Genomic DNA, 1,153,433 nt, shown 5'->3' with positions numbered 1-1,153,433 from the left:
AATTCGCACTTTCCATCTTTTTTTTTTTTAATAAATTTTTTTATTAAATTTTCACATTTTTATCAAGACAAACATACACACACATAAACAAAGACAACACGTATGAAGTTTCATAACCTTACTTTCCTAACCCCAGTTCCTGACCTCCCCCCACCCCCCCTTCATACATCCTAGTTCAATTAAATTAACTCAGCAAATTCATATCTCTCATCCTTTACATATTATTATTGTATATATATATTTTTAAAAAACCTTTTACTTAGCCAGATTTTACTTATCCAATTTTCTTATAAATATTAAAACCTTTTCTAAGGTCGACTCAAGTTCCTTCCACGAATTTCCCTTTTATCTTAAAAATAAATCATAATAATCAAACACAAAAGTCATAAAGATTTTTTTTAAAAAAAAAAATTCTCCTTCCCCCCCCCCAGCCCGGTTTCTGTCCCTTCCAAATGTCCCCACGTCCACAAAAACAGTTTTTAGCCTGGATTCCTCACATCTGAGGCCTTTAAGTCCCTGTCAGTCTCTCTTTGCCGATCTTGTTGGTAGCCCTCCTCATTCGCACTTTCCAGAAGAGTATGACAACCAAAACACAGCCACCCTTCAAAATTCACACTTGACTGGATTTTGTACTGCAGTTTTCCAGCAAAATAATGTATACCAAAATGTGTATAGTAGGGTAAAGTGAGTATACAAATTCAGATATTAGTGAAAATTGTGTTATATAAGGGGTATACATTAGACATAATGTCACACAAAGATGTGCTTATCAGGAAAAAAATCATACTAAAATGTTTCTGGATTTCCATGCAGACTTTTTTACTTAAAAAAATCACAAACTGGTGTGGAAATGTAGAGAACTGAATTTAATCATGGAAAACAGAGAAACTGAAATGGACAGATTCATGGGAGAATTCTCTGACATCCCTTGCAGAGATTTATAGTAAAAGAGGTTGAATGGAAGCAAGCAGGCACTTTCATATTCATGCTTTGGGTTTTTTTCAGTTGGGGTTGTAGACGAAAGGCTTCGTGGACAAAATGAGCTAGGTGTCCCTGGTTTGCTGGCATATCCCCTTTATTTCTTTATTTTGAAGTTTCGAACCTTCTCTTTCAACTGACTGATTCTCAGGGCTGCTTAAAATAGGCTGTAATAACACCAAAATACCTCTTAAAGCAGGTGATAAGTCAGTCCTCTGCCTGAAACTCTGGAGAGCTGCTGACTGTCAGAGAATTCTCAGCAAGATGGTGGCAAATAGATGAAGCCCATATGAGGCAACTTCCTATCTCCTTAAATTTCCTTTGTGGAGAGAGAAAGGTGCACTGCTTAGCTCCAGGGATAGGAGAGGCTGGGTGAGCAGGAAACCTTTGCTAGCTGATGAAATAGTATTGTAGTATCAAATGAAATGGCACCTTATATACATTTTTTAAAAAAATAAATTAAAAAATAAATTTTATTGTTGGTCTTAAACCACATCTAAAATTGATTTGAATCAAATTTTTATTATTATGACCAATGGCTGGCATTAAGAAACCAAGAGAAGAAGCACATAGAATCCATTATCTAGATGTGTCTAATCCAGTGAAAAAGAATAAAATAAAGTAAATAAAAGTAGCACAGAGTGAAATAAAATGGACATGGTAGTATATTGTCAGTGGCAGTCCTCTTACTCCGTATCACCTGAATTTGTCGATCCTCTTGATTTATTTCTTTGGTGTATATTTTCAGTCAACAAAGAAGGAGGAGAGGCCTCTTTGCTATTTCTCTATTCATTGAAATGAATAGACATGGCTAACTTAGGTCCATTAATTTAAGTAGGTCTCCTCTGAGTATAACTTAGGGCTTATCCACACCTCAGTTTCCCCCACCACTTTCCCCTTGGGAAGTGCTGGATTTATAAGTAGGCTGAAGCCTAGGGCCTCTAAATATAGGGGGCCTCATCAGCCTGCCATCTCCCCAGTGCAGCTGTCTCCCCTCTCCCAAAATTCATACAAGGGCAAGGCATCTCAGGCCCAGCAACTATGAAATGGGCCCCAACTTTAGTTTCTTTTTGTATGGCCCCAGTTCACAGCCAAAGTCTGCAAAATCTTATAGATATAAATAAAATCCATCTAGATTGCGCTGGTGTGGGGGGGCCCTTAGGAGCAGCCCGCGGGGCCCAATTTGGCCCAATTGCCTCAAGGTCAGCCCTGATGAGACTGTGCAGGGGTTGGACTGACAAGCCCTGCACCTTCTAGGTCCCTGGTGTCACTATTCAGAGTACAGATTCAAGGACTTGTTATGGAAATAAAGGGGGGGGCAGTTATTGGAAATCAGTTTTGTTACCTCCCCTCCCAATTCCTGGGATGATGAGCCCAACCACCTTTTATTCACAGTTGCATAAGCACTACACTACAGCATGGCCATAAACCTGTACGTTCAACCACTGAAATACACACCCAATATGTAGCAATGGAGATTTACCGTATTTTTTGCCCTATAGGACACACTTTTCCCGCTCCAAAAATGAAGGGGAAATCTGGGTGCGTCCTATGGGGCGAATGCAGGCTTTCGCTGAAGCTTGGAGAGTGAGAGGGGTTGGTGCACGCCGACCCCTCTCACTCTCCAGGCTTCAGGAAGCTATCAGCAATCCTGGGGAGCCCTGTAGGAGTTCCCGCAGGGCTCCCTAGGCTGCGGATAGCAGCCTGCTTCCCGGAGCGCGGGGCGCGCTGAAAGCAGAGTGCCCAGAGCTTCGGGAAGACATCCACAGCCTAGGCAGCCCTGCGTGAGTTCCCACAGGGCTCCCTAGGCTGCGGATAGCAGCCTGCTTCACGGAGCGTGGGGCGCGCTGAAGCAGAACGCCCCGCGCTTCGGGCAGACATTGGGCAGCCCCACAAGCTCCTGGTTTGGAGGCTGGCGCTGGGGAGAAGCTTCTCCCCAGCACCAGCACCACAAGCTCGGGGGACAGCGGGGAGGCGCAGCGCCGCCATCCCGCTGCTCCCCGACCTGGTTTGGATTCCCCGACCTGGTTTTGAGGGGAAAATAAAGGGAAACATTTTCCCCTTTATTTCCCCCCCCCCAAAAAAAAAAAACTAGGTGCGTCCTATGGGCTGGTGCGTCCTATGGGACGAAAAATACGGTATGTTACTGCTTTATGAATGAACACTGTGTTTTATTAATGGATTCTGTATTTTGTGAATTACCTAAGAGCCACCAATTGGGAGCTCTAGAATCTGACAGCTAACTAATTGGGTACTACCAAACAGCGACCCCTATTGCTGAAATCAGGTAACCAGCAGGGAACACTTCAGCTCAGCCTTTGCACTGTTGACTGATCACCCCCTGCTGTGCAGATAATGGCGAAAGCTCGTAAATTGTATCCCTTCTGGTGTCCTGGTCATTATGCTGGTGTAAACTCTGGTGCACCAGGAGCCCAGAATAGCAGCAAATAAAATCCGCTTATATGTCAGATAAGACTTGTCAACCAGTTCTTCCAAAGTCTTCCTAAATTATAAGGCTCTAAAATACAGGCCAAAAGAGAACAGGTCTGGGAAGAGTGAGCCATACAATGGGCACCACCAGTGAAATGGCAGCTTCTGCCCTGTCACTTGCCCTCCTTCTTGACATGGAATGCTCTCTATTGGAGTCTCCAAGTCCAGTACAAAGGCCATAAGAAGGGAGAGCAGGGACCTTGAAGTTCCCAACAGCTGTTAAGCAAGCAAGCAAACACACAGGTCACCTTTGCCACAGGACGCCTATGTCCTGGCCAGGCCTGCACCCAATCTTGTTTTTGTACAATCTTGTTTGTTCTCAGTAACCAAAATTATATTATCAACATATACAAGCAGAAAAGTTGTTTTCCTTCATTTGCAAGGAATGGTATAAAACAAAGTGGCACTAATAAAGAAAAGTTCCAGGGTGGCAACAGAAAGCAAACTAAAAATGCTTTTGCAGTTCATCAAAACTATCCAGCAATATCAAGTTATAGGAAAACTGGTGCTATTAACAGTAACCCTTCTAGTTGGTTAATTGATTTGGCAACTTCCATGCACATGACATCTGATGCTAATTTCCCACCAAAGAGTTAAATGATAACTCATCAGAGGCAGCTACAGTTGCAAATGGAAACAAAATATCTGTGAAAGGAAGAGGAGTTGTGTTGCAGGTAGTGTTGCACGTAGAAATACTATTTGTAATGAAGTGAGAGCAGTAGTTGCTCGAATTAACAAATAAGAAAGTTTTGAGAATTTACATGCTAGATTAAAATTGATTAATTCATTGAGAAGGGGATTGTAAGAAAAACACTGCAGCCTAATTTGAATAATAGAGTGCCTGGTATCTGGAGGGCAATCTCCTCCTTTATTTCCACTCTGTGGCTGCAGACCAAATCACCTGTCAGGAGAGCTATGAGATTCAGGTGAGGGTCATATGCCTTGTCAATCCCAGCAGGTATATAACAGACCTCCAGCCTGCCCAGGCCTCCGGCTGCCTGCCCAGTATTACTGTATTTGATGGCTGTAGTTTACTTCTTAATATGTATTTTAAAACTGACTTTTTAATGACAACATAAAGTGGATTCTGGGACGCAGGTGGCGCTGTGGGTTAAAGCCTCAGCGCCTAGGGCTTGCCGATCGAAAGGTCGGCGGTTCGAATCCCTGCGGCGGGGTGCGCTCCCGCTGCTCGGTCCCAGCGCCTGCCAACCTAGCAGTTCGAAAGCACCTCCGGGTGCAAGTAGATAAATAGGGACCGCTTACCAGCGGGAAGGTAAACGGCGTTTCCGTGTGCGGCTCTGGCTCGCCAGAGCAGCGATGTCACGCTGGCCACGTGACCCAGAAGTGTCTCCGGACAGCGCTGGCCCCTGGCCTCTTAAGTGAGATGGGCGCACAACCCCAGAGTCTGTCAAGACTGGCCCGTACGGGCAGGGGTACCTTTACCTTTACCTTTTAAAGTGGATTCTAAAAGTGCCACACTGTTAGGTAATCATGATCATGTTATTTACATTTCCCAGGCAATATAATTTGTAAACTCAATGTGTTTTTTTAAAGAATAATACTACAACTTCATTTCCCTAGGAAATAATGCTTATTCCACAAAATGTTTACGAAGTTCAGCTATTGCAAAAGTTTTTCAGTGTTAATTTTATGTATTTTTAGAAATCACCATGGTATTTAACAATAACATCTTAGGTTCTTTAGTGGAGAAATTGTGAATTGCAGAATTTTAAATACCCGTCATCATCCTTGGCTTCACTCAATTTTGTTTATAACACTCATCCATTTTCTTCTAGTCGTGAGGGTGGGGGGTGGGGGCCTCACAAGTGGAGTAGCCTAGGGCCTCTCTTCATCTAAATCCGGAGCCCTGCCCTTGGGAAACCAGATATTTAGCATGGAACAAAAAGCAATCAGGTTTTCTGTGGATTGCCATTTCTTCTTATTTATCACTAAAGAGTGGGTTTTCCAGAGGAAAGTGATGAGGCAAAGGCATAACTACTCGGATCCATGTCTAGAAATTGTAAGTCAAGCGAAAAACCATTCAGACCCATGCTTTTCAGAATGGGTCCTTAATTGCATACAACACATCCTATTTGTTTTCTATCTGAATGCACAGAAGCATAAAAAAATAGATTAGCATTATTGCTCAAGTACAACACTGGAAACTTCCAAAATTTATGAGATCTATGCATATCAAGGGGATGAGGAACTGGGAATACACTTTTTGTTTTTAGAACTTGCATTTTTTTGTATATTTTTATGGTGTAGTAACACCCCTTCAGTGGCTTCAGACTGTGAAGTTTATAAATTTGTAAAATAAACACACTCTTTAATGCTGAAAAATGAAGTGCTATTTTATTATTTTGCTTTCTGGTTTTCTTTGGAAGTTGTTTTGGAGATAGAACTGGACAAATTCATGGACAATGGGCACCATGGTGTATTGATGAAGGTGTCCCTATGCTTTAAGTGGCTGGATACAACAAACGTCATGGAAAGAAGTGCTCCGTTGGACATCTGTGCTGTTGTGTGCTTTCTCATGCATCCATACTGGACCACCATAAAACAACAACAACAGAAGTCATCGTATTTGATGGACCATTGGTCTGAGGAGGAACTGGCACCAATGTATCTTCTGACATGGAAGTGTGATTCCCTGGATTAAGATGTACTGATGGTGCAGTAGGTCGTTATGTCATGCCTTGTCCTATGATTGTTTGCTGATGATGGAGTTAGACAATAAAAAAACCCCAAAGATGGCAGTGGGGAAGCATGTGGAAAGGTTCCAATGGCCAGTCTGTTATTTATTTTTAATTCTCCACAGGGTGTGTGTGCGTGTAGTGTTCTCCCCCCCCCCATAAAGATTTCATATCTGGTGCAATTAATTTAATTTGCAAGGAAGTTACTAATTTCACTGAAAAGTGTAGCGATTCTCCAGATGCAGGATTCATTGTTAATTCCTGCTCAGCCTTAGCCTGCAGCAATTGCTAACTCCTTTGGTGAGAAGATAATTTTATTTTAATTCTCATGCAATCACTGAACAACTTTAAGACAGGTGCCAGCTATCATTTTTTCTGAGTGAATTATGACCCTTACTGTTAGGGTGTGGTGGAGTAAAAGGATGTCATATTTCAGGAACTATAAAGATTCTTGAATATAATTTTCTGTCTAATATACATTCAGAAAGCAGAGTTTTCTACCTGCATGAACAATATATTTAAGGTAGATGGAATTAAAGACTCTGGGGGGAAAAGAAATTATTTCCTTTTCCTTCGAAGAAATATACAAAATTTCTTTCTCTTTCTGCCATTTTCTGTTGCAATTAATAACAGTTTCTCATTTCTTGTGCTTTCAGCCCACCATTGCAGGAAACTATTTCTGTTTGATCCTTCCAATTTCACCTGCCCAGAAGCAATTACATAGCAGAAAGGGTGGGGGTGGGAATCAAATCCCACTATTTGCATTTCGGACCCACTAAAACAGAATGAAATGAAGTATGCAATCTTCTGAAGCTTCCAAAATCCAAATACCTGGGTGGAAAGGGAATGTGGGCTACATAAGGAAAACAAGAGGAAGAGCCGGAAATTATATGTGCCTATCACTAGTGTCAGGAATGATGAAGAGCAGATGCCCTTTTGTCGCTAAGGGTGTGATCTATGGCTTAGGACAACCTTACCCAAACTGTGGCCCTCCAGATGTTGTTGGACTCCAGCTTGCATCATCTATGGCCATTGGCCATGCTGGCTGAAGCCCATGGGATTTGTAGTTCAAAACATCTAGAGGGTGCTACATTTGGAATCGCTAGTGCTTATTCAAAGGGTTTGATTTTAGCCAGCCTGGTGTGTGATGGCTATTCTACTTGTGCAGTTATCACAATGGCAATAAAGATCTGGCTCTAGAGGACAGCAGTGCTGGCATTACATGCCAAGTGAGGTGCTGGTAAGGTGAACACGGCTGCACACAAATATATTCCAAGTTATTCCATTTCAGTTCACCTCTTTAAAATCAATTAAACAAACTATGGAATCAAAATGAGAAAGCAAGGCAAGAGCAACTGCTTCTGAGGAGCTGCAAGATCAGTAAAGTGTGCAGCAAAACAGTCCTTCTGTTTCACCAAAGCATTCTGCAGGGGTTTGGAGGGGGGGTTTAAAGCAGAAAAAGTAATAACATCACCACACATACTAAGCATAATGCTTAACCACAGGTTCTGTGAGGGGGGGAAACCAAACTGCATAACTTAGCAACCGAATGCGTCATCAGCACCTTAGGCTAGGAAAAAGATTCAGATCCTTATATGCCCCAAAGAAGCACTGTTCATCAGTCTCCGTGAGGCAATTTTATAAGATGAATGTCTGGGCCGTTTTATATGATGAAACTACAGCAGATTTCTTATTCTTTTTTTACCAGTGATTTAATAATGGCTGGCTTGGTATAAATATTGAAAAGACTGCTCATATTGGAAGGTGGGGGATTGTTCCCAGAAGCTGAAATATGGGATGCCTTCTTCTTTTTGTATTGATTGTGCAGGAAAAGTTAAGATTTGTCTACACAAGGTGAGGAAAGATTTAGAAAATAGTGAACTCTAAAACATTTCATATACAACTTATTACGCTTTATTCCCAGAAGCAAGTTTTGTTGAAGCTCCTTGCATCTTACTCCTGCCTATTTTACAGACCCTGAACCTGAGATAGGGGCCACTTGAAGGTTGGAATATTAAAAGAAACAGGGTATGATGTGCTGTGAAACTTTTCCAGAAATAGAAATGTCATGATTCTCATATATAATGCCTTCACTTAATTACAGCTCATAGAATATGTGAATTAAGAGCCAGTGTGGTATAGTGGTTAAGAGCGGTAGACTCATAATCTGGTGAACCGGGTTCGATTCTCTGCTCCTCCACATGCAGCTGCTGGGTGACCTTGGGCCAGTCACACTTCTTTGAAGTCTTTCAGCCCCACTCACCTCACAGAGTGTTTGTTGTGGGGGAGGAAGGGAAAGGAGAATGTTAGCTGCTTTGAGACTCCTTAGGGTAGTGATAAAGCGGGATATCAAATCCAAACTCTTCTTCTTCTTCTTCCACAGATAGTGCCAGGACAGATTGGGGAGGGGGGGAGCATGGGGACAGGTATCTCTAACTCCCTCCTCCCAATTGCTCAGTTCCTGTAGCTACTTGAACAAAAAACACTTTTCAACCATGTATAAATCACAACTTGCACCATACACTGGAAATTAAAATACGGCTCCAGTTCTAATTATGATCAAGGTCAGTAGGGCTTCATTCAAAAAAAAAAAAAATAATGACTGTGATGGAAGCTTGGATGTGAACTTGATCAAATGATCTGACCAACTCTGCCCTTGGTCTCACAAATAGACACAGGAGAGAAGGGGGAAAGGAACAGGGAAGGGAGATGGATGCAGATGAATTCAGGAACAAATTATTGAAGTTACTTAATCTGCGCACTCTCATGTGTTGTAAGGGGGGGGGGTGAACCTCCCAGCCTTCAAATACATCTGAATACATATCTCCAAAGTCCTTATATTCTGCAGATCGATGGCACCCAAGAAACTGGCTGATGGAGCTGAGTGTTCCTTCTGGAGTGGGGAATGAGGGAGCAATCTTCCTGCAGCTGCAAATGCACTGCACCCTTCCCAATATGTGGTGCTGCCACTCTGAGATTCATGGAGCTGTTGGAATGCCTGCTAGTGTTCTTTCCATCTACTATAAGGTGTCAATGCCTACCACGTGATCATGATCTATTTATGAAAGCAGTTCTCCTCGTTGTCCATAGCACCCTTATGAGTTGGCTCACTGGGCTGCTGTCCTGTCAATGATGTTGGGAGCCAGATGAGATTCTGCTTCTGGGTCAATAGGAAAGATCCACCACTGGGATCCAAGTGAATCCAGTTATCCATTGGCATTAACACCCCCGGCCTGGTTAGGCTTTCCTTAGGACTTGTTTCCCATAAATGCTTCCCTGTGGGGAAAACTAGATAGGAACATCACTGACTTGAGAACACTTCTGCCACAAGAATAAATATGTGCATTGACCTCTAGCCTGGACGCATGACAGGACTTTAGTTTATTGAATGAAAGAAGAGTGAAAATATTTCATTTTATATTCATTGAGGCTAGCTTTAAGTCACTCTCTTAAAACCTCTCCTACCACCCCCACCCCCAGTATTTCAGGGAGAGAATAAACCTTCTTTAATTACTTCCCATTCATTCTCCATGCGTTTCCTTAGTTTTGGCAGCCCGTTTGCCCAGCTCAAAAACAGTGCCGCTCATTTCCTCAGTGGATTAGTCAGGCAATGATGAAACAGAAGCTTCAGTCTGCTTCATTCTTTACCCGATGTGGTGTTAAGAGTGACCTTTCACCCTCAGAGATTTTTAAGGATTAAGGCTGCTTTTAAGTCTCGGTCTGGTTACTAATCCACCACTTTCACTCCAACGTTAAATAAGCACTTCCTGATTTACCCTTTAAATCCTGTAAACATAATAAAACAGAGTTTAACCTTTACCTTAGGAATTTACCACTATCTTATGCTCTGTCAAACAAACCTTTATAAGAGACATGGAAGCTAATAAGCAATGTCCTTTTTTAAAAAAAAATCTTCGGGTATGTAACAAAACATTACAATATTTTAATATATTCAGGTCAAACAGCCAGACCCCTCGTGTTGGGCAAATAATGTGATTTTCTTTTTAAAAACAAGTCATTGATAAGCTGTAATGAAATAGATATTTCCTCTGCACTGGGGCTTTGGTGAGAAAATGATTGTGGAAAGAGTCAGAATGGAAATATATTGAGACAGATCTCATAAGCCAAAGCTTCATAATTTCCAGGGCTCTTGCTTGCCCTCCTCCAGCACTGATTTCTTCATAGGGGTAGACCTTATCTTAATGTAATTGACGCTGAAGCAGTTAGATTACATAGAACTACACAAGTTAATTTATTATTATTTATAGCCTAACCTATCAGATAGCAATGGGAAACTATCAATATGACCTTCTCTTTCTCATCAGTTAATTCAATTTTATACATGAGAAATGGAGACACTGATTTATCAGCTGTCACGTGGACTTGCAACTTGTATAGTCAAGTCTGATTTTCTCAACTTCCTAGCCAACTTGCCTGTAAGCTGATTTGGTCATTGGTTTTGGAAGGGTGGGCCTGATGCTCTTGTAGATGCTGGAGGGTCCATCTCCATGGATCTGTGCCTATGCATATTCTTGCTCGTGTTTTGAGAAGCTTTAAGGCCTGCATTTTGTATGTGTGTGCGGTGGGGAAGTGGAAAAGTTATGGATCTTTTGGATCAATGTCTTCTCCAAGGCTGCCCACAGCATGCCTCCTTTTCAGCCCTGCTGATGTTAGAGCTCTAGTATTGGCAAGGTAAGGGCTTCTTCTGCCTTGGTTCATTTCCTTCATTTCAGCAGCCTAATTTAGATAGAAAAAGTCATTTTGTTGTGGCTCTTGTTGAACGACAGAGTGCCAGAAACCATTGCCGATTTGAGAAAGGTAGCCAGTGCCACTGTGACTTCCATATATCTGGGAACTGCCCTGAGACCTGTAGGTATGGGGCAGTATACACATTTAAATAATAATAATAATAATAATAATAATAATAATAATAATATAATTGCATGTTGTGTGCAGAAGTAGTTGCCTTTGTCTGGCCTGCCTGATATATATTGAATCAAGACTTACTAAACTTTTGGAGTTATTCTTCTCCCCCTCAACTCATATATCTTTTATTCAGTTTTGTCTATACTAGACATTTAAAGGGATTAAGAATGAAAGAGAGCCCTATTGCATCAGGCCAAAGGTCCATCTTCTCCAGCATCTGCAGCTCACAATGGCCAACCAGTTGCCTTTGGGAAACCTGTAAGCAGAGCCCAAGTTCAACAACAGCTAGTATTCAGAGGTTACTGCCACCAACAATGGAGGTAGAACATAACTATCATGGCCAGTAACCACTGATGGCCTTATTGTCAAATCCTCTTTTGAAATTTCTTGCCCGTCACTACATCTTGGGGTAGCAATTCCATAGTTTAACTATGTGTTGTGTGAGCCAATTCCATGGTTTAGCAACGTGTTGAGATATGTAACTTGCAGGTGCCCTGCCCCACAACAGCTGCATAGGGACCATGGTGCAGCCCATAATCTATCCTCACAAATGTTTAGGGTTGCTATTTTACCCAGCCTACCTAGTTGAAAACTCAGCCTTTCTCAACCAAGCGTCAAGATCATTCCCAAACATACATGAGAGACATCAATCTCAAACAGATGGGGAAGCAAAACAATAGGATTAAATGAGACACAGCGAGTACATTTTTAATTTAACAACATCCTTAGCCAGCAGAACTCTTATTATCCAGCATTAATTAGCATCTATTTTTTAGAAGACAGAACAAACTTTTATTGAGCGGTTAGCATTCAGACAGGTTATGACATTTGTAGAGCAATTACATTTTTTTAAAACTAAAAAGGCGCCTGCATTCTTATGTATAAAACGTTTTTTATAAGCTGTACACCACCAAGGAATTTTTTATGATACTGCTTAAAGAGACTGAAAACACTAATTAAGATTTAAAATAACTATGGTTCTAGACTTGTAAATATCCTGCGTAGCATTTGGGAAAATGAGCACTGTTCCTTACCATCAGACCAGTGATGCAACTCCTGTAGGGTGGGCCAAGTGAGGATTTGCCTAAGCAGGTAAGGCAAAGGCAAAGGCAGTTCAACTATCTAGTCCAACCCCTTGTTGAACGCAGGGAATCAAGAGATAAAGCATCCCAATGGATGGAAGATCTGGGACAGATAAAAGAAAGTACCACTTCACACAGTGCATATTTAAGCTATGGACCTCATTTCCACAGGAGGCAGTAATGGCCACCAACTTGGATGGCTTTAAAGAGGATTGGACAAACTCATGGAGGAGAGGGCTATAGGTGGCTCCTGGCATTGGTGGCTATGCTTTGCTTCTGTAGGTGGAGGCAGTGATGCTTCTGAATACCAGTTGCTGGAAGCCGCAGGAGAGGAGAGGGCTCTTGTGCTTGGGTCCTGCTTGCCAGCTTCCCACAGGAATCTGGTTGGCCACTATGGGAGCAGGATGCCGAACGAGATGGGCCATTGACATGACTCAACAGGCTCTTCTTATGTTACCTAGCCACCGCCTGAAGGCTTCTAGTGGGGCAAAACACATCCAGTACCCTGCCCTGGGTAGAAGACATGGTTGCTTCCTGGAGGATATCAGGCTTTACTGTGTTTTGCATTCAGTGCAATTTTATGTTTACTATTATTTGGGGGAGGTATTGCAAGCCATGGTAGTGGTCTTGGTGGAATATAATCTTATAAATACACACACACACACACACCATTGATGACAGCTGTAGCTCCTCTGAATCCACTGTCCACACATTTCCTCTCCCATCAGGAGCGTAATCCTTGGGTATTTCAAGCTATGAACAGCTTACAGCTGGTGTTGCAAGAAAGAAGGCAGAACCGCACATACAAGACCTTCCATCTTGGTTAGTATTAGCTGGCAAGGCTTGAGATGTAGCTGCAGGCCCAATACTGTCCTCAAGTTAGGATCGCTCTGCCTGTTTCCTAACAGTGAGAGCAATTAGGAATAAATCTGCCTGGCTTCTGGACCTAAGGCTACAATCCCATGCAAATGTCTTTGAATTTAAGTGTGAATTGAACTCTGTGGGAATTATTTACAGATAACCAAGTACTGGTTCAGTCTGCACTTCTTACACTTAAGACTCTCTGCCACTCTGTCCCCTTCTGTCACATTTTAATACTGCTGTTTAGTAATTTCCCAGGAGAAGAATTCAGGCTGACATTCCTGTGTTCCAAATCCTCTTTTTTGTAAGAAGTGTTACACTAGTTGCCTCTTTATTTATAGCAAGGGGGCTTATTTTATGTTGCTGCATAATTTAGTTAAAAGATCAATGATTTTAGATTTGAGCTTCAAACTCTACAGTGCATGCCATCTGCACCCACTGATTTCTTCCCTTGGAATTTGTCAAATGTCCTCTGAAATAAAAGATCAGCTAAGCTTTTTTTAATGAAATGATCATGAAATGTTGCAACAATTTTTCCCCAAAGAATTTGAACTAGGTAGCTAAGGTAAATAATATGCCTACCCCAGCTTCCATGCTCTCCTGTCTGGTTATTCAAACCATAGTTGTGATGTTATTATGCTTTGTCACTCAGACATGTGCAGTACAATCCTATGCAACTTAACTTGGAAGTAAGTTATTTATTGCCTAAATAAATAAGATGAGGATTGGAGCCCGAGATTGATGGTTTTAAGCATGTTGGAGTTCTCAGGCTGCAATCAGAGCTTATATCAGCAATATTTTTCCTGTACAAAAACAGTGAGTTCAGTCCTTCGAGTGCCAGTACAAAATGGCACCATACACAAGAGAGGTACGCCGAGGAAAACCTCAAGGGAAAACATCTGTTTGCAGAAGTAGTAACTAACAGTGGGCAGAGGGAATGAAAAAAGAAGAAAAACAACCCACTGGTGACTGAGTGCACTCCGTGGGTGCAGAATACTGCTGGTTTATTGAGAAAGGAAGACAGTGACTGGTGGAAACCATAGCTGTCAACTATGGAGGAATCCTATTCGGAATAAGGGAATTTCCCTTAAAAAAAGGGAAAAGTTGACAGCTATGGTTGAAATCTTAAATGGGAGAAGTCCATCTTTTGCTGTAGACTCTACTTCTACAAGAGCTTTATTACCATTGGTTGGTTGTACATTATTTGCTTTTCAGCAGCACCCACTGAACCAAGCACATGGGGCCAAAACAGACATGACAACAACCATGGGTAACATGCTGATCCTTCTAAGCATCCCACAAGTCTCTAATGAAAGCAGGAGGAGAGGAATGTTTATTGTGTGCCCTGACTTTTCACAGGTAGCATTAGCAGTATAGGCTGAAAATGACGAAAACGGTCCTCTTCAAGCAGGCATTGGGCTGACTAACATCCTATATCCTTTTTTAAAAAAATTGTGGGGTGGAGTGAGGGAAAGGGATACTATTTGTTTGTTTTGTTCTTGTTTTTATTTTCAACCCTTTGGTAACATTCACATCCAGTATCAGTTGCCTGAAGAAGCCCCCTCGTTTTACCTAATAATAGGGCCGGCTTGGGCATTATATTTGGAGACTGAAAGGTGTTGCACTCATCAGTACTCTTTTTCCAAATGGCCTAGTAGAGGTTTGTTCTTGACAGAAAAGCTCATTTCAGTAGTGTCATTTTTCTCACCATCTAGATTACTGCCTCAGTATTCCTTTGGATTGCAACCCAGATGTTGATTCAGCCTAATCACATTTAACTTACAAAATGTTGCCAAGAACACAGCTTGGGGCGGGGATATAGCTGCAGGCAAAGCTCTAAAACTGTAATGTTCCACCCTCACACGCACCAGCATTTGGAGACCTATCCTGCAAATGAGCCTATTTAAATATAGGGCAGCAACTGTGAACATAAATGACTTGGGGATAAAACAGGGTAGCAAAGTGAGTAACAAAAGTGTCTTTCCCCCAAATGCATTCTGTGAAGCGACTCTGGGTAAGCCTGGTGATCAAGTATTTTAGAAAGACTTCCTGCACAGCTCATGAAGCGTGGATTCAGATGACCTGTTAACCTGTTAGTGTGTGTGTCAATAGTCACATTGGGAACACCCTCACTCTTCAAAGCTGAATTTAAAAGCTCCCACTGTTCAACATTCATAAGGTAGGGCTTTTCCAAAGTGATAGTTCCTTACCTTTCAACAAAATCCCACATTCAGATGTAACACTACAGACTGTTTTGATGTTGTTGTTTTTTTGTGTGTGTGTGTGTGTGTGTGTGTTTTAGGAATGAAAAGGAGGCTGAAGCCCTGTGAACATTTCAGGGAGTGTGTTTATATGTGGGAGGAATTGGGGTAACAAGGAATGGAGACAAATTTGTTTCAGTTTGCTTTGGAAGGCGAGCCTAAAACTAATTCACACTTTCCAAAATAAAAACCTGAAACAAAACACAGCCCCCCTTCAAAATATGCAAACAAAACACAGCAACCCCTCTGAATTTTGCAAAGCAGTACTCCAGCCAAGTAATATGTACAGAAATGCACATAGCACCATATGTAATTAAAAGAATGTACAGAAATGCATTATATTAAGGGGAATAGCTTGGGGGGGATGCAAGTTAGGTGAAATTGCATACAAAAATGGCTACATTAGGTGACATTCTCACTAAAATGCAGATGAAGTTTGATGAGAATTTTTTGACAAAAATTGCAAACGAATGTGGAGAACATGGAAAAATGAAAAAGTGAGGGGAATCAAAACTGGCAGGTTGTCCCATCCCTATATGTAACTCATTGTCCATACCCAGTGCTTCTGCTAGGGGCAAAGGACAGCTATTCCCCGCCTCCCCAAGAAGCCACCGGCACAGCAATGCTACCAAACCACATAGCACCTGATGAGGTAACACCTGAGGTACCAGCACTGAGTTAGAAAGAAAATGGCCTCCTTTCTTTGCTGTGACCCTTTGTTTCTGGGTGGACAGATTCAGGGACGGCCCTCCTATTAGCTAGAGTCAGCCCTTTTCCCCTCGATTTAAAGAGTAGTAGCTCTGCACCTCCTAGCCTGTCCACTAAAGCAGTTCTAATGCTATGCATGTTGCAACATTGCCAGAGCACTTGCTGCTGCTGCTATATGCACAGCTGCCCACCTGCCAGCCACTCTCACCCCAATCTATTTGCATTTTCAGTTGATTATTTATTAAATTTATATACCACCCTTCATCCAAAGATCTCAGGGCAGTTCACAAGACAACAACACAGGATAGAACAGGGGTCACCAACCTAAGGCCCATGGGCCGGAAGCAGCCCACGGAGGTGGTTTGACCGGCCCAAAAACCACCCCTAAACTGAGTTGCCCACTCACTTCCAAGGCACCGAAAATCATGTCTGCGCACGTGCATATGCCGAAAATCGCATTTGTGCATGTGCAGATGCCGAAAATTGTGGGCGCACGTGTGACCTGGCCCACGGAGGGATCTCTGCGGGACTGATCCGGCCCAGGCAAGATAAACCTTGCTGACCCCTGGGACAGAAGCACAAAATAAGTCATTCAAGTGAAAACAAAACAATTGCCACCGCCACCCTCCCTACAAGTACGTTTAAAAGGCCATAGAATTTTAATCAGCCAAAGGCCAAGTTGATGAGGAAGGTTTTCACTTGGCACATAAAGATGTATAATGAAGGTGCCCAATGAAATTCCTTGGGGAGAGCATTCCACAAATGGGGAGCTGCTGCAGGACCTAATCCCCCCTCCCTCTCCTGTGGGCCAGCTGACAGCCACACCCTACTATCCTGTAGCTCTGCCAGTGCAGCAAGGTGGTAGGTGGCACAGGAGTGGGGGGCAGCAGTGTCATGGTGCCATTTACCATGGCAGTGGGGGAGGGAGAGAGATTTGCTGTAAGGTTGGGGCTGTGCAGGTGCAATGGTGCAACATGTACTCCTCCCTGATCAAAACTACATTTCACCAATAAAAATATTATTATTTTTAAAGGGTAATGCTCCATTATGGAATCCCATTCATGTGGTTTTCTGTCAGGGACATACTGAAACTACAATGATTTTTAGAGCCCAAGTGATATATTCCATAGGCTTTGGCAATGAAAGAAGACAGACTTTGCAATTTAAATCTCATGTAACTTTGACTTCCTCCTAAAGTATTAATGAAACATTAGCTTAGCTTCCTCAAACAAGATAGTCTCTAAAATATTAAACTTCATTTAATTAAACACTGTTGTCACAAGAGTTAGCAGTCCAAATGTTTCTTTTTTTTTGATCAAATAGTAATTTCATTTGCACTCACAAGTTACACTTTATCCAAAGGTCTCTGGCACAGAAATTTACATTTCCTCCAAAAAAACAAAACTGAGGGAGAGCAGTATGAAAGCATTTTGGCAGATATTTGCAAATTAAAGATTTTTTTTTATTAAAATTTTTATTACATTTTCAGTTTACAGAAAAGAAAAAGAAGGACAAACCAGAAAAAAAGAAAGAAAGAAAAACAATCCAACTTTCAAAATACATTTCCAAGTTACTAACTGGACTTCCCCACATCTCCCTCACCCTGCGTTCTTTACAATAAACATATCAGCAAATTATTACCTTGTTTCGTATCTTATTTATATCTTTCAGAGTGTTTTACTTCTAAATTTAAAGTACCTTTTGTCAAATATTTATACCTTAAGATAATACATAAAATAACTTTAAATTTCAACTTTTTCTTACTTATAACTTAACTTTCTATTTTCCTAATCTAATTGCAGGAGCTAAAATTTCCGAGTCATGCAGATTCTTAACATTCATACAACTTATAATGTTTTTGTAAATAGTCCTTAAATTTCTTCCAGTCCTCTTCCATTGTCTCTTCTCCCAGATCTCGGATTCTGCCAGTCATTTCAGCCAGTTCCATATAGTCCACCAACTGCGTCTGCCACTCTTCCAGCGTGGGAAGGTCTTGTATCTTCCAAGCAAATTAAAGATTTAAATTATCCAGTGGCTATGCTTTAATTCCAAGAAATGTGCACATGCACACATGAACAGACACTCTTTCCATGACAGACTGGAGTGAAAAAGAGATTCTCCATCTGTGAGTAACAAATTCTGGCTTTATAAAAATAGGTTTGGACATGTAGCTTTTGGTCAGGTACGTACAGGTTGAGAACACTGTGTTTCACAAGAGTGCTACCAACACCCAAGTCAATTATTGGTTTTAAACTGTGCTGCACAGCCTTGGTAATACATAGATAATGGTTCCAATCCAGCTAACATGGGCCTGGAGTTAACCCCACTGCAAACTTTGGGGTTGATGTGGTGGGGCAGCCATGAATGTCTCTTTCCTGTTCATATATGGAGACAGAGATGGAGGTCTACCTTTTACACAGAAAGGAGCAAGCAGAGAAATGAAGCAAAGCTCCCTTCCCTTCCCCATTCTCTGGTACACAGCTTTAAACAGTTTCCTGCAATCTCTATATGTGAATGGGGCAGATATGTGCATAAAATACACCTGGCTTCCTCACCATGTTTCATTTAGTTCCAGGTTTGTTTTGTTTATACCTGGGTAGTCAACATGATGCCCTCCAGATGTTGTGGACTACAATTCCCATCATCCCTGAAGGTTAGCCATGGTGGCCAGGGCTGATGGGAATTGCAGTCCAAAATATCTGGAGAACACCAAATTGGTCAACCACGGTTTACACTAGTGTAGCAGTTCCGCCTTGTTGGGAGAGGGAGTGTGACCAGTGAACTGCCAAATCCAAGCCCTACTGGACTCACACCAGCGAGGTGGAATGCAGACAGGAGAATTTAACCTTCAACCAGCCCTTCCATCAGTGGTTGTATTTTTCCAAAGGTTTTCCTTCTCATTGTGGTTGGGGCTGATGTTCCCCTTGTGGGGGTTTTCATATGCACCTGGTTGGCCACAATGCATTTAGAACCAAAGGCTGGACTAAATATGCCTTTGGTCTGACACAAGACAGCTGCTCTTATGACCTCATTTCCCCCCATTCCCGGGGCAAGTCATTCCTGATTGAGAACAACAGGTGGCAGAGTGGCAAGGCTGGAAAAGACTTCAATGCCTGCAATAGGGAGATTTCTGAAGGCAGTCATAACTCTCTGACACTTACCCTGAAAACAAACAAGGTTATTTATTCCCAGTTTTATTTATTCCCAGTTTTACTACAAATGAGCAAAATGAGTCTGACAAGCTACCAGAGGGAACCAATTCTATAGAGTGGGGGCCACAACTGAAAAGGCCCTGACCCTCAGACTTGCCCATGTTACCTCCAAAGGCTGGAAAACTCAGCACAGAGTTTCCTTTCATTCAACCCTATGCTCCAGCAGGAAGGTAAACAGCGTTTCCATGCACTGCACTGGTTTGCCAGAAGCGGCTTAGTCATGCTGGCCACATGACCTGGAAGCTGTATGCCGGCTCCCTCAGCCACTAAAGCAAGATGAGCGCCGCAAACCCAGAGTCGTCCGCGACTGGACCTAACAGTCAGGAGTCCCTTTACCTTTTTAAGTGCATATAGAATTGCAGCCTGAATATTGAAACCAAAGTCTGAGGGTGTAAAAGGACTTCTACTGTTTTGAAAGTATTATTGTGGTTTTGAAAAGAACTGGTGCTCATTCTTTGTGCTTCATAAACATAAAAAAGCTTTAGATTGCTCACATGTCTCATCTTGGTACAAATCAGATACCGTAATTCACATGTGCCTGAGTATATATGAGGGAGGATGGAGTCTGCACTACATTGCTTTAAATGGTAGAACATAGGAGTGAGGGTGGATTCTGTCTGCCCTGTGTTGTGCTTCAGTCCAACATTCTTTCAACTTTGCATTCCCGTCCATCTATCGGCATGATTGGCCACACATTTAACACCAAGTTTGTGTGTGACTAAAGTGGGATTGGGGCCATGGACCTCTGTTTGCTGTTCCATGAATGAACAGGGCACAAATATTTTTATGCCTGCATTTATACTTCACAACAATATGAATGAGCCACTGAATAACAGCCGAGTCCCCAGTGAGCACTGAGGAAGGGTGATTAAATTATAATCACATTGGATTAATTAATCTATAATATTTGCTCTTTATATGAAGGAGGGGGAAAAATCTGCCTTCAACATAAAGGTTATGTACTCTTGAGGTCTGTGTCTTAATAAAGAAAAGACTTTGGGGAAAAAGCTTGACAAGCCCCCCAGATATGATATGTCGTAAATGTAGACAGAAGGTTATTACTGATATAAAATACATTCAATGTAATTATCAGCGGCAACAAATAATCACAGGGATGATAATGAATAATTAACATTTTTATATTTCTGTAGTAATGTGTCTAATAGATAAGTGCACAACATTGAATTAATTTATTATCCTATAGCATTTTTTAGTAATGAAAACTGTATCATCAAAATATCTCCTCTATGCTGGTGCAAGATATTGGGCTCCAAGTCCCGATAAGGCTTATTTCTTTGTTTTCAGCAGTAATTGTAGGGGGGTGCCCCAAATAGACATAAGGAGCAAATAAAGAAGAAGAAAAAGGCTTGAGCAGTATTCTAAATAAACCAATTCTGGATGTTAACATGGCTTTCATTGAGCAGAACAGCTATTAATATTCAGCCCTACCATCCTAGTTCTTGCAAAATTCACAACAAAGCCAGCAGGAGTTTTGTTTTAATAATGATCTAGGTCCTGTATAAATAGACTATTTTGTGCTCTGCTTCAGCCAGACGCGTGCCCTCGTGTTCTTTGTGTTCCTTAGGTACAAAATAAACATACCAACCCCATGATCCAAAGTGCAGCAGGAATCCAGCAACCACACAGAGCTTGAGGCCCCATCTGCACTATATCTGCATTTACAGCAGCATCATATGGCTTAAAACAGCTGTGGCAGTTTGTTAAGGGTGCCGAGATTTGTTCGTTGAAATTGGTGCTTCAAAATGGATAACTCTTCAGTGCTAAGAGGCTGTTGACTGGGGTCATCAACATTAAGGAGGGAAGATAGGGAGCCAAATCTATATCTTACCTCACATAATCAGCTAAAGCAAGGATAGGAAACCCATAGCCCTACAATATTGTTGGACTGCATCTCCCACCATTGCCCAGTCTACGTTGGCTAGGGCTGAAGGGAGTTGGAGTTCAACAACATGGAGTGGGGAGGGCACAGCTTTCACACCACTGTGCTAAGCGGGAATCTCTCCCTCCCATTCATACAATGCTTGGTTTCTAATTAATGTGTTTTGCTTTGTTTTACAACAGAAAGTGAAAGCTATAGACACCATCCAGTAAATATTTTAGGAGAAATGCCCAGCCTCCGCAAAATGTGGGATCTGATTCCACAGCCTAGTATCTACAGCATAGCCTCGGGTCAACCTCTTGTTGTATGGCTTCCTGTTGCTTTCTCCCAACCCACAGCTGCTACATAGCAGGTGCAAGAGGAGATCTGCCCTCTGTGGTTGCTGTCAAATTACAGCTATCCGAAATCTAATCCAACAGCCAAAGCACCATCTTGAGCTTCTCCACACCCTAAGGCAACCTGCCGGCTGGGTCAGAAGAGTGAGCTATTTCTCCAGTGTGGCCAGGCTCTCTGAATAATAGTTGAAAGTTACGGCTCTCCGAGAGTTTGAGCTATCTGAGTTGGGAATGTTTCTAGCTTTTATAGAATGCCAAGGAGGGGGAAATGATTGTCTCGGATTCTTCCTTGTGCTTCATCCTTTCATTTTCCTTCACCAATTTTTCATGAGCAGCCCCATCAATTTCCTTGGCAAAGCAGTATTTTAGCATTTCTGCCCCTACATCTATTCTCGCTCTCCGAGGTCCACTTGTTAAATTATTATGCAAGTGTGATACTAAATCTTACCATTTCATTCAAAGGCTTGTGTTTGATGGGGAGTGTGAGAACATGACAAAGAGGTAGGGAAAGATTTTCTGTTTCTTACTGGACTCTGAGAAACAGAGTGAAGCTGCTGTTGTCTGACTCTTCGTAGGAAACAACCGGGCTGCAATGAATGGTGTCCCTTGCTTTTTCAAAATTGCACAGGGACATGTTTGCATATTTGACAGACAGCAGATTTTCAGCACTTCCTACCAGAGCTGTTCTCTGCTCCTCTTTTAATCTTCGTGGGTCTTCCTTACTTAGTAAGGGTTAGCCTTCAAGTCTGCTTATGAAGTCACATAATCAATTGCCTGAGGTCATTTCGAAAAATCAAATTGACACCTTTCTTCCTCCCTGTTCCAGTGCACATATCTCTTGGAGATGGTGTTATGAAGCCATATGCATGAAGCTCGCAAAAACTAGATGTGAGGCATTTCATTAAAATCCCATTTCAAATCTGAAGTTTCTTCAAAGGGAGATCAGGGGATGAGATTTAGAAATGGCATAGTATTTTTTCTATGTAGTTTGGGTTTTGTTGCATGGACATTGCTCTGTGGAAATGCTTATTCATTTCTCTCTCCAAGGAAAGGTTAAAACATAATAGCATCAAAAAATCTGATAAATGCAGGATCCTTTGGGATGGTGATATTGATGCTCGACTGTCATTCATCTGACTGGCAATAGAGACATTAGCTCTATCCAGTTGTTCTCTCCATCCACCCACCTATCCACACACTCATATTAAATTACCATCAGGCAAGAAGGAGAGAAGAATTGAGTCCATTGACTCTGCCTTCTTCACACACATCCCCATCCCTGCAGCCCACCCACCCCAATGTTGGGGGCTGAACATCTCCAGCAGCGAGCCTTTTGAACTTGAAGATAAGGGTTCTTGGTTGTTCAGGGAGCCTCCTAGAGTAAAACAGCTCCCCGATGCAGGTTTACAGGCCCCAAATGTGTAGAGGTGCTACGGGAACTGTGACGGGGATGTGTAGGGAAGGTTAGGGCAAACAGGATTGCCACCTCTTGAACTATGGTAATTGCACAGGGCAGTGAATGGCTGAATGGTGCTATTGCCTGCTTACATCTTAAGGAGGTGATTACTGGGAGACACAACCCAGCCAGGGCATTTTGCTGCCTGAGGTAGAGCAGCAGATGGTACCTAAGGCTGGTCAAGTTATTTTGCCCTTTGAGGCAGAAAACACCAGAAGTACCTCTGTCCCTCTCTGGCAGTATAAATTTGGTGCAAATAAACTGAACAACTAACATGTCACTGCTTTTTCATGATACCCCAAAGCAGCTGCCTCACTCTGTCTAATGGTAGGGCCAGCTCCACACAATGAATGCACTGAAACACTGTATAGTTTGCTGTGTCAATAGGATGCATTCTTGTACTCAGTGTTTTCATACAGACAGAACTGCAATAGTATAAAGTGGGTCCAAAACATATCACAGAGATAGATGTAGATCTATTTTAAAGCAAAGTTTGCTTCTAGTGTTTTGTGACTTCATTTTGTGGAAAAGAACTTTCCCCACGTAGGAAGGAACCATGTGCTTTAATTATGTGGGGAACATTGCACTACTGGACTCCCCCTAAATGGTAGTTAAGAGGGAGCACAAACAGAGAGGAAATGCAAGCACTTAAACCAGCCTTGACTAGAGCTGCGCCCAAAAATTCTCCTGCATTTTTTAACCATTCTCAATGAATTAATAAGAAAAGAAATTGCATTTTAAGATGATCCATGTGAAAGAAATTTTCCATGAAGTTCAGTTTCTTAGAATGTACACTTTAGGCATATTTACTCAGAAGTAAGTCCCACTGGGTCCATTGAGGCTTATTCCAGGACAACAGCACTTAAGACTTCAGCCACAGAGCTAATTATCATAATCCTTGAACATGCAACAGGCTTACTTACTATTTAATAATGGGGGGAAAACACCCATCCACATTCTGCTATGCACACCAGTTCAAGGATTCCTTAAATGAATTCAGCAAGGGAGAACACGGAATGCAGACTTGCACATGTGGCAGAGTCAACTGACAACACTCTGCCACAAACATATTCTTCCTGCCATCCAGAAAATGAGCACTCGGCCCCAGGTTCAAGAATCACATGAATCCATCTTTAGCCGTCTCTAAAATGGCTGCACTATCAAAGTTACTAAAAAAGTAATATTCACAGAGCAACGCAGGATTTCTTTAGATAGAAGACTTTCTAGATTGCCAATAATAATAATATAGTATTGATCATTCTCCTGTATCAGATAAGGATGATAAACATTATGGCGATAGATATCCAATATCAGCCAATGGAAGAATTTTCATAACATCCATGTATTGAGATTCTAATCTCTTATTCCTTCCATAATGTCAGAGATTATAGGTTTTCAATTATTATTGAGTTCTCTGCCATATCAGAAAGTAGCAGTCACTTGGGTTTTCTAGTTTGGTGCTGTTCATCACTATAATATAGATTAAAAAGCATATGAGAGGAAGGGAGGGAGGGAGGGAGGGAGGGAGGGAAGAAGAAGAAGAAGAAGAAGAAGAAGAAGAAGAAGAAGAAGAAGAAATTTGGTAAAGATTCTGAAAGTGTAACACTCATTTTGGTGGCACAAGCGAAGTTAATTCAATAAGCATCAGGTTAAATACCCTGCATTGAATACAAAATAGTGGTATTTGTGACATTTCTTTTATTAGTAAAAAAAAGAAAGAAAGATGCTATTGTATGCTAAGAACAGCCATTTCATTTTAGGCTACAGAAGGATGCCCCATTTTGTTTGTTTGTGTAAACATTTATATAACACCCTTCCTTGAGAAACTTCCTGAGTAGCTTTTAACAGTTTCCATAAAAACAATACAATAAAACCTGAAGGATACAACATCCTCCATTGGGGGACGGGATGGACTGAAATAGGCAATCACAGGAGCAAATGCTTAGTTATTCAGCAATCACAAGTTTCTAGAGAATGGTTCAACTTCCTTCCTGTTGCGGTGCCTTCCATTTGTTCCACATTCTTCTCAAGGAGACTTGATCCTTGCAACCATTTTGCATGATGAAACCAGCCATTGTCGAAAGAATGCCTGTTCTGCACAAAACCAGTTAGTTTGAAAAGTGACCTATCACACTGATCTTCAACTGGTGGATCAGTACTCACTACTGGATCACAGCCTGACCTAAGGTGGGACACAACAGCAGCTCCTACCACCATACAAAATATATAGGTTCCAAAATGCCTCCTTGGGCTAAAGGTGGGCCACATGTCTGAAAATGCTGGAGACTTCTGCCCTATAGCACTTCCTATTTCAGCCGGCGAGTATGGCTCCCTTTTGGAACTGGAGACTGTGTTTTCCTGGTGTGTATGCAATTTCACTGCAGCCTTTATGTTACTCTTAGAATTTAGTTATCACTGAGAGGAGAATCTTCCCATTCACTCTCTATCACCTGCAAAGAGTAGATTAAGGGAGAAGGGTTTTGATAGGTTTTTTTTTAATGCTCAGTCATCTCAGATTGACAGCATGCGACTCTAAATCAAGGATTTCAGAAATCTACTAGATGGAGTTAAAATTCAATCCCCTCCCCTCTTCTTAAATCCTTTCATTTTTCTATCTGTTCTTTCAGAATTGCTGTGTAGGTCCACAATCTCTGCTCTGTGGTTCTTGTAACAAGTAGGATTGGGGCTACTGAATGAAAAGGCATCTGACAAGACGAAGAAATAATGAAACCCCCAGCCCTTCTCCTTAGTAATGTGCCTTCCTCCTAGGCTACACCAGCTGTTTAAACCTTTCCCAAACACCTTTTCCCTCAATCAACTGTTTTGTTCATGCACGCGTGTGTGTTTTCTTTTGGGGATTAGCGGATTTGCTTGCAACCTGCTCTCTTGGATGAAAGGACAGACTTTGGAGTACAAATGCTGTGTCTAGTTATCTTCCTATCCTGGCCGGTCCTTATCGTGTGCTGTACATTTAATAAAAGGGATGGGGCAGAGAGGGCAAGTGGTAAAATGCATTAGCTTTTCATGGCAGGAAACCTGGATCAGAAAGCAGTGTTGGGTCACAGATGCAATGGCTTATGGATGATGCTGCAGCTTCAAGTTAAGCGTTCGTCCCTATCATCATATTTTTTTTAAGCCCACATTTCAGATATTTCTGGCACTTCTGGTAATGCGCCCCCTGGGGAGGGCTGCGACTGGAACAGGACAGCCACAGCAAGACAGCCGTGGGTTGTATTGTGAAGGATGGGCAACCGCACCTGCTCCTATTATGCCTGGCATTCACTGGTGCCATTTTATCTTTCCCAGCACCCAAGATATCTCCCCATTCAACTCCCCTTCCTCTTTATTTTCTGCTTTTATGACACTGAACATTTACATTTTCCATTCTCTCCCAGTCACCCTCTTTACAGCACACCCGGAACAAAGCTATTTTGAGTTGACTTATTTATCATGACGATACAGGCTGAGTTACACCAGACGGCTTTTTGTATGGCATTGCGCTGCACTGCGGGTTGGTTTTCACCACACGGCGTACACATCACTTGGCAAGCCTCGTGGGCAAGAGCTGCTGTGACTCCTGAAAGGCACTCCAAAAAACTTAGCCTGCATAGTAAGCCAGCTTCTACCATCTACTTCAGCATTGTATGGTCCAGAGGTACCCAGTGTGTTGATGTACTTCCAGATGTTGTTGGACTCCTGCACAGATAGCATGACCACTGGTTAGGGATGATGTGAGTTGTAATCCTGGAGGCCACCATGTTGGCTGCTCCTGGCATAGATTACACTCCATATTTAATTGGTATGGATCTGGAATATCTCAAGAAGTGCTTGGTCCTGTGTAAACCCCCTTTGCCCCAAACCCATCAATGAAGTCTTTCTCCAAGTCCCATTACTTTTTGAAGTCAGATATCTCATTGCTGGTGTCCTTAAAATGTGAATTTACCCCTAGGGGTGTCTGTCTATTCCTTACTTTAGGATTAAACGAAGAACTGCATTGACCATTCACCACCAGAAGGGAAAATTCCCCCAAATCTGGCCAAGACACATTGCAAGAGCAACATGACACTGCAGCCCCCTCCGCTGCATCCCAGGGCTTTTTGAGGGTCCTCCAACTTTCAGGGAGGATGGAGAAGAGGAGGTGTGAAGGTGTCATTGTGTGAGCTGCCCTGCACTCACATCACATTGGATAAAAGCAACCCAATTCTATATATGTTCCATTTTAGAAATTTTTATTTTATTTATTTCAGAATGTATAAACTGCTCTCCATTCAGAGAATGTAGACGTGTACAGGTGTACAGAAACAGAGTGTAGAATGCAATGCAATGCATTACATGCAATTCTGAGGTCCATGAGCAGTGGTCCATGAGCAGCACAAAACAGCTGTCTAGAAAGAGGGGCAAACAAAAGGACATCTGGGTACATCTCATCCCAAGAATTTATTTTCAAGGACCAGAACTGAGCCCAGTGTTCTTTCGTACTGAATCCATTCCTAGTTTCCCCCCAAAGTCCATCAGGCTAATTTAGGAAGGGATTCCCCTGTATTGTTGTTATAGTTAAGCAACTACGACTTAAGATATCCTTGGTGAAGTACTGCAAATCACTCAGAAATCTACCAGTAAATCTTAATCTCCCTACTGCCCACTCCTATATGTCTTTAGTTGGCCAGAGAAATTCACAAGGAAGGCATATCTTTTGATTAGTCATTTTTTCATTTTTATTAATCAGGGATATATATTATCAGAATATTGAGACAGTCTCAGGCTATCATAACTACTAACCACGTGATATGACCGCCTTGCTAAAGCTAAGCAGGCCTGATTGGTATCTGGATGACAGATTGCCTGGAAACTCCTGTTTAAGTTTCCTTGGGTTCCATGATGAAAGAAAAGAAGGAGATAGATATACTAAACAAACAAAGATAACATGAACTTATGAAATCTGTTTTAAAAGTATGAAGCTGGCCATATGGTGTCATGGGTGTTAAATGTTCTGGAGTAGGTTGGATGGACTCAGTGTGTAGGCAAAGGCAGCTCAAAACAGTTATTTCCATTGTTCTAAATGGATGAATAGATTGATACTTCATCATATAGATAGAGGATCAGGCATTTCCCCCCTCAAAGTCAAGCACCTTATCACTACACTAAATGCTAATACATCCTGGCCTTTATCTCCTGGCCTTAAGTAGAGCCTTATTAAACTATATGTATAATGCTCACTCTATTAAATGTCAACATATGCTGAATATCTCCTCATATAAGCACAGTAATTTTGTTTAAAAGCTTGGTTGGTTATTGGAGAATTCTACTGCTAATTTCCCAAGGGAACGTTGATTTTCTGAGAAGATAATTCTGAAATCACCCAATTTTAAAAAAATTAAGGGAGTGTTTTTTCAGATCTTAGAAACAAGGCTCATGAATGCATTATTTTGCTGCAAATATGTGGTTTTGAAATAATGAAACAATGTATAGCATTTAAACTCGTTTTCTGAACCTCTCACATGTCATTCTAGTTTTTTAAAAAATAAATAAAAGCCATTGCTCTAGATCCAGCTAAAATCAGTCTTGACTAAGCCCCATCGGAACAACTTGTTGTTGTTGTTGTTTAGTCGTTTAGTCGTGTCCGACTCTTCGTGACCCCATGGACCAGAGCACGCCAGGCACTCCTGTCTTCCACTGCCTCCTGCAGTTTGGTCAGACTCATGTTTGTAGCTTCGAGAACACTGTCCAACCATCTCATCCTCTGTCGTCCCCTTCTTCTTGTGCCCTCCATCTTTCCCAACATCAGGGTCTTTTCCAGGGAGTCTTCTCTTCTCATGAGGTGGCCAAAGTATTGGAGCCTCAGCTTCACGATCTGTCCTTCCAGTGAGCACTCAGGGCTGATTTCCTTCAGAATGGAGAGGTTTGATCTTCTTGCAGTCCATGGGACTCTCAAGAGTCTCCTCCAGCACCATAATTCAAAAGCATCATTTCTTCGGCAATCAGCCTTCTTTATGGTCCAGCTCTCACTTCCATACATCACTACTGGGAAAACCATGGCCTTTACTATACGGACCTTTGTTGGCAAGGTGATGTCTCTACTTTTTAAGATGTTGTCTAGGTTTGCCATCGCCTTTCTCCCAAGGAGCAGGCGTCTTTTAGTTTCATGACTGCTGTCACCATCTGCAGTGATCATGGAGCCCAAGAAAGTAAAATCTCTCACTGCCTCCATTTCTTCCCTTCTATTTGCCAGGAGGTGATGGGACCAGTGGCCATGTTCTTTGTTTTTTTGATGTTGAGCTTCAGACCATATTTTGTGCTCTTTGGAACAACTTAGTCATGACTAACTAAATACATTAATGGAACTTAGCCAAGACTATTTTTTGCTGCTTAATACTTCTTAAATTAAAGGAGGGGGGAAATGATAGAATATATCGCTGCTGAAAAGATCAGCAAGAAAAAGTGATATTCATATCTTAAGGTCAGAATTCCATGTAAAGATCATTTGTGGGAAGAGTAAACAAATGGATAAAACTCCTAAAAAGGCATTTTCTTAGCTGAGGTAAACCAAGGAAACGACATTGGCAGATGGCAAGAACCACTAAAACCAATAAAGCTAGAGTGGTTTATACAGGTGATAGATCTCTTCTTTCTTCCTTAGCAAGCATTTTTTTTCTTCTCTGTTTTTTACATCTTCCTAAGTGTATTAGCTTTAATTGCTTCCTCTAGCACCTCCCCACCCCACCCCAATTTCTCTCACATGCTTACACTTCATTTGCGAGAAACCTCTGTCCAGCTTATTTACATGTGAACAACGTGGAGCATCATGTGGTGAGTTTCCAAGGCAGACACGAAATCCCATTCAGTTCTCATTTCCTCTCTGACAGCCACCATTGAATCAATCATGTTTGCCATGCCCCCTTCATGACCACCTATGAGATCCCAAATCACTTTTCATCTAGGGTGTCAATCACACTCAGACCATGTCCACTTTTCATTACAAATGCCCTGTCACGTGACTGGCTAATCTGTCACCCTCTGACAGCGGTTAGTGTGCCAATTGATTTAATTAGCAATCAATTAGCTTGTTACTATTTGGAAGTAATTACCTTTTATAGAGCAAAGAGTGCAGCTGGCCACAGCACTAAAACCCGACTAATAAAACTGCTTTTAACACCCTTCTCTACATGCAAAATCACTAGCTCACAAAGACTAGGAGAATTATTGGTGACATCCACATGACTTGCAGCTCCCAAGGGGATTCCTTCCATTTCTTATTATGCTGGCAGACTTTTCCATTAATGGCCCACAGTATTTATACTTAAGGAGTGGATCTCATTAGAGATGTTGTTAATGTATAAATTATTTAGTTTGAGTGGCTAATATCTGTTGATGACTTTGGGTGCTGTCTATTGGAAGTTCTCCCATGCAACGCCAATGGAAATCAATGGGAGCTGCACAAGGGTGCAGCCGAGATCCTGTTCAGCTTCCACTCATTCAAAGTGAATGGACAGGAAAAATCTTCCAGGACATCATGTCCTATGTCTTTTTAAAAGTATGCATTTATATATACATACAGAACATGGGGATACTTTTGTTCTGCTTATCCAACCCTTTTGGAGTGGGTTTTGTTCATGATGCATGAGGATGGTGAAAGGATTGGGGTCAGTGTGCAGGGACCAGAAGAGTGGGACCCTTCATCAGAGCCAGAGAGGCTGCCGTCTCTATGAACAAGGCGGGCTCTGGAGCAGTGAGAGGTTCACTCTAGGCAGCTGAGGCAGGCCAGGACACATAGCCCAACTCACTAGCTGGCCAGGTGAGGTTCATTATTTCTGGAGGAGGGGTGTGATTCCTCAGCTGGATTAGGCTCAGAACAGGTGAGGGTCACATGCCTCATTGAGCCTAGATGCTGCCTGGTATAAAAGGGCAGCAGAGCTGAGGTATTGTTTCTGCTCAACTGCCCAATGTTGATGGACCTTGGCTTGGATGTGCCTAGATCTCTATGGAGCTTTGCTTTGGGTTTGACTCTAGACTGTGTTTGTTGGCTGCTGGACTTCAGACTTAGCTTATTTGGACTGCCCCTGGACTGTGTTTTCTGACTGTTGGATTTTGGACTTGACATACTGTATACACCTGTGGGACTTGCTGCCAGGTAGGCCGGGGGTTCAGGACAACCAGAAGCTCCAGTTAAAAGAGGGATGCAGAACCTGTGGTTTACCAGATGTTGATGGTTGGCTATGCTGCCTGAAGTTAAAGGGAGTTGGAGTCCAACAACATCTGGAGGGCCATAGGTTTCCCATACCTCAGTTAAAAGCTTCTCATCTAGGAGGACTGGGGGAAAACCTTATTGTCTCAGATCTTGCGTAATCACTGCCCATCAGAGTAGACATTTCCCAGCTATACTCATATTGAAATGTGTTTTATATATCTTAAAAATAATAAGTGGTTCAGTTCAAGTCTGTTTATGTTGGCCTCCCATGTTTAACATTGCGGTGCATGAACTCAACTGAGATTAAGGTAAAGGGACCCCTGACCATTAGGTCCAGTCGTGGCCGACTCTGGGGTTGCAGCGCTCATCTCGCTTTATTGGCCAAGGGAGTCGGCGTACAGCTTCCGGGTCATGTGGCCAGTATGACTAAGCCGCTTCTGGTGAACCAGAGCAGCGCACGGAAACGCCATTTACCTTCCCATGGGATCGGTACCTATTTACTTGCACTTTGATGTGCTTTCGAACTGCTAGGTTGGCAGGAGCAGGGACCGAGCAACGGGAGCTCACCCTGTTGTGGGGATTCGAACAGCTGACCTTCTGATCAGCAAGCCCTAGGCTCTGTGGTTTAACCCACAGCGCCACCCGCGTCCCCCTCAACTGAGATGAAAACACAGCAGTTAAGTAATATAATTGTCATAGAAACTGACCGACTATTGTAGGTAGATACAGAACAGCAAGGCACACAATGCATGTTCAGAACACAAAGCAACACATCTGAAACATTGGTATAAATGATTTTTATTAAGTAACAGACCCTTCACAGAAATAAACATGTAAAACAGAGAGGTACAAATCATCACTTAGAGCAATGGTATTTGTTACAATGAGCCCAACAATACATAAGGTTGTGCATTTTCCTGAACTTTGTTAATTCAGTGCAGAACAAACTCCATGTCTCCATTTTTGATGTTTCTATACTGTGTCTGTTACTTAATAATGAAAACTATTTTAAAATAAATGAAAGGAACATATGTATAAATGGTACAGCTAACTATATAAGTTGTTACTTGAATGCACACTCACTCAAATTTAAAATATTTGACACCAGCCTTCCCCAACTTGGTGCCTTTCAGATGTCTTGGACACCATGGTCTAGAGTTGATGGGCATTGGACACTAGATTAGCAAAAGCCTTTTCATTTAAATTGTGGAAAGTCTAAAGGAAACAGGGGCATATTTCCCCCCCTTTTTCTTCTGAGTTTGCAACCTCACTTGAAGAAGTTAGTTCTTATTTGTCACTTCCCCAACATGCATGTTCATTTTTTATATATAACACCCCCCCCCCCGCTATCTTGCCATTTCAAATGCTAGTGCAATTGTATATATCCTGCCTGTCTGCCATTAAATTCAATCTGCAAAATACTCCCAAGGCACACAATGACTCGCTACATTAGTTCGGTGGTGAACAGAAGAGTCAGTAATGAGATGAGTAAGTAGACTTGTACTCCATTCATCATCCTGTTTGCTTCAATATAAGTGTTCTTTTATCAGCAGTATTGGTACTGATGTCATCACACAAGGCATAAATCACAGCAAATGTGACAATGTCCTATTAAGGGTCATGGTCTAAAATCATTATTGACAAATTAAAGACCACAGTTAGCCATTTCCCCTCTGGTGTATTCTCATTTTGAGAAGTGGCTAGCACTTCATTGAAGAAATGCAGATTGAATGGTCATTTATAGCCAGGAGTGGCTGCGTGCATTAACATACCAGCCCTCTTACTCTTTATTCCATTAAGAACATGGTAGCACTCAGAAAATACACAGGATCAAGTGGACAGAATCTGATTGTAGGACCCAAGGAATATTGTTGGGCCAGACACTTTCTAGAGACTTGCTTTGGCTAAGGCAGCAACCCTTTGTGTGCTGATCTGGGGGCAAGACCAACTTAATGCAGTGGGACTGATGTGATTCTGAACAATTTTGGTTGGGATTGGGGCTGCATCCCAACACATCATGGAGAGTACCACACAACCAAAAATAATGACCTAGTCTTCTCTCAAACATCAAGACCTATCAATGAGCAAAACCTCCATGAGCAGAAACAGTACATCCATGAATTTAGGATGCTGGAGACAAACAGGGAAGGACCATCACCGCCATGTAATTCTTGAGTGCCCAGTGGCACCTGCCTGGCTGCTGCTGGAAGCAATATGCTAGACCCAAAGGTCCTTGGATTGATTCAGCGAGGCAGTTATCATGTCCCTATGTGTAGCATATTTTACACTCAGGGTGGGGAAATCTCCAGCCAACATGGTGAAAGTTTAGGGATTATGAAAGTTCAACAGTGTCTGGAGAATCAGAGTTCCCATCCCTGTTTCAGCTGATTATGTGATCCAGTATCAGGAATAGGAAGGAGATTTGCCACCCGTCTGCTTACTGCTGATGATCCCAATATACTTTCTCAGATTTCCACTGAAGAGTTGTCCATTTTGAAGTACAGCCTAAGACCTGCCTTACAGTTCTGGGATGCACATAGAGATCATATATGCACACAAAGTTCCATACAAACAGGCTCCTCCAGTGTTGTTCCCTCCCTATGCTTGACACCCAGAGTATGGTTTCCATATGTATAGTTCTTTTTTAAAAAGTGATTTTCCAGCCTGCTTAGAAACTGAGGGGCTACAGTACACACACAAGGACTGTACTACCATAAAACACACACATTTGTACCTGCCTGCTGTTCAGCACAAGGAAGGAAATTGTGCCTTACACAACTGCGGAAGCCACACACTTTGCAGCTCACTATCCAGCCTCTGATCCGTTGCTAGCTAACCTCACAAGCAGTGATACACTCTTTCACTTTAGGATATGGCACTGTGAATTTCCGTCTTGCTCTTTTCCCTTGGAAGAAAGTATCTACTGCGCAGTTATATAAGTTTTAGGTTGAGACACATTTAAGCAAGTACAGCCATGCAGAATTTGTCTGTCTCTTGCCAGGGCCATGCCATTGAAAGGGTGAAAATTGAGATGTAAAACACACCTCTGTGGCCTTTCACTTGTCCAACACTGATGTAATGACTGTCTTGTTCAGGTGTGGCAGGAAAAGGGTGGTGATGGTTAATCATAGGCTCTTTCTCTGTTAGGCCATTCTTGGCTTTCAGACTTAATTCAGCTCTGTAATTCCACATATTAGGCAATGCAATCCTTTATAATCCTTACGCTTCACAAACCAAATTAGACATTGTTGTAACAAATAGAGACAATACTACCAGCATGAAGTTATCCAAAGTTTATTACTGGTTGTGTGGGCTTTGCGTTGAGAGATTCTGAGCAAGTGGAATTTAATTGTGTATTACTTAACCTTCCGTTGGTGGGAAGGACTGAAGAGCTTTGTGATGTTATGCAAGGTCATCATCCTGATCAAGTCATTTATAACCCTTTGCAGTCTTTGTCTGAGAGACTGGGCTCCTCCTCTGCCACAGACATGTTGTAATAGAGTAATTATTGCTCTGTTTCCCATCTATAAAATGGGAATGGTTGCAACCTAGTTTACAGGGCTGACATCAAGCTGGAACACACACCCAATCATAAAGGACTTCGTTGGAATTGGAAATGCTGTAACAAAACCCAAAAAGGAATAGAGATGGAGAAATTTAGACTATAGGTTAGGTGAGAGAAAGAAATAGTAGATGTGGGATATAAATGCAACAAATGAATAATATATATATATATATAACCCCATGCCTCTTTTTTCAGATGTTAAATCCCACTGTTCTCAATGGGGCTGACTCTCAAATAAGCCTGCATAGAGCTACAGCCTCAGTGTTGTGATTTGTTTTGTTTTTATGATATAATGGGCTGGTCCGTGCCAAGACAGACAATATCTGTACTAGCTTTGTCAGTTTGACAGACAACCTGTTATTTTCAATCTTGACTCCACTCAGCAGTTTCCATGCAATGGCCTGCTTTGTTGACATCTTGACTGCATCGCTTATATTTAAGAGAAGGACTGAGTAAAGACTGTATTACTCCTGGCAGGAAAGACATTTACAATGCAATCCTATATCTATTGACTTAGAAGTGAGCCCCACTGAGTTCAATGGGACAATGCTGGCTAAGTGTGCACTGTCCAAGTAAGCTGCAGTGATGCCAGTGTTGGGAGGGTGTATCTGTGGCATTGCCTCATCACTTTGACTCCTACTGCTTGCATCCTTGAGGTGCCACTGGAGCTGCAGCAACCTGGAGAGCCTGGGCCAACTCCAGCTCCACATTCAGCCTTGCCTACCACCACCATCACTAATGGCTACTTGACATTTCTAATGCCCTGCAATGTCCCTGAGAGATACGAGACCAGGGCATTGTGAATAATTAAATTGAACTGTGGAGTATAGCTCCCTGTTGCAGATAATGGCATTGTTCCCGCTGCCTACTACTACCTATAAGCTTACCAGGGGATCCTTCTGCTATCGAAGAATGGCTACCAGGGGACACTTTGCCACCTCCAGCTCATATCTGAAGTGGCCTTCTAAGAGAGGCAGAGGAATGCACATGGCAGCTTCCAAGAACTTCGACCCACTGCTGCCATCTGTTTGCACACACAACCACACCCGGACTGCATGAACAGTTGCCATTCACCATGCATATCTGTAGCATTCATGTCCTTTCTGATGTGACCAATCAGGAAAGGGAAAGATGGTAAATGGATTCTAGACTTAGCTTAGCTGTTGGCTCCCTTATGGCTCACAGCACGAGATGATTTGGTGCTGCCAAAGATGTTAGGTGGGAGAATAGGGGAGCCATTCTTTCAAGGGCTATCAGAGGGCAGCCCTCTAGTTGCAGAGTTGCCCAATACTAGTTTAAAGATAAAGAACCAAAAGAAGGTATAGCAGGTGGGTCTTGAAGGTGCCCATTAACTGTGAGCAGCACCTTGGACAGCAGCCACACAGGTCACCTGGTCACATCCTATGGTGACAGATTGTATATGCTTAAGTCAGTTTCTGCATTCACATCAATGCATTTAAACCAGCATAGGTGATTTTAAAGCAGATTTGGAACCTCTTTCAACCCCTTTCTTGGTGGTGTGTACATGGGGGACAGAGTGAGCTCAGCAAGCAGTGTGGTGGGTCCACATCTCTCTGTTCCTCTCCTTTGTCCCTGGCAAAGTTCACTGCTGTCAGCCTCTTTATTTCAAAGAGGAGTCATGGTTAGACATTTTTCATCAGCTGATCCATTTTGCCTAGACTGAACAATGGCTCTAGTTCTGTGGCTTCATCATACCATGCTTCAAATCGAACATCCTCTTGGTAGATGTGCATTTAGGCTCACTTATCCTATTCTCCTATACTCAATTACCTGGGAGTAAGCCATATTTGAACCCATGGGACTTACTTTAGCATAGAAATTCACTATTAAGCTGCTTTTATAAGTAATGATTCACAGTGCATCCTATACAAGTCTACTCAGAAGCATATATCACTTGTTTCAGTAGAGTGCATTCCCTGGTAAATAGACATAGGATTGCATCCCAAATCCTGTATCTGAAAAATGCATGTAAAACCTTTATTTGCTACAATGTACACCCAGCTTGAAATGAGCTCTTCTATTAATAGCAGCCACACCTGATACGTTCCAAGCTAAAAACAGTTCTTTAGCAGCACTTTAAAAAATGTCTCAAGTTAAGATAAGAACCCCAATGGAACCTTAAAGGATGAATAACTAGCTCTGTGACTGTATTATTTAAAAACTGTTAGTCTTATATAAATGTATCATATTTGAAATTGGGAGCAATTTAGAAATCCATATGACTTTTGAAATTATGGTGATAATTTGCTCATATTGAAGATGCTTTTAAAAAGAAGCCTATTGTTTGTTTAATAATTTCCATAGATCATTTTTAAACATTTCTTAAGTCTGCATATTAGCAGTAATCAAGAATTCGACATTTAAAATAATTGGTTGAGAACAGTGGCAAAAGAAGTATACAGGGTTACTAATATACACCAGGGTTTAAGCTGACATGAATTTTTATCTTAATTATCAGACAAATTTGTACTCCCACTATTTAATTCAATTTGCATGCATCGGTAGACACTTATTAAAGGTAATATTACATCTGTCATTTTAAGACTGGTGAGAATTTTATCATATGAGCTGCATGAAACAGCCACTCTATTATGTAATGAACTCCTTTGTAAAGCTTAAAATAATCAGTATTTGCATCCTAATTAACTATTTGGAGGAGGAGAGATGAAATGTTTTTGTAGCACAGCTACAAAGCTTATATGCATTTCTATGCAAATGCTTGTCTATTGTAACCTCGTTCAGTGTTGCACTTTTATGTAAACATATACCCCTTTATGTTAGTATCTCATACTAAAACAAAATAAATCACCAATGTGATATAATATCGAAGCAACTTCTTTCTGCTAAAGGAATATAACACAAAATTTTCATCTGAGCTGTACCATGAATTGAAATGGCAAGAGAGCAACTGATTAAAATCAACATTTTGGGGGATCTCTGCCTCTCCCTTGCATCTTTTAAAATTATCACTATTCTACACAAAAGCAATAAAATAGCATTCCTTTTAGATTAGCAGCAGATCTGTTAAACTAAATATTGTTTTAATTCATCCACTGATTTAATCATTCATGCATTTATGGAGCTCAAGATGGTGGGCAAGGTTCTCATCCTCCCTGTTTTATTCTCACAACAATCCTATGAGGTTGGTTACGATGGGAGACAGTGACTGTCCTAAGGTCACCCAGTGAGCCCAGGTCTCCCAAGGTCCTAATCCTATTCCAGTTTTCAAAGCACTGCACAAAACTTGCATCCAATGTGAGTGCTGCTGCTTTGGGCTGATGGGAATTGTAGTCTAAAACATCTGGAGAGCGTTGGGTTAGGGAAAGGTGATGGAATAGCACAATGATACACAGAAGTGAGAAGCCAATTATATTTTCAGAGAAGCACCTTACAGTCATTTTGCTGAGAGAACAGCAGCTGCGTGAATTGCCTAGGGAACCTTCCTTTTAAAATACAGATATATTTATTGAGATGATAGGAAAGAGGTGGGGAACTAAAGGGAGATGTGCTTGTGTGCAAGATAGGGGTGACTGTGGCAATTTCCTTTTATGACCCATCTCCCCTCCTGCCTCCATTGATCACTGATGTCATTGATGAGATTTCAAGCAGATAACTTCCCAATGTAGATCATCTGGGTGATTAATTCAGTCCAGGTTTCAGCAGTGCTTCATTCCATGCTCTACAGTGCTCAAACAATGGTGGTGATACAGGAGTGGTTCCAAAAGCTACATGCTTCAGTTTTAGCCAAACCATGCTCTCCTCTTTGTACCTGTCTAAAAACTTTAGCCATGGAGTCTGTTGCAAAAGGTAAGGAGACTTAAGGCTCCCCACATGATCAGAGCAACAACAACAACAACAACAAATTTATTACTTATACCCTGCTCATCCAGCCAACTGCTAAACAAAGCATCCATCACCCAGGCTCTGCTAGGACTTTCCTATTCAATAGGAAGCACTCTAGCAAAAACATCATTCAGGAGCTGTGCTGGATTAAACCTATGGTCCAGCTCATCCAACATTGTTTACCACAGTGGCCAACCATATGCCTCTGGGAAGTATGAACGCAACAGCCTTCTTTGGTTGCTGCTCTCTAGCAACTGATGTTCAGTAGGCATACTGCTGAGGTTCCGCAGAGCCATCATGACTAGTAACCACTGATAAATTTATCCCCCATGAGACTTGTGCACCAAAGAATGGGAAATGCTGCTTCAGGTTGCAGGGTGGAGAAAATGCAGCAGTCAGGCAGCCTGAAGGGTATTCCTTTAAAACAACTCATTGTAACCCCTGTATTCTCTTGAATAATAAAGGCACTAATAAAAGCACATGAATTGTGGCATAATCCCTTGTATGCCAGGGCCTTGTCAGTTGCTTGTAAAAATGGGGTAGGAGCAAGGTCAGCACTATCATTAGGCAGATTGAGGCAGCAGACTCAGGTAGTAGATGATGGGAAGCAGGAAGTGGCTGAGGGTTGTTGAAGGATAGGATTGTGAGTGCCACTCAGGCTGCCCTGTGTGCCCACATAAGCTAGACTGTTGCCCTCAGACACAGTGGAAGAAGCTGTTCTATCAACAGTGCTGAAGTAAGACTCAACTGGCAGTTAGGTTATCTTGCAATGTGGTGGTGCTATATGTCTTGGACAAGAGCCCTGGTGCAGCTATTTATTGACTTTGCCCTGTGTACCTTGATCACTCAAAAAGGACATTGGGAGTGATGAATGAGCCAGAACATATCAGGTATTTTATGGCATTTAATGTTACAAGCTGTACTTATAGGTTGTTGAGTTAGCTGGCTTTAAAAGAGGGACTCGAGAAGCCTTCCCCAACCTGATGCCCTCCAAGCATTGTTGGAATTGCAGCTTGCATCATCCCTTCCCATTGGGTGGGGTTGCTGGAAGCTGAAGTCCAACATCATTTAGATTGGGGAAAGCTGGACCAGAAAAATCAATGGATGAGAAGAATATTAACAATTATTAACAATGGGAGCTAAAATGCATGTTCAGAAGCAGTGTGTCTCTGAATACCAACTGCTAAAGACAAACAACTGGGATTGCTTTCATATCTTATTTGTGTACTCCCTAGACACTAGGGAGGCTGGTCACTACTGGAAGAAACAGGATGGTGGACTTAGACGGCTTTTTGCTCTGGACTAGCAGGGCCCTATTACCTCACCCAACCTCAGTGGCATTTTATTTTGAAATATAGGTAAAAATACAGGCAATGAAAAAGAGCATATATAACAATGCAACAAGAGCATGAAAGAAACTCCTTGATTGCAATCCTTAGTATATTGTGGATATGCTTGTGAGACAAGAGAATAAAACAGCCTTGGTAGAAGCTCACTAATGATTGAAATATTGGATGCATAAATAATATAACACACACAAGTTTATATAGGCATGTGGATATATGATGTGTATACCATAGTCTGAAAAAAGATAGCCATCTGTGCTTGACTAGACTTTGATCAGAACGTTGAAGGGCTTCCCCAAAGGAAATACTTGGAGCCATTGGTGCCATAATACAGTCTTTAAAATTGCTTGCTGCACTTGCTGAATAGGTTTGTACATAATCATAACATGCACTCCCATGTTACTTGTGCGAAGGGTAATGCTATGTTTAACTGGGAGTGGGACCCCGTAGCATTTCCTTCCTTCAGCACCTATGTGCAGTACATGATTCTCTACAAAGACACCAACCTGTGAGAGTATGCTGCTTTGTAGGGACTCCATGAAGTCAGAACACCTGTGTGACAGAGTGCCAGATCCTGCAGAAACTTCCCACGTGTGTGACTACTTATGCATTGAGGCTCCTTTCCAAACAATTTTATGCAACATGCAGTTCTTGGGAGAAGAGGACAGAGCAGCAGGTTGGGCCAAATACAGCATTGTGAATAACACAAGAGAGGGTGTTGGCACTTTATTTAATGATTGTGCAGAAAAGACTTAACAACCTTCTGCACAATCAGTTCCCTACATAATACAGATGGGAATTTCCCTTCCTCTCCTCCATCAGTCTAGGATCTTGATAGTACACTGACAGTAGGCATGTTCACATGTGACATTGAACAGAGGTGCAAGCTGCCTCTCTATGTGTACTCTATTTGTACAAAAGAGTTTGCACTTATTGATGTGTACACAGATTGTTATACTTGTTGAGTGTAATGCGTGAGCATCTCACATGAATCATAGGCACATCTACTCTGAAGTACATCCTACTTTGTTCAATGGGACTTACTCCCAGATAAGCATGTATAGGATTGCAGCTTAACTCCCTAATCCTCCTGGAGAATTTATTATATCATTAAAACACAACAACCATCTCTCTCTCTCTCTCTCTCTCTCTCTCTCTCTCTCTCTCTTCTCTCTCTCTCAACATGCTGATTTTCTGCAGAAGTTGGAAAATGATCCCAGTGCCATGCTTTTGTGATTCATGTTTACCCTTTGAAGCAAAACATTCCTCTGAGTTTCTTTAGCATGCAGTACAGGCTGGCTTCTGAGGAATCAATGCAGCCCTTCCAACACTGGATTGTGAAGCAGCAGCTTTAATGCAGTTACTGCCAAAGGTTTAATCTGATCAAGAACATGGACAAAGGAATGAATTTGCCTGGCGCACAGGAAGCCCCGGTGAAAAATCCTAAACAATGTGACAAAGGAAAGGGGACTGAACAGTCACTTGACGTTTTGTCAAAGAAAAGTCCATCAATCTCATCTCCCCCCCCCAAAAAAAAAAAAAAAATTGTGAAGAGAACAGGTTTTTCATGCCTGTGCGTTGGGGGAGTGCCAAATCTGTGTTGCCATTTGATGGTAAGAATCAGTGTACACCTGTTCCTACCAGCTGGCAACATAACCTGTGTCAGAAGGATATGTCATAGCCGCGCTAATTCTAAAGTGCTCTCTGCTTCTCTGTGACAGACAGCAAAGAGAGAAAGGGAAACTTGGGGACTGAAAGAGGAGGAGTTTGCGCTGCCATTTTAGGGACACAGATGTGCGAGGAGTGTGATAAAAAGGAGGAAACATCTGAGGGAATATGCTCAAACAAAAAAAGCAAATGTCATTTGCATTATGTAATTACGGACAACCATTGAGCGCATTGTAATAACACTCAGTAGGGCAATGTTAAACCTACTGCGAGTGCTAAAAGGGCTTCAGCTTGGAAAAAGGTCAGTGTGAATTAGTATATATTTGCAGATTAATTCTCGGTGTTCCTTCATAAATTTTGTAGGTTAATGGGAGTGGAGTGTAGGAGGGCTGACACTAATTCAATTCAAATAGCACCGATTCAGAGAGGACTGTCTTCTAATTTGTTGCAATAATTTGTGGCTCAGAACATTGAGATAGATGTGGAAATATATACATGTGTGTGCATGTTTAGATGTGGTTACTGTGCCGGACATCACTTTCTCTCCTTGGACCCTATTGTCTGAAACAGCATCCTCTAGGACACAAAGCCCTTAAAACTGGAATTAAAAAATGGAACGCATTCCAGGAATCTGCAGCAGAGTGATGCACTATTGTTTATTTATACACATTTATGCGTTCTCAGATATTTGGCTCACACATGTGTATGTGCGTGGCTATGTTCTTACATGCCCAGCTAGCCACTGATCTCCTTGGGCAAAGAATTTAATTGCTCCATGAAAGAAACACTGGCATGCATGCATGCAAGAAAACTACAAAGATTTCTTATCTAAGGGGCTTCTCTACAGCTCTTTTGCCATTTCAGCATGGTAGGAAAGAGAAATGCCTTAGAAGCAATTTTTTATCCCATGGAAAGTATTGGTGCCATGAAGAAAACAGAGTGGCTCCAGTTATTTTCTCCTACTTTGGGGGAAAGAGGTGATGTCTAAGCACCCACCCACCTCTTGCAAAATTATTCTGTTCAGGGGGGGGGGGAACCTGCTGTACATGCAGCAGCAAATGCATCAACCTCTAACAACTGAAAAGTAGACTGTTTGATGAAGTAGGAGCACACAAGCATTCCTTCTGACTGTCTTTCTCTGTCTCTAGAAGCACTGTTTTGTTTTGTTTCCTATCAAAAGGACACATGGACCATAAGGAATGGACAGGGATCAGACACTCAAAACTTTGTTGTGCTATAGAAACGCTTTTGACTCTCTGCCTTCAAGATTCCAGTTTTCTCTGAGGCTGCTCCAGTGTTACATTATGGGCTTGTTGGTTTGTTTTTAAAAACAAGATGACAGAACAATTGCAGTTACCATTCCCAGACCATGAAGACTTCATGACTTCACAATAAAGTGAGGGCTTTGATTGACTGGACAGCACAGTTAGCTCAGCCAATCAAAGCACATAGTGCATTGTGATGCCATGAAATCAGAGCATCCTAACCCAATACATGCAGCAATGTGTGGGGACTTTGTAATATCTGTGGCAAAGGGGAAGAGGGAAGGAGGTGGCTCCCATTCCACCACTTGGTCCTTCCTTTTCCACAGGGGTCTGGAGATCCCTCAGCAAGCCACACTCAAAGAGGCAACTCACACATCTGCTCCTGGTCAGCTGAGGCACATACACTTCATCTCACATGAACCAGGAACTTTCCTGTGCAGAATAAGCAGACAGGTAGTAGTGTCTGCCTATGAATCAATCAAGGATTACCTTGCCAGTGGTAGTGGCAGTGGTGATAGGAATTGGCAGCTGGCTTCTCATTTACCCCATCAACAACCCCCATCACCTTGGGGGGGGGGGCAAAGACCCCTCAGCCCCTAAGAGTTGGCTCCTATAGCTGGAGATCCTAATTTGGGAAACCCTGATTTGGGGCCCAAAAGCAGTGTGTGCTTTTGTTGTGAACAAGAGATCTGTTTCCATCCTCCTGATTCCAATGACATTGATTCTGCTACACAGCAACATCCTGTGCAAGATTGATGGCAGAAATTCACCATTCGCCATGCCTTATGAGAAATGGTTGAGGGAGTTGGGTATGTTTACCCTAGAAAAGAGAACGAGAGGCAATATCATCACCATCTTCAAATATATGAAGGGCTGTCATGTGGAAGATGGAGTAAGCTTGTTTTCTCGTGCTCCAGGGCGTAGGACTTGATCCAATGGATTCAAGTTACTTGCAACCAAACGTCAAGAAGAACTTTCTGACAGGAAGAGGTGTTTGACAGTGGAATGGGCTCCCTCAGGAGATTGTGAACTCTCCTTCATTGGAGGTTTTTAAGCAGACATTTGATGACTATCTGCCATGGATGCTTTAGTGAAGATTCCTGCATTGCAGGGATTGAACTAGATGAGTCTTTGGACCCCTTCCAGATCTACATTCCTATGTTTCGTTGATCAGTTCAAATGTTATTCCTTGGTACTATCCTATACCAGGAAGGAGGTTTGTGCTGACATAAATGGCTGCAGAGATCTGTTTAAAACAAAAAGAAGTCTGTGCCAGGGGAGCCAAAGAAGTGTCTTCAGAGATCCTAAGAGAAACAAGTAAAACAAACCAGCAAAATATAGAATTCCCCCCCAAAAGTAGAAATACACACTTTTCAACTAGAAATGCATTGATTAGAAAACATGATACCAAATTACAAAAATGCACACTAACAGCCAGTGTGGTGGGGCAATGCTACCCTCCTGACATCAGCAGCTTACCTGAACATGATTGGTGGCAAGGTTTGGGGTGCACAAATATATTGGTAAAGCCATTCTAGCACTCCTGCTGGCATGTCCACATGCACACCAACACACACACACCCCAACTCTGCCCTGCCTCAGCCCTGTTCAAGTAGGCTGTAGTGATTCTGATGTCAGGAGGCATACTGAAAATACACTGAACATATTATCATCAGAAAAGTGCTGCATTAGGTCTATCTGTTACCTAAATCCAATTCACAGGCTAAGAATAAATCAGAAGCCTGCTCAACTCGCCTGCTTCATATATCTACAGGTTAATAGGCATACATCTTTACTTTTAAAAAACCCAACAGTTTCCATAGTCAGTGCATAAGCTGTGCAATCCTATGAGAGTTAACTCAGAAGTAAGAAGTAAGAGTGTTCAATGGGGATTCCTTTCTAGTAAGTGCAGCTTACTAGACATTGGGACTCCGCCAAAGAGTGTTGACTTCCTAATGATCTGCTAATAGCTATGTCTTGTACTCTTGAGGCACTGAAATAAATTAGAATCCCATTACAAGGAAAACACAGGAAGCCCTAGAGCAGAGGTTGGAGAACCTGTGGCCCTCATCCCTGACCATTGGCCATGTTGGTTGGAACTGGCAGGAACTGGAACTCATCCACATCTGGAGGACTATAGGTGGTTCTCAGTTCTTTTGCAACCAATTGAATTTTAAAATTTGGCTTTGTAAACAAGAATAGAGTCAGGGTAGAGTTGTGAAGAAGACCTATTACTCTATAGGTCTCACTAAACAATTTCTTACCATAATAGTAGGTAGTAAAGTAGTTTTAATATGGTGTTATGCAACAGTATTGGGTGGTCTTTCCCTTCCCACTCTCCTAAGGGTGACTTAGGCCTATGAATATCTTTTGATTTCTGGGTTCAGTAGAAGTGACAGAAGCCAGCTCTTTCAAATGTTGAAACTGAAAGCCTGCTGTCTTCCACTAGTTATGATAAGCTAACTCCATGGGAAATGGTAGGGTCCCTTAACATCCTAGGGTCAATTGACAAAGGAGGTGTGTGTATAGCTTGACAATGCATTTAACAAAAAGGATTAATATATCAGATAAGTGGAGACACATGTGACAAAACCAGAAGTGTGTGCAAGGTGCTGGTTAGGGAAATGGCTGTTAAAATACATTTCCTCTTGTGAATAAAGTCATTTGGGTTGCCTTGGGCAAGATAAAGTTGCTAACCAATTTAATTAATAATAATAATAAATTCAAAATATCAAGAAGGCTGTGCTAACAAAACATGGTAGGTTCACACGCCCTTGTAGAACTAGATGCAATGAATAAAGCAGTGATCTAGCAGCACAAGCCAGTCAGCAAAATACAAATATATTAATTAGCCCCTTCTAAGCCACAACTAATTCTGTTCTCTCTCTCTCTCTTTAACATCCTGAATTTCAGCCTAGATGAGGTTTTTAATATTTCACAACTGGCCAAGATTCATTTACACATTGGCTGGTAATTTTCTCTTCTATGACTTGAAATTGCACTCTAGATAATTTTGCATAGTAGTATATCTGCATGTCAGGATCACTGGCTTGCTATGTTGAATGGCTCTTCAGAGCTGACAAGTGGATAATAGCTTTACTTTCAGCCAGCAGAGGAACTCAAGAGCAAGAATGTAGAGATAATGTGAATATAATTCATTATTCAAATATGCAAGTGATGAACTGAAAACAAAGAGGGAAGAGTAATAATGGTGTCATTATTTTTATTACTCTTGTTTTGCAAACGTAGCGTGAAACATTAAAGTAGATCTGGGAGAGATTTTCAGCTCTACAGTGACAAATTTACTTTCTTGGCAATATTGATAAAAGGAAAAGTAGAGCAGACAGCCTTCTGTAGCAGGTATGCTGTCCTGGGGGATGTACTGTTAAATATATATTTTTGCTTGTTGGTCTTTTTTGCTCTTTAAAATCCACAGTGTTATTTACCCCCTTTTAAGGCCTGATCAGTGACTAGATGAGGTGTAGTGTTGTTCTTTTGGTTCATTGTTCTTTTGGTTCACTTGAGACAGTCTTCAAAGCTTTTGACTCTCTGTAGCACAACTAAAATAGGCCGAAGAAAGCTTTCAGAGAAAGATTTTGTGGTGCAATAAAAATTTACACGTGGGAACAAAATAATGCACTAATGTGATTTGAAAATCCAGAAGACGCTGTTGTAACTCAGGCCTACACAACTAATGAGCCTCTAGGCTAGATGGAACCCACTAGTTGAGCCTGCCATGTGTAGAGCAGTTAGGGGGGAGGGGGGGAATTGATGCAGTTTGTATTTGAAGGCAAATCTACCAAGTCTACACTTTCCAAAACAATATGCCAACCGAAACACATCTAGCCTCCAGTATTTGACCAAATTCTGCAGTGCAGTTTTCCAACTTAACCATGTTTCCAAATATGCATGTTGCAGGAAATTGTGCATCAAAATGAATATATTTGTGAAAACAACCTACTAAAATGCATTATATTGGGGAATGTTGCTTGCATAAATGTTCTCATTAGGATAAATTCCTACTAAAGTCCTGATGAACTTTCATGAGGATTAAATAAAAATAAAAATTGCAAATTGCTGCAGAAATGTAGAGAACCAAGTTTAAGATTAGAGAAATGGGAAACTGTGAAAACTGAAATTGATAGATTTTTCCATCCCTTCCTTTTTTTCTTTGTGGTAGACACAGAGAATCAGCAAAACCAGGTGTTCCAACACAGCTATAGTACAGACAGCTAAACACGTGTATCAGTTATTGGTCCCAGGAAGGAATGGAACTACTCCACCATTTTGTTTTCTATTTGGTTGTTTTAAATTGGTTGGTTTCACTGGGAGGTTAAAAGCACAAGTGGGTACATTTCAGACAAGAGGGATGTTTTACACAGGAGGTTCAAAGGTTCGTCCCAGAAACCTGACAATTAACCAGGAGTCTACTCTCATTTTGATTGGCTAAAAGGCTTAGATGGGGAAAGAAAATATTGCACTTAAGTCAACAGTGTGTATATATATATATATATATATATATATATATATATATATATATATAATATGTCTGTGTAAGCTTGCATGTTGCATGTACAAAATAATTTTTTGGCAGACATTAAGAACAGTACAGCAAATGTTAAAAGGTGGTGAGTCCCAGAGAGCAATTTGCATGGAATGTTACTAATTTGTAGCAGGTCAGTTCATGCAAGTTTATTTTAATTTCCTGTTAAATTACTAGAGATGTAAACTTTCAGAAATTGTGAAGCCATTAAGTACATGGGAGGGGGCTGCAATTATGCAATGCTTGTTTCCATGGCAAAATTATTTGACTGCTTTGGCAGCCTGCTCTTTGGCTGACCTGATGTGGTCTTTTAAGCAAGGCTCCTGTGTAACAATGTGGTGTTAGTTGTACAGAATGTTTATAAGCTGCTACTGTTACATGTCAGGTTTGTAGGAACCCCCCCCCCCCCACACACACCTCTTTTGTGTGCTGCTTGTTTTAACATGGGGTTACTGTGTATTTCTCTTCCAGCGGCTTGACTGAGGTGGGAGAGAGAAGTGGTTTCTGCCCCAGGGTGAGTGCCTTTTAGTGGAACCCGTCACCCCAGGTGAGCCAGGGAGAGTTTGTGAACACCCTAAGAGAGAGTAGGGTGGCTTGATTGATGCTCTGTTTTCTGCCACAGGGCTAAGTGGTTTTCCTAACATATATCTAGCGTGATTGATTGTTATTTTGTGCTTTTGCCATTTTGTATTGCTTTGACACATTTCTTGCATCTCTTGCACTTTTTTCTTGTATATTTATTTTCTCTTAAGAAATGCTGTTTTTATTTACTAATGCTTGCTGGTGGTTGGGAGGCGCTGCGAGTTGAGTTGTGGGGAAGTAGCATAGGTTGCCACGGTGCAAATGCACTAGTAGGGCCAACCTGGTGGGAACACTGGTGTGTTTGCACAGCACCAATCTCACCACCACCTCAACCCTCACCCTCTTCCTCCTGGTAAGAAGCAGCAACGGAACACACCAGGTGAGCACCACCACCCGCCATGCCTTCTGCTACTGGCAGGGTGTCTATATCACAGTCATTTGAGGGGAATGGTGAAAGGAGAGAGTACAAGGGAGGAGGCAGGTCAAAAGGACAGCAGGTGCAGGATGCTCACTTCAGACATGATCCCACAATCAGAGGAAATAAAAATTGGCCTCTTGTGGCATTTGAACTAGGGAAGGGACTTAAAAACCTGGGCTTGGGTTCAACTAACCTTGCATGCCCGCTCAAGGGCTCCTGCTAGCACAATGGGGCTTTCCCCCATCTCCTTTCCCTGTGAACCCCCAGAACAGAACATGGCGGAAGGGTTGGTTATTCCATTTGGCAAGCTTATGTGTTTGCTCTGATGGAATAACCACAGGAGCATGATGTTGAATTCAATATATATATAACATATTAATTGGAAAATTTACAGGCACATTAATGGGGCTTAAGCCAACATAAGAATATCAATATCCCAGAAGAAAATGACTTGCAGTGATGGAATGTTATATGGCAGTTTCTGTGCAGACATAAGAGAATATTCTCTTAGTGCATAGATGGTAAGGTAAAGGTAAAGGGACCCCTGATAATTAGGTCCAGTCGTGGCCGACTCTGGGGTTGTGGCGCTCATCTCACTTTATTGGCCGAGGGAGCTGGCGTACAGCTTCCGGGTTGTGTGTCCAGCATGACTAAGTCACTTCTGGCGAATCAGAGCAGCACACAGAAATGCCGCTTATCTTCCCGCCGGAGCGGTACCTAATTATCTACTTGCACTTTGACGTGCTTTCGAACTGCTAGGTTGGCAGGAGCTGGGACCGAGCAACAGGAGCTCACCCAGTCACGGGGATTCGAACCGCTGACCTTCTGATCAGCAAGCCCTAGGCTCTGTGGTTTAACCCACAGCGCCACCTGCATCCCATGCATAGATGGTACAACACACCAATTAAACTTACACATATAGCAAGTAGGCAGTTAAAGGAATCTATAGGGGTCATAAACAAAAAAAATCTCACTTTTGGTGGGAAAGTCCAGTGATTTTGGGGATGCTGCATTAGCAGAAATGATTAACAGTATAGGGCAGAAAAACACTTGTGTCTGAACTGCTGCTGCTGCTCTCCTTGTTTTTGGGAGAGAATGCTGCTATTCATTGCTCTAGCAGTGTGTCTAGTTAGTGCACAAAACTGACAACCTTGTTGCATATATCCCCACCCAATCACCAAGGTCTTGGGGGGCGGTCGCAGTTAGTTAGCCTGCAGGCCCTGGAGAGTAAATGCCACCACTGCTGTTCAACATTCAGCAGGAAGCACCCCAAGACTCCAAGAGCATCAGGTCACCCAAGGAGTCAGCCATAGAAGGTAGATGGAGAAGTGCCCTCCACCCAAGTGTCCCTCGGGGTTCTTACCAGTAATCCACAGCTACTCACCTTCCCACACTCAACACTAAATTCAGGTAACAACAGTGCAGCACATCCCCTAAAGGGCCCAATCCTAGAGTTGCCATGGCAAAAAGATAAAAATGGAGGGAAGCACATCTCCACATACAGAGAGCGCACTTTCTGCCCTGGCCTCTGTGAGATTGCAGGGTTTGGAATGCTGCTGTGGAACCACAGTTCTACTCCTCCTCAATCGTGCTTTGGATCACTTTGCCCTCTTACTGCATGCCACCTAGTTGTCATAACTGCCCGTCTGGTTAGCTATGCTGCCTGGATTGCTGCAATTTCACTTATTTGTTGGATTGTGTTTGATTTTAGTTAATTTTTAATGGGTAGTATTTTTTCAGAAATACCTTGAGTAGGTGATTTATCTCTAAGATGGGAAGATACAATAAAATGAAGATGAAGGGGACGGGACTGAAAAATGGTTGAAAAACCCAGGGAAAGATTTAGACTCTCCATTTGTTTTAATGTTGCAATATTGTTGCCTTCTTATTTTCAAACTAGATGCTTTCCTAACTAATTATTTATCTGGAGTTCAATACATATACTAGTAGCAAGCACACACACACACACACACACACACAGAGAGAGAGAGAGAGAGAGAGAGAGAGAGAGAGAAGGTTACATGATATGTGACATATTTTCACAAGTAAGAGATGTCCCTATAACTCAGAAAGGTATATAATAGAGCCTACGGGTTGTGTTTTCCATTAGCTACCTGGCTGCTATAATTGAATTTATGACTTGGCATGTAACTTCTCCATAGCAATAAACTGAAAACTTTTTTTTTGTACAAAGCCAAAAAAGAAAGAAAGAAAGAAAAATTATAAGAATTGTCATGCTTGAGCAGACAAAAAAAAAGAAAGTCCAGATATCTTTCTTCAAGTCTGTCTAGCCAGATGCCACCGGGAAATACACAACCATAGTGGTGGCATCACCTGCTACTGATTGCCTAAATTACCCAGCCATCAGAAGGGACACCACTTCTGAATATGGATGGTCCCGTTTTAGCTATCATGGCTATTAGTGGATGATAGTGACTTACCTGTTACTCTGACAAGTGGTCTTCTAAAGCCATCCAAACTTGTGGACATCTCAACTTCTACCAATTTCATTTGCTGATCATAGAACTGTAGAGTTGGGACCAGAAGGGTCATCTAGTTCAGCCCCCTGCCATGCAGGAATCTTCTGCCCAACCTGGGGATTGAACTCACAACCCTATGGTTAAGAATCTCATGCTATACCAACTGAGCGGAAAAGTAAGAATATTCTCTGTTTTCACTCTTCTTTCCCATCCGGCTCTTATTTTGGCAGGGGGTGGGGGAGAAATCAGTTGGATAAAGAAGAACAGTTAATCAATACAATGTTTAATTGATTGAAAACCCTACTAGTATTTTGCAAAAAGTTGGATAACTAGATACCAAGCTCACTGCTGTAGACTACTTAATGACCTATGCATACGTATTTATTTATAATGTGGGAGCATGATTGCAAGGTATCAGGACAAATCTTCTATAATGAATAGGTTGCTTTTCTTTCTTTCTTTCTTTTAAAGTGGCAATTCATTTTCATCAGGAGAAAACAATCATATACCTCAAATACATTTTTTGCTATTAATACTTATTCTGCGGTGCATAAACAATCCTATTTGAAATTCTAGCTGGTTTTCTAGCTAATCTTCCAGTGGAAAGAAACTGATCTGCGGATGAATGAAAGGTGGGTAAGTGGAATGCATTTCATCTGTTTGAAATAACTGCAAAACTCAGGGCATTAAGAGTATAAAAAAGAAAAGAAAACCTTAATGAGTATCGCACTAGTCAGCACCAAACATAGTGCAATACAGAATTGCATTTGCTCTGTCACAGGGATGACTGACATTTAATTATTGTCTATTTTTTGTGCTGATAATTTCATCCTTATCGTTCATTGTTACATCCTTTGCGAAACCCCAAGAAAAATGAGATCAAGTGACAAAAATGAGATAATGAGATCATGTGAAATAGAATAAAATTATATCTCGTAAGTAAGAGGCAATTCAGGAAAGCAGGTTATTTTATGGGGCTGTATAAGCTTTGTAAGGGAATGTGAATTAAATATGGTGAGCTCACAGAAAATCTCTGGAAAAGGTTTGGCAGCAGTCGTAAGCCCAGATGACTCCTTGGTTACAGTTACTCAGTATGAGATAATATAAATTCACGTGATAATACAAAGACGCCATGAATTTAAGTCTTATTAACACACACACACACACACACACACACACACACACACACCACTGTCAAGCTCACTGTCCCTTTCAACTCCAAATTCCTTTTATACTTCCATGATTTTATTTCAAAGCCAGGTGGCCATAGTGGCTGTAAATCCAGAACCTATTTTTATGGTTTGTAAATTTCACCAAGCATAATAATAATAATAATAATAATAATACTCCGTCCATCTAGCTGGGTTTCCCCAGCCATTCTGGGCGGCTTCCAACAGGAGATTAAAAATACATTAAAACACCAGTCATTAACAACTTCCATAAACAGAGCTGCCTGCAGATGTCTTCTAAACGTCAGATAATTGTTTATTCCTTTGACATCTGAAGGGAGGGCATTCCACAGGGCGGGAGCCACTACCAAGAAGGCCCTCTGCCTGGTTCCTTGTAACTTTGCTTCTTGCAGTGAGGGAGCCGCCAGAAGGCCCTTGGCACTGGACCTCATGAGATTGCTATTACACTTATGCCCTGCTTGTGGACTTCCCATAGTCATCTGGTTGGCCACTGCAACGTAAGTAACATAAGCAGTTTATTCAGTGGATTTTGGGGTGCAACTGAAGGTGGTAGATGTATGTATGGTTTGGGTGGGGGGAGCTCAAATTTCTTATAGTGTTTCTCTCAGGGCAATGGCAGTGGCCAGAGGTGGATAAAGGAAGACTGCATTGTGTTCCAGTTATCTTTTTCTCCCCTGCTTCACTTTACATTGCCTTGAATTAACCCACTCCTGGAAAGAATGCCCATTCTTCAGAGGTATTAACATAAGAGCATCAGAAGAACGCTGCTGGACCAGGCCAAAGGCTCATTTGTCCAGCATCCTGTTCTCACAGTGGCCAACCAGGTGCCAATGGGAATGTTACTTCTATGCTCATTTCCACACACACACACTACTTCCATCTTTTTCCCAGTGACGTTCCTAACTACTTCAAGCATTATTGATTGACTGTATTTCTCCAAGGAGCTCAAGGTGGCGCACATGGTTCTTCCCTTCCTCATATAATCCCCACAACAACCCTGTGAGGTATGCCAACAGTGTCCTTCAGCTCTCTATATTGGACAAACAGGCCAGACCTTACGCCAAAGAATAAACGGACATAAATCAGACATCAGGAATCACAAGACAGAGAAACCAGTAGGAGAACACTTCAATCTCCCAGGACATTCTATACAAGATCTCAAAGTAGCTGTTTTACTACAAAGGAATTTCAGAAATAGACTGGAAAGAGAAGCTGCTGAATTGCAACTTATCACCAAACTTAAAACCATGGAGAGTCCTGGTCTGAACAAAGACCTTGGATTCTTATCTCATTATACATGACAAAGCCATTTTTCACCTTCTCACCCCTTGCTTTTTCCTGTAAGACCTATTGCAGTCGTTAAGAGTCATCAACAGGCTCATCACAGCTATCTGCCAATCACCCATTCCCACCACCCTTCTGAGTAATACCCCTCCCCACCTTCTCACTATATAGAAGGGTCTGGAAACTTCTGTTTCAGTGTATCTGAAGAAGTGTGCATGCACACGAAAGCTCATACCAAGAACTAACTTAGTTGGTCTTTAAGGTGCTACTGGAAGGAATTTTTTTTGTTTTGACTATGGCAGACCAACACGGCTACCTATCTGTACCTGTGAGGTAGGTTAGTCTGAGTGGCAGTGACTGGCCCCAGGTCACCCGGTGAGCTTCATGGCCAAGTGAGGATTTGAATCCTGGTCTTCTGGGTCCTAGTCCAACATGCTAACCACTACACCACACTGACTCCAGTTGTGCTGTTAGGCTATGATGCCATTTTATTAGGCTTACACTGACTAAGGAACTACACAAGTACAATCACTGCTGCAGCATAAACTAGGAATGCAACAAACTGGGAATTGACCAGTATAGAAGTGATATCTGCCAACTAGGGACTCATACTGGTTTTTTTCCATACACTCTAATTTATCACTGACTGGCATGGCGGTGTGGACTTTCACACTAATGCATATCAGTGTATGGAAGAACAAAGTGGTATATGTATGGATTAGCAAGCTAATATTGCTAATAAAATTTTGTGTACCCCCAGCACTGCCTAACTCTGCTCTGGAGATTTGGGAGACCCCCAGAGCAGATTTGGGGGCATGTAGCAGGAGGATAGGAAGCTCAAGGAAGTCACGGGATTTGACTCATTATCTTTATCTTTCAATCAGACCCCATGTCAGCCAACACCTTCACTGTGTTGTGAGAAGCCATTTTCCATTAAATTGCTAAAGTCTACTTCGCAAAGTCTCTTTTTCGTATGCAAAGGATGAATAGTAAGCTGCTCAACAGGGTCTGAAATATATGAGGCATTTGTGACCCTGCTGCTTATAAAAATACAAAAAGTATTGTTTACCTCTATATTAGTTGCAGACCTATTGTTAATTCCGTGATAAAGTATTAACCGGAATATAATTCCAGCTGAAGTCGTGCAAATGCTTCTAGGTCATTTATTTGTCAAGCAGAAATAGTTCTTTGTGTTTACTTAAAATTATACCAAATGAATGACTTCTTCCTCCAAAACTGAAGGCAGAAAAACACAGTCATGTGCCTTTATGTTGTCAAAATACATGTGGCTTTAAATGGGGCTTTTTAGTAACTCACTGTAGGTCCACAGGCCTAACATGCCACCCTCAGGCAGAGTTGAGACATATGACTTGCTAACCTATTGACATCTACAAGCCTGTCAGTGTTAATATGACCATATCAGATAGTGTTTCTGACAGAGACCTCCCCACACGCACAGACACACCAGGACTGAAATCCATTTATCTACAGACATACATTCCTTAAAGCTCTCTTAAAATAATGCTCCCCCCCCCCCCCGCAAATGAAAGTTATGGAATTAAAACAAATTTAAAACTCAAAACACATGCAATGCTACAATATAAACACACACATTCACTCTATTATTGGGATGGGAGGAAATTCCAGAACTTTCTCTAGAGCTGGTTATATATGGGGAGGAATAAAGAAGAGGAAGCACCAAAATGTCAGAATGTCCCTCACCCATAAAAAGAAGTCAAAGCCTCAAACTGGTGTTCAAAAGTGGAATTTGTGTCCAGTGAATTCCAACACACAATATTTGCCAGGAACACAATTTAACAAATATAATAAAAGCCACTGCAGATGCTGAAAAGCTAAACAATAACTATAAATCTTGCAATAAAAATTATGCACAATTAAATATTGTATAAACAATTCGTCTCTCTCTCTGTGTGTGTGTGTGTGTGTGTGTGTGTGTGTGTGTACAAGCTGTTTGGGGTTTAGTTTTTTGTATCCACAGTTTTCAATAATTTAAAATAAGTTTTAAAAAAATAAAATAAACTTTACTTATTTAAGTGCCACATATGACTCTCTTTGCCTCTCTGTGTCTCTCTCTTTTAAAGGTGGGGATAATATTTCAAGAACCAAACTGGAAGAGAGGAGCAAAACACAGAGATAATTTTTTTGAAATACACACAGCTACAGGTCATGGATTATATATGACACAGTTCCAGCAATGCACAGGAAAATGTATATACAAATGTGTGTGCGCACACACACACACACACACACACACACCCCTGGTATAACCACAAAATGAAATGTGAATAAACTATGCTAAGCCAATCGCATTTCACACTTCATGGTTTCTTCCCCTGTAGAAATTGCTAAGTTTCCCATGTGTCCTGTTTTACAGAGGACTGTCCTCTACTTGAACAGCTGTCAGAAGACGGCCTTTTCTTTGAAGTAGTCTTCTATATGAAGGGCTATCTAGAACTATAAGAAGGGAGCACAGGGGCACTGAAAATGCCCATCAAAACTGTCTACGTCACCTCACATGTCTTTCCCCATGGGTAGGCAAACTAAGGCCCGGGGGCCGGATCAGGCCCAATCGCCTTCTAAATCTGGCCCGTGGACGGTCTGGAAATCAGCGTGTTTTTACATGAGTAGAATGTGTCCTTTTGTTTAAAATGCATCTCTGGGTTATTTGTGGGGCCTGCCTGGTGTTTTTACATGAGTAGAATGTATGCTTTTATTTAAAATGCATCTCTGGGTTATTTGTGGGGCATAGGAATTTTTTCATTTTTTTTTTCAAAATCTAGTCCAGCCCCCCACAAGGTCTGAGGGACAGTGGTCTGGCTCCCTGCTGAAAAATTTTGCTGACCCCTGTCTTTCCCACTAAGGTGAGAAATATTGTATTTCCATTTACCCCCAATAGCCCCTTGGTGTCACAGAATCATGTTGCTAATTCATTGCATGCCCCCCACCCATAATTCCTAAATATTAATCTGAAATGCTGCTGCCTAGCCCATTGCATCCATTTTTTTTAAAAAAAAAAAACCTATAACCTACATCAGGGATGATCAACTGCTGCCCCATGGTAGCAATTTGTCTGGCCTCTGACAGATTTCAATTAAGTTTTGCTTTTTAAAAAATGCCCAAAGTTTTTCTATGAAGGAAAATAACATTGTTTTCAAAATGTTTAAATGACAGATAGATTCTACAATTTAATGTTACATATTTCTTTGGGTTTTGCATCTAATATCCTAGCTACTCACAACTGTGTGGGTACACCGAGATGGCAAAACGTGATAGAATTTGACTTCCTGAGAGTAGAGCCACAGCCACATTCACACCATACATTTAAAGCATTATGATTCTTTAAACAGTCATGGTTTCCCCCAAACCTTGCTTAAAAAAACCATGCTTAAAATGTATGGTGTGTACAGTATTTGGTAATGTAAAGGCAAGGCCAGTTTGTATACATTTCTTATACTTGGACCACAGTCTAAAAAATAGGAAATGACCTCTTCCGTTGATGTGTGTGTGTGTGTGTGTGTGTGTGAGAGAGAGAGAGAGAGAGAGAGAGAGAGAGAGAGAGAAAGCCATATAAATCCAGTTTCAGTCTTTGTAGCTTCATCCAGACAAGTGATCTACATCTGCCTGTATATATTTTTTCCTTCCTTCTCCCTCACATAAATTGTACCCCAATTCCTCATAGAAAAGAAAAGACAGAGGTTCAAAAGCTATAATATATGTTGGACACATTTTTAGATAGGGTGCAGGAGAATGAGAAGATCATCCATACCAGAAGTGACAGGTATTTAATTTTATAGTCAGAGACTATTGTTGCCAATTCCAATGAATATAGAAAATGAAAAACAGGTGGATTGTACGGTGTATGTATTCCTCCCCCGTCTGTATGTACACACCAACCAACACACACACTTTATCTTTTCTTTTGGGGACAGAGTAGAGAAAGAGAAACTTTTGATCTGCAGCCTGCACAGAAGCAACTCAAGTTAAAAGAGCAGTGTCAGATTTATTATAGCACTGAAAAGCACTGATATTATGTCTGCCATTACTCAGTGACCTCCTTAGATTTTTGCCATTTTGGTGTGAGATTTATTGTCTCTAGTATTTTAAATGCAAAAGGATATGTCCTGTTAATATTCCTGTTCTCCTCGGGAGCGATGACTTCCTGTTTTGCCAAGCCTATGGGTAAAGAAGACACAAACCACAAGTGCCAACACTATGTAATTTTTTGGGGGTCCTGAGCTGCTAATTTCTCAGCCTTCCTATGTGTTCTGTCAAGATGCAGCCTCAAAGTCTAGACCAAGAGATATCTATGAGAGAAAATGCACATCAGTATTTCAAGCCCTTGAAATTTATTCTTGCCATCTGACAGTTGCTTGGAGATACAATCTCAATTTTTTGCAGTAGGCCCTTCAAGGGAATATTTATGGCAGATACAACTGTAATTATTTACCTGTAACGAAGTCCAGGTCTGCCTGCTCCAGGTGATTCAGACAACAGAAGGACATGGAGCAAATATTAATCTTTTTCTTGTCCAGTTTTTGACCTTTTGTGCCCTGTCTTGTCCATGCTTTTCATGGGCTTGCTGCTATGTTCATTGTTCTGTTTATGTATTTCCTTTTCTCCTTTTGTATGTCTTTTCTTGAAACATTCACATATTAATCACAAGGAAGAGCCGGAATATTTAGACTACCCTACTTAGTGTTTCTCATCAGCTGAGGATAGCACTCAAAACAGTTTCTAACTATGCACACCTGCACCTGTAAGCATTTTCTGGGATCAATCATTTTGCTTGCAATAGTTCTCCCCAATATTTGCAAAGGTTTACATATACCAGGTAATGGTGAATATTCAATGACCACTTCAAAATTTATTCAAGTATGGAAGGTGTTGGATATCATTCCACGTAAAAGCAAATTACAAGCAAAGAAATTGAATGCAATCAATTTTAACAATAATCGTAAGTCATAATTAAAATGTACCATTTAAACAATTAAATACGATTCAACAGCCGTATTCATCACAACTATATTTTGTTTAACACAGCTAGCATTCTCCCTCTTTTCCCCTAATATACACAGCATTAGGTTGCGTAGACACCATGGGTGGTATTTAGCTATGTTTTACTCAGAGAAGGCCCATTAAAATTAATGAACATGACTGAGGTCCATTAATTTCAATAAGTGTACTCATTGAGAAAAACTTAGCTGCATGACAGCCTACACATTTTAAGCATCACCACAAGAATTATAGGAAATGTAGTTAAGTTAAGGGTGCTGTAGCTTTGTGTGGGTAAACTTCAGTACCCAGGATTCCGGTGTGTGGGTGTGTGGGTGTGTGGGTGTGTGGATGTGGGTGTGTAAATGTATGGCTTTTATGCAGCCACACACTAGATAGATGATAGATAGATAGATGATAGATAGATAATCTATCTATCTATCTGAGTGATGGAAGGGGTGCTTGAGAGAGAGAATAAATTTACTAGGGGCTGGGGAGATAAAGTTGAAGAAAGACATGCATTTATAGTAAAAAATAAAGAAGGAAACTCCATGTAAGAAGGTGAAAGACTGAAGACTTGTGTACTAAATAAGATGAGCTTTAGCAGTGGGGGATGGAAGATGCTAAAAAAAAGACCTGGGATTACTTTCTTAAACAATCACTGGAGGGGAAGTGTGATTTTCCACAGACTGCATGGAAGCCAAGTCATGATGTTATTTGCTCCAATTGTACCAACAGAAAGCTATTTAAATTATGTTAACAAGTTAACCAAACCGCTCTAAGTGATCTCAAGAACATGCCTTCAGCTGCTGAATGGTGTATCTAATCCATGTTACTGAGCTAAGAAATAGGATTCAAAAAGGGTGATCTCTTCACTGATAGAGAAAAGCTGTTTAGCCCTAATCAGCTGTTCAGACCTGTGAACATTCGTGAAGTGTCTAAAGCTAAGCAGGCAATTCATCCTGAAAGCTTTAAATTAGCACTAAGTAGCTACTGGTGATAATGAGTTGTTAATTTGTAACTGGCCAGCCCCTTGTCAACTCCAAAGTAATCTAGGGCATTCATAGTTGCTGAAGTCACAACATCTGTAACACAGCTGGGTTAGACTTTGGCCATAATTCAACACAAAGTTAGGGATGCTTATTTCATTGATATCATTTAGGAATTAGCACAGTGATTTATGGAGATGGTTGTCAACTTAGGGAAAAGGTGGGTGGGAAGTGCAGCCTAAAAGTGTGAGACTCTGGTCAGACTACTGCAATGCATTCTATGCAAGACTGCTTCTGAAGACCATTTTGAAACTGGAGCTAATAAATAGGAAGCTGCCTTATATTGAGCCAGACCACTAGCCAGTGGCGTAGCGTGGGGGGTGCAGGGGGGCCCGGCTGCACCGGGTGCAACATCTGGGGGTTAGGGTTAGGGGGCGCAAATCCACGGGTTAGGGGACGCAAATTACTTGCCTTGCCCCGGGTGCTGACAACCCACGCTACACCACTGCCACTGGCTCATTCAGCTCAGTTTCAACTACACAATTTGACAGCAGTTCTCCAAGTTTTCAACCAGAACTGCAGTTGCTGGAGGGTTGAACCTGAGAGCCTCGGCATGCAAAACAGATGCACTACCACTGAGCTATGGCACTTCTCCATACTGATGCTAGATTGCTAATTGAAACCGAGTGCTATAAGAGTGCTAAAAGAGTATAAGAGTATTACACTGCTGCAGGGTTGGGGACCCTTTGGCTCTCTAGATGCTGTTGGATCATAAGTCTGGTCAGCCTTGACCATTGGCCCATGTTGACTGCAGTTGATGGGTATTGTAGCTTACCAACCTCCTCTGCTGAACTAATGCTTTGCCAACCCCACAGGCTCCTGTTCCATTGCTAGACCCAACTTCAAGGTCAAGTTTACAATATTCACACCCAGCCCTCTTCTCAGATAAGGAAAAGCAGGAATCTCTCCCACTGTCTTTGTGCTCTCTGTTTTCCCTGGTTGACTTATTTCTGTCCTTTTAAAAATGTATTTTGCCTCAAATCCACAACAGCTGACTGGAGAGCAACTTCTGTTCAAAGGCAGCATTGTATCACACACTTCCTCCCATCCTAGTGCTGGCCACATACCATCCCAGCCTTTGCTTGATCCACAAAATTGTGTGCTAGAAATACAGTTGTCCAAATGGCTGTGAGAAGAGGGATGGGATCAGTGTATTGGATGGTGATATCACAAAGACATTGAAGGCTGCCTTGAAATAGCATCCCCTTACAAAGTTCATAGAGAGAGGAGGGCATTGATGGGTTTCCAGGGGGAAGTAGCAGGTTTCCTCAAGCACAGCTTATTTTCTAGTGGCTCTTCTTCCTCCCATGCCAGCAAAGCAGTTTAGGAAGAGAAGGTGAAACTGAACACTCCTTGGCATCACACCACCATGGGAACTTTTGATAAAGGGTGGTATATAAATCAAATCAATAGATAGATGATAGATAGATAGATAGATAGATAGATAGATAGATAGATAGATACGAGTTCTGAGCTCACAAGTTGTTGAGACAAGGCTGCAATCTCTGCTGGATATTTTTTAAAAAATGTGAAGGGTTTTTGTGTTGTTAATAGCAAGAAGACCTTGATTCAATGTTCCAATTTTTAAAAAACAACAGCAACAACAACCATACTGTTTATTTTGCAGCCCTGCAAAATCACTCTCTTTCTTTCTTCACAGTGTGTCAATAGCCATGATTTACAGCTCAATTTCCTTGGCTGGTTTGGGCTGGAGCACATTAAGTAGCAGTGAAATATTATTTAAATCTGGAAACCCAGCAGAATCACTATAGAGCAGACCATACATATGGTGAGCAGATCCATAGGACAAGGAGGTGTACTTTTGCTATCTGTAATCATACTTCAACATGAAAAGAGCAAGTAACAATATGATTATTATGGGAGAAGCCACAAACTCACAGGAGTTTGCCGCCTGTTCAACTATGTTAGTGTGATCCTACCTTTGTTGTTAAGCAGGCAACTCATACCCTCTGACTGTCATGGTTCAGCCAGAGTAGCCCATTTTTTGGCTCCTTTCCTGTGTGAATCTCTGCCTTGAGAAACTCACATTTCCACCACTCCTTGCTTTTGTTGTGTGTTTCAAACCTGCTGAGCTGCAGGCTTCTATGGGACACATAGCTCTTCCTCAGAGAGTTGTCTTACGCAGTCTTGCTGTTTTACTATTTCCTTTATCCCAGTCCAATGTGTGATTGATTTATCTCCTTATTCCAATCCCTAAACTGGCTAGAAATGAAACTACAGACACACACCAGGCCTTCTAGTGGTTGTTGGACCCCAGCTCCAATCAGCCAATAGTCAGAGATGATGGGAATTGAAGTTCCCACCCCTGCGGTGGGTTTTGTGCAAAGCCTTGAAAACAGGACATGTGCTTTGTTTGGCAGCAGCTACAGAATGCAAAAACTGGATTTTGCAGACTGGGCCGAGCCTGAAGAGTTGTGCCAAATTGTTCATTCTCAAACCGAAAATCTTCCCAAGAATTTTCAACTAGAAACTCAACAGCAAAGAGTACCAAAGGAGGGGGGGAAGCACCCCAAACCATCTACACACTGTGCACCTCCCCAAACAAAATCCATTGTAAAGAGATGATGAGATGTGGAGAACCAGAAAAAAGAGTGAGATAGCCATTTACTCAGACATCACCCAGCCTCAAAAGGGCAAAGACCAGGACTCCAAGACACTCTACGAGACAGTGAATAACCCCATATTGAGTCTCTCTGCACTCTGCTTACTTTTACTTGTTATTTAGGTTCTAAACAGCTCCATTGAAAATGAAGGCCTGTGTTCCTCATTGACACTTATGAGGAATCTAAATATGACTACAACCTTTTGGCAGAATCAGCTAAATTTGCAGGCAAATGGTCATCCTACTTTCAATCCATTCACAAGGGTGGATGTGCTTACTTGATGCAAATGTATAAAAATCCTCCCCTGGATTAGGTTTTCCTTCCCTTTCCTTCCTGCCCCTGCTCCAGGTGAACAAACAAGGAAGTGGTGGTTGTGATTTTGGTGCATGCCCATCCATAATGTCATTGGGCAGGTGTGGATACATCCAGTGGCGTAGCATGGGGGGTGCAGGGGGGCCGGCCACACAGGGCACAACATCTGGGGTTAGGGGGCACAAATCCATGGGTTAGGGGGCGCAAATCCACGGGTTAGGGGGTGCAAATTACTTGCCTTGCCCTGGGTGCTGACAACCCACGCTACGCCACTGGATACATCCCCCAGTTACCGGGACTGTCGATGCCTGTTTTCAAATAGGAGTACTGCAGAATGATGTAGAATCAGCCTGCAACAAGATTTTTATTTTTGGAATGAAACCAGTTTCTCAGGGGCAAAAAAACCCCCAGAAACTGCAATAGATCTAGATTGCATGTGGACCGCATTGGAGGTGGGGAGGAAACCCCAAGTCTCCACGGATGCTAGAATAAAATGTGTGTTCACAGCCAATTTTTATTCAGAGTAAGCCACTGAAACCAATGAACATGCCTAAATTAGGTCCTTCAGTTTCAGTGTGGGGAAACTGAACTCTGAGAAAAACTTAGTTGCATAGCACCCAGGCTCTTTTTCTCTTATTCACACACCTCTGCCTTCAGGGAAGGGAAAGAAAGATCGGAAGAAGGAAAATCACTTCTTGCTTCCTTTCCCATCTTTCACCCCGTTGCATCTCCCTGATGCTGCATTTGCGACGGATTAGTTAAGCATGTGGATATCCAGTGAAATTCTTGGTGGAAGTAGATCTCCTTCTTCTTCTTTTTGTGTGCTCCGATTAAGGAATTCTGCCCGCACCCCTGCACACCATAGACTTATCGCACCCTTTCTCTAGCAGGTCAATCAAGCCCCAGTTGGGGAACCTCTGACCTAATGTATCATTACTCATGTGCACATCTATAATTTCAATCTTGGCAGAGTCCCTTTTAATCAAAGCTGCTGATTAGAGACTTTTCTCATGAAAGACGAGCTGCTGCTGCATTTAAACATACGGTGCCTGGCTTGTTCATCTGTGGATTTGGGTGGGTGTTTTTCTCTGCCACACTTATCTGATTCTAACTCTGAAGGGCAGCGCTTGTCCCCCAATCCCCTTTCACTTTGACCACAAAGAAACTTTTAAAGCACTCACTTGTCCCACTATATGTTCGCTGGAGTAGCTTTGGTAATAATTTATCCCAAACAGTAGCCAGATATTTGAAAGGAGGCCAACAACGTGTTAGCTCTTGTTTTGATAATCAACAGCAGAGTAAGATAAGAAAAGAAAATGTTAAGAAAGTAGTTGTTTGGTTTGGCTTGTTCGCAGATAATCACTGGTCTATCATTTACTTTTTAGAACTATGGTTGATGGGTAGCTCTTTTCCTCTCACACACCAATCTGATTAGAAAAATGTTTTTTTATATATACATACATACATACATACATACATACATACATACACTGGTTTAGAGGTTTAGATTAGTTGGTACTGGTTTAGATCAGAGTTTTCCAAACTTGGATCTCCAGCTAGTTTTGGACTACAATTCCCATCACCCCTGACCACTGGTCCTGCTAGCTCAGGATGATGGAAGTTGTAATCCAAAAACAACTGGGGACCCAAGTTTGGGAAGCCCTGGTTTAGATCAACAGATTGTGACACTAGATCTCTGTTAGAGGCATTTCCTCTTTCACAGCGGGAAGGAAGAACCCTCATACATTTGGAAGATGTGTTCTACCACTAAACCACGAACCCCTCCTTTTATGCAGCTCACAGTACTGGGTTCAGAACTTCAGTGCTACAGCTCCATAGATCCTCCTTGAGTTCTATTTAATGTAGCATGAAGGAGAATGTTCTGTCAGGGCAATGATTTCTTCTTGTGCCTCTCTCCCTTGCTTCCCCCGGCACACACCCTAAATCTGTTCTGTGGGTTTCCCCAACTCTCCATAGTAGATCTGGGGAGGGTGTGGGGCATGTGCAGGGGGGAGGGAGAAGTCTAGTTGTGCTGGTGCTAATCATTGCATTAATGCAAATATTTAGGTGAATACCACCCTATGTTGCCAGAATACAAATATAATAAACTCTCAGAGCTGTGATCTCAATAAACACTAATGTTGCACTTGAGTGTTCATTTAAGTCTGTGTGGGTAATCAAGTGCATTGATTTATCCAAGCCCCATCCTAAACTTTACAGATACTCCTAGGGGATGTATTGTGTAATGGTTCGCTGGGCACTGTTCATGCAGCCACCATATCTCCACTTAACATATCCCAGGACTAATGCAAGGCTGAAATGAGATGACCAGCATGCATATCACCCTGAGTTTCTTGCAGGGAAGGGGGGGGGAGAGTCAATGTTAGAAATCGTAATACTCCTCTCCTGTCAAATTCTGCCCCCATCAGAGGCTGTTGAAGCTACTTTATCACGACAGTATGCAGTGAAGAGACTATAATATTTATATTTGTCTTACCTTGGAAGCTAGTTCAGAAAAGCATCAGAAGCATATGTGGAAAACGTGATAGAGGAAGCTGAGGTGTTAATGTGATGTTGTATGTTGGGTCCTGCCCATAGTTTTAATTTGTTTTTGTTTTCTTATTCATGTATTTTCTTGCTGCCACTAGATTTTCTTCTGTTCCCGATCCAGAAAGTAGGGGGTGAGAAGCACATTGGTGACTTCTGTGGCAGCATTCTTGCTTAATCAATATTTAGAGTGACAATTGCTAAAGAAGGCAAAGGAGTTAGAACCTGCCAGATCACTCCCTTCACTGTTGCCACAACCCAGCCACTGTGCACGCTGAAGAGAATAGCAATTGACAAAAAGCTTGCTGATTTTTGCGGAGCTGGATTACAACAAGCCATGCAAAGAGGGTGGATATATATATATATATATATATATATATATATATATATATATATATATATGCACCATTAAAAATTCAGGCTGAAATGCCTTCTTAATCTCTGTACTTTTCTAATTCCCCAGTTATGTCTCATATCAGTTTACTCTGAGCATTTACTTCACTTCATTACTCCCTAGCCAAAATATCTTCTGAAGGCCGTCATGACAGATTTATATTCTGAGCATCAGACAGGAATGAAGTTCTCTGCTTTTCCTTAACCTATACTACATAAACATGTCCACTGTAGCATGCAGAGGGCTTTCCCAACCCAGCTAGCGTACAATATTCCTTGTCTGAGGACTAAGGCTATGTCGTCAGATACCCCCAGAGAGAGAGAAAGAGAGAAACTATGTGTGAATGGGGAAAACAGCTCCCTTTCCTTCCAAGAGAAGTCAGGCCTGATGTATAGAATGGTTTACTGGCTGCAACTGTGACAGGCAACAGCATTATATATAGAAAACAACAACCAGATAGATATCACAGGAACAGAATGGTCCAAATATTTCTATCAGGGTGTCCTGCTCTCCAGACTTAACAACAGAGTTTGCTTTGTATATATTATTTCTGTGTTGCAGAGGAGAATGCACTGGATGAGACCTTTAATGTTCAAAGGAATTTCAAGGAGCTGGTATCCTATTTTATGGTGCATTGATGATATGTGCTCATGATGCTATCAGGGCGGTCTTACACAATCCGAGGTAAATGGCATTTCCATGCACTCTGGCTTCTGTCCTGGTGTCCTGTTGCACCAGAAGCAGTTAGTCATGCTGGCCACATGACCCGGAAAACTGTCTGTGGACAAACGCTGGCTCCCTCTGCCTGAAAGCGAGATGAGCGCCGCTACCCCATAGTCGCCTTTGACTGGATCCTTTACCTTTACCTATTTCTTTACCTTTACCTATTTCACCCACTTTCTTTTTGTTAAATTTGTGAATAATATTATTATTTTTGGTTGAAAAGAAAAGAGAAAGAGAAAAAGCTTCACTATGATCAAAGGAAGCGACTCCCAGCTATGTGTGCAGAGAAATGTATCCATAGAGAATGGAGCTAGCTTTCACTCTAGATTCAGAGGAGATCTATTGAATATAACCTTCCATGTGCTTATTTAGTTCAGCTTTTCAGTTTCAAGTTGTTTCTTTCTTCATAAACAGATCTAATGGAGAAGAAGGATAATGTAGTATGTAATGGTTCAGGTTTGCTTCCACTTGACCCCCACTTGACATCCTCTTCAGTGTGTATGGCATAAACTGATATCTCATCCATACATACAATCGATCTTCTTTCCTCCTCCTGCTTCTGTTCCCCCATCTCTTTCTTTCTTTCCATTTGCTTAGCTATATACTCCAATTATAGGGACGCAGGTGGCGCTGTGGGTTAAACCAAAGAGCCTAGGATTTGCCAATCAGAAGATTGGTGGTTTGAATCCCTGTGACGGGGTGAGTTCCCGTTGCTCGGTCCCTACGCCTGCCAACCTAGCAGTTCGAAAGCTCATCAAAGTGCAAGAAGATAAATAGGTACCACTCCGTCGGGAAGGTAAATGGTGTTTCCGTGCGCTGCTCTGGTTCGCCAGAAGCGGCTTAGTCATGCTGGCCACATGACCTGGAAGCTGTACGCCAGCTCCCTCAGCCAATAAAGCGAGATGAGCGCCGCAACCCCAGAGTCGTCTGCAACTGGACCTAATGAATCATAGAATCATAGAACTGTAGAGTTGGAAGGGACCCTGAGGAGCATCTAGTCCAACCCCCTGCAATGCAGGAATATGCAGATGGTCCATACAGGGATCGAACCTGCAACCTTGGTGTTATCAGCACCATGGTCTAACCAACTGAGCTATCCAGGCTCATCAGGGGTCCCTTTACCTTTACCTATACTCCAGTTAAAATGGCAGGACCTTGCTGAGTAAAGGTTTGATACAATTGTCTACTGATTTACTTATTAATTTTTATATGAGTTAACTATTTCCTCCTTGCAGGAGTTGTGCTGCATTCAATTACCCTCAAATATATTTTCTTTTCTTTTTAAGGTTCACAAAATTATTCAGGCAGGTATCACTTGCCACTGTTCATATCACAGACAAATCCCAATAAGTGCCCTGACATTTGAGCAACTGATTCTACAAAAAAAAAAAATCACAATAGCGATGAATGCTATCTGAGACAAGGTAGCACTGAGTAACCTTTCCTGTCCATGCAAATATTTCTGCTTCCACAACAGGACTCCCCCACCCACCCACCCACACACCTGCTCCTGCCCCCCAATCCACCCTCTGGAGAAGATCTGTGCAAGTGCTGTTGCATAAGCAGAAATCCTTGCACTGACAGGACACATTAGTTGGATATCACCCAATATGTCCATGAACCCATTCTCCAAGATACAAATTGTTGCATTCTGGATACTGTACTTGCAAATTGTGTCAGCACTGAAACAAAAGTGAAGACTTCTGAGAAACAAATGCCTTCCAAAGGGGAAGGACTCTTAGGAGCTTGCTGTTACTATGTGTATGGAAAGTGGCAATGGTATTTGGAAGTGACTGACATACAAAAGGTTTTGTCCACACTCTGTTTACAAAGAGTCCAATTCCCTGCTATTCATATTCAAAGCAGGGCCATCACAACCCACCAGTTTGTAGCTTACTTGATGAGTGCATTCATAAAAAGCTTCTCCTAAAAAAATGCAGTGTCATTAACAATTATATATATATATATATATATATATATATATATATATATACACAATTCCAGCTACCCTGAAGACTGTAATCACAGAAGATACATTAGGTTTTTATTAGAAGTTCAGTACAGCTAAATATCAGTCTTGTGCAAAACTTCTGTATTTTTTTTTATATATATGTAAAAAAAAAAAACAACCACCAAATGGAAATGGATGCTGCCCACCTTTCAAAAAGAAAGAAAGAAAAGGACACACCTCCAATGTGTCCATTGTAAGATATGATAATTTGGGGCTGGTCATGTTTGCTCTTCTGCATTTCCTGTAGGGAGAGAATTACTAAAGGGGCATGTGTGCACAGGTACAGGAATATCTGTGCACTTGCCCAGAATGGGAAAAGGTAATGGAGGGTAGAATGATGAACACACAGCATGAAATAATTCCATCAAGGGATGCCCACTGGGGTGGATAGGAAACAGCGCTATAACTATAAAAAGCATAATATGTATACTTATGAATGTCCTGACCCTTGTGTGCCAATCACACACAGAGAAAATACAGGCTTGAACAACTCATTTACGAGGGATTGCCCCATCTCAAGGTGCCTAAATGCCCCAAATAGTAAGGGGACAGGAATGCTTCATCTCAGCACATAGAGCACAATTGCTGCAATTGCTGAAATATATATTTCAGAGGCACAACTCATAAGCACCAAGGATTAAGTGGTTGAAGGGTTCTACGGGAAAATGGTAGAATGGAAGGTGAGAGGGCTTTCTCTTATTAAGTATTACAGCTTGGCTTGTCAGTTTGGTATTTGAAAGGAGTGGGGTCAGGTGAGTGGTGCTGGATAAATCACAGCAATTTGAGATATCACTTTGCTCTCCAATGGCATTTGAATTTCTTCCACATTATAACAGCTCCTCTCTTCTCACTCTGAGTGAAATCCTTCACTCCGGATTATTCTTGGAGGGCTTTGTGCAGCTCGTGTTGGATGTTTCCCAGGTCTACGTTCCCCAAATATTGCTACAATAGTATGGGTGTGGGAATTCCGATTCCCTCCCCACCTTCTAAAAAAGGACATCTGCTTTTACTATTTGGCCTAGTGTGGGGTTGAGGTTAGAAGAGGAAGGAGCTAGCCGATTGGTCCCAGAGGATTGATTACACTTGATACATTGGATGTCTGGTTTTGATGTCCCTTGTTCTTATTTGTCCACAGCCAGTATGTCAAGATGCACTGCAGCTGTGTGTGTGTGTTTTGCATGTTATTTAAAATCCATCTAGAAATAAGGTTAATCTTGGTAGAAAGGGGAGGGGGTTGTTAATGCAGAAGTAGTTTGTAGACTAGGTTCAGATTTGGGTCTTAACAATGGAAAATCTTGGGATCTGGGATTTTGACTTACAACAGCTTACTTATGTAACATGAACAAAAACATCTAAAACATTCAGGAGAGCTGGCCACAATCTCTTCCTTTCCCAGCTGGATAGATCAGATTCATCTGAAGAATATCCAAAGATTCAGAAATCAGAAGCATACTATGCTTTCAAAGTTTCAGAAATCAGAAACATACCATGCTTTTGAATTAAAGTGCTCTCCAAGTTTTTTTTATGTATATATTTTCTCTCGTTTGTGTGTGTATTCTATGCAAAACAAGAGACACTTCCCCCCCCCCCCATTTGGTTCTTTTTATTTTAGAGAAGATATGAGCAGGAGGTGTCATGATAGAAGGTCACCAAAATGCATGACATATAGAAAGTGAATAGAGAAAAGGTTTTATCCCTCTCTCATAACCCCAAAGTATGAAGCTGAATGTTGGATGGATTCAGGATAGGTAAAAGAAAGTATTTCTTCACACAGTGCATAGTTAAACTATGGAACTCACTCCTAGAGGAGGCAGTGATGGATGGTAAGGATATTGGTGGCTACCAGTCATGATGGCTTGCGCTTTTTCCATGGCCAGAGGTCGTAATGGTTCTGAATACCAGTTGCTGAAAATTACAGGAGGGGAGAGTCAGGTCAGGCTTGTGCTTTTTCCACAAGCATTTGGTTGGCCTCTGTGCAAAGCAGATTGGCCTCATCTGGCAGGTTCTTCTTATGTGACTAAGTCACTTGTGCCCACCCGCCATGTTCTTCAAAAAGCACCATTAAATTATGCCACTGCAAACTTCTGCTGTGTGAATACCATTTGACACAAAAATCTCTGCAAACTCGCAAAACAATAATGATGCTAGGTAGCATCCTGCCTTTTTGCGAACTGGATATTAAAGCTGAAATCTCACACCCATTTTACTGAGGAGGGAGCTCTGTTGAATTCCATGAGACTTATGCACAAGTAGACATGTTTGGAACTGCACTCTTATAATAGCCCTCTTTGTGCATTACTCATATGTAGAAGGCAAGCTTCTCAAAAGAGGGCTCTAGATGGTACATTCAGCCCCACCTCCCAAGTCATGTTGCTCCCCCCCCCCCAATGTCTTCATCATGTCCAGCACAATTTATGCAGTGGGAAGCTTTTCTGTTTAAGTGGAGGCTCCCTGTGTGATTGAACCTTTTGCCTAAAGGGGGTTCTGTGATGTATATATTAGGCCAAACACAATGATTGTAATGGTGGTGAAAGGAGCAACAGCAGCAGGGCTTTGGGGGATGGGGCTAAATGCATGATCCAGAACCCCCTTTCAACACTCACCCCTCTGCACATGAGTAACACATTAAGAAGGCTATTATTAGATTTCAAAGAAACAAGACAGACAAGTGTGACTTCACTATCTTACACTACGTAAAGGTAAAAGGACCCCTGACCATTAGGTCCAGTCGTGGCTGATTCTGGGGTTGCGGCACTCATCTCACTTTATTGGCTGAGGGAGCCGGTGTACAGCTTCCGGGTCATGTGGCCAGCATGACTAAGTCACTTCTGGTGAATCAGAGCAGCGCACAGAAACACCATTTACCTTCCTGCTGGAGTGGTACCTATTTATCTACTTGCACTTTGACATGCTTTCGAACTGCTAGGTTGGCAGGAGCAGGGACCGAGCAACAGGAGCTCACCCCGTCACGGGGATTCAAACCGCCGACCTTCTGATTGGCAAGTCCTAGGCACTGTGGTTTAACCCACAGCGCCACCCGCGTCCCTCTTACACTAGAGTGTGGAAAAAGACCAAAAAAAGCTTCTCTTTTACTCAGTTGTTGTGCAATTATTGCAAAAGTCAGTTGAGTCAGGTTAATTTTTTTACTGTAGTCAACAGGGCTAAAATCAGTGTAGCTCTACTGCCTCCAAATGAATTATGCCAGCTTCCCCCCACTCTGAATCAATATTGACATCTGCTTAAAGCCATAATCTCATCTATCTTTCTTATGGCAACATTTTTACATCTTTTCTTTCCAATCCACCCTCCCTTACCACTTTCTTTTCAACTCATGGAAGGAAAATATGCTGGTGCACAAGCTGCTCTTGCAAAAGATGGTGTGGCAAGTTTCATGCAACAGTAGATCTTTGTCCCTACAATGCAGGAGGGTGGGATGGGGGGGAATAATTATGAAGACAGAAGCCAGCCCTTGGAAGGCAGGAAGGCTCTTTCACGACACTTACAGACAAACATGACAAACATCATCAGGTTCAATGACATCTAAAATGGAGAGCAGAGAGGCAAGATGAAGACATCTACATAGCAAAAGGAATACAGTGCGGTAGGAAACAAAAAATGTAGGGCGACTTGGGAAAGAGCTCAGAAACAGCTGAGCTTGCACATCATTTGGGCAACCAGCGGCAGACCAAAAGAAAGAGATGTAAAATATTTCCCCAATTTTATTTTATCTGGGGTTTTTTAAAGATTGCCCTGAATTGGGAACTAGAAAGCTGTCTTATAACAAGGTCTATATTCTACCCTGGCATTCACAGGTCTTGAGCACAAAGATTTTCCCATCATGTTCTAACTGGATATGACAGGGATTTGAACCCGGGACCTTCTGCATTCAGAACATCTGCTTTACTCCTGAACTTTAGAGCCTCTTTCCGTTACTCAAATTCTCAAGAGCTGTATTCACAGCCTTTCCTCATCCTTTCTACACATCCTTTTACCAGCATATCTCTTCTAGTAACTGGTTCAGCATGCACACTCAGTGAGTTCAGAGTGGCAAATATGGCTCTCCTCCCCATTTTATCCTCACAACAATCCTGTGAGGTAGGCTGGGCTGAGAGGCAGTGACTGGCCCAAGTTCATCCCGTGATGAGCAGGGATTTGGTCCCAGGTCTCCCGGGTCCTGCTCCAACATTCTAACCAATAACTGGCTATAGTACATTAAAGTCAGAAAGGAAATACTTTCACTGGTTTTCCAGAACAATTGTTCCATTTAAAAAAAAAAATCATTTGCATACTTTTGAAAGTAACCCCATTAAACTCAGTGCAAATTAATTCTGAGCTGACCTTCATAGGACGGAGAATTCAGTATGGTGTAGAGGTTAGAGTGCTGGTCCTAGACAGAGAAAAGCAGGGTTCAAATCCCATGAAGCTCACTGGGTGACCTTAGACTGGGGGTGGGGGTGGGGAGGTTGTTCACCTTGTCATATACTAACTCTAGAGTTTCCCGCATAAACCTACAACAGGAATGTTGTGACTGCCTATATACATCTATAGTGCATCCAGGCCTATAGAAATGAATCTAAAGCTACGTTAGCATATGTTGTGAACCTTCAATATGGATTTAAGCACTGTGAGTACTTTGTACTGCAGTCCCATAAATCTTAACTCCACAACATTTATGAAGGCTTAAGTGGTTTTCACCCAAAGATGAAGACATTCAAGCCCATCCTTGCTGGATTTTCTGTTAGTTTCCTGGCACAACACACTGCCATTTCTACTGTTCATGTTTTCCTTGATTGGTTCAGGATGTCACAGAATTTCCCTAGGAAAAAGTTGCTGGCCATCACTCTCTCCCTCTTTCTCTCTTTAATCTGGGCAAAGCACTTTGCGCTGTTCTCTTAAAGGTATTTTCTCTTTCTCTTTCCTAACCACATTCATGCAACAGACATGCCTTTCCAGCCTCTTCCATTGAAGAGCTCTGTGCTGTCAGCTGGGTGCAAAGACTGGTGCTTGTTTTGAATACAGCCCCCCCTCCCATGTTTCTTATTTCAATAATTAAGCACAGTCAGGGAAAACATTTTGCTGTTGCACAATAGAATGCTCTTCCACACATTGCTGACACTTAAAAAAACAACAACCAGATAGTGCACTCTCATCTTGACGAAATTAACAGGAAAGAAATATGAAGTTTCCACCTTTGACTACATACTTCCTTGGTATTCTGGAACTAGATCTGAGTGCCGCCCCAAATATTTTCCTCTCTCATCCCCCAGTCTCTGACATGCATTATACAAGGCACTGCAGTGACTGAAGACAAAACAAATTCTGTATAAGGAAATGAAGACTGCAATAAACATTCTCTCTTCTATTCCAATAACTAACAATAGGGAGAAAAAGGCAAACAACAACAACTTGGTGAAGTGTCCCCTGGTCTTTTTTAATGTCAGAAGGGCACACAAAAACTAGTTTCAGTTGTGTATGGGTGTGTGTGTTTTTAAAAAACTCTAAGGTTTACAACTTTAACCAAGGTTGATGGCAAAATGCCTAGAGAATATTGCTAGCAGCCTGTTCTTCTATGACACCCACTCTTCATCTGGATGTAATATCTCAATATTGCTGCAGAAGATTGAATTTTATTTAGGCTTTAAGCATGATAATAAAAAAGCAAACCAAATACTTTGATGGCAGGGGCTTTGTCAATTAAAGGAGTCGGGTTTATAGACAGACAGCTGAATGGTTGACTTTATCGCGTGCAGCAGATTAATGAAGGCTACCGCTTGTCAACTAAAAGGAGAGGTCATCAGGAGAATATTTCATTGGCTTTTTTATTTTTATTTTTTAAAAATGGAAAGAACAAGATATGCTCGCTTAGTGCTAGAAACAATGATCCACTCACCAAAGAATCAATGCTATACATCACCGACAAGTACCGGCGACTCCTTTCTCAAATTTGAGCATGAATCATGAGGAACATTTGCTGCATCTTAACTCAAAACATGATGAAAATAAAGCTATTAAATGTGATTTCCTCGGTTAATAAATATACAAACCAAGCTTTCATCCCAACAGAGGAAAGGCAAACCAAAGAGTGCCCCAGATATTTTGGACTGCAACCTCCCACCCCTTTAATGCTACTCTATAAAGCTATGATTACACAACAGAAGCAAGAATTTTAGACTTCCATTAGTCAATCCAGTGATGGCTCTCCATGGAAGTACTTCAACAAAAGCAAGCATTGGGTTTTTTCTGCTTGGTCCCATCCCATTCCTGCTTCTCCTCTCCCACTTGCTCCTACTTCATTAGGATGGAGCTGATGGAGGAGGGATTTCTTCTTCTTCCAGGAGATTTCTAACAGGACACAGTCCACTCCCCTTGTTTATGCCTGTGATGAACACAGCTGTGAAAGCCTTTCATCCTCCTGGCTTTCTGTTTTTTGCTCAGGCTACACATTAGCAGATATCAGTGGAAATGTCTTCATCATGAAGTCACAATGAGTTTAACTTACTATTTTATTATCATATCATGGTCTGTTTGTTTATATGGGGTTGCAATCAGCTGATGTTCCACTAGTGGAAGCCAACCTGAGGATTCCTGCTATCACAGTGGGACTTTCCCCCTGCATGCCCCCCCCACCCTTCCCAAATCTGCTGCAGAGGATCAGGAAAACCCCCAGAACAGGGCACAGGAAGGGAGGTAATAGAGGAGAGATTGTTCTGTCAGGCAAGCAGAAATGACTTAACGGACAGAACATTCTCCTTAGCGATACATGGAATACAACCCACTCTGCTTAGTGCCAAAACAGGTTAGTGCCAACCTGAGGATTCCTTAGTGCCAACCTGAGGATTCCTGCTATCACAGTGGGACTTTCCCCCTGCATGCCCCCCCCCACCCTTCCCAAATCTGCTGCAGAGGATCAGGAAAACCCCCAGAACAGGGCACAGGAAGGGAGGTAATAGAGGAGAGATTGTTCTGTCAGGCAAGCAGAAATGACTTAACGGACAGAACATTCTCCTTAGCGATACATGGAATACAACCCACTCTGCTTAGTGCCAAAACAGGTTTCTAAGCAGTTTACAAGTATATTAAGAAAAGATGACACCAACATTAAATATCAGCATTCGCAATTAAAACACACAGCAAAACAACTCCATTCAAACATTAAAATATAAGCATCATATTGTAATGTTCATTTTCATAAACAATGAGTGCAAATCATCGTCATCTCTATTGAGAAAAAGGTGGGACAGAAATCCAAGGAACAAAAAAGCATCCAGTGCAGAAGGGAGAGGTGGAAGGTGGTGGAGGCTGGAGTCAGCTCAGTTGTATGGTGCTGATAACACCAAGGGTGTGGATTCAATCCTCGTTTGGGCCACCTGCACATTCCTGCGTTGCAGGGTTTGGACTAGATGAGCCTCATGGTCTCTTCAAACTCTACAAATCTATGGTGCTATGCTGCACGGGAAAACTTGGTTGAATACAACCCTCTGTCTTATTGAAAGCCAAACTTTTGAAGGAAACATCAAGTCCCTTGAAAATCCAGCTCTCCCCTAGACCACATATGGGTTTGTATTGGGTTGAGGTGTGGCAGGGAAGTCTGCTTCTTTTCACCTTGATGCATGGAAACCAAGCCCTGATTCCTGCCATTCTTTCCCCAGCTTCCTGGTGTTTTAATTGAAGATGCTGTAGGTCAGCCATGCACAAAATCTTCCCCTTGCCACCTAAAAGCAAGCTAGTGTTGTAAATGAACCCAGATACAGGCATTGAAGTCCCTGAGGGACTAAGGAAGAAGACAGACTCAGCTATAGCTGTATCCTCCCCTTATACCCCATGAACAAAAAAATCTCAATTGCTGTCACTCAGAGAAGAGGACCCATGAAAGTGTAATGTTGGGAATCCAGTGGCAGCATGGTCCCATAGCTGTAGAGTTGCATCTATCAATGTGAAGGACTGTATCTTTTTGTGGGTCATTTTTTAATTTTATTTTTTATTCATTTGGATGCAGGAAAAAGAAAACACATCATTCTTTTAAGCATTCAAAATGTAAAAAATAAAATAATGCTGAGCAACAGCTTAGGAAAATGACTCATAAAAGAGGAGAGAAGACAAGGTCTTCCAATCTGATATTGGATATTACTTAAGGGATATTTTGGGGGAAATCCATATTTTATAAGCATTTCTACCTCCCATTGTACTTTACTAAAAGGATTTATATGCAATCCTCTTAATTGGTGCGGACCCTGCTGGGAAGAGAAATGTGCCAACACATTCTTCATTCTGATTAGGCTCCAAGGAATATATTGTGTTGCGAGACAATTACTTTTATTTCCTGAATTGCTTGAACAATGAACAATGTGCTGTGTGGTTTTTTCTGTTGTTTTTTTTAATCCAGAGCTGCATTGAAGTGGGGAAAGAAAGAAAGAAAGAAAGAAAGAAAGAAAGAGAGAGAGAGAGAAGTGGGGGCGTACAAAAAGACAAGCAGCAAGAAATATATGCAAATAAATACTGAATCACACCTGTAAGCTATTGTGAATATAAACCCACAGCCATCAGACTTGCCAGCCAAACACATATTTCACAATTAAGTGAGCAATTACCCATTCTTTCTCCATTGAAATAGGATGCACTAAATCTATTCCCTGGCTATCAGCCCATTTAAAGAGCAGGCCATCCATCTGGGTCCTGATTAAGTGGATTGTGTTATAGTTGGTGGGTGGAGTGGAGTACTTTGTATATCTCCTCGGAGGTGCTGAGTGTCCTTATCTCTGTGCGTCATTGATGGGAGATAGAGGCTCTCAACACCTTGAGAGAGCTTTTGGACTCTTCCCAGAGGCCCTTTTCCAGTTGCATCTCCAGTTGCTTAGTCAAAGACAACATTCTACAACCTGAAATGCATCTCTCTAAAGTTCTACATTGGGCCTCTAATGCTATAGAGATGTGTATGTCAAAAATGCAGTGCTTGACTTTGTAGCAAATTGTGATCGTTGTGAGCTGGGGATGCTTCAGTCCTCATTTCTCATTTTGTTCTTCTGACTTGTGTCCTAGACTTAACAAAGAAGGCAGGCCCTCGTATGCCATTAGCAGCCGTAACAAGCCAAGAGATCACTACTGATGACCAACATCAGTTATCTTTTAGTCTTGGAAGTGTGCCTTCAAGGTAGGGATGGGGTCTGAATTCGATTCAGCTCACTTTAGGCATTCTGCCTAATTCAGGCTGTCCTAAACGAGCCTGACAACCAGCCACACTTTGAAATTCACACTTCTCTGAATTTTGCAATGAAGTTATCCAGCCACGTATTGTGTATAAAAAAAAATGCATATAATTGGGTAAATTGTGCATTTATTAGTGAAAATAACACACACACACAAATGCATTATATTAGGGAAACAGTTTTGCAAAATGTGTATATAGGACAAATCCTCATAGGACGTGTATCTTAGAAGAAATTTGCGTGAAAATGCTGGTGAAATTTCATGAGGACCTCTTTTTTTAAAAAAAATCACAAACTGATGTGGAAATGTGGAGAACTAAACCTAAGACTCAAAACATAAGAAGCTGAGAGACACAGAAATTGACAGTATTCTCCCATCCCTGCTTCCAGGGTCAAACTACATGATCAGCAGAATCATGCAGTACTGCCCACCTGGGACTCCCCTGCTTCAGAATGCAATGGCAGGTTGAGTCACACGTGTAAATTAGAGTGCTCCTGGGTCCAACTTTACAGAGGACCATTTTCTATTTGAAAGGCTGCCAGAGGACAGGTCTCCATTTCAAGGAGTTCTCTGTTGGAGGAGCTGCCTGGTCCAAAGTTCAGTTAAAAGATGGAGAACCATAAGAAGGGCAGACAGGAACTTTGAAATTGCCAATCTATAACAAACGGATAGCAAGCAACATTGGTCATTTGTTCCCACTGTGAGGTATATTTCTGCTTAAATTACAGCAATTCTGGGTTGCATCTTAGGCTGTCTGTGCATGAGTGGAATAGACTTCCCCTTGGGCAACAGGGCCTCATGTTTCTCTCCTCCCCTGTGAAGTCCTCCATTCACCATCATAATCTAGATGTCGGAGGGCACATGAGGGCTGCAGGCAGGAGAAGAAGGTGGGATCCCATTATGCAAGCATATGTCTGCCCCCACAAAGTTGCATTCTGCCCACTGTGTCTAAATTGTCTTAACATATAAATTAGCACCTGCAAATTTTATGCATATCCGTGTTCTCACTTGTCCTCTTTTTTGGTGATCCTCCTTTGCTGCGTATGTGATGTCATGGACTGGTTGGACACAGAGGAACCAGCTAGGGAACCACCAAGGAAAGAAGGCTCAGAGCCTGGGGAGTGGTAGTGGGACAATGACGAGTGGTCACAAGGAGAAGAGGGAGGAGAAGACTGGGAAGAGGAGGTGTCAGAAGCTGAAGAGATAACAGGGCTTAGTCAGCTGGCAGAGACTGTGGCAGAGAGGAGTCCAGAATCAGGAGCAGAACTTGACAAGCAAAGTACAATTTCTGATGGAGTGAGCTCACCCGTTCTTAGTTAGGACTGCAGAGAACCCAGTGCCTGAAGTTTTAGGGTAGCGTGATTGGTGTGGTAGAATGGACCACAAGAGGTAGGGGCACCAAATTTTAGCATTGCACAGCACTGAAATTTGAGACCTCAAAGTCCGTTACTATTCTAGGCAGTAGTGCATCCAGTAGTATTGTCCCAGTACTTAAGGAGCCTGCTTGACACTTGAAGTGATTGCATTATAAACAGAGGTGCACGGTGTGTGTGTGAGAGAGAGAGGGGGGGGGAGGGAGGGAGGGAGGGAGGGAGAGAGAGGGGGGGGGACTTGTGCACCGTGGAGCAGAATGGAGGTGGGAGGCCCGCCATAGTTATGCAGAGGAGTCATCTGAGCCTAAGGAGGGGAGAGATGTTTCCAGCAGCCCACTTCCACAGCCCCTCCAGATCTCCTTTTTATTGAGTATGTGTGATGATTTGTGTTCATGATGATATGAGGGCACTTAGACTTTCCATACTGTTCACACTTGCAAAAGCTTTAGGGTGGGCATGTGCTTCCAATCATATTGCATTTCTTTGACAATGGAGGTTACCATAGTGGTCAAGCTTTTTTTTTTTTTTTTTACTTTAAAGGGGCGATGCCAAAAGGAAGGAGAGGCATGGTTTGAAGAGGAAAGCAAGGGGGCAAGGGGAGCACTGGTATCCTGTGTCCCCACTCCTCAGGGCCGGCTACCAGAAAATCAATCTGAGCAACTAGCAGGTGGCTGTGATAATGTGAACGGGGATATCCTATAATTCATTAGATGGGGTTGCATCAGGCAGATAGCAATGCTATGTGGTGCTCTCCCCCGATGCTGGCTGGGGCTCATAAAAGCTCTAATCCAAAACATCTGGAGGGCACCATGTTGGCCACCGCTGGATGGGGGAGAAAATGAATTTGAGCAACAAATGGACATGGGTATTGTCCTTTAGAGTGCATTAGAATGGCTTGCACATCTTCAGAGTCAAAAATGTAGAAAAGTATAGATGGAAGATAATTGAAATTATGCTGAGAGCCTATGCATGTTTATATATAGATGGTTGTTCCAAGAACTTTCCATTTTTATCAGCAGGAAGCTAGTTGGCTAATCCATATCGGGTGCCATTTTATGATGGATTGCATGCAGGACCAATTGAAACCCAGCTCGCTTTAAAATTGATAGCACATAGACCAACAGTGGTGGTGCAGTTTTTCATTAAATGAAATGGAAAAGTGATTTCATAATTCTTTCTGTCTTAGGTTGCTTTAAAAGAATTTTAGACAGTTAAAAATTGCATGGATTTTAAACCATATGTGTGAGAGTGGAAAAAAATAAAGGTTTGTGTTTTTCCTATTTTTAATATGAGCCAGATGAAACAAAAAGATTGTTTCCTTCCAAACTATGGGTCAAGTACCTCTATAGGCTTTAAGATGACTCTGTAAGCTACCATGTTATCTTTCTTTCTTGACAGTGTACCATTATGTGGTGTATCATTTCAGCATTTACTATCTTTCATGTCCTTTTATCTTCATGCTAGGATTTCTTTTAAAATTCCAGTCTATACATTTGGTTTCATTACATAAGTCTGGCTTTTACAAAACAGATTTTTTTATATATATAAAAAATGTTCCTCATTTTCTTCAGTTTCATATTTGCCAGAACTGACCTGAAACAGTATATTCGCTTTGTTGCTTTTATCATGGGAGATTAAGAAAAACAGTGCAGCAAATGAAGAAGAAGAAGAAAAGACTTCAGGTTGAAAGTCTGGGAAAACAGACTAGCAACACTGAATTTCACTAGGTTGTATGGAATGGGGACTGAGGCACTGGCATAGACCTAAAGCTTATAAACAGTAGTCAGATTGACAGACTAGCATGAAATGTGCTGGGTGACCTTGGGCCAGTCGCTTTCTTTCAACCTAACCTACCTCACAGGCTTGTTATGAGTGTAAAATGGAAGGGGATCCAGGTAGACGACCCTGGAATCTTTGAAGGAAATGTAGCACAAAAAATGTCACAATAACAATAAACAAATAATAGGTCAGATCCAGAGTTGCATGAAATGAAGGTCGCTTGTGCAGCTGAATTCTCCCTCCCCACCGCAGTTCCCTCCAGATCTGAAAATCCTCTCCAGAATGTTGAGGATCCTCCTGAAGAGGTGGAATGGCATTGGGCGAGGGTTGTTCTTCAATAGGAGATGGAATGACCTCTCACCAGTGGCCTCCACCTGTTTTTTTCTGATTTCCACCTCCAGGCTGCATGGCACTCCATTCAGGAGTTTCCAAACCCATCAAAGAGCTTTCAACAGATGCAATGGGGGCAGAGAAAAGAGGCAGGAAAGTGGTATGTCATGGAGACAATTCCTAGCACTCTTAACAAACTACAGTTCCCAGCATTCCCCATGACTGTTAAAGTGGTATAATAGGGCTTTAAACATATGATGGATCCAACCCAATATCTTAGTCATGAAATCATCCCCAAGGATACCATTCACATGTTATTTACTCTGTCCTATATCCTATAACCTTTTTTAAAAGAAGCATGTGAGGACTCCCCCCCCCCCAAAAAAAAAATTAAAATGCTACCAGTTTTAGTACTGCAAGTTTGGGGCTAAATTATTGTTTGTTTGGGGTTTTTTTTTACAAAAAGCATCTGGCAAATATTAGTCAAGCTTTAGCACAGATAAATTGAATCAAAGAATGCTAACGCCATGAGAAGGGGAGAGAGAGAGAAAAGGAGAAGAGATTTGCTCAATGCTGTAAGTGTATCAAAATGTTTTGCTCAAACTTTCATTTTCTTCCTGCAAGGGTAAATGTCTAGAACTGTTTCTTGTGGGCAGAATGCATCTGCTTCCCCTCAGCCTAAGTATGAAGCTATCAAAGCCGTTTTAAGGATTTCTTTTAATCTCGTACACAAATTCTAGGGGAGGGGAGAAAAGCCTGACAGCAACGTGAGATCTTACATAAATTCTTATTCCCAAACCCCACCCCTGCACTTTCAAATGCATCTTTCCAAACAATTCATTTTATTTTCTCCCATGTATCAAAGATCATATTGGATTTTCTTTTGAGAAACGAAAATAATTAAGCCATCCATAAAAGATTTGGCTGGTTAGGAACGTAGCACCAGATAGAGTTACCTCAGGAGTTGAGGGGGCAGGAGACCAGGGAGAGGCATTAAAGGAAAATGAAGCACTAAGTTCAGCAATCTGGGGAATTAAATAAAAGGGGATGTTGTTTGGCTGGAGTCAAGGGGCATAGATCCCCTGTCAGTTGGGAGGTTACAAATAGAACTGCAGGCTTACCTTAAATAAATGCAGATTCTGTGGATTTTCTTGAAACAATTGAAGGCTAATTAAATTAGAATGGAGCAAGGAGTATTTATAAGGTATTCCTCTGCTTATTTTCTGCTAAGTTCTTGGATTACCTGTGATTCCTTGGGAACATGAGGAAGATTGATCTCTGCATATGGCACCAGCAGAAATAGTTTATGTTGTAGCTCTCCATTCAGATGCACAGAGTGGGTTGAGAGGTAGCACTCCCAAAAGGCAACTACTGGGCTGTGAGGGAGGGGGAGAAACAGACGTCATTGCATGCCTGTACTTTTCAATACATATTGCTTGTTGAGTCCCCTTTGTTTACATGGCCAACTGCTCTATATTATTTGCCTCTTTCAAATGCATGTTTGCACTTGCAGCCAAATAGTTTGAAAAAACTGAACACCCTGAGAAGGGGTGCAGTTTTGGGTGTAAGAGTGAGCGAGCGAGCGAGCAAGCAAGCTATAGTTTATTTCCTCGTGTGCCCAGCAGGGCCAAAGACGAGTCACAGCTGCAGAGAAAGGGACTTCTGGAGGCTTCTCAGGTCCTGAAAGCAGGAACTGCCTGCCACTGGTTGCCCCTGTTGAAGATTCCAACTGGTGTAACCTTCAGTCCACTTGACTCCAGAGCTGACTGGCTGCTGTGTTGAGAATGGCAGCACTTCCTTTTCTGTGTAGCACAGGAACAGCTATTTGCAGGCGGCGGCGGCTGCTGCTGCTTGGGCTACAGGGGAAATCACCCACCACCCTTACTGAGGGTGGTGGTGGCTGCAATTATCAGTGCCTAAACCCCCCACCACGGGGCCTCACTATACAAAGAGGGAGAGTTGTTTGGAGAGCCCTGCCCCCCTCATTGACTATCATACTCTGAGTGGTTTAACAATCTATCTCTCTTCCCAGGGAATTCTGGGAATTTTGTGAGGGGAATAGGGGTTCCTAACCACGCTCAGTACCCTTAATAAACTGTTATACTTTGGGAGAAGTCGTGACTGCTTAAAGTCGTCCAGCACTACTTTAAATGTATGGCGCAGATCAGCTTTAAACTCTCTGCCACAGTCTTGAATAGAAGAGGGGGGAATTATAAAAGGCAAGGATTATAGGGAACAGGATAAGGTGGTCCAGAAAGTACCTGCTTCTGCTAGTGTCTAACACTCTATTATAAAACGCCAACAGAATTAGAACCAAAATGGGAGGCCACTGAGAAACAAGGGGATTTCAGCATGCTTGGGAGAACCCCAAGTTTTGCACAAGTACAATAAAGATTTATAAACAAATAGCACACACCCCAAAGCAGCTTAATCAGAACTGAGCATGCTCAGTAAGCAGGGAATGTTGAGTGGCAGTTGAAAAAGAAAAACACAAAAGAGGGAGTGGAATGCCCTACTTGAGCTCCTTACTGCTTGTAGTATCCCAAAGAAAGGCATAGCTGGAAGGTAAGTGGAATCACAAACAGGATCACTCCCAATAAAGGACAAGGATACAAAAATACAGTGAATGAGAAAGGGTGTTGTATGCGTTACAATTTTTTTTTAAAGATGGTAATTTCTCGTTGTGCATACATTCTGATTTTCAAGTATCAATGCTTTACACATATAGGCAAAATAGCATCATCCACATACCTGAGGGAAGTGTAAGAATAGGCTCGAGAAAATGGCAAGGTTCGCAGAAGTACAAAATATCTTTATAAAAAAGAACCCTAAAGGGGGAAGGGAATCTCCCAATAAAGCCCAATGAGGACATTCTTTTGTTGTTGTTCTTGTTGTTTAGTCGTTTAGTCGTGTCCGACTCTTTGTGACCCCATGGACCAGAGCACGCCAGGCACTTCTGTCTTCCACTGCCTCCCGCAGTTTGGTCAAACTCATGCTGGTAGCTTTGAGAACACTATCCAACCATCTCATCCTCTGTCGTCCCCTTCTCCTTGTGCCCCCCATCTTTCCCAACATCAGGGTCTTTTCCAGGGAGTCTTCTCTTCTCATGAGGTGGCCAAAGTATTGGAGCCTCAGCTTCACGATCTGTCCTTCCAGTGAGCACTCAGGGCTGATTTCCTTCAGAATGGAGAGGTTTGATCTTCTTGCAGTCCATGGGACTCTCAAGAGTCTCCTCCAGCACCATAATTCAAAAGCATCAATTCTTTGGCGATCAGCCTTCTTTATGGTCCAGCTCTCACTTCCATACATCACTACTGGGAAAACCATAGCTTTAACTATACAGACCTTAAAGCATTCAGTGACCATCAAATGCTGACTGACCATGGCAAGGGAACAAGGGGCTGGTGAGGATGTAAAAGCAGGTGAAAATTGAATGGCATGCAATATGGTTTTATGGGGAGTGAATGAGTAGAAATCAAAATATATATTCAAATTCCCATGGTCAGTTTGGAGACTGTTTGATTTATACTGTGGCAATCATAGTTCAAGTTGATTTTACATAAACTGAATAGAGAGTTTGGAAGTAAAACACTTCGGGACTAGCGGGGAAAATGGATCATGTCCAAAGGTGTCAAGACTAAATTGCAATGGTGCTAGTACTGTACCACCTTAGGGGATTTGCATGCCATATGATTCAAGTTCAGTTAAAGCACTAGGAAAGTCAATTTTTAATTTTGCTGACAAGTGTGATTTTCAGTGGTACCTTGGGTTACAGACGCTTCAGGTTACAGACGCTTCAGGTTACAGACTCTGCTAACCCAGAAATATTACCTCAGGTTAAGAACTTTGCTTCAGGATGAGAGCAGAAATCTCACAATGGCAGCGCGGCGGCAGCAGGAGGCCCCATTAGCTAAAGTGGTACCTCAGGTTAAGAACAGTTTCAGGTTAAGAACGGACCTCCAGAACGAATTAAGTTCTTAATCCGAGGTACCACTGTAGTATATTGGACAAGACATAGTACTGCTTGGAGTAACGACCCACTGAAATCAATGGGACTACTTTAAGTCTGGATCTAAGCCTGTATCAGCTGCATGATAATAATCACAGTTTCTCTTACCTCTTCAGGAAAAGGAAGCATCAGTATAGGCAATAAAGAAATATATTTTGTTTAAAAAGTCAAGCAGAATAAAAATCCCATTTGCCTTCAGAACATCTCTCAAGAATTCAATGCTGTAATGAACTAATTTTCTAGCAATGTTTGCTACTGTTACAATTAAGTGATCAGCAAGCAATCCTAAACTTGCAATTTGTCTGCTACTTTCCTCCCAAGTCTATTTTAAACCTCTTTGGAGCATTTCATACCATTTATACAAACCATATGCAAAGCACATGTGTTCCATCTTAAGGCTATGGGAGCAACATAAATTTCATGTGCAAAATATGTCAGACACATGTGCACACGTCCCCTAGCCACATGTATTTTGGGTCAGGAATAAATCCAGCAGTGTTTTAATATGTGCATTTATTTGAGAGATGGCATTGAAAATCAGTCTTGTGCAATTTGACTTGAGGGTTGGAGGGTTGGTCACTGTGTTGTCCAAGTTGCACACCAACCAATAATTTGTTATTCTTCTATGGATGGTACTTATGCACATATATTGAGATTCTGCATTGGACAGTGTCATGGAACAGGGCTTATTCTGAACAACCCTATATCTAGCACTCCCAGAACTGCTCCAAGATGAGCCTAAGCCAACTAGGTTTCAGTCTGCGGTCTGTAGAAGAAGAAGAACAGTTTGGATTTGATATCCCACTTTATCACTACCTGAAGGAGTCTCAAAGCGGCTAACATTCTCCTTTCCCTTCCTCCCCCACAACAAACACTCTGTGAGGTGAGTGGGGCTGAGAGACTTCAGAGAAGTGTGACTGGCCCAAGGTCACCCAGTAGCTGCATGCGGTGGAGCGGAGACGTGAACCCAGTTCACCAGATTACAAGACTACCGCTCTTAACCACTACACCACACTGGCTCTGACTGCCATTGTACTCAATGGCAGCCACCAAATCACCTCCTTCACTAAACTTAGGGTCCACAAACATCTGGAAGCTTTCCAGCTTGTCTTTCTCTGTGGAACTATAAAGTGTAGCAGGCCTGTCCCTAGGCAGGGTTCCACAAACTGTTAGTTTAAAGAATTTTATTGCAAACCAGGAACTGCAAAACTACCATGACAAAAAGATTTATTCAGAAAAAAACAAACATAATTTCATTATTTCATATGCAGAAGCAAACTTGATAACTAATACTCTGAGTTTAGTCTATACATTAAATAAATAATTCAGACTTGCAGAGACTCCAAAATATGGATCATCTGAAAGCATTTTCTGTTCTCTTCCGCTTCACAGAGACTATCACTAACAGTCTCTAATGAAGAACTATAGAACCAGATTCAGAAAGGGGTCCTTCCTTATCAAAAGAAGAATCTGCTTGAAAGAAGAGTGGTGGAAACCCGTAGTTCCATAGAGTGGAAATGGTAGATTTTGAGGTCTCCCACTAAACAGGTTCACATACACAAGGCTTAAAATTAGACATCACTTACAGAATATGGTACTAATATAATGCAAATAGCATCCTTTGAGGATAGGGAGAAGTTGGTGCTGCTCTGAGTCCCATCAGGATCTTACCTTTATTGACTTGCATTCTGGATCACCACTGGTCCACCTGGACCATCATTAATAGTATAGGAGACTGGGGGCATTTCCACACTTACCATTTATAGCAGCATATTGACTGGGGGGTTTTCAGCTTTTTCTGGCCTGCTGCCACATGATATCCTCATTATTCAGCTAGTATTCTGGTATAACATGCTTTTTTCTTAAGATGCCTTCTCTTCTACTGCAATCTTTTTGGGTGAAAGATATGGAATAGATCCTCCACATTTTTGTTTGTGTGGCATGTGTACAGGAATCCTCACTTTTCCCTGTGGATAAGGTGTGAGGTTGGCAGCTGTGGTTTAGGAGATGTCTGTTTTTTTGCCACTTCCCTCTGACCAGTGTGAGCCACAAGTTTGCAATTTCAGTTTGGCGGAGATATATGACAGATAGAGACAATGGTACTGAGTCAGAGGAATGCTCATGACACTAATCTTTAGCTGCAGTTAAAATTTCATCACAATACAGTGGTGCCCCGCAAGACGAACGCCTCGCAAGACAGAAAACCCGCTAGACGAAAGGGTTTTCCGTTTTGGAGGCGCTTCGCAAAACGAATTTCCCTATGGGCTTGCTTCGCAAGACGAAAATGTCTTGCGAGTTCCTGCGGGGGTTTTTCCCTCCCCCCCCTTTTCCTAAGCCCTAAGCCGCTTATCAGCTGATCCGCTAAAAGCCGCTAAACCGCTAATAGCGCTAATCCGCTAAGCTGTCAATGGGCTTGCTTCGCAAGACGAAAAAACCGCCAGACGAAGAGACTCGTGGAACGGATTAATTTCGTCTTTCGAGGCACCACTGTAACCAAATTCTCCATAGTTTAGGTAGACATGCGCTTACTCTTCTAATCTCCTATACTTCCACAAGATTAGAATTCTGGAGTACTAGGCATATATATATATATATATATATATATATATATGCGCCACAAAGGGGCTACCCCACATGTATGCTCGTAACTCTGACATTTACTGGCTGGAGGAAAATGAGGGTATGAAAGCAATTGATTAAAAAAAAAAATTCAGGCACAACCTGCCAATAATGTGGAAAGGAAAAGCCCACATTCACCCTCTAATAATAGCAGCATGTGACCCAAGGTGCAGACAATGAGCTACAATTTTTTTCTTTAAAACTTCTTTTCTTTAAAATCAAACAGCAATTATACCACCATAAATGGAAAGTGTGAAAAGGCCCTTAGTCTGATCAGCCTGCAGTTCTGCTTATGGGAGACTGAATGTGTCCCATTTAAGCTTACGCTGGATCTATTAAAACTGAAAGGGTGTGCCTGTATTTCCATGCACTGAACGCAAAAAGGACAAACACAGAAAGGATTGTAATTTTAATTGTATGCCTGAAAGACACCTGTAGAAAGGAATAGTATTGGCCACCTATGACAGCCGGTATGGAGTGAATTTTGCCAGCTTGCACTGTTGTTTTTCAGGGGAAGAATAATAATAATAATAATAATAATAATAATAATAATAATAATAATACTCTGGGCAGCTTCCAACACATATTATATACCGTATGTGTCTCCTTAGTTGGATTATTTAAGATGACAAAAAATAACACCCTGATCCTGCTATTGCTTTTATAAATCACTTGAAAAGGGGGTGATCAAACCAAAGCTAAGCACTTTCTCATCCTGTTGATTTCAGTAAGATTAAAAGTAAGCATATGACTAACTCATATATGCCCAAGTTGTTTACTGAGTGCAGCTTAATGTCATATCCAATAGGAGATACAAATCTAGCACTACTCAAATGTTAAAAATGTGTTCATCATTTTAAGTGCTAAATATCTGGCCTACAGTGCTAAAAATGGAAGATTCAACCTTATAACATGGGAAAGGGGGGAAGAAGTTATATATACAAGTGAGGAAAATTGATATCACTTTATCATATGCTTCAGAATTTTAGTAGTTTCTTAACACTTCACTTTTTCAATTTTGCATTTAGATCATAATAATCTCAAAAACTAAATATTCCTAGCTGATATGTTTGGAAAAATAGATGTATTTCTCTGGCCTGAACTCAGAACCCAAAAGGCAAAATAAAATAAAATTTCTAAGCATGACTTGGGACATGATTTAATCAAAGTTATGCATTTGTAAGTTCCATCCATTGATTTCAAGAAAAGACAGCACTTAAAAGTGTTCCCTTTACAGTGAAATAATTATAAATTATGTAACATACATAACTTAACAGGCAGTGAGACAAATAATGCAATATTTAGCAGAAATTGACCTGCAGCAGAATGCAGGCAGTGCTGAATCAGTGTTGTTGTTTTTTCTGGGGGGACGCAGGGGTACACATACCACTAAACATTTTGTGAATCTAAGTTTGGCCTCATTGAGGGACAGTAGAAAAATGAGAGTACCCCTAAACATTTTTTTTAAGGGGGGGAAATACCTCTGGTGCTGATAGTGATGAACACAGCCTGGAACTGAAATTGCTGCCTTCTTAGCTCCCACCTCTCATCCAATAGTATTTCTCTCCTACCTTTCCCAATCTTTCTACTTGTCTGTATTCAGCACCTGAAGGTTACAAATAGATATACAGAATATTTGATAATTTGGAAGGCAGCAACCTTGTATGCAACCCTCATCTATCCTATGGAGGTGGGATGGTCATCTGTCATGTATGATCAAGTTGAGATTCCTGCATTGCAGTGAGTTGAACTAGACCAGGGGTCAGCAAACTTTTTCAGCAGGGGGCCGATTCCACTGTCCCTCAGACCTTGTGGGGGGGGCAGACTATATATATATTTTTTGGGGGGATGAACAAATTCCTATGCCCCATAAATAAAACCAGAGATGCATTTTAAATAAAAGCACACATTCTACTCATGTAAAAACACACTGATTCCCAGACTGTCCGCAGGCTGGATTTAGAAGGCGATTGCGCCAGATCTGGCCCCCAGGCCTTAGTTTGCCTTAGTTTGTGTGTGAGAGTGTGTGTGTGTGTGTTAGACGCTGCCCAGCTGAGTTCTGTGCTGATCTCTGTACCTGTGCCCCTGTGGGGACCAATTCTTCCAACCTTTCTGAACTAATTTACTGTCGCTGTTATTAAAGCATTTGTAAGTTAACTTCCTGATGTGTAGTCTGAAGGAAGCCTGTGATTAAAATGCAGTGAATACTATTTTGAAATAAGTAAGCAAGTTTAAAAGACAGGCAAATTAATTGATAAAATTTTCTCAATAAAATAAAAAATAATTATGTTTGTTGATTGCTAAAGAACCATAAAGAGAAGCCTCCCTATTAAAAACCACACCTATCTGAAAGATAACAATAAACAGATAACAAACAAATATTTAAAATAAAAAATAAAAATTGTCCAGTAGCACCGTAGAGACCAACTAAGTTTGTTTTGGGTATAAGCTTTCATGTGCATGCACACTTCTTCAGAAAAAAATATTTAAACATCATATGTCGTGATAATGGGGATGCGGGTGGCGCTGTGGTGTAAACCACTGAGCCTTGGGCTTGCCAATCAGAAGGTTGGCAGTTCGAATCCCTGCGATGGGGTAAGCTCCTGTTGTTCAGTCCCAGCTCCTGCCAACCTAGCAGTTTGAAAGCATGTCAAAGTGCAAGTAGATAAATAGGTACTGCTCCGGCGGGAAGGTAAATGGCGTTTCCATGCACTGCTTTGGTTTTGGTGTTCCGTTGCACCAGAAGCGGCTTAGTCATGCTGGCCACATGACCCGGAAAAACTGTCTGCAGACAAACACTGGCTCCCTCAGCCTGTAAAGCTTGATGAGTGCCACAACCCCAGAGTCATTTGCGATTGGACTTAAAGGTAAAGGGTCCCTTTACCTTTACGTTGTGATAAGCTTCCTTAAGGGACGCGGGTGGCGCTGTGGGTAAAAGCCTCAGCACCTAGGGCTTGCCGATCAGAAGGTCGGCGGTTCGAATCCCCGCGGCGGGGTGCGCTCCCGCTGCTCGGTCCCAGCGCCTGCCAACCTAGCAGTTTGAAAGCACCTCCGGGTGCAAGTAGATAAATAGGGACCGCTTACTGGCGGGAAGGTAAACGGCGTTTCCGTGTGCTGCGCTGGCTCGCCAGATGCAGCTTTGTCACGCTGGCCACGTGACCCGGAAGTGTCTCCGGACAGCGCTGGCCCCCGGCCTCTTGAGTGAGATGGGCGCACCAACCCCAGAGTCTGTCAAGACTGGCCCGTACGGGCAGGGGTACCTTTACCTTTACCTTTACCTTTAAGCTTCCTTAAGTAGGATGCTTCTCCTCCTCCTCAATGCCAGCAGTGAAATAGGCTCTCAGAGTAGGTGCCACAATGTAAACAACAAAAACCTTTCCTAGCAGATAGTGCATTTCATACCTTCGACCTCATGTAAATCAGATGCATGGAGGCAGAAGGTTGATTGCCCAATGGTCCACATGGCCTCTGCATTTTCAGCCAAAGGTCTTAAAAGAAGCTTCCATCTGTGTGCTGCTGTACTTTGGCCCTGGCTAGTTAACTAAAGATGGGTATGAAAATGCACTTTTAGTATGTGTGCCTCTCTCCTCACCCTGCTTTCTTTTCAGGGTGAAGTAATTTCATCTCTGATTCATGCACTTAAAGGTTTTCATTTTAAATCCAAAACTGTTTTGAAAGATATCTTGCTTTAATAAACCTTATGTTCTTCCCAGCTGAGAGCTTGAAGTGGTTCTCGTGTTATATAAGGCTGGTTGAAGATAAATTTTTATAAACTGCTTTACTGAAATCTGGATGTTCTAAATCTTTTTCCATGCTGGCTAGTGGGAGAGATCTCTCTATATTAATTTGGACTTCATAGCTGTCACATGATACTGATACATTCCAAAAGCTAAGATACAAGATTACTCCTTAACCATAGAACAAACCAGCAGGAATTTTAATCAAGACAATATCCAATAATGAATAAAGACTGAATGTGTTTGGAAGTCATCCAGAATACACATTTGGGAATTTTAATCTTGATCGCCTTTGAGTTTTTCAAAAAAGAAAAAAAAATCAGCCTTTTCAGATCATGCCATTCTGTCTGCCAGCAAGAAAGAGCCATCTAAGGTATTAAAGTGTTTCATCTGTACAGACACTGAATATTGCAAATCTGTCTTAGTAATTGATACCAGATAAGTTAAAAATGAATCAGAGCAAAAAGAACTGAGGTGGGGGAACTGGTTTGAGTAAATCTATATATGTGACAATCTTGAAACAGTTTTATATATTAATTTATAAGATTTCTCTCCCGCTCTTCAATATAACGTTCTGGGGTGAGTTACAACAATATAGTCATACCAATGCAAGTGTAATTGTTTATAAGATTATATATATATATATATATAACCAGCAAAACATTTCTAAACAAAAGCACTGTACATTACACAAAAGAAACAAATCCAATAAAAATGTTTTAATTGTCGAAGTCCAGAGAAAACAGGTGTGACTTCAGCATACAGTATATGCTGACCAGGAATAGTACAAGATGCACATCTCAGACCCTTCAAGTGTCCCTATTTTCCAGGGACAGTCCTGGATTCACAGAAGCCATCCCGTTTCTGCTTTGATCCTGGAATATTCCACTTTTCCTTAGGACGTCCCTATTTTCATTGGAGAAATATTGGAGGGTATGCAATAGAAGGTCCCTAATTTCACTAGAGAAATGTTGGAGGGTATGACATATGTGGGGAAGGAGTTCCGTCATTCCAGGGCCTGCCACACAGAAAGCCCTCTTCCAGGCTGCCATTCCCCACAATACTAGGGATGGCAGAACAACAACCCATAGAGTCTCATTTGCTGAGCTTAACACCCAAGATGGCCTGTACGGACTGGGATAGGCTTTGGGGTAGTTGGGGCCTAGGTCATTTCAATACTGATAATTTGCATTCCAAATAACTTGTGCTCTGGTATGATAACAATAAAGGAATTTTTCTTGATAACTTATCATCAATAAACTTTTTGGTGATAGACACTATGAAGGAGTAGCACCAGTTCATCAGAAACAAATCCTTTGAGGTGAAATCTTGAGTCTGTTGAAATCCATATCCCTGTTTGATCATTGAGATCACCCAGGGAAGCCCTGTTAGTTGTCCTCCATGTTGCAGAGGCCCAACTAACTTCAACTAGAAGTTGGGCATTTAGTGTCACCAGTCCTGTGCTCCTTCATCCAGCACTTTCCAAACACAGTGTGATGGCATCAGGACATATAATCAGGTTTCTTATACATTAACGAGGGGAAGAAATCAAGACCAGGCTGCAGACCTCTTTCCCCTGCTCCTGGTAGCATGAGGTTAGACAATACATCTAAGCATTTTGGATTGGAGATGGGCTGAAAGTCTCCATAACTCCTCTTAAGTAGAATGCCCGTTTAGTCAGACCTCAGATTTTCTGGATATTTTAGAATTTGCTTTGGTTACTTTCAGTACAGAGAAGATGTTGCGCTGGATATGCCAGAAAGAAGAAGAAAGTGCTTCCTGTCCCATTTCTGGCACAGCAAGCAATTCAATATGATGGCAGTTAAACCCCATCAAGAAAATGGAAGAACTGAAAGCACTCACAGCCTGAGCGAGCAAATCCACGTCAGTGAGTTGCCTCCAAGGGAGATCAACATTTTCACTCAACAATATTGGAGTTTTAAGTTCTTTGAGTTTGAAGGGGACTGAAACATTCCAGGGGAGCATTTACCAGACTCCAAGTGTATGACTAGCCAACATCTGTTTAATAGTTTCATTACTCCCTCTAAAACTGTCAGTGGAAAGATAGTAACCGTTTGAGAGGAGACTTTATTTCCTCATAAGGAAATCATAATGATTATGACGACCCTGGAGTATTGTTTGTTTGTGTTATTTCATTTTTTAAATCCCCCCCCCATTTTTAAAAAGAAACATACATGTTTTCTGCTTTCTGAAGAAAGAAGCGATTTCAGATGTTTTTACCCTTTCTTTGAACATTCCTTCCAAACAAGATATAACTGTTCAAAGAGATTAATGTGCAGGAGTGAGGCTCCTTTGTTGATCTGTATGAAAATTAAAGATGGACACATCTGCTTATTTCTAGTCCATGCTAGTTTTGCATACACTTAATCATAGGTCCATTCCATCCTGTTTGTTGACAATTTGAAAAAAAATGCATGAAAAAATAGATTTTAAATATATGCATTTTATACACATTCTTGCAATAAATTGCATTCACCCCTAAAATGCACATTTTTATATACTTTTTTCATAAAATATGCATTATGGGCACATTATTTGATCCAAAACTGTATTGCAAAATTCTGAGAAGCATGTAATCCAACTGAATGTTGTGTTCCAGTTCAAGCAAATTTCTACTGTGTCCCTAAGCAAATGCAAAAAGGATTATTGGTTGCTTCTTGAAATATGCATGCAGTCAGGAAGACCTGCCTACAGTTGCATACTGCCCAACATCATATGCCTAACAGTGAATACAGGTGCATAGGAAGCTATCATATCAAATCAGACCATTGGCCCATCTGGTTCAATATTACCTGCAGAAGGTTTGGGGAAGCTTTGGCCCTCCAGATGTTACAGAACCATAACTCCCATCAGCCCCAGCAAGCAGGGCCAATGACCAGGGATGATGGGAGCTGTAGTTCAGCAACACAGGTTCCCCATACCTGGTCTACTCTGGCTGGCAGCAGGGGTCTCAAACATGGGTCTCACCCAGTCCTACCTGGAGATGCCGGGGTTTGAAACTGGGACCTTCTGCATGAAAAGTAGATGTTCTGCCCCTGAGCTATGGCCCTACAGAAGCGATGGATAGGCATGGCATGGACCTACACTGTATGCATTCAGCCTGCCTCCTCAGCCAGGAAATAAGAGGGATAGAAACGGAAGCTGAAGAGATATGCAACATATAATATATTTGAGGAAAATAGTAAATGAGATGCTGGTACACTAGAATACATTTGATGTTTTGACATGCATTCTGATTCCGTGGTGCTCATTCAAGTGCCCAAGACAGGTTCAAGAGGACTCTGTCCCCACTTTCCTCACACCTCTCTGAGCAGATGCAACTATCCATGGGGCCCAATGCTCGTTGTATGCAACAGTTTAAAAGCCTTATGCAGGAAGCTATAAAACAACTTAAGCCCAGGAAGGAATGCACTGCGCATTAAGAAGAATAGGAGAAGAGGCTAATAGAGTTATATAAGTTTCAAGGATAGATATAATCAAGTGCGTACAATATAAAGCAGAAGGTTCATAATGATGAGGCAGGGGCTGGTGGAAGGGGAGAAGCTATTCTGAAGTAGCTGCCTGAACTTTGGCTGAACCTGGCTGTTTGGCAGCCTTCAGTAAGGACAGCCTAAGATGAGGCATTAGGGTTTGAATCGGAGAAGCTGACATCAAGCAGACAGCAAGACATGATATCTTATTTTCCTGAGCTGTGCTGACACAAATTGAACTCCACTTATTATTTTCTTATGCCAGTAAAAGCTGCACTTGGAATTTAAGCATTTTGCTTGCAGATGTTGGGAAGAGGGCTGCTTTATCTTCATTTAAATAATTTGCAGATTGGTTGGACGCATTCGGAGATAAAGACTCATTTTTCATTTGAAATCCAGTCCCATGAAGAGGGTGGCGGTGCTGTCCTCTCCCCCGCCCTACCTTTTTCAATTTTAAAGAGCCAGAATTCTGTTGCAAAGGCAGAAAGTTTGACTGTAAGGATCATTTGCCTGTAAGATAATCACATTACATGCCAATAATTTGAAGACTTTTCAGCAGCAAGGGGTTTGTTTGTTCATTTCTTGTTGTTTAGCTTCCAACTCTCTGAGAACATTTGGAGCAGGCCTGAGGAACCTCCCACCCAGGGATTCGCTGCAGCCCTTGAGTCCTCTCTGACCGGTTTTCAATACTTCGAAAGACTTGGATCTTTCAGATTTCAGTGGTGCAAAGCCAAAATTCAGCACGCACACAAACGGCCTCTCAGCCTCCATTCTGTTCAATTCACTATGTCAGTGGTTCCCAATTAGCGAAGTACTGCAGACGCCCTGTTTTTCAAAAGCCAAGCTATGGACCCCCTGCTCTTGAAGATGTTGATATTCTATGATACCTTTTGTTATGTGAATGGTGCCACTGCCACAGACCCCCTGGGTGGGTTACACAGACTCCCTGGGCTCCAATTGGGAACACCCCCCCCCCAATGTCATAGTTGTGACACCCTGCAGCTCCCCCTAGACTTGACATTAGTTTTGTGGGACTGGTCGCACTGTGCTAAATCTGCCTCTGCTCAAGACTCTCCTCAGACAAGGCCTGATTCTGCAGGCCACACCTCTTTCTCTCCCAGGCCATCCCCATCTCTTATCAGCCTTGCTCTGCATCCTCCTTGAATGCTTTTGCCCAGGTGTAATGTGTCATTGAATGGTGATCGTTCTTCCTTCTTTCCTGGGTGGGACATGTGTACAGTATGTGTGTGCAGGTAGGGGTTCTTTGGCAATCAAATGGGTATATAAATTTTGTGACATAAAATGGAAATGTTCAGGTACCCACTTGATATTGCAGGCACTGAGTGATATCCATGGATGTATGGAAACCCTTGGAGTCACTTGCTTTTTCGAAGGAGGAATATATGCACACTTTCATAATTTGCAAAGGAAAACGGCAGCATAATGCACTCTTGTCATTCTTCATGTGTGCAATATACAACTATGGAACACGTTCTCCCGATACAAAATATAAACAAAAAATATTTTTGCTCAAGATCCTTTTTAACTGGGGAGCAGACCTGATAGGCAGTATGACTGGCTGTGATTTATTGTTTTGAAATGTTCTTATTGCTGTTATGATGACTGTGAGTATGTCACTTACATTTCTAGTTTATATTTTTATATTTTTTATGATAAATGTAAAAATAGCGTTGCATGCCTCTGTGGCAAAGTATTGCATTTTGAATGGGAACTAAGACCATTATGATGATGAACATCATCATCATCATCATCAACGTTACTGTTATTCAAAAATAAATACATATTGTCTATTATTGTTTCTGTTTTCAGTGTGAAAAATGTTGCCCAATCCTTCCTTATTGCTTTCACCCTGACAACAACCCTGTGGGGCTGGCTATATTGAAGGACTGATGTGGTCAAGGCCTTCCAGAGAGATTCATGGCTTCACGGGGACCTGAAGACAATTCTTTGTCTATCATAGCGTATACAGCAGGAGAGCTAAAATAATTTTTGTGGTAGTGTGCGCACCTGGCAATTGTACTCAAGGAATACGCTGAACATGCAAGCTATTAATGTAAAGTGATTCTCTCAAATTGCCGTTAACTATTCATGGAAAACCTGACAATATGTCTCAAATAATAACCTGAATTTTGCCAACACCAATATACTAAGCATGATTTTGACAGATTGTGTAGGAAAGTTGGGAGAAAATTGGTGCATCTGCTTCTGCTGCTAGGGATTAATGGGAACAATTAAGAAGGATAAAGACATTGCAAAGGGAGTTAAATGACTTATTTGCATCACTCTTCACTGCATGCCAGGGAGACAATTACTCTTATCTGGTAATAAAGATGACAGTGCTGTCAGACACTCAGGTGTCAAAAGGGTTTCTCTTTAATGAATGCAGGAGGTAAAGAGCAACAAGTTACCAAAACTGCAGACTGTGTGGAAAGAAAGAAAGAAAGAAAGAAAGAAAGAAAGAAAGTTAGTTTAAATAAGGCAGAAGTTTTCGAATTGTGATCTGTATGGGCCATTGGTAGTCTGCAAGCTTCATTCAGGCTGTATAATATCAAGAATATATGCACTTGCTTTGCATCTGAAACTTTTCCTAGACAGGCTATCTAAGCCCTGTTTTGGGGACCTTGGTTCTTATAACAAAGCAGTCACACAGTTTACTAATTTTCTCCTAAAAATGTACCTGTTTAAAATGCCTTTCTCAGGAGCCTGATCTATGGCTCATGATTTTTATTCATTGGGGGGGGGGGTTTCCTCCTCTCAAAAAAGGGTCACATGTTGCCAGCAGGCCTGTGTGGATGGCCCACCAAGATGGCCAGAAATTTTCAAGGGGTTTGTGGAAGAAGTATGAGAACTGTTGCCAAGAGCTTTTGAAAGGCAAAATCTTCAAAATGGAAGCTTTCCTTTCCATTCAATTTTAACTTTGTCAGCTGTCAATTTTTACTCACTGCCAAGTAATTAGACTCAGTATTTTAACTCAATTGAAACATGAGGTGCATGACGGATATGGGGGAACCAGCACAGCTTCAGGAACACATGATCTTTGGGTTAGTTAAGTTGCACAACATCTCCTTCATAAAGATATATTAAAGAAATGAATAATTTGCCGTATTTCTTTATATTTATTTATATTATTGTCATCATCTGGTCCTTAAAGTGACTTATAAAATAAAAAATATACAAGAAGAGAAATTTAAAGCATAAATTAAACATTAGAGGATTAAAGCATCACAGCTGCATTTATGGTGACTAACCCCTAGGTTGCAGAGTAGGTTTTTTGGCTGCGGGGGCATTTGAGCCCAGGCCTTCACAGTCTATTTCTAACATCTAGACCTGACACCATGCTGCCTATTCTGTCTCTCACCACTGCAGATGAGAATTCAGAGTTGTTTATATTATAATAATGCAATAAAGAATTGTAAGATTCTACAAAAATTCATTTACAACTCCTCTTCCTTTTGTAAAAGGGGTGAAATTGGAGGGAAAGGAAATAATACACTTAGGAGAACCAACTGTGGTCAGAGCTGGCAAATATGCCATTTTGGTTCCTCTCAGTTCTGGATTTTTCCAGTCTTAAGATTTCAGTTTCAATTTCTTAAAAAGTCTTTACGTACATTTCTCAGCATTTTAATGCAGACTTTGCCTAATATTCACATTTTTACAAAGCAATTTTGCCTAATCATAATGCATTTTTGTATGTTATTCTCAATAATATATGCATTTATATGCACACTTTAGTAGATGCATTTGTATACAAATTATATAGCTGGAAAACTGCATTGCAAAGGCTGGACAAGTACAAAGTTTGACCAAATGGTTGTGGTTTGGTTCACATCTTGTTTCAGAAACCGTAAAATAGAGAGGTTCACCTTTAAATGCAAATAGAATCAAATTTCTCTGTGAAAGTGTGCGTAAAACAAAGCAATCCACAATGAAATAAGAAATGGACATCTCGCAAAAGCAACTTCTACACCAAAAAGTCGTGATCACAAATCAACATAAAGGCCCAGTTCTTTTTCTCTTCCATAGTCTCCAGAGACAGACAGATGCCAACCTCAATACCACCCACCCTGCCGTCTAATCGAGAGACAAACTTAGCATCTCTGCCACATTCTGAAGAAGCCTGTCTATAGTGTACAGAAGTGATCACAAGGTCAAGAACAGAGAACAAAAGCATCACTTATACGCGGAGCCTCGGAATATGGTCTTCGGTCTTTATCTGCTTATTTGTGAGATACAACAGAACAAAGTTTGGGCAGTCAGGGACAGATGATAAAAATGATCAGAGATATACGAGGGAAGATGAGAAAGGCTAGGTCTGTTTTGAGTACAGAGGTGTTGCATACTAGAGAACATGATGAAGGTCTCTGGAATAATTAATGGGGATTTTAAAAGGTAAATCATGTGCTTCAGATTAGCCTAGTGATGAGACTGAAGTTCAATGTTTTCATCAGTGACTAAAAAGAAATAATTGGTGGGGCGGGGAATGGTGTTCAATTTGGGAAATGGTTGAGCATTGTAGACATACACAGGAATTGGTCACATTGCCACTCCTAAAGGGGTAAGTGTAACTTTCAAATGGTAGAGTCAAACTATAATATGCTGCCATTTGTAACAGATTCTTTGTCTCTCTCATTGGCTGTGAGCCTATCACTACTGGACAGTTGGAAGGTCTTTGGCAAATATCCGTATTTTACAAAAGTAAGGCATTTTCATATCAAACATTTGATTGAATAAAGTCAAAACTTAGTTGGAGTAAAAATAATAATGGAATTTTAGAAGTGCTTTGTAAGGAAATAATAACAGAAAAAGTAGGACTGGATTCAGGACTGAAGTACAAATGCTATAAGGAAATAAATGTCATCAGTAGTAAATTGCATACTGAAACAGAGATGTTCACAACTAAGGTGACAAATATATGTCTAGTGGGATACACTAAACCTCAGAGGTATTTTTCCCAGGATAAATTTGGCTGAAAAGAATTTAGAAAGCATGAGCTATGATGCGGCTGCATAGTAGGAGTGTGGGAGAAGGTTTCTATTTTGAGAAGTATTTAGAAGGCTGTCTCAACGGATCCATGGAGGTCGCAATACATCTTTATTCAGCTCCCATAAGGTCAGAGCTTGAATGACATACTCCATTTTGGTCACAACAGCCCAGGCTAAATCTTTAGTAAAGCTGGGAGATTCTAAAGCAAAGACATGAAATGTTGGTTCAAGACTTGGAGGAAATTCCCTGTAAGAAGAAACACAAAGAACTTACGGAACTGAATAGCTATCACTTACACAAGAGTTAAGGACGACAGTTCTTGACTACAGCCTATAAATCTCAGTGTAATAACAATAAAATTGGAGAATTGTTTAGAGGGGTTGAAAAGGTCACAACAAGGTACTAGCTATGGTTCTTTCTGCTCAGATTGTCCTGAAACCTAAAAATATTTTTATGCATAAGGTTTAAACTGCTTTGCATTGGTCTGACCACACATATAGGGCGGTGGTCAATGAAACTTTACTCAGAGTAAACCCATTGAAATGAATTGACCTTCATTTTGCTTATTGATTTCAATGAGTCTACTCTGAGTAAAACTTAGTTGCATACAACCCATACATCTGACTTACCTTCTCTGTTTCTACCTACTTTTTTAAAAAATGTCTATATATCTTTTCATTTACAGAAAGAAATATCCAAACAGCTCACACAAAAGTATCACAAATCCAATAAAAATAATCATCACCAATACAATCAGTAAACTCAGTACAGTGACCAGTATGAATGGTCTTAAAGATCAGAGAAAGACACAGTGAATGGGTATGTCTTAGGCCATGGGTAGGCAAACTAAGACCTGGGGACCGGATCTGGTCCAGTCGCCTTCTCAGTCTGGCCCACGGACAGTCAGCATGTTTTTACATGAGTAGAATGTGTCCTTTTATTTAAAGTGCATCTCTTGGTTATTTGTGGGGCATAGGAATTCGTTCATTATTTTTTTTCAAAATATAGTCCAGCCCCCCACAAGGTCTGAGGGATGGTGGACCAGCCCCCTGCTGAAAAAGTTTGCTGACCCCTGTCTTAGGCTCATGGTGAAAACACCACACAGTCAGTGCCCTCCTGATCTCAGTGGGGAGAGCATTCCACATAGTAGGTGTCATGCCTTCTTCACCTGTAGAGCAAGCAGTGTGAGAGAGGCTCAGGTGTTGCTTTTCTTTTATTTGTGCAAAAATGTTCCTTAATCTATTAGTTTTCGTATATGCAGTGAGAAGTGTAAAAGCACTGGACCAGAAGAAACAGGATGATCAGTTAGATCAGGCATGTCCAACCAGTCAATGGCAATCTACTGGTTGATTGCAGGGTCTCAACAACTTTGGCTCCCCCAAAAAAGCTCAACAACTTCAGTCACTGCCAGGTTTTTTTTATAGTGGGAGTAGATCGCAGTCTGTTGGGAGTTGGGCATGCCTGAGTTAGGCTATCCCGCTGGCATAAACTAGGACCTTCCGTACAGTCAGTCACATTGCACCTACAGCATGTATCATTTGCCTTGTAGATTAGTTCATTTCTGCTTGGTAAAGGAGTGCTGTCAGGTGTAATGTGGAGCAAACCCATCAGGGCTGCAGACAGAAGAAGCTATGTATCCAGTTCCAATGTAGCTCCGCCCACCCTGGGCACTTCCCAAGCATCTGTGCTTCCTGATTTTCTGCCTGCTTCCTGGTATGCTTGCCTTCCTAGTTCTGTCTGACCAGCAGCATTGTCCACAATACACCAGTCTTACTCAGCTAGGGTCCTACACATCCAACAAAATCCAGAATCACTAGCCAAACATGCCTCAGAGCCTGCTCCAGATATGCAATCAGTTAAATACTGAACTTGAACACAATGTGTTATTTATTTATTATATTTGTCAAGTGCTTTTCACACAGAGTGACCCAAGGTGACTTACGTTAAAACCAATTAAGACCATCCGATAAAAATGCATGATTTTGTGCCATAAGTCGGCTGTATTTTGCACTTTTTGTTTTAAGCACCTTAATGTGCACTTGCACCTTAAAAGAAGAGTGACTTACAGTTATAGTTTTATAATGGCTTTAAGGCTGAAAGATACTGTTCTTAAAGTGATTTTATTGAAGGCATATTAAGAGAGAAACATCAGCTACAGTGGAGAATATACAACCAGCTTTTTAGGTGGGTTAAAAGATGCAATACTGAGTGGATTTAAAAGATTGGAAGGGAATTTTAAGATAGATCAGGTTAAGGAATTGATAAAAAAAGAAGACTCGAGTTAAAAGTTACAGCACTGAGTGAGTTTAAAAGATTTGAAGAGAATAAGTCATTTGAAATCGAGATTAAATGAAAAGATAGGTAATGTTGAGAATAAAATAGAGTGAAGATTTATTAATTTTGGGAAAGATCTGAGACACTTGAAAATGTTAAGGGGTATTTAATGGATGGGATACAAACTTTACAATATGCTAGTGAAGAACAGAAGAAAAGAAAAGAAAAGAAAAGAAAAGAAAAGAAAAGAAAAGAAAAGAAAAGAAAAGAAGTCTGAAAGTCTGAAATCCAAAGAGTTTGCAGCTCCCAGTATCATTCCCCAAGGAGTAGAACTCCCTTGGCAAGTGCAGTCTACATCCGTCTCATAGAATCTTAGAATTGGAAGTGACCTAAGGGTCATCTAGTCCAAGCCCCGGCAATGCAGGAATCTCAGCTCAAGCATCCATGGCAGAAGGCCACTCAACTTCTGTTAAAAAACCTCCAAGGAAGGAGAGTCTACCACCTCTCTCAGGAATCTTTTCCACAGTTATTCTTCAAAAATAAATACACAAATCAGACTTTTGGGATTTAAATTGTGCTCCCGCTCTTTTTGGTTAAGTTAATATAATAAGTTTCACTTTTAAAAATAAAAGTGGTTTAAAAGGAAATCTGAATTTGTTTTAAACATGTTAAAAGTTCACTGTGCTTTCTTACCTGGAAGTAAGCTCCATTCAAATACACAGGGCTTACTTCTGAGTAGACCCACACAGCATTGCAGGTAAAATACTACTTGCTTTTATCAAGCTGTGACGTCAGAGAGAAGTTACTCTAAACCTTTTGTTTTTTGTTTGCTAGTTTTCTTCATGCATGGAGCTATGAATCAAGCAATCAAAGAGGCTGAGCTTTTCCTACACCTGAAATCGGAAGTGGTGCAGTCAAATGCTAGCACCCTGTTCTTTCTGAGCAATGTCTGGATCAGTTCACAGCTTCAGCGAAGTGACATATAGGTTCAGCACGTATGCCTTTTTGTGATCCATGCCTAATGTGAATCCTAATCTCTTCCTTCTGAAGCCCATAGCTAAAGATCTTCTCTGGAAGGCATTGCTGAAATTATGCTTAGAAGTGATATTCCCTTCCTACCCCTTGGTCCGGAATTCTGTTTACCATTACACATTCCAGTTGCCCTTGTGCAATCCAAAGAACTAGGTAGGAGAAAACATCAACCCACTGCTGTTACATATGTTTCCAGATACATAACAGTATCAAGAATTAGGGGATTTGTGGTTGTAATATCATCTGACTTCTGTAACCAAAACTTTAAAAGCAAAGGGCAAAATTTACCTTCTTTGCTGGGGGAAAAAGAAATTACCTCCTTGGCGTCTAAGTTAGGAATAATGGCATTGATAAAATTGTATCTGTTATCTTTAAAATTGCTTTAAGCCAGAAGCTTTCATATTAGCATATATGTCATGTTTAATCAATCAAAAGAGAGCTGTAATTACTTTACTTTTGCCTTAGCAAACTTTAAAGAAAGGAAGCCATGAACCTATAAAAGTAAGTGTCATCCTGTTTGGATAGTTAGAGTTTTACAGGTAATTTGTTGCAGATTTTATGCAGATAGCTGATAATTATTTCCTTTCATGCTCATCTGCCATTCTGCCATCCACTTTTAACACAGACATAAGGCTTGCAGATGCATAGGCCAGAGCTGTGTGGCAGCATTACTAGTATTATTAAAATTACTTAAAGCTGATGTGTGCATTACAAAGTTGTTTATGAGCCATTGAACAATTCCTGATTTGGCAAGAAGGCAGAGAGTCAACATGCATGGTTGTCAACTTATCTGCGACCTTTGACCCTACATACATAAGGGCTTAAACATTTGTTGGATTTAAAAAGAGGGCCAGCAGTTTGCAACCCGTGCCATACAGAAGCATAGGTTGGAGCTAGGCTTCTGTTTGGTATGTACTGAAGAGATAGTTGTCAAAACTGAAAGGTCTGACGTGATTGGGGGGTGAAGAAACCCTCCAACATCCCCTCTTTCTCTTCAATTGCCATCAAATTGAAAGCTCGGGCCCTACCACTCTGCTGTCAGAAAGGTTCATTCACTTCAAAGAGACTTGCGCTGGCAAAGCACTTTACAGATCAGGCTGCTAGTGACTATTTTTCTCTGCAGTGAACCCTTGATTAGCTGCACCCCAAATGACCCAGAAAAAGGAATGCATAGTTGCACTGAAAATGACTTAAATTGTCAAAGAACATTGAATTGCCTATACCGCAACCAGATGAATATGTTTCGGAATATGCTAAAACTGCTACAGCTGTTTGACTTTAGAGTTCAGTTCCCTCGCCCTAAGATGGTCTGTATTTTTCTGCTTCATGGATTAAACCTCTACGGTGAGAAATTTCTGAAAGGGAGATCTAGAAAGCAAAACAGAGGAGCATTTTAATAAAGCAGAACTTGATACAATAGTGTGGCAGCATAAAATGCAGCCATTTCCTTCCGGCTCTTCACTTTCTCTTTAGAAACTAAGCAGAGAACTGTTGATAGATAAAACAAAAAAAATTCCTTCCAGTAGCACCTTAAAGACCAACTAAGTCAGTTCTTGGTATGAGCTTTCGTGTGCATGCACACGAAAGCTCATACCAAGAACTGACTTAGTTGGTCTTTAAGGTGCTACTGGAAGGAATTTTTTTTGTTTTGACTATGGCAGACCAACACGGCTACCTATCTGTAACTGTTGATAGATACTAAAACTGGATGTATGTTTTTGAAACAGAAGCCAGTTTCTGGATTAGTTTTGTGCCAGTGTCGGCAGCCAAAGTGTACAGCATCTCTTGTTTATTTCTGTACCCGATTAATTCACTTAAATAGTAAGTAATGTCTTAAATTCACTTAAATAGTAAGTAATATGCTGCTAGCTGTATATTTCCCATACATTACGCCATGGTGAAAATGTTTGTGTTTATTTAAAAATGCACAGCTCACTTTTCTTTATAAAATAAATTCAAAGCAGCTTGCAAAAAAACCCATAACATACATAAAACAGAATAAACACAGTTCACGTTACAATAAGAATAATTACTAGAAGCTGCTCCATTTGGGCAAATGGGGTAATGTCCCACCAAGCTCAGTTTGCCCTTAACCAGGGCACACCTGCTTCCTTATACCTGCTTCCAGGCCAGGGAGTGGCTCTGGCTGTCAGCTTCCTACTCCTTAGCCTCAGGGTTGCCTTTGGAGAACCTGGCAGAGATTAGAATGGGGACAAAATTAGAATGAACTGGCTCCACTATTACTGCTTCTGGCTCCACCTGCTGTTCACCTCCCTGATTCTGCTCTATCCGTCCCAATGCGCACCAGCCTCCACCAAAAGCAGTTCAGATAAAAACTGTTCAAACGGCTCAAATCATCTCCATACATTAAAAGCAAGAGAGAGATAAAATAATTCATCCTAAGTCCAAGGAGACCGAGCTCTAACCAATGCTAAAATAAACACAGAAATTCACAACATAATTGACTGCACTGGCTGTCAATTCGTTTCTGGGCCCAATTCTTGTTTTGACCTTGAATGGCTCAGGACCGCAATATTTCAAGGACCGCATTGTGGGACACCCTCCGTGCCCCAGCAAGGCCCATGGCACGGATGCCTGCTTGCCCTTGCTGCAGTTTAAGCCTCCTGGTTCTGCACTGGTAGCTGCATCTCTGCCTGCTCTACTACTTCGTCTATGATGTCGGGGGTGGGGCCAGTGGGCAGGGTTTGAGGTAAATGATCTTTGGGGCTAAGTGTGAACCCCACCCCAATTTAAAGGGAATGGAGCGGTAAGTCATTTACCTTCAGATTCTAAAATTACCTAACTGCACCACGGCAGACATCTTGACCAATCAGTAAAATTAGGGAGCATTTGATAGATGAGTGATTTGTGGGGAAGGGTACAGTGCTCAACCATTTTCAAGTGATGTTTTTCCACAAGTCCGCTCTAGCAGCAGGAATCCCTCTACTTTATGGTTAAGTCTCCTGGCCAAAGCACCATGCCAGCACTCTGTTGGCTACACCAATATTCCCCTATCAAAGTTGGTGTCATTGCAACAGACGAACCACACCAGCTGGCAAAAAGAGGGCAAAGGGAAGATCACAAAGTCACACGCAGCAACTGGCTTTATAGAACTGCTGCAATGTCAACACAAGCTAGTCATAGAAATATTCCTCTTGTGTGATGGCATCGTCCAAGCACACTCCCACTCATGACTGACATGCTGACCTCGACAGTGATTTACATAAACATCTCTATAACGTGATACCGGGTATGCGGTGATCCTTTGATTCAGAACTGGTAAGCAGTTAATAAGCTAATTCTGTATTGTGGGGAGGGGGGGGCAAGTGTAGCTGGAGAATTTAAGGGCAAGATTGTTCTTTGAAGTCACTTGAAAAGGCTATCTACATTCTACCGCATAGAACAGCCCTGTTGGATTCAAAGTGAATGACTCCAACCTGCACTCCAGTTTATTTAAAAACATTAATCAGAAACAAAACCCCATTCATTGGGAGTGGGGGTGGGGTGGGGTGGGGTGGGGAAGACATCCCAGGGAAGACATCCAGTTTTTGCACCGATGTGGGTGCAGCTAAATTGCTGCAGAAGAGCAGACAGCTCCACATGCTTGTTAGGGAGCCCCCCCCCCCATTTCTCCCTTAAGAAAGGGGGAAGGAGTGTATGAATGTTGCCAGCAAGCCATTTGAGACCCTTCTTAAATCTATTTTCACTGGATATACTGAGACTAACCTGCAGTAATACAGATTGTAATCCAGGCAAACTCAGCTGTTTTGGGACTACAACTCCCATCATCCCTGACCACTGGTCCTGTTAGCTAGGGATGATGGGAGTTGTAGTCCCCAAACATCTGGAGGGCTGAGTTTGCCTCTGCCTGGTGTAATCAGTCACCTAGCTCAGTCAGTAGGGCATGAGATTCTTAATCTCAGGGTTATGGGTTCAAGCCCCACATTGGGCAAAAGATTCGTTCACTGCATGGGTTTGGACTAGACCAGTGGGTGAAGCTGTCCCCTAGGGGGTGCTGGAGCAATCTAGGGGAACGGTAGTAACATTGGGTGCAGTTGGGAGATAAAAATAAGGGGGAGATGGAAAAAGAAAAGAAAAGAAAAGAGAAAAATTTGAAAACCCATTTATATGTTTCATCTGTTGTGTAATGAAGCTTACCGGCAGGTCAGGCGCTGTTGCAGGATGGCAACAACACCTCAGCTGGATCTGGTGATCATGTTGCAGGGCATTCTGACTGCACCCTGACCCAGGAAGTGGATCGCAGCTTGCCTGCCTATTTGGCCAATGGCAGGCAGACTGTAGCACCAGCCCAACCCCTTTGCTTAAAGTAGGTAGATTTCCAGGAGGGCACAAAGTATTATTTTTTTCTGAAAAAGAGGTGGTGGGCCAATAAGTTTGGGGACCTCTAGACTAGACCCTCACGGTCCCTTCCAACTCTATGATTCCAAGAAGCTCAGCTGTTAGAAGCCCAGAACAAGGAAATATATGCTTTTCATGTTGCTCTTGCATAAAGATCACATTACTTTATCTCTTGTTCTCTTTCTCCCTCTCCCTCTCTTTCTCTCCCAAATGCCACTGATTGTGAAAGAAAGTTCCCTGAGGTTCTGTAATAATTTAAACCATAAATTCATTTGTCATAAACTTATGTAGTACAAGGTTTCCTAGGAACAATATTAAATTGTGATTCATTGTTTTGAAACATAAGCAAATATATGTATAACTACATGAAACGAAGCAGTTATGGCAAATTAGGGACAAATGTTACATGTCTTTACAGTGGTTAAATAATCAATCTTGGTGGAATTTACCACAATACAAGAACTGCAACACTGTAAGCCAGAATTTTCCCCCTTTGCCTTTCAGTGTTTTGACAACCGAGCAGATATAGCTTACTAGTGGCCTCATACTAGAAAAGGTCCTGTCTAGTGACATTTAACCTTTAACCTTTCAAGTGGAGGGACATGGAATAGAACTTCACCAGATGACCAGGGTGAGCAAGGAACCTATACGGGGTGGGGGAGAGGAAACCCACTGGCTCAGATTCTTTAAGGGGGCTTTAGGTGATCAGCATCACTTTGAACGAGACCTTGAGGCACAGTTGAACCAAGAACTAATATATCTGTTGCCTCTGTCAGAAGCAGTGCCACAACATTCAACCCTTGCTAAATATTATTTATCCGCTTCTTTATGAAATTGCTTTTTTATGTGGTGAGTGAGTGAGTGAGTGAGTGTTGGTCAGTCTTAGCAAAAAATATTCTGTAATTCATATTGCAGATCCATGCACAATTACATGGTGGCAAGTCCCACTGATTTAAATGGAGGTTACTTCCAAGGAAATCTGCAGAGGACTGCATCCCTGATGACCTTTTCTTTTATTATGTATGAAAGTTGAAAGAGTTTCTGGCTGAGGCTGTATTTTAGCCAAGGGGTATTTTTTTGTAGTTAAAGGGAAGCCCAGCCACTTAATGTGTTGTTCCCTCTTGTAGTCTTCCTCTGCCATGCCACTGCCCTAGCTCCTGACCTGCACATAGAACTAAGGTGGTTAGAGTGTTGGGTTATGATGCAGGAGACCAGATTTTGAATCCCAGTTTGCCATGAAGTTTACTGGGTGACCTCAGATCTCTCTCTCTCTTACCTCACGGGGTTATTGTGGGATAAGAATGGGAGAGGAGTATCATGTTTCCTACCAGGGGTGCCAACTTGAATAAAATATGGGGGAGCAGGTAAGCCCCACCCCACAAAATCAGTTAAAAGACATGGCACACACAAACACCATTTGAATGGCACTGACCATCAACTTGGGGGGGGGCAGCCCCCTCAAATATTTTATTGGGAGGACTGAAGGGATCTCAGCCCCTAGGAGTTGGTTCCTATGTTTCTCACCTTGAGCTCCTTAGAGGGAAGGTTGGCTATGAATATAATAACCACCACATACATAGTGCCTGCTGAAAAAGAGTTCATCCTGAACATGTAGAGTGATCAAATGTGTTCATAGTAAGGGCTCCTGTATTTAGCTTGACTGATGAAGCTTTCACTAATTGATCGTGCATTTAGCATTTTTAAAGACAGAAGTTATTTGTCTTAACTAGGCTTGTTAGCACATCTTACAGACTGGGAGACATTAGCAGAACACATTGCGGTATGGAATGGCCATATTATCATTTTGATTTAAAAGCTGTCTGCAGTAATGAGCTCAATATAACCTTTTGCCCCACAGGTTTTCTACAAAGGAATCTATCTGGCCAAGGGTTTAATGCAGATCACACTGCCGCACAATAGAGTCTGACTCAATACGCTTTCCCTTCAAACTGTCGGGGTGGGGGAAAACAAAAGACTTGCTAAATCACACCTCACTTATTTTTTAAGTGGTACATGTGGTTTAACTTTGCACCCACTTTTCCACTGGAAGATCTAATGTTGGCACCCAGAGACACCTGTATTATATTAGCAAAACAATTTGGACACCCGAATGATGGAAAGAAAGAGGTGGATTATGGGTTAGATTACAGATTACTAACAGAATGCTTTGGCGTGTGTGTGTGTGTGTGCTTCGTAAAAACAAAACAAGAAGCCAAATATGCAAACCTGGCAAAACTCAGTCTTTTTCATTTGCTTTCCCATGCCGCAAAGCATTTGATGAAATGAAAAATCTGAAAAAGAAAAGACTTCGCAAGGCAGTCAAAAGTGCAAGCCAACTTGCCTTGCTTTTATGTGTTCAGCAGCACCTGAAAACCTCATGTCCACCCATCTGACAAGGGCATTTTTGTCATTCCACAGTAGCAAAACAAGTGCAGGATTTGACGTGGTCTGCACATATGGCCTGAAAGGGCACCAAGGTTTGCCGGAGGGTCACCCTCTTTGGGCTCTGGATCAATTTCATGGTCTCAGCTGTCCAGATGATTTGCAGAGAACACCAGCAGAGTATCGCAACCTGCTGGGAATCATCATTGAAATAGGTTTTTAAAAACAGAAACCAAACAAAAAAATCACCACCCTGGCAGTTTCCCTCCATGTCTCACTGTGTTTGAAACTTTGTCTCAACGGCACCAGGTACTTTTGTGCTCTACTTTGTTTCATTTACTTCTTCAGCTGTCCATGAATTACTCTGGTGCTCTCTTATCTCTGTTTTCCAATATATGCTTAATAGCCCTGTGCAATATTAAGAAAACAGAGCGAAAGAGAATTGGATTTTTGAAATAGCTGTTTTCAGTTTGATCCGAGCATGGATATATGGCTGTATTAGCCTGAATCTATACTCAGGGTACGTGGACTCATTTTGTTCTGCATCCTATGGTTCAATTGAGAGCCAGTGTGGTGTAGTGGTTAAGAGCAATAGACTTGTAATCTGGGGAACCGGGTTCGCGTCTCCGCTCCTCCACATGCAGCTGCTGGGTGACCTTGGGCTAGTCACACTTCTCTGAAGTCTCTCAGCCCCACTCACCTCACAGAGTGTTTGTTGTGGGGGAGGAAGGGAAAGGAGAATGTTAGCCGCTTTGAGACTCCTTCGGGTAGTGATAAAGCAGGATATCAAATCCAAACTCTTAGCATTGCCATTCATGAAACATTCTTACCTGATTTTATCCTATGTGAACTGCGTTGTAAGTGGGCAGGTGTATTCTAAGTGATGTGCACCATTGTGTTTGGACTGAACGCAACTGACACACTTACTGCACATGGAACTATTTAGATAAAGGCCATGCTGCTTTATATTACAGTGGTGAGCCACTCCAAGCGAAAGAGAGGCTGGATAGAAATATGATAAATACATAAAAAATATTCTATGTTGCCGGTAGTATAGGATGGCGTTTTGTGAGAAAGAGGAGGCATTCTGAGTGTGTTACCTCCTCTGCTGATGAATAAAGGCTATGATCCATAAGCTAAAACCAGGTTAAAACACCTGATAGCTTCACTGTGTCTGGGTAGGCTTGGCTGAACAAAAGTGTTTTTAGCAAGCACCAAAAAAAAAAGTACAGCAATTGTGGTTTTCTTGCCTGTTGTCAATAGCCAGGGAGTTCCAAAGTGCACTAAAAGATTGATTTCTTAATGAGTGCAGAATGAGTACTATGTGGTACATGTAACAGTGCCAGTTTAGTAGAGTGAAGCGGTTGAGTGGTGATTTCGCAAGAATGCTGGTCCAAAGCTGTGAAGGGCTTTATACAGTATGCTAATAGTAACACCTTGTACTTGGCCAAGTAGCAGATTGGCAACCAATGCAGTTCTCTGGGCAGAGGGTTTAGATGCTGAGAGGGTCTTGTGTCAGCCAGCAATCATGCTGCAGCATTATGCACTAACTGCAGTTTCCAGATCAAGCAGAAGAGAAGTCCACTGCAGTAAGCCAACCTTGAAATAATCAGTGCATGGGCTACCGTGGGCAAGTTCTCCCAGTGTAGGAACGGTCATACTAGTCACAAGTGGTAAAAGGTATTTCTAGTAACTGATGCTATCCAGACCTCCAGGGGAAAAGCTGGATACAGAAGCACCTGCAGGAAGGATTAGAACAATGACAATACAGTACCCACAATTCTCTGGAAGCAGTCCAGGAGGAGACCAAAGTCAATGGTATCAAAAGTCAAGGAGAAATCCAAAAGAAAGAACAAGATGATACTCCCCCCTGTCCTGCTCTCTCCAAAGGTTATCCATCAGAGTGACCAAGATCAACTCAGTCCCATGGCTAGGCTTGAACCCAGATTGGATTGGTTCTAAATAATCCCACAAGGGCTACACATTCAATGCATAAGAACACAAGAAGAGCCCAGCTGGTTCATCCCAAAGACCTATCCAGTTCAGCAGCCTGTTCTCACAGTGGACCACCAGATGCTTATGGGAAGCCCACATGTGGGACAAGAGCACAACAACACTCCCCACATGTGCTCTCGAGCAACTGGTATTTAGAGGCAAGCAGCCTCTGAGGTGGAGGTAGCTCAAACTCAGGACAAAAGGGAGAAATGTGCTAAGAAGAAAGCACGCTTGGCAAACCCTCACTGTGATCAACTCCTGCCAGGAAACCAATGTCCCCACTGTGGAAGGACCTGTGGATCCAGAATTGGCCTCCGCAGTCAGTTATGGACACATTGTTAAAACCGTGTTTATGGAAGACAATCTTACTCGGCTACAAGCGATTGCCAAAGAAGTGCACAGCCATCATGGCTAGTCACCAACAGCCTTATGTTGCATGGATTTGTCTAATCCCCTTTTAAAGCCATCCAGGTTAGTAGCCATTTGCAGAATAATATTAATAATAAATCATAGGATCACAGCTAACTTTGTTCTCTATTATCTGCCCACCTATGGATTGGAAACTGTTGCACCATCTTCTTAATTTGGTTCACAGATATTCCTGATGCTGTTCCCATCTGCATCCATTCATCTGTGTGGACCTCATGTTAGGAAAGAAGTCCCCTTTTATGTTGATATGCTCCTGCTATAAGCATGTTGTGCTGCGCATGCCATGCCAGTGTGTTTGAGCTCTCCCTGTGTTTCACTCAAGGATTAGTTAGCCAGAAGTCCATTCCTGTGTCTTCTCCACTTTCCCCTGCATTTGTGTCTACCACATTAAGCTGCTTAGACAACATGTCTGTTAATGGTCATGTTTTTGGCCTTCAGACATGACTGTTCTGACAGGCAGGCAACTCAAATAGCATTCATTGATTGTGGCCCTTTGATCTGGGGCTAGGGGGGAATCACAAATAGATTGTGAGTGCTGGTGAATATAGTATGAAAGTTGTGAATTATGAGTGACACCAGGTTTCCAACAGATGTTTCTGCCCTGTAATAGAAGCTGATTTAACAAGTCTGCTTACAGCTGGTTTGGGATATTTGGGGCCTCGTGGAATACAGTTACCTAGAAGAGTTGTTTTCATATATATATGTATTTTATTTCACCCTGATCTACTTTTTCTTTTAATGTTTACTTCTGGTGACATGAGGGTATTTTCACCCACACCCCTGAACAAAGAGGCAAACAACTTGTCATCGAGTTAACCAGGGCCACAACTTCATTAACGTTCAACATAACAGAGATCTGTAACTTCTGGCACTGTAGCAACAGGGCAGGTCCTGTTTATGCATCTGCCCCCTGATGAACTTTGGGGTCAGCCTGATCCAGAGCCAGCCCAGACACTAATCAAAGTGAGGCCACTGCTTCAAGCAACAGAGGGCCCCCTAAGCAGCACTCCTGCGGGCCCACCTCCCTTGCCATCTCCACCAGTGCCAGAGAACCAGCACTGCCATCAGCGCCAATTTCGGACAAGATCGTATCTATTTTGGGGTGAGAGCTCACACAAAATTGGCACAATCTTGCCTAGAATCATCACCACCCAGCAGCAGCAGAACAGGCAGGAGATCTTCCTGAGTCACTACGCCTCCCACACCCCACAGCCCTAGGTGTGCCTGTCCTATTAGCTCATGGGCCCCACAGCCATCTTGGCAAATCTTCACTTCTCACCTACATTCCTCCTTATAGCTGTTATTTTCCTGCACAGCTCGGCTGCCGTGACTAAACTAACCTACTAGCTTATTAAACACTCACTGGCAATCAGTGCTATCTGTGGCCAAAGTAAACTGTGTAGTGTAGGCAAAAAAACCCAACCCCAAACCCTCATTTCCAGCATTAATATGTTTTATCGGGGCGGGGAAAATCTTGCATTACATCTTTCCTATCTGTTCCTACACCTTGACACAATGTGTGGGTGCAAAGCCTGCTGGCAAAGAGGCTCTGGCCAGGGTGGAGCAGGCTTCTATAGGCCTTGCTAACTCTGTTCGGTGTGATAAGATGCTACTGGCACTAGGAGATGCTACATGTGATGCTTACATGCCCCCAGGGATGCTGGAGGAATTTAACCTTCATGAATTCCAGTGTGAACTGATCTGATTCTCACCTCCTGGACTAATGAGTGGATCAGCATGCAGCTCTCTGAATGTCAGCACTGCAGTTCTGGGCTCCAAAGATGTACCAAAATGCATAGGGAAATTTGCATACTGGGATAAATGCATTTAGCAACACACACTCTAATAGAAAATGCATTTGAGAATGCCTGCTTTGAAGGAAAATGTGCTGAAGTAATGAGAAAATTGGTAGATTTGTGTGCACTAAAAAAAACCCCACACAAATAAATGTGGAAATTGGGTTGAAGGGACTTATGAATGAACACATACAAAACTGATATGAACCAGAAACAGACTGATCCCGCTGGCATACATGTCACACCCCTGATGTATTGTAAGCCACCAGAAACAGATTTACTGCCTATAGGCAATTGCAGGGTATATAGGTGTAGGTGTGAGTGAGTAAGAGATAAGAGAACTCTTGGGCTACCCAGACAACAAGACAGCCCACCTGACCTCCCTGATGTGGTCCAAAGGAAAGCAGAGCAATACGTTTGTCACCACCTTGGCTGCAGGACTTGCCAGAAGGAGGCGTGTAAAGCATCTTAGGGCCTCCACTCCAGATTTGTGTAGAGTTTACCCCTGAGCCTTTTCTTCTCCCAAATATTTCCTACAAATGCACACTATTTCTCCACCACTTTCCTAACTGCAAAATGATAAGGGGGAGGGAGGGTTAAGTGGATTTCTTGTACCAGGGCGCTTTAATCCTCTCTATAACTGTGCAAACCTAAATCTCTGGCAAATATATACTGACAGTCTGGAGGAGGCTTATGTGATAAGCATCAGGCTTTTGAATTCATGGCAGGAACTATTGGAGTGGATTTGTAAGTGATCAGTTTTAGCTGTAGGTTGTATTACTCTACCTCACTGTTGCTTGTGAAACTTAATGGGGCATAAATCTAGAGCTTTTGACTTCCTCTCCCTTTCTTTATCCCTACGACAAAGCCTTTCTCAAGCTGATTCTCTTAGTATAATATGGGTACCAGGTGCGAGAGGGAAAAGGCTTGAAGAAAGGCCACACTTGACCTATTGAAAATGCTTTCCAGAGTGTGTGCCTCCAGTGAAATTTACAACAGTTTTGCCTTGCACTCGAGGCTGAAGAGGCCCTGTAGCAGGTGAGCAGATGGCTTGTGCAAAACGATTGCTCAATGATACATCACTATTGTTAAAATAACAGAGACTTGGGGAACCTTAAAGACTAATAAATGTGTTATTATGGCACTCCATCAACTACTTGAAATAATTTGCATACACAGAGAGAGGGTGTGGAGAAAAGGAAAATATAAAAGAATTTTGCTTTTGTGGTTTTGCAGGGGTTGAGATTTTAGTGAGGACTATATAAGGCCTTGCTGCCCTGGATCCTTTGAGAGGAAGGGTGAGATATAAGTTTAATAGACAGATGGAGAGAGAGAGATGATATAGATAAGCTTTGCCTCAGTCAACCTGGTTATACAGAAAAAAATCCAGCTCAAGTTAATTTGTCTCATGTCATAGCCAGCATCCTGTAACATTTTGAATGACTTAAAATTGCAGGAAGCCTAGGAGCACTTGGGACCAATGCAATGTTCTTGTTGAAGTTTAAAGGGCCCTTTTAAAAAGTCTAGAAAGACTTACTTTTAACTTTTTTTAAAATAATCAACCAGGTGCTCCATAGGTGTTTGGTTTCAGTGAAGGCTTGGAGCAATCCAGGGTTGTCAGGGGCATTTGGCAGGAAAGCGGCTGGGGTCTGCTTCAGCAGTGTGTTCCTCAGAGTGAATGTGCTAAGGAAGAAGAACCCAGCAGAATTGAATTCTTTGCTCTACAGCTGTTGAGCAGTGGTTCCAATCCTATGAGTTGCCAGGAGGGTGTTTTTCAAGAGCTTTCCCCACAAGGAAGTCTTTTGTGAAGCAGCACCCCACACCCTCGGGGTGAACTTAAATCTTGTTCCTAACAATGGTCTCTTGATATTGTGGTCTTCAAATATTAGCTGATTAGATATCTAATAATCATGCTATCCAGTAGTCAAAATACATTGGCTTCTCTCAGAGACAAGTCCTAAAAAAACAAAAAAAACAAAAAACCTTTGTTTTATAAGGTAAAGATAGACTGACTCTTAATGTCCAAGGTTTTAGGTACAGTAAATTCTTTATCCATTTCTGAAGTGGCAGTCTGAAATCACCAATGAACCAGGAGTCAGTAGTGGCGTTTTCCTTTCTGTGTGGCTCCAAGATTGTTGCTGCTCAGCGATCCTCAAACCACTTAAACTGTATGAACTATGGCTCCTACTTCATTCAACCATCTCTACAAAAAGTATTTGATTTTTATTTTTAAGGCCTAACTTGCTGAGAAGCTTTTCACACTTGGTGGGCAAGACTAGACATTAAGTTAAATCACAGAATTGGAAGGTACCACCAGTGGCGTAGTGTGGGTTGTCAGCACCCGGGGCAAGGCAAGTAATTTGCACCCCCTAACCCGTGGATTTGCGCCCCCTAACCCTAACCCCCAGATGTTGCGCCCGGTGTGGCCGGCCCCCCCTGCACCCCCATGCTACACCACTGGGTACCCCGAGGGTCATCTAGTCCAACCTCCTGCAATGCGGGAATCTTTTGCCCAATGTGGGGCATCATTTTGCATTTTAAAAACCTGCACATAAGGTGCAAAGTTGCATTTGACATAAGCTGCAGTTTGGCCCTCAGACAGACGATATAAAACTTGCACATTTTAAAGTAGATAAAGTGTGGCATAGCAATGCAATATCAAATTCATTAAACTTAATGCCCTGAGATTAAGCCATGTTTAGTTGTTCTAAACATTTCCTTCTTGCTGCAACAGTTTTGGTTGATCTTTCGAATGCACCCAAAAGTCTAATCTTGCTCCACACAAATACTTGGCTCGCCACACCTTGTATCCCAGACTTCAGAGCAAAACCACTCCAGTGGTTCATGGCAAAAGAATATTTCATAGAAAAAAGGAACAGAAGTAGTTAAAGGAAGCTAGATTAGACTTTGGCCTGTACAAACTTTCTTTTTCAAAAATAAGAACTTCGGAAAGAAGGGTTTGTAAATGTGGAAGTAAAAAGAAGGTTATATAAAGATGGGGGAACTCTGGCAGAACAAAGAGGGCCTGGCATTTGAGTACTAAGCAGGGACCTGCCAGTTGACTGTGTGTGCCTTTGGCAAATGATCTGAAAATATTGAGCAAGAGAGGGTTTCCAGTTAAATCTAATGCTAGATTATCCCCCCTCCCCCTGCATGTAAGTGTGTGTAAAAGAGACAGACAGACAGTAGCAGGCAGCCTGTCTCTCAGCACATTATATCAATCAAAACAGAAATTATACTTCTTTGTGCTTTTTTATTGGAAAGAGACAGTAGATATTTGCTTTGAACTTCCTGCCAACATTCAGAAAAACTGGAGTTTGGGTCAAATGTTGCAGTTCTGGAAATTTCAAACCCTGCTTTAAAGATTCTGACAGTGCTGAAAAGTAAGTTGTGGTCTAGAGCTCTGGGGACAAGGGGAACTACTCTGAGGGTATGTGGAAAGCACACGCAGGTGCCCTCTGTTATAAGGAGAGTTGAGTGCAAATTTGGAAGTTGTATTTTTCAATCCTTCATTGAAGTAAGGATCACAACCACGACCATCACCACACTCTGCTGAGAGAGGACAAGCCTCCGCCCCCTCCAGTTTGGGGGGTGGAAGTTGCTGCTTACCTCAACTGATCTTGTAGAGTGGCTGGACATTTTTCTATCCCCTCCCCCTCATTTTTTAACTTTTAAAAAAGCCCAGTGCCACTTACAGTGGCATGTGATTCTTCCCATAGCAAGGGGGAAATGGAAACCCCACAGCCACCTTAGAGCTCCATTCCTCATTACTACCTCAGTAAGGTAAGCAATAACCCACACCCCTTGAATGTTTCAGACATGTTTCTCCCCATTCCACAAAAAGCAACAGAAAATTCGCCCTATTTTCATGTGGCTGCGAGAGAGGTTATTTTCAGGAAAATAAAGGTCAGGTTTTAGTCCAGCCGCCATGAGAAGTGATGGCCAGTACACAGTGGTGTATATTTGGTCATGTGAGGATGGGATGGGAGAGAGAAAAAGTTACAATTTGTTCCTTTTCCATTTTCAGTTGTTGTGTCCAAAGATGGCTGCATTGCGTCCATGATTGCTTTCTATACAGAATACCATTTCCATTTTCTTTTCACTCCCATGAATGAAAGTGCTGTGTGACAGATACCCTGGCTGCTTGCCTGCATTCAGCAGTCGGGAAGATGCACATACACTTCCTGACACTTGGATCTGGAACTGCTCACAAAGCACCCAACAAACGGTCAGAGCTGATGGGATACAGGTGAGCATCCAAGCCAGACTATTCAATTCACCACTTTGAACTGTGTCATTTGGGATCCTCCTTACTCCTCTGCTCTCTCAGGCTAAGGTGGACAGTTAATATCACTCATGTATAACTGTGTATTGTCACCTATGAACATCCTTGCATTGTGGCCTTATTTTAACCATCGCTACATGAAATAGCTCCCAAGTATTTTTCTATGTCTTCTGGGAAACTGAGGCTTACTGAGGCCAGCTACGCAGAAACTGGGATTTGAACAGAGGTCTGCCACCTCTGTCATAAATCCAGCTTAACTGTCCACAGAACCAAGCTTCTTTTATATGGTGGTATCTCCAGCAACAATAGCATCAGTACAAGCAACTGTTTCTGTGAATAGAGAATAAATTAGTGGAATTCAGTGACTAACACAGAGATATTAGATGGTTTGCCTGGACCCAGAGACCTGCAAGCGTCCTGATGTGCACACCGAGATCGCATGTGAATAAGTGGCCATATGTAGGGAACAGTTACTCCAATAAAGGCAATGGATAAGTTTCTGTGTACACAGGAGCTCCATGTGTGGTCACATTAAGCTGAAATGTGGGAGTGCACGTTGTGAAAAGTTTTGCCTCACAAAGAAACATCGCCTCATGTAGCTGATTTTTCAGGTGAGGTAAAAGTAGGGTTGCCATATTTCAAAAAGTAAAAACCAGGACACCTCAAAAGTTACTGAGCTTTTTTTAGGAAGACCCCAACATTTTAAAGGAAAAACAGAGAGCGATTGACTTGCCTAAAATCCAGGACAAAGTGCCGCCTTTTGGAAATTCCCCTCAGACGTCAATTCCGCCTTAGACATCCTGGCAGCCCTAGACAGGAGTGACCATGCTCCTCTCACCCCTGCCCAGCCAATCAGATCTGTCTCAGTAAAAAGACGAAAGATTTATACGATCTGAAGAGAAACCAGAAACCTACTCTCAGCAGCCAGAAGCATCATAGCCAGCCACTGGAGAGACTTGTCAGGAGTAAGCATGGACCAATGGTACCAAATAGTATGGGAAACAGCCTTACTAGAAAAATTAACCAATAAACTTAAACTGATACAGGGACAAATAGAAGAAGACGCCTTCACCCCGGTATGGCTCCCCTTCATCACATACACAGCCCAACAAGACAACGACAAAAATTCGCCAACAGCATACAAATCAATATGGCTAACCTGACCCAAAACACCCACCCACCCCACTCACACATGAAAACAAAGATCACCACAGCCAATCACAAACAAACAACCACAGCCTAGGCCAACCCCAACCTCTCTCACCACCAAAGGAACACAAGTGAATAGCAACGAACCTATACAAGCGACGTTGACACAAAACCCCACATATATTAAGTAAAATGGAAACATTGCCACCTGATGCCACCCCCACTCACCTCTCCCCCCTCCACCTCTCCCCCCCTTTTCTTCCAAATGTCTCAACAAACAAAATTGATCTGTAAAAAAATGTTACATGCAAAAAAGAGAGACATTGCACATACTTTTATAGACCAAGAAAATCTTTAATAAAAATACATTTTTTTAAAAAAAGATCTGTCTCAGTAAATGAGGTTAGTGCTTAAGCAATATCCTAACTCTAGACACTTTACAGTGGTACCTCAGTTTAAGAACAGTCCGGTTTAAGAATGATTCAGTTTACAAATTCTGCAGAACCGGAAATAGTGTCCCAGTTTGAGAACTTTACCTTGGTCTAAGAACAGAATCCGAACGGCGGAAGGGCACCGGCAGCAGGAGGCCTCATTAGGGAAAGCGTGCCTCAGTTTAAGAATGGATTCAGTTTAAGAGCTGACTTCCAGAATGGATTAAGTTCGTAATCCGAGGTACCACTGTATTTTATGTTATCACCTTCCTAAAATTTGCTGGTTATGTGGCCACTTCTCTGTTTCTAAGAGCAGGAATCGTGTTGTTGTTTTAAACGACAAAGAAGCAGCATCCGATAAGAGCACTGATCTGTGAAGACCAGTGAGGAAGCGCATCCCTGCTCACAATTGCATCAGAGATGGTGTGTCTCATGAGTAGAATTGCTGGGGATGTGAAGCAGGAGAGGGCTATGGCACTCCTGTTCTGTATGATGCATTGGATTGGCCACAATGTGTAAATGCACCTGTGACCCAATCCATCAGGTTCCTTGTTATGTTCCTAAAGATTAGAGGACTTTTTGGAAAACTTAGCTTTCTCGCATTTTTGTGCCAAAGTACCCATTGTATCTTCTGCCAGGGCAAACTGCTGCTGGGTTTAAGGGTATTAAGTAGAAATAGCTTCTAACGCTTTCAGTGGAATTAAGATCATAAAAAGATCTCTACTGGGCCAAACCAATCTAGTCCAGGCCAACTAGATGCATACAGAAATACCACACTCAGGACCTGAGCACAATAGCCCTCTCCCGCTGTTTTTCCCTGGCAAGCACCATTCAGGGGCTTTTATGTCTATGATCCGGGAAGTAGACTATAGCCATCATGGTGACTAATTGTCATTGACAGCTTTATCTTCCATGAATTTATGGTGGCTCACCGATACATGAAGAGATTCATCTGTTGTACATGTTCAATAAGGTGAGTGTTGCTTTGCTTTGGCAATTTGGCTCTGCTGGGCGAAGTAATTACAAAGCAAATATTGAAGAAGGAATATTTGTTCTGCCAAGTCAGATCATCGATCCTTCTAGCTCAGCATTGACCACAATGATGAGCAGTGGGTCTCCACAGGCTTCAAGGCAAGTGCCTTCCCCAGCCCTACCGGGCTAAATCTGAGACCCTTTGCATGCAGAACATGGGCTCTCTGCCACTGAGCTATGGCCATTTCAGCATTCATCACAGCCCTGTGGAGGAGCAATTTTTAAACCCTTCCATGCAGATCATTTTCAAACACACCACAGTTTTTTGTTTTGTTTTTACAGCACCTTAAAAGTGCTCTGCAAGCTGTTTCTACCCACCTCCCCTCTCTAGCCCAAGCAAACAGGTTGTTAGAATATAAAACCAGCGTCCCAGCGGGGGAGAGATTTGAAGTGGCAAATGTGCCTGAGAGGGATAAGTGAGATCCTTGGAGGAGGAACTGCAGCAACAAAGAATGGCAAATGTGCTTCTTTCAGATAGAGGCAGGCTGCAGGGGATTCCCTGCATACGGAGTGCCAAGGCTGTTCAGAACACCAGTGATGTGGACAAAAGAGCCAGGATAATATCAGGCAGCTATCAGTGACAATGGAAAGGCCATCCTATGTGTTCTCAGTGCAGTGGGGGTGGGGGTGGGGGTGCAGTGTAAGGCCATGGCTCAGGGATTATAGAGCGTTGCTTTGAGTAAAGGCCACTTCAGAGGCTCTAGGATGAAGGCAACATATTTCTGATAAGGAGATAAAGGCAGTTGATTAAATGTTGGAATTAATTATTTTAAAAATATGTATCCAGTTCTCATTTCATAACTATATTTACAGGGATACTGTTATAGTATAACAGCTCAATCAGGCAGCCAGAGTGGTGTGTGTGTGTCCGTATGTATGTATGTATACACACACACTTAATTTTCATATCATAAGTATATGTACAGGGTTACAGTTATAACATAACAGCTCTGTCAGACAACCGTAGGGTTGGTGGTGATCAGCACATTCAGCTCTTCTGAAAGCTGTCACTCCTCCCCTCTTTGATGCCCACCATCAAAATAACATATTAAATGGCCAAGGGTTGTCAATGGTACCATTTTCTCATTTGTTGCTTCTAAATATTTATACATACATACATACATACATACATACCCCACCCATCTGACTGGGTTCCCCAGCCACTCTGGGCGGCTCCCAACAGAATATTAAAAACACGATAAAACATCAAACATTAAAAACTTCCCTAAACAGGGCTGTCTTCTGTCTTCTAAAAGTCAGATAGTTGTTTATTTCCTTGACATCTGATGGGAGGGCATTCCACAGGATGGGTGCCACAACCAAGAAGGCCCTCTGCCTGATTCCCTGTAGTTTCCCTTTTCACAGTGAGGGAACCGCCAGAAGGCCCTCGGCACTGGATCTCAGTGTCAGGGTTGAACGATGGGGGTAGAGACACTCCTTCAGGTATATGAGGCGGTTTAGGGCTTTAAAGGTCAGCACCAACACTTTGAATTGTGCTCAGAAACGTACTGGGAGCCAATGTAGGTCTTTCAGGACTGGTGTGATGCGGTCTTGGTGGCCACTCTCAATCACCAGTCTAGCTGCCACATTCTGGATTAATAGTAGTTTCCGGGTCACCTTCAAAGGTAGCCCCACATAGATCACACTGCAGTTACTTCGTTCTCTTTTAAAACTCTGCTTGTGTCTGGCCAACCAGCAGAGCTCTTGATAACCTGACTGAGAAGTTGTTAAGCTGTCTCTGTGCTGCACATCATCTCCCAAACTGTGGGTTGTAGGTTTTGCTCCAAGATGTTTACATTACTGAGAAGGCTACTCCTGGAATTTCAGCATCCTGAGAGACTGTTCAAGTTCTCTCTCTTATGCTGTTTTTATTTGGCATGGATTTATTGAACTTGTTGTTGTTGTTGTTGTTGTTGTTTGGGCTCGGTTTAATTACCCAATGCAAAAAGTCCTGAAAAGGTTAATATTATCAGAAAGAAAACAGCATGGCTACTGTGCAAGGGGTATTCCCCCCCCCCTTGTGGGTTGCTGAGAGCTGGTGAATATAATTTATTTAGACTCCCCTAAGGCTTGATAATATTGCACAAAAATATCTATTAAAGAAAATTGTTAAATGGTTAATTAAGAGCTAAAAGTTCTGTCATGGATTAAAATGAAGAGATAAGGACAAATAAAAAAAAGAGCGAGAAAAGAACAAATGACCACTTTGCTGTATGAAACAGCAATATAATGGAGTACCCAATGGGACAAACGTTATAGCTGGTGTTATTAATCAATTTGTAGAGCATAAAAATTAGTGAAAAGCAGCTGCAGCCTTATGAAATACATAGCAAAACTAGAACACCACCAGAATATTGGCAGATGGAGTTCTCTGTCCTGTGATGTAATTTGCTTGGGAATGTGCACATTAAACTGTTCTTGCACTCTGATGAGATGTGAATTAGTTGTAAACTTCTCTGATCTTAGTGTCATTGTGGATGGGCAGTTCAATGAAGACATCTCTTCAAATTCAATAGAGAAAGGCAGTCAAGAGTCTAAATTAGATGTTAGGCTACATGAAGAGGGGAATGGATATAGTGCAATAAATATGATTCTATTATACAAATCAATGGGGCAAACTCCTTTTTTGAAAGCAGCATTTAATTTGTTCACCTAATCTAAAAGGGAAAAGGTCGCTGCAGAAATGCCAAAAATATGTGTGGTCTTTAGAAGCAGGAGAGACCTGTATCTATGCAACAGAAACTTTGTCTTTTAAAAAATGGAGCAGTATGTTAGTATTGTATCATTGTGACTAGAAATGAAGGGCTTACAGTATTTTTGTTATTGTCATGATGTGTAAAGTAAACACTGCCTGTTTTAATTTGGCTGTTTGTACTTGGTTGGATTCTTCATCACAATAACTGTAAACAATGCTATTTTTCTAGAAAAAATACAGTGTTATTTTTCTAGAAAAATAGGTTCCTGAACTCACTATGAATACCTCCCTTGTTCTCTTATAATGGCGATGGAGCCTATCTGAGAGGTGCCAGTGAGTTCCGGCTGGAAAAAAAGCCCTGACTGTATGCCCATTTTACAGATGGGGAGATGATGAGAAAGACATTCAAGGGCACCTTGGGAGAGGAGGGGTTTACATTCAGGTTTCTGGACTCAATGTATGCTGAACTTGGGGTGGGTAATTAGGCACTGGCAAAGAAATAGGATATCTCACTTTTTTAAGGAACACAGGGTGGAATTCCAACCAGTAGAAGCACTGTACAAAGATTTCTGCTTGCAAAACAGGGCTTCCATCCCTCCGCTGCTGCCATGTGCACCCTACACCTCCCCCAATGGCTCTTGAGGGACCAAGAAAAACCCCAGAACAGCACATGGGAGAAGCAGAGGGGCGATCTGTCCATCTAGAAAGCTCAAATGCTTGCACAGGCAGAACAACTAGAAGAGTACTGAATTTCCCATCCCCTTTATCTTCTCCAGCTCTGGTGCATACAACTTCCTTCCTCCCTTTCCTCTTCCTGCTCCTCCTTTTTCTTCTATTATTGATCACCCAGTGCCAGTACAATGGACTTTTCTTCCTCAAATTGAGCCCAGATGGCACATTGCCCTGCTATGCCGAACAAAGTATTGGGCTTACAGAGTGGGAGATATGTATAGGATTGCCCTGCACCTAACCATACCTAAACATGAGCTATACATATAGTAACAGAAAGTATTAGTGTGCATATATGATTGCCACAGTTCTATTTCCTTTTTTAAAAAACCCATCAAAGTAAATTCAAATTTAGACATACATAAACAACCTTCTCATTGAATGTCCTTCTGGACTTCAAGGTCCCACCTGCGTCTGATATTCTCCCTTCAGCAACTGATGCTTTCCTAGAAGAAACTGGGAGGGAAATTAGAAGATTAATAGACATCATCCTCATCAAATCATTTAATATATGTACACCATTTTGAAAATTAGGTCATGGGAGGGTGGGAAAATAGTGATTCATTAAAAGGCTGAGATGCAGAATTGCCTCATCATAAATTCCAAGTCATCTGTTTTTCTCTATTTTCATGGCAATGAATCACCATCACTAATAAATTGGGTAGTCAAATAACATCTTATACTATCTGGATAAACTGGTTGCCACCTGACATCTGTCTTCATTAGCAGGGTAGTAATAAAATTAATGAAAAACACTTAGCACGCAATAGTCAAGCTAAACCAAGTTGCCTTTAAAAGCTCTGCGGGAGATTCTGTGATGAAGAATCTTCTTCTCAAGATGCTGCATCGTTGTACAAAACTGCGCAGTTAAGTAGAAGGTTGATGGCTGTATGTGCGGTTCCAAAGTGGATCAAGATTCCTGCAATGCCACAAAGGAATAGGGTAACATATTAGAACAGGCTTGTATTTATTAGCAGGCAGGCAGTTGCCAGAGACTATGATCTTTTGCTTTTGATAAAAAGGTATAAATCTCCCAAACAAAGTCATTGTGGAAGTCTTAAAACAGAACTTTGATCATTAATTGCATTAATGTGGGCTCATCTCTTCTTAAAACTGTCAGTTCAATTCTAACCAAGATCAGAAAATTTATTTATTTATTTGACATACTTTTGTGCTGACTTTCAGGGCTAAGCTCTCCCAAGTGGCTTATAAAAGACAATTAGCTGCATATACAGAAGAAACACACAAACATTTTCCAGGAACACTGTGCTTTCAAATGATTTCCAGTTCTTGCAGTGTTTCCAGATCCACAGTGATCGTCATGTTTACCCATCCACCTGCGATCCATTCTTTGCCTATCCACCAAAATTATCCTTGGGCCTTATGCCTTCCTCCATGCCACCTCAAATCCAACTCCTGCCTTTGATGGTCTAAGCCCTCAGTCCATGGAAATGTTTTTTCTGCTGGTGGGAAAGATTTTGAAAATTGGACCCTTTTAGCTGTGATTAAACTACCTTGACTTCCTGTTGTCCAAAGCCCTTCATATCTGCATGACAGGCAGTGAATTCAGCAAGACATGGATTGAGTGAGCACAAGGGAGGAGTCACTTCTTCTCCCTCTGTCAGCCTCAGCAATGGCAGCTGGTATGTAGGCACGACAGAGGGGAACTTCAGTGCTGCCTCCTATCCCTTTGATGAACTCTGCAGTGGCAGCAGGTAAATGTTAGTGTATGGGCTCTGGCTACTGCAGGAGATTATATCCCTGACTGGTGATTGATCGTTGACTAAAGCTGATGGGAAACCACTTTCACAAATCCATTATAACGAAGTCGTTTAGTTTCATCGTTGTGAAATTTATAAAATATTAGTAGAAATGGAGGATCAAGAAGATCAATTAAAAGTGGTGTGGGGAAAGGAGGCAAAAGGGCAGATAGATAGTCAAAGCTGGAGGAAAATATGGGAGAATCGTATGTTGAAAATGTTGTCTATAATAAAAGAAAATTATTATAAATTAGTTTAGAGATGGCATTTAACACCAGTCAGATTAAATCTAATAAACAAGGAATATTCAGCGTTATGTTGAAGGGGATGCCAGGGAATTATGTTCACATGTGGTGGGGGTTTAAAGATGTACATTTGTTTGTTTATTTATTTATTGGCAAAGTGTGTTCAAGAAGATAACAGAAATCACTGTGTTAAAGCTGACCAAAAGTCCAGAGGTACCATTATTATAAATATACGATGGGGTGGAAGTTTCACAAGCTATGAAGGACTTGCTCACAAAATTATTGACAGCTGCACAAATCATTATAGCTAGAAAGTGGAAGGGGCAAGCAGAATATAAAATGGAAGAATGGTATAAAGAGGTGTGGGCTATAGCTACTAATGATAAATTAACATGTGCCATTAAGGGACGCGGGTGGCGATGTGGGTAAAACCTCAGTGCCTAGGACTTGCCGATAGTATGGTCGGCAGTTCGAATCCCCACGGCGGGTTGAGCTCCTGTCGTTCGGTCCCAGCTCCTGCCCACCTAGCAGTTCGAAAGCACTCTTAAGTGCAAGTAGATAAATAGGGACCACTTTATAGCGGGAAGGTAAACGGTGTTTCCATGTGCTGCGCTGGTGCTGGCTCGCCAGCTGCAGCTTCGTCACGCTGGCCATGTGACCCGGAAGTGTCTTCGGACAGCGCCGGCTCACGGCCTCTAGAGCGAGATGAGCACGCAACCCTAGAGTCAGACACGACTGGCCTGTACAGGCAGGGGTACCTTTACCTTTACCTTTTATTAAGGTAAGACGGAGAATATGCAGGAGAAATGATTTTGAGGAGATATGCAGGGCGTTGGTAGAATTTTGTACTGTTAAAACAGAAAGGGGTCAAACCATTGCAAGAGGTGTCGAAATTTTGGGAGGTTGTATGTGGCACTGTGGGTTAAACCACAGAGCCTAGGACTTGCCAATCAGAAGGTCGGCGGTTTGAATCCCTGCGACAGGGTAAGCTCCCGTTGCTCTGTCCCTGCTCCTGCCAACCTAGCAGTTCGAAAGCACGTCAAAGTGCAAGTAGATAAATAGGTACTGCTCTGGCGGGAAGGTAAACGGCATTTCCACGCGCTGCTCTTGTTCGCCAGAAGTGGCTTAGTCATGCTGGCCACATGACCCAGAAGCTGTACGCCGGCTCCCTCGGCCAATAACGCAAGATGAGCGCCGCAACCCCAGAGTCAGTCATGACTGGACCTAATGGTCAGGGGTCCTGTTACCTTTACCTTAATAGTTACAATGGAATGGTCTCAGTGGTGGGGTGCAGATTTTTGTTCTTTTTTATGATTATTACATTGTCAAAATAAAATTTAAAATAATTTTGAAAAAGAAAAGAAAACTGTGATCCAACAGCAGACTGGACTTTGGGGCTGATCTACCAAGAAACAAGGGGCAAGGTGGAGGAAAGGGGAGCACAGTACAGTTGCACCAGCAGGCGTTCTGGATTGGTTCAACTAATGCTGTCCTTGCTGCCACATCACACCATCCTCTCTCTCCATGCCAGTATGCAGCAGAAACCCAGCCAGAGGAAGGCCACCATGCTATCTGCACAGAGCCACCATGCTATCTGCTACTGCTGTGAGCAACTCATTTAGCCAGTGCTTTGAGGCACCTCCAAACATTTTAAAATAGCTTAGACAAGAACAATGCTTAGTGTGTTGTGCACAGTATTGTTTTTAGCATCAAAGCAGATGTTAGCGATATCTGCATATAATTTGTTTTTGGGCTCCAGGCAGGCTACACCAGTTTTAACTATGATAGCTGTCATCACACCATAAGGTGTTCCCTGCTTTAATTAGTGTTTGCAAACTATTTTAAGTTTTCAAATGAAGTGCCTCTTAAATTGGGGACGGGGGAGGATTCAATTCAGTCCTCATTTAAAGGTGAATTCATCTAATTTGTGCTTCCCAAAACAAGATGCCAACCGAAACACAACCATTGTTCCACATTTGCACATCTCTAAATTTTGCAGTGCAGTTCAATGAGTATAATATGTAGGAAAACGCATATGCTAGTGTAAAGTATGACTATGTTTGCATATAGAAAAAATAAGAAATACAATCTTTTAGGGGAAATCGTTTTGCAAAAATGTGTATAGTAAGTGAACTTGTATACAAAATGTCTGAAAAAATTGCACTAAAATGGTTGTAAACTTTCAAGAAGGTTTTTTTTAAATAAAAAACACCAGCCACCACCACCAAACTGATATGGAAATATGGAGAACTGAACTTAAAAATGGAAAAACAGAAAATGCAAAGGAACCATTATTGGCAGATTCACTCATCTGTATTCTTGAAGCCAGATAAATGTCTCTTGCATGGGTAATTTAGACTGTAGCCAGTTCTCTAAGGAAAGACACTTATAATCAACTAATATAATAAAAATGGATGAATATGCATATTATGATGTACAATTTTAGTGTCTAAATAGGATCCAAATATTTTCCATAGCTGGTCTTAGAAAATTGTTTTCATTTGAGTATGCAATATTTGTGGCTGGTGTTCAGAAGTCATTGAGGAATTTCATTTCCTTTAGTTCCTTTAAATGTCCCAAATACTGTGTCATGCTATTTGGTCTTGTTGGTGAGAAGGAGGACTTCACACTTTTTCAACACTAATTCATTATGATATTTCATTTCTGGCAAAACAATCTATCAAGAACAAGGACTACAGCCAATGGGCTACAAGATGAATATTAAATCTGGTAGCGTTGAGTGTCTCATTTCCCCACATTGAAGCAAAGCTGTTTCTGATATTTAATAGGAAAAAACAAACCTTCAAAAACCTGTAATGAGTGCCATGTATGAATAGAATCAGTTGAAGAGGGCATCTGTGAATTTTGCACACTGAATGCTGTTTTGTTTTTTTTAATACAGAAAGGTTGAGCACATAGCTGTTGACTGAAAAATAACAGAATGTTATCTTTGGGAAGGTCTTGTTTTGAGAATAATAAAATGACTAAATAAAATGGACAACTGTTGGCTGTGTGATCCAGCCCCATAGCTACCTGCAAGGCTCTAAAATGCATAACTTTTATATTGGATTACACCTAGCAGTCACATTCTAGAGGAGCCAGGCAAATCAGATAGGGTGTGCACACTTTGGCTTTTTTAATATCTGTTTTTGCTGCAGCAGCTCCCAAAGCCAAACCACAAGCCAATTTTCAAACTCCCTCCAGTGCCAAAAAGTGGTCTGGCAATAAGGAACCGGCACAAAATTGCTATACAACTCCAATGAAAAGATTGGGGGGAAAGTGCATGGCATGTGCAAACATTCTTATGCATCCCAGTCATTACCTTGGAAATGCATTTGAACATGTGATGGGCTACATCCCTTCTCCTTTTTTTATTTTAAGAGATCTATCTGCCACTTCAAAATGTGATATGTGTTTTGGAGACTTGTCTGCAAAATCAGATTCAAATTTTCGCTTGGACATCTGTTGATTTGGAACCCAGCGTGATTTCCTCATGAAAGGTACAGAAGCCAAGGGCAGGGCAGATCTGAATGCTGGGGCTATTGTGAGGAATGAGGTCCAAAGGCTTCAGAAGCACAGAGGACTGCACTGGGTTGCATGGAGCTAGTCATGGCAACTGTATTTATAATTGTATGGCCTCTGTTTTAAAATTAACCACCTTACACATTGACTTTTACAAGGGTGTCTTTGCCTTCTCTAACTTTTAAATGGGCTTTTAAGAAAATATCATCATCAGTCCTAACTTACTTATATTTATGTCAGTACTTTTCTTCAACTGGTCTTTCAATGTGCTATTTCTGTTGTTTGCTTTCACACTTGTGTTATTTTAGACCCTCCTGATAATTGGTGGTATTTGTTACTGTAATGATTTCTAGAAGTGTTGTGTTTTAGATGGGCTACATCTCATGTTAGTCATACTCAGAGCAGATCCACCGAATTTAATGCAGCCCATTGATTTCTACTCTGAATAGGAAAGGTGGTTGGCTATCACCCAATGTTTCCATTATTTTATGGTTTACAGTATAATAGCTTGTTTTTAACACCTTAGGAACTACCTTGAGACAAATACAGAAAACAAATAAGCAAAACTAACCAGAGGAACCGTGTGTACTTTCTAATTCCCAGTTGCTCCCATTCAGAGATTGACATATACTCAGATATTCATTATTTATTTATTTATTATTATTTATTATTATTATTATTATTATTATTATTATTTATTATTATTATTATTATTATTATTATCAATTTATTTATTTATTTCATAACATTTAAATACTACTTGATAGTAATAAATAAAAGCCTCATATGCCTATAGAGCTCTTGCACTCACAACCTTCCCCATTCATTTCAATGGCAGAAGCTAGTCTGAATGAAAGTTAGTTGAATGCAACCCAATTTCACTACAGGGAATGCATGGGAACCAAAAGACCTGCCCTTTTTGCTCTGCTTATATTGTTGGCTGAAGAAGATTAGTTCAAGATAGCAACTGCATCCAAGCCACTGAAGTTTCAAAATATGTTTTAAGGGTAATGCTAGTGGTTGTAATTTGAAGGGGATCTAGGTCAGCTACAGAGCTTGCCTGCAGTGTGTTGGTTGTTAGGCAGTTTAATACTATCCAAGGAATTTGATCCAAGAGACCACATAAAATAATGTGCTGTGATAATTCAATCTAGATGTCTCCAAAGATACAAACCACTTCATCAGCCTCAGATTGAGTCAGTATGAACTGCTGCCTTTGAGTACCTTTAACCTAAGAAAAATAATATTTCACCATCTGGTTATAATCATATAGGCAGGGGGAATGAACAACAGAAATCACCCCAAGGTATTTCACATGAAGACCAAAAGAACTGGCATATACGGAGCGCCAACTGAACGTGAAGAATAGATAGACAAATATCAGTGTGTTTTCAAGGGCTATAAATCAGGCCTAAATTCCATCCTGAAGTTTATGATCACCAACTGTAAGCCTGTTGATACACTGGTATTTCCCATACTGTGTCACTGTCTGTTCTGCTCCACAGCTAAGGTATCCACACACAAATTTAGAACAGAATACCTCAAGATGCTTTCTAATTAAACATGGATTTTTTATTTTGATTAGTGTCACACCTTCTTATAACAACTTCTGTTCTTGCAAAGGGTCCAAACTTTGGAGCAATGTGGATATTTTATCCTGTGACCATAAGACAAGATGATACATTTCCATATTTCATTGAGCAGATGGCTTGTTCTAATCTACCCAATTCCATCAGGATGAGGTCAGCCATATATTTCTTTAACCAGTATCACCTTAGCCCATCACACTGTGTAACAGCTTGATATTTCCCACTGCCATTACTTGCATGTCTACATTTCTCTGCTGTGCCCATGGAATAAAAACCCCATTGATAATACCAACACACAGTTATTATTGTGGCTTGGACACTGCTGTATTAAAAGTGTGGAAGAACAAAATTCAATCAGCTTTACAAAGGTTAGTATATCTATACAGGTAAAGCACATACCAGAGCGGGGAACCTTTTTACCAAAGGAAATTGAGGAACAGGAGTCATGAGGGGCATTTTCTGGGGAGAAGAGTGTGGCTGGGGGGGGGGCAGGTGTAGCTTGAGGAATGTTCCAAGGGCCAGGCAGAGAGACTTCCAGGGCATATTTGGCCAGGCTTGAGGTTCTCACCAGCAACATACAAGTTTAAACAGGTATCTTGCTTAATAATGGATTGGCAGATTACCATTTGTGAGCTAATAGCAACTTCAAAGCATGCATGATGTGATTCTCCGGTGTTTCCTTCTGATGCTAACTAGTTAAGTTCTGATTTGGTGGGACATTGGTAGGGTAAGGCTTTCTTTCTTGGACCAGATCTTCAAACCCACCTATGGAAACTGTGCAGATCTGTAGCACCCTTAAAAAAAAATCCAAAATTTTCCAAATTTTGAAATTTACAGTCGTCAAACAACAAAAACAAAAAGAGAATTCCATAAATTCCCATAGACTTCCTTCCTCCCCTTTGTGGGTCCTTATGTTAACTTTTTTCCTCCTGCATCTTCTCTGCTAATCCAATTGTATTAAATCTCCATTACAACCATAGTCCAACGTTCACTACACCATTTGTTGTCCATTTTCCATGCCGACATTCCTGTTTTCTCCAAACTAAGTATATATGCTTTTTGAGATGACTTGGTCCAGCTGGTGAAAGGCAATCTTCCAAAAGAGAGTCTTCCAGACCCATTAGGTTTTCTACTCAATAAATGTACAGCTATGGTGCTTGTCTTCAAGGAAGTGCTCCTGTTGCCAGGAAATCACACTTTCCTAGTTGCTCTTCAGAACATAATATTTTATCATCAGGAAAATATAATTTTCCTCAAACAAAATCACTTATTGAAGACTGTTTGGGCTACGCTTTATGTTGGTGTCATGAGCAGCTAATGATAGTGCTATGATATCATCAACAGCAATGTGAATTCCCTCCAATTCTCATGAGGTGAAAAATGTATTTAAAAGCTTTTTACTCTCATAACATACTATGGAAATCCAAGAGCATTGTAAAAACAAAATGGCAAGGGACAAACATTTTTTACCACAGAAACTCATATTCCTTTTTATTTATTTTTATTTTATTTTTATACCGTTCCTGGAGGTACTGCAATACCTGGTCGATGCATGGAGTGGATGGAGCAAGCCCCTATTCCATCTCCCAGCTCTAAAAATCCACTTAATATATAGTCCCCAAATAGAGGACATATCAGATATTAAACTGATAAGAACAGATACTACACTTGATCTTAGCCAAAAGGCCGAGAAGCGATCTCATATTCCTTTTTAAACCTCCCCATTATCTTTGTTTGTTTGCTGAAAAAAAATATTTGGAGGCCGTGCAGTCTTCCTTTCAATATATTTTGTAGAAATATTGCCTTCCTGGAACTGTTGGGGTAGCAAATAACCTTTTTAAATGTATACAAATATAAAAAGGTGTATCCTCTTCAAAGAGTGATAGAACTATTTTCCTCTCTTCCACAAGAAGGCTACAGGAGTAGAAATGGGGTAGAAATGGGGGGGGGGCTACAGGGGTAGAAATCCATCTAGAAATGCATTTGTGGTAGTAGAGAAGCAAGAATACCATGTCATCTGACAAAAATGTTTGCCTAGTGAGAGCAGAAAGTATTGCCTCACTCCAACTTGACTTCATGTCCTTTTCTGTTTGGCATTATCAAGAAGCCAATTCAGAGTGTGGGATGTACCTAATTTCAGTTTTTGACATCATCACATAGCCAAATGTTTCTTCTTTTCATGTATCAGAATTATGCAGTGGCTGCAGATTGCAAGGAAGAAGCTGGTGTGAATAGGCACAATCAGAAAGCCAAAAAGATAAGCCATGCAGCTTGTAGAAAATTCACTCCTTCTCCCTTAAAACACTCTTTTTATCATCTTAAATTTTCAGGAGTGAAAACTCAGCACATCCCTTAAAACAACTTGAGTTGATGTATTGGTTTTATCAGTGCTCTAATACATTAAGATCAAGGATCACCAGAATGTTGAGAGACCATCAGAATTTTGAAAGGTTTGTTGAATATGCACAAATCTGTTATGTTTTTAAATTCAATGCATGTTAACTAAAAATATTAGTTTTTTCCACACACAAAACTTGCATGAATAAGCCCATATCCCAGTGGCAAACCAGTTCCAACTGCACAAATGACATCCTGCTAAAAAGAATCCATTGTTTTCTTTATAGAGGGCTAATGTACAGGTGCATACTGCAGGCTGATCTAACAAACTTTGTTCATGCCAATCAAGCGACTCCTCAAGTATGTCAGAACTGAAGCATCAAGCTCTTAATGCCTTAATTTAAGAGTGGAGTGCCCCGATGCTGTCTTTCCTATCTAGGGAAATTCAGGGTATGTGCAGGTGTGCTGTTCGAGGAAGAAGAAGCAGTAAATAACTTGTGACAAGATAAAGCCAGAGATAAAATTATGAGTTTCTGTTCTGATTTGTGCAGACATTAGATATCTTAATTTTATCATAGAAAGAGATGATTATAAATATATATGCTGCTTTTAATTACAGGTTAACCAACTTGGCTGTCTTTGCCTTTGACATTTGGAGAAAGACAGAAAGATGGATGCATGCAATGATTTTTTTTTACCCAGCACTTAGAGTACGGGAATTTTTGGAGGGCTTTCCTCCCTCCCCTTTCTTTTCTGACAGCCATGAGCTATTTTTATTTTATGAGATACTCTTATCATTTGTCCATGGATAACAATCTCTGCAGATTAAATCAGCAAGGCTGGAGTAAAATGTCATCAGATTCTGCTTTCAACATACCATATTCATCTGTCTGAAAACTATGTGCAAGCATTTGCAGCTAACAGGGGGAAGGGGGCTTGTTTGTGCCTTCCCAGTATTGATGTGGGAGCCACTGCATTGTGGCTACTGACAACCATGTTTCCAATAAGAGTTGTCAATTATGGTGAGGCCATTGACATGGCTATGTTTATCTGTTTAATTTATTTCATTTTTATTACATTTGTATCCCACCTTTTCTCCAAGAAGCGCAATGTGGCACACACACTGCTCCCCCTCTCTATTTTACCCCAGAACAACCCTGTGAGCAGTACCGGATTTATGTATAGGCTAAGTAGGCTGAAGCCTAGGGCCTCTAAATCAAGGGGGCCTCACCAGCCTGCCCGCTTCCCAGCGGGCAGTCTCCCCTCACCCAAAATTGCAAACCCAAGACTTCATGCATGGGCAGGACAACTTGGGCCTCTAAATCTAGGGGGCCTCGCCAGCCTGCCCGCTCCCCAGTGCCACAGGGCAGAGCAACTCAGGCCCAGAAACTATGAGACTCAGGGCTAGCCAGTAGGACCCAATTTGAAGCAGTGGGATGCAACTTGATGTGGGGGGGTAGGGCCCCAGTTCACAGCCAAAGTTTGCAAAATCTTATAGATATAAATAAAATCTATCTAGATTGTCCTGGTGCCGGAGGGCCCAATTTGGCCCAACTGCTCCAATTGCCTAAAGGTCAGCCCTGATGAGACTGTGCAGGGGTTGGACTGACAAGCCCTGCACCTTCTAGGTCCCTGGTGTCACTATTCAGACTCAAGGACTTGTTATGGAAATAAAGGGGGCACTTATTGGGAATCAGTTTTGTCACCTCTCCCCCCCAAACCCTGAGACAATGAGCCGAGCCACCTTTTATTCACAGTCACATAAGCACTACACTACAGCATGGCCATAAACCTGTATGTTCAACGGCTGAAATATACACCCAATATTTAGCAATAAAGATTTATTTTACTGCTTTATGAATGAACACTGTGTTTTACGAATGGACTCTGTATTTTGTGAATTACCTAAGAGCCAACAATAGGGAGCTCTAGAATCTGACAGCTAACCAACTGGGTACTACCAAACAGCGATCCCTATTGCTGAAAGCAAGTAACCAGCAGGGAATGCTTCAGCTCAGCCTTTGCACTGTTGACTGAACACCCCCAGCTGTGCAGATAATGGAGAAAGCTCGTAAATTGTATCCCTTCTGGCAGTTTGCAGTTTCTCAAAATTATCCAGCAATATCAAGTTGTAGGAAAACTGGTGTTATTAACAGTAATCCTTCTAGTTGGTTAATTGGTTCGGCAACTTCCATGCACATGACGTGTGATGCTAATTATTTCCCTAAAGAGTTAAACGATAACTAATCAGAGGCAGCTACAGTTGCAAATGGCAACAAAATATCTGTCAAAGGAAGAGGAGAAGGTTTGCTCAAGTGTGTTGCAGGTAGAAATACTGTTTGTAATGAAGCGAGAGCAGTAGTTTACTTGCTCAAATTAACAAATAAGAAAGTTTTGAGAATTTAAATTATAGATTAAAATTGATTAATTCATTGAGAAGGGGATTGTAACAAAAACACTGGGGCCTAATTTGAATAGTAGAGTGCCTGGTATCTGGTGGGCAATCTCATCCTTTATTTCCACACTGTTTCTGCAAACCAAATTACCTGTCAGGAGAGTTATTAGATTCAGGTGAGGGTCAGATGCCTTGTCAATCCCAGCAGGTATATAAGAGGACGACCGTCCTGGCCAGGCCTTTGCCCGCGGTTTTTTTTCAGTGTTAATTTTATGCATTTTAAAAAATCATCATGATATTTAACAATAATATCTTATGTCTTTAGAGGAGAAATTGTGAATTGCAGAATTTTAAATACAGTGATACCTTGGGTTACAGACACTTCAGGTTACAGACTTCGCTAACCTCAAAATAGTACCTTGGTTTAAGAACTTTGCCCCAGGATAAGAACAGAAATTGGGCAGTGGCAGCACGGTGGTGGCAGCTAAAGTGGTACCTCAGGTTAAGAATTGGTAAAGAACAGACCTCCGGAACAAATTAAGTTCATAACCAGAGGTAACACTGTACCGTCATCATCCTTGGCTTCACTTAATTTTGTTTATAACAGTCTTCCATTTTCTTCTAGTTGTGAGGGTGGGGGTGGGGAGAGGCCTCACAAGTGGAGTAGCCTAGGGCCTTTCTTCATCTAAATCGGCCCTGCCTGTGAGGTAAATTAGGCTGAGAGATGGTGGTTGAGGGGGGCCCAAGGACACCCAGGTGGCCTTCATGACTCAGTGGGGATTTGAACCCTGGTATCCTACATCTTAGACCAAGCCTCTAGCCACTACACCACAGTGGGTTACTTCCCACACCAGGCAGAACTAGCATGGGAAGTATCAATGTTTCTGGTTTATGAGCCATCCATTGTTACCAGAAGCGGTGTGAGAATAGCATCACCACAGCAGCTACCAGATCTCTGCTAGTTTTTGTGGTTTTTGTTTTCTTCCTCTTTTTTCAGCATTGGATGAGGTTTTTGGTGGTGTTGGAGAAAAATGAGTATGGATATATAAGTATAAATGAAATATGTGATAGCTGGTTGTTTATTGTGGATGATTGATGTCTTATAATTCTACCATTTTATTACTGTAATTCTAAGTGTTCAATAAATTTTCCACACACACACACACACACACACACACACAAAGGACGACCATAGCCCTATGTTACACTGGTAACTGAGAGCTGGGCTTTGGTGGGCACAAACAAATGCCCTTTGGGAGCCATAATTGTTTCTCAGCTCTGAGAAATATGCCATTCATTCATGACTCCCTTAAATGTGGAAAAAAAACCCTGTAGAAGCCACACTAAATACAAAGGCATGTATTGCCTTTCTGGAAATTTCTTCTGGAGTACTGAAATAAAGTTAGCACTCATTCTATCCTTGGCATTTTTTATTTTCAAAAAATCTGGCAGGGGAGAGCTATTTCATAGACTTCTAGAATAATATAGGCAGATTTCATTTACATTTTAGTTGCTTGTATTCATTTTGTGTCCTGAGGTCATCCATAATTACCACATGATTGAAGCCTACCCTGGCTACTGTCCTAGGAATACTTATTTGGGAGTAAGTATCACTGAATTCAGTGGAATGTACTGAGTAAACAAGATCAGACTGTTTGATCCATTTCTCACAGTGGTTATGCTGCCTGCTTTTAAAAATAAAATATGCCTTTCAAATTAGTAGGTACTAAAGACTGTGGAAAAGCCACTAACCAAGCTTGCAACGCAAACTGTAATTATTTTCTTTCTTATTCCCCTACTATAATATCTTTCAGAGTCTAGTGTGAGTTTTCCATAGGTGTAAGAAAGTTAGTAAACCCCCAAATTATATTTATTTCATTTTTGAAATTCATTGTAAGTATACCGTTACATTCTGAACTTCATGATGGAGATATACTAAAACAAGACAGCCATTTTTCAAGGAGGTATGAAACATTGGGTATACCCCAATATTTAGCATTTTCTTAAAAAGTCATACATAGAAACTGGGTGACATCTAGCCAGGTCACGATTACTTAGATTTCTTACTGATTACTTACTGATTTCAGAGGGTCTACTCTGGGAATAACAAACATTGAATGTCACCCATTACATTGAGTAATGTGTGGCTATTCTGCTAGTTCTATCCCTATGCAAGTCAGGGGGGAGAAATCTAAAGAAATAAATTAATAGGTTGCTTTTCTGAGTGATATAGATATCCAGGTTGTCTGCTGATATGGAGATGGTGGTATTTGTCAGCAACTTTTCTGTAATGTTGGAAGTGAGGTGTCAGGGGGAGGGCGATTTGCAAGTATTAAAAGGGGTCATTCATGTAAGCCTCTCCCACAACAATAGCAGAGATTAAACCCCTTCACACTGACTTGCAAGACCTATGAACTCTAGGGTTAAGTGGGATATATAACAAACTATCTGACAGCCACATCAACAGAGGCCTTATCCTTGAACTTATCTTATCTTGACAAAAAAAATTCCTTCCAGTAGCACCTTAAAGACCAACTAAGTTAGTTCTTGGTATGAGCTTTCGTGTGCATGCACACTTCTTCAGATACGAAAGCTCATACGAAATGCACACGAAAGCTCATACCAAGAACTAACTTAGTTGGTCTTTAAGGTGCTACTGGAAGGAATTTTTTTTGTTTTGACTATGGCAGACCAACACGGCTACCTATCTGTAACTTATCTTATCTTGGGCAGCCTGATCCATAAGCCTGTTTTAAAGTGAAGAGTACTTCGATTTAATCTCATTTAAGTGTCATTAACTACAGTAGCTTAAATCCTAACGGTATAGCCTAAATAGTTGGTGAACTGTGTTGTGAAACACTCCATGCATTCCCATAAAATTCTTCCATAAAATCTGAAGATGGGAAGACAGAATCCACAAAAAGAAGCTCTATCAGTTCTCTCTGCAGTTCATGAGTTGCAGACCCAGATCCCAACTCTTACTCCAACATTAACTGTGTGATTTATGTTTATTTACTTTTGCTACATATGCCAGTCTTTATTTGGCTTGTGTTTATACTTTTGTTCCTTTGTCATCACCTCTTTTCTCCTGTGTTTCTACTTCTCTTGCCTCTCTTAAAAAGAAAGAAAATGATACCAATGCCCTTAAGTTCATGATCCACTAGTCAAAGATCAATGGGTTACTTTAGATCAGTAACATTCTCAGTAATTTGCATAGTGGTTTGTTACTTCTTTCGCAAGACTATATCACAGATTTTTTTACAAGGGTTTACATAGATGATAGATAGATAGATTAGATAGATAGATAGATAGATAGATAGATAGATGATAGATAGATAGATAGATAGATGATAGATAGATAGATGATAGATGATAGATGATAGATGATAGATGATAGATGATAGATGATAGATAGATATAGATAGATAGATGATAGATAGATAGATAGACAGATAGATAGAGAGATAGATAGATGATAGATAGATGATAGATAGATGATAGATAGATAGATAGATGATAGATAGATAGATAGATAGATAGATAGATAGATAATATCTATATCTATAGCATATATAGCTACATGGGTAAAGGTGAAGGGACCCCTGACCATTAGGTCCAGTTGTGGCCAACTCTGGGTTTGCGGTGCTCATCTCGCTTTACTGGCCGAGGGAGCCGGTGTACAGCTTCCGGGTCATGTGGCCAGCATGACTAAGCCACTTCTGGTGAACCAGAGCAGCACACAGAAACACCATTTACCTTCCCGCCGTAGTGGTACCTATTTATCTACTTGCACTTTGATGTGCTTTCGAACTGCTAGGTTGGCAGGAGCTGGGACCGAGCAACGGGAGCTCACCTCGTCGCAGGGATTCGAACCGCCAACCTTCTGATCGGCAAGTCCTAGGCTCTGTGATTTAACCCACAGCGCCACTCGTGTCCCTATATAGCTACATACATGCACACAAAGATGGAAAGACTGCATCCTTTTTCATTGCCCCTGGATTCCTCATAGGCCTGATAACCTATGATATCCTTAACGTGGGGATACATATACCTAATTCCCCACTGCTGCTACTATCACATGTCATCCCTCTGTCTTTTTGTGACCAAGAATTGTGTTAGTGGTTGACTGTCAGCTGATTTTCAATGGCTGCCACTTCTCCCTGAGGTTAGGTGGTCACTTAAAAAGGTAAAGGTAAAGGTACCCCTGCCCATACGGGCCAGTCTTGACAGACTCTGGGGTTGTGCGCCCATCTCACTTAAGAGGCCAGGGGCCAGCGCTGTCCGGAGACACTTCCGGGTCACGTGGCCAGCGTGACATCGCTGCTCTGGCGAGCCAGAGCCGCACACGGAAACGCCGTTTACCTTCCCGCTGGTAAGCGGTCCCTATTTATCTACTTGCACCCGGAGGTGCTTTCGAACTGCTAGGTTGGCAGGCGCTGGGACCAAGCAGCGGGAGCGCACCCTGCTGCAGGGATTCGAACCGCCGACCATTCGATCGGCAAGTCCTAGGCGCTGAGGCTTTAACCCACAGCCACCTGCGTCCCACGAGACTTATGAATCACCAAACATGAGGACAAAAGGGGGTAGAGGTCTGCATAATATTTAAGCCTGCTAATTTATGAGTGTAGATGTAAATTTAGGAGAAGGGACTACTGTCATTTCAATAGCAGTGCAATACATCACAACATAGTGTGGAAGACTGAGCAGGTTTCCTGTGTGGATGCAGTTCAGTCTGCTGCCCAGGGGCTATTAACAGGCAACTTTGGATTCTTTGCATTTGTTCTCATTTTATTATGTATTTTGTCCATTGTATTTTTATGTCGTTAACTGCCCTGTGATCTTCAGATGAAGGGTGATATACAAATGTAAGAAAAAAATAAAAAATAAATAAACTTAGATTCCCTACTCTCCTTTGGAATGGTTGGTTGTGTTTAGGCTTGACTTCTGGGGAGCTCATCATACAAATGACTCTCCCCTTTGCAAAATGGGACACATGGCCACCCTACTAGAAGTGTCAACTACTCTAAGATGAATACTGGCCATTCTGATCTTCTCACACCTGTAGGACAATCACTTTTAAAAATATTTTTTCATAAGATTGCCTTGTGGGTAGTTAAGGGAATAGCACAGATTATCATTCTACCGAACAGCTATTTTCATGGTAGCATTGATTTGAATTATGGTTGTTGTTGTTGTTGTTGTTGTTGTTGTGTGTGTTTAAAGGTGACAAAGCTACTGTGCCTGTTCTGATAAAATCATCATTAAAATACCTTTGGGTTGTATAGAATGGAGTTCATTCTTTTATCTTTGTTTGGAAATGTTTGGAGCGGTAAGAGCGTGCATGTGTCCTTTTGTTTAGTCTTTGCAGTGGCGTATTCCACCCCACCCCCATGGGTGCATTTCCTTCCACAAGTGGAGGTGTTCCATATAAATGGTTGGCAGTCCTCTCTCCTTTCAAGCCCTGGTGTGTGTGTGTGTGTGTGTGTGTGTGTGTGCTTGGGCACAATTGGACTTTACTGTATGCCCTTTGTATCCCAGTTAAAAATCTGTGGACTGTGATTAACATAGCCCTCCCCCTTCTTTAAAAGTCAATGTTGTCAACCTCAACCCAAACACTTTTGTTTCATGTTAAGTTAAATGCGGCATTAATTAAAAGATCATAATCATTAAGATGGCTTTCCCTCCGGGTGAAATTCTAAGACCAGAGGAGTCAATCTGTGCCTGGCTTTTGTACTGGTTTTGAGCAGGGAATATGTGGCATATGTCTCTTTCATGTAAATTGCAGGGGCTGTGATTCATTGGCTTGGATTACCAGCTCTGCAAAGAGACCCTTGTCTGCTGGGTGGATATGCTGTAAGACAATAGGGAGAATCTGTGTGTGTGTGCGCGCACACACACACACACACACACAAAAGAGGAGGAGGAAACAGAAGAGAGTAAGAGTAACCAGGACAAACCAATAAACACTGAGGTCTTATGACTGCACATCTTTCATGGCACTTTGGAAAAGAAATGAGTTCATCTCTCCCTATCTGCTTGCAGCCATGCAATCGCTGAAAAAGAAGCCTATTTTTGTTTTAGATTTTTGCTTTTGGTGGCAGGGAGGTGGGACTTTGACTGCTCTCATCAGGGTCTCCCAAGGGACACTCTTGAAAGTGTGGTGTAACATCTCAAGTGTTCCCCCAAACCTTCACATTGAAATGAAATGTACAGATAAATGACTGGAAGAGCAGGGTAATGAATGAAGAAGAAACAGAAATGATCCGTGAGGAACTTTATTGCTGGTGAAGAAAGGGGGGTTAATTTTTCATTTTTTAAAAAATTGCATTCATTTAATCATTTATTCTGCAGCATCATGTCAATTTAAAGTATTATTAGGGGTAATTATTACAGGATTTTGAATCAACAAAGTTCTATAGAATGCTTACCTGATTGATGCTTAGAACCCTGCAAATGTTGGTTGCTTTTACTTCCCTTATGGTGCATCTTGCAGCTAGAGAGTAGGATTTTCATCTAGAAGTGCTTGTTCTAGCCTCTCACACGATTTTATTATCCTATGCATAAATCTCAATACTAGGTCTCTTAGCTGTAATATAGTTAGCTGTGTACCTGGTTAAGTAGCAACCTGCAACTTCACTTATTGCAACATGCAGATAAAATCACTTGTTCTAAATCATTTTTACCTCTTTTTCAGTGAACAAATTGCTTAACGATCTCTATCTCATTTGTGCACAGAACAACCTTGTGAAGCAGTTCCTACTTTATGGAAGAAAAACTGAGACAGAGAGCTACTTGACCACTGAAGTACTGTAAATGCTTCTTTTGTAATTAAGTACTCCTAGCCAAGCCTAGGACTTGCCGATCAGAAGGTTGGCGGTTCGAATCCCCACGACGGGGTGAGCTCCCGTTGCTCAGTCCCAGCTCCTGCCAACCTAGCAGTTCGAAAGCACGTCAAAGTGCAAGTAGATATATAGGTACCGCTCCAGCGGGGAGGTAAACGGTGTTTCCGTGCGCTGCTCTGGTTCGCCAGAGGCGGCTTAGTCATGCTGGTCACATGACCTGGAAGCTGTACGCCGGCTCCCTCGGCCAATAAAGTGAGATGAGTGCTGCAACCCCAGAGCCGGCCATGACTGGACCTAATGGTCAGGGGTTCCATTTAACTTTACCTTACTCCTAGCCAAGTAGAAAATCAGAATGTTTCCTGTCATTGAGGAATGATGCCTGTATAGTTTCAGTCCTATCCCAGTTACCTGAGAGTGAACCCCATTCAACTCATGGGTTAAATTAGGATAGAAATTGTGCTGGTCTTTCCTCTGCAAAATGCACAACAGTGATCAAGAAAAATTTGGGCCTCTGCTTCTATATATTTTGCAAAGAAAAGTTACAATATATATGTGCATGTAGAATTGGTGACTGATCTAGAGCAGTGCACCAGCTTCAGACAAATCCTGGATAATGGACTGAATTTAGTTGATTTGGGACTGTTGAGCTTCTTTCCTGATGGTGTACACCATTGTAGCTTCAGGCTGCTCAAGAGCAAACCGAGTTTTGCTCCATATGGAGTGTTGATACACACAAGAGGTGCTTCTCCTCTCCTTAACAGTAAATTATTGCTAAGGCATTGGAAACTGTGACATAAAATAACCACTTTGGGCAGGACCCTAATTGTTCACGTTTATTCAACTTATATTTATTGTTTTTGTGTTTTTTAATAAGTTTGATTGCAGCAAGAGTTGGCAAAATACAGAATTGTCAGGGAGTTTTTTCCTTGCCAATTGAGGAAGCATTTTAAAGGCTAAAATCCCATATTTTATTTTATTTTCCCATATTTTAGGGAAATGACATATGCCAGCCCTACACACACACACACACACACACACACACACACTAGTTCCCAATAAAAGTAATATATTTCTCACACCTATACACCTTTAACAATATGAACTTCTTTGGAAAATTTCAAGCAAAGATGGAGGGGTTTTTTTGGGGGGCACCTTTTAAACCCATTTAGAAGGTGGGACGAACAGCTACTGTAGTTGGTTTTTAGCAGAGTTTGTTTTTTTGATGAGTTTACATTGATTAGAATCTGCTGCATTCTATAACTCGACAGCATATTATAGTACAAGATGTATTAGAGATATAATCTGCTCTATGTATACAAATACACCAGCGCATCGACTTATACAATAACACAACTTCTTACTGTCAGTGAAAAGCCCTGCCAGAAACAAGTCAGTTCAGGCAAAAATACATGTGCATACTTTGCCTAAGAGAAATATTCTTGTCACATAAAAATCCCACTATTAATCAAAAATCATATTACAGCTTCTGGAATGAAGTTTCCTTTACTACTCTTTAATAATAAGTCCAAGATAAGATAAAAATTGGTAATTGTACTTTCTCTTCTGATGGGAGATAATAGCAAAGTGGTATAGAAATTTGAGTTACAAGAATATATTCACCCTTCTAATAGGCTTTCATTATGTGGTCTTTACTGATTTATTCATTACACATTTTCCACGCATATAGAAAACTTTAATTGAAAGTAACTTAATACATTGTTGCAAAATGTTAACTAGGAAGTTCTCTTTCATTCAACAATCATTTGCAGTAGGCAAACTAGCTGGGCTCAATGGCCACGCTCTTCAACAAGATGCAGAAAGCAAGAAAGAATCACCAGCAACATTGTTGGAACAATGTTTATTAATGACAGCATTACCCGAGATGATATCAAAGGCAGGGAAATTACTTATTTGTATTTGTGGCTCTTCTGTGGAAAATGTTCATTTTCAAAACCAACCATGACTGCAGAGTCCTGGAAAGGTAGCTTGTGAAAGTTAGAACTCTTAGACTGCAAGCCTAAACTGGCCTATTACAGTTCAAAGCCATGGTGGAATCACAATGTTCAGGCACAGATTTCCTATATTATTGTGTGTAACACTTGCCTTAAACCGATCATATGCCATTGATTTCAATAGGAGGAAGAAGGAGGAGGAGGAGGAGGAGGAGGAGGAGGGACATTTCCTTGGTCACAAAGATTGCTCTTCCAAGGTAGCTACATAACCATAGCATGCAATCCTTTGAAGGGTCTGTTGATAGCCATGTAATATCCAGAACCTTTGGACAGGACAAAATGTGAAGTCACAGAGAGAATTGTCACATCCATGTCAAACTTATTTAAAAATAATAATTTCCTGTCTCAGATAAAATGTTGCCAATAATCGACCAAGAATCAGAGAACGTTTGAGTCAGCAAATAAGATAGGAAAATACCTGGCGTGGCAAATAAGAGAAAGAAGAAAACAAAATACGATTAGTAGGATAAGGGAAGGAGAAAGGATTGTGGAAGAGCCAAAAGAGATAAGAAAGATATTCCAAAAATATTACAAGGATTTATATAAAAGAGGAAAGGAAACAAAGCAAGAAATAGACCACTTTTTACAAGTGCATCACCTAAAACGAATTTCAAAAGAAGAAAATGAGATGTTAGACCAGACAATTACTCAAGAAGAGATAAAAAAGGCTATTAAAAGGATGAAAAGTGGGAAAGTCCCAGGGCCAGATGGCCTTTCGGCCAAATATTATAAAACACTAAGTAACCAAATATCCCCAGTGCTAGGAGAAGTGATGAATAATATATTAAAGGAAGGAAGGATCCCGAACACCTGGAAGGAAGCATATATTACTTTGATTCCTAAAAAAGATGCAGATACTCTGGAAGTAAAAAACTATAGGCCAATTTCATTATTAAATAATGATTATAAACTATTCACAGATATAATGGCAGAAAGACTAAAAAAGGTTTTGAACAACAAAATACATAAAGATCAAACGGGTTTCCTTCCAGGGAGGCAATTAAGGGAAAATGTAAGGAATCTGATAGATATTATTGAATATTTGGATATGAGTATAGACAGACAAGCGGCCTTGGTATATATAGACGCTGAAAAGGCGTTTGATAACATCTCATGGGAGTTCTTGAAGAAAAGTCTGGAAACGATGGGAATGGGAGAGAAATTTAGAAGAGGGATAGAAGCAATATATAAGGAACAGAAGGCAAAATTGGTAATAAACAACACCACAACAGAATATTTTGGTATATATAAAGGAACTAGACAGGGTTGCCCCCTGTCCCCTTTACTGTTTATAACCTTACTAGAAATACTGAATGAGAGACTGAGGGGGGCAACAGAAATAAAAGGAGTGCAGGTAGGAAAGAGGGAATATAAAATCAAGGCCTTTGCAGATGACATCGTACTAACTTTAGAAGACCCAAAAAAGAGTGTAAAAGAAGCTTTACTAAAGATTGATGAATTTGGAGCCGTGGCAGGACTTAAGATAAATAAAAATAAAACCAAAATGTTGGTTAAAAATTTAACAAAGGAAGAAATAATAGATTTAGAGAGAAGGACGGAAATTGCAGTAGTTAAGAAAGTGAAGTATCTTGGGATATGGGTCACAGCTAAGAACATAAATTTATATAAGGATAACTATGATGTCACCTGGAGGAGTATAAAGAAAGACATGGAATTTTGGGGGAGGATGAAACTCTCCTTTTTGGAGAGGATAGCTGTTGTCAAAATGAATATTCTGCCTAGAATGCTATTTCTATTCCAGACCATCCCCATACTTAAAGACCTAAAACAATGCAAAGAGTGGCAGAGAGTCTTGGCAAAGTATATCTGGCAGGGGAAAAGGCCACGGATAAAAATGAAAATTTTGATAGATAAAAAAGAAAGAGGGGGCTTTTCTCTCCCGGATCTAAGTCTATACTACGAAGCGGCCTGCATACTTTGGTTAAAAGATTGGATAAAACTGGAGAATAGAGATCTACTGGATTTAGAAGGCTTTAATAATTGGTACGGATGGCATTCGTACCTTTGGTCCACAAGAGCTTTCTAAATCATATTTTTAGAGGACCTTTATACCAATCATGGGAAAGGAATAAAAATCTCCTTGAAAGAAAGACCCCATGGTGGATCTCACCAATTGAGGCTTTAACGGTGAAGAAAACAAACATGGAGGGGAAAAACGCCACCTATGAGGAAATGTTAAGAAAAACAGACCAAGGGCCAAGACTTAGACCTTATGAAGAGATAAAAAATCTATTCACTGGGTGGTTGCAATACCACCAGGTGAATGATTTGCTAAAAGAGGACAAGAAGTTGGGTTTTGATGACAAAAAATCAAAATTCAATGTAGAAGTAATAGAAGGTAAAAACAAAACCCTGTCTAGAATCTATGACATACTTTTAGAGTGGTATACAAAGGACGAGGAGGTGAAGGAGGCAATGATTAAATGGGCAATTGACTTTGGTTATAATATCGATTTTGAAAGGTGGCTGGAAGTGTGGAATTGTAATATAAAGTTTACAGCATGCATGTCTCTGAGAGAAAATGTTTGGAAGATGCTATATAGGTGGTACCACACCCCTGTGAAGTTGGCCAAAATGTATAGACTAAAAGATAAGAAATGCTGGAAATGTGGGGAGGTGGAGGGTGACCTATATCATCTATGGCGGACATGCAAAAAGGTGAAAGGCTTTTGGGAATCGGTTTACAATGAGCTTAAAAGAATATTTAAATACACTTTTCCCAAAAGACCCGAAGCCTTTTTGCTGGGAATGACGGGTAAAGATATTAAGAAAGAAGATAGAACGATATTGCTCTATGCCACCACAGCAGCGAGAATTTTATTGGCACAATATTGGAAAGTGGAAACTATCCCCAATATAAATGATTGGCAAATTAAAATGATAAATTATGCTGAGCTTGATAAATTAACAGGTAAATTAAGAGACCACGATGAACAGAAATCTCTGAAAAATTGGAGTAAATACTGGAACTATATTGGAATAAATGCTTAATGTGATTGGCGGGGTCAGAACAATACTACCAGCGTGTGAATTTAGGCCTATAGATTAAAAATCAAATACGTAATGGAAGCAGATATTCGATACTTACCAAAAGGATGGAAGGAAGTCCAGGAGGTGGTTTTTGCGTGTGTGTGGGTTTTTTTTTTAAAAAAAAAATTGTTTACTGTTTTGTGAAACAGCCAGATTAATCTATCTTTGTATAGTTAGAGAGAGGAAAAAGTTGGCTTGTATACCTTGACGCTTTTTTTTTTTTTTTGTTATAATTTTTTTCTTTTGTATTTGTTTGTATGTTTGTTATGTGCATAACCTCAATAAAAATGTATTTGGAAAAAAATAAATAAAAATGTTGCCAATCTTTGCAGGAGCTACAAATGAGGATCATATATAGCCAAAGGTCACAAAAACCATCTGCTGGTCTGGGATTCACATAGCCAGCCCTAATAGCCAAGAAGAAGAAGAATTATCTGTACTATATGGCACTTGTTGAAAGGCACAGGGTTGGTTGTGCCCAAAGCATTACTGAAAAGACTGATACAAATATGCATGAAGGGCTTGAAGATACAGGCCTTGTGAAAGAACAGGATGTATTATATTGGCCTGTGTGAAAGCTGACATAGAATAAGCTCTGATTCCATCCAATGTTTGTCATAGTCAGAGTAGACCAATTACAATTAATGGGCATGGCTAACTTAAGTCACAATGTCCTCTTTGAAAACACTGTATGCTGTTATGCGAACTCTTGCATAACATCAACATGCCATAGGAATCTTGAAACAGAGAGGGCCAATAGCATGATTTTCAGCATTTTGCTGACAAAAATAAACTTGGTCACAAAAATTCTACTTCAAGGTACCCACAACCTAATGGGCTTCAAATAATGAAGAGGTTATAAAAGAAAGCATTGGAGTTTGGTGGTGATCATTGTTTTGCACCATGAAATTAGTAGCTACTTGGCTCCTATGAAACAAGGACTGTCCCCTGCAAAACTACAATTTAATAAAAAGATTAAAACAAGGATACCTATTTCTCCTGAACAGTGTTGTTTCAGAAAAGCATGCCTTACCTTCCTGAAAAAATAGACGAAAAAAGAAAGTAAAAGTTTTACCACTACAGGTTTAAAAAGTTGTCACTACTCCAGAACTATTTCATGATATTGATACCAGATGGCACAGAATGGTGCAAGATTTACACAACACAAGATTTACAACAACACAAAATGGTAAGAGCAACTTTACTGAAACCAATGGACAACAAAGGGAGTGAGCTGGATGAGATACAGGTGAAAGGGAAGTGGTACTATGGAGATTATGCAAGGTTAAAACAATGACATACACACCTGCTATGTTCTGCTCTATTGGGCTACAGCTGTAAAGGAAGAATATGTGCTAGAGATTTAGTTTTAAGAGAGTTTAAGTGTTAACCTCTCAATTGGTACAGTTGCCAAGGATCTTAGAGGGAACTGAGTGTGTGTCAAAGAAGTTGGTCTGTTAGGGGAATAGCTGTATATTTAGAACAGTCAGACATTAGGAATAGACTAGAATATAGGGAAAACATAATATAGAATAGAATAGTTGGACATTTGGAATAGAATTCGTATAACCAGACACTCGGGAACAGAATCATGGAAGGGACCCCAAGGGTCAGTCTGATAACTATTAATGAATAGTTGGATATTAGAGAAAATCAAATTTTGTTTTAGAATATATTGAGAGGACTACCGTGGGAATCAGGATGCTAGTTAGTGATTGCATGATGTCTCTTCTTATATTAAGTAAGCCTTCCGTTTCTCAGAATTACTTATGACTAAACCACACACCCTTTCAATATTTCCTTGACCCAAGATCAAAACATGCTGAGACATCAGTGACTACAACTGATGTCCAGTCCAATCAACCACCCAGCGCTCAGATTTTGCAACCAACCTCCCTGGGTGGCTGTGAGTGCAAACAGTCCTTAGTTTATCTACTCAGTGGCAAAACTCCCATGGATTATTATGTCTGAATAATTGCAATTAATTATAAGGTAGGGGTTGTAAAAGTCAGAATTTGGCAGATGTTTGCATATATCAGATCCATATAAAATGTGCAGCTCTTACATTGGATGATATGAACTAAGAAAGGGCGTACTCAATCATTTACGTTTGATCTATTGTAATGTCTTTTTTCCCAGTTAAAAGTGAGATCCACATAGAATCATATCATGGGCAAGAGTCAGCATGAATTCATAATGTATAGAGTCAGCGCCATGTAGTTATATTTTCAAACAGCAGACATTCAGTCCCATATTAAAACAGTAAAACCGTGACTGTCCCATATTAACTTTTTCAAAGAAATGAAATCAGGAGGAAGCTGCCTGTTTAAAGGACACTTTACCCAATACTTTTCTTTCTTGGAAGGCAAAGAAGAAGTTACATTGTTTTCCTAACCTTTCCACATTATCACTTTCAAACATCTCTTGAGCAAAGAGCAGTGAACTATTGTAGGATCTCCTGAAATAGCCTAGCATCAATCCTATTCTCCTTGTGCATGAATCTTACAGCAATAGGGGCATATCCACGGGCAGAGCCAATCACGTGTTGCCATGTTGGCTTGGGACAAGGATCTTTGAATACATTTGACACTTACTTGCCCATGTTCAGCCAGTAAGCCTTTCTCGACAAGTATCTCTAAACATACCTGACAGTTATTTGCCATGTTCACTGTATAAGCCCTTCTGAATAATGCTGGAATTAAGCTCTGGCGCTGGGAAGACCTCTCCTCTCTGCAGGAATTGCTTTATTCTGTTGAAGGGCAGGCTATGGTCAGTCTGGAGCTGGTAGCTCCAAACCTAGCATGTTTACCAATATACTGTAGATGCTTTAGGTAGTGGAGTGCTGGCAAGAGAGAAGGGGGGAATAAGTCATAGTTTTCATTCCTTATGAGCTGTCAGAAAAGACACCCAAGAAGCAGGGAGCAAGCACCCTTAGCATTACAGTGAATCCCAAAAGAGAACAAGAAGAGCAAATTATTCATAGCCACGGAACACCTTTGCCAGGCAGGCATCACTAGATGGCTGGAGATTTTAATTTGCTGCTCACTTTGGAGCAAACCTATCTGATTCACATCTCTACCTCAAAGTGTAGATTAGGAAATTAAGTTCTACAAATTTTCTGTTGCATGCTTCAGCTACTTACAGTAGGGGTGGCCCTACTGTGACCCTCTAGATGTTGCTGAACTGCAATTCCCATCATCCCTGACGGTTGTCCTTGCTAGATGGGGTTGATGAGAGTTGCATTTCAGCAAAAATTGGAGGGCCATCACTGAATAAACATTTACAAGGTGGTGTGGGGGCATATGTATAGCAACTCGGAGCAGTCACAAAGCACGACACCTCTCGTGAGTGTACAAAATACATCTGAAAATGATCCTAGAAGCATCAGTATATTTGTGACAATGTGTCCTTTCCTGGGTAATAGTATTTAGAAAAGGATGGTAGACCTCATCCAGACAAATACTTGACAATGGGACAGAACAGACTTGCCTCTCAGTCATGTACAATAGGAAAACAGACCAAATTAAGAGCAATCTAGCCAATCCTAGTGAGGAGATGAACACAAAGGACTCATATGGATCAGTCAAGCTCAGTTTATCCAAGACCTTTTCCCAGAAATCTTGAGTAGGTTCAGGGATCTAAAACCAATTCTAGTCTTCAATGACATGCTAAACATTGGAATCAATTAGTATAACAGTCTTTGGGATCTGACAGTTCTGGACAAGGTCAAGGAATGGCAGCCTTTTGGAGGCTATAGGAATGGGAGCAGAAATATGAACTGTGGAAATGTTTTTCCATTACTTTAAACTACCTGGCCAGCTTTAATTGTTTTACATTTCACATTATAGAGGTACCTTGGGTTACAGACGCTTCAGGTTACAGACGCTTCAGGTTACAGTCTCCGCTAACCCAGAAATAGTACCTCAGGTTAAGAACTTTGCTTCAGATGAGAACAGAAATCGTGCGGCAGCGGTGGGAGGCCACATTAACTAAAGTGGTACCTTAGGTTAAGAACAGACCTTCAGAACGAATTAAGTTCTTAAGACAAGGTACCACTGTATTTATCATATACTGTAATACTACTGAAAGGTACTGGAAATAGGAATGAGAGTTTATTGGATTATCTTCAATGTATAGTAGATTATACTTATTGTGTGTTTATATAATTAATAGATGAACTGTTGATTGACTGGTGGGTTTAGCTTAAGTTTTTTTATCAGAAGCACTTTTGATTGATATAAGGTGATATGTATTTGTATTCATTTGGTGAATTTATATAAAGTATGTATACTTAAAAAATGAAAGTGGCTCTAGGTATGCGTGCTTTGGTAATAACTGGAAAACAACACAAAAACTCAGGGCTCTCAACTGACCAGTGACACAGTATTGTCTTGATAGGAAGCAAAGGGAATTAGGCTTTAGCGAGTCCCAGGCCAGCTAAGGCATGCTCTTTTGCATTCCATTAGCATAGAAAGGACCTGCAAATGAACTCTGTCCTAACTTATTAGTCCTGGCAGGCTAATATATTCAGGCAAAATTGAAACTTCAGAGCCAAGCTGATAGTGTGGGAACCCAAAAGCTGGCGCTCTCTGGCACAACAGTAAAGTTACAGAGTGAATACACCCTCAACTTTCCCCATTTTGCTGGAATGGTCCTGGAATTGGTAAATCCATCACAGCTTCTGACTTGAAATCGTGATGTCCCAGTTTCAATGTTGGTTCTTCCCTCACAGCACTGCCCCAGCAGTAAGTGAGAGAGACAACGGACTGGACTGTCCAAAGTAGGTGCTTCAGTTCTGATCCACACAGATCCTACCCCTTTGCCCCTCTCAACATGGCTTGCTCTGAGCTTCAGGGCGCTGCCTGATGATTTCATTCACAAGGGCACTGCTGAGAGCCGGAAGCAAAGAGACAGACAGAGAGAGAGGCATGGCCACAGTGCAGATTGGAGGGAGCAGTGGCAGTGGGTGAGTCTTGAACAGCTAGCAGGATGAAGGAGACGGTGGACAGAAAGGGAAGGTGGGATGGTGCCCAGTGCTAGGGTCCCACCTGGTAACGTGTGTGGTAATGAAGAGGTTGCAGTAGCACTTCTGAGCATGTACAGAGTATGCACTGCACAAATTCCCACTCCCTACTTTTTTCCCGTTCACCAGCACCTTGCATTCCTCAGATGAAAATGTTCCGATTTTCATCTGAGGAATGTTGGAGGGTATGTACACTCACAGTTGCATATGGAATTCACCAGAGGGGCACTGGGTAAAATCACTAAATGATAATGATAATGATAATGCCAGGCTCAGAGGAGTTTTTTAACAAGCAAACATTCAAACAGAGCCTGAAAGTAGACTGCAAGAGTTCATGTCAGAAACATGTTTGTATCAGCTGCTGCAAAAAAAAAATATGCCTGAAAATATATCAAATGGTTGCAATCTCTGGCTTAAAAATCTGCCTAATAGCATGATAAAGGTTGGCTGACAACTAGGCCATATTGCCCTATGCACTACTTTGTGTTGCAAATGCAGAAGAATTCTTCCGTCAGTGATTTGTCCCTAATAATTCAGTCTTAAAAAGAAGACTGCTGTGGATCAAAATGAAGTTTGCAGATCAACATTGCCATCCACAGTTAAGGCTAAGTTCAGAGCACAAAGACCTGCCACTTCACACTTTAGTATGCTCTCAACACTCCAGCAAGACATGTTTCATGGTAAGGGGTCACTATGCACATGTCCCAAATCTCTTATTACAGCTCACAACATGTCGGAAAACAACAACAACAAACCAGTATCCATTTTTGTCATTAAAATACTTGGCAGACAAATTCAACACACCATGTCACTTGGGTGGTTGTTGTGCTATGTTCACCCACACCCTTATTATGGTGGCAAAGCTGTACCACAGCAAGAACAAGAGAGGGCACCAGCACAAAAATGTTTCTGTGACAGTGGGGAGGGCAGGGAATGGTACTCAGGTTATGCATGGACTCCACCTTTAGAGCTTATGAACCTCAGGATAGTTCCATATAAAACTGAACCATTTGACCCTTTGGATGCTGAAGGAGTGCAGTTCCCATCATTTGTGACCATTGGCCATACTGGGCAGGGCTGGTGGAAGCTGGAATCCAACAAGCCAAGGACTGCCGGTTAGTCACCCCTGCATTAGACTGTGACCTCTGCAGGACAAGGATCTGTGCTTGCTTTCTTATTTTGCTACAGTGGGGGTGTCATCCAGGGGTGATAGGAAGGCATTCACACACACACACACACATACACACACAGAGAGAGAGGGGGGGATTCATACAATATATAGTTATTTCTCAGGATTACCTGTACATCAGGTTGTGAAGTGCTTACATATGTATAAAAAAGCAATCCCAACAAATTATCTTAAAATGCACTGCATCTGCATATTAAAATATTAATCACATCATTAAATTACATGGGGCTGCCACTAGTTCTCTCTCTAGAGATTTGATGTAGCACAGCGGCATTGAGTGTTTAATATATACATATTTAGATGATGATAGATAGATATAGATAGATAGATAGAGACAGACAGATAGATGATATAGATAGATAGATTAGATAGATAGATAGATAGATAGATAGATAGATAGATAGATGATAGATAGATAGATGATAGATAGATAGATAGATAGATAGATAGATAGATAGATGATAGATAGATAGATAGATAGATAGATAGATAGATGATAGATATTTGGTCTGTGCATCAGATTCACCCAAAGACAAGAAGGAGAGGTGAGTGGCAGACAAAAAATGGCAGAGACCTACCTGAACACTGTTGAGGGGAGGCATCAATCTTGTGGGGTGTAGCTGCTGCCTTGAAAGTGAGTGCCCGACAGGCAAGAGAAGCTGCAGCAGCCATCAACATGCAGGATCAGAGCTACCTGTTTGTTAAGCTTCCAATCCTGCATGGTGTCACGTACCCTCAACCTTTTGTAAAACAACAACAACTTTTAAAGCTACTTTTAGCTCTTCCTCCCAAATTTGGGGATTTGGGGTAGAGTGGGTAGCTCCCAAGGTGGCACAGAGGGAGTCAGCCTGTTCTGGGGGCCACTAATTAGGGCCACAGGGCAGATTGAGGGGGAGTCCTATATATACAGAGAGACAGAGAGAGAAAACTCAAATATTCCTAAACACCAGATAAACATCTAGTGACCACCTTCCAAAGGAAACATTTCTCACAGCTTGGAGATGTGGGAAGATTGTAACAATAGCAACCTAATTATTTTTAAAATAGTCATTTATCTGTTTGGATGCTGTTCTATTGGCAACCTGACACTTTAATATGAGGAGTAGGAGTAACACTAATATGCATGGTTGCAACACCGCAAGTAGCAGTAGGTATGAGAAAATGTAATGGTAATAATTACATTGTTGTCTCTTTTAAACATAGCTTCAACTGTTCCTCTTAGATATCGTTCACCTGGGCACGTGGCCCAGCACCAGCATCACTGAGAATCACATCCTACAACTGGGGCAAGTGATGTTTCCACTAATCCTCAATTAATTGCTAGCTCAGTGCATCCTTTGATGGAGCTTGTTATTCTCTAAGCTCTTCCATTTTCGATGCTATCCATGTTTATAGATAAGATCAGCTGTTGTGAGGGGAGGAGTCAGGCTGTCTGAATAAGTTACTAATGGGAAAGTCCATATACCTGAAAGAAATATTCGCTTCCAGGCTGTAACCTTGTATACTAAGCGTCAGTGCAGAGTAAATATTTACAGCCAAGTTACAACCTGTCCTAAAAATCTGCTTCTTGGTTGGTTGTGGGGTGGTTAAAAAAAACTCAGCAGAATACTTGACACATCAGGGTGCAACTTTCTCCAAATAAACCATACTAATTATAGGTTATCAAGTATATTCTTGAATTTCATTTTTAAATGCACCGTAATGATTTTTTGTTGTTGTTGTTGCTTAGCACTTATCAGCCCAGCTGCTTTGTCTGTGACTTGAAGCTTTTCAGCAGAGAACTGTAGATTGTTTTCTTTTTCTTTTAGTGACATCGTCAAGCTTAACTTGGGATTAATTTGACTGCAGGTGTCAGATAAAACAGTGCTCTTAACCAGCACTGCTAAGAGCCATGTGGGTCAAATGAGAAAGCATGACAGCACATTGGTCTCGACTCTGAAAGATTGATGCCGCCCCAAAATATCTCTGTTCCTGCTGGAAAAGTTTAACGTGCAAGATGGACAACAGATAGGTGGCAGGCTTTAGTGAGCACTTTCAATAATTCCCAATTAGTGCAAGCAAGTGATTGGAGTTTGCTTGGCTTTAGTTGCAGTTACCCTGGTATCATAACATATTGAAAATAACCTTCATCCATCATGTAGCGACAGGCAGCTACTGGAGTTGTCCAATCTTGAAAACAAGTGGACACTTCTTTAAGCTGTGGCTTCTTATATCGCATGCTTCTTTGCTGCGCTTCACCATCTGCAGTTCATCTTATCATCTGAAGAAATATATGAGTTTCTTTGCTGGTTTCACCCCCCACCCTCACTTCTTCTTGATTTGTTTGAACACCATCTGCTACATATAACAAGTGGAGTAGTTGTAAAATGTGCTCGCAGTGAGAAAATGTCAATAATTTTATGCTTGGCTTTGGGGGGCTCAAAACAAGTTGGGGGGTTGATTTTCTCCCTCCTCGCTTTTCATAGTACCACTCAAATGGCATACGGTGTAAAATAAATCCATCTCGCATTTCTAGGGTTGTTTTCAAAGAAGTCACCCTTCGGAGCAACTTAATTGAGCTCAACATCTGGTTTATCTGGAGTGTTTTAAAAGAAATTGTATATACCCACACAAAAGCAACTCTCAGATGTATTTAATGCGTCCAAGCTATTCAAAATATTTGAAAGGATTCCCTCCACCCTGCCCTGTCCAGTGTCAGATTTGCCTGTATTCATTCACTTTGTGTCTGCATGTTACCTGCAAGGAATGGATGAGAATTTATGTTGTCTTGTCTTGGAAGTCACTACAAAGCACTTGTAAAAAAAAAAAAGGCTGAGTCTTTCAAGGTGTAGGCCATGTAAAATGGAACGTATGTCATGGCATAGAATTACCACAGGGTGGTGGAAGCAGTGCAGTTCCTCGTGTATACTAGGGCAAACTTGAAAAGGAGAAGGGGGAAAAAAAGACAAACCTCCTGGAAGAATAATTTGTGCATCACTATGCCTCTGGTTTGGTCTAGAGAGAGGTGTCAAAAATTCAGTTTGGCTCATGGAAAATCCAGATGGTGAGATGCTTGACCCATAGCTAATCCCTCTGCCAGCCATACAGCAAGCACCATCTTCCTGGTCATCATAGAATGGCAGACACCCTCACAGTTGCTTAAGTGCCATGGAGTGGCACATAGTTTATAAGAAATTAATTTTAAGTCAGGTTTAAGGAAAGAGAGTGGGGTTGTCTGGAGTGGGGTGGGGTGAGGCTGTGTGCGCTGAACTGCAAAACTACTTGTTGGCAGATGAGTGTTTGAGGTGAATACTCACAAAAGCTGCCTCACGGTTCTCCTTTGTCTGGGATCTTGCTAACAGGATCTTTGCAAGAATCAAGCAACTGTTTCACATGTAAACGTGCTGCAGGAAATGTGTCCCTGCATGCAGGAAAACTTGACGGGCATTGTTTCAGTCTTTCAGGTGTACCGGCCAAAAGTTCTGGATGGTGTCTCTTTAGGAATAATTTCTTTTCAGTCTTCTTTATCAGGAAAATAGTGCTTTGCTCTCCAGTATGAGTTTGGGAAAATACCCTGGTGAATATGGGGCAAGAGGTGATCATCAATGTCAATCCATATCAAAATTGCACCTCTATGAATATATCTTGCACTTATTTGGAGTCAGGAAAAAGGAGCTGAAAAAATGAAATAATAACAGGTATTAATGAGTTGGATGATATTAGTAGCTGTCCGTTCATATACACTTCTAAACACTGGCGCTGATGAACTATTCATAGTTTATTCAACTGACAAAGAAAGCAAAATTGTGCCTTATATGTTCTCAATCTGTTAACTGCCCAAAGCTCAAATTCAGCAGTGCAATACATATTATAATGTTTAAAAGTCCCGATAGATGAGGCTAAACAGCTGAATGTCTGAAAATAATGTGAAATGTCTATCAAATAGTTGTAATTATTTCTCTGTTTCCACTTCCATCTCTGAAGTGTAAGATGGATGAACCTCTCAATTTCAGTTTCTCTCAGTTTCTCATTTCCCCAGTCTTAAATTCAGTATTCCTCATTTTCGTATTAGTTTGGATTGAAATGTCTCCATGAAAATTAATATACACATTTGTGTGCACTTCACCTAATATATGCATCTGGGTACACAATTTCCCCCTAATAGAATGCATTTTTTGCAGTTCATTTTCACTAATATTAGCATTTAGGGGCACTTTTCCCTAATTCTCACTGTGTGTGTGTTTGTGTGCATGCATTTTCTTTGGTTGGAGAATTGCATCAACAATTGAAAGAAGTGTGCATTTTGAAGGATGGCCGTGTTTGGCTTTGCCTATTGGTTTGGAAAGTATGAATTAGGTAGGTTTGCATTAAACGAATTGAATGAATTGAATGAATTTATTCCCACTCCTTTCCCTAGCCCCATACTGAAGAAATAGCAAAGCACACCAAACAAGCCATAGAGAATAAAATCATTGAGCCTTTTGAGGGAGTATACAAATTTATCCTGATATGTCAACCATGTGTATTTTGGACATTTCAAAAAATAAGGCTGCCCATTTCAAAAAATAAGCATCAACTATGGAAAAATCTGGAAAACAGGGTGGTGAAAAAACTTATTGAAGATCTCAGAGATTTAAAATAAAAAATGCCCAGAAATTTCTTGTGCGATTCTTTTCCCAGTACCACACACACACACACTTCTTAGTGCTAGAGTATTTTTCTTCATAGACATATAACATTTATGTTGTTCTGCTTTTCCTTTATGGTATGATTTGTTAGCGAGAGGTTTTTTAATGTATGGGGTGTCTGCATCTGGTAAGGTCTACAACTGCACCTCTTTGACAGGTCCAGATGTTGCGAAGATAAAATGCCTCCTGTGTGAGGAACTGCCTGGAATTGGGATATGTGATGGGTGTTCTTAATACAGTTTAAAAAGGCATCTGTCTTAAAATAATCCCAACATCTTACTTCTGTGTTTACTGTTCTGCCAGATCTTTTGGTTGATATTTTAGAGCCGCTGTTAAGGTAATTTGCAACCACAGCTTACTGCTTCCTATTATTAATTTAGCCACCTTAATGAAAGAAAATCAGAAACAGCATGCTATACTTCTACCTTGTTTATCAAAATGATGCCACCAGGAGAAGATGTGTGTTCCAACAAAATATGTGAGTGCAAGCTGGCAATAAAACAGAATGGATGGATCTGAAAATGAACAACAGGGTCACCAAAAAGGATCACTCCTTTGGCTGTCATAGCTCATAACTCACTGCGCACCAAGCCTCTTAAATATACACAGTTAACCTCTTAAATATACTAATGATAGTAGACCCTTATTAGTATTTTTGGTCAATACAGGAGCCTGAGTTTCCTTGGGTGAATGCAAATGCCCTTCATTTAGACCACCATTCTAAAGCCATAGATATAGATGATGATAGATAGATAGATAGATGATAGATATAGATGATAGATAGATAGATAGATGATAGATAGTAGGATAGTAGGTAAGTAGATAGATAGATAGATAGATAGATAGATAGATGATAGATAGATAGATAGATAGATAGATAGATAGATAGATAGATAGATAGATATAGATAGATAGATAGATATAGATAGATGATAGATAGATGATAGGTATTTACTTTACCCACAGTGAAGAGTATAGTGCTAAAGCTATAAATCAACCATGCTCTGGAATGGATTTACACCATAACTGATCATCTTGAGAATTCCAGTCTCATTTGGAACTGTAGTAAAATGTTGGTGGGATGTAGAGTCCTAAACATAGCTTGTTTAATTTTTATACCATTCTGCTTGTCTGTTTTGCTAGAGAAGTCATTATCTTATTGTGGTGGACAATGCACTAGCGACAGAGTATTGCTTTAATTATTATTATTATTTTTAAAAAACAAGCCCTTATAGGCCTCCAGTACACCATTAAGCCCCATGATTCTTCTAAATCCTAACTATAAAGATGAGAGGGGTAGATAAGGAAGAGTCGTTTAAAAGAACATGCATCATTTTTAATGGATGTAACTACTGTAAAATAGTCAAGTAGCATTGCATATGCTAGCCTCGACACCATTTTGTTTGCAAAGCTTGTATCATCAGAGTGATGCCTCAAAAACCTGGTGATCAATTTTCTATGATTCCAGATATCAGCTTATGCAAGGTAAATGGGGAAAAGTAAATACTATTAGATCTACGATACGTAAATAAACATAGCATGTCTGTAAAATCCATTGCCATACCTTTTTTTTCAAAAAAAAAGCCTGCTGATACATTTTCGCACGTTATTTCGGGCAAATGAAAACCGTTTACCTTTCGCTTGCAAGAGAAGATTTACAGATATGTCTCTCGTCTGTTCTGCAGATGTGCCTTAGTGCACTTAACAGTAATACAGACTGTCATCAAGGTTGTCTTCAGATCTTTGAAATCATTTTTGCATTGCAGAGTACATATTTTATGGGATGTTTGCTTGATCTGAATATATATCTGGCATTTGTGTGTGGGCGCGTATACACCTCCTATTTATGGGGGAAACTCCAGAAATGCCAAGGTAAATATATTGGCACCCACTAAGATATTTCCTCAATAATTAGAGAAAAGGAAAGCGAGAAATGTGCAGGTTAACAATTCTCTTGCCCTTTGAGGTCACTCCTGTATTTATTATTCAGAATAAAGTAGGCAAGAGTGCCATTTTGAGTTGAATTCACTCCAACAATTATGGAACAGTGTTTTAGCCAACTACTTCCTCATTTGCCTACACTTTTGGAGTTCCTGTGACAAACTGGTGCAAATGTTTTCTCTTTTGGTTTTTTTCTGTGACAAGATCTGAACAGCTTGTTTTTTTAGAAGAGAGGAGGATTTTTTCCCCATAAATGTTTGGGGAGGCGGAGAACCATTTTCATTTTTTTTCTCTGCTTGCCAAAGACAGGCAATGGAAGCAATCTATCTGTTGTTTCATATTCCAAATATATTTTTAAATTATTTAATTAGACTTGCTGGCTTAAATATTATTGACATTTATTTTGAATTGTCTTTTGGGTTTAGTTTTCACTAAAGGCAGCTTCCGATCTCCAGATGTGCTAAGGAAAGTTTCATTTACACTAAAATCCTAAATACATAGCTTGGCAATATAGGGTTCCACTCACCACTGCTACTGCCAAGGGTAAATGCATTAGGGTGTTATTTTTTAGTTTTTTAGTTTTTAAAGAATAGCACCCTGATATATGCATGTAATATTCACTATCAGAAAGTGCGTCATTTTTTGAATAGGAGTCTTTATTTACTATTCTAAATCAGCCCTCAACATGGTGTCTCAAGATTATGTATACAGTTGTGCTTTATTACGTACATGTAATCATAATATCTTCTTGCCTCCAAACAAGGCACTCCAAACCAGTGAGAACTTTAATGAATATATAAATGTGGAGATTTCTAAAAATATGAAGTCCAGAATTCTTTTTCTTTCAAATGGCATTTTAAAATCAGAGAAAAATTATATAAAATATATTTTAGCTTTTTAAGCAAAACTGCTTTTCTGATATGTTTAAACAAATGCCAATTTTAAGTCCGTAATGGTGTGTGTGCGCGTGCGTGCACACACACAATTTCTCTAAGCAAATGTCAAATAATATGTGCCGACGCTTTGGGTTGTTTCATTTCTAATTAGTTGTTTCACTACTGCATTTAGACCAGTAATCAAAAACAGAGATTGTACAAAACATAATTTTTCTGGCCCATAAAGTTCTCTTTAGATTCATATTATGTTTAAAGCTACTGGCAATAATAACATGTTTACAAGCTAACCTAAACCTTTCATTTGAAATTAAGCAGGTTAATTTGAAATTAGTCAGGTTAATTATAGAGCACTTAACCTTCGTCTCCAAATATACTACCAGTGCATGCTGATTTATGTACATTTTACTAGTTCAAAAAAGGCTGACCAAGGACATTATACTCTATCCACTAATCATTATATGAAATTAATTCATTAGTTTTCCCAGTAAGTGTATGCTAGAAATTATTTCTGTGACATTCTAGTTAATGCAAAGTGGCTAACATCCCGATCCAAGACCCTTTAAGTGAAAGCAAATCCTAACAATTTAGAACTGGAGTGTTGAAAAAATAATATGGGTGCTGACCAGAGAGTCAAACAATACCACAGTTCTGTGAATGAGTCCTAAATGATGGACTGCAAAGGGAGTTAGCAAATTCAGCTGCACAATTTTAGCCGATGCTTTAAGCTCAGCTTCCTATGGGAGTTGATTGCACAAGTCTTACAAGACGCATTCTCCCTCAATAGTTTGTTGATTAGAGAATTGTCAAGTTCAAAGAATGCCACCAGCAAAGATATGCAAATGTTTCGCTAGCTGACCATTAGAGTTATGAATTCAGTGCCCACTTTTGACAAAAGTCTTGTTTCCATCATCCACTGTAAGCTTGGATTTTCAAATAGTCCTACAGACTGTAAGAGGGTTTAAATTGGGGGTGGGGGGGTGGAATGAATGTATACTGTCTCTGCATCCAGTAAAGACTATCTCTACCATAAATGGAATAAATGAACGTGAGTTAAACTAGGCGACTAGATGGGAGACTGAACAAAAACCAGGTGAAGAAGTACAATTAGGTACAACCTCAAATGTATGTTTCAAGCACATGCATCATATACACAAACTGCTGTTTGCCATGGAAAACACATATAAACTGTGAAGGAGATGTGCTTGCTTATAAAAATGTAAGACATGCTATGGCCATTTACTGCCATTCCACAATTGATTGGGCCTTGGATAGTGATGATGATGATTTTTATTATAAGCTCTCACTTCACCACAAGGTCCATGGTAGTTTACAGCAGGCATATAGGCAAACTCCGCCCTCCGGATGTTTGGGACTACAGTTCCCATCATCCCTGACCACTGGTCCTGTTAGCTAGGGATGATGGGAATTGTAGTCCCAAACATCTGGAGGGCCAGAGCTTGCCTATGCCTGGTTTACAGCAACTTTAAATACAGTGTTAAAAACAGTTTAAAACAACTTAAAATCATGAGTGGGTCCTAAAATATATATCTCAAGTGTCAACAGCCAGGGTAAAGAGATGTGTCTTCAGCATACAACAAAAGGTGTACAATGAAGGCACCAGGGGCACCTCTGTGAGCAGGAAGGTCCACAACTTGGGGTCTGCCACAGAAAAAGTCCTCTCCGTTGTCACCTGACCGTGGAACAACCAAGACAACACTATACCAAGACAACTCTTTTCCACTTTGTTGTGTTCACTGTTGTAGATCCCAGTGAACTCCCTGCAAACACTTTGCCAGGTGAATCATTTCTGGAACTTATGGTCTCTCAGATCTTTAACTGCCAAAACTCCTTTCACATTAACTTTGACAAAGACCCAGAGGGCCACCTGGGACAGCCTTCCTCCATGAACTCAAGTCATTCCACATCATACATTTAGAGCACATGGCTTCCACCAAAGAATCCTGGGAGTTGTTGTTTGTTAAGGATCCTGGATGTGACCTTAGAGTTCTCTGTCTGGAAGCTCACACAACCACCAAAGAGTTCTTCTGAGTCCTCCAAGGCTGTGATATGTATAAGCATTTTTAATACAACCCACTGCACAGAGACTATTCCTCCACCCAATTCTCCCAAGGTTTTCCTTGGAAAGCTGCTGAGCAGAAGTCTCTTGTGAGATGTTGGCTGTGCACTCAGCTGCTACATGTGTTCCCATTTGGATCCTAGCCTTAAGTCTAGGGATGGAGGGAAATTCAATTCCTTTTGTATTTAAATATGAACTTACTTAATTTGCACTTTCTAATGCAGTGTGTGAACCAAAATGCAGCCATCCTTCAAAATTCGCACTTCTCCAAATGTTGCAATTCTCCTCTCCAGCCAACGAATGTGTACAAAAATGTATGTACTGGGGTATCAAATGTTCATTTGAGAGCCAGTGTGGTGTAGTGGTTAAGAGCGGTAGTCTTGTAATCTGGGGAACCGGGTTCGAGTCTCCGCTCCTCCACATGCAGCTGTTGGGCGACCTTGGGCCAGTCACACTTCTTTGAAGTCTCTCAGCCCCACTCACCTCACAGAGTGTTTGTTGTGGGGGAGGAAGGGAAAGGAGAATGTTAGCCGCTTTGAGACTCCTGAAGGGGAGTGAAAGGCGGGATATCAAATCCAAACTCTTCTTCTTCTTCTTCATAGAAATGTACGCCTCTGTGGAAATGACCTATCAAAGGTCATTAGGGGGAATTGCTTTGCAAAGCATGTATACTGGGCAAAATTGCACACAAATATTGGCAGGCAGAAATTCGCATGAAAAAGCTGGTGAATTTTCATGAGGGCATTTTCCCCAAAACGAAAAATTGCAGACTGATGTGGAGATGTGGAAAATTGAACTTGAAACTGACTGAGGTAGGGTAAGAAAAACTGAAATTGACCCATCCCTATTTAAGCCTGAGTTGAAACATTAATTAACCATTGGAGGGGGGCAATGAAACCCTTTTGAAAATACTATACAGTCGTACCTCTGGATGCGAACAGGATCCGTTCCAGAGCCCCCTTCACATCCTGAAGTGAACGTAACCCGCATCTGCGCATGCACGGGTCACGATTTGCCGCGTCCGCGCATGTGCGTGATGTAATTTTGAGCGTCTGAGCATGCGCGACCTGCGAAACCCGGAAGTAATGCGCTCCATTACTTCCAGGTCGCCGCAGAGCACAACCTGAAAATGCTCAACCTGAAGCAACTTCAACCCAAGGTACATTCAAGGGATGGGACAGCATAACTTTGCTATCTGTATCATCCATCTATCTATCATCTATCTATCTATTACATCTATATCCCACCTTTCCTCCAACAGCTCTACTTGGCGTACATTGTTCTCCACTCTCTTCATTTAATCTCACAGCAACCCTGTGACGTACGTTAGGCTGAGAGTGAGTGACTGGCCCAAAGTCACCCAGTGAGTTTCATGACCCAAGTGAGGATTTGAACCCTGATCACCCAGGTGCTAGTCCAACACTCTAACCACTACACCACACACTGTCTTTATGTTCTTATGTCTCTCTCACAATGTTCAGCCCACACAGAGGCTCCCGAATCAGCTTCGTAGACTTTCAAGAGTCCAGCCAGGGAAGGGCTCTCCATCTCTGTCTTCCCAGGCCGTTTGGACTGCAAAATAGCATTAGGTATGGTGCTCATTGGTTGGCTATATAAAATAGATTGATATTAATCCTTCAGTCTGGAAGAAGAGCAAGGAGGGAAATCGCCTTTTTCTATTTCCTTGTATCCAAACTTTCCTGGCCAGGGCTCAGTTTCACATGCAGCTGAATTCTCCTGGGGGACAAATGCACAATTGCTTTCAGCACAGCATGTCCAATACACCCTTTTAGTCTCAGATTAGTGAATTAAAGCAATGAAAATGAATTTCACATCCCAAATCTCCAAAATCCTGAAGACATGCCACACTGTGGGATCACGCTAAGTATGGCAAGAGCAACTTGCCAACCCCATTACAATGTGAAGGCTTTGGCAGCTCCTAGGTATTCACATTCACTTTGGGGTGGCAGTGGTGGGGGGGGGGGGAGGGGGAGAGAAGGGGCTGAAGGAGCAGAACCTGAACAGAACAGGCATTCAGGTTTCCTCAAGTACAGGAATGCAGTTGCCATCAGTAGCATTTGCCGCAGTCCACCTGCATGCAAAAGGGGATTTCTGTGCTTGGAAGCTGGAGTCTACTCATAATTTATAAACAGATAACAACGAGAGAAGGGGCTTTTTACATCCCCTGGGAGTTGTTCACTCTTGTCCAAACACACTCTCTGTAAAGACCTGTTCCTTAGGCTTAGACTTGCCCAAATGCTCATATACTGGTCATATTCAATTATCTTTAAAATCATCTGAAGAAAGGAAACTATACATTATGACATGGGACTTTTTCTTTCTTTCTTTCTTTCCTTTTGGTAGAAGCCGCTGTCTATTTTAGGTTATTGGTTTCCACACTGATGGGATGCTCACTTGGTTGTATATTTGGGAAAGTTTCAGAGGAAGCTGCCTTATACCAAGTTGGACCATTGGGCCAATGAGCTCAGTATTGTCTACACTGATTGGTAGCAGCTCTCTGGGGTCTCCAGAAGAAGCCTTCCCAGCTCTGCCTGGAAATGTCAGGGACTGAAGTTGGGGCTGTCCTGCACACAAGGCAGGTGCCCTACCAAACGCCTTCCTCCTTCTTTTTGACTTGATTAGGACAGAGCCCAACTCTGGGTTGGTAGCCATCTCTCTGGAGGGCAAGAGAGAACACCTCCTTTGCTTACAACCCTAAGATGAAAATAAGTCTGCAGAGCTTGGCAAGAGTGAACTTGGGGTACTACGTGCCGCTTCCCTAACTCAGGATGAGTTAGACATGGTACTTGACACAGGTGAGCTGGAGGAACATCACTTAAACCCCTTCCCCACTTTTAGACACCAAGGAATGTGAGGGACACAACTGGCAATGGTTGGGAAAGGCTATAGATCAATGGAAGAGAATATGCTTCGTCTGCAGAGATCCCATTTCTGATCTCTAGCAGGTTCAGGTAAGGCTGGGGAAACCCTACCTCCATGGAAGACAATACTGAGCTTGATGGACCTGGTGTAAGGCAACTTTGTATATTCTTATGAACTGTGCATTAATTCCTTAGAGCAGTACTGAGACAACCTTGGGTTTACAAAGTCTAAGCTTCTTCTCTAAAGCCTTTGGAATTCAGGGGGTCTGTCAAGCTCTGCAAGGCTGTCTCAATCCTGCTATCAGAACCATGATGCATAAGGCATTGAAGAGCAGTGCAGGCATTCAGGCAATGGGAAGCAAAGGGGCAAGGGCCAATATTAAGGCTGGCATGCTGTGGGTTTCAAACACGGGGAGCCTAATCCAAAATGCAGAGTCTGCTCGCTCATAGGGCAAAGTACAGTGGTACCTCGGGTTACATACGCTTCAGGTTACGGACTCCGCTAACCCATAAATCGTACCTCGGGTTAAGAACTTTGCTTCAGGGTGAGAACAGAAATCATGCTCCGCCGGCGTGACAGCAGCAGGAGGCTCCATTAGCTGAAGTGGTGCTTCAGGTTAAGAACAGTTTCAGGTTAAGTACGGACCTCCGGAACGAATTAAGTACTTAACCGGAGGTACCACTGTATTTTACGCAGGCTCTGGTTCTACAGGGTAAACATTTCGCTGTGTCTTTCAGTAGCTACCTGTGTGGTGGGATGGGTGGAGTCGGTCTTCCAACACTGGCACCTAGATAGGGATGTGGCATTGTACAGCAGCAAAGATCAGGCCTGCATGGGCACAGCAGCAGGAGCACCAGATTGGCTCTGCCAGTGCATCCCGACCTCACCATACATTTCCCCACCATCATCCAGGTAAGCTTTAGCGACACCTGTTGTGAGGGTTGCTCTGCCCCATAGCAGCAGCTGCCCTTGGGGTCTTTGCAGTGTCATGGGCAGCAAGCGAGATCAGAAGATCCCAGAAATTCTAGAGGGCAATGGAAAATGTGGGCCCTCCAACTGAGAAGAAAGCAGAGTCTTAATGGAATAGACCTAGGCATTTTTCTAGTCTATGAATAAGAAAAGACTTCACTCTCTCAGTACCAAAGGCTAGACCCAGTGCAGACCTATCTTTTTATTTTCTAGATTTCCTACATTTCACACCCCACCCACAAGCATGACTTTATTTCATAAAGTAGAATGCTGATGCTTTGAGGATTATGTGTATGCCAATAAAATGATCGAGATCAAATCATGCACAAAATTATACAGTTGCGTCTGTGGAACAAATTTCCAGCCTAGATCCAGTTTACCATTGGATCCATGTAAAGCCATCCACCATCATGAAGTACATTTATGGACTCTGGTGTGTATGTGTATATATACATATACTATCTGTCTGTCTGTCTATCTATCTATAATATCTCAGTGGAATCATGTGCCTAAACAAGAATGTGTCCATTATATATTTTTTCTATTAAAATTGCTGATGCTTGAATATTTGATGCATATCTGTCAGACCTAGACACCTTCATTATTCAAAACTTGAACCAAAATGTATATCTCATTTTGAGACCACCCCTATTGATCTGAGAGATGATAGCAAACGTGAGCTTTCTGCAGAACTAAAGAAGCTGGGAGAGCAGGGAGGAATACATGTTAGGATCTCATAATCTGGAAGAAGAAAAATTGTTGAAATGTGTAAGTATAAAGAGATGCAACTAAGAGAAGTATGACATCATTCATATAGCATGTTAATTTATCAGCTTCTGTGACCCTTGGAGCTGATCTGAATATATTTCAGTATACAGATCTTTATATCATTTCCAAACAAGCTACATCTTGCACAATGAGCTAGCTCATTTAAACATGTTTAGAAAGCATTAGCTAAACAGTTGAAAGCTATTCCGAATTTGATTCTTTCCAATATTCTTTTTTTCACTTTTGTTTAAAATATTACTTATTATGTCACTGCACCAAATTAGCACCAAATTAGACATGACATTAACTTTCTGATGTGCACGTTTTAGAAATGTAAGTAGCAGCCGGGGGGGGGGGGAGGGAGCAGCATTCAGACCATGAGGGTGAGAGGGGATTGTTTAACCCTTCCACCCCCACCCCTATGGCTGGGTTAATGTTGGCAGCTTTCAGCCATGGGTGGTGGGAACTGAAAAGAGAGGAAGGGACACACAAATGGGGGTCATGGGGGCAGCATGGCATGACTTCTGTGATTCCTGGATTGCAGAAGGTTGGACTAATGGCCCTTGGAGTACTATACTGGAGCACCAATAAGGGGATCCTGTTCAATGCAAATAGCAGCTTTGGGGAGGGGGGGTCACCAGGACTGCAGTGAAGAGAGCAAAATGATTAACCCTCTCCCCACCTCCTATAATTCATATGTTACTCCTCCTACGGTGGTTGCTATTTACATTTTATTATTATTATTTAGCAAATTTGTTACAGTGAGTCAGCTGATAGCCCACTTGGCCCTTAGGCATTAAGGTGCTGAGAAACAAAGACAAGAAAACAGGTATAATTTCAGCAAGTGACGCTTTTTCTCACTCCTACATAACAGCCTGCACCGGATGAAATTCTGTCTTCTGAACAAGGAATGCTTTTTCAGGTTTTTATAAAATAATTTGTTTATTAAGGTGTTTTCTATAAGAAAGGGCAGAATATAAAGGTTTTAAATAAATATATTCTGTAAAAGTATAAGAGCTCAGCTGCTCAACCCACTAGAAACTGAAGCACCACCCCCATGCATACTCATGTGGAAATAAGTCCAAATTAGTAGGACTCACTAGTGATTCATATGCTATCAGCAGAGAAAGGGGAGCTGCCTTCCTGGGTCTTCTCTGCTGGAGAAGGGCATTAGCTCAGTAGTAGTGCTTCTGCCTTCCATGCATAAGGTCCCTGGTTCAATCCCTGTCATCTGTAAATAGGGCTGAAATGCTGCAGAGCCACTACTAGTCAGCATTGACAAAACTGTATTGGGTGGACCAATGGTCTGGCTCAGTATAAGCCTAAGGCAGCTCCCTATGTTCCACTTAATATCCACTTGTAGCCAGGAAATCATGTGAGTGGTGGCAGTTTTATAATTCCTTTCCATCATCACCCAACCAGGAAGGATGAGAACCGAGGGGAAATGAGCTCTTTCCTTGAACCCATCCACTTGGTTCCTGGATACAAATGGTACCAATGGACAGGAAGCCATAGGAAAGTGGCCCCCATAATACTGCTGGTAGGAGTTACCCTATCACCCAAAGAAAATGGCTTATGGTGGCAGCATAGAGCAATAATGTAGAGAAACTTTTTTGTGATACTAAACAAGGAATAACCTATTTAGGCTTAGCTTTGGCAAGACGCCAGCCCATAGAGCCCAGAGAGACACTAAACATCACCTCCTTAACTCAGTTTTGTTTCTGTCACATACTTTGCTGCGCCTTCAGAATGTCATTGCCGCAAAGCAAACCAGCTCTGTTCCAGGTAACTTCAAAATTTAAGAAATGATTTGAGAGTGACTAGTGGCTGGAATGTGAAGACTGTTCCTTTGGCAGTCCCCAAAAACACCAATTAAACCAGGAAGCTCAACCTCAGTTTCATATTGTTTTCTGTATCACTCAATATCCAGTTAATCAAACAGTGGTTCCTTCGTGCATTGGATGTTTTCCACATAGCTGCATTATCCATCTGATTTCTCACTCGAAAGCTGGGCTTCTCCCAGTGGAATAAAATGAATATATGTGGTGCTACAATGATTGACACAGTCAGGAATTTTGCTGCTTTGTCATGTATTATGATTGTACACTTAATGCTGTGCATGCAACTTATTCTAGCATTAGGTTCTTTCTAAAAAGGAAGAAAGACAAGGGGAATGGGAGAAGAAGCAGCCATCTATTTCAATTATATAGTCAGTTAATTCCCCCCACCCTTCCTGTTCTGTGGTGTTCAAAAGTCCCGGTAATGAGAAAGAAACTGCAATGCTAAGCACAGTTATTTAGAAGTAGACCCCACTACAATCAATGAAACTGACTTCCGAGGAAACAGGGTTCAGATTGGGCTGTAAGTTCCACTTCAAGTTCAAAGCAAAGTGCACTTAGAAGTACTAATGGTATCCCTAATATATGTATACAATAAATGTATATGTATACATACCAAACGGTTGGAATAGTCCCACCTATCTCCATGCTCCCAGAGAGAATTCCCATGCAAGATTCCATCCACTTGGCTTTGCAAAGGGACAGCAAAAAAGACCCTCTGCATCAGCCTAGGTCTGATTTATACATTCAGCCAGATCAAAGAGCAGTAGTTTTCCTATACTGTATATTTCTTTTTGACATATTTTTATTCATTTTCTATAACCAAATCACAAAAAAAGAAAAACAAAAATAAACAACACACACCAAAGAAAAAAGAAAACATCAACCAATACAAAACACATGAACAAACCAGAAGACAAACATTAATTAACAACAAATAACGGTTGACTTCCCTCCATCTTGGTTTTGGGTTATGTAAATATTAAATCCATTCTGCAGTTTTTCATTTTATATCGTCTACACATCGCAAGGGTCATATTAAACCTACTGTGATTTTTACATCTCTAGAATTTGTTTCCATATATGTTATGAATTTGGTCCAATCATCAATAAGCTTTGTACCTTTTTGCTGCTGTCTGATGTTCTGCGTCATTTTTGCCAAATCCATATATTCAAATTTGGGGTTTTCCAATTTTGTGCTAACAGAATCCTGGCAGCTACAGTTGCATATTGAAACATATACTGTATATTTCAGGTTGCTGGTAAAGCAGACCATTGAACACTCCTTCTTAAAAAGAAATTTAAAAAACGGAAAGAGAAAAGGACCTGAATATCAGTATCCAGCATGTCAGGGGAAAGAGTTCCTTTTGTCCCACAGTTCACAATAACTCCCCCAAATCCGTATATCTTCAAATGTCAGGTTGCACTTGGCTCTACTCCTCACATCAACTTTAATAAGCAACTGCCCTATCCCACTGGATTAATTCTTATGGGGAAACCATAAGTGGCAATTGTATGCAGCTCTACTAGAAGTCAAGGTAGAACACAGGACGCTTCCTTATGCCCTGTCTGACCACTGGTCCATCTGGCTCAGTGTTGCCTGCACCAGAATTGTCTAGCCAGCATGGTGCCCCCCTAGATATTGCAAATCATTGCTTTCATTGGCCCCAGCAAGTGTGGCCCAATGACCAGCGATGTTGGAAACTGTAGCCCACAATATCTGGATAGTGCCATTTTGGTTGCCTGTGGTCATCACTGACCCACAGCTCTCCTGATCACAGATAGGTCATTTTCCCAGTCCTCTTTTTTTGAAAGATCAGTGATTGAAACCTGAGACCACCTATACACAAAATGTGTGCTCTCCCAACTGAGCGGGAAGCAACCCTGATGTTTGGGAGCAATGAGTGAAAGTGGAACAGGCATATTTCATCAATTTTCACTTGCTGGGACCTCAGGTTAAGCCAGAATAAAAGATTAACCATCTCATGTTTTCATGCACACTGAGCAACAACAATGACTGTCAAGAGGTGTTGTAGCTCCATACTGGATCTGTCATTTAAAGCTCAGTCCACATAGGTCCATCCTATGTCCAAAGAGGTCCATCCCATGTGATGTATCTAAGGAAGGGTGAGTGTGACCATAGAGATAATAGGGTTGAACTGGTAATCACAAGTGAAATAGCCTGCTTTTTTGAGAACTGTATGTACATGTTCTCAAAGTAAGAAGAGGCAGATCAAAAGGGAAGACAGCACTTTCATAAAAGGAAGCAGTAATTCTGGCTTGTGATGATGAGTTTTCTTGATTCTCTTGCTAGAATTCATATGTTTTCAGCTCTATACTACTAAGGAAAAAAGCATGGTGCTTTGCTTGTTAGTACTCATGACAGTTGCCAGGCTCGTGACTCAGAAGGAAAAGCAATTTTCTTACTCACAAGGCAGGCAACCACTCTAGGGATGCTTTTGAAAGTACACCTCTGGTGCATAAATGTGGACTCGCCCTTTGGGTGGAGAAAGCCATTAAAGTCATAGGTGCAACTCCCTGGCTTTGCTGATTAGTCTTTTGGCACCTAACTGAGTGCAAGTTCTGCAAAGTAGAAGCCTATCAGATATGTTGCTAATTTTCTTAAAGGCCACAGAGTAGTCATTAAGCAGCAGCAACGTGCATGACCTGGAGTAGTTTCCAGTTAGTAGAGCAGAAACAAAATGCTCCCTTATCTGATTGCATCAGTCACCCCATGTGTCAGGTAGATATCTTCGGGTAGTCCTCAAGTTAAGAGATGGGAGTCAGCTACTCCCAGAAAACCATAAATCCCTATACTTTTGAGCTTTCGTTACTAGCTGTTGAGGTGGGTGGTACATCAGTGTTACGATCTGGATCCTAATTTTGCAACACTTTCTGCCATCTCTTTGACAATAGGCAACAAAAAGCCAAATTAAGATAATTGTTTTGAGGTACTTAGCTCTAGAATGAGTCAACTGAGACCTAGATTATTAAATGTAGTGTTCAGCATAATATTCACAGTAAGCAGAAGTAATGCTTACAAGGGTGAGTTGAGCTGCAGTTGAGCTAAGAAACAGAATAATAGTTCTAATTTAAAACTGCATGTTCATCAAGACTGGATTCAGAGAATATGCTGCCCATTAGCAGAATCTCTTAAGAGATTAAGTCTGTCTTGAGGTCATTTGCTATCTAATGAAAGCTTCGAAAGTTCTGACTGTGTGGCAATTGCAATAGTCACTTGATTTTTTAAAAAACAACGAATACAAAAATTGTTTGAATCCCCCCTAATACATAGATGTCCATTGCTCTTTCACAAAGTTGTTAGCATCATCAATCCGGTAACCATTCTAAAATAAAATAAAATAAAATATTCTTAGCATTCTGATGGTGTAGCAAGGACGTGTGTACATCTGAAAGAATACTGTTTCACAGTAAGATAAAGGTGGAAAAATTTCTGTCAGCCAGCCAGCTGCATAGGGAAGCAGCACATTTTGGCTGTAAATAGAGTGATTAAATAAAGAAAAATTTATTAAAGGCATGTTTTGTGGTAGGTCCTTTAGGGATCTTGAGCCCACAATGTGGGGGCCCAGAGCCACAGTGACTCAGAAGGAGAAAATCAGGTAATGGTGTTTTATAGAGCAATTTGGTGTCAACAGTTGCCTCCTGGTGTGGGCTGGGTTGATTCACTTGGCAAAGACATCAAGAACTCAGCAGTGGAACGGCAGACAAGAGTCCATCCTGGAGGGCTGGAAAGAAGCTTACCTATGGGGTTGAGCAATTGAATTGGCCTGGGAAGGATGAACAGAAGAGTCTGTTTTAGGGAGGGACTCTCTGGGGAAAGCAGTTTCATAGGAAAGGACAACGTTAATAGTGTAGGACTTCAATAGCTCCAAGCATGCCCCATGATTTACTGACAGATTTATATCAATTTTGCTTTATGGATTCTAAATCATTGGCTGTATTGGGAGGAGGGAAACATGTGAAGTAGATATGAGTCACAGGGAAACACAATGTACAAAAAAATAAAATAACCAAAACCTTTTTTTAAAAAAAACAAAGTAGAGCTTTCCTAAAGTAACTGTTGAAGTGTACCATATCAGCAACGTACAACTAATCTTTGAAGAATGACCTTCAAAACTCCACATTTTAAGTCCAAAATATATGGAGACCAACTATATGTATATCTTTTGGTGTGAAGCCATATAGCTAAGTGGATAATCATTTGAAATTCCTCTATGCAAACATCCCTATCCAGGTGCACTGATGCAGTGATGGGTTCCAGATCAAGAGCTCATAGACTTCCCCCATTTCCAATTTCCATAGTAGAGACTGAGCCAAACTACACACAGGTTCCTTTGCATGTGTGTATCAACGTCCCCCATTTAAATGAGTGAGGACTCAGAACATGCACAAAAAGGTCTATCATCTGAATGCACATGGTACAGTGGTACCTCGGGTTAAGTACTTAATTCGTTCCGGAGGCCCGTACTTAACCTGAAACTGTTCTTCAGGATGAGACCAGAAATTGTGCTCTGGCAGCGCAGCGGCAGCAGGAGGCCCCATTAGCTAAAGTGGTGCTTCAGGTTAAGAACAGTTTCAGGTTAAGTACGGACCTCTGGAACGAATTAAGTACTTAACCTGAGGTACCACTGTACTGATTTCTAAGGTCTATCTTGCAACATGCTGCAACGACAAAAGCCCCCCTGTGCTAAACAGCTATCCTTGGTACTCTTCATCAGAAAAAATGGATGACTTCCAAATCCAATCTCCTCTTTTCCAGTGCTCTAATAAGGCAATGCATTTAGATTTATTCATAATCTTGTCGTAGAATCAAATTCTAAGAGGGCTATATAAACACATGGGATGAGCAGTTGAGTTGGAAGGGTCCTCCCTGACTTATGCACTTTGTGTAATGTGTGTGTGAGGGAGAAAGAGAAACATGCCTACAGCGATATGGGACCTAACTATCTACATATGTTTGAATGAATGTGTGTTGGATGGGAGACGACATTGTCACCATGATGCTGCTCTTCCCCAACCCCTCCAAATGAGTTTATTTATGCCACATAGATAAATTGTGCAATACGAATGTGTCAAAGCTGACAGCTAGCACCTCTTCTGCCAAGATTCAACCACAAAGATGCATAACTCCAGAAAGTTAGGCTTGACAGGGAAATATAAAGGGATGCAAGAACACATTGGGAAACATTTTTGAGGAGCTGGAAACTAAGACTAAGTTAACCTCTTAATTAACCTTTGAACCTGCAGCTGATGTCACATGGATTTGGACATCCATGGGCGTGGATTACAAGATCACATCCTTGTTGCCAGGCAAGTTTCAACTCAGAGCAGCGGTAGCTCGACAGATTCTAACAGCGCAATTTGAACAAAAGGCCAGGGAAGTGCAAAGCAGAGGATTCAAAGCTGCACCCAAAGCTCTTCCAGCTTGTGCCAACCAGGGAAGAAGAGAGAATGATTTCCCCCGCGTTTTCCAGCTCCAGGCTGGTGTAGCTGAGGGAGTTGGACCCATGGGACTTTGGATCCAAAGTTGCTGGTGTTGCAACTATGAAATGCTCCATTTCAGCACTTTTCACACCCTGCCATTGATGGGGTAACCTCTGGCCGAGAGGAATCTCTAAGCACCATCTTATGGCCACCAGCGATTGACATGGGTGGGTGGGTCTTAGTGCATTTAAAGTGCGTTCAAAATCAAATAAAAATTCAGTAATCTGGAAAGCCAAGGTTCAGGAACAGAAGGAGTAGTGTAAATCCTGAAAAAGTTATTTGATAAAATTTTAGCTAGGTAAATAAAACTCAATTCATTTAGGCTTAAATGACAGCTTGTGGAGGACTTGTGGGCTAGTAGCATAGATTTGTCTTAATAACCTGCATTTTGAAGTTCTATAAGCCAGTTTTAAGCAGTCTGACACTGTATATTTTAGTCCCAGTCCTCTGGATGCATGAATCTGGTGTATTTTGTTTCACATATTTGGTCTTGTTTAACAAAATATATGGTGAATTACAGCCCACCTGCACCAGATCCTTAAATTGCCATTACTTCTTCAAACTGCAAAAGACCGAAATCAACAGTAGGCTAAATTAAGGAATTGGGTGGATATATTTTAGATGACTCCCAAATAAATGTGCAACAGATTACCTCCCTACTCTCAAAACACAGGGTCTCTTCCCCTCTTAAACATACATAAATATGTAAATCAATAATACTTCTGAAATGTATTTTTTTTAAAAACACCAGAATTTGTAGGACTCAGCGAATGTACTGAGTTTTGCTCTAAAAGGTTGCAAGGGGCTGAGTTTTGCATCAAGGAGTGTAACACAAAGATCGTCCAGTTCAAAGGTTGGCCCTTGATTGTCAAGTCCCATGGTGCCTCCAGACCTGGAAGAAGGCTTTTTCCAAAGGGATCTAAAATGGGGTGGATTTTCCTATTTACCTATTCTGTGTGAAGGGTTTGTGTTGCACATGTTTGAAGGAATTGCTCCAGATCTGCATCAGTCTTTGGTTCACCAACAGGCCAAAAAGGGATTTTTGCTATGACTACTTGGTTGGGTTCAGTCCTGTTTTGTTTTTCCTTCCTCATAGGGTTTCCCTGTCACTTTGGGGAGCAGCACATACATGGTATAACATGCTGAGGCCACCCACAACACATGGAACATTATGTAGGGATCTCCAGGTGTAAATTCTACACCATACTTATTTTCTTATGAACCTATAGCTAAGTTACTTACATCATAATTGACACTTTATTTTTATTCTTCTACATGACCACTAGATGGGACCAATGAAAGATGCAGTTGATAATGATATGAATTGTATGGCTGCTCTGTATTGTATTGTTATTTAGTGTTGTTACAAGCAATGAAATAAAAACATTTAATTTAAACGGGGGAAATGTTTTATTTGGTTCTTCCCATTATATAATGCACAATAATCATGTATAGATCCATTTAATTATATTAGCACATCCACAATCACTGCCTCATCTGTTTTATATTGATACTAGCCTAATAAAAATGGTAACCATTTTTTTCTGAAGGTGTCAATTGAATAGATCCTTCCAACCTATAAATGCTTATACCTTGTTACTTTATTTATCATTATGTCCCAGATTTCCCATTTTCAGAGGTCCTTTGATAGTATATCTGTTTTCCTCCTCCCCCTACCCACATTATCAACATACAAGAGATCAAAACAAAAGAAGTTTGAGGAACCTAGTATCCTGCATTACTTAATTGCATTGTTAAGGTGTCTAGATGTAAATTTGTTATTTCTGTTCCTTGATTTTGTTCAAAAAAAATCTTTAATCATGTCATGCTACCTGCATTCATATGCAAAAGTATTTCTAGCAGACCTGCAGCTTCAACAATAATCAGAGATGGTTGGAAACATTTAACAGGGGTGTGATACCACCAATGTATAAGGTTGAGTCCAAAGTAATATAACATGAATGTTCCATCAGTGCAAGGATTTCTGCTTGTGCAATTGAATGTTCTTCCTTTTCCCAGAGGTGTAGGAAGGTCAGGTGGTACCTGGTGCTGAAAATTTCTTGTCAACCCCCTCCCACATTGATTTTTAATTTTGTTTTTTGTTTTTTTGCCTGCAAAAATGGTTTTACGTTATTTCATATTTTCTTACAAAGGAATGTGGATTCTGGGCCTCTGATAACAAGTACAGTAGGCGACTATGAAAAGGTACCGCTACTTAAATCTACAGGATGGATTGTGTTTTGACTTGCATTATTTTATTTATATTTATTGTTTATTTATTTAATAAAATTTATTTTTAAAAACCTGCAAAGTGGTTTACCAAAACAAAAAACAAAAAACACCACAGCAGTAATATCAAGAAAAATTAACAATCCTACCTTAAAACATACAAAAGCTAAAATATTAAAATTTAAATTACTTCAACTTCCTAAGCATCTAGGTATGCTTGCCTAAAGAAGAATGCTTTCAGCAGGTGCCCAGAAAGAGTCTAGCAAAGGCACATTCTTTGTTGCAATAGGCGGGGAGTTCCAAAGTGCAGGTGCTGTCACAGTAAACAATGCAGTACAGATATTATGTGGAACCTGTAGTAGTGCTTGAAACTACTGAAGGGGAGGTTTTATATATTGTGATTTCACCATGCTCTGTATTATCTGAAAAGGAAAACATTTATTTAAAAAACAGGACTGCACAGCAGCAATCTAGTCTCATCATGACCAGTGGGACTTATTCCTGAGCCGACGGTGCATAAGATGGGCTGCAATCCTATGCACCCCTTGCATCCAACTTGTACCTAAAACTCTGCACAAGCCTGCACCAGAGAATTGTAGAGTTGGGAGGGACCCCTGAGGGTCATCTAGCCAAACCCCTGAGGCAATGCAGGAATCTCAACTAGACCATCCTTGACCGATGGCCATCCATCTTCTGTTTTTCCCCTCAGCCAGGACACAGATAAAGACACAACAACGGAGACAAAGTGGAGGCGGGAAGCCCAGCGGAGGGCAGGGCAGTAGGGTGGTTCATAAAAAACTTTTTTTAAAAAAAAATGCTTTCTCCAAAGGTCTTATCTTACTAAACTAGGGACTATATAACTATATCTGAGATTTCATGCATATCAGTTAATATCTTGACCCTGCTCCACTGAATTGAAATTTCAGCCTTCACGACATAGGAAAACGGCCGAGTAAACAGCTATTTTGGTGGAGGAGGGTCAAGATATTAACTGATATCTATGAACTATATAATCCCTAGTGTAGAAAGATAAGACCTTTGGAGCAGACATTTTTTTTAAAAAAAAATGTTTTTTATGAATTGCCCTAAGGTAAAGGTAAAGGGACCCCTGACCATTAGGTCCAGTCGTGGCCGACTCTGGGGTTGCATCGCTCATCTCATTTTATTGGCTGAGGGAACCGGCGCACAGCTTCCGGGTCATGTGGCCAGCATGACTAAGCCGCTTCTGGCAAACCAGAGCAGCGCTTGGAAATGCTGTTTACCTTCCCGCCGGAGTGGCACCTATTTATCTACTTGCACTTTGACATGCTTCCGAACTGCTAGGTTGGCAGGAGCAGGGACCGAGCAACGGGAGCTCACCCCGTCGCGGGGATGCGAACCGCCGACCTGATCAGCAAGTCCTAGGCTCTGTGGTTTAGACCACAGCACCACCTGCATCCCTGTAGGGCAGTAATTGTTCCTTGATAATTTGTCACTCCCCTCCATGATGGCAACAGGGGTGGCCCGCCCGCCCCCCTTCCTTCACCCCTGCCTTTCCCTTCCCTCCATGTACCCTAAATCTGTTCTAGGCATTTCCCATCCCTCCAGAGCAGATTTGGGGAGGGTGCACACAGGGAGAGGACATTAGAAGTTTCATTTGTACAAGCATAAATCCTTCCACTAACGGAACAATTGAATTGGATACTGTCGGTAATTTTGACCAAGGTTTCTTTTTCAGTTCATACTAATTACATTTTACATAATCTGGTCACAAACAAATCATCATTTCACATGTTTCTTGTGACACTAAGGGTCTGGTACACTAAACAGAGATTCCAGCTTGGTAAGGAAAAACAGGAAGGGGTGACTATGAGTCTCAGGAGATAGAATCATAGAATTGTAGTCTTGGAAGGGACCCCGCGTATCATCAAGTCCAACTCCTTGCAATGCTGGAATCTCAACTAGATCATACATGACAGAAGGATTCCTTATAAATAAAAATAAACAAATCTGACTGTTTCAAATCAAAGTCATTTTCTCATGTTTTTAACTGTAAGTCCATCCCATTCTATTTCCACATTACTTATTTTATGAGGGGGTGGTGTGGAATCAGAGTATCCATTAACTAAATGTCTGTTTTTCCTTGGAATATGTATTTAAATGCTTATTTTCTCTCAAAATACATATTTCAATCTGTATTTTGATGCAATGAAACTGCCAATAAGAGTCATAGTATTTGAAGAGGTGCATAAATTCTAGGTTCCAATTCACACATTAATCTAAGAGGTGATGATCATTTCATTCTTGCATAGGGATTGGCAAAGATCAAATTCCTCAAGCATACCTAATTCCTTAAGACACCTCTGGGGTCAAAAGCACCCAAACTGGGCCAGTGATTAGGGACAAAATAGGATCTATCTGAACAGATAATCCACATTCTCAGCCCTCTGCCGATGTTTGGTTCCAGAGTTGGTATTGTGTTGATTTGTCCCCCAAATGCAACTGCATTTTTTTTTTATTTTTTAAAAAGATTCTAATATTCTTTCAAGTGGAGGCTGTCAACCTTTTTTGGCCCAAGTGCCAACCCCATGCCAAACCCCTCTTGATCACTTCTCTCCTCCTTCCCACCTCCACCAAGAGACAGAAAGTGTACACACACACACACACACACACAGCTCATCCACATTTCACTATTCCTGCACCCGAAAAGCACACATTCAAGAGGTTTTCCATCTTCATCATCATCATCATTTTATTTGTATGCTGCCTTTCCATAGTTAAAACAATGCTCAAGGCGGCTTACAACGTGACAAGATTTACATAATTAGCAACATAACAAAAGTCATAAGCAGAAGAAGAAGAAGAAGTGTTTGGATTTGATATCCCGCCTTTCATTCCCTTTAAGGAGTCTCAAAGCGGCTAACATTCTCCTTTCCCTTCCTCCCCCACAACAAACACTCTGTGAGGTGAGTGGGGCTGAGAGACTTCAAAGAAGTGCGACTGGCCCAAGGTCACCCAGCAGCTGCATGTGGAGGAGCGGAGACGTGAACCCGGTTCCCCAGATTACGAGACTACAGCTCTTAACCACTACACCACACTGGCTCTAAATAAATAAAACACATCAAAAAGTACACAACCAAATGGAAAACAATTTCCGAATAAATCATAAAATCTAAAATCTAAAACTAAGAATACAGCATTAATATCAAACACAATTTAAAATGACATAGATAAAAAACAAAAGCAATTTTAAAAACAAAAACGGAGCCCTCTCTGCCCAGTAGCAGCAGCAGCAGCAGTCCTTTTTGCAGCCTGTCAGGCCCCGCCCCAAGCCAGGTAGAGAGAAGCAGGGCAGGCCCTTCAGGCTCCCAGCAGGTCAGCCTACTTGTCCCATGCTTTCTAGGCATGGGTCCAACCCGTTTTCCATTTGCCCCACGAGTTTCCATGGGAAAGGGCGCTCTTTACCACTGAATCGGAGCAAACATCAATCCGCAGAAAACCTGACTGATGTTTTCTCTGACTCACTGGTAAAGAGCGGGTTTTCCCAGGGGAAAACGGCGGGCCAAGCAGAACTATGGAAGAGCCCTTGCATACGTTGCTTTTCCGAGGGATCTAGGTGAAAGTTGGCTCCAGGAGAATTAATCAGACCCTTCAAAAGGACATGGAGCGGAAAGAGGAAGTGGGAGAGAGCGCCACTCTATCAACCTTCTCCTTCAACTCTATGTACCTTTCAGGCGAAAGGGGGAAAACCACTCACAGCAACTCATGACTGAGGGGGCAGTGAGTCGGGACTCAGAAGTTTTGAGGGCGCCAGAAAAAGATCTCTTGTGACCATGGGTGGCATGTTGCATACCCTCCAACATTTCTCCAATGAAAATAGAGACATCCTGTTCAATAATAATAATAATTTTATTATTTGTACACCACCATCTGACTGGGCTGCTCCAGACAACCTGGGCAGCTTCCAACATACATTATATAATGAAACATTAAACATTAAAAACTTCCCTATACAGGGCTGCCCTCAGATGTCTTCTAAAGGTTGTATAGCTGCTTATCTCTTTGGTTCAGAGCTTGCATAACTCCATACCCTCCAACATTTCTCTGATGAAAATAGGGATGTTCTAAGGAAAAGTGGGACATTCTGGGATCAAATCAGAAACCGAGTCAGCTTCTGTAAATCCAGGACTGTCCCTGGAAAATAGGGACACTTGGAGGGCCTGGTGTTGACGGATTATATTTTCCTTGTTGTGTATCACCATGGGGTGCTATATCAAAAACAAATGCCTAAATAAAGAAATCTATATTCCTGGGGCCATAGAGGAGTTTCTGGTTGATACCAGACTTTTCCTATTAATATCTCTCTCCTGTGTTTGCTCCTCAATACTTGGGCTGGATTCAGCCTCCTTAGATTGTTAGCCATTGTTCTTCTTCTGTTGCCTCCAGACTTTGTGGTGCCCAGTTCTATATTAATAAGAGTTTCACTTCAGATTCCCCCTCCCCTCAGTTGTCTTTGTTTTCCCTTATTCATCTTCCGTATGCAACAACATTTTGTGACATGTGGCACAGGGCTGACGCTGTTGTTCTGGACTAACAGTCATGATCCTGCGTCTAATTTTTTTTATAAAAAAAGAATTTAAGGGTAAAATGGGCAGAATGAGTCACAGAAATACCATTATGGTTTGGAAAGTTCAACTTGTTTTCTCTCCTTGCCTGATTTAAATATTAGCTTTATATAACTAGCTGCTGCTGCTACTTTCTGCAATTCGCCCAGCCCCTAAGTGTACACTGTGTGGTGCCTCTAAGGAGGCTCATTGGAATTCTGAATTTAAAAAATATATTATGAAAGTTTCCATACAAACCATTTTCGTTTTGGAATGTTAAGATGGGGGTGGGGGGTGAAAGAGCAGCTGAAGGCTGCAATGAAACTATTTAGCCATATCTAATTCGGCAGTGTATTAGAAAGACTTTCAGCCTAATACACTTGAGTCTATTGTATGTACTCAAACATTCCAGTCAACCAGACTGATAAAACCAATTTAACGGGTCTATTGGCAAGAGTGATCTCAGATTTTCTCAAAGTCATATCTATGTCTGTGCATGCAAAGCAGCACATTTTCACTTGCAAGTTTGATTGATTGGGTGTTTTTTTAAAAAAAAATGTCCTAATGAAAAACAAAGCAACTGACATGCACTCCATGTTTTAGATTATTCCTTGATTATTTCTGCATTCAACACAAGACAGTTTAAAATTCTTTAGCTATTTTAAAGGATCCATAAATGCTGCTCAAATGCAAAGAATTGTCAGCTGGGGCTACAAAAATCAAACAGAATCAGTAACTAACTTTGAAATGAAAAAGGTTTATTTAAAGTTTTAGTGTGCATGGTTAAAAATAAAGTCTTGTGAACAGTTTGCTATTTTCCCTTCTTGAGTGTGGCCATAAAAGTTTGGAACAGTGACCAGTGAAGGGAAGAAATGTTATACGTCAGCAAAATTCCTGACATGTCCTGTAAAAATGGCAGCATTTTGCTCAAAAGGTTTCCCCAAACTGGATTTGTTCCCCAAAAAAGCTTGACAATTTTGTTGGGTTTCTTAAAGAAAGCTCAGCAATTTTGGAATAGTTTGGAATTTTCAGTCATGTATCTGCTACAGGGTCTGTACTTGTCGCCATCTATCAGCCCAATCCTATGCGTGTGTACTTAGATACAAGGCCTACTAAATTCAGTGATGTTTCCTCAAAATAAAATGTGCATAGAATTACAACAATCCTAAACTTACTGACTAGAAGGTAAGGCCCATTGAACTTCATAACCATAGGCTTGCCTTGTTAATGGTATATGCATTAACCATGTAACTGTCTTAATACTTCTAACAAATATTAATCAGTTGGGCCACCTGGGTTAGCAGGTGTTATTTGCATTAAAACTTGAACGAATCTGACTAATGATAATACATTCAGAGTCCATTTAAAGCCTAGACATGCTTCAAGGACACCTGCATGCTAACAATGCACTACTGTCATCTTCTCGGTACTATACTACTAACATCCAGAAGTGTTGCCCAGCTGCAGCAAAAATAATAACCTAAAAACAATAACAATAGCCCTAAAGGCTAACACAGTCGCTCTAGACTCTGAGGCTTTGTTTTTTGTTTTTTTTTTATAATAATTTTTATTCTTTTTTCAAACAGATAACAAAAGCAACACAAATCAACACAATTTCCAACTGATCATTTCATACCCTTCTTTCTTTTGACTTCCCCATACCTCCCCATCCCTGCATCCTTGTTTATTGATTCTTTAGCAACCCTTAGGTCCATTATCTTAATTCCCTTTCATAAAAGTTCCTTTAGTTTTTTTTTTTTTGATTACTGCTGCAATTTCTTTACCTCTTACCCCCTGACATCTTAACATTCATCAATTTTACAATTGTTCTTAAGATATATTTTAAATTTCTTCCAGTCCTCTTCCACTGTCTCTTTCCCCTGGTCACGGATTCTGCCCGTCATCTCGGCCAGTCCCATAAAGTCAATCACCTTTGTTTGCCATTCTTCCAGAGTAGGTAGTTCTTGCGTCTTCCAATACTTTGCCAGTAGAATTCTTGCTGCTGTAGTGGCGTACATAAAAAAAATCCTATCCTTCTTTAACACCACTTGGCCAACCATGCCCAAAAGGAAAGCCTCTGGTTTCTTAGGAAAAGTCCACTTAAGGACCTTCTTAATTTCATTATAGATCATTTCCCAGAAAGCTTTAACCCTTGGGCAGGTCCACCAAAGATGGTAGAAGGTGCCTTCAGTCTCATTACATTTCCAACATTTATTATTAGGCAAATGGTAAATTTTTGCAAGCTTGACTGGGGTCATGTACCACCGATAGATCATTTTCATAATATTTTCTTTTAAAGCATTACATGCAGTAAATTTGATACCGGTGGTCCATAACTGTTCCCAGTCAGCAAACATAATATCATGACTGATATCTTGTGCCCATTTAATCATAGCTGATTTCACCATTTCATCCTGTGTATTCCATTTCAACAGCAAGTTATACATTTTTGATAAGTTCTTAGTATTGGGTTCCAACAGTTCTGTTTCTAGTTTTGACTTCTCTTTCTGAAATCCTATTTTTCTGTCCTGTTTAAATGTCTCATTAATCTGATGATAATGCAACCAATCTCGAACCTTAGGCTTTAGTTTCTCATAACTCTGAAGCTTCACCCTTTCACCATCATATTCTAAAATTTCATGATATTTTGGCCATTTAGAGTCCATATTAAGCTTTTTTACTTCCCTAGCTTCCATTGGTGACACCCACCTAGGGGTTTTACTTTCCAGCAGATCTTTATATCTAATCCAAACATTATACAATGCTTTCCTCACAATATGGTTTTTAAAACTTTTGTACACCTTTACCTTGTCATACCATAAATATGCATGCCAACCAAAGCTATTGTCGTACCCTTCCAGGTCCAAAATGTCAGTGTTCTCAAGAAGTAGCCAGTGTTTCAACCAGCAGAAAGCTGCCGATTCATAGTAAAGTCTTAAGTCCGGCAGGGCAAACCCCCCTCTATCCTTTGCATCAGTTAAAATCTTAAATTTAATTCTGGGCTTTTTGCCCTGCCAGACAAATTTTGATATGTCTTTCTGCCACTTCTTGAAACAATCCATCCTGTCCAAAATCTGCAACGTCTGAAATAAAAACAGCATTCTAGGCAATACATTCATCTTAATAGTAGCAATTCGGCCTAACAAGGAAAGTTTCAACCTTGACCATATTTCCAGATCTTTCTTTACCTCTGCCCAAGTTTTTTCATAATTATCCTTAAATAAATTCACATTCTTGGATGTTAAGTTTAACCCCAGGTATTTTACCCTTTTTGTTATTTCCAGGCCTGTTTCATTCTGAAAACTCTCTCTTTCTTCCATTGTTAAGTTTTTTTCCAACACTTTCGTTTTTTGTTTGTTCAATTTAAAACCTGCTACTCGACCAAATATTTCAATTAGTTCTAATACTCTTTTAGTACTAGTGTCTGGCTGTTGCAAAGTCAATACTAGGTCATCTGCAAATGCTCTTAACTTGTAATGTCTAACTCCGACCTGAACTCCTTTAACCAACTGGTCCTTTCTAATCATGTTTAACAAAACCTCCAGGACTGATATAAAAAGCAAAGGGGATATTGGGCATCCCTGCCGTGTACCTTTTTCTATGGGTATTTCTTCTGTAACCACATTGTTTACAATTAGCTTGGCCTTTTGTTGAGAATATATTGCACCTATACCGTTTTCAAAACCTTGGCCTACCCCCATCCCTTGGAGATTTTTTTCCATAAAAGTCCAGCAGATATTGTCAAAGGCTTTCTCCGCGTCCACAAAAATCAGGACTGCTTTCCTGTTAATGTCAACATCTAGCAACTCTAAAATGTCTATAATGTTCCTCACATTGTCTGACATATATCTCCCTGGGAGAAAGCCTGTTTGGTCCTTATGAATCTCCTCTATCAACACTCTTTTCAATCTTTTTGCCAAAATGTCTGCAAAAATTTTGTAATCCACATTAAGCAAAGATATAGGGCGGTAGTTTCTAACCTGGTTCTTCTCAGCTTCTGTCTTCGGTATAAGTGAGATAAAAGCCTCTTTCCACGATTCAGGTGCCTTTTTCCCCTTCAGGATTTCATTGCAAACTTCCTTCAATGGTTGTATTAAGCCTTCTTTCAGCATCTTGTAGTATTTAGCCGTCAGGCCATCTGGTCCTGGTGATTTTCCCAATTTCATATTTTGAATGGCACCCTCTATTTCTTGTTCTGTTATTTCCTCATTTAGAGTCCTTTTACTTTGTTCTGGAATTTTTGGTAGGCCGTATTTTCTGATGAATTCTTCTATTTCTTGTTCATTAATTGGCCCTTGTGCATACAATTTCTTAAAAAAGCTTTGAAAGCAATTGTTTATCTCATTAGGTTTGTGGATAATTTTTCCATCCATTTCTAAACTGGTTACCGTGTTCATTTTCTGCCTTTTCTTCAATTGCCATGACAGAAGTTTCCCACATTTGTCCGCTGATTCGAAGGTTCTTTGTCTCATTTGCTTTATCTTCCATTCTATTTGTTGGTTCATGAGCTCCATGGTTCATGAGCTCAGAATCTCATGAGACTTTGGTTTGGACCTCAATTTCTTCTCTCCTTCTTTTATTTTTTCTAGGATTTTTTCCTTCCTCTCATTTTGTTGCTTCCTCTTTATAGAGTTCTGTTGAATTAGGAAGCCTCGCATCACGGCTTTGCTTGCGTCCCAAATTATTCTTTTCTCCACGTCTGTTTTCCTGTTAATCTCAAAATAATCTTTTAATGTTTTAAAGGCCTTCTCGTGAATCTCTTCATCCTTAAATAGGGTGTCATTCATTCTCCATCTAAAGGATCCAGTTGTTGTTAGTTTCATCTCCATCTTCACCGCATTATGGTCGGAGCAAGTTTTTGGGCATATTTCTACTTTTTTTGTTCTTGACGCCAGACTGCTAGAAATCCAAATTTGGTCTATTCTTGTCCATGTCATTTTTGCCTCGGAGAAGAAAGTTCCCTCTCTCTCTAGAGGATTCCTTGTTCTCCAAATATCAATCAAGTCCATAGTTTCAGTCATTTCAAAAAAGATCTTTGGTAGTCTCCCTTCTTTTGAGATCACTTGTCTCTGTGCCTTATCCATGTTTGTTGAGACAACTCCATTCATATCCCCCATCATTACGATTTTATCAACTAGTGTCTCATGCAACTTCTTAAAGAATTCGGCCTTCCCCTCATTTGGGGCATATACTCCAACAATCAGGATTTTTTCTCCTTGAATTTGTATTTCAATTGCCAGGTATCTTCCTTGTTCATCTTTAAATATCAATTTTGGGGCCAATTTTTCCTTTGCATAGATCACCACACCTCTTTTCTTCACTTTGTCTGATGAAATAAATTCTTGACCAAGTCTCTTGTTTGTCAATAATTTCCTGTGTATCCTGGCAATATGGGTTTCTTGCAAACATATTATATCTAATTGTTCTCTCTTCAAGATGTGAAAAACTTGTCGTCTTTTTCGAGGAAGGTTCAAGCCATTACAGTTCCAACTAAGAAGTTGCAGGGACATTTTGTGTTTAGGTAGCTGTTCCTCCAACTGCTCCAAGCTTCTGTTCTTCCTCCGATGGTGGTGGTAAAAGTCCAAATGATAGATTTGCTATATCAGGTGGTTCTTTCTCCTCTGCAGTTCCTTTCTGCAAATCCTCCAGGTATCTCTCCAGAAATTGTTCTTTGTCCTGAATTGTTTTTATTTTGATCTTTCTTCCTTTAAAGTTAAAGGATAGTCCTTGTGGGAACTCCCATCTGAATGGTATGGTATTTTTCTTCAGCAGGTCTGCTAGGCTCTTATAGTAGGTCCTCACCTCTAAAATATATTTGGGGATGTCCTTAAAAATCTGTATTTGACAGTTTTGGATCACCAGTGCCTTTTGATAATGCAAGTTCAGTATTCTATCTCTTTCTTCTTTTGATCTCAGTGTAATTAGACAATCCCTTGGTTTCTTGTCCTGCCTCCTGCCCAGCCGAAAGGCTGTTGTTATCTCAAATTCTTCATCTTCCGCCCATTCCTCATGCCAAAAGGCTGCAAAATTCTCTGTAAGGAATTCCACAAGATTTTCCCCTTCCCCTTCAGGAACCAATCTAAGTTTTAAATTCTTCTCTTTCCTCTGAAGTTCCAATAAGGAGAGGGCTGCATCATGCTCATTAACTTTCTTAGTAATAGGCCCAAACTTTTCCCTTGTCTCTTCAGCCGTGGTTTTTGCACTTTCTGCAATCTTTCGTGTTTCAGCACTCTCCTGGATTAATCTATTTATAGAATCTGTGTTAGACTTTACACTAGCTGTATTAGCATCTAGTCTTGTTGTCAATTCTGTTAATTTTTTGGAGTTCTCTGTCGATAGCTTTGTCAATGCTTCCAGAGATTGATTTATTTTAAGGAGTGCCTGTGTCATAGGATCCATAGAAGCTGCTGTTTTTTCCTGTGCAGCTGGTACAGTTCCTGATATGGAGCCCCTTTTCTTGTGAGATTGTTTTGCTTTAAGCCTTGTTACTATCTCTTCTGTAGGGCCACTCATATCCTCAAGGTCGTTTTCACAGAGTTAGTTTCCAAGTGGAAAATCCCACTGTTGCTTCTCCTAATGCAACAGTTTCACTTAAGACCCTCTAGAGGGAGCATTCAATTGTATCCAAATGGCAAGGAAAAGAGAAAGAAGCAGGAAAGTATAACAGTAGCCATTAAACTCCAATGTCCAAACCACAAAGTCTCTATCTTCTATGCAGCCAAAATGCAACAGGGTGAAATCTAAGTTCCAGTAACTTTGTTACAAACAAGCCCCCACTTTAAGGAGTTTGACAGTTTGACAGTTCATATCCCGGTGTCTTGTTTGGGCAGCCCGTCCTGGGGGGGGTTTGACAGTGGAGGGTCTTATTTTCCCAGTAATTTTCCAGCAGGTTAAGAATGTCTCAATCCCTTCCCCCCTTCTCCTGCCTGTCGGGGGGGAAATTTAGTCCGATGTCAGTTTGACAGCTTAAAAAAAAAAGGAAAGTTCCCTTCAAATGCAGCTTGATTTTTCGTTGCTTTGTTTCTCCTGCAGCTCCGGGGAGGCAGACTTCCTTAATTTATGCCTTTCCCGTTTTCAGCCAAATTTCTTATTTTAATGTCCCGTCAATTTCCGATCTTACTCACGGGTGTTGTAGTCAATTTCCAGTTACAGGAAGGAATCGGCGCTCTCCGTTAATGGCGACGCGGCTTCACTCCGCTAGCTGGGTGACGACTCTCAGCACCGCGCTTACCCCGATGCCGCTCAGAAGCCTTTAAAAAGGCTCCTTCACAGTGCCGGGGGGCGCAAAAGGTGCCCACCGAATCTCCTTTGTTCACAGGCTCCGCGCCTGTGATTTTAGGGGTCCCCCGCTTGCCGTAGCGGGTAAGACCCGAACTAGCGAAGCAGTCCTGCCTCGGAGCTTGAGGCTCGGACCGCCATTAAGCGCTGGCGCCGACCGGAAGTCTTAGACTCTGAGGCTTTGGGGACTGACTCTTTCCTCTTCTGCCGCACATCCAGGGTCATGCCAGATCCCATCATTTATTTATCTTCCAGTACCTTTAAGTCCCAACCTTTTCCACTCATATCTCTCCTAGGTGATTGTGACTTTATTCCCATTAATTTTTCTCCCCCCTTGTTTCTTCCCCTTTGAGGCAGTTCAGAATGCCTTTGTGATTCAGTTGTATCCCCCCTGCCTTTCCATCCTAGATCTTGAAATGATCTCTTTCAGCTTCTGCCTTCTGGAAGAAGGTACAGGGTTATAAAGACTAGGACTAGTCGTCTGAGAAACAGTTTCTATTCAAATGTGATTTTGGTTTTAAATATAGTGTAAGGTAGTCTCTATGGGAGTATATTGTATTTAATTATGGGGTATCAGAGTTTTTGGGGGGCTAACCAGGCTGGGATAGTTGGGATAGCAGGCTTGTTGGTTTCTGAATGTCTGATGTAGATTTTCAATTTCGTTGTTCTGTATGGGACAATGACAATAAAGATTATTGTATCGTAAAAGTCCACGTAGCCTTCACATTTGAGGATTTTTACCCCTCAACATTGATCAACTCCCACCTTAATAATGTTTGTATCCTTCACCCTTCCAGTGGGATGGCCTTCCCAGGTGATTAAAAAAAGCCTGCTAAAACCTCTTGGGGTGTTTTGGCTATCCCCAGTCTTGCCAGCAGACTGCTCCTTTTTACAAAGGGGGAGGGATGTTATGAGGAAATGAGTGCTTAACCCTTCCCCCATCCCACTGCTTTTCCACTCACAATAACCTAGCCACTGTTCTCCCAGCTGATAGTCGAGAGATATAAATTAGAAAGTAACAATAGCTAATTAATAGAAGGCATTTCTGACAAAAAAGAGTGCAGGCTTGCTTCCTTAAAGCTAACTGGGGCATTCCCAACTGTAGTTCCAGGTCCCTGAAAAAAAAATAGTTGTTTCCATTACTGTTTAAAAGGTGCACAAATCAGTAGCAATTGGGGGGCGGGTTGGAAGAGGGGCCAAATAGCATGGCATAGAGTGAACTTGCCAATAGCTATACTGTGATCTGTAGTTCACATGACACAACTGCCATTTATTTTAGGGTTGCCATATTTGGAAGGGCAAAAAAGAGGATGGACACACACACACACACACACACACACACACACATATATATATGGCTGGCTCATCTGGCGATCAGGAGCTTTCCCGCTCCCCCCCAGCTCAGCTCCGCAAAGGGGCCCTGATGCTCCGGCCTCTCACCTGCTACCAAACAAAAAAACCCGGACATTTTGCCAAGTTGAAAAAAATCCCCCATGACTCAGATTTTACCCCACACACACGCACACAAAAGAGGACATGTCCAGGAAAATCCGGACGTATGGCAAACCTAATTTATTTGCTTGCTTGGGGAGAGTGGCCAAAACCACTTGTTCCCAGAAGCTTGGTGCAGCTGATTGCATGCTGGGAAGCTCCCATCTCTAAATGGATTTGTGCTAAACAGTAAACCTTACTGTTGTGGGCAATGTTATGTTAAGCAGGAAGTAGGTGGCATTCTTTTCAACATGCCGTACCACAGGGATAAGAAGTGTGAGGACCTCCAGATATTGCTAAGCTATAAACTTGTCCACATTTGAACATTACTTAACTGTTACTCCTCTCCCCTCCCCCTTTGCATTAGACCGGAGTAGTCCACACCTGGACGCATTTAAATTTGCATATGAGGAGCAACTTTGGTCTTTTCCATTTATTTCAGTAGACATCCCCTTTTCTGTTTGTCCCTGCCTTCTGATTTCCTGATTCTAGTATGCCAATTAAGTACTTACAGTGCATGTGCCTACATAGCTGTGTGTGCACCTTGATTTTTAAAAAAAAATAAATTAACATCTCCACCCAGCACGCTGTCAGCAATTATAAATTCTCAGCACACCATTTTTAATGTGGCTTGCTTGTCCAGTTTTCTGGTTTTGTGCAAATCTGTGGGATCAAAAGAAAAATATGCATATAAGGCTACGCTCCGTTCAGATGTGTGCTGGGAATAGTTATGAGCACAGGCAGGAAAGAAATGAAAGCATTGCGGAAGTAATGGGCATGGAAAAGGGAGCAGCAGAAAGTGGATGATTGATCCACCCACATCCAAAACACTGAAACAAATAATCTACAGCCGAAAGTGGAGCGGTTTGGAACCCAAATTTACAGGGGGAAGTATCGTGATTGGTGCTGTTTGAGGGTAATGTCCTGCGGACTATGCAAATTAATTGGGAATGCAAACAGCTGTAAACACACAGTAAATGATTGTAAAGGCTACAGCTAATCCTAAATTTAATGAGGATTTTATAGGGGGCAAATGGTGCCTGATTCTAAATGTGATCAACTTGGCTAACTGGAAATACAAAAGATCACTCAGTTATCTTCAATAGTATTTTCCTGATAGTTGCAAGATATCTGTTACTGTAATCTTTTGTACATGTATTCACTTTGTTGTACATTTCACTGATTGTTTCCATTTCTTTACTTGAAGTTTAGTTAATCAATTTCTCTGTTTTTCAGAGCCTCATTCCAAGGTGCATGGGCAACCTTTTCTAGCAATGCATGGTTTCAGAAGACAGTGCAGACACAGAAATGCATCTCCCTGTTGAGCTCCTGCAAGGTCTCACGGGATGGCAATCATCCCATGGGATCTTGCAAGAGGCAAGGAGGGAGGGCAGAGACTTTTAAAAGGCCTTGCTCACAAGAGTTCAGAGCTATTTTGCCCTGCAAGGTTGTTTGTTCTTGTCAAATGAGCTTGGCCAACTCAGGGAACAACCCACAAGGCTTCTGCAGATGATCTCAGTGATTAAGCTGAGATATAAGGGTTTGATGGTCCTTAAATTACCTTGGGCCCAAGTTGTTCAGGGCTTTGTAAATTAATATTAGTTCTCCTTCCCATTCTCCTAATGTTTTCACAAGCTTCACAGTTTTTTGAATTTTAAAAGAAGCCCCAAACAGTTCAGGACCAGGATACTTGAAAAACTTCATACTCTCACATGAGCCTGCCCACCCCACTGCAATGTCGTCACTTGATTGTCACATCCTGTTGCTCCCAGAGCTGCCCCCACCTTAAGGCAGAGCAAGGGGCGGGAAGTGGCCTGAGCTCTGTATGCTGCAAAGCCTCCTTAGACTGATGCCCCAGATTGGTACAGTAGAGGACACTTTCCCATGTTGAAGGAAAACTGGCAGTCTGTTCAGCTACTATTCTTGTGGTTGTTATTTTGTTTATTGACCTGGTTGCTTACTACAAAAGGAAAACTCTAAGCAGTTTACCAAAAGGTTAAAAGCCAGAAAGGCATAACATCATAGCTGTCAACGTTTCCCCTTTTTAAAGGGAAATTCCCTTATTCTGAATAGGATTCCTGGCAAGAAAAGGGAAAAGTTGACAGCTATGCATAACATATGCAACAATATATTTTGATAAAACCACTCGAATGATCCACAAACATTGGCTGAACAGCTATTTGAAAGAGAATGCTAGGGCCAAAGGCCTTTGGTCAGATCTGACAAGAATCTTGACCTGAAAAAGATTTACCATGGCTGGAACTTCAACAAGATCCCAAAGTTTTTGTGAATGGAATAAGAATGGCACCAGGAGTGCCAACTTGGCCCCGTGACCGTGGGTGCCTGGGGCCATGGGTGCCATGCAGCGTGCATGGCCCTGACACCAAAATATGTGGATGCCCCACTACATCATGGGGGATTTTGTGGGTGCTTGGGCACCCAGGGCCCCAGGGAGTTGGTACCTATGCATGCCACCATCTTTACCTTCACCTCAGGCAGCAAAATGGCTTTGGCTAGTCTGAGTGGCTGGGATGTGGGTACAGGGCCTTTTCTGTTGTGATGCCCCGTAGTGGAACTGTGTTTCAAAATCCTCCACTGAACTCTTCTTATTGCTGCTTTATCATAGGCCCCAAATGCACTATGCATTTAGAGAATTATTATACCATTAAACTGCCATGGCTTCACCCATAGAATCCTGGGAATTGTCATTTGTAAAGGGTGCTGAGCAAGGTTTTTGTTTTTTCAGCTGGAACTTGCGGGAACTCAAGTTCTGGCACCTGTCAAGTGGGTGCCATTGCTATTATAAGAGAACTAAAGAGGCATTCAGGGTGAATTCTGCCACCTCTTTTTCTAGAAAAATAGCACTGGTGCTGAGAGTTGTTAAGAGACCCCAATTCATTTAAGAGAGCTACAATTCCCAACATGTTTTAACTATCAATCCTTCTTCCCAGGGAACTCTGGGAACTGTTAAATACTGTGAAATTGTTAGAGCCTTTTAGTTCTGTCATGCTTTTGATTTTGTTTGGGCTTTCTCTCTCTCTCTCTCTCTCTCTCTCTCTCTCACACACACACACACACACACAGATACACAATCATGATTTTAATACCTAGCTGCTGATTTTAATTTGGCTCTTTTAATCAACTGCATATAGTTTGAATCAATATTTTTTAGGGGGGAGGGCTGCCAAAGGGTGGGATATAGACATGTTAATGAACAAGAAAATAAGGAAGAATATTGTGTTGCAGTCCTACACTCTCAAGAGTCAGTTTTTCAAGAAGTGCTTTTTTAGCCACTGTTCATTGTTTCATTTTGAATACATGACAGCAGTGGAACCTGAACGACCCACACTTTGGTGATTATTTTAGATCTTATTAGGCTTAACATCAGTCTTCGTTTTTAAAGTGAGGGAGGGTGGAAGAGGGAGAGTTTGACTTTAAAAACATTTAGAACTGGCAACCCTGCTAGCCACCTGGATGAACCTGAGGTTGGTCTAAAGTCAGCCTTCACACAGTTTCCTATAAATGAACAAAAGATGCCAGATGCTGTTGCTGGGGACTCTTACCTTTCCCAGGTCAGCATCTGGAGTTTACAATTTCTCCCTGAAAAAGAATGCAATTAATAAGCTCCTCTTCTCTCTTGTGTCATATTAAGTGGAAAAAAGTATTGCTAGAGAGGTTTTGTATGTGTGCGTGTGTGTTTAAGAATCCTCCCCTCTCTCTCCACAAAATTTTCAGACAACTTCCCAAACAAGAAAAATCTCCGATGCACCAAAGCAGGCAGCCTATAAACATGTGGTTCTGGAGAAGGTCTGTGGCAAATGGGATTCATATGTTTGCTATTACACTACTGCTTGCAGGTGCAAGGGAGAGAATGGAATTCTCTTGTCATCTATCTTTTAAAGCCCCTTGCACTTTAATGCTCCTGGTGCTTCATTTTCATAGCTCTCAGCAGCAGAAAAGTTATCGGCCTCCTTGTTTTCCCAGAAAGGAGACAGAAGAAAAGAGATGTTAATAGTGGCTTCCCTGAACTTACGCAGCTGGCCCACCTGGGTAGCAAAGACCCCGCATCATAATCCTTTGACCACACAGCTACTAACTAACTAACAGCTGAAATGTTGGGAGCAACATAAAACGTGTTCCATATACGGTGTGTACAACAAATGGTATACAAAGAAGTCATGGGAGCAATTCACAGCAAGTGCAAGCATTCAGAGGAGAATCATTAGGTGGAGATGAGAGATGTAGCCATCAGCCATCTATGATTCTCCGCTGGAAATTCTCCCCCAAGCAGCAGTTAGTGTTCATCAGGGAAATAGACTGGGTACTGACCTTCACTAGTGGTTCAGGTCCTGACTTAAATTCCATGGCACCGCCACTCTTCTCTTAGTGTAGCTGAAAGACGGGCTTAACAACAAAGTTGTGAGAAGGAGGAAGGGGGTAAAAATCACACATCCAAATTAAAGGTGGTTGAAAAGTGTGAAGACTACTGCTCTCTAAAGGTGTGTGAAATACAACTATTTAAGGCTGAAGTTCAGTATATCCACTTAAATGAGAGTAAGCAACACACTGAACAACACACTGATCAGGCATACTTCTGAATAGACATGCACAGAACTGTTAAGTGCAGAAACCCAAAAAAGGTTGGGGAACTAGTGCATTTGCATTGGTTATAATCTGATATGATCTATTCCCAGTGGTCTATGTATGCTAGCAAGTGGACCATAGCGGTCTGAAGCTTCCAGGCAGTCATCAAGGGCAGGCCAACATAGAGCATGTTGCAGTAGTCAAGCACTAAGGTTAGGAAAGTGTGAATGATGGCCACTGAGTTGTGCTTAGTTGTAAGAGGTCTGAGGTCTCCTTACAAAATGGAGCCTCCTGGCCAGTATCTCAACCAGGAATTTCCCAAGGCAGCTGTGGATCTAAGAGCAACTCGTGGCTCTGATCTTTAAAGACCAGGGGATGCTGAATACCATTTGTTAAAATGAGTCTCTATCGTCTATAAGAGGTTAACTGTCTGTATACAATATAGAAGGCCTGAGAGCTGCTTTCTGTGTTTTTCTTCAAAGGTCCCTCTGCAAGTCCAGTGAGTGACATAGGGAATTTTGTACTGACTTTCTTTCCCATCAGCTGCTAATCTCAGAGTGTGAACAACTAATTACTGAGAGAAGGGAGGACGAAAGAAGGGGAATATAACAGAATACACTAGGAAGCAGGTAACACTTTTGAGGGGGAAATGGGCTGCCTTGCCTTCTCACTCTTTAAACTCTGAATATCTCTTGCCAACTTTGCCTTTCCTCCAGCTAACTAAGGATAGAAGCTGTGGAAGGTAACAAATCACACAAGAACCTTGATACCCTTGATTTTAATCTGTGTGTAGCATTTAGGAAACGTTTGGGACCTTGGCTCAAAACCGCAATCCAATCAATGGAAAAGCATCTCATTCTCTAAAGCTATGAGGTCAGTATCTGCACATATCAGGAGAAATACTCTGACATTATAACAATGGCAGCACCGTGAACTGTATGCCGTTGTCATATCTGTGAAGCGAATGTGAGAGTCGGGAGACAAACATACTCCAAAAGTGGGAATGGGAGAAGGTTCAGAATATTGGCAAACATAAGACCTGGAAATGTCCAAAATCACAAATGAGGTTACTATATTGACACCACAATTCATGCTGCTATCTATATTTCAAGACTGTAACCAAGATATTAAACATCAAAAGGACTGTGCTATTTGTATGAATGCTGAGGTCCAGTTAACAATAGTACATTAGTGGAAATCTGCACATGACTTGTTCCTTGACTCTTTGTATAAAACTCTTTGGAACATTAAAAACACTTCCTCACCAAATAAGAATGCCAAGGGGAGACAAGAATAATGCAGACACTTTCTTTGGATAGGTTTGTTGTTTACACAGGTAAAGCAGATTTCCAAGACTTCCTTCGGCCCAGAACGCCCAAATCGGGGGAGGGGGTGGCTATGCAAAAGAGCACCAAGCACTAAATTCTAACAGAATGAGATGTTTCCCCTGTCTTCCTTATCTTGATTTATTTAAGACTCAAGCATATTTGTTGTTGTTTAGTCGTTTAGTCGTGTCCGACTCTTCGTGACCCCATGGACCAGAGAACGCCAGGCACTCCTGTCCTCCACTGCCCCCCGCAGCTTTGTCAGACTCATGCTGGTAACCTCGAAAACACTATCCAACCATCTCGTCCTCTGTCGCCCCCTTCTCCTTGTGCCCTCCATCTTTCCCAACATCAGGGTCTTCTCCAGGGAGTCTTCTCTTCTCATGAGGTGGCCAAAGTACTGGAGCCTCAGCTTCACAATCTGTCCTTCCAGTGAGCACTCCGGGCTGATTTCCTTCAGAATGGAGAGGTTTGATCTTCTTGCAGTCCATGGGACTCTCAAGAGTCTCCTCCAGCACCATAATTCAAAAGCATCAATTCTTCGGCGATCAGCCTTCTTTATGGTCCAGCTCTCACTTCCATACATCACTACTGGGAAAACCATAGCTTTAACTATACGGACCTTTGTTGGCAAGGTGATGTCTCTACTTCTCAAGATGCTGTCTAGGCCTGTCATTGCCCTTCTCCCAAGAAGCAGGCGTCTTTTAATTTCGTACTCAAGCATATACATATGGTAATTACAGAAAATGTTCAAATGTACTGTACCAAAGAGAACTTTTGGGAAACATGGTGCTTTTTTTTCATTGTGTCTAATTAAATGCAAAAATATTTTTTTAAGGAGAGAAATGTATGTGATTGATAATAATCATTCCATTTCTCACCTATGTATGGTCTATACTATAGATTACAGGTGAGAGCTCACATGATTGAATGTTTCTCTGTATACAGTATATGTATTTTAAAAAAAAACAAACACCCTGCATATAGAAGACTAGCATGTCAGGAAAAATAGTGCTAAACTGGTTTTCTGTGTGCAGCTTTTATTTTTTACGGAGGTACATTCAGTCAAGTGATCCTCCACCATTTGTCTGATATTGTATAGCCAGATACAGAACTGCCATCTCTGTAAGAACTAGGGAAGGGTTAGACACTTTTGTAGACATTATAAAGCACACAGTAGGAAGCATTTTGTTTCTCAACTGTTCATGCAGATTTTATGTCCAAAAGTAGATGATGCTGTTCCACCTTATCCCAAGAAGATCATGTTCATTGCAGCCATAGAGGTGGGAGGTGTCCCAGATTTTCCTCCGATATTTCCGACAAGTCGGCATATCCTTCTCTGTAATGGAGAGAGGCACACTGGGAAGAAGTACAGTATCCCTTACTTACAAAATTTTGACATGAAAGAAGGGTGCTCTGTTTTCAAGAGGATGGTATATTCTCCTGTGTTTCCCTAATTTGTTTCCAACATAACTAGACAAGCTGCTGGAACATATTGGATTTAAAATTCAACTTCTTAACCCAAAGTAACTGCAGGATCCAGCAAAGGCCAGTCCAAAATTCACATGCACTCCCAGTTTTCACAGACTGAAACAGAAACTGGTAACATCCGCATTCTCACATCAAGGTTCACTGCTCAAGGACTCGCCCACAACCCACCATCACTTCACTATTAATGAAATGTCTATTCCATCCACTGCATGCTGTATTCTTTTACTCTACAATAGCCTTGCGCTCTACTGATTTGGAAGCCAAGAAGGTGCTCCTTGGGTTAAAGAAATGCTGCAGAGGAAACAGCACAACTGTCTTGCAGAAACGGTTTCCATCTCTGGTATATGGTTACTCTGAAAAGAGGAGGTGTATAGAAGGCTTGCTAAAATCGATCCCAGATAAATAGATTTGAAATATATTATGTGCTATAATTTCAATGAATTTGATCTCTGGTGACTCTGAAAAGAGAATGTAGAAATGAAAATTGTTGGTTTTGTTTTAAATGCTTAATGTCATATTGGGCACAGAAATGTTTGTTAATTTATGGTTCTTTGGTAACAGAGAAATCTCCAAATAAATCTCTCTCTCTTTTTTAATGCTACCTCTGCAGCTTGCGGCGTGAGAAATTGCAGGCTCCACATTGAACATGGCCTTAATGTTCATGCATGCACATCTGAATACATGTGCATTAGAGAAAAGACATGTATGTGAGCCATTTAAATGGGAAAGACCACTTGAAGAGAGCTGAAACTTCCACATATACATGTGGGATATTAAATGGCTGAAGAGGAGAGAACCATCATTAAACATTTAATAAAGCAACATCAAAAGGGGTTGGGGTGGTGGGACAAATACATTAACTGACCAAGAAACAAGGATCAGAAAATGGGACTTTACTGAACCTGGTCAAATAGGGACAATTTGAGCAAATGAGTTCAGCTGGTCAAGTAAATAAAGAAACAGATTGCCAGTCGGTGATGGTTGCCATTGCTTTCTTTCCACATCTGCTACCCCAAAGTCCAGTTGCCTAGTAAAGCAACTTTTTTGAAATTTAGAATTATAGCATTTTGGAGTTTCTCATTTTACAGCTATGGCGTTATCGTAGGTGGTTACATGAGCTGCCTGGTTCATGCCAAACAATGAACCAATTAGCAATTCATGGCAAAAGCAGTCGCAATGAGGCTCATGATGAAGTGCAATCTTCAATGAATGAGACATGGAACTGTCAATAGAGAAGATTCCTGTGCTCAGAGTGCAAAACGGAAAAGAAAATGAGAGAAAGGAATGTGGGGATTTCTTCAAAGCTGGTGGGAGAGCGGAATCCGTTACATCTAATTAGGAGTGAAGAATTGGAAACTGCAGAAATAGAATTTGGACATGCAGACTGCTGGTTGGGCAGGGAAATAAAGGAAATAAAGCCAAGTCCCCCCCCCTCTAACACCACCACTCCCTTCTTTGCTTAACATGAAGAGTTCTGGATAACTCAAAAACTTACTGGTTTGTGACTTCTTTGACAGTCTAATAGAGGTATTGCCTTACTGTGGATTTGGGGATATTTTATATGGGTCAACATGACCACCTTTGCTTTTGCTGATCTCTTAAAAAGGAAGGTATCTTTACATCCAGAGGCTCATTCTATGTTGAGGCATTCAAAGTTCTTGAAATATTCTGTGCATCCCTAGAAAGTGTGTATCTGAAAGTGTATTCGTATAAAGTCCAAACCAAGAATGCACCGTACAAATACACTTGGAACAATGTCTTTTTGGCCAGGGGAGGGGAGGATTCTTCACGCATGAGGCATGGAACTTCAGAAATATGTACACAGTATTCCAGACCAAATTAAAGGAAGGTAAGCATGACTTTTTCAGGGTTTATTATTTTTATTATTCATGTATTTCAACATAATCTGTTTTTATGACCTCCATGCAGAGTTGGCTAGGTGGCACCAATCAAACAGAGTTACACCACGAATGCTCAAAAGTGGAGGTTTGCAGACTGACCCACCTGCTAGGGAGAGTCCTTCCTGGCAACATGCTTGTCTACACAGCCAGATGCCCCAGTGCAAAATCCTGGATCTCCTTTAAATGCTAACACAATTGAACAGTTGTGACATTTCACCAACAAGATGGTTGTGTTATGTTGCAAACGTATTTGGGACATCTCCTAGTGCGAGGGATTTAAACCATGTAACCTTTTAAAAATAAATAAATAAATGCCTTTTCCTATTCATATATCTGAGAACTTTGTTCATTCTGTGTTGAAGGCTTCCGCAGAACTCCAAAATATTAGTAATTTTACATCAGCAGACATCGATCCTATTGAAAGTGTCAACTTAATCATCCAGAAAGCAGGGGGTCTCAGTTTTGCCAAGTCCTGATTTAACTCACTAACTACCAGATTGTCACCAACATGTGGGGGGGGGAATACATTTGCTATTGTATTAAGCAAAATTATTATTGCAAAACCATTCCTTTTTTGAATATTGTTACAACAGAATACATATATCTACAAAAACAGACAAAGCCTGATTGGCCTTCTATTCATCTCCCTATTGATTTCCTCAGGATTAGTAACCTCGATCCCAGGATAATAAAGCATTGTCATCATTCAGAAGAAAATGGACACCGCAGTATAGGAACTGATGCCAGTTAAATCCTAGCTGGTGAGTTGCAATCTGAACACCTGTAGAAATTCTAACGTCGTGAAAATCACTGAGGAGTGACACAGTGTTTCTTTAGATTTGGGGACTATTGTTTTTTCGACAACGTGTCCCCCACCACATTTTATTGTAAGAGATGGAATCCAAAGAATGGCACAACATGACTATGTTGTTTTTTAAACTGCTGTTTTTTAAAAAAACAAAACAAAACAGCTCACCATGTCATGTGTGAAAGCAGTCCAAAAACAGCAAGTTCTTCCAAATAAGCTTGCAATATGGCATGTATTGGGGTACAGCTGCCTTTGCTGTTCAAGGGGGGGCAGAGTTCAAAAAAATTACTGGACACAGTTCAGCCCTAGGACAAACTTAAAGCAGCAACTTGGTCCCTGGCGATTGTATTCACCAATTTTGCAAGCCTTTAGAAAAGCAGTTTACATCTTGCTTTCCTAAACAACTATGTCATTTGATATTTTAAAAATCATTTTGAAGCCGTTCTAATTTTGTTTGGAGTGGCAGTGCAAGGGAAGGGGACCAATCATCTTTTCCTCCTACACTGTTTTCCTCACCTAGGCCACGCCTCCCATGAGCAACGCTTCTATTTTCTCAGTTGGGACAAATAATATAGGTGCCTCCATCATTTGTGCCTACATCCCCTCCTGCATAACAGCGCTTGGATAGGGGATGGGATTTAGACTGGAAAACCGTGGCGTGGGGAGGGCTAAAATCTCCGTCCCCCAGCACCATGGATCCCACCAAAATTAGGACCTCCCACCCTCATGGGTGCTTTAAGGAAAAACCAGTTAGACCCAATCACAGATCTCCAGTGTCACATCTGGTTAAGCTCTGGGTACCTGCCAGTTAAACACGTTCAAAACACATGTAAGAAACCCCTTGCTTATCACAAGAGCTCACCTTGCATTAGTGTGTATATACAGTGTTACAGGGATGCTATCTTAATTAGGAAATGTTGCCTAAATGTTCTCATCCTCAGCAGTTAGTGCTATTTAACTTTCAGCACTGCAATCACAAACACCGCAACGTTGATGTGCCCTGCATTTTTGCCATTGCTGTGGCAGATAATTTTACAAGTGTTGCACGCAACAGCAGATATAAAAGCAGATAACCGACTTAAAAAGTGAAAGCAATATTTCTTAAAATGATAATATGTATTTCATGAAGTTATATCAAAATTAAATGGAAAACATTAATCAAGAATTCTTCTCATAGAGTAGTGTTGCATCGGTTACCCATAACCATTAGGAATCATTTGACAAGTTATGTTTCGTAGATATTTGTGCAACGTTTGCTCACTAGTTCTTTTGTTACTACAAATCTGAAAAAGAGTAAAAGAACAAAGAAAATATGACAGATTAGATTAGATTAGATTGATTTGCCTGAAGTGCTTTATAAATTTATTGTGATAAATCCCTATTGGAAGTGGGGGAAATGATTTCACTCAAATTAGGCTAATAAATATTTCGCTCCTCTTTAACAAACTATTGGATGTATTTGCCAGTGCATGAAAACTCTCTCCTGTAAACTGAAACCATTTCTGAAAGTTGAAAACAAGTCCACTATTGTGTACAGTTTTCATTTATACTGCATGACATTTTTCTAAGCTTGTTAAAGAAAAAAGATAGCCATGACATATTTTTTTTTACAAAGTATACAGCACATACAACAGCATCGACTACTAAAACTGCAAAAAGGAAAATGAAGTCTTAGCACATATTTTGTATACAATGTAAGAGAGAAACCAAAAAGGGCTATTGTGGAGTTGATTTTAATGAGACAGTGAGGGTGAACAAACACCCATATGGAAAGACATACAGCAATGAGCTAGATGGTTTTCCAAAAAGCTTGCAACTCAACATTTCAGCTCAGAATCTCCGCCAACTATAGTGCAGCTGTATTACTTGTGTATCTGTGGGCATCTGTATATACATTAAATCATACATGCATCTGTATATACATTCAAATATAGATAGAAGATAGAAGTGCGGACACATACATACACAAAGACACACATATGATTCTGTTACTGCTACATGCAATGTATTCCATAAATCCCATTTCTGTTGGTTTTCCATTATTCATTTGTTGCCATGAATTTCTTTTGGAAGTCCTTCTCAGCTAAAGATTTCCCCCGAGCAATCCGTCACATATGGCAAGAACAGGGGGGAAAGTTTGAGCTGGCATTGGCAAGCTTCTTTTGTTTTATTTCCCTCGTCTTGTCTGCACAGCGTAGGTTTGGGTTGATGTTGACTCCTGAAGTAGAACTCGCTGAGAAAGCCAGGCAGCTCATGGAATAAACATAGCATTATTATCACCACTTTTGAGAACTCTGTGGCATTGTGATCGCTTTCTCTTCCTCACTCTTTCACAGAGACAATAGAGTAGTTAATCTACATCCTTCAAAGTAAGGCAAGCATAAGCACATTCATGGACTTCCCTGCACTTTCAGTGCTAACTTATTTTATTGATCATTCCAGGGATCAGAAGGAATGCTAATCATTCAGAGTTATGTGACTATTTTTATTACGTATACAGCCTTAAAACCACACAGTGCTCCATTAAGGATCTGCAGCCTGATGTAAACGGGAGATAGTGCTACATTTACAAAGTCCTATTGTGATGCATAATTCCACCCCACCCCCCTATTAATATTTGCAGAAGCCCTAAAAGAAATCCAAAGACTTCTAACAGAGAGAGGTGAGGCTTGGGAACATAAGCTTAATAGTTCACTAGGCTGGGATATGATATCTTTGCCCTACATTTCAGAAGGATCTACTGCATGGAGTATTTATGGCATTTGAGACCTCAAGATTTCCCCAGGGGTAGTTGGGGTGGGGGTGGTAAAAGGCATTTAATATGGAAAAAGAAGCATTTAATATGAACAAAACATAGTTTTGTGAAAGGCCAAATTCCTTCTCTATTTCTCTCTCTGGACAATCTGGGCAATGAGAGATATCTGAGCAATAGAATGCATATATATATATATATATATATATATATATATATATATATAGTCCCTTACATTGGAGTTCTCACACAAGCAGAGCGGCTTTTGGAAATACACCATTACAACTCTATATATCCAGTATGTAATTTGTACTTAAGAGAATGATATTTAGGATCATTTGCTCCAGCCCTAAGATTTTCAGCTGCATGGTGGGAGGTAATGCTTCAATGAAACCTTTGTTTTTTTTTAATCTTCTGATACAGTTGCTGAGGCAGTTGGCTGGCTTGAAAATTACATCAGTCTTTTATTATCTGGGGCTCACATGCAGTATTTGGGGCCACCCCACCAAAACATATCATTTCATAGACAGAACTATAATTAACAATGCAGGGTTTCTACCCCAGCACTTTCTCTCTCTCTCTCTCTCTCTCTCTCTCTCTCTCTCTTGTTAGGGAAGCTTCAGGCAAAAGTTGTAAACCAGAGGACAGAAAGAAAGAAACTGCATTGGGGATGGGGAAAGAAAACCATTTTCTTATCAGGGTACAGCATAGCACAATTACATCCTGCTGACTATGTGCTTCTTCCACCACCCCCCAAAAAAACAACTATCAAGAAAATAGATCCAAGAGTCCACCAAGGGGTATGCAACGATAAATCGAAATTGGACAACTGCATTTTTTTTTAAATTTTAAAAAATGTTGTTGTTGTTAATCCATCACTTCAAAGAGTTGCTCCTGTTTGGCCACGAGGGGAGAGTGGAAAGAGAGCAGGCCCCCGCCGGCCCTCCGTCGTGTAATGCTTAGCCCAGCAAGCTGGGTGGTAATGGGCACATAATATAAAACTGTTGCCTAGTGTTCCACTAAGCTCTGTCCTCCTCTGAAAAAAAAATCCCTCATAATTCAGGCAACAGCTGGAAAGCTTAGCCTAATGGTCTGTGCTTAAATGTGGAAGGTCACAGGGTACTGATCTAAGGAGCTGAGAAGGCTTGCTCACCCGACTGTTGACACTTAGTAAACGGTGAAGGAGGGGCCTATGTGTGCATCTGAGAAAGCCATAGCCCAGCAGCACCAGGGGCAGGAGAAGAAAGAATAGGAAGCAACCTCTATTCACAGCTTGCAGGGGTCCTTGAAGCACTGGGGGTGGGGCGGGGGAGCAGCAAGGCCCTTCGCTGCCTCCGAGTTACCTTGTATTATAACAGGATTAAAGTACATTTAGCTTCTCTATTAGCATACTTTAGCCTCTATTTAGTTCTACTTGATGTTTCCGATGGGCCTTTGATCAGCCTTGCATGGTGCTGGTCAGCTCAGGACACAACAGTCGAGAAGCGACACTGTGAAATTATCCTGATGCTGAATCTCACACGAGATATTCCTTGACTGTTTTCAGTCACTCATCCCCATTTCCTTTTTCTTTTTCCTTCTCCCTCCCCCCCAATTCCTCCCCTTCTTCTGAAGAAAGTAATTTCCACTTTGTTAAAAGAGAGAGTGAGGGAGAGAGAAAAGATTAAACGAAAAAGGTAACACTGTGACCGATAATAATTAGTTCCTACACTGAAATCACAATTCCAGTTTACGTGCCAGTTTAGCAGCAGCTCCTAAAAAATACTATAATTTTGACAGTGCCTGCCTTTTTATTGCTTACATTTGCATATAAATTAAATCCATATTGTAGCTTTAAGGCAAGTTCAGCTTAGAATTCTGGGCAGCTCAGGGATCTATTGTTTTACATTCACTTCCTACATTGTGGATAAATGAAGAAAAAAAATAGGGGAGAAAATAGGAGGAAGTCAGCTTAGTAGTGTTTTTAATTGCTTCTCTGCCAATTATGACCAAATTAATATTTTAGCATTTTTCATCGCTGCGAGAAATTGTTGACAAAATATACTTCCTGGTATACCATGTCTATGAGCCTAGGGCAATAGCAATATTGGAATCTTCGTAGACAGAACTTCAAAAATAATTAAAGAAAATTTGTTTTCTTTTTAATTGTTGCAAACTGCATCTTATTTGTTAAATGCATTTAAAAAAAAAAAAAAAAAGGAGTTGTAATCATTATTCCCACCAACCAGCTGAAGAAGAAAAAAACCTGCACTGGTCCAAGAAATCTCCCCCAAGAAATGGGGGAGGGAGATAAATGGATGTCATTTCTCTCTCTTGATTTCTTGTTTAAGATTTTGTGCTTTTGGCTGTGAGCAAACTACCTTGGCTCTGCATGGATTTTTGTTCCAGCAAGTTTCAGAAATCCACAGGCTGCTAATGCTAACCCATCAGGGCACAGCCTGGGAAGACAAACGATGTTTGCGGAGATGAGTAACGAGAAGCAAATGATGCCTTAAAGTATTTGTTTCAAAAAATATTTTATAAGGCACAGTATGTGGGGCGGGGGTGCTTTCCCCGCTGCCGCCGCCACCCGCCATCGTTATTTTCTTGGGCTGCATTTTAGGAAACAACTAAATCAAAACTGGGGGGGGGGGGGTCAGAGAGATAACAAAATCAAAGGATTAAGGAAGTCCAGAAAATACAGCTGGGCTCGCTCTTTCCTGTGAACTAAGAGTGGCTCTTTATTCATGCGTCTATTTTTACTAAGTATATTCATCCTTACATAATTTCCGCCTCTATAAGTGATGATGGTTATACACATTGCCATTAAGAGTTAGTTACGTCATGCCTTACCTTCTGACTACAAAACAAAACCCAACCCTGCTTCATTTGAACTGCATAATGCTTGGGTTTATCCAAACACAGGTTAAAACTAAGCAAAAAAAAACACAAAAAAACCTCCAGAATAACTCATCCCAGATATTACCCTCAAAGCCCATGTTTCATGGGAATTTGTAGCCTAATGTGTATTCCAGCTGTATCCACTTGCTGATGTCTACTGCATTTTTTCCTTATAAGCAGTTAAATATTTGGAAAGTGAGATGTTTAACACATGCACACATTTATTTACTTTTAAATCTCCTACTTCAATCCTACTGCCCAATGTGCAAAGCAAAATAGCAGAAGGTGACCCGGGGGGCCGTTGTGCTTCTATGATGCACCCTTCTGACCTGTGGTGTTACACGGGGGCAACAAAGCAACCAGGGTGCTGCCTCTCAGGACAGTACAAATTGTGCTAGCACAGCTAGTTCAAAGGTGCTTAGTGTTGATTCCATTTGGGATTTCCTCAGGCTCACTCTGGTTGCAAATACTATCCCTCCTACCCCGTCCCCACTATCCCTTGATACAGCTCGTCTCGTTTCCTGTTCCTTCTCCGAGATCTAGTCTATGAGTACACCTTGGTACACCTTATGAGATTGCTCTGGTCCTGATTTTATATGAAATTGTTTGCTTTTAGCAGAGACATTTCAGACATGTCAGTCTTGGCACTCCAGATAAGACAAATCAGCCAGTCCAGATCATGAGCCAAACTTGTGATTCTCTGAATTGTGAGTACTGTCCAATTTTAAAGGCATTATACATGAGCATGAATAAGTCAAAGCCTCTCCAGACTGCTGGGGGTTTTATGCAGGTGCAGTCTGCAGCATGTCATTGATGCAATAATAATGCATTAGGGTTAAATGTATACCGGACCACCCACAAATCATTCCATTTTATTAGTTGTTCTGCAATGCTTCTCCAGTATTGCCACATGATTGCCCTCTGGAGCAGCACTCTTGCACTGTAGTGTAAAAAAAGCAGGACACACATACACACCCCGAAATGTGTGGCAAAAAAAAGAAGTCACCTGACTTCAGCAAGATATGCATGAATTTGAAACGAAGCAATATGTCCTCCCCAGCACTTTTTCAGGAGCAGACAGTATCGAAAGCAGGGCCGTGCATAATCTTACCAATACCAACATGAACACAAATCATCCTGAATGTGCAGTAAAAAGGATGTCTGAGGGGCCCTCCATTTTGTGGCTCAGTGTTACAACTACTAGTCATTTGTATAGATAACAGCACAATTGTGCAAACTTCCTAGTTCTCCAAAAAGAGTTTGAATTTCCCAAGCTGAAGCTCAGAGCCAGGATCACTGCCTGTCATCCTTGGGCAGCTTCCAGGGTCCCAGTGCCCTGGCAGGGCTGTTGGTGATATCTGCCATAAAAGGTAAAGGTAAAGGGACCCCTGACCATTAGGTCCAGTCGTGACCGACTCTGGGGTTGCGGCGCTCATCTCGCTTTATTGGCCGAGGGAGCCGGCGTACAGCTTCCGGGTCATATGGCCAGCATGACTAAGCCACTTCTGGTGAACCAGAGCAGCGCACGGAAACGCCATTTACCTTCCCGCTGGAGCGGTACCTATTTATCTACTTGCACTTTGACATGCTTTCGAACTGCTAGGTTGGCAGGACCTGGGACCGAACAACGGAAGCTCACCCCGTCGCAGGGATTCGAACTGCCAACCTTCTGATTGGCAAATCCTAGGCTTAACCCACAGCACCACCCGAGTCCCTTGATATCTGCCATAGGTTCCCTTTAATTTCCTTTTTCCTGGGTTGGCATTCGAAACAGCACCAGGCGGACGGGTCAAGCCACCCTTTTAGTGTCACACAATGCCTCCAACTTCATGTCACCTTAAGACACTGTTGCTTGTTGCCCTGTGCTGCTTGGAGCTATGCCATCGCAACTCGGTAAGCCCACCAGGGGCCACTGATAGAAGAAGAGGAGAAGGAAGCCTGAGAGGTCACTTTCCCCAGGATCCCCTCCAATCAGAAGGCAATCCTAGTGAAACTAAAATAAATCAGCTCAGACAATACAGGTCATCTTTGTCAAAGTAGTGAGAAGGAAAGAGGGAACACCATCCATTCTCAGGTAATTGAAGAGGGAAAAGTGGAAACAGCTCATGGAAAACAACTGGGGCAGTCAGAATGGATGTAGGTCAATCATGTTGGTGGTTGAGCACCATAAATCGAGGCATGCATGAAAAGAGGGAAAAGAGGAAGGACCAGTTGCCGAATTTTGTACAAAGTTCTGAGAACTCTTAACAATTAGCTTGGTTAGACTGTGCTCACAGGGTGAACTAAGCAGTAGGGACTGGCCAAATCATCAGGCCTTTGCATTTGTGAACATATACAAGGAGCATCTCTATCACACATTACATTCTTCATCACATCTCTATTAGCCACATACTCCAGATGATCCCCACACACATTTCTTTTGAAGCATTCTCCAATTTTCCTGGATTGCAGCCAGAGAAATATGAGCCAAATATATTTAGCTTCGTGTCCTTCGTGCTGAGGATTTTCATCCGCAAATCATTCTTTAAAAGTAGAAGTTTTAAGTCCCAATTATTTCAGTGGGAGATATTTAAATTTGCACTTAACTCTCCCACTGAGATCAGTGAGACTTAATCAGTCCTTCGCTTCTGGCTGGATTGCACCTAAAATATTTTGCACAAGACTATCGCATCAAGTTTACACAAAGTTGCAAACAGTAATTGGCTTAATTGGTAAATCTATCTGCTGCAGCTTTAGAGCAGGGATGGAAAATTTGTGTGCCTCCCAATATTGTTGGACTGCCAACTCCCATCAGCCCCAGCAAGCATGCCTAATGGTCGGAGATAATGGGAGTTGCAGTTCAACAATATCTGGAGGGCCACAGGTTACCCATCACTGCTTTAGGTGATTAATCAAAGGTAACTGATGAGGGCAAATTTTAAATGGTTCTGTAAGTTAAAGGTATACTTGTCTATTCTTTAGCCTATTTTGGTTTTCATGTGTAATTGTGATAGGGAATTAAAAAGAAAATGAGAACATGTCCTTTCCTTCTAAGAGGTTGTGGAGGCCTTAGATCATTAAATTGTAAATTATATTATGCTTTCTTGACTATCCGAAAAAAGGCTCCATTGCTGAGATTATCATAAGCAAATTTATTTAAATTTAATTGATTAAATCTATCTGTTAATGGACAAATGGAAATCAACTAAAAAATCCACAATTGGTCAACAGTCCTTGTTTCAACCCAAGCTTGGCAAGGAGTATATTTACGCTATTTCCTGTCAGTAAGTTCCATTGAGCTCAATGATACTGACTTCTAAGACATGTATAAGATAACACAATTTCATGGGTACTGTTCGCTTTTTCAGGTCCTTGAATGAATCTTAGAAAACATGTTTGGGTGCAATCGGGCACCTATTATTTTGACTTTTTAATCCTGATTCATCTCCCATTGAGCGATGGTGTGATATTGCATGGCCAATCCAAATTTGTATTTATGTGTGCATTCATTGGCTGGTCATGGCATGCAATGGTACTCTTCAGCCATCTACCCATGGGTTCAATAACATTCGTCATCAAACACACACCAGAACTTTCTGTATGAATGCAGTGTTAATGAGGATTTGCACTTTTAAATAAATCAGCTTAAATTGGAGATGCATTTCATCAACATAACAAATAAATGAGCTTCATTTCTCACCAAGCACTTGCAACAGTGGGGAAATGGAGCGACCCATTCTTTGCAAGATAAAGCATAAATGTAAATTCCACAATAAGAAAAGAAAGAATTATGTGTCATGGAAGAAATTGAAGTATAATGGCTAACAGCGTCTTACCTATTCCACAACACCATCAGTACTTCTAAACACATAAACCTCTGCTGTCATTGCAACTGCTCCTATAGTTACTATATATCTTTGCCATTCTCCATAGCTATAGCGAACTGGCAAGACTTTTGGGGTCCAAGTGTGTTTACCTCTCAGTTAAACTCCTCACAGCTCCCTAAGTTAATATAGTATATTAGCCTCTCCTTGGGATAGTGCTATACCTTAGCATTCACGACAACTTGTCTGTTGTTTTATTTATTTCATTTATTTATCGCTTTCCACAAAATATCCTGAAGCAATTTAACAACAGAAACATTGACAATAAAAAAAGAACCCATGCTTCAGAACCATTGCAAGTCTAATACAGACACAGACTTTCACACAAATCTCCACTTAAAGACTTGTTGTAGAGGAAGGTCATCAATATGTCCTAGAATAGCAATAAAGAGAGCACCTGTCTGATATGTAATGGAAGAGAGTTTCAAAGTGGAAGTGCTAACACAACAAAGGCCCAGTTCTTACATTGTATGAAACAGACCACTTGATAAGATGGTATCTGCAGGAGACCCTCACCTATAAAGCACAATGGTGGCTTGAGGGAATGAGGGGTGAGGGTATCTTTCAGTACCCTGGGCAGAAACTGTTTAGAGCTTCGTACACCTACACCAGCACATTGCATGTAGCCTGCTAGCTGACTGGCAGCTACTGCAATTCTTTCAACAGCAATGTCATGTGCTGGCAATATTCTGCCCAGGAGAGCAGTTGAGCTGCCACAATTTTTCACAATCTGCAGCAGCATCCTTGAAGCCCTGGTTGGACTGGTGTTCTTAGGTGTCCCTGGGCAAGTACATCTGAGGGCCTTACATATCCTGCTCTCCATTTAAGGTGTTCCATATCTCCTTAATCCTGTTAGCAAACAATCTCATTCAAGGGGTTTTCTAGTTTTCAAAATAGGTCGGCGTTACATAGAATGGCTTTATATATATATATATATATATATATATATATATATATATATATAATTTTTATTATGCATTTTATAAATTTCCGTCCAATTATTCATTTAATCCCGCATACAACAAATTATGACTGTTTTTGACTTCCTTCAGCGTCTCTGACAATCATCCATATTTATACCTTTAATACACATTCCCTTCTTTCGTATTGCCATTATTCCTCCTTACTCCCATTGTTTCTAATAAACAATACTTATTTTTATTTACAGTGCCTCTTTAAATTCTAGTTACATAGAATGGCTTTATAGTGTTGAGCTAGGCTTTTGCTTTAATCATAATTTAAAATGGCAGTGCTGAACATCAAAGAAAGATTCTTCAGTATGAACTAATACTGGTCCTGGAAGTATTCTTCAATATTGACCAATTCCACCTGCAGAGGGGGGGCCATAATTTTGGTAGAAGTGCACAGACTTTATAAGCAGCAGGTATTAACTTTAGTTTCTGGTATTACTGGCTGAAAAGATTTGAAAGAGCTGTTTCCAGGGAACCTTCCAGAGGCACAAATGAGTGGAGCAATACATACTAATTTTAGTGTTAAACAGTTGACCTGTTTCTATAGATTCACTCACCCCTCTCAGGCAACCAAAACTATTATTAGAGTTAAATGACATATTCTGGCCAGGCAAAAACACTTTAAGGAGGGTGAGGAAGGAGAGTCTCTGACAGAAGTTTGGAGGCCTTGCCTTGGCGGATGAGCCTAAGCTTTCCCACCACTGAACTAGACCAATCAGAGACTGAATCGGGGTCAAACTATGAACGACACGTAATTTGCAGCATGCAACTATCTCTCTGAATGTTCTTAAATTAATTATAGGCTTGGGGGTACTTTTTATCAGAATTGCAGCATCTGGGGAAGGGAAGTTTATCTCTCACTTTCCCACAAATGACCCCTGAAAACTGGGGGACCCACACAGATATGAGATTTTGAAAAGTGTCTCATTGGAACCCGAATTACTGTGCAGGGAGCAATTTTGGGAGGGATCACAAGAGTAGAGGGAAGAGATCAATGCTGTAGTCGTGGTAACAATTCCCTTACCCCCACCCACCCAATTAATTGGGGGGGTGCAGAGACATCACTGCCCATTATACATTAAGCATAGCATGAAGTTTGGCCTTAGCGCAAGGCACTTCATTATAGATGCTGTAAAATAAACCCGCAGTTTTATGGCATAAACTCTGGGTTGGGACCAACAGTCGGAACACTCTTTGAAATCCAATATAACATTATCTCAAATGCATATAATGCTCTGTGTGCTTCTACAAATAATTACCTTCAAAAAGAAACAAATGAACCTTGTCAAATGAGTTGAACTGATCTGTTTACCTGCAGAAAAACTTCAATAAATCAAAGAGGAATTTGCAGGTTTACGCCAAGGACTGTTTGAAAATATGCTTATAATGATGCAACAATTCAGCTATCTACACGCACCCAACCCCATCGTAATTCCCTAGACACTGAGAAACACCCTTCACTTTTCAAAAATTGTTTTGTATTTGGGTACACATATCCACAAGTGTCACATGAAATATGAACATCCTATGCACGTTATAGGGTGTTTTCAGAGAAAGGATTGGTGACCTGATTAGAGGTATTTGGAAGAGGGAAGCTGGAAATAATAAATGCTCTTCTTATTCATATTTTGTGTGATCTGCATGTATTTTGCATTCAGTTTTGGGCACCCAAGTACAAAAAGTAGCATGAGGAACATCTGTCAATAGTTGCTAGGATTAAATGTGCATGGCTCCAAATTTGTTACAAAATAATTGCTGGAACCAGTGAAAAGGATTTTCCTGGGAAAAACTCCAAGATATACAGGAGGCAAAGGGCATGATCAATCTCTTTAACCAACTCTATAGACTACTTGAAGCTTGTGATCATGGGTGCTGACCTAGGTGAATGCAAGCACAACAGAAGTCCCCATGGCCCTCTGTTGAATTCAAAGATCTCCCTCTCATCCTGTCCTGAGCAGACAGTAGGATCAGAACTGTCATCTCCGATAGCTTATTTTCCCGGATATAAATATTAATCATAAAAGACAGCACATAATTTTAAATGCTTACGGGGGCTCAGTTTTCTCACTCCAAATTTAACCATTGTGAAACTTTACATACATTTTAAAATAAAAAGTGATTACATTGTTATGCAATCCCATGTACTTATCTTAGATGCCCTAAGCTCTGACATCTAATTACATACTTGCTTACATAAATACAAGAATTTTTATTTTCAGATATTGCGCCATTAAAAAAAACACCAAATCTATTTTAAAAATTGTTATGAGTGAAACAGATTGCCTTGGCTATTTTGAAGCCCTTTCTTGAAGAAACTGACCCACTTTGCAGCAAACTTTTGAAATTCATCAGGACAAATAAACACCACAACCACCACCACCCTTGGGCAGGGATGTGATATAACAGTGAAGGCTGGTCCATTGCAGCAGAAGAACACTTCCCCACCAACCTCAGTTTGCTATCAGCTGCCCCTCCTCTTCCCTTGTTAGTTAGAACCTGACCTCCCATCCCCATTGCTGCTGCAGCTTACCAGGGAGGAGAGGGGAAGGGATGAGGTGGTGGCATGGTCAGTGCAGTGCAAACACACTGTCAGATCCAAACCAGGGCATCTGACCACACCAACCTCGCCGCCCGCCACCTCGGCTCTTCCCCCTCTCAGTAAGTCACAGCAATACTGGTGATGGGAGGTCAAATAAGCAGAACTGCTCCCACATCAGCCACTGCTGGATTCCAGTTCCTATCCCCCTCATTGTACAGTGGTACCTCAGGTTACATACGCTTCAGGTTACAGACTCCGCTAACCCAGAAATAGTGCTTCAGGATAAGAACAGAAATCAGGCTCCGGCGGCATGGCAGCAGCAGGAGGCCCCATTAGCTAAAGTGGTGCTTCAGGTTAAGAACAGTTTCAGGTTAAGAACGGACCTCCGGAATGAATTAAGTACTTAATTCGAGTTACCACTGTACTGCCTGAAAATGGTCACTTCCCTTTGCTGTGTGGGCCTTCTGCCTCTGCTTCTTCCTGCATTCCCGGGGGCTTCTGCAATTCTCTCTTCAAATTGCAGCTCCACACGCTGTTTCAGATCAACCACTTTGGGGAGTCCCCTCTTTTCAGGGACACCTGTAAAGCTAAATGGAGAGCTAAGCTGAGGAGGGCAGCCTTAACAGCTCTGGAAAGTAAGCAGGAATTCTCTGCATGCAGCAGCTTGGAGCTCAGCCACATGGATCAGATTGAGCACAAGCTGAGAGAGAATGATACGTGAATTTATTTATGGCAAAGGCTGCACTAAACGCTAACTCAGTCTCTGTTAATTTGCATTGCTGGTGGCTTCTTAGCATCTGGCCACCTGCTCCTTCCAGCACACCTGTGTTAGAAGCGTATCAGGTGTCCATATACATGGGGCTATTCTGGGGTGGCGTTCATAGCATTGCAGGTTTGGTGTCTAGATTCTAGATAGAGAAGGAAATATATATCAATCATGCTTGTATAATTGACATGCATTGCATAATTGTGCGTTTATGGTAGGGGCCACATTGTACTTGTATCTTTCTTTCATGTTTGTTATTTACCAGCTAAGGAGACTACATTGCAACGCAACACAAAATGGGCAAGGGAAGCAACGAGGTCTGTTCAGAAGTGACCCATCTGCAAAGTTTGCTTCTCAGCACTTGATACAAATCTTTACAACTATACACACTTGTCTACAAAAAGTTGATGAGCTCTGTTGACCCTCAAGAATCCAAGAACCCACCAGAACTCAGGAAGACTTTGTTGCTCTAGCTAGAACAGGAAGCCCTTTCCACTCCTTCCTGCCCTGAAGGATCCAGCGTCCAACCTGGTTGGATGGAGTCCATCCAGAAGGGCTGCCAGCTGTAATTCAGTGACACACTGGCCAGAACAGCAGCATGTCAATTCAGGTGTCCCCCACAATGGTGGAAAGGGAAGGACTTATACCACTTCTCCACCATCCTCTTTCAGTGCCATCCCCAGCTAAATGTATGAACCTCATACAGCATGTACAGGCACTAACACACACACACACACGAAGTCTTGCTTCTCTCCCCCAGCACTATTTTGTTAGTGAGCTAACTTTGTAGAGAGGGAGGCCATGTGTCCTCCTTTATCTGAGGGTGGTCCTCTCCAGTGCCGGATTTACTTATAAGCTAAACAAGCTATAGCTTAGGGCTCCACTCTCTTGGGGGCCCCAAAAAAAATTAAAGGGGAAAAAACTGGATGTACATTTCCAAAATATAAGATAAAAAACAAATAAAAGAAAACCTACATCAGCAACAGTGTTTTGTGTTGTGTAGGCTCCTATGATGTAAGTAATGGGCCCCGCCTGCTAGCCTGCTCCCTCAAATATCACTGGTTTGCTCATTTCTATATATAGGGTGCCTACATTCTGCATGTGCAAATGGCTTTAGATACCTATTAGGTCCATAAATTACCATATAGCACATATTCAACACAAAAAACAGCTACAATTGGTTGTTGACAACAGCCAGCTAGACATATAAAGGGCCCATTACCTTCAGTAGCTTAGGGCCTCATCAAACCTAAATCCGGCCCTGATCCTGCCCTCTCTTTTAGCATGATCCTGACTAGTTCATAATGTTAGAACTAAAACACACACGCAAATATGACTGCAGACTGCGAAGGTAAACATTATCTTGAATTAGCACAACTAACACACTCACTTGAGGTCCCTGTAATGTCATCCAACACTTCTGTTCTCAACATATTCCTTGAAGTAGCCAATTGCTTACATGATCAAATCACTAAGAAACCATCAGCGGTATTTGGGTCATCAGGCCTATAAATCCCAAGTGTAAATTTCACAGCCACCTGATGGTGAATGTTTGTTATGTGATCAGTTACACATATACCAATTACAACCTCACCTGGCCTGCTGCCCACTAATATATCAATGGGATTTATTTCACCAGTCTAAATAGCTTCAGTAAATCCACAGTTATCTAATCTAGTCTTTCAGATAAATGTTTTGTTTCTTCTAGATAAGAAATAATGTGCCATGTAATAATAACCCACTCCAGGCTGCCCTCCTCATACCATTTGCTTAGCAGTCATTTTGAAACGCGGGACTCAAGTCACATTCATGGCATACATTTAAAGCGCATGGCTTCCCCAAAAGAATCGTGGAAACTGTAGTTTGCTAAGGCTACTGGGAACTGTAGCTCTGGGAGAGGGTAAACTACAGTTAGCAGGAATTTTTGGAGGAAGGCATGTGGTATAGATGCGACCTCAAGGACTGTAGTCCGACTTATTTTGTCCAGAAATCTAGATTCAGGAAAAGTTTTTCTAACCATTAGGGAAAAAACTACAGGACTAGAAACTGAAGCTTAATGCCCCTATGACCACATGTTACTTGCTTCTCCTACCTGTAATTTCCTTACCTTTTACAACATGAAATTTTAAAGTATGCTTTTAGGTATAGATCAGTTAGATGTCCCTTTGACAGATTTAGGTAGAGTACTTTCTAGAGCAGGAATGGGGAACTTTTCCAGTTTGAGAGCCACATTCCCTCATGGATAACCTACTGAAGGCCGAATGGATATCCTTCTGGGGGATGTGGCCAGATGTGAAAGTGGGCGGAGCAACAGTTATGACTCTTTCCTTTGTACGATAGGCTGCATTCCATGCAAATGCCAAAGGTTTCCGCATGCACACACCTCTGCATCCTCCATCCAGGTGAGCAAAGGTGAGCAAAGCTCAAGGATACACTCCAGCCAGAGAAAAATACTTAAGAAAATACAGAACAGGACCCATTAGGGATGTATCCTAGGGAGTGCTAGATAGAGAGGATTTGAGGAGGGGGGTTGCTGCAAGTCCTTTAAGTTCTCTGCCCCTGGTCTAGAGGATGTGGTGCACAGCCCTCCTCAGTACTCTTACCTGTAAACATCAAATAAATAAAGTGGAACTTATGTCAAAATCAGGACAACAATCCATACTGCTTAAGATCACTGGGGATGCCAGGGTGGTGGCCATCTTTGGCTCCAAACCAAAGTATCCTGTTTACTTCCCAGCACCACACCCAACAAGAGGCCCCTAAATTCTTTGGAAATTTATTTCTAATGCAAACCACAGTTTCTTATACCTCCTTCCAGAATGAGACCACAGCAGAGGGCAAAGAGCTAAAGCTTCCACCAGGGTCCCAGCCTGGACTGGAGACTCTGTGCTAGCAATTTGCAAATAGATTTGGGGAGGGGGGCGGGCTAATGAAGACCGACCCTGTGGGCCAGATGGGAATCCTCTGCAGGCCATATACAGCCTGCTGACGGGCAGCTCTGCACCGTCCCTGCCCCAAATGTAGGGAAAGAGGGGTAGAAGAGAGATAATAACTTTTCTGTTATTTTTGCCTACAGCAAGGCAAGGAAAGCAAACACAGTGTTTTGTTTCTTGTATTGTGTTGTGTTCAATTACATGCAGTACTTTCTTTTCTTAAAAAATGTTTAGGGGTACTCTCATTTTCCTACCCATATTGAAATACTGCCCCTCAATGAGGCCAAGCTTAGATTCACAAAATGTTTAGAGGTATGCATACCCCTGCGTACCCCCAGGAAAAAAAGCACTGGTTACATGAATACTAGATGCTATACAAATATCCCATTTGCTCTTAAGTCCAAAAGGAAACCTAATCCTACTTTAGAAGATCATATTTCTCCCACACCCATATACCTTTGAACATGAATCTGAAACTGGAAAAACAAAATCTACAATATATCTCTAAATGAAGCATGCCTTATACGCTAGATTGGTAAATTTACTCCAACCGGTGGCAAATTTGCATTTACCAATACGTACAGTGTAAATATAGAAAGCAGAAAGGAAATGTTCTCATTACTTTAATCCTTTTCTCCCCTCCCAGTAAGCATTTGCCAGATATTCTATGACAATAAATCTGGCTTGATCCTAAATTGTCCTCACATTAATTTTTTAGAGGGGGGGGAGATCATTCTGACAAGTGCTGCCCATTTAATTCTAATGTTTAGCTACAACGGGTAATTGCATTAGTCTTGAAAAGCATTCTATAAAGTCTACCCCAATCAGATTTTTAATTTAATGCACCATCAGCTGTTTTATGATAATATTTAATCTGCAGAAACAAAACTAGTGCCCTATGACTATCTATAATATTGGGGAGAGAATGGGGTTTAGCCATTCCTTCCTGAGGGATGAGGCACTGCTCATTACAGTATGAATAATATATGTGGAAATATTTATATTTGCCTTACTGTCATGATGCTAAAAATAAGTAATGGGCTGAATATCTCTATCAATTCTTAACAATTACCATAAGTCTGGGAAATGGGCATCGCAAGGAGAGGGAAGCACACACTATTGTTTTGCCACAACAGTAGTAGTAGCAGCAGTTGTTCTGCATTCAGCCATTTTGTTCAGAAAGGAGGACTATATTCATAAAACATGGGCGGCTCGTACTGTAAGCAATCTGCTGCACCAGTGCTGCTGAACAGCCTCTGTCCATTTCAGTAAGGCTACCACAGGGATTTGCATGCAAACCGCTGTCGAAATTGGTCAAAGTTGCTTAGCTAAAAGTGCATTCCTCCTTACAATCTGGGATCAGTACTTATGTACAAGGGCAAATTAGCAGTACTTAGGTCAGCACCAATGGGAGGATGAATAGGAAGCTTGCAGCCCAACCCTCCCTGCCTGTTGACTCAGTAGCAAGTCCCATGGTGTTTAATGAGATTTTGTTCCATGTAAATGTGCACAGGATTGCAGCCTTGATGTTCTGTTAGGAGCCCTCCAGACATCCTTTCTATTATTGGGCATTCAGGATGATTTGTGCCCATGATGGTTGGTGGGTAATAATAACAATAACAATAACAACAATAACAATAACAACAACAATAACAACAACAACAATAACAATAACAACAACAATAATAAATTTATTACTTATACCCCACCCATCTGGCCGGGCCTCCCCAGCCACTCTGGGTGGTCCCAACATAAAACACAATAAAACATCAAACATTAAAAACTTCCCTAAACAGGGCTGCCTTCAGATGTTTTCTAAAAGTCAGGTAGTTGTTTATTTACTTGACATCTGATGGGAGGGCATTCCACAGGCTGGTGCCACTACTGAGAAGGCCCTCTGCCTGGTTCCCTGCAACCACATTTCTCGCAGTGATGGAACCGCCAGAAGGCCCTCAGCCCCATCCTGCTTTAAATATTGCCTGCTAAAGTTTTGGGTGAGCATGTTGCTTCGTGTCCAATCTGAGCATGTCCCATAGCTTCCCGCTGAAATCCTGTAATTTTTTATACCACAAATGTTCATCGCGGGGGTCTCACTTTAGTTGCCCTATAGCACAAGAATGTCCCTTGAGTGGCAATAATGCAGTAACACTGGGGAAGCATTGCAGAACAACTAATCGAGCAGAATGGTGTGTGAACGATCCAATATAAATCAATCACTAATGCCCTATTATTACATCAATGATGTGTTGCAGAATACACCAACAGTCTCTAGGGACCCTGAGCCGCCTATTGGCTGTGGAGATTCCATAATGCAGCACATGAACACCTGTAGGAATGCTGGAATCCAGGGAATCCAGGTGAAGAGTTGGAACAGGTTGGTTGGATAAATATAGGTAGGGAGAGGCGACAAGCAAATTTGGAAATCCCAGCCAACATCTTGCAATGTGGAGGAAGCTTGAAGGAACATAACACTGCAGGTTGCAAGAAAGCGGGAGTAACTGTTCTGCCCTTCTTGGGAAAGATTCCCACTAAATGCCTGCTAAGTGCAGAGAGAGGCATCTCCCTTAGTCCTGCAGAATCAGGCCCTAAGTTTCTGTCATCACAGGAATCTGCTGGTGTGTGTCTCTCTGTGTGAGTATGCATTTGTGTTATCTCCTTATCTTACAACTGAATGTCAACTACCTCCTCCGTCCAAATTATGAAAAATATCACGCAGCACCTTGACATATTTACAGTAAGTTTGAACTGCTTCCTGCAATAACATAGATTAATGCTATATGAAATCCCCTTTCATATAACTACAGATATAGATCCATACATCCCTAGAGATATTGGAGTGAGCAGTAATTTATGTTATGATATGTTACGTTCCTATCATCATACTGTATCGTAGATCATGATCCAGGCACGAAACCAAACTTCAGGAAAATTTATGATGCAATAACTAAAATGAAGGGTGAAAACTTGCTTATTAAAGTGAAATCTCTGCTCACTAAAAATATATATTTCCCTTTCACATGCAATCACAAAAGAGAACTAATCATTTTGACTGGGAGCTATGGATTTTTTGTGTTTATTTTATTCTCTTATTGTTACATTTTAAAAAAATTGGACTCGATAAACGTAATGGTTTTGCATTATGTTCCCAATGTACCTCTAAATGCTCACTTGAGCTCCCTGTTATTAATTTAAGTAGAGACGGAAGAACTGTGGAAATGGAGTGAAAAATAGTAGCAGTTAACTACTAGTAGTTGTAGGCAGCACTGCTAAGCGTGAACCTGCAGGGGTAACCTGTAATGATGATCACCTATTTGTTGTCCTTGGCCCTCTGGAAGGTGGAAATAAAGCTTAAATTGTAGTTTCACTAAATGGTGACCTGATTACCTATTTAATTCAGGAAATGCCATTGTGCTATTGTAACAGCTGCAAGTGAGAGCAGCAAGATAACTCAAGTAAAACAAACCACTCTTGATGCTGTGCACCCGCCTATTTTTATCCAAACAACTTCTGGGTTTTTTGTTTGTTATCTCCTTCTGTTTGGTTGCTGATTCCCTGGAAATGATGCAGAAGGCTCTTTTTGACTGCTGTGATTAGCTTGTTTGAAAGCTTCCTCTCCTTCTCCCCCCCCCCACCACCGTCACCACCCAGCTCTTACCCCTCCTCAAAATTCTCCCTGTCATAAATTTTGCATTACTTGGTGCACACAATAATGCGACATAAAATTAAATAAACAATTTAATTAATTTAATTAAAATTAAATATTAAACATATTGTGTATGAGGATCCCGTGCCTTTGATTTAATTGGGCAGGAGTACCCAAAGCAGTTTGGGTAACAGTGAAGAATAATTAAAAACAACAAGTATGGTTGCCTCTGGGCATGAAGAATAGTCGGGGAGCTTCCTCCTGAGAAAGGTTTACTTAATTAAAACTAAACTAATCTTGCAGAAGAGGAGGGGGGAAACTTGATAAGCATTTCATAATACAAATCATAATCCCCCAAAAGTGAAGTGCATATTCCTTCTACATGGCACATGAAGAGAAACTTAAATCGTTTTTGTTCTGCCACAAGGTACTCTTTGGCCACACATCTGAACACTCAACAGACACACTTAGATCGCCTAAATAAATAAGTTTTTTGTTGTTGTTTTTAAGGCATAAAAGGCCCATCGTCTATGTACCTCAGCTAAAACGCTCTTTATTGCTTCTTACCATTACAAATATATAATAACATGCAGGAAAGCACAGTAATCGTAATCCTTTTCCTTCCTTTAAATCCACAGCTTTTCTGCCAGTTCCAGTCACCTTATTTAAAAACCAAGCCATGACTCATATTGGCAGGTGGGCCTTTTGGTTACGTTTCCATATGCCAAGAAGAAGGGCTGTGCTGAGCTTTCACAGACATCCCTTAAAACACCTTCCATTCATAATACACCATATTCTTTTCCTTCGCAGAAGAATAGGAGCTGATTTACACACGGAATCCTATCAATACATGGTTTTTGCCAAATACTTGCAGTTATACAATCCACAGCGGGGGGGTGTGCGGGGGGGGGGGGAGACGAGGAATCCGAACGCTATGAAGAAGTTGGATAAGTCCCAAGGTAGCACACTGTACGAGCCAGACATCAAATAGACCCGCTTAGAATTGCCACACAAACCACTGTCCTCCAATGGGCTTACAAAAACGTTGACAGGTTTTATAGCCTGGTTCAAAAACAAATGCCTTCTTTTAACACGTTGGCTGTGGCAACGGTCGCAAGAAAATTATCTTAGCAACCTTGTATTAAGTGAATGTATTGAAATACGTCCTAATTAACATTTTAGGTGGATGGTCCCGACATGAGAGAGTCTTTTAAGCTTGTCTTTTACAGTCACTGTTTTGTCTGGAGGGAGCTTTGTGAAATAGGAATATACAAGTGAAGACCTGTGTCAATTTATGAATGTTTTGGATGTATATACATTCTCAGTGTCAGGGGTGGGAAACCTCAGGCCCAAATGCAGTCCTTCAGGCCCTTTTATTTGACCTTCAGCACACTTCCCAAGCCGCGCTTCCTCAGTGGCCCTGCTTTGCCTGCTCCCGCTGTCCAAATGGTTTTATTTACTTGAAATCTGTCCTCGACTTCTGATAATGCCTCTTGCTTAGTTGGACGGAGGACAGTGACGCGTATTTGGGTGTGTGTAGAAAACTGGACTACTGTACAAAAATGAACTTCACCTTAGTTGTTCTGCATCTGACCCACTAGAATGTGGCTCTCAGAAGGGTGCCCAGAAGGGAAGGTGGCCCTCAGATTGAAAAAGGTGCACCACTACTACTCTGTGGCCCCTGTGGCGTAGCGTGGGGGGTGCAGGGGGGTGCAGGGGGGGCCAGGCGCACCAGGCGCAACATCTAGGGGTTAGGGTTAGGGGGCACAAATCAATGGGTTAGGGGGCGCAAATTACTTGCCTTGCCCCGGGTGCTGACAACCCACGCTATGCCACTGTGTGGCCCCATTCATAAAATAAACTGCTCCCACTATTAACCACACCATTAAACCACTAGAATACCACTTTAAACAGCCATAGTTTCCTCCAAAGAATTTTGGAAGTTTCTTAAGGATGCTAAGTGGTGTTAGGAGACCCCCTAGTCCACTCCCAGAGCAATTATTATTATTATTATTATTTTTTTTATTATTATTATTATTATTATTTATACCCCACCCATCTGGCTGGGTTTCCCCAGCCACACTGGGCAGCTCCCAACAGAATTAAAAGCACCATAAACCATCAAACATTAAAAACTTCCCTAAACAAGGCTGCCTTCTAAAAGTCAGATAGTTGTTTATTTCCTTGACATTTGATGGGAGGGCATTTCACAGGGCGGGCACCACTACCGAAAACGCCCTCTGCCTGGTTTTCTGTAACCTCACTTCTCTCAGGGAGGGAACCACCAGAAGGCCCTCGGAGCTAGACCTCAGTGTCCGGGCAGAACGATGGGGGTGGAGATGCACCCTTAAGGTATACTGGGACGAGGCCGTTTAGGGCTTTAAAGGTCAGCACCAACACTTTGAATTGTGCTCAGAAACGTACTGGGAGCCAATGTAGGTCTTTCAGGACCAGTGTTATATGGTCTCGGCGGCCACTCCCAGTCACCAGTCTAGCTGCCGCATTCTGGATTAGTTTCAGTTTCCCGGTCACCTTCAAAGGTAGCCCCACATAGAGTGCACTGCAGTAGTATTCTCAGAATGGCTTAACAATCTTTCAATCTTTCAAAAGGAACTCAGAGAATTCCTCAGAGCTCTTGGGGGGGGAATGGGGGGGAATGGGGTCTCCTAACTGTGGGATAACCAATCTCCTATAACCAACATGCTTCAATCTAATTAATGCACAAAGGGGTTAATACCATAAAGTAAGCTGTCCTGCCAGGCTTAGTGAGGTCACTTCCTGTTACCATGGGAAGAAATAGGTAAGCAAACCTATTGTTAACCTCCCAGTCTACCTGAGAAGTTCAATTAGGGAAGAGGCTTCAGGTTGTTGGTTGCTGGTTGCTCCAGCTCAGACCGCATGGCTCTCATCAGCCACTCTTGAGTTCCTATACCAATTATTTAGGAACTTTCATCATTTTGTAACTAAAACAAGTTTTACTGCCTGTGCAACTTTTTCTGAATGCTATATGGAAAAGCACATGAATCTGACCTTTGGAGAGTTTGTAAGTAAATCGTTTTAAACTTACCTAACATGTTGTCTTTTACTATGCTAGGGGAAGAGGAGAACTTTGGAACTCACTTTAAAGGACAGATTTTAAATATCTAACAGCCTATATTTCCATGCTTTACTTGCTGCATATAATGATATTTTAAATCTCTGCTGGGGTTCACTCCCCAAAGAATACTTTCCTCAAACTAGGATCTTGGTATTCAGCAATTCTCCTGTTACAACTATTTTCCTTTTGCACCAACACCAGCACTCTTAAAAACATCACAGCTCCCAGGATTATTGAGGAGAGGGGAGCCATGACTATTCAAAGGGGTATCTTAGTACTTTAATCATATGATGTGAATGTGGCCTATAGCAATTCTCCCTTTATCTTTCCTTAGAGTCCCGCTACCACATTCACACGTAAACACACTATAGGCACTCACAGTCGAACAGCTGACCTCAACAGGGTGCTCTAGTCTCTTTCCTGCCATGCTCCTTCCCACCAGCAACACAAAGCCTATCCATTCCTGGGACTTGAGCTCTGACATATAATTAGCATTCTATTGCACCTCAGCAGCTGAGCCAATGGACTTATCTTATGAACGGCTGCAGAAGCTCTAACAGCCAATAGTCTTTGAGGTCTGAAGGACTGTTCTGCAAGTTGTTGGGGTGTTTTGTTTTTGTCTTGCTTACTGTTTTCAATTACCGTATTTACTCGAATCCAATGCTCACCCTTTTTGGCCAAATTACGTTGTGAAAATTAAGGTGCACATTGGCACAGTACAATAAAAATAACAAAAATACCTCCTAACCTCAACTCCCTAAGCCATTTCCAGCAACTTTAGGGTTCACAGTGGGGCAAGAACCACTATATATTGGCAGATATGTGCTCTGTGCCCTGCATGTTTACTCAGAACTGTGGTGGACTTTGGGCTTTCAAATTTCAGCGGCACCCTGTGTAACACTGACATTTAGCACCCGCCTCTGCCTCTCACCTTCCATTCTAAGTCATGGTTGCAGTGCCCTCTTGGCTCAGTGCCCAGTGCGGGCAATTCAGTCACACTCCCCCAAATCCAACACTGCTCAGAAGTCCAGCTGAGCTCAGGTAAGTTACTATGTGCACATGAGTCTGCCGTGTTAATTTTATCTCTCGGCGGCCATGATAAGCGCTCTAAATTAACCAATGCTGACTTTGCCTTTCCAGATTGTCAAGCAGGCAATTCTTGTGTCTTATCAAACTATCTCCACGTGTCTCTGTGAACAGCGCCTTTTTGTCCCAGAGTAAAACCAAAACACATGCACGGGGGGGTTCGCTTCCAAAATGAAAGCACTGGAAATAGCAAAGGAAGCAGCATAAAATGCATTGCAGGCCAAGGAAGCATTAAAGAGAAGAGAGGCAACGTGCAGTGCAGACAAGGGTCTGCCACCCTTTGCACTCTTTGCAGCATTAACCCATGTGCATTTTATAGTCATTAGCAACTGTACTAACGAGAAGTTCTGTGAGGGAGGGGTGCTCTTACACTGATGCGCAGGCCTGAAGCTTCTACTTTGGCCATTCTTATGGCTGAAAGGGTGACATTCGCATCTCCTACCTTTAATTCCTTGTGACTTTGAGAGAGCCATACGATTTTAAGCTCCCTAAAGAAACTTTGTTTGACGCCCTCCTCAAATAAGCAAAAAAGGTTCTGACTTAAAAGCTTCTTGGCCTTGACCATATTCCCTGCCAATTAGATCCATGAGTTGTGTCAGGTTTCAGAAATGAAATGTTAATCCAGACAAGGCAGAGGAGCTAAGACCATAGCTCAATGAAAAAGCACATGGATTGCATGCAAAAGGTCCCAGTTTAAACACCGCCCCCTCCGCCTCGCTTCTCCGGGTATGACTAAGAATTGGAAAGAAATCTGCCTGAAACCTTAGAGAGCAACTTCCTGTGTTGAGCTAGATGGGCTTATAGTATCAGGCAGTGGCATGTGGTGAACTTTTTCGTAGGGCAACAGTTAGGGCCAGAGGTGCCAGTTTACAAGAGCAATTGGGGGAGGGGGGCGATGTCATGCGTATGATGTAGTGACATCCCAATGTCACTGAGCTGAAGTTTCCCAGGCTGAAGCTTCCCAGTATCTGACAGGCTACTGGAGCCCTCCAGCCTCCTTCCCCAAGCTGGGCAGGCTTTGGGAAGATGGCAGGAGGGCTCTTGGACCCTGCAGAGCATTGCACCACCTTCTAATTTACAGTTAGGCAACTAGCATAGTTCCCCCCCCCCCCCCCAGCCCACAGACCACACATCTCTGATATCAGGTCCCATCAGCCTATTTTAGATGAGGTTGTGCTCCACATGAAGTAACAGGTTGGCAACTCGGGGGTGCTGGAGATATCAGGCATTAACCGTGCTCATTCCCTAGTCCAGATAGGATTCCTACAACAACACAGAGATGTGCAACTGCTGTTCATACCATCTTTCATGACTTAAAGAATCTCAGTTATTTACAAGAGTCTTCAGATTGCCCAAGGTTTACTAAGGGACTGTGCCTAGTAGCATTCTGTTCCATTATAAAATAATATTATGTCTGGGTAGGCTTCCCTGAATACAAAAGTTCTTAGTAAAAATGTTTCTACACACACGGGGGGGGGGGGATGCATACATACACACACCAGTGGTGAACTATGCCAGGAAGAAGAAAAATGTGATTGTCAGAAAGATTTCCAAAGTACAAAATAGATGTTAAACTCAGCAAGCAGAACAAAACAAAAATACTAGTAATGTTAGTAATGCTACACCCACAAAACATCACAAATCTGTTGCACATGCACAATAAACACAAGAGCATGATTCTGATCCTTTAGAACAGGGGTAAGATATTCTTACATGACAACTTCAATCATCCCTGATGAATGACCCCGCTGGCTGGGACTGATGAGATCTGGATTCCCACAGCATTTGGAGGGCCACAAGTTTTCAGAGTTGGTGGGGGAAATGTCACAGAATTTAGTAAAAACAAGATCAAAAGATGGTTGTTGTTGTTGTTGCTGCTGCTGCTGTTGTTAGCACAACAACTCTTCGGCCAGACCAAAAGCAGTGCAAATGACAAGGTACGTCCAGAAAGGCATGTTTAGAAGTTTGGTTTGTGACACATGGTGAAGAGCTCAAAGCAATTCTTCAATCTAAACACCGTGGGCTGGATCTGATGATCTGTTGCAGCCATATCTTCATAACAGCCAAAAGTGAAGCTAAAATTTGAGTGAGGCGTGCCACCCCCATTTAGTGATTCAACTCATTGATGCTAATAAGATAACTCTCCCGAGTAAGTGATGCCAGGTCTGGACAGGCCCTTTTAGAGTTGTCATTCAAAGATTCTCATGATTGCAGTTGCCTGAGCGTGAAGAACAAAGGTTTCTAGTTACAGAACCAACGCCATATACCCCTTTGATTTTGCAGAAATATTTGCTGCAAACCCAACATTCAAATTCTTCTAGCATGGCCTGGCATCATTCGAAGATGCCTATCGTGTAACAGTAGTAACGTAAAACAAATGTCTAGATATTAGATAGGTCTGTTTGGGATAAGCATTCACTAGGTTTCCAGGTTGCTGGGGGTTTTATAATTACAGTTTATTGCAGGACACCAACACGCAGATAGCAATAAATGTGTTGCCTGAAGATGATGTTCTTTGATACATTGGAGGGTTCATAATCCTTTGTAATATACTCTAGCTTGAATCCTTGCTTTCTGTGTGTAAAATATTTCCAGAAATTTCTGGGTGTGCTCCAGCCGAAGCAAGGCACTTTTGAGTTTCGCTGTTTTGAATGGGAAGGATGTAAACATATGCTCATATTATTTTATTTGTTAAATTTCTATACCACCCTTCATCCGAAGATCACAGTGGAACTTCACAATGGAGCTTAATTATGGCTGCATCATGCCATCCATAAGCTGTAGAAAATGAACTTCCAGCATTACTAATGACCCTGCTTGCTACAGATTTTCTGTGTATCATTCGAGGCAAATCATGGTCCCCCACAAGAGGCTTAGTTGGGGATAGCAATCAGCACTGGGTGGGAGCTGCCATTTTAGTTTCCTACAATCCCCATACATTGCATTGTTCTAGAGCATTGAATGAAATTAAAAGGGTGGCTCCCAGACCCCCAAGGACATTCCCCATGATATCTCCAAGGAACACTGCATTGGGGAACATTGTGGGAAATTAAACAGCAACCTCCCAGGGCAGGATTCAGTGTAGGACACTGTAGCCCTCAAAAGATTATGTGTAAGGACACTGGACCTCTTTGTGATCATGGCTAAACATAAGTGAATTTCAGATATTCAAGACGGCTTTGTATTAGAGCTTGGACCTGTTGCTTCAGTGGTGAAGTAACTCAAGAGTGAGAGTTTATATAGGAGCTGGCCGTTAGGCAGATCCTGATTCTGGCAGGTGCTTGCATGCATTTCCCCTTCCTCCTAAGTAGCCTCATAGGCAGTTAAACAGCCACTTTGCCAGCAACTCTGAGGCTCTTGCATGGCTCATCATCTCTGTTGCTCCTGTGGTCCTGAGAGTTTTGTCCTATTAAGGACTGGTGGCTGTATGCTTCTCTACCTACAAGTTTAAATGTCATGACTTCCTGCAAAGAATCTTATTATTATTTCAGCAAGGGTATTGAGAATTCTTACAGCACAGCATGAACATAATAAAAACTAAACTAAAAACAGTAACTGCAGCAGCCAACACTGCAACAAATAGACTCTCACATCTCTAAATCCTAAAAGTAGCAAGCAAATGGTATAAACAACAAGGCAATATGAAAGCTTGTGCAAATAAGAATATTTTCACTTCATATGTCAAACTTATGACCACAAGGACCAGGCATGCAGATCTGGAGAGGACACACAACAGGTGATGTGCCACCCATAGAAAAAGCCAGTTCTCCAGTCCCCACCAGCCTGACCCAGAGATGGACCTTCCAAGATGACTTCAAAGCATGGGCATCATACAAGAGTAAGTGGTCCTTGATTTCAATCCTGATTTCAAACCATATAAGGCTTATCCACATGTTACACTTAAAACAGGTAGAGGTTGTCTCTACACAAGTACTAGGGTGGAAGGGTTACAGCTTAGTGCTAGAGAATCTGCTTTGCATGGTTCCAGGTTCCAGGTTCAATCCCTGGCATCTCCAGGTAGGGCTTGGAGATAGCCCTGCCTGCAGTCCTGGAGAGCCACTTCCAGTTAGTGTAGACAGTACTGGGCTAGACAAACCAATGGTCTGACTCAGTAGAAGGCAGCTCCTTATGTTCTTAGGTGTTTGTGAGAAACAGCGTATATTTGTTGATATGTGCAGCTCAGTAATTCGTGTGCACAGATACACAGACTGTGAACACCCCTGTAGTAGTGGTGGTGGTGGTGGTGGTGTTGTTGTTGTTTCGGTTAATACCAACATTTTTAATTGTGCCCATAAATACTTGGGAAGCCAGCAAAGCTGTTTCAAAACTAGCAGGATGTGTTCTGCATTTTGAACTAATTGCCAAGAGATCCTCAAATACAGTCCCACTGGCAGCATTCCTAGTGAAGGCTGGGTGTTACTGGAGCATGGATAACCATGACAGCTACCTTCTGTCCAGGTGGGGTTGCTCTTGCCACACCACCTAGGCCGGTGAAAGTGCTTTGTGTCACTAATGCTGTTTGAGCATCCAAAGCACTCCCAGTCTGTCTATCTGATCTTTAAGAGCAATGCTATCCAGAAAATATTGAAAATCCCACATGTAAGGGCATCTTGACGGAAAACCTTTTTTAACGAAGAACCAGCGTGTGTTTGTGTTTTAAAGATGCAGTCTACACTCACCTGCCTACAGACACTACTGCTTTCAAGGAAACATAAGCAGGTCAAACAGACCATCTACTAACAGCAGCCTCATCTTGTCTTGATGTTGAGCCAGCTGTCATCCATATGCTGATGACATTTTACTCCACTCAGAGGGTGGAGTAATGACATTATCTCACTCAAAGGGTTCATGGAGATTGAGGACAGAATGGAGGACAGGACAGATCTCTAGAAAACATCATAGCACAGATTCCATGGTGCAGAGGGTAGAACTAAAAAGACATGGGCATATTCTTATAGGTACACGGCTGCTTGATTGTTTATTCCTATTGCTTAAGAGGAAATCACGAGGGTTCGAGATTATGGGGACATGGAATCTTGAGACTAACAGTAGCTAAAAGCAGATGGGAACTTGCTGCAGAAACAAAGCAAGGCTCATGCTTGGGCAAGAGTTTTAAATAAAGCCTTGATGAACACAAGGATTTGGGTAATGGCAGCATGGCAACTGTCTTGAAGATGAATCTAGGGGTGGGACATGGTGTACTGCATTAGGAGCCTTTTGCTCATGAAGATAGAACAGCAAGACAAGGAACTGGGTTATCACTGAGGAGCAGACAAAGATCTGGGGAGTCAACTAGAAAGGACACCGCAAGTTGGGTAGAGATAAGGAAAGGGGCTAAAAGGCTGTGGTCAGATAGAAATAAGTGGCAGAGATATGGGTACATTCTGGAATGAAGGAACTAAATGAGTAAGTATGAAGCAAAAAGGACCTGGTGTTAGACACGTGAGAACCTATGCATGTGTTGTTCATTTTCTGTTATTTCTTGTTTATTCTTCATTTTGTTATAGTTAAATTATGTTACAATAAATATTTAAGAACATTTGAAATTGTCTGATCTATCACTGTTTGGTTCCAGAGGTGAGAAGACCCCAGTGAATTCCAGGTTTGCATCTTCAAGCAGAGTTATAGGAGCCTTACTGGCAAGTGTTATGTGTCACATCATAAAACTTCTCATAAAATGAAATTCCACAGCAACAGCTTCTGGAACTGCCTGTCAAATAGGAATGGAAACATCTGGGCATGGTACCACTTGTCCCTACCTGACTAACTGATCCAGAAGGATGCTTGATGGTGTCAAGGGCTGCTGAGACGTCTAAAACAATCAGCATGGCCACATTCTGCCCCCACCCCTATCCTTCTTCTAGCATAGGTCAGGATAACCCTGAGGACAACCAAGGCAGTTGTGGTGGCAAGCCTGGATCGAAAGCCACAATGAAAGCGATCAAGGTAACCTGTATTATTTAGGAGTGCCTGGAGATGCAGGACCACCAACCCACTCAAGAGAAAGAGCTATTAGCAACTGGTTGGGTAGCTTATCCTCCACTTCCAGGCTCAGCTTCTTCAGGAGTGGCTTCATGATCACCTCCTACAAGGCAGACAGGCCTTCTCTCTGTCTCTCTCCTAATGAAGCATTTACAGTCTCTTGGAACCAACCAGTCACCACACTCCTATCAGATGTTCTAAGCTGTTGCAGGCAAGGATTGGGTAAAACAGTGCCAAGTCATACTCCTCAGAGCACCTGTCCACATCCTCGGGTCACAATAACTGAAATTCATCCATGAGAAAATGACTAGGTGCCATGATAGATATGAGTGGTTTTGTTCTCAAAGTTATTTATTTATACACCACACACTCCACTAGAAAATTTAACAGGGTGGTATACAGCACAAAAGCACAACATTACCATAACATCAGTATAAAAAATATCAAAAACCTATTTTTAAAAACTGGGATCCTTTTTAAAAATGCAATTTAAAACAACATCTCTTTCTGAATTCCTATTGGCAAGAAGTTCCACAGGGCAGATCCTGATGCACTAAATGCTCAGTCCCTAATAAAGGCTGGCTGTATCTCAGGAGCAAAAATGTCCCATTGGAAGATCTTGGGGATGGAGATGGAGCAAAGGGAATCAGGTAGTTCTTATGATGTTTTGGACTCGGTTTGTTCAGGGCCCTTGTGAATTTATACAGGAACCTTGAATGGGACCCAACAGCAGATTAGCAAAGACATTCCCTAGTTCCCAGGTAGGCAGCATAATTACCCTCAGTTGTTGGACTCACCTCTGACCAGTGGCCATGTTGGCTGGGGCTGGTGGGAATTGTTGTGCAACAATATCTGGAGGGCACAACACTGACTGCTCCTGCCCTGCCCTTTGGTTATAGAGCTATATTACCCAGGGTTCCCTGGTAAGAGAGAATGACTGTTCGACCAACTGGTAGAGTAGGTATGCCCAAGTATCCAGTGATATGCATGATGCTATAAGTCCACAAAAATATGTAGATGTGTTGTTTTTGTGGCAGTGCAAGAGAGTAGCTGTGATTTCAGCTTTGGTGGGAACATGAGTAGAGCAAAGAGGACTAATACCAATGGGACTGTACAAAAGACCAAACTCCATTTGGGAGCTTGTCTTGGATGTCTTTCCTCAGCCAATACTAGTCTTGTTTAGATGCTCGGTTTGGCTTGAACCAGAGTGTCTATAGACCTCTGTCTATTTCCTTTCCCCAGGCCCCCACAATAGTAGCCCCAGGGCAATTTCACATACTAGGTAACTATAAATCTGGAGGTCCACCACATGTCTTCTCATAACAGAACCTTAGTCAATCACAGCTTTTTTAAAAGACTTTGTCACCCTCTCTATCCATGTGTTCAGATGTACACCAAATAAAGTATTTGACTACACCTACCAAAAATGTAATGCATGAATGGCATGTTGGAGATTATGTTGGGCAGGATTTTGGAAATGACTTTGGTCCTCAGCAAGAAGAGGTTGGAGAGGAAGAAGAAGAAAAAGCCCACTTCATTTCCCAGTGTCTGGTTGCACCAAAGCCGCATTATTTGGGAAGTGATAAAAGGGTGAGGAATGGTGGTGTCTTTAAGCAGTTAAACATTGCCAATAAAGATCTTGCAAGCTACACAGTTTATGTTAACATTAATCATGTTTAACAAGGTACTTATCAGAGCCAAGAAAGCATAGAACAAAAATTGTTTCAGGCTTTTCCTTCACCTTATTGTAATGAAGAACTGCCAAATGTTTATGATTGATTTACTGGAGGGGACTTAAAAGATGCCTTGTTCTTTTGAAGAGGTGGCTCTCTCATACTCTTAAGTGACATCCTCCATTCCACCATTTTTCATTACATTTTTTTTAGTCACCACTTCAAAATAATAAGAAAGCACTTGGGACAGGCCTGTTGTTTTTCTTTCCTTCCTTTTTTTTTTAATGAATCACTTAATTTCTTTCCCACACCAAAGTTCCTTCCAGGGCCTGCCTGGGTGGGCCAAAGAAGCATTTAATGATGGAAGCAGTGAAGATAGGGCAACATGGTTGACAAACACATTCTCATTCTGCATCCCAAGGCATCTCCAGAGAAATAGCAGCACCTTAATTGCTTGTGCGCTTACACCCTGGATGATGCTGAAGGAGTCATGGTCCTTCTCTGTTAAATTCTTCCTGCCCAAAATGTTCTATTTAGCTTTGCCTGGTCTGAATCCTCAGCTTCATGTGAAGTTCGTGTTCTTCCTCCCTCTGATGAATGCTAATTACAGGCTTACATTAAAAGTTTAAATTAATGCTAATGACAACCATCTTCTTAATACCTTTTTGAGTGGGTGAAGGGGGACCGAGATGCAAATTGGCAATGGGATTTAAAGGCACTCGGATCTTGAAGACGAGCAAGCAAACCCACTTTGTCAGCTGACTTGAGAATGGAGACCTCCACTGAGGTTAACAGGGGCAAGGAGGAAGAGGACAGCACTTCATAGACTGTATCCATGAGCTTACAGTCCAAAGATACACTCCTATGCACACCTATCTTGCTTCTTAATTGCACTCACTTTGGAATAAATGCATGTAGGCTTGCATTGCAAAGGTATGGATGGTAACTTTTCAACAGTGTCCAATCAAGTCAGTGCCAGCCCTACCATGTGGCAGAGTGAGGCAACCTTATCTCAAGCAGCAAGTGCTCATGGGCTGTTTTTCCTGAGCATCCTGCTCTGTTGTCACACAGCCTGTCCTGGGCTTCCTGTATCTACCTGCTGTTTCAGGTGTGGTTAAGTCTGTTGTCCCAACACTGGTACTGAAGCAAGATGCAGCTGCCAGTCCAGTCAGCTTTTGCACATGGAATGAGAAGGGGATTGCTCTCTGGTCCTTCTCCTCAGTCAACAAAATACATTTGGTTGACCCCACTCAAAGTACATGGAAGTTAGCTCTATCACCTCCTTTGATGGAACTGTATGAATTGAAAATCCATGTGCTTTGGCTTAATTGGACCTTGGATCAGACATCTGTCTGCCAACAGGAGGCTGACATGGTTTCTTAAAAGACAAAAGATTTTGGAGAGGTGTGTCCATCTCCAAAGGTGCATCTGTTCTGGCTGATATTTACTTATGAATACAAAACACTCGGGCCTTTAAAATGTTTATAGCCCCAGAAGGGTTGGGCATTCCCACAACATGTGTAGGTATGTGCCTGTGGGAGTGCAGCCTCTTCAACATTTTGGTGAGGTTCCTGGGTGTATCAGTATCAGTTTCCATGGTGTTAAGTACCACCTGTAGGTGAGTTTCAGGGTGAGTTCTTTTCTTTTAGCTGAGAATGATTTAAAGAGAGGTTTAAACCACATTCTAGTCCATTGGGTGAGGTTAATTTCATAGCCTATGTCATGCTCCCATTGTTTTTTGATTGCATCAAGGGGGTCTGTGGGATTTTTGGAGCAGTATTTTGTATATTGTGGATACCATCCCTTTGTTGTGTTCCCCTGCTGTCAGGAGAAGGTTTTTGAAGGTGGTTGGGGACCTAGAAATATGCAAAATAACTAAACAGGTATTAGAACTCACCCCAGAACCAGCACTACTGAACATCTTCCAAGATCATAATGACCACTCACATTATACAGAGCTTATATCTCTCAACAGCCAGAAGCCTCATAGCCAGACAATGGAGAGACCTGTCAGGGTGAACATGGACCAGTGGTACCAAATCGTTGGGAAACAGCCTTACTAGAAAAGCTAAGCAATAAACTGAAACTGACACTGGGACAAATAGAAGAGGACATCTGCACCCCAGTATGCCTCCCTTTATCATATACACAGCCCAACAAGACCAGAACAAGAACCCGCCAACAGCATACCAATCAATCTGGCTTACTTGACCCAGCAAGCCCTCCCCTCATCCCCACAAAGGCAAACAAGCCCCATTGCAGCCAACCACAGACAAGCAACCATACCCTGGTCCCCCAACCAAGGAAATGTAACAAGTGAATAGAAAAAGAACGTATGTAGTTGATGCTGACACGAAACCCCACGTGTACACTGCAAAAATATAAATTTCACCACCTCCCCCTTCTTCTTCCTGACCTTATACTGTACTCAACACTAATGTCTCATAACAAATATAACTGATCTGTAGAAAAGACTGTGCAACTTGAAAAAAGAGACAAGGCATGTACTTTTGTAAACCAAGAAAATATTTAATAATAATAATAATAATAATAATAATAATAATAATAATAATATGGCCCCCTTTTGTTTTGTTTTTAAATGAGCATCCATTGATGTTTGAATGCCCCTCTGTCACATCTCCAAATGGCACAGCCTTAGCGGGCGATTCCAAACCAGAGAAACACCCACCCACCCCCGGGAAACTTGGGAAGTTTGCCGTCCCGGGGGTGTCACCACTCCGGTGGTGGTATTTGTTGGCTTTGCAGCGCTCCTGGGTTTGAACTTCCAGATCCTTATCTCCTGAAATGGTTTCTGTTAACGTGCTTGCGATTTCACAACCTTGCCCCGTGTCTATACAGCCACTCCACTTCTCCCGATCCAGCTGAGCCTCCCTCCGCCTTCGGGAAGGCGTTCCCCGTAAAAAAAATAAAGCAAAAAAATACCGACAGCTATCAAAACGTTTTAATAGACGATCTGAAGATTTCGAGAATATATCTATCTATCTATCTATCAAAACGTCCAAGAAAATACCGTATGAGATCTGATCTTCCGAAATTTGTGCCTTCAGCTGGTTTTTATTGTCTTGGTTTTGATAATAATAAGAGAACACGCACACCAACATGCACGCACACACAGAGGACGCCTTTAATTTTCCTAAGGCTCGCCTTCTGTTCATTGTGGGAGACAAGTAATCAATGTTTTGTTTAGCAGCATTCAGGGAAAGGGCGCAAATGCGAGTGTCTCGCTTCAAAACGAGGATATTTTCGATCATCTGGAGCTTGAAGCAAACTAGGCCTTGTGACTTTCGGGGATAGTTTCTCTCTTCACTACACACACACAGTGGAGTTTTGTTTTGCTTTTCCTTCCTTTAAACGTCACGAAATAAAAGCACTTGCTCAGTGTGATCTTGTGCGTGTTTACTCAGAAGTAAAGACTGTATACTTCAGCAGAGTTTTCTCTCTAGTTAATAAACGTGGCCTTGTGGGCCTAAATTACCTGCCACACTTTTCGCTCGAAATCATTCTCTATCTAAAAATAAATAAATAAAAAAATCTCTTTCTGTCTATCCCTTCTCGCTTTCCGCATTAAATTATTTGCTCAAATTATCTGAACTTTACACCTTACAGCGCGATTTCCTTCTTCCTAATAAAGTATACTGCAATAGTGCGGTTCTGATATGAGCATCATGCAAATCCATCCCGGAAAAATAAAGGGAGAAGGCAGACGGGCCCAACGCTGCGCAGAGATTTATTGGAGGGGGGGAGGGCCGTTGAACTGAATGGGGGTTACTCTCGCCTCGGATTGCAGCCTTCACACTGCGAAGAGCTGTCGCTTGGACCCGCTCTTTCTAAAATTACACACACAGGCGCGCGCGCGCACCCACCCACCCATAGTTGCAGGAAAGTCAAGCTGGTCGTTAACCTGTGTTCTCGAGACTCAAATCAAGTACTCGATGAACGTCCCCTCCCTGCTCCCCCAAATCGCCAAAACATATTTTAAAGTATTTCAAAGTAGTGCATTGGTACTGGATGGGCCGGATAAAAAGTATAATTCTATTACACACACACACACACACTCACACACTTATATATAATATTTTAAGAAACTGGAGCATTTTTTACTTTTCTGGTAACACCTCAAGCGACATTAAAACAAAAAACAACCATCCTTGCCACTAGCGATCGCCCCATCTTTTAATGCTGAAAGCCACTTTTTCCAAAACGATCCAAGTGGCTCTTTTGTATTCCTGGCCCTGCGTCGCTTCCAGCCATCAAAACTTTCATTATGTAAATAATACACGCTCCTTCGAAGGCAGATGGGGAATCGCGCGCTCCTTTTACATGGAAGGTTTGCTCACCTGGTCATCATCGGATCTCGGAGCAAATGGCATTGAGTTCCAGCAACGTCTGAGTTCCCCGGCTTACTCAACCGGGGAAAGGCTTCATTAGCAAGTTTGCGTTCACTCTTTTGAAGCCATTTGATTTAGGACCCAATGTACTGCTCCCCGCCCCGCTCCTGACAATTCCAAGAATAAGGGAGGGGGGGTTATGTTTAAATGTTTTGCTTTAGTTTAACAATTTAGCACAGAAACTTTAAGCCTTAAGAGTACTAGAGGGGGGGGGCGGAATGCTAAAACGTCCATTCTCTCCTATGTAGCCTTTTCCCGACGTTTTCAGGCTTCAGTTGAAAACTTCTTTTCAAGCTCACGTCCAGTCAAAATCGTGTTTCCTGTTCGGTGGCCGTCGTTGATTGATTCGGTAAAATAACATTTATTTACAAACCAGCAAAAAAATGTTGCCGGTTGGAGAAGACTAATGGGCAAATGACCTGAATATACAAGGCACGCTTGTATATTCTTGTGTTGGTCCACTTCCTGGTGACTTTGCACAAAGTTTGCACAAAGTTGCATTTACACCTCCAAAGTTGCATTTACACCACCCCAATCGCGGCGAATGTTTTTTTAAAAAACTGCGCCAGCACCTAATCACTTCGTGAAATCGCTTAACCCGAGCAAACTTTAAAAAAAAAAAAAAGCGATTCTCCTTATGCACACTCAGACAAATTTAACCTCAGTTTCGGAGACCCAGTGTGAGTGTGTTTTCACCTCTGCCCATCTTCATTACCAGAGGGAAAAAATAATATACAAATAATTCCTTATACAGTGAACAACTTTTTCCATGGCACCGATAGGATAGACAAACAAATAGATGATAGATAGATAGATAGATAGATAGATAGATAGATAGACGATAGATAGATAGATGATAGATAGATAGATAGAAAGACAGACAGATAGATAGATAGATAGATAGATGCTGCATTTTGCAACCTTTTGCAATCAGCTATAGTGCACAAGAAATCAGCAACCATATCATGGTTGTTATATTAAAAAAAAAACTCCAACAGCCACCCTTAAAGTCCAGATCTGTTTCCTTATATGTCTTGTATATAGGAGGATTTTTTAAAATCCTGCATATAACGTATTTACTTCGAGAAAATATATAATCAGGAACGACTTGTTTCTTTGCAAAGAAAGAAAGGTTTATTTTGACATGTCCTCGGGCTCTTAAGGAGCCATCAAGTTTTCAACTTCCTAGGAAATATTTCCTTATCCCTCCCTCTTAAGGAAGCGTATAAATACAGGCTAGAGGTGAAGGTCAACCAGGCAGCTGTTTTCAAAGGCACGGGCAGGGTGGGGCACCTTAAGCAAACAGGGGTGTCATTAGGGATGGTGGCAAAGCGCCGGCCTTCACAACTCGCTCTACCTTCTCGTTTCCTTCCATGTCCTGCTGCAGTAGCCCAAGGGACTCAAACTCCTGCTCCCCAGCTCTCTCACACACGTAAACTTTTATTTCTGTGATTTGGGGGATTAAAAGAAATCCTTCCCTCTTTTTTTTTTTCTTTTTTTTTTTTGCTATCTGTGTTGAGAAACTTTTTTGTAGCTTAAAAACAAGAAACTAAAAAGGAGGGGAAGCTATATTTCAGATTACACACGCACATGCACACACACCTTTCCCTCACATTGTTTGGCCATCAAAACAGCCGCCGCGCTCAAGATAAACATCGTTAGCAAATCATTGTAATTGGGACGGTGAAATCTGACCTTTGACCGGGGAAGACAGAGCTCACAATAGTGTCTGCTTTGATTCCTGGAAGGAGGGACAAAGGAACAAGCTCCTTGACAGAAGTCATCGGTAGAGGCACCTCCAGAGGAAGGGGGCAGCGGGGACAAATGAGCGCGTGGCCTTCCCGGGGAAGACCAAAGGGCCCGGCCGAGGCCAGTGAGTCCCCCATCTGAATATGTAAAATAGCGGCGGGCTGGTCGACCTTTGCCTTGTGCGCTCCGAGCCACGCAGGAACCTCTTACCAAGAAAGGACAGAAAGGCCGGAGAGCTGAGAGGGAGGATGGGGGAGCTTGGAGTGGTGGAGACTTGGGCGAGGTGGATGGAGGAGAGGGAGGGAGGGAGAGACGAGTGATAGGTGTCTTGAAAGATACGTGCAGAGGACCCAGTCTGAAGAGGCTCCTAAGAAATGGCTGGTTCACACGTGTAGGCACAACCCTAAACTTCCATGAATGTTGTAAACAAGCATGGGGGTAGTGCGGGTTTGGCTTCGCCTTCTCCCCGCAGTGCTCTTGCCCTCACGCGGGGAAATATGGAGAAAGATGCTTCTGCAATTGCAATCGGATGCCCACAACCCCACCATATTAATTCGCCACCTTATTTTGCTTAGTGTGCAAAAATAGGTTCTTAATCTATGTTGCTCCCAAAAGCAATCGGACTCATCAAGTTAGATGGCAATGCTATACAGTGGTACCTCGGGTTAAGTACTTAATTCGTTCCGGAGGTCCGTTCTTAACCTGAAACTGTTCTTAACCTGAAGCACAACTTTAGCTAATGGGGCCTCCAGCTGCTGCCGTGCCGCCGGAGCACGATTTATGTTCTCATCCTGAAGCAAAGTTCTTAACCCGAGGTACTATTTCTGGGTGAGCGGAGTCTGTAACCTGAAGCGTATGTAACCCGAGGTACCACTGTACTGTGTACCGTTTTAGCAGGAAGTAGAGCCCATTGAACATGGGGTGCTTCCCCACAGTACAGGGCTGACACGTTTCCCTCTCTCATCTGACGTGAAGCGCAAGGTTGGTGGTTTCAATGTTGTAAACAGACGACCTCCTGATTCTAGCAGCCCTCTTTCGGAGGTGGCTTTCTGGAGAGTGAAAAAAAAATAGTCCTAAATAGTCAACAGCAAGTCACCTCCCTAACTTCATAACTTGCAGGTGTGTAGTCTGGGGGTGGTCATGGAACTAGCTGTGACACAGAGAGCTTAGTTGCCCTCCGTTGCCAGGATTGCCTTTTTCCAGCTTGTAAAGAGAGCTACACTGATTCCTGGACCGGGATGGCTTGGGCACAGTTGCCCAGACTCTGGTGACCTTGGTACGGTTGAATTACTGCAGTGTGAGGAAGGCCCAAAGGCCGCAGCCAATGCAGAAAACTGAGGCTAGGCTGCTTGTGGGAACAGACTACTTGCAGGAGCTGACACCTTCCCTGCAGGGTCTGTACTGGTTCCCAGTCTGCTACTAGGCCAAATTCAACATTCTTTTACTAACGTGCAGCTGGAAGCCAGGTTACCCGAGAGACCCCTATAAACCCAGGGGGTCACTACTTTCACCAGGAGAGCTTCTAAAGTCCCTAAAATATCACAACAGCGGGGTTTTCAGGAAAGCTGTCCCTGTTTGGTGGAAGAGCATCCCTGCTGAGCTGCGACAGACACCCACTATTTGTAATTTGTGGGAACCACCGAAAACATTTCTGTTGCCGCCAGCTTTTCCAGCTGGGAGAGAAAGGTGCTTGCTTTTCGGTCTCTGCCTACGGTGCCCCGTTTTGTTGTCTTCAGACTTAACTGTGGTCGTTTTCTGTAATGTTTTTAAACTTCCTTTTAGTTACTTTTACCTTGTGCTTATAAATCGCCCTGAGACTATTATTATTATTATTATTATTATTATACCACCCAGTTGAATATCCTGAAAACTCACTGTCTTTGTTTTGATTGGTAGATGATGGGACAGTCAGTTAAAATTCCACTAGCCGCATTGAGAAGTGATTCTCCTTCAGGCCTTTTCACTTGAGGAAGAAATAGTGTCAGCTTCCCAGTTCACACACAAACACACAGTGCAAATGGGTAGTAAAGGACGGGATCAGCGCGCATTGGCGGTGTGGTATTTTGGGGTCTCTCACTCTCAGCTTGCAACGTCACACACACACACACCGTTGCTTTTTTGGGGTGAAAGGGGATTAAGATCTCTTGGAAATGATCAGGTATCGGGAGGGGAGGGAGCCCTTCTCCGGAAAGCAAAGACGGGACAAGGCGAGCACAGCGCCGGAGGTGGAAACAGCAGGTGGTTGAAGTTCAGTTGCTTTTACGCAGCTCTTGAGATGCTGCTCGCCTTCCTGTTTGCTTGTTAGAGCTGGCAATTGGAGGAGGGGGGTGCATTATTCAAGGGGAAGCATTCCGAAGGTTCCCAAGAGTGAGCCTGGCTCCCTGTAACCCTGAGGGGAAAAGACTGTGGCAAAGAGGGCAGGTGCCTCTCGCTCCCTCTTCCCACCTGCTTGGCTAATGTTAGCAAACGGGACGCCGCCTTCGGCATCCGCAACTGCTTTGGGTCCGCTGCTAAAGTCGTAGACTTATTCTGCTGTGAGAACTATTTGCTGTGAAACTTGTTAACAACTCTCGGGAATGGATTTCTGCGAGCTACAGGAAACAACCCCACCAGCCTCACACGCAGATGGGTGTGACTGATCGCCCGCGGTTGTGCACGGGAACCGCTGGCGAGGATTCACCGGCGGAGAGCCGTGCCCAGCACACATCCCGGGGCTAATAGGCGAATGCTTCCTCCGTTTTCTCGCCTCGCCTTGCTGGGCGCGCCCTGATCTTTTATTTCAGGCCTCGCCGCTTGAGACAGCATTTGCCTTCTTTCACTAACTTGCCACGCGCAGCGACGGGCCACCTCCGGCCTCCCTTTGCCCTCGAAAGCTAGGGAAACTGCTGCACCCTGTCCGAAGCAAAAGGCCAGCCAGGATCACTTCACATGAGCAACGCTTGGCCTTGCTTCCTACTCCGGTATCTATTGCGTGTCCTATGTTCTGTTGCCCTCTCATGGACGTGAGCTTGACCAAACAAGCACGCGAAGCGCAATCGCCCCTTTCCGAATGGCTCCTTGGATGCGACAGTCCTCTTTACTGGTCGACACGTTCGTGATTTATGTAGTGTGTGTGTTAGCAATGTTTATTGAGGGAGGACAAACACTGGGCTACCCTCCTCTGATTCCGATCACTCACGCACATGTCCTCCATTGAAACCACTGGGATTTTAACATTAAAAATAAATTAGGATGCAGGTTGCACTATTTATTTGTACATAGGTGTGCTCGAACATTCTTTTTAGCATGCCCAAAGACGTGGCATTTCGATTGTCCTGCGGCCACACTCCGCCTCCCTGCAGTTTTGCACAGGCCCGAGTCAAAAATTCCACTGATCGTTTCCGCTTTGCCAACATTCGAGGGTGGAATGTTGGAACTTTACGAACATTCGAACCCGGGGGCGTGTCCCTTTTCAACTGGGCTTTGAAGGTTCCTTCTTTTTCCCCTTCCTCCTCCTCCTCCTCCTCAATGGAAACAAAGCTCTCCCCTTTGGTATTCAGCTTTCTGGCAAATTCAGAGTGGGCACAGAGTCAAACCTTGTCACGGTGTCTTCTCAAAAACCTGGTATTGATCAACATGCCGAGAAACAAATGGACAATAGAAACCTTTGTTTGCATATATGCAGGCCGCTGCAGAAGAAGAGGGAAGCCCTGCGTGATTAGCACGTTTCAACCGTGATTCACAACAAATGAGTCGACGCATTTCTGCTCCTTGGAGGAGATAGGAGGGCGCGTGCATGGGATGGGTTAAAAAAGAAGAAGATACTGTATAAGCATAAACTTTCATATGCTGAGTTTAAATTATAAAGTGGGCATTCGCCTGCATACATTCATGTGCGCATGTGGCACTTTGGAGAGAAAGATCTATGTTTGTGGCTATGAATATATTTGTCCCCAGTGAAGTCAATAGCAAATTTTTCCCTGTTTAGATACATAAGCTTGCTCCATTTGAAATCAACCGGCATTTTGTTATGACGACACCTTACATTTTTATGTATCTGCACGCATTAGGCTTGTGTTGGTAACGGGACCTGGCTTCTGACTAAATAAAAAGAAAGTGCATTATCTCCTTCACAGCTTCAGTAAAAAGGCGTGTCCGTCGACAGGAAGAAACTGAGAGCTGGATTTGTAAGGATTTATATATATCTATATATATATTTTTTAAAAATTAAATAACAAAGTCCCAAATTGGGGAGGGGGTTTTCTCTTCGGCGTTTTAACGACAGCAAGTAGTTATTTTTTTTCCCTTTCTTCCTCCCTGTTCAGCAAATAAAAGAGGAGGTGTGGCAGGTGGGTGGGGCTTACCTTTCTATAAATATCCCTGAGGCTATGAAAGGAGAGAAATAATTAAAGCGCCTGCATATCTCTCCGCGAGCAATAATAGCACCGCCCCACCTCCTATTTGCAAAAGGCCGTCAGTTTTCGTGTGAGCGGGTAGGGCGGCTATTTAAACAGCAAGTAGTGCCAAGCAGCAGCTCCGAGAGAAATTAATATTTGTTACTTAGTTAGTTTGTTTGTTTACCCGCATCATTTGCCTTTAATCGATACTGTTTGAACTCCAGACTCCATTTAACTTTCTCCTTCTGTGCAGCGACTGAGTAGGAACTGATGCTTCAGATTCAATTGTTTTGTTTTAATTTTATTTTTATTTTAAAACCCCTTCATCACAGTTCTAAGGCCATTGCAAGTGTAAAAAAGAAAACTCCATTCTTTGAGATTTCTCCGAAGTATTATGTATTTCAAAATTACCTTCTGGGTGACTTTGCCCAATCTTTCTCTCCACGCAGAAACAGCCTGGAAGCTGGAAGCTAAGAGCAGGGCAGCCTCATCCTAGGAGAGTTTACTGGGAATTTATTTAGTTATGATTTAACAAGATTTATATACAGAGGTGCCAGCTTGAATAAAAGATTGTGGGGGCCTAAGAAAGACCCGTCTCACATAATTGATCACATGACACAGTGCGCACACACTATCTGAATGGGAGTGGCAATCAACTTTTCATGGGCCCAGCCCCCTCAAACAGTGGCGTAGCGTGGGGGGTGCAGGGGGGGCCGGCCGCACCGGGCGCAACATCTGGGGGTTAGGGTTAGGGGGCGCAAATCCACGGGTTAGGGGGCGCAAATTACTTGCCTTGCCCCGGGTGCTGACAACCCACGCTACGCCACTGCCCTCAAATATTTTATTGTGGGTGCCGAAGCCCCCACTGCCCCTAGGAGTTGGCTCCTATGTATACCCCTGAAGCAACCACAACAACGAAGATCTAAACAGTTTACATGAATTTAGTCCCAATTTTGAGGTTTACACCCAAGTAAGTGTGCATAGGATTGCAGTCTATCAGGGCCCAGAAAGAGGAAGCAGGGGCCTAACCGAAAGTGGATGTGTTTAGGACTGCAGCTGTGAGATGCTCCTTAAAAAAAACAAGGCCCAGACCATGATCAGGAAGCTTAGGTGCCAAATCCATAGAGCAGAGTCAGGGGACATGTGACCCTCCCAGATGCTGTTGGGCTCAAGTGCCACCTGCCCCAGCCAGCTTCGCCAGACCTCGGGGATGCTGTATCCTGACCACATCTGGAGGGCGAGGTGTACTCCATCCCTGCCACAGAGAAATGGAATTGGTTCGAAACAAACAAAAGGCAAGAAATTTGAGCTTCGTGTGTGTTTAGGCCAGTGGCTTTTGTGGGTGTTGTTAGGTAGGTTAGTTAGTTAGTTAGTTAGTTAGTTAGTTAGTTAGTTTTTTAAGAGGGGGCTAGAAGATCAAACTTTACAGGCAAAGGAGTGGAGTTTCCTACGGACGAGGAAGCTGGGGAGTCAAATTTTAGTGTAGTATTTTCTATGAAGTACAGCGCTCACTGCCACCCCGACGTCATCTGAGACCAATTCTAGCCTCTTCTAAGGTTAAGCACAAATTAGCTAGATGGTGGCCTCGTGGTCCCCCCGCTGAGCCGTGAAATCCGCTGCCTGAGTTCACCAATGGCCATCTCTCGGCCTGACCTACCTTACGCGGTTGTTGGGAACATGGCAGGGCGCCCATGTACGTGAACTCCGTGGAAGGAAAGGTTGGATAAGCTTTGACCAGAACCTAAATCGCCTCATTTAGATAGGGTTTTTTCTCCCCACGTTTACGGGAAAGGTTAAGTTTGTTATGGAAGACCTCAAAACTCTCATCAGTTTCACGGGCCACGCTGTCCCCAGCCTTCCTGAACCTGTTGCCACCACTACTCTGCTGCTTTGGACTACAATTCCTATCAATCCAGATCAGGAAGCTGACTTGGGGCTGATGGGAGTTGTAGTTCAAAGCAACTGAAGGGAGCTGTGGCACAAGATTGGGGAAGGCCTCTCTGCGTCATTCTCTCAAGGTAGAGGGTGCCCATGTTTGGAGGGAGAGGGGAAGCGCTGCTGCATCCTTTCGCTTTATTTTGAACGATGGCCCTATCCACTCAATTCTCTCCTCTGAATTCAATGGTCCCGCCCGGATCCTATGTGCCCTTAACTTGGGAGAAGGTCTCATTGAGCTCAGTGGTGTCCACTCCTGAATAGACATGCCTAGGATTGCGTTGCAAGTATTGTACCTTACTTGGAAATGGAGCAGAAGGGGGGCTGGAGGATCACACTTCTTTGGGCGGCATGTAAAATTAATGGTGAGCAACAGAGGTGGGGAGTGTCAGTGTGTGTCACGAAATAAAATATTTTTCAGCCACGGCAGACATGCACACGCGCACACACACACGTCTCCAGAATTTCAGTCACTGGACTTTATCAATGCACCCAAGAAACCCCAGTCTGGACGGGTCGTAGCGGAATATTCGTAGGCTGAGCGCACTTGAATTTGGGCTATAAGCCTTAACATGCTTTGTGCAGAGCGAGTTCCATTGTCCGCAGCAAGACGGTGAGTCAACATGCCAACAGTTCCATTAAACCACAGTATTCCCATTAAAGTTGGTTTTTTTCGGGGGGGGGGGTTGATCTTATCTTATCTTAAGGGAATAGATTTCGTTCCAACCCAGGGCCGTGACTTTCCTAGTGTGCCAACTTTCCTAGTTGCCATTCAGCAGCAACAACAAACATTTAAATTTTTATCTTTTCCGTGCGTGGCCCGGGACCAAAAGAGCAGCGCAATCCTCTTTAAGTTCCTCTGAGCTCGATGGGACTTTCTCCGGGATACACGCGTGTAGTAGCACTGCACCTTCAAGCGCCGAGGCCCTTTGATTTCAGGGGGAGAAATTTAAATAGTTACTTCTCTTTCCCACTGGAAGGGCGGGCATTTAAGTGCCTTGGTGGGGAAGTGCATTCCCTTCTTTCGGTTTTCTGCGTTATGTCAGAACTGACTCTATGTTACAAATCCCGGGCATTTCAAGGGGAGAGAAATAGACGCTTGTAAACAAAGGATGGCTTTAATAGCGAAGCATCATGAACTGAATTCCACATTGGTCAGTTTTTAATATATACATGAATAAATGAAGGAGTGGAAGGGAAGCGACATAGGAACATCGGCAGCTGCTGTATACTGACTGAGTCAGACCATTGGGGCACCGAACTTACTGGCTGGCAGCTCTCCCCAAGGGTATCAGATGGGGGCCTTTTCCAGCCCAAACTGGAGATGATGGAGAGTAAACCTGGGACCCTCTGCACCAAAATCAGGTGTTCTACCTTTGAGCCAAGGCCCTTGCCCGAATGCTACGTCCACTATTCCCGCTGTTACCACCACCACTACCATTACGACTAACATAATCATACCCACCCAGCGGAATTCAAGCAGCCGTCCTAGCCATGTTTTACTTGAAAGCAAAGCCCACTGAAATCAGGGGACATCCTTTGGAACAAGGCCGCCCAGACTCTCTGAATTGCGAGTCAGCTGGACTCGCTGGTACCTAGGGATCAGTGGTCCACGTAGCTCAGTAATTGTACGCACTGCCTGAAAATTTACCCTGGAAATGCCAGGGAGGGAACTCGGGACCTTTGAGGGCAAAGCATGAGCTCTGTTCCTGAACGTAGTGGGGGGATGGCTGTGCTTAGGGTGCCCCTTTGCAAACGACTGAGATCCGGGACAAAGAAAGAAAAGAAAGAAAGAAAGAAAGAAAGAGGGCGCCCGGCTTTGAGGTCATGCCCAGATGCCCACAAGGTACTTGACAATTTCATGGAAGAGTCACCAGAACACAAAATTAATACTGAGCTCCTACGACCGCGGTGTCTCCAAGCAAATTAAAAATGGTGTCTGTTCTTAATAATGTTGGCCTGCCAGAGAAGGCGGATTTATCCACCTGCTCCTAACTGTTAGTTCAAGTGGCCGTCCTCATGGGCACGGGGGAACTCTCTTGGAAAGCGAGGCCATTTGCTCCATCTCAGTGTTGGGGGTGGGGGGAAGGAGGAGTAAAAAAAAAAAAAAATCCCTAACATTAAAAGGCCGAATTTACTTAAACATTTTTAAAAGGCAATGGCTGCTCGAAGAAGGCCGCGGAGGGAAAGCCACCCCCCCCGCCCCGCCATTCATTATGCCGCGCTGCTAAGCAACCGTCTGCAAAGTACCGATCATTTCCCCTCCCCTCCTCCCCTCTCCCTCTCCTGCCTCTATTGCTCTTCCTGGCGAAAAAGCGCCTCAGTAGAAATTCAATATGATCTTGGATGCGAGGCAGGGAGCTGTCAGACAAATTTCTCTCCAACCCATCCTGGAACTGGAAGGAGCCAGGAAATTTCATGACATTATTAGCTTTCATTCATTTCATATTCACACACAAACACACAAATATATCATCTCTGGAACCGAAGCACCTATTTCTAGATCTTTGGTGGTGTTCAGTCTTCCTCCACAAATATTATACACTAGCTCAGCCTGAGCATATCCCGTTGAAACAAGTTAGCCCGGAAGATAAAAGTCCCTTCTCTTCCCAAGGGACTTAGGCTGAGATTTTGGGTTGTTGTTGGGTGTGGGGTTTTTTTTGGGGAGGGGGTAGGTCCATTGCACTCAGTAAGACTCATTTCTAAGTAAACATGCTCAGAGTCGGGCAGTTAGTAGGACTACAGTTCATTGGATTGGGGCCCTACTATCCCACCCAGGGATCCAACAGCGAGGGAAGAAGCTGAGAGCAAATGAGCAAGGGAAACAAGACGTTGGTTTAAAAAAAAATTCTCCCCACTTAAAAATAATAATCTGGGAGAGATATATGCCAGATAGTTTTAGAGATAAATGTATATAAAGAATAAGAAGAACAGGGTATTTTAATATATTAATGTATTAAAGGGGGAGTGGGGTTGGAGAACAGAGAATTACAGAATCGGTATATATCCTGAACACAATCTACACTTTATTTCAGACTACAGATTTCTGAACATAAGAAAAAAATCTTTGGCTTGCAGCAAGGGGTTCAGTCTCGCAGTCTGTGGGTCATAGTGTTATTGTTCTTACTCGGTAGGGTGGGGGGGAGAGAAGAAGGAGGAGGAGGAAGAAGAAGAAGAGGAAGAAAAAGAAAAAGAAACACCACACGCACACGCACGAAATGAAAGAGAGGGAGAAAGGCACACACGAAAACGCGACAGGGAAAAGAAGAAAGGGGGAGCAGGGAAGTCGGGAAGAGCCAGACAAATTCTTTAAAATCAGAAGGCTGAAAGGGGGGGGGCTGGAGGAGTTGAGAGCTATAATTAAGAAAAAGAAGACGTGGGGAGGGGGAGACCAAAGTGGAGCTGGTGGGCGGGGAGGGGGAGATCAACGGCTGAGCGAATAGAAAAACGCTACACATCATTATCATCATCATTTCTTACCTGAAATTAAATATATACAAGATCATACGATGTTTGGCTATATAGATAACTTTTTGTTTGTAAGTGTTCGGGGTTTTTGTTTTGTTTTAAATCGGAATCCTTATAACTATGAATAGACAATAAATTTGATTCTTTTCTCTCTCTTAAATAGCACCCTTCCAAGTCCCCCACAACTGTGTGTCACTGCAGGAAAGAAGTCCTTTTGTGTTTGTCGTGTGTTTTGTCTTTTCCCAAATTGTCCTCTCGCGCTCTCTCTCTTTTTAATTGTTCCTCTTTGCTTTTCTTTTGCTTTGTATGGTTATTCTTTGTCTTCCCTGGCGATCAGGTTCATAATAATAATAATAATAATAATAATAATAATATAATTATAATAATAATAATAATAAGCATCAAAAAACGAAAAAACAAAATAAACCCGACAAGGTCTGTGCTCTCTGGGCGCGCTCACTCGCTGTCCTCTTTGTCTTGCACGGTAGTGGTGGAATGATTGTAGAGTCCCTGCGCCATGAGGTGCAGCGCCAGACCGTTCTTGATGCCCGTGGCCTTCTTGATCTTGGCGCGCTTGTTCTGGAACCAGATCTTGATCTGCGACTCGTTGAGGCTGAGCTCCTGCGCCAAAGTCTGCCGCCTCTGCTCGGTGATGTAGCGGTTCGCCTGGAACTCCGCCTTGAGTCTCTGCAGCTGCTCCGCCGTGAAAGCGGTGCGAGGCCGCTTGTCCTCCTTCTCGTTCTTCTTCTTCTTCAGCTTCCTCGTGCGGGGACCTACAAAGGGGGGGGGGGTGCGAGGGGTGGAGGAGGGAGGGAGAGAGAGAGAAACACACACACGCACACAAAGGGGAAGGAGGAGGGGGTGAGGGGCACGAGAGAGAAAAGGGGACAGCAGTTGCCAGGTCAGAAGCATTCCCAAAACACACACACACACATGCAACACACATAAAGGGGAGCCTGCCACATGGGAGCAACGCCGGGCATTCCGGAAATTGGGGAGACTCTGTTTTGAAGAAAGGGGGGCGCCTCCTTTCCCCTTTCCAAAAGGGGCACCCGGCAACCGTGATGGATGGGCAGGGTCAGAACTGATCTGCTAGGATTTCCCCCAACCCACATATATACGTCTTTTCCTCCACTGTTTAAAACGTGGGTGCATTTCTCCCCCACCCCACATCCTTCAGGACGCCTGTTTCCACTACCACCCCCACCCCATCGCTTTTCAAAACAGTCTAGGCCCTTCTTCGTCCCAAGTTCTGTGCGAGTACATTAGAAGAGCAGCATCGCCCACTTTTAGCTGGCGCGAAGGAGAAGACGCCAAGGAAGAAAGGCGAGAGGGGAGAGATGGGAAGCAAAGAAACAAAGGGGAGTGGGGCGGAAAATCCAAAGGGAAACGTTTGTCAGGATAGGTATTGGTCAGGCACGCGGATGCTTCTGCTAACTTTTCCCCGTCCGGGCCCAAGCTCAATTGTTTGATCGCGCCAGATCTAAAGCAGTTTTCTATTGATCACCATCTATCTGTCTATCCATCTATCTATCTATATCTGCGGATAGACAGTTTGAGAAAGAGACTGAGAGGTAGATCAATCAGTTAATTTGGATTTATCAAGTCTGGTGCAGCTGGAATCACGCACACATTTCTAATACACAAAATATACGTATGGGAGAGGCGGTGTTTTGGCCCCCTTCCCCTTAAATGCTCTCATCTCTTAAAGGCAAAGCGTCTTAACTTTACAGCACACACTTGGAAAGTGGGGGAGAAGTCTGACTAATTAGTTATGAGCTTCAGCAAAAAGTATCAGAAAGTTGTTGTTGTTTTTAAAAAAAACCACACACAAATACACACACACACAGCTTCCTCAGCAGATGGCTGCGTTAGGGAAGCGGGCTCCTCACTTATGGGCCTTCGCTGCAGTTTATATTCATTTAGGAAAGCGTGGGGTTCCTGGATTTGTTTTGTTTTTAAAAATCAAACATACAGCATTTCCGGCGCTGCTAGAGTTAAATGGTACGTGTTAGAGGTAACACCCCAGGAAACCTTTCCCAACGTCATTCACATGTTTACTACAAGGACATGTTTGAAATAATGCAACCAGAAAGTTCTCGCTGAATTGTAAGGATAAATAAGCATCGAGGTAAACAGACTTAAAGACTGGACCCCAAACAAACACTGCAAGCTGTTTACAAAGCGGGTTCTGTTGTTGCTTGGGCTGGGCCTAACGGTACCACTAGCAGGCACGAAGAGTAACAGCGTAGGCCTCACCCTGTCTACTCGGGAGCAAGTCATACCGAATTTTATTACGCCGCATTAAATTCGGCAGGATCAGCTTCGGAGTAGAAGCTGCTCAGAAGGCGCTGGAGGTTCTTATGCGCCGGGACAACACCGGATTTTAAATCTGTTTTGATCCGCAGCGGGACCCAGATTTTCCTTCTCCAAATCAAACCAAGGCGTCCCTCGACAAAGCAAGCCTGGGAAGTTGTATATGTGTGTGTTTAATTTATATTTAATATTATAATTTTGAAATTCATTATTTTCTAAAACAAAAAACAAAAAAACATCAGGCAATAGATTTAGGCAAGACTCTCGGATTATAAATACCTATTTCAATGTGTGCTCAGCTGCAGACTCATACCTCTTTCCCCTCACAGACAGAAAATAAATTTCTTATTTTGGGAAACTAAGCAACCCCTATTGCAAGCTGGTCCAAAGGCAGCTACTACTACTACTACTACTGATGATGATAAGGGAAAATAAATTGCGCTGGATGCTCATTTTTTGAAGCCTGCCGCAAAAGTATATTCTGCAAACGCAAATACACAATTCCAGACAAACCCTCATCTCCTACAATGACTGGGGGAACACTTCACTGAAACCGCTGGTCTCCACTCCACCAAAACCCCTCTAGTAAAAGCCGCGGATAAATATATTTTCAAGTGGAGGGCGTTCCTACATTATCTTTCACTGAGAGATCTGGCCCAGCCGGTGCCCTCACGTTCAAAATACACATCTCTTAAAACCAACGAAACGCGCGCAAGGCTGCTTCCTCGAAGTCCGCGCGTTTCTGCTTAGAAGCAGATTCCCAGCAATTTAATATCAACACATCTTGGCCTCGCAGGACTCCAAAACTAGACCCATAGCCTTGGCGGAGCCCTCGGAAATTAAGGCAAATTGTTCTGGATCCCTCTCGTTTCTAAGCGCTCTCTCTCTTTCTTTCTCTGTTAAAGGAAATGGGTGGGAAACTTTTTTAAAAAATTGCAGAAGTGGGGGGTGGGGGGAGAGAGACTGGAGGAAGTAGATCGTCCCCTTAAATAGAGTTCGAGCACTTTAGGCATCAGCCAAGGACTCCGAAACAGTGTGTCCCGAATAAGTACTGGAATAAATCTAGACAGATCCTTGTTTAAGTCGTTGTCGTTCAGACATCGTCTTTCCAAAGCCGCTTTGCTTTTGCTTTGATGGGAAATGTATCAAATACAAATTATTTTAGGGAAGGAATATATTCATACGTGGGTAAGATTCCCCTCTTCAAAGCAGTTTATACCGTGAAGGGGATTCAAAAAGAATACCTTAAAACGCCATTTTTTTAAATTACGCAAACACGAATATATTTTTTTAAAGGGTACAAAATGAAAATGTAGCCTTCCTCCAAAGATCGCCAGCTTTGGGGCCAGTCGCTTGAACGTGAGGAAAAGCTTCTCCGGTCAGCAGGCCGCAAAAGTAGCTCTGAGAAGCCTGGCTGCTTTCAAAACCAGGCTTAAAAATATATAGATGAGAGAAAGAGAGAGAGACGGCTGAATAAACTACAGAAAGGGATTAAACAGAGCCGGCTGAATAAATCTCAAGATATTTCCCCAGTCCCCTCATTTACGGAAAGTAACAACAGCCAAGAGAAATTTCCTAGCGACGAAAAGCTCTTTTGGGGGCTGAGATTTTTGGCCGGGGATAGATGATCGCTGCTCGGATCTCTCTGTTCAGTGGCGAGCAGATTCTAAAGGAGCCGTTCCCAAGAAGCGGGCAGATCTCGGGTGGGGGGCGTGAGAAAGCGAGAGGCGGTGGGGGCAACTGCCAGTCTCAAGAGATCAACACCCCCTATTTCACACCCAGGGAAAGGTGGGCTAAGAGGAGGGCTTGGTGGCCTAGCCGGCTTCGGAGAGGGCCCACCGTCAAGAGCAGCCGCTGCAGCCTCTCTCTAGGAGAGGCCCGTCCTGGCCTCTCCAGGGAGCCGGGGCGCTGCCTTCGCAGGGTGCCGCTGCCGGTGGTGGTGGGCAGCCTTCCTATCAAAACACACTTTGCAAGGCAGCGGCCCTGGGAAAGCAGTAATAAAATCATGGCAGTTGGCCGCCGAAGGTAGAGCTGACAGCTCAATCACTCAATCAATCCGTTTAGTCAATCAAAGTGGCTTTTCTGAGTTCCAAGGAGCGGGGATGTGTCAATAGCGGCGTGATCGAGATGGCTGGCGCTGATAGCGGAGGATTGATCAGTCGCCGGCAGAAAGGAGTTCATAAAGAGCCCCGAGCCGGGGCTGGTGAGGTTGGGGGGCGGCGGGAGAGAGCGATGGACGACGGGGGGAGAAGAAGGCGACCTGGGAGCGCACCCGGCCGGAGCAACTTCGCCACCAGCTTCCCATCGCCCAGCTCCGCAGTCTGCCTTGCTCTCTCGGCCCTGAAAGTTGACAGGAGCGCAAAGGCGAGCGAGCGGTCGCCCTTTTCGGGCGCTTTCGCGGGCGCTGACCCGCAGCGGCTCCCTCGCTCGACTCCTTCGCCCTTACGGGTTGGAGGGGCTGATTCAGAGAGACAGACCCCCCCCTTTCTCTCCCTCTTCTCTCGTCACTCTTCTTCCCACACCTCCTTTCCCGGAAGGATTTAAACCCTCCCCTGGAAACCGAAGATTCCTCAACCTCCGAGCGGGATCGAGGATTCTGGGGGGTTTTTTATATTGGGGTGGGGATGTGGGGGGCTTCTAGGGGGAGGACACCTTTATTCTCACGGCAGTATCTGGGGCGGAAGGGAGAGCCGGCTGCTGGGAAGAGCGAAATGCCGGCCACGGGGTGGGAATTGCTCCCCTCCAGCCGGTCTGGAAGACGGGAATGGAAAAATGAAGGCCTAGGGGCCTAGATTCTTGTGCTCCGCTGCCGGGAGGCCTCCGCGGGTTTCCCAAGAAAGCCCTTTCTTTTTCTGTTCTCTCTCTCTCTTTCTCTGTCTCTCTCACACACTTCCTCTTTCTTTTTCGGCCCCCGCCAGTGCCAGTTCCTTCAAAAACGCATCCTTCACACGGCAACACTTGTCTCCTTCACTCCTCAATTGCTCAGCAGCGAATGTTTCTGAACAACAACAAAAGCACTGATTGTCTGCAGCTACGTCCCACACCGAAATCACTAATTTTCTCCCAGCCATAGATATATCCGAAAAAAAAGTTTTAGAGAGCACCCTATGGTTTCTTCCCCCTTCCTAACTACAGAAAGAGAGAGGCACTCACCCACCCTTCAAGGCCTGAAAAGGGGGGAGGGAGAGAGGAAGACGGCGGCGTGGGCCCTCCAATCTTTCCAGGTTCTGCCTCCACGTGAGACACTTCCACGGACTTCCCAGCCCAGGTTGCGGACATCCCCCGGGGCCATTTCGGTCGCAGCTCCTCCGCAAGCTGCTTCGGGCCGAGGGGGGAATCACCAAGCAGCCTCGGCCCCCCTGTTTTGCAGCCTAAGACTGCAGTCTCCGAAGGGCAAGGCTGGCCGGGGAGGCGCAAAAGACTCTGTTGAACACCAGGAGCCCCGCAAACCTCGGAGTGGGGCACCCTAAGAAAATGCAGGGTTCGGGGTCGGGCGAGAGAGGGGAAACGCCGACTCAGCTCCACAAAACTCCTAAATACTCTCAAGCCGCCACCTCCCATTTGCTTAATCCAGCGCAGTTTGGGATCCCTCGGCGCGCTCTGCGCCTCAAGTCTTAGCGCACCGTCAGGGTGGCCGGTTTAGGGGCTTGGCTTCCTGGGTTCGGTGGGATGGTTAACGCTCCCCGCAGGATTACACTCATATCACAGAGAGATAGATATATATATATATAGAAATGGCAGGTGTATATATAAGACAGGGGGGAAGGGGGCAACGCTGAAGGCACGGAAGAGGATTCTTACCCGAGGATGGTCTGTCTGAATACCTAGTGCAGTAAACCCAGGCAGGCCAAACCAGCGGCTGTTGAGAATCGCTCTTGGCAACAGCTCCTCCATTATTGGAGCCCATGAGCAGGATGGCGGGGTTGGCGTGCTCCCCGTACTTCGCCGGGTTAGTTCCACTCCCTTCCGAGCAGGAGGAGGAGGAGGAAGAGGAAGAGGAGGAGGAGGAGGAGGAGGAGATGGGGGGCTTGGCCGTCCCTAGCGCTGCGGCCGCCGCGGCGGGGCTGGCTTTGGAGGCCGTGGAGGAGCTGTCGGGGCTCCCGTGCGACTCCGCGCTAAGGTTGGGGGGCCTGCCGAGCAGAGGGTTGACATTTTCTCTACCTGAGCTGGCCGCGCGGTCAAGGTCCCTGTCCCGGCCGCCGCCCACGCCGCCGCCGGCGCCACCTCCTCCTCCTCCGGCCGCAGTCCCGGCCAGGAGCAAGAGCTGCTCTTTCTTGCAGCCAAAGTCCGGCCTCAGGATGTTGTCGATGAAAAAGTTGGTGGTGCGGTGCTGTTGCTGCTGCTGCTGCTGCTGCTGCGGAGGCGGCGGCGGCCGCTGCTGCTGCGGAGGCGGAGGCGCCTGATGCTGCTGCTGCTGCTGCTGCGGGAGATGGTGCTGGTGGTGCGGAGGGTGGTGGTGATGGTGCGGGTGGAGAGGCAGGGACACGAGGCACGGCGCGGCCGGGGACAGGGGAGCGTGGCTGCCGGGAGACAGCGGCACGCTCTCGCCATCGCTGCCGCTGGCGCTGGGGCTGCTGCTGCTGGGGCGGCTGCCGGGAGTCGGAGCAGAGTCTCGCAGACTTTTACTGTCCGTCTGCTCTTCCATAGTCAGCTGCCAGCTCCGCAGATGGGCGTCTTGGCTCTTCTTCCACTTCTTCACTCGAGGTCCCCCCCTCCACCTACCACCACCACGCCTCACTTTTCCGGGCGGTGGCAGGGTAGTTGGGTCCTCGCTGCTGCTGCTGCTGCTGTTGTTCTTGGAAAGATGGGGGAAATGCAAAATAAAATCCACTTGTTGGATCGCCGAGGAATCTAGAGAGAGATATCCAAAGGCTCAGACATTTGGAGCGATTCGCGCTTTTGGAGCAGTTGTTTTATATTTCCTCTCTCGCTCTCTCTTTCTCTCTCCCCCTCCCTCTCTCTCTCACCCCTCTTCCGAAAGAGAGAGGGGGGTGAGAGAGAGAGAGAGACCAAAACAAAACCAGCCCCCCCAAAGCCCTCCCCCTCCCCCCAAGTCTTCTCACAATCTACCCATCTTTCTCCGAGCGCCGCAGCTTTGGGGTTTCCCCAAATGTCAGAGTCCGCTTTGCCCACGGATCAGCCTTGGCAGATGCTTTAATCGCCCGCTCGCACGTGCATCTTTTCCTCCCACCTTTCCTTCCCCCACTTCTCCTTTAAAAAAAAAAGGAAAAAAAGAAAGCAAAAATCTCTGACAGCTCCGATCTTGCAACAAACTCTCCTTAAAAAATCTCTCAGCCACACTTTTTTTTCATTCCGACCGGAAGCACGTGAGGATGGCCCGCACGTGGAAAGAGCCAATGAGCAGTCCGGGAATTCTGTGACGCCCCTGACGTCGGCCAATGAGCTGCATTGGAACTTTGCAGTTACATTATCCAAGGGGTTGGCTGATTCAGAGGGAACGAGAGAGAGAGAGAGAGAGAGACCTAGGGAGCTTTGCGCTTTCCATGGCGCATCTTTTCTAGAGTCTGCTTCTCCTTCCCTTTCCCCTCCTGCCCAGGACTTTTCATTTACTTATGCTTCTCAAAAAGCAAATCTCCAAATCAACCCCACAAATGACGTGTTGAAACTCCAAAAGATGATTGTATGTTTATCTTCTGAGATTCGGAAAAGAAATTGGGAATGAAATCTTTCCTGTGTTGTTTATTATTATTATTTCTAAAGAGTAGATGCTAAATTCTTTATAGAATGTTTTTCTAAATTCGAAACAAAACAAAAAACACGTTTATGGGATGGAAGTGTATTCTGAGTATGACTAGTAACCTAACCAATTATGAAATATCTGTTCCAATCCAAACAGATTTATCAGTACTCTGTGTATGTTTGCTGTGGCAGTTATGATTTGTGTCTGCTGTTTTTGTTTTAAAAAAGGACATAGATGAGCTTTGTCAAAAAGACCATGCAGGGAATTTCTAAAAGACTAAAAGGGCTCGACCCAACACTTTCCAGATTCATTGATTTAAAATAGGAAAGTGGCTGAGCAATCCTGAGCACAGGTGGACTCAGGAATAGATCAGTGGAATTTTTTCCTGGTATGTGTGTGCATAGGATTGCAGACTTAAGCACATGCTCCCCTCTCACTCTTTTTAAAACAAACAAACAAACAACACCCAAACCAAACACGACGGTTAAACGCTGACTTTTGCGCAAGCACTCTTTTCAATTCCAGGGAACATTTATCAATATTTCTTTCATGCAGATAATTCTATCAGCGTGCATATGCCCCCATAATGTCCTCACTCATTAACAGGTGGCATTTAAAAGAACAGGAAAATAGTTGGAGAGCTGAGTGTCGGTTTAAAGGATAGTGTATTCAATCTTAGCCTAACCTGCGGTTGAACGTCCAGGTACAAAAGCGGCCAATTTATCAGCTGGTTCGTTTACATGATAGTGACGGGCCAACGTTACACACACACGTGATATGAAAGAACACTGAAAAACAAATCATCCTCATAAAAACTAAAAGCAATAATCCAAACTGGATTCATTTAGTTTATTCGCACACTGAGATTTTTATTTTTTTGCAGACAAAACAGGATTGGTCTGTTGTTGCTTTTCGTTTGCACCACGTTGCCCTCTAATATAATGTTATCCTTGCTTTAATCATTTTTGCATGGATCATTTATTGTCTGCAACGCATTCTTCTCTCTCTCTCTCTCTCACGCACACACACTCGCTTCCCCTTCCTGGTCAAAACATAACACTGTTATGAAATATTAAAACTGCGTTTTTAATGGAGAGGAGCTGAGAAGGATTCGCTGGGTCCCCGTGGTGGCGATTTATGAGGCCAAACGTTTTACCTTTCAGTGACTCCGCGTCAATTCCAGGTGTTCATAAACATTCTGAGGCTGCAGGTGGAAAGGCCTGAAAACCTGTTCACAGAATAGAGAGAAAGAAGATCGGAGTCACGTGACTTGATTGTTATTTTTCTCTCATCCCCCCCCCTTTAATTCTCCCTTTTAATTTTTAAGATTGATTTGCAATGGACGCATCCTATAATTTCAATTCTCTTTCTCTCTGTGTGTGTGCATGTATGTATATGTATACAGGATATGTGTGCATGTAGGTACTTTTATTTTAAGTACGTTTATTTTAAACAAAAATTAAAAACTCCAAAATCACTGAAACGAGGAGATTTCCCCTCCCCGAAGGAACTCCAAGAAAGAGTAACTGTTTCTTAATAATTGGATTAGAGTATTCTACAGCGCAACGACTTTAAATCGCGGTTATTCGAGAAAGACCCACGAGAAGGCCCATTTTCAAAGCAACTTCAAGCATATGTATATGTACGTTCGTATACATATATACGTTACAACCTGGCAGAGGAGACTCGACGCAAGCCCACAAAACCCCCCAACATTAAATTAGCCACATCTCGCTATTCCCAAATCTCCTCGTATTTAGCCAACCCCCTCCCCATTTCCCTAAATTTGGGTTTTATTTATATTTTAGTTCACCAAAGGAGGGGGGAGGACAAAAAATTGAAATCTTTATCCCAAAAGCGAGCGTGGGTACTTAATTAAATTCTAATTAGGACACTATCAATATCCCATTTAGCTGCGTAGCCTTTGTGCGCCTCAGTCCCTTTCAGAGTCGTAAATGGGGGCCCGCCGCCTTATCTCGCCTGCAAAGAGACGCCTTGAGAAGGGCTGCGAAAGATAATTTATAGGTTTTAATTACTCTTCATTCCGCCTGATCAGCTTGGCGTTCATCAGAAGACGGCGAATAAAACCTGGTCAAAAAGCACTGTCACTATTCCCTGGCACGGCGCTTAATCAAAGTAAGCAGGGCCCCTATTACACGCTGCGCGCCTCTCCACGTAATTTCCCAGCTGCTGATAAAGCTGGTTGAATAATGCTGCAGTCCTTCGGAGACACCATTTACAGAAATGACTTTATTGACGGCTTAACGTCGGTAATTCATTTTACCTTTCATGGAGTGGGAGCCCGGATTTGTTACAGTAATGGGATGATAAATGCGCTGGCGGACCCATAGCTTTGATTAGGCACTGGAATACACACGCGCACACGCACACACACGCGCGCGCATTCAAACGCGCGCCATCCCGAAACGGGCCAAAACCGGGCAGCGAGAGAACTTGCCAAACCAGCCCCGACCTGCCACTAGGCTGGCTGGCTGGCTGGCTAGATGGAAGGAAGGAAGGAAGGAAGGAAGGAAGGAAGGAAGGAAGGAAGGAAGGAGCCTCCGCTTACCTGCATAGCTCCAGGGGTTTGCTGCAACTCCTCCGGTCCTTCTTGGAGAGAGGAGGAGGAGGAGGAGGGTCGTTCTGGAGAATTCAGGGGTTCTCCGTCTTGTGCGGGCATCTGCTGGGTTTGGGGTTTGGTGGGTGGCCAAATGAAGGGAGGAGGCGATTCCGAGGAGGGGTGGGGTGCGGGAAACTAACGATTGCAGCTTTTTATGGCTGCTCCTATGACACTCTCGAACACAGAGCTGTTGTGAGTACCACGACCACCACAAAAGCCTGCTCCCCCGCTTTGAATTTTGGATGGCTCCTTATTCGTGGGCCCAGTCTGTACATTTTTTTAAATATAATTGCCAAACACAAGAAAAATTGGAGGTGGTGGTGACTGTTATCCTCCCAGTTCCAGAGGCTTGCATGGTATTTTGATTCTTCCTACATTGATCAGTATTAGAAAAATCAGACTCAAAGAACACTGTTCTTTCGATCTATATCTATCTAGCTATCTATGGTGCATTCATTAAAATAAGAATTTCAGTGGGGTGTTTTCCCCCGCTTTCCCCCTCTGCTTCCTTCTCCCCCTCCATTTTTTTTTTAAATTAACCATGGAAAATAAGTCTGCTGCAACCAAAATAAGCCAAAAATAAAAATTACGAAAACGTGGCACGCTTTGAATTTTTAAGGATTAATAATAATAATAAAAGCAGCAGCAGAGTGTAGATTAAAAAAAACAAAAAACCAGAGAGGGATGGCTAGAGTTTGTTTTTTCGATGTATATTTTATGCGATTCCTTCGGCCTGCACAGGGTTGCATAGATTTCTACGGCAAGACAACGCCAGATTGCCAGATTTTAAAAAGATACCCCTTCTCCCCTGGACACGTGTGTGTACCCTGCGCCTCTCGCCAGGCTGGCCTTCGCCGTTTCCGTTTAGGAAGTATATATCGCCGCCTTTAATATACACGCTGATAATCCTATTTCTAGGGCCAGATCAGATCTCATTGGGGCCTTTGGTGAAGGACATAAATGAGTTGTTGCAATACAATAGATTTCATCCTTCCTACAGGGACTGGCTGACCAGAGGTTTTGTTAAAAGTGAATGCGAATAGATTTCTCCTACAAGTGCGGCATTATTATTATGAGCGGGAAGGTCAGGCTATACATTCCGGGTCCCCAAAGCCTATAGACCCGGAGAAATGCAGGGGGATCCCACGTCATTGTACCTGACAATCTTCTCAATAGGCTAATTCAATTAGCGCTCGGGGGATTCAGTCTTCATTGCAAAGGCAGAAGAAAGAGAGGGCGATGGAGGGAGCGGGGGGCGGGGGGGGGAGGCAGCCGTGGCCAGATCAACTTTTCGGGGGACCAACTGTGGGGGCCATCGCCGGATTAATTGCAAGACTCGGACCCGCGTGGAATTAAGACTGTTGCAATTTGGATTGTAAAATGTCTGGTTCCAAGACAAACATACATGGATTCCTCTCTCTCTCCCGTCCCAGTCCCTAGCCAGTCTTCCTCGGCACCTATTTTGTTATGAGCAGTTAATTCTCCCGCTTCCGAAGTTATATGTGGGAACAGGCAGTATCACCAGGAATAATGATTTGAAACGAACAGTGAATTCGAAACACGTTTTAAGGAGGACTCTCTAAAGAAGGCATCTGTGTGTGTGTGTGCGCGCGCGCGCGCCTCTCTCTCACTCACACACACACACGCACACACACACACACACACACAGCCCTCACCCTCTCACAGGACCGAAGGCGATGAGGGCAAGATTCAGGGAGTGATTACTGATTTTCCGCCCAACAACACAAGGAAGGTGGAGTTTCAATGGGAAGGGAGGCGTGCGTGTATGTGTGCAATTTTTATTTTTTTAATAAACAATAACAACATCTTTCCACCGTCTTTTCCCAGCGAGGTGAATTACAGAGCCCCATTCCGTGTGTGTGTGTGTTAGAAAGAGAGGAGAGAGAGAGAGGGAGAGAGATGCCCCCCTCCCTCCCTTCCTCCCTCCCCCTCCCTTTCTCTCCCTACCTCTGTCCGGAAGCAGGCAGAGCCACCTGAGTGAGCTACCTCACCGCCGGCACAGGAAATGTTTCTTCCTTTCCCAGGTCCCCAGCAGGGAGGGCGTCCGAAGCGGCCACGGCGACATCCTCCTCTCCAGAGCCGAGCCGACCCTCTCTCAGTAGCATTCTGCAGCCCGGCGTCCTTCCCCACCCACCCCGCACCCACCCTGACAATCTGGTTTAAGTTACTGGCGGGAGTGGGGAGGAACGCTGGGATGTCGTGGGGGGGGGGAGCGGCTGAAGAAAGGTTTGCACAGGCAGGTCCCGGAGCTGCTCCGCTCCTAACCGTGGCGGCCAAAGATTTCCTCTCCTCCTCCCTCTCCCCACTCTTCAAACTCACCACCACCCCTGATCACTGGGGAGGAGTGCCCATCCATCCCGGCTAGGCTTAACCCTGGTTGGGTGTGTGTGTGTGTGTGTGTGTGTTTGTAGGAGTTCGCAGATAGAATCCTAACGGTGCCTGAGCATCAGGATAAGTGGGATCCTGGTCCAAAATGGTGATGAGTTGGGGGAGGCCAGTCAGAGCACCCGACAGAATTAGAATCCCCCCACCCCCCCAACCCTACCCTCTTTTTATTTTGCTCACTGGCTTTTGTCTCCGGACTGGAGGGTGTTGATTAGATGTGGAAGCTTTGATCATTGTAGTGCCTTATGGGGGGGGGGGAGAGAAGCTACAGATGAGTGCGCGCTCGCTCTCTCCGAAATGGAAGGGTTGCTAGTGTTTCCCAACCTTGTGCCTCCAGCTGTTTTTGAACTACAACTCCCATCATCCCTGACTAGCAAGACCAGTGGCAAGGGATGATGGGAATTGTAGTCCAAAAACAGCTGGAGGCACAAGGTTGGGAAACACATAATGGGCGAGGATTACCTTTGCAACGACTTGTTTCTATGTGACAGGAGCAGAAGCTGCCCTTCCCTCTTCCTCCTCCTCCCTCCCTTGGAGTCCGGGAATAATAATAATAATAATAATAATAATAATAATAATACTTTTGTAGCTTACAGCTCGGCGTGGGGTTGTTGGCAGTTTCATGCGTTTCCACCATCAGGCATCAGGAATTCAGGGCTTTCACTCACTCACTCACACACACACAAACACACACACCCCGCACTTTTCCTGGTGAGGCCAGCAGGGGAGAGGGGGGAGCCTCCCCGATGCATGTGGGGTGAGGTGGGGTGAGGCAGAGCTGGCATGTGTCAGGTGGGCAGAATTTTGATCGACGGATTGATGGATATATATATACGCATACGCACTTTTATGGCGGCAGATGCGCTGCGTCTATCTCGGCGCACGAAATGAGTCCGTCTCCTTGCGTCTCCCCGTCCACGTCTGCGAGCATCGATACGTATCTCCCGACAGGATAGAGATGCGCTAGGAAACTTCGTCGGCAGCAACAAAAATAAATGCGACAGGGGGAAGGAAACGAAAGCGGCTGGCACGTTATCGGTCCTCAACTTATGATCTGGACAATGGCAGAAAGATAATAAGCAGAAATCACAAGAGCCTAACAAGCAACCTTGCGCCCCCTTACTTACTCGCCGATGCTCTGAAACAATCGGGGGGTGTTGGTACACCTAATTTATTGAGGGGAATCAGTCAATAAATCCTTACAGCTGGATAAAATGGAGACGTCCGTCTAGGGACGCGTTCCCCTAACCCAAACTACAACAACAGCAGCAACAACAACAACAACAGGAGATGTGTCTTGGCTTGTAATTTAAGACCGAATATGAACATGTATATATCCACCAGGCTGTCTGTCTGTCTTGATAAAGAGAGCGGGGAGGCAGAAAGTCATAAAAGTATTATTGCCCACGAATGCAATTGACACATTGATACAGAATAGAAGGGAATCAGCAGTGAATATGAGCGGAAAATATTGCCCACCTTACAGACTGACTGATATGACACCCCCCTCACTGTATAATAAATCTATTTACTAGGTGGAAAACTTCCATACCTTCCCAGATAGATAGATAGATAGATAGATAGAGAGAGAGAGAGAGAGAGAGAGAGAGAGATCTGTCCTATAGGAATATATTTTTGTGTATCTAGTGAGCGATGGAGAGAGATATAATGTGCGCATATTAGAGGGATGTATTGTGAGAGATAAATATATATATATTTGTATGTCTGCCTTTCCTCCCTCCCTCCTTTTTGCAGGTCTCAAGTTCCCAACCCTTACCCACAGCTACAATTTTTCGGGATTTATGTAAGGACCGTGCCACGGATTTGAGCGGGACTGAGGGAGGCTGCGCTTTCTAAACATGCCTGCTGGGAAATAAGTCCCCTTTGAATCCAGCGAGGCGTAGCTCAGGATCGGGTGCGGGCCCACGGCTGCCTCTGGCAAATCTGGACAGCTCTGCTACATTCAGGAGGACGAAGCTCGGGACTTGGAAGGAGAACGAAGAGGAGGGCAGAGAAGCCCCAGACACCAAATCGTATCATTGTATTTCCCCCTTAGTTGAAACGAATTAATTCTTCCCCTTCCTCTTCTGATAGTAGCTTCTCCCCTTCCTCTGCATGGTAGGGGGTGTAGAGGGGCGCTGGTGTTTCACCCATTTATCACCCATCAAGGGGGAGACATCTGGGACGATGACATTCACTTGTGCCCTAAACCTTCAGCCACCGATGGGGATACAAGGAGACAAAACAAACAAACAAACAAACAAACAACCCTTAAAGGCCATTATTATTATTATTATTATTATTATTATTATTATTATTTTATTTTCTTCCAAGTTCCGATTTCTGATCCTAAATCCCTGGGCTTGATTGGAAGTCAGCTCCACTGAAATTTAGAGGATTCAAGCCTACTAAAGAACAAGCGATGGGGTAAGAGGTATCCTGGATTTCAGTCCTTGGTTATGAAACAACTGCTTAAAAAAAACAACCCGGCGCTTTCTAAAAGCACCTAGGACATGGAGAAGGGTAGTCACTGGCCTTCGAGGAAGCCCGAGCCAGGAAGCTAGTGTCATCAACTCCTGAAGTTGGCCTGAGAATATTTGTGCAGCGTTAGGTTTGTTCTAATATTTTACATTGTAAACCGCCTTAGGTGCCTTGGCGGAAAGGCGGTATATAAATGCAACCGGCAAATAATAAATAATGTCCCGAGGGTGTGCTGTAGCAAGATGGCAGAGAAAGGAGCTGCCAGGTCAGGAATTTTTTTTTTTTTTGGGGGGGGGGGGGAAGCAGGTGTCTCCACTCATCAGGATGTACAGAAGAGATGGGGAAACTGCCTTCACGCAAAGTCTGAGCTCTTGGAGTGGTCTCAGGATCGACTAGCAGAGGCTCTCTAGGGCTTCGGACACCAGGATTGAACCCGGAGCCCTTTGTGTGCAACATGTCTGTCGTACTACCGAGCTTTTACCCCTTTAAAACAAGGAGGGGAGGAAAGACGAGCATTCATTCCAGAGCTGTCCTGAGAGGAGCTGATGATGTAACACCACCTTTGCTGGAGCTCAGGAGCTGCGGGTCTTCTTGTCAGTCAGTGCCTGGAGGGGAGACACCACCCGGGAACCCCTCTGGGCATCGCCTCTGGGCATCGCCTCAAGTCTTTCAGGAGAGGAGAAGAGGCTGGGTAGAAATCTGCCAAATAAACAAAACTTCTCCATATTATTTCCCAGAGATAAACGGGTCTCTGCCCTTTCTTCTTGCCCTAATTCAGATCGGGTGGACTGGCAAACATCCAGCGGGGGCATTTGCCCAGCTCGCCACCCCGCCTATGCCGAGGCTGCCCCCCGGTTCCCCAAACACTCGACCCCCCCCCCCCAGTCTTTTCCTAGGCTCCTTCCAATATGATTTTCTCTGTCTGCCTCGCCGCCGCCCTCGATCGCTGTCCCGGTCGGAAGACGCCGCCAGTTGACAACCCAGAGATGTGAGAAATAATGGGTGGCTTACTAATTTCCCTCAAACGAGGGCTGGGACAAGTTTCTACACCACAGCAATAATAAAAAGAGGGTGAAATACAGTCGATTGCCGAGGACTCAGGTGTGAGTCGCCTCTCTCCCTTATTCAGGTTCACGAGATTTGTAATTAATTTGTTGTTGATGAGGTTACGTAAGGAGACATGTTTTGAGCGGGGTGGGGAGCCGGATAAGGCCATTAATGGACAAATTAATTTCTCCTCGGGAAAGCAACGCGCCTCGCTGCCTCTTTACAGAGGAGTGGGCGCCGTGGGACTTACTCCAGAGTAAATCTGTGCAGAGTCGCGACACTCAACCACAATTGCACCAACCCTGTTTCATTTCCGCTAGCTCCTAACGAGACTTGTCAAGGACAATCCGTACGATCCATCCATTCAAATACATACGCGTACTTATTCGCAAGGAAACTCCATTGAACAAGACGGGGCCGGTTCCCGAAGGAAACATTGGGGGGGGGGGGGCTGGGAAGAAGGGTGTCTTAGCATGGGGGGCGGGCGGGCGGGTTCTCCCTGGAGCAGATCCGGCTGGTAGGGGTTGGTTTTGCAACCTGCGTTTAGATGATACATTGATCAACCCCAACTTCCAAGGAATCCGTTTCCGCTACCGCTTCGCCCCAACCCCCAGGGTTGAAAGATCTATGAGGGTCGAGGGAGAGAAGCCCCGAGGCGGTCCCGCGTGTGGAAGCGACCCACCCGACGGCCGCTGTCCTGGGGGACTTTCTCAAAAGTGACCGAGGATAGCAGCCGCTCTCAGTTGGGTCCGTAAACCCGCCAGCCGGGGGAACCTTTAAGTTTTCAAAGGGGCAGCCCTTGCCCCACCGAAGTTGGGGTCTTTCTGTTAAGGGAAAGGTGTGCCTACGAGTGAGATGTGCTTGGGATGGTGGCGTTTCCTCCATTGTTAAACAGTTCTCATCTTCCAGGTGAATTTCCTCCTTCTGAAATGGACCGGTCTTGTATGGGGTCTGGGTGGGGCGGCAGTGCCGTGAAGCGGCAAGGAACACGGATAGTGCCTTGGGTACAAGCAAAGGCAAGTTTCCCTGAACCTAGAAGAGGTCTCCACGGAGCCTCGGTTAAATTACCAGGCGCGGTCAACTTGGTACCTGGGCTTCTTCTCAGGTGCCAGGGAAACCCCTTCTATTTCTCCCTCTCCTCTTCTCAAACCCCACTGATTCCGATCGACTTCCCCAGAGCGCACTTTTTCACGTTTGTGTCCGATAGATCGGAGATCTCTCTATTTCGGCTCGTCTGGAGCCTAGAAACCAACTCGATATAAATACTGGACTCATTACAATGCGAGGGGAGCAAACTCTGTTAACTCCAAAGGGACTTTGTTCCCAGAAACTTTGTAATCTTGGGATCAGGTCCCAATAAACAAACGCGCATACTGTCAGGCAGTTAAATGTGCCTAGGATGGCAAGTTTAATTTTTAACAACCCCCCCCCCCCCTGTTTCTTATGCAAACAACGTTTTGCCTGTCAGTCCCTCCGTTCGAGTTTGGGGTGCGCCTCTGAGTGGGGTCTCTCTGGGACATCGAGGTTTGATCCTGCTTCTCCTGAAACCAACAGGGGTTGGTGCCAAATAGAATAAATGATGATGATGATGATGATGATGATGATGATGAATAGATAGATGATGGATGGATAGATTAGATAGATAGATGATAGATAGATAGATAGATAGATAGATAGATGATAGATAGATAGATAGATAGATGATAGAGATAGATAGATGATAGATAGATTAGATAGATAGATGATAGATAGATAGATGATAGATAGAGATGATAGATAGATAGATAGATAGATAGATGATAGATAGATAGATGATAGATAGATAGATAGATAGATAGATATAGATAAATAGATAGATGGATGATAGATAGATTGTATTCAGTGGGGAAGGGGAATCTCGCTCATTTACTGAATTCAGGTTCCACTGCTTAACATAGTTTAATCTCGCTTCGTCTCTGCGTTGAAAGCGCTGCGATTGCTCTTTTAAATGAAACTCTAACTAGAAGGAATGGGTGTGGGCATTTGGAAATTGCAGCCGTCAGAGGAGCGAAAATAAACCTCGAACTTTCCCGACGGAGCTCTGCTGGGAGAGAGGAGAGCCGAGAGGAGCCGGAGCTGGGACTGCTGCGCAGAGCTGGTCCCTTCCATCCGGCCAAAGAGCGGCCGCATTCGAGTCACGTCCTCCCCTTCGCCTCTTTTCGACGGCGGGGACGGGTCCCTCTTTTTGAGATGGTTATGCAAAAGAGGCCGGGACGTGATCTTGGCGCGATACAAGGGAGACAAGCTAAATATGACCGCCAGAGTCAATAAGGGACGGAGCGATTAAGAAACTCATCTCCCAGGCAATTATTTCAGTAATTGGAAATAGCTTTCTCCCCAAATTTCCCAAAGAAACGAAAAGTAAAGAAAGGCAACACGGAAGAGGGATGTTTAGCTTTTTTTGGGGGGGGGGGGGGAGTTGGACTAGTTTTTTTCCAACACTACACTGAAAGAGAGTGCGCAGTATTTTGCAGACGCAAGCCTCCACTGACGTCACTTTGAAGCATTTCTTGCATTCATTTAAAATCCGACCTGGGTAGCCAACCTAAAAACGGGAAACGAGCGCAGATCCAGAGTCTGTTTAGATTGAAGTATTTAAAGTTAGGCTAACGGACACGCATTGGGTCTTTTCCCATCCTTCCCCGCACCCCACACTTTGACACTTTCCCTGTGTTATCAAATGCTCACTTCCATCCCCGATCCTCAATTTTAAGTTTTATCTCACAAAGGAACATTATCTTTGAGCCCCCAGCGCGCTCTGCTTCCTTTTACAGTACTTAGGAGCTGGTTCGGGCAGACGCCATTTGCAAGGGGAAAGCGCCATCTGCTGGCCGCTCTCGGAAAGACGCGAGGTCTAGTCGTCAGTACTGTACTGAACTCGCGCCGTGCGCCAGCAAGTTTGGAGGGAGAAAGAAGCAGCGCGTTTTCTTTCGGGCGCTTGCGGATGCCCCTCTCTTTAGAGGTTTCCTAGCACTAGTAGGTGTCTCTTGCTGCGACGAATCGCAATAGTGTCCCTACGGCGAAAGTAGCATTTTCTAGGGTATTGGAGCTTTGCAACTGTGTTGCTTGTAGGTTTTATAACATTCTGCGCCCTTTTCGGATGCGGAGTGGGGAGGTGCGTGTAATTTAGGGTTAGAAAGACCTTGCCACTTCTTAGCAAGTGACGGCTACCTTGACCCTCGCTGTGCTGAGCCCATCTGCTGCAAAAGAGGGCTCCCCCCCCAAGTTTACACCGAGGTGAAAAGGCTCTAGCATTAAGGCTGCAACCCTTATACATACTTAACTGGGAGTAGATTAAAAAAGAAAAAGAAAGGTAACTGGACGGTTAAGTCCAGTCAAAGGTGACTATGGGGTTGCGGCGCTGATGTCGTTTCAGGCCGAGGGAGCCGGCATTTGTCCATAGACAGCTTTCCAGGTCATGATGACAGCATGACTAAACCGTTTCTGACGCAATGGAACACCATGAGGAGTGTCAGAGCGCATGGAAACACCATTTACCTTCCTGCAGCAGCAGTACCTATTTATCTACTTGCACTGGTGTGCTTTTGAACTGCTAGGTTGGCAGAAGCTGGGACAGAGCGACGACGGGAGCTCACCCCGTTGCGGGGATTCGAACAGCTGACCTTCTGATCGGCAAGCCCAAGAGGCTCAGTGGTTCAGACCACAGCGGCACCCGGTGCCTTAACTAGGAGTAACAGGCATGGATGATTTACTTCCGTGGGATTGTGCTGTGATTTGGAAGTAAGAAGCTACAGATCCCAGCCTGGATGCGACCAGATCAGCCTCCAGAAGGGTGGGGAGAAAAGAAAATCGTATCTAAGCAATAATCTGGAGTCAATTCGAATTATGGACAGTTGTCACTTGTCAGGAAGGTAGCAAACACCCGAGACAGGGAGATCTCCAACGTGGCATAAAATAAGGAAGGACCTGTAAAAAAGCAAGTCTTCATTGATATTCACATCTGGTGCAATTTTTTTTAATAGAAAATGGTTTTTGTTTCAAAGACTAATCTGCACCTCACCAATTCAATGGCACTGTCCCCTCCCCATTGAGTTCAGTGGTCTGCACTCTTAACACCCCAGTCCACTTCTCAGTGGCTGGACCATTCGGATGTTAACTTGTCGACACAGCACCCTCGTGTGCCACACGCTGCCGGCTTGCTCCCTCTGCCTGCCAATGGGCCAACCTAATCCCAAAGAGGCACAACACAATCCCACGTTCCTCTTCCAGCACTTTCCTAATGTGAGAAATCCCTCCACTGGGACTTTCTGTCTCGTGTGTGTCCTTAGGCTAGCACCCGAGGGTCACACTGGGTTCAGTGGCCTGGACATCCTGAACTCAAGATGCTTAGGATGAGGACCTAGGTAGGATATAGTCCTGCTCTGGAATCTTTAAATAACTTTAAATAATAACTTTTATTTGATTTGACATGAAGGGGTTTTCTAGGTTGCCTGGGAGTAAGGCCCATTGAACTCAACCGGGCTTACTTTTGAGTAGGCAGGCTAGGTTGCGCTGTTAGATGGTATTGATTTCTTCTGCCAATGAATCAAGCACTGAGGTAGGAATGGAGAGCGAAGGCAACCTTCAACCTTGACTTGGGCAGATTGCTCCAGACCAGGCATAGGCAAACTTGGCCCTCTAGATGTTTTGGGACTACAACTCCTATCATCCCTAGCTAACAGGACCAGCGGTCAGGGATGATGGGAGTTGTAGTCCCAAAACATCTGGAGGGCTGAGTTTGTCTATGCCCGCTCCAGATCCTCCCCCTGATGGTGTTAAGGCATTAGCTCACCGCCTAGGTATAATGTACAGTGGTACCTCGGGATGCAAACGGGATCCGTTCTGGAGCCCCGTTCACACCCTGAAGCGAACATAACGCGTGTCTGCGCATCTGGGCGGGCGCAGCTCACATTTCGGCGCATGCACGTGACATCATTTTGACGGTCTGCACATGCGTGCGTCACCACGGAGCGCAACCCGAAAATGCTTAACCCGAAGCATATTCACCCCGAGGTATGACTATACATGCTTAAAACCTAGATACCCTTCACCCAAGGCCTGACTGGGAACCTCGCCTCCCTTAAAAGATCCTTTACCAAGCAGAATAAAAACAGAAACAACCACACCCCTTCCCGCCAGGAATATTAAACCATCCTCATCCCCCCTCCAAAGAAATTCATGGAGGGCAGTTCGACAGTCGTCTGATTCACATTCGCTCACCATGGTACCAAATGTTGCCCATTGGAATTGGAGTGAAAGACTGCATTGATCTTTACACAGGTTTGGTCCCCGTGGAATTTACTTGCAAGCGGAGAGTGGATCTGACTGAGGAAGGAAGGGGCTCCTGATACAGGACCGAGGGCATAGAGAAGGTGACAGGTGCTGTTCACTAGAAAAAAAAGGTTCCTGCGGGTCGGGAGAACCACAGCCCTGATGTGCAGCTGATGGGAAAAGGAGGCAGAGTTCATTAAGGAGGCTGATAAAACAACTGATAGCTAAGCTGGCTGATGGAATTAATGCAGCACACAGATATCTATCACAGGTGTGAAGTATTAGCCAGAGAGACTGACATGTGTGTGTCTGTGCGTGCATGAGTGTGCACCAAGCAGCACAGAAACTCCCCACACTTACTGACTTCTTCTTTATTCCAGCAGGATTTTATATTGAATTCTGATGTTATTATTTAAACTTATTATTGATTTCATTGCACTGAGCCTTCTGTATGCTCCTTAGAAGCAACTGTGATTAAGTGGCATACAAATGGTTGAAATAAATGAATCAATAACTTTTGGGGTGCTTCCAGACAGGTGTGCATTGTGGGATCATTGTGGAACGCGTGTATGTGGGTGTATGAGGACTCATGATGATTCTGAGAGTCTCGGCAGCGTGGACTCGACTGTTTCCCCCAACTAAAAATGTTGATGGGTTCATTACCGTCTCAGCAGCCCACTCTGTGGAACTCCACTCTCTTATGTCAGGCAGCTCTGATATTCATCATGATATATGTCAGCTGTATATCAGCAGACCATTCAACAAGTTTCAGAGAACAAAGCCAGCTCCAAGAATCCCCTGAAGCTGATTTTTTGCTGATCTCATTGCATCAAAGGCCAATTGCGAAGCTGACTCATCCTTATCTGAACATCAAACTTGCTTTCGGTGGTGATGGAAAGACCTGCAAGGGAACAAGGGATTTCCCACAAAGGCTGGAGTGGGTGGGATCGATCAGGTTTGTTTAGCCTGCCTGAGGAAGTCAAGGCTGCACTACCTTGAAGTGTGATCTCTGTTTACGTGTGGTCCCAACTCTGCCCTGCAAACACCAGCTCACCAACCAACGTGAGGAGCTGTGTACGCACCATACCTTCAAAGCACCTTCAAAGCACATTTCCTCCCTCAAAGAATTCTGGGCACTGTAGTTTGTTAACAGGAACTGTAACCCTGTGAGAGGTTAACTACAGTGCCCAGAATTCTTTGAGGAGGTGATGTGCTTTGAAGGTACTTTAAAGCTATAGTGTATACACACAGATGTCTTGCACCACTATCAGGTGGTCTATTTGTTAGCTTTTACCTGAGCGCTGCACATTTTATTTCCCTTTGACCTCTTTGCATCCATCCTCAATGCCCCCCCCCAAACCCCTGTACTTCAGGATAGCACTTCATGCATTTGATGAATGAATTATTATCAGCAAAAGCTAATGCATAATACATTAGTTTGCCTTTAAGATGCGGTAAAACCCTTTGCTGGTTTTGCTGCAACACACTAATAAGGCTACCCCTCTGAAAAGTTCCTCCTGTTATTGTGATGTGACTGTTTAAAGAGATACTTAAATGCTTCCTATGTCCATAGAGAGAAAAGAGGGGATGGGATGGTAAAGTATAGCCAAAGGATGCCCTGCTTCACATATTCACAAGTCTAATTTGCAGAGTAGAGATGTAAAATGCTTGGGGGGGGGGTGGGGCGGGCGGGGTTGCAATTCATAACTGGTTAAACAGTTTGAGTCATTTCTCTTTCCTTTAAGTTATTCATCCGCTATTCAACTGACAGATCCTATACAGAGGGAAGTTTAATAAAGACAACTGCATCCACCTTCCTTCTTCTTCTCTGGCGAACAATCGTAGCCGAGTAAGATTGTCTTCCATAAACACGCTTTTAACAGTGAGTCTGTAAGTGTCTGTGGAGGCCAATTCTGGATCCACATGTCCTTCCACAGTGGGGACTTTGGTTTCCAGGAGGGAGTTGGTAACGGTGTGGATTTGCCAAGCGTGTCTTCCTCTTAGCACGTTTATCCCTTGCATCCTGAGTTTGAGCGTCTTCAAAGCCCACGACACCTTTGGTAAAGGCTGTTCTCCAACTGGAGCGCTTGCAGGCCAGCGTTTCCCCATTGTTGGTGTTTATACTACATTTTTAAAGATTTGCCTTGAGAGAGTCTTTAAACCTCTTTTGTTGACCACCAGCATTATGCTTTCCATTTTTAAGTTCAGAATAGAGGAGCTGCTTTGGAAGATGATCATCAGGCATCCACACAACATGACCAGTTGGACCTTCCAACTTCACCTTCCATGCAGTTCCAGACCTACATTTTGGAGGCTCTGAAGCTCAAACTGTTATGGGGGGCCCTATTAGCAATTAGCTAATTAGCAATGATGGCTGGGTAGCCACTGTTATCTTCTTCAATTGACTTATTCTACAACAGATCACCACACACACAAAATAATTAACTGCTGCATCACAGATTTCGGTTAAAATTGCTGCACTGCGTTATCTTACATGTCAAAGTCACTGGCGTGAATACAAATTTCCTGTGGCTTATAGTTTTCCAGTTCTGTGATTCAAATTGGGTCTACTAGAACCAAAAAATTTAAGCACTGCAGACTTAAGTCACTTCTGGGGCCGTTCTGGGATTAGGGGCTTAAGCTTCATTAGTTTCATAGTAGATCCACTCCTGCTTCCATGGACTGAGCAAGTTGGGTTGTTGGGTTGCTTTGAATGCTGCCAATCTTGGACTCCAGTGTTACTCATCACTCCCATAAAGGCTGGGTTGGGGAATCTGTGGCACTCCACAGCGGACTCCAGCTCCCTTCAGACCCAGTCAGCATCAACAATGGCCAGGCATGATGGGAGTCCAACAGCACCTGAAGGGCCAAAGCTTTCCCACCACTGAATAAAGACACCTTCAATTTGTGTGTGTATTTTTTAAAAAATCTATGCTGTAGACCAAAAAAGAAGAAAAGAAAATGTACTACTTGGTTTGATATGCTACACTTCTGCTTAGCCCTACAGCCATGCTTGAATTCCATCATCAGGCTAAAAACATGACATTCCTAAACTAGGCAAATGATGAAAGCTCCCAGCAACCCTCTCATGAAAATACTCCCTCTCCCCCCCCCCCGCCATGAGCTTTGAGAGGCACATATAATTATCTCTCAACACTTTATGAACACGGGGTTTACTAATTTCTCTTTGATCCAGAGATTTCCCACCCAGAATTTCACGATCATTGTAAATTTGTAGGGAGCCTTGGATAGGGTGATGATGATTTAAGGTTGTCTGATTTTCAGTACTCTTTGAAAGCCCATGCTTCTCGAGTCATCAAAATGTCACTCAGCTCAATTCAGTCTAGTTAAAACTGGAACACTGTACTTGGATAGATTTTGGCTGATCTAGTCCCAGACAGAAAATCCCAAACAGCATAAACTCAAATTATTCTTACCCCAAAGCACTACAGTGTTGTTGTTGTTTAGTCATTTAGTCGTGTCCAACTCTTTGTGACCCTATGGACCAGAGCACACCAGGCACTCCTGTCTTCCACTGCCTCCCGCAGTTTGGCCAAATTCATGTTTGTAGCTTCGAGAACACTGTCCAACCATCTCATCCTCTGTCATTCCCTTCTTCTTGTGCCCTTAATCTTTCCCAACATCAGGGTCTTTTCCAGGGAGTCTTCTCTTCTCATGAGGTGGCCAAAGTACTGGAACCTCAGCTTCAGGATCTGTCCTTCCAGTGAGCACTCAGGGCTGATTTCCTTCAGAATGGAGAGGTTTGATCTTCTTGCAGTCCATGGGACTCTCAAGAGTCTCCTCCAGCACCATAATTCAAAAGCATCAATCCTTCGGCGATCAGCTTTCTTTATGGTCCAGCTCTCACTTCTATACATCACTACTGGGAAAACCATAGCTTTAACTATATGGACCTTTGTTGGCAAGGTGATGTCTTTTTAAGATGCTGTCTAGGTTTGTCATTGCTTTTCTCCCAAGAAGCGGGTGTCTTTCAATTTCGTGGCTGCTGTCACCATCTGCAGTGATCATGGAGCCCAAGAAAGTAAAATCTCTCACTGCCTCCATTTCTTCCCTTCTATTTGCCAGGAGGTGATGGAACCAGTGGCCATGATCTTAGTTTTTTTTATGTTGAGCTTCAGACCATATTTTGCGCTCTCCTCTTTCATCTTCATTAAAAGGTTCTTTAATTCCTCCTCACTTTCTGCCATCAAGGTTGTGACAAACCTGTAGACTTCCAGATGTTGTTGGATTACAACTTCCACAATTGCTGACCACAAACTATGCTGGCTGGAGCTGCTGGGAGTTAGAGTTCAATGGCATTTGCTTCCAGAAAAGCGTGTACGCAATTTCAGGCTAAATATGGACTAAACTTTCACTGAGTTGGTGTTTGTATTTCTTTGAAGCATGTGACTTGACTCGCTTGCTCATGTGGAGCCATTGGCCTGTAGGCCCCTTTCTCCTATGAATCAGCTCCCTATTCTGAGGCAGATTGTGGTCTGTAGGTTAATTGATTGCAAGCAGATGGTCTAAGGAAATAGTTTAGTTGGCACAGAGGTTCTTTCCAGTCATTCTGCTAGCATTATGTTGAGATAAATTAGAATACTGTTATGAGTTTGTGGGTGCCAAGCCCCCCCAAATTCCTGGGTCCAGAAGGTGTTAGAATTTAATCAAGGCTTGGAAACTTAAATTGGATCCCAAGCTCCTAATCCCTGGATCCAGCTTCCCTTGTTGAGGAGATCCTCTGGGAGATGGGCCATTAAGAAAGCAAAGGCTCTGGGCTAGGTGGCAAATGGATGGGTGGGGCCCCTCCCTTAGTTAGAAGTCAAAGGCAGAGTTTAGAGTTACAGATAGGTAGCCGTGTTGGTCTGCCATAGTAAAAAAAAAAAAAAAATTCCTTCCAGTAGCACCTTAAAAACCAACTAAGTTAGTTCTTGGTATGAGCTTTCGTGTGCATACCAAGCTCATACCAAGAACTAACTTAGTTGGTCTTTAAGGTGCTACTGGAAGGAATTTTTTATTTTATTTTGCAGAGTTTAGAGTTGGCTGTGACTTAGAGGAAAAAAGCTTGCAGGCTGGTAAAGACAGCAAACTGGAGAGGTCAGAGCACTGTGGTTGATTTCTGTTTGAGTCCAAGGCTGTGCCTATGGGAGAAGCTAGAAGCTCTTGGGCTGATTATGCTGTGATTTTTGGGGTGGCATGCAAGAATACCATTGACATTGAGATTCATGGCATAGGCATGGAGATGATTCAGTAGCAGGGGGTGGCAGTGTTTATCAGAAGGAGAGAGGGACATGGGCCTCACAGCACGCATAATGCAGTCCAGCACCTGAGCTTCTCAATCAGTCATCAGGAATGACCTCATCACCCGCCCTATATTGGCCCTATGGTGTGTGTTGTCCCTTGTGTCAGAGTCATGGCTGTGCTGTCCACCACTATCATTCCAGCAGGGAATGCAGCCTCTCAGATTATGCCCATGGATAAACTCAGAACACCCTGCAAGTTAAAAAGGACTCTCGTGATGATAATGATGGTGGTGGCAGCAGTGATGATTAATTCCCAGATCTTGTGCATCTTATTCTCAACTGCAGGTTTCAAGAGACATCTTGTGGCTTTCCTTAGGCACTGCACATCCCTAAGTGGTCCCCACCCCCCTTTTTAATGAAAAAGAATGGCTGCAAATTCTACAGCGCTGCAGAACTATTCTGTGTGCCCAGTGGGACTTGCATGTGTTTATCGAATAGCCACTCTTTCCTCTGCCTTAATACTCAGAGGAGTATTAAGACCCTATTGATGCGCAGACAGTTCAGAAGCAATTTGTAATGCTGTAGAAGCAACCAGAGTGTGTCTGAGAATGTGCAGCAAACTCTTGTGTGCATTTAGCACTGTGGAGTGTAGCTATATTACTAGGAAGCCTCATGCAAGAGACGGGACACTGATTTTCTGATTGTTTGTGGGTGATAGCATTTCATAAAATGGATCTGCAGTCCTACTTTTGAGTTGCCTGGAAAACAAGCTGATGCTAACCATTTCACTATCTGGTCCAGTCCACTCACAGCATATTAATGCACACAATTCGAAATTCTTCTTAGGAGTGTCACCACTATCACAGAGAGGACAAAATGGGCATTGTTAATACACACTTCATTCGCCATAGTTGTATGTACATGTAAAACTCATGGACTAGCAGTGGGCCCAAGTTACAGAAATACTTGAAATAACTTGAGCCTTTGTCAGCACCCTGGTAAAAAAATGTCCCAGCTGATTTTAAACTGCCTTGCCCCTGATGCTTCATTTCATTATTGCAGATAAATTCAGCGCATTTCCATGTGGATTGTATTGTCCATGTCATTGTTCCCTAGGTCAAACTACTAGGCAGCTACCTCTACCCCCACTCACTCAGGCACAGGGCAATCCTGTGGTTAAAACAAAGCTGTGAACCAGTAAGTAAGGTAGGGTGAATCTGTCAGTTTGTCTCTGTTTCTCATTTCCCCTCCAGTCTTTAATTCAGTTCACCACATTTTATATTAAAGATTTCTTGGTTTACAAAGTATGTGCTATGTCTCTTTTTTCAAGTTACATTTTCTACAGGTCAGTTTCATTTGTTGAGACATTAGTGTTACATTTCCATCTCTGTTTGCAGATTATTATTATTATTATTATTATTATTTTAAAAGCTCTCATGAATATTCACCAGCAATTTAGTGAGCATTTATTCTGATGTGTACATTTTAAAAATGCAATTCTGCCTTACAGAAGCATTTTTTGCAAGCAACTTCCCCTAATATAATGCACCTTATGTGTTATTTTCACAAAAAGACACATCTGTTGAATACAGAAGAGACCTTTGCTCACACAAGCAAGCAAGTACATCCTGGCAGAAATGGTCTGGTTTCTTTTGAGAGACAATAATAGCTATGTAACATACAAAGTGGTCCTTTATGCACTAGCTACACAAAAAACAAATCAAAACAGGAAAAAATGAGTTAGATGAAGTTGCTATAGATTGTTGTGGTGATTTGGAGATTTAATCTGAAATCAAGCTGGATTTGAGTTTGTTAGTAACTTCTCTCTCTTACATCCTTAATATGAGCCATCACCCATGATATATACCTGAAGGAGCGTCTCCACCCGCATTGTCCAACCCGGACACTGAGGTCTAGCGCCGAGGGCCTTCTGGTGGTTCCCTCACTGCGAGAAGTGAGGTTACAGGCATCCAGGCAGAGGACCTTCTCGGTAGTGGCACCTGCCCTGTGGAACATCATCCCATCAGATGTCAAGGAAACAAACAACTATCCGACTTTTAGAAGACATCAAAGGCAGCCCTGTTTAGGAAAGTTTTTTTTAAATATTCTTTTGGGAGACACCCAGAGTGGCTGGGGAAACCCAGCAGGATGGGCGGGGTATAAATAATAAATTATTATTATTTACTAATATTATTGATACAAGTTTGTCATGGCTAGGATAATAAACTTATTAATGTACACTAAAAAAACCTGAACTTGCAGAAATGTTGCCAGTGACCCATTTCCAGTATCTCAACAACATTAGCAATATTAAGACCCTGCCTGGAAACTCTCTAACCTGAAATAGCCTTCAGTATGCTGCTCTGAGCTTCTTGGAGGAAGGGCAAGATGTGTGTGCTAGATAGATGGTAGGTAGGTAGGTAGGTAGGGCTGTACATAAACTGGAGCATTTCTTTCTTTCTTTACCTGAGAAATAACCATGTTAGTCTCTTGCAGCAGAAACAGCAGACCCTTGTGGCAACTTAAAGACCGAAACATTGCAATCTAAACTTTTGTGGGCTACAGTCTACTGCAACAGATGCATGCAGTGTTATGCTGTTGAAGGTCTCCTTTCTGTGCCCTTGGAGACAAGGGGCAGAGAGGACATGAATACAGTAGGACCGGCAGGCTCCTGTGAATCTGTTACAATCTCAGTCCCCACCTTCTCCTCAGCTGCCTGTCCTGCGTCTGCAAGTGCTTTCTGCCTCCTCTTCTTCCTCCCTCTCACTCAAGCCTGTTGCTTGCTCAGCACCCAACCATTCTGCCCCAGCCTTCATACTCTGATCTGTCTTCAGTGTCCCACCACCACTCCCCTGGCTCTGATCCTTCATCCTCTGAGGCTTCCCTAGGGGTTTCTCCGGCTGGAGCCTCTCATCGCTCCTCGTCATCCAGCCAATCCCCAGCATTCATGCAGATTTCAGTGGAACAGCAAAGGCATAGTTGGCCATGGGACCGTAGCTGCTGGGTGGTGCCATTCTCTGCAAAGGAAACATTGATTCCAACTAAATGATTTGAAGGCAAAAATGGATCTATTTAAAAGTAAAGATGTAAGAAACTGGGGGGGGGGGAGCCCAGTTTGTATTGTGTTATGTATTGATTTTTAAATTTAACAAGTACACATGTGACATTAGAAGGCATCTGATATATGTAAAGAGGACAGAATCCGTCTTCTCCATTGAATCCAAACCAGGGAGATCCTTGAACTCTCTGCTGTCCTCTATGTAGTCCAGTTCCCTGTTGATTTCCATGATGATGATTCTGCTCATTATACCGTGAGGCTACAAATGATGTTGGCTTTGCTTTTTCCTATTTGTACTGGCTGAGATGGCCTCATGGTCTGCCAACAAGAAGCCTTGTGGTGCAAACTTTGGCATCGCTTACTCAAAAGGAAGTCCTTTGGCTTTCAGCAAGACTTGTTCCCAGGAAAGAATGCAATAGGACTGCAACCTTTCCTTTCTCAGATTGGTCCGATTCTGAGCCGGCACTGATTTTTCAACAGGTGGGAGGCAACCTTATGTAAACACATATTGTTTGGGCACTAATAAAAGATTTACTGCAGGAGCCTGGTTACTTACGCTTTTTTCGAGTTCTTATCTAAAGCCATATAATGCCTTCTGGCAAATGTTCCACTTAATGCTTAGAAAAACCTCCTTGCATCCAAGCCATGACTGGCAGCTGTAAGCAGACAGATCGCCTTGTATGGCCAAACAGTCCAGGGATCATGAGAGATGCCTAGGCAAGATCACTGGTAGAGTTGCTGTCAATTCCTTGTCCATATCTGAGGCCCAGAGAATGTCACATCCTTTGCGAGTTTCAAAATGATAAACTATCTTAGTCAAAATCAAAAATAGCTTATGGGTCCAAGATAGACATGTTTATCTTAAACAGCTGCCTTTGAAATAAATTTACCCTTGACAAAGGGCAATGGTTTGAGAATGGAAACACGGCGCAAAAAGCATCTGTTCCTGACTCCAAAACACATATTTCACTGAGATAATTGATCGTTTGCACATGGTTTTTTGTGTGCTGATAGACTCTTTGGATAGCTAAGATGGTGCATCCAAATATTCTTTTGAAACATGGAATAAACTGGAAGTTAGCGTCACAGCCTGGATACCATGATGTGCCTCTTTTGTGACTGGTTACTAGTCAGTCTTGGGTTGTGACTAGAATGTTGGACTAGGACAGGGTTTCCCAAACTTGGGTCTCCAGCTGTTTTTGGACTACAACTCCCATCATCAGGAAGACTGAGCTTCCAATCACCGTTCATCCACAAAGCTGACTGGGTGAGCTTAGGCCAGTCATTGTCTCTCAGACTTGCCTATCCCACACAGTTGCTCTGAGGGTAAAATGAAAATGGGGACCAATCTTGAGCTCCCTGGACAAAAGGTGGGGCATAAGTGTAATGATTAGAATAAGTAAATATGAAACAACAATCCACATGCCACTACTGCTAGAGGTTCGTGTAGATGAGCACATAGTTTCTAAGGACCTGCTTTGTTTTGCCTTTTGAATGAATAGCTTGCCCAGGCTTCACCAGCCAGTACTCTGGCTTCTCGCTGCTGTGAGACTTCTGCTTCATATTAAATAACCAGCAGGTTGAGATTAGATGTGTTTTCACTGGCAGAAATGACCGGCAGAATCCGCGACCAAGAGAAAGAGACTGTGGAAGAAGATTGGAAGAAATTTAAGATGTATCTTAAGAATTATTATAAAACTGAGGAGTGTTAAAATGCTGAGGGAAAAGAAGACGTAGAATTGCAGCGATAATTGGGTTTAAAATTTAGGGTGGAATAGAGAAAGAGGACAAATTTATATTTAATTGGGCAAGATAGGTTGCTGAATAATGGTACTAAACTAAGGATGCAAAAAGGGAAAGGTATGGGGAAGTCCGGGAAAAGAGGGTTATGAAAATAAGGTTATGAAAATATGAGTTTTTTGTTTGTCTGTTTTTTGTTGTTTTTTGTTTCTGTTAAAAAATTGGAAATTAATAAAAATCTTTATAAAAAAAAAAAAGAGATTAGATGTGTTTTCCCAGCCCAGGAGAAGCAATACTTCTGAAGAGCACACCTGCAAGCTGTCCCCTCATTAACACACCTCCCATCTTGACTTTAGAAGAAGAGGGCTCTATGTTCCTCCTCCTCCTTCTCTTGGGCTCCTGATGGAAATGGTTATGGGTTGCTTTCATTGCAGCAACACATTCACAGCTTTTATAGAAGCTTAAAGAACAGAAGGGACACAGCTGTGTAAATCGGGTGCTGTCTAGTTAAAAATCATGGGCAGCTTGTTTCGATATTAACGGTGAATAATTCCTGTTGGTCAGGTGGCAGTGAGCTATGTTATCCAAACAAACAACACTAGGAAGAAGCCAGCTTGATCTTCAGGTGGTGTCCATCAGCTAAGCCTCATAATATAAGTGTTGTTGTGTTGATTTATGTTGACTTGTACCTGTAATAAATCCATTTCCAAAGGTCAACAGTTCTTTATCCATGGCATCTTTTCTGCAGTGGTGCATGAAGCATAGTCAAAATGGATGCAATCTAACTAGTGCACTGTAGGTGGGGCCACCTTTGAAAAACAACCTGCAATCTTCAGCTCATCCAGAACAGTGGTAAAAAACAGTTTACTGGGACTTGATGATTTGATCAAATTGCACCAGTGCTTTGTCTACAATGGCTTCCAGGATGCTCCTGGGCTGAGTTCAAAAGTGCTGATTTTAATCTTATAACATCCCAAACTCAAATATCATATCCTCCCAACTGCTTTAGATTATCTTCTAAGGCACTGCTCTTAGGTGTGCCAAGTGAGGTATAAAGGGCAACTACTGGGACGAGGGCCTTTTTCGTGGTGACACCGCAGTTGTGAAATGTCCACCCCAGAAAGCCTTGCCTATGCTGTGGTATCTTTGGCACAAAGAGAAGAACGTTTAGCTTTTTAAGGCTGGAAACAACCCCATTTAATGTTTTAAGGGCTTGGGTTTTTTTAAAAAATAAAAATTTCTGAATGTTTCTAGATGTTTAGGCTTCTGTTGTGCTGTTGAGAATATTGATTTTAGTCTTTGCTGGGAGATAACAACAACAACAACAACAACAACAACAACAACAACAACAGCCACTACTCTCCATGACATGATGACTGGGGTCTCTTCAGAGAATACTGCCTCTAATGCACTGGAAATTTAGAGTAATCTAATTCATCTGAAAGTCTTTTTGCTAGAGGGAAAAGCTAGATGTAACTTGATTCATGAACTAATTTGAAATTGTGGCAAGGATAGCAAACTGTGAATTCTTTGTATTACTTGAATTGTCCAAACTCAGATGATTAAAATGGTTTGATTTCTTCGAAGTCCATCAAGTGTACAGTCATTCACAGTCCTTCTGACTTCAGCTGAGCTTTTTCACGAGCAACTGGTTGCTCTTTAAATATCAATAACTCATGATCCCTATTATTTTAATTTAGCTCATCAGTACCAAGTATCAACTTCTGCTGTACATTTTCAGATGAGGAATGTGATAGTTTTCAGGTATGTAGAAAGCTCAGTTGTTTCTCTCAGTATTTGACCAACCACACGCTTCAGATATCATGTGGATTACTTGATTCATATAGCAGCAATATATCTTCAAAAGGCTCAACATTTATTTGTCAGCTTTACTGGTTATGAGGTGTTAAGAAAAAGCTTCAGAGATTCTTTTCATTGCTGATTTTGTTTGAGGAACAAGGGAGTCATTATTTGATATGGAACATGTCAATATTAGCTTATCGAAATATAGCGTTGCAGCAGCAGGACCATGTGAATTTGGTAATAATCAACATGATACTCAGAGTGGAGGCTATCAGCATCTGCTAATGCGAATCAGCAAGGGACAAGGCCCCAGTAATTTTCTCATACAGAGCCAATGAAATTAAGCTGCAATCTGAAGAAGGACACTTCCTCTCCTCTCAAGTTTTCAGAAACTGGTTTGATGTGAAATGCAGGGTTTGCAGCTGATAGAAAGCAATCCACAGTTAAACCACAAGATGGAGATAGAAGGCCTTTTGCTAGGCATCCTAGATCTTCTCCATAGTGATGCAGAAAACGACCCAAAGAAGTGAAGGCCAGGGGGTCAATCTGGTTAAAGTCAGTAGTCACTCACAGTGCAATCCTAAGCGTGTTAAGTTCAGTGAGGCTTGCTCCCTAGTAAGGCTATTTAGATTCACTGCCTTAGGCTGAAAATACTGTGCACTTGGTAGGAAGTTCCATTGACCCAGGGGCTGGACTGCCTGTGGCTGTCACATTAATTTCATGCAGACTTTGGTCTAAGTTAATATGGGTGGCAGGAAGAGAGAGGGAGGCTCTGATCACACCCACTTTTGTCTCTGGCCCTGCTTACCCACAGTGTGTGGATCCTGACAGATTACCCCTGTGGGAAATCAGGCTCCAACAGAAGCGGGGGGGGGGGGGAGGTTGCCCACTTCTGCATTGGACTCAGCAGGACTTCTGTCTGGGAAAACATGCATCAAGCTGCTCTGCATGTCCCACTGAACTAATGAGTCGTGGCTATGGATGGAGGAGAAATTTGATTCAGTTCACATTTAAAGGCCAGCTTGGTAAAGTTGCACTTTCCAAAGCAATATGTGAATCAAAAGGCAGCCACCGTTCGAAATTTGTGCCTTTCTGAATTTTGCAGCACAGTTCTCCAGCAGACCATTATACACAAATATGCATATACTGGAGTAACACATGCATATGAATGCATACGTCAGTGAAAACAGCATATATAAATTCATTATATTGGGGAAGATTGCTTTAAAAAAAAAAAAAGTGTATACAAGGAGAAATCCACACTAAAAGGCTGGGGGTTTTTTAAATTAAGAAAAAAATCACAAATTGCTGCAGAAATGTGGAGAGCTGAATTTAAGACAGGTAAAATGAGACACAGAGAGAAGCAATAATTGACAGATTTATCCATCCCAGTTGTGACAAACCTAACTCCTGTGGAGAACCTAATGAGAACTGGCTAGCATCACTTTCTCTCGATCTTCCCCACCCTTCCGCCAATGAATTCAGGGTTATATACACAACCTTGTACTTTATCCCCATACCTAGAGGCAGAGAATCCTTCTCTCCCCTGGTGATCAGGCCAAAATGATAAAAGGTTGGGAGGCAGGCATCTCGTTCTCTAGGACACAGCAGCACGCTGCTGAGCCTTGTTCACTTTGCCTTGGAAGCTGTTTGTTTACTGCAAACAGCACCTTCAGGGACATAAAGCACCCATGGGGGAGGGTTTTTTGGCAGGTAACTGGTGTGGGGCCCTGAGTGGGAGCAGGACCATGTTTTGGATCGGAGACCCATGGCTACTTTTTCTTCAAAATAAAAGTTCCCTGTATGACCACACTTTTGGTTATTATTGAACGTAGTCTGGTATTTTGAGCAAAGCTGAGCGAGAGATATTAGTCTTCTTTCAGGCTCCAGTTACACCCAGCTGAGATTGATAGTGAGTTCTGAAAAGGGAGCTTCAAATTTATTTTACCAATCTATACTACTCATGAACTCACTTCTATCTCTTCAGTACAGTTGGGATCACTCTTGTTTTTGTTTTGTTTTTAAATTAATATTGCCCCAGTTTACAGCTTGCCATCATCTTTTGAAACAGAGCAAACTTATTATCTAACTGCCTGATCCTAAGCGTCTTTATTTAGAAGAAAATTTATTTTAATATTAATGTCTGTGTAATTTATAAAAACAAGCCAATGCTTTGATTCCTTTTAGGTCAATGTAAAGAAAAAAGGGAGGGAGCTTATAATGACCACTCCCCACATTAAATGGGGGGGCGCCCTTTGCGTGGTCACGCTCAGCCCCTGGACCCTATGCAGCAACATTTAGCACAGGCTTGGCTTCGCCTTCCCCCAGGTGGGATACCTGCAGGTCTCTGCCTACCTCAGTCAGTTGCCCAATCCCGCCTGGGGAAGCGTTGCCAAGGTGATCAGGCCAGGTAGGGGTAGGGACCACCTGCCCACACAATAGAGGGAGGAGCTTGCCTGGGAATCTTCAGTTGGCTCCAGAGCTCCATTATTTGCTTATCAAATAAGCAGGTGTGAATATGTTCCTGAAAAGCAGGCAACATTAATCTCCATCTATGACACTAATACACCTCCCCAATCTTTTTTTTTAAATAATATTTTTATTCATTTTCCGCAAAAGAGAAAAAAACAAAAAAACCATTTTTTATACAATCAATTCACATTTTATCACACATTCATCTCTTTTTTTGACTTCCCTCAGCTCCTCTGCCGATCTTTCGTTTGCATCAATATTATTAACGCATTTCTTAACTTAGTATTGCCTTTAGATATATCCTTCCCTCCTCTTATTTTCTTTTTAACAATATTCCTCTCTTTTTCACAAAGTCTCCTGAAAACCAACAAACGTTATCTGTTTATCACATATGCCTTTCAGATAATCTGTAAATCTTCCCCAGTCCTCGATGAACTTTTGGTCTCGTTGATACCGAATCTTCCCTGTTAGTTTGTCCAATTCTGCATAATCAGTCAATTTCAGTCTCCATTCTTCCACCGTCGGTAATTCTTCCTGTTTCCATTTTTGGGCCAGAAGTATTCTCGCTGCTGTAACTGCGTATTGAAAAAGTTTACAATCTTTCTCACTTATCTCATTTCCTACCAATCCCAATAAGAAGGCCTCCGGTTTCTTAATAAACGTATATTTCAACATCTTTTTCAATTCATTATATATCATTTCCCAGAAGCCTCTCACCTTTTTACACTCCCACCACATATGATAGAATGTCCCTTCTTTTTCTTTACATTTCCAACACTTATTACATGTTTTGTACATTTTAGCTAGTTTTACTGGCGTTATATACCATCTATATACCATTTTCATCACATTTTCCTTTAACGCAGTGCATGCCGTAAATTTTAGTCTTTCATTCCATAATTTTGACCATTCATCATATTGTATATTATAACCAAAATCTCTGGCCCAATGTATCATTACCGATTTAACCTCTTCATCTTTTGTATACCACTCCAGCAACATTTTATACATTTTAGACAAATTTTTATACTCATTATTCAATATCTCTAGTTGAAATTTTGATTCTTTTTCTCCATATCCATACATTTTACAGTCTTTTTTAAACATTTCACAGACCTGATAGTAATGCAACCAATCATAGACAAATTCTTTTACTTCTTCATAGGGTTTCATTTTCCATTTCCCCCCTTCTTTAACTGTCAATTCTCCATATGTTATCCACCTCCCCCTCATATTGATCTTTTTTTACACTCATCACTTCTAAGGGTGAAATCCAGTGGGGGAGTTTAAATTCCAACAAATTTTTATACCCGTCCCATACATTTATTAACGACCTTCGGAAGATGTGGTTTTCAAACCCTTTATGAATTTTCTTCTTTTCATACCATATATAGGCGTGCCAACCAAATCTATTATCAAACCCTTCCAGATCCAACAATTCTCCATTTTCTAATTTAATCCACTCTTTTAACCAGCATAAGCAAGATGCTTCATAAGATAGTTTCAAATCCGGCAGGGCGAAGCCACCTCTTTCCTTCGCATCTGTTAGTAACTTAAACTGAATCCTTGGCTTCTTACCCTGCCAGATATACCTTGATATTATCTTTTGCCATTCTTTAAATATTGATGTCCCCTTAATTATCAGGAGTGATTGAAATAAAAATAACATCTTTGGTAGCACGCTCATCTTTATCGTTGATATTCTCCCCCAAAAGGATAACTTCAACCTTCCCCACACCTCCAAATCCCTTTTTATACCATTCCACACAGGTATATAATTATTTTGAAACAAATCTATATTTCTGGGGGTTAACCAAATTCCTAAATATCTGACTTTGTTCACCACCTCTATTCCAGTTTGTTGTTGCATTACCTCTATCGAGTCTTGTTTCATATTTTTCGCAATAATTTTTGTCTTCTTTTTATTTAAATAAAACCCTGCAACTTGACCAAATTGATCTATTTCTTCTAGTACTCTTTCAACACTTCCCAGGGGTTCCTCCACTGTTATTACCAGATCATCTGCGAACGCTTTAACTTTATATTCATTTTTACCCACAGTCACCCCTTTTATTTCTTCATTTTTCCTTATTGACTTTAACAAAACTTCCAGAACCAAGATGAATAATAGTGGCGATAATGGGCATCCCTGTCTTGTACCTTTGTTTATTTTTATATCTTCTGTCGTAATATTGTTTACGATCAACTTTGCTTTCTGCTCTGTATATATTGCTTTTATTCCATTAAAAAATTCCTTACCCACTTCCATATGTTCTAAATTATTTAACATAAAATCCCATGATATATTATCAAAGGCCTTTTCAGCATCCACAAAAATCATCATAGCTTGTTTCTCATTCCTGGCATTCAGATATTCTAAAATATTAATTATATTTCTTATATTATCTTTCATCTGTCTGCCAGGAAGGAAACCTGTCGGATCCTTGTGTATAATTTCTCGTAGAACCTTTTTCATTCTGTTTGCTAAAATACTTGCAAAAATTTTGTAGTCAGTGTTTAACAATGAAATAGGCCTGTAATTTTTAACTTGCATTAAATCTGAGTCTTGTTTTGGAATGAATGTAATATACGCCTCTTTCCATGTTTCTGGGATTTCTCTATTTCTCATAATGTTATTCATGACTTCTTTCATAGGTACAATTAGGATGTCTTTCATTTCTTTATAGTAACTAGCTGTAAATCCATCTGGACCTGGAGCTTTCCCTTTTTTCATCTCTTTTATTCCCTCTTTTATTTCTTCCGTTTCAGTCGAGGCATTCAAATTATCTTTTTTCCCCGTCGGGATCTTCTGCACCTCTTTATCCTTTAAAAATCTTTCTATTTTTCTCATGTTGTTCTTGCCTTTACTTCTATATAGGTGTCTGTAAAAGTCCAGGAATCCTTTTCTAATCTCTTTCGGATTATCTATCTCGGTACCTTCAATGATGATCTTATTCACTGTGTTTTGTTCCTTTCTTTTCTTTATCTGCCATGCCAGCCATTTTCCTGATTTATTCGCGAACTCGAAATTTCTCTGTCTCAACCTTTTTATATTTCCTTCTACTTCTTTGTTTATTATCATTGCAAATTGTGTTTGTAGAGTCTTTATGTTCTGTTTTATCTTCTCATTATTAGGTTTCTTTATCAATTTTTGTTCATTCTCTGTTATTTGTCTCAAAATTTCCTTCTTTACTTTCTCTCTATTTTTGTTTTTCAAGACATTCTGCTGGATAAAGAAACCTCTCATCACGGCCTTGCTGGCATCCCATACCGTGTTCATTTTTGTCTCCTTGTTGCAGTTATTTACAAAATAGTCCATCAAACACCTTTGTGCACTATCCAAAACTTTTTGATCATCTAAAAGGTGGTCATTAATTCTCCATCTAAAGGTTTTTTCTTCATAACCTTTTAATTCAAATTTTATTGCACTATGATCCGAAATCACTCTTGGTTGAATTTCTATGTCTGTGATTCTTGGAGTTAATTCGTTCGAGACCCATACTTGATCTGTTCTCGACATGGATTGATTTGACTCAGAGTAAAATGTAAATTGTTTCTCCAGGGGATGTCTAAGTCTCCAGATGTCAATCAAGTTACAGTTCTTTATCATTGAAAAAAAAAGTCTTAGGTAGTTTTCCATCTTTGCTCATCCCTGTTGTTCTTAATCTATCAATTCCCGTTGACACCACTCCATTTAGGTCTCCCATTATTATGATCTTCTGGTCCATGTATTCGAATAACTTTTCTTCTAGACTTTTATAGAAGTCTGTTTTGTTACCATTAGGTGCGTAGATCCCGATGATTACTAATTTTTCTCCTTGCCATTTGATCTGGACTGCAATAATTCTGCCTTCTTCATCCTTAAAAATTTGCTGAGTTTCAATTTTTTTACTAATATACAATACTACCCCTCTCTTTTTAGTCCTATCCAATGATATAAATTCATTTCCTAGTCTTTTGTTAATCAAAACTTTTTTATGTCTTCTTGCCACATGAGTTTCTTGCAAACAAATAATGTCCAAATTCTTCTTTTTTAAATGTTGTTCAATCTTATTCCGTTTTTTTAAAAAATCATTAATCCCATTAATATTCCATGTCCATAATTTCAACGTCATCTTTGCCATATTGGAAATTTTATTAGAAATTTTATAATCTATCTGCTTCTTCTGCTTCTTCCTCTTCTTCTTCCTCTTCTTCTTCTAACTTTTTCCTTTCTTCTTCTTCTATCTGTTTCAAGTCTACTCCTCCTGCAGCCTCCATTCCTGGTTCTGTACCTCTTGTCTCGTCATCTTCACTTCATAGCTCTTTATATTTTCTCAAAAATTTGCTTATTTCCTCCAGACTTGTAAGTCTGTGTCTTTTGCTTTTGTAGAAGAAAGAAATTCCTTCCGGAAATTCCCATCTGAATTCTATGTTGTTTTCCTTGAGGATTTGCACTGTTGCTTTGTATGGGTCTCTTCGTTTTAACAGCCTAATTGGGATATCTTTAAAAATAATTATGTAATTTCCATCTATGTTCAATCTCTTTTCTCTATTTTTTTGAAGTATCAAGTTTCTCATCTCTTTGTCTTTAAATGTAATCAGACAATCTCCTGGGAACTTCTTTGCCTTCACTGATTTTGTCTTGATTCGAAATGCATTTTGTATTGTCCTTGCAACCTCCTCTATCTGCAGCTCCATCCATTGTGCAATCTCCTTTATTAATTTCTCTTTAATATTCTCTCCTTGTACCTCTGGGACAAGCCTAAATCTCAGATTCACTTCCCACTGTCTCAGTTCATTCATGGCAATCGCGTCCCAGACCTCCTCCTGTGCCTTATTAATTTCCGACATTCCTGTTCTTATCTTCTCCTCTTCTTTTTTCACCTCCCTCATCTCCAGTTTATTCCTTTTCATTCCCTCCTCCAAAGTTTGAGTCCTCCTACTCACGTCCTTTAATTGTCCTTTCAGTTCACTAACTGTTTCATCAATTTTTTTGTCCCTCTGGCCCATTTTTTTATTCATCTGGCCCATTCTTTTGTCCATTTGTTCTAATTTGGATTCTAAATTCTTCTCACTCTGCTTAATATCATTTTTAATTTCTGCAAACATTTTCAAAATTTCTCCTCTGAAGTCTGTTTCCTGTTTAGAACCTCTCCTGTCCGCCAGAGTTCCACTTTTGCTCGCTTTCTTCTCTGTGTGAGACATAGTTTTACCAAATCTCAACTCTTTCCCAGTCAATATATAGTCGTTAACAAATTAATGTAAACACAACCCTTTTTCTGGAGAAACAAAGTTAATATATCCCCACACTTCTCAAAATATTCTTAGGCCCAATAACAAAATATTTGAAAATTATTTTTATATCTCAATTAAATTATGTATTCCAATTATAGTTCAAAAAGTTTCCAGAATAACCCTCCTATTGAATGTTTAAATGTCAAACTTCAATTTCCTTTGATTTTTCCCAAAATTGTTATAGGACCCAAAACCCGATGGGCAGGATGACCAATAAATTTTCTTCCTTTTTCTTGCCACCACTTAGGCTAAATCCACTCCAGACCACGATTAAAGCTCCACAGGCTCCAGGGTTGAATAGTGATAATATCCAAATCAATACATTTCCCTAGCCAGTAGTATTATCTCAGAAGAAGGAAAAACAAAGAAGAAACCAAAAAACAAAATGGCCAGACGTGTCTCAAAAAAGCAAAAGGGAATTAAAAAATAATCCCAAGCTCAATTATATTAAATTGATGAAATTAAGTCCAAATGTTGAATATTTTCCAATTGCCTATATGTCCCAATATACTTGTAAAAATCCACTTAGCAAATCATGCATTTAATTTGTAGAAAAAAGAATTATGATAACAACAACAACAAAATAAAAGTAAAAACAAAAATAAGAGGGGGGAAAATAGAGTAAAAAATAAAAAATAAAAATGAGAACAGGATCCCCCTAAAAACACAAAGAGGGAGCTAAAAATAATCCAAAATTATAAAAGTTTAAATCTCAGTTTAAATCAAATCCGAATAGGCATCTAGTCCCTATATATTTCAAGTGGCTCTGTCAAAACGTAACCAGATAGACCATTCAGAGGAGGGGATTAGCAAAAAACCTTCATGCAGACTCAGCAATCCTTAGAAAGTTGGAAATTAAACTTAGAAGGACTTAAACAAAAGAAAAATAAGAAGGTGCCAAAAGGGAAGTGCTTTGCTCAATGCAATCCAGTCAATCCATCAATCTGTCTTTTTATCTCTTTTCTACTTTCTTCCTTCTGTTGCTAGATCGCGCTAAACTTCAGCAAAATGGAGATACAAAAGCACTATTTTGTAGCGCAGTTCTTTTTAAACCGAAAGTATCGGGAAGCCTCTATAAATTTTTCTTCTGTCAAACCAATCGTTACACAAAGACCCCTCCACAGTCGTACATAAACAAGTTTCTGCTTCCTCTACCCGCTTTTGCAACTATTTGCAACACTGTATATAACTTTTTTACAAACTTTCTCAGAGGAAGAAGTTCAAACCGCTTGCTGTTTCACCAACCTCTCGTTTCCGACTCCGCTTTCAGTAGTGCGTTGCTATTCGATCTCAGATGAAGCTGACCTCCGTTTTCCAATCTTTCTTTTTACTCCGAAACCTTCCTTTTTGTAAAAATCCAATTATAAATCCAAATCGGTTCGAATTTCTTGTTAATTGAGAATCGCCCACTCGCCTTGCAAGCCTGGGGCTGCGCTTTCGGGGGGAAGACAATGGATTTCCGGTGCCTGCTTCTCCGCCTGCCGTTCTCTTCGCTCCTTTTTACTGAGTTACCTGATGGCCGGGCAATCCGCTGTTGGCTCCGCTGGGACCGCTGGGATCTTGACCCTCTGGTCTCCCTCCAGAGGGGTTTGGGGGGGCTACCGCGCCCTGTAGCACCCCCGATTTTCCCCGAAAGCTCTCCGAGAAAATCCCGCTTGCGTCGGGTCCGTGGCTGCGACCAGAAGTCTACACCTCCCTAATCTTAAATGTACTTCAGGGATTTGTGAACTTACAAGAACCCAGTGAGATGGGTTAGGCAGAAAGAGAGAGAAACTGGTTGGCTGCATGTCAACCAGTGAATTTCATGGCTGAGGCAGGATATGAAATGGAACTCCATAAAGGTGGGGTGGCCACGCTTAAACATAGATGATACTAATAGATTTGGGGTAAGCCCAAAGGAGTCTATGAAGAGTTCCAAAAGATTTCTCCAGACTCCAAAACCAATTTTGGGGGGAAATGCGATCCTCCCTCGATAGTGGACACAGTAGCAAAGTAAAGCACATCAGGCCTACTTTCCTAAGTCTGTTCTTCATTTTTGTCAGTTAGGCAAATTATACGTTCTAGGCCACAAATGAATGTAACTTTCCAGATCTTCTTTCCCTTGAGGCTGACTGTGAACACAAATGACCCTTTGATTAGCTGCATAGAGAAATGCTTCGTTTACTTCATTTCCCCCTTACTTAAGAGGAAGGCTCTTGCCAATGCCTTCCTCATAGAGCGGTGGTTCCCAGACTTTCTACCCTGAGGGACCACTTGAGGTAGCTAAAAGTCATTGAAAGAGAATAATAGTCAGGGACAGGAGGACGAGGTACTAACCATATGAAACGGCAATGTGCAAATATTTCCAGAAAGGCCAACCAATTCCCCTGATCCGATCTGTGGCCCGCATTTGTAAATACAGATCAGACCTGATCCGGCCTGGACTGATCCAGACCTCATTTGACCCAACTTTGATCTGAATCCAAATAAGACCGTATTACTTCTGTGTGGCCCCTGGCTTATTTTTGGACCCTATACTTCTGCATAGCCGCTCACAGCATTCTGAATTCAGAATTTATTTTGCCAAGGATAAGCTTTCAGCTTTATATATATATATATATATATTTATTTTATTTTATTTTTGTAAAAGGACACATGTGCACTGGAATCTGTTCCCTTTTGGACAAGACAAAGCTGCACTAGAATTCATTTCGTTTCAATGTGAAATTTCCAAGCATTACTCCATTGTGAGCGCTCTGAAAGTCCTAAATTTCCCAGAATGTCTGTGGCGTAAGTGACTTGAGGACTGTTATTATTGGGAATCTGACAGAAAAGATCATACTGACTTCAAAGACTCTGCATCAAGCCCCAAATTTGTCTCGGAAAGGCAGCATTCCACACGGGAGTGTCTGTGAACATCTGCTAAGCTAATTTAAACAAAGGCATGGCTATAAATCGCCTTCCTTCATGCAAGGCCTGTTCATTCCATTAAGATTATTGCAGTGATTTGCAAATATTAGATGCTGATTAATAAAGGTAAACAATGACAGTCTAGAATAATTGCCTAGAGTTCAAACATTTTACTAATAAGCTGCACATTTGCTTTCCAGAATGTGTTCCCCTTTTCCACTATTTCATTTTCATGCCTTTTAAATCCATTCCTATCAAACTTTATTGGCTGTTTAAAGAAAGAGACCACATTGTCCCTGTCCCCGTCCCCCCATCTCATCCCCATATGTATGCTTTGTTCAACTTTGGTTTTCATTCCAGCAGTAAGACACATACAGGTAGGATATAAAGGCTTCTGAGTATCCCATCATTTGTTCTCATTCATAACAATCAATCTGCATTACCCTTAAGAGGCAATTTATTTGTAAGATTTCTTACCCACTTTTCACCGTAAAATCCCGGGGTGGATTACAACAACAGAATATAGAATTATAAAAACAGATGAAACCGTTATAAAACAAGCAAAGCTATTCCAAATGGAATGGGGGGGGGGTATAAATTATTTTTTAAAAAATGTTTTATTGGTTGAAAACTTTATAACAGAAATATGCAATAGATGTTACAGGCAAAATAGGAAATACAAAATAAACAATTATTCATTCTTTAACTAATACTTGCTTTGTACATCCATTTGTGCTTAGATTTGACAAAACCTCCAAGCTTCCCCTTGCGTTCCTGAAATAAGTTCCTTAAATACACACAAGCTTTACTTTCTCTCTCTCTCTCTCTCTCTCTCTCTCTCTCTCTCTCTCTTACCTCTTGGATATTCAGCAATCTATATATATAATTTTTTATTAGTTTTTTAACATATCATTTTCAACAGTAATTAAACATACTTTTACATCTTATTCAATTTTTTTGACTTCCATCAATCCTGTCTGAAAATTTTCCAATCTAATATCTCAGTATGCATTTCTTATCTTCCCTATTACATTTCAAACTCATAACCAATATCTCTATCTTTTTCTACTTTGTAACACTTCGTATATTTCTCCTTACAAAACTTCTTGTAGTCCTACTAGCGTAATTTGTTGATTACAGTTGCTCTTCAAATAATTCATATACTTCTTCCAATCTTCTGTAAATCTCTGGTCCCGCAGGTTTCGAATCCTTTCTGTCATTTTGTCCAATTCTGCTTTACTTTCTCTATGTTATTTGACTTACTATAAATTTTATTTTATAAAATTATCCTACTTACACACTGAAGCTTAATCAAGACCTTCCAACAGATTGATCTTTTGACAGTGTTCTTTTACATATACTCTGTATATATCCCACTCTCTGATAAATTTTTCATCTGTAAAGTGATTATCTTAACTTTGCAGATAATCTTGCCAGCTCAGTGTACTCTCTTATTTTGCTTCACCATTCTAATTTAGATGGAATATCCTCTCCCTTGCAGCCTTCTGCGATTAGCATTCTGGCAGCAACTGTAACATACATAAAGACTCCCCTGAACTTTTTTGGGATTTCATTACCCACAATTCCTAGCAGGAGGAGGGGAATAAATTCAGCAAAAGAGGTGGGTCGCAGAAAATAAAAAGCTTTAACTTGTAAAAAAAAAGCCATGGTAAAGATGTAGTATCAGTATGATTTTATTTTATTCTTAATCGACGAGCAAAATACATTTGCTAACAAAGCAATGATTGGATAAATGATAAGGATATTGCTGATTCAGTGAGCTGACTAGAAACCTATCTCCATGATCAGTGGAATTATTGTGCACACCTACCATATCAGATGTGTCTTTGAGTCCATATACAAACATATATATATATATATCCACCCCACAGCAGTAATAAAAATCCCTCTCACAAGTGCATCACTTCTTCCACATTAGTGTTATGAGAAGACACAACATGGAGTTGGGAGCGCCATGTTTTTTCTGCACAGAGAGCAGGGAGAAATTTCATTCAACTCACATTCAAAGGCGAACCTCTTTCTAAAACAATATGTGAACCAAATTGTAGCCATCCTTTGAAATCTGTACTTCTCCAATTTTTGCAATGCAGTTCTCCAGTCAAGTAATTTGTACAAAAAATTCACCTGGTAGCCTAAAGTGCCTATGCTAGTGAAAATAACATTCAAAAATGCATTTTATTAGGGGAATTCCTGGATGAAAACCAGCCTTTTACCTGCTGGGCTAGTTTTCTTAATGCCTGTAAAAGTAATAACTCCCCATCCTAAAACTACAGCCTAAAAGTTAACACTCCATTTGTCTACCTCAGAACTTCATTTTCAGCTGATTCAGCTGCATGTGTAGATGGTGCCCACATACAGAAAAGATGAAGTGATTAGAATGTGCATGTGTTTAGAATTATTCTCCGACTTTAGGACATTTGGAGAGGGGTTTATTGTTTTGTTTTGTTTTTGTTCCCACTTTTGCTATATACAGTGGTATACATACGCTTCAGGTTACAGACTCCACTAATGCAGAAATAGTGCTTCAGGTTAAGAACTTTGCTTCAGGATGAGAACAGAAATCGTGCTCCGGTGGTGCGGCGGCAGCGGGAGGCCCCATTAGCTAAAGTGGTGCTTCAGGTTAAGAACAGTTTCAGGTTAAGAACAGACCTCCGGAACGAATTAAGTACTTAACCTGAGGTACCACTGTATTTTGTGTTTTTATTTTGTGAACTGCCCTGAGTTCTTCAGGTGACTCCACAATGTGTGTTAGAAAATCAGCATGAGATTCTTTAACTAGCCAAGCACAGTTATCTAGTATGGATGGATCTATGTTATATTGTGATCACCACCACCACACTCAGCTGAAACACTGGTCCTAACCACAAATAGGATGTGGCAAAGAACTGAGGGACAGAACATAAAAATACCCGGATAATTCTTGTAGTTTCTGCATGCCGGTATAGAGTGTCAACAGAATAAAGCTGCTGAAGGGAAGTATTTCTTGGGGTTGATGCTAGCAAAACCCCACCATCAGATTGGCCATCAGATTGAGCAACAAAGTTTTAAAACTCTCTTCCAGCCTAATAGGAAATGGCCATCAGATTGAGCAACAAAGTTTTAAAACTCTCTTCCAGCCTAATAGGAAATGAGAACATTTTGTGAAATGAAAGTCTAAAATCTGCAATGGAGAATATCCATGCCCTGGAGGTCATCACAATCTCGTGATCCTTGCCTGAATTAGGAGAAAGGAAGGGAGGACAAGGGGCCTAATAAGCAAAAACTGGAAGTCAAGAGGCAGTTGCACCATCATGTACAATTGCTGATAACTTGAAACTGCAAGAGTCATATAAAGGGGTGGTAGGTTTGCAAGGATTTCCCCATTTTCCTCAGTAGCACAACCTCTGAATTGGCAATTCTCGTCAATTCTTGTGTGAGTCTGGAAGAATAGGGGACCCTGCAGATTGGTGGTGGTGGTGTTTGTTGTTGTTGTTGCTGCTGCTGCTATTGTTGTTGTTTTGCTGATGCATTCTGCAACATTTCACTGGTGAATAAATAGTGCATTAATGGTGAATTGATGCTAGACTGCCCACACGTCATTCCACTTTATTCATTCTTCTGCACCCCCAATGTCATCAAGTTATTGCTGTCTTGAGAAACGCTCTTATCTAGTGCAACAAAAGTGTGGGGGGGGGGAAGCATGGGGTCTTAACACCACATTTGAATCCCAGGACTAAAAGCACCTTCTAGTCCTGACAGTCCATCAGAACACAACCTTGATATGAACAGCACCATATCTCTCCTATGTCTTCCTGTAGCATTATTGTGAACAGAGAATGGTGGATTTGGAAGGTGTCTCTCTATACACATCTACTCTCTCTATGCATCATATTCTAGATTGGCTGAGGGAAATAATATTATCTCTCTTAAGCCCATATGATATGGGGAAGATGACTCAGAGAATCATTTCTGTAAGGCGTGCCTGCTTTGATGCAAATAATTTCTTCTCTTCCTCTCCCTTCTTCTTCCTGGTGGGGCCTCTTCCCACCCCACTGATTCTTTTACCAAGCCATCCCAATTTCAGTTCAGTTTCTGGGCTGGAGTCTTCAAAACACTTTCCAGGTGGTTTTTTGTATCGGTAGCACAGCTGGGATTGGGATATAAAGCACCAAAAAGTCCTAATGATACAGAAATGATCATAACTCAGAGCTTGGCTTCATTTTGTGTGATAAAGCCAAGCAACTTGTCAGGACTGGATGGAGATATGTCAACTATTCAGCATCTGTGTTTTTACTGCTTTTCAGCAAGGATGTATTCACCGAGGCCAAGTTAATGTATGTATCTATTTTGCATTGCAGGGAGTTGGACCAGACAACCCTTTGTGTCCCTTCCAGCTCTACAGTTCTATGATTCTATTATGGGGAATCAACTGAGACAGGGATCCTTGTGCCCCAGGCCTGTTCCTGGATTACAAATCATGTCCAGTCCCAGGAGCCTTGGGAATCAAAATACTAAAGATCAGTGAGCTTGAAGAAGTATAGGTACTCAATCAAGAGTGCATTCAAAGGCTCTTGGTTGTTCCTTTGCAACCACGGCTTTATCCGTGGATGTTGCTTGCCCAAAACACCAAAGTGGGAGCCCTGGCAGGCTGAATTAGGCCTCTGACCACCACTGCAACAGAGGAAAACAGAAAGGGTTGCACAGGGAAGAGAGCGCAGTTTCTGATCAAATACTATTATCCTTGTGGCAAGTCCTCCCCCTTTCTTACGACTACCAAACATAGTGTGGCTGTGTGTGCTGCTTTATTGAGAACCGTCACCTGTCTGAAGAAGTACTGCTTTCCCGCCTCATGGCTGCAGCTACATATAATATTAATTCCTTAAAATACAACCATTCTGCCTTCTATAAACCATAATTTGTTCTACCTTCAAATCCAAGTATGACAATATCAAATTCTCTTTCATACAAAAAGTCTATAAGAAATTTCCAATTCTTAACCAATGTCAGTAATGATTTTTTTCTCTAATTAAACATGTTAACTTGGCTATCTCAAGCAGGTCCAATAGTTTTATCAGCCATTTTTCTGTTGTAGATAGGGCTGTGTCTTTCCATCAAGAAGTCCTGCTTTCGAAGGGCAGTCCTATCCAAGTCTGGTATAAACATCAGAAGGAAGCATCTGGACCTGAGCAGGCACACAGGCCAGCTGGTCAATAGATCTGATCATAATGATAGAGTTACAGTAAGCATTTTTGAATTAGCACCTGTGAATATGAATTAGCACATGCAAGCTGGTGTCTTCTTTTTATGGTTATGCATTTCCTCATTAATTGATAATGCCTAAGTGGACACCCTAATCCAGGCATACGCAAACTCCGGCCCTCCAGATGTTTGGGCCTACAATTCCCATCATCCCTGACCACTGGTCCTGTTAGCTAGGGATGATGGGAATTGTAGTCCCAAACATCTGGAGGGGCGGAGTTTGCCTATGCCTGCCCTAATCAATATCCAAAGTCATACTTTTTAACATGAGAATGAAGGGCCCAAAAGGATCTTATACAGTCCCTGGTTTTATCTCTAAAATTCATAACCTTCTGAGCTTGACCACCTGATTCATTGGAAAAGATACTTGCCAAGGCTCCCCACAAATTTAGTTGAGATTTTCCTCCGAAAGGGCATGTTTCAACCCAGTACAAAGTGGGTTATACAATTACTGTACTCAGATCCATCTGCAGGGAATATGGAAAGTGTCTCATAGTGTTCCTCCATCAAAGCATCACGCAGCCCCTCTCTCTAATCTTGGAAATGTCAAGCTGACTATACTGTGTGCACAAATAAACAAGCTAAGGAAATGGGAATGCACACATCTCCCGAAAAATCAATGTGAGCTTCAAAAGCTAGTAAAAACCTAATGACCCTGGTAATTAACATTCTGTAAGAAGGTTGGTGAATTTCTCATACAAGCCTAAACATTGTGTGACCCGCTAAGTCTGGGGTCACCAACTTTTTTAAGGACCATGGCACATTTGGATTTCTTTTCTTTTTTAAAAAAATATATTTTTATTAAATATTCATTAGTTTACAAAAATACGTGCATTGTCTCTTTTTTCAAGTTGTGTTTTCTACAGATGTTACATTTGTTCTGAGACATTAGTGTCACATACAGTGTTAGGTTAGGAAGAAGAGGGGGAGGAGGGAATGGCAAGTGGGGTGAGGTGGCAATGCTTCTATTCTTCTAATTAGTGTATGTGTGGGGTTTTGTGTCAGCGTCACTTGTGTGGGTTTTCTTACTATTCACTTGTATTTCTTTGGTGGTGAGAGAGGTTGGGGTGGCCTAGGGTGTGGTTGGTTGTCTTTGATTGGCTGTAGTGAAATTTGTTTTTGTGTGTGAGTGGGGTGTGTGTGTGTTTTTGGATCAGCTTAGCCAGATTGATTTGTATGTTTTTGGCCATGGGTAGGCAACCTAAAGCCCGGGGGCCGCATCCAGCTCAATCGCCTTTTAAATCCAACCCGCGGATGGTCCGGGAATCAGCATGTTTTTACATGTGTAGAATGTGTCCTTTTATTTAAAATGCATCTCTGGGTTATTTGTGGGGCATTGGAATTCGTTCACCCCCCCCCACAATAAAATCCGGCCCCCTTTAAGGTCTGAGGGACAGTGGACCGGCCCCCTGCTGAAAAAGTTTGCTGACCCCTGTAATGTTGGCAGATTCGCCTTGTTGGGCTGTGTAGCACATTTGGATTTCTGAGTAAGTAACATCGGTGAGAGCACCTTGGTCACTTTCTCCCACTTGGCCAGATCAGCAAACACACACACACCAGAGATGAAAGGAGAGATATTGCCTGCAGAAACATTCACATTTTGCAAGTGTATAATATGTATAATATGTTCATACTGTTTGTATTGTGTGTACGCCATGTTCTTGGTTTACACATTTTTGGATTTCCCATGGACTGCTCCCTACCATGGATACTTCCTCCCAGGGGCTGGTTTTTGGTACTCACAGAACATGCAGGAAGCTACGATGCTATTAATAAGCTTTCTGCTTCCACAAAACCCTACGCCTAAAATCTCAACCTGAGTTAGCACATTTTCTTCCTTTATTTAGCAACCCATTTCACAACAGCAGTCAATGAGTTGCTGCGAATGCTTACGAGAAAACAGATTGTCAAACCGTGCTGCAGAGGAAAGACTCCACATGCAACTTGAATGTGAGATTCCTCTGCTGATCTCTTCCTTCTCTCTCTTAGCTGAGCAAGGTTGTTTCTTTGCTTACATCTTCTTAGTAATTGAACATAAAGGTTGGCGTGTTATTCAAGCAGCTTGCCGTAGTATTACAACTTCAGTATGCATTTCTTAGTTGTCCAAGCACACATAGAGAGAGATTCCTTCAGTTCTGGCAACAGAACTCCATCTGCTTCAAGCCACGCAAAAGCCACATACAAGCCTCATTTTTTCCACTAAACCCCTTTGTCAGATGCAATGTAAACAACAACTGGGTGCTTCCAGATGGTGTTCCTTGTGAGATAAGTGATCCTCATGCATGGTTTTTCTTCTTCTTCTTTTCAGTGCCCACATGACACCATTGGCTGTCAAAATGCCAACCCATATTTTCCCTTATTTAATCGACATTTATCCTTTCAGATAAGGTGGGGATCTGATAAATGAAACCACAACTGTTGCCAATGAACACTGTTTATGCATTAAGCTTTGTGAATGTTATAATAATAATAATAATAATAATAATAATAATAATAATAATAAATTTTATTTATATCCCACCCTCCCCAGCCAAAGTGGGGCTCAGAGCGGCTAACAGCAGCAAAAATAGCACAATTTACATAAAACAACAGTCAATTAATTAAAATACATGTTGCTGCTTTTTTTTTTAATAGAATCCAGAGTCAGCTCCAGTGCCCAGGGTACCAGCTGGGTTTCTGCATTGCTTTCATTGTTTTCTATGGCAGTGAGACCTCCTGTTGTGCTGCTTTTCATTGGGTTTCATTCAAAATCCACTTTGTTAAATTCTGCAAAGCTCGCTTGAAAAATGGGGAAGTGGCAGGAAGGGTTGTGGCGGGGATGAGGAAAGGGGCTTCCACAAATCACTTTCTTATTACATTTCTCCATCACTGTCCACATAACAGCCAGGTTTGATCAGCCTTCTCCTCTGTGGAACTGATTGATTTGGTTTATTCTCCAAAGGCCCTCTTCTAATTGTCATTAGTTAGTTAAGCAATTAATTTAGAGCAGTATTGGTCGAAATGTTCAGAAACTAATCTGTTAGAGCCGCAGAGAGGAAGAGAAATCAGGCAAGGTGGTACTTATTAGGGGAGCAACATCTGTTGCTGCCAGGACACCAAATTACAAAAGGCAACATGGACACAATTACCTGAACTCCATCAGAAATAATAGGCAGAGGTAGCAGACAGCAGAGGTTGAAAGCAATCTGATTTGACTTGGGGAGCCCTGCCAAATGCCCCCATGGAAAAAGAGAAATCAGAGCAGGGAACCTTCTGCCTCGTAGAGCTTTGGCCTTCAGGAAGAGTTGAATGTGGGCTGCATTTAAAAAATAATAATGGAGGAAAAATATAAAAATTCCATAGGAAGCTAGTCCAGTTTCAGTGGCAGGAAAAGTTGGCCCATATGACCTATACAATTTTGGTATGAATTCTTATTTTGAATAACTGGTTCTGCAAATTTTTACTATTTTGCAGAGGTTTAGTTTTCTTGTGCCATTTATTGGATGAGACAAGGAGGCAGAAAGTTTACAGAATCCCCCACAGTCATACAGAAATCCCCCAAAGAATGTCCCTAGCACAAACGGATGATGCTAGCTGGTACCTCTTTCTCCCCTTCTGCTTTAGCACTAAAATGCTAAATCAGCTGTGTAAGCTGTTGTTGGTTCACAGTCTTCCATTAAGTGCTGTGGGGCTAGTTTGGCACACCCTGAAATTTGGAGGTAATGTCACAAATTCAGGAGTAAAGGATACGCTTTCAATTAAGGGACATGTGAGAAGCCCAGTCCCATGAGTCTGTTCTTTCAAATCCTCACCGATTCTATCATCAGCTCAGTCATTTTACAAGAAATGGATCATTGTCTGAGAGTAACCTTTTGCTCTAGCCATTGAATACTAAAATCTTTCACACATTAGTCACATGAATGCGGTTCCAAGTATAGAAAGGGGCAGGCACAGTGCCAGAGTTATGTATAAGCCAAACAAGCTAAGGTATAGGTTAGGGTCCCACTCTCCTGGGGGCCCCCAAAAAATATTAAAGGGGGGGACTGGTTGTACATTTCCAATTGTATTTCAGTTCAACAATTAACTTTGATAAAATACATATTTTGTTATGTGCAAATGGCTTTAGATACCTATTAGGTCCATAAATCATCATATATTCAACACAAAAAACAGTGACAATTTGTTGTTGACAAAGGGCAGCTTTGTGAAGCAGGCACAACAGTGCAGCTCCCCCCTCAGCTCCCTCTTCTACATGTGGAGATCCCTTCACATAAATGGGGAGCCTCAAGTTGGGGGGGAGAGGTATGGCCCAGTTTTGCACCCTAAAAGTTTTTGCCTGCCCCAAACAAAGCCCATTTATTTATTTATTTATTTATTTATTTATTTATTTATTTATTTATTTATGCTAATTTCAACTAATAGTATTTTAATATTAGTTCAAAGGGTAGGTGGGCTGATCCAGAGGGAGCATAAATACCAGCCTGTCTGCAAAGTCTCTGTTATGCCACATTAATTATCTGAAACCTGCAAGTTAGGCCAATCCAACAATAATGCCTTTTGAAATACGGTATATAAAAAAATATATAAATTGTCCAGCAGCACCTTAGAGACCAACTAATTTTGTTCTGGGTATAAGCTTTCATGTGCATGCACACTGTGTATCTGAAGAAGTGTGCATGCACACGAAAGCTTATACCAAGAACTAACTTAGTTGGTTTCTAAAGTGCTACTGGACAATTTTTACATTTGTTTATTATTATATTATATTATATTATATTATATTATATTATATTATATTATATTATATTATATTATATTATATTTTTTGAGGGCATCAGACCAGCGCGGCTACCTACTTGGATCTGGAATAATGCATTTGTTACCTGGAAGTTTTATAAAATGCTATTCACACTGAAAAATCAAATTCACATCATCGTCATTTTTAACGCACATCTTTTTTGCTTTCTGTATTAAGACATGCATTGACCAACCTCCTTAGAAGTTTTGGAGGAAGTGCTGTAGATGCCACAACAGAAAGTTGCTGGGTGTTTTTTTGTTTTGTTTTGTTTTTTTGCAAGTCTAGTACAAAATAACCCAAAGCCAACAGAAAAGGTTTGCTTAATAGCACACATTCCCAGCAGATAAAGCTCAGAAACCTCTCCTTCTTCAGTGCCTAAGGTTATCCTGGCAAGATTGTAGTGTGGCTGTCAAAATTTGATCATGGACAACCTTGCTGGAAGTGACAAAGATACTGGATCCTTTACATTTTCAGACAAGATGAAGTTTTCAGCATCTGGATTTACACCCTTTGAAATAGATGGTAAAGTATTTTCACTGTTTCATAATGATAGAGACTTTTAAAAGCACAATATCTCAAGGCATTTTACTAGTGTTCAAAGGTGCTTTTCTTTTTAAAGGTTTAATTGGGATTCAATTGCATTAAAACCATTGTCTTATTTAAGTTTGTGCCATTGACAAATTTAGCAGAATATGGCACTGAATGGTTTAACAGCACAATCCTAACCTTGTATACTCAATAAGCCCTATTGAATTCAGTAGCCCTTACTTCCAGGTAAGTGAGGTTAGAGGATTCCTAGGGACCACTACTCACTTTATTAATGTCTATGTGCTTCACATTAGTTAAGAATAGCATGCACGTATTTTAATCCGCCCTTCCCCACAGCATAACACACAAAAATCACACTTATGCTATTTCTGAATATTTCACTTAAAAAAGTGTCAAGTTAAATGTGATTACACAGCATGCCAACTGACACAAGCTGTGTATATATTTTATACTGGGGTATGCCTGCCTACAAGCAGATGTTTCACTGTGCTTTAAAGGAAGAATTAATTTGTCTTGCATTTCAGAATATACAATGAAGGCTATATGAAGATGGATGCTTCCATAAAACAAGCTTTTAGTTGCCTTTGTTGTATTTCTGTGACCAGCAAAGGGAAAGAGGCGAAGGACTTGAGTTCACACAATGGTTTTTTTTGTTTGGGTGTAAACATTAGCTAAACATTCAGTGAAACATGCTTTTCACTCTGCACAGCCCTATTTGCCGTTCTGAGAACCCAGCAAATGGAAAGTTTGTCTGGAAATACAACCAAGTTGAACAAAGTTATTAAAAAGTACTATATCACAGCCTGCTTCTGCATGAATTCACTGTCAGCATCAGCCATGCAGCTTGATAGGATCCCTATTTATTCAGAAGCAAGTCATTGATTTTAACTCTCAGTACTTGTGCGTAGGGCGGCAGCCTTAAACAGTAACACAGCACATTGGTCACTCGTTTGCAAGCCAAAAGGATGGAATATCAATTCTTAGTGTGTTCTTTCCTCTCCAAAACTTTAGAACCCAAAGGCCAGAAAAAGACTTGCAAAAGGTACATTTCGGCTCTGGTTACAATATACCTGATTCTGCTCACTGCAGGCTTCGGACTGTTGGCCTATAAAGGTAATTGATTTTAAATGCTATTTCCTGTCCTGAATCTAAAGATAAAAGATTGTGCACTGGTTATATTTTAAATATCCAATAAGTAAATTTGTTTCCAGAAAGGAAACAACCACCAGGACAAGAGGTTAGATGGGGATGAAAGCTGCATCATTTGCTGAAGACCTAAAATGTGTGTTCTCATTTTTAAAAAGAGTTTTAGTCAAACCTTAAAAAACTCAGAAAGAATGGCAGTATAAAACACAAACACACACACACACAAAAGAATTGTTACAAGAGTTGCACGCCACCCCCAATCTCTGCCATGGCAGCAAGATTCCAGGGGGTTCCAGGCACTCACCCAGGGTCATGTTTCCACTGGGAATCAAAACACAGTGGAGACTATCATGTCTTTAAGAGATACGGTTTATTAACACGTATTTACAACCAGGGTACAGGTGGAGGAAGTGCAGAGTTAACAGCATTCACATCCCAAGAAGGGCTTGTCCTTCACAGCAGCTGGGCATTGCATCCAGAGGCTTTCTAAGCACCACCTCTGTGCCTCTGCCCCAGCTTGTCTCCAGCCAGCCCCTATGGCGTCTGCCTTTCAGCTCCCTCCCCAACATAGAGTTGTCCCCACCTCCTGCTTCTCCTTCCCAGAAAACCCCTTGCCAAGCAACTCATTCCCCTTTCCCTGCTGTTCCAAGCCTAGTTTTAAAAGGTGATGATTTCCCTGTATCCTATGTGATCAGTTGGCAAAGACCCATCAACACCTTTTGTCATACTTAATGGCTTCCATCCCAGATGAGGCCCTGGCCTGGAAAGGGAGCTTACCTTGTATTTTTCCACTGGCCTGCATCTTCCCTTCAATACTTCATAAACCAACTAATTCTTACCCCTTAATTAATTTCTAACATTCACTAACTCTAGCAGTTAATTATGGGTTCCCTTCCACCCTCAAACTCTTGTTACCCCGGATCTGTAACAATATATTACAACTCTAAAAGTCCCAAGCATGTAACGTGTTTGTGAAAAACAAACACAAAGGCTGCTCAATTCACAGAGGCCAAATCCCATACATGCGAGTAAATAACCCTCAGACCTTTTGCCTCCCAAGCTATTTCCTCAGATGTTCTCCCATCCAGCCACATGTTAGACAAATTTGTCATCTTAAGAACCCTGGTGACAGCTTGGGTAGAAGTGCTTTCAAGTGCTTCTTATCCTACAGGTTGCTAGTGACTTCTTCATTCTAATGCAGAGCTGTTCAGAATATACTGCTGGGGTAATTAGGAATTACAATATTGTACAAGCCTATTCATCCAAATGGCATTAGGCACTGGTCTTGAACTGGTGGCTTCTGTGACCAGATCCTATATCATAGCTGGATATAAAGTGTGTCATGGTAGTGATATCACCAATTTTTCTTTCTTTTTGGTTGACTTTTTTGAAATAGAAAGAGGGTGAGAGAGAAAAGAACACGGGGAAGAGGGAGAAAGGAGCAAGGAGTAAAAATGATGATGAACAGAACATGCCTGTCTTGCCATATATGGTAAAATAGTCAAAGAGGACCCCATACTGTGGGTTGAGGTTAAAGTTGGGTCACGGGACTCAAAAGGTTGAAGGCTGCTTACCTCAGGGACATTGTAAATGTCCATAAAGCCACACAAACAAGAGCCAGCCCCAGCTGCATGTGCTTCATTTGATTCCTTACCACTTAATGCCTCACGGCTGACGCCTGGAGTATCCGTCGCTTGCAACAGCAATGTGGCTGCTCCAATATTGCTGTGGGTAAATGTGTGGAACCAATCTATCATGTGTGTGATGGGGATGACCATGTGGTTTTCTACCATGCCAGCATCTGGTACTTGAGGGAACTGAAAATGCTGGTGTGTGTGTGAGAGAGAGACAACCAAATTGCCAAATCTGACCGCAAGATTGTTGACCTTCAAATGTTACCTTTGCACTGCAGTGGGCCAGAGTGTGTGAGGTGATTCACGGTCCGAAAGCATTGTGCATGGGGTGCTATGCAAGTTCTGTCCATGGTTCTGGATAGAGCACAGATGGAATCCATCACTGGATGCTCTGTTCCTCAAGGGGTGGGGTGTGCATGTGTTCACTTGGCCCCAGCTGTGGAACAAGTGGCTTTGGGCTGCCACTATCTGGTTATTTTATAGGTCTGAACAATCAGAGAATGCCTGCCCCCAACTACGTTATAGCTTTTGCATGATCGCCCCCTCCTAAGTTAATGAAGTCATAGCCAGTCAATAGCAAATGGATTAAGGAAGGGGAAGTGGCCTTGTTGTGGTGTGCTAGCCCTACTACTTTGTGGACACAAGGAGTGGGGGAGTTGGTGCCGTCCGTCATCATTCACACTATAAGCAATAGGCAAACAGTTGCACAACCATATTTTACATGGCAGTAGTAACAATAATAGATGTGCTGCTGGAGAGTGGGGTGGAACCACATTCTCCCAGGTACAAAACACTATGACACCGAGGCTCACAAAATGTAGTATCTTTGCAATCGCTAGAAAATACATCTAGGCACATAGGAGCCTGACTTATAACGAGTCAGAACATTCTTGCTCAGAATTGTCTACCCTGACGTGCAACTGGTCTCCAGGGTTTAAGACAGGGAACATTCCCAACCCTACCAGGAGATGGAGCCTGGGACATTCTGCATACAGGACAGGGGTTCTGCCTCTGAGTTATGGCCCTTTCCCGTTGCACATTTGCTGCACTGAAACCTGGCTCTTGAGAAGACCTTGTGACTCTTAGATTTGGATAAAGGGGGAAGTTCTTCACTTTAAAATGCAATCCTATACATGTCTGCTTAGCAGTATGTTCCTTGGTGACTGGGTTGCAGTCTTAGTACAGTATTGCATTACCATATAGGGAAAATAACAAAATGAGTGTAGAAGGTTAACATTTGATTGGCAGCTGTTAAGAAAGAGGCGATGCACATGATTCACTTCCTCCTGGAGCCGGATTGGGCGGCTCCTGCAGACTAATCTGGATGCTGCCTTCTAGGATCCTACTTGCCTATTGTTCTAGGATCCAAGCTCAGTACATAACACAAAACATTGTACTTTACCTATGTCATGATTTCTTCTCCTCTTCTTTCAGTCTATGAGATGAACAAAGACTTGGAAAAGAACAAAGTCAACTTACCTTTAGCAGAAAAACTGGCAAGCTATTTTGTCAATGACAGCATGCTTGCCAATGATATTGAGCAAAAGGAGGCAAGCTCACAAAGACAAGGAGACAATTGGATCAGAAATCTAAAGGATGAAATTCACATAATCAAACTGAGCAACCAACATTTACAATGGAGAATGACCAATTTTACAGGTATTTTCTTGCTTCTCCTTGGCTGGACATCATTTTGGGGGGCAGTTAATGTGTGAATAGGCATTTCAGTAACCTTCCCATCCAATCTTACATGTTTCACATGAACTACACAAAAGACAGGGTGTGTGTTTTTTTAACAAAAAAGCAAGGGAAGGGAAAGAGAGGAGGAATCAAGATGTGAGGAAACAGTATATACACACAGAATGGGAAGGTAAAGCCAATAAAAGTAATCACCAGTGGTTATTGAGTCCATTACAGGAGCTACTGCCTTGGCTGGCAATTAGGCCTTCCGTCTTATTGAATAAGTCATTAATGCAATCTATAATCGGTGTTTGAGCCTCTCGGAGAAAGGAGCCAGTCTCTCTAAGACAATTTGTAGTGAAGAGAAATGCATTAACGGCTCATTCAATAAGGCTGAAGCTTTCTCCAAATGGTACCTTTGCACTGCATGGCTCTCTGGCTTCACAGTAAAGGTATGTATGCTGAAACAAAGAAAGAGCAGTGCTCTGATGCAGCCCAGCCCATTGTCAGGAGCCCAGTCCTGTTTCTAAAGCTGAGCTTGTCAATAACAATAGCCTGCTACTGTCCAAGGTATGAACTGCAGCATTAAGCAGTTTCATGAGAAAGTCCAGCTCACTTACTCTAAGCCTGTACAGCATCCTGAGGACAAGCAAGATCAGAGTAAATTTGGGGGAGGGAAAAACATTTTTTGGACTCCCCATTAAAACAATTGTCCTCTTTTGCTACAGTTTTCACTGAAACAAATGAGCTGGTGGAATTCTGCCTAGAGTTTGTTCATTTTGAAGAAAAAGTGGTCATCTTACGAGATTAAAGGTTACATTTTAACTGTAGACTTCTTCCGCCATTGGTAGGAGATTTCTGGTAGCTATCAATATCTGTTTCAGAACAACTGGAAAGCCGTGCACTTCAAGGGCCTCCGGGACCTCCAGGTGGGTGGAAACGCATCATTTTGAATCTCTCCATCTACAGCTCTTGCCCAAGTCCTATGAAGCAGCTGCAGATGACCCAACAGCCCTATTTGATTGCTCTCATTTATTTTATTTTCATATTTTATTATTTACTCTCAGACAAATATATGACAAATAACATAAACAGAATGTACAATTACAATCATAAAATTTACAAACCACAAAAGCAACTGATATGAGAGTAACTAAATTCGGCATTCACCAACACAGAAACAAGTACCCGATAGGATTGCAAATTCATATGCACAACACAGTTTCATGTGACATTCAAACCAGGAAACTGTGGTTTAAGGACAACTTCCAAACCAGATTATGAAATCCAAACCAAGCTAGGAATGAGCACATGGCTCATTTTTTTCTACTGTACAATCTTGTGTTAAGATTGTGGTGCCTGAATGGGATCACCGAAAGATGCAGAAATATATTTGATGTCACATCTTGATGAGTGAAAATTTACATCTTCAATAAAATGAAATAACAGGCAGGCAGGCAAACAGTGTTCAATGTGAACCCCATAAAATTATGTGACTAATATGTGGCTTTGATTAAGTGAGGAAAGGTAGGAGCTTCAGCCATTTGCAATAAGTACATTGTATTCGAGTTGCAACACACACATGTTCTGGACATCTTTCAGGAAGTAAAGGTGAGAAAGGAGGCATCAGCTTAAGAGGAAGCCAAGGAGAGCCAGGACCAAAGGACAAGCAAAAAACATGAAATCTCAAATCTTCAAGGAGTGGAGGGGGATGGGGATAAATATTTAACATTTTTGACATGCTGTTGTTGTTTTCAGGTGCAGGATTGCCTGGACCAAAAGGAGAAATTGGTAATGTTGCTTGCCCAATTCTGGCACTATAATACCTGTAAACATTTGGGCAATTCCCTTGAACCCACAATTGAACGGAAGCACTTCAGATAGTTTTTACACTGGGTCTATGGCAGGAATTGTCGAAAGGGATGATCAGCTCTTCTGTGCCCCTATAATGGTGATGTAGTGCCTTTGCAAGCCTGTAAGGAGAACATACATTTTAAAATCAATCAACCGTACTTCCCAAATGCTCCAGCAGAATCCAATGAGAGTAGAGGGCGCAGTTCCTTTGAGTTTAGGAGGGAAAGCGATGGGAAGTGCATGGCCACACCTCATTCTGGATAGAGATGTTAAACTCAAGATAGGAGCCCTTCTTTTAAAGGGGAGGAGAAAATGGGATTGAATTGGAGAAAAGAGTCAGGGAATATTGATACTTTGCTAACTCCTCCACTGTCCTACTGCAATCCTTGTTTCTCCCATCCATGTTTCTTTCTTCTGAGTTCTAGGTGTGTGTTTATATAGTGACATGCCCTTAGTGATATTTGGAAAGGGTCTTCATATTCCATTTTCTATATAAGTTTTTTGGTAAGTAAATGCTACTGTAGTCAATGGGACTCACTTCGAGGTAGTTGCAAAGAGGACTGCAACCTCAGTGTATTTATATTTTAGGATCTCCAGGAATGAGAGGACCTCCAGGTACCCAGGGAGAGAAGGGCGATACAGGTAATGAAAGAAGAGCTGTAGAAACAAATGTTGAAAAGCAGGGGAAATTCCACCTCATTTGCTTTTCAAGCTTACTATTATTTATAATAATTTTTATTAAGTTTTCAATTTTACATTTCAAAATAAACATTTTACAAACTTTAAAATATCCATTCTTCTTTTTTCATGTTTCATTTTACGTATCATACATTCCTGCTTATTTTACTATAATCATTCAAATCAGTTTTCCACTTTTACATCCCTCAAAAATTAATTACTCTGCTGAATTGATCTTAGTGTTGCCAGCATTTTCAGCTGTATAGTTATTTTCCATATATTCAACTCCTTTTTTTCCCATTTTGTAATACCATATAATTTAACCTCCACCTAAACGAAGAACATTTCTCACCTGTTAATACTGTTATCAAGATGGCATTGTGATCAGATAATGTCTTGGGTTGAATGTCTACCCCTTTTACCATACTTGTTAATTTTTCCAAAGCCAAAAAAAGAATGTACAATTACAATCATAAAATTTAAAAACCACAAAAGCAACTGATATGAGAGTAACTAAATTCGGCATTCAACAACACAGAAACAAGTGCTTGAAGAATTGTTTGCATTTGAAAAAAGTAAATTGGCAATCTAATGGATGCTTAAGTCACCATATGTCAGTTAAGTCAAAACTGGACACCATATCAAAAAAGGCAGTTGATAATTTCCCTTCTTCTCCACTTTATTATTATTTCTCTGTATTTTTATTTCAGGAACCATGGGGCCAAAGGGTTCAAAAGGAGAGCAAGGACTGCAAGGTAAGGCCCCTTCCACTGGCTTGCAATGGATGAAAGCATATTAGATGTAATGTCAGCAGCATTCTGATGCACACTGAGAAATCTTCTTTGCATTACACCACTGGCACTACCAGAGTAACTGAACCAGCATTATGGCAATAATCCAGATCAGGGTAGCCAATGTGGTGCCCTCCAGGTTTTGCCAGACTACAACGTTCATCAGTCCCAGCCACTTTTGCCAATGATCTGGGATGATGGAAGTTGTAGGTCAACAGCATCTATCCCTGATATTGATTTACACCAGCCTTCCCAAACTTGGTGACCTCCAGATGTTTTTCACTATCATTCCCTGCATTCCTGACCATTTGGCTATGCTGACTAGGCTGGCGGGATTTGTAGTCCAAAACATCTGGAGGTCACCAGACTGGGGGGAGGCTGATTTACAGCAATCTACCCAGTTGTAGAATGCAGGGGCGGGAAAGGGGGGCAGTGGGGGCGGGCCACCCTGAATGTCACCCCTGAGGGGGGTGACAAAATGCCAGGCGGCACTCACCACAGGGCCTGCAGTGTGCCTGAGCCATGCGTCTCTCCTGGGAGTGACACAGTGGCTTGTGTGACTGCAAGCTCCCCACAGCCCAAACGGTCCACCTACCACCTTCCCCTCAGCTGTAGGGCGGCTGAGGGGGAGGAGGCAGGCAGATTCCTTAGAGGCCCCATGGAGCATCCTGCCCTGGCTTTCCCCACCCCCATGGACAGTTGGCCCCACCCTGCACACCGCCCCAGGAGCCCGATCAGCTTGCTCCACCGCTGGTAGAATGTGCCATTCTTATTGTTTTTTCTTAAAATAAACCCCTCCCCCCCAGTTTTGTATATGCACATAAGAACTTTGCTGGATCAGCCCAGAGGTCCACCTAGTCCAGCATTCTGTTTTCAGCTGTAACAAGCCATATGTCCCTATGAAATTCACAGATTTGGGATGGAAATGATAGATATCCCCTGTGCTTTGTCCTCACCTTTGGTAATCAGAGGTAGCTGCGATTGTCTCTGAACATATAAGTCCCCTCTGGCTTCCAGAGCTAACAGCCATTCCTAGATCTACCTTCCATGTGCACGTTTATCCAAATGCATGTCAAGTTGAGAGTGTCAGTTTTTCAAGAATTAAGGCCAAGCTAGAAACCAGTGAGGCATATTTACAACCACCCAGCTGGCAGTCCTGCTTTGAGCGAGGATTCAGACAACTCAACCAAGGTGATAGAACAAAACACACAGCTGCTTAAACTAGGAGAAAGCAATGACTGGAAACTAACAGTACAAATTTCAGATGATTTAGAAGACTCAATGGCTGTGTGAGGACCCAATAAAAGGTCTGGCTTCTGACAATCAGTATGTCATAAGATGCCATCACAAGTAAGCCAGTTTCCTCAAATTGCAGCTTTCATGCATCCTGGGAAGAATTAACATGTACATTTCTGATGGCAAGGCATCGTGTGACCATTGTAAACATTCTGCAATATGCACAGACAGAATTGTTTTAAGACCTGAAACCACTTACATCAAATTACAGTGGAACCTTGGTTTTCAAACTTAATTTGTTCCAGGAGTCGGTTCAACTCCCGAAACCATTTGAAAACCAAGGCACAGCTTCTGATTGGCTGCGGGAGCTTCCTGCACTCAAGCGGAAGCCACGTCGGACGTTAGCCTTCCCAAAAAAGTTCGCAAACCGGAACACTTAATGGTTTGCGGTATTGGGGAGCTGATTTGTTCGTCAGCTAAGCCATTCGAGAACCAGGGTACCACCATGCTTCCAAAAGAAGGCAGTGGAATCACTAGTGTAGCAACTGTGTTGCTTTAAAACAAACAAATAAATAAATCACAAATTTTTTCGGGTGTGTTTTTAAAAAATACAGGTTTAAATGGACTTGATGGTGAAAAGGGATCTGAAGGAAATCTTGGGCCAGCTGGTCCAAAAGGTGAACCAGGAACAAAAGGGGAAATAGGAGACAGGGGACCTCAAGGTAAGACTTTGCCAAGAGTGTTAATAATCTTTATGATATTTAATATTTGGAGAAATTTGCACTAAAATGCTGATGATTTTCATGAGGACTTAAAAATAAGAATAATTGCAAACTGATATGGAAATGTGGAGACTTGAACTTCAGACTGGAGAAATGGACAGATTCACCCATTTCTAGATAGGACTGTTCTCCTGCTTGCTTGAGTTGATCCAGCTTGTATCAGTTGGTCACCGCATGCAATGGTGTGGAATAGTATGAAGATTATCACTGTTGCCCATATTATTAATCATTATACTGACTTCCCTAAGATACTGGGAGGCAGGAGCAGAATTGTGTTTTTCTGAACTACTGCCTGTAGACTGTCCTGTATATCTCAGAAACTAAACAGGCGGTGGAGTCACCGTTCCCCCTTTGAAATGATCGCTAGCAATGTGGACCAGCTGCTGACCAGGTAAGTGACTTAGAGGAAGGTCAGCACCCTAATGCATGTTGGGAGCAGGGCACTTCACTAACCTCCTATTGTTGACCAACTTGTGTAGGCTCCTTGGTTTGGTGCTCTTGGGGCCTGGCATGTGATACCTGCTGAACAATGAACAGTAGAGGGTGTTTAGCATGGTAGGTCAGACATACACCCACAGTTTCCCATCATGCCGGTTTGGATGATGGAGTTGATCTGGGGAGGCAACCAGCTAAACTAGCTGTTTTTATAGACATAACGAGGTATTGGGTTGCTTGTGGTAGCCAAGGCTATATACTTCTAGATTCATTTTCCAGAACTGATAATGATGTTCTTGCAAACATCATTAAATTGGCCTCAAACAGCCCCATGCCAACGTGTCAACTCTATGCATGTCTTTGAAGGAGGCCAACAATATGTATAATGTCCTATTTTCTTTATACACTGCGTCACAGAATCAGGCACTGGAAAAGGGAGAGAGCAAATTTAACTCTGTACAGTCTAATATTTCATTTGGGGCATATGTGTATGCAATACAGGCAATGAGTATTTAATTATCTTTCTGTCTCTGATTAATGAAAAGGTGTTTATAGTAGGATTTATCTGGTACAAACTAATACAGTGTAATTTATATGCATAAGCATGTGTGTGTTTGGCTAGTTGGAGATATTGTGAAGTCAATTTCTGAGTTGTTTGTATCATGTATAAGCCAGAGTTTTGTCTTAGTTAAACAGAAGAATTATGCAACGTGTAACTTCCATTAAATTGGCATTTGCAAGCCTTAACAGGGGCATGCATGCTAAAAAGAGAAGGCAAAACCCTCCCCCAAAAAACCAGAGCATCACCAATGCAGAAAAGAGCCAAGATAATGCATAGAAGATTGAGAAATGGATCAAATTTTCAGTATACTTTTCTTGACAGTAAGATTTCTTAAAAGTGCACGCCAGCTAAAAGCTAGGTATGAAACCATTAGCCTCTCTAGTGAATTGGCATTTATTAATTAATGTTTCCATTTTATGTAATGTACTTTACAGGAATACAAAGGAATTTAGTATTATTATTGATTTATTATTCAAGGCCGCCCCCCTCCCTCTGCACCCCTGGCACTAGAAGACCCTCTTTATCTTCAGCAGTTGTGTAGAATGGAAAATCCAGCAGGCATAGCTTTTCTTGTCCTGTTTAAGTTATAGCAGACCAAGTTCCTTCTTCCATTGGAGCCCTGGCTTTCTTGCTTCCTTGCTTCCTGAAACCTAAGAGAGAGAGGAAAGGCAGAGTTCATACCCTCCAACATTTCTCCAATGAAAATAGGGGCATCCCATTCCATAATGATAATTTTACTGTTTATACCCCACTCATTTTATTAGGTTGCCCTGCACTCTGGGCAGCTTCCAACATGTATAAAAACATAACAAAACATTAAACATTGAAAAAAACATTCCCTATAGAGGATTGCTTTCAGACAGCTCAGGAGGTGGATAACTCCATACCCTCTAACATTCCTCCAATGAAAATAGGGACATCCAAAGAAAAAGTGGGACATTCTGGGATCAAATCAGAAACCAGGATGGCTTCTCTAACTCAGGGCCATCACTGGAAAATAGGGACACTTGGAAGGTCTGAGAAATAGCAACACACACACACATAACACACAGTTAAAGGAGGGCTTTATGCTCCATCTTATGAATAAGGGTGAGGAACCTGTCTTAAAAAGTGGAAATTCATTGTTCTGAAAGTGTGTCCGTAAGAGAAGGCAACTATCGTGCACAGAAAATGAGGACTGGAGGAGAGAGGGAGTTGCAAGCCAGGAAAAATGACTGTGCTGTCAGCTTGTTCAGCAACGTTACATGAATGTTTAAAGTAGCTGAAACAGTTAAATAGGGAGCAGCAGTAGAGACAATACTGGCAGGCAGACTCAAGACTCAGCATTGTCTCTCCCAAGCCTAAGCTCAGCCTGAAAACTTTTATCGCCATACTTGTAAAGGGGAAGCCCATGGGTTGTTTGACTGGGACCTGGAAAGGACACTGCCCACCTTGTACTCTCAGGTTGAATATCAGTTAGGTTGGGCAGCCTAGTGCAGTTCTATACAGTTTAGCCCTCAGGGTTTGTGATGGTCACCAAGCAACAAAATATTGACCCCGTCTCTTCCAGGAGCTTTAAAACAAAAGCCGCATAAAATCAACATGCATTGAAAGCTTCTTCAGTGTTTGGAGTGGTTAGGGGAGAGGTTATTAAGAGTTTTATTGTTTCCTTTGGCAACACTTACACATTGTTCTAACTTGGGAGTTTATGGGCAGATAAGGAATCTAATAAATAATATATTGTATGTGCTAACGCCTGAAACAAGCTTGTTCTATAGGTCTTCCAGGACTCCAAGGACCAGCTGGTGCAAAGGGGGATCTGGGCCCAAGAGGACCAGTTGGTCTCACAGGAGAGAAGGGTGTGCAGGGAGAACGAGGCCTGCCAGGTGAGTGGACACAGCAAAGTGCCAAAGCTAAACAACATCTGCCATGTTTTTAGGCTTGAGACTAGCCTTACTGACTTAGCCCAACACTCCCTGAATCTTCATCTTGTCTGTGCTGGTTTCAGAAACCGTAAGGTAAGAATATAACCAGAGAAAACCATGCCTGGATCTTGTCACTCTTAAGGGTAAAGACAGACAGGCATTCTAAGGCCTGGTTTGCACAACAGGGGAAGCTAAACCATGGTTTATCAAGACCACACAAACTGAATAGTTCTTCCTTCTGCGTATTTCTGTTAATCTTCTTGGAACCCAGTGATACTGTTTGCCACAGTTACATGCAGGCATGCACAAATAGCTGCTGCTTTTCTCTTTTCATCTTATATTGAAAGTTCAGATGTCTGATCATCATCATTTTTTGTATGCCGCCTTTCTATAGTTAAAACTATGTTCAAGGAGGCTTACAGCAGGAAAAGATTTACATGATTACAAACATAGCAAAAGAAGTAATAAACAATAAATAAAATGCAATGAAAAGTACACAACCAAATCGAACAATTTCCACATAAATTATAAGATCAAAAATTAATATCAATAGCAGCAACAACAACATTACCCCTGCTAGCAACACCCCCTATGGCCCAGTCCAAGACTCTGTTCCCGTTCCTATTCTCATGCCTCCTTATATTCTGTTAGCCATTTGTAACTTAGCTGCAAAATAAAGATAGAAGCATCCCATATATTAGCAATTTATGTTCTTTTGTGTTCATTTATGTTCTCTTATGTCCATTTATGTTCTATTTCAGGTACACGTGGTCCCCAAGGACCTCCTGGACAACCAGGTATATTGCAATTAACCTCCTGGACATCCAGGTTAAATGCAATTTAACACAAATACTTCCTACCATTTGTGCTTCATTTAAGGTTCTATTTAGACTGCAGTGTTGTACACACTTAAGGTAAAGGTAAAGGTACCCCTGCCCGTACGGGCCAGTCTTGACAGACTCTGGGGTTGTGCGCCCATCTCACTTAAGAGGCCAGGGGCCAGCGCTGTCCGGAGACACTTCCGGGTCACGTGGCCAGCGTGACAAAGCTGCATCTGGCGAGCCAGAGCTGCACACGGAAACGCTGTTTACCTTCCCGCTGGTAAGCGGTCCCTATTTATCTACTTGCACCCGGAGGTGCTTTCGAACTGCTAGGTTGGCAGGCGCTGGGACCGAGCAGCGGGAGCGCACCCCGCCGCAGGGATTCGAACCGCCGACCTTTCAATCGGCAAGTCCTAGGCGCTGAGGCTTTAACCCACAGCGCCACCTGATTTACATGACTGTAAATCAACTGAATCCAGCAGAGCTTATTTCTCAGCAGATATGCCTAGGATTGAACAGTTAATCAACATAAATTTCTCTAACTGTGTAATCCTATACATGTTTAGGGACGCGGGTGGCACTGTGGGTAAAACCCCAGTGCCTAGGACTTGCCGATCGCATGGTCGGCGGTTCGAATCCCCGTGGCAGGGTGCGCTCCCGTAGTTCGGTCGCAGCGCCTGCCAACCTAGCAGTTCGAAAGCACAATTAAGTGCAAGTAGATAAATAGGTACTGCTTTCTAGTGGCAATGTAAACGGCATTCCGTGTGCTGCTCTGGTGCCGGTTCGCTGGAGCAGCTTCGTCACGCTGGCCACGTGACCCAGAAGTGTCTGCGGACAGCGCTGGCTCCCGGCCTCTAGAGTGAGATGAGCGCACAACCCTAGAGTCTGTCAAGACTGGCCCGTACGGGCAGGGGTACCTTTACCTTTACCAGCAGGAAGGTAAACGGCATTTCTGTGTGCTGTGCTGGCTCACCAGATGCAGCTTTGTCACGCTGGCCACGTGACCTGGAAGTGTCTGCGGACAGCGCAGGCTCCCGGCCTATAGAGTGAGATGAGCGCACAACCCTAGAGTCTGGCAAGACTGGCCCGTACGGGCAGGGGTACCTTTACCTTTTATACATGTTTACCCAGAAGTGTAACTCTGTTCAGTGGGGCTTACTCTGAAGTAAATGTGATATGGATTGCACACTAATAATACTTACCCAGTGGTACCTACCTCTGAGTAAACATGCCTAGGATTTTACTAGTAAACTGCTTCTGATTTCACCAACCTGGAACTAACTCCTAAGAATTATTTAAAAAGACAAATATTCATTGAAACAGTTCCATTCTGGGGTCCTAAGGCAAACTACGACTGACCTATCTAGTGAAATACTGCTGGGAAGTTGCTGTTTTGCTTTCTTCAGTGGGTTTGGGGGCAAGAGGTTCAGGATTAACTTGTGCATCACTTGCTACAACAGCAAAAAAGTAAATGCTGATCAGCTGTCATTGGTTGATCAACCGATGCCTCTATGATCATTAAAAGGCTTTTGTTTTCCTCAGGTTTGTCAATAAGTTTGGTGGTGACTTAATAATAGAAATGAATTCTGACTCTCTGGCCTTGTCCATTCTAACTATCATGCTACTCTATAGATTTGCAGCCAAAGTCTGTGGTTATACACACAAACGCAAAATGATAAATCAACAGGAAGCTGGTGTGAAATGACTAAAGAAGACAATTTCCCCTTGTTGGAAGGCAGTATTTAAGAGAGAGGAATCTGTGGAATGCAAGTGCTGTGTTGTTCTGATACGGTGTTGTTGTCAAGGGATGTCTTGTCCTGAGCCTTTGAAAGGATGCGGAACAAAGGAAGCTTCCTGATTCTGAGTCAGACCAATTGGACTATTTAGCTCAGTGTTGTCAACACCGATTGGCAGCAGGTCTCTTGGGTTTCAGGCAAGGGGCAATCCCAGTTGCCAGGGATCGAACCTGGAACTTTATTTCTGCATACAAGGCAGGAGCACTGCCAGCACTAAGCTGCAGTCCTTCTAAACCTTCCCTCGTTCACCAAATATGTGCTTGATTGCTCTCTCAGTGTCATTCTGGCTTTGACCAAGCTTCTTTGGTTCACTTACAAGGTCCTGCAGGCAGGATGGCGCCACCAGGAAGTCCTGGCCCAAAGGGAGCGCAAGGGGAGAAAGGACAGAAAGGAGAAGCAAGCACCGTTCCAGGTATACAAATGGTAATGTTGCTCAATCTCTTGAAATACTGATTCCCAAGAAGTTTCTGACCTGACCGTCCCCTTTATTCTTTCAGGAGTACCAGGAGTGAAAGGCGATCGGGGGGAAAGAGGTTACAAAGGCGATCCAGGTAAAAATATAAATGGAAGTGGAAGAACCCAGTGTGTGAGCCAAACACATCTCATTCAGAGAGATGTGAGATGCCATAAGGCCAGGACAAATCCTTTGCTGTGGTATCTAAGTGTTTTACAGAAATGTATCACCAATGGAAAAGAGTTTTTATTCAAAGTCGGTCTGTTAGTTCTCCAACATTCCCCAGGCTGAATCTAGCTTCAGAGCTATCTGACCTCTGGCAGCCTGGTCAAAAGCTGATCAAGGTATAGTTGGCATTTCCAGTTCCGGAAAAATTACCCAGAGATCTGCTGTAGGTTCTGGTCCACCTTCTCCCCACCCCATTTCTAGCTAATTCAGGATTCTAAGCTGCTTTACAGAAATCAATGGGACATAGTCTCTCCTGTGAAAATTCCCTGAGGAAAATAGCCATGGAGTGGTGCAATACTCATTCCTAGCATGGATCTCCTGTCCTTTTTTTTTGTGTGTGTGTGGAAATAAATCAGACCACTGGTCCATCTAACTCAGTATCCAATGTGGACTACAGCTCCAGTAATCTCTGACCATGATTCACGTTGGCTGGGGCTGTTGTGAGTTTGAATCGAGCAGTGTTTGGAGTGTACCATGTTGGCTACATTGGCCTATGATGACTGGCAGCTGCTCTCTAGATTTAGATGGGATTTCTCCCACTTCTACCTGCAGCAGCAGTGCATGAGGAGGGGCACTCCTCTACGGCCCCAGCACCCTGCTGCCACTCACTGGGACAGGAAGAGGGCGGGGTAAGGCAAGGCAGCAGTGTGATGGGTGGTGTTGGTATGCCACAGGTGTGCACTGCTAACCCAACTTGGCCCTGCGACCGTGGGTGCCTGGGGCTGTGGGTACCATGCAGTGTGCCTGGCCCTGGTACCAAAATTTGTGGGTGCTCAGTCCTTTCAAGGGGAAATTTTGTGGCTGCTCAAGCACCCAGGACCCGAGGGAGTTGGCACCTACGTAACCCAGCGTTCCCCTGACGTCTCTGTTGCCTCTCACCCTGCCCCATTCTGGTTAGCAGCTCCCAATCCACCTCCCCACTCCCCATGCATCACAGCTGTCTAGATGGAGGTGGCAGGGCTCTTTTGCCTCCGCATAGTTAAAACTTTATCTAAATACATACATGTAGTAGAATTTTGAATATTAAGCAAAAGTTTGAAATTCCCATTGTCTTTGGATTTGCCACTTTATATTCTTTCCCCCTCCCTCCGCCCCCATTATTTTAGGCATACCAGGAAGTAAAGGGTCGAAGGGAGATCAGGGAATGACAGGTAAGGCATTTGCTGGAGTTCTTAAATGAAAGTGACGACTCAGTAGAATCAAAGCTGTGTACTCCATACCTTTGGCCCAGTATACTTGAAGGAGCATCTCCACCCCCATTGTTCAGCCCGGACACTGCAGTCCAGCGCTGAGGGCCTTCTGGCGGTTCCCTCACTGCGAGAAGTGAGGTTACAGGGAACCAAGCAGAGGGCCTTCTCGGTGGTGGAGCCCGCCCTGTGGAATGCCCTCCCATCAGATGTCAAGGAAATAAACAACTATCCGACTTTTAGAAGACATCTGAAGGTTGCCCTGTTTAGGGAAGTTTTTAATGTTTGAAGGTTTATTCTGTTTTTAATGTTCTGTTGGAAGCCACCCAGAGTGGCTGGGGAAACCCAGTCAGATGGGCAGGGTAGAAATAATAAATTCTTCTTCTTCTTCTTCTTCTTCTTCTTCTTCTTCTTCTTCTTCTTCTTCTTCTTTTTTATTATTATTATTATTATTATTATTATTATTATTATTATTCTCCCCAGAGTGACTTACAGTTAAAACATAATGCAAAAATACAATGCAATGCAGTATTAAAATGCAGCAAAGCTATAATAGTGACATGGGCATATAAACTCTCAAGAGGACGAAGCAAAAACCAGTACCCCAACTACTTAAAAAGTTGCTTTAAAAGCTTGGGGAAATAAAAATAGCTTGAGCCTCCCTAGAGAGAGCAATCATGAGATCGGGGAAGCACTACTGAAAAGGATCTGTCCCAGTTGCTACCTGGTGAACATCAACTCTGATAATGCCTCTTTTTTGACTGAAGGGAGGATAGAGAGGAATATGTGACTGTGTGCAGAAATTAGCCTACAGTACAAATTCACATTCCTTGCTCCGCTGAGTTTTATCTAAGGGCCACATTCCTTTCCCTGCAACTTTCCAGGGGCTACATGCCAGAAATTTGATGGATTGCTGTGTTACATTCTAAAATTAATTGACGTTTGACTTCTATTGTAATGATGTAGTGATTTGCAATTTTGCTGTTCTGATGTGAGCCACTCTGAGCATGTTTTAATGGGGAAAGTGGCATACAGATTTAAATAATAAATAAATAAAGCCCACTGTGTTCCCCAGGGCTTACTCTGTGTTTAGGACCACAACCCTTAACTTTCATTTCTGTGGAAAAGGCAGAGGAATGGCAGGATCCATTTGGTTATTGCACAATAATGGTTTCATGGCTTCTGCAGGTAATGCCTCTTGTGCCATTTGCTGTTGTCTTGTCCCTGTGAAATTGAGACACCCACCTTTCTTACTTAGGGAGCAAAGGCATGCCTGGTGAAAAAGGAAGTAAAGGAAGTGCTGGATCTAATGGGGTGAAAGGCGAACCAGGAAGAAAAGGAGACAGAGGCATTCAGGGATATACAGGTAAAAGAAAGAAGGCAAGACAGAAAGAGACGACTGATTACTATCTGATGTGCTTTATATTGGCACCAAGTTCATGGCAGAGATTACTTCTGAACTGGGAATTTTCTTATTCATAGTCCAGTTTCTTAGCCACTATATTCCAGCAGTTAGCTCCAAGCCACAGTTTGCAATGATCATTACATTTGGTTTTCAACCTGTGGTTTGACCTAACCATGGTTAGCAATGTTGCACTGTGCTTAGAGTGAAATTGAACATGAGAAGGCAGGAGAAGGAAGAGGAAGAGGGCATGTCTTGGTCGCGGGGGTCGTTCCCCATCTCCTGAATATGATTAGGAAACTTGGCAGCTTTTGCACTAGGCGAAAACCAGAAATACTGATATCTTATGCAGTTAAGGGAAACTCAAAAAAAAATTCATTTGAACCTAATTAATGCAAAAAATCATCTAGATGTGCCATCAATCATTTGTTCCTTTTGTGTTAAATCAGGAGCAACAGGAGCACAAGGGATTAAAGGTGAAAAGGGGGATTCAGGCAAGTATGGTCTTTTTCTCTACAAGTATATAAACTTTACCCAATCCAATGTTCCGTGGAGCTTCATTGTACATATGGAGTACATTAGACATGGGTGGCGCTGTGATCTAAACCACTGAGCTTCTTGGGCTTGCCGATCAGAAGGTCAGGGGTTTGAATTTCCGTGACGGAGTGAGCTCCCATTGCTCTATCCCAGTTTCTGCTAACCTAGCAGTTCAATAGCATACCAGTGCAAGTAGATAAATAGGTACCACTGTGGCGGGAAGGTAAATGGCGTTTCCGAGCGCTCTGGTTTCCATCACAGTGTCTCGTTGCGCCAGAAGCGGTTTAGTCATGCTGGCCACATGACCCGGAAAGCTGTCTGTGGACAAACGCTGGCTCCCTTGGCCTGAAGCAAGATGAGCACCGCACCCCATAGTCGCCTTTGACTGGACTTAATCATCCAGGGGTCCTTTACCTTTTTACCTTTTTATTGTACATATGGAGCCCCACATGAAGTGAGGCTTCTCTGTTTCGTTTGGTGTCTGAGAAGAAGAACACTAGAGGCACAATAACTTGCTTATCAAGCTTTCTCTGTTAGTGAAGCAAATGTGGGACAGCTTCTCCTTGTGTAGGGAGTCCTATTAGGCTTGTAAGAAGGCATCGACTTCTGTTCCAACCCACATTCATTGCTGTTTCTGTCCCACTGCACTTCATATTCTGACAAAAACTACATTACTTATCTCGCTGTCCGCCACGGTGGAATTTTACATTGTTAATTCCGTTATCATTACATTATTCTGCACCATTCATTTCAATGCAAAAGAACACAATGCAAGGTATGGGGGGGGGGAGCCATCAATTACACATTATTTGTGGACTGAAAACAACAGTGAACACCCAACAAATCAACTTTGGCCATTTATGTTTCTGTTTCCATTGGAAGCTTCCACCATCCGTGATTCATTTCCATGCACACCAGTCAGTAGGGTCAAGGAAACAGTACTGTCAGGGAACTGACATCAGAGCGAAAAGCGGAGGCAGGGCTCCAGAGCGATGCCGGAGAGGGAACCAGTCGGGGGGAAGGAATTCAGCGTGACACCAATAGAGAGGAGATGGAGGAATCGGTGTCAGGGCTCCAAGACCCTTCAACCGAAACCAGCAGAGAGAGCGCTGGCACGCCCTTGCCATCCCCTTACTTGCGCAGACGCGTTCCGTGCAGGGAACATAGGCGGAGACTTGGGGTCAAGCAGCTTTTATACTGGAAGAGATTCAAGAAACGCCCACTGGCAGATTCTGCAAGTGACTAACAGGTCACGGAGGGCGAGCTCTAACCCTAAACATGTTTGAACAAACCATCTAATTGAAGTGGAGGCAGTTTACGCACGAGTAACCACACTATACCATTACAAGTACTCTAAAGTGCAGCAATGCTACTAGTAACTACTACTACTGTGCACATTATCATTTTTATATGTTTATCACAGATTAGGCTTCAAGTCCCAAGTGATGTCATGTGTCCTTGTGTTACACTGCGAGTTGGCAGCTACTCAGGAACAGCTTCCCTTCAAACCACCATCAGAGTTGATTTGGAAGCTTACAAAGAAATAGGCTGGGAATGTACAACACATATTTCAGCAACCAAAAAGGAGGGGATGTGTAGAGACCACCTCTCCCATCATTTACTCACACCCTGCCCCAAATCTCAATGTGTTGCCTCTGTCTCCTGATGTGCATAAATGTTGCCTTTCAAAAACATCCAACAGGGAGCAGTTCTGTTGTAAGACTTGTTGGAGGACATCAACGTGGTCGAGTTGAGGTTCTGTATTCAGGAGTATGGGGTACCATATGTGACGACAGCTGGGACACTAATGATGGAGCTGTGATTTGTCGGATGCTGGGATTTAGCCGAGTAGTTGAAACCTTCACTGCAACTGCAGGTAATTTATCAGTTCATTCCCTGGCTGATTTAATCAAGTCGCAAAAGATTCAGTTGTGTGTAATTGTGTTCAAAAATAGCAGGGAACATCCAAAACATGTCACTAGAGTAGAGCTAGGCAAGCAGCCTTATGCTGCTCCCCTCTGAATATTCAGTTTGAATCCTTGAGACCCTTTAAAGGGAGTTTTCAAGTGCTTGAAAGACTCTGCCACTCCAAGAGGGAAAAAAAAGGTTGGCCAATGTGATGGGGTAGAAACTCCCTTGCAGATGGTAAATGCCTGCTGGGACTCTCATCCTTCCCAGATTGTTTGTAAAGAGAAGACTCTGTTGTCAGGATCTTTTATTGCTGGGGGTCATGGGAGTTATAGCTGAAGTACAGTTCCCATGCCCCTGGTTGAAAAAGAGACTGGCAGGATCTTCACTTTCCAAATAGTTGGGGAAATGATGAGAGGCTGAGTAGGGATCCCTTCACTTTGAGGAGCCATCTAGTACCTGGCACCCCATCCCAGACCCACAAATCAAGTTCTTTGCTCCTTGGGAGATGGGGTAGCAAGCAGTGGAGGTGTGATCAGAACCTCAACAGGCGCTGCCTGCTCACAGAAGGCTCTGACAGCCTTGGCTTCTTCTCAGAAGAATGTGGAGTGTTCATAGAGTATTTGCTTCGCATGCCAAAAGTCCCAGGTCCAACCAGGAAGGTGTTTCACCACTGGAGCCCAGTGTCCAAAGTGTATTAAAGTATACTAAAGTCTGCTGGAGGCAGTGGAAGACAGGAGTGCCTGGCATGCTCTGGTCACAAAGAGTCAGACACGACTAAACAACAACGAAGTCTGCATGCTTCCTTTATGGCTAAGGAAGTTGCTTTTGAAGTTGCTGCTGTCTGAAATTGTTTGCTGGACAATAGGATGGTAGAAAAGAAAAGAAGAGTGAGATTCTCTTCCCAAGCAATTTTCATTCTGGAGTAATTATGCAGTTGTTATGCAGCTCCAGAAGCATTTCCTAAAGCAGCCTCCCCACCCCCCACCCCCACTTTCCTGGTACTTAGGCATAATGAGATATTAGCATGTGAATCACACGATGGATTGTTGCTTTGTTATTTTTCACCCTTTTCCTCCCTGTGCTAACTCGTTACATGTCTGCTTGACATCAGGCTCTGGACAAATCTGGTTGGATGACGTGGGATGTACCGGAACAGAATTCTCCATTTATTCATGTAAAAAACGTGACTGGGGTCTAAACAACTGCAGTCATAATGAAGATGCTGGGGTAGAGTGTGCCTAATGGAAAACAGTTCTGCTCCGATGTCTGAGAAACAATACCTTAATACTGATGATTCCACGAAGAAGTTTGCATGGCACTGTCCTTCAGAGTGTATCTCTTGGCTAATTAGAGAATGGATTAATTTTGTTTGACTCCTTTAATTCCACTGTACCAACACATCTCTACATTCTCCTTTCCTGATCAAGGCTATTCTAATTGGGTATGTGAGGAATCAACATCAGTAACTGGGCTCACTTTATTAGAAGACCAGTAACTGAACTATTATTGCAGGGGAAGGGATGTAGCTCAGTGGTAAGAGCATCTGCCTTGCATGAGGAAGGTTCCCGGTTCAATCCCTGGCATCTCCAGGTATGGCTGGGAAATATCCCTGTCTGAAACCCTGGAAAGTCACTGCCAGCCAAGCATGGGCAATGCTGAGCTAGATCGACCTAAAGTTTAACTTAGTATAAGGGCACACTCCCTGTGTTCCTAATCATGACACTGAACATTTAAACAGGAACTACATCCTAATCACATTAACTTGGGAGTAGGGTCTTTAGAAAGGCCTACAATCTTAACTGTTTTCAGTAGCCTTCTATTGTGTAATGATTTATCATGCTCTTTTGCTGTTGATGGTTTTGGCTGTAGTCCCGTTTTATTTGGGCTGGGAGAGCTGGATGTGTTTTTATAACTGATAGGTTTGTTCATGGTTTGCATTGGGGAAGTTTGATGCTTGTATGTTGTTCCGTTTTTGTGGAAGCTGCCTTGAGATAGTTTTTCCTTGTAAAGGGCCCCCATATAAATAAATGAATAAATGAAGGACCCATTGAACTCAGGGATGCTGACTTCTGAGTAAGGATGCAGAGGATCCAAATAGAGGAGGGTGACTTGAAAAATATGTGCAGCTGGCTTTTGTAATTCAAACATGCCAAATCATTTTCCAGGTGTCTTCAGCTGGATATTGTCCATAAACCCATTGAAACGTACATCACAGAAACACTTCCGAAAGCAGATGAGACTTGAGGCAACACTTACAGCCTTTGTCTCCCTGAACCTTATGAAAAATAATGCCCATGTTTATTTAGCCTACCTTTCTGTGCCTTGTTCATAACTTCTTCATTTCACTATTTTCCTCCTAGAGCTCTAGCAGTGTTTGGCTGAAGTCACATGACACTGTCCATGATCCCAAGGAAGGATCTGGGTGTGGAGGAGAGAAATGAAACTGTTTCTATTGCCAAAGAGGCAAGCTTCTCCTTTAGAGAGAAAGAGAGAGAGCAGTGACTTGCTCCTATTGCTGGGGGCTGCTGTAGTGAAAAAGGAAGCAAAGCTCTCCAAATCAATGTGCTGATTTATTTCTCGATGCCGTGATAAATGTTGAAATATCAACGTTCACAATGGCTTGCATAGCCATGATTTCCAAGGGGAGTCCCTAGACTCAACGCAGCCAGCCAGCACGGTGTAGTGGTTAAGAGCGGTGGACTCGTAATCTGGTGAACGGGGTTCGATTCCCCGCTCCTCCCCATGCAGCTCCTGGGTGACCTTGGGCCAGTCACACTTCTCTGAAGTCTCTCAGCCCCACTCACCTCACAGAGTGTTTGTTGTGGGGGAGGAAGGGAAAGGAGAATGTTAGCCGCTTTGAGACTCCTTCGGGTAGTGATAAAGCAGGATATCAAATCCAAACTCTTCGTCTTCTTATAGATACATACCAAAAAGCACATAGCAGATGGTGCCTTCCAAATGTGCTGGACTTCAACTCCCATCACCCCTGACCATTGACCATGCTGGTTGGAGCTAAAAGGAGTTGGTAGTCCAACACTGGTCTCCCCTGCCATACGGCACCAATAGGCATTACCATATTAGGATGAGCTGACAGTCCTGTAATAGTAAGTGCAGTGAGTACCATGTTAAACTTTGACTTGTGAGAACTGGGTTCATATTCCTGATCTGCTATGAACTTCACTGGTTGACCTTGGACCAGTCATTGTCTGAGCCTAGCCTCCATAACAAGGGCATCATGTGCCGGACTAGAACTATCCTCCAAACTCCCAAGCTTGCAACACAGGCAAATAACCAATCCAGCAGTTCACATCATCCCTCCTCCTGTGAGTCAAAACTCTGGTGCTGCACTCCCCTATGTCCCTGCTCCACTGTACCAATGTTTTTATGGTCATGGCATTCCTTTGGACTGTGGGCATTGGTTTTGCTGCCTGATTGGATGGCGGTGATATTGAAAAGATAGCCAATGGAGAGAGGGAGGCGGGGAAAGGGCAAATGAACTGTGGAGTGATTTCTCCAGATTTCCAGTCTGTATAATGAGAACCCTGCTGCATCAGGGTAAAGACCCATCTAGTCCAGCATCCTATTCTCACAGGGGCCAACTAGATGCCTGTGTCAGTCTCCTCACTGGCAATTCCCAGCAGTTGGTATACAGAAGCATATTTGCTTCAGCACTGGAGGTAATACATAACCATCACGGCTAATAGCAATTGATAGCCTTATTCTCCATGAGTTTGTCCGTCTGTATACTGGTGAAAACATTCCTGCAAACAACATAGCCGTGCATTATTTTATTTTATTTTAAGTGCTGAGTACTTGCATTTGGAGCCAACAAGGTTTACATGATTAACTTTCTGCTTGTTTAATAATGATATCATGCAAATTTCAGAATGTGCAGGTTTTAATTAAATACTTAGGCTTGCATTCACTGATGAATAAACCTTACATATACTTTACTAAATAATACCTCTCCTATACCAAATGTCTAAAGGCAAACTCATAGTGCCCAACAGAAAAGGTGGGTGATATAAGCAAAAGCCTATCATAGTCACTTCCTGGGAGAGCCAAAATACATGACTGATCAATTCAGAACTAAGGTCATGTCTGCGCTACACCTTTAAACCCATTTCAAATATTTTAAGCGGTCTTGGGGACTGTAGTTATAAAGGATCTCTGACAAAAACTTCTCAACCATCTCACAAAATTAAAATTCCCAGGATTCTTTGGGGGAAATCATAGCAGTTAACTCAAATGTCATCTAGTTTAAATATATAGTGCAGATGTGCCCTGTTATTCCAGTTAATTGGCGTACATCCATGAATGTGTGACACTAAGGAAAGATTCATACCCTACATTTAAAGCACGATTTCCCCAAAGAATCCTGGGAGATGTAGTTTCTTAAGGATACTGGGAAATGTAGTCCTGTAGTGGGAAAACTACAGTTCCCAGGAATCTTGGGGAAGTCATGTGCTTTAAATGTGGATTGGGTGGCCTTTATTTGTAGGGTATGGATTTGTCCTAAGTTTTAGTGACTGTATAAAGATTCTTGGGTCTCATTCTCATGAGGCACCAAAATTAATAGGGTACCTCTGCAAATGGTAGAAATCTATTCATACGTAAGAAAAGAAAATGAATCCTGGTTATGAGAAATTTCAGTTATCTTTACATTCAATAGTCAAAACGTTGTGCTCACCATCTTCCCCACAGAAATAACTAGCATTGCAACAGTGCACATGCATGTCAGACATGGAAAGGGGCTGGGGAAACCCATTTTACACCCCACAGCTAGCCTTAGGCAAAGGTTGGGGGATTTAAACAGACACCTAGAAAAGTCATGCTGAAAATGGGCCAGGCCACACATGTAGAGGGAAAGAAAGGATTCTGGAAGTTCCTAAATGACTTGATGAATGATGAAAGCTGATTTCTAGCAGCAGGTCGGGACCTAAATCTAGATTACAGTGCAGAATAAAAGAGCAGAATATGAATGCACTGTGCTGCCATTTTTGAGTTTCTCTTAAGGATTGAATGAATGAGGTGTCCCTATCGGGCAGGAGAAAATCATGATGTACCCAGCTGAGCAATTCAGGAATTTCCAAAATCAGCACTGCCAGCTGATGTCTCTCCTATATTTCCCCTACTTATGCCCAGGCATGCCAATATTTGGTATTTGGCCAAACACTCAAGGGGGGGAAAAATCACTGAAATTGCTATTTCAATGTTGAATATAATTGAATGCAAAGTACTATATTTTTAGACCATTGTTTTTATGCAGAATTTATTATTTCTTCTAAAGCGCATGTCATTTTAGTTGAACTGCAAGCCTAGCAAATGCTGACCTGAAGGCATTTCTGTCTGAAGAAATACAGTGGCACAGAGTCTTGTAATACTTTGTCCTTTGCACAAGAAATATAGAAGAGTGGGCTTAAAACACACATGTGCACACCATAATATCAACATGTTTGACATAGTCAGAGAGAGAAAGAGACCAGCTTTAACACAGAGTGCATTGCTCATTCATTTGAAAGCACTGGGCTGCATGAACCAGAGGATTCGTCTTATATACAAGATCTTTTAAATCATGCAATCAGAAAAGCAAACCATGCTGAATAACCTTGCTCACTACTCTAGGGTTGCCATATTTCAAAAAGTAAAAAACAGGAAACCCCAAAGTTGTCGAGCTTGTTTTAAAAAACAACAACACATATTGGTGTTTCGCAACTTTCTGCCTTGTAGCAGGACCTTAGCCAGACCTAGCAGAGTATATGCAGAGTTCATGAAAGCAATTGGCAACTCGGCTGCAGACAGGATGGATGAAGCAGGAACCAGGGACTTGTAGTGTTAGGTTGTGGGTTGACATAGCAGACGACACAGCGATTTCTCCAAGTAGCTCTTTATTTTGTAAGCTGGAATAGAACTGACTGCAAACAGCTCAGCCGGCCTGCTTTTATAGGCAGCCGGCTGTCAACACTGTAGCAACAACAGCTCAGCGTTTCCCGCCTAAAATAACTGACGTGGACCTGAGTGAAAACTATCTACAGACCTGAGTGAAAACTATATACAGTATCCCCCTGCTGGCCCAGGGTGAAACTTCACTACATAACACCCCTCCCCACCGAGATAAGGCGTTAGTTACAATCGTAATGGTTCCCTTATATACAGCACTACGCGTAATGGTTCAATTAGGCACAAAAGCATATCGGTTACATTTCCCATACTTAGACCAACAGTGATACATGTCCAACAACATAGTCCTTTAAATAAGTTGGGCGCTTGGAAACTCTGCCAGACCGCCGGGGACTGTAGCCAAGTCCAGAGGGCCACACAGTTCTTGCTGAGGCTGTGGTGCGACCCTAGGTGGCGTTGGAACCAACTCCCCTGGATCCGCTGCTGTGGGTGGAGCCTCCGCAAGTGGAGTGGTCTGAGTCTGTGGTAAGTCTGGCAGACTCTCTGAAGCGGCTTGGTTCGGCTCCACGCTGGCAGTTTGCGAGGGAGGTGTAGGTGGGGCCTCGCCATCTGTACGTGTCTCTTCTTGAGCCGCAAGCGCAGTTGGGGGCACCATGGTAGTGTCCAAGTCCCCAACCCTGCGCCTAAGCTGGTCTATGTGCCGTCGCCACAAGCATCCGTCTTCGAGTGCCACCTGGTACGAGCGAGGTCCAGTGACTCCCACTACTGTGGCTGGCACCCAAGGGATGTCCCCCACATAGTTCTGGGCAAAGACCTGGTTTCCTGGGACAAATGACCGTGGCGCGTTGGCACAGCCTGGGGGTTCAGCCACGGCAAAGTCCGGGTGTAGCCGGTCGAGCGGTGACCTGAGGCGGCGGCCCATAAGCAGTTCAGCAGGACTCCGCCCTGTGGCCGCATGAGGGGTGATGTGTTGCACGAACAAGTATTCGGCGACCCGCTCATGCCAGTCTCCCCGGTCCAGGCGCGCCAGTGCCTCTTTTGCCGAGCGCACCATTCTTTCCGCTTGCCCGTTGCTGGATGGATGAAAGGGTGCCGTTAGGGCATGGCGGATGCCCAGTCCCAAAAGATACCGCTCAAACGTGCCTGACGTGAACTGCGGTCCGTTGTCAGAGACAAGGACATCAGGACACCCATGCGTTGCAAACAGGCCTCGCAGCACCCGGATGACGGCTTCGGTAGTGGTGGAGGGCATCAGGGCGACCTCCAGCCATTTGGAATAGGCGTTGACCACTACCATAAAGGTCCGGCCGTGAAAGGGGCCAGCCAGATCGATGTGCACCCTCGACCAGGGTGTCTTTGGCGTCTCCCAGGTGTGTCCCTTAGCTGCCGGTGGTGCAGGCCTCGACTCTTGGCACGCTTGACAGGAGGACACCCAGGCAGTGATGGCATCGTCCATATTAGGCCACCAGACGTAACACCGAGCCAACGCCTTCATTTTGACAATTCCCGGGTGGCCAACATGCAGAGCCTCCAGGACGCGCTGACGGAGTCCCTGGGGAATCACGACGCGGTCTCCCCACAGAAGACAGCCACGATGAGCTGAGAATTCATGTTGTCTGGTTGCGAAGGGCTGGAACTCCGATGCAAAAGGCCCTTGTGGCCACCCCCTCCACACCCAGTTGAGCACCCGGCTGATAGTGCGATCCTGGGCAGACGCGGAGGCCACAGTGGCAGCCGATACAGGCGCTGCCGGAAGATCCTCAATCAGAAGGAGCGATGAAGCTGGAGCCGGGTCTTCCACAAATGCTGGAAGAGGGCAACGGCTGAGGGCGTCGGCATGGCCCATCGATTTCCCGGGGCGATGGATGAGCCGGTAGTGGTAGGCAGCCAGGAAAACAGTCCATCGCAGCATGCGTGGCGAGAGGACCGGTGGAGTTGGACGATCACCAGCGAGGAGGCCCAGGAGTGGCTTGTGGTCAGTGATGAGGTCAAAAGTCCTGCCATAGAGGTATTCATGGAACCTCTTCACTCCAGCCACAAGTGCCAGTGCCTCCTTGTCGAGCTGGCTGTAATTCCGTTCCGTCAGAGATAGCGTCCTGGAAAAGTAGGCGAGTGGTGCTTCTCTTCCGTCTGGAAAACGGTGACTAAGGACAGCACCGATGCCAAAAGGTGAGGCGTCGCAGGCACGGACCAGCGGCCTGGATTCACTATACTGTACCAGCACACTGTCTGATGAAAGGAGAGCCTTGACCGCATTGAAGGCCGCCGTCTCCCGATGACCCCAGGTCCAAGGCGTCTTTGTGCTAAGGAGTCGGTGAAGAGGCTCAGCCACTGTGGCTTTGTGGGGCAGGAACATGTTATAAAAGTTCAGCAGCCCCAGGAACGCCTGCAACTCCGTCTTGTTCTTTGGGGTGGGGGCCTGCTGAATAGCGTGGATCTTGGATGTGGTCAGGTGAAGGCCGGAGGCATCGATAAGATAGCCCAGGAACTCTACCTGTGGAACGGCGATCTGGCACTTTTCCCTCTTTACCTTGAGCCCAGCCTCTTGGAACCTGGTCAGCACGGCACGGAGGCGCTCGAACAGCTGCTGGTGTGAGTCTGCAGACACCAAGATGTCATCAAAATATGGTACCACGCCCGGAAGCCCTTGCAGGAGACGCTCCATAAGGCTTTGGAAGATGCCAGGAGCCACACTCACCCCGAACTGCAACCGGCGGCAACGGAATGCCCCCCGGTGGGTGACGATCGTCTGGGCTTCAGCAGTGGCATCATCGACGGGCAGTTGTTGATAGGCTTGGGCAAGGTCCAGCTTAGCGAAGACCTTACCCTCACCCAGGGAATGCAGCAGGTGTTGGACAACAGGAACCGGATAAGCGTGCTGCTGAAGTGCCTTGTTGATCGTGCACTTGTAGTCAGCGCAGATTCTCACTGACCCATCTGGCTTGACAGGCGTGACGATGGGGGTTTCCCACTTGGCGTGGTCAACCGGCTCCAAAACTCCTTGGGCGATCAGTTTGTCCAGTTGTTCGTCCACCTTCGCCTTGAGAGCAAAGGGAACCCGGCGTGGCTTTAGCTTGATGGGGGCGACTTGTGGATCAAGGCTAAAGGAGATGGGCGTACCTGTATATTGCCCCAAGGTGCCGTCGAAAACCTCGGCAAAGTCTTTGACCAGACCCTCAGTCTCTGCGTTAGAGATGCAGTTGATGCCGGTGACTTCCAGGCCGAGGGCATCAAACCAGTCTAGCCCTAAGAGGCTTGGCCGCTGACCTTCGACCACCACCAACCAGAGCAGGCCCGAAAAATCCTTGAAGGCAATCCGGAACCGGCCAACGCCTACCACGGGAATGTCGTTTCCCTGGTAGTCTCTCAGGTGTACGTGGTGAGAGTCGAGTTGCCTTTTGGACACTCTGGGTACCAGTCTTTTGATGGTGCTCCATGACACGATGGACAGGGCAGACCCGGTGTCGATCTCCATGTCACATGGAGCTCCTTCAATGAGCACCGTGACGTTCAGCTTGCGTCGCGTAGGTGAATTGGTTTGGCCAATCGTGGTTCCAGACGAGCAGCGGCAGTTGGTGAGAGCGAAACAACTTTCCTTGGCAGACTGGAGTGAAGACTTGGACTTGCGAGTCGATGAAGGGGGGGTGTCAGACGGAGCCGATCGGCAGACCTTAGCGATGTGGCCCCTTCTGGAACACTTCCTACAGATGGCGTCTCTGAATCAACACTTGGCACAGGAATGGTTGCCTCCGCAGCCGGCACATTCCGGTTGGCCCTTGGACTTCTGCTGGAACTTCCTGCGCTCCCGCTTTGTCTGGTGCACGTCATCGTCTTCACTGGAGGATGCCTCATCACTCCTGGCCTCTTCATGATGCACCGGAACTGGCTCCCTAGCAAGACGCGGGCTGCTGGACTTGCAGATCTCCTGGGCGGAGCGTTCAGCAGCTTCTGAGGCCACAGCCTCCTCAATGGCTTTCTGTAGCGTGAGGTCTGGCTTGGTGAGGAGACGCCGTTGCAGATGGATGTCCCGGACCCCGCAGACGATTTGATCCATCAGGGCATCGTCTAAGTCTCGGAACTCACAGTGCATTGCAGCCTGTCGCAGGGCGGTGGTGTAGTTGTTGATTGACTCCCCCTCTGCCTGGTTCCGGTGGTAGAACGCATGGCGGGCAGCAATCTTGGACGGCTTTGGTGCGTAGTGGTTGCGGAGCTTCTCTTGGATCGTGTCCCATGGTGTTGCCTGGACTGCTTCAGGCGCAACCAATGCTCGGGCCGTCTCAAACACCTCAGGCCCACAGAGGCTGAGGAATAGGCCCCGCTTCCGATCCTTTGATACTGCTGTCAGCTCGTTGGCTTGGAGGTAGCAGTCGAACCGAGCGAGGTAGGAGTCCCATGATTCAGAGGCTGGCGCAAACGGCGGTAGAGGCACAAGTGAAGCCATGATTCCGATGCCGGCGTGAAGGGTGATGGATGGAACACAGTGCTCTTAGCCAGAACAGTCAGCTCTGAATTGGTTCTGTCCAGTGATTTCGCTCAGTGATTTCGCTCTGTGATTCAGCTCAGTGATTCAGCTCAGTTCAGAGGCTGGCCGCATCTGGCTGTGCTCTGATGTCCATCGATCCCATCCTCGTCACCAGTGTTAGGTTGTGGGTTGACATAGCAGACGACACAGCGATTTCTCCAAGTAGCTCTTTATTTTGTAAGCTGGAATAGAACTGACTGCAAACAGCTCAGCCGGCCTGCTTTTATAGGCAGCCGGCTGTCAACATTGTAGCAACAACAGCTCAGCGTTTCCCGCCTAAAATAACTGACGTGGACCTGAGTGAAAACTATCTACAGACCTGAGTGAAAACTATATACAGTATCCCCCTGCTGGCCCAGGGTGAAACTTCACTACATAACATGTAGTTAAGGTGTTTATTATATACAGTGAACTGTTTACAGGAACAGAACAGAACACGGATCTTTGACTAGCTCTCTCTGACATGACTCACAACTCTCAACCTCCAACTCCTACACTCACTGACACTGAACCCATTCCAGTTAGTAGGCTATTAATCATTATTCCTGTGAGAGAGCTTGACCAATCATGGAACTGTCTCCATGCCTCCGTATCACCAGGCAGACTTCACTCCTTTACATTGCCTTGGCTGTCGGCCAAACCCTAATTGACTCTGTGTGAAGCTGCACGTATTCAGATTCCCAACAACACACACCCCAAAACCCCCCACAAATTTTCAATTGACTTGTCTAGGATCCATCACCTTTTGGAAATCCGCCCCCTCCGGATGTCAATTCCCCCACCCCCCGTAATGTATGGCAGCCCTATACTACTCATCCCTCACCACTCTCTGCTTTAAGACACGAGTCTTGGGAATGCCTTCAAGCTTCAACTCAGAATCCTGGAGTCTGTCACTAAGCATCAGATGAAGCTTCCTTTATGGATACAATCAGATCTGGAAGAGAAGATACGGAGGGTCAATTAAAAAATATATTTTCATCTCTCGTGATATGTGCTGCTTTAATGGTTATCTTATGTGTACACTTAAAAAGCAATGTATGACCGTGGTCCCAGGTTTGGAGTGCCAACGCAGCTGAAGTCAGATGAACAAAATTGACTTAAGGCAATAAGTCCATATCTTTTCCAAACTTGTCCCACCTTCTGAGCCACCCGACCTACCAGCAGCCAAGAATCTTCACTGCATCACTGTAGCCTGTTGCTGTGTGCAAAGGGATCCCTGGGAAAGCACTGGCATTCCGGAAGAACTAGAAGAAGGAGTCTCTGGGTCAACAATACATTAGAACAGCTATGGGAAGCTTGTGTGCATGAACCCAGCAGCCTGGCTAGCAGGGCTGGGCCAAGGGGGTTTGCTACTTAAATGCAGAACAGTGAATGGTGTGTCCCCTTCCTCACTCCAGCTCAAGATGCTTACTACCCAGGGCTGGCCAAGTTATCACAGAAGCCTTTTCCTCTGCTCTGGCAGCGGAAATATAATCATAAATAAAGCTGGAAGTCTGAGCACCCTTGCCCTAGAATATAACACTGACATTTCAGAAGAAAGCCCCACATTCACATCATTCAGGCAACATGCTGTGTGGTGCCTTGCTACAGAGAGACATCCACAAACCCCTCATTTGGAGATTTAACATCTAGAACAGGTAGGGAGGACCTTTGAGGTTGTTGGACTTCAGCTGTCATCATCCCTGATCATCGTCCATGCTGACTGGAGATGGTGGGAGAGAGGTCTAGCAATGTCTGGAGAGTCTTGGGTTCCAAATACAGTGGTATCTCGGGTTAAGTACTTAATTCGTTCTGGAGGTCCGTACTTAACCTGAAACTGTTCTTAACCTGAAGCACCACTTTAGCTAATGGGGCCTCCTGCTGCCGCCACGCCGCCGGAGCACAATTTCTGTTCTTATCCTGAAGCAAAGTTCTTAACCTGAAGCACTATTTCTAGGTTATCGGAGTGTGTAACCTGAAGCGTATGTAACCCGAGGTACCACTGTATATCTGTTCTGGCGACCCTGGCAAAGGAACTGATCCCTGCTCTAGCAGCTCACACAAACACAATTTTAACAAGGCATCCCTGGAATGACAAAAAAGATGGAGAAAGGACAGCAACTTACCTAGAGAACAATACTAGAAAACAGGGACTACCCCTTCTAAACATTCTGCAGAACAGCAGAAGGATATGCACCCCTCCACCGTTTGCTGAAAAAAATCACCTTAACATATTTCTTAATGTGGATAAACTTTGTTTGCTGTGTCAGGCATTGGTCCAAAGCCTAGGGCATCAATGTATAGTCCATTCATCAATTAGATTAATTAATTGAGCACAAATCAAACATTTAAAAAATGGCTTTAAAATAGTGCCCTCTCTCTTTTGTGAGCAGCAGTTGCTACTGCTGTTGCTTTTTGATTTTTTTTAAAAAAAGCTTAATTGTTTTTAAAACATGCACTTCCTTAGAAGCACCATTTCTCCTCCTTTGCCACATTGGAGACACATTGGCTGTTGGGACATACACATCATCCAAAAACAAGATAAATGTCCTTTGTTTTTTCCTTCCACAGGTCTGTTTTAGCCACATGCAAATGCATAGAGACTTAAATGATTTATCAGCTGAAACCCTTAGAGTGAATCAACTTTTTTCTTATTGTGTGACGAAAGACAACACAATCCACAATAGAAACAGATAACCTTGTTGCTTCTTCTAGGTGTTTTGTCTCCTTTCGGATCTTTTGACAAATTGCTCCTTCCCAGCGCTAGGTGGAGCTCAAGGTCCTCATCCCCATTTAGAATAAAGATGTAGTCCAGTGTCAGGAGAGAAATATAGCAAGGAGTCACTGACAAAAGTAATCAGTGAGTCTAGGACATTGCGTTGAAATAGAAACCATCTTACTCCAGGTGTGTGCCTAGGCAGATAGGCTACTTGGTAATTTCCAGTCATTTTAGCAATGTTTAGTTTTCATTGCTTCAAATCTTCAAAAAAAAAAAAACCGCTCATTTTTTTTTAAAAAAAAGAGAAAAATCTTGCCTCTTTTCACCTTCAGAATTTGCATGGCTGTGCCTGACAACTATCCATTAGAAGCAAATTGGCTATGCATCTGAGAAGGATCTGATGGCTGCTCCCCCCTCTTTAACTCTCTATCTAGCAATGGGTGAATCCATCAATTCAAATTTCTCCCAGTTTCTCCTTTATCCAGTCATAGATGCTGTTCACCATATTTCCACACCACTTTGCAATTTTGTGCAACTTGTTCTTAATGTGCACATTTTGGTATGCACTTCTGCATATTATGCACATTCTTGCAAAATGATCACCCCGATATAATGTATTTCATATGTTATTTTCACCAGTAAGTGCATTTCTGTGCATACCTTACCCTAGTACGTACATTATAATTTTTTACACATTCCTTGTCTGGAGTACTGCATGGCAGAATTCAGAGAGGTGCAACTTTCAAAGGATGACTGTGTTTTAACTGGCTTTTTATATATTTTATTTATTTATCTATCTATTTATTTATTTATATGTAACCCTAGGCCCGAAGGTCTCAGGGCGGTGCACAGAACAATGACAGAATATAAAACCACAAAATATATAATCAAAATAAAAACAACCCAATAAACAACACCCCCCCCCAAAAAAAAAAAACCCCACACATACCTATTTTTAAAAGGCATAGGATATCAGTCAAAGCAAAGCAACCAAAGGCCTGGTTAAAAAGGAACATAATTTGCCTGAATTTCAGAGGTTCGTCTCTAAATGCAAACTGAATCGAATTTCTCCCCAATTCCTACCTGAATCTGAGAAAAGGGGGAACATAGTAATCCGATTTTTCTAGGTCTGCCAGATTGCAACATGAAATTCCTTCTTTCCACTGCCTATGTGCAAGGCAGCTTACAAGTAACCTAAGGATACACTGACGAAAATAACGATAATAGTAAACTGTAACTATTCACCTGGATCTTCCTCATAGGACAATTGGAGGTAGATGATCCTGAAGGAGGGTAGGGGGCCCTGATGTCTTCTTTGCATGGCCCACTCTCCTGAAAATCCTGACATTCCCATCATCCATTGTGGCACAGAAATATCTGAAGTTGTCCAGGGACTAAGAGAAGACTTTGGCAAAAGCAGGAAACATTGTCCTCTTGTAACCGAAGGCATTTCAAGTTTATTGTACATCTTTGTGACTGATCATCAGGCTTCTCATCTCCGCAATCCAATCAGGGCTTCAAAAAGTTTTTAGGACATTGCTACAAATTGCATGGTAGAGATAGTGGAAAATTTGCGTTCCGTTGCTGTCAGTGTAGAACAGACGTAAGGACCATTTGGCAGTAGGGCATCTGCTTGGCAAAAGGTCCCAGGTCCAATTCCCAGCACTTCCAGGCAGGACTGGGAACCGGGTTGGACCAGGTGTTCACTGCCTGAGGCAAAACAGGTATATCCCTCTTCCCCTGGCCACACCCCCCACAGCCCCACCACCACCTATGTGGCTTACTGGGGTCCTGGCCTCAGTGGCAGCATCAATTTCCAGGAGCCAGACCACCACAGGAAAAATGGTAATAAAATCCAAGTGGAGAGATTGCTGTTGTGCTTAGATTCCATTTGCAGGCTTCTCATTGGGACACCTGGTTGGCCACTGGATGCTGGACTAGATGGGCCTTTGGCCTGATCCAGCAGGATCTTCTTATGTTCTTTCTCATTGGCTATATCAAAGCCTAATCTCTACACTGGGCCCCTGAGCTTTGTGTAAAACCTGGACTGGAACTGCTCCAGACTCTGGTGTACAGGAACACATAAAACATGGACTGGATTCCCTTAAAATCACACCATATTGCTGTGACTGTTACTCTGATGTGCACCATTGTGTCCTCTGAACGATTGTATGTATAAGATAGCTAGTAAAGAATTGTACAGCTATGCTTATCATTACTTCACAGCCCCAATTAAGATTTAGTTAAACAGAATGCAATTACATTGTCATGGATAAAAGGGATGCCAGTAATTAAAAATGAATATTTGCCCTTAGGAATGGTTATTATTTCCAGCTGTTTTCCCTTCTCCATCCTTGATCCTTTTTTTTAATGATGTGAGGCTAAGCTTTTTGAGAACATGGACCGATTGATTACAAAGAAGGACTAAGTTCTTGGCGTTTTAGGGAGAGAAAATGATTTCCCATAATGTCGACTTTGTCCTCTGTCTCTCCCCTCAATATTATATGAGAAAGTGTTGGACAAGCTTCCCTTTATCTCCCAGATGCCTGGCTTTGTAGACCACGAAGTTCAGTAATCTTAGCAATCATCTATAGAAGGCTACAAATAGGAAGTGTTACAGCAGGTGTAGGAAATTTGGGTCCTCCAGATGTTGCTTCACTACAACTCTAATCAGGTCCAGCATGCATGGCCAATGACCAGGAATTACAGACCAAATGTTATTCACATCTGCATTAAGGAAAGGCTGGGCAGGCACCTGTTGGGTTGAAGGCAAAAGGGGGTGGTAGGTGTTTCTGGACAACATAGAGCAGTTGACCTTTTTAAGACTTTCCCATCTTGTTGGGACAGTTCCATTTTGCACTTAGCTAGCTGTCCACTATATTTCCATCAGATGTGAAGGACATAAGTAACTACAATATACAACTTTTAGAAGACATCTGAAGGCAGCGCTGTATAGAAAAGCTTTTGATGTTTAATGTTTTATTCTGCTTTTATATTTGCGGGAAGCCATGCAGAGTGGCTGGGGCAACCCAGTCAGATGGGCAGGGTACAAATAAAATAAAATCATCATCATCATCATCATCTGGTTCAGTGGATTCACAGCTTATTCCTTCCAGTGCAGACTTATTATTAGTTGATGTGTGAGGTGTCTGGTTCAATTAATTCTTTGTAAAAAGCAAAAGGAAAATCATTCATAACTTCACATGGGCCTTTTTATAGTGCATTCACAGCACTGCATTATTCTAGTATGTGGAGGGGATCACTGATAGGATATGTTGAAGGCCAGGGATCTTAGCTCAAAGGCAAAGCACACACTTTGCATGCAAAAAGTCCCAGGTTCACACACACACACACACACACACACCGCCATCTCCAGGCTAGGCTCCTGCCTTAGGATCCTGCACCGGTCACTGCCATTCGTTACTGACAATCTTGAGCTAGGTGGACTGAGGGTATGACTCAGTGCAAAACAGCTTCCCAAGTGAGTAAACAATAGTTTTATGATTGTATCATTGCTGCTGTTAGACTAGAGAAACAAGAGCGTAAGTTTTCTCCCATGTGGAAAATGGTCAAGCTGCATGATCTCTGGTGTTGCATCCAGCTTAAAGGCTGATCATTATAGTATTAAACGTCAAATACCAAGGTCCTACTTTTAAAAAAGTAAATCCATTTCTTCACAGGGTTGGATTTCATGCCAATGCCTGCAACTGCATTTCTGTTTTTGCTTATAAGCAGTCAGTTTAGAAACAAGGGCATCTGTCAGCCCCATGGATAAGTGACTGGTGGTTTTTCAGTGCCACCAAAGGCATTCTGGAAAATGCCCTGGAGATTCAGATTTAGATACACATTATTTAAATGGTGAAGGTACACATCAGGTTGTAGCTGATGTACATAGTGCACTTTTCTGTTGACGCCACTTGTCCTGTTGTTATCTGTCTCCAGGAAAATATTTCAGCTTACTCAAGTGACATGCCATAACATAAATTTTCTCTGTCTTCATTACATTGGATCTGTGTTACTGTTGCTACAATTTCTTCCCCAATCCTGCCCCTACCTACCCGGCCCAGAATCTCTCCATCAAATGAAAGAAACTGGTTAGTTTCATCCCCCATGCTTAGGTTAGTTACCAATGTTGCTGGTAACTCATATTAGAAAAGATAGAAAGCTCAGTCGTTACTCCTTTCAAAAGACTGTCTTATTAATTTATTAAGCTGATGTTCTTCCAAGAACTTATTAGCAAATTAAAGAAGATGAATTTTACATGAAGTAATTCAACCAAGATCACAGCTTAAATATAAGACCTTTTAAAAGAGCACCCATGTAAAAATTGGCAAATAGTGGGAGGTTTTATTAGGATATAATGATAAACTATAGCTTAGCATTACATGAATGAGCCCTGGGTTTGTCAACTGTCTCCTCCCTTCTTCTCAAGTGCAGTCATAAGGATATAACATGCTTTCATTTTTAGCTAACAGCGGTTTGGTGTTATGTCTGAACTTGGACAAACTGTGGTTAGTCTTAACTTAGGTTTACTGAAACGAGACAGCTTCAGACTGTGGTGTATGTAAAATGAGCCTACTGAAAATCAAAAAATGGTATAGGTAACATGATTCTAATATGTGTGTGAGGTGAGGTGAATTAGTATGAAAGATCTGGCTGGTATTGATTTGAAATAGTTCGTTCACATATGCAAACCACCACTGAATGCCACAGTCGTCATGTTGAAATGCATGTGACAAACATACTAGAAGATTTATGTCAATCACTCAAGCAGCTACACATCATATCACACTAGCTCACAACCCAGGGATTTCTATCAACAGTAAGTATAGCACGGAGAGCTAGATAACACAACCATATTACACAATTGGAACTTCCTATAGAACCGGCACACCAGACTTCTCTTAGATAGACTGATGTAAATCATGTGTAATCCTAATAAATTCATTTACTTGGCTATCTACTGAATTCAGAAATGTACCCTGGCCGGTGGGGTGGGGGTGGCTAGCAGAAACTCTAAATGATTGTACCTTTTATTTAAATATTTATCTTGTTCAAATTTGACTTAAAATCTATAAGTAATTAGATATTGTACTAGCTACTTCCCCCCTCCCTTTTTTATCTTTTTGCAAAGTGCTTCCCTTAATTTCTTATTCAGGCTATGAGTTACAACTCTAAAATCATTCTAGTCACACCAGGCATCAAAGGTCTGAATGGGAGGAGGTAGGGGGAGGGAGTTAAATGCCTTAATATCTTTGAGATTTGCAAAGATATTTGAGGATTTGCTAAGGGATTCGGTGTAAGATGAAGAAAGAGTTTTTGTAAGCAACTCGAATAACTTTTGGCTATGGCTCAAAAGGAAATATGCATCCAAGTGCACAGAGATTCTTTAGATCTGAGCCCCCAATAATCATTCTGATTCAATGACTGCCTCTCTCTTTTCTGAGCCTTGGGTTAATGCTAGTTCAGATGAAAAAAAACACAAACAGCTCTCCCTCTCCTTTGTAGCTGGTAAATGAATTTTAGCAGTACATATCCCAACGTAAGAAGAAAATGCTCCCGTTAATTACCAGGCATCAAATGCGATTAACTAAAGGCCAGAACTATAAAGTGTATTTGACTTTTTGAGGTGTTATCACTAGAGAAAGGGAAGGGAGGGGAAAAGCAGGGCAGCGGAACTTTCACGCAAAACTGAGAAAGGACAAGAGTAGCAAAGAGCCTCAACTTTCTGTCCCAGTTTGAAGGACACCGTTTGGGTGCCAGGACCTCGAGGCACAAAAGCTCTGCCCAACACCTGCAAGTCCCATTTACATGGCATTCGTCATCAACCATTTGGTCACATGCAATGCAAAACAAGAAGCGCTGATCAAATGCATAGGGGCAGCAATTGCTCCGACAGTCTTATGATTATTTTTTCGCATGTTAATTTATTTATTTATTTATTTTAAGTCCTTACCTTTAAGTTGTGATCTTACTTGGCTTACTGCTGCCTTCTTGTAAAAAGCTCCTCTTAGTCAATATGCTAATGAGCTGTTGGAAGACGATTAGCATATTTAATTTTTTTATACATATATATACTCCAGCCTTTAAAAAAAACACACACCCTAAATGACAGCTGAATCTTGGAGGGAGGCATGGGTTGGGAAGGGGGGTTGTCCCAGCTACTACAATGGTGTAAACTTGCCCCCCCCCAAAAAAAAATATCTGACCTGCAGACCCCACACAGAATATGGGACACCCAAAAGAACATGGGAAAGAAAAAGTCCCAAAAAATCCCCCTGCTGATTCCTGTGTTTGCTGTGCTTTGTTTGGGCCAATGGAAAGTATTAGGATAAATATGGGAATAGAGTATTCCACATAAAATCTGCTCTGGGGAAGCAGACTTAAGTGCCTTTCCTGACACCAAAACATGCACTACCCTGAGATGCATTAGAATTTAGCTTGGGGTAGGGAATTGTCCCCAGCAACATTTCTGGGAGTATTTTTTAATGCTTATAAGGTTTTTAAACATCCCTATCTCTGTGGTTATGGTCTGAAGCTCAACATGAAAAAAAAACCCTAAGGAATTGATGCTTTTGAATTATGGTGCTGGAGGAGACTCTTGAGAGTCCCATGGACTACAAGAAGATCAAACCAATCCATTCTGAAGGAAATCAGCCCTGAGTGCTCACTGGAAGGACAGATTGTGAAGCTGAGGCTCCAATACTTTGGCCACCTCATGAGAAGAGAAGACTCCCTGGAAAAGACCCTGATGTTGGGAAAGATGGAGGGCACAAGGAGAAGGGGACAGCAGAGGACGAGATGGTTGGACAGTGTTCTCGAAGCTATCAGCATGAGTTTGACCAAACTGCGGGAGGCAGCGGAAGACAGGAGTGCCTGGCGTGCTCTGGTCCATGGGGTCACAAAGAGTCGGACGTGACTAAACGACTAAACAACAACATCTCTGTGGTGGATTGTGGGAAATGTGCAATCTGGATGTGGTACAGTTGCCTTGAGACTGGGGGCACTAAAGTCACATCCACGTTATACATTTAAACTCCTTTTATGGTACCAAGTCAGGGCTTCTCCCTAAGAATCCTGGGAACTGTAGTTTCTTAAGGGTGCTGAGACTTTTTCGGAGATCCCTCAGCTACAATTCATTATCTTGAATGTTTTTTGAAAAAATATATTGCATTTTTAGTTGCATTGTTTTATCACTTTTGTTGTGCTTCCTTCCATGGACTCTTTTGGGAGGAAAGGACAGAGATACCTTAAAAAATAAGTAAATAAAGCAGCTCTCTGTATGAATGCATATCAACATCTACAATGGAATGTTCAAATGGGTCCCAGAGAACTGGCCAGACTAGCCTTTTAATGCAGATAATCATTTCGACCCAGGGCCATTTAGTTGCTGTGCATGACCAGAGATGGAGTTTTGCTATGGATGGATATGTAAAATGGGTAGAGGTGGGGGAGTAATTCAATTCAGTTCACATTTAAAAGCAAATCTATCAAATTTGCACTTTCCAAAACAATATGACAACAGAATCACAGTCATCCTTGAAAATTTGCACTAATTCAAATTTCGCAATGCAATTTTCCAATCAAAGAGTGTTTACAAAAATGTCAATATATGGCAAAATTGTACATAAGCATTATTTATGAAAATGACATATGACCGTTCTTAGCATTAGGGAAAATTGCTTACCAAAAAAAGTATGTTAGTCAGAACTGCACAGAAAAATGTGTTTATTGGCAGAAATTCACACTAAAATGCTAATGAATTTTCACGAGGCTTTTTTTTTTTAATGTAAATCGCTGCAGAAATCTGGAGAACTGAATTTAACTTTCAGTAAATGATAAACAGAGAGAACCAAAAATGACAGATCCTTCTATCCCTAATAATGGGTAAATAAGGCTGTAACTGGGACACGGGTGGTGCTGTGGGTAAAACCGCAGTGCCTAGGACTTGCCGATCGTATGGTTGGCGGTTCGAATCCCCGCAGCAGGGTGAGCTCCCATCGTTCGGTCCCAGCTCCTGCCCACCTAGCAGTTCGAAAGCACCCCTAAGTGCAAGTAGATAAATAGGTACCGCTTTATAGCGGGAAGGTAAACGGCGTTTCCGTGTGCTGCGCTGGTGCTGGCTCGCCAGAGCAGCTTCTTCACGCTGGCCACGTGACCCGGAAGTGTCTCCGGACAGCGCTGGCCCCCGGCCTCTTAAGTGAGATGGGCGCACAACCCTAGAGTCAGACACGACTGGCCCGTACGGTCAGGGGTACCTTTACCTTTACCTTTAAGGCTGTAACTAAAGCAAGTCATAAAATAGCCCTGGACTAGCCTATTCAGAACAAAAAGCAGCATGTTTTGTTTTCTGGGAAGAGCCAAGTTTCTGTGCCCACCCGTTGGGGACCACATTCCAGTTCATCTTACACACATTCTCTCTAAAGACAAGAACCTTCGCTGCTCAGCCCCAGTTATACTATCGTGTGGTAAGGATCAATCATTTATCTCAGTAAGGATCACAGGAACGGCAGGTTTTCCGGGCATAGCTATAAACGGTTCATCTTCCACAAAGTACTCTGAAACTTCCTCTATAATACACAAAGATAGGCTCCTGCAGGGAGGCTAGGGGAGGACCCAGTCAAAGGCTGGAGGATGTTGTTTATTTCAGTGGAACTATAAATATGAAATATCAACTTACATGAGGTCTTGAAGGGAGGGAGGGAGGGAGGGAGGGAGGGAGGGAGGAGGGCAAGAAGGAGATCAGGAGAGAGATGTGGCAGAACAACTCTGCATTTTGTTACATAACAAGGAAAATAAAAATTATTGTTGTCCATTATTTGGGATGCAGCTGAGACGATTTGTACCAATGTATTAGAACTCACTCCCCCCCCCCACTTCCTTTTAGGCTCATGACTATTCTTCTGATGGGCCTGCAAGGCTCAATGACTTTCCACCGTTTGCATTAGAATATGTAAAAATAACACTTCCTACGTTTTCACTAAGTTGCTTCCAGACATTTGGTGCCACATGGCATCACATCCCTGGCTGTCATTGATGGTCTACCATTGTGTGGCACGCATGACCCGACAGAAATAGATACAATGAGCGGAAGACGGAAAAATCAATAAAACTTCATTTTTATTGGGTCAACACACAGAGCTCTGCAAATATCCATATAGGGAAGCCACCAGAAGAATCTCCAAAGTCATGTTTATTTAATGGAAAGAAACTGACTGAGATGTTTAGGACAACCCATCTTCTCAGGGTGGTTTCTGCAGATATATTGCAAGGACAGGAAACAGTGATAGCCTGGAGTGAAATCACTACATGTTAGCCATGTCAGGTTCTCACCTCTAACATCACAATCTTATATGTTTCTCTTCAGAAGTAGATGGGACCTACTCCCAAGAAACTGGATATAAGATTATAGCCTTAGGCTTCAATTCTATACCTAGCGCAACAAGACTTCCCCCCACCCTCCCCCCATAAGCCCTGGGAACACAAACTAACATCAGCTCTGGGGTGGGGGCAGGGGAACCTCCAGAACAGTGTGCAGGTATCATGGAGGAGAGTTTGTGTCGTCTGTCAATCAGAAATGCTTTCAGTGACAGACCCATTTTATTAATGTCACGTTGAATCCCACCCAACGTATTATATATTGAATCACCTTTTACATGTGTGTCAATGGGATTTTCATGCATACCATACAAAACACCTAAAAATAATGTACAAAAAGTAATGGAAGATAGGTTTCTACAGGGCTCTCTCTTTCTTTCAGTTGGAAATCACCTTAAATCAGTTCTGGCACCTATCAGGTGGGCGCCATTGCCATTGTAAGAGAACAAGGGAGGCATTCATGGTGAGTTCCAGCACCTCTTTTTCTATTAATGGCACAGGGTTTAAAAACAATCCAAAATGAACATCTAAGGGAGATAAACCTTTTCATGCAGCTGGAAAAAGCTTTTCAAAATGAAAATGCCTTCAACTGTTTCCGAAAAGTACAGATAGCAAGCACCTGCTGTATCTCCACATGAATGCTGCTCCACGGAACAGGGGCAACCACGTAATGAAAATCTCTCAGCAGTTTACGATAAAAATATACTTCAGTATATATAGGAATGCATTACATGGGAGTCAGATGTGATTGCATTCAAAGGATTCACACTGGAGATCTTCACTACTGCATCTTGCTAATTCACAATGCATAATTTGCACTGGCTAATTGGCAGTTCTTGTCTTCATAATTCATGACTTCACAATTCATAATTCATGACTTCATGAAACCTCAGTGGCACAAGGAGAATATTTACATTTTTTAATAGCTGTTAGATGATTTGTACAGTAGGTTGGCGTCCAGTGGGGTCAAGAAACAGTCTTCCCAATGGCCTCTTGAGTCACAGGAATAAAACTGCAGCCGAGAGTAAGTCCCACGGAAATCAGCAGGTTTCTTACATCCAAGGAGACACGCATAGAATGGGGCTGCACATTTTCATAAAATCTGGTAGTTCTCACAGGTTGCAGGTGAAAAGCTACACAGTTCCTGAATTACAAGTTAATTTATGAGGAAGTTGTCAGTAAATTCTGCCCAAAATGGAATTTGTAATGAAACTGAGAGCTCTATCAAAGCAGAAAAGTGTTCTAAAATGGCAAGCTTGCCTAAATCCACATTGCTTTTGGCACATGTTTCACGTTAATTCTAGATTAATGTGTGCTAAATCTATATACATATCCATGCATGAGAACTCCTTAATGTTTGGAAGTGGGCAACTTGGTGCCCTCCAGATGTTATTGCATCCCATCTGTCACCAGCCATAGCTAGAATGGCCAGTGGTCAGTGACAATGGGAGTTGCAGTTCATCAACATATGGAACGCATCATGCTGCCTACCCCTGATGACCTGAAAACCATTAAAGTGCAGTGTGGTACGTACTCCCAGTTCACAGACTGGGAACGGAGGCAGTAACTTGCCAAAGGCCACTCAGTGCATCCACATTGGATACACATGCACACATGCCTCTAGCCTCTAGGCAGCTGTCCCCAGGTGTAGGCTCTGAGGAGCAGTTGCAGCAACAGGGAGCAACAGGCTTATATACCCTCCCTTGACAGGTTGCGCACCCATCCTGACCTGTCTATCAGCTGACCAGCCTCCTTTTCTACCACACCCGGTGCACCTTTCTTCGTCTCAGACTGCCTTGACTCTCCTTCCTCCCCCTGCCCTGTCTCCTGCCTCGCGGGTGGCATCAAACCCCATAAATTGCTGGTCCCCTCTCCTGGGTCACTCCCCTGGTCCCCTGCCTCTGCCACAGACTATCTGAAGGCCTGCCAGTCCCTGACAAATAATTGAAGTCCATAGGTCTAAATATAGGGTGCAGGGATTGAGGGCTATCAAGAAAAAAAACCTCCTGCAGCCCATTTCAATGCATTTCAGAAGCAACCGTTATGGGGTTCAGTGTGCATTGCTCCCAAGGGAATATGCATAGAACTGCAGTCTTAGAGTGAAATCTACTGTGCATGTCCTCCACTACACACAATGGGTCTACTTTGAATGGAGCACTGGAGCAGATAGACCTCTCCATGAGCCTTCCCTCTACCTATCAAACACCACTTAAAGGACTGCTCCTTTGAGCCTTGATGAGACCAGCTGGGGCTCAACTTGCAAGGGGCTTCCTTTCATGCTCCACCACCCTGTTCTCCCCCCCCCCCCCCCCCGAGTTTCAGCAGCTCAGCAGCATCCCCAAAGTAGAGCAAGCATAGCCTCAGGTTTGGCAAACTGAAGGAAAGAGTCATGAAGGCACGTCACCTCCATTTTTCAGTACTGGGATAAAAGAATGCCTGCAGTTTGTCATTCAAGATGTTTCAAGCCATTGCCTGCAGGAAGGTACTGGAGGGGTAGCAGATCGTACAAAGATTCCTGGAAGGCAAATAGTCATTTGTGGGTGTAGATAGGAAACACGGCTGTTGGTTTGCAGTCATGTCTTCCTGCTTTGAACTGCTATTGCATGACGCAAGCCGAAACCACACAAAATTAGGGGCTCATAGGAAACTTCTCCCCACCCCGTTTGAATGCCGATGCTTTGAAATACATCCACCGATTCCTTCCCTGCCCCTTTTCTGTTTTCAAATGCAAGCCTCAGTGGCCTCCTCCAGATTTATCTTTTGCTTTCAAAGGACGGTGCAAAACTCATCAAGAAGCAAACAAATCAGGCACTTGAATAAGATAAGCAATTTGCCGCTCTGTAAAATGTCAGCACGATTCAATTTGTACCATTTAGGACAACCCAACACTTCTCCCATTTATTGTTTCCCTGCATAACCAGCTGCACCAGAAGGTAATGCACCCCCCCCCCTTTTGCTCTTTTTCAAGGAGGACAGACACGGGCGGCCCATTTAATGTATGACCTTCAGGAGCTTCAGACAACAGTTACAAATGGGAAAAAATGGTTGTGAATAATCCCATTTGTAGTCCATATCATATCATACTGCAGAGGTTTGTTATAAATCTCCCACTCAAATGTAGCAGATGATAAAGCAAACTTCTTTCCGTGAGGTTTTTTTTTTAAAAAAAAAAACAACAACAAACAGGTCATTTGGCATTCCAAAACATTCTCTCTGTTTGCTCAGAAGAGATTGTTAGTTTTCATTTGATTAGATGGTTTCAAAATACCTGTGGCTTGGCACTCAGATCTTGCTTCAATGGTAGCATTATTATCATCCGTATAATATCTGTATCTCACAGGTTTCAGTCCAGAGACCTTTGGAAATCTCAGGATAGGAAATGTATCATTAAACTAGCAGAAATACAAGAATGGCAGAACAGTGCTCAGTGCTGTCTTTCCTATTTGCCATCGACCACCAGGCACTGGAAAACCCAAATGGAGAGGAGCCCAAAGCACCATCCTTGGAAGTGGTGGGACTTACTTCTGAGTAAACATGCTTCCGACTGAGTTGAAAGGCAGACAAGCAGAGTTTAACTTCAGCACTTCTTGCCGTGGACAGCCAAGCACCCACTGGTTCTGAAGGAACTGGTCCATAAGTTGTGGGAGATCTCATTTCTGCAGACTCAGCAGCACTCCTAATGCAGCACAGATTGTGACTGGATGCATTTGCAGCAAGTAATTTTGTTACCATTGTAGAATTCACATTCAATTCACGTTGCATTGCTTAAAAAAAATAAACCAGAGACACTAACAATTCGGATATCAATGTTGGAAAATAACCTTGGTACATGTGGAAGATTTCACAGGAATCATGGGAAAAAAGGCACACGATGCAATCTTAACAACCCGACTCACAAGTAAATGGCACATAAGCCCAGATGCTTGTGCTGTGGCAAAATAAACTAAAACCCTTTAGTATGTGAATCACAAATAAGGCCACCATGGGATGCTATGGGTGGAAGCCAGCACTTTTGAGCAAACTCCAGCCTTTCTCCTTCAGCTAGTGCAAGCAGAATCCTATGTCTTGGTTGGAGAGTTCTTGACTCCTGAAGTATCCATGAACATGTTAGCCCTCTTTTACAGTCTACAGCTGCCTGTTTCAGAATGGCAGAGTACGGCTGTTGCTTTAACCATTCATAAGGGTCAAGGCAGAAGGGTTGCTGCATAGAAACTATGCTGCCCACTGCTGCACAGGAACATAGGAAGCTCCCTTATGCTGAGTAAGGCCACTGGTCTGCTTTGCTTAGTACTGTCAATGGTCTCCAGGGTTTCAAGAAGAGTTCTCTCCCAGCCCTGCCTGGAGTAGCTAGGGATTGAACCTGTGATGTTCTGCATGCAAGGCAGATGCTCTATCACTGAGCTACAGCCCTTTGCAATAATTCATTTTTCTTCATTCTGTATGTGTACCCCCCTACCCCGCCCCATACACACACACTGTGGAATGCAAGGGTTCAGTTCTGCCTCACAAAAGATAAAAGAAGAACAGTGAGGTATGAGGGCCTCTGTTTCTGCTGTCACCGGATAGCTGTTTCCACTTGTCCTAGAAGCCTTCATAAGGAAGCTACCAACGGAAGAATTCAGAGGGGGCTCCCTTGCCTTTTCAGCAGAGGCACAAAAACAGGGGAAGTGCTAAGGACAATACAGTGGTACCTCGGGTTACATACGCTTCAGGTTACAGAGTCCTCTAACCCAGAAATAGTACCTCGGGTTAAGAACTTTGCTTCAGGATGAGAACAGAAATTGCGTGGCAGCGGCGCGGCAGCAGCAGGAGGCCCCCATTAGCTAAAGTGGTGCTTCAGGTTAAGAACAGTTTCAAGTTAAGAACGGACCTCCAACGGACCTCCAGAATGAATTAAGTACTTAACCCGAGGTACCACTGTAGTTTTCAGCTATATTGTGGGCTACATTGTGTTTAAAGTTATTGAATCATTCTACTTGACTTACTGGTGAGCTTTACAATCACTTGAGGAGGAAGGCCAGCCCCCAGTTCTCTATCTCTTCCACAGATCAGAGAAGTCTGCCCGGACGCTGAGGTCCAGCGCCGAGGGCCTTCTGGCGGTTCCCTCATTGCGAGAAGCAAAGCTACAGGGAACCAGGCAGAGGGCCTTCTCGGTAGTGGCGCCTGCCCTGTGGAACGCCCTTCCAGCAGATGTCAAAGCGATAAACAACTACCTGGCATTCAGAAGACATCTTAAAGCAGCCCTGTTCAGGGAAGTTTTTAACATGTGATACTTTACCATATTTTTGGTTTCTATGGAAGCCGCCCAGAGTGGCTGGGGAGGCCCAGCCAGATGGGCGGGGTATAAATAATAAATTATTATTATTATTATTGCTTTAACACCCCACATCTCAGATCCATCAGAATGCACCCACTGGTTAGGCATGAATCCTAAAATTAGGAGTTCTGTGGCTCTGGTTGGACTAGGTGATCCTACCCTACAATTTTATAATTCTATGAATCCCACCCAAAATTAGTGACAGCTTGGAAACACCCAAAGTGTGAGAAGTGTTCACACCAAGGCCGCAACTAAATGTGTCTAACACTTGTCTACTTTGTTTCAGTGGTAGTTTGTACAAAAAGACTCTCTGGCTGATTATCGAAAGCCCCTCTTAGATTGGATGATACAGTGGTGCCTCGCAAGACGAAAAGAATCTGTTCCGTGAGTCTCTTCGTCTAGCGGTTTTTTCGTCTTGTGAAGCAAGCCCATTGACGACTTAGCGGATTAGCGCTATTAGCGGTTTAGCGGCTTTTAGCGGCTTTCAGCGGCTTATCGGCTTATCGGATAAGCGGATAAGCAGCTTAGCGGCTTAGAAAAGGGGGGGGAGGGGAAAAAACCCGCAGGAACTCGCAAGACATTTTCGTCTTGCGAAGCAAGCCCATAGGAAATTCGTTTTGCGAAGCACCTCCAAAACGGAAAACTCTTTCGTCTAGCGAGTTTTCCGTCTTGCGAGGCATTCGTCTTGTGGGGCACCACTGTACTTACATTAGTCATTGTTGAAAGAATGTATTGGCAATTGTTTTCACAAATAGGGTTCCCTTGTGAGATTCAAGCCACTGTCTGCTCCTACTGAAGGCTGATGATGCTGCAAAGTGTGTGATAAGAATTCCCACATGGAGAGGGGAGGAAAATTTATCCAAAGCAGGACCTTTCAGACAACTATGACTGAATTTCAGGGTTTCTTCTCACAGTGACCTTCATGGAAATGGTTGTGTATTCAGAGATGAGCAAAGTCTCTGGCTGCCAATATGTTATGCAGAAGAATGTTGAGAGCCTAGCCTTTCTGGCAATTACAAACCCCTGTCTCATCTGCTGTCTGGAAGGAGGAGGAGAGATGTTGGAGTCTCTGAAGGAGAGGAAGGCTCCTCTGGAAACCAGCTGCATAGGTGATAGGCTGAGGAGAGAAAATGAGAACCCACAGGTGGACTGTCATGAGCAAATGGATCAGAAAACGGTGTGCAAGTTTTCACAGGCTGCGAGTAGAGTTTATTTGTTCTTGCCAGCCTCTTACGCTTTGCTATTTTAATTAGTTATCCCCTCCCCAATTTTATGTTCTGATGTATTTTTTTATATAACTTTTCTGCTGAAGGGTGGCACATAGGCAGTGTCAGATCAGCTTGAATTTGACCTATCTGCAATGCAAATCCAGACATGCCTTATTCAGAAGTAAGTCCCAATGAATTAAATGAGGCTTACTTCCAGAGACTGGGTAGAGGGCTGAAGCATAAAAGACTGCATTGTCCTGTATCTCTCATTGCATTAGAACTGAGAAGGCTTTGTGAAGTTTATCAGCTGCATGCCTTATCAGGACAGTTCAACAGAGCACACTGAGATCCATTTAAATGGCTGCTTTACTAGGGCTGAATCTACACATATATAAAAAACTCTGTGAAAACGCTTTAAATTTTTTAAAAAATATATATGGAATTTGCCATTGGCTCACCATCGCCGTCTAGTGTCACATTTGTACAATGCACTTAAGAGCACTTAAAAATTACATTTGCAGCTGTATAGCTGAGTAGGAAGGAATCTTCCCTGCAGACACACTAAAGTTTGACCCAGCACATATGTTTTGGAAGGTTTTCATGATATCTTTTGGTTTGTTGAATGGACGGGTACGAATTTTAGTGTCTGCTATGTTTTCACTAAAATCCAACTATAAGGCATACTCACCTTTCCAGAGCTACCGAGTTTAATTGGTCTATATTCAGAGGTTCCACTCTTTTCAAGAGGGTTTACTCCCATATATGTAAGCAGACCTGGCTCAACCATAAGGCAAAGTGTAGCAGCTGCCTCAGGGAGCAGATGAGGATGGCCGGGGAATGGTAGTGTAGTGTGGGAGAACAGAGTATGCACCATGTACGCTGGCCTACACTCCTTAAGCTCCTTTGCCACCCTGAGGTGCAGTGGAAAACATTGTACACCCCTCAACCATCCTGGTAAAACTGGGACATCCCTTTTTTGTCTTGCGAGACATAGAGGCCATTTTGGGCACCATGATCTTGCACAATTTTTCAGTCACTTTTTCAGAGTCTTGCCTTTTTGTCACAATGTATTGGAGGGTATGGTATTGTCTTGTTGCCAGTGTTGAAGTAACATCCACTTGCCGGTCTGGTCAGCTTTTATATGTGGACTTCACAGTGGGGAAAGATGCCATCTTGTCCCTCATCTCAGAGATCATAATGTCTGAGGTCAGTCTCAGAACTGCAGTCTCAGTCTCTTAGCCACTTCACTATACCAGCGGTCAGAAAATGGAATGAAGGGCTCTAGCTCAGTGGTGGAATATCTGCTTTCCATGCATAAGGTCTCGGGTTCAATCGCTGGCTATTTCCAGGTCGGTGACAGCAGTCATGAAATTAAAAGACGCCTGCTCCTTGGGAGAAAGGCGATGGCAAACCTAGACAGCATCTTAAAAAGCAGAGATATCACCTTGCCAACAAAGGTCTGTATAGTTAAAGCCATGGTTTTCCCAGTAGTGATGTATGGAAGCGAGAAGAATTGATGCTTTTGAATTATGGAGCTGGAGGAGACTCTTGAGAGTCCCATGGACTGCAAGAAGATCAAACCTATCCATTCTTAAGGAAATCAGCCCTGAGTGCTCACTGGAAGAACAGATCGTGAAGCTGAGGCTCCAATACTTTGGCCACCTCATGAGAAGAGAAGACTCCCTGGAAAAGACCCTGATGTTGGGAAAGACTGAGGGCACAAGAAGAAGGCGTGCTCTGGTCCATGGGGTCACGAAGAGTCGGACACGACTAAATGACTCAACAACAACAACAACAACAACAACAACAAATGCAGGTGTCTTATGATATTTTAAAGTGCTGCTTTGTTTCACTGGTTTTACTGTAAACCACTTTTGAGATTCTGAATGAAAAGTGGCATGGAAATGTTTAAACAAACTTCTGGCAAATGAACCCTTCCTGCCAGGCTCGGACACTCCACATCCAGAAGCAAATTTGATATGCCAATGAGAAACTGGCTGACAAATGTGTGCTTGCTTATTCTTTACTATTATAGCAGCCACAATCCAGATCAGGACTATGCTGTGGGGGAAGAGAGGAGGCAACACTTTGTGTCTGCTGTGATTCAGATCTGGTTTGGCCTCTCCTCAACCAGTTGCTATGTGTTTGCACCGTACATTTAAAGCACCCCCTGCAACCATGGGAATTGTAGCCTACTCCTCACAGCACTACAATTCCCAGCACCCTCAACAAAGTACAGTTTCCAGGATACTTCAGGATGCTTGAAATGTGCTTTAAACAAAACCAAGCCCTCATGAGTCCAAATTTGTGTTTCATTTCCATCCAGGGTGGTCTTTAGCTTCCTGATGTTTCATTATATTCAGTGCTATGGCAGCAGAAAACTGCACAGATATTAAGCGACTGGATCTTTCAACCACTTTCCTGGTTTTTTTTCCTGGAAAACTTTTTTTTTTTTTACTACCCCCAGCTCTCTCTCCCCCCCCCCCCCGTACTTTCTTGTTGAAACAACCACGAAGTCAGTGGCATCAATAATTAAATAACAGCTGAGCATCAGGGGAGGGAAAGTGACAAACCTGACAGACCCGTCACAAGTTATTTTGACAAGTTTGTAGACTGGAAAGATTGCAAATGAGGGGACGAGCCCCCTCATTACACCTCCCACATTTAACATGCTTATCTTTAAACATAACGCAGCGTGGAGATCATCCATTTTCACCCCCACACTTTTGATGCCACAGCAATAGTTCCAGCACCGATACTTAATGGCTGACGTCTTGGCATGGTTGATGAATAACCTTTTTGGCCACTGCAGCATCACATACTCTCATCAAAGTAAAATTTGTCCCTATTAATCAAATATAAGTGCTCTTTGCTGAAATCCTCATTTGTATTGCATAGATTTCCAACATTCATCTCAGATGCTGTGCACAACTGCTAACCTTTCAGGTGAGTCTGCTGGGAGTGCCCTGCTCATTTGTATACTGGGGCTGTCTCGCGAAAGGGCAACCAAACATCATTTACCCAGAGGCGAGCTAAAAGTGGCTTGCTAGCCTGACAGTGTTTAGCTTCAAAAAATGAGACATTAATTAACACTCGTTCATTGATTATTATCGATTAGCTTTTGTTTTTGCTTTTGTTTCTAAAAGTTTGGAGTAGGCATATTCTGTTCGTTGTTATTCTCTCTCTCCTTTCTCTCTCAGGAATGTCTTTATTAATTGGGAAGAAACCTTTGTGACTGCAAATACCTAACTAGATGCCGCATTCAAAATCACAGGATGCAGCCTAGAACAAACATGGTGTACGTCCAGATTTGTAAAATTAGGTAAACAGGAAGCTGCCTTAGACTACGTCAGACTGTTGGTCCACCTGACTCAGTATTCTCTGCACCGACCGGCAGAAGCTCTCTGGGGTTTCAGGCAGCATGACCTGGAAATGTTGTTGTTGTTTAGTCATTTAGTCGTGTCCAACTCTTCGTGACTCAATGGACCAGAGCACACCAGGCACTTCTGTCTTCCACTGCCTCCCGCAGTTTGGTCAAACTCATGCTGGTAGCTTCGAGAACACTATCCAACCATCTCGTCCTCTGTCGTCCCCTTCTCCTTGTGCCCTCCATCTTTCCCAACATCAGGGTCTTTTCCAGGGAGTCTTCTCTTCTCATGAGGTGGCCAAAGTATTGGAGCCTCAGCTTCAGGATCTGTCCTTCCAGTGAGCACTCAGGGCTGATTTCCTTAAGGATGGAGAGGTTTGATCTTCTTGCAGTCCATGGGACTCTCAAGAGTCTCCTTCAGCACCATAATTCAAACATCTACATTACAGCACAGAAATTGGTGACCACCCATGCATAGAAGTTTTGCATGGGAGTTTCTAGACCATTTGCAATAAATATGCACTAGAACAGACTGAGCCCTTAGCCATAGTTATCTATCACACAGAATAGCTATTTTCACCATTTTCACCTCCCCTCTGCATTGCCCTTCCTTCTCTTCCTCCTGGTAGGCAACAGTGACCCATCTGCAGGGAAGGCAGCATAGTGGCTCTGCCTTACCTAAGCATGACATGGTCTGGATTAGGGTAGCCATATGGGTGAAAATTGCTGAAATTTCTGGGAAAATCCGGACATAGGGCAACCCATATTGGACGTAGATTTTGCCTATCCCCCCTTCCCCAAAAGCAAGCTCAACAAAACAATTCTGCCTAAAAAAAGCTCAACAACTTTTGTGCCCGGATTTTCACTTTCTGAAATATGGCACCCCTAGTCTGGATCCAGCCCTTTTGCCAGAGCAATGCAGTTTAACTGTGTTGGAAGTTTGGGGCAGGGGAGAAGGAGACAGACAGACAACAGCAGTTTCTAATCGGCTGGATTGTTTTTTCCCATTATCAAGCAACTGAAAGCAGGTATCAGGTGTGTATATGCATTCCGAAGGCACCGCAAGGCCACTTTGGAAGGCAAACCTCTCTCCATGTTAACAAAGAAAATCAGGATTTGCCTTGGAAAGTGTTTTGCCAGTAAGTGTTAAGTAGCTGACTGATTGCTCTAAGGCAGATAAGAGAGCAGCTGCTGCAAAAGTAAAATAGTTCCATGCAGAGCTTTCCTGTCCTTGTGGGAAATTAGCACCGGATACAAAGAGCATGAACAGAACCTAATCATTCATTCTACTGCCCCCTCCCCGTTCTGCTTCGAGTTTGGAGTTCTTGTCCTTAGCAGAATGAGCATTACCATCGAAAGGGGGGCCATCTATAAAATGTTGCGAAAGAGGACCAGACCCACACATGCATGTTACCAGCTGCGGATGCAATTTAAATCAGACTCTTAGCAGGGAATGAAGGGTTAAGACCTCCCTAACTGGTCTCCATGCTAGGTCCCCATTTCATCCTTTGAAGCCCCAAATGGTCTTGGCCCAGTATAGCCGAAGGAGCATCTCCACTAGGGCTGCCATACGTCCGGAATTTCCTATACATAGCTGGGATTCGTCCGCCAGAAATAGTGTCTGGGTGGATTTTGCACAAATTGGCTGAAATGTCCAGGGGAAACCCAGGCGTATGGCAACCCATGTCAGAAGTGTATGGTTTTGTATCCGGATTTTTACTTTTTGAAATACAGTATGGCAACCCTAGTCTCCACCCCCAGCCCAGCCACTGAGGTCCTCTTCCCAGGGGCCTCTGGCAGTTTCCTCATTGTGAGAAGTGAAGTTACAAGGAACCGGCCAGAGGGCTTTCTCTCTCCCTGTGGAATGCCCTCCCATCAGATGTCAAGGAGATAAAGGACTACACAACTTTTGGAAGACATCTGAAGGCAGCCCTGTATCAGGAAGTTTTTAATGTTTGACGTTTTCCTGTGTTTTTATATGTACTGTAAGCCACCCAAAGTGGCTGAGGAAACCCAGCCAGATGAGCAGGTTATAAATTGTTGTTGTTGTTGTTGTTGTTGTTGTTGTTGTTGTTGTTGTTATCCATCCACCTGGCAATTTGTTGTTGATGATGATGATGGAAAAAAAGACACCTTGCACTTAAAGACACAGATATGGAGCTGATGTAACAGTAGTTTGGTCTGCAGTCTTTAAGATGACACAATACTCATGGCTGTTTTTACTACAACAGGCTTTTATTATCTGTTTACCCCTCTGATGATCTGATCTGCTGTTGCTGTGAAGGTCCCTCTGGCCTTCAGTGGAGGCCATGGCTTAATGAACTGAGAAACAGCTTCTAATTGACAGGAAGTTATGGCATGATCACTTAGATTTACTAAAATTCTTTTCCGTGCTGATATTTTGGAAGACACCCTGCAAACTAACAATGCCCCAAGCTCCTTTATATTTTCTACTTATGTCTCACATGACCTTGGTTATCCTTTTGGGGTTATGTTGGGTATGCAACCGATTTCAGAGCTGCACATCCTTAGGCTGGGCCAAGAGCCCCAAGCTTAATAATAAAACATATGTTGTAGATATTTTTCCACATTTATTATGTTATTTTTGTGATATACAAATGACATGAGAAAACTTGGTATACTTATTTGTATAACATTATTCTTGTTAATAAAACCCAATAAAATAATAAAAGGGAGGGATTAAGAATAAGCAAAAGAATAAGATTTGCTTGACCAAACTGATCTTGAATCTTTTTGCCAAAATTCTGAAAATTGTTCATACTGTTTTAAAATAGATAGGAAGCTTATTTTTTTTTTAAGTTTCCTCTAAAAATAACCAGGGACACAGGTGGCGCTGAGGTCTAAACCACTGAGCTTAGGGCTTGCTGACCGGAAGGCTGGCAGTCCCCGCAATGGGGTGAGCTCCCGTTGCTTGGTCCCAGCTCCTGCCAACCTAGCAGTTTGAAAGTGCGTCAAAGTGCAAGTAGATAAATAGGTACCGCTCCAGCAGGAAGGTAAACAGTGTTTCCATGCGCTGCTCTGGTTTCGGTGTTCCATTGCGCCAGAAGCAGCTTAGTCATGCTGGCCACATGACCCGGAAAAACTGTCTGCAGACAAACGCCGGCTCCCTTGGCCTGCAAAGAGAGATGAGCGTCGCAATCCCAGAGTCGTTTGTGACTGGACTTAACTGACAGGGGTTCTTTACCTTTTAAAAAATAACCAAAATAAGCCCAAAATAGTTGTAGTGCCTTTATTTGTAATGAAACTAACCTTTCCATTCAGCACCTAAGTGCTCAAAAGCATCCATGCTCTAATATAAGTTTGTGCAACAAAGGTATCACGCTGCCCATCATGCTATTAGTATGACACGATGTAGGCTCCCTTGTCAGTTTGTACGATTTGTAGCAATGTGTCCCCAAAAAGCCTAAAAAAAATCAGAAGCCATGTTAATCAAATAGAGCCCAGCTCTACAGGTGGTATTCAACTAAATTTTACTCAGAGTAAATCTGTTGAAATTCATGCATGTAACTTAGTCATATTCATTAGTTTCAGTGGATCTACTCTGACTAAAATTTAGTCAACAACCACCCTATATCTATTGCACTAATCCTGTTCCACATTTAACAGTTAAAATCTCTGGATTTCTGTCAAAGTTGTGAAGCGGCTGTATTCAGTGTATCTCAGATTTCAAATGCAACTCTCCTCTGCAGCCTCTGTGTGTAATGTCTAATATATTATAATAACCATCATTTTCCAGAGGGCGTGGCTGGCTGCCCTGGCACCGCTCAGCAGGAATGTAGCAACTTTCCCTATTTCACAGACAACTGATGGTAAGAGTAATTATATAATTGTTTTAATTACTTTATACTTCAAGCATGCCTTGTCCCAGGCGTTCCGGTAAATATAATTTAAGAACACATATTAAATGGCCAATTAAAAGTAATGAATATTAACTCATACAACTTGACTGATCCTTGGCCTTCGAAAGCTAGGCTAAATAAAGCACTTTTGAAAGGCAAGCATAACACAAGAACACAGGAAGAGCCCTGCTGGATCATCTAATCTAGCACTCTCTGTCAACGTGGTAGCCAACCAGATGCACATGGGAAGCCCACAAATAGGACATGAGGACAGCAGCACTCTCCAGACCGGTGATTCCCAGCAACTGGTTTTCAGAGACATCTTCTTCTTCTTTGGTGATCACTCGTAACCGAGTAAGATTCTCTTCCATAAACACAGTTTTAACAATGAGTCCGTAAGTGACTGTGGAGGCCAATTCTGGATCCACACATCCTTCCACAGTGGGGACATTGGTTCCCGGGCGGGAGTTGATCACGGTGTGGATTTGCCAAGCATGCCTTCCTCTTAGCATGTTTCTCCCTTGCGTCCTGAGTTAGAGTGTCTTCAAAGCCCATGACACCTTTGGTAAAGGCTGTTCTCCAACTGGAGTGCTCGACGGTGTTTCCCAGTTGTCAGTGTTTATACTACTTTTTTTTTAGATTTGCCTTGAGACAGTCTTTAAACCTCTTTTGTTGACCACCAGCATTACGCTTTCCATTTTTAAGTTTAGAATAGAGTAGTTGCTTTGGAAGACGATCATCAGGCATCTGCACAACATAACCAGTCCAACGAAGTTGATGTTGAAGAATCATTGCTTCAACACTGGTGATCTTTGCTTCATCCAGTACACTGATATTAGTTCACCGGCCTTCCCAAGTGATGTGTAAGACGGTGTCAGAGACACCGTCAATGGAATCTTTCAAGCAGTTGGAGATGGCGTTTATAAGTGGTCCATGTTTCACAAGCATATAGTAAGGTTGGTAGTACAATAGCTTTGTAAACAAGCATTTTGGTTTCCCTGCAAATGTCCCAGTCCTCAAACACTCTGCACTTCAATCAGAAGAAAGCCGCACTTGCACAGCTCAAGTGATGCTGGATTTCAGCATCAATGTTGGCCCTTGTGGAAAGATAACTGCCTAGGTAGGAGAAGTGACATTTCCCAACATTACACCATTGAGTTGGATATCACCTCTTACAGTGGTGGTAGAACATAGCAGCCACTGGTAGCATTATCCTCCATGAATGTGTCTAATCCTCTTTTAAAGCCATATAAATTGGTGGCTATCACTCCATGATTTTTTTTTGGGGGGGAGCAAATCCCCCCCCCCATGTTTAACCATGTGTTGTGTGAGGTGTTTCATGTGAGGCAAGTGAGATTCACAAGCTGAGCAGCAGCTACTGAGAAGGACACCCTGTGTTCTCTCCACTGGTGAAGGAGTGAAGCTCAGCCACCCTAATAACCAACTGGACCCTTTGCTCCTCATCATTACAGGTGGCTTAGCTCCTTATATTTACTTCTCCAGGGCTTTATTTTGCTCTGCATGCCCCCAGAAGAATCCATATAACAGCCGAGTGAATGCAAAGTTGCCTCTTCAGACAGCAGCTACAAGGTTCCATGTAACTGTCGGATGAATATCATTTTGTTAGTTGCTTGCACAAGCATTGCAGTTTGCAGAAAGGTGGTGGACCATGTGTTGCTTAAACACCCTTTAGGAGTGGAGAACCACAGGTGGAGAACCCTATCTGGCCCCTCACCATCCCTGCTCTACAACCTCCTCATGTGCTTTTATCTGGCTGGAATGCATCCTTGAACTGTGATATCTCTTGCTTGCCTAGACGTAAGATGGAGAGAGGCGTCTGTATAGTGTATTGAACCCTCTGCCTTTGTGCGGCTGACATGGAGCTTATGGTACAAAGGAAAGAGTCACATCCATTGCTCTGCCCACTTTCCCCTTTTAAGGGTTTAGGGATCGGATCAAAGGTGTTTGTTGATTAAGTACCATCGTGCCAAACAAACTATCATCATTTGATTCTTATTTTTTTGAGGGGGGAGGATTGCTTACACATACTCAAAGGTTATTGTTGTTGTTAATTAAATTAGTTAGTATATGTTGCCCAAGGCAGCCCAAAGCAACTTGCAACCAAGTCCAACCACAGGACTTCTGAGATAGGTGAGACCAGAGGATTCTTCCCATTCCCAAATTTTGCCAGGGCTAAATGTGCAGCTCATGCTTTCTAATACCTCTCCACTCACTCTTCCTGCTTCTTCCACGGTGTCAGGGGGTCATGCTTTCTGCTGTTGATCAGTGTGCTGTCTGCCCATTGACACCCATGGCACTATTGGAGGCCATAGTCTTCCTCTGCAAACAGTGACAGGAGGATTTCCAGAGCACGCTCTGACCTGCTGCACCTTTCTAAAGAAAAGGAAGACCTAAGCAAAATGATAGACACAAAGAGAGAAGATTGGGGAACAGGGCGGAGGAGAAAGTGGAGTCACAACACATACTGAACTTCAAAATTAATGGGCTTGGTCATACGTATGAATAAAAGTTTGGGGCAAGGGAAGGGATAGGTTCTTCTTTTTCCCTCCCTGACCTGGTATACCCTTCATTTGTGAAATACTACTGCCCATTCTTATACTACTGTTTTCGAGGTTACCAGCATGAGTCTGACCAAGCTGCGGGGGGCAGTGGAGGACAGGAGTGCCTGGCGTTCTCTGGTCCATGGGGTCACGAAGAGTCGGACACGACTAAACGACTAAACAACAACAACTGCCCATTCTTAATATACAGGAGAAATAATAATCTGCCAAGTATTTTGGACAGGGTTCCCTGGGTTGGCAACAGAATGAGCAACTCCAGCACGGCTGGCAGAAAGTGAGCCTCATTTGTTTCCCCCCTATTAGGTATTCATGGAATGGGATTACCAACTGGCTAAGCAAAACTTTATAGGCAAGAACCTTCCCCCACCCCCTGCAACAACCAAAAATACTAGGGAGCAAGACACTTAGTAGAATGATGTGCACTCCCACTGCTGCAGTTTGCTTTAGGTCAATATGTTATTTGACTATTTATTATTATTATTATTAATTATATTATTAATTATATACTGCTCAACGCCTGGGTCTCCAGTGACAGAGTTGACTCTATGAGCACTCCTGGACTGCATACCTGTTCCTTCAGGGAGAGTATGACCCCACCCAGAACAACCCATTCCTCAGACCCAGGAGCTACCACTCACAGGTTCTCTATCTTGTCAGGATTCAGTATCAGTTTATTAGCCTTCATCCATCCCATGACTGCATCCAGCCACTGATTTGGGATGTGCATGCCCTCTTCTATTTCAGATAATATAAAGTAGTAGAGCTGGGTGATCCAAATCTCCCCATGAGTATTCCCAATGGCTTCATATTGATGATGAATAGCATTGGAGACAAGAGAATGACTTTGGGCACCTTGCTGTTCAACTGCCAGTGGCCCAACACTATAATCTGGAACAAAACCTGTAGGTATGAATGGAACCACCATCAAAGTGCCATCAATTCATGGAGATGGCATGGAAAATATGATGGTCAATGGTGCCAAAGGCTGCTCTGAGACTGAGAACAAGCCACAGGGTTACAGTCCCCCATCCCTCACCCACAAAAGGTCATCCATCAGGGTAAGTAAGGCTGATCCTGTCCCCTGAACCCAGGTTGAAATAGATCAAAATAATCAGCTTCATCCAAGAGCACTTGCTACTGAACTTCTACTGTTGCTTGAGCACCTTGCCTAAAATGAGGGTATTTGTGACTGGGTGGCAGTTGGCATAAACCTCCAGGTCCAAGAAGGTGGGTTTTTTCCACAAGTGCAGTGAGAAGAATCCCATCATGCAAATATGTGTTCCCCACCCTGGAGGGGTAGACTGTCCAGTATTGACTCTTCTGATATAGGATATAGACCATGGTTAGCTGCTTCCATTCTATGTTGACAATTTGAAGATGGGTGGAGCATTGGTCTGACAGTACAAGGAAGTTTCATAGGTTCCTAATGGGATTACATTGGTCTTCCAACGGTTAGCCATCCAGCCATGCAAACAGACACCTGGGGAATCAATTGGTGTACATGAGTGAACTGACCTGAAGAATTTGCATAACGTGGAAGCTACTAACAGTAACTGATCCCACAAAAGTTACCAGCTTCTCTGTTTTGTATCTTATTTTCTCTAGCATTAACCAACAGCAGTAACCAACAGCTTAGCTTTCTTTCTTTCTTTCTTTTCTTGCCTTTAAATTGTTTTTATTAGCTTTCTCTTTTTTTAAAGAAAAAGAAAAAACAATCCAAGATGACAATAAAAGTATGAGATAAATAGCTTCTGTTTTAGGGGAGAGGGGCTTCATTTGTGTTCTAACAAATCATCATAAAAATAACATCTTATCTTGGGTGAGGGATTTGCTTAACCAATGAATGCAGAAATGCCAACAGGATCACCTCCAGCAACTCTTTCTTGGACTAGAAGAAACAGAATATCTCCAGGAGAAGCACTCAACTCAGATTCCTCATAACCAGACATGACTTTTGCCTTGGAGCCAACACTCAGAAATCTTGCTTCTGTTTTTGGCAGTTGGAAGAGTCTTTCACAAGCTCAAAGGTATGAGCAGTTCTTTGCCATATGTCTGAAAAATCCAATCATTTACGGACTTTTAAAGACACAAGTGGGAGAGTCAAATGCTGCAATAGTCAATAAATGTTGGAACGAATCTACACAGCTTTGAAAATCTCTCCACTACAAGCAGTGGTGACTAGTGCCCAGTGGGACTAATAGAGTGGAAGCCAACAGTAGGGGGAGCCAAAATGAATGATGGGCAAAGCTGTTCCCTGACTGACTGACTGATTGTAACTAAGAAGGTAGGAAGGCACGGGCTCGCTGAGGGTAGACGAAGGTTTGTGGGGCAGTGCTCTAATGAACCACCCTCTGCGGAAACCAGGAAGGACTGAGCCAACAGCAACATCAAATCTGCACTTTCCAGTATGAAAACTGAACATAGCCACCTTTCAAGATTTGCAAGCATCTAGCATTTCTAAAAATAAGCACTATTACAAATCAGCATATACAATGTAATCCAAGTCTGGGTCTACTTACCATATTCAAAGAAGACCATGGGACTCAGCTACATTAGTCAGAAAACAGTGATTTGAACGTGTTATAAACATGCAACACCAGATGGTGCCAGAGAGCACAAAACCTTTCTATAGCGTTTTTACATAGGGTTTTTTCTTCTTCTTTTGTTATAACAATTTGATTTCTGACTTATTTATAGCATCCCACCACCCCCCGTGTGTAGAACCACCCCAGATCAACTTGCAATACAAGGAAATTTTTGCTTTTCATTTGGTGGCACTGTGGTCTAAACCACTGAGCCGAGGGCTTGCCGATCGGAAGGTTGGCAGTTCGAATCCCTGCAATGGGGTGAGTCCCAGCTCCTGCCAACCTAGGAGTTCGAAAGCACGTCAAAGTGCAAGTAGATAAATAGGTACTGCTCCGGCGGGAAGGTAAACAGCGTTTCCATGTGCTGCCCTGGTTTCGCCAGAAGCGGCTTAGTCATGCTGGCCACATGACCCGGAAAACCTGTCTGTGGACAAACATTGACCCCTCGGCCAGTAAAGTGAGATGAGCGCCCCCGCCCCAGAGTTGTTCGCGACTGGACTTAACTGTCAGGGGTCCTTTACCTTTACCTTTGGATTTGGAGTGAAATGCCATCAACAGCACTATCTCTGTGTTCCAACTGAATCAAGAGAGGAGGCTGAGGTGTTGGAAGCAGTAATGTGTTGGATGTGGGTCAATAAACTGAACCTGAACCCTGAAAAGACAGAGATGTTACATGTTGCAAGTTCTCACATCCAGGCAGTGAGGAGACAGACTGCCCTGGGTGGGAAGGCACTTGTCTAGAAGGAGCAGGTAACTTGTTCTGCTCTGACTCAGCAAACATTCAAGTCCTCAAGTAATGTAACCCAGGAAACATGCCCCCCCAAACAGCCTTTTTTAAAGAACACACCACAGGACAACATTCCAAAGAGAGAAGCAACAAGGAGAAAAATAAATAGCCAGAATACTAGCTTTGCATGAAATTGCACTTTGCTGCCACCTGTGCCCCCAATTAATGTTGAATACACACTTTAGGAACATACCACAAATCCCTTTCTTTATAGCCAACACTGTTTGTTTGCCAGTTATTGGATGGAATTTATCTCTGTTCTACACACACACACACACACACACACACAGCCTCTTGGATGTCTTTGTACAAATCTGCAGCAAGCCCTTCTGAGTGAGCCTATTTGGATAGATAGCTTTTAGACTGTTTTTTTGGTATGTTTTTTACCAAAGCCGCCTTCATTTCAATTGCTGGTAACAAAGGCTGACAGTTTGCAAAAGAGACAATCCTGTACCTGCTCATTGGGCAGGGGAACACATGTGCTTGGTGCTGATTTGACAATAAATAGAACAATTCAGCCAAGAGAATGAGAATGACAGCAGCTTAGAAGGTTACTACCTAGTTGCCCAATAAGCATGTATTTACATATTCAAGTATCAACAGTTCTGCATTCCTGATTCTGGATCTTCTGGACACATTGCCCTCTACCTTTTGTGTGCCTCAGGAAGTTCAGGGCCGCTTTACAGAGTTAAGAACATAAGAAAAGCTCTGCTAGATCAGACCGGCGGCCTGTCGATCCCAGCATTCTGTTCCCACAGTGGCAAGCAGAATCAGTAACAACATAGCCCTAATCACCCTGATTCAGATGCAGGAAGCCACACTGAATTCAATTGGTTTTACTCATTAGTGAGTGTGTTTAGCATTGCAGTTCCTTCAGCAATCTTGTCATTTAAACAGTCCTATCAACAGAGATTGGGTTTTACAAAGGAACATACGTAACAAAACTGCCCCAAAGAACTTACTGTCTGAATGCCAACGGCAGGAAGAGAGGACGGGTCCAAATGACAATCATATGGCAAACACTTTAACCTGCACAGAAACTTTTCCATGTTCAGAGCTGCTTAGGTATAGTGGTTCACCAATAAGAACATTCAATCTTATCATGCAGCAAGAAACTGTTCCCCCCAAGTAGGTTTTCCAACAGCATGGGAAGGAAAGTTGAGAGGTTCCAAGTGGCGATCTGCTCCACCCAGTGGAGTAGTCAACTTAATCAGGAATGGGGTACCTGTGGCCCTTCAGGCATGGTTTGACTCCAACTCCCATCAGCCCCAGACAGCACAGCCAATAATCAAGAATGATGGGAGTTGAAACCTAACAACATCTGGAGGATCACAGGATCCCCATCTCCAGTTTTACATGGTCAGGTTTAAAGCATCCAGCATGTCTGGAGAGAGGTTATCTGTTTCAGAGAGCTGATTTTGGCAGGATGGAGCCATCCTGGATCCCGGTGTGCGTATGCACGTATCCCTATGTCAGACTTTGCAGGGCTTTAAAAACCTGAAAAATCTGCTCAACCAGAGAAGGCTGTGGGGCAATAGAAATGCATAAGCACATCACAGGAAGTGATGCATCTGCCATAACACCTTCAGCTCTCTTAAATAACTGTCTGTCTCCAGCCATCTGATTGTTCAAATCCACCATCATTTGGCTGGTGTCTACTGGCTCCAAGACAACTGCAAAAGTAGTCATCACTGGGGAGATAAAAACGAAAGCATTCCCCTCTCTTTATTTGGTGCTTTACACAAGTGTAAAGGTTGACACACACACAGACACAAACTTTGCTTAATGAGCAAGTTTCTTTAAGAATTGCCCTCCATGCAATGCCATTGTTTCTGTTAACCAAGTAGCTGAACTGGGTTTTATCACCTCTTTGGTGCTGTCTGCCTCCAGCGACTGAGATATTTTTGGCCATATGTCTACAGGTCCTGCCAAATGTAAACAAAGGCTAAATGAAATTTATTGTAGCTAACAGAAGGCTGCCTGCCTGGGGTACTGGAGATGCAACTGAAGCTCGGAGCTCAACTTGCCATACTGTTTTCCTACTAAAGCTGTAAAATTGAAGTAATGGGATCTTGATTTTTTTTCCTTCTCCATTTGGTGTCTGAACTCTGCAGAAGCTAACTGAGCACTTAGGTCACTGTCACAAGACAATATGGGGGAGGGAACCTTATGTCACCGTCTCCTGGTCCACATTTGAATATTCAAAGGTGAAAGATGCATGACATAGACCTGATATTGCCTCATTCCCTGTGTCCAGTCGCACTCTATTTTGAGTGTGCTGCCCTTTTGCATTGAAAGTGGCAAGGTGAAAAACATGGGGCAGAGGAGAGAATGTTCAGTTGCATGGAGGAAGTCCTTGCACTGATGGGATAACTCTGTTGGATGCAACCCAAAGTATTTAATAGATCTGAGGCTTGAGTTCCAGCAAGTCAACAAGATGGCCAAAAATTTTACTCTGCCACAATATTCTGTAAATTCTCTGTCCCCTGCAGTGCCTCCTATGGTCAACTAGAGCTTATGGATCTAAGCTGGCATGTAGACATAAGTAAATAGGTTGACTAGGACTATTGTTCATATATATATATAAGTTTTAATCAGATAATCAATGTAGTATTTGTCTAACAGCAAAATGGCCAATTAGCTAATGGGTCCTTTCATCATAATTCTGATTTCTGAATGGCTCTATTTATATCTCTCCCTCGCTGTGTCCTTCAACAGACTGCTAAGAGCCAAGGAACTTGTTAAATCTAGAACAAATTTCTCCATTTTTTGCTTTCATCATAATTAAGACAGGACAGATAATGCAGGAGTTGGGCATAGGGTTTGCTTAGCTGAGGAAGATAGGAAAAAGGCTCAGTGTCAATTTGTCATAAAATGACTTGGAACTGGGGAAGGCACTTTTAGCAACAGAACAACCCCTGCAATATCAACTGTGAGAACAAATTCCAGGAGTTCCGGGTAATTTAAACTAGGAAACAATTTTTATGACAATCATGTAGCTGCATTGTTGTTCATTTTCTCATATATCAATATAAATGTATTTGGAGAGAGAGCCTTTTTTTTAAAAAAAAAAAAGTCCTAATAGTCAATCCTCATCATTAAGCAATGAAAATATATCAAATTAGATTTCTGTTTTGCCATTCCTGCATTAAGGGCAATTTTATGGCAAGAAAACCAAGATAACTCTGCCTCCAGCTACTGAGCACAGCAAGACTTACACTGAATTCGTAAAAGAACAGTAGGAACAATTGGCTTAATTGAGAGAAAGTGAGAGAAAGAGAGAGAAAGAAACAATTGGGTTTTATGTGGAGGCAATGGAAGCAAAGCAGAATGAGATGTTCTAATAGCATCTCATGATTACATGTCAAAAGGCAGTTTAGGATGTCACAGGGCTTTGCTTGTAACTGGAGTGGAAAGTGAAATGACTAAGAGCGCTTTGGACAAAACAGTTATGTGCCCGGTGCTGATTGATATTCCTGAACGGAAAATGTGTGATGGGTTATGATTTTTGGAGAGAATCATTACATGCCAGGTATAAAGTAAGGGAAGTACAGTGTCTTGACATTTCTGAGTACAAAGTTTAAAAAAACAGTCGAGTGACCTTGATTCATTAGATCTCTTTTCAGAATCAATCCACCTGACCTAAATTTTGTATCATTAATCAGATTTCGGTTCCTAGATGAATCCTGTCAACGGCTGTGTGTCCTTGGTTTAGAAATCATTCGGCTCCATCTAGTGCAGGCTCCATCCTTCTAAGCCCACATAATCTCTTCTGAACAATTGTAGAGGAGGAGGAACCTGGTGACAAATTAGAGCCCAGGCTGTATCCATGCACATACCTGCAGGCAGTGCCGACCTACAGAAGGAGATGTTTCTTTTCTATGCTTTAAATCTCCATTATTGTATTATGTCCTCCATGCCAGGCCCATGTTTTAATTTCAAAACCTGAAAGGCACCAAGGCTCAGTTCTGCCTAGAAATGAAATGCACTGTCCACACATTTTAGAATGCTCTTTAATTCTTCCTTTTAAAAGAAGTCATCCTGGAAGCAGAGCAAAGTCCAGTGGTACAGCACATTCCTCACATGTTGAGGACCCCGGATTTAGTCCTTGGCATCTTAAGAGCTGAGAAAGACACCCGGGACAACTGCTGCCAGTCAGTGCAGACCAGCCTTCCCCAACCTGGTGACTTCCAGATGTTGCTAGAATACAGCTCCCAGAATCTTTGACCTCTGCCCATGTTGGCTGTGGCTGATGGGAGTTGTAGACCAACAACCTCTAGCTGGCATGGGGGAGCCTAGTGTAGTCAGTTATGAACTAGATAGGTCAATGTTCTGATCCAGTAAAAGGCAGTTTCCTAGGTACACAGTCTACACTGGTATATATGCAATGTCCACAGAAGAAATTCATGGTTGGGTAATGATAGTTGCGTAGGGAGGCCAACAGTAGGTGGCAGCAGAGTAAATGGCTGGCAGGAAGGTATAAGTTGCTGGCTACTTCTGATTTTCTTCCCATCTTCCTTCCTGTTGAGTTCTACAAAGCCAGCAGGGGTCAGCAAACTTTTTCAGCAGGGGGCCGGTCCACTGTCCCTCAGACCTTGTGGGGGGCCGGACTATTTTTTTTTGGGGGGGGGGACGAATGAATTCCTATGCCCCACAAATAGCCCAGAGATGCATTTTAAATAAAAGGACACATTCTACTCATGTAAGAACACCAGGCAGGCCCCACAAATAACCCAGAGATGCATTTTAAATAAAAGGACACATTCTACTCATGTAAGAACACCAGGCAGGCCCCACAAATAACCCAGAGATGCATTTTAAATAAAAGCACACATTCTACTCATGTAAAAACACCAGGCAGGCCCCACAAATAACCCAGAGATGCATTTTAAATAAAAGGACACATTCTACTCATGTAAAAACATGCTGATTCCTGGACTGCCCACAGGCGATTGGGCCGGATCCAGCCCCTGGGCCTTAGTTTGCCTACCAATGTACAAAGGCAACACTGACAGGAGGAGGAGGCTGACAGCCAGTGCTACCTCCTAGACTGGTACTTAAGTAAGGAGGTAGGCAGGTGGAGGCTGACTGGAGACAGGGGCTGAGCTTGGTAGGGCAGCACCCCACTTGCCTAATGGACCAGCCTCCACAGTCCTCCACAGGGCCTGAACTCTTGCATGTGCAGCTTGATATTAGCACTGTATGTGGCAAGAAGGTTTAACCCCCTTGCCACATCACACCTGGAAGCCTGGAAGTTTGTGGACTTGCTCTTGTCATTCCCTCCCCCCACACACAAATATTTTGAAGCTGTCCCTCTGCAGCATGAAAGCACAATTTGAAATAAGTTGGGGAAAAGGAGATCGCAACATTTGCTGCATAAAATCAGGGAAGTTAATTAACCGGCTGGGTTTTTGTTTAACTTTGAGAAGCTGCGTAACTTCCATCTTCTTTGAGCTTCACAAGGCAAACCCAAGAGTAAAGCACATGCCTTTGACAATGAAACAGCTAAGAGCAAGAACAAAATGGGCTTTTGAAAGCTTCAAGCCCATGACAGCTGCGAGAGGGCAAATAATTCAGAGAGTGTCTTGGGTAAAATCAACTCCAATGACTTGATGCTTTGTTTCATCATTATGAACATAAAGGAGTTTCTTTTCTGTTATCAGCTGCGAGCCCTCGAGGGGATTCGTACAAGATTTGGTAAGAATAACACATTGGATTGAGACGGATGCAAATGACAGCAGCAGCTAACTTGGAACAATAGAAAGGAGAGAGGGAGAAATCCTGCCCTATTTGGGGATAGAAAATACACAGGCAGGTATCAGAGTAGCTCATCGGTGCAACTCTTATATAATCACATGTGTACAAATGACCTGGAGAAAGATAAATCCAATACAGTACATCAAGATAGCCAGATGTTCTGATAAATGGCACCACTGTTAATTTGGGGTTTCTTTGAAATGGAACAACATTGTAAATGTAGTTAGCATCTATTTTATATCTTTGCCACTGCTTTAAGTGGTGTATCATCACTAAAATTGACCCACAAATTGTAGAGATTCCACAGTTTAAGTTAACAAATGATTCAGTATACAGCACAATGTTGGAAGTGCTGGGATGTGACTCACCTTGTACTGTGGGCTGCTGTATCTGCATGAGAAAGGCTAGATAGAGAGGGGAACTTTCAAGCCTCCTAAACTGTCCTTTTTGCTGATCTCTCTTGATCTTCTTTAGGTGTTAAGAGTCCAGGGGTCAGCAACATTTTTCAACCGTGGGCTGGTCCACTGTCCCTCAGACCATGTGGTGGGCCAGACTATATCTTGAGGGGTAGAATGAACGAATTCCTATGCCCCACAAATAACCCAGAGATACATTTTAAATAAAACACACATTCTACTCATGTAAAAACATGCTGATTCCCGGACCGTCCACAGGCCAGATTAAGAAGGTGACTGGGCCACATCCAGCCTCCAAGTCTTAGGTTGCCTACCCCTGTGTTAGACCTATCCTCTCAATGTCAATGACCTCACTTCTACTTCCTTTCCCTTTTTTCTTCCTTCTGCATGCCTTCCTCCTGAGAGCAGGCAAATTTTGGATCTTCAGATGCAAGAGCAAACACCACTCATGGCTGCTTAGTCCTATCATAGATAGAACTAAAGATCCTTCCTATCAACCTGCATTTCCAGTAATAAATATTTGCTTTCTTGTTTTCCCAAACCCAGTCCCAGTGTGACTGTACCTAGGGAAAGTGTGTTCCTCCAACAGGGATTCTGTTTCATTTTAGCTTCTGCCAGCATTCAACTCAAATACTAACACACAAGTTATTCCTGCACTGATATGCAGCATGATCCTAAGGATGTTTACCAAGATGTAAGCTCCATTGATTTCAGTGGGACTTACTCCCCATGTTTGTGCTTAGGACTACCTACAGTCTTATTTTGCACGCAGATGGCATTTGGAAGTGATATGCATATGGCCCTGTGCACATTTATTTCCTAGTTAAGTCTCAAGACTCAGCTATACAGCTGCAAAAAAAGTATTTTAAATGTGTCATAACGTGCAGTATAAAAATGTGACACTAGATGGTGACAGTGAGCTATGGCAAATTCAATATAGTTTTCAAAACATTTTTTAAGAAAGCATTTTCACAGCTTTTTAAATATGTGTGTAGATTCCACCCAAGTCCATTTACTCTCCTTATAAGTGTACTGTTCATTCTCATCAATATCTTTAAATATATGGTGTTTCAGGCCAATGGCACTCAACCCAAAGGTTGCCTTCCCACCCAAAGGGTGAGGGGATTTGTGTAGATCCCATCTGAGGGGCTCCTGACAGTCCTGTCATTCTTGGTTGTGGGTCATGAGAGGGTTAACAGAACCAGCAGAATTTCTGGAGATTGTCTTGATGGCTCTGGCAGAGTGGTCAGCAACCCTGAAAACATGGCCTGTGCTGGAAGTAGAGAGTCATTTGGGAATCAGGACTCGGTTGCCCAGCGGTGGGGAGTGTGGAAGAAGAAGCCTTTTCTTTGGCTGAAGGTGGAAATACACAAAGGCCTGATTTGCTCTCTGCTAGAATCCAAACTAATAGCTTGGGTTAGTTATTGCAAACAGAGGAGCAAGATCTGTTGAAGTGTGAACGCTCAGCCTGTATGGGTGTGTAAATGAAACCATATATCACAAAGACACCACAAGCTCCCACTGACCTTTGTTCTTATCAAAGTGTACCCAAGGCATGCCCTGAGACTCTTGAGATCTCTTACCTCTCCAAGATTGGTATGTGTGTAACAGTGCATGAGACTGTGGCCTGTGCTTTATTTTGAGTGGGGGGGTGAAGCTAAGCTATGGTAACTCTTCCCCTCTAAATCTCTCATCCAAGCAAAGGTCTGTGCAATAGACCATGCTGGTAGCCATTTGCTTTGGTAGCCTGTGATGACTGAGAATCACCTCCAACCAAGCAGGAATGTGCTTTTGCATAGTGGAAGAGTTGACTCAAGAAACTCTACAACTAAAATGAAAAGGAAAACCCTTTCCAGGTTTTTAAAATTCTTCTTTTAACCATTGATGGCAACGCAAGCAATGTTAAAATGTTGTGTATTAGCAGATTTGGTTGGAAGAATAAAACTCTTGTATTAAAGCTAAAATTGTGAAGCAAAATATGCCAGTGGAAGTTCGGCAGTGCCTTACACAATTCCATGGAAACATCAGCTTGGGTGGTGGAACAGCAATCTATCAGGATAGATTTGGTTAAGGAAAGCTAAAGAAAAGGTATCAGGAAACAATCCCACACAGGAAGTAATAACTAACACATGGAAATTGTTTTGGTAGAATTTGGTCCCAGATATATCGCCTTTGGGTTTTTAATTCTGGGATTCAGCAGATGAGAGAATTGGGGAGAGGGGGATTATATATGGTTGAAAATAATATGTCCAAGCTTGTTGACTTTATGAAAGGTGGACACATTTTAAAATATGGTGATGTTAGGCACATGTTTCCAAATGTAGTATTTCCTTGTTTTGAGTAGTTTGTACTGAACTAAATTATAGCCCAAATAGACTCATTAAAATTAATGGACCTAAGTTAGTCATGCCTATTATTTTCAGTGGTTGTACTCTGAGTAGGACTAGCACTGAAGACATTATGTTCAAACATCATACCCCATATGTTCAAATAATGAGATCCTTACAGAATGTACAAAAGAAAGGCAATATCAATGCAAGTCTGATTAAGATTGGCGGAAATCTTAAAACATCCTTTTACAGAAGGGTGATGTCTGAAACTTACAGTATTTTGATGAAAGAAGATCTAACTGAACCCAGCTTTAAATTCAAATGGCAGAGGTACATATATATTTGATAGGTCTGTGTTAAAATTCAGCTCTTTTGGGGAAATGCTGTGACTGTTTCATAGGGTCTTATTAAACCCTATAATTATGCCACTGGGTTATGGGGTGGGTGGGGAATAATCTGATCCCAACACACATTTTATTGGCAAGCTTCTGGAAGCAGAGCAAGGTACAACACAGAAACTTAAGTGGGTTAAGGTATGGAATGTTATGTTAACAAATAAGTTTACATACAGTAAATATCAACAAGAAGGGGGGATCCAGGTGGAATGGGGGGGAACCTGCTGGCAGTAGCCCCACTCCTGAACAGAATTTGGAACAGGGGTAATTTACACTGGTTTAATTTCTCCAGCATCTTATACCTGGATTTGATGGTACAAGGGCGCTGTTATTAATAAAATATCCAACCAAAGACAATTTTTATGTACTTGACTATAGAACGTAAACTTCCTTTCGGTAGGATGCCCTAAGTGCAAGGGTCAACCAGATTCAACTCATGCATGTACTTTTTTAGAGTTTCTCTAACTAATGAATCATTTTTTTCGTGGAGGTGTGTTTCTATCCAGGTTAGGATCAATTATTTCATTGAAATCACCTCCTATTATAAGTTTATCCTATGTACTTTGACTCAGATGACTAAAACATTGAAAAAACGTATTTTTGGGGATCTACATTTGGCCCATATGTATTAATCAACATTATTACCTGTCAGGGAGCCAGAGGGAGAGGGAGGGCTCCAGAGGGATTCCGGAGAGCGTACCGGGAGGGAGAGAAGCAGCCCATCTTCTGGGGAAGGAAATCAGCGTAACACTAGTGGAGAAGGGGGGCAGATGGGGGAATTGGCGAGGTGGCTCCATGACTCCTCGCCGGAGACCAGCGGGGAGAGCACGGGTCCTCCGCTGCCCACACCCTCCCTGCGCAGAAGGCTTCCGCGCAGGGGGAGTAGGCGGAGACTAGGCGTCAAAGAGCTTCTTTGCTGGAAGAAGTTCAAGAAATGCCCACTGACGGATTCTGCCAGTGACTGAGACAGCCACGGATGAGTGGTTGTCCGGACAGAAAGGGTTCACCCAGGTAACTCAGCCAAGCGTGGTGCCGATTTACGCACGAGCAACCCCTAGAACCATTACATTACCATTTCAGCAATTTTCACACACAAAATTAAATAGCGTCCATTTTCAGCACTAATAACTTGTTGCATATCCACCCTCAATCCTTTTCATATCAAGATAGCATAACCTCTAGCACTAGAAGTATAATTTGTAGTATATACCTTTCCCACCCAATCCTTCATTAACACCTTTTTGTCTTGTTCCAACAAATGTGTCTCTTGTAAAAAAGCAATATCAGTATTTAAAGATTTTAAGTATTGCAGAATTACTCAGTGTTTTTTTAGGAATCTCTCAGCCCTTTTACATCTAAACTAACTAACTTCATATTGTATTATTAATTTCCTTTTGGCCTCTCTTATCTTGGTCATAAATCCAACATTCATTGTTACAAGGTTTCTTGTATATGCACCTTAAATACCTTACACTTATCCAGTGCTTTTTCCTGGAGGGACGCTGGGGTACGCATACCCCTAAACATTTTGTGAATCTAAGTTTGGCCTCATTGAGAGGCAGTATTTCAAAATGAGTAGGAAAATGAGAGTATCCCTAAACATTTTTTAAAAAGAAAAAAAAGCACTGCACTTATCTATTTATATAATTTGGCTTTGTATACATAATAATAGTCATAACCAAGCAATTTCATTATTATTATTATTTTTGAAAAGGGGGGGGAGAATAAAGAATAAAAAACTGAAGAAAAAAACAGAACAAAATAAGAAGACAGAGAAAAATCTCCTACCACATAAGTGTTACATAAAGTGTTACATGTTTTCAAAATCCCAGTGAAAACAAAAAACAGATTATTCAACTTAACCAGTTTTTAAAAGAAAAATAAAAACAGAAAAAATAATCCAAATGGAAAAAGTAAAAGAAAAATCATTACTTCCAGGATGAGCTGAGCTCACCATTTCCTCCTCCTTCTTTCCTAAAAGCTTGACTCTGACTTGTTAATATTTTTATTCAAAAAGCAGTGGTGACTTTTGCTGCTTCACTAGTTGATAAACAGGTGATATAAAACGTTCTCTTGTTGTTGTTTTTCACTGCTGACTGCTTACACTCCAATCTATTGGCGGAACACCCAGACTGGCAAAATAATATCTTCAACAGTGTATCCTCTTATTAGTTAGTTAAGGGAGTCATTAAAAGCTTCAGTTCCAGGGTGGGAACCAATTTTAATGAGAAATGCCTCTGCAAAATCTGGCTGGTTGAATTTGTGAGTTTGACCTGAATACTGAATACAAAACTTTCCCGGGAACTGAATGTAGTATTTCACATTCTTTGCCCTAGCAAGGGCTTTTGCTTTAACAAATTTAGAGCGTGCTTGAATCACATCCTTGGAAAAGTCCAGAAGGAGAGAAATATTCTTCTTTTCCCACTTCACCGGGGCTTTCATTGGTTTTTGGCGGAATTTGCATAAGAGTGCATCTTTATCTTGAACACGCACAAACCTGACAATTACTGCATCAGAGGGAGCCCCCGTTCTTCGCCTTTTCACTGGGATTTTGAAAACATGTTCTATGTCAAACTAAGGTTGAGTGGGCAGTTTCAGCTGGTCTTGTATATGGTTTAGGGTTTGACGCTGGGCCATGATATCTTGTAAAACAGCTGTATTTGGGTCTGTCTGTTTATGCTTGGTAGCCTCTGAGTCAGCTTTTTTCGCATCAGCCATGTTTTTTTCAGGGATATGTTCTGTCGCGTTTTTTCTTTCAGCAGCTCACGTGTTGGTAGACATGGTGAATTATCTTAATTATTCTTGTAAAGAGACAGTAGAAAGTTTACTTACCCTTTGATGTTAATCTAGAGCTGCTTTCCAAGTACAATGGTACCTCCGGTTGCGGATGGGATCTGTTCCGAGGTCTGGTCAGATCCCGAGGTTTCCGCAACCTGCGGACCGCTTCTGTGCATGCACGCACGACAAAAGCAGGTAAAATACTTATGGATTTGCCGCTTTCACATCCCGAAGTTTACATAACCAGAGGGTTACGTAACCGGAGGTACTACTGCATTTGAAAGCCTTTTAGTTAGAGAGATCAAAAGGACGTCTCTCAAGGCTCCATTCCTAGACTGGAAGTCAGAGAATTTGGAGTCCTGCCTGAAGAGCCACTGCCAGTCACTGTAGAGATTGCTGAGCTAGGTGGACCAATGGTCTGGCTCAGTATTAGGCATTTTCCTGTGTTCCTATGTTGATCCTGTGCAGACTTAAAGGTAAAGGTACACCTGACCGTTAGGTCCAGTCACGGACGACTCTGGGGTTATGGCGCTCATCTCGCTCTATAGGCCAAGGGAGCCGGCGTTTGTCCGCAGACAGCTTCCGGGTCATGTGGCCAGCATGACTAAGCCACTTCTGGCAAACCAGAGCAGCACACGGAAACGCCGTTTACCTTCCCACCAGAGCGGTACCTATTTATCTACTTGCACTTTGACGTGCTTTAGAACTGCTAGGTTGGCAGGAGCCGGGACCGAACAACGGGAGCTCACCCCGTCACAGGGATTCGAACCGCTGTGAATGGCAAGCCCTAGGCTCTGTGGTTTAGACCACAGCGCCACCCACGTCCCTGCAGCACCTGTGCAGACTTACTTGAGGGTAAGTCCCACTGAACACTGTGGAGCTTGCTGCGGAATAAGCATGCATCGGATCATGTTATAAATAAATGGCATCCTTTGCAAAAACGCACTTTTAAAAAGAAATGGGGTTTTGGCTAGTATTGTGTAGCGAGTTGAGAAATATGGCCTCCAGCACACCGTATATTAACAACCAATCGCAGCTCCAGTGTATTGCGTAAGAACCCATGAACAAAGCCAAGGTTTCACTTTGTGCTGTCTCGTTGTCATGTCTTGATTCATGTTTCGGTTACATTGTCTCAAGCTTATTATGTTTTGATTCATGCCTTCTTAATTATTTTTTTAAAAAAATGTAATTTACTTAAATTGCACAGCATAATTACCAGACTCTTGAAATTTATGGCAAACATCTCATTGTGTCATTTCAAATGGCACTAGCCCAAATACAGACTTGACACACAAACTGACGTGATTCTTGAATGGATGTATAATTTTGCACTCACTGCAAGATCTTGATTTTTTCCCCGGCTGAGGAAGTGTAGCTTTGTTGATAGAACTCACTGAATCATCACCTCCAAAGCAAATGTAATGCAAGTAGGAAATACATAATGATATCTTAAATGCTTTCAATTAATTAATTTGTATTGCATTTGGATCCTGCAGATCAAAGTGGTGTGTGTAGGGCCCTTCTTTTCTCTCTGTTTATCTTCAAAACAACCCTGTCAAGTGATTTAATGCTCTAACCATTATACTACACTATCTCTCGCACCAAAGTCTCCGCTTCTCAGTTTTCACTGAGCTCTGCCCCCAATCTTCTTTTCAATTTATTAGTCACTCACTACATAAAAAGTCCAAGTAACTTACTCAGTTTCAAGAGCATCGGAATTTGGGAAGCCACCTTATAATTAGTCAGACCACTGGTCCATCTAGCTCAGTATTGTCTACACTGATTGGCAGCAGCTCTTGAGGTTTACAGATGTTTACAGATGTGGTGACACTCCCAGACAAATCTGGAGATGCCAAGGATTGAATCTGGTCCTTTGCCATAAAGCATAACATAAAACTGTGGGATAGGGCAGACAGTGCATTGCAGTAAATAGAGTTCATTGACCAGGCCTAATAAAACTGCAGCAAAGACTTTGGAAGCAAAAGCATACCATCAATATAAAAGCCCTACGAGCCATCAAATGCCTGGGAGACGAGACAAATTTTAACGAGCGCCGAAAAAATGTCAAATGATGGCGCCAGGCGGACCTCCCTGGGTTCAAACTAGACATTATCTTAATTGCAGGGTTAGCAACTGCATCAGGAGATTTGTAAAATTTAATTCTAGGTGTAGAGCGGCCCGGTTTTCGTCTGGACTGCAGCACGCAGTGAAGGGAGGTTGAACCCTTCTCTCTCCAGCCTAGCTTCTGACACCCCACAGTGCCTTGGAGGCGAGGGCAGGGGAGCAGCCACATTGGCTACTCTTTAACACAACAGTTGTAGCTAGATGAGTCATTTGGAACAAAACACCTACCATTAAAGAATGGTTATGGGATAGAGCTGTTATGTCAAAACTGGCCTGTTAACGTAAGAGAAAATGAATGAGAACAGAAAATAGATGCCTTAAATAAAACAAATTCTCTTTATAGCCAACAAACTAGCATTTCAACTATTATTATTATTATAATCTATGCAGTATTCAATAGGCAATTTATTGTTAATTATATACATTTTTAAAAAACAAAAAAACCACACCTTCTTGATACACAATTCATTACCACAGTTGCAGGTTTGATCGCCAAAAGGGGCAGCTGCATATTCCTGTATTGCAGGGAGTCAGACTAGATTATCCTCAAGGTCCCATCCAGCTCTACAATTCTTTGATTCTATGATTTCAGCTGGTGAAAAGCACTGCAAAGTAGGGCTGTGAGGAGCTTGGCTGAGAGGAAATGTAGCTGAGGAGGAGGTATAGCCAGGGAAGAGTCTCATGGACCAGATAGAGAGGCCTAGAAAACTGCATTTTTTCATTTTTTTAATTTTTATTATGCATTAAAACTGTAAACCTTGCTTCTCCTGCAGATCTCAGGGTGGTTCACAACATAAAATTACAGTGGTACCTCGGGTTACATACACTTCAGGTTACATATGCTTCAGGTTACAGACTCTGCTAACCCAGAAATATTACCTCAGGTTAAGAACTTTGCTTCAGGATGAGAACAAAAATTGTGCTCCGGCGGCGCAGCAGCAGCGGGAGGCCCCATTAGCTAAAGTGGTGCTTCAGGTTAAGAACAGTTTCAGGTGAAGTACAGAACTCCGGGACGAATTAAGTATTTAACCTGAGGTACCACTGTACAATATAATAACCACAAAATGCATAGTACAGTGGTACCTCGGGTTACATACGCTTCAGGTTACATACGCTTCAGATAACAGACTCCGCTAACCCAGAAATAGTGCTTCAGGTTAAGAACTTTGCTTCAGGATGAGAACAGAAATCATGCTCCAGCAGCGTGGTGGCAGCAGGAAGCCCCATTAGCTAAAGTGGTGCTTCAGGTTAAGAACAGTTTCAGGTTAAGAACGGACCTCCAGAACGAATTAAGTACTTAACCCGAGGTCCCACTGTATTTGGGGCCTCGGGCCTCAGGTTCCCTATCTTTGCTTTCCAAGAACATGTCAAGGTAAGGTGTATAATATAAAACGTTTACCCCTTTTTTTCCTGGGCTCTAAATATAAAGCCCCACACATGGTGCCATGTGCACCCCTGATGAGGACAGGACAGGAGTAACAGCAGCCTTAACAGGGCAGCAGCTTCACAGTCCTATATCCACTCTAGGATGAAAGAGAAGCTGAGGTAACCAAGTTCCTGGATGTTCCCAGAAGCCAGGGCTGGTCCCCGTGAACAGCCAGCTTCCGACAGTTAGCTGTCTCCTGTGGCGCCTTCTTCCTTTCTCCCTGCTTATGATGAATGGGGCTTCTGACAAATCCGCATGAGCAGAACCGGCAATTTTGCAAGCCGCCACAAAATGTTTCAATGTGAGTTGGCAACGGCGGAAGGGATAAGAAAAACAAACTCTGCAGGATCTGCTCATAGCAAGCAATGTCAGATGACACCCGTACAACAAAGCAGGCGACATGGGCATAAGGATGGAAATTTATTTAGCAGGATTTATATACAGCTTAATGAAACATAAAACAAAGCACTCTAAGCATAAAACAACAGAAAACATCCATAAGAAAATGCCTGTAAAATCATCAGGCTTTAAAAAGAAGTGAACTGTCTAGGGGAGAGAATTCCAAATTGCAGCCTAGCCTACCTCACAGGGTTATTGTGATGATAAAATGGTGGGGAAGAGAACCAGATACCTTTCTTGGCATGAATAATAGGACACAAATGGATGGGGTTATCCTACCTCTGAAGAAGCAGGTACATAGCTTGGGCTTACTTCTAGAACACCTTCCATCAGCTTCAGCTGGTGGCCCAGATGCCCTGTCTGGAGCTTCTGTTGTCTATGTTTCTAGGCTAAATTACTGTGTTGTAATTGGGGCAGCCCTTGAAAATGGTTACTACAGCTTCCGCAGAATTCAGCAGCCAGGTTGCTGTCTGGTACAAGACAGCCTAAGCATATAAAACCAATTTTGACACAAATGCAATAATCCAATAACACCACACACCCCAAAAAAGAGCCGCATTTTAAAAGGTATGGGATGTTGATTAGGTCAGCCAAAGGCCTGGTTAAAAAGGAATGTTTTTGCCTGGCGCCTAAAGGTGTATGATGAAGGTGCTAGGCAAACTTTCCTGGGGAGAGTGTTCCACTGCAGAGAATGCCTGTTCTCATGTTGCCACGCTCCGGACCTCTTGAGGAGGAGGCACACGAAGGAGAACCTCAGAAGATGACCTCAGGGTAGGTTCATATGGAAAGAGGTGGTCCTTGAGGTATTGTGGTCCTGAGCTTGCGTCTGCCTACTACCTCTCCCTCAGCTGCCCTACAGCTGAGGGGAAGGCAGCAGAGAGGCTCCATGCACCACAGCCTGGCCAGGACAAAGGCCTCTAATATACCCGCTGGGATTGACAAAGCATCTGACCCTCACCTGAATCTCATAACTCTACTATTCACTCTACTATTCCAATTAGGCCCCCATGTTTTTGTTACAATCCCCTTCTCAATTAAGTAATGACTTTTAATCTAGAATTTAAATTCTCAAAATTTTTCCAGAAGGGTTAATTCAAGCTGCTCTCATTTCATTACAAACAGTATTTCTACCTGCAACACACTTGAGCAAACCTGCTCCTCTTCCTTTCACAGATATTTTGTTGCCATTTGCAACTGTAGCTGCCTCTGATGAGTCATCATTTAACTCTTTGGGGAAATAATTAGCACCACACGCCATGTGCCTGGAAGTTGCCGAACCAATTAACCAACTAGAAGCATTACTGTTAATAGCATCAGTTTTCCTATAACTTGATATTGCTGGATAGTTTTGATTAACTGCAAAAGCATTTTTAGTTTGCTTTCTATTGCCAGCCTGGAACTTTTCTTTATTAGTGCTACTTTGTTTTGTACAATTCATTGCAAATGAAGGAAAACAACTTTTCTGCTTGTATATGTTAATAATATAATTTTGGTTACTGAGAACAAACAAGATTGTACGAAAACAAGATTGGGCGCAGGCCTGGCCAGGACATAGGTGTCCTGACTGTGGCAAAGGTGACCTGTGTGCTTGCTTGCTTGCTTGCTTGTTTGCTTAATTAACAGCTGTTGGGAACTTCAAGGTCCCTGCTCTCCCTTCTTATGGTCTTTTTACTAGACCTGGAGATTCCAATAGAGAGTATTCCATGCCAAGAAGGAGGCAAGTGGGCACTCTATCAAATGACAGGGCAGGAGCTACACGGAGCAGGGCCTTTTCACTGGTGCCCATTATATGCCTCGCTCTTCCCAGACCTGTTCTCTTTTGACCTGTATTTTGGAGATTTATAATTTAGGAAGAGTTTGAAAGAACTGGTTGACAAGTCTTATCAGTCACTGACGTATGAGCGGGTTTTATTTGCTGCGATTCTGGGCTTCTGGTGCACCAGGGTTTACACCAGCATAAGAGAGTTGGCCAGGATTCCAGAAGGGATACAATTTATGAGCTTTCTCCATTATCTGCACAGCAGGGGGTATTCAGTCAACAGTGCAAAGGCAGAGCTGAAGCATTCCCTGCTGGTTACCTGCTTTCAGCAATAGGGGTCACTGTTTGGTAGTACCCAGTTGGTTAGCTGTCAGATTCTAGAGCTCCCTATTGGTGGCTCTTAGGTAATTCACAAAATACATAAAACACAGTGTTCTTTCATAAAGCAGTAACATAAATCTCCATTGCTACATATTGGGTGTATATTTCAGCCATTGAACGTACAGGTTTATGGCCATGCTATAGTGTAGTGCTTATGCGACTGAGAATAAAAAGTGGCTGGACTCATTGTCTCAGGATTGGGGTGGGGGGAGAGGTGACAAAACTGATTTCCAATAAGTGCCCCCTTTTACTTCCATAACAAGTCCTTGAGTCTGTACTCTGAATGGTGACACCAGGGACCTAGAAGGTGCAGGGCTTGTCAGTCCTACCCCTGCACAGTCTCACCAGGGCTGACCTTAAGGCAATTGGAGCAATTTGGCCAAATTGGGCCCTGCAGGCTGCTCCTAAGCCCCCCCCCCCGCACCAGGATTTTATTTATATCTATAAGATTTTGCAGACTTTGGCTATGAACTGGGGGCCTGCAAAAGAAAAATTTATTGCACCCCAGTGATTCAAATTGGGCCCCACTGGCTAGCCCTGAGTCTCAGTTGCTGGGCCTGAGTTGCCCTGCCTTCACATGAAGTCTTGGGTTTGCAATTTTGGGAGAGTGGAGACTGCCTGCCGAGGAGGAGGCGGGCTGGTGAGGCCCTCTTGATTTAGAGGCCCTAGGCTTCAGCCTACTTAGCCTATGCATACATCCGGCACTGGGATACCTCAGACAGTCAGGTCATTCTGGCTCTAGAAAGACATACAAAAGGTTCTGTTCCTGGCATCTCTTTCTAGGACTGGGGAAATCTGCCAGCCTGTGCATACATTACTGAGCTAGATGGACCCTCAGATTTAACTTGGCATAAGGCTGTTTCCCACATTCCTAAAATTCTATTGCCTGACAACCTATCCCAATATTGCACCACCTTCCTTCAAGCTTTATGTGCCTGTAAGTTTTTCCTAAAAGGGTAACTGGCAGTTTTTTTGCGGTGTGTGTGTGTGTGTGTGTGTGAGTGAGAGAGAGAGAGAGAGAGAGAGAGAGAGAGAGAGAGAGAGAATATTTGCAGGGAGGAACTGTTAAGCACACTTTCCCACTCCATGCAGTCCTGATCCAAATCAGGCCCTCACACACCATGTTTTACAACAGAGGAAAGCGACAGGAGACCTGCTCATGCTGATGTGCTTTGGTCTCATCTGGTTTGGCCCTAAGGTGATGAGAGCCTATGGAGGCCAGAGCTCCTTTATCTTTAATGGTTATTTAGAAGAGGAATTTGAAGGAGCCGCAGATGTTTTCCCCTCTGTAGCACTGTGACATGACAAACTTGGCCTGCCGCATCCCCCTTTTCAACGCAGTTATTAAAAAGGTGAGGAAGAAGGCTTGTCTTTGGTTTATTGCCTAGTGGCTAGAGATGACAGTGTCGCTGCGCCCTCCCTCTCTCCCACTACTCCCCTCAAATGCAAACGATGTAAATTAGACACTTGCCTAATATTTATCTTTCAAAACGCAATGTTACTGGAGGAGTCATTTTCTTCATTCTATCTATCAAAATCCCTTGGAAACACTCACGAGGGAGTCTTTGAAGACTCTTCTGTCTTCTGCTAATGTGTTCTGTTTATCTTCAGAACAAGCCACTGAAAGCCTTATGCCTAAACACAGATCTTTGGACAACTTACAGGACTGGAATCTGGACTGCATCTTATTCGCCAAATGAATTTTTATATCCCTTAAGTACATTTCAACTTGCTGTCTGCATAGAAGTTGCTAAAAGCTTTAAAATGCCATTAGCAGCCACAATAATCATTTTTGGAAGGTCAGCTGTTTGCTATGCAGAATAGGGGCTTTAAAAAAAAAAAAATCCCCTGTCGTCCTGTTTTATTCTTTCCTATGACTCCAAATATAAGGAAGTTCCCCTTAAACAAAAAACAAAAACAAGCCAGAGCCCGTACGCTTAATATACTTGCCAGTTAACTTGATCACAAAGGGAATCAAGTGTCTTTGAACCATTGCTAGAGCAATCTGCTTCAAAGGGCCAGTGCAGTGTTGGATAAAAAAGAACAGCTAAAATGTATAAGACGAAAACAAATCTGTGCTGGAGGTGTGGTAAAACAGAGGGGACGCTTATACATGTTTGGTGGACCTGTGAAAAAATCAAAAGCTTCTGGAACATAGTATATGACAAGCTTTAAAAATGTTTAAGTATAACTTTATGAAAAATACAGAAGTTTTTCTACTAGGGATAACGGACACAGGTATAGCAAGAGAATATCAGAAAATATTCCTCTATGCCACAGGAGCGGCAAGGATCCTAATTGCATGCTCAATGTGCTGCCCAGATGCTAGCCAAAAAGGCAAACTAGACTCAAGCTGAAATTTCTCAGAAGATAAGATTCTTGAGAAAAGCTTGCATGCAATTTTGTGACTTTTTGAGAAAAGCTTGCATGCAATTTTGTGACTTTTGATTGGCATAAGTTTTGCCCCCAGTGTGGATTTTGGAAAGATCATGATGTAATCCTCACATGAGAGGCAGCAGAATTCAGCCTTTAAGCCAGGCAGATTCATGATTTCAGATTACAAATGGGCTCTGTTCACCTAGCGTCACCTTCCATCAAAGTTATGTGTTACATTCAACAGAAGTAAAAGTTACCAGGCTTGTTCAAGCTTGAGAGGTTCATGTTGGATTATCCAATCCAAATAATCATCTCTATTGAAATTCCAGCTGTTCTTTTTGCAACCCTATTGCAAAAGAATGTCAAACAATTAAAACCCCAATACTTTGACAACATTAATTCAACATGTGTGGACTCAGTAAACAACCGACAGTATGCCGATAGGAGTAGGCCATCATCAATATCTTTTAAATAAAGGAAAATGACTGTCAGCCATCGGGGCCATGTGATGGAAACAATAAATGAAAGTGAATGTTCATTCAAAGAATGATTTTGTCTTCAGAATATTTCAGTCATGTCAGCTCCTTCTCTATTATCCAGGACAAATTACTTTGACAGCACTATCTAGTCTTGACATCTGAGTTGTCTCTATAGCCTAGTATAGTTTAGAACAGGCATAAAATATTGTTCAGACAGTATGGTTAGTCTAAAAGGGAGAAATTTAACTGCTTTGAAACAGCCTATTAGGAGATGAACTCTCAAGTTTAGCTGCAGGCAGAGAATTAATCCAGTGCTTTTTTTAAAGTTCTTAAACTGCAGCCCTTTTTTTCCCTTTTTCTTTTTTTTCTTTTTTTGTCAACCAAATGCCCTTTTCATTTTGAAGGATGTAAAATCTGAATCATCATTACAAATTTAAATGCGGCAATTGGAGGGGAAAATGCAATTAAGGAATTAGGGCACATTACAGACAGGCTTAACATACCAGGTTCTTCCACAAATATAAATGGTGGGAAGAAGAGACAAAGTTTGCCCCCAAATCCTGCAAACAATTAAGTATCGCATGTGATTTTTATTTCTACTGTATCTGAATGCCCCATGGTTTGCAAAGTCATTCTCTGCCAATTGTTTTAGGCAGGTTTCTGTTGTACCGGGAACTTCCCTGTGGTTTTACTCTTCAGACTGTACCACAAGAACTAATAATAGCATCATGCTTTTACTGACCTCACATCAGTGTCTTTTGAATGATGAGGAAAGGGGACAGGAGTCAGGCCTGGAACATTTTGGCACTAGCGGTGGGAAATCTAAATGGCACCCATCCTCACATGAGCGCACTGCGTCCTGGACAATGCAGACAAACAGCACACAATCTTCACAGGCTGCCTGTTCCGAGGGAAATGAAAGATGAAGGACCACATGAACACAATAAGCATCTGTTTGATTTTATATACTGTATTAAGTAAATTGCAGCCACAAAGAATGAGGGATCCAAACTGGGATCACAACACAGGAGGAGGTTTTTAATTGTCGTTGTCCACCCACCCACCCGTCCTGTCTGCCTTGGTTCAGATCTAATGCCCTATTGGCTGTTAACTGCACCAGGAGGAAAGCTCCTACGGTTTCCCATTGGAAAACCAGAAGCTGCCTTCTACAGAGTGACACCATTGGTCCATATATACCAGTATTGTCTGCATTGACTGGCAGTGGCTTTGCAGAGTTTCTGGCAGGAGTTTTTCCCAGCCCTACCTGAAGATAAGGGCCATGGGTTAAACCACAGAGCCTAGGACTTGCCGATCAGAAGGTCGGCGGTTCGAATTCCCACAACGGGGTGAGCTCCCATTGCTCGGTCCCTGCTCCTGCCAACCTAGCAGTTTGAAAACACGTCAAAGTGCAAGTAGATAAATAGGTACCACTCCAGCGGGAAGGTAAACGGCGTTTCCGTGCGCTGCTCTGGTTCACCTGAAGCGGCTTAGTCATGCTGGCCACATGAGCCGGAAGCTGTACGCCAGCTCCCATGGCCAATAAAGCGAGATGAGTGCCGCAACCCCAGAGTTGGTCAGGGGTCCCTTTACCTTTACCTTTACCTGAAGATGCCAGTGAGTCCCACCTGGGACATTCTGCATGCAGAGAAGATGCTCTATCACGGAGCCATGGCCTGTCCCCAGAGGACTCTACCAAAAGACTGAAGGAGGATCTGCTATGGATTTCACCTCTTCTTCCTCAAACACTTTTAAATGCCCATCTTCTTTTGCATGTCCCAAGGCAGCAGGAAAAGGAGCCAAGATAAATAATATAATGATTATTAACTCGCATATTATCTCCAACTCCCATCAGCTCCAGCCAGTGGTCAAGGATGAAGGGAACTGTAGTCCAAAAGGGCACCAGGTTGAGGAAGGGTGCTAACAGAAATGCTTGTTCTATTAACATTTGGGATCATCCTCCTTGTAATCTCTTTCCCTTGTGTGTAGGATTACTGCATAGTATTACTAGATCTGTTTTGTTCATTAGCTGCAGAACTTATTCCACCTCATGCTTAAAGACAACAACTTATTTTTGTGTGCTGTTGTTTTGTTTGGTTGATAATCAGAAAATCTCCCATTCTGATATACATTTGAATTCTCCCTTTAAACTGCTCATCTCCGTAGCTCTTCAACATTTTTCTTTGGTTTTCGCTTCATCGTTAGATTGTCATTTATCGAGCCAAGCTGGAAGAATTCTTTTAATTATGACACTTTTCATGGATGGGCCTATCGACCCAATTAAGTATCTCTCCTAATTAAAAGGAGAGGCTATTTTTGAAAAATAAAAAGTCTGCTAAATTTAAAATGAAACGCTTGATTCAAAGAAAGTAAGGATAAAAGCTGTGATTATTATGTTTTGGTTAATTTTTCCTCTTTATTTATTTAATCTTAATGCACACATAGTCAAGGACTCATCTGTACTGTACATCTAAAGTGGTATTTTAAAGAATCCTTGGGAACTGTAGTTAGTTAAGAGAACTGAGAGTTGTTTGGAAACCCCCATTCCCCTTACAAAGCTACCATTTCCAGAGTGATTTAACAATCAATCCCTCTTACCAGTTAAATAAAAGTTATGATTTCCAATATGTGGTATGTGTATTTTATGAGTTTGTGAATATTATGATTACCAATAAAAGACAGTCCTGCAAATTACATTCAGTGTTGGTTTGTTTATACAAATAGCAATACTAGGGCAACCCACCAACATACACATTTCACTGGGTGCAGTTATGGTTAGTTACGGCACAAGATAGGAGACTTTTCACTCAATGCATAATTGACTTAGAGAATTCATTGCCACAAGAGGAGATAATGGCCGTGACCTTGGATGGCTTTAAAACACTGGTGTAGGAGAGCAGGGCCAAGTAAGCTTCTGGGGGAGCTATTTGCCAATCCTCTGCATGCATTTCTCAGAAGGGAAACCTGTTAAATAAGCTAAGAAGAGGAAGAGGTAGGTTACAGATGAGCATGCATGGCTAAGGGTTAAAAGGGTTTCATTCTGAAAAATCCCCCAATTTCTTTTTCATGCCCCAAGCAAAAATGTCACAAAATATCAAGCAAGCTTTTTTTTAAAAAAAGTATTAAATTTTTACACCAACTTTTAGCATAATCAAAAATTCAAATCACATTTTACATTAACTCCCCCCCCCCCGACTTCCCTCAACTTCCCTTTCTGGTTTATAGCATATTTATTCCTTCTGCTTATAATTTTATATGCCTTATGTACTAAAATTAAAGTTGTACCTTGTCAGTCTGTTCTTTACATTTTAACCTCATATTTATATTTTCTATTTATGTTTGTCCATTGTAAATGTATTGCTCGAATCCTGCAAGTGAGTTCATTTCAATGCATTGTTTCTGTATATACATCATAAAAGGTTCCCAATCTTTTCTGAAGTCATTGTTGTCCTTATCTTTGAGTCTCTCAGTTTGCTTTGCATTTCAGCATGTTCCATCAACTTTTCTAAAATATCAAGCAAGCTTTTGAGTCAACCAGAAGCCTTCCATGCATCTGAGCTGCATTTGTGACCGGGTGCTTCTTGGCCTGCCAAACAGGCCTATTGTTTTCACCTTGCATTTTCTTTGAAATTTGGAGGTATTCCATACTGTTATACAGAGGCAAACGGTTTGCCCTGTGCATATTTAAGGAGGTGCAGACAATCACGGCTCTCTAACAAGTAGCCCTAAGAGTTAGCTTCTAATAGGTTACAAAGACGCAGGGAAAGAAGAACCATGTGTGTTTGTGCTTACTGTTTGTTTAATCACATTTACCTCACACACACACACCCCAAAGAGCTCAAGGTAGCACACATGGTTCTGCTGCCCTTTCTGCCATATTTTATCCTCACAACAACCCTGTGAGTCAGGTTGGACAGAGAGGATGACTGGCCCAAGGTCACCCAATGAGCTTCATGGCCAAGTGGCAATTCAAACCCTGGTCTCCAGTTCTCTGGTCAGAAGTAACATTCACAGTTATGATCTGTGCTTCCCAAACGACTTCTTCAGAAGTTAGAACACAAGTGTGGGCAGACAAAGTGTCCATCACACTGCTGCTTCTACTGATATTTCTTTGTCAGATTCGACTAGCTCTTGGCATTTCAGTTTACTAGACCACCACACACACAGCCACCCAAACACGTTACATTGTCGGATCAGTTTGGAGAGTAACTTCTTAAATATTGAACTGTTCCCGATCTAGGGTGTCACTTTTCCTTGATTAGTTTAAGGGCTATGCTCAGTTTGTTTAACAACCTTCTTGACACTGAACAAACAACCCAGGAATGGGAGTCATTTGCAAAAGAGAGAGGGGGGAGAAAACAAATACAGGGGCAAGGACAAAACTGTCAGCAAAATAGGAAGAAGGATCCTATTAAAAATGACAAAATAATGCCCCGTTCTTAAAAGGAAGTCTATGGACATTGGCTTATCTGCATTCAAATAAGACTTGAAAGCGGAGGAAAGTTAAAAGTTTTCATTAGCAGTACAGTGATACCTCTTAATTAGAATTCCTGGAGCATATTAAATGGTATTTAGTTTCTACCTCAATGCATCATTTTCTGTTAAATAATTGATCAAAGCACAGAGATTGTGTTTGTGGAATTTAAGAAAGTGATTAGGCCAGAGAACATTTGGGGAAGGCGGGGAGGAGGGGGAATTACATCAATAACATAAGTGTTATGTCAGCATGACTCAGTGAACAGCATTTTCTGCGGGGCCAGAAGGGATTATGGGATTAACCTGATGGGCAAAGTCTCATGAACTCCTGTTCCACACACAAATCCCAAGCATTGCATGGGGGTTGTTAGTCACTACAGTGGTACCTCTGGATGCGAACAGGATCCATTCCGGAGCCCCGTTCACATCCTGCGCCTGCGCGGGTTGCCTTTCGCTGCTTCCACGCTCATTTTGAGCGTCTGCACATGCGCGAGCAGCGAAACCCGGAAGTAACGCACTCCATGGAGCACAACCCAAAAATATTTAAGCTGAAGCACATTCATCCCAATGAATACAGTATGACTGTATCTATGTTTTTCGCGAGAACCACATCTCAAGCCTGAAGCTCCTCGCACACATAGGCTTGCACACCTAGTCTTATGGTCTCCTCACAAGTAACACAGCCAGGCTGACCCACCCACGAGGCAAGGTGAGGAGACTGCCTCAAGCAGCAGGGTCCACAGGGGCAGCAGATCTGGCTTCCAAAGAATGCATCGCCTGCTGTTGCCGCCTTTGCAGCTGTGTTGCATGCCTTGGCGTCAGGCTTTGGGGAATCAGCTTCCACCCCCATGGCCGTAAATGAGCAGATCAAACGAAAGGGAATTCTTACCAGTTACCGTAGTTTCTTTAATAAACACAGTGAAGGACAAAATAAAGCATCTAACCAGAATGGCGGTGCTCCCAATTAAGGTCACTCCCCACTCTACGTCTATTAATCTACGTCACTCCTACGCAGTGCCGGATTTATGTATAAGCTAAACAAGCTATAGCTTAGGGCCCCACTCTCTTGGGGGCCCCCAAAAAATTGAAAGGTAAAAAAACTGGATGTACATTTCCAAAATATAAGATAAAAAACAAATAAAATAAAACCTACATACAGCAACAGTGTTTTGTGTTGTGTGGGCTCCTATGATGTAAGTAATGGGCCCTGCCTCCTTGCCTGCTCCCTAAATTATCACTGGTTTGCTCATTTCTATATCAATTACTTTGATAAAATACATATTTTGTTATGTGCAAATGGCTTTAGATACCAATTAGGTCCATAAATTACCATATAGCATACAGTGGTAGCTCGGGTTAAAAGCTTAATTCATTCTGGAGGTCTGCTCTTAACCTGAAACTGTTCTTAACCTGAAGCACCACTTTAGCTAATGGGGCCTCCCGCCGCTGCTGCGCTGCCGCTATGTGATTTTGTAGCACCCTGCTTGTGGTTAACGCTTAGCTGGAATGAAATATTCAACGCAGCAATAGAGAAATTAAAATAATAATTTATTTGTCAGACAAATAAATATGAGGCACAGTGGTATATGGTTACCAAGCTCTGGCCTGGCCTCCTGCCATTCTGGCCAGCACTTATATTTCCTTAATCCAGCCCCCTTGCTCCTCCTGTGGCTGCCTCTGTCCAATCAGCCTGGTTGAAATTCCTATTGGCTGTTTGCTAGAACCAATCACAAAAGATACACCCATTTCCTCATGCCCTTTTTTGGGAAACAAAAAGCTATATATTCTTCTATCTATAAATGACAAATAAGTAGTAATATATCTTACATGTGTCTCAACAAGGAACCTTAATTACCAGCTCACCTTGCCCTATTGCCCTCCAAAACAGATGGTTTATCTTAAACAGATGTCAAGGATCATCATTGAAAGATCTCCTTCTTTTGGAGGTCTCTAAACAAAAGCTTGACAAATGCTCTAATGATGTTTCCTGCTTGGCAAGGGGGGCTGGTGGCTGATGGCCCCTGTGATCTCTTCCAACTATATGAAATAAGAATCTAGCATAAGGATTTAACATTTCTTAGCTTCTAATTCCTTTGAATAATTACATTTAAGCCAATATATATTTAATACATAACATAGATAACCTTTTAAAAGGAAAAGAAATCTTAAAAGGATCTCAGTTTAAGAAAGAAACAACTTTAGAAAAAGACTTCCCAAAATACTCTCTTCTCCAGCCAAGCCAGTTGCCTTTTTCACTGCTCTTGACCTTTCAACCTTAGGAAAATATGGCTCAAGTTTAATGGGAGGCACATGGTTTTATTTTACTATTTACCCACTCTTAATTATGTTTATCTCTTTTTTTTATCTTCTGTAATATGTAGGGTCAGTGTAACCTTGGCTGTCAGCCTGTAATTCCCTTTTTACGACTTTGAGAATTGTTTTCTGCTATAAATCAGGGGGCCCCCTTGTCTAGGAGTAAAAACATTGCCAAGGTTCTTAGGCAGCTGCTCTTCTGCCTGGCATGAACATTTGAAAATCTTTAAGCTCATTTTAAGATACAGGCCCTGATCAAGCCTTAATAAAAATGCAGGCTTATGATTAGATGCCTCAATTTCTGTTCTCATCCTGAAGCAAAGTTCTTAACCCAAGGTAATATTTCTGGGATAGCAGAGTCTGTAACCTGAAGCGTATGTAACCTGAAGCGCATGTAACCTGAGGTACCACTGTATATTCAAGACAAAAAACAGTGACAATTTGTTGTTGACAAAGGACAGCTGGACATATAAAGGGCCCCATTACCTTCAGTAGCTTCAGTAGCCTCATCAAACCTAAATCTGGCCCTGATCCTACGTCTTGTAATCTGAATTTGTAGGCTCTGTGCTTTCTGTTCTGACACATTCTGAGCTCTTGTGTCTTTGGAGAAGGGGGGTGGATACTATCCGGAGACTATGAATCTATTAACTCTCTCTCTTCTAGTGTTCCTTCTGCTAGCTGTTCCCTATCCCTGATTTCCCAGCTTCTGCCTTCTGAACTACATCCCTCTGCAAACCACTGTTCCAAATCTATACTGTCCTCCTGCCCCTTGGGAGATTCAGGATCAGGATCAGGAGGAGGGGGTGGCTCCCACCATTCTACCTCAGTGCAGCCCTCCTCAGCACGGTCCCTGACACTTGGAGGCCAAATCTGCCACCTCCTCCTTGGCGCCCCTCCCCCAAACGCTGCTTCTTTGTGAATAGGAGATGTTGCTAGTCTTCTCCCACCCTTGATACTACTGTAGATCTTCACTCACCTCTTCTGGGGGTGGGGTAGAGGGGTGCCATTTTGTGGTTCGCCTCAGGAACCAAAATGTCTTGTGCTGGCTGTGAACACAGCATCCAGGATAATCAGATCGAAAAGCATGCACCACCCCCCTCATCCCCACTTCAGCCACATTTGATCCCTGAAAAATCACTCTGGATGATCATGGCTTCCCCTGAGCAATGCAGGATATGGCACAGGGAAAGGAGAGAGGCAGAATAATTTTTTCCCTGAACTTCCTTAACTTTTCTTAGGATTAAAGCCCAAATCTGAGTGATTCCTCCCTCTCTCAGCAGCCATTGGTACCCCATTCCATATTATTTAGGAGAGCCCACAAGCCTTTTCAGGGAGCACAGGGGGCTACTGTGGAAAGGAGAGGATGGGACACTTTCATTTTGTGAACTTCCGTAAAGTTTTGCTTAGTTTGATCAGTGAAGCTATATCTGTTAAGCTTCTTTTCTATAGTTTGGTTAGACACGCACCTCTCAAGTTTCAGTACTAAATATACATTCTCTGAAGGGCAGACTTTCTTTCTGCATTGCTTGTACCATTCAAATAACTTTGCCATTCATCGTGTGTTGCGAAATGAATGTTCCATTTGATTAAAAGGTATGACATCTTCTAAAACATGCAACTATTTAGGCTTTGGGTAAAGATTCCACACCCAAGGTCGATTTGTTTATATCCTGGGGCAATTATATACTGTTACATTGTGAGTAGAAAGCTCTAATGGTTAACCTTCCATCACTTTGCAATAAAGAAATAATTACACTATAATCTATGGACTCCTGTTCTATAAATACTTATTAAAACAGCCATTGGCATATTAATGTCTAACATGTTCCTTCATGATCTGTTATATATTGCAGCTGCCTTGCTTGCTTGCTTTTTTCAACTATCATTATATGTTACGTTATCATATATATTCCATATGTCTAAGACATTCAAGGTGGCCTACATGGTTCCATATCATCAAACTTGTTCAGATCCAAAATTGGGGGCATGCGTCTTTCAGGATGTGCTCTGTGTGAGTCATGTGACCCTCACCTTACTCTCAACCTCCCACCCCCAAAGTCATTTTTTCAGGGTGAGAGTGCAGCATGAGATCCCGGCACCAAAAATGTCTGCCACGATCTCACACAAAGAAACAGGATGTCCTCTTTTTTCTTCCAGGACACTTGGAATACATCTGCTTCCCTATTTTATACTTATAACAACCCTGTGAGGCAGGTTAGGCTGAGAGACAGCAACAGGTCCAAGGTCACCAAGTGAGATTCGTGACAGAGTGAGGGTTTGAACCCCGGTTGAAGTACAACACACTAACTCACAGATCACCAACCCAGGATCTGCTGGTACCCACAAAGGCCCTTCTTGGCACCTCTGGGCAACAGGCTATCATGGGCACTAAGCTGGCAAACCAGAATATATTATTATATTATGGCAAGTAGTTTTCGGAGCTGGAAGGGTCTATCCCTGCACCCTTGCTTTCTTGGTAGTTTTGAAGGATTTTCAGGCCAAGAAGTGACAGGAATCCTTCCTGATTCTTTTTTCTTTCTTTTTTCTAACTTTTTTTTTTTTTTTTGCTTAGTTGTGTGCAGTTAGAGGCTCACACAGAGCCTTAGCTAGGTGATCTTGTGCTCCTGGCAGAACCATCCAGTTCATGCAATAATCAATAACTTTATTTACAGACATATTTATGGACATATTCCTTTTAGCCAATTTTGCGCCCGCCCCCCCGCCCCGCCGTCTGCGCCACTGGTGGAGGCCTTCCTTGCCACCCCCTAGCTACGGCCCTGGGTTCACACTACTTGGGACAGCAACAGACCTGCTTGGTGGTTGTTGTTTTTTTAAACCCCGGTTTCCCTTAGTCACAGATAAAGTAGGGCTCAGAGAGGGACTGGTTTTAATCGCAAAGAGGCAAACAGATAAAGGAGGGTGGTCCCTCCTCCCTCCTGTGAGACTGGTGGCCACATTCAACAGGTGTCATGATCTGACCACCTGTTTTGAATGACATTTGGGAGTGAAAGATGTTACATGGTTAAATTGCAACCAGCCCCAGGACCTCGTGGTGAAGGGCAAACTATAACTACCTACAAATTAAGGAATTTGTATTCATTAAGTTAGTATAAGCCACTTTGTGAAGGCTCAGCTTCAGGGGAGAATCTACCATGATGCTTCAGGCCCCTAACCCTAAAATGTGGGGTGTAGTAGACCCAATTTGAGTCACACAACTCAAAATTATTATTATTATTATTATTATTATTATTATTATTATTCCATTTCAACAATCCCAAAGTTTCAGGGTCACTAGAACAGATGTTGTAAAGGTATGGTGATCTGTTGTGGAACAACCCCACTGAAGAAGATAACAGTGGTTACCTAGACCTAGTTTCTGTCTAGGGGCCCCCATAACAGTTCGAGCTTCAGGGCCCCCAAAATGTGGGTCCACCACTGCCCAGCTTAACTAATTGACTGAGGAAAGTCTACTGATTTGATATTGTTTATTTTCAGACATGCTCAGACCTGCTGAAACAAAGCAAGCCATGTTAGGCACCGGGCAGTTGCTAGTCCACAGAAAATTACACAAAGGAAGCCTAATACTGCTGCACAAAATGAGGACGACGAATAGCAAAACCAGAGCCCCAATTCTGCTCAGAAGTTATTCATATAGGTCAAGGATCTTTGAGGTGGTGGCAGCTGCTTATGGCTGTGTCTTACAGCTTTGGTCTCACACTTCTGGGACAGAATTCGCCGACCAATTCTGTACCTTGCTATTGTGCAAATGTTTTTCTTCTTCTTTTCCCCCAACTTTTGCATTTTTTTACCCATCGGTAGATTTTCAGCACCACCTAGTTGCCAGATGTTATATTTTGCTATTTTTCTGTGACTTTCCCGTATCCCTCTCTCTGGATCTCCACAAGATGGGGAGTGTGTTATGGCAGCTATCATTGCCAGGCAGTTCAGCCATGTGTCAAAAGCTGCTTTTCCCTTTCCCCTGGGCTGGTGGGAAAGACTGAGCCTGGAGGCCATTTCAGACACTGCCTACATGGTGGTTATACCTGAGAAGGGAAAAACAGAAAACACAGATCACCTGGATCGTATCTGGGAAAGAAATTGGGAGCATTGAGTATTCATGGAGAGGCATTTCCCAGCAGCATGGAACTGAGTTGGGCAAAAGACCATTGAGATTTGATCCAGGAAACAGATCCTAGGGCTGGTTTTGGCTACACCTTTGATTATTCTTAAGCAGGTAAAATTCATTAGACAGATATTGATGTTAAAAGATCCCTGCCGAGAGACACTTACAATCTAAATTTTGACAGAGCAGGAAACAAAGGAAGAAAGTGAGGAATGTAAATGACATGTTAGCTACCAAACAATAGGAACAAATGCAAATATCTGCACTTCAGTTTAATAATAATAATAATAATAATAATAATAATAATAATACTATTTGTACCCGGCCTATCTGTCTAGGCTCCCCCAGCCACTGTGGGGGGCTTCCAACAGATAATAAAAATAATAAAACGCCAAACATTAAAAAAACCTTCCCTATACAGGTCTGCCTTCAGTTGTCTTCTAAAAGTTGTAGTTATTTTTCTCCTTCACATGTGATGGGAAAGCGTTCCGCAGAGCAGGTGCCACTACTGAGAAGGCCCTCTTCCTGGTTCCCTGTAACTTCACTTCTCGCAGTGAGGGAACCACCAGAAGGCCCTTGGAGGAGGGCCTCAATGTGTGGGCTGAATGATGGGGGTGGAGACGCTCCTAAGAAGATAAGGCCACTTTACATAACCAAAGAGTCCTGGGAGTACTACTTTAAATGCCTGTCAACACATCTCCCATTTATAACAGTCAGTTGTAAACCAGTTTGTGCTTGGATTGCTCCATCCACTACTGATAAGACCACTTCACTGGACAAAAACTGCTGGCATTAAGTCCTTTTCATAGCTCACTCTTCCCTAATAAGAACTATCTCACTTTGTGGTGTGTAACATATTCAACCCCGTGATCTGAAGGTTCGCACTCTCAATGATGGCTCACAGAAGAGCTGACACATCCAATTAATGTAACGTCCTCTTTGAAGAACCATGTTTTTGGCATGAAAGTTCCTCCAGCCGGACTATTTATACCTTAGAAGGCACACAAGTTGCACAACGTGTCTGTGGTTTCGCTTTATTTATTTATTCCCACCCCCCACCCCCGTGATTCATATTGTCTTTTGTGTGATGGTGCTAATTATTTTGAAAGCATCCCAAGGACTGTCACTCCACTTTTGTTGACAGCGAATGTGGAAAATTAATTTGAACGGAGCAGCCGAAGATAACAACTTCATCTCCAAATTACCGCTGACTGATTCTGTATTGCCAGATCTAGCAAGTTCACTTCCTTGTCATGTCGCTGAAGAACGTAACACTTTATGGTGAGAGTCGGGCGCAAACCTCTTTCTGAGGATCGTTAGTTGAGCATTCTGAACACTCCTCTTGTAAGCCACTCACAGAAGTCCATGTTGGCAATTCCACAGGCAGGAGCGGCCAATGGGGAGGAGCAATGCTGAGCACCTGGCCTCCCGACTCCAGTGCCACTGCAGTTTGGGGGCAAGCAGGAATGGGGGCAAGGCAGCAGGGGGGTAGGCACTGTGCAGATCTCTGGCACAGCAAATCCAGAACTCCTTTCACTCCTTTTGCTTCGTCCATTTTTTTATCAGCAAATTTAACAAAAAGCAAAAGGGGGGGAGGGGAGACAAAATAAAAATCAAAGGAAAAAGAGAGGGTGAGAAGAGCAGGGGAAATGATACATTATATTATTGCTAATAATAATAAACCACAATCAGTTCATATTACACAGTGGCTATCAGTACAAAAATCTCAAATTAAACATCAGTTAAGACCAGCCCTCCGGATATCCAAATAGGTATCTACACTACATTGATGTGTATATGTAATATATTCAAACATCGCTGGACAGACCACTGTGTAACAGACATTGGGTATTTATTCTTCCAGGCTGAAAATATAACTCTTTCAAGCTGCCTGTTCTCCTATGAGTTTTATTGATATCTAACTGCTACCAGAGTATTTATATCAATCACACTAAAGATACAATTTGTGTTCCATTATATTATGAACGGTGCCCATTTTTCTGCCATCAGGGCTGCTGGTGTAAATCTATGCCTGTAATGAATTTTGTTACATTCGGCCACATTCACAACACACATTTAAAGGGCTATGGTACTACTTTAAACAGTCATGGCTCCCCTGAACCATTTTGGGAGTTTTAGTTTCTTAAGGGTGCTGAGAGTCATTAAGAGACCCCTGTTTCCTCTTCCTGGTACTATTTTCCAGCAGGAGAATTTTTTCATTTGGTGTGCTTATTTCCTCCCTTCTTCATTTGTGAAGCTATTCTGAACAAGGTTGTTTTTAATAATAAATGTAATAATAATAATAATAATAATAATAATAATAATAATAATAATATCTGGATCCTTGACATTCACTCCTTCCATCACATCTCTCCACTAGACCCCTCTGCCAGCAGAAATGCTGCTTGATAAAAAAATTACTTCTTAGGCCTCAACAACAGTCAGAACACATTATTGTTCCACGTGAGCCACAGCAGCGACGGCAAAGGCCCGCTTTATTCCCTACAGACTGGCCTGCTCCTGCTGCTGCCATCCGTCGCCATCAAGCCAGCAGTAACTCCAGCCGGCATTTTAAACACTGCCAGCGGGAGCGGATTTGTTCCCTCCGCCTCTTGTCTCCATGGGCAAGGACAACATGCTACCAGTACGGACGCTACTACCGCTGTCAATTCAGTTGATCGGAGTGTCAGACTAAATGCCCGTTTGCCGCCAGAGCTTGCCTGATTATAGAAATAAAGGATGATGCTATATCTCCTTTAAGGGGGAAGGAAAGTACATAGGAAGCTGCCTGAGTCAGACCGTTAGTCCATCAAGCTCTGCATTGTTCGCACTGACTGGCAGTGCTGCTCCCCCAATAACATAAGAAGAGCCCTTTTCATAGTCTCATTGCTGAGCTGCAATAGGCAGAGCTCAGCAGAGTGGGAAGCCAGCCAACCAGAAGAGTCTCTGAGATGTGCTTAAAGGTAAAGGGACCCCTGACCATTAGGTCCAGTCGTGACCAACTCTGGGGTTGCGACGCTCATCTCACTTTATTGGCTGAGGGAGCTGGCATACAGCTTCCGGGTCATGTGGCCAGCATGACCAGAGCAGCGCACGGAAACACCGTTTACCTTCCCGCTGGAGCGGTACCTATTTATCTGCTTGCACTTTGACGTGCTTTCGAACTACTAGGTTGGCAGGAGCAGGGACCGAGCAACGGGAGCTCACCCCGTCACGGGGATTCAAACCGCCGACCTTCTGATCAGCAAGTCCTAGGCTCTGTGGTTTAACTCACAGCGCCACCCGCATCCCTTGAGATGTGCTTGCCTGGGGGCAAAATCAGCATCCAAAGTCAGGTCCAGTCCTAGTGCTGGTTTTGACCTATAAAGCCTCAAATGGCTCAGGACCGCAATACCTCAAGGACCGCCTCTTTCCATATGAACCTACCTGGACCCTGAGGTCATCTTCTGAGGCCCTCCTCCTCCTCGAGAGGTCCGGAGGGTGGCAACACAAGAACAGCCCTTCTCTGCAGTAGAACACTCTCCCCTGGGAAGTTTGCCTGGTGCCTTCATTACACACCTTTAGGCGCCAAGCAAAAACGTTCCTTATTAACCAGGCCTTTGGTTGTTCTGATTGACATCCTATACCCTTTTAAAATGTGACTCTTTTCTGGGGAGTGTTATTGGGTTGTTGTTTTTCTTCTGATTATATATGTTGTGATCTTTTTTGTGAACCGCCCTGAGGCCTTCAGGTATAGGGTGGTATATAAACTCAATCAATCAATCAATAATAATAATAGGGTCAGGCAAACAGCAATCCATGTCGTCAAGCAATCCAGAGGTCAGGGAATCAGCTGATCATGGGGTCAGTGGTCAAGAGAAGTAGGAAGCAGCAAGGTAGGGCCAGGAACTACAAGCGTTTCCCGCATCTGACTGCTGCTGGAAGCTCTGCTTAAGAAGGCTGAAGCCAGCTGGTTCTCATCAGCACCTTCTCCTCTGTGTCCTCAAAGGCTGTTCAGCTACAGCTGGAGTCATTCCACCTTCTCCCCCTTCAGGCTGGTCAGCAGACTCCTGGCCCATGACAGCCCTGCTGGATCAAGCTCCATCTAGCCCTGCATCCTGTTCTCACAGTGGCCAGCCAGATGCGTGTTGGAAACCCAAAAATACTCTCCCCTTCTGTGGTTTCTAGAAACTAGTATTTGCTACCTCCAACTCTGGTTTTCCTCCCTCAGGGTTTTAGGCAGGGACCATCCGCAGTTGTGATGGGATGCTAAGGATTGGACCTAAACCTTCCTGTAGAGCAGATGTTTTACCACTCAGCCACAGCCCTCCCCCAGAAGTACCAGACGGGGCTGACTTAAAACTGTTTATTGGGAGTTCAGTTAAGGGGAGGAGGGTCAGCAATTGAATGATAAGATGTGGGTAGGGGCAGCTGCCCCTCCTCATCTTTTATAGTGACTCTTTTTAAAAGGTTACAGGATGGGAATATAATTTGGCTAAAATTGAGGGGAGTCGGAGTAGAGCTTATGGATTTCATTAATCACACACACCATTTCCCTCACAATTTGAGCACTTGTCACATCCACAGAGCACTGTAATTTGGCAAATATCAAGGTGGAAGCTTCATTCCAGTTAAATATTTTGTATATGGCAGAGCAAAACTTTTCATTCTTCAATCAGATAGGTTGTGAGGCTACACAGGTGGGACATATGTCCTTCATGCTGGCAAAGTAGTGGGCGGGGCTTTTTAGTAAAGAGAACTACTGTCCTTAACAGGGCCGTCTTTAGCAGATGTGGCGCCAGGGTGCAAATATCCGCCCAGCACCCCCAAATTACCACAGATAGTGTTGTGGTGGCCGTAGCTGTGCACTGCCAGCCATCTGGGGCGGGGGGGGGCACAACTCTCCCCCATGCCGCTGCAGGAAAGCTATCCCTGCAGAGGCTTGGGAGGGAAGCTGCATACCTGTGGAGCGCAGCTGGTGGGCATGCAGGGAAGGCGGAGGCCACCAGCAAAGCCGTGCAGCTCCCCTACTTGCTGGAGTGCCCCTGAGAGGCTGCCGCCCTGGTGCGATGCACCACTAAGCTCTATGGGAAAGACGGCTCTAGTCCTTAAGGATGCAGAGCCTTCGAGAAGGAATTGAAAGAAGGCTTTCACAAAAGGGTAGAGAAAGGATGGGTTCGTAGCTCATACTCAGTGAAAACACAGACACTGGTGGCTGTAGCATTTGGTTGAGATAATGAACTGGAAATGACTACCGTCACAATTCATCTTCCAACAGCAATCTATGAAACTTAGAAACAGATTTGTCCCCTTGCTTACAAAAGGGAAGGATTGAAGAATCCTGTTTTCCCAGTGGCACAATATTGAGTTTGATTGCTAAAATGGGGAAAAAAGCATTAACTCCACAACAAAAGTACTTTTTTGAGGGCAGGCATCATATAGGAACATACATAGGAAGCTGCCTTATACTGAGTCAGACTGTTGAGACCAGCAGCAATTTTCTAAGGTTTCAAGTAGGTCATAGAATCATAGAATCATAGAGTTGGAAGAGACCACAAGGGCCATCGAGTCCAACCCCCTGCCAAGCAGGAAACACCATCAGAGCACTCCTGACATATGGTTGTCAAGCCTCTGCTTAAAGACCTCCAAAGAAGGAGACTCCACCACACTCCTTGGCAGCAAATTCCACTGTCGAACAGCTCTTACTGTCAGGAAGTTCTTCCTAATGTTTAGGTGGAATCTTTTTTCTTGTAGTTTGGAACCATTGCTCCGTGTCTGCTTCTCTGGAGCAGCAGAAAACAACCTTTCTCCCTCCTCTATGTGACATCCTTTTATATATTTGAACATGGCTATCATATCACCCCTTAACCTCCTCTTCTCCAGGCTAAATATGCCCAGCTCCCTTAGCCGTTCCTCATAAGGCATCGTTTCCAGGCCTTTCTAAGCTCTTTCCCTGCCCTGCCTGGAGATTGAACCTGCAAGATTCAGTGCAACATATGTACTCTGAGTTATGTCCCTTCACTAGGACAACACTTGCCATTTTTATAGCTCTCTCTTTCTTTCTTTCTTTCTCTCTCTCTCTCTCTCTCTCTCTCTCTCTTTCTAAAACATTCGTATTCATTTTTTTAAACAAACAATACAAGTAAAACCCAGAGGTTGATGTGCACAGCAAACCACAGAGGAGAACAACGTGCAGATGCCACAGAGAAAGATGGCGTCCATCATTATAGTTTAGTTCACATGTAGATAGCCCCTCCCTTCGATAGGTCTCTTTGGAGAGTGGAAAGACCTTTGTATGTATGTTATCTCAGTAATCCTAATAACCACCCTGTAAGGTAGGCCAGTATCATCACAGCTTGTCTAGGGCCACAAGAAGTCCATGGTTAGGGTAAGATTTGAATTTGGGGCCTCACAACTCAAACAGAAATTTATCCCATAAGCAAATTAAACCAACTCTAAACTGAATCCTGGCATTTTGAATCTCGGGCATATATAAAAGAGAGTGGTGCCTGCAACACATTTATTGTGTGAAAGACAGAGAAGGAGGATGTGGAAGCACCCTTGAATTGGTAAAAAAGATGCACCAGTGGTGTGACTAAGGTGTATTCCTATGTTCCTATGTAAGCAAGAGCAAAGAGTTGAAAATGGCTGGTGATAAATGAGAACCTCCTTCTAATCTGAGGAGCTGGTATAGAGAAGAATTTAATGACGTTACAACAACCTTCCTCGTGGGCTCATAAGGTTCCTTCCCTCCAACCCACTCCTTTAAGATCAGAAATGAGAAACGTCTCATCAGAACTTTCTCAAGTTGTTACTTTTCTCATCCCATCCAACGTCAGGCTGTATCACGCCACATCCAAGCATGTCATGTCAGATTTTTAGCAGCTGCAGTATCCTGGATGCTTAGAATGTCAGTAGATGTGGCAGGCATTGTCAAAGAGCCAGCAGAAACAGAAAAACAAAACTCAAGCCCACAAGCAGGTATGAGGCATGTCTGTCCCTTCATCAGAATGCATGAAAGGCACTACAAAACTCTGCCTCAGTGCTGAGCAGACCAGCAGCAGCAGCACAGGAGCAGAAGAGCTCTGATTAATATTTATAGGGAATGCATTCGACATGGATAAAGTGCAAATCAACATGACCCATGGGGAAGATGATTAGAAATAATTATTATGCCCAAGGTGGAGCATCCATTGTCTTGGGAATTCTGCCTCGTCAAAAGCCAAAATCTGCAAAAAGAAAATCCAAATTCTCTGAACAGAACATTTCCCCCCTCAGTGACTCATCCTAGAATGAAATGTGGCACTTCCCTCTGAGAGATCACTGGGATTCCTGTCATTTCCAGTTTTCATATTTAAAATGGTCAGGTTTCTAGACCTCATGGATGCAGAGAAAAATCCACACACACACCCCAACACACCATTTCCCTGCTTTTGCTCCATTTGCTTTACTATGCAACTGGAACAGAATATCTATCACTACAATTCAAAGACTGAAGTTTGAACCTACCATTTATTTTAGCCACCTAATTTGATTTCATAAACTCCAGCTAACTTGTTTAATTTGCATAGGGTAGTTCAGTGGTGGTTAACCTGTGGCCCCACTTCAGACCTTTTTAGACTACAGCTCCCATTATCCCTGACCACTGCTTGTGCTGTTTGGAGTCCAACAATATCTAGAAAGTCACAGATTAGTCACCCCTCGTCTTTCTATTCTGTACAATTGTGTGCAACTCACGTTCACCTGAGGGAATTTTGCTTCCTTTTAGCCATCATCACAAGATTTGGGTGTTGGGTGTCCAATCTGGCATCCCCATCTATGCAGTCAGAGAAATAGCATGTTTATTTCACCCTGACTGTTGTGACATTGACTTTAGAATGGGATTGGAATCTTGTTAGTAAGGACCAATGTTAGTAAGGACCAAGATGCGTGGTGAAATCAGGAATCACAGCTAAAGAATCCCTGGAAGATGACTATCCAACCTCTGTCTAAAAACCTCCAATGAAGGAAAGCCCACAGCCTTCCAAGGGAGTCCATTCCACTGTTGAACAGCTCTTACTGTCAGATAGTCCTTCCTAACGTTTAGTTGGAATCTCCTTCCTTGTAATTTGAATCCAATTTTACTGTGCTAATCCCACCATGTTTGGTATTGTGGCTTCCACCAACAGTTACCCAAGGTTCACAAGAGGCAGAGTGTTTATTTGAGGGACAATGAAAACAAATTCATACAAATCTGAAGTCTGGGATGGATGCAATTAGAGTGAGTAATCTCCTAAACCCATTCCCACCCAGCTAACACTGTCTATCCTCTTCCCTCTCCCTCTCCCAGCCATGAACTGACTAAAATTCCCACCTATCACCCTGATAGTCATTCTGAGCTCTGTTCAACTCACTTCCACACACTTAACATTCCATGCACCAGAGAGCTGCCTCTCCTATCTCATCCTAGTACAAACCCTTCAACGTGGTTTATTCCAGCAGAAAGGATAGATAGGATGGGCCAGTGTTCTTCAGCCTTGGATCCACAGATGTTGCTGGACCACGACCCTCATCATTCCCAGTCACTTTAGCCAATGCCCAGGAATAATGGGAGGTGTAATCTGGCAACATCTGGGTACCCAAGGTTGAGGAACACTGGGACAGAAGGCTCTGCCAGCTCTGTTATTATACCATTGCATGGTTTTGTGATTCAAAAGAGGCTATATCTCCATGGGGCTCTTATCTTCCTTAAACTCATTGTTGGACCACAGCTCCCAGCTTACAGCAACTGAACTCCAGAGCCAATGCTTTACCAATGCTCCCAGAAGCAGCGTCAAGGGCATTTTAGTAATTTAGGAGATGTGACATGCTTTTGGTCTCCTTTGCCCCCCCTTTTAGCTACCAGCGCATATGTTTGTTTGCTCTGCTAGTCAGGTTATCACACATACTATACTGATATATGCATCTCTGAATCAGTTCAAACTTCCTGATAAAATTTAATTGTGGTTCAGTTCCACAGCAGTCTGCCTCTACCACCACAAGGGTTTTTTTAAAAGAAGAAGAAGAAGAAATATCTCAAAATGTTACCACCATTTTACGAACATTTAATGAGATCTCAAAGTTCACTCACTGCCCTGTAGCAGAAAAGACTTAACAGAGCAACTCTCGAATTCTTGTGTCTTCTCCCCCACCCCTGCCTGCTCCTCTGGATCTGATGCTATTCAGTGAAACAAAAGTTGGCTTTATACCCAAGGAATACATAGTGTAAAAGAAAGGTAACTGAATGCATCAGTAAAACTCAGTGGTGGTTGAATGGCATTATTTTGGGTCTTCAATGGCACAAAACCAAAGGTAGCCAATGTATTACAGGTGTTTTTGGATTACAGCTCCTAGCATCTTCTGATCATTGGCTCTGCTGCTGGTGCTGATGGGTTTTGGAGTCCACACCATCTAGAGAGCGCCACTTTGCGTTAAACCAATTAGAAGAGCTAATGTCTTCTGAAATCGTCCAGCATTGCAGGCATATCAAATCTGAAGGATCACACATAGCTAAAAGATTAAAAGATGCTACCGGGTGTTTGCCTTCAATAAACTGCTCAGTATTCTGCTGCATTGCTTAGAAGTCTGGATTTGAATCTGCATACTAGGGACGCGGGTGGTGCTGTGTTCTAAACCACAGAACCTAGGGCTTGCCGATCAGAAGGTCAGCGGTTCAAATCCCCACGACTGGGTGAGCTCCTGTTGCTCAGTCCCAGCTCCTGCCCACCTAGCAGTTTGAAAGCACTTCAAAGTACAAGTAGATAAATAGGTACCGCTCCAGCAGTAAACGGCGTTTCTGTGCACTGCTCTGGTTCGCCAAAAGCTGCTTAGTCATGCCACATGACCCGGAAGCTGTCTGCGGACAAACGCCGGCTCCCTCAGCCTATAGAGCAAGATGAACGTCGCAACTCCAGAGTCGTCCATGACTGGACCTAACGGTCAGGGGTACCTTTACCATTACCTTTACTAGGGTTAAAATCACCAACTTGTTAGTTGCACCCAGGATTAACTTGGCAGGGTATTGGAAGAAAATCATTTCCAGCCACCAGATCGCTAAGCTCCAAAGAGCCAATTCATTCAGCAGGGGACCATATTATACAATCAATATCAAATAGTGGCATTTAAGTTAGAGAATTAATGTTATAATAATGACGTATTGTTTGTTTTAGTCATAAAATGTTATCCTTTTGCAAAAACGACTGTGATAAATTAAACCATGAATTTCTGTACGTGGCAGCAGCATCCAGTGTAACCCAGTTTGGAATTATTTATCTTGTGTCTTCTTGGAGCAATGCATGGACCAGAATAATAATATTCAGGATTAAGGCTTCCTGCCAGAGTTACTTGGGGAATTTGTCCACCACTTTTCTGCACTATTTATCTAATGCTGTCTCTTGCTCACTATAATTCTGCAAGCAATGGATTCACAAATTGAATCAGAGGGAGAGAGACCCAAACATTTCAAAGAAAGGAATCTGACTGGCAACAGGAAGAAAACAATAGCTTCGTATTTAAATTAATGTGGATACACAATGAAGTTGTACAACGTTGCAAAGGAACTGTGGCTATTACTCCTGGAAAAACTTGAAAGGCATAAAAATTGCTAATGCAATTGAGTCTGATTTCACTTCCCAATGATCTCATTTCAGAGTCGTTCGACCCACTGCAGTTCTGCTCTGAAGAATTTCTGGGGAACATCAAGCTTGAGGGAACTAGTAATGGCAAAAGCCCCATTATCACGTGGTGAGATGTCTCTTTTCAATATGGCTCTACCAGGGGCCTCTATTCCTACCTATAAGACACCCACTAATCAAAGAACGGTTTGACTCACTGTTAGATACAACTGGTTCCCCACTTCTGGTCTATGACCTCTCCACCTACCATATTGCTTATTCCTCGTAAGTGGACCAAGGGCAATGCCAGTGTCAGTACTCACCCATTTAGATAAGTCTAGGGACGCAGGTGGCGCTGTGGGTTAAAGCCTCAGCGCCTAGGACTTGCCGATCGAAAGGTCGGCGGTTCGAATCCCTGCGGCGGAGTGCGCTCCCGCTGCTCGGTCCCAGCACCTGCCAACCTAGCAGTTCGAAAGCACCTCCGGGTGCAAGTAGATAAATAGGGACCGCTTACCAGTGGGAAGGTAAACGGCGTTTCCGTGTGCGACTCTGGCTCGCCAGAGCAGCGATGTCACGCTGGCCACGTGACCCGGAAGTGTCTCCGGACAGCGCTGGCCCCTGGCCTCTTAAGTGAGATGGGCGCACAACCCCAGAGTCTGTCAAGACTGGCCCGTATGGGCAGGGGTACCTTTACCTTTACCTTTTTATGCAGTGCACAGTCTCAGCCTTGTCAATCAGACGCCTTTTTAGCTCCAATCTATTTAGCTCCAATCTACACATTAAAATAAAATCAGACAATCAATTCAAATACATCCTAAAATCAGATCAGGATCAGAATAAAATCCAATCAGATGGCAACCCGCAGATTAGGGTTGGGGACCTTAAATGCTCATCTGTTTGTGCTGAACTTATATGGGCCTGTGAGAAATATTGGGAGGCTGCTTTCATGCAAGTTCTTATGAAAGGGGAGGGGGAGTCAGACTGAACCCCGATGTCAGGGAACTGCCATCGGAGAGTCAGGTGGTGGAAGGGCTCCAGGAGGCTAGGAGACCCTCGGATGCTGAGGAAGGAACCAGCAGGGGGAGAGAGAGAGTTCCTGCAGAAACTCAGTCGGAGGGAGGGCTCCAAGATACTTCCAGTGAGAACAGCGGAGAAGTCTCAGGACCTCCGTTGGGGATGCCTACTCCGCGCAGGAAACTGTCACGCAGAGAATCCAGAAGGAGAGTTTCCGTTAAGGAACTCTTATGTTGGCGTAAATTCCGGAAGCGCCCACTGACGGATTCTGCCAGCGATTGAGGTAGCCATGCACCCATGGCTCCGTGGTCTGGGAGAGTTTTAGAAACTGATTGCATGAGTTGAGAACTCAACCATTTACGCACAAGCAGCCCCTTAACCCATAACACCCGACCAAAGGCCTGGCGGAACAGCTCCATCTTGCAGGCCCTGCAGAAACATGTCAAATCCTGCCGGGCCCTGGTCTCTTGTGACAGAGCGTTCCACCAGGCTAGAGCCACGGCTGAAAAGGCCTTGGCCCTGGTTGAGGCCAGTCTAATCTCCTTGAGGCTCGGGACCTCCAAAATGTTATTATTTGCAGACTGTAAGGTCCTCCATGGGGCATACCAAGAGAGGCGGTCCCATAGATACGAGGGTCCTGTTGACTATTGACTTTGCTTCCAAATTACCGTGGGCATTGATGCAAACTCTAATTTGCCGACTGGCTGAGCTCAGCCACCAACCTTACCATATGCTTTCCATGGCTAAGAGATCGCAACGTTGGCTAAAGAAATTACACTGAGTTCCCTCAGTCCTTTTGACATATTCTTGTGATTCCATCTGGCCAAACTTCATTTGCAGAAGACCTGGTCCTAAGACACATTGGCTCCCACAGCTGTCAATGGTTCCCATTAGTCTGTCTACCATCTCAATATCTTTCATGGCGGGGGGAGGGGGGAATGTATCACCTTGATCTTTGTGACAAACGAGTGAAGAAACTGCCAGGTCTCCCATGCTGCGTGAACTAGATCCAACTTTTCACAGGTAAAAACAAAGGCACCCCTGTGTACTGCGGCATTTCTACTCTTATGCCAAGATTCAATGCCTGTCTCTGCTCCCCATCACACAATATGAGATGCTCTTCTCTATCTGCCGCATTCATTTATTTTGCAGTGGCCTGTCTTGCAGTGGCTTTTGAAGCAGGGTGTATTCGGGAGGCAGCTGTCTTATACCAGGTCAGGCTATTTATCTACCTAATTCTAGCCATTTGTTGTGTATTCCGAGGGCAACAGCTCTCTGGTGACTTAGGCAGAGGTCTTGCACATCAGCTGCAGATGCCTAGGATGGAATCAGGGACATTCTGGAAGCAAAATGTCTGCTCTGCCACTGAGCTCTGGTCTCTCTCACACGCTAATAAGTAGCATTTATTATTACAACTACTATTGTTAAAAGCCTGAGAATGCTACACTGTTGAGTGGGTTTGGATACTATTCATAAAGTAGTTGCAAGTCAAACACATTCGACGTCTATTTTATGGATAGTCAGTTCTGTGAGGTATTTTGTGGGTGTTTATGTATAAATTTGCATGCCTACGCAGATGATGCACCCAGCCCAAGATTTTACGTCTAGAGCTCAGCAGAATTGGCTGAAAACCTCATTAGTGTTCTCCATGCGCAAAAATATCAGTTTTAAAAGGCATATTTAAAACTTCTCCACCTAGAAAATGTGGGCAGATACCAAAAACTAGAGACAATCATGGCATATGCAACTAAATGGCAGGTTTCCATACCATTTCAAACAATCCTTTCTACAGCGATGTTGTTGGCCAACACTTTCACATTCCTTTTGCAGTTAAATAGACAGAACAGGGCACATGGCATCTGTTTGCAAAGCTAGAGATAACACAGGGAAAATGGGCCCATTTTTACCTGTAATGCACTGCCATTGTGAAAGACCATCAGGTCAAAATGCAGACAGCACATGTGTATTCGAGTATTTTTCCATAGGTCTTTCTGTGGCTCACAAACTCCATTGTGACCCAGCCAAAGTATTATGCTGGGGATCTCATCTGCATTAAATTGCAAGTGACAAGTGTGCATTTTATTATTCTTTTGCAAGCCCATTTGTGATTTGTAAGTCTAAATACAACCTAGGGGAAGCTACAGGCAATAATTTTGCAACACTGGACCCGTTTGTTTTGTTTTTTTTAATTAATTAAATTTGTATACCGCCCTTCATCTGTGGATCTCAGGGAGGTTCACAACAACATAAAATACAGGATAAAAAACACAAAATACATAATAAAAACAAGAACAACCACAAACCAATAACCCTTGAGGGAGGGGGGAGGCAGGGAGATTTATGGACATTGTCAAGCTAAGCCTTGGTACGCTGACCCTCTTAGAGCAGAACAGTGACTGGCACCCCACGTGGCACATTTTGAACATTTCTAAGTGGCAGCCACACACTTCTCTGTATGCTTAGGGGTAGAGCATCTGATTTCTGCCCCTTTGCTCCCATTTCTTCCCTTCTTCCTCTTCAGGTGGTTGTGCAGCTGAGGGGTCAGCAGGCACAGCATGGCCTCGTAGAAAATCCACACTCTCGACCACCTCAAGTGAGCCAGGCTGTTTTGAAAGGAGTGGGAGAGGACAGTGTCAGGGAATAAAGTGCCTAAGGTGAGCCAGTGTGGTGTAGTGGTTAAGAGCGGTGGACTCATAATCTGGTGAACCGGGTTCGCATCTCCGCTCCACCGCATGCAGCTGCTGGGTGACCTTGGGCCAGTCACACTTCTCTGCAGTCTCTCAGCCCCACTCACCTCACAGAGTGTTTGTTGTGGGGGAGGAAGGGAAAGGAGATTGTTAGCCACTTTGAGACTCCTTAGGGTAGTGATAAAGCAGGATATGAAATCCAAACTCTTCTTTGGAGGCAGGTTGGGCTCAGGTGGGTGCCACCCTTGGGGTTCCTGGTTTATTTGCTCATGCAGGACCTGCTATTCAAATACTCCTTGCGTGAAACCCAAACACGAGGAACTAGTACCCAAACCTCGCTGTGCACATGACGCTGATTCAGATATCAGCCACACCTGTGTGTAGCACCGGAAACAAAGGAGGTTCCTGCAGGGCCCTTCCTGTGATTTACCACTCTGGTTCCACCCTACGTGAGTAGGAAATGAGTGAATATGGTGGAAAGGCATTCTATTATCTGCTTGTATGGTGGATAATACATTTTATACCACTTTTCCACAAAGCTCAAAGCAGTTTACTAACAACAACAACAATAACAACAGCAATAGTTTTAATGGACCCAAAAGTCCCCTTCCACCAGCAGAAGCCTATTATGGCTCTCAGAAGGACTCTTTTGAAGTATGTTGTATGAAAACAGTGTCCCCAAGTCCAGATGTGTTTCTCCATTTATGCAGATGTTCATGTACAGCACATGGCCCTTCAGATGCTGCTGAACTATAACACCTATATAGTGCTTCCCCCAGGGGTACTCAAGGATACGCAGTACCGATACCTCTTTTTGTTGTTGTTAAAAGGTGTGGCGCTTTCTGTAACAACCTCATGGGTCTGATAGCAGTTGGAGTCACAAGTTTCCCATACCTGGTGTGCAGCTTTGCACAAGCTCCTTTACATGACCTTTTGCAGCCCACACTGCAGCTTGGCAGACTGGCCCCTGATGCCCTGTGACACTACACTGACAGGCACCTTCTGCTTGACCCTGATGCAAATGTTCACAGAACAACACTTAATGCATTGATGCCTTCTGCTGGCGGTTGTTTGGATCCAAGTCAGCGTGGTGGATCTCTGGGCCACTTTTCTGCAGCTTTCAGGCAAACCCTCTTGTTGAAGGATGAAATAGTTTGACCATAGTTTTCAGGCGGTTTCAGACTTCTTATCCATGTAATGACTGCATGGAGGACATCATATCTGTCCCGTCACACCCACAATTGCAGGTGCTGCTTCCCAATGTCAAATCCAGGTATATTTTGTTCCTTTGCCACACTTCCAAAAATTGGTAAGAGAGAGCACAGCTGTAATTTGGGTTCAGATGAGCATGTAACCCTCCATGCTGTGGCATCCACAGAGACAGCTGATCTGTTCTGTGCGAGGAGCTTTGAGCCCTCAGTATAAGGGGTGCTCTGGCAAGTGATGTTAAGAAAGCCTTTTATTCTGGAATGCATCCTTAAAAACTGTTAGTACATTCTAGAAAGTACTAGAAATTTCTAGTTCTAGAAAGTACTCGAAACTGCTAGTACGTTCATTTTAAAACTAAATGCACATGAATTGTAGCTTTCTCATTTGATTTACAAGCTTGGAAATGCAAAACGCAAATCAACCCTCCCTTGTGAAATTGGCTTAAGTAGTTCAGGGATTCTTCATTTAAACTTCTAAGTACCTTCATTGCTTTTTCTTTTTCACAGTTGTGCTCTTGAGCTTTACATAATCTCTCTCTCTCTCTCTCTCTCTCTCTCTCTCACTCTCTCTCTCTCTTTCTCTCTCTCTCTCTCTCTCACACACACACACACATATAATCTTTATCTCCTTTTTCTTGCTGCCCAGGAACTCAATCTGAGAAATTAGTTATGAAGAGCAGCAAACTATTTGACTTGAAGGAGTGTGGGGTTTGCTTCTGTGGAAAACAGCTATCAGTGACCCCAAACTTGTTCTTCCTACATTATTGCATCCCTGCACCAATTACTGGCCACTTTATAGCCCATAAAAGAAAGTGAAACTTGCCATTCCCATTAGTCTGGTAATGGAAACAAGACAACTTTTGGTTAGCGGTAGGTGGGGTAGGTAGTGTCCTAACTTTAAAAGTAAATTAGCTTAGACAGGCTATCAAGTTCTCTGCTTCTTCATCAGGAGTGACAAGGAAGGTAACACCTTGTATTTCTGCTGCTTCTTTTTTCCAGCACCGAGCCAAGATGGATCAAATGCTTCAAGGCCACCTGAAAGAGGAGCTATCTAGTCTGCAGCCATGGAAAAAGGAAGTCACTAGCAACTAAAAATGCAATCCTGGTATAATAGTATCCATGACTAATCAGAAGTAAGCCACGCTGAGGGCAAGGAGACTTATTGCCACGTAAGGGTGGGCAGGGTGGCAGCCTAAAAGTATCCGGTTGTTTTCCTGTGCCATTTTGCACAGTGCTTTTCAGTCTCTCCCCACCCGATTTTCAATATTGGCTCAGAGGTTCAGAGATACTAATTTTCCCAGGACTGCACAAAGTGTTAATGTTGTTGTTGTTGTTTAGTCGTTTAGTTGTGTCCGACTCTTTGTGACCCCATGGACCAGAGCACGCCAGGCACTCCTGTCTTCCACTGCCTCCCGCAGTTTGGTCAAACTCATGCTGGTAGCTTCGAGAACACTGCCCAACCATCTCGTCCTCTGCCGTCCCCTTCTCCTTGTGCCCTCCATCTTTCCCAACATCAGGGTCTTTTCCAGGGAGTCTTCTCTTCTCGTGAGGTGGCCAAAGTATTGGAGCCTCAGCTTCAGGATCTGTCCTTCCAGTGAGCACTCAGGGCTAATTTCCTTAAGAATGGATGCGTTTGATCTTCTTGCAGTCCATGGGACTCTCAAGAGTCTCCTCCAGCACCATAATTCAAAAGCATCAATTCTTCAGCGAAAGAGCAGCTTTGAGGGTGATTTCATTTTGGAAAATGGCAGAGGGGATCACTAACCTCCTCCCTCCCCAACACCATTGCCCTGATCCAAATTCACAAACAGAGAGCAAGTTGCTATTGACATTTTAAAAATGCAAAAGATCCTATCAGCACCGGCCCTAATATTAGGCAGAGGGTGGTGGTTGACTCAGGCTGGGGGTTCAGGGACCAGTGGCGAGATTCTGGAGGACAGTGTTGTGTGTGTCACATGGCCTGCCCTGCAGCCCCTAAACTAGCCTGTATGTAAAATGGAGACTGACTTATTGTCCTTTGCCTCCAGTATCTGGTTTAGACCTCTGGTGTTTACTGGAAGTTTCATTGTGCTCTACTTAATATCCCCCCTCTCCTTCTTTCCAAATGACTCATGTATTTTGTTTCAGCACCCCAAGAACAGCCTCCCTTTCCCAGCCTCTGCAAACTATGGCTATAAGAAAGTGTAAGCAATATGCTTCTGCTATTCCCTGCTGATCAGGCACATCACATAAGTTTCCTAGGCCAGCATGACATTCCCAAACATGATCATGATTTTCTTTCACATGCAATTGTGTAAGCCTTTGCTTTGGTCCAGCTTCTCTACATATGTGGTCAATTCTACTCAAGTCTTAATTTAAAGCAATCTGTTGCTCTCGTTGGATAAATGACCCAATCCATTGGTGTGTTCTGGCAGTAGGACTCCTGCTTTCCTCACATGTGAAACAGTCTGCATTTCCATGGAAAGAGTCCATTCCTGTGTGCTTTCATTGACATTAATGGGAACCTCTGAGGAGATTTCACCCCTCCCATATCCAAGAATCTGCTGATGTGCTCTGCTGATTCTCCAGAGAGGAGGGGGCGGTTTCTGCTCTCTACTTATTCCGCTCCAGCCTCACATCAAAGTGTCGGAGAGAGAGACTGAGTGTTAGAGAGAGATCGTGTGTATAGATAAGGTTGCTGCTAAGAGCAGCTGCAGACACTCAGTGCAGTTCAGCTTTTCGTTTAGACCTCATTTAGCTCTGTATATAGTTGTGTATTATAGTTGTAGATAGAATAAAGAAGATATTCTCCAGAGCTGCTCTCTGAGTCGTTTATGCTCTGCTATACTCTGCTATACTCTGCTGTGCGACGACTGTCTTCTTGTTGGAGTGAATCCGGTGCTCACAACTCTAAGCTATGAGTCCACAGAACTTTGACCTGTTCCTGTGCAGAAGGTCTTTGGAAGTGCTACCCAGCTCGCCTAGCCCAGTCGGGGCTGAAGTGGATGAGTCCAGTTGGTGGCACTGGCTCAAGGGCGATGCTGACAACCTCATCATGTTCAAGAGAGCCATGTGCTAACCAGGCCCAATGTGTTTAAGTGCTAGCATACCCTCCAATATTTCTCTGATGAAAATAGGAACATCCCATTCCATAATGATAATTTTACTATTTATATCCCACACATCTTACTGGGTTGCCCCAGCCACTCTGGGCAGCTTCCAACATATATAAAAGATTAAACATTTTTTTAAAAAAAAACTTCCCCATACAGGATTGCCTTTAGACATCTTGGGAGTGGAATAACTCCATACCCTCCAACATTTCTCTAATGAAAATAGGGACATCCTAAGGAAAAGTGGGACATTTCAGGATCAAATCATAAACTGGGGTGACTTCTCTAAATCAGGGCATCCCTAGAAAATAGGGACACTTGGAGGTCTGTGCTAAACATTTGGTGAACAGGCTGCTAGCTAACTAAAGAAAAGTTTACTTCTCTCTTTCCTAACGTTAGAACTCATGGACACTCAATAAAGCCGAAAGTTTGAAAATTCAGGGCAGATAAAAGAAAGTACTTCTTCATCACATAGTTAAACTGTGGAACTCATTCCCACAGGAGGCAGTGATGGCAAGGAACTTGACTTTGAAAGAGGATTAGATAAATTCACAAAGGACAAGGTAATCAAAGGCTATTAGCCATGATGGCTATGCTCCATCTCTGCTGTCAGAAGCATTATGCCTCTGAAGACCAGTTGCTGGGAATCATCAGTGTGCAGAGTGCTCTTGTGCTCATGTCCAGCTTCGCAGGCTTCCTGCAGTCATCTGTTCAGCCATTGTGAGATAAGGATGCTGGACTAGATGAGCCATTGGCCCAATGCAGCATGTTTGTTTTGTGTTCTCGTGTACTTGAAGAGACACGGGAGCTAAGGTAGTATAAAAAGCTGGATATTGGATGTGCAAATTGCTTACAAATATATAGATATAGATACAGGTGTTTGCATGCTTTGGGAAGTTTGCATTTCATTACTTTCAGAAGCAAGCCATTCAGGATCAAAATGCAAATCAATCCATTGCCAGCGCCACCAGGAACATTGTATATAGGTTCTATAGGTACAAGACTCTACTGGTTTGTAGTTGTTGCCTGAGAATGAAGAGTTTTCTCTTACTACTATTATTTGAAAAGTAATGTAGCAATGTGACTCTCTCAACCTCAGAAGGTTTAACTGGGATTAGTGTGGCATTTTTACTATTCACAGCAGCATCTTGGGGGAGACATAACAGTGTATGCTGTCAATATGCAATAAGAATGCTCTGCTTTGTCGGTTACGGTGGCTTTGGAATCAATGGGGTTTTTGCATATTAATTGCACACGAAAAGGGGCACAGCAATCTCTCGACTTGAAAGAGCACTAATGCTCTTCTAATGTTCACACACAAGCCGAGTCGGCCTCACACAGTCTGTCTAATGAGTTGTCTGCTAATCTCCTGTTTGATGCGCACATTTCCAAGAGCTCAGCAGCATCACAGTAGAGTGGACCCCTATGCAGTGGGAGGGGGGACTCTTTGTCCATTGGGGAGCAGCATTCTATAAAGCAGTAATAGCACCCATGGTCAATTGTTGCCAGGCTTTGTCCAGTGTAAGTAACTTTCCACAGTAACATGCATGTACCATACAGTAAAAAGAAGAACTTTTCAACTGGGGCCAGCCGGAGGAATGTCAACAGAGCATAGCGTACCAAAGAAATCACATTGTAGCATCTGGTGACTCACTGAGGGTTCTCTACTGGGAACCTTAGCCATCATGGCTGGTCCAGCCCAATGGAGCTTTGTAGGAGTTATGTATTCAGTGGTCTGTGTTTGCCTGAGCTTGAGTCTGGACTAAGGATTCTGAGCTCCTGTGTTCTGATTCGATACATGATATCCAATCACGGGACATTTCAGGATTTGGGCCTCTGCCATTGGCCCTTGAACTCTGAATCGTGATTCGCAGCTTGGAAGTTTAGACAGCCAATCACGCTGGAAGTGGCAGTGGCCCAGGCTTTCAGGAATGTATATAAGCAGTTGCTTTGCCCCGATTCCCAGTTATGTAGTTCAATAAAGGTTCTTGCTGTAATCACTGTGTCTTGCCTCGTGGGAACCCACCTACACTTCAGTAGGCTTTTGACCAGATTGCCAGTGCCTCCCTGAGAGAGGGTAGACTTCCTTGGGCTATGGAGGTGGTGCTGGTATCTCTTAAACAGTGGTTTCCTACCTTTCCTCCACATGGACCACTTGAAAATCGCTAAAGTGCTTGTCAGAGAACATAATGATTTTTCTGCCTGCTCTGCAGCAATGTAATGTGCTAGATGCTGTATTTTAGCTTTATTTTTTAATGTATTTTTGTTGCTTCTTTTATTACTTATATATTGTGATTTTCGGTACTACAGTCTGAATTCCGTAGAATTCAAGTTGTAACACAACAAAATACAGTATGAGAAATAAAAGAAGCTATTAAAAATCAATATGCATTTTTAATGCGATGGATCTGCCCTCTCCAGGTTTCAACCAGAAATACACAGGCTCACAGGGGACCACCTGGATGTAGCTTATGAACAACAGTTTGGAAACTCCTGATCTAAAGAACCTCCCATAGAGGTTAATTTTCAACCTCCTCCCTTTTCTGAGGGATTGAGCATGTGACATTCCTACAGAATCCCATTTTACAGATATGAAAACAAAGGCTTGTGATTCCAAAGATGCCAGCAAGGCTATTTCCCTCTCCACCCTCCTGCATCCAATTCTTGAACTAAGAAAGCCGCCTCACCTTGACAAATGGCAGGGCCACTAATAGAAGTGCTAACAAGAAGCAATTCTTTTCTGTTGCTACAACAAAAATTGCTAAAACTGGGCTCAGCTAGTGATAAAATACATCTGCACGCTGTTTTCCGTTTGCTCTGAAGACATCAATAGTGGCCAAGAAAGTGTTTTAATCTAAGTATTCTGTGAGGCAAACAGGAGGCAGAGGGAATTCTACAGCAACACCTCGCCGGAAACAAAAATCTTTCAGTTGTTCTTCATTATAGTTCACATCACAGATTAAACCCATCCCAGGAGCCCACCAATGTAAAGGGGAAGGGGGTGGGGAGAGATAAACAGGCACGAAATTGCCAAGAAAAGTGTCCAAAGCAAGATTCAAAAATAACTTCAACATTGGAGCAGAGATTGGATCAATGCACATGTGTAAAACTATTAAGCATAAAGACCACAGTGTGTTTCTCTAGAGGCTAAAAGAGAAAAATAGGACTGTCTCTCTCAGCACACATCTTTTCTCTTTCTCAACAAAGTAGATGTGCCAGATATCTCAAAGGAAGCACATGTGGGATTAGGGCTCAATTAACCAATAAGAGGAAGAAGCTACAGAAAAGAGCCCACACCAGCAGGGAGAAAACCGTTCTGATGCCTAGAATGTGGTGATTAAAATACGGGTACCTTTCACAGTGGGTGGCGCTGTGGTGGCGCTGTGCGTAAAACCTCAGTGCCTAGGGCTTGCCGATCGCATGGTCAGCGGTTTGAATCCCCGCGGCGGGGTGAGCTCCTGTCTTTCGGTCCCAGCTCCTGCCCACCTAGCAGTTCGAAAGCACCCTTAAGTGCAAGTAGATAGGTAATAGGTACTGCTTTACAGCAGGAAGGTAAACAGCGTTTCCGTGTGCTGCACTGGTGCTGGCTCGCCAGAGCAGCTTCATCACGCTGGCCACGTGACCCGGAAGTGTCTCTGGACAGCGCTGGCCCCCGGCCTCTTAAGTGAGATGGGCGCACAACCCTAGAGTCGGACATGACTGGCCCGTACGGGCAGGGGTACCTTTACCTTTACCTTTACCTTTACCTTTACCTTTACCTTTACCTTTACCTTTACCTTTACCTTTACCTTTCACAGCAAGTGAAATGACCAATATTGAGATGGGGGTGAGTGCATGGGAGCAGTGGTTTTACATGGATCATCCCCTCGAGGGTTGTGTCCTGGTCCATTTCATAGTCTCCAATTGTAGCAGTTAAACAGAGACATGTTTTCTCAGTATGTCCCCAACCCTATGCACTGCTTTTTGCGGGGAGGGAACAAGGTGCCAATACTCATATATTGATAAAAGTGTTGTCACAAGATGAACACTCTAAGAACAATTTTGTAAAGTGGGGCTCTCCACTGCTGCAAAAGTTCATGAAAGGTACCCCCATATTGTCAGTGCATATTCTCAGTGCAAATTAGAATGCATATTATATGGACTGTCTGAGACCACACTGTGCATCGTCTTCTGCATTTTATTAGCCGCACATCATAGACCTGCTACACGTGACTGTCTCTGGCCTATGTGCACACTGCCTGGAAGTGTGAATAATTAAGTGGTGTATAAGTGTATTTAATACTTAAGTAAAAGAAAATAGATGCAGGCTTGAGGGAGGCACTCATTCTGAACTCAACACCAGCACTTACATGCAAAGTGTATTTAGACAGCACAATACTGCAGAACAGGATCACACGACGCAAGAATGGTATTTGCCCAAAAATGGAGAGAAAAATAAGTTCCGGCAAGAGAAGAATGGATACAGAAATTAATGGAATATGCAGAAATGGCGAAACTTACCGGAAGACAACAAACTTTTTATTAAGGGATGGAAATTGTTTTTTGAATATTTACAAACAAATCGCAAACAGATTAAGACATTAGCAGGACTGTTGCAAAAACTTGCGGATTCCAAAACATATATAACAACAGAGGAATAAAAGAATAAATTAAGATAAATAGGAACTGCAGGGGGAGATGAAAATAATTTTAAAGAACCGCAGAGAGGGGGGGAGGGAAGTTGAGGTTTTAAAATGTTAGAACTGTTGTTGAATGATTTGTGAAATGTTTTCCTTTTTGTCACACACACACACACACATATATATATGAATATATATATACACACACACACACATACCGGGTCACACAATGTCACAAGCGTGGAAAGAATTTTTCAAGTTCCAAAATGTTACCTCTTTGCAGAGTGAGAAATTTTGTCATGATTTTTTAAAAAAAGCACAAATCTAAGTAATCTAAATGCAAGAATGCACTTCCTGCGCAAAACTTACCTTTTGAAGTTACTATTTCAGAAATTCCTTGGGGCCCATTCCAACAGCACTGTGGAAGTGACTTTGCTTCTTTGCCTTTTTCTTTGCCTTTTTTTTTTTTTTTTTTTTGCTCACATACTGTGAACCCTTTGTTTGCTTAACCTGAAACTAGAAAGCAGATTAAAAAAAAAACTGACTGCCAAATGTTGGAGAATATGCCCTCTGTACCTACATGACCGCAAGAAAGGAAGGAATGTGGCATACTGATCAGAACGAAATGGAACCTGTCCCAGAATGTGGTATGATTACAATATTTCCATGCCCATGAACTCAAAATGTAATCCCACAATTTGGCAATACTTCTCTAGCTGGCAGAAAAACTGGTATCTCATCAGTGAATGGCGTATGGAGGGCAATCATTAGAAGATACCCACATATGAAAGTCTGCAGTCCCTGTATGAATTTGACCCATCCATTTCAATGGGGTTTACGAAGCATGTCCTCCCCTGAGCTGCACTCAAAATAATAAAGAGATCTGTGGCATTTTGAAGACTAACAGCTTTATTGTGACATGAATTTTCATGGACTAGAGTCCACTTCATCAGATGCATGAGTGATGATCTTCTTGCCTCTGATGAAGTGGACTTGAGCTTGTGCCATAATAAAGCCATCAAACGTCAGAGTGCCACCAGATTTTCCATTCTTTTTGCTGCCCAACAGGCTATGGGCCCCTCTGGACTGGGATGTTGTTGTTGTCTTGTGGGTGCCTTCTGCAACATGTCATTCATGCAGTAATAGTGCATTAGTGAGGGATTCATAAAAGACCATCCACAAATCATTTCACATTATTAGATGTTCTGTGGTGCTTCCTCATTGTTCCTGCATTAATGACACCTGGAGGGGTACCCTTGCTCTGTAGCACAACAAAACTGGGACAAACAAACAAAAAAAGCTTGAGCATTTGTGCTAGGCAAAGTTACAGGATTTCAGCAGGAAGTTACAGATTTCAGCAGTATAGGAACCCCCAAAACGTTTGCTGGCACAAAGGGTATTGAAAGCAAGATAACGCAGAACCACATTCATGAGCCCAAATCATCATGAACGAGCAATAAAAATGACATCTGGTGGGGCCCTAACACACTCTGGAAGTTTCACCCCAAACATTGGCCTTTTCATCATTCAGGATTAGATCTCATTGATCTATTTTTCAACACAGAATTGTAAGTAGGAAATATCTGGACTGGGCAATGCTTCCATTTTCAGGCAGAATTCTAATTAGCTGTCTGAGAAATATTGTCTGCAGGGCTTGTGGTTTCTGTTCTCTCCATCCACAAGACGGACCTTTAGCTTTCTATGCAAAGAAGCAAATCCACACCAAGAACACTAGCCACCATTATGACATGTTTCAATATTGTTGAGTAAGTGCCTTTATCCCAAGCAAGTTACGTGGATTGTATGTCGTGTTCTTCACAAGTGAGCAGAATTTTGAGACCTGAGACTCAGCTATCATGTTTTCAATTTGGAAATGAGCAAGCAATATCTTTCAAAGGATCAGAACCCCAAAGCAGGTTTGGGCACTGATTTCTGAATAGACACAGACACGGGAAAGGGGAAATCTTCTGAGTGCTACATAATTCACTCCTCTTGTTCTCCCCCAGTCGTCTCCCAATACCCCAGTTGTCTCCACCATCTGTTTGCACCACCACCTCTAAAGGGAGAGCAAGTACAAAATATAGGTCTTGCTTGCAATTGCCACTTTCGCAGGTGTCGAGAAAGAGCCACCTACCTCCTTGTTCCTGATGAGATTGCAAAGGGCTCCTGCAGAGAAAGGAGGAAAGCAACAAGGAACCAAAGGATTGATTGTGTAAACTGTTGCCGGAGTGGCAATAAGCATTTTTGCTTCTTTCCTGGGGTGTAAGCCAGCCTGATAATTAGTACATGGGCGATAAGCTGAAAATGAGACGTCTGGCGAAGGTGGTTCAAGCTTCCTTCTGACATTGATAATGTGCAGATACATAGATCACTGTCGGGGCAGAGTGCCATCGCAAGCCTGTGTCTTCCCATTGCCTCATCAATCCATCATCTGCTTAACCGCTGACACCTTGGCAGGCACTCACCGCCAGCCATGCATTTGAATTGCAAGGCATAGGCTCCACAGGGGAATACAGATTTGAGAATCTAAGATTCAAATTTGTTTAAGTATTGTGAACAGCAATTCCCTTGCAAGGTATCTTCATTGCCCTTTTGCCAAGGGGGAATGGTTGGGTCTTTTGTTAGAAGTACAAATTGCTCCTTAATGCAAAAGGATAAAGCAACGCGCAAAGCGCCTCCTTAGAATTCCTCCCGGCTCCCCGGTAATGCTGCCGCATGTCAATTTTAATTTTTTGAAATTTAAACTGAGGGCTTTGTGCCTAAGCTCCATCTTGTCACAAGGAGGAGAGGAATAAGTCAGAAAGGATTAGAAACCTGGTGGGGATTGCGCATCCATAGCAATTATGCTTCATTAGGGGTCTCTCAAACCTTGGTTTCCAACCATATTCTGGGGGTACCTGAGATTGCTAAGCGTGTCATCGTCACATCCTGTGGGTGGTCAGGAACATACCCATTTTCCCTTGGAGGAAGAGATCTGTGGAGTGGAGTGCAGTGTGTGTGTGTGTGTGTGTGTGTGTGTGTGTGTGTCAGAGACACACACACATAGAGAGAGAATTCCCCATTTGCATACCAGGTCCATAAGGAAGTCACATCAATTGTGAGGGCCAAAGCCAAGCAATTTAAACAACCCCCAAACTCTCCTAGGAAAAGAAAAATCTATCAACAACACAATTCCATTGGACATAGCAGTCAAGCCCGGTGGGGATCAGAAACCAATTCTTCTCTCACTTAGTAGTGGATTTGATGGTACAATACCCAAGTATTTGGGATTCAAGTGTGCGACTCTTGGAGCAGTAGAAAATCCCCACATGCATAAGGAAATTTGTAAAGTTTGCGAACTTGACCAAGTAAATACCCATGTGCAACTCTCTGGATAGCTGGGGGTAGACTCTGCAAGGAAATATAACTGGTTCCATATACTCTACGTGTTTTTGCCATGTGTGCTTGACCCCAAATGCATTGCAGCCCTCCAAACGGAGTGTTAGGGTTTTTTTTCTACACAGGAGTTCTGAATTCAATTTTCTGCTCAGCAGTGGAAAAACTCACTGAGCATCCTTGAACAAATTGCTCGCAGCATCAGTTTCCCATTTGTGGAAATGGCCAGCCTAGGAAGATTGCTGCGGGGACGAAACAAAAACTTGAATGAACCCGGAAATGTCTTGTGTTGCTGAGCATTTCTCTACACATTCCACTTGAGTGGTAAATCAAAATATATCCTGGTCAGTCTGTTCAAGGTGTTTCCCCATTTTTCACACTTCTAAGAGAGTTGAAGATGGTCTGGGACAGGGTTTTGGGGGGTGTTTTGTTTGTTTGTTTGTTTGTTTGTTTGTTTGTTTGTTTGTGGGGCTTTTTGGCAGGGTGTACAAACATATTTATTTTGTTTCATTGTCTCCTCTCTAACCAAACCGGTCTTGTGGGTTTGGAAACAATACAAAAACCTGTGATACCTGTTTAATAGAGGGGGAAGCATATGTACACTGTACAAGCAGCAATCTGTCCTTTAAACCACCTGCACTTCTCTGCTCTAATAAAGGAATATACACACACGGTGTGGACGTATGCAACCAATGGCAGGAGAATATCTTCCCTCCATCCCTATGGAAGAATCTTGTGTAAGGATCTTTCAAAACCTTATGTGTGTACATACTGACTTGCTCCCTGTTCCACAGTCTGGGTCTCTCTTCCATGTGATCACACTGTTGGGCATCTTTCCCGAGCTACAGCTCTCGAGCCTCTCATTAAAAGCATAGCTTGATTCCTTGCTAGGCACCTTGAGTCCAGGTCTTGATCCGTATTCTGGCAAATAACATGTTTGCCCTTTCAGTCAGCTACAGGCCTGGCACCAGGTATCAGCACCACTGGGCACTTGTTGAGGCTCACACTACAGAAGAGGGCCTACTCACAACTCCAAGAGCCTCCTGGCCCTGTCCTGTGGCTTCTTTCTCTTTCTGTAGCAAGTGACAGGAACAAGCAGAACAGGAGCAAGCAGAGGCAGAAGAAAGAACAGCTGGTAAGGCATGAGGCTTTTAATCTCAGGGTCATGGGTTCAAGCCCTGCTTTAGCCAAAAGACAGGGCATTGGACTTGATGGCTCTCAGATTCCCTTCCAACTCTACAATTCTAGAATTTTGCCTTTGCTCGGGTCTCTCACTCTCCAGGAGCCATACAGTTTGGCCAGGGGGATGCAGCAACAGTGGCAAGAGCAGGAAGGAAGTGGAGGCCCACTGTGGGCATTCTGCTCAACAGCCCCCCACCCAAGAAAAACCTGGAGCCAGCAGTGGCCACCAATGAGTTATGCATTTGCCCTGTCCTAGTCAACTGGCATTGATCATGAGTGGAAGAAGGAAGAAGCCCTGGCAAAATGGGATCAAAGCAAAAAATAAAAAGAAGTTCTTCAGGTGCTGCATAGCTAGTGGGACTCAACAGTGCAAGACTTTTGTGGGGAACCAAGCCCCATAATTTACTCCAATCGCTAAAGTGTGGAAGAGATTCACAACCTGAAGGAGGGAAATGCTGTTAATGGAATGCATCATCCTCACGCAATGATTTATTTATTTTTACTCAGACATATAAGTGATAGCTGGGAATTCAGACTTCTTTCCCATATCAGGATATGTTTGGGTGAAAGAACTCATTGCTGAGTGGCGCTAAGGCTGACATGGATTCAGAATTCCATTCAACAGAATTCAGGCTGGATGGTTTTCACAGCTGTTCGAACTTTGATATGTAGCATCTGCATCTGAAGTTACAAATTGCCAATGTTTATGTGCTTTCCCACATCGGAATCAGGACAAAGGTAACGGTCTCATGCTTCCATTTTTAATGTTCTGGAATGTTGAATTTTAAAGCTTCAGAACAGCAAACAGGAGCTTCAACTGATCTGTCCGATACAATGAAGCTGCTTTAATGGCCACAGTACAAACTGTAGTTTGCGCATAATAACTAGATGTAGCACCCTCACTTAGTGACTCGGAAAAGCTGCCCTGCACTACTTGATTGGCCTTAAATGCCCCATGCAGCAAAATAAAATGGCAAAATGGCTCTGAACTGACTCACATTGCCCTTAGCACAAGGCACTAGAGGGCTTTTGTCAGGGTTAAGCTCCCCTCCCCATTTCTGACTCATCTCCCTCCACTGACATGCTCTGGACAGTATTAATGAACATAGGAGGGAGGGCAGGTAAGCATTTGAACAGCAGTGCTATTAGCTGCAGCAACAGATGTAATAGAGCTCGCACTGGGTACTCATGTGGACCTCCAGCACATGGGCAGAATTAAGCCTACCAGGCCTCCATGTTTGGCCCGTAGTGCCATTTTGGTCTAGTGATGCCCACTTGCCTTGCGTAGTATGGTAAAGTACCGGTTCGGCCAAAAGGGATTTGGAGGCACTGCAAGTGAGCACAGGCCTTTGCAAAACCTAAGCTGACTGTGGAGTGTTGCAACTGTTGGGCTTTGCAGAGTGCTGTGCAAGGGGCTTTTCAAGACTGAACCATCAGCTGATCATCAGTGCGTAGTGGTCTGTGCCTTTGTCCTCGTGGCTTAATTTCAAATCTTGCCAGCAAAAAGGGGGGGGGCCACCTGACATCATTGTGATGTCCCACTCACCTGTCAAACCTGGCCCAGGGGAGGGGGGGAACACACCACTTTTGCACCCTGCTATAGAATAGCGGCACTGGCTGTAATATCTTGGTGGCTGGCTCCTTATGGCAAGGCAATTGACTATTGTTGCGTTATCATTTTCTGCCAGGATGTTACAAAAAAAACCAACCAAAACCCTAGATAATTGCTAGTGACAAAAGCATGCTTTTGAGGCATCCTTTCCATGCATTAAAAGCATTTCTTAGGGCAATATTAATCCAATCCTCGGCTGGGTTCCAGAAGTATGATATTCTGTCCCCGGTTAATAGATATGTGTGGGAATAGCCTCAGTGCAAAGGATTGTGCTGGCTGTTTTCAAACATAAATCCAAATGCACACTCCAGAAATAGTAAAGATTCCACAAGGGGAAAATCCACAAAATGATGGGGCATTGATGCAAGGGAAACAGGGAGCCTATTGCCATTTGACATATTTTTTAAAGGGCTTATCCAAGAGGTCCCAAGCCTGGATAGCAAATCAGGGCAGGCTAAGGCTTTATTCCCACCCCATTCTCTTTTGCAGAAACATATATTAGAACAAAATTCACAAGAAAAGTCATACATTTCTTAGGACCAACTAATGTGCAACTTATGATCTTTCAAATTATATACCTCTTTCTGTGGAAAATAACTTTTTATATGGGAGGAAATGGATGTTTCTGAGTATCATGGCACTAAGCCCTTGTCTCCAGATGATAATGGAGGCCATTCCTGCAGACATCATTAAGCCAAACCTTTTCAGTTTTCACAGGGGCATTATGGGACACAAAAGCAATGGAAGTGCCGTGTTAGCCCCATCTGCAGAATACATTTAAAGCAACACCACACCTCGTTAAACAGTCACAGCTTCCTCCAAAGAATCCTGGGAACTGGAGTTTGTCAAGGATGTTAAGAGATATTAGGAGACCCCAATTCTCATCACAGAGCTACAACTTCCATTGTACTTGAACAATTAACCCTCTTCCCATGGAATTCTGGGAACTGTAGTTCTGTGAAGGGAATAGGGTTCTCCTAAGAACTGTGTTTGGAGGAAGGGAAATTAGAGATACTGATAGATGATAGATGATAGATGATATAGATAGATGATAGATAGATAGATTTCCTAGCACCTGTTTGTGATGAGAGATTCCCCCGCCCCTCTGTTTTTTGGTTCTGGACTCTTTCTTCACACATCCCTCTTTCAATGAAACCTGTCACCCAATGTCAGCTTCTATTTCATTTCTTTTCCCACTTCCTTTGAATGTGTACATGAACAGATGCCTCGGCTCCATTCTCCACACTACCCTGCAAGAACAAAACTGCATGCAAGAGGTTTATACGCCTGACTTTTAAAAAGAAAATAATATGTAATTAAGTAGCAATAAGTTCCACATCAAAACTTATATTTGTTGAATAGGCTAGTTATCACTGCTTCTTTTGGGGCAAAACAACACCAGCTGAAAACTAGAATCCAGTAATAAATGCTGACAGGAGATCATGCTGGAAGATTGTGGCCCTTTGTTTCATTTTTATGCCAATGAATATGCCTCATTTTCCAATGTGTACAGCAACATAACAGATGTTCACAAAGCACAATTGTATATGCATCTACTCAGGAGTATGTGCCATTGACATGAATGAGCATTACTTGCTAGTAGGTCATGAAGAGTTGGACACGACTAAACAACTAAACAACAACAAAGTCTGTGCAGGATTGCAGGCTTAATGTTTGGTTCTCTATCTAAAATGGGGGGAGGACCTTTCCCCTTCCAAATATTATTATTGTGATTGTGTACTCCAGACTAGAAGGATGGACAGAGGGCATCCAGGCCATCATAATCCATATTCCTTAATGTAGGTGTGGGTTCTGTCTAGCTATCAGGACTCTGCCTAGGCCACACTCCACTCCTGGCCACCTGCCCGCTCTGCAAACCATGACCCTTACTGGTCCTACTGCACCTCCAAGTGGTTTTGCCTAAATGGAAGGCGTCTTGACCTCTGACCATATCATATCCCCTTGCTTGCCTGGATGGAGGATAGCCTGGGAGAATGTACAAAGGTAAATTCATATTAGTTGCTTCACCCACTTGGGCCTTGAGCCCTGAACACCACTAGCTACCCAGAATCCGAAAAAGCTTCCCCTGTGCTAATGGGTCCCTCATTTTGCTTTGATTCAAGGAAGCCAGGAAAGCAAACTCCAGGTTTATATTCATGAATTTCATGAGCCTGCTCATTATTATCCAGATTGGGCAGTGCTGCCAACAAAGAGAAAGGGGAGGTTGTCCGCACCAATAGGTCAAGGTATTTCAATGACAAACACACACACCCTAAAGAGTTGTTGTTTTTTTAATTCTCGTTCCCATTCTGCCAGCTGTTCTTCCTTCCCTTAGGCAACATTAGAAGAGAGACACGGTAGAAAACCATTGTCAAAAAAGATAATTTAATGTGTTATTTCTTTTTTTTTCTTTTGCTCATTCATTTGCTTTTAAGACAGGAGATTAAACTTTTCAGTACCATCACCCACACAAGTATTGCATTGCACAAGGGTGGATGAAAGAAATAAAGAAATAAAATATATATTTATAGAGTATAAATCAAAACAGTTATATCTGAATCCCCTACATACAAAGCAGCATAACGAACGGCCAATGCAGTGTCACAATAATTCTGTCCTGTTCTCCAGACGTTTAGTAAAAGCAATGATTGTACATAAAGAGAAATAAAGTGCTAAGGCCCATCCATTCTGCTTTGTGTATAAGTGGTTTCTGCCTTGGGTCCTTCATATACACATAGTGGCCTGGTTGGTTTTATACAGAACACAAATGGCTGCAGTACCCACTGATTAAAGAAGTTTGTTGGGTCAATGGACACCTTGCTTTTAACTGCTTCTGGAATCAACGGAGAGACTCTAACTCAATGGCAAGGCACCCGCTCTGTTCATCAGAAGTTGGAGATTGAGTCCTGACTTATTTTCAGCAATGGAATAGGCTTTCCGACAGCAAGACTGTAAGCCACCTGTAATCATGGCGAGCTGGGCTGGAAATTTATTGATTGTACTGGTGGCTCAACAATACGGGCTTGCATGTGGTGCAATTTTGTTTTATTTCTATGTAACAGATTGGCAAAAAAAAATCAGGTACTGTGCTATCTCAGCACAGATTCTGAGGCAAGGCTGCTTAATGAAGGCTACATAGTCTCATAATTAAACAACAGAGGCAATTCTTAAAATCCTGGGATGTTACGCAGATAACTGCACAACAATGTTTCCATCAGTACTGGAACACCTTTTTCACCAGAGACAGTGAGGATTTAACTCCACATTAGAAGAAAATGTGATAAATGAATGGATTGGTTCATGGTGCTAATTAACCAGTTACTGCTTTCAGCCCTGCTCGTCTCATAGTGTAATCTGAACAACAGGATACACACAAAAAGATAGAACACATCAATGGCTGGAAGGGAAAAGCCGTCTGCTTCCCTTCCACACTTCAATCAATGAAACGTAAGAGTTTGTTTAGAATGAAGCTTAAAGTGACCTGAAGAGTAGACCCCCAGGAAAGGCGTGGCAGGGGAATGAGGCGAAGGACCACGCCTTGGTACACTTGGCTTTGTCAATCGGGGTATAAAAGAAAGCCAGAGAAAGTGCTGTACTTATTGTTGTTGCCTCCGTGGGCTTTGCCTCCATCCAGTTTGACATACACCTCGTCCCCAGAGTCCAGGTGCAGCACCACACTGTTGCTGGCGTAGTCGTAATTCTGGTCTGCATCCTGAGCAATGGCACTCGCCCGCACCTGCAAAGCACATCATGCCAAAAGTGAAGATGGATTCAGCACCTTGCAGCTTCCGTGGTCTGCCCTCAAGCCTTCTCTACTATGCATTTCTCAACCCACCTCCCACCCCTGCCCATGCTCTCCTCACACACTCTCTTCCCCTCTCATGCAAGCATCATTCCCGATGCTCAAGATCAACAGCTGCAATATTTCTATCTGCAAAATGCCTTGTGTATGATTCACTATGGAAAGGTAGGCTCAGATGCCAAAATAAGTTCAAATAATTTTCTCTCCCCTTCATGCCAAATGCACCCCTTCCTGCTATCTTACTACAATTCCAACCATCTTCACCTTCTCTTCAATGTGCCATACAAAAATGACTCCTAAAAGTGGGATTTGAAGCAAATGTGAGCATTCCGTCCTCCATTGGCAAAGCTCCTAGGGGAATGTCAAAGGGGTGCCCATAAGACAGTTTCGATAACACTGAAAGCTGCATACATCCCATCAAAGCAAATTTGGAAATACCTCCTCAGGTAAAACATCAAAGCAGGTTTAAGGAAATTCACAGCAGTGCCCAGGACCAGTGAAATTTCTCAGGGGAGAAGGGCCACACCTACTTATTACCACCCCTTCATATGAACCCTATTCTGACCCTTCCCATTTGCCCTTCACAGTGAAGATATCATCTTTCCTACCCTCTCTTCCCTTATACTGTCTCTTATCTGTATTTTCGAACCGTATCCCTTACTTTTTCCTTTCCCTCCATTGTTGTATACAATGAGAACATTGAATGTGACAGTAAAAGACATATAGTTTAACCTCCTTGACTAGAAATATTCTTTTTGCTCGAATCCACACAAACAGATGCCCATTCAGCCTGTCTCTTAAAACTTCCATTGATGGAGGTTCCTTGGGCACTTTATTCCACTGCCAAACATCTCCATGCTGTGGTCGCCACAGTAGAGCGCTCTCTCTCTCTCTCTCTCTCTCTCTCTCTCTCTCTCTCATCCCATATCCGTAAAGCCTTTCATGGTTTCCTCCTCTTCACCCTCTCCTTTGCCTTCTCTTCTATATACTTTTGCTTTCCTCACTTTCTGTTATTTCAATTTAGGCCCCAACTGCACAATATAGTTTAAACCCAGTCATATCACTTTAAACAGTCATGGCTTTCCATAGTTTGTTAAGGACGTTGAAAGTTGTTAGGAGACCTCTATCCCCCTCACAAAGCCACAATTCCCAGAGTTCCCTGGAAAGAGGGGACAACTCTCAGGACCCTTAACAAATGACAGTGCCTAGGATTCCTCGGGCGCAGCCATTACTACTTAAAGTCGTACAATATTCATTATGTGTTATTTGTTTTGAAGATATATACCCCCACCCTTTTGTAAAATGAGCCTCAAGGGGATGATGATGATGATAATAATAATAATAATAATAATAATAATAATAATAATAATAATAATACCGTGCCCATTCAACTGGGTTGCCCCATCTCAAAATATACATCTCTTCACATTTCTTTACATGTACACACACACACACACACACACACAGAGAGAGAGAGAGAGAGAGAGATGCAATACAATATAATCCTCTGACAGATGAATGGACCAGTGGTGAAGTCCCACGACAGCTCAATGGCATTCTCCTTCCTTGGCCTGAATATTTAAAGTTCTTTTGCAATAACCCATGAAGGTTTCTTTTAATGTAGTGCTGATAAGGTGAAGTCACTGTATTGATCTCTTTTGCCATAGTTATAAACCAGGCTTACAAATGCTCAAACATGTATCAGAGCACATTGATATGTTGCGTTGCCACCGCTATGTGAATTGGTGACCATTTCCCTTTCTTCGTGGCCTCTCCTTTGCGTTCCCCTCCTTTCTTTAAATCCTCACAGGCTCCTCTTCCTCTTGTGTTTCACTTCCACAAGTTTCATCCCTCTCCCCACCTTTTTGCACCTCACACTTGCTCAGGGGTGCAGTCCATTCTGTGGCAACAAAGGAAAACTTTCTTTCCTTGGTGTAATTTATCTCGCTGCCCAAGTGACTACTCAGCAAAGTTTCCACCCTTGAATGCCCATCCTTCTGCGGGCACTAGGCTTCCTCAAATAGCTGCTGCTTTCCAAATGAGATATCATATTTCCTACTAAGAGAAAAGTGTCTAATGTAGAAAGGTTCTATGGTGTGGTCTGGAGGCATAAGAGGCTGGAGCTAACCAGGCCTGAGTCTGGTCAGGGTCTCACCATCTGGAAACTGCTTGTACACTGCTTTGCGTTCCATAACAGGAGACAGATGGGGTATAAATGTAGTAAGAAATCAGCAGGGGATATTATGGGCGTGAGGAATTCCTGGGTAGAAATGTTACACCCATAAGAATGCAGAGGTGGCAATGTTCCCCTAGGCCTGCCTCTCTACAGGAGTTGGTCACATCTATGAAGTCTTCCGATTTCCTTCCTACTAATTCCTATCCATGAGATCGTGGACAGAAGAAACTGCAGTTGGGAGCAAGTGAGAAATGTTAATATTCTGAGAACGGAATCCACATTGGTTTTAGCATGGCCGTGTAGTCGCTCAATGATCCTGAAGGGCTCAAGAGAGCTGTCCATGGTTCTGGAGAAAAGGAGTGTGTAAATCAAAAGTGAGTTGAGGCCAGAGGCTAATGGCCACCACAGAGTTGGGCCATCCTGCAAAACCATTGAGCAGGAAGGAATGTCCACTTCTTTTCTATCCCCACATATAGAAAGGACTTGCAAGTGTAAACAGTGGTGCAGGCAATTTTAGACCCTGCTTTTCATAGTCTCACACCGTCTCTTTAAGACGTCAGGAATAACATGGGGTTTACTTATGTAGCCTTGATAGCAAACACATTTCCTTGGGAATATGCCCAGCTACCCACCCAATGACTACAAAATGCGTTTGAAACTTAAAAGCAAATATAGGTTGCTGTGATGAACAGTGTCTGGTCCAGTGGGTCTCCTGGCATGCCCAAGCCAATGCAAGTCCTGATGCAGAGCATGTTAGACTCTTCATCCATCATCTGCCATTCTGTGGGTGGTCACTAGGAAGTCCCTTGCACTATGGGGTCCTTGGCTTCAACCCCAAGGTCCAACCCTAGCTGCACCCACCAGGTGTAAGTAACAAGTGAGCATTTTTGTGGTAGTTCTTGGATCATGCAAGCACATCCTCCTCTCTTTTGCTCAGTTTTGGCAGATGGGCCAACATTTCCTGTCCACAGAGGAAGAGGAGCCATAGAACTAGGATGCTTCTAGGAATAGAAGCCTCCATAGTATTAAGTGGCAAAGACAGCCAGGAAGCACCAGAGATATCAGAACTTAGGCTCTTCAGGCTGAGCATGGATTGGGAGAAGATGCCAAAGGGGAAAGCATAGAGCACAGAATTCTCCACAGAAATGAGTCACTGGGGAGTCAAGATGCTGACTTTGCCTCCAGGGGGACCCCAGGCTTCTTGCTGAAGATCCTAGGTAATGGGTGTCTGTTTTTATTACAAAAGAAACTGCCTAGTGACACTGGGATTGTCCCCCTTTCAAATTGTGGCAGATCTTGGAGTAAGATTCCTAGTTGAAGGGTTCCCCTCACTTCTAGATGGATAATGCCTCCTCAACTCCATCTCAAAATCTGGGTCCTAGGCCAAGGGATTCAGATTGGAGATCTCAGTGTGTCCAGCGCAAAGCTTTAGCAAGCTTTGATTGACAGGATCTATCAGGCCTCCATTAAAAAATAAATTGGGCCCCTAGACTGAAGGTCCTAGCTTGAGCTCTCATTCCCTGCCCCTCCAACCCTATATATGGGAGGGTCAAATTTACAATCTTAGGATCTCTTTCTGAGTGCAGAGGAGAGGATTTTGAAGCTGAAATTCTCCTTCTAAGCATGCCTCCACTGTCTAACAGTGGGGGGGGGGCAACTGTGGGTGGGAGCCATAGCTCAAGAGCAGAGCATCTGCTTTGCCTGCAGAAGCAGCAGCAGACAGCAAAGTGGGGCAGCAGAGCTCACCTGACTTCCAGTCAGTCACATTGCTGCCACTTACCAGGAATTAGAGGGGAGGGGGAAGTAGGCACAATGCAAACACACCAGCAGAAGTGCCTGGTTAGCTCTCCACCCATCTGCCACCTCTCTCCTCCCTTTCTACCTTCATGTAAGCAGCAGCAACATGATCAACCAGAGGCCAGGTTAATGCCCCGCATGGGGTAGGATTGCAAGTTACACTTTCTACCAACCAGTTAAGAGCCCAGTTTAGAAATCCATGAGCCTCACTAATTCCAACTCTTCCCCATTCTTGCCAAATCATCCCCCATGCTTTTCTGAAAACAGGTAAATGGACCGTGCAATGGGGAAGTGCCCCCTCTGCCTTCATCCCATGTACTTCAAGAACTACCCCCAAATGGAGGTGCTCTCCAAAATTCTGAGTGGTCCTCATCATGGTTGTAATGACTTAGAACTACTTATAAAATGGGTTGCTACCGCCGTGTTGTGAGTCTCCACACCATCACTAGTGGCCAGGAACCAGGAGAAGAGGCATGGAGACTCACAGCATAGAGATGACAACCCACGGAGTAGGTACTTCTAGATCAAGAATGGGAAACCTGTCTCCTTCCAGATCTTGCTGGACTACGACTCTCGGCACCCCGACCATTAACTATGCTGGCTGTGAGTGATGGGTGCGGGAGTTCAAGGGCATCAGGAGGGTCCAGGTTCCCCATCCCTGCTCTAGATGTCACAGCCAGAATGGGGATTACACATCATGCTGGGGGGGGGGGCACTTTCAGCAGCCTCCTCACAGCAAGTGTAACTCGTGCTCCATCCCTTGCTGACTCTGAGCTGAATGTGTGGACTGCTTCCGTGAAAAAGGACTGGGTGATATTCAACTAGGATTAGTGCTACTATAAAACGACCTTCCTCCCTCTCTTCCCCTCACAAGTGCCCTGCCCTGTCCCCAAATCTACTCTCTGCAGGGTTAGGGGGAAGCCCAGAATAGATTTACGGGAGAATAGAGGAGAGAGGAGAAAGTTCCCTCGCAAGCTCTCTTCAGCACTACTTTGAATGCATCCCATTATGTTTGGGGTGACACCAGATGCTTGTTCTTGACCATTTCATACATGCTGAATCAATAAGCATGGATTGGCTCGAAGTCTCTTGGATCTCTGAAACATGGTGAGCATAACTACCACAAGATCCAAAACTGTTTCTCCTTGCTGTGACAAGTCATGCTCCCTTAGCTGTGCAACCTTGATCATGCAACTGGAGGAGAGGACATGCCACAGTTTCCATGATGCAGCAAAGACAACAGCCTGAGAAGCTCCCATATTCATACATACAATCAGGGGGTATGTCTCTACTTCACATGCGGCCATTCAAATCTGTCAGATCTCCACATGTTAGCCTATCTATCTCCTTTTGGGTGGAGGTCCCCAGGCTGTGAGGCCTCTCTTTGAAGTAAGATTTCACAGATGGTGGCCCTGACATGCATGATGCAACACACACACACCCCTCAGATGATTGGAAGTTCAGGATGGTGAGAGTAGAAAGCCTGTATGCCAACCTCCAAGGATGAAATCTTAAGCAGGAGGAAGGGCAAGGAAGGGGATCAAGAGTCTCCATGTGAGTTGAAGTCCTGTACTCAGCTCTCATTTGAACAGATGGTTGTCCATGTCCCCATCACAATGAAGCCTGAGTGCTAAAGATCTCATGCAAACTTTCTCTTAGATGACTCCCTGCAGGTTTAACTGTATTGCATAACAATGCCTGTAACCAAAACCCAACACACATATCTCCTTTTCTCCCCTCAGGAAGACATTGAAGAAGATAATTTGGAGTGAAGATGGTGTGGGAAAGAAGACCCTGAAGTATTCTTCTGCCCTCAACTTGTCTATGCCAAATGCCCTCCCCTTGTGCAAATACCCAAATACATATTTCTGTGCATTAGTGAAGATTTGACAGGAAGTTCTCTTGGGGGGGGAGGTTCCATTTAGAGATGTCTTGAGGTCATTGACACCTACTCAGGTGTCAAAATCTCTTGGTCTCAAGGAGAAAGTTGGTGAATTCTTGGGAATTCTCAGTGCCATCAGGGCAGGACTTTGGGGTAGAGGATCAGGGCTGCTCTCAGCAGGAGTAAGAGCGTCTCCAAAGGCAGCAGGACTAACTTCTTACCACATTTTGAGGTAAGTGAAAACAACACACATTACCATCTAAAAAGACTTCACCCCGTCTTAAATTACTTAGTTGCACCACTGGGGCACTCTGGGTGCGTGCGATAAGATTATTTTATAATTGAAATACCCACCCACCAGAATAGTCCCCTAATCGGCAGTTGACTTCAAGCGGCACAGTCATCGAGATACCTTGATCTTGAACCTCCTTTTGTCAAATCCTTTAATTTAGGAGCCTCGTCGAAGTGAGGTTTTAGGGTGGGGGGGGGGAGTTTCCTTACTAAAACCGGGAGCCCCTTTTCCGGCTGGGATATCTGGAGGGCTTGTTAACACATCGCTTGATCTCGACACTGACTGGACCGCGCGAGAGAGATGTATTTTGAGTTTAGATCGGATCATAGGAAAGTTCTCTCGCTCGCCCCGTCGTTCGATCTGTGAGGCTACAGCCATCAGTCCAAGAGCCAACCGGGCCGTTACACATCTGGACTAGCCCCAAATATCCCCTTGTCCCCAAGTTCAGCGTTCGGTTTAGCTGACACCTCCGGAGAAGCTATCCCCCACCCCACCCATCCATGCCTCCAAGCTAACTAGGTGGCGTCTGAGACTGTCCCCGGAGGAAGGATTCCCATCCCCTCAACACGCACATACAGAGGCGAAGACTGGGTCCCCCGACCCGCTGTTCCCCGCTGGCCCGTGCCCAGCACCCACCTGCCCGTTCTTGCAGAGGTCCGCCCACATGCTGGTGCCGTCGCCTCCGCGCATGAGGATGTGGTAGGTGAAGAAGTAGATACCGCGCACCTGGCAGGTGAACTTGCCCGTGGTGGGATCGTAGTGGTTGCCCAAGTTGGTCACCACGTCGTCGAACTTGAGCACCTCGTAGCCCTCGTGGGGACTCTTCAGGCCCACGTAGAAGGCGATCTTGGGGCCGCTGAAAGCAGCGCTCAGCGCTCCCGTCACCTCGCTTCCGGGCGCCGGGCTGCTGCTACTGCCGCCCATGCCCGAGCCCACACCTCCAGCCGTCGTCGCAGTTCCGGGGGACCCGATGCCGGGCACCGACAGCCCCGGTAGTCCCGGCTTCCCCGAATCGCCCCTCTCGCCTGGGGGTCCTCTAGGGCCCGGGGGACCAGGTTCCCCGGGGGGTCCCCTCGGCCCCGGCTTGCCTGGACGGCCGGGGTCGCCCTTGGGTCCCTGGATGAAGGGCGGCGGTGGCGGCGGCGGGTTGGCACTCAGCTCTTGCATGGCTTCGAGGGCGGCCGTGGTGCCTCCGGGGCGGCTGGACGGTCCGGCGGCAGCGCTACTGGCGCTGTAGGGGTCGCAGATCATGCGGCAGGTGCCCATCATCTCGTAGTGCGCCTGGCCCTTGGACGGCGCCTGCACCAGGATGGGGACGGCGATGAGCAGGATGAGGCCCATGGCCAGGGCGATCCCCACGGCGGCCACCAGCCGCTTCCTCCTCTGCCAGAGCCGGGCAGCGAGCGCCAACAGGTCTTCCTTGCTGGGCGAAGTAATGGTGACTTCTCTCGACGGCGAGCCTGCCTGCCGGGGTGGGGGGAGAGAAGAAGCAGGAGAAAGACGAGTCAGTCGCGGCCAACCAACCCCCAGCCCGGGGCGAGCGAGAGGCCACCTCCTGTCCCGATCAGCCCGTCAGGGTGGCACCCTCCCGGGGGCACCCTCCGCCTCTACCGATGCCCTTCATGGTGGCATCACTGAGATGCGAAGACAGGAGGGAAGCAGGACAAGGAGGAGGAGGAGGAGGAGGAAGAGGAGTAAGAGACGCCGCTTATCCCTCTGGAGGAGGAGGGAGACCCCGGACTAGACTAGACTGACGTAGAGGAGACCTCTTCTTCCCTCCGCCCCCCCCCCATCTACAGCGCCCCTTCCCTTTCCCCTATGATGATCACATCATCGCAATCCAGCCAGCCCCCTCCGCACCCCTCGCCCCTTCCCTCGGGGGCTTACAGACCGTTCGCACAAACACACGCGCGCACTCACTAGCGCGCTCCCTCGAACATCCTCCGCTGCCCTCGAGCAGGCGGGACGCGGGCGCAGCAGCTCTCAGCGGGCGTCGCGCAAACAGGTGGACGAGCGAGCGCCCCCGATGTGTTGAGCCTCCCCCCTCCCCCCCCCCACTTCACCAAGCGTCCAGGACATCGTCCCTCTTCCTCCTTCTCCTCCCTGCTCCCCTCCTGCTTAGCAAAGAGTCAGAGGATTTGGTAGCCCCCCCCCCCGTTTATTTCTACCAAGGAAGTTCCCGTTTTCCAAAACTGCAAATACCGTCAGAGGGGAAATCTCCCTCCAATCCCCCCTGACGGATGAGCAAGCAAGAGACGCGCGGTCTGTCCAGGGAGAGACACTCACCGCCAGAGTCCTCCTTTATCTCGCGCGAACTGTTGGAGAGATGGAGGGAGAGAGAGATCACATCTGGCCAGCTGCGTGGTGGGGGGAGGGGGAGAGAAGGCAAGGTCCTTGCCAAGGGGCCACACCGACCACCACCAGGCGACCAAGTTTTTCGGAGAACAGCCGGGGAAGAGAAAGAAGAAGAAGAAGAAGAAGAAGAAGAAGAAGAAGAAGAAGAAGAAGAAGAGAGCCTGCTGCGACGAAATTGCAAACCTGGCGAATTTCCCCTCCTCCTAGACGTGACCCCTAAGTTGAACAGGAGATATGGGCTGCATGGCTTCTTTTGCTCCCGCGCCCCTTCTTACTGGAGTCAGTTTCAGTACTCGCAGACCTTTTTTAAAAAAAAATCTATTGCCTCTTATTTTCTGCCCTTCTCTCCCCCCCCCCACCAAAAAAAATGGCTATCGCGACTCTGCCTCTTTGCTTTTTTTTCTTCTGCTTTTCTGCGTGCTTTTCTGTGTCCTGCTGCTTATTATGACTTGCTCGCCCGATGACTCCGCGAATGGAACGGATGGAGGAAGGGCGCGACTTGATGCGCGAGGGGACCCTGCCATTGGAGCAGGGCAATGCCGTTATTTGAAGCGACTAAAATGGCAGAAAGCAGTGAGCAAGCTTTTGAGTGCTGCAGAGCTCTTCTTCAAGCTAGAGGGCAGGAGAGAGGAGAGGGGTGGAAAGAGAGCCTGAGCTGCAGTTTGCCAGAGTCTGAGGATGGAGAGCTGTAAGTCTTTACAGAGTATGTCTACGTAGAACGAAATCCAATGGGACTCCTTACAACCCCCTACACACTTACCTCAGGCTACATTCCAATGGATTCCCTTACCTCTGAGCAGACAGGCATTAGGATTGCTCTGCAAAGTAGATCAGTCTCTGCTGGGAGCAAAACTTGCACTGACTTCCAGGTAAACAACCATGAGATCCAGCCACTTGTGCAGTTCCTTGTTAGGCATCTTTCTCCACACTCAGCTTCAACAGCTAACAGCCAGAGCCTATGCATGTTGACGTTCATTCTGTTGCACACTTAATAGGGTAAATTCTCAAGTAAGTGTCCATGGCAGCCCCACAGGTCCCGGGACACCTTGAAGAGGGACCCATTTATTGCAGCATGAGTGTTTCTAACTCAAAGCTGGGATGCACGAGAAGTGTGGGATTCTTTGGGAATTTGGTCTCTGGGTAGCAGGAGAAAAGACATGGCTAGGAATATTTACTTATGAAGGAGCCTGCCTGAGAATGTGGAATTAGCAAGACAATATTCTGTTCCTACTAACTCTATTGGTGTTTTTTGCTGTGACTTCCCCACCACCACCAAATCACACCCCATATGTGATTGAAATATATCCTGTGAACCAGCAGTGTGCAGGTTCATGCTTCAACAACTTTCCACAGCTGCAGCCATTCCAAGAAGAATGTGGGTGCCCTTGCAGAAACTGCTACCAGGTGTGTATCTCACCACAGGGCTGGTTCATCCTTAAATGAGCATCCCTCAGTTTCTCTGGACATGCTCACTTGGTGGCTGGCAAAGTGAAAGAATGATCTGGAGCTAAAGATCTGTGGTGCTTCATTTATATTTGCTAGTCATTCCTGGGTGAAACAGCCCAGTAGTAGCTGGCACAAACGAACACATGTGCACACAGATGACCGTGGAAGCCAAAATGTTTGGCAACAATTACATTCACAACAGTCCTATTTTGAAGGCTCCTCCCTCGTATTTGTCCTTCTGCCTAGACGGACAGTGGTCCTGGGTCTTTCTTACTGCCACAGTTTATGGTCTGCAATGTAATGTGTCCAGAAACTAGCGAATTAAAGTGTTCTGCAGATTTGCATCTCTTCAGGAAGAATTTAACCTTGTTCCCAGCGTCAAAAGCAGCAAGCCATGCTGGCTATATTGTCACTTAACAGAGTGACGAGAAGCAATTTGGTTAGCAAACTCACTTCCGTCATCCCTGCTCATATCAAACATTTGACGGTGTTCAAGTGTTCTTTTCATGAAGTTGCTCACTGTTCAGCCAGGCTGAACGCAAATACTGTATCTGTCAATGCTGCAAATAAGAGAGAGGGAAGAGAACTACAGTCCCGATCATTTCTTCAGCATTTTTTAAATTTGACAAATGCTTTATAACCGTGCCCTCACAGCAACCTTGTGAGGTCATTGCCTGCTCTGGCCGAAAGGAAAAAGACCACAGAAGTCATTAAGCAGCAGTCCTCAGAGCTATGGCGGTGTGAGGGATTTACACCCCACCCAGCTCAGATACACAGCTACAAGCTACTACTCCTATGAGGAAGCACTAAGGCTGCATTCCATCAGGCAATTTCAGGTAACAGTTTTTGTTGGATTTTCTTTCTTTCTTTCTGTCTTTTTCTACTTTTTGTCTTGCTTTGGGTCTTTCCATTGTTAACATTAAGCTTTGTTTCAATAGAATTTTACTGGTTGTCTTCAAATTTGGTTTTCTGCATCCTTAGTAAAGGAAAGCTGTGCAGAAATGCTGGAAACAGGTGAGAGTGCAATGTCATTTCTCTTCTCCAGGATGTTCCAAGAGTGTAAAGGCACCTACCTGGGTTCAACTTTCCTTTGGAAGGAGACCGATGGAGGTTTGTAGGCATTTTGTAGCATTTGCTGGTGCTTTTCAAATATACAGGCTGGACATAGGTGTAGTTTTCACAACCTAAAGCAGGAGTGGCAATTTTATTTTATTTATTTTTTGTATGGGGGGCTTTATTCCCTTGGAACAAACACTTAAACTTCCCCTGTGTACACACTCCTGTTTACTCTGCACCCAATGCGCTCCCACTGCTGGTTTAGGAAACAGTGTACAGTGGTACCTCGGGTTACAGACGCTTCAGGTTACAGACTCCGCTAACCCAGAAATAGTACCTCGGGTTAAGAACTTTGCTTCAGGATGAGAACAGAAATTGTGCGGCAGCGGCGGAAGGCCCCATTAGCTAAAATGGTACCTCAGGTTAAGAACAGTTTCAGGATAAGAATGGACCTCCAGAATGAATGAAGTTCTTAACCCGAGGTACCACTGTACACACATTAGCTAAGGTCCAGATCAATCATCGATCTTGTCATTTCTTAGGAAATAGTGTGTTTGATCCATTGCCCCCCCAACCAGTTTTGAATGGGGGGGGGGACAACCTAGCATTGATTTTAATCCAGTAATGTTTACACACTGTTCCTTTCCAACTTTCTTCCATCATGGATCCCAAGGTAGCATAAACCTGGCTGCCAAGCTTTAGCAACATGGTAGCCACGCATGCCTTCAGACTATACCCTAGGATTTCTAATAAGCATTTGTTGTTTAATAATTATTCCAAGCGTTTTGACTCTTCCGTGTTTCTGTTCTGTATTAAATTCCACCATTTTGAAATGTTCTTTCTATCATTCTGGGTCACAAATAAACAGAAATGGGGGACCACTGACAAACTTTCTAGGCTTCCAATGACCCACCTTTTGGGAATCGCTACAATATATTTGATTGATTGACAATTGATTCACAGGATGCAGTAGCAGTGGGGAAGAGGGTTATTAATTATGATTATCAGGGCACATTTCAGTTTGCCTCCATTTTTGTGCTGAAAAGCAATCAATTCACTAATCGCTTTGATTTCTTTTTCCCAGCACCGCTAAATAAAGGCTGATGCATCATCAACAGAGGAGAGCAAAAGCTTGCAGATCTGGATATGTTTAGGGTTTGATGTAAAGTGCACTAAAATCAATATTTAGTTCAAGAAACACATAAATGTGACAGATGTGCCCTGGAGAATATACATCACCTATGTGGTGTGTTTTTCTACCTGTATCCCCCTCCTCCACTGCCCATACTTCCTACCTCCTTTCTTTATTCTTTGCCTTCAGAACACATTTTGCAAAAAGCAGATTGATCCCAAACTGTGGATCAAAACACACCATAGCTGTCTACTTTTCCCTTTTCTTGCGAGGAATCCTATTCGGAATAAGGGAATTTCCCTTTAAAAAGGGGAAACGTTGACAGCTATGAAACACACTCCCTCCCCCTGCCCTGAGACCTATGGACAAAAACCACACTCTTTTTCTCTAGCAGATCAAATAGGCAGAATATATGAGGGTTATGTAGTGTTCTCATGCCATGCAGTCCTATCCAGGTTAGTTCTGATGTAAGCCCTACTGGGGACTCTTCCCAGGCTAATTTGCATGTTTGAAGCTGGTTCTCCATAAGCCAGCCCAACTCCCTATGCAAAACACAAAACTCACTCTCTTACTCTCACTTTCTTACTTTAGGGTCCATACTATAATAGCTGAAAGGATTCTGAAATTGCTAAGTACAGTGGTACCTCGTGTTACATACCCTTCAGGTTACATACGCTTCAGGTTACAGACTCCGCTAACCCAGAAATATTACCTCAGGTTGAGAATTTTGTTTCAGGATGAGAATAGAAATCACACAGCAGCGGCGCGGCGGCAGCAGGAGGCCCCATTAGCTAAAATGGTGCTTCAGGTTAAGAACAGTTTCAGGTTAAGAACAGACCTCCAGAACGAATTAAGTACTTAACCCAAGGTACCACTATAGTAACAACAACATGCTTATCACCAACACACAGTTTGTCAGTTATATAACTATTAGTATAACTATTTTGCCTTGACATAATTATTGCTGTCTGTTCTTCCTTTCCATCCCCTCTGCCACCATGTCTGTTCTTAAATATGTGTTTGCATACATGCGCATGTGCCAATTTAGGATTGCCTCGGTCCTGTATACCTGAAGGAGCGTCTCCATCCCTATCATTCAGCCTGGACACTGAGGTCCAGTTCCAAGGGCCTTCTGCCGGTTCTCTCACTGTGAGAAGTGAGGTTACAGGCATCCAGGCAGAAGGCCTTCTCAGTACTGGCGCCCGCCCTGTGGAATGCCCTCTAGTCAGATGTCAAGGAAATAAGCAACTATCTGACTTTTAGAAAACATCTGAAGGCAGCCCTGTTTAGGGAAGTTTTTAATGTTTGATGTTTTATCTTGTTTTTAATATCCTATTGGGAGCCACCCAGAATGGCTGGAGAAACCCAGCCAGATGGGTGGGGTATAAATAATAAGTTGTTGTTGTTGTTGTTGTTGTTGTTGTTGTTGTTGTTACACTTCATGCATCTGAAGAAGTGAATTCTGTTCTACCTTAATAAATTTATCAGTCTTTAAGCTGCCACAATGCACTTTGTTGTTATTCCTGCAACAGACTAGCATGCCTATCTGTCTGGATATTGTTAGAAACATGTACAACATGTACATAATATGTGACTCTACAGCTTCCTAAAACATGTGATCGCCACTAAATGGACACACATGTGTCCTCTCTCTGGAGATTACCTCCATGCATCAACCGTGTCCTACTTGAAGTGGTTGTTGTTAGTTAACTCCAGTTGCTATGGAAATTTGGAAAGTTCCTTTTAGAATTAAGTTGCTGAATCAGGATAAAGTGTGCCAATTGCATTCCTGCTAAGTTAATTTCATTTCCTTTGTTAATGTCAGTAGAGCTACCTGTACTCTGGACAACTGGAATGTCTGGCCTCTATTTAGAAGGATCTTCTCAAGCAGAAATGTTTTGAAAATAGTTACTACAGGCCTTTCAATAGAAACATTGTGTTTGTTGGCTAGGGGTACAGTAGGGGCGTTGAGAACACCATCATCAAAAGACTAGCAGAAGACTCATTCCTCTAAATTCATTTCATTTTTAAAATAATTGCTTTTTAAAAATGTAATGTTGAATTGCATCTATCACCATCAGCGACAACCACTTTTACTGTGCAAATAGAAATAAATTTGATTGAGTTCAATGGGACTTACTCTCAGGTAGGTGCATTGAGGATTGGAATTTTAATAACAAATGCATCCATCACTAAGCACCAAACCTGCAAATGGTCAGTTGATGAGACATGCACACGCAATCACACAATATAGCAAGACCCATTTGTTGAGAAAATACTTACTTGGGTGTAAGGCCCACTGAAGTCATGCTTTTAAAATGAGTAAGTAATTTTTTCTCTTCTAGTTGCTCTCAGTCCTGTTCTTGGCAATTTCCCCATATATTATCAACCTTGACTACGAATAGAATTTATTTAAACTGCTTTGGTAATCAGCTCTTCCAAAGATTTAATTAATTTTCTTTTTGTTCTGGCATTTGTTGCGAGCTTGAATACCCTTGTATATTATGAGGCCTCTCTATTCCCTTCAGATTTTCGCCTGCCTCTCTAAGAGGTGCCTTTAATCTCTACTTTCCAAAGGCAGCTGATGCACTGTAGCTTTTTTCCAGCCCTTTTTTGAATAATTAAGGTCTTGTATCATTTAGTTTGCCCTCGCCTGCAACTTCTATATAATTTGCATTGTGTCATTTTTTTAAATAAGATGACCGGATCAGGGAATAATATTCCAGATGTGTTCATACTACTCTCATGCACCACTGGAATGATTTTTAGTGACATGGATCAACAATTTTTATCAGTCACCAAAGGGGTAGGAAGTAACAGACAGGAAATATGGAAACTCTTAGGGAAAACATTGCATTTGGGCACTTTGAGCCAAGACAAGAAGTGTCACGTAGTTAGCTTAGATAATACTTTGCCAATGGGTATTTTGGTATGCAGAGAAATGGTTCTTTTTCCAGGTACATGTTATTGCCATGTTGGAGTTAGAGATAACTGACAGTGAGAAAAAAAGGTGACTCTTCCCTCCCCCACCAGTTACTTCACCCAGCATTTGTTCTGTTCATTCCACTTAATTAAGTCCTAAATTATTGCTCTAAAGTCTTGCCCTGATGGTATCCCTGTCTGTGGCCGCAATAAATTTATAGAGAATTTGTTCTCATTTGTTTGCACAAAGTTTGCAGAGAGGTGATACAATGTCTGTTGCTTGCTGAGCATTCACTCTGATTTGTTTTCGGGGAAGTTAAAAGACATTGTGTCAAGCAACGCTCAAACTCCACTTTCCAGTGCATTTTCACCATCACTTTCCTTATAGCAAAAAGGAATGGAGTTTGGATGGGAGCTGGTTGGCAGCGAGTTTGTTGCACAAGAGCATAAGATCCACTTGTATGCGGTGATTGAATCCCACCCACAAATTATTGACAGTCTAGAAACAGACATGTTCTCATAATTTCTTCCTGCTATACGCCAATCCAAAAACTCCCATCTCTACTGGGGGGGCGGATCTTACTTTAACTGCTAATATTAAGTGTTTGGAATTTCATATTCTCAGGTGCAAGTACAACATGACACCACAAACTCTTCTGCTAATATGCCTGATCTTCTGGTGGAATGCTAATTCTTGCTTGTTCGTGTTTATAGCATATGTAATACTCTTCAGCAAAGAAGTAAAAAGGGGCCCATTTGTTTCCCTCAACAGGCCAAAACTTTTTTTTTCATTTACCAGATGAAGAAGCACTAATAAGTGTTCTTCTCTTAATGTTATGAAAAATGCTCTTTCTTCTAAAAAAAACCCACAAGAACAAGAATCACAGTTGCATGGGCTGTGTACCTGTGTAACTCTTTTGACTTGCATGAGATGACTTCCACTGTGCAAGCTCAGAGGGGGAAAAATCAATATGGTTTCATTACACTGGAAAGGAAAAATAAACATATCTTATGCCTGATTCTAATCTAGGTTTCATCAGCAGAAATCTGAAATATCAACCATAAACTGCACAACATACATGCATGGTCAGAATTCTCACTCATTTGCCCACCCCAACATAATTTACTTTTACATGCATTATTTCAAATTATCCCACCACCACCCATGCATATGAACCTACAAAGTTATCTTATACTAAGTCATGTCACTAGTATTCCTAGCTTAGTACTGTCCACTTGGCCACAGCTCGCCCTGTGAGGTCCTCATCATATTCGCCAATTAACAGAAAGGGCTGAGTCATAGACAGCAGTCTAATGAGAACCAGAAAGGTAGGACAAGGTGGTGATGGCATCTTAGCAGACCCTCCTTCTTGGTGTCTTGAAGTCAGGAGATTACGAAAGCAGAAACAAAACATTAGGCAATGGGGGGGGGGGGAGTTACGTGCATATGCACGTAAAAATGTTCTCATGAGGATGCCTAGTACAGTGCTAAATCACGGTAGAAGGAGTGCTTAGTTGCCCTATATATTGCTTTGGGAAATGTCCTGTTTTCACAATGGATAGGCCAGCCAAGCAGAGCCTATCGAACAGAACAAACACTGTAGCACTTGATGGTCCATGTTGCACTGTTCTGCAATCACAGAAATATTCAGATGAGTTGTTAACAGTCATAGGAAGGTAACACATGAGAGTATATCTGCTGGCAATGAAGTAGGAGCAGGGACATCCTGAATCTACCTAGTTGTAAGGATCCGTTCATCTTGGCATATGAAAGAAATCAGCTGGTGAGATTCCCATTGTTTCATTAGTATATAATGAGCTTGCACACATAGTGATGAGAACTTTAGCTGTGCTGTAGCTGCGCCCTTGCAAGTCTGCCTTCAGCAGGCTGCAGAAAGGACAGTCACGTGTTTAAACAAGACTGCTAAACCTGGCTGCTTTTCTTTTGTAGGATCAGGAGCCTACGGCAGTTTCCCACTGCACATTGTCCCTTGCATGCCAAGGCACCTGAGCCACCAAGTTCCCAGGAGAACAATAAAGCACATGGACACAGAGTATTTTGGTTTATGGGTGCAAAGAGGCCACAACTTTATTGGTTACAGATGTGAGTGGTTTGGCTTAGGCATTGGGAAGAAGCCAGGCTATATCTTGACTCCTGCCCATCTGCAAGGAGTCCACTTAAGCATAAACCACCAATAGGGGGTGCCCTATAACTTACATCAAATAGGGGCACCCCGAGAGGTCTCCGTAGGGGCTGTGATATGGCCCTAGCCCAGGTCCAGGCTTCGGACAGGATTCACACCTTGGGCCCATCTAGCTCAGTATGGTCTACACTGACTGGCAGCATCTCTCCAGGGTTTCATGCAAGATTCCTTCCCATTCCTACCTGGAGGAACCAGGGATTGAATATGGGACTTTCTGCATGCAAAGCAGATGATCTGCCACTGAGCTATGGCCCTTCCCCAAATCCGACTCGGGAGCATGTTGTTCTGCTCTGTGACTTCTGCTGCCCTTTCTCAGCTGCTTCCCCAGTGGACCAAAAGTCTCTCCACTTAGTACCAGTACTTTTAAGTGACTCTGACTTCCTCATTTTACACCGACCCATTTCTCAACCCTATCCAGTGTGGGTGGGTCATCCTGTGTAGTGTGGTGGCAGTCAAAGTGTCATTGATGTCGCTAGGCTCAAACTGCTTTTCTTGGCTAAGGCAGGTCCACTGTGACAAAGTTTGAGGGACAACCGTGGAGTACTTGAGAGACGTAGTGCAAGGATCAATGCTGCACTTGCAGCAAGATGGATGAGGAGACATTTGCGAAACCAAAAAACAACTCAGCTGTGTGGGATGTAATACTAATCCGCACCTGGCTAGATCTGCAGAAGGAATTGACTGCTGCAGAGATGACAGTGGAAACCCCACCTTCAAGATTGCTAGAATTGTAGAGCTGGAAGGGAAGCAAAGGGTCATCCAGTCCAACCCCCTGAATTTATTTATTCATTCATTCGTTCATTCATTCATTCATACCCTGCCCATCTGGCCGGACCTCCCCAGCCCCTCTGGGCGGCTCCCAGCAGAATATTAAAAACATGATCAAACATCAAACATTAAAAACTTCTCTAAACAGGACTGCTTTCAGATGTCTTCTAAAATTCAGATAGTTGTTTATATCCTTGACATCTGATGGTAGGGTGTTCCACAGGGCGGGCTCCACTGCAGAGAAGGCCTTCTGCCTGGCTGGAAAGGTTGGAAAACATATTTATTGCATTTATACACGCCACCCTTCTCAGTAGTGCATTGGCAATATGAACGGGCCTTCTCTTTTCCACCCATTTTATCTTCACAACATCCCCCTGGGGTGGGCTAGGCTGACAATTAACACATATTGTGAGCTTCATAGCAGAGCAGATATTTGAACTCGGATCTCCCCAGCCCATACTCAGCCAGCACTCTAACATCTGTGCCACAAATGCCACCTCTACACACATTGGTGCTCTGGGAAATTTCCCTCTCCTCCCCCATCTTTGTGAAACTCAGTGATAAAGAAGAAAGAAAAAGATTTCAGAGCATCAGCGTGTATATAGGAAGTGCAGTGCTGGATGTGGGCTGGGGAGACCTGTGTTCAAATCTCCACTCAGCCATGGATGTTTTTAATGCGGTAAGGTCATTAAAAAAATTCTGCAGAATTTTGGATATGACAACAGCAAACATTTCAATAGTGCTTTAGGCATTGCTTGAGATCACTCGGATTTACTTCTGAGTAGGCATGCATCAAAGGACTGCAATGCCAGTGTGTAAGGGAATCACATTAACTGTGCAGCCCTCCTATGCTATCCCTGTTGTATCATGGAGAAAGAGGGTTATCATCTCTGCATAAAACATGCATTCAGGTTTCTCACTGTCTTTTCCTCCTACGACGCTAGCCAACAAACTCCTAAAGCCAACTGCTTCCAGTGTGAGTGACACAACTCAGGGTGACATAAACACACTAGAGGGACTTCTGGGAACAGCATCAGTGTTGAGAAAACTGTCTGCAAAGGGCAAAAATATAGTATGCATTTCGGGGTGTGTGGAGTGCATATGAAAGGAGAATGGAATCCAGGGCTGCAAGGCAAAGCCACAGAGAACTTGGAAGGCTGCACTAGCCTTTCCATGCTGGATGAAGGACACAAAGGACTTTCAAGAGGTGTCAAAATAGGACAACAATGCCAATGAGTCATGAAAGCAGGCTGCGTTTTATATCTGATCTTTACCAAGGCAGTCTTTGAGTCCTAAGGCAGGCAGGATCTTACTGTTATCATTATTAATTATTCTTATTACTTGTTTTTAATACTGTACACAAAATAAATCAGGATCATATAGTAGTAGCAGTAGTAGTATTTATTATTAATAATAATTGCTGTTGTTGTTGCTACTTGTTTATCACTTGTTTACCAGGCAACCTACAGTACAGCATAGTGTTACAAAAGCTCGTGCATGGGCATAACCAAGGAGGGCAGGGGGGAAGCTGCCCCCCAGTCAATACAAATCAATACAAATCTGAGGTTCTGGCCTCCCCTAACAAAAGCCTGCCCCCCCCAAAAAAAATCCTGTCTACGCCCATGTTTGGTTGCCACCCCCACTCTCTGCCAAGCAGTAGCAAAATTCCAGGGAGTTCCAGGCACTCACCCATGGTCTGTGTTCCTTGGAGAATTGAGACACGGTGGATAATAATTTTATTATTTTTATTCTGCCCATCTGACTGGGTTGCCCCAGCCACTCTGGTCCAGCTAATAAACTACGATTAAACCAGGCCAAAAGATGATATGAGACTTGCTCAGCTTCAGACACATACAAAATAGGTCTCTGGAAGGCATAAACTCCTAAACTCCATTGGCCAGTTTTCTATACAGAATATGCATGTGTGTGGGTATGTCTTTACTAAGCAATGCACGTGGGCCTATCTATCCCCTCTATATGTCTGAAGGGGTCTAGTGCTGCAAGCCTATACTTACATGGGGTAGACTCTTCAGTAAATCTATAGAAAATTGCTTTGTTAACAGTCACTACATCTACACCCCCACAATACGTCAGGATTGGGGGACCTGCGATCCTTCAGATTTTCATGGACTCCGAGTCCCATCAGCCATAAGAACAAAAGAAGAGCCTGCTGGATCAGACCATCTAGGCCAGCATCTTCTTCTCACAGTGGCCAACCAGATGCATTTGGGAAACCTGCAAGTAGGATTTGAAAACAAGGGCGCTCTCCCCTCCTGTGGCCCCAGCCAGCAAGCCCAGATATCAGGAAAGATGGGAGTTGGAGTCCAACAGCATTTGAAGAGCCACAGATTCTCCAGCCCTGCCCAAATAAATATGTAGCAGCCACTGTTTGCTGGAGCCCACATTTAGGTTTTCCTTAAAGTTTTCTTTTTGATGCGTCAGAGAGACTTTCATTTGTGTCTATGCTGACATTCCAAAATCTGTGTTTTGGAAAAGTCACACTTTTTCCTTTAAAAAATGCACCACTCTTTAGCGCTTTGTTGCATTCCCCCCCCCCCGCCCCCATTCTTGCAACCCCAAATGAAAGGAGGGGTGGGGTGGATTCCCACGGGACAGGGTGCACTGGAGTGCTGATCAATTGCATTTTATTTATTTTTAGCAAGGAATGTTATGTGTGCTTCCGAAACAGCCTTTGATGTGATGCGTATGTATATCTGCCTTTGAAAGTGTCATTTAGTGGGATTTGCCTGGAGGAGCCTGAACCAAACAAGATGCAGATGCTGGAGGCAAGCTCACTCCAAATCCAGTTGGACAGATGCAGAGGGCAAGATGGCTTTTCGAGACTCGCTGGCGCGTGTACGCCACGGATGCACCCAAAGCTTCTGCCAAAACTGTCTTTGCCTTCTTCTGAGACGTCTTCAATGGACAAGGAAGGAAAAGAGGGAGGAAAATTGAAGCATGTCTTAAAAAAACAACCCATAAACATCAGAAGACATAAAGTTTTAACTGGTAGGCTGGAATCCTAACCCCACTTACCTGGGATAAGCCAGTAGGAGTTACTTATGAGTAGACATGGCTAAGATTGCACTGTAGGCCTGAAATCCTATACACATAGCTGGAAATAAGCCCCACTTGCTTCTGAGCAAGCATGCAGTGGAAAAGGGCATGTTCCAGGCACACTTAGACGGCAGCCCTGTACATGTTTACCTGGAAGTAAGAGCTGTTTGACAGTGGAATGGACTCCCTCCAAAGGTGGTGGACTCTCCTTGCTTGCAGGTTTTTGAGCAGAGGTTGGATGGCCATCTGTCATGGATGCTTTAGCTGAGATTTCTGCATTGCAGGGGGTTGGACTAGATGACTCGGGTTCCCTTCCAACTCAACCATCCTATGTGTCACAGTGGCCAAGCCTGCTTTCCCTCTGGCACTTCCACTGCTTCTAGTTGTGCCCTGGGGAGGACAGAAAGCTGTCGTCTGGACAGGTCTCAAGAGCACAAAAAGCCCCTCTGTTCCTTATTTGAGCTGGCCTCTCAGACTGCTCCTGCTGTTTGCTAGGCTGTTTTAATTGTTTGCACTTCACTCCCAGCAAATTTCAAACAATCTCTTACCGCAAAGCCAGGAAACAGCCTCACAAATCTTTTGGCCAAATCCATTTCAAATCCTACCTCCCATTAAAAAGGAAACATGCACATAACGAAACACACGTAAGATATACCCAGCTTTCCTTCTGAAACAATTTGAAGGCTGGCTAGTCACCAGGCAAGCTCAAGGTGCTTTCCCGCCCGCCCGCCCTCCCCTTTTCTCTTTCCCCTCCTCCATCCAATTCCTTTCCATTCAGAGGTTGATCCTGCAGTCCTAACATTGTCAAGTGTGCACCAAACTTTCAAACTGCAGGTCCGACTCCAGAAAGAAATATTGTGTGCTGGTACACTATTACTTATTCATAAAGAGCTCAAAAACTTAAGAGGAGTGCTTTGCAAAGCAAATAAGGCAGCAAGGAGATTGTGGGGTGTGTGTGTGTGTGTGTGTGTCCTTCAAGTGGGTTGCTAGCTGCACAAGACAAGCGATGCTAGGATTAGATTTGGGATACATAGGCTCAGCAATGACTCGCCAACTAAAAGTTAGTATACACAACACATCCTTTCTTTTTTTCTTTGTAGATGAGAGCAATCCCAGCTATATATCTGCTTGCAGAATCATTTGAGTCAGAAAGGGACCTTGAAAGTCATCTAGCCCAACCTCCCTGCTTCATACAGATTGACAATCCAGAATGCAGCATCTCTGACAGATGGCAAACCAGCCTCTGCTTGAACACCTCCAGGGGAGGAGCCCGCCTCCTCCCGAGACAGTCTGTTCTGCTGTCAATCAGCTCTAGACATTAGGAACCTAAGAAAAGCCTGGCTAGATTCCATTGCTTGCTTCTGGCCCTACTAAGCTCTGGCATGTGACCCTCAGAAGGTTGCCCAGAAAGGAATGCAGACTGGAACAGGTTCCCCACCTGCTACAGTACAGGAAATAATATTGCCTATGTCTATGGTTGCTTCCATCACATGTTTAGTTTGTCTGTGTGACTTCATGCCTGAGGATGGGTTTGCCCATGATGCACAGAAAAAGCACAGAAGAGAAACAGCCCCAAGTGGCTCCCTGTGAGAAATTACTCAGTTGACTTCCTGTTTCCTAGAGCAAAATCTTTAGCATCTAAGAGTCAACACGACTTATTGCTTTCACATATTTTCTGCACCTGCCCTCAGTTGCTGCTCTCTACCTTTCTTTGGTGAAAGGGCAAAGGCTGGATCCTGTTCATCAGTAAAACAACTGACTACTCAGCTGTCAGCTCCTCTGAGGGAAACTCATGTCTGCCTCTGATAACAAATTGAATCTATTGATATGGCCGGTTCAGAGTCAGTTCATCATCCATCATATTTCTGTGATGTGCAGCAGTCCAACGTCTGCTAAGAGGTTTATCATGATGTGGAGGCTTAACTCAGAGGCAGCTAATCCTTTTCTGCCTGAAGGCTACACTGAAGTTGACCACCCCCTTGAGAACTGTCTGGCAGAAGTGGGCATGGCCATTGTGCATGGGACGCAAGTGGAAAATGCACCTTCTGTCTCTCAGACAGTAGTAATCGCCTCTGCGCTCTTCTGTCGATCATCAACAGATCAGGAGGAGTTTTTCCTCCCAGTCCAGTGCTGCTATTGAGTGGAAAAGAGCCTTTTCTCCCTATCACACTGCTGGCATAGCCCACCATAGCAAAGGGGAAGAAAGCCCCCCAGAAACGCCTTTTTCCCCCCCCCACCTCTGCAGGAGACCACTCCTTCCTATTTCCTGAGCCTCTGCCACCCCAGGGTGGCAGGAGCAAGCCAGCAATACATCACACAAAGTAAGTGGAGTTAACTCTTTATTAGGAAGAAAAGAATGTGCTGCAAACTATCTTTAGAACACGGCATTGTACAAAAGATTTTAATGAGATAGTCCACAGAGCTGCCTTTTAAAACCCATGAAGCCAAATGTCAAAATTTTCAGACTCGCTTGCCAAGGAATTCTACATGTGTCTGAGCAAAAAGCTTCAAGAGTGGAATCACAACTTGATCACAACAATGCTCACTTGAGTGTATTTCTCAGTGATTGCAACGTGCTTTAGGATTGCTGCTTCACAGCCGGTTCCTATAATCTACAGCAGTGATAAGGAAGCTGTGGTCCTCCAGATATTATTGGATGCCCAACTCCCATTAGCTCAGGCAACATGGCCAATGGTGAAGGATGATGGGAGTTTGACAACATCTGGAGGGCCACAGTTTCTTCATCCCTGCTTCACAGCCAGATCCCATGTTTCCTTGGGAGCGAGTCCCACTGATTAAATGGAGCTTAAAGTGTGCATAAGATTGCAGCCTTATTCATCTCCGATGTGGCGATGCCCTTAGCATTCCAGCACAGCCTATTGGAACAAGTCTCCCTGCATTTTCATCTTTTGCCTGGCACATCTTTGTGAATTGCTAACATGGTGCTGCTTGCCTTCCTCTCTGGCCAAGGTCCCATCTTGCGTATTTTGTTACAGGCGTCCTCTTTGGCTTGCTGTCAAATTCCACTTTGATATTTCTTACGCACCAGCTGATTGCATCCTGCAGGCGCTTGCTGTTTGCCAGTTGTTGCAGGCACACACACACACACACTTGTTTCCAAAATGACAGTGACCTCTTGATTTAGGCTCAAGGGGGTCTTCTTTTTTGTGTGTGTGCAAGAACTCCGTGACACCTTGTGCAAGCAAGCAGAATGGAAGGACATCCATAGAATATCCAGGAAGCCATGGAACTCACAAACACACTCCCATGGAAGACAAGACATAGAGGGATTATGCAGAAGTTGGATGTTATGCTCTGCTGTACATGCCATTTATGGATTTAAAGCTTAAGAGGATTTTTCATCATGGGTTTCACACAAACACACACACACACCCCCATTGTACACAGAAGTGTCTGCACCTTATTTAAACTCTCAGATGTGGCTTAAGAGAGACTTAGGTCATAGAGCAGAAGTGGATTTTTCCCCCTAATAGGGATTAGTGTTGATTTGTGTTAATTAAGTAGGCGAGAGGGGCAGGAGAAAAATAATGCAATCTGGATTCAAATCACTGCTCAGGCCTGTAGACTTCAGCAAGTCACTATCTCCCAGCCTAATTAACCTCAAACAATGGTGACGATGACCACCCCAAGCAGCCCTAGTAATAAATGGGGGATACAACTTAGAAAGAAAAGTAGATAGGTAGACAGATCTATCTCACTTTAGATTCTCACACTATGGCCCTCAATGTTGTAAAATGCAAAGCCCATCTAAAACAACTCATTTGCGCAGGAGGGACTTTGTCTCAGATTTTATCTTGTGAACCCCCCTGAGATCTTTTGATGAACTGCAGTATATTAATATTAACAACAACAACAATCCATGTGAATTTTTCCATAATTCCCCTGAGCCATTTTTATTTGTTTGAATTCCCATTTATACGGTTTTCCACTTTATACTGTTTTCCTGTTGGATTTTTGTTTTATTGATATTGTCCATTGTTTTCCTGTTGTACACGGCTTAGAGATTTAAAGGATATTTAGCAATTTACTAATGCTTTTAAATAAATAATAATAATACAGTATACGAGGACTTGTGCAGTTGTATTTTTGACTGTGTGAAAATGGGAGAGGGAAGAGAGAGGCTTTGAATAACAGGGGCCTATGCTGTCCCAGATGAACACCTGCATGGCCATCAGCAGGCCTAAGAGGAAACGCTTGTCCTCAGGTCCACTCAATGCCTCATGATTTTTGTCTCAGTGAGAACACTCTTGGTGCAAGACCAAGCACAACCCAACACACAAGCATGAGCCAAATTTGTCCTCTCATCCATGGCAAAACTGCTGTAATCTTGTGGAAACCCAAACATTATGAGTGGTGTTCAGCTAAGTTTTACTCTGAGTAGATCCCCTGAAATTAATGAACATGACTAAGTTAGGACTGTTAATTTCAATGGGTCTGCTATGTTTGTGTGAGATTTCTACTGCAAGACCAACAAGTGCACGCCCGTGCAAGGGGTAGGTTTTACATGTGTACTGTTATAGCTAGATTATAGCTACACGGTGCTCACACATTACAGAAGCAGTTCAAAATGCTTTGCTCTTCTAACAGCCTGGTAGGTGGCTCAGTCGGCATGATGCATGCAAGTGAAGAATTCACAACAGCTGGGAATAGATCCCTGTGGTTTTTGCCATGCAATTGTTCTAGTGAATCAGCACCGTCTGGCAAGAACAGAGCCACGGAGCTTGCAAATGAACTGCATCCCAGCTCTCCAGAATAGGAACATTGCAAGAGCCTTCTTGGATCAGTCCAAGGGTCCATCTGGACCAGGATCCCGGTTCCTTTGCAGCCAACCCAATATGTCTCTGGAAAGCCTACACACTTTGCTGATGATACTGGTGTGCCAGACAATGCTAGACTTGGTAGGCCTTTGGTTTGACCCAGCAGGTCTCTTCTGAATGCCTTATGTTCACACGCAGTATTTCCCTACAGGTGCATATTGCAGGGGAAGATGTATAGCAGAAGACACCTTGTATTTCAGGGGAGCTTGTTCATCATTACAGTACTGAGAAAAACCTTGTCAGTTTTCAAGAAACTTCACAGTTCCCCAGAACACTATCTGAAAACCCAGTGCTAATAACCCACTCCAAGCCATTACATTCAACAGACGTTGCAGTGTGTTGCAAGTTCTAGCATTTGCACAGAGTCTCCCACAATGTAAGGCTGATTGACTGTTGATTGCCAAAGGAAATTACTCCCTTGGAAACATGCATTATCCACCTAGAACAGTACATTTCACCGCATCCATGACCCTGACATTCATGATCCCCTCACTGAAACAACAGCTATAAAACTTGATTTCGTAGTGGAGAGAAGGATTTACCAACTCTGTGTATGTCTTGGGAGAGAGAAATCTGCATCACTAGCAACAAATCACCTGTGGTTTTACTGACCAACTGGGAACTGGGAAGATGTTTCACAGCCGTATAACCTCTGAAAGGAAGGGTTTCTACGGAGCGACCTATGGGAAGCACGTGTGTGTGTGTGTGTGTGTGTGTGTGTGTGTGTGTGTGTGTGAAAAATGCATCAAGTCTCTCCAATGCTCAGTGTAATCCTTTTCTGAGTTAATTGGCCAAAGAACATGGTATTACTATGTGCAGCAAGAAGCTGGCTTTGCTCTTGCTCTGATAGTATGTTATTATATCAAATAAAGAGGGTGCCGAGCCACTAGCTTGTTAGGCAGCCGAGCATTTGTGCTTTTTTAAATGAAGCAAAATGCCCTAGGATACGGGGGGGGGTATGCAAGATGAAAAAATGTATTCAAAGGAAATGGGTTGAGTTAGCGCATTCTTCCAAGAGCATCTTTGAAATTACCTATGGTATGCAGTGCAGAGTGGAGGCAAAACAGTGAGAAACCTACTCAGGCTACTAGCATGTTGGAGGCCAGGCTCATTATAAAAAGTCCTCACATTTTCAGAAATACATTCCCCGCAAAAAGTAACCTTGATTTACTTATCCTATGATGCATGCCTTAGAGAATGCCAGAGCGCACCCCTTGTCTTCTGCAATCTCATATTTAAGCTATTGCCTCCTAAAGTCAAAGAGGAGTCCCCCCCCACTTGTTACATATTCATCAAATTTCTTTTTCCAGGGGCTTAATCTGAGCCATGGCTCAAGCAGAGGGCAGCCCCTGCAACTGCTTTCACTGTGAAGCCTTAAGCCTGGAATAGGCTATGGGCGGAATAAGGTTATGAAGGCCTTAGAACATGTGCTGAATCCAAAGCCTTTCCCCTCTCCCCTGTGTCAAGGATCAGGGAATACTATCCCTCCCCTGGTGGCAGAAAAAAAAATCAGATAACACGAAAAGTCCTTACCACATAATTTATTCAGTATTGAAAGAGAGAGGAAGACAAAGGGATGCAGTCTCTATGCAATGATGGCATTGCTCCAAGTAAAGTCCTTCCCCCTTCGTCTCCCCTAATCTATGGTACATCAGTCCTGTGTTGGCTAATCTGAGCCTTCTGCCACTGGGCTCTCTGTTCTACTACTCTCGATGCCCGTCTGGTCCTGGGAGAAAGGGAGTCAGGAATGCTTTCCAAGGACACGGAGTCTGTCAGCTGTCTCTCCCCTGGTGCTGCTGCTTCTTCCTGCTGTTGCTCTTCTAATATTTCCCAGCTTCTGCCCTCTGTAGCCTCTGAACTATGTCCTTCTGCAAACCACTGTTCTAGATCTATACTGCCCTCCTGTTCTCAGGAAGGGTCAGGAGAAGGGGGGCGGTCCCCACCATTCCTCCTCAGTCCAGCCCCTGACAGTTTGTCACTAAGCAGAAGAAACAGGAGATCCAATCCAGGTAGCAAGAAGGGCCTTAAGAGTCTAGAGCTGGCCTTTGTTGCTAGAGGGTAAGGGTTGCATGTGCCTCAAGCGGCAGGTTAGAGAGGTGGCCAAACAACCTCCTATGTGGGAGAGAGAGAAGAGAGCCAAGCAGTGGTTGAACTTGTATGATACACTTGTTTGCAATACTCCTGTATTACATTTTTAGGGGTGTTCAGCCACTGGGTTTGGCCATTCCTTTTCTCACAGCCTAGCCTACCTTGCAAGGTAGCTGTGAGACTTCTTACCAACCATTGCATGCCAGTTTGAACTTAAGTACATATGTGATTAATTAATAAATACAATGGCTAATCAATGCATTGGCTCATTAATCCAGGTCTGTGTTTCAGAAGGGATTCATAAAGTACAACAGGTCAAAGAGACCCAAGGGGAAATGCATGAAAAATAAGTGAGGGTTAACACTCATGCCAGACCTTTCAGCCTTTCCCGCCTCCAAGTCCCTCTTTCTTTGCAACGTTCACTATAAATTATGCTTTTATGGGACAGCCAGTCCCCATGATGTGGAAGCGAGGCTTGATACCTGCGCTTCTGTCTGACATTCTCCCTGCTTGCAAACACAGCGCTGTGATGCTGCCCTCTTCCCTGGGAGTACAGCTTGTGTGGAGCACTGGTGACATGTTGTGGCTAGGCTAGCTAATCGCAGGTACATAAAGGTTTTCCCTTCTACCACCAGCTCTTGATCTGCCCTAAACCTTCCCTGAATTGCAAGCGCCACCCATCTAGTTGTGCCACTCAGGGTGCTCAGTGAATTCAGCAGGGACCTCGAGCCTCCACAGCATGCAGATGGGGCTTTGCCAGTTACTAAAAGGCACATTGCCCAGAAGGTGCCAAATGGCTAGACAAAAAGTCGAGCTGAAACGGGCAGCAGTCAACCACAGAAGTGGTCAGTTTCCCATATTTGGAAGGTGCAAGTCTAAATTCCTGTGATTTCTATGTGAACCTTACTTGGGGGAAAATGCAAAGAATGCATACGTGCTTCATCCAAACCTTAGTTACATAAGAGTCAGATCTGCATTATTTCTTTGCAGTCAGTTCAGCCTGGATAGCTCAGTTGTGCTGATAACGACAAGGTCGCTGGTTTGATCCCCGTATGAGAAAGCTGCATATTCCTGCACTGCAGCAACAGGTTGGACTAAGTGTTCCTCAGGGTCCCTTCCAGCTCTGTGATTCTATGTTTTGTTACCCAAATTGATCTTCATTGAGAGAAGTCCCACATACATCAGCTAAAGGGCAACAACAAATATCAGTTGTACAGCAAACCATTTCAAGCTTCCACAACACACAGAAGTAGGTGGGGTATATGGGACTGGCAGTGCTTTGAAGACACGCCCAAAAAGAGAGTTTTAAAAATGGCAACAAAGTGCAAAATTGTGGGGGTAGTCAGCGTAACAACAGCAGGTTCCCTGCTTTTGCCCTTTCTCCCACACCACATAGAGAGGGGGGCAGAGAAAAGGTTTGACTAGCCTTGGGAACTCTCTACACATTGAGCTGTAGGAGCAGGGGGCGCAATATTTGTTGTTCTGCTTCAGGCAGCAATCTTAGGGCAATCTTAGGGCAATCCCATCCCTTTGCACTATAAAGTTCATGTTGTGAACGGTATGTTAGTAGGCCAACAATTTGTCCTCAGCTGAGCTAAACTGGCCTTTCTGCCCAATTGCATCCATTCCCATGCCCTCTAGTAGTCAGATATAAAAAGATAGAATTGTGAGTCTCTCCCCTCACAGCTCTCCGTGCTCTGCAGATAGGGACTGCTCTCCTCACATACAGGAGAGCTGCCATGAACCAGGCTGAAAGAAGGGCTGACAAGTGGACTTTCTAAGGAAAGTCTCCAAAAGGAATAGTCTTGGGGTGGTGGAGAGACAGGTGAACTAAGGGAGGGCAGATTTAAGACAAAGTCTTGAGTTTGTATCCAAAATGGAGCTCAGCTTCCCATAAGCATGGGTACGGAAGTAAATGTAGCCTAAAAGTTCTTGTTTTATTTTATTCACTGTGAATTTGGCCCATCCCCCTCCTTATTCTCTCTCTTTTTTTGCTTCTCTCATAGCAAAACCTCCTGTGTAGGGAAAACTTGAATGTCACTGAGAAGAGCTGTAGCTGAACCTTCTCCCTGTTATTTTATATGAAAGAAACTTTTTGTTTGTTTTGGCTATGCAAGAGAGCATTCGAATTTGAAACCCGCAACCTGCTATTCCAGAGTGGTACAATTGCTGGAGGGCTGTACTTTGTGGTTTTCTGAACATGTAGAATTGGCTTTTTGATGCCCTGTTCTACATACAAAAGCATGACAAATATTTGGCTCAGATTCCTGAAGTAAGAACCAATGGGAATTTTTCAACCGGGGGTAGCGGGGAGAGAAAGAGAAACTAGATGTCGAATATATACAGCTTCTGTCATTGTTTTGCATGACAACGGAGGGATTTCACAGAAATTAAGTTAGCGCTATCTAATTTGCTAAATATTTTCTATACTTATGCTTTTGGTATAAAGTGTATCTAACCATGTCAAGATTTTCTTCAATAATTCCCCTCGAGGACTGGAGCTTGTTTTTTTGTTTTGAGGTTGGGCTGGAGCTGGGTTTCCCCCCCCCCCCCACTTCATGTAGCTGTGATGGCTCCTCATGGCTTTAAGAGTTAGATTCTCCTGAACACTTAAGGCATGCCTTGAAGGAGTCTGGTGAACTGATTCTGTCAAGAAGGGTTTGTATATTCTTCAGGGCTCGTTAGAGAAAAGGGGGGAAATATAAATTTATTTTGACATTTGTATTCTGAATGCTATCTGTCAAATACACCAAGAATGGGAATCACAAATTTCCTAAGCGCCGCCATGGCTATCTAACATATCAATAGAAATATGTAACTCATACATATGATTTAGGCTGAAAGTCAAATGTATAAAGACACAAGGAGAGCGAGAGCAAACATTTGAGAGTGAGGCTAAACAGAAGTGTTGGAGATAACATTGTTTTAAAAATGGCATTATTATTATTATTATTATTATTATTATTATTATTATGCTTTTCACAAACAGCATTGTCTCAAAGCGACTTACAGCATAAAATACATTACAGCATAAAAATGATCATAGTTCTGCCCTGACAACACTATGGGAGGCAGGGATGCCCCCAGAAGAGGTGCAGAATTGGGGCAATTCTGACTGTGTGCCTTCCTTTGCCTTCCCTGGCACCTCCAGCCCCTCTTCCTCTGCACACCCCTGGCCCATTTCTTGTTGGTTTTGCCCTTTGCCACCACTTTAGCAATGGCAGTCTCTCTTACCTTCCTCTCTCCCTTACATTTAACCCCCCCCCCATTTGCTTGGCATCAACAAGGCCAGATCAGTGAGGTATAGTGAGTATGCAGACCCCAAAAGCTAATCAGTTTGTCCATATAATATGTCACATAGAGATGCAGACAGCAGCACCTAGAAAAACAATTCTCAAATAAGCAGGCCAACATGTGTTACTGGAGCCTTTTACAAGAAAGACTGGACTAAACATAAACACACAGCATGAATGACTATACTAGAGAGCAGCCTTTCTCAGCCTTGAGTCCCCAGATGTTGTTGGACTACAACTCCCATCATCCCTAGTTAACAGGACCAGTCCAATGATGGGAGTTGTAGTCCAGCAATGTCTGGGGACCCATGACTGAGAAAGGCTGCTGGACTACAACTTACATCAGCTCCCGCCAGTATTGTCTATTCCAGCATGGCTGTGCCGACTGGGACTGATGGGAATTGTAGTCCAAAACACCTGGAGGGCACCAGGTTGATGAAAGCTGCTATAGAGTAGCAATGAGTGTAAACCTTGAATATATGAAACATCAGAGTTACACAAATGATCACAGTATACGGTGATCCAAAGGTATGAAGTGAAGATTTGGGGGAGTGAACCTTCTGAATATGTTGTGCACAGGTGCTATCCTGCAGTCCTGCTATTCCCAGGCACACATATCTTTGAATGGGTCCCACTGAACTCAGTGGGGCTCAGTAGACAGAAGTCTACTCACACTGCTAGCAAGCAAATAAGTTAATAAAATTGAAAGCCAAGGGGTGCTTTCCATAAATGGAAACAGCAGAGATGTGCTGTCTTACAGAATAATGCAGCTGTGCTCTTGTTCACCTGCCAGAGGGTGTCCTTAATTCTCTTTCTTCAACCTGGCCCTGGCCGTGTCCCTGGCTGCAAGCAGGACTTCTCATTTGCATTTTGAGTTGTTCCTTTCAATTTCTGCCACTCCACCAGCACTAAATCAGACCCATTTCAAGGTGATCTGACAGATAAGCATACAGACAGCACGATATTTCCTATTCCTAATGCTTCATTTTCATAATATGCAGCAAGCCCTGTATTATTAGATTAAATTAAAATGTATTGCCTTGGATGCATTTTGGAATGTAAATGCGTTTGCATCGCCAAGGCTAAGGCAAGGTCCCACCCAGCCCAGCCAGAAATGTATTAGATTAGCCACATTGATTTGTACACAGAGAATGCACAAACTGATGACACATTATACTACAGTGTTAGAACTAAAATGCCAATAAAATGTAATGTAATGCAGAGAAATACAATTTGTTCTCAGCTGCAATCACAACTGGACTCAGGGGAGCATTGGCTTATCTCATTTACTCATGCATGGGATGCTGATGGGGTTTTGTTCCAGCTGATTTTAACATTTGCATAGGGACTGTTATTAGGGTGGCCAAATCCAAAGGTGGACAGAACTCCTGCACCTTTAATAGTTGTTCCAGCAGCCACTCAACCTCAACCTTAAAAAACCCCAAGGCCAGAGAGTCCACCACAACTCAGAAAGGTCTTCCTGAAGTTTAGTCAGAATCTCCTTTCTTGTAACTTGAAACCATTATTTTGAATCCTAGCCTCTGGAGCAAGAAAAAACAAGCATAGTGCACTCTCCATGTGACAGCCTTGAGATATTTGAATATGGTCATCATATCTCCTCTCAATCTCCTAATTTTCTCCTAAGGCTTGGTTTCCAGGCCCTTGATCATCTTGGTTGCCCTCCTCTGCACATGTTCTAGTCATTAAGGTCAATATCCTTCTTAAATTGTAGTGCCCAGAACTGGGCACATAGAGCAGAACTATGACTTCCCTAGGGACGCGGGTGGCGCTGGGGTTAAACCACAGAGCCTAGGACTTGCTGATCAGAAGGTCGGCGGTTCGAATCCCTGCAACGGGGTGAGCTCCCATTGCCCGGTCCCTGTTCCTGTGTACCTACTGAAATTCATTCTGATAGTTTGGGTCTAGTTCTCCAATCTGTTAAGGTCATCTTGATTCCCAATTCTGTCTTCTGTGGCATTAGCTACCCCTACCAGTTTGGTACCATCTGCAAATTTGACGACTATCCCTCAATACCTTTACCCAAGTCACTTAAAAAGATGGCAGCTTTCTATGTTGCAAGCTGAACTGCACCCCATAATCCAGAGAGTTCTTCTGATATAGTATCAACAGGCAGCTTGGCTGCCTCTCACAGAGCAAACAGGTACGTCCTCTTTGTTGTGCTTTTGAGTTTTGATTAATATATAAAATCGAGCTCCTCTTCAGGAAGTTGCATAAGGCTGAAGAGAGGTAAACTTTAATTAGTTTGCCTGTGCAGCTCCATATGTCAACTGTTAGCTCAATTAGGTTTTGCAAGGAAGCACAAGATACGCTTCCCCACATCTGCCATTTCCTTTCATTTGGGATGCACTGCGGCTAATCAACACCCTAATCAACTCATGCCATTTCCTTCTTAGTATAGCATAGACAACATGCATGCATAATGTGCACACTCAACGCTCCCTTCATATGGTGCAAACAGACCAGTTCAAACTTATTTTTGCCCAGTATAAGGCAAGGTAGGCAAAGTAAGACCCAGGGGCCGGATACGGCCCAATCGCCTGAGGTCTGAGGGACAGTGGCCTGGCCCCCTGCTGAAAAGTTTGCTGACCCCTGGTCAAGGGCATAGGAATAGCACTAGTTAATGTAACTCACAGACAATGGTTTTCTGAACAGGATGAAGATGTAGCTAACAGGACCAGTGGTCAGGAATGATGGGAATTGTAGTCCCAAACATCTGGAGGGCTGGAGTTTGCCCATGCCTGATGTAGCAGATGGATGGATGGAGGCCTGGTTCCACCATTAGGGAGAGTGAGGAAGCTATCTTGGGCAAAACCTCCAGTCATCAAATACCTCCCTTCACTTCCTCCTTGCTCCATTTGTCTTCATCTCATACTATATCGACACCAAGTAAATCTTTGGAGCAAGGCTGCATTGCTGATGTTCAGAGACAGTCCATCTCTAAATCCCAAGTGCTGAAGACAAGCAAGGGAAGGGAGGCCATTTACAAGCTTCTTGGAGACATGTGACTGGCCACTTTTAGAAGCAGATATACTTGGGCCTGATCCAACAAGGGATCTTCATATATTCTGATGAAGAAGGAAACAAATCCATTTTTGTTGAAGTCAGGGTTGTGGATTTGAAGCACATGTTGGGCAAAAGATTCCTCCATTGCAGAACCCTTGCGGTCCCTTCCATCTCCACAGTTCTATAATTCTATGAAGTAAAAAAACAAAAAGACCACTGGTTTTAATGCATTCTGCTCTCCATTCTCCAAGTGCGGGTCAGTGGTACTTGCATTCAGATGTGAAATGCTGTCATAATTTATATATGTATAATTACACACACACACACACACACTGCACAAGTAGTCTAAAAGCCCTATGCAAAATACAGCAATTTTAATCCTGGGCTTCCTTTAGGCAAGCTGTTGTGGATTCTTACCCCCTCCCCTCACCTCAGTTCAAATTTGCTCTTCAGTTTCTGTTCTCATTTTATTTAATCTTCCCCTTTCAATTAAACTGAATTGTCTGTGATCTTCTTAACTTCCTTTGCTTCTCTGAATCGCAAATTCAGAGCAAAGGCTAATTTTGGCTCGACCTTTCATTTTAATATTCTGCTTTGTTTTGCCATCCAAAGGAACTTTCTTTTTACAAATCCGACTTTCAAGCAGATACTTTAGATAAAGATTCTAATCTTATGAGGCCAATGATGATATTTGGTTTGGAAGACTTTCCTGCTCAAGTTCTCATTTGAATTTAATTCCACACACACACCAACACCACCTGTGCCTAATCTCAAGAAACGAAGGTTTTTTGATGTGGAGTGGAAATCCATTCTCTACTTACTGGATAAGTTTAATTAGCACATGGAAGTTGTGCCAGCACATGTGCAGTGAAACATACAAATCCCTTATGTGTGATCACAATATCTGTGAGACCATCATCTGATGATGATGACAATTATGGTGATAATAAAAGATTTGGAAAGAGTCTCAAAATATCCCTCCTCTGTACTTTGGGCACCTTTAGAAGAGGCAGCAAAAACTGGAATGTTTTGCACATCTTTTTCCACCTTGTTTTAATTTAGGTCAGACCACCATCTGCTGGAAGAACTCTCAGGTGGTTTGGGGCCTGGGCAGGCCGGGTTGTCCTCTTATATACTTGCTGGGATTGACAAGGCATCTGACCCTCACCTGAATCTCATAGCTCTCCTGTAACTGCCTGTGATTAGTTATCATTAACTCCTGGGCGGGGGGAAGCATCACACGTCATGTGCATGGAAGTTGCTGAACCAATTAACCAACTAGAATGATTACTGTTAATAACACCAGTTTCCCTATAACTTGATATTGCTGGATAGTTTTGATGAACTGCAAAAACATTTTTAGTTTGCTTTCTGTTTCCACCCTGGAACTTTTCTTTATTAGTGCCACTTTGTTTTGTATGATTTTCTGCTTGTATATGTTGAAAATATATTTTTTTGTGCCCATTGTATGCCTTGCTCTTCCCAGACCTGCTCTCTTTTTGCCTGTATTTTGGAGCTTTATAATTTAGGAAGACTTTGGAAGAACTGGTTGAAAAGTCTTATCAGTCGCTGACATATGAGCAGATTTTATTTGCTGCTATTCTGTTCTTCTGATGCACCAGGGTTTACACCAGCATAATAGAGTTGGCCAGGATGCCAGAAAGGATACAATTTACCAGTTTTCTCCATTATCTGCACAGCAGGGGGTGTTCAGTCAACAGTGCAAAGGCTGAGCTGAAGTATTCCCTGCTGGTTACCTGCTTTCAGCAATAGAAGTCACTGTTTGGTATTGCCCAGAAAGTCAGAAGCCCAAGGCAGTATAAGTTCCTCAACTAAGTTTATTCAACATTTGTCAGTGACAACAGCTCACTCACTCATTCATTGCCATGAATTCCACAACCGCCCTATATCCCACAGTTTGCATCAATCAAAATCATTGCAGAACAGAACTGTGGCATCAGCATCCAGTTACAGGCCAAGCAGCTGCAGCACTGATGACAAAGCCTGGTTTTAATCAAACACCAGTCCTATTTATGTCTTGATGAAGTTGTTAAACCCTACGGCTGCACTTCTGGATTAAGAGCAGATGCAGATAAACAGTGGAATCCTATACATGCTTATTCAGAAGTAAGTTCCCCTGTTTTCAGAGGGGCTTACTTCTTAGCAGCATTTAGGGCTGAACTGTGCTGAAATCCTGACCTACTCACAAAGGAGTATGAACCCACTGAAGGCAGCGAGCTTCATTTCTGACTAAACATGCATAGAAACACACTAATTGTTCATTCACTTAACAGATTTGTGATCTGCTTTTCAAGAGACATTACGCTATTTTTATTTCTGTAACAGATTTATAATCTACAATTCGAGAGGCATTATTTACAAAGCAGCTTACAAAACGTATATCAAAATATAATAACCACTTAGGTTTTTGACCACAAGATAATTTCTACAGTTCGGTTTGCAACTAGCCATCAAAGTCCATGACAAAAAGGTGTTCAGGGTCTGTTTAAAATAACTTGCCTGATTGTACACAGTCTGAAACCTTGCAATGTCTCTTCTATGGCTCATTTCTAACCTGCATATTCTGCTTTCACAGCTTCTGGTAATCAGTGTAAGTTGATTTGCTTGTTTGTTGCTCCAGGGGGCCTCTTGGCACTGCCACCGCTGCTTCCCAGACAACATGCATGTACTGCTTCCCCCCACACACCTCCCTTCATGCATGGACATTATTCTGTCTAGCAGAAATAATGGTTGGGCTATAGGAGGGAAGCTGTGGCAGTAACATCATTTGGAAATGGCATCTGGCTACTGAGGCTGTGTACACACTATACCTTGAGAGCACACCTGAAATAACATTCTTCCCCTCATAGAATTCTGAGCACTACAGTTTGTTAAGGGTTGCTTGTAATTGTGACTCTGAGGGGGGAACTACAGGGCCCAGAATTTTTGTTTTTCGAATCTGCTTTGAAGGTGTAGTGTGTACACAGCCTCTGTGTTCAGGGACAAATGTTTCATTTGCTCAATAAGAAACATACCCTCCAACATTTCTCTGATGAAAATAGGGACGTCCCAGTCCATAATGATAATTTTACTATTTATACCCCACACATCTGACTGGGTTGCCCCAGCCACTCTGGGCAGCTTCCAACGTATATAAAAACATAATGAAACATTTAATATTTTTTAAAACACATCACTATGCAGGATTGCCTTCAGATGGCTCGGGGGGGTCGGATAACTCCATACCCTCCAAAATTTCTCCATTCAAAATAGGGACGTCCTAAGGAAAAGTGGGGGACGCAGGTGGCGCTGTGGGTAAAACCGCAGTGCCTAGGACTTGCTGATCGTATGGTCGGCAGTTCGAATCCCCGCGGTGGGGTGAGCTCCCGTCTTTCGGTCCCAGCTCTTGCCCACCTAGCAGTTCGAAAGCACTCCTAAGTGCAAGTAGATAAATAGGTACCGCTTTATAGCAGGAAGGTAAATGGCGTTTCCGTGTGCTGCGCTGGTGCTGGCTCGCCAGAGCAGCTTCGTCATGCTGGCCACATGACCCAGAAGTGTCTCCGGACAGCGCTGGCCCCCGCCCTCTTAAGTGAGATGGGCGCACAACCCTAGAGTCGGACACGACTGGCCCATACGGGCAGGGGTACCTTTACCTTTTTTAAGGAAAAGCGGGACATTTCGGGATCAATCAAAAACCAGGATGGCTTCTCTAAATCAGGGATGTCCCTGTAAATTGGGGACACTTGGAGGATCAGAAATAAGCTGGTACTCATCATGTTAAACACGGGATCAAATTAAGAAGGACATATTTGTCTCCTCCAATTTACCACTGTGCACAAAAAAACAAAGGAAAGGAAAGGAAACATGTCTTGGGAATTATATATCTCAGATCCTCCAAGTGTCCCTATTTTCTAGGGACACCCTGAATTTACAGAAGCCATCCTAGTTTTTGATTTGATCCCAGATGGTCCCACTTTTCCTTAGGATGTCCCTATTTTCATCAGAGAAAAGTTGGAGGGTATGATATCTTGACTGTATTTTTCAATATTAGTAGCTTAGGGGAGAAGATAGAAACATTTGTATGCATGTGTGTGTGTGTGTGCTGAATGTATGTGGGGGGGTGAGTTCGGTGTCCCCACCCACTTTCAGTTCTGGATGCTTACCCACTTTGATTTTGGCATTGTATGCCATTGCCATGCGGCCCCCAAAACATGGTCCTCAGACTGGGGCATACTCCAGCTAGAGTTAAGGGGCTGAAGTCAGGATCGTCGCCTAGTATAACTTTTCCAGAGGTAAACAAACAATGAGCATATTCCAATATGCGGAATGCTCACATAATCAAATACATATTTTCGATATTAACCACTAGATGGTGCTCAGGGTGGCTGCTCAGGATCTTCAAAAGCAGATTCTGTCTTTACTATTGATTTTCCCTGTCTTGGAAAAAATGCCAGATATGCGTCTGTCATAGAAATTGTTATAATCATAGTGTCAGCTATGGAAAAAAGTCTTCTCTGAGAAAGCTGATTAAGGTGAATTTGAACTGAAACAAGAATTCAGAGCACGATTAATACTCAATCCATTCCGAAAAAAAAATTCAGTCCTAACTCATACTTCTGCTCCACTTCGTGGCTTCTCGGTAGGGTTCATCAAGCGATTGTGAAATGTGTTCAGCGATGACCTTGCCATTGTCTTCCCCCAAAGATAATAGGGATGGGGGGGAATGCCTGGGAGAGCAAGGGTTAAGCACCACCACACACCAACCACAGGCACTGTGCTACAATTCACCCCCTCCTGAAGTGGTGTCGCCTAGGGGTGGCTGCAGGCCGTTATGTTCAGTTACATGCATTTGTGTGTCTTTAACCTCCAGTCTCCGGTATTGTTCAGCAGCTAGTCTCATATCCTGCCTGCTCCTCTTTTTTCATGCTCATATAAACTAACCTAATTCAAATCTCTCAGGGCCAGGGCACATAGGACATTTCAGGCAGGAAGCAGTGTGAACTCCACATGTCACTCATTGTGTTTTGCTAAACATAAGATGCTCTTATTCCATTCACTCGGAAGCTGCTGCTAGTTGTGGCTTCCTCCCATACCTACAGGCAGCTAAATAAGGAAAATCTGCACTTGTCGCTGTTGATGGACTGAATGGAGCTTGTGTGATTTGATGCTCGGAAATGACTTCCTTCGGGGGAACTTGCCTTGTGCAAAGTTTTTACTTTTACTCCCTTATGCTGCAACAGTCAGAAGGACTCCACTCCCCCACCGACCCCATGAAGTTACAGTGGTACCTCGGGTTAAGAACTTAATTCGTTCTGGAGGTCTGGTCTTAACCGAAACTGTTCTTAACCTGAAGCACCACTTTAGCTAATGGGGCCTCCTGCTGCCGCCGCTCCATCGGAGCACAATTTCTGTTCTCATCCTGAAGCAAAGTTCTTAACCTGAGGTATTATTTCTGGGTTAGCGGAGTCTGTAACCTGAAGCATATGTAACCCAAGGTAGCACTGTATCTGGAAATGGACACCATACATTCAGCAAAGGGAATATATATATCCATGTTTAAAAATTGAATTGGGGGTCATCTCTGCTCTTTTCAAACCAATCAGGCAGGATCCAAGTCTCACCTGTTACAAAAGGATCTAGAGGTCAACTGCTCCTTCATCCAAATAAATGAAGATCTGTCAGGACGCGTTGTTAGCCCTCAACAGCTTAACAGTGCCTGAGAAGAATAATCTGAAAGGGGGCAAAAGATCGGCATCCTGCTGAACTAGCATTCAGATTCCCAAAGCACATGCATTCTCCCTTCATAGTCATAGCTAACATGCTTGACCCCTCTAAGCTGCAGAGATCTGACAAGATAATTGCCCCCAGTGGCATGGCTGCAGGCGAATCAGTGGCAGGCAGGGGGGGGGGAGAGGGAGAGGGAGAGGGAGAGAAGTGCTCCATGTTAAGGAGCAGAGTGAAGCAGCTGCTCCTCTGCTCCAGCTCTTATTTGTTCTCCTGATCCTTTTCTTTTCCTGGTGGCACGGATGACATCAAACAAAAGAAAGAAATTAAAAGGGGATGATGTGAGGATGGAGAAGAATGAAGAGAGGGAAATATTCCCTGGGTGGCTGGTAGAAAAAGAAGATTAAACGATCACTCTGCCCAGACCTGACATTGTTATGCTAGCCTGAAGCATCCATTGTCCACGCACTGTCCAGAGGGCACCATGCCACCTTGTGAACTCAACCTGCCAGCCAGGAGGATGCCCTTCTTCCTTGGTCCCCAGCCTGCCTGGCTGAACGCCTGGATTCCTCCCAATATTAGAAAGTTATTCTAGGGTGTTGCCCTGTCAGCGTTTATACGTCTTTTTAATCAGCCCAGAGATCGAGGGAGATTGCCTGGCTGACCAAGGCAAGGCTCAGAGTGCCTTTCCAATAGGACACTTGGACAGACACACACCTATAGCACATTTATCCTAAAACAAATAATACAGCATTTTGTGGAACAAGGATATTGCTAAGTGGCTATAACTCAGCGCTACATTGGATGCAACCCGTTATACCTATAAAGTAAGCCTGCAGCTTACATGGGGGTTACATTCCAGGGAGCCCAGTGAAAGAAATTAGCCAGGGGCCAGGTGCGTTTTGCAACTGGCACAGGTCCAATTGTGACCATCTCTGGATGCCAGGTTAGCAACTGACATCTCCATCAGGCTGGCCCCTCCAGCTCTCTTAAGCAGCTAAGCAAAAGAGCATATTTATTGCAGGTTTCTCCCACCTTTTCCTCCAAGAAGAACATTGTTCACACACACACACACACCGTTCAGATAATCCCTACAATGACCCTGTGATATAGGTTAAGAGGCTGGAGCTGGCTTATGGTTACCCAGAGAGCTTCATGACTGAGTGGGTATTTGAACCCTGATCTCCCAGGTCCTAGTCCGACACTCTAACCACTACACCACCCAGCCTTCCTAGGGTACTTCTGCTATGGAGCAGCTGTATAAACTAAGAAGGTCAATCAATATGGGGAAAGCAAAATGTCACTTAGATAAGGATCTGAAATATTTCCCCTGAAGCTTGAATTTGTTTTATTCTGGATTGTTTCACCTGATGTTTTAATGTGTTGTCAACTGCTTTGAGATTCTTTTTCTTTAAAATATAAAGCGGTATAGAAAGGAAATGAACAACAACAACAACAACAACACATAATCGAGGGTGAGGTGCCTAAATTTACCTTTGCAGTGACTGCAACCTAAATTTAAGGTGCCATTTAGCAATTAGCTTATATATCTGTGTTTCTAACACTGAACGTGCCTAAATCCGAAATCATATATAGCCAAAACACATTGGGTGCAATGGTGGGTGGGATTGCCAAATAATTTTTCCTGCAACCCCACCTCTTTTCTGCCCCCTTTTGAAATTTATTTATTTAGCTAGCTAGCTAGCTAGCCACATGCCTACAACTGAATGCACACAAGTTAAATCTGGATTCTTTAAAATCTCAAGCAGTGGAGTGAGGAAGGAAGCTGCCTGAAGCAGGGAGGGGGGAAACAGAAACCACAGAGGAAGAAAAAGGCTTCTTCTACCTTTTCTATGTAGCTGTATATTTTCATTTAGCAATAGGAAGGAAAGAGTGATGCTGACAAAAGAGATGAGTAACTCAATAAACAATAAAGAAGCACTTGGCCCTCTGTTCTTAATTTCATTAAGGTTTTCATTTTTTACTAAAGTTATATAAGCATGGGTGTAGCCAGGATTTTTGGGGGGTAGGGGCAGCCAAAGTTGTTGAGTTTTTTTAAGGAAATTGAGTTGTCGAGCTTTGTAGAGGAAATATTTCAATACAGTGGTATCTCGGGTTCCATACACTTCAGGTTACATACGCTTCAGGTTTCAGACTCTGCTAACCCAGAAATAATACCTCGGGTTAAGTACTTTGCTTCAGGATGAGAACAGAAATCATGCTCTGGCGGTGTGGCCCATTAGCTAAAGTGGTGCTTCAGGTTAAGAACAGCTTCAGGTTAAGAACGGACCTCCGGAATGAATTAAGTACTTAACTCGAGGTACCACTGTATTTCAAATATTTCAATAATATTTGTGGATCTAGGGGCGCGCAGCTGCCTCCCCTGCCACCCCCCCCCCGATTATACCCATGTATGAAGTATAAGGAATCAAATGACAGTTCCAGACACCTTTATGGTCTTCTGTTGTTGTTCCACACTGTTCCACACTGACTTAATTTGTCCTCCTCCTCCCACCGTGTTCCACATTTTCCACATTCAGGCCAGGGTCAAACTTACAAAGTTATCAAATCATTTAACTACCCCCCTCCCCCCCTTAAACATCTTGCATCATTCCAGTTCCCCAGATGCCTTGGGATCTGTAGCAGCTTCAGCAGGAATGTGTGCTGGGAATCCATCCCAGAATGCCTCAGGAAACTACAGCGGTTACTGCAGCAACAGCCCAAATATGTGTTGCAGCAAACTCAGCTGTCCTCAGCTAGTCAACCCCACCACCACCTATAGCGGCAACTGTTGAGGGCCTCATAACTTGTCTAACACCACCCTTCCTCTGAATCTATTGCCTCAGCCCACATGGGGAGTGTTCCAGGTAGAAGCAGCTGAGCTGCAAAGAAGCTGGAGAGGGAGCCACAGCCGTGGAGATATGTGAACAAAAGAATATGACCATCGCCCTACTTTCTAGTTTTAAATCAGATGCTGCTGACTGTTTGTAATCAGATCCGTTCGTCACTAGCTGCCTGGTGATTTTATTCATAAGATCGTCCTTTATTCACAGTAGGGGTTAAATACAATCTCCTTTCCTGAAGTATAACATTGCCTTCCGCAGGCGCTCCTAGCGTGCGTTTGGAGGCTAATGGAACAGAGCTGCGAGGGGCCAAGTTAGCTGCATTGTTTTCAACACATCAGCTTTTCTCCCTGTCTAGCGAGGGTAAATTCTATTATCTCCTTTACACCCTTTGGCATCTCTGGGCTTGGCTATTGATAGCACGCAGAGAAGTTATAAACAAAAATCCCACACTTTCTCCTAAGGAAAACGAAGAGGCCACATCTTTGCAGCTGTAAAATGTGCTCACTAATAGAAAATTAAGATCTGTGTCGGACTCCTGTCTCGGAGCAGAAACTGGAGCTATCTTGTTCCAGCATGCTGATGGCGCGATAATCCACCTGTCATTATTTCATCTCTGTAGGTTTATTCAAACTGGATTTCACATATAATCAGCTCCCCACTCCTTTGCCTCTAAAATACTTTCAGCTTTGGTTTAAGAAAAGACTGTACCATGTCAGACCACAGATGAAGCAGGAGTAATCACATTTTTTTTAATACTCTTCTATGTAAATATCCCTTGGAAATATATATATATATATATATATATATATATATATATATATATATATATAATTTAAAAGCTAGCACATCAAGGAGAAAGGTTCTCTCTCTGATGTGCTAGCTTTCTTACTTGCAGGGAGATGTCACCAAAATGAATGCATTCACAATTATGATCTCCAGCCTGAAACCTGAAGTGACACCCCCCCCCCTCCAATTCTGTCACCTCATATCTCTGCGACCTCATTCTGCTGCATGTACAGACCAAGCCTTGGAGTGCAAGTGCCTTTGGAGATTTCAATGCATTGCTTGCACACAAGTACAACCAAGTCTTTCACCACTTTGCAGTGTGTGTCCGTAAATGTTTGACAGTGTTTTCTCCTGACTTTGTAGAGAACAGTTCTACATTTTACACAGGAGGTGGTAGAATGCTGGACATATTTTTAAATACTCCACATTTAGGGCAGCCACTTATGCATCACCAGAAAAAGAGGACAAAAGGCTTTGCATAAAATTTGCACTTGCCGAGTCAGATTTGCACATACTAATTGATACATTTAGATCCACATTTAGAAACAATGACTACAATCTAAGTAGAAATAAAATACAGTTCCCCATAGGAAAGAAGACTGTGAAGAAGCGACTTGATTGGTCAGCTGTCCAGCAACTCCACAGATGGAGGCAGCAATACTTCTGAATCCCAGGAGAGGAGAGTGCTCTTGGGCTCGAATGCTGCTTGCTGGCTTTCCCCAGGCAACTGTTCCAGCCACTGTAAGAATAGGATGCTGGGCCAGATGGGCCATTGGCCTGATTCACTAAGCTCTTCTTATGCCCTTAGCTCCTGTTCTTACTTCTTTTGGTTTAGCAGCTTTATCCTGGCTTGGACCAGACAGCCCTACAATAAAGCAAAACACATGGTCTCATATCAATTGTAAAAATACCTGGCGCATGGCCCCTTTAAGAGACCAACTCTTGGACAGCTGAAAAGGTTTGATTGCTGCTCTTTGCAGACTCTCGGGCCTTATGACAAACCAACTTTATTTAGCCGCTAACTCACCTTGTGGTGCTGAGAACAATGCCTCAACATTTTTTGTTTCCAAAGCAAAACTCTCTGCATGTAGTAAACAGGAAAAACAGCTATGCTAAATATATCACCAAATGGTACTGGCATTATTCCTTGATCAAGAAAAACCGCTGCCACTTTGCAGCCAAGCTGGTGCCAAATGTATTGTTTTGCTTTCCTTAGGGTCACATCAGCGAGGCCTCTTGTCATCTGGGCAGCCCAGGACCTACACACACACACACTGCCCAGGCTTGCACTCTGGGGATAGCACTTCAGTGCTACTAACACAGCTGTTGGACTTCACCCCCAGAGGCACACCCTATTGTTGATGCCAACATTGACCAAAACTAAGGCCCTCTTAAAGGTAAAGGTAAAGCACCCCTGGCAGTTAAGTTCAGTCGCATATAGGCAGTTTTTCCGGGTCATGTGGCCAGCATGACTAAGCCGCTTCTGGCACAACGGAACAGCGAAACCAGAGCAACACATGGAAATGCCGTTTCCCTTCCCGCTGGAGCAGTACCTATTTATCTATTCGCACTTTTTGGCATACTTTCGAACTGCTAGGTTGACAGGAGCTGGGACCGAGCAACAGGAGCTCACCCCATCACAGGGATTCAAACCGCTGACCTTCTGATCGGCAAGCCCAAGAGGCTCAGTGGTTTAGACCACAGCGCCAACCGCATCCCTTAAGGCCCTCTTATGTTGTCCCAAACCTAGGAAAGTGGAAGCTAAGGCAAATGCTTCAACAGGAGAGCCACCTGTGGTCCACAAAGATGTTGCGCAATGTCACAACGGTGTGTGCCTCCATGTACCCCCAAATCCACCTGGGGCAGTGCCTGGGACCTGCTGAAGCTACCCCACGTTGCCCTGGTCCTATATGGCTTTAGGAAGCTTTCCTGCTAGAGGACTGCTCCTGCATTGTGGCTTGTTGGCGTTGTGGCTTGTTGCTGCTGTCACCACCGACCAAGCTAGGGCTGCATCTGGGTGGGTGGGTCTGGCACGATATGTCTGCACAGAGAGATGCCCAAAGCCACAACGCGCCACAGCCTGGCCTGGATAAGGAGAGGCGAGGCAGGTCGACTCCTCGCGCGAAGCAAAGGCGGGGAAGGGAGGGAGGCTGGAGGGAAGCGGGCGGGCGGGCAGGCGAGGGAGGGAGGGAGGGAAGAGGCGGAGTCCCGCGCTTACTCCATTACGCTCCGAGCGCCCATAAACCAGCCTGCGTGCTCTTGCTCGCTGCCCGGGGCCCGAGGAGTGGTGAGTAAACAGCCCCAGGTGGCGAGGCGGCTGGGGAGCCGAGCGCGCACCGAGAGCGCAGCGCGACTCCGGCTGAATCCCATTTGCTGCTCGCAGGTGTCAAGGAGGAACTCGGGCGGGGGGGAGAGGACGCGGAACTGGATCGCCGTCCGCAGAGGGGAGCGGGCTTGCGCTCCCGGGACTCGGCAAGGAAGGGCGCGGAGACCCGGGGAGGCTCCGGGCCGCCCCAAAAGGCGTCTGCCTGCGCGCAGAGAGCTCTTTCTGCGCGCCCCCCTCTCTCTGGTAAGAGGCAGGCCTCAAAGTAGGGTCTCTCCTCCTTGGCCTTTCCGAAGCCCACAGGCCAAATACCCAATCCAGGAATCTCTGAAAACACAGCTTGTTTTTAAGGGGGTGGGGTGGAGAAGTGCGCGCGCGAAGGACACGGCCAATTTCCTCTTGACCACCTCGGCTGCATTTGCTCGCCTGTCTCCCTTGCCCCGTTCAGCCCCGCCGCCTCCGAGTTGTGTTTGTTTAGCAGCGCATTGTAGAAATAGGCTCCGAAAGGTGGTGTCCTCGGGGTCAGTAGTTCACGGTTGCCGTCCCTACCCTTCCCTCTGTTACAAAGGCATGGGTACTTTATCGTTTCCCACCCCAGAGGAGCTCCCATAGAAGGGAGGCCCTTTCCCTGACCGCCCCACGCCCCGTGAAGATGTAGTATAGTATGCATAGGAAGGATGTCTTGAAAAGCTGAATGAGAGGGGGGCATCCGGGCTTGCTCCGCTTTCTGGGGTGTGTGTGTGTGTGTATAGATATGATTGCTTTCTGACAGTGTTTTTTTTTCTTTAAAAAAATGTTTAGGGGTACTCTCGTTTTCCTACTTATATTGAAATACTACCCCTCAATGAGGCCAAACTTAGATTCACAAAATGTTTAGGGGTATGTGTCCCCCCAGAAAAAAAAGTACTGCTCTCTGATAATGTTCTGATTAAGACATCCAGGACTGTCTCGTTGAACTCAATGGTACTTGCTTCCGAGTAAATGGGATCATGCTGTTAACATCACATGTGGCCAAGGCTGCATGCACACCCTACATTTAAAGCACACCCACACCCAAGAACTGGGAACTATAGTTTACCCTTCATGTAGCCTAGCACCCTTAAACTACAGTTCCCAGGATCCTTGAGGGGTGTTTTAAATGCATGGTATGTACAGTCTTAGGCACATTTGTTCTGTAGGCCCACTGATAAGCAAGTATTGGGTGGGGTGGGTTGTGTTATCTCTTCAGACCCTTGAATTACAAAAGTTACTAGCCTGCAAAAAAAGAGATATGTTACTAGCCTGTTGGAGCTCTGTTGTCCCTCTTCTCCATTCCCACCCTGGCCCTGGAACTTCTGTTTCTGTTCCAGCCACCTGCATGCATTTCTTGTTTACAGCCAATGGAGACACCTTGCTCTGTTCACACATCTTAAACCCCAGTAATTCAAGTTCAGCAGAAACATCATCTGCAAAGTACTCCTCTTCTGTCTCCTCCATACTACCAAAGCAGTAGGTAGTAAATGCTTTACAGTCATACCTTGGGTTACAGCCGCTTCAGGTTGTGTCTTTTCAGGTTGTGGACCGCCGAAACCCAGAAGTACCAGAATGAGTTACTTCCGGGTTTTGGCGGTCGCGCATGCGCAGAGGCACTAAATTGTGCTTTGTGCGTGCGCAGAAACGCCGAATCGCAACCTGCACATGCACAGATGTGGGTTGCGAACGCTGCTGGTTGCGAACGTGCATCCCGCACAAATCACGTTCGCAACCTGAGCGTCCACTGTACTGTGTAAATTACTGCTGGAGGAAACCACAGCTGATTGAAGGATAAATGTGAATGCATTTTAGTAAGAGTTATCGGGTCATGCATTGGGGTTGGTTCTGATTCACTTTACTGAATCTCATTTGCTCAGAAGTAAGCCCTACTGGATCCAGTGAGACCAACTCCCAACACTTAGGATTGCAACCTGTGGGCATAGAGGTCTTCCATGCTAATTCCAGCTCTGCATTTAAAAAAAAAAAAGCTCTGACCTTGCATATGGTCGCTATTCTCGGTCAGTGTGTTTCTGGTTTCAAATTTCTAGAGAGCCAACTGTGTTAATCTGCTGCAGTAGAAACAACAACAGAATCTTGTAGCACCTTGAAAGACTAAGGCTAAGATCCTAAGATCCTGCTCACACAGAAGCAGTTTTCAGCAACTTGCCCTATAGCTTCCTGTGCTCCCTGGAAATCTGCTCCGGAAACCTGGGGAGGGGACCCTCTGGAACAACATTGAGGTGGGGTAATACAGAGGGGCTGCAAGGTGTCCACAGAGGGCTTATGCCACAATAAATCAGTTTGTCTTTAAGGTGCCATGAGACTATTGGTATCGGTTGATAATTGTGCCATTCTCTATTGCCAATTCTTAATGCCTCTTAATTTTTCTGGAGGTGTTGTGGAAATGCTGTAATGTTATCAGCACTTCTCTCCCATGATCAGAGTTAAGGACACTTCCAGATGACCTGTTTGTCAAGCATTCATCCTGATTTTGCACCACATTTGTGGGAAAGCTAGGTGCCATTGTGCCAAATTTCCAGTGCATTTCCCCATCACTTTTCTTATCACAAAAAGTCCAGCTTGGGGGTGGGAAGTGGATATGTTGTGCACAGCCTCCCAATCAATTATAATTTGTGTGCTGAATTTGCCAGTATGTGAATAAGTCCCACCCCAAAAGTAGCAACTCTCTGGAAAGAGCCTTTAGCTCACATTGTGTGTGTGCATGTGTGGGGGGGGGAGGGGGAGAAGCCAGTGATGTTTCACTTTGCAGATGATGTTTCTGCTGAACTTGAATTACTGGGGTTTAAGATGCTTCCCTTCACCCAGGTAATAATGAAGAATGGGACATTAAGGGTTTGGTGTGGTTTCACATAGCAGAATGCTAAATGAATGTTAAAAATGAAGACGGCGCTTGAGTTTTCATCCCTTTTCTTCCCAGGTTTGCTTTTGCTGCTTTGAAAGTATTAACATAAATAAAGAAGAAGAAACTTGACTAAAGAAAAAGTGGCCACTCTGATGAGGAAGGGCTTCACGCTTTGAGTTTCAGAGCGGAGAAAGGGAGAGAGAAGCCTTTAGGTTTTCTTAGTTGTTAGGGTATATCAGAAGGGTTCTTCTGCATGTACCAATTCAAGGTTTTGGTATTTTATGGAAGTACCTGAACAGTTTTGATACCCCAGCAGTGAGTGAAGCAGCTAGGCCCCAGGATCTTCATTAAACCTAGAGTTATCTAGCATTCGTCCTGATTTGCTTGTACAAAGCTCACACAGAGGTTTGACAGTGTTCACTCTTCGTTGAACATTTGTTCGGATTTGTTAGTGGGGACGTTGTACAAAAGTAGACGTTCGTCCTGATTTGCTTGCATGGAGCATATACATCTTCCTGACAATTGGTCATTCATCCCATGTTGTCTGTGCATTTCCATGGCACCTTCCTAACTGCAAAAGGCCCACTGTGTTTTATTTTAAGTGGATATGTTGTGACAAAGTACTTCACTTTAATTGCTCAGACATAAATTTCCAGTGTGTGACTGAATGAATCCATCTTGCAAAAGTTCTTATAGGCTAAACTAGAGGCAACCTACATCTGATTCCATAGCATCCTCCAAAGTGTTGGTGCTGATCTCAGCCCTGTAGACCCGAAGGAGCATCTCCACCCCCATCATTCAGCCCAGACACTAAGATCTAGTTCTGAGGGCCTTCTGGCAGTTCCCTCACGGCGAGAAGTGAGGTTACAGGGAACCAGGCAGAGGGCTTTTTCGGTAGTGGCACACACCCTCCCATCAGATGTCAAGGAGATACACAACCTTTAGAAGACATCTGAAGGCAACCCTGTACAGGGAACATTTTATGGCTGGGTGTTTTATTATGTTTCTGTATATGCTGGAAGCTGCTCAAAGTGGCTGGGGAAAACCCAGTCAGATGGGTGGGGTACAAATAATAATAATAATAATAATAATAATAATAATAATAATAATCCTGTGGGTAGGGGAGCCTTCAAATTACTTTAGGGCAGCTGAGAAGTTTTCTTGCCCAATTAAAAGAAAACGTGCATCTCTTCACTGGTTGTGGTGGTGTTTGTGCAGGAGAACTTGCCAGTGGACTGTGGACCTAGTGCTTGGCTGTTTGTGGTTGGAGTCAGTCAGGGTCGTAATCTTCCAAAATGTACTGATGTTCCGGAAATTGAGAAAGGGGATTGGAAGCAATATCAAATATTGATTTTGGTGCTTGTGTGAGTATATAAGGTCAGGTAAGATCAAATCCTGAATGCAGCAAGCTGTTAGGTGACAGAAAGTTAATGAATGCATCAAATATGGCATCTGTTTGTACAAGACCCCCCCCCACACACACACACACGCCTTTTGTCCTTGCTGGTGCACACACATTTATTACAGGAATATGAGCCCTTCTCCTAAGAACATTTAAATTGCTTTCAGAATACAATGTATGCATTGAAATATGCCACTTCCTGGCGTGGCCAAACATGCTGGGAAAGGAGGTGTAGCTTATAGTATCAAAATTCCTGCAAAGCTTTTTTTTTTTCCTCCTTCTTTAAAAAAAAAGATTTAAGAATGACACTAAGACTCTTTGTGCTGCTGCTTGTAGCAGATACCAATTTGATGGTGCAGTTTTATATGCCATAATTGCATACAACAAAAACTGAAGGGGAAAAAAATCCCCAAGATTGAGTGAATTATGCAACAACAAAAACGTAGGAAAATATGCATTATAGATGCCAGTTGTTTAGTCTAGCATTCAAGAATGCCTTGACTTTGCCCTTGAACATCTCCAGTAAGAGACTAAATTGAAATAATCTTGATCAAAGGTTCTCAAAGCATGTCGTGCCAGCATCTGCTAAGCATTTTTATATAAAAAAAAATCACATCTCCAAAAATATAATTATAAGGAAATAGAATCCAACAGATGTGCAATGGTCATTATCTTTTCAGGTCTGGCAGTAGGGTAGGCAGATTATGGAAAACAAACAGGAGAATGAACAAAACACACTGTAGCCAGAAATACTATGCAGTATTTAAGGTAAAGGTACCCCTGACCATTAGGTCCAGTTGCAGGTGACTCTGGGGTTGCACGCTCATCTCACTCTATAGGCCGAGGGAGCCAGTGTTTATCCGCAGACAGCTTCCGTGTCATGTGACCAGCATGACTAAGCCATTTCTGGCGAACCAGAGCAGCGCACGGAAATGCCTTTTACCTTCCCGCTGAAGCGGTACCTATTTATCTACTTCCACTTGATGTGCTTTTGAACTGCTAGGTGGGCAGGAGCTGGGACCGAGCAACGGGTGCAGTAAATAAACATGATATATTTCAGCCACATCAAAAATTGCATGCAATAGAATAGTATCAAAACATTATCTGGGAGAAAACTTACAGATAAAAATAAAAGAAGCATTATATTTTAAAAGCCAAAATTTGCAAATATAATAGTTTGAAATTCAGTTAAGTCTATCTAGGCATAAGTCCTATTAAGGCTGCAGTTCCATAGACACTTACCCGGGAGAAAACTGCACTGAGTGCCATGGGCCTTACTCCCTGAGTAAGCATATATAGGATTGCAGAGTCAGTAATCTAATGAAGAAACAATCTTCTGTGATGTTTTTTCCCAGTGGGAGAAGCCTGTTTCAACCTGAATTCTTTCTCATGGAGCTTTTGCTTCATTTCATGTGTGCAAGGCAACATTCAAACATGTGGCCCTTTAAGAGCTGAGGGAAATCTCTTTTGTAAACCTGTAACAACCTTTCTGGCCTCCTTGCTTTGTATCTAAGCAAACAACACAGTGTTGCAGGTGAGTTCTAAACAAGACTGTAGAAAGAAGTTTTTAAAAATAAATAAAAAGAAGGCGGGGGACCATTTCAAAGTATTCATAGTAGTAACTAAGTACCAGACAGGAAAGTTAAAAAGTTGAAAATACGTACCCATTTTCTGGAACTACCAATAAACTCTACTAGAAAATAGAGGCTCCTGATGTTCTCAGAAGTGACTTGTTAATGCCAAAAAGGGGCAGGAAACCCTTGCATGTCACTCAGAGTGCATGTAGGAAAGTTGGTGCAAAAGGAGTCATGAGAGAGTAGTGCTAACCACAACCACCTTTCTAGAAAAGTAGGGCAGCCGATGTGCAGAGAACCAGGGTTGGAGTAATGGTTAGAACATTGGACTAAGATTCAGGAAGACGCGGATTCAAATCCCGCCCACCCCACTGCCATGAAGCTCATTGGGTAACCTTGGACCAGCCCCTATCTCTCAGCCTAGCCTACTTGGCAGGGTTCTTGTGAGGCAAAATGCAGGGCTGTATACACACGTGCCATCCTAAGCTCGTTTGGAGAAGGGTGGGATGTGCATTTAAACAATAATAGTTTAAAATAAAAATACATCCGTTCCAGTATAAACTTGGTGATTTTGTGCAATAATTAATTCGGCCACTTGCCCAGCCAGGTTTCATTTCTATTTATTTAACTTTCAGCATTTTATTAGTGTTGTGGTTTGGTAGTCATTTCATTAAAGAACATTTTCATATACAGCTCTATGCTATATTTGTAATGACACTACGGAACACCGTGACAGAAGCCAGAGAGCACCGAAACGCCATTTACCTTCCCGCTGCAGTGATATCTATTTATCTATTTGCACTGGCATGCTTTCGAACTGCTAGGTAAGCAGGAGCTGGGACAGAGCAACAGAAGCTTCCCCCATCACAGGGATTTGAACCGCTGACCACCTGATCTGGCAAGCCCAAGAGGCTCAGTGGTTTAGACTACAGAGCCACCCACATCCCTTGCTGGCCACATGACCCGGAAAGCTGTCTGTGGACAAATGCCGGCTCCCTCGGCCTGAAAGCAAGATGAGCCCCACAACCTCAGAGTCTCCTTCGACTGCACTTAATCATCCAGGGGTACTTTACCTTATATTTGTAATGAATAATAATAATAAAAACCTTCAGCAACAATGTGACCACTGCAGTCAGCAAACCCGTATAGATCCAAAAACAAAACATCCTGAACATGGCCATCTCAGGAGCACAGCTGAGCCCAACTGGCTGTTGTCAGTGGGAGCTCAGTGCACATGCATTGTTTCTTCCATTGTATCATGACAGCAGCACAAGGAAGTAGGTTTGGTTAAAAGATAGTGACTGGCTCAAAGTCACCCAGTGAGCTTCACATCTGAGTGAAGATTTGAACCCGGCATCCCCAGTTCAAGTCCAATACACTGATTACTACACCACACCTGCTCGATGATGATGATGATGATGATGATAATAATAATAATTTATTTATACTCTGCCTATCTGGGTGGTTTCCCCAGCCACTCTGGGCAGCTCCCAACAGAGTAATAAGAAGAAGAAGAAAAAGAAAGAGAAAGAAAGCAAGCAATAAAACATTAAAAACTTCCCTTACAGCTAGCTCCACAACCCTCTATGCTGTTTCCTGTCCCCATTCTCCACCTAAATTCATCTCACATTCTCTTCTCTAATTCCGTTCACCTCCTTCATGGCCTGCAGCCTTGAGTGTCTTTGGAGAGAGATTCTAAAATTATTGCAAAGTCTTTGTTTCCAAAGTAGACTAAATAAGGCATAGTGAGTGCAAGTGTGCTTAATTATCATAGTGATAATGATAGGCTTGACTTTGGATATTTATCTTTAGCATTGCCTCTTGTGAAACACAGCTTCAGAAAATAATTCGCAATGCAAATTTCTGGAAACAATTAGACTTCCAATCCAGTTTCTGCGAACTTGTGTGTGTGTAAATATATATTCACATGGTGGGGGGGAGGGAAGGAAGTGCTTGACTCCCTTGCCACAAAAACTGTAAATTTGCATTATTTGTTACGCTAAAATTATGGTTGATCATCAAAAGTGCTTAGGGATTGGGTAATGGGACGCAGGTGGCGCTGTGGATTAAAGCCTCAGCGCCTAGGGCTTGCCGATCGAAAGGTCGGCGGTTCGAATCCCTGCGGCGGGGTGCGCTCCCGCTGCTCGGTCCCAGCGCCTGCCAACCTAGCAGTTCGAAAGCACCTCCGGGTGCAAGTAGATAAATAGGGACCGCTTACCAGCGGGAAGGTAAACGGTGTTTCCGTGTGCGGCTCTGGCTCTGGCTCTGGCTCTGGCCAGAGCAGCGATGTCACGCTGGCCACGTGACCCGGAAGTGTCTCTGGACAGCGCTGGCCCCTGGCCTCTTAAGTGAGATGGGCGCACAACCCCAGAGTCTGTCAAGACTGGCCCGTACGGGCAGGGGTACCTTTACCTTTACCTTTTTAATGGTAGCAGAAAGCAACAGGAGAGGTGAGTAGTAAATGTCACCTCTTATTAATGGGAAAGAATTAACTTTGTTTACTGGCAGTTGTTTGGCATAGGCGCTGGGCAAGTTTCCAGAGGCCTGACAGGTAGGATTTAAGGTTAATTAAGCCTTGGTTACCTGATTGCCTATCATGAGTAGGGGCTTCTGGCATGCTAAATTCAATCAACCATCCACTGGTCATGTTATGTCATGCATCTAGAATGGTGAGGTCCATTTCCACAAATCTCTGGCTCTACCTAATAAGTGCTATCTGACCAAAGAGGCTTCTAGCCCCCCCCCCCAAAAAAAACTATTGATTGCTGAGTGGGCCCATATTGATTCATAGCCTGCCTTAGTTACCTTTACAAACAAAGACTCCAAGGGACAGAGTACAATTTCTAGGTATTCTTGATCATCACAACAACCCTGTCAAGTTTCAAATAGGTGAACAATTCAAAAACTTAAAATTGTAGTAATATATATTAGCTGCTTTCTCTTTTAAATCAGTGGAGGTTTTTATTGTAATCTCTTATTCTGCTGCTTTTTATTGATGGCTCTGATTTTTAGGGTTTTTAAAATTTGCTATTAGTTTTATTTATTGTAATGCTTTAAATAAATAAAATTGGCAGTATTAAAAGCAACTGGTCCCAATAAAATCAATATTGTTTTTTAAAAAGAAGGGCAATCAGCAAGCAATTTTTTTTTCAAACAGGTATCTTTTAACTTGCCATTCATCTTTGAAAGGACAACAGAGGAAAGAGGCTGCACACACCTCTTGCAGAGAGATAGGAAGATAAACTAGCCTCAGTGAAGGATATAATTTGTAGCCGGTCCTCATCATTAGTGCATCTCAAATGCTAGGGAGGATCACGTAGATTACATGAGTCTTTGCCAAGCTGGTGCTCTCCAGATGTTTTTGACTATAACTTCCATCAGCCAAAGCCAGCACAGTTATGTCGGCTGTGGTGTTGATGAGAGTTGTGGTCAAAAGCATTTAGAGGTCACCAGCTTGGCAAAAGTCTGGGCTAAAAGGAATGCAGAAACAAAATAAAATCAGAGAGCAGCAGCAACAGCAATGGTTTAAAAGATTAATGGATATATTTCATGGCAGAGTTAATCTCATAATTGGCCCTGATTGCTATGCTAGGTTCTTCTGTGGCAAATCTTTGTGGAATCATAACATTCTTGGCATGATGGCGGAAGCCATTGTGGTGGGTCTGCAAGTCAACAAGAGCCTCTTTTAAGACCTTTCCTGTATGCTCATTGACCACAGTGCCCTGTTGCGCTAGCAGGACTTAGTGTGATGGCTTCTGCTAGCGCAACAACAAAGTTGAATATGGCCCATTGGCAGTGATGGTATCAAATATGAACACCTGTTATGCATAGACAAGCAAACAAATCTCTGGCAATTATTATCAAAACAACCTTTAACATTTTCAGACTTTCCAAAGAAAGAGTTCTTTAAAAAAAAACTATTATCGCCAGGTATTTGAGTAGTTAATGGAATTTGAGAGGTATTTTGCTGGTCAGTAAATGCATATTTACCGTAAATGTACACAAGAAATGCTTATGACCTTTACACAACCATATTCCACAATTAAACTGCAACAGCAATTATTGTGCTGTCTGGGAGAAGCATCACATTTTCTGAACTGGAAAATAAAGTCTTTTGACTGCTTGGAAAAATGAGACTTCCTTGAAGCAGTCTATATGGAAACTGTTTGCTACAAATAAAAGACAAATATGTGGGAAAAAAGGTCTTAAAGAGCCCTTAGATAATCAGCCATTAGCTTTTCATAGTTGTGAGTGAGGAGCCAGGGCTTCCTGCACTGCGGTCAAAAAAGGCTGTTGCTATTTGTGGTGTCTATTGGGATATTGGGAATCTTGCAGATGGCCATGATGTTACTCTGCCTACTTTATAGTGTCTATAGTCTTAATAACCTGATTCAGCTAAGCCCTTGCGATTCAGTCCCAAGGGGATTCAGTTATGCTCTTAGTGTCTTAGTGTTAAATACATGCTTAAGTAGAATGCTGAGTCAAACTCCTTGACTTTTATCTGCTCTACAAAAATAACTATATTTATACACAGTTGGTTATGTAATATGCCTTCTGGGCTGGATGCTGTGCTCCAGCAACAGAACATATGATCTATACTAGGGTTTCAGTATTGGAGCAAAAGGGTTGTTTGTCCTTTTGCTTAGACACCAAGAACTGGTTCTGTCTCCTGCATTAGGTAAAGGTAGGCAAAGGACCCCTGGATGGTTAAATCCAGTCAAAGGCAACTATGGGGTGCAGCACTCATTTCGCTTTCCAGGTCGAGGGAGCCAGCGTTTGTCTAGACAGCTTTCCGGGTCATGTGGCCAGCATGACTAAACCGCTTCTGGTGCAACGGAACACCATGATGGAAGCCAGAGCGCATGGAAAAGCCGTTTACCTTCCCACCGCAGCAGTACCTATTTATCTACTTGCACTGGCTTGCTTTTGAACTGCTAGGTTGGCAGAAGCTGGGACAGAGTAACAGAAGTTCACCCCATCCCACAGATTTGAACTGCTGACCTTCCAATCGGCAAGCCAAGAGGCTCAGTGGTTTATACCACTGCACCACTCGCACCCCTATGGCAATGGTGCCATGGTGGCAGCAATTGACTCTGCTCAGTTAAAGCCCATGTACAGTATTTCCCCATGGATTTGCTCCATGCTGGTTTTATTGGGCAAGAACAGGACACAAAAGCCTCTCCCAGGCTGGAGAGCTGCCCTATAGGATATAACACAATCAACATGGACTTTTAGAAGAGTGGGAAAGCCCTTCACTAAATACAACACAGCTGTACAAGAACGTAGGCTTAAAGTTACACTATCAAATTCTAATGTAATTATATTCTTTATTACGAAATGGATTCATGCAGGTCATTCCATTATTGCACTGGAGGAGTAACTGCATTCAGAAAATCCTGCAAACTGCGTTTTTTATTATAGCAAATAAAGGCATCATATTAACTCACATGCTGGCTTCTTTCAGTTCTCAAGCTTGGCAAACAGAGATGTTTAAGGATACAGGCTCTTCGCAATCATGTATTATTTTTAAATATCTCTCCTGTAGCTATGGGGGCAAGGGAGGTAGCTATGCACAATGTATCATGTGTGGCAATTGCGTTGGACTTCCTTCTAGATGTTGTAGCCTAGCTTTGGAAGCCCCTGATGTCCCAGAAAGAGAAATCGGAACAGCACATTTTCTTGCCCTGAAGCACAAAATACGTATCAGGCAAATCACATTCCCAATTTTTGGCACTTTCAAGACATGTAGGTGGCTGCCTCCCTCCCACTCTCATGCTGCAATCTTATGCAGAGTACACTTACCTGGGAGTACACCCTACTGAGCACAGAGGGACTTACTTCCAAAGATACATGCAAAGGATCATACCGTCAGTTTCCTAACTTTCAAAAGAGGTTGACAGGAGCCTTTGCCTTACTGTTAATTTTGCCTCGCATACTGCTGCTTGTACCTGCCAGTAAAAGGTACCATCTGACACACACTCACCTTCATAAATTTGTCTTGCTAGATATTACTGCTGCTGCTGCTACTGCTATATCGGAGGTGTGCTTAACCTGTCCTGGAAACCGGGCAGTTAGTGTTGCCTCTCCAGCACTCATGAATCCGTTACCAGCTGAAATCAGACAGGCACTGAGTGTGGTGTTGTGTAGACACCTGCTAAAGACATTTCTGTTTGGGAAGGCTTTCCCTGAGGTGCAACTCAGTCGTTTACTGAAGATCAATTTTATAATTGAGGAAATGTTTCATGTTTTTTTAAGCGTTTGCATGGGTGGCTTTATTGGTCTAGAATTCGTAGAATTGATTTTGTTCTTACAAGTTCATGTTCCTGTGTTTTAATTCTGTTTAACAGTGTGCTCCACTTTGATGGGTTTGTGCCATGAAATGGTCTCTACATTTTAATAATAATAAATAATAATAATAATAATAATTAATAATAATATCCCAGCTTTCTTACAAGGAGCTCAGTGTGGCATCCTTGTTTCTCCCCTTCCCTATTTTATGCTCACAGCAATACTGTGAAGTAGCGTAGACTGAGAGATGGTAAGTGGCCCAAGGTCACCCACTGAGGTTCATGGCTGTGTGGGGATTTGAACCCTGGCCTCTCACATCCTAATCCAACGCTCTAAACATGACAACACAGTGGCTCTACTTTTCCTCTACGCTGGTGGTGGTGCTGAGATATATATGATTTCTGCTTAGCATCTTTGCTGCGGTAACTGCAAATTGTACGCAGATGGGTCAGGTTTATTAACTTTCTTTCTGGATGGAGAGGCTCTTGGGATATCTTGTGGAGCTGGAGACAAAAAAAGAGTCTTTGATTAAAAGGTCTCTTTCTTACCAAAATCTGTTCAGTTCACAGCAGGGATGTGGCACCTGCTCAGTTCTTCTGAGAGAAGCCTCTCCAGATCTGAGGAAGGAATTAAATGACTTTGTTTCCCTCATAATGAAGCAGCTGCAGGAAGTTTTTGGGGGCCCACTTTTTTAAAAGAAAAATCGGTTAAAACTGACGTTTATTTCAGGTGCCGATGTTCTCCTTATTTTCCTATCTTCCTTTAATGATGACTAATTGCACAGTCCTGAGACCAAATAAATATGTATAGAACTGAGAAATTAATTTAGTGCCCAAATTTATACCAGATGATGTGTTGAAAAATTAAAATGTAAATTTTAAAATGACATGATTAAATGAGAGCCTATCCACTTATCTGCAGCCTTTTAAAAAGAATAATAAAGCAGTGCACTTTTTATTTCCTTCTGACCAGTGCCCTGACATTAAAGGAACTCTTGGTCAGGAGTAGAATTAAGTAGGGCTGCTTGCAAACTGGTAAATCAATTTCACCACCTCTTTGACTTGAAGAGGAGTAGAAATTGCTGTCCTTGGGATATGGGTTAGGAATTCAGCATACTTTTCAACCAGCAGTACGGCTGCCTCTCAAACTGGCAACACTGGATGAGACCTGTTCCTGGTTGCATTGAGGCTGAAGTTATTTCCACTGCTCTTAAGAATAAGTCCCAATTATGGGAAGGAGAAACAAGAGCAGTGTACGTATGAATGAGCAATCCCAGATAAACATTACATGTGAATCAGCAGAATAAGGTTTTGGACCACCAATGATGCATACTTTAGCTCTTACCAGCCATTCTGCTAGACCACACTGTTTCTTAAACAATCATCTTACAACTTGGCTTAATCGCCTTGAGCTCATGATAGCGCAGTATTTAAAACAAGGGAGTTTGTTTAATCCACCTTTAATTACAGAGGCCATGCCTGTTCATCTCCTTTAAAGCACTTTGGCTTGGCTTACATTTTTCAACCATTGAATTGTCAGTGTTTGCGCAAGCCACATCATCCATCAATTTGCCCTGTGAGAAACAAAACAAAAACCTGCTTCTCTCAAAACTTTGCAAACACATCTTTCTTCCATTTCTGAATGGCACTTAATTACAGAATATAAATGCCAAGCTATGAAAGAGAGCAGAGCAGTTTGCTTCTCCTTAGGGAGAACGTAACTGTGCTTTTGAAGTGCTGTGGGCCCATTGTGAGAGAAGTCGCCAGGAAAAAAAAACTACCTTGACGTGTTGAATATTAATATACCTTTATTTCACTCGCTCAGAAATGCATTTCTCTTTGTTTTGAGACAGGTATGAAGAACTTGTGGGCCCTCCAGATGTTGTAGGACTATGGCTTCTGTCACCATCCCAGACCATTGGCCATACTCGATGGGGTACATCAACAACTGGAGGATCTCAAATTCTTCACCTTTGCTTTAAGACTACTTCTTACTTACAATGCAGCTCAAACGAATAAATAACCCAAGTGACCTTTCATAGCCTGACTCAAGCTTTGTCTACTCCTGTGTTCCTTCAAAGGCAAAAACTTAACATGTGTCTGCAACTGCACTATTCTCACCCGTATGTTGGGCAGAGCAATAGAAAATATGTCAATCAACCCTCTTATGGTAGCTACCTCACTCTTGTGACTGCTACCTCAAGGCTTATTTGCATCAGAGCAGCAAAAGGCACTGGTCCATCTTATCCATATGTTCATGAGTGTGAGAACTTTCCTAAATATTTATTCCAGAGTAAAACACATAGATTAAGGTAGGGCTGAGTGAAGCCTAAAGATGCCAAGAAAACAATGTGTTGGAGGATGGAAGAGATTCTTCCCAAGCCTGAATATGTGAACAAAAAAAAGGTGGTTAAAATTAATTCAGGCTAAGCTAATCTACTTGAAGCAATTATGATAATATGGCATAAGGCTGCAGTTCTAACCCCAGCTGTTTATCTTGAGTCCTGAAATATAGACATACAGTGGTGCCCCGCAAGACGAATGCCTCGCAAGACAGAAAACTCGCTAGACGAAAGAGTTTTCCGTTTTGGAGGTGCTTTGCAAAACGAATTTCCTATGGGCTTGCTTTGCAAGACGAAAATGTCTTATGAGTTCCTGCGGGGTTTTTTCCCTTTTTCCCCCCTTTTTCTAAGCCGCTAAGCCGCTAAAAGCCGCTAAACCGCTAATAGTGCTAATCCGCTAAGCTGTCAATGGGCTTGCTTCGCAAGACGAAAAAAACGCTAGACGAAGAGACTCGCGGAACGGATTCTTTTCGTCTTGCGAGGCACCACTGTACATTCACTTACTAGTTAGGAATAAGAGACCACCCGTTTACAGATTTCCTGTTAAGCTCTAAAATGTTATTTGTTTTGTTTGTTTGCAAAATTATATCCCACCCTTCACTGTCAAACCAAACGGCATGAAACCAATCAATAAACATTGAAACATGCAATTCGCTACATAAATCATTCCATCTGTCAGCATACTACTAGAGAAGCCAGGGCTCCTAAATCAGAAGGTCTGGAGAAAAGGGTGGACTTCCAGCTGGCCCCCAAAGATGGCCAATGGTGGTGCCAGCTAGACTTCAGGGGAAAAAGAGATTCTGCAACTGGTCCCAGAAGAAATTCCACAACTTTCATACAAAGTGGGATGAAAGGAAGGCGCCATTTTCAGCCGGGTATCTGATGCGACTTTGTGTTTTGTTTGCTTTAGCTTATCGTGATGCCGGAGGGTGACATGGCCAAGCCACTTCTCGGCCGACAAAATGTGGAAAGTAATGCAAGCCTCATCGCAGCCACTGGTAACACGACGGTGGGGATCCTGGGCAGTGGTGACTTTGCACGCTCCTTGTCTATGCGCCTGGTGTGCTCAGGTTTCAAAGTGGTGATTGGAAGCCGGAACCCAAAGCGCAATGCCACCCTCTTTCCATCAGCAGCTGAAGTAACTTTCCAGGCAGATGCTATAAAGAAGACAGATATTATCTTTGTGGCGGTTTTCAGAGAACATTACACCACACTCTGCGACCTCAGCGATGAGCTGTCTGGCAAAATCCTGGTGGATGTCAGCAACAACGATGAAATCAACCATCACAAAGAATCAAATGCTGAGTATTTGGCGTCACTTTTCCCATCATGCACTGTTGTCAAAGGATTTAACGTCATCTCAGCGTGGACGTTACAGTCAGGCCCAAGGGATGGGAATAAGCAGGTACTGTTCTGATATATCGGTTGTGTGTATACATCCAGACCTGTCACGCTTGGAGAGAAAGAAATTATGGTGGGAGGGAGGGAGAAAACCTGGCTAAAAATGCAGTTACAATACATTTTTTCTCATACCTGTGATCAGGGCTCTTTGCAGTTTGGAGATATCTTGTACAAACAGCACACAGCCTGCTGCCTTGTATAAACCTCAGCAAAAACGCCAAACTCTCAGCTTCCTTTAAAGTAAAACACTAAATTCTGGGCCTCAGAGTTGCGAGAGCCATGATTTTTATGCAAATGGATTGATTATCTGATTGAGTCAAACAGAATTAATTCAAACAATCAATAAAGCTATCTTTATAATCTAGTGACAGCCCTTGCAAAACAAAAACAAAAAAAAGCCATCCTCTTCTGATGTTCAGGTTCTCTAGGAGTCTAGGTCATAGCCTACAACTTCCCTCAAAATTCAAGAAACTTGGGAAGAGTCAACAGAGACAAAGGTGTACACATGAAATGCTCAGGTGTGTCCGTATTATTGCTTTGTATGGCACTCGCCATGCCATCGCTCGTCGTCCTTCCCTTGAACCCCGTACCTGTGCTCCTGGTCTCTGCTTGCCAGTCGCTGCCATCACATGTCCTCTGTTTCCTGCAGGTCTTCATATGCTCCAACAACCAAAGAAGCCAAGCGGTGCCATTGCCGAAATTGCCCACATGCTGGGTTTCACCCCAGTGGACATGGGCTCCTTGTGCTCAGCTCGTGAGATTGAGAATATTCCGCTGCGGCTTCTCCCTGCCTGGAGGATCCCCGTCTTCTTGGCCCTGGGTCTCTTTCTCTGCTTCTACACATACAACTTCATCCGGCAAGTTTTGCACCCTTACATCCGGGAGCAAAAGAACAAGTTTTACAAGATCCCTGTGGAGGTCGTCAACACCACGTTGCCTTGCGTCGCCTACGTCATGCTATCCCCTCGTCTACCTGCCTGGAGTGCTGGCGGCCATTTTCCAGCTCTACCGCTGCACCAAGTATAGGCGGTTCCCTGACTGGCTTGACCAGTGGCTGCAGCACAGGAAGCAGATAGGGCTGCTAAGCTTTTTCTGTGCAGCCCTACACGCTGTGTACAGCTTGTGCTTACCCATGCGGCGGTCCCATCGTTACTCGTTGCTCAGAGATGCTGTCAGTCAGGTACTGTACTTCTGATTCTTTGGAATGCTGGTACATGGTCTGTTCTGTCTGCAAATGATGTGGGTGTAAAATAAATGCTGGTGTTCTACCAAAAAGTCTGTAGCTCGTCCCTAAGATCAGCCTCCATACCTGAGGACTGGAAAGTGGTCAATTTAGCACCATTTAAATACATAAAAAAAGCAATTTGGGGCAGAGAAGATTTTGGGAAATTACAGGGCAGGTAGCTTAATATCTGAACCAGGAAAAGGGATGGAAAGCATTATTAAAGCTAAATTACCAAGCACATAGTCTTGCATAGTTTCTGCAAAGTTAAGTCTTGTCTCGAGTGTGTCAAATAAGTATATGGATAAGGGTAATCCAACAGACACTGTGTACTTGAACTTTCAAACAGCTTTTCATTCTGCCCCCTCACCAAAGTCACTTTATGGTCCTTTTATGGATCAGTAACTGGCTAAAGAACAGGAAGCAGAGAGTAGGACTAAACTGACAGTTAAGACAGTGGAGGGATTTAAGTAGTCAGTACTGGGACCAGTGCTTTTAACTTGTTCACAAATGATCTAGAGTTGTTGTTGTTGTTTCTACCCCATCCATCTTGCTGGGTTTCCCGGCTTTCAACAGAACATTAAAAACAGAATAAAACATCAAACATTAAAAACTTCCCTAAACAGGACTGCCTTCAGATGTCTTCTAAAAGTCAGATACTTGTTTATTTCCTTGACATCTGATGGGAGGACGTTCCACGGGGTGGGCGCCACTACCGAGAAGACCCTCTGCCTGGTTAGAGGTGATTAGTAAGGTGGCCAAGTTTGCTGATGACACCAAATTGTTTAGGCTGGGTAAGAACAAAACAGGTTTGCAAGGAGCTGCAGAAAGATATTTCCAAACAGGGCAAATGAGCAGTAAAATTGGCAAATGCAATTCAACGTAAACAAGTGTAAAGTGATGCAGGTTGGAAGAGAAAACCATAACTTCACATGTACACTAATGGGGTTCTGAGCTAGATATGCCTATCATGATCTTGGGATCATGATGGATAGCTTGATGAAAATGCCAACCCCACTGTGTGTACTAGCTGTGAAAAAGGCAAATTCCCTCATTAGGAAAATAAGCTGCCATTATCATAGTGTGTTATACAAATCTATGCTGCGGCTGCACTTGTAATACTGTCTATAGTTCTGGTCTCCACACCTCCAAAAGGATACAGTGGTACTTCTGGTTATGTACTTAATTCGTTCCAGAGGTTCTTTCTTAACCTGAAACTGTTCTTAACCTGAAGCAGCACTTTAGCTAATGGGGCCTCCTGCTGCCGCGCAATTTCTGTTCTCATCCTGAAGCAAAGTACTTAACCCGAGGTAATATTTCTGGGTTAGTGGAGTATGTAACCTGAAGCGTATGTAACCTGAGGTACCACTGTATTGTACAGCTGGGGGGTGGGGAAGGTACAGAAAAGGGCAATCAAAATTATCAAGGGCCTGGAGCGACTCTCCTTTGGAGTAAAGGTTGGAATGTTTGCAGCTTTTTCATTTTGGGGGGGGGGGAGGTAAGAAAGGGTGGACGTGGTAGAGGTGTATAAAACCATACCTGATGTGAGGAAAGTGGACACACACACACAAACTATGGAATTCATTATCACAAGGTGTAGAAATGACCACCAATTTAGACGGCTTAAAAAGAGAATTAAGACAGATCGATCAAAGATAAGGCTACCAGTGACAATGAATCATGCTGACTGCATACTACCCCCCCCCCCCCCCCCGTATCAGAGACTGTCTGCCTCTTAAGTAGCAGTTGCTGCAAATTGGAGAGTGCTGTTGTCGCCAATGTCCTGCTTATGGGGCTTCTCATGAGTAGCTGATGGACCACTCCGGAAAACAGGATGCTGGATGAAGCGGGCCTTTTGTCTAATAGCAGAGATCTTCTTACATTCCCCAAAACATTGCATGGGAGTTTCAATGCAGCTAGTGGAAATATATTCCACATTAGCAGTCTTAGACTCACAGCCTAAGAAATACTAATGAATTCAAGATGCCGCAATGAGTTGGCACTTTTCAGGTTTTTTTATTCCTGCTAATATTATCTGAGCCTCCTTCGCGATCACCTTGCTGTATTCGGTGCAAGGGATGCAGTCCCGCAACAGCCTCTTAATTCCAGATGCATTTATTTCTCTTCTGTGATTCTTGTAAATAAATCCCTTGCAAGCCGTTGATGCCCATTTCCCTCTTTTCTTGCGTTGTTTCTTTCTCTCCCCCCCCCCCCCCCCGAGCAACATCCTTGCTTCATGAATCACATTGATTTTAATGGAATAAATGGCTGGGTCTAAGTGTCAGTCTCTGTAATACAGTACAAATCCCATTTCTTTTTTTCCATTAGCCTGAACGCTTCTCCCCTAAATGCACTTAAACCAAATCCCATTAAGCCCTGAGCAGTCAAGTATTCAGAGAGCGACACTTGTGGACTTAGCTCGAAACTGGAGCTGATTTCACATATTAATTGCAGCCTTCAATGGCAAAGCATGGTCTGATCATGGAGGTGCCAAGTTATTGGCAAGCCCTGCAGAGGTCAGTGAGAAATTGTGGCTGATACAACAGAGGTGTTGCGTATTTGACATTCTCTGGTCCAAGAGGTGGGAAGACAGTCTGCTGTGAACAGGGCTGCACTCTTCTGGAAGGAGCAGGTCTATAGCTTCAGTGTACTCCTGGAGTCACTGGAGGACCTCAGTGGCTAGGAATGCCTGTTTCCAGTTACCTGGCTACTGCGTTTTGGACCAGCTGAAGTTTCCTAGTTGACCAGCTACAGCCCTTTGGAACAGAAGCGAAGCCACTGTAACTTCCAGCTTGAATTGTTGCAACATGCTGCAAGTGGGGCTGGCCTTGAAAACAACTAGGAAACTTCAGCTGGTCCAAAACGCAGCAGCCAGGTTACGGGATTGGCTTCCATTTAGAACACACATAAACCCCTATATCCTTTTAAATGTGTTGTGGACGGGGTGGTGGTGTTGTTTTTATTAAGTATTTTGTGTTCTTTTCTTTTGTATTTTAATGTTGTGAACTGTCCTGTGATCTTCGGATGAACTTAATTTAATTGTTTAATAAATAAAATAAATGTCCAGACCCAATTCGGTCCCCAAAATGTCTGAAAGGCTACCTCCTTTCTCAGAGACCCCCTCAAGTGTTAAGATCAGATTACCTTCTTGATAATTCCACCATCCTCGGTAGTGTGGCAGCACAGGAGAGGGTATTCTTTGTGGCAGTTGCAAAATATAACTTGTAAATGATGATGATGGCGATGGATGAAATATAAGGTTGCTGGATGGACAACATTGGTGCAAACTCATTTTGTCCAGGAGTGGAGGCAGGGTGCACCAGCAGCAGATAGAGGCCAATGGCAGAATTAAATGCCTAGACTGGAATGGGAGTCAGCCATGTGCTGGTGCTGAAGAATTTAATCATTGCCACCTTTGACAGAAGGGCCACCAGGCTGCTGCTGTTAAAGAAAAGAAACCCCATGAAAATGCTTCATGGGTACAGAGTGAACTCTGTGTATCTTTTAAACCCTCTTTTGTTGCTCCTACACACCTTTGCTCTTGTTCCTTCAGGTGGAGAAGAAAACAGATCCATGGGTAGAGGAGGAAGTCTGGCGGATGGAGATGTACATCTCTTTTGGCATCATGGCCTTGGGCTTGCTGTCCTTGCTTGCCATAACCTCACTTCCTTCCATCTCCAACTCTCTCAACTGGAGGGAATTCAGTTTCATTCAGGTAAGTGCTGCAATTCAAGGGTTTTTAGAGAGGGAGGGAGGAAGACAGTTCTCAGGGCCAAACCAGACACAACAAGGCTGTTGTTCACATAAAAAGCAAGGGATGTTTTTCTAATCTCATTCCAGTGCAGGGTGGCTGGGAAAAACTTTCCTTTTTTTGTTTTCACCGTAAAACAAGTAAAAGTAATGAAAGTAGTTCAGAAGATTGAAAAGAAGGGTCAAGAGCTGTTTTAGCCATGCCCAACATTAAAGCATTTGAACAGCCCCTTGGTTTCTCAAGCCATTTGCCGCTGCTGTTTGAGAAGTACAAGCCCTAAGTTCCTTTGGAGCACAGGATGAGTGTTGGGGTTCTTTGGACCCCAGACAGTTCTGCAGCATAGATTTGACACTTAAGAACTGATTTGCGGCTGCCACCCCATATTAAATATAGAAAATATCAGCACAAAATACGTTCAATACTAGTTCAAATCCATTTTTTTTTATTTTCCTTTTCATTTCGTCATTTGCTATTTGTTTCTCTACAATTGCATTACCCTAACAGAGGACTTTGTTGTTCCTCTGCCCCCCAGTGGTGAAAGTTTGTGTTTGTGTGTGTAAAAACTAGTTTAGAAGATCTCTACCAGGACATGCATGTTGTAAAACGACATCAATAATTTATTTTCCATGCATGTGTATTAGGATACAGTCCACTGCACACTTGCTTAATAATAAGCCCTACTGAATCCAATGGCCATTTACTTCTGACCAAATATCCATAGGATTGTGCTGCTCTTTCTTTTTTAAGGAAGCCATTGGACTAAGACAATGGTCTGGATACTGAATTGCCCTTCCATAAACAGAAGGGACTCCCAAATCAACAATTCTTCCTGTTAGAAGAAAGAGGTTAGGGGTTGGAGAGAGGGGAGAGGCCATTTACGTACATCAATTCCTCTGGAGTGGATTTGCAGAGGACATACAGTGGGAACCTGCAACAAAATCACCGTCGCCAGCAGCAGGATCTCATGAGCAGAGTTCCACTCTCAGGAACTTAGGATCCATGCCAATGACTCATCAGAAGCAAATCACTGGAAAGTATCCTGCTCCAGTCATTGTATCTATTTTAGGCTGAATTTTAGCTGCCTGAGTTTTGCTCATTTATAAGAAAAGAAAGGCTTGTGTTACAGTTGTTCCATACCTATAGTTAGAGTGGTTTGTGTTAAAACTGCTTCACTATGGTGGTGGTGGTTGCATAAAGGGAGCTGTAAACTTTTACAAATCATTACTTAAAATTGACCTGATTACTTGGCAATGGACCTGATTACTTTGTGCCAGCCTTTGACCAGGAATGTAAATGTGAGGACAGCTCATCTGATCAGGCCAATCCGCTGTGAGAGTCTGGGAATTTGAAAAGAGTAGCTTCATTCTGCCCAAGTAAAATGCCCTAGAACAGGGGTCAGCAAACTTTTTCAGCAGGGGGCCGGTTCACTGTCCCACAGACCTTGTGGAGGGCTGGACTATATTGGGGGGGGGGGGGGTAATGAATGAATTCCTATGCCCCACAAATAACCCAGAGATGCATTTAAAATAAAAAGGCACATTCTACTAATGTAAAAACACGCTGATTCCTGGACCGTCCACAGGCCGGATTTAGAAGGCGATTGGGCCGTATCTGGCCCCTGGGCCTTAGTTTGCCTACCCATGCCCTAGAAGCTCATATATTCCCATCAACAGAATCTGGCCTAATAATAACAACAACAACAAAAATGTCAGCATTACCCATTTTAGCTCCTATCCCACTCAAAGTAGTTATAACTACATCACATTGAAATCAACAGCTTAGCAGTTTGGTTAGGAGGAGGTAAATCAGGGCCATTCGGGTGTGGTGGCTTTGTCCGGTTGGCTGCTCAGGATGCCAGGAGCCCCAGAGAACCCACATGCACCTTGTTGGAGGTCCCAATAGATACGCCTGTTTCAAATACTAGGTCACCCACCCACCCACCCTCTCCATCATGCTATCATTCCTATTCATTTTCTCTTTCCAATCTCTTGTTCTTTTTGGATTTGCCTGCCCCCCTCATTCTCCAAGTCTGTGTCCCTTATTGTGACAAAGCTAAAGTATACCTAATTGACATAAGCACATATTGCCTATATGCCTCCATTTCCCCCTCCATCTGCTTTCCCTTATTTTAGCATTCAGGGACCTGTCATGCTTGCTCTATTGATGCACATTCACATGGCTACTAATAATAATTTTTATTGGTTTCGGACCTAGTTAAAACTTACTTGACCTGGATGGAGGGCCGCCTTTGGGGATAAGGCGCATTTCAAAGCTGCTGCTCAGGTGCATCCCAACCCTGTGCTTACTCAGAAGTAAATCCCACTGAGGAAAATGGGACTTGCAGCCAAGGAATTGTGTACTGTATTGGACTGTAGCATTGGGTAGGATACAGCTACATACAAAGGATAAGCAACGCTTGGGGAAACAAGAGTACCCAACTCCAGCCACGTCACTGAAAACAATGTTGTTGTTCTTCTTCTGCTCCCCTTTTCAGTCCTCCCTTGGCTTTGTCGCTTTGGTGATTAGCACTCTGCACACCCTGACTTACGGCTGGACCAGGGCCTTTGATGAAAGCCAGTACAAGTTCTACCTGCCTCCCACCTTTACTCTCACGCTGCTGGTACCGTGTGCTGTGATCCTGGCCAAACTCTTCTTCCAGCTCCCTTGTATGAACCAAAGACTGCGGCGCATCAGGAACGGGTGGGAGAGGGCCAGGTATGTCAAGTTCACCTTGCCCAGAGCATCGGGGGAATTTTCGAGTGGAGAAACCAGCAGCACTGTGTGATCCAGCATCTCTCTCTCTCTCTCTTCCATCATGACAAGTTTTCAAAGAGCACTATGAAGATTCTGGGGGTTTCTTAATATAGTTTTTGTTTGTTTTTTGAAGCTTGTAAGTTTGGTATTATTGAATGGTGGTGATAATTATCATCTTATTTCAGGCACTTAAGGAAGGAGTGTTACCACTGTTTTAGAATATACTGGTAATTCTGGGGGTGGGGAGAGTGGTTGCCTTAAAACTTAAATCTTTTGGGGGTGTTTGATGCGGCGGGGGAGAGACGTTACCAATGTATCTGGCTTACACCGCAGTATTTGGAATATATTGGTAATTATGTAAGGCAGGGGTGGCCAACATGGTGCCCCTCCCAGAAGTTTTAGACTACAACTTCCATCAGTCCTGACTATTGCCTAGCCTGTCACGGATAGGACTTGCAGTCCACAACACACAGAGGGGCCCATGTTGGCTAACCCTGATGTAGGGGGTGCAGAATGGTTGCCTTAAAACCTCAGTGCACAATTTTAGTTGCACAGTTTAATGATGCATAGGAAAATAGAATCACTCTGATGATGCATTCAACAAAGGGGTGGGACACAGCATTTTCTGTGCACCTGGCAAATGGTTTCTGTCTTCTTTTAAACCAGCATTCCTGCATGATCACACAATCAGTCCACCCGTAAACCAAAGTGGCAACTCTGGAAGGGCCTATTCTCCGATAACAAACGGTGTAAAAAAAAAAAAATACTCTAGGTCAGATTGGAAGCACGTGTTAAGTTTATTACACGGCTGCCATTAAAACAGCAACCACATGTTTATAAATCCCTCCTCCCCTTCTGTATACAAACTACCTGTGCCCCGATGCCACAGCCTGTGCATTTGCCCACCCGACATGATGGTCTGAAGCTGACGGGACAAAACCAAAAAGTGTCATCGGTTGTTGCAGAGGAAGAACTAAGCGTGAAACTGCCACACATTTAAATGCAGCCTCACTTTTCCTTTGCATGGGCCAAATTCACACATTACTACTTATGTATTTATTACATTTATATAACACCTTTCTGCCAAGGAGCCCAAGTCAATTTATGATTTTTTAAATATTGAACAAATAAATGATGCAAAATGTAAAGTTGGCCCTGACTGAGCTGGTGGGGGAGGAGGGAATAGGTCCGACTGGAGCAAACCAAACCATGATGTTGTCTTTGCCTGCTTGCCTCTCTCTTCTCCTTCCCACACAACTGGTGTCCATTGACTGGAGCAGGCCACTATGTCATCCATGCAGCAATTGCTCAAGTCTCTTTGGCAGCTTTGAATAAGTGAAACGGCAGGTGTGCCAGTGATCGTAGCAGGTCAACAAATTAGGTAAAAAGGTAAAGGTAAAGGTACCCCTGCCCGTACGGGCCAGTCTTGACAGACTCTGGGGTTGTGCGCCCATCTCACTTAAGAGGCCAGGGGCCAGCGCTGTCCGGAGACACTTCCGGGTCACGTGGCCAGCGTGACATCGCTGCTCTGGCGAGCCAGAGCCGCACACGGAAACGCCGTTTACCTTCCCGCCGGTAAGCGGTCCCTATTTATCTACTTGCACCCGGAGGTGCTTTCAAACTGCTAGGTTGGCAGGCGCTGGGACCGAGCAGCGGGAGCGCACCCCGCCGCAGGGATTCGAACCGCCGACCTTTCGATCGGCAAGCCCTAGGCGCTGAGGCTTTAACCCACAGCGCCACCTGCGTCCCACAACAAATTAGGTAAAGTGAGCTTAAGAGGAACCAGGCTGCAAACTGAGCACATGCTGGCCCTCAACACGAATTCCCTCAAGATGTCTTGCAAACAAATGGTGCAAAAGTTGAAAAGCAACCTCCATTCCCAAGAGGGAGTAACAAGAAGCTGGTAGCTCTCTAGAAACATGGAACAGTTGATTCTAAGCAGAGCCTGTTGCCCTATGAAACGTCCTCCTGTGTCCTCATCTGCAGCATGTCAGTCTCCCCATCCACCTCGCCCTCCAGCCACTTCAGGTGACACACAGGGAAAGATCTCCTGGAATGGATCACAAAGTTTGTAGTGGCTGGCGAGGAATCTCTTCCTTCAGTATGAGGAAACCTTTGGGGGCTGTGTGCCAGTGGTGGGTCTGGCCAGAGGCAAAAGTGGGCCAAGCAATGGATGCAACTCTTTGTGCCTTGGTATTGTAGACCATGTTCCAGCCAGGCAGAAGCACTTAAGGAGGGCTCTGAGCAGGGCTGGTCAAGGGCTGAACAGGGTGGTCTGAAGGCTGCATTTGGCCCCTGCAGTCGTGGTTCCCCACCCATTTAATATGGAGGAAGGAATACGTACAACAGTTTATAGAAAGAGAAGAAATGAGCCTTCCCACCACCTCATCTAGTGTGCCCCTTTTATATCATAGAATTGCAGAGTTGTTTTAAAACAGCGCAGGGGAAATTGGGGGTGGTGAGGCAAGGAGGGAGAAAAATGAGGGAGCAGCAGTAATTTGGTTGCTGGCCAACCACTTGAGAAAACAATGAAAACTTCCAAACGCAACTATTGACCAGGAGCTTCTACAACCAGCTGACATGGCTGAAGAGCATCCATTTTTATGGCATCTTGTAGGGAAGAAAGAGGCTCATTGGCCCACTTAGAAGTGACCAGAGGGCAAGCATTTAAAACATTTTAAATTCACATCCTTCAAGACTGCCAGTCAAATGCCCCCAAACACCAGGGCACCTCAACTCCCTGCATCTTAAATCTTCATTTAATGAGCTGCTGTATTCCCACCCAACCTTTTTCACAACTTTGATGCCAAAGCATTATCTAATGAAGCAACTTCCACAGTTGATGTACAATGGTAAGGCATTTCTGCACGCCAAATATAAGTCCTGAGGTTCTGGACGGTAAAAACCCATACAAAGTTCTAATGAGGAATGAATTCATCGGCTCAGAACCGCTTGTTCCAGGACCTGGAAAAGCCAATGAAGGAAGCTGGAACACCTGTAATTAAAAAAAGCCATGGGACAACCTTAACAAAAAGAAACAGCTGAGCAGAAAATGGGATGAAGCTGCTTTCAGTATTGTCCGGAGAAACCACGCCTCCTAAGTTAACACTAGTGCAAGTCACTATAAACAAATCAAATAATGACTCAAGACTACTACTGATTCACAGCACGGGCAGCTTATTACTCCATTAAAGCAACAGAAATCTTTGTCTAGAAACGGGCTGCTGCACCCATGCACACCCCACTTGCATTGCAAAGCAACCCCGTTGAACTGACCCGATAGCGGTTTCAATGCCACCAGGGATGCATGTTACCATCAGCTGCTACACATACAGTATGTAGAGTGGGACTCGGGCTGCTAGCTCTGATATGTTGTCTCATATCTTGAGGACAGAAGTTAACTCTGGCCAGATCAGATCCTGACTGCTGAATGGATTAAATGGTGCAAAAATGTTTTGAGACTACAGACGTGCTAGTTGAATCTGAAAATACAGCATGGACATTTAGAAGTATTAGATACGGAACCTGTCTTGATACATACCACAGGACCATTTAAACCACAATCTGCAGCTTCCTTTTGGGCTACTCTGCCTATACAATTTAGAAAGGGCATATCAAGGCAAGTATCAGGCTATGGCCTATAACCAGAAGTAGCATGAGTACATTCTCTACATGTACCGGAAGATGTTCTTAGGGATTGTACTAATAATAATTCCCCCCACCCTTTCATCTTACACTTTGCTTGAGTTCAGAAAGGCAGTTTTGAAAGTTTGGGTAAAAAAAAACAATTTACAGAGAGACCTGGAGAGTAATGACCGTCGTGCACTATTTACAATTTCCCGTAATTTAACTGCTATCATACAAAATCTTGGGAGGAGTTTAAAAAGCAGTTTGGGAGTTCTGCAAGGGCAGTCTTTGAAAAGCTAACTAAAGAACATTCAGGGGCATGCAAAGAGCACTCCTTTCAAAATGCTGCAGAGGGAGGAAGAATCAGGCAGAAGGCAAACAAGGATTCTGTTGAAGGTAACAAACTCAGGCAGCAAAAAAATTTCAGTAATGGGCTGGCCTTAAGCCATTTTTACCATGGAGGATGGAAAGATAGAAATGCACTTGTTCCTTTCAAGAGTTTCACATGGATCTGAGCTGTCTTCATCTGGTACAGAAAAGTGAACACTGGCACCAGATGTAACACAATCGTATAGGACACCCATGTTTCTTTGTTGTAAGCCACTGTGAGCATGGTTTTTTAATGTGTGGAAAAGCAGCATACGAAGAAAACTGAATGAATGAATGAATGGCATTCCAGTCAAGGCACTATGAAAACAAATGTATCCAAATGTCTCTTCCAGAGAGTTGTGCTTGCTTCAGTGGTGGCTGGTCTATGGGGGCAATTGAACATTGGACAATCAAGCTCAGGCTGCCAGCTACCAGCTCTCTGCCTTCTGACTTACATCCAGTCCAGGAAGTGGCCCAGCCTGTCAGCTTCCTCCTCTTCAGTCTCAGAGATCCACTTGCAGAACTCGGCAGTGAGGAGGATGGGGACAAAACTAGAATTAGTCGGCTCACATAGTCATTGCCTCTGGTTCTGCCTTCTCTCCCCCCCCCCCCGAGTCCCAATGGGACACCAGATACCACTGACTCCATTCACACGCTATCCTTTCAAAATCAAGCCTGCAGCTGCAAGATCAAGAAACATCTCTCCTTGAAAAGTAGCCAGCTGACCCTATTTATAAGCAAAAACCCAGTGAGGACAAGAATCGAGAGATCCAATGTGACTGAAGAGCTGAGGCGGAGAGAGAGGTGGAGTATTACTCCTCACAATTTTATGCAGGTCTAGAGAAGAAACTTCCCAGTGATCAGACAGCTAAGCGCTACCTGCTTTCTTTGGCAAGCAACAGGGTAGCTACCACACTATCATGGGAGAAGCAAAAGGACTGGGAGAGAAAAGCACCACCAACCATAGGCAAGTGATCCCTTATGTTCTCTAACATGCCCCTCCCTTGCTAAACTGTGCCAAGGCTGCTACTCGGGAGTAGCAAAGCGTAGCTCCTCTCCAGATATTCAGAAAAATGTCAACGTATTTCCACAGGGTTGCTTTCCACATTTTTGTCTGGTTTCAAGACGCGAGATGCAGCAGGGAGGGCTAAGCTTGTACTGTGCTGCCAGGGGGGCCAAGCAGAAGGAGGGGGTGCAGTTGTTTGGGGACCTGGAAGATAACGACAGTCATGGTGAGAGAACTGTAAGCCTCCGTGACTGTGCCCTTGCAATGGAAATCCTGTGGGGATCCAGCCTCTTTGCTTTTAACAAATACCACCGATATTTTCCGACTTCCCTCCACAACCACAAGATCCAGAAATACACAAGCACACACCCTCCAGCCCCAGACAGATCCTTGTGCAGTGCACACAAGGAAGACCCAGAGCTCTGGCAGCTGTAACTTGACAGGCCACCTGTTCATATTGTAAGATGCCCATATAGTTGTTACATTCTCACTCATCATTTCTTCAAACGAACCCCAGCTGCTTTACATACAAACATGGAGGAGGCCAGGTTTCAGCACCTTCCTTTGTCTACAATGAACAACCCATAAAACATACAAGAACCTACGATAAGTTAAACAGAATAAAGCCTCTTTATAAATAAAAAAAGTTGCAAAACAAAAATCTTTTGTAAATAGTTTCTGCATTTTTAACCCATCAGTACTGGGACAGAAGGGTTACGTGACGCTTGTTTGAAGATACATACCTATGTTATTTTTCTATTTATATTCTGTATGGATATACTGCTGCAAAATGAGAGACATGAAAATGTATACCTGCTTACCATTGATGTTTTCTGCACTGCCCCAATTGTGCCTTGGGAGTTTTAACCAGTTACTATCCTGCCTCATACTGGAACTTTAATGCGTCCTGTTGCTATCTTGTACAAAGTGTAACCAGGATATATATCTATGAAATAGAAGCACTGATACTAGCGAAGCCCTGCTATTTATTTTCTTTCTTATTTGCAGTAAAAAAAAAAGTTCTTTCTAAAGTTCCTTTGCATTTTATCCTAGTTCGGTTGTTTGAGGCACATTTTCTCCCCTTGCGAAACACCAAGTTCCAGGGAGGGAGGGCATCCTAAGGCCAATAGAGATTCCCCTGCACTAATATTTATTGTTTTTATTTAATATTTATTTGATATTATTTTTATTTAATAGGCTAGTCACCTGGCCTCTGAGCTTCTTCTAAGGAAGGGGTGAGCCATTATTTTATTTTATTTTATTTTATTTTATTTTTTGAGACAGTGATGACTTTATTGAGAGGGGAGATGTTACTGAAACAGTCAAGTTTCTTCCAGCCTCTCCACTTCCTCAGAGGCAGATGGAACAAGAGAAGGCCTCCTACTGCAAGATACAGAGCCGAGTTGTAAGAAAATAAGAAATGGAACTCTGCCTTTACTCCTTTGATGCTATGTGAACCAACAAGTCTACCACGAGGTTGCTGTATCCATATTCATTGTCATACCAGGAGACCAGCTTCACAAAGTGATCGTTGAGAGCAATGCCAGCAGCAGCATCAAAGATGGAGGAGTAGGTATCACCACTGAAGTCACAGGAGACAGCCTGGTCCTCGTTGTATCCCAGGATACCCTTCATAGGGCTGTCGGCAGCTGCCTTCACAACCTTCTTAATGTCATCATACTTGGCTGGTTTCTCCAAGTGGCATGTTAAGTCCATGACAGAAACATTGGGAGTTGGGACGCGGAAAGCCATCCCTGTGAGTTTTCAGCTCAGGGATGACCTAGCCAACAGCTGCACCTGTGGATGCTGGGATGATGTTCTGAGCAGCTCCTCTGCCATCTCACCACAGTTTCATTCTTGGCTTAAGATAGGGAGGAAACCTTTACTGATCCATACAATGACCTAGGATATCTCGAGGCAACAAAAGTCACTTCATTCTCTATTTTAAAAAGCTATAGCAGGAAAAAGCGAAGAAGCAAAAGAGGAAAGGCAACGATTGCCTTCCCTCTTCATCACTTTTCTTTTTAGCCACTACCTCAAAAGAATGCAACATGTCGAAGACACCATCTCCTACTTAGGAGATACAGAATTTTGATGAGCTTATTTGGCACATGGCTTCAAGTGAGTTCATTTAAATTCTTGCACTGAAGCTTAACCTCTGCAGGTAAAGCTTTCAAACACTCCCTAGGTATTTGCACTAGATTTTTTTATATTTTTTTCAATTCCACTAGTTTCCATTATGCAAAGCTTTCCCTTTCAAAGTCTTAGGATCTAGCGAGCGCTTAATTTGAAGCAGGATTTATTGGGGGGGGGGGGAATGTTTTATATTCACCCCTAAGATCAACACACCCAACAACTGTAATTTAATACAACGAAATAGACACGAAATACCCCAGCTATATTTGCATCCATTGTAGGCAAGTATTGGTTATGTTTTGTAAATTAATAAATACATGTTACTTAGTGCTATTCTTATGGAAAAAGAGGTGCCGGAATTCACCATGAATGCCTCCCTTGTTCTCTTATAATGGCAATGGCATCCACCTGAGAGGTGCCGGAACTGAGTTCAGGTGAGTTCCAGCGGGGGGGGGGAGCCCTGATGTTAGCACTCAGTACTGACCATATTTATTCCTACAGAAGCCCCATCAGTTTCAGCCACACCTGCTTCTGCATATGTATTCTTAAGGAAGCTGTACAGCCTGATCCTATGCATGCACACTCAGAAGTAACAGTACAATGGCAGTTGCTCCCAAGTAAACATGCAGATGACTTTTTTCTGTGATCAATATCTTTAACGACCGAATTGCAATGAATGCACACAATTTCAGCAAACCAGATCTGTTTTACACAAACAGAACTAAATTAACAGCATGAAGAAGATTCCACATCCATGATCTGCAGGGAATAGATTCAGGTTAGCATATAATAAAGAGGATTAACATACAGGAGAAGCAAGCTAGGAGTTTCCCCTGGCTTTTTGCTTAACATCAGTCCAGCAAATATTTGTCTGCGCAGCCTTTGGCATTTCGTCGGGCATAGAGAACACAGGCCCCTTGGGTTAAACCAGTTCACTAATGGTTATTCATAAAGGCATCGCTATTTTTCCTTGCACCTGCAAAGCAAAAGCACAGGCTGTGCTGACACCTTGTGGCTTTTGCCGCAGACAAATCCGCTTCTCCCTTCTCCCTGCAGAGTAAAATTGCATTGGTCTTTCTTCAAAAGCAACTAGTGTGTCTGTCTGTCACAGTCGTGCTTGCTGAAATTCCAGAAAGGCTGTCGGCAAACCATGTGCTTGTTACTCGGAGATCAGCTGCAAGGTGACACTTACGACACGAGTAAACCAAACTGAATGGGACACTCGCACCAACTCAAGTACAGGACAAGCGTCCTGATGTGCTAGGCGGCTAAATGGGGGGGGGGGGTAAAGAGTCTCTGCCCCTTACCTTTGCAGAAAAATAGCATGCTAGCACAGCTCAGACAACACAAGGAGCTGAAAATCCCTCGCCTAACAAGACTCCCAATGCTCTCTTTGCTCTGTGACCCTGTCACTGGGTGCATATCCATCAGTTCAAAGCAGCTGGTGACAGGGAGATTAAAAACTGCAGGGTTTTGGGTGAGAAGAGGATGTATACAGAAACTTTGTCTCTTGCCTCCTGCACCCCGTAGTTCATCCACAACTCCCCCAACGTGTCTCTTACATTCCTTGGGCACCAAAGAAATCTCTCACTTTGCTTCCCAATCACTGCTTTATCTCTTCTATGTAATAAAAATCAAAACTCTTTCCAAGCCCTTCTGTGTTCTCCTCAAATCCATCATCACAGAAGTGCAAGGCAGTTTCACCCAGGTTCAGAAGGATATACGTTCTTTCTGCATTTGTGACTTTTCGTCCAAAGAGTTTTGGCCCCCCTGTAGGCATGGTTTTCTCACTGGCTACAAATTTTTTATCCTCCTGGCCATTTCTCCTACAGTCAATTCAATTCAGCACTCTAGAAACCATAAATTTGCTTTTTAACCTTGAAGCCAAGAGCAGCTACACATTTGTGTTCTCCCTACAATAAAAGATGTTTCCCTTATGACCATGGCAGTCATCCACTTCTCTATATGGCAGTATATCTAAATGCTTGCAGTGACATGAAAACGGGTTCAATTCACATGTTACTTTGGTAGCAGAGATTATTTTATCTGCAATCGCTTGCACTTCCAAATCACCACCAACACCCCACATTCTTGAAGCATCGTGATTGATCTAACCCTGTAAGGTATCTGCCACAAGCTGAACTGCACAGCACACACAAGGAGATGCATCTGTTTCCATTTCAGGTATTAACTTAATCAAATATTCAGAAGTTAGTTATTCATGCATCTGGAATCCCTCATAAAATCTGAATGAGTTATAAAACACATTTATTTCAATTGGGACTAAATTCTAAGGAAGCCTAGGCATTTTAACACCCACCATTTTGCAGAAAAGAAAATTGGAAGGCACAGTTTATGCATTCCGAAAAGCCAAAAATTACTTGGGGTTTCTGATGTTCCAGCCATCATCTTGTATTGCAGTTCAAAACGTTATATCTCAGAGCTCCACCAGTACTTTTTTTGCTGCCTGCCAACCAAAGCTTATCACTACACAATTTCGAACTATGTATTTCTGACTCCTGTAAGCAGAAATGAGGCACTCAGCTTGTAGAGGAAAGATGATGGGGTAGAAATCTAAAACTAAAATGTTTCAATGTTAGTGTTTCTCCATACCTTGGGGGGGGGGGGAGTCATTTTAAAGAGCTAGTGAAAACACACAATAATCAGTACTTCAGAAAGTCGTAATTCAGAAGCATCATTGCCAGGAATAAAACAGAGACCCTATTGTTAAAGCTCACTCAAACAATGAAGTGCCCCTGCTTTTGCACTGGAGAATTCCTGAAACAGCAGCAGCATTAACTTTTCTCTCAAGAGTTTCTTTATATATTTCCAGATTTCTTACACTGCGCAATACAACTGGACAATGTGGGAACACTAGGCACAGAGTGGAACAACTGTAATAACCTTCAAAAAGAGCCAGTGCACAATGGACAAAGTGCATCAAAAAAGAAAGAAACGCTGCCAGGTTCTGAAAATATCTGAACCACACCTGTACCTCTCTTCTTTAAAGAACACCACAAAACGGAAGCTGCAGACTTTAAATCTGCAAGGCATTTATGTTACTATCCACCTCTTAAATACGCATTCTGGTCTCCAAATGGCTATCCCTTAAGACCAAAGTATATTCTATTATTCTAACAGAGAAAATAATCCCAACATGCCTTGGGATGGCCACTGACCAAATGGCAACAGACCACCTTGTTGGAAGCCCCAGTAACCAGCCAATATGGTGCAAGGAATTTTACTGCATATAAAATTTTTTTACTGAATTTTACCCAATCAGAAAACCAAGGAAGGAGAAGGGGCTGCTAGAAATTATTGACTCTGCAAATTGACTCTATGCCCTCCAGGGTAAATGACTGGCTAGTAGGGGGCAGGTTCAACTACAAGGAAGCTTCTTCTTCTGCCCCAAATCTACTCTAGTGGGTCAGGAGAACCCACAGAACAACATGTGATGGTGGGTGGGGGGAAAGAGGAGCTCGTTCCGTAAGGCAAGCCGAAATACTTATGGTGATGGAACAATCTCCTCAGTGCTACAAGGAATTCCACCCTATTTCCAAAAAGAACAAACAAAATTCTCCATTTGCTGCCCACAAATCCACCAAGCATCACCCCTGTGCTTTACAAGAACGTATTTCACTTAGAACTCTAGCCATCCCTTTAAAAAAAACAACATTTTGTCTGCAAGGCTGAAGAAATGAATTTGAATATGGAACATGAAAGATTTGGCATGAGTTAGTGCTAATGGATCAGTCACACCTGTTCCTTTATTATTTTCCTCACAGAAAAGGATCTTTGAGAGTGAGCTCTGAGGGAGGAACTGGCTATGGTGTGACAAGATTTTGAACAGCAGCCATTCTGACAAAACCCCACAGGATTCCCAGCCCCAGCAGTAATGACTCACTTGTGATAAATAATCCTTTATTTCAAAAGTTTCCAAGTTTGTACACAACACTTCCCACCCTCACCCCCCGCCCCGTGAATTTTTTCAGATTTGTAGCAATAACATATAACCATTCAGCAGCAAGTACCCATTTACATTTTATCCAGAAGACACAGAAAGGATTTTTTTACAAAGGGAAAAGAATGGAAAATTAGCTTACATATAGATTTGGGTTGTGTACAGAAAAAACCCACCTCATAGGCTTGGCTATGGCTTCGTAGCTCAGATTAGCATCATATTTTGCCTCAGATCCAAGGCAGAGGTCATCTCGCCATATTTTCCAAAGTCTGAGATGTCTTCCCCTTGACTAAAATAATTTTTAAAATAGCCCAATATATTTCCTAAATCTTGAAATCAGCTAGCTTCACCTCGGACTCAAGCTGCCTTGGATTCTAAGGAGGTCCAAGTACCTCCAAGGAAGAGATATTTGCCTCTGACTTGCATCTCATCCAAGGCCAAGGCACAGCCCTAATAAAATACTGGTGTTAGTTAATTACATTTTACATCTTGTCCACAGCCAACATTTCACATTTTAAAAATGTATGGTGGATTGGTATGTTTCCACTGTAAAGCACTTCCCATACGATTTGTGAGTAGGGGCTTGTGTTTGAAAAGAACTGAAGATAGCAACTGTATGAAAAGAAGGGTTTGTTGTTCCTGCAAACAAAATTCATAATACTTATAATATACAGCTTTTTAAGGTTTAAGAATTTATAAAGCCTCACAAAACAAGCAGCGGGGGAATCTTCTCCCAAGTTGCAAAGTCTTCACCAGGTAGCGACGGGATTGGCTTTATATTTCCTGTAATCATCCATGCAGAAAAATGCGAGCTCCGTTTCATTTGCTGAAAGGAAAAATATTGAGCGTGTTTGGTGAAAACATTAATTTTCAAGCCACAGAATGTTAGATTAACATTAATTAGAATCACAGATGGTGCTGAATACTCTATGGTTCAAGGCTATTGCTAGTTATTCGCTTGTTTGTTTTTACATCAGATCCAAATAGCAAGAATGCGCTCAGTACACCCAACCCCAACCCCCCAAAGCATACTACAGCCAGGGGCAAGAACAGCACCCTTGTTAAAAGGCACCATTTTAAAACAAGGGCTATGAAACCATTTGCAGAGCATTCCATAAATAAATCCAGTGCTTCTCTTCAGAATACATGGGAAAATAACAAAGTTCCTCATTCTGTTCCGCGGGAGGGGGGACATCCCCCTGAAATTAACCTGTAGCCATAATAATTTAATACTTAGAGGATGAGTAGAATATTTTACAGATCACTTTACATTCTCCCTCATGACCCATAAAAAAAACGTGCATCTGAGGGAGCTAATTTTTTTGCCCTGCCGATGATTAATTCATGAGGCTTCAACAATATGCAAAGTGAAAGACACAAATTGGCTTCTCCAGCAATACCTTCAAATGCCTCTAATTATCCACAGGGGATATGGCAGAGCTGAAGGACCCGCAAAGCTTCAGAGCAGCCACAATTCTTCCCACCAACGGGTCAAGGACTTCCTCTTCTAAAACAGTAAGTCAGCAACATTACTAATTCAGAGCGGGGGATGGAGCTGACGGAAAGCCATCACAATTAAGAGACGTCGGATTCTTTTGAAGTGGGAAGCCACGACTAAGTTCCACCGGTTTTATTTTTTTTAATAAACTAAACCAGAAGTTAATGAAGTCTGCCTGTGTAATGCAAAACAGGAGCGAGGGACGGCAACTCTGAATATTGGCTAGGATGCCTGCGGAAACTGGGGGCAAGGGAAAGCGAGGAAGATACAGCAGCAGTTCCCAAACTTTTTTGCCCTCCCCCCTGGACCTCTTAAAAATGGTTGAGGGTCTTGGTGGGTCACTTAATCATATTTTTTCTTCCTTTTTTCACAACTGTAATGTGCTGTGTTGTAATTCTTAACTGTATTTCTATTGCTTCTTTTATTTCTTATATGGCGTTTTATTGAAGGCCATAAAATTCTACAGCATTCAAATTCTAAATGTTCCTCACAGGCCCTCTGCAAACCATCTGAATGAAGCTTGTGGACCACAGTTTGGGAACCTCTGTCATTCAATATACAGTGATACCTTGGGTTAAGAATTTAATTCGTTCTGGAGGTCCATTCTTAACCTGAAACTGTTCTTAACGTCAAGTACTACTTTAGCTAATGGGGCCTCCCGCTGCCACCGCACGATTTCTGTTCTCATCCTGAAGCAAAGTTCTTAACCCGAGGTACTATTTCTGGGTTAGCGGAGTCTGTAATCTGAAACGTCTGTAACCTGAAGTGTCTGTAACCCGAGGCACCACTGTACTTGCAAAACAAAAGGGAGATGGTGGGATGCTGCCTTAAGTCAAGGCGGACCACTGGTCCATTTAGCTCAGTATTGTCGGCAGCAGCTCTCGCAAGGTTTCTGGCAGAGCTTCTTCACATGCTAGGGATTGAATTTTCTGCAAGCCACCCTGAGACCTCTGGGGATAGGGCAGAATATAAATTCAATAAATAAATAAATCTTCAACCTTCTGCATGCAAAGCAGATGCTCTACCACTGAGTTCCAGCCCTTCCCCATGAGAAAGTTAAGCCTCATTTATCAGACAATTGTTGCCAATTAAAAAAAAGTTAATTCTCCCAAGCACTTCCAGGTATAGGGCCTGTTTCTACAGGGTGAGTCCTTTAAAAGAGGCCCCATGGATACAGAGTACACATGTTCCATGGGGCCTCTTTTAAAAGACTCACCCTGTATATAACATTTCACTCCTGGGTTTATAACCTGGGAGAAATAAGCAGCAAGCTTCAGGTTCACACACTGACCCCCACTGTCTACTCCCTCAAGAACCACATTTCTTTGAATGCAGGATCTTTCTGGTTTAGTTACTAGAGCCTCCTTGTGACAAGGAGACTGTCGTCTTCAAAAGCAACTACTCTACTCTGAACTTTAAAATGGTAAGCGCAATGCCGGTGGTGAACAAAAGAGGTTCAAAGACTCTCTCAAGGCAAATCTTTAAAAATGTAGTATAAACACCAAAAACTGGGAAACACTGGCATGCGAGCGCTCCAGTTGGGGAACAGCCTTTACCAAAGGTGTCATGGGTTTTGAAGATGCTCAAACTCAGAATGAAAGGGAGAAACGTGCTAAGAGGAAGGCACGCTTGGCAAACCCTTACCGTGATCAACTCCCGCCCGGAAATCTATGTCCCTGCTGTGAAAGGACATGTGGATCCAGAACTGGCCTCCACAGTCACTTATGGACTCACTGTTAAAACTGTGTTTATGGAAAACAATCTTACTTGGCTACAAGTGATTGCCAAAGAAGCAGCAGCAGCACAGGTTGAGAAGTGGGTAACTTGTGTCACTCCTGATGCTGCAGCCCTGGTTTCTGGCCAAGCATGTTGGGCTTTTAGGAGTTGGGAGTCCAACAGCAGCTGGAAGGCTGCAAGTTTCTGCACCCCTGCCATAAAGGAAGGATGCATTTCTCAACTTCAGAAAGTAGAGAACGCAAAAGTCCATATCTTCTTGGGCTACATCACTAGCCAAACCAAAATAGTAAAAAGGGGCAGTGATGACAGCCCTCTGTATCTGACTCAATTCAGTCATAGTGTCTTTTTAAAAGTGCCCAAGTCTCTTAGCTTTTCAATTTAATTGTTCAATTTGATTGTTCAATTCAAATTCAATTCATTAAGTGTTTCACCAGCTGAGAACCCCATTCTGGGGGAGGGTTGAACATAATTCTTCCACTTCATGAAGCAAAATTTCTATGGTCCAAATATTCAGGCAAAAGGTATACAGCTTCCTTTAATGCTTATCTCCTACATCTCCACCATGAGAAGACTGGCCTAAGAAAGCCAATCTCACAAGACAGCAAAAAAGCATTTAGGTCAGGCAACCCCCAAACTTGGCCCTCCAGATGTTTGGGGACTACAATTCCCATCATCCCTGACCACTGGTCCTGTTAGCTAGGGATGATGGGAGTTGTAGTCTCAAAACATCTGGAGGGCCAAGTTTGGGCATGTCTGATTTCGGTTCATACAGGACTCATCTGTTCCAGGGCTTTCGTTGAGAATATACCTACATAGCAGCTGCCCATGTTTCTGGTTCAGTGCAGATGATAAGAATTCTGGAGCTTTCCCCCCCGCCCCATGCAAAGTTTTCCATTTCCATAAGTTCATTAGCAACAATTAATGGATGCCAATTGCAAATACGGGAACTGGCAGCTTCAAAGTGGTTGGATTTGCTTACAAAATCCAAGTAGCATCAGCATGCGAAGTCAGGTCACTCTCTAGGGCGCCATAACATTTTCCAATGATAATTACCCTTTACAAATTAGCCGAATATGCAAATTAGCCTAAATGAGCCAATTCAAACATTTCTGGAAAGCCCACATCCCTATTACTCTGTTTATAACCAAAGTCATTCCCTCCATTCCTGATGTTTACACTGTGAGTGCCATTGCTTATGTAGCCAAAATGCTACCGTCAGAGGGCAAGAAGGGGTGGGAGGAGGGGGACTGAAAAGTTTGAAGAGGTGCAAAAAGCTTTAGGAAGGGAGAGAGAAGCCCTAAGGGGGTAAGAGCCCAAAACAATCCAATGAGGGCTGCGTATGCTCAGAGACCATGGAATGCTGACTGTCGGAGAGAGGCAGGAAAAACTGAAGAGATGGGATGGAACAGCCACCTCCATGCTGTACCATTTTGCTGCAGATCCCACCAGTGTTCCACTAAACAGCTACTTTAGAACACTTCCAAGAAGCAAAGGAAGTTTTCCCTTACAGTAGCAAAAGCATATTTCTGCTAGGAGAAAGAGGCCAGCCATGCAGATACAGCGTATCATTGTCTCATAATGAAGCTCCCCTATAGGTGCAGAGCTTTTAACAACACTGCATCAGCTTTCCAGTCAGGTGCCCTCCTCGTGTTTTGCACTAAAACTCCCATGAGCCCCCACCAGCAAGAGGTAAGGATGATGGAGAGTTATAATCCCAAACATCTGGAAATACCAGGTTGGGATCTTATCAACCCCCAAAATTAATTGAATGCAGAAATGCCCTAACACACCTTACTGATTTAATATTTAAAATCTCTTCATCACGTAATACATTTGATTGCTGAATATGTAAGCGAGTGTATAAAGGTATAAAACAAGCACCATTAGCTGTACTGCTGGATAAGTGTTTAATGGTTCTTGTATTTGTACTTGTTTAAAAACCCAATAAAATTTTGTTTTAAAATACATATATTTAAAATCTCAGCAGTTAACTGGGAAGCTTGCTGGTCCAGTAAACAAAAGACCAGAACCTAGCTCTCCTCATGCCATCAGTAAGCCTGAGTAGTTTGACTACCTCACAGGCCAGCCAGATTATCAACCCAAAAGCTTACTTTTCTTTTTCGTATAACGTGAATCGAATGAGATGTGATCGCTACCTGCTCAACGAATGTTTCAGAAGTTCAGCTGGCTTATGTGGAGCAAAAGTTTACACCCACCCAGCGGACACCTGGTTTGCCACACAACACTGTCACCTTGCATTTATCGGTGCATGACATGGCCTATGGCACTTCCCAATCGGGTAGCAAGCAAATGTGTTCCAATATTCCCTTTTTATACTTATATTCCCTCTCAAGTGATCTTGGTGACTCTCCAGAACTGCACATTATTGAACAGGCTCTCCTCATTACTCCTCACTAGTTACACTGCTTAAATTTCCAACCGAAGCATCAGTGTAAACGTCGCTGAAAAGATGAGGCAGGCACGGTACGAATAACCAAGCTGTCAGTCATTTAAAATTACCCTCAACAGAATTCCAAGCATAACCTTTTTATTTCGCGGTGGGGACGGGACGACAGAGGGAATACCCCCATTAGCATTCTGAAGAGAGGTATACGGGGCCCTCGAACCCAATGATTTGAATGTACGTTAAGCACACATACACACTGGTCCTCAATAATAGTCAGGTTGTGTATGGAACATCAGGTTTAACATTTGCTTTTCAGCAGGCTATCCAAACATAATCAGCCAGGATAATGACAAGAACAACGAGCTGAGGCTTCAGTCAATCCCAGCCCACTACCAACCTACGCCAGCGGCTTTCAGGGTGCTGTCCTCTGCCAAAATGAGTTTGTCATCATCTTCTAAACTCACGACGAGTTCATTGGTCTAGAAATGGAGGGGAAGGAGGGGATGAAAATAAATACGGAGTAGTCAAATAACATTATACCCTACTAGAAGGCAGGCACCTTCCAGCATGAACAAATTAAATTTAGAGAGATTTAGGAGGGGAGTGAGCAGTCGTAAGATGTACCTTAGAGCCATGCGCCTGGTGAAGAATCTTCATTGTATCTGAAAGAGATTGCTTGCTTTGAGATAGGTTTTTTTGTTTCTTCTACTGGGCATTTAGCTATAATGCTCCATCTAAGGTCTTGTGCATCACACCATACATTCTTCCCGCACATTTGTTACCTTGCAATATTTTTCTTCTTATTTTGCTTCTCTCAACTAGAATTGGACAGGCACATCATCACAATTCTAGAAAATCCCTCCGAATTCAACAGAGACTTGTTCTTTACAAGCTCAAAAATACTAACGGAATCAGCTGTAGAAGGTTTATATACTTAGAAACATGCAATCTAATCTCACATCCATTAAGCCCTGAACACAAACGCCGAGCAGAATCCTTAAGACTACTCAAAAATACAAATAAATTAAAAACCCAGTTGACAGTATAGGCTGCAGAATTCAAGCCACAAAATGAATCTGAATTTCCAATCACAGTTTTGATTAGTAGTTATATGGTTTAAAAGTAAAAACTCACACACACACAGAAAGCAGGTCCCTTTTTAAACTGTTAATCAGAAGTTGTGTGATACGAGATCATCTTTCTTCCTAATATAATCACAGTTTCCCAATCCGGATTGGAGGCAACCTCAGAATACATCCCTACTTGATAAACCTCTACTTGCAACAAACATGCTGAATTGTGCATGAAATATAAAAGCTGGTGGTGTTTGATAAGGACACTCACTGAGGACCTTTTATACCAAACACAGAGAGGCCACATTACAACTGACTTTTTCTTTATCTTTGCAAAGTAAGTGGTAATCACCTATTTAAAGTAATCTCAGTAAAAATATGAAACAACCACCATGTCTTGCAATTGCTATACTGTTGCTGAACATCCAGCCTACCTATTGGTGTTTTCAGGAAAGTCATACCCTCAAGCTTTGAGCAGCATTTTATTTTAAAGTAGGTGTGCTTCAAATGGCTGCTTTTTTCTGATAATTGCACTCTGGTTTCTTATTATCAATACCTGCTGCTTTTGTAACCATATTATGTTATGCATTAGCAAAGCAAGGCAAAAGGCAAATGTTCACAACCAAAAAACCACCCATCCATTAACTAAACTGCTGTTTTCTTGCCGACAGTTAGTGAAGAACTATAATGGATTGGGTGGGAGCGGGCGAAACCTGTCAGTTTCGGTTCTTAGTTTCTTATTTTTTCAATCTTAAATGCAGTTCTCCAAGATGCTGCAGAACTTCGCAATTTTTTCATAAAAAAAGTGCTATTTTAGTTAAAATTTAGTGGTATTGTTTCATTAAAATTTTAATGCTATTTTCGCCTAATGTACACATTTTGCAAGGATTTTTTTCCTAATATGCTACTGTATGTTTTGCATGCTGTTTTCACTAATCTATTCATTTTTATACACATTTCCCCAGCTATGTGCATGTTTGTAAACACTGGTTAGAGAACTTTGTTTCAGAAAATGCAAATTTGATACATTCAGCATTAAAGGCAAACTGAATTCAGTTTCTTCCTCTATCCCAAGACAGGACTGAACTGCAAAGCACTGGAACTCTACTATGCAACTAGGAACCACTACAAATGTCCCCTATAACTCCTGAGTCAAGCCTAGATCTTCTTGACAACAAGCAGGAGAAACCTGCTGTTTAATTGTTGCTCCCTGAAAGTTGAAAGTTTTCAAAATGTCAGATTCCAAGCTAGATATATTATATATACTATATTGCCAAATCAAATATATTTGATTTTGGAGCCCAAATCCTGTTTGTTTTCAATGATGAATAAAATACTTTGCTTTAATTTTATATCCATTTCACAAATTCATACTTAAGCTCTTTCCTGTTTACCTCCAGCCTCATTCCCACTCTCTTCTTATTTACTATGTAAATGCTTTCCACACGTAAGCCTCTCATTCCATGCTTCTTGCTCCTGCTTGGCTACCCCTTCTGACCTCACAATTAGTTGCTGGATATTGAAATGCAGAAGCACGGAGGAAACTGCAGTTTCAAAGGATTGTGGGTCATGAGCAGCACTTCAACATGTGAGGCGAGTTTAAAAGGCACTTAAGGAAGATGATAAAAAAATTAATACCCAAAAGACAATGCTGCCAATTAACACCAGCATGAATAATCTGCAGGCTAATACTGAAATGAATTCCAAGATGTACAACTGTTTAATTATTCCATGAGGTAAAGCTTAACCTGTCATGGAACCAAAACTCCCAATTATTTTCCAGCCCAACCTCTACATCCAGCTTCCCCTCACAAAAAAACACAATGGGTATCTAATTAGGTCCCCTCCAGATGTTGTTGAACTACATCTTCCATCATCCCTCACCAATGACCAAGCTAGCTGAGGGTCATGGGAGTTGTAGTCCAACAACATCCAGAGGGCATCACAGGCTAACCCCGATGCAGATAAACCAATTTAATGGAAGTGCAAGGAAAGATACATACCGTATTTATATTTTTTAAAAGGAGGTGGAAGTCCTGTCCTTAATACCACATCTGGGGGGGGGGGGGAATGTTGAAAAGGAACATTAACCATTTTCACTTGGATTTAACAAGATACACACAATGGGTAAAATTCAACACTGCACTCTTCCAATTGTTCCATCTGTACAAACATTTCAGCTTTCCAGGTGGAGCAATCCCACCTCCTTCCCCTACACACTCTTTCCAGGGTTCTCCCAAGCCCCCAGAGCCAGTTTGGAGGGGCATGAGGAGAAGATGGGGGAAGTCCCATTTCACAAGCAGAAATTCTTGCCCTGGGCTTCTGCTTTAAGTGAATCCTGCCCACAGTTATTCTCTGTTCTTAGAACCAGTAGCACAATCCTATGCATGTCTACTCAAAAAGATGTTCATCTGAGTTCAATGGAGCTTACTCCCAAGTAAGTGTGCACAGGCCTGCAGTCCAAGTCATACAAATCAATGGAACCCAAGTCCCAAGAAAACATGAAGGCTTATAGTGCTACATTAAGTGTACCAAAGGATGTTTGAAATTACAGGTTAAAATCATGCACAATACATCCCAGTATCTGTGAACAGTCATCATAATCCCATGAATTCCATCCACACTGTTACAGTGGTACCTCGGGTTAAGTACTTAACTCATTCTGGAGGTTCCTTCTTAACCTGAAGCACCACTTTAGCTAATGGGGCCTCCTGCTGCCACCGTGCCATCAGAGCACAATTTCTGTTCTCATCCTGAAGCAAAGTTCTTAACCCAAGGTACTATTTCTGGGTTAGTGGAGTCTGTAACCTGAAGCGTATGTAACTTGAAGCATATGTAACCCGAGGTACCACTGTATATCCATAACTGCAGGAAGCCTTATATGTGACATGTCTCTGAAGCTGAGGGTCCTCTGAAGGATGAGCAATAGAATGGAACCTACGGACGCCTAGAACGTTGTTCATCCAGGCGATGACATAGTAAAAACATAGGAAGTTGCCTTATACCAAATCAGACCATTGGGTCCATCTATCCTAGTATCATGAACACTGATTGGCTACAGCTTTCCAGGGGTTCAGGCAGGAGTTTTTCCCAGCACTACCTAGAGATGCCAGGGATTGAACTTGGTACCTTTTGCATGCAAAGCACCAGGCTACAGCTCTTCCCTGGGGCCTATCAGCATGGGGCAGTCCCCCCCTTTTTTCCACCTGCCACATGTTCCTTGGCACACCAAGAAGCACTAGCCAGCCATAACAGTTTCTTACCATTCTTCACAAATTCAATAAACTCTCCGACAGTCTGATCCAGAGTAACATCATGGTACACCACAGGTTTAAAATTACGGTACTCAAAGGAGCGAACTAGACGAACAGTGACAGTAACGTCTTCTGATGACATGTGAGTTATCCAACAAGTACCTGGAAGGCAAAAATGTAATGCAACATAACGAAGGAGCTTGCTTTTGGAAAAAACAAGAGCATAAGGTCCTAGCATTGGGTACAATCAATGTTTCAGTAGCAAGAAACCTCAAGTTCCTTTGTTTATTTGTTTAAGATATATTCCAGCATTGTACATAAAGGATTGTACCCAAAACCAGAACTTTAAATATATATATACATATATATACACAAAGAGTAGCCCCTAGGGGCTAACAATTGGCAGGATTGTAGTAGACAGCAAAGGGGAATTTAACCCATCCCTGCCCTGTGGAATACTGTATCATTCTTTTGAATCTAGCATTTGCACTGGAAGGATTCCCCTCCGGCACCAATTGAGGATTCTACTCACTTTCAAGTGAACAAAATTTATATACCGCTTGACTGTGTAGCAGGAACCCCCCCACCCCAATCATTCAGTTTGTACAAACTTCACACACACTCACACTCACACACTACATACGCTATGCTTCTGTTATAAATTCATAGAAAATCAACCATACATCGGTTTTGCACTGTTCCACTTTTATTTTACTCCATGAAGGAAGGACTACAAAATGGGGAAGGTTTGATGCAGGGCAGCCATAATCCCTTCACCATCCCAGCACATCCACAGGAGCCCTGCCCAGTTGCCCAGTTGCTGATGGTCCTAGACAGAAGACAATCAAGATCACAAAGATCTTCCATATGGGAGTGGATTCAGCATGGACTGAAACAAAGGACAATGATCAGATCTTCCCTCAGGGGGCAGGAAACTGCAAACTCCCCTTTGTCTCCTGGAAGTGACTCATGGGGAGGGGGAGAGAAGGGAACCAGCCAGGTGACAGGACACTCAGGTTACCACCACAACTCCTCCCTCAACCCCTCCTTTCTGTAATGTATGCATGATGTTTCTGGGGGTGGGCTTGACCTAGAGGAGGGGAATTTCAAAAGTTTTTATAAGGTCTTGCACACCATTTTTCTGTGTCTTTCCTCTCGCCTGCAAGTGAGGGGAGCACCCTGTTGCAACAGTCAATAAAGGCCAAGCCTACAGGCTGCTGATTTGCTCCAATTTACTCTGGTTGGTGTCTTTACTTTTTGTCCAAGGGAGCCCTCGGATTTTTCCGGTAACAACTGCAATAAAACCTCTAAGCAGTTGACAATAAATAACCTATTGAAGCAAATCTAAAATGGTTACTTGCAGGTACTATTGTGTGAATAATAATAATTATTAAATTTCTATACTACCCTCCATGCTCAGATCATAGTGAGGTTTACAATATAAAAACACAAAAATACATAGCATAGTAACAAAAAAAAACCCCTGCTGTTCAAAAGGCTAGATTGTTTAATCAATGATTTAGCAAAGTTTAACAATGTTCAATCTTGTGCCACTTCCAGTTTGTTGTAATACGGTTTGTACTTGTAAACAGATGTCTCGTTTACTTGCTGCACCTTATTTGCTAGAATATACTATTTTGTAGAGACATCACCTTGCCAACAAAGGTTCGTATAGTAAAAGCTATGGTTTTCCCAGTAGTGATGTATGGAAGTGAAAGCTGGACCATAAAGAAGGCTGATCGCCGAAGAATTGATGCTTTTGAATTATGGTGCTGGAGGAGACTCTTGAGAGTCCCATGGACTGCAAGAAGATCAAACCTCTCCATCCTTAAGGAAATCAGGCCTGAGTGCTCACTGGAAGGACAGATCGTGAAGCTGAGGCTCCAATACTTTGGCCACCTGATGAGAAGAGAAGACTCCCTGGAAAAGACCCTGATGTTGGGAAAGATGGAGGGCACAAGGAGAAGGGGACGACAGAGGACGAGATGGTTGGGCAGTGTTCTCGAAGCTACCAGCATGAGTTTGACCAAACTGCGGGAGGCAGTGGAAGACAGAAGTGCCTGGCGTTCTCTGGTCCATGGGGTCACAAAGAGTCGGACGTGACTAAACGACTAAACAACAACAACACTATTTTGTCGTTTTAACCATTTAAGTAAAAGGGTGTTTGTTTAAGAATCACATCGGTTGCCTCACCCACTTTTGGTCTGGCACGTTCAGAGCATCATGCAAGCTACACCAAAACCACATGGTGGCATAAATAATGTTTAGTAAAAGTCAAGCAGCGCTGTGTCTAACTAAGACACCCAGTTCTTAGCACCATGAAGTGCACATTTTTCGCTACACAGTACCAGGGCACTGGGGGCAGAGCTACCCAACCCACATCTCCCTGAGTCTCACTCCAAACTCTATTTTTTATTTTATTTTTTGGTCTCTTGCTCAATAGTGTAGCGGTGCACGGACGAAGCACCACCACATAGCTCACGGCCTGGGGTGGGGAGATCACCTTATGGCGGGCGCCAATATATAAATAATTGCGTCAATCCTCTGCAAAACCACTACTGCGACCAACCAAAGTGTCAAACACAACGTGGAGCAATTCTGCGCTTGACACCATTCTCATGTCAGGCTAGGAAATGTCATTCTTGCTGCTACTGGGAATCCCCTGACCAACTCGCACAACGAATCCCGCTCTCCTCATCCTCCCCGCACTTTGCCTCACCGGCGCTCCAGGCAAACGCCTTCCCTCCAAACACGTGGCCCAATCTCAGGCAGAGGACTTCCACTTCCTGGTACTTAGACGCCGCGTTTCCCCGGCAGCCTCCAGACACAGCCTCGCCTCCTCTGCAAACGCCTTCCACGAACTCGCCAACGATTGGCTGTCGCGAACACATTTCTCCCGCCCTACTGGCGGAGTGGCGTCGCCCACTGGTCCCTTTATCCTTTAGGTACGCCCATCGCTCTATAATTGACGGCAGCTTCGCCCATAGAGAGAGCAAAAGTTTGCGCGCAGCCTGAATTCCCGTTCTAAATTGAAGCACTCATGGCCAGTTAACACTATATGGGAAATATAGAGATATGTACCTGATAGAAAGCTTAACCTGCAATCTTATATACATACACGTTCTTGAAACTCAGACAGGCTTACATACGTGTTTCATGTTCTCTGATTTATTTGGGATTTGCACTTTACAGCGGAATCTGTTGGGTAGAAATTATTATTATTATTATTATTAATTATTATTATTATTATTATTCACGTTTACATTCCCGTTAAAAGTGTAATCAGAATTTTAAAATGTATTAAAATTGCTTTGCCAATCTCCCCTTTGTTGCAGGTTGGGGAGAAGGCTGTGGCCAATAGTGGCTTATGACAACCCTACAGTGTAGCCCACTGTTAATACCGCAAAATGCTCCTTTCGTTGCAGCAAATATTTAATGCACTGAAGTTGCCTTGAGACACCCACTTCCAACCCAAATCAACCGCTCAGTTTCATATTAAAATAGCATGATTTACGGTCTACGGAGACGGGATCAATCTTCTCCTTTGGCGAGGTGGGGTCTAGGTAGGGCTTGAACCTGCGCGTTCGACATTCCCTTTCGACTGCAGGCGCTTCTCTTTCCGGGCGGGCGCGCCCTCGCCTAATTACGCTTATTATCCAGAGGCCGCGGTCATTAACGTTGATATACTTCCGGTTGTCGACTAGTCTGTTCGAATACTCCATGTGCGGGTCAAGAATGGGGGAAGCCGCGCATTGATAGAAATCATGACATTTTCTCAGCATAGTCTGCATCTATCAATTAGGGCAATTTCCATGATTTGAAATTGCTGATCAAGAGTTCTTACCCCAGATAAGAACCGTAGCTATTCTGAGCATGCAGTTTTGCTTAAGAACATAAAAAAAAAAACCCGGCTTGCAAAGTCCACCTATCGTAGCATTACCTCTGCAAACGAAAAAAACAAGCCAGCAGGCGCTGGACGGTCCACTAATAATCGTGGGTGCCTGCTTTTTAAAGTTCGAATTAAGCTCAGGATGCATGCACGCGCACGACTTCCGAAAGTCCTTATGTGCAGCCCGCAGCTTCCTCGATAGACGTCATCGTTGTTGTTGCTTTTCCCCCACCCACCCCAAAATACTTGCTTACTTTAACCTTAATATGAATCCTTATGTATTTTTATCAGCTTTTGTCATGGGCGTAGCCAAAGGAGGGGCAGCTGCCCCCTGCCCAGAGTAAAACAATAGGAATGCCTACTTAATTGGCCAATCACGTCGGTTCTTTCCCCCCTTAACAAAAGTCCTGCCCCTTCCTAACAAAAATACAGTATTGGCTACGCCTATCTATGGGCCTTTGCCTCACTCGCAAAGAGGGTCTTCAAACAACGTAAGGAACCAGGGAGGTAGGCTAGTCTTCCATTTTGGTTATACGTACATCTGTGGCCACCATCGGAGTCAGGCGTTACCTTTCTCCCGTCAGTTCCACCCGCTTGCCGAATCGCGGTGGGAACGAAGACGCGCGAGCGCCCGCCCCCTCTCTTCTGATTGGCCGTGCGAGCTGGGCTGATTCGTGAAATTGAGACTTTGGGGCAAGAAGCTGCAACGGGCACAGTTCAGCCTTTTGTTGCATCGGGAGGAGGTCGCTGCGCGCTTCTGCAACCATGGCACAGGTAAGCCCCCTTCCCTAACGAAAGGGCGCTCTTCCAAGACACCCCCCCCACCTTTGCAGGCGCGGCAAGTCTGCTTCTCTTTCGCTAGGCTTTTCTCAGTGTCGGTTTCGCTTTTCTTCGCAGTAGTCGGCGGAAGGGTGTACGCGCCTCTGTTGAGGTCTTGTTCCTGCTTTCTTTCTAGTTGGGAGTGTGTCTTCCGCACTTCTCCCTCTGGCCGCTGCCTAATAAGTTTCTGTTTTATGTTGCTCCTGCAAGCACCCACACAAACCCCACCCCGCAATATAGGCGGCCCGGAAGGAGGTGGGGGGTGTCTCTTTCTTTCCTCGGGGAGGAGGAGAAATGAAGCGCCCTTGTTCTCCCATTGCAGAGCACGCGCTTGTGCCTTGGTAGGCAGTGCTAAATTCTCCAGAGGCTTATTCCTCTGCAAAGTTGCGGCCAACTATTAAAAGTAGGTCGCTGCTTCTGAAATAATAGCCAGTGATCATTATAAAACCACAAATGTGAAGCGTGTACTAGCCAGGTAAATTCTTCCAAAGCCGTTACTTTGTATCTTCAGTCATGGTGGTTGAAACTTTTCAGAAGCCAGACTTTCAAGATTTTGCACAGTGGGTCTGCAGTCCTTATGCATAATAGCTTGAAGCTGAGTTCTTGTTTAGAATTGCTAATACTGTACAGGCAGCCTTTTCTTCTCTCTCTCTCTCTCTCTCTCCCCCCCCCCCCCAATCTGGAACAGGCACTTTTGCCTAACTGATCTAGTGGTTGAAGGATGGGTGATAAAACCTCAGTTTTTATGGTATGTGAGGCTCTTGTGTGAAAGGATTCCTTAGCATGCTGACTGTGGATGCAACAAGAGAATTTACAAAGTTGGGCCTGGGAAAAAGCATGCAAATGTAGCTGGAGATAATGGCCCCTTGTGGCTTCCGCTGCCAAGTGCATGAGCAGCTTGCTCAAGGTATCCAGCAGCACTTGGTGGCGTGTGCAATGTCTTGGTGAAAGTGGCTTGCAGGAACTTGAACTTGAAAAGAAATTGGGCAACATCGGAGGCAGCCCTCGTAAGTCGTGCTGGAACAGCTTTTCTGCCAAATGTTAGTAAAGCAACTCATTTTGCAATCTTCCACCCTCAGGATAATTATCAAGCTTCAAATCTCCACACTGTTTGCCCGACTAAATTCCCACACCTTGAATCCTATGCATGCTTGTCTGGGAGTAAGTCCAACTAACCTGGTGGGACTTATTTCAAAGTAAACATGTAAAGGACTGTACCACAGTTCATGAAGCTCTAAAACGTTTGGTGCTAAAATTTATTCTGATTTAGATAAATTATGTTTGCCTACATTAAGTGTACTGAACAGCAGTAAATCCCTTAATTTGAATCCTTATTTGAAATAGGCAGAGTTTGAAAAAGCTGCAGAAGAAGTCAAGAAGCTGAAGACCCAACCAACAGATCAAGAAATGCTGGATATCTACAGCCATTACAAGCAGGCCACAGTTGGAGATGTAAATACAGGTATGAGTTAACTTCATACCACATTCAAATCCATGCTTAGGGATTGGTCATTGAGCAATTCTTTTATCCTAATCTATTGAGTTATTTCATTGAGAACTATAAACTACTATATACTGAAAGGTAACGGAACTTACACCAGGTAGGTAAAGATCCTATATGCTGTGTGTCCAAATGAGCACCGTAAGTTAAATGTGGGTATATTAACTGTATGTAACACTTGATAGTAAATGTGCTCCCTCAATACAGAGCTCCTTAAATGCCCGGGGCAGCCTTTCAACGAGATCAACTTGCCTTTCATTTCAGACTTGCTCGTTTGCTTGAAAGCAACTTGCAATAGTAAGCAATTTACTTAGCTGCTTATAACCTCTTTCAAAATCTGCTTCATACCATAAATAGTTAAAAGCATCAGTTGCTACTGCTTGCATACATAGCATGGAGCTACAGCAAGTCCTGCAATGTGCATAGATTTCATACAACAGCATATAAATAAGTGGATTAAAAAGTAACATTGCAGCAATCATAACTATAGTTTCAGGTACATCATTTCACTGGTAACTTCTGATACAGCAGCTCTTTTGAAATATGTAATACCTCGCATACTTCAAGGAGTGTAGCCAGATTTAGCTGGTTATTATGAAAAAGTAGAAACTTCAAGTGGGATGTAACTTGCAGTAGTGCCTGCAGAAATGTTCTACATTTCTAGTCAGGATGAATTGTCCGATCCTTGCAGAGATTCCATGTTCTAAGTGAAGCAATTTACCCAATCCAGTAGTTCAGGGCATTGCTTAACTTATTGGTGTCCTAGTCTAACTGACTCTCAAGAGCTTTGGGCTAGGAGCACTTGCAGCTCTGAAAGATACTTGCGACAAAGCTTGCTCTGATTTGCACACAACTCAAAACAAAATGCCTTTTCTGTGAGGGTCCTTGGCATAGAACTCATGAAACTGCTGTGAGAATGGCAACTATAAACTGTTCCAATGGAACTTGCTATAAGTTTGAGCGACTGCCTTTAGAAGCTAAAACCAGATCCTCTTTACCCCTCTCCACAACCCTTGCTCAGTATTGCAGTACAACAGTTAAGCAGGATATGAATGTGTCTGCTGCTTTGGATGTGTTGTCATGTTGGCACTCCAAGTATCCTATTGGACGAGTGTTCAGAAAGTGAATTCCAAAAGAATAGGTTGGGCCACTTTTAGTTGGCTGGAGCTGAGATAGCAGACTATTGCACAGCTAGACTAAGGGTCGCATAACAGCCTAGTATTACGCTTGGGTTTCATCTTTCAAGAGGAAGGTGAAACTATCAGATTCACTAGTCGAGGACAGAAGCACCCATTTGGTATCTTACAATTAAAAGCACACCTGCAGAGTCTTCATGTTGCACTGGATAGCACTGTTTGGGGCAGGGGGGTTAATATTTAGATATCCTTTGCAGGAGTATCAGTAAGTAGCTGAAGTCAGGTTGGGGTGTCCTACAAGCAACTATTCAGAAGAGCCCTAAAGATGCTTGGGAAGTTAAAGTTAAAGCAAACACAACTTTTGTACTGATCACGAGAATGACTAGTTGCTCTTAGAGGCCATTCATGTTGCCACAGCTGGTACCCTGATCTACAAACCTACTTGGTGGTTCAGCCTACAGTGGTACCTCGGCTTAAGAACTTAATTCATTCTGGAGGTCATCTCTTAACCTGAAACTGTTCTTAACCTGAAGCACCACTTTAGCCGCTGCGTGATTTCTGTTCTCATCCTGAAGCAAAGTTCTTAAACCGAGCTACTATTTCTGGGTTAGCAGAGTCTGTAACCTGAAGTACTACTGTATTGGGTAACTCCGAATGCAGGGAAGTTAGCTGAAAAGGGAGTCCAGTTTCAGTACGTAAAACTGGATGGAAAGTCTAGGCATAATTCTGCTGTTTCTGTAGCTTGTGTGTGTTTTGGAGGATGGGGAGGGGAGAGAGGCTTGGTAGATGAATAAAGGATAGCATACTGGTTCTTGATAATAGGACCAACCAGAAGACTGACATGAGTGCCCTTGTTTTATTTTGCAACAGTGTGATTACTGATGGACATGCTGCAGGAGGGAGATCTGAAACACTTGGCTAATTGCCTCCGCTTCCAGGGCCAGCAGTGCAAGGGTCAGGCAGTAGCTTAGCTTCCCTCTGGGATGACAGTGCCAACTAGAGCTAAAGGTCACCCAGTACCTTGCAAGCAGCTGGTTTTCATGAATAGCCCCATTGCCAATCCTGGAGTAAAAATGATAGGGCTGTGTTTGCATGCAATTCATTCTGAAATGCTAATCATAGAACTTGAGCACAATACATTCGTTTATGTATGCCCCACCCCTCTTCAGCCACTCCTAAAGCACAGGCATGGAAAGTAGGTCAAAAGGCAATATTTGACCATCCTGGGCCTTCAGGCAAGTCCTTCTAAAAGAGCAGTCAAATATGGACAAACCTACTACACCAAATGCTGGTGTTCAGTAGATTGCCAAGGAAACAAAGGCTGCTCTGGTACGGTAGCCACTACACTAGGCCAAGGCACAAATGGTTAACTGTTACAAATGGTTAACTGGAAGCCAGATGAGAAGTTGCTGGCTCAAGAGTTCATTCGATCCGTTGGAGGATGCTGGCTCTTTTTATACAGGGTGGCTGTATAAAGATTACTGGAAATATATGTGAACTTATTCAGATGCTTGAGGTCCACTATATAAATGCAAAATAACATGGTACGATGGAGATTGTGATCGGTTACCAAAAAAACAGAATCGCTTGGAGCCAAAAGGAAGAGGCCGTCTGTTCCAGGTGAACATTTCTGCAATGGAATCTGCCCCTGTATCTCTGTGTACCATAGAGTAGCTAGTTGGGTAGATCAGAGAAGAGAGTGCCAGAATATTGTCTTCCTTGTTGCTGAAAAGGATCCTCCTTGTAGATGGAAGTGGAACAACCAATATGGCAGCAGTGGTCCCAAAGTGAGCACCAAGTAACTACCAGAGCTTGCTCCTGAGATGTTCTGTGCATTTTCTGTCCCAGTGAATGGTTGTCTTAAGTGTCCTTGGATATATATATAGAGAGAGAGAGAGAGAGAAATCTATCTTTTCGGATCTTTTTCATTTCCAAATGGAATATTGCAACACATATGGCATGCAGTTTGCATGAAAATGTAGGGTGTTTCCCTAATGTCTAACCACAGGGCATTGCACCCTGCATGAGATTGAGCAAGTTGTCTACCATTAAAATTAGTTGTGAATTGATGAGTCAGTTTCTGATAGGTCCAGCCAGTACGGGCATATTTATCTTAACATCTAGGCTGCCTAACTTGGCAACACAGGCTTCCTGCCTTATGGAAGAATAAATATGCAGGCACTTCTGTTGATGTGTTAGTGAGTTGAGTTAGATGATCCAAAGGAAACTTGCTCATCTTGGTTCAGGGGGCTCCATTGTAGGCAATACGGTGCTTATTTTGCCATCTCTCCAGCACTTGGTTATCCTGGATCCGAGAATATGGGTTGGCTTTTAGGTTGCACATTAAACCATGTATGCGAAATCATTTTGAACAATGATTAGTAAATACCCTTCATCCAGGAACAAACATGCCATGTTGACTGAATAGTCCTTGGATTAAAGCTGTCCTTCAAAAGTTGAGAGGCGGCAACTTTGCTATCATTAGCAACTCTTCAAGGGAGTACCTCTAGATTGGATATCAACTTTAGAAAAACAGCTAGAATCAGCACACAGCAAAATGTGATCTATCCTAATGGAAACTCAGAGTTAACAAACAACTTACTATACAATGGACAAAAACATGCAGGAAGTAAATATTTGGCAGGCTTAAAGCTTTTTAACAAGCAGGACTAAACTTCTGTTTCTAGGCTGCAAAAAACAAACAAAAATAATAAGTAACAAAGGGATGCCAAAACAAAGGGATACCCAACCATGCTGTTGCCTCTTAAATCTAAATGGGAAGCTTAAGATAAATAAGACACTGACTGGTCAGGATCGTGATCATCTTTATTTTTAAGAAGTTGCACCTGCAAGTTCATGCAGTTTGACTTTGTTTGTATACCCAAAGTGATCTCTTGTACTGTGGGGGGAAAGCAAGGCTGTTTCATTACTATGTTAAAATGTCACTGTTTCAGACCGTCCTGGGATGCTTGATTTCAAAGGGAAGGCCAAGTGGGATGCCTGGAATTCCTTGAAAGGTAAGCCTTAAGTGTAACAGCAAATACAACTCAATTGCTATCAAATCATTGGGATGGCTGACTGAACTTAATCTCACCCATTACTTGCCTTAACTCTAGCAGTTCATTCCTTCAGCTTTATGGCCTTCCTTTAAGCCCTTAGTTTCAGTGTCACAAAAGCTGGCTATACTGCAGCTGTTTCATGTTTCCACATGTGCACAGATGTGCTGGTGTCAATGGATGCAGTGGGGGGAGGGTATCTGTGTTGAAACTCCTCCTAGCAGGCTGTTTCAGCACCTTTAAAATTGCCAAGAGTTGTCTTTTATAGATTCACAGCTCTGTACCTGAGAAGCTAGGAGGTTCCTTCGGCCAAAACACATAACTTGCAGGGTGTACATGGGAGTCAAGGTTGCTTGTTGCTTTCCTTTCCCCCACCTTGTCCATTTTAAGGGATCATGATCTCCACCACTTAATCCAGTTTCAACATACAGCTGGGCCATCTTTTAGACTGAATTGACTATTCGTGTTCACAGGCCGCTGAAGTAAAGGTTAACCTACCGTACAGTTATGTAACAAATGGGCACGGAGGAGTCCTTGCTTAGGTGACTAGGGAGAGGGAGGCAGGCTGATACCATAGATCTAGCATGGGTTGAACACTACTTCATGTTTTATCTCTGCTCACATGCTTAATCCTTTTTCTCTTTCAGGAATGTCCAAAGAAGATGCAATGAAAGCATATATTAAAAAAGTGGAAGAGCTGAAGGAAAAATATGGAATGCAATAAACCCCTTTCCTGCATGCCTTAAAATGGAATCATGCCTTACTCTACTAACTTAAACTGTGTTACACAGTATGGCAGTGCCAAGACTTGATGCCACTTTCTATAATTAATAGCTGTGTAAATTTACTTCTAATGGTTTGTATAATAAACACTATCAAATTCACTTGTTGGTAGTCTCGTGGATCTCGTGTATCAGGAGGAGTCCATTACTGTGCATGGTACCTGCTCAAGTTGCATAGAAGACCACTAGTATAGAGGCTGGCCTCCGTCTGGCTCTCCAGCAAGGATGGCAGGATATGTTGAAATATCTGAAGCCAGCCACAGACTGCTTTTAGCTGGAGTCCCATGGTACTTCCTCTCTTTGTCCCTTGGCCAGTCATTAAGAGCTGCTCAAGTGCTTCCAGTGCTGGGGCAGACATTGCTTCAGAATTCCAAGTCTCTTGCCCATCTCATGCGTGAACAAACAGTGGGACACTCCACTGGTCAGAAAAGTGGCAAGTTCAAACCACAAAGGCTAAGGAGCCTTGTTCTTGATGTAAGATTGGAAGTGCATTGCAAATATTGTTGTCTGTATGCAGCTTATAAAACTTGTAGGTGCCAAGCAGAATGATGCCGCACTTACTGTAGTTGAACAATGCAGCCTGTGTGGGGCACACCTTCAATAAAAAGGTAAAGGACCCCTGACAGTTAAGTCTAGTCGCAGACGACTCTGGGGTTGCAGCTCTCATCTCCCTTTACAGGCTGAGGGAGCTGACGTTTGTCCACACTTCCGTTTTGTGTGTTACACTGAGGTCTTGTCTGTTTTTGCTATTTATTTTGCATTTTTGTGGCTCTTTTTGTTTTGTTTCTGTGACTGTGTGGAACCCAGTTCAGCTACAGTACATTGTTTATTGCTTTCATTTTATGGATCAGTGGTCTCATTAGATAGTAAAATTCATGTTAAATTGCTGTTTTAGGGGTTGTTTTTAAAAGGCTGGAGTGGATTAATCCATTTTGCATTACTATTCATGGGAAAGCGCACCTTGGTTTTGGAATGCTTAGGTTTGGAACGGACTTCCGGAACGGATTCATTTTGAGAACCAAGGTACCACTGTAGAAGCAAATTGGGACATAACTCAAAGATGAGATGTAAAGCCTATCCTGGTCACCAGATGGAGCCAAATACCTCTTAATGTAGGCGATTCAAATGCACTTGCCTACTCTTGGCAACTAAAGTTCTTAACTGCAAATACTGTTTTTTAAAGGTTATTCAAGCAGTATCTGTTACAATATTCACCTGGAAGGATTAAGTAGAATCTTTTCACTCCTAAAGCTAGTGTGTGCTGCTCAAAAACCTTGCTGGTTCAGCTCAGATTTGTTTTATCTGTTTGGAGGTAGCCAAAAGAACCTGAAGCTTAGTGGAATCGAGGAAAGAATTAAGTCTGGCAGGCTTCGTACAGGAGCAGGTAAGAAAGCCTAAGCTGGATCATATCAGAGTAGACTTGAAATTCCATGATGCCTGTTAACACTGAATGCTGACTCTCCTTGAGTAGTTGCTGGGACCAAAAGAAGTTCCCAGGGCCTGAGAGCTCCACAGGTACCATAATTTTTGTTCTATAAGACTCACTTTTTCCCTCCTAAAAAGGGGAAATGTCTGTGCGTCTTATGAAGCGAATGCAGGCTGCGCAGCTATCCCAGAAGCCAGAACAGCAAGAGGGATTGCTGCTTTCACTGCGCAGCGATCCCTCTTGCTGTTCTGGCTTCTGAGATTCAGAATATTTTTTTTCTTGTTTTCGTCCTCCAAAAACTAGGTGCGTCTTGTGGTCTGGTGCGCCTTATAGAGTGAAAAATACGGTAAAATGAGCAGAAGTGTGCCACTTGGACCAAGCCTTTCCAGTTAAAAGATATAAAAAATATATCCTGTGAAAAGGCTAAGCTACATACACAAATGATGTTTGGCTATGTGTTGTTTTCCTCATGGATGTGTGTGTTATGTGCTTCAGAAGACAAGCACAGTCAGTCATACCTTGGTTCTCAAACGGAATGCTTTCAGAAGTCTGTTCGACTTCTGAAAATGTTCGAAAACCAAGGCGCGGCTTCCAATTGGCTGCAGGAGCTTCCTGCACTCAATTGGAAGCCACAGAAGCCGCGTCGGACATTAGACTTCCAAAACAAGTTCACAAAACTTCACTCACTTCTGGGTTTGCGGCGTTCAAGAGCCAAAACATTTGAGTCATGAGGCGTTCAAGAACCAAGGTACGACTGTACAGGGGTTGGGTCTTTTTTTCCTTCCTAAAAAATGCTGTTCTCCATCTCAGGGGTTTAAGATTTCTCCTATGGAAGAAAATATATAGTGCCCATATCTTTTTCCTTTGGGAGATGGGATGGAAAATAGTAGTTGTGGGTAGGTGGGCTTTTTTCAGCAAAATAAGACTGCTAGGAGGAAAGGGGAGAGGATCTTTTCCTTATCACCTACTTTTCTGAGGCTGAGTGTTGCCTTGAGAGGGGAGTCACTAGCTAGATGTGACTCAAGGATTTGTTCCTAAACAGATAAAAACTTATCTCTTGAGTGTGTGTAGGGGTCTATACCATGACACAACAGCAGCCTCTTGCCAGACATTCAAAAACAAACCCTTGCATTATTTAGACCATTGCTAGATATGTTTTGAAAATGGCCTTATTTGCGGATTTGAAGAGCTCCTGCTGCAACTCTTGGAGATTGATTAAGCTGCCACTTTGCCTGCTCAGCCTAGAAGAAAATCTGATAACTGGGCAGACTCTTGTTTTTATGGATGCATTGTAACAAAGGATGCCAATCTGAACTTTTTCTACGGTTTATTTCTGTTGATCATGGTATCACTGCAGTTGGCATAACTTCATACGAAAAGAGGCCCCCATTCTGACCCAGTTACTATTTCTTAACTTAAATGTGACCTAGAAAATGTAAGTAAATATCCTGACCTAATAAAAAGGTAAAGGTACCCCTGCCCGTACGGGCCAGTCTTGACAGACTCTGGGGTTGTGCGCCCATCTCACTTAAGAGGCCAGGGGCCAGCGCTGTCCGGAGACACTTCCGGGTCACGTGGCCAGCGTGACATTGCTGCTCTGGCGAGCCAGAGCCGCACACGGAAACGCCGTTTACCTTCCCGCTGGTAAGCGGTCCCTATTTATCTACTTGCACCCGGAGGTGCTTTCGAACTGCTAGGTTGGCAGGCGCTGGGACCGAGCAGCGGGAGCGCACCCCGCCGCAGGGATTCGAACCGCCGACCTTTCGATCGACCTAATACTTAATGGTAATAGTCAGCACACACAATCCTGTTACCAGAAAACGTTAATTGCCATTTCCTGTAAGAAATAATTGGGTTCAGCATAGGCAATGCCATCTTTCTCCAAAGGTAAAGTAATGATTCAGGAAACATAAAATCAACAGTCATGTCTCACTAGGGTCATGTCCTTCCAACTTCAAACTTGGTAAACAGACAGTAACTTGCAGGAATAAACAATAGTACAGTGAATAAATGAGGTATAACAGAAAGATCCTGCCTCTCTCCAGAGAGTTATGTTGGTCCAAAATTATACTTAAACCCCATATTTAAGTTGGTTGGGATTTTGGGAAGTTTACAACATTAGGGACCTACTTTTCACACCACAATCTCAAGGATAAACTCTGCAGCTTTGTTGGACCACAGATCAAGAAACAGGTGAGAGACACTGTAGCTGTGCTGCTATAGAATATTAACAGAGGGAGCTTAGCACACAAGGCACAGAGCTTTGGTTCTGATTGCTTCAAGACAAATACATGCGTCCCCCCCTTTTTTTCTGGGTGGATACTACAGCAAATCATATCCACTCTAGGCTTTTAGATAGATAAGGATCCTGGGGGATCATTTCACCTTTATGATCAAGGTATGTACTACATGATTTGCTGCCTATTATTATTATTATTATTATTATTATTATTATTATTATTATTAGTGCTTTTTACTGGGGGGATGCAGGGGGACTCATGCCCCTAAACATTTTGTGAATCTAAGTTTGGTCTCACTGAGGGGCAGTATTTCAATATGAGTAGGAAAATGAGAGTACCCCTAAACATTTTTTTAGGAAAAAAGCACTGATTGATTGATTATTTATTTATTTATTTAATTTCTTTATGTAAACAGGCTGCCTTAAGCAGCATCCATATGCTCTCTCCATTTTATTTCATGTAAGAAACCAATCTTTATTCCTCTGTTTTGTGAACTTCATTATTGGGTGTAGGGTTAAAGGCAGAAGCACATACAGTATTCATAAACGGACACATACGAACTCCACCCAAAGGTCCCAAATGTCTTCAAAAGTGCAGAGAGATACGCATGGGTTCACCTGTACACCTTGTATCTGCAAGTGTCTCCACTGTTGGGGAAAAATTGACTGCTGTGCAATGAATGACTTTCAGAGCTGCACATTGCAAGAGTTCTCTATAAGAGTTGAGTGCACACAATTCTAGAGCTCGCTCACAGCTGTACTGATGCCTTTAAAGCAAATTTGCCCTGGAATATAGCTAAAACTGTTAAACACTCTAAATCTCTCTTCTCTTTCTCCTTCAACACCCTGTATCTTTTGAGCTTCAGATTATCATATCGTTTCGCAATACATTGGCTGACTAGCTTTGTTTTGCACAGAACCCCTTCCACTGGACATCCTGTTTTTCATTACAAGCTCTGCATCAAAAAAGGCCAAACTGTCTTGCAGTGTTGAAATGAGTCAACATGATGAGCCCTCCTTTCAGTCCCAGTCCTTGTAGTTGAGCAAGTTTTTCTATCATGCCTCTATTCTACACTGATATACCACTGATATAGCATGAGCCCATAACCTTATATTTATCTCATTTGTGTGTGCTATGAAAGGGCACATTCAAATATTTGTACAGTGGTACCTCAGTTTTCGAACGTCTTGAAATTCAAACATTTTGGTTTTCGAACGCCGAAAACCTGGAAGTAAATGCTTCTATTTTCAAACGCACCTTCGAAGTCGAACGGCTTCCTCTGGGTTTTTTCCCCCCTTTCTTTTCAATTTCCTCTATTGAATTTGCAGGCCGCCCTTTGAGCTTCAGTTTTCGAACGTTTGGGAAGTGAAAGGGTCTTCCGGAATGGATTACGTTTAACAACCGAGGTATCACTGTATTTTCTACAGCATCTGAAGGAAAGGACGGGGAACAATGATTTGGGATTATGGGAGTTGTAGTCCAACATCATCTGGTCCCGTATCTCCCACCTAAAAGACTGCAAATGTCATCTCAGCCCCAAATGTATTTTGGTGGCACTCTTTTCAAGCACCACTTTCTTTTCTCTCTGCCCCAGCATTAAAATAGAACTTTATAATACGGGCCTACCTTACAAGACTGTTGTAAAAATGAATGAGGTGACCATAAATCATGCTGAACACTTTGAATGTGCTAAGGTATGCTTAATCAAGATGAGGCAGCTGTTTTAAAGTGTTGTCTTACATCTCTCATTATGCAGAGTCAGACCACTGGACTATCTAGGCTTGTATTTTCTACTTGGGCGCACAGTGCCTCTCCACAAAGCCTTTCCCAGTACACCTACCTGAGATCCTTTTAACTAGAGATGCCAAAGATTGAAACATGGTCTCACCCTGAACTGTGAGCCTTCCACTTGGTTTGGAGTATTTCCTTGGTGGGGTTGCGAACTGCCCTAATCACACTCTTAAAACGCTAGATTGCTATGTTTTCAAGACAAAGCTTGGACTTTGACAGCAGACTCTGATAAAGTTGGATGTTTTTCCTTGTGATTCACATGGTGCAATCTTTTCAAAGCAGTAACGACTTTATCAAATATAATGAGAGAGTGCAAAAGTTCGCTGTTTTATTATTCTGGCTAGGAGCTTCCTTACTTTTATGTGGAGTAACTATAACACTATCAGATCTCAGGCATGTAAAATTGGAGACCTTTAGCCCATTCCCTGACTTTATACAAGGCTGTATCCCCTAAGGTGTGCTGCTGTATTTCACTCTACTAACTGCTGTTTCAGTTGATCCTGAAAACTAGCTGCTGCTCTCAGAAAAGAGACTTGACTCCTAATTTGTGACATAGTCCAAAGGGAGCATGAAACAAGAAAATAGCTGACCAGCACTACAAGTACATGAAATCCCAATAAAGTAGATTTCTTTCCATTTTGTTTTTTCTTCCACATAACCTGATTTAGTCAATGAAACAGTCACCAAGTACGAAACAATATTGGCCTTTGAATGCAGAAATATGGAATGATCAGGGAAAGCATGTGGATGACAGCTTGCAAGAAATAACATTTCACAGTGCTGGTGCAAATACTGCGTGGGCAATTATCAAACACAAGAAGATAGCTTTTTAAATGTTAAGAGCTATAGATTTCAGAACAAGAAAGAAACTGAGGATATACACTTTACATGGAAATGACAGCACAGACAAATCAATAAGCCCACCACCCTGCTCCAACAATCAATTCACTGCAAGGGTGAGCAGCAAGAGAGTGAGAAGGATCCTCTGTCCACCCTGCCTCCCTTATTTTGCTCAGCAATGCCTTGATAGCTGCAGGCGGTGAACATAAGAAGGACTTGAGGGTACAAATATGTTAGAGCATCAGCCTTCAATCATCCTAGCATGCCAATGCCAGTTTAACTGCAAGCATGTGCAGTCTACCCCAGGCAAGAAGCTGGCATTGGATCCAGTAGTTTTCACAGGCTGCTCAGAGCTGCCCAACTGGCATTTATCTTCTTGTGTTTTTCTTATGTTAAATGTTGTGCAATCATTGCTGGGAGATCCCTACTGTGAGTAAGAACTCCCAGAGAGAGCGAGAGAGCGTGTGTGCTGTGTTCATCTGTTGGGGGGGGGGGAGTGTCTAGTGACACCTCTAAAACAAACAAAATGGAGGCGATATACTTCTCTCAGTGGCAATAACACTTCTGAAAACCAGTTGCTGGAAACCACAGGACAAGGGAATGTTATTGGGCTCATGTCCTACTTGCAGACTTCCCATGGGCATCTGGTTAACCACTGTGAGAACAGGATGCTGGACTAAATGGGCCTCTGGCCTGATCCATCAGGGCTCTTCTTATGTCCTTAGGATTATTTCAGAAGCTTTTTTGTGACACGTTATCCCCAGTTGACTGGTGGACTTTCAAAGGGTGACATTAGATGATAATGACATGCAAAAATGCAACCTGTTGCTGTTGTCGGCCTCTCTCTGTCTCAGGAAACAGTGGAGAAGCACGCCTTTGGGGGTGAAGTCAAACTGTTGCAAGGTTGCAGTGCAGGCTGTAGAGACTAATACTTGTATGGAAGAGACATGTTTTGTTGCAGCTGAGGCAGATGAAGGTGTCTGGTTTTGCTTCTGCAGATGCACCATGGTGCTTCTTTTCTCTGCGCTTCTCCCCATGGTCATTCCTCCTCTGGTCACAACTTGATCACAGTGCCTAGAGGCAGTCCAAGCTATCTGAAAGACCACATTCCCTCATACAAACCTGCTTGGGTTTTGAGACCGTTGGGGGAGGCCCTTCTCCCAATCTCCACCTGAGAGAATGTGGGAAAGGGCCGTCTTGGTGGTAGCAACTCCAGAACTCCCTCCCTGAGGAAGCTAGCCTGCAGCCTCTTTGTTGTCCTTCTATTGGCAGGTGAAGACGTTGTTCCAACAGACTTTTGCCAACTGACTGCTTTTAATGAAAGGGCTGGTGCCCTACTGCTTTTTATCACAATTGTTGGTATTTTTAAAACACATGTTACAAAAACGCTTGGTTTTTCTACGTTTTTAGTGATCCCCCCCCCCTTTTGTAAGCCACCTTGAATCCCGTCAGGGGCAAAGGTGGGGTACAAATAAGTTGTTGTTACTGACAAATTGACAAACTGTATTCCAAGTCTTGTTTTGTTTGCGGTTATTGCCCTGCTGTGAAAAAAACACAATAAAATGCCTATTTCACAAAGAAAGGCAGCACAACTGAAGTCGCCCTGAAAGAGGCGGCTTGGAGCACTCCAGGTCACCTGCGCATGTAAGCGCGCAGAAAACAGCGGATCCCCCCGGAACAGGCGATCCGTGGAGATCTGCGTGGATCCCTGCCACCCCCGGCGACCCAGGAGGGGGCCCTGCACTTCTGCCGCGGCCCAGGCGAGGGCGGCGGTTGTGCCCCCGGCGGCCCTTCCCTGGCGCCGGGCTTGCCCGGTGCGCCCTCCGCCTCTCTCGGCCCTCCTCCCCCTGCTCCTCCTCCAGCCGCTCGCCGGCTCCAGCCGCTTTCGGCGGCCTCCTCCTCCTCCTCCTCCTTCCCTCCTCGGCTCGGCTGCTGACTCAGCCACAGGGAAAACTCAAAGGGCAGTTCGGCTGCTTGCTTGCCTGCCTCCCGCCGCTCTCGGCAGGACGCGCGGGCGAGAGCGGCCTTTGACGCGCCCCACTCCGCCGCCATGGGCCCCTGGCCGGGAGCGGGCGCGTGAAGCGGGCGCCCGGGAGACATTTCTCGCGCTCTCCTCCGCCGCGCAGCCGCCGACCTCAAAGTTGCTCCCCGGACTTCGCCGCCTCGCTCCGCGGGAAGGGGCGCAAGGCAGCATGACAGCCATCGCAGTGCAGGTAAAATCGGGAGCTCAGGAGGAGCCATTCTTCCTCTCTGGCGGGTGGGACAAATATATATATGTATCTTTTTGTTGGCATCGCTGTGTGCCGCCGCCGCCGCCGCCCTTTGTTCTGGCGTTGCAGCGCCTCTGCCCGCGTTTCCCCCTCGCCCTACAGGCAGAGCCGCTCATCGCAGCCCGCGCTTCAAACTAGCCGACTTTCTTTTGCCACCTGTTGCTCGATGCAAATTCCCCGCTTATTATCATCGCTTTGTCTTGAAGCAGGGCGGAAAAAGTTCTTTTATGTGCTATTGTGTCGATCCCCCTTGGCTGTGGCCAACTCTCTGTCTCTCCCTGTCGTTTCCTTTAGGAGAGCTTCCCGGATAGAAGATCTTCTGTCCTCCTGCAATCTCAAAATCTCTCTCTCCATCGTAGGTGTGTGTGTGTGTTTCAGATCCTCCAACATTTCTCCGATGAAAATAGGGACACCCTATTCCATCATAATAATAATTTCACTATTTATACACCGTCCATCTGACTAGTTTGCCCCAGCCACTCTGGGAGATTTCATACATACATACATACATACATACATACATACAACACTAAACTTTTTTAAAAAAACTTCCCTATACAGGGCAGCCTTCAAACATCTAAAAATGGTACCTTATCTCCTTGGCTGGGAAGGGATCACATAACTCCATACCCTCCAACATTTCTCCCATGAGAACATTCCAGGGACATTCCAGGATCAAATCAGAAACCAGGACAGTTTTTGTAAATCTGGGACTGTCTCTGGAAAATAGAGACACTTGGAGGGTCTGGCATTTACATCTGACTTTGAATGTCTGGACTGCTTTTCTAGATTTACATTCACCATCCAATGAGGGAAATCTGATGAGAGACAGTAGTTAGAGCGTGGGGGTTAGGGTTCGAATCCTCCCCGCTCGACATAAAGCTCACTGGGTGTCCTTGGGCCAGTCGCTGCCTCACAGCCAAACCTACCTCACAGGGTTGTTGTCCTGTTGAATATGCAAAGTCTGTGCTTTCTAGCTGCATACTTCAGGGGTGGGGACTTTTTAAAAACTTGTTTGCTTTCTGACATTTCTGCCCTGCCTTTCTTCCGCCATGAAACCCCTTTTAACATCACGTGTACAAAACGATTCTGCTCCAGAGGCAGAGCTATGGTCCACTGGGGTTTCACTGTGTAAACTTTTGTCAACTTAAGGACTCAAATAACATTCTGAACTTGCTCCATTTCCTCCCTTCTCTCCTGGAATGCAATGAGTTGTTTACAAAGATCAGTGGCTCTATTCCTCCCCGGGACATTATTACTGATGTTTCAGCAAAACTGACTCTCGCTCAGTGGATCTTGTGAGGATATTTTGTGCAAGAGCCATATTTTAATATATAGAGATAGATAGATATATAATGAACCACAGGGTCTGCAATTAAGAAAAGAAGAGATAAAGGATGTTACAAGGAAGATATGCTCACAGCGAATGTTTTTAGCTTGTGAACTAAACTCCTGAGAAATGGGAGCAGGATGGCATCATAGAGAGTTGCTTTATACTGAGTCTGACCATTGGTCCTTCTAGCTGAATCCTCTCTGCACTGGCAGCTGCTCTCCAGGATTTCAGACAGAGGTTTCTCCTTGCCCTGGAGATGCTGGGATTAGAACCCATGACCTTCTGTATGGAGAGTGGATGTTCCAACCACTGAGCTACAGCCTTTTCCTCAAATTCCCATTTCAGCAGTTTCCAGCAAAATCATATAAATCTATTCATGTGTACACACACACACACCCTTAAAATTATTAAATAATAAAATCAAGCATTTAAAAACACTTAACCTTTAAGCAACTCCTATCCAGCATTTATTATTCCTCTGCTGGATGTCTCATCATCAACGCAAGCTCTGCTTGACTGAATTTCCCATCTTTCCACCCAAGTTGAAAACATCACCATTCATCGCGCTGATCAGAGAGGAAGTCCTGGTTTTCTCTTTGATACCTCTCTGCCTGGGATAGCTCACTCGGTAGAGTATGAGACCCTAAATCGCAGGGTTGTGGGTTTGAGCACCCACATTAGGCAAAAGATTTCTGCATTGCAGGAGGTTGGACTAGATTACCCTTGAGGTCCCTTCCAGCTGTACAATGCAGTGATATTCCTTTGCTCCTTATGTTGTGCCCATATCCAAAGCAGCCTGGATAGCTCAGTTGGTTAGAGCATGGTGCTGATTATGCCAAGGTTGCAGGTTCAATCTCTGTATGGGACAGCTGTATATTCCTGCATTGCAGGGGGTTGGAATAGATGATCCTCAGGGGCCTTCCAACTCTACAATTCTGTGAAATCAAGTCACAACATTATAAAATGATGGCCCTGGAAAACCCATGAGACAGCTCCTCAGGCAATAAAGGTTATCTTGATGGAGACATCAAAATAGTCAGGGTCCTTTCCTCCAACACACAGGATATCAGAACTCGTGGAGCTGCAATACTCATTACTAGAAAAGTGTGTATAGGGAGAAGTAGAACATTTTAATCTCTCACTTTTAAAACTCTGGAGGCGGCGTCAATGACAGCCAACACTTCTGCACAGAACAAGCCATGGCAAGACAGATCGAAATGTTAAGCTGGGGAAGTTTCAATGCAGCCTTGGGCGGGCCGCCTGGGCAGGCAAGCTTGCAGTGGCAGCGAGGGAGGCAAGTTCGTAAAGTGGGGCAAGCCACATGCGCAATAGACTTGTTCCTACACACACAATTTAAAAAAATGCTCCGATGGTGGGAGGATTTCCTGGTTCAGCCAAGAACAGGTCTGTGCTGCTTTGTTGTTGTTGTGTAGTCGTTTAGTCGTGTCCGACTCTTTGTGACCCCATGGACCAGAGCACGCCAGGCACTCCTGTCTTCCACTGCCTCCCGCAGTTTGGTCAGACTCATGTTTGTAGCTTCAAGAACACTGTCCAACCATCTCGTCCTCTGTCGTCCCCTTCTCCTTGTGCCCTCCATCTTTCCCAACATCAGGGTCTTTTCCAGGGAGTCTTCTCTTCTCATGAGGTGGCCAAAGTACTGGAGCCTCAGCTTCACGATCTGTCCTTCCAGTGAGCACTCAGGGCTAATTTCCTTAAGAATGGATGCGTTTGATCATCTTGCAGTCCATGGGACTCTCAAGAGTCTCCTCCAGCACCATAATTCAAAAGCATCAATTATTCAGCAATCAGCCTTCTTTATGGTCCAGCTAGTGGGAAATAAAAACTCTGTTTGCTAGTATATGGTGCCTTGTTGCTTCTCTGAATAGTAGTCAGCCAGGGCATTGCCTACAAGACCAAAGAAAGATGTGACTAAGTGTAGCCTGCTTCACTTTTTTCTTATGAATGAAATATGGCAGATAATTTACTTTCTTTCCAGACTCTTTTCTTAACAGCATAAATGTAGCATCTCTCTCTCTCTCTCTCTCTCTCTCTCTCTCTCTCTCTCTGTCTCTCTGTCTCTCTCTCACACACACACACACACGATGTTATATTCAAAAGATTGGTTTGGTAAGACTTCCACTGCTTCTGTGGCATTTTAAATGTTTTATCACTGTCTTCCCTTTCTCACAGCACTCTCAAATCATTTGTATATTAAGGCTGTGTACACACCATAGATGTAAGGCACATTGCTTCCCCCAAAGAATCCTGGGAACCCCTCGCAGATCTAAAGTTCCCTGCACCATTAACAAACTACAATTCCCAAGATTCTTTGAGGGTAGCAGTGTGCTTTAAATGTATAGTGTGTACCCAACCAAGCTTGTCTGCCCGGTGTATTTAACTGACTTCAACGACTCTTGCTGTTATTGAGCCTTCTTTCTAACTGGTCACAACATCAATAGCAATATAATTGCTGGCTGCGATTTAGAAGCAATCTGTGTTGCTTTAATAGGAGGGGTATTTAACTTCTTTCTTTCTGGACCTTCTCTTTAAGGCCCAGTGGTTACTCACTCGTAGAAGACGGACAAGATCGTTTTTTGAGATGTTCATCAGGAGCCTGATTATCCTCTGCGTTGCGATAGCCATTGTCCTGTCCTCCATTGCTGTGTGTGATGGGCACTGGCTTTTTGCCAAGGGAAAGCTCTTTGGACTGTGGCACTTCTGCACAGTCGGGAACAATAGTGCCCTGAAATGTGCCACTGATCTCACGTTGGCCAACATTCGAGGGATCAACGCGGGAATGACTTTTGCAAGAAGTCTGGTGTCTTTTGCCGTCGTCGTCGCAATCTTTGGCCTGGAACTTCTCATGGTCTCCCAAGTCTGTGAAGACGTCAACTCCAGGAAGAAGTGGTCGATGGGATCGATCCTCGTTCTTCTCTCGTTCCTGCTCTCATTCACTGGAGTTTTGAGCTTCTTATTCCTTCTGAGGGACCACATCACTCTCACGGGTTTCACACTAACCTATTGGTGTGAATTCATTTCTGCCTTCCTTTTCTTCCTGAATGGAATCAGTGGACTTCATCTTAACAACATCACATTTCCATGGAATAGAATGAGGAAAAATTAAAAGAATGGTGGATATTAGCTTCACCAGATACACAGAAAAGTAAACTGAGGCCTTTCAAAAGGAAACCAAGTTTTCTTAGTTTACATTAAGAGAAGACATATGAAATGGATGTCTCCAAGATCACTTGATAATGGATGCTGGATACTGGAAGTTGGCTATTATGACCTGCTTAGATTTTGAATGATGTAACTCTCCACAGAAATGGAAGTGCAAAAGACTGGTTTCCTTTGTTTAAAGCTCATTCATTTAAAGGTGGCCCAGTAAAAGCAAAACAAACTTGGTTTGCTGGTTTTAATGCTATTTAAGGCGCATCCTTACTGTAATCTATCTGGAGTTCTTAGATTTATTAATCAAAAGCCCCAGTCAGGTCACAGTAAATTGTGACTTAATCTCATTAAAACCAATAGGTCAGATTGTCAGGACTAAGAAATCTCACTGGAGGTCATACTCAGTATCCAAGTGAGAAAAGCTTATAAATGTGCTTTGTCCTTTTCAGAAAACTTCATGGTTTCATTTTTGCACATCAGCTGGGATCAAGATTAGGATCATTTGTACTATGCAAAATGTTGAGAATGCTAACTAGGGTCTCACCTCCAAATTCAAATAATTTGCATATTAGCATAACCTATTCAAAAAACATTATATGGGCTTTGGTCCTTGTTGTTTCTGCCATGAGAGTATATCTGATTTATATACAATGCCAACATTTCAACAAACCAGCCGTGCACTGTGGAGATTATTGCTCTCATCTGAACTGTACCTCCCATGAAGCTTTTTATGGTGACAATTTGGTTTCACGAGATACAGGGCTTGTCTTACATCTCACCACATTCTGGTGTCTCTCTTAACCATTTTCCAAGTGGGAAAGGAAGAGATCTCAGGCCAGAGTGCAAGAGGTGGCTGGGCTGCCCTGGAATGGATTTCAATGGCTTTCCAGATGTGGTTGGACTCCAGTTCCCATCAGCTGCTGCTGCCAGCATGGCCTGTGGTCAGGAATGATGGGAGTTGTAGTCCAACAATACATGGAGGGCCACAGGTTCCAAGCACTGCCCAGCCGCATCTCCTACCTGGAAGCAGGATGGTTTGAAGGGGAACCACAGGAAGGCGCATTGATGGAGACGGACAGAGACAACCAGACTTTGGTCATCATGACAAAGCTGCTTGCCTGATTTGAACCACAACAAGGAGCCTAATGACAGTAGGTATACTCTTAACAACACCGGCCAAATGATAAAATAACACCTGCAGTATTCATTTGGTTCAGTATAAGTGATTTTAAAAGAAACTTCCTTAAGATGTCCACCTTTAATTTTGTAACATTCAGGCACCCCTGTTGCTGGAGAGCAACACAGAGAATCAAAATGCTTAATATATGGGTTGCAGTCATCTCTTACATGGCTGGAATTTATGCTATATAATTTAATATGTCTGATTGTTACTTCTTTCATTCATGAATAGCAAGCATGGACCCCAGTCATTTCTATCTTAGAGTAAGCATCTTTACGAATAAGTATTATTCTCCCTCTCCCTTTTTCTTCACATGATTCCACAATCTCATTATGTGGCCAGATGGGTTAGAATGATTTCAATTATAGAAGATCCACAGCCCTCATTGTGTTGGAGCCGAAGAGGTGAATTGGGCAGCTTAGCAGCAACAAAGGCACTTTGCTGCAGAGAGGCAGAGCTATCTGCCCAATATATTGTTAAAGAGGTCTTTGCTACTCAGAGTTAATGAGGAAAAAACAAGGCAACTCTTCCCTATGGGCTAGAGATGATCTTTCAAAACGCCATCACTCTATGCAGTCCTCAGAGAACAGGATGTAGATCAGGGAATGCTGTGCTAGCATTGCCAATTTCACTTCCCCCTTCTCAAAATCACAGGAAGCAAAGTTCCTGCTCTCTCTTTCTCTGAAGGCAGTCATCCAAGCTGGGAGTGTTGTTCAAATTCTCTTCTTGTTTTTTTAAAAAATTATGCTTTGGTAAAAATGCTTGGAAATTTTTTTGTTTGGGTTTCAGGAGTGATCTAGTGTATATCTGCTGGCAGGATTGTTTTGAAAATACATCCAGGGACACACGTAACTACCTATGTAGTTCTGTATGGATTGACAATTGTTTCTTGGTGAAACAACAGCCGTAATAACCTAAAGAACCACCAGTGCAACCATTTCGTGACTAGTGGAGAGAGAAGTATCCTCTCGATCCACGATGGCTTAAAAGGGGTTGGTCAAGGTGGCTTTTATGTGAAGCTGTTCAACACACCCAACCCCCAAATACAGTGGTGCCCCGCAAGACGAATGCCTCGCAAGACGGAAAACTTGCTAGATGAAAGAGTTTTCCATTTTGGAGGTGCTTCGCAAAACGAATTTCCTATGGGCTTGCTTCGCAAGACGAAAATGTCTTGCGAGTTCCTGCTGGGTTTCCCCCCCCCCCCCTTTTTCTAAGCTGCTAAGCCGCTTATCTGTTAAGCCGCTAAACCGCTAAAAGCCGCTAAACCGCTAATAGCGCTAATCCGCTAAGCCGTCAATGAGCTTGCTTCGCAAGACGAAAAAACCGCTAGACGAAGAGACTCGCGGAACGGATTATTTTCGTCTTGCGAGGCACCACTGTAGTTGTCAAAATGGTGAGCGGTTGGCACACATTTGTTCATGATTATGTTGCAGAAGTGTTGACCAATTGTCCACAAATGGTTCAGGCATTCTAGGTGAGTTGTCAAATGGTAGAAAGGGCTGATGAACGCAAACCCTTATCAGAAACATGAGACAGGCCCTCAGAGAGACTGCTGTTCTCCATTTAAGCACAGTCCTTTTAAAATAATGGACATCTGGCAACTGGAAAGAGGCACTATTGTGCCATGGATTTCATTAAAGGGCAATCCCAAACGTTTGTTTAGAAAACATGCTGTCTTTTTGGAAGAACAGTCTAGTGAATGAAGGAATTGTGGCAAGGCTTTGTTCCCCATGGGCCTCCCCAGATAATCATCTTGCAGCACAACAACTGCGCAATTGTGACTAATCTGCTGTGTAAGAGCCACAGAAGTGATAGCTTCCCTTAAATAAGTACACATGCTTGGGGGACTTTTGCATTCCCTCCCCCTATCACTGGCTGCTTCTTAAGAGTTTCAGCTCCATTTTTTAAAAAAGCTCAACACTCCAACACTCCCTGAAGTACACATCATTCAGACTTTTCTAAAATTGGCACACACTGATAAGGCATCCCACATGCATTAGGCGGGCCTGGGTATCACACCATTTCCACTGAACTGAAGCTTTCAAGACTATCCCATGGAGGTTAAAACGCATTAGAGACCCATTTTGAGCTGACAATCTGAAGGAGCCCTCCGCGCCATTCTATAGCTGGTTCGTCTTATGGGCGTATGATTCCATTCCTATTAAAGGCCATTTTGTCAGTAAAGACTGGAGAGTGTGATAGCAATGGGGTGTGTTTGTATGTGGTCTTTGTCTCAAATAAGTGTCGTCGTTTTTTATTATGAAACCTGCAGCTTTTCTAAACTGTTTTCTTAAAAAAAATGGTAAGGAAGAAATCTCAGATCTGAATGTCAAATGTTCAATAAACTACTTTGTGAATTGCTAGTTCTAGTCCTCTGTCGCAATTTGGGGGCAGGTAGCCATTAAACAAGAGCATGGAAACGGATGCGGAAGAGACATGCTTTGCACACAGACAGACTCGAATTCAACCCCCAGCATCTCCAGGTAGAACTAGCAAAGATCCATCTCTGAGACACTGGAGACGGCTGCCAGTCAGTGTAAATAATACTGAATCGGACTGAGTGTTTCCTAGCTTTCCTCCAAAATCAAAAATGAAAATGGAAGACTATTGGAACACAGACTATGGCACAGTCTCACAGCCACACATTTCTCTAGAGCAGAGTGATACAGTGCATGGAAGGCTTAGCAGAAGAGACCAAATTATATTTGAAAATATTCACTTGAATCAAAGATACACATGCAACTGGTACTGTGCATAGTCACATGGTGGGAAAGGGTGCACATTCACACCCAGGGCTGAATAATAGCAAGGAATTGCTATCTTCATCTTTCTTTGCTTGGGAGCTTCACGAGGGCATCCGGTTGGCCACTGCCACAGACTAGAAAAGTCTGGCACTCCACAGGGAGTTCTTAGGCTCTTAATTAGTACTTTGGCTCAAGGCGGCAGCATCAGTAGCTTGCAACAGTTCAGACTTGGAAGGGCGCTACTGTAAATGGGTCATTGATATGCCACAAACGGGTTGTGGGCAGTACAGGTGGGATGTTTTGTTTTGTTAATTACTGAATTTCCCAGTAAACAGGGATAGCATCCAGCTTACTTGGTTCTTCCCTGAACCCAACGCAGATTGCTTTTCTCTCAGATCCCCAACTCATATGCATGTGTAGTGCGATGCCAAAATTATCTAGGCATGTTGAAAAGAAAAGCAAGTCCCTTTCAGCCTGGCAGAAATGCACACAGGACTTCAACAGCCAATTTCACAAGGTTTATTATGAGTTAGAAAGAAGCTAAGATGACAACCAGAGGAAGCAGAGGAGGGCAATTCAGTTTAAGCCTACCTGCCTATGTATAATGTTGTTTTCACCTAATATTTAGCTTTGGATTTATCACAACTATTTGTTCAATAAGGGATAGTCCAGAATGATCACACCAGACAAACTAGATGGTTCAAACTATCACACAGAGTAGATGTTGTTATTATCTCTTCAGCAGGAATGGGCTACTTGCTCCACACTGCAGCCTTCTAGGAGACCTGTAAGCTATTGGACCACAACTAAGGAGTGCATATTTATGCATCATTAACACAATGCAATGCAAAAATAAAAAAGAGAGCATCGTAGAGGCTTAGTCCCAGCTGACGTATATTATGCTTCAATTTGTTCAAGGTCTCATGTGAGACAAGAAACAGTAGCTCCGAAAAGATGGATGACGACGTTCAGTTAAGAGAAATGCTAATTCAGATTTTTTTGGTAACTTCCCCTGTGGCATTTTACTTTCAGGATTTATTTTAACCCTAGCATGTTGGAAAAGTGTGACAACTCCCCTTATCCTTAGTTTGAGGCTTCTACATACCGGTATATTTCTTATTTGGAGATAATAAGTCATTTGCTTCAATTCTGGATTTTGGTTCAGACAACTGGTCATACAAACTGCCACAGTCAGTACAGAGCCCGCTTTGGCAGATGCATGAAGTGGGCACCGAAAAGTGTGCTTGGATCATACACATGCACCCTGACTGCAAAGAAATAAATGAGGGGAAAGTATTCAATTTTTACAGCAGGAGGTCAAAAGGCCAAACAATACAAGCTGTACTATGCAGGACGTGCATGAATACCGAATCCAATCAAGATCCATTTAGCATGGGTGTGACTGGCAGCTGCTAGTGATATATAGGCATAAGAAAATCAATAATGTGGGGGGCGGGGAATGATTACTTTCTCTAGCGAGCAATGAATACCCAGGATCTGTTGAAACCCAGTTTCACAGTGTCAGTCACATTTGCTAATGAATTTCTTCTACCTGGTAGGTTCATGTTGGAATCTCACATGTTAGCAACACCTGCATGTGGTTCCCATAAGAGGGGAACTCAAATGTGCACATCCTTATTTGCACATGCAAATCAAAAGGCCTCAGATGCATTCTTTCTTTTTTTGCTCGCTCGCTCTACCAGTTTGAAGGCTCTTGCACTTCTGTGGGCAAGGCTGCAACTCCGTGCAATAGAAGAGAAGGCCAGGAATACACAGCCACAGACTATGAGTAAGGAGGAGTGCTGGAATCTTCTTGTTAGCTATTGCCGCCCATGGAGGAAGAATTTGCTGCTTCTCAGTGCGGGGGGGGGGGGAGTCCCTTACACCCATTCCCTCCCCAATCAGGCTAGCTGTGGCTCCTGCAGTTGCATCATGTGACACAGGGGCATGATCCAGATGGTACAAATGAGCAGCAGCACAGATTTCCCCAAGGGAAGGGGAGAGAAAGCATTTTGCAGAGGCAGCCATGAAAGCAAAGCAAATGCAACGACCCATGCACACACCTGACATTTGGAAGTAGTTTTTAATGGTGGGATTGTCTCCACTAGTCAGCCTGGCAGAGTGGCGTTGTTCCACTTGTGCTGGACATGATACAGTTGAGGTTCTGTCGGCTCAAGCTCTACTGGCATGCAGTCAAACTAGATGACCCTTTGAGGTCTCTTCCAACTCTATGACTAAGCCATGTTTATCTACCTATATGTTTATATAAAAAAATACAGACATGCAACCCATTGAAAGTAATAAGGAGGTAAAAAATGCACATTAACCCCACTCATCTGCTCAAGAACAGTCTTGCAAACACATCTAACTTAGCTCTGGCTTTGGCAAGTCTACCTGGAAAGAGTTCAATAGTAATACATCAGCCACCACAAATAACACTCTGCATGTGTTTGATGTCTTTTCTGGTTTGGTACCAATATCATTAGCTGGGCATTCTCAGCTTATTGAAGAGATCATTGTACGATGGGAGGAAAAGGTAGTCTGTAATATATGCAAAACGCAAGATGTTTAGGGCTTTCTAAGCATCTTGGATTAGCCCCAGAAGACAACAGGAAATCAAGGTAGACGATGGAGAATAGATATGGCACCCAGCTTCCTTATTCTTGAAACATTAAGGCAGCCCTTCACAGAATGTGTTACAGCAGTCAAGCCTCAAGATTACAAAAGCATGAACAACAGATACATGGGCTGAGAGAGACATCATCTTCTGAGAAAGTAAAGTAATTTAAAAAATATTCCCACAGCCATCATGGCAGCTGAATGTCCAAGGTCCAAAGCTGCAAACCTGTGAGATCTAGTTTCAATGCTGATCACAATCCATCGTTGAATCCTGCAGCCAGTTAAGGGTGTAATTTTTTGCTCTCTCTCTCTCTCTGTGTGTGTGTGTGTGTGTGTTTTAAAGCTTGTATTCTACAAAGTGTCTCCAGACAACACAATGTTTCCCCAGGGAAATGCAACTCATGAGTCATGTCTTGTCCAAACTATTCAATGCCGCACAATATTCAGCAGTGCAAAACAAATCAGAAAAGCCCTTTAATCTGGCACTCACATCCCACTAGAAAATGGCATCTTAGAACGGTGTAGTCAGAAGGGAATCTTCCACCAGGAAACAAATCTTCATACATCTTCTTTGTAAAAAAAAATAATAAAAAATCCTCCAGGGGATAATAAAGATTCTGGGCACAGACAAAGCCAGACTCGGCGCACAGCTAATTAAGGGGCAAATTTAGCTTTCAGACCCATAATCTCAATTCTTGAGCTTTCCAGTTCCCTCCAAGTGAGCAATTAGTTCTTTCCTGCACAAGAGCCATCACATTTGACTCAGATTTGGGGCAGAAGGTCCCCTTTCCTCCTGGGGGCTGGGCTTCATCAGCTGCAGCACCTGGGTGAATCCACTGACATCATTTGGAAATGTGCAGCTGTGATGCTTCTGTGAATGAATGTGTTTTCTTAAGTGCCACTGCCGCCATTTTCTGTGGATCTCCTGCTGGACCTAAACAAAACATTATGGGGTCAACATGCAAATAAGAAGAACACATATTTTGATTTTTAGTACATTACAATCTATGGGAAACTCACCTCTCCATTAAGAAAACAGTAAAGCACAGCCACAGCAAAGCCCTGAAAACAAAAGAGGCCCGTGTCAGTCATGAGATATACAACTGGACGTGGCAGGTTGGCACTCCAGAATAAATATAGAAGCAAGAAGAAGCTCATGTAGACCTTCCAGGCACGCAGTGTGCTGCCAGATGTGAAGAAAAGACAGAGTGACTTACAGAGCAATCTAAACCAGGGCCAGAGAAGAGTGGTCTGTCTACTACTGCATCCCAAGGTGTGATGGCCTGGAATTCGGATTCAGATGCTGAACCTGAAGAATCCCAGCCTGCACAGAATCCCCCGCCTCCAGAACCAGCTGAGCCAGGGTTGTGGCATGAGCCTGAAGGGTCCTCACCTGTGCCGGATCCTCAGGTGCAGGCACCAGCTGAGTCTGCTCTGGCTCCTGAGGCGATGGAGGACCCATTGCCTGCAGGTGCTCCACTCTCAGCCCTGTCAGAGGAAGCTGGGGTTGCCTCTGGGTCCGGTAACCCTCCAGCCTCTCCTGAGCTGCAGAGGCTCAGGGCAGAGAGGCAGAAGGAACTAAGTTCCCGCAGGAGGAGTGCTCGCCTCCAGGCCAGGAGAGGCAAGTCACCTGAGGATCGGGGCCACCCTATGCCTCGGGGCAGATAAAAGCCAGCCAGCCCCAGTCCCAAGTTGCGGGAGCAATGTTGGTGGTTGTCAGTTCCTGCCTTGAACCCTGCCCTGCACCCAGCTTCGACTTTTAAAATTTCGGGGGCCCATGCTGGTAAACCACCTGTGCGAACGCTGCCATGCATAGCGTCTCAAGTGCTATGCTTTCTGCTACCACAGCAAGTAGCAGCAGAAGTGATGGTCCCTGTCACCTGTGCCATATGTTAAGCCCCTCCAGTGGCAAAGATCCATGGGTTAGGATTGGATTGTTACACTAGGAGAAATGATATACTTTGCTGGACCAACTGGATATTTTAGCAGTTGCAGTGTTTTCAAACTCGTGCAGGTCTTTCTTGCAACAAGGGCATTCTGAGAAGAAAGTGAGGCATGGGGCAAGATGGAACAGGTCCTTGTTACAAAGAGGGTCCTGCAAGGTGCCATGAGAAATACTGGATCTCTGGGGTGTTGGTCTAATCAGAAACCCAATGCAGAGGAGGGCTACATCATGCCCAACCTGAATGTGTATTTCATTCCTTGTGCCATTAAAAAAAAGAGAAAGACTGTTAACTACCTTTGTCCCTGTGGGAGGGCTTTATTCCTAAAGCAGGCATGGCTAAACCCGTTTGGGTTAGGGACTCACCTGCCTTCTCCCAATTTATGAAGTGCCCAAGACCCAACAATTATGTTGGTGAAAGGTGGGGGAGAATCGACAGTACTGGGATGGGCATAGACCAACACCCTGTTAGGGATAAAAAAATGTTCCCTCCCCAGTCATCTAATCAACCACTTGACCAGTGGAAAGAAGGTAATAACCTGTCCTCCTCAGTTGATCTGCCCAGGTCTGGGAGGAGGGGGCTGTGTGCCAATGTCTGTGTCTGCTTGTGTTTGTTTGCGCGCTCTCTGTGTATGTAAAAGTATGCATGAGAGAGAGTGGTGCAACCATATCCACCACTGGCATGCAACCTACAAAAGATTTGCCAAGTGTTAATGTGGCACCTGGGCCAAAAAAAAAAAAAAAAAGCATTAGCCAATAACCACCCCTGTCCTAGTTACCTAAGAATTCCAGTTACCTCTTTGCATCCTGTTTGCTCTAGACACCCGGGGGCCTGGAAAACATTAAGGAGGTTTGCCAACACAGCCTGTTTTGATTGCAAAAGACGGGTGGGGCTTCTTTCATCTGAAGATGATGAAGACCTTCCAAGGAACAGATTACCTGGAAAGATCCGATGGCTTTTTCAAACAGAGCTTGAATCTCCATGGTGCCGTTCGTGGTATCGAAAGGGAAGAAAGCAAATATGATGTAATGGACTCCAAAGAGAGGGATGAGGATGAGTGTGGATTTAGCGAGTCTCCTAGGAGTAAAGACAGAGATAACAGAACAAAACAGAAATGAAGAAACGGCCTAAAGAGGGTGAGCTTCATATTGATCTCAGTTTGCAGGCAGAGCTATCCCCTCCAGTAGCAACAGCAGAAAACGCAAAGGGAAGTTTCAGGGGCAGTGCAGGCCTGCCTTTAAAGATCAGCAATATCACTAGCGCCAGACAACAGGTCACAGGGTCTAGGTCCCAGAAGTCCCTGCAGCTTCTGTTTTTTTACATATTGGCAGCAGGCACCATGGACATCCTCCATGAATCTATCTAAGCCCCCTTTAAAGCCCCCTAAGTTAGTGGCTATCGTCCTCGCATCTTCTTGAAGTGAATTCCATAGTTTAAACTCTGTGCTGTGTGAAGAAGTGCTTCATTTTCTCTCTCCTGAATCGCCTACCTCTTCAGTTTCACGGGATGGCCCTTAACCGAAGTACAGTGGTATCTCAGAAGTCAAACGGAATCTGTTCCAGAAGTCTGTTTGACTTCCAAAACATTCAGAAACCAAGGTGCAGCTTCCGATTGGCTGCAGGAAGATCCTGCAGCCAATCGGAAACAGCAGAAGCCTCATCGGACGTTCAATTTCCAAAGAACGTCCGCAAACTAGAACACTCACTTCTGGGTTTGCGGCATTCGGGAGCCAAAACAGACGAGTACCAAGGCATTCAACAACCAAGGTATGACTGTATTACAAGAGAGGGAATGGGGATTTTCTCCATCAGCTTTCATCACACTACGCTCAGGGCTTTGCATCCAGATTTGTGCTCTGTTGCTGCTACTATAGATGGGGATAAGATCTTTCCAAAAGAAGCACAAGCAGACCTGGAGGCATTTTATTGGGTTGGGTGTCCTTGAGGCAGCTAATCAGACAAGTTTATCTGGGTGATACATATCTTTGCATATATTTGCAGGCAAACAGGTAAAACATCTGTGCACAGGTATCTCTTGCTGTTGTACTTATGTGTGAGGCTGAGGGGGTCTTTTTGTTTGTTTGTTTTTAAGCTCTCTTACTTGTATTGACTGGAATCCTTGTTCCTTCCATCTGGCCATCTAAGTTTGCTCATTAGAATCCTCACAATATTAACAAACAAAACGAAATTGATCTGCAAAGAGAATGAAAAGCTGGCATTGACATTCACATATTTGAAAGACATGCATCAGATTTGCTCTCTTCATTTCGATCTTCATCTCAGAAATCGGCTGTGAAATGGACTTACAGCAATAGCATGAATTTGTTTATTACGGTCACAGACGAATAACATTTGGTACAAAAATAGAAGAGGCATTGTAATTCAGACTTACAACAATAGAAACTACCACAGGGCCTTGAATGAGCCACCGGGCATATGTAAGATGAGTATCCCAGCATCTGTAAGATAGCAAAATTCATTCATTATGCTTTTCAGGTCAACAAATGCCAGCGAGCATCATGTTAGCAATATTTGTCTTCAAAGGAAAAATATCGCAAGGCAACATGCCCAGCAGATAGGAGCTGGCATCCATCCTGGCCTTTCAAATTATACCGGATGGATGAAACTATTAGAATACTCAAGTGTGCAGAAAACAAGCAGGAAAAGCAGAATAATACATTTGCATTTTACTGTGAGTCATGATTCAGAGGAGCTCAACAAATTGGCAATGCCCTAGTCACCATCCTTTTTCAACTTGATGTCCTTCTTCGCCACTCCCATCAGCCCCGTCCAGCCTGGCCAATGGTCACAGCATGATGGGAGTTGTAGTCCAAAGCCCCCCCAGGATCGGGAAGTGTACCCTGGTCTAGGGGTGGGGAGGAGCTGGATCCATCTAGACCTTGATCACCCTCAACCTGGTAAGGGAAGTCCCAATGGTGTCAGATGATCCATTTTTGCCTGTGCATTTTGAAATCAAACTGCGCAGGCAAAGGCACAACACTATGCATGCAAGCCCTGAGGATCAGCTGAATGTCTGGGCTTGCATAGCCCTGTGGTGACTGCAGGCAGCCTTTCTGCCCAGCTGCTCCTTTACCTGCCACACAGCTAACCTCACATAGGACATCAGATGTGCAGCAGGAGGATGCTGCTGGGCCAAAACAGGCTTGTGGTTCTGGAGGGCCCCAGGCTAAGTAAGAAGACCAGGGCTGAGGTGAGGGCTGGCTGAGGACAGACTGAGGTTAATAGAGTCTCATAGAGCAGCCTCTACAGCTTCACCTGGCTCTCACTATAACCAGGACTACTTTTCTTGAAAAAGAGGGGCTGTGATCACCTCCCTTATTCCCTTAGAATGGCAATGGCGCCCGCCTGAGAGGTGCTGGAACTGAGTTCTGGCAAGTTCTGGCTGGGGAAAAAAGCCTTGACTATAACACAGGTATATATGGCTGCTGGCCTGAAATTGTTTTACTTCTGATACCGTATTCCAACCCCAGTCAAACGTCAAAGTCCAGAGGCCTCACAGCAATGCAGCTGAGTCAGCTTCTTATCCTTTGACTTGAGGTTCCGAAAACACTTCCTTGTTTTTCAAGATAATATTGTGTTTTCGTTTAGCGCGGTCTTTGCAACGAGAAAACAACAGCACTTCACAAACAACCCAACTCCCCCTGCTGGATGGGAAATGATCATAATCAAATTAACGCATATGTTTTTTAAAAAATAAGTGTTTAAGGTTCCACAATAATCTGTGTTGTTTTTGATGCAACAGGCGAAGAACAGCTGCCCTTCTGGAATTCATTATCACAATAACTGCAGATACAGCTGCTTCCCTTCTTGCCATTTTAATAGAGAGAGCTCCTGACAATGAGAATCTTTCATAAATGCCCTGCTGCTGCTGCTGCTGCTGCTGCTGCTGTTGTGATGTGATGTTCAGATGAAAACTCTGCCTATTTTCTTTTATTGATAATAATAAAAGTATGAGTTCTAGATGACAAATGAAGGCTACAAGTGGTTCTTGGAACAGAACAAAAGACATAAACATGGTTTGAAACCAGATTAACTGGCCTGACTTCCCCAGCATAGAATGATGGGGATTGCTTGAGACAATATATGTCTGGGCAGTGGGAGATGGCAAAGAGAAAAGAACGGATTCTGTTTTCACAAGGAAGCTGCAGATTTTTTTATACTGGCCAGGCACTTGTATAATGGGATACACACTATTTTTAGGAGTGGTTTGATCAGTATTAATTGCAACTGAACTGCTACTGTTACTCTCTTCTTGTCTCAGTGTTTCAGAATATTGCAAGAAAATAGGATTGCAGCCATTTGAAACCAGCTGTCAAAGGTTCTGTGGGCACACAGCTGAGGCAACGCTAATAAATACAGAGCATGGAAAGATGTAATGGAAACACAACTTACCCAACATTTTCATGTAATAGTCTGGCCGTGACCCATGCAATTGCAAAGAAAGTTGGAGTGCCTGCAGTAAAGAAAAAAAGAGGAACCCCCCCCCCGGTCAACCCTTAAGGCTTTTCCATACTTCCTCTTCTCCCGCTCCTTTTGCCCACAGCAAAAACCGCTCTTTAGTGCTCACTTGGAGCAAATAGCAGTTCAGGTGTTTTGCGGATTGCCCTTTGTTCCAATTTAGAGCTAAAGACTAAGCGGAAGTGTGGGAAAGCCCTTAATCATACAACGCACAGGAAATCATAGCATTGTAGAGTTGGAAGGGACCCTGAGGATTATCTGGCCTGCAAAGCAGGAATATGCAGCTATCCCATCACCAGCTAAATGAATATTTTGACACATAATAGCAAACTCCCGTGGTTCTGTGCCAATCAATTTGAAGCAAAATGGGAACAACCACAAACCAAAGAGAAGTTCCCCTGATACAGTGGTACCTCGAGTTAAGAACTTAATTCGTTCTGGAGGTCTGTTCTTAACCTGAAACTGTTCTTAACCTGAAGCACCACTTTAGCTAATGGGGCCTCCTGCTGCCGCTGCACTGCCACTGCACAGTTTCTGTTCTCATCCTGAAGCAAAGTTCTTAACCCGAGGTAATATTTCTGGGTTAGTGGAGTCTGTAACCTGAAGCGTATGTAACCTGAAGCGTATGTAACCCGAGGTACCACTGTATACCCAGGGAATATGAAGCTATACACAAGCACATCATGTTTCAGTTCAGTTGTCCCCAACTCAAAAGGCAGCAACAACAAAAAAGAGCCTGTGGAAAACTGGCTGCTGAGGACTATGCATGCATATTATTGGCTTCTTTGAAATGTTTTTGTTACCTCAGCTGTGTAAGCAATACATTCTGCCCCTGCAAACCCTGCTCCATCACACACCTCAAAGTTGTGCAAATGATAGTGAGAGACAGAAAGAAAGCGGCGAGTGGGGAGGCAAGAAGAGAAATAGAGGGAGGGGAAACATCAAAAGAAGCAATGTAGCAAAGAGGACGAAAGAAAGAGGAATAAAGCAGGGAGCAAGAGCAGGGAATGAAGAAGAGGAAGCCAGAGGCTGTGTACACACCACACGTTTAAAGGACATGACTTCCCCCAAAGGATTCTGGGAGCAGGAGCTTGTTAAGAGTGCTAGGAATTGTAGCTACAGCTCCCAGGATTCTTTGCAGGAAGCCTTGTGCTTTAAAGTTGTGGTGCCAGAGATGGAGTGAGACAGGAAGTGAGAGACACACGAAATGAGGGTAAGCAAAGAAAAGTGAGGAAGGCAAGGGAAGCAGAGCAAGGACTGAAATGGAGTCACTGGGGGATAATACTGTGCAGCATTCTGTTGCAGCTCCCCCACTGGTGTCAACTGGTACTTACCCCATCCCAGAACCACAAACCACCAGAAGAACTTTCTTTTGGAGAAGAAAGACATCACCAGCAAGGTATGAAGATAAAGCCCTTCCACAAGAAGCCAGCTGTAGTTAGCCATGATACAGAAGTTAATGAAGACCATGATAATCTTACATCGACCCTGAGGAAAGAGGAAGAGAAGCTAAACAGCATGTGCTTTGTCTCCCTTCCCTAGGCATTTCATAGTCCGGCTCCCGAGCTTCACCTTGCTGTGTCATGCTTTATTTATCACCGGTGTAAAAGTCGAGTTGTGGTTGTTACAATTACTACACTCATTTTTGTCGTTCTCACTGTAGATTTTGAGTGATACACAACTAAATCACACACAGAATAGACCTGTGGGAATCAATGGAAGTTGCTTAAATCAATGGGTCTGTTCTGAGTATGATATCATGGGATATAAGTCGCTGTTACCCATGTATTTTATTTATTGGTTTGGATTGTTTTATTTCTACCACTAGCATCCATGTTTAAATGTATGCTGTATTCTTTTTTTTAAAAAAAAATGTTGTAAAAGATTCAAAATGTTATCTTTTAAAATCAACAAGTCTGCAACAAATTATTATTGTTCAAGTCCTGAACAGTTTTGCCATTTTCAAACCTACTGCCAATTACAGAGGTTCACATTCACTCCCTTGTGAAATCTTTATAAGAGCTGATTAATGCACTTCAATTAATTTCCTCGTAAAGTGTCATGATGCCACACGACACGTTATGCAAATTGTGTTTAAACACGTTTTGCTCCTTGGTTTCTTTGGCCTTGTGATTATTTCATTCATTTAGTTTGAACATCCACCCCTTGTGGTTGTGGTATTCATAAAACCAAAGAACAACTAAATATATAAACAATATATTATTTATGTTCAGACCATACATACACAATCAAACAGATGAACAGCACACTCCTTAGCATTTTTTACTCATACGTAAATCCTCAGTTTTCAATGGGTCTGCACCAGGGAAGTTCACATAAGCTTGCACCTCAAGTCTGCCATTTTCCCTGACAAAATGGCTCACAGGGATGGAAAGGGAATTTAATTCTCAGGCACCTTTCTTCAACCTGTGATGAGCTGGATGGTAGGCCATATTTATAGGCTTCTTCCTTACCATGTGTAACTCACAGTAGACTGTATCGTCAGTGTCTTCAGACAGGACAGGATCTCTGATGAAGTTTGCCAAAGCTCGCAAAATGAACGATGCAAAGAGCTGCATGTGGATGCAATTTCTCGTACAGCGAAGCCTTCTGTGGCCCAAAGAGAAAAGCACCAAGAAGGTTTCTAAACAAGGAACTGCTTGGGTTTCTTATCAGACATATGAACAGATCTTACACCATCTAAAGCAGAATCAGAATATTGATCCATCAAACCCATCTGCTCATGGGTGTAGTCAGGATTTGGGAAGGGAGGCAGAACTGACATGATTGGTCAGTTAGTTAAGTATTTCTATGGTTTTACTTGATCTAGAAGGGAGGAGCTACCCCCTTGCGCCCCCTTGGCTATGCCCATGCATCTGCTCTGACAGGAAACTGCTTCTCCAAGATCTCAGTCTTACCACTTGAAGTCACTGAGGATTGAATATAGGGCAAAGTGTGGTACCACTCAGCAATGGTCATTCAAATCAACAGGAACCTCATTAGTACTCTGCAACCATCCAATACCATTGCCTGATCTGATAGCATCGTGAAGCAAAACTGACGTATTGATGGTAAAACTGAGAACTCTTGGACTGAAGATCATCTTTCCCACAACACTAGGCTGAGGAACTAGTGACCCTCTGGATGTTTCCGGACTAGACCTCCCTGACTCTTAGCCATGCTGGCTGGGGCTGATGGGAGCTGGAGTCCATAACATCTTGACAACTGTGGGTTCCACCCCTGCTTTAATAGAAAGACAAAATAACTAATAAAAGGGGGAATGCAGTCACTGCTTCTTTGCCAGGCTTCGTCAGATCCACCTGAAAAACCTATCCAATGAGCAGGATATCCACCTAACATACAGATCATCTTCCCAAATCCACAGCTTAAGTTTTAAAACTTAAGTTTTTTCTTCTACCCACTTGAATATACACTTCTGCCTGTTGACGTTTGAACGGAATGTACACTTCCCCACTGTTACTGTGCAAAACAGGAAGCCCTTTCAGAATGAATATCTGACGAAAGATCAATGGAACGGCTTTTGAAATAACACTTTATTTCACTATTCATTTGGGGGTTGGTTTTTTCCACAGATTAACCAGGAAGTAGAAACAAAGATTTAAAAAGGGAATGAATAATTCTTCTTCACCTGAAAGAACCCAGAATGCCCAAGGCAATTGTCAGCGCCACTAGAGAAGCGCTGGTTCCGATGGTGTACACAATCTCCAACTTCCTCAGGTAAGACACCTGTCAAGAAACATCCAGGTACAGTCAGTCCCGGCAGAGATGTGAATGTGTAGGAAACCCACTTGTCTCAAAAAGAGTGACAACATGTCTTTTTTCAGGACATGCTGTCCCATCATTTGTTCTAAAAGCACTACCATGAACTAATTTGGTTTTGCCTGCAATCAGAGTGACTAGAAAACACTGCCCCAGGTAGAATTAGGCCAGATTTAAAATTTAGAGACACAAAAACCCCACAGAGGGTTGTAAGTGGTTGACAACATATTTAAATTGTTTTACCATTGTCTACAGGTGCAGTATTAGTGTGCCATAAATCAATGGCCTGGCAGTAGGCTTTGCTTCCATGTCAACTGCGCTTGTGTATAACTAGTCCCAACTGAGCTTCAGTCACTTAAAACAGACTGCTGTCCTATAACAAATTTTTGAAGGGAGAAAGGCTCTGTTTGTATTATGACTGAATAATACTATGTTTTGTCACCAGGTGGGGCTATTTGCAACACCTTTTCCTACTCTGCTCTTTAGTGCTGTGTTTCAAACCCGAGTAAGCCACTGGCGGAAGATAAACGCATAGGATGAAGGCAGATATCTAAAAGTGTGGTATAGGTGGCTTGAGCGCACTTTTTCTGCTGCAGAACGAAAACATATGTATTTACGAAATTTCTATATCCCACCTTTCTATGCCAATCTAAAAACAAGTACAATAAAAGTACAGCCTAAAAACAAAACAAACTACGAAGCAAAGTCAACAGCAGCTAAAATCAAACAAGCAGCAGTTTTAAAAGCACAACAGAAGACAGAGCCATGGAACTGGAGTCTCCTCCTCTCCTCTGGCTCCAGTTTTTGACTATCAGCAGGAACCTCATCCAGAGCTATCAGGAAATGATGCAGATCCAAAAGAGTCTGGTAAGAGGATATCCTAATGGGTTTTCCACCTGTGGCTTAGTGGCTCAATCTAAACAAGCAGAAATACCCAGGAATACAGGGAATGTGTGCTCAAACCACTTCCACCCCACTTCTGATGCTTCCCGATGACCTGCCCGTTGAGCATTCATCCTGACTTGTTTGATGACATTGCTTTAGGGCGAGTGTCATCCCACATTGCCCAGTGAATTTCTCCTTCACTTTCCTTATCACAAAAGGTCATGTTTGGGGAAGCAGGTTTATTGTGAAAGACCTTCCAATCAACTATAATTGCCCAACCTGAATTTTCAGTATTGAATTCCACCCAAAAACAGCAACTGTTTGAAAGTGCCCATAGGATACTGTACTGATTATTTGTACTTACCCTACGCTGCCACGCAACTATAGGAGCATTAATCTCTTCCACATTTAAACCACAAGCAATATAGGGTCTTGGATATTTTTCTGACCAGCCATCCTTGGTGCAGTTACGATATATAAACCCTTGGTTTGCAATGACAGAAACAAAATAAGTCATACAGTTAGTAGTTGCAATTAGCACTGGTGAAAGCTACTATTATACAGTAAATACACATTCAAGACCACATGGTGGAGTCTGGAAGCTTTTTGCTTCCTTTTTAGATTACCTGCAGCTTGCTGTGATGTCAGAACCTGGGCAAATTGTGGTTCATCTTAACTATGGTTTGCTGAAACAAGCCAATTTCAAACTGTAGTTTATGAAGCTGGCTTGTTTCAGCAAAGCATTTTCAAGATTAGCCATTAGTGGAGCAGAAAATTGTTTACTGTTCTTAAACCACGGACAAAAATAGCTGTATTCATTATGTTCCAAAGAGATGCATTAATCCTGTTATGTTTAAGAGCAATTAAGTGACTCTGTCTGAACACAGACATTCCTGCTTCTGTCTCTGTTTTACTTTTTTGTTCTACAAGGAACAAAGTTCATTGTTGGCACCATAAAAATAAATGGTTCCCAAGAATGAAAACATCATTTCAGGATTGCAAGTGCGGAGATATATCACACAACTGGTTGCACTTACGCTGTGGCTGTTATGGCATGCTGTGAACCATAAAGCACTAGCATCAGTCACCTATAGTATAGTAAATGGTATGCAGTTAAATCCCAAGTATATTAACTGGAAGTAAGTCTCACTATGTTCAATGAGACTGGCTCCTTTCTAAGTACCGTATACTTAGGCTTCAAGTTGTTTAAAATGTAACTGATTGATCAAGGCCAAGTTGAGTCGATCACCTTGGGCAGCAGGATCCACTGGGGCAGCATATCTGGCCTCCAAGGAACACAACACATATAGATTTTTATTCCTTCCTGGTTCCTGATACACAGCTTCTCATACTCTTCCCGCTTCTTCCCTGACAGATAGGTTGGGGTGTCATTTTGTGGTTCATGTCCGGTACCAAAATGTCTTGTGGCAACGCCGTGATTGATCAATATGTATTTAAAGGTTTTCTTATCACCCTTCATCATTAAAGCAATAAAGCCCAGAGCGAGCATAACAAATCAAAACAGCCAAGAGCTGAGTTGTTTCAATTTTACCAGCTCCCTCTAGCGGCTGAGTTTTCCATCTGCAGGCAGCTGGTGGGAGAGGCTGTCCGTCTTCCCTGACCTGGTCCTTCCAGCTGCTCTGGAACTAACAACTTCCATCCGCCTCAGCCCCAGCCAGCGGAGTTGAGAGAGTTGTAGTCCAAAGCAGCTTTGCAGTGTTCCCAGCGATCAGGCAACAAGCTGCTCGTTGTCCCTTTTCCAGACCCTCTCAAGCAGGCTGTTAAGGTGCTGAATCATAACACCTGAATTGGGAGAGGTTGTGCAGTCCTGAGATGCAGTGGTGAAGTGGACGAGGAAGAACCAGAAGAGCTTGAATCCTGGCAAGACAGGGGTTCTGTGGCTAAGTGATTCCTGTCACCTCTACAGTTCCATGCTCTGGGGAGCAGTTGCAGCAACAGAGGACCACTCCTCCTCTGCCAGTTTATGTAACTTCCTCTGACGGACTGCATACACGCAGCTGGAGACTCTGCTTGCATGGAATCTTCCTCTGCTCATCCCTTTTCAATTCCCTCCTTGTTCTGGGAAGCAGGAGAGGGTGGGGAAGCAGGTGGGCCCTTCCCTTGCCTGACCTGCCTCTTCCTCCTCTTCTTCCAACCCATCTGGTGCTCCACCAGCCTCCACCCGCCTCTGATTATTGCCTCCTGGCTGATACAGGTCCCCACAAACCATTGCCCCCCTCTCCCGAGTCAGACTCCACCCGCCCCCTGCCCAGATACACACTTGCCAGTCCCAGAAAGGGTGCTTCTGGATCCAGCATTGTCGATGGAGGCTCAGGTAACCTTGGTGGCTAGAAGCACCTTTCTGCAGCTGCAACTGGTACAACTGCTACAACTGTTCCTGCACCAGGAAAACGTAGCCACAGTAGTTCGCGCATTGGTTACTTCAAGACTGGGCTACTGCAATGCACTCTATGTGGGGCTTCCCTTGAGCTTGATCCAGAAGCTGCAGTTAATGCAGAATGGTGCAACGTGATGCTGACAGGAGTGAGTCCTTGTCTGCATATAACACCTGTGCTCAGAGATCTGCACTGGTTGCCAATTTGCTGCTGGGTCAAGTTCAAGGTGTTACTATTAGAAAATAAAGCCCTTAAGAGACAGTTTACCTTACCCTATATATGTCCACTCAACTGCTGCAATCTGCAGAACTGGCACTGCAAAGGTGCCACATAACACCCATTTGTAGCAAATCAGTATTTTAGGGTGGCAGCTCCCACTATTTAGAACTCCCCATCCATTAACATCAGGCAGGCACCTTCAATTGACTGTACTCTTTTCGGTGCCTGCTAAAAACATTTTTTTCCTAGAGAAGACTACCCAAATATGCAGGGTTTTAATGTTTTTAGCTTATCACTGATCTTAATCACCATCCGAAGCAACCCTTCACTGTGGCTCCATGAAAACACCACAGAACAAATACATCAGGCAGGAGCCGTCTTTCCTTGTTTATATTATGCTTCATTTTTATTCCCATGGACCAGAAGGGGAAATTACCACTTCTATCTGTGTGTTTATAGATCCATATCTATATCTATATGAACAAGCAGTTTCCTCAGAAGCACTCTGCGGGCAGCCCATTATTTTTCTCATTTTGCAGATAGGAAGCCTAAAAAGTTTCATTGTTGGGATCTGAGCCCTGATCTTGGTCCAAATTCTCTCCATGTGTGGCACAAGAACATGAGAAGATGATTCAGGCTACAGATCCATCTGAATCACCATCCTGCTGCACACAGTGGCTAACCAGGTGCCTCTGGGAACCCTGACAAGCAGGAGATGAAGGCAATAGCCTTCGTTCCCATTCTGGCTCCCCAGCAGCTGGTGTTCAGTGCCATACTGCCTATCAATCCAGAGATAATGTATACAACCACCACAACCAGTTGCCCATGATAGATGGTGGATTCGTCTAGGAATGACATTTCTAAAACCCAAATAGGTTGTGCCACTTGTCAAATTCTGCTTGACGTCACAGAAAGAAAAGGCCAACATAAAGTAACATTTACAGAATTCACACTCTGGTCCGAATGGGATCCCGAGAGGAATTTACTGTTCACCTTCTTGCCTGGGGCGAACAGCAATTGCCCCACAGGGGAATAGGCAAGGAGCAAATGCCGAAACCTGCTATGCCTCCTGATGCCAATCAGCTTATGGGACATCCAGCAACATCAGTTAAGCCGAGCCCCAGAAGGGCTCTTGGTCTGTGACGTTTCTACCTCTTTCTTTTTTTTCCTTTGTGATCCTTGGATGAAGGGTGGTATATAAATTTAATTAATAATAGTAATAATAACTCTGTGCAAGGCTAAGATAGCAGCATCAGACATTTCTGGAAGCAGCTCCTAGATTCTAGGTAAGATTCTACTTTCCCTAGAAAAACAGTACATGACATATTCTAGCCTGTGTTACAGAGGACTCAGCCTTTAATCCTTGACAGGGTACAAGGAAAGCCTGGCATCAGACAGTGCCTATGGAAGTGTTATGTTTTAAGTTTTACCTGTTTTCCCAGTTACCATTTGGAAGGCTTTGGGGCAAGGAACGCTAACTGTTTGCCCAATGGAAGAAGACAGCCAGCAGGTTATATTATCCCACATTCCAAGGCATCTGTCTAGGAGTCAAGAACAACAACAAAAGTTACATACCTCACGCCATCCAGACGAAGAAGAGGAATTACCACATTCTGACCCCCAGGCCTGAGGTTCCTCAACCCTGCTTTAAGTACATTTCTATGCCTCATTTTCCATTTGTTACGCCTATAGTGGAGATGATCAGTATCTTATCTTCTGGGAAAGCTTGTGGCTTCTCTAGGGCTGTCACAAATTGTGATGGAAACTCAAAGTTTAAATCTCCCAGATTTGTGCAGGCATTAGCAATCATTTTTCTCTCTTTCACACACACACACACACACACACACCCCACTTCTGTCCAGAGCAGCTTTTCCTCTATTGAGGTTCCTTGCTTCTGATGGATTAGCTGGAAAATCAGTTTGGCTGATTCTCTGAGCAAACCCCAGAATTTTGGCCATCAGTGCTTGAGATGATGTGGATGGGCTAGATGGCAGCTCTACTCACTGCAAACTAATCTGAGCAGCCCACTTGGCATCATCTAGGCACTGCAGGTGCTACAAGGAAGGGAAAAACTTACCATGTATCACGCAGCAATGCCTGATGTATGGCAACGCTTCGTATCATTCCCTCTGCTGCTGCCACCACCACCACCCAACTCTACAAGTGTTTTCCAGCTGGTGCAAAAATACAAAGGGCTCCTTTTATTTATTCTGCATCTTCACATGCTCATACTTTGTTTTAGACTACTTGGGTCTGCTTCATGTAGAGCCCAGACACCACGGGAATTGGCAGCCTACAGGCATCCATTAACTAAGACAAGTGGGCACTAATCAGGCAGTTCCAGGAGCATTTGAGAAGGAAACTGTGATGAGTGTGCTGGGAAAAGGGAGGAGAAGTGATCTTGTTCAATTGTATATTATTGTACCCCATATACATATCTTCTGAAGTAGGCATTTGTCATTCCTAACAGAGGACCACCGTGATGCCAATGGCATATAGAGATAAAGCGTAGTGGGGGGGGGGCAGATAGATGACAGACAGGGCCATTAATGTCAAAGGTTCCCACAGACCCACTGGATGGCTATCACCAGACTTCACCTCACTGATAAACAGGAAGGGCAAGGACACTGTTGTTTATTTAAGAAATGACTATATTAATAAAACGTCATTAATCAAGACCAGGAGGAAACAGATCAATACTACCTTTCAACCAGCCATTGTTCTGAAATCTCTTTCCCAGAAGTCAACCATTCCCTATCCCACCTGAAACATGCACACCCACATTCACTCACCCAGGTCTCTGTGGACACCACAGTAGGGGGAAATATTTTAGTCTAGCTACTAAATACAATACAGTGGTACCTCAGGTTAAGCACTTAATTCGTTCTGGAGGTCTGTTCTTAACCTGAAACTGTTCTTAACCTGAAGCACCACTTTAGCTAATGGGGCCTCCTGCTGCCGCCGCGCCACCAGAGCACGATTTCTGTTCTCATCCTGAAGCAAAGTTCTTAACCTGAAGCACTATTTCTGGGTTAACAGAGTCTGTAACCTGAAGCGTATGTAACCTGAAGCGTATGTAACCTGAGGTACCACTGTACTCTCTGAGCACACTAGATTTGATTCCATGCAACACTGAAATTTTTGAAACTGGAGCTTCCTTTTTCAAACATTATACAACAAGCACAAAAGCAGGATGTGAGCGAAACGAGGCTGAAATTAGTCTAATTTTCTATCAAAAACGATGACGACAAAAAGAAACAGCTGCTTCTTAATTCCAGAATCCTTGATGCATATCCTGGTATCTCTAATGACTGGGACTTTCCTAGCCTGCAATCTCTGTTTTGGAAATGAGTCCCACAAGTGAACCTATGGCTACAACATCAGCCTAATTTTTACTTACGCGTGCGTGCGCGCACACACACACACACACACACACACACAGAGTTTTACCTGAACTCCGGAGTGATTCATTTCCAGTTGTCGCATTCACTTCTTCCTTAGAGAGAACCAAGCTGCAGAGTTGTTCTTCTGTTGTCATAATTTTCATGATTTCACATGATGAAATAAAGGCTCTGACCTGCTAGTTGAGAAAGCATTTGCTCTTTTATTGGTCAGTAGCCAAACACACACCCTACAAAACATCCACATAAAGGTTTATGGGCAGGTTACAGCTATAGAAATAGATGGATTCCTAAGAGTGCAGCATGTTAAAATCAGAGAATGCCCTTTGGAGTTTTGCCTACCATTCTGAGCTCATTTTGAACTCACTAGAGCAGGAGTGGGGAACCTCGGGTCTGGGGATCAAATGCAGCCCCTCCAGGTCTCTGGCTCTGGTCCTTGGGGCTCTCCCAAGCCACTGATTTCAGTGAAAGCAGCTGAACTACACCAGTTCCATGTTGACAAAAAAAGTCTATGTCATCAGGGTTAGATTGCAAAGGGCTTAAGTCAGCTTCTTTCACTGAAAAGATATGTTCATGAATTAGAGGGAGTTTATACAAAAGCCACCCCAGATTAGCCACCCACGACCTGCAGCAGGTATAGCCGAAAGCACACTGGGGCTTTGTCCTATAACAGCGGGATATCCTTGTTTCCCCTTAGCACATATTTGATTTGCACTGCTTTGAGCAAATTCCATGCTATCTGCACGTTTATCTAATGCTTTTAATCTAATGTACATTGTAAACTTGCATTAACACATCGGGCTACGATACCAAGGTAACCCAGCCAGTTCGGCAGGATTTGTTGGTCTGCTGCTCTTTCGATTGCCTTTCAAAAAAAATAATTAAAAAAAAATTTCAAATGAATGAACCCTTGCCATTTGCCATTCAAAAAATATTAGAACATGCCCAAGAAAGATGTTAGATTGTTTCTGAATGCCACAACTGCTGCTAGAATTTTGTTGGCCAAAAATTGGAAATTACAAGAAGTACCAACAATGGAGGAATGGCAGATGAAGATGATGGAATTTTCGGAGCTAGCCGACCTGACCGGAAGAGTCTGTGACCAGTAGGAGGAGGAGTACCCAAGAGGATTGGAAGAAATTTAAAGACTATTTAGCTAAATATGCTAAGATAGAAATACGTGCAGGTACCAGATTGGCCTAGGATTTAAATAAGTGATGCTATAGAATAATATGTTTAAAGTAAAAATGAAAAGAAAGAAAGATGTTAATTGAGTAAGTAAATTAGATGTGAAAATAGTTTTGTAAAACTGTTACAATGATATACATTGAAAATCAGCCTGGGGGAGTCGAGGAAGTCACCCAACAATGTAAAGAAAAATGGAATTATTATACTTTAGATTTATGTTTGTTTGTTAGTTTATATATATATGGAAAATCAATAAAAAAAATTGGGAGAAAAATATTGGAACAGGATAACTATGCACATAAAAAAGAGAGAGAAGAAGAAGGGAAATCCCTCACAGCTGGCAGCAGAAAAGGCAACCTAGACAGGAACAGCCCTGCTGAAATTCAGGATAACAAATGTGTGGAATTTCCATTCCCCCACCCCACCCCCCGCTCTTTTCTTTTGTTCTTTTCTGCACACAGCAAATCAAAATGGGGAAAGTCCATTTCAGTCTTAACAAAAGCCAGTCCTGCTCAGCTATAGCAACCATTCCAAAACTGGCCAGTGTTAACTGCAGACAGCATACATTTCATCAGTGTTAGAAAGGTCTCCAGTTAGCAGTGACAGACACAGGAAAGCAACAGGTAAACAGATTAAATGCTACAAACCAGGCTACTGCTCTTATTGGGGTTTCATTTGAGCCTTGGCCCATAAAGAAGGGCTGGAAGTTGACTAAATACATTGAAATAGATTATTTGTATGCATTTTGGTCAGCTCATTTCTTAAGTTTGCATAAATCTGCCTATAGGTTGAACATATCACCTCCTGGTTAGGAATATAGCCTAAATTTATTATTTATTAAAAAAAGATTTACAACCTGCCTGACTGTAATCTGTACAGTTTTAAACCATAAGATGTTCAGATGGCCTGGACTGGTCCCTATGGCAAGTGCCAAAGAGGCTGTCGCACTCAGGGGGCAGTTTGAAGGGGTGGGATATATCTGATAGATTACAGAGGACACATAGTCCTCGGGTTTATTTTCTTGCGTTTTTAAGGGCTTTTTTCTTTTCTTTGGCTGGTCATTTGAGCAATGACAGGAGGAGGGGAGATCCTCTCTTACCTGTCAGTCACTCAGCATGGAAATCATAATATTTATCCTAACTTATTTGTGACAGTACTTGACTCAAGGCGAAGATGGAAACACAGGAGGGAAGGTGTCCCTTTGCTTCACATTCCGGAGAAGCCTGACAAAGAGCAGGGGTGTAATCTAAAAACACACAAATTTGCAATTGCCTAAAACTAGGATAGGGAGGGTAGGGTTCAAACTTTGCACAATCACACCTAGAAGGAAGGTGTACTCTTGGGCCCTCACTAGGAAAAGGAAACAAAACGGTGGGGATGGTTGGCCTGCTCATCCACAACCATGGCTCATGACATTGGGCAGGGGTAGGCAAACTAAGGCCTGGGGGCCAGATGCAGCCCAATCGCCTTCTCAATCCGGTCCGCGGACGGTCCGGGAATCAGCATGTTTTTACATCAGTAGAATGTGTCCTTTTAATGCATCTCTGGGTTATATGTGGGGCTTAGGAATTCATTCATTTTTTTCTCCCAAAATATAGTCCGGCCCACCACATGGTCTGAGGGATGGTGGACCGGCCCATGGCTGAAAAAGGTTGCTGACCCCTGACATTGGGCCTTAATTATTTGAACTATTACTCATCGTGAACCATGACACTTGGCTAGGAAAGTTGAACTGACAGCCACATTCTCAACAGTCTTGACAACTAGCCTTGCATTTTAGAAGAGGGAGCTTTCTGGAAGACAGCAAGTACAAAAAAAGGCTTCCTTTCTGTCTGCAGACATAGAATAGAGCTTGGAACCATCTTTGGTGGAAAAATGCCTCAGCAGGGTAGACAGAGCATGTTAATTCCCTCACAGCCACCTGCGTGTCACTAGAAAGCCCCGTTACATGCTTTGAGAACTATGTGTCCAAGCTCTGAAATGGAAAATAAACCAGAATACACACACACACACACACACACACACACACACACACACACCAAGCCATGACTTAAAATAGTCTGATCGCTCTGTTTTGTTTCCAAACCAGATGAGTTCCAATGAGAGAGGGGGATTTTTACCTTGCCTTGTTGGATATAAACATGTCAGAAAATGTAAGCATATGCGTATTTTGGTCAGCTAGGATAGCTCAGTCGGTGGAGCATGAGATTCTTAATCTCAGGATCATGGCTTTGAGCCCCATGTTGGACAAATTATTCCTGCATTGCAGGGGGTTGCACTAGATGACCCTTATGGTTCCTTCCAACTCTACAGTTCTATTATTCCAGCATAATGGGTTCAGCTTGAGTCTGCCATTCTAAATAACAAGGGGGCGCTTTAAAAAGTAGCTCAAGCAACATGACTGAAAAAGGTAAGGGCACAGCTCTCCTGCAGGCAGCCAGGATTCCTTTAAAAAGGGAATAAGCTAAGATAGCTCAGTGTTGGAAATGTGAGAAGGACAATGCTTTCCTGAAACATATGTTTGTACAGTGTTCTATAGTTATTAAGTTTTGGGAGAAGGTGCTGGACTGTGTAGCTATGACTGTACAGAAAAAGTTAAATCTTTCAGTGGCGAATATTCTATTGAACTATGGAAATTAAAAACAGGACAACAAAAATGGATCCTGCACGCCCTAATGGTGGCCAAGAGCTTGATATTGAAGAACTGGAGAAGTAAAGATATGATACCCTTTAATCAATGGGTTGGCGATGTGACATCACTCGCAACCTATGCACGGACTGCTTATAGGCGCAGACTCTGTTTCGATAAATATGATAACATTTGGAATGAGTTTATACAGAATGCAGTAGGCTATTAACATTTACCTAAGTATTAGGATAATAAGACTATAAGGGAGTATCTTCTTTTCCATTTGTGTGTTTGTGTATCACTTTTAGATATATTTTTGTTGTTCTTTTTCTCCCCCTCACTTTTCCTTTTTTCTGTATCACTTTATGTTTTATTGAAGTATTTTCAATTAAAACAAATATTTTTATTTTTTTTTAAAGTTATAGAGAGTAAATGAGGCACAGCTGATGTTCTGTAGTAGATAAGCCTGTAAGACATATGTCAAGAAGTCCTGCTTCAAATCTTGTTTCAGCAATGAATTCCCTCAGGGAAGCCACTGTCTTTTAGGATGCTTTCACATTACCACCCAGCTGTGCATAGCAGCTTGGCTTCAATTGTGTCAGATTCTTTTCTGTCTGTGTACACACCAGGGGGCTTTCTCGTGTCTTTACTCCATGCAAATGTGTTCACAGCTACTTGTGTGATGTGAAACAGCACATCAAAGTTGTGTAACAAAGTACAGCATGGATATGGATTTCGCACAGCATTCTATGAACACAGATTAGAAACCCAACACTGGAAATGCAGCGAGAGCACTGTAAATGGGAGGGTTAAAAAGGTAAAGGTACCCCTGCCCGTACGGGCCAGTCGTGTCCGACTCTAGGGTTGTGCGCCCATCTCACTCTAGAGGCCGGGAGCCAGCACTGTCCGGAGACACTTCCGGATCACGTGGCCAGCGTGACGAAGCTGCTCCGGCGAACCGGCACCAGAGCAGCACACGGAACGCCGTTTACCTTCCCGCTAGAAAGCGGTACCTATTTATCTACTTGCACTTAATTGTACTTTCAAACTGCTAGGTGGGCAGGAGCTGGGACCGAATGACAGGAGCTCACCCTGCCACGGGGATTCGAACCACCGACTATGCAATCGGCAAGTCCTAGGCGCTGAGGTTTTACCCACAGCGCCACCCACGTCCCCTAATGGGAGGGTTAATGTATCCTTAATCTCAGCTCTCCTCCATCTGCAGCAGTAAGAACTGCTGAGGTAATATATGTGAAGCACTTTGAACACTGAATTGTTAGACCTCTAGGGTGTATGTGGCCGTGGTGTGTGCACACCAGAAGAGAGATTTGAGTGGAATCACTCATTCAGTGCACCTATTATCCCAAGCAGCATGGCTAATCCATGCTCAGTCATGTGCCAATTTCTCATAATTCTGCAGATGGGCGGGGGGGGGGGGGGGACATAGGCTCTGCATAGGTTGTTTTTATCTCAGGAAATCGGTGCCAAATAGCTACTTCTTTTTACATCATATTTAAAACAAATGTAAGACGTTATAATCACACAAGTCAAAGGCAACCTGTGGAAGTCATGCCTTCCTATTGTGACAACAGGTCTAGCTATGGTTTTAAGCTAAGCAACTTAATTGGCGGAAATTTGTGTGCAAATATGAAAATCTGGTTATACAGGTCAAATAACACCCTAGTTTCCAAACTAATAGTCTGATACACTGTTGTACTTTGAGCAATAATTTTACACGATCCTTAAATAATATTGGATACCACATTTTTTAAATATTTGAAATGGATTGATTAAAAAAAGTTTAATTACAAACTCTATATATTTTAAATTTTGTTTTTGGGGTTTTTTAAATGTTTTGCTAGTCTCCACATGACATTTATTCCTCTAGCCCCAAATGAACAACATTGCATTATGGAAACAAACAAGCAAGAAATAAAATTTTGAACAGGTGTATGTCAACAAAGCTATTTATTTCTCATATAATTTAGTAAATCAGTTACAATCAATAATGATTATATAAAACATAAGCAAATATGCTTTTAACCAGCAGCTGTCTCAATATGGTTTATGAAGATAAAGAAAGCAGCTGTCATAAAACTTACGTTTATAGACTGAACAAATCGGGAGACTATCCATTCAGCTAATACCCTCTGCATATGCACAGCACTTAAACATTCTAATCCTCATAGCACACAGAAACTATTTGAGGACAAGACTGTGCTACGTGGTCTGAAAAGTTTACTTTTCCACTGAGCACACCTTTAGGGAAAGAAACTTTTCCCAAGGAAAATCTCATGCATTCCTAAATTGAAGCTGCCAGTGTGAATATGCTCCCCTAAAATACCTAAACTCTAATCTCTCTTCTAAACCACACTTTTCCTATCATCTCACTGCTTTGCTGATGCATCAGAATGTTTTGTATGGGACATACAAGTTTTTAGGGAGTTTCATGTCCTCTCCTTGGGGAATGAAGCTCAGAATTTTTCCAGCTTTATCCCACAGTGCTTTGTTTATTCAGTAAGGAAAATGCCTTGGTGTTCAGTAGGGCTTACTCTTGCAGAATCGTATGTATATATATAGGATCATAACCTTAGTGCATCAACCAGGCTCTCACAAATTTCTCCCCCTTTCCCTTTTCAGTGGATGGGCTCTTCTGTGCGTTTGCAGCAAAACAATAATACAAGGCTCTTTGGTTACTTACAGTTAGTGTCGAAGAGGAAAGGATTATTATTACGATGGTCCACATGTTCAGCTGTTGTCTGTCTCTTTCATCTCCCAGGTGCAGGATCAGAAGTCATTTCAATGGGCAATCCTCAGCAGGTTCTCTCAGTCTGTTTCCGCGGGTTCCTGAGCTCGCCTCATCTTTCGCCACTGCTGTTGCTTCTGTTACTGAGTCCCAGGAGGGCTCTTGGTGCTTCTTTGAAGCAGGATGCTTGACACACACCTTGCACTGCAGGCAACTCTGCAGTCCATGTCCCAGATATCTTCGTCACCCGTGCCCCCTTTCATTACTCATTGTTATCGCTGCACTTGAGCAAGGAAAGGTCAATCTTTTACGTTCCCACGGTAAGGGCAGCAAGAAAAGTTCTGGCACAGATGTCACAGGAGCCAAGGTGGGGGGGGGGAGAGAATTTAATATCCTGGAGACTGGAAGGAAGCAGGTGAGCACACAGGAAAAAAAACCTCTAGTGGGATGGGGTGGGGGGAGAGCTTTGCACAATGGGATTCAAGCTGACCAAAACGGCTCTGCTAATGTCTGCCTGGAATGATGACCGGAGAACACAAAGGAAAACTGATGGAGAGAGACTAACTTCAATGGAAATGAAAGCTCCACTCCTGTGGAGCTTTAGTAGGAGCAAGCTTCAGTGGGTGGGTATATGGAATATGATTCATTGTTCACACACACGTGGGTAGGGATGCAAGTACTCCCTGGAAGCTACATATGGTGACAACTATATTGATCTAGTGTAAAAAGTAGGGCAACAGCTGCCACAGGTGCAGCCCATGCCTAATCACATTTATTCAAGACTTACACATCTAAGTAATGGTGCACAAAACTGCATCCTTGTATTATTGACTTTTGGGGGGAGGGCAGAGTTATAACCTGGTAAAAACATTTCAGAGCCCTCAACCAAAATCAAACATATACAGATTATGCATTTCATGCCTCCAACTCTTGAACACACATGCTTATTATCAAGTGTGAAATTTGACTACAGATCTGAGTCCCCGATCTTGCTGGCTTGCACTGATTATATTTGGTACAGTGGTACCTCGGGTTACATACGCTTCAGGTTACATATCCTTCAGGTTACAGACTCCGCTAACACAGAAATAGTAACTCGGGTTAAGAACTTTGCTTCAGGCTGAGAACAGAAATCGTGCTCCAGCGGCACGGCTGCAGCAGGAGGTCCCATTAGCTAAAGTGGTGCTTCAGGTTAAGAACAGTTTCAGGTTAAGAACAGACCTCCGGAACGAATTAAGTACTTAGCCCGAGGTACCACTGTATATGTCATATCCTTTTTGTAATTGCAAGCAGGATTGCTGCCCAAGTAGCCCATTTAAAAAAGGGTAGCTATGTCCAGGAAGGGGATATTGCACTCTAGAATGTTTTACCTGCCTGCATCTCTGATATTTGATCTGCCACAAATGTTAATCACTGTGCAGCAATACAACAAATGCAAAAGAAAAAAAAGGAAAGGCTAATGTAGAATTAAATTAGAAGCATTATTTTTCTTATAATGCTACAAGACCATATTAAATATACTTTGGGCTAATATTATCAACATCTGTAGGTACTGAGATGATTTGCTCACTCAGGTATTCTGAAGAATCCAGAACTACATTAGTAAACTGCAGAACTACTGTGCTCCAGCAATTTCCCTGTCTGGCCAGCCCAAAACATTTTGATGTGTCACGCAAAGGACAAGATGGTGATTTCCATCACCCCGATTCCATATTGAAAAGATAACCAATCTGGCAGTTGGACTAATTTAAACAGGACAGCATTCTTTACTGCACCTCAGGGCAGCAGACTAGCTTAAAAGGCACAGGGCAAGCTGTCTGGCTCACACAACACTCTGTCCACTCTGCATGCCTTAGCAGATGAGGCAGCTGCCCAGCTCTGCCCAATGGAAGAGCTAGCCCTGTAAAATCCCTGTTGTCCCCCTCAACTTTTAAAAGGCCTGGTTTGTGGCAATTCTTCTGCCTTGCACAACACAACTGGTGCATGAAAGTTTCACATACTGTCAGGGGCTCAGGAGCAGAGGCACAGGGAAGAGAGGAGATGGAGAGCGAAGGGGAAGAATCCGAGGGGAGCGTAGGAGAAGAGGACAGTGGACCGAGGGATTCCATGAGCCTCTCCAGCGAATCGGAAGATTCACAGAAGGGGGCGCCAGTGGCCAGGGGTAGGGGGTTCCCAAGGGGAATGCCCCAGGAGCAAGGGGGCAGCAGGGACTCCCAGAGCAGTAGCTGGAAATCAGGACCAGCTTCCCCACCAGAGCAGAGTGGGGGGGAAGAATCCCAAGGATCGGGGCCAGTGCATTCCCCACCAGGGAGAGAAGATAAGGCAGGGCTGACCACGCCTCCATCAGAAAGTCGGACAACGGAGGAGAGGTCAGATCCGGCCAGTGTCCCGGAAGAGGGAAGCAGTGACCGAAGTACTGTAACGGTTAGGAGAAAGGTCACTGGGCTGGCGCGAGAGGCAAGTTCAAATGTACAGGAGCGCGGGACAGCAGAGAATGAGGATTGGGAACCGGGTCCTAAAGCCCGCCGGAGGGAGGGGGAGGAGCTAAGCGACTCAGCATCGGAAGAGTCCAGAAAGGGCAATGCCCCAGCGGGCAGGAGGACCCAGAGGAGGAGAGAGCAGCGTAAAAGGTGGAGCAGGGCTAGGATCTTAAACTGGTGTCATAGGGGAGGAGACTCAGACGGGACTTCGCCGATCTAGGGTTTAAGACGTAGGGCTGCACGCTGTGGCTTTGAAATGGAAACTGAACTTCAATAAAGACTTTTGTACATTACTACAGCCTAGCATTGGTCCTCTGTGAGCTGGGACCTAGAGGCAGCGCTGACACATACGTATTGGCAAAGTACCTTTCTTCCATCTGGTGCAGAGGAATGGTTCATGAGACAGCTAGTGATGTGGTCAATGACTGTAGGAGTTCATCTCCTACATCTGGTGACCCGCTTCACCTTTCTGCAATGTTTGCCCTGCATTTAACAAAAGAATCTAACAAGAGCCCCCTGGACTGGGCCAATGGTCTATCTAGTCCAGCCTCCTCTTCTCACAGTGGCCAACCAGGTGCCTAAATAGGAAGCACACTTAAGCCAGACCTGAATACAAGACCATTCTCTCCTCTTGACCCCAAGCCATGAAGCCCTTTGGAAAATTCCAGAGATCAGGTATTTGAGAGAAGGAACAGGACAACAGATTCCGTCTCCATTGGCAGAATTTTAACCTGCTTTGCCTGCTTGTATCTTCGCCATTACAATGTCCTGCAGCAACACAGTTCCTTTCCTGTTACCTTTCATTGCCCTTTTTCTTAACTTTCTCATTTGTGTTTCATTTTTGAATTAGACAGGTAGTCTACTAACAAAATAATGAGACTTTTGTTTGCTTGAGATTGCTATGGCTGGCTATTAAGCACCAGCCATGTCCCCTTGGCAAAGGCAATGATGCATCATAATAGTCAGAAGTGTTTCTGTTATAAGGTGGCATATGAGGCAGCAGTTCCACCTTCAGGTTGTAAGATCATCGTCAGATACTACAGGGAGCAAGGCGCCTTCCTCTTGCTTGTTTTGAACTTCCAGGTCATGCATATAACACAGGGCCGGATTTAGGTTTGATGAGGCCCTGAGCTACTGAAGGGAATGGAGCCCTTTATATGTCCAGCTGTCCTTTGTCAACAACAAATTGTCAGTTTTTTGTGTTGATTACTTACATCATAGGAGCCTACACCACACAAAACACTGTTGCTGCATGTAGGTTTTATTCTATTTGTTTTTTATCTTAAATTTTGGAAATGTACATCCAGGTTTTTTCCCCCCCCTGCAATTTTTTTTTTGGGGGCCCCCAAGAGAGTGGGGCCCTATGCTATAATTTGTTTACCTTATATGTAAATCCGGCATTGATATAACATGCAGCTAAGAAACTGCTTATTATATCACAGTTACATGTAGAAGCAAGGTGGGGGACGGTTGCACATAACTTTTAAAGGTGCGTGTTTGTTTTCTTCTAGTGCAGTGGTTTTGCAAACCTTATGCCTTCAATGAATGCTTTTTACATCAGTCAGACCCTGAGGGTCTGCTGTGGATCATCTGCATGTTGCAAAGGATTCTGGGCCCAGCTGGGGCCTTCATCAACTGAACAACCTCTTATATATCAGGGAAAGGTTGCAAACGGAAATCGGGATTGATGGGCAAGCTGTATTACATGGAAAAATCCCTACAATTCTTACTGATAATCAGAGAAGCTCTGACAAGCTTCCAGGGTCCCTGGAGCTACAATACTTGCAATAATTAATGCCTAAAATAGGGGTTGGGGGGAATATAATCTGACCAACCCTGGAAACCCCTGTTTTGCCTTCTAATCCTAGGTGTGCAGATGCTGGCAGCTGATATGCCTGGAAGCATCAAAAGCTACCATATGCCAAGTCAGACAATTGATCTATCTAGTTGCATACTGTCCAAGAGTTAGATTCTGGAATTGGTTTTGAATCGCAGAGGCAACCCTGGAATATAAGGAATGAATACTACTATTACACATAACTGCTGCGGCTGAGCATGGACCTGGCCTTTCACCTCTGACGGATGAAGGGCCACAGCTCATTGGGACAGCATCTGCTTTGCACGCAGGAAGACGCAGGTTCAATCCCCAGCACCTCCAGGTCGGATAGGGAAAAGACTTCTGCCCCCAAACCCCAGAGAGCGGCTGCTAGTCAGTTCAAATTAAGCCCGGTAAATAAAGCCACTAACATGCTGGAAGGCAATTTACAGATAAGAATAAGTGTACTGCTAAAAACACACCAAAAAAAAAACATTAAAAGCAATTAGCCATGGAAAGAATTAATCTATTGAAACCATACCAATAATTACAATGAAAACAACGCACGACATTAAAAGCAGCTTCCAAAAGTACAAGCGCCGGAGGAGAAACCCATGTCTTTCCCATCATCCCTTCCAAACTCACTTCACTATCCTGCTCCAACTAATGGTACAGCCTCCTCTGTCTTGAAAACCCTTTCCGAGGTAGCAAGCACGAGGGTTTTTTTGCTTGTAAGGAACTTCAAGCTACAGCTTGAAGCATTAACCCGTGGGGAAGATAGAAAAGCCTTCTGCTGCCTGGCGGGCTTCCCTTCCACGCTTCCCCACTCCCCCCGGCCGAGAATGGCACGGTCCGCCGCGTGCTGTGTGCCTCGGAACGGCGGGTTGGCGACCGGCTTAGCAACGGAGGTGGAGGGACAAGCTCGGTGCGGAGGGGAAGGGCGGGTGCCGCCGCCTTCTTTGCCTTCTTTTTGCTCCCCTCGCCCTCCCCATGCCCCTTCCCCGCGCAGCCCCCCACTGCCCACCCGGCTCCCCCGGCTGGCCCTGGGCTGCGTGGAGTGACCCGCACGCACGGTAGGTCCCTCCTTGAGCCCAGAAGAGCCAGGGAAGGGCTGGTAGGTTTACACTGGGGGCCCAGCAGGTTGCAAGCGAAGCAGGCTGTTGCTTGCCCGGGGATTCATTGTCAGAGCAGAAACTCCCCTGCGTGAGGCAGCGGACGAGGGTGTGGGTTTGTTGTTATTGTTGTTGTTGTTGTTATCATTGCAACTCTTTCCCCATCTGGCCCAGTATTGTCTATTCTAGGGTGCAATGCAATGGTTCCCAAACTTTTTTCAGGCTGCTTCCCACCCCTTTTAGTTCCACAAACTCATTCCTAGTGTCCTCTTAAAAGGCATTATTCAAAATAACGGTTTGCATAAGCCGCATCATAACATTTAGAACAGGAACAATTAATTGCGTGTTTCTTCAGAATCCAATTAAAACTTTTTAGTTTAATTCAACATAACTGAAGGATTTGATCCACCGATGACACCAGTTTCCCACAGCCTGATAGTCATTTATGCCACCCTGACACCCCCTTAGTGCCACCCTTGGTATCCCACTGCCCAGTGCATTATAGACTAAATATTTGGCATGTGTTCCTTTTTAGCTCCTGGAGAATTGGGTTGCTTCTCTATGCAGGCTCAGGCCTCATCGGCCTCCTTAACCACTAACTCGGCTTGTAGTGAGTTTCTACATGAGCAACTGCAGACAACACCCAGGGGTTGCCAACATGGCGCAAATGTTAGTTTGAGGGCCATACATGTCTACTGCTTCAGGCAGCAGATTGTCGAGTACGGGTGACCAGCCTGTGGCATGGGTGCCATAAGGGGCAGGGGTGTTGGTAGTGCACTTCAACAAGGGTGCTTGAGAAAGAGGTCCTGTGGCCTTAGATAATGGCCTGCTATTGTTCCTTTCTCTTCTGTGCTGCCCTGTTACTAGCTAAAGATACACCTGCCTCTGGATACAAGAATTTTATATGCACTGTAGTAGTGTGGATTGGAGTTGTAATACTGCATAGTGTCCTTGCCCAAATGATTGGCTATCACTCTTCGAGAAATACCTGTGGAAGTTTGTCCCATCCTTATATTTTTTTAAGAGTCCATGTTCTCTTGAGATTCTACTATACAAAGGGAGGTTGAGATGAGCTCGAGTGTGTGGCCCAAACTCATCCAGAGACCTTCATGGCTGGTTGGGAATTTGAACCCAGGTCTTCTGAGTCCTAGACACAAGTTCTCATATACTTTATTTTTTAAGGTACATTGTTCTCTATTTATTTCCCACCATAAACAGTATGTTCCAATATGGCACATACAACCTATTTTAGAATAGATAGGTGAGGAAGCTGTGTTGTGCAAGAAGCACATAGCACAGGGTTGGTACCAAAAGCAGCAGTTCATCTCCCCTCTCCCTCAGTTTGGGTAGTATTGCTGGCCTCATTCCCCTTCTGGCTGCAGCCATCATTTATGTAGTTCGGCTCGGGAATGTGTGACAGTACAGTATCACTGTACTGTGGGGCGGGGCGGGCCAATTTGAAAGTGGGATGCTGTTTCAGTGTCCACTTTATGTCAAGTATAACCAGTGCTATTTTTCTAGGAAAAGAGGAGCCAGAACTCACCATGAATGCCTCCCTTGTTCTCTTAGAATGGCAATGGCGCCCACCTGAAAGGTGCCGGAACTGTGTTCTGACAAGTTTCGGCTGGAAAAAAAGTCCTCAGTTTAACATGTAGTTCCACCCAAAAGATTTGCTCCTCTTCTCTCCCTTTCTGTTCCAAGGCTTCACCTGGTTTTGCGATGTCATGAAGGGGTTGGCTGTGACAGATGCCCAGCAGATGTTTTGTGAACCCAACAGACGGTTTATTATTTAATTTTCTGTGGCAAGCCCCAGGCTCTATTTACATTTAGATAACTCTGCTTACTTCAACTGGATCTGCAATTCCTCTTAGCTGCTGCTGCTGCCTTTTGTAATTGTCTTCATTAAGTAAACAACTCATTCTAAAGTTATTTAAAGCAGGGAATTCAAATGCCGTTACTATAACTCCACATATTAATGTCTAACAAATGAAGAGGAAGTTGGAAAAATTAAGATATTTTTAAAAGATTGCCCTAGGAGATTAATTTATCATACTCTAAAAAAATAATCAGATGGACCTTGAGAGCAGCTCATGTTCGTTTCCTGGAACATTCTGAGATGGATGGAAATAAACTTTCTGTACATTACATTTGTTTGGTCAGGACCTGTTTCTTAAGCATAAGAGTATATCTGAATTGTGATCCTTTTATGTGACAGAATTATGGATTGTTGACTTACTCTAAAGCATTTGAGCCATTATGAGGTTCTTAAAGTTAATGAAGTTTGGCAATTATAATTAACATTACTGTCTGGATTTCTGTGATGAAGCCTTAATTTGTGTGTCTGATGTGTCAGATTGTTTGCTGAGAAATGGCAAATACTCATAGATACATCCATTATACATAAATAAAATGAAAAGAAACAGAAAAAAGAATAAAAACAAAAAATAGATAACTAACTTCAAAAAACAAATATTTTCAAATTAACTTCTACATAGGGAGTACAAGCCTTCTTTACACAGCTTTGGCTTGTCTCCTTAATTCGAATCAAGACTTCCCGCTATCCATGAACGTACTTAGTAAATCAATTTTTTTTTTTTTACAGATAACTGTATTTAGATGGTAAGTCTTGGAGAAACATTCTGATTGCCAGTAGGGTTTAGTCTACACTAAACCAAGTGATGCTCTGGAAGCCTTCTTTTTCCATGCAATTTATAAAGACATCCCATTCTCTCCTTAATCTTTCTTTTGAGTGACTTCTTATTAGGTCTGTTAATTTGGTAAACTGCCTTCTCTCTCCCCCCCCCCCCCCGCCCATCCCCTTTCCTGACTTCATGCAAATCCAGGATTGTGGTGAGGTGCTACCAGTACTCCAATGGGAGCTGCACAATGGCAGCTCAACATTTTATGTATTATGTATGTATAGGAAGAAATCAGCAGGTTTTTAAAAAAATATGCATTCTAAAACAAGGGGCTGGATTCAGCTAACAAGTCCTGCTAGCAGAAGCCTGCACACGGACTTGGTTGACTCAGTGGGGCTTTCCTCGCTTTCCTTCCCCTGTGCGCCCCAAGTTGGCTCGGGGGGGGGGGGGTTGGGAGAACCCCAATAACAGCACAGCAGGGAAAGAGAGGACCGTTTGTTCCATCAGTCAAGCAGAAATGCTTGCGTTGACAGCAGTCTGGTTGGTGCTATGTTGAATTCCTCCCAGAATTACATATTTAAATAAACATCAAGTTTACATTTCTGGGTAGTCTTCCCTAAACAGAAATGTATTTAGTAGGAATTAATAACAGCAAAGGTGTCTATTGTCATGTCATATGGCACTTGTAAAAATGCCAGTTCCATAGATTGGAGCAGGCACATACGGGGAGGGGGGCAGCACTGCCAGGGCTTTTTTCCAGCCGAAACTTGCCAGAACTCAGTTCTGGCACTTCTCAGGTGGGTGCCATTGCCATTCTGAGAAAATGTGGGAGGTGTTCATGGTGAGTTCCAGCACCACCACCCCTCTCTCATTTTCGAAAAATAGCACTGGTGAGGCAGTCCTCCAAGTAAACAGGATGCAGGGTGTTAAGGGGTTTTTATACTAATAGCAGCACCTTGAATTTGGCCTGGTAATAAACCAGTAGCCGTTGCAGATCTCTGAGGAGAGATGTAGTAATCTGACAGGGTCTAGATTTCAGCCTCCTATTAAGGTTTAAGCCTCCCCCCGCCCCCCACTAAACTTTGTTCTACAAACCTGTTGCTGAGGGAACTGAGACATATCGTTCAGTGTCTACCCTGTTCCCAGATGAGTGAGTTTGGGGAAGGAAGGATTATAGAACAGATTTGTAAAAAGCCCCCTGCTTGTTGTGTATGCCATGTGAGAATCACCTTCAGGCAACTAAACAAGGAAGTGTCATTAAAAATTGTTGTTGGGTTTTTCTCCTGCCATAAAATAATTACATAGATATACATGGGCAGGTAGGTTTGTATAATTAGTGGAGTTATTTGCATGTTGCTATGGCCATTATGAATGAATCTAATATCCTATTTATAAAGCATTTGTTGGTTTTAAGGGGGGGCGGATTCCTTGGAAATGCTCAGCAAGCTGTGTAACAGTGTCATCCATGGCAGCAGGAATTGAACTTTCAACTAGGAATTTGTGCAACAAGTGTGTTTGTGCATGTAGGATTTTCATATGTACTACTACTATATATTTGCATTTGATTACAGGGAATTATCATTTTGATGCCTGGGAAGTTGTATTAACCACAAGAAGATGGAAGTGGTGAAATCAGCCTGTTCCGAAGACTTCAGCAACACCAAAGAAACCCCTGAGAAACTGCAGTCTCTTCTTTTGGACAGCCTGGTGGATGATACTAAGGAAGCAACTGATGTCCCCAATCGCCTTGTGGAATCCAGTAGGTGATTGTATATTCTTATGCAGGCGGGACTTTTTGATTTATAGGTTTTTGAAGGCCTTTGGGTGCTTCCAAATGTTAACTGTTTTCGGTGGGGTGCAAGGTTCATTACCAAGAAATCCAGGTTGTGCTGTTATAGTTGATTGGGAGGTCTTACACAAAAAAACTACCGTATTTTTCGCACCATAGGACGCACCGGACAATAGGACGCACCTTGTTTTAGAGGGGGGAGAACAAGGGGAAAAAATTCTTCTGCTCTCTGCCCAGCGCCCCTTCAGCGAAGCGGCAGGAAGCGCTGCGCAGAGAGTGGGAGAATTTTCCCCCTTTTCTTTTCCCGCTCTAAAACAAGGTGCCGTTTAAGGTGCGTTCAGGCGGCTACCTTGGAAGCCTGGAGAGCGAGAGGGGTCGGTGCGCACCGACCCCTCTCGCTCTCCAGGCTTCAGGTTCCTTTCGACCTGCTCTTTGGGGCTGGCGGGGGAAGCCCACCACCAGCCCCAAAGAGCAGGTCAGGGAGCAGCGGCCATAGGCGCGCGTCACCTCTCCAGCCGGGAGAGGGTCGCGGGGGGGCTGCTTTAGCCCCGTGCATGCTCTCCCGGCTGGAGAGGTGACGCGCGCCTATGGAGGCTCCTGCCATATGCGCGCGTCACCTCTCCAGCCGGGAGAGCGCACGCGGGGCTAAAGCAGCCCCCCCGCGACCCTCTCCCGGCTGGAGACGCGGGGCTGGGGCGGGGGAAGCCCGAGCTTCCCCCTCCCCCAGAACGGGACCCAGAGCCATGCCGAAGCTGCGCGTAGCTTTGGCATCGCTCTGGGAGTTTGCGGGGCTGGGGGAGGAGGAAGCCCTCCGCCAGCCTCCAAACCATGTTGGGAGACAGCGGGAGGCCGCGCTGCGCCTCTCCCGCTGTCTCCCGAGTTTGCGGGGCTGGCGACGGGGAGGAGCAGGCTTCTCCCCCCCGCCAGCCTTCTAGCCAAGTCGGGGGACAGCAGGAAGGGCGCGCTGCGCCTCTCCTGCTGTCCCCCGAGTTTGCAGGGCTGGCGACAGGGAGGAGCAGGCTTCTCCCCCCGCCAGCCTTCTAACCAAGTCGGGGGACAGCAGGATGGCGGCGTTCTGCCTCCCCGCTGTCCCCCGAGCTTGTGGGGCTGGCGGTGGGGCTCTCCTGAAGCCTGGAGAGCGAGAGGGGTCGGTGCGCACCGACCCCTCTCGCTCTCCAGCTTCAGCGAAAGCCTGCACTCGCACCATAGGACGCACACACATTTCCCCTTCATTTTTGGAGGGGAAAAAGTGCGTCCTATGGTGCGAAAAATATGGTATCTTCTAAAAGTTTAGACTTATTGGAAGAAGCTAAGAAATGGGGCAGTGCATTGGATAGTGGAGGGGGGCGGGGTAATACTTGCTTTGATACAATACCATTTCCTTGCGAACAAATAAGAGGAAACGCTTATTAAATAAACCAAGGTTATCTAATCTCCCTGAATGGTCAACAACCTTCAGTCTTGCTCCTAATGAAGTTGACTGGTTGGCCAAGCAATCCAGAGATACACTGCTGCTATGCAGGCAGAATGGCTGCTAAATCATTTGTCCACTTAGCCCAGGCAGGAAACGAAGAGACTTACAAAAAGACAACATCTGGGTTAGTGTGGTGGGGCTGATAGCAATGGGCAGGTTGAGAGCGGGTCCCTGATAGCTTTTTCGACAAAGAAGGTAGACTGATTAGACTGTGGCACCGATCTACCTAAGCTAATCACAGCTAAGCCTCATTAAAACAAATGGAACGCATTAGTCACCGCTAATTTTAATTGAGCTCTGATCCAGCTGATCTGACTCAGTATACCAATTATAGCTTCTGATTTCTTTCATTCTTTTTTTCTTTTTTCAGAGATATTTAGAAAGCTTCTAAGAAATGATGTCATACAGGCTAAACCTGCCATCATGCACTTTGGAGGGTATATAATGGAACAACATCACCAGCAAGTACTGGTAAGTAATAATGGTGTTGTTAGGTAGCGGGCTGAAATGAAATAATTACACCTGGAATTGCCCACTGGCCACCTATGCTCATCACGCTAAACCATGGTTTAGTCTCAAGATGTGCATGAGCAGGACGGAGCCACAGAGCATCTTGGACTTGGACATTCTTATCCTCCCCCCTCACCCTCCTGTACAGTTGGGAAAAGGACTTTGTTAGCATCTGCTTTTTGTTTCACTGGATCTCGAATTGTCATGCCATCCATAGAAGGGAACATGGTTTAGAGCAAGCCATTGTCAGATTCAAAATCATGGTTTATTAAGCTGGCTTGTTTAAACTAGTTGCAGCTGCCGGTAAACTACAATTCCTTGGGTTAGACAACACAGCTAGGGAAAAATCTCTATGTCAAGCCTATCCACACAGATTTATTTTTTTCTAATTCCTGTCTTGCTCCTTAATTTTGACAGGAAGTGAATTCTCCACCCTGGTTCCTCTGAAGCTTCAAACAATTCTTGCATATTTTATGTAATATAGTGTAAAAGTGGCTGGGACATAAGCCAGCATTTGATGCAAGAGGTGATTCATTAGGAATTGAACTCGATTGGTCAGAACCGTGAAAATCTATGTCTGAATCCATTTAAAAATAGATTTCTCCCCCATCCTTAGACACAAAACAAGATTCAAGGGAAGTGAAAATGCTGCCAGAGCTTCTCCTTGGACCGGGGCAGCAAGTGGTGTGCCAGCTCTAAACTTGCTGTAGCTCCTTCCTGCTCATGAAAGTGTCTCTAAACCGTAGTGTAAGCATAATATAGAAATGCGGCCACTGTCTTTTGATCACTTTCTGAATATCTTTTCTATTTCATTTGCAAACACAAAGGGGGAGAAAACCCATAAGAACAATACTGAAGGAAATGATCGGTCAAGGAACTATTTTCCAAAGCTCACTAGATAGCACTTCGAATTCATTACAGTTAGACTGTCACTTAAGATTTTAAAACATAGATGTTTGTTCTTAAAATGAAAGGCAGAAAAAACCCTGCTTATTTTGTTCTGCAGAAACTTCTGAATATTTCAAGCGAAGTTATAAATTTCCATGTTATTCCACCGGAGACAAAGTACTTTCAGATCAAATACAGCAAAATAGTAAGTGTCAGTAGTAACCTTCTCATCATTTGCATTTAATTCTCCACTTTCCATTTTCACATTGCAATATAAATGGCAGCTGGGCACTTCTTGGGAAATTACCGTTCTCTGTTTTACAGCAACGGCTTGTCCCTGGCTTGTCCTTCACAATTACGGTTGATTTCTGTGCTGATGAATGGCGATACTATTATGACTGCCTTAGAATCCATTCTCAGGTAAGACACCACAAGGGGGGGGGGGGGAATGTATATGTGGCCTCCTCCTCACTTTGTATGAGTGAAATAAATGTTGTTGTACTCCATGATATATAAAAATAATGGATTGATCTTACAGATTAATAATACTCAATTTTATTCACTGTATTGTCAGTCTGTATTATTCATCCCTTTCCTTTGTGTTATTTTGTTCTACCCTCAGTGAAGAGATAACACACTGAATTTGGGGGGAGGGAGGAGCAAACAGAGGTCTAATGTGAACCTAATGAGGAAATACTAGAAGTGTCTGGTTTGGTTTGAAATACAAAATAGAAGTGTTCAGAAGAACAATGGTTTCAGGTTTTTTAAAATCCTCAAAACTGGTCATTTTTTCACTCAAATGCAGCAAATTTTTGTTGGAATGGATTGCAGTCTCCTTATAGGAAGTACACTTGTGAAATTTGCATGGGAAATTCAACTCAGTGCTGCAGAAAAATAAAAATGAAGCTTCTTAGAATGCTGAACATTTTCAGGAAAGCTTCTATGTTTTTCAGTTTTTCCTCATCCCCAAGAGGACTAGAAACATGCCTTTAAAGGCAAAAAAAATGTCATTTATCACCATTGGATGGAGAGATATATCTCTGTATAAGGCAAAAAGGTAAAGGACCCCTGGACGGTTAAGTCCAGTCAAAGGTGACTTTGGGTGGGGCGCTCATCTTGCTTCAGGTCGAGGGAGCAGGTATTTGTCCACAGACAGTTTTCCAGGTCATGTGGCCAGCATGACTAAACTACTGGTGCTTAGAGGACCATGACGAGTGCCAGAACACACGGAAACACCGTTTACCTTCCCGTTGCAGCGGTATCTATTTATCTACTTGTACTGGCATGCTTTCAAACTGCAAGGTTGTTTATAAAAACCACTGGCATGTGTGGCTGGAATGTAGCCCACTGTACAATTTTAAAAGCCACATCCATTTCTCTGGTTTAGACTGCTCTGCCTCCTTTCTTTTAGCAAATGTTTTGTGCCACTGGGGAAGTGGTAATTCTGTATTGATTTGCTTTGGATGTTTGTATGTGATGCCAATAAAAGGTTTGATGATGATGATGATTTCTCTGGTTTGGGGCTAAAAAAAGTTCCCATCCCTGATTTAGGCAGAAAGCACACTGATTTGGCCATATGGCTGTCTAAATCTGTTTCCATGTTCTCATATCTGAGAATGGAATAAGGCCGTAATCCTGCGCACGCGCACACACACACACACACACACACACGCGCGCACACACACACACACACACACACAAAGTGACCCTGTAGTCAGAGACCTCTCTTGTCTGTTGCTGCACAGTGCCTAATATATATTTGGCACTTTTTATAAATAATAAACAATTGTTCTGATAATAAGTAAGTCTTGCATCTTGGTAAACATGTATAAAATCAGACTGAAGATCTTTCCCCTACATTGTGTATGTTCCTATAATGATAGGGGAGGCATCTCCATTATTCTCTATTGAAAGCCAGTCATTTTTCACAAAATTCCTGCAGTCCACGTAACCTTGGTTCTTGTAACTCGGTAGTACAAGAGGAGCCAGTTAGCAACCACCCCAGAGCATGTCAATTAATATTTATCTCTTGTAACAGTCTATGTAATTTCTTCTTGGTTTTCCCTCCAGGGAGATGACACGTTGCTGGTTCCTCTACATGCCTATCCTGTGATGAACACTGTAGAATTTCCATCCTTCATTAATTTATCTGATGTTTCTCTAGGACAATGGTAAGCTGTTATGATTTTTTTAAAATTAAACTGTTTCTCATGTGTTGCTAAAATAATTAGCTTAATGTGACGGGTTGGGGAGAGGGCCAAACGAAACAGAGTACCTTTTCATATGATATTAACTCAATCAGGAAATACAATTGCATCTGGTTTTACCATAGCAGTGTGCTTTCAGTGGGCAGGCATTGTAAAATATATTTGATTATTCTGAAAGATTATCTGCAACTGTAATGCTGTATTTCTCCAAGGCTGATGAGATTTCTGAGAGACAGTGTTTATATTCCAGCAGTATTCGGCCACTACGGTAGCCTTGGTTGTATAAATGCTTTTCATTAGTACTGTGCTCTTACTACAGAGGGACGCAGGTGGCGCTGTGGGTTAAAGCCTCAGCGCCTAGGACTTGCCGATCGAAAGGTCGGCGGTTCGAATCCCTGCGGCGGGGTGCGCTCCCGCTGCTCGGTCCCAGCGCCTGCCAACCTAGCAGTTCGAAAGCACCTCCGGGTGCAAGTAGATAAATAGGGACCGCTTACCAGCGGGAAGGTAAACGGCGTTTCCGTGTGCGGCTCTGGCTCGCCAGAGCAGCGATGTCACGCTGGCCACGTGACCCGGAAGTGTCTCCGGACAGCGCTGGCCCCTGGCCTCTTAAGTGAGATGGGCGCACAACCCCAGAGTCTGTCAAGACTGGCCCGTACGGGCAGGGGTACCTTTACCTTTACCTTACTACAGAGTTATAGTACAGAGATGATGTATTCTAGAAACAAACGAAACTGACTTATAACAAATCAGACCATTGACCCACCTGTTTCAGTATTGTTTACATAAATTAACAGAGACTCTCCAGGGTTCCAGAAGGGAGTCTTTCCCAGTCATACGTGGAGATGCCAGACATTTAACATAGGACCTCCTATATGCAAACAGATGCTCTATATTGACAAGCTGGAACATGTATAGAGAAGGGCGATCAAAATGATCAAGGGTCTGGAAACCAAGTCTTAGGAGGAGCATTTGAGGGAGTTGAGGATGTTTAGCCTGGAAAAGAGGAGACTGAGAGGAGATGAGATAGCCATCTTCAAATATCTCAAGGGCTGTCACATGGAAGGTGGAGCAAGCTTGTTTTCTCCTCCTCCAAAGGGTAGAACTCAAACCAATGGATTCAAGTTACGAGAAAGGAGATACCAACTAAACATCATGAAGAACTTTCTGGCAGTGAAAGCTGTTGGACAGTTGGAACAGTCTCCCTCGGGATTCGGTGGACTCTCCTTCATTGTGGGTTTTAAAGCAGAGGAAAGATGGCCATCAGTCATAGATGTTTTAGTTGAGATTCCTACATTGCTGGGGTTTGGATTAGATCAGGGGTCAGCAAACTTTTTAGCAGGGGGTCGGTCCACTGTCCCTCAGAACTTGTGAGGGGCAAGACTATATTTTGAAGGAAAAAAATGAACAAATTCCTATGCCCCACAAATAACCCAGAGGTGCATTTTAAATAAAAGCACACATTCTGCTCATGTAGAAAAATGCTGATTCCTGGACCGTCCGCGGGCCGGATTTAGAAGGCGATTGGGCCAGATCTTGCCCCCGGGCCTTAGTTTGCCTACCCATGGATTAGATGAACCTTGGGTCATCCAGCTCTGCAATTCTATGATGCTAAACCCTTGAGCTATGACTTCCCGATGCATGAAAGTCCCTGGTTGTGGACCCAGAAACATTCTCCTGAACGCATTCAAGTGAGGGAGAGGAAGCGCTTTGAATGTGCTTTAAAGGTATAATGTGTGTGCAGCATCTACGCACAGGCCTCATTGGAACCATTTTGCTTTTAACTATATATATATATATATATATATATATATATATATATATTCTTACAAATCCTGTTCGTTAAGTGAAAGTAAGAAGTAAGTTTATTCTTAAAAAAATTCTCTCCTGAGTCCCATGATCAATTCCATTTTTTACATACACCCATCTCACCCTGTCCACCCATGCCTTCCTTCTTAGGAAGGCCACAATTGCTACCCAAATTGGAAATGTTAAAAACCTATCAAGCAGGAAATCTCTTCTTCATCCAAACTTAAAAAAAAAGAAAAAGTTTCAAGGCAATACTACATATAAACTACATTCCTTATTAATCAGCTAGACAGGATTTTAGTCAACAGTTTATAGAATGTTGGAGGAGTTTGAGTAAAAAATAATAATAATTTTTTTTTTAACAAAGTGAAGAATATGCTGTGTTTTTCTAAGTCATTTTGTTTTGACTAGTTAAAACCAGACATGCAAAAATCCTTACAGATAGGCTTGGCTTTTGGAAAATGCACAGGGCATCCAGATGTCAGCCAGCTAGGAATCCAAAGCTGCTTTTTAAGCTTAGGATACGCGTCTAATCATTGGCTGAGAAGATGAGTCTAATCCCAATAACCTGTGAATAAGCCTTATTGATATCAATAGATGTAACTAAGCAAGAGCTGGATAACGGTTCCAATAGTTTCATGTTATCCGTCCTGGATGCTACCTCTTATAACCACAGATGGAGAAGTCAAGTTTCTGAAGGCAGCCCTGTTTAGGGAAGTTTTTAATGTTTGAAGTTTTCTTCTGCTTTTAATGTTCTGTTGAAAGCCACCAAGAGTGGCTGGGGAAATCCAGCCAGATGGACCGGGTAGAAATACTATATTATTATTATTATTATTATTATTATTATTATTATTATTATTATTATTGAGTGCTGCTCAGTCTAGATAAAAATGGATGTAGTTTCTCTCTGTTGATCTATTTATACATGCAGTGTGCAAGTGGGGGATCTTTATGGGGTGGAGTAGTCAAAACTGTGACCTACAACCTGAGTGACTGTCAGAGGAGTTTGTTGAAAACTAAATTCTAAAACACCTGATCTATAAGGTCACACAATTTTTAATTCAGGAGGTGCAGTACAATTCTATACACATCTACTCGGAAGTAAGCCCCACTGAGTCCAGTGGGACCCCAGGCTCGCAGGATCTCATTTGTTTTTTTGTTTTTTCTGAGATACACAGAGCAAAACCTGGTGCAAAAGACACATGCTTGGAATTAAAGAATTATCAGTCCAGGAACTCACAGTGTTTCCATGCAGAGCAAAACCTGGTGCAAAAGACACATGCTTGGAATTAAAGAATTATCAGTCCAGGAACTCACAGTGTTTCCATGCAAGGACCCACTGCTGGTTATCTCAAGCTTCTGTCGTTTCAGCAGTAGAATTTGCTGGGCTAGGCAGGTTATCCCATTTCGTCTGTTATTAAACAATTTGGTGTCAGAAATCCTTGTTGATCTAGAGAAAACTACCCAAAGATTTACCTTCTGCCCAAGCCTCATATAAATTAAAAACACTGTAGTGATGACTGCTTTTTACCCATGAAAACATCACAGCTGCCTTTTCTTTCTTATTATTTTCATAAAATAATATAATTTTTCATTCAAGATAATACGGCAATGAAAAAATACAGCATCAGAGCAAATTAAATACATGATTGTTTTGCAGATTATTGTGTTTTTTCTCTTCCAGGAATTGCTAATTTTAATAAAAATACTACTTTATTGTCACCTGTCTCTGGTTCATATATTGCATTAATTTGACAAGGGTTTCATATTCGTGTCTCTTTGTACTTACGTTTCCCACTTTTTTATTATTTCAATATATCAGGAAAGAACAACTTGTGTAACTACACAAAATCAAATCCAGTTATATATAAAGGCCCTACATCATTTAGTGCAGAGTCAGACTAAAAATAATTGCAGAAAGAACAGCAACCAGTTCAGAAAAGATAGGGCATCACAATATAGAACTGTATATGTTTGGGATCCAATCATCAATCCCAAACATTACTGATCCAGGTCTCTTTGGACTTCCATAGAAGCCTATAGAAGACTTCCATTGCTGACCAGTAGCCATCTCAAGCTGCTACTAGCATGAAAAGAGCCAAATTTTTGAGTTTAACAGTTGGATTAAGGTTACTTTCCAAGGCTAAGGAGGGGTTTGTACTTACCTGCTCAGTACATTTCTATCTGTCATGCTGCCCAGGGGTGGGCAGATGTGCTAATGAACATCAATGTAATTTCTGATTCTTTTGTCCTGTATCACCTTTTCCAGTAAAGAATATGTGATTCCCCTGGAGTGCAGCTGTCCCATAGATTTTGAGTTCCACATAGACTATCTTCAGCCTCACAAAGCCTTTACGGTTCATCCAACATCTGGTAAAATCTTGGGAGGGGGAGCATTACTTCATTAATGTGTGAATGCTAGTATCTTAAATAGCGTGTACTGTATATATAAACATATTATAGTGCAATCTGCCACCACCCCTCATGCTGGGCTGGGTAGGTAGATGGGTGGGTGGGTGGAATGAGGAAAAGTGTCCCTTCACCCAGCTAAGACAACTTTCCACCAGCTGCTGAATTTTTAGGTTGGCAGGAGCCAGTGGAAAGCCCCAAAATGTGGGGTTCAGTGGGAAGGGCCGACCCAAGCTGGCCCATAATTCTCTGGATCTCAAGCCAATCTCACTGTCCTGTCCACCCACTCCAGGCTGACATGCGTGGAAGGGCTGTAGATAAAGCCCCATCACTGGTAGGGAGGATGTTAGGATTGCCCCCTACTCCACAAATTAAGAACAGAGATCTTAATTGTTACAACCTCGCCAGTTGAAGAAAAGGAAACCTATGAGCATTGAAATGCTGCTAGACTACAATGCCCATCATCCAGGTAAATTGGGCCATGTTGCCTTGAGCTGATGGCATAGCTTATCTGCACCAAGATGCTTCCAAAAGGTTGAACTTTAGGGGTAGTCATGTTTGTTTGTTTGTTTGTTTGTTTGTTTTTACAAAGAAGTGCCACCAGCTGCTGAACTATACTAGTAATTTGCTTTTCCAATCACCTTGCCAAAATCGCATCACCTTTAAGGCCTCTCAAACTAAGCTTCCAAAAATCCCTGATTGTTCTGTACAATTTCTTTCAGTCATAAAAGTGCTGTGATTTCCAGGTGAATGCTTAACTATTTTTTTGTTTTTGTTTTAATTCGTTCATTCACTACAGGAATAATTCCTGCCAACGGGAAAGCAGAAATTATGGTAACATTTGCACCATTTGAATACGGAACAGCCCAGATGAAAATGGAGTTGTGGATTTCACAATTTAACTCAAAACCTTATGTATGTGCGTTCACAGGAACATCATCGCCACGCCCTACATTAACGTATGTGCGGTCGGTGCTTGCTTTGAACATTTAAAAAAAAAAAAAATCATTGTGTGTTTCACTGAGAAACCTTTATAAAATATTTCCTGGGGAGGGGTGTCCTGTCATAACAACCATACAGTGTGTGTGTGTGTGTTAGAAACAAATGAGCCAAGATGATATAAATACATCAGGCTAAATCCAGAGTAAATGAGTAAGTAAATGTGGTGCTTAGGCGATGTTGAAATCAGAGGAAAAGGTTAGCTACAAAGTCCTGTAGATTTAAGTGGGAGGTAAGTTCCTCTAACTTTGGATCCAGCCCATCATTTTGTTTGGAAAAAGCTGCAGTAAAGATACTTCTTAATAATGCTTTGAAAACAGTAATGTCATTTTTTTTTTTTACACCAGACTGAATTTCAGTATCATATGTTTATAATTAGGGAGGGAAAGAGCTGTCTTAGTTTCCAGTCCATGTCAGTTTCATGTGCTCATTCCTAGTTCCATTCTCTCCCATTTCTGCATTAATGTGTATTTAAATAAAAATCTGGATCAAAATGTATAGTTAAATATGTATTTTTAAGAGTTGGCATTTTTTTTCTCAGGGTATGCATTTCTCAACATATTTTATCCTAAAATAAGCATTTTTGGTAACTTATATGTTGAGAACTGTGTCACAAAATGCACTTCAGAATTTCCTAGCAGAGATGAGTATTTTCTCACTGGAGTCATATAAATGGGGACTTTACATCCTCCAAATATTTTTTTAGAACTTAGGAAAAAATAGAATCTAAAGTGTTTTCACAATAATGTAGGCAGCTTTCATAGTCTCTTGGCTAGGTCTCAAGAGGCTAACTTTATAAATTTGCAAATTCTGATCGGGCTCAGATTATAATCTGAAGCAGAGAACAATTTTTGAGAGCTCCTCAGCCATCACCACCCCAGTTGTGCTCACCCTTTCCTTCTTCTTATCTTGGAACTCACTTGGCAAGCATAACAGCAGAGGCAAGGAAGGAGAAGAGAGGTTGGGTGTTTGCTTGTTCTCCCCCTCTCCATTTTCACATTGTGCACATAAAAGGGTGCCTGGGCTCTGAGCACATGTGGAAGATATAACTGTCTCAAGGGCTTCTGCCATTGCTAAAGCATACACAATGATTCAAGTCTCAAGATATCCAAAGTTTTAGACTCCCACTTAAAAGCCAACATTTTTTGAACCGCATCCTCAGTCCTTTGCAGAACTATAGCTGTACTTCCATATATCACAGTTAAAATTATGTGTCTCTTTTGAAATCTAGGAGAGCAGACTTTGAGAAGCAAGAAGCAGTTTTGGCAAGAATACCAAAGTCTCCACAAAAAGCAGTGGCACGGCTACTGCAGAAGACAGCATTGCCAAAGCAAGAACGGGGCAGTCCCCTACAAAAACCTCAGGTGGGGGATTTAAGGAAAATAACAATGGCAGCAAAAATGGTTAGAATGAAATTGGGCCCATTGTTTGTTTTGATGTGTCACATTTTATTTTGTAGGCCATTGAATATAAAAACTTGAGATTCCCAGCTGATTTGTCAAATCCTTATGCTGTGGCCACTGTTTTGGTTCAGGAACCAGGCAAAATAAAGATTAAATACTTAAAAGAAGGTAATAACTTTGAGTATTATGGGTTTGTGTAATGTGTGGTACTACAGGGCTGGAATTTTTGGGCCTGCCTAGAGTACATGGAAATGGCAGCAAACACACTTGATCTGTTCAAGACTGTGTGTGTAAGTGCAGTGATCACAAACTATTTCGCCTATTTACATTTGCATTCAGTTCCCTCTTCTTCCTCTGTTGTGTCCCTTGTGATGTTTTCTAGATTGTATGCTCTTTGTGATAGGGACCTGTGCTTTCATTTCATCACTTTCCATCTTCTCCCCCAATCCACCTCAGGCAGATTGGATAGTCAGCCCCAGTAAAGTGATTTGAAGTTGGAGGAACTTGTTCCCACCATAAAACACAGCTTAGTTTGACTAAATTTGGCATCTCTGTGCATTTACTAATTTGATTCTGTGACTTACAGGTACTAATAATGTCTCATTGTAGTTCTCACATAATAAGCATAGTATGAATAATTTCATAATTTTATTGTATGATTAGTCTATATGATGTACTGTACATACATAGATAGATGGATGGATACTGCTCTGGTATCTCTATACTGTGGATGGACAGGTGGTTATAAATATTTTTGGACAATAAACAAACAAACAAACAAACTGAACCATTCCATCTGAATCTGAAGGATCTTCCCCCAGTTGAAATACCGGTAAATCCCGTGGGAGTGTTGGACTTCCGGTCGGCGCCAGCGTTTTAATGGCGGTCCGAGCCTCGAGCTCCGAGGCAGGACTGCTTCACTAGTTCGGGTCTTACCCGCTACGGCAAGCGGGGGACCCCTAAAATCACAGGCGCGGAGCCTGTGAACAAAGGAGATTCGGTGGGCACCTTTTGCGCCCCCCGGCACTGTGAAGGAGCCTTTTTAAAGGCTTCTGAGCGGCATCGGGGTAAGCGCGGTGCTGAGAGTCGTTACCCAGCTAGCGGAGTGAAGCCGCGTCGCCATGAACGGAGAGCGCCGATTCCTTCCTGCAATTGGAATTTGACCACAGCACCCGTGAGTAAGACTGAAAAAGTAACGGGACATTAAATAAGAAATTTGGCTGAAAACGGGAAAGGCATAAATTAAGGAAGTCTGCCTTCCCGGAGCTGCATGAGAGACAAAGCAACGAAAACCAAGCTGCATTTGAAGGGAACTTTTCTATTTTTTCTAAGCTGTCAAACTGACATCGGACTTAAACTTCCCCCCCAATAGGCAGGAGAAGGGGGGAAGGGATTGGGACATTGCTAACCTGCTGGAAAATTACTGGAAAATTAAGACCTTCCATTGCCAAACCCCCCCAGGTCGGGCTGCCCAAATAAGACACCGGGATGTGAACTGTCAAACTTTGCAAAGTGGGGGTTTGTTTGTAATAAAGTTACTGGACCTTAGATTTACCCTGTTGCATTTTGGCTACATAGAAGATAGAGACGTTACGGTTTGGATATTGGAAACTACTGGCTACTGTTATACTTCCTTGCTTCTTTGTTTTTCTTTCTCCTTGCCACTTGGATACAATTGAATGCTCCCTCTAGAGGGTTTTAAGTGAAATTGTTGCACTTGGAAAAGTAACAGTGGGATTTTCCACTTGGAAATCAACTCTGTGAAAACGACCTTGAGGATATGAGTGCCCCTACAGAAGAGATAGTAACAAGGCAGAAAGCAAAACAATCCCACAAGAAAAGGGGCTCTATATCAGGAACTGTACCAGCTGCACAGGAAAAAACACCAGCTTCTATGGATCCTATGACTCAGGCACTACTTAAAATAAATCAATCCCTGGAAGCACTGACAAAGCTATCGACAGAGAATTCTAAAAAATTAACAGAGTTGACAACAAGACTGGATGTGAATACAGCTAGTGTAAAATCTAACACAGATTCTATAAATAGATTAATCCAGGAGAATTCAGAAACACGAAAGATTGCAGAAAGTGCAAAAACAATGGCTGAAGAGACAAGGGAAAAGTTTGGGCCTATTATTAAAAAAGTGAATGAGCATGATGCAGCCCTCTCCTTATTGGAACTTCAGCGGAAAGAGAAGAATCTAAAATTTAGATTGGTTCCTGAAGGGGAAGGGGACAACCTTGTGCAATTCCTTACAGAGAACATTGTAGCTTTTTGGCAAGAGGAATGGGATGAAGATGATGAATTTGAGATAACAACAGCCTTTCGACTGGGCAGAAGGCAGGATAAAAAACCAAGGGATTGTCTAATTACATTGAGATCAAAAGAAGAAAGAGATAAAATATTGAACTTGCACTATCAAAAGGCACTGGTGATCCAAAACTGTCAAATACAGATTTTTAAGGACACTCCCAAATATATTTTAGAGGTGAGAACATATTATAAAAGCCTAGCAGATTTGCTGAAGAAAAACACCATACCATTCAGATGGGAGTTCCCACAAGGATTGTCCTTTAACTTCAAAGGAAGAAAGATCAAAATAAAAACAATTCAGGACAAAGAACAATTTCTGGAGAGATACCTGGAGGATTTGCAGAAAGGAACTGTAGAGGAGAAAGAACCACCTGATATAGCAAATCTATCATTTGGACTTTTACCACCACCATCGGAGGAAGAACAGAAGCTTGGAGCAGTTGGAGGAACAGCTACTTAAATACAAAATGTCTCTGCAACTCCTTAGTTGGAATTGTAACGGCTTGAACCTTCCTCGGAAAAGACGACAAGTTTTCCACATTTTGAAGAGAGAACAATTAGATATAATATGTTTGCAAGAAACCCATATTGCCAGGATACATAGGAAATTACTGATAAATAAGAGACTTGGTCAAGAATTTATCTCATCAGACAAAGTAAAGAAAAGAGGTGTGGTGATCTATGCAAAGGAAAAATTGGCTCCAAAATTGATATTTAAAGACGAACAAGGAAGATACCTGGCAATTGAAATACAAATTCAAGGAGAAAAGATTTTGATTGTTGGAGTATATGCCCCAAATGAGGGGAAGGCCGAATTCTTTAGGAAGTTGCATGAGACATTAGTTGACTTTTTAGACTATAAAATCCTAATGATGGGAGATATGAATGGAGTCGTCTCAACAAACATGGATAAAGCACAGAGACAAGTGATTTCAAAAGAAGGGAGACTACCAAAGATCTTTTTCGAAATGACTGAAACAATGGACTTGATTGATATTTGGAGAACAAGGAATCCTCTAGAGAGAGAGGGAACTTTCTTCTCTGAAGCAAAAATGACATGGACAAGAATAGACCAAATTTGGATTTCTAGCAGTCTGGCGTCAAGAACAAAAAAAGTAGAAATATGTCCAAAAACGTGCTCCGACCATAATGCGGTGAAGATGGAGATGAAACTAACAACAACTGGATCCTTTAGATGGAGAATGAATGACACCCTATTTAAGGATGAAGAGATCCACAAGAAGGCCCTTAAAACATTAAAAGATTACTTTGAGATCAACAGGAAAACAGATGTGGAAAAAAGAATAATTTGGGACGCAAGCAAAGCCGTGATGCGAGGTTTCCTAATTCAACAAAATTCTATAAAGAGGAAGCAACAAAATGAGAAGAAGGAAAAAATTTTAGAAAAAATAAAAGAAGGAGAGAAGAAGCTGAGGTCCAAACCAAAGTCCCATGAGATTTTGAGAGAAATAAAGTTTTATCAGATGCAGTACATGGAGCTCATGAACCAACAAATAGAATGGAAGATAAAGCAAATGAGACAAAGAACTTTTGAATCAGCGGATAAATGTGGGAAACTTCTGTCATGGCAACTGAAAAAAAGGCAGAAAATGAACACTGTAACAAGTCTAGAAATGGATGGAAAAATTATCCACAAACCCAATGAGATAAACAATTGTTTTCAAAGTTTTTTTAAGAAATTGTATGCACAAGGGCCAATCAATGAACAAGAAATAGAAGAATTCATCAGAAAATACGGTCTACCAAAAATTCCAGAACAAAGTAAAAGGATCTTAAATGAGGAAATAACAGAACAAGAAATAGAGGGTGCCATCCAAAATATGAAATTGGGAAAATCACCAGGACCAGACGGCCTGACGGCCAAATACTACAAAATGCTGAAAGAATGGCTGATACAACCATTGAAGGAAGTTTGCAATGAAATTTTGAAGGGGAAAAAGGCACCTGAATCGTGGAAAGAGGCTTTCATCTCACTTATACCGAAAACAGAGACTGAGAAGAACCAGGTCAAAAACTACCGCCCTATATCTTTACTCAATGTGGATTACAAAATTTTTGCAGACATTTTGGCAAAAAGATTGAAAAGAGTGTTGATAGAAGAGATTCATAAGGACCAAACAGGCTTTCTCCCAGGTAGACACATGTCAGACAATGTGAGGAACATTATAGACATTTTGGAGTTGCTAGATGTTGACATTAACAGGAAAGCAGTTCTGATTTTTGTGGACGCGGAGAAAGCCTTTGACAATATCTGTTGGACTTTTATGAAAAAGAATCTCCAAGGGATGGGGGTAGGCCAAGGTTTTGAAAACGGTATAGGTGCAATATATTCCCAACAAAAGGCCAAGTTAATTGTAAACAATGTGGTAACAGAAGAAATACCCATAGAAAAAGGTACACGGCAGGGATGCCCAATATCCCCTTTGCTTTTTATATCAGTCCTGGAGGTTTTGTTAAACATGATTAGAAAGGACCAGTTGGTTAAAGGAGTTCAGGTCGGAGTTAGACATTACAAATTAAGAGCATTTGCAGATGACCTAGTATTGACCTTGCAACAGCCAGATACTAGTACTAAAAGAGTATTAGAACTAATTGAAATATTTGGTCGAGTAGCAGGTTTTAAATTGAATAAACAAAAAACGAAAGTGTTGGAAAAAAATTTAACAATGGAAGAAAGAGAGAGTTTTCAGAATGAAACAGGCTTGGAAATAACAAAAAGGGTAAAATACCTGGGGGTAAACTTAACATCCAAGAATGTGAACTTATTTAAGGATAATTATGAAAAATGTTGGTCAGAAGTTAAAAAGGATCTGGAAATATGGTCAAGGTTGAAACTTTCCTTGTTAGGCCGAATTGCTACTATTAAGATGAATGTATTGCCTAGAATGCTGTTTTTATTCCAGACGTTGCAGATTGTGGACAAGATGGACTGTTTCAAGAAGTGGCAGAAAGACATATCAAAATTTGTCTGGCAGGGCAAAAAGCCCAGAATTAAATTTAAGATTTTAACTGATGCAAAGGATAGAGGGGGGTTTGCCCTGCCGGACTTAAGACTTTATTATGAATCAGCAGCTTTCTGCTGGTTGAAACACTGGCTACTTCTTGAGAACGCTGACATTTTGGATCTGGAAGGGTACGACAATAGTTTTGGTTGGCATGCATACTTATGGTACGACAAGGTAAAGGTGTATAAAAGCTTCAAAAACCATATTGTAAGGAAAGCATTGTATAACGTTTGGATTAGATACAAAGATTTGTTGGAAAGTAAAACCCCTAGGTGGGTGTCACCAATGGAAGCCAGGGAAGTAAAAAAGCTTAATATGGATTCTAAATGGCCAAAATATCATGAGATTTTAGAATATGATGGCGAAAGGGTGAAACTTCAGAGTTATGAGAAACTAAAGCCTAAGGTTCGAGATTGGTTGCATTACCATCAGATAAATGAGACGTTTAAACAGGACAGGAAAATAGGATTTCAGAAAGAGAAGTCAAAACTAGAAACAGAATTGTTGGAACCCAATACTAAGAACTTATCAAAAATGTATAACTTGCTGTTAAAATGGAATACACAGGATGAAATGGTGAAATCAGCTATGATTAAATGGGCACAAGATATCGGTCATGATATTATGTTTGCTGACTGGGAACAGTTATGGACCACCGGTATTAAATTTACTGCATGTAATGCCTTAAAAGAAAATATTATGAAAATGATCTACCGGTGGTACATGACCCCAGTCAAGCTTGCAAAAATATATCATTTGCCTAATAATAAGTGTTGGAAATGTAATGAGACTGAAGGCACTTTCTACCACCTTTGGTGGACCTGCCCAAAGGTTAAAGCTTTCTGGGAAATGATCTATAATGAAATTAAGAAGGTCCTTAAGTGGACTTTTCCTAAGAAACCAGAGGCTTTCCTCTTGGGCATGGTGGGCCAAGTGGTGTCAAGGAAGGATAGGATTTTCTTTATGTATGCCACTACAGCAGCAAGAATTCTACTGGCAAAGTATTGGAAGACGCAAGAACTACCTACTCTGGAAGAATGGCAAACAAAGGTGATTGACTTTATGGGACTGGCCGAGATGACGGGCAGAATCCGGGACCAGGGGAAAGAGACAGTGGAAGAGGACTGGGAGAAATTCAAAATATATCTTAAAAATAATTGCAAAATTGAGGAATGTTAAGATGTCAGGGGGTAAGAAGTAAAGAATTGCAGCAGTAAACAAAAAAAACTTAAGAAATTTTTATGAAAGGGAATTAAGACAATGGACCTAAGGGTTGCTAAAGAATTATTAAACAAGGATGCAGGGATGGGGAGGTATGGGGAAGTCAAAGAAAGAAGGGTATGAACTGATGAGTTTGAAGTTATACTGTTCTATACTGTTTTTATTATTTGTGTGGAAAATTAATAAAAATTATTATAAAAAAAAAAAAAGAAATACCGGTAAATCCCTTCCAACTCTTGTGGTCTTGTAATTCTGAGCACTGAAGGTCCCTTCGACACAGTATAACTTTGTGTTTGTGAGGACTACGCTTATTAACCTCCCTGCATGGTTTTGGCCTCAGACCCTCTCTGTACTGATACTGCCGCTGTGCCACCCTGGTCATCATATGATCACTTCTTCACATGTGCACCACTTGATGAAGGTTTGTTGTATATCTTGAATTATGTAAACAAGAAACGTCTCATTTGAAAATATTCATAGAGCCGAGGTCTTATTCCCATAACACCTGAAGCTTCATCATAAACTCAGGACCCTACCTCCTGTAAAACAGATCTTGGTAGCAATATAATCCACACTTTTTCAACATTCTGCAGTCTCTTTAACACCATGCTAAATGGAATAATTCACCATTTGTAACTGCAGCCAGTGGTGGAAGGGCTATTTTACTCTGTCTCCTGAGCATCCTGTTTGTATTTGTGCCCTGCAGTGCTAGGAGGGCAAGGAGATGGAGGAGCTATAACAAGGCAGGTGAAAGAAGCTGTTTTTGAATTGAAAGTCAAGCAGGACATACAAGCAGAGCTAACCAACCAGCTTAAATGGTGAGTGGCGCTCACATATTATGCAAGCAGAAATAAACAAATATAACGGCTCATTGTATTTAGGACTACCTGAATACGCCACTTAGTGTATCTTTTGCAAAAAGTGGATAAGTGATTTTATTCTTTGCTTCCCAGTTTGTAGCTGGTGAAAAATTACATGATTGTGATTTATCTTGGTCAATAACTGAACAAAAAACTTACTGGGACATAACCAGTGATGGTTTTGCACTAGTGGAAAGCAATTCCGCTTTTGCAATGTGCAGTCCCCCTCCCCCCCGATATTGGGAGGCCTTCTGGTACAGTAAGGGTTATGACACAGGGGGCTGCAATAGGTAGAGGAACTGGCAAAAGATAGGCGTTGAGCATAAGCAGAAGCACTTTCTGTGAATCACCTCGTTGTTGAATCTTGGTTTGTAAATCATTCATGTGCCAATACAAATGCAGTCTTTGGGTTGAAACAAAAAAGAAGCACAGGGCTATAACCAGAAGAATACTTGAAAACAGAAGGGAGTGATTCAGCCAAAATTAAGCATTTTGAAATTAGGTGGATTTCAACAGTAGAAATTCCGTTGAAATTATTGGGTCTTAAAAGTGCTTAAGTTTAATTGTGTCTTGCCCATGTCAAGTCAATAGGCAGGCGATCTAAAAAATCTGCACAATGTTTGCATTGGATCGACTTACTCTTTGCAAAAGCCTTGTTAGTGCAGTGGTACCTCGGTTTAAGAACAGCCCTGTTTGCGAACTATTCGGTTTAAGAACTCCGCAAAACCGGAAGTAGTGTCCCGGTTTGGGAACTTTTATCTCAGTCTAAGAATGGAAGCTGAATGATGGAAGGGCACTGGCAGCAGGAGGCCTCATTAGGGAAAGCACACCTTGGTTTAAGAACGGTTTCGGTTTAAGAACGGACTTCCAGAACAGATTAAGTTCGTAAATCAAGGTACCACTGTAAATAGTTGTCTGAGCTGAACTTTAAAGTGAAAACTGTTCTCTCCTCTCTTATTTGAATGCAGGCAGGTTCATTTAGGCAAAGATCCAATTTCTCCAACTCTTCAAAAGCAATTTTCTGAAGACCGACGTAGAGAAGTAGAACTGTACAAGGTAGGGCATATTTTTGTTTTAAAAGAACTGTGGGGGTTTGTACATTGCAGGCGACAGCTGGGATGCTTGTACTCAGGCAGATAGATCCATCTTGTTAGAGTATACAAGATGTGTTCAGGATAGTGGCTTATAGACATATCTTGAGAGGAAGCATGCACCTTGCTGCCATTAATTTTTTTGGATAATATGTGCAGTCCCGTTTCCTGTCTTCAGAGTTCACGTGCAATGTATAGCAGGAAGAAAAAGGAAAGTGGGGGAGAAACAGAAGAGGGGGGGCACCTACTATACAAGCTCTTTGGGGATATCTTCATGTACCCTGTGGGTTGGGCAGTGGTCCTGTGGCATCAATATACCAGTGCTCCTTTTGGAGCATGTTGTAGTCTTACATGCCTATTCAACGTAGGCAAATAGTCATAGGGACACAGGAATCTGCCTTGTACTGAATCAGACCCATTGTCCATCCAGTTCAGTATCGTCTACACTAACTGGAAGCAGCTCTTAAGGGTTTCTGAAGGAGATCTCTGGAGATGCTGGGGACTCGACCTGGGAACTTCTGCGTGCAAGGCAGATGATCTGCCACTGAGCTACAGTCCACTTTATTTGTATACTCCTTTTCTGTATACGTTATTCTCAAAGTGGTTCACAGCAAAGTATGTCAAAGAGCAATGCACCACAGTCCATAATATCCAGAAATATAACACCTTGTCCCTTAGAGTTCCAGACAACTTCTTCTCAGCTGGAGAACGATCTCATCCCACCCCTTCAGTGGCAACCTATGAATCAAACCCAGAACTCGCCTCACTGATGAGTTCTGCTTACATTTTGCAAGTTCCTTGAAAGAGTACAATTTTATTGAGCCCTAAATGCAAGACTTTGCTTAAGGATCCAGCAAAGTACTAATGTGGGTATTTATATATCTTTGTTTATGGTGCTGAGGCAGATTAAGAGCGGAGAGCCTATTCTGGAGAAGGAGTTTCAAAGGAAGAATGTTGAAGTCTCAGTCAAACGTGTCATCCGAGACATTGGCGAGGTAGGTCTTTGTGTCAGAGTCAAATGGGTGGATGGGAATACAGCAGGGAAGCTTGCCTTTGCATTAAGAAATCCTTGTGAATATAACTGGAAAACTTTCCTTTCATTGGTGTCTCTTGCCAATAGGAAATAACAGGGGAAAGAGTCTGGTGAGCACTTGGAGATTTATTAGGGAGAACAGTTGTGTGGGGGTAGCCTAAGATTGCAGCAGTAGTGTGGGGATGTCATAGCCACCTGAAATTTGTTGATTTAAAAAGAAATCCCAGCCAGATGCATCCCAGAGTTGATTGGCATGTTACATTCTGAGGGGTGGCGTGTAAAGCCGGAATCGTGCATAGTTGAATCTTACCTGCCAGGGCTGGCGCAGGATCTTACAGGGCCATCCAAGATCTTGTGAAGGCCTCTGCAGCCTGTGCAAAACCTTCCCAAAGCCTGGTAAGCAAGTCTGAGAGCTTAAAATCTCTTGTTGTGCCTGGAAAACTCAGCCTGGAAAGAAACTTTTAAGCTCTCCGCCTTGCATGTGTTTAATTTGTGCGATCTCCATTGGCCTGCCGTCAAGCACATAAAGCTGTGATTGCACAAGTTAAATGTGCACAAGTTGTGACCCTGTTGTAATGGGAAGGAGTATCACCACTGCACAAGCAAATCAAGATGAATGTTCATAGATGTAGAACTTGCCTGCAAACCTCAGAACAAATGTTCCATAAAGACCGGCCACTATCAAACCTCCATATAAGCAAATTGGGATGAATGCTCAAGAAACAGGCGATCCAAAGGAGCCCTTGGTTCTACAGAAGTCAATGGGTCATACTTCTGTGTAATTGCAGATACTTTCACCAGTATAAATAGGCTGCTGTTAAATAAAGAGCTTGAAAGTGTTTATTCCTAACTGTAACCCTTTAAGACTGAAACTGTTCCCTTTTTGTGTGCCGTGCAGCCCCCGAAATTCTATCCCACATTTGATCTCCTGCTAAACAACCCTTGGTGTCACAGGCACTGGAATCTGCGACGGTTCCAACAAGCTGCTCGAAAGGTACTGAAACAAATTGTCTCAGTTAAATACTGGTGTGCTACCTGCCAGCTGCAGGAATGCTGCTCATTCCTAAATCCTTCCTGAATTTACAAGTGTGTTTTACAACTTCTTTTTTTTTAAGTTACAGTTTTGTTGTGAAACTATGATTGAATCTATGTTGCGGCTATGATCGCTTCACTGCCCAAAGTGTTTGCATTAAAAGGAAACAGTATGATAATCCCACCATTCCATACAGCTGCCAAGCCTAATTCTGCATAGGTAGGAGAAAGTGGAAGTCACAGTAGATGCACTGCAGCAATTATACCAGGCAGTTGGATGCCTCACCTTCCAGCTTCACAAGAACAACAAACATTCCTACACTTTAAGGTTCCATAAGTATGTTGATCGGTGCCTCAGATAGGTAGCTGTATGCAGCTTTAAAGGCTTTATAATTTTTTGTGCCGCCTTTTATGAATTCAAATTCGTTGTTTTTTAAAAAAAATAATATTTATTGAAATTTCCAAAAAAGAGAGAAAAAAGAAAAAAAAGAAATTACATAATCCAAGAAAAAGAAAAAGAATACAAAATACAGGAAAAAAATGAAAAGTAAAAGCAAGTTAAAAACAAATCCCTCTTTCTCTATCTTATAATTCATTTACTTATTTCCGTGACTTCCTCACACCTCCCTCCTTTATATTCCAGTTCAAATAATTAATTCAGCAAATTTTTCCCTCTTTATTTTATCTTAGTTCTTTATCTTAAACATATTATATCATTCTATTTTTCATCTAATTATCAAACCATTTTTTGCATATTCCTTTTTAGCCTTATTGTTAATTACACTGTTTCTGCAAATAGTCCTTAAATTTCTTCCCATAAAGTTTCAAAATTTAAAGCATATTTATACCTAACTTCTTCGTTTTTAAAGGGCCACATGCACTTGTTGTGCATATATTTTCCAAGTTTGTTGCACAACTGTGAGGTCTAGAAAACCCTGGGGCTTAAAAACAAAATAAAACAATTTGGCAGTTTCCAGACTTATGTACACAGAGATTCCAGAAAAGTTTTGGAAGACACATGCCACATAGAAAATGGATTGAACAATATCCTAAATGATTCTCCTAGATCTTGGTTCACGGCCGGCTCAATCGTGTGCTAAGTGTGTGGCGTGGAGTATTTAAAAATATGAAAACCCAAGACTGGGAAGAAGCATTCCCATCAGGTAAGCCCTCCGATTTGGAAACCTGTTTTTTTAATATTTGTTTTCGTGTCACGTTGTGAAAAATGATTAGAAAGGATGCCATGACACACTGCTGTGATGTGCACCCTCGTGTGCTGTAAATGAATGAGTAAAGGAACAGCTAGAAAAATCCTTCCGTACCAAGATGGGTTTTGTAGCACAGCCCTGCAATGCTTCCACTATGCTTTTTCCTCTTGTCCTCTGTGGGTGGGCCACACATCACAAGTACTGTAAAAACAAGAAACAGGAATGTCATACCATTTGCTTTGTGCCATAAATGGCAACGGCTACTGTCAGATTCAGGTGGTGGTTGCTCGTGAGTAACCAGGCAGGACTCCGACCTGTCTTTTACAGGTTTTATTTGGGGCAAACTATTTACAGTGCGGGACGCAGGTGGTGCTGTGGGTTAAAGCCTCAGCGCCTAGGGCTTGCCGATCGAAAGGTCGGCGGTTCGAATCCCTGCGGCAGGGTGCGCTCCCACTGCTCGGTCCCAGCGCCTGCCAACCTAGCAGTTCGAAAGCACCTCCGGGTGCAAGTAGATAAATAGGGACCGCTTACCAGCGGGAAGGTAAACGGCGTTTCCGTGTGCGGCTCTGGCTCGCCAGAGCAGCGATGTCACGCTGGCCACGTGACCCGGAAGTGTCTCCGGAGAGCGCTGGCCCCTGGCCTCTTAAGTGAGATGGGCGCACAACCCCAGAGTCTGTCAAGACTGGCCCGTACGGGCAGGGGTACCTTTACCTTTTACCTTTTATTTACAGTGCAGAACCACAAAGTTCATGTCCGTCTTAGTCACTTGCAGAATCCGGGAGTGGCCCCTTCCGGCTTCTCCCCCAACATAAGAACTTAGACACCCCAAATCTCTGCCCCCCTCCTTGCGTTTCACCCCTCAGCGCAAGCTGGGCGATGGAAACGGCGTGTCTGCCTCCTGGCCAGCCGGGCTACGTGAGGCGCTTGAGCTCTCAGCAGGATCTTCGAGCCCTCTCCTCGCTTGTCTGGCCCCTTCCCTCTCTGCTCCACTGGAGGTGTGGCTTTCCCCACCGCTGGAAGAGGATCTGCTCCTCAGAAGCCTTGGAGGCTCTCTGAATTCCCCTGCCTCCCTCCCCTGTTCTGATGGCAGTCCCGTGACAGCTGCCATTTAGGCAGAACAGCAGAAGAAAGCATGAGGAATACTTTGGGAAGTGGGGACACCTTCTGCCATCCTCTTCCAGGTCCCAGGGGTCAAAATGAGCAACGAAGGGACAAAAGTATCCCACCATTTCTGTTGATCAGAATGCATACCCACTCTTCACTCAATCTTAACATTTGTACATTTCTGTCCTGGTTCAACAGAAAGCAGTTCCGAAACAACCAGCACACTAGCGATAAGTGATGATGGAAGAGTGCCTTGTGTCCTCACGGAAGATCGCCTGCTGCCTTCTGAATTCCCCACTTACAGTTCGTCTCGGGCTGATGAGCTGGTAGGTGCCTCTGTGACGTTAGCAATGGTTGATGGGTTAAAAGAGAGTGTCAAACTCCTTTCATTCGGTTGGACAGCCGCTTCCTGTGGCTACAAAACTGGCGTTCTCAAGCCCATCGATCCCAATTAAAAAGCACCCTGTGGTTACCTGGATGCCAGTTATGATATTTCCTCCTCAGTCCAACCGTTAGAAAAGATTGTTGTTACATAAATTGAAAACTAATAACAATATTTATTTATTTATTTTATAAAAAGAGAAGAAAAGACAAATTTTCCCATTTGAAAGATGGATAGTGGAAGGTACAATTCATTACTTGAGATTACTTTTCACGATAATCTGCCTCAGAAAGTCTGGTGGGACCAGAATTTGGAAATTTCAGTTGAAAAAATCTGGGGGAAGCACTGGTCTAAGGTTCCATTTAAACCTTTGGGGGCTGCATTTGAAGTTGGTCCATGGTTCATATTTAACGCCAAGGCATCTGTCTTGTGTTGCCCCAAGGGATGTGTCTGCTGTTCTTGGAAGGGATGCCAAGTTGTAGGCACCTACTGACCTGTGTAGTAGGACTGCCTGAGGTTTATAATTTCATGTTATGGGACTTTGCCTAAATTGCCTTTACTACTGCTCAGCCAATCCGATTGTTTCCACAGATAGCATTATTAATTTTCTTCTTGGCTGAGGATCACAACAATAAGAATCAAGAACGAGTTGCTCACTTCTTAGTGGTGGCTCAGGCCACATGGTGGAATGCTGGAAGACATTAATTTAAGAACTCTGGGTTTCTAGTATAATTAAAAAATGGCAGATAGCACTATTGGAAATTTGATACCATCTTACATACTGTTTTGATTTTTTCCCCAGGCACCTGAAGCTCTCGGTATAGTTCCTGTCAGGTCTGCATATGTTAAGATTAAACAACTTCACCACTTCTATGAATTAAAGGTTAGATGGCTGCTAAGTCGGGTCCTGTTTTTTACTTTATGCTAGATGTTGGGCGGGACGCGGGTGGCGCTGTGGGTTAAACCACAGAGCCTAGGACTTGCTGATCAGAAGGTCGGCGGTTCGAATCCCCGCAACTGGGTGAGCTCCTGTTGCTTGGTCCCTGCTCCTGCCAACCTAGCAGTTCGAAAGCATGTCAAAGTGCAAGTAGATAAATAGGTACCACTCCAGCGGGAAGGTAAACGGCGTTTCCGTGCACTGCTCTGGTTCGCCAGAAGTGGCTTAGTCATGCTGGCCACATGACCCGGAAGCTGTACGCCGGCTCCCTTGGCCAGTAAAGCGAGATGAGCGCTGCAACCCCAGAGTCGGTTACGACTGGACCTAATGGTCAGGGGTCCCTTTACCTTTACTAGATGTTGGGCAAGGCATGATCAAGAGGGAACAGGGAACAGGTGGCAGATTTCTAAGTTCTCCAATTTTTATTTTTTAAAATTGTAGAACTAGGTCAATAGAGAGGGATGTTGATCCTGAAATGCCTGCCATGTGAAGTGTTTCCTCTACACAGTGTCATGGGAAGGCATGTGAATTACGATGAATATGATATTCCCTTGTTAATTCATTTTAGGTAGTTTTCATTGGTTCATTAGGGTTTTCTACCGTATTTCAATTCCTTTCCCTTTGTCCAAAGGTCCCTCAGCATTTCACCCTCATGGCATATCAGCCATTCTGTGTGCACCATGCGGCAACCAGTTACAAAGTTCCAAAATATTCCCAAATTCTGAGGACCGGTGCAGAGGTAACAAAACTTCTCCAGTATTGCTTCCCCCCCCCCTTTTCTTGTGTTATTCTTAGCATTTGTTGGTTTAATAAATACTTTTTTAAAAACCTAACTAACAGAAAGACACCTTTCCAGAACATTTACTTTCTGCCTTTTTATCAGGAAGAGTTGATCCCAGTAATACCGGCTTCAGAGGAAAAACTCCAGGCACAAGAAGACGAACTGGACACCACCCTGCTAAACCTCGGAGCTCCCGAAGCTTTGCTTCATCCTCCAACCGATCATCCACTTCAAATTTTCGTAAGTGAAAAAGGGCAGGCCTCAGGGCCACATCCTGAATGGCTTGACTACAGTGGTACCTCAGGTTACAGACACTTCAGGTTACAGACGCTTCAGGTTACAGATTCCACTAACCCAGAAATAGTACCTGGGGTTAAGAAATTTGCTTCAGGATGAGAACAGAAATCGTGCTCCGGGGGCAGCAGGAGGCTCCATTAGCTAAAGTGGTACCTCAGGTTAAGAACAGTTTCAGGTTAAGAACGGACCTCCAGAACGAATTACGTTATTAACCCGAGGTACCACTGTATTCATTTTCCTGACTCCTTATTGGTAGGCTGTCTTCAAAAGAAGCAAGAATTGGGGGTGTGGTCTGTGGCTCTTGCTTCAGTGTCACCCTTCGTTTCCTTTTCAGAATCCTAGCCCAGGACTGTATGAGTTCAAGCAGCCATTTCCCTACGCAGAAAGCAGCATTGAATATCATATTTGCCCCATTCCGAAATACGAACTTACCAAGCAGTTCCCAGCAAAATCCTGCATACCATTGACACAGAAGAAGTTCCTTCATCACAGGGTAAGGGCTGTTGAAGTCACTGGGGATTCAAGACATGGGAGCTTGTCTTCTTTTACTGGCTAAGATTGCTAGCAGAATTTTCTGATGTGTGGTCTTTTCAGGAAGTGATTCACGGCCTAACTGGCTGGAGAAAATTCCCATCAGTTATCCATTCAACATTACCTAATGTACCTGCTCTGAACAACATAGCAATGCCATTCTGGTAAGTAAGAACGAGTGCTTTTGTTGAAGCACCTAATTAGGTTAATTGCACCTCAGTTGTGTATACCCGAAACAACCCAGGGAATGTCGCAAGACTGAAAGTGTGGGCTTCCTGACAGGCCACTGATAGGCTAGTTCGTCTACAGTTTACAGTGGTGCCTCAGGTTACAGACGCTTCAGGTTACAGACTCCACTAACCCAGAAATATTACCTCAGGTTAAGAACTTTGCTTCAGGATGAGAACATGCGGCAGCAGCAGGAGGCCCCATTAGCTAAAGTGGTACCTCAGGTTAAGAACAGTTTCAGGTTAAGAACGGACCTCCAGAACGAATTAAGTTCTTAGCCCGAGGTACCACTGTACTATTAACTTATTTCAAAGCATTCGTATCCCATTCTTCAGATGAAAAACGGTGCTAAGAACAACAGCCAGATGGTCCTGGACCATTGCTCTGTACTTTGGTCAGATCAGATGAGCCAACGATGAGTGCTCATCTGGCAGCTAGCCATTTATTTATTTATTTATTTGTCCTAGGCTTATTAATATCAAAGTGAAATACTTGATTTGTGCATACGGCATTGCATGTGGTCAGTAGAGGTCAGGCTAAGCCTAAGTTATGCCTCAGTGAAGAGTTGAGGGAAGGGGAAGTTGGCTGCTAGATTTGTTCAAAGGAAGAACTTAGCTCAGCAGATTGTGTCCACTGTTTTGTCGACTGCTTAGGTGGCCCCAAACCACTTGGGTTTGAAGGAACAAAGGATCTCTTTCTAAGCAACACTCTTGCATTGCAAATGGCTCATTTTGATCTGCTTTTTCTGTCTACGCATCGGGCACATTCCCCACATTTCTGGTTATTTCAGTCATGGATTCCTGCTGTTGCACCACTTTCCACCCACACCATTGGCAGAGTGTTTTTGTCCATCCCCTCAAAGTTTTCTGTGACCCGTAAGGTTAGACCCTGTTTTATGTGTTTAAATGTTGTGATGGAGGTAGGGAGAGTCATAGCATTGTGTTTGCTCTTGTTTCTCTTACAACATTTTCAAGAATAACAATAATTACTAATAAAAACAACTTAAAAGACCCAACAGTGAATGTAGACAACACACACACACACTACATATTCCTTATTTTTTGTTTGAAAGGCATTGATATAGTTATCTATGAAAAGATAACATTATGGAGAGGGTGTAGATTGTGTTTCTCCCATTCTCTCCTACCTGCATCACTGTGGTTCTGTCTTCTGCAGCATTGATCCCTACAATGAAGACATGATTCCAAAAGCTGTACCTCCAATACTGAATGACTTGCCAGAGCACGATAAGGAAAGTGTAATTGATGAGTAAGTTTCCTCTGCGCTGTTCTTTTGAAACAATTTTGTTGTGTTTCAAGCACTGGGACTTGGTCGCAAATGTTTGCGTGTATGATTAAAGGCGTACAAGGTTGCTCTTGTATGTGTGATGCTTGTGTTCCTAAAGGCTGAAAATGACAAGTTAGGCTACAATCCTAAGCCCACTTAAACCTGGGAGCAGCAGGATCGGTGGAGTGGTGATGGCAGGTCAGTGTTGCGCACCTTGCTTCCCAAGGGTGAGCGTCTCTGCCATTTAGAGGGTGCGGATGGCGGCAGAGTCAATCCAATGCTGCTGTGCCCACACACCCCACTCAGCTCCCCAAGCCTCACCGCTCTCCCTCTCGGTAAGCAAAAGCGACATCATTGGGAAGCCAAAGGTTGCAACGCCATCCTGCCTTCATGGCCTCACTGAATTAAATAGAATCTGCTTTTGTGAAGACATGCCCTCAAACAACTTTAACAATAAAATAGCTGTCAACTTCATCTTCAGAGTGGCTGACGTGGAGTCTCCAATAATGCTTATACCAGAGATGGTAAAAGCTGAATTTCCACAGATTGACCTCTCGTCTGATGAGAACAGATCACAAAAGAATGGAAGGTAAGCCTGTTCCCATTAGAGGGGTGGGGAGGGAACCACCTGGCCTAAGATGATATTGGACCATGACTCCCACTATTGCTGACCATGGGTCATACTAGGTGGGGCTGATGGGAACTGGGAGTCCCACACAACCCTACAACAAAATGTCACACAGCAGTTAAGAATGTATGGCAGCCCATGTCGGTAGTGTAGATTTTGGCGAAATTCATCAAAAATAGTTCAAAAAGGCACATTATTCTTTTAGATTTTGCAAAAAAAAAGGTTCAACAACCAGCAGCTTGCCCCCCCCCCTCAATCTGTGTCTGGATTTTTTGAAATATGGCAACCTTGTCTAAGTGAAATTCGGCTATTGTTCCCCCCTATAAGTAGATGAATATCATTGGTGGTCATCTTTAGCCACTCCTGAATTAATAATACAGCACAGTTCCTAATGCACAATTATTTTGATTTGTTTTATGTTTTTGCCATTCCTTGTAAAGAAATAACAGATGAGATCGAAACTGAGATTTAATTGTACTGACAGTTGGCGGGGAAGGCAAGCATTCAGGTTGTGCAGCACTGTTCTGCTTAAAAAATAATCCTTTGTACTTTGGAAGCCTGTTACTGTGCCTGAGTTCGGTTCAAGCTTGCTTGGATTTCTGTAGTGAAGCAATAAACATCATAATATTGACCAAACCTATTTATAGAATGTAGACCCTAATTAAGCTGACATGTTCTTAAGTCCAAGCATATAGAGAAGCAAAGATGATGGTGAGAATGGCCCTTGGACTGTGTATCCATCTAATTAGCTTTATTAATCTGAGTTAGTGTATGAAGATGTAGTCTGCAATCCTATTTAAGGATAAGGGCTAGAGTAGGCATAGGTAAAGGGGACCCCTGACCATTAGGTCCAGTCATGGCCGACTTTGGGGTTGCGGCGCTCATCTCGCTTTACTGGCCGAGGGAGCTGGTGTACAGCTTCCGGGTCATGTGGCCAGCATGACTAAGCCACTTCTGGCAGCGTACGGAAATGCCGTTTACCTTCCCGCTGGAGTGGTGCCTATTTATCTACTTGCACTTTGACGTGTTTTCGAACTGCTAGGTTGGCAGGAGCAGGGACCGAGCAACAGGAGCTCACCCAGTTGCGGGGATTCGAACCGCTGACCTTCTGATCGGCAAGTCCTAGGCTCTGTGGTTTAACCCACAGTACCGCCCGCGTCCCAGAGTAGGCATAAAGTGTGTTAAATGCATGAAAGCATTTAATGTCCTTTTAAAAAAAGAAACCCTGGAAGATCAGCATTGGGACCATACATTTAACTTGTATGTTTAAATAAAACCAGCTGGGGGAGGATCAGAACCATAGCATGAGACAAAAATCACTCCCACCCTATGCTGTCATTTATACTGGAATAAGTTATCATAGCCATCAGTAGCAGTAACACTTTCCCTCCCAGGGAAAATGGCAGCTTAGAAGCAGGAGGATTTTCACTGGGAACACAGGATGGGGGAAGGTTAACCCCTTCCCTGCTTGCATGCCATGGTCCTGACCCTCTGACACACATACACACCCCACTGCTACTAAACGGCGTTTCCATGCGCTCTGGCACTCGTCACAGTGTCCCATTGCACCAGAAGCGGTTTAGTCAGTGCTGGCTACATGTCCCAGAAAGTTGTCTGTGGACAAATGCCGGCTTCCTCGGCCTGAAAAGCAAGTTGAGTGCTGCACCCCATAGTCAAGTTTGACTGGACTTAACCATCCAGGGGTCCTTTACCTTACAACTACTACTAAGAAAAAACAGGCATGCTAAATGCATTCATACATGAAACATACCATTTGCTCTTACTCCTATTGTACGCAACTGAGGTTTCGCTTCTGAAGGCTGTTATGATCCTTGCAGTAGTTAAGAATTACTTTCTCTTCCTAGTGAAATAAATATAGAGCTTAAAGCTGCCTCATGCACATCTGTGAGTACTTCTGCACCTGTATCCAGGTAAGTGAACAATGTGAATTTGAATAGACATTGTATTGCTTTGCTGGTATAGTTAAGTAGAAACTGTAATGATCCCAAGACTACTAAATGGCCATTATTCTGTGGACTCCGTATAGCAGGCATAGGCAAGCTCGGCCCTCCAGACGTTTTGGGACTACAACTTCCATCATCCCTGACCACTTGCCCTGTTAGCTGGGGATGATGGGAGTTGTAGTCCCAAAACATCTGGAGGGCCAGAGTTTGCCTATGCCTGCCGTATAGGAACCAAGCCCCACTGCTGCCTGCTTTAAAGGAGATTAGATTGAAGATTTATGGGCAAGATGGAGCATAGTGGAATTCATATATATGTATGTTTTATTGGGAGAAATAAATTAGGAAAGTATATAACATTACACAGCTCTTCTTGCAGTCTTGGTATGATATAATTTTGTCTACAGTATTTGTTTTATGCAATCTGGCTCTTGTTTTAAGCCACAATATGAAATATTATTATATCATAAGAATAAACAACAGGATTTACAATTTCATGAATTATACGTAAGATTACAGTCAGTATACATGTCCACATGTACTGGATATGTATATATTATCTATAAGAGAAGTTATAAATACAATACATTGTTTCTAACAATATAAGCAAATATATAATGTGTGAACTGCCCTGAGACCTCTGGGTATAGGGCGGTGTATATAAATTCAATAAATGAAAAATGAAGTGGTGTTGGTAGAATATATTCCATCGGTTTCAGTAGCCCTTGGATTTTCTGTATGTATACCAAAATTTGGATATGTTTGGCTTGTGTGATGCACTTTTGGACGCACTCAGAATATGGGCCATTATATATGATAGACTTCTGAGTATGGTAGGCCAAACATTTAACTTCTAAACAGGTTCCTCTCTTCCCAACCGTTTAAATGTGCTCTGCCAAATGTTGGCTACTTCTGGTTTGTGCTAGCTCTGGCTGCTCCAGGAAGTCTAGTTTGCTTTGTTTCTTGTCCTGAACTTTTTCCTGTATCCTTTTTCAGAGATATAAGAGACATTGTGGACTGGTATATTCAAACTCAGAACAACATTTTTGGACAAAGGATAGGTGAATCTATGGAGAAACTGAAAGAAAAGGCCATTCAGAAGCACCTAGTTCTCAACTAAATACTATGCTGAGATAGTTTCATGCATCAGCCAAACTTTCTACATTTTTTATGTAGCATAGCTTCTTGTGAAAATAAAAGCTCTACACACTGTTATATTTTCATGTGAGGACCCTGAACATTGCAAATTATATGCCACGTGAATTGGAAGTATAATATGTTTTATTTCCCCTCCGTACCTATACATCGGTTGCTTCAGAAAATGAGCCGTATTGTGTATTAGTTGGCTTGCAAGAGCAGCTTCACACACTAACAGAGAGAAAGGTTGAGAGGAAAACACCAGGTGAACAGTTAATATCAGTGGTGGGATGCCCTCCCATCTTTATTATTTTATACAAAGCTGTTTCTGAGAAACCCTGTGTCTAGATTCTTTGACAACCATGTTGCTATGTATATATATATTGCCATATACATGTTTGGTCCATAGCTTACCCACCTGTGCATAGACAGAGAGAAAGAGCACAGTGTTGTGTATCTTGTGTGACAGCATTAATTGCTTTTTGATAAAAGGTAGAAAAAAATGATATGCTCTATATTTGAGTTCATTGCCTTCTGTTTAATTGTGGAATTACAACAATTATGAACTGTACCTCAGACTCTAGCCTGGACTCTTTGACTTTCTGGATTCAAAGGGTCACTGTTTCCCCTCAAGATCTTGCAGGCAGGTAGATTAGGCATAATGAGACAGCAAAGTGAAGGGGATTGAAAGTGAATTATCACATCGGCCCTGTCATGGGCCTGTCAAGGAGCCGACTGGTTGCATGCTCAGGAGCTGTCTCAGTGACAGACAGTGTTAAATGTGAAGTTTGATTGGAAACGGGAACTTAGCCTGAGGAAATGTCATGTAAACTAATGTCTGTAAATAAGTTTTCTAGTATTAAATACAACAAAACAAATTTGCTTCATTTCCCCCTAGTTTTTTATTGGATTAATTTGCCAAGCCGTTGTTTTTCTCTGCATTGTTCTCTGGTCCGGTCTGGTTTCACGTAGACGTTTTTATCACCTAGTGTAAAATACATAAAATTCCAAGTCATCCTTTATCACTGACACCCCCAGTTACATAAGAAGTGGTGATTTATGGGCTTTATTAATTGGAAAATTGGAAAAATGCTTAAGATTTTCATAAGCTGATGTCTGTGGGGAAACGCCATGTTCCTTAACATCAGTATCCTTGTTCAGTGCAATATATATTGCCAGCCTCTTAAATTAATTAGGCTTTATGGGATTGTGGGGAGTAACTGACGCGCCTTCTGAAAATAGATCTAAAATCTGAGAGAGAGCAACATTCAACTATAATAACAAAACAAAACAAAAGTTAATATACAGAGTACATCCACTAAAGCTGGAAAATGTTCCTGGTTTAGCCCCAGCAGCTCTTGAGATGATGCCAGGCAGACTAGACAAAGAGTTGCAGAGAATAATTATGGGTGGGCCAGTGGAACTTAAGGAAGCTCTCTAACATCACCAGACTTTGGAGGGCTGTGCTGTTAGTGGGCTTTCCAGACACACCTCCCAACCAGGGTAGAGCCTGGCCTTGCTTCTGAAAAGCATCTTGAGCCCCAGGTGAGTGGCTTTTCCAAGCCCCTGGGGTACTTGGCCAGTGCCCAGCCCTGCCACCCGTTGGTTCCAGACCTGTCGTTTTTTATGAAGTCAAACCATTGGTCCATCTAACTCAGTATTGTTTATACTGACGGGCAATTAGCTCTCCAGGATTTCAAACAGATCTTTCCCAGCCCTACTTGGAAACACAGGATTGAAACTGGGACCTTTTAATGCAAAATTTGTGCTCCACCACCGGACGGATATAGTAAAAGTCACAATCGTCACCCTCAGCCATTGCCAGCACTTTTAAAGCAATAGCTTTTTTCCTTGTTTTTTAAAAAGTCTCAGGCTTTCTTCACTGCTGGGCAATCTTCCCAGTTTACCTGTGTGGATAGAGGATATTTGGTGTCCCCTGCTGCGAAAGTGTTATTGTTTATATAGCGCGATTCATTGTTAAAGTGTGTTTGAAGTTTCTGAAGCCAGCGCTACAAATTCAATCAGGTTTTGCTAGATAACCCACCTAACATAGCTGTACAAATAACAACATTTGCTATTGATTATTGGCCACATGTGCCACTTGATTAAATTTCCCTGTCAGCTGAATGAGAGTGCAAAGGTTTCATTTCCATTATTTCATGCTGGAGTTGCATTTTTAATTTCCTGCACAGTTTTATGCTGTGGGGTGCTGCCTCATTGCAATAGGTGGTCATGACCTCAGTCTTCCACGGAAACAGGGGATACAGATACAGTCACCAGGGTGACCATAAACAGCTGGATATTCAGAGCTGGCGACAATTGGGGGGAACTGCTACATTACACACTAAGAGGTTTCTTTAAAAAAAAATATTAAAAGAAACAAAAAGTACATCAATTTTACAACCATCATTATCATTACATATTTTCAGCTTCACGTGTGTTGGCATCCTTCCTTCTCAAGAGACAATGGAGTGTGCCTCCAGGGGTAAAGTCAAGCCATTGTTTTAGCAGCCCCTGGGGTGCAAGCCTGGGCAGTGTGTATGGAAGTCCTGGGCTGCCCAGCTGGTAAGACCCTTCTCTTGGTCTTGCTGATGTGGCCCAAAGGAAAGCAGAGCAACACGTTTGGCACCAGCTTGGCTGCAGGAGTTTCCAGAACCATCTTAGAGACTCCACTCTAGATTTGTGTAGGGTTTACTCCTTAGCCTTTTCGTCTCCTGAAGATATCCCGCAAGGCAGTGGAGATTTAGGATCAGAGTTTTCCTTCTACATGGCTGCCTAGATTGACAAGCCCCATTTGCCCCCTCACTTCCCTCTACAACATGTGCCTTGATCTTTGGACTCACCATTGGCCTCGTCCGCTCAATCTGCCTGTCTTCACATGCAGAGCCTGTCTTCACATGCAGGAGAAGTCCCTAACTCACTGAGGGTTTGAGATCCATTGGCTACCCTCACCTGGTAAAGCTGGCTAGTCAAAGCCGTTTCCCGGGGTGTGGCCACTGTCGCATGCTGATAACTTCTAGGAGCCACAGGTGAGAGCTGGGTGGGGGACCAAAGGTGGACAAACTACCCCAGAAGGTGCATGACGTGTCCCCCACCTGAGGTGCTACCCCTCCCCTAACACCCCATACACCTGTGTAGACATTTCTTAGCCCCCAAATTATTGACCATTTTCTGTTGAAACATCTAAGTATCAGTCACTCCTAGTCCTGACCTCGTACCAGACACTGAGTCCTCAAATTATGAACCAGGCACCCCAAAGGTTGAGGAGAAGCAGACGAGGGTCCCTGAATTCAGTGCAGTCCCTTGAAGGGACCCCTGCACTGATAGCATATCAGGAACTCCTGGAACAGTCAAGAGCAGAAAGAGGGACTGTTTGCACACCCAGTCTTTGAGACCTATTGAAATTAATGGTCATGGTGACTAACTTGAGACCATTCATTTCAATGGGTCTACTGAGTAAAAGTGTTTTATTATTATTATTAGTTTTTATTAATGATACTCTGAGGAAAAGTTAAAGTCAACCCAGTTTCAAAAGCAAATGTACATAATAAAATCACATATCTAGGTAGGCTTATGTGAGCAAAATGGTTTTTAGCATGCAGAAAAACAATGCAGTGAAAGGCCGAGTTCCAGGAAACAGATGCTGCCACACTAAAGCTTTTTTCAGAAAGCTATGAGGAGGGTCGTGAATGGCTAAAATTGAGGGAGGGGAGTCACGGGTGGGGTGCCAGGTTTGGGGATTTCAGTAAAGTTCCCCCTCCTTTTCTCCTATAATCTAAGCACTGACTTGATTCAGAAAACAGCTACACATTATGAGCTAGAGGATTTCATATGGTCAACCAGAGCAGTAAGTGTTTCAGCATCATTACTATACGCCATCATAAGATCACTGGACCTCTTCTCTCCTTTTCATTCTTGCAAGGAGCTAGAAATAGCACTCCAAGGTAATTGCAAACCACATGTTAGCAACTCCAGCTCAGACAAGTTCTCCTGATGTAAGCCAGTCAAAAGACAAAGGAGGCAAAATTAAAGGACCTTTGGCTGGCATTTAGACTGGGAACATTAGTGAAGAACAGCCACACCTGCTGTAAGTTAACTGCGTACACAGTTTTAATGGACGGTTGCTGTTACAACACCTACAGCGCACTTTTAAAAACTATATAATTATTGTAATGCACTTGAACCCAAATTCCAGAAGGGTAATTAGATTATGTTCACCACCTTGAGAGGACTTTGTCCAGAAAGGCCGCCTGTAAGTCAGGCATGGCTAAACTTGGCCCTCCAGCTGTTTTGGGACTACAACTCCCATCATCCCTAGCTAACAGGACCAGTGGTCAGGGATGATGGGAATTGTAGTCCCAAAACAACTGGAGGGCCAGGTTTGGCCATTCCTGCTGTAAGTATTTAAAGGCTAGCACTCAACTAAAATATTGTGTTAGTGGAACAACTTCTACATATACAAAAAAACCATTCTTCTCCTCCCCCACATGTGTGCTGCCCCCAAACATGGTCCAAAGGTTTGTGTTAACCCCCAGAACAGATTTAGGATGTGTGTAGGGAATGCCCCCCTTGCAGAAGCAGAGGTTGTGGTGCTGGCACACTTACTGCACAATGATTATAGTTGAATCCTGCGCACAAGAAATGACTAGAATGTTGGACTTGATGATGGACCTGTGTGGTCTGATCCAGCAAGGCTCCTCTGAAATAATGACAAATGCTTGTCCAGATTTTGTATGTCTATCTAGGATGGATTTAATCCAATAAAGGGGTTTGCAGATCAAAACGTAAATAATTGAAACTTTTTACCTGCTCCATTAAAAAGTGTGTTCACTGCACACTTGATTGCTGCACAAATGCATCACCCACAATTTCAATCTGTGAACACATTTTAATCATGATTACAAGTTAATCTGCCCCGAGTTGGCTGCATGTAACTACATTCTTATTCTGATTTGGCTCAGAATTTCCTGCTCACCTAGCTTCCCTTGCAACGTTGGATTTATGCACTAGATGGCAGCACAAGTTAATCAAATGCAGTAAAGTAAAGTAAAGTAAAATAGAGGCAGAAGTGGGATTGTGTGAGTTTTTGGCTGATTCTGGGAGCTGATTCTGAGGCTTATCTTGTTCTGCACTGGACCCAGAGCTATGGCTTGTGGGTTTCCCAGGAAATAAAAAGAGGAGGCAAAACGTGCTGGAGTGTTTATGCTGTGAGCCCTGCCATCCTAGGCTATGATTATTTATGTTGTGAGTTTGGAGTGTTTAATCTGTGTGGTGCCTGAGTCACTTCTAATTCCTGGGGCCCTAGATCAAGCAAGGGTTAAGCTCTAATGGAGGATTCCATTGCTGAACTAGCTGGGCAGGTTTCTTTGTGAGAGAATATTATCTATATATCTATCGGCCTATCAACATACTTCATCTGAAGATCACAAGGTAGTTTACAATATAAAAATACAAAAATGCATAGCATAAATAATAACAAACTCAGTTGAATACTACCCCATGTCTGTCAAGTCTCATCCAGCAAACTAGTTGTTGCATTCCCAGCAGGGCAGGAAGCTGGCTACAGTCATTGCAACTCTCATAATCTCTCAGATTGATTGTTGCAATGCACTTTACGTGGGGCTGCCCCTGAAGACAGCATGGAAGCACCAGTTTGTGTGTTGGCATTCCAGAGAAGTTACCCATGCTAGTCTGTAAAAGACATGACCAAGAACCTCCTGGCACTTTGTGACACAGTCTTTCATGCCCTAGACGCCATTTCATAGTTGCTTCAGCTGGTAGCTCCTTACTAATTAATTCGGTAACTGCCTGTGGAATTTAGTAATTGCCAGTAATTGGTCTACCATTCTATAGTGACCTCAACCCTCCAGGGCTGCACCATCCCTCTTTTTCTTTTAAAAGATGGTGTTTCTTATTATTAAAGATACAGTGGTACCTTGGGTTAAGTACTTAATACATTCTAGAGGTCCGTTCTTATCCTGAAACTGTTCTTAACCTGAAGCACCACTTTAGCTAATGGGGCCTCCCGCTGCTGCTGCCACACCGCCGCCACACAATTTCTGTTCTCATCCTGAAGCAAAGTTTTTAACCTGAGGTAATATTTCTGGGTTAGCGGAGTCTGTAACCTGAAGCGTATGTAAGCTGAAGCATATGTAACCCAAGGTACCACTGTAATGAGAAAAGAGAGAAGGCTCAAGATGGGGGTGCGGGGAGGAGAAGGCAAGAGTCGTCGAGAAGGGGAAAGCCTGACGGGTGAAGGGCAAAACAAATTGGGGGGGGGGCACCCAAATGTATCCCATGTTGTAAGATGCTGGCAGGGCTGTGCATTTCATTTTACTAGAATAGGAAAGTGCCTTCTCACTGCCACGCCCCACCGAAACCTCCCTTATAAACCACTTAATAATAGGAATCATGGAATTGTAGAGTTGGAAGAGACCCTGAGAATCAACTAGTCTAACCCCCCGCAATGCAGGAATCCTGTCCACTGCTGTCCCTGGGTGGGTTTGAACCACCAACCTTCTGGTTAACAGACAGGTGCACCGACCCACTGAGCCACCTGAGGGACTTACAATCTCTAAGTAGTTAACATAAAATCTTACAGAGCTCCCTCAATTCCTCCCCCTCTGGATGCTTAAATTAAGCATTTACTTATTATTTTATTATTATTATTAAAGATTTTGTTGATTTACAAAAGTGTGCAGTGTCTCTCTCGTGTTTTTTCCCCATGTAACATTTTTACCAAACATTTTCATTTGTTGAGACATTAGGGGGAAAAGGGGGAAGAAGGGGGAGGGGGAGAGAGAAGGGTGAGAGGGGGGTCGGGTGGCGAAGTTTCTATTTCACTTTAAGCATTTACTTATGAATGATTTGTACCTGAAGCCCACCCTTCACGGAATGGTTCATGCCTTTTTTATATATACATAAAGTACAAATTACTCCACCCCCACCAATGTGTGTGGGGTGTTTTTCTGGTGCATTCATGCTTCTTTGTGCTCTTTTTGGTATTGGTGCAGTTATATGTGATTCTGCTTTCATTAGTGAATACCTGCAGGTGTTCCAGGGTGGACATACAGCTTCATTTCCAGTCAGCACACGCCCCGTACCTTCTTGCTGAACTTCTGTAACTTTCCATACCACAAATAAAGTAGTGGACAGAGGGATGGGGCAGTGGCACTTGGCTCACCTCTCAGCTGTGGAGTCAATGTTGCTTAGCAGCAGGAGATTGGGGGGGGGGCAAGGAGGGACAGGAGAGGTCAGTGCTGTGCAAATGCAGTCGCAGGAGTGCTACGGCGCGTTTGCACAGCGCCAGTCTCCACCCATATTGCCCCTCCTACTCTCCTGCCCCACATGCAGCAACGACTCACCTGCAGAGTCACTGTGCTGTGCACCACTCTGTGTGTGTGTGTGTGTGTGTGTGTGTGTGTCACTTTTGTTAACACTACAGTGCCAGAGTGCCCCTCAGGATGCCAATAATGTACATAATAGTATCACAGAACTAATAAAGGATAGCCGTGTGTCCATCATAAACCCACTATAGTGGTACTTCGGGTTAAGTACTTAATTCGTTATCTGTTCTTAACCTGAAACTGTTCTTAACCTGAAGCACCACTTTAGCTAATGGGGCCTCCTGCTGCTGCCGTGCCGCCGGAGCATGATTTCTGTTCTCATTCTGAAGCAAAGTTCTTAACCCGAGGTAATATTTCTGGGTTAGCAGAGTCTGTAACCTGAAGCGTATGTAACCTGAAGCGTATGTAACCTGAGGTACCACTGTATTAATGCAGTATTATGTCAACTACATGTCACAGAATACCCAGGGCAGGGACACACACCACTAATCTGATCCAGGCTTTATTTTTACAAGTCAAAGCTTAATCCACAACAAAGTTAACTTAGGGAACAGCCTTGGCTCAGTGGCAGAGCACCTGCCTTGCAAGCAGAAGACCCCAGGCTCGATACTCCAGTTGGGTTGAGAGAGACTCCTGGAGAGCTGCTGCCAGTCTGTGTAGACCAGGGGTAGTCAACCTTTTTATACCTACCGCCCACTAATGCATCTTTCTTGATGGCAAAATTTCCTTACCGCCCCACCTGTGCTCTATGGAACGAGGATTCAGCTTGTGCCGTAGAACCCCCTACCGCCCACCTATAACCCTGAAACGCCCACTAGTGGGCGGTAGGGACCAGGTTGACAACCCCTGGTGTAGATGGCCCTTTGCTCGACGGACCAATAGTAGCTTCCTCCGTCGCCATGAAACGAGAGGCACTCTAGAGGGCAGCAGAGAGCAGTGGGTGCCTCTTCCGCTCATGGTCTCTCTCACCCTATCCCCTCCCTGGAGAGAAGCCTAGGGGGCGGGGCCAAGCGCCACAACAACAACACCTGCGTGGCTCGGGCTGTGAGAAGCCTTGGAGCCGCTGAGTGGCGTCCGCGATGGTAGTCGCTTCGGAACTCTCCGCGCGCTAGAGAAGCGGCAGCTCCGTCGAAGCGCCTGGCTGGACGGGCGGGGAAAAGCGACGCCGCCGCCGCCGCCGGTCCTTCGCTTAGGAGCAGCTCCGCTTCTCCTTCTTCTCCTTCTTCTCCTTCCTTGCCATGCCGGCGACGGCTCCGCCGGGCGTTGAGCCGAGCGCCGGAGCGCCGGCGTCGGGGGAGCCGAAGCCTGTGTCGCCCGTCCTCCGGCACCTGGGCTCGTTCGCGGCGCGCGCGCTGCTGTGCCTGGCGCCCGTCTACCTGGCCGGCTACGTGGGGCTCAGCTCGAGCTGGGTGCTCATCGGCTTGCTGCTGTGGATGTGGTGGCGGAGGAACCGGCGCGAGAAGCACTCCCGGCTGCTGGCAGCCTTCGGGCTCGTCGAAGATGAGAAGCAAGCCATCAGCCAGGGCATCGCCTTGCAGCAACTGCCGGCCTGGGTAAGCGCGCGGGCGGGGGAAGGAGCGCCCTGGGGGCGCTGGTGGGGGATCGCTTTGGATCCCCTATGGCAATCTGGAAAAATCGGGCCCGTCTCCTGATTTATCAGCGCTGAGGTTTGTTTGTTTGCGCTGAGGTTTGTCTTTACGCATTTATAGACGGATTCATATTCAGTTTCCAAACCGGTGAGCAGCTTTTCAGAGGGAAACGGAAACAATATTTGAGTCAAAGCAGATTCCCCTTCAGGTTGTGTGTTTTTGAAACGGAGAAGCAGTAATCGCCCTTGTAATTTATCGCTTTTTCTGAATGGTAATTCTCCATTCTGGTGGGGTCATGTTGAAAGATTGGTCTGAAACTTTGGAGGTAAGTGGTAACTAAGCCAAGGGATGCCACCCCAGCTTATTGTCAGTAGGTATACAAATTTTTAAAATCTGTTAATAATTAATGTGACTTTTTAATATCCTTAAGCTACTGTGTTGAAGTGCTGCTCTGGTCCATACTCAGTAGAAATCTAAGATTGGAGTGGGGTGTTCTTGTCACTAGAATCACAACTTTACAGATCCTTTTCCCATGAGGCCTTGAAAGCCAAATGGGTGTCTAGCTTTAAGTATTTGGTTTTGTAATGTATATTTAATTGCTCTTAATAGCCTTTAAATCTTTTTAAATGGTTTTTGATAATCTTTTGTGGTCACACTGCTTGATGTTTAAAAGCATGCTTCTGAAATGTTGTAGGTAACTCATAATGCAATCCTGTAAACTTCTTCTGAGAAGTAAGCCCCACTGAATTCAGTGGGACTTACTTCTGGTTAAGTATTTATAGGATTGCAGCCTCATACACTTCTGTGCCGCCTTTTTCAGGCTCCAGGCAGCTTATGAAACGGTTTAAAACAAAAACTGTTATCAGGAAAGAAAACTTAAAACTCATGGCTGCCACCTGTAGTTGTTTGTGGTTGTTTCCCCTGTGCTTTTTTCTTCTTCTGATTGGCTGTCCTGATAGTAAAAAGGTAATATGTTATTGGTTTCCAGTTTCCAATCTGTTTCAGCCAGCATGACCAATGGTCAGGAATGCATTTGGAAGGTGCAGATTCCCCATCTTCTGATGATTTGTAGAGGTTCTCTAAAGACGTAATTGAGCTTGACAGTGTTAGTTTTATCACAGCAGTGAGAGGGAAAATGTTTATTGACAAGGGGACACACCTGACCTCTGCCTCCCGCCCCCAGCCCCACCCCCTCTTTTATATTAAGGTAAAGGTTTTGTACAGCATCTGAATAGTCCCAGTCCAACAGTTGGATAACAGGCAGTATCTTGAAATGTATGTGCTTGTGAGGCCACTGACACTAATATGCCATTAGATGTAACAGTGATGGCTAAAATAACTGTGGTGGTTCATCTGTTCAGTGAACTTAGATGATGGAGAGTTTGGAGTTCAGATTTATTGTGCTCTCTGGAGCCCTGGGCAAACCACATGTGAGGTTAATGGGTATTTGTGTGATAGCTAAGCTTTACTCAGAGTAAACCCATTGAAACAGATGAACATGATTAAGTTGGGCCTATTAGCTTCAGTGGGCCTATTCTGGTTAAAACTTAGCTGGATGCCATTTTTTGTTTCTGAACCTGCTGCTGTTGTTTTAAATGTAGAGTTGCATCAGCTGGGACTGACAGTGAAGGAAATGAGAGGGGGAACTTAAACCTCTCCTCTCTTGCTGAGGTACTGAGGGAAACCCCCACTCTAAAGCAAGTGTTTGCATTGGGATGAATAGGACTGCACTGTCAAAGTCATATAGTGTTCTCTGCTTGAAATGCAATTGGCTCTACAAGAGCAGTAACATGCAGAGGGAAAAGTTCAATTTGCTACACTTGACCCTGAGGCAATTTGATCATAAGTTTTGATCATCTGTTTGTTTCTGTGCTGCTTCCTCACAAAACTGTGCCTAAAGTCATTCACAGGATGAACAAGAGCAAGTATAACAATTCAAAAAAAAAAAAAAAAAGAGGAGGAGGAGCAACTTGAAATCAAAATGATCTCAGTAAATAAATATTTAAAAACCAGCCCAAAGAGCATTGTATAAAACAGTGTAAATATGCTAACCTAATTAATTCAACAGTTTAAAATTAAGCAAGAGAAAGAATGGCAGCATGCAAAACAGGGGTGGGGGGCTATTTCCAAATACTATTCTACAAAAGCTCAACTTGCATGCATTAAATGTAGCCATACCATTCCCTTGTTGCAGGCTTCTCTTCCAGCTCTCACCCCTGGGCCTTCTCTCAATTTCCCCCCAATCTTTTACCTAGGGAGGTAGATATTGCTACTCCTCCTTCAAGTCCCATCTGCACTCATAGCTTTGATATTGTTCACCTCTCTCCACCAAATATCCCTTTCAATACTGTCTTCAAGGCACTCAGAAACCACCAGAAGCCACATTTGTTTGTTTGTTTTGAGCCACATTCTTGGAGAACCTTGGATCACAAGAAAATCTGTCTTCAGGGCGCCCTTGTGACTCCTAAATATTATATTAGTGTATCCTTCTTTAATCCTTGAGTAGTATTGTAGCACTGGCAGCTTATTTATTTATGCATTGCATCATTTTTGCATCCCGCCCTTCCTCCAAACAGCTTAAGATGTGTTCACATTACCACCTGAGAGAGCAGTGAACTTGTCCCCCTCCCCTGCATTTCACAGCTCCCCCCCAGCTGTTCACATCAGTATGGCTTTGATTAATTTCTGTTTGTGTACACCAGGGGTACACAGCCTGCAGCCCTCCAGATGTTGTTGGACTACGCCTCCCATCATCCCTGATCACTGATGCTGGCTGGGGCTGATGGGAGTTGTAGTCCAGAAACATCTAGATGGCTGCAGGTTGTGCACCTCTGGTGTACACAGATGGCTATTGCTCTGCCTCTTCAGTTGGAGGCAGCAATACTACGGAATACGAGTTGCTGGAATCCACAGGAGGGGAAAGTGCTCAGATCCTGCATATAGTCTTCCCACAGGCACCTGGTTGGCCACTGTGAAAACAGGATGTTGGACTAGAAGAGACATTGCTCTAATCCAGCAGTCTCTTCTTATGTTCTTATACATAGACTGGGGGGCAGCACATTGATGAACAGGGATGCTTTATGCAAAGGTGTTCATATCTTGGCTAGAGATGAATTAGGAATGACTGAAGGACTCTAACCTGTGTAAAACACAGTTTGATTTATCTTATAACAAAGGTTACATATGCATTTTGGAGAGTGAACATGAATGAAAAACCCAGCACTGGTAACTTTGGGATTTCACAGTAAAAGAGAATGTGAACCTGGCCTTCGTCTGTGTTTCAGCCTCTTCCACCCTGGGAATATCACTAATCCTTGACTCCCCCACAAGGATCTACTCCACCTCCCTATTTGCTGCAGCTGTGTCAACGTTGCAGTCAATAACACACACACACACACACACACACTCCGGCAGAAGCAGGCCTTGGTATTGTACTCTGGAATTTCCAATGTATTATCACGATGGATGCCTAAATTATCTGAAATATTTTCCCATCCTTGAATGTTGCTTGTCCAGTTTCTATTGCTTCATAGGTTTCTCTTTTACTTCTGTACAACATAATGTGCAGAAGGTCAAGAGCAGCTTTTCCTCCTTCGCTGGAAAAAAATATTTTACGTAGTACAGTGGTACCTCAGGTTAAGTACTTAATTTGTTCCGGAGGTCTGTACTTAACCTGAAACTGTTCTTAACCTGAAGCACCACTTTAGCTAATGGGGCCTCCTGCTGCTGCTGCCGCGCCGCCGGAACACGATTTCTGTTCTCATCCTGAAGCAAAGTCCTTAACCTGAGGTAATATTTCTGGGTTAGCGGAGTCTGTAACCTGAAGCGTATGTAACCCGAGGTACCACTGTAAAGGTGTTGGCAGTTATAAATAATTGAGAACATTATTAGACTTTCAGAAGGAAATGCTTTAAAGGTAGATGCCTCTGTGTGATCATTTCTGCTTGGAGTGACATAGGATACACTCACCACCACAAGGTCACTGTGATGAAAGTGTTGGTCTGGGTAGCGTAAACAGCAGAAGGTTGCATCAGTCGGGCCTGTTTAGAGCTGGGTTTGCCAATAACAAATGGGCTTTCCCTGTGTGTGAGGTTTTATTATGCATGTTTTTAAGTTTTTACTGCTTTCTTGCAATGGGAGGGGCCCTCATTCTTGACATCAAACTTCAGTCATTGGGATGGAATTCTCAGGAAACTCTTATATTTGATGCTCCCATTACTTTGTATATACAGTAATATACTGTCAAATCCTCAACCTGAATGGAATGCCTATGTGATGCTCTAGCAATTGAGTCAATAGGTGAAACAATCTAGTTCAGAAGTGGACCATCTTCTGCGCCCCACAAGTCAGGGTCAGCCCTGCCACAAGGCAGAGTGAAGCAGATGCTATGGTACAGTGAATGGACAGTTGTTTGTCTGCCATGTTATGTATCCTGCACCAATCAAGCTAGCTTCCTACTCTCGGGTGCAGTGTGGGACATTGTCCCATTGCCAGTGTTAAAGCAGGATTCATCTGCCACTTCTGGTTTGCTTCAGTATATGGATTTGGTGTTGGGGTTTTTTTTATTCTTTCCTATTTTTGACTTGCCCTGCCATGAGCCATGCATTGGGATGACCTGCATATACAAGTGCAAATCAAATATTCAAGTTTTACAAATCCTAACTGCAAACTGGCCTGAATAAAGACCTGGTCAAAGGCATCCAACTAATACAGCAGCTTGGCAGGCTGTAAGCGCTAAGGCTGAGAGTAAAATAATTGGCATTGCATGTGTTTTTTTATTTATTTCTGCCCAATAACTTTCTATTGTTAAATTATTGGGTTTATAATTCCCAGTACTGATTCTACAGGAAGTTTCACCCAGGTCCACCAGTAGATACTGCCTGTGGAGGTATCAACAGCCTACCTAATACAGTAATACAAACTTCTGCATGTTTACTCAGAAGTAGGACCTGCAGTATTCAGGGGTACTTACTCCAAAGTAAGTATTAGACGGCAGCTTAAGTGTCTCACTTTGAGGGGGAAGGGCAACATCTTAGAGGCAGAAATATTATTATTATTATTTTATTAGAGTCATTAGTTGCTTGAAGTTAAAAGGTCTCCAAACAACTTACACTTGGAACACATATACATACACAAATACAACGTACCGGTATACACAATATAAAGCATTAACATTGCATACAACATGCAATACAGATGTTTTCTGTCTCAGACGGTACCATTTGATCTTGCTTCCTGCTATTGTTCCAGCCCAGTTATTTGCATGTTGTGGCATTTGCTCTTGTGTAACAAAGAGGAAGCTGTCAAGGTGAAAAACATTTTGTTTTTACTGGACAGCAATGCTCCACTTTCTATTTACACCTGTAAAACTGAAGGTTGGCTATAACATTCATATCACTGGCAAGGAAGAACTTTAGGTTGTATTCAGTGGTGACTTTGCACAAGGTGTGGTGACTTCATTTTTGCAGATTACTGATTGCCATCCAGGCTCTTCACAAAAGCTGTTTCCAGAGGTTGGAATACTGTACTATTTGCTCTCATAAAACATTTCCACTGACACTGGTATATAGGGCAAACTATTTTATAAGAGTGTTTTTAAACCACCAATTCGTTTTTCAAAAAATAACACCATGGAAGTATACAACCAAATAATTAAAACATCATAAATTTGGATCCACATTCAGAACATTATTCCCTTAGAAAAACTGATATTTTATCACAAATAATCTAGGTAGACATTATTCTCTTGGAACATTGAAGTAAGATGTAGCTCAGTTGTGTATTAAAGCTGTAATAAACTGGTATTTTATAGAGAAGAAGAGCAGTTTTAATTAGTATGAAAACTGCAATTCATAGTGAATCAGAGTGTAATCTCCTACAGAAAGCCTTTACAGTTGAGGTCAATGCCACTTGGTTCCTGTGGTATTGGTCTCCTTTATTACTAAATGCCAGCAGTGTTTGATCTCTAGCACCTGAGAGGCTGCACATTTTATCATATAAGAGTAACACCAATGTGTTAATGCCATTTGCTGTAGAAGATGAGGTGATTTTAAAATTCTGTGTGTGTTGACCTCTAGAAAAAGCATAGTAACTGCTTATGTGTAGAAAAGCATGCTGGAGGGCTTTTATGTTTTAATTTGTAGATGGCAAGAACTAGACTTAGCTTGAAACCTCCACTCTTAAAAGGAAAGATGCAAATTAATTCATAAGAATGAAGCTCCTTTACATCATGTCAGATCTGTCTATCAAGCTCAGGATTGTCTACTCTGAGAGACGGCAGTGTTCCCTAGGCTTAGCTAGAGGTATTGCCCATGACGTGATCATTTCAACTATTCAGCTAAAAAAAATAAAATGCTGGGCTTGAACTTTGGACTTTGGGCATGCAAGGCATGTGCTCTACCTTTCTAATAAAACTGTATTTGAATTAAGGTGAGACTTTTCCCAAGTGCACCTGTGGAAGCAAATTGCTGAGGCTACAATCCGATTTGCTAGGGAAAGGGACGTGAGTGGCACTGTGGATTAAACCACAGAGCCTAGGATTTGCCGATCAGAAGGTTGGCGGTTCGAATCCCCGCAACGGGGTGAGCTCCCGTTGCTCGGTCCCTGTTCCTGCCAACCTAGCAGTTCAGAAGCGCGTCAAAGTGCAAGTATATAAATAGGTACCGCTCCGGCGGGAAGGTAAACAGTGTTTCCATGCGCTGCTCTTGTTCGCCAGAAGCGGCTTAGTCGTTCTGGCCACATGACCTTGAAGCTGTACGCCGGCTCCCTCGGTCAATAAAGCAAGATGGGCGCCGCAACCCCAGAGTCAGCCATGACTGGACCTACTGGTCAGGGGTCCCTTTACCTTTACCTAAGCCCCGTTGACATCAATAGGTCTTACCTCTCAGTAGACAGGGTTAAGTTTTTGCTGTGAATATTTTGGGACAGCAGTAATTGTCTTGGATTCACATCTATATGGGCCATGAACAGTGTGTATCTACCAAATTTTACATGTCACTAATGGCTGGTTCAGGCAGTGCTACAGAAGCAAAGTTTACAGTAGTGGGAGGAACTTGGAGTCAAGAGATTTGGTGTCTGAGACGATCTTCAAATGGAGAATTCGTCATTCTTGGAGCCAGTTCAAATGTTAATAAATAGCAGGCTATAGCATAGTCAGACTGAAGGTTCAGGTACAGTGGTACCTTGGTTCTCAAACATAATCCATTCCGGAAGTCTGTTAAACTTCCGAAACATTCAAAAAAACAAGGCACAACTTCTGATTGGTGCAGGCACCCCGGAAACAATAGCTGACAGCCGCAGTGGACGTTCGGCTTCCAAAAAACGTTCAAAAACGAACACTTATTTCCGGATTTTCGGCATTCGGGAGCCAAAGTGTTTGAGTACCAAGGCATTCGAGAACCAAGGTTCCACTGTATTTGAATGCTCTACCAGCTTAAACAGCAATAATAATGCAAGGATTAAACCCTTCTTGTTCTTAGCATATTAGCCTTCCACAATCAGGGTATCTTTTTACCCTGAGGTGTATTCAAAACAGAATTGTCCCAGCTTGAGTCTGAAGAGGTCCTGTCTATTCCACAGACACAGTGAATGTTTGAGTTGGCTGCGCTCTATGAACTGAATGGTGCAGAAGCAAGTGGAGCCCAGAACAGAACCCCAAGCACCATAGTCAGGAAAGTTATGTAAATTCTACATCGGTTGGAGTTTTTGTGGAACAAATAATCTTGTGAAAACCCCAAAGCTTCTGGTGTATGAGTGGGTCTGCATTTTAAGTGATGCTCTAACTTCCCATAGTTTGTAGGCATTGTAGGTCTTGTTTTGAGCTGCGTCCTCTTACTGCAGCATAGAAAAACTGCCCTGGTCATGATGGAGAATAATTGGCTTGTCAGGCGGCTAAAATAGGCACTTCTTTCATCCCTAAGGGAGCTCAAATTAGTCAAGGCAGAGCATAACTGGATGGGTGTGAGAGAGACAGACATCCATGCTATATAATTAAAGCACATGGCTTCCCCCAAGGAATCATGGGAACTGTAGTTCGTTAAAGGAGCTGGAAATTATAGCTTTTTGAGGAATAGCTTTTTTTTACAGTTTGCAGGAAATTGATGTGCTTTAAATGTATGGCAAGGAAAAAAGCAGCCGTTTAGGATTTGGACTCTGGAGGATTGGCCTCCTGTTACTGAGAATTTGATCCTGCCTGTGTGCTTGTTTCTTTTGACTGTATTGTCAAGAATGCCTTATATGCTGACTGTTCTGTCTTCTGTAGGCCACTGACTCAATGAAATTAAATTTCCCTGTTGGGAAAGGGGAGTCCAAAGCAGTATTCTTGAATGCGTAGCAATAAGATTTGCACAAGCTTCCTTGGAAACCCGTTACTAAATTTGCCAACGCACACACATCAATGGACCCATTGAAAAGAACCTCACAAGTTGTTCTGTATACCATAGTTTCTCATCAATGTCTTTCATAATCCCGTTGTCCTTACTTGCACCCTGTCTAGAATTCTTTTTCGCAAAAAAATGAGCTCACATCTCGCTTTTTTGTTTGTTCTTGCTTGCCAGGTTCACTTCCCTGATGTTGAACGGGTGGAATGGCTGAACAAGGTGAGGCACTGAACCAACATCAAGACAAGTTTGATCTCGACAGACTTTATATACTCTCTTTAAAGCTAGATCTAAAACACAGCACATAAATGTCCAGTGAATAAATATACTTGCTCTAGTGAGTGGGTGGGTTAAATTCTCATGTTGGGCATACCACTTTTCAGGCAGTTTATATAAGGTTTACATAAGAATTATCACTGGCCACTGGGCTATTCTAGTTTTGGACTGCATTTACTTGAGACCCTCTGTCCTTCTCATGTGTTTTCAGTGCAATCCTTGGTGCTGAATGCGTTTCCTGCTTCTGTTCTAGAATCCAGGAACAGTTGGTGGAAAGGGTGGTGGTGGTGATGATGTATTTGCACACCGCCAGCCTCTTCACCACCTCGCCATTCCCTCTCTCCTTCCCAGTAAATGGCAGTGGACTCCACTCCTCACTGAGTGCTCCTGCTGTAATCTGATATTTTATTTTATTTTATTTTATTTTTTAAAAAGGAAACTAGCAAACTCACTCTCTCTGCTTGCTATCTTTAGATACTCAGAACCACAGTACAGACTCCATTGTATGATGCACAGCTTCTATTCTTTTTTTCTGCTTTGTGTGGTATTTAGGTTCTTGAACAGGCCTGGCCATACTTTGGGAGCATCATGGAAAAAACATTTAAGGAAGTCCTTGAACCAAAAATCAGAGCTAAGAACGTGCACTTGAAAACATGTACATTCACTAAAATCCAGTTTGGAGACAAGGTAAGGTGACGGCATTGGCTGTGAAAACCTAAGCTAATTGATTTTGGGATATGTGGCTCGGGCAGGGGGAGGAATAGTGCTTAAAAGCAAAGTAACTTCTATATACCTCTTTGTGAGAGATTTCTTCCTCTCTTCCTGCACCTCCATTTATACTAAGTGTGTGAACTGCTTAGTTTCTGCTCTTTAGCGCTTTAAAAAATATCAAGAAGTGTAAACAGCCAGTCCTTGTTAGGACTGTAACAACTTAGTGTCAGTCTAACCAAAATATTTGGCTCTGCCTTTAATTTTCTTTAGCAGCATTGTTAAATACCAGAATTCCTCTTCTCTGGGAGGGATGTTCAGTTTAGGATGCCTTGTTCCATTCTGATTTAGAAGTTAGCAGGACAGGATTTAGAGGGCAAGTTGTCTGCTATAACCAAGTTCGAAGTTCTGTTTCCTCTGGGATTTAAATGGGTCTAGTCTGATATTTGAACATTCTTGTTTTCGAAAGCAATTGGACCTTTTTTCAGTATGTTGCTCATCACAGTGGCAGATAACACTGTTGTGTGTCTTCTCTGCTTTCAGTGCCCTAAAATCAAAGGAGTAAAGGCCTATACCAAAGAAGTCGATAGAAGACAAGTGATCCTGGACTTGCAAATATGGTAGGACAGTATTGCTCCCCACCCCCGCTGCCGCCACCACCCTATAGCTTGTCACTGAGAATTCTCTGATCTTACAGTGCAGTGGTCAAGGAAAGTCAATGGGCTGATTTGGGCACCTTGATAGAATTGCTTTTCATCAATCAATTATATTTTCTATCCTCCTCCTCCTCCGGGGCCTCGAAGAGAAGGCCATATGTTGCAGCACTGAGAGATGTTTGAAAATAGTTTGGGGAAAATGCTGAGCCCATTAAGGAAAGTACCTTTATTAGTATTTAATGAATGCAGAGCCTGTGCTGTCTGTTGCTATTTCTGCGCTTGCATATAGTCCTGTTCCTACGTTGCTAAAAGAGAAAAAGTGCAATGGGCAGTTACAAGGGTCTCTGCAGCCTGGTTCGCATGTCAGATCATGATAAACCAAGCTATGGCTTCTCAGGAGGACTATGGGAATGTGTGGGCTCCCAGAGAGGAACTTGCAGTTGTTTTCCTCCTCACCAGTCTTTTTACTCCCATACCAAGGCAAGGCAAGGTTTGGCTTAGCCTGTTGTCCAAATCCAGGATTGTGGTTAAGCTCTCTCCTAACTAACCACAAGCTGTAGCCAGTATTTATTCAAGATGCTGCAGGTGACTGTCTCTCTGATGTGGCTGCATTTAGAACATGGCAAATTTTAAAAACAGCAACCTCAAAACTGGTGTGGTTTTGAGAAACGAGAAACACTTGAAGGTATGTGGATGGTGCCTGTGAAAGTTCACCAGCGGAGTGTTACACATATTCTACAAAACTACAGAAAAGCCATGTGATTTTATATTTGTTATGATGCTGAATCCTCCTGCCATCTTGACTTTCTCAAAGTTTCTAGTCTTTATAGCTATGAAAATAGACTTTAAAGAATGTGCTGAAAGGAGTGGCAAAAATACTACTTTGGATGTCCCCTTGCTCTCCAAGGACAAAGTAAAATGATTTATCATGAATTGTAGAATTGGAAGGGACCACAAGTGTCATCTAGTCCAACACCTTGGAATGCAAGAATATTTTGCCCAACATGGGACCTGAACCCACAACCCTGAGATTAAGACTCTCATGCTCTACCAGCTGAGCTACCCCAACCTACAGTAGTCTCCTAAACCCGATAAAACTGCAGATTCCAGAGAAGCTACTTTGGGCAAAGAACTGTGTGGTGCTGGCTTGTTCAAGCCAGTTCTTATAAGACGTGCTGTTGAGTTGCTTTAGTAGGGAATGCATTTGGGTTGTTGTTGTTGTTTTAATGGAACAGTGTCCTGGACACAACTATGTGCCCTCTGGGGTAGGGCATATCATTGTGAAAATGATTTGTGGGTGTCCTCTCAGATAGGGCTTGGACATGCAGGTAGCTTTCCATTACAAATAGGCCAGTCTTGCTTGGCTGGTATCCGCAGTCCTCCTTATGACTCACAGAGGATGCTGTGTTGAGGTCACCTAAGGAAGAGTCCCAGCAGAGGGAGGATCCAAGTGGACAGAAAAACCGGCTCATCCAGTTGGGCACCTTGGAGAATGTTGCCTTGCCTTGTGAACTGGGAGCAGCTGTCAGATCCTTTCTGCGGCTCAAAGAAAAAGTGGGAGCAGCTGGAATTCTCTGTTTACACCTGTAATGTGACAAATGCTCCACAACTTTCAGCGAGTTTAAATGTGACCTGCAATAAAGCTAAGCAGGTTAAACGTGGAGAAGAATTCCTTCCTATCAAAGTGTTGGTGGTTGGGAAGTTCTAGCTCTATGCTGAAGTGTTGCGAGGTTTGCTTTTCAATGTGAAATTGCTGTTTTGGGGGGAAGGAAAATAGTCAAGATTGAGGAGAAATGAGGACCTATCACATTTTGCCATGTTGTTCCCCACAACAGTTCTTTCTGCAACTTGCTGCTTTGGTGCCATTTTTTTTTCTATCTTTGAAAGGCTTCTTCGCTGCCTGATCTCAACCAATTAGGGAGCTCGTGATGAATATGGGAATTACATAGGACTCTGTAATCAGGTGTGGTTATGTGATGACATCACTTAAGGCAAGCAAAGACTCCCATTGCCCTCACTCTGAATGAGGAAGGGATAGAGGAACAGGATCTCTAATTGTCCAGGTCAGCAGGGAAATGCACCATGTCTTCTTGGTATGCTGCAGTCGTGATTCCATTCGCTGCTGTAGGGCAAGACATTTTTCCTCCCTGGCCTAGCTCTTATTTGTGCATAGCTGTACACAACCAGCTGCGGCAGAATGTGAACACGTGCCCTGCCTCAGCTAGTCCATTCTGTGCAGCTGAGTTGGGGAGAGAGCAAGCTTTGGCATGGTGACTTGGGCAATGCACACAACTCTTTCCACCCCCTTGCAAATAGTTTACACCTTTTGCAAAGGGGTTGGGAGATTTTTTTTTAAAAAAAAGAACATATGGGTTTTGCGGGTATGAGACAGCTCACAAAACATTGCTGTTTTGACTTAACCCTATTTCCAGATTTTATATTTTGCTTTTGTTAAACGTTGGTGTGGCGATCACACACAGGGCCCCTGGACGTTTGACGGTCTATTGACCCTGTGCCGCCACTGCAATTGTTTTTTCCGCTGCCACCACCCCATATCTCAGGGGGACACATGGAGTCCACTCAGTTGTTAACATAAACAAATAATCAAGTTTATTTTTAAATGCATGAACAAGCTTATGGTTTCAGTTAATTTTTCTCTTGTCAGTTTCTTATTCTTAGTTCCTAACAACTCCAAACTGATTATTCCAACTATCTATCTGACTCCACCTAACAATTCCTCTCACTCTCTCACAATACAACTCTACCAACCCACACCTAAACCTCCCTCTTCCTTCTTCAATTCCCAAGCCTCAACTCTCAACTCCCAAACCTCAACTGACTTTCAAAACCTCCCACTCTAACTTTTATTTCCCCCTTGCATTCTCACTGGCCAATCACATCACACCTATTTTAACCCTTTCCCTTTTGGCCCATCCTAGGAGGGAAACGCCACAGTTGGCATTACTGCAGTCTTGTCTGTGCAGTTTAGAAATTGTTTAGATTAGCATAGGCAAGTCTGATTGTGTGGAATTGACAGTCATAAGAACATAAGTTCTCTAGCCCTGCTGAATCAGGCCAAAGGCATATCTGATCCAACATTATGTTCTCACGGTGGCCAAGCAGGTGCCCCAAAGAGGTAGTTAAGGCTGACTTGGTTGATGCCCGTGACTGCTTTTTACTTAAGTGCATCATTGCTGCACGTTACCGGTAGAATTCAACATTGATCAAAGCTGAGTAACATAATTGGCAGACCGCATGATGGTGATTATATGATGGCATAATTTATTTCTTGGCTCTTGTCTAGTACTAATGTAATCTGATCATCGTGGCTCAAAGACAACGGAGGAAACTGAAAAGCCAGTAACATGCAAGATATAATTGCCTGATTAGTGCAATCTTCTTTGGAGGATGTGAAACACACAGACTGTGAGCATAAGTGCAGTCTGGGGGGCGGGGGAATAATAGTTGCAGCAATTAACACAAAAGTATATTTCGCACATGCCCCTTTGGCAAAACACGAGCATTTTGTAGGGAGGGTGGGAATAGTATAAGGAAATACTTGCCTTTCAGACTGCTTTGGGCTGGCCACACCCACTTATCTGACCTCTGGCTGATCATGTCACTGCTGCTTCGTGTGTGATAGAGGAGTGAGATGGGGTGGAAGAAGAAGAAGAAGAAGAAGAGTTTGGATTTGATATCCCGCCTTTCACTCCCCTTCAGGAGGTTGCCACAGTGCAAATGGGTTGGCTCCATCTCACTGCCACCTCCAGCCTCCCAGTAAGCAGCAGCAGTGCAACTGACCCAAGGTTAGGCACGGGATGGGTAAAGCCACAGTTGAACAATTGCAAGCATGAGACTGCACTCCTGATTTCTCCCTATTCAGCCTTGGCTTATATCTGACATGCCGTTTGGATTTGGTGCCCTACGGCTTTTGGGCTGGATAGGTGCCACTCGGAAGCTCCTGATCCCTGCCAAAAGCAGCACAACTTACATATGGTGCCAAATTTATATGAACTGTGTGCCTGTTTTGGGCTGGGCAGACTCACCTGTTGCTCACCACCAAGCAGTTGGGACCATACATTTCTGAATGTTCCCTTTGCAGCCATGGTGGCCTTGGGCGCCGTTTACATTTGGCACCCAAGGCAAGCGCTGATGCTTTCGCTGGGATTGGTTCCACTCCATGGAGAAGTGGCTGCTACTTGATCTGGCCTCCTGTTTCTTCTCTTCTCCCCCCGCCCTGCCCACCTAAAGGCTTTGCTGTGCAATCTTCCCCCAAACAGTTAGGCACTAAGGTGCTTGTGAGTGTAGTTCACTTGGGCATCAAAGCAATGTTAAACGGATGAGTCACTTCAGATATGTTAACTGATAGACTACAATGCATGAGCAACCCATTTTGGATTTAATAGCACGTGTCTTGTGCTGTCACATAGGAAGTAGTTTGGAAAACGGGCATCCAATTAAATCTGTGAATCAGCATTGGCTCACTGTCTTACCCCTGTGACAAGCAAGTTGTGCAAGTCTTTTCCTCCTCTGATCCTGCTGCATAGCTCTGTTTGGCCCAGCCTTTGCGGCTGTTGCTGCCTCCACTTAAGGGATCTTCTTAGAACTGTAGAGTTGGAAGGGACCCCGAGGGATCATCTAGTCCAACCCCCTGCAATGCAATGCAGGAATGTACAGCTGTCCCATACGGGAATCGAACCTGCAACCATGGCATTATGAGCACCATGCTCTAACCAACTGAACTATCTGTTGTTCTAATGGAGTTCAAAAGGGCCTGATTTGTGAGGCAGGATGACCCAAAATATAATTGGCTTCCTCGAAAGTTGAACTGGAAATGGCACATCACAGCTTTAACACCAAGCTGTTAGCTGTTTAAAAGGGAATGGAAGTTTCCCTAAAATATCAGGATAGATATGGATTGTGTCTAATCTCATGTAATGGAGCCAGAGTCAATGGTAATGTGTACACAGCCTAAATTTGCCTCTCTGTGGTTTTGGTAATAGAGCTTTGTATATATACATTCCTCCTGAATATATTGTGTATACAGTGTTTTCATTTAAAAGGTCTAACATAAAACATCTCAAAGCACAAGGAAGCTAGTCTTTGGCTGATGGGTGGATTGGCTGTGCAAAGGTTCTCCCGCTGGATTTGTCAAATTGGGCAGGGTGTGTTGAGGGAAATGTAGCTCTTCGCCCTTGTTGGCTGTCGCAGCATCATGCTGCAGGCTTGAGAAGGGCTCCCTATTTGTGGGTGAGAGTTGCAGGAGCTGAATAAGCATGTTATCATCAAAGAACCAGTTTGGTATGGAGCAGGATGTGACATACATGCTGAAATCTTTGGAGAGATGCATAGGGATGCAGCTCACACAGGAATGTGCATGTTTAGATTAACACTCTGGAGATCCTGTGACATGTGAGTTTTGGCTAAACTGAGGTTTGCTTTGGTATGCCTTTCTGGCTGCTATAGGAGTCACTGGGTATTTAATGTGTGCTTTTTAATTCAGAAGGGACACATAAAATTACCTTTAGACCCCAATTGTGGCTGTGGAGCAAAGGCTGAAAATGTAGTAAATGCAGTAGTGTGATTTCAAGGCAAACTGAACATATTTATTGTGTCTTTTGTACTTCTGAGTTTAAACCCAGTTATACAGTCTGCATTCCAAATTGGGGCTTCACACATGACATTTTTTTCCTGCGCATACAAGAAAAAAAGAAACTTGTGTGTGAACACTCTGCAGATTTGTGTTTGTCTTTCATCTGATCTATGGAGGCCACAGCACCCCATGTCATGATACCCCAGTTAGATACTTTGTCTGGCAGCAAGGGACTTAATCACACTTCTCAGTAGGCGCAGAACAGTTTTCTGAAATGGTTTCCTGAAGCTCTTTTAATCATGAGCAGATACGTTAAATGGTATTTTTTAATAAAGATCAAGTATTTTAGCCAGCTGGTAATCATCTTCAAAGCCTCCCAAGGTTTCATGTGCAATGCCCCTACAAAAATTATAGATTTCTTGTGGGGGGGCCACTAGGTGGCGCATCGGAAGATGGCTGACAATAACATCTCTCCGACCCACACGAGGTAATTTGGAGGCTATGATGGGGGTAATTAGCCTCCTTAACCCCCCCAGGATTATGGGGGGGACGGCCCTTGCCTGCTGTGCCCTATACCACCCCCGAATTTGTGGGGGTGGGGGCACTAGGCACAAAGCCCTCCTGTGGGATTTTCGGCACTCCTCGACGCCGTCCCCGATTCGCGCCGCTGGTTGCAATGATCTTTAAAAGAAATAATTTGGACATGATTAATTGCACATACATCAAGGAAAAAGGGGAGTAAATACTGCTGACAGAAGAGATCTCTGATAACAAGATAACAATAAAATACGAGAAGAACGTCAAGATACGGTAATGACTGAGGGGGGAGGGGGGGAAAAACCTGCCTCTACCTTTTTATGTGATTTAACAAGAATCCCCCCTCCCCTAATGAGTCAGAAATTAAGGACTTAAGCTGTGGATTTAAGGCTGTGTGGAGATAAACTTTCGATCCAAAGCAATGTTTCAAGATGAAGCTGGAAAGCTAAGAGTTTTGGAGTGACGCAGTCAGGAAAAAATGCCGTTCGCCATTTTGTGAGGCATTGTGGGAGCTCTTGGGTCTGGGAGGAGAAAGAGAGAAATAGAGTTGTTTACATATCGTGAATCAACTCCTCGGTGGGACTTAAGAGCGACAAATGCCAAAATTTACGATGGATAAAGTGATGTTATCTACGAAGGAGATATATGGAAACCATCTGGACTTAGTGAAGGAACGGGAAATCCACACAGGATTATTACACTTGCTATCGGCTTAAGGAGACTAACAGAAGAGATCGTAAAGGAAAAAGAGAAATTATACGAACAAGATATGATGTGGCAACACCAAGATAAGACTGGATAGAATTATGAACTTTGTTTGGACTGATTGGGACAGATTTGGACATTAACGCAGTAATAAGAAGATGATCTGAATTCCCCTTTGGATCTTGAAGTATGGGTTCCCCCAACAAAATTTAAAAATTTGGCTTTGTAATTCGGAATTTATATGATGTGATTTAATTTGATGTGATTGGCCAGTTAATAAAAATTATTTAAAAAAAAAACAAAACAAAAATTATAGATTTCTTAAAATAGTAGTTTTTTGCGCTCTTGTTTGCAGTAGCCTTCAGCTATGGTTCTCTGGAACCTGTGATTCTCCCAAATGTTGCATCCTCCAGTTCCCATCTTCCCTGACCGTTGGCTATGCAGGCTGGAGCTAACAGAGTCCAAAAACATCTGGAAGGACATGGGTTCCTCATCAGTTTCCTTTCCTAAACAGGTGTTTAATTCTAAACCTCCTTTCAGTGCTGAACATAAAATCCGAACAGTTCTGGTACCTCTCAGTTCTAGACTTGTATAGCTGCAAATAACTGGAAAATGAAAATAATTTTTGCAGCCTGATTATTGTGTGTATGTCTTTGCAGATTCAAATCTCATCAAATTCAATTGGACTGAACTTGAGAGATCCCGAGTGTAGGATAGCTGCGTTTAGTCACTTGCTAACCTTATATGTTTTATACGTACTAACTGTTCATCTGATCTGAAGCTGTGAGACTAGTCTGGTGCAAATATGTGCTTTGGTCAGTCTCTCTCTAAAGATGAGAAAAAGAAGCATGCAACTAGCTTGTTGCCCCTTAACCAGTGGCATAAAGCTAATCTTGAGACCTATGTTTGTTTAGATGTGTTTTGCTTTCTTACAATCCAAAGAAGGGGTGGGGGAAGCTATGGTTTCTAAGAAGCATAGTAAGAAGTAGTAGCAAAGATCTGAGAGATAAATTGACTTTTCTAAGCAGCTGCCAGCTGCCTATGACAAGTGAGCAAACTGTAAAACATATTTGTCCGGAAACCTTATAAAATGTATTTGCCTGGGGCCATGGCTGGCCCAAGACATTTTGGCACTTGAGGTGGACCACAGTATTGTGTGTCCCCAGGCAAGAAGGAATGAGTGACGATCTACATCAGGAACAAGGCAGGGATAAAGATCTACAGTGGGGACAAGGGTGGGAGGAAACCAGCAGCACCTCCTATTTGCCTAGATGCCACTCCAGTGCATGTCACAGGGCAGCAGCAGCGGTAATAATATAATATTTTATTTATTTATTTATTTATACCCCGCCCATCTGGCTGAGCTGCCCCAGCCACTCTGGGTGGCTTCCAACACATATAAAAATAATAATAAAACATTAAACATTAATAGTAGCAGCGGAAGGTGATGCATTCCTTGGAGTTTGGATCTGCTGCCCCTGCTGATCCAGCCGCCCAAAGCAGGTGGGCCAGCCCCGCTTGGAAAATTTGTCCCCTTGTTTACAGGGAGCTTGAAACTGGGTTTCCTTCTTGATTTTGTAATCAGCTGACTTGCAGCTAAGGAAAACCACTTAGGACAATGAGAAGGGCATTTGGTATTCTGTATTTCAAGGGCTTTCTTCCTTGCAGATTAGTGACATGCTAATTTGAACCCTTTCTCAGTTATATAGGTGACTGTGAAATTCACATGGAATTGTCCAAGTTCAAAGCAGGAATGAAAGGAATACAGGTATGTATAGTTGCACTTTACTTGCAGTTTACTAAATGGTGTGAGCGGCTGAATACATTACACTAAATGTGGTTTCCTTGCCTTTTGTAGTTGTATGGGACATTGAGAGTGATACTGGAGCCACTGCTGACAGATCCACCTTTCATTGGTGCTGTAACCTTGTTTTTCATCCAGAAACCTGTAAGTTATGAATTCTAGTCTGGAATTTACTTCTGCTTTTAATTTACATATTGGTCAGCGTGTCACTTAAAGTAGACACAAAGTAAAGGTAATCAGCAGACCTTTTCCAAATGCTTGTGAGCTTTTTGCTGCACTGTGGAAAAGGTGGCAATTAAAACAGAGGTGCAAGATAGGGAGGGGAGGGGAGGGGAGGGCAAAATGTACAACCTTAATCCCATACACATTCCTTAGAGGCAAATGCTACTGTGTTGAAAGGGGCTTGCCCTTAGTACTAAGTGTGAATAGGGTGACAGCCTTTGATCTCCTTCTGCAGGGGTCATTAAATCATTGAGGCTTGTTCTCATTTTGCTTAGTCTCCGAAAGATCATTTCTGGCTCAGTACATTTTGCTGCCTGAAATAAAGTTCAATAGTGCCCCTATCTCCAGAAAGAGGCACTCTCTCAGGGTGGTCACTTCACCCTGCTGCATGCAGTGGCATAGCAGGGGTTGCCAGTACCCGGGGCAAGGAAAGTATTGTGTCCCCTAAGACAAGTATTGCACCCCCTAACCCGCGCCTCCACTCAGTGCTGCTGCTGTCGTGGAGCCCCACAGGACATGCATGCATACCTTCTTGGGCTGGGGTGTGCCTCTAAAAAATTTGCACCCGGGGCAATCGCCCCAGTAGCTTCCCTATTATATACTTATGGCTGCATGGTAGGGCTGCTTCTAGGAAGAAAGCTTAAATTCTTCTCTTAGGGCTGTGGTGTTTTCTGTTAGGTAAGAAAAGCAAAACGCCTTATGGTACCTAGGTTTCGAATGATAATGCCATTTCTAAAAAGTTCTGGAATTTGTTAATTACTTAGACTAGGGATGGAAAGCATCTGGAGGGACCACGTCTGGTGAAAGCACAAATCTGGACTTTTAAGCTCCACGTTGTTACCGGAAATTATGTCTGCGTGCTTTTTAGAGGGGGGTGGGACTGCAGCTTTCCTCAGGAAAGCCCGCTCTTTAACACGGACGCAGAGCTTTAAAGAATGGATCTGTGCCTAGAAATGCGACACAAAAGGAAGTCTAGATGAGCCCTCAGTAATTAACCAGTTCCAGAACTCATATTGCTGGCTTTGGAAACAGCATTGCGATTTATTGTGCTGCAAAAGACCACCCTGACTTAGGCATGCCTAATTGAGTTGAGAAAACAAAATAAAAAAATTCCTTCCAGTAGCACCTTAAAGACCAACTAAGTTAGTACTTGGTATGAGCTTTTGTGTGTATGCACACTTCTTCAGATACACTGAAACAGAAGTCACCAGTGTATCAGTTTCAGTGTATCTGAAGAAGTGTGCATGCACACGAAAGCTCATACCAAGTACTAACTTAGTTGGTCTTTAAGGTGCTACTGGAAGGAATTTTTTTTATTTTGTTTTGACTATGGCAGACCAACACGGCTACCTATCTGTAACTGTGAGTTGAGAAAGTTGACACACACTGAACAAATATATGGGAAGGATCCAGACAGTATGGCAAGCCTCAAGTTCGTCTCCTTCTCAAGCACATTGTTGCCCTGAGGCTTCCACGATGTGTGTGCTAATTCTCTGCTTGTGGAACTCATGGTAGCAGCCACAATTTCTTTATAATAGGCATGAGTTAGGGCTGCATGACTCTCCAAGCCTTCAGTGTTTGTGAGTAATCTGAACTCAGTCGGAATTACCACACGGCGCAGCTCTCATACCAAACTGACATGCCCACACATTAGAGACAAATGGAATTAACTGTTGTTATTGCTATTAATTACCCACCGTTCACAGGCTTATGACGGGCATGTTTATTGGAAGATTTCAAGTGTTTGAGGGATCCATTGGCTTTTGTTGTATTCTGTACTGCTGGATTTTAGTGCACAAAGGTTTCCAAGCAAAAGTTCTAGGCTCAATCCTCAATGTCCCTGGAGAGAAAAGGCCAATCTCTGTAGAACATGGGTGGGGAACTTGTGGTCCTTGAGATGTTGGACTTCAGCTCCCATCAGCCTCAGCCAGCATGGCCAACGGTCAGGGGTGATGGGAACTATAGTGCAACAACATCTTGAGGACCACAAGTGTAGAGAATATTCAGCTAAATAGGCCAAAAAACAGCTTTGCTCCTAATTTGGTCCCTACTGTTTGCCAGTTCTGTATTATACAGATTTGTTTGTTTATAAGTAAATACATACATGTCTGTTCCTGTGGCTAAACACCTGGTTTCTCCCTCTCCCTCCCTCTCTCTTTTAATTCCTAATATAGCATTTGGAAATCAGTTGGGCAGGACTCACGAACCTCTTAGATGCTCCAGGCATTAGGTAAATGTTCACTTGTTTCCATCAACCTAAGGAAAAGGCTTGTATCTGAAGGAAGGTGATGTGCCAGAGATGTCAGAGTTGTGTTGGGACCAATTCACACATTACAGTCTCCAAAATGAAGGCCATTTCTAACACCCCCTTCTGTATGGCAGCTGTTCCATACTAGTGGCTGTAGGTATGCAGAGTGTCTCTCTGCCCATCACATGGAATGCCTCTGTTACTTTTTGACATCCCAGAACTCTTCTCAAACGGTGGAGAAGGATAAGAATATATTTTGCCACAGTTGCGCTTGTGGGATTAATTAGCTTGCTTTGTAACTTTTCTCAGATTTAATATTGTGGGCATTCAGATATTTGGCTTTGTAATGAGATTTTCTTAATGACAGTCCACGGCACTAGGTTGGCAAAGCCTACCCTAGGGTTCCTCAAGCATGAGCCAATATGATTTTCTTTTTTCCTGCTGAAGCCAAAGAAATGCCAAGCATGTCAGATTTAACCAGGACACATACACCCATTCCTCTTCTGCGTTATTTGTGGCAAGACAATCAACTTTGTAGCTGTGGCTTTGAGGCTGATAGGTCTGCCTTAAGCACAGCTGCTGTACAAAGCATTTTTTTAAAAAATAATAACAATAATTAAATGTGTGGTTTTTCCTCTTTCAGTTCATTTTCAGATACCTTGATTCAAGATCTCATTGCTGCCAGGTTGGTGTTGCCAAACAGAATCACCATCCCACTGAAAAAGAACATTGACATTTCTCGCTTGAAGTTCCCTATTCCATACGTGAGTCGTGTCTGAGAATGGCGTTCTTTAAGCCTTGCCTCAGGGAGTAAGAGCACTCTCTAAACAAGCATTATCCTCTAGGTCCTTTGCCCAAGTCACCTTCAGGCAAGGGACAGTTTGTCCTGCTTTGTTTGCAGGGAGATGAGACGGTGTTGGCTATTTAATGAGCATTCACTCCAATTTGGTTTTTTTGGGGGGGGCTACACAATATTGCAGCAATTTCCATGGTATTTTCTCTTCCCTTACTGCAAAAGTTGCAATTCTGGGAGCAAGTTGGGCATGTTTCGTAACAACTTCATATCGGCTTTAAATTGTGCAACCTGAATTTGCTGGTGTGTGTGATGGAATCCCATCCCCAAAGAGTTGTACTACACCCCTGGTTTGCATTTGCTCTTACCCACCACTTGATTCTTTCCTCATGGAGAGAACATGGCAGGCTAGGAATGAGTCTGCAGTAAAAACTCTGGTGGATTATTTCAGTAAAAAGCTAAGCCTCGTCAAATTTCATTAACCAGCTTCCGTAGTGATAGACAGCAGGCATGTTTCTTACTGCTGTGTTTATAGGGTTTTCTTAATCGTAGCTTTTTACAATGTAGGCATCTAGCGAGGATTCTAAGTATATATTTTTTAATGTTTCTCTGTGTTTTTGTTTTGCTCTCCAAGGGAGTAATAAGAGTATACCTACAAGAAGCTGAAAATCTTGTCCAAATGGACAATTTCCTTGGGAAGTCGGACCCTTATGCTCTTCTGAGGGTTGGTCAGGTGCAATTCCGAAGCAAGACAGTGCACAGGAACCTGAACCCCATCTGGAATGAAATGTTTGAGGTGATGATTCTCCTTGAACTCTTACTAGCAATAAGCTGGAATGCAGTGCTCTCTCTCTGTTCAGAATTCTAGACACAACCAAGTTAAGGTATTTAAATAAAATAAAAAAGCCTTACCTTTGGAAGAAGGCAGATCACTATTTATATGAGTAAGTAAAATTGAACTGGAGTGGATGGGGAAAGTTCCCTGTGAAATATTTCACTACTGGCTCCTTAACCAACATTTGTTTGCCTGAACGGTGTAGCAAGGCTTTAATGAGTAAGGCCCTCGTTAAGCTTCATTGGGGTCTAGGCATCAGGTGTGGCCCTCCAAGTCTCTCTACCTGGCCCATGAGACTCTCCAAAGGCCATGCCCCAGCTCCTTAGCCCCCCCCCCCCATTGCATCCACCTTTGTGCTTGGCTGGAATGGGTCTGTGAACTCTGCTAATGTTTGCCTGTGTTTAAACACATTTGCCTACCCTACAAAGATAATTTACACTCATCACTCTGCCCGTTTTTGCCTATGGCACATTGCCCTAAGAAGTTTGTCCAAAAGAGAAGGTGACCGTCAGGCTAAAAATGGCTCCCCATTCCTGAGTTACAAGATGGGAAATCATCATGATTTTAACTGAGCATCATGAAAGGGCACGGAGACATTTCGGCACCTTCCCCAGTTCTGCAGGATTCTGCTTGGCAAACAGGAAAGTTCGCTTTCTGCAAGCTTCAGAATAATAGGAAGGCTTGCATTTGTGCAACTGCATTTCGAGAAAAATAGCTGTACAATATTCTGTTACTTTAACACACTCTCTCTCTCCCCCTACAGTTTGTTGTTCATGAGATACCTGGTCAGGATCTAGAGGTAGACCTGTATGATGAAGATCCCGATAAAGATGACTTTCTGGGCAGGTGATGGATATAAATGTTCCTCTTTCATCTGTGCAACCTTCTGCTTTATCTCTTTCTGCTGCTCTTGCAGCAAAAGAGCCAGTGCGATTAGTATTAAAAGAAAAGTGCCCATGGTACAACCCTCCATGGGCTATACCATTTGTGAATTCAGGTGGGGAAACTGCAGATTGCAATACTTTCCTGCTTCAAAAGCATTCTGCCATCAACAGCTAGAGGGTAGAGAATAGTTAAATTCCTCCCCCTGACATGCTAGTTTGTTCTTTCTATATACATATATAAAAGTGCAAGGGAAAGCATTCTGACATACATTTGCTCTATCTGCATTCTGCAGTGGTATAGTCTCAGTACAGTTATACCTTTTCCTTTTTAAACACATTGGTAAGTTTAAAAGTAATATTTCATTCCTAGACAGGAGTAGCTTGGCAAACTACACTGAACAATTGCAAAGCCCTCTACATGGGGCTACCCTTGAGGTTGTTTCAGAAATTGCTGCTTGTGTAGAATGCTGCAGCCTGGTACCCGCAAAATACATACTTTTCAATGCCCAGTAAAAACCATAAAATATGTATATTTGTGTGTACTTTTTGGAGTACAGGCAAAACTACATTGCAAAATTCAGAGAAGTGCATGATTTTGCCAGGTGTTGTGTTTGAATCCACAAGCAAGATCAGGACTGTCAAGATGTTTCATAAAGCAGTCCAAACAAATTCCTCCTCCATCCCTACCTGAGACAAGGAACTCTTCATTGTCTGAGCCAGTTTTAATTCTAATGGATTGAGGGGGATGAACCTACCAATATATATATATATATATATGGAGCAACTATCTCAGTTCTTGTTTGATTTAAGGAGCTCCTCAAACCTTGCTGTTTCTGACTTCATTTTAAGGGATGCACAGCTTCCTGGTGAACAATAGATTATTAGAATCTGTAAGAGCCACTGGACACTTCTAAGGCAATGTAGCCACACAGCTGGAGATGGTGGGGAGGAGGCAAAATATTCCATGATACTAAAGGGATAGTTTTTCTGCACCTCTGTTCTGTGTGCGTCTGTATTACTTTAGAACAGAGGGTTCTGTTGATCAAAAAGCACAACCCATTCATAATTGATGCATGTGAGGAGATGTGAACACCAGGAACATCAATACATGTTCTGTTTATAACTCATAGAAGCAAGGAAAGATACTACAGTCCCTAAACATCTTATTCTTGTTCTGTCTTTTTACAGCTTGCTTATAAACCTTGCAGATGTGATGAAAGACAGAGTTGTTGATGAGGTAAAATGTGTTCTCCCATTAACTCTTCATTTTATAATGTTTTTTGAAAGTGTGCAGATTTTGCGATAGGCTTTGAAGTTTTACGAAATTTTAATGATCCATAGGGATGATTTAAATCACCTTGAGTTCTCACGACTATCATCGAATATATTAAGTGAACAAAACAGCTGATGGAAGATTACAAAAGCTACAAAGAGTAGATCAACAAATAGGGTCTGACAAAAACTTTCTTGGGCAAAAGCCTATTTTATTAGATGCCTATAATTCTCTCTCTGTGTGTGTATGCACACACATATGCAAGTTGGGGGTGGGAACTGCTTTGAATACAACTTTAAACTGGGGTAAAAATACTGAAATCATAGCCCATATACTGCTAGCTGTAGGATGAACAATAAGTCATTTGAAGACTTATAATCTTGAGGCTCTTTTGACCCGAGAGCAATTTGCTGATGTGTAAAAGGCAGGCAAGGAACACACGGACAGAAAGGTTGTTATACTGCAGTACCAAAGGACCATGATAGAAAAGTTTAAAGCTGCGGGGTGCTTGTCAATTAATCAGGAGAATTAAGTACCCTATGTATTTTCAAGCTGGGTCTCTTTATTGGAGCAGAGTCTATTATGGACCTCACCATTCCAGCAATAAAAATGCAGTTTAAGCACATCAAGGTTTTAAAGTGTACCTCGGATAGACTCAGCCCCATAAAGCACTAAAGATAAATGGCTGGTTCTGCCACTTCAGTTCCCCCTGGTGCACAATTCATGACACACTTGCAGGTTAATGTGCATTTATGACACTGATGTGCTTTTTCTTTCTTTACGAAGTGGTTCCCCTTAAGCAAGATTGCAAGTGGACATGTGCATTTAAAGGTTGAGTGGTTTTCTCTGGTCACCAATCAAGAAAAACTTTGCGAGGTGAGTGTTTCTGAGAGATCAGAGTCGGCCGAAGTGAGATACTTGCCGCAAGTTGATTGAAAGGATCTAAGTTCCATTCTGTGCCTGTGTGTACTTTGCTAGCTACATAATTCAACCATTTCTTGTGGTGGCTGCATTTAAAGCCCTTCCTTAGCTAAGGGCTAAGGAAGCCCTGTGCATTGACTGGACAGTCAATCAATGGCATGGACATTTTGGAAGTGGCTCATTGTCTGTTTAGGGCAAGGCTGCAGCTTGTGGTCAACTCATGTTAGTATTTGCATCCAGATTGTTCCCCTGCCCAGCCACATGGCAGATGAATAGTAACAGTAACAGTAACTCTGTTTGCAAGACCAGCTTTGCATGTGAGGATATCAAAAAAGCTCTTGTCTTATTTTGGATTTCATTTCCCTCCCACAGGACAAGAATGGTTTTGCCACAGCAATTCTCATTGTGTATTTGGACAGGGCTTTCAATCTTCCTGTGAGTAAACTGATGGAACAACACTTTCAAACTGTCCAGCTGCACACAATCCAATTGCTAGTGTCTGCATGCTCATGATGCAGTGGCAGAGATGGAGGACCTGTGGGCCTCTAGATGTGGTTGGATACCAATTGTCATTTGGCCCAGGGATGGTTGGAGTTGCTGTTCAACAACACCTGGGCAGCCACAGTTCCCCATTTCTGGTGTGCACCGAATGCTGCTGCTTTGGTGCCAAGCATCCCAGTTTGGCTGAGATAATAATTGTGTTATCTGGAAACTAGTATCCACAACTTTGCTAATGCCTTCCAAGTTCTGAAAACTTCTATTTCAGAAAGGAGGTGAATGACGAGTATACAAATCTGTGACTTCCAAAAGTGAACTGATGGGTTTTTAAAAATAAAAGCGGAAGTTGAGATTTCAAACAACAAAATGAATAAGACCAAGCATTCTGCGAAGGCTCCACGAGGGAGGGGTCCACCTGTTTAGGGGATGGAGTGAGGGAAGAAAAGTTCAGAATTTAGCTGGCTGAAAAGTCTTCCCTCCCTAGAATGGAATGATTCATCAGCTTCAGTTCTTTCAGTTTCACCTTTTTACAGTCTTAAATTCAGTTCTCCACACTTCTGCAGAAGTTTGTGATTAAAAAAAATAATCATGACAATTCTTATGCAGATTTCCCCTAATAACATGCCTTATGCATTGTCACTAATATATTCATTTTATGGACCTCTTTACCCAATGTGTTATGTTGGCAAACATCGTTTGGTAGGAAAACTGCACCTCAAAATTCCAAGGAGTGCAACTTTCGAAGGCTAGCTGCATTTCAGTTCTCACGTTGTTTCAGAAAATGCAAATTTGAAAGTTTCACCTTTAAATGCAAACTGAATTGAATTCCTTGTCTGTTGCTAGATTTGAGATTATGCCCTTGTTCACAATTATGTATGCTGCTAATCTACTTTCAGTAAAATTATCTTCTGACCCATGTTAGCCTTAGAACTGAAAACAAAGCAAAAACAGCCTTTGTTTTTGAGAAGGAAGCAAGGACTTCTTTTCCTGCTAGGTGATTTGCTATTTTCTGGGATTCCCTTTGCTGGCAGCAATATCCTGTTCTTTTCTTCTTATGTGTCCATAGCCTAATCCTACATTACTTCGGTTTGTTACGAGGATCTATACCCTGCCTGTCAATCAGATTTCAAGGGTGTCTTCCAAAATCAGAAAACATAATAAAAACAAACATGTATATTCTTTAAAACACAGCAGAATAATAAGAGCAGCATAAAACCTAACAGCCAGGATAAAAACAGACCAGCTTTGATGGAAGGCCTGAGAAGGAAAATATCCTTGGTGCTGAAATGACAACAAGGTTGACTCTTGGTGAGCCTACCTGGGGCAGGCAATCAACTGCTGCTGTATGACACCTAACTTTTGTTTTTGTATTCCTTCCTAAATATCTTCCCCAATACAGAAAAATCAGTTTGAATATTACAATGGTGACTGTGGAGCAAAGAAATATAGAAAAGACAGATACATCAAGGTAAATGCTTCAGAGTCCCCTGTGTCTCAAAAGGGGCACACGCACTGAACCAGCCTACTGAATGGATGCCATGGCTAAAACCCTAAAATATGTTGCATCTACGGGGTTAATGTTTGTTTCTCGATGGTATGTCGGTGTCCCATACCAAAAGGAAGAACAGAGACACTGTAGTTGATGGTGCAGGTGAGGCTAAACTGGTGAGCAGCATGTAGGAGGAATGTTTAAGTCAAGATTACGCAAGGCACAAGACATTCATAGCACTTACCTATCATCAATGGAGCCCAGTAAAAAACATGGGTGGTCTCTGCTTCCATGCATTCAAAAGCATGTTTCTAGCCCTTGTGGTGCTACAAAAGCAAGTTTATATTTCAAAAAGCTAGCCATTATTATTTTTGGACCAGCCCTGATCCAATAGTTATTGGTTATTCCTATTATTAGTTTTCCCAGCTACTGGACCACCTCTAGCAAGACCATAATTATCTAGTAATAATTGGTGCTGCATCTGTCATTGTAATGCAAACCTTAATTGTGTTTGACATATTTGGCAGCTTGGTTGTAGCCTTCTGATTTATACTTGCCATGTGGCTGTTTTGTGCTTCAGCTATAATGGATGAACTCGACAGTCTTGTATTGCAAGAGCAGCAGCGGCAATTGCTGCTGACCCCTGTGAGGTTATCTTTACCATATAATGCCCAAATTCTAGCTCCAAACATGTATGGCTTAACTTCACTCAGTGAAATAAATGCAGGGTGTAACACTGTTATTGCATTGCATTTTGTGGAGAATGTACTGGGGAAACCCAGCCAGATGGGCGGGGTATAAATAATAAAATATTATTAATAATTATTACTGTTTTAATTATTAAAGTTCTGCTCAGAACAGGGTTCCTGTCCCTTCCCAGATCTTGCAGAACTCCCAGTTTTTAATACCTAACATCAGCCTCCCTGTTCAATACACCTCCTTGTCTTTTGGAATTCATGATGCTATTGACACTGTCTTTTCTTTCAAAAATTTAATTAATAAAGAAGATGGAACGCGAACCTTCTTCCTTTGTCCTACTCACAGTGGGCAACAAAACTCATAGAAGCAAGGTAAGGGGGTGTCAGAATTACTGTTTTTTGTTTTTAAAAACTTGAATGGACAGTTGTCTTCATGGGGCAATACTGTATGTGGTTTTCCAGTAGCGATGTCACATCTTGGATACGTGTGTACCTTCTCAGATAAATAAAAAGCAACACTTTGGTGTTTTGTAGGTGCTGCCCCAATGAAATATCTGTGGTGTGATGTCCTGTCCCCACTTACTGGGTGGAAGTGACTGCATTGCTTGGGCTGGTGGGAATAGTTACACAGCTGTGTTGTAAATATTTCTTTTGTATGTGGTTGGATGGGCCCTCCTTTAAGAACATACAGCCAACATGGAGGTTGTTGTTGTTTTTTAACAAAGAGACATTCTGACTAAAAAATAAATAAATAGCTAAGATTCTTGAAATGACAAGAGTCATATTTTGGAACTAAAATTAGCACACTGGGCTACTTTTGCATCCACCAGTAACTTTTTACGGGAATCTTTTTAGATGAACCAAAGGCCAACCAGGTGGCTCTGAGAATCCCATAGCAGAGTTCGAACAATGTTGGTCAAAATAGCCAAACCTGTGGTGTTTGTGCTGTTATATTCGATAACTGTCGCCATTGAGTTGCTACCTTTGGGAAGGATTTTGCTTTCTCAGGAACAAAATAGAGCACACAGAGTCTGGGGAAGATTTGAGATCCCCTTGAGTAGGGTGAAGGCAACGGGACTGTAACAAATGAGGGGCAATTTGTCTGTTTTTGTTGCATTAAAAACTGATAGTATGGAAAAGTCTTGAACATAATGCATTGTGTCGTATTAATAGAGTTGGGCACTCTGATTACAAAATGGATACTACATCCCTTCCAAAAAATTCATTTCTTAAGTGTACGTCTGCTCCAGCTGTTTTTCTTGGGCTATGTCCTGAAAGCCAGTGATGCAATCAAGTGCTAATGAATACATCCTTAGCGAGGCACTTGGTTTTCCCACAGTGTTCCTGCTATGTCAGCGCAGGCATTGCATTAAGAATAATTGCCTGCAGTAAGCTTGCAGCTTGACATGACCACAGCAGTCTTCCTCTTTACTCATAAGGAAGCCTGTTAGCAGACAGGTACTTTGGCTTGCCACTTCAACTAGCTAACTGAAGCCACTGGCAATGAATCTGTTGGAGAGGGAGGAGTCTGGGCTGTTCCTTCAAGCCTTGAGCTCTTCTTCGTAGCTGCTTCTACTGTGGTCAATTATTGCGCCTTAAGCAGGCGGTGGAGGGGAATACTTTCTCTTGTTCCACATTGAGCTCCAGCTTTAATTGATCTAGGCCGACTGGATCGGCTGCTAGCCTATTTATGGTGTGGTTTTCGAAACCTGCTGCAACAAGCAGCAGAGAACTCCCTTTCCATACAGGTGTAAACTGTGGCTACTTCTATAGAGTTTCGGTTACAATCAATTATAACTCAGCTGGCGTATTTCAGCATTAACATTCATCAGATCATGTGGGGAGTCGTGGTGGGGTGGGGGGAGTCTACAGGGCACCTAACTGGTTCTGTGTGTTTATTTGTCTGACTTAAAGAAAGTGAACTGGGTAAGAGGCTTTTTAAGGGTTGGGTTTTGTCCCTTTTGGGTAAGAAGGTAGTGCTTAAGACAGGTGTTATGTACTGAGTTGAATAGGATCCAAACTGCAGCAGTCTGATTGGTCCTAGAACAATAGGATCCCAAATGCAGCAGTCTGATTGGTCCTAGAACAATAGGATTCAGAATGCAGCAGTCTGATTGGTCCTAGAACAATGCAGCAGTATGATTGGTTGGCAGGAACCACCCAATCATGCTCCAGATATAAGTGAATCCACAACCTGATTGGCTTACAGTAGAATTCCAGAATTAGCCAATCATGTGCAGCCCATTGTGTAAATAATGTATATAAAGCAGATACTTTGAGGGGACATTCATTCATTCCTCCTCACCACTATGAGCTGAATAGCTGAATAAAGAGCATGAAATCACTTTGCGACTCTTGAGTATATTTCAACAGGGAAACCGATACATCCTTCAAAACATGTTCCGTTGAAGTCAGTGGAACTGTCTTCTGAATTGGTATACTGTCCTGTAAAACCTCCTGCTCTTCAGTTTCTAACAGAGTAAAACTATGCACGGCTACTTGGGAGTATGACCCATTGAATCGGGCCTTCTCTCAGCTAGGTTGGGAATAATTGTTGGTCAAGTGTTCTGTAGCTAATGTGTGGATGTCGTTCTTTCTCTCTTACCCTTCAGACCTGTAATTTCACTAAGGATCCTGCATGGGGCCAGGCCTTCACATTCTTCGTCCACAGCGCTCCATCACAGTCTCTTCATCTGGAGGTCAGTTGGCCTTCTCTTGCTTTATGAGCATGTGGCACAACATGAGCTCATGCTTAATGGGTCTTTGACCGAATAATAATAATTGGCACGGGTTTCTGCTCTGTATACACATGCTCTTGTGTATATAAGCTCCTGTTGCTGCTTTGCAAAGGGACTTCAAAAAAGTGGGTCATTATTTTTACTGAGAAAGGGACTACTGGGCTTTGTGGAAAGGAGGGACCATATTTATGTTTTTTGTAGATGCAGTAAAGATATTATTCAGCCTTCCTTTGGGGACTTCAGATTCAATGATATGATGCTCGTGTATTATTATTATGACTTGTTGCTTGTTACCTAAAAACATTATACCTAAATACATTCTACAATTAAAGACCATGTAAAAACATTAATATTTCATGCAAACACCTACAGTTCATACATGTAACAAATGCACACAACCCTCACCCACTAAACAGCCACAGGAGGCTTCAAGTGGCCCTTTGGGGTAAATTTTGACTCTTCAGCTGCCTCGATATCAGCACATTTCTCCCTTCCCCCAATATAGCCTATTCTTTGGTATCAGATGCTGCCCTCCCTCATTCAATAAACTTCTGGCGGGGAATGGAGGAGAGGAGAAAAATGTGAACATTTCCTACAAAGATCCTAAACATCCCAGTTAATGGGGGGGGGGGGAGAGTTTAGTAAAAAGTTTATGATGAGTCTAGATCAGCGTTTCCCAAACCTTGGGTCCCCAGCTGCTACAACTCCCACCATCCTCGACCACTGGTCCTGCTAGCTAGCGATGGTGGGAGTTCTAGTCCAGAAACAGCTGGAGACTAAGTTTGGGAAACGCTGATCTAGTGATTTTTTTTTTAAAAAAAAAATGCCTTCTTGTTCAATGGTTAATCACTGCTGAGCCACAGCAATGGTGCTACAAATGTTTTAACAACGTAAGAAGAATGCTGCTGAATCGGGTCAGTGGCCCACCTAGTCCAGGTTCCTCTTCTCTCAGACCGATCAGATGCTTGTGGGAAACCGGCAGGCAGGACTCAAGCACAAGAGCACCCTCTCCCTTCCTGCAGTTTTCAACAACTGGTAAAAGGATTAAAACATTGTTGGAACTAACTCATCATACCAATCATAACTCACCATACTGTCTTGTTTGCTTCCGCCCCCTCTAGATAAAAGATAAGGACCGGGAGAATGCCCTGGGGACCTTTGTGTTATCGCTTGGCAACTTACTAAAAAATCCTGATATGACACTTGAACAGAACTTTCAACTGGATCACTCTGGTGTGGACAGCTCTATTAAGCTGAAAGTTGTGTTGAGGGTAAGTTTAAGGTTCTGCATCTATCTTCTCCCTCCTCGCTTCTCTGTTGTATCTCTTCCTGTAGGAACTTGTTGTGCTTTCCTGAAACCAATTAATTTTCTGCAGTGGCTGTCAGGAATCTCTCTGTTTACATCCTAAGATACATTGCTTCAGACTTCATAAACGGGTGATTAATTGACATGGGGTACGATGAGTTCTGTCTTGTAGAACTATACTGAAACCAAACTTACTTCATGTATAGATTTGTGCTCTGTGCCAAGTTGATATGAATTCAAATCCATCAGAAGCGTGTACAACAAGCTCTTGATCTCTACACCGGATGAATCTATTAAATTATGTGGGTGGCTACTATTTGGCTTCCTGCCCTGTCAGTCCCAAAGGACACTAGCCACCACTGCCAAGGTCAAGCGTATCATGGGTACCACTTGCTTGGCTTAAATTTATTATTTCCAAAGGCCGAATAATAATAGGAGGTGGGGATTAATATTGTGGCCAATGCAAAATAAAAGCCTAAAAAGCTGCTTGGTTAGGAGCGGCTGGAGCATTTCAGTAAAAAGCATGATAATGTCTTACCTTGAATTCAACCACAATTAGTACTTACCTACTTTGTTTTCCATGTTCTACAAATGGGATACGAGGATTTCCAAAAGCACCCAGGTGGTTTAGAACAGAGTTCCCTTCAATTTTCAAAATAATGACCTCAAGCACATGCCGTGCTCTGATGCAGATGGATGCTTTGTATTCTTCCCCAAGACAGATCAGCAACTGGGGAATTGACTTGAAAGGCAACAGCACTTAAACACCTGCGGTCCAGTTGTGTATCTGTTTTAACTGCACACACTCAGTGGCGTTTAGGAAATGTTTAAAACGTTCTCTCCTTCGTACCTTACAAGAAAATATTTGCTGTTCCTACGTAATTTACGGTTAGGGTCATGCCCCTAGTTTTCCTGATTTCTAGGCTCATTCCAGAGGGCAAGCTCCTCCTCCTTGTCTCATGCAACGAATAGAGAGAGAAAAATGCATATATGTGCATGAGAGAGAGAGGGAGAGAGAACGAACTTTTCCCACTGTGAATTTGGAGCACTTTAGAAGTATCCTTTGTTAGTGGAAGACAAAACTACTTCCTTTTTTAATTTTTTATTTATTTATTTGGTTTTTCAGATTAAAATTTTACAGTCACATATCCAACATACAACATAAAAACAAGATTCCAAGGAATCTCTTGGACTTCTCTCCTCCCCTTTGTGGGTCTATTCTTAATCATTTCCTCCTGCATCTTTTACGATAATCCAAATCTTTTACCTCTCCATTGTGTCCAAAATTCACCATTAAACTACAAGTGATATTCCAATCCTACTAACAATTTTAACTGTTTACAATGGTTTTTAACATAAGTTATAAAGTTTTGGTCTTCCCGATTTCTGATTCTTCCAGTCATTTTAGCCATTTGGGCATAATCCATCAACTTGATCTGAGGATAAAGTCCCTACCAGAGAAGAATGGCAGATCAAGTTGACAAAACTCTACTTCCTTACCCAGTGCCTCTTAATGTTAGGTATCACCACGTTGTTTACTCTCTTTCCCCCCCATTTTCTTTTCAGGCTTTGGACATACAGCAGCATGATCCAGAAAGTACCTATACTGGGGTTAATGCCTCAAAGCAAGTTCCCATCCCTGCCACCGAGCAGGACGAACCCAAAGGCAAGACACAGTTGCCGCCTCCTCCGCCTCCTCCTCCTCCTCCACCACCAAAAGTAGAAGTGCCCAAAGCACCCCAGGAGAGGAGCAGCGACTTAGGCCTGCCTGACCCCCAAGGTGACCGACGTGAGAGCAATGCTAACCTTAATGTAAATGAGAAATTGGCAGGGCCTATTGTGATAGAGGCAGTGGCTGGAATTAATGAGCAAGCCGGCACAGGCGGCTTGCGCCCCAAATCCTTGACACCTGCGCAGACCATCCCAGCACGCCGTATGCTTCCAGCCCTGCAGAGACTCCAGGTTGCCCCCAGCATTGCGTCTCTGGGCTCAATATCCGCTTCAAACTTTGATGTAACTTGCAGCAATCTGGATCTCAATAAGTAAGTCTGCCTCGGTGTGAATTTTTGCCTAAACTGAGCATGAGCTGTACGCTTGTTTCTGCACACATTTGGAAAATAAAAGACCCGCTTGCAGATGCTAATCTTCTAAGCTAGCATTACTGTGGCTATTTCCTGTTGTTCATGGTGTTGAGAAAGGGGTAAGAGGAACTCCTTAAGGCAGGTTAGTTTGTTTTTAGAGGGTGGTATTCCTTTGTTTTGAGACTTGCATTACCTTCAAGGTACATAAGTATTCCTGTGTAGGATTCCCTAATCATGTTCCAAGATAAAGGTGTGTTTGTGACACTGGGGTACCTCATGCAAAACTTTTGCAGCACCCACAACATTGTCAGAATGTCAGCCCATTCCCAGGAAAATCCAGGAAGTTAAAGAAATAACAAAAACAAAAACTTGTCTCCAGTGACCTATCTTCAATACTTCAGTGACCTAATTAGAATTCCCTCTGGAATCACCCAAAATCTGGGGGGGGGGGCTTTTATTTCTCAGGATATGCATTTAGATCAGAGCAACACAACACATTATAAGTTCAGTGAAGTGCAGCAGGAAAGGAAGGGATGCACTTCCACTTGTCTCACCACTTTCCCTGGGAGAAACCAACTCTTTCCTGCGGAATTGGATTAAACATCAGTTGGGTTTTTCGCAAATCGACATTTGCTCCGATTACACAGTAAAGAGCGGGTTTTCCTGGGGAAAGTGGCAGAACAAATGGAAAACCTCTGACCATGCTTTCTAGGCACAGGGCAAGCAAAAGTGTGGGCAAGCCCTAAAGGGCTTGGAAAGGCTAGCAGTCGGCACACAGACCCCATAGAAATAAAGTCACAGCCCTCAGGTTAGATGCCTGTAGCTGCTCCTGGGCAGCTGACCTACCTTCTACTTTCTGCTGGGATTCCAGGTCTCTTTGATGGAAGGCTCTTTGTACTTCCTGTTTAGCATCTATACTACTGTGACAGTTTTTTTCTGATTTGAATAGTTTTCAGAACACACCTCAAGGTGAAAGGGACCCCCGAGAGGGCCAAGAGATGCTGGAATCAAATACATCTTCCTTGGCACAGAGAATTCCTTCTCTTGGGAATGGCTTATAGTTGGTTTAGCTTATGGGGATGAGATATACTAGTGTGAGTTAGTAGGGATCTTAGTTACGCAGCATGTGTTCAGCTTCTGGAGGAGGTTTTGTTTGTTTGTTTGTTTAAATGTAATTCATTATCTTGCAGTGGGACACTTTATGATGGAATGCCCCTGGGAGAGATTCACCTCACTGTGCGTTATGCATCCCTACGGCAGTCTCTTATCGTGCTGGTCAATGCATGCAGGTAACCCCTGAGAGAGCTGTTTCTCTTTGTCTTCTGTGATTGATATTGTTTAGGGCTTGATTTTTGGTATGCACAATTTTCTGCTGTAGACACAACCAGGATGTGCTACATAGGTGTGCTCACATTTTCAAACATCCTGTTACATCCTTCTAATACGGAGTGGATCACATGCAGCTACGAACCTGGTCTTGCTGGCTGTCTTACCAGTCTGCCACCCATTGACCCCGTCCCTCCCGCCCAGGTCCAGCCACTTCATTTGGTAATGGGTCTTTATTGTAGACCGCATGCTTTGTACTGAAGTGGCAAGCCTGGCTGTGCCCAATAACTGCCTGGCTTCAAGCACTGTATTAGCAGCAGCCCTATCTACAGAAAAGCTTGGGAGGCACAGATTCCTCTTCTTAATCTGCTTTTCTTACAACTTCCACCTAAACATTAGGAAGAACTTCCTGACAGTAAGAGCTGTTCGACAGTGGAATTTGCTGCCTAGGAGTGTGGTGGAGTCTCCTTCTTTGGAGGTCTTTAAGCAGAGGCTTGACAACCATATGTCAGGAGTGCTCTGATGGTGTTTCCTGCTTGGCAGGGGGTTGGACCCGATGGCCCTTGTGGTCTCTTCCAACTCTATGATTCTATGATTCTATTCTATGATTCTTCAGATGCAGGAAAAACAAGTGTGGGCACACCCATACGCACAATCCTAACACACCATAGATAAGCATTTTTTCCACCTGTTAATCCTAAGGATGGTATCTCATTTCCCAAAAGGAATTTAACGCCCTGCTCTCAGCAAGGAGCACATCCCTATGTCCGCATCTACTTACTCCCAGACAAAAGATGGGTAATGCGAAGAAGAACTACTGTCAAGAAAAGAACTCTGAATCCTCACTATGATGAAAAGTGAGTAAAACCTGGAAGGAATTTTCTTGTCAAGACCCTGTGCGTTTTACCTGCTATTTATTTGCCAGAAATGTGCAGTTGCACCGAAGCCTTTAAATATGTCATTAGCTAAAGCTATGCCTTTACTGGGAGAACTAGATGTGGCAGTCTGTCATTGTTTGGGTGAAAATGTTGTAAGAGAAGAGCAGTTTCTTTTTACCGGTATCTTCTTCCCCTCTTTGGTTTTGCTCACTTTTTTGAAGCTTTTGTTACATCTGCTGTAGGAAGGTGCTTTTAAAAATTTACCTGATTTCTAGATCTTCTGGTGTGGTACATAGAACCTGTGTATGCAGTATCTGAAATAACCAGAATTTTGTTATTTTGTTTTACATGCGAAGAGGAGTAGCATGCCTCCAAAATCCTGCACATCACAATTTTTAAGTGAACATTAATCTGACTCTGGCTTGGATCCCAGCTAGCATCTGTGAACAGAAGGGCTACTTTCATTCATGGGCAGGACTGGGATTCAGCAGAGGATTATTTTAGGAATAAGGCAAATTTTATTTCTCCCAGCTCCCTCTCCTGCTGCTCTAGAGGGATCCCCTTTAACCCTCCAGAGCAGATCTGCGAGGGAGCACAAAGAATCTGAAAAAAGTATTTCTATCCTGCACATAATTAAAACTGTATCATTTAAAAACATTCCTACAAGTGGAAACCTCATTAGGATCCAAACCAAATGACCCCCGCCATCTAATATCAAAGCAAGGCTGCTCAGCTCAAACAGAGAAAATATGAACCCTCCTCTGTATATCAGCTTCCCTCTTCTGAGAAAGGCTTGCTTTCATGATCCTGAATGCTTAATGGGTAAGCAACGTGTGCTGAAAGCAGAGGATAAATTGATCTGCCTTAGGCTTTTGTCAGAAGCCTGCCACTGTGCAGACTGAGCTATGTCCATGGCCCCTGAGCAGCTGGGTATCTTCAGCTCTGAGCATGAGATTACAGCACACTCAGCAGGAAAAGGTCATCTGTCTAGAGCTGGGATGGGGAACCTTTAGACCTCCAGCTGTTGCTGAACTACATTTCCCATCACCCCTGACCATGATGCCTGGGACTAATGGGCCTTGGGAGTCCAGCAAGTGAAAAGCCATAGGTTCTGCACACCTGGTTTCGAGGTAACAAGGAGATGGTCCACTTCCATCAGATGACTGAGTGCCTCTGAAATGGAGTGATCTTTCTGTTTTGCATGAAGTGCCCAAAAGGGTCAAAGGTAGCACTGGCCTGCAGTGTGTACACACACACACGCACACACACAATCTTAATGTTTCAGTTTGTGGGTAAAAAGTGAAAATCTGATATTCTAGTACCACACCCCCTAATTGTGGTCTCTGAAATAGGGGATGAAGGTGGTTTCAGATCAACCTGGGCTTCAGAAAGCATAATGCTTTTGTAATTATCTATTTTTAAAAATCATTAAAACATTTTAAAAAATCATGCTTCCCACTGTGCAAAGACCAGTGAGGGAAGTAGTTATTTAGTTTTTCGTAAAATTTATATACCACTTGATTGTGTGGTCAAACTGTCTCATCCATTCATCTAATCTCAATGATGCAAACATTTGGAGGCTAAGAATGTCTTGCTTATCAGAAGCAATGTTTTCAATTAATTTGCAAAGCTTTAACCTCTTTGTCGTATTGTGTCCAGTGCCTATTCAGCATATACGCATTTCCTGTCTCTACTTCTAGGTTTGAATTTTTTGACACTCTGGAAGACATCAAGAAACGAGCCTTAGACATTGCAGTGAAAAACAGACGGCGATTTATTTCACATGAAAGGAAGGAGCTTGGAAAGGTATGGCACTGCTTTCAAAGTTAAGACCATGAGGGCAAGTAAGCTGGTGAAATTGATTGCATGGCAGAAAGATTAAATATACTTCCAGTTGTGCCCCCTTTCTCACAACTTCTATTGCGTTCTTAAGAGAGAAATCTCCTGTACCCAACTAATCAAGCATTTGCTGCTATATTCAAAATTCTGGTGCTGTCACAACATCCTCTCTGCATTAAAGAGCACGCCTGCATTCCAAGGATGGTTATAACTCAATAAAAACTTGCTTGCAGGTTCTATGCCTGGTAATCATCTCTACTTATTTTTGAACCATTTATCTGCAATTCAGACAGTTAATGAAAATACTCAAACAAGTTATTTGAAATATCTTTTAACTTTTGATTTGTTTGTTTGTTTTGAAGGTGCTGATTGACTTGTCAAAGGAAGACTTAGTCAGGGGCTTCTCTCAATGGTATGTTTACATTTACAGGTTATAAGAACATAACAAAAAAAAAGTTATAGTAGGGCATCAAAAGGTTATAACTAAAACCTATATATGTGGTAGTTTCAATGCCTGCACAGTTCCTACAATTGTTATGGATTGCTGTTGTTTTTAGAACAAAACTTTTTCCTAAAAGGGATCACCTCTAGTCTAACCTTACTAGAAAAATCAGCTTTAAAAAGTGGCGGGGGGGGGGGGGGAGAGTGTCTTTCCAGCAATTTGTGTAATGCAATTCTGTTCTTTCTTCTGTAGGTATCAGCTGACAAGAAACGGACAGCCCCAAAGTTGATACCTGTTGCCTGATGAACAGCTGAAGCAAGTGTACATATGTATATTTTGAACTTTTTAATTACAAAATAGCTTTGTAATTTTTTATTTATCTTCATCACATTATTTAATACACTTCTATAAAATATTTATTCAAGATGCACTGTTTTGGCAATAGTTCTGTGGTCACTTGCGATGGCAGTACTGCTGGCAATAATACACAATTAAAATGAACATTCATATGCACACCTGTGGCATACATTGGGTCTTCAGTCTAGGAAATGCTTCCAGGTTGTAGTGCAGTACAGTGCTAGCACACCTCACCTGGCGCTCTAGCAGAGAGGCAACTGCTGAATGAAACAGGTGGTACTTAAAGACCACCACCTCTGAGTATATTTGATTGAGAAGCAGAGACCTCAGGAACCTTCCGTAATAACAGAGGGCTATATAAAACTTTCACACTGATTATATACTGTTTTGATAAGAATGTGTCACTATTTGCTCTGCACCCTCTGCCTGAGATGGGGGCAGCAGGGGGTATGTGTGTGATGACTGTTACTTCAGTGCCAGCTTTTTTTTTTTTTTAGCCAGTGCAGGGATGACTGGAAAACTGTTTTGCAGCTACAGTCTTCTGGTTCACAACCAAAGTGCATTCTGAACCCCTACAATCTTAAACTATATTTATTATGCCAAAGATGCATATGTTTTCTGAAATTAAACTGAGTACAAAACTGATTTTAATAAAGAAACTTAAACACTGTGGTATTGTGGCTTTTTGGAGAGAAAAAAAATCCCTTGGACCATTATGTGTGAATATCAAAATTTCAATAGTTAAAACCTTTTATTCAACAGCTATACACACACACACAGAGAGGTAGGTAAGTATTAAGTTGAGACATGGCTTACATAATCATCAGGCTTTCCATTTCAGCTTCTGCACAGCAGGTACTATATCTGTCAGATTTCTGACCTCTGAAATGAGAAAAGTGATTGTTATATGCAGTACTTATTACAGTGCAAATCTAGATGACAATAACTTTGTGCAAAGTAATAAACTCTGGTTGTGTCTCCTCAGAAAGGGCAGGCTGTACAGGAGCTTACTGTAGCGTCAAAATGCCAGCCTGCTTCCCCAGCCCACCTAATATAAAATTTAAGTATGAAATTGTTGTATATACCCAGCTACTGATGACATGGATGTTCCTTACAGCATTTTTTCAGTGGGTGGTTTGTCACTTCTTGTGCTTTGGTGAGTGATCTATTGCCTTGCCCCTACTTCTGTTCGCACCTCAGCCAAATAAGTACTACCTAGCCATTTTGTTTTCAGCCACTCAAACGTTTCCTATCTATTTCAAAAGAGGATGTGGAGATCTCCATTCTAGTAAAAATAAAGGGGGGGGATACAATAGACTATAATAGCACTACATAAATGGAGCTTGGGTGTTTTTAAAAAAATAAATACTGAGGTCTTGTGTAAGACTTTAGGATTAAAAATAGGAAAACCCAAATGGGAAATGATTTTGGCTCCCTCTCAAAAGGCAAAGTCCTAAATTTTGCATACTGGGAAACATGACAACTAAGGAGCTAGTAAGCATGCTGTTGTATGCTTTAGGGGTGGGGGGTGGGGTGGAGTGAAATGTACATTTGCAGGTATAGGAATACCTGTACACATGCCTAAAACTAGAAAAGTTAGGGGACCGTAGCGATTGAGGAACCAGAAAACACAACTGAGAAACATTCCATCAAGCACTTCCTATTAGTATAGATAATAAATAACAGAATGCCTGCCTACGTCTGTTCTGATTCTGGGGAACCAGGAAGATGCAAGTTGCAGAAATCACTTACCTAGAATATGAAGCAAGTCTTCAATAAGACCTTTAAATGCTTGGAAAAAGTTATCATGTTCTTTTAACTCGTCGACAATGCTGAAAAAAAATCAATTGTGCCACATTCATTTGCCTGCAGTTTTCATTTCAGAAACTAACCCATTGAAATCTGTGCTTCCTCCCTCCCAGCTCTTCCTCCCAGCTCTTCATATTCCAAATTTCAAAATTCTTTTTATAAGAATTCTCCTTGATAAGATACATCTAGGGTCACCTGTTTCTAACACAATATTCACACTATTACTTCAGGCTACATCTCTGCTTATGGATGTGTTTTACCTTGAAACTGGGGCCAAATATGATTCTCTTCCCTTGCAATTACTCTATGGGGTATATGGCTACATGTAGCCAGCAATTTGAATAGAGTAAATTGGCAGAGCTATGCTATTTGCATCTTTAGCAGGTAGGAGTGTAGGTGCTTAACTGCTGCCTTGCAGTACTGCTGAAACATGAGAACACTTATCTAGCCTCTAAGAAAACAAACAATACCAAAGCTGTGCACTGCTTCTCTCTCCTTTTTAAATAGGGTAGTCAGCAATAATAGGATGTCTGTTTCCATGGGGCAGGGGCCCTCTGTCTAGCCTCACCAACTATGGCACTACACTCCAACAGCTTTCAACTGGCATGATGCAGCTTCTCCCCTAAAGTTTCCTCACCCCTGCTTTGCCACAACAGCAGGGAAAGGCTATAGTTTAAGGAATTTCCACAAAAGAAGTGTCTCACGTATACTCCAAGTGACCAACAAAGTTGTGCAGTCCATAGTTTATTAAAACTTAAGTCTGATCTCATGCAGAAGCCAAGTCACAATGGGCTGGGGAAGCAGTATTAACTTCAGATTAGAAATCAAAACGTAGCAGAAATAATATCACTCATCAATGGAGTATGAGATCATATATCATTGCAGCTATTCTATTGAGAGGGTCACAGTGCCCCCCCCCAAAGAAAACTTGATTCTTAGTCCTAGGATTAGATTAAAATGAGGTCCCATTATGGAATGTTCCATAACTACTTCTATGATGTCAATATATATGTACTTCAATTGCCACTGGCTATTTAACTGCAAAAGCAGGGCTTGTGTAAAAAGGCTGTGAGGGTCTTCTACAGCAGCCTTTGCCAGCATGGTACAGTAAACTAAAATGCCCATCAGCCCCATCCAACATGGAGCACCAGATCGACAAAGGTCACTTAACACAGCAGCGGAAGACTTGCCATAGCCTGATTCCACACAGAATGGGTTGCACCATAGCTGCATGGAGATGACCAATAAAATACTTTCTTAGGATAGCCAACTATTTGGTACCACCATCCAGATAAATGGTGCCTTACCAGGACAAGGTTTTGCCCTGCTGGGCTCACAATCCAGAAACTGACACAAGGAAAGCAGAGGTAGAAGCAAACAGAATAAAGAAGTGTCCTTTTAGTTACATGCACATAAGTCTTCCAAACCACTAAGCCTGAGGGGTTATTCCAGAGGGTTCAAAAGGAAGTTATGGGTTTTGAGGGCCGATCTATTGAATGAAGTACTGAGAATGACCACAGCAATATGGATCTAAATGTATCATTCAAGAGTTACTACTATGATTTATCAAGGGCTTGCATACCTTTGGATGTCAGGTGTGCCCAGCAGCTGCTCTACCTGCTGGGACACATTCTCATTAAGCAGACTGCATAGCTTTCCAACCTTGTTGACCAGGACACTGGGTGGGGCAGAAGTATCTGGGAAGAAAACATCCATTTCAAGAGCATCACACACAAACCAAGGAGCAATCTCACTGGAAGTGACTGCCAACACAAACACCCACACTAAATGTGGAATGATCCTCGAGGTTCCATTCCGGATACAGATTGTTTTAAAAAGCAATTACGATAAGGATACTGGGGGACAGGACCAAGCTTTGGGAGATACTGAACACAAAGAGCAGATCTGGGAAAGTACAACAGACACCCACTCAGAAGCCAGACAATACTCTTCTTGATCCTGACGATCAATGATACATATCAAGGTAGATGTCCCAAGCAAACAAGAGCAAATTGTCTTTAAGATAAAAAGACACATTGTTTAAGAGCTAGAGACACAGTGAAATTAAGAGAATACATTATAACAAAAAAGTTGATTATAATTATAGTGGTATTTAAGGATTTTTTTGAAGTAAGCAAAATGAAGTGTGTTCTATTTGGCAATCACCAAGGCACCTAGTGCATCAGTTCTAATCACAAATGCACTTTTTTAAAAGAGAAAACCATAAATTAAAATATAACATCACATCAAGTATAACCTATGGTCCTTCTGCTTTGCAAAACAACATGGAATACCTTGTAACTGGGAAGGTGGCAGCAATATTTTTACATAATCATTATGACTACATTATGAGAAATATGTTAAGTTAGGGAGTTTTTAAAAAAATCAATCTAAAGCAGGTCTAATAAGTATGAGGCTGACTTTCAATGGTCTTTTGCAAATGAAAATCATTTCCTACCACTATCCAAATCATGAAAATCATTTCCCACCACTACCACTACCCAAAACGAAAACAACAAAAACCAAAAAATCTGGGATTCTAAATCGTATTTATTTGAAATTACGTTTTAGCAATTATTATGACACCCTGCATTTATTATTTTTTATTATTGCATCCCAAGCTGAGGGATGCACATCGGAGGAAGGGAAAGATTATCCATACCTAGTTCTAAAAGATCACAGAGGTTTCTCATAGCATTGATCATTTCGCCAAGTTTTGTATAAACTTCATTCATGCGAGGATAAATTCCATTAATAGATTTCACATCAAAGAGCTTTTGAAAGTGAGACACCATTGCATACAAAGCTTCTTGTGAAGGCACACAACTTCTCTGTAGGATGCAAGACAAAAAGGGGGGCGGAGGATGAAGTAGTTTTAAATCTTGGCTGAGGATGCATACAGAAACATTGAAGATGTCTTCCTCAAAACATAGAAGCCTTATCTAACTAAACAGTTACACTAGTGCAAGGAGATTTATAAGACTTTAAAGAAATTAATTGGTTGGTTTTGATAAGTATAAGCAGAATCAGGACTGAGGTAATTAAAAAAACCTAACACAGCCAAAGTGATTCTTTGAAGCAAAATTCAATGAGGACCCTAATTTTCTACTGCATTAATGGAAGTGTGTCCTGTATCTTATCTGAATATTTGTACCAGATTTTTTTTTTTTTATAGTACCATCTTTCCTGAACTCTGGAAGTTGTGGTTTATATTTTCTTGGTTTTCTTCTGAAAATGCCTTGCTATCTTTCACAACAAAAGGCGGCATATTAATAATTGTAAAATAAAATGAATACAGGGCTTGATACTAGCACATGCAAATAAATGAATTTCATACTAGAACTTTGAAAAGACATAGCTCTGGAACAAAATTACCTTTTCTTTATTTACTACTTCTTCAGAGATTTCATCTACCATGAGCTGAAGGTCTTCAACTCTAATATATTCACTGTTATCCTGCACCGTGACCATACACCAAGGCACTAGTTGCAGAAACAATTTTTTCAGAGACCTATGCAAAGTCTTGAAAGAGCAAGAAATTATTATTAGAAGCCACCACAGTGCCTGCTTTACTTAACATATTTTTGTGCACAATCCACACTCCCCTCTCTCGCTTGTGAGGCTTTGTGCAGTTCAGAAGGTGGGGGACAAGATGAACAGACCTGATGCCATTGAGTGAACTGCCTGGGATCCAGCCGATTCAGGGCTGGCGTAGCCCCACTACCAGAGCACTGTGTTTTGGGGCTTCTTGCTGGATCATGCCAGCAGGGAACCCACCAGCAAGCAGAAGTCGGCACTGGTGATATTTGCCAGGGCAGCTGGGTAGAGCAACCCCTCTACTTAATACAGTCTCCACCCAGTCCAGCATAAGGGAGGTTGGGATTGCTCTGCCTGTCTGAAAGTGATCCTTGTGTTTTGTGTGAGACATCCAAATCAGAATCACATTTTTTTTTGTTCTAAAAGTAAAAAAAACAGCTGCTTGAGCAGATGGAGATCAGATTAGGACCACAGGGCTGGGGGAGTACAGGGAGATATCTGACCTCCCCAAAGCACCATTTTTCTAATTAAAATTTCCTCCAAAGCCATTTATCCTGTAGTTGAAAACAGAGAGCTGCTAGTATGTTCTTCCTAAGGGAGAAATGGCAGCTAGAAGGATTTTAACTATCAGGAAAACTATCAGGAGTAACTCGAATGGCCAGAATATGAGCACGTGCAATTTCTATTTAATGGTCAGAGCTCATTGTGTTTGTACTGTGAATTTTAAAAGGAGCAAATAATATATTAAACCACACACAAATCTTCAATGACATTTTGTTAAAAATGAAAAGGATGACATTCCTCTCTTTTGCTCCTCTCAGAAGAAGGCGGCAGCTTATCAGGATAATTAGTTTGAAATAAGTTGAAGACCATTATCTCTGGAAAACGCACAAGGCACACATTTGAAGAACTAGCTAGCTAGAGAAAGAAAGATTGAAATCAAAGACCATCCGTACCTTTAGGGCCATTAGCTGGTCAGCCCACATCTCAACTGTAAGAGGAAGGTGCTCAAATCCACATTCCTGCTCATCCCCGTTAGGGCAGCTTTGCGGCAACCCTTTCCGCTGCAAATGCGTGACCAACGGAGCTCTTCTTGGGCTTCTTATAATAGCGTCAATGCTGGACAACACCTTTAATGTTAAATATTTGTCAGAAAGACCACACAGCAGAAATGATGACAGATACTATTGCAGTGCTAAATACACACTCTAATTAATATTAAAAATACAATAGAAGACTTGGCTTTCACAGGAGACTGGGGGTATTTTAAAATATCCAGTGAGCGGACAAACCAAGAACTGAAATCAAAGTCTGACCCTAGTTTGTTCTAGCTACAGTTAAATGAAACTGAAGTTTCCCAAGTTCAAATGTCAAGGAAAACTGCAGCAAGTTCAAAATTGGAAGCAAAAGCTTCAAATCTTCTCAGACACACAAAAGGGGAGAGGTGGTATGAATGTGAGCTTGAGGCACTCCACAACTCATTCATGTAATAAGGGTGGAAAAACATCCTTATTTTGGAAATGAGTGCATTTTTAATAGCTCTTGCAACGGCAGCCCACCTACCTGCAAGTATTTCCTGCAGGTTTCCTGAAGTACCCCTCCTGTAGTACTTTTACATTCTCTGTTTTCTTTCATGCTTTCTTCTTCATCAATCTCATGGGATCTATATTGCAGGTAAAAAAGAAAACAGGAACTATAGCAAGAAGGGGGAAAATATTTCAAAAAATGCTTCTATAACCTCTCTTGCTTATATATTCAGCACACAAAATGAAATAGATGTATTTAAATTCGTTTGAAATGTACGATTCAACCCAGTTTTAATGCTTCATATGAATTACTGTCCCAACCACAAAAAGTGTAGAAGCAGAACACTTCTGAAATGTTCGAAAACCAAGCGCTGCTTCTGATTGGCTGCAAGAGCCTCCTGCACTTCAGCGGAAGCCACGTTGGATGTTCAGCTTCCGAAAAACATTAGAAAACTGGAGCATTTACTTCCAGGTTTTTGGTCTTCGGGAGCCGAAATGTTCCAAAACGGAGGCATTTGGGAGCCGAGGTTTGACTGTAGAAGACTGGCAGAAGTGGTTGTTGGGGAAACCTGCAGTTCTCACCAACTTCAGATTCTTTTCCCATCACTTCACACATGTGATTTGAGTCTACAAGCACATCCACAATCTCCAGGGATAGTACTGAGACATGCTTTTGCTCTTATTCTTCACAACAGGGCTTTTGCTTTCCACCAGGCCACCTTTAGAACTACAGTGAAAGCTTGTGTGCCTCTGTTCTTTGGCTTTCTTTTAAGTCTGCCTGCCTTCAGAAGAAGGTTGTTTCTAAAAGGCCCCTGCTTTCTCCATCTTCAAAACAGAGGTCTATTGTTAATGCTTAATGGAAATTAGTTACTTGATATTCTTCAGTGCTTTCTCCAGCTTCTTCACTTGGTGTTTGTAAAATTTTAACTCTTGCACAGTTGGTCTAAAAGGAAAAAAAAATCCAGTGCATTTCTAGAGAATCATAATTTTTAAAGTAAGCAGAAGAGCATGCCACCCTCCCTCATCAACCACTAACTAGTATCTATGGAGACAGTTGCATATTTTGGATTTTTCCAGATTTGTGGAAGATTGCTTGCTGCTTCAGATGGATTTTCACCTCCCTCATAGGGCAACAGCTGCCCAGTGGGAAGGAATCCAGCAGAGAGAGGCAGGAAGGTAAAGACAACTTCAAAGCCAGCTCTAGCTAGATTTCTCTCACCTCCCACAGGGCCATCTGCCAGCAACCACCTACTGGGAAGAATCCCAATTACTTTTCATATGGTGGTTATTGTGGCTTCAATGTTTTGTTGGTTTTTTAGTTAATTTGAAGCTGCATCAGAAAGATATTTATTCTGAATAGAAGGCTATAGATCACTTACAATTAAAGAAATAATTACATTGTGAAGCAGCTATGCTTTCCTAACAGCCTATAAAACATTCGCACTATTTACCTGATTTCCATCTCTTTCCTGAGATTTGTATTTTCACGTAACAGCTGTTCATTTCTGGCTTTTGTTTCGATTATCTGAGTCTGGAAAGACTTCAAAGACTTTTATAATGAATATGTTGTCATATAAGCATTCATAATGTCACTAACCTATCTCAATTGTCTTCACAACAAGTGGGCTAAATAAGTCACTAATATACTATACTATTGCTATATACTAAGGGGCTTTACCAACAAAATGTTGAGAAATACTGACTTTCTCAAATAGTCAGCCAGGGAGCTTTCAGGTGAACTGTGGTTTGAATCAGGAACTCTTAAGTTTAAAATTCCAGCTATTCAAATTTAAGTATATGACCATTTTCACAATATCTCAAGTTATAAAACCAGGTGATAAAAGCCAAATATTACATATGATATTTAAAATTAAACAGCCAGTCAGTCATTGGGTTGGAGGCTGTTCCATGCTGTGCAAACAGTAACCAGATGACTGAAGGGTGCCCATCTCCACACAATATGCTGAGAATAAAACAGAAGTGATGACGCAAACTGCTGAGTTTTCTTTTAATCAAACCAGGGATTAACTTTGGCAGGTTTTTTGGGGGATGGGGTAGATTTAGAAGAGAACAATGGGAACCTTTATACAAGACTGCATGGGCTATCTCCCCTCCCACCAATAAACCTGGTGGCCTTGCTGGACACATGTTTGGTAAGCGCAAGAAGGGGCTTACACACAACAGCTCCTCCACATTGGGGGCAGGGGCAGGATTGTCCCTTGCACAGAGGAACTCTATGTGCATAGGAGCCTTTGTCAAAATTCCCCAGCGATCGGCTGCTATATACTATGCAGCCACCAAGTGCAACCCTGCTGCACCCATTGCAGAAGCACTCCATCTGACAGTCATCCGGGGGAGAGCAACAGACATCCAAGAAATATTTGTCCCAAGGTAGAAAACAGCCTGGGAACAGCTACTGGGATGGGAGGTCATTGGAAGACTGCTACTCATGCATCTTGTCTTCAGCATAAACCTGAAGTGGACACCTTTCACTTCCTCCCTAGCAGTGGCGTAGCATGGGTTATCAGCACCCGGGGCAAGGCAAGTAATTTGCGCCCCCTAACCCATGGATTTGCGCCCCCTAACCCGTGGATTTGCGCCCCCTAACCCGTGGATTTCCCTAACCCCCAGATGTTGCGCCCGGTGCGGCCGGCCCCCCCTGCACCCCCCACGCTACGCCACTGCTCCCTAGAGGTTGGACAGTTTCGGCATCCATGGGTACCTGCTTGTGCCTTACCATGAGTAGGGCTCTGTAATTTGGAGTGGCATCTATGTCCTTCAAGAATTCTTCCTCATTTCCCCCTTCTCCTTGTGTATGATCAGACTCTCTGTTATATCTCCTAGGAAGGAAATCCAAATGAAAATGTGTTCCACTACAGTGAAAAATACTAAAATTACAAAACTAGAAATCATTTGATTGGTGAGACCTATTCCGCAAGACTAACCTGAATAGCTGATCTATTCAGCCATCAATACACCACCATCGAATCACTCATTTTGTATCAACGACTTTTCCTATTCATCTTTTTTATCGTATTATGAAACTCCTCCTAACATGAGTTCTCTTCTTACCTTAATTCTTTTCTCACTTGCTTGATCTGAGACTCATAATGGTCAATTAAAGAACAAATCCTAGAAAGAAACAAGGGAAAACACACCATAAGAGTGGCAAAAATTTTAGTATATAAACAAAATATTATTATTATAGCAATAATGATGACAATGTAGCTATATCATTCGAAATGTTCCAAAATCTATTCCACTACTATGTATTCTTCAGAAGAACAACTCTTTATAAAATACATACAAGCAATTAGTACCGTATTGGGCAACCGGAATGGATCTAATATGGGAAAATCTAGAATCAACTTGTAATTAACTTTTGTCTTCAAGTAACTATTCCTATGCAGTGCAAGCATATGTAACTCATTTTCCCTCCTAGCAATCAATCCTTTTTCAGAAGCTCTGGGACCTGAGTTCAAAACAGTAGCAAGATGGATGAGAGGGAAGAAGGCCCAGACCCTGAAGGAGGCCACTAGCCCCCACACTTCCTGAAAGGATGTAGGCAAAAAACAGAAGACACTTAGAACAGAAAAAACAGGCGATAGTAATGTCTCAGACTTTTTCTATCTCTTCCAACAACTCTCCTCAGAAATTTATCACAGTGTACTTGTGATTCTATTTTAATATAAACACTTAAACCAAACTAAGATATCTTTGTTGAATATTCCCCTGCCCCAGCAAGAAAAACATTTCAATTCTAACTATTTCTGACAAGTTAGAAAAGCTTTTCAGATACTTACATAACATGTAATGTTAGTTTTGTTTACTAAAAATAAGTGGAAGAAACACAAAATCAGATCTCCATCAAGTTTGGGTAGTAGAGGGGGTTTTTTCTCAAAAAAGCATCACCACTGTAGATTTTACAGAATGCTTTGTACTCTTCGGGATTTTACAGTATTTGTCATACAATGATCTACGAGGTGAGTTAATTTTGTAAAAAAATCAGACTTAACAGTACATAACAAATCAATGTATTGCTGCTTGGAACTAGCTTTGTTATAAAGCCAGAGATTATTAGACATTTTCTTCCTTTTGCTGCCACCCTGTGGTAGTTCAGATTTTTTTCCTATGGACCTTCTTTGGAGTAATAGGCTGCTCCCTCAAAGAAGCTTGGGAACTATAATCTGTTAAGGGTGCTGGGAATTGTAGCTCTGTGAGAGATAAACTAAAGCTCCCAGGATGATTTGGGAGAAGTTATGTTCTTTAAAAGTATGGCACGTGTGCAGCCTGAATATTAAAATTTGGGGGTATATTTATTAAATATATAGGGTGGTAGTCAACTAATTTTTACGCAGAGGAGACAGGGTAAAGCAATGACCGTAACTAAGCTAGATCTATTAATTTCAGTGGGTTTACTCTAAGTAAAAATTAGTTGAATACTACTCATAGACTATAAAAATACACAAGATTTTAAATGGCACCACCAGGATTGTCCTGCATCTCCTTATTCACCGCAAGGCAACACAACATCCACAGAGGTGGCAGCAACATCACCACTACAGGTAAAGTACTTGGTCCCAATTACCTGCAAAGTACAGGTAAAGTACTTGGACCCAAGTTCTTACCAAGAATGGCCAGAAATCCTATGCAACTCCCAAGTAAGCTCATGCTTCAGATTACAGTGAGAAATACTTAACTTGCAAATGTTAAGATTTGCACAAAACTCTCACGAATTATCCAGAATTACTTACTGCTGATCCAAGTGAGTTCTTGGAGCTTGTTTGCAGAACTGCCGGAATATTTTTTTCTGTGTAGCCAAACGCTCCTCCTCCTCCATGTCCATCTTTTTAAGCTCTTTTTCCAAACGGGCAATAGTCTCTTCTTGCTCTCGGAGCTTGTTGATCTGTTGCTGATTCTTTGCCTGCAAGCAGAACACAAGGGAATCACAGAAGGCAGAACGGTCCTAAGAAGGGAAGTAAATGCTAGGCCAGAATTCATTTGCTCTGTCCTTTCTAAAAGATGTCTCCCACTTTCTTAAAAGAGGTAACTCGTTTTATTCTTTTTCCTGCAAGTACATTTTAAAAGTGCATCACCTATAAGGTCAAAACATTCTGCCATGACATACTGTACAATCGTATCGATTCTGTGATCAGTAATCCCCTGACATGATTAACTTATAAATTCCACATCTCTACTAATTAAGTACCTGTGAAGCTTGCTGATCTTTCTGAAGCTCCTTGACTTGGTTCTGCTGCTCACAAGCATGAGCTATAGACTTATCTTCCAGCTGACAGATTTTCTGTTTGACGTTTTCCACAATGATGTCGAGCTCATTGGCTCGTTGTTCCTGCCGAGAAGCCCGACTTCGTTCTAAACGTAGTTCATCTCTTTTTTAAAAAATAAAATAAAATAGAAAATAAATTCCTTCAGTGAAAACTACAAGTCACTAAATGAATTTAATCTGAATTAAAGTTTTCCAGATTAAAGTATTTAATCTGAATTAAAGAATCTGCATTTAAAAGACAATATAAACAAGTTCTCCTGAAGGATTTTCCATTTTCTTGTTGCTTTTCACATGCTGTAAGTACATGAGCCAGTGAAGCATCAGTTTGGGAGACTGGACTTGATGAAAAACAAGCCACATGTTCTTTCCTCGCTCTTTGAAGAACAAGGCATACCTATTCACATTGGAGAATGGACACAGGGACAAATCCTGACCTATCATGTAACCCCCAATACCTGGCATTCCTGTGCAGGAATGAGAAGAATGCAGGGAGCAGCTTCCAAAACGCCGTAACGGGCAGGTCAGAACTTTTAAGACAGAAAACAAGTCAAATAGAGCAGTTGTGAGCAAGACTTTGTGAAAGCCAGGAAGCAGAAAAATTGACAAGTCAATGTAGCAGAAGTAAGGAAAAACTGCTATAGTGGATCAGGGCATTTAGTCCAGGTTTCCCCCAACTTTGTGCCCTCCAGATCTCTTAAGATTACAGCTCCCATGAGCACCAGCCAGCACAGCCAAGGGTAAGGGATGATGGGAGTTGTTGTACAGCAGCCTCTGGAGGGCATAATGTTGGAGAAGGCTGATCTAGTATGACATTCTGCTTTCAAGAGCAGCCTGCCAACCTCCCCTGCAACAATTCTACCACTGTAAAGAAAAACATGGCAAGAGTGAAGAATTCTGATCAGCAAAGAGCAGAGGTGAAGATGGTCCCCTTCCAGCCTCTAGGCTGGTTCAGAACTCTCTGCATTGAGCCTGTTAGATGCCGCAGAAGAATTCTAAGAAACATTATTACCTAATTTGGCGATTTTCTTCTATCAAGCCACGAACTATTTTACGTTGACGCTCTGTTTCTTCCATTAATGATCTCAATGCATATCGTATTGCTTGCGAAGTCTGTCTGTCCATAACAATCCTATCTGCAAAGGTTTTTTTTATTTTAAAAAGTCACTATTATTATTATTATTAATTTATTTCTTAAATTTTTATAGCACCCTATACCCGCAGGTCTCAGGGCGGTTCACAGGATAAAATCACGATATAAAAACACAGAATACATAATCAAAATAAAAACAAGAACAATCCAATAACACACACACACACGGCAGAGGAATATTTTTGCCTGGTGCCTTAAAGTGTATAATGAAGGTCCCAGGTGAACCTCCCTGGGGAGAACGTTCCACAAATGGGGAGCCACTGCAGAGAAGGCCTGTTCTCGTGTTGCCACCCTCCAGACGTAATGTGTTGCCACCCTCTGGAGGAAGCACACAAAGAACAGCCTCAAAACATGATCTCAGGGTCTGGGTAGGTTCATATGGAATAAGCCAGTCCTTGAAAAGCTCATTAAAAATACCACATTTTATAACAAATGTCTCAAAACAGGCCACTGAAATGAAGAAGGCACACTGTGGCAGAGGTGCCTGTAGGAAAACAGTAAGTGCAGGTTAACATCTCCAAGAAAGCAGTGTGTGTGTTTTTGACACTTCGTAGTGCTTGAGCCAGGTGGAGGCATCCTCAAAAAAATAAATACATGACATCTAACATTTGCCTTGGTCCATACTAATTTTCTACATTTTGTATGTAGATTAAACCAAGTAACATAGCTGTAGTAACATAGCTGATCATGCACACTTCCCTCGCAGCCATATAATATGAACGACACTGTGGACACTTGAAAATTCACATCTTCAAGCAATTAGAAAAGTGAAAAATTCAACTGAAGGCTGATTTACAGTTTCTTTTCTAAAACAGATGTTTTACCTGCTATGTTTCTGCTGGTTCCAGGTTTATCAAGGTACACAGGTTTTAAGCCATGTTGCCTTAATAACTTGTTTAATTTTCCCCATTCTTCTTGCTCCTGCTTAAAGTCAGACAAAATGGAAAATATTGTGAGTTTCTTCGTGCTAGAGTATACACCTTTTTCTTGTTTGTTCTCTAATTTGCTTCTCTCCTAATTATTCATTCAACACCACTTCCAAGCACCGCTGTCAAAATACCTAAGGCAGCAAATGTGCCACAATGGCAGACTATGAACCCCACATCACAACATTTTATGAGTTTCAATTGCATCCAATTTGGTCATAAGTGAGAGCACCTCCTCAATTTGTGATAACAAATTCCTTCACTGAGCAATACCATAAAAACACTTCTTGCTTTACTGTAAAATGGGGTAAAAGTAAACTGTATAGAACTTATATTTTATTAATTTCACTACATTCATGTTAATTGTGTTTTTTATTCCCACTTAATTTCCCCAGGTTCCCCTCCTCCATAAAAGTTCATCCCAATTAAAGGCTTGTTATGAGCCTTCTTTATATATTCAACCACTCTGACCCATTCATAATTCCATATGCACAATTAAAAGAAAAAAGAAAAATCAAGCAACTGAAAAGACAGAGAAAGGGAGAGAGAAAACACACCCTCAATATTCCCCTCAAATGGCTCCCTGTTTCACACATGTTCAACAGTCATCATCTATTTTAAGACATTCTACAAGAGCCCAATTAATTCAGTGCAAAATGTTCTACACTTTGAGAAAGTATAACTTTCTAACTTCTTACCTCATCCATTCTCTGACTATCATTAGACATTCTTTCTGGGCAGGAATGTCTCATCATAGAACCTGATGCTGCCTCTGTTGGCAAGCTACAACTTTGAGAGCTCTGAAAACCGAACAAAAGGAATGTGTTAAAAACACAACAAAATGCTATGTATATCTACTCTACTTAGTGGCACTTACTCCCCAAAAAGTGGATATAGTATTGCAGCCATGGATGCATACTACTGTATAGAAGCTTAGAAGGAGGAACAAGAGATCCAAGTCTTATGCGGAATTCTGATAGCATGATCTTTTAAGATTCCTTTGGATTTCATTTTTTAAAAATATGCAGACTTCATCTGAAAAACACATATTTTTGTACAGCTTTAATCTGGTTATTTTTCTACTTTACAAAGAAAAGGAAAAGGAAACTGGGCACAGATTAATAAACAGTTAGATAGTATTTGCATACATAGAATCTAGATTTAGAGAAATACAGAACATCACTTGGTAGTCATGTTGAACTCAAAGGGCTTACTCCCCAGTTACTGAGAGTAGGATTGCAATTGTAAATAGGATTCACCTAACTTTCTTCATGTAAGGTTAAACTATGGCCTAGCAGAACAATGTGCAAACATGTCTGCTCAGAAGTAAGCCCAACTGAATTCAATGGGACTTACTCCTGAGAAAGTGAGTACAGACAGCAGACTAAATAACATCTTGTCGTGCAATTTATTATAATGTGTGGGGATAAATGGCTTCTTCCCTCAACACTTCAAACATTTTAAAGAATACATTATACACATAATATACCAAAGGTTATTGTACTATTGCTTACCAATTCTTTTAAAATGAATTGTCAAATGTACAGTTATGAATTATCTAAAATTCAAATACCTCTGCCATAGTAAATTGTTTTGGAGCCTTGGTTTCAGCTGATTAGTGGTCAATATTCCGATCTCTTCTGTAATCTGAAAATACATTTAGGAGAAAAATATGGTGAAACATATAGGAGGAAAATTTGATATGAACAAATTTTACATGTGGCAATATTATAAGTTCTTATTTCCCCTTCTGTTTTCCATTTCAGATGGATGAAGTCTGCAAAGGGATTGTTGATTATCCTTTAGCATAGAGGTCCTTCACAGGGAAGTCCACATTATCACTGAATAAAAACCCCTTTAGTTCAAACTTATTACTGATGCAAGTACAACACACTGCCTAGTACAACAGAGAAACAACCTGAAAGCACCCACCTTCCAATTTAAGACTCCTGCACATTCTTCAAAAAATCATAAGCAAGAGCAAAACAGGGCTCATTGCACATCTGAATAGCAGCATAATAGTTGTGGGTGATTAGAAACAGTGGTGATTCTGCTGTTCAGTAAAGAGGAAAGTGATCTTTTTGCCAGTTGGGTTGGTGCCTGTTTGCTTTATATGTGTGCATGTGACTGAGATGTCTGCACAGGTTGTGCAAAAGGAAGCTTGTTCCATGTTTTGGGGTATGCGGTTTTTGCCTTTGAGGAGGATGTTTTTTTGTTTCTTGCGGGGGGGGGGCTGTATTACTGTTTGGGGGTATGTGTGGGTTTGCTTGTCATCTATGGGTTTTTGGGTAACTTTGCCTTTTGTGTGTGTGGATTTTTGGGACAAATGAGTCGCTTTTGCCTGTCTGGGTTTGTGAAGAGTGCTTCTGGGGATGGTAAAGTGGCTTTTGTCTGTTTGTGGTTTTTTTTTGCCTTTTTGTGGAGGTTGGCTTTGTAGAGTGGGTGGGTTTTGCCTGGTTTTCTTATCTGATTTATTGGATGGCTTTATATACTGTCTTTCTGCCAAGGTGGTTTACAATTTTAAAACACTAAAACAAATACAGTGGTACCTCGGGTTAAGTACTTAATTCGTTCTGGAGGTCCGTACTTAACCTGAAACTGTTCTTAACCTGAAGCACCACTTTAGCTAATGGGGCCTCCTGCTGCCGCCGCGCTGCCGGAGCCCAATTTCTGTTCTTATCCTGCAGCAAAGTTCTTAACCTGAAGCACTATTTCTGGGTTAGCGGAGTCTGTAACCTGAAGCGTATGTAACCCAAGGTACCACCGTATTTATATAGAGTAATAGTCGGGCCAACTACGAGGAGCTGATGGTTATATGTATTCCCTGGCCTGAAGGGCATTTCTGCTGGTGAAAGCACACGCAAGGTTTCAAGTTACTAAAAAAAACTGCAGAAAACAGTGTTGCCTTTTACCTGCACACGCTAGAGTTTAAGCGGGTTTGAATATTCTTGGGGCAGAAGCCGAGAATTGATGAGCAAGTTTGTTTATGCTGCAGAGGCGTATTTGTTTTATTTGTTTTTATCTTCTGAGGTTGCAGCTCATGTGGCAAACCAGAATATAAATTAAAGCCCTTACTATACTTCTAGTCCCCTTCATGGATCACTGCCTTGCCGTGGCGAAGGGGCTTGAAGAACTCAGAGAAGCTATGAACTATGCCGAGCAGGGCACCCAAGATGAACAGGTCATAGTGGAGAGTTTTGACCAAACGTGATCCACCTGGAGGAGGAACCGGCAAGCCACTCCAGTATCCCTGCCAAGAAAACTCCATGGACAAAGACAACAGGCATATAAAAGTTATGACGCTGGAAGATGAGCCCCTCAGGTCGGAAGGCGTCCAACATGCTACTGGGGAAGAGCTGATGAAGTACAAGTAGAAGTAGATCCAGAGCTGATGAAGTACAAGTACAAGTAGATCCAGAGCTGATGAAGCGGCTGGGCCAAAGCCGAAAGGACGCTCAGTTGCGGATATGCCTGGAAGCGAAAGGAAAGTCCTATGCTGTAAAGAAAAATATTGCATAGGAACCTGGAATGTAAGAACCATGAACATGGGTAAGTTGGAGGTGGTCAAAAATGAGATGGCAAGAATAAATATTGACATCCTGGGCATCAGTGAACTAAAATGGACGGGAATGGGTGAATTCAGTTCGGATGACCATCATATCTACTACTGTGGGCAAGAAACCCGTAAAAGAAATGGAGTGGCCCTCATAGTCAACAAAAGAGTGGCAAAAGCTGTACTGGGATGCAATCTCAAAAATGATAGAATGATCTCGATACGAATCCAAGGCAGACCTTTTAACATCACAGTAATCCAAGTTTATGCACCAACTACTGGTGCTGAAGAAACTGAAATTGACCAATTTTATGAAGACTTACAACACCTTATAGAAGTGACACCAAAGAAGGATGTTCTTCTCATTATAGGGGATTGGAATGCTAAAGTAGGGAGTCAAGAGATAAAAGGAACAACTGGCAAGTTTGGCCTTGGAGATCAAAACGAAGCAGGGCAAAGGCTAATAGAGTTCTGTCAAGAGAACAAGCTGGTCATCACAAACACGCTTTTCCAACAACACAAGAGACGACTCTACACATGGACATCAACAGATGGGCAGCATCGAAATCAGATTGATTATATTCTCTGCAGCCAAAGATGGAGAAGCTCTATACAGTCAGCAAAAACAAGACCTGGAGCTGACTGTGGCTCAGATCATCAGTTTCTTATAGCAAAATTCAAGCTTAAACTGAAGAAAGTAGGAAAAACCACTGGGCCGGTAAGATACAATCTAAGTCAAATCCCTTATGAATACACAGTGGAAGTGAGGAACAGGTTTAAGGATTTAGATTTGGTGGACAGAGTGCCTGAAGAACTATGGATGGAGGCTCGTAACATTATACAGGAGGCAGCAACGAAAACCATCCCAATGAAAAGGAAATGCAAGAAAGCAAAGTGGCTGTCCAATGAGGCCTTACAAATAGCGGGGGAGAGAAGGCAAGCAAAATGCAAGGGAGATCGTGAAACATACAGGAAATTGAATGCAGATTTCCAAAGAATAACAAGGAGAGACAAGAAGACCTTCTTAAACAAGCAATGCAAAGAAATAGAGGAAAGCAATAGAATGGGAAGAACCAGAGATCTGTTCAAGAAAATTGGAGATATGAAAGTAACATTTCGTACAAAGATTTCCATAATAAAGGACAAAAGTGGAAAGGACCTAACAGAAGCAGAAGACATCAAGAAGAGGTGGCAAGAATACACAGAGGAATTATACCAGAAAGAAATGGATGTCTCATATACCCCAGGTAGTGTGGTTGCTGACCTTGAGCCAGACATCCTGGAGAGTGAAGTCAAATGGGCCTTAGAAAGCACTGCAAATAACAAGGCCAGTGGAAGTGATGGTATTCCAGCTGAACTATTTAAAATTTTAAAAGATGATGCTGTTAAGGTGCTACACTCAATATGCCAGCAAGTTTGGAAAACTCAGCAGTGGCCAGAAGATTGGAGAAGATCAGTCTACATCCCAATCCCAAAGAAGGGCAGTGCCAAAGAATGCTCCAACTATCGCACAATTGCACTAATTTCTCACGCTAGCAAGGTTATGCTTAAAATTCTACAAGGAAGGCTCAAGCAGTATGTGGACCGAGAACTCCCAGAAGTGCAGGCTGGATTTAGAAGAGGCAGAGGAATCAGAGACCAAATTGCAAACATGCGCTGGATAATGGAGAAAGCTAGAGAGTTCCAGAAAGACATTTACTTCTGCTTCATTGACTATGCAAAAGCCTTTGACTGTGTTGACCATGGCAAACTATGGCAAGTTCTTAAAGAAATGGGAGTGCCTGATCACCTCATCTGTCTCCTGAGAAATCTCTATGCGGGACAAGAAGCTACAGTTAGAACTGGATATGGAACAACTGATTGGTTCAAAATTGGGAAAGGAGTACGACAAGGCTGCATTTTGTCTCCCTGCTTATTTAACTTATATGCAGATTTTATCATGCGAAAGGTTGGGCTAGATGAATCCCTAGCCAGAGTTAAGATTGCCGGAAGAAATATCAACAACTTCAGATATGCAGATGACACAACCTTGATGGCAGAAAGTGAGGAGGAATTAAAGAACCTTTTATTGAGGGTGAAAGAGGAGAGTGCAAAATATGGTCTGAAGCTCAACATCAAAAAAACGAAGATCATGGCTACTGGTCCCATCACCTCCTGGCAAATAGAAGGGGAAGAAATGGAGGCAGTGAGAGATTTTACTTTCTTGGGCTCCATGATCACTGCAGATGGTGACAGCAGCCACGAAATTAAAAGACGCCTGCTTCTTGGGAGAAGGGCAATGACAGGCCTAGACAGCATCTTGAGAAGTAGAGACATCACCTTGCCAACAAAGGTCCGTATAGTTAAAGCTATGGTTTTCCCAGTAGTGATGTATGGAAGTGAGAGCTGGACCATAAAGAAGGCTGATCGCCGAAGAATTGATGCTTTTGAATTATGGTGCTGGAGGAGACTCTTGAGAGTCCCATGGACTGCAAGAAGATCAAACATATCCATTCTGAAGGAAATCAGCCCTGAGTGCTCACTGGAAGGACAGATTGTGAAGCTGAGGCTCCAGTACTTTGGCCACCTCATGAGAAGAGAAGACTCCCTGGAAAAGACCCTGATGTTGGGAAAGATGGGGGGCACAAGGAGAAGGGGACGACAGAGGACGAGATGGTTGGATAGTGTTTTCCAGGTTACCAGCATGAGTCTGACCAAGCTGCGGGGGGCAGTGGAGGACAGGAGTGCCTGGCGTTCTCTGGTCCATGGGGTCACGAAGAGTCGGACACGACTAAACGACTAAACAACAACATACTTCTAGTAAACGCTGTCTGTGCAAAGAGGCCTAAAAATGAAAAGCACCAGCACATGTAAAAACAATAACATCTCCCCACAGGCTCCCCACCCGCCGCCGCCGCCTCCTTCTCCCTCCACCAACACCTTAAGTTCCCTTTGGGCCCTTGCGCCTTCCTTTGATACGTGTCCTCACTTTCACTTGCTCACATCGAGAACTCAAAAGCCCATTACCTGGCGCGGACGATTTAACAAGCTCCAGCCTCTTCTTTTCTGCAGCAGCCCGGGGCTGCGCCTCTCCCAGCCGTTATAGGCGGGCTTTGCAGCTTCAGCTGCGGGTTGGAGGAAATCCTCGCAGCAAGGCCGCCCCCAGGGTTGGGCTTCAGTCTCCTCCCCTTCTAAGTATGGGCGCCTTTCGGCTCCATCTAGGGACTGGGAGGGAACCATTTCTAAAGAGGAGCTGTCAATCCCACGCAGGTTTTACTCTCTGAGCTTGGCTCGCTCGCTCCTCTTTACTTGGCGGCCGCAGGAAAAAGATGCTGCGCTTTATACTGGAGACAAATCCCTCACGTTTTCTACACTCTCTCGCTCTCTGACAGCAAGATGGCCCATTTTGCTGGTGGCGCTCCAACGCCTTTAGCAGTTGCCCCACCTCCCGTGCATCTTACTCAACAGGTGAAGCTTTTGCTCACTATCCTATGTCTTCAGGGCAGCCATCTGTCGTGGGTGCTCTTGCACCAGATCAGGCAAGGGGGCTGCAATAAGATCGAGGCTATCGAGGTTCCCTCCAACTCTACGATGCAGTGAAAGCTGCACCTGTTGCATTTCCCCTCTCATACGAGTACCAAAGGAGATTGTGGAGGGCAAAAGGGCACCTGTGGGGAATTCTGTCATGAGCCCCCGGGAATTTAGTTCCCTTCCAACATTACTGGGGCTCCGTCGATGGGTGCGCTCGGTGATTAACAGGGAAAAAGACACCGATCAACATCGTTTCGATTTTGCTGTTCCTTAAAGGCAAATCGCTCTCACATTAATCTGAACCGTAAGACTGTAGTCGTTATGAACGACTATAATCTGGGAATTAAATCCCATTGGAAGCAGTCTGGTTTATTTACTTCTGAGTAAAATGTATACAGGATTGGGTTTTTAAGACTTTTTGAATTTTCCACACCTATGGCTAGGGCACGTAGCAAACTCTCCCAGATGAGAATATACAATAGCAGCCGCCATCCTGTATTTCTTTGCTATAAGCAAACATATAAGGATAACTCTTGCTTGCCTAGAATTACATTCCATTTCTAGACTATTCGACACGATCTCTTTCCAGCAATCCGAGAGAAAGAAAAGTACTGCAAAACTCAGGCAGCACTGAAGAAAAACCGCCTACGCCTGTTCCTCGGAAATAAATCCGAACTGGGTTGTTATTGTTTTTTCCTTTTCCAAAGGGACTATAAATCCTAATTTAGGAACAAGCCCTATCCGCCTTGCAGCTGCTTCATGGGAAAAGAGTAAGGAAAAGTAATGATGGAAGAAAAGGTGAAGGGGCGCTGAAGGAAGAACGACGAAGAAGCATCCTTTAATAAATTTAAGCGTGGCGCGGCGGGGAACAGTCAGCCCGCGTTGCTTTGGGGAGCCTGAGGAGAAGAGGAGGAACTGGGGAGCGAGCAGCCGAGGCGCCTCCAGAGGGGGCGCTGAAGAGGGAGGCCTCCCTGGAGAGAAGGGAAGCTGCTCCACGGAGGCAGGGCGGGCGGGCGGGCGGGAGGGGTGAGATGAAAGAAGCAGCCCGCTGACGGACAGGCGGGACGGAGCAAAGCAGGTGAGCTGCCGGGTGGAGGAAGGAAGAGGCGCTGGGCGGCCTCTCCCTCTCCTCCTCCTCCAGGCTTGGCCGCCATTTTGGGAGGGAGAGTCCGTTGCGAGCGGAGTAACGGTCTGGGAGAGCCGCGCAGGTATCTGAGGGAGAGGGAGGGAGGAGGGCAGAGTCGCCGTAACTCGTCGTGCCCCGCCCCGCCATTTTATCTCCTTCTCCTCCTCCTTCGCCTGGGTTGGAGTTGTTTGAAGCGCTGCGAGCCCGTCGCCCATAGATACAGGTCCTCGCCTCTGTCCCCAGGAAAAAGGCCTCGCTTTCGGGAGGACTCCGTGGGGTGGGAGAAAGCGGGGAGGCCCTGTCACCAGCCGACACGACGGTTGGCCCGTCTCTTCCTCGCCCCCTCAATCCCAGCCCATCTCCCCACCTCCTCCACCCCTTTACTGTGTGTATCTTTCAACTGCCCCGGCCTAGATAAATCCCTGTAAAATCCTTGAAAGCAGCAGACTGTTTGTTTGGCTCTGCCTTTATTACTCCGGATTAACAACTGCCACCCCTTACTCACAACGACTATCTGTGGCTGGAGTTCCCGCTTCGACTATAAAGAGGGGAGGGGGGCTGTGATTCATCCATTTGCTGATTTAAAAAGGCATCAGGGAGTTAATCCGGATTACATGACCATTTCTGTTCCGCTTTGCACACATATGCCCTAGAGACAAACTGCATTGCCCTTAGAAAGCGAGTTCAAGGACACAAACACTATTCATGGCTATCTTGACCCACTGTAACAACCCTTCCCTAAGCTGCGAACAACTTTTTTTCTTTTACTCTGTGAGTGGAAGGATGAATGATGGTGAACCCACCTCTCCTAGTTATTTCAGATTAATCCAGGAATAAAGAAGCATCCTCTTGCAAAGGTAATGCACACTTAGATATACATCCAACCTTACTTGGCCTGAGCCACCAAATGCAGCACATAGAGAAAGCCTGGTGATGCTTCTTCTGATACCTCTGGTGACCCTTCCATTGAAGAATCTAGAATGCTATAAATGTAGATTGAGACATATTCTCCACATGCTTTTGGTATTTGAATTTGTGGCATGGACAGGGGTTTCTCACCTTCTCATCCCTTGAATGTTGTTGTTGGCTACATCTGTCTGCCTCTGGAGACAATGGAAGAATGCGCCTTGATACTTTGCTGCAGTTGGGGCAGATGAAGGAGTCTGGATATGCTATGGCATATGCACTATGGCCATAGCTGTCAAGTGTCCCTTATTTGAAGGGACAGTCCCTTATTCCAGCGCCATGTCCCGCTGCTGTCCCTTATTGATGGATGTCCCTTAAATGATGTCCCTTAAATTTCAAAGGAAGCAGCTCCTCTCCCTCCCTGCCGGCCAGGGAGGAGGGAGGCTCCAACTGTGTTGCTTGGCTGTGTTGCTCACCTAATAAGAAGTCTAAGAACGACTGGGTGGTGGAGCTTGCATGCCTTGTGTGTGGCTAGTTAATGCAAGCTGAGGGGGTTTTTGAATGCTGGACGCCATTTTGTTGCACGTGCTGCTGCAAACTTTGCAGTGCAAAGCCAGGCCGGGGAGCCATCTTAAGTTGAGGCTGCATAGGCCTTGTGGTGCATGTGATTCAGATTCTATTCAGTTGAACCTCTGGTTACAAAGTTGGTTGGACAGTGTTCTCGAAGCTACCCAGCATGAGTTTGACCAGACTGCAGGAGGACAGGAAGACAGGAGTGCCTGGAACAGGTGAGGCTGCAGGTCCCTTATTTTGGCTGCTGGTCCCTTATTTTCAAGGCTGCTGGTCCCTTATTTTCAAATCTGTAAGTTGACAGCTATGACTATGGCATTTCTTCTCTCTATGCACCTCCCAGCGGTCCTCAGATGTAAATAATGGTGTAAAACAAGTCTGTGTGTTCTCACCCCAACTATCTTTGGCATATTCTTGTCCCTGGTGCTCTCATTCCTTGAAGACTGCTCAGAAATGGCAGTGAGCACAGATTGTTGCAGCCTTTCTCAGTGTGAATTGCTGGCAGGTGGGACCACATCCAGTTGGTTCTGGGCAAATCACATGGGCTGCCTGTGAGCTTCCAGGCCTAATTTAAGGGCTGCGGCTTTCTTTTTAAAAGTACTTCAAGCCTGGGATATCTTGGTGAGTAGCTCTCCCACACTTCTTATAATCCAGAGGTTCCTTGAGAGGGCTGAAAATATTAAAGTCCACTAGTCAAACAGTGGTGGTGTAGAATAGAACTATTAAGCAAAATTGTAGTGGATGGAGATAGAGATTGGCACAATAAGCTGGCAATTACTGACATTTTCTATTGATGTCTAATCAATATCATTGCAGCAGGGAGTTTCATAGTTCAGCTTTTCTCACACTAAGTAGAGACATTGACCCTTGACCCTGGAGATATTGTGAAACAGTCTCTATGTTTTAGGCAGAATTTGCTGATCCTAAGGCTCTGAAGATGATTATATATATATATATATATATATATATATATACACACACACACACACACACACACACACACAAGAAACAACTGGAGATGAGGAAAATACTTTTGAGAAGCATGAGTGGGGAAAGAGGAAAGGGATATCCAGTTATTTCTTGTACCCATCTCCAGTTGTTTCTTGTACCCATCTCCTTCACTTGTACCCTCTTCTCATTCATTCCTCCTACCTCTTTTTACATTCTCTTTTCCCTATAACTGCTTCTGTCTCCTATCTCCTCCTTCTATTCCTATTTTATTATTGCTCTTTAAAAATATAGGCCTTTTATCTCTGATTTTCTTCAGGGCCTCCTCTTCAGTCTTGATTTCACACAGTGTAATACTGGATTGTTGCTTTTTTATCCTCCGGTTGCTTTTTTATCCTCTAGGAACAAAAGATGGAGAAACGCAGTTAGGATAAAATAATATGAGGCAGCAGTATCAGTGGTTTTGATTGACAGGGAGTTTGCTTAATGGGAATTTCTCTTTAATTCTTAGATTTCAGTGTCTAGTCACACACAGGTGACATTATGACATCACTGGTCTATTTTTCCAGCACTCTTATCAGTCTGTAGCTGCTAGGTTTTCACTTGCTTGCCTGCCTAGCTTTATTGATATCTCCATTGTTGTCTGGCAGGTTCCAGGTAAGAGTTTCTTAATTGCTTGCTGTTCTGTGCAGGTGGATATCCCAGATGTGTGTGTGCATAGATGACTTCTCAAATAATGTTCCAAATAAGCAACCTGTCTTTAAAGCTAATTGAGATTGCCACAGTTCCCCCCACCCCAAAGCCATGTTTTAAAGTGGGTTTGCAAAAAGTCCCAGTTTGGTTCCTGGCATCTCCTGATACCAGGGCTAAAGAAGTCCTGGTGTCAGTCCAAGAGGCCATACTGGGTTATTTATGTTCAGCGTAAGTCTCAATATGGGACTCGGGTGGCGCTGTGGGTTAAACCACAGAGCCTAGGACTTGCCAATCAGAAGGTCGGCAGTTCGAATCCCCGCGACAGGGTGAGCTCCCGTTGCTCGGTCCCTGCTCCTGCCAACCTAGCAGTCCAAAAGCACGTCAAAGTGCAAGTCGATAAATAGGTACCACTCCGGCGGGAAGGTAAACAGCGTTTCCATGCACTGCTCTGGTTCGCCACATGACCCAGAAGCTCTACACTGGCTCCCTCGGCCAATAAAGCGAGATGAGTGCCACAACCCCAGAGTTGGCCACGACTGGACCTAATGGTCAGGGGTCCCTTTACCTTTACCTTTAAGTCTCAATATAAAGCATCACTTATCACTACATGTTCAACACTTGGGAGAGCTGTCAACCCAATCCAGAGCCATGATGTAACTCAGGTTTGTTTATAGCCATCACTTTGTAGTTTGTGTTGAGTAGATACCTTCTGGCAAAACTGTCCTTTCAGGCCATCTCTTTGCTCCAAATTGTTAAAATACAATTGTCTAGAGTCTAGACAGTATGTTTGTAAAAGTCATTGAGGGCCAATAACATAGTTGCAAAGCTGATGTAACTTGAAACATTATGAATAACTAGCAAATAAAAACTTGAGCTGTGTACACGCTAATCCATTTGTAGGACAAAAATGTAGCTTTTCTCAATCTTGAATCGTTCATGCTGTTCCTCAACATGTTGCTTTCAATATAGATCAATTCTAGATCTTGTGATCCACAAGAATGGGTGTAGTTATTGTTATGCATTAGAAGATTCTTCCCTTGATTAGGTTATTCACACTTTTTCTTCCCTGAACAAGTCTCGGGTGAATGATGAATGAAATGTTGATAGTGATCTTTGTACAGTATATGCCTGTTCACAAGATTACAGTGGTACCTCGGGTTAAGAACTTAATTCGTTCTGGAGGTCTGTTCTTAACCTGAAACTGTTCTTAACCTGAAGCACCACTTTAGCTAATGGGGCCTCCTGCTGCCGCTGCATCCCTGCTGCATGATTTCTGTTTTCATCCTGAAGCAAAGTTCTTAACCCAAGGTAATATTTGTGGGTTAGCAGAGTCTGTAACCTGAAGCGTATGTAACCCGAGGTACCACTGTATTGGGCATGTGTGGGTACACCTCCCATTGTCAGGACCATGTACATCTGTTTTCATTGGGCACACTGCAGGATAATGCGGAAACAATCTACAATGATCTTTTATTATTTTTGGAATGAATTCTGTTTCTCAGTTAGCACTTTTCAGGAGCAAAAATATATCCAAGAGATCTAGATTGTGTGCAGACTATATAGAAAAAGCAATTACTCAGTCTTCAGTTATTCTAGAAAGAAGTGTTGCATACACAGCCCTAGTAAAAACAATCTAGTACTTTATAAGCCTGTAGATCAAAGTGATTTATATTTGCCACTACTTTGTGCACTGCCATAATGGACAGATTTATTACATATATTTAACAGTGTTTAATCCTATAAGAATCCTAACCATAGTGTTTAAAGAAGATGAAAACTGGGAAAGGATTTCTTCCTAATAAACATGGAGTTATAGTTTTCAACATTTCTTTGCTGCTGCTAGTGTTCTGCTTTTTCTTTTCTTGCTGCTAAATGGATTAAAGCCTGTTTTGATTGCTATGGCATCCCGTGATGAGAGTACTGACTATGAAGATGATGTAAGGTAAAAAGTAGTCTGTGCCGTAAGAGGTCTGGGAAAGCCTTCGCAGATGTTAATAGTGATAGGATTTGTGCTATCAATATAGTTTAAATAGTAGGCTTACTGTAATATGCATATAAGATGAGTTAATTTGAGATGCAAACAGAATTTTAACTTGAGCTATGTTTATATTTTAGGTTGCAAATACTGGCCAAGGAAACTATAAAAAGCACTATTTCATCTAGAATTATATTTGATGATTTGATAAAGTTGATAGTCTTTACTTGGACTTAGCTATTTTAACTCAAGTACAACTCACTCATTCTACATGCCTATTTTATAGTTTTGTTTTTCATCTTTAATTTTTTGTCTGTTATATTTATAATGCATATAAAATGAAATAATTTTTAAAAATATGAAAAAAGCACTATTTCTGGGTTTACTACTAAACTTGATTACAGTGACACAGATAACAATTGGAGCCTGTTCAAAAAGTTGATTTATTTAAGGGGATCTATTTGATAAAGGAAAGCATTATTTAAATAGTTTTGGGTGCAATACACTTCGACTTTTAATGCAGTAGAGATGTCTACTAGTGGAAGAGGGGAGACAATGTTTCTGATTTTCCCCTGCAAACCACCATGCCACCTTGCACACTGTTTTGGAGAGTTATCCAGCTCTAAGGAGCTGGTTTTCAGGAGGCTGGAGGATGATCAACAAAATTGCCTCCTTATGTCCCCTATTAGTGTATGTCTGTGTTAGATCAAAAGCCTTTCTAGAGTCCAAGGGTCCAAAATAGATTCAATCCTATTTGTATTTGTCAAAGTAAATGCCCACAAAAAAAAAAAAAAAGTTCAGGCTGTCTTGTGATCTGAGTATTGTTCCATTTCTAATATAATTTGATTATTGCTGTGTTCCTTGTAGCTTAGAATTTGGGTGAGGAGGTAAAGACTACCTAAATAAAAACAACACTACAGGATTAAGGCACCATTTGATAGGTTTTCAAGGGCAAGTGGAATATAGCCTTTAGTATCCCTCTTTCCAAAGAGGTCTCACAAAACCTGAGGACAATATTTGGAAGCTGTTCAGAAGCAGACTTCAGAATAAAGATCTGCTTGGGGTATGGAGTATACATGTGCAGATTTTTGTACATACCTAAAGGGGGTCTCTGAATTGTGGACTACTTATTAATCAGTTGTATTTAAACATATATTCTTGCAGCTACCTGGACAGAATGACGGACCTAGTGGCTATCTGGGAAGTAGGTTTAAGTGATGGCATCCACAAAATTGAATTTGAACATGGGACCACCTCAGGAAAACGTGTTGTGTATGTGGATGGAAAGGTAGGATTCTTACATGAAAAGCACACAGTATGAAAAACTTTTCCCATGAGAATTCCCACCATAAATGTGTTAAGTGACATTCTGTCTAAAAGTAGGACAACATGCCCCTATTAATGTGATATAGGTGTACAAAGGCTAGGTGCCATCCGTGAATTAGCTTTGGCATTAGGTCCCTTTAGCATTGATAATAATAATGATTATTATTTATTAAATTTGTTAGTTGCTTTTATCTTGCCTAAGACAACCCAAAGCAGCTTACAAGCAAACAAAAATGCCCACTTGATACAATGGTACCTCGGGTTAAGTTCTTAATTCGTTCTGGAGGTCTGCTCTTAACCTGAAACTGTTCTTAACCTGAAACACCACTTTAGCTAATGGGGCCTCCTGCTGCTGCCGCGCCGCTGGAACACGATTTCTGTTCTGATCCTGAAGTAAAGTTAACCTGAAGCACTGTTTCTGGATTAGCGGAGTGTGTAACCTGAAGCATATGTAACCTGAAGCGTAGGTAACCCGAGGTACCACTGTACATTAAAACCAAGGTGGGGCACGGGGGACAAAGCCAAACGGTACTTCCTGGTGTGTGTCAAAATACCCCATCCAGTTGCTCAAGACAGTCTGTTGTATTACCTTCCCTTGTAATGTAACACTTTTATTAAACTGAAATGTGTACTTGAGATCAAGCTTTCTTTTTATGATGTAAACAAACAGAAAGCTATGTGATGTTTCCTTTTTTCAGTACTGAAGCAAATATATATGTTGACATCAGTGCTATTTTTTTTCTCTTCAGGAAATAATGAGAAAAGAATGGATGTTCAAATTAGTGGGGAAAGAGACATTTACTGTCGGAACATCTAAAACAAAGGCTACTATTAACATTGATGCTGTCAGTGGCTTTGCGTATGAATATACCTTGGAAATTAATGGCAAGAGCCTCACAAAATACATGGAGAACAGGTCAAAAACAACAAGTACTTGGATGTTACACTTGGATTGTACAGATTACAGGGTTGTATTAGGTAGGTTATTCTTACATAGTTCCATGTTTGCCTTTTGTATGGTCCTATATATTCCCATATATTTTGTTTAGTCATGCTGTGGTGCCGTTCCAAGAGCACTGATTTTTGTTGTGACTCCTTTATTTGAAACAAACTATAAAACAAATATCAAATTGGAGCCTGATCCTGGAGAGCTCTGAGTATCATTAGAACCTCCTGGGAATTAGTGAAGGGCCTTTTTGATATGGAAAAAAACATATGAACACTTCAGTATGTTTTAGTAATCTGAGTTAGTGATCATTTTACCATTGACTTGTTTATTAGTGGCACTGGATGACATTTGCATGCTATGCTAAATTGGATTACAGTGGTACCTCGGATTAAGTACTTAATTCGTTACGGAGGTCCGTACTTAACCTGAAACTGTTCTTAACCTGAAGCACCACTTTAGCTAATGGGGCCTCCTGCTGCTGCCGCGCTGCCGGAGCACAATTTCTTTTCTCATCCTGAAGCAAAGTTCTTAACCTGAAGCACTATTTCTGGGTTAGTGGAGTCTGTAACCTGAAGCGTATGTAACCTGAAGCGTATGTAACCCAAGGTACCACTGTACTTTCAAAGTTCTCTCCTTCCCCAACCAACTGATTTAAACTCTGACCCATTGTTCCATATTTATTTCTTAATGCGTACTGAAGATGAAGAAGATTATATACTCAATCACAGTTATGGTTACAGTTACCCCCCCCCCCTTTGATTGATTTGGAAATCTTATTGACTTTTTACTTCTTTATTTCTCAAAAGCCAGTAAACATATATTTAAAAAATAATAATTCTTCCTGCCATGCAACATCAGGAGAAGAAAGGGAGAGCACACAAGCCCCAATGCTTGTCTCAATATTCTTATCTCTCTTTAAAGTATGCCCTGCACCATCTAACTTGTTCAAGTGCATGGCTAGCATTTACAGAGATCTGGGAATGCTACCAACCCATGCTCTGGTAGAAGAAGAAAAATGACACCCTCACACCTGTATTTCCCTGCCCCCTACAAGCACTATGAGAACCCTGAACATTACATCCCATATTTTCTCTTTACAAAACACAATAAAGTGAGATTAGTCGGTGGCAACCCCATAGGTAGATTAACACACCCCTTGTTAGGCTCCAACATGTCCATTAGGAAGAAAAACCTCATGTTATCATAATCTTACTGGCTTTGACTGTGGCTATATAAAGCATTGTCTTCATCACTCTAGCTAAGGTGCAAAACTACACTTGATATAGAGCTCATCCACACTTTTCCTTCACCTGTACTTTGATCATATTGTGTACTAATTGGTTCCCCTGCAACTGAGAGTTTTTATCATTGTCCCACAGTTGTGCCTTGCAAAAATCTGATGTTACCCATTGAATCGGCTATGCACAGAAAATCTGAAGGGAGATTTTGCTTAACTGCAGTTCAGTTCAATGGATAAGATTGGATTTTCACAAGACACAGGCATGGAACAGCAAGAAAGAGTGCGTTGAGAATTTAAAATTGCCTGTCTTTGTGCTTTTGGACACTTCCTGGGTGGTGATTTAAAAAAAAAAAAGATGTATGCAGCATAATAGAATCAACAAGCTGGAAGGCTGGAACAAAAACACTAAAGAGAATGCCTACTGGGATGAAAGGGAAAGACCAAAGTTTCTCCTCATATACAGATTCAAATACATGCAGGTGTGGATTATTGTGGTCTAATTTGAATGGAGAAGAAATGAATTCGTAGCTAAATAATGGCTGAAATTGTGGACAAGCCCTAAATCAAAATTAAATATAAGATACAAAATGGGAAGCCTTGGTCTGGACATATCTGACATGCATACGTTATACTAAATAGTTTTTAAGATAAGAAAATGTTATGATTAAATGACAGTCCTTTTATTTTTTTTAACAGAAAAAGACACAATGGATGTTTGGTGCAATGGTAAAAAAGTGGAAACGGCGGTATGTAACCATAGATAATTCCAAAATGAAAACTTTTAAATTAAAATGGACTAAAGTTACAATTAAGAGATGCATATTCAATGTTATCCACACCCTCTCCATAAGTGAAGAATTTGAACTTGGTTTAAATACCCTTAAAAGCAAGGAAATGTACACTTGACCAGTTCCTTCTTTCACAGAATTGTAGAGTTGGAAGGGACCTCAGGCTCAGCTACTCCAACCCCCTCCTGTGCAGAAATCTCAGCTAAAACATCCAGAACAAATGGCCATCCAGCCTCTGTTTAAAAACCTCTAAGGAAGGATAGTCCATCATCTTCCCAGAGAGTCCATTCCAGGGTTGACTGAAAGACTTTTAAATGAGGGAACAATTTTAAAAGCTACTCACTTATAGAATGGTATTTAAGTGTTTTTAAGTGTTATTCAAACACAGGAAAAATTTATTATCTTGTCTTTGTGACATAGACTACACATTAGGCCACCAGTGTGCGATAAATTTCCTCCATAGGAAATGGAACAATTAAACAGTTCATTCACTTTGGAATTTATAAAACTTGGGAACAGCATTGGTCAGCAATGAAACCTTTAAAATCTAACCAATTTCATGACAATCTAAGCTTGGTGCTGCTCTATGAAGTGCATTGTGATGACTTTGAATACGTTTGCCTGTGTATCAGAACCTGTGGCCTTCCTGATGGAGCTGAACTACAATTCCCATCAACCTCAGCTCACCTGGGCAATGATCAGGGAGCTGTATGGGAGTTGTAATTCAGTAACATCTGGAGGGTTACAGGTTAGCCACCCTTGCTTTTAGAACAATCTTTTGGTGGTTAATGAACAATTAGAGTATTTGAATACATTTGATCACCTGTTCAACATTTATTTTTTCCTTTTTTGTACCAGGGAGAATTTGTAGATGATGGGACAGAAACACATTTCAGTATTGGAAAGCATAACTGTTGCATTAAAGCTGTCAGCAGTGGGAAAAGAAGAGAAGGAATTATTCATATGCTTGTTGTAGATGATGAAGAAATCACAGCACCTTTGTAATAGCTTTCCATTATTCTGACTATTGCAGATACAAAGATCAGGGATTTTCAATTGCTGTGGTAATTGACTACTTTAATATATACTTTAATATATACTTCATGGTATATTCAGTTTGTGCTGTTCTTATTTTCTAGCTGCTGTATATGAAATTTATTGAAGGACCAGATGAGAATATGATGTCTTTTTTGTAAAAAAGAATTTATATATTAGAACACTAAAGAGGAACTTTGACCAATGTAGAAATTGTTTACATGGAAAATTTTAATAAGTGCAGAATAAAACACAGTAGTGAAATTTGTTCATTTAAATGTTGGAATGTCATATTCTTTTTATATCCTCTTTAAAATAAGTGTGTTGCGTCCTTAGAAAACTGGAATGTATAACTAATGAAGTGTTTTCTTTCAGTAAGCTTTTTTACAACTTTGCTTATCAATAATACTTGAACCATGAGCTATCTGTCTGCATGGGTTGCCTTTTTCCTGCAGCTTTCTGCTGAGCACAAATGCCCAGCTATGACCTGCTCTGGGAGCCCCATGTGTCTCTCCCATGTGTAGATCCAGCCAGTCCTTCCCTTTACTGGTACCCCATGTACTTCCAGCCTGAGCACATGGGCCTAGTGAGTAGTGAGTGATGTGGCTGCATCTACAGCACAAACGCCACTCCTATATAGCAGGTTATAGTGGGGCACTTGCAGCAAGGAAAAGTAGTCCATTGAGCTGAATGATTTGCTCCCATGCATGCAGCTACACAAGGGAGGATGAGACATGTTGTGCATTTTCAAAATCCAGTGTTTACCTTTAGGAAATTCAAAAAATAGATGCAAGAACAAATATGCTGGGGATTTTCTGTATCAGACTGGAAGTTTCAGGTGACTGTGCATATTACATAGTATTGAACTACTGAAATCTTTCAAAAGGGGGCAAGCAAACTTCTGGCTTGAGAAAAATGAAATCTCACTTGTGCTCCAAAGTCTACCACTTCCAAAATAGTGGCTGGACAGGGTACACCATACACTTGTAGCACAATCTTATGAATATTTATTTGGAAGTCCACCCAATGAGTGAGGTGCAGCTTTTGCTTGCTCAGGAATTTGTTTCTAGTGCCTGCATACACCTACACATCCTCTCTCACATACAACTGGCTTGCTTTAAAGCTTTCTTTGTTTTCAGCAGCCAATTTTTGGGGGAAGACACTTAGTTGTTGCTAAGCGGGGAGCCTTTTATTGGTTGTTGTTAACTGGGATTACAAACTTTGTTGGATCTGTCAAATAAGTCAAGAGACCTACCAGCAGTGTTTTTTTCTGGGAGTACTCACCCTTAACAGATTCTTTTTTGGGGGGGTCACATTTATAAAGATGTCCACTATTCAAAAATGCTATTGCCAGATGTTCAAGAATCTACTAAAAGATGGAAACTATAAAACCTCAAAAGATGGTATTATTTCAAAGGAATCTTACTATTTTTAGTATCTGTCACACACCAGTTATTGCCTCCTTTAGCTAATGCAACAAAGGTAATGTTTAAGGATCATAACCTATTAAAAGGTCATTTATAATATTTGCCCCCCTTTAATAATAATAATAATAATAATAATAATAATAATAATAATAATAATTTATTATTTGTACCCCGCCCATTTGGCTGGGTTTCCCCAGCCACTCTGGGCGGCTTCCATAAAAACCAAAAATACACTAAAATATCACAGATTAAAAACTTCCCTGAACAGGGCTGCCTTAATTCTAAGAATTTGGGTCATATGTTCCAATGTAGTTGCAGGTAGTCTTCACCCCATATCCAAAGCATGTATGCAATGGCATAGAGAAGGAGCTGAATGTTACACTGGCATTTAGTGGTACAGCTGATAGAAACATGGTATTTATTGTGGATTTTAAACCAACTGATTTAATAGCACTTAATTCAATAAACTATCAAAGACATTCTAGAAATACAAAGTTACTTGTAATTTTCTGAATTTTTAAATTTCTAAAAGCAGCATCTCTGGCACTTAGACAAAAGCTGATCCTGAACTGCATGAAGCACTTGCTATTATATTCTTGTACAGAAAAAAACCAAATATTTGCAGATGGTTTGAAGTTGGCATTTTAATATAAGAAGTTGTGTTGTGAATGCAGCGGTTCTCTTTTAAATCAAATTAAAGCTTCCCATGCTGAGATTGCTTATTAAGCAATAACGATACTTCAAGATTGTAACGAGGCAAGATTTTTCACTGCATCAGAGAACTGCCATATACATAAATTACTTAAACCTTACTCATAGAACCTAGTATCTATCATTTGTTGAACTTTAAGGCCTCATAGATTCTGAGCTGATGGTTCCAACTGGGTCTTCTGCACTGGATTCCAAAGCAGGGAACAAGTCAACAAATACAGCGGGAGAGCTTGCTCCCTATTGAAAATGACGAAGATTTCAGGGTTGTGAATATCGTCAACAACACTGTCATAGAGTTTCATGCTACTTGCACTAATTAATGGTGGTGCAACATAGCTTCGATTGCCCCTTGTATATGAGCCTGTTACAACTTCAGCCTCAAACATACAGATCAAGTGGTCCATTTCACATTTTTCCCTGGTATATGTTACAAGGTTCCTGGGGTTCTTGTTAAAGTAGATGCCAGCTCCATATTTCTGGTCTGGAAAACAATGCAAAACACAGACTGATTAAACAGAGACATGTTTTCATTATGATAGCAGTATGCAAGACAAACTGCATCTGAATATGACTTGGTCTGCTCCCACTCCCGCCCTGAATGGAAATAAGAGGACCAAGTAATAATTGAAGAAGCCTTAAGGACATGCTGGGAAACTGCTGGTATTATAATTATTTTAACAATTGCAATCATGGTGGCAATCGGGAGCAGCACATCCAATTTTGCTGCTTGAGACAAGATGGGAAGTGCTGTTCCACTGCTACTGGTGGAGCAGTGGCACTGATTTCAAATGAGATTTTGCACGCACTACAAGATCTTGTGAGATCTTGCGTAAGATCTGTCCTGATGCCAGCAGTGGGGCAGACAGAGCACCCACCTGGGCACCACCTCAGAGCCTTTTGCCACCAGAGGCAGCAGATTCACACTGCCCACTAGCTATACCAGCCCTGGTGGCAGCAATGGACACTGCAGTCTAACTCTAGATCAGTTTAGGGTTTACAGAGGAAAAGCTAAATCTTACTGTGAGGACAATAGTGATAATTGCAAGAACCAGATAGGTACCACTTGATTTTATATTTTATTTAGCTAGCTTTTTAAGCTTTGAATTAATGTACTTGAACACCTGTGATGAATGCATCAACATGGCAGTCAAATTGAAGATAATCTACTGATTTTCTGTTTTTATTTTGCTTTTCATGGGTATATGCAAGCTTTACCTTGTAAGGAGGAGGGGTAGGTTTTCTGAAATCCCGTTTTGCACACCAGACTACAGTACTGAGCTGGGACACGATGGTATAGCCTATGGCATACTGGCATTCCAGCATTTTTTCCTTCAATTTTTATTTTAATCCTTTGGAAGGTAGATTCTAAAAGAGGATTGCATATTTTCTCTATCTGAAATGAAAATGAAAGTAAGTTGTGCCCAGCTCAATAGCAGCAACACTAAAAAATACATACTGTTCCAGTGCTAAGTACTTTTTTATTTCAATTTGTTTGTTTTTAAAATAGAAATTCCAGGATGAAAAAAGACCAAACGGTCCCAATTTATTCTCTACATGAAGTAATGTGATCTGAGTTTGATTTAGGAGTATACCACATATTGGTAAAAACCTATCAGTTTTCAATAATCATTTTGACTTGGATTTTACCCTCCTATATTCCTGTTGGTTTTAGATATTTGTAAAACATCACAATATTCTTTCAGAATTACTTTGCCATTGGTCATCTCTTTACCTTCAGAACCCGGAGGCCAGCTTTTTCAAGCTGTTTTTCTTTGTCCTTGAATTCTTGAAGATACGACTCTATCGGAGTGACTTGGTAACAGTATTTACTTGCCATTTCTTTGTGGCCTTCTTGATGAGGAGAGTTTCTCAAAGATCCTAGATGCAGGTAATAAAATACTGAATAGTAGTGCAACTTTCAGATTGGAAAATTAACCGTAAGCTTACTGGAGACGGGTAATGCATGTTGCTTATTAAAATGGAAAAACAGTAAGCACAATGAGTTCATTGTTTAATAAAGGCCCCTTCTTCACAGAGTGGTAATATTTCTTTTGACAGTGACAACTGAAATCCTTTGAGGCTGCAATCCTGTAACCTCTTACCGTGATTTCTTAGGGTTCTAAATCACATCCAGGAGCCTACTTGAGTCGAAAAGGCTTTCCAATGCAAAGCCAAATTCTTCACCAAATTTAATAATAATAATAATAAAATACTTTGGCTGATTGACATCCGATGCTCTTTCAAAATGTGTTGTGGAAAGTATACAAATTTAATAATAAAAATAAAAATGTTCAGCCTTCAATGGACCAGGTGGGTACAGGGATAGTGACAGTGATGTATAGGAAGGGTTTGGTTAAAGGTTTCACCCTTGCACCCACTTGCACGATGGAAATGGCCTGGTGCGGAGAGCAACTGAATAAGGCTACTGCCTGTATGGTTTCAAACTGTTCTTTGTACAGGCTAGAAGTCTGCCCTTAGTATAAGGTGAAGGATATCAATAAGCCAAATTCTTCACCAGATGCTTTCTTAGCAGCTGTTCACATGTTTTTCATAACAGCGTTGTGCTTATGTATATACAGCCCCACATACCGTCTGCCTTCATTTCTTGCTTGGCTGTAGTCTGCAGCATGAATTCGATAGCGAATGTTGCATCAATCACGGCTCGGGGGGAACCTTCGATCTCGAGAGCTGCACCCTCCCCGGTCAAACTCTCCACTATGGTTATGCCAAAGTGCTGCTGCAGATGAGACAGCTCAACTGGCTGACCACTGCCAAGGTTGAGAAGGTTATAATTTTGTATAACGATCCGGTGAGTTTCCTCAACTTGTATGATGTTTCGGAGCCACAGTCCTGCTGCCTCCAGCGTTTCCTGGCTGCGTCCAATAAGTTCCACAAATGGTCCGTTTTTTTCACAACCTCCATCGGCTTGTATGTCAGTCTGTACCTCTGAAAAATATTATTGGTAGGTGTTGCAATGGTTAGTGAATGACTCATGAAGAAGGGACAATTAAGAGGTGATATGATAGTCAAATATTTGAAGGGCTCACACAGATAGATTATGGGGGGGGGGTATTGTTCTGTTGCTTGACAGGGCTAATTGGGTGAAATTACAGGAAAACCAAAAGTGGACTTTGAAACCGTGTTCCGCTACTAAAAGCTAAATTGAACCCTTGCTAGAATTATTTCTTAACAACTCTACTATGTAATTCTCCCTGCCTCTTCTTCAACTCCACTCATCTTTCAAGTCCCTCATTAAAACCTACACAAAGTTTTCTAATATTCTTGACATGTTCTATTTGTAGTCAAACATTAAAACATTTCATATATATATATATATATATATATATATATATATATATATATATACATATATATATATATACATACACACACAGAGAGAGAGAATCTCAACCAGTTTTAACCATCCCATTTATTTATTACCCATGCCATCCATATTGCTGCAGTCCATCTTTTCTTCCAGTTTGTTTTTGACTGACATAAGCTTGGTGAAGAAAGCCTTTAAAAAGAGAGAAAACACATACAATTGCTGCTTTTTTGGGGCTCAGTTCTAAGCATTATTGTGCCAGTTTAGGACGTAGTGTACAAAGCACTACAAATCTTCAGCATCTAATAACAATGGTCATTTTCCACTGCAGAAAGCTAAACCCATCACCATTTACTTCATATCCACATTCAAGATTAGACCTGGGGCAGTATAATCCCACACAATGAGTATAATGGGCAGTAGTGAGAGTTCCCATATTAAACTGAGCATTGTGCCTATCTCAAGTGATAACCCAGGCTTCTCCAATCTAGCACCATCTGTATGTTGTTGGACAATAGCTCTCATCATCTTTGACCTTTGCCATCCTGGCTGGAGCTGACCACAGTTGTGCTGTATTCCAAAATATTTGGAGGGCACCAGTATGTGGAAACCAGTATAGAACTATAGAAAAATGTTTTAGAGAGATGCATTTACAGTGGTACCTCGGGTTAAGAACTTAATTCGTTCTAGAGGTCCGTTCTTAACCTGAAACTGTTCTTAACCTGAGGTACCACTTTAGCTAATGGGGCCTCCTGCTGCTGCCACGCCACCAGAGCACAATTTCTGTTCTCATCCTGAAGCAAAGTTCTTAACCTGGGGTAATATTTCTGGGTTAGTGGAGTCTGTAACCTGAAGCGTATGTATTAGATGGCGACTGTATTAGATGGCCAATCTTTAGCTACTTGCCATGAGCATTCAGAACCTCACCTCATAAACATCACTGTCATCTGGAGGAACCACAATGAATACATCAGGCTTCTTCCCAGGATATTCCTCCGCAAAGTGTATTATTTCCTCCACCATAATCTCTACCACTTCATCCTTTGGCATGTGTAAATCTTCAATCCCAAGGAGAGGAAAACAAACTGATGAGGACAGCTGCTCTTGAGCCTTGAGAAGACTTTTAGAAACTGCAGCTTTTAGTGCCTATTGGAGGAGGAAAGTAGTTATAATGGTGATTCCCACCCCCCATTCAGTGAAATGGAAAGCTAATAGAAAAAAAGCCATCACCTCCTGTGCGTTGCATTCACTGTAAGATGGCCATACCACATGGAGCACAAACTCACAGTCAATATTGCACCCTTTTGTGAATATGAGTTTCAGGTTATCTGCTGGAAGTCTCTGTAACTCAGAGAGAAATTGCTCCTGCATAGCTGGACCTGCCTTTTCGAGGATTGCTCTTGAAATGGTTCCTTGAGAGAGATCATCTTGCACAGTCACAGAGCTAATAATAATGGAAGCCTGGAAGAGAATGATATAAGAATCAGAAAACAATTTCATTTTGAATCTATGCATGATTTCTACATGCATGGTTCTCTGGGGAATGTGGTAGCTCCCCGAATGTGGAATGCTCTCCCCAGAGAGGCTTGCCTGGTGCCATCACTATGTGTTTTTAGGTGCCAGGCAAAAATGTTCCTCTTTACCCAGGCCTATGGCTATTATATAATCTATGGCATGTAAAAGTGTGGGGGAGGGGACTGTTATTATGATGACTATTTTATTATTAGGCTGTCTGTCAGTATGTTTTTTATTCTGTTTTTATCACTGATGTTCTGTAATGTGTTTTCACACAATACTGCTCGTCTGGTACTTGTGAGCATTGAAAAACCCAATTAATGGGGAAAGTAATGAATATTCACCCTCTCCATATCACCTGTAAGAATACGGTAACCTACTTGCTGTGCTTCTATGTTCCCTTTTTTTATCTGGAGACAGAGATCATTGACTGTGATGGAGTCTGCTGCACCCGCCAGAGGCACAACATCGTTGGTGCCTAGCAACTCTTCGCACGCCCTTTTCATGACTTCAGCTGTGGTCTCATCAATGTTCACGAGGTGGATTTCTTGCAAGTAACCAAATAACGGAGCTAACTGAATAAAATTCTTTATAGTCCGTATGATGACTTGAGCACATAAATCCTGCGGGAAGTTGAAGATTCCAGAGCTGAGGGCAGGAATGGCCACGGACTTGATATTGTTTTCTGGAGCATTGACATATTTCAGAATATTGATGATGGCCGCTTCAAGCTTGAGGCAACATTCCTCCCTCTGCTCCTCCGACCATCTTGGACCCACTGCATGGATGACTTGCTTGCAATGGAGTCTTCCTCCACTAGTGACTGCAATCTGGCCAGCGCTGAGCGGTCCGTTCTTTTCAATGAAATGCTTGCAGTGCTCTTCAATTTCTGGCCCTCCAGCTTTCAGGAGGGCAAATGCAAGGCCTCCAAAGTGATGCAGGTATTCGTTGGCTGCATTCACCAAAGCATCGGCCTCGTGCCTTGTAAGATCATCTACCCAGACAGAAACTTCAATTCCTTCCTTCAGGCTTTTCCTATACACTTCGGTGGGATTCCTGATGCTCTTGAGGACAGTTATGCAGCCAAACTTCTTTTCGAGCAGACTACACAGGTAGTTCTCTCTTCTCTTAAGAATTGCATAAACATTGTTGCTGATTGGAATGGATAGCATTTCCTCATCTATTGGCATTCTGATCTCTAGGGGGAACAAAACAAAGTACATATTTTGTGGTGTTATGGGTGAGGGTTTACATAAAACCTTTCTACCTGCACATGTTTTAGATTTCTCTGTTCACCCCCACACCAAAATAGCTCAGGAAAATAAAATTACTTGCCAATATATTATAACTGCAAAATGTCCTCTCAACCTAACCGACCAATAGAAATGTTGATCTCTTTAAATAATGCTACGTATCTAACGGCCCCTATAGAAAAGTTGTTGAGAGAGTATAACGCCTAGAGCAATTATTCTCCAGCATCACATCACAAAATGTGACTTGTTGCTATGCCGGTTTTACAGTAATTGGGGAAGCTGCCGAGAAGCGGATATTGGCTATAATCCACACACACACCCTCACCCAATATGCAGACTATGCATGCACAGCTCCACATGAATAGAAGGACAGATGAAGAGATGAAGAAGGTGGATCAAAGTACAAGAAACCCTGCAGTATAGGAATCTGGAGAGAAACTCGATCCCTGTGTCTCGTAGGCTTTCCCCTGCAACTTCTGAAAAGCAGAAACCTATTTATAATCACTATCCCAGGGGTAGTTAACACAGAGCCCGCAACCCCTGGAGGATTCCCCACTTCCCAAACTTGATCTGCAGTGAAAGGTATCAAGTGAACTATCTACCTGCATTGTCATTTTGTGGAGTCTCGGAACTGGAAGTCTGTGAAAACAAAAACAAAAAACAAAATCAAAATTACTTCGGCAAATGTCCCAGAAGTTAATGTTTGTGGGCTGTGATCCTCATTCATAAAGCCCTACTTCACCCTCTGTGAAAATAATTCAATAAAAACAGTATTATATTGCTAATGCTATTAATTACTGTATGTTCTTACATTTATACCCTGCAGTTCTTTCATCATGGAAGCCAAGGCAGCATACATGTCTGGTACCCCATCCAGGCACTGACTAAACCCAGAGCTGCTTGGCTTCAACATATTTTATTTTAATATGCTGCTTACGTGCCAGAATGGCTTCTAAGCAGTTTACAAGTATAAAACCAATTATAAAACCCATACGTAATTAAAATACACTATAAATCAGTTCCATTAAAGCATTATGGGAATCCATTTTTAATTATTATTGTTCCAAATTTATTAAAGAGAAAGCACAGAAAAGGGGGGGGGACAACAAAGCTGTCAGCTCACATTCACAATACAATAAATTAATAAACTGTATTAAAAGCATCCATAATTAAAATGTACAAGAAAGCAGCCCATTAAACAGTATAACAATTAGAAGAGCAATTTAAACAACTATATGAATAAGTTCAAATTCAGGGGAATGCTTGGCTAAACAGGTGTGTCGTCTTCAAGAGCCAGCAGAATGCCAATGCTGATGGGGTCCATATGTGGTTTGCCTTCAGACCATACCCCAGGGACCATACTAGTCACTCCAGCTGGCTGGATGACTAACCCTGTCTACTCAGAAATAAATCCAATTGTATTCAATAGGTCTTACTTCCAGGTTAAGTGAGATTGGGATTGCAGTGACTGTATGCACTATATGCCAGTAAAAATCAATCCTCCAGCTTCTCATTTCATTCCAAAGTGGAATTAGGTGCTGAAGGGATTACTGGACATTTGGGGTTTTGTTCGTGTGTCATGTTTATATTCTGAACCTGAGGTAGGGCTCAGAGCAACTTGTTTCTTTCGTGTTCAATAATAAAAAAAAATGTCCAGCTCCCCTTCCCCCTGCCTGGTCATTTCCACTCAAAGCACTTCAACGACTCAGAACCTCTGTTTCAGTCTTTTTTTCTTTTGTGTTGACTTACCAACAATTTCATCATGTTCCCCATCTTGAATTTCCTCTTTTTTTGTCCCCTCTTAGATGTTGCTGTTTTGCTCCTCCATTTTCCATTGGCCTAGGCTAGGGTAAGCAGCAAGGAGCTGCTTTTGCCACACTGGCCTGCCTTGGAATCCTCTGGTCTGGTTGCCATGGAGACCCCTGCTGGAACTTCAACCCCATTGTCAAGTTGCTTCCCAGATCACAATCTTCTTGTCCTTTAAAGCAGGGGTGGGGATCCTGCGGCCCACAGCTCTCCTCACTCCAAGCCATCCGCCATGTTGGCTGGGGCTGATGGGAACTGGAGTCTCAGAACATCTAGAAGGCCACAGGCTCCCCAACCCTGATTTTTTAAAAAATGCTTACACTTACAGTCAAACCTTCAGAAGTCCATTGGGCTTCTGAAATGTTTGACAACCAAGGCGCAGCTTCCAACTGGTTGCAAGAGCTTCCTGCACTCAAGCAGAAGCCGCGATGGACATTCGGTTTCCGAAAAACATTAAAAAACTGGAGAATTTACTTCCGGGGGTTGGGAGCCAAAACGTTCCAAAATTGAGCCGTTCAGGAACCAAGGTTTGACAGTATTAGAATCCAGGGGTCATAAGGGTCTCTGTACACAGCCTACTTCCCCCTACCCCAAACTCTTAACAGTATTCAATAGTCCTGTCCTCTAGGCTCCCAACTAACTTGCCCAAAGCCTCCAAGTGATACGTATTTGTCATCTCCAAGAAACCAGCTCTCAGTATGTTACTTCATGTCACAAGGGATTTACACCTTAGTAAACATGTTTAAGCGTTTCCGTACGCTGCTCTGGTTCGCCAGAAGCGGCTTAGTCATGCTGGTCACATGACCTGGAAGCTGTACACTGGCTCCCTCGGTCAATAAAGCGAAATGAATGCCGCAACCCCAGAGTCGGCCACGACTGGACCTAATGGTCAGAGGTCCCTTTACCTTTACCTTTAAACATGTTTAGGACTGGGCTGCTTGGCTAAAATTTAATCCACACTAATTTGGAAGGTGTTGAATAGAAATAAAAGGGAACCACCCCACTACGGAAATATGGTTGGCCTAAGATTCCTATCCCAAACCGCAAGGATCAGGGCAAATAAAAATACCTTACAGTTTTAACACCCTTTCATGGCCACCAGTGCAAAAAGAATGGAGTGCCAGATTGAATGGGCTGCTGATAATACCAAAGTTGCGGCTTTGATCCGTACACAGATGTATATTCCTACAAGGGGGTTGGACTAGATGATCCATGGAGTCCTGTCCAACGTTAAAGTTCTTAGATTCTATTATTTTGCATTCCCACCCACCCCTTTTTACCACCAGTATACGACTCTAGATTTAAGTGGTGGGAATTATAGTGCACACGCTCCAATGTCCCTATTTCCCAGGGACATCCTTGATTTAAAGAAGTCGTCCCAGTTTCTAATTAGATCCTTGAATATCCCACTTTTCCTTAGGATGTCCCTATTTTAATTGGAGAAATGTTGGAGTTATCCGACCCCTGAGCTGTCTGAAGGCAATCCTGTACTGTATAGGGAAGTTTTAAAAAATGTTTAACGTTTTATTATGTTTTTATACAAATTGGAAGCTGCCCTGAGTGGCTGGGGCAACCCAGTCAGATGTGGGGGGTATAAGTAGTAAAATTATCATGATGGAATGGGACTTCCCTATTTTCATCGGAGAAATGTTGGAGGGTATGCTAGTGCAACCCTATACATATCTACTTATACGCTCCCGCAGAGTTCAGTGGCGCTTATCCCTAAATAATTGAGTGTAGGATTGCACCTTAATTCGCTTCAGCAAATCCGAGACGAGAAAGTAGAGGTACTAAGGAGCAATTCAATGAACGAAGTCACAAGGTCGTGATCTTCTGTTCGAAGGACGAAACGTCTCGCCTTGCGAACGAGCCCTGAGCTCGGGCATCTCAGCTCACCCATTTCCTCCGCTCTCGTACATGTGTACAAGCATTTTGAGCCGGGCCCGCCTCACCGGGTGAGCTTCTTCCCAGCGCTCGGCAAGCGGCGAGTCAGCCTTCCCGGAAAAGCAGCCAACCTGCCTCCTCCGTAACCCGCCGCGCTTCTCGGCTCCCAGGGATGGGCCGGCAGGAGGCGCTGCGGCGACGCAGCCTGGAGCCGAGCGGCGGATTCCGGCGCGCCCGAAAGGAGGAGGAGGAGGAGGAGGAGGCAGGCTCGCCTCGGAGGGAGTTGGCGAAGAACCGAAAGTGAAAGTCCGAGCCTCGCCCCCCCCCCCCCGCTTTGGTCCGCCATGGCCGGCGCTCCTGCTCCGCTCTTCGTGCAGCTCTTTCCTGAAGAGAGGGGCTTGGAGAGGCTCGAGTTCAAGCTGCAAAGCCACTTCCAATCCCGGAAACGCTCCGGGGGCGGCGAATGCGAAGTGCGAGTTCTGGATCGTGAACGGGACGTCTATTCGGTGCAGTTCCTGTCGGAGGAAGGTAACTGGAGGCTTCAGAGGCCCCGACGGGGTGGGGTACAGTTACTTGGCTCCAAGCATTTGGGCATGGCCTTTCTCTGTAGCAAAGTTGGGATAAATGTCTAGACTCTAGAGGGAAGGAGTTTCCACTTTCGCCTAGCTCCCTTGAGTTTCCAGCTTTCTCTTCCTTTTTGCCCTTTTCGCCATGCTTCGTCTGCTATTGCCTTCCACGCCCCTATCCACCCCACCCCCCAGTTCATCCTGATCCACCCAACAGCTGCACGACAGGCAGAAATTTTGCGGTTAAAGCTTTCCCTATCGCTTGAGTTTCTATCATAGCTGTCAACTTACAGATTTGAAAATAAGGCGGCAGCAGCCTCGAAAATAAGGGATCAGCAGCCAAAATAAGGGATTTTGCTTAGCTTATACATCAATCCGGCACTGATGGAGCCATGCTGCTTTTGCTGCCACTGACTGTGTTTTGCAGGCGGTTGGACTAGATGATCCTAAGTGTGTACAACTCCCACCAAAGAAGAGGGGCAGACAAAACTGATGAACGACATCGAGATGGCAAAGCTCACAGGCAGAATTAGAAACCAGGAAGAGGACCTCTTTAATAAAGAATGGGGAAAGTTTATAATTTATTTGAAAAGCTATTGTAAAGAGTTTCATACATTGGTAGGATTGACAGAAAACTTGTAGTAAAAATTTGAACTATGGATGGACAAATGATTTATAAAAATAGAGTTATGAAAGGGATGCTGAGGGGGGGAAATCACTACATTAATATGCTGCACTGGTTGGAGGGTATGCTAAGCAGCATGTCGGGGCTGCCGTCATCCTGGCGCGAGGAGTTTCATCGGTCCTTCCCTGCCCGAAAGGGAGGGAGAGAGACTCTCGCCCCTGAGCCCGGCATGAGGCAGTTGTGGCGCTGTGGCAGCCGTTGAAGCGCCGCCCTTCTGCGTCCCTCCCCACCCCTCCTCTTCCTCCTCCCTCAGGCCGCCTCCTCAGCCGCTGCCGCCTCCGGCTTCCCCTGGCACCGCGGTGGAAGTCTCGCAAGATAGGGGCTGCCTGCCCGCCCGCCACCACCCATCTCCTCACGATGCGCCCCTGAGGGGGAAAAGGGAGAGAAAGAGACACGGCAGCTCGTGCGCGGGCTCTCTCGAGGTGGAGGACCCCAAGCCACTGCTTCCCTCCCGAGCCAGGCGAGCATGAAACCCGGGAAATTTAAGGGACATCATCAATCCGGGACAGCAGCAGGAAACGGCGCTGGGATAAGGGAGTTTCCCGCCACATAAGGGACAGTCGACAGCTATGGTTTCTGTACTGGGGTTAAGCTTCACCTGTTAGATCCCTGGCTTAACTGTTAAAGGCCCTGGAGCCCTGCCAAAAAGCAGGGAGGGAGAAGTTGGCAAGCACATTTAGAGAAATGATTAGGAACATTGGAAAAGTAACATAACACCAAGAAAAGAAGAATGGGTTTTTTAAACTGTCATTTGACCAAGCTTATGAGTTTAATAAGAAATTATTCTAATGAGAAAATAAGGAGAGAGTGGGAAGTCTTTATAAATTATATGAAGAGAACCAATTCTCAGATTCATACTTGGCTTAGTTTAGAATGAAAATCTCACAGGTAATTAGAATAATTCTCCAAAAATTTAATCATTACAGACAACCAGTGATATGAGGAATAAAGATCCACATGGAGTTAGTTGGAAGTCAATTTCTTTTTTCCTTTTATCCTTTTCTTCTTTTTTTGGTGTTGTTTTTCGTTATTTCCCTTTTTTGGAAGAGCATAATGTTTTGTATTTTTGATTGCACATTATGTTATTATGTTTACATCCTTGTAATTTTGTTTTTGCATTTTTTTCTGTTTTGTACTGTTTGTTTGTTTTATTCAATGCTTGTTTGTGTGATGTATAAGTATTAATAATAATAATAATAATAATAAGTAGTGATTAGGCCGGGGATCTCATGGAAATACCTTGAAGTGAAAGAAAATGAAGCCAACGTCTTGAAAGAATGGAGTATATGCAGAGTGCCTTTCCCTCATCACTGGACTGTTTCAACTAGCTGCCAGACACTTAGGAAAAGGGGGTGAGGAAGGTTTTTGAAATGGGAGGCGGCAATCTAGCTGCCTTCTCTTGTTTTGGAAATTAAGCAACATCACTCGCTTCCACATAGCTGTGTTCAAAAAGGGACTAGTCACAGCAAATCCTGTCAGCCAGGTCGAGATTTGTCTATTGCCTGGGAAGTTGTCTTAGGACAGAAAATGGGAGATTCTGAAGACTAAGAGGGAGTTTGGCTTTGACTGAGTTACACTGGCTTATGTGGGATCAAATATCACCTGGTGTAACTGTGGCTTCAGAATTAAATTTTCTTAGGCTTGCAATATGAATATCACCAAAACAGATATATCATACATATCTTTTACATTGATCGTGTAAGCTGCTTTGAGATATCTTAATGCAAAAATGTGACATAGTATCATTATAAGTGAAATAGCAATAACATATGTTTCTTATTTGAATAAATTTAGTGAAGCAACAAGTGAAGAAAAATGGACCTCATTTCATAGAAGTTTCTGGAAGATCTGTAAAGATAAATATCCTTCCAGATTCAAAGGTGTCAATGATGGATATGACAGAAACATCACTTGCAAATTATTTGAAGAGCTCAGCAGCCGGCTCGCTTTCTGCTTCAAGCACTCTGCCACTTCCAAATGATTTTGGAGAGCAAAAGCTGACTGAAAAATATGCAGGTGATCTGGAAAGCATGACCAGAAAGGTAAGAATCCACCAAGGCCTAGAATTTCAGTACGCCTAAGCTGCGCCCCTCTTCTTCCAGTACTGGTTAACTGCATCTTTACTGTTTTCTTCAATTGGCTATTTTTACCCATTTATTTGATAGCAACTGAATCATTGATATCAGGCAGTTGAACATTGAATAAAAGAAGGAAAAACTGGGAAAGGTATAAACACCGCGCAAGCGAATAAGAATAAATGCTAATTGTTGTATAACCTTCCCACAAACAAATCAGAATGAATTTGTCTCGTCTTTATTGAAAAATCTAACTTCCATTCCAAAATGAAACTGGGTTAATGGTGGCAAAGAAAGTAAAATATTTGGGGATTAACATGACATCTAAAAATGTGAATTTATTTAAAGACAATTATGATAAATGCTGGACAGAGGTAAAGAAAGATCTAGAAATATGGTCGAATCTGAAGCTTTCCTTGTTAGGCCGAATTGCAGTGATCAAAATGAATGTATTGCCTAGAATGTTATTTTTGTTTCAGACATTACAAATTGTGGATAAACTAGATTGTTTCAAGAAGTGGCAGAAAGATATATCTAAATTTATCTGGCAGGGCAAAAAGCCCAGAATAAAATTTAAGATACTTACTGATGCAAAAGAAAGAGGGGGGTTTGCCCTGCCGGATTTGAGACTGTACTATGAATCGGCAGCTTTCTGCTGGTTGAAAGAGTGGCTACTTCTTGAGAATGCAGATATTCTGGACTTGGAAGGATTTGATAATAGGTTTGGCTGTGCTGGCATGCATATTTATGGTATGACAAGGTTAAAGTTCACAAGGGTTTTAAAAACCATATTGTTAGGAAAGCATTATATAATGTTTGGATTCGATACAAGGATTTGTTGGAAAATAAAACTCCTAGGTGGTTATCACCTATGGAGGCTAAGGAGGTGAAGAAACTTAATATGGAATCCAAATGGCCAAAATATTCTGAAATTTTAGAACAAGAAAGCAGTGAGTTTAAACTACAGAGTTTTGAGAAATTAAAGCCCAAGGTACGAGATTGGCTTCATTACTACCAAATAATGGAAACATTTAAACAAGACAGGAAAATTGGCTTCCAGGTGGAGAAATCGAAATTGGAAACAGAACTGTTAGAACCCAATACTAAGAATGTATCAAGAATGTATAATCTGTTGCTGAAGTGGAATACAATAGATGAGACAGTTAAATCAGCCATGATTAAATGGGCACAGGACATTGGTCATGACATTATGTTTGCTGACTGGGAACAGTTATGGACCACCGGTATCAAATTCACGGCAAGCAATGCCTTAAGAGAAAATATTAAGAAAATGATTTATAGGTGGTACATGACCCCAGTCAAGCTTGCAAAGATTTATCATCTGCCCAATAATAAATGCTGGAAATGTAATGAGACTGAAGGTACCTTCTTTCACCTTTGGTGGACCTGCCCAAAGATTAAAGCCTTTTGGGAAATGATCTATAATGAAATTAAGAAGGTACTTAAATGTACCTTTCACAAGAAACCAGAGGCATTTCTCTTGGGCATGGTCGGCCAATTGGTGTCAAGGAAGGATAGGACTTTTTTATGTACGCCACTACAGCAGCAAGGATCCTTCTAGCAAAGTATTGGAAGACACAAGAACTCCCCACACTGGAAGAATGGCAGACGAAAGTGATTGACTTTATGGGATTGGCAGAAATGACTGGCAGAATCCGTGACCAAGAGAAAGAGACAGTGGAGGAAGACTGGAAGAAGTTCAAAGCTTATCTTAAGAACTGTTACAATATTGATGAGTGCTAAAATGTCAAGGGAAAGGAAGATACAGAATTGCAGCGGAAATTGTTTGTTGAAATAAGATGAAATTGAGAAAGATAATAAGTTTTAATTAATTGGAGTAAAGGGTTGCTGAAAAATTGTAAAATATGGATGCAAAAAGGGTGAGGTATGGGGAAGTCCGAGAAAGAAGGCTTATGAAAATGAGGTTATGAAAATATATTTGTGTGTTTGTGTCAGAGCTGCCCCTAGGTCCCAGCTCACAGAGGACCAATGCGAGGCTGTCGTTATGTACAAAAGTCTTTATTGAGGTTCAGTTTCCATTTCAAAGCCACAGCGCGCAGCTCTACGTCTTAAACCCTAGACCGGCGAAGTCCCGTCTGAATCTCCTCCCCTCTGACACCAGTTTAAGATCCTAGCCCTGCTCCACCTTTTCCGCTGCTTTCTCCTCCTCTGGGTCCTCCTGCCCGCTGGGGCATCCCCCTTTCTGGACTCTTCTGACGCTGAGTCGCTTAACTCCTCCCCCTGCCTCCGGCGGGCTTTAGGACCCGGTTCCCAATCCTCATTCTCTGCTGTCCCGCGCTCCTGTACATTTGAACTTGCCTCTCGTGCCAACCCAGTGACCTTCCTCCTGACCGTTACACTACTTCTGTCACTGCTTCCCTCTTCCGGGATACTGGCCGGATCTGACCTCCCCTCCGTTGTCTGACTCTCCGATGGAGGTGTGGTCAGCCCTGCCTTATCTTCTCTCCCTGGTGGGGAATGCACTGGCCCCGATCCTTGGGACTCTTCCCCCCCACTCTGCTCTGGTGGGGAAGCTGGTCCTGATTTCCAACTACTGCTCTGGGAGTCCCTGCTGCCCCCTTGCTCCTGGGGCGTTCCCCTTGGGAACCCCCTACCGCTGGCCACTGGCGCCCCCTTCTGTGAATCTTCCGATTCGCTGGAGAGGCTCATGGAATCCCTCGGTCCACTGTCCTCTTCTCCTACGCTCCCCTCGGATTCTTCCCCTTCGCTCTCCATCTCCTCTCTTCCCTGTGCCTCTGCTCCTGAGCCCCTGACAGTTTGTTTTTGTTTGTTGATGTGTGTATGTTGTTTTGTCTTAAAATTGGAAAAATAATAAAAATTATATATATATAAAAAAAGAAAAATCTAACTTCCATGTAAGTCTTGTACAAGCAAATTGGGACGGATGTTCAATACATAGGGCATTTGGAGAAGCCCTGTGTGCATGTGTGTTAATAAAACTGATTTTCTCTCTCTTTTTTTTCTTGTTTTCAGATCTTTCTTAGCGTATCTGCCACTTTGAATACTGAATTGCTCACAAAAGAGCAGAGAAGTCAGGTGGCAACTGTCTGTCCCACCTTAAAAATAGATGTGCACTCAGGGCAGACTGGCATAGAAAAGGTATCAGGAGATTATGATGACATTGAGAAGTTACACCGTCATTTTGAGAAGCTCCTTGGAGGCCCCCACCACTACAGCAATGAATTTTCACACCCTAAAGAGCCAAAAACTATGAGAGAGATGCCCATGGATGATAGGAAGGAAGGAAGGAAGAATGATGTAGATGTGTATGATATCAAGGTTCCTTCAGCTATCTTTGAATACTTCAGCCAGGCCTGCAAGGAACAAGTTGATGAACTGGAGCAGAAGTTCAGTGTAAAGCTGACTAGTCAAGAATGTGGAAATGGGTTGGCTTCTCTACGCTTCTCTTCTGTTGGGGACCCTAGCCTCCTAGAGAAAGCTCAGCATAATTTTGTCACAGCGTTTCAGAAGGTGACCGCAGATCTCAAACAGGAGAGAATGTCTTTTTCTGACAGCGACCAGATGGGTAAAGCACAGCAGATTTTAAACCTCAATTTCAAGAGCATCCTTGTTAAAACAGAGGGAAATACATTGGTTCTCCGTGGCCCTGCAAAGGAGATTTCAGCTGCTAAAGGGGCAATAGGGGAATTAGAGGCAGGAGAGTTGGTAAAAAAATCTGAAGCTTACCCTTTGAAAACTGACACCGGATTTGATCTTAAGACATTTAAATTATTGGAACCAGAATTGGATAAAGAAATTGAATATATAAACCGAAAGTACAATACTGAGTCACAGAAAAAGTTTGTTCTCAGCATGCAGAAAGCATATGTTTTCTTTAAGCATAGGAACTATCCAAACCCAGATTCATGTTTACAAGCCTATGAGAGCTTTGTCCATTTTTATCAGATGATTTCAACCCAGCCCACAGAAAGAGTCATCCCCTTGAATCTTCTTGAGGACCAGAAAAGAAAACTAGACACGTTCTTTTCAGCACTGCAAAAAGAAAATCCCAGAGTATCAATGCGTATTTCAAAGAAAAATAATCTAATTCTATACGGTATTCCGGAGCATGTGCTTTCTGTTGAAAAGCACATCATGAGGTTTCTGGAAACTGATGTTGATCCACCTGTAGGAAGCATAGGTCCTAGTTCCAGCTCCGAAGAAACTAAAGGTGCATATTTGGAGCAAAACGGGGGCCCCAAATTGCACTCCCCTCCTCCCAGGGAGCAAAAGGAATCAAAGGAAAAGGAAGTCAAACAAGAGGATGTGTGCAGCGTTTGCATGGACATAATCCATCAGAAGAAAGTGCTGCCCAAATGCAAGCATGAGTTTTGTACTGAGTGCATTGAGCAGGCCTTGCAATACAAGCCTGTTTGCCCTGTGTGTAATGTGGCCTATGGGAAGGTGGAAGGAAACCAACCACCAGGGACAATGAACATCCAGAAATCTCGAGCGTCGCTTCCTGGTTATGCTGGATATGGTACCATCCAAATTTCATATAACATACCTGATGGCATTCAAACGGTAAGTCGCAAGGAACACTTTGGGGGCTGAAGAGGGATTGGAATGGCATGAGGGAGTGTGAGCAGCCCCACCTTATATCTGCTCATAATATCCTTTTAGGAAAACTTTATATTGCTGCATGCACAGGCAAAACTTGTACTAGTGACATACTGTTGGGACGGGGTTTGGGAGTTCCAGAAGGCGAGAGCAGCAGAGCCATAAACAGGATGGAGCTTAAATTACCCCAATTGCAGAATCTGCCATTATTCCACATACATCCTTTCTTGCATCAGGAACATTTGTTCTCTTTTCCACTTGAATGGCTTGTCTCACTTAACCATAGGGCTAACCCCATTGCCCTCCTGATGGTTTGGACTGCAACTCCCAGCAGTTCCATTCAGCCCAGCCATTCTGGCTAAATAATAATAATAATAATAATTATTATTATTATTATTATTATTATTATTATTATTTATACCCTGCCCATCTGGCTGGATTTCCCCATCTTCCTTCTATGGTATGGGTTGGGAACCTTTTTCTGGGGTAATTTAAGGGCCACATTCCTTTCTGGACAACCTGCCATTTCCCATTTGTCCATCCTTGCCACTTAAATGAAATTAGGCCAACAGCCACAGATTGCCCTTCTCTGGGGTAGAGGCATGTGGAATTATGAATGGTGTAAACAAAATTTCTGTCACAAACATGGAAAGGTTGCACCCAATGACGCTGATTGTGGCAGGAGTTTGGGGCACAAGAAAGTAATTATGTGAGGCGTTCTGATGGAGCAACATACCATCAGCGAATAATCAAAGGCATCTCCAAAAAAGATACATATGACACAATCTGGTCTCCCTTTTTCTCTTTTATTGATGAACGGGGGGATATTTTAATTCCACCATCATCACAGAGGTGTCTGTAGAGAGGATATGTTGATTGAAAATGTATTGTAACTTTTGTATGTATGTATGTATGTATGTATGTATGTATGTATGTATGTATGTAAAGTAATTCTTTAGCTCAACACAATTCAATGCTCAGAGTCACTACCCCAAGGTGTGGTGACACGAAGTCTGTTAGCTATGGAAGCTAAATGGTACTCTCAGGATTCCTCTGAATCACAGAAGATGGCTTCCTTCTGTTTGTTTATGCCATCCTTGGGAGCCTTGCCAGAACCATTTGGCTGACCACTGTTGGAAACAAGATGCTGGATTAGATAAACACTTGGGATCCAGCAGAAGTGCTTCCCTGACAGTTGCTGAGCTTCATGCAAGTAAAGTATAACACTTTACCTATTTTAATACCTATGCATTGCAGAAAGGCCACCCAAACCCTGGAAGACCATTCATCGGTGCACATCGGACAGCATATTTACCTGATAACCCAGAAGGAAGAGAAATTTTGAAGTTGCTTCAGAAGGCCTTTGATCAAAAGTTGATTTTCACAGTTGGCGAGTCACGTACAACCGGTGCAAAAAATGTTGTTACCTGGAATGACATTCACCACAAAACTAACTATTATGGAGGGGCAAGCAGGTGTGTTGTATTTGTTTGTTCTAAGTGCCAATGATGCATTTCTCAATGTGATCTCATTCTAGTTTTGATTTTGTTGGATGCAGATTCACTCAAGTATAGGAACCATTTTGGAAGTAGTGTTTTGGACAGTGATTTGACATTTTTTTCACATTTCACAATCTTAGCTGCAGATATTTGTTTTGCATGATCCAAACAGCAAAGTCAGGTTTTGTCTGTTAATTGCATGCTCAGGAGGCATGCCATGTTCTCAAACTGCAGTAGTATATATAATGTACATAGCATTTGAGTATTTTGAATAATCACAATAATCCAGTCCTGTGTCTAGCCCTGGGCCCAGTCTACTTCAACTTCCTACCACTTGGCTAGGAGTCAACTCCCTATAGGCCTCCTGCACTCGAGGCCATCAAGAGAGCGGAAAGCTGCAGCAGCAGCAAGCTGTCATTCACCTCAGCTTAACACATCCCCTATGAGAGAGCCAGTGTGGTGTAGTGGTTAAGAGCGGTAGTCTTGTAATCTGGTGAACCGGGTTCCCGTCTCCGCTCCTCCACATGCAGCTGCTAGTCTTGGGCTAGTCATACTTCTTTGAAGTCTCTCAGCCCCACTCACCTCACAGAGTGTTTGTTGTGGGGGAGGAAGGGAAAGGAGAATGTTAGCCACTTTGAGACTCTTTAGGGTAGTGATAAAGCGGGATATCAAATTCAAACTCTTCTTCTCTTCTTCTATGAGGCACATGTTGTGTACATGTTAAGTATTCATATAGCCAAGGCGCAAATGTTACATTCAAATCCTCACCTCAAAATAACTGAAGATTCCTGCAGGGTTCTTTTTCTTGGGCCACCGTGGTGTCAGCACACTGTTTCTCCAATATTTGAGTACACAGTATTTTGATAGATATATTAAGACAACAACCTCTCTTCATTGGGGAATTGCTTGGTTTACAAACAAAGCTCTTTCTCTCCTAGTTTTGGCTACCCCGATCCAGATTACCTGAAACGTGTTCGAGAAGAACTGAAGGCGAAAGGAATTGAATGAGCGCTCTTCCAGTCAACTATCCAGAATCTGTACCAGTCCAAAGATGTGCCAATTGGATTTAGCTTATGGGTGCTTTTTTCTGCTTATCCAGTACAAAATTCTGAATTGCATAACTTGTTGAATAACTTCCTAAAAATCTGTTGCAGTGCTGTTAAGTAAAGCTGTCGTTCCAGGGGTAGGGAACCTGTGGCCCATGAGATGTACAGTTTCCATCAACCATGATAGTTTGCCATGTTGAAGGGAGTTGGAGTTTAACATATCAAGGGCTACAAGGGTCACACAGCTGCTATAGACCAAACCACATTTCATGGAGCCCAGCCCCATTGATTTCAGCGGACCTTGATTTTCAAAGTTCTGCTGAAGTAACTTGGTGTCGGTTTTAAGTAGAAGCGTGCGTGATTAGGCTGTTAAACACTTTCCCCTCTCTTGTGTGCTTACTGCTACTGCTACCACTTGCAGCATAACTGGGTGGAACGAAGTTTAGTTTTTCTCACCTTTGTAGAACTGGGCTATGTTTTGCCTTCTTTCTCTGCATTGTGAAGATTCTTATAAGTAAAAGCAAACTAATAAAAATGGTTCAGCATTTTGTGAGTTCAGGGCCATACTAAATTTTCTTAATTAGTTACGTTAGCTGATTTCAGTGAGTCTGCTCAGAGTAAAACTTAAGATAAATGCCATCTGCAGACTGAAGTATAGTGTTCAACCCAAGTTTATTACTTTTTTTAAAGGTTGCAGTTTGTGTCCTATTTTGAATCTTTGGGGCATCGTTGTCCCACAAGAAAAGGAACAAAATCTGGAAACCAAGTGGCTATTAAAACTATGTCTTTGATCGGTCTCCCCCTCTTGAAAATCAAATGGTTGAGCAATATTTTCTTTCTTTCCATTTAACACCAGCCTGAAGGCATCACAGTACATTTTGTGTGTATTTTTTGCTTCACTCTATGGCACATATCACAATGTAATGTGGCATGAGGCAACAGATTCTATTAGCTTGCTGCTGCCACTAAACTGGCAAGGTTAAAGTATATTCATCAGCAAATTGTTAAATGTGACTTAAAAGGAAATAAAATTCTATATGCTAATTAAATGGTTTCTGTGGTGTTGTTTTTTTGTTCATTTGTTTTAAAGATCTTTCCTTGACCAGTTTTGGGGAGTAGGTGAGATTTTCCTGTCTGCTAACATGGCTTTGCTGTTTTTAAAGGAGGGTGGAGTAACTAATTTTAAAAGTGAAAATGCTGAAGAGTAATAGCGTACAACTCCTAAAATGGGTACACCACATTTTAATATGATGTTAATTAGCAAACAAGACCATAAAGGGAGGGCTTCAGTCTTTTGTTGTGTGATGGTGATGATTTCCCTCTCACAATGGGAGGGAGCCATTTTGTGACTCAGCCCCTGGTACACCCAAAATTCAACCTTTGGGCCAGCAGGCACAAATGGGGAACTCTTACCCATGTGATATTCTTCCAGGGGCCACAGATTTGCAAGATAAATAAAGATGCAAAAGACAAGAAAATGTACATTAACTTCAAGCATTTCAGTAGTGATTGAAAGAACTACTTAAGCAAGAAAAGAAGAATATTAGTTAAGTAAAGATACCTTGATCTAACATACCAGAAAAATAGAATCACACAACAGTAACAGCAAGATAGAAAATGGTCAGAATTCCTATTGCTTATTTGGGGGACATGCTACCGATTATGAATTAGAATCAACAATTTGTGTACTAAATTGATTATGTTGTGAATTGATTCATAAGAGGAATGGTGCAATGTTTTATGAAATGATTTAAAAAAGAAGAAGAAATGGAATGAAAGATTTCGTGCCATTCTGGAAGTTTTTGTTCTGAACTGGGGCTGCATTCAGACTTTCACATGCCTGTAACATTTCATTTTAGGTCTGCATTGTAGTGCATTTTCAGGCTGTTCTTCCTCTAAAAGCCATACTGAACTTCCTTACCTCTACAATAAATGGGGGGAGGCTTGGAGCCAGGGTCATGAAGTAACCTCTGCTTTAAGTGATAGAGGCCAAAACATTTAACAGGATGCATAAGATAATCCAAGAGTGCTAGTTCACTTTAAAAAAAAGCTCTTGTGATGGGAAAAAAATCACAAACTTGCAGCAGTGAATAATACAAGAACAAATATCAGCATTTTTAGTATAAGATTATGGGTTCCACTTCTCTTGATATGGTTTGCAGTCAGGACAAAAAAAAAGAGTGATGTGCCTCAGCCTTGCCAATGACTGGCAGCAGACTGTGTGGAGGAAAATACTGATGTTAGGTGCCTGTGCTGATGCACACAGTTGTGGTTTGTGGCGTTTCCAGCTTCAGCGAGGAGCAGCAACAAGACAAACGCTCACTCTGAAATGGTTTGTGATTGAAACAAACAACATTCCTATGACAAGTTCAAATATTTGACAAATTGCGCATTTTTATAACCTTTAATAAATTTACATGCGAGGCAAGATTAGAACTAATTTTAAGGAGAGTCGCAGTAGCAGAAATCACATGATAATACAGGCATTTGAAATATGACAAAACCAAAATTAGTTAATGACACAATGGTATAACCTGGCAGCGGAAGAAAGCTAACAATTTTGCGAGTGGCAGCTATTGGGCTGAATATAAAGAGAGATATTTAAAGACTGCTCTGAACACCTTTTAAACATCTTCCTAGGCCTAGTGCTGTCTGCCCCCAATGATATACCTTGAGTTAGCTAAGCACTTGTCTAATTTTGTCCTAGCAGCTGAAAATAATAGCAAGGGATATTGGCTGCTAAGAAGAAGCAACGAATGTTTGTGCGATACTTTAAAGTCCAGCAAGTTTATTATGGCAAAAGGGGCGAAGCATTGACTAAGGTGGCAGTATGTATGCCCATATAGATGCAGAGAGAACTGTAAACAGGGATGTGAATTGGCAGTTCAGTCTGACAACTCCATTATAGTTCATGTGTACACCATATAAAACAATATTGCTAAGAACAAAAGCCACACCTGTAGTGTGAAAGGACACCATACTCTATGCATACCCAAACAGATAGAATCAAAACTTCTTAGAGCCACCTCTGGAAGCTGCTAAAAAGCCACAACTTGAGAAGTGTTTTCTTTCCTCTTCTTGATAGCAATGCCCTTCAGCTTTATTTGCCTATTGACATGAGTTCAGGTATCTACAAGCAGAGATGGTTGCTTCTCATGTAGTCTGCATAATATGTATATTGGCACTTGGACGTACACATTACTAGAAATGTACACATTACTAGAAATGTACTCTCTTCCTTGTTTGCACTCTTATGCTTTCTCACAGGAGGCTGAACTGTTTTCTAACGCCTCAGATGTAAGAATCATCCATTGCCCTTTAAAAATGTCCCATTCTCTTAAGAGGCCTTTTCGTTTTAAGAAAAACCTCGTTGCTAAAATGTCTCCAGAAATAGGTACATTCTTGCCTGTTAAGTACCTGAGAAAAATGATTTGACACTATGCATAGGTAGTGCAGGCTGCTGATCTGAACGGCATAGACAAGTCGCTGCAAATAGGCACAACAGTCTGAAAAAGTGGATGGGAGGCACAGTGGTGACACTCAGAATTTCCTGAGAACTAGCAAAGATAGTACATTACAAAGCTCCACTTGGCTGCTTTGTAACTTCTGCTGCTACTGCACCAGCCCAATAACAAAAGCTATTTCTTAACCATCTTTTTTTTTGGGGGGGGGGAGCAAACACATCTCCAACTCTATAGAGAGCAGCAGGGAAAGGGACTGGAGAGAAGATGCAATTGTAAAGGGCACTGAGCAAAGATGAGGTTCTCTGCCCTGCTGCAACTGCCATCCCTGGGAGCAACAGTCAATGGGTCTTGTATCCATGTGCAATGCGCAGTTCCACCCAAACTGAGTAGAACATTGAGGAATGTATTTATAGGGAAAGGCAGACATCGGAGATCACCCTTGCTTATATTTTACTCATTGCCTTTATGAGATGGCAGCACACATGGTTCTAATATATTACCCACCCTATTTTAATTTCAGCATTTTCTTTTCAAGTCAGTTCTACCTACACTAAAGTTACCAAGTTCTACAAGCCCTGCCTGACTTCAAGCACACTTTCAAAACGCGTGTCACAAGCTTTACTAGATATCAGTCAAAATTATTTGAGTCTTTGGAAGGCATAGATAAACTAATTAGTCGGAAATTTCAAAAACTAGTAATTTCTAAAAAGCATTTTCAGATTATCGGGGGGAGAGGCAGCACAATGGGTCTTCGGCTGCAAAAGAAATTTATCTTCTGAAAGTAATAAGATATTCTGGGTAAGCCTGAGAATCATAAAATATGACAAACATGGATGGATTAGCCGTGTCATCAGTCACGCTGTCGTAAATTTCAACGCCTCCTATGCTTTTTGGTGGTGGAGTAATCAGTCCGTGTTTTCCGGTGCAATAATCCCCAGTAAGAACCCGAGCAAGATACATATATTTGCTACCATTGGCGTCTGGTGTGGAATATGTATCACCTGCAGAATAGCTTGCATGGACAGCAAAATAGGTCCCATTTCCAATCGCTGCAGCTGAGGCCAAAAAAAGAAACATCTCAGAAAATATTAATGTCTTAGAAAACTAATGCAAAGCATTACAACCATATTTAATCTGCAAAGCTATCTGATACACTAGACAAGCAGCTAACTCTATTAAATAAATGAAAACACACACACTCTGACACCTTCCTATTCAGACAGCCTTTGAAAACTAAGGTGCTGATGATGCTGATCACTGGTCTGTGCTCTGAGGGCATTCTGTGTTTTAATTTCTGGTTTTATATGTGTTCTGATGTATTTTCACTATTGTCTTTTAACTAGTTTAATTCTATTTTATAATGATGTTTTTAAATATTGTTAAGTCACCTTGAATCACAACTTGGGAGAAAGGTGGGATATGAATATGTTATATTATTACTATTACTATTACTGTTACTGTTACTACTTTTATTTTATTATATTATTACTTTTGTCTATTATTACTATTATTACAAGTTCCTGCTTTTGAAGGCAAAAATTTAGGTACATTAACCATTTTTATCCTTAAATAGAAAAATGTCTTGTATAAAAACACATCAACTGGAAGAGGGATTTACTTTGTTTCTTACATTTATATCTCACTTTTCCTCCATCTGGGAACCAAGATGGCATACATGTTACCCACAGTTCCCACATGGGCACATGTTTTGTTTCTTTATACAATGTGTTCCTTTCCAATACTTCAGCTAACATCTCCTTTTGTTTTTATTTTAAGGCAGAATTCTCCACTGAATCTCTCAAAGGTGTTCCAACTGAAGTCTCTCCACCTCTTTTGCTTCCCTGTATTGTTACTGAGCTAATGACCCAGAATCAGGCCCTGCACCACTGTAGCAGCAATGGGAATTCCCACCCCATCATTGCCTCTCAGAAATAATATTTTGTATATAGTCTAAGTATCCTGTTTGCACTTACAATGGTATGAAAGTCTTATTCAAAATAGCAAGACTAATTTCTGAAAAGACATTAAAAGGTATTTGGCTATAAGAAAGCAAGGTTTTTCAAACCTGGAAACCTGTGGCTGTCCAGATGTTGTTGGACTACAACTCCCATTATTACTGACCCGGCTATATTGGCCGAGTCTAATGGGAACAGGAATCCAACAACTTGATGGGGGCAATACACAGGTTCCCCACTCTGATATAGAAGGGATCATTCACTACAGTGGTACCTCTGGTTACGTACTTAATTTGTTCTGGAGGTCCGTTCTTAACCTGAAGCTGTTCTTAACCTGAAGCACCACTTTAGCTAATGGGGCCTCCTGCTGCTGCCACGCCGCCGGAACACGATTTCTGTTCTCATCCTGAAGCAAAGTTCTTAACCTGAAGCACTATTTCTGGGTTAGCAGAGTCTGTAACCTGAAGCGTATGTAGCCTGAAGCGTATGGAACCTGAGGTACCACTTTACTGAATTGTAGGTATTTCTTTATCTGCTTTTTAGAGCGGTTTGCAAATCACACTCGCTATCACATTCCTTTATAAAGTTACCTAATTTCAGATTGACTTACCGTTCTTTCCAGCATAACTGCGATTAAATCCAGTGTGGTTAATGGGGGTCACCGTGGAAGCAGGAGTCCCATGGAACAGAATCTGTTCATTTTTGTTATGGCTGTTCTTCTTATCCATATCCTGCTTTTTGAGTTGGTAGGATTTCCAAAGGTAAGGATTCTGAACCCTCTCAATCTACAAAAATTGCAAAGAAGAGATTAAGAAAAAGAAAAAGACAGTATCTGGTTGTAAAAACAGATTATAGGTCTCGTTAGAACATTAAAAGGGCACAACTACACACTATGTCAACATGCACATACAGTGGTACGTCGGGTTAAGTACTTAATTCGTTCTGGAGGTCCGTTCTTAACCTGAAGCTGTTCTTAACCTGAAGCACCACTTTAGCTAATGGGTCCACCGGAGCACGATTTCTGTTCTCATCCTGAAGCAAAGTTCTTAACCTGAGGTACTATTTCTGGGTTAGTGGAGTCTGTAACCTGAAGCATATGTTACCTGAAGCGTATGTAACCCGAGGTACCACTGTATTCCAAACCCCATGCTTGATTAACATAAAGGGGTGGCATTTACAGGGAAACAGCAACAGAAGGGAACAAGAAAGTAAAAGACCCCTGGACGGTTAAGTCCAGTCAAAGGCGACTATGGGATTGTGGCACTCATCTCGCTTCAAGCCGAAGGAGCTGGCGTTTGTCCACAGATAGTTTTCCATGTCATGTGGCCAACCGGACACCGTGATGGAAGCCAGAGTGCACGGAAACGCCATTTACCTTCCTGCCGCAATGGTACCTATTTATCTACACATTGGTGTGCTTTCAAACTGCTAGGTTGGCAGAAACTGGGACTGAGCAACGGGAGCTCACCCCGTCGCATGGATTTGAACCGCTGACCTTCTGATCGGCAAGCCCAAGAAGATCAGTGGTTTAGACCACAGCACCACCTGCTCCCTACCACTACTCCCCACTACCAATCTTTTTCACCAAGCAGGCCTTGGTGAAGTGTTACAGAGGAAAATCAGTAGGTGGGGAATGCTTAAGAAATGCATCTGCTGCTTCTCCCTGAAAGAGTCCTGTGGGGTCCCATTATTCAGCAAACGCAAGGCTGAGAAGCCTTGTTTGCAAGCTTAACCCATCACTAAGCTCAGCAGCTTGATTTTAAGTGAACGGAAATAATGCTCCTATTCCCAGCTTCAGAGATAACATGGAGGGCATTTGGACAGTTATTCCATATAACTGAATGTAAATAGGAATTGTAGCTGGAGGAAAGGGGATATCCTAACTATGACAGCTTCTACGCATGCACACTCTTCAGTTGCATGGACATATTATGTGTCTGGATATTACACAAGGGTCTGACAACGTTGTACAGCATTTCGATACAACTCAATGATGCATGCTTGTAAGGGGAACATGCTCCCCAAGCTTGTTGCCTCTACCATACTTCACCTTTTCTATTTTGTTTGCAGGGCAGCTACTCCGGAATTTCTTTTCAACTTCTTTGTATTCTGCTGCTGCAGGTTGCAGCAAAACCACCTTGACACGATGTCCCTTCATATCTTCCCATTGTGTAGGGACAGGCACTGATGGTGCACCTGCAAAGGGTGAGCACATTTGGATTTTTGTGTACTGAAGGAGCCATCCTCTCCCCTTCCCTTGGGTCAGCCCCCACCCTGAGAGGCAAAAAGAGTGAAAAAATGAACACACAAACTTTTTTCCAAGTGATCTAAGTAAAAGTTGGACCCAGTAAAATTAATCTGAGGTTTAGAAAATACAAACAGTTGAAAGAGGAAATAGGAAAGAGTGGCACTCTTGCAACTCCCTCCTTCTGCTCTATGGATTTTTCAAAGGAGAAAAAAAGTAAATGCCCTCACCACTGTATGTCCAAGGGAACAGTGAGAATGAGGGCTGAGAGGCCTTGGATATGCCGAGGGAAGAGTTTATGGGTACAGCCTCAATACACTGATGACCCGACACTGACATTACAAATTAAAGATGTGCATAAGTACAGTGGTACCTCGGGTTAAGTACTTAATTCGTTCTGGAGATCCGTTCTTAACCTGAAGCACCACTTTAACTAATGGGGCCTCCCGCTGCCGCCGTGCCACCAGAGCACGATTTCTGTTCTCATCCTGAAGCAAAGTTCTTAACCCGAGGTACTATTTCTGGGTTAGCGGAGTCTGTAACCTGAAGCGTATGTAACCTGAGGTACCACTGTATAGAGGTTTGTTTTGTTTTAAGCTCTGGAGTTTGGGAATTTGGGCTATGAAGGCATCTACTGTTTCATGCCATCAACTGCCACCACATCCCTTCCAGCACCCAAGAGCAAGCTGATTCTTGCTGTTACTTCCTGAGGGAGGTATTTTGGCTAGGTCACATTCACCAACCAAGTAGCAAGGAACCTCAAGCCTTGTGACCAAATGCCACACTCAATGCCCTCAGAACTCTGCCCAGGCCACACCCTCTCCTTCCAGGCCACACCCCTCACTGACCCCGCTTCCCAATCCAAATGTTTTTGCTAGGATAGAAAGTGGTCCTTAAGCTCTGATAACGCCTCTTGATTGTCTGGTGAGTGCAGAAACTAGCCTACTGGACAGAGGTAAAAGTTACATACATTTGTTGCTTGCCCACTCTTGCTTTTGGTGATGCCAAACCAGCATGTGGCCCCCAGAAGGGAAAACAATCTTTGAGGTGAAAAAGTTCCCCATCCCTGCACTAATGGGAATCCAGCACACCCAAAAGGAATACAGGCACTAACCTAGGCCTTGATTAGTTAAGCCCCTCATTACCTTCCTCCTTTACAATGCGCTTAATGTTTACAGTTTTTCCTTGGCCATCCACAGCACACATTTTTCTGGTGTCTGCTGTGTAGCTCCTTCCGAGAATTTGGACATTAGTGCTTTTCTTACTCATTCTAGCATCTTCCAAATGAAGATTGCTTAACTTGTCAAAAGGCGCAAAATCATTCCCTTTTGTGGAATATTGCCACTCGACCAAATTATGAGCAAGTTCTGCCTTGGATTGCTCTTCTCGGTCACGTTTAATTTTCTTGACCAGGTCATCAATTTGTGAGTAGGCTTCCAGTACATCACGGGGAATGCCCGATACGAGAATGAAAGGTGGAGATTGCTTTCTTTCCAGCTGAATGGCAATATGCAGTCTTTTCTGGAGGTTGTTCAGTTCCTTAATTTCTTCATCACCAAACAGATCTATTGATTCATCAGAGATAAGCTTTTCTGTCTGTTCCCGAAGAATCATTTTCCTTAACCAGGACTCGGCCTCCTGAACATTTTCTTTGCTTTCACCACAGACTTCAAACACGGCAACCTCCACCTTGGTTTCCACAACCAACTGACGTTTCTTTCCAGGGGTTTTTTTCTTACCAGAGATAAAATCTGCATAGAAAGAGATGTTCTGTTAAATATGCCAAACAAATATTACAAGACATCGTGCCAGGAATATGAAGGATATAACCCTCTGCACTTACCTTTAATCTTAGAAAACACAGATTTATAGGTGGGTAATGCAGCACCTTCTTTCTTTTTCATAGAGGCATAAAAAGCATTCTGCATATGCGGCTGGAAAATAACTATTTTGATCATTTGCAAATACTGCAGTGGTACTTTGCCCACAAAGTCAGCAACCGCACCAATCATGTCATCAGCTGCATCTGCTGGGTTCTTCCCTGCCTGGCCTGTATCCAACACAACAGAGAAGAATAAATGCATTATGCACAAAATGGAGAGGGGCTGCTCATCTCACAAAAGAAAACACGAACAGGTGTTAGTGTAAGTGTCTGCACTTTCATTTTAAAATATAGAAGATCCTATTTCCTTCCACCAGTTCAACATGGCTGACCAGCAATAATCAGCTGAGCAAAGGAGTGAACCCCATAGCTCCTTCCTTCCCCCGCATCTGATGTTAAAAAAGAGCACCTTAATGATGCAAAACAAATGCCCATCAGAAGTTCCATATGGCCAGCAGACATGTTAGACCACTTGTCTCCCTGCTCTCCCCACAGAAAACATTCTTCCAAATTACTGAACTTTTCCATGTATAAGATGCCCCCTTGTATAAGATGCTCCCTATTTTGGGGGACTGAAATTTCAGGAAATTTCACCACCACCCATTAATGTAGCAACCAATTAACACGCACAATAGTTGTTGACAGCTGCGGCAGCAACAAATCAAACGTCCACCCTATGCACTACCAAGCTTTAAGATGACCCCCACTTTTTACCATGATTTTTAAGGAAATAAACCTAGTCTTATACACGGAAAAGTATGGTAACCAGAATGCAAGTGTGCGAACCCTTATGGCTGCAGCAACCCTCTGTGCGGCTCTGTCATTTCTAGAAAGAGGAGGTGGGAAAGCACAGCAGAAAAGCAATGGTGCCAAACAGAATGAAAGGAAAAGGAATGATGTTGCCACCTAGTCCTCCCCACACAAGGCTCCCGTGCCTTGGACAGCAGCAATATGAGGCAGAAATTCAAAATGTGAAGTTGTTTCCACCAGTGCATTTCCATGCTACGAAAAGGTTTTAACGCTGAAGTTCTGCCTGTCATACAGTTCTTGGAGGGCACAGGAACAAAGCGTGGGTGGGGTGGAGTTGGCAGCCCTAATTTATTTCTAGTATTGTATTGTATTTTTGATTGTAATCTTCTATGTTTAAGAGACTATGGTGTTTTTCCATTTATTATGCTGCTTTAAATGTGGACCTTTGTTCTCATCAGTTATTTGTTATTTTGACATTCTGTTGATATTTCAAGATCCCAGCATTGCCTGCATGATCGAGCAATATTGAACATGTGGCTCTTGGTGGATATGAACTGTGCAGGTGATCCTTAAGGTATCCTGCATCCAAGTTGGTTAAAGTTTTGTGAATTAATGCAAGAACCTTGAACCTGGCCTGGCAGTGTATGGGCAGCCAGCCCACTAGCATTGCCTTTGAAATCTATTCCAGGAACTCAAATGCCTTAACGACAGTGACCTAAGAATAGGTGAAACTTTCCACTAGAATTCTGCCCTTCACTCCTTAAATGAAACCTTATTTGCAAACCTGTTCCAATTGCAGGGAAGGCAACAGATGTATACTTATTTGCTTCACATTCATGGAGCACTATGGAGATCTGATTTTTGGTACCAGAATTGGGCGCAAGGTGGATTATTTTCTTACAGACCAGATTGCCAGCTTGTGTTGTTATAAATCCATTGTGAGACTGTGAGCCTAAAAAAAAGAAAGAAAAAAGGATGACAACCTGTATATTCATACTTAATCAACACAAGTCTAAACTCCCAGTAGTTGTTCATTGTCAGTGAATGACATATTGCAGAATGAAATGCCTTTGGCATAGATTACAAATATTAGCAGGTCGAAAGAGATGGTCTACAGGTGGCCAGCACCAACTAGGAATCTCTTTCTGGCAACTGTCTGCCCTTCATTGTCTCAAGCAAGGCGGGTTTTCTCTGCACATTGCCCATATTTTGGGGGGTCCCTTTGAATGCTGGGTAGATACCTCCAATACATTTTCCGGCTATGTGCACAGAGAACATACATTTCATTTTGTACCAGGCTCACTCACATTCAGCGCCAGGAGTTAGGAAAGGTCAGAAGCTGCCAAAGAGAGATCAGAAGCAGTCCACAGCAAAATACAAAGTGTGAGATTGAGCCTGGCCATCCCACCCACCTGCCACAAAGTCAGTTGGAATTTGTGTACCACTGGGTTTGGGAGTCACTTAGAAGCTGCTTCCCAGTGTCTCTAAAGCCACACAGAAACTGAGAGGTTGCTTCCCAACCCCACCAAATCCTTTGTGCATGCTAAGAGAACTTGTGGAAGGGAAAGGCAATGACCACAAATAACATTGGCTACCAAGGTCGATCAAAACGTATGGTGTATGGTGGGCCCTGTGTTATTACAGACATCTCTTAGCATTTGATTGACTTCAGATTTTCTAGCCAAAAGAAGAGTATGCCAAGAGATCCCTGGCAAATCTGCTGAAAATTGCCTAAGTCACCAGACTTTTGAAAATGGCTATCCATGGCCTGCCACAAAATAGCAGAAAACTGGGATCCAAAAGCATTGCATGCATAGATAAAACTTACTTTTCATTAAAAGCTATGCCCTACAACACAAAGATTTGGTAATAGATCACCCTATTGTGTATCAAGATTACTTTCCTCCTAGATGGTTTTTTTCAGCTGCATGCTATTGCACACTGGTTTATGTTTTTGAAAGAGAAGAAAAGGAAGATAAGAGAAACAAGTGTATAATATCCAGAGCTCTTTGGAAAAAGGACATGAGATGCCCCATCCAGATCATATTTAGGGAATTGAGAATGGTTATCCCTGATGCATAACGTACACTTTCTCCTCTGTCAGCAGATGTCCCCCAAAAGGCAGGTCAACTCAAGTGTGGGTACAATCATACAAACTGCATCCCTCCCCATTATACTTTTTAAGTATTATGCAGTAGGCAACAGTATTCTGCTTCTCGTGCTAGCATGCAACATCCTTCTAGTTGGGAATGTGCCAATGCACATCTTGTGATAACTAGAATCTTCCCAGCACCGAGAAACTACAGATTACAACTGCATATTATACAGCATAACGATTCATCTAGCCCCAATAACCCCACTCCCTATAATAGCTGATTAGGAAACAATCAAATCTACAATGAGACATGAGCAGTTCCTCTCTATGAAAGAACTTTAAATATTATCTAACTGAATCGGACCGTTTGTTGTGTCATACCATGTAGCGCACACTCTGCTACAACTTGAGGTCCACCACCTTCCAAAATTGCTTTGGAGACACCTTCAAAAATCAGAGGGAGACAGTTTATTAAAAGCTATTCAAAACTCAGCTCACTTTTGCAAGTAACACCAACAAACACCAACAAATGCTTAAAATTACATCTCTATAACTTACATGTCAAACTTGTCAGAAATCACATTAGACATTGCATTATAGGTATACTATAGTTTGAACCAGTGTAGTATAGTGACGCTAGATAAAATCCATATTCTGATCCCATTTTACAGCTATCTGAGTGGATGTCGCAAACATACACACACGTATCCAGCAACGTGTTTGCATATTAAAATGCTTTTTCCTGTTTCCCAGTTAAATCATCATCAACATAAATTCAAGACAATAGATAAATTAACTGAAATTCAGTACCTGTTTTGGAATCAAATGTTGAATTTGTTAAGTTTACAATTACATCTGTATTTTCCTTTGTGATGTCTCCTGTTACTATTTGAAATAAAACTGATCCAATCTGCATTTCATGAATTCCCAAACTAGGGGTTGAAACAGGCCCAAAGAAACCTGAGTGTGAACAAAGAAGCAGGAGAATTTAACCAATGCAGAAAACTGTTCATTTTGCTACAAAAGATGAAGGTTGAAGCAACACAAAGATCAGTAACCAGAAACTAACACAATTTTTAAAAATATTAATACAGTGGAACATTGGTTCCCAAACACCTCCGTTGTCACACGTTTCGGTTCTCAAACGCCGAAAACCCAGAAGTAAATGCTTCCGTTTTTGAACATTTTTCAGAACCCGAATGTGCACGAAGCTCTTGCAACCAATGGGAAGCCACGACTCGGTTTTTGAAAGTTTCGGAAGCCGAACAGGCTTCTGGAACAGATTTTGTTCGAGAACTGAGGTAGCACTGTAGCAGCTTCTGAAGAGAGGTAATTTGGAGTGGGGAAGTAGGAGCCAACAATTCTTTCCTGTTTCCCTGACTGAAGCTCCTCTTAGCTCCCTAAGAGGTAGGCAATTTCAAAAGAGGAAAGGGAAATGGGGTTAAAATCCCTCCCCCAGAGCCACAGTCCAAATTCATTTTCACATGTAGCTGTTTATCCATCATCAAAGAGGGCCAGAGAGATCAGAATTCGGCTGCAACTGAACAAGTCAACTTGCCTGTGCTGTCTCCATCACTCGGGGGCACACCCCTGGAAATCCCAGAAGCTTGAGAGAACACTTGTGAGAAGACCTAGAAAGAAAACCAAAGCGTTACCCACAAGGTTTCTGAGACCCGACACCCTCCCCCCCCCCCAGTGTAGGAACAGAACACAGTTCTAGAACTGGAGACAAAAAAATGACTTAATATTATGAAGTATAGTATTTGCAAACCAACATTTGGAACAATTTAAGACAGGAAAGCAATCACATTACCTGTTTGTTGTCTTTATCATTTGGATGCAAGAGAAAGCGAACTTCCTGAAGGGACTTCAAATTCTTCCTGCTACTGAATTGAAGCACCTCCTCAAACATTAATTTAGCAACTTCAGATTTTGGAAAGTGAAAACCTCCTGTTCCAAGCGCTGGGAAGGAGACAGAGCTCAACGACAGCTGTTCAGTGTTCTCCAGGCATTCTCTCACAATATCCTTAAGCTTCTGTAAAATATACACCCAGGTATCTTCAGATATGATTTTTAGCCATTCAAGCCAGAACATCTGCCTCCTCCTTGTGTGCATTATCAATATACCATTAAGGGCATGTTCAAACCCAGTGCCAAGCTAGGTACCCCAACCTTAACTCATAATACTCCATTGCTTCAAACACTTCAGTTCTAGTAGCCAGAGGTAGGCTGTGGAAAAGGTGCTTCAAGCAACATTGGAAAGGTTCATGGGAAACTGCCACATATTTAGACCACTGGTCCGCCTAGCTCAGCATGGCCCACACTACCAGGCTCACAGTTTTGGGGTGCTTCTGAATGCATCTCTGTCACCAAAGGCTCAGGTAGCTTCTGTGGCTAAAAGTGCCTTTCACCAACTCTAATTAATGCATCTGCTTGGCCACAGTAGTCAATGCACCAGATGCTTCAAGACTGGATTACTGCAATGTGCTCTATTATGTGGGGCTTCCCTTGCAATTCACCTGGAAGCTGCAGTTAGCGCAGATTGCTGTACTATTGCTGACAGGATCGAGGCCTTGCCAGCATACAGCACCTGTGCTCAAGAGATCTGCAGTGGTTGCCCATTTGCTAGGGCCAAGTTCAAGGTGTTGCTATTAGTACAGTGGTACCTTGGTTCTTGAACTTAATCCGTTCTGGGAGTCTGTTCGACTCCCAAATCATTCGAAAACTAAGGAGCAGCTTCTGATTGGCTGCAGGAGCTTCCTGCACTCAAGCAGAAGCCGCGTCGGATGTTCCAAAAAATGTTTGCAAACTGGAACACTTACTTCTGGGTTTGCGGTGTTTGGGAGTCACTATGTTCGGCAACTAAGCCGTTCAGGAACCAAAGTTTGATTGTATATAAATCCCCAAAACAACTCAGGACCACTTTACTTGCAAGATCGTCTTAGCTGGGGCTGTTGTGAGTCCCTGGGGTGGGGTGGGGGAACATAGGACTTGTGTATTTTACATTCCACTACAATTAATGTGGTCAAGGGTATGAAGCAATTACCTGAATTGCAGGTCCTTTTCCGGCATCCCATTGGGGAATGATGGCATGGAGCACAATGGAGCAGGCCAGGTTATATCCGCCTGTTTGGATCACACAGCTGCCCTGAGCACCTTGGTTTTGGATTGCTTGATCAAACTGGGCTTGGAGCATTGGTCCTGCCTTCTGCAGCACAGCCTTGGAAAGTGGACCCACACCAAGCTTCAGATCAGTTCCAATACTGCTCACGACAACGTCGGTCTGTAACCATAACACTCATAAAAATACTTGCAAGGGGGTTACATATATCAAGCCACAGATAGTCATGCCTTGCTTTTAAATTTTCCAGGGGCATCTGACCACTCTTGGATCACAGACAAGAGCCAGCAAGACATTATTATGTTGTCATCGGTCACAGATGACCATCGTAAATTATTATTCAGTAGTCCAATTTGAGCAGGAATATCCACAACAAGCAAACCATCATATTTGTAAACACCAGGTTTTTAATCATCATTATCATGCAAAGCTATTTTTTATTTGTGGATGAGATCACTGAAACACCATGCACTTATTTTGTATTGGTTTGGCATAAAATAAATGCAATTTGTAGTCTTTTGTTCCCTTTCCCCAGGTCATATGGGCTGCTTTTTTTCTAAACCAAACATAGTAAAGCAAATCTCTGATTCCAAGTCATCATCTCTTTAAGGAAAACAGCCTTGTAAATCATGGAACATAAGGATGACATTTTGGTTTTTGGAGCAAATAGGCATGTTTGCAAAACGAAAGAACTGTTATCATTATTACGTCCACCCTGACAACAACCTACTCTAATGGCTACAATATGCCATCTGCCCTTTGAGGAGGAAGAAGAGGGCAAAGGGAGGCAGGTACAGACAACTTCAGGCCCTGCTCCAGTCAGATTGACTCCTCCCTCAGCCAACCTCAAACGTTGTATCACTTGTTTTAGCCCTTTAAAATTGTAAGCCACCTTCTGTGCCTTGGCAGAAAGGCAGTATATAAATGCAATGGATGGATGGATGGATGGATAATAAAACAGTATGCTTCTTTCAAGCCTAATTTCAGCACAGAGGATATCCTCTGGGTACCATGGAAAGCTTCTGAATGTGTGCCTCCAGGAGCCATGTTGGACAACCCAGTTTAAAAATCTCCTAGGGGTAACCAGTATGGTGCCCTTTAAATGTTGTTGAACTCTCAAGCGGTGCATGTCCACTGGTCAGAGCTGCAGGGACTTGTATGAGGAGGGCACTCTGCTGGCCACGCCTGTTTTAACAAGAGCTTTACAATTCAAATTAATTTGTAATTGTCTATTTAAATGCAAAAAGAGAAGTTCAACATGCATTTGGAAAAATGCTTTGTGGGTCATTTCACATGCTTACCGTCGCATCTTCAATGCCTTTTTCCTCAAGTATCAGTTTCACACCTTCAGCAGAAGTCACCACATGAACGTTTTCTCCCATTTCCTTGGGCTGACTGAGCGGTAATTTGGGTTTGGGCAGTAATTTGGTTTTGGGTGACCCCTCTCCGAATATTTCATTCAAAGCATCAGCAAGAGCCTGGACTGTATTATCTGACACATCCACAAGGCAGATCTGTTTCAGGCAGCCACTCTCAGTGGTTTCTTCCAAGTGTTCCTTAATGGATGTTACAATGGTATGGGCACACTCTTCTAATGGAAACCCAAAAATCCCAGAGCTTATGGCAGGGATGGCTATGGAGCGATGGTTATACGTTTCTGCCAGGTTTAAGCTTCGCTTCACGGCCTCCTTTAACAGTCGTGTACATTTTTCTTTTTCTGAACTGTTCCACCTCGGCCCAACTGCATGTATCAATTCTTTACATGGCAGATTCCAAGCATGTGTTCTAACTGCACGGCCAGGCTTCAAACGTCCATGCTTTCTGACTAGGTCATCGCACTCATTTTGTAGCTGTGGGCCGGCCGCTTTTAAGAGGGCATCTGCAAGGCCACCAATGTGCTTCAGGTCTTCATTAGATGCATTGACCACAACGTCAACTGAGGAACGGGTCAAGTCACCCTTATAAGCCTCTACCACAATACCATGCTTTAAAATTATTTTAGCGTGAGGGTGCCCTAGTTTTTCATCAAAGTTTCCTTTATCTTCTCCTTCTTTCTGCAACCTGATCAAACAGTGAAAGGTTTGCTTTGCTTCAGTAATGTAGGTAAGTTCTCGGGTTTTGAAGAAATTTTTCACTCCCGGTTTATCAAACGATACGATAACAAAATGCAGTAAAGACAGCTCTTGTTCAATCACAGCAGCTGCTTTCATCACATCTGCTCTAGGCCCACTCAGGATAATATTCTTCTCCTGAGTTTGCTGCCCAAAATTGATTTTCAGACCATTCTTCCTCAGGTTCTGCCAAACCTTGCCCTTTTCCTTCTCCATAAACTGCACAACGGCCACAGCCTTGGCAGGAATTACTTTTCGAATTTGTGTGTTTTTTTCAACAAAGTCAGAAAGCACCTGATAAACATCTACTACAGTTTTTGTATAACCAGCAATAGTTACTTTGGCCTCTTCTTCCAAAGTGAGGCAAACATCAATTACGAAAGCTACCGCAACAGAATTGTGCTTCTTATGCAATCGCTCAGTGAGTTCTTTCCATTCCCTTTTGTTGACGAGTTCACGGTTCATCAAAGTAATAGATTTATGAGCTAGGTTTTTCATCATTTGCTCCTCTGCTTTCAAAAGATTGTCATCAAGATATCCAAATAATGCTACAGAATCATATTGAAGTTCATAGGAGGCATTAATTGTATTTGCACCAAATAAGATCACTGTTACCTTTCTGCTATTTGCATGCTGTAGGAATTGAAATATTGCAGGGGGGGTGTTGACTTTTTTCTCCTTTATGTTATACAGCTTCTCCTGTAGGGAACATTTCATCTTATAGACTTCCGCAACCATTCCACTCAGCTGCACCATCTCAGCTGATGTATTGTAAGAGAACTTTAGGTCTGGGTTCTCTTTATAGACATTCTCTTCAAGCAAAACCTGATGCAAAACAGCATACTTCCCCGGGGTAACTGCCAAAGTTTCACATATAGTTTGCTTAGCTCTTTCTGCATCTTTGGTCAAATTTTCCATGTATTCATTTATCGATTTCTTCACACTGTCCACAGTAAATACAAAACCGGCGAGGGTAACTGTTTCTTTGGAAACATCCCAAATTGCCAAAACATCCTTTATCAAATTGTTTTCTATGGCAGGCCATGCTGCTGGGATGGTTTTGCATTGAACAGCCTTGAACTTGGACATGATGCGTGTAAACTCCATAGAAATTTTATCTTTCCACGTCTTGATCAGTTCCCTCATTGACCTTCCTTGTTTAGATAAGGCAGCTGAAGGGTGCATCACAACTTCTGGCTGTTTGCAAGTCGCCTGAGGCCACGTTAGCTCACTGTGACACTTTGCCATTTCTTGATTTATTTCTTGGACCAGGCCGTCCTTCCCCTGTAGAAACTGCCAGATATAAGGATCTAAGGGGACTCTGACGGGGTCTGGCATCTTGATTTCAGCCCTCTCCTTTCCATACAAAACCATATCTAAAGAACCGTAGTATGGATAAACTGAAACTGGTTGATTGCCAAAAAAATGCTGCTTTTCCAATGTTGCCTGCACAGCTAAAAAAAGGAAAAAAGGAAAAGATTAAAATAAAACACACTTAATATTCTACCAAATCCCGCAAATGCCACTCAAAGATGGCTGCCTCAGAAATGACTTGAAAGTATACCCAATGGCTTGTAATCGTTACAGAAACAGTTCATGGTTTGTTTCCTTACAGTGAAAGCATGGAAAAGCAAAGTGAGCACAACTGGCTCAACTATAAACCACAGTTCCTGGATAACTGTGAGATGAACACAACCTTTTTATTGCCTTTCGTGCTGCTTTTGTTCACAAACTCTCTCCTTTGTTCTCCTAAACACGACTGTTAGCAACTTGGTAGTGAAAGAAACACTCATGCTCAAAGGTTATATTTCTGTGACTGAGCAGTGGACTGAGCAGGTTCTGATTCTCAGCTCATATTAAATCCTTTTCTTGGATTAGCTGAAATTAAACCATTTTGTTGGGTTAGCTGAAAGCACTGCTGCTGGTGAGGGGACTTAATAACTGATTCCCCTCCCCACCTTTCCTTGCAGTTCTAGTATGAGTCAGTAAGAAACCAGGAAACTATTATCATGAAATGTTCTAGAAATATGTAGCCACTGATAGAAGATGAAGTTTCGAGAAATAAATCAACTGGCGACAGGGGGAACTACTGTCTCTCTCACTCTCTTATAAGCAATGTACCCTCCCAGTATGTTTCCGAGCACAATTCAAAGTGTTGGTGCTGACCTTTAAAGCCCTAAACGGCCTTGGTCCAGTATACCTGAAGGAGCGTCTCCATCCCCATTGTTCTGCCCAGACACTGAGGTCCAGCTCCGAGGGATTCTGGCGGTTCCCTCACTGCGAGAAGTGAGGTTACAGGGAACCAGGCAGAGGGCCTTCTTGGCAGTGGCACCTGCCCTGTGGAACACCCTCCCACCAGATGTCAAAGAGAAAAGCAACTACCAGACTTTTAGAAGACATCTGAAGGCAGCCCTGTATCAGGAATTTTGATATTTTATTGCATTTGTATTCTGTTGGGAGCTGCCTAGAGCAGCTGGGGAAACCCAGCCAGATGGGTGGCGTATAAATAATAAATTATTGTTATTCTTATGTAATGTTCTCTGCTCAAAAGCTGAAAGAAAGCACTGAGTTGTTCTTAATAGATCACAACTGGAAGAGAAAGCACTTCTCTGTGTCAGAGTCTGTGGTAAACAGAACGCTCTGGCTCAACAGATTCAGCAAACAGGCCTAATCCAAACTGAAAGAAGTGGAGGAACGATTCCAGTAGTATATTATTCTATGGGGGGGGGCATAGATATGCAGCTGCCAAAGCACAACTGTGACCCTTAAAGTGTGCCTCCAGTAGCACAGAGGCAAAGGAGAGCCAGCTGACGTACAATAGAGCTGAAGACTGCAGGATGGGCCACACAGTTGAGTTCTCCACAGGAAAGCTACCTGCAGGTGAAAAGAAAGCCCCAGGTGCTTCAAAGCAGCTACAGGGCTCTTCGCAAGCCCTGCGTGATGCTTTGAAGTCCATGCTTTGTGCATGGTGCTTTCAAGGGCCCAATCACCTGACATCATTGCAAGGTGAGGTGATGGACACGCAAGCAGCCTCACCCACTTGTCAACTTTAGCCCATGAGGATAGGATTTGATAAGAACCTGGCCCTCCTGGCCAGAAAAGGTACCCCATGCCTGCCATAATACATGCTCGGAGGTGCCCTGGAAGGCTTGGAAGGTTAAAACTTTGCAGGCCTATGGTTCATCACCATTCTTGTGCTACCTCCCCTGCTGATCCTGCCATTTGGATTACCAATACAGTACAGTTCTTCCTTTGACTTGTGAATGGCAGTTGTGATTATTTTATGACCTTAAAATCTATCAATGCCTCAATCTCCAAGAAGCCATTAACAGAGCTCCTGCTTTTGAGCCATGCCACTAGTGATTTTTTCCCCCCTCAGTCACCTACAAAAATAGAATATACTACCTTGATGGTCACAAAAAGTAACAATGGCTGAATTCTCCTCAGGCGACATTTGAATACTAGACACTTGTCCTCCTCCATGCTTTGAACTTTCAAAATAGAGAGTTAAATAATCTTTGGGTACTCCTGATGGGATATTTTCAACTTTGATCATCTGCGTCAATTCAAGAAGCTTGGCACTAATTTTGAATTCTTTAAACCTGATGTTCCTGTGACACTGGGATACAAAATTTGCAGCATCTGAAAAGAAAAGGCAAACGTCGTATCAGGCAATTATTTCTTGCTCTACTGTGATCATTCACAGATGTTACTGTCATCCACAGTTGTTGTTGTTGTTGTTGTTGTTGTTGTTGTTGTTGTTGTTGTTGCTCAAAACTGGTTTGGCGCATGGGACAGGGGGGATAGGAATCTTAAGAAATTTCAGGTAAGTTTAGCTTTAAAAACAAAACAGCTGAGGTCACCAACAGGAGCAATTATTATGCCCCACCACCAAAAAGAAGAAGAAGAGTTTGGATTTGATATGCTGCCTTTCACTCCCTTTAAGGAGTCTCAAAGCGGCTAACATTCTCCTTTCCCTTCCTCCCCTACAACAAACACTCTGTGAGGTGAGTGGGGCTGAGAGACTTCAAAGAAGTGTGACTAGCCCAAGGTCACCCAGCAGCTGCATGTGGAGGAGCGGAGACGCGAACCCGGTTCCCCAGATTACGAGACTACAGCTCTTAACCACTACACCACACTGGCTGCCAGATAATGCTACATCATAGCACAATGTTGTTTCCATTCTATCCAAAATTACAAAGGGGCTGAGGGCAACCAAGCTGGTGCCTCTAGCAGCAGCAAAGCCTTATTTTTCTGGAAGAAAAGGAAAAACCTTCAGCCACTTCATCTTTAGAAAGGCAAGCCAATCCCTACAGATTTTTTGAATTCGCATGTCCCTGAGTGGTCCTGCAGCCTTACAACCTTACTCAGTGAGGCTCAGATTCCTCAGTGCTACCCTTTGTTCCTCTTTAAAGAGCAACCGAAGACAGTGCAAAGAAATCAGGAACCAAGGCATGACCAAGACAAGAATAAGAGTAATAATTGATTATTTAGGGACGCAGGTGGTGCTGTGGGTTAAACCACAGAGCCTAGGACTTGCCGATCAGAAGGTCGGCGGTTCGAATCCCCGTGATGGGGTGAGCTCCCATTGTTCAGTCCCTGCTCCTGCCAACCTAGCAGTTCGAAAGCACGTCAAAGTGCAAGTAGATAAATAGCGGGAAGGTAAACGGCGTTTCCATGCGCTGCTCTGGTTCGCCAGAAGTGGCTTAGTCATGCTGGCCACATGACCTGGAAGCTGTACGCCGGCTCCCTCAGCCAATAAAGCGAGATGAGCGCCGCAACCCCAGAGCCGGTCACGACTGGACCTAATGGTCAGGGGTCCCTTTACCCTTTATCTGCCATGAACAGAGTAATCTAAAACTGAAAGTTGGGGGGGAAAGGGGCTGGATGAACATCTGTGGGCGTGCTGCGTACACCTGCTCAGAAAAAGAATACTGAACTAGATACACTTTCCCCAAAAGAGTCAATTCTTATGTCACCGCTCCATTTCCCGTTACCGTTGCCATTTCCTTCCGTGACCGAGTTTTGCCTTTCACTCTTTCCTTCAGCCAGTGCTAAAATACTGAGCAATGCTACATCCAAATGAAAATTCAAATTACCTCTGTTAAGAATGTAACAAAAGTGAAGAGCCATGGAAGTATGGGAACTGAGCAGCGTAGTGACAAGCAAAGACTTTTACACTGAAATGGAAAGGAGTGGACTAACCATTAATTAAGAATTCAGAGGAACGGAATTGGGAAAGTGTGCAGTTTGGAATACTTCTGGAAAGAAACTGTTTGGCAAACATGTCTTTACACCAGCTTTCCTCAACCTGTTGTAGTCCAGATGTTCTGGAATACAACTCCCATCACCCCCAGCCTGTATAGCCCAATGGCCAGGTATGATTAAGATTACAGACCAAAGTATGGGGAGGGCACCAAGTTGGGAAAGGTCATTTACATAAACTTTTAACTACAGTTAGGATCAAGCTTTTATTTTGAACGCTCCAAAAACAGACCAGTAACCTGAGAAGCCGAGAGTATGTGAACTTCACAGGTATTTTAATGGAATTGTTTTAAAAGGAATCAATGCCAACAATTCTCCCAATGTGAAATTACCAAGCAACACGAAGTTACCATTTCTTACCGATACTTTGCTGAAAGGTTATCACTGCAGCATTTCTCTCACTTATCAGTTCAATCTCAAAATCACTTCCTTCTGAGAGTCCACTGATATTCTCTACCAACAGATTTAAGACATCAGGCTTCTCAAAATATTCCTCAACATTTTCAAGAATGACACGGGAAGAGGTGTGGGATTTGGTGAGATTATCCTCCTTGTGACAGGGAGTTTCATGTGCTGATCTGTTTGCTTCGATGCCCTCTTTTTGCAAGTCTCGCTGCACATCTGATTTGAGAAAAAAACAAGTAAAATATGCAACTACTCAGTGTTTGTCAGCATAGACAGAACAGTGTGCCAACTATTTTTCTGGGATTTAATCTTAATCTACATCCTCTTCTTTTTTTGTGTAAGGTGGTGTTAAATACTGTTCCAGCAGCCATTAATATGCTTCCACCCAAGCCCATAATGTTTACTGAGGGAACTATGCTCACATCAAACCAGAATAAATCACCAAATTACTGGGCAGAAGCTAACTAAAGGAAGAAAAAGAAACTTACTGTATTGATCAGAATTCTGTGATTGTTAGTAAATAAATCCTGAAAAAAGCATGTCTCTTGAAGAGTCAGAAATTAAGTAAGAAGTTAATGTGTTTGTGGTATGCAGTGCTATTTTTCTAGAAAAAGAGGTACCGGAACTCACCATGAATGCCTCCCTCGTTCTCTTAGAATGGCAATGGCGCTCACCTGAGAGGTGCCGGAATGAGTTCCAGCAAGTTCCAGCTGAAAAAAAGCCCTGATGGAATGTATTTGTAGGTATTTCATGTTTTTATACAGTAGACTACCCTGTGATCTTCAGATGAAGGGCGGTACAGAAATTAAATGAATGAATGAATAAATACTAATAATAATAATTCATCTGGGCTGCAGATTTTATTTTATTTTTTACATGGAAGAAACTGGCGAAGCACAAAATTTTTCTATCCTTGCTCTGAAAGTGGGAAGCCCCACTCCACCCACCCACCTTTTTTTTATTGCTCTGGAAATGTTCCAATTGTTTCTTTCCAGGCTACAAGTTCCCAGAACATAAAAGGCACCCCATTTTGTTGCAGTTCTAGCTGTCTGTGGAGCTGCTTTTGCATCTTGCTTCCTTATTTTTGAGAACCATCACCAGAGAAATTGTGTGTGTGTGTGTGTGTGTGTGTGTGTGTGTGTGTCACAAAGAATGTGGTCCGAGCCCCAGATGACAGGGTGAGTATCATCATTACATATATATAAATCATTGGCTTGGAAGTAGGAGGAGAGAATAGTGGCCTCAGTGGGCTTGCCTGGGCTTTCTTTCTGTAAAAACAGAACAAAAAATACCCACCCCACCTTTGGCTAGGGATAGGAAAGCCCACCCACCCCTGCCCCTGGCATGATAATGATACTGAAAGAGAACCACCATACCAGTCTCTTCTGTCACGTCTTCTCCCCTGGAAGCCTAAAAAGAGAACAACAGTATATTGATTTGTTGCTTTGGTGAACATCTTGGCTTCAGAGCTCTAGATTCCACCAGGTCAAATATTGCCTTAATACCTGATGAAGATCAGTTTCCTTCTTAGGCACATTTTCTTTGGCCGTTTTTTCATGCTGTGTGACCACCAGCTTCAATGTTCCTTTTCCCTCTAGGTCAAGTTCATGGGTCTCTTTGGAAAGAACCCTTTGCCTCACTGAAACAAAAAAATAAATTACTGTCATCATGATAACAGAGTGACCACCATGCTGGCTTACTGCTCCTTGGTTAGGCATGGGAGAACCTGCAACCATCCAGATGCCAGACTACAACTCCCATCATCCACATGGAACATGGGCCATCCTAACTGGAGCTGATAGGGGCCAGAGTCTAGAGGGTCTTTGGCTCCCTGTCGCTGTAGAGATTCTAGAAATGTTCATGGCTATGTTCAGGCAGCAAAGAGAAAGGACCAAGCAGTTTTGTTTGCAGTCAGTTTCATAATGACTAAGCGATCCCTCTCCATGCCAAAATAAATAAGGTGTGTATCTTCTTTAATTCCACAGTTAGTATTTGGACTCATGACTGATGTGAGCAAGCCTTCCTATTTTGAGTGACCAGACACCAAAGGTCAAACATCAGTTTCAATGGAATTTGGGGTGATAAATCCTGATCTGGGGATAGAATTCTTTAATCCAACAGGGATGCAATCAACTCCACCACATGATAAAATTCTGAACTCAACAGGCACAGAACTAATGGAATTATATTGGTGTGGGGGTATGTAGTCATATCTAGTCTGAAACCTCTTTGACTTTCAATTATTTTGTTTTGCTTATTTCTCTATGTATCTTGTGGCTAACGCCCCAGTTTCCTTCCTTTTGTGGTTCTTTATCTCTTTCTCCCCCTTCAATTTGCTGAGTAGGGGATAGTCAGAGAGTAAAGGTGGTTATTGGTACATTTGTTTGTTTTTCATTTTAATTAACACAACTGTTTTATGTATGTCTACATAACGACGAAAGAAGGGACACATTTTCAGCCTTTGTTCCTTAGCGAGCACAAAGATGTCCCAGAGGATAATATCCCTCCCCTCACACCAGCTGCCCCCCATAATCCATATTTCCCTTGTGCTGTACTACTCCTGTCTAGTAGAGCTGTTTCTATCTCACAGGCCACTTGCTGGACTCTTGCCCCTGGTTAATCACAAGACAGCTTCTGTCAGGATTGCCAGGGGTTTCACTTTTACGTTATTAGGCTTAGCTACAGACTTAGGGGGACGCGGGTGGCGCTTTGGATTAAACCACACAGCCTAGGACTTGCTGATCAGAAGGTCGGCGGTTCAAATCCCCATGACGGAGTGAGCTCCCGTTGCTCGGTCCCTGCTCCTGCCAACCTAGCAGTTCGAAAGCACGTCAAAGTGCAAGTAGATAAATAGGTACCGCTCCAGCGGGAAGGTAACAGCGTTTCCGTGTGCTGCTCTGGTTCGCCAGAAGTGGCTTAGTCATGCTGGCCACATGACTGGAAGCTGTACGCCGGCTCCATCGGCCAATAAAGCGAGATGAGCTCCGCAACCCCAGAGTCGGTCATGACTGGACCTAATGGTCAGGGGTCCCTTAAAGGCACATAACAACTTGCTCCCCTTCCCTCCCACGAAAGCTGCAAAGCTACTTTCTGCAAGCGTCCTACAAATGCATCGAGGGGGAACACCAGTCCCAGGAAAAGAAGGGGATTTTTTTCTTTCCCCCCCCCCCCCCCTCTCTCTCTTACCTTCTTCCTTAGCAAAGCAAACCAAGACCTGCCCGGATTGCAGCTGGATCTCACACTCTCCGCCTCCCGACTTCTTCCGGCTCTGGAAGTAGAGCAAAAGTTTGTTTCTCAGCTGTTTGGGGGGTTCTGGGGTCCCCCAATCCGCCTGCACCCGCACGGCGAATGGAGACAAGGGCCTCCTCCCGTCCGCCATGTTACCGAGAGTGGCCGAGGAGCCGCCACTTTCATTTTCGTTTTCCTATATGGGCGCCGCTCCCGAGCTTTTTCTTGGCTGTGACGCGATATTGGGGAAAAGGGAAGGGCCGGTGGGTGGTTCCCTCCGACTCCAACCCGACCCTGGCCACCCCTTCCTTGCCTCCGGTGTTTTCCAGGAAGAAACCCGAGCAAACCAGTGACAGCTGGAGTGTAAAGTAGAATCAGATATTCGGCTGCTAAAAAGGCTAAAAAGGAGAGAGGCAAAAAACAGCCGACCAAAGCGGAGGCTGGTGCCCCCAAACGGTAACTGGAGAGCTGTATCATAGATGGATATTATTCACACTACGTTGGAGCAGAGTTTTCCACGTCCTCATCGTTAGAGCTTTCAGACTTTTCTTCCCGCATCGCCTTTTTTTATTAAAAAAAATCATTTTAATTTCGTGTTCTACCTCTGGGTAGAACATGTATTTATTGGAGTGCCAGTTGCTGGTAACGGCAAGGGAAGAGCGCGCAGCCGAGAGAGAGAGAGAGCGCAAGATTGACAGCTGCTCCTGAAGTGTAGTTTAAATGCATTCCGGAATCCCGCAAAATGATTTACGGATTTGTTTAGTTATTTTAAACAAATTAAAAATGCCCCTATGCAATTAAGAAAACAATTATAGACTGAGTAACAAGTTTTATTAATCCCATGTGGGCAACTGTGATTTCATATGTATAAATATGAAGATCCATCTTTAAGTGTCTACAGTTTGTTCAATTCTGGGCTGCATTCAAATTAATTTGTACACTGGGGCAATGATTATCACTAGGGCAAGGACATTTCTCCCCTTTCCTCCTGCTGAGTGCCCCGAAATCTGCTCTGGATAGTTGAGAATAACCCAGAACAAATGTGAAGGGTGTGGGGTGGGGGAGAACACAAAGAAGTCCTTGTACTGATGGAACATTGTTGTGTTGAATACAATGTGATGATTTTTAAGTTCATGTTTCCTGTTGATTACAATAAATCACGTGAATGTGGTTTTGTGAAATTGGGGTGTTTATTTGGAGCCTTAATTTAAATAGACTGAACTAAAATGTCCTAGCAGTTCGAAAGTACATCAAAGTACAAGTAGATAAATAGGTACCGCTCCGGTGGGAAGGTAAATGGCGTTTCCGTGCGCTGCTCTGGTTCGCCAGAAGCGGCTTAGTCATGCTGGCTACATGACCTGGAAGCTGTATGCCGGCTCCCTCGGCCAATAAAGCGAGATGAGCGCCGCAACCCCAGTCGTCCTTGACTGGACCTAACGGTCAGGGGTACCTTTACCTTTACCTTTAAACATGTCTTCATAAAACAGTCTCCGGTCCTGGTATTGTAACCAGTATTGGTTCTTCCACTAGGATAACTGGGGCACATCTCTAAGAGAATGTCAAGCAATTTTATAAAATAAAACCACTCAACTAATTCCAGCCTAAAACTATGGATAAAAGGTAAAGGTAAAGGTACCCCTGCCCGTAAGGGCCAGTCTTGCCAGACTCTGGGGTTGGTGCGCCCATCTCACTCAAGAGGCCGGGGGCCAGCGCTGTCCGGAGACACTTCCGGGTCACGTGGCCAGCGTGACATCGCTGCTCTGGCCAGAGCCAAAGCCAGAGCCAGAGCCGCACATGGAAACGCCGTTTACCTTCCCGCTTGTAAGCGGTCCCTATTTATCTACTTGCACCCGGGGGTGCTTTCGAACTGCTAGGTTGGCAGGCGCTGGGACCGAACGACGGGAGCGCACCCCGCTGCAGGGATTCGAACCGCCGACCTTTCGATCGGCAAGCCCTAGGCACTGAGGCTTTTACCCACAGCGCCACCTGCGTCCCTTAAAACTATGGATAGCTTGTACTAAACAAAGTCTGCATTAACTACTATATTTCCCTGCATCCACTCATTAAAAGTTGCAGGAGCTTCTGGGTTGGCCAGTGAAGCCTGATCTGAGCGACATGCAAGTCCGGAGGATTTCCAGAAAAAGGGATGTGAATCTGCTTACAACAAGGTCGATCCTTAGCGTAAATCAAGAATATATTGATTGGAGGAAAATGCTGGTGCTATTATTTTTTGCTTGTTAGCTGGTCAGTAAATTTCTAAAATGATGAAGTTTGGGGTCTATGCCTGTCAAAATATCACACTACATCCTCCCAAACCTGGAAACAAGTGTTTGAAACTCCCATTGTTCTAGATGCATTTTGCGACAGGCAATTTCATTAGCATGGGCAGTTTCTGAGCTCTGGGCGCAGAACTGTGCCTAACTGTGCCTAAGATTTCCGATTAAAACTGCAGAGTGGAAGGAAAGGACCTTTTTCTGCCTCCCCACATCCAGCTACTCCCTAAAGACTGGAGAAGAGACCCTCTTAGGAATATTAGGGGGGTGGGCAGGGGAAGGACTAGACCATGTGAAAAATGAATATAACATTTTAGCTGCAATTCATTTTCAGCTTTGTATTCTTGTAGACGTTCCGTTGTTGCACCCATAATCTAAGTTTAAGGTACTATTTAGCTCTTAACTTTCATATCCGTTTCTAACACTGCCTGAAAATTATTCTCCCTAATCTCAGACATAAGAGGCTGACTGCAGTTATTCTGATGTAATCTACACATGAACAGCGTTCGTTACTCCACATTTTCAGGACTGGTCCGTGACGTGTCCTGGATCAAATGAAACAAATCATTTTCGACTTTTAGTTGGAATACTTTGTCCTTTTAATTTAGAGAGGAAAGTTTTAGATTATGAAAAGTTGAATTGATTTTGGAGGGGAGGAAAACTGCATATTATAAAAAAAATAATAATAATTTATTATTTATACCCCACCCATCTGGCTGGGTTTCCCCAGCCACTCTGGGCGGCTTCCAACAAAATATTAAAATACAATAGTCTGTCAAACATTAAAAGCTTCCCTAAACCGGGCTGCCTTCAAATGTCTTCTGAAAGTCTGGTAGTTGTTTTTCTCTTTGACATCTGGTGGGAGGGCGTTTCACAGGGCAGGTGCCACTACCGAGAAGGCCTGAAGGTGCTGGACCTCAGTGTCCGGGCAGAATGATGGGGGTGGAGACGCTCCTTCAAGTATACTGGACCAAGGCCGTTTAGGGCTTTAAAGGTCAGCACCAACACTTTGAATTGTGCCTGGAAACGTACTGGGAGCCAATGTAGGTCTATCAAGACTGGTGTTATGTGGTCTTGGCGGCAGCTCCCAGTCACCAGTCTAGCTGCCGCATTCTGGATTAGTTGTAGTTTCCGGGTCACCTTCAAAGGTAGCCCCACAGAGAGCGCATTGCAGTAGTCCAAGCAAGAGATAACTAGAGCATGTACCACTCTGGCAAGACAGTCCGTGGGCAGATAGGGTCTCAGCCTGCATACCAGATGGAGCTGATAAACAGCTGCCCTGGACACAGAATTGACCTGCGCCTCCATGAAAAGCTGCGAGTCCAAAATGACTCCCAGGCTGCGCACCCAGTCCTTCAGGGGCACAGTTACCCCATTCAGGACCAGGGAATCCTCCACACCTGCCCGCTTCCTGTCCCCAAAAAGAGTACTTCTGTCTTGTCAGGATTCAACCTCAATCTGTTAGCCATCCATCCTCCAACCGCCTCCAGGTACTCACACAGGACCTTCACTGCCTTCACTGGTTCTGATTTGAAAGAGAGTGGTGCTTTAAGTGGAGCTTCACTAAAAAAAACCCAAAAACTAAAAAACTCTTACCTTCCTTGACTCTGCTCCTTAGCCATGCTATCCACCTCCTAAACTTATTTATACCTTTCCTAATTAATTGTCCATTGTTTATCCCAGTTTCAAACACGCTGAGCAACCTGAAAAGGTTCGACCCTTCCAAACTTTCCACTTCAAGAATTAAAATAAAAAAAGTTTTTTACTCAGCAAGTAGCCCAAATCAACATTTTATTTCGTAATCAGATCCATTTATGTACAGGTAATACAGTATCGGCATGCTACTACATAACAAGAGGCACTTCTTTTCATGAGGGTAAGTGCAAGATAGAGAAAAGTTTACTTCTTAAAAGTGATGAGATATTCTGGATATGCCTGGATATCATTGAAAATGACAAACAAGGAAGGTTTAGAAACATTATCAGTCACACTGTCAAAGAGAACAGTGGGATCGGCCGCATTTTTGGGTTTGGGGACAACTAATCCTTGCGCTCCAGGGCAATATTCTCCGGTGAGTACTCGAGCAAGGTACATGTACTTTTTCCCATCAGCTTCTGGTTTTGAGTAAGTATCAGAGGCAGAATACTGGGCATTTACAGCAAAATAGGTTCCATTTCCATATGCTGCAGCTGTAAAGATAAATGAAAAGTTTAAAGCAGCCAGTAATTGCGAAGTACCATTATCCTTTCACTCTTGAAAGGCCCCAGCAACACACACATCGGTATCAACAGCAACAGACACTTAACTGGGGAAGTATCCTTTTCCTATTAGCAGACTACAACAAGTCATTGCAGTGATGCTGCTAACAAGAGGGTTTTTTTAGATGGCAGGTCTGCCTAAGGGTGTGCTTTTCTCCTTCCAGGATTCAACCTTGTCTATTGACTGTGCTTTCTTTCTGTATAATCTAGCAACACAACTTTCCTTCATTGCCTCCCCCCATCCCGCACCAATTAGAAAATACTTGCCTCTCACCAGAGCCAAGGAGAGGGCTTCTAGCCTGGATCCCAAGATGCTCTTGCAAAACTAAGCTCTGCCATGTGAGCAGAATTCAGTTCATGCACCTTGGGAGCAAAGCCATCAATTGTGCTTGCCATTTGCCCATCTAAGGGAAGTGGCGCAGGGTGGGACAGCTTTTTCCTGCCTTTCTGCAAGGCACTGTTTCTGCAGAGGCTCAGAAAGAAGGCAGAGGAATCATCTCCTCCTTGTTTCTAAGCTGTCCTGGTACTGCAGAGAGCTCTGTTGAAAAGGAAAGGCTTTTTACCTTGCTTCTTGTGCAGAAGGAGCAAGCAGCTCAGATCCTTAAAAAGCAAAAAGTGACCCTTGCACTATTTGGGGATGACTGAATTCTTAGAAAAGAAAATCTAATGTAAAAAAGGAGTAAATCTACTATCCAATGCAGCCTCCCCTTGCCTTGGGAACACTATTACACTTACTCTTGTCAAGCAATAAAGGCTCAGCCAAAAATTCTGAGAGCCTCTGAGAATGAGAAGAGTCCTTCCTAATCAATGAATAGCCATAACTAGTTTGCAGCCAAATTTGTAATACAAAAACAGAGTTTCGAGCAGCTGCAATTTTTCTTTTCAGCCATAAAGTGTAACCATGAAAGGGAATACTTATACCTTTTATCCTCTTTTATAATAGAGACATAATCAGACACACTGCAGCAGGGTGGGGTACAATTTGTCCTTTTTACAATACTGCAAGATGAGCACTTTTAGTAAATGACGACTAATAAAATTAAATAAAAATAATAATCACAGATGGGGAAGGTACAAAAACTGAGTATTTTAAATGCTGAAATGACAGTTTATGTATCTGCAGACATTGATGCACAACAATCACTCTCTTTTTAACCCCATACATAGAAACATAAGAGAATAATGTGTTTGGCACATGAAGAGTCACTAGTCATTCATACAAAAGCCACACTTTTATAATCAACTAACCGTGCATTCCTGCATAACTTCGATTAAACCCGTAATCATTTATGAGCTTTATCGATGTAAAAGCTGTTCCATGAAAAAGGGGCTTCTCATTATTTGTATGGCCATTTTTGTCATCCATCTCCTTCTTTTTTATTTGGTACTGCTGCCATTTGTAGGGATTTTGGATCCTCTCGATCTACAAGTAAAAAGACAGAGCACCAATAACAACCAGTATCATCACTGTGAATAACATTTTAAAATCTCTTGAACAAAGGAACATATTTGGAGCCTTAGGGTGAATCAACCCAATACAGTGGTATGTTGGGTTTCCGACGCTTCAGGTTATAGAAGCTTCAGGTTACAGACTCCGCTAACCCAGAAATAGTACCTTGGGTTAAGAACTTTGCTTCAGGATGAGAACAGGAATCATGAGGTGGTGGCGCAGTGGCAGCTGGAGGCCCCATTAGCTAAAGTGGTACCTCAGGTTAAGAACTGTTTCAGGTTAAGAACGGACCTCCACAATGAATTAAGTTCTTAACCCGAGCTACCACTGTACTAGCTACTGCTTTCCAGTACCATAAGTGCTAAATGGTCGTAGGCAGAAATTCTTCTGAATATCAGCTTCTAGAAACCACAGGAGAGAATGCTCTTGTGTTTAGGTCCATCATGGATGTAAAAAAACAAAACAAAATGTGTAGAGGGGCCCTTGGTATAAGCTCTGTACTATGAAAGGAGGGACCCCACAGAAAAAAAATTAATGTTTTTACCTTTACAATAGTAAATACGCTGCAGGTCTGGAGAAACATCTTCTTGACAGTTTGATATTCCTCTGTTTCTGGTTTTAGCTCCACTATTTTGAGATGCGCTTGCCCCATGTCTTCCCACTGTTCAGGTAAGTCCACTGCCAGATTACCTGTGTAATGAACATGGTGCTGTTAGTGCCATGACTAAGGACATACAAGCCTATTTCAGGACACTTTTCAGTTTCGGTATGAACTTTCAGTTTGAGATTTTAAGTTAGTATTTTTGAGCGGCATTGCCATCTGTTGTCATTTTAAAATTGGTGAGTCCTTATCACGGTTTGTGCACCCGTTCCAGCTAGGCAGAATCACTTGAGGAGAACACAGAACAAGGTTGGGAAGGAGTTTGGGCCTAGGTAGATTCCTCAAGGCAAGACATACAGGCCTGAAAGCCCACATTTGGCCCCTGTAAGGAGAAACAGCTATGTATGACTCGGGAGAAGACCAACTCCTGGGCAGCTGACTTAGAGCAGCTGGGTCTGACTGAACAAGTTAGCTATTTGCTCTATGCAGGCCTCAGACAAAATAAAAGTTCTCCAGCCATTAACTCTGTTTCTAAATAAGGAGGAGGAAGTGAAACCGCACTTAATAACTTGCAATATGGTTACACAGCAGGCAACTTTTCATATAAGCAAATGCCCAGGATGGTTGCCGGCGGAAAGCAAGTTGAAGTTGGATCTGGACTCAATGCATATCTCCTTCAGAGCTTTCCTAGGCAGAAATGTTGGATATGCACAAGTGTGTGTTTGTGTGGGAGACACAGAGAATACAAGGGAAAAAACTGATCAATTTGTTCATGTCTTAGAAGCTTACCTTCAGCTTTTGATACACGGCGAAGGGTGATGCTTCTCCCCTGGTTATCCACTGCACACTGTTTACCTGGGTCCACTTTGTAGCTTTTGTTCCTTATGGTTATTTCAAGCTGGTGTGCTGCAGATTCTAAGTGCATATTTGTCAGGCTATCAAAGGCTTTGTATTTCCCATTGTCTTCATACTGCCACTCTACAAAGTTGCTGAGAATATCTGCCTTTGACTGCTCCTCCATGCTTTGGACCATGCTTTTAATTATTGAGCTGGCTGTCAAGACATCTTTGGTTATACCAACAATGTGGAGGGAAGGAGAAGAATCTTTATACTCTAGCTTAATAGCAACATGCAGCCGCTGCTGAAGAGCTCTCAGTTTTTCATATTCGCTTTCTCCAAAGTTTGAGATCCATTTATCTGAGACAACTGTTTCATACTGGCCCTTCAAAATCAGATCCTTCATCCAAAATTCTGCCTCTTCGACATTCTTCCGGCTATCACCACAGATTTGAAAAATGGTTGGCTCTACTGTTCTCTCCAAAAGTTTTCTAGGTTTAGCTCCCTCAGTGGATTTTCCGAAGCCAAAGAAATCTGCAACAGAATATCAATTCAGGGACAGGTTATGCTTTTAACTATTTAATGCATCTGCAGTCAAGAAGTTCTACACATATAGAAGCTGTCTACTTACCTACTAATCTAGAAAAAATGGAGTTTGACGAGGATGTGCCACCATGTTTGCTAGGTGCAGCTTCTTTTCTTTGCATACTTGCAAAAAAAATACTTAGAAGATGTGGCTGGAAAATTACTATTTTAATCATCTTGACCTGTGGAGAGGGTGTTTGACTTATGAAGTCTACTATAGCATCTATCATATCATTGGCCACTGCAGCTGGGTCACGTTTTGCTTGACCTGCAATAATAATAAAAATTCTGGACTAACAACGGAACAAATAAACTATCTTAATGAACCAATATCAATGGAAGAGATAACTATTGGCATAAAACAAGCAAAAAATAGGAAAATCGCCAGGACCTGATAGACTCACATCTACCTATTATAAAAATTTTCAAGAAATCATAATTCCTCCACTGAATGAAGTAATGAATGGAGCCCCAAAAGGAGACAGCATACCCAAAACTTAGAAGAAGGCATTCATAACACTAAGTTCCAAATCTGAGAAAGAGATACAGAACCCCAAAGACTTTAGGCCCATCTCACTATTAAACAATGATTATAAACTTGTTTCGGCTATTTTGGTAAAAAGAAACTCTGAAAACATACAAATGTGAAGACCAAACAGGCTTCTTACTGGACAGACAGATGAGGAATAATATAAGGAACATTATAAACATAATCAAACTCTTAGAAAAAAGAAATGATAAAGCAGCGCTTATATTTTTAGACACAGAAAAAGCGTTTGTGCAATACTGTATTACCCAAACACACACACACACACACACACACACACAATGCACATACCTCTATTCTCAACCCAGCAGGCAAGAACCATTATCACGAGTTCAAAATAATATTCCAGCCAGCCAAAAACACTCAAGGAGGGTGTGGGGCAGGGCTGATGAGGAGTGGAGCAGCAGTGTCAATGATCTTAACCTTCCCCATGTTTCTTATTTAGTATAGTATTAGTAGTTTTCTTACAATTGAGTGGTGTCTACATTTTGCTGAATAAAGAATAAAAATCCTGAGCCACCACCATTAGCACCACTGGAAGTTCAATTATGCCACCCACTTACTGCTGCACCATTGTTTTCCCTCAAGGCAATACAGACCTGTCCCAATTGCAGGAAAGGCAATAGAGGAAAATTGCCTTTGTTCACATTCCACGAGAGCTTTGGACACTTGTGCCTTGGTATCTTCTTGGGCCACAAGGTGGATTACATTTTTACACTTCAAGCTTCCTGCTTGTGTGCATATGAGATTGTTGTGAGGCTGGGTAGCTGAAAGAAATGAGGAGCGGGGGGAGAGTGATATGTGGAACAAACAAGGCAGCCTCTACTCAGGAGGAGTATATGCCTTCCATCTTAGAAGCCTTTCCATACAATTTTTGCGTGCACAGAGCTCCCATATCCTTCCGCAATTTTGTTCCAGAGATATCCTGTTCTTCCAGTCCTGAAACAGCAATATTTCATCTCCGGGACAGATGCTGTTTTGCCCTCAACAACATTCACACCAGGGAGAGTGTTAGAAACAACCCAAGTATCCAATTTTCTGTGCTGCTTCCCATGCCCTCTAAGCAAGCAGGGCCTCCCCTCACTGACTGTACTTTGTACCACTGATAAACTGACAGAGCAATGCAGTTCTGTTTAAGAGGGAGACATTTATGGCCCCGGGTATGCAAGAACCATTCCGTGAAGTTGTTCAGCCCACTGAGGACCGAAGAGGCTATAGCAGGGCTGCACATTTAGCCCCACCCACAAGACCATGACAATTCTCCTGGTCCCTCACAGAATAAGGAGGAATCTCTGCAGCAGGCAGTCTCCACAGATACAAAAGTTCCCTGCACAACTGAATTCCTCGGGGACAAAAAAGGAACACACACTTAAGTTTGCCTGTGTGAAGCAGGAAGCAGAACCCACTGACTACTTGGAGAAATTACTGGCTACCAAGACCAGCCAAAGTTGATGGGACCACTGAGCAACAGCCCATTCAGAAGGAAAACGACAAGGCTCCTACATACAGATGGCTAACCTTCTGCAGCTAAATGAAATGAGACACTTCATAGCCATGTGAATGACCAACATGCAATTTCCTGCCAAATCACAGACACTACTTTTGTACTGGCTTTATACAGTTAAGATCCAATAACTTGTTGAGGATCAATTAAGGAGCAGGGAAGTGCAAAGTAACAAATGAGCAACAGTCACTCTCAGTTATCTTCGGGCATAAACAGCATTTAACATGTTTCACTGGCCTGTAACTACTCATGCTTCAAAGATCAAGAAAGTTGTTGGCATTCACTACTGACCACCAGTGTTGGGCAGTGGTGAGGAGGGGAACCAAACCCACCCCTGCTTATGTAAAAAGTAGATTTGTACCTAGTTGAGCACATTCCTGTTCCATCCCTGGTCCAGCTCCATCCAGAATTGCTTTGGAAACACCTTAAATAAATAAAAATTACATTTCTCTGAGAAAGTAAGATTACCAGTAAAGATTAACAACCCACATACAGCAAAGGATACATGCACATATAGCCTTAACCAAGTTCCTATGAATGTAGCATGCATGCCTAACTGAATTCAGTATAAAAAGAACATTCCCATGATAGATAACAATCAGGTGCCTGGTGAGGAACTGGAAGCGAAGTCCAGCTCTCTACTGCTCATATAGAGACAAGCATTTTATTACACATCTGCATCTGATGCTTTGTAAAATCCCTATCACTTGGGCAGAATGATACTGAAGACCAAGCTATACTGGGGTAGGAAAGCTCAGGAAATCCCAGGGCAATTTTTCGACCACAATGGGATCCCCAAGAACAGAATGGCTGAGGCTTTCTATTGATGTCATGTCAAAGCATACACACAGTTGCTTCTTTTTCTGTACAGCACATAGTTGTGTGTGGAGCATGGGGTGTGTGTGGAATATGACATGTGTATCACATGTGTATCACATGCATCTGCCAGCTATGGGACTTTATTCCAAAACTAGAACAAACATCATTCCTTTCAACTGAATTAGACACATAGCTACGAACAAGGCACTCGCTTAACAATACTGGAATGGTGAGGCTGGATGGAGTACACCCAGGCATATATACCAATTACAGAGAGACAGGGGAATGACCTCATAGATTTGTAACATACCAACTTTAAGATCAAACGTGGTATTGGTTATGTTCACTATAGCATCTGTGGTTTCTTGGGTGATATCTCCACATTCCACCTGCAACAGAACTGAGCCAATCTGCATTTTATGAACTCCAGACTTTGGCGATGAAATACTCCCAAAGGAAGCTGTAAAGGGGAAAAGAGAGAGAAAAATGTTTGTATATTTGGCTCCCCTTCTCCTAAGCATTTAGCTGTAGGATATTTACGTATCCACCCAATGCTTTTCAGGAGATGACTCTTTGTCCTCAATTCATCGTTTTAATAAAGCTTTCACCCCAGTCAGAATGTTGAATTGAATAAAAACAGCACAGATTGAATCCAATTTGGTCCCCATTAGACACTGGAGCTTTTCAAAAGTAGGCATTGTTGGGATAGCACAGGGATAAGCAATGCAGTTGCCTCCAGGTGTGGTTGAACTACAAAACCCACCATCCCAACACCCATGTTGGCTGGAGCTGGTAGAAGTTGAAGTCCAACAACATCTGGAGGGCACCACATTGCCATCCCTGGTCATGAATGTGCAACATGAAGCTGCAGGCACATGCAGTCCCACTTTTCCCTTCTCTGCCCCCAGTACAGTGGTACCTTGGTTCTCAAACGCCTTGGTTCTCAAACGCCTTGGTTCCCAAACACTGAAAACCCAGAAGTAAGTGTTCCAGCTTTAAAACGTTTTTCAGAAGCCAAACATCCAATGTGGTTGACAGCTATTGTTTCTGGGGCGCCTGCACCAATCAGAAGCTGCACCTTGGTTTTTGAACATTTTGGAAGTCGAACAGACTTCCGGAATGGATTAAGTTTGGTGCTTTTGTTTTTGCTATTTATTTTGTGTTTTTGTTTTTGAGGCTTTTTCAGTTAATTTGTTTTTGTGACTGTCTGGAACCCAGTTCAGCTACTGATGGATTGATTGTGTGACTGCAGAAATAGATAAAATCCTCCCATCCAAACAATGACTATCATCAGTAAAGGTAATAAAAAAAAATAATTTAAATTTTTATTATCTACAATACTGTCTTATTTATTTTATAGTACAGTACATTGATTACTGCTTCCACTTTATGGATCAATGGTCTCATTAGATAGTAAAATTCATGTTAAATTTCTGTTTTGGGGGTTGTTTTTAAAAGTCTGGAACGGATTAATCTGTTTTGCATTACTTTCTATGGGAAAGCGTGCCTTGGTTTTGGAATGCTTTGGTTTTGGAATGAACTTCCGGAACGGATTAAGATTGAGAACCAAGGTACTACTGTACAGTGAAGGAAGAGGAGGTTGAAAGCATCCAGTCCCTGAGTTAAATAAAATCATTTTTATTTCTTTTGCTAGAATCCACACTGGGGGAAAGATGGAGTTTTCCCAGTCCCGGGCATAAAATGGTATTAGTTTGAAGCAGAAGGTGGCTTCTCACAAATCATGCCGTAGAAGAGAAAAGCGGAGGGGTGGATGCCTAGCAAGATCAAGACTCACTGCTACCTGAGTTTACTGCACACACTGCTTATTGGGACTAACTTCACCGTTAGAGTCATGGCCAGGATTCCAAAGAGCTGCTTTAGGGTCACACAAGATGCTTGTAGTAGCCCAGTGGAACCTGTGAGCTTTTCCTGTTCTAAGGGCTATCCCACAACATATCACAAAAGTACTTCTTGAGCGTCCCATTTCAAAATGCAGTTGTGACATGGCACACGGGATGAAAAATATGCACATACGACTAGCTCTGCTGCTATTTGGCTACTGGCCTATGTAGAGAGAATAAATATATACTGGCTCTTCTTCTCCCTTATTTTACATGAAAACCTTGATCTTCAACTGTTTTCTGCAGCTTCCTCAGCTCTTCCAGCTTTTCTCCCTCATTAGAAGATTCCAGAATTCTCAATATTTCTGGGTCAAGCTCCAAACGCTTTGCTTTTTGTTTTTGCAGGGGCTGGTGGGATTTTCTGAAAACAAGAAGATTTACCTTGACCTAGCTGTTGGGAGCTGTCAGGTACTATATTTGTTTGGCTGGGATTCAGCCTGTTGTTTAATTCATCTGTAAATGCCTAGAGGAGGGGAAAAAATCCACAATAAAAACAGGCTAAAACTTCAAGCAGGCTTTTAGGGTTTCATTACAATGAACACATTATCAGGAAAAGAGACAAGAAGGGTGCCATGTGGAATTTCTTCTGGAACATCACTGCCTTTGCAGTCATTCTGTTGAAATTATGAAACCATGTTTACCTTTTAACTGTTTAGATTAGAGGTTTGAAAGAGTATCGGCACTGCCTCTAAAGTTTAAGTCTCTTTCATGAAGGTGAGTAGGACTTGGGGGGGTGTTTAACACATTCTTGTCGTCTGCATGACTAGCAGAAGCAGAAATATTGTGCCAAATAAACGTAGGCACATTTGATAACTCACTATGAGTCACTGATGATCAGCTACGACAGCAACCTCAAGCCCTGCATGGAACAGGAGGGTAACCCTTCCCAGCAGGGCTTGAAATTACTGCAGTGTCTGCTCTCCACATGACTTGGCTACACTCCACAGAGTTCCTGATCAGAAACTCCCATTTGGTGTCAAAATTCAAAAGGCACTGCATACAAGCCCCACTTGCCAAGGAACGATCAGGAGCACAACTATTCCTTTGAAGCTGCATCTTTACTTGACATCAGGACAGGGGGTGGATGGGAGAAAGAGACTTCATATTAGGCAAAATTGGGAAACCTGCTAGGATTAATTTACACCAGTGAGCCAGAGGTTCCTTTCCAGTGATTTATGGTGCAAAAGAACCAGCTTTTGTAAAGCAGAAAAGCTGTTTGCAAATACTACTCAAGCAAGACCCGTTTTTGACAATACACTAGACGTGGGCTGTAGTATCTAACACTAAGCAGAGGGTATCAAATGGTCCAAACAAGCAAGTTGCATAGCTTCAATGCCCATTTGTTTCACTTCCCAACCAATCCAGCACTGAGAAATAACTGACTGACATCAAATTTGCTATGCTTTCTGACAGCTGCCTCTGCCAACCTGGTGTTGTCCAGTTGTTCTGAACTACAGCTCTAATCAGTTGTGGTCCAAAATATCTGAAGGGCACCAGTTGACAAATGCTATCCTGCAGTTTGAGTGAAATTCTCCTCCCCTCCATTTTCCTAGGACAAGAGTAGCTCATGCGCTGTTCTTCAGATGTTATTGGATTACAACTCTCATCATCCCTAACCATTGGTCATGACGGCTGGGGCTGATGGGAGTTGGAGTCCAACAACATCATGAGGACACTGCACTGGTTACCCCCGTCTAAGGAGAAGAAGCCACAAAAAACACATTTGGTGGGCAGGGGGTCACATTTCTATGCGGCACTTGAGTATTTGTGATCTAGCCTATATCACCTAGTTGAGAAAAGTAGACTAGGTAGGATGATGTTAGGGGTATCATCAAACTGGAAGAGTATTTTTTCTTGCACTGATGCAGTAATTTCATTGATGCAGATTGTCCCAGCCAGCTTTTCTGCCTCACTGTCCATGTGTCAATGTACAATATAGGAGCAAGATAACACATTGGCCATACAATAAGGAAAAGATTCATATTTTGAGGGACATGCTGATTTTTTTGGGGGGGAGAAACTGCTTCCTGTAACACTTAGGATCTTCTAAAGCTATCTTTAATATCAAATAGCTGTCTTTAACAAAAGGGATGCTGCAAAAATGATAGTTACCTTGATGGTATCCGTATCACTCGGATGCAGAACAAAATGAACTTCTTTAAGAGAGCGGGGATTCGCTTTCCGACTGAATTTGAACACCTCATCGAACATTGCTTTAGCAACAAACTGCTTGGGAAATAGCAAGTTACCCGTCCCAATGGCTGGGATCGCGATGGAATTCAGAGAAAGCTGCTCAGTGGTTTCCAGACATTCTTCAACAATCTCTCCCAGGATCTGGAGGCCGGAAAAGGAAACATTTTAGAACCTGCAGTTTAACCGTTTCTTGACAGGTGGCATCGTCTAGATATCTGCAATTAAATGGTTCCCAAGACAATTCAAATTAGTTGTATGAATGCAACTATGCCAGCACAGCTGAACTAATCCAGATAAAAGGAAATGTGTGAGAGTTGAATAGGTCAGTGCTGAACTTCCTCAAACCAGCAAGATGAAAAACATCTAAATCTGGATGGGCTGAAGGCAGCTATCCAACTGAAATTGGAGCATAACACATCTCCGGTCAGTTTTTCTGAACACTTGACTAGTGGAAGCTGGTCCATTGGGGAAAATGGTGGTAGTGCCCTCCAACCTCAGTCTCCTTGCAGCCAGCTCCCCACCTGCCTGCCTTCTCCCTCACAAGCAATCCCTAGTGCCACCACCTGTCAGTTTCCCCCTCTTCAGCCTTAGTGCTGCCCTTGTAGAACCCAGAAGGCAGGAGGGTGGGCTCGGCCTGCCATTGACTCCAGCTCCACTTTCCGTCGGCTTGCCCACATTCTGCCCCAGCACTCCCAATGGAAACCAGCCACCACTGCATTGGGCGGTAGTATAAAGCCATACCTTAGATTTTTTACCCTGATTCCAAGAAGGCAAATGGGCATGCAGTACATGAAAGCAACCCAGAGCATAGCCATTTGTTTTCAACACACATCCCTCTTTGATGTCCTTTCCTTGGCCTTCTTTGGTCAATTGCTCCTGGAGTTCAATTCCTGCTCGGGCAAGCAGAGCCTTGGAGAGCGGGCCTTTGTCCAGCTGCAGGTCTCTGGAAACGCTGTTGACAATTACATTCGCCTTAAAAAAGAAAAGGGAGAAAGACAAACCAGGAATAGCACATGATGGCAGGGGACACCACCCCAGCCCTCGTTGCCAACGCCACCAGAGTGACCCCACCCCCAATGCAGCAAAGCGAGGTCCCACTTATCTGCCTGCCCGTCTGTGCAGAGGTGGAAAACCTGCAACCCTCCAGATGTTCTTAGACTTCCAACACAGAGAGAAAATGTTAGAAGTTGCAAAGAGTTCTACCAGCTTTAACCATCATTAAGAACTGACACACTCAAAATCAAGAAGTTGCAAAAGCCATTAACTATTGTAGGGGATGGGAAAGAAGACATTTGTGGAGATTCTGTAATTTTACTCTGTGGCACCTAGGCCAATAATGGTGTAAGCAAGCTTCAATTCGTACATATTGCAGCACAGACACATTGCTACTGTGCAGGTCACTAAGAACACACGAGTCCCTCCCAACTTCACAATTCTTTGAGTCTATGTTTCTACAATCTCCTTTGTTTTTTCACCTTTGTGCTTTTCTAACTGAAGCAGATTTTATTTTAATTGCATTGACCATTTAGTCCACTCTACACTATTTAAAAAGGAGTTTGAAAAAACTGCAGCAACAACTTACTGTGGAGTCTTCAATTCCCTTTTTCTGTAGTACTATTTTCACTCCTTCAGCCGTAGTTACTTCTTGAGGTTCTCTCCTACTCTTTGTAGTGTGGCTCTTAGTTTTGGAGGTTAAGGAAGACTTAGATGGGATCAATGTGTCTGCGAATATTTCATTCAAGGCTTCTGACAGTGCCCGAACAGTATTTTCATTAGAGTCCACAAGGAGTATCTCTTTTAGGCAGCCACTCTCAGAGGTTTCTTCCAAGTGTTCCTTAATGGATGTTACAATGGTATGGGCACACTCTTCTAATGGAAATCCAAAAATCCCAGAGCTTATGGCAGGGATGGCTATGGAGCGATGGTTATCTGTTTCTGCCAGCTTTAAGCTTTGCTTCACAGCTTCCTTTAAGTGTTGGGTACATTTCTCTTTTTCTGAACTGTTCCACCTCGGCCCAACTGCATGGATCAATTCTTTACATGGCAAATTCCAAGCACGTGTTCTAACTGCACGGCCAGGCTTCAAACATCCATACTTCCTGACTAGGTCATCACACTCACTTTGTAGCTGTGGGCCGGCTGCTTTTAACAGTGCATATGCAAGGCCACCAATGTGCTTCAGGTCTTCATTGGATGCATTGACCACAACATCAACCGAGTAACGGGTCAAGTCACCCTTATGAACTGCTACTACGATGCCATCATTTAGCTTAACTTCGCAGCTTGGCAGTCTCTTTTCTTCAGGTCTATTCACATCTCTGCCCTCCTCTTCACTTTCTTCCGAGCTTTCCTGAATCCTGATCAAACAGTTAAATTGTTGTTTGGCACCAGCAACATATAAATGTTCTTGTTCCTTGAAGAATTCTTTGGCTCCTGGTTTATCTATTACCATTTTAGTACAATACAGAGAGGACAGGGTGTTTTGAAAGAGCTCAAGTCCCTTCAGGACTTCTACCCGGGGTCCTTCCAGGGAAATCAGCCTGTGATTTCTCTGCGTGCCAAAACGGATTGTTATGCCTTGCTGCTCCAATTTAAGCCAACTATTACGCTTCTCCTCTTCCACATACATTGTGACTGCTGTAGATTTAGTCCTGATGGTTTTTTGTATTTTTGTGTTTCTGTCGACAAAATCAAAGATCTTCTGATAGGCACTGCCTACATCTTCGAAATAGCCTGCAATCACTATTTGATCCTCCATCTCTTGAATTCTGATGGTTTCACTTGAACAATTATTCAGTTGTACAATCTTGCACAAACTGTTGGTCAGTTCTTTCCACTCTCTCTTCCCAAGAATCGAGTTGTCCTCCAGTTCAACACATTTGCAGGTCAGCTTCGTCTTCATTTCTTCCTCAGCCCGTTGAAGGTCCTGGCGAGCTGCCCCAATCAGTAGAACTGCCTTCTCCTCAAGCTCATAGAATGCATTGATCTTTTTGGACCAAAATAAGAGTTGTGATAGATGTTCATTATCTACATGTTGCATAAAAAGAACAATGTAAGGATGAACATCAACATATTGTTGCTCCATGCGGGATATCCTTTCGAAGATGTCGCTTTTTATTTTAAAAACTTCAGCAGCTACACCATGCAGTGTTATAAGTCCTTTGGAAGCATCATATGCAATCTTTAGATCTGGGTACTCCATGTGAATACTATCCTGTAGTCCAGCATTGTTTAAAATAGTGTATTTTCCAGCAACAACAGGAACAGTTGCCTCTATTGTTTGCTTCTCTCTTTCAATCTTTTTAGCAGCTTTTTCAATGAGCACCTGCATTTCCTCCTCCAAGCACCTGACAGCTTCTGGTGCCCCAACCAAGACAACCATCCCCTTTGCAATATCAGGCAAGATCCAAATGTCATCTTTTACTATGTTATTTCTTATGGCTTCCCAGATTTCAGCATTCAATACACACTTGGCAACCTTCTGCTTGGACAGGAACTGTGTCAAACGGGTAGAAACATTTTCTTGCCAGGTCCTGACCAGGAAGCTTTTCTGCTTAGATAAAGCAAGAGAAGGACGCAGGGTAATTTCTGGGTGTGAACAATACCTAGCAGGCCACTCAACCTCACAATAGCAACCTGCCATTGCATGGCTGATTTCCTGAAGTCCCTGTGGATTCTGCTGTAAAAATTGCCAGTGGTAGGGATCTATTGGCAGTCCGATTGGGTCCGGCATCCTAATTTGTGATCTCTCTTTCCCGTAGAGAGCTGCTCCCAAAGAGGCATAGTATGGATGGACAAGAACTGGCACGCTGTTAAAAGAATGCTTCTGCTTCAAGACGGTAGTTACATCTTTAAAAAAGAGAGAAAGAAGAGACACAACTACCATAAATACAACACAATCAAGTCCAGATTAGTGTGCAACTCCCTCCATGTAACCCAAGACTTACTGCTCTGCACTGCATAGCTTCCTCCACACCACATTAGACTTGGACACAGTTCAATATTGTAATCTAATTGTCACCCCACATGGCCAGTGGGTTTCTCTTCCCTCCTTCAGATGCCAAGACTGCTCAGGATCACTTCCAGTTGCCTTCCCTGTGACCATTTCACTTTCTGGAAGAGTTTCTGATTTCTGTCAGAAGGGTCAAATATCCACCTGTTTGTTCCTTCAGCCACCCCTAGTTGTGTCAGTACACCACTCCAGCCTGCTTTCCTCCACCAGCCCTGCCAACACCCTCATCACTATTGCTTTCAAATTTCCTATCTTCTCCAGGTTCTCTCAAACTAAAACTGGTGTAGTTTCCAAAGCAGAGGGTTGTATTTTGCTTTGTGCCCCCGCTTTGCAATCAAAACAATTACACTCAAGACTAAACTCAAGGAATGAACTGTGTTTCTCCTAATACATCAGTTCCACAAACAAATACAGTATAGCCTAGGATAAATTATTACAATGCAATCCTAGGTATGTTTACTTAGAAGCGTTCAATAGGGCTTAGTGGCTTTTGCATGGACAGGCCATCTTGGCAACTCTGGCTGTTTTCCTATATTATATTCAGCAGAGCCCTAGAACAGCCTCTCAAACCTCATTGCAAAAGAGGTTGGAGAAGCAACTGTGGCTTGTTTGCTCATGAGAGAAAATTCATGAAACCATGGCTTAGTGAGATGCATAACCACAGCCAATGTCAGCTTGGCAACCTTTTTTCTTCTAAGAATTACAAAAACAACAGAAAGACCCACAAATTATGAAAATATACTGTACCTTCGATGTGCTCAAGTATTTATTTTATTTGTTCATACCATGACATTATTAATAGGTTTTTATATACAAGAAAGCTGCTCAGTTAAGAGACTTATTCTGCCGTTGATGCACATGAGCAATTTGTTGAACATACTCTTCCCAAAATTTTAAATTATTGGGTCATATGTGAAAATGACTTATTCATAAAAACAGATCCGTAACCTGTTGTTCCATGGTGTGTTGTTAATTGTCCCATTTGCATTAATGTTTATTTACTTTTTCATAAGCTTATGGAATACATTACAAGTATACTTGCATATTTTTTTGTTTTTTCTGATGTTTGTATTTTGGTACTTAGGGAGTCTTGCTGCATATTGTACTTCATTCTCTTCCCAAAAGTCAGAAAGCTAGTCAAGTTGATGTTTTCTTGTTCTTCCTACCTTCTCTGCCTACAAGCCACCTGATTACCAGCAAAATACATTGATCACAATGATTATTACTCTGCTTTTTGCAATAATCCAGGATTATGAGTCCACCTTATCTAATAGTACAAATTACCTTTGCTATCCTGAAAAGTAACCACAGCTGAGTTCTCTTCCTGAAGGTAGTTGACATCTGACACTGGTCCACCTCCATGCTTCTTGCTTTCAAAATAGACACTGATGAAGTCCTGAGAGATGCGAGGCGGGATGTCTTCTACCAGAATGCTTTTCGTCACCTCCAGAGAATGTGCAGAAATGTGTAATTGCTTAGCCCTATGGTACTGATTAAAGTCTTTGATAAACTGGTCTATTTCTAAAAGAGAATTTAAAGAAATAGCAGTAAGCAACACAATTAACTATGTGTACTGAGTATTCACCAAGCTGCCCCAAGGTGCAGTCACTCACATCTTCAATCTATTCCCATTATTTCTCTCCACTGCACAGGATTTCACCTTGTCTTCCCCATCTCCTCTTCTTGTATCTCACTCCAGTTCCAAATTCACATCCCCAAGGAACAATTCTGATTAGGCTCACTGTATCTTCCTTCAATTACCCTTCTGTTCATACGGCCAGGATGACTGTAGCGACAGAACCTTTCCCTGCTCTGCTGCCTTTGTGATGGCAATATTAATGCAATCCAAAAGAAAGACCATGCGTCTTCTTGATATACCCAGTATGGCACAACTCTTGTTATACAGACAGGACAATCCAGAGTTGCCAAGCAAACACATGCATTCAGAAGCATCACATCAGGAGCTGCAACGTTCAACCAATGCATCGGTGAGTTCAAGGGTGGGGAACATTTGGCCCTTCAGATGTTGCTCAGCCCCGGCAAGCATGTATAACAGCCAGGGACGACGGGAATTGTAGTTCAGCAACATCTGCGGGGCTAAAAGCTTGGCAGGCCTGGGCTAAACACAATTTTTTAAAGCTTTCAAACAGACCAAAAGGTGCACTGGTGCATTAGGTGGTGGTAGATAAATTTTAGGATGTTATTTTTAATACAAGCATTTCTAAACATGGCAGGTGGCAAGCACTGGCTCAGGAGGGAACCCGCATACTTGTACGAAGCAAAGGTTTTAGACATTTGCTGAGTTTTAGAAGGGATACTCTCAAGGGCTTGCCATTACCAGAGCACCATCACTTCAGCTAGGGATAGGGAACCTGTGGCCCTCCAGATATTACTGGACTACAGCTCCCATCATCCCTGGCTGGGGCTGAAGGGACTTATAGAGACCAGCTACATTTAGAGGCCCACCTGTGCCCTATTCCTAAGTTAAACACCATGTGGGGCAAGTTCCAACAAGTTCAACGCTGAGTAGAAACCCATTTTCCTTTCCCTTTCCAATTGCCTGGCTCCTTTAAAAGGGGGGCAGGGAGGAGACCTTATTTAGTACCTTTTATCCATTCTCTCTCTTACCTATAGGCTTGATGAAACTGAGTACAGCAGCACTGAGCTCCGGCAAAATTTCCACAGTGAAATCCTTGTCTGATTCTGATAAGCCACTGGTGTTCTCTACCAACAGAACTAGCATGCATTCTTCTACGGCCTCTTGCAAATCGTTCTGAACAACAACGAGAGAAGCCGACATTTGTGAGGCAGCTTGGGCAGCCTCCTGCTGGGGCTGTCTGACTTGAAGTGCAGTTTTATTTACTACGTGACTCTCTCTTTTCAAAACTTCCTGAGCATCTAGTTGGAAAGAAGCACAAAGAATAATGACAACCTCATATTCCAGATACCTGAACAAAACATCACCCACTAGAAAAACCTTATTATTCTGGACAGTGTCAGCATATTCCTGGTGTGTACACATTCCCTGCCTCCTCACACCATGCTCCTTCAGCTCAAGATCCCATTTCAAGCTTCTGGCCCAGCATGTGGAGAAAATATTTAAGGTGGTTATTGTATTTTCACACCCTCTCATCACCAAGGCTCATGGTAAAAAGGTAAAGGTACCCCTGCCCGTACGGGCCAGTCTTGACAGACTCTAGGGTTGTGCGCTCATCTCACTCTATAGACCGGGAGCCAGCGCTGTCCGCAGACACTTCCGGGTCATGTGGCCAGCGTGACAAGCTGCATCTGGCGAGCCAGTGCAGTACAAGGAACGCCGTTTACCTTCCCGCTGGTAAGCGGTCCCTATTTATCTACTTGCACCCGGGGGTGCTTTCGAACTGCTAGGTTGGCAGGCGCTAGGACCGAATGACAGGAGCGCACCCCGCCGCGGGGATTCGAACCACCGACCATGCGATCGGCAAGTCCTAGGCGCTGAGGTTTTACCCACAGCGCCACCCACGTCCCTATAAGGCTCATGGTAGGTGATGGTTTAAAATGGAGAATAAACACTTGCTTAATTTATTCATTATTCATACTAGTACGTAGCTTGTTGAGCCCAGGGCAGGTTACATAAAATATCTGTGTTGTTGTTATTACTATTATAATTTATTACCAGCCCTTCCACCTAAGATCTCAAGGCATATCACAACAACTGAAATATAGTACAGTTGTACCTTGGTTTTCAAACAGCTTAGTTCTCAAACATTTTGGCTCCCAAACGCCGCAGACCCGGAAGTGACTGTTCCGGAACGAGTTACAGATAGGTAGCCGTGTTGGTCTGCCATAGTCAAAACAAAATAAAAAAATTCCTTCCAGTAGCACCTTAAAGACCAACTAAGTTAGTTCTTGGTATGAGCTTTCGTGTGCATGCACACTTCTTCAGATACACTGAAACAGAAGTCACCAGACCCTTCTGTGATGAGCCTGTTGACGACTCTTAACGACTGCAATAGGTCTTACAGGAAAAAGCAAGGGGTGAGAAGGTGAAAAATGGCTTTGTCATGTATAATGAGATAAGAATCCAATGTCTTTGTTCAGACCAGGTCTCTCCATGGTTTTAAGTTTGGTGATAAGTTGCAATTCAGCAGCTTCTCTTTCCAGTCTATTTCTGAAATTCCTTTGTAATAGAACAGCTACTTTGAGATCTTGTATAGAATGTCCTGGGAGATTGAAGTGTTCTCCTACTGGTTTCTCTGTCTTGTGGTTCCTGATGTCGGATTTATGTCCGTTTATTCTTTGGCGTAGGGACGCAGGTGGCGCTGTGGGTTAAAGCCTCAGCGCCTAGGGCTTGCCGATCGAAAGGTCGGCGGTTCGAATCCCTGCGGCGGGGTGCGCTCCCGCTGCTCGGTCCCAGCGTCTGCCAACCTAGCAGTTCGAAAGCACCTCCGGGTGCAAGTAGATAAATAGGGACCGCTTACCAGCGGGAAGGTAAACGGCGTTTCCGTGTGCGGCTCTGGCTCTGGCTCTGGCCAGAGCAGCGATGTCACGCTGGCCACGTGACCCGGAAGTGTCTCCGGACAGCGCTGGCCCCTGGCCTCTTAAGTGAGATGGGCGCACAACCCCAGAGTCTGTCAAGACTGGCCCGTACGGGCAGGGGTACCTTTACCTTTTATTCTTTGGCGTAAGGTTTGGCCTGTTTGTCCAATATAGAGAGCTGAAGGACACTGTTGGCATTTGATGGCATACACAATGTTAGACGATGAGCAATTAAATAGTCCCGAGATGGTATGTGTGATGTTGTTGGGGCCAGTAATGGTGTTGTCCGGGTGTATGTGGCAGCAAAGTTGGCATCTGGGTTTATTGCAGGCTCTGGTGCCAGTGTCCGTGTTACAGCCGTGTTACATTGGATTCTTATCTCATTATACATGACAAAGCCATTTTTCACCTTCTCATCCCTTGCTTTTTCCTGTAAGACCTATTGCAGTCGTTAAGAGTCGTCAACAGGCTCATCACAGCTATCTGCCAATCACCCAATCCCACCACCCTTCTGAGTAATACCCCTCCCCACCTTCTCACTATATAGAAGGGTCTGGTGACTTCTGTTTCAGTGTATCTGAAGAAGTGTGCATGCACACGAAAGCTCATACCAAGAACTAACTTAGTTGGTCTTTAAGGTGCTACTGGAAGGAATTTTTTTATTTTGTTCCGGAACGGATTCTGTTCGACTTCCAAGGTACGAATGTATTAAAAACAACTGAAAATAAAGTGAGTCCTCCAAATATACATCTCAAGTGTCAAAGGCCAGGGTAAAAAAGTGAATCTTCAGCATTTGCCAGAATGGTGGTGCCAGATACAGCTCGGTGGGGAGTTCAACAACTTAGGGGCCACCACCGAGAATGCCCTCTCCAATGCCACCACTGCTGGCGTGAAATTCTGAGGGTGGTAGAACAACCAGGAGGTTTCCCTTTGTCAAATTTAGCGCCCAATAGGGTCTGTAGGGAAGGAGGCAGTCTTTCAGGTATCTGAGGACCAAGTCTTTTAGCGCTTTAAACACTAACATCTTGAACTGAACCCAGAAATGAACTGGCAACCTGTGTAGCTGTTCTAAAACAAGGGTTATGAGATCTAAATGGAATTCCAGCCAGTAACCTGGCTGCTGTGTTTTCACAGAATTTTAGAGTTGGAAGGGATCTAGAGGGTCATCTAGTCCCGGCAATGCAGGACCAATTGAAGTTTCCAAGTAGTCTTCAAGGGCAGCCCCACATAAAGCACACTGCAGGGGCAAGCAGGACCAGAGGCAAAAGTGAGCAGGGGAGTAGAGGCAATTTATTCCTTTGTTCCGTAGGCTACATTCTAGCCAACCAAAAATGGCCTGGGGAGAGGAAGCGATCTGGGAAAAGTCCAAGGCCGGGGGGCACGTTTGGCTCATGGGTCTGAGGTTCCCCACCCGTTGTAATATATGTAACAAGCCCTGTCTAAAGATACCTTCTTTGTTTGCAAAGGTGATGATGAATTGTTCTCCATCTTTAATGCAGGACTTAATGGGGCCCCCGCCAGAGTGCTTCTTACTTTCAAAGTACATCTCTAAGATCTCCAGCTCAACTTCGTTCCCCACAGGCGTCACTACCACTTCATTGAATTCTTCCTGGGTCACCAACTTTTCTGGCACATCTTTTGGAAGTTCTAGAATCAAAAGGCAAAGAAAGACAACATTTCCTACACTGACTACAAACCAGCCAAACCCATCCCATTTTTTTTTTAAAGTTCTCCAAATAGCAGAATTTGAATATTCTTTCTCAGAAAGAAGCATATTTACAAGGCTTGTATAAAAGCAAAAAGTAATTCATTGTTGCTTCCCAGGATATTTTTAAAAGTAACTTACCCAGATCTTTGGGTTCTTTAGCTGTAACAGGCTTCTGAAAGCAAGACAAAAGTAAGGTATCAGAAAGCAGACCCTCTGGCCCAGAGGCACAGACTAAAACAACGAAATATTCCTCCATATGGCCTGTCCTACCAAGCCAAGAAACCCAAGTGAGTTGAAAACACAGAATGTCAGCCTTAGTCATGTGCTCTGCACACCTGCATGTCTCACTGAATAGTGGGATTTACTTTTGAGTAAGTATGGATATGATTTAAAGCTGCTGTTTTAATGTCCCACACTTCAGGGAACTCTTTCCATACTGACTGATGTTGATAAATTCCAGACTACCTGCCACAGACCCCTGAATGCTGCTGCAAAAGGATTTCGGGACCTATTCTAGGGCCTAGAGTTTACACAGGGCATTTGCGAGGCCTGCTGAGCCTCACTATCACCCCAACCAACTGATAATGCACCCAATGCATCCCTAAAAACCGAAGGAGGACAGTAGTGGGAACACAAGCTACCTTTTAGGAAACTTTCCTGCTACTCCTGATATTCACGGAACTCTTGATAAGGTTCCAGGGAATCCTAGAGTTCTCGGGGACAGAGTTTGAACATCACATTACAGTAATACCTCGGGTTAAGAACTTAATTCGTTCTGGAGTTCCGTTCTTAACCTGAAACTGTTCTTAACCTGAGGTAACACTTTAGCTAATGGGGCCTCCCGCTGCCACTGCCACGTGATTTCTGTTCTCATCCTGAAGCAAAGTTCTTAACCCAAGGTATTATTTCTGGGTTAGCAAAGTCTGTAACCTGAAGCATCTGTAACTGTACTTGGGGACCCTCAACAAATACACCCCTTCTTAGTCATGGTCTCCATCACTGTGTCATGTTTCAGCCTCTGTAGCTACTGGAATTGCTTCTGCATGGAAGATGCAATATACACTGTATTCCCCAAGTGCAAATTCACTCCTAGGTTGATCAGTATGCAGAGTGGCAAAAAAGATTTTTGGCTATGCAAATAGTTTCAGAGTAGAACTGCATGTAACATTTACCAAACTTGCATTTGGTTCTTGCCGGGGCTCATTGTCAGCTGCTGCCTCAGGAGGCAAGGAGACGGCCAGCTTCAATTTCTTTTTTTCAGGCACATCAAGTTCATGGTGGCTCATGTTAAGGACTCTCTGCCTCACTAAAACGGAAAACAGGAAAGCCATCATTGTATCAAAATAACCTTAGCTTGTAGCCTTATGATACCATCACAAACCTGCCTCATACCTTCATACCATTGGGCCACCTAATCCACACATAAAACAAAGTCAAACTGTGAGCAAGCAATTACATGGGCATTCAAGAGGGGAAATGGCAAGTGATTAGCCTCTTCCCCAATCCTGCAAACCACAGATTGCATTAGCATTACATCCAAACCCAGGCTTATGGGTTGTCTCCTTCAGACAAACCATGAGTCATAAGCCACAGAACAAGCATTGACTACAGCTCATGATTTACCTGGAGCGAGGCAACACAAGAGTCTGGGTTCAGACACAATGCTAAGCCAAGATACCCATACACTTACTTGTTCACACTTAACCATGATTTAGCTTGTCTGAGAACCAGGCCTCTGACTGGTAGAGGCATTCTGATGGGAATCTTTACCAGCCCTACACCTATATTAGCAGAAATGAATGGAAGGTACATAATCCTGATACATGTTGTTCAATGGCACATCTTAGAAATCTAAGTATTTTAAACAGGGAAAGGAAGTTTAGATGCATTTATTTGCCTTAACCCAAAACCACAAACTCCATGCAACTCAAATAAATAAGTCTACACTGTTGTGTAGACACAGCTGCAGCTATGCCATTCTTTTTCTCAATTCAGATTGAAACTGGTTTGGGAAGAAACGCATCCAAATGATGCTGAGGTAAATCAACAGTTGAGGTAACTGTAATCTCAATAAAAGTTAAAATTGTGGTATTTTGAGTTGCAATTTTTTCTTGATTTTACTGCTTTATCTGTTGTAAACCACTTTGAAGGTGTGTGTTTTTTACAATCAAGCAGTGTACACGTTATGAAATAAATAAATATAAAATGTAGCATTTTGTAAGACAACAGGACAGTGGCTGCACCTCTTCCCAAACTAGTGGAGGGAAACCTCAGGATGCAAAGTAAATGGGAGGCTGTAAACAGCCTTATATTGTTAGTAAAATAAGGGGCTGCACCCCCTCACTATGAAATACTACATTTTATATTCACTTCAGGTTTAAGAAGTGAACACTGCTAGCCACAAGCAAAGAAAGAACTAGCATGTAAGAGGGTCCCGAGTTTAGAAACCAGACGTGAAACTGAACATTTATGGATTCCTGGAAAAGAAAGCTGAGAAGCAATCACAAATAGAATATGCAAGCAAACAAAAAGTTCAGCCTCTCTTTCGAGGCAAACCTATAGATGTCTATGCAGAAGCCCCATTAAGAACAATGGAAATTACTCCCCCGTAAGCATGTATAAGCTTACTCTACCATGTACTGGTATCTGTTTGCCTCCTGGTTTTTCTTTCTCATACTTTAAAAAAAACAAACAACTGTGCTGGGGTTGCTGCTATTCTCTCCGTTTCCGCTGCAAGGCCACCATTTCTGCAACTGGAAGGGTTCCTTCTAAAACTTGGCGACTTGTATACAGTATTAACTAAAACAAAGTCGAAGAATATTCATCTTTCGCAGTGAGTCATCAAAACTCCTTTTAAGGTGAACCATCCTCAATCAGTGGGCGCAGGCAGTGGACACGTCAAAGTAAAAGAACGCCATGCATTTTATTTGTTACAGAAAACACTTTCACTGAGGCTTACTTCTGAGTAGACGCATACTACGCAGCGCCCTAGCAGACGGATTTCCACACCCACAAAGCACCGTCCCACCTTGGGGACTTATTTATTTCCTTTCCCCAATAAATATATTGAGTTCCTCCCCTATATTGTCAACAAGTCGGGAACCAAACAAGCTCCCCGCAACCCACCTTCTTCCTCTGCGAAACAGACCACTACCCGCTCCTCCTTGCCGGCTTCCACATGGATCTTGCACTCTCCACCTCCTGATCTCTTCGAACTCTGGAAGTAGAGCAAAAGCTTATTCTTCAGACTTTTGGAAATCTTGCAGCCCCAATTCGCTTCCACCAAGACTGGGAAAATGTAGACCTCCTCCCTCTCAGCCATCTTGGGAAATGGCTGAGCTTAGAAGTAGTTTCTCGCTCAAATGCAAAAAGAGAGAGCAGCGGACTCGTTTTACTTTCGATTTTCGTTCCCACTATAACCCCTCCTTTCCGTTTCAAGCCTTCCCATTTTGCTCTAAGCACAGACAGCTCAGCCTTAGAAGCTGTTTCTCGCGTCCCGGCTGACTTCTGAAAAGTTTCACGTTATCTTAAGGGACTGGGGGTATCTGAACGTGTGCAGAGCGCACATACTAAATAACGTCGTAAAGGGTCTACAAGGGGGACGCTCCTTTTTCTAGTAGTCTTGAGGAGCTTCGGCACCTTTTATTTTGGAGATTAATCTACCTTACCGTCTTATCTTCCTTACCTAAACGTTCGAACATCCTGTCTTTTTATCTGACTAGTCCTTATTAACAGAATAAACGGGGGGGGGGGGACTACAACGGGGCGGAGCGAAACCGAGAATCATCCATTTCTAAAAAGCATTCAGTGATATTTGCCAATCATGTCTACTTAGAAGTAAGTCCCACGGAATGCAATGGGACTTCCTCCCGTGTAAGTGTATCTCTAGGATCAGATTATTCCTCTGGGAAAAGATACGGGGACAATTCAAACTTCATCGACATCCTTGAACTAACTGTTCAGTGGATGCTCATCCGCTGTTTTATTTCCGCGAAGCGTTAGCTCGCTGGAAAGCCGAATGAGGAAATGAAAATAATTCAGTTTGGAAAGCCCCAGATGGCGTCAGAGATTTCAGAGTACTGTTTGTTGTGAGCCCTTCTGAAGAAGAGGAAAATTAGAAGCAGATCCAAGGCTATTCCTTGGCTAATCTGATGGAGCTTTTATTTATCATGTGATAGTGCCTTTTTTCTTTTCTTTTTTAAGAAAAGCACTTTATTAAGAGCGATTTTTATTTTACTAAATGCTGTGTCATTAATAGGTCAAGTAATGGGGTCATTAATGACGCTGTCATTAATAGGTCAAGGAAATAATAGGATTCCAGCCTGAAAGGTCAGGTGAAATAATCTATTTTAGTTGTTCAGTGCATGAGTGCAATAATCTTGCCAAATTTTCAATTTTGAACCCAAAGTATCAAAATTGTCATTGGACCTCAGAATCGGGAAGTGGGAGGCAGAAAGGAGGATGCCCCCCCCCAGGGATGAGGAATATGTGCCCCTCCACATCCTGTTGGGAGCCAGCTCCCATCAACCCCAACCAGCAATGACAACTGGCGCTAGGCATAATGATGGCAGTAGGGTTCCCAGTCATAAACACCATCCTTCACAACCCCAACATAAAAGACAAGGGTGAGGGTGTGTTGCAAAAATATTTCAGGCATTCAAGCAGCAAACAATACTCCGGTTTAGGCCAACTGAGAGGAAAGTCCTGGGAGGATCTTGGATAAGCTGCCTTCAGGGGATTCCCTCACCCTTCTTGGCCGGAGTCCATTTGTTCATCCTCTCCATCTAGGCCAGCATGGTTTAAAGGTGCCTTGGGTCAGGGCTGGTGCAAAATCCAATCACCTCTAGCGCATGGGCACAGAAAACCAAGCAGCAGAGTACCCAGACATGTGCAGTTGTTGTTGTTTGTTGTTGTTTAGTCGTTTAGTCGTGTCCGACTCTTCGTGGCCCCATGGACCAGAGCACGCCAGGCACTCCTGTCTTCCACTGCCTCCCACAGTTTGGTCAAACGCATGCTGGTAGCATGTGCAGTAGGCAAAGAAAATCTAGTGCTGTGTCCAACTAAACACACGCACAGGCAGCAAAGTTCATCAGTTTACTGAGCTTAAGACAGTGGTTTTCAACCAGTGTGCCGTGGCACCCTGGGGTGCCTTGAATGATGGTCAGGGGTGCTGTGGGCAACACTGGCTTCTGTCCCTCATTCCTTCCCTCCCTGTTCTGATGCCCTCTTGCGTCTCTGCCTCCCAAAGGTGTGCACAGCTGTTTGTTGCAGCAGTTGTGGCTACAAGCTCCACAGGCGCTCTGGGACTGGGCCAGGGGGTGCTGGTTGTCAGGAGCTGAGGCGGCCTTGGAATAAGCAAGCAAGAGGGCAAGTAAGCCCAGCCAGCTAGTCTGCCGGCCCTTGCTACTGGGAATGGACAGCCAAGTGGGAGGCCACGCAGGCAGGCAGGTGCTGCATTGGTCTTTTTTGTGCTTGCTGTGTGCAATGCCTAGCCTGGGAGCTGAGTGCCCGGTGCTGAAGGAGAGCCATTTTGCCATACTGGCCCAGTAGTGGCCACTGCTGCCTCTCATGGTAAGGTGCTGGCCTCACATTCACCTTTGGCCTGTCTCTGTTGGACTACAAAGGCTGAGGGCATCTTCTTCCCAGGCCTCTGTGAGGCAGTGTGAAGAGGCACCTCTCTTTGGGGCAAGGGGAGGAAACTCAGAGACCAGGGGCAGCAGCAGCGGCTGCCCAGAGGATTCACAAGGAGAAGAGATGAGGCTGAGGGAAGACTCCAAAAGGAAGGGTGTTTGAAAAAGAGTGAGAGGCTGCCAGCTCTGCAGGGGTGACGTAACTGGGCTCCTGAGCCCCACAGGGGTGCCGCAGAAAGAATGTACCGTGGTTGGTCAAGGGAGCCATGGACTCAAAAAGGTTGAAAACCTCTGGGTCCCCAGTGAGCTTCAAAACTTCAAAATGTAGAACCATAACTAAAGAAAGACAAAGAAAGATGATGAATGAAAACTCCTGCCTAGAGGTCCAAATATATCTCAGATCTGTGACCTTAACACTTTACAGACTCAGAAGAATCAATTCACAAGCAAAACCTCCTCCCAAATATGGCAGCTTCCACCCCCTTTATTCCTGATGACACCGCTCTTATGGGACACACTGCTAACTAGAATACAAGAGTATTGAAGGTACACCTGTTTACACCTGCATGCACCCAAATCTCTTGCTTTAATTACTGCATTTTCATAATGGGGTTGCTTTATTGCCTATTTTAATTGTGCTTGGTTATAATTAAATGCTTGTGTCATGGAAATCCAGTTATAAGCCTATCTTTGAAATTAAAAAATAAAAATAAAAGCAATCCTGTAATTGACGTTCAGGGTGACGAATGAGTTTTACTTTCCCCCCAACCCTTCCTCAGTTCGAATTTGAGAGATGAGGCACTGACTACTTCATAGCCTCGTTAAATTCGAATTCCCCGTCCCAGAAAACCACGGGGCACCCCAGACGCGCCTCACATCTCTAGCTCTGCTTTCACCTAATTTCTCCAAACCCCTGCGAATATTTATGCCTCATTCCACCTCCCAGCCTACGTCCTACCCTTTGGAGTGACATCCAATCAGGCTGCGGCGGCAGGGTTTTCCCCCCTCCTTCTTCTTAATTGGCTGGGCTTGCAGTACTGGGCGTCACGTCACGGACTCCCCCCCCCCGCCCTTTCTCCTTTCCTCTCTTGATGCCGTCGCCCCGCCCCGTAAAGAGGTGCGACCAATAGGACCGCGCTCCTCTCAGCTCCGCGCTCTCTTACTGGCTCGCGGGGAAGGGGGAACCGACCTTGCCCGTGGAGAGGCGGCGGTAGCGAAGGCCGCTGTCAAGATGGCGGCCGGAGCGAAGAGGCGGCGGGCTCTGCAAGCTTCTCCCCGGCCGTTCTCCGCTTTCCCCGCCGCCCTCGCGGTGCTGCTTCTGCTTGGCTGCGGCCCAGCTTCTGCTGCTTCCGCCCCTGTGTGTCACCACCGCATCCCCAGCGCCAGGGAGGTGAGGCGGGTCTTTGGAAGCGGGGGGGGGGGGGGGGGCTAAGAGGGCGACACGGGATCTCCGCCTCGACCTGCGGATGCCAATGATGGTTAGGACTCGCCTTTGGCTTCCGCGCATCTTTCCGTCGGTTGCCGCGTTTGCAGCGTTGTCGGCCGCCTGTTTTGCCTGTTTTTCGCATTTGTGCTCGTAAAAGTTCCTGCTTTGAATGCAAGTGAGGATGGTGGGGACCGGTTTCGGAAATCTGATTTAAAACTCTCCGCTCCTCCACTTCCTTGGGATCCTTCGTTTGGGAATGCCGATGCGTGTCGCGGTTTGCAGCAAAGCAGTAACCTGTTGGTTGGTGCCGGTTGTCTCTTCCACGCATCCCAGCAACTTATTTTTTCCTAAGGAGGACCGCGAAACGCTGTGGGAAAATAGCTTTAAGCCGTGCCGCTCCGATATTTTTTGTCATTATGTTAGACTAAAGGCAGGAAATGGCTCTACAGTTTTGGTATTTACCTCGCGGGGCAGGTCCTTTTCCCGTTGTTTTGGGCGACTCAGCCTATTCTGCTGCTTTATTGTAGAAAGCCAAGGTGATCCAATTGACAAAATACTGAGATTAGAAGCTAGGCTTAGTTTTCTTTCTGAAGGAAACCGCTATGCTCTGTTCTTTAATTCTTCTCAGTACTGTTGCCACCATTTATGGCACAAATGATTCTCTTGACGTCTAAACTAATGATGCACTTAAAAAAAAAACACCCCATAAAAAACCACCCCATAGCACAAGTTAAAAATGGAAATAATCGTATTATTTATTTTGTTATTACCCACCCATTAAGATCCCATGGTCATTACTTTTCTCTAACAGAAAACTTGGTTTGTAAAAATGCTTGATATTTTCAGTGGTAATGGATTTAATAGAAAATCTTATCCTGTTTATGTGATTTTATTTTAGTGTATTCAATCAGACTTGGCTCCTAATTAAGCGTACATAGGATTATGGCCTAACAGAGAAGTTTAAGCTGTAAGACTCCTAGCAACAAGACAAATAGTTTCTTCCAATGGGGGGGGGGGTGACTCCCTCCCACCATAGAAATTTGGATGCAATATGTGTGGAATATAGCACTTATGTAATGCTCAGCTCATCATTGGAGGGTGATAAGAGGAATAACAAAAAAAAAAAAAAAGATTTGACTCCATATGGTCTGAATTTATATTGTTTATTAACAGTACTGTACGGGAATCTCTTTTCCGTCTCAATCACAGCAGCCTGTGTGTCACCACACGTTAGTGTGTCGGCTGCAGTGTAGGTACACTCCCCATGCTCCTCTTGGGGCTGGAAAGGGGTTAGTTTAACCTCTGGTTTGCTAGTAAAACTGTATTACTGTTTCACGAAATGATTCAAAACTGAATTCCTGTTTCACGAAATGGTGCATGTCTAAAAAGTGTGTCACCAACATGAAAAGTTTGGAAAGCTCTGTTTTAGATAGACGTTTAGCCTGTGGATGTGAGCTTAATCTGTAAAGGAAAATATGTTTAAAGTCTGCTTTGATGCCATGTAGACTTAACATCCATACATGACTTAACATCTGTACATGCATTTGTCCTGGAAGACAATAGGTTGTTTGGTAATAGTACTAAAAGTTTTCAGTAAAGTTTGTAAAAATAATAATAATCCGAAACAACTTCCAGACTTTGCCATGTGTTGTGGCCACCAGTAATCTGCTGGTGATGTAAAAACTTCTTCATCCAACTGTCCCATCGTCCCCCCTACCAGAGAGGCTGTGGCCTACATGCCAGGTGACAAAGACACCCACGGCATCTATAATAACCCTGCCAGCACCAGCCAAACCTGCCACCTTCCACCAGGCATACACAACCTGCTCTACTTGTTCATGACCAGTCATCAAGACATATGCACCAAAAGCATGCCCCAGCATGAAACTGTAAACAAACACACAGGCACACACTGGCACTCCCAAACAGTGATTACAACCCCACACTTGCAGCTGGCAGCCACATATGCCAAGGAAAAACGGCTACAGGGGCACAGCAATATGCAACAGTGACAAGCAACACACCGCCCCAAGGACGCATACACACTCCCCAAAGTGGGGAGGGGAGCAAGCCACATCCTCCCCCTCATAGGCAGGAGTTGAGCTTTAATATGTTACAACCGTGGCATGAACAAAATTACCAATTAGCACATAAACTACATAGATTTATAGTGCCTACTGGCATTATTTTGGATTTTGACTGATTAACAACTAGCCAGAAATTTCACCAAAATTAATAATTTTTGTTAATTCTTATATAGATTATTCAGACCTAATTTTTTAAAAGAACCATAATCTGTATATGTAGTCATTTTTAAATTCTACTTGTCCACGTACAAAGCCATGAATTGGTCTTTTCTGCCTAATGGCACAAATCACCAGTTCTAGACACAAACTGAATATCAAGAAAAGACTTGTTCCTCTCTCTTAATCAAATGAAATAATCTATTTCATAAGCTCTTGTGGGAACCCAAACTTTTCCAAAGCAACAAAAAAAACCCAGCAATATATTTTGTGAAATGCTTTCCCAGCATCAAGCAAAATAATTGCAGCCATGTCATTTCTATTACTATTTTTTATTGTTATAACCCTGGAACTTTATAGTAAGGGGGGGGGGGCAAAGGAAACTAGTAAATAAATCTGATAGATGCATCTGTTTTTTATATTTTTTGAAGAAAAAGTTATACATGTTATTTGTTGAGTCAAATCTATTTATTCTTTATTTAGGTTATCTATAAAGTTTATCTTAAGGAAAATCGTGTTATAAAGAGAAATGTGGATGAACAACTAAGAATTAAGACAGTATATGACAAAAGTATTGAGGAGTAAGTATAATGGCAGCCTTCTAAAATTCTTATTCTGAGTGGGAAGGGGCTGTTGGTCCTACCTGAGAGGTATTTCTGCGCACATGTGGAGATGCCTTCAGTTTTTAGTTCCTGCATTCAAGCACTAGGGAGAGCTCATGTCCAACCTGAGGACATCTTACCTGTACTGGAGAATTAGCTGATAGCTAGGAAGACCTGTCCACCTTCTACTTTCCTCACCAAACAAGTAGTCAAGGCAATAGGGAATACGTAGCTAAGGGGGACAGATTTGTGTTGCAGGACTGAGTCTGGAGTAACTGGTTTTATAGGTGGAAAGGGATTGGTTGATGATAGTATTTCATACAAATAGAAAAGAAACAATTCCCTCCCCTTATTGTTTTCTTTCTTCATAGATTGCCACCTGAAAAAAAGCACCTTATAAAGGTATGTGACTCTTCCTTCTTGCATGTATATCAGTCATGCCTATTGCTGAATGGAGTTCTAGTTTAATTGCACCAATCCACTGGTCTGCATGATCCGTGACTGTAAGTGGTATTCTAACTTTTCTAAACAGCTTTCCTGCTCCATATCTGAAACTGCTTTTGAAATTATTGCAGACCTAACATTGTGTGTTCTCCTAACCGTGGTTATGTGATCAGGAGCAAACTGACTTTTCTCCCTCCTCCTCCCTCTTTGGTGCAATTTCCACTCTCCCTTATCTTGGCAACTTTAACCAAAAGCAGCATTAAGAACTACAGAAATAATAAATGTGGTTTTAGCACTAGCCAGAGTTTGTGTATGAACCAAGTTCTGAAGTATGCTACAAATCTTAATTTGTGTCACCTTGCTGCAGATTTTGTTAAAGTTCAGGATACATGAGTATTGTCTGATAATACAATAAAATCAGCATCTCTTTATGCTTATCTCATTCAGTTCAAAGCTGTGAAAATATGCTTAGTAAGTGGAACTTCATTCTTTAGAATCTAGTTTCATCTCTCTCTTTTTTTTGGTGTAAAGAAACTTTTCTTTTCTGCACATTTAGAATAAGCTTTTCCCGCAAGCTATTTCCTATTTAGAGAAGACATTTCAAGTACGGAAACCTACTGGTACCATTCTATTAAGCAGGTATGTACATGGTTTAGTGTTGTTTAATAGTAAGTGTCAACATAAATCTGTATTTAAGATTATATTCTGCCTGTAGATCAGAATTGTTCCCACACACCCACACACCCAAAATACCCCACTAAGAGTAATTCCATTCTGATAAGTAAATTAACTTGGTTACATTGGTATACCTAGCTTCTCTGTTATGTGGGTTTATTCTATGCATCCATTTCATTGATAACTAAATCTGTAATTCTGATTTGTTTTAAGACAGTGTGTAACAAATGAATATTTAAGGAAGAAAGATGACCCTCACCGATACTGCCGAAAAGCATGTGCAGAATATACAAAGTGTGGTCCAGTCACAGTTCCTGAGGAACACCTGCAGGTAATTCTGTCCTCAGCGGCCCAGGTGTGGGGAACTTCCAGTTCATGGTTCAAAGATGGCCTTCCAGGCATCCTTCATTTTCAATAAGCCATGCCTACCTGCCCTGCACCTGATATCTTACATGAGGGGCAGGTAAGGGCAGGACTTTAAAGGAACAACTGGGACATGTTCCTTTGAGCAAGGTTTGCTTTTATTTGATTTGATCTGATCGATCTACACCCTAGCCTTTGTCAAAAATGGAGCACAGGGCAGCTTACAACAGCAATTATATAATACTATAATCATAATAAAACCACTCCTAAACCCAACAAATGAAAATGTAATGGACAGCAGCAATAAAGCTCTGGAGCACAAATAACACTTCATGATCCATATTCCTGGACAAATAAAAATATCTTAATTCTTAGCACATGTCTTATGAGAATGGTTGCACTATATATCCACAGTTAACATCCCTGGCCGGAAAAAACATAGCAGCTCTTATAAGTAGCAAATTTCTGAACAGAAGTTATGAGTCAACTGTGCCAGTCGTCACTTGCAAGGGTATAATCTTAAATCCCGTTATAGTATCACAATGAGAAGATTCCATTTCCTTTGGTACTTAACTGTGGTATCAAGGCAAATCAATCAGTGGCATCAAGCAAAGTGAAGTTAAGAAGAGCAAATAATGTTGCGAATCAACAGGGATGAGAGGACTAGGAGCTGAGTTCAACAGATTGGTGAGAGGATTGAATTTGCAGCTTGAGTGTAGAGAAATTGTGGGGTTCAGTAACACTCAAAAGTATATTATGTTGATGGACCTTGGCTACTTTAAAAATTTGTTTTCAGTTTTTAATGTCTTGTTTTTAAATGGACTTGAATGTTTTTTTCAGTTTCATTAAATAAAATAAGTTTTGGGCAGTCCCTGTGTTATACTTTTCAGTGTTTACTTCAGTGTTTTCTTTGAGTTAACAAAACAGCTGGATAAACCGGATGAAAGCTGCATTTTTAAAAACCTTGAACAGATCAAAAGTGATCATATATCTCGCCCAGTGTAAATTCTCTGGCACCAGATATTAAGGCTAAGCACAGTGCATGTAGACCATAGCAGACGATGTGCTTTGTACAATCTACATATGGGCAATGATAATAACATGTCACAATATAATGTACTACAGCATCTTCAGATGCTACACCATAGCTGTCAAGTTTTCCCTTTTCTTGCAAGGAATCCTATTCGGAATAAGGGAATTCCCCTTTTAAAAAGGGAAACATTGACAGCTATGTACTACACACACACACACCACACCTCACTTTCACAATCTGAAGGATGTCTCTGGATTGGAAGACAGTGTAGTAGGCATGAGAGCTTTCCAAAAGAAAAGCTGGAAGAAATGATTATGCATTCATTAATGTCATTCTCTATTTCAATATCATTTGGTCCTAACACACCTTGCCATTTTCTGAACTTTGGGCTCTTAAAAAGCATTTGTGGATTCCGGGAGGGTATAGCTTTCAAAAGCTATTTTAAAAAATAATCAGGTGCAACTATACCCTTTGGATATTGGCTGTGAGCAGTATTACAAAATCAATATAAGTGTGGCAAGTCATTGTCTTAATATCTTTCTTCCGTCAGATAAAGAAAAATAGAAAGGAGGATGGGTTGTATCTAAGTCATGCTCAAAGCAGGCCTATTAAATGGCTGGCTAGCTCAGTTGGTAGAGCATGAGACTCTTAATCTTAGAGTTGTGGGTTTGAGCCCCCTGTTGGGCAAAATAATCCTGCCTTGCAGGGGGTTGGATTAGATCACTCTTGTGGTCCCTTCAAAATGTACAATTCTGTGATTCTATAAATTAGTCATGGCCATTGATTTCAGTGCCTCAACTCAGAGCAGTTGGTTACCAAATTTCTTCTGTTAGACTGAAGACAGTTGTTAAATTATGTCTGTTTGAAACTAATTTCCTCTAAATTTATTGTCTTAGCAATGCAGGGCGTGTAATGAAATGCTGGATTGTGGACCTGTTGGTGTAAGAGACCAAGAAGGGGTTCGAGATGCTGACTTCGTGTTATATGTTAGTGCTCTGACCACTGAAAGGTGTGGCCAAGAAAATATTATTGCATATGCAGCATACTGTCAACTAGAAGCTGATATGGACAGGTAACATTTCCCCCCTCCAAATTAACTTTCATTTATAAGTGTACTGGTGTAATGACTTCCAAAGGTGGCTTTAACTGACCAGTTTACTAGATGAACTGCGCTGCTCAAATTAATGACTAATTCTTAATGGTACTAGAATTGTCTATTCTAAGTTCCTTTTTTGAGCAGTAGATGCCTGTGTTTGTAGCCTGAATCATGAAATTAGAAGAATCGCCTACTAAAGTAGATGTTGCACTCTTCATCTCTATTGTTTGCAGAGAAATCCAACATCTCTTTGTTACGAGATTTTACTAGCAATACCATTATCAAAATCTGTTTAATTTGTGGTCAGATGCGGGTTGAGTGAAAATATGTTTCACTCTGCTGCCCGTTGTGTAAATGGTGAAACTACAATTGCTTACGCGCTTTAGCATTCTAAATTTAGATTTTTGGTTGTTGTTGAGTGCATATTGTTTGTATTAATTTTTTAAGCTTAGCATGTTCCTAAGACAGTGAAGTTTTTATTCTATAGAAATATATTTTTCATTATTTCCCAGACCAATTGCAGGGTATGCTAATCTTTGTCCGAATATGATTTCAACCCAAGCACAAGAATTTGCTGGCATGCTGTCTACTGTGAAACATGAAATCATTCATGCACTGGTAAGCTATGTTATTTGTTGCATTCATTTAAAATACTAGCAACATCTTTGTGTTGCACCATGCAAAAAATTATTTGTTTTTGTTTCTCTTCTAAAAGACATAGATATGAACTTAGCCTACACTGTATGTTTATTTTACTTTCAGACAACTTTCTTTGTTGTTTTGAGGTTTGTTAACTTCTAGGCAAAACATGCTTTCTTATGTTGATGATAAATAATATAAATGACTTTGCATTGCCTTAAAGGGTTTTTCTGCTGGGCTGTTTGCATTTTATCGTGATGATGATGGAAATCCTTTGACTGCCCCATCTCAAAATGGATTGCCACCCTTTAATGAAAGGTATATATTGAAATCTATGTTGGACTTTATGAATCTGTGTAGTTTTGTTGAAGGAAGTGATGTGACTTAGTTGCAAAATAATTCTTTTGCCAACATTTTAATACCTTGTGACTCAGTGGGTTTGTTTCCTTGGCTGATTTTTCTTCCATGTCCTCTTTCATAGCCAGCTGTCATGAGCTTCACAGTTATCATGTTTAATATTATTATTTTTGAAATGCATTTAACATTTGCTGATGTCAGCCTGTTGATCATATTTAGAATTGATCCTGCTTGCCAGTCGAGTTAATTCAGTCTGCCTTCCTTACAGCCTTGGTGTATATCAATGGAGCAATAAAGTAGTAAATAGCGCTGTGCGGTTATGGGATGTACGGGGCAATAAGAAACTGCTTCACAATGTATTCCTTCTGATAACTCCTAAAGTAGTTGTAAGTATCATTTTCACTTTTTATCAGAATAAATCTAACTAACTTCCTCAGATAAGGACATCTACACAATTTGCCTTGCCTTCTTTAGGAGGTTTATCTAACACTTTGAGAATTATAGGAATAGCTTACTCCCAGTATCCCTGGCAAGCTGCTTACTGGTAAAATAATGCATGTCAAAAGGAATAATTCTCATTAGAAAAATGATCAATCCTTGTAATAGTAAAGTGTCTGGCCCTTTTCCAACTACTAGAGCACCAGAACAAGGCTACCCACAGACATGGGAGTGGGGTTGGTTCCGGATATCACAGGTGTGCCAAAGATATCAGTTCAAAGAAATGAGAGACCTAAAGGAAAGATCTCAAGCTGTGCATGGAAGCTGCCATCATGCCGCCATAGAACCTGAGTGGCATGAAGCCACAGCACAGACACAAAACTTCAGCACTGGGTTGCTGCTTGTATTCCTTCAGCCTACTAAAGCAGAAGGAAGTTGGGCAAAAGCCTGTTCACATTGTGGCTTGCATAGCTACCCGTTAGATATGCTTTTTCTCCTCCAAGTGATTCAAATAACCGAATCATTCTGAAAACTTTAAATTATGGGTTTTATGAGATCAGAACATGTTATGTTTTTCATATAGGTGAATTAATTTTTAAGCTTTTTTATTATTATTATTCTCAGGTTCATGAACTTTAAATAGTATTTCTTACTAGCAGCTTCCATCTCCGGCTCGCTCCATTCACTAACCTCACCTACCCACCAACCCCTTTGACAATCCTCCCTTCTCCATGTATATGTAACCCCTCCTCCCTTTACACCTTGCCCTTCCCCTCACCCCAAGCTTTAAAGGAGGGGCTTTTTTTTGCCCAATACCACTCTCTGAAGTGCCTCCTCCCTCCATTAACAATTGTTGCAGCTGTATTTAACAGGGGAAGCACTTCAGGGAGCTGCTGGGCAAATCACTCTATGAAGTGCCTCTCTTCCCAAACATCTTGCCTGGGGCACCTGCCACCCACACTGCTTGCTTGCCTACCTGTTCTGCCGTCCAGCATGGCTGCCTATTGCCAGTCATGTGAACCACATTATGATAGCAGCCTTACATTTCAACACATGTAGGAAGAAGAATTGGGGGACCCTTTTCATTGGAAATCTGTGCAAGATGAAGGAAGCCCCTCCTGGGAACTTAAAATATGGGGGGGGGGTTTAGTTTTGATTCTCAAGGAAGGGTATTGCTAATTATTTTGACAGCGGTCTTCTGGTGCATCTTTTTGAAGGAGGAGGCCCGAAAACACTTTGGATGTCAATTTCTAGAGGGGATGGAACTTGAAAATCAAGGTGGCATGGGTACAGAGCTCAATCATTGGGAAAAGAGATTGTTGGAGGTCAGTACAGCTAATTATAATACAGTAGCTATTGGGTTTTTTGCGAGGTGATCATAGACTGAAATGCAGGTTTTTGTGATATCGGATACTTTGTCTCCAGGATGACAGATTGATGAAAGTTTAAAAGATCACTGGAAAGATTCCTTCCCCCATCATCAGATTTTATTTAATCTTTCCCTTAGAACTTGTTAATTGGACAGTCACTGCAATCTAGATAAAATGGGATTATATAAAGCAGTTTTTAAAAGAGGAGCAGCACAGCTTGCTTTGTGAAAGAATACTATGCATTATAAAGAATATATATTGAATATGTAAAGAAGATATATTGTAATTATTACCTTTGTCTTCATTTGTCTTTACCTTTCCACTCTGCCATTTCTTACTATTTGTTTTAAATGAGCAGTACCAGAGGAGCAATTTAGGGCAGTCCCCTAGTGTTTGACTACATGCAACTCCTCATTATGTGGTCAGTTTATACACTTATACCGTGATGAGAGGGCCTCCTACAGATATCAGCTCATCAGGAAGCCTGTCCCATACAGTGTGGGAATTAGACGTCTAGTGTGGCATGGAAGTGCCTACCCTTTGGAAACCACACCTTTATAAACCTGGGAGGTGCTATCTTCACTGGCTTTAAACACCTATTGAATCCTCAATCAGGCCTCCTAAGTGGAGATGAAGACTATCTCAGACTTTATCTGAATTGGCTTAGGAATAGCACTTACATGTAAATCACTTCAGACCATTTCATGGGGAGGGATCATAAATGAAATAACCAAGAAAATGTTAGAAACAATTAATGGGCCTATGTAATAAGTGTTTATGCCCAAAGGTACACATTCTTCTCCCCAACCCCAAAACGAGGAATGAGTTGCTGTTCTGTCACGAAGCTTACGGGTTTTTTGGGTGGTTACTTTCAGAATGAAGCTATGACTGGATCGCACACTCAGAACAGGGTCTTCTCCCGCATCACTTTGGCATTAATGGAAGACACTGGGTAAGGATGTATAGTTGGTTTTGGTTTTCTCATAAATATGCCTTGTTTGGACAGATCTTAAATACATAGTTAAGAAACTTATGTAGTTGGAGGTGTTTGAATTTTAGGCTTTGGAAACAATGCAACATTTCTATGCAAATCATTTTGTTGATATTGTTGCCGCTCCCTGTTCTTATAAATATTGGGGTTTCATGTGAAGTTTTGTCTTAAGATTAATCTTTCCATTCTGGATTTGCATCTGCCAATCAGCTATTTTTAATGCACGTGAAAAGCCTATACCTTGAGTTGGATAACTTAAATTCTAACATGAAATTGAAATCAAAATTTCTCCATTCATTTTCCATTTATCTGCTAGTGCAATGTGAAATTGTATAATCAAATTAAGGTTAAAAGGTAAAGGACCCCTGACCATTAGGTCCAGTCACAGACTACTCTGGGGTTGCGGCTCTCATCTCGCTTTACTGGCCGAGGGAGCCGGTGTACAGCTTCCGGGTCACGTGGCCAGCATGACTAAGCCGCATTTGGCGAACCAGAGCAGTGCACGGGAATGTCGTTTACCTTCCCGCTGGAGCGGTACCTATTTCTCTACTTGCATTTCGTGCTTTCGAACTGCTAGGTTGGCAGGAGCAGGGACCAAGCAACAGGCACTCACCCCGTCGCGAGGATTCGAACCGCTGCCCTTCTGATCAGAAAGCCCTAGGCTCTGTGGTTTAACCCAAAGCACCACCCACGTCCCTCAAATTAAGGATACTCCTGAACTAATTCTTGAGCATTTCCCTACAGTTGAAAGTGGATAATGGGGGATGGAAGAGGCTGGCAATAACTAGTCAGAGTTGAATTACCTTAGAGTGGCATTAGCGCTAACTGTTGAAATCTCCCCCCCCCCTTCATTGTTTATTCCTTCATTGAAAGAGAAGAGCAATTCCATTTTTTGGCGTTATTTCTTAAGCCAGAAGAGGAGCAGCAATCTTGGAGGTGACAATACGTCTGCCTGTTTGTAGAAATGCATTTGCCTTTTCTTGCTCTACCTGCATTAGGAAATGGTTCATATTGGGTAGCTTGATTAACACATGCAAGAGCTTTGAAATGACTTTTTGCTGACTGTTCAGAAGTGCAATAATAGCATTTCTGTTTCAACATATGTTTACAGCTGGTATAAAGCCAATTACAACATGGCAGAAAAGCTTGATTGGGGCCGAGATAAAGGCTGTGACTTTGTGATGAAAAGCTGTAAGTTTTGGATTGATCACAAGAGGAGAAGGTAAGAATATGTTTCTTTAGATTGAATGTTCTGTGATGCCAGTGGCATTGCAATAGCCTATTAATGTTTGTCTGGTTAGTGGTGATTTTTTTTGTTAAGTGTTGTATAAAAAGATTTTAAGTTCCCTTATTGTGGTTTTCAACTTTATTCACAGGAAAGAATTGGTGGATCCATATTGTGACACTCTGCGGACTAATCCATTGCAGCTAACCTGTAGACAGGACCAAAGAGCAGTGGCAGTGTGCAATTTACAGAAATTCCAACAACAGCTTCCTCAGGAATATCAGGTATAAAGGGTGTGACTCTATGTGAGTTCTATGAACCACCAGTCTCTTTCAGACATGAGAACAAGCAGAGGGGCTGGGCACTTCCTCCTTCTCTTCCAGTGCAACCACAAGGAAGAATTTGGAAGCTTTTGCTTCCATTTTAGATTCAGCTTGATTTGTTGTTGGATCACTTACAAACTGTAGTTTGTTGAAACAAGTCAACTTTAAATCATAGTTTAAACAGCTGGTTTGTTTCCACTCACCATAGTTAAGATTAACCGTCGTTTAGGGTTCAGACAACACACAGTCAAAAGAGAATGCATTTGTCGTGCTTAACAGACTTGTATGTGCAGTACCTAGCAATACTGTTGGTCCTAAAATAAAAATTATTAATGGCAATAGCAACTATAGCTTTGTGCTTTGGTTCTCTTTAACATGAATATAATATATGGAATGTGGGTTTCTGCCGTTGTTGTTAAAGTTTGCTATTACTACCAGGTGATGGTGATGATATGACTGTGCTTCTTCTACCTTCATAGCTGCCTCTGTCACTGTATCTTTTGCAGTATTTTGACCGTCTTTATGGGGTACCATCAGAAGATTTGCCTTATTATGGTGGGTCTGTTGAAATTGCGGACTTCTGTCCGTTCAGTCAGGAATTTAGCTGGCACTTAAGTGGTGAATTTCAGCGAAGTTCAGACTGTAGAATACTCGAAAATCAACCAGGTCAGTTGGTTTTGTGTTTATTTTTTCCTTTAATATCTTTCAGAAATTTTGGGTTCCAATATAAGGGAAACCCATAGCTTCTTTAGCTTAACCCATGGTTGTCATGTTGCATATGTATCTGAGTCTACCCAGGTTTGTTTCAGGCTCAGAAACTAGGATCTGAAATCATAGTCTGAAGCTGGTTAGCAGTCCACAGTATGTGTTAACAGTGCTTTCCTGGTTTTTTTAGATCCTTTCAAAAACTATGGTGCAGAGAAATATGGACCAAATTCTGTGTGTCTCATTCAGAAGTCAGCTTTTGTTATGGAACAATGCAGAAAGAAACTCAGTTACCCTGACTGGGGCAGTGGCTGTTACCAGGTAACTGCAGGAGCTCTTAATTTAAGGTTGCATTTTGTAAAGTTGTGCTGTTTAGAAATCATTATTGCTCTTAATTAGTCGTTACATGTTTCTATATTTGTATCTACCGTATTTTTCGCTCTATAACACGCACCTGACCATAACACGCACATTGTTTTTAGAGGAGGAAAACAAGGGAAAAAACATTCTGAATGAAACAGTGGATGTATCATTTTTGTGCTTCATGCTGTGGCCACAGACATGTGATCTGATGGTGAATTTGGGGTGACCCAATGCAAAAATCCTGAGAATCCCTGTGGATCCATGCTTTGTAACCACGTTTTTGCACCATTGCAGCCCCAGGCAACAGTGGGTGTGTGATTTTTGGGGGGCAGGCTGTAGCCATGGACATGCTATGTGATCTGATGGTGAATTTGGGGTGACCCAATGCAAAGATCCTGAGGATCCATGTAGATCCATGCTTTTTAACCACGTTTTTGCACCATTGCAGCCCCAGGCAACAGTGGGTGTGTGATTTTTGGGGGGCAGGCTGTAGCTGTGGACATGCTGTGTGATCTGATGGTGAATTTGGGGTGACCCAATGCAAAGATCCTGAGGATCCATGTGGATCCATGCTTTTTAACCACATTTTAAGTGGGGAGGGAAGGAAAAACACAGAACGGACAAGGAGCACGAGAGGGGTGTGCAGAGAAGCAGCTGGCTAAGAATGCAGGAGAGGGGTATAACGGGAGGGAGGAAAGGAAGGCAAAAGTTTTCCCTCACCTACCCACCCAAGCCAGCCAGCTAGCGCGCGCGCGCTCTCTCTCTCTCTCTCTCTCTCTCCCTCCTGCATGTTTTCAGCAGCACAGAGCACAGAGACGACACTCTGCTTTCCCCTCTGCTTGCCTGGAGGGGAGGGGCTTTCCCTGCTCTTTGTTCCGTTTGAGCAAACACAGCAAGGAAACAGAGGTGGGTGGGCAGTAAGACCCTGAGGCAGAATGCAGGAAAGCAGCCGCTTCCTCTTTTCAGGTTTCCCTTCTCCGAGACGCGCGATTTGATTTTTGCCTGATTTTTTTTGCCTCCCCTCGCGCCATTTGGCTCCAGGGACCACACATTCGCTCAATAACACGCACAGACATTTCCCCTTCCTTTTTAGGAGAAAAAATCTGCGTGTTATAGAAGGAAAAATACGGGGTGATTGTATTAGACCAAATTACATGTTTCTATATTTGTATCTAATTGTATTAGACCAGATAGTCATGTGGAAGTCAAAATATCTCCCTACCTCATGCCCATTAGTTTTATGCCAACAGTATAAGTCTCTAAAGTGAGCAGATACCCTCTTACATGGCCTGACCAACAATCTGTCATCTTCCAAATCTGCATGCAAACAAGTGAAGGTACACACAAATTGTTCTAGCTTTTTCCTTTTGACAGCTCGACTACAAGCAACATGTCTCTTAAAAGACTTGGTTTAAAAATTAAATAAATGCATGCAATAATCTAGCTAGTCCAACTTTATTTCTTAGGTTTCTTGTTCTCCCCGTGGGCTGACTGTTTGGGTCAAGGATGAGTCATATTTGTGCAGTCGCTCAGGTCAAATCCTAACAGTGAATATTCAGATGAATGGATGGGTACATATTGGGAACCTAGTTTGCCCAGCGTGTTCAGACTTCTGCGATTTCTGCCCACCTGAGCAGGATCCTCCTCCAGTTGCTAATTTAACAAGACTCACATCTATTGGTAAGCAACCCTTCAAAAGTCATTAAGTGAAATAGAGAGTTCTTGTTTTGTTTTGCTGTGATGTTCTTTGTAGCATTTTCAGAATTATATTCCTAGCAAACAGGAGAACTAGTTCACTTTTTTACACTACAGTGGTTTTAGAGGAGAAGAGCAGGACCAAAACAGACAATTCAATTAGGCTTTGGAAAACTCTTTCCCCCTCCTTCTCTTCCTTTAGTTTGGAAAAATGATGAATTGAAGTTTAGACTCTCAAAGAGCATCTGCATCTATTCCTGTTTGTCAAGGACTATTTTGAACAGCATCTGCAAAAGTACTTAAAGTATGCTAATACCATTTTAACATTTGTTTTAGATTTGTGTTCCTGTTCCCCTAGCCTGGTAGTAACCCTATGGCTATTGATGGCGAACTTGCTTCCGCTACTGGCTGGATTTCTTCTTTGTGCATGGAGTTAAACTGGGCTCCCAGGTTAGCCCATAGACTACATCTAGAGTACACTCCATTTGAGTTCTTCTCAAAGGCAGCTATCCAGAAGAGCAAACACATCTCCACCTGCCTTGTGGCAAGAAGGCCGGCTGATCACAGGCAGAAGGTGCTGGAGAAACAGCCTCCATCCCAAGAGAGGCGAAGTTTACAGCGTCATCTCAATAAGTGCCAGTATTAAAGTTTTGTTTTTACATTGGTAACAAATTGTGGGGAACAAAATCGCCAGTAGTGTTATGTTGCCACTGGTCTGGAGCACTCTTGATAGGCAGAATTCTCTGAGACTGGTAGCAGAATTTTTGGCATCCTTAGAGATATACCTCAGAGTTTCCTTTAATTTAAAAGCCATGAAAATAAGTCGCCATCATTGCTAATAACTTGAGCCTAGTGTGGCTTTATGGATTCTTGCAGATGTATCCAAAGAATTAGCCTTTTGGTACAGCTTTAGGATGCTTCCAGAACTGTTATTTGCTTTGTACACTCTGGTGATTTGAAGATACAGTGGTACCTCAGGTTAAGTACTTAATTCATTCCAGAGGTCCGTTCTTAACCTGAAACTGTTCTTAACCTGAAGCAACACTTTGGCTAATGGGGCCTCCTGCTGCTGCCGCGCCGCTGGAGCACGATTTCTGTTCTCATCCTGAAGCAAAGTTCTTAACCTGAAGCACTATTTCTGGGTTAGCGGAGTCTGTAACCTGAAGCGTATGTAACCTGAGGTACCACTGTATTCTCTGAAGTATCTGCTGCTCAGAATATGGAGGAACTTTTCAATAGCTGCACATCATGCACTTTTGATATTCTAAATAATGAAAATATTTAATCTCCCCTTAACTTGTTGAAGACCAACCACTAAACTAAAGTATTATGCTGTAATTTTGATGGACTTAAGCCTTCAATCCTAAGCATACTTACTAGGAAGATTTGCATCCTAGCAAGCATGTTTAGGATTGAACATTCCTAAGTAAACTTGTTTTGGGTTAGGTTACTCATGTTCAGTTTCTTACAAGGTAATTTGAAGAAAGGAGTAGCCCTCGTTCATTTCACTGCATTGGCCTTCTTCAAATGCTGGTATACAGCCAGTCCTTAGGGGGGTTTTCCACACACTTAGGTGAGTAGGCCAGGTGAGTAGGCCAGAGGAAGAGTGAAATCACTGAATTCATAATTAAGTTTGAGGGGGCTTTAAAAAACAACAACACCAAACTGTGATACTTACAGATTCCATACTGACACCTTTGGGGCCAAAATGTGGGTTTCTATTATCAGGGGTCCTATTCTGGTTCTTGGGTGAAAGAATTGCTGAGCTCAATTATGTTGGGTACATGAAGACTTGTAAACTTCCTTTTTTTTTAAAGTATGCTGCTTGTGCCACGAAGAAATTGCTAAAAGTCAGTCAGTGAGCAACTTGTAGATGAAGAATCTGTTCCCATGAGACTGAAAAACCCTCAGGGATCATAGTTCTGATAACTTTCCTTTCTTGCAACTGGCACAAATTGGTTTTGCCTTGGGACTGGAGGGGTTCACACCTGGTCCTGCTGAGCATTCTGATCCATTGAAAGCAGTGCTGCACTAGGAGAAGCAAATGTTTACCTAAATCTTCCAGTCCTCTCAAAAAGTGTGCAGTGGTAGCAGGCTGATCAGCATAGTGAGATCAGAAACTTGAGTGGAATCAGGTGAACTCTTCCATTAACAAGAAATGCAGTCTCTTTGAAGAAAGTACATTGGGAGTGGCTAACCTGTGGCTAACCAGATGTTGGACCATAACTTGGATGGTCAACGGTCCAAATACAGCTAAAGGTTGGCCACCCCTGCTCTAATAGTGCCTGCTAGATTTCTTTTCTTAAAATAAACCTTATTTTTACAAAGAGGGTTTGTGTGAATACAGCTAGTCAGTAAACTGCTTCCTACCTGAAGCATGAGAAAGCTGACTGAAGCATTTGAGAGGGGATTTCCTCCAATGATGTGAATATGTGTACACTACTATAAATATACTATTTATATTACACACGACATTAGCCTTAAATAAGCGGGGGGCGGGGGAGGGAAGGCATGGAAATAGCAATAAAATATTAGGGTTAAGAAATGCTTTAAATATGTCCAATTTGAATATGAATGAGAATTCTCTAAATAGATCTATAGCTCAACTAATAGGAAATGGCTCCATGGAACATGGAGTAAAGACTAATTTTTATCTGTGCAATAATAATAGAACTTAAATAGCATCTTGTAAGGATGCTTTTATATACTTGAACATTTTTCTCATTGTTTGTCTTGAAGCAGAAAAATTGCACTGTATCAACTTTTGGGCTAACTTTGTGTATAGGCATTTTTACCAATGTTAATGAATTTGTGTCGTAAAAATAGAACATTGTCCTGTTTGAGAAACGGTTTCTCTTCTGCTAGGCATTTGTCCATCTGAGAATGTAATGAAATGGAGAAATATCTAAAGGTCCCCGTAAAAGTTGCAAGTTTGTAAATATGTTAGCCCAGAACTTAAGAGAGCATTTGGCTGTGTTACCTTCCAGCTCCTTTGCATGCAGCTATTAGTTGCTTTTATGCATCTTGTGAAAGCAAAATACAGTTTTAATATGAGCTGCTAGTTATATCTGAGAACATGGTAGCAATTTATAATCCACAGCCCTAACCGATGTGACTGGTATTGATTACTGTGTTTAAAGAAATGCTCCTCAGTTAAAATAGAAGTAGTCTATTCTCCTCTATGAGTTAGACAAATTCTGGTTGATTAGCAAAGGTAAACACATCTAAAACATATTTTACTGTTATAGAACAATCTCATGTGCAGGAAGCAAGGTCTGCTTCCACTGCTGTTACCGTTGTAGATATCTCAACTGCTTCTGGACATTTTTCTGAGCAGGGGGTCACAAGTCCTTGGGCACATTTGCCAACCAGAGAAGCTGTTATGGGCAGCACACTCGCCCTTCCTCCTAAAATTAGGCTTGGCAAAAAGCATGTTTGTTGCCCTGCCTCACCCAAGCATTGTGGCAGGGAGAACAAGCAACCCAACCTTCCTGTAGAGGGCAGCTGGAGAAACAAGAGCTATCTATTTATATATCACCTACAAGCCAAAATGGCATCAACCTTCCTTTGCAATTGCAGTCTGCAGAAAGAAAAGCCTTCTATTGGAGTGGCATTTTTGGAAAGGGAGCATCATGCCTGGGAGGAAAAAGGATAATCCTTCCCTCTCCAAATAATTTCCCATGGTACAATGTACATGTGTATGTACACGTGTATGTATGCATGTGTGTCATGTTAGCAACTCCAAGATGCAAGAGGGTAGCTCATCATGAGAGGATCATTGGGAGTTGATGCTATGCTTGAGACATTCATAAAATGTATTAACTGCTTCTCGCCTCTGATTAGACAAATTAGATTAGATTCTGCAGTAGAATAATGTTTCCCACACTGGAACAAATAATTTCATAAAACTGCCTCTCTGTTTCAGGTACGTTTTGTTCTTTGGGGATGCATTGAGATTTCAAGTTTATTAGAATGAGATTGAGTGTTTCATCAAAAATGGGTCAGGGTGGTGTTTGTTTTTTAAAGACAGCAAAAGTAGCAGTAGGAAGCCATAGACTATTTCAAAACACAGAATATAAGAGCACATCCCTGACTCAGGACAGAAATCAGTAGATGCAGTTGAGTTAAACTGTATTTACATTTCAACTATTACTATCATTAATTAAATCTGTATACCGCCCTTCCTCCGAAGATTACAGGGTGGCTCACAATAGAAACCTGTTGTGTCCAGTTAAATACCCACAATTTTTCTAAATACAGTCGTACCTTGGATCCTGAACGCCTAGGTACTCAGACGTTTTGGCTCCCGAACGCCACAACCCCGGAAGTGAGTGCTCCTGTTTGCGAACATTCTTTAGAATCTGAAGGTCTGACGGGGCTTCTGCAGCTTCCGATTGGCTGCAGGAGCTTCCTGCAGCCAATCAGAAGCCGTGCTTTGGAAGTCGAACGGGCTTCCGAAATGGATTCCATTCGACTTCCAAGGTACGACTGTACAAAATAACACTGCCACCATTCTTCTTCTTCTTGGCAAGCACACAAACAATAGGTGCATTACTGTATTTAGCCTGACAAGACTCCTCACCATGTTGGCATTCACTAGCCTACCAGTCATTCTGATGAAATGTCATAAGGAAATATGACCTATGTTTTACTTGATACTATAGAATGCTGCATATCTTGGTTATGAGGAAGGAAATGAATGTTAAAGCGATCTACATAAAGCTGCTCATTTTAAATGTTTTCACTGTGTTAGGTCCCAGTTATTGTACAGATATGCTCAAAATAAACCTACTTGAAATATTAATTTTATCTAGACAAGTTTCTCCATGCCAGTGAGCTGTTTTCTATTTCAGGTTCACAACTTGAACTCGTGGGAGGGTTTTATGAGAGCATACTTACATTTTATCTTATTATTTTATTTTGTGTAGCTTGAATAAGGTATAGATTGTTTTTTTTTTTGGGGGGGGAAATCTTACCTATCTCTGCATATGTGGGCCAAAGCAGACGCTGTGCTTATCTGAATTAATTTCTATGAATGTTATACAGTTTATAGCTGGGTAGTTTAAAATCCAGTATAAGCTGTGGATGAGCAGTAGAGAACTGTCTGCGGATGCACATCTCTTGAGAACCAGGATCATGACTCAGAACAGTAATACAGTTAGAGTCCGTATATATGTGCAGTCTGTCACTCCGTAGTACAAAATGTCAACATAGATTTTTACATGTAAATTGTACTTTGCCGATTGATACAACATACTATTTATGCAGAACTATTCTTTTCCACTTCTTGTCATGAGTGGACTTCAGGCTGGATTATGTATGGTGTTTATATGTGCAATTGATTTTATTATTTTTAAAATATGTGGAAGATTCTTTTAGCATAAGCACTTTGAGCATTAGTGTCAAATTAAAGAACCTTGTCTTAAAAAAAAATCTTTGGTCCTTTTTCTTTACAGAAAACGCACACTTTCTAGAAAGAAATTGAGTTCTGTAGCAAGAAATGTAGAATACATTGCAACTGCTCCGAAAAAACTGAATTATGTGATAAGCATGCCATTATTTTAAACTTTTCAGTACTGTTCTACTTTGTTTTGATATCACTTTGGGATACCTCATGGGAATTATTTCATTCATAAATGAAATTGTAAACAAAAGATATTAAATGCCTCAGGGGAATTTGACCTAGCTTCCATGTGTGTTTAAGCTCCATATAACTGCATTTTCCTCCATGAGCTTACAAATTTTCCCTCAGGACTGTGAGGGAAAGCAGTTTGTCACTGATGGCATAGCTTTGTAGGGAAGCTACCAATAGGTATGCAGCTGAAAGAAGAGCTGAGAGTCAGCAGTGGACTGAGAAAGAGAAATCTAAGATGAGGGTGGGCAGAGGTGAAGTAGGATTTGAAGAACAGGGCAGAGGAAGTGGAACTGGTGGGGCAGATCTCCCCCATCCCTGCTGGAATCGGGGGAAAGACAGGAATCCCAAGGAGGCCAACAAAGAACAAGGCAGGCAGTGGGCAGGAAAGCATGGGACAAGATGTGGAGACATTGAAGGGAGGCAGAGACTGGCAAAACATCATATGATACCTAGAGCGTTTTGACTTGACAGTGACCTCCCTGCCAAGTTCTACCCCATTCAATTTCACAAGTTGATTTCCACTACCGAGCCAGGCTTTTTTGGCTTCAGTAGATCCAAGTTGAAACGTGTCACTCAGGGGAAAGAAAGCTTCAGAAATTAAAGACACTGCCTCAGGAGGTTCTTCACTCTTTCACTGGAGGTCTTTAACAAAAGGCTCAACAAGCGCACCTGAACAAGAACACACTCTTCTGTTCCATGTCCAAATTCTCATGAGTGACTTTGAGATTACACCCTCATTTTCAACTTACGAGCCCTATGTAATATCCTCCACTTCCCTGGCTTCTGAAGTTTATACTGAGATGTAGTATCTAGCGGACTTCACTTTCTGTGGAAATAGTTTTTCTGTATAGCCTGTGACAATGAACACATAGTACAGATGATATCGTTTTGCTTGCTTTTATTCAGCATGGTCAAACTGACAGAATCCTCATGCAGAGAGGCAAGTCACAACACTATCTTACATGTGTTCCGGATGACTTTGCAAACAAGTGATGAACTCTTTGATAGACTTCCCTTCATAGCAGATCAGGTAGATGTTCACAAATAATGGAAACCTGGGAGAAATGCAATTGCTAAGGTAAATTTTCATGCAAAATACAACCAATTTAAGTTTTTACCAGCAAGGTCATTTTTAGCTGGATTTTCCGTACATGGCTGATGCATGATGTAAACTTTATGATTAGATACAGGACAGAATACTATCGAAATATTTTAAAGCACTGTAGCAAGTATGAATGGGAGAGTATCAACTTCTGTTTCTCTGTGTCTCAAGTCCAGTTCTCAACATTTCCACGTCAATTTGCAAAATAAGAAGCCTCATGAAAATTCACCGGCATTTTAAAGCTGATTTCTCATTTTACACGTTATTTACAAATCAGTTTTCCATAATTTAATGCATGTTGTATGTTATTTTCACTTAGGTAAAGGTAAAGGTACCCCTGCCCGTACGGGCCAGTCTTGACAGACTCTGGGGTTGTGCGCCCATCTCACTTAAGAGGCCAGGGGCCAGCGCTGTCCGGAGACACTTCCGGGTCACGTGGCCAGCGTGACATCGCTGCTCTGGCCAGAGCCAGAGCCAGAGCTGCACACGGAAACGCCGTTTACCTTCCCGCTGGTAAGCGGTCCCTATTTATCTACTTGCACCCGGAGGTGCTTTCGAACTGCTAGGTTGGCAGGCGCTGGGACCGAGCAGCGGGAGCGCACCCCGCCGCAGGGATTCGAACCGCCGACCTTTCGATCGGCAAGCCCTAGGCGCTGAGGCTTTAACCCACAGCGCCACCTGCGTCCTATTTTCACTTAGATGTGCACTTTATCCTACTATATGCATTTTGTAAACATTGCTTGGCCATAGAACTACATGCAAAATTCAGAGAAGTGTGATGTTTGAATTATGAGTGTGTTTTGGTTCCCATACCTTCTCAGAAAGCGTGAATATTATGTAAATTCACCTTTAAATACAAACTAATCCCCCAACCCTAATGATGGCTCACAACAGAAGACACCCAAGAGTTTTTCCATGGCCAAAGGAGCCAGCAAAGTGCAGAGAATACTGACTTCTCAGACAGGATATTTACTAGAAAGTCAAGCTACATACTTGTCAACCATTTTCTTCTGCTTCAGGATTTTGTAGACTTCAGCAGATGTTTGAGGCCCTTGTAGCTTTTGCCCATTCAGCATTTCTTTTTCTAGCTGTTCAATTGTCTGGAAATTATTTTTAAAGAATGTTAGATCATTTGTATTTGGTTTAAAGGAAACTGCATCACTAAACTCCATTTAAAACTAAGTAATAAATGTGAAAGTGCTGAAGCTGGAACTCCCTTTGTTCTTTTTTGCAAAGAATAGAGTCTGCACAAAATTATTATTTCCAATCTAAGCAATACCCAAGATTTACTTATACATACTAAAAACGTATGTGTTTTTAAATTAGGACAAGCATCTCTCATTTGGTATTATTTCCAGCTAAACTCTGTGTGACACTAGAAAGCCGAAACAGCTATCATGTTGAGTAATGGCAGATACCCACCACTGATTTGTCTAATCTTTTAAAGCCATCTAAGTTGAAGACCATCACATCATTTTCTGGGAATGGATACCACAGTTACATGGTGTGAATATGTCCCTTTCTTTGTTCTGAATCTCCCACCATTCTTTTTTACTGGATGGTGCCTGGTTATATTATGAAAGGAGGAAAGAGAAGAGCTTCTTTCTATCTACTTTCTCCATATTATGCCCATTTTAGAAAGTTTAACATCACACAAAGTCAGTTATTAGCAAGGGGCCTTGGTCACTACCACTGGTCTCATCCACAAACAAATGCATACTGTAATATACTAGTTAGTTATGCCCCTGTCCTCATAAGTTAATGCAGAATACTATTGGGAAAGGGCTGATAAGACAAAAGTGTACCCATTACAGCAATTAATCTTGGGGGGAAATACTTACTTTTCCACCACGTGCAAAAGCTTCAGCCACCTTCCTGTTGCGTCCCCCGTAGCATGTGGTAATCAGATCAGCAACACCACAACTTTCCAGAAATGTATTTATTACTACGGGGCCTTTGCAAAAGAGTTTAGCAAAGGCAATCATTTCCATTAGGCCCAGACGAATCACAGCTGCCTTGGTATTGTCACCTTGGCCCAACCCATCACAAAAACCAGCCCCTACTGCAACGATATTCTAAATCCAGTTGGAACAGAGGGAGAAAAGGAGAGTGAAGAAAAAAAATCACATGAGACAAAGGCATCGCGTTTAATGACTTCAGAAAGCATGAATGCTTAGCAAAAGGTGCCATTCACAAATGCATTCCAACAGCTGCATTTCTCTATTCAGTTGCTCCTAAATGCCCCCAAGAGCAAAACTGCATGCAGTTCAGTGGTCTATTCAGATATACGGTATTCAGCAAGTGGTGTCTGCAAGTCTGGTCACTATAAGAAGTGCTGCTGCAGTTGAAGAATATGCTGCTAAAATATGTCTTGGTAGTGACAAGCCACACTTCTTGTTTATCTCCACAGGATCAAAGCAGCTGGTGAGACATTTCCATAGGATCAAAGCAGCTAATGAGGTGTATCCTTGTACTGAATGTTTTTTAGTGAGATAATGATATAAGGGAGGGATCATAGCTCTGTAGCACATGGTTTTTAGGCGGAAGATCCCAAATTCCCTTGCATCTCAAATTAAAAGCATGAGGTAGAGAGTGATATTAAAGGGCCTCTACTAATGACAGCAGTAGACAGCACAGAGCTGCTCTACAAATAGTCTGTCCTAGAAAAAAACAACTTTGGCTGTATTATAGAGTAATGCCTATGGTGTTGTGTGGACACTGGTTTTTCTTCCTCTATCAGAAACCTGAAAAGAAGTATTTCACAACTCCTCATAGTGGACAAAAGTATGTGTATGTTGTCCCACCTTCAACAAATCTCTAAAAAGTACTTTATCATATGTCCTACAAACTCCAGTGCAGACGTTGCCTAGAAAGTCATCTAAAAAGTGCCCAACATAAAACTAACAGATCTCGCTTTAAAAAAGAAGTCATTGGACATATTTCCCCACTGCCTACATCAAAGCCAAGAAAATTCACTTGAGAATAGTATGTCCAAAGGATTACATTTTTTCTGAGGTGACAAGTCACATATATTTGCTTCCTAATTGGTGGCAGCGATTTAACAACCAGCTATTGTCCAACCTATATCAAGGCCATTTTTAATTAGTATAGCAAGTGGGATGTAAGTGCAGTTCTCCCATTTTACAGATTTGTAAAGCCAGTGAACAAATGAATGAGAAAACCTGTGAATTTTTTTTTTTTTGAAAGCTTAGCTGGCCACACAGCTTGCAAAAAACTTTAATTGGCCTCACAATATTTGATCTGGAACGACTCACTTTTAAGGCTCCACAGAGCTCCACGGTGTCACAGTCATCTACCACAGTAATTCTGAAATTTGGGGTTTGCAACAGCTCTTTATAGATCTTCCCACTTTCAGGATTTTTGCAACCTATGAAAAGAAGCACAGTAAATCAGGACTGAGGTGATGGCCAAGTAACAGCATATCATATGACTTTAACTTAAATTGAAGCATCTCTTCTAATCTCAGCTATGCTTGTGACTCACCATTAGACTCACCATACCCAAACCCAGTAAGCTTTCTATAGGGAGAGATGCTCAATAATGATTGAGTCTTCGCTGCGAGATCACATTCATCCAGTACTATACCAGCTGCACTGGCTCCCAGTGGAGTACAGGATCAGGTGTAAGGTGCTGGTTTTACCCTTTAAAGCCCTATACGGCCTAGGACCCTCGTACCTACAGGACCGCCTCTCCTGGTATGTCCCACAGAGGAACTTACGGTCTGCAAATAAAAACATCTTGAAGATCCCAGGCCACAGAGAGGTTAGGCTGGCCTCAACTAGAGCCAGGGCCTTTTCGGCTACGGCTCCAATCTGGTGGAACGCTCTGTCACAAGAGACTAGGGCCCTTGACATCTTTCTGCAGGGCCTGCAAGACAGAGCTGTTCCACCAGGCCTTTGGTCAGGGCGCAGCCTGACCCCCCTCCTCTGGCAATCTGCACAGAATTTTGCTTAATGGTTGCCATCAATTTGATTTTAATTAATTTTTATAATGAAATGTTTTTAGAATCGTTGGATTATTTTGATTGTTGTTAGCTGCCCTGAGCCCAGCTTCGGCTGGGGAGGGCGGGATATAAATAAAATTTATTATTATTTATTATTATTATTATTAAATACGCTTTCAGTGCTATGTTATCGAAAACACAAGAATGCCTGTATTCAAATGCTACAAACATTCCCATTTGCAAAAGGATGGGCAATAATAATAAAAACCACCTAGGTCAGCTGTGAGTGTCAGTGAGATGTAGAGGATAAGAGTGTTGGACTAGGGAGACGCAAATTCAAATTCCCACTCATCCATGAATCTCATTGGGTGACCTTTGACCAGCTGCTACCTTTCATTCTTACAGGGTTGTGCAGAACACTGCAACAACAAACAAAAAAGTTGGCAAGGGTTTTTTTTGGGGGGTGGGGTGGGGGGAAGTCTCATCACAGCAGCTATAGACCCACAGATATATCTTCTAGATCACCACAAAGTGGAGCAGGGGAAACATTCTGGATCTATATTCTGAGTAAGTGGACTGAACTGATCCCTCGTTTAGTCATTAGACTTGAACACAGAATTACCAATGGTGGTTTCACAGAACTTTTCATCTGCCACTTCATTTGCGATGTTGGCTCCCATGAGTACACTGACTTCTATGCCCAGCTTCTCTCGAATGATGTCCGATATGAGTTTCAGTCCTTTAGGGCCTTCGTCTATGCCCTGTTTAACAGGAAGGCAGTGAACAAAAGTAAGACTAGCCTTCCTTGCACTTCAGTAGATATGAAACATAGATCTGATCCTGTTGTACTCTATGAAATTGAGCCCGTGCAGGAGTTGTTTACAACAAAGGATAATGGGAACAGACAGCACGTTGTTGGGTTGATATATATATTGGTTATGACCCACACAGTACCTTTCTCTTAAGATTGTTTGATGTGTGTTACATAGCCAACTTTTTATATAATAACATAAGCTTTAGAAAATAATATATTGTGGGGAAATGACTAGTCCTTTCCAAATATGGCACTTTTGCCTTCTGTTCTGCATCTCGGGGTGTCCATAGCTCTTGAAACCAACCCAGAGGCATGGTTCATTCCGACTGCAGGCAGAGAGGGAGTGTGCTCTAGAGTTACTATTATTTATCACCCAAGTCAGGTTATAACAATTAAAACACAATGTTAGAAACAATTTTGTCTTCACCCCATAGGAGCCAACTCCTAGGGACAATGGGGGCTTCAGCCTTCCCAATAAAATATTTGAGGGGGCTCCCCCCCAAAAAAAAATATTGATGGGCATTCCCATTCAAATAGTGTGTGTACTGTGTCATGTTGTAATGATCTCAGGCAGGCAAGCATGCCCCGATAAGAAGTAATGAGACTCCAGCAATTTTATGTTACGTTTATTTACAAAAAAACCCCATACATCTAGAGCACGGCTTCTCACGTGCTCACATTGACGGTAGTTGGTCAGTCTGAACCTCTGCCCCTTTCACAGCAAGAAGGATGCCAAATTCCCGCCCTTCCCCTCTTTCCCTTCCGTTGTCCTCTGACCTTATCCAGTCTCCTATAACGGGGACTGAGAGGCTGGTCTTCCCCCTCCCCACTTCCACTTGACACACTCTCAGTCCTCTGCTTATCTGCCGATTGCCTAGCAACACTTTGGCTGCCTCCTAACTCTCCCGCTTCTTGAGAGCTAACAGTGTCATCTTCTGGAAGGGTGGTTGAGCTACCCCTTCTTGGCTCTGTCAGCTAGCTCTCATCTGCAGTCGGTCTCTCACTTAGCTCAGTTTCTGAGTCTGACTCTTCCCCTGCGCTCAGGTGAGCCACGTTCATGACACATGTTATTGATTATGTGGGGTGGGGCTTACCTGGGCCCCCACAATATTTTATTCAGGTTGGTGCCCCTGCTGCTATATGCAGTCAAGACCCTGGAAATTTCACTGTTCCATTTTCTCCCTAACCGGTCCTACCCCTTGGGAAAGGTTCACAAACTACCTTGATTAGCGAAATTCCAATGGCTCCTTGTTTTACATGGCCAGTTAGCTGCTGACAGATTTTAGGAATGAACTGATGAGGTATAACAAATATTATAATGTCTGCACCATTTACTGTTTCTGCTGGGTCTGCTACAGCAACCTGAGACAAAAAAGAAGAAGAAAATTTAAACATTCTATCATTGAAAAACAAACAAGGGCAGCTATCCAGCAGCATTTCCCATAGCGGCAAGAGTGGATCGAGATGACATTCACATATATACACATTTTGAGCATGCAATGTGTATTTCCTGGGGTTGTGCATGCAGGAAGGCACATCCATATATGCAACACAAGTATTTCCTGCAGCAGTCTTAATATGGCCAGCTGTCCTGAATTGAGGTCCGCACAAAATAACATTAATCTACTAACTCACATGAAAACACAATGTTCAACTGGAAATGAATATTTGGAGAGAGAGAAACCACTCTTTTACATTTATATTATATATAAGTAAACATAGATTCCACCTAAACATTAGGAAGAACTTCCTGACAGTAAGAGCTGTTCAACAGTGGAATTTGCTGCCAAGGTGTGTGGTGGAGTCTCCTTCTTTGGAGGTCTTTAAGCAGAGGCTTGACAACCATATGTCAGGAGTGCTCTGATGGTGTTTCCTGCTTGGCAGGGGGTTGGACTCGATGGCCCTTGTGGTCTCTTCCAACTCTATGATTCTATGATTCTATGATTCTAGATTTAAGCTTTGCATCTGAAAAACTTCTTGAAGTGTCTTAGCTCAGTTCTCTTAGCAACCTAATTCTATCAATGTTTGCTCAGAAGTAAGTCCAGTGGTGTGAGGCTTGCTTTCAAGTAAGTGTGTATAGGATTAGAGCCTCAAGCTTGGCAGCCACTTGGGGAGGGGGGATCAACCTCGTGTCCTGTCTTTGTTGTGCACATTCTACAATTTGAGACACAATGGTCTGCAGGTCCTCAGAGTATTCTGGAATACCGAGTAGGTTTGAAGACAAATAATGTATCTAAGCCTAACCAATTGCAAAACTCACAAGGTTCTTGCATTGTTCTGTCAGCTGTGCCAGGATTTCTTCTCTAGTTTAGATAACGCACAACTCATATCAATGTCTGTGTGTACCTATGCTGCTCTTTAATCAATTGCATTATCCTTCTGATAGATTTTGAGTACCATTCCCTTCTCAGTCTGCTCCTGGGAAAGCTGCACAGCTGTTCTGCTATGTTTTTTTAAAGAAAGGGCAGATTTTTCTAAGCTTGAGGAATGGGGTGGGGGTGGAAGAAAGCCAAAAAGGAGAAGCATGGGAGTAGGGTGTTTAGCTCACAACGTTAAGCACGAGCCTCATAAAAAGTGAGCGACCCAAAATGCAGCTTTGTTGTTGTTTAGTCGTTTAGTCGTGTCCGACTCTTCGTGACCCCATGGACCAGAGAACGCCAGGCACTCCTGTCCTCCACTGCCCCCCGCAGCTTGGTCAGACTCATGCTGGTAACCTCGAAAACACTATCCAGCCATCTCGTCCTCTGTCGCCCCCTTCTCCTTGTGCCCTCCATCTTTCCCAACATCAGGGTCTTCTCCAGGGAGTCTTCTCTTCTCATGAGGTGGCCAAAGTACTGGAGCCTCAGCTTCACAATCTGTCCTTCCAGTGAGCACTCAGGGCTGATTTCCTTCAGAATGGAGAGGTTTGATCTTCTTGCAGTCCATGGGACTCTCAAGAGTCTCCTCCAGCACCATAATTCAAAAGCATCAATTCTTCGGCGATCAGCCTTCTTTATGGTCCAGCTCTCACTTCCAGTGTGGAAGCAGCCTTTGTTACATTGAATTGCATTCCATTATGGCCCAACTACACTACCTTTAAAACCTGAAACTACAGTTAAGGAGTTACATTGAACTTACCACGTTAGGAGGCAACTTATGCCCTGGGAGATACTTCACATTCTCATGGTCTTGGTTAATTATTTCTGTGAGTTTTCGCCCATCGATTTGCTCTTCAAATACCCACATATTTACAGTAGGGTGAAATTTGAGGGATTTCTGGGTATTTTTGCCTATGATTTTTGCAATGGCACTTCCCCTTTAAAAAAAGAAAAGCGGGGGAGGGGGAGGAAAAGAAGGCAAGGAATTAAAGGCAGGGTTAATTGCATCCCCACTCACCAGAAGCGTATGGTTGCACAAGCACTATATCTCAAGAATTTGGACACAAGCAAAATTCGCATAGTAATTTGGATTTAGCAAACTTTATAAAGCTTTACCTCCTATAGTAAATTTCACAAATGGCTGCCAATGTATACAACATATGTACTGTACATATGCACCGCTTGTGCACTTTGGATGGTCACTTTGGTGCTGCTAACATAGCAGTTTGACTTCATCCCTGGAGGTGCCCTCCATTGTCTTTCGAGACAGACGGATGCCAAAACCAACACCCCACATCAAAATTCCATGTGGGGTTTTTTTAGCAAAGAAAATTGGCAGTTTAGATACCTATGTCATATTTAGACCTTAAAGATTTTAACTGAGGAGGAAGTATGGTTTCCCCTTTAAAGAGTTGTGTGCACAGTTAGTCTAGAACTGCTTCTCCACCTAGTGCAGAATTCAGGGCAAGAAGGTCTGAGCATCACATTGATCCGGGCCCAACTGGCTACTAATCAATTTCCAGGCCCAGGTTTTGACCAATAAAACCTTATGGCTTAGGACCACAATACCCCCAAGGACCACCTCTCTCCATATGAGCCTATCTCAACCCTGAGATCATCATCTGAGGCCCTTTCCTCATGAAAGGTCCGGAGGGTGGCAACATGAGAACGGGCCTTTTCTGCAACAGTTCCCCGTTTGTGGAAAGTGTTCCTCTTCAACCAGGCCTCAGGCTGATTGATATCCAATGCCCTTTTAAATGTGATGTGGGATTTCTGGCTTGTTTTTGTTCTTATTTTTAGTCTGTCTTTTGTGTTTTTTATATTGCAAATTGTTGTGAACCACCATGAGATCTACAGATGAAGGACAATATTAAACTTAACAAATAATGAAAATAAAAATGGGGAGAAATGTCGGGGAACATACTTCTGTACACAAAAGGGTACATGAACCTTACTTGAATTATCACACCATCTTGCCTAATCTCTATAACAATAATTCCTAATGCTTTTCTCCTTGTTCCATGCAAATAGAAAGGAGACCAGGACTTCTGTCCCCCAGAGGCATCGCAAGGAGGGGTGCGGGGGGAGTGCGGTTTGCCCCAGGTGTCATGCCTAGGGGGGTGACAAACTCCCCCGGGCGGATTGGAGTGGCAGCGCTCGCACCCCCAGTGGGTGGATTTTCACGATTGGCACGATCACTGTCGTGAAAATCCGCCCGCTGATCGTGCAAATACGCCCTGTGATCAGCCTGGCACCCCCTGGCGGGTGGTGTTTGCTCCGCTCAGCGGGCGGCACTCACATCCCCAGCGGGCGGTATTACGCGATCGGCGGGCTGATTTTCATCACGACGATCGTGCCAATCGCGAAAATCTGCCCGCCAGGGATGCAAATGCCGCCTGCCATGGTGTGCCAGCCTGGGAGGCTCCCACCGCTGGAGCACCCTCTGTGAGACTTGCCGCCACTGCTGTTCCCTCAATGGCTTCCTTGGGGCAACATCAGAGTGTCACCATTGCAGATCCAGTGAAGTTACACTGTGTTTTTCTAAGCCAGATTAACGGTATTCAAGGTCATTCAAGCAAACACAACTTCCTCAGGAGAGCTATATCTGAACGCCTTGTGTTGTGACCGAACAAGTGAAAGTAAAACAGAACCTGGGAGTCCCAAAATTCTGTCAGCAAAATTGTATCTCTAGCTGCTCCACAGAAATGTAAACACCATTCAGCTACAGCCGAGAGACCAGTTGAAAAGCTTTTCAAATTAATTGTACAAATAAAGTTGGGTTTTCAGGTGGTCTGAGTGTGTTGAGCTACCACAGACTTCACACATAAAACTCACCTCTCTGAAGTTAGAACTTAAATAAATCTTTAAAATGCTGGCAATACCTTTTTGCATATGTCTGTGTCAAGCATATCTAAGCCAAAGGTCATCTCAGCTAAGAGAAGGCTGCTATATCAGCATTGGATCTCTCTGCCTCACTGAGCCATGCCCTAGGAGCTGCCTTCATCAGAAGGCAAAAAGCTTTTGACAGCTTGTACGTTTCTTTATTAATATATTTATATTCTCCTAATGACTCTACAAGATAGCTTGTGATACCTATTGAATTCAGGTTCACAAGTTACTGTATATACAACAATCTAGAAGAGCTCCTAACCCACAGGTCACCAGAAATGAGCAGACAAGCTACTCCTTAAGACTCTTCAAGCAAAACTTTTGCACATGGGTTAGTTAGTCACACTGATGAAAGAAAAGTAAACATTTGCATAAGGTGGGGGATGCAAGTCCACATTTGTGATTGTGGATATTGAACAAGAACATTGGTTGTTCAAGAGTTCAGGCCAACTAATCTGAAACAGGAAGGTGTGGTATTGAGCTGTCCGAGAATCAGGTTTGCATATGTCATGCCTGACATCAGTTTGATGGCCACATTTTCAAAATGTTGATTTTGTTGGTCAATTTAACAGCTAATAATAACAATAAAATCAAACCAGCAGCAAATCAGAAACCATTGTGGAAAATAAATATTTCAAGGCCTGACTATGAAACTTCCAAAAACAACAGCTGAGAAGCGGATGTTTAGTATGCTAGTGGTTGTTTAGATGTTTTTGAAAGTACAGTATTGCTGACCATTGAACTTTCACATCTATTTTGGTAGCTTAAAGGAATGCAACCCTGACTGCAAATCTTACAGATAAGCTTGGAGGTTAGTGTCTCTGACTCAACTCACAAACAAAAAAGCTCAAAATTTCCCCCCACCTCCGAAGGACTCTGACTTGCAGCCTATCACATGAGAGCTGCATCTGCATTTTGGGGTGCTGGTGGGATGTGAGGTGGCTTGCAAGACCAAATGTCTAACCTCTGTTAGACACAACCATTCTGCATGTGTACATGAAAGGCACAATTCTTATTTCTTGTAGGGGAGACAGACATCTTTTCTGAAGGTAGTTCCTATGTAGCCAGGATATCACCAAAAAGTTGGTATTTGAAGCTACCCATGCTATGCTGTTGTGTCCGGGGACAGCTTTCATTGTGGCTCATTTTGTGTTTGGGTGCAAATAAGAGGCCTTTTCCAGGATTGGTGCCATGTTTGAGGGAGCTTGCCAGGGGTCACCTTGCCCAGGGCTCCATCAAACCTAACAATGACCCTCTGGTGCCCCCACCCCAGTGCTGCCTTCAGCCTTTCAAAGCTTACCAAGGGACTAGTGGAGATGCTCTGGGCACCAGAGGGGTGGATTTCCATGAGCACAGCACAGCTCCAGCTACCCAGTATACCCTTGGACCAGCAACAAAGCAGTTGTAACAGCCACCATTTTCCATATCTCCAGTGCTTCAGTGTAGGATCTGCTACTGCCAATCTCCATGCAGCTAGAGCTTCCAATCCAACAAAGGAACTGTAGCTATGCAACTGGGAGTGGGAAAATTGCAAGTAGCAGGCAAAGCGCAAGGAGCAGAACATCCATATTTTATCTGTCATGGTACATTTCTGGTGCATTGTGGGTTGAGGCTTAAGGAACCTGCCTACCTTTCTGCAGGGCTTGCCCTCATAGGTGCACTTAAGGTGCAGATTTATGGTGTCAACTTTTCCTGTGAAAGTATCCAACAGCTTGTACCTTGAATGCGGAGTTGGTACAGTTCATCCATGCTACACTCTGTGTGATCTGTCACTGCTTTCCTCCCTTTGCTCCACCCACTCCCTTTTCTCTCCTGAAAGAGGTATAATCTCTGCCTAACTATCCGGACAGGAATCTTGTGCTGCCCTTGGCTGTTGTGTCCCATCTCACATGATCAGCCTTTTCTTTCTTCATACAAACAATGGTGAATTTGTACCAAACTACCAATTGAGACATCATTCGAGTATGCCACGAAGAGAGAAAAGATAAGAATAAAATACACAAATCCTCCCTGTTATTTTCAAGCTCAACCTCCACCCTGCTTAACATAAATTCTGAAACTTGCCCAGGGTTTACATTATGGAGTATGCATCTCTAAGGTCAAGGAGTTCTATAGCTCATCAGAAAAGGTCGCTCAGGTGTACAGCCATAATGAAATTTGTGTAGTTGCAGGTTCTATTTATTTATTTAGTGTTGTTATTGTGGAATAAGAACAAAGCCCCTTTCATTGGTGTGGATTTCTAGGTGAGTGCCCAAACTGGATTTTAAGATAACAAAGACCTGTCTCTGAATGCCCTATTCTTTGAAAGAATGGAAAGGTAAGCATAAATCTTTATGCAAATCTGAGCATAGTAATCTGAGAACGTACATGAAAAGGACAAGGGTGGGGAGGACAGGGAGAAATAGGTATGACTGTAATTAAGTCTCGGCCTGTCGGTCAGGGTGTGTGCAACATTTCTCTCTCTTGAGAGACCAGTAACTCCTGCAAATAAACTAACATTCAATTTCATAGATGGTACCAAAGTATTCCACGCTGCAAGAACATGACTACAAAAAAATGCAGGTTTCTCCGCTGGTCTAGGAAATAAATTTTAAAAATCCAAAGTGTCCTTCTTGGTCAGTGTTAGTAAATTTTTCATTTTGGTCCTATTAACTGTGCTGGTTGGTCCTAATGACTTTCACTTAGACATACATGAAGCTACTATGGAAAGAAAACGCTTGAGAAGAATAAACAAAAACCTCCCCTTTCTGATGTACAGCCACCATCTTGCTCTGCAAGTACTGTACACATTATGAAATAGTACCCATGCTGGCTTTCAATGTAGGGCTGATATTATGAAAGCACAGGAATAATACCACTTCTAAAACAAATTTGGGAAATTAATCCCAAACTGATTTCAAAGGGGGGGGTATAAAATGTACGACATTTTCATGCCCGTTTCCCCTAGCACTTTTTCTCCCAGGGGAACTCAGCCTGTCACTGGATATATTCCCTTTGAGGCCAATGTTCTAGTCTGATCTGCAGGTGCTATAGAAACACATGAAGCATGGTTCAGACTGGAGGTGGAAACGCTGCAAAACAACAAACGATTCCCTCTCGCAAAGCTCTGGAAGGTTGTGGTCCGAAACATGTCTTAGGGAAACCTGTGGGGCATTTTTCCCGAGTAAACTGGTACAGGTCTGTGTCGGTCAGGGATTTCTAGTCAGTCCGACTGTCTACAGCGGACAGACTGTAGTCTGTCGGTCTACAGCGTTTCTGCTTGGATTACAGAGCTGCTCTGCGCTTGTCCCTTATTTTATAGCAGAGGTGGCCAACCGGTAGCCTCCCGCTGCTGCAGAACTACAGTTCCCACCACCCCTGAACATCGGTCCTGCAGCCTGGGACTGATGGACCGTCCAACAACCATGGGAGCGCCAGAGGCTCCTCATTCCGGTTTTTATAAGGTACTGACATTTCAGGGGAGCATATGCAGCCGCACAGAACAGATGCGCCCTCAGCACTAGCATGCCTGCTCAGCAGGAAGCCCTATTGGATTCAGTGGGGCTTACTCCCAGGTAAATGGGATGGGATTGCAGCCTAAGCAACCTCGTCTGCTGGTTTCCTCTGGACTCTCGTAGGGAACGATCCGGGCAATCCAAAGGCGATTAAATTTTCTAAGGTGAAGCGGGGGCGGGGGGACCTGGCATTTTTGCGCAAGTGTCCAAGTTAAGACAGATATGGACCGGGCTATGAATGCAGAGCGAGAGAGGAAAGATCCGGAGAGGGATGGCTGTCTCTCTCCGCGCTCCCTCGCCCCCTCTCTGCATAGCCCGTCGGCGCACATGCACTCAGCTCGTGGGTGGGTGGGTGGCTGGGTGGGTGGGTAGGGGGCTCTTCGTCCTCTGCCCCCCTGCGATTCCCCCTCGGCTCCGTCCGAGTCGTACTCACCAGTTCCCGGAACCGATAATGCAGACTCTGAGCGCAGACATGGTGTCTGGGCTCCCCACGTCGTCTCTGGGTCCCTTCGCGCCCGGCGGCGTCAAGTTCGGCGCTCGTCCGCTTTAAGTATCCCGGAGGCTGGGAAAGACGCTTGACACACCCCGGCCTGCATGCGCCGCCTTGTCTGCCGGGATCCAGCCCGCGGTGGAAGGAGGTCAGCCCCTAAAGACAGGTCAGAGAAGATCGGGGTCAGGGAGCCCAGCGGGCTGGCGTTGGAAGGGAGAAGTAGCTCTCTTCCTGCTGGGTCAGCCATTGGGGCAAACGAGCCCGGCCCCACCAACCTCAGTGGTGGCTGGTGTTCGTTGGGCAGAAGGCAGGGAGGCCAACGGTAGGGGGAGCCAGAGCCAAGGTCAGGCAGAAGCCAACCTATCCTCCTCCCTGGTGAGCTCAACAAGGATAACACGGAGACTAAGGAGACTAAGGAAGCTGACTGCCAGTGTCATCCCTGGACTGATTGATTGGAAGAAAAAAGGCTGGCAGCTGCTGTGGGGCAGGCTGAGCTTGGTGGGGCAGTGCCCCATTTGCCCTAATGGACCAGCTTCCACAGCTTCTGCCAGACCCCCTCCCCACCTACCTGTCTTCTTTCTTATAACCAGTCCAGGTTCTGGCACGGGCTAATAGCTCCCTCTTCTTCCTCAGTGTTGCCTTCATGACACTCAACAGGGAAAAGGACAAAACTAGAGTGTATTGGCTCCTTTCAGCCCAGGGGCAGGCTTTGCTAATCTTTTATAATATGGCGCTCTGTGCAAGACCAAAATTTGGCATCCCCAAATGGGTCTTCTCAATTTTGCACCCCCTCGGATCAGGGCCTGTGGGGGGGAACTGCTCACACTAGCCTAAATCCAGTGCTGTTTCTGCATTACCACTCCTAATAGGCACCGGCTCATGCAGAACATTTTTCTTATTTGGGCTGTGTTCTTGTACCATTTCTGAGCAAACAATGTCTGGAAGGACCCACATGTATTAAATATGAATTAATAGGTTTTTAAATTTGAATTCAACTTAAACATTCTGAGAAAACTGTCAGATTTTATGATTAAAGGAAATATAAATTTTAAGACCAATTATCTTCAGTATTAGCATATTCCCTAATCACTATCTGGACCACAAAACAAACATCTGTTTTATGGCTACTGAACTTTGATTCATTGATTAATTAAGAATGAGTGGATGTGGTGGTGATATACAGAGTGCACAATGCCTGTACCTGCTCTGAGAGCCTTCTTGACTAAGGCTGGAGTATAGATGCCATAAAGTAATCTCTGGGTCTGTTATTTCAGGGTCTATTATTACAAAACAGAAATAATAGGTCACACTGGAGAAACAGAAAACTGATCCCATTCACCTATGAGCAAGCACCATTGAACATGTGCTTTAAATATATGGTGCACACACAAGCCATATATTAACTGAAGCCAGGCTTCTGCTAGGATTTACAATGCCAATAGTGTTCCATGTGGCATAAAGAATCCTAGTTTGGTGTGGGTAGGTGGGCAATGTATGTTGTTTTATCAGATCTAGACCCCAGCCCAGCCCTGATCCAGAACTACCAGTCCTGCTTCACAGATCCCTAGCTCCAGGGAAACACAGCTTTGCCCTTTTTGCCAGGCAAAGATTGCTCTTCCCCCGCAGTCATGAGCTAATCCATAAAACTGGAGTATCAGGACCACAATTAAGCCAAGGGAAACACAATTTAAGCGAGAGTGGGTGGCATGTGCAGATGCAGAGATTGCCATGTTGCCATAGGAACTGAAGCACAAAAAAACCCAGTAGAAGTAATGGTAATGTAGCTTTTAGGAAGTAAAGTCCCATGACTGAGAAAGCAAAATTAACTCAGCACATTTGATGCAGCTATTAATATAATTGTGTTAAGATACAAATAGACCAAGAGGGAATTGAAGTATCAAAGCTGAAGAAAATGATGTGGTTGATGAAACAAGATTCTTTCTTTCTTTCTTTCTTTCTTTCTTTCTTTCTTTCTTTCTTTCTTTCTCTTGTAGCCTCTCTGGTTGTAAATACATGCTTGCTAAGCTAACCCTGCTTAAAGTATAAAGGTGACCTCAAGCAACACAATGGATATAGAAGTACTTTCTAAATATGTTGAAAAGCAGGACTAAAGGTGTGATGCTGCAGCTTTTATCTTAGCACCATATGGGAATACGACCTCCCTCCTTACTGTTCTTTTACAGGAGCAAATGCTACATTGAACATGGCCATGCCAGAAGCGCATAGCTTCCTTGTCACCACATGAAGGCCAGCCTCATAAAGGTCTGAAGTGAGTCACTGGTGCCGTGAACTGATTGCACAGATTTAAGTTCAGTGGAACTGATCCCAATTCATCTCCAAGTTTTCCCTGAATCTCAAGTATTTCTGATAAATACCCAGAGATCCACTAATCCAAAGGCTGAGACAGCATGATAAGGTTAATAATGCAAATCCTTCAAACTCTTTTAGCGGTAGAAACCAGGGAAGCAGGATTGAGGGAAGCTGTAGGAAAGGGAGAACAGGGATGCAGTCTGGTCAGCAACAAAGAACAGAAAAGAAATGATGATATATGGGTCAGAGTTTGGGGAAGGGCTGTAGCTCAGTGATTGAGCACATGTTTTGTATACAAAGGGTCCCAGGTTCAGTCTTTGGTGCCCCCAGGTAGGTGCCCTGAGAGAGACTGCTGTGTGGCACTCTGGAGAGCCAGCCAGCATGGACAAGACTGAAATAAGCAGACTGATGGTTTTACTTAGGGCAACTTTCTGTGTTCCTATGCTATATCCTTAGGTACTTTAAATTGGCTTTGTTCTGAACAGATAGTTAGCACCCCAACCCCAGTATAATGAGTCATTTATTCTGCCCCTTCTGACAGCATGCCTCTAGCCGAAACTGGGCCATTCCCTTCCCCTATTCCTTTGAGGCAAAAGTCATGCATGCTTGAGCTGCATTAATAAATATGTGATTTCACCCCTCAGATAGCTTGATGGTTGTCAGGGGAACATATTTTAGGCTTTTTGAAGCACAAACAGGTTGCTTTTGTTCACATTAGGCATGTGAGCTGTTGACTTTTGTGGGTGTGTTAAGTTTGCTACCTACACTTTCAAAGCTACATGTGGTTTGTTTGAGGCACCCAGCTGTCTGCTGTTTGTTTAAAGCTTCAGTGAACCCATTCGGAATAAACCTGAATTGATTACCTGATACAAATTACTAACATACATTTTAAAGAGAAAGATTGCAAGTATGACCTGTACATAATCAGGACCAGCATATACGCTTGGTTTTCCAGTGATCAAGAAAACCAGAATCCATCTAGTAGATATTACTATGTACTGTAGAACACCAGGAGCCATGGAGGGAGCTGAATATTTGTGGCCACTAACCATTCAGTTAAGGTCAGTATTTTCAATGTATTTTTATGCTTCCCTGGATTATAAAATGTTGTGAATGAATAATAAGGGGAGGGGGTGCATGCAACTGAATGCACTCCCTGAATGACGATAGGGCAAAGTTGACTGAACCTATTATAAGACTGGCATCACATGTCATCCAAGATGGCCTGACCTTATTCATCTTGTGTGTGGTAGAAGATATTAAAAACATAATTCTCTGCCAAAGTTCGAGTGCCCAGCTGTGCTGGAAAGAGGTAACCCTCTTTCTATGTTTCCTATGTGAATAGAAGGCAGGAGCACTAATGAAAACCCTTTAATGGGTCTCCCAACAGCTGAACAATCCCTTTGGCTGCAGCATTTCAGGGCATAAACTATGTTAACCAACTAGTATCAAGTGTCATGTATATCAATACTTTGTAACCCAGCCACATCCTCCGCTTGAAACATGTAACCTGTCACACATCATATGGTAGAGGTGTGGTGGTTCACCTATCTCTTAATGTGAGAATTATGTGAATTTTCACTGCATGTATGACGATAAAGGAAAATATTATGAAAATGGTATACAGATGGTATATCACCCCCGTAAAGTTAGCAAAAATGTATAAGACATTTATTACATGTTGGAAGTGTAAAGAGAGGGAAGGGACATTTTACCATATGTGGTGGGAGTGTAAGAAAGTAAAAGGCTTCTGGGAAATGATATATAATGAGTTGAAAAGGATGTTTAAATACACGTTTGTGAAGAAACCAGAAGCTTTCTTGTTAGGAATTACAGGAAGAGAAATTAATAGAGGTGATTATAAACTTTTTCAATATGCAGTGACTGCGGCAAGAATTTTATTGGCTCAAAAATGGAAACAAGAAGAATTACCAACATTGGAAGAATGGAGACGGAAATTGATGGACTTTGCTGAACTAGATAAACTGACAGGAAAAATTAGATACCAGAAAGATCACAAGTTCACACAGGACTGGAGAAAGTTTACGATTTATCTGGAAAATAGTTGTGATGAACAGACAACGCTAGTTGGATTTAAAGAGGCTTTGTGATGAGAAAGGGTATTGTGGGAGGGATAAGAGTTGTAAAGATTAATTAACTGGCAATACAATTATAAAGAAAATGTGAAATAAATATAAAATTATGAGGATTGTGGAGGGAGCGGGGGGAAGTCCAAAAGAATTTGGCATTATAGTGGATGTGAATGTGTTATTTAAATTTGTAAAAGAAAATCTTTCTAAAAAAAAATTAATAATAAAAAAAAGAGAGAATTATGTGAATTTTGTGTATCATGATTTGGTAAAACTTAAGATAAGAAAGACATTTCATCATCACCATTAAAAAACAGGTGTTTGACATTGTACTGGCTTCTCTTCTTTCACATGTAGTATTTAGTTTGGTCACTAGAGGGAAACAGCAGCTAAATAAAATCAATCTACAATTCTCTTTTGGTTTTAGTGTGTTTCAGGTGTAAGACTTGATTCATTTTATGTTATTGTGTTTGCCTAAATATTAATGCTGGGGAACTATTAAAGAACAGACCGCACCTATTGCTGGAAGATTTGAAAGTAGCCTGTTAGGGAAGACACATACTATGCATATGCAAAGAAATAACTTAATTTTTGTAATCAAGAAGCCCTTACGTGAACATATAATTACAGATAGTTATTTCACTTTTTATATTAAAAGTTCAAGGTTTTCTAATGCCTTGTCTATTAGAATCTGTTAGCCAGTCTAGTATACTGTATTTTATATTATATTATATAATGTACATCAATATTATATATTGCACATATATAATATTTGAAACCTGAAAGGCAAAGAATGTTAACAACCATCATATGGAAAGCAGCTGTCATGCTCACAATGGAAACTGTCGGTATCCAGCCAGGACTCTTCAATTGCTGCCTTGTGAAAGAGCCTTTATTTCTAGTGTATTGCAAGCCAAAAGTATGCATATTTTTATAGGAGGAAAATCGCTAGATGCAGGGTAGGGAACCTGTGACCTTCCAGGTGTTGGATACAGATGCATTCAGCTCCCAGAATCCCTTATTATTGACAACCCGGACTGGGGCTGATAGGAAACTGAAATGCCTGAATGCCTATAGGTTCCCCACTCCTATACTAGGACATCACAGAGACTAACAGCACAACTGTGTGCATTTTACTAGGAAGTAAGCTCCACTGTCTATAAACAGGCTTACTCTCTAGGGAGTATGTTTAGTATAGCAGTCTCGGTTGGTTTAGATCTCATAGGGAACAACCCATTTCATCAAGTATAGCAGGCATTGTGCGTAATGAAAAGCCATGCAGTGTCACACAGGGATGAATGATGAATACTTATCCATCTGTGACTGTCTACTGTGTTTTTGCAGCATAGGTAGCATCCCAAGGCAGCAAGATCCATGGCTTTGTCTTACTGAGTAGCATATAGGAATGGCTGAACTTTTAGGGCAATATAAGAGCGTAGACAAAGGTCCGTATAGTTAAAGTTTTGGTTTTTCCAGTAGTGATGTATGGAAGTGAGAGCTGGACCGTAAAGAAGGATGATCATCAAATAATTGATGCTTTTGAATTATGGTGCTGGAGAAGACTCTTGAGAGTCCCATGGACTGCAAGAAGATCAAACCTACCCATTCTTAAGGAAATCAGCCCTGAGTGCTCACTGGAAGGACAGATCCTGAAGCTGAGGCTTCAATACTTTGGCCACCACATGAGAAGACTCGACTCTCTGGAAAAGACCCTGATGTTGGGAAATATTGAGGGCACAAGGAGAAGGGGACGTCAGAGGACGAGATGGTTGGACAGTGTTCTCGAAGCTACAAACATGTGTTTGACCAAACTGCGGGAGACAGTGGAAGACAGGAGTGCCTGGTGTGCTCTGGTCCATGGGGTCACAAAGAGTCAGACACGACTAAACGACTAAACAACAACAAGAGTGTAGACACTGGTGGTACCTTCCAGATGGCTTAGACAACTTCCACCAACTCTATGGGCCCAGAAAATATCAATAGGCTCTTCTACACTTGTCTTTCATATTTAAATTGGCTTTATCTTTAGCTGAAAAGAACAGAATAATTTGGCTTTTTAAAATATAAATTTAGCTTCAATCAAGCATGTTCTGGTCCAAAAAGTCTTATACGTCACAATTGGCTAGCCTTTTTAGATGCCACAAAATCCATTGGGTTGCAGCCAGCTAAGTTAGAGCACGCTATTTAAATGAATGAACTTAAGTTAGCCATGCCCATTAATTTCAACGGGTTTAGTCTGGTTCGGGCTAAAAAGTGGTCACAAGCCCTTTGTTTTTATTTTGCTGCAGCAGACTGGAGCTGCTGGGGCTGCAAAGAACGTCGTGAACAATACGGAGCAGAGGAGAACTAAAATATAAGAGGCTGTGTGAAAATAGATAGATCTCCATACACCCAGAAGTGGACTCAGAGGGCGCGTTGGCGTGCAGCTGAGTCACACCCTTGCTCCAAGTTCGGTTTCTTCCACAGAAATAAGAAGACAACAAACAAACAAACAAACAAACAAACAAACAATGTTTGATTTAAAGGCCCTTTATGTTTGCCTTCTGGTGTTTTAGGCAGGTATTGTTATCATTGTTCGTTATTATTTATTAATTATTGTTATTATTACTGCCAGCTCCTCCTTCCTGTCAGGGCATCCCTCCCCCGTTTCCCTTAACAAAAATGGCGCCGCCAGCGCTCACGCCCGCCCTCGGCCTTCACGGGGCGGAGAAACAGGGACGAAGGCGGCGGGGAGCGGCTAAGCCTGACCCGGAAGGGGTGGGAGCGGCTCCGCCACTGCTGCTGCTGCTGCTGCTGCCCTCGGTTCGTGTGGGCTGCGAGCCGCCGCCGCCAACCCTGGAAGACGGAGCCTGGCCGAGTGAGGGAGGGGGCTGCAGGAGGGGCGTTTGCGGTTCATGGTGAGAGACCCAGCCCCAGGCAGGCAGGCAGCCTCTGGGGGAAGGAGGTACAAACCCCAGGCGGCCGCCCTCCTTTCGGCGCCAGCATCCCGCCTCTCTGAACAATTGAGGAATTTCCCGCTGCCTCCCCACCACCCCACTTCTGCCCTCCCATGGGATACTGAGGTGCGCGGAGCTGCTCCCCCGGTTTAAACACGCCTTGGGAGCGAGTGCCTGGACGTTGCCAACGCAGCTGGCTGCCCTGCTCCCGATTCATTCTCTGGGTGCTCAGGAAACTCTTCTGTTGGATCCCTGGCCTTTCCCCCAGACCTGGCTCTTTCCCCCTCCATATTCTCCCTTTCCCTCCTTCAAAGCTATCATTCGAGCTTATTTCCATAGACTTGCTCCATCTCTGGCCCACATTGGGCCCCATTCACAAAAGTTCTACTCCAGAGTGACCCCTCGTTTTTTTCTAAGGATACTTGACAGCCTTGATAAAAAAAGTTTTCCTCCAGCCCTTGTTGACTTGGCTTGTTGCACTCTCCCACCCTTGGGTGGGCAGGGGCCCGACAGGCCCCACCATGCAAAGTGCGGAGCCTGTGTCTACGGCTCCGGCAGCGCCACCGACAGCGATGAAAGTGTCTGAAAGTGAAGGCAAGCTGGAGATTTTGATCCCAGCCCAGAACTGCACAAGCAAGAGCAGCAGTAGTAGTGGCATCAGCAGTGGTGGGATCAGCAGTAGCAGAGGAGGAAGCACTACCAAAAGCTGGCAGTATAGGTGAGTATCTCTGCTGAAGCCTAGTGGGGACTGACTTGTTGGTATCTTAAGTGGGTGGTGGTTCTTTCTTTAGGGGGGAGAGGGGAGTATTGAGAAATGGGAAGCATACACCTAAAACCATCCGATGTGCGTCTGGTAAAGTTTCTGGTGCAACTGAACTTTTCACCACAGAGGCCTAACCCTAAAGTTGCAAGTGTTTTATTTTGTATTCTGAAGGGCTTTGGAATGATAACACAGTAAAATGTGATGTGCTGGAATTTACGTTTCTAAATATGCCGGAATACTCAGTGGACACATGTGGTGGAACTGTGTTCTTCTGCCTGTTTACCATTGCGCTCCTTTGGGTTGTACTTTAAAGCATTTAGTGCTTTGACAAATGTTTAAATTGTCCCTTGGCAAGAGCTGCTTACATATTTGGGTATACAGGTAACTCACAAATTACATGCTTTTAACTAGTGTGCATTCAGCTTCAATCATTTACCAATTAAAAAAAAATGGAAAGGGGGCTGGCATCTGAGATTAAAAACTTTGGGTTCAATGGCGGGTGGAACTGCCAGTGTGTTTGACTATATATGATTTTGATTTTAGGTGCTATTCCCGGAACATAACCCCAGAGTTAGTTGAGAGTTGCCTGCATACCTAAAAATAGCAGCTTTGTACCCAGGGTTGCTTGGGAATTCTAAGAAGCTCCCCAAAATCAGTACAATTTTGAAATCAGTAATTAAAATCAGTGCAGTTTTGAAAGATTCAGTCTCCCATTTTGATTCAAAGTGGCATCAGTTATATCCAAACATAGATGAAAACCTGCTCCTTGATATCAGAAATGGTTATGCAAAATTTGGTTATGATATCTTATGAGGTGTCCAAATGCAAGGAACTTTTTAAAATATATAGTAGATAAATGTAGAAATGCTTCCACTGATGGAACAGTCAGGAAAGGAAAGCGTAACATTGAATTTCCCCCAGTGTGTGAAATAACACTGAGACTTGTGCAAAATAGCTATTTTGTTTCTTTCTAGATATTACTATATGTCCTGTTCCTTGATGTAAGGAAACAAAAATGAATACACATCATCCCCATACAGGCATTTCATTATTTCACATTCAGTTGATTTTTAATATTTACAGTCAGTTAATATCTGGTCTAGTCAACAATGCTGAACTCAATAGACTTGGTATAAGGCAGTTTCCCATAAGATTGATTTGTGAATTGCAGGCGTTCTATACATCATTTGTGTAATCATATCCATTCGTACTAGAAAATAAACCCCAATGAATTCACTAAATGTATCTACTTTGATGCTCCTTAAATACCTTGTCATTGTGTTTTCTTTTTAAAGCAATTGTGAGAAAGAATGTTTAGGGAATGTTTTTTTTTTTTTTTAAATGTCAGGACATTGCTAAGCACCAGCTTCAACTCTCCTAAAGCATGTCACTTTGAATTTTCACTTCTAATGTTACATTACACTTTCTCCTCCTAAGTTGCCAGCACGTTACTCCTTGAAGCTATTAGAATTTTCTTTGAACATGGTAAATGATTTCATACATGACAAAATGAAACCAATGACTTAGTTCTTGGCATTCACCTGGTTCAGACTGATTATAGTTTAGAATTCCATACACAAACCTGCTTCCTCCTCCCCTCCCCTCCCCTCCTCAATTGAACATGAAGCTGTAAGCAGGAAATTGGAAGTATCCACTTTCATTTTAAACCAACTGTGTTTCATCCAAAGCAGGGACTGCTGTTTTAACTATGGTTTGTTCCAACAAGTCAGGATCAGAAACCACAACTTGATCTTGACTTGTTTTGACAAGCTGAAATTCAAACCAGGGGGGCTAACTTTTGTAACTCCAGATGTTAGACTCCCACTCCCATCAACCCCAGCCATGACCAATAGTCAGAGCTGATTTGAGTTCAACAAAATCTGGAGTGATGGTTTAAACTAACCACAGTTTGGACAAAATTACAAATTGCAATTAGTTTAAAATAGAAACACTGCTTCCCAACTTTTCATGGTTGCATTGGAGGAGAAGAGTAAAAATGGTAGATACATGAACCTGAGACTGAGCAATTCTAGTAAGTTTGAGCAAACCAAACTATGATCTCCCACTTTAGACATAATACTAAGCCATAGATTGTGTTTTGTTGCTCCCACACTTACAGAGGGAGGAAACAAAGCAGGAGAAATCTCCCAAGTTCATGGTAAATCATGAGCTATGTAAAATCAGCCTACTTAAAGAGTCTACTCTTGGATTCAGGCTTGGTCCTATCTGTAAACTACAACTTTTCATTATCATGAGCCTCATCTGGGAGTCCAGGTTGCTCCAATTCTGCTAGTTTATAATGTTTTGGAAATCAGCTTTCTTTGAAAGGTAACTTTTATACCAGCTTTGAAGATAACGTTTGCCTTTTTCGGACAAATAATGGTAGTCAGAAATTTTCTTTCACTGTCCAGTTTTGACTTGGAACATCCCAGAAGGATACAATGCATGAGGGAACAGTAGTTACAAAACAGGAAATAAGCCGTGCAGATAGATCACATAGCAAGTAATGTTTCTTAATCTTGACTTCATACACTGCAGCCCACACACTGCAGCACTAAAGCTTCAAAAACTTTATAAAGTTGTGCTAAACTAGACACATTTCCTTACTTGCTGTACCTTCTTGACTGCAGAACTTTGGTTTCTTTGTAACCTCTGGATTTTTTTATTTATTTTAGATGCTAGAATAGGGGAAGGGGGGGAGAGTGGTGTAGAGCTAATTTAATTAGGGCTGGGAAGTGGTTAATTCACTATGTATTTCATTTGTATAGCACTCAAATCCATCCCAAACTGGGTCTGTAACACAGCTACGTGTTTGTTGTTGTTTGATTGCCATCAAATGGAGCCAATAATGGAGAGAGAGAGAGAGAGAGAGATGTATTTTGCTGTCTTGATGATAGGCAGGAATGAGGGCTCCTTGCTGTTCAGTCCCATAGGAGTATCACACTCTTAATTTAGGAGCAGGTACGTGGTGTCACGTTCTGCATTTATAATCACAGATACATTTTAAAACTAACTGCACTGGGGTGGGAAACGTTTTCAGCCTGAGGGCCACATTCCCTTCCGGGGCCCCAGACTAATGATGAGTGGGGCCAGAGGGGAAAGTGGGCAGAGCAATAAATGTGGATGTTACATTTGTACAGTAGGCTAGTTTGTTCGCATGCACACACCCTCTGTCCTCCACCCAGGTAAGCAAGAAGCATTATCAGAGTTCATGGACACATTCATCCAGGAAAAGACACTTCAGAAGGGTGCTAATCAGGGCTGGTGAGGGGTATGGCTCAGGAGGGTGTGTTGCCTGGCCAGATAGGGAGGCTTCGACAGTCATACCGTATTGGCCTGAATATAAGCCTCCCTTTTCCCCCAAATTCCGACTGTGAAAAGTTAAAGTGCATCTTAAGTTTGCGACCTTACAAAAATGGGCTTTTACGATATCACTGTTGAAACAGACATACGGTAAAACGGAATGGGTGTGAGTGCCTGCGGAATTTTAAGGGAGCGGCTTATATTCGGGTATTGTCTCCCGCCCCCCCCTTGAATTTTAAAGGTGCGGCTTATATTCGGGAGTGGCTTATATGCTGGCCAATACGGTATTTAAGTCAGGTTTCCCATACCTGAACCAAATGTGTGCCATTGTGGATATGCACATATCCTTTGTTACTTAAACAAGAAATTTGTTTTTAGACAATACATTACAATGCTTCCAAAGTTTCTCCAGGTATGGTGGGATAGGGAAAGGGGATATTTTTCATGGGCATCTACTGTCACACTAAAAAATGCAGATATCTGTTGCAGTTGTGGTAGCTACACTGCGGAGGGCTAGTTACAGCTTTTGCCATGTTTCTCCTTGAAATGTTACAGAAAGCAGTAAAATCATGACGGGTGATAGAGAGGGGCAGAGTGTGGCAATGATAGCTCTACATACCATATCCAGCTCTTTAAAAAGCCATTGGTTGTGCACAGCCCACATGCTTTGCATTTGTAAGCTTCTTATTTGCAATGAGAAGGACTATGCATTTACTACTTTAAAAGAATGGACTATGAGAATTTGGGTGTGGAGCTAGGTACACCCTGCTCAGGTGTTATTAAAACCTAGATCTATAACGCATAAGCAGGGATTTTAGGGATGTGTTGCTAGTTCGACCCACTGCCACCCACGTGCTTTTTCCTCTCATAGGCTCCCCACATTTCCCAAGGTTCTACATTGCATGTGATCATCAGTGAGCACAGAACACAAGAAAATCCTTGCATCATCAGGCCAAAGACTCATCTAGCCCAGTATCCTGTTCTTTCAGTGGTCAGCCAGGTGTCTGTGGCAAGCCTGCAAACAGGACATGGGTGCATCAGCACTCTTTCTGCTTGTGTTTCCCTGCAGCTGGGGTTTAGAAGCATATAGGAGTTTCCCCGCTTCAGATAAGGATGAAGCTAATATGCTTGTCTCCCCACTAATGTGTTCTGTTTCCAGACATGCATGATACTTGAATAGGGCTGCTTTAATGGTAATTTCCATTATTTTTTAAAAAATAATCTAAATCGTCTTATTTGGACTTACTTGATCATATGTTGAAAACTAGCTGTACTGACCTTGACAAAGAGATCTTTCAACTGCAAAGGTTCTTAAGGAAATGATGTAGCTTGTGTCTGAAAAGCAAAGCGTAACACATTAACATGCTACCTCTTAATATGCTCATCCAGTCCTTTTTCGAGAAATGTAACACACATACTGAAGGCACCAGGCACCAGAAGCTTTGCTCAGAGACCTATAGTTCAGCTGTAGGGCATATGCTAGGGATGGAGGAACTGTTTTCAACCTGAAGGTTGGTGGTGCACAGGGCCAGAAGCAAAACGTGGTGGAGCAATGGTTGTAAATCTTACCTTTGTACAGTAGGTTGCATTCCAATCATGCAAAAATCAGAACTTTTTGCATACCTACAGCCACACAGCTCTGCATGCATTACAAGCAGGAGACATTGTCAGGGTTAAAGGGCACATTATAGAGAGACAAGTGCGCTTAAGGCAGGTGTGGAGCATGGCCCTATGGGGACATGAGCCACAGGGAGTGTGTCAAGGCTGGACAAAGAGGCATGGAGGGCTACCTGAGGCTTCCCCACCCTTATACTATGCTTTCCACATGGAGGATCCCAGGTTCAATTTATGGGATATTTGGATAGGTAAGGGAAATGCCTTGAATACCAACTGCCATTTCAGTGCAAGGCATGGATAGGGAATATGTTGCACTCCAGTTCTTGTTGGAATCCATTCCCATTGGCCGCAGCCAGCATGTTTGGGAATCAAGGATGATGCAGGTATTCATGCACTCGAGGGCTGTATTATACTTAAAAAATGGATCAAATTAAAAAGTAACAGGCAAAGATAGATCTCTCAAATCTGGATGTCTTTTTCTTTTCAGATTTGGCTAGACTGAAATGCTTGCTACTGAAAGGTGCAAGCGAACCTTATAGGTATGAGATAAGCCATAATTGCTGTCTGTGCTTCTATGACATATCCATTGTAGAGCCCTTAAGGAATCACATCTACATTGGATTTGTATGTGATATGATGTGCTGTTTGGCAGCGTTGCAAACAAGTTTACAAAAGTTACTGGCTTGCATGCCCATGCCTGTCTGTCTTAGTTTAAACACATTGACAGCCAGAAATAAAAGGATAGAGACTTTTCTAATGTACTAAAGCTTCTGCAGGCGTGGGAGCACATGAGGAGAAAACAAAATGATAATCTGTTTTTTATTTCTTCCCCATTTTCTTTTGAAATGATAAACAAAGCTCACTTAACCCCACTGTACATAGTTACAACAAATACACATATGTGTACCATTCCCCCAATATGCTGCAGAGATATGAAAAAGAATCTCATAGGTTATATAGAAAGTTTCTAGGTTTACATTACAGTGGCCATTTTTAATCCCTCTAGGATGGAAGTGAGAAGAGCTCATAAAAATTAATGGAGAGATTCAGGATTTTAGTGTAGGTATGATTTGGCAACTGGATGCCCACCCCCTGCTACCCCCCCCCCCCAAAAAAGCTGAAAACTAATAGTAAAGAGAGGCATTATTTCCCACACAAGTCTTACTTCTGCCCTGGGAGACAATGAAAAAAAAGGCAATTGAAAATGGAAAGTGGTCTTGCTTTAGTCTAGCCATTAGAGCTATGTAATCTACATGCCATTTAACAGCTTCCCCCTTATTCTGGTGGCAGCCATCTTTGCTTAGGGAAAAGGCTCCACCCTAAAGACTCGAATCAGGGACTTACTGTGTCTTTCAAGATGATTGACCCTTAACTGATGGATTTAAAGTAGTAATTTAAAAAGTAATATACTCATAAAGGCACGATGCATTTTGACAAAAGAAGGAAGGACCCCTGCAATTTTCTTAAATTTAGAATTCCTTTGAAGAGACAAGGGAAAAACAGATATTATGAGGGAGCACAACAATTATTAAGAAGGGAAACTTGTATATTTCAACCATCTTTGTAATGGATCCGTCTGAAATCTGGTCATATGGTACTCAGTGTATAGATAGATACTCCATGCCAAATTTCAGGCAACTTGGACAAATATTCTGGAATTTATTAATGTTTAGAACATTCCAGTTTTCTCATGATAGATTGCAGATTAGACAGGTTGGTCTAAATTAACTGTGCATGCAGTCTTCTTGTGCCTTTTGTATTTTTAGGCAGGTTCAGATTATTTATTAGTTTAGATTGGAGAAAATAGCCCTCTAAGTAGAATAATAGAATCATAGAATTTTTGAATTGGAAGGGATCACAAGAGTCATCTAGTCCAACCCCCTGCAGCCTTTTGCCCAGCATGGGGCTCAAATCAATGACCTAAGATTAAGTGTCTCATGCTGTACCGACTGAGCTATCCCAGGGATAATGCACTACAGTTCTGTTTGTCTATGAGGAATGGGAAAGGGACAGATGACAGGACATGTGTAAGATTGCTGGCTGCTTTTTAAATTATCAATATGACTCCCAGATTAAAGAAAAGACTCTTCATTCCTGATGCTGAGTCTTAACAGTGTTGTTATAACAGTGTTGTTATATAGCCACAAATGCTATAATACTCTCTCTGTTCTGACATTTCATCACATACCAGGTTAGATTATCTTCCCTAAGCCTGTACTTCACAGGTTATGTGGGTGTGAAAGCTAGATGCTGTACACACCAACTTAAGCCATTTCAAACTCTTGATTAAAAAATCCCTAAATTGTAGGCATCTTCTTTGGCAAGTAAAATGGGAGTGCCAGGAGATTGCACAAAGAAATAGTTAAGTTCTAAACATTCAGTACAGTATGTACCAAATATCAAAGGATGTCATCTTTAACTTGACCAGGCGAATACTGTGTGCATGTAACATGATTTTCAACTTTTGTTTCATTTTGAACTTGGGACTAATTTGCCATCCTGTGGCATCATCTTAGATCTGCGGTGTGATTCCATAGTGCCACTATTTTTGGACAGTACTTTTCATCAGAATCCCCTTTCTACAGAACACTCAGAAACTTCAATGAGCTAAATGAAGTTAGAAGCACATAGGCATGGGTAGTTTTAAAATGTTTGGAAATTCTAGGCACCAACATAACTACATAGCATAACATTTGTCTGTTGGGGCAGTAAAAAGAGAAAGGCAATGTTAAGGTCGTTAAGAGTCCTGCTGGGTCACACGGCTAGGCCAGTCAGAAGCTTCTAGGAGTGCTGCAAGTAGGACATGAAGGCAATACCTGTTCCCCACTCCTGTTGTATCTATGCCCTCTTGCAACTTGGTATATTGTTTCTAAACCTGGAAGTTCAGTTGCGCTACAGACAGTAGCTTGGTAATGGGCTGGTCCTGCATGAATCCGTCTAAGCCAGAGGCCGTGACCACATCTTGAGAGCGAATTCCAAAGGTTTATACTGTAAATGTTACATGAATAAGTACTTGTTTCTCTCTGTCTGGAACCTACTGCCCATCAATCTCATTGACTTCCCATGTGTTCCAGTATTATGAAAGATGGAGAAATATTTATCTCTCCCCATTTTCTCTATATCACTAATTATTTGATACATTTCTTGAGTGTTCCTCCTTGCCCTTGCTTGTCTTTCTTCCCTAAACTGAAAAGCCCCCAATGCTTTAGTGTTTCTTCTTAGCAAAGCCATTTTTCAGCTCTACACTGTCCATTTTGGGAAATGGGGTGACTACAGCGGTACATGGTTTTCCCAATCTGACTGCACCATAGATTTATATTGGGGCATTATGATACTAAGTGTTGTATTTTCAGACTTTTTCCTAGTGATGCCTAGATACTTTGCCTCTTTTACTGCCCCACAGCTGGTGCTATCATTGCACTATCCATCTGAACCCAAATATCTCTTTCCCAGTTCAGATCCCATCAGTTAGTGTAAATTTAAAAATGCGATTGTTTGCCCCACTGTGTATCAACTTGCAGTTTAAGTTGATACAGTTGGATTCTTGCAAACCTGACTCAAAAGTAAAATAGGGAAAGGCAGACTGGGTACATTAGCTCACTTTAGAGTGATTGGGCTACTGGAAATGACTATGGGACCAAAGAGTGTATTTGTATAATACTTACAATGTTCTCTGGGCAAAATCACATGTGTGGTTTAGCCCTTCATAAGCGGGTGGCACTGTGTCTTTTTTAAGCTTGCAAGTCATGAAAATGAAAATCGGGATATTGGTTTCCTTAACACAGTTGTTGAATCTTTCCCAGTTTTTAACCCCACGTTTTTTCATATTAGGGTATTGGACGGTGCATTAGAATTCTATAGGTAGTAATAATTGACCTAATGGAGATTAGACTGTTGGTACTTTGCCAGAGCTTCCATTAAATTGAAAGTGTCTGCTGTTCTGATGAGTAAGGTGGTTTGTTTGCATAATTTGTTGATGGCTAGTTTTCTCTGATGCTTTCAAAAATCCCAGCCTTTCCTTTCCTCCTTTCCTATTTTATTTTGTATCTCTTCCCTCACGTACAATGTTCTGTTCTGATTTTTATTTTGACAAACTCCTCTTGGCTTCCACTTGCGAAAGACATTTGATTCTGACTGGTTCCCCAAGTTCAGTTTGTAGGCACCTCATGTTCCAGTTAATAAAGAATTTTTAGTTGTTTGAGCTGCTGAGACTGATCTTGTTAGGGTACAGAGCCTGTAGCATATTAGTTTATCTGATGTAGATAGTATCCTACCCAGTGTACTTTAACCTTTGCACCAGTTTCTCATTCTCAGCTGGGAGCTTCAAAATGAGCTTGAACCTATTACCATGACCTGTTTATTTTTTCCATGGTGTTTCTTAAGATGATTGCTTTAACAATCTGACCAAGTGGGCTCTGGCAAACGAAAGCTTATGCCACAATCTGTGTAAGTCTTTAAGGTTTCTTATTCCTTGTTCTTTCTGCTTTAAGACCCTTACCTGGTGATTCTGTGCTGAGCCAGGCATGTTTGCTTTTCCTCTGCTGCCTTTCTTCTGGCCAGCTCTTCAGCTTATTTATTCATTTTGTCCTATATCTCTGAAAACAGCTCATAATTGGGTAGTGGGGTGGATTGTGACATCAGTAAGTGAGCTGCTAATCACTGGGATACCCCCACCCACCTTTTTCTTATGTTTCCATCTTGTGGATTTTTTGGTTGCAGTGCTTCTGTAATGATTTATGGGTGCCCTACTTAAGATCGTACTTCCTGAAAATCAAGTTTCCGTTTAGTTGCTTTAAAGTGACACAGCTAGAACCAATATTGGTATTTTAAAATTAGAGGCTAACTTTTCTCAAATAACATTGATCTGAATCTTAGCTTCATAAGAAGAAGACAGCTGTCATTTCAGGGAGGCTTCCTCCAGTGCTTTAATGTATGGAGTCCAAGTTGTTCATATGAGCTTTTCCAACCCCTTCCCATGCTACCGTGTGTGCTTTTACATTACCTAACATTCCTTTTGTCTCTCTCTCTCTCTCTCTCTCTCTCTCCATTTAACTCCCCTGTTCTATTTTTATGTCTGTGTTCCTTCAGACTTGCCCTTCCAAAGCAGTGACCTCTCCTCCTTTCATGTCTCTGAGTATTTACATCTTTCTACCATTCCAAGCCTCCACAGAAACACTATTTCTTACTGCATTGTACTAAATTCATGAGAACCTTTTTGGGTTAGTGGGGTATAAACTTTAATAAATTGACTTGTGTGTTCAACGATGTAAATATATATATTTTTCTGACAAGGCTGCAGCCTGCTTTTAAGTAGCAAAACAAGGGGAACTGTCTGTGAAGCATGATGTGAATGTACACTGCCATATAAATAATGAGTAATGCACACCTGCAAATGAGGACCCCCTGAGATTTGTAATGTTCTGACTGACAGTTGCTGAGATGACCTTCGGGGCTTGAAAATCTGAAATGATAGATAAGATATGTCACATTGGCATCTGATCAGACAGCCATGAGTTAGCCGAAAAGATTGCGCAGTGTTGTTTGTTTGTCTTTTGGACTTGCCTGCACTAGGGAAACAGCATTGTTGCTGATCTGCTTACTTGGTGGCTTCAGACACCTGTTCTAGAGATGAGAAATCCTTGGTGCTGTCTCCTCCAGTATGGACTCAGCAACAAGTACTGTACATGGATGACCCACTTCCCAAAGGCAAGAGACTGAGGCTGAATAGTGAACATCAGTTGCACTTAGAGCCAGATCCTATGCATTTTTACTTTAAAAGTAAATGTCTTTCAGACTGCAGCCTTGGACTAAGTAGTGATTAGTGAGGCACTCTCAGCCACTCAGTGCTGCGGAAATTGGCTGTTGCTCCTGGAGGAAATTTGTAGCTGCCTTGGGTTCTTCTTGGGAAGAAAGGCAGGATATAAATATAAGAAATAAATAGAAGATCCAAACTACTAGCGAGCAAGTAAGTAAGTAAGTGGGTGATCTGGCTTCATGATTTTGGAAGCTCATAGGCTTTTGGAATTATGGTTGAAGCCAACCTTTAAGTTACTGTGGTGCTGAACTACAATTCTCTTAGAAATTATACTCAGTAATGGTAACTATAAATGCTGCACATTGTCTTCATGGGTTACCCTGAGCATTGTCCAATTTGTTCTCATTACTCTGAAAAAACCGAGTCTTACCAGCTTGTGGTCTCATACAGTACACCTTCTTTATTTCTTTTTCAACTTTCAACCAAATAAAAATAACAAAAATGTGCATATTTATTTGAGCAAGTGGCTTAGGACCCTGCAGAAAGCCCCAGCACACTTGAAGGGTGCCCTAAACAACCCAACTCTCCAGGTAATGAGGACACCTTATTAATTAATTAATTAATTAATTAGTTAGTTAAATGTATGTACCACCTTTATCTTCCAAGAAGCTCAAGATGGTGTACATAGTTCTCCTCCTCCACATTTCAGCCTCACAACAACCTTGTGACGTGTTATGGTAAGTTATGGTAAGTGATGGAGACTCGCCTAAGGTCACACAGCGAGCTTCAGGGCTGAGTGGGGATTTAAACCCTGGTGTCCCAAGTCATAGTCCAATACTCTTATACAACACTGACTCTCTTGGAGCCCCTGATGAGCTGCTGCACCACATGTAAAATGGACCCAGGCTCTTTCCCCTTCATGCCGAACTCCCATGAACTAAGATGAAGGCAAGCCCGGTGGTAGGTAATGAATTGACAAAGGAGTGATTGCAAGGTAGCTTCAGAAGGACAAGCCTACTCAAGAGGAGGAGGCATCAGGTATATCATGCAGTCAGCTGCTGATCAGGAAGGAGTTTATCTATCTGTACTAGCATCTCAATCTCTGACTGACCTTTGCTGGTACAACAGCTCCCAAAGATCTCTCTTCCTCTATGTACTTTGCCTTGGCTCCTGTTGGTCAACAACTCCAGCTCATGTGCCTGACCTTGACTAGACTCACCTCTGTTCTGGGAGTTGCCTTTGTGCTGGTTCCCTGTGCCATAGTTCCAACTGTGGGATGCAAACAAATTGGTTGGGCCCATTTATAAGATGTGGAAAATTCCATTCCTTCTCTTCCATGTCTTAAGTGCTTAGGATTTCAACAGAATAGTTTCGTGGGGGATGGGTGTGTTTCTCTTTAACCATTCCATATGCCTGGAGAACATTGTTTAACAACACGCAAAGTCCTAGTCTCCAAGAGAAGGTGACAGCATCCTGTTTCTTGAAGAAGAACTTTTAGGAACTGAGGGGCTAAGAGCTGATCTGGAGTATCATCCTTAGAATTCATTCTTGTTATTGAACGTCAGTTTAGCTTTATCACTAGCTGGCATTCTTTTCAGTCTCTCTGCAGGAACTACATTTGAATAATCTCTTCTGAATGTGAAATGTGTTTCCTTAGTACAACTTCAGATTTTCAGCTTTTGAAAAATATGGCCACACGGTACAATTGAAAGTAGAAAAAAGGGCTGCTTCACACATTAGTAGTGAAATCCTGTCTATACTTACTTAGAACTAAGTTTCACTGAGTTGCTCCCAAGTAAACATGCATAAGACAGCAGCCTAAATGTTCTGCGTACACACACAAAAATGTGGTGTGTGCACTAGAAAGGTGAAACTGTCTGTTCTTTTCCACTGCCTGTACACAGGGTAATAAATGTTCATCTGCCACACATAATATGTGCTGCAGCCTTTGGAGTTGCCAGGTCTGAGAGGTTTCATTCCCTGAGCTGCAGGCATGTACTGATATTGTGTGTGATATGTTTCAGGAGTGAATGCTGTAACTGAGTTCTAGTTCAGATCAAGTCCTGAAACTGCTGCTTCATTGAGCCATTTTGAAGTGGCCTTTGGTTATCTCAACACTTCACGCTGCTCAGTTCAGAATTTAAAACATGCCTTAGATAGCAAGTCAATGAGGGTTGTTGACTGTTGTGCCAAAGTAAGTGGAAGCTTACAAGACTCTTAACTTGGTCATGAGGATGTAGACACATGCTTCTCATCTACAGACACTAACTAACCCATTCTGGGCAGGGCAGGAGGAGTTGGATACATAAAAGGGGCTAGAAACAGACCTTGAGCACTAAGGCTTACTGCTTAAAAACATGTTTCTGCTTAAAAACATGTTTCACTTTCTAGCTGAGAGGAAATGAGCCTTTGTTTATGGGCTTGTTCTGCTTTTCTATGCTTTTTCTTCAAAGACCCTTCAAAGGTAGGTTTCAGAGACTGATAGGAGAGCTACTTTCTAAGTGGTGCACGTTGACCAGACATGTGAGCAATTTGTTTCAGAACTGCAAATTGATTGTGAACTGTTTGCTTGTTCTAGGCTTCTCAGCAGTGAGTAGGGAGTGTAGCTCCCCATTTTAAGCACTTTAATTTCAGAGAGAAAGCTAGTTCACGTGATTTGATTTTGATGCAGGCTAGGCAGCAGGGTTTAGCAACTGGAACTGCCACAAATAAGTTGTTTTGTGTTGCAAAATCATGGTGTTGTGGGCTCTGTTCCCTATCCTCACAGTGCTCTGCAGAGGATCTAATACTGCATTTTCTGCCTGTGATATAAATAAGTTGTACTGTTTTAGAACAGAGCTGTTTTGTAAGGTTCATTGCATTAGATCAATGGGTTTTAAAATGTGAGATATGGACAGTTGCCAAGGGAAGCACAAAAGTTTCCCTGATCTCTTCTTCTCGCACCCCTGACTGTTCCTCTCTCAGGACCAGTGACAGAGTTATCTTACTCCCTCATCTCTCCCAGTTAGGTGCAAGTCCTCTCCACTCTTCACACTAAGCTTGGGGCATCAGCACAGCAAAGCAACTTTTTTTTTTCCATTATAAGTTTGGTTTTCTACAGATAGATAAGCATCACCCTGGCCAGTGGGCTGTGCTCCTTTCCTTTTCTGGAGCTTCAGTCCACTTTTCTTGGACCTGAAGTAAACAACCTATCTTGTTTTTGCCTGTTACAGTTGGGGATGCTTAAAGGACAGCTTGCCAGTCTTGAGATTTTTCTTACGGCAGTTTTTGAAAATCTGTTTTAGACTGGCCAAGTCTTATTTGCTTGTGGTTACTGCCTGTTTTGTACTCCGCTCCCCTCCTGCAGGGGCAAGTTAACAGGAAAAGGAGTGGGGCTGAGTGTTTTGGTGAGTGCAGGAAGTACCCTCTTGTCCCTACGTGACCTCATGAAAAAAACAATAGGTGGTGTGGGGGGCATTACACATTTGCTGAGATTTTGTGGTGTTGTGTTTACAGGGTAAACAGAAGCAGAAACTAAGCGGAGACTCTTGTGTTTCCCAACATTTCAGGGAGACAGCAGTGCATTAACTCTTTTAAGTGGTTCTTAAGCTAAATGTTTCTCCTGTAGATGCTGGATAAAAATGACTTTCTTTTCTTCAGATAGTGGGTATTTAACTAAGAAGTGCTCTTGAACAGTAGCACAGAATGATTTGTATTGTGAATGTCAATCAGGATAGTGCTACTTCTTGCTTGCATTTAAAATCAAAGTTTGGGACACATTAACATTCCTGGAGGTGACTTTCATAGCCAGTGCGTTTTCTTCTGATACATACTGTTGTTTGCCTACCTTGCTGGTACATAATTACGGTAAATTAATATAATATTAGCAAAAGTAATGCTTTTGCTGAACTAGAGGAAGCTGGAACATAATGGGTAACGTTCAACTAACCTTTCCCGTCAAGGATTTCTTCTTGCACACTGGGACCTTCTCCCCTTTCCCCCTCCCATACTGTATGCCTTGTACCCTCCTTAAATTTTTCAGGAGTGTTCAGGGAACCCATGGAACAAATCTAGGGGGTGCATGGGAGAAGGTTCCATTGTGCAATTAGAAATCCTTGCACTGATGTAAGGATTAAATGTAGTGCCATGTTGGATAGAATCTCTTGTGTTCCATGTCATTTGGGTTGATTGCAGACAGACAGACAGACAGGCAGACAGACAGACAGACAGACAGAGATGCTGTTACAAGTTCAGCTCATTTACTGTGATCAGCAGCCAATCACTCAGCAAAGAATATATGTTTATTTATTTTTTTGGTTAGACCTTGATGGCTAGAGATATTTCCTCTAGTCTTTTGGAAAGAGACGTTCTTCAGCAAGTTGGAAGGGCAAAGAAAGAATCTGGTGAAAAACGCCAGAGACAACAATGGAATGAAGCTTTTTGTCATATACAAGGGCCTAATGGACAAGAGTAATTTGTATTTTTAACACACACATACACACACAACTCATTGCCAACTCATTGAAAACAATAGAGGTGTACAACAGAATCATGAAAACACTGTAAAATTATAAAGATAACAAAATATGGAAGAAATGACCAACACTTGGTCAAAATTATTCTCTAAAAGTTTTTGACAAAAGTGTTTTCAGTAGGCAACAAAACTGGTGGCTGTCTGATTTCAATAAAAGTATTGTTCCAAATTACTAGTCTCACTACTCCAGAAGGAAAAACCAGGCTGTAGAATTCTATATTAGCTGCAGTTTCCAAATCAGCCTCATGGGTAGCCCATGCATTTCAATAGTCCAATTCACCAGTTACCAAAGCTTGAATTGGGATACCAAGAGACTTTTTTTGTATTTTCCCTAATGCTTACACCACTATGGCTGATCTATGTCCATATATAAAATGGTCAATTTCATTGACTAAATCATCAAAACTAATATGATTAAATCTTAATCTCCTGTTCCAGAATTATTATGTAGTAAAAGAGAAAAGATGGTCAAAGGAATATCTATCTTTCTCCACGTTGCAACAAGCATTTTATAGGAGCCAGATTTTAATACCATAGCCACCTGATTTATGATATACATGCCTGATTTCTCTGCTGAGGCAGCCACTGATTCATGCACTCATTCATCTTTACTATATTTTCTGTCTGTAACTCGTCAATTTTTTCATCATGGATTTGGCTTAATTCTTTTGTTGCCATAGTTTCTGTTAAAAGAGTCAAGCCTCTGAACTACAACTTGCGGCAATTCACCTTTACAAATTGTGGCAAGGTAGTTCTATGTTGATGTAATTTGAGAAAAATACTAGACACCACGTTCTGTGCCATCCAACACTTTAAAAATATTGGCAGTTTGCGCCACTATAAGATGTGTTGCTCTTTCTCACCCTTGAATTGAGTAACATTTCTGATTCTTTTATGCTATTTCAATTATTCACACACCCTGTGTCTGTAGTTCTAAAGGAAGGCACTTTGATGTAGGATTCTAAATGAAAAATAGGTCATTATATTTAGTAAATGCTTCAGTTCAGCTTGCATCTAGGGCAGGTTCTGTGTTTTGCACATGAAATAGGCACCCAGCAGTGCTGACTTGCTTAGTAAGGCTGTGCCTAGTAGAATATCGCTGTGCCCTTAGCTGTATGGGATATGCTGATTTTGGATTTTTATAGGTCTTTTAGAGTTTCTATAGGTTTTAAAATATTTATTCCTGGTGTTTAGGCATGCAGGGCTGCTTTTCTCCCAAGTGACCACGGAGAAGCATTGCTTTACCTTGACAACTTCCCAGTACAGCATGAGATTCATTGAATGGTAGATTTTCCAGTTTGATTGTTTGATGTACTTTAACCAGGGCTGGAAATATCACTTCAGAGTTACATCAACCCAACGTGGTGGGCCACTTATAGGATCTGACTGGGGTTAGGAACCCAGAAGTGGAACTCTCCTTTTTGATTGGGCAAGTCTCATGGGTGGATCAGGGATTGTTCTTCCACTCTTCGGTAATTCTGTGCTGGCATGTCAGGGTTTCATTCTGTCCTCTTCTGTTGAGTGTCCATGTGGACCTGCTGGAAGAGATTGCCAAAAGGATTTCAGTAACATGTCCATATACTTGCATTACACAGCAGTATGTTTCCTTTACAGCGGATTCAGTTAGGAACAATGTCTTAGCAGTCCATTGGGCTGAAGAACAAACTATATATAGAATAGATGGTGGAGCTGATACTAACTGGGAATCCAGTGTCTAAAGGGAGGAGGGCGTCTGGTGTAGGTGCTGTGGCCCATTTATTAGTGGCCCAGGCACACTCTTTAAATTGGGGATAACCAATGCAGAAGGCCTTCCCTGGTTCTTCCAGGCACCATGGCACCCACGACTGCCAGCTTGGTAACCCTCAATATTTGGGGGCGGGGGCAGGGTTGAGCTGGGAGGGCCTGCCACCTTGGATTTGGTTGGTCTGCAAGGAATGTGGGGGGGGGGGAGAGAAATGGTAGGGATGACTTCCTTGCTTGCCTAGTGGCCCATCCTCTTTGCTTGTTTGTTGCCTACCTAGAACTGGCAGAATAAAAATAATAATTTCAATAATAATGATATTATTATTTACTGGTATACCCTGCCCATTGGGTGGGTTTTCCCAGCCACTCTGAGTGGCTTGCAGAAGGCACTTGCTTCACCCCATGAAAGGACTGTGTGTTTTAAGAATTATGCAGTTGGGCACAGAGATGGATATATATGTGTGTAGTGTCTGAGGGGGGAGGTATATTTGAATGTGTGGTTTGTGTGAGGGAGAAATGCACTTAGGCAGAGAGAGGGAGGGAGAGGTGTGTGTGTGAGAGAGAGAGGGAGGAAGACAGAGACAGAGAGAGGTAGCAGCTTTTGATTATTTGCACCTAGTAAATTTACTTTATTAAGCTAAGATATGAAGGGTGTTCAGATGTTACATTCAACAAGTGTATGATCTGTATACACAAAGAGTTGATATGTACACTTCTACAGACATTCACATATAACATTTAATGAGTGCACAGCCTATACAGATTAGTTGAGCCGTATAGGTGGCGCTGTGGGTTAAACCACAGAGCCTAGGACTTGCCGATCAGAAGCTTGGCGGTTCAAATCCCCGCAATGGGTGAGCTCCCGTTGCTCAGTCTCTGCTCCTGCCAACCTAGCAGTTCGAAAGCACCTCAAAGTGCAAGTAGATAAATAGGTATCGCTCCGGCGGGAAGGTAAACAGCGTTTCCATGCGCTGCTCTGGTTCTCCAGAAGCGGCTTAGTCATGCTAGCCACATGACCCAGAAGCTGTACACCAGCTCCCTTGGCCAATAAAGCGAGATGAGCGCCCCAACCCCAGAGTCAGTCACGACTGGACCTAATGGTCAGGGGTCCCTTTACCTTTACCTTTATCAATTAGGAAGTGCACATGCTTGCACAAACACTTGCACGTATGTAAAGATTGCTTGCATCTGTGTTCAGTGCAACATGTAAACAAGCCTATGATCTTCTGAACCATGGCAGGGTTTCAGAGCTTTCTTTTAGATTTTTGGAATTGCACCAAATATTCCATTTTCCAATGAGAGTTACAATTTATAATGTGCACTTAGAGGTTCCAAGAACAGTGTGTTTGGAAATGAAACAACTATTTCCTTAATTACTAGTGCCCAGTGATGGATTTGCTTAACTCCATTCTGTTAAGCCTGTTCTTTTTAGCCTTAGTTAAGAACAATTTTCATAGTGAAAAGTTGTCCAAGAGCCCAGACGTAATCTTGGGGGAAATTAGAAACCTTAAGTGTGTTGAGTAATTTAATCTTAATGTTGAAGCTTTATAAATGAGAGGTGCCGCGCAATTTTAATGCAGATTCAAAGTGGTTTCTGTGTCAGTAATGCTGGAATTGGCTCCCCTTAATCTGCGTAGTAGGTGTAAAGCATCTCCCGTTCTGAATCCACACTGCAAAGACAAGGAGAAGACCAAGCACTTGCAGCAGTCTCTGTTTCAGAGTCATTTGACATTAATGCTGACTTAGAGTCAGCTTCTAAAAATAAAGTTATTGGAAGAAGATTTAGGCTGCAAATATGAAATTGCAGAACTTCTACGTGAAATGTTTTCATTGTCATTATTACTCTTTTTCTGATGGACTTTGTTCTTATATTTGTCACAGTGACCACATGGAAAATATATCGGGCTATTTAATGAAATACACAAATCTTGTCACAGGCTGGCAGTACCGGTAAGTACGGTTTCTTAAAAATTCACTGTATTACCTAATGATGAAATGAAGTTGTCTTAATCAGTAGGCAGGGATTTGTTTTAAAATGCTGGAAATAGTCAAGGGCTGCTTTTGTTCTGTTTTAGAAAAGGATAAGCAAACTACAGATAAAGGCAGAAGTGTTGCATCAGTAATCTCTTATTTTTGTGCCAGGCATTGATTGCCTGAGCTGTAAATGCCCTCATTTGACTAGTAGGTTTTGTGTGTTTCTGAGGAAAAACTCTGCTATGAAACACATTTGAAAAACCCAGAGCACAGTTAATATTTGGGAGTAAAGTGCAAATAATGAGGCATGCTTTGCTTTCAAATGTTATATTGTACAGTACATTTGAAAAGCATAGTGTTTACAAGAGAAAATACTGCATCCCTGTTGAATATTACAGATGGTATTCTGAGATACTTCTTGGAGAATATTTAGTATACCTAGTATTTGGGGACATTTGAAAAAGGTTTGAAGTGCTTGTTTTTCACAAATCTAAAGAGGCTTTGAGGAATTCAAATTTTGCTGCTGCTCCCAACCCCTGCAGTCTCTCCTTCTACCCCAAAAGCTCAATGTTATTTAGATTTGACAGATTTGGGTATGCCCCTCCTTATTTTTTCTTCCCGGCTCTCTGAAGTATGCACTATGTTTTGGTTCAGGTTAATCACATCAGTATATTTTTAAAGCCTGTTAAATTCGCTTGGACTTTAGAGCTGGTTAAGGGGAAGAATTAAAAAGTGAACCAAGCACTTCACCTTCCTTTTCTATCCTAATGCCTTAGTTGTATTGCATTGTGTGTTTTGAGCTAAGGGAACAGCATTTCACGATTTCCTCTAAATATCTGCTGTATCAATTTGCGTCTCCCATCTTTATTGTCTGTGCAGTTTGAACTTGAACCCTCAATGTGTCAGCAACTAGTTTTTGTTGCACTGAGGTTTCCCAAATACATATTTTGTTATTGGTGCTATATAGTGATTAAACTAACCCCACAGGAAACCATTGCATTTTTATTGGCCTATAAACAGGCGGTGATGAATCGGCAGTAGCACAATTTCATCTTTTAATAATGGAAATAGTAGTATACAATTATCATTAGTGTTATTTGGTGTGTGTGAGCCAACAGAGTCCTTCACAAAAAATTATCCCACTTCCCCAGCCCTGATGTCTTGGACAACTTAGCAAGTTTTAAAAATGTTGTACACATAATTTACAAGTACAGCAACAGAAAGGACCAAGCCATGCATGATATGTGACTGGATCTACCAATCTTTTTTTAGAAACAGCAGCAACCCGTTTTTTTAAACACAGGCATAGAACTCTGAATTTGGTCAGAGCATCAGTGCTGGGGAGGAGTCCCTAAGCCCTGTTCCCTAATCTAGATGATTCCATCCTAAACTGCTGCTGTGTTTCCCTCCCCCTATAAAGTATTCAGCAAATATATTGGCTGCAATGCACAATAACCAGTGACTGAGCCATACATCAGAAAAGGCCTGTGCAAACAGAAGAGTCTTAAGCAGGAATCTGAAACAAAGCACCAATTGTTACTGCTTAATAGTAATAGGGAAGGAGTTCCACAACCTATGCGCAGACAGTCTAAAGGACTTCTATCTTTTGGAAGCAAGGCAAACATCATGTGGCATTCTTAAAAGTTCCTTTCTGGCTAAATAAAAATATTGGGCAGAGGGTCATAAACCTGCTCTCTGGACCCTGCAGATGAGTATTGGAGATAATGCAGTGCAGTCCCTCCTGTACTAATTTTGTAGAGTAATCCAAGAGGATGCCATTGTCAGTACTATCAAAAACCTTAGAAGAAGGGGAATGGTCATACTTTCTGTGTCCTGCTCTTAATAAAGGTAATCCTTTGAATGACCCAAGGGTGATTCATCCCATAACCAGGCCTGAACCTAGACGGGGAAGGGTCTAGAAAATCGGTATCCTCTAGGCATGCCTGCAGTTGCTCCACCATGATTCCACCATGACTTTCCTCCTCTAGAAAGGAAGTTGCCCTATATCAAAGGTCCAGGGCAGGCTGCTTGAGGAGTGGCTACACCTCTGCTGCCTTCCCTCCCCAATGCAGAAATGTCTTGGCTACATTCTGAACCCACCCAGTCACACCCTTTCTACTAGTTTTTATTAGCCAAGAAGAGCAGGGGTCAAGAGAGCATTGCTGCATGCACCCTGTCAGGCTGCAGCAGCTGGTTAAACATGGCAACGGACAACTCAACAGAGGTGTCCTTCGGGCATCAAGTGAGTTTGTCCTCAAAAGTAGAAAGCAAAATGGTCACAAAGGGCTTCCAAGGACACTACAGGTCCACCCACAACAGCAGTTGTGATCAAACTTCAGGCCACATTAGAAAACGCAGTTGGACATTTACTGGAAGGTGCAGTGCATCTGATAAAGTTTTGCCATCTGCACTACTGCATAGTCGGCATGGTTGTGCACTCTAACTAGTGTTTGAACAGCTTCAGGATGAGACATGTGCCATTTGCATTCTGGTCATTATCCAGCCTGCTTCATCTTCTATGCTCCCATGGGGCTGCCTGGAATCTGCAGCACCTGAGAGGACACTCAGGGTCAATTGTGTCACTTTTTCTCAATGTGATGAAATCTTCAACAGGTTCACCTGTGGGAAATCCTCCATATATCATTCAGGAATCCCTTGGATTCCATAAATCTCAGGGGTAGGCTATCCCTCTTGGTCCTCCATCCCTGTAGGGAGACACTGGCACCAGAAGTCCGCACTTTCCCAGTAAGTGGTCTGTCCGTGACACAGGGGTATTGTGGAATCCCCTCCTTTCAGACTGCTCCTCCCATTGTTCAGAGCAAAAACCACATTCAGGGTATGCTCTGTTCTGTGTGGTTTGCCAACAGTCTGTTGTGGCGTTCCCATCATAGCCATGGAGGCTAGGAAATGCCAAGCTGGACTGACAGTAGACCCCACATGAAAATTGAAATCGCCTAGAATAATTGTCCTTGTTCTTCCAAAATCTTACCAGAGACCACTTCAGCCAGTTCAGTCGCTGAGGTTACTGAGCAGCAAAGGGGGATGGCACAGCAGTGGTATTCCTAGTTTGTTTTTATGGCCCAGCACCAGATGCAGACCCTCTAAGCCAGGTCCAAGTTCAAGAGGTTTTCTGGTGATGAGAGTATTCTGATGAACTTTGGTGACCTAATCCCCCAACATTCAGGCCTAACCCTATGCTGCTCTGAAAAGCCTCACCACCCCCACATCAAAAACATTAGTCTCGGTAGCAGCACAGAGTTACATACCAAGGGGAGAAATAATATTTTTCTAAGGACAAAATGAACATGTACAATTCCTTTGTGGTAGAAGGACTTCCTTGCCAGTCTGGGGAACTGCAGGATCTGAGGTCCTGTCCCTCAGCCTGTACATTTAGCATGGCTGTGGACCCAGAGGCAGTTTATTCACTGAGTGGGGAGTCAATTTATTGAACTAACAGGAAGAAACTGGTTATAGCTGGCGGACTGGTCTTCAAGGCAGACAATGACTGCCCATGACTTCATGGAATATTTGATCAGTCAGTTGATGGGCATTCCAAAACTAATCATTTCTATTATTGACACAACCCAGTTTTCTGTAATCCCATAATGTCTAAATATGGCCATCTGTGTAAAGAATAATTTGTTTAACCTTTAGTCTTGCTTTACTCTTACATGGTTTATTTCCCTCAAAACTTACAGGTATTTTGTCTTGAACAATGAAGCTGGTCTCCTGGAGTATTTTGTGAATGAACAGCTGAGAAACCAGAAGCCCAGGGGTACATTACAGCTGGCTGGAGCTGTGATCTCTCCTAGTGATGAAGATTCTCATACATTCACAGTGAATGCAGCTAGTGGAGAACAATATAAGCTGCGAGGTAAGACTCCGTAGTTCTTGGACTTCCCCACTAGGAGGAAGCCTAGCCTCTTCTTTGCTTGTCTTTGGGTAGCTGTCTTCTTCAAGTCAGTGTCTGCTTGCTGTTTTGTGCATTCTGAAAAATTACTGTGTCTGAATTCGAACAATTTTTTTTTTACAAATTAAACTGCTAGAGGTATAAAGCACTTTCTTTTTACATAAAAAATGCATAGTAGACAAGAGAAATACTAAAGATAAGTGAAATCCTCTAATTTAGGAATAATGACTATAACACAAATATTACTGAATATAACGTCTCCATGTGGTAAAATATTTATATGCATATTATAGGTATATACAAAACTATTGTAATTACCGTGTGTTCTTGAGATTTATTCAAGTTTTTAAAATATATATATATATTTTAAACAATTGAAATCATGTTAACCATTCCACTTTGATAATTGGCATAAAAACAGTCACATTTTTTCTATATGCATCGTTTGGGGAGAGTGGTGTTTTTAGTCAAAACAAGAGATGTAACCAATCAATGTGCTGTAAATTTTTACTAAAATACATAGTTGCAAAATGTGACTGCTGAAGAATGAGGGTTGATAGGTCTTCACCCTTTTACACAGGCGTTCAGACAAATGCCACATTTCATTGAAGAGGAGTTTTCTGTTGTAGTTCAGACTGGAATGTTTCTTCTGACTCATAGTGAATACTTGCAACACTTAGTCTATCTTACAGTTGCACTTATCTGATTCCCATATTTGTCCCAGCCCAATCAGTGGATTGTGAAAAGGTGTGGGTGTGTTAGAACAGTGTTTCCCAACCGGGGGCCACCAGGATAGTCTAAGGGGGCCCCAGGTGAAAAATGCATAAATGAGGGCCACAACAAGAGGCCACGGGATCACTGAGGGAAGTGAGAAGTGAAGAAGAAAAATCCTGATTGGCTGACTGTCTGTCAGTCACAAGCGGGTAAGGGGGCGGCCCACCAGGGCTTAGCGCTCCTTTTTGACATGTGCACGCTCCTTTTTCAGTATAGCTTCCTCAGAGTGCAGGAGGAGTTGTTTTAGTTCAACATTTGCCATTGTTTGCTGTAGAAAACATTTTCCTCTATTTTTGCTGTGGCCCTGGCATCACCTAAAAGCATACTGTGGGCAACCAATGCTACATTGATCACAGAACCATTGCAGTGGGAGGTTAGAGTTATGATATGCCTCAGGATAAGACCCAGTAACCCAAAGCAAGAGGTGCCACAGGTTGTATCTATGCCACATTTTACACACCCTCTCCTTCTGCATTGCTGGAAGTGACTTTCCCTAAACAAAACTTAACCTGAAATAAATAATTATATTCTTGCCTTGTTTGCCTCTGAACTTCCTTTTCCTTCTGATGATTTTTTTTTTTTAAACCCAGCTACTGATGCCAAAGAACGGCAGCATTGGGTCAGCAGGCTTCAGATATGCACACAGCACCACACTGAAGCAATTGGAAAGGTACTGTCTGTAACGTATACTTTAAGTTATGCAGCAGTTATTTAAACTGCCCATCAATTATGTAGCTTAAAGGGTCATAATTACAATTGCTGAAGAAGCGTCAGCCTACCATAGAAAGATGACAGCAATGCCAAGATGAATTAGGTTTTAATGACGTTTTATTTGAAATGTGATGCTGCAAACTTAAGCGTGTATTTGTTGTAATAGTTGAATAGCGGGGACCTCCTCTGATTGCCACCGAAGTAACTTCTCCATAGCTTCTTATGGCACTGCTCAGTAAAACCTAAATAATCTGACAGGTAGTTAGCTAAACACCCAGAGAAGGAAATTCTACAACTTTCCAACTAGGTTTGGCTTTTTCCATGGACCACTGTCTCTTCTGCACTTGGGATAACTGAAGTCTGTTTCCTGAAATTGTAATGGCAATGCAGTCCTTAAAACTGAAACTGCAGCCCTTTCACTTAGGAGTAATCGTTGTTGAACCCAGTGGGATGGACTTCTTAGGAAGCATGCATGGGATTAGACTGCGAATCTGTTTTTTCTTGTAGATGTAAATTACCGTATTTTTCGCTCATAAGGCGCACCGGATCATAAGGCGCACCTAGTTTTTTTTTTTTGGGGGGGGGGGGAAATCAAGAAAAAAAATCTTAGAATCATAGAATCATAGAGTTGGAAGAGACCACAAGGGCCATCGAGTCCAAGCCCCTGCCAAGCAGGAAACACCATCAGAGCACTCCTGACATATGGTTGTCAAGCCTCTGCTTAAAGACCTCCAAAGAAGGAGACTCCACCACACTCCTTGGCAGCAAATTCCACTGTCGAACAGCTCTTACTGTCAGGAAGTTCTTCCTAATGTTTAGGTGGAATCTTCTTTCTTGTAGTTTGGATCCATTGCTCCGTGTCCGCTTCTCTGGAGCAGCAGAAAACAACCTTTCTCCCTCCTCTATGTGACATCCTTTTATATATTTGAACATGGCTATCATATCACCCCTTAACCTCCTCTTCTCCAGGCTAAACATGCCCAGCTCCCTTAGCCGTTCTTCATAAGGCAGCTGACTTATGTCCGCTTCTCCCAGAGCTGCCGGGTCCCCCCCCCCAGCCCCAAAGAGCAAAGAAGCCAAGACAGTGAGCGGGATGGATCCCACTGGCTGTCTTGGCTTCCTCTTTAGCCGCGCGCAACCTCTCCCTGCAGAAGGGGTTGCGCGCAGCTATGGCACAAGCCAAGACAGCGAGCAGGATGGATCCCGCTCGCTATCTTGGCTTCCTTTTTAGCCATGGGGCTGGGGCGGGGGAAGCCCGAGCTTCCCCCGACCCCAGCCCCCAAAACAGGTCAGGGAGCAGCGGCAAGGTTGCAGGCAGCCTTGCCGCTGCTCCTAGAGCTTGCGGGGCTGGGGGCCACACATTCGCTCCATAAGACGCACAGACATTTCCCCTTAGTTTTTAAGAGGAAAAAAGTGCGTCTTATGGAGCGAAAAATACGGTAGGTGTACAGTGCGTACTGCACAACAGAGAAGATGTCTGTTCTCTTTTATGGTGGGGGAGATGGAGCAGCAGCCCCATGGGTACTAGTTCCGCATTCTGAAGAATATTTAGCATTGGTCAAGGCCTGAATATATGTTGATGATTTAGCCAGTCCTCAGGGTTTTCGAAATTATTGAGTGCATATTCTAATAATATATCTATGTACTTAATATGTATATAAGAAAAAAAGGTGGAGACTTAAAGATTAGTTTTCAAGTATTTCCTAATATGTATGTTTGTTCACCAGAACAATCCTCCTCTGAAATCTCGCAGCTTCTCTCTTGCATCTCAAGGAAGTGGCTCCCCTGGTGTGCAAAGAAGACCCAGCCAAAATGCAGCTTCCTTTTTTAATGTTGGGCATCACAAGCTGCCAGCTGGGAGGAGAATTCCCATTTTGCAGCCAGATCATTTAATTGATGTACGGGAGGTTAGTATAATCTTAACTTTTTTAAAAACCAGTTTCTTGGTTAAGAATAGCTTGCTTTGGGAAGCAAATAGTCCCTGTACTATCTGAAATTCAACACAATAATTGAATTTATAATAATAGTAATTTACACATTGCAGCGTCAATAACTTATTCTGGTTACTTTTCCTTTAATCTACTCAGGTTGAGGTTGGCAGTGAGCATTCAGCTCAACATGTGCTCTCATTCTTCGCTGCCTTAATCATGGGTCGCTAGTACAAAACTTGTAATTGATAAACTGCTATTTCCATTCTCTATACTTCTTTATCTGGGTACCCGGGGGGTGATAGCTGCGATTTATTCTTGTTTATTTTATTGTTGGCTTCCTTGAGTATTTTGTATGGAAAGGCAAGGTACTAAATAAATAAATAAATAAATAAATAAATAATCATTTCATGTTGAGAAAGAAAATCTTACACATGGAACTAAGGGGTTACAGGTGTTATCTTGACCTAACAGGGGTGGGGAGATACCTTACTCTCTGAACTTGGGATTGGCTCTTTCTTGAAAAGCAAGCTCAGACACTTGGACCATGATTCTTTAAATTAGGAAACTGAGCAGGAAACACATGACTAGTTCCATCATCACTCCTGTAATAAGTCTTGGGGCTGGAATGTAGCACTGGATGGTGATGAAATTCTATCAGTCTCCCTCTCGTAGCCTCCCTTATATTCGTTTGAATAAGCTGTGCAGTGAATTATCTATGTAATCTGCTCTCATTGCTGGCTACAGAAGGTTGAGATCGCCATGCATAATAGATCACATAGCCAAAAAGTAGAGTGACCCAGTTGTGCTCTCAGTACTCTGTCAAGTGATCATGGTCAAGACGTCCTGTGCTGCCTGCTCATCATCTGCTCAAAACAAAGTCAAAAACGCTGGAGTTTAGGATCCATTGACATCCTTTTACCCTTGGGTTATGAGGGGTGAGGTTATGGTAACTCCTCATTCCTACTGAGCACCAACTATGATGAAAGTCAGGGCGAACCTAGTTCGATTCAAAAGGTGGATTTCTAAAGTCTCAATAAATCCAAATCAGAGCTATTTCTGCTACTGTGTCTTAACTTCTAGGTTGGTGCTTGGCTTTGCTCCAGCAGTGTTAACCATACCACATTTCTGGCTTTCCTCTGTCTAAAAAGAGCATTAAGAACAAGCAGGACAGAGAACTGGACAGGTTTGAGGCTTCAAGATGGTGAAGAATTGTGATTAATCTTTGACTGTGGTTAAAACCAATGCTGAAGTATTTCATTCAGATAGTGGGGGGGGGGGGGGGTTAAGACAAGACAAGAGGGAAGGTGCAGGACTCTGGAGATATGTGATATCTTACCTGGTTTCCATCCCATCTGAAGCATCCACAAAAGATAAAACTTGTTTTGAGTAGAGAAAAGAATAGTGCTTCTTTTTAATATAGGGCTGATACTTTTGTGTAGTAGATTATTAGCACGAATGTTTCTTCCATTCAGGTTCAGCCCAAGACATTTCACAGTAAATGGTTGTCTTCTCCACCTTCCCCCACCCCAACCCACTAGCCCAACCAAGGCTGTGTTATTTTGGAATGCGAGGCAAAAAGGCCCACAATCGCCTCTCCCTGGCAATAAAAATGCAATACTAATAAATTAAATAACTAAAAATTTGCTGCCATAGGTTTCAGCAAAGGAGTGGAATGTGATCATTTATATGATTATGGTTCTAAAGGAATGGATTGGCACCATCATATGGTGCTTTTAAAAATAGGTTTTTGTGTGTGTGTGTGGTTGCTTATTTTGTCTGAATATGCAATATGTTCTTGCTGGTTTGAATGAGTAGGTTACCCAAAAAAACTGGCTAGGTGAGTTTAGATAGAGTTATTTCCCAAGATAATTTGACTAAAGAACCACCTGAGGTCTCAAGCCATTTCTGCAACGCAAGGCAGGCCCTATAATTAGGCAGAGACCTGGGAGGCAATGGAGGCAGACACACCTACCCCAGATGTTTTTGCTGAGCCCTTGGCTGTTCCTTTTTGCTGGAAGGCAGGCTACGTATGACCTGTCCTGTGCCCCCATAACTAGCCATTAGCTCTTGGGCATGGTGAAGGACATGTTTCACTGCCTCCACTGAAGTAAGAAGTAGCTTCATTTAACCATCTATATAGTTTGGATGTTTGAAGAGTTCAGGGGATTGGATGAAGCCTGGGCTCTTTTCATAATGTTACGTTGGCACACTGAATTTGAATAACAAGGAATTTTAGGTAAATGAGAATTCAGCTGATGTTTCAGATGACCCAAACCTCAGCCTTTTGTGCATTGCTTGCCTGCTAGATGATGTCACAAGCTGAGGGACAGCAGAGAGACTTGATAAGGAACATAGAATGTCTTCCTTCCTCTGGCCATCTTTCTTCCTTGGACCAAGACCTGCTGATGCTCAAGGCAACCTCTATGGCCACAATGAATTGCTTAAACGATTGTTTCCACATTCTTCAGCTCCAGCATGCATCGCAACAAAAAGGGTCCTTACCTACTGGTGAGTTATATTTGCTCTGTCTTCTTCTTTTAATAAAGCCTTGATTTGATCTTTCTCTTCAGTGCAACATAGGAAATACATTTAAATGCCTTCAGTACTTTGGAGTTCTTACGTTCCCACTTTGCTGCTTGCACTTTAGCATTTGCCTATCATGAGTTTACATCACTCCTTTCATGGAATTCACAGTGGTGTACATGGCATTCCTAAGTGGTCAACATCCAGGCACCAGCCAGTCCCAGACCAGACCTGCTTAGTTTCCAAATGGTGGTGGCCTCATGTGCCTTCAGATCATACCCAAAGGGGAATGTTCAGTCAACCTAGATAGCTGCTGCTGCTGAACTTCCCCAGGGTCCTTGTATGGTGTAACAGCTCAGATCAGAATCCAGCACTGTGATCGGCAGAAGATGCCAAGTTACCAGTAATGTTTATGTCCCAGATTGACTGTTCTTTTATTCAAGTTTGTGTATGTGTTTCTTTTAATAGGGCATTATTAGAGTCTACACACACTAGCCTTTGAGAACAGAATGGAACATTTTCATTATTGATGAGGAATTGTATCCATTCCGATAGACTAGCTGGGGGGTAATTGGAGACACCAGAATCATTAAACGAACGGGTGACAGTTTTCCAAATGATGCAGCTTTTATTTTCAAGCAACTATTATTTATTCAACAGAGATCTATTCAGCTGTGCAAAACCAAGTATTCCCCCCACCCCGTCAATGCCCCAACAAGACCTCTGGCAAAACGTGTGTTCTTTAGTTTTAGCTTTACTTCCTAGAAATAAATTGCAGTTTGCAATTGTTTTCCCCTAATGGTGTTGCTAGAATGTCGATGCTGCAACCTGTCCAAAGGGATTACGTAACAACCCTGTCTTATTGGGTTCTTTAACTGGTGTCTGATTACACCTTTCGTAACCCCATCTCCTCCTCCGCCGGAGCAAGTTGTGTGTTTCATCATGGCCCAATCACAGGCATCATTCTAATGACCCGAGGAGGTGGTGTTCTCCTGCACCCATCTTTGTTTTTTTTGTAGCTGCTTGAGCAAGCTCAGTTGCTTTTTAGTCATTTTGGGGGGAGGGGGGAGTAAAGCTGCTTAATGACAGTTGCCTTTTTGAAAAACAAAATACGCTTCTAGAATATGAGCAAGTTTCAGCGTAAACTCTCATTTGCTTCAGGGACAACTATCAGCTGGTTGGAACCAAAGATCTCCCTGCCAAACCACTTCAAAAATGGAGCAGATCAGAATTTCCCAGCAGATCAAAACAAGCCATCATCGATCAGAGAGGAGCAGTCCATTTCAGGTTCCAGTCAGCTAACCAGGGTAAGGTTAACATAAAAGCCCCTGTTGTGTGCTTTGTTTTTGGTTTTTTCCTCCTTTACTTAAGAAATGGGGACGGCTCAGGCTTTTAATATACTACTATTTTGAGTAGGCATCATTGAGAAAAATCAGAGTGTAAACAGTTTCTGTGAGTGTAAACAGGAAAAAGTAACACAGTATCAATACAGGTATCACTTTTTAAGTTGTAGGTTTTTCCCTTCTGTCATTAACAGGAGGAAATATGGAAAAGCGAGCATTGATGAAAGGAATAATTAAGTAAATTATAATAAATCCCATGCACTTAAATATAGTTACAAAGCCATAAGCAGATTAAACGGTGAAAACCTTTCCAGGTATATGTCCCCAAATCAGTCAAGATAAAGTGAGAATGCAATTGGATGTTTTTAATATATATTTTTTGTCACTTAATCTATAGATACTTAATCTATAGATACCTTTCTTAAAAATTAACAGCAGATTAGAATTGTAATGGGGCAACAAGCTGTAAGATCTCATTGTAAAACTACATATCTGATCTTAAAATATCTTAAATTGAAAGGATATAATTAAAGCTATAAAAAAATTGTAATATGACCATATTTCAGAAAGCAAACCATGACCCTTGGCATGAATGAAAGTTGTAGTCAATGGATGCTGTCATTTCTTCATTTCCCACATTAAAAATGAAGAAATTTAGTGATTGCCCATTTGATTTAAACTTTACTTAAAGTGTGTGTGTGTTTAAGTTTTTTTAATGAGTTGGAAGCCAAAGCTAGCCTTTGAATCATGGTTGCTTCCAAACAAGAAACTGAGTTACAGAAGTGGAATACGCTTACCGGAAGAATGTGATGCCAGTATACTTACTGACAGTTCAGCAGCTGTTCACACCCTGGAGAGACAATGCAAGAAAATAGGTTCCCTTTCTCTGCCTGCCCCGTCATGGCTGCTGCTCCTGTTCTGATGACTGCTGTTTACAGCTTTTCTTTACTTCTCCCTGGTTACCACCATACTTTGCTCTAGGAGATGGCAAATTCCCACTACACACCCTGTTGCTTGCAGCACTTGACGGTGTTACCTAGAAGAGTTACTGAATTGTACCTGAGAAGACCTGGTGCCCAACCCATTCTTCACTGAGGCAGAAATCTCACACACCCAGGCATTCCTAAATGATGAGTGCATGTAACTGAATAGAATTTGGAGGGCAGTATGCCGTGAGCAGGGAACTTCAAGGCTGGGAGAGGAATACAAGTAAATACAAATACAAGGAAATAAATAAACTCATTTAGTAAGATGAAACTAGATGATTTAAAATGAAATCACACCTCCCTCATCAGCCATAGGCAAGAGTCAGTTCCATAGCCCACTTCCTATGCTGTTCTTGCTGCCCCCTCAGCCTCTGCTCCTGTATCCCCTGTTCCTTAGTATTCTCTCCCAGTTGCTGGAATGAGCAAGGCCTGTTGCAAAGCTTTTGAGTTTCCACAATAGCAGTAGTAGTGTGAATGTGGCTGTTCTCTCAGCTACTTTTCTGCCCGCACTGGGATGACTATCCACCATAGTTCCATCCCAGAAAAAGAGCAAGCAACATTTAAGGTGAGAAGCCAAATAAGAGAGGTGTGTATGCAGAGCTGTGGTGGCTGCTAGTTCTGGCTAAAATGCCTAGGTTAGCAGTTCATCTGTAGACACTAAAGAGTCTGCTAGAGAGAAGAGCAATTTGATAGTCATTTGCTTGCCATGGATGGCGCAGGGCAGAATATGGTGTGACATGAACAGAGCAGGTGGATGAGAAATAGTACTTGTTGCCCAAATAAGGCCAAGGCACCTGCCTACAGGAGGGAGTGCTAAACAAACCAGTGGACTAATTGGTCTGAGTTGTGGGAAAATTAATTCAGGTATCCCAGCAGTTCTCAAACTTTCTACCCCCAGGGCCCACTTGAGAGGACTGAAGGCTACCACTTACAAAACTGTTGGGTCTCAGGGCAGGGGCAGAAACAATTACAAAATGGTGGCAGGTAGACAGGCATAATCAGCTGGCAGTTACTGAACATTGCTCTTTATTGATATCCAATTCCACTTCAGAAATCTCTGAATTCCCTGGCAGAGCGATTTCCATGTGGCAAGAAGTTCCACAGTACAGATACTGGCCCTGAGGTGGTATGACTCAGCCTGCCCGTTTTAGGTAGAATTTGCTGATTCAGAGGCTCTAGATGGAGAAGTCTTTTTATATTATACTCTCCTCCCATTTCAAAGTCTTTATTCATCTCCTGTTGTTTCTTCTCCTTTAACACTTGTGCATTATCTACCTATGCTGCCAGTTTTTCCTTTCCTCCTCCCTTACCCTTTTATGTTCACTTCTTTCTTCTGCAACAGCTTTCCTCTCATCTCCTTTCCGTTTCCAGTTGCTACTTATTTTTAAGTACAGTGGTACCTCAGGTTAAGTACTTAATTTGTTCTGGAGGTCCGTTCTTAACTTGAAGCTGTTCTTAACCTGAAGCACCACTTTAGCTAATGGGCCTCCTGCCGCCGCCGCGCCGCCGGAGCACGATTTCTGTTCTCATCCTGCAGCAAAGTTCTTAACCTGAGGTACTATTTCTGGGTTAGTGGAGTCTGTAACCTGAGGTACCACTGTATTAGCCTTTTGCATCTCTAATTTCCTTCCATTCCTCTTGCCCTTTCCTCTCAGAGAAGGGAAAACTCCCTTTCCTCCCCCACCCCAACTCTGACTCCCGCCCATCTTTCTCAGCAAGGAATTGCTAGTACTGGCATCAGTCCAACCAAAATGGCTGGGGCAGGGCAGGCAAGTGAGGAGACACAGTGTGGGCTGTGTCAGTGAGGCCCACTTGAAACTGCACTGGGACCCACTGGCATTCCCAGACCTTCTGTTGGAGAATTGTCGTCACAGCCTAAAATACTGATGCATTTTGGCGCCTGCAGAGAAAGCAGGGAAGAGCAGGGAAATGTTTTTGCACCTTTCCGAGAACTATTAAAGGAAGATGTCTACTCACTATAGCTTTGAAGGGCACTTCAAATGGGACATGGGAACAATAAGCATTTGCAGTTATTCTGTTCTATAAGCAATCTTTATTAATATCACTGACAAATATTTTGTGGAATATGGAGGGTAACTCCTGGGTCCGTATGTTTGAAAAGGCTTTGCTCATTTTGATAGATACCATAGTGGTCAAGTGGTTAAGACTCCTTATTGTTTATTCAGAATGTTACCTGCCTTTCACCACAAGGATCCAGAGTGGGATACAGCAATTTAAAACACAGTATTAAAATTAGTTAAAAACAAATACCGTATTTTTCCTTCTATAACACGCAGATTTTTTCTCCTAAAAAGGAAGGGGAAATGTCTGTGAGTGTTATTGAGCGAATGTGTGGTCCCTGGAGCCAAATAGTGCAAGGGGAGGCAAAAAAGCAGGCAAAAATCAAACCTAGAAGGGAAACTTGAAAAGAGGAAGCGGCTGCTTTCCGGCATTCTGCCTCAGGGTCTTACTGCCCACCCACCTCTGTTTCCTTGCTGTGTTTGCTCAAACGGAACAAAGAGCAGGGAAAGCCCCTCCCCTCCAGGAAAGCAGAGGGGAAAGCTGAAAACATGCAGGAGAGAGAGAGAGAGAGAGAGAGAGAGAGAGAGAGAGACAGAGAGCGCGAGCTGGCTGGCTTGGGTGGGTAGGTGCAGGAAAACTTTTGCCTTCCTTTCCTCCCTACCCCTCTCCTGCATTCTTAGCCAGCTGCTTCTCTGCACACCCCTCTCCTGCTCCTTGTCCCTTCTGTGTTTTTCCTTCCCTCCCCACTTAAAATGTGGTTAAAAAGCATGGATCCACATGGATCCTCAGGATCTTTGCATTGGGTCAGCCCAAATTCACCATCAGATCACATAGCATGTCCATGGCTACAGCCTGCCCCCCAAAAATCACGCACCCACTGTTGCCTGGGGCTGCAATGGTGCAAAAATGTGGTTAAAAAGCATGGATCCACATGGATCCTAAGGATCTTTGCATTGGGTCAGCCCAAATTCACCATCAGATCAAATGGCATGTCCATGGCTACAGCCTGCCCCCCAAAAATCACGCACCCACTGTTGCCTGGGGTTGCAATGGTGCAAAAACGTGGTTAAAAAGCATGGATCTACCTGGATCCTCAGGATCTTTGCATTGGGTCAGCCCAAATTCACCATCAGATCACATAACATGTCCATGGCTACAGCCTGCCCCCCAAAAATCACGCACCCACTGTTGCTTGGGGCTGCAATGGTGCAAAAACGTGGTTACAAAACATGGATCCACATGGATCCTCAGGATCTTTGCATTGGGTCAGCCCAAATTCACCATCAGAGCACATAGCATGTCCATGGCTACAGCCTGCCCCCCCCAAAATCACGCACCCACTGTTGCCTGGGGCTGCAATGGTGCAAAAACGTGGTTACAAAACATGGATCCACATGGATCCTCAGGATCTTTGCATTGGGCCAGCCCAAATTCACCATCAGAGCACATAGCATGTCCATGGCTACAGCCTGCCCCCCAAAAATCACGCACCCACTGTTGCCTGGGGCTGCAGTGGTGCAAAAATGTGGTTACAAAGCATGGATCCACAGGGATTCTCAGGATTTTTGCATTGGGTCACTCCAAATTCACCATCAGATCACATGTCTGTGGCCACAGCATGAAGCACAAAAATGATACATCCACTGTTTCATTCAGAATGTTTTTTCCCTTGTTTTCCTCCTCTAAAAACGATGTGCGTGTTATGGTCAGGTGCGTGTTATAGAGCGAAAAATACGGTACTTGGTGTGCCTTATCTGTCTTTGTCTTCAGTCTGCCTCTTCCGAGGTGAGACATGATACTGAATATATCATTCCCTCTCTGCCATTGGAGCTAATAGACCTTTGAGTCTGGCAAGACAGGTCATCTTACTAAATACTTCTGCTATGCTTGGTCTATAGCTGTTTTGTAGTTGGCTATTCCATTTAGGACAAGCAGAAGTTCCTTCTGGGAGAGTAAACTTCATATCCTGTGATACATGGATACATGCAGGCTATACTTCATTTATTTCTTTTTTGTGTGTTGGCACATTTTATATTCAGGGCAAGTCTGTCAGAGAACTTTTACTGTTCCCACTTTTTTCCATCTGTAATACTTGAAGTCATCATTCTACATAGGAGAAACTGAGCATCATTAGCATCAAACATAACATATGCTACTCCTCTTGTTTTTGTTTTACATTTAATTGTTATTAAAATGGGTTTTTTAATTTCCCACTCAGTGATTTTGTCTTGTTCATTTCAGGAAATTGACAGCAAGTACTAGAAATATAAAAAAATTGTTCCATCAAAGGCAAAATATGATTATACCTATCTGTTAAGCAGGTCTATCAGCTGAAGTTAAAATGCAATTGATGAAACACCCAGATCAAGTAAATGTACATATTACCAAAACCCTGAGTGTGTTTGAGGTGGGTGTTTGAGATCATTAAAGAATGCTCCTGGACAGCATAAGAACTTGTAAGCAAGGGCTTCTATTCATTGCTGAACCATCTTTATTTATTTTTTTATCAGTGTAGAAATCCAGATTGTATAATAATTCCTATTTTAATAGCACCCTAGAGACACAAAAAATGAACATATTGAAATCCCACCCATATTGCAGAAGAGATACACTGACATTGGTTTAAACTGAGTGCTGTCAGCTTTACTAGCTTGTGTCTCTTATTCCTAGAAGTGAAATCATACATATGGGCTAGTTTTGTAGAGAAACTAAAAATAAAATTTGTGTTTTTTAAAAAAATAAAACTTCCATAGGGAGAAGAGAGCTAGTGTGTCTGTGGAGGATGAACAGTGATATTCTCTTCAGTCAGCCCAAGAAATTAGTTAGGATGTTTAATTGGGACCAAGTCTTTCTTCTGATTCGTCATTCTCAGGATCACACCGTTAATTGAAGCTTGCAGCCTTAACTGTTGTTAAGTGGCTTGTTCGGTATCACTCCTACAAATGATGTTGCTTGAGACATGAGTGATTATCTGTGAGGTTTGGGAGGATGACTGAGCTGTCGTGCATGGGAGGAAGAGGGATTAAGTTATAAAGCCCAGATATTTAGGGCTGGTGAATTATTTGAAGTGTCATTTGTTTTTGGAATTTACACTAGGAACCAGAGGAAATAAACCCAGATGAGGAGATAGAGGATACATGTGAACTTAAAGAGGATGACCTTGGAGCCGTGGAAGAACAGCGTAGCGTTATCTTGCATCTCCTGTCTCAACTAAAACTTGGCATGGACTTAACAAGAGTAAGTGACTGAAACATTAATCTTCTTGAAATTGAGAGGGAAGTGCTTCTGGAACTGAAGGCTGGCCCAGCCACATCTGGATTTGCACAGACAACTTAATTAACTTGGAATTAAGCCTTTGCTCCCCTTCCCACAAAAAAGCCCTCGCTGAAGACATTCCTACCAGCTGAATTTATATCAGCTAGTTGAACTGCGCTCTCAGAATTGTTTATTTAGGAATTCTTTCGGGTAATAAGGAATCTGCTCAGTGTGTGTGTGTGTGTGTGTGTGTGTGTGTACTAGCACCCCAGGTTGTCGTTCCTATTGACCACCATGGACTGAAATGGGAAGCTTCCTGCACTTGTGGAGGCTTGGTGTACATTTCAGAGCCCTGGAAAATCAGGGTTCTAGAACACTCAGGGAGCCCCGATAAGTATAAGTGATGCCTTAGCTTCAGACAGCCACCCTCCACTGTGTTGGAACACCTAAAGAAGAGGAGAAGGAGGAAGTATTTCATAGTGTTTTAAGAATACACAAAGTAACATGTCTTCCTCTTGTTTGCGCTAGTTAAGGTTGTGCTCTTTGCTTAGAAAAGCGTTATACCCTTATCCCATCACTTGCAATTCGAAGCTTTAGGTGTGCTTCATGCCTTTCTTTCTTTTCAGGTGGTACTCCCCACTTTTATATTAGAGAAACGCTCTTTGCTGGAAATGTATGCTGACTTCATGTCCCACCCAGATCTCTTCATTGCGATTTCCAGCGGCGCCAGCCCCGAGGAGAGGATGATCCGCTTTGTTGAATATTACCTCACTTCCTTTCATGAAGGTCGCAAAGGGGCGATAGCGAAAAAGCCATACAACCCGATCATCGGGGAAACGTTTCACTGCTCGTGGAGGAGCCGAGTACCGTCCGACACGAGTAGTAACTCTTCGTCCCATTCCCTCTCTGAGCAAGGGACTGTCTCAGAAGAGTCACAGGAACAAGCAGAGTCGGACTACCACACAGTCAGATTTGTAGCGGAACAAGTGTCCCATCACCCTCCAGTCTCAGGGTTTTATGCCGAATGTGTAGAAAGGAATATGTGTGTCAATGCTCACGTCTGGACTAAAAGTAAATTCCTAGGAATGTCAATAGGAGTGACTATGGTTGGTGAAGGTAAGTGAAGAACGCTGCAATTAGCCACTTGCCGCAGTAGGCTCACTCATGGTCAAACCACTTTCTGGTGAAGTATGGTCTAATGGCTTTGATCTACCCCTGCAGGGATGGGGTACTGAATTGGATGGTCCACCCCCACCACTGGAGACTAATGGAATCCAATGGGTGCCTAAATGCCCTGGGCCTTTTTCCCAGCGAGTAGAGCAGACAATCTGTTTGAAACTTAGTTGCGCTGTTGAACAGTGAAGCACAATGAGCTCTTGACATGGCCATCCTTGAGCATCTCTGGCACCATGGAGCCCTGTCTTCACAGGTTACCCTTTCCTCCATCCGGAGCAAAGACCAGATTGAGGGTGTGCCCTGGCCAGTGTGTTGGGTCAATGATAACTTGGGACAGCCCCATGGCTGTCATAGAGGCCATGAAGTCCTGAAAAGGAACACCTGAGGCATCCTCTGCATGGATGTTGACATGTCCAGGACTATTGTTCTGGGTTCCTCCATCACCATGCCCATCAGCTTGGTCAGATAAGCTGGTGAGAAGCAGAGTAGATGGTAAACCAGCAGTGACCCTTGTTGACTGACTTCTTGGCCCAACAACAGGTACAGGTCCTAACAACCAGCTCCAAGACCGGGTTTTTTTTCCTGGAGATGGAGATGGAAGTATTGTGGGCCACATCCACTCCATTGCCGCCCTATCCCTGTAGCTTGTGCTGATGCTGTAGTCAGGTGGGCAGAACTGAGTCAGATCAACTCCCAGCTTGCCCACCCAGGTCTCATATGCACCATGGACAGGCTGATGGCCACAGCAGATGAACCACTAGGAACCCAGCCATGGGAGAGGTGGGAGCAAGAATCAAGGCATAAATAGCTTCTCCCTCAACTTCTGTGATAACTTGTCTCCCATAGCCATTTCTCTCCCTAACCATGTTCACTGAGATAAAGGCAGCTCATCGCAAGCCCATGATATAAATAACAGCCCAACAACAAAAAATGTACTACTACCCATCAGTTATCCCAGAAGGTATCTAGCTGGTTAAGAACAGCTTTACTAAAAGCATGTACAAACCACCCAGCCCCTGCCACACTCCAGTCCTGCCTCTTATTCACATTGCAGGCTCTTGCCCTGGGAGAATCTGGCAACTTTCTCCAGTCATACAATTCACTGTCCAGGTTCTCACCCTGTGCAGGAAGCACAGACACCTTATGAGGAATGAACCCCTTTAGTTGTCACCCTTTTGGTGGCAAGCCTAAGTGCAGCCTAAAACCACTCAAGTGCAGCTGAGCTTTTATGCTCTCTGTCCCAGCCAGATGCTGATGCAACAGCCTACAGGATTAGGTGCTCCTTTCATGGGCAACCTCTCTTTGGTCTCTTGGTCAGAGAAGAAGACAGGCTCCAGTCCTGTCACAACTTACAGTGGACCTCAGTTGTTTTGGGAACAGCTGGGACCAAGTTCGGAAATCTTGTAGCACGTGAAAATGATAAAAAAGTTTGTCTCCAGATGATGCCTTTTGTGTCTTCTTTTATGATGCCTGTGTCCTGGCCCTAGTATGCATTCTAGTTTCTTCCTTGCTTCTTTTGCATTGCACATTTCTGTTAATTTCAGACATTGCCTACAGAATTTCAGGTGCACAGACCCCTTTTTCTGAAACGGTTGCTTTGCTCTAGTTCCTTGTGAGAGGTGATGCTGTCCATCCTGCACCCAAAACTAATCTTCCTCCGTTGCTCAGCATTCTACAGTGGAGACATTTTTTGTAATGTAGGGTAGTTTGACAAGTCACAGTAAGACATAGATACCAGCAAGCCTCAGAAATGTAGAGGTATTGTGATGCGGGGTGGGGGGAAGGATCATAGGCTTTACTGTTCTAAACTATGTTGGCCTCTTAAGTAGAAAATGCAAATGGAGATGAACCCAATGAATTTTATCACTCACAGGAAAACGGGGTATATCTTCTGTCTTTACAATTAATGATCGTAATTTCCTAACATATACTATGGGTTGTATATACAACAAAGTCCTGTTAGAGCAAGGATTTCCACCTATGCAATAGGACTTCTTCCCATCTATTCCAAGGGATCTCCCAACCCTCCAGAGCATATTTGCAGGCATGTGGGGGGGGGGGGAGTGTCGTCTCAGGGGGAAGAAGTTATATTGCACAGGCAAAAGTCCTTGCACTAACGGAACAGCAACTGATTTTAATCTTTCTAATATGGTTTTTGCTGCATGGTTTATGTACTTTTGTTGTAAGCCACTTTGATAACTTTATGAAATAGCAGTATATAAATATTTTTATAAACAAACAAGCTTGGCTGGATACAACCCTATACTGTTTGTGCAAGTAGCTCCTCTGTGAGTTAAAAGAAAAGGGCTGTTGTCACCTTAAGTGATATATCATTGATAATACTAAATGATAAAAAAAGTCCTGGGTCTCTGCATCCTCTAATATAAGTACGGGGAGTATGAATTATTTGTTTCTGTTATTGTGGAGCTGATGTGAATTTCTCTTGTCTCACAGGTATTTTAAGTCTCTTGGACCATGGAGAGGAATACACGTTTTCTCTGCCTTGTGCATATGCTCGGTCAATTCTGACTGTCCCTTGGGTAGAACTGGGAGGAAAAGTCAGTGTTAATTGTGCAAAAACGGGATACTCTGCAAGTATTACTTTCCATACCAAACCATTCTATGGTGGCAAGCTTCACCGGTAAGTATTTATGGTTGGCAGGCGTTTTGTGTAATGTAGTGCAGAATCAATTGCAGATAACTTTCTTATGGGAATGGCATCTTTTCATCTTCCTCTTTTGAGCCGGATGTTGCAAAAACGAAGTCCATGTATGCTGCTGCTGCTGCTGCTGATCTAAGCAAGCCACTTCACCACTTTGTTCTGAAAACTTGAGAAGGACATTTAAAAGGAAGCTAACCTTTTCTGAAATACTTTTGGTGCTTGCTGGAATGTCGCTTTCAAGTCAAAGTCTCAGTATCTCGAAAAGGATCTTCAGAGAATTGTAGAGTTGGAAGGGGTCCTCAGGGTCATCTAGTGCAACCCCCTGCAGTGCAGGAATCTCAACTAGATTTTCAGCATCTAAAACCACCTTGATTTATTTAACTAGTTAAATATTTGCAGAAGATTGATTGAACTCTGGCCCCTGGCAGGGAAGTAGTGGAAAATAATAGCAGAATGTTATGTATTGTGTTGTGCTATTGAAATTGTGCTTCCTGATTTTATGCTTCTATATCAAGTCCCTTGAGAGAGCATTTGCCTTGAAAGATGGCCAATAACTATTTCAAATAAATCAAATACATCAAAGCACTCGTCTGTAGTTTCAATTACCAATGAGACTTTGGATTAGTGTTTGTATGAGCTTTTTTGTAGTCATAAGTACAAGAGAGAGAGAATGCTGTTATAGTGACTCTGCTGCTAGTTGATATTGTAATGAAAATAATGTTACTATAGATTTTTCAGAGAACTTTACTATTAAATACTTTTTATTGAGCGGAACTGTATTGTGCGCAGCTGAATTGCTGAAGCAGAAGTTGGCTTCCATAGTATAATTTGCATTTGCTTAGGATTAAAATAATGCTAGGGAAACATCTGGTTTCAGGGAGTTTTACCTAAAGTAGAATATAATATCTAGACACTATTCATATTTAGTATTGGTCGGTATTGGTATTTTTAACAGGATGTTGGGAAAACTGCATATTTCTCTTTAATCCAAAATCTGCAATACTTCTCTGTAATCAGCATGTTAAAGTAGCAGTGGCCAACCAATGGCCTTTCAAGAGGTTGTTGGACTGCGGCTCCCCTTATGCCTGACCATTGGCCATGCTGGTTGGGACTGATGGGAGTTGGAGTCCAGCAACGTCCAGAGGGCTACAGGGTAGCCACCCTTGATGCAGAGGAAGGTTTATCCAGTCTAATGTATTCCTATCTTAGAAAGCTTAGAGGAGACCACCAGAAACTCATCTAGCATTGAATTGTAAGCAAAATGCTCCTTTTTTGGTACGCTAGATTTCACAAATTGGGTGAAGTTCCCATTAAACTTTGTTGTTCAGTATTAATTGGCAAGCCACATATTTAAAAGTCGATCTCTCTCTCAACTCTCCATGGCATGAAATTCTTGAGCTGCCATCAATAGAAAACAATGATTTTTAAAGAAGTAAAATGCAAGAGATGAATGCAAAAATAATTAGTGGGCTCCTAAGTTTACTATTTTGTTTCTTTTGAAAACTGTTTTGAACTAGCTGCACAGTTAAACATTAGAAATGTAGCTTTTTAAAACACATTTGCAAATATGATGACAAGCACTCAAATCTTGCTGTACTAGAACTTGCATGTATTCCTCTGTTTCTAAAAATAAATAACACGATGTGAGCTGTAACCCTACATGAATACAGAGTGTGGGCTAATCCAGCTATTGTCACATTTTACTTTTTGAATGCTGTTTTTTTTAGGGTTACTGGTGAGGTGAAACAGAATGCTACCAACACTGTTGTCTGTAGAGTACAAGGTGAATGGAATAGCATCCTTGAATTCACCTACAGCAACGGAGAGACAAAATGCATGGACTTGACAAAGCTGTCTGTCACAAGAAAACGAGTCCGACCCATTGAGAAACAAGGGGCATTTGAGTCCAGGTAAGAGAAGTTCTTTTATGTTTTCGCAATTAACACTTACTGGGTACTCTTAGATGCCTGCGTTTCTTTTTCATTCATATTTGTGGGAGCCAAAGTAGTTTTTTATTTTTTTAAAAAATGTGTTAGGAAAACCTAAGGAAAACCAAAATGAGCACAGGAGGCTCTCTCAAAAAATGCCCCAGAGAATTAGAGGTTCTTCACAGAATGGTTTGGCACTTCCGTTAAATGTGGCTGCACTGAGGTTCTCCACTGCTGCCGTGCATTTTTATTCTTCAGTTGGGTAACAGCTATATTCTATATTGCACTGCAAGTTCCTCATATTTTTTTCTGGAGAGAAAGCACTTCCAGGATACGGTGGCAGTTCCTTCTTCCTTTCAGTTCACCTTATTCTTAATCTGAGAGGAGCCAAGATTATAGCTGTGAATTCTGCTCATGTGCTGCAAGTATTGACAACACACTGACCTGCTAAGAGAGCTTGAAGTCAGCTGTACCTTTTTTAATTCAGAAAGCTGTGGCAACATGTGACAGAGTCTCTGAGGGACGGGGACATTGATAAGGCGACAGAGCATAAGAAAGCACTTGAGGAACGGCAGAGAAATGAAGAACGACTCCGGGCTGAGACAGGAGAACCGTGGCAAACTAAGTACTTTGTCAAAGATGTAAGTAACTCAACACAAGTTGAATATTTAAAATGCCAACCTTCCAGCATGTCATAGGGGCTACTGCTTGCCTCTGTGAATATAAAAAAAATTCCTCTGCTTAGTTCTTTGCATTTTTTTGAAAAGCTCACATATAAACAGAAGATAGTTGAATATAAATAGCCTCTGCTGGAACATTTTTCTTGCCACTTTATTTTATAGATTAATGCCTTCACTTCAGTTTCCCTCCATGCTCAATGTATATGCTTCTTTTTGGAACTGAACTGTAGTTTTGGCTTCATATTAATAAGTCACGTTTGCAACAATCCTGTCTAGTAGGTTAGCATTCTTATCCTTATCTTGCAAGCATAGGATATTGTGACTTGTCTGAAGCCACTCCCTGAGTCTGTGGCTGAGATTTGAACAAGGGATCTCCTAACATGAACTATTAGCCGCTATGGTGAAGAATCTCTAGCACCTAGGGAGGCAGTCCAAAATTAGGCTTTCTTGTCTTGTAAGGGCCAGACTGTACACTGACTCAGTTCATCTGTAGTTCAGCATTGGAGCATCTGACTTGTATGCAGAAGGGCCTAAATTCAATCCTTGGCTTCTCCAAGTAGGACTGGGAATGTTCTTATATGAAACCTTGCAGAGCCACTGCCAAACAATGTGGGCAATATTGAGCTGGATGGATCAATAGTCTGGCATAGTGTAAGGCAGCTCCGTATAAGAACATAAAAAGAGCCCATACACTCCTTCCTGTTCTCACAGTAGCCAATCAGGTGCCAGGGTGAGAACAATGGTCACCTGTGTTCCTAGATGAATTAGAAAGCTCTGGTTTTCTGGTAAGGGGGTCATAGTGAGCCTCAGGCATATATAGTCCCCTTCCAACTCTCCAGTTTTGTACCTGTAAATTCAGCTTCTGATTTGAAATTTGTGGGTTTCCTGAAGGTATCCAAACTCAGGCAACTGTGGCTTGTTTAAACTGTGGATAGTGAGAAGGATCAAATTGTGGGTACAGATATTATGGTTATGGTCAGTCTCTGGGCAGTAGTGTACTACTCAGTTCTTAGGACAATTAGCATTCGCCATTGAATTTACATGGAGAATTTTTCTTCAACTAAGTAATCTTGTTCTCTGTTTGAATTGCAGGGAGAGGGCTGGGTTTATTATAACCCTCTTTGGAAAAGAATGCCTCCCGTACAAAATCAACCAGCAGACACAAACTAGATGACATTTCTTCAAAATTATTATTCTCTTTTGTTCTAATCCCTACAACTTCCAAAATGCTATGTCTCACTAACAGTCCTTTGGGATTTTTATACAATTGCACAAAATTAAGTAAGCATAATGGAATAAACTACTAGGGCACTTTAAAGTTGCAGAAAATCAAAAGATAGCGAGAGAGAACCTTGCCAGGTATGTCTTCTCCCCCCACTTCAAAAAACATTTTATATGGCACTGAAGATTTTATCTGAACTGTGTATTGTATTCTTTCTAAGCACACCTACTGCAAAAGCTGCCTAAGATGTTTTATATATATATATATATATATAAAATCTTCTAGAAACAGTAGCATTCAGAGCTGCTATGCTGTTCTGCCCAAGTGGAATTGCTTCTGGAGTAATAGCTGAACAGTTCTTCCCAATCTGTGCTCCATTTCCCACTTGTTTCTGAACTACTCAGTGCCCGTATAGAGAAACACCTTTTGCTGCTCTGAATTATTATTCCTGCTGAAAACCTTGAAGAGGAAGCTCTTCATGTTGACCTTGGAATCAGTGTTATTGAACTGTCTGGATCAGGACTTGACACTTCTTTTTTTAATTATTCTTCGGAGGCAATGTGTGCATGGCTGTGGAAGAATGAGGGAGTCACGTAAACCTCACCTTTTTTAAAAAAAAAAAACCCTCCCCCACACAACATTCTAAAGTAGATTAGAATTGTAACTATGGGGTGTTTCCTATATGTGAAAGAGTTGTGGAGAGAAAGGTGGAAGGAGAAGCGTAAAATTCAGAACAATTTTGAGCTCTAGAATTTCCCTTAACCTCCCCCCAGCTTCATTTCCTTAGCAAACTGCTGTAAATACCCTGAAGATGTTCTGTCTCTTTGAAGAGACTGAAGCTCAGACCTGACTGATGTGTCCTTTTTTAAATATCTATATATATACTTCATTGCCCCCACTCACTGTTCTCCATGGATCATCTCTGAGACAGAGTCAGTGTTACAGGTTGCCCAGACAAGTGATTTCATTTGTCTTCTGTGTAAGTTCCGAGTCAGACATCTTTGTGTCCCCGCTGAGTACAAAGACCGTCACTTTGGTTTTTCTACAACACCTGAGAAGGCTTTTTTTTTTGCTATGGGACTACATACAAAACCAGTTGCAATCTGATACCGGAAAACCATGTTCAAGTAAAATCGTCCATTGTTTTTTATGATACCAATATTTTATTGAAGTCTAAGAATTGCTGGCAATTAAGAATAGTACTGATTTATGGCTTTCATTCTTGTTACTACAAGCTACCTTAATTTTTCTAAGAGTGGTGCCTTACTCTGTTTCTTCTGATGTAGTCTTCCAATCAGTGTATATACCATTATCTGTCATCTTCTGGTTTGTGTCAACAGTGGGGCCTCTCCCTGCCATCATGAAAACCTTCAAACTCTGTGTGTGCTGGTCAAGTGTGTTTAGTTTTTTTCTTCCATATTAAGGGAAAGGGTTATCCGAATGCACCCGAGAGTGGTTAAGTAATCACCCTCATTTTCCACAAAGTCTGAAAAGTGTTTGGGGGAATTGGGGGGGGGGGGTTATGCACATTAGTTAAGATTCCCTTGTACTTTTTTTTTTTTTTTTTTTGCTGTGAAATGCACTGAAATCTTAATGCGACTAGTGTACAATTCCATGTGTGAGAAAATGGGGAGGGAAGGAAATAAAGCTACCAAACGGAACTGTTTGTTTGCTTTTTGTCTGTGTTCATATCATTGTGGTGCTCAATGCTGACAGCATATTCAGCTTCAAATTGTGGAATAGGATTTTTCAGTTCAGAATTTGTGGGCTTTTAAGAATATCTCTGCGCGCTCTCTCTCTCTCTCTCTCTCCTGTCCCACACTGCTCTGGTCTATTCAAACACGCAGATGACATAAATGCCACTTCTGAAGCATCCAGATTTCTCTTCATAGAGAGCTTGCACAGCTTTTGCAAGTTAAGATGAGATGGTGCTTTGGCATTGTAGGCAAGCTATATGCTTCCATGAACTTGTTGTATAGTTTTCGTGGAAAGCAGCCCATTCAAAATAACAAAAGAAATAGAAATCTGCCAGTAGTTGCTACAGAATGCCAGGTTTCCGCACAAGCCAGTGTCTTTCACTGTGAAACATAAATATATATAGTTCAAGTATCTCCTGTTGGTTTCAATAGAACTTAAGTTCCCCAGTATGCTTACAGTTGCAATCTTAGTCCAGAATCCAGAGAGCCCCATGCCTGTGCAGAGATCTTCCTCATCCAGTAGCCAACGCTTTGTCTTGTCCAAAGAGAGCAGTGACTTTCACAAGTGGCTTTTCAGGTGGCATGCGGTACTCGTGTGGAAAGGGTGGGATGCTGAAAAGCCCTGGCTCTTACTTGGAAGCCCACATTGCATTCCTTTGGAGTTCTAATTTAATAGATGTTCTATTGAAGTGAAAGGACAGCTTAAAGAACAAATAAGCTGGTTAGACAAAATGTGGGTTTTGGCTGAGATGACAGAGTTTGCAGACAGAGTTAGGTGTCAAACCTTAACCTTAGGAATAAACATGGTATCAATATTGGGTTTCTTCAAAGTCTTTGAGAGATGTAACAAATTTTTCAAAACTTTGGAAGCCTGTGTTAATATAAAAAATTATTTATTTATTTTTAAAAGCAAGCGAATGGAGTTCTCTGATTAACACCTAATGGTTCCAGCAATTTCTTGTGTGATCTAATAACAGGCTAGGGTCAAGACTCTGCTTTACCCCCTCGTAAAGAATGAAGATTGGATGGTGTTTTGTTTTGTTTTTTAAAAAAAGCCTATTAATTGTGAATCTTTTTAAAAATAAAGAATTTTTTGTGTTATACATTTAAAATAAGTATAAAATGATTTATATTGCGTGCTGAACATAATACAGTGACTCTGCCTTTTTGCCTAGTAAATTAAAAGTGCTTATAAATACGTTTTATTCATTCAGAGAACTAAATGGGGTTTGGGGGAGGTATATTTTTTTTCTGAGTGGCATGCCCATTGGTGCTTCTGTCCAGCTTTTATTTATTTCTCCAGTCATTGGATATTCCTGTCACTCCCTTGATTCTCATCTATTGGGCAACCCATTTTGCTTGCGTCATCACCAAGGCTGCTGCCATGGCTACTGCTGCTGCTGTTGTTGTTGTTGAGGATGTCATCGCAATCCGTCTGCACCATCAGGTTGAACCGCTCTGCCACACAGTGAGCTGTGAGTCTGGCTTCAGGATCATGGTCCCAGCATTCTGTGATGGTGTCACACAGGAAATGCATTCCCTGAAATTAAGAAGGAAGCTGGGAAGTTAGCAATCTCAAATCTAGGGGGAACGAAACAAACAGGGCATCAAAATAAGGACATGTGTTGTATTTATGATACTGTCCTCCGTGCTCTTCCTTCTGCTTCACTGCAATTATTGCCCACTTTTGAAATAAAAAGAAGAGCAATCAGTGTGCGTTACTGGCTCAGTAACATGATTTTTGGCTTTGTGCATGATTTCCTTTTCCCTATTAAGGGGTACCGTATTCCATTCACCTCCCAAAAAATAAACTTGCTGGGGCAACTAAAAATTGACTGGAAGGGTCTTGGGCAGTGTTATAATGGAAAGCGGGGGGGGGGGGGGATATCTCTCAGGATAATGCCTTAAGAGGAGAAGAGGACTGTTCATGAGAGGACTGTGACTATATGGGGCCATTTTTGTCCACCAAGCACACTTCACTTTGTTTAATACAAAATTATTGATTTCTGCTTTTAGGTTTTTTTCCCCCTCTTCAAATTGCAAGAAACTAAGATGAGAAAATGTGCAAGGCAGCATATGGTAGCAGTTGACAGCTTGCTCTCTTCAATACTGGGTGCATTTGCAATGGTGCTTGTACAAAACGTAAAACATTTATTCTTCTGAGACTGTAATCATAGGTACTTTGAGAGTGCCACCGAACAGAATCAGTATTAGCTATGAGTAAATATACAGAGGGTAGCTCTCTGCATTTCAGAAATATGCCAAATATAAAATTGTACTATGCCAAGTTAGGATGCATTTTATGTTAAAACATATTAGGTTTGATAAGAAAGTAAGTATGTTAATTTCAATTTCCCCCAAAGTCTTCATTTTGCCTCAGAAACCTGGGAAGGGGGGCAGTGTTTTGGGGGTGGGGGTGGGGGAGGGGGCTTCAAGTTTTCTGCAAATGTTGTTTGTGTAGCCACACACTTCTAGGTCTGCTGCTCAGAAATATTTATTTAAAGCATTTTTGCCCTGCTCTTCAGAGGAAAGGGCTTCCAGAGATCAATAACATGAGATCAGTAACAAATAAGACTGCCCCTGCCCTCAGGCTTACGATCTAAAAAGAAAAGAAACCAAAACGGATGAGGAGGGAAGAAGAAAACAAACTCGGGCACCAGTTCTCAGTTATAAGCTTGAATGGAAACAATTCAAGAGGAGGAGTAGGCAAAAGAAGGTGGTCTTGTGGCAAAGCCATAAATTTTACCTTCCTTTTTTTGTACTTGCCTGATGCACCAGCCAATTGCCAGGTATCTCTGGACGCCCTCGACCATGCAATACAACATCTCTCATAACCTCCATGCAGGGTTGCTCCCGGACCTTTGATCCAAATGGTAGCTCATAGTTCTTCACCTCTGCAAGGAAGCAACATTGATGTTAGTTAGATGTGCGTGCAATTTAGATACACATTGACTATGTACTTGTCGGGGCAGTGCTGTGGTGCCACCGAGAACATTCACCGGGAAATGGATAATAAAACTACCTCTAGTGGTGGCTTGCAGCTGTACCTGGTGAAGAACTGTTCATTGATCACAACCTGGCTGCCAAGCTTTCTTAACAGGGGACACTTTTAAATTCAGACAGCACATTTAAAGATTTGTCGAAATGCCACTGTATGTTTCAGAAAAGAAGTTTGCTTCCTTTAGTATTGGCAGCACGGTATTGGCTGGTTGATGCCCACAGTTTGTTTTAAAACCTGTAAAGTGTTAAAAGTAGTAGCACCTACAGCCAAACCGTTGTGTTTGAGATGTGGAGTTGCAGAGGGATGTGTATGTGGAAGTACAACAGATACTTCCTTAATGGACCACGCTGTAGGACACAGCAGAGGCCGCTAAGTATTTGTTGCTTATTGTAGTGGTTAGGGTGGTGGACCTGGGAGACCAGGAGTCCAATCCCCACTCAGGCATGAAGCGCACGGGGTGACCTTGGGCCAGTCACTGCCTCTCAGCCTAACCTGAGGTTTGTTTTGAGGATAAAAATGGAAAGGGGGAAAACCTTGCATGCCACCTTGAGTTCCTTGGAGAAAAGGTGGGGTATAAATGTAATAACAGATAAATGAACCCGAATCCATATTGCACCAGTGCTGTATAGCTCCCCATCCCCACCATCCTGTTAACACATTTGCCCATAGATTTCCCATACACTGCCCTTGTAGACTGTTCCACATGTTAGCGTCTGGACTTGCATCTCATGAGAATTAGAATCAGCACAAGCCCAAATCGCTTTGAATTAGTGGGACAGATTAGCATTGCTGCTACCAGTTCAAAGCCTGATTGTGTAGCGGGAAATGCTAAAGCAATAAATTAATCCCCGTTAATGAATTTTTGTTACTGCTGATGAAATGTGGGTTCCTTTAGTGGTCATTTGCACTCCAATGCTTCCTTCAATCTTCTTTGTATTTTCTTTCATTTTAGCAGGCTCTTAGTGACACAAATCCCCATGCTATTGAGATAGGTCATTTGCCCATCTATTCTAGGATTATTTGCCTTGGCTTAGGGGCAGTGTCGCTTTTTGAGTCCTGGGGCCAGGAGCCTTTCCCGGCCTTGCTACCTGAGACCCATTTTTGCAAGAGATGCCCTCCTTCCATCTGAGAAATGCATCCTTCTGCTAAGGCAGGAGTGGCTAACCTGTGGCCCTCCAGATGTTTGCTGAACTACAGCTTTCATCAGCCTCTGCCTACATGACTGGCAGTCATAGAGATATTGGGAGTTTTAGTTCATCAACATCTAGGGTGGGGTGGCCATAGGTTAGCTTCTCTGCACTAAGGTTTGCTCCCACCTCCCTCTGGCAACTTCTTGGAACAGCCATGTTTGTTTTGCCCAGTGGACCTGTAAAGCGGGGCTTGGAAGACAGCAGACTCTGCTGGTATAGACTTACCTCCTATGGCGTCACACCTGGAGGCAATCTCCCATAAAACCAGAGCCATGGAATAAACATCCATTTGTTTGAAGGACTCCAGATCTTCGAGATTCACTCGAGATTCCAAAACTTCAGGAGCCATATATCTGGCAGTGCCCACCTGACCATAAATTGAGTAGATGTTAGAAGGGCTGGAGGAGAGAAGTCGTATTGATTCCAAGTTAAAAGGAGGCTGCAATGCATTAGAAGATCTGTGGTACAGACTGGACCTTTTGGGCTCCAGAGTTGCTCCACCCCTTTATCTCTAGGTTTTTGTCCAAGTATAGGGTCCAAGTATAACGTACACTTGAAACTTAGGAACTTGATGGTGACCGTAAAATCTTCTCTAAACTTACCAGCCCTTACTGGGATGGGAACCAAGGCCCAAATTAGATGTGACAATAATTGAGAGCTTCTTTCCTGGGTTTTCTGTTTGTTTCATTCAAACCAAAAGGTGCTGTGGGCAGCTGTGAGTTTGAATGGAGGGAAGTACCACTCTGCTGTCGAGTGGGCAGCTTTCTGCTCAAATCACTCCTCTCCCTGCCACTTCTCCACCACGAGGGGAAAGACATTGAGTATTGCAGTGGTGTTAGATTTTGAATGCAAAAAGAGCTTGGGAAGATCAAGTAGCCCCAGCCTTTGATTACAAACTAGCTGCCAAAAACAAGATACCCTCTAGAACCCGGAACACAGTAGCTATTTGTCATTCAGCATCAAAGGTGATTCCAAGCCAATTGTGTACCAACAAGCAGGGCGCTCTCTTAAATCATAGTTGCATGTTTGTTTATGGAACATGCCGAATGCCTGCAGCAAATTCCCTAGCTGCGTTGCCTTTTCAGAGCTTTTTCATACTGCCTGCTGCCGCTATTGTGGGTTATATTTGCCATTCTGAAGGACCCCCTTCACACGTAGAAGGGCCCTCCATCCATGGAAAGGGCAGCAAGCCGCACTTCTGGCCCCACCCCAAGATTTACACACTGAACAGGCTGTCCAGGGGAAGCTTATGAGCGTCATGCTCTACAGATGCAGCAGGCTTTCATGTGGCCTGGATCCCCAGTCACACAGGGTTCTAGATCACATGGAAAAACTATACAGGCAGACTTTCGCTATGCAAATGTCCATGCTCAACACATGGAAGCTGAGATTGGTAAATCAAATGATGTTTTGGGGTGGGGCCAGTGGCACAGCCCCCACTGCCCCTTGCACAGTTCGCAGAACTGTTTGCATGGCTAGCGCATGAAAGAAGCTAAGATCTTTCTACTTTCCATCAAGCAGAATGGATTGCTCTGCTGGTTTCATTCTACAGCACTCACCTGTCCGCTGTTTGCAAAATCTTCCACACTTAAGGCTGGATCCAGCCTCAGAGCAATCCCAAAATCACAGAGCACACATTCCTGTTCGTTCTTAATGAGGATGTTGGTGCTTTTGATGTCCCGGTGGGCGATGGGGATCTTTGGACTGCCACAGGCAGTGTAGTCGCTGTGTAAGTGAGCCACACCACTCACTAGGGAGCCAGCCATCTTCTGCAAGTCCCTCCAGCTCAGAACATTCCTGGATAAATAATCCTTGAGGTTTCCCTGGCTATGGTAGGCCGTGATGAGCCAGTATTCTTTCTGGAGTCCAGAGTGCCTCTCCTCCGCCGTGAGGAACTGAAGGATGCTATCATGCTTGAGGTTGGCATCGCTGAAGATCTGGCTTTCGTTTTTCCAGGAAGCATAGTCCTCGCAGGGGAAAATCTTCACTGCCACCGTCTCGTACTGCCCCGAAGAGGCATGCTTCAGCTTTGCTCTCCAGACTTCTGCAAACTGCCCTTTCCCGACTCGCTCATCTAGCTCGATAGGCAACAGTTCGGTGTTGTGGTTGATGTTGTTGGCGCAGGCTGTGCTCAAGGCGACGCGGTGGTCGATCTTGATAGATAGTATCTCATCGTAGCTAGTGGCTCTGCTGGGTTCAGGCAGTGGGCGGTGCTGGACTTGTTTCTGGGGCCATTCCTTAGCTCTCCTCCTCTGCCTGTGGGTTCGGCAGAGATAGAACGTCACTGTTATCATGATGGCAACCAGCAGTGGGGGCAACAGGCTGATGGCTGCCACGGGAATTATTTCTTTGCTTTGTAGCATGGAGTATCCTATGGTGAAAGGAAAGCGACAAATAATATACAGCAAGAACATCTCCGCATAGGCCAGTTAGTCAACATGAACAGCTTTTCTTAGTGAAGAATGAACATAAAACCAATAACTTGTGGGGAAGAATCACAGCTCAACCCCCAACTACTCCAGGTAGAGCTGGAAATGTTCCTTGTCTAAAAACCCTGGGGAGCTGCTGCCACTCAGTGCAGGCAATTCTCAGCTAGATGGACCAATGGTCTGACTCAGAATAAGGCAGCTTCCCAGTGGCGTAGCGTGGGGGGTGCAGGGGGGACCGGGCGCAACATCTGGGGGTTAGGGTTAGGGGGCACAAATCCACGGGTTAGGGGGCGCAAATCCACAGGTTAGGGGGTGCAAATTACTTGCCTTGCCCCAGGTCCTGACAACCCACGCTACGCCACTGCAGCTTCCTATGTACCTTCTGTATCCTAGGGCTCAACATTTCAAGTGCTAACATTTTCTACCATGGGTTTGCTTGGTTGTCTGTTTTCTTTAATATATACAGTGGTACATCGGGTTACATACGCTTCAGGTTACAGACTCCGCTAACCCAGAAATATTACCTCGGGTTAAGAACTTTGCTTCAGGATGAGAATAGAAATTGTGCTCCGGTGGCGCGGCAGCAGCAGGAGGCCCCATTAGCTAAAGTGGTGTTTCAGGTTAAGAAAAGTTTCAGGTTAAGAATGGACCTCCAGAACGAATTAAGTACGTAACCAGAGGTACCACTGTAGTGCAATTTTGGGAAAAATAGCTATGCAGTCTAACACATGGCAAATGTTAATTTATTATTTTTTTGTTTATTATTACATGTATATCCCACCTTTCCTCCTAGGAGCTCAAGATGGTGTATCAGGTCCCCCTCTGCTTTTCATTTTATTCTCAGCAACTATCGGCAGAGCAGTAGCCACTCAAAGATTACAACCAAGTCAGCCACAGTCATCTGCATCGCAGCACTTTACCACGCATTTAGGAAACGGGCACATTTCCCCCACATTTTACAATTTGGTAAGTTAGCTGTTTTGTTCTCAGACACAGTCAGGAGATCTGATCTGGGAAGAAGCCCCAACTCATTGGGTAAAGCACATGCCGGAGACTTTTGAGGTATGCTGTTAATTAGTATATATGTACTGTAGATCTGACGACAGTATAAGCAGCTTCATGTGCACTCAAGATGACAGAGCCAAATCTTTCTTGCCGACTAAAATGAATAGTCTTTACAAAAACTCAGCTCTTAGATCATAAACCCAAGAGACCAAGGGTGGAAAATGCTGGTAACTCCTTTGCTCCAGGTCTTTTGAAAATATAAATGGCCCTGCTATCAATGATCAGATTAATCTAAGGAAGGGATGCTAAATAAAAGCAGTCCATCCAGCAGCAGTGTGGGAGCGTGGTCCAGAGGTTCTGACGCCCAAGACTCCTTCCACTCCCCCCCCTTTTAACTCACATATTTTTTTTAATTTTATCATGGGGCAGCTGGGTGCAGTGCTGCTGAGACCTCTTAATTTCCCAGAGGCACCTAAACAGGTAAATCTCTGTAGGGGGGGAAACAGAAAGCACCCAGTGGTGGGTGCTGTTAATGCACTCATAAGAAGCACAAAATGCATCACGGTGAAAGGAGCATGCTGGGTGGAGCTGCCATAGATGCTCACTCTCCTCTCCAGCCACACTCAGCAAGGAAGAACCTGTTTCACACTGCAGCCAAGTGGCCCTGGAAGTGCAGCTCTGGTCAGGAAAGAGACCAAGACTGGGCACCACTATCTTTCCTTGGGAAGTGAAGATTACGGAGCAGATTGATTGCTATTAGGCCAGGTCTGTAAGAGCCATGCCAAATGCTTGAAGAACAGGCTGGCTAATCTTTGTGGAAAAGATCCTGTTCTGCAGTTCCTAGTGGCTGAAATCACTACGAGGATGGGGGTGTTTGTAAACCGCACTTGCAGCTATAGCACCTTACAGTACTTGCGCCTCTGATTCGCAGATGCTGCAGACTGTTGCAGGAGCCTCGTTGCTGCCACCTGCTGGTTGTAATGTGAACCTGCTGCTGCCCCATTAGCTGGGAGTATTTGCAATGAAACAAGCTTTACTGCTGAGTTTACATTGCAACGTTTCTGCATGCTGAGATCCACCTAAGGGATACTCACTGACTGCATCCTTGAATAAACCGTAAGTAAGGTCCATGTGCGTGCATTTGTACACATGCTTAAAGGTGTTGTCGTTTTTTAAAAAATGAAACTCCTAAAAGAAAGCATACAAACTAACACAATGAACTAAAATGGGAACAGTTCATTCAGATAGCTAGTAAAAATGGAAACTATTTTAAGTTTACAAAAAAGAAAGCTACCATTGATGCTAAAGGTTCTTTAAAGTCTGGGGAAAGCATAAATGATTTTGCCTGGCAGCCAAATGAGAGCAATAAGGGTGCTATATGGGTCTCAATAGGAAGGTTGGCATCCCAAAGCTGAGGATCTAGATTAAAAGGGCGCTTTTTGGTCACTGCCCACCTCACTTCAAATGGTGAGACCAGCTTAAGGAAGGCCTCAGGCAGTGACCTCAGTGGATGGGCAGATTGATATGGGAGAAGATGGCCCATCAGGTATTAGGAAGATAAACCTTGTGGCTTTAAGAGTTAATACTGGCACTTTCAACTGAACTTGGAAACCTGCTGGAAGCCAGGGGAGTTGTTTTCAATACAGGCAAGATATGAGATATGATCTCTTCTCCCCGTTGCAAAGAGATAGGTGCAGTTCCTCACTGCTGCTCATGAAATTCAAATAAAATCTTTGAAAGGATTCTTGGCCAAGTATAATACTGAGGAAGAGAAGTTCAAGAGCCATCCCCTAAGCAAAAAGCCTTTGCTGCATGACCTCAGTGGGTGCAGCCTACAGTTCAGATACTGGAAAAAGAAACTCAAAGCGTTTGGCTGTTTTACTTGGCAGTTTACAAAAAAATAAAAATCTGCCACAGCTAACTTCTGCTAAGCTGTGAATGTTTCTAAAATAGGCATTGAGTTCAAACCACAGGATCAACCTCAAATGATATAATTTGAGTTTGTTTTGGAAAGCGCGAAGCCTGGCTATCTCCTGCTTCTCTAATGGATTTACCTGATGGGTATGACTACATCGCTAAAGGCTGTGAAATCCAATGGAAAGCAGAATTGTTTTCAGAGGATTTTCCAGGACTTCTCTTATGTGCAAACCCTGAAGTAATAACTGTGTACATAATTCCCATCAGCTGCTTAAGTATGTTGCCTCCCGGGCTGCAAAGTCATCAGCTTGTAGCAGGGATCATTAAATGAGCCTGAAGAATTATCAGGCAGGCAGTTGTTTTCTATGAAAACAAATGCTGAAATGTAAAGAAAAGGAAAACCATCGCCTCATATTTCTCTGTGCCTCCCACTGCTTTTTCTGCCAGAAATGAATTGGTTCTGGAAGAAAGAAAAAACCCACCTCACGGTCAAATGAAACAAGAAATGTTGAGGGCATCTAAATATTCCTCAATGGATATATTCTGAATCGAGCAATATAATCTCTATTAGGTAGATTCAGAGTTATAATATAGCCTTGGCCACCTTCCTGTGGTCCTTGTCTGCTCTCAGAAGGGTGTAGGAGGATAAATGGCATATAATGAATATGGTATGCTCCTTGCTGAACCCCAAACAATAATGTGCCACTGCTTTAAATGATCCAGGGAAGCCAAGAAAATATGAGTTTCTTTGCATACTGCTAACTCTCAACGGCCCAAGTGAAACTTCACACACCGTATATCTATAATCAGTGCTTTTTTCTTAAATTTTTTTTAGGGGTACTCTCATTTTGACTCAAGAAAACCACCATTTTATAGTTCAAATCGGGAAAAAGAAATACAGTAAATGGACAAAAATACAAAGATTCACAAAATGTTTAGGGGTATGTGTATCCCTGCAGCCCCTCCAGGAAAAATGCACTGTCTATAACAGGGGTCAGCAACCTTTTTCAGCTGTGGGCCGGTCCACCGTCCCTCAGACCATGTGGTGGGCCGGACTATATGGGGGGGGGGGGGGAATGGACAAATTCCTATGCCCCACAAATAAACTAGAGATGCATTTTAAATAAAAGCACACATTCTACTCATGTAAAAACACCAGGCAGGCCCCACAAATAACCCAGAGATACATTTTAAATAAAAGGACACATTCTACTCATGTAAAAACACGCTGATTCCTGGACTGTCCATGGGCCAGATTGAGAAGGCGATTGGGCCTTAGGTTGCCTACCCCTGGTCTATAATGAAAAGCAATGATTTTTGTCGCCGCCACTGCACTGTCCATTTGACCTTGGCACTGGCTGCCATAAGATGTGATCATAATCCGCAGTGTAACTTACTGATAACTAAAATGATAAATCATTTGAGGGCTTCCCTCACACAATACTGGCAAAACCTGGAAGTGATGGCTACCAACGGCCACATGTTCTTAGTACGTTTTTCCTGTCAAACAGTTTCGTTTTATGTTATGTGGACTTGGTGTGTGTTGAAAAAAGAAAGTGGACAATAGCTTTATCCAGTAAATTGGTTGCTCATATATTCCTTGTTGATAGAACAGTCACTGGCCCTGTGTGCACATAATGTTAAGCCCAAACCATGGCTAAGCCTGAATAAGTGTGTGTTTTGACAGTAAAAATCAAGTCTGTTTCATTCCAGTCCTCCTGCTAAGGTAAGGTATGATTTGGCTTAATGTTATGTCCAAACCCATGCTCAAGTTTCTCTCCCTGGACAGATTTAACATGTCAAACCATTGCTTAACTCAAGGTAGCATGGCTGCAAGAGGACTGAGGGAACAGTGAAGTGGCTGTGATTTTTTCTGTTGGTACCTGAACACTTGCACATTCACACTTAGCCATGGTCTGGGTTAGTGTTATGTGTAAGCCAGACCACAGCAAACAGTATCAACTGTGTGCAATGACAGCAACCACAGAATGCTAAGTTCCTACATGTTCAACTAAAATTCTATTGCTCTCTTGCTTCCAACTACGGTTTGTTGTTGCTCCTGTTGCTTTTTTACTTGTTTTTCCATGCAATTAAGATGCAACAGTTCTAACCTTGATTTTTATATGTAATATCACATGACATATAAATAAATATTTGCATTAAATGTTGCATTAAAATAACTAGTCTGCCCATCATGCCTGTGGAATTTTCTGGAGCACCATTTATAATTCAGCTATAGATTCTGAAGCTGATAATGTGACATAAGGGGCGATTTTCTTCCTAAAGCAGGCTACGTAATCATTGCACATTGGATAAACTCAAGTTTCAGTTTCACAGCTCAAAAACTGCATCAAACTTTACCACAGTTTGGTCCAAACTAAGCAGACCCACAATTAGGGCAGGAGGGAGGGGGAGAGGCATCTCCCTGCTACATTTTGTTCCTTCCCACACATGACCCAGCCTGGTGTTTTATGTTTTTGCCTGACAGGCAAACTTTCAATGGAATGTTTGGGAGGTGGGGAGCTGTGGTTGGGCCATCTCTGTTTTTAGACTGTATAAGCAGGAAACAGATCCCATTCCTCGCAAAACTAACATCTGATAAGGTCAACACTGAAAGCGATGGCTTAGCTTACAAGTCTAAAATAATACTGGCTTGAACATATGCCTACGGAGTCAAACCATCAATCCACCATGGGTCGCCAGTATGCTGCCCTTCCAATTTTATTGGACTGCAATTCCCATCTTCCCTGGCCATCAGCTGCGCTGGCTAAGGCTCACGAGTCTAGCAGCATCTAGAGGTCACGTTGTTGGCTACTGCTGGTCTACTTTAATGGTCAGTTACGGTACTTTAACTGACAGTCAACGAGACCTTAGGCAGAACTCCTTCCCTGCCTTGCAACATAGGCTACTTTCACACTGAACATTTACTGTAGAATATTTACACTGCATTCTCTCACTTTTTCTGGGGAATCTATAATGTTGTGAACAAAACATCCCCCTCTCATGTTCTGTCCAGCTTTCCTCCCCCTGCCCCACTTCAGAGCTCAGAAAGTGAAGCTTTTTAAAATTCAGGTGAATAGCTGCATCATTTCCCCAGCTGTAAATGGCCAACTGTGTTACTACAGTGGTACCTTGATTCTCTAAATTCAAGAGAATCCGTTCGACTCCCAAAATGGTTCAGAAACCAAGGTGTGGCTTCTGATTGGCTGCAGGAGCTTCCTGCACTCAATTGGAAGCTGCGGAAGTTGCGTTGGACGTCTGGCTTCCGAAAAACGTTCGCAAACAGGAACACTCACTTCTAGGCTTGTGGCGTTCAGATGCTGATTTGTTTGGGAGCCAAGCCGTTCAACTACCAAGGTACCACTGTAATCCACCAGGTTAGATTGTTCAGTCTAGCCATTTTCTACATTATGCTAGAGTCATTTTTTCTCCTCTCTAGGAATTGACTCAATCATTTCAACCCAAATAACATTGCCTTTATATCAGTCCTCTCCTCCCCCCTTTCACCCCAATTGCAGCAGGGGCAAGAATGACGGGGGATGAAGATGGGGGAGAAAGGATTTAACACACGCACCCCAACGGCAGAGGCGGATTTAGGGGAGCAGAATCAGTTTGCCTACACTGGGTGCTACACCGAGAGGGCAACACAGGGGGCATCGCAACAATGACAAACAACAGGGGGGTGGGGTTTTTCTATATGCAAGTACAGCTGCTAGAATAGTGATTGCTGCTAGGTGGAAGTCACAAACTATACCCACAAAGGAGGAATGGATTTGTAAACTAAATGAATATTTTATTTTGGCAAAATTAACTGCTATAATAAAAAATCAGTCAAATCAAAAATTAAAAAAGGAGTGGAAATGTTTTGATGAATATATGGCAAAATATTGCTTAAAAAAAGATATGCTAATATGCCTAGATTAAAATGTGAAGTACTTGATGGAAGAAAAATCAGTAAGGAAAGATAATAAGAATATATAGATGATTTGAGAAGGTTGTAGAATGCAAAGATTATTGTAAATTGTATAATATGGAGGAAATTGAGTGGGGACGGAGGGAAGTGGGAGGAAGGAGAAAGGAATAATATGATAGATTGAGGAAATAGAAATGTAAATGTATGGGGGGATGGGGAGGAAATGGTGTTGGCTTTGGTACATCTGTATTGTAAAGTATTATGTGAAAACCAATAAAAAAACAACACACACAATGACAAACAACAGAAGGTGAGAGGTGGGGGCGCCACTGAAATTTTAAAGCCAAAAGTCTGCCACTGCCAACAGTCTGAATAAAAATAATCTCCTCTAAGATGAGGAAAGGTGGACTGAAACCCGGAAGAATACTCACCATTGGTGTGCTTTTCAAAAATGAGTTTGTCATTGCATTCCTGTTCATTCACACAGCCACAGATGTAAAATATCCCCTCCTCATTGTGCTGACGGACCATAACACACTGGGATGTGTTATACTTGGGAACCATGACATTTTCCACGGGAAGCTGCGGGTTGTGACAAAGAGTACTCACTCTAATGCTCTCGTTGTCTTGTTTCCTGAAATGCATAATTAATCGGAAAAAATGATCACTGTGAAGGTTGAATAATGTAAGCCAACATTTATGTACTTGTTCATAAACAAATAATAAATCAGTCCTGAACATAGTTTCAAGTTACAAGAAAGGAGATTCCAACTAAACATACAGAAAACCTTTCTGACAGTAAGGTAAAGGTAAAAAGGCAGAAGATCCCTGGACGGTTAAGTCCAGTCCAAGGTAATTATGGGGCGCGCATCTCACATCAGGCCAAGGGAACCGGTGTTTGTCCGCAGACAGCTTTCTAGGTCATGTGGCCAGCATGACTAAACCACTTCTGGTGCAACAGGACACCGTGACGAAAACCAGAGTGCATGGAAACACCGTTTACCTACTACCACAGCAGTACCTATTTATCTACTTGCACTGGCATGCTTTCAAACTGCTAGGATGGCAGGAACTGGGACAGAGCAATGGAAGCTCAACCCGTCATGGGGATTTGAACCGCCAACCATCAACCATCTAATTAGCAAGCCCAAGAGGCTCAGTGGTTTAGTCCACAGCACCACCCACAGTAAGAGCTGTTCGACGGTGGAACAGTCTCCCTTGGGAGGCTGTGGACTCTCCTTCCTTGCAGGATTTTAAGCAGAGGTTGGATGGCCATCTGCCATGGACGCTTTAACTGATATTCCTGTATTGCAGGGGGTTGGACTAGATGACCGTTGGATCCCTTCCAACTCTATGATTCTATAAATGTACCTTGACACAGTAGCCTACGTAGTGCTTTGTACAAGGGGTGGAATTCACCATTGCCTGTTACAAATGTTCTGCGGCTTGCCAGATCCCTTCCTCTCCTCACCCCGCATACTGTTCTGGGGGTTCTCCTGACTTTTGGGGGGGGGAGTCTTGTTGCACAACTGGGCTTCTGCTGATGGGGCTCATTAGGTGAATGCTGCCCAAGGCTGTTAATATTTCCCGATGCCAACTGGAAGTGTATCCAAAAGTTGTCTTTGGGCTTATTCACACTGGATCAAAACACAGATTTGCACCTGCCTGCCTCCCCATTGATGTAGTGGTGTCCACATGGCAGCCTCCTCATCATAGTGTTGTCTTGAACCTGGAAATGTAAGGTTTTTCCATCCTTGGAAAGTCCAAAATAGACAGGATCAAAACCCCCACATTTAAAGGGGCGGGGGAGGTACAGGACAACACTTTCATTCCTATCAGATGAACTCCCATATAAATTAAAAATGTCAATTGCTTGTCCCCAACTGTGACTTTGTACTTAGTAGAATCCTCAAGATATAATGTGCAGCAGTTGGAAAATGTAACTGCTAGGTGTGGATCTTTCCGTAACTACGTTCTTACACTTTATTTTACATTTAATATGTAAATGTTTTTATTAACAGAGGTGCCAGAACCCACCTGAGAGGTACCAGAACTGAGTTGTGGTGAGTTACGGCTTTAAAAAAAGCCCTGCTTATAATGTTTATATTTCCTTTTACCCATATTCTAATATTATCTGTGCATTTGATTTCATTGACAGTTTGTTTCATCGCCCATTAGGGATGTGCTTAATGAGGGTTGCCTGCTTACCATATAGACACACAGATTTCCTCTGACTTTTCACAATAGGAGCTCAGATCACAGTTGCTGTAGCACTCCTGATCTTTACAGACTGGGTACGTGTTATTACACCACTTACATAAATTGCTCTTCACATTCCGCCCTCCTTGGCCGTCATGTGCTGTGAATAAAAAGACATCAAACAAAAGGAGCATCTTTAGTTGTTTGAATGAACAATTTTGTATATATGTCTCATCTGCTGATTCTGAGTTCACACATGGGTCATTAATTGACATACAGTACTATGATACCGTCATCCACGGGGAGAGAATGCACAGGTTTCACATATTGCAAGCACCATGTGAATGTGTGTGTTTGGTGGAATCTAGATACACATAAAAAAATGTTGTGGAAATGCTTTTTTCAAAAATGTTCTGAAAAATATATTGAATTTGCCATAGCTCACCATCGCCATCTAGTGTCACATTTGTATAATGCACTTGACAAGACACTTAAAACGTTTTATTTGCAGCTGTATAGCTGAGCCCTTTGTGTGTGTTTGCTGTATGGGATAAGGGGATTCTCTTTCTGTAGCAAACGCTGACCATACTCTGTTTCCCTCATTAAAAGTGCACTCATTAATTCTGTGTCTTGCATTCACACATCCATGCACTAACATGCACAGTCACAAGCTTTCTGGGTGTTTCTGCATAAGGTAAAGGTAAAGGTACCCCTGCCCGTACGGGCCAGTCTTGACAGACTCTGGGGTTGTGCGCCCATCTCACTTAAGAGGCCAGGGGCCAGCGCTGTCCGGAGACACTTCCGGGTCATGTGGCCAGCGTGACATCGCTGCTCTGGCGAGCCAGAGCCGCACACGGAAACGCCGTTTACCTTCCCGCTGGTAAGCGGTCCCTATTTATCTACTTGCACCCGGAGGTGCTTTCGAACTGCTAGGTTGGCAGGCGCTGGGACCGAGCAGCGGGAGCGCACCCCGCCGCAGGGATTCGAACCGCCGACCTTTCGATCGGCAAGCCCTAGGCGCTGAGGCTTTAACCCACAGCGCATAAAGGGACCCCTGACCAGTAGGTCCAGTCGTGACCGACTCTGGAGTAGCGGCACTCATCTCGCTTTATTGGCTGAGGGAGCTGGTGTACAGCTTCCAGGTCATGTGGCCAGCATGAGTAAGCCGCTTCTGGCAAACCAGAGCAGCGCACGGAAACACCATTTACCTTCCTGCCAGAGTGGTACCTATTTATCTACTTGCACTTTGAGGTGCTTTCGAACTGCTAGGTTGGCAGGAGCAGGGACCGAGCAACGGGAGCTCACCCGTTGCAGGGATTTGAACCGCCGACCTTCTGATCGGCAAGTTCTAGGCTCTGTGGTTTAACCCACAGCGCCACCCGTGTCCCGATGTTAATGCATAGGAACATGCTTATAGCAAACTTCATATTCTCTCAAGGTTGCACTTCTGTTATGGGGATATTGTATCCACTGAGCACTCAAAGGGCAATATACTGCAATGGGTTTTGCTGTAAGGTTTTTCTTTTCTTTTCTTTTTGGTGAACAGGACTATCAACATGAGTTGTTTTAAGGCAATATGTGCCAGAGTCTTGACAGAGGAGGCTGTTAATAGTCCTGGGTATTCAGGTGATGTGTTTCCATAGAAACTAATTATCAGACAATCCTCCTTGTGTCTTATGAATCGGGCAAAAGCAGACCTCCTCCCCCTTGATGATGTAATCTAGATGTCTTGTGTGTGAAGAGAAAAGATAGGAAATGCAGTTTGAATTCAGAGTATTAGAGGAAATTAAGCCCCTGGTGATTTGATGATCTGGTGATCTGATGTAGACTTTGGCTGTCTTTTGAAGTATTTAAGCTGTGTCTTTACCTATAATCAACCTTCATATCTGTAAATGAACTCACATATTACAAAATGCCATAAGCCTGCCACTGACCTCCTTCCAAAGGAAGCAGAACCCAGTAAGTTCTGTACACTCGAAATGGGCTGAGCATAATGATCTTGTACATATGGTGCTGTGGTCCGCGGACAACCCATGTGTCATGCTCTCAGAACCACTCTGACATTACCTTTTCACATGAACAAGACTAGGAGGGAGGGATCAAGCAAGGGCCAAAATGTGATTGAGACACATTTTTGCTGATCACACAGAAAAGGCCTTCTCTCCCACAAACATTTGTGTTGACCTATCTGGCACAGTTCTGACAGATGGAGAAGACCAAAAGTAGCAGAATAGCAAATTAAGGCAACATGCTGGATTCAAAAATCAAGACAGTACAGAACAAGGGCCTGCCTCCCAAGTCAGTTTCATTGAGGGTCAAGGAAAACACTATTACACTTAATCTCATCCACAGGTGAAATCCTGTGACCATCAGGGTTCCTAACCCTTGCTACTAGAAGCTTGCACAGCTCCCCAATTCTTTGGAATGAGGCAGAGCAATTTCGTTAGATTCAGTACTCAGCAAATTTGTTATAGACAAGAGTCAGTGGATGCTGTTTCAGAAGCTGAAAAGCAGACCTAGATATCTGGTTCTGATTATCATGATGTTCTTCCAAAGAATATTTTATACCAATATTCAGATTTGACCCTTTATTGTTCTCTAGTTTCTGGCAACCAGCAATAAATCTCCCATCCCATTTCCTGATGCATAAAATGAAATTTTGCATTACAAAAGAGACAGTAATCCTATGATTGGTGAATTCTGATGTGTGTGAGTGAGAGAGAGAGAGAGAGAGAGAGAGAGAGAGAGAGAGAGAAAAGAGACAGACAGACAGACTTTGCAACAACGTTGACTAGTACAATCATTATTGGCTACCACCAAACCCTTATGTCTTCAATTTATTCTTGGAGACCTCATCCTCATATTTAATTAGTTTATAGTTCGTTCCAAGTTTTGCTTTCCCAAATTTTTTTTTAAAAAGTTTTTATTTTGATGCTTTGCATTTGCCTCTGCAACATCTGGAAAGCTTTTTGTAGAAGCTTATTGTTACTTTACTGCCTGTGCAGCTTTATTAAATTATCTGAGTATTAACATTGAAAGCATTCATCTGGGTTTCATTAGGGGTAAGATGAGTGATGTGGCAGTTAAACTACAAGCTAATGGTTCAGGGACACAAAGTTCTAATAGTAGTTTTAGCAAGTTTCTTGCCCTGGTTTTCACTAATTAAGAAGCTGGGCTCCTATGCAAAAGCTTGCCTTCCAAAACAGATGGGGGGAATCACATGATGAACCAAGCTAGCAATAACCTCTCACTGAAAGTTTTCGTAACTTGGTGGCAGTGTTTTATCTGCCACCTCTATATAGGTGGCTGGTACCCATTGAGACTGGTGGGGCAGAAGTTGGGGAGCCCAATAGTAGGTGGAGCCAGAGCCAATGACAGACAGAGCCAACTAATTTTAGTTTTGTCTCCATCCTTGTCCCTGCTGAATTCTCTGCAGCAAGGGCAAACCCTGAGATTGAGGAGGAAGAGGGAGCTGACACCTCCCCCTGCCCCCCAAGGCTGGGTGTAAATAAGGAGGGAAAACTGGTTAACTGAGCTTGGTGGGGCAGTCCCTCACTTGCCCTAATGGACCAGCCTACCAGCCTTCCCCAACATAGGTCCCCCAAATTGTATGGGATTACAACTCCCAGCAGCATGATCCAATGGCCAGGGATGATTGGAGCTGTAGTCCAAAACATCTTGAGGACACTAGGTTGGGGGAGACTGGTTAGTACTCCCCACCTCCAACCCTAATTTGCCTTTGCACTTAAGATCCCACCCCCCTCCATTTAGACTAGTCTTGATGCATCTTGTTGCACAGCTGGTGATGATTTTTCTTTCGAGGCAGTCGAGAATCAGAACCAACATTCTTTTGAACGTCTCTTTTTTTTTTAAGATTACACGTGCAATACTTGGGTGTGTTCCTAGTGTGATTTGGCGATAGCTCCGATTAATGGGCTTGTTTACTGTGGGTCCCATGATTGATAGTAGAATCTCATCAGGGCCAGTTCACACTGCAAATTCCTCCGCATAACTATATAGGCAGCAACGCAACCACATGGTGAAAGGCTAGTAGGGCTCTACGCATGAGGGTGATGGCAAACCTATTTCTGTTAGTAAGTTGTGCAAAAGGTACAAATGTGGCCATATGAAATATCTGCTGGCTCGTTGCACGTATGTACAGTATTGTTTAGCACTAGTCTTTCTTCACAACCCAACACTGCACATCTGCACACAGTGGTGCTGCCAGGGCGGGGCTTTGGGGCAGAGGTCCAGAGCCCCGCTCAGCAGAATGAGCAGGAAAGCTGGCCAAATGCAGCAGGACTGGCTTGCCATATTTTGAATTGAGTGAATATGGAGGGAGCCCCTGCAAGGCCATGGATTCCAGAGCCCAAAATTAAGAACTGCATCTACATGATCATCTGGAGCAGTGGTTCTCAACCTGTGGGTTCCCAGATGATGTTGGACTACAACTCTCATCATCCCTGAGCTCTGGCCTTGCTAGCTAGGGGTGATGGGAGTTGTAGTTCAACAACATCTAGGGACCCACAGATTGAGAAAGGCTGATCTGGAGGAATGTGACAGTGTCGCCTGGCACCGAGAAAGAAAATATAATTGACAGTAGGAGATAAAAGCAAGAGTGGTCCATTCATTTATGCGATGAACCTCAGTTTTTCCATAGAGTGCCTCTTAATGCATATGTTGCCCCTATTTGTGTACTTGCCTGTCTTCAATTTATCTGACAGCTGTGTCTAATGACACATAGGCAAGGCATCTTTCCCTAAAAGAAACATGCTTCTGGGATTGCTAAGGCACCAGTGTTGTTGATTCTTCCATGTGTATCCAATAATTTTCAGCCAGCACGCTTCTTCTTAGTGATCCTGTTTGCTGTATCAGTTACTTTTAGTTCCTCAATGCTTCCTACTTGGAAGCACACAGTTTACACCCTACTGATGAAGGGGTTGATAGGTCTATGAGAGCCTGTGGCTCAAGAGGATGGGTTCTCCTCAGCCTAACCTCAAAAGGGCCATTAGCAAGGGTTTCAAAATTTATCAGGGTGAGACTGTTTAAGTCACATGGGAGGAACAATTTTTCACACTGAGGATGTAATTGCATTTCCAAATACCTTTCACATAGCTTATATTAAGGGAGGAAATCTTGGCTTGTTTTCAAAGGATTTACCTGACTGGAACTACTACACATGCAAGAGAATGAGATAGTAGACCCATGAGCTGGTTGAGAGTGCTGGGCCATTTTGGATGAGAGAATATATATATATATATATATATATATATATATATATATAAAAATAATGTTCCCCCAAGAAAATAATTCCATGCAAGCAGGAAACTAGCAAACCAGGGAAGTGTTATAGACCTGTTCTGCTAGCTTTATATTTTAAGGGAGTTATTTATTTTACATAGGGAAACATAACCACGCCAATCTGAATGGTTTCAAGTGGAACTTTCTCCAAATGATCATGATTAAGAAGAATTGCATTTTAAATTTGTCAAAGAATAGACTTACATAGTGTTTCCAAGATTAGCTATAGGGTGAAAAGAACTTGGCTCTTCATTCGGTTTCTTTTTGTATTCATCATGAAATGTTAAGGAAACACCACTCCTGTTTACATCCAATTATTCAAATCCCCGTGATATGCCCGAAATGCTGAAGATAACTAAACACAAATTATACTTAATGAAGACACATTCACTAGTCTGTTTTCCTTTTCCATAGCTCTCATTCTTTCAAAAAATAAACATGCCTACAGTGCTATCCAAGGCTGACCCAATACATTTCGATGCCTGAAATGAAGCAGCAAATGGCACCAAGTCAAGTTATTTTATCACCTGAGACATAAATAAATCCCACAAGTGCCTCTCCCACTTTCTGCCAGTAAAAACACAATAATAAGTTAAGTAACTAATAGTAGGCTGCCCTTTCATGACATCCTAGATATGTTACCTGGGGCAGGCCTCATCCATTATATGGGGAAGATAACAGGATATAATAACATCATGAGGAGCCTACTCCCCATGTTCTTGCATAAGTCCCTGCCCAGGAATTTATCATGGTGTGTTTCAGCCTCTTTTCTCAGTGGATATTCTGGGTTCATAGGAAAGTTTAATTATTTATCTCTTCAGGCCTGCTGGCGATCCCTGCACCGTACTCTAATCTCCACTGGCACACATTTTGAAATTACCGGTAAAGATACTGAAATGAAACAGTTCAAATTAATAACAGCCTTAATTGAAAGTCATTATAAGACTTATTTATGGCCTGTGGAGAAGGGGTGGCGTTCTTTTCAGACACAACTTGGTCAGCACAAATAACCACAGACGCTGAACAGGAAACTTGCACAACCCAAGGGTCTTAATGAGAATTCATGTCAGGAGGGGGAAATGGCAACAGAAGCAGCACTTAGAAAATATATAGTTCAAAGACAAATATACGCTGAAAATGCCCGGGGGAATAATCCATTCCTTTGCCCCATTTTTGCTACCTCTGTGTCTATAAAATAGTGGTTAAAGCCTCTGCTGGTCATTAATCTGTATTAAATTATTTAAAACAATCCATTAGATTTGTTCTGCATAACGTTTAAGTCATTGTATCTACATAGTCATGTTAGTATAAATATGATTGGGGGGTGAGGTGAAACACAGCAAACTTATAATAAATCAACTTCTATCTTTGAAGACAGTCCAGTTATCCCTGCAAAATGCATATTGCATTGTATTCATTGGCAACAGACAGCACTAGTGTCTAATCCAATAAACTTCAATTCTATATCTGGTGCAAGCAATGGGGAGAAGGCAAAGGTGAATGTCAGTTTAGTGGGAATGGAACAGAGAACAATAGGAGCCCCTGCCTCTAAAGATGTGACTTTGCGGGGAGAAGGCAATACTGTACAGTTTTTGGTTTTGGCAGATGTCCCCTTGGTACTGCTTTCTGATAGCAGCTATCACACAGGCTCTCTTATTCTCTGGTTGGTATACATTATAAAATTCTACACACTTCTGTCATCAAGCTGGTATGGAGAAAATATGGTGGCCAATATATTTTTGCTTGTGTGTACGTGCAATGAAGATTTTTGGTCAATCCTGCTACCCTGGTACATACACCTGCATGCATGTGTGTGATGGGAAAGTATTTCTTCTCTGCGCCTTTTTACTTGTTACTTTCACAATAAATCTTTTCCTTTTCCCAACTAATCAGACCTCAGGCCCTTGGAAATAAAGTAATGGAGGAGCTGCATGGCATTCTAAACTACAAAATATGTTGAACGCATATTCTCCATTTGCTCTGGGATTAGAAGATTAAGCAATAAACATTTACAGCTATAAAGCCAATTTTCTCCTCTTTAGGGCTCTCTTTCAAGTTTAATAAAAGAGTTTGCTCTCATAAGCTGATTTACGATCAAGATTTTACTGAAGCACTTTGTAGAAAATTATTCAGATCAGTGAACAAAGAAAATCCTTCAATAAAAGGGGGAAGATTAGAAATTGCATACTAAATTGGTGAATCCAAGAGCGAGTCATGGCATCTTCTAAAATCCATTGACACCAACAACAAAAATTCCCACTGACTTTGGGGGCTTTGGCCGAAGCCTAGAAAATACTTCAAGAGTGGCAATATAATAATCTTTCTCTCTGATATGTTTGATATTTTTCTTTTATTGACAGTGTTTTCATAAATGAATGAATGTAGGAACACTGGAAATGGCTTTCCCTCACTGACAACCTGGAGTGGTACAGTCCATTCTCTGTCATCAACAGAATTTGCTACATGTCTATACCAGGCAGATTGGCCTCGGTGCCAGACAAACAGTTCTCACATTCATCCAGGTATTAAGAGTACAAGATCTAACTTGTCTACCCATTTGTACTTGGGCTTGATTCTCGCTGAGGTGGTAATGCCTGAATCTGGGCCTCACTATTTCAAACTGCAGTTTGGGTTAATATGGTGGAATCTTTGGTGTCAGGGAACTGCCATCGGCTCAGGGGCGAGAGGGGAAAAGCCGGATGGATTACAGAGAGCCCCCAAAGATCGTGGGAAGCAGCACCTCCTCAGTGGAGGAGAGTAACCACGCCTCCAGTGGAGAGGAGCTTCAGGGCTTGGAGGAGGCGAGGCGGTGCCAGGACACCTTGCCTGGGCAAAGCGGGGAGGAGAGAGGTCCTCCGTCACCCACACCCTCCCTGCGCAGTAGGCTTCCGCGCCGAGAGGGGAAGCGCAGATTGGGCATCAAGAAACTACTTTGCTGGGGAAGGTTTAAGGACCGCCCACTCACAGATTCTGCCAGTGAATAAGCCAGCCACGGGAGAGTGGCACTCTGCATGAAGGTTTTTTTTGGCACCAATAACAAGGCTTTACAGCCAACCAGGAAGTCATTTGCCTGATTGCTCTCGAGCAACCCCCTGATACCCTTACATTTGGGTTTTTCTTTTTGTCAATGTATGAGCTGCATTTCAGGTAACGACTCTTAGGATGACATGTGAATTTAAAAATAAGGAGGTCTGGAAGGATAGGTTAGAATGGTTTCTCCTGGCATCTAATTTTCTGTATGAAGGGAATTTCTTTTTAACACGTAAGCTCCCACCTGCATTCTGAAGTGGTTCAGAACAAACAGATTTATTATCTCAGTGACAAATAGCCCATTGATACCCAAGTATCATATTTTGTGTTAAGCCCTCTCCACTTCCTTAAACAGTGAGTTTCCAGGGATATGGCTACACAGCGTTTGGTTTCCTTTGGCTAAGAGAACCCTTAAATCTTATGGTGTCTTTGTTATTGGGTGGAAATTAGATATAGATCACCTGTGTGGGGTAATTAATAAAAGAATTGGAAGCATTGCTGGATCCAAAAACACTTGAGAGACCCCAGCAGAGTATTAAAATCACAGGATTATGCAGCACAGTGAAGCATGGGAATAATAGGTTAATAGACCTTTTAAATATCCAGTTGTAGCCACTTACAGCATTTCCCCTCTACTCCTCTTGCAATGAACAGACGACACAGTTACTAAGTTTAAAGGTTTTACTTACAAACTCCAAAGCTCAGATTAATGCCTAATTCCATGCAGCAGCAAGAACACAAGTAGAAAACTTGGGTTTACAAAATACAGAAAAATATTTCTGAGAACACGGTCTGTGCTTGAAGCAGTCAAGCTCAGGCATGTTGCCTGGTCAGCTTCACACAGTGGAAGAGAATGAAGAATCTTCACTCCCTTCTTCACTGGAGGTGAGGGGGCATGACCTAACTGAGTCTAAGAAAACAATTTATGTGGTCTTAACCCCTTCGTGCATTAACTAGCCCTGAGTTTAAGAGTTCTGTTTGACTGCAGTTTCCCACGTTTGTAATATTTGTTTTACTTACAGACACACAGGTAGAGGACACTGGAAGTAAAGAAGCACCCCAACAGCAGGCAGCAAATCCGCTATCCCTACACCTGATTCTCAGAGAGATCCCATACATTTCCAAGGATCTTCAATCATCTTGCCTGCAAAAGGTTTATTGCTAATGGGAGTTGTAGTTGTACAACAATTGATGGCCCACCAGTTCCCCATCCCTGCTGTAACATTATAACCAATCCACGTCAAGCATGTCCAGAAGGATGCAGGCAACTTTCCCTTTTGAATTAAGCCCCATAACTAAGGATAACTATTGCTCAAATACGCTCCTTCTGTGGAAGAGGGTATGGGCTGATGGTGACTTGTATCCAACAAGTCTACAAAAATGCAGCAAAAGCAAAGAATCTGACATTGGATCCAAAATTCAGAATCTTAAATCTGCCATCTTAAGTGTGCTTGCCCAGGAGTAAGTCCCATTGAACTCAGTGGGGCTTATTCTGAGTAGGCACGCATAGGATTGCACAGGAAGCAGCTCAAATTTCATGTGACAACTCTGTCCTTGAGAATCATGTTTCCTATATTTTGCTTCCCCTGTAGGAATTGTAGACCCATCTAAGTGGATGGGAAGGAACTGGGAAGGGCAGTGTAAAGAAATCTGGTGTTGTCCTTGGAACAGTAAACATGGCAGAAATGTTATCTGTGTCACATTTGAGCAACGGGGGTTTGTGCTCTGTTTTAAGTGCAAATGGTTTACTGGTGATTTAGATGAACTTCCTGGGGAGTGTTTGAAAATTTCTGGCAGGCATTCTGTTTACCATCTGGCAGAAAGACTTTGATGAGCCAACAAAGAGATGTCAGAGCAAAGAAACTGCTATAACTCAGTGACAAACTTCTGTGGTCCACTAAGCTAAGCATTTTCCAGCCTTTTTTGTTATTTTATTGCAATGATGAATCTTGCAAGAGGCTATAAATCATGAGAAGCAAGAAGAAAGGTTTAAAATTTAATGCCACCCCTTTCTTAATCAGACAGTTCCAGTAACCATCTCCTTGCAGCTGATAAACTTGCCAACTGATACTATTTTTAAAAGTCTTAGAAAAAAAGTCTATTTTTAAAGTCTTAGAAAACTGAAAAGTATTTTTTAAAAATGTTGCTTTATAATCAATTAGCGAGACTCATATTTCTTGGTCCTCTATTTGCTACTCCTTGCAAGTTACAGCCGCTGGGTTTGCAAAACTCAGCTAATAGCCCTCTATGTGTTACAACAGTAACTATAATGCGAACAGCGCAATAAGACTTCTTTATTTTATGATTAAGTTTATTTATCTGTATCCTCCCTTTCCCCCAGAACTGGAACTCAAGGTGGATCACAAATTCCCAAAAGCCTGCTGGAATAAATAAAATTCTAACTCATGTGCCAGTCCCTTAGACTTGGTAAGGATTTCAGTTTATACTGAATTGATACAGTATTATGCTTGTGGGAGCAAATCCTCTGATTTATTGAACTGTGTGATGGCATGGAATGCTTATAAACATTCCAGCTGTTGGAGGAAAGCTGCTATAATGCTTTTAGTCCAGATTTGCAAGGGTATTAAAAGGTGGGCTAGGATTAAAACTCGCACAAACCCTGAGGGTAGGGTAAGGTAGGTAGACTCAATGGACAGAGGAGACAGAGAAATGAGGCAAGAAAGAATTAGTGAGAGGTGGCTAAGAGGGAATAAATAGACTTAAAGCAGCTTTTTCCAACCTGGTATGTTGGTTATAACTAATGAGTCAATTTTTGGACTGCAAACTTTTCAATTCAAAGTAGATCTGCAGAACATAGAAAGCTTCATTACACCTGTCAAGTTATTTGAACATCTAGCTCCTGGCACTGCCTACTGTGACTGGGGTGGAATCACCACACATATTAAATAAAACACTGTGAAAATGTGTGTGTTAAGAAAAAAGTTTTGAAAAATATATTGAATTTACCATAGCTCACTTTCGCCACCTAGTGTCTCCTTTGTATATTGAACTTTGCAACACACTTAAAACGTTTCATTTGCAGCTGCATAGCTGAGTCCTGGGTTTCAAGCAGAAATCATGATCCTTTTTAACCGGACATTCCAGAAATGGAAGTTGGTATCTTCTGCATGCAACACATGTGTCCTGCCACTGAATTATAGTCTCCCTCAGTCGTATTTCATTCGCCATCCTATTGCCATCATCCCATCCCTGAACTTCCTTAATCCTTTGGATACCTTATGCAATAAAAGGAGGGTTGAGAAAGAACTCTGGAGTGCCATGGCCAGTCTGTGTAGACAATACTGAGCTTGATGAGCCACTGCTCTGACAAAAACAATTTACAGTTGCCTAGTGACTAGAACGCCTAGTGACTGGGACGCGGGTGGCGCTGTGGGTTAAACCACAGAGCCTAGGACTTGCTGATCAGAAGGTCGGCGGTTTGAATCCCCGCGACGTGGTGAGCTCCTGTTGCTCGGTCCCTGCTCCTGCCAACCTAGCAGTTCAAAAGCACATCAGAAGTGCAAGTAGATAAAAAGGTACCGCTCTGGCGGGAAGGAAACGGTGTTTCCGTGCTCTGCTCTGGTTCGCCAGAAGCGGCTTAGTCATGTGGCCACATGACCTGGAAGCTGTACACCGGCTCCCTCGGCCAATTAAGCGAGATGAGTGCCACAACCCCAAAGACAACCACGAATGGACCTAATGGTCAGGGGTCCCCTTTACCCCCTTTACCTAGTGACTAGAAACCAAGACACATGGTGGTAGGCAAGAAAAGGAAAGATAGAGAATAAAGTACTTATTCATATAGCACATAGTTAAACTATACCATTCATTCCCACAAGAGGGAGTAATGATGGCCACCAACTCAAGACGGCTTTACATGTGGATTTGATAAATTCATGGAGGATAATGTAGCAAGGGCTACTAGCTATGTTCTACCTCCACCGTCAAGAGGCATTCTGCCTCTGTGTACCAGTTGCTGGGAATCACAAGGGGTTGGGGGAGAGCCCTGTGGCCCTCAGCTTCTGCTTGCAGGTTTCCCATGGGGGCATCTGGTTGACCACCATGAGAACAGGACGCTGGACTAGATGGGCATTTGGCCGGATCCAGCAGGGCTCTTCTTATGTTTATATGCCACCCTTTTCTCCAAGGAGCTCAAGGTCATGTCCATGGTCCTCTCCCACAACCACCCTGTGAAGGGCAGCGAGTGGCCCAGGGTCACCCAGTGAGCTTCATGGCCAAGTGGGGACTTGAACTTTTACCTCCCAGGTCCTAGTCCAACACTAACCACGACACCACACTCAATTCAGCATGCCTACCATTCTCAAAGCCCGTGATAAATTCTGGAGTACAGTCACACTTCATAACTCCAGTAGCCTTGCTTCTTCTAAGACTATTGAAGAAAAATTAACTTTTCACTAATGCAGACATTATGGCTTCAATATGAAGCCAGCTTTTGTTCTCACTCCCCTATGCTTTACTTAACAGTCAGCCTGATGAAGGTTATTCACTATTTTGCTACCTTCTCATCGGTCATAAGAAAGTGATGCTTAATGATACCTCCTTCCTCCGTTTGGCTTATTTGGTGGGTTTCTTTCCGAGAAAAAACACACTTATTTGGCATGCAGGGGACTGGCAAATAGCTTCCCAGGAGATAACATCCTAGTCCCTGCTGCGAAATAAACTGACACTTCTTCCTTGTCTGTGCTTTGCCAAATCACAGCTGAAACCCCTCCCCCTTGGGAGACACCTTTCATCTCCCCCAACTTCAAGTAATCCTTGCATTTCTGTAAGAAGGACTAGATCACTCTTTTTGAGAACTTTATCCCTAGAGAAACAACAACAACAACAGAATGTGTGATGGAGGATAGAAAGCAACCCCCCAAAACTATCTTCCTGTACATCTGGTGAGAATATCCTACAGAATTTTCCAGCAACCTTGGAAAGATGCCTATTTGCAAATTAAATACAGAAATTAAAAGTTCTGAAGGCTTTGTTGGTCTAACATGTGTGATTGCCTGTTCCATATGTCCAGTTTGAAGAAAGCCAAACTTATTACTTGCTGGCTAGATACACAGTCTTTCTTTCTGTCACGAAGGAGTCTGCCTAAATTCAAGGCACTTGAGGCATATCTGTACTTGCATTGTACCATAGCTTGCATTCTGGACTGAGACCTCAAAGTCATGCATTCTTAGCCCCACTAAACATTCCCCAGTTGCCTTGGGCAAATCAGTTCTCCATCTTAGAAATGAAAACCACAGTGCCCTATCTGACAGGGTGTTGTGGGTAGGAATAAGACAATAGTTATAAAATACTTCAGGAAGTGCTGTTGAAATGATAAAGAATTATTTTCTCAGGGCATTGATACGAGGTATGAAATATTTGCAGAGAGGGTGTCTTTCATATCATATACCCACTGAACGCAGTGGAATTTACTTTAGAGTAGGCATCCATTGGATCAGGATGTTGAATAGGCCCTTCCATAGAAATCAAAGTGCTTCATTTTGACTGTTCGGTGCCCAGTATCTGAACTCAGAGGTCCTGATTCACAGTCTCTGATCCTCACTAACTACACAAGATCTTCACCAATGGAACACTGTTACTACATACTATACACGGGAAGAATTAAGAAATTTGTAAAGGTTGGGGGGGTGTTTTGCAATGGAACATGAAACATGGTATTCCTTCCTGTTATATGTTACTTCGCTTTGCATTCTGCTTTCTGCATTTCTGCTTTAGCACCAAACTGGCAACAGAGGGAGTTTTGATCCAGGCACTCCCTTAAAGGAATCGGGAGTAAAGGAAACTCTTGTTGCTTCCAGTCCTCATTCTTTAGCATACTGTTTGAAAGTGGGGTGGGGGTGGCAAGCAGGAGCTTGCCTGCCTCCCCCCCCCTCCCCAGAAAAAAACGGGGAAGAGCCATAACTCAGTTAAAAAGCATAGGCTTTGCATGCAGAATGTTCTGTTCCTGGCTTCTCAAGTTATGAAGTGGTGCAGTTAGGTAACTGAAGATTTCTGATGTAATAACCTTATGGGGTCCTTTTCTTTAGATGATAATGTGAGTTATTTCACTTACTTCAAAGCCATCCAGCCTTTCCAGCTCATTCTAGACTTCTGCCCCAAAGTCATGCCTTTATGATACCACAGCTAATAACCCGCTTGGGGTGACGGGTTTGACCGTCAAGTGGTATACATACATTTTAATAAACAAATAAGTCTAGGCAAGACCTCTACTTGAGAACTTGCAGAGCCATTGTCAAGCGAAGCGGATCAGTCTTTGCCAACTTGGTGCTCTCCAGATGTTTTGGACTCCAACTCCCACCTGCTCCAAACACCTGGAAGGCTGTCGAAGGCTGCAGTGGGCACTATTTGACCAGAGGCATTGCTGCATCAGACAGCTTCATGGGTATATAATTCTAGAAGCCTCATTGTCCTGTCCCGTGGAAGGGGGAGAAACTGAACCATGAAGAAGAGCTCAGGGTTGTGCAGGAAGAAACATGACAATGCTGCCAAAATAGGTTACTTAAACAGTGCCTCCCCCCCCCCCCCGGATAACCCTTGCTCTGTTATTTGTGCTTGTGGGAAACTGCAGCACATGGAACAGGCAGGGTCCTGTCTGTGTGGCTTGCACATGAGCCTATATAGAGCTCTGCAGGATCAGATATAAGACCCAAATGCCTATGAGAAGCCTGCAAACAAGATCCGAGAGCGACAGAATTCTCCCTGCTTTATGATTCCCCCCTTTATGATTTCCAGAAACTAGCATACTGAGGCATACTTCCTCTGAAGCAGAACACAGCCATCCTGCCTAGTAGCCACTGATAGCCTTACCCTCCAGGCGTTGGGTACACTGACTTGCCATAACTGGCAGCCAAGTAATTATCCATCAAAAGGCACCCTTATGGTTTCATAGAATGACACAGAATGCATTTTTTTGTTAAAATGTTGTGTATCAGTGCAATAAACAAATCCCATATAAAGCCATGCTGTTTGCACCACATTATATATATATGAGAAGTGTATATACTTCTGACTTGTGTATATATAGCATCTATATGTGTGCATCTATGATTTAAACAAGAGCCTTTGCAGCCTGGTGGGGCATACTATCAAATCCACGCATGGAAGTTGTATCTTCAGTATTAACAGACTGTTAACAGAAACAGAAACACAGTGCTTGCCACAAAGAATTATTTGCTTATGCGATAGTTGGGCTGCCTTGCCAAGCAGCTCGATGCAATGGCAGAAATCCTCATTTCCCTCCACATCATACTTAATTGGTTTAGTTAGTACTGCACTTAAATTTGTGTGAATGGGTCAATGTGAGAGTGACACAAGCTATGTTACAACCATCTCAAAACCCTGACCAACTCAAACTATCCAACCAAGTCTTTCCACTGATTTTAAAATGCTGTAATACAATGTAAAAAACAACCAATGCAATTCCCTCCCCCCCAAAAAAACCATTAGTTTCTTCATCTAACACTAACCCACGTTTGGTTACAACAAGTACCGTAACAGTTGCAGCTCCAAGAAGGCTGACTATAAGGGACAAACATCTACCGATAGAAAGAAGCAGAGATTGGATTTTCAAGCCTGCCTTGCAGCTAGCGCTTATACCAAATTATCAGACATTTCTTATCCTTCCAGTCATCAGCAAAGGAGAAGGGAGCTGAGAGAAGGAACATAAACAGCCTCTTGCTTTGCATAGCTGAAGCAGAAGCCCTTTTTTCCTTTACTCACGGAGCAACAGCAGCAGTAGCAGACTCAGAGTGAGGCTCCTCCAGTAACCCATTTTCTGGATCTTGCCAGCAACTGAATCCCTGCTTCACAGCGTTGATCGGTTCATCCTCCGCCAGCCCATCCAGAGCTTGTGGGGCTCCTGTCTAAAATTGAAGGGGAGGCAGATCCAGCTGTTTCAAATCCAGCTGTGCGTGTGTGGGGTCCGCCCAGGAACTGAAGTTTATGAGCAGGCTAAGCTTGACTCTCTGAACACACACAAATATGGGAGGGGGAGGATGGGGAGGGAAAAGTTGGCACGGAGAGCAGGGCTTGATATAATGATGACAATGCTAAGCTGCTTCAGGAAAAAAACAGCTCTGTATGGTCCAACGCTGTTTGAAGAGCACCAAATTCCTGCCTCTAATTTTAACAGGTCTACTAAGATTAGATGTACAAATCCTTTTCTTGGAAAGAGAATGAAAGAATCCAGCAGTGACTATTTCCCTATGTTATCACTTTCCTTTAGAAAGTACTGGAATTTGATGTTAAGCTTCATCAAATACCAAAATCCTACATTCAGAAAAACATCTGTACATTGCTATAAGCATGCTGCCGTTATCATCATAGGGGGTTGTTGTTGTTGTTGTTGTTGTTTTGAAAGCTTTTATTTTAAACTAGTCAAAAGACCTTAAAAGGATACAAAAGCACACCCTATTTTAACCTTTCAGTCTGGCTTCAGGTCTGAAACACAGTACATTTGTACCTTGGGTTAAGAACTTAATTCGTTCTGGAGGTCTGTTCTTAACCTGAAACTGTTCTTAACCTGAGGGACCACTTTAGCTAATGGGGCCTCCCACTGCCACCACACAATTTCTGTTCTCATCTTGAGGTAAAATTCTTAACCCGAGGTACTATTTCTGGGTTAGCGGAGTCTGTAACCTGAAGTGTCTGTAACCTGAAGCATCTGTAACCTGACGTACCACTGTACCGAAGCAGCCTTTGCTCACTCTGGTTGATGACTGTTAATTAGGGAAGAGACGGAGTTGGTGGGGGGGGGGGCCTGCTCCATTGGCTTTCCTTTTCCATTTCTCCCTGTGGCAGCTCCTTGGGCTGGGAGTGGGAGGCACTGTACTGTAGTGGTTCTGCTCCTTCCTGCAGGGCTACTCCTACCAGACGTAGAACTCAGGGGACTTCAGCTCAGCTCCTTGGCCATTGAGAAACTGCTGACGAGGGGTATCCAGAGATGTGGAGCACGCTTGTCACCGATATTTTGATGACAACCAGTTCTACCTCCTGGTTCCATCTGAATTGGGCTTTGCAAGTGGTGTCTGCAAGCAGTAACTGGCTCTATGAGGACCGATAAACTAAGACTATATCCCCCATAAGGTGGAGATGCTGTGGGCAAGTGGTTGTTCCATGCCGGGCGTTTAGGGAGACAACCTGTTCTGGATGAGGTAGCAGGCACATAGTCTGGGGGTGTTCCTCAATACTAAGTTGTCACTTCCTGTCTGCATGACCTCAGCAGTTAGGAGTACCTCTTCTCTGGTTTGCCAGCTACGATCATTTCCAGATCTGGATAACCTGGCTGCAGTGATTTTTTAAATATATTTTCAGTGTAGTGCCATCAGTTCACATCAGAAGCTCCTGCTGGTATAGAACAGCTAGACTGATGATGGGAGCAGGTGGCCGAGAGCAAGTAACAGTAAAGAATAATATACAATACATAATACCATAGAGGAAAAGGAGGCAGATCAATTAATACATTAATATTTCAGTGGAAGGATTGTCATTGCAGTCAGACACTTAAATTCCACTGGCATATATCCCTGACCAGTTTCTCTGCAAGAATATCATAACCATTCATGTTATCTCTGTGGATATCTGGTGTTTATGAGCAGAAAGAAACTAGAATTTTTTTCTTCTGGCTTCAGGATATATTCAGCCTGGACATTGAGGTCCTCCTCTGAGGATTTTCTGCTGGTTCCCTCACTGTGAGAAGTGAGGTTACAGGGAACCAGGCAGAGGGCCCTTCTCAGTAGAGGCGCCCTACCTGTGGAACACCCTAACCTTCAGATGTCAAGAAAATAAACAGCTATCTGACTTTTAGAAGACATCTGAAGGCAGACCTGTATCGGGAAGTTTTTAATGTTTGATGTTTTACTAGGTTCTGATATATGCTGTGAGCCACCCAGAGTGGCTGGGGAAACAGAGTCAGATGGGTGGGGTATTATTATTATTATTATTATTATTATTATTATTATATTGTCATCCCCTCTTTATCCCCTGAAAACTTTCCAGATACTCTGTTTTATGGGTTCTGCTTCTGCTTGGCTTAATATTCGCTTTCCCCAGCCCTCCTGCAGTCTTTGTGGTCTCTTTACAGCCATTCCGCTTACATGCGGAGGCATCTCTGAAGCTGCTAGAGCAATATATGAGGGTTCCCCCCCCCTTTTCCAATCATCATTTCCTTCAGGCTTTGGCACCTTTTGCAAATGTTTTTGTGGCTGAAAAGGCCACCAATGATTATTTACTTTTAGTTACTGTCCACTAGGATTTTTCATCTTATACATCCTTTACATCACAAGCAAATGCATTTGCCTTTTTTTATTATAGTAAATACAAAATTAAAATGCACCCTAGTCCACAGCATACTGGCATTTAAGACCTTTGGCTACAAAGACCTCTTCAAAGATCATGTCGGTGTGTGTACGTGCATACAAAGCAGAGTGCCTTCATATCCCATTCAACAGACATACTGGGCAGCAGGTCAAATGGTGAATGAATAACCCATTTTACCAGTGCCTCAAGCAGATTGCCTTCTTATTTTTTCACAGTACTGGATATATAATTAATTAATTATATATATTCACCCTCTCTCCAAAGAAAACAACAACAAAAAAGCAACATTAGCAGCATCAATTTTTTAAATGTTGAAAATCTCCTTTGGAGATATATGTGTATGTTAGTGATCTCACCAGTTCCCCGCCAATCAGTGTTGTGCACAGCTGCTTCTGCTTCAGACAGGAACAACAGGTTTCCCCCTGAACTCAGGCTGGGATAGGAGAGTCTGACCAAAAATGCAGTTAGCATACTTTCACAGTTTACTTGGAGGAGGTCTAAAGTCGAGCACACCCCTTGCGTGCAAAAGATTCCCTCTTCAAACCCTGCCATCTTCAGCCATGGCTGCAAAAACCTCTGGTCTAAGACCATGAAGAACTCCTGCCAGTCACCTTAGGCAGTCCTAAGCTAGATGCACCAAAGGTCTGACTCAGTGCAAAGCAGTTTTCTATGTTGTTCTACAAAAAAGATGATCCACATCTAAGTGCATCCTCGCCAGCAAGCAGGAAACATAACTTGGAAACAATAGACCAGTAGAGGGAGATAAGATCAATTACACAGCCAACAATCATGGAAGAGCTGGCAAACATTTACGGTAACACGCCAGAAGTGGGCAAGTGAAAAATGAAAATGGTGAACACAAAAGTGTAACTCAACTTCAGTACTGCACTCTCATGGCATACGTTTCATTACCGGGAATGTGTTTTGTGTCTTGCCTTACAAGTCCATTCCTTTTTCCATCTTATGGCCTCTTTTTTAGGGTTGCCATATTTCAAAAAGTGAAAATCCAGACATAAAAATTGTGTCTAATCCCGGCTATTCCGGGAAATTCTGAATGTATGGCAACCCTACTTTTATTACTTGCTTCATCAGTAACGTCATGATTAAGGAAGTCCTCCAGAACTTGTAACCTAATGATCAGAAGACAGCCCACTAAGATGAATACAGTGTAACAGTTGTGTATTGTCTATGTGGAACTGGCAAATTTTAGCAATCCATAGGAGCCAACTCCTAGGAGCCAAGGTCCCTTCAGCTCCCCAATAAAATATTTGAGGGGGCCATGCCCTCAATGTTGATGGTCATTGCCGTTCAAATGGTTTGTGATCAATTATCCAAGATAGGGCTTACCTGGCCCGCCCCCCAATATTTTATTCAAGGTGGCTCCCTTTGTTATCCTAGTGTTAAGCCCAAAGAGAAGAAAAGGCAATATTCCCTAAGGAAATGAGTTTACTTTCATACAGAAGAAGCCTTAAAATCTTGTTTGCACAAACATGTGCTTACTGCTTATCAGTGTGTATCAGACTTGCTTTGTATGCTTTGAACACAGGTGAATGTGGCTGTGATAGTTCTGCTGTACCTATAGTTCAGATCTTTTCCTGTTCAACTGACCAAACTACAAAAAGTTACAAGGATCAAAATCCTCTTCTGATGTCCCAGCAATCAAGACATCTTGGTTTCTTCTAATGGGCCACTCTACCCTTAAACCTATTTTATCAACTGTTGTCTTTGAATGCATTTCTCTATCTGTAAAATTAGCTTTTAGCTATTGCAAGCAAAACATTCATACTGTACTAAACTTGCATGCATTTGACCTCTCTAACCTATCCTCCCTTCACAACTCCAGTTAAAATAAACTCAAAGATGATTTTAAAGACCTTTTGAGTGCTTTCAGTATATCTGGTTTCTATTCTGGTGTCTCCATTGTTTGTACAAATTTCTTCCAAGGTTATTTTAATTGTTACCTTTGCCCATTCATTCCTAGTCAGATAGAATTTCCCAAGTTTTTACAACGAACATTTTATTGGAACAAACACTCCTTTTAAGAATGTGAACTGCCGATGTGCCCTTTGAGTATGACTGATTTAAGATTTGTTTTATAAACCAATAGTCCATTTAATGCATGATTGCACAGTCACCCAAAATCTGTTTCCCGTTATGAAGTGGTCTTTGGGGTGTTTACTCTAGATATTCCGTAAGATATGTCTCTTGCATCAGTTACACTTCCATTTTAAAGGATATGCATATTGGAATTTTCTGAACCCACCCCAGTGATGCTGAAATACTTGTGTGAATCCCATATATGCCTCATCAAGCATTATTGTTATGGCTGGGTTCTAAAGATGAAGATAATGGGAAACTTGGGATTGTATCTTCTCTCATGACAACAAAAGCAAATCTGGAAGAGTCTCAAAGAGACCTTTTGACTTCCTTACCCGCATTAAAGCATACACAGGGCCTTGCTGTCTTGCTAGCTCTCTTCTCTTTTGATGGGGTTATCTCTGAGCTGAACAACATTCAGCACAGCCAGGCAAATTGCCTAGTTCCATCCTGTCTTGTTAACATGGCCTGGGAGAGGCTTAAAGTGTTGAATGCTTGGCTTAAATAAGACTCAAAAGTAGTCTGCATTAAACAGTGTACCGGCAACTCCCCATTTATGTGCATTCAAGTCATGTGTGACTATGCATTGCCAGAACCCGGAAATGGCACTGAAAGGGGCAAAAATGGCCTCCCAAAGAGTGCAGGAACGGCATCTAGCAATCCCACAAGCCTTTGCACCAGCCTTTGAGGCCTGTGGAGAGTTGGAGTTTGGGCAAGGAGGTTTGGAGGGAGCAATTGTCGTGGAGTTCAGCCAGTCTGTAAGTGTTGCTGGTTTTTAAAGTGTTTTTAAAGCATATGACTTCTGCCAAAGAATCTTTGGGAACTGTATCTTCACTTAGAAACAATTCCCAGCATCCTTAACAAAGTACAGTTCCCAGGATTCTTTGGCAGAAGTCATGTGTTTTAAATGTATTGTGTTTAATTAAAACTCACGTGTGCATGGAAATACTGGTAGATGCTTACAACTGTTGCAAAACTAGGTTTTATTTCACCTGGGTCAAAGACCCAGTTTGGTTCCCCTCCCCACGCATTTGCGCACACACACACACACACACCCCATAGCACTGCCTTGTCTATACCCCAGATATCATATATTTTGCGACAGCTTTAATCAGACCTTTAATCAGGAAGGGGAATCAGACCATGGGGCTCTGCAAGAATTAAGACTGCACATGCAAAGGTACACACCCTCTCTTCTTTACTGATTCTCCCATTAATCCCAGTGTACAGTTGTTATGTACTGAGTTCAATAGGATCCAAATTGCAGCAGTCTGATTGGTTGGCAGGAACCACCCAATCATGCTCCAGATATAAGTGAATCCACAACCTGATTGGCTTACAGTAGAATTCCAGAATTAGCCAATCATGTGCAGCCCATTGTGTAAATAATGTATATAAAGCAGATACTGTGAGGGGACTTTCATTCATTCCTCCTCACCACTATGAGCTGAATAAAGAGCATGAAATCACTTTGCGACTCTGAGTATATTTCACTGGCGACGAAGGTGGGATCCCGCTGAGCTGACTGCCACACACAGCACCGCAGCACCGCCACCTGCCGCACCACTGCCTCGCACCGTGTATCCAGGCTTCAGCTCTGGGACACAAGGAACTCAGAATGGCAACCGACAGCAGCTTCTCGCCGTTCAACCCAGCATCTGGAGACTGGGAAGCCTACGTGTCAGGGGCTCAGGAGCAGAAGCACAGGGAAGAGGGGAGATGGAGAGCGAAGGGGAAGAATCTGAGGGCAGCGTAGGAGAAGATGACAGTGGCCCGAGAGATTCCATGAGCCTCTCCAGCGAATCGGAAGATTCACAGAAGGGGGCGCCGGTGGCCAGGGCAAGGGGGGTCCCAAGGGGCCAGCGGGGACTCCCAGAGCAGCAGTTGGAGATCAGGACCAGCTTCCCCACCTGAGCATAGTGGGGGGGAAGAGTCCCAGGTATCGGGGGTAGCGTCTCCCCCAGCAGGGAGAGAAGAGGAGTCAGGGCTGACCACGCCTCCATCGGAGAGTCAGGCAACGGAGGGGAGGTCAGGTCCAGCTAGCATCCCGGAAGAGGGAAGCAGTGACAGAAGCAGTGTAACGGTCAGGAGGAAGGTCACTGGCTTGGCGCGAGAGCCAAGTTCAAAAGTACAGGCGCGCAGGGCAGCAGAGAACGAGGATTGGGAACCGGGTCCTAAAGCCCGCCGGAGGCAGGGGGAGGAGTCAGGGGACTCAGCGTCAGAAGAATCCAGAAAGGGGAATGCCCCAGCGGACAGGAGGACCCAGAGGAGAAGAGAGCAGAGGAAGAGGTGGAGCAGGGCTAGAATCTTAAACTGGTGTCAGGGGGGAGGAGATTCAGACGGAACTTCGGCGGTCTAGGGTTAAGACGTAGAGCTGCGCGCTACGGATTTGGAATGGAAACTGAACTTCAATAAAGACTTTTGTATATAACCACGACCTGGCGTTAGTCCTCTGTGAGCTGGGACCTTGGGCAGCTCTGACAGTACGCCTCCCGTTTCACCTTCCTCCTAGAAGCCAAAGGGGTCACCGATGAAGAAGACGCCAAGAAGAGGGCGATATTCTTCAGCATCTGCGGAGAGGAGACGTTTGAAATCGCCTGGGCTCTCCTTACACCTGAAGACATCGCTACTGTTCCATACAAAACAATAATGGAACAGCTGAAGGGGCACTTTTCGTCGCAGCCCTCAGTGGTGGCTCGTCGAAATGCCTTCTACGCAAAGCAGCAAGCCCCTGGGGAAACCATAACTGGGTTTGTGACCTCTCTCCGCCAAGCCGCCCGGTTCTGCAACTTGTTTCCTAGTTCTGCTGGATCTCTCAGCGGCGTTTGATACCATCGACCATAACATCCTTCTGGACCGTCTTGAGGGGCTGGGAGCTGGGGGCACTGTCATACAGTGGTTCCGCTCCTTCCTCCTGGGCCGTGTTCAGAAAGTGGTGGTGGGGGATGAGTGTTCAGACCCCTGGGCTCTCACTTGTGGGGTGCCTCAGGGTTCTGTCCTCTCCCCCATGCTTTTCAACATTTACATGCAGCCGCTGGGAGAGATCATCAGAGGGTTTGGGCTGGGTGTTCATCAGTATGCGGATGATACCCAGCTCTACCTCTCTTTCAAATTGGAACCAGTGAAGGCGGTGAAGGTCCTGTGTGAGTGTCTGGAGGCGGTTGGGGGATGGATGGCGGCTAACAGATTGAGGTTGAATCCTGACAAGACAGAAGTACTGTTTTGGGGGACAGGAGGCGGGCAGGTGTGGAGGATTCCCTGGTCCTGAATGGGGTAACTGTGCCCCTGAAGGACCAGGTGCGCAGCCTGGGAGTCATTTTGGACTCACAGCTGTCCATGGAGGCACAGGTCAAATCTGTGTCCAGGGCAGCTGTTTACCAGCTCCATCTGGTACGTAGACTGAGACCCTATCCGCCTGCGGACTGTCTCACCAGAGTGGTGCATGCTCTGGTTATCTCCCGCTTGGACTACTGCAATGCACTCTACGTGGGGCTACCTTTGAAGGTGACTCGGAAACTACAACTAATCCAGAACGCGGCAGCTAGACTGGTGACCGGGGGCGGCCGCCAAGACCACATAACACCGGTCTTGAAAAACCTACATTGGCTCCCAGTACGTTTCCGAGCACAATTCAAAGTGTTGGTGCTGACCTTTAAAGCCCTAAACGGCCTCGGTCCAGTATACCTGAAGGAGCGTCTCCACCCCCATCATTCTGCCTGGACGCTGAGGTCCAGCGCCGAGGGCCTTCTGGCGGTTCCCTCATTGCGAGAAGCAAAGCTACAGGGAACCAGGCAGAGGGCCTTCTCGGTAGTGGCGCCCGCCCTGTGGAACGCCCTTCCAGCAGATGTCAAAGCGATAAACAACTACCTGACATTCAGAAGACATCTTAAGGCAGCCCTGTTTAGGGAAGTTTTTAACGTGTGATATTTTACTGTATTTTTGGTTTTTATGGAAGCCGCCCAGAGTGGCTAGGGAGGCCCAGCCAGATGGGCGGGGTATAAATAATAAATTATTATTATTATTATTATTCTCAGAGCTGGAGAACATGCTTCGTGACCGCCTCGTCGGTGGCCTGAAGGATGAGAAGCTGCAACGATGCCTCTATGCTAAGAAGGACCTAACGTTCCAGGTCGCTCTGGAGGAGGGCCTGGCAATGGAAGCTGCCAAGAGGTCGACGCAAGAGGCACGGCCGAGCCTGCCATCTCAACTGAGGGTCCACCACGAAGACCTCACCGACGACTAAGGATCTGACAGGGAGGAGGTGCACCGAGTACAGCAGCGCACTCAAGCAGCCCACATACCACAGCTGCTTCGAGGAGAAGGAGGGAACTGCGCAAGCTGCAGGGAAAGTCACGAGAGGAGGACCTGCCGTTTCCGCAACGCAGAGTGCAGGCAGTACAGAAAATCGGGAGACATCGCCCGGGTGTGTCAAGCTCGGCCCACCCGACGCCAGGCATCAGATGACCAATCCAAGAGCCCCAGGTCCCGGGGCCCAACGCACCAAGGCAACTCGACGGAGCTCACGGACTTCCAGGTATACCAGTTGCCCCACCCCAACGTAGAGAAAATTTATGTAGAGGTACAGATAGAGGGGGCCCCATGCCGCATGGAGCTTGACACGGGTTCAACTCTATCCATAATCTCGGCAAGGACCTTAAGGAAACTGTGTCCTACTGGGGGTTCCAAACTCAGGCCGGCCCCATTCACCCTCCGGGACTTCCAGAAACGTAAGGTCCCCACAATGGGGGTGGGGACCTTCAGGGTGCAATACCGAGGGCGGACGCGGCAACTGGACTTGCTTGTGGTCAAGGGCCCCTACATTAGCTTACTGGGATTGGCATGGTTTGGACCACTGGGGCTAGCCATCACCGGGGTGAACCACACTACCTTACAAGTGGACGTGGATGCCATATGCAAGGAATTTCCAGGGGTTTTTGATGGGAAATTGGGACAGTATGCGCCCCCCCATTGCTCTACAGCTTGACCCCGCAGTACGACCGGTCAGGCTCAAGGCCCGCCGGGTCCCGTTCACCCTGAAACCCCATATAGACGAGGAATTGGACTGGCTCGTGGAGCAAGGAGTGCTGGAGCCGGTGCCTAATGCCCCCTGGGAAACCCCAATCGTCACACCCGTCAAGCCTAATGGTTCGGTCCGCATCTGTGCAGACTACAAATGTACCATAAACAAGGCCCTCACGGCCCATGCATGCCCAGTGCCAGTGGTCAGCCATGTCCTTGCCACCCTGGCTGGGTCAAAAATTTTTGGCAAGCTGGACTTGGCCCAAGCATATCAACAGCTGCCAGTAGATGAGGCCACAGCAGAGGCACAGACGATTGTGACGCACAGAGGAGCGTTCAGGGTAAAGCGGCTGCAATTTGGTGTCAGTGTGGCACCAGGCATATTCCAGAATCTAATGGACTCGCTCCTTAAAGGGATTCCTGGCATCACCCCCTTCTTCGATGATGTGTTGATTGCCGGGCCCACACCAGAGGAGTTTGAGGACCGCCTCCGCACCGTTCTGCACCGTTTCCAGATGGCGGGTCTCAAGGTGAAGCGGGAAAAATGTCTACTAGGAGTGCCTCAGGTGGACTTTCTGGGATTTATGGTGGACGCAGAAGGGGTCCACCCGACTGGGGACAAGGTACGGGCCATTTGTGATGCCCCAGTGCCCAAGAGCAAGACTGAACTTCAGGCCTTCTTGGGACTATTGAACTTTTACCATTCCTTCCTTCCCCAGCAGCAGCCCTGGGCTAGAATTCGCTGGCTACACAACCCGCAAACATGAACTGTTGGCCCACAAGGGGTGCCTGTTATGGGGAAGCAGGGTCGTTGTTCCCCAGCCCCTCCGCAAAAGGGTCCTCACAGCCCTACACGAGACACACCCAGGGGTAGTAAGAATGAAGGCCCTTGCCAGGAGTTATGTATGGTGGCCGGGGATTGACGGAGAGATAGAGGCCTGGGTCAAACACTGCCAGGCCTGCCAAGAATCCCGCCCAGATCCCCCAAGGGCCCCAGTCCAGTCCTGGGAGTCCGCCCGAGCACTATGGTCACGCCTGCATGTGGACTTCGCTGGCCCCTTTCAGGGGAAAACATTCTTCATAGTGGTGGACTCCTACACCAAATGGCTGGAAGCCGCACTGGTACCGTCCACTTCTACATCCGCAGCCATCCGGGTACTACGCAGGCTGTTTGCAACCCACGGGCTCCCTGACACTCTCGTCTCAGACAACGGGACTGCATTTACGTCAGGAGAATTCCAAACCTTCACAGCGCAGAACGCCATCCGCCACATCCGTTCGGCGCCATTCCACCCTGCCACCAATGGCCAAGCAGAACGCATGGTGCGGACCACCAAGGACACCCTTCGCCGCATGACGCAAGGGGATTGGGAGTACCGCCTTGCCACATTCCTCCTAGCACAGCACAGCACCCCCAGCTCAATGACTGGCCGGAACCCCGCTGAACTACTAATGGGTCGGCGCCTTGCAATCAGATTGGACCGCCTTCACCCCGATAGAGCTCAGGATGAGGTAGTGGTGGGGGAAGGCAGGAACCCCCGGACCCTCAAGGCCCAGGACCCAGTGTATGCAAAGAATTTTGGGGCAGGCCCAGCATGGGTACCCGCCACAGTCACCAGGGTCACTGGCCCCGTGTTGTACGAGGTGCTAACGGATGGGGGGCAATGCTGGCGCCGCCACTGCGACCAGATACGGCGACGATTCCCGGGAGAAAACCAGGAGGAGGACAGGTCAGAGGAGTCCCAAGGGAACAGAGGGGCAGTGAGGCCCATAGAGCAGGAGGGGCCAGCAGGAGAGGCAGAATCAGTAAATGCAGAGAGGACCCGCGAGGCCGAAAGGACACCGGAACCAGAACCACGACTGAGTGAGCCGATTGCGCCAGACCAAACAGGTCCATCCCAGCCAGCATCCTTGGAACATGAGCCAGAACCTGAACCCCGGACCAGGGAACAGCACAGGCCGCAACGCACATGTAGGCCGCCGGCGTACCTCGAGGACCTCCCGGGCAGGACTGGAACTTAGAGGGGAGGGGTGTTATGTACTGAGTTCAATAGGATCCAAATTGCAGCAGTCTGATTGGTCCTAGAACAATGCAGCAGTATGATTGGTTGGCAGGAACCACCCAATCATGCTCCAGATATAAGTGAATCCACAACCTGATTGGCTTACAGTAGAATTCCAGAATTAGCCAATCATGTGCAGACCATTGTGTAAATAATGTATATAAAGCAGATACTGTGAGGGGACTTTCATTCATTCCTCCTCACCACTATGAGCTGAATAAAGAGCATGAAATCACTTTGCGACTGAGTATATTTCAACAGTATATCTTATTACAGCCTGAGAAAACACATAAAGCCTAAACACGTTTACTAGATAGTAAGCCCCACCAAATAAGGTGGAATTCACTTCCGGAGCTTCGATTAGACATGCAAAAAAAAACCTGCACGGCGGGAGGCGTCGGTGGGGCGGAAGTTACCCAAGGAGAGTATCTCTCACTGTAGCCAATGAGTCAGGCTGCTTGCGAGCCCCACTGGGATTTGCCAAGACGCAACTTCTGAGCAACAACATGCACGCAACAAGATATACAGTACAGGCTTCAAGTCAGTGACCACTGATGCTAGCAAAGTCCCACCGAAACATGCACAGCACCCGGGTGATCAAGCGGTGCAAATCTCCCCTTAGTGGTGCCGAGGACCATACGATCACAGAATAGTAGAGCTGGGAGAGACCCCGAGAGTCATCTAGCCCAACCCCCTGCGGTGCGAGGGATCTCAACATGACAGATTTCTGCTTAAAACCTCCAAGGAAGGTCTGGGGCGGGAGAGAGAGCATACTAGCGGGTACTACTCCTTCTCAAGGAGCGCGTTCCACTTCACGTTTTCAGTAGAGCTGCATGAAAGGGCTTGGGCTTAGGGGGGCGGGGAGAGAGAGAGAGAGAGAGAGACTGACTACTGTACCATCTATCGGGGAAGACACGCCCCCTTCTCCCCGCCTACTCCCACCTTCCGCCTTCCGCGTAGTTACCTCAGTCAGGGAGCCTTCCGCGCCTGCGCGGTGGAGTCTCCGCGTCCCTTTCCCCCCTTGTGTCCTCCATGGAGCATCCCGGTGCCGAGAGCCCTGGCGGCGGGAGCAGCAGCGGCGGCGGAGGCGGCGGCAGCACCAGCAGCACCAGCAGCCAGGAAGGCGAGGAGCCCGAGTCTCCCGGAGGCCCCGGGCCTGAGGAGGAGGAAGACGACGAGGCGGCGGCGGCGGCCGCCTCCCCGGCCACTTACGCGGTGAGGGGGAGCTGCGCCGCTCGCGGGGACCAGGAGGGCAGTTAGGCCGCGGCCCTCGCCCTAGTCCCGCTTCCCCGGCGGAGGCGGCTGAGAAGGGGAAGGGCGGCAGGAGAAGAGGCGGGGGTGTTGGTGGAGGGCCTGAGAGGGCGGGAAAGGGGGTGGGTGGGGGGCAGGGGGAGGCTGGGCTTGAGCTGGGGGGCTGGGGTGGGGACTCGGGAGGGTTAGTTGCATGATGTATGTGGGTGGGTGGGTGGGAGGGAGGGGGTCCCGCGGACGTGAACCGTTGAGAAGCAGGGAGGGGGAGGGGGAACCTCTGGGCTCTAAAGAGTTTCTCTCCGCTGGGAGTTCTGGCAGGTGCAGCTGAGCGTGCACAGGTGAGGAAAGCCTCTTCAGCTGAAACCCCTCTCCTCTGTCACGGTTAACGAAATCAAATTGCGGGGGCAATTAGAAGAAGATCTATTATTTGATTATTAATGTAAACCCCCAAAGTTTTTACCTCTTCTCTTCAGTACATTTCATTTTATTGCTATGGCTAGTGGCTGATGCAAATAAAGAGTCTACTGTATCCGTCATTGTTAACGAAATTCCCTCAGCGCCCTCAGAACTGCCGTCCTCCTCTTAACCCTCCTAGGGATTCAGGGGTTGACAATAACGATGGTAAAGACTTGGCAGTACAGTGGTACCTCGGGTTACATACGCTTCAGGTTACAGACTCCGCTAACCCAGAAATAGTACCTCGGATTAAGAACTTTGCTTCAGGATGAGAACAGAAATCGTGCTCCGGTGGCGCGGCGGCAGCAGGAGGCCCCATTAGCTAAAGTGGTGCTTCAGGTTAAGAACAGTTTCAGGTTAAGAACAGACCTCCGGAACAAATTAAGTACTGTACGTAACCAGAGTGTGCAGAGCACTTTGCATGGCACCACCATCTCCGTGTTCCTGGTTCATTTCTGCTTTGTTATATATTTTGTGCCTCCTTTCGTGTTTTTGTGTTGCGATATTTGGATGAAGGACGATAATGCAAATTGAATAAGTAATACTAACTGGAGTAGGTGGCTTGCCACGGCGCTCTGTTGCATTGGTCTTTAGCTGGCGAGCTAGGAGCCACTTCAGGGTCATGGCATGTTCTGAGGTGGGTTGCAAGAGCTGCACTACTGCCGTACAAATATATACTTTAAAACTGTAAGTGGGTTCCCAGATTCATGCCTTGGTTAAAGGTAGACCCTGAATCAAAATAGGCTGAAACCTATTACTCTAGTGTGTGTATTCAAGGAAAGGCTTAATTTAAAGCACCACTTGTGGTGCTGTATTACTTGTGGTAATGTACAGCACCACTTATGGCATGTGTACTCTGAAGTAAGCTTCCTTGGTTTCAACCTTCCCAGGGTGACGAGCCCCATTTGACCCTTACTTGTGCAGAAACTACCTTATTGACCTTTGGACCCACTATTCGTCCCATCCGCTCAATCTGTCGGACCCTGTCTACACATGCAAGGAAGTCCTTAACTCACTGAGGGGTTGAGATCCCTCAGCTATCTTTACCTAGTTTAACCAGCCACTTGAAGCTGTTTCCCTGTGTTTGGGTCTTATTGCATGCTGACCCAGAGCCACAGATGAGAACTGAGTGTAGGGTGGGGATTAACTACCCAAGAAGGAGCACAATGTGTCCCCCTCCATAGGTACTATCATTCTGCTAACACCCCATAACCCATTCTAATGATCAACTGAAATATAGTAGTAGTAGTAGTAGTAGTAGTAGTACCACCCTGCCCATCGGTTTTGTTGCTTCCAACAAGTATAAAAGCATAACATCAAACATTAAAAACTTCCCTATACAGGGCTGCCCTGCTGTATTTTTGGTCCATTTGATCTAGTTCTGTCTAGTTTAACTTATTTTGCTATCTGGCTTGGCTATTTAGTGACAAAAATTGGGACTGAAATATACTATATGAAAGAGAGGGACATCTTATACCAGCTGGCTTGTGGATATGAAATGGTAGCAACATTTGAACTAAGTGATTGTGAACATGCACATGAGCACCAGCATTTAAGGAGGGGATAAGGATTGGGAAGCTAACAGACTAAGGTGAAAAAGTAGGATTATGGCTACTTCACCTATCACTGAGCATACAGTATGTGTACTTGCTGTCATATTTGAAGTACTGCACATAAATGGTGCATATATGGCGAGGAGGCACAGCCAGTCATGACTCCTCTCCACATGTACATGTGGAGCTTTCCTTTTTAATACTTAATAGCTGAAGCAGCTCTTCACTGGCAAGATTGTATGTAAGAAGTGTATTAACTTTATGACAGTCCAAGCAAGCAGAAACACAAAGAGAATGCTGGAAAGTCCCCCATTTTTAATTCTTTATTTTCTTCCACATAAGAATAGCATGTGGTACAATATGAGAAAGCTTCTGCTGTGCCATAAGCTTCAGTGTACAGTATGCACCTACCTACCATTGCTCATTGTTGGTGTAGTTAAAAGACAAATAGGGTACTATGGCAGTTTTTCTGATATAGTTAAAGCAGAAGACTAAGACTATAATGTTAGGGTTAGAGTCTAACAATCTGTTGCACACTACCCCAATATCTTGAGTGGTATGAGATTCCACAGGTTCTACACACTTACCCAGGGTTCTTGATTCCTTCAGAATGAGGTACAGTAGAGACTCTAGTGTCTTTATGATATATGGTTTATTTACACATATATGCAACCTGGGCCTACTATGGAGGGGCTCACAGCATTAATACCCCAAGAGGGTCTTGCTTCTCCGATTACCACAAAGTCACTTCCTTTGTTACCTTAATGACCTATACTTACACGGCCATTCTTTCACCAGGAAGTTAGCCTGGCTATTCCAGGAACTGAATCTGTGCTGGATCCAGAAAGTAGAAGGCGGCTCCGGCATACAGCCTACCTCTCCCTTCATATTGTTGGCACCAATGAAGAGTACGAAACTAAATTGTTCTCTGCCCTTTTGAAGAATCAGAATTCAAAAGGAGTTGATAGTTGTTTTTGTCTTGTGCAATGCTTACTAATATCCTCTCTCTCCGTAAAAAGATGATGGAAGATTGCTTATTGAAGAAAATAGAAATTAGTGTTGCAGAAGCAGAGAAACGGACTGGACGGAATGCCATGAACATGCAGGAAACTTACACTGCTTACCTCGTGGAAACAAGGTGGGTAAAAGAGCATTCAACCAAGGTTAGTTATCTGATTGGCTCTTCTCCAGTAGTTTAAGGGCCAGTTACATTGCAGTATTCTATGGCTGCTTTTGGATGACTACGGAAACATATACTTGAAGGACAATTCATATTAGCCTACTTGTAGGTGAATCTATGAGCCGAGGGTTGTATGTATTCCACAGAATTGTTTAGTATTCTGAAATAGATTGTATAGATTTAATCTTTGTGTCTCTTCTTGTTTAGTTACTCTACTGACTGGAATTCAAAATGCTAGTATCAGTAGTCATATATAAGCTCAACATAGCTAGCTGACCACGCATTCTGGAAGCATTTGCATATAAATGTTGGTTGACTGTTGTGGCCCTTTGTACATTATTAACCAAGCTGTTCAGGCTTACTGTAGCACCCTCTCTAACACAGCTTTATTTATTTTTTTGCAAATAATACACAGGTACTATTTTTCTCTGTTCAATAAAATGAGCGTTCTAGACTATTGTTTTCAATCCTAATAGTCCTGTTCATCTGCTGAAAAAACTGCCTTGCTACCCTGTTGACCTTTTAGCTACACTGTGGCGCAGATGGTAGAGTATCTTATTAATTAGCAATATTGGTGAATTGCTTAAGCCCTTATTATAAATGAATTTTGTATCAGCTTTGCTTATCTAAGATTATTTTGAACTGGAGATCGAGAGCAGTGGCTAATTCTGACTGCTGGAAATAAGAGAGTCCTTTCTTGTTTGTTTGTTTGTTTGTTTGTTTGTTTGTTTCTTGAAGTTCAGTGCTGGATGATAATATAAAATCAATATATGGTGATCAGCCCATTGTATCTCCATCACTAAAAAATAAACCTCCAAAGCTAGGTTAAATTTACAGTGGTGCCCCGCAAGACAAACGCCTCGCAAGACGGAAAACCCGCTAGACGAAAGGGTTTTCCATTTTGGAGGCGCTTCGCAAAACGAATTTCCCTATGGGCTTGCTTTGCAAGACGAAAATGTCTTGCGAGTTCCTGCGGGTTTTTTTTCCCTTTCCCCCCTTTTCCTAAGCCGCTAAGCCGCTTATCAGCTGATCCGCTGATAAGCCGCTTAACAGCTGATCGCTAAAAGCCGCTAAACCGCTAATTCGCCAAGCTGTCAATGGGCTTGCTTCGCAAGACGAAAAAACTGCTATACGAAGAGCCTCACGGAACGGATTAATTTCGTCTTGCGAGGCACCACTGTACTAAAGTTGATATACTCAGAAAAATGTAGTGTGGATAAGTTTTGCTTTGAATGTGAATGGGTTAAATCAGTAACTTGTAGATTTTTCAGTTTTAAAATAAGATCCCTTATTTGTCTAATACAGGGACAGGCAATTTTTTACCGTCAGCTTAATTTCATGTATCCCTTGCACTAATTTCTTCTGTGTGGCAAGGAGGGTGACTGGGGGCAGGCTGAAGGGTGACAGGGGAGAGGAAGGTGGGAGAAGAGGTGGGCACAAAGAGAGAGAAAAGGAACAGTCATGCCTACTTTTGCTCTAGTACCACTTGTCACTGGCTTCTGTCCTGCCCACTGCTGGTGTAAGACTCCTGGCACATAATCACTGAGGGAATGTAGCCGCAGCAGGAAAAAGATTCTCCAGCCTTCCCCTAATAGTAAATGTGGTCATGATGCTTCCTATCTGCAGTTGCTGAGTTCCCAGTGTTTCATGAGTAGTCACTTAGACTGCTATCCTATATCCACTTACCTGGAAGTAGGCTTTATTGAACTCAGCAGGACTTGCTGCTGAGTAGACAGGATTGATCTGTTAAGGTTCCAAGTTACTTGAATTTAAACATATTAAGAATTTCTTAAGTAACATGTGCCCTTTGCTAGCTCTGTGCAGTTAGAGAGGCTAGATCTGCTGCGATTTAAAACACCAGAATAAAAATTTAATAATAATAATAATAATAATAATAATAATAATAATAATAATAATAATAATTTATTTATACCCCGCCCATCTGGCTGGGCCTCCCCAGCCACTCTGGGCGGCTTCCATAGAAACCAAAAATACACTAAAATATCACACATTAAAAACTTCCCTGAACAGGGCTGCCTTAAGATGTCTTCTGAATGTCAGGTAGTTGTTTATCGCTTTGACATCTGCTGGAAGGGCGTTTATTTTAAAATCAATTAAAATAACAAAATCTAAATGTTTTTTAACGATCCAAAAAATATTAACAAGCTGTCTTTATTACAAGTGATCTGCACATTGGGTCAGAACAGGACTAGTTAAAAGGATCTATCTGTATAAGAGAATTGCTAACTTGAATGCTAACAGAGGCAGAATTGTAGCTGTTTCGCTGATTCCCTGGTCTTGCTGGTAACTTTATTAAATCATCTTCACATAAATCTGTGAAATAAAAACTATCCTAGGGGAAGAGGAGGTTTGAAGACTTGCTTGATAGTAATAAGGACTGAAAGAGTCATGGTTGGCAGTAAAAATTGAGAACTTACATCCAGTGGTCTCAAATGGGCTTCCCAGTAGACCCTCCCCATGCCAAAGGGTACTAGGATAGTCTCTTGACTGTTGAACATTAAGGAAATGAAACAAGTTGTAATTGTTCTACAGGGTATAATATACATCTTGTTTTCCCATATTGCTGCTGTTCGTTATTCACTTTTGGTGTGTGCTTGGGTTTGTATATAGAGCAATGAGGCAAGCATAAACAGTGTGGCAGAAATGGTTATAGTGTATTGAATTGTTTGTGTGTTAGAAATGAGGAGTATTGGGTTTGGCTTTTTTTTTAAAACAAAGTTTACAAAAGCATGTTGAGAGTAACTAATAAGAGACTCCACTCTTTTTTCCTTTTGCTTGACACCTCTAGATTACAGTTGTGTGCAACCTATTTGTCAATGTAAAATTCCTCTTCTTATGCTAAAGTATGGAGTTTATTATATTGGACTGCCTTTCAAATATCTTACTAAGTACTTAAGTTCTTCCTAATTTAAGTAGAGAATTGGACAGCTCTTATCATTTCCTTTGATATGCCAGCCTTTTCACAACTTCAGTGGAGCAAGGAAGAGAAAAGAGATTTATGAGTAGGTAAAAAACACAGATCCTAAGGTGGGAAGGACCTGCTGCATTATCCTTTATTCATTGTTTATCTGTCTGCTTTAGCAGTCAAATACCCTTTTCTGTATTTCATATTCAAATAATTTTGGGCACCTATAATATTTACCAGGATGCTGGTCTAGAAGGATTTTAAATAGCCGTTGGACTACTGGATCCCTTAAATATAGTCTTCTTTGGAGAAAAGCACACAAATACAATCATTTGGCGAAGTATTCGGCAAAACGTAACTTTTATTCTCATGGAATAATGGTAATATGCCTATGCCCCCTTATAAACATCGAATAATTCATTTGTAAACTTGTGTGTGAACCAGGCCTAACCATGTAAGTCATCCAGTCAAAAGGTGTTTTTTTTAATTGGGAAATAAACAATGTCCTTCTTGTGTTTTACTGATTTATAGGTTCTTTCTGTTTAACGGCCCATTTTCAGATAGTTAGTTTTATATAGCAATGAGAATTGACGGATCTTCTCCACCCATTGGTTCAGTTTGGCATTTCTCACTAAGGTAACTAAATGTGGGTTTAGAGTATCTTAATCACTTACACCATTAAATGGTGGAAATTCAGAGGTATAACTTTTTCCTTAACTTTTCCCCCAGGCATCTTGCTTCAGCTCATGGCAAGGACCATTGTTATTGCTTTATTAAGTGGGAAAGCATATGGTTTTCTTGTCAGAACACTTGACAAGCATCGTAATGTTTCAAAACCAATAATAAATTGAAAAGTTAGACCAAATGTCAGCAAGTGATTATCATCTTAATTGAAGCAGGGATTGCAGAACTTGTGTTTAGAGATGAAGTTTATAATGTGGCTGCAAGAATCAAATGATGATGAAGGCATTCAGCATAATGAGTACCTTTTGTGGGTTTAACTTCCTTTTGTGGAGTAAACCTCCTGGGGAGAAGTATTCTCACATTAGTGATATTTTATGGCCACTTAATGCAGCCAGATGGGAAAATATTCTTCAAGAATAAAAATACCTGCAATTTTCTCTACCTTGTCTCCATTGTAGTGCAGAATCTCAGCCTTCCATTATAATCTCTCTTTCTGAACCTATGCTTTTGCTAAAAAATAAATAAAAGTACCAAGCAAGACCACAGATACAGGTTCCCACTGTCTCTTCATTGTATTTACTGCAATGACAGGAGAGTCTTACAGGACAGCAGTAGGGAAGAAAGGGAGGCAGAATTTCCATTGTGTCTGAGCATACTTTCACTGCATTGGATGCCATCCATTTTATATATTTAACTCAAGTGCTTACCATTTTTGGCTGGTCATGCTAGCAAAGCCAAAATTTGCATTTTCCATATTCCTTTGCTTTCCCTGCTAGCTTGATGTCAGCTTCCCAATAGTAGCCAAGAGTGTACATATCCTGATATATGTATGTTATATCATAGGCATGGAACCTCAGTAACATTTTAGGTGAATATTTAACATGGTGCATATCATTATAGTTGTTTCTGTTCCAGCTTATGGTACTTCTTGCTTTATGTATACGTACACTGTTTCACAACTCAATCTAGCACTAAAATATAGAAACATTTTAAATGAAGTAAATACACCGGATATACAAAAATGGCCAGAAGCACTTAGTAAGGTAAGAACGACCACTGAATTTTTAAAAGGTTCATATAAGCAATACCAGTGAAACGTCACATTTGGAATCTTTGGCATTATTTGTTTTCCCACAGTTCAGAACCCCATATAGTATCTCTATAAAGGCCATTGCAAAACCCACAAAATAACATTTCTTAGCAAATTGTGTATAGCTTGAAGACTAAGATCTTGTACTGATCTTTAGCATTCTCTCTTCAAAATTATGATCTGATGTCTTTCAGGGCTGTGGAGTCGCAGGCTGAAGGGCAATGTTCTCCCCCAGATTCTCTTTGGAGGCGATACAGTGAATTTGAATTGTTGAGGAATTATTTGCTAGTTAACTACCCACATGTTATTGTACCACCTTTGCCAGAAAAAAGGGTAAGAAAATGTTGCAACTTCATCTCACTCTGTTTTTCCATCTTTCTTGACGCAATATCCACACTAGCATTCATCCAGTATTGTACTGTGCTGGGGTTTTTTAAAGCAGCCTTTTGGGGTTGCCAGTGTGGAGTCCATGGGAACAATGATACCCTTGTAGATTTTCCTTGGCAAAGCCTCTGTGCCTCCCCACCACCATATATAGACATGCTTACTGCCCCCTTTTGTCATGTGATGTGGATGGGTACTGTGTTTTATTCTAAAAGTACATAAGACTAAATGAAGAAGTTGGAAGAGCAACACTACTTCCCACTTCCTTTTTCAGCTTTATGTGCTTTTTAATGCTTAGATCAGGAATTGAACACAAAGTTTGGTAATCTGTGGGAGTTAGGAGGGAAAGGGGAGCAGTATGGGAAACAGGTGAGAAAAATGGAGAAACCAGGAGTAGCAACCAGGGGTGCCACAGGAATCAAAGGGGGGGGCACATGTACATACATTGGATCTAGTAAAACGGATCCTCTTGTATTATTATTATTTTTTACAAGTTTCTCATCAGACCACCATTATATCACACATGATTTCTGTTTTCATTGACCAAGCTGTAAGAAAATCATGGATCCAGTGCTTTTCAGTGCTGCTGTGGTGCAAAAATGCAGATCCACAGCACAGATCCTCCGTTTTACTAGGAATTCTCTCAAAATCACCATCAACTCATAGGTCAGATATATGGCTGTAGATGTATTCTGTGATTTGATGGTGGTTTTGTTGTCATCCAATGTAAAATAATGATAATAATGATCACTCATGCCTTGCATCATTATTGTTTTATTACTGACACCTATTTTTATTTTGCTGTCTACCAACATAAACCTTAATTTGGTGGGTTTTGGGTGGACTCCATGTAAGATCACGCAGTACTACTAGATCCAGCTTTTACCCAAACTACAGAAGGAAAAAACAAGTGTTGTATGTGTGCTTTCTCTCTTTCTGGGGCATATATAAGAGAGACCTGGGTTAATAGGGAGAGAAGCAGCCAGAAGATGTGGTTCTCAAAGCACACACTCAACATTCCAAATATACCCAGGATCCCCTAAAAGCTGGTGACCTCAGAAGGTTATGAAGATATGTTTACACAAGTATGGGCAGTGCCTAGTGAAATTTCAAGACTGAGGAACTGAACTGTAGCAGCATTTTCAGTTACCAGAGCATAAGGTTTCTGTGCCTTTGCCCCAGAATAAATTTTGTAAAGCAAACATAGCTGCTTATATACTTCACATAATTTGTAGAAATGGAAAACACTATCTTAGTGTGAAGTATACACAATTATGCTCTTAACACATCCCCTTGTTTCACAGGCAGAGTTTGTTTGGCATAAGCTAGCAGCAGATAACATGGATCCAGATTTTGTGGAAAGAAGAAGAATTGGCTTGGAAAACTTCCTTTTGCGGGTGGCTTCACATCCCATTCTTTGTCAGGAGAAGATTTTTAACGCATTTTTAACCAAGGTACCTTAATTCTGTCTGCAGGATTTTTTAAAAAACTTTCCCACCTTAATTCTAATTCATGATAAATGCATCAGATTATGTAAGAATTGTGGGGCTGTAACTCAATGACAGAGTGCATGCTTTGCTTGCAAAAGGTTCTAGATTCAATTGGTGGCTTCTCTTTGAGTAGGAAACACCTGTGTGAAGTTCTGGAAATCTGTTGCCAGTTAGTGTAGAGTCTACACTGACTAGAACAGATATTTGGGACTTCATGCAGGACTCTTTCTCAGCCCTGCACTGTTGGCAATACTGAGTTAAGTGGACTAGTGGTCTAATACAGTACAAGGCAAATATCTGCATTGCTCTGTCTGAGATCCAACAACTATAGACATCGAATAGAAGCCTGTTTTTTGTTTAAAGCATGTAATATTACTTCTACTCATGTTCCTGTTGTTTACTGGTTTATTTTCCAGTCCACTTTTAGGGGATAGATGTTTTATTCCCCTAGTTGCTTGGATTTGATCCTTCAGTTTAATTGAAAAATAAACATTAGTGTAATGCACTTCAACTCTTAAACTGATTACTGGATACGGTTAATGAAATCTGTCAGGCCTTGTTCACCTGATGTTGGCCTCTGTTGCCTCTCTTCTGTTGTGCTGGAAATGGCTTCTTCTCACCATCAAGCAGATATCTCGTTAGCAACAGTACGTAAGTGAATACTACATGGACATACTGGAGTGCTTCTTCTGAAAGTTTCCTGGACTTTTTGGAAAGGAGATAACTTTGTTTCATTTCACCTTTAATTTGTATACCATCTTTCTATACTGCTATACACAAAGTGGTTTACAAGCTGAAGAAAATATGCAACAAAGATCACACATCTTATAACAAAAAAGTCATAATGAAAACATAAATTTTAAAAAAACAACGCATATCAAATAAAGTAATATTCAGTAATCCATTAGAATGTAATAGAAAACAATAAAATTAAATATCAGCAAATAATAAACAGAAATTCACTAACAATAACAATAAATAATTACTAAACTATAGTCAATTTAAAAACAGCAAGTCACACTGCATAAAATGCCACAGTACATACAAAACCATGTAAAAAGGATCAAATTGAAAAACAAAGACACATAACTTATAAAATTGTTGGTTTTTTTTTTTTTTAAATACCTTAAGTCTTCGTTTCTCTTCCCAGCTGCTTCTCCTGTTCTTAAAGTCATAGTCTGAAAACATCTCCTAGGATTGGAGGGTGGGACAAGGCAGGTGGGAAAAGCCATTGCCCGATGGCCAGCAGTGCATTGGGCAGGATACTGTAACAAGAAAAATCTACTGTAGGCTTTTGATAGTTGAATTTGAGTAATGGAAGCGCCCCGTTTTCATCTTGTTCTGTAGTATATCAAATCCATATAAATAGCCGCCCAGTCCTGCCTGTTGAAAGATTTTCAGGATTCTTTATTGCATTTGCCCTGTAGGCAAAGCTGAAGTGTCTCGATGTCATAACTGAAAAGGGAGGGCTGCTAGCCTGCTCTGTTATTTTTCTGGTGATTGGTCTTTTCTAGCTGTTGGGAAAAGGGTGAAATGGGAAAGATTAATGGCCACAGAAGTAACTGGATAGAGCAATAGTTTTCTGTACACTACTATGATATTTTAGAATGTGAGCAGTTGATAAATCTTTTAAAATAAAAATATCAGAACTGCCATTAACTCTTCTCTTCCTGAGTTTGACTCGTTTTCTGCATGGAGCCACCAGAGAGCCTTCAGATTTCTGAACAGGCATTGCTGGAATGTGTTTTATGAGAATAATGAAGGAAGTAATGCATATCCTGGCTCTTATACCAGACTGGTAAATACCCATTTGCCTACTCATATGAAGTGGGTAGAAATTGATTCCAGGTGACAGATAGGAAATCATTGTAAATTGGAGCAGAGGTGGGTTTTTTAAACAATTGGTAAGCATGAGCAGATGGGATAATGAAAAGTTCTGTGGGCTGGTAGCTCTTGTGGATTTATTTGCAAGCCTGTCTTATATATGCAGATGCCCATTTATTTATATAAACATTTCTATCCCATTGTCCTAGTGCCCACTCAGGGCAGCTTACTGTAGCTTAAAAACACAATACAGTAAAATGCTAGCCCTTTTTTGTGTTGGACCAGTGGTGTTACAGAGGCAGCACTCACACATTTATAATGCATTGAAAAATGAAATTGAAATTAAAGTTGAAATGAAATTTCCATTTCTAGGAAGGTGGATGGAAGGAGACGGTAAATGAAACAGGATTTCAGCTAAAGGTAATTATTTCCTTTTTATTATAATGTGTGACATTCTGTCAAAGGGTAAGCCTAATTTGCAGCTTCATAATTTAATGTGAGGGGAGCAATATTCAAAATTAATTTTTGGTAACTGAAAGTTATGGCATAATATTGTAAAGAGATTTGAAGAATAGAATTGTAAAGTTGGAAGGGAATTTTTCACCTAACGTGGGGCTCACGACCCTGAGATTAATAGTCTCAACTGAGCTTTCCCATTTCTGTTCATAGAAGTTTTGTGACGTAATAGCTAGGCCTCTATACTCAAATGTAACTTGAAATATTGTTGCAATAACTGCTTCTAGTACATTTTTAATCACAAGTGATACCATATTTTATTCTGGTGATAATCTTCTGAAATGTGTGTTTTAAATTTATTTAAGTGAATAAAATTAGTGTCTTGTGTGTTCTTCATTAGGCAGATTCTAGGTTAAAAGCCCTTAATGCAACATTCAGAGTGAAAAACCCAGACAGGTAAGTGTGTTGTGTGTGTTTTTAGTTTGTGTTGCAACTGGGAGTTACAGTTAATGTGTAAATATTTTTTATTTGCTTACAAGGCCGCCTCCTTGTTGATATACACTCTGGTTTGGTTTGGTTTGGTTTGGTTTGGTTTGGTTTATTACATTTCTATGCCGCTTTTCATTCAGATGAATCCCAAAGTGGCTTACAAACAATAAATAACAATAATATGATAGAACATAATAGAACATCATAAGTACAGGATAAATCATACAGAATAATTAAAAATAGCAATAGTATAGTAATAGTAATAGTATGCTAGTCTATAACAAAGCAACAACTAAAACAAGCCAAACATCACAATTAAAGCAAAAGTCATATGATTAACAAATCAATATGGCATTTATAATCTATAAAAAAAATTAACAACATTAACAAAATAGCAAGCAAAAGATGAACTAAGCACTGTTAAGTTCATATACACGCTCTCCCCACCCCCATTACTGGAGGGTAGGGCAAGGCAGGTGGAAAAATGCATTACCAGCTGGCCAATGCAGAGTCTCTCACCACTCACAGCTCTTCCTTGGGCGGGAGGTGTCTCTCTCCCTTCACTCTTGGTTTATTGAGCCTATCTCCAAAGAGCACCCAATGTAAATTTGAAAGGTGATCCTCATTCCCTTTACCAAATCCCTTGGGCTTCTTCTCTGCCCTCTCCCAACTCTTTAAAAGAGTGCTGTTGTTCTTTTTGTTTACATACAGAAAATGCTCCTGCATCCTAGTAATAATTTCCTACACATGCACCTCTCCCTTTCCTCCCTTGACATATGTCCACCCAATGATAACTGTAAGCAGATAGGCTTTCTAAATGTCATAGTATGTCATTGAGATGACCACAGTATATCTACTAATAAATCCTTATGCTTTCCCAAAGTAAAGGGGAAAACCCAGGGGTGAAAGGAATAATGTGGTAATGATGCAGCTGGAAGCCCAACTTTTGCTTTATTGTGAATAGAGTATAGAGCATGCAAAAATATGTAAGTGCAAGTGGTGTGCTGATCATTGGCCATACTGTTTGGGGCTGACGGAAAGCTAGAGTCACAGCAGCATTTGGAGGGCCACAGGTTCCCCACCCTTGTCCTATCCCTACTGGGAGTGAGCCCAATTCAACTCCATTGGACTTCTGAGTATACATGTATAGGATGGTGCTGCAAAGCTCTTACAAATTTGATATTTTTTCATGGCTGATTTTGGGAGCCCCTCATTTATGCTGCAACTCAGTATTCAAATGACTTCATGACTAGTTAAAATGATCTCTCACAAATACAACCAACAAATACAAAACATAACTTTCCCTTCTGCTTTATGGTTTGGTGACTGGCTATGGCTCTATTTCTTTCCATGTCTTTTGCAGAGGAAGTAGACTTTGAGGAGAAGGGCTTGGGAATTTTGACTGGTAAAAAGAACTAAAATAGTCGTAACTAAAATATTTTCAGCTAGAGTCATTTTGATTTAATAATTTGAAACTGACTGCTAACGAGCATTTCAAAATATTAGCTGTTGCAGTTGTTCTTGAACCAAGCACAGAACTCTTTCTGTCTTAAGCAACGACAAAGAGGGATGATGAAAATGTTGTTACCTGCTGATGGAAAGTAAAGCATATCTCAGTGATGCATTAATTAAACTCTCTTCTTGCATCATAATCCCTCTCTTTCCCTCCAGTCACTCATGGTTTAAAACAAAATTTGCGAAGCTCAAAGCTTTTAGTTAGTTTCCAATAGAACTCCAGCACTACTTTCCAAAAAGCAAATGCAGAACATGGCAAGATATTGCATGATGAAATTAGTGTCTCTGCTTGTGTTGGCTGAACCATGTGCTGATAAAGGCAGTGCTCTCTAATTCCCTTCAATTCCCTAGACCACTTTTACATTTATTTCAGCCATGCTTGCTTACTCTTTTTCAGTTCTCTTTGTCCCCTGTTGCTATAAGAATGGGAAGTTGGACTGTAGTTAGTCCTTTCCCTTATATTTCAAATGCTGGCAAAAACCCAAAATCAACAAACTCCAACTGAGGGGAGAATTCTCTCATTTTTCTGATATATTAATCTTGCACGTGGTTAACAGTAATGGTAGCTATTTTCAGGCAATGAGAATCATTTGTTTAGTGTGGAGACAGATGTGGAATTGTTTTAGAACAGTAGGGCTAGCTATACAGTATTTTCACTGAGTTCTGTACAAACATACAGTGTTCTTTCATGGGCATGTAGCTGAAAGCTGGTACTAGATAACACCTGTGACATCAACCACACACTCCTTCCTCCCCCATCCCATACACCAAAGTCACAAAGTCTATGCCTTTGCTAAAGTTCGGGCCTTGTCATGTTCCTGATGATGGGGCCTACCTCGCATCCTTTATTTTTGGCAACTTTTCCCATAGCAGTGGGGTCTCCGGCTTTAGATTGGAACAGGGAGTTGCTGGTCTGTGTTGGATGTGCCCCTGAGACTTCTGCACTTAACCGTCTGTGTCTCTTCTTCTCCCCTCTCCTGCTGCAGTTGGCTTTGAAAAAAGTTTTCTGTTGAATACTTTTTTTCAAGCCTAATTGCAGTGTAGGTTGGGTAGAATCTTGACAGGTTGTGCAGCTGAAGAAAGCACTGCTGTGATAGATAACATTTCCTGTGGTTCCTGAAACCTTTGGATTCTGTTGGAGCATGCTGTGGCAGTATTTACAGATGCACTGTAAGCCCTTCCTTGCCATAGCTGAGTAAGTTGAGGGAAGGGATGGAATCAGTAGTAGCCAGAGTCAAAACAAGCCCATGTCGAGCTGAGCCTAAATTTTGAAGGACTCTGCGTCTAACTCTGCAAGCGCTCATGAATGTGTGCTAGCAAAAATAAATGTTGAGACTTCTTTTTTGAGAGTTCCAGCAACACTACTTCTGACTGCTCTTAAATTCTTACATCTGCCTGCACCCTTAAACTACTCATTTTGCTGAGAAGCAGTTGCACTTTGAAAACAGCTAACTTGTCCAAGCTAACTATCTTTCAGCAATTTTTATTAACTGTGTTTGCTCCAAGAAGCATTCCACAGTCAGCACTACCTGGGGAAGGGTCTGATCCCCCCCCCTTTTAATGTGGTCATTATCTACAGAACCGTACCAAAAGCACTTCTGAAAAAGGGTTTAAGAAGGGCCAATTTTTTTCTGTTGATAGCTGATTTTTATGTTCTTGTATTTTTTAACTTAATTCACCATGTTGTGAATGTGTAGCCCTTGCTTTGCACTGGTAGCTTAAGTCAGTGTATTGCTTTCCATCTGTCTCAAACTGCTGAGGTTTGTGCTTGAAATGTAATATTGTGCCTAAATGAGGGTACTACATTTCATTCCAGTATCTCTTTGTCCAAATAAATTGTTTTCCAACTGACCAAATGGAATACTGAACAGGCTAGTGGTTAAACAAGGCCTCGTTTTGCTCAACCAACTCTTGCTTCCATTAATAAGAGTTCTGCCAAATCCTTATTTTAGCTGATGGCTGCTACTTCAGGAAGCTAGAGATAATTCTACTTAAACAAGTCAATCTTTTCCTTAAACTGTTCCATTCTGAAGCTGTCATACAGTTTATGGCAGTTTGTGTTCCTGATTGCTAATGATCTGCTATCTGTTTTTGCATTCCCAGGAGATTTACAGAACTTAAACACTACAGTGATGAGCTGCAGTCTGTCATATCACACCTTCTGAGAGTTAGAGCTGTAAGTGTTTCCTCCTTGGATTCTAATGGAGAGTAACATTTATCAACATTGGTTAAAGTACAGTAAAAGAATCCATCTATCCCTTGTTGATGTGCAGCTGATTTGATTGTAGTGCTGGGTTTTGGAAGTGGCCATTTATTTTTCTAAAAAATGTGCCTTTGCTTTGTGTCCCATAATTCAAGAAATAGCGAGAAGTTGGAAGAACAACCACATTTTTAAGTGTGGTTCTCTGATGTGAGGGGTAAAAAAAAACAAACCAGGAACATTTTCACAAATTAAAAAAGTGGTGCTCAAAAATGGGATGCCCCTTTGGAGGTGTGGATAGTCAAATACTTCTTTTTTGTGTTTTCCAGTTAGATTCTTATGGTTCCCACCCCCCCACCCCGCATATCCATTGTACTGTGTATAGTGGTCAACCTCTTTGATTTGCTTTGATCCCTCCCATAAGAACATCAGACTGTGCTGTGAGCTCATGTGCCCATTTTTAGCTTTTTGTGGGGCTGGGAAGATTTATTTGAGAATAAACCTCTGCCGTGTGTTCGGGGGTGATGTAAGGAATTGTTTGGTCCCGTAAGAATATCCATTGGTTTAAGTGCAGGATCTGATATCATGGATCTGAAAAATTAAATATAAAATTGCTGAGCTACTTAAGGCAGTAACTAATAAAGCAATTCTGTTAGCACAAGGACTTCTGGTTGTGCAACAGAACTTCCCCTCCTATCCCAATTGCCCCTTAATCTGTTTTCAGGTTTCCCTCAACCCTCCAGAGCAAATTTGGATTCTGCCCATAGTCTCCATGTTGTCTGTTTCTGTCTTCAGGCTGTTTATTAGGGACTAGTAAGTAGCTGATATAATTCTGTTATTTCAGAAAGCTCAGTTTGTCTTGAAAGTGAGCCAGACTTCAGTGCTGGGCATATTATCAAAAATTACAATTAAGGCTGGCAAAAAACTCACACCTGATACATTACAGAAGAGTCAGCAACTATTTTGCAAATGCCATCATATCCCATCCTAATATCCTTTCATTTGGAGGCCATGGACCATTTGGATAACATTGTAATTCAGTTTTTTAAAAAAATTGACAAGATTTTCTATTAATGGTTTCTTAAACCAAAGAAAGCAGTCACGATGTAAAAGAATATATTTTGGTGGATCATGATGGGATTGGAACAATGAAGAGAGAAAGCAATTCAAATAAGCATTTTCTTGTTTGGGTAGAGACCAACAAGAAAAGAGAAAATAAAATTCTTGCCTCCTGGTATTTTATTAATGTAATTCAGGCTAGCATTCCAGAAGGAAAAAGTGGAATAGAGCTTTGTTAATGTGAATATCTTATATGGCACACTTTTCCTAGAACGCTTCAGTTAAATAATATGTCTGGAAAAACTGACTACTGCTTGCTTGCTTTAGAGAGTGGCAGATCGGCTGTATGGTGTGTACAAAGTCCATGGGAATTATGGAAGAGTTTTCAGGTAAGATATGAAAGCAATTTACCCCTTGATTGACTGAGATTTTATTCCCACCTCTCCAATTCATATTGGACAAAATCAGCTATAAAAAACAAAACTATAAAACAACTTTTTAATACAGGAAAGCAGTAGATAAACAGTCAAAAGGTGGTGAGGGGAGACAGACAGTGAAGTTTTTAGCTGGTATCAGAATAGAAGTTGGGGCTGGGGGGGGGGCAATGGAGCTCCTGTCAATCGGAAATTCACATCCTAAGCATCTTAACACCACAGAAGACTCCTTTCTCTCATGAAACCTGTTGGAGGGAAATGACTAGTGGGTGCTTTGCTTCCAGGTCTAATAGAAGCTTGGCCAAAGGTGGAGTGGGGGCGTTGTTCATGTTGTGGTCTCAGTCCTGATCAGGTTTTCTCCCTGTGACTGTTAACACCACTTAAAAAGCTTGTAATGTAACATCAATGTGTTTAGTATCGCATGCAATTTAGTCTTAAAAAACTGTGTTTTGCTCTTGTCAGTAAATGTTGCCGAAAAGCATCTCTAACACCTTTTTAATTGAGTTCAACAAAATACGTTGCTACTTCCAAACCGAGGGTACAAACTGCAGACTGGGCTAGAGCTGAAGTCTCAGGAATCAAAAGAAAAAGTTTCATGACTGCAGAAGGCTAAGAACCACTTCTTAGCTCTGTCTGGAAATGCCAACACTGCTACTTGAGTGTCTTTTGTTGCCTCCCAGCTATCAAGAAAAGGGAAGCAAGAGGTAGCTTATTAGCAGATCCCCTTTGCAGTACTTTGCCTGTACCTTATTCTGTGCAAAGCCTGGGAGAAAGTCGAGCCACATTGTGACATCATGAAACGTGACTGGAGAGCATGAACCTTTTGATCACATTGCATGTGACTTAAATGACAGATGACTTTTTAGTGCTGTAAGAAACCAACCACCATCATGACAATTTCCAAGATGATCTATATTTAGTTGTTTCAAGAGCTGACTGAAGCAATAAGCTTTTGTGATTTGTATGCCTGATTGTGAACTTAACTTGGCCATCTTACTGGAAAATTAAAGAATCTGATTCTCCTTTTTGTGTTCTGCAGCTGGCACATTTAATCCACTAGGCTAATTGATTGCAGATGTGCATCTCTGATTTTAGAACTCTCAACTGTATCAGTAGTACTCCTGTAATTATGCTAGATAGAACACAAGATGAACTGCACATTAGTTTTTGGAGTGCTTGGTTTCTTTGCAAGATTTCTGTAGGTTTTCAGTAATCTTACTAAAAATGTTACTGAGATTTTAGCATAAAATGACATACCAAAATAATATAAGACGTTAAGAAAATATTACTGAAACTTATGGACAGTAGACACAATGTTGCCAAAAAATAACAGACTATATTTGGTGAAAGGTTAATTTAGTAGAGCTGAAAGGCAAGTGCCATCTTTGTTTTAAAATCCTGCTATGGATCTGGTGATAACAAATAGGCACAATCAAACTCCATCAAAGTATGTTTCAGGCTATGGATGAGAAAATATTTCTTTTTAAAATTAAAGCTTTATTCAGTAGGAAATTTAGTGATAACATAAAGGTGAGAAAGAGTCTTCTCTCCCAACTTTTGGGAAGTCATTTGTTTTTAAGTGTAGTAAAATGACGTGGTGATGCTTTCCAGTTTTAAATGCTCAAACAAGCTTCTTTTGGGGGCCTTAAACTGTTGGGAGTTCTCAAAAGTCATATTTTACATGTGGTGTTTAAGATAGGATAACATATCTTATAAGAGACTTTCAAATTTTGCATTCAGAACTACTGCTTGCTCGGAGGAAGTACAGCAGTTTAGCCAAGTATAACTTGGAGGTTTCTCCATATAGATACCACCTGGGGAGAGACTACATACAGGATGCAGCTTATTAACTTTCTCACCCTTCATGTGTTATGTTGTTTCTTATTTAAAAGTTTTTTTCCTTTCCTTTTTTGTCTCTAGTGAATGGAGTGCAATAGAGAAGGAGATGGGGGATGGGCTGCAGAGTGCTGGCCATCACATGGATGTGTAAGTATTGACTATCTGAGAGTTGATGGAATCCAGATGGACACATTAAGAAGGGGTGCATGTGTAGGAAAATATAGTTTTGAGAAGATGGTGTGTTTTGAAAAATAGCACTGTAGGCTGTTCAGTATTTCATTGGCTTTAGCTTTGGACTGCTTAAGAATCTGTTGCATTAAGTAGCCCAAGGAATCCCTGGTGACTTAAAAAGGATTTCTTTTTATTATTATTTTGAAACTATAGAAGAAGTTGGAAACGCTTCCAGAGTTTCCTTTAAGCTACTATGCCAGAAACTGGTAGAATGAAACCTGATGTTCTTCATTTGTTTGACAGCAATAGCTGTTCCATAGATACTATATAACTTTATAGGTTTGGTTTTTTTAAAGTCACATCTATTTATTGCCTGAATTTTTAAATGGGTTCTGTAGGGTATTTAAAATCTGAGGAATTTTCAGTTATCCTAATATGTTGCCATTTAAAGCCCTACATGTTTCAGGCCCCAAGTATCTGAAAGACTGCCTCTTTCCCTACAGATTTGGGTGATGAAATTGGCAGAGGATACCCTCTTGGTAGTTTCTCCATCCTCAGTGGCTGGAGACCTGTGAGAGAGCATTCTTTGTGGCAGCCCCTGAGCTGTGGAACTCCCTCCCAACAGTGGTGTGTCTGGCACCTTCACTGTACAGCTTCCAATGAATGTTCTTTACCTTGACCATTGATATCTGAGGTGTATATTGTCATAAAGTATACATCTATTTTTAGGACCTACCTTTTTGTGATTGAAAGTTGTTGTTAACTGTTTAAATATTGTGCTTCAATGGTGTAACTCACCTGGGATCTTATGGTGGTCTTAGGGATCTTAATGTAAAATCATCATCATCATCATCATCATCATCATGAACAACAACATCATTTAAGCAGAGCTATCAACGTGTTTATTTTGCATTGATCAGTACGGGAAGGTAAAACTTGAGGCTTATTCTCTCTCATTCTGAAGCCAGTGGGACTTAAAACTCTGCTTAAGCAGTCAGCAGGGGCTTTGACCATAATGGCGATGGAAGGGGTTGGGGGCTGCGGGCTGCTTTTCTCTCTGGCTGTCTTTGCATTTGTAATGCCTGGAAACCAAGAGTGACAGCTGAGGCTCTTAGGAAGCCAGAGCCTGCCTATCAAAGTTAGCTGATCCTCCATCTCAAGGATTATAGTTTCAAGAAGTGTCCCACTGAGTATTCTTTTAAGTGTCTTCAACATTTTGCATCCTGGAAAGCACTGGGGAAGCTTTTTTAAATTGGCAGAACACCATCCCCTTTCTGGCTGCACTGCAACATTTCTTAAAGTTATTTGGTATAATAGTATTTGATCAGTAGGTGAGCACCAAAATTCTTCTCCTGCTTTATTGGCTACCTAACATAATGTAATAGTTGTCTTGTAAAATTCAGTTGGTATCTTTTATTTCATATTTTTAGCTGCCTGTTTGACTGAAGAGTGACAGTCAAATACTCTAACCTATTTTATTGGGTTTCCCTCCCTTGCAATAAAACTGCTTTCTTTTTAGCAGGAAACATATTACTAATATAAGATTTAATGTTTTATTGTAGCAATGGCTTGGAAGGCTTTTAAGGAGCATTTCTCACAAGTGCTTTTTCGATATATTTTGTTGTTGTGAGAAATATGTTTCTTGACTAGTACATAATTATTTTACAACACTGATGAAGTTTCAGGGGCTCTTTTATCTGTTTTGCTCTCTTAAAAGGTATGCAGCTTCAATTGATGATATACTAGAAGAGGAAGAACATTATGCAGACCAGCTGAAAGAATATCTCTTCTATGCAGAAGCTCTTCGGTAAGCATATTAGCATAATTTCTATGATGATTCTAGTTATGTTTAAAGCATTTGTAAACAGTTTACAAATGTAAAAAATTATTGTACAGGTGAGTTCAAAAGCTTGCTCATACATGGAATTCTGGAACAAGTTGCTTTCTCAGCCTTTTCTCCAGATCTGTTTGTAATAGGGAAATAATGGGGCTCACATAAAAGTGGTTGTATGGGATGTGACAGAGGTGCATATGGCTGTAAAAGTGAGTTGAAAGAAACACTGAGAGAACAATTCTCCCTAGCATGTCAGTTGGATCAGTAATGCATTAATAATGATGATGCGATTATTAAAATTCAGGCTAGATGTTGGTTAGGATGTGCATTAAAAATCTGATTTAAACAGTTGCACATGAATCTCTTTTATTGAATTATTTTTAGGGCTGTTTGCAGGAAGCATGAACTTCTTCAGTATGAATTGGAAATGGCTGCTCAGGATCTGACATCGAAGAAGCAGCAATGTGAGGAATTGGCGACGGGAGTAAGCCTAGTTTCATTTTTTTTCCACTTTCCTTTCCAAAATCTAGAATTGGAGAAAGCCAGGTTCTTACACTAATAATAATAATAATAATAATAATAATAATAATAATAATAATTTATTATTTATACCCCACCCATCTAGCTGAGTTTCCCCAGCCACTCTGGGCGGCTCCCAATCAGTGTTAAAAACAGTACAGCATTACATATTAAAAACTTCCCTGAACAGGGCTGCCTTAAATGGCATTAATGTATTGCTTGCTGACAGGAGACTTGTGAAGGGTCTTACTCAAGTTGTAGATCTTAGTAATTTATTTCACAGCGATTTATGCTGTTCATGCAAAACTTCTGTATGGAAAATGTATGTGTTGACCACAAGGGTGTGTTACATGCTGCTCGATAAAGTGCAGTTTTTGAACTTAGAGGGGGGCAGGAGAGAGAGGGGGGGAGAAACTTTTTACTTTTAGACTTTAAAATATTATCGAACAACTTCCCTTGTTCAGTGGACTGGGAGGCACCCAGTGAATTTGGATAAACAGGAGTGTTCTGTGTACTTGGTGGTATTGACATCGGCATAGTTTATCTCATTGGCAAGATTTTGAGAATGCACAGTACTGCATTCAGAGTACTATTATGGATAGCTCTATTTGTCTAACAGCATATATGTTTGTGGTGATTGTGAGAATGGAGTTGATCTTTTGAGTAAGTCAAAGGGGCATGAAGCTGTTTGTTTGGAATTTAATCACATTTTTAAAAAACTGTTATGGAAGGAATGCGTGTCGGGGAGGAATAGAAAGGAAGATATAAGCCATGGGAAATATTACATTTATTGTAAATCATAAGTATGTATGATATAATCTCCTTTTAATTGCTGGTTTTTATCCCTTACCTGTTTTAAGTCTTATGTGTTCAGTTTATCCATATGTTTTATCATATGCTGGTCTGTGACCAAAATAAAGTTTGATACTGATACTCCCTGACCCTACTAGGAATAGAGCAGTATGTAAAAAAATAAAACACTAAGACTGAAATCTTGCATATGGTTACTTAAATCTTTCTGAAACAAATGGAGTAGCTTAACTCCCTTTTAACCTAAACATTCAGCTATAAACATGGACTACTGAAAGAGGAGTACTTATTCAGTAATAGCTTTTTTTAGAGTTGGAGCCACTGTTTCATTGGTTCATTTCACAGAATCCTCTGAACCATTATTTGGAGGACTGTGGACTTGCTCTATGCTTCTCTTTCTTTCCCTGCTTCTCATCTTTATTTCTGCTTAACATTAGTTTGCCAAGCTAGCCTAATTCGTCCAACTATGGTTGCTTAGAAATGGACCAGGCAATTGGCTCCAGAGATGGGAATGTGTAAGCCGGCAGCATATTCTTGGTCTGAGTTGTACCATGCTGCATTAAGTAAAGATATATAGTTAAAAATAAATAAATCTTGATTTAGGTTCAACAGTTTGTCTCTTTTAGACAGTGTGAGATCCAACATGGTGTCATTGTTAAGTGTGTATGACTTGGATGAGGGAGGTTCTAATTCCCCCTTGGCTGTGAAGAGCACTAGGTGTCCTTGGGGGCAGTCAGCCTAAACTGCTTCACAGGGTGGCTGTGAGGAAATCAGGGTTTGGAAGAACCAAATTTGTCACTGAGCTCTTTGAAAGACAGCTGGGATAAAAATAGAATACATTTTATATGCAGCTTAATATTTTGAAGCTATGTGTGCCATATAAGCTTTCCTTATTCATGTATTTGGGCACCTTCCCCTCCAGAAAAGCAAATTTCCCAGAACACATGTTTACTGTTTTCAGACTGTAAGAACATTCTCCTTGAAGGGAATGACCAGCAAGCTGTTTGGCCAGGAAACACCAGAACAAAGAGAAGCAAAGATAAAAGTGCTCGAAGAACAGATACGTGATGGAGAGGAGCAGCTCAAAGCAAAGAATTTAGAAAGCCGGTAACTGTTGATCATGTTTAAAGAAAATGTAGATGTGAAAGTCATATTTGTGCAAGCTGACAGTATGCTGCCAGCATCTGACTATCTTTGGAAACTTTGGTTATCTGTTACATGCTAAATACGAGGGAAGCAGCTATCTGGGATCTGTCACAAAACTTTTATATATTTCTGGTGTTTATGAGTTTTTGCAAAATCTTTCACTTGCAAAAAGAACATATTCAGTCAGAGTAGCCCTATTGAATAGTATGACTTTTGTTGGCTATCACTCCACATTCTTAGCTACTGCTCGTGAGAGAAAGCTGAACACTTTCAAAGCATGTTTCATGGTTTATTGTGTGTGTTCTATTAAGATAGTAATACGTTTAGCAGGCTGGCTTCTCTGTCACAGAACAGAATACAAACATAATGCTTCTTCACACTGAGAAAACTTGGTGACTAAAAAAATCCCTTTGAGATTTTATAGAAAACATAGGTAGCTTCCTATTAAGGTTAGATTTATTAGCAGGCTACTCGTGAACAAACAGAATGATCTTTTGCTAGGAACAAAAATCTTAGGAAATAAGTGCTGACATTTCCAAAACCAATGTATTTGTTGCAGAGGAAAACAGCTTTTACGATTTCCTGTGTAAGGATTGCAGCTAAGAAGATCAATATGCTCAGTGTTATCTGTACATCTTAGTTTAAAAAAACAAAAATTTTGCACCCAGGGAAACCAGGCTTCATGCCAAGAGTAGTGGATTTCTCTGTGACCTGCATGAATTATGTAAATTTTGTGTATTTGCATAGGTAGCAAGTTCTTAGCAGAATTCTCCCCATCTTTATTATTGTGCATAATTCTGGCTTTGTTAGGCATGAGGCGAGGCAAGGAACTGTATAGGACACTGAAGGCCCCCTCCTTCAGCAGTCCCTCTGGCTTTGAAAGCTTCAGCAGATGTTTCCCAGACACTTCCAAACAGATCTTTGCAATCACAAGCAAATTTTGCTTTTAAAAATGAAAGCTGAGATTCTCAGGAAGCTGGAGTTCTCCTCTCCCACAGAATTGCAGCATACACATGACCCTGAATAATCTATTCCATTTAATGAAGGGCAAGTTTGTATTTTACTTTTGCCATGCAAATTAATAGATGCTGTTCAGGTCTGGGGGGAACATGGTTTGGGGTTGGATTCAGAGAGTAGGCTTATGCTCACAGAATATTCATCACAGAAGGGAGGGTGCTTCTCATCAGTTTTTCCCTCCCCCTGCAACTTATTGTGCCCCTGAAAATCTTCTGTGGAGGATTGGAAAACTCTTCAAAACAGAAGGGAAGATGCAGGGAGAATTGACAAAAATTGCCGCCTCCTCCATCCCCACACACCTTGTTCATTTCACAGAACTGTCAGTTTGGATTGAAACCCCTTTCCCTGAATGGAAAGTTGTGTCTGAGAGCCTCATAAGGCTGGGGAAAGGTGCAGAAAATGACAACTAATGTAATCAAAAAGCTGGAGCAAACTATTATAAGGAAAGTTTGCAATGTTGTGAAGTATATATACAGTGGTGCCTCGCAAGACGAAAAGAATCCGTTCCGCGAGTCTCTTCGTCTTGCGGTTTTTTCGTCTTGCGAAGCAACCCTGTTAGCGGCTTAGCAGCTTAGCACTATTAGCGGCTTAGCGGCAAAGCGGCTTAGAAAAAGGGGGGGGGGAGCGAAAAAAATCGCAAGACTCGCAAGACGTTTTTGTCTTGCGAAGCAAGCCCATAGGGAAATTCGTCTTGCGAAGCGCCTCGAAAAACGGAAAACCCTTTCGTCTAGCGGGTTTTTTGTCTTGCGAGGCATTCGTCTTGCGGGGCACCACTGTATGTATGTATGTGTGTGTGTGTATTTATATTTATATTTATATTTATATTTATATTTATATTTATATTTATATTTATATTTATATTTATATTTATATAAATAATATATAAAATTATGCATGGTGTGAAGAAAGTGGATGGAGAGAAGTGTTTCTCCGTCTCTCACAATATTAGAACCTGGGCTCATTCAGTGAAGCTAAATAGTGGAAGGCTCAGCACAAACAAAATGAGGTTTTTCGCACAGCACATAATTAAACCTGGAAGATGTAGTGATGAGACCAACTGGGATGGTTTTAAAAGGGGATTAAAATGATGGCTGCTTATTATTTCCAGTATCAGAGGCAGTGTGCTTCAGAGCCCTGGTTGCCGGGGAGCATGAGCCGGGGAGTGCTATTGCAGGCATGTTCTGCTTGTGGGCTTTTCATAGCCATTTAAATGTTTGCACACTGTGGGAACAGAATGCTACTCTATGTAGGCCTTTGGACTGAGCAGTAGACTTCCAAGGTCCTTGACACAGTTCATCTGGAAAAAGGTCTGTCAATGAAAATCTGTCAGGTCATAAGAAAGAAGTAGAAGAGGGGGACAGGTTTTGTTTCCACCACAATGGAGTGTATTATTGCAGCCCCTTTTCTTTCTTGCATAGGATGAATGTCTACCATTCATTTCTATTCAAGAATGCAAAGCTGATACAGTTAAACCATGTAAGTATTACCTCCAAGCTTTGGGGTCTTGGTTGGATGATAGATAGATAATGACTGTTATGCATACCTGCTGTTCATAAAATGTTTAGAGACATTGACACTTTGTGTCAAAATGATTGGGAAATGCAATCTGGTCACTGAAAAAGGCACCAAGTTTTCAGTTTAGAAATAAAATACTTAAAATGTTAACTCCCATCAGCTGGCCAGTAAAACTATTCCAAACTTTCCAAAGAACAAACAGTGCAGAATACACAAGAGGGAACTCCTGGAGACCACCTTGCTTATTTCCTTCCTCCCCCCACCCCCTTACCCATATTTGTATATTTAGACACTAAGTTGTATTTTAATCCCCAAGGCTGCTTAGGAAATAGTTTCCACATTCCAGAATCCACAGCAATAAAATACTTCCGTGAAAGGTTAAAATTCCAAGTAGCAAGCTGTCCAGATCTCCATCTGAGCCTCGAGCAGTAAAAGAAGCACGAGGGGGGAAATGCATTAATTACATGTAGTCATGTGGCCCCAAAATTTTAATCCAGTATTTTAATCCAAAAATTTAATCCTGTATATAAAACTGATCCCAGTTGATCTAATTGGAGAATCTGGATTGATAATTAATGACACATTAAATTGCTAAATGCACAACTGCAATTAGTTAGCAAAGATGAGAGAAGGAATCCTGAAAAAATACTGAAAATCACAACCTTTCTTGAATATGTCCCCTTCTCATGAGCAGCTACAGTTGCTTCTCACATTGAGTAGGATGGTGGCAATTGTTCATCCAGTAAATAACAGGATTGATAGCTTGGGCTTACATGAGGCAGGCAATTTTTGCACTAATTTGTTTTCCATTTATTGCAGTGACTTTATGAAAAGTGCCTGGACTGATATTGAACGCTTCAAAGAGCAAAAGAACCATGACTTGAAAGAGGCCCTGATAAGTTATGCTGTAATGCAGATCAGCATGTGCAAAAAGGTAAGTCTGTTGGACTTATGTTTTAAACTTGGGAAGCACAGTATGAAGATTTAATACATGTTTCTGCCCTCAGGAAGGGAAGCCTCAGGATACTCCTCTCTGCATTACTCAGTAGCCTGCTTCCACAGCCCTATTCTGTTATGCTCTGGGGATAGGAACATTCTGTTTGTGCTTAAGCATAGAGCATGCATTACATGATGAATGTAAGATTTGTGCTCCTCCATCATGTGTAAAATTCCCAGGATTTTTAAGTAGAAATGGATGCATGGATTTGGGTAGTTGATTCTATCCAACTGTCAGCTTGAAAGCTTGCTTCAAAACCAGCATTTTCTTTGTTTGTTTTTTCCTATTTCTTATGAAGGGAATTCAAGTTTGGACAAATGCAAAAGAATGTTTCAGCAAGATGTGATGTATGGAACTCAGTCCTTCGTGGCAAATTGCCAGATAACAGAAGCACAAGTGCATGAACATGGATACTAAGTTGCTACATTATTAAACCATGGAACTGGTGTATTTGTGAAAGTAGGGCACAAAGAATTGGTCTCTGTTCCTTGATGGCCACCTTGTGGCTTCTTTTGCATGCAGTAGCAAATTGAACATTGTAGTTCTCTCTTGAGGTAAGGCTATAAGGAGGATCCAAGTTGGCTCCAATGATTACATAAACTAAACTGTTCAACATACTAGGCTCTTGAACCACCAATTTGCACTATGTAAATCATTTCCAGGTACCCCTTCTTCATATGTTGCTGTTTCACAATTGTAATGCTATAAGATATGCTGATGTTTTCCCCATTATTATTTTTTTGTCATGGCACAAAATTATGTTTTCAAAGTTTAAGCACCATCTGTAACATAACACATGCATTGTGCATCTCTGAAGAAACATTTTTCCAAAAAATTAGCTTAATCTTTATATCAAATTTTTAAACAGTGGGGGTGCTCCGTACAATACAATGTGATGTTTCTGTGCTTGAATTTAAAACCAATAGAAATCTATTATAGAATTTCTCTAATTGCCAGCACATGATTGAACAATTAGCACTGAATAGTTACTGTTACTGACCTCAGTAAAAATGCTTAACACCAGCTTTAAATTTACTCAGCATCATCCATTAGGTTAAAAGTATTTGGTTCTGCATCAATGTGTCTTTTTAAGATTATGCTGAACATAAAATTATTCCCCTTGTTGAATAGTAACAGCGTTCCACCCCACCTGGAAGAACACTATTAATCTGAATTGCTTTTGCTTACACTTATAGCAACATAAATGTGAATTGCATTTATATGTATATGCATCTGTTTTGTTTACTGCACTCATTTTGTCCAGTTGTGTTTTTTTTTTTGAAAGGGAAATGAATAGAATGAATTGTTTGGTGTCTTCTCTGGTACAGTGTGTTCAAAAGCAAGGTTGCTCTTGCTCGCTCTGAATCTTAAAATGCAAGACACTAATTCCCAGCTGTAGGAAAGATCTAATGCACATTTGCTCTTCTGCATAGGAGTCTTTAAAATGTCACTTGAGTAAATGTGGAATCATGCCAGACATAATTGTAGCAAAGCTTCTGAGATTAATAGTATTCATTTGTCAAGTATGCATTTAATTATTTTGGATGATGACACTGTATTAGTTTACATATTCCAAAAAGAACTACTTAATCTGTTTATTTCCCCCAAATCAGATCTTGTTTCTTGCTGCAGTTATAAAACCAGGTTTCCAGAGTAAAATGTTTTCAGCTAAATTGATGTAATTTTTGATGTGTGGTTTTAAAGGTTAACAACTTATTTTAAAAATGGTTTCATCTTTATTGTTTAAGTGGAAAATTCATCCACCTTAAGATGAAAATATCTATTGCCAATCATTCCATTTCAAAGAACTGTAGAATCTGGGTCCTAAAACTGAGTAAAACCTTGTACATTCCAAAAAACAATAAGCAGCTACAAAGTTAGATTTTTCTAGTAAACTTCCTAGAGTAGTCGTGCCTTAATTTAATACCACTAGGCACTTGGAGTCAATATTTTCCATGCACTTGATCTTCCTAGTGCCTTCCCCTATCCCGCCCCTCTATTTCATAAGCTGTATAACTTAAATGTATTAGTATGCCTTTTTCTTGCTAACTGTATTAAATCTGAGAAGGGATCAAAAGGTTGTTGTATGCTTTGTGCCAAATGCTAAATAAAACTACACTTTATTATTATTTTTGTATTTTTTGCACTTATTTTGAATTGTCCAATTATTAAAATGGTTGTATCCTATATTGGGCTTCATTTACTTTTTAAGAAGTACATTTTCATTTAATGTGGGACTCAAATTCTTGATTGCTAATATACATCTCTTTCTCCCTCTAAAAAAAAGTAACCTCAAATTCATTTTGCTCAAAGTAAACTAGTACAGTGGTACCTCGGGTTAAGAACTTAATTTGTTCTAGAGGTCTGTTCTTAACCTGAAACTGTTCTTAACCTGAAGCACCACTTTAGCTAATGGGGCCTCCTCCTGCTGCTGCTCCACCGCTGCACGATTTCTGTTCTCATCCTGAAGCAAAGTTCTTAACCCGAGGAATTTTTCTAGGTTAGCGGAGTCTGTAACCTGAAGCATATTTAACCTGAAGCGTATGTCACCCGAGGTACCACTGTACATCAGTCCTATTTTAGATGATGCTGGTTGATGCACTGCTTCAGATGTAACCTAAAAGATGGATTGGGCTATCAGTAATAAGCTCATTGCCCTCCTGCATTCTCGTTCATTCTCAGTAACAGCAGACTCCCACATCTTATCTGTCCAATACTTCATGGAGAGTATTGTTTGCAATTTTTAGTTTTTGTAGAATTTAAGGGAGTGTGCATGTTGTTCTCAGACAGTCTTCCATCCAGGCACTGTCCCAACCTAGATCTAATTAGCCTCAGCAAGGATGCTTCATCATATTGCTGGGGATCCTGTATATAATATATTATTATAACGGTGAATTGTACTTCTTGGACTGCCCTCAAAGCAGTGGAGGAGGCAAGAAGGGTACTGCCAATTTCCCCAAGACACTGAAGGAGAGTGCAGCTTCAAGGTACTGTACTAACTTTTTTTATTGGAGCAGACCAAAAAGTCTCGCTAGCAGAAGTTTTCTGTAAAAGGAGAGAACTTTGATATGACAAAAACACAAAACAAGCATTGCATCTGACAAGTTATACCTGAAACACATAAGGCATAAAAACTTTATGTACTGCTTTAATAAAGCAGGATTTTAGCATTTTTAAAGGTTTGCCTCACTTTGGTTTCTTGAGACTCTGGAGCAAATTGACTTTCCAACATGTCTCAGAAAAGCTGGCATCCCCTATAGGCTCTCATTTCACTCTGCAGTACTGTGAAACAAGTCTGTTTCTGTTTCAAATTGTTCTAATTGTGTGTTGTTGAAATGTTGGCTACTCAGCAAAAGGAAAATTGTGTGCATAGCCCATCAACAATGTTTCTACAAGTGTATGGATAGGAACATATTCCTACCGTACCTGCAAATACTATAGCAGTTGATAGAACCTCTCTCTAGCCTGCCATATTTGAAAAACCTTAACTCGTATTGAGCGCAGTTTTAGAGAGTTTAACTGTGTTACTATGGTGCCCAAAAGACAAGCTGTTAGTTCAGTACATTTTGCTATTTTGAAGTATCCAGGGAAAGCTGTCGGGAGTATGCCAACAATCATAGTGGCTTGCTCTGTGTTTCAGAATGTCAGCATCTATATGAAGATTAAGTATTAGAAATGGAACATTTACAAGACAAATGGAACATGTGCCTGCATCAACCATTAGCAAGTAAGCTAGCTAATCTTAACTATCAACTATCATGGATTTCTCTCCAATAAATTTTCAGACAGGTAAACTAGTAAGCTAATATTTGCATAAGGAATATATCTATACTGCACATAGATGCTCAGATACTTCTTGGGCATTTTGCTTTCTATATTCAGTATCAACATGGTATTTCAGATACCTGTTTTGACATCTCAGACAATTGACTCCTGACTCCGACTACCTTACAGAGATGGATATTTCAACAATAATTTAACAATATTAAACATGCTGGATTGCAAAAATAATTATTCAGACCTGTTTTGTAGCCAAGGACCTCTGTAGTCCCTGCCCCCACTCCACAGTACAGGTGTGAGCTCACAAATTGAAATTTCTGCTATGAAAAATTTAGGACAGAGAGTTTGTTGGAGAGGTAGATAGGGAGCAGCAGCCTTGGATCATCTGAACCTTTGCTAGATACTGCATAGCTTCTCAAGGTAAGGAAAACTTGTGAGGAATAGACTATTCTTTCTGCTTAAAATTTGATATAGACTGAATAGGCTCTTTGTGCTTTTTAACTCCACTTATCCATTGAACTGTGGTGTCTAAATATACTCTCTTGTAATTAATTTTTGGGCACAGTTTTGATTTATGAATGTAGTAAAAATTACTTACTGGCAAACAAACACATTTTATAAACCCAGATGTGAATAACCGTACATCTCCCGACTAGTGTCTACCAAAATTTGTTTCTTTAGAATGAAAAGTATTTAGGTAAAAGAAATGTTTGATTACATATTGCCCCCTAGTGTCAAAGTATTCCAAAGTAGCCTAACACACACAAAAATAAGGCAGAACAATTTGCAATGGTTATCACGACGTTTTCACAGGAGAGGAATCTGTAAAGAAATAGGTACCACATAACAAACATCTTCTTGTGTGAAAATGGGGTGTTAAAGTCATTGTAAACTCCCCCTTCTAAATAGAGTCTAGAGACTCTGCAACTGTCAAATGCCCCTTTCTACCTACAGCTTCCCTCCTGTCCCAGACTCTGCCATAATTCTTCTCTCCTGTTGCACCTAAGTAGAATCCGTATTGTTGAGTTGCTGGGATCTTTAATTTGACCTCTGGAACTGCCAGCCATTATGGAATGCAATTGTTGGCAGAAAATGGTAAATGGCATTCTAAGTATCAGGTGTGTTAGGGGAACTGGAAGAATCAAGGCTGAAAGTTTCACATCCACTTCTGATAGATCCACAAGCCACAACTTTTTTGACAGTTCTAGCAGGATGTCAGATTTGTGTTTCTCTACATGATCTCAACCTCACCCCTGCGTTCTATACAGCAAAACAAAAATAAAAAATTCAGGGGAGCACAGATTTATTATTTTTGGCCTGATGCTGAAGACTTGGACATGCCTAGTGCAGCAATTGCTGGACTGTGTGTTAAACCATGGTTAAAATGAAACAGGTATGGCAGGAAAAACAGCAGCATACAAGTCACTGCAAGCTTTTCAAGGAGATCTATATATTAGTTCAAGGGTTGCCATAAAAGCCACAGGCAAAAAATTATATACTGTACCGGATTTTTTGGTTTATGTGGTTCCATAGAATTGGAAAGGTGTTGCAGATTTACTATGCGGTCTGCTTTCAGGACACCCCCCAATTCAAAATGGTGGCTAAAATGTAATTTCCATTGCAGTTCTGACACGCTCAAAGAGACTTGAAGGGGAACTGATCCATGTTTGTTGTTGTGTTAGCTGTGTGCTACCGTGGGAAAGACTAAATGCAACATATGGCAGGTACATTACTGATAAAAGTACAAGATGGGAAGTGTGCTCTTCCTTCAACATTTTTCCCAGGTGTAATGTGCAACGATGATTCATGTTAGTCAGAATACACAAACCAGTACAATAACAAATAAATAAATATGCCAAAATTAATAATTTATTTCATATCAGTGGAAGGTGGCATATAATGAACTAAATATTCAGCTGTATGCTACATGAAAATAAAAGTAAAAATCAGAGCTTGTTCTAAGCAATCCTTAAGCCATTTTCACATATTCTGTAGCCAGACTGCTCTGTTTGTATCTGGCAAAATATGCAGCACTTCATGTCGCATGGTTACATTTTTTACATCTTAGAAATGTCTAAATTTTTAGTCTTTTCTGTAGAAGCCATTCGTTATAGATGTGCATCCTTTTTAGCTGAAGCTATACAGTGGTACCTCGGGTTAAGAACTTAATTCGTTCTGGAGGTCTGTTCTTAACCTGAAACTGTTCTTAACCTGAAGCACCACTTTAGCTAATGGGGCCTCCTGCTGCCGCTGCGCCACCACTGCACGATTTCTGTTCTCATCCTGAAGCAAAGTTCTTAACCTGAGGTAATATTTCTGGGTTAGTGGAGTCTGTAACCTGAAGTGTATGTAACCCGAGGTACCACTGTACTGTATGTTGCTCCTTCTATGACGCATAGAAATGTCTGTGATATTTGCAAATATCTCTATTAATATGTTTCTCTTTCTCCAGCAGCCTGTATAATTTTTGCAACACTTGTATCATTGGTTTTTTGTACTGCTTGGCTTCTTACACAGGGCATGTAAGTTGGGGAGCACAATCTACATCTGTTTTCTGCCGCATCTGACGACATTTTAGTGTCTCAGTTACATATATACTGTTAAGTCTAATTCTACTAGATTATACAGGCTTGGGTTTCAGCAAGCAAAGCAAAACATTGCTTGAAATAAACTTCCAACAATTGTTCCTGCTCCTAACTTGCCTATGTTTTAAATGTGTGTGTACTGAAATTGCCCTATTGCGTGACCATGACAGGGCTTTTTAAAGAATTTGTATGTCTTGCAGCCTGATCCTGTAGTTTTTTGGAATTCTCACTAAATGAACTGGTGCCTATTTAATATTACTACATATGGCATGTTTGTGCCACATTGGTGGTTGTTACTATAGAATCAATTATTGAAGTGTGTGTGTCCATCCATCTTTTGTGTGTTAGAATAACCTTTTAGATAATGTTTTGAACATTAACATTCTTATAATGTATTATTTGTACAATAATAATATGGTGTGATCTTTGATAAGCTGTTACGAGACTGGGTTAATCCTGAAAGGTTATGAGATAAGATATAGTTTTGGTTCACTTGGTGTATTATCTCTGCCAGGAACTGGATGGAGGGAATACGTCACAGTCACTGTCGATTCTACTCAACCTCTTCGTAGCTTTTCATACCATCACATGCTATGTTTCTGGACTGGGTGGCTGTGATGAAACTTTGGAGCCTGTTTTATGGTGGTTCTGGTCCTACTTGGTGGAGCAGTTCCTGAACATGGTGCTGGGGCAACTCCTGTTCAGTGCCTTGGCTACTGACCTATGGTGTCCCTCAAGTTTCAACTTGTCGTCCATGGTATTTAACATCTACATGAAACCATTGGGTGAGATTATCCAGGTCTGGAGGGTTCAGTATCAGCAATATGCAGATGACACCCTACTCTATATCTTGTTTCTATCTAATTTCAATGAAGTTGTTCAAATTCTAAGTCCAAACCCAACATTGCTAATGGGCGTGGTGAGGGTAAATAAATTGAATTTCAATCTGCAAAAAAGAGAGGTTCCCCCAGTCATAATTTGGATGCATTCTTCAATTCAGCCCGGAACTTGTAAAACCAGTTTTGCACAGGGACCAGGAGCATTTGCCCAGGTATGACTACTGTTTCCATTCTTGGATGTCAGATCTAGCCATGGCAACACACGCCTTGGTTACGGTATACTGTTAGGACAGCTGTAACCACTGGTTCTGTATTTGAAGAGTGTTTGAAAACCTCAGCTGCTTCAGAATGCTGTAGCCAGACTAGTGACCAGAGCCTGTCATAGACAGCACATGTTACAATAGCTTAATAAGCTACCTGTTTATTTCTGGGCACAATTCAAAGTGCTGACATTTGAAGAACATTTCATGGAAACTCAAGAGAACACCTTTGTGCCTGTTCCCTCTGTAACTGTGTTCAGGATTGCAGCCTAAGTAAAAATATTTAGATCGTATTTCATAAAATGATATTAAAATATTTGTGGATATTTATTCTATGATTCCTGTGAAATGTTTATAAATTGTTTGTATTAGTTCATTTCAGTGTGAGAGACTAGTTCAGGCCCAACAGTTAAGGAAATAGTTTAATTTGGTGCTCATTAATTACTAGTATTTCAGTTTTGTGGTCTACAAACTGCAAAAGGGTGCAATCCTGGCACACAGTGTGACAGGCAGGCGACTCCAGGAATATCAACTGGCCATCACTACTGATTAATCAAGTTTATTCAGCGATTCACAAAGTCTTGAGAGATGATAATCTCAGCACAACGGCACTACCATAGTAGTATGTTGCTGAAGATCTTGGGAGTGTGGGAGAGCTGTGGAAGTATCAGAAACATCACAGACCTGCTGACATTTGTTCCAGTGCCTTCACCATAATTTCCCTGCAATTTAACTAACTACAGGCTGCCAAACAAATTTGAGAAAGGATTCCAGATGATGCAGCTTCGGAAAAAGGAGTGGCTTTTGTTGTGCTGGAGGCCTTTCATTCTATTTCTCATTAGAGGCAAAGCTAGTCATGATGGTGGCAGGCTGTGTACTTAAACCCAGATCTGTCCCAGTCATGTAGAAAATGAGAGTCTGGTATTAACTGAAAAAGGATAACATGGGCTGGGAGACGCTAACACTTTTTCTCCTACTGCCCCATAGCTTATTATCCACCAACCCTACAAGCAGTGTGATTGGGACAGATGCCGGCTTAAACATCTCTGTTTAAACATCTTTTCTCCTTATGTCTAGCTTGGCTCTGAGGAATCTAAATTCCTTTTTAAAAGATGCAACAAAGGAAAGAAACTGGAAGCAGAACAAAATTTGTCAGCAAAGAGGCAGCGCCTGTAAAAAGTGGAACATTCTATAAAAAGTATATTACACTTGAGTATACTATTATTTACATATTCATGTGTCTCTTCTCTTTGTCTCCAGTACACTCTCCTCAGAAGGAACATCATCAAATAAAAGTCTGCCCTGGAACTTCCTAATACTCATGGATGTGGGGAGTACAGTATAAAATGCTGTCTATAAGGGCATCCACACTATTTCCTACGGAAAAGATGGCATCTTTATTACATTCTCATCAACTGTTGCTCTCCTGTGTTTCATCAGTCTACCCAGAAAATTAGACTCCTGTGGAAGCAACAGCACAGCACTGCAATATCCAATATTTCCCATCTGTGTTAAGAGGCATGTAAAGTGGCCTTGATGTGTTAGTGATATTATTTATTTGTTATTCCATTTATATCTCATCTTTCCTCCCTCAAAGTAGTGTACATTGTATCCACCAGATGTATTAGACTGCAACTCAACCACCCAGAAACAAAGGAAATGCTGGGTGGAGCTGATGGGAGTTGTAGTGACAAACTTCTGGAGAGTAGCTCTAGCTCTAGCAGCATGATCTAAGCATGCTGTAGGGATTATGCAGGTGCTGGGAGGCCAAAATCTCACTACAACACATCTGAATTCATCCTAGAAGGGGAAACTACCAGCTGTCTAGTCACTCACTACTGTATTGAAAGAACCTACCTGATCCATTAGATCAGTAGCAGGCTTTGCTTTCTGGCTTACTGTTAGTGAAGACCAGATTGGTGGGCATCGGCAACAGGGCCTTTTCAGATGTGGCTCTGCAACTGTGGATTTCTCTTTTTATAAATTATAAATTATTTCTGGCCAACTCTTGTATGATGATGCTGGTGCACTTTTTTGTTTGCCTTACCGTGTTCCATCTACGGTTTTCTTGTCAGTTTGGGGACATCGGGTGTGTGGAATAACCCAAGATAGGATTACCTAACACCCTTTAACCTTGTTCACCCGAATGCAGTTGTAGCATCCACTCCCTCCCTGCACTCTCCTCTGCACTTTTTAGGTAGGCCCCCTTGCTATTCTCTTCTCTTCTCTCCCCACCTCCTTGATCTCCCAAGTGCTGGATTTCAAGTCAGAAGTCCAAGCTGGCCTAGAAACCACACCGATGAATCGAATTAGTCCTTGATGCTGGTGGCTGCAGTTCACTCAGAGATTTGGGATGGAGGGGCACACGCTCAGAGTCCCCAGCACCCAGAAACAAGTCCTGCGGCTGAGACCTCCGAAGCCTTCCCCTTCCTCTCCCTCGGCCTTCCACTTCTCTCGCTCTTTCACCCACCTTCCCTTCAGGGGGAGAGAGCAGCAGCAGCAGCAGCCCTGCTTCTGGTGGCGGGTTCGGATCCTGCGGGCGATTTCCCAAGCTGCACCGCGGCGGCGCTCTCTCGCTCTCTCTCTCGGCCCGTCGCTGTCACCGCCAGTAGGAGGCTGAGGCGGCTGCGCTTTCCCCGACCGGCCTGCCGCCCGCCGCCGCCGCTGCAGCAGCTTCTTGCAGGAAGGGAGCCATCGCTGCTGCTGCTGCTGCTTGCTGCCGCCGCCGCCGCCATCATGGTGCCCGGGGCAGGAGCCGGAGCCGCGGCCTGGGGGCTCTGAGCCCCCCATCACCTCTTCTTCCCCCGCCGCCCTCGCCTTCCTCTGCCACCGTCGTCGTCATCGCGCCGCTGCCGCCGCCGCCCTACTCTTTCCCCAGCTTCGGGCCGCCGGTAAGAATCCAGCCGCGGAGGGGACGGGAGGCGGGCCCGGGCTCCTTGGTGGGGCCTCGTCGCCTGAGCTGTGTGGCGGCCCCGCCAGGGAGGGGCGGGCGGAGGGAGACGCTTCGGGCCTGGAGCGGGTGGGTGGGTGGGTGACGGTGCCAAGTGCGTGAGGCGAAAAGGGGCTGAGGGGAGGGGAGAGTCCGGGCTCCGTCGTGTCCCCCCCCCGCCTCCTTTCCAGATCCCGCTTGCACGGGGCCTTGCAACTGCTCGCCAGGAGGAGAGCTGGGATCTCGGGCGGGCGAGCGAGCAGGCCTCGCTGGGGCTCCGGTAGCCCTCCGAGCCCTTCGTAGGTCAGCAAAGGCAAAGGAGACAAGATATAGGCAAACAAAGGAGGACGGGGGCTATGGGGGGAACGGGGGGGGGCGCGGGCAGATCTCCCCCGGGAGGCTTCCCAACCCCCCTTCCCCCCTTCTTCTTTTTCTTCTTCCAAGGTGGCCTCCCTAAAAATAAAAAAAAAGGAGAAGAGAGCCTGGCAGACAAAGGGACCTGCAGGGATGACCGATCTACAGAAATGCACATTCCTAAACCTTTGGCCCACAGTGATTTCTTCCTCTCCCCTCTTTGCAGTTTTTATAACCTTGAGGGTTGTTGTTTTTTAAAAAATAAGTCACATAGGCTACCCTTCAGATGCTTGACACTGGGACAGTCATGACTTCAAAGGGTGACCCCCTTGCCATCAGCCCCTTGAACTACCTAAACCTGCGATTGACAGCCTGATACAGAAGTGGCCAGCCCCAACTCTGGTTGCTTCCTGTTCCAGCAAGGGATCCCTAGGATTCCTGAAGACAGCCTGGCAAACATTAGAGACAAAGGGATTGACAGATCCCTATGAACAGGCACCTTCAACACCTAACAGGCAATTTTGTCCTGCTCTGAGTGTTGCATTTTGATATAGATGGGTAGATAAATCTGCAGGATTTTCCCCTTCCTCTTTCAGAATTGTTGCCGCAAGAGTAAGTCTCACAGAGACCCACATGCCCTGAATCTGAAGAGCCTGTAAATAGATATGCAGAACAGAGATATCTAGCTTCTTTTTCCTGTTCAGCAGGGGACTCCAGTCTCCTTAGAGACAGACTGTCAGAAACATAGATTATGGCTGCAGGCTTGTGCACACTTACATGGGAGTAAATGTCATTAATCTCAGTGGAATTTACTTCTGAGTAAGTAGAGCATCAGGCTGCACAAGACTGTCAGAACGTGAAATGCATCAGTTTCCAGATGCAGAGCAATCTTAAACCTTCCTTCCCTCGCTTCCAGTATAGGCCCAAATACATTTCTTTTTCAGGTACTGAATTACGGAACTGAGACATGCACGCACATACTGTCTACTTCCTACAACTACTGTTTGGATACATAACTTAGCCTAGCTCATACTCCTATGTGATAAGGATTTTGCAGTATACTGCTTGGGTTCATTTATTTATAAATAGTTGTATATTAAGGTACATACCTTGTCATAAGGAGAGCATTGCTAAGTGGGCACCAAGGGGTATTTACTAAGAGTCAACCTCAGCATGAATAGGAAGATAAAACTGGGGTGCCACTATGGACCCAGAAATACACTTACTTCTAAGCTATAGAGATAATTGAACGTCATCTACACACTTCCTGCTTCTTCTAGCATTGTGTATTTCTCCTTGGGAGTTCATTTGGAATGATTTCAGTAGAGATGCATGAATGGAAGATCCTGCATTGGAATTGGTCACCGCTATGAATTTCTGAGAAAAAGTTTGTCAGCACTAGTTTCTGAGTATCTGTCCAGAGATTGTCTCTAAAAATTTGTGTGATTGAATAATTCCAACCCAGAGGTTTTTATATTTATGCCTGTATGGGAATAATCTCAAAGTGTTCTCATAAAGAAATACATTGAAAATGGCCAACTCAGTTGTTGCTAAAACTTAGCCCAAATACATTTGCTTTCCTTCAGAAATGGTTGTGGAAAGGTCAGAAACATTCAGATCCAGACTTAAATGGTGACCTACATAAATATAATTGTAATCCAATATCTGAAAGCAGTATTGCCAGATCTGTGGCTATCTGCTACCTACCACAATTGAATCCACTATCCCATTCCCTCTTAATCTGGTTACATTCCATGTAAACAATATTTTGGAGTAAGTGCTTGTGGGGCATAAGAGAGATCATCAACACTTTCCATTTACAAGTTGAGACACTTATACTGTAGATGAAAATTCAGTTTTAGATTTAAAGTTTTCCTAAAATGTAAGATTGTATTCATTTTCAACATAACAATAGGGCTAAAATATGTGAATTCAATAGATAGTTTCAATTCAATTCAATTCAATTTCAGTACCATTTTTGTGAGGCCTTCTTGCTCTGTGTCATTTTTAGAAGATTGGGGTCCAGTTATGTTGGATAACATTCCACCATGTTTTTTATAAGTGTCTTCAAAAAAGAGAGAGACCTTTATAGAGTTTTAAAGGTACAATATCCTTTCTGTTGGTTATCTTTCTTGTGTAACTAATATTTTCTAGGTTAACTGTTGTTACTAGTTTGAAGGACCTTAGTCTTTTTGGATTTTAATCTTCAATAACAATTGCTTTTTGTGGGACAGATAGATGTTGAACTGCCAGTAGTGATTTGGGAAAAGGCTTTCTTCCTTTTCAGAATAGAGAGTTGGGAGAGCTTATTTTTTTACACAAATGCTGGCTGCGGTTCTGCCAGAGTTATCCACAAATAGGTTCCTCAGACTTCAGTAGGACTGGCAGATGTGCAACTTTGTGCAGGGTTGTAGCCTTGATATTTACTTAACTTTGAGAAGGGTTCATTCAGGCTGGGGCTTCTATTAAAATCTGTATGCAGAACTAGTTTACCAGTATTGAACAAACACTTGTGGCTGGCTATTTATTATAACACATCTTGCCCTGAATGTGAAAATGTGAGGCTGTGCTTTTGTTTGTTTTTGTTAAACATAGTTTTTGTCTTTGCAAAAAAACTGGGGTTTTGGCCTGTGACCATATATGATAGATAACCGTTAAAAAGATAGAGGACTATGTCCAATGTTGGTCCTGTTCAGAATAAACCCTTGGATTGACATTGCTTACTTAGGTCCATTTACTTCAGTGGTTGTACTCTTAAATATAATGTACTTGGATACAGTCCAAAGTAACATGTTTTTGATAAATTATATACATTTAAACTGATACCTCTTCAAGTCATGTCTAAGTGATTAGAGGAACAATAAGGTAATGTAATTACTACTAAAGTTTCATAAACTGGGGTTTTGCTTAGGGTTTTTCTGTAAATAATTTCTTTATCATTCTGACTGCTTTGGTCTATGTAGCAATAGATCAGATGGTGATAGAAGGACACCCTTTTAAGAGCTCTCATAATTCTGCAATTTGAATATAACTTAATAGAGAATTGAAAAATACTGAACTTTACTTCTCTCTTTTCATGTATTGGAGATGATTATTGGATGCTTCAGAATAATATCTGAAGAAGAAAACCTCAACTACAAATGTAGAGTTGGGATGTTATTTCTTTCTTTCACAAAAGGATTCTCTAATTTAAGATCAGTTGCAAACCTTTCAGAAGACAGGTTTTTCCTCCAACCAGCTATGGTAATGCTAGGGTTCCATTTTTTATTTTTATTTTTTGTATAAGCACCTAATCATTATTTAGAATTCAGTCAAAGCCTGCAAGGATTGAAAGTTAATATTTAGACTATTATTTAAAGAGTATCCTGCACACCACTGGGTAAAGAAAAAGTATGAGGTGATACCCATTGTGACAAAAGCGGTTCATTCCTTCTTCTTTTCCCACCTTGAAAGCACCTGCACCCTGCAATATGCTCAGGGGGTTCCCCAACTCACAGGAGTGTATTTGCAAGGTGCACAGGGAGCTGCGGGGCGGGGGGGGGGGAAGAAACGGAAGTCCCACTGCATGTTGACATCATTGAATGTTCACCATGGCCCCTCCACTGAGAAACCATATAGAAAGTCATAAGCATGTAACAGGATGTGAATGTACTACCCTTCAACAGGTGCATGGGAAAATTGGTTTGACACAGGTATATTGGAACACTATGCATTTTTAAAATAGGAATATTGCTATTAAAATCTTAGTTTGCAAGGGGTGATGTTGTGCAATTTGGAAACTGCTCTGTCTACTCAGTTTGAAGAGATTATACTTTACTAGGGTCAAAGAGTGCCATTACCTTTCAAAATTGAATGAAGGAGATCAGTGTAAAATCAGCATCTTAGCCATTTTATCATTCTCTCTATTTGAGATTGTCAATAAAGCAGTACATTATATCCTGTTTAACATGAACACCTAACTCTGGGTTCAAAGCAAGTAAACAGCCCCCAGCCATTTAAGAGAATTGATATCATTCATTGCTCATCACTGTAAGTGTATATACACATATTTCAACAGAGCTAAGAGCTAACACAACTCTCCAAAATACGTAATGAGTGGATGCCACATTTTCCTAAAATGATTATTTTCTGATAAACTGTCTATCTAGCTTAATTTGAAATGTCAATTTTTTTCATGATAAGAATCTCCCACACTTCTAAGAGCCATTGTTTCCTTGTGGGTTGCCTGGGATCCTTAAGTTGTCAAGCCATCAAGAATTTGGTTACAGCAAATAAAGCAACTAAAAGCTGCTATGCCTTGTTATACCACCTATATTATTAAATAGATCACATATCATTATAGCACTTTAGTGCAATATTTTATTTTTTGAGCAGTTTCACATTTGCACTGATTTTTGAATTTTGCAAAGCATTGCATTTGATTGGCCAGTTTCAATGAAATGTTATCAATGAAATGTTATCAACAGGTGTTGCTAACTTGTGGGCTGTATGCAGGCTCCTAATAGGGTTTTTTGACCCTCCCATAATTTGCAGTTTATTTTTTAAAAAAACTCTCCTGTGGATCCTTGCTGTGATGTGTCAAAAGGTTTATTGTGGTCCTCCAAAGTTAACATTTTTAACCCCCCCCCAAAAAAAACTGTTTTAAACTGACTGCTCCTGCGATACTGTAATGCCAGAAGGTTTCATGACCTCTCAACAATTTGTCCCAAATTCCTCCCCCCCATCACTCCCACAGCCCCCCTGCTGTGATTGCATGGTATGAAAAGTTTTTTTCCTGACCCCCAGGAACCTCCGGAAGTGTCCTTAAAAAGGGGGAAGGCTCACTTCCTTTTACAGTTCACCTACACTCACTTTTTCACTTTGGCCACATCCACTTTGACATTTGGTTTCCATGGATTAGTGTGGCCCTCAGCCTAAAAATGGTTAAACACCCTGGTTCACACCATTACTTTATTTTTGCCTTTTTAAAAAATGTAACATATAGCTTAATTTTCCTTGGATGATACTCATTTTTAAAAGATACCACAAACAATGCACCTAGGCTGCTAATATTAAAATTGGCATATGGTGATAAAAGTACTCTTTAAACGTTAGAATTGCAGAATTTGGTGTGATGGAAGATAGTAATTTTGGTAAAATGTAGGACCACCACCCATTCATCAGCAACCTGAGGACCCCATCAGTCCAGGTGGAAGTATTTTGTAGAGACCATGTTGTAGAACTGCTGATTCCACATGACTCAAGCAAGAAACCCAAGTCAGCTTAATGATGAGAACTTTGGAAGTACAGGTAATAAATATCCTGGCCCTCCTTTCTTTTTGTTTGCCAAGGCAATCAGACTTTCTAATGGGTGCTTACCTGCTTTAAAGGTGTTGCACACAACTTTTATATAAAAGACCAAATACACAAATAGTATCTGTGTGGGAGAAACCCACTTATCCTTAAAATAGCAAATGAGCTCACAGAAGAATGATTATACTCTAGAACACCAAAGATACACACTTTTCTCAAAGTATCTGCTCCATCTGTAGTCTTTTGGCTGTTATCGAACAGAGAAAGTCTTATAAAATGTGTAATCTTACTGGAAGCCCCTGCCCAGATCATTAGTACTGCTATTTGTCTTGGTTGTTATTTATTTGAGTTAATGCCGCAACCTATGAAATCTGAAGAGGTTTACAAAAGTGAAATGCAACAGGCAAGCTGGAGGCTTCAATGGGACTTTGCACCTGATCAAATGAGCTGTTCTTTGAGCATGGTAGCTTACACAATTGTTTCCAGTGCAACTGCCCAATTGACCCCTGACTTGCTGCTGTTGTTCCTTTACCAGTGCTCCACTTGTCGCTTCTGCACAGGAGATACCCAGCCGTTGCAGCAGTGGATGTGTGGGGCTTCCTGTTTCCCTCCTCCCCAAAATATCCATTCAGTCTGCCCCAGAACAGATTTTGGGGGTGTGCGGGGAGCTGCAGGGGGAAAGGGAGGAGGAGGGGAGCCCCATTGTGCAAACAGAAGTTCGTTGTGCAAGCAGGTTGACACCTTGGATGCTGTCCCAGGAATTAATATGCACAAGTTTCTGAAATTGGATTATTGCATGCATCTATATTGGAATTGCTTTTAGCTGTTTCAGTTGTTTTTGTTTGTTTGTGTGTTTGCTGTCCTGGCCCTTTTTGGGAGGAAGGGTGGCTATAAATTAATAATAATAATAATAATAATAATAATAATAATAATAATAATAATAATTTATTTATGCCCTGCCCACTCTGGCCGGCTTCCAACAAAACACTAAAATGCAATAACCTATTAAACATTAAAAGCTTCCCTAAACAGGGCTGCCTTCAGATGTCTTTTAAAAGTTTGGTAGTTATTTTTCTCTTTGACATCTGATGGGAGGGCGTTCCACAGGGCGGGTGCCACTAGCGAGAAGGCCCTCAGCCTGGTTCCCTGTAACTTGGCTTCTCGTAGCAAGAGAACCGCCAGAAGGCCCTCGGCACTGGACCTCAGTGTCTGAGGCAGAACGATGGAGGTGGAGACGCTCCTTCAGGTATACTGGACCGAGGCCATTTAGGGCTTTAAAGGTCAGCACCAACACTTTGAATTGTGCTCGGAAACGTACTGGGAGCCAATGCAGGTGTTTCAAGACCGGTGTTATGTGGTCTCGGTGGCCACCCCCAGTCACCAGTCTAGCTGCCGCATTCTGGATTAGTTGTAGTTTCTGGGTCACCTTCAAAGGTAGCCCCACAGAGAGCGCATTGCAGTAGTCCAAGTGAAAGATAACCAGAGCATGCACCACTCTGGCGAGACAGTCTGCGGGCAGGTAGGGTCTTAGCCTGCATACCAGATGGAGCTGATAAACAGCTGCCCTGGACACAGAATTGACCTGTGCCTCCATAGACAGCTGTGAGTCCAGAATGACTCCCAGGCTGCGCACCTGGTCCTTCAGGGGCACAGTTACCCCATTCAGGACCAGGGAGTCCTCTATACCCGCCCGCCTCCTGTCCCCCCAAAACAGTACTTCTGTCTTGTCAGGATTCAACCTCAATCTGTTAGCCGCCATCCATCCTCCAACCGCCTCCAGATACTCACACAGGACCTTCACCACCTTCACTGGTTCCAATTTGAAAGAGAGGTAGAGCTGGTTATCATCCGCATACTGATGAACACCCAGCCCAAACCCTCTGATGATCTCTCCCAGCGGCTGCATGTAGATGTTGAAAAGCATGGGGGAGAGGACAGAACCCTGAGGCACCCCACAAGTGAGAGCTCAGGGGTCTGAACACTGATCCCCCCCTTTCTGAACACGGCCCAGGAGGAAGGAGCGGAACCACTGTATGACAGTGCCCCCAGCTCCCAGCCCCTCAAGACGGTCCAGAAGGATGTTATGGTCAGTGGTGTCAAAAGCCGCTGAGAGTTCCAACAGAACTAGGAAACAGCTCTCACCTTTGTCCCTAGCCCGCCGGAGGTCATCAACCAGTGTGACCAAATTTAATAAATAATAATAATAATGAGAACTGTCAGATGAGTATGGAGTCCTTGCTTTCAATTCTAGTCAATGGATTAGTCCATGGTCAAATGTTCCCTTAAGGCAAAAATGCCCAGTGCAGTTGGTAATTTAACTGTCTGTTGCATTGCGATGTCACTGGATAGAAAAAAGCAGGGCTAAATATTCCTCATCCCGTTCTCCTTGCACATAGCATTAAGTAAGCCAGTTTTAAATCAATAGCACAACATGAACAAAGAGAAATAATAATTTTATATTTTAGAGTAATAATGTTGGGAACATTACAGCACAGATAGTCAACATGGTGCCCTACAGATGTTTGTTAATCAAGAAAAAAATCTTTAATTGCTTTATATTGAAAATGATTCAAAGCAGAAATACAATATATTAACAATCAAAAAGAGACATTTAAAAGCCTTTTTGTGTGTGGATTACATAGTCCCCATTTCACCAAACAGCATGACCAGTGGTCAGGGTGATGGGACTTTTAATTCAGCAACATCTGGAGGGTACTGTGCTGGCTAGCTCTGCATTACAGATTCAACACATGCAAATCTGCAGAGCTCCAGGCTTTTTGTTGCAGAATGCAAGCTATGATATTGTGGTTCCGTCACTCAGCTCTGAATGGCTGCATCTGAACATTTGAAAGACACTGATCTTGTTGAACTTTCTGCTTCACTAATGCTGTGGAGTTAAATGGCATTGCTTCAGTCTTCGGATTTGCTCATATGCCACAGGAGAAATTCTCCAAGTGGCAGCTCAATTCTGTTCCCTCTTGTTGCTGTGATAGCAAAGTTTTGTGCCACAAAAGCTGTGGTGGCATGCAGAGCAGAGCAAGGGAACAGTTCCTTGCTGGCACAAGGATGTACCGGTGTTAGGAAATGTCTTTGCAGGGACCTCTCTTCCCATCTTGAAAACCTCATTGCACAGTGCTTCTGTGATGTGAAGGGGATTTTCTCCTCTGCTGGAGTGGTAATACCAATGGCTTTTAGTGCTTTTCCAGAGTGCGAGTCTAGCTCCTGGTCAGCAAGTGGAACTAGCATTCACTCTTCTTTCCAGTTGTCTCTATGCGTAGAGTATCAGACTCTTAGAAGCATCAGTGATCCCATTCTCTTTGGCAGTTACACTTTTAAGGGTGTGTTGATTTCTTTTGTTGAAATGGAACATAGCGTATTACCTCTAAAGCTTCCTGTACCTTACAAACCCAGTCTCACTTTCACGTGTACCATTCCAATCTTTAAGATGTGCATCTGCCAAGTTGAAACAAAAGGACATGTAGAGAGGTTATCTTAGTAGCTGCCCCCAAATGGTGGTACTCTCCTCCTTAGAGGCTCACAAGATTTCAAGTCTACAGCATTTTGCTTACTTAGGCTGACTTTCAATGCCCTAAGTCAAAAAGATATGGGGCAGTAGTGGCTTTTTCTGTTTAGTGTTACATTATTCCCAAGCTTTCAAAAGGCAGGTTTGAAATGGAAATAAATTAATTAATAATGTTTATACAGTTTAATGTTGTATAAATACGCTAAACTAACAAGTAACAGTTGCAATTTATGACTTTGTTTCGCAAGAATTACCTCTGCCCATTTGCCTTTCTTGCTTTGCATTTCAAGTGATTTAATTCTATGGAAATCAATAGGACCAAATCAATTTAAAATATAGTGTCATTGTTTAATGAAGTTGTATTTTGGTATAAAACCAATTTCTCTGTAAGTTCTCTATTTATCATGACTTTATTCTTTCATTGAGCAACATACCTTTTTAATACAGGTCTTTAAAACATGGAATGGCCAAATGGCTGGGACCACCCACCTGCCAGTTTCCTGATATCATAATGACATCAGTTCACTGATATCTCTTAAAATTCAAAGGAGGTTGCTGCTACCTCTGATCAGCTGATGGGAAGTTAGAGGGAGCCCCTGTGGAGTCTCTGCAGAAGTGGAAATGCTCCTAAGATAAAACAGTACTGTATAGGAATTTTACTGACATACTGTTAAAAAATCTTACATGTAATAGAAGAACTTTCTTACTCTTTTATTACAGTGCTAATTTTTTATTTTTTATTGTAAAGATCAAGAAAATTGACTGGAAGATATTCTTGCCTGTAATTTTGTGCACTTGAAGCTCAGTGTATACAGAGGTTAATCTTTCTGCTATTAACTCTTTTGGGGTTTTGAACAAGACAGGGAGTTATGTCCCAGCTCAGAGCAGAAGTTTTTATACTTGAGCAGTATGTTTAGCATTGCTGTGAAAGGCTATACAACTGAATTCACTTGCAAAAGTTGTGAACAGGCTTTTTGCATGAAATACAAGACCAGTGCTTTTTTTCTGGGGGTACTCAAGGGTATGCAGTACTGGCAGCTCCCCCCCACCGTTAAAAGTATGGCACTCACTGTAACAACTTCATGGTGAGTACCAACATCTTTTTTTCTTCTTTTAAAAAGGCACTGGACAAAACTAGAGTGGTAATGTGTACTGATGCATTTAGATTCTGTGGCTGGGGCAGAGGTTTTTGTTATCGTATGTGGTGGATAATGATATGGCAGTATCATAAGCAATTATTGATATGACGCTACGTATTCTCATCCAGCACTGGATAATGACGCAGTTACATGACTGTATATGCAGCTGTCTTATGCTGAGTCAGAACATTAGGGCACCATGCCTTGTTGTTGTTGTTGTTTAGTCGTGTCCGACTCTTTGTGACCCCATGGACCAGAGCATGCCAGGCACTCCTGTCTTCCACTTCCTCCTTCCACTTCCTCCTGCATGTTGGTAGCTTTGAGAACACTGTCCAACCATCTCGTCCTCTGTCGTCCCCTTCTCCTTGTGCCCTCAATCTTTCCCAACATCAGGGTCTTTTCTAAGGAGTCTTCTCTTCTCATGAGGTAGCCAGAGTATTGGAGCCTCAGCTTCAGGATCTGTTCTTTCAGTGAGCACTCAGGGCTGATTTCCTTCACAATGGAGGCATCTTGCCTAGCAGTGCCAATCCTTCAGAAAAATCTCACATTCTCAAAACTGGGTGATGAGGATCACATGAAGATATGAAACCATCTTATAACAAATCCAACCGTTTCATCATCTTGCCCTGTGGTATATATTCTATCTGACAACAGCTCTTCAAGGTTGTGCGGTGAGATTTTTCCCAGCCAAGATCCATTTTTAACAGATAACGACTGAGCCTGGGACCTTCTCCCTGCAAGGCTTGTGCTGCTGTTGCTGAGCTATGATATCTCTGTGATTCTTAAAACCTTGTCAGATAAGTGGCCTGCTATATTCTTTCATTGTACTGGCAGACTAGAATGGATCATTCCTAACAATGTTTCTGTTTGGGGCTATTATTAATCTGAACGTTACTTTCATAGAATCAGATTGAGTGGTAAAGAATTATTTCTTGCCTTGCAACCTAATTTGTTGCTTTGTAGATCTTTGCCCAAACTGGAACAGGTCTCCTTTGTGTTGTTTGGTACTCTGGTTACCAGTTTGGTCTGAAGTGTTTGGTCCTTCAACCATTCATAATAACAAGCTGAGGAAATACGCATACAAAACCTGTGCATTCACATTGAATCTAGGACTGGGTGATAAGAGTCATCTTGCCCTGCAGTATATATGTGTGTCTGAATTGCTTTTAATTATGTATCTGATTTATTCATAAGATAATTTCTAGCTCATTCTTCCTCACAGGGGAGGTCACAATAAAATAACACTTCGGTGAAACCAATTCACTTTTTAAAAGCAGAGAAAAATACAGCATGTCTTAAGAAACACCCAGAGGGGCACCACTTGGGCTCCTCACTTTCAATGACAATTCCCTAATGGGCTGTATCCAATTGTGCCCCTCTGCTGATTGAAGGCTCTTTGTTCCAGTGGAGCTGCTAAGAGCTGATTTGCTACTCTCCATCTGTAGTATCCCTTGCCCTCCGCTGGAAATCTGCAGGAGAAAGGGGGAAATTTCTAAAATCACTTGCCCTCATGGAATCTCTGCTGGATCAAGGAGACCTCCATCAACAGAAGGACAAAACTGGACACAACCTTATGTCTAAATAGGTCAAGGGCCAATGATTATGCTTCAGCACTATAAATCCTTTTCTTTTATGTTTTCAGTTCCGTGGTTGTACAAAATATCAATTTCTCCTGATACTTCCTGCTTCCTTTCCTTTTGTAGAATCATCAACATGATCTTAAATGGATACTGGAAAATCTTTTGATATGTGACTTTCAAAACACTCATATATCTGTAGCTTTTGAATTGAATCTAATGGTTTTTATATTTTCCATAAATAACCAGAATTCATTGTAAAAAATGGTGTGAGATGCATTGCAACTAGATGCAGTGCAGTAGAGTTGATCAGTGTAGCAGAGCCTGAAACTATGCAAGCACCATGGGTCAATCTGCAGGCAGCAGCATGACTACTTAGGACAGGAAAAAAACTATTCATTGCATTTTCCACAGGTTTTTTGATTTGTTTTATGGTAAGGAAAATATATCAAATTGGATTCCATCCTTTCGACTACCTATCAAGACCTAGTAAAATATACTGGGTTTTTTTTAAAAAAACTAGGTAACTATTCTGTTTGTGAAATTGATATAGAATTTAAAGAATTTGGGACAGTTGCTGAATTGATGAGCATGCATGTTCTAAAAAAAAGTGATAATATTTTTAGAAAATAATAAACTGCAGGATTACTTAAGTAAGTTATATATAGTTTTTGAGAAGGAGGGAGAAGTCTTCTTTTAAGAGCCACTATTTTGTTCCAGGGAGCATATTAACGTACCAGAGCTAGTACATGGTGTATAATATCATGCATTTTGTCAAGGGTCAGTTTGTTTTGGAAACACTTCCTTTTGTAGATACAATCCAATTTTCCGGCTGACCTATTGCAGAATTCCATTATTTTTAAAGTTTCAGTGAAATGTCTCTTTAAACAAAGCTTTCCCCCCTTATCTAAATAATTTGCCTATCATTTTGTTAAAGGTGCCTTCATCTATCTTTATCTTTCATCTTTTAAATATATAAATAAATTTGAGGGGCCCGCAATAATGTTTTTTTAAAAATCAATTCCAGTTTGAATTGTGTGGTCTTGCCTTTGCCATCTGAATGTGCCTTTCTTGCAAGAGCATTGCTGTAAATTATTGCTGGGAAATATGGTTGCTTTCTTGATTTCCACCATGTGTGTAATCAAGCATAAGGTGCTGGTGTACACTAGTAGCCATCTTGGATAGGCCCTCATAAGCACTGGCTGTATCCATAAACAGAGGCAATGCTTGACTTCTCAGACTTGGCGTTGATGAACGCTTTACAAGAGTTTCGTGAAGTTTCTGACAAGGCTTGTGGTGATAGGAAGGCGAGCTAGTGCTTAAATTAGCAGCACATTCTGCATGAAGGTCTCTGCCTAACCCAGTATTCTTAAAAACTGCTAGGGCCAAGGAAATTGTTAGTATGTAGTGACTTTTTTCAGAAAAATTTATTTAAGTGCAATTCTCTCATTGCCTGTCTAGTCCTTTAATAATTAAAGCAATTGAACGGCAGCAAGGCATATTTCTTCAGCCTTTGACTGATTCAGGAAAGGGCAATTTCACGAAAATGTCAATCTACAGACTCATTTTCCATATATAGTTAACGTATGCATCATTTTAAAGATAATCTTCCAAAGTTTAATTATCTGGCAACGGTTTTTCAAAATAGCATGTTACACATGTGTAGAACAGATTTTACCTATGAGAAGTTTGACATGCAAGCTGATTCAGAATTTATCTATTTTTATCTATCTAATTTTCATTTAAAGATCTATCCAAGAAAACAGACAATAATGTAATGTTCCTTTGTTGGCAGTATGTCTCTTTTGGTAAATTGAGAATAAATTTTGTTAGGAATAAAATCAGATGAGTTAAGGATGATAAAGGTTGGTTTAGCATGTTATGTTGGTCACAAAAACACACCCCTCTCCCACAAATGAAAAGAAAAATCTAAGCGGACTTCTACTCACCCAGTGAGACTCCATAGGCATCAGGTTGACTGCTGTGAGAACAGAATGCCGGAGTAACTAGGCCTTGAGTGTGATCCAGCAGAGCTCTCCCTTACGTTCTTATGCTATGTTTGTCCTTCAGGGCATGGAAGAGGAGAGGAAAGGGAAGTTTCAGTGTGCAACCAAAAGTCCTTGCACCAGCAGAAGCACCTTGTTAGCTACTGCCCCATGTTTTGAAGTAAGGTGCAGTTTGGAAAATTTCAAGCTAAAAAAATTAAATGGTGCATCTATCTCGCGAGCATAAATCTGTTTTTTCTACCTGAACTGCTCCAGATCCAAACCTAAGGAAGGAGTGAATCTTTTGCACTCTGAAATTCTATTCCCAGTTTGGAATCTTTTTGCAAAAAGTGTCAGAATTTGAGACTTTATGAGTAGTTGGCATGTATTTGTTGAGGGATGCACTTCTTATCCTTTTTCTAGGGAGAGATTTACAAAGACCCTGTATTCAGATTTTTGTGAAATTATTCTTAATATGGTGATTCGTGTGTTTTTTTACAAACAAGTTAGAGTGACCTTTAAAATTATAGAACAAAGTATCACAAAAAACACAAATAACCCATAAGAAGAGTAAAAGTGTTCATCAACATGCCTTACATTTCCCATGTATGTATCCATAAATACCCAAATATTGTCAGTGAAGCTTCAGTGTGGGGCTCTGTTTTTAAACACTCTGCCTATTAGCTCTGTTGTATTGCTTACTTTTTTTCTTTTATTGTATCATTCTTTAAAAATCGTTTTTCTTGTTCTGTTTGTCTTTTTTGAGGTGTAACTGTCTACTTATGTAACAAAAATGAAATAAATGGTAAATACTCTGCTAATTGAGTTTTGTTTTTTTTTGTTTTTGTATTTGCAGGTTAATTGCACTTAAGAATGAACATTGAAGATAAGCTGGGAGTATTGTTTCTTAAATGTGGTAGCATAGAGCAAATGCAGTCATCCAGGGATATGGTTGGAATGGGGGCTGCATCTGACCAGTCGGCAGTTCCTGTGGAACGCCAGGAAGCAGTGCTTCAAGACCGGGCTATGGCGCACCAGGAAATCCTTTCTGCAGAAGAAGTGCTACAGGAAAGTGAACTTCGGCAGCAAGAAATGATCCCCCAGGATGAACTCATGGTCCACGAAGAGACGGTGAAAAATGATGATGAGATGGAGGGGCAAGACAGGCTTCCTCAAGGGCTTCAGTATGCGGTCAATGTCCCTGTAAGCAATTTATTTATCAGGGCTTGCACTTAAAAGTTGAGCAAATCATATCAAAAGGTCTGCTTTTTTTTAAAAAAAAAAGTATGGCAGGAACAACCAAATGAAAACTAAAATAAAAGTAGTTCATTACTCTTGAGAAAAAAGAATTGGAGGTTCTTGTTTTTTAACAACAACAACAAAATGCTATAAATCCCATGGCTTGTTTTTATCTCTGGTGCTGTTTCCACAGTTAAGGGGGTAATCAGATATTGACTTAAAGTGTGAGCTAGGAATAGAGCCCATGGCTGAATTATCAGCCCCTGGTTCCCTTATTTCTTCCTCTGTAAAAAATAGTATAGTCATAATAGATGTATTTGCAATCAACTTTGGGACGGGGGGAGTTATGCGCCAAGAAGGACTGCTTTTGGATAACAATCTTAACCTTTCTAAAAATCTTGGGAATCTTAGATGCTGTGAACCAACCACTGTTTATTTAGGAACACGTTCTCATGTTTTAATACACATTTTATACACTTTTTAAATATATGTCTTACATAGACGGTGCTCATTTGACTTTAAGTGTCTGCATTCTTCCTGCACAGGACATAAGGACTTGAAAATGCTTCTGCTATATTCAAAGAAGTAGTGTGTTGTTGTGGTTCCTGCACTTCTTTCACAGTATAGTATTGGTATTTAATGATGTGGATTGAAAAGCAGTGGAGTTTACACAGTTAATTCTGCGTGTGTGAGGAATAGCTTCTTAGATTGCAGCTGGGTTAAAATACCGTTTTACGTTGATGGTGCTTTGTTGTAAGAAAGTAACGGGAACTTTAGAAAAGAATGAGATGCTTTCAAACTGTTACCAGAATAAAATAATAAATTCTCACTGTAGTGGAAGACTTTCAAGCCTTGAAAATCAATCAGCAACTCGATTTACACCAGGTGTTTGGTTTTTTGGTCTGCTTCTATAACAGAGTCTTGTTGCTGAAAGTACAGTTCACAACCTTAGGGGAGAAAATTGAGGTGACAGAAGCTGTGTGTGTTTGAACATGGAACAGCTCTAGTAACAAAAAACAAGGGGGTTAGGTGGGTGTCTGACTTTCACAGCATATGCAGGATACTTGTGGTACACTTTCCTGCTCCGAGAGCTTTTGTTTCTAGCTGGGCCTCTGATCTTGCCTGGGAGAAAACTGTTTGAAGGGAAGCAGGGAAGTAAGCTTTGGAGTAGGGAAAGGTTCCTGATTCCTCATCCACATGCCCCTTTAAAGGATGGCCCCTTCAAATAGGTTTGATATTGTCATGGTGGCTTTCTGTTCCACTGGCAGAAATGAATGTTTGATTCACAGCAGGAAGAGACCAGAATTTAAAAGAAGGGTTGAAATTATCATAGTAGTTCTTTGGCAAAAATGAGGGTTTGGCTTAGAACAGTGAAACTGTGGTTCAAATGCCAACATAACCATATCTTAAATTATAAAGTGTTTTTGTCAGGTGAAATTTCTTTGTTAAATGTTAAATTATATGTGGCATGTAATCCAAGCTTCTGTGCTTGAAGGTATGAAAGGAGTACCATATTGGAATACTCGCCACAAATAGGACTTTTTAAAATAGCCTCTTCCCCAATACAGTACGAAGGGTATAAAGTAATTCCAGATGTATTACTATTTTTGAAAGAATTTGTTAAAATGTGTCTTATATGTAATTATATGTGTCATATGTAATTAATATTATCTGATGCTGGCACTTCATATCCTAGCAGATCAGCGTGAAACAAGAAATTACATTTACTGATGTAGCAGAGCAGCAGAAAAGGGACAAAAAGCTAATACGAGAGGGTTTAGATATGCAAAAGAAGAAGAAAAGGAAACAGCGTTCACCAGCAAAGGTAAGACATTTAATTTGAACCTTGAAGGCAACTGGAGATTTTCCTTGAATTTGCAATTGGAAATGATAGTATTTGGAAACCATAGATTCAGCCACCTAACTTTAATCTCAAAGCCAAGCCACAATATATTCATAGCTTGTTTCTTTGAAATTCTTTTCACAGCATGAATATTTGACATACTTTAACATCTGTTTCCCAGGCATCTCCTTCTCTAAATATTATCTTTTGATGAGTGTGTAGTTTTAAGGACCACTTATCAATTATGGAGACTGTTTAGATTAATAATAATATTGGGCTTATTTAAATATCATAGTGTTTTTCTAACAACTTTGTTTTTAATCAGACAGGTGCACAAGTGTTGAAATTGATTACTGCATGCACCTGAAATTAAATGAATGCCTTCCATTCACAGGCTTCTAATTTTAAATAAGCCATTTTAATCTAAAATTCAGTTTTCAGAGTTGTACATTTTGAATTTCCTCTCAGGAAGTGCAGCAAAAATGCTATGCCTGAATTTTGAAGCATAAAATATGAAGCATTTGAATATATTTTTATTCAGCTTCCTGCTATACAATTTACACTTGCAAATTCAAACTCAGTACTTGCCCACTGCAGTATTATTATTGTTTTCATTTGCAGTTCCTGAAGTTTAATGAAAACTAATTGGAAGCACTGATTGGAAGCTATTTTCAGTCATAGTTTGAGAACCCCCCTTTTCCTTTATTTCATTGTAGAGGTTGTCCTTCAGATCTTCCTAATATTGTATAGTAAGAGATCACAAATTGACCAGAGACATTGAGAGCAGGTTGGGTACTGGAGGGTCATTTTCTAGTATTGACTTTGAAGACTATAACTACCTAGAGCATGAACATTATATACACTCCCCTGAGGAAATGAAGTATTAGCAGGGCCCAATCTTAAGTGTTTGAATGTGCAGTACTAGGTATAGGTCAAGTTCATAGCTGTATATCAAGAAAGGCAATCAAGTATAATTGATGGTGTATTTTCTTTTCTATGAAAAGAAAGTCAAACCAACCTACTATAACTCGTTTAGCAACTGTGTTCCCCTCCCCACCACCGCAAGGCGCATGATGGTGAATGCCAATTGTATAAGGCACCCAAATACCCTAGAACCAACAGGATCTATCAAAACAAGTGTTTTTTGCTGCTGTTTCTGAATCTTATTGATTAGGACTACCTGAAGAAAGATGGGCTTTCTTCCATGCAAAGAATCATTTGCAGGGACACCTTTAAAAGGATTACACTCACTTAGAACAAACTCTGAAGAACTGCACCAATTTAATGTACCCAGAGGGGCTTTAGGCTTGTGCTTCTTGAGCAGCAGTTCTCTGTGCTGTTAAAATGGAGGAACAAAAGCAGCTTGTGATATAGCCATGGGATGGGTAAAAAAGCCCATGGGAGCATTTAAAGTAGCTACGAATTGTTTATCTTTAGCATTGTAGATGCATAATTGTACAGAACAGATTCATTAAAAGTCACAACATACTACTGAAACATGCTTTAACAGTGTCATGAGTTGGTTTTGTTCATGTCACAGTGTTTAGCTTAGCTCCAGGAGAGGAGATTGCAACTGCTTTGCTTCTCCCTGATCATTTTGCTGCTGTGCCACCCAGACCTAAGCCAAAGGTGGGCTTAGCATGTTGTCTAAAGCCGGGCTCATGGTTTACTTCTCCCAGACAAATACTGAACTATAACCTATAGAACAAGCCTTGGCTACAGCTCATAGTTAGTCTGCAGAGACCTGAGCCACACCCTTGGATTTGGTCTGCACACTAAGATAAACTATAGTTTAGCTCAGTGTGATGCAGTAAAAAAATGACCAGGGAGGAGTGACGTACGATTTTCTGTTATTGTTGAGCCATGGTTTTGACTTAGCATGACATGCAAATAGGGCTGTTGTAATGGGTTATTAAGACTGAACAATATTAAGGTTATCCTTAACCTTTTGCTGAGATGGAAGAGATAAAGTACACAATTATCATTTCACTAACACATGTAAGTAAAATTACCAAGCTACAAGTCCTGTCACCAGTACGCTTGTACAAAAAAAGAATTGCAGTTGCTGGATGTACTCCATGTCTTGAGAAATAAAATGAATATAACATGAGTGCCTCTAGATTTTATAGCTTTCTGTTCTTGCCCAACTGAGTAGATTAAAGACTGATTTATAGTGCTACCATTTGAGAGGATAGTGGTCCTGTTTGTACACCAATGGTTTAGCATGATTGGAGCGAATGTCAACCACTCTCAGGCTTGCATGCTCCCTCCCCTCCCCTCTTCTCCTGCTGAATAGCTAAATGTAGAAACTTCTACTTCAGCTTTTCGTTAACTGCGGCTTCCTATGTTGTCTGAATTGGAATATGTGGTTTTAACATACAGTAACTGAAACAATGGTTAGTTTCGGGACAAGCCAACTTCATAATCCATGGTTTGAAATCAGCTAGTTCTGAAATCTGCCATATTTAATGTGAAACCACAATTTGTGGTCTGATGACACAGGAAGGTGCAGTTGACTAAGAGCAGAAATAAAGTTTCTGAACCCGTCCTGTCTGCCATGTTAGAGAAAGATGGGGACACAGGCAAACCTGGGAGGATAGGCTTGCTCATGTCACAGTTAACCGTATTTTGAGTGACAACCAAACATGATCAAAAATATTCTGACTTGGTCTACTGAGAATAAATTTCTAGCACAGGCTTCCTCAACTTCAGCCCTCCAGATGTTTTGAGACTACAATTCCCATCATCCCTGACCACTGGTCCTGCTAGATAGGGATCATGGGAGTTGTAGGCCAAAAACATCTGGAGGGCCGAGGTTGAAGAAGCCTGTTCAAGCACTTCTTTGGATGTATTATGTGTATTATATATAACAAATCTTGAAAAGCTAAGGTTCAATTAGGTCAACTAAAAGATAGTCAATTGATATTTATGTCTACAGTCTTCCTATTTTGCATTGTGGTATTGCCTAAAAGTGCTTGATTACCTCCATTATGTATTTATATGAATCTTGTAATATTGTTGAGAAATTAATGTGAGACTGAATTTTGCCCTTTTAAAAATAGATCCTTACAATAAATGAGGATGGATCACTTGGTCTGAAAACTACCAAATCTCACATTTGTGAGCATTGTCATGCTGCCTTTAGAACCAACTACCATTTACAAAGGCATGTCTTCATTCATACAGGTACTGCTTGAATTTAAGTTGCATTTTATATTATCTAAAAATGGTTGGATCTTTAATAATGCACTGAATTATGAAAAATGATGCAAACTTTATATTCCAAAGTGCAGGAAATGCGGCATCTAAGCTTAGGTATTCCATGCACCAAAGTGTCAAAAAATACCAGAAAAGAATTAGTGTCATTTCTGTTAATTTGAGATTTACTGTGTTGCTTTGCTTTCTGTACAAGGATGGGTTGGTAAGTCACCCAATTTCCAGTTTTTTCTTGTTCATAGCATAATCTCTGGGTTCTTACTTTACCAGTGATGGAACTCTAGTTGGAATAGATGAAAGAGTTTTACAGTACCTTAGATGACAGCATCCTGCCTGATTTTGCTCATGAGCTGCACTCCTCTGTTAGCAGCAGGCTCGCCAAATTAATAGCCTTTTTCTTTTTAGCTCAGGTAGTTTAGACAGACTTTTTTATACTAAAATATTTTGGAATTCATTCATATGCTGGATTCCAGTAGCCGACTATTTTATTTCTCAGCAGAATCTGTTAGAAACAAATGTTTGTAGCTTTTAACTTACAGATGTGGAATTATATTGTTTAAGGTGAAAAACCATTTCAGTGCAGTCAGTGCGAGATGCGTTTCATTCAGAAGTACCTGCTACAGAGACATGAGAAGATTCATACTGGTGAGTATAGTGCCTTGAGTTTCTTTTTACTGGTGTGTTTAAAGAACTGTTTCCGAAACATGGCCAAGTATTGGGTGATTATGCAGCTTCTGCTTTAACGTGCCGTTCAAGAAACTCTGGAAAAGAATTTAGGTGTTTGCTTTAGCCTTGCCTTTTTCCTCCCTTGCCCCCAAGAAGTTACTGACAGCTGATGTGAGCAAACCTTGAGAGAAAAAATATTTTTATTGGGTAAGTGGTAAATAGGAATACTTCGAACACAATTATGGCCAAAATGCCTGACCCCATAGGTATCTGAACCCTGTTAAAAAAAAAAAAAAAAGCATACAGAAAATTATACAAGAGTAAGCGTTTTAGCAAAAGACAAATAGAAAAAATGAGACCCAAAGTTAAAGCAGGATAGTTAAGTTTATATTGGTTTGTTTTAAAATTTTACTTCTGGAAAACCACATTCTGTAAAAAGACTTGGCTTTACTGGGTTTTTGGCATTTTGGTGCATGGCCTTTCATTATCTCTGCAAATATTTAGAAATATAGTCTTTTTTGGACTAGATGCCAATTTTCAGTCTATATTTCAGAAAGGTGGAGCTTGCGCATATGCTGAGTGTTGCTTGGTGAAAGGTTTCATATCTGTTCAAACTGCTGGTGCTGATGTCTAGTACTTTATGTGTATGCATGTAAACCTTGAGAAAACAAAACATGACAGAAAATTGCACAAATACCCTGGTTGTCTTGGAATGTTTGTATCCGTGCTTATCATAAAACTAGCCTTACTAGTATTTGGATTTGCACTTTTGCTTATACTTCTGTTTCTTCCAAGCCATGTGTTTTTCTGTACACCCAGGCTTCTTTCTGCTGCTGCCTTTCAGTATTGTTGCATTCAGTTATTTAAATGATGTGCTGTTGGGTATGTTCTGCATAGAGAAAGAAATGCATTTTCTTGAATTTTAGGTTGTTTTTACTCTTGGTTTTTATATCTGTTTTTAATTTTTCTAAGTCATGTTGAGTTCATTTTTGAAAAAGTAACTAATAAATATATATTTTTTAAAAATATAACCCTGTTTCACAATTGACGTCTGTGTATTTTGCATTTATTGAAGCCCAAAACAAATTGGGGGGCGGGCACGGGAGAAGGAGTGGGAGGAGAGGTTCTGTTGCACAAGTGGAAATCCATATACAAACAACATGGCTTATTTGAGTACAACCCATAATACATTAAGAAACAATGCAAAAAATAAATGGGCAGGAATGAAATAAATCAGATATTGGAAGTAATATTACTGTTTTAATATATAATCTACAAAACCTTTCTTTACTATACTACACAATTATTAATAGAATATAAACTTGCCAGTTTGACTGGTATTACATCTATCCGTAATGTTACTAATTTTATGAGGCAATGCAGTTTTAGCCATGGAAAATTTTTGCATACTTCGCTTTAAAATTGGATAATATTTCTAGAATACCTTTTGAATACTTAGTTCCACAGGCATGCACTGAATGTATGTGAATTGACTGGAGACTGGCTTGGTTATCTGCTCTGCATTTATTTCATTAAGATGGTTGGGGTATGGTACCTGTGGCACTGGCGTACCTGCCACCCTTGCAGTGCTGTTGCAGTTAGGCAGCCGAGCTGTGATGGCTAGCTTGTTTGGTTAGTAGGCAAGCAAAGGAGCCTGTAGCCAAACAGAGGTCTATTAAAGTGGTGGTAAGAGTCTCTTAGCTATGTGAGCTATTTCTTTTTTGAGCAATTCTTCCCTCTTGACTCTGTAGTCAGACAGCAAGAATGGAGTTACACGGGAAACCAAAATACTGAGTTCAGCTATTACAAAAAACCAACATTACCAATCCTAGTTTCTTGATCTTAAAGAAACTATGCACAGACAAACCAGAGTTAAGCTAAACAAACCATGGTTTAATTTTTAGTCTGAACTGAGCTTATGAGTTTGGTAGTATGTTTCTTATGTGTCATTTGGCTACACCTACTTCATCTAAAGTAATTGTCAGTTTAATGTTTCATACTTTTAAATATATATATATATTTAATATGTAAGTTGGATCGGTGTATCTTTTTATAACTGTGTGGGTGGTACTGCTTGCCAGTTAGGTTTGAGAACATGAAATATATAATGTTGTGACTCCAAGTATATCCAGTATAGGAGATAAGAAAGACAGGGCGAAGACTTGAAGTTTTGCTTCAGACTGAGTCAGAGGCTAGGGTGGACAAGATACAACATTATTTTATTTACTTTCCAACAGAAAATTGTATCCCCACGGGAACTGAAATGCTTGGCTTTAAGTCAGCTTAGTCATTAAGTCAATGAGACAAATTGGCTTCAATACAAAGAATCTTAACATAACTGTGTAGTGGATTAAACTAATACAATGAGCTAAGATAATACAGCAGTTTTGTGTAAAAGGGAAAAAAATAGATAAAAGGGAAAGGAAATTATAAAAAATGATATTGTTTTATTTATTAACATGGAAAACAAATATTAAGTGCTACTTGTCTTTGAAACAAAATTATGGAACCATCTATGATATTAAATAACAAATAGTCTGAGTCTTTATAAAAAATCATTGCTTTTATAAATAAATATTTTGTCAGAATGATTCAACTCTGAATTTTAATTAGCTATTTTTAGCTTTTCAGTCTTTTTTAGTCTTTGTAAAAGCGAGGAGCCTTAATATTCTCTAGTTCATCGCTGCCTTGAATACGAAGCAATTCAATACAAAGTAATCAAATACAAAGTAATACATGAGGTCTATCTTTTGGCATATACTGTATCTTTTTAGAGTTGCTTCACCTCTGTTGTGTCTTTTATTCTTTGACCATTCTTTATTTCTTTACACAGTACAAACTTTTTACCTGGTTCACCTGTGCATAAGATTCCTATTTGCTTTTCCCCCAGGAGTAGAAAGCAGGTTCAGGGAGATCCAAGGTATACTGTGTATAAATCTGTCAGTGCACTAGCCAGATGAAACTTTTATCCCTGGGAAGGGCTAAGGAACCAGCAGATACCTCATTCGGTAGAGCATAAGACTCTTAATCTCAGGGTCGTGGGTTTGAGACCACGTTGGGGAAAAGATTCCTGCATCACAGGGGCTTTGACTACATGAGCGTTGTGGTCCCTTCCAACTCTACCATTCTATGATTCTGTTATACACCTTCAGCTAACTAAATAAAGGATCAGGATATTTATTGCTATAAGTCAGCAACTAGCTCTTCTAGTTTTAGTTATTTTATCTTCTTACAAGGATGCTAAAAAATGTGATATTAAATAATAGCACTTTATGTGAACATGCTTGTGGCTGGTGGGAAAAAAATGAGACAAGTTAATCACAAGGGCATAGAAAATTAATTCTCTTCATGAACACAACCTTTTTGTCAATACGAGGAGCTTTTACATGCAGTCTTTTTCACTTTACTAGTACATACTGGCAACTTATTGGGGCTAGTGTGTTGCAGTGTTAGACTAGAACCTGGGTGACCAAGGATCAAATCCCCACTTGACCATAAAGCTCACTGGGTGACCTTGGGCCCCTCACTGCCTCTCAGATTAACCTTCGCAGGATTGTTGATTAAATGAGGAGTGAGAGAACCATGTACATCAGCTCCTTGGGGAAACGGTGAGATAAAAATACAATAAATAATAATGAATAAAATACTGGAATGAAAATGGAAATTTATTGTTTTATTTGTTTTCCTCTAGCTCTGATTGTTATGAATGTTGGGACATTCTTTTTTGATGGGCTAGTTTATTTTTTATTTGATTCTCTTCCACCTCTACTCAATATTTGTGTGACTCTTTTAACATGTTTGGAGTGATGAGCCATATGAAAAAATATTGGTGTGTGGTCAGACCTATATTTTGTTTACATCCAGCTGATCAAAGCAATACTTTGTAAGTTTTTTGTTAAGTAAACCTAAATAATAGCATGGTGGGGAGAGGTATGAGACTATCTGTCTTCTCCTTTTTTTCTTAAACAGTACTTCCTCTTTTCATTTTTATTCTTAGGTGAGAAACCATTTCGATGTGATGAATGTGGCATGAGATTTATACAGAAATATCACATGGAAAGGCACAAGAGAACTCACAGTGGAGAGAAGCCTTATCAGTGTGAATACTGCTTGCAGGTAATTTGAGAAGGAGAAAGAAGGGTGTTTAAGGGAATCTGTTTTTACAATATCGTGACAATTGTGATTCCAAGTTTCAAAACTTCGAGGTAAGAGGACACTTTGGATTGTCTTCTAAATACCATACGTTTCATTCAATTAAAAGCAATTTTTTTTAAACTTGATCTTATAGATATATATGAAAGAAATTATGGCTCTCCAGTATGAAAAGAACACTTACCCATTGAGAAACTTAAGTTTTTAGTTATCTAAAATATGCAGAATTAATAAGGACAGATACTTTGAAACAAATTAATGCTAATTGGAGGGGTCATTTAGGTTTCTGTCCTTTTGTCTTACCTTTCCCACAGTTGCAGGTATGTGAAGTGGCAGGAGGGGCCCTTATGTACTGCAGTAGGCTCCTATAGATCAAGAACAAAGGGTTGGGTTTGTTTGAATATTAATATTGACTCTCACATCTTCTGACATGGTAACGTTCTCACTTTGTGACATGTGACCATTTTTTAATTCCCAAAATCACTTATGACAGGGTTGGGGAACCTCAAGCTCTGGGTCCAAATTTGTCCCCTTCAGGCCTCTCTAGTTCTCCCTCAGGACTCTTACTTCACCAACCATCTCCCCACATCAGCCATATTTGAGCTTTTGCCTGACTGAAATTTGCCCCTGAACTATGATATTGCCTCTTGCTTGCTTGCGTGGATGGTGGGGTGGGTAGGTGTGGAAACTTCCAGTTTTTGTTTAGCTGGAATGTGGTCTACTATAGAAAGCTAAGAATCACATCCATTGATGTGCCCCCTGGTTTGCCTCTGGCCTTGCCCATGCCACCCCAGAGCATTCTACATGAGAGAATAGGACCCTCAGGCTGAAAAATGTCCCCCACCCTGACTTAGAAGGACTTTATCATGTGAAAAAATGTGAATTGACCAAAAGGCTGCATGGCTTTTCTCTAACCAAAAATGTCCTCTGCAGTTCTTCTCAAGGACTGACCGGGTGTTGAAACACAAACGTATGTGCCATGAAAACCGTGACAAGAAACCCAACAGAAATGCCACCAAAATTGGCCTTTTGACTCCTGATGATGATCAAGGCTTCCCAATGCCTTTGAAGGACAGCTCTTTGCCAAAGAAGAAAAGGCAAAAAACAGAGAAATTGAAGTCTTCTGGGCTAGATAAAGAAAGCGGGGCAGATAAATCTGAGCATAAGAAAGATAAGAATGATTTTTTGCCTTTGTATGCTGGCAGCGCTAAGATCAAGGATGAGTATATGGTGGCTGAATATGCAGTGGAGTTACCACATTCTTCCGTCAGTGGAGGGCACCTACAGGAAGCAAATTCTGGAGAAATACACCCACCTAAACTGGTGCTCAAAAAAGTTAACAGTAAGAGGAGCCTAAAACAGCCACTAGAGCAAAGTCAGACCATTTCATCTTTAGCGTCTTACGAAGACAGCAAGGTTTCTAAGTATCCCTTTGATCTTGTGGATAAACAAGGCCTGTTGGACTCTGAAGGCAATGCTGACATTGACCAAGTTGATACTTTGCAGGAAGGCCCCAGTAAACCTGTACACAGCAGCACAAACTATGATGATGCAATGCAGTTTTTAAAGAAGAGGCGGTATCTCCAAGCAGCTAATAGTAATAGCAGAGAATATGCCTTGAATGTAGGCACCATTGCCTCTCAGCCTTCCGTCACACAGGCTGCTGTGGCCAGTGTCATAGATGAAGGTAGCACAGCCTCAATACTGGATACATCGGGGCTGAATGTGGAGATTAAAGGCAACCATGACAAAAATGTCATTCCAGATGAGGTACTTCAGACTCTCTTAGACCATTATTCCCATAAAGCTAATGGCCAGCATGAAATAGCTTTTAATGTGGCTGATACGGAAGTGACCTCTAGTATATCAATCAATTCTTCCGAGGTGTCAGAAGTCACACAAACTGAGAATGTTGCAACAAGCTCTCAAGGTTCCTCATCCGATAAAGCCAGTATGTTACAGGAATATTCCAAGTTTCTTCAGCAAGCTTTGGATAGAACTAGCCAAAATGATGCCTATTTGAACAACCCAAGCCTTAATTTTGTGAGTGACAACCAGACTCTTGCAGGGCAACCAGCGTTCTCTTCTATAGACAAGCAGGTCTATGCATCTATACCGGTCAACAGTTTTCGATCAGGAATGAACTCTCCATTAAGAACAACTCCAGACAAGTCTCACTTTGGACTTATCGTTGGCGATTCCCAGCACTCTTTTCCCTTTTCAGGTGACGAGCCAAATCATTCTTCCTCATCCTCTACCCAGGACTTTCTGGATCAAGTTACTTCTCAGAAGAAGGCAGAAGCACAGCCTGTCCACCAAGCATATCAAATAAGTTCCTTTGAGCAACCGTTCAGGGCTCAGTACCATGGAACAAGAGCTGGAATATCATCTCAGTTTAACACTGCTAATGGGCAGGTGAACCTGCGGGGACCAGGGACAAGCGCCGAATTCCCAGAATTCCCTTTGGTGAATGTAAATGATGCTCGAGCTGGGATGAACTCTTCACCTGATGCCACAACAGGCCAGACATTTGGCTAAGAAAATCTGTAGAAATAACACAGGCACTTTAGCATGGGTCTGTCAAAAGCGAGCATCTTCTGTATAAGATGGAGTCAGTCCTATACAAATTTAAGGCCTTGGGTTACAACAGAAAAGTAAGCCGGTACAGAGTATTGGCAACTGCTTTTTGTGTGTGTGGTTAGTCACCAATCTTTTTGAATTGCCTTATATGTGGGTGTCCACTGAAAAGGCAGATGGTTATTTGCTTGCTGGAGATCAGGAGCTTGCTATGCTGAGATTTTATACAAGACAAAAGAAACCAAAAAACCCAGATAAGATGTCTCTCCTGTAATAATTTCTTAGTTTGGTAACATTTATTATTTTGGGGAGAATGATAATTATGAGATTATTCATTTTGGAATTTCCCGGTTAGTTAGTCAAGCCATTGCACTTCAGCAGGGAACATGAATATAGACTGTACAGATAATATGAACTTAAAAGTTTTAATGTCAGGAGATGATGGCTAGACAACTATAGTGCATTCTGGGGGGAAATCCATTTTATCAACCCTCTTAAAAAGTAATACACATAATATTCCTTCTTGGTTTCTTTGAATTTCCTTTTACAACACTTAGAGAAAGGTAATTATGTTTTCTAGATGCACTCCCCTATTTAAATGTTTGATTCAATTAAAAGTACTTTAAAAGGAAAATACTTACTATTAATGCATTTGCTTCATTCCTGAAGTATTGCATATTTCTTTGTACCTTTGAAGGTAAACATGACTCTTTATGTTTTTATCTCCAAATGACAGGTATCAAGATGGTTAGGATTGAACTAAAATGCTTTGTAGATGACATTCCCATTTCCATAATGTTTATATGAATGGTGAACTCCAGGTTCTAAGAGTTTAAATTGTACTTCAGCCTACAAATCTGCAATAATTAACGTTAGAGCACTTAGATTCTTTTCCATTTTTCTTTCTTTCTCAAAAATAAAACTATTTTAGACCTTTAGGTTTGATGTGGCTGCATCATTATCACCTTACATAACAACAGAAGAGTTATCTTAATGAACAGTTTCATTGCAGTTTTACTAACTAGAGCTGGTGACTGAGAACAGTGACCAAAAGATAAATGGTCAAACTTTTGCTGCATTTCACAAATAAATTAACTGCAAACTTTATCCCTATCCCCTGTGGTTGTTTTAATAGTAGACTGTCTTGAGTTACACTATGTGGTGCAATGATTAGTTCTGTATACAGTTTTAACGTGCTGTGCTTCGACTAAACATAAATGTCAGGATAATAATCATTTTTAAAACTGAAGCTTTTATTTTCATTATATTGTACATTCACTAATGGGCTGCTTTAAGGTAATATTGCGGGCAGTGTTTTACCTAAAGGCTGAGCGACAGGAATGCAGATACATCCCCCCCCAAACCCCCCCCCCCATACTCAACATTTAGGCAGGGGAGATGGGTGCATATATTATTTTACAGCTTCAGGCCTGCTCACCACTTCTCAAAGATAGCCCTAACAATACCTCCTTCATTCAAAAAATTTAAGGAAAGCAAAATTTCAATTCCCAGAGAAAAACCTTGTTTTAATTAAAATGGTACTCCTAATTTTTATTGCCACAGTTCTCCTTTGTTTCACCTGTGCAATTTCGGACCCATTTTAGAATCTACGTGAAAGTCATAGGCAGCTACTGCAGTAGCCAAGACGCATATGTTATGAAATGCCTTGTTTATTCCTATAGGTCACAAACAGGTTAATTTTACAGGACGGTGTTGTTATATCCCATTACTCCGCATAAGTTGTCCAAGGATTTATTTCATAGTACAGTAAGTAAATGCAACCGTGGTACTGAGTCAAAATAAGCACACATGAAAACTTCTAAATAATGGAACTTTTTAGGTCTTTTTAGTTTGTCTCCTGCCCCACACCAGCACAGCTAGTACATAACATATTTTAATTTAATTAAGCATTTGTGGCCCAGTGTTTGAGTGCACCACTATTTGTACAATTAACATTCAGTTGTGGTTCAGAGAAGTAAACAGGACTGGCAAGTGAGAGTTGTACACATTTAGTATCTAGAGGGAATGGCTAGGAGTCTCTGTGTGTATGTAGCTATGGCAAGACAGTAAGGCCAGGGTGTAAAGGCTATGAGTTGTATCTTGTGTCCCACTCATGGGAGTTTCTTTGTTCCAGGAGAGCTTTTTGTGAATGGAAGGGCGAGGAAGGCAATTTTTTGCAAACTCCCCTTTCTCTCGCAACCCTCGTGTCTTCCTCCCACGTTGTTCCAAAGGGACCCCAACCCTCTGGAGGAGATTAGTGGGGGGCAGAGGGGACTCACATGAAATAAGTGAAATGACCTTCCCTTTCTTCATTCATTGAAGCCCCGATTTCATCAAAGAACCATCTGTGAGTGGAGGGGTACAAGTTGAATATAATACCTACAATGAGAAGACAAGGGGATGCTTCTCTGAAAGTGTCCATTATGAAAAAGTGAGCAGAGAGGAATGGAAGGAACTATGGCTAGGATCCAAATGTGCATGACCAAGCAGTTCCATATTTACCCTTCTAGTGGCTGCTCTTTGCACTGTATTGAAGGAGTGCTGTTTTATAGCATTCCAGCATTTTTAGAGGGACTTACTGGGAACATGAGAGGCTGTAGTTGAGGAGAAGCATTGGCAAAGCGATGGAATATAATGAGCAGAACCTCCACCTGTGGCTCTTGAGGGTGCCCACGGGAATCATGCAAAAACCTGTTCCTAAGTTGCTTTTTAGAAGAAGAAGAAATGACACAGATATATCTCAAGCCTTGTCAGTTATAATACAAACCTATTATATACATGCTAGGAGACAGTGTTAATAGAAATACTTTCTTAATAATGCTTTTTAAAGTGTATTTAGGAAATCTCTGCTATGGTTCTACAGTCCTGTTAAGCTCAATGTTATGTTTGGATTCAGTTAACTTAAACTCTTTGAAACTAGACTTCAGTGCAAACGTGCTGCTTAATTTTCTCAATTTTTAATGGCTCGTCTTTTGGGTGACTGCTGGGCCTGAGTGTCCCTTTTAACACTAATTTCCTGTTCCTTTTACTTTGAATATAAAGCAAGTTAATGAAGGAACTGACTTTTGGGCTTAAAGCTGAAGTAGCTCCTTTTCCTTCTCTTTGTCTTATTCAGAGTAAACAATTGATCAAAGATGATCTATCCATTTATCAGAAGAGAAACCGCATCATGTACTGCAGTGTACTCTATTTCTGAAGAAAAGTTTAGAAGGATTTGTTTTTCATTTATATGGATGAAATTTATATTTTCTGAAATTAGTTTAAGAGAATTATTACAGACTCCCAGCTATTGTAGGTGGACAAGGTTTTTGTGAGAAGGAGCAGTTCAGAGAAAGTACAGTGAAAGCTTGAACGTTTTATTATTATTAATGAGGATGCTAATCCCTACACAATATAATTTCTCCTTGTTTTTCTTCAGTGGTGTAAAGTCGTGTAGTCAAGGTCTTATGAAAGTATGACTATAACTTTAACCAAGCATATTGCAGAACCAATGTACAAATACTGCAAACTAAACCACAGTTGTCAAAATGAATGAAATACATTGTAATGTCATATGCCTGCTTTTGTTTGCTTATTTATTTTGTGATTTTAAACATGGGTTTTCAAGTCACTAGTGAATTACTGAATTTTTAGTATAGCTGTTTGATTTCATTTCCAAGTTTCTGGCTTGTTTCCTGAAAAATTTCCAGTTGGATACATACAGCATATTCCATGTTTCTTTAGATTAATTTTTATGATGTGTGTATCATATTTCGTAAATATTTGAAACGGATCTAAAATGGATCCAGGATCAGCCTGTTTGAGTATTTCAGTATTAACTTGCTTTGTATTTGTAAAATTGCAACCTAAAATTTTGTTGGGTTGACATTGGACTCTTTCGCAAGTTGCAGGGGAGTAGCTATTAGAATATAGTTCAAAGCTTTAGAAGGCAGAAATGTGTTAGTGATCTGGGTATTTTGGTTGGTAAAAATTCAAATGTAAGTTTTCCAGTTATTATTAATAATAAAACAAACTATTTTTATGTTTTCTTAAATTCTGCTCAACGGAAGCCTTGTGACTTTTGGAGATGCTTTCCTTTTATGTTAAGTGCATGTTTGTTAGGTATATGTAGGACATTTAAGTACTCCTTTTGCAAAACAAAAAACAAAAACATAAACATGTCCTGTGAAAGTATTGCAATGAATGAAAACCATTATGTTTTTAAAAAATAACTTTCATTATTTCCAAACAACTTTGTTTCAGGGAAATTTTCTAGTTGCTTTTGCTATACTTGTATAAAATCATTGTTTCAATAATAATTTAAGAGAGAGATAGTCTGGTAGCGAACACCAACCGAAGCAAGCAAACCTTTCTCAAAGTAGTTTCTTGCTTTCTTTTTCCCAGTGAATGGAAAGGTAAAAGACAAAAAAGTGTAAATGTTTATTTTATTTTTTTATGCAATATTGTTCTGTAAATATGAGTTATCAAATAAGGATGTACCTATGATTGAATCTTTGATTCTGCACAGTTAGAGTTTATATATAAAATATAAATGTGTCTTGACAATCAAGGACTTACTGTCAGTCTTCCTTTATGATGTTTTATTAATGTTATGCATTCCATTTGTTAGACTTGAGTACAAATGTGGGAATTTGTATTGTCTGTAAAGTATGTAATGTTTTTACAGCTTGTTTTAAAAAAAGGAAAAAAGAACCTTGTATATAAACAGATCACAGTACTGCTTTATATCAGGAGGCATATGATGTACTGTATGTAAGCAATAATGCCTAACAGTGCTAACTTTGCAAGTAGCATAAGGAAAGTTCCAAAAACTGTTTGGGGAGTTAATAGCTTTGATTAAGTTAATGGATATTCTTAATTGTTTTTAATCAATAAATTCAACTGTTTTTTTGGTTTGTAGTATATAACATTGTTTACATAGCACAATCTGAGTTTCAGGGAGAGCAGGCCTTAGATCTGCACCTGTGCACACATTCATGATGAAACTAATGGCTCAGATGCGCTTCTGCAAGATGAGTTCGTGTCCTTATTTTTGAAGGAAGGATAAGGATTTGCTCCTCCAGTTTCCACACCAATTGAATAAGTTTGAAATTTAATTTTAAATCCTTAAATCCCAGTATGGTTTTGGTATGAATCAGGTTCACGTGATACAAAAAGTGGTTCTTGTTCATAATTCACATTGCAGTTGAACACTGAGTCATGGTTGATTTTGATATAATTTTGCCATAGGGGTTTATCAGCTGCTGAGATGAGCTTTAGCCGGAGTTCAAGCAAAACAAAACCAAGTCAAAAAGTTTGAACAATGCTTTCAGACTGTACAGAGCAACATAATTATTTGAAAACTATCATTGCTTTGGTGGGGAAAGATCGCCGATTTATAAATGTATATGACCTACATTTTATAGGAAGAAATGTTTTTAAATGCTAGTCATTTATATAATATGTGCTTTGAAGGATTTGCTAGTTCACTTCTGTCACTTTTAGTACACTGGTATCTTTTTATATGTAATGTATGCTTTTTATTATTGTAGCGAAGCATTTCAGTAGAAGGAATTTTGCAACAGTGTTCAAGGAGATTTTATTGTTGGAAACTAATTATACTGGATTCTGTCTCTGTAAGTTTTATCTTTATTTTAACAATGTCAGGAAAAGGACCTTGGTATTCAAATAAACCTGATGATCTGCTCTTTTTTTAAGGATACATTGTGTGATTTGCAAATGAGTCCACAAATTTTACGTTTGGTAGAAAATCCAGGACTTATACACAACTTCAAAAAAATATTAGGGGCAGAGAAAGAATAGAAGAATGCTGCTGGAATTCATTTTCTGATACGGTATTCCCCCCTCCCCCAAGCATCCATACGCCTTCTTTGCCTTTCAGTTCATAAAATCCCCTATAATACCAGTAAAGGAGATTTCAGTGGTCATACAGTATTACTTTAAAAAATACAAGCGCTGTCCATTTTACTGTGAGTGTTGGGTTTTTTTTTAAAAAAAAGCAATTAAATTCCCAGTTTCATTAATTTAAAAATGTGTATAAGTAATATAGATGCTTTTGTATGAAACTTGAAAGTATGAATTTGTGTAATTATTTTGTATTTGAAATAAATTAGGTAATGCAGGATTCCTGAGGAATCAGGAATATTGTGATGAAAATGTGTTTGTGTGGTAGTTGTGTATGGACATAACATCAGAACATTTAATGGATTTTGTGAGATACATTGAGAAATTGCTGTGTGGATACTTGCACTCTAGTCTAGGGAAGATGCACATACCTTTCTGTACTCACAGCCAATACCTCTATGTATTTTGGACCAGAAAGTGCCATCTTCAGTCCTGGATCTCACAGTTCATGTAATATGGCCAGTAGTTTGGTTCACAAATTTTGTGAACTGAAAGTCATAGGAATGGATGGAATGGTTCCTTCTATTGTTCAGGGGCTTATGTCCTTTGGGACTGAAAAGGATTTCACAGACCATTATTGTTTTGCTCCCTTTTCTATAGATCTGAATGTTCTGGGCTTACGGGGTCTGTGCGTTTGAGCCAGATTTGTATTTCCAAGCAGTGCCGTGCTTCAGCTACAGTGGCACAAGCACTGAGTTGTGTAGGTGGAGCTCAACAAGATCCACTGCCTTCTCACAGAATCAAAGTTAAGATCTTAGTATTGGAAAGAGTTTCAAATAGCAGGTATGGGAGATGCAGAAAAACACAAAAAGCCAATATAATTTTCATGCAACAATGCCCATTACTGCACAGGGGTGTTATTTCATGTACCCAAAGACCTTTGCAATACTGGAAAGGGAGTTCTGCCCAAATAATAATGGGATTTATCTGTTTAAGAAACAGAGTGCAATTTGCTACTTTTTGACCTTTTTATGGTTAATTTATTTGGAGTTTATAGTAACTATTGAAAAATGTACATGAAGACAGGTTTGGTTTTTTTTAAAAAACTTATTAAATGTATAAGCAATGGCTGAAATCTCAGTGTGCTCTGGCTGCTGGAAAATAAAAATACAGAACTCTGCATTATGAATTAAGGCTCACAAGAGATTTTTCATGATAATTTAGTTACAACATTTGAAGAATGCATACATTTCTTATGTAGCAGAAGATTCAGCTTCATTCTTGATATAAGCCAATGATTAGTCTCTGGGTATTCAAAGGGCATCTCTAGCTTTGAACTGTTTATGCACATTACAATTTATATAAGGTATATTCATTTTGCATTAAAATGTCTATGGCTAACACCTCAGTTTCATTACTTAAAAGGCCAATTCTACATTGGATAAGGAGGAAGAACTGAAGGCGAACAAACTACCAAATTTTCATCTCTAATGGGCTTGCATTGGCAGAATGGATTGGGATGGTGCTTATGTATCACACTACCAATATACATTTTTACTTCTTTACTAAATCTGTCATTTCAGCAAGCTATACATGTAGAAATGAGTGAAAATGAATGGCCGTCAACTTCAAGGCAGCCAGGGCCACTCTCTGTGTTACGAAAGTATTCTCAAAAGAAACGACCATTTTTGCAGGGCTGCACATGCTTGCTTGTGAAAGCAAAGGTTTCAGCAAGCGATCTCTTGGGTGTCTGTATAAAGGGGGCAGGCTAACAGATAATGAGTGATGTCTTCTACATGTGGTTGACTATCAACCTTGTTGCAGCCATCCAAGACTGCAGTGGGCATCACTTGGAAACAGCTCAATAATGGCATTTCTTAAGGAAGCTGGTGAAAGTTTGATCAGACAACTAGCTCTAAAACGCTCTGTTCTCAAGAGTGGATACCCAAGGAGGAAATGCGGTGTTTCTAATTAGTTGCAGGTCCCTTCTGGATTCTATCCAAAAGAGCCAATCCATTGGTTGACACTTATTCAAAGTCAAAGCAGAGCTCAGTTCTGGAAAATAATGTTAGTGTAAAACATTGGCAAGCTGCATTCTAGTTGGTTATCATCTGGTTCCATATAGCACAGATCAGGAAAACACTCAATAGGCAAGGTAGCATTCTTTTAGCATACTTTTAACTCTTGCCTTAATTGTTGGCTACCCAGATTATGTACAATGAAGAACTGCTGGTATTTCTGATGGATAGAAAGTATGGCTTCTGGAAGAAAAGTATTTTGCACAGTTTCCAAAACTTTAATGGAGTTCAAATCAGAGAGCTCCAGATTTCAATGTCATAGAGCATCTGTGTAAACACTTTGAACCTACCCTAAAGATATTTGGTAGCAATAACCTGCCTTCCCTTATTGTAATAGAATATCATCAATGTTCCTATGGTTTCCTGTGCCTTTGATTTCACTGCCTCCATATGATATTTCCAAGAGGGTTTCATTTACACCTAGATATCTAAATAAGTTTGTTTTCTAGCCTGCTGATCCAAGCACCATCTATACCTGGAGGGTACGCTGGAGTACTTTGACACAGAACCTGTGGGCTGCACACTGCCTTATCATAGGGGGGGGGGCTGGACGCTGGGAGTGAAGCCAAATTTTGATGCCTCACTCCACTCTTCATGCTGCTTTCCAAAAGCCATGCCACTTGGGGAAGGAGGCCCGAGGCTCTGGCAGGGTCCTAGAGTCCTCCCATTTCCTTTTGAAAGCTGGGAAAGTGCTAACTCGGCTTTCGTAAGGAGGGAGGAAGACTCTAGGACTCTGTCAGAGATCTCACACCTTCCCAAAGCCCAGCACCTCGCTTAGCCAGCTTTGGCAAGGCAGCACTAATGTTGCTGAGGGCTGCCAAAAAAAGGCCTCAAGGACCACATTCCACCCTTGGGCCACATGTTAGGCCACCCTGATCTTAACTAGGACTGTCTCTGCCAGGAATCACAATCCTGGTCTAACTTCTAGGCTCCTTGTAATTCCTGCTGCTTTGAAAACTGGTGTCCTCTTCAAGATTTGCAGGTCCTATATTACTGGTATATAACCTAATGCAGGGGAATTTTAATTTAAAAGTACAAATGGTACCATGTCCAAAGTACAAATGCATATTCTCAGAAATCTGCTCTTATTTTAAATATGTGTAAAATGGATTTTGTGCACCTTGTAGCTTGAGAATTAATCTGGTATGTGGGACACTCAATTCACAATGCATACTATGCCCAATGTTTCCTATAAATGCCATTAGTTTCAATCATATCTAGTATAGCTGTTTGTCTGTTTCCCCTCCCTGCCCATGTTTATCTCACTGCTGTAATGAACAGGTACCTGTAAATCCTGGTTCTATGCCATCTTAATTACAGTCAAGGCTTGTGTGTTGAATGCAGGTCCAAACTTGACATCACTGTGAACTAGAATGCTTGATATAACCATTTCTACTACTGTACTTCCAAGAGCTTCAGCTCCTTATGAGGTAGGGCGGGCAAGTCTGATTGCCAATGAATATTGATGGTATTCCCATTCTTTCTGACATTATAGGGCATATTTAGCCCCAAGAACTGCAAATGAAGCAAATAGGTCCTGGATTGTTGTCATACCTCATTGATGATGCAGACCTTTTATTACCTTACCTATCTTAGGAAGACAGTGGACTGATGATGTCTATGGGATTGCAAGGAAGAATATTAGTATTCCATTGTGATTGTCACTTGTAAAAGGCAACTTAATATTAAAACCACTTTTTTCCAGATTTTTCTGAAGCAGTGAATTGTTTGAAAAGTTTTCTGTTTCCTTACAAAGCATTATATGTATACCTATCTTGGATTCCTCCTCCTTTGGGTCATCTTTGTCAGAATATGCAGATAGCCTATTTCAGTCTCTATGGGGGTATGTATGTATGTATGTATGTATGTATGTGTACATATATATGGTGCTTTTCTTTAGCAAAAAATAAATTAGGTGCCCGTACTCATAACTTGATAAAAGTGCTGTGGGTGCGAGTACAAAATGGCTGTAATAGACTGCAAAAAAGTCATGGTACTCGATATAAATGAGCGCCACCACACACACAAAAGCACTGCATACACACATTATAAAGTGACCAATTGTCTTAAAGTAATGGCATATGAAACAACCATGCTTTTTCTCCCTTCCTTGTATAAAAGACTTGCAATTTCCACATCATGAGGAAATCATGATTAAGCTCCCATTGGATGCCATAAACATCTGCCTCATATCATCAGGAACTGGTTAAAACACAACTGACTAATTGCAAAGAAGTGCCTACAAGCTTTTCGTTCTTGTAAAAAAATAAAAAACACGGTCCCAAGTTTATGTGAAAAGTGACACTTTAGGCAAAATTATTCACTCATACACTACAATCAAGAAAACCCGAACCTCATTTTTATACAGGTTCACAAATGCTAAAATACATCTTCTTAAAGAAAAGACAGCCCAAACATATAACACTATTTCACTATGTAATACTTTCACCTAAAGTGGATCACTAAAGCAACTCAAACACCATTCAAGTATATGGTAAAAAATTAATAAGTGGGACTTCAACTGAAAGTGTGCGTTAAAAATAAGTCCTCAGTTGGGGGGGGGGTTACTGTTTTACAAAGCTTACAGTTCATCTTGGAAAACACTTTTGCTAGCCTGCCCTTTTATTTTAAATATATACATTGTGAGAAATTAGCAATTTTCAGAATAAAGCTTCACCAGTCGCTTTTCCCCTCTAGGGTGAAAACATTACCACATTTATGCTAACAATATTTTGTTCCAGTCCCTGACACATGGCTGTCATGTGAAAACAATGGTACCTTTGGCCATCCCAGACTGAAACTCTCCAGTACGCTATTACTTAGCCAATGCTATAGACCAGGTATCTTCAACCTTTCTAGACCCAGGAACCACATTTAACCCAAGCATGCACTTAGGGATCCATTTCTTAAGCTATCCCCACATACTTGCATGGTGGTAGTGCTCCTGTTGCAACCCACCATGGATCAGGCTGCAATCCACTATTCAGTCCCAACCCCCAGGCTGAAAACGAGTGCTCTAGACAATTAGAATTGCATTGATGTGGATAAGGTCATGCAGATCTACTCTTGCCTGTGTGCCATATTCACATATTCTGCTAACTGGATTTTTATTTTCTCTGCCACCATAAATACACAAAAGTTAAAAGCCTAAAATATTTATTCCTCCACCCCCTGATGCTGGGAAGTCATCAAGTTCTAAAACAACCACTGCCACCACAATCACTATCAAACCACACATTCCCACTCTGGGATTCATTTGGCTGACAAGTGGATTATACATTGCCCAAATGGATAAATAAAACACAGGCTAAATTAATCCATTTGTGTTTGAATATTTACCCTGTTCTCTTCTTCAAGCATAACAACAATCTCATTGGCAGTGCAAAAAGCAAATTCCCCACTAAATCTTTTACCACTGTCAGTTCATCTACTCAGATGTGAAGTGTGTGATTAGAATGTTACATACCACAGCCAAAGCTTGTGTTCACCCCACGCCATTCCCTCGATGAGCTGTGATTCCCTGTGTCCTGGGATGAAATGTTTCCTACAGCTAACAAAAGACAACTAGGAACATTCCCAGTAAGATCACATGAAATTTCTACTCAAAACTAGCCTTTCAGTTAAGTGATTCCCTGCCAGGGCCTTCTGTTTTGCTTCATTGGCATCTTGCATGATACATCTGCAGAGGATCCTTTTCTTTTCTTTTCTTTTTCTTTTTGCTTCTACACTGACGGAGTGAGCTCCCGTTGCTCGGTCCCAGCTCCTGCCAACCTAGCAGTTCGAAAGCACGTCAAAGTGCAAGTAGATAAATAGGTACCGCTCCGGTGGGAAGGTAAATGGCGTTTCCGTGCACTGCTCTGGTTCGCCAGAAGCGGCTTAGGCATGCTGGCCACATGACCCGGAAGCTGTACGCCGGCTCCCTCAGCCAATAAAGCGAGATGAGCGCCGCAACCCCAGAGTCGTCCGCGACTGGACCTAACAGTCAGGGGTCCCTTTACCTTTACACTAGTTCCTAGCCCACTCTGACATGGCCCTTGGCCTACTCTGCTGATTTAAGGGCCATGATAAAAGTCTTCATCAAAGGGTACATTCTGCTCAACCAGCTGGGCTGATCCACACTGGCTGCAGGCTGGCAGTAAGTCGTCCTCTCCATCGCACCCATTGCATATAGTGGACATAAAGTCGGTCTGAACCAGATAAATTCCCCTCTGACTTGCCTCCATAAATCACAGGCTTCTGGATTGCTCCCACTGGAAGGGTCTGCCTCCAGGGTGCATCAGGTGCAGGGCCTTCACGATGTGCACAGGAGCTACCTGCTTTTTGCCCAGGTTACTAGGCTGTGTTCCTTCAAGCCCATTCGCTTTTAGTGCAGGCTGTACTTTCTCATGCTGGGCTTGGCTTCCTGCTGTTTCCTGCTCCTTTTCCTTGCTGTCACTGCCTGTTCATCTGCCCTCTCAAAGCGTGTGACCAGTGACAAGAGCAAAGAAAAGGCCCAGCAGCCTTTACCAGTGGTGGGAATTTGGCTAAGAGGGGCTAGCAAATGAGCAGTAGTGACAGAGGCAATATTCTACATCTGACACACATCAGATTCATATAAATGTTGCGTGTTATTAAAGGTTAATCAGAAACATGGAAGTTTTCATAGAATAATAAAAAATAATTCAGTTAAGAATAACTACTCATGAGGCATCCCAAAGTGGTAGAAACATACATAAAACTAAAAACAGCTAAAACATCTGCAAATATAAATACAATTGAAAACCAATACACACACACACAACTTAAACCCTCCAACATACATAAAACCAATTCAAATCCATTACAGATTCCACTAGGATTAAAGTCCGCTTTGAAAACTCCTTGAAAAAAGCCTTAAAGCAGGATTCCTCAAACTTGGCCCTCCAGATGTTTTGAGACTACAATTCCCATCATGCCTGACCGCTGGTCCTGCTAGCTAGGGATCATGGTAGTTTTAGGCCATAATATCTGGAGAGCCTTTGAGGAAGCCTGCCTTAAAGGAACATTTAAGTGTCTCAGTGGGCTACATTTTCACTTTGAGCTATAGCTCTTCTTTTAATGACACACTAAAATTGTTCTTTCCCTGCTGAAGATCATAGTTCAGATTTTTCCCTCCATCTTGACAATTTATGTTGAATTTTGATGTTTTTTACAGCACAGGAATAAAATGGACGGTCTTTGCATGCCTTACATTTTCACCAGCCAAAGACTACGATCCTGTGGAACAGTTACCTTATTGTGAAAGTTCCCACTGATTTGGCAAGTCCGCTTGGCTGTTGCTGTGGCAACTTGAGGCCTAAAAATATTGCATGTTGTTATATAGTTCAGCTGCGGCATTGCCTAGCCACAAATTACATTTGCTGTCTACTCGTTAGGTTCACCAGAATTATTATTCAGTGAAGTGCTGGTTTTCAGAATGATGGTAACCCATTAGTAAACCACCACACATCCAAGCTACACTGCCCAAATTGGGTTTTACAACCTAGACTCATGAATCTTTCTAGAAAGAAAAAATGAACAAATGTAAATGTAAAAATACTTTTTATATACAGTCAAAGCACTTCATGTGCATTATGAGTTAAAAACACTGTCTATGGCGAAACTTCACTTGGAGACCTCCTGCAGCTTGGGTCTCTTTGGCTCCAAGCATATACCCGCTTGCATGAACTCAATGGGACTTCAGATGTATAGAGCTCAGGAAGTTACCAGATGAGAATGTACCATAGAAAGACCTATAAAATGTTCTCTCTTCCACAACTCCTTGCACTATAATATGGAAAATGCTCTCTTGAGTCCACCATCAGCAATACAAAATATTTGTTAGACCTTGGACAAAAATATGGTTCTATTAGGAAGCAGCTAACCCTATTGGGAGGCATTCAACTCATATTTCTGGTATTTGTGCACCAAAAGACATGCAATGTATTATGAAAGGAAGCATTTTTTTAAAAGTACTGCTTGCCAGAATCCTGTTGATTTTGTGTATTTTCTTTGGTTTAGCCTTGATAAACCAGTTCATCTGGCTCTGTTGTCATGCACTCTTGCTCATTCAACATATGACACTTGCGTAGCTTGATTTCCCTTCCTACTTAAAAAAAAATTAAGCTATGCTAAGACAGGAGAAGAAAACTACTAAATATAAACGACTGTGACAGGCCTCTTATGAAGAGGAAGCTTCAGGGGTCAGAGCTAATTTTAGTAGTTTTTCCTCTCTTTTCCACAGAAGAATTGTAAATGCTAAGAGGATGTATGTGGTTTAAAAACCAGCTGGGTAATTAATTGTGCTCCAATATTATTTTTCTATAAATGTGGAAAAAACATAGGAACACAAAGTGCCTTGTGTATTTGGTACAGTATTATATTTGTGTGTGTGTGATTTGAGAGCTCCAAAAATCCCACTGAAAGCCTGTTTCTGGAGTAAGGTTTTTTTGTCCTCTTTTAAAAGTAGTAGTACTGTAGTAGAACTGGTAACAACAACAATTTTATTATTTATACCACACACACCTGACTGTGTTGCTTTCTGTCCTCACAGACCTATATATAAAGGATTATCGAAATATCTAAAACCTCATTCCAAAGTTAGAGGGCAGCCTTTTCACCCACAAATAAAACTGATGCAACCAGCAAGATGCGCACACATCCAGGCGCACCAGAAATCCTGATCTACAATGTCACCGGTGAGAGGGTGTGCTATCGCCCTCGTATTCTCAAGAACAAACGACTCAGTTAAAACCCTTTTTGTAAAGCCCGAAAGGTGGGAGGGCCAAAAGAAAAGCAAACATCCTGACGTGGGAATATCCCTTCCTGTCCTGCACCCAGCCACCCCCAGTCCGGCCCACGTGGCACCTGGGTGACTGTCCGTCCCAGCTGTCCAGCAAGACTTGATCGCAAAGGGTCTGACTGGAAGGCGGCGGGGGCCGAGGGGGGAGCTGCATCCTTCGCTCTTGGAGGCCGAGAAGAAACAAGGTAAGTATCCAGCGGATCCCCCAGGCTGGATAAATTCAAGCAACGCTTTGCTGCAAGGTGTCTGTGTAAGAGAGCGCGCGTGCAAGAGCGCACCCTCAGGAGGCAGTGGGGAGATCCTCAGGAAGCTCGCTAATGTCTACACTGACTGGCAGCTGCTCTCCCGGGTTTCTGACAGGGGACATTCTTAGAGATGCCTGGGACTTTGTGCTCTCGAAGCTGCGCGAATTCAGGCTGAATTCCAGCAGTCCAAAGGATCCGGGGCTTGCAAACTGAGGAGGCTAGTCGCCCTGAAAGAGCCCGGCAGCCGCTATAATACTGTTTTTCACCGACGGCGGGGCGGCGCTCGCAAGGGGCACGAAGCAGCAGGTTTTCTCCAGTTCACGAGCAGGCTGCAAGCGGCCCCGCCCGGATGCCGTGAGAAAGCAAGCAGGCAGCTGAGGCGGCGGTCGCAACAGGTGCCTCCCGGATCCGGGAAACTCCTACGGCGGGGCGCCGTGAACGTGGAAGTGTGGGCAGGCCCGGGCGCGAGGCAGGCCTCGTCAGCTTGGGAGGGAAACCCGCCCAAGTGAGCCCCGCCCGCACGCGCCCCAAGCGCTGCTCTCGGGAGTCAAAAGGCGCGTGGAAGAGACCCCAGCGTTTCCCGCCCTTCCCCATCGCGGCGCCTGTCGCGCTCAAACACCCGCAGCAGTTAGGGGAGCCTTCTTCCGAGCTCAAAACCAAAGTCTCGTTATGCCCTTTCCTATTTTGGAATTATATATTTATTGGCATAATGCTATGTTTAAAGTATGCATTTAAAAGTTGTATTGGATAAAGAGGATTTCATTAATGGGGGGGGGCGTTATAAGAAAATATCACACGCGTCAAGGTGATGGCATGTGAAACGAGGTGCGGCTGGCGCCCCTCACCTCTTAGGTAGGGCTCCAGAGCTTTGGAACGTTACCAGATAAGGAGACCATTTCAACGTGCAGCGCTTTGCTTAGCATAAAGATTCAGGAATATTTTTTTCGGGTGGGGGTGTGGATACTGGATTTCGGCCATTACTGACGCAGGAGCCCCGCGGGAAAAGCGGGGAAATGAAAAATTTGAGTGAAAAATGCGTGAAACAAGGCAGCAAAGGCAGAGGCCGTGTGCGCTTTATGCTTTAGTCCAGCTCCAATGTGTTCCCACTGCTGGTGTGCTCATGAGGTTAGTCCTAGTCCATAGGTATCCTGTAGAAATGCTGTTTTATGCACTTTCCCTCAGACAAGCTCCCTTCCTTTTTTTTTTAAACGTAGGCCAAATTCGCATAGTAGTTTTGATGTGCTCACATTTGGGACAGACCTTGCACATGCGCAGATGACAGCTTTATGGGATAGGAGTTCGTGGTCGAGGTTGCCAGGTTGCACCAGGAAACTAAACAAGTACAGTGTTACCTTGGGTTAAGAACTTAATTCGTTCTGGAGGTCTGTTCTTAACCTGAAGCACCACTTTAGCTAATGGGGCTTCCTGCTGTGCCGCTGCTGCACGATTTCTGTTCTCATCCTGAAGCAAAGTTCTTAACCTGAGGTAATATTTCTGAGTTAGCAGAGTCTAACCTGAAGCGTCTGTAACCAGAAGCGTATGTAACCCGAGGTACCACTGTACTGTAATCTGCATTGGGTGAAGACACATCCCTGTCCCCTCTCTGGTGTGAACAGCCAGAGATACAGGGGGCTAGCCAGGTTTTTTGCTCTGGGTGAAGCCCCCAGAGTAGCACCATTGAGGCTCCCAGCCTGTGTGCAAATGTGCATAGAGGGGTGCCAAACTGGGTCTTTGACCCGGATGAAATAAAGCCTGGTTTCACCGTCCCTGTGTACAGCAACATACAAATACAGTTCTCTGTAACCCTCTGCTTTACCCACCCCAAAAATAAAGCCAGTTCCGAAGGTTTGGAGAACTTTAGAGATGATGTGGGATGTGGTTCAAAGGGCTACAGATGGAGATGATGAGAGACTCATTGGAGATCATGGACTTTTCCTTTGTGTGAGCAGGTGCTCTGGATCAATGGATCAAGTCCTATTCATTGATTGGTGATATTATTCAAGAGAGATACCCAGACTTTATTTATAAAATATTCAAGACTTACAATGCAGCAACTCAGTTTACAACATTCTCTTGTAGTGCTTAGTATTAATGAAAAGCCACTATAAGATAATACTACAGGAGACTTTCCTTAATGGTGTAATCTCTACTCCTATTACCCTGGCTTTACTCGAAAATGGAGGCTGCCTGGGAAGTTACGGTACCTCAGTAAAACGAATGTTTGTGTACTTACAGGTTCTGCATTAGGTTTTATTTGCTGTAATGCATTTTCACTTTTTAAAAAATTATTTCCCCCTTGAGTACTAAAAATAAGATGTTTTAAAGATATGAGGTGAGATGTTGGTTAAGGCTTTTATTTAAATGAAGTCATGTGAGATCTTGGATCACTTTACATAGCACAGCCAATAGGAACCTCTCTAATAGGAAAGGGAGCCCCATTGGAAGTCAGTGAGACCACATGTACATACGGCGAGAAATATATTAACCTTTTTGTTTTTATAAACCAGCCATCTGTTGAAAGCAGTGATTTCAGCTTAGAGAGCTTCCTTAGCTTTGTGTTTATTGACAAAATGTCCTAAGATGCAAAAGCAGAAATTTTGGTGCTGCTAAATGAACAGAAAAGGCTCAACTAGTCTTGGAGAGATATGATTTAGACTCAGTCTATATTTGCATGCTAAAAGCCACAGAATCTGCTATGGATATAATTTGGGCACAATCATTTTAGCTGTATGGAATTAACAGCTCAACTGTTATACATGTATACTATACATGTATACTCAGAAATATGGTAAGTCCCATTGAGTTCAGTTATGCTCTGGTTAGTGGATGCTCTGGTTAGTGGTTGAAGAGAAGAATGAGTTAGTGCAGCATTTTGAAACAATAATCCATGTTTTAGGACAGGGGTCAGCAAACGTTTTCAGCAGGGGGCCAGTCCACTGTCTCTCAGACCTTGTGGAGGGCCAGACTATATTTTGGAAGAAAGAAAGAAAAAGAACAAATTCCTTTCCCCCACAAATAACCCAGAGATGCATTTTAAATAAAAGCACATATTCTACTCATGTAAAAAGACCAGGCAGGCCCCACAAATAACACAGACATGCATTTTAAATAAAACACGTAAAAACATGCTGATTCCCGGACAGGAGCTGGGACCGAGCAACGGGAGCTCACCCTGTCGCGGGGATTCGAACTGCCGACCTTCTGATTGGCAAGCCCAAGAGGCTCAGTGGTTTAGACTACAGCACCACCCGCGTCCCTAGAGCCTTTGGAAACCTGGGTTCAATTCCACAGTCAGCCATGAAGCAAACTAGGTGACTTTGCTTGGGCAAGTCACAGTCTGTCAGCCTAACCTATCTGACAGGCGAGGATAAAATGGGGAGGGGGAGAGCCGTGTATTCAACCTTGAGCTTCTTGGAGGATAAGGTGGGCTATAAATATGACAACAATGATAACAGCTGAACTGTAGTTTAATGTGACATCCAAATGCTATACCTTACTGTTTGGTTAAATCTAGTTGAATATGGAAAATGGGTTTTTGATCTCTTTATTAAGGGGTCTTATGGTTTGTCTGGTGTCATTTTTCACATTCTTCAGGGAGATACAGTCTTTGGTGTCTTTTAACATTTGAACCTGCCCCTCAAACTAAATGTTTTTGTCTTTTCTTTACCATGTTGATACCCTCTTCTTTAACACCAACTGGTTCCTTATAAACCACATTTTTAATCATTTTTTATAAAGGTAAAGGTAAAGGGACCCCTGACCATTAGTTCCAGTCGTGACCGACTCTGGGGTTGTGACGCTCATCTTGCTTTATTGGCCGAGGGAGCCGGCGTACAGCTTCTGGGTCATATGGCCAGCATGACTAAGCCGCTTCTGGTGAACCAGAGCAGTGCACGGGAACGCCGTTTACCTTCCCGCCGGAGTGGTACCTATTTATCTACTTGCACTTTGACGTGCTTTTGAACTGCTAGATTGGCAGGAGCAGGGACCGAGCAATGGGAGCTCACCCCGTCGCGGGGATTCAAACCACCAGCCTTCTGATCGGCAAGCCCTAGGCTCTGTGGTTTAACCCATGGCGCCACCCGTGTCCCTTTTTTATACTTAGGCACTAAAAAAAGCATGAGCAGCAATACAGGTTTTCTTTTCATTTTACTTCCTTTAAGCACTGGGTGCTGAACGAAATGTGGACATAATGCCAAAGCTCTCACAAAATAAAATTTCTGTTTCAAATCTTCTTGAAATTGTTGGGGGCGGGCAGGAATAGCTTATTAAGAAACCATTTTTTACTTGCCTGCCATGTTAATGTTCCTTGCTGGCTTTTATGACAAAGACTATTTGCATAAAAGCTCTATCTTTGTTGCTGAGAGTTCATTCCCCCTGCTGCTTTTTCCGCTGCATGAAGCCTCAATTGCACTGAAAAACAGCAACCAGTGGTAGAGCTGGCAAGGATTCCTTCCTTCCACTGGAGGGGAATGAACATCAGGGAATCAGTCAACCTTAACTGCTTCATTGCCTGCTTAACTGGCGACTTGCATAGGGTAAAGGAAGTGAGTGGTAGTGTAAGGATTTGCCTGTGCTTTACCATCACAGGTGCCTGGGAAGGTAAAGCAAAGAAGGGTTGGGCTTGTTTCACAATAGTCTACCAGGAGAGCAAGGATGAGGAAGGCAGCTGGAAAGCAGGATAGGGGAGGGGTGGCTTCTTACTGAGCTTGGACAGTGGTGGCAGCTAGATTCTGAACATCAAGGCACAGATGAATTGGGAGTCTGTAGTGGGAAGGTCAGGAAGATAATCCTGCTTTTGTATACCACAATGTGGATTCTCGAAGACCCATCTTGCCCCTACATCCTCTCATAGACATTGTGAGCACTATATTTCTCCCCTTTCTCCCGCCAACCAGCATGGGGAGGGATGAGACAAGAGTTGCCTGCCCAGCAAACCTTTCCTTTTCAGTTCTAGGTGCTTCTGATGTCAAAGTGCTGGCATTTCAAGGAGTTAGGGAAATCAAACAGCACACCTGGGAAAAGCAAAACCAGGTTTAGCGTTTGCCTTGTCATCCTTGCTATGATATGCATGTTTTTGCTGCAGTCTGATGTTATTATTCCAGTCTCTGGCCCCCACCTACCCTGTGTATTGTGCCTTGGTCAGACCCCACCTAGCGTTCTCTGTCCAGTTCTAGGCACCACAGTTTAAGAAGGATGTTGACAAGCTTGGAATGTGTGCAGAGGTAGGAGACCAAGACGATCAAGGCTCTGGAAACCAAGCCTTAAGAGGAACAGTTGAGAGAGTTGCATATGTTTAGTCTGGATAAGAGGAGACTGAGATAGCCATCTTCAAATATCTAAAGGGATGTCACACAGAAGATGGAGGAAGCTTGTTTTCTCCTGCTCTGGAGGCTAGGAACCAAACCAGTGGATTCAAGTTACAAGAAAGGAGATTCCGACTAAGCAGCAGGAAGAACTGTTTGACAGTGAAACAGACTCCCGCGAGAGGTGGTGGGCTCTCCTTCCTTGGAGACTTTTAAGCAGAGGTAGGATGGCCACCTGCCATGTATGAAGTAGTTGAGATTCCTGCATTGCAGGGGTTTGGACTAGAAGACCCTTGGGATCCCTTCCAACTTTTCTGTTCCATGAATCTGTGATAAAACTGTTGTGCCTGCATCTGAAAGTGATGGTGAGTTGTTCTGTCTTTTCTCTGAACTAGGTGAAGTACAGCAATGAAGCCTCTGCTGTGCATGCCTCAGCTGTGCAGGAACTCACCTGAGCATAATAGCTGACACTGAGCTCTGTTCCCTGCCCCGTGGTTTCCATTATCATTATGGCATCACCCTACAGCTACAGCTTTAATGTGAATGGCAGACTGTTCTTGCCCAGGGGCAACACCAGCATGAGGAATGATGGACATGTGCAAGAACTTTTTCACGAAGAAGCACAACAGGTATGTTGCAAAAGCCCTGGTTCCCTACAGCTGAGTTCTGAATTCTGAAACATTGCAAGGTGGTGGGAGTAATGCTCTGAGAATAGTCCAGATTTGTGTTCAGTTTACAGTGTGTATATAAATTGTGATTTATTTGTTTGAAAGTCTCCGTAGATCATTGATAATTAATCACTTTGTAGCAAGAGCCACAATTGCTACAAAGCATTGGAATAATCTCCAAATTAACGACCTTGAATATTGGTATCAAAAGCTGTGGCACATTGCCCTATTAGAGAAACTCACATAAAAAGTGAGAATTGTCAGGGGACGAAGTACGCAGGAGAAGTTTGTGGTCCTTTGGCATGGCTTTATTGAGTATACAGGAGCTAGTTTACATGATTATCTCCCACCTGCTGCATATTCTTGATTGTCCTTACAGTAATAACTTTTGGTTTGGGTGGGAGTCAAGGGTAATGTGGAACCTGCAAGGAAGATGATTGTTACTGTATTTTTCGCTCCATAAGGCGCACCTGACCATAAGGCGCACCTACTTTTTTTTGGGGGGGGGAAGAATTCCAACCCCCCCCCCCCAAAATACCTGTTTTTGGGGCTGGGGGTGAGGGATGCTCGGGCTTCCCCCAGCCCCCAGCCCCAAAAACAGGTCGGGTCCCGGAGCTTGGGGGAGGGGGGAGCCCGAGCTTCCCCCGACCCCAGCCCCCAAAACAGGTCGGGGGGAAGCGGCATTTCTGCGTGCAGCTTTGCCGCTTCTCCCGGAGCTTGCGGGGCTGGCGGGGGAAGCCCGGGTTCCCCCCCGGGGACCACACATTCGCTTCATAAGATGCACAGACATTTCCCCTTAGATTTTAAGGGGGGGAAGTGCGTCTTAAGGAGCGAAAAATACGGTAATTAGAAAATGTCAATTTATTTGATCAATTCTTCCAGTTGTTTCTGTATATTATTTATTTATAACAATCCTTAACCCTGTTTCATGTTTTGCAATTTGTTTTGCATAAATTGAAATAGTTTCAGAAAATAAACCAACAAAAATTATTATTTAAAAAGGTTACTACTGAGGCAAAAAGAGAGAGGTATTTGTGAAAACAGGACTTGCTGGCAAGCAGTTCTTTTGTTTTTGATTTCCTTTTTGATGGCAGGGGCGGGGGATAAGTGTCAGAACCTTTTGCCCTTACCTACTGGTTCCATTCTTAAACATTGGCACTGAATCTAGTTGCTGATAAGTAGGTCTTTGTAGGCTATAATCAACAGGGGATCTGGGTTTTGTTTGTAGTAGGGTGGGATTCAGGCAACATGATTACCCTTCATAAGATGAAGAGCTCTTCTGAATCAAACCAAAGGCCCATCTCTTCTAGATACCTGTTGTCACAGTGGCCAACCAGATGCCACAGTAGTGTAACTTATTTAGGATTCTCATTTCCGTACAATTAAGTGCCCTGGGGGCAAGAACGGGGCAAGTTCTATCATCCTTAAAGCATGCATTTTGCAGGCATTATAGTACTGACCCTTCGTGCCTCTTTGCTGGTGCCCAGCAAGATGAAAGAGCAAACGTAACCTTTAAATCCTATTTTCATTCAGAGTTCTCCGACACACAACAGACCTTGGTGGAAGATACATCTTTTTGTTTGGGAACCAGTGCTCTTTGGCACTTGGGACGGAGTCTTTACCTCTTGTATGATCAATATCTTTGGAGTAGTTCTCTTTCTGAGGACAGGGTGGCTGGTGGTAAGTATGGGGAACTAAATGACAGGCCATACAGCTGTTGATTTGTCTTGGAATCTGTTATGATTTTAGGCATTGCATTTAAATTAGTACTGAAAGCCTGTGTGCTGGCCACCATTCTTTTGGCTTATGCATCTTTAGGTCTTTCCACCATCTCTTCTGTAATAAGCTGCTGAATGCATATTCATCTGCATAGTCTTCATCACATATCCAACCTCCAGCTATGGTGTGTCTGTTTTTTAAGCAGCTTGCTGACACACAAAACACACACACACACACACACACACACACACACATGCAAGCAAGTGGGAGATCTAACCCGGGCACTGGCAAACAGCCCAATCCAGCCCAGTTCAGACTATAATGAGAGCAAATAATTTTAAACCAGTGTGCTTTGGTGTCAAGTCAACATTTTGCCCTGCAGGCCTACCTGATTACATTCTCTGACCATGTGGAGAAATTTGCATAGTATTTGGTGCTCTCGGCCTCTGTTTGGACCACACTGTTGTAGGGATTGATCCTTTTTATTTTATTTTTTAAAATAATATTTATTAAGATTTTGCATAATAAAACAAATATCATAGTTAGAAAGAACAAAACAAGACAAAAAGACAATCAAAAATAACACAATCCAGAAATACAAAAAATAGAGATTATCAAAAGAAAAAGAACAAAAAATAAAGAAAAAATTATTTCTTACTTGCTATCTTTATAACCCTCTTTCCTGACCTCCTCACATCTCCCTTTTCTGTCTTCCTCTTTACACAATCAGGTTCAGCAATTCCCTACCCTCTTTCCATTCTTATTCAATTATTATACATTTCAGCCTATTATGCATTTAATTTCCTTTCCTTTTAAAGCCATTTATCACATGTTCTTAATAACTTAATCCTTTATATCATTTGTTTAGTCTCAACATAATAGTACTCTAGTCTTACCCCTTTTTTCTTCAAAACATTTTTACATTTTTCATTTTCCCCTGTCACTGATGCCCTATTCTCTTTATATCCAACATCTTTTTAACATTCAAACATTTTACAGTGTTTTCGGAGATATTCTTTAAACTTCTTCCAGTCCTCTTCCACCGACTCTTCTCCCAGGTCCCGGATTCTGCCGGTCATTTCTGCCAGTTCCATATAGTCAATCACTTGCATCTGCCATTCTTCCAAGGTGGGCAAATCTTGTGTCTTCCAATACTTTGCGATGAGTATTCTTGCTGCAGTTGTTGCAGGGATTGATCCTTTTTAGTCACAAGTGGTAACAAGATGATTTGGCTGGATGACCTTTTGATCCTTCCACCTCCTGATGAAATGTGGGAAGCTGTGATGGAGCAGAAAGTGGCTTATACTGACTGCAGCAGCAGCAGCAGCATACTATGCCTTCCACATGGCGCAAAAGCTATTCTGCTAGGTTGACAATCCTGTTATTGTTACCACATATTTAGCATGTGGTTCTACCTTGGCACAGCTGGGTGCTTAGGTGGCCAGAATGTATTTAGGTTGGTGCATCCCCAATCACTTTGCCCTGTGCTGTATTATGGTAGAAACAGGCACTGCTTGTGCAACATCCTGTTTTGATTTGAGGTACCCCCTCCATAGAGGGACGCAGGTGGCGCTGTGGGTTAAAGCCTCAGTGCCTAGGGCTTGCCGATCGAAAGGTCGGCGGTTCGAATCCCTGCGGCGGGGTGCGCTCCCGCTGCTCGGTCCCAGCGCCTGTCAACCTAGCAGTTCGAAAGCACCTCCGGGTGCAAGTAGATAAATAGGGACCGCTTACCAGCGGGAAGGTAAACGGCGTTTCCATGTGCGGCTCTGGCTCTGGCTCTGGCCAGAGCAGCGATGTCACGCTGGCCACGTGACCCGGAAGTGTCTCCGGACAGCGCTGGCCCCTGGCCTCTTAAGTGAGATGGGCGCACAACCCCAGAGTCTGTCAAGACTGGCCCGTACGGGCAGGGGTACCTTTACCTTTACCTTTACTACCCCCTCCATACCACTGGGTCTGGCTTTTTGCTGGTGCAGCAGTCATTCTGGTCCTCTTACAGCCTGCTCCAGATTGTTGGTTACTTTGAAGTAAGTTCTGCTGAAATCACTTGGAGCTCATCTTAGTTCAACTGATTGCAGCAGGACTTGGTTCCAAGTAAGCTCCTTAGGACTACAGCTTGCAATCCCTGTTGGCATAGACCAGATTTAAATTTTATTTTATCAGCTCTTTAAAGCCCACAAAATTACTTGCTTAAAATATACTTGGGTTCCTATGGCTTTGTTAATTTCTCTCCCTTTATGTCAAAATAAAATAAAATAGTAGCTTGGGCTATTTACAGGGAAGCTGATCAAATATAAATGTTCAGGTAACACATGTTGCCATAGTTACACGTCCTCCCTCATGTTCCTCCAAGCTCTACTGAAAGAACATAGTGTAGTTTGAAGTGATGGTTGTAAGCAGCACTCCTTCTGCCCAGCTGGAACAAACACCCTCTTTCATTGTCCTTATACCAAATTTATTGAGTTTTTAAAATATGTTGATAACAGTTATACAGTTTTAGCTCAGCTCCCGAACGCCTTGGGAGTCGAACATTTCGGCTCCTGAACGATTGAAAACTGGAAGTGAGTGTTCCGGTTTTCAAACGTTCTTTTGGAAGCTGAACGTCCGAAGGGGCTTCCGTGGCTTCTGATTGGCTGCAGGAGCTTCCTGCAGCCAATCAGAAGCCTCGCTTTGGTTTCCGAATGTTTCGGAAGTCGAACGGACTTCCAGAACGGATTCCCTTCAACTTCCAAGGTACGACTGTATTATGAACAGTTATGCATGAACTGAACTTTAAACTTAGAAGAGTGGAACTGCTTAAAATTATTATTTAACTGCTTAAAATCTTTCTCCTTTGCTAAAGCTCCTCGGTGGTGTAAAATTTCTACTGAGTGTGAATGTGTGTACGCATTGTGAAGATTGGATTTGGAAAGTGGATTGGATTAGAATTCAAAATTAAATTGTTAAAATGGATAATTGTGGTTTTTTAAAAAAGAGACAAATATTTACAAATATTTACAAATTTAAAAAGAAACATATATTTACAAATTGCACAGCAAGAGGACCTTGAATGCATATTGTAACCCACCCTGGGACCTGCTGGTGTGAAGGGCAGGTAATAAATCAAATAATAATTAAATAATAAAAGCCTACAGGGAACAAATGGCTAGGTGATCCTTGAGCTGTTGATGGGGAACAAACTGGTTACAGTGGGTTTCATTGGCATCTGCCTATGGGCTGGAGGAGACAGAATATAATCACTGAGTGATATTATTAAACAGGTACCAGGGCAGCAGTAAAAAAAAAGAAAGATTTATTTTCATGCTGGCCACATGACCCGGAAAAACTGTCTGCGGACAAACGCCAGCTCCCTCAGCCTGTAAAGCGAGATGAGCGCCGCAACCCCAGAGTTGTCTGCGACTAGACTTAACTGTCATGGGTACTTTACTTTTACCTTTATCCTCCAATTGGAACGCTCACAGGCCAGTGTTTCCCAGTTGTCGGTGTTTATACCACTTTTTTTAGATTTGCCTTGAGGGAGTTTTTTGTTTGTCCACCGGCATTACCCATGGACCTGTAAAAGCCTCCTGCTACCTTTTGCACCTTCTGTTCTCCTTGCACTACCACAAACTTACTAGTAGTGATTATCTGATCTGAGGGTCCATTCATTCATTTCTCATCAAAACTAGAAATTGGATGCTGCTGTTTCCTCAGAATCTTATTTCCTATCTCTCCCCACCCGCTCCTCTAACTAGCTTGATATGTATCCAGAATGTTGTAGCCTTCATGAAGTGCAGTTTCAGTTTGGAATCCTGCTGGTTTTGATGGCAGTTGCATCAGACCAAGGGGAACTGGAGCCAGGACTCAGCATGCAGACATCTGCTAGCATACAAGCCTCCCTACACAGCTATATTTTTTTCTAAAAGGAAAGCATTGTTCTAGCTTTGCATCAATTGTTAAGCAAAATAAACAAAACAAAAGCACTATCAGTTTTGTGTATACTAAATATCTTCAAACTAGCCAGGACAGTGGGTGCTATTTGGAAACGCAGATGGCACAAGCATAACCTAACATGTTCTGCACAAAGCAATAATTAGTAAGCAAGAGAACCTAAAAGCCACTGCCCTTCCTTGAGAAGTCATAGCAGGAAGGAACACAATGCCTGTGGGATAAGAGCAGCACACAGAGTGCTTTGAAGATGGCATGAAGGAAGCAAAATGCTAGAGTTTGTTCACAATGGGGATCTCTAAAGCTCAGAAGAAAGGCTTAAGAGGTCACTTTTTTTTTTAGCATCTGCATGCTGATAACATTTGAAGGCCTTCTGACTGGGTTCATATGCTAAAAGTGGTGAAGACAGAAGAATATAAGGCCTGACTTCTGCTTTTTGTAAAGAGATGCATTAGAAATCCCCTTAATGCAGTTGTTATTTTATACACACATTTTTGTGAAAGATATGAGCACTGTTAGCCCATCTCAGAGCCTTGTATTTCTTAGAAAATCATGTACAGCATACCAGTCCTCCTACGTTGCTTTTTTTAGACATTGGAATGATTTGCAGTAGAGTTGAGTTCAAGTGTTAAGTTCTAAGAAATCACATACCTTCTTCCTACTGCTTTCATGTAAACTTCCTAACGTTTTGACAGCGGTAAGCAAGACACTTTGGCTTAGATGAAGTACAAATGCATTGCATTCTTTTGTAGCAAGCAAAACAAAGGTAAGTGTGAGCCTTGAAATGTTTTTGAAATGTAGACCCTCAAATCATTCACACACAGACACACATATATATATATATATATATATGCCCATTTTTATACAACAACATCCAGAGGGTACCAAATTCCCTATACTTGGCTACTAAATCTATGAATCCCTTTCTTCTTTTAAGTTTCAACATTTTCTTTTTCCTCCCATTTCAGGGAAACACTGGTATATTAATGGGCATGTTTTTGGTGTCCATTGTCATCCTGGTGGCCTTAGTAACAGTCTTGTCTGGCATCGGGGTTTGTGAACGCTGCAGCATTGGAAGTGGAGGAGTCTACTCAATGATTTCTACTGTCCTTGGAGGTCAAGTTGGGGGGACCATTGGCCTCCTCTATATTTTTGGTCAGGTAGGAATGCAACTTCTTGTTAAATAAATTATTTCGTGTGTGTGTGTGTGTGTGTGTGTGTGTGTCTCCAGTCACCTTTCCTTTTCTTTACTTGAGGCAATGATATACAAACCCTATAGTTTATATTATGCTACTGAAGAAGATTTTTTAAATATTCAGTAGAAATTGTGCAATTGCAAAAATTATGAAAACTCTGTTATGTATCTCCTATGTTATGAATAGATTTATAATTGCCTGTATTGGAACAGAAACGTGGCTAATGCTAGATCAAAGTTCTGCACCGGGAATGCTTTTTAACATAAGTCCAAGTCCTGGGTGCCATTTGCTGTGCTGGAGAGCTAAACAAACACCTCAAAGGGAAATGTGGCTCTCAAGATTTGGGGGCTGCTGCGGAGGAATTTAGGTGGCTTAACATTTATTTCTTATTACTGCCGCACAGCGGATGAGTGTGCCACATTTGTTACTTGCTTGTGAGGTATTTTAAGAGTTTAGAACCAAATTTAGGCCAGGAGCGCTTTGGAATTACCCAAGTATGACATTGATACCCAAGACAGCTGAAAATCAGTATAAAATAAATAAATCAAAACCACTTTGTGACTCCAATCAAACTGCCTTGAGCAGCTATATAAAGAAATGATTTTGTGTCATGATTATATGATTATAAAAATCATTCTTATTTTAATTCTTTAGTGAGGCCTCCACAATAATGTTTAATAATTACATACGCTGTGGGTTAAACCACAGAGCCTAGGACTTGCTGATCAGAAGGTCGGCGGTTCGAATCCCTGCGACAGGGTCAGCTCCCGTTGCTTGCTCCCAGCTCCTGCCAACCTAGCAGTTTGAAAGTATGTCAAAGTGCAAGTAGATAAATAGGTACCGCTTCGGCGGGAAGGTAAACGGCGTTTCCGTGCGCTGCTCTGGTTCTCCAGAAGCAGCTTAGTCATGCTGGCCACATGACCTGGAAGCTGTCTGCGGACAAACGCCAGCTCCCTCGGCCCACAGAGCGAGATGAGCACTGCAACCCCAGAGTCGGTCACGACTGGACCTAATGGTCAGGGGTACCTTTACCTTTTACCTATTATATCATTCCTTCATTTATACTTGTGATTGTGTTTTAGGTTGCCTTTCCCACTTATTCACACTCTTACAGTTTCTGTTTAAGAAGTACTTGACCAGCTTGCTACAAGCTTTTAAGATCTTTGGAATTATCCAGTTTGGCACTTGTGATTTGTTAATTTTAGTTCAGCAAAAGCCTCTGGGCAAGGAACCAGCTCGAGGAACATAGTGCCTATGAACTATATTCCATCAATGTAGACATCATTTTGAAGTAGAGATTCCTAAGGTGATGGCAATTTGTCTGTAGCTTGAGTCTTTTGACAGAAAAGTTCCATCCTGGCCTCATTTACTGAACTCATTCACTACATGACAGCAGTTATTATTTCTAGCTTTTAGGAGGTCCAAGTATAGCTATTCAAATTGGATGACAGGTCAAACAAACCATAGATAACTTTAACCGCACTTTGTTGGTATGGATGATGGACAAGCTGTGGTTAAGGAAAAACCAAACTCCTCCCTGTAGCTGTACCAGAGGAGGATAGAGATTAGGGAGCGGAGGAGGAGGCAAGCTTAGTGCTCACTGTGACTTGTTCTGACTCATTCATATCATGCAATCTTTAGTTTAGGGCAACCTCCCCCCTCTTGGTGCCCTCTAGATTGTTTTGGACTACGTCTCCAATCATTCCCAGCCAGCAGAGCCCAATGATCAGAGAGCTGTAGTCCAAAACATCTGGAGGGGGCATGTTGGGAGAAGGCTGGCTTAGGGTGATATTTGAATGAGGTCACTGAGTGATAACTATAAAAAAAAATGGGCCAATGTAATAAATAGGTACTTATCATGGTTGGTAAAGAGCAGGCATAGGCAAACTTGGCCCACCAGATGTTTTGGGACTACAACTCCCATCATCCATAGCTAACAGGACCAGTGGTCAGGGATGATGGGAGTTTTAGTCCCAAAACATCTAGAGAGCCGAGTTTGCCAATAATAATAATAATAATAATAATAATAATAATAATAATTTATTATTTATACCCCGCCCATCTGCCTGGGCGGCTTCCAACAGAATATTAAAGTACAATAGTCTGTCAAACATTCAAAGCTTCCCTAAACAGGGCTGCCTTCAGATGTCTTCTAAAAGTCTGGTAGTATGCCTGGTATAGAGGACACGCCAGTCAGGAAGCTTGAGAGGAACTTTATTGCCTCTCTCAAAAAGAGCAGAACAGCAAAAGGAAACTCCACTCAGATACAACTAAATCCAATGCCATCCAGTAACAAAATTATGTAACGATATATTTACACAGTATTTCAGGGCCGGCCCAATAAATGGTTGTGCCTGAGGCGGACCACAAAATGTGCCTGCCCCATCGGCAAGGGAAGAAGCAGGGAGTGGAAACAAGGGCAGGGAAACAAATCAATATTACCCTACGGTTGAAGACTGGTGTAGAGCCCAGGAGACCCCAGAGGGCAGTCCCACCAGTTCATCGCTAGGGTTGGAAGGAGACCAGCAGCGCCTCCTATTTGCTGAGAGGCCACTGCCCCACCCACCTGTCAAATTCGGAATGGGAGGATCTGGCCTGTGGACCCAAAAAGGTTCCAAACCCCTGTTGAAGATAATCTTCTTTTAGCATTAACTCCCTTTCTTTGCGGGACGCAGGTGGCGCTGTGGGTTAAAGCCTCAGCGCCTAGGACTTGCCGATCGAAAGGTCGGCGGTTCGAATCCCTGCGGCGGGGTGCGCTCCCGCTGCTCGGTCCCAGCGCCTGCCAACCTAGCAGTTCGAAAGCACCTCCGGGTGCAAGTAGATAAATAGGGACCGCTTACCAGCGGGAAGGTAAACGGCGTTTCCGTGTGCGGCTCTGGCTCGCCAGAGCAGCGATGTCACGCTGGCCACGTGACCCAGAAGTGTCTCCGGACAGCGCTGGCCCCTGGCCTCTTAAGTGAGATGGGCGCACAACCCCAGAGTCTGTCAAGACTGGCCCGTACGGGCAGGGGTACCTTTACCTTTACCTTTACCCTTTCTTTGCAACTTCTTCCCCAATGTGGTTTTACTAGGCTTGTTCTGTTCTTGCTTCCTGGAAATTAGTGGAAATGTTTTTATTACAGCAGATATTAGAAGGTTGAGTCAGGTGGCTGCCTTAACTGGACCGGGCCATTTTCTATCGGCCATTATGCTGCTAAATACCACATTGTTTTTTTAATAACTGTAAGCTATATATTTTATTATAATTTATTTACAGAGTTTGTTTTATACCCATTTTATTGTTTGTTTGTTTTTCTGACATTTTAAGCTGCCACAAGGGTCCACTTGCAGGCCAAGAAAAATAAATAAAATCTTCTGCATCCTCCAGTTTATATGGCTTGTAACATACTATTTAGCAGTTTCGTAACTGGAAGTATTTTTCAGTGTGTTGCAGGTGCTATGTACATTACTGGATTCTCTGAAAGTATCTCTGAACTCCTGGGCTTCAGTAACATTTGGGCCATAAGGGGCATCTCACTTGCTGTGCTGCTGGGTTTGCTTGGAATTAACCTTGCCGGTGTGAAATGGATAATCCGTCTCCAGCTGCTGCTTCTCTTCCTACTGGCTGTTTCCACACTGGATTTTGTCATTGGATCTTTCACACACCTGGATCCAGGTAAATTTGGTATTGTTTATTTATCTACTTACCTATTGGACATGCAGTGGTACCTTGGTTCTTGAATGTAATCTGTTCCGGAAGTCCTTTTGACTTCCGAAACGTTCGAAAACCAAGGTGCAGCTTCCGATTGGTGCAGGCGCCCCGGAAACAATAGCCAACAGCCGTATCAGACGTTTGGCTTCTGAAAAACATTTGAAAACCGGAACACTTCTGGTTTTTGAACATTTTTTGGAAGCCGGAAAACTCTTACTTCCGGGTTTTCGGTGTTCGGGAGCCGAAATATTACCTCGGGTTAAGAACTTTGCTTCAGGATGAGAACAGAAATTGTGCAGCGGTGGTGCAGCGGCAGCAGGAGCCCCATTAGCTAAAGTGGTGCTTCAGGTTAAGAACAGTTTCAGGTTATCAATGGACCTCCAGAACGAATTAAGTTCTTAACCTGAGGTACAACTGTATTTATTACCCACCCTTGATCAAAGGTTCTAGGGTGTGCTCCATCATAATAAAAATCAGTTAAAATATGATACATAAATAATGGCTCACTAAAAGAACAGTACAACCAGTAAAATCATGAACAGAGGATGAACCGTGATCAAATGTTTCCAAAATTTGTTTGGAAAACGGTGCACTTTTGTATGTCTTCTTAATTTCTCTGAAGTTGCAGCTGGATGCACAAGAGGCAGGCTGGGGGTCAGAAAATGGGAGCAACAGTATCAAGAAGTCCCTCACATGCTGTCATACAGCTGCATCCCTGAGGGACCATTTTCCTTAATGGCTTAGAACTTCCACCACCATGAGGAGACCTCAAGCAATGGACTTTCCCCCCCAGTTGCTAGGCCCCTTTACAGCTGTTTGAGGGAGTTCCATGGAATTCTATGTTTATTAGTTGCTGTGTCCATGAGTTTCGTATTTTTACCTAAAAACCCCTTATGTTTAAAGATCTTCACCTCTTTGCTACTTCAAATGCATTTTGACTTGCATATATCTATTGCCTGACCAATCCCATAAAACTACCCAAGATAGCTAATGTAGCTAGTATTGCTCATCATGTTGCTTATAGTATCCTATTAAGAATGGGAGAACCTTCCCATTTGTGCAGTTGAAGTTTGTTTTTATTTTACCATGAATTTCGCTACGTAAAGCGAAGTAGAATAATACTTAATCACCGTTACATCTTTTAAAGAGATGCATGCTGTGAACGATGGCACAAATAAAATTTTTTAGTGTGATTTGTTCTTGATCACGCTGTTAAATTTAAGTACATAAAATTATATGTAGTTGCACAACTAAACAGAAGGTGTCACTTTAGATTCATTTTTTGTTATCCCGCTGCTTTCTTTCTTTCTTTCTTTCTTTCTTTCTTTCTTTCTTTCTTTGGTGTAGCTTTTATTTGTAAAATCTGCATTGAAGTTAAAGGTTGGAGACCAGCACAGGAAAACGATTCACTTTGCAAAGTTCCTAACATTTTTGCAGTCGTGTTTAATGAGTCCAAATTATAAGAACAGGTGTGAGTTTTGCAATTACCTGACAGTTTGGTGAAAGGCTGCTGGGGTTGGTGATTGCTGAAGCTCTGATTCTGCACATATTTTCGGTAAGCCTTATTGTACACAGTTGGACTTAGGTGAAATATAAATGCAATCATAAATAAATAAACTTTTATATCCTCAAAGGAGCAAAATACATAGTTCCCCTCCTCTCTGATTAATCATCACAAGTCAAAATAGTATCTGAACATGTTCACAGCACCTGGCCTTTCGTTACTAAATAAATCGTCATTTCTCACACATCTCAGATTAGGGTTAGGGTTTCTGATAGGAAAGAGACCCATTTCTCGGTCAAAATGTCAGCATGTGCTGCTGAGGTAAGAGATGGAAGAATTAGCACATTATGCATGGCACACAAAATAATAAAATATCTCACTTGTTCTACTTTTTCAGAAATGTAGCTCTCTGTAGTCCCTCCCTCCTTTTAATTACTCATATAAACTTTACTATAGGGACGCAGGTGGCGCTGTGGGTTAAAGCCTCAGCGCCTAGGACTTGCCGATCGAAAGGTCGGCGGTTCGAATCCCTGCGGCGGGGTGCGCTCCCGCTGCTCGGTCCCAGCGCCTGCCAACCTAGCAGTTCGAAAGCACCTCCGGGTGCAAGTAGATAAATAGGGACCGCTTACCAGCGGGAAGGTAAACGGTGTTCCCGTGTGCGGCTCTGTCACGCTGGCCACGTGACCCGGAAGTGTCTCCGGACAGCGCTGGCCCCTGGCCTCTTAAGTGAGATGGGCGCACAACCCCAGAGTCTGTCAAGACTGGCCCGTATGGGCAGGGGTACCTTTACCTTTTACCTTTATAAACTTTACTTGGAATGTCTTGCATTACTGCAGATGTCCTCTGTGTGGTATCTGAGCTCTGAATAAACTGGGCATTAAAAAGATTGTGCTCAGAATGTGTGTTTGAAAAGTGGCAGCATTCTTAAGAAGTGTGTGTGTGTGTGTGTGTGTGTGTGTGTGTGTAAGTGTAAGGATGGATATGCATTCCCCTCTGGGCCTCATGAATTTCAAAGGCACTTAATAAATCGACATAGATTTTTTTAAAGAGTTCTTTTCTAACAAAGATAAATGGTCAATAAATGCTAAAAATAACATTAGCTACTGCAGCTGTGCAAGCGATTGCTGTCTAGCCTCAATACTATTTGCATGTAGCATCTTGGCCCCCCCCCCCAATAATTATTCTGAGCTTTTAACACATTATTAGTAGTTTGCTGCTGTCGTACTTTAAGCAAGTCCATATGGAAACTTCTCCCAGGAGCTTTGATGTGATTTAGAATGCAATCAGATAATTGAGAATTTTATATAGGGATCTAATGGGAATGATAATCAATGTGAGGATGCAAAACAATGGAATCTGATACTGACATTTTTTAGAATATGGGTGTGTTCTAACCATTCAAGTTTCAGTTAAGTGATACAGCACATCTACAAAATCATTTGTTTTGTTGCATCATGGTCTCTCCACTTGTAACTAGAACATTTAATTTACAAGTATCAGCCTCCATAGGAAATACTAGTAAGTATTAACTATTCTGCTCTTAGAAATATAAAACCAATACTAATTAGGCTTTTAAAAGAGCTTTCACCAAGCTCTTAGGGTGTCACAGAAAGACAAAACATATTTTAACACATATTAGACTTACTCATCACTATCATCTTACTTTAAAAGATCTCCCTTTTTAAACTTTCTAGGGGGAAAAAAAACTCACATCCAGACTTGTGTACACCCTCCTTTTGGTTCTCAAATGAATTCTACTACGTGATTATGCTTGGGTGGAGTTTCCTTGCTGTATCACTCCCATTTCCTCAACTGCACACACACACATACACACCAATATTATCCCAGTGTTCAGTCACTTCCTTCCCCTTGTTGCTTTTATTTTTAGAATTTCAAGGCAGAGACACATTTTTACATTTAGAGGGTTTTCTCAGATGGGGTTCCCATCTTCCTGTATAAGTTCTTCCCTAAAATAATCTCTCTACATTGTATAATCCTGGAAGTAAAGAACTCCTGTTTGATTTTGTTGCTAGGTCACATTAAAACAGCTGCATCTTTTCCACAGAGCGTAAAGTTCTGGTGTCTTTGTGGGTCTTTCTGGACAGTATATTTCATTTCACCCCCATTCCCCCAGGATTGTCATTTGGAAGAGGAGATCAGTAGCAGACCTCAAATGTATGCATTTTCTGCTCTTCTTCCTTGAATAAGAGGAGAAATGAGTAATTGACCAGGGAGATATTAGGCCCTACAAGATTAAACTTTCTAAAGAGTGAGCTTTGTCTCCAAGGATTTTGGGGGTAGGGGATTGAATGTAGTAATTCTCAGTTCAGTCACTTTTCCTTGCAGTGGGGTCAGGATGGGAGCTTGAGGCCTATTCATAGTCACCATCCTAAGTGGGAAAATATTGTCTGAACAAGTAGATTTTGGTAGATAGCTAGCTGATAAACATTAGCTTGTTAAATGTGAAATGGCATACATTATTCTTAGTGTCTGTGCAGTTGTCTTGAGGAGATCTCTGTTCCTATTGAAGGGCACACATATTAGCAGCTTTTTACATTATTTTATCCCTAAGGATGTTCTGGTTTTGCAGAACTGGGAGTGGTACAATGGGATGATTCCTGAAAATGAATCAGAAGGCCTTGCATTTCTATCCAGTTCACAGGGAGGAGTAGGCAATGCCAATCACGTAAATCCCAGAGTTCTTCAAGTGGAAGATATGACCTACAACAGTTGCCACCAGCAGCAAAAACATAACCCACCCACAAACTCAGACTTACAAAACAATCTTAACCCCATATCTGTGCAGGTGATGGTAGGGTTAGGAGTAGTGGAGGCTTATTTCCACTAGGTTCTGCTGGTGAGTGGGTCTCCACCACCACAGCTCTCCCCTTCGCCTACCAATAGCATGGACTATTGACAGGATATTGCTTATGGGGTTCCCACTGGCTGTAGCCTCAAAAAGGGAGTGGCAGTTGGGTAGAGATGGGTTGGCCATGGGTCTGCTACAACCTAAGCCAGCGAGTGGCCTGATCTGTGCCTTTCTACTGCAACAGCCTGCAGCTCACACAGCAAAAATTTCGTAGAATCAACTCCCCGAGCTTTTCTAACTTTTCATGTTGGTGACACACTTTGTAGACATGCATCATTTCACGACACAGTACCGGCAAACTGGAGGTTAAATTAACCCCTTTCAAGCCCCAGAAGGAGCGAGGGGAGGATTTGCATGGCACACCTACACACTGCAGCCGACACACTAATGTGTCACAACACACGGTTTGGAAAGCTCTGCCCGTCCCCGCTTTGCCTTGGCTGTCATGAACAGTAGGGTTTCAAACGTGGTGGTCCTTTCATTCCATTCAGCCCCCCCTCACCCCGTTCCCTAGCCGTGAGATAGGATTGCTCCCTAAATGCCCTTCTGGAACATATCAGTGCAAATGTATGTAAAGGTAAAGGTAAAGGTACCCCTGCCCGTACGGGCCAGTCTTGACAGACTCTGGGGTTGTGCGCCCATCTCACTTAAGAGGCCAGGGGCCAGCGCTGTCCGGAGACACTTCCGGGTCACGTGGCCAGCGTGACAAAGCTGCATCTGGTGAGCCAGAGCTGCACACGGAAACGCTGTTTACCTTCCCGCTGGTAAGCGGTCCCTATCTATCTACTTGCACCCGGAGGTGCTTTCGAACTGCTAGGTTGGCAGGCGCTGGGACCGAGCAGCGGGAGCGCACCCCGCCGCAGGGATTCGAACCGCCGACCTTTCAATCGGCAAGTCCTAGGTGCTGAGGCTTTAACCCACAGCGCCACCTGCGTCCCCCGCAAATGTATGTAGGGCATTCATTTTAACGGTGCTCAGATTCAGCTGTTTGGAGGTTATGCTTGAAAAGGAAGACAGATAAAAAGAGAGGAAACTTCAGAGGAGAACAATCATAGCTTAATTTGAGACAGAGTTCCTCACAATCCTAGGCACATGTGAAAAAGTGGATTTTTCTGAGGTTAAAAAAACTTTTGGGACAAAGTGCAAGCTGACAGAGAGGGACCAGATGCAAAGAAAGCCAGATCTCTTCTTCCTAGAAGAGAGAACTGTGATCAAAGCAACCTTCTTTGCGCCTGGATACGAGCTGCACATTCTCCTTTCTACCAAATTGGACACAACTATTTGTATCTGTTCATCGTAAGCCAGGAGTTGAGAACCAGTGGCTCCAAGTCCAGCCATACCCAGCCCACATAGCTCATGGGCAGAAATATCTGAGGGCCACAGGGTTTCCCACCAACGTATTAGATACTCATTTTTTAAGGAAAAGCATGTGGTTTCCTTCCCCCGTAATTCTTTTGCTTCCCAGCACCTGAAAGCCAGAGCTAGATCTAACTTCTCCATTGTGAGATAGGTCGTACAAGAATCTGTATTGCATTATACACTAAGGAAGGGGTGGGGAACCTTCGTCAGCCAAAGAGTCACATTCCAGTGGCCATTTGCCCAGTGGTGGGCAGGACCAGGAGCAAAATTGGATGCGGCAAGCAATGTAAATTCACTCACGCGACCCTCTCCATCTTCCACCTAGGCAAGCAAAAAGCATTGGCAAATACACTCTATCCAGGCAAAAACAGTCGAGAAGGATGCAGATCTGGGGCTGTAAGCAGGGGCAGCCATGTGAGGCTTAAGGTGGCGGATCCAACCGCCCCATCCCTGCCGGTGTGCTGCTTCCAGGCCTACCGGGGCTTCACCGAGGCCACCAGCACAGCCCTGTTGCCCTTGGTGCTGTGCTGCAGTGTGACAGGTGTTGTGGTGGCAGGTACAGTTGTGGTGATGGGGCTGGCAGGGGGCATATGTGGGGGTGGCAGGGCGTTTTCCCTACAGCGACACAATGTCTCTGGTTGGCCCTGGGGTAAGGCATGTGGTCTGTGGAGAGTTAGGTGCTAGAGTAGGCACATAGGTCACTTAGTCGCAGTCTCCCTCACTATGGTGAGATGAATTGTATTTCTCTTTAAGTTATATACCGTATTTTTCGCTCTATAACATGCACCCGACCATAACACGCACATAGTTTTTAGAGGAGGAAAACAAGAAAAAAAATATTCTAAACGAAACAGTGGATGTATGATTTTTGTGGTTCATGCTGTGGCCACAGACATGTGATCTGACGGTGAGTTTGGGGTAGCCCAGTGCAAAAATCCTGAGGATCCATGTGGATCCATGCTTTGTAACTACATTTTTGCACCACTGCGGCCCCAGGCAATGTGATTTTTTTGGTGCAAGCTGTAGCCATGGACATGCTATGCGATCTGATGGTGAATTTGGGGTGACCCAGTGCAAAAATCCTGAGGATCCATGTGGATCTGTGCTTTGTAACCAGGCTCTCTGTCCCTCTCTTCTCCCCACTCAGTGGCTCTTCTCCCGCTTTGCTGTTTCAAAGCGAGCAAAGCGAGCCACGGAGGAGGGAAGGAAGGGGAACCATGGATCCTCTGCTCACGACTGCAGCAGATCCCCCCGCCATCCGTAGGCATTCGCTCCATAACATGCACAGACATTTCCCCTTACTTTCTAGGAGGAAAAAAGTGAGTGTTATGGAGCAAAAAATACGGTAATTTAAACATTAGCATCTATCCGTAGAAAGCCTCACATGCAAACTTATGCAAATCATTTTATCCTCTCTCCCTTTCTTTTGCAATGGGAACCCCTGCTTTGAAAACCCAAACCCTTTGCTGTGGGAAATGGGAGCGGGCAGAAGGTTAGATTTCTTTTCCATCTTATATTAGTGTGCTTGCATCATGCGAGATAAAAGCCTAGTGGGATATGTAGTATTCTTTCATATTCACACTTTGGGAAGGTGAAAGGGTTCCAATTCCCACTGGGTCATAGGGGACTAATTGCAAAATTTCAAGCAGCTTGGCATTTCTAATTAGGACCTGTGCGCATACCCAAAAGGAAGCGTGTTCTTTAAACCAAGTACAGAACCAAGCACAAAAAATCCTGTAGGCAGCCCTGCAATTCATTTTCAAGGACTCTTAGTAAAGTACCAAAATAGAAATAAAGAAGTTAAGAGTCCTTCCTAATAATATTCCCTAGTTTTCATTATCCTAGCATTTCTCTGCAATTCTTTTGGGCTGTGATTCCTTCCAAGCAACACTCTGCACAGAGGCATCCATTTTCCGGTTTGTCAATTATTTTTTAGGAATCCTATTAAAACAAAGCTATGTAAGGATGTAAATAAAAAAATGTAGGTGGCTTTTTTATTCCTTCTAGACAAAATCTGTTAATAATTTCCAACATTTAGTTGTTGCTGGGTATTGTTTTGTTTCACAAGAAAGATTTAAGAAGAAACTGATGTTGCAGGCATTTTGTTTTTAAGCGAAAAAAGTTTCTCTTTGTGTTTCTTGCTAGGACTTTTAATTGGATATTTATATATCTGATAAAGTTAGGACAGGAACATCTGGCTTGTTTTATGTTCCGTGATTATGCCAAATTGGTAACCATTTGCCATACATGGTAATGCTAAAGATGCTATTTTTATCTTATCCCCTTTTTCTTTGTACTGGATAAAGTTGAGTATCAGCAAACATCATTAACAAAGGAATCTAGGCAAGTGGATGCTCAAAAGCACTAGTGCAGATGGTGAATGTATTTTGGTAAATTTATAACCTTGCACAGGCCAAAACAACAGTAAGCAAGCAAGCAAGCAAGCAAGCAAGCAAACAAACAAACAAACAAACAAACCCATTCAGCCATTCCTTCACACTTTCATCTGGTTTTTTCTGTTCTTCTGCAGTTGGTTTACTTAGCATGTCCATCTTCTGTTTCCTTGTTCACTGATGCAGAAATATATGTAATTTTCAATGGCTTTTACACTGCAGGATATACCTGCGTGTCTCAGCCATCAACAGATATTTACAAATCAATTTCCATCCCTGTGTGTTCCTTTTCAAAATTAATGAATTTCCAGGAGGGTAGCCCTATTGGTCTTGTGCTGCAAAAATTATTGAAGTAGCTAATGGCTACTGTTGTGGCAATCCTAACCATGTCTACTCAAAAGATAGTTCCATTGAATTCAGTAGGGCTTATTCCCAGGTAGGTGTGTGGGGTTTTAGGGAAGGAGTAGTACCTTTGATGGGGGACACATCGTGCACCTTCTGGGGGTATTTTGTCCACCTTTGGTCCCCACCTTGCACTCAACTCTCACCTGTGGCTCCTAGAAGCTGTCAGCATGTGACAATGGCCACACCCCAGGAACGGCTTCGACTGGCTTGCTGAACCAGGTGAGGGTACCCTATGGGTCTCAAAACCTTGGTAAGTTAGTCATTTCCCCTGCATGTGATGACAAGCTCTGGCAGATTGAGTGGACAAGACCAATAGTAGGTTGAACGGTCAAGAAGGTGGTTTCTGCATGTTCTGTAGAGGGAAGTGAGGGTCAGATGGGGCTTGTCAACCTGGGAAGGTAGCCCATCTAGGAGAAGGAAAACTCTGGTCCTAAACCTACTCTGCCTTGCGGGATATCTTTGGGAGAAGAAAAGGCTAAGGAGTAAACCCTACACAAATCCAGAGTGGAGTTCCTAAGACGGTTAGATGGTGCCTTGTACACTTCCTTCCAGCAACTCCTGCAGCCAAGCTGATGCCAAACATATTGCTCTGCTTTCCTTTGGACCACATCAGTGGGGCTGAGAGTGGAGTCTTGTCATCTGGGCAGCCCAGGACACTGCCTAGGTTTGTGTCTCTGGGAGGTCACTTTGGTGCTGCTAATGCAGAAATTTGACTTCACCGCCAGAGGCGTACTCCATTGTCTCTCGAGACAGCTGGATGCCAACAACAGTTCCCAAGTAAATGCATTTAAGATTGCAGGTTTGCTATGATTTTGCAGTTTAGTACAAACAAAATCATGTCGCATTTCCCCCACTCAGGAGCCAAGAAAGGAAGCAGTCTGTTTTTATCATGCAACAAATCCTGTGGGCACCTTAAACATTTTACCAAGCACTATCCTGCAATGTCAGTTATATAAGCACTTTCTGTAATGCAGCATTTTATTTCATAAGTTCATATTTCATGCTGAAAATGGCAGTGTGTACACATCTGCTGAAACATAACACACAAGTTAATTTATATTTTAAATGTTTGTAGCAAGCATTATTTTGAAAACGTCAGACTTTTAACTGAGGGGCACAGATAAAGTCAGCAGGTATAAAAAGAGACCAGTTCTTTCCAAGTGAAAAGAACAATAATGAATGTTGCATTCCATTGATTTTTAAAATTCTCAATAGGAAGCAGGTTAATGCTGCAATCGTTTCTCTAGGTGCTTTTAAGTTCTACATCAAATTCATCTGCCAGTCACTTGCACTTCTCTATTGTGATAAAGATCTTTCTAGCTTCCCTGTATTGTTTCATTATTCCCAGCGAGATTGTGTTGTCTATGCCTGCTGTAGTTCGGCCTGAAATCGAAATGAACCCAAGGCATTTTTCATGTACAAATACAAGTGCATTCCCATCACTTTCTTCCCCAAGTCATCCACCTAGATACAGTTGTTCTATGTAAGACATATCTATGGTTTTGTGCACTTAAACAGAGAATTTCAGGGGAAGTGTTAGCCTTCACAATAATATCTTGCCTTAAAATTTGGCCACATAATTTGATTAACCTGATCTGTATTTTTGCAGGTGTGTGTGTGTGTGTGTGTGTGTGTGTGTGTAAAATCTCACACCCTGCCACTCTTACAAAGTATGCCAGACACGTGTAAGTGAGGGAGGGCAGTGGACATAATACTATATACATTTACTGTACAAACTACTAACATGAAGAGTCCTAGTTTAAGGCAACTTCATGTATTCATGTGAGATACAAGCTTTTAGCGAGGGGAAAGGATATATAAAGCACAAACAGTAACAAATCATAATGTTTCTTCCTTGTGCAAATACAGTGTCATTTTGGGCAGCTTGACACATCATTCCAAATGGCAATATGGTCCCCTTCCAGTTCTTTGACTCTTAGCTGCATTATTTCATGAATGCCTTATTTTGCTGTGCTGTTATTGTGGATTATTTAACCACCTTACATTATAATTTACCATGGGGTTATTTTTTGTACCAGTTTTTGTTAATGACATCATTAATACTTGTTTACTGGAAAGAGAAGAAGGGTGTGTGTGTGTGTTTAATAGTATATAGGTCACTTAATTTTTTTCTATGTTTTGGGGATACAGCAGAGATAATGCATAGTCTTAACTATGGACACCCCAGCACCTGACGCTGAGAGGCAGTGGGGCACTTAGTAGCAAAAAGAAACACTAATGCCGATTGTAAATTAAGGTTATATTTCATTAAGGATTTCTGCAAAGAAAGAAATGTTAACAGGATGTCTGCTGAGCTTGGGTGGAACACCAGATGACACCCACACCCACACCCTGGGGGTGGGGGAAGCTACATGCTTTAAAACATTTCTTTAACATTTCAGGATATAAACAGTTCGACACAGTTTTGAAAGAGAATGCATAGGGACATTGTATGCAACATATATGCAAAATATATACTTTATTTTTCCATCTATAAGATGCCCCCATGTATATTTGGGGAGACTCAGATTTAAGAAAATGGGGGGGGGGAGATGGCCCAGAGTATAAGAAGCCCCCTAATTTTTGATATTATTTTTTAGGGGAAAAACCTAGTCTTATACATGGGAAAATACGGTATGGAGAAATATGTTGATGTGCAACTAATCACACACACCGCCCAGGCATTGCCCTCCCAATTGCTCCCGACTTGAAATACATCTGGAAATTGGCATTGAATTCCTGAGCTGCAAAACTACTGAACAAAAACAGCAGCATAAATCCCATGCAGCTACTGATCAAGGTAGACACCATGGGTGAACAAAGTAGGAGTCTGCTAATGCGGTCTTTTATTTATTTATTTTAAAAAACAACCCACCCTGCTTGCTTCCACCCACATTTTTCCAATTATAGCGCATTGAATTGATGTGACATCACTCTTGACCATAGGCCAGTCTATTCAACAGTCTGGCGAAGAAATTTATTAACTGGTTACCTGCCAATTGTCTGGAGTCCGGATTGCAGTGCAGACGTATTTCTTTCTTTTTAATGATAACACTGTTAGGGGGCCTTACATTGACAAGCCCACAGAGGCCTGCAGGATCTCTGAAGTAGATATTCCAGAGCCAGATCATGGCTAAAATAAAAGATTTACTAATGGGTAAATCTACTTTAGAGGCAGAAGGGATGGGAGGAACGTTTAACTGTTTCAGTTTACCAACACCAGTACATACAAACACTTCTCCCTTTGGCAGACAGAACACTAATACGTAGCTATCTATCACTTCGTAGTTTGTTTTAGTTTTCTCATTTAAAATCCAAAGAACAAAGGCGGTAGTAGTCAGTGTGGTTGGGCTAGTGGCCCACACATGGGCGTAGCCAGGATTTTTGTTGGGGGGGCAGGACTTTTGTTAGGGGAAGCAGAACCAACATGATTGGTCAGTTAAGTATTTCTATTGTTTCATTGATCTGGGGAGGCAGCTGCCCCTCCCTGCCCCCCCCTTGGCTATGCCCATGGGCACACATCTGACCTGGTCAGTTGCATTACTGCTGCTTACCCAGAGGTAGAGAGAGGAGCGAGGTGCCAGTGAGATTGGCTCATCTGGAGCTTCCTCTGGCACCCTGCTAACTACTCCATCACCTTCTCCCTCCCTTCCACGTCATGGTAAGCAGCAGTGATGCAACTGACCTGAGGTCAGGTGACTCCTGCTGCCTAACCAAGCCAATATTCCATAATGGGTATTACAATCTCTGCAAAGTTTCATCAGCTGTGAATAGCATCGGCTGAGGAAAATTACACTTTGCAAGCGTTGAGTTCCTGGATCAAAACACACCTCTCTTGAGCTCCCCTTTGTTTTAAGATTAGCACTGTAGTCCCAAGCACCCAAGTGAGGCTGTTAAACACAATGGGACTTACTTCCCAGGAAACACGCATAGAGTTGCCCTGCATAAAATGTGGAGTCTGCTTCGCTGTAATTGTGGAAATGTGAAGCATTTTAATGTGTGAGGCTTTACCCCGTTTTTGTTATTTTAGCTGTTGTTAAATTTGTGCTAGAATGTTAATTGAATGGATAAAATGCCTGATTCAGTATGGTGTATGGGAGGAAGGGTGTCTCAATTTTCATTCTGAACATGTCCTGACTGATGCACTAGGGCCTATAACTCCATGGTAGAACACATACTTTTTCATGCAGCATTTCCCAGATTCACTCCCTGCTATCTGGATGAAAAATAATACTGGAGTAGGCCATGGATAGATGCTATTCTGCCCTCCTACAATTTCTGTCATTCCTGATCGTTGGCCATGCTGACTGTGGCGGATGGCAGTTGTGCAGTAGAGATACAGCACTGCTTTCTCCTGGACCTGGCTGCCCTAAGCAAGATGGACCAGTATTTGATCTCAGTGTATGGCCTCCTTGTATATTCATATGACAAAAGCTGTAGCTGTCTAGGCCAATGGAGTCATTTCAAAGGCTTACAAAATAAATTCTCCTATTCTTTGCCTCAACAAAGAATTGCATTAAGCACCACTCATATTTACATGGCCAAAATAAGATTTGGGCCAACCCAGCTTGCATATCAGTTTCATGCTCTGCCATATAACAATAATTATATGGTAAGTATGCAACAAGTTAGCACTTTGATTCTAAAAGAGTGTGGGTAGTTGTTTCCACTTGTGTTTTAGTTCTCTACTTGCACCACTGTTGCCACTTTTCCCAAAAGCTTTTAGTTGCCTCTAGCACCTATGCTTCACTTCTAGTCATTATCGTGATATATATTACTCTTAGGTAAGCGCATATAGGATTGTAACCTTTATAGTTTCGATTGCCCAAACAATTTAGAAGTTCTTTTCCAAGCATGACTTCTATCAGTTGCTTGTATAACTTTTTCTCCTGTGTGTTTTTAATTCCACCTCTGCTTTCAGTTTGTAAATCATTCTTCAGAAATAGGATCGCAGACATACGTTAGGTGATAATCGCAAAAGGCACCTGTTTACTTTATCGCATAATAAGATAGGACTTGAAAGACTTGACGTGAGAGTCTGGTGGAAAGAAATACCTCTTTGAACAACTTGGGAAGTGCTAAGGATGTAGTGAGATAGCAATGGCTGTTAGGGGAAAAGATACTTTAGCATTGAGAAAAACAACAGGAATCTATTTTGATAGACTTGTTTTCTCTCTGACGTTGGTCATAGGATGGGAGTTGGTCAATAAAGTGGGCTGGGCAGACGATATCTTAAAGTTCCATTCCCTGTTCTCGAGCTTTTACCATTTCCATCACGATAATAAAATGGCATTATTCTTTACGATCATTAAGCTTTGTTTTCTTTCATTTTGATTAATCTTTTATCTGTGCGTTTAAGAAATTTTCCATCTGGACTAGCCCACAGTTAGCTTTGAAAAGGTTTTGTCACCATCCACAGTGTTTCTCCTAAGCTTTTTTTTCTTTTTCATTTGCAAAACCAACTTTCTTTTCAGTCTTTCCCTTTTTTTCTACTCTAAATTCAGCATTCTATAACCCATATTTTTTCAAACAAAATGGCAGCTAAGCTCTCTTTGCATAGATTCTTTGTCTTACACAGGTTGATTAAAAAAAACCCCCAAGGGGCCATATACATCAGAGGATCACCATTTCTTAAAGATATGGATCTGCATTCTACAAACAAGTCCCATCAGTGCAAAGATTTCTGAGATAAGTGTACCTCACCAGGGAAGGCATCCCACAAATGGGGAAACTGCCAATAAGGAGGCCTCCACTCAATGGTGGCAGCATCATCTAGAGGGCCCCCTCTGTTGATCCTAAGGCACAATAACACCAGGTCTGATGGCGTATTGATTGGGTGGGTTAGTTAGTGGTAAGTTGCCTTGGGTCACTTTGAGCAAGATAAAGCAACTAACAAGTCTAATAAATAATAATAATATAGCTGCTGTCACACGTCAGCAGATGTGCCTTCAGAGCAGACTTTCCCCCTCATCTGCTCAATATTGGCTAGCAAAATAATGCCATTGTGTTTAGAATTCCACCCCTCCAGCCCTCACCTTACCAGTGAGAGAAGGGCTGCAATGTCATCACTAGATATTACCTCAGAGTTGTGGAGAAGAGACACCAGGTTGCAGCTGCATGCCATGTAACATCTAATTTGGCCCTAAGATGCTTCAAATATCAGGAGAGGCAAGGAATATAAACATTTCAAATAAATAAAAAGTGCTAATCCACCCCAAATTCGGCACCATTAAATTGCTGAACTCTTTAACCTATGCAAATAATGCAAGACCACATTGTGCTATTTATTGCTTATTTATCATAATTTGTTATGTTTCTGCTTGTCTTGAGGAAGACAGAAGTCCTGCTCACTAGGCACTGGGGAAACCATTTATTCTCCCTAATGGTTTGTAAGATTTCATCAGGTATTTTACACATGCTTTCAAGCCCTATGGGCTAGTAGCATGTGCTTGTTTTTAAAAAAAATGAATGCTGAGATTCTCAGATTGCCCGAATCTGTGTCCTGTTCTATTTTCTTTATTCGTGTGGTATAATCATAGAAATTGCCAAATATACATACCACTGCCTATTCTGAATTATATAGATGCAGGTGCCGAATTGATGTGGTTTCTCCCTTGACTTGAGTTTGTGTACAGACATGATCTTCCCTTGGAATTGTGGGCATAAAAATATTTGCGTGCTGTAGCTAGAGATGAGTCACCCCTGGGAGTCCTGCAGTAATGTAGCTGCCTGCATGTTAAAAGAAGTCCCCTTTGTCTCTCTGCACATGAATAATGCAGTGTGACCTAAACAGCAAACTGTTCCCACTTCACTGGCATTGACAGCAGCTGGGGCAACAGGTGGAGTGCATTCTTCTATCTCCCCTACAGGGTAGCTTTCTGGAGAGGGTTAACATGGGGGGACCCTGAGCAGCTGGCCACTGATAGGAAATTGTATTGTACAGTGGCTTTAAAAGGGAAGGTTTGGGAGATCAGCTCAGAATCAGCAAACAGTGACTTGGAAGGAACAAACAGTCAGTGCTTCTGAAGGGTGGTGATTTCCTTTTGGGTAAACACGTCATTAATCTGAGGGAGCACATTCTTTTCCATCAAAAGATAAGGAGGCCAAATAGCCTTTCTCAGGGCTGGGCCTCAGTTAGATTGTTTTTACCGCTTCAACCACAGCCCTGTGTAAGCTTTAAGGAGGCTTTGCTTTGCTTGTCATGTGGAATCCAGAATTGGTTGTGACTGAGTGTTTGACAGTGTTGCTGTAGTCTAGAAGACGTAGAAAGGGAAGATAGAAAGCAAGATTCTTAACTGAGCATTCCTTCCTCCCAATAAGGCTCCAACTAAAAATCTTCCTTTTTGCTAGTCTTTCTACATCTGCAGTAACATTGCCAACCAGCCACTCATTGACAATTCTGAATGTTCTATCCTCAAAATAAATGAATTATACTTTGTGCTGGATTTGTTCTGAAGTCTACAACCTTTGTTTCTTGTGGACATCTTTCTTTGTTTAATATAGTACATCCTGGACTGCACAATGGTCTGGACTAGACGAGCTCTGAGACCTTTTCAACACCTGTGATACCAGTCTAGTACCTTGAGACCTTCTGTGAAAATCTCCCCTGCAGATGTGTGTTCATGAGCTTAGCCCATTATTTGTGTTTTAGGGATAGAAGGGTACTTAAAAGAAGAAACACATTTTAAGTGAAAAACTAGGGTGCTGATACTAGACTGACTTTATCACTTATCTAGTGCAATCTCCCATAGACCTGCAGCAGGACTGGCATCATACCAACTGAACATGCTGAAAACTTTGTCTTCATGTCATAGACTGGCTGGACGCAAAGGAATGATAGGAGGCACCAACTGGAGAACCCCCAGAGGGAAGAAGGTTCAGAGCCAGAGGATTGGTGGTTGGATGACAAGTGGTCAGAGGGAGAAGAGGGAGCAGACTGGGAGGGGAAGTGTCAGAAGCAGAATAAGTGGCAGGGATTAGTGAACAGGAAAAGGCTGTGGCAGAGCACAGTTCAGACTCCAAGGCAGAAGCAGAAGCCAGGGAGTCTCTGCCTCCTGCTGCAACCAGCTTCCCACTCCCCTGTTCTCCTAGAACATGCAGAGAAATGAAGTGAGCAGAACAGAGGGGGGTTGTGCGTAGACACAGCCTGAGACTGCATGGGAAAGACCCTGGTGGGCACTGGGAAGGTGGAGAACTTCAGTCCTTGCAACTGCTTCATTGGGGCAAGACGTCCAAGAAAGAGTTGCTGAGACCACTAGGCCAGAGCTGTGGTTTGTTTCCTTGAATAAAGAGTTAGTGTCACTGGCCTCTGGTGATTTATTGTTTTGTGCTGTGACTCCAGCCCTGACAGATAATCTCCCCCCACCCACCATGGCTGTAGTGACATTTTGTTTTGTTTTCATTTGCTACATAGAGCTTCCACAAATCAGGAAGAAAATTGCATTACTAAGGCTCTTTGAATCTCTCCATACAATATTTTTGACACTCTTTGATTGATTATAGATAATACTTTTTCAAGCCTTAGACCTGTCGGAGTGTGGTCCTGCTTCTCATAACAGCTATAATAGGATAAATACCTTAGAAGCATCTAGCTGGCCACTGCTGGGTACAGGATGTTCACTTTCATAATGATTGTTAGATCTTAGTTTGATCCGACGAGATACATTAAGCCCAGGCACTGAGATCCAGCACCAAGAGCCTTCTAGTTATTTTATGTGTTCAACTCAATGATATACCTGATACGTGGTAGTTGGTCTGGGAAGCTGCCTCAGAAATATTGCGAAGATGTCAAAAATTCATTTGCAATTCATCTTATCTTGTGCCTGATAAGCAAGAATGAATTATTTTGTTCCTGTGTATATAAAGATGTAGGAATCAAGAGTTTCCAATAAATTGCACCACTTTCCCCAAGGAAATAGGTCGACCCATTATCAAAGAGGCTGCAGATTATTCAGCCAGCTATTTACACGGTAATTCTATTTTTAAAAAGCGTTTAGTTAGGAGAAAACTGTATGAAATGAATCAGACTTGCTTCATAATGGATTTTATTTCCAAATGTGCTAGGATCAGAGCCCTAAAGATTCCTAACCATTTGCTGCAATGTATATTTAGTGCTAAAATAGGATCAGGTTTCTCTGAAAGAAGTCTTTGTACGTCCTGTCCGATACATTTGCTAGGTATGCATTTCTGCTGTACATGCATTTATCTTTTGGGGGAAAATATGCTTAGTCATAATTTAGTTTGAGCCCAGAGTCAGCAGAGGTTAGATTTGGTACATTTCTTTAAAGATCCATGGGGCTAAAACTTTGGTCATCCTGAAAAGGAGGCCAAATTGTTAGCCACTTACTAACTGGGTGGGAGAAAAAATGCTGCTTGGATTTTCTGTCTTGGGTACTGTAATACCTTCAACCATTATGAAGAAACAGCACTAAAGTAAGAATTAAAAAAACTGAGCTTTCTTCTGAATAAATATAGGCTTCCTTTCCCTCATCTCTGGGCAGTTATATCAAGTTGCACAAGTGGTGCTGGTGGGCTCATTGGGTGAATCCTTTCCTTTCTATACTAAAGACAACCAACCTCTCAACTACGTTAAATCCCATTGAGCAAATACTATCTTTCCTGACCTTTCAACATCATTTTAAATAGCATTTTATGGTTACCCACCCTGGGACCATTGGTTGAAGGGCAGGTAATAAATTAACAGCAAGAACAATAATATATTGAGTATTGATGTCTTCTCTCATCATACTACAGTGGTACCTCGGGTTAAGTACTTAATTCTTTCCGGAGGTCCATACTTAACCTGAAACTGTTCTTAACCTGAAGTACCACTTCAGCTAATGGGTCCTCTTGCTGCTGCCGCGCCACCGGAGCATGATTTCTGTTCTCAACCTGAAGCAAAGTTCTTAACCTGAGGTACTATTTCTGGGTTAGAGGAGTCTGTAACCTGAAGCGTATGTAACCCGAGGTACCACTGTATCTATATACAAGAAATAATGCATAGTGAGAATGTTTGTAGAGAATGTGTTCTTTTCGCATCTTAGAAGCACCTTTCCTTGCAGTGACACGAGGGGGGGGGACCTATTCAATGCCCAGTTTAACTGAGTTTTCCCTTATTCCAGCATCTTTTAGTCTTGAGCTAGGTCTCCAGAATGATGATAGAGGGTCCTACTTTTAAAAACCTGCTTTATTTCAACATCCAAAACTCCCCACCACTCCCCCAAATTGCAAGCACTGTATAGTTCAGTGATCATCATCATCATCGGCTATTTTCAGTATAGCATGGTTGAGTATTGCACTACTGCTTTCTCTTCACTTTGCTCAGCTTTAACATTGTCAACTGACTTTATCTTGAATTTGACCCAAAACTTGACTAATCTGTAATGAAGTCCAGGCTTCGCAGAACTTGGCATGGTGGATATCCTTTCGGCAGTTGCATAATGGCTCACCCTGCATAACCACTGCTCACTGGCAGCTTATTCACCTCTCAAGGCGTTTTCCAAGTTCTCAAAGCATTCGGCCAAAACCTCAAACTCTTCCAAACCTTTAAGGTGTGTCCTTTACTCCGAAGCACTAAACACTCTAACATCCCAAAATATGTGTTTTTTAAAAATCCAGTCACCCTTACACAGAAGTTAAAAACTGCAGAAACGTAAACGTTTCCTAAGTTTCCTGTTCATTTGCTGAGGGAAGTCAGTGAAGGCTACGGGGTATTTGCTTCTTTTGCAATGGCACACTACACACTGGGGGTGTGGAATGTGAGCACGGCCTCTGTGCTAAATCTTGTTGTTCACTCCTCTGGGATTCTTTTCCTTGCTGTGCATGACCCTGCCTAAGAAACCCCTCCCAGGGAGCCTTCAGTAAAGTTTTATAGCAAAGTCTGCCTGCAGATTCCATGAATAATAGATGCCAAGTCCCGGGTTTCATGGATCAGTGATTATCGTTTTAAGGCATCAAGAAGGATACCCTTTTCTTTTTCATGAAGGCTAAAGATGGTCACGGAAATGTGTAGCTTCATTTGACCTCCGTGACTTTGCCAGATGTCAAGGGGCCCAGACTCTGCCTCAAATCCAGAAACAGTTGAGATAAACTTGAACTGCCCTAGTAGAGACCTGACATTTCCCAAGTCTCTTTGCCTGTTAGGTGAGATTTCTTCCGGGCCAGAGAAAAGCAATTAAGGGTGCAGTCCTATACACACATAGCTAGGGATGAATCACAGAATCATAGAGCTGGAAGGGACCATGAGGGTCATCTAGGCCAAACCCCTGCAATGCAGGAATCTTTTTGCCCAACATGGGGCTCGAACCCACAACCCTGAGATAAAGAGACTCATACTCTACCAACTGAGCTACTCTTTGGATAAACCGCATCAAACACAGTAGAGCTTATTTCCAGACAGGAATAGCCAAATCTGTCCATTTCAGCTTCTCCTGGTTGCTCATTTTTCCAATCGTAGATTCAGTTCTCCACATGCCCACTTCAGTTTGCAGATTTTTAAAAAATAAATAAAAGTTAGCATGAAGATTCAGCAGCATTTTTGTACAAATTGTACATATTTTTAATATGTAATTTCCCACAGTATGCACATTTTTGCAAACCGATTTCCCTTATAATGCAATGTATTTTGCATGTCCCCCCCCAATAATATATGAATTTATACTCACACTTTAGTATATGCTTTTTATGCACATTAATTGACTGGAGAGCTGCATTGCAAAATTCAGATAAGTGTGAATTTTGAAGGATGGCTGTTTTTCAGTTCATGTTTCGTTTCAGAAAGTGTGAATTAGCTTAGTTTGCCTTTGAATGTGAACTGAATTGAGCCCCCCCCCCCCAAAAAAAAACCACCCTCTTCCAGGTACATGTGATTTTTTAATTGTACTATAGAAGTGGTAAACCAGCTACCACTCAGATGTAGGCTATATAAACAATTCCCAAAAACCAGACATGACTTTCAATGCCATTCCTTGAATGCTGAATAAAAAAAAAGATGCAAATAATTCACAGATTCAATTCATTGTTGTATAATAAAAAAAAGTACTCAGTCCCAGCCATAATAATTGAAATTCAGCTAATGTAAAGGGTCAGGTAGTCTCAAACTGGGAATCTGAGCTTCAGGACAAAGTGTCTTCGCCTCTCGATCACTGTGGTATCTGGTTGAACGAAGGACCTGCTTGTTTTCTGCAATGCAACTGCTTTGGGTGGCCAGAGGGCAGTGCTGCAGCTACCAACTCAGTAGGATCAGGTGATACAAGGAGCAAATGAGATTCTATCAGTCCTATAAGCCCCTGGCTCTGGAATAGCTTTTCAGTCTGAGCAGCCTGATGCTTTGCCTCCCTTCCAGATCACCATCTCCAACACTGATCAGGATTTGAATATTCTAATGATACAATTTTGCTGGCTTTGCAATTTATGATTAAAATAGGCTTGTTAATTATCCCTGATTTCAATACATGCTGGTGTGTTGTTGTTGTTGTTTTTTAAAAAAGAACTCTTTCCTATTTATTCCAAAGCACCACAGTCCAGAAACATGATAGATGTCTTATTTCAGACTTGATAGTGCAGTATACCCCTTCAACATTTGCTGTCATATCTTTGTGATTCATTAACAATGCAGTTGCCTTTTTCTGACGCTCGTGGAAAGTAGACCATCTCCGCAAATAAGTAGCAATGGAAAACAATAGGATATGATGGGGATGATGTAAATAAGGAGAGCATAAATAAAGACTGCAGCAGGCTATGACGTTAAACATGTGTTATTTTACTTTGAAACATGCAGAACATGGTTTCGTTGGTTATTCAGAGGAGCTAATGTTGAATAACACGCTGCCGAACTACAGCCCGGGGGAGTCTTTCTTCACTGTGTTTGGAGTGTTCTTCCCAGCTGCTACAGGTACCGTAGAATTGTATAATATGCACTTAATAATTCTTGTGGTTGTAAGTGTGCTACACAAATGCAGAATCCTAAACATCTCCCTTGTGCTTTTTTAAAACCCATAAGTTTACAGTCCTTATTCTAGTGAAGAAAATTAGGGAGGAATATCTATTTGCTTTAAAAGTGCAACACACACACACACACACACACACACAGGTGGTTGTGCAAAAAGGAATGACTTCTGAACTCTACATAGATCTCTGTCTCTTCTTTTGACTTTTCAGTCTCTTTTCCCCACCCCTCTCAAATATCCTGTGTATTCTTTGCTATGTCTTTGATGAAAGCAGCAGAAGCAGGATTGGCAGCCTTGCCCTCAGAACGTTCTGGAGTGTTTTTGTGGGCTGTTTATTTGTTGGCTTGTTTCTGTACCTTTCTGCCCAAGCCCCCAGGGGAACAATAAAATCAATACAATTAAACTCCACGATGGCAGAAATAGACCAGCCACACACCAAAGATAAACTGGAAACCTATCACAATAAATGTTGGCCTGAAACCTGTGGAATTAAGATGCTTGCAGTTTTAAGATCCCTTTCCTAATGATCCCTCGTGTGGTTTTCTCCTTTTCCACAGCTGCCACACACTAGGCCAACATTTTCATTGAGCTGCTCCAAGTTTCCTTTCCTGATCACTTGCCACCAGCTCAGACCACATCAGTCTGCTTATTAGGATTCTTTTACCACCAGGTGCATCAGCTTAAACGAAGACAATGAATTTGCCATTTTATTGCCCATTCACCCAGTTTGGCACCTTTGGAGTGATTTGTAATCACCTTTTGTTTTCACCAACCTGACTAATTCGATGTCATCTCACTACTCACCCCTAACTCCAGATCATCTATGAACAAGTTTAAAAACACAGGCCCTAATACAAATCTTGGGGGAAACAACACATTTTTTTCACATCCCTCCATTGTGAGAACTGTCCATTGACTTTTGCTCTGTGCTTCTTGTTCTTTAACCTTTACTGATTTCCCAAGAGGGAAATGGTGGCTAGGATTGCTCAGTAGCCTTTCATGAAAGTCTGTTGGCTCACCTCCAGCTACATGCTTGGTTAGTACCTGAGTAGAGACCATTGTTTATTTTACAAAATTTCCTAAAATTAGAGATAGAGATAGATAATGATGGGGGAGAGGCAGAGAGAAACCCCAAACATAATGCCGAAGCATAGTTGCTTTGCACCCAACACAGGCAAGTATAGAAGGAGGAATATTTATGAGTGCTGCAATAAAAATTACCCTCAATGTTGTTAAATGGTTCTTCACTCTTCCTAATTCTTGGCAGCTAGGAAAGAAGCCAAACCTAACAGATATAATTTATTTCAAAAGTATGGGTGAATTATTACTTCATTAGTACTAGTAAAACCAGTAGCTATGCTAAACGCTCTCCCTGAGTGCAATTTTTTGTGTTAAGAATATCATTAATTTGGTTGCTACCGAACAGCTTCCTCTTTATTCTTCTAGTATGTTTTATAGCATTTAGCTTCTCACAATGGCCGCGTGTCAGTGGCATGTGTAAATTAACGTCCCATTCCTCTAGCTAGCTGTGTTCAAATAATGCTTGCAGGAACTTGGCCTGAAGAAGAACCCCTCTTGAGCATTTGGAACCTGACATTGCCACAAACTGCAGACAACTAGATATGCAGCAACTCAAAAATAATGTAGGAGTATGAGCTACAGACTCAGAAAACAGTTTCAGCTAGTAAGGGGAGAGGAATAAGTAGAGAGAAGCCCATGAAGAGGACCAAAAGTGAAAGATAGAAAAAATTGTAAAAGTATACTTAATCCTAAACCTTTTTACAAGTGTCAGTCGCACTGAAACAAAGTTTAGGACTAGTTTGCTGTGAGAGTAAAATGTTTTATCACATGAGAGCCTTCACATTGCCATCAGTGAAATCATCATGTGATAATGATAATATGCAATTAATGGGTATCTGGTCCCACTTAATGGTTGATTCTGTAGCACTGGTGAAGCCGCATAGGTATGGATCATATGGGAGGCCAATGTGGAAACCATGTAAGAGCAGGATAGAAGCACAATTAAGAATGAGCTGGAATTAAAGCGACTCAGAGCAAGAGAAACACAGGTATCTAGAGAGAACCATAGGAGGAATTGGATAGTTTCTCAGGCACCAGAACAGATTTTAATTCTGAAGCCACAAGATACTATTTTTATTATTAGTGTTAGTAGTAGTAATATTCAAGGGGCCTAACAGTAATCAGATGACATTGTGATGTAAGTGTAATCAGTGTCTCAAGACTTTCTGTTGTTTTTTTCTACAACAAACACGGCTTCCACTCTAAAATGTATTATTGCAACGCCGTCATTCACTTACTCCACATTAAGACTGTTTAGCCCCTAACAAACATGGCAAACAGTCACTTGGTATTTCCCTAGTCTGAACATTCTGTAGGAGTCCTACATTCTAGAGAATTTCCATAGAATTTTGTTTTTTGGCATTGGTCTAAATAGCCAAAGATGAAAATGAAGCTGTGTGGATGCCTGAACTCCCCTCTCAAGAAAGCCTTAAACATGTGACCTACCAACCCAAACCTAGACCACCAGCCAAGTATTGTGGCCTGTGATGAGCTTGACAAATGCTCTTGTTTTATATTCCCAGACAAACATTAGAAGAAGTTTTATGAAGCCCTTGTTGGGCTGTATAGACTGAGGGGCGCTTTTCACTTGGAGGCTAGTACTACAAGTTATTCTTTAAGAGCCTGCGATATAGAGCTAGCACATAAGATGTGATGAAGGATACTAGCACCAGTCTCTCTTCTTTCAGTGTTCTCTGGGGCCCTGGTTGGCCCCTAGTCAAGGTCTTTGCTTCTTTCTAAAATCTGTGTAAACCAGGCCTAAAGAACCTGCAGTCCTCCAATATGATGTTGGATTGCAGCTCCCATCACCCCCGACTATTAACTATACTGGCTGCATGATTGAAGTTGGAGTTCAACAACCCTTGGAGGGCCACAGGTTCCCCAGAGGGCCACAGTTGTAAACCATTCTAGATCTGACAAACTGTTTGCAAACTTATTACTTGCAAGCCAAAGGTTTTTCACTCAGATCTCCCTGCATTTTTATTTAGACTCCTATCCTCTCCTGTGCTTGACATAGACTGCCCATTTATTGATCTTGGCCCCTGTCTATAATATAGTGTCATAACAAAACATTTGGTTAAATGCAAATTGTGGTGTATAATCTTACTGGCAGATCCATGTGGGCGGTACTGAATATAGTGTGTAGATTTAAGGAATCATGCTCTTAATTTACCAGTGAGTGTGGTTTAGCAGCACTGGAGTTTGCCAGTGGCTGGTTTTATGCCTGGATGCACCTGTTAAGCTGAGAATAAATGTAAGGAATTGCTTTGACATTCTGAAATGGCAGAAAGCCACATGAGCAATATTTTCAGAAAGGCCATTGCTTTCTATGAAAAAAAGATGAGGTTCTGACTAATCCAAGCCCATTCTTCATCTGAAGCTGCGATTCCAAGTGTGGGAGGAAGATGGAAACAGAAGGTGGTTTAACTACCTCATCCAGCAAAGGGAGACTATGTACTTCCTTCAGTTCCCACCCCCAATTTGTAGCCTTACCAATATTGGAGTTCCAATGTTGTTAAGGGAAAGGCTGCAGAAGTTCTAATGGTGGTAGAGAAAGGATTTCTGACTTCAGATATCCCTGTCAATGGTTAAAGCTCTTTCCCTTTTTTTCTGCCCTTGGGGAGAGAGAGATCCTGTGCTCCCTTATAGCCCCTGGGGCACTCTGCCAGGGACCTTAGGATTGCAGAGCTAATAACTTGAACAGCCTGGCAGAGGCAACTGCAGCTCTAGCTACACAGATGGAGCAGTCTTGCTCCTACTTCAGCCTTCCAGAACCAAAGGTCATAGTTGGGTCTCACTTACGGTAACATAGAGTTCTGCAACTAAGTCACTATCTGGCTCCAGTGTAGTTAAATCAGACTAACGTGTCGTTTCTAGAGACTGCTTGGACAGAGTATAATAACAATACAGTAATGAATTGAAGGTTGTGGATTAAATTTCATTCTCAGTGTCTTTGGATTTTTTGTTTATCATGCTCCACTGATGTAAGTAACAGTAATATTACTTTAATTTATTACCACACGGCCAATAATGTCATGCAGCTCTGCTCCTTTCTTTGTAATAGATATTTAAAGCATTTCAGATGAAGCTACTGGCTTTCTTCCCGAACATTTTGTAATGTAATAGTAAAGAAGTGGCTCTGTCATCCAAGCAATTAAACTGTTGCATGAGTTGCATGAGAAGTTGTGGGTGTGGGAGATGTTGATTTTACTGAATTAGTTCAGAAAGATTGCAACAACCACAGATAGTTTAAAAATACTGAGAGGGAAAGCCATTCCAGATGTAGGCAGACAGGATTTTTTTTTACGCATGTGTGTGTGTGTGTGTGTGTGTGTGTGTGTACAGAAATGTATTAAACAGTTTGCTCATTTGGGCGGAAATATGTACTTGCAGAGTAATCCTAAGCATGTTTGCTCTGAAGTGAGTCTCCCTGGGTTCAATAGGATATGGTCTCTCCAGTGTTTTTAGAATTGCAGCCTTAGGCATTCCCAAATATGGCCCCTTTGAAATCCAAGCATAGTTGATACTAGAATAGGCTTTGTATGTTAATGCCAGGCCTGGGCATGGTAACGTATAGGTAGCAAGAATGGACATTATGATAGATTGCACAGAGGCACCCAATATTATTCTGGAAACTGCATTCTGTGTTAGCTGCACTTTTCTGGCAATTTTCAAGGATAATCCTAAGTAGAGTGTGCTACAGTGATCTAGGCAAAAGGTTGCTAGAGCATGCAAAACTGTACATGTTATCTTGGTTGAGGAACAGACATAGCTGGCAAATCAGCCAAAGCTGGAAGCAGGCACCTCTTTGTTTATGGCATTTATATACTGCGTTGTGTACATAAAAATAAACATTTCCCACACAACCTTAATAAACCAAGATGCTGTATGGACCCTGTAGCATTGCAGAGGACCTTGGGAGTGACTGTATCAACAGTCCTCCTCATCTTGCCGTCCCACAATAGGACCAGGGCCTAAACAGGATCACAGTCTCCATCCACTGGGAAACTCTCCAGAGTACTCAAGAATCAGTTTCCATTAGCCTTTGAGAGCAGACCATCTGAATCGGTCCTCCATCCCAGCAGGGAGTGACTGCTGCTAAAAGTACAACCTTTAACAGAAAACCGGTTTTACAGAATGGGACAATCTTGAAAGTATCAAGCAGCACCCAAACACTATTGGATTGGGGTGTCCTTTCTTGGGTTGGAATGAGACAGAATCAAAACAAGCAGAGCAACCAAAGACTGTCTTGGTAGTAGAGAAAGATAGCATTTGAACTGAGACAAAAATGACGTATTGCTACTGTGTGAATGCAAAACTGAGGTAAGAATGAAAGGCCCAAGTTAGAGCAAAGAAGGTGGTATTATTGATACCGTAAACTGACTTTTAGCTTGCCCACACTTCCCTTGCCCCGCTCCTTTCCCAGGGAAAACTCGCTCTAAATCAGAACAAACAGCAACCCACTGAAAAGCCGATTGCTGTTTGCTCCAGTTGAGTCCTAAGGAGTGGTTTTCCCTGGGGAAGAGCAGTGGGACAAGAGGAAGTGCCGATAAGCCCTTTGTCTGAGCTGCTGTAAGCTGTAACATAGGAAACTGCTCTTTCGGTTCAGTTCTAGTGCCTTTTTACTTGGAAGAAAGATGCGTGTTGCAGGGTGCTGGGTAATCCTTTCCCCTGCGTACTGAGTGTATGTATGTGACTGTTGTCTTATCAAATAGTTACCAATTGAACGTTTTGCAATTAATTCATTAAGGAGAGCCCACCTATACCAAATTGGTAGAGGGTGGGTAACAGTAATCACAGACATAAAGGGCAAATGCTGGATCCCTTTGTCCTGAAGGCTCATGATCTAAACATTTTGTAACAAGAGTTATCTTGTGAATGTGTCAGAACCTATAATCTATTTGGAGTACACTACCCACATAATATGTGTGGCCTGTTTGAATGATTTGCAGAGTTGAATGTCAGCGGTCATTTGGAGAGGGGACTGCTTTCAAGTGATAGTTTTGAGATAAGCCCTTTTTTTGTTTAAATCTCTGCTTTTTCTTCCAGTGCCATTGTCCAGTTTGGAACAAAGAACCTCTTTGTGGGCATGTAGTTCGTAGCTTGTTGCCACTGGATACCTGATGGCTTAATCACAAAGCTTGTATACATGGCCCTGATATCAGCATATGCACCGGTGATGTTTTTAAAAAGGCTGCTGTCTTACAGCAATCTAACACAGTGTCCTCTTTATTTTCCCGTGTTCCCAAAACACAGGTGTGATGGCTGGATTCAATATGAGTGGTGATCTCAGGAAGCCTGCAACAGATATCCCTCTAGGATCCCTATCTGCTATAGGTGTTTCGTAAGTCCCTTGAAAACAAGGTGGTGGTGCTTATGAGGAAACCTCCTGGTAACTTTCTTTCTGTCATGTGTGATATAGATTATTGTAATATGAAAATAGATTTATTTATTACCTGACAAATCAAACCTAGGAAGACAGTCAAAGAATCTTCCTGGGCAGCTTAGCAAAAAGAATAATGAATTGATGTTTGTCCCCCACCTTCTATTTCTGATTTAGAGGATATATAAGAATTTATGGATGCTGAGATTCTTCTGAAATGGATATAAATCTTAAAAGAAAAGAGGGGGAAAGCCCCAATCTCTTCCTCTAGTTGGGGAAAAAAATCCACAAGGAATATGAAACAAACAGGCTGAGTCTTTCTCTAACATCCACCGCAGATCCCTAGATAAATTCCACCGCAAATGGATTTTTAGAAATAATTCTTAAATTAAAGGATCCCATTGGATTTGAATTTATAATAAATGAGATACACTGCTACCTAAATGATGTTTCTCACTTTGGTTTACAGATAAATACTTTGATTTGTAACCAGAGATTGTGGCACAGTAGTTAAAGTACTTGACTATACTCCTATATGCTTTGTCTTACTGGGTAATATGACTGGTCAGATCTCACCTGTGTCTAGTTCTGGGCACCACTTGTACAGCGACTCAGATGGGAATAGCAAGGAAGCAACTATTAGAGCATTTTCAGAATGTAGAGCAAGGAAGATTACATGCTACTATCATTGATTATTTACTTAAGTGGATAGTTTTATACTGTAAGGCAATGGATGCCTAACATAATTTAGAAAAATAATTGATATGCTTGACACTAATATTTCTTTTATTTCTTTGCAGGTGGTTTCTATACATAGTATTTGTTTTTTTGTTGGGAGCCACTTGTACCCGGGTATCACTGCGCTATGATTTTATGATGGCAGAAAAGGTAACTAACTGAGATTCTCTAGCTACATAAAACGGATGGATTTGAAAATGCATAATTGAAAACTTGCATATTTGAAAACAAGCTATAGGGTTTCTGTGCCCTGGAGCTTGAGTCTGTTCAGACTAAAAGCCAAATCATAGTCTGGCACTATGTAGCTGAGTGCCGGACTTGTGCACTCTGTCTTCCTCCCCTTGTGTGATCTGATTTGCCACCTCACTTCTTCACTTTAGTTTGCATTTGCACTGTCTAAACTAGGCTTACTATGGTTTACACAAGCCAAAGTCTACGTGGTTCAGGTGTACAGCAAACTTATGTACAGCAAACAGCACACAGACCTAGTGGTGGGAGGAAAAAATCCTTAAATAAGAGACACGGGGGAATGATTAATGGACTTCAATGTCTGTACACTAATGCGCAAAGCATGGGAAATAAACAAGATGAGCTTGAGCTCTCGGTACAGCAAACTAAATATGACATAATAGGCATCACTGAAACCTGGTGGGATAAGTCCCATGATTGGAATGTAATAATGGAGGGATACAATCTATTTCAGAGAAACAGACCAGACAAGAAAGGAGGAGGAGTGGCGTTATATGTCAGGGATGTGTATACCTGTGAAGAGATCCAAGATTTAGAACCTCAAAGCCAAAGTGAGAGCATTTGGGTCAAAATTAAGGGAGAGAAGAATAACAGTGACCTCATTGTGGGAGCTTACTATAGATCCCCAAGCCAAACGGAGGACATAGATGATGCCTTCCTGGAACAGATGGCCAAGCATGCAAAAGGAAGGGAGATAGTAGTAATGGGGGACTTCAATTACCCGGATATTTGTTGGATGTCAAACTCAGCCAAGAGCATAAGGTCAAACAGATTCCTCACTGGCCTTGCAGACAACTTCATTGTCCAGAAAGTGGGAGACGCAACAAGAGGAACAGCCATTTTAGATCTAGTCCTAACCAATGTTGATGACCTGGTTAGTGGGGTAGAAGTGGAAGGATCATTAGGCGCGAGTGATCATGCTCTTCTGAAGTTTACTATACAGCGGAAAGGAGCAGCCAAGCATACTAGGACTCAATTTCTTGACTTTAAGAAAGCCGACTTCATAAAACTTAGGGAAGTGCTGGGTGAGATCCCATGGACAGTAATACTAAAAGGAAAGGGAGATCATGATGGCTTGGAGTTTGTTAAGAGGGGGATAGTAAAAGCACAACTTCAGGCAATACCAATGAGACGGAAACATGGAAGGTGCCTAAAGAAGCCAGGGTGGCTATCTAAAGAACTTTTAACTGAGTTAAGATTAAAAAAGGATGTGTACAAAAAATGGAAAAGGGGGGGGGGACCACCAAAGAGGAATTCAAACAAATAGCCAGCACGTGTAGACACAAAGTCAGAAAAGCTAAAGCACAGAATGAACTCAGGCTTGCTAGAGAGGTTAAAAGCAACAAAAAAGGCTTTTATGGGTATGTTCGTAGCAAAAGGAAGAACAAAGAAACATTGGGGTCACTCAGAGGAGAAGATGGTGAAATGCAAACAGGGGACACAGAAAGGGCTGAACTCCTCAATGCCTTCTTTGCCTCAGTCTTCTCCGATAAAGAAAACAATGCCTGACCTGAAGAATTTGGAGCAAATGATTCAGCAGAGGAAACACAGCCCAGAATAACTAAGGAGATAGTACAAGAATACTTGACTAGTTTAGATGTATTCAAGTCTCCAGGGCTAGATGAACTGCATCCAAGAGTATTAAAAGAACTGGCAGATGTGATCTCAGAACCACTGGCAGTCATCTTTGAGAATTCCTGGAGAACAGGCAAAGTCCCGACAGACTGGAGGAGGGCAAATGTTGTCCCTATTTACAAAAAGGGGAAAAGAGAGGACCCAAATAATTACCGCCCAGTCAGTCTGACATCAATACCAGGGAAGATTCTGGAGCAGATCATTAAGCAAACAGTCTGTGAGCACCTAGAAAGGAATGCTGTGATCACCAATAGTCAGCATGGATTTCTGAAAAATAAGTCATGTCAGACTAACCTGATCTCGTTTTTTGACAGAATTACAAGCCTGGTAGATTAAGGGAACGCAGTGGATGTAGCCTACCTTGATTTCAGCAAGGCATTTGACAAGGGCCCCATGATATTCTTGTAAAGAAGCTGGTAAAATGCGGTCTTGACTATGCTACCACTCAGTGGATTTGTAACTGGCTGACTGACCAAACCCAAAGGGTGCTCATCAATGGTTCCTCTTCATCCTGGAGAAGAGTGACTAGTGGGGTGCCACAGGGTTCTGTCTTGGGCCCGGTCTTATTCAACATCTTTATCAACGACTTGGATGATGGACTCAAGGGCATCCTGATCAAATTTGCAGATGACACCAAACTGGGAGGGGTGGCTAACACCCCAGAGGACAGGATCACACTTCAAAATGACCTTGAGAGATTAGAGAACTGGGCCAAAACAAACAAGATGAATTTTAACAGGGAGAAATGTAAAGTATTGCACTTGGGCAAAAAAAATGAGAGGCACAAATACAAGATGGGTGACACCTGGCTTGAGAGCAGTACATGTGAAAAGGATCTAGGAGTCTTGGTTGACCACAAACTTGACATGAGCCAACAGTGTGATGGGCAGCTAAAAAAGCCAATGCAATTCTGGGCTGCATCAATAGGAGTATAGCATCTAGATCAAGGGAAGTAATAGTGCCACTGTATTCTGCTCTGGTCAGACCTCACCTGGAGTACTGTGTCCAGTTCTGGGCACCACAGTTCAAGAAGGACACTGACAAACTGGAACGTGTCCAGAGGAGGGCAACCAAAATGGTCAAAGGCCTGGAAACGATGCCTTATGAGAAACGGCTAAGGGAGCTGGGCATGTTTAGCCTGGAGAAGAGGAGGTTAAGGGGTGATATGATAGCCATGTTCAAATACAGTGGTGCCCCGCAAGATGAATGCCTCGCAAGACGAAAAACCCGCTAGACGAAAGGGTTTTCCGTTTTTCGAGGCGCTTCGCAAGACGAATTTCCCTATGGGCTTGCTTTGCAAGATGAAAACGTCTTGCGAGTCTTGCGAGTTTTTCCCCTCCCCCCCCCTTTTTCTAAGCTGCTAATAGCCGCTTAGCCGCTAATAGCGCTAATCCGCTAAGCCGCTAATAGGGATGCTTCGCAAGACAAAAAAACCGCTAGACGAAGAGACTTGCGGAACAGATTATTTTCGTTTTGCAAGGCACCACTGTATATAAAAGGATGTCACATAGAGGAGGGAGAAAGGTTGTTTTCTGCTGCTCCAGAGAAGCAGACACGGAGCAATGGTTCCAAACTACAAGAAAGAAGATTCCACCTAAACATTAGGAAGAACTTCCTGACAGTAAGAGCTGTTCGACAGTGGAATTTGCTGCCAAGGAGTGTGGTGGAGTCTCCTTCTTTGGAGGTCTTTAAGCAGAGGCTTGACAACCATATGTCAGGAGTGCTCTGATGGTGTTTCCTGCTTGGCAGGGGGTTGGACTCGATGGCCCTTGTGGTCTCTTCCAACTCTATGATTCTATAATTCTCAGTCAGAGGCAAGAGATTCTACCCTTGCTCCCTTAAGCAGAGCAACATGTTACACACGTGATCAGTATATTACACAAATAGCAGCAGCAAGTATAGATCACAGGTGACCAAACTATATGAGCTATATGCTCCAGGAAGAGTTAGAGGAATAGGGACAGAGAAGGGACTTACGAGGTTTTTGGATTTCCCAAACTTCTCTTATTCGTTTCAAATGCCTGTAGTGATCATAATGTAGTATATTGTAATATATGTAGTATATTATTTATCTTTATGCACCAAGCCTCATAGATACAACATAGATACAACTCTGCATACTGCACATCTGCAGAATTTTGTTTATTATGCAGATCAAAGTTTTATTTATTTACTTTTCAGCATTTGTATGGTACTCCTTAGGCAGCTTACAATAAATGGCCATTTGTACAACAAAAATATGGGAACTGCTGCCTTAAAATTACACCTTGTAGCCAGTATGAAGGTCTACTTCCTTTTGGAATATCCCACACAATTTACTGTGGAAAACTGATTTGGGCAGTTTACATTCTCTTACAGATCTCAGTATTACCTCTTAACAGAGGGATTGAACTAAGAGCCTTAAGAATTAAAGCAGGCCAATATTATCAAACAGCAAATGCTCTATATTGTTCAGTGTCCCCTATTCCTTCACTGGAACCCCAGACCAAACAGAAATTGCTAAATAAAATTATAAAGGCTCCCTTTCAGAAAGTCAATCTTACACTTTCAGATTTAGCCCAGCATAACTGCAGTGAAAGTTAAGAGGATTATTAAATACTAGACATTCCATTGTGATATATATATGCCAATTTGTAGCTATGAAGTCTGATATAAAAGGTTTCCTTTTAATTCCCCATTCTAGCTTATTGTGATTGAAATTAGCACTTCATTGTTTGAAAGTCCAGGGAAACATCTTGAGCTAAAAGGTTCCTGCATTGCAACAGATTAGATTAGATCAGGCATAGGCAAACTCGGCCCTCCAGATGTTTTGGGACTACAACTCCCATCATCCCTGACCACTGGTCCTGCTATCTAGGGATGATGGGAGTTTTAGTTCCAAAATATCTGGAGGGCCGAGTCTGCCTATGCTTGGATTAGATGACCCTTGTGGTCCCTTCCTACTCTATGATTCTTTGGTTCTTTGCATCCTTAAGGATGCAATTCAGCAATTTGCCCTTACATGTTCAAGAACAGTTTCTTAATACTTCCAGGGTATGGTCTGAGGACACATGATGTTGCCATCTTGTTGAAGCTCAGCAGATATGGGTCTGGACCAGCACCTGGATGGCAGGCTACATGTTGGCAGGTGTAGCCAGGCCCTTTGCAGCACTGAGCCTGTCTCCAAATGGCAGTTTGTCAGAGCCAGAGGGAAATCTCTGTTGCATCGTATCTCACACTTCCCAGTGTGTTTCATGTCACTTTCCTTATCACAAAAAAGTCCAGTCTTTTTGGGAAGCAGGTTTGCTGCATAAGACCTCCCAACCAACTATAATTGCACAGCCTCCGTTTTCTGGCACATGATTGACTCCCACCCCAAAATGGCGAAAGTCTGGAAGCACCCTTGGAGAGCTCTCTTTGCTGGTCACTTAGCTGCTGATTCATCATATTTTGTTGTGCAGTAAAAAAAAAAAGGGGGGGGGGGAAGGATAGCAAGCTCAAAGAATTTGCAACCCACCAAACTAAAAAACCCAAAACCCCTCCTGATTTTGCTGCCAGCGTGAGACTACAAAAACAGGGTTATTGATAGCCATTCAATTGTAGCCTGCCTTTGGCTTTTGGTTCACAAGTTATTAACCATCACAATCCATTTTAATCCTGCTGTTCCTCCAATGATCTCAAGACAACTCCTATTTTCTACCATGTTCTCCTTACAACAACTTGTTAAGGGAGGTCAGGTTGAGAAATAGTGCCTGGTTCACTTTGACCCAGTAAGCTTCCTGGCTGAGCAGGGACCTGAGCCAAGATCTCTGTTATACTGCACTGTATTCCTGTTGTGTAGGCAGGTATTAAACCTGTAGACATCAGACCAATCATGATGGAGCTCTCTTACTTGGTCTGCTAGAAAGTAATCCCCTGTTGTGAATGCAGTTCACACTGTGTTCTGGTCTAGCCAGCCTTATTGTCATAATGTGTATTTAATGGGTCCAACACAGTAGAAAAGGAGCACACTTGGCTGTTACCTTTAGCAAACAGTGAGAATGCAAGCCATATGGAAAATGCTAGTTTAAATTTTGCTTTTTTCGGAAAAGAGACTGCTCAGCAAATTCTTTTGGAAAGAAAGCTTGAGCCCATCTCTATTCAACATGAAAACACAGGAATCAGGAGACAAGGGCTTTCTTTCTATTTTGAGCGATACAAGGTGCTGCTGATGTAATAAAAGGATTCAAATATGCTGACAGAATTGCACTTTGCTGGTCTTGCGTGGCAAATGTAATTTGTGAAAAATAATGTGGTAGTATATTTGTCATTTATTCTTAAAGTAACATTGTCATCAAATGCAATTTTGTTAAACTTAAGAGAGAAGGAAATAAAGTAAATGGGATATTAGAGGTGATCAAATTTGAATTAAGAATTCCTTGTGAAGAATTTGTGTTCATTGAATGGTGTGTGTGTGTGTGTGTGTGTGTGTGTACTTTTGAGCTTTTCAAAAGTACTTTTCAATGAAAAGACAACTTCCTCCCAAGTTGTGAATGGAATGTCAAGTAGCACTTTCAAATACAGACCTTTTGGGTAACTGAAATTATATGCGAATCTTGATACAATCCACTATTGGTTTTCGAATGCACAATGAGATGACTTTTAAAAATGTATTATGATAGTGGGTAGAAATGCTATTTTCAAATCAGTTATTTATTTGTTCATTTTCCAATTGAAAACTTATATTCCTTGCCCCCCTCCCCTTTCCTCTGTTCTTTTTCTCTGTCAGCAACACAGTTTTGTATATGAAGAAAGAAGCTTAGTTTGGTTTTGTGTGGGCTTTATTGGTTTTGAAAGACTGCAGGAATTCTTTGATCTTCCTGGTCCTGCAGACTGCTTTCATAAGCAGAAACAAGCTGTGATCCTAAACACAGTTACTAGGAAGAAAGTCCGATTGAACATAGTGGGGAATACTTCTGAGTAAACGTGTAGGGGTTGTACTTCTATGATATGCCATATTTTCTTAGGTGATATATAAACATAAAACTGAATGTTTTCTTAGGAAATTATATAATTATTATTAAATGCATGTCAGCTATAGAAGGCTTGTAGTTCAGTGGTGTGGTTCATTGGTAGAGCATCTGTTTTCCATGCAGAAGTTCCTGGTTCAATTCCCTACGTCTCCAGGTAGGGCTGGAAGCATCTGCTGTCTGAAACCCTGAAGAGCAGCTGCTAGTCATCCTTGACAGTACTGAGCTTGATGAACCAATGGACTGACTCCGGATAAGGTTGCTTCCTGTGCTCAGTCCGCATTTAGAAATTAGGGAATACGAAGGGGAGCATGTTGTCCCCAAATAACAGGTGCTAATTGAAAAAGGTATTTAAGTATACCTTTCCCAAGAAACCAGAGGCCTTCCTTTTGGGCATTGTGGGCCAGAGGGTGTTAAAGAATGATCGAACATTATTTATGTATGCAACAACAGCAGCAAGGATACTCGTCGCTAAATATTGGAAAACTCAAGATTTGCCCACGCTGGAAGAATGGCAGATGCAACTGATGGACTATATGGAGCTTGCAGAAATGACCAGCAGAATTAGAGACCTGGGAGAGGAAGCCGTGGAAGAGGATTGGAAGAAATTTAAGGATTATCTACAAAAACATTGTAAACTATATGAGTGCTAGGAAGGATGACAGATTTGACTAACAGGGCTCATTAAGTTAGTTGATAGATATTATGAGAATGAGTGAACTTCATGAGAAAAATAAATTTTGAATAAACATTGTGTTTAAAATTAGATATTTAAGACCTAGATAAAAATTTTCAAAATTAGGGACAAAATATTGGAAATGTGTTCAATAAGAATTGAAATAAGGTGATAAGTTGCTGGCTAAAGCATTACAAATTTGGAACGCAGGAGCGTGAGATGTGAGGAAGTCCAAAGGATGAAGAAAAGATGGGTACAGCAAGATGTTAAACTTTATGTTTGTTTTTTCTTATGTTTATTTTCTGTTTATTCTGTCTTTTCTTTATTGTATCAACAAAACTCTTAATAAAAATTATTATTAAAAAAACAACAAATAACAGGTGCTAATTGAGTACTAACTGTTCTTCCCATGTAAGAGAACTGCCCTCTGAGATTGCTCGGTGCAATAGCAAAAAATAACAGTAGCACCTTAGAGACCAACTAAGCTTGTTATTGGTACGAGCTTTCGTGTGCATGCACACTTCTTCAGATACAGCCATACCTCGGTTTACAAACGCTACTTCTGGGTTTTGGCGGTCGTGCATGTGCAGAAGCGCCAAATCACAACCTGCACGTGTGCAGATGCGCCGCTGCAGGTTGCGAACGTGCATCCCGCACGGATTACGTTCGCAACCCGAGCATCCACTGTACACTGTTTCAGTGTATTTGAAGAAGTGTGCATGCACATGAAAGCTCATACCAATAACAAACTTACAGTAGTTGGTCTCTAAGGTGTTACTGGAAGGAATTTTTTTATTTTGTTTTGACTACAGCAGACCAACACGGCTACCTACCTGTAACAAAAAATAACAGGTTAGTGTTCCCAATCCAGGCTCAACACCCTTGGTTTGATGAATAGCTCTCCCTGCATGGCACCCTCCACCCCCCAGTGCCCCCTCAGCAACTTCAATCCTTGTTTCATTCTAGCCACATGATCCAGAATTGGTGCAATTTATCCTGCGGATGCTTAGCAACTTCAGTGTTCCTCCCTCTCCTCATGTTCCCTTAGCAAACCCAGAAAAGGAGCAGAGTGTTTACTCATGAGGAGAAGAAACAATGGTAATAGTACCCAGATGTAGTAGTAGTTTTGGTAGTGTGTCTAGGCCTAATGACAGACGGGGTGCTGCTTACTTGCTGTTAAGCACCTGGTGTGCTTTTACCTGGTCACATCTCATCTGACTTCTGGGCAAGCCTACTCTGTCCACCGTTTTAATATATTTGCAGACCTTGTTTATATCGAGTAGGGAATATGTAATGCAGAATGAGCTGAGGTCTCTAGTTGTTCTCATGATAAGAAAAGAAACATGAGATAGATGTTCTAGCTTTATTTTGTTTCCTTTTGTTAGTATGCACAGAAAAAAAGTTAGTTGGATTACCAAATCAAATGGTGAAAAATGCAGTTTTTCTAATTGCAAACTGCTTAAAGCACTGGTGCTGCAGTCCTATACCCTGTTGGGAATAAGACCCAGTAAACTCAGTGGGACTTACATCCAAGTAAACATGTGCAAGGTTGGGCTACAGAGTTGTTCTTTTCTAACATAGTTTGAGAAGAAAGTGACTTGCACGTTTAAAACAGGAAAAGAAAAGGACCCAATCCACTCAGTGCTCAGTCTTGCACAACCCCCTTGATATTGCACAGGAGCCACCTTTTGAAGCATACATCCAAGATCAATCACTCTGCACTAAATCGTTTAGAACATGTTTCAGAAGAACACTATGATTTATATGAAATATCTGATCTGGTTATATTCCATGTAAAAAATAAACATCTATAACATTGATTTTCTTCATTAGGCAGATAGATGGGATTGTTTTCCGGCTATCGGGAGGCTTTTAGCTTTCTGCGTCTTTTCCGGTTTGATTATCTGTCTACATAAGTGCACTCCCCTGAAATAAAACTCTCTTCAGGCTTCCTTCCAGTATGTAAATGGAACTGAGAATCTGCTGCATTTCCTGTAAGCTGTGCAGGTTTCTTGCTGCTGCTAAGTGGAGCTTTTTCTATGGGATTGCTTCACTCTGTTCATAGCTCATACTTGCTAGCTATGCAGGGCAAGTTAAAGTGTGTTCTTTCATGTTAATTAGAGATGAAATATCCACCAGGATGTTTTCCTGGGCAAGCTGCACTGAAGTCCTACATTTTAAATTGTACTTGAAGAGCTGCCATTCATTTCAATCATTTCATTTTAGGAGAGCTTCCCAATGGATTGGGAGCCATCCTCCCCGCACCCGCCTTTTTGCCATGTTATTTAGAGTTTAGATTTCAACCTGATCATAATTATATTCACTTAGAAGTAATTATTCCTAGCATACTATGTTTTAACTGTTCAAAGCTCTGCACGTATATTGTCTCTATTATCCCTACACCAGCCTTGTAAAACAATCCTGTTACCTATAAATTAACAACAGTAGCTGAGGCAGAGAAAACAGAAGCGCACGCTAGATCGCTTGCATGCAAGGCACTCCCACTACTCTTTGTCCCCCCCCCCCAATAGAATCATAGAGTTGTAGAATTGGAAGGGACTCCAAGGGGCTGGCTAAGCCTGGTAGCCCATGCCTGCTTGCAAATTGCTGATTAGGCGAGCAGGTGGGGCCAGTTACCCAGGCAGCAATCTCAGCTCAGAGGCTTGCTTTGCTGCCCAGGAAATAGTCCTAGGGACCTCCCACATCATATCCTGGCGTGCTGGGGAGTGCCAGTCTGCAGTGGCTACAAGAGAGTGTGAGTAGACTTGGTGAATTCATGGCTGAGATGAGATTTGGACTCCAGATTTACCAACTCATCACCATACTATATCAGCTCCCTTGTGTAACCCCACAGATGTTCAGAACTGGCCCAGGGCATTTTGCTGTCTGATGTGGAACGGCAAATGACACCCCCAATTGAGGTGCACAAAAAAATCCCAGAAGCATGTCTTCCTAGGAGCAGAAGTACAATAAAACAAACGAAATACATAACACATTGTGTCCTTTCACGACAACTAAGACTGTGCACACAATACCTTTAAAGCACATTCTTGGCACTGTAGTTTGTTAAGAGTTGCTGGGAATGGTAACTGAGGGCTAAACTACAGTGGCCAGAATTATTTGCAGGAAACAATGCGCTTCAAATGTGCTTTGAAGGTGTAACATCTGTACAGCTCAAACAGCTGCTTGAGGCAGCCACACCACTCAACCTAATGGTAGAGCCAGCCCTGTAATGTATGCAGCATTAGTCAAGAAACATGCCAATTTTTGCTTTGTTTCTTTTATTTTAGGTGTCCTTGGTGGGCTTCTTATTCTTACTTGGTTTGTACATTTCGTCTTTAGCATCCTGCATGGGAGGTCTGTATGGAGCACCTCGAATCCTTCAGTGCATTGCCCAAGAAAATGTGATACCGATACTTGCATTTCTTGGACAGGGGGTATGTAAACATGGAACATAGACTAATCCGCCTTTTCTTTACAGTACACGAAAGTTCAGACAAGCATACCTTCGGTTTATCTCACCAGAGTAGTAGCTAGCTGCTAATTAAGTTTCCAGAAGCAGAGGGATATTTAGATCTCCATTCAGTCTGAGTAGGAAGCACTGTAATCTTCCAAACTTTGTGTAAGAGAAAACCCAAACTAGCTTCTAAACCATGAACTTTATTTGGAATGGACCCTCATTCCACATTGTTCGTACCTCATCTGCTACCTCTCAACATATTCTTGCATCTTTCTTTGCCAAATGATTCTCAAGCTCTTTTGTTGTTTGTTTTAAGAGGGAAGGCCTGTGGCGAACCTTTTCTTTCCAAGCTGGAATTCAGAAACACTCTAGAACACAGGCACTGTTTAAAGTGAGGGTCCGCATTTAACTTCTAGAGCTAATGCATTGCAGTGTTTCTCTTTGATCTGACAGACACACTTGCTGCCTCTGTTTGTGTACTTTTTGTTGTTGTTTACAATTAATAGCTGTTGAGCAGGGGCAGGGAAGGGATTTGTAATGAAAGTGTGGGGAGTGAGCTAACTCATTCCTCCCCTAGTGTGGCTACGAGAAAGGAGATTCTGACTAAACATCAAGAAGGACTTTCTGACAGAGCTGTTCGACAGTGGAACGGACTCCCTTGGGAGGTGGTGGACTCTCTTTCCTCAGAGCTTTTTAAGCAGAGGTTGGATGGCCATCTGTCATGTATGACATACTTGAGATTCCTGCATTTCAGGGGATTGGACTAGATGACCCTTGGGGCCCCTTCCAACTCTACAATTCTATGAATTCTATCTGCAAAGATTCTAATCAGATTATTACCCATACATAACAATATTCATATTCTTTCTGTTCTAACTATAGAAAGGACCAAACAAAACCCCGGTGGCTGCAATCTGCTTAACAAGCCTTATCACCATGGCCTTCGTTTGCATTGGCCAAGTGAATGTTCTCGCTCCAATTGTCACCATAAACTTCATGCTTACCTATATTGTCGTGGATTACTCCTATTTCTCTATCTCTATGAGCTACAGACTTCAGCAGAGCTCCAAAAAGATACTGAGAGAGGATTCCAAGGTCGTGCTCAGCTGTTCTCGGCCTTTAATACTGGACAAGCCATCCTGTTATGGATCAGGTGGAAGAATGCAAGGCCGATCCGATGGCACCTTGCTAGAATTCACAAAAGACATGGATCATATTTTTAGGCCTCCCGGCCAAGACCCAGGGGCCAATCTTGAGGGAAAAGAAAAGGACATGGGTGTTAGCCAAATGGCCATGCCCAGGAAGCAGAAGAAGGCAGTCAAACAAACGTTACAAGACAGCTTTCTCTTGGATCTTGGCAATAACATTGCCTCTACCCAGGATCTTTGCAGTGGTGACCTGGAATCCAGTGACAAAAGTATGCAGAGCTTTTCAGAGCTGAATCACCAGGATGAAGAGAGTTCTGCTGCTGTAGGACCCAAGCGGAAGCAAGACCAAGACAGAGGCCAGCATTTTGAAGAGAGGCACAAAACTGCCAGTCACCAAGTAGAAGGTAACAAGAAACACAATTAAACTTACCTTTTAAAATGAAGAATATTGCTGGTACTCCTCCATAGGCAAGGATGGAAATTGGTTTTACAGGGTCAGTCTGTCAAACCTGGCAACAATTTATCCTTTTTTTCCATAACTGTAGAGTCTGTTTTAATGATTCACAAGTGATTCTCCTCTAATTTGCCTGTGGAAATGTTGCCCAGATTTAATTCAGTGCAGGAAGATTTACTATTTACAGTGTACTGCGCCAGTAGTCTACATATGAATCCTTTCACTGTGAGATGTATCGCAACATTTATTTTTACCTTGACATGGGAGGTAATTGCTTCCAAAAGTTAACATCCTAAACATCAACTCTCCATTCTTTACAAGCAGAAATGATTGTGGTGGTCTTCATCAGATAATTCTGATTGTGGTCTAGAAACTGAAATTGTTCGGTTTCATGCCTTTCCAAAATGTTGCCTTCTGCATAATTGTAGTGTGAAAAGGACCTGAGGCATGCAGTGTTCAGTAGCTAAGCTCAGCAAAAGCTCTCCTTACCTAAACAATCTTATTGGAAGATCTCATAAGTTGGACTGCTGTGTTATCTGAATGTGAATAAATTCTAAATTCTGTGAGCAGAACTAGTTGTAGCATAATATATTGCGATTGGCACAAACCGTGTTTCCAAATAATTGGGATTTTCATTTTCATAAGGAATACAGTAATAGGAAAGGGATGGAGAAAGGAGAAGAGCTGGAGTACTGGCCAGCTTTATGTTCTGCACGTATAGTGATATATTTATGTTCCTCTGAAACCTTGGAGCTTGTCAGGGAAGCCTCATGCCAAGAAGGCCACTCCCTTAGCATCTATGTGAGTAGCCCCCTTGTTGTCTTGATTGGCCAACAAAGGCTGTACTGTAGACAGGAACAAAAACATCTGCTTAGTAGTGGGGAAATTGTTACCTGAGCCTCTCCAAACCCCTCCTCCAGAGGAGCTGCCATTGAAGAATCCCTTAATTTTAGCCCCTTTCTTAACTAACCATCTTCAGTAGGCTCTCCTTGCAGAGATTTTGGCTCTTGAAGCAGACTAGGGCTTTCTTGGGACTTTCACATCAGAGAAGGAGAAAAGTTAGCTTGCTGTTTCTAGAAAACTTCAGAACAACACAGTACCAGATACTTGAATTGTATCCTCTGAAAGCAATAGGTTTTTGGGGGGTGGGAGGGAGAAGACACTGCAGCTGGATTTGAACTTCTGACAGAAGGAAGAAGTTTTGTTCAGGCATAGTGAACTATGTGATCCCTGTCAAGGGCACTTGAGTGCCTAGGCCTGATCCTTCAGAATCTATCCATTGTTCTACTGTCTCTCTCCTTCTGTAGATTTAAATGTAAAACAACAAAGCCAAGAATTAGAAATTCAGAAAATGCCAGCGTCCTTCTACTCCAGACTCTGTGACCGTTGGGTTTCCCTTGTTGGTGTGAGTTACTCTATAATATTTCAAACCTTTCTTTAGGATAATAAGCAAGTGGCAACTAACATTACTTACAGATCCATAGGGATGCTTCAGGCTTCACAGAAAAGGCTACATATATATAATGCAAGAGAGTATGTTTGAATACAAAGTTTTAATCAGTATAAGTGTTGAGTTGGAAACCTAGGAAACAAGAAGTAGCAAAAAAGGTAATGCAATCTGGAGTGAGATGCCAGGACACTATGAGATGCTTCAAATCAGGGAACTACAAAATGAACCAGCCAATTAGAGTATAGCATCACCAGGAATCTGTCCACAATTGGGTAAGATGGAACCCAATGGAGTTAAGATTTCAAAGTTGTTGTTTTTCAGTATGGATAAAACCTACCTTGTGAACAGTGATTTAGGGGACTTTAAAAGGTGAGTATACAGATGTGGTGTATCAGCAACTATTAGCCTTGATGGTTACATGGAATTACCAGATTCAGAAGCAGTATGCATATGAGATGCCCTACTTCTGGGCTTTCCAGAAGCATCTGGCGGGTCACATGATTGGAAACACGATGCTGGGCTACATGGATGCTTGGTCTGATTTAGTAGAACTCTTGTGTTCTCCTGCCTGTCACTCAAACTAAATGGAGCTAAATTTTCAGCTGCTTTTCCCATTTGGATCACCATGTGCTCTTTGAAAATTCTAATTTAGACTAATCACATGCTCAGTCTGGCATTTGGAGAATGTGGGTCATGTAATTTGCTTCATTCTCAAAATGCATCTTGTTTCCCATGCCACTGAAGACTTACTCATTAAATGAGAGGTTATCCCCCACCTCTGCTAAGTACCAGAATGGGTTTTGTGGCAGGTCCTGAAAAGTTGTAAAAAGTAGGGTGAGACTTGGAATAAATATTCTAAGCAATTTGCTCTCCTTCAGATTGCCTAGCTATGTTTGATTTTAAAATAAAGTAAACATTCTGGGGGGAAATGGCAGCGCTAGTTACTGTACCCCAGAGTAATCCTACATTTTCCATTTTCCAACAGGCAATAGGATCACTTGCAATTATGTTTGTTATTCAGTGGATCTACACTCTTGTTAATTTGGGATTAGCAATTATTCTATATTTCTACATTGGCCAAGTGAGTCCAGGGCTACCACCTGGTAAGTGTTTTCACTTAGATCAGTCTCAGTTTTCATTATGTTTTAGTTGCATGAAAATGTCCCATCTTCTCATTGATGTTAACACTTTTTTATTTACTTGCTTATTTTTGTAGCTTAGACTATCAAAAGTTGTTGGGGTGGAGGAGGAGGAGGAGGAGGAGGATGATAAGAGCATAATCAATCCAATTGTAGCAGAAGAAATGTTAGGCAGATAAAAATGCAGTTACACTTTCCATCCCTTTATTGATGTAACCCTAATCTTCCAGTGCCACCCATTCTCTTGCACTACTTCTGAAAGACCCTGAGACTTGAACATTGGGAGGTCTCAGTGGAGATGAATTTCGTAATGATGGGAGGAGAGGAGGTGTCACTGAGAACGTTTCTCCATTGCTCTCTTCCTCTCTGAACCTGGCAGTGTCTGTCTGACACGGAGGCCCTGAGCTTAACTGCGGATTACATGTATGGTTTTGTTGCAAGTCATAAAATAAGACTCTTTGAATCTGGGATGAGGAACCTGTGAATCTCCAGATGTTGACTACAAGCTTCTGTCATTGGTCTGACGAGAGCCTGGGTGCAGCAACATCTAGGGAGCCCCACAGGCTGCTCATTTAAATAGCTTGGCTGCATTTAGAATGATCAGGCTCGACTAGTTAATACCTTTTTGCAAAATAATTTATTCTGTTGCACCTTCGTGGAATAAATTAGGTGGAGTTATTGCCTTACAGGAATGTTGTTTTTAAGATGAAAATATAAGTGGGTCATATCCATTCATAACCTCCCATCCACCCGTCTAGATAAATCCTCCTGAGAAAAATGCTTCGAAGATTGGAATCTCAATAAGAATCTCATTAAATACCAGAATTTCTGACTACAAAGCGGAAGCCCCTTTGATTTATGAAGTAAAACATGTTAAATATTCAAGAAATGTAATCTGAGGAAATACTCTTTAAGCTAAAAGAGTATTAAAAAAGTCTGTGCATGTCAGGTGTTCAGGGGTTTTGTGTGTGTCTGATTTAGAATGTAGTACTCGATGGCACTAAAATAGCAAGTACCATAGTCTATCGTAGTGGTTCCCAGGCTTTAATTCAATTTCACTGACTATGTCTTAAGATGTAGCTCCCTGATTCTTTTTAGGGATAGTTTTGTTCTTACAAAATACAGCCACAGAGGAAGCAATTTGAGAGGAAGCAATTTGAGGTGAACTGCAGGGGCAGTTCTTATCTTTTCACCTCAAGTCACTGTGGGGATGGCCTACTCAAACCTGTAGAACGTTGACATGTGTTTTACTCTGGTTTTTTAAACTTATGGTTGATTAATTATTTTTGAATGTTTAAAATTGCTGTTTTAACTGCCTTTTTAATTTCATTGATAAATTCTTTTTGTAAACCAGTTTGAGGGTTGTTTGTTTGTTTGTTTTACAATAAAGCAGTACATAAATTTTATTAAATAAATAAACAAACGGCACCACCCAATATTGCCCACACTGTGCAGATTTTACCTGCATGGTTGCCTGCATGTTTTCTTGATGGGTAAAATGCAGCTTGTGGGAGTTTTTTTGGTAGAAAAGGGTTCAAGATCACCTTCTTCCATCCACAACAGCCCCCCTCCCTCTTTCAAATCGTAGTCTCAATGACTCCATTTTGTAAAAAGCAAATCCCCCCCCCCCAAAAAAAAGAACCACAGAGCTGCATGTCAGAACATAAGGAGAGTCCTGCTGGGTGGGCGCCCTCAACCATAGGAGATATAAATCTCTTACCAAAACACCAAGGAGAGCAAGGTTGAGGATGTAGTGCCATCTAAACCTGGGTCAAGCACAGGGAATCACTTCAGGCCAAAAATGTGGTCCAGAGTTAGGCTACAGTCCAGGGTCAATACTACAGGGAGTCTGGACAAAGTCTAGCTAGGTTTGTGAACAAGGGGCCAGCAACTTGAAGGCTAAAGAGGGAGACCTTATATACTCTGCCCCCCTAGATCTCATCGTTCAGGGATTCCTTATTCATAAGATCCTGACTCTGCGTCCAAAGACACATGCCATCACTTTCCAGGCCTGGACCTTTTGGCACAAACATGCTTTATGCATGTATGTATGTATGACAGTCCTTCACCCAAGGATTACAGGGCAGTTTACAATATAAAAGCGCAAAAATACATAATATAGTAAGGAACGAAAGCAATACCCCTTCCCACAATTTGAACGGCCATAGTTTGTTTAATTAGCCGAAGGCAGGGTGAAAGAGGAATGTTTTTGCCTGATGGCTAAAGATAGGTAACAAAGGTGCCAGGTGAGACTCCCTGGGGAGAATATTCCACAAGCAGGGAGCCACTGCAGAAAAGGCCCATTCTCGGGTTGCCACCCTTCAGACCTCTCATGGGGGAGCCACATGAAGGAGGGCCTCAGATAAAGATTGAAGGCTCCATGTCAATTCATATGGGGAGAGGCAGTCCTTGAGGTATTGCAGTCCGGAGGCATTTAAGGCTTTATAGGTCGAAACCAGCACTTTGAATTGTCCTGGAAACTAAATGGCATCTATACTCAAACTGTCTTGCCCTCAGGTGTTATTTACAGCCTGCAGTCACTGATTCAGTGACTATCGCAAAGCCTCAATTTGAGGAGAAATACGAAAAACACATTCCCACCATTATTATTTTTTTTATAATAATTTTTATTAGTTTTCCAATTTTAAAACAAAACAACAACAACAACATAAAAACATCAACAAATACAAACAAACACACAAATATACATTCTTAACCTCATTTTCATAAGCCTCCTTTCTCGGACTTCCCCATACCTCACCCTTTTTGCATCCTTATTTTACAGTTTTTCAGCAACCCTTTTAGCCAATTAAATTTAAATTTGTTATCTTTCTCAATTTCACCTTAAATCCTCAAACATTTTCAGCTGCAATTCTGCATCTTCCTTCCCCTTGACGTTTTAGCACTCATCAATATTGTAACAGTTCTTAAGATAAGCTTTGAACTTCTTCCAGTCTTCCTCCACCGTCTCCTTCTCTTGGTCACGGACTCTGCCAGTCATTTCTGCCAGTCCCATAAAGTCAATCACTTTCGTCTGCCATTCTTCCAGTGTGGGAAGTTCTTGTGTCTTCCAATACTTTGCTAGAAGGATCCTTGCTGCTGTAGTGGCGTACATAAAAAAAGTCCTATCCTTCCTTGACACCAATTGGCCGACCATGCCCAAGAGAAATGCCTCTGGTTTCTTGTGAAAGGTACATTTAAGTACCTTCTTAATTTCATTATAGATCATTTCCCAAAAGGCTTTAATCTTTGGGCAGGTCCACCAAAGGTGAAAGAAGGTACCTTCAGTCTCATTACATTTCCAGCATTTATTATTGGGCAGGTGATAAATCTTCGCAAGCTTGACTGGGGTCATGTACCACCTATAAATCATTTTCATAATATTTTCTCTTAAGGCATTACATGCCGTGAATTTAATACCGGTGGTCCATAACTGTTCCCAGTCAGCAAACATAATGTCATGGCCAATGTCCTGTGCCCATTTAATCATGGCTGATTTAACTGTCTCATCTATTGTATTCCACTTCAGCAACAGATTATACATTCTTGATACATTCTTAGTATTGGGTTCTAACAATTCTGTTTCCAATTTCGATTTCTCCACCTGGAAGCCAATTTTCCTGTCTTGTTTAAAGGTTTCCATTATTTGGTAGTAATGGAGCCAATCTCGTACCTTGGGCTTTAATTTCTCAAAACTCTGTAGTTTAAACTCACCGCTTTCTTGTTCTAAAATTTCAGAATATTTTGGCCATTTGGATTCCATGTTAAGTTTCTTCACCTCCTTAGCCTCCATAGGTGATAACCACCTAGGAGTTTTATTTTCCAACAAATCCTTGTATCGAGTCCAAACATTATATAATGCTTTCCTAACAATATGGTTTTTAAAACCCTTATGAACTTTAACCTTGTCATACCATAAATATGCATGCCAGCCAAACCTATTATCAAATCCTTCCAAGTCCAGAATATCTGCATTCTCAAGAAGTAGCCAATCTTTCAACCAGCAGAAAGCTGCCGATTCATAGTACAGTCTCAAATCCGGCAGGGCAAACCCCCCTCTTTCTTTTGCATCAGTAAGTATCTTAAATTTTATTCTGGGCTTTTTGCCCTGCCAGATAAATTTAGATATATCTTTCTGCCACTTCTTGAAACAATCTAGTTTATCCACAATTTGTAATGTCTGAAACAAAAATAACATTCTAGGCAATACATTCATTTTGATCACTGCAATTCGGCCTAACAAGGAAAGCTTCAGATTCGACCATATTTCTAGATCTTTCTTTACCTCTGTCCAGCATTTATCATAATTGTCTTTAAATAAATTCACATTTTTAGATGTCATGTTAATCCCCAAATATTTTACTTTCTTTGCCACCATTAACCCAGTTTCGTTTTGGAATCTCTCTCTTTCAACATTTGTTAAGTTTTTTTCCAGAACTTTAGTTTTTTGTTTGTTCAACTTGAATCCTGCCACCTGACCAAAGAATTGAATTAACTCTAAAACTCTTTTTGTACTAGTGTCTGGCTCTTGTAAAGTCAATACTAGGTCATCTGCAAATGCCTTCAATTTATAGTGTTTAGCTCCGACCTGAACTCCTTTTACCAGCTGGTCCCCCCTAATCATGTTCAGCAAAACCTCCAGGACTGATATAAAAAGTAATGGGGATATCGGGCACCCCTGCCGTGTCCCTTTTTCTATGGAAAGTTCATCAGTAACCACATTGTTTACAATTAGCTTAGCCTTTTGTTCAGAATATATTGCACTTATACCATTTTCAAACCTTTGACCTACCCCCATCCCATGGAGATTCTTCTTCATGAACCACATTCCCACCATTATTAAACCTTTAAACTTTGGGCCAGCTTGGATTAGTAAGGATCAGTGCAGAGTTTTAAATTATGTGTCAAGTTATTAAGAGCAGTATATCAATAGTGCAACTTATTTTGTCTTTTTTTTCTACAGGTGTAGCAGCCAACTTCAGCTTTTTCCAATGGATAAAACAACTTTTACTTAATGCCTGCAGGTTGGTGTTAACTAGGAAAAGAGACGTTTCATATCCTTAATTAATTTGAGATTAACAGTGCAGTCCTATCCATGAGTAAAAATTAAGTCCCATCGAGTTCGGTGACACTTAATCCTAGGTATAGGATTGCAACCTAAGTTATTTAGATCTCAGATATATTACAAAATACCACAAGACATATTTCTCATAAGCCATTCAGCATAGCTAATTAAGTAGAGGCCAAGTCATTCTTTCTGCCCTGCTTATAATGAAACTTGGCTCTCCTGCAACCCACCTGCTAAATCTAAATGGAACCATACCAACTATAATCTCACTTTTAGTAGATTCTGAGGGAGCAAGAATTTTGCTACACTTCCTAAGGTAGGGTTAACTGCACCACCTCCATTTTATCTTTTACATTGCAGAGATGCATAACGTAACAACTTATACCCCACTTATTTTTCAAAATGTCCAGTTACATCCCCCAGAGCCACTGAAACATTAACAAACTTGAATGAACAGAGGTGCACTTGAAGTGCACTTAAGTGCACTGTACGGTGCATTCTTGAAATGCATCAGCAGGTAGTACAATTACTTTACTGATTCTGATTCTCTGGTTGAATGAAGAGCAACTCCATTGTGTCCACAAGGAACCAATGAAGGGGAAGGAGGAAGACCTTAAAATTAGTAGCGAAATATGGGAGAATATTCTGGTTGGTCATCGAGGTCTCCACAATAATCCATATTATATTATGGATTATATATTATGATTGTTATTATGGGATGTATTTTTGTGTTTTTTGTATTGTCAGTTATCCTGTGATCTTTGGATGAAGGGTGGTATAGAAATACAATAATAATAATAATAGTCATCAACAGCTACACTTTGTTGGATTTAGAGCTGTATGCACTCTTTTATGGATATGTGTGTGTGAATAGCTATAATATTAGTTTTATAAGTACTTGCACTACCATTAACTTTGCCATATTAAGAGTAGAATTACATATCACACACAGCATCATTCTGTGATCATTGTACATAACTTATTTTCTACAAAATGCAGCCACTGAGGCTATAGTGGGGGTTTTTTGTGGGTGGGGAACTTTTTAACCCTTTTCCTCCAAGTCATTCTCTTGCCAGAAATCACCCTGACCAAACCACTCATTTACAGAATTCTGAACTTCCCTGGCTCTTTTGAGTTAGCTTCTCTGGCAGGGGTACTGAATGACTCCCAACCAGATAGCATGGTCAGTGGTCATGGATGATGGAAACTATAGTTAAAGAACATCTGGGGATGTGGGTACCATATTGGCTACTCTTCTCTATAGGTCCTTTTCTATGGTCATTTGCTGCTTTACGCTTTCCCAGACTCTCCAAGTGTTCTTTTTTTTGTTGTATTTGCTATTGCTGCTTCACATGTTGTAAACACTAGCTGTGTACTTACCAGATGACATATAGAGCAAAGAAGCAAACTCTCTTACCTACTGCCACCTGTCCTGGTAAATACAATATTAATTTTAAATAAATTTACAAACCAATGAAATAGAAAGAATCAAACTAACTGAGGGAAACCTTCAATTAGGGTTTAAAAAAACAAATGAACACAGGTTTAGGATGCTAGAAATATGTTCTTACATTCTCTAACCCTGAAAAACTCAGTTTCAGCTTCCTTCAGTTTTTGTCAAAGAATTATTGCAGTTGCTCTATATCCACAACATAACGTGAAATTGCCATCCATCAGAAACCATGTCTCTTGAAATACAGAAGAGCATCATAGATGATTAACACATATCTTACCTTTCTTTGCTTGCCATTTTCCACATCCCTTATATTTCTTCCTATAGGAGTCCTTGTTTATCTTTTCATTTTCACTACTTTGCATAAGTTCATCTGTCAGCAGGTACTTCTACTAGATACAAAGGATGACAGCAATCTTAATAACTTTTAGTAATTTTGTAGAAGAGGGCATTTCAGAAGGTGCAACATTAGGCACCCTTCCTAAATATCTGAACCTGCCAACTCCCACATCTCTACAGTTGTTACAGGAGCCCCTTTCCTATATCCCATGTTGCTCTGTGTTGTACTTCTGGAACAACCTTCCTTTGTAGAGTGTTTCCCCCTCCCCAGATGATCAATTTATAATGCAACAAATATAAAATTTCTCATTTGTTGATAAGCATCTTGATATCTTCTCTTAAGGAAGTGCTTCTGTTTGGGGACTAAGCATTCTAATTGCAACGTGCTGTTAGGAAAATGCAGTTCTTATGCAGTTAGAAGAATATAGCAATTTGAAGTGCTGTCTGGAAAGTGGTAGCAAGAGTACCATCTGATGTGGTCCAGAATTTCATTGAGGATGAATAACTTAACTCCCCTCCCCACAACATGCCTTTACCATATTCTTTACCACTTGCAAAGAGATGTCTTTCATGGGATTAGATGTTAATTAGACTCAAAGCAAAGTGTGCATCTGACCCTTGTCAACGTTAGTCTCTTAGCAGCTAGTTTTCACTTTGAGAAAATTGCTAACATTTTTGTGAGTTCAAGGTGTAATCACTCTGTGGCCACAACTGGTGGCATGGAAACTCCCATAACGTGTGCCTCTTGCAGTAAGAACATGTTACATGTTACAAGTATTTTTAGGGGCTGTATTTACTCATTCCCTCTATATGGCAAAACTGCCCTAGTTGGAAGCATTTTTACACATTTCAGTAATTCAAAAGGCCCTAATGACATTAAGGGTTTAAATGCTACTGCACTTCCTACAACAGTTTAAGAAGGATGCTTCTGCAAATTATATGTGAATGCAGTTGAGATTGGTTTTTAGTACATTTAAATTCACATTCAGAATATAAAAGTATAATTTTAAAAGGCATTGAATAAGTGAATCGTCTTTTACGATTTTACTGAAAAACAACAGAAGTGCAGGATGAATTTTCTGGGCCTTTTCATTCTTTGAATTGTTGCATCCTAACTGGAAAGCACTAAAAGGAAACGAGCAGGCATTATTTTACATGAACTGGTCTTCAGCCATAAGGTATAGATTTAATTGGACCAAACATTAGTGCAGTTTTATATGCCTGGAGCATTTGAAGCAACTGGGAAATACCGTAACCGAAGAGACGCAAGTGTATGTATTAAGGGGGAAAACCTTCACTGACCATTTAAAAATAAAACTTACATAAGGAAAGAGTCTATGATGAATTTTGGCCAAACCCTCAAGTCATAAGGAAAAGTTTGCATTCTTTCTTCAAGTGCCGTGTCTTTGTGCATAGCAGAGTGGATTCCTTTTCTCTTTCTCTTTTTTTCTATTTTTGTTTACACAGTTCAAGAGTGCAGCTGCAGATGTATTGGGAAACAATGGGGCATCTGAAGGTTCTGCGTTCCTTTTGTTTTTCAGGGGAAAGCCATCCCCGGAGGAGCGATTTATTGTGACACCGTCCCTTGCAACAGTTGGCATGGAGACCACTCAGCTCACAGAAGAGAATACAGATTTTGCCTCCCGGGACCGCTACCACCATTCCTCTCTTATCACCAGAGAAGAGTTTGTTAATCGGTTCCAATGAGAAAGCAACATGCCCATTCAATCTGCCAGCCAATTAAAAACACTGGCCACAGACACACCACTTGATTAAAAGGCTTTCCCTTTTAGAACCGATTTTAATGAATACTGAAACTTCCAAGTAAAGGAGGGAGTCGGGGCGGGGGGGAGTTTTAAAGCCTTGGCTTCCAAACTCTGTTCTGTTCTCTTCTATTCCCCCCCCCCAAAAAAAAAGAGTTTTGCAACTTTTCCAGAACATTGGGGGTGTTAGTGTGCGATAACCCAACAGTTCATAATTTTTCTTTAAAAAATACAGTTTTATAAAGTTCTCTGGGTTTTTTTGTAGATTGTTTATATGACACGCTTAATTCTAATATGTCCATATCTTAGCATGTAATTCAGAAAACCATAGGTACAGGATACCAGAAGAATGAAAAAAGGAAGCAACAGTAGTCTTCGGTATAGGTAGACTCAGCAGGTGAGTTGCTAGACAACTGAGCTTTGGACACACTGTTTTGTCAAACTTTAGCTGCCCAGAAAGAACCAATGCTAAATCTATATGTAGTGCCCCTTATCCATGTAGTTAGTGTGAAACAGACAGCCCCATATCAGACACGTTCCATGCAGCAACTGAGAATTTTTTAAAAAATGTAAACCATCAAAGCTTAAAATGAGGATTGCATGTTGTGATCGGGCACAGAAATTAACGCAGAATTAACAATAAGCTGCATGCAGACAAGTGAGCAGGCTGGCAGGAGTGCTCTCTAACCTCTCTCTGGATCAAGCAGGCCGCCTGAGGAAGGAAGCCCCCCATCTCCACATTCTGCATAGAAGTGCAGTGGGATGTTAGAGGAGGGATGGAGCTCCATTTCTGCCAGCTACTAGAACATTGTTGTTGTACTTTTGTATGCACATTTACAAGGCTGACTTAGAAACCCTATTGACATTTTTTTTTTAACATGGGCTGAGTGCTTCTGACCCTTAAGTCTCTACCCCACCCCCAGCTACTGTGACTATCTACCATTTTTATCTACTGTTTTAATGATACCTGGTGGTTGTGTGGAAGACAGGTCATCAAGAGGAATCATGTGTTACATGCACGCAGACTGGAGCAGTACCAGAATTCGGTATCATGGTGCTTAGGGTGGACAACATGAAACATGCCCCCGCCACCAAACCATCCTCTTATTTTATGATGTGAAAAATTAACAGCAGTTGTAATAAAACGTTAAACAGCAAGTATATTTCCAGGTCTGAATTAATTGACTCAGTTAGTGGGTACCCATGGATTATTTTCAGGAGCTCTAAGCTTGTTGCTGACTCTGGAACTGGGAGAATTGATCTGGAAGCAGCAGTAAGTGCAGAATGCTGCAGCATGAGTGCTGACAGGAACATGACCCTATAAGCATGTAGCTCCCCTCAGAAATCTGCGCCAGTTGTCTATTTGCCACTGGGCCAAGTTCTAGGTGTTAGTATATAAACATATGACCACTAGTTGGGTTGCCTCACACAGTATACGCCTATTTGACCACTTGGATCTGTAGAACTGGCATTGTTGGCAGCTGCCATGTAATACAGTGGTACCTCAGGTTACATACGCTTCAGGTTACATACGCTTCAGATTACAGACTCTGCTAACCCAGAAATAGTACCTCGGGTTAAGAACTTTGCTTCAGGATGAGAACAGAAATCGTGCTCCGGAGGCGCGGCAGCAGGAGGCCCCATTAGCTAAAGTGGTGCTTCAGGTTAAGAACAGTTTCAGCTTAAGAATGGACGTCCAGAATGAATTAGGTACTTAACCCGAGGTACCACTGTACTTCTAAAAACATTTTTTGTTTAAGCAAGCCTATCAAGACACAAAGATGATCACATGTTTTAACCTTTTTAGCTGCTGTTGATTTTAATCTTATGAATATTTATAATACCTGTTTTTAACAACAATTTTTAATGTTTAGTTTTATATTGTTGTAAACCACCTGGAGGGTGGTTTGTTGGTTTGTTTACAATCAAACGGTATATAAATTATGTTAAATAAAATGAATAGAGAAAAAACACAGGAATTTGCCTTATACCACATCTCACTATTGAGTAATTCTTGCACAATATTGTCTGTAGTGACTGGCAGCTGCTCCATGGGATTTTGGGATGGAGCTTTTCACAGCGCTACTTGCATATTCCAGGGATTGAACTTGGAAGCGTTTGCTGTGCTTCCCCCCCACCCCCCCACTACAACTCAGCAATAGCACCTCATTTTATTAGCTCACTTTATTTGCATTCCCACTTTGCTTCTAATGGAAGAAAAGCCAGTCTTGCCAGCTGATTCAAAAATATTCTACACAAACTTCTGTAATTCCACCCCCGCTCAATAATTCAGCTTCTGCTTTTACTTGCTTTTTACTTTTCACTTGCTTAAATAATCGCTCTCACATGCAAGATAATAAGATACTGTGTCTAATTAATTCAGTTGCCAATTTTATCATTATTCCATATTTGGAGTCTTCACTGGAGAACTATTAAACTTGTTTGATGCTTGTCAACTGCGAATGTGTGTGAGTGGTGTGTTTTGATTTAAACTTAATCTTCCACAAATTGCAAAGAACAAATAAGTGACATGTATGAATGAAATATATACTTCCCCTCCCTTAGATCTTAGGGCAGTTCATTGTTTCTTTTTCAGAATGTGTTCTATGCAGAAGCAAAATGTTGATGGCAGAAGGGAGGAATGGTGATTTTGCTACCATATTTCATGCTACAGTTATTCAGCTGAGATGAATGGTATGTTGCAGAATTTTGTGCTTAAGATATTTGTGTTATCCTGCTTGCAAGAAATGATTGCATCAAATATAGAGCAGTGTTGTTGTTTTCTTAATCATGTGGACCATTCAAAGCACATTTGTGCTACAGGTGACATCACTTCCTTCTAGTGATGCTCTGTGTTTGGGATGTAAGCATAAATTCAAGAGCAGATTACATTGGTCCCAAAGCTAAGGTTTTTTCCAAGATAGTGATATGCCTTTCATAATGCCCAAACCAGTGTGGTGGAGCCAGTGGTTAAGGTTTTGAATTAGGACCTGGGAAATCTGGATTCAAATCCCTGCTCAGAAAGGAAGGCTGGGTGATCTTGCACTAGCCACTCTTTCTCAAACTAACCTACCTCACAAAGTTGTTGAGAGGATAAACTTGGAGTTCCTTGGCTATTTTCAGTAATGAATACTACAGTGGTATAGGATGACAAATGTTTAAGAAGTTACAATGATAAAAAGCTATTTGAATTCCTGCTCTTTAAATCTGCTTCATTCTTCTCTCTTGTTCGTTTCCCTTCAAGGATATACATACATATTTCTCTGAAATTATTGCTTTCATTGGCTGTGTGTTTGGCACATTGAAGTCTTATATGCTCCTGTGCCAATAACCTCAAAAATACCTATTTACTTATCTCCTGAAAACTCTACATGCAGTTCAATTGATTGATTGTATGCCAATTCATCCATGCAGTTTCTTCCTTTCAATCTTTATCTGGTTTGTCCTCTTGGAAAGAGTTCAAGTTCTTGTTGCAGGTGGGTGATTTTAGGTGGTAATCCAGGTTGCAAGGGTAAAATGACAACATGGCAGGCAGAATGTAAAAAGGTTAGGGGCGAGTCTTGGAAAATGATTCCAATTTTGAGAAGCCATGTATTAAAGTAGGCTGCTAACCTTAAATAAAAGAAACTTTGTGGTGCTACGATGGCAGTGATGACCATGCAAAATAAAAGATGGGAATAAACTAGAATTGTTTTCTAGTGATTGTAGTATTATTCATGCATCTAGGGCAGCACAGATGTTAATAACATGAGCCTGTTTCAGTTCCACCTTGGCAATGAATTATTTAGAGTAAAGATGAGGGAGAAAATAGATTTAATTCTCATGAATGGGGAACCTATCTCATTCCCAAAACAATATGCAAACTGAAACATACCTATCCTCCAAAATTTTGTTTTAAAATCCTCCAACCACAAATAATGTGTACAGTGGTACCTCAGGATACATATGCTTCAGGTTACACACTTTGCTAACCCAAAAATAGTGCTTCAGGTTAAGAACTTTGCTTCAGGATGAGAACAGAAATCATGCTCCAGCGGCAGCAGGAGGCCCCATTAGCTAAAGTGGTGCTTCAGGTTAAGAACAGTTTCAGGTTAAGAACGGACCTCCAGAATGAATTAAGTACTTAACCCGAGGTACCACTGTACATAAATACATATACTAGGGGAAAGTGTGCACAACATGCAAAAATGCAATATTGGGCAAAACCACATATAAAAATGTGTGTATATCGTATTAGGAGAAATATCTCCTAAACTACTGATAATTCTTCATGAGAACTTTTATAAAAATAAATCTAAACTGATGTGGAAATGTGGGAAACTGGATTTGCCAATCCATAAATTAGGGGGCCATAGGCAGCTGGGTGTTTTCTCAGCCTCATGTTTCCATTTGCAATGAAAGGATTTTAATGCCAAGCCATCGTAAGTTGATGTAAGGATCACTGAGATAACGGCTGTGAAGCTCTCCAAGCACTATACAAGTGCCAAGAATTATTTTATTGCTGTGAGCTCTATAAGGTAAAGTAATTCTGGAGCAACAGTAGTAGTGCTATAAAGATATCACAGCTTACCTTGTATTGGTTTCCAATACAATACTGTAAAGTTAGATGCAACACCTAAAGCTTTTTTCAAGCGACTTTGTGTTTTTGCCATGCATCTTGCTTAGTAGCATGACCAACTACTACAAAGAAACATAAGCAAGCTAAATCTCTTAGCTTGGGTATGGAGGATGATAGTAATGGTGTCTTCGCAATGGAATCTCACTGCATTGGGCAGGATAGTAGAATGCCATGGAGAGTCAGTCCATTGGCTCATGAGGATTGTCTACCTGGAGATAGCAGGGATTGAACCTGGGACCCTCCTGCATGCAAAGCAGATACTCTACCACTAAACTATAAGGACTTCCCCTAATGTAACCTCCACCACTCTTTCTCCTCCCAAGCTAGCAAGAGTCCTGCTCTCTCTCCCCTCCCCTCAATGTTGTAAATGTGAGATAGAAAACAGAATGGAACAATTGTGAAATAAAAGTCTGGGATAAAAGAAGACGGGCAATAAATAATTACCAGCAGAAGTAAGTTTTATTTATTGCTGGAATGAATGAGGAGTATAAATTTGATGAAAAGCAGATCAATAGTTTGAATTTTTTTAAAATATATATATACGCATGTTGTAAGGTCACTTTAATCATTTATGTGGTGCCATAATTTGTAATGCAATGTGTTTTTAGCTTATAAAGATTTTGGATGGAATCCTAGACAGCTACAGCACCTGTCTGGGGCAGGGATGTACTTACTCAGCCAGAACTGCTTGGGGAAGTTTTTTTTACTGCAGCCAGTCACTTGGCTGAAGGAGCTGACAAAATGCTTTTCCATGGCTATCTAGAATTGTGCCGTCGGTGTCTTTACGCATGTGTCTTGCATTTATGGTTGATTTATAAAAATAAATTGAATGCAGGTTTTACATTCGGCAGTGAAAAAAACAGCTTCATTGCCATGCTGCAGAGCACCTGAAGATGCTTATCACCATGTGAACTTCTGACAGGTCCTCTTTCCACATATCAGGGTCCTTACCTGCCCAGACCCTGCCCTTTGCACATTGCCAAGATGCCACAGATTGGACAATCCCCGCCTCTTGCATGAACTATGGAACACCCAACACCCCCCCACACACACAACAAACAGCTTCCCCGACTGCTACTGGAAACCCCTCTTCATGCAAGACTCGGGAAATTCCCCGGGCCAGCATTACACCCCACTGATTGCCTGGACAGATTCTGTGATGGGGCTTATGTTCAGCAGGAAACTTCCTGTCCTAAGTTAAAATTTCCTGTTTTCAGGCTTTTGCTTTGGGGGAAAAAGATATCCAGGGTCTTGGGCCTGTTGTGCTCCTCCACACCCGCTTTCTAGGTGATGTGGAAGTTCCCTAATGATTTTGATAATCCGGAAACCCCGCCTGCTCCCCCCCTCCCCGAAAAAAGTTTGGTCTACGGATGCCCTCTGTCCTTTTGAATCTCTCCGGCTCGGACCACGGCTGTGGAGAGAACCACCCGAGCCGCCTGCAAGGGTGGGGGAGATGAAGGCGGGCGGCGCGCTGGGGGCGGAGGACGAAGGGAGGGAGGGGAGCAGCATCGCCCGGTGATGTCAGCTTCTAGGAGGAGCCTTGCCCTTGTGTGCTTTTACTTTCAGGCTTCGTGCAGTTCGCATGCGGCTGTGAGACACTCGGCTGGGGCTGCTCTCTTCTCCCTCCCAAATCAGCCGCGCCTCCACGATGAAATCCCTTGATCCAGCGGCTTCGCCACGGACCCGGGGAACTCCGAGAGTAGAGGCGGCTCCTTTCCTTTGCTCGGGCTCCCTTTCCCTCCCCGCCCACTGAGCATGGTGCTTACAGCAATTATTATTATTATTATTATTATTATTAATTATTATTATTATTATTATTCACCACCGGGCATGTGAAGCCCCGAGCATCATGCCAGCAACGTGCACTTTTCTGATCCATCAATTCTGCCTCCTCCTGCTCGTGGGGCTGCATCTCTTTGTGGGATCTTTCCCCCTCGCCTCCCCGTCCTCCTCCTCCTCTCCTTCCTCCTCCTCTTCCTCCACCACCGATCGCTCCCGTTTCGCTACGACGGGGCCGCGGGGATCTACCCCTCCCCAGGAGGACTCCTCTTTCTCGGCGGCTTCCTTGCTGCTTCCTATGGCGAAGGAGAGCCCGGAGCCTTCCGTGGCATCTGTCGGCGCTGGAGACCTGGGTGAGTAAGAGAGCGAGAAGCGGAGAGAGGGAAGCTCGGGGGGGGGGGATGTGTGTGTGTCCGCCCGCCCGCCCACCGCCACAGCAGCTGCTGCTCCGGGGGGGCTTAGCTTCATCCGGCACATTTCATCCCGCCTTGGACGGGGGTGGTGGTGCGGGGAGGATTCCTGCAGACGGATTAGAAGGAACATGCCAGCCGGCCGATTTCTGCGCCTCTGCCACCCCCTCAGCATCGCCACCACCAGTTTTCCCTTTAGCAAAAAAAAAAAGGAGCTCTAGTCCGGTGATCATTCCCACCCATGTCCCAGCAGGGGTTGCGTGTCAAAGGAAAGCCACTTCTGTAGGACAGCACCGAGTTGTTGTTATTGTTTTTGAAACAATAACAATAAAAAGAACTTATGTTATTCGCCATCTCTTCTCTCCCCACCTCCCTCAACCTCCCACTCTTAGGACTTTGTAGGGATCCGCCTTTGGGGAATGTTCAAGTGGGGCGCAAAGAGAAAGGTTTCTTAAGCGCCACTTGCAAGCTGCCCTGCTCCTCGCTTGGGTCGGGCTGGTGGCCCCATGTCGTTGGCAGAAGGGCTTGGGACACTTGGCTATGGGAGAAGGTGTTGGGAGTCCGGCTACTGGATGAACGGCATGATGGATTGTCCTGTCAAAACTTGACTGGGTTTAATTTGCAGATCTAACTAGGCTATTTTGTGAGAGAGAAGCTGCCCTGTTCACAATTAATATCTAAAGATCAAAACAAATATTATTATTACTACTAGTAGTAACGTATTATGCCTCAAGTTAGGACTTCTGTTTCAGTAAGTAAAGATAAATAACAGGCTTTCCAGAAAACAAGCTGCTGGAAGTCATGGAAGAATGAAAAAAATAAGAAATAATACATTTGGGCTTGATAGGTGGGTGGTATGTAGAAACAGTTGGCTATTTTAAGCACACTGTACAGAAGTCTATAGGTAAAATAAGTTTGCAGAGTTCTGAAGAATTCCCCACAGAGTAACTTGATTGGCTAAGATGCAATCCTATACATATCTAGGAGTTAAGTCCTGTTGAACTTGGTGGAATGACCTTCAATCTAAGCAAAGATGCATAGCATGGCACTGTAAATGTACCTTATCTCATTGAACAAGGGTTCTCTGCCTGCCCCCACTACAACCAGTGTTTCTCCAGTTGAATGAATGGAGGCTTGTGCAGGCAGCAGAGTTTGGTTAAATATTTTACTTGTAAATTACACTGAGCCAGTTATAAACTGTTTGGACACTTGTGTTCATGATTTTCTGTCATTTCCTAATATTAAATTGATCAAAGTCTTTTCAAGAAGGATTAAAAAAAACAAACAAACCACAAGAGGATGATCATGATGAAAATTAATGTTATTGTTGTTGATTATGATAATTGTCACAAAGCAACTGATAATGAATGCAAATAATGCAAAATAAAAAAAGTAGAAAATGCAGATAAATGTTAATTTGATTTCCTGCTATTTCTATAATACTGTAGAAGAGAACAAGCAGGAGCCTGGCTCAAGAAAAGAGCAATGAAAAACTGAATAGTTAGAACACACACAGACTTTTACATATTTATTCAGTAGTAAGCCCCACTGAGTTCATGGGGCCTTACTCCCAGGTACATTTGAATCTCTGGATTCAGGGTCCCATATTGTCTGGATTCAGGGTCCTATCACTTACCTGGAAGAAAGCCCTTTTGAACTCATGTATAGGATTGCACGGTCATATAAATTAGACTCTTCTGAGAAGTATGTATTGCAAGAGTGGCATGAAATAGATTCTACTTTTCTTTCCCAAGTTTGTGACTATCAAAGCATGATTAGCATGTATTTAAGGGATAAGCAATCTCAAGTCATATATAATTCAGGATTTGAATTACAAGGGTGTGGCTTTACCTTTTCTGCCGATCCCCTTTGCTAAAATTGGAGGGAGACAAGAGGCTGGGACTCACAGATGTCATAAAGGAGAGGGCTTATCTCTTCTCCCATCATTTGAACACTGGTGCAGACTTTAAAAGAAACTTAAAGCATGCAGCAGAGGCGTCCCCTCCTTCCTCTCCCAGCCATAGAGGGATTCTGAAACCCAGAAAGAGGCAGTGGCACTTGAAGAAGGAATGAAAGGAGCAGGCATCCCCTGGCTGGATCAGTTGGAGTGTGTGAATACTGTGATACCTAGAAACTTTGGCCACTGTGGATGCATAGAACTGCATCTCATCTGAAAAGGACAAGAAAGGTTTGGGCTGCAGTCCTAACCATAATTAGTAGGGAGTAAGCAATGTTGAACAAGATCCTTCCAAGTGAATACACACAGGGTTGTGTTGTGTAACATAAGGTTTTCCCACCTGGTGTGTCTCATCATCTGCTAAGGTGATGCAGAAAGTCTGGCTCTAGGGTGTGTAAATTATTGGAGATGCTGCAATTTCCTTTCTATAGTACTGCAGTTATTTCTGCCAACCACTGTACAGATGCATAAAGATGCAAGGGCAAGAGTTGTGATTTGACTCTGGGTGGTGAGGATACGCTGCAGATTTGCGGCATTCGGTTTACTTTCTATGCTCTGGAGATTAAGGTGGTAAGGGGCCCGGGAGAGGAAAAACCTTTGGAGGAGAGGGAAAGGTTAGTAGATACCTACAGTGCTTTGCCAACTCCAGGTGTACTTCAGAACCTTGTGCTAAAGCAGAGGTCTTCTATGCACAGTGCACAAATCCAAAGGGAAGTTAGTTTTGACTAGGGTTCACATGGCTTAATTTCTGTTTACCAGAGGCTGGAAACAATTCACCCCAGTACATGATCCTTTCTGCTAGAGCGGACTACCTTTTCATCTGTTGCATGGGCCTTTCTTCATGTAGCATGGAGCTTCCATTTGGTTCTTCAAAGCTTGATCTGGCCGGGGATCCACAAACCTGTTTTAACATACAGACTGCCCTGGCGGGACTTGGGGAAATGAATGCGGTAAAATCAACCCCTGTAAAGACGCACTCCAGTGCTGTTATATAATACTGAGATAATCTTTGTTTGACTAGTATTTGTTGTAGTCATCCCTAAATAGGCCTTTGAGATCTAGAGTTGGGTCAGAATAAATTTGTTTCAGGTGTTTAAAGCCAATGAAACAAATTTAAACAAGTATTTAAAGCGGTAACAATGAAAGGAAATGATGGCGGTATTTCTTGATATTTATGTCGTGATACCAGGGATAGACCAAACAGTTGGATGGATGGATGGTTTATTACTGTACATCTAGCTCACACCCTTCCTCCTAAAGAAGTCCCTGGGGGCAAATACATTTGTAATAAAACAATACCATTTAAAAGCTTATTTTAAACAATTTTTTTTAAAAAAAGTATAAGTATTCAAAATCATTAAAAACAATTAATAGCATCTAAAAGCATTTGAGCATTTTTTTATATAAAAAAAGATGCCGTCAAATAACATGTGTATTTTTTTTAAACTGTGCATATAAGCAAATAAATATGTACAGTGTCCACAATCAGAATAATAAAAAAATACAGGTAGCTTTGTTGGCCCATAAGAAAAATTACAAAATCCATATTATTGCTTTGTTTACCATTTAACCTGATGAAGCATTCTGGAGAACTCCAAAGCTTGCATACTATTTTGTGACATTTTAGTTGGTCTTATAAAGATGTGGCCCCAATATGCATTTTGGAATCAGAACAGAGTTACTTAAGTTCAAGCTCATTTAAATCAATAAGGTTAACTGCAGCAATTGATGTACTGGATTGTGTTCATAAAAGACAAAAGTCATTTAAATATATGATAATGGTTACGAAGCAGGTCAGGGGTGCCTGCTCTGAAATGAAATGTGTACCAGTATTGACTCCTGCAGAGCTGAGGGGAGGACTCTGAGGAGCTTCCACTCATGCCTCTGTTCTCAAAAAAAAGTCCACTTGAATATTTGTCCATAGTCAAATTTTTGTCATTTATAGCACACTCCCCCCCAAATAATAAAAGCACCCTCCCCCCCCAATAAAGAATCATGGAAATGGTAGTTTACGCCTTGTTGTTTAGTCGTGCCCGACTCTTCGTGACCCCATGGACCAGAGCACGCCAGGCACTCCTGTCTTCCACTGCCTCCCACAGTTTGGTCAAACTCATGCTGGTAGCTTCGAGAACACTGTCCAGCCTTCTTGTCCTCTGTCGTCCCCTTCTACTTGTGCCCTCCATCTTTCCCAATATCAGGGTCTTTTCCAGGGAGTCTTCTCTTCTCATGAGGTGGCCAAAGTATGGGAGCCTCAGCTTCAGGATCTGTCCTTCCAGTGAGCACTCAGGGCTGATTTCCTTAAGAATGGAGAGGTTTGATCTTCTTGCAGTCCATAGGACTCTCAAGTCTCCTCCAGCACCATAATTCAAAAGCACCAATTCTTTGGCGATCAGCCTTCTTTATGGTCCAGCTCTCACTTCCGTACATCACTACTGGGAAAACCATAGCTTTTACTATACGGACCTTTGTTGGCAAGGTGATGTCTCTACTTTTTAAGATGTTGTCTAGGTTTGTCATTGCTTTTCTCCCAAGAAGCAGGCGTATTTTAATTTCGTGGTTTAGTTTACGCCTTACAGAAGTACATTTTCCAGCACCCTTAACAAACAGTTCCCAAGTTTCTTTGGGAGGAAGTTACAGGCTTTAAATGTATAGTGTATGTGCAGGCTTACTAGATGTTGTCCAAGCCACTAGGCGGTGACTTACTATAAGCAGCATTGCTCATTATTGGAGACAGGATGCTGGGCTAGATGGTCTTGCCCTCATTGTGCAACTTTTTCAGTACTCAACTGTAAACAATGTAAAAAAAGAAAACGACATTTACATTAAAGGAAAGGAACGATTGTCTGGTAGATAAGAAACAGGGCAGGGATTCAAAAGACCTTGGTTCAGTCTTAGACCTCCCTTTGTGACTTTAGGAAACGCAGTAGATTGGCTCTGTATCTCAGTTCCTATTTGGTTATGATGGATCATTAAGAATTTCCTATCTTACACGGGGTATCGTGAGGACAGCCAGCGACAGCAGTTGGAGGAAAGTGGCTTGCTCAGATGGTTATGAAAAATAAATGTTTGTCTGGGACCCTCCACCTTTTTCTGTGCCTTTGAGATTCAAAAATGAATAAATGAGTGCGGTTGATTTATTCGTTTCTAACATTTATATCCGGTCTCATTGTTAAGCAATGACATTTTGGGCTGTCCGTTAGGGCATTTTGGAATGTAACCATGTTTTCAACATACGGATGGGCAGACATTTTGCTGTTGCTTCCTGAAATGCCCACAAACCCTATCATTTGTTGATAAACTGCATTTCCCCTAACACTTGTATATACAGTATCTTGGGTATTATATGACTAGAAGCAGAAAGCTCTCATGCAAATAAGACCCGGGAAACCAGGGTTCAAACACCCACTTGGCCATGAAGTTCACTGGGAAACCTTGGACCAGTCACTGCCTCTCATAGGGTTGTTGGGATTAAATGAGAAGGGGGTAGAGCAGTGTGTGCCACCTTGAGTTCCTTGGAGAAAAAGGAGGGATATAAATGCAATAAACAAAACAAAGGATTACTCATTATCACAACAGTGGTCACATATGGCCCATTGAATCATTTTTGGATTACAGCTGTGATTGCCTTGGCATTCTTCTTCCTCTCTATTTATTTCAATGTTACCTGTTATTTTTCAGCACCGTTTTTAGGTTTGCCTCTCTTTTGTTTTATCACAAGCATTCAGTCTTGCGCTCTAGAAAGATACAAAAACTACCGACTTTGCTCTGTCTGCATGTGGAAGCGCAGACTTGCTGTATCTGATACATATCGTATGGCATGCAAGGGCGGGGGGAAGGTGGCAAAGCAGAGAGGGGGAGAGATGACAGTGCTCTTTTTTTTTTTTTACCCCAACAATAAGTTTATAATCAGGTAGCTTCAGGAAAGACTAGGAGACCAGAGAGTGTGAGGAAATACCTTATTCATACAAAATATGGAAATTAGAGCAGCAAATTATTAATGGGTTTCCTTTAAATGGGGCTGGGGAATCTCAGGCCTCCGGGCTTCTCTCTGTGACCCTCAAAACTCTTGTCAGGTGACCATGTTCCTGCCTAGGCCACACTCCTCACTTGGCCACCGTTGAGGGCTTTTGTCAGACTATAAAATGCCCTTGACTGTCTCTTGCTTTCTGAAATGGAAAGGGGTGTGTTTATAGAAATTAATTTTTGTGTGCGAGGGGTGTAGCTACTGTATCCATTGCCCCTCTCACTTTTCCTTTTGGCCTCCCACACAACTGACACATGGGAGGTTGCTCATGAGGGAATGTAGCCCTCAGGCTAAAAAGTTCCCCCATTCCTGCTTTAAAGCTAGATACAGGGATGCAGAGGCACATCTATGACATAGTGAACTTTGTGTGAAGAAGATGCAGGCACATATTTCAAATGCTGCGATGCTAAACCACCGTGTCCTCCTGCTTCACCCCGAGGCATGGCTAGCTAGCCTATGCTTTTTTTGACCGCTCAGAACATTCCCATCCACCCTTCAGGCTGAAATCATAATTAGAGTCCACGGACAAGGAGAAAAACTTTCCCACCCAAAAGGGAAATGAGAGGTTGTGTTGCTGAGGCAGCCAGCCCAAGTAATAATATAATCTTAGAAGAATGCAGTTCCCTCGAGTAAAGGAAGTTCTAAAAACTTCAACATGCGGAGCCATTAAAATAGCTGTTGCTTGTTTGGCTGCAACTTTGTCTGTGGATCCAGGCTTCTGAAATGCGGGGTGAGGGGAGCTCAGAGTGAAGCACGGGGGGGGGGGAGTATTTTCTTTTGTGTGTATAAATGACACACATGGCCCTTGAGATGAGAGTGATCTCCTCAGGTGGCGTAGGCATCTTTAATATCCCAACATCTGCTCTCATTGAAACTGAGCTTCAAGAACCCAGCAACATCCATTTTGAGGCAAATAAGCCTCGCTCAGCTTTTTCTGGGCCAGTGGCTATGGCGCCTCAGCAGGCTAACAAGGAGCAAGAAGGGCAGCAAAACTAGATGGGAACAGCACTAAGACGAAGGAGACAAAGTCTACATACACACTATACACTGAAGCACCTAACTTTCCCCGAGAATTATGGGAACTGTAGTTCAAGGGTTCTGGGAACTGTAGCTTTGTGGAGGGGAAAACTACAGTTCCCAGGACTGTAGCCAAAATGAGGTAATGATGCAGGGACAAAGATGGCAAAAGTTGCAGAGTTGACACATTATTTGAAAAGAATAGATTATTTATACCTCTAATAAGGTAAAGAAGAAGAAGAGTTTAGATTTGATATCCCGCTTTATCACTAACCGAAGAAGTCTCAAAGCGGCTAACATTCTCCTTTCCCTTCCTCCCCCACAACAAACACTCTGTGAGGTGAGTGGGGCTGAGAGACTTCAGAGAAGTGTGACTGGCCCAAGGTCACCCAGCAGCTGCAGGTGGAGGAGCGGAGACTCGAACCCGGTTCCCCAGATTACAAGACTACCGCTCTTAACCACTACACCACACTGGCTCTCCCTATAATATAAATCTTTAGAAGGAAGGGTCATTGTGATCTACCAAAGTAAAGATGACTGTTGAAGGTTCTCCTCCCCCAACATGTGTATTTAATACCCAGGGTATTAAATATTGCCCTGAAGAAGAGCTATGTATCATGGGATACCATGAGGTAATTTTGGACTCTGGACTTAATGGTCTTACAGTTTATTTCCATACATGTCTATTCAGACTCAAGTCCCATTAAGTTCAGTGGGAATTAAAGCCCTGGTAAGTGTAGGACCGTGCCTTTATGTAAGTTAATGGATCCCCCTGCTTTAAGATGTGTATATTTCTTTGACATGTGATGAGGAAGCTATGTTGCATTTGGGGCTGTCCTGCTCATTCTGCTGAATGGGGCTCTGGACCTCTGCCCCAGAGCCCTGCCCTGACACTGTTGGGATGTTGATAATCCATCGTTTTTGAACAATGAAACAGGATGTCCTGCAAGTCAGTGATTCACAAGGAGATAAGAGGGACTTAAATTTAATAATGTTCTATGAGTTCACTGCATAATTAAATTAATATATCCTAGGTCAGCTTGTGGGACGCAGGTGGCGCTGTGGGTTAAAGCCTCAGAGCCTAGGGCTTGCCGATCGAAAGGTCGGCGGTTCGAATCCCTGCGGCGGGGTGCGCTCCCGCTGCTCGGTCCCAGCGCCTGCCAACCTAGCAGTTCGAAAGCACCTCCGGGTGCAAGTAGATAAATAGGGACCGCTTACCAGCGGGAAGGTAAACGGCGTTTCCGTGTGCGGCTCTGGCTCTGGCTCTGGCCAGAGCAGCTTCGTCACGCTGGCCACGTGACCCGGAAGTGTCTCCGGACAGCGCTGGCCCCTGGCCTCTTAAGTGAGATGGGCGCACAACCCCAGAGTCTGTCAAGACTGGTCCGTACGGGCAGGGGTACCTTTACCTTTACCTTTACCTTTAGGTCAGCTTAGGGTATATCTGGGGTATTATTTCAAATAGATCTGAAATGTGAGCGGAGCCTAAAGTTGCACTGGAAATCCACATTGTTTCAAGTTCCAGTGCTACCAATGCAACCATCACAGATCCATGTGTATTCTTGCTTTATTATCTCCCAAAGTTATTGGACTCCTTTTTTTGCCATATCATTTTTATTAATTTTACAATAATGCTTTCCATTACAATCTCTCCTCTTACATTATACATTTTGGCATTTTAGAGCCATGACTTCCTTCAAACCTTCCTTGTGATTTTCTATCTTTCATTTCAAATTTCTGCATTTTCACTACGTAACCATTGCTTTCAAATCAAAAACATCAAAGCGTCATATTTTCTTATTCTTCTTTGCAGTGATTTTTATACCTTTCCTTCCAAAGCTTCTTGCAATCCTACCAACATGTTTTATTGACTACAATTGTCTTTCAAATAATTTACAAATTTAGTTCAGTCCTTGAGGAACTTCTGGTCCCGCTGTTCTCGGATTCTTCCCGTCATTTTGGCCAGTTCCACATACTCCGTTAACTTCAGTTGCCATTCTTGCTTTGTCGATAATTTCTCTTGTTTCCACTTCTGTGCTAATAAAATTCTTGCTGCAGTTGTTGCATATAGGAAAAGCTTAGTATCTTGACTGTTAATGTCTGTACCTACAAATCCCAGTAGAAAAGCTTCCATTTTTTTAGTATATGTATATTTCAACATTTTCTTAATTTCATTATATATCATATCCCAGAAGCACTTCACTTTCTTACAATCCCACCACACAAAGTTATTGGACTCCTGCTCCCATCATCCCTGATTACTGGCCACATTAGCTGAGGGCTGATGAGAGTTAGAGTCAAATGACATCTGGAGGGCCAGACTCTTCACTCACAATTTGTGAAGTGAGCCTAAATTGTGAAAAGCTGTAGATGAAGTGGTTTGTCCAATTGAGGAACGTTGGTTTTTAGGAGTTTCCAGAGGAACTGGACACAATTCTGATGGACAAAGCAAAACCATTTAAAAAAAAAGTTATTTCAAAAAGCAGCATAGAAGTCAAGACCTTGGCTATTTAATGGGAAAGTCAAGGCTCACAATTCATCATGAAGTCTAATTACCTTTGTTGCTGTACTTTATTACGTTTTATTGTGGACTCTGGGCATAATTGCATCTGTGTCCAGGAAGTTTTAGTGCTTGTCACCTGCAAAGACATTCTGCCCTTGGTGCAGGTTCTGCAAGCCCCTATGAAAATGTAGCCCTGAAAAAGATCCAAGCATTTAAACAGCCATTGTTACTTGATTCCAGCTTAAATTACAGAGCTAAATGCTAAACATTTCAGTCCTCTTTGGGATATTATCAACTCATTTATCCAGAGTGGGATGTGATATACTGCTAGGCTGGCAGATAACACAGCAAATAAAGGCTCTTTCAAATAGTAGTTCTTAAAGAAGAAACGTGATCTCTGCTTGGAATAATGCGGAAAAACAGGCGAGCATAAAGATGTGAATCGAGTTGGTCTGATGCTTTTCTTTTTATCTGCACATTTTCTGTGGCAGCATAAATGAGTTGAAAAAGATACACTTTCATGCCTACTGACTTGTATTTAGATTGATATTTAGATATGCTTCAAAGCTAATTAAAAAAAGTAACTAGAATTCATATCTGAGGATTAGTATCCACATATTTGCAACAAACACAAAAATTAAATTTGGGTCACCATCTGCTTATACCCTGGCCTTGCTATTTCAGGTGGGTGGGGTACAAACAGGACCTATAACAAAATGTTGATCTTTTATCTGTACCACCTAACAAAATGGCTCAGCTTTCCAGCCAGCTTTGTCTTCTGGAGGACACTCCATTTCACCACTATGTCCTTTTTGTTGTTGTTGTTGCTTTTTCTTATCCCCATTGGAGGAGGGCCTTCTTTCAGATGTCCTCACCTGCATACAACAGGTGCCCTTTTGGACAGTTTGTGCAATTTTGGTTGCAATCCAATACATAAATATATATCTGGGACTTACTTCTGAATAGAAATACAGTGGTACCTCGGGTTACATATGCTTCAGGTTTCATACGCTTCAGGTTACAGACTCCGCTAACCCAGAAATATTGCTTCAGGTTAAGAACTTTGCTTCAGGATGAGAACAGAAATCGTGCTCTGGCAGCGCGGCAGCAGCAGGAGGCCCCATTAGCTAAAGTGGTGCTTCAGGTTAAGAACAGTTTCAGGTTAAGTATGGACCTCTGGAACAAATTAAGTACTTAACCTGAGGTACCACTGTATGTAGACTTTCACTGTTCATTTATTGCTTGTGACTTTTCCTCCCTCCTTTTATTTTTTTTTAAATACAAACTTAGGTGTGTGTTCTTAAGAGGAGGGGTCCCATTCCTGCTCATATAATAGTAATTGGTTTGGGTTGTGGTTTTGTTTCATTTTTTGTTTGTTTGTTTGTTTTTGTGGGGTTTTTTTACATGGGCCTTTTATTGACAGGCTGTTAACTGCCTTGGATATTGCACTTCATGGAAGAAAGGCAGTAAAATCAAATAACTACACGGGACCTTTAAGATAAATACAAGGTGGCCTGGCTCACAATCTTTTAGCTTTCAAACAGGTGTACAGATGAAGTGAATGGGAGAAGGTGGTCCTTTTGCTCAAGAGCAGAGGATGTCCAGAAGGACATGAGCATGGATGCATGGGCAGCCACAGGGTTGGCACAGGTATTCCTTGGCAGAAGCCTGGGTGGCTTGGAAGCCGGCACAAAGCAGCTTGTTGGGGAAGGAGGCTTGGCAGAGCACAAAACCCTCTCTAGCCCCATAATCTCATTTGGAGTAAAGTGATCCCCGCACTCCAGCCAAGATGGCTTGTGGCTTTTGTGGGGATGAATGCAGCAGATGTTAAATCACAGGGGAATGTTAGCCCTTTGCTGTTGGCTACCTCCTAGCCTTGTGGCTTTCGAGCTCAATACTGAAATGTAACTGGTGGGGCTTTGATTAGGAAAGGAAAAGCCTGCCCAAAATTTGCAGCTTCCCACCCCCTGGCCATCTTCTCTCTCCTTTAGGCCAGTAGGCAAGATGGTTCGTGTCAAGGGGGAAGAGGTGAAAATTATAGGGTGTCGAGAGATCCAAGTGCAGTTCAGACCGAAGCAGCTACACCCTTCTGAGACAATGCACTGGAAGGATGTGCCTAGGAGGGGCCTGGGCTTGGGAGTTCCGCTCTCTGTGAGCTGTGGGGAACGGGATGCCATTCCAAGGAAGGAGGAGGTAAGGTGAAGAAGGTGGAATACTCCCGGCTGGCGCCTCATGCCCTGAGGACCACTTAAATCAGGAAGCCTGCCCTTCCAGCCTAGCTGAAACCTATTGGACTTTATGAGGCTGAATTAGATCAAGTGCCTACAGACTGGCTACATCTGTGCAGCGCAGCACTGTGCTGGAAAAAAATGCAATGCTTGCTCAACTACAAAATCTGGTTATTTCATGCAAAGATCATTTTAATGAAGGCTTTCTCTTAGTTAATTGCCCTTTGACTAATTCACTTAGCTGACCTTTTTTTTTTTAAGTACCACAGAATTGTTTCCTTAGCTGACCTTTTTTCTAAAAGAACAAAACACCAAACCACAGAATCGCTCTGTTCCTTTCGATAGACCTTTGCATCGTACTTGCTTGCCTCTTTATGTGACCTTCATCTGCAGGGTGTTTAATTAAGCCTTCCTTACGGACACCCCCAGTGTGGTACCCCTTGCTCACTCCTGATGCATTTGCGGCACTCAGGACACTCCCAGGCTGTTCCTACATTTGAGAGGGATTCAGTCACATACTGGCAGAAGCACCTTGTGCAACAAACCAGCTCAGACTAAATTTCAGCAGTGTGTAAGGTTGGCTTGGTGGCTGCTTCTGCTTTGCACCTTATGCTCAAGAGGGGGTGATTTGTAACAGAGAAGCAGCTTTACTCTTCTCTTGCCAGCCATTTTTCTTTTGAAACTCCCCCTTCCACACACCAATTTACTACGCTGTTTCAGGTCTGTATTTCAGTCTTAAACACAGTTGAGTATGGGCCTGTTCTCTTCATTATTTTTTTTTATCCATTGCAGATGCTTTCCTCTCCTGGAAGTGTATTTGCAAGGGGACAGACAGTTCCTGTCAGGCTAATGTTGCAAGAGAAGGGCTGTCCTGTAACCTTTAGTATGTCCTTAAAAGATTCTGGAGTATGTTTCCATTTCCCTACCATATGCAGTTCTTGATTTCTCAGGCAATTAAGCCTGTCAGAAACTCGCAGCTTCCCCCAGATGGTATGCAACCATATAGTTTGACCTAACCATGTGGTGTGAGACAGTGTGGTGTAGTGGTTATAATATTGGACAAGGACCTGGGAGGACTGGGTTTAAATCCCTACTCAGCCACAAGACTTGCTGGGTCACCTTCGGCCAGTCACCTTCTCTTAGCTCAAACTACCTGGTCTTGAAGTAAACCAAGGCCTGGTTAATTGCAATCTCTAGGAGAGTTATCAGGGCAGAAATTTGTGCCTTGCCTGTTTGTCATCTTCACTTAAAATTCAGCCGAGCAAAAAACAACAATTTGTTACATACATACAGCTCGGGGCCTGTTGCTTCTGAAGCTGCTGTGGTGGGGGTAGAACTAACAGGGTTTAAAAAGCACATAAGGCCTTGCTTAGTGGGCAGAGTAGCTTTGAGTACCATGTATCTGGATTTCCCACCTGCTTCAGCCACAACAGGCATTTGTTGTGGTCTGGCGTTGCTAAATTCTGTGGTATGGGAAGAAGCAGGACCCCAGGAAGACCATGATAAACAAAGGGTGACACTCGACCCTGTCTCTCAGACTTAGTGGCCTCACAATGGTCTTTCCAAGCGCATATTAAGAAGAGGAAGGTGGGTATTATTAGGGTTTAAAGTGCAGGATTGGGATCTGAAGGCTATTCTTAGCTCTGCTTCTAACTTCCTGGCTGAAATCCCAGCTTTGCTCAAAGTCGGTAGGAGCCTGCCATTAACTTCTGTGAAGCCAGGCTCTAACGACACCCAGATCCCAAATCAGGGAGGCAGAAGTTCACCCAAAAATGTCAGGTTGCAAGCCAATGGTTATTTTTGTGGAGCAAGGGAAATGAGCACTCTTATCACTGCAAAGGCACGAGCCTTGGATCGTGCTTCAGTAGTTGGATACAGAGGCTATACAGAAGCAGGAATCATCCACACATTTTGGCTTGGGTTTGCTAGCCGTGTTTTGTCCCTACCTTTTTCAGAGTCTTCTGTGCAACTCAGAGAACTTGGAGGGGTGTGTGTGGAATGATGGAGTGGCCTCTCATATGAACCTGGGCTTTAGAGCACACAGAAGCACTTCTACAGACTCCCAAGCTGAGCACAATGGGATAAACTCCTCCTGAGACTTGGAAAGGGGAGGCGGAGTTAATAGCAATAATTACAAGTAAAAATAAGTAAAATACATCTGCCATGGAGTCTAGCCCAGGCTGAACCATCATAGATAGCCCTAAATGCTCCTTTATTCATTCGGTATGTTAGCACTCCTTCTAATAGCAGACTTTGCTGGTGAGTGCTGACAGGATTGTAGCCAAAATTGAGGCCCAGAAACAAGAGGGGGAGATATCAGGATGCATGGGGGATCCAATGATGTCAAGAAGTTCAAAAAAACCTATTGGTTTTACACACACTCTCTATCTCTCTCTCAGACCAAAAACTAATACCCCAAACAGCCCAGTGAGGGCTAAGCATTCTCAGTGACCACATAATTCCAGGTGTCTGTTCTAGCAGGTAGGGAATAGAAAACTGGCAGGGAGGGCAAAAGGAATGGAGTATCCTTTGGCTGGTTGGCTGGCTGGCCAGCACACTGAACAGGAACACTTCACACTGCAGCATTTTGTTGTAGGTTGTACTAGTATGTCATTCTTAGGTTAAAGTGCTAATAATTGCACTCAGCTATCAGTTTCAAGACACAGAACCCTAATAAAAATTACGGGGTTATCATCACCCCAAATCTGAACTCAGAAATGTCAAAAATGTGGAACAGCTCTGGCATGTTGTTTGGCCGATCCTATAAATGGTTGAAAGATTTTTGTCCGTGTTATTGTTCAGCTCTGTTCCTGTTTAATTGCAGCTTTCCTGTGGGTTGCAGGTTATATAAGAATGTAGACGTTTCCTGATTACTGTCTAGCAGAATATCTGAGCCCTAGCTTAACATGACATGTTTGGCATTTGGATGACAATGAAAATCTTCATATATGGAAAACAATCCAGTTTCCATGGCCTCCTCGTGCCTACTCTGAAGGCACGCTTTGGTAGCTAAGGACATTTCCTTACAGTTATCCAAATCTGATGTGCTATAAAATTTACCCAGCCAAGGCTCTGCCAGGCAATGTTCTGATCACTCAGGCCTGAAACTATATTTCATCCCAGTCAACCTGTTCTCCACACATTCAGGGAGCTGCCATGGTTTTCATTGTGTTTCCCTGTGCCCCCTGCCTCCACCCACCCTTTTATACTCTCGGCTGGCCCCTTTTGCAGCCAGGATGTTTTTTTTCTTGCCATTTTATTGTTCCAGTGACCTAGCAACTCTGCACCGGTGGACTCTTGCCAGTCAACTTCCTCTCTGAGCTGCCTGACAGACTCAGATGATGTTGCCATCAGAAATGAGTAGAAGTTGAAATGGTGACAAAATAGTCTCTCTCTCTCTCTCTCTCTCTCTCTCTCTCTCTCTCTCATAATTCCTACTCATCCACATTATTCCTTGGTTGTTGTGGTGGCTGTGGTTCTTCTTCTTATTGTTATTAAAGCCCAAAGCATCAATTCTGTTTTACCAGGAACAGAAAGAGTTCACAAGAGAATTCCAAATGGGAATATAGATACTGGGTGGTGTAACATTTTAAACAAGCAAGAAAATCCATTTATACCAGAATGAACTTTGCTAATCTTGAGCACTGTCAAGAAGATAAGCTGAAAAGCACGTCAATAAAGCAAAATCATATGCAGAATTTATAGAAAGACGCCTTGGTGTTCATTATGCACCAGAAAACAATACTTATAACAAACCAATGCCTACTGACGATTCTGAATAAAAAGGAGTCTGTTAGCAGAAAAAATATTGCTGTAGATTGAGACTATGCCCAGAAACCAACACAGCCCTTATGCTGGTCTCATGCTGAACATTTTTTAGTATTCACAAAACATGGAGAGTCCCTCTTTCAAGTATTATTCAAAAAATAATAATAACGGATTGGCAACCTTACTTTTTAATTTTTGTAGACTTAGAACATAATAATATTGATAATGGTGGTGATTAATAATTCCTTAGAGGTGCATTGGCTCATTATGAGTTCTTAATGCATGGAGGCTACCCCTTTTAAAGGGCTCTCATCTTCTCCTGTGCATTTAAACCAGTTTCTGGCATTGGTGTCCTGTCCTTGCTTGTTTTCCTAGTATAGAACACAGTAGGAACAAAATGGAGAGACACTACAAATGGAGTGATGTGCATAAGTAAATAGGAATGTGGATTGTCAATAAGAAGTATTGAGAAAACTGCATGTAATTCAACAAATGTGATGCCAAAACAGATTTGTATATATTTTGATAAATGCCACCTGTAAAACAAAACATGCAGCACTGTTGTTGATTTTAGGATGCTACAGTCAAGCAGATTGCAGGTGCCACATTTATATGCCCAAATGGAACCACAGATTCTCATGAAAGGCACCAGTGCTTCCTGTGATCTTCCCAGTGGCCTGTGTGTGCTCCCAAGGCATGTGTGTGGCAGCTCTCTCTATTAAGTGTGAACTTGTCCTCAGAAACCAAAACAAATGACAAAATAATGACATTCCCAGAATTTCAAAGCTCATTACGCTGGGCTTGGCGCCGCCGGTTGCTCAATATTCAAGGTTTACAAATAATGTGAAATAAATGTGCTGTGGCTGCGCACGTGCCAGAGTGTGGCCTGCATGAGACCACGCTGGTGCAGTTTATTAAAAAAATAGTGGTACTTGTATGTGGTCTGTCCATGTGGTTTCCATTGTTTCCCTCTGTGCTCAACAGGTTGCCTGTCCCACTAAGGAAAGGGTTAATTGCATTCCCCTGCCTATCAGAGAAAACAGTGCACCCTTTTTAAGGAATATTCTCCACATGCTGAGGACGCTGTAGAATTGGGTTTCTGCTTTGAGGATTTTTCTCAGTGCTGCTCCTTTCATGCAAAGAACACGGAAGGAAACTGAAAGAGTCCAGATTTAGGACCGAAGCTTTTGTTCGCACAGCACAAACTCGCTTGGCTCCAAAACGGCCTCCACCCATAATCATTACATCCGCAGCAGTGTTTGAAAAACACAGTCCAGAGAGCTGCTTTCCTAGTAGCTGATAAAGGAGTGGGCTGCTAAAGTGTGTGCTGCCACCCCATGAAGCAGGAGAGGCCGACTGTCTTCTTTATTATTCTTTTCAGCCTAAACCTTACTGCTAAAGGTTTCCTACACAGACTGAGGAACAAGGGAATACAGATTTTCTTCTGTGACACTCTCTCTCTCTCTCTCTCTCTCTCTCTCTCTCTTGAGTGTGAAGACTTACTGTGCATTTTGCCAGATTGCAAACATTACTTTTACAGTTTCGGTTACTTTTCTCATGAGATTCTCTTTTTGTTCAGTGCGGTTGAATTTCCAGAAAGATGAAGAACTCATAACATATCTTTTTAGCTTTAAGGTTGCCAGATGCTCCTTTACTTAGAAGACACCCTTTCTACGGAAGGGAGTAACCAACCACTTCAGAACATGGCATTTGCATTAAGTACAACATGTACATCTCATTTCAGAGACCACAACGATTGAGGGTCCAAAAAACAGACATGGTTCCTGCTAGAGATGTGTGATGCCCCCCCCCCCCCATTCTCTGCCCTTGAATCAGTGCATAAGCTAGAGTACTGGATATAGTTTAGGGAGATCCAAGTATAAATTGTATTCATAAATGATGCTCAGCGGATACCTTTGGGCCAGTCACTTTCTCTAAACTACCTCATAGGGCTATTGTGAGGGTAAAGTGTTGGTTGGGGTAGGAGAGACCATGTACACTGTCCTGAGGAAGGGGGCGGGGGAATGTAATAAACAGCAAATGAAGGGAACAAAGTTGTGTACTCTCGTGACTGTTCCTCTACAGCTATGAAACTTGTAAATTAGGGAGGTTTAAATTTAAAGTGTGAGTGAGCCAAAGTACACCCACCAACCATGCTCTCTATTGACTGTATATTAGGCAAGCTTGTGAAGTGGTCTTACTCAGCTACTAATGTATGACTGACAGTACATGGGATGATATCCTGATCGGGCCATTTCCCAATTTTGCTAAATATTTAGCTGGTGGGTAGGCAGGCCTTACCTACATAGCCTCACAATCACCTCATGTGTGTCTTGTTGATAAGAGTTCCGATATGGTTGTTTTCTTAATCCATGTTTTCAATTTGTTAAAGCACAGCCTGAGTCTTTGCGATGGAGAGGACTAGAAACCTAAGTAAATGATTAATCCCTTCTTTTATTCAATAAAATTTGCTAATCAAATTCCTTGTGCATCATAATGTTGAAAATATAATGCTGTGTAAACAGCACATTTATAGTGGATTGTGTCCCCCAATCCATACACACATACATACACTTTTGTAGCCGTTGAAGGGTGGAATCTACCAAGGACAAATTGTGGGGAAGGAGCTGATTATCTTTAACCTATTGAGTGATATAATTTTCCACTTTTTGTCTCTGAATGTTTAATTTGTAAATGTGTTTTGAAAGGATAACTGCAGAAGATGAACTCGGAAGTATTCAACCATTCAAAATTTGAATAAATCAGAACTCATAACTTCGTTTCTCTACTCAGCAGAGTTGCTTATCCTGGCATCCTAGCTGAAAAGCAAACACTTTTCTCTAATTCCTTTCTGCAAGTCTTTCCAGTTAGCCTTTATATTCTGCCCAGAAATGTTTCAAAAACGTTTTGTTTCATTTTCCCAGTGTAGTAACAAATACACACAAAAGGAAAGGGTGGGGAAATGAAGGGGCAAATAAAAATAATATAATTGTACCAATACAAAGTATTCTGTTACAGATCAGATATGCATTTTTTTAAATAAAAATAGTAATACTGTATACACAGAAATGAAAAATACAGTTTCCCTTGTTAGCAGATGCCATAAATAAGTTAACAGAACAGGGATGCATGCAATACCAAAGGGGTATGTATAATTAACTCATAAATTAAGCCTATCTGGCCTGTTATACATAGATTTCATAGAGTCTGTGAAATTTAGAAAAGGTAGCCATCTTTCTTTTTAAAACCCTACAAATGTTGGGTTTAAAGTTCCTAAAATGTTTATAATATTTTCATTTAACAGCTGCCACATTCCAATACTTCCATTCAGTAATCCCCCTTTTTAGGAGTCTCACTTATGGGAGTTAATTTGAGCTTTGCTATCAAATTGAGCAGGAACAGGATTTGAGTTGTGAGCTTATCAGACTATACAAGTTAAGTAGGGTCAGGCCTCAACAAGTCTTAGTGGCTGTCCTTTGCAGAAATGGAGCAGAGGATTCAGAGTCTATGTGCCTTTGACCTCTGTGAAAATAAAGATTTAAGTCGTATGGTAATGTTAGTGAGCTTCCTGCTGTTTGAGGCATGAACGAAACCTGTAATCAACTGGAGCACATAAGGAACATAATTTTGGGGAGATATCTCTGCACTTTATTTAAAAGGCTTGTATTCCACTTTTCAGAACAGTCAGCCCACAAAGTGGCTTCCAATCCCTGAAATACACTAGCAACAATCATTAAAATACAAAAGTAAAACTGCTGAATCTGATTACAGTAAGACAATTAAACACGGACTAAAATAGGCTGAAACCAGCATTGGACATGCATGGCCCAACCATTCTACCAATCTCACATTTTAATCCTCAAAGGCCATTCTAAAACAGCACACTTTTAGAGCTCATTTAAAAGAGCTGAGTGACATGGCTTGCCTGATGTCCCCCTGGAACTGAGTTTTATAAAGGGGAGGGGAGACCACAGAAAAGGCCCTGCTCCTTGAAAGTGCCCGGTAAATAACTGTTGGCATCATTGTCTGCTTGACCATCTCCTGCAGGGCAGCCACATAATTGGGAATGGTAGAAAAGGCAGGGCTGGTGCTGCTGACAGATGGACACATCTCATAGATTTAAAGGCAACTATCTTGAACTTGTTGTTGTTGTTTAGTCGTTTAGTCGTGTCCGACTCTTCGTGACTCCATGGACCAGAGCACGCCAGGCACTCCTGTCTTCCACTGCCTCCCAGTTTGGTCAAACTCATGCTGGTAGCTTCGAGAACACTGTCCAACCATCTCGTCCTCTGTCTTCCCCTTCTCCTTGTGCCCTCCATCTTTCCCAACATCAGGGTCTTTTCCAGGAAGTCTTTTCTTCTCATGAGGTGGCCAAAGTATTGGAGCCTCAGCTTCACGAACTTACATCTTGAACCTACTTCCAAGGAAATGTTCATGGGGAGTTGGGCTGCACATAACCCAGACTGATTTATAAATAACGTAAATAGCAGCCGTAAATTCAGTGGCAAGAGTAAAAAAAATATGATGAAGTCTGTTATGTACTGAAGTTCTCACCCTGGGCCAGCAGGGGGATACTGTAGATAGTTTTCACTCAGGTCCACGTTAGTTATTTTAGGCGGGAAACCCTGGGTTGTTGTTGCTACAATGTTGACAGCCGGCTGCCTATAAAAGCAGGCCGGCTGAGCTGTTTGCTGTTCAGTTCTGTCCAGCTTACAAATAAAGAGCTGCTCTGGAGAAATCGCTGTGTCGTATGCTATGTTCGCCCACAACTTAACAAAGTCCATTGTAATGTGCTATACAAATAGATCACATCCATTATGTGTTGTTTTAAGAACTTCACAATCCAGTCAAACAGCTAAAGTGGAAACCCAGAAGTTGGGTTAAAAGCAGAATCTGTTTATGCTCGATGCATTATAACAGTATCACAAATGTGTAGGAGGAAGTAGCATTTATAATAGGCAAGTCTGGTAATCATCACAACTCATATTGTAGTTATAACTCGAGAAGAAAGCCACAGATACCGAAGGCTGTGCAATAATTTCATATTGCAACTAAAATAATTTGTCTTAACAAGAGAAGAAGATGGATACCCTTTCTGCTCAAATCAGGAGGCAGTGGCTTTGTATGTGACAAAAAAATTTATAACTGAACTTTACCTCTCTGTGTAGAGGGAGTTACTTATATAAGAGGCCATTGTAACTTCTGCTTAGCTAATCTATCTCAAAAGACCAGTTTTCCTATTACTTGTTATCTTACTTTCCTCAGTGTTATAAGATTGCATCCAGATTGGAATTGCTTTTTAGGTGTTCTAATTGTTTTATCACTTGTACAGTTGCTACCCTCTTTTGCAGTGTGGGGAATATAAGTTTAATAAACAAATAGTAGGATAAGGATTTTTTTCTCATGCACTTGATCTAGAGCGTGAAGGAGCCAAACCTTTACTAAGGCTGTATATACATAAAATGCAGTGAGGCTCATCCATCACAAATCTTAAAAGCAACCGTAACTAAAGACAACGATAGAAACAATCAACTAAAATTAGGGGTAAACAGTACCACTTGTATAGCATCAGAAATACAACAAACTAGGCATCAGCAGGGCCAGCCCAAGACTGATACAAAGAATGAGTTCACTGATGGTATAGATCAGTGGTGGCCAAACTTGGCCCTCCAGCTGTTTTTGGACTACAACTCCCATCATCCCAAGCTAACAGGACAAGTGGCCAGGGATGATAGGAATTGTAGTCCCAAAACAGGTGGAGGGCTAAGTTTGGCCATAGCTGGTATAGATGATACATAACCGTTTTGATGATGCCACTCTTTAAAATTCTGACTACATCTCAGTATATGTGCACATGGATATACACACAGAGAAAGTGGAAGCGAGTGAGAGAACAAGCAAGAAAACATAACACAACCTTAAAGGGAAAATTGTGTGGGAGGACTATCAACACTTTCCAGAACCTCTGTGTCACAAAAGAGAATGTGATTCCACCCGGATAAGGCATTAGTGTGTCACTGAGCAGTTAAGTCTGATGGCTCGTTCCTCAAAACATTTGGAAGGGGGGATGGAAGGCGCATACATTTTTGCATGCCCACATGCATACCCAACTTTTTCTGCTTGAGTGCTGCTAAAAAGGGACTATGGTCTACATTACATTCCAGGCATTGAGTTACAAATGCATGTGCTGCACAGCCTGCTAGGTTTTCGAATTTCTAGAGCAAGCTGGCCCCGGCAAGCAGCTTGTTGTCTGGGGGCATGATTTGTTGGTGTGACACTGTCTCACTGTGTCACTGATGAGCACTCTGGACACTCATGTGTGCTGGCTCTGGAATGTTGATAACAGTAACCGAACACACAGGCTTCTCACAGATGAAGGGAACCTACAGGACACAGTTTGCCAGACCACTGTTGTTATGAGAATAGACTTGGCTTTGCCTTGTATGGTCCTAGAAGAGATTCTGAATCCAGGAATACATTATCTGAAAGCACATCTCCCCGTCTCTGTGTTTAAGCTGAAACATCTTTACATATGGATAACTTGTGGGTTTCCCAAAGGCATCTGGCTGGCTACTGTGAGAACAGGATGTTGGACCATATGGGCCATTGGCTGGATCCAGCAGAGCTATTCTTATGCTCTTATGTTCTTAACTTGCAAGGATCGTGGGCTTCGCTAAAGCATGATCACCACTGGTGATGATCACCAACTGTTTGCAGCCAACCCATGGTCTCTTGGAAAGATGTTAAAAATAATTAGGAGGATAAATTAGGTCAACAGGGTGTAATTACAAAGCTGGGATAGATTCCAAAGTGCAGTAATTCATGCAGCTATGACTGCCAGGGGCAGGGGATATGAAAACAAAGGATTCTGTGGTGGTGTAGTGTCTGTTGCTAGAGAACTATTGGCTCTGGGATGATATGAAAAAATTAATGCCCGGTATTTTTTGCTGCTGCATTGCTATTGGTAGTCTGAAATGAGAAATGAGTGGAAACCCAAGATGATTCACATGAGATGTGACGGAGGGGGCACATGGGCATGCACATACATACATTCTCCCTCCCTCTCTGTTTTTGTTCACACATGCGCACACATAAGCACAGGTTGGGCCCAAACACACACAGACATAACAACCATCTGCTGTCCGCTAATAAATTTCTGACTTGTCCAGGGTAATTAGGATCAGACCTGGTTTTGCTTCTGTTTTAATGATCTTTTTTCCTCCCTTCCAGCCATTATGAGCAGCGAAAGTTCCAACATCGAAACAAGGACTTCCAGCTCTCATGCACACAGTACAGATGCCTTCAGTGCCCTTGGCAGTGTCAAAGGAAGGACACTGTGGACGATAACCAACAGTGCTTCTGTGTCTACAGCCAGAACAAGAAACTCTGCTTATATTGAAATGATCAGGTCTGGAGATACAGCTCAGCAGTCATCTTCAGTGATGCAGGCCAGGAGAGCTGATACCTCACCAAGTTCCTTGGATATTGCTGGATTTGAAACAGGGACTTTGAGGATACATTCTCCCAGGACACCCGTTTCTTCACTTTCAGAGGATAATCACCCAAGTGAGTTCCACCATCAAAGGTCTTTTTGTATCTGAATGGACTGTCAAACCCTGGGAAAATACTTGAAACAATAAAGCTGAATGGGTGTGTGTAAGAATAAGGAGAAGTTGGATGAGGCACAGATTAATTTGAAAGGCTATGGTCATTCCTTTGTTAACGATTAGATGTCCAAACATAAAGGTGTTTAATGGTGTTTGTGATCATTAAATTATGCATGTTTGTAGCTAGTCTTAGTTGAATTTCATTGAAAATGAAAACAAATGGAATCTGAGACATCCCTCTTTTCAAGGAAAGGTATGAATAAGATGCCACACAAAGCTGAACCTGCATACATTTATGCAAATAACGAATTTTGTATATATTCGCCTATTTTGCAAGATTTACCCTCCAGTTGCTTTTTTGTGTAATGCCCAAGTATAATATAGTTATTGCAAGTTCTGTACAGCCCTCGACACCAGATGTAATTCAAGACATCAGATGGATGGAAGCCATGGTTCCACCTCAAATACCAAATTGTTAGAGCCTGATAGGGTTTAATTTTCTCATTTCATATTTACAGTTACTGGGAGCAGCCACCATATAGATAGAATGTGGGATGCAGACAGCACAACATCCAGTTTGCATATAATCAGCATGGACAGTTCAACAACAGCCAACAGAGGCACAGAAAGGACTTCACAGTTTCTTACAGACAGTGTCGCTCTGACTGATTCATCAAGAAAAGACCCAGTTTCTCAGAGGGAAGTCACCACCTTTCCTGATCGAACCCAGTTCCCGTCTCATGCAACACATTCCAGAGGAAGAAGTAACACATCAAAGGTCACACAATTTCCTGATTCTTCAGCAAGGATTCGGCTTGCCCAGTCTTACTTGCCTCCAAAGACTAGTATGTTGTTGTTTTTTCTGTTCCAAATGACTACTTCTTAATGAATTCCCATAGAGAAATAATAGCATTATACTGTTTTAGAACTGCTGTAGTGTAATGCCGTGTAAGCTGTGAGCCAGGAAGTTACTGCAGATTTTATCTCAGCTGAGCAAATATTGGTGGCGACAGGGAAGCCACTATTTCTCAGCCTCCTTGCATCTCAGATTTTGGGATGATACTTGGCTATCTTGCAGGGTTTTTGAAAGTATTCCTGAGATAATAGATGTGAAAACTTTAAGCTCTCTAGTATGTTCCAAAATGCAAAGGATTGTTTATGATTAATTTGAGGGGTTTTTCTCCAGGAGTGGTAAGGCAAGTCACCGTTATGATTTGAGGACTAGATCAGGCTTCCTCAACCTTGGCCCTCCAGATGTTTTGAGACTACAATTCCCAGTATCCCTGACCACAGGTCCTGCTAGCTAGGGATCATGGGAGTTGTAGGCCAAAAACATCTGGAGGGCCGAGGTTGAGGAAGCCTGGACTAAATTCTTGGCATGTCGTTTAAAAATCACAACAGAAACTATGTTGATATTTTATGAAATCAAAACAGTTGTCGTTCTATGCCATGGTAGTAGTCTGTTGATGGTGGATAGTAATATTCCTCACTGAAATTCATAAAGTAGAGCATGATGAAGCTATCCGTTCCTTGTCATCAGCATGGCTAGTATACTTTTGGTAAAGACTGAGGTTCCCGTCTGGGGTTTCATGACTAGTAACCACTGGAAGACATATTTTCCACTCATAGAAAAAAGGTAGATGGAAAGGGGAAGATGGTTTCTATGTTTTTAATAGTTGTGCAAAGGAAGAAATTTACCAGGAATTTTGGAGAGTTGGTTTAGGTTCTAGACTGGTGAATCCTGATAAGACAAAAGTGGAAAAGATGCAATGTGGGGAAAATCCTACTGCTTCCACAGTATCCCTTTTCTTTAGAATCACCATCTTTTGTTCACTCACATTTCTTCCCATGTTTTTTCTGACTCCCACCTCCCACCCTGTAAGGAGGCACAGTTTTAGCACCAGCAATTGGCAAAGCACTATTAATGCTTTTCAGAACTTCTGTGCCTTTAAATGGAACACTTCCTCTTTACCCATTTTATTGCTTCCTGTTGATCCAAGCTGGGATTTTATTTGTTCACCTCTTGAATAGCCTTTCCCAATTTATTTCTTTTATTAATTTGCTACCCAACCCTTCCTCCCAAAGGAGCCCAGGACAGTAAAACAAGAAAGCAACACAATTCAATTGCCCCACTGTCAGTTTCTCTTCCAGGTGGTGGTGGAGTTTACTACTGATCATTGACTTAGCTCTGGTTTCATTGCTAAGAACAGAAAAGGGAGAAAACCAACAAGTGAGACAGGCAGTGGTAGAGTGAAAAAGGGATGGGCAGAAGAAGCATTGGCTGCCTCATATTCTGCTGATGAAATCTGTGCATTCTTTGGGTTGGGACCTAGTAGGAAGAAAAGAGTGAGTGAATGGAGATACCAAGACTTGGGAGCACTGCTTCCATTTATTGGCAAAGAGGCCATCTCCTTATTTGGGAACAAGGGTATTCAGTGGGGATACTTACGTGCCAGCAATATTATTTCGTGGGATGTCTGAGTGAGGGCTTTTGGAATAGCTGTTGGCTTTTGACTTCCTTTTGCCTACCATTTAGCCACAATCTTATCCTGAACTTCGATGGTTGTAGCTCAGCAATCTGGGGGAATGTTCAGGGATGCAGGAAAGGATATATTGTCTGATTATATCCTTATCCAACTTGTGTTAACAAGTTCCCCAATTTCAGCAGAGTAAAACATTCCCCTTTATATTAAGTTTGCAACGGCAGCGTTTGCTCAGGTTCGCTAAAACCTCTACAACTATTCTGGTAATTTCCCCTTATTCCCTCATAAAATAGAAGAGACGGCACAGTCTTTTACTAAAGTATAAAAAGAGTTTACTCACATTCTGTTCACAATCAGATCCCAGAAGGCAGGCTTAAGCTTAATGAAGTAACATACATTTGGAATCTATCTTATAAGAAGACAGTCCTTTTGTCCTCTCTTGGCTGAAAGCCAAGAGCGCATCTTTCACTCAGCAGATGTTGCTTCTTCAATGCATGTGGTGAAAGAGAGAGAGATGGCTGCCCTGCCCTGTGCTTTTGTCATTACCTGCACAGGTGAGGCCACACCTACCTCTAGTCACATGTAGAGGAAGTCTGTCCCAGCCCAGAGGGAAACAGGAAGTTTACCTGCTGGCTGGACAAACATCCCTCCCCATGTCTAAACATGTTCACTCTAGGAATGTTGTACTTGACTGCTCTTGTGTTTCACATCCCACACAATCCTTGCTGCAAAAGGGCTGAAGACATAGCTCAGTTAATGGAAATGGGCTCTTTGAAATACACAATGTCTGTTGGAAGTTGACTGGGTAAATAATCATGGTTGTGTCTTATCAAATGCTGCCTTATTAAAGTCTTGTTATAATAATGCATAGAGGTATAGTGTCACTCTGAGGAGGAGCTTTCAGCTGAAAATGGATTGCATCACAATAGTAACACCAGCTTCCTTTGGTCAATCCCCTCCGCCAACATTGCATGCCACAGTTGTGATGTGCTTTGCAGAGCAAGTCTGAAGGTGCCTTGGCTGTGGTGCAGGTGAAGCTTAGCTGGGAGATGACTTTGTGGGCCAAATTAAGACCCTGCGAGCCTAATTTGGCTTGTGGGTGAGAGCCTTGCAGTTAAAGAGAAAATATGTTGCTCAGAAATATGTGCCAAAGTTAGCATCTTCCCCGTCTTTCCAAGATCTTGTTCTTTGCTTTCTCAAGTCTCTTGCCCTTTCTGGTCCCGAAACGTGAGTCACACTAGAGGTTCCTTTCATAACACAATCCTATAGCTTTGCAGGGTTTACAGTATTCCACTGGGTTTAAAGTGGAGCAAGCTCCTGCTTGTAGGAATTTCCTAAAATGTAGATATTTTTGAATATTTCAAAGCAGTTCTTTTATACTTTCACTTTCCCCTCAGATTTTATTATAAAGGTTTTAAACCCCAACTTTCTCCCCAAGGTTTCATCATTTCTATCAGCTGGTGCAGGGACTGGAGCACAATTAACTTGTTTTCTGTTAAATATGTGTGAATGCGGTTTTGGGAAGAAATGCAATATGATCCACCTTCAGCACCTGCTGGTGGCACATCTAATATCTTGCTCTTCTATTTCAGCTGCAGAAGACAGTAGTCAGCCAAGGAGTAGCTCAAATACAGAGAGAAGCGTTTCCAGTTCCCACACAGATGATGTGTCTGTTTCAGGTTTAAATGACAGGGGTGGAGAGAGGACATTACGTACTTTAAGAGATGTCAGCAGTTCTCTTAATGCAACGCATATATCCCCAACCACTAGCAATGAAGTCTCCACCTCTGCAGGCCTCATGGGTTCCTCACATGTGTTAACTCCAGTACAGACTGGACAAATGGATTCATCACCAGAGGACAATGATTTCACTGAAGCAGCACTTCCACATTTCCAAGCTCCTTCAGAAACAACAGGTACAGGGTGAAGATCTCTTTTATTACAGGTTTTGGAGCACTGTTTCACTTGTTTGGTGTGAAGATGATGTCCAAACATTAGCAATGAATATATGAAGAGCAATGAAGAGAAAAAGAGCAAATGCCTTATAGCTCAGAAACAGGAAACCTGTGTTCCTCAAATATTGTTGGGCTCTGTCTCCCAGACCCAAAAGCACCAGAGCGCCCTCTACAGCAGCACCCAGTTCAGTGCAGGCATTAAAAGCACAGAAATGAAGCATCCCTACACGCACACAGTCATAGGTTCACTCCTTTTTCTACTACTCACAGGTAACCACCCTTTTGACTGACTCAACACAGGATCACACTTTCTCATCATACTCTAAGCCATCTTTTTGAACTTCATTGCTTTTGTCAGACAAAAGGGGATATGGACTTGTTTTCCATTAGAGCTGTCTGAATATAATTATGGGAAGAAATGCAATGTGATGCCCTTTTAGCGCATGCAGATGGCACATCTAATGTCTTGCTCTTGTGTTTCAGCTGCAGAAAACAGCGGTCAGCCAAGGAGCAGCTCAAATACAGAGAGAAGTATTTCTAGTTCTCACACAGACGGTGCGTCTGTTTCAGGTCTAACTGATAGCGGCGGAGAGAGGACATCGCGGACACTGAGAGACGTCAGCAATTCTCTTAATGCAACACAACTATCCACAATGGCTAGCAATGAAATCTCCACCTCTTCAGGCCTCACGAATTCCTCTCACATGTTAACTCCAGTACAGACGGGACAAATGGATTTGTCACCAGGGGACAATGATTTCACCGAAGTAACGTTTGCACTTTCCCAGGCTTCTTTGGGAATGACAGGTAAAGCATGGAGATCTCTTTTATTCTAAATCTCAGTGTACTGTTTCACTTGCCTGGTGTAACAATGAAACCAAAGCATTAGGATGAATAGATTTAAAAAACGAAAAAACGAGAGCAAGAGGAGATAGGCTAAGATTAGAGAGACAAACCACTAAAGGAGGTTTGGAAATAAACTTGCCTACAAATGTGCAGACAACTGAACAGTAGCTCTTTAATCTCAATTAGGTTTAGAAAACAGGACGGGCTCTCAATTAGGTTTAGAAAACAGGAGGGCTCCCCCGGCTTGCGCAAAGCTGCCTCTTATCCCGAAGCCCCGGCGCGCTAGCAGTCGTGCCGGGGCTTCGGGTAGCTGTGCACAAGCCGCGGGAGGGCTCCCCCGGCTTGCGCAGAGCTGCTTCTTATCCCGAAGCCCCGGCGCGTTGAGCAGTCGCGCCGGGGCTTTGGGTAACTGAGCTCAGCGCGCCCAGGCTTGGCACAGCTCTCCGCAAGGCGCGGGAGCCCAGCGCTGGGCTCCCGTGGCTTGCGGAGAGTTGCCTGTTCTGGGGGTTGGGGTCGGGGGAAGCTCAGGCTTCCCCCGCCCCAGCCCCGTGCCTGGGGGGGAAATAAATGTTTTCCCCTTTATTTCCCCCCCAAAAAACTAGGTGCGCCTTATGGGACAGTGCGTCCTATAGGGCGAAAAATACGGTATTTGTGAAAATGTGTGGCCAACGGGAACACTTGTTTCTTATTAAAGGTGGATATTAGAGAGAACTGTTTCAAGTGGTACATTAGTTAAATACTTAAATAAAAATTATGGTTCAGATTACTGGAAATATAAAAGTATAATAAATTAGAGCATATGTACCCCACACATGCATTTTAACCTATAACAAGTGTAAAAATAAAGACATTTTTTAAATGGTCTTGGAGATTATAGCAGCTGAAAAACCAGGTACTGAAGTCAAGCAATTTCTCCAACTATTGAGGAATGGATTAATGAAGTATGGAGGTACTTAACATGGTATATATATACTTGAAAGAAAAAAGACCAAAAAAGATGCTTTTTATTAATTTTTGCTATAAAATGTATTTAATCCAAATCAATGTTTCCAATGTTACGATGACAACTGGAAATAAAAACCAACCATGTACAAAAAACATTAAACTTTTTTTGTCATAAAACAATGGGTTGTTTCCAACTAAATATTTGTGTGAGTGGAATGACTTCTGCTCTCGCAGTGGAGCTTCCCATCTCGCCTCCAATGGACTCTGAACCCTCCTAATCAGAGCAACCCATCAGAATAGATTTGGGTTTGGTGTGGGGGCACAGTGTGGGAGGAGAGGAGGGAAAGTTCTGTTGTGTGGGTGGAAGCCATTCCTCTTGCACAATGATTTTTTTGAATTCAACCATTAATCTAGGCATTCATTATTTTTATTGGGCTGCAGCGCGCATGCCTCCCTTCATTTTTTCCATTCGAATCTGCATGATTATAAGAAAACTACATAATAAAACTTGAGATACTCTTTCTATACCTGGAGATGGCATACGTCATTTTTTTTTTACTGTTGTGTGTTTCAGCTACTGAAGATCTTGATCACCAGTCAGCAAGCAGCTCAGATAGAGAGATGAGTATTTCTAGTTCTCATACTGTCAGTGTACCTGTTTCAGTTCTACCTGACAGAGGTGGAGAGAGGACAGTACAAACGCTAAGCAACAACAGCATTTCTCAGAACACAACACAAAAGTCCATCACCGGTAATACTGAAATCTCCAGCTCTTCAGCCCTCCCTAATTCTTCTTACATGTTGACTCCGGGGCAGACCAGACAGACGAATTTGTCAACAGAGGACACTGATTTTATTGAAGCAGCGATTACACATTCCCAGTCCCCTTCAGAAGCAAAAGGTAAAGAATTAAGATCTTCTGTTTTGTTACAGATTTGAGAGCACTGGTTTGCCTTGGCTGGTGTAAAACCAAATTTCCTGTGGAAAAAGAGGGGATTGCTCCCGATCCTAGACAATGAGAGAACGTTCACATAAACTTTGCGTTATAGCCCTGGGGACTCTTGTTTGTGCTTAGAGGACACCTTTGAACAATTTAGCCCTTTTATGACATCCCTTTTCCAGCCCCACCCATCACCCCCTAAGGGCTGATCTGAAGATTACACACTCCCTGGAAATCAGCATCCGTGTGGTAAGTGTCCTTTCCCTCTCAGTGGTATTGTTTATATAAGTCTCCATATGAGCCAGGGCAATAATGTTGGGACTTTCCACACACTCCATGGTGGCTGCTATCGATCATGAGTGGGCTGGAGTAAAAGGAAACGTTTCCCGTTGTGGCCCCAACTCCTGTGGCGAGCTATTCTGCGGCTTGACTTGGGAATGGAAAACTTTCTAAAGGGATGTTGAGCCCCATAAGGAGTATAGCCTTTTCATCACCTGCTCTGAAAACCATTTCTTTTCGCCATACTCCAGGGCCACTTCATAAGTTACAGCGTTAACACTGAGTTCACTGATGAACACTTCCATGTGGTGACACTTCCATGCGAGGGACATAATATCCATGCATTTAAAGCACATGGCTTTCCCCCAAGGAATCCTGGGAACTGTAATTTACAATGCACACTTAACAAACTACAGTTCCCAGGAGTCTTTGAGGGGAGCCATGTGATTTAAACACATGATGTGAATGTGACCTATAAGTGGCTTGTCATCTGAGTGCCAGTGTTGTGCATTCATTCATAGTAACTGCTGGAGTAGATGATCTCAAAACAGTATCAGCAATCCACATGGGGAGTGGCTTCCAACTGTCATTTTATTTAAGAAGCAGCACACATAGTAAATGGTTACCACAGTTAAAATAGTCTAAAACAACTCAATTAGGAAGTTCCTGCAAGTGATTTTTTGAGTCTTGTAGGCCTCGTTGGACAGATGGCATTAGCAGACTCTGGCTTTTGGAACTCTTGGAAAAGGAAGCTGCTGTAGGAACAGTGCTGTAAAAAGATAATAACTTCTCTCACCGGGTCTCTTGTTAGGCTCACAGTGGCCCCAGGGGCATAGCATTCCTACCCTGGCAGTGTCTTCCTGAGTCAAAGGTCTGGGTAACTCAAGACAGTATTGAAAAAGGAAATTTTTACCTAATATGTACTCTTCCATCGCTCTTGTGAAAAGCAAAGATGGGCTTTTAGGATCTCTTAAGTGACACAAGCAAGGCTATAGGTGGCACATACCTCTCTGCTTTTGATTTGGAACATCTCACTAGTTGTGGCCTCTGCTCTAGTTAAATTCAAATGGAAAAATCCACATTTTAGCTTTAGTAATTTAGCTTATTAGACTTTCTACTGATTAATTCCATTGACCTAAATGTAATATGTTGCCCAACTAAGACCATGCCAGAGATAATGAGACGTAGGATAGTGACTACCTCTTATAATTGGATTGGCTAGATGAAGCCATAATGAGGTACTAGATTGGAAATTTTAAATTAGGTTAGGTAAGATGAAAAGCAGGTGGCCACTATGGCACATTTTTTAAAGAAACTATTTATTTTATATAGGGGATACATGATTTTGCCCAGCTCGTGGGAAAGCTCCCAGCTCATTGTGTTTTTCTTTTCTCTTTACAGAATGTTTGTTGTTTTTTTAAAAAAATGAACACCAAAGAATAAATCTAAATAAGCAAATTCTCCTTAAATGTAAAACATTTCCATATCATTAAAAAAATAATACAGAAAGTTGTATTTGGATGAGATGACAGTGACATTAGAATGATAAACTAGAAAACTGAGAATCATGATTTTTATAATAGGCTGCTATTCTAAACACACTTACAAGATAATAAACCCCATTGGACACATTGTGACTTACTTCTGAGTAAATGTGCATACAGTTGCACGATTAATGTATGTGCATAACTTTAGTCTGAACTTGTAGACAAAGTTCTAATTCCAGTTTGTTCTCTTCTAGATGTTAGGAGTAGCCAGCACACATTCAGCAACTTTGGTACAGAGGAAAGGGTCTCTCAGACTGAGAGTACGTTCTCTACTGCCACATTCATCAAAAGTGGAGATGGGACATTAGGATCTCTAACTATCAAGAGCAAATCCACAGATGCAACAGAGCTATCAACCTTTGATCTGGAAAATGTCAGCTCTTTAGATTTAACCCAGAACTTGTCAACCTCAGCCCAAAGTGGAAAAGAAAGTTTCCCATCTACCCAGATGGATTTCAATGAGTCCTCAAAAGAGCATTTATTTACATATTCCTCCAAAACTTCTGCCTATTCATCTTCTGCAATAGATCTTTCAAGTGAGTTTTCCATTTTTGTTATTGCTTCAGTTAGAAATCGGCTTGAGACGTAGCCATTCATTTGTTTCCTGTCTGTCTATGTAGTTTTCTCCATAATCTTCTCCTTATTTCTTCCTTTTTAAAGTAACAGTCAGCTTTTAACTATTGTATTATACACATGAATATGAACGACTGTAACTTTGCTCTTTGTGACACATCCACACTTTATTTAACTGTCCTGTGCACACATACCTTTAGAGCACAGTCAAAACACATTCTTTCTCTCAAAGAATTCTGGGCACTGTAGTTTACACCTCACAGAGTTACCATTCCCAGCAATCCTTAACAAACTACCATGCCCAGAATTCTTTCAGAGAGGAAATGTGATTCAAATATGCTTTAGAGGTATAATGTGTACACAGCCAAAGTGTTTTGTACACATTTGTGGTTCCTGTGGCGAAACATATAAAAATGTGCATAACGCATGTATGTCTTCACACACACAAGTACATGCAACTGGAGCCCCTGCTATACATGGAACAAATATGCTTATCGTGTAAAGCAGGAGTTACCAGTAGCCCCCCTCTGCAAACTGGGCTGCTGAAATAGAGAGAACTTAAGGGAAAACCAGGACTGGATTTCTGTGTGAAAGGAATGCAGTTCTGCACAACAAATTCCTAGGCATGTGTTCAGAAGAATTCTTATTTTGCATTTTTACTGCTATTTCGCATGTGGTGGACTTCAAGTTCCAGGGGGGAAACATACTACAAAATAGTACATCTGAAGTCTGCTCATACCTGATTAAAAAATGTGAGGTTGCCCTTAGGTGCAGCAATTTCTGCTGCTTAAAAGATATGCCATTTTTAAACTGGGTAACAGCTTGACTCTTTGGCAATATAGGACTCAGACCCTTAGTGTTGTGCCATCTACCCTTTAGAATTTCTTCCTGTTAAATATTAGACAGCACTGTCTCTGTCAATTTTTCAGTGCCTACTGAAGATCTTCCTCTTCCAAAAAGCCTTTTAAGGAGATATCTTTCCCGGTCTACATCTGCATTGCAATTATTTTAGATGTTTTAATTGTTTTATCACTTGCATATTTGCCAGCCTAGGCTCCTTTGGGAGGAAGGCTGAGGGATTAATAATAATAATAATAATAATAATAATAATAATAATAATAAATAGTAATAATAGCATCAACAATAATTATTGTGGCTTTCATGCAATTGTTTCCTTGGCACATGTCCATTCTTTGTATTCCATCTTTGAAAACTCTATTATTATGATCTATGAAATTACACGCAATGTAAAATGCAGCTCGTCAGCATTTCTGATTGTATAGCAACACTGTTAAGCATATCAAATAGCCGCTGACTTCAAATGCCCACTGTCCAGTTTCTGCATCATTTTTTCATTAAAAACATTCTGTGCTAGTCTGCATTCCACTTCAGACTTATGAAAATACTCCAACTCCATGGAACCATAAAAAATAGTGTGATGTAGTCATCTGATTTTCTATTTCTAGACCCAACATGTACTGGCGGCCACCAAGCCAAATACATTCTCAAGTCTCATTAAAATCAAAATAATTTTTGCCTATATCAAAAGGATATAAGAAGTGAGCACTTAAGCCTAACTAACAACATTTTTATTTGAATTGTAATCATGCTGTGTGGCATTAGTTGAAAACCTTTGAGGATCAGCTGTATTATTATGACTTTTAAGTATTCATACTTAAAATAATCAAAAGAAGCTGTACTTTTGACAGGAAGTACGAACACCTAAAGGAATTCAAAGAAGGGATGCATATGAAATTTGTATTTTCCTCTTCCCCAACTACCGTATTTTTCTGTGTATAAGATTAAGGTTTTTTCTATTAAAAAATTAATCAAAAATTGGGGGTTGTCTTATACATGGATGGTGAATGCACAGGGATTCAGGCTCTGACTGGCGTGGGCAGCCAGCTTCCCTCAAAAAATCTCAAAGTTGTTCTGTTTGATGTTTAAAATATTGATTTCTTAATTATGGGTTAAAAAAAATAGGGGTTGTCTTATACACAGAAAAATATGCTGTATTCTGTTTCGATTTAGGTACTGGAAGCAGTCTTCAGCCAGTTAAAGTGTCTGATGTGGAAAGAAGGCTTTCTGGGGCTTCTACAGACAGCATATACCTGTCAACTACATTCATGCATGGTAGAGAGAGGACCTCACGGTCTTTACCAGATAACAGCACATCTCCTGATGCAACAGACAGTACCACTTACAATACTGAAACTTCCGAGTCTTCAGATCTGACCCTGAGCTTGAATTCCGGAGGAGAAACTCATAATGTCTCACAAAGTGAAGTGCAATCCGCTGGATCTTCTACTGAGCACCTGCTTCAGCATTCCTCTGAAGTTCCAACGTCCCCATCTTCACCAAAGGATTTGTCAAGTGAGTTTTCTTTAGGAAAAAGAGTACTCACCATAGTTTGCATTATGTATGTCTATACGTGCTGTAAACACCCTAGAATTCTAAAGAGTTTTATTTTCATGTATATATTACGTATGCATAGGTAGATGTGTGTGTGTGTCTGTATGCATACACACTTACAAATTATCAATCTCATGACAAGCATTTCTGTTATGAACTGTATAATTTGTTCAGAGCATGACATTTGAATTTGGGTTTTTTTGCAGCAAAAGGGGATTTGGAGTACAGTATGAACCAATGAAATGTCACTATTTGCAGTATTCCACTGGCAGATCTGTAGGCATCACCTTAAACCATATGCCTTCAAAATGGGGCAGGATGTAATTCACTTTACCGAAATCTAGTAACTACACATTATGAATAATGTGATATTATAAATAATACAGGTTCTGATAGTGAAGTTATATGCTGTAAGTGCAATTTTAAAATTTCATTTTCAAATTCCTCTTTCAGTTCTTGGAAGTAGTCATCATTCAATGAGTGACGCAAGCATTTCACACTCTTACACTGAAAGCACTTACCATTCAGCAACTTTCAGCAAAGGAGACGCACAAACTCTACAATCCATAGTTAACAATATGTTTGCTGAAGCTACTGAAAGAACGTTTTCATATATAGAAGAGTCCAACAGCTCAGAACTAAATCCTTCCTCGTCAGAAGTATACTCTAGAAGGACTGACTTCTCAGTAAAAGGTTTTGATACTTCTGGGCCTTCAACTGAGTCTTTCCAAAACTTCAGCTCATCCAGGATACCAACTTACTCTTCCTTCCAAAGTGAACCTTCAGGTTGGTTTTTATTTTGTACCCTGCTTTACCTGCCAGCACTTATCAATACACAATTATCACCCTAATTGCATATTCTTCAAGCGCATGTAAGCTTTACAAGACAAGGCAACAAGTTTCATTGAACTATTATTTCTTGTTGGTGAAACTGAATGAAGATGAATCTGTAAAAGGTATTGCTTTTGTGTATGTCTTTTTGTTCTTGGGACCAACAATTACTGGATGTCCACAGTGATCCACAAGTAACACTAAGCCAAGCTTAGTGCAAACAAGCAAATGTGCAGGTTCCCGGTCCTACTGCTGCTGCGAACAAAGCCATGGTTTGATTTCTCGATATGTCCAAACCTGGGCTCGTGGTTATATCTCACTCTGCTCAAGCCATGAGCTGAAACCAAGGTTTGTTCTGAAAGTGGCCCTTACAGGGTGACCTCAGAGAACAGACTGATTTGTGAGTTCATCAGGTCCCCAGCTGGGAGCATTCTGGACTAGAAGAGCTGAATGAATTCTCTGGAATTTATTTCCCAGAAAAGCCTGCCAATCTTAGAGCTCAAAACATTTCTCCAAATCTTTAGGAGGTTAGGATGAAGTAATTGTTGATATTAGTTAGGAGATTTAAGGGGGAAAAGTTTGGATTTAATTCTGTGAATACTACTTAAGGAATTTGTTTGGAGTTATTTATTATTGTCATAAGCTATCCTTGGCACTTTTTAAAAAGTGTGTAAGAGAAAAGCGAAATGAAGCAATAAATGTAAAGGGTTAGGGTTAGTTTTGGACTGAAATCCTGTGGGCACTTCCTTGAGTGTAACCCCCAGTAGGGTTACACTGAATAAGCATGTATAGTGCAGTCTTAACACCTAATCCTATGCATGTCCAGTCATAAGTAAATCCCATTTGGTTTAATGATATTTACTCACCATCCCTTATCAGCTGGCAACATAAAATAATGCATTTACAGCTCATTTTATGCAGAAGCTCAGTCCAATATTGTGAGTTACTTCAATAGTCACTTGTTCTCAGTAAGAACAAGAAGAGGATATAGCCTACTGTTGTCTTAGTTAATTGTTGTTAATATTTCTTCCTACCATGATTATTGCCTAGGATTTTTTTCTCTCTGTGTACAGTTGTAACATAAGCCATCAAACCTCCCATGGCCACGAATTCATATAAAATAATAACGGAAGTTACCAATAATTGCCACCTTGAGGCTTTTTTTAAAAAATGAAACTTTTATGGATTTTTTTTGTTTTTGTTTTGTTTTAATTTTATTACATATGGAATCTGAAACTATTACTGTTATTGGGGGCCCCAATCTGTATCAGTAGAAATTTCATGCTAAGAATTAATAATAATTTTTGCTTGTATTTTAGACACTGGAACAGACTACCAGCCAATGAGTAGCACTGACACTGGAAAAATAATCTCTGTTTCTCATACTGACAGCACGTACATTTCAACCACTTTCACAAGGGGCGGAGAAAGGACGTTACTGTCTATTCCCAAAAGCAGCACATCAGCTGACTCATCAGAAAGTTCCACTTTTTATGCAGAAATTTCCAGCCCTTCAGAGTCAGCACGGTCCTCATTTTCTGTGACCCAGATCAGAGGAAGCAACATGTCCTCCGGCAACATGGGTTTCTCCACACCGTCAACAGAACCGTTGTCTGTACACGCCCTGAAAACACCGGCCTACTCTTCCACAGTCAGTGAGCTGCATGCAACTCAGTTATATTCGAAATCCGAACTGACACCTGCTGGCGGCTTATCATTCACACCTTCCTCTTCAGCGTCACTGAAACAGGATTCACTTCCACCCACTCAGCTGCCAACTCTGTTTTCGACCTCAGAATCCCCTCTTCCATTGTCTTCTTCTTCTTTCCCATCCCTGCTTTCACCTTCCCCTCAAACACTTTTGCCAACTTTTTCACGCAGGCAGTTGCCAACAGCACTGCCCACGCTGCCCCCATCCTCATCTTTATTGCCTCCTCTTTCCTCAACACTGTCGTTGCTGCAGCCTAGTGAGTCTTTGGAAAGCAGTGTTTCTATGGCTGCATCTGAAGGGACAACTGGAACAGACCCACCCACAGCTGGAAGTTCCAACAGGCCGTTCAGCAACCAGACTGGGACATACCCACTGAAGGACAGCACTGATCTGGGGACAACAGGATCGTCTCTTATTCTGACCCAAACTACTGAACAGCTCACAGACCACTTGTCACCTATGACAGTATCCCTAGATGAAACCAAGGGCTCAGAGGGGCAAAATGTTTCTCTCCCAGGGACCAGGGTTGGAAAAATGCCTCCTGTTCCGACTACGTCTCCCACGTACAGGGCCGAGAGTACCACAGTTTCAGAGACAGCCAAAGCAACAACTTCTTCGTTGCCATATACAACCACTCTAGAGGATGCCTTCAGTTTGGTGGGGGTAACTGCAGGAAAGAACCTTGTAAATATAGCACACACAACGTTAGGATTACCTACGTTGGCCTCAAGCGTGGATTATGTGGTCACTACAAAGCCTCAGAAAGTACGTCCTCCCCTTCCCACCAAGACGCCATCTTATGCCACTGGAACTCCCACAAAAGGGATGGAAACGAGCACTACCACTGCTTCTAAAACCACTGATTCCAGAGCCACTACTGCCCACCCTCCCAAAATGTTTCCTTCCAGCAAAACCACTGCAGGGACCGTTTCTGCTTCACTGGTTCCCACCAAAGCCACTACATTTGCACGGGGAGGAAGTCCAAGGACATTTCCAGCTTCCCGTGGAAAAGGTAAGCCTTTTCTGAGAAATGATGGAAATGGGTATAACACGAAAAGTGGATTTAATGGTGCTGTATCATTGCACTTTTGGATGGGAATTCATTTGGTAGATTTTTTTTTTTTTTTTTTAGTGATTATGCGTTTCTACAAAAAGCAGAAACCATCTACTCCGGAGCTCAGAATCAAAAATTATTTGGAGATTGGGGGGGGGGGGATAAGTTTTTAAAAAACACACACACATAAAGCATCTATAGGGGATGAAACTGAAAGGGGACGCAGTAACACCTGTCTCAAAACAACCCAGCAGTGTCCACACAATGTTGAATGTCTGTTGAGGTGGGGGAAGGATCATCTAGAATAATAAAATGGAATCTGCAGAAAAAAGGGCATGGCTATTCCATCTCTCTAGAACCCTGGAGCTCTCTACAATGCAACCTCTTGTTGCAGTTATGTACTATAGTTATTTTGTAATGCCTTTACTCCTTTAGTTAATAGAGTGTGCCAGTGTTTGCTGGCCATATTGGCAAGGACCTATGGTTGAAGCCCTTTCTGCTGTGCCTGCCTGTTGCACAAAATTATGTTTGCGATGTAGGCTGTCTCCAAGGTGTAAGGCTACATTGTGAAGCGCACCACTTCTTTATGGCTTGAAGGTGCCCATTGCTGGTAATGCTCCAGAGGTACCCCATCTTCAGAATGCCAGAAGTGAGACTCAGATCAGCAGGATGAGTGGAAGCTAGTTCTCCATGTGTTTTGGGAAACCAGCAGTAGCCATTCATTGGATGGTTTTGGAGAGTGATCACCCCAGCAGCGTATAGTCTATTCGGCTTGGCTTGTTGGTTCTAGGTATCAGAAGAGGAAGCTTTTGTGTTCATGTGGTGCAGTGCAGTGGCGTAGCGTGGGTTGTCAGCACCCGGGGCAAGACAAGTAATTTGCGCCCCCTAACCCGTGGATTTGCACCCCCTAACCCATGGATTTGCGCCCCCTAACCCCCAGATGTTGCGCCCGGTGCGGCTGGCCCCCCCTGCACCCCCCACGCTACGCCACTGGTGCAGTGCACTACCTTGCTTGTTGAATGTGGGTGTTCAGAGGTGAATTTGGTCACATCTGTTGATCCTGACTTAATTCTTCAAATGCTTTATTTCACAGCTAATGCGTGCACCGCAGAGACTTGCCTTAATAATGGGAAATGCATTGTGGATAACTTGATGGACAAATTCCAGTGCCAGTGTTCACCTGGTTGGCAGGGAGAGGACTGCAGTACGGGTAAAGGAGGAATAATGGCCGTCCCTTTACATCAATGCTTTACAGCAGTGAAAAGTGGGTTGGTGGACTTCCATTCTAAAGGCTGTGGCTTTTTCCTTCTGTTTCAGATGTAGATGAGTGTCTGTCTAATCCATGCCCGGCCTTCGCCACATGTACTAACACACAAGGTTCATTCCATTGCACTTGTTCCCTGGGCTACCAGATGGAGAAAGGAAAGTGCAATTTAGGTAAGAGAACCGAAGGGACTGGGGGGTGGGAGCAAACTTCTTGATAAAACATAAAGCCACATTTAGCTTAATTTGTTATTATTATTTTCAAAGGTTTTACTAGCACCAGCTGCTTCTTATTACCAGAAATACATTTAACCTCACTTTGCTGGTTTGCAGGAACCGGTTCTCATTGAGATCAATGAAACTGAAGTCAGTCATGTTTAACTTGTGTTATCAATTTCAATGAAACCTAAGTTCAACTAACTTATCCAATCCATGATTTTACACTTCAGGACTTTAAAGGAGTAGAGAAGATGTGCTTTACGTTGTTGGATTCAACCATGCATCAGCCACAGCTAGCATGGCCAATAGTCAGGGAATATGAGAGCTGCAATCCAACAATGGCTGGAGAACCATGAGTAGCCATTGCCAGTCATTGTAGACAATACTGAGCTAGATGGGCCAATCGCCTGACTTGTTATAAGGCACATTAATGTATGATTGGCAGTTAACAGTGTTCTGCTGTGTAATGTCTAGTTTCGGCCTTAGAAACAAAGCTTCCATTTAAATAAAAAGACATGTTTCTATTTCACTGTTGTGGAGAAAAGTTAGGTTTCCTTGACATTCAGTGTGTGTGTGCGTGTGTGCGTGAAAGAGAGAGAGAGAGAGATCTAACCCTTAAAATAGCTAACAAGCTATCTTCTTGCCTTCAGTTCGAACCTTTGTTGGCCAGTTTAACACAACTGGAGGGCACTACTCAGAGTTTCAAGTTGAAGAAGCTATTATGAACATGGTAAGTGTCAAAAGTTGCTTTTTAAGCATAGTATTTAACTGACAGTGGCAGCTTGTGAGGAGGCAGTTTGCTGGAAGAAATAAGGGGGCTTCTTCTCCTTGCCCAGCTCTTTTACAGAAGACTCTCTTATCAGGGGCATGGCTGTCACCTTTGCCTACCCTACAGCGCAGTAGAGGTTGTCTTTTAAACTTGTGAATGATCTTATAAAGTTCTCCAGCACATCCATCATGCTGCTTCTTGCCTTTTTCCTCTCGTGACCCATGAGCTTGCATTCAGAACCTTCACAGTTAGGAAGCACCATCTGTTCCTCAAAGGTGTAAGCAGAGCCAGCTCCAGATTTGTGTGGGCCCCTTGCAACAGCACACATGCACCCAGCACACACACACACACACACACACACACACACACATCATGCCTATGCCTCTCCTTTGTAATAGGTGGCCCAAGTTCTTCTCTCATGTCCCACGAGCTACAATTTGTGGGTGACCAGACCTCCTTGCACACAGAGGGACGGGATAGTGGTGAGGGGCCACACCAACCGAGCAGCAGCAGCCCAGCTACCTGGTGCAGCTGGATTAGGATGCATGGCATGATGGCGAAGCTCGGGGCTCCTGGGTCAATTTGCAAAACAAACAAACAAACCAATACAATGTCTGTTCAATTTTTTCCCCCCAGCTGAACAATTCTCTTTCAACATTGCCAGGCTATTACACTTCCACTGTTAAAGCATCCAGGTAAGGATCATGAAACAGTAAAACCATCACTTTTGGTGGCTGGGCTTTGATTTGAACTCTTGCCCCAGAGCATCATAATAATAATAATAATAATAATAATAATAATAATAATAATAATGATGATGATGATGTTATTATTTATACCCCACCCATCCAGCTGGATTTCTCCAGCCACTCTGGCCAGCTTCCAGCACATTTAAAAACCATTTTATACTGTGATATGTAGTCCACAGTCCCTCCCACCCCCCACCCATGGTACTGTGCCATTAATAATTGGGAAGAAGAGAGACTGCAATAACACATATTTTTTCCCTGGTTCTCCCCACCTCCTTCAGTCGGTTAACTCTTTGCCTCAATTGAAGATTGAAGCCTTCTGGTACAGGCTGCAGTCTTCATCTACCCTGTAAAATGCCACAAACATTGATGCTGCTATAGAAATAATAAATGATAACCACAAGAGGGAATTTGGGCAGGAGCAGTTTATCATGTTGAGTAATAAAAGATGTCGCTGCTGAAATTTTCTCGTGTACACAACTCTAAAGGAGCAGAAGCTCTTTTCCCCTTTCCCCTTGATCAACCTGTGGCTTCTTTATATTGCATGGAATTGGTGCAATTTGGCAAAACAAACCCATAACCCTTCCCTGCAGTATGTACATGTTGCTTCCAGCCAGCACGCTAAGTCACAGGAATGCACCTGCTCTGAAGATTCTTAATGGAGTCAGGCATGCCAGATTTCTAGCGTACGCAGCATTGGGTTTATAGTCAGGTCCTTGGCATGGTCCTAGGCTTCCCCCAGGCATCTCCAAAAGTGGTAGGAGCTCTGCCTGGAGAAGGGTCAGGTGGGTGCTTTGACTCTAGCAGCCTCTGGAGTGCACTGCCTCCCTGCCTTTTTTATATAAAGCACTGTAGGCACACAGATACTGCCAAGCCAAGACTAGGAAAATGCGTTCATGCTGTGTGTATGATATTTGTACCGTTCTCAAATAAGTGTCGTAGTTCTACAACTGCAGAATGATGGTGCAGACTTTGCATTTTCTTGCTCTTTCCGCAGGCAGTCAGGCATCATGCAAGTGTCTGTCCTGAGCACCTTTTCTTTGCTCTCCAACGTCACCCTTTTTGAGGTTGCTAGCACTGTGCGAAGCCACATTCGAGCCTGCAAGGCTCCCACACAGACTTGCCAGTTCATCTCTAAACTTACACTGCTCCACAGAGGTAAAAAGACATGGTTAAACACTGTGCTTTGGGGTTGGTTTTTTTCTTTTTCTTTTTCTTTTTAAATAAAGTTTTCAAAAGAACATTCTGTCTTTTCTTTCTTTCTTTTTTAAAAAAGCTCGCTTTCTTCAAAGCTCTCTTTGAAAAGCTTTGTTTCGCTGAAACAGAAAGCCTCTTGAAAGCCTCTATAGGATAAAATAAAGATTTCATTCTCACATGTGTGAGAAGCTTGCCTCCCTACAAAAACATTCTTGTAAGTAAAATATGGGACACACCGTGGGATTATGGTCTTTGTGTACAGGCTTTTCATGTCAGAGGTGCGGCATTGAATCCTGACCACATGGTGCGAACCTGTCAAAATTATGGGGCAACACTTCTCAGAGCCACAGGATGAGAGATGACAGTACAGGTTTTTAAAATAAAACAGTAGTACTACTAATAATATAGATCTTTAAATTGATTAGCTTACCGACAGTTAGATTTTTCAAGGATGCTAATCCTTAGTGGAAAAGAAGGGAAATGATTTTTTTTAAAAAACCTGATCACAGTCAGAACTGGCAAGGGAAATGCTATTTCAGTGTCCAACCCACTAAGGATGCACAGAGGAAACACAAAATAACACAAAACTACAAAGTTAAATTACCAATACAAGAAAATAGGCTCTACCATAACCAGCAACCTTTCCATCAATGAGAGCTGGACAAGCATACAGTGGTACCTCGGTTTAAGAACAGTCCGGTTTAAGAACGATTTGGTTTACAAACTTCACAAAACCGGAAATAGTTTCTTGGTTTGAGAACTTTACCTTGGTCTAAGAATGGAATCTGAACAGTGGAAGGGCACCGGCAGCAGGAGGCCTCATTAGGGAAAGCGTGCCTTGGTTTAAGAACGGATTAGGTTTAAGAATGGACTTCCGGACGGAACGGATTAAGTTCGTAAACCAAGGTACCACTGTATTGAGAAGACATCTGTGGCAATGGCTTGCCTCTTCAAAAGGGTATGGGAGAGTGTGATGCTAATGACCAATACCAAGATAACGGTCTACCAGGCTTCCATGCTGAGCACGCTGCCTTATGGAGGTGAATCATTGCCATTTTACAACCGCCAAGAGTGACGCCTCAATGCCTTCCATATGCATTTATTAGGAAGATTTTAGGCATCACATGGCAGGACAGAGTCTCAGTCAAAGTTGTGCTCTCCCAAGACCACATTCCCAGCACGTTTGCACTTTTGTCTCAGCGACATCTACGCTGGCATAAAATCATGCACAAATAACACAAAACACGATCTAAAAATTACAGCCGTAGTTAGTAGTATACACAGCTATTACCAACACACTGGAAATGCTTGGATACTGGATTAGCAAGATCAGCTGGTTAGGTTTTTTTGTCATTAAGAGATGAGCAACAGCTGTACAGCCTGGTACCTTAGCAATGGTGGAATTTCAAAAGGGAACAATAAGGGTCAAACAAGTGGTAGGAAACCTGTGGATGGTGTAAACTGTTGTCCGGCAACATTTGGAGGGCCACATGTTTTCCCTATCCCTTGCTCACAAAATATCTAATTCCAGTCCTGATATCTGTGGAGAAAGAATCCAGTGAAGGTGCACTTTCCCTCTGCCTAGTTAATGACCTTCCCAATGTTCTTTTTTTTGCAATAGTTGGCGGTCTGTGTAAACACAAAGATCCGGAATGCGACAAAGAAACTTCTGTGTGTGTGGACTTGGACGGCATTGCAGTTTGCAAGTGCCAGGCTGGATACTTCAAATACAACAAATGGGATCATTCCTGCAGAGGTATTATGCATTGTGCCGCTGGATCGCTGGGGTTCATTTTTAATCTTTTGGTTCCAGATCAAAGGATATTCCGCAGATCAATGTGATTTATTGTATTTCTATGCGTGCTAAGCCCTACGAATAAGTATTAAAAGCTTAGGTTTCCTTTACCCAGTGCTCGTTTTTCTACAGTAGAAATTGGGGATATGGTCTCTTGCTTCCTCTCAGTGCAGCAATAATATTATCCTTTTACACAGCATGCTGTGTAAGCCAGAAAGATCCAGTGAAAAGAATAAAAAGGGGGCAGGCCAGGGAGGGGTCTGATATGCCTGTGGCGAAAGTTCAGTTTTTAGAGATGACATAGTGCGGTTATTTCTGTCTCTGTTTTGTCTGATCTCCAAGGGAAGTAAAAAAAAGATAATTGCTTTTTATTCACAGGCTGTTTTGGTGGATCCTTCACAATGTTCCAATTGAGCTGACCCAAAGTGTGAATTGCTTTTTCATCCCGAAAAGCAGATAACACATTTAGAAACATGATCCAATCGCATTTAATTACCCTATTGGATATCTTTGAATCCAGTTCAGTCCAAAATAAAATACTATCCCCACTGCTTGTTCAGGAACTTCTTGCTCCATGCTAACTAAGCCATGTGAATGTAGCCTAGATCCTGTCTAGCAATATGACCTCACTTTTTCTGTTAATGGAAGTAGCCGCTGTGACTTTCCATTAGTCTACACCTCAGACTTTAATTAAACATGGAGAGACAGAAGAACTTTGGAAATCTGACATCTGTGCTCACTCTGAGATAACCCTCATTTTATTTCTGTAGTTCTCTGCAGGCATTCAGTTTGAATTTGCAGAGGCTCAAACATGAACACGGATGCTGATTTCCGTCCCCTTGGTTCCCTGCACACTCTGGGGGCGCCCCTGACCAATACACCTTCAGCATTAGCCTGAAAGTGTTGCTTTCTTCACACAGAGCATTTCCAACATTGGAATAGGAAACTTCGTCAGTCTGCTTTCATCTATATAATAAGTAAAATTATAAAACAAATCATCATAAAGACAAAAATTAAAAACCTCTTGTAGAATCTCACATTCACTTGCGATTTATCAAATTGGTGAAGGCCAAAACCAAGACAGCACCTTACTATTCCTCTTCCTATGCTCCAAGGCCCCTCAATCCCAAAATAAATTTTACTTTAAAAGATACAGATGCCCCACAATTTCTGGGGAGTATGGTCCCTGGCACTTGGGATGTTGTGCTTCCTTTTCTCTTCCCTAACCAGCTCCTTTCAATTATATCTTTATTCTCTTTCTTCCCCCCATATCCCCCAGCTCCTTTTTCTTCTCTGCATGGCCATCCAGCATCCTTCTACCCCCATCCCCATCCAATGCCTTTCTCTCTTTGCTCCACAATCATCCAGCTTCTTTCTGTGTTCCACCCCCTTGCTCCATTCCCAAGATCATCAAGGCTTCTTCCTCCACCCATCCTATGAGAGGAATCCTTTCTATGGACACAGGAGTGAATCAACCAATTCACTCACTCATTTGCTGGCAGCAGTCACAAACTGGACAACCTGCAGTTCCACTTGCTCCAGACTACAGCCTCTGAACCTCTCTTGATTAGAGCAGGCCAGAATTAAGTGCAGCAACACCAAGTTTGGTTTAACTTAATTTCTGCAGCACTCTAGATTGGTTGGGAACTCCTACACAAGTGCCCCATTAAGCAACAGCTGTGTCCTTGACCAGCTTTGGGGATACCTACATTAGTAATCCCAGCAAAACTGGGAAATATGGCTGAATTATGGTCCAGGATGCCCTCTTTGTTGGCAATTTTCAGGAGTTCATGGCACCTGGGGAGGAGCCAGAGCTAGATTTCTGAAGTCCTGCCAGGGCAAGCGAGTGAATGAGGAGTGTATGTGACTCTTACACAGGGTCAGGGAACAGTAGAGAGGCTGGCTGGCTGGCTGGTGAAGAACAATACGCTGCCAACTCTTAATAAGGAGCTTCCCTGCCAAGTTTATAGTGCCATTTGGTTCCAGAGATTCTCTGCATGAAAATCAACCTAAACTTTGTCTGTACTTGTCTAACAGATGCAGATTCACCTGCCTGTTTATCTGTCTTGAGTTCTGGATCTCAAGCGTTCTGTTGATGTGTCCTGCATTTTGAAAATGGTTGTGTTTAGACACGGTGGGTGGCTGGGTTCACTGCACAGCAGAAAAAATATCCAGATGTGTTTCAGTGTTGGGGAAAAAGTGGTTTCTGGCTTTCAGATAATAGCATGTTTTGGAGTTAACGCTTTATACATTCTCAGAGGGGTGGAGGCAAGGTGCCAAACCTCCCCCGCCTTCCATCAAGCATAGCAGCAATTTATTTAACTTGCTCATTCCACTGTTCTAAGCTGCTCACTTGAATAGTTGGAGGGGTTCCTTTTATGGATGATGCATCAAGGGCAGGGGCAGAACATCACATAATTGTTTGCCAATAAGGAAACGTGTAGGGCCTAACTTAAAATCACTATGTGCAAATTGTTTAGCCTTGTGGGCTCCAGCAAAACTTAGCTGGAAAGCTGCAACCGAGTTTCATATTTCACTTTTCCTACCTTCCTTATCTTTATTAAGCTCTATAGACCACATATAAATGCGACCAATAACAATCAAAGATGATTGTCATCTCCTTGAAAACTAAATACAATCTGAATTTTGGCCCCACTAAATAAATAACAGAATCAATTAATTTACAACATAAAGATGAAATGCAGCATTTAAACAAATAGCATCAAAAGCCCTGTATTTGCATAGGAACGACAATGCAGGCTCCACTGCTCACTCCACACTGTTGCTGTACTTGCAGCAGTGCTTCAGGTTTGTTCAGTGGAAGGGGAGAGGAGGAAATCCTCACTACGTGGTAAAAGTTTCCTGAACTTTTGCTGTTCCCATTGCAAATGTTCACCCTCCCCCAGTCTTCGGCATGGGTTTGGCCTCATTCCCTTAAACCCCCTGAAATGTACAGGGATGGGTCTTTGGTTCAGCATTGATTTAAACCAGTTGACTAGCAGAGGTCACTATTAATCCACAGGAATGCCTCAGATTAAAGTATTAGAAACAACTTAGAAAGCTGCTTTATACCATCAGGCTATTTTTCCATTTATCCCAGCATTGTCTGTCCTGAATAGCAGTGGGTCTCTGGGGTCCTAGGGACTGGTTTTTCACATTACCTGCTAACTGATCATTTTATCCAGAGATGCAAAGGATTCAGCCTGGGACTTTCTGAATGCAAAGCATGCATTCTGCCTCTTGTTTCCTATGCCTTCTGGGACCTTGTGAATGCTAAATATGTGCCATTAGGCAGAAATAACATGTAAATCTGTAAACCAAAAACAGCCTCTGGAAACTCTAGCTTGTATCCAGTGCTGTTATCCCACTAGAGCAGCAGACTTCACTTTGCACAACAGAACTCCTCTTCATCCTTTTGCCCTGTAGTCTCCTGAGCACCCTCAAAATCTGCTCCGGAGGGTTGGATAACCCTCTGGATCAGATTTTTGAGGGTACACAGGGAAAGGAGAAGGGGAAGTCCCACTGCAAAAGTGGAACTCCCCACTCAGTGTTGAATACGACCCTGATACACTGAGCAAGGGAATAGTGATGATACTTAAACCCTTTGCACTCCAGCCATTAAAAAACAAATTCAATATCACTCCCAGCTGATTTAGACTGAGTTCATCTAAAGTAGTTTTTTGGATATCTAAAGTATTCATTTTCTCTCTATATATATTCTCTGTTACTGAGGTGTTGTCATGGACATTCTTTCTTTCTTTTTCCCTCTTCCCCCCGAAAAGGAAAAGTTAAGTGTGCCTATATACCATGCAAGGGATGATTATGAATGGGAAAATGGCTACAGTCAAAGAGGTGAAAACTTCCTCTAGGCCTGGGCAATATCAATATATTGCCCAGGACCGGTATGAGGAGCAGACCGTGATGCCAGCTTCATTCAGCAGTACAGTGGTACCTCGGGTTACATACGCTTCAGGTTACAGACTCCGCTAACCCAGAAATAGTACCTCAGGTTAAGAACTTTGCTTCAGGGTGAGAACAGAAATCGTGCTCTAGCAGTGTGGCGGCAGCAGGAGGCCCCATTAGCTAAAGTGGTGCTTCAGGTTAAGAATAGTTTCAGGTTAAGAACGGACCTCCAGAACGAATTAAATACTTAACCCGAGGTACCACTGTATATCGCAGGTGAAACCACCATATCTCCCAAGTCCCTCTGCTAGCTGTGTCCGCTGGAGGGAGTCAAAAGTTCCTTCCTCCAGCAGGCGCTGCTAGCAGAGGGACTCAGGAGCGCTGGCAGTTTCACCACCAATATATCACTGAGTGTAATCACCATCCCACTCTGTACTCATACAACGGAGCCACCAATACAGCCTGTTCCTCCCTCTACATCTTTAAACTGCTTGATGGAGGAGTGTGCAGCTGCCCTTGCCTCAGTTGAGCAGTTAAAGGAGCTGGTTTCTGCAAGCCATCTCAGCCGGGGGGGGGGTGTCCTCTCCCCAGCTGAGTTGCATGAACAAGCTGCATTGTCCCAGCCTGCAGCCCTGGGAGAAACCATCTCAGCTCTCGAGGTGAGAGCTGGGGCAGTTTCACCTGGTGTCTCACAGGCGGAGGCCAATGCATCTTGTTTTTTCAACATCATGGTATATCGCCAAACTGTGATGTTTGGCTGGCAATGTTGAAAAGCTGATACCGCCCAGCCCATGCCTCCTCCCCTCCCCACCTTTACCCCTGTTCCTCTGCTCAACACTGCAGTCTGCACAGGCTGCTTTTGGTTAAAGATGTATTTGAGTGAAATGTGGACACTGCTGCAAGTCTTTTAATATGTAGCATTGCTGTGTGTTAAGAGTGACCTCCACTGGCCAGATGGTTTAAATGCATTGAGTTACTTGCCTAGTATTGCCTTATTTTTATTACCGGTAATTTATTTGCGCTGTTTGTAATCCATGCTTTTGTGAGAATATATCAAGGGGGTATACAACATAGAAGAATCAAATCAGCAGAATGCATCATAAAAACATTATTAAAAACTTCAATAAAACATAATTCAATGCCAATTGGTGAAAAATAGAAAGTTCATATTTCAAGGTCTTCACTCACTGCTTTCTCTCACTCTTTCTGTATGCTGCTCCACACTACATGGAAAGCCAAATTATGCCTTAGGGAGACTGAATAAATGTGCTGGATTCTTGAGAGGAACTCTCCGCCACTCTGTTCCTCCCTGGTTCTCTAAGTTGAGCTGAGCCAAGGTTTGAACCAGGCTTGTGTTAGAACTCCCTCTTCATTAATGTTGGGTCCCATCCACACCACCCTGCCAGCCACTACTGAGTGCGCATATTTATTGGCCAGAATATAACAGAATGGTGCAATTGATTCTGAACAACCCAAGATGTGCTTGTGTTGATTGAAAAGCAAATGCTGGCCATACCCAATGGAAACCCACTTTTGAAACTGAGAGGACTTTCAAAAGCAGTTTTTCACAAGTGTTTGCTGTTTAACGTGGGCAGGGATGTAAAATATATATATATTGCTCTGAGTTCACCTATAGTAGTTCTTTGGATACCAGCAATTATCTTTTTCTGTCACTGAGATGTGCTTATGGACATTCTCTTTCTCTTTTAGCTTGTGAAGATGGGTATAAACTTGTGAATGACACTTGTGTGAGGTACAGTAAATTATAGAAATCTGTTTTCTTTGTTTCTCATTCCTTTCCCTCATGCTCATTGCCATCACCAGTCATTAACACATTTTGATCACTTTCACATTGATTCAATTAACACTTAATTGATTGGAAACTTTTTTTCCCCTGTTTCAGTTGCCCATTTGGATTAGGAGGATTCAACTGTGGGAATCGTGAGTATCTGGTCTAGCAGCTCTAACTCCCAAACTGGTTTTGCTTTTCTTTCAATAAGTTATATGGTCTTTCAACAATAGATTTCCAAAACAGTGTATGACCGAGGCTTTAAAGGCAGTCACTTATAGCACATCAAAAACCATTAATTTAAAACCAACAGATGTCTAAGCAAGCAGTATTAAGGGATCAGTACAAACAGAGCAGAACAGAAAAAAACATTATCAAACCTAATTTTTAGACATTGTGAAAAAGAGAGCTCACCCTGACCCTGGAAGGAATACAGAGAGGAAGCCATATGAGACTCCTGTCAGAGGCCATTCCAGAGTACTGGGCCACAGCAAAGAAGGCCCTTCATCTTCTGAAAGCTAACGTGGTGTCAATGTAAAACTGTAGAAAGTTCTTCATTGTCTGGGTGGGAGGATTCATACAGAAGGATAATTTCTGTGAGGTAATTTGAAACCAGGCAATTTAGTTCTTTATATGTCAAAACAAAACCAGTACAGCACACTGAATTGAATCCGTAAACCAGCCAGCAATGAGTTCAGACATTTCAAAATATGGAAAATATGTGTATATCAACTAGTACCTGTTAATTGTCTCTGTGTGAGCATTTTCTCATAGGCTAACTAGTTTTTCCAGTTCTGTCAAAGAAGCTAAGCTACATCAGTGAATCTTTATCCCATACCTGATGGTGGCTTTGTAAGCATTCCATGACATAAGAGCACCTCAGAGGTTATAGCTAAGGGAATCTTTACAGGCATCAAGAAGGTGACAGTTTCACATTATTGCCTATACATAAAAGATGAACAATTTTCCATTGAAGCAATATTGTTTCTGTTCTTTGCTTTAGCGTATCAGCTCATCACCATTGTGATCGCAGCAGCTGGAGGGGGACTTCTGCTCATCATGGCCATAGCTCTCATTGTCACATGCTGCCAGTAGGTATCCTAAGCCAAGTGCCTGTTTTTAAAATAAAATACTAAATACCCGTCATGGGGAAATTGTTTATCTATTGATTATACTTTCGTTGAACGAAATTGCACCTTTAAAATGTTTATTGTGATTTTGCAAAAATTAATAATGTCCAAATGTTTCAGAGCTGTATATCAACCATATCAAGATAAATGATTTGGCAGATGTCATAAATACTGAAAAACATAAGTAAGATCTGGCAGAAGCTTCTTTAATTTTTCAAAAGAAAGGGACATTATCGTTATATTTCCCCCCCACCACCACCATTTGTCCAAGGAGCATACTAGAGCAGTGTAGTATCTGACTCCCTGCTAAGGATGGAAGAGAAATTTGATGCACTTTGCATTTTAAGGCAAACTTACTTAGTCAGCACTTTCTGAAATGATACGTGAAATGAAACACAGCTATCCTTCAAAGAAACTTTCCTCAATTTCTTGATGCAGTTCTCTAGCCAAGTAATGCGTACAAAAATACATACACTAGGGTCAACTGTGCATGTTGTTGTTTAGTCATCTTAGCCGTGTTCGACTCTCCGTGACCCCATGAACCAGAGCATGCCTTGGAAACTCTCACTTTCTTCTCAGAGCTTCTCCTTTTTATGTACATGGAGTTTTCTTGGCAAAATACTGGAGCGGTTTGCCAGTTCCTTCTCCAGCTGGATCACATTTAGTCTAACCTCTCGGCTATGACCTGTCCGTCTTGGGTGGCCCTGCACGGCATAGCTCATAGCTTCTTTGACTTATTCAAGCCCCTTTGCCACAACAAGGCAGTGATCCATGAAGGGGTCAACTGTGCATAGAAATGCATATATCCGTGAAAATGACATGCAAAATGTGTTTATATGCAATGAAATGGCTTTGCAAAAATGAGTATACTAGGCAACATTTCATACCAAAAAATATGAGAAATTTGCAGTAAAACTATGATTTTTCATGAGGTTTTTTTTTTAAAAAAAAAAAATTCAAACATATGTGGAAACATATTCTGCATACCCCTATTCCCCACCCCAGTCATAATTGTGTTTTCACAACACCCCTGTAAGCAAGGCTGTGCAGAAAGAGAGAGCAACTGGCCCAAGGACATTCAATGAGCTTCATGGCTGGTTCAGTGATGATTTGCATCCGCGTCTCCCTCATCCAAGTTCAACCACTATTCCACACTGGCTCTCTTATGGTTATGAAAAAGATGCATGGGAGTTTTATAGCTATCTCCTGTCCTTTTCATATGGTTTGCATATAAATGTTTCTTTCTTTCTTTCTTTATCCCAGGAAGAATAAAAATGACATAAGCAAACTCATCTTCAAAAGTGGAGATTTCCAGATGTCGCCATATGCTGAGTATCCCAAAAACCCTCGAGCTCAAGACTGGGGGAGAGAAACCATTGAAATGCAAGAGAATGGGAGCACTAAAAACCTACTACAGATGACAGATGTTTACTATATGGTAACTAATCCTCAGCTTGTACATGTGCGTTTTAACAAAAGTCCAAAGGTTATATACTCAGTGATATATAACCAAGGTAAAGACAATTGGTTTTGAGCAGGGGCTGTTGTGCAGTCAGTGTATGTTCCTGCAGGCCTCATATGCTGATCTTGCCATGGAAGGTTTAAGCTAAATGAGAACTTTATTGTCTCTCTCCATAAAGAACAGAACAGACCCAGGAAACGTTTGACTTCACCTAGCTCCAGTTAAGTCCATTGCCACCTAGTGGTAAAACTATGTCTATGCATTCAGATAGTCCAGCCTTCTACAGGCTGCCACAATTAGAGCATACAGCTGCTATAGCATCATAATAGTACATGAATTATGATGTAACAATTCCCATAACATCCAACAGTGATGTCTTTGTCTCTCCAGTATGACAGATTACTAAGATCTTGGCCTTGGGGAGGGCCAGGAATATTGTTCATTACCTTCATAGCCTCCCCTTTGCCCAATAAATTAATGGAATCCACCCCTCTCTAGCTAAGTTATGCTGAGAGAGAATGATTATCCCATGTTCATCAAATGAGCTTCATTGCTAGGTGGAAATTTGTATCCAGGTCTCCTTCATCTTCATCCTATAATCTCTGGGATTAGCAGCCATATGACAATGATAGCAGCATACTGTATCTCCTACATCATTGATTCCTACCTGGCTGTGCTTCAGCCAAAATAGCAGCCCTGGAGGCGTTCCCCATAATATCTACATGTGCATCGGAGTACAAAACAAATGTGCTGTTTTTTCTATGTACTCATTGGTCTGGGTTGCAATGGCAATGATTTGTTCATGCCAGTAACAGCTTGTGGGAGAAGCTTGCTTTCCAGTATGCTAAGGAAATATTAGGCAGCAATATATTTTCCTAGGTTGCATCTGATTGGTATAATTCTGTTTCCAAAGCTTTGGCATTCCAGATTTTTGGTTTGAAAGAGAATGAGAAATAAAAGTGAAAAGAGGGATTCAGAGATATTACTGTGTTTACCTTTGTCATGCATGGTGGCAGTATATAGACATAATAATAGTAACTGCTTCTATGCTCTGATTTTTGTTTTAATTTCATGGTAATGTTGTTTACATATATATATATATATATATATATATATATATATATAAAATTATATACCACAATTCCATCGAAAATTTCAAAGCAGTGCATTATATACATAAAACCCAAACAGATCACCAGCTATTATTTTTTCTTCAGTTGTCTTCATGAGCCTGGTGGCCTAGAATGCTCAAACAATTATTACTGAACACATCTGCTTAATCTCTATCAGAAGAGCATATTATCTATTGGAAGCATTTGTACCTTCATGTATTATTATTAAAATCCCACAAAGGATAAGTGCTGACTGTTGAACCGTTTTTTCCTTCCTTTCTCTGTTCATGTCTTATCCTTCTAGACAACCAACCCAAGGAACCCTGAACTAGAAAGAAACGGGCTGTACCCACCTTACACAGGTCTTCCGGGATCCCGACACTCCTGCATCTACCCTGGCCAATACAATCCTTCCTTTGTTAGTGATGACAGCAGAAGAAGAGATTACTTTTAATGGAATTGCAGGAGAGAGATGGGAAAGTGAATGGAACACCGGCCATTGCCTGCTAATTGTTTTCTGGGTACACATTAATTATACAGCTCAGATGCTGGCATAGTTTGTATACAGAAAGGAAACTTTGAACCCTTGGAGGATACTGAACAGGGTTGTCCGAAAGGAGCCATTTGTAGCTGCTGTTGAACAGCAATGGGAAGGCAGGTGTAAAGAGCAAGTCAGCACACAGGCCTATCTAAGAGGCAAGGGAGAAACTTAAAGGAGTTCCCGTGTGTACATTCTGCATCTTTTCCTTATCACTAATTGTGTCACATAATGTGAATTTGATAGTAGATCACTAAAGCAAAGCTAACAAACACTGTGGATGACACTCTAAATCTAACGCCAGTAAAGTGTGTTGTGTTTACAGTTAACAACTAGTGCTGTGTTTGTGTTGCCCACGTTTTATGCAAAGCTGCGTTGAGTGGATTTTATGGAAAGAACCATTTCTCTGTCACCAGGTATCTATTAATGGGTACTGAAGAGATAGTCACAGAATGCCGGGGATGTGTATGGGAATGTGGCCTAAGGATGGGGGTTCTATGTGTAATGTGCAAAGTTCAGGGTCCTTTTTCTTTTCTTTGGATAATGCATCTTCTTATTTCCTGTCTTGTCATTCAGTTGTGTATTGACTCAGTTGCAATGGTGCTTGTTCCTGCCCTCTGTTTGAATTTATTATTGACCATTGTCTCATGAACAGTAATCATTGCCCCATGCCCATGCCTTCTCCAGCCATGAATTTTTTCTTCCTCCGTGAACTCTTAGTGAATTGATTATGTATGGTGGTCTCATACTATAGAAGTGTGTGTGTGTGTGTGTGTGTGTGTGTGTGTGTGTGTGTGTGTACCCAAATGGTGGGTGAGGATTTCCCACAGTAAAAATGGGGGTGTGGGGGTGTTTTATGATATTCAGGTTTACAGTATCTGAAATTTGAGCTCAGAAAATAAAATCCTGAAATAATCAGATCAAGAAGAAGAAAAGTGATAGGAATCTGAAACTCTGGCTGAGAATACCTGAAGTGCCACAACATGTGCCCCCAAATTTGGTTGGGATGCTTGTTAAATTTCACAGGCAGCTGACTGTTCACTTTTAGTTTAGCTAGGCTGATCACCGTGATATGAGACCAACAAACTGTGCTTGTTCAGTGCACTGCTGCTACCAGGCTAAACCCCACAAGAGGTTGAGCTAATAGAGCTGGTTTAAACGGCATACAGCCAGCTTACCAGCTCAAATTTTCCCTCTCGTTAACTCATTGTCCTTTCCTAGCACTTAAACCAGGATTCCAAGTCACTTGTAAATTGTGGTTTGCCCCAGAACCACATTCTTCCATATGGGAAAAGGAGTCGCATACTAGAATGCCCTTTTGTGGTGTCTTGAGTTGTAACCCAAGACATCTTCTCATTTATTTATTTTTGTCGTTTTCAAAATGTCCATCCCTTTGCTGCTGAAGAAAAGTGTGCTTTTGCCTCTTTCTTCCTCCCATCCACATAACCAGGGACCTGGTGTTCACCCACTGCAACACTAAATAGCTCACCTCCCATAGTTATTTATTTTAGGATTTCCCAATCCCTGGCAACACATTTCCCCACCTGCAAGGCTAGCCCTGACCCATTCCATATCGTGGAGATAAGATATAGTACGGAAGATGGCTTCACTTTTATGCAGGTAGCCGTGGGAGAAAGCAACCAGGAAACATTTTAAGTGGGATTGTCATCATATGTAGCTGAACCTGGACCCAAGTTCTCTTCCTAGTGCAAAACAACTTTTGCTCTCTGAATGTTCTAAAGAAGGTGTGGTTTTATGAGAAAAGAGGACTTTGTACAGTGTGCAGGAAGCTGCAGGGCGGCTGAGTGGTGACGCTTGCAGCTTAATCATGAAGGATTTGGAGGCAGTGATTAATAGTGAGAGACCCAGCCTGCAGAGCGGCATGTGATTGTTTCAGATTGGGTGAGTGGGGGAAGATTGGGTCAGGCCAGAGGTGTTTCTTGTCCTGCACTCCTGTATCCCATAGCAACCACTTCAAAATTGTGAAAAAGGATGCACTTCACCACAAGGTGCAGAAAAAGAAGGAAATAATCCAAGGATGTGGGAGAGAAAGGAAGGCATGAGAAAGTGGGAGAGACATACACTGTCTGTGTACCAGTTCTGAATACATAGGCTAATTGCCAGTGATAAAACTACCCTCTGTGACCATGTTATCTTATGAATTAAGTTCAGTTGTAACTATAGTCCATGACATTTTCGAGGCTCCAACCTCAGATTTCATTAGTCATAGAATAGGCTAAGATACCATTCTGTATAACGGCTAAATTCACAAGCTTAACTACAGCAACCACTTCTGCAAGCAGAAAAGGACCGGGGAAAATATCCTGAGTAGTCTAGTTCCTCTTGCTCTAGCTGTACCTATTCTGCTTTTTGAAATTATTTGGGAACAATATTTCTATTTTTAAAAAACAGATCATCTGTGTTCAGGTCACTTTACTGCTTTCTGTATTGCAAATTGCTTCAGGGTGTACTTTGTACTGTAAAAAGCCCCCCCCCCCAATGTAAAATTAATCATCAGGTGTTTTCCACAGACTGATCTTGCATTGCCACACAAGGAAGACGGATGCGAAAGGGAGTTTGTTCACCTTGATCTGGCAAGGATGATTCACGTGTGGGTGAAAGAAAAGGCGGGGGAGCTATACCCAGATGGTCACTGCAGTCCAGCTATAACAGAGCTGATACTGCGAGCCATCTGGTTGGCAGGTGTGTACACAGAAATCTAGATGAAGCAGCACATGTTCAGCCATATTCCCTCCATGGGAGGAATCTTTGGATCAGGACCTTTGGTTTGGATGGCAAGGGAAATGACCCATAACTATGCTCACTTTTATGGAAAGGTGTAGTTGACAAAACAGTTGCCAAACACCCGTAAGAACTTTCAACGCTTTCTGTCATAATCTTATATTACAGGCCTCGTCCAAGCATCCCTTTAAACCACAGTTTAAACTATGGTTTAAAGTGAGCACTTGTGGTGCTCCACCACTACTATTTCCTTTCCCACTTGGAGGAGGAAACACCATGGAGAACGGCTTCCCATTAAGTGCCAACAAGCACTTGTGTATTGTTTCTTTCCTACCTAACCAGCCACAAGTTTATTTGTTATTTATTTTATTTATTTACCCTATTTATGGATTGCCCTTCACCCAAAGGCCCCAGGGCAGGACTACACAGAATTGAAACCGAAATTAGTAATAATAAAGCCTGAAAACTTAAATTCCATAAAAAATAAAACAGCAGCGTCAATTAAAATCCAACCCCAATGTACCTGACCCTTCCCTAAAATCCTGAGAAAGCCCAGCGATGAAGTGACAACAATGTGGTGGTGAGGCAGGCTTCAGAGGGGAGATCGCTCCAAAGGAACGTGGCTTCCCCTGAGAAGGCCCAACTATGGGTCCCCACCTTATGGGAAAAGATATGGAAAGAGACATTATTTTAGATACTTGGGACCCAGATCTTTAAGGGCTTTAATTACTAACACAGGCACCTTAACTATGGCCTGGAAGATTTGTAGTTGTTTCAAAATTGGTGTCCTGTATGAGCTTTTCCAGATACCTACTGGCAGTCTAGCTGCTGCAATTTGCATTAGTTGTTGTTTCTGGCCCATTTTGAAGGGCAGCCCCACATAGTTCAACCAGTTATGCACACCAGGACATACATAACTGTGGCCAAGCTATCTCTGTCCAGAAATAATTGTAACTGGTGCACCAGCCAAAACTGGGCATGGGCATTCCTACCTCTGAGGTCACGTGGACCTCAAGGGATACAGCTTTGTTATTAGCTTACCATCACGAGGGCTGGGTTGCATGTAGCAGGAAGCAAGCCTCTGGTTTGTTTTCCCTTTGAGTGGAAGACAAGGAGTGGCAGTGGAGCACCTAATGACATTTAACTTTATTTTAACTATGATTTAATGTGACTTGCAAACCAGCCCACAGACTAGCTGAATAATCATTACCTCAGCTAAAGGAACTCTGGGAGTTGTAGTTCTGTTCACAGAACTGGGAATTTCTTATGAGAGAGCGAATTCTCAGTACTCTCAACAAATTACAGTTCCTAAGATCCTTTAGGGTCAAACTTGCTGTGGATTCAAAAGTGAATAATAAAGTGTCCTTGGTGGAAGCTCTGCAGAATCCCACTGTGATGCCACATAGAAGAAGCAACAAGAAGAGGAACAGTATAAAGGGGAGTTCAAAACATTTATTTGTTTAGTAGAAATGAATATTTCTTAGTTACTAATTGGAAAATCAGTTATGCTAATATTTTATTATATTTGGTGACAGTGAGATACTGAAATCTGTGATGGGTAGTACAGTGGGGGAAAGCCTGCAATATTTTGACACTACAGTATTTTGCAGAAATAATCAAGATTATGAGCCTATGCGGTTATGTGACTGAAGTCCCATTGGACCTAGTGGGGTAGAGGCTTAAGTTTGTAGTAAAAAACGGTCATGTGTTTGGGATTCTTGTTCAGATATAACAGTGCAACCCTAACCATATCGACTCAGAAGTAAGTCCTATTGAATAAAGTAGAGCTTACTGCCAGGTTGTGGGGTTAGGATTGCAGCATAATGGAGCAGTCCAACCTCCCTTTGTGCTGGGCTGGTGGCTGGACTGGGCGGAAGTGTCCTTCCTCTGGCCTCCTGCTGGATGCCACCTTCAGAGCTCCTCTTCTGCCGGCCAGCAATATCCTCACCACCACCAGCCAGCACAAAGCCCCAAACTGGACTTTTGGGGGGAGGGCGGAGCTGAGCCAGCCTGAGATGCTGCCCTAGCACCTGTCATCCTCACCACTGTGTGCAGCAGGACTGCAGCTGAGGAGGTGGGCTCTGCTATTTCATAAAGCTCTGCCAGGATGGAGGGGGGGGGGAAGAGATGCAGAGAGTTGGAATGTTCCCTAAATTATTATTGAGACCTCGTGGTCAGTTGTTTCATAGGAAGGCCTATGGAATGTTGCACAATTTTTTAGAAAGCTTACAACATTTATTAGAGAGTTCTATCTCTGCTATATCATTCTGTCCAATGTTGGGAGGAAAATGATCTTACAACATCCAATATATTATATTTCTTTACAGTGTTGTTGGTTATTAAATGAAATCTGCTAAGGGTTTTGTTTTGCTTTGCTTTCTTCCATTAAAACAACAACAACTAAATTTGGCAGGACTGCAAAATAGGAAGTCACTCTCATCTTTACCAGTCAAAAATGTATGCGATATCTACCATGTCTTTCAGACAAGATGGATAAAGCCTTGTTTGTGTGTCTTCATAATGACTCTGAATGTACCGTCAGTTTGACTTGCAATTGTCTATTGTACTTTGTTCTGGATTTCAGCTTTGCATACCTGTGAACATAACTTCTGAGATGTTTTGTTTATGTTTCCAACACAGTGTTATTTAAAGGTGTATCTTATTTGCAGCCTCCACTAATTATACAGTACTGTAGTTCCAAAGTATAAAATATAAAGTTTGGATTATTTTATACCAGCATCCAAATATTTGATTTCTGGCGTTCTAGTCAGTGTAATAAAAATGATACAATAAAAGTATTAATAATATTCTGAACCTGAGTTTTTATTGGTACGTGCAAACAAGACAGCATCCGCATCTCAGTTTGCTGTGGGTCATTTTATTCTTGCCCATTGTTCTCTCTGCCTCAGAATTTGACTGGGTGAGGGGCAGTTTAGAAATATTTTATATAATAGGTAAAGCATAATAAAAAGACAATGCGAAAAGAGCAAATAAGAACAAACACAAAGGGTTGTGTATAGTTACAGTAGGCAATAAATTAAAAACTAGTTTCCCAGCCTCTAAAGATCTTAATCTTTATTAAGTTCCTGGCCTTGAAGTGGAAAGACAAAATGCAGGAAGCAAAACCAACCTCTCTTGGCAGGGAAGTTTTAAAGTCCAGGGGTGTCAATGAACAATGCTCCACCAGAGCAAAATGGAGGATGCAATATCTATGCAAAAGCAGCAGGTAGGAGAAGGTGTTAAAGTCATCTTTGTACAGTACATAACCTTATCTCTCACAGCCCATCCTCACTAGTCACTTCTCCGCAGCAGTTTCTCCTGAATACCCCAACCCATCTTTTGGTTGCAAACACAAACCTTTGCCAACCTGGTGCTCTCCTGATGGTTGGACAACTTCTGCCAGTCCCAGCCAGTACGCTTGCAAGGCTTTCAGGTGAGCAAAGGTTGGTCTATGACAATAGTGTCAATATACAGTGGTACCTCAGGTTACATACGCTTCAGGTTACAGACTCCGCTAACCCAGAAATAGTGCTTCAGGTTAAGAACTTTGCTTCAGGATGAGAACAGAAATCGTGCTCTGACGGCGCAGCGGCAGCAGGAGGCCCCATTAGCTAAAGTGGTGCTTCAGGTTAAGAACAGTTTCAGCTTAAGAACGGACTTCCGGAAGGAATTAAGTATTTAACCCAAGGTACCACTGTAATATTGCAAATAAATGGAGCACCTAATTCCAGGGCAGTTCATCTTGAGTTCAAGGTCCTAGGTAGTACAAGGAAACAAAACCAATACTTGGATAGCTGCAAAAAATAGTAGAGCTTAGTTTCATAGCAATAAACACTTGCTTCAGTCTGTGAAAGCTTAACCTGGAGATAAAAAACCTGGACTTTAACCACCGGGAAATAATTTGCATGAGAGGCAACATATGGATCAGTGCACAGTTTTCTAGGATGTTCATCCGGCTTTGAAATTCGTTGCAGCAACTTTAAATTCTTGTTTTACATAGGAGGATGGTTATGAAACAAAATGACCATCTTTAGAGAAGTGCTTTATCTTTAGAGAAGTGCTTCCAGGCACAAGCCCTGATATCCTGAGTCCCTTATGCACCCCATAGCACATTCATCTTAGTGGATAGGCAGTTCTGACCCATATGGACCTGCTTCCTTCACTGAAATGGATGGGAGAGCCCTTGCAGGTCGAGAAGCAACAAATGTGCACGAGAAAGATCACAAGTTCACTCAGGACTGGAGAAAGTTGGCGATATATCTGGAAAATATTTGTGATGAACAGACAATGCTAGTTGGATTTAAAGAGGCTTTGTGATGAGAAAGGGTATTGTAAAGAGAAAAAGAGATGTAAAGATATTATAAATTGGCAATATATTATAAAGGAAATGCGGAAGAAATATAAAAATATGAGGATTGTAGGGGGAGCTGGTGGAAGTCAAAAAATTTGTAAATTGGAAAATATGGTTGTATTCGAACAAATTTGTAAAAGAAAATTTCTTAATAAAAATTATATTAAAAAAACAAAAAAAAAATGTGCACCAGAATTTCTGCACCAGTGAGGAATTTCTTTTACAAGAAGACATGTGTTTGGAAAAAAACTTCCTACCAGACTCAATCTGCTATGGGACAGGGTATAATATTCTTTATCATAATGCTCTGGTGCAGGGATATGTTTTAAAATCTCAAGGGTTTTATCGTTACTTTCCGCAGAAATGATTTGTGAACTTCTGTTTTGCTTGCCTGCTACCTAGAATCAACTGGGCCGTGTAATACAGGCTGCGAGTTCAGAAAAAGGAAATAGATTACAGTATTTCATTCCTGCTTCCAACTCTCTCTTTTTCTTTATTTCTGTTTGCTACCTGGTGATTTCAGGACTCAGGGTGAAATTTTATATTGGGCCCTCAATTTTAATCCTTCCTCCCCCAAGTGAATTAGAATAAGATTAAAAATAAATTAATTAAAATCCTTATTATATATGCAGGATAAATTGAGCACATAAGAGGCAAAAGATAGGAATGTGCCCAAGGTCTGAAAAATCATATAACGGTGACGGGCAGAATCCGGGACCAGGGGAAAGAGACAGTGGAAGAGGACTGGAAGAACTTCAAAATATATCTTAAAAATAATTGCAAAATTGAGGAATGTTAGGATGTCAGGGGGTAAGAAGTAAAGAATTGCAGCAGTAAATCAAAAAACTTAAGAAATTTTTATGAAAGGGAACTAAGATAATGGACTCAAGGGTTGCTAAAGAATTATTAAACAAGGATGCAGGGATGGGGAGGTATGGGGAAGTCAAAGAAAGAAGGGTAAGAACCGATGAGTATGATGTGATACTGTTTTACATTGTTCTTTATTATATGTGTGGAAATTAATAAAAATTATTATAAAAAAAAAAGAAAAATCATATAACTTTTACTAACATATCAAATACATGTTTCAAATGTGAAATGTCACACTAATATTGCAATATTAGATTCGCTCAACCCTACACACAACACAGCATAGAAAATGACTTCACTTCCATCCTGCAGCTGAGAGCCTGGAGGAGTGCTAGGTGAGCCAGCAGAACTGCTTTTGGCTCCTGCTCCCCCAGCCTTAGGATTGCAGCCTACAGGCATCAATTCCAATCATAAAGAAAGAAAGAAAGTCTCTGCTGTACAATCACTATTATACCTGCTTTCTTCATAAAGTTTTTTTTTAAACAACAACAACAACAAAAACCTAAAATATTGGTATATACTACCAATAAAACAGTATTTAAACCACCATCAATTTGGATGCCTGCTTACATAAGTCTTTGGGAGCATGCATAATACATAAACACCATCCCAACATTTAGTAAGGCACCAGCCATAAATTAAGCGATACAATCCATTCACAATTCTGACGTCAATAAAAAGTTGACCTCTGGACTGGGAACGATGATCTAAAATATACTAACCCGAAGGGGAGAAAACATTTCCTTGTAGGATTAACAGAGAGCAACTGCAACAATGAAAGGCTGTGTTCTCCTCACCGTTGTATGGTTTATCTTCTGTACAAAGGCAGGTAAGTGGCAACCTTTTCTCTGAAAGATGGTTAAATACCAGTTATGTGGGTGGGATAAACCCATTGTATTTATGGGTTCCTTTCCTTCTCTTTAGAAGGACTGAATTTGTCAGCTTCTGCATCTCAATTATTAATCCATGATCTATGAACGGCAGTCGTGGTGATTTGCAATGAAATCCAATTTCTTTCTTCTTTTTTCAGTTAACTGTTTTGTGTTAACCACCTCTGCAGCTTTAGGGCAGAACTTTGCCTTTTAAGTAACTAGCTAAGCAATCCAAAAGGGTTGTACTTCTGACTATATGGAAATACCCCACCTCAACCCCAGTAGAATAATAATTAATAATAATAATAATAATAATAATAATAATAATAATTTATTATTTATACCCCGCCCATCTGGCTGGGTTTCCCCAGCCACTCTGGGCAGGTTCCATCAAAATATTAAAATACAATAGTCTGTCAAACATTAAAAGCTTTCCTAAACAGGGTTGCCTTCAGATGTCTTCTAAAAGTCTGGTAGTTGGTTTTCTCTTTGACATCTGGTGGGAGGGTGTTCCACAGGGCAGATGCCACTACCGAGAAGGCCCTCTGCATGGTTCCCTGTAACTTGGCTTCTCGCAGCGAGGGAACCGCCAGAAGGCCCTCGGCGCTAGACCTCAGCGTCCGGGAACAAGGTTGGGGGTGGAGACGCTCCTTCAGGTATACTGGACCGAGGCCTTTTAGGGCTTTAAAGGTCAGCACCAACACTTTGAATTGTGCCCGGAAATGTACTGGGAGCCAACGTATGTCTTTCAAGACCAGTGTTATGTGGTCTTGGAGGGCACTCCCAGTCACCAATCTAGCTGCCACATTCTGGATTAGGTATAGTTTCAGGGTCACCTTCAAAGGTAGCCCCACATAGAGCACATTGCAGTAGTCCAAGCGGGAGATAACCAGAGCATGCACCACTCTGGCAAGACAGTCCGCAGGCAGATAGGGTCTCAGCCTACGTACCAGATGGAGCTGGTAAACAGCTGCCCTGGACACAGAATTGACCTGCACCTCCATGGACAGCTGCGAGTCCAGAATGACTCCCAGGCTGCGCACTGGTCCTTCAGAACCAGTGAGTCCTCCACACCTGCCCACCTCCTGTCCCCCAAAACAGTACTTCTGTCTTGTCAGGATTCAACCTCAATCTGTTAGCTGCCATCCATCCTCCAACCACCTCTAGACACTCACACAGGACCTTCACCGCCTTCACTGGTTCTGATTTGAAAGAGAGGTAGAGCTGGGTGTCAGCTGCATACTGAATTTCTACCCCTGGCTAAACCAGGTGAGGGTAGCCAATGGGTCTCAAACCTTCGGTGAGTTCGGGACTTTCCCTGCAAGCAAAGACAGGCTCTTGCAGATTGAGCAGAGGGGACCAATAGTGGGTCCAATGGTCAGGAAGGTGTTTTCTGCACATGATGTAGAGGGAAGTGAGGGGCCGATGGGGTTGTCAGACAGGGAGGGTAGCCCATCTAGGAGAAGGAAAACTCTGATCCCAAACCTCCACTGCCTTATGGGATATCGTCAGAAGAAGAAAAAGCTAAGGAGGGAACCCTACACAAATCCAGAGTGGAGTCCCTAAGACGGTTGGATAGAGCCTTGTATGCCTCCTTCTGGCAACTCCTGCAGCTAAACTGGTGCCAGACGTATTGCTCTGTTTGCCTTTGGGCTACATATGCGAAGCCAAGAGGGGGGTCTTGTCATCTGGGCAGCCCAGGACCTCCAGCCCAGGCTTCTGCTCTGGGGAGGTCACTTCAGTGCTGCTAATGCAGAGGTATGACTTCACCACAGGAGGCACATTGCAATGTCTCTCGAGACAGAAGGAAATGAACAATATGTATATAGGCTCCAGTTGTAGCTGCATGCAACTAGTAACCGCATATGTGACCCCAGATGGTACTGTGCATTGTTATCTGGATTAAAAAGCTACATGCAGTCAGTTCAATGGGACCTGGAAAATCATCAGAATGCAGATAGGGATGAGAATTTTCACCTGTGGCAGTGATGCATGCAATAGCCTCCTTCTAGGGGTAAATCTCCTTTGCTGTAACAGGTTAACAGTTTACAACAGACACCTCACATCCAAGTTATGTAACAGAACTACTATACTGTGAATGAAGCTTTATCTTTTCAACCAGTTTGAAATTCTCAGGTATTTACATTGTCCAAATTTACTTGACAATAATATTGATGTCAGCTCTTATGAGTTTCAGTTTTAGAGTTGTAATTTGCATGATGAAAAAGAGAGAAACATTTGTGTAAAAAGCTAAACAAATTTCATGACAGTGTTATCTTGCTTCTCCTCCATGTCCTGTCACACTGAGTTGTGAAAAACCTCACAAGGCTGATTTATAAGACTACAGAGAACTATGCACCTTTCTCTCCAGTCTTTTGTATTTTGATAATAAGTGGATAATTGTTGTAAGCCACTTTGGGGAGAGCTAACTGTGGAAAGGTGGTTAAACTAAACTAACATAGGGTCAGTCCAGTAAAAATAAGCAAACACATTGGTTCTCAAAGGGTGTGGTGTGCCATAATATGGTATGGTATTAGAATAATTTGGGGGGGGGGATATACAACCAGAAACAGTATCCACACCTTTCTTCAAGAGCATTTGCTATTCTTCTACAGTTAAGGGCTCCAGGAAGCAGAACAACTGGCATACGAAGAGACATTGATTAAATCCGAGCCAGGTGAAAGTAGGAGAGTTTACATTATCCAAAGGCCCCATGGTAATTTTAAGCAGGTGAAGCCACTCCCTTGTCTGTGTCAATAGAGATGTTTGGTGGGATTCGGCCTTGGGCCTGTGCAGCCTGGCTTCTTCTTAGCTTTCCTCTGCTAGGAAAACTAGAACCTTTGGAAGCAAAGTGCACAAAGGAAATACTCATAAATTGGCAAGGGATCTTTGTTCTCCTGGCAACATTATATAATAAGCACTTGTGAAATAAAGGTGAAGTCCGCTTCTGCAGACAGTTGCTGAAAGTTATTATTAGCCACTGAAGTCACATGTGTCTCAATGGATAATACAGGGCCCAGGACAAGGAACACACCCAACTGTATAGCTGAATCTTCATGAGAAGTGTAAATCAGCTAACAGGGACCATGGCAGAAAATTCCCGTTTTCGGGTCAGTGTCCTGGGATATTCTGTAGACTGCAGTGCCATGAGTTAAATTTCTCCAGATGATCTAAGTGACCTTATAGGTCTATACAGGGGCAGGCAGACTTTCAGATAAGTTGATCCCAAGTTGTTCAGGGCTTTATATGTTATTAAAAAGACATTGAAAGTAGCCCAGCAACCTTGTTTTATGATAAGAGACACCATTCATTTCCTTAATAGGAGTAACAGGAAATACAGTTAGAATGTTTACATCATCCTTGTGTGCCAATATCAGATTAGGAGATCTCAGTTTGTTTCTAGTTATAAACAGGTATCATGTGTTTATTAGTCATTCTTCTTAATATGAGTATAATATAATTGGGTGTGGTCTTGCAGAGTCTCTTAACTACATAGGGAATAAAGTCAGGGCACACTGAGAAAAATGAGTCTTTTTTAATAATAATAAAAAATATTGGAAGGGGTCTGGTTTTAATTGCCCCTTTGTTAAAATCTGTCACAGTTCACTTGCAAGTCAGACTACTGGTCCACTCAGCTCAGTATTGTCTATAGCAGTGGCTCTCCAGGGTTTCAGAAAAGATCCAATCAGATGCACAGCACAAATGTAATATTTGATCAGCTTTGCTACTTGATTCTGAGGTGACAGTTGTGGGTGAGATAACATCTGATCAGTTCTGACTAATGTCATAGTGACACTCTTTTCTCCAGGATACAGAACTTTCTACGATTATTAATTCTTTCATAGCCTTCCATTTTGATTATTGAAATTTACTACTCTTTGTGGAACTGTTCTGATTTGTAACCTGCATCTTGTGCAGAATTATTAAGTCCAACTTTTATTGGAGGCAGCCTCAGAGCGTGTACAACCCCTTTCCTTACCAATGGTGTTTATACTGATGCTGAATTTTATACTGAATCACTGCTGAAAGAAACACTTTACCCTTGATAAAATCACACTGGGAGTCTTGAGTTTAGGAAAATAACATTGCAGGATAGTATATTCATTATACTTGATAGGAAAGTTCTTTCTAGCTAAGATGGAAATATACAAGGAGCCATGTTTGCTCTTTGTTCTCAGCAGGAGGGCACACAAAAGATCGCTCCTTTAACAAGCTGAGAATGAAGAAGGAGGAAGTAGGAAATGAGTTGCCTAGCACCTGAGATCAGCACAAGGACAGTCTAGGAAAATTGGAGATTCTTCTCTATCTAGCCTTTTCATGCAGGTATATTAGCCTATAGTGCAAGCTGAGTTGCACCCCAACATTTTCAACAGCCTGCTGAATGGCTTCCAGGACTAGTTCAACAGGGTGGTTTTATCCTCTAAAGATGCAACGGTCCTGGGCTCCACATATCTCAAGGAAGGCCACATATTTGCTTCATCTACTGTGGTACAGTTGGGCAGGCTGTACTTTAGGTCCCATCCTTCTAAACAGGGGAGTTCAACATGTGGCCCAAGGGCTGCATGTGGCCCTTGAAGTCTTTTTAGTGGCCCTCAGCCACTGTGATTTGGGAAAGAGGCATGAGGGCTCTGGCAGGGTCCTAGAGTCCTCCCACCTCCTTCTCAAGGCCTAGTTCGTGCTTTCCCAACTTTGGGAGTGCTCTAGGACCTGCCAGAGCCTCTCACCTCCTTCTTCAAACCCAGCACCTCATTTACCTGGCTTTGGAAAGGCAGCACAAGGGCTGGAAGGGGCATGTCAAATTTTGGCCTTGTTCTACTCCTGGCATGACAAGGCAGTGTGTGGCTTGTGGGTTCCGTGTCTAAGTACACCTGTGGCACACTTAGTATTAAAAGTTGGGCCAACCTGTTCTAATAGACTAGGTAGAGTAGCTGCTTTGCATGCAACTCTAGGTAGGGCTAGGAAAATGCTGTTGCCAGTTAGCATAGAGTAGGCAATATTGAGCTAGATGCACTAGTGCTCTGATTCAGTATATGCTTCCTATGTTACTGTGTTTTTGTACATCTGTCCTGGGCATGAATTTGTAATTGAGTACTATTTGTTCTCTACATTTTCAAATATTTGGGTGTGTTTTTTTTTAATGATTTGATAAGTGTTTTGCAGTTTGTCTATTTTAGACTGCTCCACAATCTAATTTTTTTTGTTTTGAGAATTATTTTGGAGTGAAATATTTTATAAATACATTTTAATTGAAGTACGGTCTGGGTCTTACACATGACAAGGCCTCAGGCTCACTCACCCTCCGGTATTGCATACAGAGCCTTCAGTGAGAACTGTGGCCAATGTGCACATATATGTACATGAGTAGACCCCACTCTGATAACCTGTCCACTCCTTTTCCTTAACATATGTATCACATGGGACCAGGGCCTCTTCATACAGGTGTTTACATCCAGTGGCTCTGAAAGTGCTGCCTGCGTGGTGGAAGTCATGCAGGCTTGAGGCCCACTCCCACAGCCCACTAGAGATAATATGTATGGCCTAAACACTGGACCACAACTGTGAACCAAAACTCCACTATGGCCGAAACAAATGACGCTACATTAATTATTCTAGATTTGAATAAGTGTACTTGCTTATGACACTAGTTCTCTTACTCTTTCTGTGAGTAATTGCTATTTGTTGTTTAGCTAGATAGATAGATTAGACACACAGAGATGTAGTGCTTTTCTCCCCTTTATTTGTTTTACCTTCAGGAGCAGCAAATACCACAGCATCCACAGAAGCATCTAGTGCCACCATGCCCACAGAAACATTGAGTGTCTCCACACCCACAGAAACATCGAGTGACTCCAAACCCATAGAAACATCGAGTGTCTCCATGCCCACAGAAACATCGAGTGACTCCAAACCCATAGAAACATCGAGTGTCTCCATGCCCACAGAAACATCGAGTGACTCCAAACCCATAGAAACATCGAGTGCCTCCATGCCCACAGAAACATCGAGTGACTCCAAACCCATAGAAACATCGAGTGCCTCCATGCCCACAGAAGCATCTAGTGTCTCCATGCCCACAGACACATCGGATGTCTCTACACCCACAGAAATATCAAGTGTCTCCATGCTCACAAACTCAACAGCAGGAATAGTAACTACACCAGGTAATCATTACACAACTGCTTCCTGGCTTTTTTTGTTCAAAATAACCAGACACTAATTAAATTGCAAAGCATATTGTATAACAAGATTGTCTGCTTTCGTGACAGAATATTTCCCCCTCTTCTCCCCGCCCCCAGGCACTGTCAGGAGGTCCTATACACGAGTAGGAGTCTGGCAGAGACACATGCCTGACTGACATGTTCTCTCCCTCCTGGTTGTTCGTTCGGGAGATTCAAAATCTTTCTCCAGCCCGAACATCACAGCGACTGATACCTTAGAGGCATCAGCACACTTCAGAATCAGCAGAGTATAGGCAGTCAGCGTACAGACTCAGTAGCGCAGCATTTTGGCTAAACTACATTTATTTACATATACACACTCGGAGCATCATAACTCAGTTTCTTCCTCTTCAGTATCAGACTGCAAAGAGAAAGAACAAAGGACAAATGTCCTACATCATGGAAACACGGTAATCCAAACATCCTGTCTCCATCACTTCCCACAATGTGGAATGAAAACATACACCGTCATGTGATATAAACAATCCCATGACTGCAACACGGGAAAAGAATCCTAACAGACACATCCCCTAAATCTGCTTGGGATGTGTGTTTCATACAACTCTTTGGAGAAGATATGAGGGTGGTGACGGGTATGTACAGCGGAGGAGAGAGGAGGAAGCCCCATTGTGCGCTCTCAATGGATCTGGTGGGCTTTATAAGTTCTACTAATGTATAATCTATAAGGAGGGGTGGAAATCCTTGTTCTCATTATGGTTTTCATTTTAGGACCCCCTACTTGTGCTGACCAACCATGTGAATACGCTGCTGTATGTATTGATCTGTTCCAAAGCTTTTCATGCCAATGTCCTTATGGATTTTATTATATGAACACATCAGGTTGCCAGCAAGGTGAGTTATGCATTTATTTATCTCTTGTGTGGCTCTGTTCAAATGAATAGAAATGCTTCTGTTACGATGCTTCTGTTTTAGTGAATGCTGAACATGTCTGAAGAAAACACTAATATGCATCCATTCACAAATGCCTAGCATTCTCTCTCTTTGTTAACACAAATCCTAGAATCATGAATTTTTTTCTGCTTCTTGTCTAAGCCAGGACAATATATCCTTTTCAAAGCAAGCATACATTGACAAATTGCAAGTCTAGCATGTAGCTACAGATAATAGAGGACTGATTTTCCAGACATTATATGACTAATATAAGATCCATTGTAATTTTAGGCAAAATATTTCCAGGAGAATTCACTCTGATGCAACCATATGATCAAGCTATGGAAAATATTCAATCTGAAGTTTATGCAGCTTTGTACCACAATGTCACCAACATTGTAAGTTTCTTTCATTGTATATCCTCTTTGTTATAAATTAATGCTCTGCATCTTTTTTCTTTTAAAGACATAGGTGCATATAGATATTTCTTGCTATTCATAGATATATCGGAGCGAGTATGATTAAACTACATAGAGAAAAAGTTCACTGAGGGTGCTTTTTGACATACACATTATAACCAGATTTTGTCTGCATGTGCAGATACTACTTTTATTTAAACTGACATTTTCTCCTATAGTTGAGAAACAAGTTTGTGTAATGCAAGCTTACTTACTTTCCAGAAAATGCCACTTAATAATTGTATTAAAATGATACTCTTGTCTACAGCCTTGTGATATATCTCGGCTATTTCCATGCATAAAAAAACTCCTTCGAATTGCCTTCAAATTTGAGGGCCAGTTTGTACCCAATCAAACCTAGTGGTTGTAAGGCAAGACTGATCAGAAGTGGTTATGAAGTTCTAGAAAATAAAGGAAAAGAAGAAGGCTAAGGTCAGGTCCCACAATTCCTTTTAAAGAGCCTGTTGCCCCTTCTCAAGATCTCTCTGGGCCATGCCAAAGAAGGAAGCCCTGGGAACACTTGATCCCTCTCCTGGCCATGGCGGAGACTGCACTGCCCACAAGCCAGCTCCCCCTTTGATTATTCACTTGGCGAGTGACTTGATTGGAAGAGGTGATGAAGTTCTGAAATGGTGCAAACCTCACTATCAATTTATACAAGACACCACTGAACATAAATAGGGGAGGAAACTAATCCAACGGGCAGTTCAGATATGTGTGTAAATATCAGTTTTATTTTTGCATATACATTCTGCTGAAATTTTTTGATCATTTAAAACCTGTGTGTGCTTCCAGAGCAGCAGTTCCTAAACTCTTTTCTCTTGATGCACCACTTGTGAGTTGCACGTTGTACAAATTGTAATGCACTATGCTAGATCCGGTATGATTTTAAATAGTGTTTCCTTGCTTCTTTTATGGTATTGTATTGTCATTTACATTCCATAGAATTCAAACTCTAATACTGTACAATAAAACACAATATAAGAAATAAAAGAAGCAATACAAATAAAAGAAACAATATGATATAATTTAAAATCAGTATATGAGTACATCTGAATGAAGCTGAATGGTGGTCTGTTTCTAGAGCTATCATCATAACATCTGTGAGTTACTCAGCAGCTCAGTTTGCATTAAGCAAAACCATGGTCAAGCAGGGTTTGTTGTTACATGCAAATGAAGTTTATTCCCAGTTTTCTTCCTACATTGTACATCACATCTGAAAATAAATTTGTAATATGGAGGCAAGAGTGGAAATGAAAGAGTACTGCCTTGGGAAGCATGTAGAAGAATGGGTAAGGGGACTGAAGACATAAATATATATTCAGCTACTTAGAGCTCCACACAAGTGAGCTCTGTAAATGTTTGATCTTTGCTCCCAATGTGTCAGTTGCCATCTTGTAAGAAGTGGTTTGTTGGCTAGGATAGAGCCTCTACACCACCTTCCTGGTACAGTGGTACCTTGCGTTAAGTACTTAATTCGTTCTGGACGTCCATTCTTAACCATAAACTGTTCTTAACCTGAAGCACCACTTTAGCTAATGGGGCCACCTGCTGCCGCCACGCTGCTGCTGCACGATTTCTGTTCTCAACCTGAAGCAAAGTTCTTAACCTGAAGCACTATTTCTGGGTAGCGGAATGTGTAACCTGAAGCATATATAACCTGAAGCGTATGTAACCCGAGGTATCACTGTAGTTGTTTACTGCAAGCAATAGTATAGTGTTCTCAGGCTGCAGGGGGTTGAAGACCCATCACTCGTTCTCTAGCAGGCTCCCTGCCTCCAGCATCCTAGAGCAGCATGAAAGAGGAACTTTTAAGCTTCTGTTGGTTCCAAAAACTAAGCATTCAAGAACACTTAAAATACAGGGTGCTTCTGCTTCAAGAGATTGATGTGCGAGTTCTAAATAAAACCGACCGTCTAAAAATTTTAAAACTTAGATCAAAACACCAGACTATAGAAACACTCAAACAATGTTCAGAGTCCAAATGCCTTCTAAAATAAAAACCATTTGCAGGGACTGTGCCTGCCTGATTTCTAATGAGAGGGGGTTCCATAGAGTTGTGCCTACTGCATTGGAGGCATGACTCATTACTGACATGACTCGCAAGTTGTGCTTCTGGTCCATGGGAGACCTCTAAGAAATAGGGGACTGGAAGGGGTACATGGGCTACTTGTTTGAGATCCAGTTTTGCACTTGTCATTTTCCCCTCATCTGTTTTTCTATGTTTTCTGCCTCCTTTAAACTGATCCTTATCTTTATTCATGTTTTACAGTTCAGTGAAATATTCAAAGATGAGAAAAGTTACCAGGAAACAATCATTATAAGCATAAAGTAAGTATGGCAAGTTTAATATATACATAGCCAGTAGCGCCTTCAACAAAATGTTGCAGTGTAGAATGTTCCTAGTTAGGATTCCAGCTCATGCTCTTTTCAAAGATATGCCTTTCCGTCCCTCCCCACCCCCCAGGTTTTCTGCTTTTCTATCTTGGACTGTCAGCCAGTATTTTGAGGCCAGTAAGCATGCTCAGTCTTCATCAGACTCTTCACCGCCCCACAATTAGGGTTCTTTTTCTAAACATTTTTTTTTGCACTTTTGCAAATCTTGGGAGTTTCCCCTATCCTGCAGATACCTCCCTCTTGGGCTTGGATGGTGTCATCATTTTGGCTACATAAGGAGCCACACTTGGAAGAATCAAGTTTGCTAGTACTCTAGAGCAGTGGTTCCCAATTAGCTAATTACTGAGGACCCCCTGTTTTCCAAAAGCCAAGCTACCGACTCTCTACTTTTGAAAATTTTGATAACTCTATGGTAGTTACCTGGGCAAAACAATTTTTTAGAACAAAATGTGGGTTAGCCCCTCATAATGCATCATCTAATTAATAATATGTTAGGTCACTTAGCTGGTGTCTACAATAGTGTTTGGGTGGACCAAGGGCATAAGATACCCATATATATATATACTTTGACGTGTGTGTGTGTGTGTGTGTGTGTGTGTGTATACATACACAGAGTATATTGCTAACGTATCTCTAAGATATGTATGTATATACATTTCAGACCATCTACACAAGCATCAAAAAGGCTGAGTAAGGCTGAAGCCGCAAGCAACGTCAACATTACGTTAATCAATTTGTTTGATATAAACACAAAAGTAACACCTCAAGTATGGATGGAGAAGGTTAATAGTTCGAAGGCCATCAAGTTTGATCGGAGTAAGTACTGTACTCTTTTCAGAATCCTTACATGATCCTACACCAGTGTTATTACTAAGTAGTCTATAAAGAAATCCCTATCCCCAAAGTGCTCCTTCTACTGAATGGAATGCTCTCGTTCCTCCTTCCTCTTGAGACCAAAGTCCCATTCTTCCCTGTAGTAGATACCTATTACTTTAATTGCTGAGATGAACTGCGACCAGTTAATCAAGTCCAGCCTAGCAGAGATAGGTGAATTTAATTCTTCCACCTCTTAGGGAGGACATTATAAAGCAATAGCACTGAGTTCATTTCCTGCCTATATATATATATATATATATATATATATATATATATACCAATCCCAAGTTCTTCCTGTTGGTTGGGATAAAGTAATTGTACTGTTTCTGACAGTTACACAATTATACTGCTACTGCTCCCTATAGATAAGTTTTTGCATCCCAGAACCCCAGTTGCTGCTGTTCTGTAATTCACAATAGCATGCCAATGCTGTTCTCAAGCCAAGACTTTCTGTGACAGAACCTGTTTGCTGTCTAAATTATTACTATGTTAATAGTAGTTTTTAGTGGGTGTGTATGTGAGATCTTACACAAAATCTCCTGCTGCTCTCAGTTGTACCAGAAAGTTTCAATCTTAATGTGAGAGTTAAGTATCTTTCCTATACTTTCACCCCCAAAGCAGTATATTGTTAGATGTTTTACCTGAGGTTTGGAGGACAAATAATTAACATAGTGACAGGCCAAGGAACAGTAAACAGGATGAAGGCATCTACTGGAACTATGTACCATATTGTTCACTCTATAAGACGCACCAGACTATAAGACGCACCTAGTTTTTGGAGGAGGAAAACAAGAAAAAAAAATTCTGAATCTCAGAAGCCAGAACAACAAGAGGGATCACTGTGCAGCAAAAGCAGCAATCCCTCTTGCTGTTCTGGCTTCTGGGATAGCTGCGCAGCCTGCATTCGCTCCATAAGACGCACACACATTTCCCCTTACTTTTTAGGAGGGAAAAAGTGAGTCTTATAGACCAAAAAATATGGTATTTGACACATTGGTGTGTTGTCAGACCTTGCTAGCTCGAAGATAGGGTCACACGGGGCACTGATGAGATGCAGGTACATGGTCAGAAAAGCAATCAAAATGGCCACATCTGTGCCAGAAGGCAGGCACTGAATCAGATGGATGAGGATCAAAGAGCCAGAGGCAAATGTGAGGTCACAGCCAGGAGAGTATTTGCTTGACAAGTGAAGCTCAGAGGGTACTCTTTTCCAAAATACAGCCTAACTTGCTTGGTGCCCTAGAGCACAGAAAATACTGGAGACTAATTGCTAGTGACCAAAGTTTGAAGCGCCCTGCTTGCTGCTTTACATTCATGCAGATGCTGTGTACATAAGCTCTAGAGGCTCTGCCCCACCACAGCTGTAGGCAGTAGCAGTCAACAGGACAGCACTGCTCACCGGGCATCCTAACACTGAGTGTCACTGATAGTTCCTGAGATGGGAAGATAGTGAGGATATTAGGAAGCCAGGTGAGCAATGCCACTCCACACACACACACACCCCGACCACCAACTGCTACTGACTGAAGACACATGTGCCAGCTGCCCTTGTTAATTGCTTCCTTCCTTGAAAGAATCCGCTGTTAAGTTGTGCTTAACATATAGAAATAACTGTTGCTTAAAGTGATGTTGCTCTCTCTGCTGTTGCACTCCGTTTTAGATCTATCACAGTGTGCTGTTTACGGCTGTGATGGAAAAACTACAATATGCAGTGACACAAACAGTGATTCTCATCCTACCTGTGAATGTCATCCAAGTCTTGCCAAGATGAACCCTGAGGACAAAGCTTGTTTACGTAAGGCCTTATCACAGATGTGTGCGCTTTCTTTCTCACCCTTCTCATCTCTGCTTCCAGCCGTCATTCGGTTCCTTCAGACTACCTATTTATTGAGCATTCATCCCGAATTGCACCCACCCTGAATATTTTATCCCATAGCATTTCTCTTACTTTCCCCCTTCCCTTCCTTTATGTCTGGGGTTTATAGCTGAATTTACAAAGCTGTTTATTTCATCTTCCCAATTCCGCCCTACATATTCATTTCCAGTGAAGTATAGTGGAAGTTGAGTTCTCCTTTCCTTGTCATTTGCTTCCAGAAAAAAATAAAATAAATGTTTGCATCCCCCTTAACCTGGAAATGTTTTGCACTGTGATTTTTCTGCCACATATTTTGTGTTTGTGCAGCAAGTACTTTGGACCTCCATTGGTACGGTACAATGCTATATTTGACTCTCTCTCGTTTTCCACTTTCATTGCAGTTTGTAAGTCCACTGAGTGCTCTCCAGAAAAGAATCAACACTGTATTATGACAGCGGAAAACGTTCCAGAGTGTCGGTGTCAGTCTGGTTTCCAAAAAGAGGGTGACAAATGTCAGGAGTAAGTAAGAGGCAAATGGAAGAGGGGGTATTTTTACTGTGCTTCTCCCTGGCCTTTCCCAAAGCAGGAGTGGGAAATGTCAGGCCCACAGACCAAATGCAGCTGTTTAGGTCTTTCTGTCTGACCCTCAGGAATCTGCCCAGGCCATACCTGTCCCCAAAGAACATCTCTTGCTCCTCCCACTTTTTGCTTCTGGCTCTGCCTGCCACTGGCATGTGGGATGAAGCCTTTGAACTGGAAATGATTCCCTATTCCTGCTCTAAGTGCTTTGATGTTTTGCTACAGGGAGGATAAAGATGTGAAGGCATGGGGAGGTGCTGAGGACCCCCCCCCATTTTTTCCACACACCCCCCAATTTGTTACTGGAAAAAAAATGGGGGGCACAGAAAATTGGAGGGGGGTTAATTAGAGTGGCAATGGCCTCTTGAGGCTGTGATGGCCAGAAAAGGTCATTTGGGCTATAGAAAGACAAGTGTGTCAGTCCCTCTGTTCTATTTCTTCTTGGTAGTTACTATCACCATTGGACAATCCCCATATAGTTTGGATGTCATGTGCAGTAGTCACTTTGTGTAACTTTTTCTTTGTTTTTAGGTGTGCTTTTGGCTACTCTGGGGAAGACTGTAAAGACGGTAAGCATGAATTTGGGGTGGTTTTTATATAAAGCCTAGAACCATTATCGGCAAGTTGAGCAGAGTCCATAGTAACAGAATTAGGACAATGAATTCACAGCGATAAATATACCTTTAATTTAATTTAGTTTGTGTTTAAAGGCAAACTTACTGAATTTGCATTTTTCAAAACAATACGTGAACTGAAACACAGCTATCCTTCAAAATTCACACTTCTCCAAATTTTGCAGTGATGTTTTTCAGCTTAGTAATGTGTACAATAACGCATGCATTAGAGTAAATTGTACATATAAATGCCTATATTAGAGAAAATAACATACAAATATGCATTATATTGAGGAAAATAGCTTGCAAAAATGTGTATATTGGTCCAAACTGCATACAAAACCCTGTTCATTAGGATAATTGTACACCAAAATGCCCAATAATTTTCATAATTAGATTTTTGAAATCCCACACAAATTGCTGGAAATATGTGGAGAACGGAATTGAAGATCGGAAAAATGAGAACCTGAGAGAACTGAAAGCTGATAGATTTGTCCATCCCTACCTCTGAATAGCTGAATGTTTTCATCTTATAAAACATGTTATGTATATATTGCAAGAGGGTCATGTGTGCAATTAAATAAAATAAACAACTATCTGACTCTTAGAAGACATCTGAAGGCAGCCCTGTTCAGGGAAGTTTTTATGTTCGATGTCATATTGTGTTTTAATTTGTTGGAAGCTGCCCAGAATGACTGGGGTAACCCAGTCAGAATAAATAACAAATTATCATCATCATCGTTCTCTTTTCAGTTTACCTGGCAGCCCTCGTAGGAGTATCTGTTGCGTGTGGAGTTGTTATTATAGTCTTAATTGGAGTGCTCATCTACAAAGTAATCAGGTACAAATGACGGCTCTTTGAGTTGTCTGAATATGTGTAACGGTAAAGTTTAGAACACTGGGTGGCCACTTGAGTCTAACTTAAGGTTATCAGACGTCCCCGTTTCCCAGGGACAGTCCCTGGATTTACAAATCGGTCCCCATACAAAATCCTTTGAAGTTGAAAAGTGTCCCTGGATTCATTGAAAAAAATCTGGTAACCTTAGTCTAACTACCCCAATGAATTTGTATCAAAATACTGTAAGAGAACAACTTGGGCTTCCAGATGGACACAGGCCTACTCCTGTATCCCCAGTAGCAGCTGTCGCCAAAAATATTCATTTATCATCTTAAACTGATACAATCAGCTGCACCCTGCCTGGCCATTGTTTTGAATGGCGGCACTATTTGTGATTATTCATTATCACTCATTTCAGGGAAGTGTCCAATTTGCATTTTTGGGAATATAGGAAGGCTAATCAGGGTATGGAAAAGACCAAGATGTGTTCATCTTTTCCTTCCTTCCTTCCTTCCTTCCTTCCTTCCTTCCTTCCTAGAAGAAATAAAGAGTCTTCACTTGAAAGAACAAGCTTGCTACAAAATGATTATTCAGCCACAAGAGAAACTCCTGGAAATGGCTCTTACAGCAACGCTGCTGTAAAGCAGAGGATGTTCCCAAGAGTCCAAGCTGGAAATCCTGCAGAGGCAACCAGAACAACCACTGCTAACCAAGCAGGCGCAGCAAACAAGGCTTATGTTCCTGAACGGGACTATGATGACGACAATGTAAGTGGCTGCTTTAGTAGATTCACGCTGCTCATTTCTAACGCACTGTTGTGCCTTTCACAGTTCCGGATTATTATTATTATTACTATTACGGCTCCTACAATTCCTTTCTGTACTATTTTTCAGCACAAAAGTCCCTGCAACGGAAAACAACCTATTACAACAAAATATACAATAGAGTAAAATAAGTTGCCATAAATCAATCAGTAGGTAAAACAATATAAGATAGCAAAGCCACAACATAGGGGAGGGGAAGGCTTCCGAAGCTAGAAGAATTAAGGGTGCTCTCACCCACCTACTCACCCTAAATATTTGCCCATTGATTCAGTTTATTTTGTAAACTGCTTAGAAACTATCTCCCTTTTGCCAAGTTGCAATATCTCATCTCCTTGAGCTGTTTAGCTATTGCTGGAACCTGAGTGATTGCTACAAGAACTACAGTGTCTTCTCTCTTTTTACACTGTTGCTTGGACATTTGCTTTTCATGCAATGAGTCAAAGAAAAGAGCCAGAGGGTTAGCAGCTCTTGCTCTGGAGGCCTTGAATGGTTGACAGCATTTGTAACTGGGAACTGAACTCTAATGGGAAACTCAACACCCAGCTTCCTTAGAGCACTGATCCCCTGGACAGATTCCTGCCTTGCTTGCCTTGCCTTGCCTCTAATATTGGCTCTTGCTGTGGGACACCTAGTGAATTTGGATAACTAGCGTTGAACATTGCAGTTCAGGTAACAGGGGAGATAATCTCAATAACACAATTATAGCAATAAAAGTGATACTTAATGAAGTATTTGTGGCTTGTTAGCACAGAACTAACTTTTAGCTTTTAAATGGTAGAGGTGTGACTAGTGGAAGGAGACAGAACAAGCATGTTTTGAAATATATATGGCTAGGCAACAGAACTCTTGTGACTGCATCTATACCTGTTAAATTATTTTCCTTTTTTTTTTTTAACATTGTTTAATAGAATCCCTGGCTTGAAATGTCACCAAGAGACAGATTCTGAGTCCAGCCATAAGAGACTGCGGATGTTTGTGAATGTGAGCATTACTGAGAAGCCAACACACGTTTCTTCTGAACCACTTTCTGACACTGCTGTTTGGTAATTAGAGTGCTCAAAATACAGAAGAAGAATCCGGTTAATCACTTCTGAAGGATCGACATGCCACCTAAAGGGCATTAGCTCTAGTCTCAGTCCAGAGAAAGGCTGATTCATTTCTTCTTGTCTTTTTTTAAAGGATTTTTTTTAGTATTGTTTTCAACAAATATTACCTGTATCTCTGCCTTAGAAACTAGGTGAACAGTCCAGGCAACGCAAGTCGGTGATGTGACCTCTGTAATCTACTATTAATCCCTTTAACTCGGTATATATCTCCAGCAGCATGCTTAAGCACAAAACCCCCCTTTTAAAATTATTTTGTAAATAAATATAGTTGCAATACCCTGTGTTGTCATCGCTACCTCTATAGGGTAAACATGCTGCACAGTGGTTTTTTATTGGTCAGTGCTAACGTCCCCCCAAGTAGATAAGATGTTCATGACAAAGCCAAGCCTATCAGTGTGTGTGGGTGAACTGTCTCCAATAAAGATCCCAAGAGTAGTATTACCAGTTCCCCAAAGTTAGCTGTTAACTCTGGAATCTACACAGCACAGTGTGTGTACTTGTACCTGCCTCAATCAGTTGCTGATGGTTTGTAGGCAGATATCACTGGCCCCTAGAAGCCTGGCTCCGACAGGGCCTGAATGACAACTTGTTCTTGGCCTG

The 1,153,433-nt window shown here is 42.6% G+C and overlaps 26 protein-coding genes and 4 long non-coding RNA genes across 72 annotated transcripts; 16 read left to right on the top strand and 14 right to left on the bottom strand.

The window, feature by feature from the left end:
- The first annotated feature begins 224,470 nt into the window (after positions 1-224,470).
- On the top strand, positions 224,471-233,210 carry LOC307210002. Of its 2 annotated transcripts, none has more exons than XR_013835810.1 (3): positions 224,471-224,691; positions 229,532-229,669; positions 233,201-233,210. It is a non-coding gene; the product is annotated as an uncharacterized lncRNA (long non-coding RNA). The 2 variants fall into 2 exon arrangements; XR_013835811.1 differs by lacking the exon at positions 233,201-233,210 and adding an exon at positions 231,407-231,744.
- Positions 233,211-248,959: 15,749 nt separating this feature from the next.
- On the bottom strand, positions 248,960-260,166 carry EN1 (engrailed homeobox 1). The gene is made up of 4 exons (XM_079991124.1): positions 260,010-260,166; positions 258,597-258,668; positions 255,541-256,590; positions 248,960-250,196 (listed from the first exon to the last, which is right to left on the bottom strand). The coding sequence occupies exons 3-4, from the start codon at positions 256,382-256,384 to the stop codon at positions 249,880-249,882; spliced, it is 1,161 nt and encodes a 386-aa protein (XP_079847250.1). The 5' UTR covers positions 256,385-256,590; positions 258,597-258,668; positions 260,010-260,166; the 3' UTR covers positions 248,960-249,879.
- Positions 260,167-300,855: 40,689 nt separating this feature from the next.
- Positions 300,856-327,268, top strand: MARCO (macrophage receptor with collagenous structure). 3 transcript variants are annotated; one of them, XM_079993898.1, is made up of 18 exons: positions 300,857-300,995; positions 304,000-304,344; positions 305,383-305,484; positions 308,586-308,810; positions 309,716-309,760; positions 310,590-310,622; positions 311,274-311,327; positions 312,074-312,118; positions 314,005-314,112; positions 316,927-317,034; positions 317,835-317,870; positions 320,010-320,102; positions 320,188-320,241; positions 321,479-321,523; positions 322,818-322,925; positions 323,411-323,455; positions 325,201-325,374; positions 326,521-327,268. In XM_079993898.1, exons 2-18 carry the CDS (start codon positions 304,245-304,247, stop codon positions 326,649-326,651), a joined length of 1,506 nt encoding a protein of 501 aa, XP_079850024.1. In that variant the 5' UTR covers positions 300,857-300,995; positions 304,000-304,244; the 3' UTR covers positions 326,652-327,268. The 3 variants fall into 3 exon arrangements, with proteins under 3 accessions (XP_079850025.1, XP_079850024.1, XP_079850023.1); XM_079993897.1 differs by having other exon boundaries at positions 300,858-300,995; positions 323,411-323,459; positions 325,205-325,374; XM_079993899.1 differs by lacking the exon at positions 305,383-305,484 and having other exon boundaries at positions 300,856-300,995; positions 323,411-323,459; positions 325,205-325,374.
- A 71,223-nt stretch (positions 327,269-398,491) lies between these two features.
- On the bottom strand, positions 398,492-400,457 carry LOC307221382. Its single transcript, XR_013841340.1, has 2 exons — positions 400,349-400,457; positions 398,492-399,063 (listed from the first exon to the last, which is right to left on the bottom strand). It is a non-coding gene; the product is annotated as an uncharacterized lncRNA (long non-coding RNA).
- A 30,453-nt stretch (positions 400,458-430,910) lies between these two features.
- C1QL2 (complement C1q like 2) lies at positions 430,911-441,720 on the bottom strand. 2 transcript variants are annotated; one of them, XM_079994614.1, is made up of 3 exons: positions 441,637-441,720; positions 439,128-439,955; positions 430,911-432,278 (listed from the first exon to the last, which is right to left on the bottom strand). In XM_079994614.1, the coding sequence occupies exons 1-3, from the start codon at positions 441,652-441,654 to the stop codon at positions 432,099-432,101; spliced, it is 1,026 nt and encodes a 341-aa protein (XP_079850740.1). In that variant the 5' UTR covers positions 441,655-441,720; the 3' UTR covers positions 430,911-432,098. The 2 variants fall into 2 exon arrangements, with proteins under 2 accessions (XP_079850740.1, XP_079850741.1); XM_079994615.1 differs by lacking the exon at positions 441,637-441,720 and adding an exon at positions 440,412-440,488.
- A 36,509-nt stretch (positions 441,721-478,229) lies between these two features.
- Positions 478,230-503,109, top strand: STEAP3 (STEAP3 metalloreductase). The gene is given in 7 exon segments (XM_079993962.1): positions 478,230-478,317; positions 493,744-494,238; positions 494,884-494,919; positions 494,922-495,197; positions 495,199-495,414; positions 499,010-499,171; positions 501,702-503,109. Coding segments are annotated over 6 exon segments (1,467 nt in total). The 5' UTR covers positions 478,230-478,317; positions 493,744-493,752; the 3' UTR covers positions 501,993-503,109.
- On the bottom strand, positions 495,394-527,428 carry LOC307226233 (UPF0538 protein C2orf76 homolog). Of its 6 annotated transcripts, none has more exons than XM_079994856.1 (7): positions 526,544-527,428; positions 523,039-523,191; positions 521,779-521,829; positions 519,327-519,364; positions 519,104-519,181; positions 513,768-513,886; positions 495,394-495,462 (listed from the first exon to the last, which is right to left on the bottom strand). In XM_079994856.1, exons 1-7 carry the CDS (start codon positions 526,818-526,820, stop codon positions 495,411-495,413), a joined length of 768 nt encoding a protein of 255 aa, XP_079850982.1. In that variant the 5' UTR covers positions 526,821-527,428; the 3' UTR covers positions 495,394-495,410. The 6 variants fall into 6 exon arrangements, with proteins under 6 accessions (XP_079850982.1, XP_079850987.1, XP_079850983.1 ...); XM_079994861.1 differs by lacking the exon at positions 526,544-527,428 and adding an exon at positions 525,749-526,023; XM_079994857.1 differs by lacking the exon at positions 495,394-495,462 and adding an exon at positions 508,384-508,824 and having other exon boundaries at positions 526,544-527,425.
- A 115-nt stretch (positions 527,429-527,543) lies between these two features.
- On the top strand, positions 527,544-534,314 carry DBI (diazepam binding inhibitor, acyl-CoA binding protein). The gene is made up of 4 exons (XM_079995157.1): positions 527,544-527,692; positions 529,082-529,199; positions 533,329-533,391; positions 534,078-534,314. The coding sequence occupies exons 1-4, from the start codon at positions 527,684-527,686 to the stop codon at positions 534,152-534,154; spliced, it is 267 nt and encodes an 88-aa protein (XP_079851283.1). The 5' UTR covers positions 527,544-527,683; the 3' UTR covers positions 534,155-534,314.
- Positions 534,315-537,977: 3,663 nt separating this feature from the next.
- Positions 537,978-542,609, bottom strand: LOC307202899 (uncharacterized protein; the record flags this gene model as incomplete). Its single annotated transcript, XM_079953284.1, has 3 exons — positions 537,978-541,498; positions 541,616-542,462; positions 542,546-542,609. 3 exons carry the CDS (start codon positions 542,607-542,609, stop codon positions 541,435-541,437), a joined length of 975 nt encoding a protein of 324 aa, XP_079809410.1. The 3' UTR covers positions 537,978-541,434.
- Positions 542,460-550,826, top strand: TMEM37 (transmembrane protein 37). The gene is made up of 2 exons (XM_079994952.1): positions 542,460-542,722; positions 546,664-550,826. Exons 1-2 carry the CDS (start codon positions 542,702-542,704, stop codon positions 547,234-547,236), a joined length of 594 nt encoding a protein of 197 aa, XP_079851078.1. The 5' UTR covers positions 542,460-542,701; the 3' UTR covers positions 547,237-550,826.
- Positions 550,827-554,287: 3,461 nt separating this feature from the next.
- Positions 554,288-582,569, bottom strand: SCTR (secretin receptor). Of its 7 annotated transcripts, none has more exons than XM_079994250.1 (15): positions 582,433-582,569; positions 577,447-577,832; positions 570,978-571,107; positions 568,958-569,068; positions 565,277-565,395; positions 563,897-563,994; positions 562,722-562,857; positions 561,582-561,735; positions 560,182-560,242; positions 558,161-558,227; positions 557,870-557,961; positions 556,708-556,846; positions 556,565-556,600; positions 554,847-554,888; positions 554,288-554,760 (listed from the first exon to the last, which is right to left on the bottom strand). In XM_079994250.1, the coding sequence occupies exons 2-15, from the start codon at positions 577,489-577,491 to the stop codon at positions 554,578-554,580; spliced, it is 1,413 nt and encodes a 470-aa protein (XP_079850376.1). In that variant the 5' UTR covers positions 577,492-577,832; positions 582,433-582,569; the 3' UTR covers positions 554,288-554,577. The 7 variants fall into 7 exon arrangements, with proteins under 7 accessions (XP_079850376.1, XP_079850381.1, XP_079850379.1 ...); XM_079994255.1 differs by lacking the exon at positions 582,433-582,569 and adding an exon at positions 574,844-574,913 and having other exon boundaries at positions 568,958-569,213; positions 577,447-578,477; XM_079994253.1 differs by lacking the exon at positions 582,433-582,569 and adding an exon at positions 574,844-574,913 and having other exon boundaries at positions 577,447-578,477.
- A 128-nt stretch (positions 582,570-582,697) lies between these two features.
- Positions 582,698-620,161, top strand: CFAP221 (cilia and flagella associated protein 221). Of its 2 annotated transcripts, none has more exons than XM_079993365.1 (25): positions 582,698-582,901; positions 587,110-587,297; positions 589,172-589,272; positions 590,318-590,404; positions 590,524-590,619; positions 592,270-592,370; positions 596,482-596,585; positions 597,421-597,580; positions 598,852-598,984; positions 599,080-599,191; positions 606,293-606,404; positions 607,415-607,502; positions 608,443-608,532; positions 609,469-609,564; positions 610,669-610,765; positions 612,113-612,240; positions 613,099-613,179; positions 613,865-613,972; positions 614,117-614,254; positions 614,646-614,804; positions 614,906-615,006; positions 616,247-616,339; positions 616,839-616,946; positions 618,851-618,916; positions 619,943-620,161. In XM_079993365.1, the coding sequence occupies exons 2-25, from the start codon at positions 587,156-587,158 to the stop codon at positions 620,064-620,066; spliced, it is 2,625 nt and encodes an 874-aa protein (XP_079849491.1). In that variant the 5' UTR covers positions 582,698-582,901; positions 587,110-587,155; the 3' UTR covers positions 620,067-620,161. The 2 variants fall into 2 exon arrangements, with proteins under 2 accessions (XP_079849491.1, XP_079849490.1); XM_079993364.1 differs by having other exon boundaries at positions 582,730-582,860.
- An 8,321-nt stretch (positions 620,162-628,482) lies between these two features.
- Positions 628,483-669,173, top strand: ESYT3 (extended synaptotagmin 3). The gene is made up of 23 exons (XM_079993387.1): positions 628,483-628,982; positions 637,574-637,615; positions 638,225-638,359; positions 638,924-639,000; positions 647,573-647,639; positions 647,730-647,819; positions 650,072-650,127; positions 650,789-650,909; positions 651,573-651,734; positions 652,537-652,619; positions 653,846-653,894; positions 654,717-654,806; positions 655,224-655,286; positions 656,749-656,817; positions 657,843-657,908; positions 660,149-660,235; positions 661,396-661,545; positions 663,147-663,622; positions 664,852-664,950; positions 665,713-665,844; positions 667,566-667,671; positions 668,067-668,116; positions 668,399-669,173. The coding sequence occupies exons 1-23, from the start codon at positions 628,668-628,670 to the stop codon at positions 668,433-668,435; spliced, it is 2,622 nt and encodes an 873-aa protein (XP_079849513.1). The 5' UTR covers positions 628,483-628,667; the 3' UTR covers positions 668,436-669,173.
- A 43-nt stretch (positions 669,174-669,216) lies between these two features.
- CEP70 (centrosomal protein 70) lies at positions 669,217-689,484 on the bottom strand. Of its 4 annotated transcripts, XM_079993708.1 has the most exons (19): positions 689,298-689,484; positions 684,312-684,385; positions 683,437-683,538; positions 682,637-682,736; positions 681,672-681,795; positions 680,585-680,765; positions 680,130-680,299; positions 678,448-678,507; positions 678,113-678,215; positions 676,827-676,915; positions 676,247-676,318; positions 675,413-675,512; positions 674,806-674,979; positions 673,688-673,834; positions 672,975-673,143; positions 671,895-672,009; positions 670,256-670,335; positions 669,756-669,788; positions 669,217-669,388 (listed from the first exon to the last, which is right to left on the bottom strand). In XM_079993708.1, exons 2-18 carry the CDS (start codon positions 684,318-684,320, stop codon positions 669,757-669,759), a joined length of 1,827 nt encoding a protein of 608 aa, XP_079849834.1. In that variant the 5' UTR covers positions 684,321-684,385; positions 689,298-689,484; the 3' UTR covers positions 669,217-669,388; position 669,756. The 4 variants fall into 4 exon arrangements, with proteins under 4 accessions (XP_079849834.1, XP_079849831.1, XP_079849833.1 ...); XM_079993705.1 differs by lacking the exon at positions 669,756-669,788 and having other exon boundaries at positions 669,217-669,385; positions 689,298-689,472; XM_079993707.1 differs by lacking the exon at positions 669,756-669,788 and having other exon boundaries at positions 669,217-669,385; positions 682,637-682,733; positions 689,298-689,470.
- Positions 689,485-690,858: 1,374 nt separating this feature from the next.
- On the top strand, positions 690,859-701,635 carry FAIM (Fas apoptotic inhibitory molecule). Of its 5 annotated transcripts, none has more exons than XM_079994995.1 (5): positions 690,859-690,879; positions 697,184-697,307; positions 698,095-698,323; positions 700,231-700,280; positions 701,181-701,635. In XM_079994995.1, exons 2-5 carry the CDS (start codon positions 697,197-697,199, stop codon positions 701,325-701,327), a joined length of 537 nt encoding a protein of 178 aa, XP_079851121.1. In that variant the 5' UTR covers positions 690,859-690,879; positions 697,184-697,196; the 3' UTR covers positions 701,328-701,635. The 5 variants fall into 5 exon arrangements, with proteins under 5 accessions (XP_079851121.1, XP_079851124.1, XP_079851120.1 ...); XM_079994998.1 differs by lacking the exon at positions 690,859-690,879 and adding an exon at positions 690,905-691,009; XM_079994994.1 differs by lacking the exon at positions 690,859-690,879 and adding an exon at positions 691,026-691,784.
- A 1,775-nt stretch (positions 701,636-703,410) lies between these two features.
- PARP9 (poly(ADP-ribose) polymerase family member 9) lies at positions 703,411-711,503 on the bottom strand. Its single transcript, XM_079989440.1, has 10 exons — positions 711,338-711,503; positions 710,191-710,227; positions 708,716-709,533; positions 708,051-708,281; positions 707,748-707,966; positions 706,937-707,012; positions 706,085-706,441; positions 705,228-705,373; positions 704,711-704,888; positions 703,411-703,976 (listed from the first exon to the last, which is right to left on the bottom strand). Exons 1-10 carry the CDS (start codon positions 711,359-711,361, stop codon positions 703,639-703,641), a joined length of 2,424 nt encoding a protein of 807 aa, XP_079845566.1. The 5' UTR covers positions 711,362-711,503; the 3' UTR covers positions 703,411-703,638.
- A 2,044-nt stretch (positions 711,504-713,547) lies between these two features.
- DTX3L (deltex E3 ubiquitin ligase 3L) lies at positions 713,548-724,800 on the top strand. The gene is made up of 5 exons (XM_079947499.1): positions 713,548-713,806; positions 716,324-716,571; positions 719,620-721,170; positions 722,464-722,681; positions 723,644-724,800. Exons 1-5 carry the CDS (start codon positions 713,623-713,625, stop codon positions 723,711-723,713), a joined length of 2,271 nt encoding a protein of 756 aa, XP_079803625.1. The 5' UTR covers positions 713,548-713,622; the 3' UTR covers positions 723,714-724,800.
- A 2,623-nt stretch (positions 724,801-727,423) lies between these two features.
- Positions 727,424-750,488, bottom strand: PARP14 (poly(ADP-ribose) polymerase family member 14). The gene is made up of 17 exons (XM_079992956.1): positions 750,231-750,488; positions 748,550-748,683; positions 748,421-748,454; positions 747,000-747,260; positions 744,780-745,016; positions 740,565-742,828; positions 739,189-739,425; positions 737,956-738,177; positions 737,701-737,773; positions 736,953-737,102; positions 736,524-736,586; positions 734,832-734,999; positions 733,259-733,465; positions 732,561-733,166; positions 731,221-731,366; positions 729,781-729,955; positions 727,424-728,270 (listed from the first exon to the last, which is right to left on the bottom strand). The coding sequence occupies exons 1-17, from the start codon at positions 750,421-750,423 to the stop codon at positions 727,984-727,986; spliced, it is 5,457 nt and encodes a 1,818-aa protein (XP_079849082.1). The 5' UTR covers positions 750,424-750,488; the 3' UTR covers positions 727,424-727,983.
- Positions 750,489-754,319: 3,831 nt separating this feature from the next.
- Positions 754,320-782,096, bottom strand: LOC307225118 (protein mono-ADP-ribosyltransferase PARP14-like). Of its 3 annotated transcripts, none has more exons than XM_079992900.1 (19): positions 782,067-782,096; positions 778,605-778,695; positions 776,651-776,784; positions 775,617-775,650; positions 775,220-775,417; positions 771,881-772,150; positions 770,537-770,773; positions 766,823-769,089; positions 765,982-766,212; positions 765,160-765,381; positions 763,429-763,510; positions 761,457-761,606; positions 760,689-760,751; positions 759,423-759,590; positions 758,323-758,544; positions 757,644-758,225; positions 756,798-756,943; positions 756,052-756,226; positions 754,320-754,734 (listed from the first exon to the last, which is right to left on the bottom strand). In XM_079992900.1, the coding sequence occupies exons 1-19, from the start codon at positions 782,079-782,081 to the stop codon at positions 754,445-754,447; spliced, it is 5,577 nt and encodes a 1,858-aa protein (XP_079849026.1). In that variant the 5' UTR covers positions 782,082-782,096; the 3' UTR covers positions 754,320-754,444. The 3 variants fall into 3 exon arrangements, with proteins under 3 accessions (XP_079849026.1, XP_079849027.1, XP_079849025.1); XM_079992901.1 differs by lacking the exon at positions 782,067-782,096 and adding an exon at positions 779,164-779,280; XM_079992899.1 differs by lacking the exon at positions 782,067-782,096 and having other exon boundaries at positions 778,605-778,987.
- A 212-nt stretch (positions 782,097-782,308) lies between these two features.
- On the top strand, positions 782,309-798,906 carry LMLN (leishmanolysin like peptidase). Of its 2 annotated transcripts, none has more exons than XM_079993640.1 (17): positions 782,309-782,498; positions 785,261-785,358; positions 785,751-785,781; positions 786,380-786,462; positions 786,712-786,829; positions 788,791-788,966; positions 789,503-789,608; positions 789,853-789,947; positions 790,255-790,372; positions 791,642-791,749; positions 792,670-792,746; positions 793,897-794,007; positions 794,162-794,294; positions 794,840-794,999; positions 795,229-795,359; positions 796,868-797,081; positions 797,433-798,906. In XM_079993640.1, the coding sequence occupies exons 1-17, from the start codon at positions 782,340-782,342 to the stop codon at positions 797,531-797,533; spliced, it is 2,019 nt and encodes a 672-aa protein (XP_079849766.1). In that variant the 5' UTR covers positions 782,309-782,339; the 3' UTR covers positions 797,534-798,906. The 2 variants fall into 2 exon arrangements, with proteins under 2 accessions (XP_079849766.1, XP_079849767.1); XM_079993641.1 differs by lacking the exon at positions 782,309-782,498 and adding an exon at positions 782,561-783,004.
- A 4,708-nt stretch (positions 798,907-803,614) lies between these two features.
- Positions 803,615-835,466, bottom strand: LOC307226051 (glycerol-3-phosphate dehydrogenase 1-like protein). Of its 4 annotated transcripts, XM_079994473.1 has the most exons (11): positions 835,359-835,466; positions 830,522-830,578; positions 819,043-819,118; positions 817,785-817,997; positions 811,729-811,906; positions 809,833-809,973; positions 808,420-808,558; positions 807,109-807,221; positions 805,675-805,908; positions 804,827-804,933; positions 803,615-803,786 (listed from the first exon to the last, which is right to left on the bottom strand). In XM_079994473.1, the coding sequence occupies exons 4-11, from the start codon at positions 817,823-817,825 to the stop codon at positions 803,690-803,692; spliced, it is 1,050 nt and encodes a 349-aa protein (XP_079850599.1). In that variant the 5' UTR covers positions 817,826-817,997; positions 819,043-819,118; positions 830,522-830,578; positions 835,359-835,466; the 3' UTR covers positions 803,615-803,689. The 4 variants fall into 4 exon arrangements, with proteins under 4 accessions (XP_079850599.1, XP_079850598.1, XP_079850600.1 ...); XM_079994472.1 differs by lacking the exon at positions 819,043-819,118; XM_079994474.1 differs by lacking the exons at positions 817,785-817,997; positions 819,043-819,118.
- OSBPL11 (oxysterol binding protein like 11) lies at positions 825,022-871,629 on the top strand. Of its 3 annotated transcripts, none has more exons than XM_079993494.1 (13): positions 825,022-825,895; positions 844,753-844,821; positions 848,544-848,719; positions 850,120-850,199; positions 851,968-852,147; positions 854,478-854,679; positions 855,856-856,001; positions 862,142-862,282; positions 862,927-863,416; positions 865,931-866,117; positions 867,866-868,048; positions 868,554-868,707; positions 869,839-871,629. In XM_079993494.1, exons 1-13 carry the CDS (start codon positions 825,699-825,701, stop codon positions 869,914-869,916), a joined length of 2,283 nt encoding a protein of 760 aa, XP_079849620.1. In that variant the 5' UTR covers positions 825,022-825,698; the 3' UTR covers positions 869,917-871,629. The 3 variants fall into 3 exon arrangements, with proteins under 3 accessions (XP_079849620.1, XP_079849621.1, XP_079849622.1); XM_079993495.1 differs by lacking the exon at positions 825,022-825,895 and adding an exon at positions 835,236-835,306; XM_079993496.1 differs by lacking the exon at positions 825,022-825,895 and adding an exon at positions 838,915-839,079.
- On the bottom strand, positions 870,586-916,254 carry LOC307225673 (TGF-beta receptor type-2-like). 2 transcript variants are annotated; one of them, XM_079993748.1, is made up of 7 exons: positions 916,132-916,254; positions 887,329-887,479; positions 885,552-885,754; positions 877,416-878,227; positions 876,082-876,223; positions 874,432-874,559; positions 870,586-873,205 (listed from the first exon to the last, which is right to left on the bottom strand). In XM_079993748.1, the coding sequence occupies exons 3-7, from the start codon at positions 885,682-885,684 to the stop codon at positions 872,969-872,971; spliced, it is 1,452 nt and encodes a 483-aa protein (XP_079849874.1). In that variant the 5' UTR covers positions 885,685-885,754; positions 887,329-887,479; positions 916,132-916,254; the 3' UTR covers positions 870,586-872,968. The 2 variants fall into 2 exon arrangements, with proteins under 2 accessions (XP_079849874.1, XP_079849873.1); XM_079993747.1 differs by lacking the exon at positions 916,132-916,254 and adding an exon at positions 903,391-903,609.
- SNX4 (sorting nexin 4) lies at positions 916,200-946,132 on the top strand (the record flags this gene model as incomplete). Its single annotated transcript, XM_079994388.1, has 14 exons — positions 916,200-916,382; positions 919,447-919,565; positions 924,502-924,640; positions 925,996-926,145; positions 928,378-928,425; positions 928,862-928,917; positions 932,569-932,641; positions 934,052-934,113; positions 936,079-936,144; positions 937,886-937,975; positions 938,387-938,486; positions 940,293-940,438; positions 943,829-943,943; positions 944,305-946,132. The coding sequence occupies 14 exons, from the start codon at positions 916,200-916,202 to the stop codon at positions 944,350-944,352; spliced, it is 1,395 nt and encodes a 464-aa protein (XP_079850514.1). The 3' UTR covers positions 944,353-946,132.
- A 4,525-nt stretch (positions 946,133-950,657) lies between these two features.
- On the top strand, positions 950,658-987,661 carry ZNF148 (zinc finger protein 148). Of its 4 annotated transcripts, none has more exons than XM_079993459.1 (7): positions 950,659-954,361; positions 969,126-969,472; positions 971,208-971,333; positions 974,414-974,537; positions 975,129-975,212; positions 979,231-979,349; positions 980,319-987,661. In XM_079993459.1, the coding sequence occupies exons 2-7, from the start codon at positions 969,143-969,145 to the stop codon at positions 981,921-981,923; spliced, it is 2,388 nt and encodes a 795-aa protein (XP_079849585.1). In that variant the 5' UTR covers positions 950,659-954,361; positions 969,126-969,142; the 3' UTR covers positions 981,924-987,661. The 4 variants fall into 4 exon arrangements, with proteins under 4 accessions (XP_079849586.1, XP_079849585.1, XP_079849583.1 ...); XM_079993457.1 differs by having other exon boundaries at positions 950,661-954,361; positions 971,205-971,333; XM_079993458.1 differs by lacking the exon at positions 950,659-954,361 and adding an exon at positions 968,361-968,455 and having other exon boundaries at positions 971,205-971,333.
- Positions 975,221-991,731, bottom strand: LOC307226478. Its single transcript, XR_013843460.1, has 3 exons — positions 991,170-991,731; positions 979,689-979,750; positions 975,221-976,122 (listed from the first exon to the last, which is right to left on the bottom strand). It is a non-coding gene; the product is annotated as an uncharacterized lncRNA (long non-coding RNA).
- Positions 991,732-993,667: 1,936 nt separating this feature from the next.
- Positions 993,668-1,067,090, top strand: SLC12A8 (solute carrier family 12 member 8). Of its 7 annotated transcripts, XM_079993509.1 has the most exons (15): positions 993,670-995,264; positions 995,300-996,868; positions 1,002,630-1,002,863; positions 1,004,436-1,004,582; positions 1,009,514-1,009,705; positions 1,013,165-1,013,396; positions 1,034,741-1,034,854; positions 1,041,246-1,041,333; positions 1,042,173-1,042,260; positions 1,052,949-1,053,095; positions 1,054,001-1,054,670; positions 1,056,028-1,056,125; positions 1,057,156-1,057,273; positions 1,062,273-1,062,333; positions 1,065,711-1,067,090. In XM_079993509.1, the coding sequence occupies exons 3-15, from the start codon at positions 1,002,744-1,002,746 to the stop codon at positions 1,065,874-1,065,876; spliced, it is 2,241 nt and encodes a 746-aa protein (XP_079849635.1). In that variant the 5' UTR covers positions 993,670-995,264; positions 995,300-996,868; positions 1,002,630-1,002,743; the 3' UTR covers positions 1,065,877-1,067,090. The 7 variants fall into 7 exon arrangements, 6 of the variants coding, with proteins under 6 accessions (XP_079849635.1, XP_079849634.1, XP_079849636.1 ...); XM_079993508.1 differs by having other exon boundaries at positions 993,670-996,868; XM_079993510.1 differs by having other exon boundaries at positions 993,670-997,323.
- On the bottom strand, positions 1,066,185-1,069,789 carry LOC307226496. The gene is made up of 2 exons (XR_013843472.1): positions 1,066,886-1,069,789; positions 1,066,185-1,066,515 (listed from the first exon to the last, which is right to left on the bottom strand). It is a non-coding gene; the product is annotated as an uncharacterized lncRNA (long non-coding RNA).
- A 2,255-nt stretch (positions 1,069,790-1,072,044) lies between these two features.
- HEG1 (heart development protein with EGF like domains 1) lies at positions 1,072,045-1,132,891 on the top strand. Of its 2 annotated transcripts, XM_079992932.1 has the most exons (21): positions 1,072,045-1,072,682; positions 1,095,464-1,095,799; positions 1,096,359-1,096,685; positions 1,099,916-1,100,239; positions 1,100,762-1,101,085; positions 1,102,644-1,102,970; positions 1,105,030-1,105,371; positions 1,107,440-1,107,781; positions 1,108,274-1,108,606; positions 1,109,971-1,111,374; positions 1,112,510-1,112,626; positions 1,112,734-1,112,853; positions 1,113,549-1,113,628; positions 1,114,304-1,114,362; positions 1,115,414-1,115,574; positions 1,117,235-1,117,369; positions 1,123,022-1,123,064; positions 1,123,215-1,123,252; positions 1,124,104-1,124,191; positions 1,125,494-1,125,668; positions 1,127,109-1,132,891. In XM_079992932.1, the coding sequence occupies exons 1-21, from the start codon at positions 1,072,400-1,072,402 to the stop codon at positions 1,127,256-1,127,258; spliced, it is 5,508 nt and encodes a 1,835-aa protein (XP_079849058.1). In that variant the 5' UTR covers positions 1,072,045-1,072,399; the 3' UTR covers positions 1,127,259-1,132,891. The 2 variants fall into 2 exon arrangements, with proteins under 2 accessions (XP_079849058.1, XP_079849059.1); XM_079992933.1 differs by lacking the exon at positions 1,105,030-1,105,371.
- A 3,105-nt stretch (positions 1,132,892-1,135,996) lies between these two features.
- MUC13 (mucin 13, cell surface associated) lies at positions 1,135,997-1,153,028 on the top strand. The gene is made up of 12 exons (XM_079993824.1): positions 1,135,997-1,136,134; positions 1,141,931-1,142,338; positions 1,143,125-1,143,247; positions 1,143,578-1,143,684; positions 1,146,017-1,146,075; positions 1,146,803-1,146,957; positions 1,148,678-1,148,812; positions 1,149,274-1,149,391; positions 1,149,983-1,150,020; positions 1,150,819-1,150,906; positions 1,151,442-1,151,670; positions 1,152,636-1,153,028. Exons 1-12 carry the CDS (start codon positions 1,136,080-1,136,082, stop codon positions 1,152,672-1,152,674), a joined length of 1,554 nt encoding a protein of 517 aa, XP_079849950.1. The 5' UTR covers positions 1,135,997-1,136,079; the 3' UTR covers positions 1,152,675-1,153,028.
- The last annotated feature ends 405 nt before the right edge of the window (positions 1,153,029-1,153,433 follow it).

The sequence above is a fragment of the Podarcis cretensis genome, assembly GCF_951804945.1.
Source record: "Podarcis cretensis genome assembly, chromosome: 1".
NCBI lineage: Eukaryota > Metazoa > Chordata > Lepidosauria > Squamata > Lacertidae > Podarcis > Podarcis cretensis.
This window is presented reverse-complemented; position numbering and strand designations above follow the sequence as displayed.

What these genes read in the sequence shown, in the direction of transcription:
- PARP9 (XM_079989440.1), bottom strand. Translation starts at nt 711,361, where the DNA reads ATGGGGAACATGATGAAATTGTTG. An exon ending in TCCACAAAATGACAATGCAG is followed by an intron (nt 709,534 to 710,190) that starts GTAGATAGTTCA and finishes TGTTCCCCCTAG; the next exon opens with AGATCAGAATGCCAATAGAT. An exon ending in CAGCAATATGGATGGCATGG is followed by an intron (nt 706,442 to 706,936) that starts GTAATAAATAAA and finishes AATATTTTTCAG; the next exon opens with AGGTACAGACTGACATACAA.
- FAIM (XM_079994997.1), top strand. Translation starts at nt 695,943, where the DNA reads ATGGCATCCCGTGATGAGAGTACTGACTATGAAGATGATGTAAG. An exon ending in GACTATGAAGATGATGTAAG is followed by an intron (nt 695,987 to 697,183) that starts GTAAAAAGTAGT and finishes ATATTCTTGCAG; the next exon opens with CTACCTGGACAGAATGACGG. An exon ending in GTAAAAAAGTGGAAACGGCG is followed by an intron (nt 700,281 to 701,180) that starts GTATGTAACCAT and finishes TTTTTGTACCAG; the next exon opens with GGAGAATTTGTAGATGATGG.
- SCTR (XM_079994250.1), bottom strand. Translation starts at nt 577,491, where the DNA reads ATGTGGACCATCGTAATAATAATCCTTTCCTCTTCGACACTAACT. An exon ending in AATGGTAACTGGGAAAACAG is followed by an intron (nt 565,396 to 568,957) that starts GTAAAACTTAAA and finishes TTGCAAACCAAG; the next exon opens with GGTTTATATATCGTAACTGC. An exon ending in TAGTTGCGTGGCAGCGTAGG is followed by an intron (nt 563,995 to 565,276) that starts GTAAGTACAAAT and finishes GTTTCTTGACAG; the next exon opens with GTGTCTTACCTGAGGAAGTT.
- DTX3L (XM_079947499.1), top strand. Translation starts at nt 713,623, where the DNA reads ATGGCCGGCGCTCCTGCTCCGCTCTTCGTGCAGCTCTTTCCTGAAGAG. An exon ending in TGGAAAGCATGACCAGAAAG is followed by an intron (nt 716,572 to 719,619) that starts GTAAGAATCCAC and finishes TCTTGTTTTCAG; the next exon opens with ATCTTTCTTAGCGTATCTGC. An exon ending in TATTATGGAGGGGCAAGCAG is followed by an intron (nt 722,682 to 723,643) that starts GTGTGTTGTATT and finishes TTTCTCTCCTAG; the next exon opens with TTTTGGCTACCCCGATCCAG.
- PARP14 (XM_079992956.1), bottom strand. Translation starts at nt 750,423, where the DNA reads ATGGCGGACGGGAGGAGGCCCTTGTCTCCATTCGCCGTGCGGGTGCAG. An exon ending in CTTCCCTGCAATTGGAACAG is followed by an intron (nt 733,466 to 734,831) that starts GTTTGCAAATAA and finishes TGTTGGATACAG; the next exon opens with GCCAGGCAGGGAAGAACCCA. An exon ending in TGTGTTTTCTAAGATTAAAG is followed by an intron (nt 733,167 to 733,258) that starts GTAAGTGCAGAG and finishes CTTTCTATGCAG; the next exon opens with ATTTTATCTCTGGTAAGAAA.
- CEP70 (XM_079993705.1), bottom strand. An exon ending in AAAGCACTGAAGAATATCAA is followed by an intron (nt 675,513 to 676,246) that starts GTAACTAATTTC and finishes CCTGCAATATAG; the next exon opens with ATCCCATGAGATTGATGAAG. An exon ending in CTGTGATCTTTTAGAACTAG is followed by an intron (nt 672,010 to 672,974) that starts GTATGGATAATC and finishes TTTTCTTCCCAG; the next exon opens with ATACTTCTGCCCCACCCAGT.
- TMEM37 (XM_079994952.1), top strand. Translation starts at nt 542,702, where the DNA reads ATGACAGCCATCGCAGTGCAG. An exon ending in TGACAGCCATCGCAGTGCAG is followed by an intron (nt 542,723 to 546,663) that starts GTAAAATCGGGA and finishes CTTCTCTTTAAG; the next exon opens with GCCCAGTGGTTACTCACTCG.
- DBI (XM_079995157.1), top strand. An exon ending in AGTTGGAGATGTAAATACAG is followed by an intron (nt 529,200 to 533,328) that starts GTATGAGTTAAC and finishes TCACTGTTTCAG; the next exon opens with ACCGTCCTGGGATGCTTGAT. An exon ending in TGCCTGGAATTCCTTGAAAG is followed by an intron (nt 533,392 to 534,077) that starts GTAAGCCTTAAG and finishes TTTCTCTTTCAG; the next exon opens with GAATGTCCAAAGAAGATGCA.
- ZNF148 (XM_079993457.1), top strand. Translation starts at nt 969,143, where the DNA reads ATGAACATTGAAGATAAGCTGGGAGTATTGTTTCTTAAATGTGGTAGC. An exon ending in AGTATGCGGTCAATGTCCCT is followed by an intron (nt 969,473 to 971,204) that starts GTAAGCAATTTA and finishes TTCATATCCTAG; the next exon opens with CAGATCAGCGTGAAACAAGA. An exon ending in AGTGTGAATACTGCTTGCAG is followed by an intron (nt 979,350 to 980,318) that starts GTAATTTGAGAA and finishes TGTCCTCTGCAG; the next exon opens with TTCTTCTCAAGGACTGACCG.
- EN1 (XM_079991124.1), bottom strand. Translation starts at nt 256,384, where the DNA reads ATGGAAGAGCAGACGGACAGTAAAAGTCTGCGAGACTCTGCTCCGACT. An exon ending in TTCAGACAGACCATCCTCGG is followed by an intron (nt 250,197 to 255,540) that starts GTAAGAATCCTC and finishes CCCCCTTTGTAG; the next exon opens with GTCCCCGCACGAGGAAGCTG.
- SLC12A8 (XM_079993509.1), top strand. Translation starts at nt 1,002,744, where the DNA reads ATGGCATCACCCTACAGCTACAGCTTTAATGTGAATGGCAGACTGTTC. An exon ending in TTTCACACACCTGGATCCAG is followed by an intron (nt 1,013,397 to 1,034,740) that starts GTAAATTTGGTA and finishes TGAAACATGCAG; the next exon opens with AACATGGTTTCGTTGGTTAT. An exon ending in GTTCTTCCCAGCTGCTACAG is followed by an intron (nt 1,034,855 to 1,041,245) that starts GTACCGTAGAAT and finishes CCCAAAACACAG; the next exon opens with GTGTGATGGCTGGATTCAAT.
- HEG1 (XM_079992932.1), top strand. Translation starts at nt 1,072,400, where the DNA reads ATGCCAGCAACGTGCACTTTTCTGATCCATCAATTCTGCCTCCTCCTG. An exon ending in GTCCCCTTCAGAAGCAAAAG is followed by an intron (nt 1,102,971 to 1,105,029) that starts GTAAAGAATTAA and finishes GTTCTCTTCTAG; the next exon opens with ATGTTAGGAGTAGCCAGCAC. An exon ending in CTCATTGTCACATGCTGCCA is followed by an intron (nt 1,124,192 to 1,125,493) that starts GTAGGTATCCTA and finishes TCTTTATCCCAG; the next exon opens with GAAGAATAAAAATGACATAA.
- ESYT3 (XM_079993387.1), top strand. Translation starts at nt 628,668, where the DNA reads ATGCCGGCGACGGCTCCGCCGGGCGTTGAGCCGAGCGCCGGAGCGCCG. An exon ending in TCTGGAATGAAATGTTTGAG is followed by an intron (nt 651,735 to 652,536) that starts GTGATGATTCTC and finishes CTCCCCCTACAG; the next exon opens with TTTGTTGTTCATGAGATACC. An exon ending in AGCAATCTGGATCTCAATAA is followed by an intron (nt 663,623 to 664,851) that starts GTAAGTCTGCCT and finishes ATTATCTTGCAG; the next exon opens with TGGGACACTTTATGATGGAA.
- MUC13 (XM_079993824.1), top strand. Translation starts at nt 1,136,080, where the DNA reads ATGAAAGGCTGTGTTCTCCTCACCGTTGTATGGTTTATCTTCTGTACA. An exon ending in TGAGGACAAAGCTTGTTTAC is followed by an intron (nt 1,148,813 to 1,149,273) that starts GTAAGGCCTTAT and finishes CTTTCATTGCAG; the next exon opens with TTTGTAAGTCCACTGAGTGC. An exon ending in GGGACTATGATGACGACAAT is followed by an intron (nt 1,151,671 to 1,152,635) that starts GTAAGTGGCTGC and finishes ATTGTTTAATAG; the next exon opens with AATCCCTGGCTTGAAATGTC.
- CFAP221 (XM_079993365.1), top strand. Translation starts at nt 587,156, where the DNA reads ATGGAAGTGGTGAAATCAGCCTGTTCCGAAGACTTCAGCAACACCAAA. An exon ending in GAGAAGTAGAACTGTACAAG is followed by an intron (nt 607,503 to 608,442) that starts GTAGGGCATATT and finishes GTGCTGAGGCAG; the next exon opens with ATTAAGAGCGGAGAGCCTAT. An exon ending in AACATAGCAATGCCATTCTG is followed by an intron (nt 615,007 to 616,246) that starts GTAAGTAAGAAC and finishes TGTCTTCTGCAG; the next exon opens with CATTGATCCCTACAATGAAG.
- LOC307225118 (XM_079992899.1), bottom strand. Translation starts at nt 778,800, where the DNA reads ATGGCTGAGAGGGAGGAGGTCTACATTTTCCCAGTCTTGGTGGAAGCG. An exon ending in AGGGAATTGAAGACTCCACA is followed by an intron (nt 766,213 to 766,822) that starts GTAAGTTGTTGC and finishes TTCTTTTTTAAG; the next exon opens with GCGAATGTAATTGTCAACAG. An exon ending in GCGTATTTACTATTGTAAAG is followed by an intron (nt 756,227 to 756,797) that starts GTAAAAACATTA and finishes TTTTACTTGTAG; the next exon opens with ATCGAGAGGATCCAAAATCC.
- MARCO (XM_079993898.1), top strand. Translation starts at nt 304,245, where the DNA reads ATGGACAACCTTGCTGGAAGTGACAAAGATACTGGATCCTTTACATTT. An exon ending in TACACCCTTTGAAATAGATG is followed by an intron (nt 304,345 to 305,382) that starts GTAAAGTATTTT and finishes CCAAAACTTTAG; the next exon opens with AACCCAAAGGCCAGAAAAAG. An exon ending in AGGACCTCCTGGACAACCAG is followed by an intron (nt 317,871 to 320,009) that starts GTATATTGCAAT and finishes TTCACTTACAAG; the next exon opens with GTCCTGCAGGCAGGATGGCG.
- C1QL2 (XM_079994614.1), bottom strand. An exon ending in ACCTCTGCAAGAACGGGCAG is followed by an intron (nt 432,279 to 439,127) that starts GTGGGTGCTGGG and finishes TGTGCTTTGCAG; the next exon opens with GTGCGGGCGAGTGCCATTGC.
- LOC307225673 (XM_079993747.1), bottom strand. Translation starts at nt 903,442, where the DNA reads ATGGGTTACTGGAGGAGCCTCACTCTGAGTCTGCTACTGCTGCTGTTG. An exon ending in ATTTTGCAAACAGCGGACAG is followed by an intron (nt 876,224 to 877,415) that starts GTGAGTGCTGTA and finishes ATTTATGGTCAG; the next exon opens with GTGGGCACTGCCAGATATAT. An exon ending in GCAATTGGCTGGTGCATCAG is followed by an intron (nt 873,206 to 874,431) that starts GCAAGTACAAAA and finishes TCTTAATTTCAG; the next exon opens with GGAATGCATTTCCTGTGTGA.
- OSBPL11 (XM_079993494.1), top strand. Translation starts at nt 825,699, where the DNA reads ATGCAAAGTGCGGAGCCTGTGTCTACGGCTCCGGCAGCGCCACCGACA. An exon ending in ACCAAAAGCTGGCAGTATAG is followed by an intron (nt 825,896 to 844,752) that starts GTGAGTATCTCT and finishes TATTTGTCACAG; the next exon opens with TGACCACATGGAAAATATAT. An exon ending in AAAAGGGTCCTTACCTACTG is followed by an intron (nt 854,680 to 855,855) that starts GTGAGTTATATT and finishes CATTTGCTTCAG; the next exon opens with GGACAACTATCAGCTGGTTG.
- LOC307226233 (XM_079994856.1), bottom strand. Translation starts at nt 526,820, where the DNA reads ATGCAGACTATGCTGAGAAAATGTCATGATTTCTATCAATGCGCGGCT. An exon ending in ACCAGGCGCATGGCTCTAAG is followed by an intron (nt 519,182 to 519,326) that starts GTACATCTTACG and finishes CTCCATTTCTAG; the next exon opens with ACCAATGAACTCGTCGTGAG. An exon ending in ATTCCCCCGCTGCTTGTTTT is followed by an intron (nt 495,463 to 513,767) that starts GTGAGGCTTTAT and finishes CATCATTTGCAG; the next exon opens with ACAGAACAGACCATGTACCA.
- LMLN (XM_079993640.1), top strand. Translation starts at nt 782,340, where the DNA reads ATGGCGGCCGGAGCGAAGAGGCGGCGGGCTCTGCAAGCTTCTCCCCGG. An exon ending in TTCCTGAGGAACACCTGCAG is followed by an intron (nt 786,830 to 788,790) that starts GTAATTCTGTCC and finishes TTATTGTCTTAG; the next exon opens with CAATGCAGGGCGTGTAATGA. An exon ending in GGGGCAGTGGCTGTTACCAG is followed by an intron (nt 795,360 to 796,867) that starts GTAACTGCAGGA and finishes TTTATTTCTTAG; the next exon opens with GTTTCTTGTTCTCCCCGTGG.
- LOC307226051 (XM_079994471.1), bottom strand. Translation starts at nt 815,282, where the DNA reads ATGGAAAATGGTGGCTGTTACAACTGCTTTGTTGCTGGTCCAAGGGTA. An exon ending in GCATCTCCACTAGTCCCTTG is followed by an intron (nt 811,907 to 815,157) that starts GTAAGCTTTGAA and finishes CTTTTTTTAAAG; the next exon opens with GGGAAGTGCCATTGCAAAAA. An exon ending in AGCTCTGTGGAGCCTTAAAA is followed by an intron (nt 805,909 to 807,108) that starts GTGAGTCGTTCC and finishes AACTGGATTTAG; the next exon opens with AATATCGTTGCAGTAGGGGC.